Genomic DNA, 1112615 nt, shown 5'->3' on the forward strand with positions numbered 1-1112615 from the left:
AATAATAGTGGGAAAACCTAGCTTGTCGTTCACGGCGGTTCTGAATTCGTTGAATTGTGCGACCATCGAAAAATTAACCGTCCTGCTGTCGCTCGACATCTTCGTTTCAAAATACTGTGATACTAAAAAGCGTCAGTATCCTAGAAAATAGGTTCCTTAAATTCGTATTTTCTGAGTAGGGCAAACCATACTATTTCAAATGTTCTAGCATAGTGTAGCCTTTTAACTGAATTACGATTTCCTGTGTTCTTGGAGGGTGCCCTGATCGAGGTGTCCGGTGATGATGATTGTTCCCATAAGATTTCTTTAAAGAAATTCATTGATAAAAAAGGTCTGCAAAGAAATAAATAGGTAAAATTACTAAAGGAACTTCTAAGACGTAAAATAGCTGCAATTATTGGCGAAAAACAAGGCCAAATTCAAAACATGTCTCTTCAAAGAATTTCGAACTTACCTAAGGCTTCAAAAAAAAGTAAAAAAAAAAATCGGTCATAATTTTTGATTCTAGCAATATGCTCTTTCTCTGTTTCGCTTCATTTTTTGAAAATAATTTCGTATGAATGAACTTTTTAATTTATCTCTAAACTACGTTTTACCAAGTAAGTTTGTCACAGTCTCAAGAATTTTTGTGATCAAATTCGTTAATGTATATCGAAGAGTATTTTATACCTTTTGCTTCAAATCTTTTAGAAAGTAGTCAAATAATATTGAGATTTGCTAAAAATTGCTATACCTTGAAAAACTTCAAACTTTGTCCTAACATTTTTTTCTAAATAATCGTTGATTCTGTCAAATTCCTTCATATAGGGGAATTTACGTATCCTTGGCAGTCCAAACCGATGTCGCGCTTCTTTTGCAATTTTCTCGAACATCAGCAGACAAATTACGTTTTTGCCTGTTTACATGTATGCGCTGCTCAATTCTCTATCAATTCACACCGATAGACTTGTTATAACCTTCTTGGAAACTTATTTATAACGGTTCGAACAACCAATATCCGTGTGACTAATGTCGGCAGATTTTCCATAAGAACTGTAGGCAAATCTCCAAATCAGTCGCACTTTGAGGCGTGTTCATTTGAATTGATGGCATCTATGGTGAAATTGTTCGTCCAGTCTCGGCAATCTCGTCAACGGGAAGCAGACAAAACAAAGAAACATCTGAATGTTTTCATTGATGTGTTTTGAAGAAAAAAATCTTCTTGGCTGGAAATTTTATTTATCCAGCCCATTGATTCACCTCTAGAGAAAAAAATATAGATAATCACTTATCTTTGGTTGTTTCGATCTGATTTAACATTTTGTTTTTTCTCCTTCCTTCACATGACGTATTCTTAGGCACCTTCGTACAAAAATTCGTACTCTAAAAAGCAACATTTTAAAAAATCTAAAGGAGAAAAATGAATTCCAGGGGTTTTAAATCGTATACGTATGGCTACTGATTTCTGAAAATCCATCAGGAATTCCTCAACGAATTTTCAAAGTTATGCAAAAATTTACTCCAAGTTTTAAATTATGAATTTTGTTATAGAACATTTTTAGCAGAGTTCTTGATAAAAACCGCCAATATTTTCACTTTCAACTTTTAGAGTTCTACCACAATAGTTAAAAGTTGTCAGATTAATCTGCCATATTAAAGCTTCGGAGTTCATGCGAAACATTTTCTAAAATGTAAAATACAAACACCTTCATAAAAATTCCATCTGTTTCAACATAAACCATTGTCTATTATAAAGACAATAAAAATTAACAAGATTTTTTGTAGTTAATCCTACAAAAAACGCCAAAGACGATGAGTAACATCGTCAGGACGTCAGAAAGTTCAAAAAATTCTACGATTAATTCTTGAGTTTCCCGATAAGAGTTCAATAATTTTCCAAACTTAAATAATAAAAAAAAGGAGAAATCTCTGAACAAATTTCTCGAAATTTGTTTGAATATTTGCACGGAAGAGTTTATGAAAAAATAGCTGAACCAATTCCACTAAAAACTTTGAAATGATTGAATTGAAAAATATGGGTAAGGAATTCGATTAATATCAAATTGATATTTAGATAAATCTAAAGAAACACTGAAGAAAAAATGCAGATATGTAGATGTTGAAAACTTCTCTGAGAAATCACTAAGAACATTTTCCCAGTTAAATCTTATTTCATTATTTATGAAAACCTTGTGGAATATTAGGAGAAATCAAGAGAGAATCAATAATTTTTGCTGTGAATTTTTCAAGCAATCATCTACAGGGTGTCGACTCAATTTGGAAAATAAAATTCCCTGACTTTCCCCGACCTTCCAGTAATTTTTCAGTAACATTTCAGAGTACTGAATTTGGTTTAAAGACGAAATAAAAATATAGTTGTTGGGCTCAGCGCTACATTTTGTTTACCAAGTTTGACATATCGCAGTACACTTTCTACGACATTCTAGATTTTGATGTATTACTTCAAGTGCCGTCAAATTTTGAGCAACTACAAGGAAAATTTAGGTCTTTATTTGGACCGTAATAGGTCGTATAAAGAAAAAGCTTTCGCTCAGTTTAGCAAAGGCTTTCACTTTACTCGAATACAACTGTTAGATAATTTTCTAGAGGGTGTTTTAAAGCAAGTATGATTAAACTGATCACTTGAGAGTTTTCTTTCAAAGCATAAAGATTCGTATGAAACAAAAAATAGTGAAACCTGAGTAGATACTCAGAAAATCCTGAGTCATCTACTTACTAATCATACTCAGTTAAAATCTTCAAGATTTCAAATTCTCAATGTTTTTCTCTACATGTATTTGTTTAATATAAGAAGATGCTATTTCATAAACTAATACAGAAAATGTTACATTCATAGACTAATGCGAATATTTCTTCAAGAATACTTAGGAAGATTTTTTCAAGAGTCTCAATTTTTTTTCACTCAAAATGAATTCATTTTTTTTAGAATAGGTACTTCAAATAATTCGTCGCGAAGTTTTGTTACAAATTATTTATTTTAATAAAAATTTTGGACATTCCATATGAATTATGCCCGAAGAATTCATCTAAAGATGCTTTAAAAAATCATTCAGGGATTTATTATTGTTCTAATAAAAACTTGTCGTGCCTCCAGCAATGCTGTGAGGAACTGCTCCAAGAATTCAATAATCGATTCTTCTAGGAGTATCTTCAAGAAATCTCACAAAATTTCAATCTATCATAGCAGAAATTCTATTTAGAGAATTTCTGGATTATTAAAAATCTTGGAGCAGGGGAAAAGCACTAAAATTTCGGCTCAAAAAAAATAAATTTATAATAGCGAGGATGATCTAGGCATTACAAATTGCAAAGAATCGCAGATTGATCACTTAAGGAGAATTTCAGAAGAATCTCCAGAATATCTGGGGATTTTTTTTGTGTTCATTCTGCGATTCTAAACATCAGTATAGGAAAGCTTCTAATGAAAATCCTAAAGTAGCGCTTGGAACCCTATTCATCACATTTTCAAAATTCGAAATTCCGAGGATTTTTTTATAGATAGTAAAATATAGTTTACTTTACCATACATAACAGCGCTTTATCAATGGTTAATAGCTAAGATTGATTACCCATTTCGTCCAACAAATTTATCGTAGTCAATAGTTTGCAGATAATCAACTCGTTTGATGTTGTAATATAGTATTGATAGATAATTTTCCCTGACCTGTAGTGAAATTCCCTGACTTTCCAGGTCAAAAATTGGATTCCCTGACATTCCCTGACTTTCCAGGTTTTTTCAGGTAGTTGACACCCTAACTTTAAGTATTTCAGAGAGTTTTTTGAACACAATTTTGGTAGTATTTATTGTAATATTTCTTGGAGAAATCCAGTATTTCCAGAAAATCCTTAATACATTATTAATGAACAGCTTAATGATATATTCAACAATTAAAATTTATGTGTGATAAGTAAGTAGTTTAGCTTCATGGAGAAATGTTGAAAATTCTGATGTCTTCGTTTGAGCAATTTGATACAGTTTCTTCGAAAAATTCCAGTTTATAAAGCCTAAAGAAACTCCGGGAAAAATCTGTTTAATAATAACTACTTATTCCGTGGGAGTCCCAGCAAAAACTGAGTGAAAACTGGTAAAGGCATTATTGCACTGGAAAAGTGCGGAAATAGTTCATGAAGAGATCCCCGATACTTGAAAAGTTTGTGCAAGAACTTCAAGATATTCTTCGTGAGTTCTTTGGAAAAATTCTTCAAGGATTTTATTTACTGGATTAGACAAAGAATTGATATTTTCCATAATAATAATTATTATTATTATTAATATTTATTTAGGACACTTTACCATACGTGTGGCATTCGTGTCGAATTTTCAGTGATGAAAATTGTAATTTACAAGCATTACTGATATTCAGAGATAATAGCTGATATGAGACAAAAACACAAAAAGATAAAATTTTCGCAAACTACGAAATTTGCGAAAATCGGTAAATCAAGAATTTTCTAGGCCCCCCCTAGGCCCCCTCCAGGAAAAAATCCTAGCTACGCCAATGACTGTGCTGTACGGTAGGTGTCACGGATTAGAATACAATACTTTGTAGTGGATACCACTATAGACTGGCCCTTAAACAAAAAAGTTGAAAAACTCAACGGGGCACCCCTTAGATATGTGCCTTAGGGTAAGAAAAAAGCTCTCTCAAAATTTCAACTCATTTGGTTGCCCCCCAGCTGGCGCATTCAATTCGAAGTTTGTATGGAATATTTGATTCAAATATATTGAAAATTGAACCTTTGCCACTGTTTCGTTCCGTAGACTAGTTAATCGCGTTCAATTGAGCCCATAATGACAAATTCATTAGTTGATACCCTAATGAACATTGGCCGTGTAGTTCCGGCGTCTAGAATAGAACTACGGACAACCCGTTCCGGTGGTAAGAGTCCACCAAACGGGGTAACCCCAATTCAAGGTGTGATGCGAAAAACCGTGCTGAGGAATGAATGGTCGAAGGGGTGAAAAAGATGTTCGGCCATTAACGGAGCCTGTGGGGCACCTGGGCACCCCTCACAGTATTTTGTCCCTTACCGCGTTAATGCAGGGCTCTGGCGTGGTGGACCTCTTTTCCCGTGCTACTCGTGGGATCCAAAATGAGTACAAATTCAAACAACAATCAGATTAGTAGTGGTAGTGCAGGTAGTAGCAGTAGTAGGGAAGCGAACCCCTTCGCAAGAAGTGGGCTAGCTAGATCTCCGTTGAGGAGAGTAGAAGCAGGAGGAGGCAGCAGTGCACGTAGTGCCAGTGCTGGAACCCATATTTCATCCCCGGCTAACGCATCGGGTGATGTTATGGATGGAGCGTGGTTGATGAGGGCCATCAATAAAAGTAGAGATGGGCTCTCTGCGATGGAAGTGGCTGCACAGCAGCTCGACTCCATAATTGACTTTGCGTCCTCGAAGTCTAACATCAGCAAGGACCTCAAGCAGGCCTTGCTTAGACTTCGTAAGTCAATGTTGGCGGCCAAGCAGAACCATGCTGAACCCATGGTGACTGTGGCTGCGGCAGAACCCGTGGAATTGAAGGTGCCGAAGTCTACCCAGACGGAACCCTTCGTTTTCGCGGGCAGCCCCAAAAGCGTGGAAGCGAATGCTTACAGCAAGCAATCGCAGAAGCGCGCGAGGCAGCCGTCAGGGGAGGAGCTACCCGGCGGCGCTCGTAAGGCCAGGCGGATACTAACCCCGAAAACCGGCAGAAGTGCCGGAAAATCGGACCCCAGCCAGGCGTCCCGGAAAGCCGAGAAGGGTGGGCCCGAAAAGGCTGGCCCCTCACGGAGTGATGGGAACAGGGGGTTGCGACCTTTGAGAGGTCCTCCATCACCACAGGTCAGGGCGGAGCAGGGGGGGGACGCCCCCTGGACAACCGTAGTGAGGAAGAAGAAGAAGAAGAAACAGGAGAATCAGGAGCGCAGGGATACCAGACCTAAGAATGGTAGGAGGGTAGGTGCCAAGCGCGAAAAGGGTGATGCGATCATCATCAAGACGGAAGAGTCCAAGTACTCGGAAGTCCTGAAGGCGATGCGCAGTGACGCGAAGCTTGCGGATCTAGGAGCCGACGTACGCAGTGTCAGACGCACTCGTACAGGTGAAATGATCCTCGAGCTTAAGCGCGACAAGGAGCGCAAGGGCGCCGCCTACAAAAGTTTGGCGGAAGAGGTCCTTGGCGCTGGTGTTGAAGTGAGGGCTCTGACGCAGTCAGTGACTCTGAAGGTGATGAACCTTGACGAGATCACTAACGCTGAAGAGCTCGTCACGGCACTGCGGCAACAGTGCGAAGTGCAGGTGCCCACCACCGCCGTTCAGCTACGGAAAGGTCCGGCAGGTACTCAGGTGGCCTTAGTACACCTACCTGTGGCAGACGCAAATAAGTCCGCTAAGGTAGGTAAGATCAAGGTTGGTTGGTCAGTATGTTCACTGAACATACATGAGCAACCAGTGATCTGCTTTAGGTGCAGGGAACCTGGACACAAGTCCAGGGGCTGTAAAGGCCCTGATAGGACTAAGTTGTGCAGGCGTTGTGGTGAGGAAGGTCATAAAGCACTAGGCTGCAAGAACCCTCCCAAGTGCTTGATTTGTTCCGGCAAGTCCGTGAACAACAATCACCCAACGGGAGGCTCAAGGTGCCCGACCTTCAAACGAGCCATCAACGAAAAGTCACAGTGCAGGTAACGCAGCTGAACCTGAACCACTGTGACGCAGCTCAGCAACTGCTGTACCAGTCAGTTGCTGAGTGGGGGACGGACATCGCCATCATATCGGACCCATACCGAGTACCCGCCGGCAACGGCAACTGGGTCGTGGATGGATCCGGAAAAATGGCGGCGATATGGACAACGGGTAAATACCCTGTCCAGCAGTTGGTGTCTACTACCTACGAGGGCTTCGTGATCGCCAAGGTAAACGGGGTCCTCTTCTGTAGCTGCTATGCGCCTCCGAGTTGGTCGACCGAGCGGTTCACGCAGATGCTGGACTGTATGACGACCGCGCTGACAGGGCGAAGGCCAGTTGTAATAGCGGGTGACTTCAATGCCTGGGCCGTGGAATGGGGAAGCCGTAACACGAACCAGCGAGGTCAAATCCTGCTAGAGGCACTGGCCGTGCTAGATGTCGATCTGGCTAATGTTGGTGCCAAAAGTACCTTCAGCCGTAACGGAGCGGAGTCGATTATCGACGTTACTTTTTGTAGTCATGGCCTAACGAGTAGTTCGAACTGGAGGGTAGACGATGCCTACACTCACAGCGACCACCTGGCGGTTCGCTACAGTATCGACTACAACAACAGCAGGCAGCGGGTTGAGGAAGCGGCTGTTGAGATTAAAATTCCCGGCGGGTGTGGTCATCGTTGGCTTTGCCGACGATATTACGCTGGAGGTCTACGGTGAATCGATCGAAGAAGTGGAATTGACTGCAGCCCACTCGATCGCAATTGTGGAGGAGTGGATGGGCTCCAGGAAACTGGAATTGGCTCACCACAAAACTGAGGCTGTTGTTGTCAACAACCGAAAGTCGGTGCAGCAAGCGGTGATCAGTGTAGGCGACTGCACAATCACTTCGAAGCGCTCCGTCAAACACTTGGGGGTGATGATCGACGACAAGCTTACCTTCGGTAGCCATGTCGATTATGCCTGCAAGAGAGCCTCCACAGCTATTGTGGCACTGTCCCGGATGATGTCCAATAGCTCTGCGGTGTACGCCAGCAAGCGTAAGCTTCTGGCCAGTGTCGCCTCGTCCATACTGAGGTATGGTGGCCCGGCTTGGGGCACGGCTTTGAGTACCGATAGCTACCGTAGCAAGCTAGAGAGTACTTATAGGCTAATGTGCCTGAGGGTTGCGAGCGCGTACCGTACCGTGTCACACGATGCACTTTGTGTCATCACCGGTATGATGCCTATTGGTATCCTTATCATGGAAGACATAGAGTGCTTCGAAAGGCGCGGCACAAGAGGCATACGCAGAACTGCCAGAACGACCTCCATGGTCAAATGGCAGCGTGCGTGGGACAGTTCCACCAAGGGAGTGTGGACTCACAGGTTGATTCCGAGGTTAGATATCTGGGTCAATAGGCGCCATGGGGAACTAACATTCCACTTAACACAGGTCCTTTCGGGTCATGGATGCTTTAGACAATATCTACACCGTTTCGGTCATGCGGGTTCTCCCGGATGTCCAGTTTGTGCAGGTTTAGAGGAAACGGCGGAACACGTTTTGTTCGTGTGCCCGCGTTTCCGCACAATGCGTGACCGCATGTTTGCCACATGCGGTCGGGACACGACTCCGGACAATTTGGTCCAGAGGATGTGTGCAGACGAGTTTGGCTGGAATGGCGTTTCATCGGCTATCACCCACATCGTCTCGGAACTCCACAGGAGGTGGCGTGTGGACTCGAGGAGTGACTAGTGCAGACGCTAATTAACAGGTGGTCCAAGGGTTCGCAGTCGGCTACGTAGGTCATACCGGTGCCCTACGGTCGAAATCGACCCTTACAACGATTAAGTGGCCGCGGGGAGAACATCCTGGTAGCGCTGCTGTCGTGGCGCCGGCCTGCTGGGTGGATACGAGCCTCTGGTTGTTCGGGGCAGGTGGAGGCACCTTCGTCAGCAATCCCAGCTGGTGCTAGCTGATAGGGCCTGAGCCTTCAGTAGGTCAAATTGCGAAGCCCGCAGTATCAGTTCTTGATACCTGCGGTGCAGCTGGGCGCGGGCTTAGTGGTCGACCCTGCCCGCCTTCAGCGGACAACGGGAGGTGAGGACCACCCGGGAAGCTGGCAATGCGCCAGCATGCTACCTTGGTGGACCCCCATAAGCGTTTCATCGATGTTCGTTGCTGCATGGCTACGCAGCTAACCTGGAGGATGCGATGTGCAATAGCCCCTCTCCGAAGCAATGCCTTCTTGGTGGTCCCGGAGAGACGAAGGGTTTGGCGGCAATGGAAATGGTTTAGTGGGTCGGGGTTGTAGTCCTGTTTACTGCTTGTACGTAGTAAATGGTCCCCAACCCCACACTCCCGGACCTCGGTCCGGAGTCTGTTGAGCATATTATCCCCCCATTGCTTAGAAGGAAAAAAAAAAAAAAATACCCTAATGCACATAGTTGCAGAAGGTTGTATCTGGTTTTAAACTCATTTTCATTAACCTTTTAGTAGTAGAAAGTTAGGCTTATATCAGCACTCCCGGGAGCTCCCGTACAATCACATATATGCATGCACCTTGTACCGCAGCTCGCCCAACGTCATAGGTGGCTATGATGCGCTTAGTGGCTATCACCCAGCTATGTTGAAGAAATACCAAGCATCATAGCAAATCTACTTCAGATAGTTAAAACACCAACTTTCTCAATTTTAATCATCATACAACCTTCTACAATATTGATCGCAGTGGCGCGGGAAGTGGGTAGGACAGGTAGGACATGTACTACGCACAAAAATACCTGGGTAGGACAGTCAAGGGATTGTCCTACCCACGATCCAACAAAAAAAAGCTAGATCAGCAAAAAAGTTTGAAAACAAACTAAATTATTTATCATCTGTTCAATATACATAAAAATTCGATCAATGCGTAGCAAAGTCGTACTTATTCTTATGGAGGATGGAAGACATGATAAGGTTTTTCATGTCATTCTCATGCTTAGTAAAGCGTGACATGGTTTGCGCATGACCTCCAAAAGTTCTAACTCGTGAGAAGATCAATAAAGAATATCTATAGAGAAAATCCTGCTAATTAAAACTGTAATAATTTCTACAAGGAACTTCTTTAATCGTTAAAAAAACCAAATGGAGTCCTCTATAGCGTTTCTGAATTAATCAATGGATGGTTTCTTAAAAATATCTATGGCCAAACCCGTATATATTCTGGAACCAATTTGGAAGCAATTCTTGAGAAGTTTCTGAAACATCCATAGATAATTATCAGAAGATCATTAAAGAATCTTTGGATGAAGTAATGGATTAATCTAATACCAGTTGCATCGTATTATACACAAAACAAGTGTGATGGTGCTAGCGATTTCTGAACGTGTGATCACTCTTGATAAAATCTATCAAAGCATTGCTGAATCTCTTGAAAATTATCAGAGCAATTTCTACAGAATATGGTCTCTATTTCTTACTAAGTCTCTTTTTCCTTACTCTGCTTGTGTTAAGTCCTGATGCAAAATTGTACAGGCTCCAAAGAAACCTCCAGAGATTATAACGGGTTCAACAGGTTCTTCAAGAATTTAGTCTCAGACTCTACGAGGAAAAGCTTCAGAAATTATCATAGCAATTTTATTTAGAATACTTTCAGGGTCTCCTACAGCGATCTCTTCATGAGTATTTCTAGATATTTCTCTACCAATTCTGCCAGAAATTCTTCCAGCGATTTTTCAAAGGATTAGGATTTAGGAGATCTTCCAAAGATTTCTAATGAATTGCAGTTTTATCAAATATTACAGCAATTTTTCCAATAATTCTTCCGACAATTCCTACACAAATTTCTATAGAGATTCTAGCCAATGATTTTTGAGAAATTCCTTTGGAAAATCTTGCGCAATACTAACGAGATCCAGTTGATTGAAGACATACACAGTTTTTATTAGAGTTTACTCTAGAATTTTATGAATAACTAAACAGTATTTTTTTTTCGAGAAAATTTCTTTGGCATTTCCCTGGAGAAATTCCTAGAAAAAAAATCTGAAAAAAACTTTAAAGACTTACTTGAGAAAATCTCAAAGAAGTTGAAATTTTATAAAAATCCCAAATGACATTTATAAAGGAAATCCCTAGAAATTAGAGGAAATGTTATTGATTGAATATAAGAAGACGTTTTGATAGAGAATCTTGGAGGATTTTTCAGGGAAATCGATGGATCAATCACTGGATTAAATCTTGGAGGAATCAGGTTGAATTCTTGGGGTATCCTATTCTTGGATAAATTTCCTATGAATTGAGCGGACAAAACATTTGCAGTTGTTATCGTTAGAATGCTATGAAATAGTGCGTGTAACACTTATTGTTATTAAATTTAGTGATTGTGTTGGTGCTAATAGTGTGTTTATAATAAAATCTAGGGTGATAAAAATTTGAAAATGAAATTGGAAGTGATTCTGATAGTTTTGTTAGAAATATAACAATGATGATGTACACTCCCGTGCAAAAGTTTGGGTTCACCCCCTCAAAAACATACAAAAGTGTTCTGTCCATATATCTGTGAATATACGTCCAATTGAAACTCTTTAAGCCGCATTCGAAAGGCAAAGAGTTATTCTTACTTCGTATGTATTTTTCCAAAAACTTTTTTTGAATTTTGTTTACTACATTTTTACTTAAAGTTGTGACATTTTTTTAAAAACACACTGAACAATCATATCTAATTTCCTCAGCTTTGGATCGACCAAACTTTTAAATCGAAGTGTCATTAGAATCGTAATCTCATATTCTTTAAAGAGACCCCACGAAATTTTGGCGGAAAAATCTGGAAAGTATTCAAAATCAATGAAATAGTCAGTCAAGTCATCGTGCAAAAGTTTGGGTTCACCCCTCAATATGATGCAAATCGTGTAAAAGTTTGGGTTCACCTGAGCCGCATGCACATCATTTTTGTCAATATCTCTGCCATTTTTCAACCGATTAGTTTAAAGCTTTTTCGAGCGCAAATAATAATTGGTTTGAGATTTCACAGATTTTTCATGGTTAAAGTATGTTCAGGTGAACCCAAACTTTTGCACGATACACCATACTGAGGGGTGAACCCAAACTTTTTCACGATGACTTGAATAACTGTTTCATTAATTTTGAATAGTTATCAGATTTTTCCGCAAAAATTTCGTGAGTGCTCTTCAAAGAATATAAGATTACGTTTCTAATGACACTTCGATTTAAAAGTTTGGTCGATCCAATGCTGAGAAAATTAGATATGATTTTTCAGTGTGTTTTTTGAAAAATGTCACAACTTTAAGTAAAAATTAAGTATACAAAATTCAAAAAATGTTTTTGGAAAAATACATACGAAGTAAGAATAACTCTTTGCCTTTCGAATGCGGCTTAGAGAGTTTCAATTGGACGTATATTCACAGAGATATGGACAGAACACTTTTGTATGTTTTTTAGTGGGTGAACCCAAACTTATGCACGGGAGTGTATAATGATGTGAACTCTACTAATTTAATAAAGGCCATAATACATTTTGCAATCATTTCTCTGAATATAAACATTATTGCCTAGTTCTTCAAACATGCATGATAAAAATGGATGGAAGTAATTTTGTTTTACTGTAACTTTGTTGATAGTGCTAAATTGTAGTTTGAATAGTAATGACTCTACAGCAACAAAAAAAAAATGAAACATTTAAATTGAATATCTTTTAATTACTTAGTAATGCTAACAGATGGTAAATGCTAATAACAATGAATTTATATGAAAATGCTGTGATGTGAAAAGTGATATAATGAAAAGTATATCTGAAGTGTATTACAAAATGATGAGTGATAAACGGTGATAAACGTGATAGTGTCGAAAATAAAAGTGACGATAGTGAGTGACGAAATGAAATGGGGAATGAGGATCTTTTAATAAAATTATTTCGTTCTTCACTTTAACCACTCTAGTAGCATTTCAGGCCTTATCATAGTTTGATAGTTGTCTGAACTACTAGACTGCAAAACTACGGTAAGGGCTGATTGCTGCTAGGGTACACAATGACCATTTGAGCAACATTGCTTAGGAACGTCTGTGTGATGAACGCAATAGAGGCTTATAAAAGCAAATGCTGGGAAGGAGCTTAGGGCAGATTAAGAGTGCCAGTACTACCCCTATCGCTACCGACAAAAAATAGTTCTCTCTAGTTCTTTCTCAATTCATGAAACATGGTTTGAACAAATCCCTACTGGAGCAATTCTCGCTGAAACCAGGCCGCCATCGGCACCCATCGTTAGAATTACAATTTTATGTCTCTGATCGCTAGCTTTCGATAAAACTTAAGGGTGGTCCTTTTTGTTTTCTCAAATTGGTGGACCCCTCGTACGCCAGCTAGCTAAACAGTTTGCAAAAAAAGCCCATTTTTTGATAAATCTTGGGTATTTCTTCACGTGATATGTCTCATATTTCCCTTGGAACACATACCAAACTTAATGGCATCGTATAGAGAAAGGATATAGCTTTCATTTGAAGTTAAAAAAATCCGGCGGCCATTTTGAATTTGGCCGCCATCTTGAATTTTGTTAGAAAAATCGTTTTTTCACCATTAGCGCACCGCTCGTTTTGAATTCTGAGATCACCATCAGAAAGCTGAGGAAAAATTGCGTAAGATAGGCTACAGAAACTAGGTGTGCAATGGTATTTACCCTATGAAATGAACGATTTTCTAAAACATGTTCCACGATTTTGACGTATATGGCGAGTGTAATCAATGCAAACATCATTTTTGGTACAACAAAGATACAAGTTTTCAATAGTTGGTGTATTTTTCGAGTCAGATGAAGAATAGGAGTATTATTTTGAGTGATAAAATCTGGCGGCCATCTTGGATTTTGACGCCATCTTGGTTTTAAGTAGTAGAATGAGTTTTCACCTTGATAACACTCAACATGTTGAATTTTAATGCCACCGTTACACTTACTATTCTTCTTGTTCTTCTTTTTCCTGACGTTACGTCCCTACTGGAATAGAGCCAGCCCCTAAGCTTCAAAAATAAATTAACAAGTAGAATTTTCTAACGCTTATTTGCCACCTGAATGATTGTTCTGCATATCTGCGAGTTGAAAAATAGCATTAATTCTTTCATTTATTTGGTCTAAAACCATTGATAGAAATGAACAATCTGTTGAACAGCTTAAATAAGATAAGAAATAAAGAATCTGTTTGTTTTTTAACGGAGATCTTTAATTAATTAAACATGAAGAGCGCTGAGATGGTAAAAAATCATTCTACTGCTAAAAACTAAGATGGCGTCGAAATCCAAGATGGCCACCAGATTTTCCAAACTCAAAATGATTCACCTGAGTTTCGGCATTACGTCCACATTAGAACAAAGCCTGCTTCTCACCTTTCAATTTCGCTATTTTTCACATGCATGTTGAGTGTTAGTAAAAACAATACTTTATGATTCAGAAAATCAAGGATTTTTTTTGCTTAAAAATTTAAGATTTCCATGCTCAGTTTGTTGGCAGCACTGAATCGCGTCGGAGCCAATTCTTTAATGCGTCCGAAATTTTTAGATTTTTCAGAAATGTTGAGTGAATTAAATCAAACAACTTAATGAGAAGTGATTTATAAGGAACGTTCTATCACAAAAGTGTAGTGGATCGCAATATAATTATATTATCGCGCTGAAATTGATCATGTAATTTTTGCGCGTTGCAGCTCGGTTGTGTTTTTACGGCCATTAGCCGAGATGAAATTCGCTGAAAATTCAGCGTAGAAGTGTATGTGTGTATTCTAACGACGGGAAGCATTCTCTAAAGTTTCACTACTTGAGTGTATGTAAGCACATACCCGAAACTGGGCAGCATGTGTTAGTGTAATGCTTATCCAATCGGCATCGGCGTGCAGCGATAAATGTGAATAAAGACAAGCAGCTGAGCATAGATGCTCTTGTGAATGTTTTTAATGCGAAACATGGCGTGTGCGATCCGGGCGCAAAAAATACGTTAATTTGCAGCTGGACAGAGAAGCGCCTACAGGAATCATCGTTACTGCAGCTAAGTTACATATAATTGCTTACATTTTTGATTTTTATTCGTTAATTTCTTTGCGATGTTTTCATTGGTGAGCATTTGAGGGGAGAATGCCGTTAACCACCCGGCATGCATATATGACATGATTATAATCATACGCGTTCATTAGTTTTTGGTGGATGTTGAACCATTGCATCGTTACATTTTTCCTAGTTATACGAATAACCTTTAGTATTTTCTTGGATTAACATTCGCATTGTGCATTGTGTGTTTTTTAGACATGTAATTTTTGTTTTATTATTTCCAGACGGTGAACATTTTCAAATCAAATCGCATTGTATGCTAAAACATCTTGGAAAAACTTGTATCTAGGCATGATACCGTTTACTGTATTCATTATCATTTACAGTTCCTAGCCCATTATCAGGAACGTCATTTAATGACCAATACTTATGTATATACACATAAGTGAGACGGTGTGCATGAAAGATTCGATTTTCACTAACATTCTTTCATTAGGATATGTGAGCGGTGCGATGTATTTGAGTTCGTTGGTGTGTTAGTGGGCTAGTCGCCTCAATGGTTTAATTAGGGTGATTTTAGATGGCGTCAGTCGAAGTATAGAAGCGCCAAGAGGATGAGAGGGAAACTATTTCTTTTTTCGTATACGTTTTCAGGAACCAACCCTTACCCTTTTTGGCCCTTCATACAACGGTATTGTGAATTCAGATTGATAATGAAAATTGACTTTGCTCTACAGTGGTAACACATGCACAGAAAGACTCAAGCTTGGCTGGTGGCTATCTACATACATGAAATATTATGTTATATCATATAATATTTTATATTTCAGTTATTATATTACAGAACATTACATTATATTCATCGCAGGGATCCAATTATATGGATTTAACTTATAGGAGCATCATGCAATCTACATATTACGATACTGAAATAATTATTGCTCTTCATCTTTCAGCACATCGTTCATCTTAACAAAATGTATTACAATCTTTCAGGGAGTGCTGAGTGAGGTTGAATCTTATCTTATATATATATATATATATATATATATATATATATATATATATATATATATATATATATATATATATATATATATATATATATATATATATATATATATATATAAATAAAAATGGAGTGGTGTTTGTATGTCACGAAATGGCTTGAGAATGGTCCAACGGATTGCCGCAAGATTTTCACTGTTGCACTCCTCAAGGGATGCGACGTGTTCGTGCGAAGAAATAATTCAGGAAAGTCGCCGGATTTATCGGGAAAACGGGAGAAGACTAAGGTGTAATTTGTATGGGGGATTTATTGACGTTTTCCAACAGCCTACTTGATGGCAAAACGAAGGTTGTCGGGACCACTAGTTCATAATATTTATTGAATTATTTTAGTTTCAACATCTATATTAACCATATATGAACATGATTTCCATTCATATACATATCATTATATTTTCTTCATTATATTTATTTTATTTCATCACATATTGGGAATTGGAAGGGTGCATCAGGGCATCATTGAAGTTGCAGCTGGACGATGGAGTGGAGTGCCAACCGGAGTCTAGAAGAATGTGCCGTAACGTCCTTGTAGATACGAGCATATCTTATACAGTTGCAATAGGTTTGATGCGGCCTTCTTATAATAAACCATCTCGGGAAAAGCTGGACATCTGCTTCGATTCTCATTATTTTATTTGTTGGATTATGCCGTTGGAAGGAGATTCTCTTTTCCCTGCAGGTTTCGCGTAAGTGTCTCTACTTACAGGTTCACCACATCCCCTTTTGGCCCTTCATACAACGGTATTATGTATTGAAATTAAGAATGAAAATTGACTCTGCTATCAAGTGGAACCGCATGCAGAGCAAGACTCAAGCTAGGATGGTGGCCATCTACATACATAACAGTCATTGTATTTTTTCAGGCTTGTTGGAACAATCTGTCATTATGTATTTAATATTAATCATCTTTCATTCATCGATTCTAGGTTAAACCATCGAGTTACAACATGATTTCCTATATTGTTATATTTTAAAATATTGTATTTATTTTCATAACATAACAATCATTTATTGAATCATATAACATGGGTGATATTGGGAGGGTGCATCAGGGCATCATTGAAGTTACAGCTGGACAATGGAGTGGAGTGCCAGCCGGAGTCACAGGTGGAAGTAACCCAATCATCCTTGTAGATGGGTTCTTCTATCCCAACAGTTGTAATGAATTTGACGTGCCCTTCTTATAACAAACCATCCCGTGGATAACTTGTCAGGTATGGCAAATTTCATTATACTTTCAGTTGGATCATATTATTGGAAGGAGATTCTCTATTTCCCGCGGGTTTCGCGTAAGTGTCTCTGCTTACGGGTCCGCCACACCCCATTTTGGCCCTTCATACAAGGGTGTGTTGAATTCAGATTGATAATGAAAATTGACTGTACTGCTAAGTGGAACCGCATGCAGAGCAAGACTCAAGCTAGGATGGTGACTACCTACATACGTACATACATACATCTGGAAGCTTTGTTAACATATCGCTGATTTGTTATTTTTATTCAAATTATTTGTTTATTTTTATCATTCTTCCCTCGACCAGCCTAATATCATCAGTAGGACAAACATTCAAAAGAAAAATATATGTCGGCCGACATAATACTGCATGCTGTTTTACTGCGTCATATTTTATTGTTACTACCATTTTATTTTCATATTTTATTATCATATTATTATATATATTATAATCTTATCTACTATATAACATATAACTATAATTGAATTTATCATGTTTTGGGGAGGGAGGGAGCATCAGGGCATCATTGAATTTACAACTGGACAATGAAGTGGAGTGCCAATCGGAGTCAGGAGGAAAAGTGCTAGTCGTTCGCGTCTAGTACTTTTCTCTCCAACAGTTGTAAAAGATTTGACGCGCCCTTCTTATAACAAACCTTTCCGTGGAAAGCTCGACAAGTATTGCAAATTCTAATACTCAATCTGTTGGATCATATGGCTGGAAGGAGATTCTCTATTTCCCGCGGGTTTCGCGTAAGTGTTTCTACTTACGGGTCCGCCACCCCCCTTTTGGCCCTTCATACAGCGATATGTTGAATGCAGATTGGTAATAAAATTTGACCTTACTGTTGAGTGGAGCCGCATGCAGAGCAAGACTCAAGCAAGGATTGGTGGCTACCTACATACATACATACATACAAAAATTTAAGATTTCCATGCTAAATTAATGCACTTTTGGAAATGTTTTACGTTAAAACTACAGATATTACCACAAAACTTACTAATGTCCCAACGCACAATTTATAAACTTCATTCGATGACAAAAAAAGCATATGGTAAAAAAAAAATTGTTTATTTCAATCAATGTTTTTGGACGGTTTTTATTCATTAAATTTATTTATTCATAATAACTGAATTCAAAGATATGTCGAAGAAATATTCTGTTATTAAAAATCGTATTATAAAAGAAAATTCCTATTTAATAACCTGTATTTATAACTAATAAAGCTGAGTATCAGGCTCGGTTCCACTAGGGACGTAACGTCAGGAAAATGAAGAATAATAAGAAGAAGAGTATACGTAACCTTGTTTTTATTGGTAACCTCTAAATTCGACATGCTGAGTGCTATCAAGGTGAAAAATTCATTCTACTAGTCAAAATCAAGATGGTGTCAAAATCCAAGATGGCCGCCAGATTTTATCACTCTAAATAATACTCCTATTCTTCATCTGACTCGAAAAATACACCAACTATTGAAAACTTGTTTCTTTGTTGTACAAAAAATGATGTTTGCATTGATTACACTCGCCATATACGTCAAAATCGTGGAACATGTTTTAGAAAATCGTTCATTTCATAGGGTAAATACCATTGCACACCTAGTTTCTGTAGCCTATCTTACGCAATTTTTCCTCAGCTTTCTGATGGTGATCTCAGAATTCAAAACGAGCGGTGCGCTAATGGTGAAAAAACGATTTTTCTAACAAAATTCAAGATGGTGGCCAAATTCAAAATGGCCGCCGGATTTTTTTTTAACTTCAAATGAAAGCTATATCCTTTCTCTATACGATACCATTAAGTTTGGTATGTGTTCCAAGGGAAATATGAGACATATCACGTGAAGAAATACCCAAGATTTATCAAAAAATGGGCTTTTTTGCAAACTGTTTAGCTAGCTGGCGTACGAGGGGTCCACCAATTTGAGAAAACAAAAAGGACCACCCTTAAGTTTTATCGAAAGCTAGCGATCAGTGACACAAAATTGGAATTCTAACGATGGGTGCCGATGGCGGCCTGGTTTCAGCGAGAATTGCTCACTGATATTTTGTAACATCATTCATAAAAATATTTACAGCAGATTATGATGAGTTTTTGAGAGATTTTTTACAGAATAGTTGAAAAAATTCCAGCGAAATATTCGATGGAGTTCCTGCTCGATGAAACATTTTTTCAAACTTCATCATTTATCTAGACATTGTAAAGGTCTATTTTTGTCGAATCTATTAAAAAAAAATGATTTAAAGGTGAAGCATATTTACATTTTTTTTATTATAAATGATAACAAAAGATGATCCAATAAATGATCCTGAAAACAGGACTGTTAGTAAGTTTATTTTCAGAGACTCGGTCTCTATTTTTATGCAAGTCTCTGTTTTTAATGAAAGGTCTCTGAACTATCTATTTAACCCAAAATGGTCTCAATATTTTCTTTTTTCCTTATTCTGCTTGTATTAAATCCTGATGAAAAATTGTACAGACTCTAAAGAAGCCTTCAGACACTATATAGGGTTCAATAGACTCTTCAAGAAATTCGTCTCAGATTCCCCGAAAAAGGCATTATCGTAGTGATTTTATACAGAATACCTTTAGGATCCCTTACAGGGATCTCTCCAAAAATTCTTCTAGAGATTTGTCTACCAATTCTCCCAGAAATTTTTCCAGCGCTTTTTTAAAGGGTGCTTAGAAGATTTCCAACCAGCTAGTGACCAATCGATTAAGTTTTCAGCTTAAACTGATGTTTGGTTCTCCAGATCCGTGCTCTTGAAAATTTGAACTTTGGCTTCGATTCATATTCACCTTAACTCAAAAGCGACCAAAATGTCATTTACATCCCTTTGCGTTTGAGCCCCTCAAATGTAGTAAATTTAAATTTCCAGTCCAGGATGAAAAATTTTCTCAGCATCCCTGCACAAAATATTTGCCAACGTTTGTCCTACCCATGGTTTTGAACGTGGACGCGCCTCTGATTGATCGCTATGGTATCAAGTAGTGTTTTTGACATTCTGGGTTCAATTGAACGCGATCAACAATTTTCCTGACCCAAACAGGAGATGATGTGCTGTTTCCCATATGTTTGAGTCGAAAATCCTATAATAGTTTTAATTCAATTGCGCCAGCTCATGGAACGACCAAATGAGCTGAAATTACCAGGAAGTCTTCCTCTAACCCTAAGAAATAATCCTAGGGATTGCCCCGTGGAATTATACAACTTTATTTTTCTCCCATACTGAGCTGGGCCAGTCTAATACCACTATGGTCATATTAACCAAGAAAAACTGATATAGTGGGTTACCGAATTCCATGAAAATTTGCTATTTTGTTCCTTATCCGAAATAAGGATACACGTGTTTTGGAATTTTTTGATCAGGGTGAGCATTTTCAAAATAGGGTGATAAAAAAAATCGCGACTTTGCAATTTTTTATTTTTTTATAAAATTATAACTTTTGAGCCGCTTGACCCATTTTCAATTTTCTTGGACAAAATGAAAGCTAAAGATTTAGACTTTTCAAGAAAAATATTAAATTTCACAAAAATTGTTTTTTACATATAAAAAAGTCAAAAATTTCCGTTTTTTCGTGTTATGAAGGCCTCGTTACCAAAGAGGCTATTGCTGTTCTGATTTTTGCTGATTTTCAAATTTCAAAAATATATATCTCAAAAACTAAAGAATACATCGCTGAAAATTTGAGGGTATACCTAAAATTTTCTGAAGTGTCTAGAAAAAATGAGAACAGCAATGCGCTCTTTGGTCCCAGAACCAAATAACCCAAAAAACTAAAAAAAGCCTAAAAAACTAGATTGTTTTAAAAAACTTTCAGAATTCTATATTTTTTTCTGAGAAGTTTTAATCTTACGCTTTCATTCCATAAAAAAATGGAAATCAACCGAGCTGTTCAAAAGTTGTGGTTTTTATAAAATAAAAAATCTAGTGCGCTGAGACCTTCAGTGTGTGCCGATAAAAATTACTGATTTTTTATTTTCAAAAAAATATACTACAAAAACTAAGAAAAACCTACATCGCTGCGTAGTAAACGTATAACTTTCTGAACTTTCTAGAAAAAATTAGAACAGCAATAGCCTCTTTGGTCCCGAGGCCTTGAAAACACGTAAAAACGGAAATTTTGATATTTTGTTTCATGTAAAAAAACAATTTTCACAATTTATATTTTTCTTGAAAAGTCAAAATTTTAAGCTATCATTTCGTCTAAGAAAATTTGAAATCGGTCAAGCGGTTCAAAAGCTATGATTTTAAATAAAAATATTGCAAAGTCGTGATTTTTCTAGTCACCCTATTTCGGAAATTGTCACAATAAGGTAACGACTGTTTATTTCGTTCATTACTGCTAACAGTTGGCACCAGCGGCAAAAAGTACATGCAACAACCTTTCGAACATTCAGTTTGTTTCACTGGCCGCACAAGCGCATGGAAGAATGGTAGTCGGAGAGCTGTCAAAACGTATGGAAAATAATGAAAAACGTAATTGCAATTAGGAACCTGGATCAAAAAAGTAGTGATGAGAAATCAAGTGTAAAGTGAATACCGTTTTGACTCATATTCCGAACACTTAAGGTCAGCAGTGACTTCAAATGCATCTGATAGGCATACATTAGATGATATTTGTGAAAATTTAAATTTCTTCACAAAGGCTAACCCTTAGCTGTTGGGTGTACCGAAAAAAACATTTATTTAGACTTGTTTACTATTGTTTTTACGTTAAAGTATGGAACAACATTTTGATTCAAATACCGAACACTGTGTTCATTCTGTCTCATATTCCGAACACCTTGACTCAAATTCCGAACAGCACGAATACATCTTATTCAAATGAATAATTTCGCAAATAAATTTATCTGAGCTAGTCTTACTGCTCTTGAACTAGAGAATCATCACTACTCCAGAGCTATAAAATAGATTTGAAAACGTTAAAATTACATTGCAATTGACAGCCATTTCGTAGTGATTTGATGACATATTTCAGCGAAACATTTCAACCAAGTCGCCATACAAAAACCGAGTGTTCGGAATATGAGTCTGTTCGGAATTTGAGACAAAACGGTACATAACATTTTGTGTTTTAGTTCATCTTCCTTGGTGCTTTCTTTGCTTCAAGATTTCGTTTTTACAACCACTGAAAAAGCGCCATCTATTGGCTTTTCAGTTTTGAATATCGTCCTATAATCAAAAAATCCAAAAACACGTGTACCCTTATTCCATATAAGGAACAAAATAGCAAATTTTCATGGATTTTGGTGACCCACTAGATCGGTTTTTCATGGAATGGCTGATGTTGAAAATTTAAATTTTAAAAATGGTTCCGAGTATGAACCTTGACACTTTTGATCATGTTTGACGTCCACTTTGTCGACAAAAAAGGCACAGGGCTTATAGTTTCAATACTGGGGTTGTTCCTATCTGACATTTCGGAAGGGACATGGAAAACAAAATATACCCAAAATTTGAGTTTAAACTAAGGGTTGTGACCAAATTTCAAAAAACCTAAATATATTTTGGACTCAAACTAACGAAAACCATTTAAAACTCTAGTAAACATGTGTTTCTCATCTATTCTTAAGCGTTTGGTACTCAAATTGGGACTGGGCTTTAGGAACCTAATGGCGAAGAAAACTCTTTTCTTCGGGACATGGTTTGTAGCAGACAGGTCTCTAAAGTCCATTTTTTTATTCTGCTTGCTAGGAAATCCTGTTTCAAGAGGTTCAAGAGAGACCTTTAGAGATGATAACGTGATTTTTTCTCAGGTTCTTGATTTCTTCAAAGATCTCTTTAGGTATACCTCTAGGATCTCCTTCAGAATTTTCTCTATTGATTCTAGCACCACAAGTATCCAAAAAATCTTTCAGCGGTGTTTCAAGGGATGGTTAGAAAATTTATTAGCACTAGAATACTTTTCTTTCTTCTTCTTTCTGGCATTACGTCCCCACTGGGACAGAGCCTGCTGCTCAGCTTAGTGTTATTATGAGCACTGCCACAGTTATTAACTGAGAGCTTACTGTGCGCCAATGACCATTTTGCATGCGTATATAGTGTGGCAAGTATGAAGATACTCTATGCCCTGGGAAGTCGAGAATATTTCCAACCCGAAAAGATCCTCGACCTCAGCTTGGTCTTGCTGAATAGCTGCGCGTTTACCGCTACGGCTATCTGGGCCCACACTTTTCTTTACTACTTGGATTTCCCTAAGTGTAACTATATACCAGAGTAACCTACAGGAGTTTTTTTTTTTTTTTTTCTTTATTAAAGAGATTTTTAGCCAAAGGCTAGTTCATCTCTATTCCGCTTTTTCTCGTCGAGGTTTACAATATTATTTTACATCGGTAATTTGCTTCTTCTGTAGTATAAGTAATCCAATATTCGTAAGACACACTAACTGTATTGATTCAATGCATAAGGCATGTCGCGTTTGTGAGGTAATTCAAAAAGACATAATCAGATATGACGATACAGGTCGGCGTCTTTTAGAAAACTGATGAGAGCTTCGATGGAAGATGAATCGTTTCCAAGCGTGTTTCTGATACTGCCGCTGATGTTGTACTGGTCTCTGAGGAACGAATACTGTGGACAAACGCATAAAAAATGCACAACCGAAAAAGGGATGCTGCAAACAGTGCAAATTTTACGAAACGGAGAACCACCCATGTTGTGCGAGACTCTAGTATGACCTGTACGTAGCCGCGAGATTACTTGCTGGTCACGTAACTGTTCCAGATCTTTCCAAGTACCAATGTTTAGTTTGATTTTCCTTGTAAAGAGTATCTCATTTCTGTTCCAGTCGAGCTGCCATTTGTTGAGAATAACTTTTTCGATCCACTTTTTAACATCGGGTAGAGGTGTTTTGTTGGTGCGAAGTAATCCAGAGTGTCCTATACCAGCTAGATTATCGGCAATGCTGTTTCCGGCGATGCCACAATGGCCAGGAACCCACATGAAAACTGTGTTTGGAGGGGAACGGCGAATAATCTCTTGGATCCATGCATGCTTAGGTGCTTGTGACTGTATAGCTGCTAGGACACTTGCGGAATCGGACAGAATAAGAAGTGGTTTAGTAGAAGGTGTGGTAACGGCTATCACAATGGCAGCTGCCTCAGCAGAAAAAATTGAGCATTGATTTGGAAGTCTAAGACTCATGTCCGATTCGCTGTCGTGAATTCCAATCCCGATTCCATAACGGGAAAGGGATCCGTCAGTATATCTATGCTGATAGTCACGGTATTTGGTGTTGAGGAGATCCAGGACCGTCTGATGAAGTTTCGATGAGTTTTCTCCCGCTCGAAAATGATTTTTGATCGAGTTGTCAACTTTTAGGGTTGGAACTTGCCAATCTTTGGCTCCATGCCAGTGAACTTTTGCCACTAGGGGGAGCTCCGTGTTGGCAGCATTACGGAAAACTCTTTTCCCCTCATCGAGGAGGAAGAGCCTTCGATTCATTGTTATTTTTTCAGCATAGGTTGCAGCCTTGTTACAGATTGCAGCGGCGATGCGATATTCAAAAGGTGGTATTCCAGCTTCAATACAGGCCGACCATGCAGGTGTAGAGGGTAACAGACCGGAGATAATCCGAACGCAGGTGTTGTACGTTGGTGCCAGTGTTTTAATGAGCCCATTACTTGATAGACAGGTGAGTTCTAGGCCATACAGGAGGCGGCTATCTATGATTGCCTTGGCCACCCGAAATCTGATGGCCCTGTTATTACTTCGATGACGTTTGGAGATAATTTTTATCAAGTTGAGACGACTTTTACAGTTGTCTTTTACGGTGTTAAAATGTTGCTGGAAGCTGAGTGAACTGTCGACCAGTACTCCAAGGACACGAACTGTTTTCTTCACAGGAATAGTCTGCCCTGCTATAGTGATAGGTGCACCACGGACCCAATGTCTAGATGAACAGATGTGACATCTTACACTTCTGTGTGCTGATAGGCTGAAGCCAACCGAGTTGGCCCATTTAGCAACTGCATTGACTGCTGCTTGAGCCTTTCTTCTAGTCGCGGGCTGCGTGCGGCCCGAAAAAACAAGTAGAACATCGTCCGCATATACCAATATATGAACGCTTTTCGGAATTCTTTTGAAGATCCCATTCATAGCAACGAGAAACAGTGTCACCGCTATGACAGATCCTTGGGGCACACCTGTTTCTTCAGCAAAAGGATGTGACTGTGTGTCCCCAATCGATACCCGGAAATATCGGTCAAGTAGAAAATTTTTGGCAAAGCTGATGATGTGACCTGCGAGCCCATAGTCGACGAGTTGCTTGAGTATGGCAGAAGTCCATGTTCTATTAAATGCTTTTGCAATATCTAGTGAAATCAACTCAGTGTGGAAACCTTTCTCCTGGGCATCTTTTAGCACATGGCCGAGGGAAGCAAAATAAGTATTTGTTCCAAATCCGGCACGAAAGGCGTGTTGGCGACGGTCCAGGTGTTTACCACCTTCCAGAAAATGTCTTAGACGGCGATTAACCATTCGCTCCATTAGTTTGGAAAGACAGCATGTGAGCGATATTGGACGGAAACAAGCTGGGTTCTGTGAGGAGTGATTGATTTTCGCTATAGGGATAACTAAACTCTCTCTCCATTCTTCAGGATAGGAGTCTGATAGCCATAACTGATTGAAAAGTTCTAGTACCTTAAGCTTTCCGGCCATAGGGAGACTTTTGATAATTGGGTACCCAATACCATCTGGACCAGCCGAATCGCCATTGCAGCTGCCCAAAGCATGTTGTAATTCAACAAAGGAAAACGGTTCATTAATGGAGAGATTACTTATATCATTTGGAACATCGAAGTTCCGAATAGAGTTCCTGGAAGGATTAATTCGACGTTTGAAGTCTGTATCGTAGGCATCGATTGCGGCCAGGTTTGCAAAATATTTCCCTAGCTCTTCTGCTATTTCCGAGGGATCGGTGATTGTCTTCCCCTGAAGTCGGAGTATTGGAGGGGCAATTCTTCGTTTCCCAGATAAAGCATTAACCTGGTTCCATAGATCAGATGTGGATTGTGATGCATTAATGTTTTCTAGGAAACTTTCCCAGCACGATCGCTTAGCGTCACGAATAATTTGCCGGCAGTCATTTCTAAGCAATCTATAGTGTCGCATAGCATTTTCCTTTTCAGGATGATAGGGTGGCAGGCGTTTGGCTGCCCGCAATGCTTTTCTGCGGGATTTTACGGCTGCTCTGGTTTCCTCTGACCACCAGTAAAGAGCTTTTCTTCCTGGCTTGCTACTTGTTTTAGGGATGCATGAAGTTGCATGATCATGTCTTCACCTTCAACAATGTCCATTATTGCGGTTCCTCGAGGATCTGAGCGATTACATCCCCAGGCAATATGGTGCGCATTTGAATCTCCTAGTAATACTCGAGGCTCAGGTATCGAATTAACGATATTTTGCAGTTGCCCACCAATATTCGTGATTTTTCCACACGGAAAGTAGAAACAGACCACTGATATGTTTATAGGGTTTTCTATCCGGACGCCAATAATGGGTAGATCACTTTCGATATTTAGGCATTTAAAAGGTATTCCATGCAGGATGCCAATAGCAACCGAATGTCGAAAATTACTTCCTCGCTTGTATATCCATTTATATTTTCCACCAAGCGCGCGATCCATTCGGTTGGTGTTAATTTTATTGACTTCTTGTAGGGCCAAGATCCAAGGTGGATTGTCTTGTATAAGAAGCTCAAGATTGCTGAGATTATTAAGAAATCCATTAATATTCCATTGTAAAATGAAATTAGCTTTTTTCGGGAGTGCAGGCAAGGATCCAGAATGTTGCGAAGTATTATCACTGAATAGCGTCTCCGAATGGCTAAAGCCACAGGATGTGGGCAAGATGGGGTCGGATACAATATCGTCGGGGGTTGGCGTCATGAAGGAGCCCACTGCATGCAAAGCTACTTCTGATTCGTTGAAAGCGTTGGTGTTGGAGAATTCGTTCCACCCACCAAGCATCGATCCAATCGTTCTAGTTGGGCAAGAACGTCCAGTCGAAAGGCGCCCCGACTGCTCGGGGTGGTACACAGTTTCTTCCTCAAAATGGGGTATTTCGCGCCGAGGTCGCTCCGACGATTCCGGTTGGCGTAGAGCGTCCGTTTCGTCCGTGCCCCGGCTACTGAGGTCAGCGCTCAAGCTCTTCTCTGCACGGATGTTGAGAGTCAATTCCAGTGCTTCCGTTGGAGGAGGCATTGTGATGTTTGATTAACGTCGCAGTTTCTGTATGGTGCTGGAGTGAGCACCTTCCTTTTGTTTCTTGGCGAATTGCTTCGCCCGCAGGTCACTGCTACTCATATCGTTTGCGGATCGCTTAGGGGTTTGGTTTCCAGATGCCGGAGAGGGTGTAGTGGTTCCAGAGTTTTTTGATCTTGCGGCTAGCGAATCTCTGGTCGGCCTAGGTGTACCGCCTAGCTTACCAGGATTCGGGCTGTTATCCGGGGTAGGTGAGGACTCGGAGGAGTCAGAAGTGGCATCTTGCAGACTGGTTCTCAGTGTTGTGTTGGCTGTTTCGATGTGCGCTTGTTGAGTTGTTGGAAAGGTAGGCGCAGTGGATTTTGCAGTCGTAATTACTTTTTCATCTTCCGTTTTTGTAACAGCTTCTTCGTAACGGATATCCTCTTCTTCACTAAGTGAGCTAGTTGCACCCGCCGGATGGACAGCTGCACGGAGCTCCTTGACTTCTCTTTGCAGTTGCAAGTTCGTTTCCATGAGACTCTTAATCATTCTACGGAATTTCTCATCTTGAGCGTTTAAAAGGTTTTTCAATTCGAAACTAACGGCCGGCTGCGCGGTCGTCCTCTGACTCGTAAGATCGTTATTCTGACCTTGGAGAGTTGTCTCAAGTTGAGAGATACGCTGGTCTTTTTCATCCACAATTTTGACCAAATCGTCGATCTTTTTATGTAGGGCTTCTAATTCGCGATCATGATCACTGCCTGTTACTCTTGCGTACGATCTTTGACTAGCGTTACCGTCGTGAATTCTACGTGCCACTGGATATGGTACATATTGGTCTATTTTGATCCTCTGTATCAGATTTTCTCTCTGGTAGGCCGGACAGTTTCGATCAGCAATGCAATGCTGGTCCGAGTTACATCTTGCACAGAATTTGTTGTTAGCGCAGTTTTTATCTTCAGAGATTTCATGGTCTCCGGAGCATCTCCCACAGACTCCGTTGGATTTACACCGCAACCGGGTGTGCCCAAAAGCCCAACAATTGAAGCACATCATTGGCGATGGATAGTACGGGCGTGTTTTACAGCGAATATAGCCGAAATCAAGGAAATCTGGTTAATTTGTGCCACGAATGGTGATTATTAATATGGGTGTGTTAACCCTAGCATCTCCCTCTTTCCTTGTAATTCGATGTACAGCTTTCACACCTTGTTCAGAGAGTTCATCAAGAAGTTCCGCTTCTGTCATATTGATAGTGTTTCTGCAACTAACGACGCATTTGGTAACATTTTTGACTGGGTGTTCAACGACTTCCACTGGGGTATCATCAGCCAGCTTAGTCATTTTCAATAGCTGGTTGAATTGCCTCTGATTACGTACTTTCAGGACATAAGTCAACCCGTTCGCCTCTGGAAAGGCCCCTTCAATTGAACTACCCAAAAAAGCACTTATGGATTTCCGTATCAGAAAAGGTGCATCAGGAAGAGGCGCCTTGTTCACTCCTTGAATTCTTAAGATTTCAAGCTGACCATGGTCTCCATACGGATCCATGAACGCAGGTAGCGTCGCTCCTGTGTAACTTCGGTCTACTCTTCTTTCTACAGATGGCCTTGCAATTTCATTACTTGAAAACGGGGGGCCATTCTCCGTGAAAGCACCCCCCAGCCCCGTCGCCATTACGGCGAGACCCCAAACTCGTACGACAGTTTAACCACCAGCGCCAATGTAGCGGTGTGGTAACCGGTCAGTAAAATATTGTGATGAACGGCCAAACAAAAACAACCGGGAACCACTGGCTCACGATATGATATGAAACAGCGCGATGAAGATAAAAAAAAAACGAAAACACTGGCTGGGCACTCAATGGACTATCTTCTGTTCTCTCTCTTCGCAATCAGCTCTCGAGAGTTGTTCTTTGCTCTTCCACACTTCTCGTTAGCAAAAACGAAAAATCCAGATCTCACTTAGACACAAAACTTCCACTGTGTGTGATACAGTTCACACGGGTTCAGGACTGAAACCTTTCTTTCACACGAGGCTTTTCGAAGGCGATTCTACGCCGTGATGAGATCTCACTGTGTATCTCACTACACTGCCACCTTTCCCTTTAAGGTTGGGATAAGGTGTCTCTGTATTTCGATCGCGCGCGATTTCCCGTATACGAACTGTTTTTTATTCTGCTAAAACGATTTGCTAATTGCAATCGTAGACCTGCTACGATATCTTTGCAATTAACGATAAAAAATTTCACGGATAAAACACTGCGTAAAAACACGGCAACAATTAACGATTTAAAAATAGCACGTACGAATGTAGTAAAAAAGACGTCTGTTCAATACGAGCACAAGACGAAGTCTGACCTACAGGAGTTCTTTTAAGGAAAAAATCATTCTATAGTTTTCAAGAAATTAATTTAAGAATTTTTCCATGAAGATCTACGAGAATTTGTACACCAGTTTCTCCAGTTTGCCTTTGAGGAGTTTTTATATATATAATTTAAGGATTCATCCACATTTATCCTAGGAATTGCACCAAAAATTACTCCAGGGGTTCTCTCACGCCAAGGACCTGAGATCGAATCCCATCCCCGACATAGTCATTTATAACGTAAGAGTTATAGTGACGTCTTCCTTCGGAAGGGAAGTGAAGCCGTTGGTCCCGAGATGAACTAGCCCAGGGTTAAAAATCTCGTTAATAAAGATGGAAAAAAAAATACTTCAGGGATTATCTGAGGAAATATATTTAATACTCTTCCAGGAATTTCTTTTAAAATTTGATGAAAGACTTCCTCAAGAGCCCAAGAGTTCTTTCAGAGAACTTTATGGGAGTTAATTATGGGTTACTTTCAAACCTAATTATGTTTCAACAGATATTACTTTAAGATTTCCTTCTCAAATATCTCCCGAATTTTTGAAGAACTTCACCAATAATTTCAACTAAAAAATTATTTTCTGGAGGTATTTCTGCGACGGGGAAAATTCTTCAAAGACATATTTGGGAAATTTTTCTAAGGACTTGTAAAAAAATTCCTGAAGGAATCTTAGCAAACATCTTTGAAGCAATTCCTAAATGAATTCTCTTGTTGCAATCTAAACATTAATTTTGAATGAAATTCTAGAAAATTGTTTGAGAAAATACTATTTGAAATCTTAAGGATGTTGTAAAAGGAATTCGTGGTTTTGAGAAAAAGATGGAGTTTTGAAAAAATCATAGGATCCATTCCTGGAGCACTTGTGATCTTCTTGGAAAATATCTGAAAAGAATCTTCGAAGGAATTCATGCCGGAATCTTTTAGGTAACTTCTATGGTTATCCTTAAAAAATCTACGTTGAATTTTTGAAGGTATTTAAAACACAATCCTTAGAAAATTCGTGAAAATCACAAAAAAACTACTGAAGAAATCTTTGAAGTCCATTTTGTAACATATTTGAAGCAAACTTTAGACAAATTTATTGATTTTTAAGGCATCATCAAGAATTTCAAAATCAATCCCTACTCAAGAACACAAAAATTGGGGAAATTTCCAAATTTCCTAGAATACTCAATTGAAGCTTTATATGAGTAATTGCTTTCCACTTCAAAGGTAATGCACTGGAGGTCCTCTCGATAATTTTCAGTAAACTAACGTATTTTCGAACTAGAATTAAGAAAACACGGACTGTAGGATCACTACAACAACATATCAACATAAGTTCCATCACTTTAGTCATAATGCTACAAAATCATCGTTTATTTCAACAATTGATTTCACATTAACGCCTTTCATTACGGAGTTCACATTAAAAATTAAGGTTAAGTGGTGTTAACTTGCGTGGATGTGATTAAAAAGGGCTCAACCACTTGGCTAAGGAAGGCATTATTTTACCAACACTAATCATTGAATATTACAATTTTAAGCTTCAGGATATTATATTAAATTTGAAACACATTCTCGGCAACGATTTTTGGCTATAAATAATACAACGTTGTTCAAAACTCGAAACTAGAAATAATAATCATTTTGTGATTACAAAGATAATTTCGTATTTGTAATTAGATGAGAAGGGTAAGACAAACATCACATACAATTTTTCGTTTCCAGTTATACTTCTCGACTCCATGATAATATGGTTCACAACCATCCCAATAAAATTGATAAGGGCACCACGATCCTAAAAATTTCGGGAACCACTATCTTACATCAATTACAAAAACAATCGTTATAAATACAATAGGCTGGGCAATATAGTCATATGGAGCAGTATGGGTCGCCTGTGATTTGAGCTTCAAATAATGAATTTTGACCCCGATTTCTTTTGGACCTCATATAGGATGCTTCAATAAACCATCTCTGCGGAAATTGTGCAAACATTTGTTTCTATGCTTCATACACCTATTCATGAAAATATGAAAATTTGTTGCTATTACAAAAATGTTTCAAGATTTTGGACACAAAAATAGGCTTCACCTAAAGTTTTGTCAATTTTATTGAGATTTTTCAACAGCTTTTCGTTATTCTAGCATCAATGGGCAAATTGTGCATAAAGTTGTATATATTCTATAATACATTTTTATTAAAAACAAAACGATTCGAGTCATCTGCATTTAAAAGTAAAATATGAGTTTTCACCTTTGAAAACGCCAATGTTAGAAATATAAGTCATGTTCGGAATTTTAGACAAATCGGTAAGTAGCTCTTTTAAATGTATTTGAGTGATTTGAATACTAGGTACCTCTTAATTCCGCCCTTATTGCTTTTTTTTGCCTATTTGCTTATTTTTGACAGATACGCGTATTTCGACAACCACTTGTAGCCTTCTACAGTGTGCGGAATTAAAAGGTACAAGGTACTCAAATCTACATTTTAATCGTCCAGTTTCATGCGTCAATCCACATTATTAAGTCAACCATTGCAGCAATACGATTGATAAATCATAGACTTGACTTAACACCAGTAAGTTTTATCTACCTCTTAAAATATGAACTGCTATGGCAAATGTTATTAACAGCTCAATTAAGTTCTACTAAATAACGATTATACTGTTACAACCTAAAGAATATAATTAATTGTTGTAATAGTTTAATTTAAAGTGACCAGATATATTTTGGTCCAAAGCGGGACAAAATTTCACATTTTTTATTATGTTTGTATATGCCTCTGTTACACTGAAAAATATGTTCAGTTTTTAAGAGAAGGTACAGGAAAAAATGGCTGTGTCATGGGATTTGAGAACCTTTGACTACCCAAACCTATAGTAATAAATTTACTCATAGGCCATCAGCCGCAAACCGATCAATGCACTCGAAAAGTGCAAGAGAATGAAATTACATCCATATGCGACACTTATAGCTCAACGCTAGCAGCTATCCATCCGTTCTTCCTTTGCCCCGCTTGCGATCCGTACCCAAGCGCACTTGAAACGAAAGGTTTCAAATTGCGCAACCCGGTAGGTCCCAAAATGCACCAAATGTGCGCCTGAATTAACTGACCTAGCAAAGAACATTTTTAGGTGTCACTCCTGCCGTCTCGCTCACCCATATGCAAACCATAGATTAGGAACAATTGTAAAACCCTATATAAATGAGTGACTTACTTGAATAAAAACAATCTTTGACTGTAAGCTCACTCTAGCAGTCCTTCGGTCTGAACAGAAGGTTACTTTTCAAAGCCCTTCTCTATTCAGATACCGATCTGATGAAAAGAAAGCCCTTCTCCAAATCAAAGAACCACGGCGCCCAACACAGCTGCAACTTGTTAGAAATTCCAATAATTTTCATTTTTCAACTCACACTTTAACTTTCGTAAGTTCGACAAGCAAGTTCAAGGATTCCTTAACACAAAAATTGCAATTGTTTTCTTCTTTTATACAAGTAATCAGAAGAGCTGTTGATAGTATCATTTTTTTACAGTTCGAAAATTTAAACTTAAAATTATAGTTTGATTGCAATTGTTGTACAATAACCACTAATAGGAGCTATATAATCTGAGGAAAGATTCTGAGACATAAAAACTACATAATTCAGAAAAAGACTTATGAGTAAATCTCAATAGGTGTCAAACAGTGTTGAGGGGGTAGAAACAAAGGGATGTTAGTGATAAAAGTATTAGAAAAATTAGCCAAATGTTTTTTTTTTTTCAGCAATATTTATATAGGAAATCTTCTAAGAGAAATGTGATTTTTTTGTTGGACAGGAAAAATTTCCAAAAATACTTTTGCAAAGCTTGGAAAAATTAGAATTTTTCAGTATACTCATCTCAAAATCGAACAGAATGTCATTTACACCCCATTGCGCTTGGGCCTCTTAGTTTTGTGATGGATTTTCATAGAACTATGGAACTCTTGGCCAAATTTCGAAGACCCTGAACAAAATTATCACAAAATCTATTGTTCAAAATATCATAAATTTAGCGTGAAATCTTCTACAAAAGATTTATTTCACTGACTGACAATCGTACAAAAAAAAATATTTCAGCAGGGCATCATAAAGGTTCATGACCTGAAAATAATGTTTCTGTTGAAAATACATAATCTCTATAATTGAAACTTGAAAACTCTGTTCTATTGCAACTATTTGGCTTCTCAGATACACAAACATTATAAGTTTTCTAAGCACGAAAAAATGAATTCAAAGAATACATGTTGAAAATATAGAAAAATAAATAACTTCTTTAGATACGAGGGACATTTCCATGATTTTAGTAAAATGCGAGATGTTTCGCGGGACACTTTTCAGCGCGGGACAAATGCTCAAAATGCGGGACAGTCCCGCGAAAAGCGGGACGTCTGGTCACTTTAGTTTAATTAATACTAATCTAAATATGTTCATAAAAATTTAATGATCATGATAATTATTTTTTGTAGTTTTAAACGCGTTGTTGTTCGCTGAAGCCTCAAGAGTCCGGTACAAGTTTTCTCTATTTTAAATCTCCTAAAAAGCAATCTCGATTTCATTCGACACTCATAGGTAGCGAAAGTTATTTTAATCCCACTTGGCCAACTGGTCACATCCATAGAGAGCGAACTCTACCTACATACATCCAAGTTCTTTGACCTAACTTCCACTGCCGAGCAAAACAAGTTGTTGACCCATTTCCAACCATTTTACAAGTTGTACAACGTTAGGATAAATGTAAATAAGCAAACCAGATTTTTTCTCACTATCTTCGGACGACGCGTTAGCATCCCACACTCTGGATGGATTGGCACAATTTGCTGTCATTCCAATTGTGCCTAATAGAGTAGAACCGGAATGCTGCAGAGGCGGTGTGTTCAACAGCGGTGTTTGGTCCATTCAATAATATCAGCACAGACAAACTGACGTCTTCTTCTTCTTCTCTTCTTGGTTGGGACAGAGCCTGCTTCTCAGCTTAGTGTTCAATGAGAACAGTTATTAACTGAGAGCTTTCATTGCCAATGTTACCATATTTGCATTTGTATATCGTGTGGCAGGTACGATGATACTCTATACCCAGGGAAATCAAGGAAATTTCCATTATGAAAAGATCCTGGACCGACCGGGAATCGAACCCAGATACCTTCAGCATGGCTTTGCTTGTAGCCGCGGACTCTAACCTCTCGGCTATCGAACGAACGTGACACTGACGAAGTTTCCCTCGACAACGCATTAAACTTCACAACCAGAGGCACGCACGACTTTTTCGTTCGTGCTTGACCTTCTACACTAGTGCCTTCTGCAGGCTTTGCTGCACATAATTAAATTTCGTGCAACAGATGTACTGCCGTGAATCGCAGGTCAGTCCCATCTGTAAAAAGTAGGCATTGAGAAAATGGGGTTTGAAGTTTCTAAACTCGTTTTTCATACGATTATTTAAAAAAATCCAGAGGATTGGAACACGTTCAACTCTTAATGAAACTTTCACAATTTGCTTTTCACTACGATATTTTTCTGAGAAAATATAATGTTAATCAAAACACGGTTCATTTTTGTGTCAAATCTGTAGTGGGACTAATGTGCGGTTACTTTTCATTTTGGGACAATTTGGCTTGCTGTTTTTCCTACTTTTTTCGAACAAATCTTATTATCTCATTAGGGCAGCTGAAAGAGCATTGAAAGATATGTTGAAAATAGAACTCAACTCAATTTTGATGAAAATGCAGATGGGACTGACTTGCGATTCACGGCAGTGTAGATGGTGTGAATTTGGCGATAGATTTTTGAGAAAATCGTTCCTAGTGTGACGTCTGTTTGTCTGTGATATCAGTTTCTCGTGGGTTTGCGTTCATATAAGGAAAGTTGTTTCTAGCATACTTTTGAAGAAGAGTAAAGGTTATAACCAAAGTGAAATGGTATTTATAGAATAATTGATTGCCTTGTTTAACACCACCTTTATGATTTATCCAACCACTTTCGCTTTGAGGTTAGCAAGTGTGACTTCCTAAAAAAAAATCGTAATCAATCAATTTGCGGTTGTGATCTAATTTTCCTCGCATCTAGGTAGGTACCGTTTTGATTCATATTACGGACAGCTTCAAATTCCGGACACTCTCCTTTGTATGGGAAACATTTCACATGAAATGTTTCAATTTTCGCCGTTCAAAAGTGCTTACTTTCAAGGCTTGTTTTATTAAGCTTTTTCCATAAATATCTTTGAAAATTTATAATGCCCAACTACCTTAGACGTCTCTTTAGTGGTTTGACGATTTCAATTAATGATTTGACTTTTCCATAAATGATTATCATGAGCTGTCCGGAATTCGAATCAAAGTGTCCGGAATATGAGGCAAAAATGATGAAGCGTCCGGAATTAGAATCATGAGAAGGCCACACATTTTCATTTATTTAAAATTATTCAAGTTGCGAAAGCGTATTCTTTACCCACCATCCAAAAGCTAAGGGCTTCCGACGCTCGATAACGCTAAGGAATCATACAGAATGATTTATTTTGTATGCTCTATGCTGGTTATACTTCACTGAGGCCTTAAGTGTCCGTAATATGAATCAAAACGGTAATTGTCGCCAATCTTTAACTGTTACTTGGTCCCATTTCGAGCGCGCAATATTTATTGAACGAATTTGAATGTGATTCAAGCAGTCTATCGAGCAGATTGTTCGATGGGATCCAACCGATCGGCACGTAGCTGTAACCGTTGATGCATGACCTGCTGTTCGATAGAATTATTAGGCTTTATACTGCGTCATGGGCTGTTTTACCCGCATAAAGAAAGTAAAGATCCATAGATTCCCAGTGGAACAAGAAGGAAGGCAAATCATAAGCACAGACAAACAAACATAATACTAAAAACAAATTTCATCAAAATCCATCGCAGGGAAGTCAAGAAAATCCTAGACAGACCGGGAATTGAACCCAGACACCTTCAGCATGGCTTTGCTTTGCAGCCGCGGACTCTAAGGGTTTATTCACAAATTTCATAACGCCAAAAATGGCCATTTTTGACACCCACCCACCCCCTCGTAACGCTTTTTGTATGAATATTTTACAAATTTTGTATGAGCCGTAACACCACGAGGATACCCACCCACCTCCTATAGCGTTATGAAATTTGTTAATGGGCCCTAACCACTCGGCTAAGAAAATCATCTTAATTTGTTGAAACTAAATAAGCTATTATTAACATTTTGTTAATACAGTACAATCTTGTCAGCCCCTCGATGAATTTTAGGTTGACAAATTGGGGAACCTGACAAAATCCGGTCATATTTTTTGTTTCAGTTTTTTGAATTTAGACGTCTTAATATTTGTTTATGAACCGCGTTTACAACCTACATAGATCTTGAAGGGGGCGAGGGACATGGGCGTAGCCAGGTTTTTTGGGCTTTAGAACATTTCTTCGAATGACCTTTGGTCGAATGACATTTGGTCGAATGGACATTTGTTCGAATGGGCATTTGGTCGAATGGACATTTGATCGAATTGCTTTGGATCATTTATTTTGGTCGAATGACGTTTTTTTGAACGGAAATGTGGTTGAAAGCTTATTTTCAAATGGTTTACTGAAATATCATTTGGTAGAATTAATCATTGTTCTCTAAGTTTTGCGAAGTTGGTAAGAAAACGTATTCTTTGGAATAAACTGAATCATTAACTGTTGATAAATAAAAAATGGGATTAAATTTCATACATTTTTTTGATTTGTAATTTGAAGTTATGCCAAAATCTAGGATTTTGATGATTATTCAAATGATCTTCAAAGAAGTAGTTTTTTGTACATAGACTGAAATATTTAGCTATAGTGAATTTATTATTCTCTGAAAATATCATCATTCTTTCATAATTCTTTCAAGTTTTTACTTGATTACTCAACGATGTGAACATAATGTTTTCAATATTTATTATTTTTAAAAATGAAGGATATGATTTGACAGAAAACTATGAATTATTCGAACAATGTTTTTTGGATAATTAAAGTTTTAAATTTTGCAATCCAGCCTTCATGTTGAATGCTTTTTCTATGTCTTGAAGAGTAGGACCAGTAGAATAGCCTTCAGATTTGTTGGAATGAATCAAATTTGTTACACGTGAAGGATGACAAATGGTCGAATGTTCATATCGGAATCCGGAACCATCATTCTGTTTAAAATGGCCTGACGGAGGAAAGCATTCTAGATAGCTAGAAACTTAGACAGAACTTTTAACTGGTTTTTAAATTAGTACAGCCTTGGCATTTTCTCATTTGTTAGAAAAATATGCCTGAATGACAACATTTGTTAAATATATCCAAGAATAATCAGCTACTCTAAACAATTATCGCGAGGGGCTTTCATATTTTTGTTATTTTTTTTAATAATAGTTCTCACTTCTTCCAAATCAGTCTCCCAGGAATTTTCTAAAACGTTCCCTTGATTGAGAATATTTTCGAAGTCCTGAGTAACTTGATTTTCAATTGGACTAGAAAGTCCTAAATTAAAATTGCGCGCGCTTCCAAACTGCATAGCAAGTTTTTCAGCTTTTTCGCAATTAGTTAATAATAATACGTTTTCCTCTTTCAATGCTGGGATGGGCTTCAGAGTTTTTTCAAAATTTAAGATAATTTCCAAAAGGGCTTAAAGCCTGGGATCAATTGAGAAATTGTATTTTCAAAATTTTGTATTTTCAAAATTAATTGTGAAAAACTGTGATTTCTTTCTGCAAATCCTGCCAAATAATTTTCATAGCATGATCGCGAGCGCGTTGAAATTGCCTTCTCCTCACGTTTTTAAGGCGGATCAAGAGTTTAAGATCATCGTCTATAATCACGAATTCAAATTTTACTTCACATTGGCATTGGAATTGCAATGCTCCTGGCTTCAACAATTGAATTTGTTAAAGTTTTAAAAGCATTGTCAATATCAAATTTTGTTTGTAAAGAAATGTTAACATCAACATTACAGTCAATATATGTTTCATATTTATTCCAGTCAGCTAAAAAATAATTGAAAGTGGAGCTGATAGGATTGAGAATCGCTTCATGGGATATTTGAAATGTAACAAGGACATGATCAGAATCAAAATCAGCATGCGTAATCAGTTGGCTACAAAGATGACTAGATGACTATGGTTAAGACCTGGGAGGGAGAAACCAATACGAAATTTATGTACGTCAAGGTGAGCCGAGATTCTGCTCTCACGAACTGTCACTGTGAGCCCAGATCTAAAACAATGGACAAACATGATAAAAGCGCGTAATTGATTAAAACTAATTTTTGCATTTTATCAAATGTGACAAAAAAATCGATTGAAAAGCTATTCATGCTTATTCAAAAGTAATGTCACAATAGCACATTTTATCCTGATTGAATATAAAGTGTTCAAATACGCATTATTTTACTTTTTCCAATAAAAACGAAAATTAAATGCTCAGAAAACTTTGGCCCTTTTTCCATGTTTGTCCAGAACGATCGAAGGAACACAACAAAAGAAAACTAGCGATTTTCATCAAGTCTGCCTTGATTGTCGTTGGCAAGCTGGAGTTTTCTTGCAATTCAAAATAATTTTGTGTCATATTTCGTGTGTAATATCGGTGCCTCCCTCCCAGGTTAAGACCAAATCAATCGTAGAAGGATTTCTAGAAGAGGAAAAACACGTAGGGTTCTCAGGGTATTGAATTGAGAAATATACTGAAGACCACTCATCAAATAAAATGCTGCCGTTGGAATTATTTTGAGAATTATTCCATGACCGATGTTTGGCATTAAAGTCACCAATGACAAAAAAATTGGATTTATTGCGAGTCAATTTTTGCAAGTCAGTTTGAAGCAAATTAACTTGCTGTCCAGAGCATTGAAAAGGCAAATAGGCAGCTATGAAAGTGCTGTGTTTCAACAGAAACACCTAATGTTTCAAAAACTTTAGTTTCAAATGACAAAAACATTTGATGTTTTATACGCCTATGAATGATGATTACAACTCCCCCACATGCCCCATCAAGTCGATCATTACGTTAAACAAAAAAGTTAGGATCTTTTTTTAGTTTGGATCCAGGTTTTAAATATATTTCGATAATAACTGCTATATGCACGTTATTAGCTGTAAGAAAATTAAACAGTTCGTCCTCTTTACCATTCAAAGAACGAGCATTCCAATTTAAAATGTTTAAATTATTATTTGGATCCATTAAAAAAACGTAATCCAATAACAATTTGATTAGTAAATTTTACACCTACTTGGACTGTTTCAGTCATAGTCGCTTTGAACATTGCATCAATCATTGGATTCAATTGTTCAGTTAGAAAATTAAAATCAGAGGCAGACATATCACTTGAAGTGGGTACATTTTATGATTTTCCGTTATCATTTTCGGTAGACGAAGAGGCGGAGTAGATGTTACATGTGGCGGCAGGGTTTTATCCATTTGATTTGAAACAAGTAGAATGGGTGCTCATAGTATGAGTAGGGGAGGAATTCAAATTACCTTTCTACGAAAATCTCCTTAATAAAGATAATAATAATAATAACCTTCTACGATATCAGCAAAGGATTTTCCTTGGGTAGATACATTCGAAATTAAAAGATTCTTCCTGATCTTTCTGATGGGTTTGATTCTTGATCAAGCGATCGTTAACTGAAAAATGAGCATTGTTCGATACTCTACCAGGGGAATTCCGGAAACGACCGTTATCGTAACAGATATTACTGTTCATCTGCCTGGCACGAGCCTCGACGACTCACCTACGCGAAGGGCAAGCTTAAAAATTTGACTTATGATTGTAATAGACCATTTCCGTCAGATCTAACCCCCAGTTTTTGTATTTTTCTTCGAAAGACAATCATTTATAATGAATATTAACGCTTTCCGATTTTTTTTATACGCACTCCTAATTTTCTTATGAATTTTTGAAAACATGGATACTCACCACATTTTGAAAAATAATTCGAGATGCGGCACAGTTGGTTCAACCCTATGGGTATCAGCGTGGTGATTTTTTAACAGTTTTTCGATTCCACCCCTGCATTGGGATGCTTGTTTACATTAATGGATTTGGAAACGTCAAATCAGGTGCACGCTCAAACTGACCGTGATCCCGGTCAGGGCGCCCCAAACAGGAGCGCCAACGAAACTATCCTCAAATTACTCAAACAAACGTTCTTGAACCAGGTTGGATCTGGCGCAACCCGAATCACAGTTTCAACCCCAACCCGATTCAAGTTTTCCTGTAGGAAAATAATATTTTGCTCCACAGATTTAAAATTTAAACCCACCCCGTAAACAAATCTCTCATCCACCCAACAGTTACGGTACCGGTAGTTCTATTAGAGACTTTTTCTGCTGTTCATGCCGACAAATGCTCAAATCTATCAGTTGGCTGTTGATCCGGAAGATTCCCGCCTAGAGGCAGCAACAGCCGTGCAAGGAAATTTTGAGCGGTTGTTGTTGCTTCAAGTCGAAAATCTTCCAGCTTATTGAATCCTCGTCGGCACAAAACATCTGTTGACTACAATCCTTGCGTTACAGAACCGTGTAGTGTTCGGCGAGTGCAGTCATAACCGGCCGAAGCGGTGAAGGTGGTTTCCGCGGTGATAACGGAGATTTCAGGAACCGTGAAGGAAGGAGGTAGCGGAACCAGCGGAGCCCATTATGATAAATGAAAACATAAACAAAAATCATATGTTCCTCCAGCTGATCATAAATTCACCACAGCGTGGGGGCAAAACCATAGGAGAAAAAGGGGTCCGCATTTTTTTCGAGATGAAACAAATTGTAGGGGACCGAGGGGAGAACTAACGTGCCCCCAGTTTTTCATTGTTTTCGAATAGTTAGAGGCTTCAAAACACATTGGTTTCTTAGAAAAGTTTGTTCAGTAAAATGACAGGAAGCATATAAGCCAATAAAAAAAATTGACGGAAATGGTCTATTGACGTCCTTAGCGTGAGAAGAACCTCCGCAAATCATGCATTTAGCATCCATGCGACAATTTTTTGTACCATGACCCCACTTTTGACACCGACGGCACTAAGTGGGGTTCTGGTAATTTTCTCCAGGTTTCTGGAAATGTTCCCATGTCACACGGACATCGAACATAAGTCTAGCTTTTTCTTAAGCTCTATATTATTTAGATCTTTTTTGTAAAAGTGAACTAAATAATATTCTTGAGAAAGCCCTTTCCAAACAATGCCAGATTTGGTTCTCATTTTCTTAATAATTACTTGGACTGGGGAAAATCCAAGTAAATCAAATCTATTTTTGATTTCTTCAGGTGACTTATAGTCACTTGAGAGACCTTTCAAGACGACTTTGAACATACGTTCAGTTTTGTCGACATAAGTAAAAAAATGTGCATCTTTTCTTCAAGAAGTTTTAGAAGAAGTTCGCGATCTTTAAGAGTTTCCGGCAAAACGCGACAGTCTCTTTTCTTTGCGATTTGGAAGGAAACCTTGATTCCCCTAATGGAGTTCAAGATCTCCTGCCTAAATCCCCCAAATTCGGAACAACTGACCACGATAGGCGGCACTCTTTGCTTCCTCATTTGAATCAAAGAGCCTGGGCTAGAGGCTGCTTCGATTTGGTGTTCGGAAAATTTGTCTAGAGCATTGCTGATTTCGATACAATTACTAACATTATTCATTTCACCCTTTCTTCCAAGTCCGCATTCCGGAAAAAGGTCCTTTCTTCCATTCTTGCCACGTTTAGTGACAGTTTTAAATCCCACTTTTTTGGAAGGAAGTTGTGAATTCAGAGATTCACCCTTCCTTTTGTTTGTAGTTGCAACCATGTTTAGTGAATAAACGAAAGAAGACCTCCTAAGAGGTCGTAAAGGGATCAATAGTAGAAAAAATAGTACTGATAAGTACTGCTTTAGTAGCACTGAAAAGTACCACTTTTAATTTGAGCACTGAAAAGTACTGTTTTATTGCTTTAGGTAGATTTTTATGTAGTTTTGTGTAGAATCCTTACAGAATCTCCTACAGTGAATAATTTTAAAGATTTATCAACCAATTCTCCCAGAATTTTTTCCAGCAATTTTTCAAAGGATGCTTAGTAGATTTTCTCCAGAGTTTGGTGCAGGAAATCCTTGAGAATTCGAAAGCTACCACTGCCAGTAGCTTCCTCAGGTATTATTTTCATTTGTTTTTTCGAAGTAATCCTAGAATAGGCATCTTTAAATATTTTTTTCACCAATTCTTCAACCGAATTCTCCAATCTTTACTCTAGGAAATCTTCCAAAGATTAGAACAGAATTTCTTTCGAAGAAATCCACAAAGGTTTATAACTGAGCTTGAAGCTTAAGTTTTTTTAAGAATGAACCCTCCGCCTTTCATGTAAATTTCTTAAAGATATGCACATTTCCTCCTAGAAATCCAAAATTCCTTGAAGGGTTCCTCGAAAATTTTTTTTTTCTCGAAATTTCTCCAGCATAGTTTCTAAAAAAAAAATCCATGCAATCTTCAAAAGTTAATTAATTACCTCACGGAATAATTTTTCAGAAAAAAAAATCCTTGGCATTGTCCTGGAGCAATTCCTGGAAGAATTCCTAAAAAAAATTCAGGACAAGAAAATCTCAAAGAATTACTGGAGGGATTTCCGTAGAAATCATAGGAGGAATCTCTGGAGCAATTTCTGAAGGTACCTCCAGAGAAACCCTTAGTTAAAATCTTTTATAAATACTGAAACACAATTCTATAGGAAACCCCTAATAATTTCTGGAGGAGGTATTGATTTAATTTTAAAAGACGTTTTGATCGGGAATCTTGGAGGATGTCCCATGGAAATCAATGGATGAATTACTGGATAAAATCTTAGAGGAGTAAGGACTTTTTTTTTTTGAATTTCTCAAAGAATTTTTAGAGGAATGCAGCTGCTTTCTGAAGTAATCTTTAGAGAAATGTCATTTGGGAAAATCTAGGTTTAACATTTTTAGAGAAATTCCTCGGGAAAAAATATTAAATGAACTCGTTAAGTAATTTCCGGAGTAGTAAGGTACCGCGGGGCAAGTGGGAATGAAAAAAACGATAGTTCAAACAAATTGTTCAATAAAATTTTCAAATGTCAATATTTTTCAAATCCAACAACACAATCACGTTTTGGCAACATATTTGCTGGTGTGTGCATGAAACTAATCGAATAATTTCGAAATTGTGAAAACCTTGGAAGAAAGTTTTAGAATGAGCCAATGGACGCAGTTACCTCGCTAAGCGGGGCAAATGGGACACATCCAGTTTCATGCGTCAATCCACATCATTAAGTCAATCATTACAATAATAGGATTGATAAGTCATAGATTTTTAATTTTAAGTACATATTTGATGTACATAAGGGATCAACCATAAAATACGTTACGTTTTAGGAAGAAACCCTTTATTTAATAGTATGTCACCTTACATTTAATATTAACTGAAAATTCCTCAATAAAAGCGTAAAAAGGAATTAAACATGTTCAATATATATCATTTATAAGTTCTTAATTAAGATGTAGCACATAAACAATCAATAATTGACGAAATTATAAATATGTTTTGTTATTATTTATATACATGACAGAAAACCACCTTATGGGATGGAATTGTTTTCCATCACTACTTAATTTGGTAGAAATAACAAATGAAGTTCAAATAACATAGAAAAGTAATCGTTCTCATGATGCATTTCAAATTTCAGCTGTGTGTTTGTTCAATTTTGAATTCGTATTTCCAAAATAAAAAAAAAAATAATTAAAAAATAAAGAATAATAATACTTTTCTTCTCCCTCTTATGCAATTACGTAATTTGAGGTTGATCTTTTTTGATAAAAATCATTTGTTCGAATGTTTTAGTGCTTCTCTCTAGCAAAATGTATGGAACGTGTACGAAAAGTTTTGATTCTGGTTTTTGTTTTGATAGGTCCCACTTACCCCAGGTACAAATAAATTTTGGGGTAAGATAGACCATCGAAAATTTTATATGAAATGAAAACAAAATACTGGTTTATCGTTAGCAGCTTGTAGTAATACTTAAAATTGTTGCTTACAGATGAATATTCGATTTATAACACATTTATTTTTTGCAAGTCAATGCAAGACGTGAAACGTGTCACAATTTGTCATGCAAGTTGAAAATGGCGCTGACCTGACAACTGTTACATGAACCACATGGTAATAAAAATAACAATATGTTTAGTACTAAATACATTCCTTGTCATTGTATCTTCAACTTTCTAGAAGAATACCCCCATGAAAAACTTTTTCTAGTTGAGCTATGACGAAACGCCCCACTTACCCCGGATTCTCACTTGCCCCGGGGTACCTTATCTGAGCATTTGGGCACTTGATTAAATTTCTGATGAAATTCTTAGAGAAATATCTGCTCTGATGCTATGAAGAATCAAACTCTTATCTGCTGATTCCTATTATGTTTCGTTTTGTTTTCCTGGTTCCTGTTTGGTCTTTTTTGTTGATAATTACTGCACAGTCCATTTTGCGGGGATTCACACTAAGGTGATTATTTAATCGCATATAGAGTTGAAATCTCGTGCAAAAACTGCTAGCAACATGTTTTGCACAAATCAGAAAGTCTAAACCTGTTGCTGGTAGCACATCGAATATTTCTCCAATGGGGTTGCTAGGCTGGCTTCAGGTTTCCCTATCATGGGCGTTGGTTTCTTGTGAAGGTTTGGATAATTGATATCATTTAAGACTTGTGTGAGTTAAAGTGTATGATTGCAGTGAACTGGATTCATCTCCAGGAAATCGACAACAACATAATCGGATGTGACTCCCAGTACCATCAGCATATGATAGACCATGTGTTGCGAAAATCAAATCCACAATCATTGCCTGTTTTCGAGCCATCCTCAATCAACGTCACGTTCTATCTGTTGACTAGTTCAGACCAAAATACCAGTACAATGCTGACCACTGGCGATATCCAATCCCTCCAGAAGTCCAGTTTCAACAGTTCTAACCCTACGCGAATCATCGTACATGGATTTTGCAACTGTCACCTTTCGGAGTTTTGCGTAACGACCCGCCAGAAGCTTCTCGAACATCCTCAACAGTACAATGTGATTACGATGAGTTGGCCTAGCGGAAAATGGATTTGGGACTATTGGACGGCACGCTGGAGAATAGTCCCAGCTTCGCAGATATTGGCCAACTTCATCGATTTCCTGCACAGCGATGGAGGCATGAAGCTTCAAGATCTGTATTTGGTTGGGCACAGTTTGGGAGCTCACCTTTCAGGATTGGCTGGTAAGTTAGTCAGTAATGGTAAAGTTGGAACTATCGTTGGGTTGGATCCAGCCAAACCGGAATTTGACATAGGGAAACCTGACGAAAGGCTTGCGATTACCGATGCCTCTTACGTTGAGGTTATTCACACCAATGGCAAAAGGTTGGGCTTGTACGAACCAATTGGCCATAGTGATTTCTATCCGAACGGAGGAGTTAACCAACCCGGGTGCCTACCATGGTGGACTGGAGGTAGGTCTTAAATGTCTTATCTGTTGATATAATTTCAAATCTTTCCAAACTTCTATTTCAGCATCCTGTGCACACGGACGCGCTTGGGAACTCTACGCGGAATCGATCGAGTCCAAGCTAGGTTTCTGGTCAACGTTGTGTTCCAGTTTGGATAAAGTCATAGATACAGGCTGCCGTAGTCCGAAGGCAAAACTTAAGATGGGCGGAGATCCTATCATTCAGGAGGGGCGTGGAATATTGACGGTACAAACGAAGGCGAAGGCTCCCTATGCGGAAGGGAAATTGGAGCTTAGTAATCACATATAGGGATGACAGTATTTGAAAAATTAATTTGATATACACATAACGCTTTGCCATTCTCGTACAACAAAGTTGTACTGAAAGGCTATAAACGGTACCACCTAATAGACAGTATGGAAATGCGAGTTAACAGTTAACTACATAATAAACGATACAAAAGATGTTCGACATAGGATGTTTAAATTAATTTGGACAGACTGTTTTTGCAGCAGGTTGGAACTGGTTCAACCCGTTCTGAATCACAGTTTCAACCCCAACCCGATTCAGGTCTTCCTGTAGGAAAATATATTTCCTCCACAAATTCAAAATTCAAAACCACCCTTTATTTAGAGGCTAGTTATTTATTACTATTCATGACGACAAATCTCTTCTTCTTCTTCTTTCTGGTATTACGTTCCCACTGGGACAGAGCCTGCTTCTCAGCTTAGTGTTCTTATGAGCACTTCCACAGTTATGTCTATGCCATGGGAAGTCGAGAAAATTTCCAACCCGAAAAGATCTTCGACCGGTGGTATTCGAACCCACGACCCTCAGCTTGGTCTTGCTAAATAGCTGCGCGTTTACCGCTACGGCTATCTGGGCCCCTGACGACAAATGCCTAAATTTATCTGTTGGCTGTTGATCCGGAAGATTTCCAAGGAAATTTTGAGCGGCTGTTGCTGCCTCATGTCGGGAATCTTCCGGCTTATTCAATAGACAATTTCCGTGAAATTTTTTTATTGGCTTATATGCTTTCTGTCAATTCTGTTCAATACTGAACAAACTTTCCCAAGGAACCGATATGTTTTGGAGCCTTTAACTATTAGAAAACAACGAAAAACTTGCGGCACGTTAGTTCACCTCTCGGTCCCCTACAATTTGTTTCACCTCGAAAAAATGCAGACCCCTTTTTCCCCTATGGTTTTGAGACCACGTTGTGGTGAATTTATGACCAGATAATTTGTTTATTGACTGTTTAACGATAAACTTGCGACGATCGACGCGCCACCATATTTCATATAACGGAGGTTATTAGAACTAACTTGGAGGTGATGATTTCGAGGTTATTTGGCAATTTGGAGGTTAAAATCCCCTCCAAACACTAGCGATTTTGCGGTGGGATGTTGACGTTTGATGACGAATGGCTCTGCGGGTTTCGCTACCTCCTTCCTTCACGGTTCCTGAGATCTCCGGTATCACCGCGGTGGCTTCTTCACCACTTCGGCCAGTTATGACCGCACCCGGCGAACACTACACAGTTCTGTAACACAAAGAATTGTAGTCGACAGATGCCTGATCTTTCTGTTTTTTGCCGACGAGAATAGACCATTTCCATCAGATCTAACCCCCAGTTTTTGTATTTTTCTTCGAAAGACAATTATTTTTCATGAATATTAACGCTTTCAGATTTTGTTTATATGCACTCCTGATTTTCTTACAATTTTTTGAAAACATGGATACTCACCACATTTTGAAAAATAATTCAAGATGCGGCACAGTTTGTTCAACCCTTTGGGTATCAGCGTGGTGATTTAGCAACAGTTTTTCGATGCCACCCCTGCATTGGGATGCTTGTTTACATTTGGAAACGTCAAATCAGGTGCGCGTGCTCAAACTGACCGTGATCCCGGTCAGGGCGCCCCAAACAGGAGCGCCAACGAAACTGACCTGAAATTAATCAAACAAACGTTCTTGAATCAGGTTGGAACAATAAAACTCTCATCCACCCAACAGTTACGGTACCGCTAGTTCTATTAGAAGCTATTTTTTACTACTCATGCCGACAAATGCCTAAATCTATCTGTTGGCTGTTGATCCGGAAGATTTCCGCCTTGAGGCAGCAACAGCCGCGCAAGGAAATTTTGAGCGGCTGTTGCTGCCTCTAGGAGGGAATCAATCCTCGTCGGCACAAAACAGAGAGATCAGGTATCTGTCGACTACAATCCTTGCATTACAGAACCGTGTAGTGTTCGGCGGGTGCAGTCATAACCGGTCGAAGCGTTGAAGGTGATTTCCGCGGTGATTACGAAGACTTCAAAAACCGTGAAGGAAGGAGGGATCAAAACCAGCGGATGAATGAAAACATATTGACTGTTTAACGATAAACTTGCGACGATCGACGCGCCACCATATTTCATATAACGGAATGTATTAGAACTAACTTGGAGGTGATGATTTGTAGGTTATTTGGAAAGTTAGAGGTTAAAATCACCTCCAAACACTAGCGATTTTGCGGTGGGATGTTGACGTTTGATCACGAATTGACTGTTTAACGAGAAACTTGCGACGATCGACGCGCCACCATAATCCATGTAACGGAGGGTATTAGAATTAACTTGGAGGTGATGATTTCGCAATTTGGAGGTTAAAATCACCTCCAAACACTAGCGATTTTGCGGTGGGATGTTGACGTTTGATCACGAATTGACTGTTTAACGATAAACTTGCGACGATCGACGCGCCACCATATTTCATATAACGGAGGTTATTAGAACCTGAGAGAGACTCGCGAAGAGGAAAAATATCAATGTCATATGCAGCCCAGATTCCCCTCTCACAAAACGTCAAATGCAGCCCACCGTTTTTATGGCTGGAAAAGTGAAAAGTATTGTGTTCAAAGTAAACTGTTATTAAAAACCTCAGTCGGCGGACCAGTTTTTTCCAAAGTTGCTGATAAATCTAAGCAGAAGATTAATTATTTCTAATGTCTGCTATGTTTGCTGGTATGAAATTTCTCTCATATGGCTATTTATGATTCGATGTGATGCAAACTCAATCATTTTTTGCTGAGAGGTTCATGTGAGGGTTTGAACAGCATGCGCATAATTGGTATAAACACAAAGTGGAACAAGAAAAAAACTCAGCAATCACAGAAAAAGAAGACCGTCTTCGCGAGTCTCGTCTCAGATTAGAACTAACTTGGAGGTGATGTTTTGGAGGTTATTTGGCAATTTGGAGGTTAAAATCACCTCCAAACACTAGCGATTTTGCGGTGGGATGTTGACGTTTGATGACGAATGTAAAATAATGAAAAATGCTATCAGGAAACTGGATCAAAAAAGTTATGATTAGAAATCAAGTGTAAAGTGAATCACTTTTTGTGTTTAGTTCATCTTCCGTGGTGTTTTTTTTGCTTCAGGATTTCGTTTTTACTACCATTGAAAAAGAGCCATCTATTGACTTTTTAACGATAAACTTGCGACGATCGACGCGCCACCATGTTTCATATAACGGAGGGTATTAGAACTAACTTGGAGGTGATGATTTAGAGGTTATTTGTCAATTTAGAGGTTAAAATCCCCTCCAAACACTAGCGATTTTGCGGTGGGATGTTGACGTTTGATGACGAATTGCCTTTTCAGTTTTGAATATCTCCCTATTGACTGTTTAACAATAAACTTGCGACGATCGACGCGCCACCATATTTCATATAACGGAGGCTATTAGAACTAACTTGGAGGTGATGTTTTGGAGGTTATTTGGCAGTTTGGAGGTTAAAATCACCTCCAAACACTAGCGATTTTGCGGTGGGATGTTGACGTTTGATCACGAATTGCATCGCCAGAAATACGGTTTTCAAAATGTGCTTGTACAAAAGATGTTTGATATATGCGAAATTGTTCAAAACAACTTGCACAATGTTTTACTGAAAAAATATTGTTATTTGATTGCTTATCAATAGTTTCACTACTAGGACACGGCATTAGGTGATATGCATAAGCGAACAAATTCTTTCTTATCATTATTTAGCAAATCGTAGCAATTCGATTCAACTAGATGTTTTTGAAAATCATCGGAAAGAGGTTAACCTCCCAAGTAAAATTGCAAGCTGCAAAAGCAGTGTATTCAGCTGCAACATGCTTGAGAGTTTGAAAATTATATCGCAGGATTTGCAGAAAGAAATCAAGAAACGTTTTGCTCAATTAAGAAACAAAAATTTTGAAAATAAAATTTCTCAATTGGACCCTGGCTCTAAGCCCTTTTGGAAATTATCTAAAATCTTGAAAAAACCTCAGAAGTCAATACCGGCATTGAAAGAGGAAAACAAATTTTTACTAACTAATTGCGAAAAAGCTCAAAAACTTGCTATGCAGTTTGAAAGTGCGCACAATTTCAATTTAGGACTTACTAGTCCAATTGAAAATGAAGTTACTCAGGAGTTCGAAAATATTCTCAATCAAGAGAACGTTTTCGAAAATGCCTGGGAGACTGATTTGGAAGAAGTGAAAACTATTATTAAAAAATTCAAAAACATGAAAGCTCCTGGCGATGATGGAATTTTCTACATCCTCATCAAGAAACTTCCAGAAAGTAGCTTATCATTTTTAGTTGATATATTTAACAAATGTTTTCAATTAGCATATTTTCCTGACAAATGGAAAAATGCTAAGAATGTTCCAATTTTAAAACCAGACAAAAATCCTGCAGAAGCTTCTAGCTATCGTCCAATCAGTTTGCTTTCTTCCATCAGTAAACATTTTGAAAAGGTCATTTTGAACAGAATGATGGCCCACATCAACGAAAATTCAATTTTTGCCAATGAACAGTTCGGATTCCGCCATGGACATTCGACCACTCATCAGCTTTTACGTGTAACAAATTTGATCCGTTCCAACAAATCTGAAGGCTATTCTACTGGTCTTGCTCTTCTAGACATAGAAAAAGCATTCGACAGTGTTTGGCATGAAGGTTTGATTGTAAAATTAAAAAACTTTAATTTTCCAACATACATTGTTAGAATAATTCAAAGTTATCTGTCAAATCGTACACTTCAGGTTAATAGGGTCCTAAAGCCCTGTTCCAATTTTAGTGCCAAACGCTTAAGTTTAGGCCAATAACATATGTTTACTCAATTTTCTAATGTTTTCCGTTGGTTTGAGTCTAAAAAACATTTTTTTAGATTTTGTCACACCCCTTGGCTTAAACTCAAATTTTGGGTGCATTTTGTTTTCCGTGTCCCTTCCGAAATGTCAGATAGGAACAACCCCAGTGTTAAAACTAAAACCCCGGTGGTGTTTTTGTCGACTAAGCGAATGTCAAACATGATCTTAAGTGTCAAGGTTCATTTATGGACCCAATTTTTAAATTAAAGTTTAAACATGATATAGCCGTTATTTGAGCGGAAAAAATTGGTAAAGTAGTTGCAGTGAGATGCTCTTTCGTGTTATTAAATAAAAACAAGATTTCATTAAAAATTTTAGGACCCAATTATCAGAACTCCAGATCTGAAAGACTTCCTGTAAGAGCTGGTGTTCCTCAAGGCAGCATTTTGGGACCAATATTATACAATATTTTCACATCTGACTTACCTGAGCTACCTCAGGGATGTCAAAAATCTTTGTTTGCGGATGACACAGGCCTCTCTGCCAAAGGACGAAGCCTGCGTGTCATCTGTAGTCGATTGCAAAAAAGTTTGGATATTTTCTCTTCATACTTGCAAAACTGGAAGATTTTTCCTAATGCTTCCAAAACTCAACTAATAATATTCCCACATAAACCAAAAGCTCTTTATTTGAAACCTTCAAGTAGACATGTTGTCACGATGAGAGGGGTTCAAATAAATTGGTCAGATGAAGTTAAGTATCTAGGGCTCATGCTAGATAAGAATTTAACTTTCAAAAATCACATTGAGGGCATTCAAGCCAAATGTAATAAATATGTAAAATGTCTCTATCCCCTTATTAATATAAAATCAAAACTTTGTCTTAAGAACAAGCTTTTGATATTCAAACAAATTTTCAGGCCAGCCATGTTGTATGCTGTACCAATATGGACTAGCTGTTGTAATACCAGGAAGAAAGCTCTGCAGAGAATTCAAAATTAAATTTTGAAAATGATTCTGAGGCTTCCTCCCTGGTATAGCACCAATGAGTTACATAGAATATCCAATGTTGAAACATTGGAACAAATGTCAAATAAAATAATTAATAATTTCAGGCAAAATCGTTACAATCTTCTATTGCCACGATTAATGTGTTATATGTTTAGGTTAAGTTAGGTTAAGTATATTAAAAACGTTTTTTTTTCTCTTATAAGCAGGTGAAATCAACTCACCTGTAAAAAAACTGAACTGCTACGGCAAATGAAATGTAATATGTTGTTAACAAAATGTTAATTAAATCTTAAATTTGTTTTACCAAATTAGGATGATAGTGTTGTCTAATAACACAGAACACCTAGATATAAGAAATAAATGTAATGTTTGGAATGATACTAATAAAGAAATTGAAAAAAAATGCTTGAGAGTTTTTTGTTTAACTCGTACTCAACAAAAATGTGAGTTGAGTTGGTTTCGTCTACAGGTTATGTACTACATGTAGCATCAAATCAAAAATAAAATCCAAGAGTTTACTACAATATTGGTATGAATAAAAAACCTTTAAAACATGTAGAACGTACTACTTTCCAACATGAGCGTTTACCCCGCATAGGAAAACACAGTTTGTCTAATGATCAGAACAATTAAACAAAACTATCTGTTATTGTTAATGTATCACAAACAGTTGCTTTTTTGTTGAACAATAAGAGTCCTTTAGTTTTAGACTTTAAACCACGGTTTGAGTAAACTATCCCAGACAGTGCAAATATGCAATAATGTCCAAATATAGTTGAGTTATACGAAGATAAAAAATCTTTAGAAATGGTAGAAATATAACTTTACCATTTGCCAAACGAATTTTCTTCCAATTTTCACTACACACTCACCCATGTGCATTTTACTGTATACAACATTTATTTAACAGTTAGACAAACAGTAAGTTTTCATTGATTCAACACACTTTCAAAAAAATATATTCTGGGTGTAGGATGTTCCGCAAACCGGTGTTTTATTTTTGTTTTTTTTTATTATCATATAACATTTTAGTCTAAGGTAGATTAAATTCAATGCAAAAAATATTTTTTTTTTTAATATTCTGTATCTTTTCGGTAAACATGTGTAAAAACTAAGTGAAAATTTTATGGATTTTTTTTCGTGAAAATTACTGCAATAACTGAGTTAAGTTTTTCGAGCGTGCATTTTTGCATTCTTTTTTTTTTTCAAACCGCCTGTGCAAACAAAACAAGGTTTGAGAAACAAAAGTTCCAGAAGTCTAGAAGGGGCCCATTCACAAATTTCATAACGCTGTAGGGGGTGGGTGGGTGTCCTCGTGCTGTTACGGCTCATACAAAATATGTAAAATATTCATACAAAAAGCGTTACGAGGGGGTGGGTGGGTGTCGAAAATGGCAATTTTTAGCGTTATGAAATTTGTGAACAAATATCATAACGCTAAATGGTAAATATTTAAAAGTGAATGACCGGTTCTTCAGCGGCTGGGAGAAGATCCGGCGGCCTTTCGAAATCAACGGTAGCTTCTGCTGTTTTATCTTCGTTGATCCGGAAACGTAAACATCAACGAAGTAGGAACCATCCTCCGAGTCGCCACTGTACAGACGGTTGGATTTGATCACAACGTAAGTATTTTTCATATGTATCGTGCCATTAGAATTGGAATTAGAAATTCAAATGCCAGCACTAACGTCCTATCGATTTTTTTTTTCAGGATGATTGACACGACGAATCTTCCGAAGCATCGAGTGCAAACAAGTGTTACAAACTTACAGCCGCTGCGGTGAGGATCTAACTAAACCAATAGGAAGCTGCCAGAATATATTACCCCGAACCACATTTGCGAGATGAATTCCCTCATAAAGGTTATTTTGACTATGATGTCCTGAAAACTTCCAAAGTCTGCAACAAGTGAGAGGGAAAGGCGTCATCGAGAGCTATTAGTGCAAATAATCGACTACAATATTGTAGTGAAATATGAACACTAAAGATAACCCTATATATAACAACTATTGAAATAGTATAATAAAAATTACAAAAATAAATTAATAAAAAATGCATTTTATATTTTTTTCTTTTATGGTATGAACACAAAGGAACAGTACGGTAAAGGGTAGAAATACAATGTTTCACAATTAATCAATCATTACACATACATTATTTGTCTCATTTCAATTTTATAGTCAGACCATTTAACAACTGTTTGCATTACATTGGATTTGGGAAAAAAAGATAGTATATTGACAGTTTCACAAACTGTACACGAAAAATTTTGTTCGGAAAAATCAAGTTTTTTTTATGGTTACATGGTTAGCTAATTTTGTAATACATAAATCTCGAACGCCGATTGACTGTTTAACGATAAACTTGCGACGATCGACGCGCCACCATATTTCATATAACGGAGTTTATTAGAACTTACTTGGAGGTGATGATTTGGAGGTTATTTGACAATTTGGAGGTTAAAATCCCCTCCAAACACTAGCCACAGACAAACAGACGTAACACTTAGAACAAATCTCGATAAAAATCATAGTCACGAGGACATGTACGCCCAATGCTAAAATTAGTGTGTTTGGCCGACAGGCCAACAGATGGCGGTAGTGTGTAAACGTCAAACGCGAACAAAAACGATGCGAGCGCTGTCGGTGGCGGATTGGCTACCTACCATATTTTTGATTTGACCGTTAAAAAGGTGGTCGATACACAATTATGAAAGTGTGACGTCTGTTTGTCTGTGCACTAGTGATTTTGCGGTGGGTTATTGACGTTTGATGACGAATACGTTTTGACAATTCTCTGACTACCATTCTTCCATGCGCTTATGTTGAAAGTTTGAGAAATTTGAGAATCCAGCGTAGCGCGATCAGTGGGTGGAATACAAGCAACAGTGTCGTCGCTCAGCGGCCAGTGAAAGAAGTTGAATGTTCGGCAGAGTTGCTCGATGTCACTATCAATGCTTTAAATTTGCTGATTTGTACAGGCCGACTGCGATACAAATCGGATCATTCTATATCACATCAACATCATGCTTTCTACTCCATCACCAGTGCATTGATGGCGATAGACTAATGATATCACTGATGGGTTAAGTTTAGCTTTAAATTAAGCACATAAAATGGCAATTTATCAGTAAGATATTTTCGATAGTGTTGCAGATAGATTAAAACTATGTGTTGGTCACTGAAAAACATTAATAGCATGGATAATGACCACGTGATCATTCATTCTGCAGTGATTTTGATCTAGAGTGCGATGTCGCATCACTGCTGTTGGTTGTCAAATCAAAGTGATATTGATAGCTCGCAAGTGATATTGATAGTTTTAGACCATCAGCCATCAGCTGATATGATTGATATTAAGCAACTCTGATGTTCGGAAGGTTGTTGTCTGTACTTTTTGCCTCTGGCGCCAACTGTTAGCGTTTAAGAACGAAATAAATAGTCGTTATCCTATTCACGAAATAACGTCTTCATAAACTTAAGATGTGCGGTTTGCAATCACCAACACAAACTTTTCGAAATAGTGCCATCTCTCGACGAGTCTTTCCAACCAACATCACCACACCCCTGCACTCTCATTTGCAAGCAGCATCCCTGCACACGCGGCGAAAATCGAAAGCAAAACGTCAAAAAAGAAAAGAGAAAAAACTTCAGCCAGTCGCCCGAGCGAAGCGAACCCGAACCGACCCGACCTGAGAGCGCAGTAGGTAGCAGTAAACCCGTGCGAAGAAACAGAAGTGAAATTCGGTCTCCGATTTGTGTCGCCCAAAACCGCCCCAATAATCAGTGAATTTCCGCGGAAAAGTAGTGCCCAAAGTTGCCCCAACTGGTTGGCAACCGGATGCGATAGTTTTCGACCGGCCGCGGAGGGCTCCCGGCGTCGGGAAATGCATTTTCCTTCCAGCAGTTCGGCCGCAAATGGATGCAGCCAAAGTGCGAGAAAAGTGAAGGAACAGTGTTGTACAGTGAGAAAAATGTTCCAGCCTGACGTCACGCAGCAGCAGAAGCAGCACCAGCAGTAGTCGTCGTCGTCTTCGTTGTTCTCGAAAGGTGTGTATGGACGACGGGCGGAATACATGGCCGATTGCTGGCTCCTCTGGAGTTGTTGCTTGTTTTGCTGTCCTCACAGAGATTTACGAGTGAGAATGCCGTGTTTGTGTGCGTGTTTGATTGTACAAAGTGTATTATTCCGGAGGAGGTTTGACCTGTGCTTCCATTAATCTCGGAGTTTTTGATAAATTGCTTGGAGGGATATCAGAATCGGAGTTCATATCGGATTGGATTAGTACGGGATGGTTTCAAATTTCGACGGATTCGTACTCTCGAAGCGTTTAAGGATTTATAATCATCGCCACGGTGTAATCTGGGCACTAGCAGTATCTGGAAGGCAGGCAGCAGAGGATCGCTGACAGTGTTGGTTTCATGGATAATATGCATCATCCACGGCAGTGTCGTTTGGGTGTGTTTGGAACATACCGAGTCCATGAAGCAGTGAGAAGTCGTCATCTGAACATACAAAAGATGTGTGGAAAAATTGCGGATGCATTTGAGTATTATATTATCAACCAACTCTATGATTTATATTGCTTAAAATACTCGGCCATAAATTATTCAATAATTATTACCGGGGCTCCTGCTGTTTCGTCAAATAAGAATTCGAAGGTAACCAGACGAACTAAGAGCACCTAATAGTGGAACAACAGTTATGAACACAATATCTAGTAATCCCCAGTCGAAGCTTCTCACTGGAAAAGATTGCCCTTTGAACAAAATCTTACAGTCACATTGAATATGATATGTAGGCCTAGAAGCGTGTCAATTTATTTTCGTGATCTGATAAATCAAAAAAAAATCTGGATCATTCTCTTAAACTAAAATATCAGGACAGTAATGCTTTACTGGTTTTTGTTATTCGAAATCTAACATTATTTCGAATTACATATTATCGGCGTTAAGTCAGAGTGGACCAAATACAAAACTTGGGAAAATTGGATTGTTGTTCCATTAGATGCGAAATTACCTTAACTCCATTTCACTGTTATCAGATTTGATGAATGCTGTAAACTGTGAGAGATATGTACAATAAAATTAGATTAAAGTACCGTTAAGTCACCAGTGATATTGTAAATAAATGTTTGATTTTGCTATTCATCTAAATACTCGTTTGGAAATTTGGTTTTCAAAGTTTTGTTTTAGAAAACTGGACCTCCGTGCAGCGAAAATGATCAGCATGCTGAGTAAGGTGAGGAAATGAAATACATTTCAGATGATTTGTCAGATTTTTCGACATCGAATGATTCTTCTTCTCATCCTTCAATAAAAATTCATAAATATTACTGATTCGATGCGTTTATTTTTGACCATTTACCATATTGGGATAGGTGGTCAGATATTGCAACAAGTTCTGTGCAGACAGAGTGGACCAAGTGTCAAAAAGCAATAAACTGATTGATTATTGCGATTTTTGAGTCTATTTCAGAGTCTGATAGTAGTTTTTGATAGTTTTATGGTGACTGTATGGTATGTCCTAGAATCCGCTTATTGGATCAGTATATTTTGGGCGGTACTCAAGATTTTCACTTGGTCTACTCTGACTGAACACATATTTGAATATTTCTGGTCTTCAATTCCCTGACCCTACAATGTCACTGATTTCGGGTTTGGAGATGTTGATAATTGAAGAATTTACTATACTGATATCGGCGGATGTTGATAACCTGTTTATCTTTGAAGTATGTATCTAGTTTGACCGTGCAAGCATTTAATGATTGTTATTTTCCTAGAAATTGTTCAGTCATAGTGAACCAAATCACTGAACGGTGGTTTTTAGTTCAGTCAGAGTGGACCAAGTACACATAGTCCACCAAATAAAAAAAACGTTAAAACGTTCTATTTGAGGTTTGGGTTATGTGTTTTCATGATTATTACTTCACATTATATTGTTTGAAAGTTACACAAAGATGTTTAGCAAAATTTTAACGAGTTAAACAATTACAAAAATTTTAACGAGGTCAAGCCTATTTTTCGCAAAATATGAAAAACGTCACTTGGTCCACTTTGATTAAACGCCGACCAGGGCGAAAAGCATTCTTATTGTTTGCAAACTTTCTAGATGAATTTAGGTAAAAATTTCACAAGCATTTCTGATAGAATATCTGGAATTTATTTTTGGATTTCGGCTTACAGTCACACTCAAAAGCGTTGATTATTTCACGGCGTGTCTAGTAGAACAATATTATCACAAAAAATAGGCATCGCTAAATCTTTCAGCATTCGAAAATATAGGTTTTCAGCTTTCATTTGACGGGTTCCCCAAAAAAATCCACCAAGGGATCCCGAACATTTTTTTTTATTTTAAATTTTTGTTCCTTGAAGTACGATATTTTCAAATATAATCATGGTAAAAGACAGTTTTTTTTTTCTCTCAAGCTCCATGGTAGCCCAAATTTCAAATGAAAGTTGATATAACATAGATATATAAGATTACATATTGTAATAGACATAACTGTCCTATGTGATCTTGGGGATACGACACTTACCCGTACAGTGGAGGACACACTCAGTTGAGTTGAACTAATTTTCATTCTTTTACCAAGATCCGCACAGCTGAGCGGTAATCAAATTAATTTTAACTGATATGTCAGCCTAACATCAAGTTGATGATGATGATGATGATGATGATTATTTAGCCACCATCAGCGCAAGGATTACCTATGGCTGCAGAATCATACCAGGATGGTATGATCTACCTGATGGTTTGTTGTAGCAGGGCTAGTTAATATCTTTGAAGACCTTTGGAAGACAACACTAAGGCTGTTTTCTCATGACAAAAGGCTGGCGACCCCACGCACTTTCATCCAGTCAACAGTTCAATTAACTCCCTTAGGCTACCCCTCCCCAATACCCAATATATAGTAATATATCATACATAGTGTTAATAAAGTATCTTACCGTAAAATTATACAAATAATGTTAGTGTGACTACCGTTGTTACTAGATACCGTGATCATCTCTGCATCTCCTCGGTAGTCGCAGGAAGGATTTTTGTTAGTGGGAAGGGTTCAAAAGTTAAATGATCAGGGTTCACCTTGGTAAGTGATGCGACTCATGAAACTTTGATTTTAAATATCACTATTTTGTATGGCTTCATTATAAACGATGACAAATGTACCGTTTTGAATCATATTACGGACAGCTTCAAATTCCGGACACTCTAGTTTGTATGGGAAACATTTCAGACGAAATGTTTCAATTTTTGCTGTGCAAAAGTTCTCACTTTCAAGGCTTGTTTTAATAAGCTTTTTCCATAGAAATCTATGCAAACTGATAGTATCTGACTGCCTTAGACGTCTCTTTAGCGGCTTGACGATTTAAACTGATGGTTTGACTTTTCTAATAATGATTTCCATGAGCTGTCCGGAATTCGAATCAAAGTGTCCGGAATATGATGCAAAAGTGAGGAAGCGTCCGGAATAAGAATCATGAAAAGGCCACACATTTAGATTTATTTAAAATTATTGAAGTTGCAGAAGCGTATTCTTTACCCACCATTCGGAAGTTAAAGGTTTCCGACGCTCGATAGCGCTGAGAAATCATACAGAATGATTTATTTTGTATGCTCTATGTTGAGTTATACTTCATTAAGGCCTTAAGTGTCCGTAATATGAATCAAAACGGTATGTCGTCACCTGTGCTGACGAACTATTCAAAAACAATTGTCAATTAAAAAAATAATTTATTTTCATTTGATGAGTGTTCATAAACTATGCCGACACACGGGGTGATTTATATATTTAGTTCACAAGCATTGCATATCAAAAATCGATAAAAGGTAAAATATATATGCATGCTTTCATAAAAAATAACAAAAAAATAAAAATTAATCAAAGCTAAAACTAATAATAAAGAATAAAAGGAAATAACAAGAAAAAATATACTTAACAAAATCCAATTAAAATCTTGATAAATTTCAAAGCAACTTCATTATTGGACACTTGATAAAACCAAAGAATTGGAAACTTCGTAAAATTCGAGTGCTCTTCAAAATACAGGAATGAACGATCCCTTGATAAAGTTCCTCCTCAGTCCAACGTCCAACCAATGTACGGAACACGAAACATGATCACCCTCCAAATGTTTAGAACGATCCTAGACGGAATGTCCTTCCTCAATTCCAGCGCTCACGTGAACTGGATAAATCAAATTTTTGAACAGTTTGGGAAAATTTCTCCTCCTGAAAAAGAGAGAGTAAAATGCCAGACGTTGTCAGCCTAACATCAAGTTTACTTAAAACAGCACCTTTGGGTGCCGTTACCAAACGTCACTTTTACTAAGATGTCAACAAACGACCTTTTACCGAGATTTGCACAGCTGAGATCGGCATTCGGATTAAAGTGCGTATTTGATTCTAGTGTATAACTGTTTCTGTTCATATTTAGAAAAGATTAATTTTATTTTCCTTCTTTCTGGAATTACACCCCTATTGAGACAAAGCCAAGTTCTCAAATAAGAGTTCTTCGGTTATTCATTAACTGAGAATTTGATTCGCCTATCATGATTGCTTTATTTTTTATATTGTGTGTAAGAAAAATATACTCGACCGATGAGATCTAATCAACCATCCTGAAAATTCCACAAACTACGTAACGCTCTAGGGGGAGGGGGGAAGAGCGTTTAATTTTTCCATACAAAAAACGTTACGGAGGGAGATGGGGTGAGGTGGTCAAAAATTTTCGATTTTAGCGTTACGTAATAAATGGACGCTGCCAAACGATTGATACGAAATAGAGCTCTTTTGAACCATTTTTACAAATCAATATCACTTTCTGCTGGGTTAATATTGTCATGTTTTCCACAATTAATATGATATAAAAAAACAACATGCCAAAATAGTGACTCCCTCCCCTTGGTTATGCGACCTTGCCGCGATGGGAGGGCATAATCCATTAGCCCATATGATGGAAACCAAAGGCGTAACCTGTAGTGGTGGTATCACATTTTGGCATTTTTTGCTTAAAGCCGCGTCATAATTCATATGGCATAGACGCAATAATATCTCGGATGCGATCCAACGGACATTCTGCGTCATTGACAGAATTGATGCCCATTTCAAATAATTAATCTATTCGAAGTGGACATTAATACTATTGGTGACGTTCAGTTTGCCTTTTGCTAACCAGAATGATCCGTAGCCACTCTTATTATTAGCTAGCTAGATACATCGTTATCATATACGACGTAGGGAATACTTAGGAACTCTTAGGAAAATGACTAGTAGATTCACTGAGTAGAAATGAGTGGCGACAATCTTATTTTAATATGGTTTTTACATTGCCATAATAAGAAATACCTCTTTTGTAACAGCGGTATAAATAATTTAATTCCAGCTTCATTTTCGCAAAATTTACAAGTAGAAAGTAGGCGTTGTGAAGCATTGCATTTGCCACCGAAAAGTGAATCTTGTAGGAGACTGTAATAGAAGCCTAAGGTAACCTCACTCTTCAATATTCACTATAAAAATGACTATGGAAAGTAAGACGTTGAGATCGATCATTGAGGTACACTTGCTAGTTTCGAAAAATTGTTGAAAAGACAAGGAAAGCGACTTTTTTCTTTAAGGATTTATGAACGTAATGACCAATAAATACTTTTAACAACAAAAAATGAAATTAACTAGAATTACTACTAAACAGCCTAATTTTGTTAAGACTTGACGACACTTGACATTTAAGACTCTTATCTTACGTAAAAGACAATAGTAATCAGAATAGCACTTGAATGACAAATTATTTAAAACCATTTCGACTAGACAGTATTAGTAATGCACTACTATTTCAAACAAATTCTACACTACTATTTCAAACAAATTCTAATGGAGCTGCTGATTTTCATAATGCTTCCTTTTCTCAGAAGCAAGGGAATATGGGTACTTTTCAAAAACTACCACGTCACAATACTAATAAAAAACAGTGTTCATGTGGTCGCCATTGCCTAGTCCGTCTGAGTATTGGTCCTGGTAGAGGGGAAACTTGGCAAAAGCCAGACCGAGGGTTCAGCCTTGACATTTTAAGCTGTCAGGCAGCTCCAACTGAATACCATACAAAAAAAAAAAAAAAAAAAAAAAAAAAAAAAAAAAAAAAAAAAAAAAAAAAAAAAAAAAAAAAAAAAACATGCCAAAATAGTGACTCTTTGAATTGAAAATAGTCTTGCAGTTGTGTTAACTCAACTGTTAAATCCTAGAAAATATCGTGGTCAACAGGCACAATCTGGCTTCATAAATAAGCAAAAATGCCACATTTGAGGAACAGAAAATCTATTCAAGATTCAAGAAACGCCATTCCATGATCAGTACTAACAGTTTGGACCATACCAAAAGAATCATTGAGTCATTTTTTTTTCAATCTGTACGAAACAGTCGATAAATTCGATATCTTTGGAAGTTTGTTCATTATATCTCTGCAACGGAAATTCCATGGACATCTGACATAAAAAAGGGACACATGATTTGAATTTGGAGATCCTAATTTGACTTCTCCTGACTTAAGTTTATGGAGCTACTGTAAAAATAGAGGCAGAGCTCAAGGCAGACTCTTGAGTCGCTATCATCGCAAAACTCCCCAAAAGGCTCCAAAAGGTAATGTAAAATACATGCTGTATGGAGCTCATTTTGCTACGATCAATAAATGCAGCCACTTGATTGATGTTGCTTTCATGAAATAGCCCAAAAAATTGCAAAAGTTGCACCCTGTATTCGCTGATGTCCGCAATAATGGGAAGGTATCCTTTCGAGATATTGTAACCCTTAGAATAAAGTCATAAAAATCTACTGTAAATTGCAGTTACTCAACTCTACGGGGCAAGTGGGCACATAAAATTTAACTTTTTATTCTTCCTCATAACACTTACCGTTGCCAATAATCACATAATTAACCATATCTCATGTTGAAAACATATATTATATGAATATGATATCAATCTAAAAGGAATATAAAATGGTAAAACTTTCTTGTTTGTAAGCTACTTACGTGTTTTAATTACTGCAGTAATTGTGCAAATTGTATTATTGTTGTTCTGCTTGTCAGAAAATCACTTTCACGGTGGAATTATTTTTATGATTTGATTTAACAGGAAATATCTTCCACTATATTCTTATTAAATTTTGAAATTCCAAGCTAAAAACATCTACATAACTTCAATACTATTAAAAAAGTCTGTGTAGTGTCATTTACTCCGGGTGCCTGGATAATATTCTTAATGAGGATTTTTTAAGCTTTTTGCTAAGGCTTGGGTAACAGGGCGTTTAAGCATATTCCATTTACTTTCGTAGGCCGTTGTAATGTTGATCCATTCTACTTTTATTCTTTAACGGTTGATTTTCAAAGAAAATTCTCAATCAATATCTAAGTACTCAACAAACTCTAAGCTGGGAAGCAGGCTATGTCCCAGCAGAGGTGTAATGCCAGACAGAAGAAGAATAAATTTAATGTATTCTAACCATGAAAAGAAACAGTGCTCGGTTAGATATACTTCCACAGTATGAATAAGTGAACAGTCGAACTTACAACATATCCTATCGAATAAGTGTCCTATAGCTCAATAAATCCTCAAAATCACATAGGACAGTTTTGTTTTTTTACAAAATGAAACTCAATAGATATGTATATATATTTATTTTATGAACTTTTAAATGGAAATAAACCTTTTATCCAACGAAGCTGTCTCTTGCAATGATTACATTTAAAAATAATGTACTCTAAAGAACAAAAATTTTAAATAAAAAAATGTATTCGGGATCCCTCGGTGGATTTTTTTGGGGAACACGTCAAATGAAAGCTTAAAACCTATATTTTCGAATGGTGAAAGATTCAGCGATGCCTATTTTCTGTGATAAACCTTTCCCATATACACGCCGTGATTTTAGTTCATCGCCGACGTCACTAAAATATCTAGAATTTATTTGTTGGGTTTCGTGATGCAAGTTCAGGTAAAGTTTTTGAATTTAAATGTAGCCTTAATTCCTGACAGATCTGCTAAGTTGATTTAGATGAATTTATAGATAAATCAACGGAGATTAGCCTGAATGGATCTTTGAGCTACCTTTGGATGGAAGCTCATAAAAAGCCTAAAAGTTCTCTGTAACTTCAACCAGAAATTATTTATAAAATCTCGCATAACTTATGATCTTGCCCCAAAAACTATTGGTAACCAAGTATGTAGCTCGTTATTTTAAACAAATGAATGAGCCGAGTTACAAACTATCACCACTAGGACAAAAAGGTGATTTTCTCTTCATCGTAAGCATTGTTGATTAACGTGTAAATCCATTCGCTTGTTCAGTGACATTGAGCTATTCGTGATCAAACGTCAACATCCCACCGCAAAATCGCTAGTGTTTGGAGGTGATTTCAACCTCCAAATGGCCAAATAACCTCCAAATCATCACCTCCAAGTTAGTTCTAGTAACCTCCGTTATATGAAATATGGTGGCGCGTCGATTGTCGCAAGTTTATCGTTAAACAGTCAATAAACGCGGTTACCAATGGCTTTTAAGGTGAGATCATAAGTTATGCGAGAAATTTGTCAGAAGCATGTTCATCAAAAATTTACCAATTTTATTAGGAAATGGATTCAAACCTTTCACAACTAATTAAACTCATCCGCCAGACATTAAGCCAGGTATATTAAGCCTATTATCTCTACGATTTCGAACGATTATTTTTATTCCAAAAATACGCGCTTCGAAATAAAAAGTATTCGTAGCTAAACACACATGGTTCGGAATCATCTTGAAATGAGTGTTATTTATTAGTCTTTAGTGATACGATTGTTTTTTGGATACTTCGAGTACTGAGTAATATCTAGATTATTGTAATACGTCTAAATCATTGTCTAATAACTACGGCACATTAACCACCTGATACAGTGTTTCTCGAGTTCATCGAATAAATAAAGCTTTGACGCTACCTTGGAAAAGAGTGAGGGTTATATTTCAAATAAATGCTTTCTAGGATTTTCCTCTTATTTTTAAATTCTCGTTTCTGTCGGGAATTCCACAAGTACGTTCAAGAATTTATCTTCAGTTTTTGTGAGGATTTTTCGCTAAACCATCTTCTCATATCATCGACCTATTCCTGAAATTTCCTAACAAATGCATAAAGCATTTTTTTTTTTCAGAAATCCGTCCTGCAACTGTGGCATATGGAACAGCTTTAATGAATTTTTAAGACTAAGATGTTTGCCATTATTTCGTGCGCTTGTGGCCGTGCGGTTAGTGTCGTTAGGCATTTAAGCGCATCGTATCATTAGGGGGTGGGTTCGATTCCCGCTTCAGTCATTGACATTTTTCGTCAGGAATGTTTCTCGGCTGTGCCACTGGGCCATGCTTATTCGTTGTCTAGTGTTGAGTAACATCTGTGCAGCCAAATGACCAAAGGGTGTCCGTGTCTTTTTTTTTAACTTCGTTCTTCAGAATTGATGAATTTCCAGAGGATTTTTTCTATCGGCGTTCGAGATTTATGCATTACAAAACTAGCTTTTGTGTGCTCATTCAAACATCAGCAATCACTCTACAGTTATATATAGTACACAGATATGGATCAAAGTTGGATTAAAACAGGAATATCTCATCAAATAGAGATGCAATTACGCAGAATACATTTTATTTACGTAAACCATAAAACTGTACACCATAACATGCTTATGTATATCTTTTTCCGTCCGTTCGCTGAACATTACTAAAGGACCTATGTACAAATGAGAGATTCTCTCCTCTCTCGCTCTCTTTTAATTATAACAGTGGCATACTAAAGCTTTTGGGAAGTTTTTCACTAAAGAACGAAAGGCAATTTCCCTGACTAGCGTTTCATACAAAAAAAAAACGCAACAGTAGAGGTTAATGTGACTCATTAAAGAGAAAGTAAACAAAGAGAGCCTCTCAATGTTATATAGGTCCTTTTGAAACGTTGCGCGAAAAATGTTAAACGTATTCCCAGAAGCGTTGATTCATAACTGGGCATTGAAAACTACCGAAACAAACGCCAACGCGTATGCTTTCACTAATACACCGTTCGTTTACCACACAGATAAATAGCTGTTATAGTGCTTTGAACCGCAATATGAGTCGATTTGATCCATAATAAGGATCCTCCTCTCCCACTGATCCACATCTGTGGGGTAGACATCGTTCGAAATTACTATCGAAGTCAACATTTTTTGGTAAATAACCGCGAATTTTGATTTTGATGCCAGGGAGGTAATTTTGTTTTCCATTTTCCAGTTGATCCATAACTGTAGGATGACTGTAAATTTGAAACTCAGATATTTTTTTTTCTTTCAACTGGAATGGAACCTTCATGGAAACTCAGATAGCTAATGTAGTGGAATGGTAGAATTGCATTACTATTGCTGCAATTTTGAACGAAACACCGATTTAGAAAATTTGTAAAACGACGACGGTAATTTTCCTCTCTTCTACATAATGCTTGTAAGTATGAAATCACATTTCAATCTCTATTTGGTCACTTTTTCGATAATTTTAGTTACTGTAGTCACTATTATTTTGCTGTCTGGCCGCTATCACCAAATTGAGTTTCATTACATTAACTATGAAATTACTTTCTTATTACCTTCCTTCAATCACATGCTTCAATGTGTGTCATTTGTTTTGCTTCATTTGCTATGTAATCAAAGAGATATTACCTTCTTGACTTGATTAACTGATAAAGACTATCATCAACAAATAAAACAACTATTTACAAACTAAAGAATTCTCTTGCCAATGCTAATGACTATACTACCAACTTCTAAAACACGAGTAAAAAAGAGTCCGACTAAACATTTTCAGATCTGAGAAGTATAATACAACCACTCCACAGTTATGGATAACTCACATACATAGATCAATGTTGGAATAAACATAGGATTTCTCGTATTCTTCTTTGCAAACGTCCTAACCGAAACAAAGTCTGATTTTCAGATTAGTGTTCTAAAAGAACCTCCACAGTTATTAATTAGGAGCTTTTACTAAATTTACCGCATTTAAATTTCAATTGAAATGCGTATATCGTGCGACAGGCACGAAAGAACCCTTCAGGTTTACTTTGGGTTGTAGTGCTTTTCCAGTAAGCTAGTTCCAGTAACCAAATTTCCCATCAAACACCGTGATCGATTGTTTGAAACGATTTTGTTATTGGAAACTTACCATTAGTGCACCAGTAGCCGCTGATGCCCCTATTACTGTTCACTAGTGTAGTTATTTTGCCATTGATTACTTATGCTTGGAGCTACATTGTGACATAACAATAGTATTGATCGATTCAATAGCTACTTTGAATAAACATTTGAACACATAACTTCCCTTAAGGTGGAATCCACAGATGGCCACTTGTGTCCCTACTCACGTTTTGAAAGGCACTAAACTGGAGAAATAATTGGAAAACGTTTATGATCTTCTTATGTTAAGCTTTCTGCTAGTGCACAAAGCCAAAATAAGAAGGACACGGTTGTTGGATGATTTAGGATAGATTTGTGCCTTTGAAGTTTTGGTGCTATCTTAGAAGTTGATTCCAAACTGTTTCACATTAAATAAGCGGAATCCGGTGCACTGATTCGTGATAAAACGTCAACATCCCACCGCAAAATCGCTAGTGTTTGGAGGTGATTTTAATTTCCAAATTGCGAAATCATCACCTCCAAGTTAGTTCTAATATTATGCATATTACATTATTTATTTTTTATAGTAAATTTCAGCACATGAGCCAATGAGGTTCACCGTCACATTTGTTCTATCAATCAAAGATAGGCCAAATTCGAAAAGAAACGCAAAAACGTAAGCTTTCTCAGAGATACCGTTTATTACTTAGCACATGCACTGCTCTTGTAAAGTTCGGATCTATAATATACAGTGGTGTTCAGAATAATAGTAGTGAAAGCCAATTTTCATACAAAATGCTCAACTTTGGCATGCTGTAACTTTGTTTTCCTACAAGCAATCGGCATGCAATTTTGGCAGAGAACTACAAATATACTCAATTTTATTATCAATAAGAACAAGCCAATATTTTAGAAAATTGTTACAGGACAAAAATTTACAAATGAAAAACTACTATTATTTTGAGCGATTTCACCTGGTGCTTGAATTTTTAACCGGTACTGTGAAAAATTTCATACTTTGTGATAATGAAATTGAGTACCGTCAGACGGGGCTACTTTTGATTCCGGGGGCTACTTTGGACACTCACGTTTTGGATTTATTTCCAGCATAAATATTAATCTGAGCCATTTTGTGTCTTCAGCACTTTTACCACATATCGTGGAAAGTTGTTGGGAACATCACAAAACTATCGAATCGTCATTATTCAAAGAAATTTGTGATAAATTTATGTTAAAAGTTGTTTTTTTTAGAAAAATAAATGATCAAATGTCTTAATTTTACGACTCATATTTAATTATAAAGTGTTGGTTTCTATATTTTACAACACAATAAAAAATAAACAAAGGATTAAGAAAAGTAAATAAATGTAAAACATATATATTTCAACTCGTATAAACAGTAAACTCACAACATAATCCTTAAAAAATATTGTTCATTCATATTTTACATGAATCTGCTATACAAAGCAATGGCATCCCTCAAGTGCTAAAATAAACTACTCTTACGCCATCTCAAAACTATTAAGAGCCAAAATGCATCTAACAAATGCAAACTTTTATTGTTTATGATCTTGTGAATCATTATTCTTATACTTCATGGATTGTATTTGGAATAAAAATTACTTTTAGTTACAGTAATTCATTAGATTCTTCTACATATCGTATGTATGTATGTATGTAGGTAGCCACCATCCTAGCTTGAGTCTTGCTCTGCATGCGGTTCCACTTAACAGTACAGTCAATTTTCATTATCAATCTGAATTCAACATACCATTGTATGAAGGGCCAAAATGGGGTGTGGCGGACCCGTAAGCAGAGACACTTACGCGAAACCCGCGGGAAATAGAGAATCTCCTTCCAATAATATGATCCAACGGAAAGTATAATGAAATTTGCAATACCTGTCAAGTTATCCACGGGATGGTTTGTTATAAGAAGGGCGCGTCAAATCCATTACAACTGTTGGGATAGAAGAACCCATCTACAAGGATGTTACGGTTACTTCAACCCTTGACTCCGGTTGGCACTCCACTTCATTGTCCAGCTGTAACTTCAATGATGCCCTGATGCACCCTCCCAATATCACCCATATTATATGCTTCAATTAAATGATTGTTATGTAATAAAATTAAATGCAATAATTTAATATATACAAATTTAGAAAATCATGCAATAACTCGATGGTTTGACCTAGAATCTATGAATGAAAGATGATTAATATTAATTAGACAATAACAGATTGTTCCAACAAGCCTGAAAGAAAAAAACAATGACAATGTATGTATGTATGTATGTAGATAGCCACCATTCTAGCTTGAGTCTTGCTCTGCATGCAGTTCCACTGGATAGCAGAGTCAATTTTCATTATTAATTGAATTCATAATACCGTTGAATGAAGGGCTAAAAGGGGGTATGATGGATCCGTAAGCAGAGACACTTACGTGAAACCTGCTGCGAAAAGAGAATCTCCTTCCAATAAATAGAATAAGAGAATTGCAATACTTGTCCATCTTTCCACGAGATGGTTTGTTGTAAGTAGGGCGCTCCAAATCCATTGCAACTGTTGGAGATTTGCATCCATCTACCAGGATGTTACGGGCACGTTCTCCTAGACTCCGGCTGGCTCTCCACTCTAGCATCCAGCTTCAATGATGCTCTGTTGCACCCTCCCAAATCTTAACATATGATGAAATGAAATAAATGTAATGAGAAATATATAAAAGTGTGTATATATATTATAATATAATGTATAAATAACATATAACATATTTATATATATTACATATATGAATGTTCAAATTAATTTAATTCAATGAATATGATGATTTCAACCTTATTGATCAATTTTTATTGAAGCATTCATTAATTTGGTATCTGTCTACATATCAAAATTCTTCAAGAAGTAAAATCTATTTAATTGGATCCCTGCAACAAATATGATGTAATATAACGCAATGCAAAAAATTATATATAAAAAACTATATGGTGTAATCTATATAAATAAAAACGGAGTGGTGTTTGTATGCCACGAAATAACTTGAAAACAGATGAACGGAGTGCCGTCAGTTTTTCACAGTTACACACGACAAGGGATGCGACGTGTTCGTGTGAGAAAGAAGTTTGGGATAGTCTCCGGAATAATCGAGAAAACCGGAGAAGACTAATGTGTCATTTTGTATGGGGGATTACATGACGTTTTACAACAGCCTACTTGATGGCAAGACGAAGTTTGTCGGGACCACTAGTACGATATAAATATCAAAAATAACAATATAAAATAGAAATAAATAATCTAGCATTAATGTATTAAAACAAAAAAGTGAATATTACATTATATAATATGAATTAACACAATGTTATATGTATTAATGCAATAGAATAATGTTTGTATGTCACTAACCAGCATCTTTGATGATTTTGTTCAGGATTGTGAAATAAGTTTCTGAAAAAGAAAATTTAATCCAATAATGCCCCTGTAAGTAAAACCATAAATAAGATTATAGCATAAACCAATAAAATAATATAATAAGGCTACGTTGTTTGTGTTATAATGTCCTTTTTCTGTTTCATTCGTCCAGGACTCTGGTGTATTTTTGGGATAGAATGGCCAACGTTAATTCCTTGATCGTATTATGTTAAATACTAAATACAATAATACAAAAATATCAAGGAATGAGGTAATATGCAACTACTTGTCCTGAAAGAAAAAAGATATTAGCCTAATTTACATAATAAGAATTGATCTACAACGATGTCTTCTGAGAATTACACTTCTTGATACATCCTGAACAATAATATATACACATATAAATACTGATTTCAGCTCCCTTTTGGCGGTCTTAACTATATTTTTTTAAAGGAATCATTCAAGAAAACGAGACGCTTGAAAGTCCCAACGCAGCGTGACAACAATGTGTACCATCCCATGCATAGTTTTTGTAAAATGTTTTTCTTGGATCGTTTTACGCAAACATTATTTCAATTTCCTTCCCCTGTGAAACATTGTAGTCCCATTCGGTCCGGGATCTTTTGCTGAAACATTATATTTGTCATAACAGTTGTTAGCTAGATAAAAGTGTGAATTAAACTAAAGCAAAAACATACAACCTACCGTTTAGATGCCGTTCACTAATTTTGTAAAAGTTTATGGGGGGAGGGGGGTTTTAGATTTCCTACGCGCCACACAATTTATTTTTCATTTTCATACAAAACTCTTACCTTGGGGTGAGGGGAGGTTGTAAAATCCCAAAAAATGTTTTACGTAATAAATGGATCGCCCCGGTCTGTTCCGTTTTGTTTCGCTAACTATAATGTTCCCTAACCGAAAGTGACAGTTCCTCGATCAAAAACACTCCCTCTCGGATAGCGGCCCTCGATGCGAAATCCAGTGCTACAATCTATCACACCCATCTCACCAATTCAATCTGGTCCGATTCGTGAACGCTCTCACTCCGAAAACAATCAATAGCTTTGGCAATTATACATCGAACGATTAGATTCTTCTACATATTGTTCATATAACATTAAGAATCAGAACGAATATTTCTGTACACAGCTAATTATTCATCGCAGTACTTGGTAGTTACACAATTCGTTTGCATCAACTTTAACAATCAAGCATAAGTCGCTATTTATTAGCTGACATTTAAAAGGAAGTAAACATATCATCATGCAAACTAAAAATTATGAATAGCATGTTTTTGTGAAAAGTATTGTATAGGTATGTGTAGCTTTTTCAAGCTTTAAAATTTTCTTAATTATGTATATCATTGAAAAACATTCGAAAACATCACAATGAACGATAATCAATAGAATCAGTTTGAAATTTATGATGAAAAATCGTTTTACTATCAAAACGTATTAATTTCTAAAAGTGTCCAAAGTAGCCCCTTTTTTGTCTTGAAGGACACATTTCTTTTCGCTATTCAAGCAACTTTTTTATTTATTGATGGATTTGCCTCATATTTTGCACATTGGTTACTTACAAATACAATATAAATATGCGCAAGAATTATCGAAATCTATCCATTATTCACAGAGCTACAAATCCTCAAAGTTGAAGAATGTGGAAATAATGTCAAAAGAAGCCCCGTTTGACGGTATATTTGTAGTTCTCTGTCAAAATTTCATGCCGATTGCTTATAGGTAAACAAAGTTACAGCATGCCAAAGTTGAGCATTTTGTATGAAAATCGGCTTTCACTACTATTATTCTGAACACAACTGTAGGTTCATCTGATTCATAAAAAGGAATCTTCCCTCTCGCTAATCCACATCTGTGGATGTGTTGATGAAAAATCGAATGCTTATGAATTTCATATTTTCAACCATGCCGATGATGCTGATAACACTCAGGCAAGAACTAGTCAGATCTTAATGATTTACGGAAATTAGAATGATTGCGAACAAGCAATCCCCAAAATTTCATCAAAAACTATTGACTTATGCTCAAAAACAAGCAATTCAAATTTTATATGTCAACCTCTGGGCTGAGCAACGGCATGCTGAATGTGTCTGTGTTCGATTCCCGGACGGTTCATGATTTTCCGTTATTGAATTTTCCTGGATTTCCCTGGCAATGGAGTATCATAGAGCTTCCCACACGATATACGATTGCAAAACTGGTCACTATGACAAACAATGCTATTAGTTAATAACTGTGGAAGTGCTCACACCACACTAACCTGAGAAGCAGTCTCAATGGGGACGTAATATCAAGAAGTAGAAGATCATTAGACACGTTATTATACGTTCAGGGACCCTTTGGACCCCAGATATCTGAAACGGATTTTTATTTGAGTAAACCCTTCAAGGGTCAAGTCGTTCAATGATCAATTGAACACCCACCCAACTTTCTGCGCTGATTCTAGTGCCAATCAGAATCGAACCCAAAACTGGTTTAGTAAATAGTCCAAACCCCCCAACCAATGAATGGCATTCATCATCGATCGAATCGACATCATCTGGTCGCGCGAAAAGAGCAATTACTATTCCCGTACGAGTTGCCCAAGTCGCAAACGCATTCGCATCCAGCTAGGTTTGAAACAATTTTCGCCGCATCTTGAGCCAACTTTTTCCTGCTGCTGAGCCGATATGTTTGTTGTTGTTGGTGGTGTTTCTCATGTCTGCATTGTTATTATTAGGTACTGCCAACAGCAATCGTCCGTATACTTTGTATACATGCAACTCTACCACCCCGGGTCTAGATCACCCTGCACAGTAAATGTGTGTGTGTGGGTGATCCGATGGGCGGACGTCCAATACGACGACGACGACGACCAAGACGCGATCGTTTGTCTGTCTCTTCTTTCTTTATTGAGGAAACTTCCCGTGAAGTTGTAAAGTTCGATTGCCTGTCGATAGATCTAATGCTTCTGGCTGTGCATTGCATAGCTTATGTTGGGATAGCATCAGCATCGGAGTGTGAAGAAAGTAGGTCTAGGTGCATGTGTAGCATAACACGGTTCGTTCCAGTATATCTTTCTGTCCTTCCTACGAGCTTCAACAGATTTTGCAAATTGACCTACGACGAATTTATGACGTGTTCCTTTGATTTTATTCGTAAGGATTACCTACTAGAAAATGACAATGAAATGTATTTGTTGCAGGATAATTAATTCTGTCAAAATATGAAGAACTTCTTCGTCTTCAGATCTGTAAGTGCAACCAGTAATCTCTCAAAGGTTTTTAAACAACATTCATATTCATATAGTGTCAAGCGACTCTGTCCCAGTTGGAACGAAATGCCATAAATGTATATAAAAAAAAAAAACAAAAAATCAATTATTTATTTCGAAAAGTTGAATTCAATACAGGTTCCTGAAGCCAAACCCTGTTTTACGAATTGATCCACTTTATTGCCATTTTTCTCGGAATTATCCACAATCCCCTGTCCTACAAACACCGATGGTCCACTTGGGCGTAGATCATCGGTTTCCAACCGACACCATTCCTTCTCGGCAGCTCAAATTTCAATTAGGCCCCCCTTAAAGTTTGCATGAATGTCCCATTTTGTCACCACGGTCGTAAATTTCAGACCCCTTGCCGAGTGTGGCGTTCGCTTGATCGTTCCAATTTCCTTCCCATACGGAAAGATGCAGCTCAGTATCGGAGCTGGCTTCTCTAGATGCATCTTTTCCTTATCATTGCACCGCTCGTTGATTACGCGAACAGGTAGTAAGTAGCTACACTCCCGTGCGAAAGTTTGGGATCACCCCCTAAAACATAGAAAAGAATCTCTGTGCTCACACGTCCAAATAAAACTATCTATGGCTCATTTGAAAGGTACTGGATTGATCTTACTTTGTGAGTATTTGGACAGTAATAGTTTCCACATTTGGTTTGTTAAATTTGAGGATTGAAATTAAGCATTTAAAAAAAAAAAAATTAAAAAAATACAATTATAAAATATGGCTAATTTTCTTAGCATTTAATTGACCAAAATTTTGAACTGGTACGACATTAGAACTGGGGTGATCTTAAACTTTTGAACGATGACTTGAATGACTTCTTTTCGATTTTAATTGGCTTTCGGATTTGTCTGCTAAATTTTTGCAAGTGCTCATCGCAAAATATTTATTAGCCATTTTTTTTCATTAAAATTCCTGAAAAATGTCACAACTTCAAGTTAAAATTTAGTGAAAAAAACTCGTTTAATCTGGGATAACGCCCTAAAAGCCTTTGGTAACTACGTGTGTAGCTCATTGATCAAATGAATGAATAAGCATTCAAACCAAAACTACTGACAGGTACAGAATAATCCTTTCTTCATCATAGCGTTGCCAAGTAACTAGTAAATCCATTCAAATCCTCAGAAATTATGAACTAAACACATGGTTACCAATGGTTTTTAGGGCGGGATTACAAGTTATGCGAGAAAATGTCAAAATACCTACGAAGTAAGACTAACTCATGAGCTTTAGAGAGTTTTGATTATATATCAATATAATCATTATTTATTTTAATTATTATTTGATATATAATCAGAGAGATATGGAAAAAACACTTTTGCATGTTTTTCTATGAGATAGTCCCAAACTTTTGCTCGTGAGTATATACGCAAGATAAGTAAGTATGATGCTTTGTGTATGCAAATGAATGCTACGTGCGCTGCAACCCCGCTTGCTCAAAACATTAAGGTCAACGTTGTCGCGGTCGTAGCTGCTGCTGTCTGTAGACGACCGAGTTCCGTTCCGTGTGGAGGCAGCACGCAAAACATGTTGTGATTATGGTCGAGTAAGGGGAGAAGCTGTGATAGAGTAAGGATGTACGATATGCAACTTTTTCGTGGCGATACGAAACAAAACGATACACTAATTTTCAGTCATTGCGCTTCTATGCGAGGTCATGAGGTGTTTCCGCCGTAGAGGACTACCGATCTTTTCAGCGTCTTATAGGTACACATAAACCTCGGTTTACAAAGTTTTTTTTTACGTTAATTCATTTTACATAACTTTTTTTTACAAAGTTCGTAAATTGAGTTGAAATGATTCATTTGCATCGGAATGTTAAGATAAGAAACAATGTAATTTGCTGTTTAGTTGAAACAATTTAAATCTAATAAATATTATCACGTATTATTGGGTTACCTATCCTAAGCTTCGGACAACTCCGAAATATACTCTCTAGGTCTAAAAGCGGCATGGTAGCCACCAAACCGGGAAAAGCGGAAAAAAGACGGGAATTTGAATTCACCGGGAAAGGCATCCTTAATTTTTAACAAATAACTTTCAAACATTAATGATTTAATTCTACTATACTACACCATACTTCTTAACAATGTTTTACTCTTTTCTTAGCAATGTTTCAAAATATTTTTTTAAATTTTTGTTCACGCACTGTAAGGGTTAATATTTTTTAAACTTTTAACTAACTTTTTGCTCGACTTTTTTTTTTTAAATCAAAGTTAAATTACTTATTGCAGATTGGGCAGCACTCTTCTATAGTTGTTGAATATTTATACCACAACAAATATTGAAAACAATCCTATTTAAAAAAAAAATGTTTACTATTTCATTGGTTATCCAATCGACAATGTTTTTAAGGCCCATTTGCGATTTTCCTCCTGGGTATCCTCAAATTGTCACAACTCATATAAAATGTGTTGCATATCCATACAAAAAACGTTACGAGAGGGTGGGTGGATGTCAAAAATGATAATGTGCGGTGTTATTAGATCTGTGAATGAGCCATAAGTAAGTGCTTCTATATGTGTGTCCTTGTTTCATTCCTAGCTTAAATTTATTTTCTTTAGACAACTCTTAATTTTTATGCAGAAAATTCAAAGGATTAGGAATTGAAATACTTTCACTTACGGTAAAGAACTACTTGGACATCTTGATGATTCACTTAGGCACCTGAGGCTTTTGTCGGCCAAATAAACTGAAACTCAGCAGTAAGATGCCCTTAAGGGGCATATTGCTTGTAAAAATAGTTTTAGTAGCTTTCAAATTAAACCCCTGTCGAAGTGACTCAATCGCGCCAAGAGGAGGATCCGTTTGATTAGCACAATTAACCATTTGTTAAATTAAAAAAAATGTTCCAGCACTTTTCACAGAAACGATTTTTGATATAAAAATGGTCAATTAAAGTCGTGCAAAATAAAGGATCAAAAACCGGGAAAATTTTGTGGCCACCCTGAAAGCGTGATCTATGAAGCAGTGACATAGTGGAGAATATGATTCTACTCTTAGTGATTTCATAAAGTAAGCCGAATAGAGTCATGAAATCTAAATATGATGCGATAAAAAATTGTCTGTGGAGAATCTGTGTTAGCCAAGAGCTATACTGCCTATATTTGCATAGTCGACGTAAGCGTAATATCAGGGTATCCATCAATCCGGGAAAAGAGAGAAAACCCCAGGAATTACGAATGACCTGGAGAAAAAGCGGGAAATACCCAGGAAATTGTAGAACAAACCGGGAAAATATGTATTTCAAACATACGAATAACTGTTCGTTTCAATTGGAAGCACTATTGGCGAAAGTAGAAAAAATTGCTGTAAAGTGTGCGGCTGTCTGACAGCTCGCACTTCGCAACATTATTGATTTTTGGTGAGATCTCCTATGCATCAGAATGATTTACAATTTTTACCAATTTCTTGTAAAATGCTTTGTAGGCTTCTGGCGGCAAGATGTTGAGCAGATTCAAAGAAGATTATATCGAACATCTTTGAGATACCTAAAAAATTCTAGAAGAGTAATCAGGGATTTTTAGCAAGGTTTTTCGTGAGATGGTCGATAGATTATCATTGAAATTCATGGCAAATTCTTGATGAGATCCTTGCAGAAATGCTAATGATAGTGAATTTAAACGATTGCATATTCACTTGAATGTTCTTTGGAATAATAATGAAAAGTTTATAAGTAGATTGCTTGAAAAATATTTATAGTAGTTTCTGTAAAAGAGCGTTGGCTGATATTTCTAGAAATTCGATTCGTAGAGAATGGCAAAAACAAAGCCGAAAAGGTATTTGGCAGCGTCCGTGTATTACGTAACGCTGAAATTGGAAATTTTTCACCTCCTCCCCCCTCCGTAACGTTTTTTGTATGGAAAGTTTAAAATTGTTTTTTATGAACGGTAACGCTTGAGCCTACTTCCCTCTCCCCCTAGAGTTTTACGTGATTTGTGGACGGCGCCTTTGGCAAATTTCTTGGGAGATCTAAGTGGTCCGAAATCTTGGACAGTTTTATTAAGAATTCCGTTGTCGAATTCTTCGAGATACACAAACTGATTCTTGGTGAAGTATTTTTGGGATTACTAGTTTGATTAAATGTAAAGATTGGGTTTATGAGGCACTTTACGGGATTTATTATGGATTTATGTCATTCATAACTCCTTTCGTATGAAACAGTATTTTGCTAGCTGAAAACATTTCATACGATTCTCATAACTCGCTTTAATACGATGTGCTTATGAAATGCAAAGCAAGCCTTCTTTGAAAAATATCATACGTTTTTTTCATGAACCGAGGTCTATTTTCAGATCGGATCAAAATGGCGTTTGTACAGAAGAAGCTCACGAATTTTAAAGGCGAAGACCTTGGCTTGGTAAAATGTAAATATCGTTAATTCTACGTAAAGTGTGGTGTAAATACGGCAAATTAGCCGAAAGAAGAAATTTGCAAAGCTTTATCTCGTGCAATGGGAGCACAATTGAAATACGAGGTTCTCGAAGAGGCTACAACAAAACGTGAGTGATTGTATCGTATGTTTCAAATTATTAATCGACAATCTTGTTCAGAATTTTTCCAACATATTAAGCGGTACCAGACTGCCATTGGATTTCGGTTCCGACAACGGCAATATTCGAGTGGATGGGAGACAAACTATTGATTTATAGTTCATGAACAATAATCAAAATTTATACTCTTCGGTCAATACTGCGTTCTTATTGATTTTTTTACATAAATATTGCATAGTGTTCTAATTATGAAGTGCTCATTTTAAATCAATTTATTAGTTACAAATGACATTTTCCCATAAGTGGCTCTCGTGTTTAAATTGAAAAGGACGCTATAACGATGAGAAAAGTATTATTGTATATGATATTAATGAAAACTACAAGAAACGTCTTGTTACCATTGAAATACTGCAAAAATCATAATAATACAAAATAATCGTACAAAGTTCATACTCAAATATACTGATATTCATACAAGTACAATTTTATGTTCACAACAAATATTCATAGATTCCATACGACACATTTATGTAATCTATATTATTGTACTGCAAAACTCATACTATACCACAAGCTAATTCGTTCAGAACGCCATCGTATGAAATTTATAATATTTTCTTCTGGTAAAATTTCATGACCGTTTCGTATGGAAATCTATATATTTTTTTCCTCATTGAGGAGATCTTTATTGAACTCATAGCGAGTTCATTGAAGGATGAACAAATGACATGGTCCTTTAGGTATTCTTGAGCAGATTTTGTTCTGGAATTCTGGGAAAAATCGTTGACGAATACTTAAGACGCTTTTTTTGAATTTATAAAAAAAAATAGCCAGTTTAAAAGAACTTTATTTTGACAAGATATCATTTTTATCAAAAAGATTTCCCCTTTGATCCAGAAAGAGTTTAACTAGATCTAAAATTTCTCCTGGAAATATCCAACAACCATGTCCAACGCATAATTTCTAAGGCATTCTTATCAGGGAGTGACTAAACATTACCCTTTGGTGAAACTGTGATCAAGTTACAATTTAATACATGAGTTTAGATTTAGTGTACGGCATCCCTTTTAATTTCGGCTTCTCGACTGAAAATAAGTACTGGAAGGTAATTTTCACCATGCCAAACATTTTCTTCGACGAATCAGACGAAAATTTCAATGGTGTATTCAAAACCGAAGACCTCGTCAATTCATCCATATAATCCTTCATCGAATTCACTGATTGGTCGGATAAAATGACTTATTATTGGCTTGACTAGAAATGACTGGTTATTGGCGTTGCAGTCTGTAAAAAACGAAAAACAGACTGCAAGTTTAACTGCTCTCTTTCCCATGGTAGCTCCAGAGCTCCATTGATTTTCGACAAACTTGAGACAAACCGAATCAGACTATGCAGTATTTATTAGAGTGTTATTCCAAATTCATCAGATCAATCCAAGAGTCAACTAACTATTTCAATAGTAAAACTATTGATGAATAATCAATTTACTGTTGAAAAACAATCAAAACTTTTTAAACTGATTTCGAAAAATTTAGCAAATGTAGAACATTTTTTATTCAAGCAGTTTAGAGAAAAACGCTTTTTTCTAACAGAAATAGTCGATCAAAGTCGTGAGAAAGAAATAATTAATAACAGATCACTGCCAGTTTCCCTCAGTCAATATAGCGTTTCCTTTAAGTCATCAAATCTACGAGCATAATTTAAAAAAAAATACTTACATACCATGCCCACACAGTTACGGATCACCCACAGTGACGGATCGTTCAACATCGGATAACTCGCTCAAAACATAAACGTTGGCGTAAAACATATTTTTCCCATGTTATACTATTTGTCTTCTACCATTTGTAATGTTAAGCACAACATTCAACCGCTAAATAACGGTGTTTTTGACAAATGTTTAGTTGGTACCACACAGCTATCATTATATCAAAGACAAATTAAAGACCCCCATGTCCCTTGCAGTTGCCTAAAATTTTATGGCTCATATGGTAATCTAGTATGCCTTTCAAAGTGTACTGCGATCTGTCAAACTTGGGTACCTTTTGCACTACCGAGGGACCAAATGCAGTACTAGAAGTGGTACCCAATCTGAGCCCGAGTGGGACGGACCTGATTATATGGTCGTTTTCTGTAAGAAGTGCCGTCAGCATTCATAAGCTCCCACAGGTGGTAAAATTCAAATGTTATAGCATGTTTTTTGCTCGTTCGCTTCGATTTAGTATGAATTCATCTTTGGAAAACATTTTAGTTGAATTTTTATTCAAAATACCAAATATTAGCACTTCTAACTAGTGATCCATAATATGGACCAGGAAATGATTGTTTACCACGGTTATGGATCACTTCCAAACAATGTAGATTTCTGCTATTTTATGCATTGGATTTGACATTTTCAGACAATAGCACTAAGGATAAAACTAATAAAAAATCAAGGTTTGTAACTTTCATATTTTAGCAGACAAAAATGGGTGGAAAACTTGGTGTGGAGCGGAAACAGTTCATGTCTCAGTAACTACAATGCAGTATCACAATAAAAAGGGCATTTTACCCTTGTTTCCAGCTCTAACACTGCTATTTTTTGCAGTAATATATGACGCATTGTTAACTTTCGTCATACCATGCAATACAGATTCATTGAGTTGAAAATCTCTTGATTTTGCGCACTGATCCGTAATATGTCACAATTTGATCCATAATCAGAAAATTGATCCATAATATGGTTTTCAGGAACCGACACAATTTTTAATTGTTATGCAATCCTATGTAAATATTACACTCAAAACAGTTTACTAACCGAAGTTCCAATTTGAAACGATTCGATTCGTGCTTTTAAATTACAATTTTACGTTTTCCATGTCGTTTTATTGAATTTTATAGGTTGTACTCCACACTATTTGATCCATAACTGTGGGGTCATGGTACATACTAAAGCATTTCGTGTTTAGTATATACCCAGACATATTTGAAGAATTAAACTGCGATTATTGCTGAATACAGCACATGTTCTAAGTCAATATTCCTCATTATAATCCTGGAAGGATACTTATGAGAATACTTGAGAATTTCAGATAAATTATCTCATAACTCTCATCAAAATGCTCTCTGGATTCTCATATTAATTTTCTCTGGATTCTTATCAGAATCCTATCTGGATTCTCATCAGAGTTTTCTTTGAATTCTAATCAAACTCCTCTCTGGATTATCATCAGATCATTCATCACCTCTCCGCTCATCAATATTCTCATCAGAATCATCTAGAGATTTTTATTAAAATCTTCTTAGGATTATCGTCCGAATCATCTCCGGATTCGCATCGGAATGCTCACTGAATTTCCATCAGAATCCTCTCGATTTTAATCCAAATACTCTAATGATTCTCATCAAAAACTTTCCAGGATTCTCATCAGAATCTTTACAGGATTATCAGAATCCTTTCAGAATTCTCATCATAATCCTTTCTGGATTCTCATCAGAATAACGGGATCCTTCCAGGATTCGCATATGAATCCTTCCAGAATTCTCATAAGCATCCTTTCAGGATTCTCATTAGAATTCTTCCAGAGTTCTCACCATAATCGTTCCAGGATTTTCATCAGAATCTTTCCAGGATTCCCATAAAAAAATCTTCCGGAATTTTCGTCAGAATCCTTCCAAGAGTATCGTCAGAATCCTTTCAGGGTTCGTAATCCTTCCAGGATTCTCATCAAGAACTTTTCCGGATTCCCATCAGACATCAGGATTTTCATCATAATTCTTCCTGGATTCTCATCATAATCGTACCAGAATTCTCACCAAAATCTTTCAGAATCTTCATTTCCAGAATTTGCTTATGAACCTTTCCAGTATATTCATCACAATCCCTCTACGATTCTCTCGAAGGAAATTGCAAGTAATGTTGCCTGAAACTTTCCAGGATGTTGATCAGAAACCTTTCTGGAGCCTCAACAGAAACATTTCAGAGAAACCTTCAAGGGTTCACAACAGAATCTTTCCAGGACTCTTATCAGCTCCCTTCCAGGATTCTAATTAGAATCCTTCCATGATTTTCACAAGAATCCTTCCAGTTTATCAGGAAATTTGGAAACAAACAATCTCGCTCAACTTTTCTAAAGGACCTATCTAACATTGAGAGGCTCTCTTTGTTTACTTTCTCTTTAATCAATAACTTAGTCACATTAACCTCCTCTGTTGCGTTTTTTGTATTAAACGCTAGTCAAGGAAATTGCCTTTCGATCTATAGTGAAAAACTTCCCAAAAGATTTAGTATTCCACTGTTATAATTGAAAGAGAGCGAGAGAGGAAAGAATCTCTCATTTGTACATAGGTCCTTTAGTAAGGTTTAGCGAGAAATGATCTTTCAAGATCAAGTGGATACTGAACCAGATTTTCGGCATAACTATCGAACGTTTTAAGAAAAAAAAACCTCCAATTTAACTCTCGGTAGTTTTATCTTTATGAAAAAAGGTTGGATTTATATTTCTCATGATAAGAATTCCCTTAAAACTTGCATTTGTGTTACTCAGGATTAATTTAAACTCCGCAACTACTGAACGAAGTCTAGAATGGTATCGATACGGCGATTCTTATAATGGGTGTTTTTTTTAATAATAAAATTTGGTATTTTCTAACAAAACCGGCGTTCTGAAACTGGACCTAATATGGTCACATGTAAAAATGACCAGAGTTGCTTTCCGAAACCTCGCATACCCTTACGATAGAGAGTCCAACCGGGTTGAGTCGAGTTTTCTATCGCATTTTGCTATTATCTGTGCCACGCACCGCAGATCCATGCGTCCAAATACCAAGCATCTACCAGCGAACGAAGAGCTTAGAGCCAAAGAAAGAATGAGTACGCGAGTGAGCCGAGCTGAACGAATGTGTGTCCGTTAGGTGAAGGCCGAAGCGCGATGTAAACATGATGCGAAATTTATATTTTGTCTAAGCCTTGTGTATACTAACATCATGTTTTTCTGTGCTTCGTTTTAGGTTCTTCCACATCACCGAGTTGTTCAGCAGAAGAAGCAGGAGCGGGCGTAGAAACAGGAAGAAGTTTTGTGTGAAAATTGATGAAGAAAATCAACATGCAAATTTGAATAATTGTGTGACCCAGTGACTTTCGTTGTGTTTGAAAAGTACTGAAACCAAATCAAGAATCTTAGCATAAGTGTTTGAAAAGTTCGCGAGTTAGAGTTCATCGCTCATCGCCGTCTCGATGTACGCAATGGATGATAAGAACTCGTCCGGAAGTGGAGGTGGTGGCAGTGGGACCGGAAGTCTCGGCGAAACCAAAGTCATCTACCACATCGACGACGAAACGACGCCATATCTGGTCAAGATCCCGCTTCCCTCGAGTCAGGTTACGCTGAAGGACTTCAAAATGGTTCTCAACAAGCAGAACATCAACTACAAATATTTCTTCAAATCGATGGACGCCGACTTTGGCGTGGTGAAAGAGGAAATAGCCGACGATTCTACAATATTGCCATGTTTCAACGGGAAGGTCGTGTCCTGGCTGGTGACGGCTGACGGGTCCAACCAATCAGACTGTTCCGAACTACAACCCACAGAGATGATCGACGGCAGGCCAACCTTGGCCCAGCTCCGAACCATGAATAAACCAATGAATAACATGATGAGCATCCCGATGAACCCACTGACGTACCAATCGGCCTCGGTAGTGTCCAGCGATTTGGACTCGACCAGTCTCTTCGAAACGGAGAGCGAAATTACGCTAGATAGAGATATGACTGAATGCAGCAGCGTGCAGCGGTTACAGGTGCGGAAAAAGCCCCAGCGACGTAAAAAACGGGCGCCCTCGATGTCCCGGACCTCCTCCTACAGTTCCATCACCGATTCGACCATGTCGCTGAACATCATCACGGTGCAGATCAACATGGACACGGTGAACTTCCTGGGGATATCGATCGTCGGCCAGTCGAACCGGGGCGGCGACGGCGGAATCTACGTCGGGAGTATAATGAAGGGCGGCGCGGTCGCACTGGACGGCCGCATCGAGCCCGGTGATATGATATTACAGGTATGTTCAAGTTTAGATTTCGTTGGTTTGATAAATGTGCATTGATTCGTGATTAAACGTCATCATACCACCGCAAAACCACTACACTGAGCCAGAAATTGCGTACGAATTTCATAAGAGAACGCTTGTGAATTGATTTCTTGACTGGTTTTCTTTCTTTCATAAGATTCTTATGAAACACAAAACGTCCGATATTCACAAGAAATTCTTGTCGTTATCATAAGAGATCTTATGAATATCTTTATTTTCCTAAATTCAAAGAGCGATTCTCTAAATACATAATGGTCCTAAAGAATTCCATAATTGATATCTATGATCCTTCATAAGAGTATCTTATGATATTATACCTATTTAGATTATGAACGCAATGATCGATGGAAGTTCACAAGTTTTTCTTATGAGTCTCATTAGATGCTTCTTATGTCTTTATTCCAAAAGAATTTCGTATGAAATTCTTACGTGGTTTTTGATAGGAAGTCGACTGTTTTTCACAAGTGTTACTAATCATTGTCATACGCGCGCTTATGAATCTCAATCGTGTATATTTTGTTATTAGCATCTCTCCACGTAATCCATAAGATTTTCGTTTGAAATTGTTAAGAAAATCGTACTCCATTAGATTGTCTTATGAATGTCAATGATCAATGCGTTTGATGTCCAAAAAGAGTTTCTTATGGAATTATATCTGTCTATGTAATGAGTGTTATTTCATAAGTCTGTTGTGGAATGTTATAAGATTCTCGAATGAAGAACAAAATACTTCTTATGTCGTTATTCCATAAGAAATTCTTATGTACCTCATACGTTCCATTTCCTCAGTGTAGTAATTGGAGTTGTCGTTTTCCTCCAAAATGCGAAATCATTATCTCCAATTTAGTTCTAATATGGCGTCTGTATCAGTGATAGAGGCAATAGTAACGGGTTGAGGAATAAAAAATCACGAAAAAATAACGGAAAGCCGTTTTTTCATATCTGAATACGACATTTGAAAGCTATTCTACTCTATTTCACGTAAAAAATAATCGTAGAATGATAAACTCATTGAATCTTTTTAAAACATAATTTCCTCCATTACTGGAACATGTTCCAGTAATAGTGGTATTTGCTAACTTGTGTTCCTATAATAGTGGTTTATATTGATTTCCCATTGAGACTCACTATTATAAGAACACCCCACTATTGACTGTTTAACGATAAACTTGCAACGATCGACGCGCCACCATATTTCATACAACGGAGGCTATTAGAACTAACTTGGAGGTGATGATTTGGAGGTTATTTGGCAAGTTGGAGGTTAAAATCACCTCCAAACACTAGCGATTTTGCGGTGGGATGTTGACGTTTGATCACGAATTACTGGTGCATAGGAGCAAAAAAGTTAAGGGTTTAATTGCTTTCTACTATTTCCTTACTGATATCCAAGATTGTTTTACACACATTCATATTATTTTAACAAGGGCCATGTTAGAAAAATACACATAAAAATATAAATTTCTTATTCGTGATCAAACGTCAATATCCCACCGCTAAATCGCTAGTGTTAGGAGGTGATTTTAACCTCCAAATTGCGAAATCATCACCTCCAAGTTAGTTCTAATACCCTCCGTTATATGAATTATGGTGGCGCGTCGATCGTCGCAAGTTTCTCGTTTAACAGTCAATTCGTGATCAAACGTCAACATCCCACCGCAAAATCGCTAGTGTTTGGAGGTGATTTTAACCTCCAAAATGCGAAATCATCACCTCCAACTTAGTTCTAATACCCACCGTTATATAAATTATGGTGGCGCGTCGATCGTCGTAAGTTTCTCGTTAAACAGTCAATAACACGCTTAAAACCGCACCAGCACTATTATTGGGCGCACACCCAGGGTTGGTAATCATCGGTTTCGTCACTGACCGGTGACGAAAAATTGAAAAAAATATTCAGTGCGTTAAAGATCGTCATTTTCTTTGCCTTCAATGACTGACAAGAAGACCCCGACGAAACAAAGCCGCAAATAGTCCAAGAGTAATATTTTTTGTCACTCTTCCCGTCACCCCTCCGCTCTGAACCAACATAAGCTTCTAATCGTCACCAAGCGCACAATTGCAGACAAAGAGAGTCTGAGCTACGAACTACTAGTCAACAAGGTGTCTTGTGTTAGCAATTGGGCGAGCGCATTTTCAAGAAGTTGTGTGCTACCGATAATCTAGAGGTTTTTTGTTCAACTCCGGAAGCGCGTTGATTTTTGTTTTTTGCGTGTTTCTTTTTTGGTCGGCTTTTCAATTGGCACCGATTAGTTGTTTGCCTGTCCTTTCAAGCTGAACATGTTCAAGGAAAACACAGACAGAGAGAAACGGTAAAGATTTTTCGTCGCGACGAGGTGCTTGGTTGCTGGTAGTTGGGCGTCGTAGGTTGCGCTGAGCTGAGGTAGTGACGAAAACTTTTTATTTTTCGTCACCGTCACTGATAGTCTGTCGAATCCGGCGACTAATAACAACCCTGCGGACACTACCACTGGATCAGCCACCCGATCTTCCGTTATATGAATGATGGAGGCGCGTCAATCGTCGCAAGTTTCTTGTTAAACAGTCCAATTGGAAACAAGTCATTTTGAAGAGTAAAATCATCTCCTATATGGTATACAGTCATCTCTCCCTAACTCGATATTGAAGGGACCATCGAGTTAGGGAGGTATCGAGTTACAGAACACAAAATCAATGCAACTGCGATCCACGGGACCATCGAGGTAGCCATGAAAACCAACTTTTACTATGGTTCTCTAACTCGATATCGAGATACGAAATATCGAGTAAGGGAGAGATGACTGTATAAGATCATACGGCCTGCAGCACACCGTTTTCTTATCTTCCATCGAATATTCTGCAGCATATTGTGCTCAAAACACCATGGGCTGTTCGGTCTACTTTTTTTTAATGGTCACGTTTTGTGTCCGTAAATAATAACTGAGAGAATAAGCGTCAATAAGAATAAGACAGGGTGGCCACCGAACCGGGAAAAACTGGAAAAGCGGGAAAAAGACGGGAATTTTAATCCATTCGGAAAAAGACGGGAAAAGCCGGGAATTTGGGATGGTCACCGGGAAAATCATTTTGAACAAACATCTTTGCTCTAAATCCACAAACCACCAAAAATGGGTTGTAGATAGGCTTACCAGATCTTCCTTTGGAAGAACATGTCCTTCTTTTTGAACATATGTTCTCTCGCCCTCCTTTGGGCTCAAAATGTTATTCTTTATAAAGTAATCGAACATTGAATATCCTGTTCACTTTTTCGTTAGATTCTTTTGGATAAAAATAAAGGAGTTTTTATTTGAAAATCAATATTAACTTGAGTGAGTTTTCGCCGCTGTTTTTTTACACGTACCTATGTGAATTTCGATTTTTAATTTTTTTTTCTTCGATATTTACATATACCTATGTATATTTCTTAAGACTTTTGAATCCAAATTGATTAACCAAACTAACATCCTTTATTTTATTTTAGAACAATTAAAAAAAGTTCAAACATTCCCCTTTTCTTTTCAATTCAGCAAAATAAGAGGGCTTAAATTTTTTTAACGGGCTCGAAGTTTTGAATCAGAGTTTCAAAACTTATTGTAGAAGGTTTAAGCACTCAAACGAATGGGACTCAAAATTTTCTTTAGTTACTGAATAATGAATCAATAAATCTGAACATTATTGGAAACAAACTAAGGATTGATTAAGTAAGGTGAGATACATGCTTCAAAATGTGTGCTTTGTTTCATCCTAATCTTAGACTTATTTGCGGTTGCGAACTAGGCATATTGTTGATAAATGTGGTCTTGGCAGCGTTTAAAACAAATCCCTGTCGAAGTGAATCATAAGTGCCAAGAATAGAAACCGTCCTATTAGCACAATTAAGGGGATTGAAACCAAAGGGGTGTAAGTAACAAAGTCCTAGTTTTGACTTTTAAATTGTTTTTTTTTTCAGCAATTTACCATTCCACACAAATTATATGGGAGTCAAAAAACCAAGCCAATCTTCTAAGAATTATAGCATTTTTTTCTATTGGACGGAAAAGTGATCTAAATATACCGTTGGAAAGTAGATTTTTTTAGTATACTCAACTCGAAAACCGACCAAAATGTAACCCGTTTGAAGCCCCAGTTAAAAACCGGGAATAAAGCGGGAATTTCAAAATAGATATTTGGTAGCCACCCTGCAAAGAGAATTTTGTTTCCATTTGAAAATTTTGGGGACCTCCACACAAAATTTCATCTGCCGAATGTCGGCATTTTTTACTACTTTTCACTAAGATTGGCACTGCTGAGCACTCATAAAACATATTTTTCGACGAGATCTCAACAAGCGTTTGTTTGTTTGTTTGCTGAGATTCGGCATATATTTTGCTAGAGTCAGCTAACAAACGACATTTTTTGTCGAGAATCAGTTTAAAAACTTTACAACAACATCAAATAGAACTGCCTCTCTTTCTACCTGCAGCCATGTACTTCGAATAGGGAAATGTGATGTTCCAGCTTATAGGCTTGATAAAATCAGCTTGATATTTTCAACTCGTTTGCCACAGGGAATAGACAACGGAAGATAATCTGGGGAAGCACTTTATTGGTGGAATGTAGGATAGTGATTACCCAATAGAGAACTATTCTCTCCATTCCACTCCACTTTGTCGCAGATATGATACAGGGAGCGCTTTCGATTCACTTCGGCAGTGGGTTATTTTGAAAGCTACAGAGTTCATATTAGGCCACAATATGCGTCCTAATAAAGCGCTTCTTACAAATTTTCAGACAATTCGACCGATAAAAAAAACCCTCATACCAAAGGTAAATCAGGGAGCATGGGGATGCTGCACCACCGCTGAATTACGCTGGTGTACAGAATGCACAAACATTACACTTGGCCTCAGACCCTTCTCTACCCGGAACCGCATTACGGTATTTCTTCGGGAAGGGGCCAGTGCTTATAGAATATAAGGCATGTAGCAGAAGTAGCCTAGGCAAACTGCTTCTCCTAGCCGACTTAAATAATATTGCAGGGGACCAGCCTCGACAGGGCTAATTTTCTGCAGCCGACTAGCATAATGTGAATGACAGCCGTAGTGACTGCATTCCAGTACTCAGCATCCGCACATATTCTCCCGATTACATATATTATCCGAGACACCTCGGCATGTAGCGAGCATGCGATCTCTCACAACAATGAAACGGGGGCAATCGAACACGACATGCTCCGCTGTTTCCTCCACACCAGCGCAATTGGGCACGCAGGAGTTTCTGAGTGCCCGAATCTATGCAGGTACTGTCTGTAGCAACCATGTCCTGACAGAAACTGCGTCAGGTGGAAGTTCATTTCCCCATGGTTTCTTCCATACCAATCTGATACATTTGGTATTAGCCGATGGGTCCATTTACCCTTAGCGGAGTTATCTCATTCCTGCTGCCAACTTCTGAGCGTTTCCTCTTTACACGTGTCGTGGACTCCTCTGGTACCTCTTTGGTTGAAGCATTGAACATCTTTCTTGATGATGAGCCCGATGGGCGTCATCCCGGCTTTGATGCACACGGCCTCTTGAGATACCGTTCAGTATGCGCTTGCTACTCTTAACCACATCCTATGGGTCTACCACAAAAGGCCGAATCACAAAAGGCCGAATCACAAAAGGCCGAATAACAATAGGCCGAATCACAGAAGGCCGAATCACAAAAGGCCGAATCACAAAAGGCCGAATCACAGAAGACCGAATCACGGAAGGCCGAAATTTTAAAATAAATTTTAGTGGAAGCCACAAACATTCAGCACATTTTTCTACAATATTATGGACATTTTACAGTAGAGTAAGTGGGACAAGATGCACAAGTAACATTACTTGCTGAATAAGAGTGTATGATTAGTATTTTTTGGATGTGTCAGCTGGTCTATTCTTAGCTGACACACCTAAAATCAATTCTAATGAAGCTTAAGTAGTCGTACTGTTGAATTTTGTACAACATAAGCGTAAAAACCTCGCGAAAACTGGAAGGGTATACAGTGCTTGCTCGATTTTGGCAACATGCCAAAAATTTTCGTGTTGCCTAAATTGAACCGTTCCAAAATTTAATGGCTGTTTCTATTGAAACTTGTATCACCGTAATAATGACCACGAATTAACTTTACCTATTTTGAACATGGTAAGCCATAAGAAGGGCCACAGAAACATTGAAATTCACAGGATTTTTGACTGACCATCATCCATTTTTGTGTACATGGATTTCCGTGTTGCCAAATTCAAACCGAGTCAAAATCGAACGGGCATTGTACGATGAAAAGTATTCTTAGTAAACTTAGTATTGTTATGATCACTTAAACACTTGTTATACCCTATTCGGCCTTTTGTGATTCGGCCTTTTGTGATTCGGCCTTCTGTGATTCACCTTCTGTGATTCGGCCTTCTGTGATTCGGCTTTCTGTGATTCGGCCTTCTGTGATTCGGCCTTCTGTGATTCGGCCTTTTGTGATTCGGCCTTCTGTGGTAGGCTAGAATGTATTCGGCCTTTTGTGATTCGGCCTTCTGTGATTCGGCCTTTTGTGATTCGGCCTTCTGTGATAATCCCCATCCTATACGTGCTTTCCAACCGCTTCAGGTATCTGCTCGTTCTAAACGCTTTTGACCGGATTAGTCCTCCATACCTTAGTATAGATAGCGCCACGCTTGTCATGAGCTTACGTTTGCTGGCAATAACAGCAGAGCTGTTAGACATAATTCGCGAAAGCGCCGCTATAGCCCTAGATGCCCTTTTACAGGCATATTCAAAGTGGCTAGCGAAGCTGAGCTTATCATCGATCATTACCCCAAGATGCCTAAGGGATCGCTTCGACTCTATGGTGCAATCACCTACCGAGATAAGCGCCCGTTGCTCGGACTTGCGGTTGTTGACCACCACCACCTCAGTTTCCTAGACTTCATCCATTCCTCAACTATGGAAATAGAGTGCGCTGCTGTCAACTCTACTTCCTCCATCGATTCACCATAGGCCACTAGGGTGATATCGTCGGCGAAGCCAACAATCTTAACACCCGTCGGAAGGGGCAGCCTCAGTACGTCATCGTACATCGCATTCCATAACAGAGGGCCCAGGATTGAACCTTGAGGTACTCCCGGGGTAATTCGAACGCTTTTCTGCCCCTCCTCTGTGTTATACAGTAGATTCCTACCATCAAAATAGCTTTTTAGAAGCTTACACAACTGCATCGGTACTTTGAAGCTTGCACTGTTGAACGAATTTTTCATATATATCCAAAGTGACAACCTCAGCTGTCTAAAGGATCGACTGGATAGCGTAAGGAGCAGATTTTCCTTTCCTGAATCCAAACTGGTTGTTGGACAGGCCGTCCGCACTCTCCGTATACGGCAATAGTTTGTTGAGAATCAACCTCTCCGATAACTTGCCCGTCGTATCTAGTTGTCAGATAGGTCTATACGCCGACGGGTCACCTGCTGGTTTTCCCGGCACTTCTTCTCCTTCATCTGCCGCATATGGCGGCGCTGGGGGCCATGGGCTTGTGGGATGGTGCGGGAAGAGTACATCGATTACACAGCGTAACAAAAATGACACTTTCGCGTGTCTCAAGGATCAAATTATGTGTCTCTAGTAGATTTTGGGTCGCTGAATCTGATGCCGTTCTTAGAAATGTTCCAGCACGTCACAATTTTTAGCTACAGGTCGCCAAAGTTGTATAAAACACTGGTTTTATTGATGTTTACATGAAATTTAAAGTATGATTTATCAAACTTTTTTGTGATATAATTTACCAAACATGTTAAATAGGACTTGAATTTTCAATTTAGATGCAAATCAGTTGAAATTTTACGATAAAATTTAGGTTAAATTGATTTTTTTCAACATGTTTGCAGTCTTCATATAAAATTCTTCGTTTCTCTTATATGGCATAATACAATAGTTTTCTGAACCACCAAAAAATAACATTTTACCATCGAAAATATTATGAACTTCGTTGATAATTATTGTTCTATACATAAAGTTTGAATTCTGTGACAAATTGAGCAAACAAATTGCCGTACAAGTTGGAAAACTTGCATGCAAGTTGGCTGAAACAGTCAAATTTAGCATTTTCAATCGTCAATATCTCAAAAACTAGACGTGCCATGATATTTCTGAAAACGGCAATGGACTCAGCAACCCTTAATTTAGTAAATAGCGGTATTTTGGTTCTTGAGACAAAACCGTGTTCCGCAGTGTTATCGATCGCAGCAACTCGGGCGACTTCTCTTGGGGCGCTATGGCATCTGTGTTCTTAGCCATTACCACTCTGTAGGCGTCATCCCACGGACTCGAGTTGGCACTCTGGAAGAGACTATCAAAGCATGCCTGTTTTCGACTCTTGATTTCCTTTTTGAGAGCTACACTCAAAAAAATCACGTAGATCATTCCAAATTCATTTTGCCTCCACTTCACCTGACTAAGATAAAGATCACTAAGCCATTCATAACCATCAAATAGTGAATCGGTAATTGTTACTGAGGTTACCTTTCGCACTTACGTGAAATTCACGTAGGTGCCTAAGTTCATTTTGACATCTGCATATTGTACGTACATTCGGCGTTGAGCGCAAATCCTTAGATGGCGCCCGCTTGATTTTTGCAGAACTTCAGAAGCTGCTGAACTTTAAACCCTGTGTTAGATTGATTTTAAGGTACCGTTTTGATTCATATTACGGACACTTAAGGCCTCAGTGAAGTATAACCCAGCTTGGACCATACAAAATAAATCATTCTGTATGATTTTTTAGCGTTATCGAGCGTCGGAAGCCCTTAACTTTCGGATGGTGGGTAAAGAATACGCGTCCGCAACTTGAATAATTTTAAATAAATCAAAACGTGTGGCCTTTTCATGATTCTTATTCCGGACGCTCCCTCACTTTTGCCTCATATTCCGGACGCTTTGATTCGAATTACGGACAGCTCATGATAATCATTAATGGAACAGTTAAATGATCAATTGAAATCGTTCAACCGCTTAAGAGACGTCTAAGGTAGTTGGGCATTATAAATTTGCAATGATATTTATGGAAAAAACCTAATAAAACGAGCCTCGAAAATGAAAACTTTTGGATGGCGAAAATTGAAACATTTCGTGTGAAATGTTTCCCATACAAACGAGAGTGTCCGGAATTTGAAGCTGTCCGTAATATGAATCAAAACGGTAAATATGCTTTGAATACCGAAAAATCCCTGCATTACTTCATATTTTATACCTGATTTATAACCTGCAACAAAACAGAACAAACTCACAACATTTGGGAAACAAGATTCACAATGCTCAGATTGAATATAAAAATATCACAATCTTTTAGATTTGTTTACATTTTCCAATTGGGAATTAGTTTCCTTCAAAAGCCTATTAGAGATAAGGTTGGTCTTTATTCTAGTTAATTTAATGCAAAGCCATCTAGGTCCTATTGAAACGCTTCGTAAAGGCTACCGGAAAATCCATGTAGCTCTTACGTGTAGCGCCGGTGGAATGGACGAAGTTCAAAAGTTCATGCGTTCATTCTGGGCTACCTATGATTAACGTAAGAGCTACGTGAAAAGTGCGATGGAAAAACACCACGTATGTTTTCTCGTAACAATGAAGTTTGGATTATTTTGAGTGTAACTTTGCATCTCTGAATGCTGCACCGCGTTCTTCTCTTTGTGCTTCTGTGTGTCCGTGTTGCATTCTTCGTCTAGCCCGAAGGCAGATTGATCGAAGATTTGCAATTGATTCGCACCACCAGTACACCGGCGGCCTGTTCTCTCTAAGAGGAGCCTTTTTCGGCATGGAAGCATCACAAGCTCGTGATATCACAGCAACTACCGTTAAGTCACCAGTCACCGTGCGGCCTCCATTCACCGTGCACATATACAAATTCCTACAAAATATTCATACAATTTTTCCAAATTATTCTTTTGTCAGCAAAATAAGATAAAACTGATGAAATGAAGTAGTTTTTGTCACAAAGCATTTTGAAAAACCTAGTTTATGTAGTCAAAATCATGTGAATTATGTTTGATAATGATATTTTTCAACACTCTTAGTAGAAACGCGACAAAATCACATTTTTTCATTTTAACGATGGAGTATGAAATTTTTTTAAATTTCAACAAGTTTTCACTGTGGATACCATAAGTAAGATGTACTTCATCGTATAAGCAATAAGATTTTATGCAAATTAGATTTTTTTATTTTGTTCCAGTCGAAACCCAAATGCACGGTGAATGGACCCTTTTCAATATATATGGTTCCTATTACCGTGCATTAGTGTAAAAGGCATGAAACTATTCGGCAATATTAGATTTATTGTTATGTTGTCATGTAACTACTTCATATTTAGTTTTCGAGTGAATATGAAATGGTTTGGACAATACAGTGAAACCTCCTATAACGGTTTTAATGAAAAAATTATGATTAAGACAATTTTAATTTTTTTATGGTTTTTATTGTAAATGATGATTTGAATACTCTTAAAAATGAGTGCGCACACTACTAGCAACATAGTTGCACCACCAACAACGTTTCTTCGAGATACAAAATTAAATCATGACGAAAACTATACGCACGGTGAATGGTGCACTAGTGTGCACGGTAAATGGTGACATAGAACGGTACGAGGCGACCTTTACATGACATTTTCAAACATAATTTTTGAGTAATTTTTTGTTATGCATCACTAGTTTTAGATTTTTCCCTGAATTATTATATAATTGCACGCTAAGTAGTGGTATTCTAGTGCACTTCAAATTATTTGAAAAAGTTAAATAATTTTTTGAAGCGCAAATTTTTCTTAAATGCACGGTGAATGGTAGCTTGACGGTATCTCTTTACCGTTTAGGTCCAGAGTGTTCCGTTCGCGCCTCAGGGCTTCAGTGAATACTTCGCCGTCGAAGCGCGCTGTTTTCCAACCTTGGAGTTGGGTCGAGTTACATCGCACTGCCTTCCGCCCGCCTGGTATTATGCTATAGCGAATCGATTGATGATCACTAACTGATCATAAACGTGTGTAAAATCGTCATAAACGCGCCAGTTCATGGTATCTAAAAGGTTAGTACTACAAAACGTAACGTCAATAATCGATTCTGCACCATTTCTGCGGAAGTACTAACTGTATCCACATTTGGGGCTGTCCATTAATTATGTAAGGGTTTATGGGGGGAGGGGGGGTTTGAGATTTCTTACGCGCCATACAATTTATTTTTAATTTTCATACAAAAAATCTTACCATGGGGGGAGGGGGGGTTGAAAACCCCGAAAATTTGTCTTACGTAATTAATGGATCGCCCCTTTGCCAGCTCAACATTTAATGCGGTCAGGGATTTCAACAATTGGTTGGTGCAGCTGCCACCCCACTCCACATGTCCAGCTGTCACTATTGGCTGCCGCTTAGCTAGTTCGTCTATCATTCTGTCGACCCTTTCTAAGGTGGATGGCCTTACTGGCTACGTCGATGTCACACTGCTCTTTGAGGTCAGCCGAGACCTCCACTGCATCGGTGACCTTATCCAGATTTTTACACTGGAGAGTCGCTTCCGCAGTCAGTGATCTTACATCAACCTCGTCGCCAAGTACTTCTTGTGCCAGTTGCTTATAGACTGCACCCTTTTCTTGGCGTCCTTCTTTAAGACTAGGGTCATTTCACCAATCCTAGCCCGCCTTATGCTCCGTACATCTGCGCCCAATGGCGATAACTTCTCCATGCTTCGCATGGCCTTCAGAACCTCGGCGTATTTCGCTTCCTCCGTCTTGATAACAAGGGCTTCGCCTAAATTCTTCGCTGTTTTCGGTTTAGCGCTCTCCTTGGGCTCCTTGCTCCTGTGGATGCACTGCCTGGTTAGAGTTATACCGTGGCTCCTTTTTCTTTGCTTCCTTTTTCTTTGCTTTCTTGGCCATAGGCTTCCCCTTTGTTGCCATGTCCTCTTGATCGCGGGGCTTGGCTCGTGCCAGCTTTTTCGCTCTGGAGGACGGCCGCGTAGATCACTTTTCCCTTAGCAACCATTCGTCTTTTCGCCACGTATTTATCCTCGGAAGGTCCCCTCTTTCGCACCGGGTATCAAATAATATCATTCAATATATTCGCGTTGCCTGTGAAGGAAAAGACTTCGGTCTGACACGACTTAGTGTCTTTTTTGCCTTCTATCTTGCAAAGTTGTTCCTTGGCTTTCTCGTAGTCCTGCTTTGCAGTTAGGACTAATTGTCGCAATTTCAGTAGACTTGTTTCCAAGTCTTTGCTGATATTGCTTTTGTTCTTAACAAACTCGATGATGACATCAAGTTGTTAGGGATTGCGATCCATGCCCTCGATTAGTCCTGGGCCATCGGTCACCTAACATGTGAGGAGCGGCCAGTGCCTGCCGTCGTCACAGTGTCTAGGCTTTTGCTCACATTGTTCTCACTTAAGTTGATGTTGGTCGGCTCCTTCCTTGGCGGGAACCTTAGCTGGTTACTGATAGGTCCAGAAGCCTCTCCTTCACATTCCGCTAGTTGTTTGTTTTGGTTGATCATCTCTTATGAGTCCCCCTAAGATCCGCTATCCAACTCCTCTGGAATAGTCGCCTTTATGATCTCATGCAAGAAGGGAGGCCATGCTAGGGTTGACATAGCCCTCAATGAAATACTATGTTCAGATCCGGATCGGCGCAAGTCAGGTAATGGCATCTGAGCCTACTTTCGCCCAGTTGGAACAACCAGGCGACGTATTTGTAACGTACTCTAAAGCCTGCCACGGTTTTAATAAACGGTATAGGACATTTTACTGGAGGAGGCTTGGTAGATCCTCACCTAGTCCATGCCTAGATAGGCGGGCGGAGGTCTGCCAGGGTGTGGATCGGGCAATTAAAATTACAAAATTACAATATGCAAAACTAATTAAGAAAATGGATAGCTCGCTAACGTCGATTGTTAAACTTGAAACCTTCTCATTTAATAAGTATGATTTTCAGCTAAATGCCTGGATAAAAATGATTCACAGAAATTTCAATGTGAAACAACTTCAAGAAAAATCATCAGTTCTAGTTAAAACTAATCGATGATCCTCTCCTTCTCGCAGGTAAACGACGTCAACTTCGAAAACATGACCAACGACGAGGCGGTGCGTGTTCTCCGGGAGGTCGTCCAGAAGCCCGGTCCAATCAAACTAGTTGTTGCCAAATGTTGGGATCCGAACCCGAAGGGGTACTTCACGATCCCACGCACCGAACCGGTCCGACCGATCGACCCGGGAGCGTGGGTTGCCCATACGGCTGCCCTCCGATCCCAGGACACCATCAACACCGAACTACCCGAGTCCGTGCTGGAGCGTCTCCACGTGGACATGGACATGAAGGACATCGTACGTGCAATGACCAAACCCGACAGTGGACTGGAAATCCGCGATCGGATGTGGCTGAAAATAACCATCCCCAATGCGTTCATCGGTGCCGATGTGGTCAATTGGATCCTGGAGAACGTGGATGGCATCGGTGACCGGAGGGACGCTCGCAAATATGTATCGCTGATGCTGAGGCGAGGCTACATCAAACACACCGTCAACAAGCTAACCTTCTCCGAGCAGTGTTATTACGTCGTCGGTAACGGCATTCGGCAAGACATCTCCAACATGTCGCTGGACGATACGGAGAGTATGCTCAGCGATATTGCCCCGCTGCCGAACCCACCGATCTACATGACCTACTCGGGCAACTACAACCCATCGCACGGCTACCAGCCGATACAGTACGGGTGCACCGGAGAACGACATCCCTCGTCCGGATCGAGCAGTTCGGACATCTTGACGAGTAAGGACACATCAGCGTCGCAAAGCGACATCGCCGCTGTCATACAGCAGACGAACCAGATGACGATCGCCAACGCGTCCAACAAATCTTCCGGATCCTCGAACCGCGGTAATGAGCAAGATATGTCAGGTACATTGTTTTAAATTCATTCGCTTCCTTCCTCCTTCCTTTCGGGGGCTGGCGGTGGTGGATGCATCTTCCCTTCCATTCGCGGAGATGCAATGCTATTATTGGTACAGGAATGCTATTCCTTGGTAGTGTCGGTAGTGACCAACCGAAATGACCTTGCTTCCTATCTTCCTTCGGTCCTGCATTCATTATTCATTCACACTAGATTAGTAAGCCTTAGCTTTAAGTTGATATTTTAACCCTTTCAGGACGGATGCGTCATATTGACCCAGGTTTTCTATATGGCAGTACAAAATACCACAGTTTCTTCGGAAAACTTATGCCTTCAGTTGTTATCCATACATTTTACTATGTCCACTAACAATACACGTCCAATCATTTCTTATAAGCCAATCAACGTTGAAACCAATTTAATCATATTTGATGCTTAGTCTGCGCGGCGTGTGAGTCGAGACAAGTCGATCTCACCGCGAGTGACGTGAGACGACTAATGTTAATCAAATGAGAGCGTGTCGACAATTGTCACCTCACTCGACTCGTCTCACCTCACACGCCGCGCAGAATAAGCCCAATTTATATGCAGAGGCGTCGCGTCCACATGTGCAGCATGTGCACTGCACAGGTGGGAACTCGTTCATCCTAGCAAATCTGTACAATATGTACTACTTTCCATTATTAAATTCGATAATTTTCTTAATAAAATAAAAGTTATCCCATTTCAAATATCTCTATCATTGATAGCTTTCAACGGAATTTTCATCTAGCAAAATATCGGTTGTTTAATTTTTGCTATGCCAATCAAACGAAAAAGCTGTTTCGTGCGACGCGCGATCTAAGACCTATTTTTTTCTTCGCGCTCATTGCGATGCATGCTACGCAACACTTAGTTCCACGCTACATATCAAACACGTGCACTCTCATCGGGAAACGCGCTGCCTGCGGATGAGAGAGGTAAATGAGTAAATCAATCTACGGGAGAGATTTCGCTTGCTCTTATTTTGCCCTGGCGCTTGGGGTGTGAAGGTCGGTCAGGTGCAACTTTTCCGATTTTTCAGGCGGCTGACGCTAGGATTTTTTTTCAAGCTTGGCACTTAGTACTCGCGCTGCTGTTTTCTGTACACTACTGGTTAAAAACCTCGCTTTAACATACAGTATTAGCGCGGTGGTGCTTGCGATGGTCAATCAGATGACAATCTGATAATTAACCCTTCATCATAGCCAGCATCTTGACACTTGTGGTGTGTTTTAAGAGCGAGCATGTTTCATGATGCGTGCGCTCAGTATACGATGCTACCGATCTTTTAATCCTATTACAGCAATCTAGAGTCCAGTTCATTATAAATCGTCACTGATGACTCGCATTATTAGAATTATTTGCATATTCAATTTTACAATTTTCCCATAATGATCACTTATCGTTAAAATTGAAAATTTGTTGGTTGAATTGATAAATGAAACTGAACAACTCGATTAGCATATGAAATCATAAATATTTTGAATAAATTGAAAGATCAGAAGTAAATTATATTTGAAAACGACGGTTAGTAACTATTGGTTTATTAACTTAAATACCTTGGGTTCAAAGGTACCTAATAATGACAAACATAAAATAACACTAAATTTGAAGTGCACAGGTTGATAATTAGACCACGCGACGCCTCTGTTTATATGAGATATTCTTGATTTGTTAAATTATCCTCGAGTATCGATTAGATGATGTACTAGATTTACCAAGGCTCTCACTGTTTGCTTTTTAAATGCACATAGGGAGCCTGATCCTATTCTAGGATTGAATTTTACATGGGCTTTAATGGGTAACAAGATCTTATGAAACCAATGATTTGAGAATTTTGAATATATCAGCTAAGGTGTCCGTTACTAGGGATCTCCTCATATCTCCTAACAATTTATTATATTCCAAAACATTTCGGATGAACTAGAACAAACCAAAAATATTTTTAAGCATGTTTTGGTTTTTATAATATGTCTAAATAGAAAAACCTAATTCCATACGAAAAATATATGAAGAAAGAAGTCGTCCTGAAAGGGTTAACGTTATATTCAGTAACTCGATCACAAGCAGAAGGGTCTGATCGTCGTGTGTCGGCTTCGACCAAGCGACGATCACTCCCTTCCGCTTTCCTAACTCTTGCTCACTGACCACACTCACATCCTTCATTTACACCGAATTTTTATATTTCTTTGTTTACTTTCAGTTTTGAGCTATTTATGAGTTGCTTTAAGTTTAATTCTCTTTCTATTAATTCTAAAACTCACAAAAAAACACCACAAAACACCCAAAATGCAAACCAATCGAAACTACATACTTACACTACCTATCGTCACCATCATCATCGGTCACCTTCATCATCACACGCGATCATCACGCACACATGTGCACCGCCAACCAAACCGAAACCGCACCGCATATGGTCAACCAAACCAACTTCCTGGGCGCAACTCTGTTGGCTACTAAAACCACCATAAAACCCGGAAACAACCGTTCCCTCATGATGATTTCTGATTGTTTTGTGCGCGGCCCAATTCCCACCAAGGCAGAGTTTAAAACCGGAAGTGGTGGAAGCGGCATCGGAAGCAGCGGAGGACTCATCGTTGGAGGTGGTGGTGGCGTTCGATGTGGAAGTGGCGGTAAGCTGGTCCATCAGTTGACCGGGGGCAGCGCCAACGACGACGAAGGCTACGAGGAGAGCTTGTACTTCCAGCCGACGAGGACCCTACGGAAGGATCAGCAGCAGATCTATCACAACAGTGGCAGCAAGTAGGGGGGTTGAGCGAGGGATGGGGTGCTTAGTTTTTGAGGTAAGTTTGGTGGTTTTGGTGTGGGGACTGGAGGGAATTCAAGGCAGAGAGATGTAGCTACGATTTGGCATCCTAAGATGAAGTTGGAGGTATCCTGAGATCAGTTGACGGGGAAATAATTCGTGAGTCAATTTCGGTTTGCCGTATGACTAGCCGAGTGGTTAGAGTCCGCGGCTACAAAGCAAAGCCATGCTGAAGGTGTCTGGGTTTGATTCTCGGTCGGTCCAGGATCTTTTCGTCATGGAAAGAGGGTATCATCGTACCTGCCACACGATATACGAATGGGAAAATGTGAACTTTGCCAATGAAAGCTCTCAATTAATAACTGTGGAAGTGCTCATTGAACACTAAGCTGAGTAGCAGGCTCTGTGCCAGTGAGGACATAATGCCGAGAAGAAGAAGTATGCCTTGCTAGAACTGTGATGAGTTCTTGCCATATCTATGGTAAATTTCTTTCATGATTCTTAAGATTTCTTGGATCCTGATTGCTATACTACTAGTATAGTAATTTAATAATAGATTTCTACGAAATATGATGATGAGCTCGTAGCATATTTCTTATAAGAATTGTAGAGATCTTTTGCTTTGACGGATTCCGATAGAATCCCTTATAATTTTAAGAAAAAATCCGTTAAGTGATTGTGCGCAACATTGCTATTTTTTGTAATGGATTACTTTCAAAAACCTGCGTGAATTCCAAAATGCATTATTTATCGATATTAATCAACTTGCATGCAAGCTTACGATCTTGTATGCAGATTTATGGGGTTTACCCCGTTTGTCATAATGCCATTTGGCATAATGCCGTTTGGCATAACAGTTGTTTTGGCATAATAGTCGTTTGGCATAATTTGAAAAATGAAGATACTGCAGTGGAACAGTTATATGCGGGACCATAAGATGCGTGATAAAATGCCATGTTCCTTTTTTTCGAATGACATGGAATAACTTAGGCGTTGGATACATTTTTGTTAAAAATGCCCTGTAATATCCCGGACATAATGACCGCGGAAGTCATGTATGATGTAATTCCTAAAGAGCTTTATTGGATATTGGTTTCTTTGAAAAATGAAGATTAGAAGTATATCCTATCAATAACTGACAACGGAATGAACGATCGTGAGCATTTTATCCACACCCTTTTGCTTAACAAACGGCTATTATTCCAAATTATGATTATGCCAAATGGCATTATGCCAAATAGCTGTTATGCCAAACGACTGTATGCCAACGGGTAGACCCGATTTATGTGCATATTTTACAACAGAAATAAGTTTTTAGGTCCTACAGAGTACGTATCAACGAAGTTTGTGATACTTTCGTAACTAAAAAGGTAGGTACTCTGATTATTTGGAAAACTATTATATCTGGTCAAACTGAAGAAACGACGAGTTTCGTATGGCGATTGCAAGCATGTCTAAAAATTCAATTGAATCGATATTAATTTGTGTAATTTCAATCCCACCACAGATATCAGATGTCCATGCTAGAACAAAAACCTTGTGAATCGCGCCAAACAGAGTATTGCGTCAATGAGTGGTGAATATCAGTATCTTGAAATACTTCATATTCACCAATGGCATCGTCACAGGAACTTAATGATAACAGCGCCACGACGATGTTGCTACTCATGTTACCACTTGAAATGACCGTTAATTGTCTTACACAGTTTTACAATTGGACTCGAACGTCCTATGATCATACTATGTTCATTGAAACAGTTCTCTTGAGACTTTTCTGAATCACAATCCGGACATAAACCGCTTAGTTCTTAAAATATGTGGAGCTATGAAGTTAGTTTTAACAGTTACAAATACACTTACATACATTTTTCCAGGAATCTGTATCTGTGAAATTCCCGAAAAAAAAAGACTCAAAAAATAATTCCAGAGAAATTTCGGTAATTTTTTTATAACTTGGGGAAATCCCTGGAAAATAAATCTTTAGGAATGTCTTACACTTTGTTTGAAGGTTTCTTCAGTGGAATTTTTATGGAAAATTATGGGCTATTTTTTCAAAGAGCTCCAGGCATCCTTTGGAGAGTTTCCTAAAATATGTAATGATTAATATATGGAAGTGTTACTTGAAGATCTTCTTCAAGTAATTCCGGGAGGGGTTTTTGCTGAAATCGTTCGGCTAACTTATGGAGTATTAAAAAGTGTATATAACTTAAAGGTAATCTAATTCAAAAATATTGTAGGAGATGTGCTAAACATTTTCTAGTATACCTGCACGCAACAATATATACCACAATTTCTGGAGCAATATGGAGCTAGGTCCTTTTCTTGCCACTTTTGATTTACTTCGGCAGCGGTTACTGAGCTAATACTGTGTCACATATACAACATTGGGCAATACATTTGCTACTTTTTTGATTTTCCATACAAAATGACAAGTTCCGGTTTGAATAAAATTTTCACAGCACGTAAGACGCAATACAAATTTTAACAGTATTTTTTTCCAATCACAAGTTCAAAAGAAATATCGTTTTAACTTAGTTTTAGTGTTTGGAAAAAAATATTTAAAAATATTTGTTGAAATTCAAGCAAAGTCTGGGATGTAAACAATTGATTTAAATTGATCCATATACAATTGAGATCCATCCTATCAAAGTTGCTAATTTTGTATGGAAAATAGAAAAAGTTGCGAATGATTTGTCCAATATTGTAAGTGCTTCCTATTGCAATGTTTCAGACGATTCGGCCGAGAAAACTATCCTATGTCAAAACAAATCGGAAGTGTCCAAGTAGTTAAGTAAATTTAAAGATAAATTCTGGGATGCTCGTAAGATCGATTATTCGTCATATTTGTGGAGAAACCTTCGAAAATATGTCTATACGAATACAATAATGGATAATCCGCTGTAGAAGTTCCTAGAAGCATCCAATAAAAATCGATGAAAATAAAAAAAAATAATTGAAAAACTGAAGATTTTTAATATAACTTTCTGTATGAGTCCTTGGATGAATTCCTGAAAATAATCTAAAAGAAATTACCTAGAGATATTCGAGAGAAATTTTAGACAAAATCCTGCAAAATTTTTGAGAGATTACACTAACGTTCCTTGCATACTTCCCTAGAGAAATAGAAAATCCTGAAAGAAATTCTTTGAGAATCTCTAGAGGAATTTTGATAGGAGTCTTCTTTTATCGTCAACTCTTAAAATCTTTGTAATGATTCTTAGTTTATTTCTGAGTGTTTCAATCAGATAATCTGCAGAAATCCCTGTAGAAATTACTTGCGGAATCAGTAGGAATGTTTTTGTGTAAAGGGGTTATCGTATATCGTGTGGCAGATACGATGATACTTTATACCCAGGGAAAACAAGGAAATTTCCATTACGAAAATATCCTGAACCGACCGGTAATCGAACCCAGTCACCTTCAATATGGCTTGGCTTTGTAGCCACGGATGTTACCACAAGGCTAAGTAAGGCCTCTTTTTCGATAACTAAAGTGAATCATGGAAATGCACAAGTAGTTCTTTACCCTAGATAATTTTACTCACAAACCTCCATCAACTGAAACGAAGGACTTTGCTTCAAGCCTCTTCGAAACTAGGACGCCAAACAAATCAGAACAATGCTCACCAAATTGATAGCCATAACTAACTGGCCATGAATGCCCACCCCTCAAAAACTGTCTCTGTTTTAATCAGCAAACGAAAGAGGGTAAAACGTGCAATGAAGCAAAAAGTTGTCTCAGATTGAAAAAACAAAGAACTCGACACCGAAAGCTGAGAAAAGTTTTCTTTGTGCAAAAATGTGTCTCTGCCTCTTGAGTTTTCCCCCATCCCCCTTCGAGTTTTGGTTCGAGCCTGCCAAAGTTTGTTCAATTGTTGAAGAGTGAAAAACAAATGAAGTCTCCAACTATACTGACAGGCACTATTTCGGCTGCACAATCGGCTAACAAGTGCCATCGAATGCTGCTACATAACTTGTTTCACGCGTTCGACACGAATCAAGAGCAAGAACTCTGCTGAGAGTCGCTTCATCTGCCCCGGTGAATAAAAGTAGCCACTAAACTAAACCGAATCAAACACAAATCGAGCCAATCTGGCTTAATCAACTAGACAGCAGATAAATTAGAGTTTTTTTTTTTAATGGAATGATAGTAAACGAAAAAAAGAGTCTATTTTAGTTTCCTGGAAATATTTTTATTTTAAACGCAAAATGAACATATTAGAATTTATGTTATATCTCCACACCATTTGCGCTAAACTGAACAAATCACTTCGAAATAACATAAATATATTTAATGTGTATAAGTGCGTCAAGCTTCGGAGAATCCTATACGAGAATTATATCTATTTGTTTTAGCGGAACCATTGTAAATGTGTTTTCTTCATTTTAAATTAGCTATTTATGCAAAGGAAATCGGATTGTGAACTAAGGCAGAAGCAGCGGTAGACGCGAAAAAAAACGCAAACAAACAATAACAGAAAAGTATTAAAACGACGAAATTCGGGCGGCTAGAGGACTCCTCAATACACTTGTTTTGGAATGCTTTTGTTCCAAGCGCCGCGGCCAGCTTTTTTAACGAGGTAATAATCTTACGGAATATGACGTAATCAAAATACAGGAAAAACTATACAGATTTATTTGTTTTCAAGTTCGTTTCGTTGACGTTTCGTTTTTATCGAATTAGCATTAGTAGAGTGCAGAAGCGTAAGGGAATGGTAAGGCAAAACCGTGAAAATATTAGAAAGCTAGCGTATGGTTGGCTTACAAAAACGAATTTATACGAAAGCGGAAAGGAAAATAAGACTACAAGCAGTACAGAAGGCAGAAATCAATTGAACGAAATGAAAAAAAAAAGAAGTACGACAAACCGTGAACAGGAAATGGAACAAACGAAATTGGAAACTGAACAATGTGTATTTGCTATACAAAGAAAAATGATTAAAAGGATTATTAGTAGATGATGTGAATTCGAAAGCTGGAAGTAATTTAAATAAAGAGAATCGTGAAAGTAATGATGCAATGGCGTTGCTTGTGATTTATCCGAAATTCCTTTTTGTTGTGCGAGAGTGAATCAAATCAAACACTGGTCAGTAAGGCATCTGGCCGCTGACGTGAAGTATTGTTCAAACGCTACAAGAAACGCTAGACATATTGGCAATATTCTAATGCAAGGAAACGGGTAGAGCTCGGCGATATCGTGGAAGACCATAAATGAATTGGCTGCGACTCCTCAAAGGTCGGGACAACTGGATAAGTATCATCCAAGGCCGACGAAGATGGAGCTCCACAATACGCTTCACAATGTGATGCTACGCGGTGATTATCTAGGTATTCAGGTAGGAAGAGCAACGTCACAAGACAATGATAGGCTAAACCTTTATATCTCCTAATAGGTGTATGTATACAGGGTGTCTACTACCTGAAAAAACAGGAATTATCAGGGAATTACGATCACAATCAGGGAAACTATAAAAAAAAAACTACAAATTAAACTTTAACACTTCACTTTTTGCAAAAAAAAATAAAATACTAAAATCACTTGTAAGGCGAGCAAATATCTTTAAACTCTAATATGTGTTGCTTATCTTGACAGATAGGCCTATTTCGTCTGCGACTTACAGACTTCTTCAGTGTCGAGTGCACGACAGTATTTTTTTGCAAAAAGTGAAGTGTTAAAGTTCAATTTGTAGTTTTAAACATACTTTAATAATCCCTCCCCTAAATTTAATATAAAAAAGTGTCAGGGAAATTATTTTGAGGGAGTAATTCGTGATAAAATACATTAACGACAAAGGATTTTTGTGTCAAAACAATAGGAGCAATAAACCATACAAGAAGGATAAGCGAGAACAAAGGGAACACCAGCGACATTATTCTTCTATGGTTTATTATTTCTACTGTCAAAACCCAGAGCTACCATTATTTCCTAGAAAATTCTCTTCAATCGAGAAAAAAATTGGGCTGCGCCGCTATTTCAGCTGTTCAGTGAGGATCCTTCCGAGTATGAAATTTTATCGACTTACCATAACATAATTGATGTTTTAAATATCTCTATACTTATTCGGTGCAAGAATAATATATCTAGGACTGGTAGCAAGTTTCTTTTTTAAAAACCATTTTTATGTAGGTTTCTCCAGATGTTTTATTTGGAATACTACCACGAATGTAAAAAGGGTTTTCTCCAGAAATTCTTTAAAAAAATCATCTACGAATTCTTTCAGTAGTTTTTCTAAGTATGCTTACAGTACAGAATTTGTTTCAGGAAATCCATGAGCACCTCAACGTTACTAGCTCCAATAATTACTACCAGAGATTACTTCGAACAATTTTCCAAAGACGATCATTCCTACACTATTTTTTTTAGATTTCGTCCAAGAGTTCCTTCACAAAAAAACCTGCGAGATATTCAGAGACTCATTTTTTTTTTCTAATTATCTTGATCAACAATCTTGAAAATCTTCTAAAACTTCTTCAAGAGTGAGCCCTTTTAGTAATCCTTATTCATCAATGGTGACTTAAGATCATACACAAGTTTTAACAGAAGCTACCTTAAGATTTGCTTTAGGAAATCGATTTTTTTAAATTCTTAGTTTTCTAGAAAATTTTGATTCGCATTTCCTTGGAGAAACGCATGAAAAACTCTTGGAAGAATGCTTGAATGAAAATTTGAAATCTTTCTTGAGATATCTTTTAGAATTATTGGAGGAATTCCCAAAGAACTCTTAGGTGCAATCTCTGGAGCAATTCCAGAAGGTATCCTTAGAGTAATTTATAGTTAAAATCTTAAAGACAATCTAGTTGGAAATCCTGAGAAATCCTTGGAGACATCTAGAAAAGTTGCTGGATGTATATTCCAACATGTTTTGAACAGGATTGAAGGATCGAATGTCCTAGAGGACTAAGGGATTTCTTGAAAAATATCTGAAATAATATATGAAGCAATTCTTGGTGGAAGTCCTGAAGTATTTTTGTGGCATTTTTTGGAAAAATGCTGGTTTCATTTTGAGAAAAACTAAATTTTTGGAGGATTTCCTATGAAAATTCTTGAAGAGTTTTCATGGGAAATAATCATTGAATGAATATCTGAAGAAAAATGAAAATCTCTTATGTAAAGATATCTGTCCATCCATCTAACATGAAGAAATTATTTGTTGTAATTTCACGAAAAATTGCCGGAACAAGTTTTAGAAATATTCTCAGAGAAACGTCTGGCTTGATCACACTTTTTACTCTTGGTTCCTATTTAGGGCCGATTTCTTCACCATGGCTTAAGCGGTAAACCACGCTTACCCATATAGTTAAACTAGGTTTAAGGCCTAAGCGGTGGTGAAGAAATTGGCCCTTAGTCTCTTTTTTCAGAAAAGAGGTTTCTACATTTCCTATTTTCAAGACACTCAGACACCACGTTTTGAACGTTTTCGAATGAAATTCAACAATTCTCGAAGACTTATTCAAACAGACTCAAGTCAGAAAAATTAACAAACTTACTTTATCAATCCTACGTGTTTCGCAGACGAAATTCTACAGTAGGCCGTCCCTTATTTTTCGAAAAAGCGAAATGTTATAAGTTCGTCATTGTAAAGTGCTCGTTTTGGTAAGAAAAAAATCTGGTAAAAATTTGAAGTCTGTTCGTACTCATGCTGCGTGCACTAGAGCAGCGAGCTTGATTTTGCGCACGGGGCCATTTACTCTTAATACCTTCAGGGCCGTTGGGGGACCACTTAGCGACCACATACGGATTTCACATTTTTACCTGTTTTTTTCTCACCAAAAACCCAAAACTTAACAATGACGAACTTATAACATTTCGCATTTTCGAAAAATAAGGGACGGCCTATTCTACACGTTCCGCTCTAAACCAACTCGATTTTTCACTTTTAGAACGTTTAATTTCCTGATTTACAAAACGACGAAGTAAGATTCTCCACTTTCACAATCTAACTACTACTTTCGCCGCTCCGTTTTTTGGGAGACAAAATGGCTTAACCACGAATCAAAACTAAACACTACTTGAGTCGGTTTTACACTGGTACAAAAACGTCGTAAGTAACTGATTGAAACGGCTTATCATTTTGTCATACAATTTTTGTGGGAAATGATAGGAACTACCTAGTGTTTTACCGCGAGCTGATTGCATGCAAAATTTAAGCGATACACACGGTAAAAAAAAAATGTTAAAAAGGGGATTCATTTTAAAACAGTTTTAGAAGAAAGGTTGTGATTCTCCTTAATTAACTTTCTCAAAACCGTATGAAGGTTACTTACGTCGATTTGAAAAAGTGATCAAGAATTGATAATTTATCTAAATCACGAATAATCTCTATCACGAATTTGTGACAATGTGAGACGAGGGGGAGGGAGGGGTCCTAGCTAGTGGACGTAGCATTTTGAATCACGTCGGTAAAATGAAGGGAGCAGAAAAACATGGCATGCAATTATTTTTTATCAAACTTCTTTCTTTGTTTGACTTATAAAGTAGGGTTATAAAATTCATAGGACATTCATAGGACAAATAAAGTAGAGTTATAAAATTCATAGGACAAAATTGAAAAAAATCTAAAAAAAAATTAATTTAAATTATTTAAAATCCTTAAAATAATTATGTAAATATTCTATTCATGTCTTCAAAAAATAATTTATAAATAAACAAATTAAAAGTTTAATAAATTAATTAAAAATCAATGCTTTAACGACTTGGAAAACATTGTTTTAATTTTATTCATATTTTCTGTTAGAGCTTATTTCTTAAAAAAAACATATGTTCGTTTTGGCAATCATTACATTAAAACAAGATATTTATTCCGTGAATTATGCTTTCAATGTTTCAGAAGATCACCAAATCAACTCATCTATTTGTTTTGATATATCAATGCTCTTGATGGAATAGCCTGAATACAAGTTGATGGAAAAGCCTGGACAACAGATTCAAGTGTGATCGAAATTGTTCTATCATTCAATTTTCTTAAGAGCTCGGTAATTTGAAGAAAGATTATTTTTAGTATTTACCGTAAAGTGCCCTAATTCAGCGCATTGCCTAATTCCGCGCATGTCATACAAAATTATTTATATATGGGACTACACATCAATATTGCAGCAGCTTTTAATGCCATTTGATGCTACTATGATTTAGAATAAGTTTGAATCACAAATAAAAGTAAATAAGGCATTTTTACGGCGTAAAAAAATAATTAGTGGAGGCCCGTCTAAGTTGACGCAATTTTTTCAATTTCCTTAGCGTCCGTGCTATGACTGTAGGACACAAACAAACGCGATTTCTTTATTGAAAATATTTATTGTTTTATGCAATATTCTTTGGAACTACTTTGTTTCATGATGCTTCTATAAAATCTTATCAAATATTAGCATAATAATTGAGTTTTATCCCAAAAAGTATTGCGCGGAATTAGGACACGTCTTTTTTCATAATTCCCTAATTCCGCGCACTGTTCTTCGCAGAACAATAAACAAGTAAAACATGCTAACTTCGTCTTCACATGTAACTATTTCTCTGAGAAAGTATCTTCATGCATAAATACGTTTCGTGTGCAAGCGGAATATCAGGAAAGCCCACTTTTACAGGGAATTTAGCGGCCGTTCAGAAACCACTGTTCATTCATAGTGGGAGGAAAAAAATTATCCAAACACCAAGGTCCAAAAAAAAAATCAAAATTGTTGTGTGAACAATAGACCACAAGGGGAGAGGAGGGTAGTTCTGAAAATCAAAAAAAAAAAACCCACGTGGTTTATGGACAGCCCCAAAGGATTATTCTATGCATCTGTAGATACGAAATTTACTTAACATTGTGAACCACAAATAACATTGCCAATGTTCACTTGATTGCGATTCTTATTTATATTATACAATCCCTAGGGGTCTTCTATAAATTACGACACACTCTCGGGGAATGATTTACGGAAACGTGACGATCCATACATAATTTACGAAGCCTCGATACAAAAAGTATGCGAGGGGAGAGGGAATGAAAATAGCCATATGTTGTGTGACGTAAGAAATTTAAGTTTCAGTTACCCGTGGCATTAGTGGCTATCAGTAATTGAATTGTTTAAAACATATCGACTCCAAGCAATAATGCGAACTGGACCTTGTATTGTATGAAGAGAATACAAATATAAGGGTAGTTGGGGCGGCTTCGCGAATGGGGTGGAATGAGTACCCCTTGAAAACTGCATAAATTTCTTCTGAAATAACATGCAACCCCCAAAGCTGACATGGAAATGAAGCAATAGGCATGTTAATAGTGAGTATTCTGAACTCAAAGAAAAAGGAATAGATTATATTCTAAATAACTGCACATATTGCCCCGAATGGCTCTTACAAATTCCATCCAATTAGAATGTTGATGTTTGACTGTCACAATGTTTTTTAAAATTTAATCTTTTTGTACAGAAAGTTTCTAAATTCTAAAAACTTTCAAGATTAGTGAATAAAATAATTTATTTATTAGATTGTATGAGATAATTTCACAACCTAAAATAGGGTGCTCATATCACCCAATCGATAAAGATAGACACGAAAAATGTCAAATCTAGAAAATTCATTCGTGAACTTTCTAAGACAACGGAAATCGTGCGGATCTAGTGTATTGATCTAAAATTTGTTGGAAATTATACAAAGATCCAAAAATTCCATAATATGTTTTGCACTTCTATCGACTTTTCCTAAGGTAGCCAAACTGCCCCACTTTCCCCTATACGAAATACACACGTACCAATGCCACGGTAATGAAAATACTATAACGAATGTTATCTTTCTTTCATGTGATAGCCAAAAAAATAAAAAAACGTAGAAAAATTATAAAAACGGCTCATACAAAACTTTACTTTTTTCATACAAAAAGTGTTATGGAGGGGGCGGAGGGTTGAAAATGTTCAATTTCAGCGTTACGTAATGAATGAATTCCTCCTTACATTAAAATTTATGTTAATTTGATTGTTTCGCGAGTGCGCGAAATTTGGAAAGGCGTTTAAAAAATGCGCGGAATTAGGCAATTTCAACGAGTTTATTTCAAAAAAAAAATCTCTATTGTAAATTATGAATATAGTTTAGTTCATATTTTTCAGATTATCTAAAACAGATTTGCTAGCGATCCACTCATAAAACTTTTTTGTTGATGCAATACTAATTTTTAATAAGCCATTTGAAGTTTTATTCCTTACCTGCGCTGAATTACTGCACTTTACGATAGTTGTTTCGTTGTAGGTTGTGTAAGATTATTTCAGTATGGGAAACGATAATGAAGTTAAACTGAAATAATAATAAAGATGAATAATTTGTATGATAATCGCTAAGGTTGTTCTAACATTCTAAATATTACTAGTGTAATCTTTTCTTCATCTGGCCACTGATTGCTAAATGGATTTGAATTTGGATAATAATGACGAATATCCATTTCAAATTAAGCTATATTGTTGATCATTTTCATTGAAATCTATTTTTTAACAACGAATAATTAGAAAACAATACTCTAATACAACGAAATTTCTTTTCAACATATAATAAAATCTATTGTACTCCAACTCGTTACTGTGAAATTAATCAATCCAATTGAACATTTTTCCTTTTTTTCTATATTTTCAGCTGTAAACTTGTTTTTCATGATAACATCATCAAGTAATACAATTTAGCCAACAACTCAAACAGGAAAAAGTTTATTCAAAGCTGTTCTCCAAATTACTTTTGAGCCCTACTGCATTTCAAACTTGTATTCATTAGATTATCGTTACGTTTCAGTGAGTAATTAATATATCAAACTTTGTGCTGAACTCCTGAATTCTAATTTTTTTTTTACCCAATTGCTAAGGAAAACAAATAAAAAATGATAGGGGTGGGGTGTTTGATATGCTACGTATTTTCCAAGGGGGAGTATCAGCATTTGTGGCAAAATGCTACGAGGGGGAGGGGGGTGTAAAAATCAGTGAAAAAATGCTACGTCATTTATGGACGGCCTCTTATTTGAATAAAACTTAAGCTTTGGCATTGTTAGCACCTTCATATTGGAATAGCTTCAGCATGCTTTAAAAAAATGTCTAGAAGTGTTTAAATAACTATTAAAACTAAAACACTTTTAGTTTGTTTACGCCACATAAAATTAAAGTATTTCTCGAACCTGGAATTATTTGGTAAAACCTGGAAATATCAGGGAATTTCATTTCGGTAAACGAGTGATTGGGTTCAATTCTTGGTCGGTCCAGGATCTTTTCGTAATAACAATTTCCTTGACTTCCCTGGGCATAGAGTATGTTCGTACCTGCCACACGATGTACGCAAAAATGGTACCTTGACATTGTCCCGTGATAATGGAATTTGAAGTAATGCAATTCTAAAAACTGGAACTAGCAGAGATGGTCTTCGGGTATTCGATATATAAATATGGTAAAAACAGAGTTGTTCATGTATTTCACGTAAATTACAGTTTTGATTACCGATAAATCGTAAATTGTTCTGTGGCCCTGTTGATAACCTGCTGGACTACATACCAAAATCTGGTTTCAATCCTACACAATCTGAAGTTTTCCATGTAAACTTATTTGTTTTCGATCGCAGACTGTGCTTGTGACGTAAAAAAATCATACTTTTAGAGCCTTACAAAGTTTACCAAATTGCAAAGACAAACATATAGAATTAAGCTGTGTAAATGCTACATTTAATGGAGTTCAACATTAAACAAAATAACAACGGATATTCTAAACTTTGCATTGTTTTCTTCCATTTTGTATCGCGTTTTTAATTTAATTCCATAATTCCGTTTTTAATTTAATTCCATAATTCCATACACTGCTAAAAAAACTTAACTCGTAAAGCATTCCTTGACGTATACTTCGCTTCGATGTACAACAGATAACAATAATTGCATGTAAAATAAACTGAATCTTGAGTACATGGGTTCACCAAGCTAGCCAGAATATTGTACTACAAGAACTAATTTATTTACATAATGAAATTAGCTCCTTATTGCCTTAAAACACTTGAGCCTATGGAAAATCAGTTAATTGTGAAATACTTTGGCGGCATATAAGTGCAATGTGCCATTGAAAATATTTGAATATGCTCAAAAGTATAAGAATGCCTAATTAAACTATTGGAAATAAGTGTTTTCAATGGTTACGCTTCCGAAAGGACATAACTCCAAATTTCGTCTATCTTCTCATTCAAAACTCTTCCCAGAACTTACAAATAACTATATAATCCAACTTTGGTTCAAATTTTAATGTTATATCTATCCTGATAACCACGGCCAATGAAAACTCGTTTGAATATCTCAGATTTCTTTAGAATTAGTGGACTTACACATTCAAAAGGGCGTAACTTCAAAACGGGCCCTACGATTTTTTTAAAATTTTGCCCAGACATGCAGCTTAGCTATAGAAATCGACTGGTGAGCACAGATTTGATGGAGATTTTTTTCTGATAATAACGGTCAGGGGAGCACCGTGCTAATCCAATTTCTCTCGCCGTTCCCTTACGGTACCTATCCATCTAGTATTCATTGCTTTCTTCTCCATGCTCCCTCTTACTTCGAGCAAAATAGACCGATATGCCGATAAATAAGTTCAAAATAAAAATTATTACGGTCGATACCTTTGTATGTAAAATGTATTATTAGAGATAACAATTTTAATCCTGAACTAGCACAAAAAAGGTAGTTTTTTTTGATAACCCGTTATTGAGCAGAGAAATCCAAGTTGCCAAAAGCCAAAGTAATCTTTTACTTTGTTTATTGGGCTCATTCACAAATTTTATAACGCTGAAGGGGGTGGGTGAGTGTCCTCAAGATGTTACAGTTCATACCAAATTCAAAAAATATTCATATAAAATGCGTTTCGAGCGGGTGGATGGGTGTCAAAAATGACCATTTCTGGCGTTATGAAATATGTGAATAATGCGATGTCAAAGTACGGGATTGCATCGAGTCATGTTGGTGTTTTAAGAGCACTTATTCTTCGGATTGGATGAATAAGCCCACTGAAGACACCAACTCGATTTGATGCAATCGCGTACTTTTATTAGCGTTGTAAAAACTTGTGCGATAGTCCAGTGGTGAACGAAATGCGCATTACTTTGAATGACGCGCCTTCTTTTTTGCTTCTTCTTTTTGGCATTAACGTCCTCACTGGGACAAAGCCTGCTTCTCAGCTTAGTGTTCTTATGAGCATTTCCACAGTTATTAACTGAGAGCTTTCTTTGCCAAAGTTGCCATTTTCGCATTCGCGTATCGTATAGCAAGTACGATTATACTCTATGCCCAGGGAAATCAAGGAAATTTCTATTACTAAAAGATCCTGGACCGAACGGGAATCGAACCCAGACACGTTGACACCCAGACAGCATTGATTTCTAATAATTGAAATTGCGATTTATCTAGTTGTAGCATTAAGGGGACGAAATGTAATTGATCACAGAAAGAAATATTCTTGTAAATTTCAGCTTACAATCATGCACATGAAGGGAATACCAGATTTGTCGCAAATTTAAACATCACATCTTGTAAAATTACAATAACATCATGTAAGTTTCCGCTATACATCGTGTAATCCAGCATGGATTTTTACTGATTACGCGACAATTTGCACAAATTTACATGATGTTGATATAATTTTACACGATGTATCATGTAAATTTGCGACAAATCCGGCATTCCCTTTATTTAACGCTGAAATTTACATGGATTTTTCATTCTGTGATAATATCAAAGTAAAAAAAATAATTGAATATATACACTTCACTTCACTTAACGAAAATAAAAAAAATAATGTGAAATTCCACTTATATCCTTTTACGTAAAAACAATACCAAATAAGTTTAAAGAAACTATTTTATCAGCACACCCAACAGCTAACAGTTTGACTTTGCGAAGAAATTGAATTTTTTGCAAGTATCGTTCGGAATTTGAGTCAAAACGGTACATTCCGTTAAATTCCAATATTTTGTTTACTATGAAATGAGGCGAATAGAAACAATGGAGCTCTGATTGATGGACGGCACTTCTCCGACATCACTGACGTCAGGACCTATCGTGGCGCTAACATCGACTCTAAGTACTATCTGGTGATGGTTAAACGGCGCCCAAAACTCTCCGTCGTTAACAACGTTCGGTACCTACGGCCGCCTCGGTATGACCTACACCGGCTTAAGCAACCGGATGTCGCAATTGCATACGCGCAGCACCTCGAGGCTGCATTACCGGAAGAGGGTAAGCTGGATGAAGGCCCTCTTGAGGGCTGCTGGAGAACGGTGAAAGCAGCCATCAACGAGAGTAACGTCGGGTACGTGGGACGGAACAATTGATTCGACAAGGAGTGTAGGCATCTTCTGAAGGAGAAGAATGCGGACGGTCATGCTGCGACAAGGGACCCGGCTGAACGTGGAGCGTTATAGACGGAAACGACAACAGCAGACCCGCCTTTTTCGGGAGAAAAAACGCTGCCCGCGAGTCGAGATTTGCAGGGATAAGGATGGGAGCATCTTGACGGACAAGCGTGAGGTAATCGAAGGGTAAAAGCAGCACTTCGACGAACACCTGAATGGCGCTGGGAACACAGTCAGTACTGCGGGCGATGGACACCAATCTGCCCCCACTTTAAGCGAGGTTCAGGATGCCATTCACCAGCTCAAGAACAATAAAGCTGCTGGTAAGGATGGTATCGGAACTGAACTCATGAATAATTGTTCCCGGAGAGGCTGGCCATTTGTCTACACCGGCTGATAGGCACAATCTGGGAAACATAGGAGGAGTGAAGGAAGGGTTAATATGCCCCATCTACAAGAAAGGCGACATGTTAGATTGTGAGAACTTTCGAGCGATCACCATTCGGAATGCGGCCTACAAAGTATTATCCAAGATCATCTTCCGGCGTCTTTCACCTGTAGTAAACGAGTTCGAGGGAAGTTATCAAGCCGGCTGCGTTGACGGCCGTTCGGCAACGGACCAGATCTTTACTGTACGCATCCAACGCATCACCTTTTCATCGATTTCAAGGCGGCATACGATAGTATCGATATCGTAGAGCTATGGAAAATCATGGACGAAAACAGCTTTCCTGGGAAGCTCACGAGACTGATAAGGGTGACGATGGAAGATGTGCAAAATTGTGTGAAGGTTCCAGGCGAACATTCCAGTTCGTTTGGATACCGCCGAGGACTACGACAGGGTGATGGACTTTCATGCCTGTTGTTCAATATTGCGTTAGAAGGTGTTATGCGGAGAGTCGGGCTGAACAGCCGGGGTGCGATATTTACGAGATCCAGTCAATTTGTTTGCTTCGCGGATGATATGGACATTGTCGGCCGAACATTTGAAAAGGTGGCAGACCTGCATACCCACCTGAAACGCGAAGCAGCGAAAGTTGGACTGATGGTGAATGCGACCAAGACAAAGTACATGTTAGCTGGTAGGGCAAAACACGACAGGGTTCGCCTAGGTATCAGTGTTACGATAGACGACGATACGTTCTTGATGGTCGACGAATTCGTCTACCCATGATCCTTGCTGATGGCTGACAATAACGTTAGCCGTGAAATACGGAGGTGCATAATCAGTGGAAGTCGGGCCTTCTATGGCCTCCACAAGAAGCTGCGGTCAAAAAAGATTCACACCCGCACCAAATATACTATGTACAAAACGCTCATAAGGCCGATAGTCCTCTACGGGCATGAAACGTGGACGGTGCTCGAGGAGGACTTGCAAGCACTTGGAGTCTTCGAACTTCGGGCACTTAGGACGATCTTTGGCGGTATGTGCAGGAAAACAGTGTGTGGCGGCGAAGGATGCACCACGAGTTCGTCCAACTACGGCGAACCCAGTATCCAGAAGATGGCCAAAGCTGAAGGAAACGATGGGCAGGGCATATTGCAAGAATGCCGGACAGCAACCCTGCTGGACACCATGTTGTTCGCTTCGGATCCGGTTGGTACAAGAAGGCGTGGAGCTCAGCGAGCTAGGTGGGCGGATCAAGTGCGTATTGATTTGGCGAGCGTGGGGTAGAACCGATGATGGAGAGATACGGCCACGAACCGAGTATTATGACGTGAAATTGTTGATTCAGTATTATCTGTTTAGATGTTAACTTAATTAATGAAATAAACGTTTCATATTCTTCATTCTCGAATGCCTTTCTTGTCTAATTTGTACTCCACGATTCCTTAAAGTAATTGTAATCAGACCTACTAGATAAAAATTTAGGAAATTTACAGAATCATAAGATCTTAAATCAGCTATGATAGATTACACTGCAGAACACGGTTTTGTCTCAAGAACCAAAATATCACTATTTTCTTAACCTTTTAGTACCCAAGTTTTTATTTTTGATCTAAGTATATTTATTTTGCTATCTAAACTCGATCTAAACACTTTTTGGACAAGGATTAAATTTTTATTCGCAAATTTATGAATTTTATTTTTTTTATTTTTCTAATTTTTATTTTTGAGCATCCCTATCTATTTTCAATATTTATTGAAGCCTCTTCTGAGTAGGGGGAGATCCCCCAGTACCGGACACTTAAGCCACTAAATTCATAATTCGAAAAATATTGATTTTATGGGCTCGTGTTACCCATTTATGATAAATATTATCATTTTTATAGTGTACAAAAATAAATTTGAAAATATAAATATGAATTTTGACATTGTGTTTTGATGATGTACCAAATTGATCGATCTTGAAAGGTGGCACCCAATACCGGACACGATCTGGAAATGCCTCGAATTCTGTAAATTTGAACATCATTGAATGTGTACACTATAGAAATGGGATTATCATAGAAGGCCGAATTACAAAAGGCCGAATACATTCTAGCCTACCACAAAAGGCCGAATGCACAGAAGGCCGAATCACAAAAGGCCGAATGCACAGAAGGCTGAATCACAGAAGGCCGAATCACAGAAGGCTGAATCACAAAAGGCCGAATCACAAAAGGCCGAATCACAAAAGGTCGAATCACAAAAGGCCGAATCATAAAAGGCCGAATCACAAAAAGCCGAATCACAGAAGGCCGAATTAGAGTTACAAACCTAAAGAATAAAGCTTGAATATGAAAAGAACAAGTCCATGCTTTGTTAAATGCAATCATGTCAGTTGGGTTTATTCTACGACTGGCGTGAGGTGACAAATGTCGGTGTCGTATAGCGAGGTGACAATTCTCGACTCGAGTGAAGTGACTCGCCGTGCAAATCAAATGGAGAGTCACTTCACTCGAGTCGAGAATTGTCACCTCGCTATACGAGACCGACATTTGTCACCTCACGCCAGTCGTAGAATAAACCCAAGTAACCAGTGCGCTATTCTCCATGCGGCGAAGCGAAATGAGGCGGCAAAAGGCCGCCGAAGTCTCCAATATCGGAAGGTTGTGTATAGAATCTATTCGGTGCCATGCAAATAGCAAATCCAGGCGTTTGCCCGGTATAATGCAAGCAGAGGATGTTTTTCCATTTTTAGGTCCGACGAGCGACAGCGAGTTCGGACAGCAAGCGTTTGCCCGGTATAATGCCAACATATGTGCTTATTCTGCGCGGCGTGTGAGTCGAGAAAAGTCGCTCTCACCGCGAGTGACGTGAGACGACTAATGTTAATCAAATGGGAGCGAGTCGACAATTGTCACCTCATTCGACACGTGTCACCTCACACGCCGCGCAGAATAAGCACGATAGTCTTTTACGCAACGAGCAGGAGAATGATTGCTGAGATTGGGTATAACAAGTGTTTAAGATGATTATAGAACGAAGCCACACCTCAAATTTTCAAGAGCACAAGACTTGAGAACCAAATAGCGCTTCGCGAATTTGTCACTACCAGCAAGCAAGCAATTTGATTGATTTTCAACGCGAACTCTTGTCAGATTCTCCAGTCTTGTGCACTTGAAAATTCAAAGTTTGGCTTCGTTTTATAACCACCTTAAGTGATCATAAGAATACTAAGTTAACTAAGAATACTTTTCATCGTACAGTGCCTGTTCGATTTTGAATTTGGCAACACGGAAATCCATGTACACAAAAATCTCACAAAAAAAACGTCCTGGTGTATCGACTGACTTATAAATGGATATGAAAAAGTTAGTTTTATTGGAACTTTTTTGAATTCTGGCATGTGTGTCAACATACACAAGCGAAGTAGGCAAATTTATTAGCGCATTTGCCCAGAAGGACACGCGGCGTTCCCCAGAGGAAAGTAACTACCACGGTTTTGTTCCTTTTTACTTCATTCTTATGATAGACAACATTGCGGTGCTTTATCAAACGCGGTTGTTCATTCTATGGAGCAATACTTGGTTGTATTAAGTGGTTTTCCTTTTGATCTTAGTGCAGCACCAGTTGTTCGTTTGATTTTACTTGTTTTGCAATATGCCATATCGTTTAATTTATACCGTGCGGGATCCCCTAGTACACTTAATCCACTAAATTCATAATTAATAATTTTATGTGATCTTGTTATCCATTTAAGATAAATATATACTACGTGAACATTTTTCATATTGCCAGACCCTTGCGTGTTCCCTCCCATGTTCTTTTATTAACACAAAAAAATAAAATTTTCAAGATTTTTTGGGGATTTATTAAAAATAAGCTGCTTATCCCGAAATTATTTTTTTTTTGGCTTTTGAAATCATTAAAATTCTACATCGATTTTTCCAATATTTGCTGAGATACAGTCGGGTCTCTTATTAAACGCATTCCTATCACGATACACTAGAGCATTATAGGAGACCCAGGGATTATGGGATTTTATCAATTTGGGGGTGTTGTTATCTCGTATGCGTGAAGAGATAGCACAGAACAGTCTTCGCCGAAGTTTCAGCACTCAGTACGATCTACCTTTAGGAGTTGAAGATCATGCTTTTAGTTGAGAACTTGGCCTGTAGGGGCTTTCTCTGACTTACACTATATGAACCTTGAGGGATAAGAATGCAAACTTTGTAACATATGATATCTCTAGATCCTTATGTTTTGGAAGGTTGGTGTCTTCGGAAGAATTGTTTATTTTGATACGAAATTAAGCCACCAGGCGGCGCTAGTGAGCATGGAATGTTTGTATTGCGGATAGCTCAGTGACCACTTACAAAGATGGCGTCTTCGGCAAAGTTGTTCAGTAGCACAAGGGCTAACATTATTTCAGTCAACAGTTTCGAGATTTCGCCACCAGGCGGCGCTAGTAAGCATTTTAGGTGATCTCACGATAACGACAAACAAAATGCATGGTTTGTTAAAATTTTGTTTGATCAAATGAACTATATTCATAGTTTATTTTTGGAAATAACCAGGCATTGCAGAATTCGCTCTCATTTGAGTATGAAGCACGATCAAAGCAAGCAAAGAAAAACATCTCATCTGTTGCGGTCCACGATCGTCATTGTATCGCAAGGTGTAACAAGTCTGATAAATGGAAGCAGCGAGCGAGAGCCCCAAAGAGAGAGCGATGATAAAATCCATTTTTCTCGATTGTTTACCGTTGGGGATAGTTGTTTACCTTTACTGGCACGATAAACAATCCACGAACTTCCAATAGCAATAGTGTCCCCCAGGCTTGGAGCATGTTTAGAGGGGTTTTATCATGCACTACTATCCCCCCAATCTGATCAAAGTTGTAGCAGTATACGATAAACAGTCTCTCATAATGTGCAGCATGTTATGATAGTTACAGAGAGCGTTACGTGAGAGATTCTCTCAATTTTCTCAGGATTCAATCCCTGGAAATAACTATAAATATGTTTGACATCACCTTATATAGCAAACAATAATTATTCCTCACAGTTGTTAACAACTTTATTTTTGATTGAACATGAAATTATGAAAATTCAACAATATTTTATTGGACTAAAAGCTAAATATGCATGAATAATCAATATTTAGCAATGCTCACTCAAAATTTTGTTTTGCTTTAATAACATATCGTTGCTGCTTTATTGACAAAAAAAAGCAATTGTAAAAATCATAATCAAGCGTGCAACGACAAACTATCATAGTTCGAGCTAGATTATCCAAAATTTGGCCATCTTTCGGCTCCAGTTAGCATGTATGTTATGCCTCCCTAATCTACTTGATTAAATAATGATAGCTAATGAACAACTCTGCCGAAGGCATAATCAGGGTGTCTACCACATGGAAAAACCTGGAAACTATCAGGGGATTTTATTCAACCTGGAAAAAAACCTGAAATTCTCAGGAAATTGCGATCATAATCAGGGATATTATTTTGAATCTGTAATTCATGATAGAATTGTTCACAACAAAGGATTTTTGCGTCAGAACCCAGAGCTAACTATTATTTGCCAGTAAATTATCTTGAATCGAAAACACTATTTGAGCTGTTCGATGAGGATCTTTTCGAGTATGAATTGTATCGACTTGCCAAAACATGAATGATTTTTTAAATATTAGATATATGGCGCCGTCCGTATATGCTGAAATTTTTCCAAGAAATCCACCGATCATTCCTACACATTTTTTTTAGGAATTCTGCCTGATGTTTTTCAAGGAGCTCCTGCACAGAATTCTGCAAGATATTATCCATCCATCCATATCCAATTGATTTGTTTTTCTTTTTTTTATTATCTTAGCAAAAATCTGCTAAAATTGATTTCTTCTAGAAATTCTCATTCATCAAGGGTGGCTCAAGAACATACACAATTTTGCTATTTGCTTTAGCAATACGTCATGATTTTTTCTAACAATTTCTCAAGTTTCAGGAAAATTTCATTCATATTTCCCTGAAAAAACTCCTAGATGAATGCTTGAAAAAAAAAATGGAAGACTTCATTTAGAAATCTCTTAGAATTACTGGAGGAATTTCCAAAGAAATTTTATGAGTAATCTCGAAAGTAATTCCTGAAGGTAAAAAAATGCTAGTTTAAATTTTAAATAAATTCTGAAGGACAATTTTGTGAGAAATCCTGAGAAATTCCTATTAGCATCTCTGGAAATGTTTTGATTGAATATTCCACAGTTTTTAAACGGGAGTCTTAGAAGATGTTCTAGAAAGCCCGATGGCAGAATTACCGGATAAAATCATGAAGGACTAAGGGCTTTATTAAAAAAAAAAATGAAATAATATATGAAAAAAAAAAAATTGTGTGTGGTATTTTTTAGAAAAATCTAGGTTGTACATATTTAGAAATATCCAAAACAAAATTCTTGGAGTAATTCCTCAAGAGAAGGAAAATCTCTCAAATAAAGCTCTATCCATCTATCTAACCTAAACAAATCATCAAAGTTATATCTGAATCTTTGGACAAATACCTGAAATAATTTCTTATGAAATAATTCCTTGAGAAAATCATTGAAAAAGCATTCGGTAATACAAACGGTATTATATGTCGTAATGTCACGAAAACTTGAAAATAGTTTTAGAAATATTCTCAGAAAAATGTCTGATCTGATTCCATGAGGTAACGATCTCTTTGCTCTTGATTACTGTTAGGTTTCGTTTTGTTTTTTGATTACTGTTACAATTTTTAAAATTATTGAAAAATATTTGAAATAAAAAAAATCGATTTTGGTAAAACAATCTGGTATTTAACTATTTTTAATTTAAAATTTCGTAACAATAATTTAATTAAGAACTCTCGAAACATCGGTAAACTTATTTTTTATGTTAAAATATCGTCATTAATCCAAATAGTTGTATTTTTTTGTATTAGGTATCCAAATAATCCATGGAAATTAATCTCTTTTTGCACGAGAACGCAGTAATAATATCATGGATATCATGGAATTTCTCAAAGAACTCGCGATGAAATCCTTTAACTCTGCAATAATTTATGTCCTGAATCGTGAGAAAATCCGAAAACAAAATGTTGAAAAGATGAGAAATTATGGTCCAATCAAAATGGTATATTAGAAGATGAAAAAGCTATCGTGGAGAGTAATATATGCGTCAACAACACAATTTTTAAATATGCACACTTTTTTAAATAAACAGAGATGCTTGAAAACCGATAAAAAAATGACGTATCGCCTTAATTTGAATTAAATTTATAATGATTTTAAATAAGGAAAACAATTCGGAGCACACAAGCATAACGGCAAACCATCACAATTTGAAAATTCACACTTTTTATTATGTATCATATATGAATTAAATATGGTCAAACTACAATTTCGGTTAAGCACCTCCTGTCCCCCAGTATCAGACAGTTTGATTTGTTACATCTTTGTAATTTTTGCTTAAATGTCTCAAAATACATTCACTTTTTATAGATTTTATTGATCATGGTATCAAAAATGTTTTATTGCATTTTAATAATAAGAATAATGAAAGTTCAGAACAACGACTTGCACGACTTGCAGACTAATGCATTGATTAGGCAATGTAATAATACTCCTGGAGTAAAAACATTAACTGATGTACAAATTTATAGAATTCGAAACATTGAAAGATCGTGTCCGGTATTGAGGGACACCTTTCATGATTGGTACTAAATTGTATCATCAAAAGGCAATGTCAAAATTTATATTTTCAAATATGTGTACGCTACTAAAATGATAATATTTATCATAAATGGGCTTGATGCAATCAATAGTTTTAATATTTTTAATTTGACAGCTTGGATGTCCGATACTGAGTGATCTATTGTGATTTTAATAAATTTCTGAAATACCAAAATAACTCGGAACTTGTATTGAATAAATTTGTGAATGATTGTCATGAATAAGTAATTCTAGTAGATATTTAGAAGAAAATCTTAAAGGAAAAGAATTCCTAGAAAATTACAATTGTTACAATCCTTCAAAAATATAATGAGTTATTCCTAACGGTATTTACGAAGAATTACTGAAGATTATCCTAGAAGAATTCAATTTAATATCGGGAGGAATTTTGCACCACTCTTCCCCTATGGCTACCTCCATAATTTCTCCACGACTTACTTCAAGGATTGCTCCACAGATTTTTCGCGATTCCCCAATGAACTTTTCTCAGCCCTCAGAACTCCCCAGGAATCTTGCCAAGTGTACATAAACAAATTTATATTTCTTCAAATATTGATCAATTAATGCAATAAACGATTCTTCCAGAAGCGTGGGTTCGATCCGCACTCTAATCGGGAGAAGCTTTTCGTCAAAAAATCTTTATTTTATGTATGGCTACGGACACTGCCTTATGTTGATGATTGATCAGCCTGTTCAAAGATTGATGAAGATAGAGTCTTTTAATAGTATACATCTGAGAATCACGTCAGTAATTAACCCTGAAATCTGCCTGGGAATTCCTTCTGTAATTTCTTTTAGGGAAGAAAGAAAGATAATACCCTTTTCATAGAATTCATACAGACAATTACTTGCATTTTTGCCATGTTATTTCCTACTTGAAGCTGTCTCTAAACCACGTGTTTTTTTTGCTCAGGAGTTAAGATCCTTTCCCCTATTGCGGTATTTTGTACATACAAAAATTTTGAAAAGTGTATCGATTGTGTTCAGAAACGCCCACCACCCCCGACATCCCCTTATATAACTACAGTATTGGACAAAACATTTGCAACTTTTTCGATTTTCCATACAAAATGACCAACTTTGGTACACTAGATCTTCAGTTATGTATGGACCGATTCAAATGAAATTTTCACAGAACCTCAGATATAACTTGAATTTTAACATATATTTTTGAATATTTTTTCCAATCACGAGTTTATGAGTAATAACGGTTTAACTAAAGTGTAATTTTTGACGAAAAATTCAAAACGATTTATCGCAAAATCTGATAGCCTTACACAAAAACTGTCTTTAGCAAACTTGTTCATCTCGTTGAAATCTATAACTTTGCTGAAGATACCATGAAGCTATTCCTTCAATATGTTTAGTTATGTCATTTATAAAAAATCATCAAAAAATTCACTTTAGTTAAACCGTTACTGCTTTTAAACTTGTGATTGGAAAAATCATTCAAATATATATGTTAAAATTCAAGTTATGTCTGATGTTTTGCCAAAATGTCATTCAAATCGGTCCATAAATAACTGAGATATAGCTTACCAAAGTTGGTCATTTTGTATGGAAAAGTTGCAAATGTTTTGTCCAATACTGTACGTAGTTTATGGGCAGCTCCTTTCGGGTGTTTCAGGTGGTAAAAAGACGCTTTTATGCTCTGAGTGCTAATTAGTTTTAGCAATAACTAGCAACTAAAACAAATGTCAAAATAATAGACTAATATCTGAGCACTGGCATGGGAATACTAAAACACACACGAGGGTTTAAGACATCACGAAATTTACGGTGGTCAACTAACATACATTTCTTCGCCTTCATTAGCCGAGTGATTAGGGTCCGCGGCTATAAAGCAAAGCCATGCTGAAGGCACCTGAAGGTGTCTGTGTTCAATTCCCGGTATGTCCAGGATCTTTTCGTAATGGAAATTTACTTGACTTCCCTGGGTATAGAGTATCATCGCCATATGATATACGAATGCTAAAATGGAAACTTTGGCAATGAAAGCTCTCAGTTAATAACTGTGGAAGTGCTCATTGAACACTAAGCTGAGAAGCAGGCTCTATCACAATGAGGACGTAATGCCAAGAAGAAGAAGACCATTCTTCGCCATCGGTAGTATCATCACTTCCGCTATCCTTTTTTGCTCCTTTGCACCAGTAATAATGGGGCGTTCCAATAATAGTGAGTTTCAATGGGAAATCAATGTAAACCACTATTATAGGAACAGAGGTTACCAAATATCACTATTACTGGAACATGTTCCAGTAATGGAGGAAATGCTTTTTATCATTCCAAGATTATTTTTTACGTTAAACAAAATAGAAAAGCTTTCGAATGACGCATTCAGATACGAAAAAGTGCTTTCGTGATTTTTTGACGATTTTTTATTCCTCAACCCGTTAATATTGCCTCTATCACTGGTACAGACGCCCTAACTATCCAAAAAGTATCCGCCTTTTTCGCCAGAGAAAATAGATCCGCGCTAACGTCTCCCGGTACTTTTTATGTTGATCTGCAGCATTAGCCTTCCGTGGAAGCACTGGTCCCTCCTCGCTAGAAAAACTTCCTCCGCGTTTCCCTTGCGCCTGCGAAACCGTCGAACTCATCATATTTTCATTCACTGTAAAATTACGGCTATTGATGTCAGAGATCATCGACAGCTGGGTGCAGTCCGGATTGAACTCCTCGGCCGTCAATTGGCCAGCATCGTTCTTGGTCGGAGTGGAAGACTTTATGCCGCGAATCTCATATTGAGCGACCGGCAAAGCGTAATCTGCCTCGACGCTGTCCACAATCCAGGCCGGAGAAAGACACTCCTTTTTGCATGGCTCCTTGAAATTTTGCCGATCCAACACTGTTCTTCTCCAGGATCAGTATATCGGTTATTTCCGATTTAAACGCTCCAATGTAGTTTCCCCCGTTGCTCTCGATCAGTTGCTTGTTCTGGTTCCTTTTCTGCGTGGACAATCCGGGTGAGGTTATCGGCAACAAGTAGAACACCGAAAGGGCATATTTGGAGAATACGAAATCCGTTGTTTTACCCAGTCTGAGTGCATAATCTTCAGCTTGATCTCGGCGGCCGTCGACGCCACCAAATGATTGCAGCTGGCATTAAGAATGTCCAGGTAATATCCACTCATATGGCGCACCATCCGGCTGATTTCGTTCTTTTCGATTGTAATCCGGAACTGCAGATCGTTAGATTCTTCATGGCCGTCATCAGCACCGGATACTTTCCCAGGGAAACGCTTCATTGTCCAAAAAGCAGCTGATCAAACACCGGGGTACGATCAGAACCGCTGGACTGCCGGATGTTTTCGTAAGCCGCTCCGGAGAACTGTTCAAAGACGTGCTCATAGTTTCACTTCTCGATTGTTGTTATTCACTGGCACTCGTGGCATTAATTATTGAACGTTTCTAAACTTCCCGAAAAAGATTTTTCCGACGAAAACGCGAGTTTACCAAAATTTTCCGCACAAAACTTCGATCACGAACCCGACCCGGTTTTTTCTCTTTCAGTTCGATTGAAAACTTGAAACATAAACACCATAACATGCAATTAGGGCGAATTAGTTTCCATCTTCACCAACAACAAAACAACAATTTGGGTTTATTCGTAACTATTTTCGAAAATATGTTATAATTAGATTTGATTCGATAGGTATTAAATTCAACGGTGATTATTCTCTGTAAAATATGAATGGTTTACAAGGCATCAGATTTTAAAGCTCAATGTTTGCAAACTGGGTTCCGCCCTAATCGCAAGTTATGCTAGCTTATCATGATTGACGTTTCTGTTAATGAACACATCTGAATGTGAGGTTCACTTCGTCACTCGCATAGAAATGAACTTGTCACCTCATTCGAGTCGACTCTCGGAATCGCAATAAAAAGTTCATTCGAGAGCGAAGTGACTATTCTCGACTCCTCTCACCCCAGTCGTGGAATAAGCACAATTGATTCTGTAAGCCTTCTTAAGGCTTGCCATATTCAAAATAGGTAAATTTAATTCGTGGTCATTATTACGGCGATGAAAGTTTTAATAAAAACAACCATTAAATTTTGAAACGGTTCAATTTAGGCAACATGAAAATTTTTGCATGTTTCCAAAATCGAACAGGCACTGTATACCCTTCCAGTTTTCGCGAGGTTTTTACACTTATGTTGTACAACATACAACAGCATGACTACTTTAAGTTCCAATTATAGAACTTTTTTTGGTGTGTCAGCCAGTGCTGTTGAATGTCAAAATTTTTGAAAATTTAAAATGTTTATAGCACCCTCCCAAGCGAAACATCAGCAAATATTGCCAACCGATAGTAATTTGGAAAAAGTCACCGGGAAAAACATTTTTGAATGACTTTTTCACGGGGAAAGATGATATTAGTAATATTTAATTGACAATGTCACGTGATATTCATGACATTTAACAGCTCTGGTGTCAGCTAAGAATAGACCAGCTGACACACCCAAAAACCACTAACCATACACTCTTATTCAGCTAGTAATGTTACTTGTGCATCTTGTCCCGCTTACCTTACTGTAAAAATGTCCATAATATTGTAGAAAAATGAGGCTTTCCCTAAAATTTATTTATTTATATTTCGGCCTTCTGTGATTCGGCCTTTTGTGATTCGGCCTTCTGTGATTCGGCCTTCTGTGATTCGACCTTCTGTGATTCGGCCTTCTGTGATTCGGCCTTTTGTATGTTTCGGCCTTTTGTGCTTTCGGCCTTTTGTGATTCGGCCTTATGTGATTCGGCCTTTTGTGATTCGGCCTTTTGTGATTCGGCCTTTTGTGGTAGACCCATAGTTTATAATTATCAATTCAATGCAATTGCAACATTTACAAAAATAATTTACGATGTTGTTATGAATGTTCATTCTTCTTAATTTTATTGCATGTTTGATACCATGGTCGACGGAACCCATGAGAAATGAAAGTATTTTGAGACACTGATGCAATAATTACAAAGATATCATATAACAAATCAAGCTGTCCGAAACTGAGGGACAGGAGGTGCTTAACCGAAATTGTAATATGTCCATATTTACTTCAATTATTGCTAATGGCTTTGGAAGTTGGATTTTTGATGCACTTTGCCCATCACACTTTTTTCTTGTGCACACACAGTTGCCAGAAAACAAAATGTAAATATGTCAATTATTAAACTTTTTGTATGAAACACTTTGAAAAGTCCATGCGACTGGCAACCCTTCTCATCTGTTTGACAACAATAAAAATAAGTAGCAAGTCAATATCAACAAACTTGCTTTTCTGTCCTCGACCGTAAACAACGTTCCTGTGTTTTTGATTTGTTTTGAGGTATTTATATAAAAATTGTGGTAAAACAGTTTGGTTTCATACGAATACTGGTGATTTTGATACTTTTTATAGCTCAATGGAAGACGACGTCGAAAGTGATTATGATAACCGTGCGGAAGAAGTAAATCCATTGGATGACGTGAACTTGGAGGACGATTCCGACAACTACCCAGTTGAGGCCCTGGACGAAGACGATCATCCCTTGGTTCTTCCCTTGGATTATGATGACGGAACGGAAGATTCCATGCTCAGATACGACGAGCATGATGAGCCGATGGATAAATCTGTTAGCGCGAACCAAAAAACCAACTTGTCGCTGTGTGCATCTTTCTTCAAGCGTCGATTTGTTGGTGAGACATCCGGCAGCCTCGTAGCATCCGAAATCATTTCCGGCGATTCCGTAAAAGAAGTTTTAGAAGGAATGTGGACGATTGTTAAGACAATCATTTGCCGTGAAGTGATTTTCATCGATGAGGATGGAAGCCAGACACCGAGGTGGAGCGACGATGAGCCGACGGTAGACGACATGCAAAAATTCGTCTACTTGCAAAATCAGCGCAATCGACGGCGTGTGAACATCGATCAGATAAGCAGCAAATTGCTTATCAGCTGGCGCGGTAAGGATATACGAGTACACGTTCACATTTCCTGTAAACAACTATGGGAGCTGGTTGACAAGCAGTTAGTGAAGTTTCAACATACTGACCGAGCAGGTGCACCCAACAATCAGTCTCTTTCTCAGCTAGCTGATGAACTTCGAGAGCTACATGGCAGTCACTTCACTGGACACGTGAGCTCATGGAAACTATGGGCAAACTATATCCACACGGTGCCAGCGCATGAAAGAGAAATGAGAAAATCGGAGCTACCACCACATTCCATCATCAAATTTTTCAGATCTGTTCCAATTTCGGAAGCTGTGAAGTTAGAAAGCACTCGACAGGGATTATCTGTCGCACGTACAATCAACGATGCCTTTTCCACGGAACTTGCAGAGTTGGAAGAAGAAGCTGACCAGTTGATTGCTCTGGGACAGAGGGTGAAACATCGCATAGCTGCCCTACGAGCGCGCTCTTTGATTAATTGCAGTCTAGTATCAGCCATGCAAGAATCTACAAGACCGGGAGAAAACGAAATCAGTCGTTCGGTTGCTGAAAGGGTAACGGATATGCTAGATGTAGACCACATGTAATAATAGCAAATCGATTTTTTTTAAAGTTTTATTTGATGTTTTTGTTGAAATAAATGGAAAAAAAATCGTATAATATCGAATTCAATTTCTGTAATAATTTGATGATCACTTATTCGTCATTTTGAGACAATCCAATCGAAGGATCAAAGGTGCCGCCAGGTAAATAGCCACAATGTTTGAAAATTTTGGAAAAATTGTAATTCTCCAGTGCCATGAAAGTTTCAAGAGCCAGCAATGATAATTTTTCGTTTTTGTTTTCAACATATGCTTTCCTTATTCGTGATTTTGTCATTTCAAACATCATCTCTATGGGATTGAAGAACGGACAATAAGGAGGCAGAAATACTGGTATGATGCCCACAGATCGTAGGTAAAGGATGATATTGGGATCGCAATGGATCCTGGCCCCATCCATTACCCACACTGAATTGGCTCCAGGATATCGACGTATTTTATTGTTCTTCAAACAAAACTCACGACAACAATCAAAAAATATTTTCCTCGTGAATGTTCCTTCCGTTTCAAATGAATATAGAACTCCGTGAACACCCAGGAAACACAGGAATGAGGCTCTAGGGCGGCGCACAAATTCCCCACGAAAAACTAGACGTTTCCCTTTAGCTCCATAGCCGCGGTTCCTCAACACACCGTTGTTGTCTATCGATACCTCATCAAGGAACACTAAATGATAGATGTCCCAATCGAATGAGTTCATTTCTGCGCAGTATCGTAGAATTTCGTACTCTTTAATTTGAATAGCCCTGCGTTCTAATGCCTTCCAAGTAAGTCCTTCAGCGTGCAAAATTCTGCAAATACTGGAACCACTGATTTTTACCTGAAAATGTTGGTAGAATAGCTCTTGACATTCCTCCAGGTACAGCACCGGATTTTGATGGTACAAGGCCACGATCCATTGCCGATGTTTCGCACTGAATTTTCGGAACACTTGGTGGCGTTGCTTGGAAAAAATAAACCAGTTTCCTCGTAGGCATCTATCCAGCTACTGATGGTTGATTTGCTCTTCCGGTATATTAGGGCAAGCTGGATCCTTGTTATTCCGAGAAAATAATAGCCGTAGAGGCAATGATACTTTGTATTCGTGCTGGCGTGTTTATGCTGAACGTTCTGGAGGATTGCGTTGACCATTTTGAGGACAGAATGTTTTATTTTTTCAACAAAAAATAGATCGAATGGTTTCAGAACCAGATAATTAGAAACAATCAAAACAAAACAGTCACTTCAGACCATCAAACAACAGATGTTCAATTTTGACATTAGTCGATGTCAAAATTGTGTCAGATCAACATGGTTGCACTTATGATCACACTTCTGTAACCGTCACACTTCCATACTGTGCGGTTCGATTTGGTGGGAACAGCGCAATATGGTACAAAATACATTCATACTATCAAATTAGGATTACGTTCGATCATGCTTGCGGGATCCAAAGTATTTTTTCATATTCAAAATAATTACTAAATAGGCTCAAAATTAAGAAGATACGTCAATTTTTTAAAGATTTTCAAACTTTTCTACTTTTTTTAGAAAGGGATGCATATTTCAAGGATGTGTTATTCTACGCAAACATTAGTCTACATAATAGCTTTCTTTTCTACTAATACACCATCTTGATTGGACCATGATTTCTCAATCAGAGCGTTAATGATTAATCATAAATGTAATCATGATTAATGATTAATGATTATGATTAATCAAAAATGTAAATCATTAATCACCAAAAAATAAGAGTTAATCATTAATCACTAATCATAATCATTGCAATATTATATTTTAATCAATAATCATTAATCATAATCATAAAGATCGCAAATTTTATTCAGTAATCATAATCTTAATCAAAGGTTAAACATATAATCAATCATCAATCAATCATTGAACAAAATTCAACTAATTTAACAACATTGCTTTCTAATGTATACATAAATTTTGCATTTTTAATATTATGTGACAAGCACAACGATAATTCATGCCCAAGAAAGTTCAAAATCCAACAAAGTACAGCATGGCTTTTCTTCATATCCGCGGACGCAACCATAATACTAAGAAAGACCCTTAAGTATTTCCTACATGTAGGACAGTGCCTTCTTTCAGTTGTTTTCGATGCGAATCCAAATACCCGCTACCGTTATATATGAAGGATTGCTTTTTATATGTGCAGAACATCAAATTTCGACCTAGCACTAATTTATAAGCCATTCATAAGTTTTTTGCATACTTTGTATGAGAATCTGAAAATTGACGCAACATTTTTGTAGATCGAAAATATCCGTAGATCGTAGATGTAGATCGAAATCCTCTTTCCCTATTAGGTGGTAATTATGCCAATAGCTCTCTCGCTGATTTTGTTCATGTTGGATGTTTGCAACTTCGTTTTAGCAAATTAATCACAATTTGTAATCACAACCCGTTTTGAATGAAATATAGATTCAATCAAGAAATGGCGGATTTTTTTCAATACATTGTTTGAAAAAATATTTGTTTCATTTTTTTCATAGAGATGCCATTAGGAAATTTCTACCAATGTTTAAACTGATTCCGCCCAAATTTCTCCAAAGTTTTGTTTTTCAAATTCTAATATCTAATACGTTAATAATTTCTCGAGACTGAATTCAATGACTTGGTTTGCCAAAATTCATGAAGTTTAATATATCCAAAGCTAGGTTTCAGAACTACCAATAAAGTGCTTCACTTTCACTGGAATTGTTAAAGTATGAATAAACAACTTATTGAATTTTAACGCTTCACTTTACAACAAAAAATACTAAAATTACTTCACAAGATAAGCAACATATTAGAATTTACCGGGATTTGCTCGGCTTACCAATGTTTTTTACTATACTCTCTTTTTTTAAATCATCTTTTTTACCAATATATTGAACAACCCGGCATGTGTTAAAGTTATTCAATAACACTTGTAACATCCGTTTATAACTTGATAATTTATTAAGTTTTATGTGTCGCTAGCTACGTTTCAAATCCATCACGATTTGTGATTAAAAACTGTAATTAAATGGCTTAATAAAAAAAATTAACGAAGGTCAAAAGATTATTATATACGATTGTTTGTTAATCATGAGTGATATTCATCATGATCTAGTCTTAGTGTATTGGTTGCATACTGCAAGTCATTTGGTGCATATATTCGGACATTTAATCATTAATTATTGAATGATTAATCATTAATCAATGATTAATCATTAATCAATGATTAATCATAAACACAATAATTAAATGACTTGAGATGCCTCAAACACCTTGAAGTATGAAAGGAATGCATAACACTCATAAACATTTAATGATTTACTCATGATTTAAAAAAAATCCAAATCAATTAACTCTCAGCATGATATTTCATTTAATCATCATTGTTTTAATCATGATTAACATAATGCTCTGCTCTTGAACCATCCTTCTTTAGACTCAGTCTGCAAAATAATGAAGCTTGATAAATCTCTAATAAATTTTGGGGCTCGATATGTAAGTGACTACTAAATCTTAGGGGGGCTACTGCAGCACTCCGTAATCAAATTCAGAACCATCGTAATTTTCGAATTAATAACCGCAGCTCTGAAAACAAACAGCAATCGAAATCATGTTTGACATCAGGCAAGCAAGGGTTAATCATAATCATTAATCATAATCTCTAATCATACTGAGTTTAATCATTAATCATAATCATTAATCATCTAAAATTGAAATTTAATCATTAATCATAATCATCAATCATATCTTGACTTAATCATCAATCACAATCATTAATCATGACTTCAAAAGTTTTAATCATTAACCGTAATCATTAATCATGATAAAATTGAATTTAATCATTGATCACATAATCAATCATTGCGACCCGTTAATCATTAACGCTCTGTTCTCAATGTTTCAACTTTGTCCGGTATTGGGTGCTGTCCGGCACTGGGGGTCTCCCCCTACCGATTTTTGACAATAATATAAATTTGCAGGGATTGAATCCTGAGAAAAATGAGAGAATCGCTCACGTATTGCTCTCTGTAACTATCATAACATGCTGCACATTATGAGAGACTGTTTATCGTATACTGCTACAATTTTGATCAGATTGGGGGGATAGTAGTGCATGATAAAACCCCTCTAAACATGCTCCAAGCCTGGGGGACACTTTTGCTATTGGAAGTTCGTGGATTGTTTATCGTGCCAGTAAAGAAAAACACCAATCCCCAACGGTAAACAAGCGAGAAGAATGGATTTTATCATCGCTCTCTCTTTAGGGCTCTCGCTCGCTGCTTCCATTTATCAGACTTGTTACAGCTTGCGATACATTGACGATTGTGGACCGCAACAGATGGGATGTTTTTCTGTGCTTGCTTTGATCGTGCTTCATACTCAAATGAGAGCGAATTCTGCAATGCCTGAAAATTTGAGTTATGCAGTACTTTTGAGAATATAAAATTTCTTATATTTTTCAAGCACATATTTCATTTTCCGTGTAACTAACGGAAAATTCGATTTGAAATTATTGCATTTTCACCAGGCTCTTCTTCTGTGATAGGTTGATTGTAGAAAAATAAAAAATGTTCAAATTTTTGTATTACACGTTAAATTAGACCCAAGCATTTGTTGGTTATAAAATAAACCAATTTTTGAAACATTTTTCAAAAATACAAAAATGTATCGAAAGTCGTAAAAAAAGTTGCCTAATGTGCGTGTTATGGCCTAAAGTACAAACCTAAAATAAAATAATTCTGATTTCCGAGCTAAGAAAAAATACACAAAATTCCAAAGTGTACACCGTCTGAAGGCGGGTTTGAGTATTCCAGGGTGCAGTTAGGGTTGTATAATTCATTTCCGTTTTCAAAAATATCATAACACGTCTAGTTTTTGAGATGTATTGAAAATGCAGAATTTGACGATTTTAGTGAACTTGCATGGAAGTTTACTACCTTGTATGGCAATTAATTTGCTTGAGTCACCACAAAATTCAAACTTAATGTGTTTTGAAATACTTATCAAAAAAGTTCATAATATTTTCGATACCCAAAAGTTATTTTTTAGTGATTTAGAAAAGTATTGAATTTTGCCATATAAGAGAAACGGAACGAATATTGTATGGAGAGACTGCAAGCATGTTAAAAAATGTCGATTTAATCTAGGTATAATCACAGATATGTGATATAATAATGTAATTTCAATCAAATTATATCGTAAATGAAAGTTGAAGTCCTATTCTGCATGTTTGATGCAGCAGATCACCCAAAAATGATAAGTCATACTTTATAATTCATCGAACATCAATAAAAACAGTGTGTTGTACAAATTTGGTGGTCTGTAGCTCAAAACTGTGACGTACTGGAACATTTCTGACAACGGCATCAAATTAAGCAAAACTCAATCTACTAGAGACACATAATTTGGTCATTTTTGTTGTGCTGTGTTATGCACGAATACGGCTTATCGGACAAACTGATGAGATTGATCAAGGCGACGATGAAACGAGTGATATGCGTAGTCCGAGTATCAGGGACACTCTAGAACCCCTTCGAATCTCGCAAAGGGTTACGGCAAAGTGACGGCCTTCCGGCCCTACTTGGTTTCGCCGACGACACTGATGTTGTTGCACAGAACTTTGAGACTATGGCGGTTACGTACGTCAGGCTAAGGGCTGAAGCAAGGCGAATCGGACCGAACTTCAATGTGCTAAAGGCGAAGTACGTGATAGCGAGGGACTAAAGCAGGAACACGCCACGCCACCTATATTGAATTCAAATTGATGGTGATGAAATCAAGGTGGACGAAGAATTCGTATACTCGGGCTCACTTGTGACCGCCGACAATGACACCAGATGGGAGCAGAACTCTTCGATGGAGCAAAGTTGGCCATCGCACGAAGTCAACTATGTACAAGACGCTGATTAGACCGGTACTCCAGTATGGGCACGAAACATGGACTCTACGTGCAAAAGATCAACGTCCCTTTCGAACGGAAGGTGTTGCGGACCATCTACGATGGAGTTCAGATAGGAGACGCAACGTGGAGAAGGCGAGTAAACCATAAATTACATCAGCTACTGTGAGAACCAACCATGGTCCTCGCAAATATGGAAGGTTGCGTTGGGGCGGGTATATCCCCAGAATGTTAGATAACTATCGGTGAAAATGGTTCTCGAAACGGTAACGAGGTGCGCAGCGAGCAAGATGTTGCGATGGGCAGCCATGGACCGAGTCGAATGGAGGTGTCTCCTACGTACAGAAAAGGCCACATAGTCTGACTGGAGAGGTAAGTAGATCTTAGACCATCCCAAGGTTCCTTGAGTATAACTCTGCTCTGTAGGCTAGGGCTAAGTGTTCGTCCATGAACCACGTGGCCATATATGGGGAAAAGATGTTTGGACAAAGGCCACGATCCATAAAAAAATTCAATTTATTTATCTTGTGTTTTATGGACAGCTTCTGATACATACTATAAAACAACAGTTGATCCCATGCCTGTCAACCGCTTCAGCAATCAATTTATTCAATTGCGAAATGATGCAACGCATCCCAAGGAACAATTGGTAGCTTTTAAGATACTTACGTGTTTAATACAAGCTGCATATCAGCAACCATTGCTGAACAAATTTTTAGTTGAATCATTAACTGAATAAAATTAATTTCCGCTTATAAAAAAGCTGTTATTCCACTTGCAGTTTGTGTTTTGAATAAGAGCTGAATAAACCTCCGAAAATGCAAATATAGTAGCTTTTGTTCTACAACACATAAGAAGTTTAACAATTGACTGATTAAAAGCTTCTATAGGTTGTAGCCATAATTTTAGCAGCATATTGAACATTTGATTAACAATAAACCGTACAAAAGTTACAGTGTCTAATACTTAAAATGTTGACCAGCATGATTAGTAAAACTTATAAACAATGTGAATAACAGTATATGAGTATGCTCTTATTCAAGCAAAACATATCATGTCTTTTTATGTTATTTTCAAATGTTTCAAATGTTTTTCAAATCAAATCCAAGACGTGCATGCGATGGATGGATTAACGTAATGGACGTAATGGCGACGTAATGGATCAACGAGGGTAAAGTTCGAATCACATTGGATTAAAAATATCAAAATTTAAATTTTCCAAATGTGGTGATCATCATCTGCGACGTTATTGATATCGGAAAAAGTTACTAATCATAACATTTTTAATGATAATCGAAGTATAAATAATAATTTAACAATAGTTACATGAAAGTGGTTACCCAACTAACAGACAAGTGTCACAAATAAACATACATAGTTAATTGTTGTTGAATAATGGTAACAGCTGAAAAAATGCCCTACAAAGAGCTGAGAAGATGGCATTTAGATCCAAATTTAAGTCAATGTTCAACATTTTTCATTGGAATGAATAATAGTAGAATCAACACTTATTAAACTTCTCCAAAGAATCTCTGCCGACTTGTCAAGATTGTTTTACTAATGAGTTGAACAAGTCATTTTTCCTTTTATTAAAGAGTCAATATTCCACCAAACAAATATAATTATGTAAACAGATGTACAGGAGACGAACTAACGTTTTGGTTGCTTCGCACTTCAGCTGTTTCCATGTTTAACATGAACATGATTAAAAGCTGAATAGGTATTTTATAAAATCCTAATACAACATAGATATATCATCCAAGCAGGTCATCCAAAGAAGTCCAAAATAACGATTACTAAACACATTGTTCAGCAACAAAGAAGCCTTACAAAAGAGGTCACACCATAGCCAAATTTTTGAAAAAATGGACAAAATATCTAAAAATTGCGTTGTATTCCTAATGTATTGCAATGTTCAACTTACTAATATTATTATTATTTATCTTTATTTGAGTGGTTTTTCGCCCTTGGCGAATTCGCCACTAACTTACTAATATATAAAAACATGTTGGATACAATAATAACTTATGCTTTCTCAATACAATATATAATTATGTTTAGAAAATATTTTGAATCAGACTTCTGACGTAGGATTATTGATTGAAATATATATTATATTTGTATAATATTTAATATTTGGAAAAAGTACGACAAATAATTAAAATATTAACCTAGTAGAAATATTATACATTTAATAAATGAATTTTAATATAGTTAGATGAACAATTCAATTGAAGTTTTAACAAGTTAAAACTTATTATTAAATTCGATTAATCATTTCAGACTTTTTACTTTGTAAATTAACTTTATTTTTGACCAGCATTGAAATAAATTTTCTCACTGTGCGCTATAAATAGCCGACTGAGTTCAGCTCGCATCAGTACTGAACAGCAGCAGAAGTAATGCGCTTATTCAGTTGTTGATCAGCATAGCACGTGTTGATTAGTTATTGTTGAATAGAAGCTCAAGCATGATCAATAATCAGCTACAAGAGGTTTATATTGGGCACTGGAAGGCTGATATATGAATTCAAGGATGACGCAGATGGCAAGGTATACCGCTGACGATGGGAAGGTCTCGAGTTTGAATCCAGTATTCAGGTAATTATTAAAAGTGTGGTTATTAATTCATGGAAAAGGTATACACTGCATTTGATGTATACAGTGTTTTAGCTATTTTTAGTCATTTATTTGTTTTCAATCAATATTGTGGCAGTTGAATAAAAGCTGAGATGAATGCTTATAAAGCGATTTTGAAGTTGTAGAATAAAGTCAATATACAACGACACGCTTTATAACTTCTCCAAATTTGTATGAACAACGCCTGAACAAAGGCTTCACTTGGAAATAATTGAAATTTTGTTCAACATGATGCTGAGTTAAACTGCAATAATGTAGTTTGTTAAACTAGCGTTGTTAAATCATCAATCCTTATTAAGCTAAGTGAAACCTGAATAAACATCATTACAATATATGATTACAGTCACTAAATGATAAGAAGCTTAATAATTTCGCCAGATTTGCTTGAACAATGTGTGCGTAGCAGCTGCAAAGTAATATAATAAAGCAACTATTCAGTATGTAGTTGTGAAAAATTGCTTAATAAATGATTATAAAATAGGCAAATGTTTCTTGGGATTCTCGTTCCACTTCCAATATGAAATTTAAACGAATCCGCAACCCTATTCTCGTGCAATTTTACTCCTCGGACACAAACCTTCTCTCAAATGCCCCTGTTGTAACACCATGCACAAGCCCAGCGACGATGCAAAACTCGTCCAAAACCGAAGTGCATTTGCAACCAGTAGACCAGTAAAACGACGTCACGCACACAACCGCACGCACCCGAACGGCCCTTCGTCGGTGGTTAAAGCTCAGATTGAAGTGTATTGTTCTTGCGAGGGCAAGTCCATCGAATTTTTCTCCGCGATTTTTGGAAATTGTGCAATTTCCAGCGTCTCGGCACGACCAAAAGTGAACTTCACCGGCGTCGGAAGTGATTTGCGTCCGCGGCGCACTCGAGTGCAGTGTCAGTGAGTGGCTACGGGGGAAATTTCTGTGAAAAACAGTGAAAAGTTTATCCTTCAAGGAGTTTTCCACCACTTTTTTTCTTCTCTCGCCTGGCATCGAGAAAGGCGTCCGTGGGTGTGCGTGTGACGTTGGACGCCCAAGGTATCGGGCAGTGTGTGTCTGTGCATGCGATTGGCGTCAAACTCGTCTAATTGTGTGACATCGGGAGGTGAAATTTGTTTACAATCCGTGTGGGTGTGTTGGTAGCGGTACGGTGTTTGTGGCTTGACAGCCGATCGGCTGGAACCGAATGGCTTCGCAATAAGCCGAACCCGTTGAAAACAAACGTTCGTGCTCGGTTTCGTGTGGTATCGGTTCAGACTCGTGTGTTGGTCGTGCTTTCGGGTTTCGTTCGGTCGATAGTCGTGTTCCATTCGCGTTCGTGCGTCCCAAATGGTCCGTGCAAAAGTCTATAAACAGAAAGACAAGTGATTTAAACGATTTTGTGTTTACGCGTGTGTGTTTACGTCGCGTCTTTTGCGTGATTGTATTGTTGTGTTTTTTTCGGTTGGATGTGACGGATCTGCTGCGGTTAAGTTTTTTCTTCGTTTTCTCTTCTCCTGTGCACGATATTTTCATCACGCGCGCGTTTCTCTGCCAGAGGAAACACTTATAGGTGGAGGGAACAAAAAGTGCACACAGAAGCTGAAAATACATCTCAATCTCCATCAAGAAGTGCGAAAGCCATCGGAAAGTGTGGGCACGGGCAGCAATAAATAAAAACGCTCTTGGAAAAGCGACGTTTTTCCGATCGGCGACTGCGATTGTATCTCTCTCGACTGGAAGCAGAGCGGAGTCAAGGACGGGCATCGGAGTTCTAGTTGAATACACTCGAGCAGAAATCATGGATTACGACAAATCAACGTTTTTGGACTAGGTACGAACGACCACCGAGGCAATCACACTTATTTGTATTGTTAAAAAAAACTCAATCTTATACTATCTGAGCACATGAGTGCGAAGGTAAAACTGAAAATCAATAAAACCCGAGGGCATTCATCCGATAACACAGAAGTAAGTTGTCACGTAGCATTGGCTTGGATGCAGCAGTTCCCTGCATGGAGGCACTGAATGATTAAAAGCGGACATTTTTCTCATTACATGTCTGCTTGACTGGGATGCTGTTCACCTTACCGGTCTTGCCTTTCGGGCAGCGCACACATCCAACAGAAAGGCAAGCAGAAAAGAAACATCCCATTAAACAGCTCAACGAAATGAGTCAGCAGTATGTGTATGGGGTCTCGTTGAAGATTGGCGTCTTTTTTGTGTGCCAATTCGTTGTTCACTGTGACTCCATCGCTATCAGCTTCCAGAAGGCAAGACGACGAGAGGCCACTTCTGATTAACGATAAGGTCATCCGGTGATGGATTCAATAATAGACGAGAGTTAACATGATTCACTCGGCGGCTTTAAATGAAATGATATAATCCTTTGTGAGCGCAGCAGCTGACTGATGTGAAATATTTATCAGCAGAGATACAATGTTGCCGCAACAATGTTAATTAATAAAGAAAGCTGAGCTGATATTGATGCCTGATTATTTTATGAATCAACCGTTATGTCGGTGACTCTAACTTACATAAAATGAGGAAAAGTTCATACATTATATAAACAAATTTCGGTCTTTAAGAAGGAGTTTAATAAGGGTTTCACCCATATTTCGCTCAATAAAAGACTACTCTTATGTTCAATGTTATAATGAAATATGACAGTTTTCAGTTGTCTATTGGGAACATTCGATAGTTCTATCGATTTCAACACCGGAGCTGAAATGGAAATCAAATTCTATTTTTACGGCACTGTATTCTCACTGATATTCGATTAGGGACATCAACTTTCAACTGTTTTTTTTTTTTAATTTTTAATATTCCCACATATTTTAATTGGATTTTTTTTTCGGATGCCCTTACATGAATTTGAACACTATATGAATAGTTAACCCAATACACTGTTTCTGGATTGACCATCTGACATCGCGCTAAGTAATCCATCTTTAGATCCTGAGTTGATAACTGGAAAAGCCGAAGGCCGCCAATAAGAGCATTTTGTCGTCCTGCGGAGCACTCAGAAACTGCAACTGCTGCTAATTGTTGTCTCCCTAATTCATATCTCCCTGAATTACGTCATTTACACCAAGACCGATGACGATACGGACGCTTTGTAGGCACAGCTTGAACGTAAATAGGACAGCTGCCCAACGCTGAAATCGTTTTCAGAGGTTGAGCGCTTACCGGCCTTAGACTAATTGATTTCACCGCCTCCAAGAACATGGCCATACGTAGTACCTACTTCCAGCTCTGTCTCATGTATCACTACACCTGGAGATTACCTTAATAGACTGAATCACAAATCGACCACATTTTGATTAATAGACGACACTTCTCGGATATAACCGACGTCAGAATCTATCGCGGCGCAAACATTGATTTTAACCACTAGCTTGTGATGGTTAAAGTGCGCCAAAGAGTTTTCTTTGTGAACAACATCGGAACCGAAGCCCGCCGTGGTACAATCTGGAACGACTCAAGCTACCCGAAGTCGCAACTCATTACACGCAAGTCTTGAAGCAGCGTTGCCGGATGAGGAGAGGTCGCCGAAGCCCCTCTTGAGGACTGCTAGAGTAGTGTCAAAGCAGCCATCAACAACGCGGCAGAAAGAGCCATTGGGCTCGTCAAAACGATTGGTCCGATGAGGAATGTCAGATGGTTTTAGAGGAGAAGAACGTAGCACAGGCGATGATGCTGTAGAAAGGTACCCGTCAAAATGGCAGCAAATCCATGTATCCCTGGATAAAAAAGCGTCGCCTGGAAGAACTGGAGTGTGAAGAGTTGAAAAGCTGTATCGTTTTCAAGAAACGCATATGTGTAACAAGAAACTCAATGCATCCCGCAAAGGCTTTGTGCCGCAAGCCGAAATGAGCCGGGAATTAAAAGGTGGAGGCATCACTACGATGAACATCTGAATGGCACAAAGGCGGAAGCCCACGGCAGCAGCAAGACTGCCTTCATCGGTGCGGCGGATGAGGGAGACGTGCCAACTCCCACAATAGGTGAAGTTTAGGATGCTATCAAACTGCTCAAGAGCAACAAAGCAGCTGGGAAGGATGGTATTGGAGCGGAACTTACTTAAATAAGCCCGGACAGGTTGGCTACTTGTCTGCACCGATTGATAGCCAGGGTCAGGGATACAGAACAGCTACCGAAGGAGTGGAAAGGGAGGGAGAGTAATTGTAATCGTTTGATTACAAAATTGTTGATTTTTGTTTCTATTAATGTTGTATGTTGGTCCCTTCACGTTTCTTGTGTAAAACAGAAGGAAATTACCACAAGAGTGATTGAGTCCTATACCGCATAAACGTCTACGTTCGCTACCAATTGTTAATCATGGCGGAACGATAGGCATAAGAAGCAAGATGGCACATGGAAAAGTAAAATAAGACGGAATGTGTGAAACTTGAAAACTCAGTAGCCGTTGCTCAAGTTAGGCAGCTATTTCAATCAGGCGTCCGTGTGCTAAAGACGTAGTTAAAAAATGCAGTGATTTAGTTAAATCCACTGAATACCCCCCCTCAGCCCTTAGCAGGGCTAAGTGGATGTTAAGGACGATATCGTTGATGTAAATGGAAAACCCTGCACAAAACGAGAATCTCCTTTAATTCCACGATATCCTTTAGGATCTCTTGTCTCGTCGTAGTTCCGGACCATCGGATCTGCCATCCAGCTCACTGTTCGGTTCATGAACCCATTAGGCTTCCGGGCCTAAACGTTAAGGAACTTGTCTTCCACACAGGATCAATAGGCTTTAATCACCAAGGAGACCAAGGAGATTCCCCTCTCGGCCGTCCAAGGTGGCCATGCCACGGTCGGCCGATTGCGTCTAAGAGGGAAGCACCTGTCCATACACCGACGCCCGCCTCGGTACAATCTCGAGCGGCTGAAACAACCGGATATCATCAATGCGTACGCGCAGCATCTTGAGGCAGCGTTGCCGGATGAGGGCGTGCTTGATAGGGCCCCTCTTGAGGACTGCTGAAGGACAGTCAAAGCAGCCATTAACGACGCTGCAGAAATCATTGTCGGATATGTGGAATGGAGATCAAGAAACGATTGGTTCGACGAGGAGTGCCAGGAGGTTTTGGAGGAGAAGAATGCAGCGCGGGCTGCAATGTTGCAGCATGGTACGCGGCAAAACGTGGAACGATACAGACTGAAGCGGAAACAGCAAACCCGCCTATTCCGGGACAAAAAGCGCCGCCTGGAAGAGGTGGAATGTCAAGAGATGGAGTTGCTGTACCGTTCTCAAGAAACGCGGAAGTTCTATCAGAAGCTCAACACATCCCGCAAAGGCTTCGTGCCACGAGCTGAGATGTGTCGGGATGAGGATGGGAGCATCTTGACGGACGGAAACGAGGTGATCGAAAGATGGAAGCAGCACTACGATGAACACCTGAATGGTGCAGAGAACACAGGCACATAAAGTCAGAACAGTGAAAGCGATGACTACGTCAGCACAGCGGACAGTGGAAACCAACCAGCTCCCACGATGGGGAAGTTATAGATGCCATCCAACAGCTCAAGAACAACAAGACCGCTGGCAAGGATGGTATCGGAACCGAACTCATCAAGATGGGCCCGGACAGGTTGGCCGCTTGTCTGCATCGGCTGATAGTCAGAATCTGGGAAACGGAACAGCTACCGGAGGAGTGGAAGCAAGGCGTTATATGCCCTATCTACGAATAGGGCGACAAACTGGAGTGTGAAAATTATCGTGCAATAACTATCCTAAACGCCGCCTACAAAGTGCTATCTCTGATTCTCTTCCGTCGTCTATCACCTATAGCAAACGAGTTCGTGGGAAGTTATCAAGCAGGTTTCATCGACGGCCGCTCGACAACGGACCAGATCTTTTCCGTGCGGCAAATCCTTTTCAACGGTTTCAAGGCGGTATGCGATAGTATCGACTGCGTAGAGCTATGGAAAATCATGGACGAGATCAGCTTTCCCGGGAAGCTCACAAGATTGATTAGAGCAACGATGACTGCGTGAAGATCTCGAGTGAACACTCCAGTTCGTTCGAGTCTCGGCGGGGACTACGACAGGGCGACGAACTTTCGTGCCATTTGTTCAATATTGCGCTTGAAGGTGTCATGCGGAGAGCCGGACTTAACAGTCGAGGCACGATTTTTACGAGATCCGGACAATTTGTGTGCTTCGCGGACGACATGGATATTATTGGGAGAAAATTTGAAACGGTGGCAGATTTGTTCACCCGCCTAAAACGAGAAGCAACAAGAGTCGGGCTAATGGTAAATGCGTCAAAAACAAAGTATATGCTGGTTGGCGGTACTGAGCGCGACAGGACCCGCCTAGGAAGCAGTTTTACGATAGACGGGGATACCTTTGAGGTGGTGGACGAGTTCGTCTACCTCGGATCCTTGTTGACGGCTGACAACATCGGTGGCAGTCGTGCCTACTATGGGCTCCAGAAGAAACTGCGGTCAAGAAAGATTCACCCCCGCACCAAATGCACGATATACAAAACGCTCATAAGACCGGTAGTTCTCTATGAGCATGAGGCGTGGACTATGCTCGAGGAGGACTTGCAAGCTCTTGTGGTTTTCGAACGCCGAGTGCTAAGGACGATCTTCGGCGGCGTACAGGAGAACGGCGTGTGGCGGCGAAGGATGAACCACGAGCTCGCTCAACTCTACGGCGAACCCAGTATCGTGAAGGTAGCTAAAGCTGGAAGGATACGCTGGACAGAGCATGTTGCAAGAATGCCGGACAACAACCCTGTAAAGATGGTGTTCGCTACGAATCCGGTCGGAGCAAGAAGGCGTGGGGCACAGCGAGCTAGGTGGATTGACCAGGTGCATCAGGACCTGGAGAGCGTGGGTAGCAGTCGACGTTGAAGAGAAGCGGCCATGAACCGAGGGAAATGGCGAAATATTGTTGGCGAGGCTTCATCAAGATAATTGATGTAAAGCCAAATAAGTAAGTAAGAAACATCAATGGGAGTTATGTCTACTGAGTCCAACTTCCATTGATGGTGCGCCTCCGTTTTCCATGGCTAGAAGAAACTGTGGTCGGAAAAGATGCACCACTGCATCAAATATACCATGATGATGATGATACAAGTACAACAGTTTTGTGTGATCTTGTGATACCATCGCGATCATCGTCTGAACATCTTCGGTCAATAGTACTGAGGCACAGCGGACAATTGTCTTCTGCAACCAATCTCTGACGATGATTCGAGTATTTCTATGATAACGATTTCTCTCATGTATCAAGCCAGGATGAAGAAAGAAAAAATTAGCTGCTGCCGTATGACGGATCTGGAAAAAAGGATTGGAAGAAAGAGAAGATTGCAGAATGGAATGCAACAGAATCGTAATGGAGTGTTTTGATGTGAGGTTAGGATTGAAAGGTGGAAGTAACAACACGACTAACATTTGATTATAAGAAAATAGGCAAATGATCAGAAAAAAAAGAAATACATATGTCTCACGGCAATGTCGATCTTTATACCGAAATAGTTTCTGAATGGAAAACCATGAATTTTCCTGAACATAGACGAGTTAACACACGATAAATGAATGCTAAAACAATACCATTAGCAAGAAAGGTCTTAATTCATAAGAAGTGGGGTTATGTAGAAGTGATACCGTGATGAATCAATACCCGGACGCTTCAGACGGCACACATGTTCAAACTCTTATTTAAGTATGTTTTGTTGGAATATTCTTGAACTATTATTGTTCAACACATTCTTACAAACCAGATTTCCATAAAAAGGATGAAACATCCGGTAATAATCACGATTTTCACAAGACAATTATTAAAATACTGATGCTTAACTGTTTTTAAATCCAGACACCGGATGCAGAAGATGTTTTCAAATCCGGACATCTGTGTTAAAACATGATTTATTTGGAAATAGCTTATAAAAATCATGTCAAACTCTATAAAATAACACTCCTTGACCGATTCAATGTACATATTTCCCTCACAATTTAACACGTAAGTAATATTAATGATGTGGTTTCCTGAACTCGAGCGGATGCAGCTCGAACTAAAGAGCAGACGGCTTGAGTGTCACTCACGAAAGATTCAAACGAATTATTCACATTTAATCAGAAAACGGATAACTAACACCACTTTCCCTATAGTTTATCTTTACAAATCTTCTCTAATTTCCCAAATCAAAATCATTTCTACTATTTAAAATCAGGCTTTTAAAATGATGTCCGGATTTAGAACCACTGACTCGGAATCCCGGAAAGTCTCTCAACACATCGTAACACATTTTTGCTTCACAATCTTCAACAAAGGTTTACCGAACATTCAAAAAAGTTTTATGTAAACTATTATGTTCAAAACACTACATAAAAAAGTTTCACACATTTTTTCTTCATCAAAACGTTATTCGTGATATGGCTTAGGAGTGTACAGATTTTCGAACTTTAATTTACATGCACTGAAAATAATCCACACGTTCGATCCTCATTCTTTGCAACGTGGATCTGTCGTGTTGAATTGCAAGGTGAAATGACGTGTAAAACTTGTGATTCTGTTAAAGATTGACTTTGGTTTGATAGCAAAGCCTTTAACACATGATATGAACGTGTTTTACAATGGCGATATCCATCACTAGTAGAACTAGTTTACCTGTCATGGCAAGGACTTACATTTGCCATTCACGCGTGGCATGTTAAACAACATGTTATTTTTGGATGAACCGGGCGCTCGTAATGGGTGCCTGGAATCAGAAAATCATGCAAGCGCTAATACATCCTACTGCAAAGATGTCGATAATTTGTAAACTAACGTGTTTTACATTTGAATTTGGATTGCCGATAGCGACTGGTTTTACACCATCGTATCGATGTGTTTTACAATTAGTGAAAATTCACGTGTGAAACACGTTGATCGAGTTTGAAGAATGTTTTCAGTGTGGAACGCGATGAGTTGACGTGTAATAGGAACTACTAATCTGTTATTATTTTTATCAATTATTTGACAGTGGTAACTAGATTTTAAATGATAGTACAATGATCTACAATGTTAAAAGTAAAGAATTTGAATAAAATCCAAACATTTGAGCATTCAAATCTAGCTTAAATTAGTAAATATTATCAGTGTCCGGATTTTGATTCACCACGGTATAATATTGTTGACCAGATTTTATTCCATTGAGAATGTAACTGTTTTTCTTTCAGATAATGATTATATAAATGGCGAGGCAAAATTTTTCGAATTTCGCCAAATCTCGGCCCCATTATTCTATTAGCTACAAAACACATAATTATGCGCACTTCCACCGCTTCGATACTTTTCCCATAAATAGCAAAACAATGAAGTATTCAACCGCACTACCATATGCTCACCATCGCAAGTGTTTGGCGGCCTTGCCGCAGAAGCCATCAAGCCGACAGGCCAGATATCGGTAATTAAAAGCAAGAGATCATTATTGCCGATAATTATTCAATTTTGTGTTCAATTTGTTTCGATTTCGGCTGCTCTCGGCAGTTGAGGTATCCGGGTCGAAAAACGTTGCACCGCCGCCGGGGACTCGAAGTGTGAGAGAGAGGGGATGATCCGATTCGCTCGCAGATGCATTCACTCATCTGCATCAACGTAGGGAAATATGCTTCAGCGGAATTATGGGGGAACTGTTTCATTTACCGTCAGTTGAACTCGGGATGCAATAATAAGTTCGAACAGGAAGTTATAAATGTGAATCCTTTTCATACGCTGAACGTTCCCTAACCAATCGCTCCTGGTATGGCGAGGTTGTGTACGTGGAGTACGTTGTCACATTAATTTTTAATCAGTCAACTATCGAATGAAAGGACAACATCAATCTCAAAACCACTTCGAGAATTGATTCAATCTAGCAAAAAGCCATCATTTCCGGTTGAATTAATTTCCATTTCATTGCAGTGTAGTGCCATTTTGGAATCGTGAGAAATGCGGACGGTTCTCCAAAATTCGTGTGGTTTTTGGCATTGCTATTGACATACCTATTGATTGTTTTTATAAATTGATCATACTTTATGACATCTTAATTCAATTCACGATCAATTGTGTTAAAAAATGTAGTACAAAAAAAACATGGGATTTTGGCACGTTTAGTTTAATAAAAACCTTAAATTTTTGGACGGGTCAAACAACGAACGGACACTGTAAAGATTTTTTTTTAAGTGATTATTATTTATAACGCTTTTGTATGAAATAAAGTGCAGTTGCATTTTCTTGTAATAATGCCATAATGCCGATGCCTACTACTAGTGGCGTTTTCTGGTTATAGGATTTAATCGACGTGAATTGATTCTCCACTCGTATGACATCAGTGTTCATCGAAGTGCTGCTTCCACCTTTCGATTGCCTTACGATCTCCTCACTGGGACAGAGCCTGTTTCTCAGCTTAGTATTAAATGAGCACTTCCACAGATATTAACTGAGAGCTTTCTTTGCCAAAGTTGCCATTTTCGCATTCTTATATCGTGTGGCAGGTATGATGATACTTTATGCCCAGGGAAGTCAAGAAAATGTCCATTAAAAATAATTCTGGATCGACCGGGAATCGAACCTAGAACTTTGTACCCGCGGGCTTTAACCACTCGACTTAAGAAGGCCCCCTGACGCTCGTTGAACAAAACCCTCTCATTTCTCAGCACAACTTGACCTACAGGCTCCAATTTGAATACATTGAACTTGTGATAGAACTTGCGTGTTTTATTAAATAGTTGCAACAGCTACATCACCTCACACTATAGATTTAAAAGCCGTTATTTCGTCTCTCGAAAAGGCTGGTCTACTCTTTCTCTTCGTTCATAGTTCGTGCTGCGTTCTTCTTCTCCTGAATCTGCCTGCACTCTCACAGTAGTCCTACACTGAAACAAGCGTTGCAGTAATGAGAACCATGAACGTGTTTTTAAATTTACTATTCCAACCACGATTGAGCTATCATGAACGCTTTTTATTTGCGTTTTGTTCCCTCTCAATCCAACCGCGTCGATAGCCGAGCGGCTAGCGTTCGCGCTTGACAATCGCCAGATCCTCGGTTCGATTCTGGTCTGCTGCAAGTTTTTAACCATGATATAGTAATTTTTACTATACAAATGGTGCCATGGTAAAATTGAATGCACAAAATATTCTAAATAAATGCGAATTTAGTCTGCACAAATGAAGTGGCGTTGTGTATTTAATTTAACCCTCTGATATGGTATTTTCAACCGCAACGCTGTTCTCAGTGTAGAAAGGGTCCCATCAAGCTCACTTTCATTTGGCAACGCTTTTTCGAATTCCAGAAATTCCTTCAGGCATTCTTTGAGGATTTCTTCGACCAATTCTCCAGTAATTATTCTAGAGATTCCTCCAGGAGAGCTTTCAGCGATATTCTCAACCATTCCTCTAAGAGAACCTATATAGATTTTCAAAAGATATTGTTTTGAAGAATTCACTTCAGATATTCTTCAAGAAATTCCGACAATAAGTTTCTTCAAATATCCAGCAGTTCCTTCCAGAGACATTTGTAGTGATTTTTCCAGTAACTCTTCTAGGAATTCCTACAAGAGCTCCTCAAAAATTTTCCACTAGATTCCTACAGTTATCCTTTTGGTGATTCCTATAGGTTATCCTCCAAAAATTCTTCCAATGATTGCTTCAGGAATTGCTCCATGTATGGCTCCATGGATTGCCAGAGATATCGCAAGAATTTTTTTCAGAGGTATATCCTGGAATTATTCCAGGGATACCGTCAAATATTTTTCCAGGTAATCTTTCAGAGATTTATTTCAGGAATTCTTGCAAAGATTTCTTACGAGAGTCCTCTATGAATTTTTACAGGGGCTCTTGAAGGCATTTATTCAGAGATTCCTTGATGATTTCTTTCAAGAATTCTTCCAAGATTCCCAGTGAACACAAACTCGTATACGATTGCGCGTAAGAGTACAAAAGTGGAGGCGATATACGTACATGCGCCATAAGGCTGCATGCAAAATGTAAGTATCTCGGCTCCACCTTTTGTACACTCATATCCATATACATATACGTTCGTGTGTTTGCTGGGTTCCTCCAGGAACAACTTTTATGAATGCCTGCAACGATTCTTCAAGGAATGACTTAGGATTCCTTCCAGGGATTCCTCCAGAGATTCTTCCTGGGAATCTTTCAGAAATTCTTCAAAGGATTCTTCCAAAAATTCATCCTTTGATGCTTTCACGGCTGTCTCAAAGAATTATTTCCGGGATTCCTCCACGAAATCCTTCAGTGGTTTCTCCAAGAAACCCTCCATAATTCTTTCAAGGTTTCTTCCAAAAATCCAAAAATATTTTTTACAGTGATTCTTTAAGGAATCACTTCAAGGAATTCTTTTGGGATTCCTACAGGAATCATTTCATGGTTTTCTCCAATGATTCTTTCGCAGATTTCTCCAGGGATTCATCTCCAGAGGTTCCTTCAATGTTTTCTTAAGGGACTCTTCCAGAATTTTTTGAAAGATTCTACCGAGAATTCCTTTAGTGCTTCTCAACAAAGATCCGTCAAGTGATTTTATCAAGAGCGTGCCATAATTTGGTCATGCCTTCTAAGGAATACTTCTGAGATTCATCAGAAGACTCCTCCAGGTTTTTTTTTTATTAAAATTTCTCCACAGATTCTCTCTGCGACTCCTTCAATGTGTTTTTTTTTTTAATTTTCCTTAATATTCCTCCAGTGAGTTCTTCGGAGATTGCACCACGGTTATCTCGAAGACTCATCCTGTAGTCGCTCCATGGATTTCTCCAGGGAATCCTTCAGTGGTTTCTCTAAAAATCCCCTCAACATTCTTTAAAGGATTTTCCCAATAATGCTCTCGGTGATTTTTCCTAAGTTTTCTCCATAGATTCATCCGGTGATTCTACTGAGATGTTTACAGTGATTCTTCCTGATATATATCTTGGAACCATCCACCGGGATCGCTTCAGGGTTTCTTGGAAGGATTTTTCCTGGTATGTCTTTAGGGATTCCTTCAATAGTTTTTCAGGAATTCTTCTAGAATTCTTTAAGGGGAGATCGCAGCAAGCCGTGCGCGCGGTTGGCTGCGTTTTATATTTTCTGTTACATTCTCTTTGGTTCCGGGATATTTTCAATAAAATCGGCTGATAATGCTATGGCATTTATATATGCTGTAAAAATATGTTTTGTTAAGTGATATGCTTTTTTTTCAACAAGATTTAAACGATAGGTTGTGTTTTATACTTTTCGTCACGTTTTTTTGCGTTTCAATAGATATCTTTGGTGGCCCGGCGGGTACTACGCCTCCCGTAGTGTTTTTTCATTTGTGAAAAGAGAGATCTTGATAGAATTTATTTCAGTTGTAGGTGTGCAATATGCCGTCAAGTTCTTTTATATAATGAATGCTGGAAAACCCAAGTGAAAAAGTGTTAACATTGCATTCGTTCATGATCATTGTGTTACACGAAATTCAATATTTGAATCAAATGTACTGTCCGGTTTTTCTCATGCTGTTTCAACGAGGGCAAGGTTTATGCACGGTCGTTGAGTTCTATTAAGACACGATTCCATAGAACCCCGATCCCCTTTTCCAACAAAGGAACTAAAATTCCTTGTAGAAACTGCTTCTTCAATCGACGATAAGTCTAATTGACTGATTTGGTTATTTTGTTCCGATCAAACTACTTACATTCAATGATATCAGGGGTTTGTTTGCATCACAGGGTAGGGTCATTTTTTCTCGTTTCAGAGAGCGAGCAATGGCGCTTAAACCAAAGCTCATTAGTAGTTAGAGCACAAGGTGGAAATATCTGTGTATCATCCCTGGAAAACAAACGCGCATGAAGTTACATTAACTTTCTTAGCAACGTCACTCCCATCGCTGACAGAAACATTTCATTCACATTTCCACACAATTTCTAAAAAATATACTAATTTACACTTATACTGAATTTGAATTCGATCGTATCACTCGCTTATAGTGAATTCTAGACCATTCCTTTCCTATTACCCAGCTCTATGAGAGCGTCGTTAAGTCGCTGGCCTCTCTTTAAGTGTCATATCATCATTATCCTTCCTGTTCCTCGTAACGGAGAAGTTGGGCGCGGCCGGCAATGGAAATTGTCATGTCTTTTCATCTCTGACTTCCGATTGAACATCTATCTCATCCTCATTAGTTTTTCATAAGTAATTGGAATAGGAGTGGTAAAATAAATAACATTACAGTTTTCAGTAATTATTTTAATAATAATTGTTTTGATTGTTTACACTGTAATTCTTGCTCAGCTTCTTCAGAAAATCATACATTATCCAGACAATCATTTGTTCTTCTTCTTCTTCTTCTTCTTCTTCTTCTTCTTGGCATTAACGTCCCCACTGGGACAGAACCGGTTACTCAGTGTAGTGTTCTAAGAGCACTTCCACAGTTATTAACTTCTTTGCCAAAGTTGCCATTTTCGCATTCGTATATCGTGTGGCAGGTGCGATGATAAACTTATGTCCAGGAAAGTCAAGGGAATTTCCATTACGAAAAGATCTTGGATATAGCCGCGGACTCTAACCACTCGGCTAAGACAATCCTTTGTAATTGTTTTTAAATGACGCACGCTTTGTTTAAACCAGCAGATTATGCAAATCGAATGTACCTCGGATTTTTTTTCGCTAGAGTTCAGTATTTGGTCTATAATTTCATATTCGGAAGGTTACAAAATATTCTATCGGTGAAATTTTTCCCATTTATTTTGTATGGGCTGAAATGTATAGGTAAACGTGATTTTCATTGATTCACAAAGTCTGTATATGAAAAATAGCTTAAAAGTGAAAAAAAATCAAAATTTCACCGATGGAATATTTTTAAACCTTTCGATTATGCATAATCTGCTGGTTTAGACATAGCATGTGACGATTTGGACGATTTGTTAAGCCAACCCACCAAATCGTTCCCAATGGACCAGAAGTTACTAGAGATTTCCTTGCTATTTTTATTTTCGATAGATCGTAAAGTTCTCCTATTCCTTCAATCCTTATAGAGATTTTTTCAATAGTTCATTCAGGATTTTATTCTGGAATCCTAGGGGATTCCTGGATACGAATTTGTTGGAAAACTCTTTCACTCTCTCTGGTGAAAATCCTGATTTCTCCAGTAAGGAATTTCTAGAAACTGTCAGAAGAGATGTCTAAATATATTCTAGGAGCAACCTCTAAAAAAATAGGCTGATCGATTTATCTGAGGAGCTCTTGAAAACTTCCTAGTACAATCCACGCAAGCATTCTGAGAGAAATCATTTAAAACTCTGAGTGATTTCCGTGTTGAAATTAATTGTGAGAGCATTGACTACCATACATACTCATTAATTATACGGTTCACTTAAACGAATAGTACAGCAACTAGAATGCTATGTACCTGACAAGATTATCCCAACCCAGGTGCTATGGAAACCGTTGAACCACATAATACTTTCCACAAATTTACAGCTCAGACAAAGTCACTCAGTAGCAATAAGTTTTGGCTTTGGGAATGGCCCTCGCTGTGTGGCACTATGCAAGGATTTTTTCGTTCCGGAACGGCATGTGGCTCCTATGCTTTGGCGTGAATCACGGAACCACAACTGTGACTGCATTACATACATACCTGTCGTCAGAGCCGTAGCGTGGTATCATGGCGCCCTTGGCGAACCTCCATTTTAGCGCCCCTAAATCAAAGCTAATCAAAAATTATTTTTGAATCACTTTGAGCGATTTCTACAAGATTTTTTATGAAAATCATCAAAAGTTTCATAATTAGTTAAAATATTTTCTAAAGTTCAGAACGCATTACACTATTGACTAAAATCCACCAAGAAAATATGTTTATTCTTTAATTTGTCCAATGAAAATTTTCTGAGAACTTATGAATGTTATCTGAAAGATGCTCTGAAAAATTCCGAAGAAATTTATAGTTCATATGATTTCAGGCAAAATTTTCAAATTATGGTGAAATACAATTTTTTAATGAAATCCTCCCAAACATCCATCTGTTTTTAGGCAGAGTTTTGAATTTTTTTGCCCTGAAGAACTAGAAAGAATCAAGGAGCTTATGCCCGAAATAGAATTCGAAAAGAAAAAAATTCAAATATATTTCATTTTTTCAAGATATTCGTACAGAAACCGAAGAAAATTGTTTAAGATTTGAAAAGAACTTTTTTTATAAATTTTGCGTAGATTTAGTCAAGTTTTCCTCTAGAAATGTTATTGCAAAACAGCAATGTGGAAATCACAAATTTTGTAACTAATCAATAGTAAATTACTTGAAATACATCAAAGAGTAGCCTCTCAATTATGTATTCAAATGATAATTGATATAACCATTGTCTTTGAAAGTTGATTTCACAGTAAAATACCAAATAAAAAGGAATTATTTACAAAAAATTTATAAGTTTTTTTAAGAACCTTTTAATTGAATTTCACGGTGGATGAGAAGGAAAATCGAGGATCTATTAGAAGAAAGTTAACCATATATACTTTCGATGAAAAAAAAAACACCAAATAAACAAGAAAATTTCAATCACTGCCAGGTCAAATCTCAATAAAAAATATCGAAGAGGTGTAAAAAGTAACATTCAACCATTCTACTACAATCTTTTATGGAACACCAAACGAGTTTCAGCTTGTATAGAACATTCTTTAGGTTATTAAAAATGTATTATAGATTCTAAAATTATGTCTTCTGTGGGAATTTTCGAGCAGTAAAAAATCAAATGAAGATTAAAAAATTACTCAACATTTTTCAGAATGACATTTGAAATTATGTGTAAGACCGATCAAGACGAAGCGAGAGCTTTGCTCAGATTCCTGTCCTTGATTTGACCAATTTTCTGTTGAAATTCTGCCCAGAGTTTCGTGGATCCCGCTCAGGATTATGTTAGATTTATGCACATTAGGGTGCGGCTTATTTTTCGAAAGTTCTCAAAACAAAAATAAAATCGTGTGCTCTTCTGGATTTGAATCACGTGAAAAGGAAAACCTCAAATATGATCAAAATATTAAATTTAGAGGTAGCGCAAGCGACTTGAAGGTGAATTTTCAAGTTATGAAATATGACCTTCAGTGACTTCATGAAAGATGATTTTTTACTAAAAAGAGGAAAAATTTAGAGAAAACTACTTTTAACTAAAACTAATTTTGATATTAGGCAAATTTGTACACTTTTCTACGAAAATTTCTCTTAGGATCCAGCCTGGGATTGAGTGACACTGTTTTCTATGAATTTGGTCATGATTCTGCAACCTTTTTCAAGGTTTAGAATGTAGGCGGGAATGTGTTTCTTGTAATTTAAACCCCTCTACCAGCAGCTTCATTTTTTACCACGAAAAAGAATATTCAAATCGTGATAACATTTTTGTTTCTCAATATTTGCACCATTGTTTTACAAGTTTACAAAAAAACTCTTTTACGTTATGAATCCATTTCCATACCAAACATTGGTGATCTACTTTTGAAGATATTCCAATGTTCCTTGGGGGACCGACGGCTGCATCAAATCGCTTCATTTTTTTCACAACCGGCTGTCATTAATGTATTGTTCCGAAGAGTGAATATCCGAATACGATAAAAATTCTGTAGCCTGAGAAAGTAACGTGAGTTATGGCTAGACGTCGATCCCCCAAGGAATTTCGGAAAATCTCCCGATCCAGATGACCAATGATCAATATTATAAATCAATATCATCAATATCATAGAAGAGTTTTTTTAGAATTTGTCCTAAAATATCAAGAAACAAAAAAGTTATCGCGAATTGATTTTTTCTTAATGCGTTAAACACTGGAACTACTAGTAGAGGAGTTAATAAATAACTCTAGTGGTCGAAACATATAGTCTAACTTCTACCATACATGCAAATCTAAATAATAAAAATCTTTGTTTCTTCTAATTAACAAACTTAATTTAGGTGTAATTATCTGAACTTCAAGCTTTAATATATATGCAAGGTAAGAACAATATATTTTGAAATGCCTATTGCATATTTTGTTAGAAACTTTTCAGAAATTGTTTCATATTTTTCTATATTATGTCCAAAAATTCTTTTGAAATTGTTACTGATAAGATTTTTTCAATATTCAATAATTCAATATTCCCTAATTTAATATCTTCAAAATAAATACCAAGTGTTTCACGCATTTTGGCGCCCCCTGTAGGCTGACGCCCTTGGCGGGTGCCAACCTGGCCAACCGCACGCTACGGCACTGCCTGTCGTACTGTAGTAGCTACGTATTTGCCACTTGGCATCGCTTACCTACAGGTTATGCACACATTTACTGCGCAGTGGCGTATGTAACCTACTACTGGTGTCTCTTCTCTATGAGTTGGTTTCGGTAAAGATGCTTGACAAAACCACAAAATTGTTTGTACATATCCACACGGTGCTCATAATAAAGACGAGATTCCTGGAGGAGAAGAGCTTGGTTGCAGCTGGATTTTTGTTCAGTGAAAGCGTATTTGAGGATGAAATTTGTAAAATCATCATCAGATTACAATTCTAGGATTTTAATGGGAAGTCCAAAATATTGTACGAAGCAGACATTTATCTAAGGATATTTTGAAGAGTTTCCTTAGAAATTGATCGTGATATTTTTCATAATGTTCTCTAAGAATTTCATCAAATATTTACCCAAAGTTAACTTCAAATATTCACCAATATATAAAGTGCGCACAATTTTACTTTAGGACTTACTAGTCCAATTTAAAATCAAGTTACTCAGGACTTCGAAAATATTCTCAATCAAGAGAACGTTTTCGAAAATTTCTGGGACACTGATTTGTAAGAAGTAAGAACTATTATTTAAAAATTCAAAAATATGAAAGCTGCTGGCGATGATGGAATTTTCTATATCCTCATCAAGAAACTGCCAGAAAGTAGCTTATTATTTTTAGTTGATATATTTAACTAATGTTTTCAATTAGCATATTTTCCTGACAAATGGAAAAATGCTAAGGTTGTTCCAATTTTAAAACCAGACAAAAATCCTGCAGAAGCTTCTAGCTATCGTCCAATCAGTTTGCTTTCCTCCATCAGTAAACTTTTTGAAAAGGTCATTTTGAACAGAAAGATGGCCCACATCAACACGGATAAAAATCTGATCCCCAAATCATGATTTACAAATCATGAAATTCTTAAATTTGTTAGGTCATAATATCAGGATCACAAATCATGGTTCCTGGAGTCATAATCATGATTCTTCATTAGCGTAACATCCGCTTTGCTTCAACTCATTCGTTTCGATCATCTCGATTTCAACATGACACAGTTGTAGTGTGGTATGATACAGGACTCTCAATCGGAAGGTTCATGGTTCGATTCTAAGAGTATGTTTTTTTTTATTTATTTTTATTTTGTCGATCATAAACGGATGCGTGACTCAGCTTTTTTGGCATTTGAATCATGATTCCGAGCAACCAGCAACAAAAACCTAACGAGTGTGTTGCGTTACGACAATCTGACTCATGATATCATGAGTCCAAATCATGGTGTATTTTCATAAGATGAAAATACGCTGGAATCATGATATCATGAGTCATAATCTTGTTTTTAGATTCTGATATCTACCCGTGAACGACAATTCAATTTTTAAAAATTTCAATGAATAGTTCGGATTCCGCCATCATGGACATTCGACCACTCATCAACTTTTACGTGCAACAAATTTGATCCGTTCCAACAAATCTGAATGCTATTCTATTGATTCTACTGGTCTTCAGAAAGAAGCATTCGACAGTGTTTGGCATGAAGGTTTGATTGTAAAATTAAAGAACTTTAATTTTCCATCATACATTGTTAGAATAATTCAAAGTTATCTGTCAAATCGTACACTTCAGGTTAATTATCAGAACTCCAGATCTGAAAGACTTCCTGTAAGAGCTGGTGTTCTCCAAGGCAGCATTTTGGGACCAATATTATACTATATTTCCACATCTGACTTACCTGAGTTACCTTGGGGATGTCAAAAATCTTTGTTTGCGGATGACACAGGCCTCTCCGCCAAAGGACGAAGTCTGCGTGTCATCTGTAGTCGATTGCAAAAAAGTTTGGATATTTTTTCTTCGTACTTGCAAAAATGGAAGATTTCCCCTAATGCTTCCAAAACTCAACTAATAATATTCCCACATAAACCAAAAGCTCTTTATTTGAAACCTTCAAGTAGACATGTTGTCACGATGAGAGGGGTTCCAATAAATTGGTCAGATGAAGTTAAGTATCTAGGGCTCATGCTAGATAAGAATTTAACTTTCAAAAATCACATTGAGGGCATTCAAATCAAATGTAATAAATATGTAAAATGTCTCTATCCTCTTATGAATAGAAAATCAAAACTTTGTCTTAAGAATAAGCTTTTGATATTCAAACAAATTTTCAGGCCAGCCATGTTGTATGCTGTATCAATATGGACAGGTTGTTATAATACCAGGAAGAAAACTCTGCAGAGAATTCAAAATAAAATTTTGAAAATGATTCTGAAGCTTCCTCCCTGGTATAGCACTAATGAGTTACATAGAATATCCAATGTTGAAACATTGGAACAAATGTCAAATAAAATAATTAATAATTTCAGGCAAAAATCGTTACAATCTTCTATTGCCACGATTAATGCGTTATATATTTAGGTTAAGTCAGGTTAAGTATATTGAAAACGTGTTTTTTTTTCTCTTGTAGGCAGTTGAAATCAACTCATTTGTGAAAAATCTGAACTGCTACGGCAAATGAAATGTAATATGTTGTTAACAACATGTTAATAAAATCTTAGATTTGTGTTACCAAATTAGGATGATAGTGTTGTCTAATAACACAGAACATCTAGATATAAGAAATGAATGTAATGTTTGGGATGATACTAATAAATAAATTGAAAAAAATAAATGAAAAAAAACATCCATATATTTTTTAAGGATTTTTCAAGAACTTCTCACAAGATGTTTGTGAAGGATCCTCGAATAATGAAACTAGTATTTTTTTCAGGTTATCTCCATAAATTACTGTAGGGATTCTTCCAGATGCTTGTCGGGATACTTGTAGGTCAATTTATTCAATAATTCTTCTTCGGGTTTGTCTCATATTTATTTAGCATATCTTCCACCAATTTCAGTAATTCCTAGGAAGTAGTTATGGAGTTTGTCCATGAATTTCTTCTCCTAAAACATTGTCAATGTTTTTCTTTTAATATTTGTAGGAACTCGTGGAACATACGGGAAGAATTTCTGAAGGAAAATGTTAAGTAACCTATGATGAAAGTTCAGGGGGAATAACTGATTAACTCCTGTAAGTTTCCACCGGAGAAAATGTTAGATCTCTGTGGAAACCTTGGAGGTTTCTCTAGTTATAATACAGCCATTCCATGAAAAACCGATCTAGTGGGTCTCCGAATTCCGTGAAAATTTGTTATTTTGTTCCTTATCCGAAATAAGGAAACACGCATTATTGGATTTTTTGATTAGGGTTACCATTTCCGAAATAGGGTGACCAAAACAATCGCGATTTTGCAAAATTTTTATTTTTAAAAAAATTATAACTTTTGAACCGTTCGACCGATTTTCAATCTTTTTGGACGAAATGAAGGCTAAAGATTTTTTAGGAAAAATATAAAATTTCACAAAAATGGTGTTTTTTACATGAAAAAACTCAATAGTTTCCGTTTTTTCGTGTTTTGAAGGCCTCGGGACCAAAGGGGCTATCACTGTTCTCATTTTTTCTTGAAAGTTCAGACAATTTTACGTATACTGTCAAATTTTCAGCGATGTATGTTTTTTAGTTTTTGAGGTATATTTTTTTGAAAATAAAAAATCAGTAATTTTTCATCGGCACACACTGTAGATCTCAGCGCATTAGATTTGTAATGTTTAAAAAAAATTATAACTTTTGAACAGCTTAACCGATTTCCAATCTTTTTGTATGGAATGAAAGCTTAAAATTTCAACTATTCAGACAAAATTAAAAAATCTGATAAAAATATGCTTAAACGTGAAAAAATATAAAAATTTCTAGTTTTTTTTAGAAATTTTCATATATATTAATGTGAAAAAAAATTTTTTTCTAAATTTTCTATTTTTTATATTTTTTCTGAAAAGTTGAGACCTTAAGCTTTCATTCCATAAATAAAGATTGGAAATCGGTTGAGCTGTTCAAAAGTTATGATTTGTTTTAAACATTACAAATCTAATGCGCTGAGATCTACAGTGTGTGCCGATGAAAAATTACTGATTTTTTAGTTTCAAAAAAATATATCTCAAAAACTAAAAAACATACATCGCTGAAAATTTGAAAGTTTACGTAAAATTTTCTGAACTTTTAAGAAAAAAAGGAGAGCAGCAATAGCCCCTTTGGTCCCGAGGCCTTCAAAACACGAAAAAACGGAAACTATCGAGTTTTCTATGTAAAAAACACAATTTTTGTGAAATTTTATATTATTCCCGAAAAGTCAAAATCTTTAGCCTTCATTTCGTCCAAAAAGATTGAAAGTCGGTCAAACGGTTCAAAAGTTATAATTTTTTTTAAAATTAAAATTTTGTAAAATCGCGATTTTTCTGGTCACTCTATTTCGGAAATGGTCACCCTAATCAAAAATCCAAAAATACGTGTATCCTTATTTCGGATAAGGAACAAAATAGCAAATTTGCACGGAATTCGGAGACCCACTAGATCGGTTGTTCATGGAATGGCTGAATACTAAATTGATTTTTGAAAAATATATTAAACGAAATTCTGGGTAATATCCTGTAGCATATTTGGAAATGTCTCTGTAATCCCTGGAGAAATATGTGTATAATTTGAAAAATTACAGGCATTATTTTCGTTAAATTTCTTGACGAAAAGCTTTCCACGTATCCACGGTGAATTGATTTGAAATATGATTCAAAATTTTCGTAAAAAAACACTCGAATAGTTCCTAGATGAAAATCCCTAGAAAAGTCTCTGGAGTAACTCCATGAGAAATTTTTGGTTAAATTTATAGAGTAATCCGTGGAAAAAAATCCAAATAGATTTCCTGGAGGAATTTCTTGAACATATCCGAAGAACAAACATTCACTACACTTTTTAAAGTCAAGCACTACACTTTTTAAAGTCGAGCACTTGACACTAAATAAGTATGTAAGACGCAGACGAAATAGGCCTATCTGTCAAGATAAGCAATATGTTAGAGTGTAAAGGTATTTTCTCTCCCTACTAGTGATTTTAGTGTTTTGTTTTGAAAAAGTGAAGTGTTTAATTTCAATTACTGGTTTTCAAATGAAGAAATTATTGCAGGAATTAAAAATGTTAAAAACTTGCTAATGAAGCGTAGAACCTGCTAGAGGAATTCTTGTTTGATTAAAAAAAAAAAAACTGGGCAAGTTTCAGCAAAAACCCTAAAATGACACGAGTTTTTCTCGATAAAAATATTTCAGGAAACTTTCGAAGATACACTGGAGATGCAACTGGAGAAATCATTGCCAGAACTATTCAAAAAGTCCCGGAAAAAAATCCTAGGCAATAATAATACTCTATGTGGAAATTACTGGAGGTATCAGAAGAGGAAGAAGAAAGACGTTATTCGAGCTTACCTCAACAAATTGTTTGACAAATTTTTGGACAGATGTTTGCAAGAACTTCTGAATAAACCTGTAGAGAAATTTGTGAATAATTCTTGGCTGCATACCTGGATGTATTTTGGAAAAACATTAGAGGAATTGTTATGAATTGGAAAGGTTAACTTGCTTCCTGTTTTTAGTTTCTGTTCTCTCAACGTGAAGAGAGCTATTCTATAGTAGCTTTTACTTTTTTCAGTTAATTTGTATAGTCATTAATTTTTCCTCCAAAAAATACCATTGACTTTGGAAAATAGGTCTGTTAAACAGTGACTCACCAAGAATGTTTTTTTTTTATAAATTAATTCTGGACAATTCAATTGGCTAGAAATCCAGAAAACCCGGTAAACAGAAAATCATACGATCTATACGATCTAATACCTAGAACCGTACCCTCCTTAAGTCTGATGGCTATTTACGCCCATGCATAACAACCCTTGTTTTAATTAGCTCGCTTTTCATGCACAGCACGAGGGAGGTGGTGCCGGCGACGGCTGAATGTGCTTTTGAGTTAACAATTAATTGAATAGTACAAAACAGTATAATAAATAGTAAATGAAATGGAAAATATGATTGTACCACTTTTCTCCGAATGCCTTTTTGCCGCGAATGCCGTTTCCCCGAAAATCCATTTCATCGTAATGTTTTGGTACTTAAAAATGGTCATCCGATATGCACTGTTTTATTTAGTTGGCGAATCATTTCAGTTTCATCCACCTCGGCATCTTTGGCAATACGTGTTTAGTCGAGAATGATAATATATCTCGTTCTTTTGATTGCATATCATTCTTTCTGTGTGTCTTCTGTCACTGTACACTATTCTTGCATATTTTTTAACTGCATTGCTTTTCGGACAAATGGGTCATTCGGGGAATAAGGTTATTCGGGGAACTGACGTTCGGGTAAATGACATTCGGGAAAACGACATCGGACAATCCGAAAAATAACATATTTTCCTATGGTAAACCTGTTGGAAAATTTGGTATTAATCAGATAAATCCTATGTTTTGTAATAACTATTATCAGACAGAGAGTCGATTTATCAATTGCTTCACAGCTCAGCACTGCTTTAATAAATAGCCCCTGACCTTCATGTTTAAACATGATTTTGCAACAATTTAAAGCAAAATGGCCGTAAAATGTCGCTAGTAGTGCGGCTATCTCTCATCTAGGACTGTCTACTAAGGGTAAACCGTCCCTACATCTCGGCATTTCGTCTCCATAGTGCCATTGCTTGCTTCACAGCTTATGTCGAATTCGTTTTTGAACCTAGGTTGGAACTGGCGCAACCCGTTCTGAATCACAGTTTCAACCCCAACCCGATTCAGGTTCGACCGGACTACAATTTGCTTGACGTTTGTTTGTTTATGTGTTGATCACCGACCCAGTTCCTAAAAACGAAAACGACATTAGTATTCTATGACCACTTCCATAGATGTAAATTGAGAGCTATCTTTTGTCCATAGTTGCAATTTTTGTATTCGTATATCGCGCGACAAATTCGATCATACTCAATGCTTAGAGAAGTTCAAGACATTCCCATCACAAAAAGATCCTGGACCGTCCGGGAATCGTACCAAGCCAGCTTAAACACAGATTTGCTTTGTTACCCCGAAGCTAAGAAAGACCTTTTCTTTATTGAAAATTAATAATTAATTTTGTTTTATCTGCTATTTGCACTTTTAAGTAAACTTCTGTCACACAAAATAATTTACAAACTTTTGTTTGTATAAGAATTGAGAATACCTCATGTTCAATTTAAATTTCGTTATCAAACATCAGAATCCGTCATCATAATGTTTCACCACTGAAAGGTATTTATCTTACATATGTTGAAAAAATCGAAATTATTTCTAAAATTATAGCTATCAATTTACATATAATTACATCAGATATGCCGATCACCATATGCTGCCTATGGTGTGTGGCTTTCTCAAGCAGTTTGGCACGCAGGAGCCTCTATTTTCAAAATATTGAGAAAAGATCGCTTTGTTATACGATCCGATCGCAGCAGAACAAACCATTAAGGATACGAACGATAAAAGAAGCACCATAGAGAATGAATTGCCTTATTTTGAAAGAGGAGAAGCCAACAACAACTTGGGCGGAGAATAATGAAGGGAAGCAGAAAAGAAGCGATCGATTCAGAAACGCACGCACGGGGCAAAGGTAAACGAGACGGTGCTAACCAACCATATGGTCGTGATGTTGCATGGAAGCGATGAATTGAGATGTTTTAATTGAATGATAATTGTAAAATATAGAGCAGGTGGTGCTATTTTGCTAGTTCTTTTTACACTACATTTCAATAGGCCAATATGGCAGGCCATTCAATGTTCTTGTCTACTTTTAATAATTGGTGTAGAAAGATGTTCATCAATTATTTATCTGTTAAATGATCATATGAATTACTATAACTGAAACTTACAAAAGTAGAGATATGGAAAGAGAGGCTGTTATAACTAATTTGGAGGTAATGTTTAGTGTTCCACCTTTATTTCAAGAAATGTTGTGGTCAATTCTTTGCCAAATGCACCCAATTTTCTTTTCTTAAGAAGTCTTCAGCAAAACCTCAAATTGCTCTTTATTTTTTTCGAGGATTGCATTCGAGGTGCATTGTTCGAGTATCACCACTCTTTCGCTGAAAACTATTCTCTAACTTTTTTGAACTGCATAACTTTTCGGGGAAGCGTATCATTCGGGGAACTGGCATTCAGGGAAATCACATTTTAGGGGAAAAATAGCACAATAGGATCCCAAATAGACGTAGCGGTAAACGCGCAGCTATTCAACAATACCAAGCTGAGGGAGCCTTCCTTAGCCGAGCGGCAGTGCCATGCTGAAGGTGTCTGGGTTCGATTCCCAGTCGGTCCAGAATCTTTTCGTGATGTAAATTTCCTTGACCTCCGTGGGCATAGAGTATAATCGTACCTGCCTCACAATAAAATGGTCAATGGGCAGAAAAAGCTCTCAGTTAACAGCTGTGGAAATGCGGATAGAAACATTAAGCTGAGAAACAGGCTCTGTACCAGTTGAGACGTAAAGTCAGAAAAAAGAAGAAGCAGAATAAGTTTTCATAAAACGTATATCATGTACGCCTGTTCCGGTGGGAGGTTTATCCCATTTCAATAACGGTTCTGTCATCACCGCAACAGGATAGAGCAGAAAACGGAAGATGACACGGTGTAACCCTCGTGCAAATATGGGGTTGATATGGGTTGCGAATAAGGTAGATGTTCCGGTATTCGCCACAGTAGGGGAACTGGGGGTAATATGCCCATAGGGGGAAAAACGCGCCACCATCGATTTGGGCGAACGATGTGTTTTAGAATGCTTTTTTTCAGCCTAGATCATAGAAAATGAATAGAAATGCTTTTCCTAATATGTTTTTGTGTGGTTTTCTCAACCAAATCGATAAAATCGTATAAAAACGTTTTTCGCTGTTTTCGTTGCAATTTTGTGCGATTTTCAATGTCATGTTTTAGGTCGATAAATAACCAAATTTATGAAACTATTGCCGAGAGCCAACTTGTGCACTGTCATAGTTTGTATTACGTGCAAAACATATGTTAAATTTGCCCTTAAAAAGCTTTTTGAAGGACCTTAACTTTAATCAACTCTGGGGGCAAAACGCCCACCTCTATTTCATAACACCAAAACAGCCGTTTGAATTCAAATTCTACCAAACGTAATGGCACGTTGAAGTTACGCAAAAATTGAAACCTTACAAATGTACATTTTTCGCATCAGCATGTATACTATTATTGAACAATAACATCTGAACAAACGCCCGGATGTATACAACTCATATACAAGCATGATTGTGTGCGTTCGTTTACAGCATGGCTAACGCCGAACTCAACCGGGGCGTTTTACCCCGCAAAACAATACATATGCAGTTAAGCAAGCAATTTTGAAAAATTAATTTATAAACCCCAGAAAAGTTAAAATGGATAGCTGTTACTACTATTTGGTAGAAAACATGTTTGTCTATCCGACCATAATTGAAAAAGAGCATAAAATAATGTTTTTCACATCTAAAATCGTTGTTCTCCTTAACGTGGGCAAACTACCCCCAGTCCCCCTACCAGAACTCGAGTTATAGTACATTTGCAAAGAAAATAATACAAAAAAAATCATTTTCCTCAACATGTTTGCTCCTTCGCAACTTATTCTGACATGGTGTTCCTGAACATTAAAAGTATTTTAAAGACTTTTGATTGATGTAAGAAACATAATTTTACTTATGGTAGCGAATACTGGTGCTCTCTCCCTATGGGTGGCTTTTGTAGTGAAACGCGATGCAGTTAACGGTACGGTGTTTGCATAGCCAAAATAAATGTTTTGAACCCGCGGTAAATCCCGTATCCGCATTTGCATATGGTTTCATAAGCGCCGAAGGGCGCCACCTTTGGGATGAACAGAGAACAGAGTAGCCAGTGTGAAAGTGCTAGGAGAGGGTGGTTTCGAATGAATAGAATTTGGATAATTGGTTCAATTTGCGGCGATGGTGTTCGGTGGAATACAATTTTGCTACCGCGGTATGCCACAGCTTTGATTTGATGATGTTTTTGTTCTGAGCTGTTTAGTGTGAATCGTATAAATGCATTCAATGTTCACTTGCTGCTTAATTAATGATGTTTAGCTGCTTCCGTATACTGATAGTTAATGGGATAACTGAATTGAAACTAGATAGGGTAAGTGATCCATTAGTTGTGGGTGTTCCTATAGTTGCGGTAGTGCCATTTACCGGGTACCCCCGATGGTTTGACCACATTTAATCTGAACATTTATTAATTTGTACCCCGCTAATTTGCACATCGTTCAGATTAAAAATGGTTCAAATGTCTTTTAGCTCATGGAACGGAGTAAAGTGAAATGGAACGCTGTGGAACGGAACGCAGAATCAAAACAAAATAGTGAAAGAGGTTACCAGAAACACGTTTGTAGGGTAACAAGATGTTCAAATTAAAAATGAACCCCGATGGTTTACACGAGGTACCGTTCAAATTAACGGGGGTGTACGGTATCTACATTATGAAAATTTCAAATCGTTGTATGTTTATTTTTATTTGCATTAAACATGGCATGATGCCATTGCCTTAATTAAACGCCCTAAAATTTACATGCATTTATGGCATTATAAACCCATAGCTAAAGCTTTCATCGCTTACATTTAGCAAAATAAAATAAAAACTCATCGCAGCTTGAGGGAAAACTTTTAAAACTATGATCTGGTTCAAAAAATAACGCCTAAGAATAGTTTTTCATACTAACAGGATATTTCTCATTATTTCTACAATCACTGGTTTTGCTGGCGTAACCGGAAATGCAAAAGGGTTTGGGGATTTGGTATCAGGATCTTCCCGAAACGTTACAGGCTTAAACGGAGGCATAATCTTGGAGAAACTTATGAAAATCAATGGCTCTGACATTGTTACTTCAAAATGTTTGAACTTCCATATGGCTCATTTATTTTCTTAGAATATTTCGATAATAATTCTCATTACCCTTTTTCGAAGAACATAGCATTAATGAATAGCACATTAGAAAGTCAGTACACAGATCAGCATCACAGCAGCAACCTGAGCTCGAACCCCGTTCCAATCCTTACTAGAAGAAATAAATACTTGTAGATTGAATAACGGCAGTGAGAGCATTTGTGTTTATTTTGATTTGATTAACTTCAAGTGAGCATGTTTTAACCCACCGTCGGTCGCCCTTGAGTACACGCACTTTGCGAAAACTCGAAAAAGACGTTGAAAACTTCAAATTGATCCAGGTGTTGGTCCTATTCCAAGGTCTGCCCTTCTTTTTGCTTGTAGAGACATTTTTTTTTCGAAATAATCGACGAAAAGTATTCGAAAACATCGTGTTTCTAACCTAAGTTTTTACGCGTGTACTCAGTACACCAGTGCGACCACTCGTGTAACTTTTTTTACTGGGCCACGTCACACGATTGGTCGCATCGTGTACTGAGTACACGCAGAGCATTCGATTATAAATCTAAAACTAGGCAAGATGGAATGTTGATGACTTCGGCAAATTTCTTCAGTTCAACGTCAGTGGACAAATGAAACTTTGAAAACATCCTCACCTGCCAGGGGTTATCGGATTGTGCTCTGGGGGAGCCGACGAAGTGGACATTTTTTGCATGTGTATATCGTGTGGCAGGTACGAAGATACTCTATACCCTGGGAAGTCGAGAAAATTTCCAACCCGAGAAGATCCTCGAGCGGTGGGATTCGAACCCAAGACCCTCAGCTTGGTCTTGCTGAATATCTGGGCCCCAGTAAACAGTGCTGAACGGCTATCTGGGCCCCAGTAAACAGTGTATTGTATTAATTTGTGTGGATGTCCTAGGTCCTCCAAGATCTATATGGAATATAGGCCTTTGGATCTACAAGCGTAACCAATTATCAATAGATGCTTTTTTGATATGGCACAGGACCTAATCAATATGTAGCAGTAAAATGAGTATTGTTATAATTTGTACCTATATCCTAGGTCCTCCAAAGACTTCATTGAATATAGGCCTTAGAATCTACAAACGTGATCAATGCACATTGGTCCCAAAGCCATATCTAGGAAGACAAAAATGATTGCGCAATTATGCATGCGCTTTGTGCAGCAGCTCGCCCAGCGTCATAGGTGGCTATGATGCGCCTAGTGGTAACCATCATGCTATGTTGAAAAAATACAGAGCAGTATTGCAGATCTACCTTAGATAGGTAAAACACAAACTTTATCAATTTCAATCATGATACAACCTTCTACAATATTGTTTGCTATGGTATCAAGTAGTGTTTTTGACATTCTGGGTTCAATTGAACGCAATCAACAATTTTCCTGACCCAAACTGGAGATGATGTGCTGTTTCTCATATGTTTGAGCTGAATATCCCATATTAACTTCAATTCAATTGCGCCAGCTCATGGAACGACCAAATGAGCTGAAACTTTCAGGAAGTCTTCCTCTAGCACTAAGGAATAACCCTGGGGGGTGCCCCGTGGAATTATACATCTTTATTTTTCTTCTATACTGAGCTGGGCCAGTCTAATGAATATATAGCAGTTTTTATTGTCGGATTCATAATGTAGGTCTGGTTGATTCATTACAAGGATTCTTCTCTTTCACTGATCCACTCTTAAAATTTCTACCGGAGTCGGCATTTCTCCCAATATTATCACGAGATATGAGACAAATTTTACGAGTTTCTTGTAATATCTTATGTAATATATTTTGTTATAGAAAATTTTATTTTCTCAGCATTAGATTGATCAAAATTTTAATTCAATCTAATTTTAAAACCCTTCTTCTATATTCTCACATTTTTGGCGGTATGAAAAGATTTTAATACACTAAAACCTCAATTTACGAATTCTTTTTTTACGCTACCTCAATTTAAGTCACTTTTTTACGAAGTAAACTCAATTTCCGTCACTTTGTTTACGCAGTGCCTAAATTGAGTTTTGACAATTCTGTGGGAAATTATTGATCTCCGGTTGGGGAAAACCGTTGGAGACCCATACAATATGGGTATTTTCGAAACGGGCACGACGAGGGGATAACGAAAATCGATGTGCGACGCCATTTTGGAATCCAAGATGGTGACCTCTAGTTTGGGAAAACCGTTGGAAACTTATACAATATGGGTATTTTCGGAACGGGCACGACGAGGGGATAACGAAAAACGATGTCCGACGCCATTTTGCAATCCAAAATGGCGACCTCTGGTTTGGGGAAACCCATACAATATGGGTATTTTCGGAATGGGCACGACGAGGGGATGACAAAAATCGATGTCCAACGCCATTTTGGAATCCAAGTTGGCGACCTCCGGTTGGAGAAAATAGTTGGAAACACATGTAATATGGGTATTTTCGGAACGGGCACGACAAGGGGATGACGAAAATCGATGTCGGACGCAATTTTGGAATTCAAGATGGCGACCTACGTTTGGAGAATATTGTTGACGAAAATCGATGTCTGACGGCATTCAAATTCATTCACCAGAACCTCAATCAACGCAATTTGTTTTCACGCAAATTCAGTTGACGTCACTTGTTTAACGAAGTAAATTCATAAACATCAGTACAGATCAGTACATTGATCCATTTGCTTATATTAAGGCGAAGTAGGCCGTCATTGAAAATTGTAGTGGGCATCGACGATTGTGGCCAATCCGTTTCACGATTGCAAATTAAAGAAAATCACTAGGTTTTGCACTGACATTGCTGAAAATATATCAGCATATTTTCTGTATGTAAGCGCAAGTAGTGATACTTTTATGAATCAATATTACTTAAGATTACTGAGTTTTATCATTTTGAAATTGCAATCTGCAAAATCAACATGGCTACCAAAACGAATGACGGGCTACTTAGCCTTAAGAGTTTAGATTTTATGCTATAAATAAGTATCATCAATGTACATTGCATATATGCGATTGTACGGGAGTGCTGATCTAAGCCTAACTTTCAACAACTGAAAGGGTAAAGAAAATGAGCTTAAACCCAGATTCAACCTTCTGCAACTATGTTCATTAGGGTATCAACTAATGAATTTGTCATTCTGAGTTTAATTGATCGCGATTAACTAGTGTACGGAACGAAACAGTGACATAGGGTCAATTTTCAATATATTTGAAACAAGTATCCCATACAAACTTCAACTTGAATGCGCCAGTTAAATTTTGTTTAAGGGCCAGTCTAATATTCATGTATGAGGCAAATGCAAGATGAAATGTGAGTGGAACCAAACTCTTTGCCATTTAATTTTTCGAATCGCTTTTACGTTGATTCATAATTGTGGTGTTGTTTAGAATGCTTCACAGTTACGAATTAAGGCTTAAAGAATATTGTTATTTCCAAAGGCCAGAAAAAATATTATTATAATTGATTATGAGATTGCATAGTGGGACGGATTGGGGTTTTAGGAGGAAAGATGGAACTCACGCCTTCAATTGTGATTTGACGTGAAAATTATTTTCTACAAAGTTGTTCCTATTAAAAAAACATTTTTTTTTTGGTCGGAGCGAAAATTAGGGCGGCCCTTTGTAAGAAAAGATAACCATAAAAACTTTTTTATTTTAACCCTCGAATACCCCACACCGCCTTTAGACGGGGTACACTTTGGAATTTTGTGTATTTTTTCGTAGCTCGGAAATCAAAATGATTTTATGTTTGGCGTAAGCCTTGACTCATAACACGCATATAAGAAAAGTTTTTTTATGACTTTTGATACTTTTTTGAATTTTTAAAAATTGTTTTAAAAATTGTATTCTAATATAACCTACAAATGCATGGGGTTCATTTAACGTGTAATATAAAAATCATACCTATTATATTTTTCTACTATCAACCTATCACAGAAGAACAGCTTGGTGGTATTAAAAAAATTCAAACCTGTTTTTCCGTTAATTACACGGAAAATAAAAATATTTCCAGAAAAATATTTAAAATTTAATAGTTTTTAAAGTACCGTGAAAACTTGAATTTTTATTATTGCAAAAAATCAGTAGCTAGAAGAGGCTTCAAGAAAAAATGAAAAAGGATAGGGTTCAGAAATAAAAATTATAAAAATCAAAAACCAAAATTCATAGATTTACGAATAAAAATAAATTATTGCCCAAAACTTGTTTAGAACGATTTTAGATAACTAAAAATGATATTTAGATCGAAAATAAAAATTTGGGTATTAGAAAGTTAAGGAATATTGGTACAGTTTGTTCTACAAAGTTGAAGATCAGAAAATTTTAAGCTGATTTGACCAAAAAAGTTTTTTTCTAGCTCAAAAATTGACCGTTTTAGAGCATTTTTCGCTATTGATCTAGGGTAGCCCTTTATAAACAGGTTTTTGTGTTTTTTTTTATTTTTGTATTTCAGCAAATTTGCCTTTCCATCACCTGTAGAGCTGATTGAAACGCATATTTTGCGGCCTGCACATTTTTTTCAATGAAGAGTTATAAACATTTTTCATGAAAAACAAACATTTTTTCACTTGTAGATGTATTTGAGGCAAACAAAAAGTTTTTTTGCATGATAATAATTTCCTTTCGGCTTTAAATATGAATAACAAAGTATTTCATTTTATATTTATATAAAAGTACTTGTGCATATATTCAAAGGAGGTCAGCAATAAAAATAAGGAAAATAGTCTTCTAACATCTAATTTAGCGCACGGTTGAATTTGTCATCCTCTTAAACTTTCGAATACTTTTATTATGGGATTCACCAGCCTCATCGGGAAATATTCTGATTGGGAGTAACGAATTTCTAATTACCGGAAATCCGTTTACAAAGCGTTCCTGAAACGGTTGATTATTAGAGTATGATTTATGATTACGATGCTGACTTTACAGTCCAGATTAAGGAATATAATTATATGCATTATTTGATACGTAGAGCTGTAATGGAAGATGCTTTAAAGCTGTTTTTAACAGTTATGTACTTATGAGCCAGTCAGCCGACGAATAATACAATTTTTATTCATATTTTAAGCTCAAAAACGCTATAATTATATCAACGTATTTTTTTTAATTTTCCCTGTTCTATAAACCCATAAAATGTTATTTTTTGTTATAAAAAAGTCTATAACTCTTCATCAGAAAAAATGTTTTAATATTCTTTTTCTTGGCATAACGTTCCAACTGGCACAGATTATGATTCTCAGGTTACTGTTTTTAAGAGCACTTCCACAGTTATTAACTGAGAGATTTCTTTGTCATATTTGTCATTTTGCTTTCGTATATCGTATGTATTAGTATCGATGATACATTATGTCTATGAAAGTAAATTAAATATTCATGACGAAAAGATTCTTGTATCTATTCGTTTCAATTAGCTATATCTTGTATGTTTGCGTTTCAATTAGCTCTAAAAGTGATGGGAAGACAACTTTCTGACAAAACTTGAAATAATAAAAATAAAACACAAAAACCTATTTTTGAAGGGCCACCCTACATCAAAAGCGAAGAATGTTCTAAATCGGTCAATTTTTGAGCTAGAAAAACACTTTTTTGGTCAAATCAGTTTAAAATTTTCTGATCTTCAACTATGTAGAACAAACTGTACCAATGTTTCATAAAATAAAAAAGTTTTTATGATTATCTTTTTTACAAAGGACCACCCTAATTTTCGCTCCGACTAAAAAAATGTTTTTAAAATAGGAACAACTTTGTAGAACATCATTTTTACGCAAAATTACAATTGCAGGCGTGAGTTCCATCTTTCCTTCTAAAACCCCAATCCGTCCCACAGTGGATTGTTAAGAATAATTCGTACTCGCCCATCAATTGGATAAAAAATAAAAATTTAACCGTTTCTGGATATCCTCCACGTCGGATTTATTCCCATGGTTCTTTGGGTCGAATCGGGTAAAAATGACTCCAATTGGTATAAATCTTACTCCAATACAACTTGTATCTATAGTTCCGACTATGGATATCATATACAAACTAACTCTGACAATAAGACTAGATTTAGTCTTTGAACATTTTTAGATTCTTTATCAGACCTCGCTCAATGCGATTCAAGGTTTGAATAAATTTTGTTAAATTTACGACTCGTGCTATACAAATTATCATTCCGCATCTTTTGGCGAAAACTACTATTTCGTCTAATTGAAAATTTATTCGATGAGATATTTTGTTTTTAATCCAACATTGTTCTACCTGAGGGTTATCTTATACTGTGTGACAACTGTAATTCTTTACGGATTTCGAATAATAGGGAGACTAATCATCTTCTTCACCCTTTTGATTTTCTAACCAAAAGCTATTGAGCTCATATTCTGTCACAATATGCTCTTAAAAAAATGGGCCGAAAATAACCCAATGGAGGTGTCCAAACAGTCTCCTACTTATGTGAAAAATCAGTAATAATAACAGTATAGTACCTGAATAAATAACCAATCCAATCCGATCCAATTACTGTTAAGATTGCACATAGAGTATTCGGGGGGTACTGACCAGGATGATCTATGCTAATTTTGAATAATCAAAGAATTTGGTGAATGATATTTTATGTTCCAAGCATCAGGTTTCAGTTTTTTAATTAAAAACGTTTGAACCTTGTATTACAAAATAAAGTGTATATGCCTGAATTCTTTCATAATCGTCTGTAGTTTGTTTTTCAATTTCTAAAATGCATTTTCGTTTGTATCTTTCCAGAACTAACGCATGAAGACAAAGAAACAACTGGCAGCGGCCGCTGCGGCGGCAGCAGCAGCCGCTGATAACAAAGCCGCAACTGCCGGAAGTTCGAATACCAGTAACATCACAGCTTCGACATCAGTCACGTCAACTCCTATTGCCATCAAGAAACCTGTGAAACGTCTACAGGCGAAAACCAAAGAAATTCCTTCAAAACCGATTGACGGCCAACAATCAACTTCGACAGTTGGTTCTGCTAGTGGACCTTTGCCCAAACAGCAGAAACAATCTGCTGCGAATCCCAAATCTCCAGTAGCTACCAAGCATGATCCTCCCACGCCAGCTACCAAGAATGTCAAAAATGCCACAGCAGGTACTTCTGCGGCCACCAAAGTAAAGAAATCATCACCCGCTGCAGGTGGGAAAAATCCCAGTGCAGACAAGAAGAAGATACAAAAGGAGTTGAAAAATTTGGGTATTACGGATAGGGCCATCAATCAAATCGACACAGCCGCCATCAACCCGTGCAACCCGTCAATCAGTGAGATGGTTAAAACCAAGTCGCGTGCCACCGTAAGCCAGCAAAAAGCTGCCGATTTTGGCTCTCTGGGTAGTCCCTTGGTAGGTCAAAAAAGCGTTCCTGCAGCGACTAATTCTGCGTCGATTGAAAATCCTAAGCCATCAGAACCGATTGCGGCAACTACTCCTACCAAGAGGAAGCCGGTCCCCAAAGCAAAGGACACCAAAGCAGAAGAAGGCGCGAAAAACAAAACCCCAGTCACAGCTCAACAGTCAACATCTAGTGCGCCACCTTCGTCCCATTCCCAGCCCTGTCCGGCTAAAGAAGATGTTAAAGCGCCAGCCGTGCCCAAGAATACGGATAGCAAAAGTAAGGCGAAAAAGCAGCCCGAAAGCAAAGATGATAATGATGCCGCCACTACCGCCGTCATCGTAGAACAGAATCCGCCAAAGACGGGAAAGAAGAATCCTCCGGCCTTCCCTAAGCCAAAAGCGAAATCCAAGAAAGCTATCCTTGAGGAAAAGAGGGCAGCAGTGGTTGCAAAGGCTGCAGCAGAGGAGAAGGAAGCGGCAGAAGAGGCTGCGGCGGCAAAGGAGGCGGCGGTGGCTGCTGCCGCTTCTAAGCAAGAAGCGGAGGACAAACAAAGGTTCGATGAAGACAGAACGTGTTCCCTTGACTTGGTAGAATCAGACGATAAGAACGATGAAGAAGAAGTTCAAAGTCGCATTGAGGATATCATGAAATCGTTGGAAGACGACGATGACGAAGAGGTGGGCATGGGGCCGCTTATGATTGAGCCTAAGATAGAGAAAGAAGAACCCAATGCGAAGAAGAAGCCACCAACGAAGGTTGCGAAAAGCAAAAGCGAAGGTCAGAAGATGCAGAAGGCGCCGATATGCAAAGTCAACGAAAATCTTGATAAAACTGATAAGCCAAGTTTATTGCATAATCAGCCATCAGAAGAACCGACAAAAGACTCAATAAATCAAGATACTCCTAAAGCTACGACAAAGCGTAAAAATACTAAGCCCAGGAAGCCTTCGGTGAAGAAAAAACCGGAGCCTCAATGTAGAACTGAATCTCCAAAACATGTTAAAGAGTCTCCTAGTGATAGGGACGACTTTACTACCACACTTCCCCAACAAACACCTTCAACTAGCCAATCTCCAAGCACTCTATTAAACGAAACAACCCAATGCATAATTGAACCAAAACCGCTTGAACAAATTGAATCTCCTGAACCACCAAAATCTATTCGTTCTTCCACGGAAAACGATGACGACCTGCCACTCAATCGTCTCAAGGACCAATCACAACCCGATAAACCGCAAACCTTTGCCGTTCCTCAAACACCACCATCCGTTAAAGTCATTCCCAGCGCATCAAAAACTCCACAATCTACTGAACCAGTGATCCAAACCCCAGCTAAATCCAAACGCAAATACGTCCGCAAGACACCAACCAACGCGGGCTCTGCCAGTAAGAAAAAGCCTTCGAAAGCAGCAACAGCTTCGGCAGTAAAAGATCCCAGTGACAAGAAACCTTCGGAGAAAAAAGATGTGTACGATTTCGACGAGTCAGAAAGTGAATCCGATGCTCCGGGTAAAGCCGAGAAACCCGTCTTCAAACGGAAGCAGAAGCAAACTAGTTCTGCAAAAGAGGACGAACAGGATGATGAGTCATTGAAGGACAAACCAACGGATGAAGCTGAAAGTAAACCTAATAAAGATGAGAATGAGAAGTCAGACGGTGAAGGTCAAGTGGATGAACTTGAAAAGGAGCCGAGTAAAGAAGATAAACTCCCAATGAAAGTTGCGAAAAAGCCTAAGGTCCTACTAAAGGAAAGTGATTCTGATTCCGACCAGAGCGAGGAAGACAAGCCTCTCAGAAAACCAACCAAGCCATTGCCAAAGCCAAAAGTCGTCAAAGCACCCATTAAGGAGTCAATCTCCGATTCCGACGCCGACGAATCCGAAGACGATAAAGAGCGGGACCCCGACGAACGTCCTGCAACCCCGGTGAGCAAGAAAATCAAACAAGAAGTTCGAGACTCGTCTGATGAAGACTCGGACGGTTACAGCTCGGAGGAATCGGTTCGAACTCGCATCGTCAAGAAGCAGCTGACGGCCAAGACAAGGCATCTGAAGCTGTATGGGTTCTGGTCCGGTCCGAAGCGACATCGGGTGGCGTCGTTGAATGCAATCGCCAAGGTGCACTGCTTGTACGAGAACGAGACACGTGCGGCGTTGGAGGCCAGTCTGATGAAGCAAGGCACGTCCAGGGCACCCAGAGCAAAGGAGGTGGTGAAAAAGGAGAAGGCCGAGGAGGATGATAAGAAAGGTGAAGTTAAGGAAGAAGAGAAGAAGAAAGATGTTGAGGGTGCGAAGAAAGTGCAATCGGACTTGGAGAAGGATAAGGGAGAAGAGAAAAAACAGAAGGACGATGAAAAGAAGAAAGTCCAGAAAGTTGCTCCGGTGAAAGAAGAGAGGAAGAAAGTGACAAAAAAGACGGAGCCAAAGGAAGATAAGAAGAAGGAAACGAAAAAAGTGGAAGTGAAAGAGGAGAAAAAGGAGGAGAAGAAAAAAGAGAAGGAAAAGAAGAAGGAAGAGACGGAAAGCGATAGCGAAAGTGAAGAATCTGAGGAAGAAGTTGTCACCAGGTAAGCTTATATCAATTTGTTACACATGTAAGAGATTCCAGAGTGACCAGACGTCCTGGATTATCCGGGACAGAACAATTTTTAACTTAACAATACAATCCTGATACTTTTTATTTCAATTAACTTAGTATGTAGTACATGTCTTAGATTGAATATGAATGTAAATTACACATCAAATATAGGCAGCGCTTCATTGGGGATGAGATCTGACAAACGTCCAGGATTTTTTACGGGACACATCTGGTCACAATAATTTACCTTGCGAGGGCATTTATGGTGATTTTACACATTTACATTGTACATCACATAACTAGGCTAAGAATGAAAAACATATTTTATGCTATTTTTAAATTGGTTATTACGTCGGTGCTGTACTTCGATTTCGATTTCGATTCGATTCGATTTCGATTCGATTTCGATTCGATTTCGATTCGATTTCGATTCGATTTCGATTCGATTTCGATTCGATTTCGATTCGATTTCGATTCGATTTCGATTCGATTTCGATTCGATTTCGATTCGATTTCGATTCGATTTCGATTCGATTTCGATTCGATTTCGATTCGATTTCGATTCGATTTCGATTCGATTTCGATTCGATTTCGATTCGATTTCGATTCGATTTCGATTCGATTTCGATTCGATTTCGATTCGATTTCGATTCGATTTCGATTCGATTTCGATTCGATTTCGATTCGATTTCGATTCGATTTCGATTCGATTTCGATTCGATTTCGATTCGATTTCGATTCGATTTCGATTCGATTTCGATTCGATTTCGATTCGATTTCGTTTCGATTTCGATTCGATTTCGATTCGATTTCGATTCGATTTCGATTCGATTTCGATTCGATTTCGATTTCGATTCGATTTCGATTCGATTTCGATTCGATTTCGATTCGATTTCGATTCGATTTCGATTCGATTTCGATTCGATTTCGATTCGATTTCGATTCGATTTCGATTCGATTTCGATTCGATTTCGATTCGATTTCGATTCGATTTCGATTCGATTTCGATTCGATTTCGATTCGATTTCGATTCGATTCGATTCGATTTCGATTCGATTTCGATTCGATTTCGATTCGATTTCGATTCGATTTCGATTCGATTTCGATTCGATTTCGATTCGATTTCGATTCGATTTCGATTCGATTTCGATTCGATTTCGATTCGATTTCGATTCGATTTCGATTCGATTTCGATTCGATTTCGATTCGATTTCGATTCGATTTCGATTCGATTTCGATTCGATTTCGATTCGATTTCGATTCGATTTCGATTCGATTTCGATTCGATTTCGATTCGATTTCGATTCGATTTCGATTCGATTTCGATTCGATTTCGATTCGATTTCGATTCGATTTCGATTCGATTTCGATTCGATTTCGATTCGATTTCGATTCGATTTCGATTCGATTTCGATTCGATTTCGATTCGATTTCGATTCGATTTCGATTCGATTTCGATTCGATTCGATTTCGATTCGATTTCGATTCGATTTCGATTCGATTTCGATTCGATTTCGATTCGATTTCGATTCGATTTCGTACCCTGACTTGAGCCTTTTTTAAACCATCTAGAACTTAGAAAACCTTCAAAAGCCAATCCCAGCATTTAAAGGAAAGACAAAAAACATTGAAAGCTCATATAATTTTGACTTTAAGTTTCCGAAAGTTCTTGGGTTACTGAGAACTTTCATTAGAAAAAATCCAGAACACGAAAGCCGTTGCGATGAAAGAATTTGTAACATTCGACACAATGGTCTGAATCGACAATTTAGCAGGACAAAAATGTTTCATCTGTTCTCGTCGATTTTAGACGTTTGATGTCTTCAGAGAAGTAATTCGTATTTGAATTTTGCTTCTTCTAAGAAATTTTTTGAATAGGGTGGCCCTTATTTAGCTATAGATTGTGGCTAAAACTTTTTTATTTGGTGAAATTTGTGGCTGCACTCTGTTATAAACTTTTAAAACATGTTATTGTGAACAACTTCGCCGAAGACATTTTTGATTTAACTCTTCATTTGAGCTAAGTAAATTGATTCTAAAATATTTAATTTAGGGTGGACCCAAAAAATCAGTTATTTTTTGGTAAAAACTTTTTGTTTTCAGTTTTACGTTAATGTGGCCTTCAGAAGAGTTGTAGAGAAACTATTAATACATATTTTTGCTGAACATTGCAAGTTTGTAATTTTTTGAGGTTATGCACAATGTCACTAGTCTTGGTAATTCCAATTCGATACAAATGGACTGTCATACATAGCATGACTAAAAAAGAACACACCGATGGAATCACCCATGCCTTCAATGTCGCTTCGTGAACCATTAGAATAATTAAATTTCAAATTTCCACTGTCACCAGCAAATGCATCAAGGAATGGAAACAGTAACCATTGAACCATCATGCAAATCGAACACATACCCCGACTGATTACCCAACCGCAAGTAAATTTGAAAATCCTGCAGTACGTTACAAGTGCCATTAGTTATTTGGTGACACATCAACACGGTACATTCAACTGTGTCTTCGTTGAGCTGCTCCCTTCGAATCCATACAATAATTTCATAGAGCAACTGCTGTGGTCTGCTCCGCTAGAGCAAATTCCTAGGTTTATTTTGACGGATTCGTTTATATACAGCCACGAAATACATCCCAATAAGCCATCTCTTCTAGTGATTCACATTGGTAATCGTAACATAGTAGGAAATCTGTCATTGCAACTCCTCAGGTCTCTCAGCGTGTGGGATCCAAGTAGTAGAGTGCTGGTGCTGGTGGAGGCCGATGATCGTAATTGGAGGTCAGTGCAGATATTCATGGCCCTGCTTTATAAATTGAAGTATCACATAGTTACAACTATTAGGATATCCCACCTACGTATGCTTCGATATGATGCATTGGCATACATGGTCGAATCTTGGGATCATTTTGTTGAACCTGATAAACTGTTTTTGGATGCCATGCGAAATATGAAGGGAAAAGAAATCAGATACAATCAACTTTCAAGCAGGGCTCATTGGACCGGACATTCAATGGCTCAGAAGCACGGCCAAACATTTAAATGCCACACTCAGATATCTTCAGAGTCCTTGCCATTCGTTGGAAGTAATAGGAGATGGGTGTTATGAAAAATTTTTATTGGACAACCAAGTTTCGATTGTGTTAGATCATTTTAAATTCAAAAAATTGACACCTGATCATTATCGTACCTTATTCTGTGTAGAGACAGTCTCGGAAACGATAATGGTTCCCAATGGACGACCCTTAAATATTGTTGAACTCTTTCTTCAGCCTTTTACCATTGGAGCTTGGATAATTCTGTTCGTTGTGCTCGGTGTGATGGAGATAGTTAAACAGCTTCTACCGAAACAGTTCACAAATGATCCAATTCTTTTGAGCATATGCGGTATCGAAAGGTACAACTTGCATGTTGCAGGACAATGGGAGAAAATATCCTACATCAGTTTGATCATCATGTTCTTTCTGATGACCAGCGCCTACGAGGCCAAAATAATTGCCTTGATGACCGAGCGACCATCTACGCAAGTAATCAGCACTTTCGATGACCTGATCAAATCTGGTATACCAGTCAAAATTGATCTACACTTACATATGGGATTTGTCAATAACAACTTCATCGGGAAGCAAGTGGTCAACGGGAGTATGGACTTTGATGGCGTAAGCGCATATTACTCACAAGTCAGTGTAATCCAGTTGATTCTCACCTGGCCAGTAAACTACGATCTGGCGTTGAAGCGAAAGCGATACGTGTCACTATCCGAAACGCTGCGAATGATAGTGAGCAACTACATTACGGAACTTCGGTCCCCGTTGATGTCCTGGCTGTATTGGACGCAGCGAGTGTTTTTCGAAAGCGGTCTGACCAGTAAACTTCAAGAAATTACTATCAATGAACTTCACAAACCCGTTCGCTCGTTTTGGCATCAGAAGGGATACGAGGCGTTCGGCGATTACGATCTGATTAAATTTGCGGATTTTGCACCGGCGTGGATTGCTCTGGGAGTTGGGCTTTTTGCCTGCGGATGTGTGTTTTTGTGGGAATTGTTGCGAAAGAAACAAGGTCGAATATCAACCACTTGGTGGATTTAACGGGTATTGACTAGAATATGTTTTTAAGTTAAAATGTTATTATGTGAAGCAAGTGAATAAATGCCATATCAGTACTAAAAGGTTTAATAAATTTGTCTTTGCCTATCCCATTCCCAAGTTCAAGTCACTTATACCAATCAACTTAGTTTAATTAGTTGAGATGACGTGTGTATGTACATTTTACTACATCTTTTTCTTATTTTTTTAAGGCGTACCTTTCCAATTGAAACAGATTTACAGATTTGTTTTCAAGTGATGGAAGTGTTCACTTGTTCAGTTGCCCAACAGACAAGGTATCATTTTGACATGTGCATTTAGTTTGGCAAGCACAAAGATACTCTATGACCTGAAAAGTCGAGAAAATTTCCGAACCGTAATTCTCTATAGGCTGAAAACTGGGCTTGAAAGGATCCTGCGATCATTTTATGCATTGTTATTTATTTACTTGTACATCAATTAGTTTGACCATTGGCGTAGCTAGGATTTTTTGCTGGAGGGGGCCTAGGGGGGGCCTGGCAAATATTAGTTTTATAGAAGTTATGTCAGTCGCAATAACAAGATTTTCACAAATTCCGTAGTTTTAACAGATTTGTATTGATTTTATTTAATTGTTATTTTGTTTCATTTCGCGGCGTATCAATGATATTTGTAAATTTATATTTTTGCTACGGAAAAGATTCATTCTTTTTGTAATCCAGTGAAAAATTATTCAAAAATTCTTGCAAAAAAAAACTCACAAGGAATGTCCAACAATTTTTTCTGGTAATCAACCATGTGGTTTGAAGAGATTCCTTTTAGAACTAGTACGGGAATTGTCTTCAAGATCACCAAGCAAGGATTCATTTCACGAATTCTTTAGAGAGTTCACCAACAGCTGAAGCAAAAAAATCGAAGTAAAATAATTATTCAGACTTCCAGATTCTTCCAGGTGTTGCTCTAGGGCTTCCTTGTAATATTCCACAAAAACATTATGAGCAATTAAGAAGAGTTCAATTGGGAAAATGTTATTCATGATTTCTCAAAGAAGTTTTCCGCAGATCTATTTGCATTTTTTCACAAATAATTATTTTTTAGATTTCTCTAAAGACATCCACAGCAACATCCCATATGCCTTCAAAACTCTCACGAAAATATATTTTTAATGTTTTCAAAAATGCCTAACTAAAAGTGTTTAGAGAATTCTAACATTCCTTTGAAGTTATTAGCGGAATACGTTCAACTGTTCTTTCAAAAACTCTTCCACGAAAAAACTCAAAGTTTTCTAGAGTGATTTGTTAAAGAATTTCTTAGAGAACCGTATTGTGGTTTTCTTAGGATCTTTAGGATCTTAGGATTTATCAAGATTTCGCAATTTATTCTGGAAATACTCGAAAATTTATCAAGTGTTTTTTCTCTCGAAATAGCTCCATTTTTTTCGGAATGGTAATCTCAGGATTCTTCCATAAATAACATTTAAAAAATCAGAAGGGGTTGTGTACAAGACACGACCGCATGACGTTAACTACGCCAAGTGATTTTTTGCATTTGAATTTTAGTCGATTTTCATAGTTGCAGCCTTCCTTTAGTTCAAACTCTAACATAATTTCGTGACGGTCGCAACATTTTACATTTTCTAATGACACCCAGTATATTGCCGTAAGACGTAGTAAACGTCAAACATTTGCCCAAACTCTACATTTTTTGGTTCAAAAACTTCTTCAGGAATATCTCAATATATTTAGCGATTGTTTTATAAATTCCTCTACGCATCACTCCATATCTGTTTTCTATACATACAAAAAATTTTCGAAGGAACTTTGTGGGTAATTTTTAGAATAATTGCAGCTTTAATATAATTCGGAAAAACTACTAAATTTCTGTCGTAGATTCAAGAATTAACCGTAGAGTTTCTGAAACTTGTTGACAATGTACCTCTAAGAAAAGCTTAAAAGGTTCTTGAAGGATTTACCACAGACATTTTTGTTTCTTTTTTCTTCGGATTTTTTAATACAGTAAACTCTCCCATACTCGATATTCTGTAACTCGATATTTCCCCTAACTCGATGGAATGCGCGGTCCCTTCAATCTAGCATACTTTGATCCCTCTGTAAGTCGATACCTCTGTAACTCGATGTTCCCTAACTCGATGCGATCTGTTTCAGTTTCCAATGCAAGTTTACCTCTCTAACTCGATATTTCCATGAAAATTTTTAAATATTCTCCAAATGTTAATAAATTTCATAAATTTGATAATTATGATTATAGTGATAGTAAAATGAAGGTTGACAAGTCATGATGAAAAATTGAATTTCCGAAGACTATGCAAAAAGTGTGACTTTGCTAAATATACTAAAAATTTACTATTTTTCACTTTCAATTTACTATTTTGATTGTACTTTGTCAAAATAACCGATGTTTCAAAAATTGAAAAAAAAAATGTGTTCTGTATCTCGATACCTCCCTAACTCGATGGTCTCTTCCATATTGAGTTAGGGAGAGATGACTGTAGAACAAGATTGGTGTTAAAACGGATGGAACTTATACTGAATGTGGTAATTAAAATCTTAGATTATTTTTTATATGAACTTTAAAGTTTCATGATATGTTATTGATATATTGATGAATATATTGATGTAGAAAGAATTGATTTTCCCTACCTTTAGAAATTCCAAACAAACTTTTTAATCGATTTTTTTTGTACTACTGTAGAAGTTTAACGCGAAAATATTTCCGGTATTTTTAAGAACATAACCGAACATGTAGTGTAGTAAAACTCATAATGTAATATTTTAATGAATTCAAAACTTGGGGGAAACTTTTGCATTACTTAAAAAATTGTTGAGTTATTCGTTATGGACTTTCAGAAATCAAGAACCATACGCAAGAAGGAAAAACAACAAAATGTTGAAGCAGGTAGAAAAATAGATGGGCAACGGTGCAATGAAAGATAATTTATAATCTAGAAACTATAAAATTTACAGGATAGTTAAAACCTCTCTAATAATTTTACAAATAAAGCAATTTTTTAAGAAGTTCTATCAAAATCTTCTTTAAAAATTATTCTTGAAATATATCCTTCCTTGATCTCTGGTTTTCTAGAATTCTACCAGAAAGCCTCTAGAAATTCTGCCCTCGTATCGCACAAAAATTCAAACCAAGAATATGGATTTTAACACCGACCAATATTGGTGTTTAGATAGACTGGAGCAAGTATTTCTGAATGATTTCTGGAAAAAGGAACTTCAAGCATTTGGAATAACCAAATATTTGCCTTGTTTGCTGTAATGTTGAAGCTTATGAATTTCGTAACACATCTGTATCAAAATTTATACAGTCCTCTACTTATCTTTAGAAGGCTAAAATATCATCTAATCCGGTCTGTCTGAACACCGACCAATTAGTGAAAGTATTTGTAGAGAAGTGTTTGAAGGAAGGTCAATAAAAATTTCTTTATGAATATCTTAATGAATCTTTTGTTTTCATGGGGGTTTTCAACAAATTTCCTCTAAAGTTTCGAAAGCAAGAGAAATTTCAAAAACAATTTTCTTTCCATTTCTGGAATAATCCGGGGATTTGAAGCAAAATTTCTAGAAAAAAAACATAGAAGATTTTTTGACGCAATTTGTGATGTATTTTGGAAACATTTTTGAAGGACTTTTGATTAACTTTGCGGAAGAATTTGTAATAAAATTTTTGGGAAAAATATCTAAAGAAATTCACAGAAAAATTTCTAGTAGAACTTTCAGCAAAATGTCTCAGTATTAGATTTGACAGAATAAATGATTTTTCGGAGGAATTGCGAGGGAATACTGACCTGTTGAAAGATTTTTTTTTAAGTCAATCCGGGAACATTCTCCGGAATCAATTTACCAATAAAAAGAAGACATGAAAGGAATGGAGCTTTGAATAAGTCTGACAATATTACTTGACTATTTTCCAAGAAATTTGCAAAAGTTCCAATGCTACCCTTCAATATACCTTGAGGAATTTCACTACACTCAAATTCTATAAAGAATATTGAAACGTTTTCTGAAAAATGTTGTTGAAATCTGTAGAAAATTAGTCAAATTTTTCAGTAAATTTATTAATGTGAAAATACCTAAACAATTGAATCAAAATCAACCAAAGATTTTTTGATGGATTTTTTTGGATTGGAAACCAGGTTAAATTTCTGCCATTCATCTGAAGAAAACTTGGCCATGCCGAAACTCCTTGAAAGTTCAGCCTTATTTTTCGACAAGAATTTCCGCTATGTATTGTTTGAGAAATTCCTCTAGTAGTTTTGTCTATTTGTCCAATTATTTTTTCGAACATTATAGAGTCTCTTTAGTGAATTCTCATTAGGGAAATCATTATTACCTGACACCTCGAGTAGGGTATCCTAAAAACATGAAAAATCAGAAGGCAGTGAATATGCTGCTTTATGGTGAAACAGCATAATTTGGATTATTCAGAAAAGAAACTAATTTTGGGAATAAAATTGACGCTTGTACAACGGTATTTTTTTTTGCAATGAGATTTTGAAAAATTGCGCTTATCCCATACAAAAAGAAGCTAGTTATAACAGTCACCAATCGATCGACAGCCGGACGTTTAAGCTTTCACCGAAGTCAGAATCGTCACGCTGATGCTGTGTAAGACAAGCATGGTGTTCTCAAAAATAACGTAACCACTGAAGAGATTTTTGTCTGAAACAAGAGTCACGTTTTTGTTGTTTGATGAGGGGGACTTTAACCTGATGGTCATTCGTCCCTTACAAGAGCCAAGTACATTGATTGAGAAGATTTTGCTTCGAGTTTATTTTTAATTTTAATTTTAATTTTTACTATCATCAAAAAATCTGGGGGGGGGGGGGGGGGGGGGGTCCTGAATAATTCGGGGTTCCTGTTCCTACGCCAATGAGTTTGACAAAACCTCGTTAACGATGTTACGCCAAATTTATCGGTCTTTGGCTGTGTCCCTCCAACTACGATTTTGGCCCACATTTTCCAGATTTTGTTGCTTCTGATCAACCCACCTGGCTCGCTGTGCTCCACGCCTACTTGTACCAACCGGATTCGACGCGAACACCACCTTGAAAGGGTTGCTGTCCGGTAGTCTTGCAACATTGGGCAGGGAACGCACTCTTCCGGCTTTCACCACCTTCTGGATACAGGATTTGCCGTAGAGCCTAGCGAGCTCTTGGTTCGTTCTCCGCCGCCCCACACAGTTCTCCTGCAAACCGTTAAAGACGGTCCTAAGCACCCGTCGTTCGAACACTCCAAGTGCTTGCAGGCCCTCTTCCAGCATGGTCCATGCCATGTCCATAGAGGACCACCGGTCTTATTAGTGTTTTGTACAGTGTACATTTGGTGTGGGGGTGAATCTTTCTCGACCGCAGCTACTTCTGGAGCCCATAGTAGGCGCGACTTCAACTGATGATGCGTCTCCGTATTTCTCGACTAACGTTAACAAGGATCCGAGGTAGACGAACTCATCAACCACCTCGTATTTTCGTAAAACTGCTTCCTAGGTGGGCTCTGTCATGCTCGATACCCCCTATCAGCATGTACATCGTTTTTGATGCATTCACCACCGGGTGAACAGGTCTGCCACCGTTCCAAATGTTCTGCCGACAATACCTATATCATCCGCAAAGCAAACAAATTGGTGGGATCTTGTGAAAATCGTACCTCGGTTATTAAACCCGGCTCTCCGCATGACACCTTCTGGCGCGATGTTCAACAGCAGGCACGAAAGTCCATTACCCTGTCGAAGTCCTCGGCGGGATACCAACGAACTGGAATGTTCACCCGAGATCTTCACACTATTCTGCCCTTCGTCTATCGTTGATCTCGTTGATCTTATTACACCCAATTCTGTTCTTGCACGGGGGATGAGTACCGTGCAAAAAAAGTATTCATTTCAAAATTTCAAAAACCGTGCAAAAAAAGTAACACCATTTCTCGACGGTCCATGCTAAAATAAGGTTTTGGCGGAAAAAAATGTATGGAGCAGTGTAAAAAAATCCGTGCAAAAACAGAATCGGGTGTAGTCTTGTACGCTACCCGGGAAAGCTGTACTCGTTTATGGAATAGTCTTGCTGAATTGCTGAAAAACACTTAGTTCAATAAGAGCGGACCGGTTCTAATGCCGTGGTCGGTCCTGCGATTCCGATCGATGTCTTCCGGTTAACAGGCACGCCGACAATCATTTCAGGGTGCTGCTTTGCGATCCATATGATTCGAGGTCCCCAGCACCGGATCTAGCTTAGAAACTTCCCCGATCGAAGATCTACCGAAACCGGTAACTCGTTTCTGGTCAGGAGCCGAAGCAAGTCCTGCAATTAAAGTCGAGGATGACTTCCAGTTCGCAAATGTTCCACCGATCACCGACTTCGTCACGTTTATTCTTCTCAGAAAACACACGTTTGAATGCTACCGAAACCGTCAGCAACACAAACTGGAGAAGCTGAAATTAAAACAGCTCACCCAAAATTCACTTCCGTGCAAAAGTTTGGGTTCACCCCCTAAAAAACATACAAAAGTGTTTTGTCCATATCTCTGTGATTACACGTCCAATTGAAACTCTTTAACCCGCATTCGAAAGGCAAAGATTTATTCTTACTTCGTGTGTATTTTTCCAAAATCATGTTTTGAAATTTGTACACTAAATTTTTACTTAAAGTTGTTACATTTTTCAAAAAACACACTGAAAAATCATATCTAATTTCCTCAACATTCGATCAATCAAACTTTTTAATCAAAGTGATATTAGAATCGTAAACTTATATTCTTTGAAGAGACCCCACGATATTTTGGCGGAAAAATCTGGAAAGTATTCAAAATCAATGGAACAGTCAGTCAAGTCATCGTGCAAAAGTTTGGGTTCACCCGAGCCGCACGCACTTCATTTTTGTCAATATCTCTGCCATTTTTCAACCGATTTTAATAGTTTAAAGCTTTTTTGAGCGCAAATAATGGCACGTACATGATTGGTTTGAGATTTCACAGATTTAAGTAAGTTCAGGTGTACCCAAACTTTTGCACGATGCACCATACTGAGGGGTGAACCCAAACTTTTGCACGATGACTTGACTGACTGTTCCATTGGTTTTGAATACTTTCCAGATTTTCCGCCAAAATTTCGTGGGGTCTCTTCAAGGAATATAAGATTACAATTCTAATGACACTTTGATTTAGAATTTTGGTCGATCCAAAGCTGAGGAAATTAGATATGATTTTTCAGTGTGTTTTTTGAAAAATGTAATAACTTTAAGTAAAAATTTAATATACAAAATTCAAAAAATGTTTTTGGAAAAATACATACGAAGTAAGAATAACTCTTTGCCTTTCCAATGCGGCTTAGAGAGTTTCAATTAGTCTTGTAATCACAGAGATATGGACTGAACACTTTTGCATGTTTTTATGGGGGTGAAACCAAACTTATGCACGGGAGTGTGCGACAATTGATTTCATAACACGATCGCTGCAGCTTGGAAGTGGATGCAAGAATCCCAATCCCCGATCGGCTTCGTATGTGAGAGTGCTCTCGGAGGTAGAATCTGTCACACACCGTTTGGAGTTGGTGGACAGTCGAGTGGCCCCGCCGGAATCCAAATTGTTCGTCCGGAAGGACGTTGTTCAGCTCGGTGCCCGGACAGGAGTCTGGTGTAGATCACCCTCTCGAGGAGTTTGCTGATTGCGGATAGCAGGCTAATCGGGCGGTAGCTCGTTGGGCTGGTAGGGTCCTCACCAGGCTTGGCGATGGGGACTACCTTCGATCGCTTCCAGGTGGCCGGAAGGTATCCCCTTTCCAGAGAACGATTGAATACGTTGACTAGCAGTGTGCGATCTTTGGGTCCCAGGTTCTTCAGCACAATGTTAAAGACACCGTCGAAGCCCGGGGCCTTCATGCTACGGGTGAATTTGATCAAGCCGTACAGCTCATCCAGTGTGACCTTCTGTTCATCCGGTAGTTCGCTTGGAGAATGAGCAAACTGGAATACGCTTTCGAACACCGATTCCTCCATCGAGCAGCCATAAAATGCTGGTAGATAGAGCTTGCTTTCTCCTCAGAAATTAGGTGTACTACGTTTTTACCTGAACTTTTGAGGGGTGGAATAGGTTTAGGTTTACTTGTTTTTAATTATGAATCGTGGTTTACGGCTAACCAGCCGAGTGGAAGTTTATCATCTACGGCGGGCGCTATAACCACGTCTTCCCCTAACTCTATGCCAAGAACGTATACCTACCTTGATACCTTGATGGCTACCAGTCCACTGAAGTCTGCCGTATTTTACACGATTGATAATATTCGCATCTTTGTACACTTGATACAACTCGTGATTCATGCGTCGAGTTTCTTTTCGAGTTTCCCACCGAGTATTGTCCGCAGCACTTTACGTCTTTTCACTTCGCGGAAAACGTCGTTGTCACATGTCACAAGTGTTCCAAGGTAAAATTCTTCAACAACTTCAAACACATCCCCATCAAACACTACCTCAGCACTTACACCACCATGCCTGACTCTATCTCTACCTGCAACCATGTACTTCGTCTTGGTAGAATTGATGGTCAGGCCTATCCTCGCTGTCTCCCTCTTCAGAGGCACGAAGGCCTCTTCCACTAACCTGCGATCGATTCCAATCAGGTCTATATCGTCCGCAAAGCCAAGGAGCATGTTCGACCTTGTGATAATAGTGCCATTTCTTTGCACGCCAGATCTCCTAATAGCACCTTCAAGTGAAATGTTGAACAGTAAATTCGAAAGTGCGTCTCCCTGCTTCAATCCGTCTAACGTCACGAACGAGGTTGACACCTCGTCTGCGATCCGAACACTTGATTTCGAACCATCCAGCGTAGCACGTATCAGGCTAATTAGTTTCGCCAGAAAACCATTTTCAGACATTATCTGCCAAAGCTAATTTCTTTTCACTGAGTCGTACGCCGCCTTGAAATCAATAAACAGATGGTGAGTCTGCAAGTTATACTCCCGGAATTTGTCTAGGATCATTCGCAAGCTAAACATCTGGTCCGTTGTCGAACGGCCTTCATGAAAACCAACTTGGTATTCGCCGACGAAGGACTCCTCGAGCGGTCTCAGTCTGTTAAAAAGGATGCGCGACAGACTTTTGTACGCCGAATTCAGTAGGGTAATTCCTCTGTAATTGGCACACTCCAGTCTGTGACCTTTCTTGTAGATAGGGCGGATGAGGCCATCCAACCAGCCGGTGGGCAATGCTTCGTCCTCCCATACCTTCAGAAGTACTCGGTGGATCGACTGCTGCTCGCTTCCGTGCTTGAGAAACGCGACCGGGATCTCGTCCTTCCCAGCTGCCTTACAGTTCTTCAGCACGCTGATAGCCTTTTTAACCTCTCCTATGGTCGGTGGGTCCACAGCTTGATCGTCATCATCTATGTTCATCCTTTTTCTCGCTACATTTCCATTCCCACCGTTCAACAATTGCTGAAAGTGCTCCTTCCACCTGGCAGCCACCGCCGTTTTATCGGTCAGCAAATTCCCTTCTCGGTCATTGCACATGGCGGGCTTATCTGGTACGGTATTGTGCCGCGCACCATTGACCGTTTCATAAAATCTCCACATATCATTCCGGTTCATGCTTTCTTGTGCGTCAGCTACCACACTTTCTTCGTGCTGCCTTTTCTTTCTGCGGTGGATTCGCTTTTCTTCGGCTCTCGCTCCCCTGTACCGCTCTCTGTTCTGTCGGGTACCGGCCACAAGCATACGACTCCTGGCGACATTCTTCATGTCTGTCACCCTCTGGCACTCTTCATCGAACCAGTTGTTCCGTCTTCGTCGTTGACCAGTGCCGATCACTTCCCGCGCCGTTCTTGTCACAGCTTCGTGGATAGGGTCCCACAGGCTGTCGACGTCTCCAGCAACGTTGACTCGTCCCAACTTCTCGTCTAGTTGCTGACGGTACTGCGCAGCTACCCCATCAGTCTACAAGCGTTGTATATTGAAGCGTAGCGTTCTGTGTGTTGCGGAACTCTTGACGCTGGATAACCGCGCCCGAATTTTAGCTACAACGAGATAATGATCCGAGTCGATATTAGGGCCATCAACCAGCACGTGGTCTATTTGGGAGCAGGCATCGCCACTCGGGTGTCGCCAGGTGTGTTTGCGGATATTCTTTCGCGCGAAGTATGTACTGCTGATTGCCATCCCTCTAGCAGCAGCGAAGGTTACTAGCCGCAGGCTATTATCATTGGTAACGGAATGAAGGCTTTCCGTTCCAATGGCGGGTCGGAAGAAATCTTCTTTCCCGATCTGCGCATTTGCGTCGCCGATGACTATCTTGACGTCTTGTTTTGGGCACTTTCCGTAAGCCTTATCCAGGCTCTCATAGAACTCATCCTTCATGTCATCGGGCTTATCGTTCGTTGGCGCATATATGCTGATCAGGCTGTAGTTGAAGAACTTGCCCTTCATTCTCAACATACAGATTCGGTCGCTTACCGGTTTACACCGAATAATTCGCTTCATCTGCTTCCCAATCACTATGAAGCCAACTCCACGTTCTGCTCTGTCGCCACCGCTGTAGTAGATGTGGTACTTGAATGAAGTGTTGGCGATGGGGTCCACCGCTCGGAATTCGCGTTCTCCGGTTCTCGGCCAGCGTATTTCCTGGATAGCTGCCACGTTCACGCCGACATTCCGCAGTTCACGAGCCAGGAGCCCAACACGCGCGGGTTCATTCAAAGTTCTCACGTTCCAAGATCCAACTTTCCAATCGTTGTCCTTTATCCGTTGCCGGGTCTGTTGCCATAAAATCAATCCGTTTGCTCTACTTTTGCCTTTAGAGACCTGACACGATACAGCATCGTCCGCTTGTTCTTTACATGATGACCACGGTCATAGCTATCACAACCATCCACCTTTATCAGGGCTTTGGACCTGTAGCTCTGGTTCTCAATAGTTTCAAGTTCTTTCGGACATGCTACTATGGTGAGCCGTCATGCGCTAGCGGTGTTCCAAGAACGTATAAGAGCACCAAACAAAAAGACGACCGCTCTGATCGGCGAACACGATTGACTGATGAACTAAAATCTTTTTGCGGTGCTCTTGCGGAGTAGCAGTTGGAAAAATCATATAATTGTACCCTCGGAAACATAAATTCGAGTCTGGATCACGTAACAAAAAAGTCAACTTTGATTAGGAACATAAAAAGATAGAAAAGGACTGAAAATAAACAAAACATTTTTTTCCTTTTTCTTGGATCTATTTGCTATAAAGTTTTGACACTACTCACTTCAGAGACCCGGAACGGTAGGCCGTTTATCAGCCGAATAATTCGCCAGAAGTGGTTCTATAACAGTTTTTTATTGCGATATAGTTCCAATAAGCCCTGTTATCTAAACCTTTAAATGAACTGTATAACCAACCTGGTGCCGTTTTATACGGCTTAGTGGCTACTTGGGCGTGTGTTGATCTACGCCATGATGAAGAGAAGATTATTCTCTATCTACCGTTATCATAAGTTAGGCAAGAGTTCTTCATTAAAATAAAACTTCCCGGGTATCCAAAAATTCCGAAAAACAGAAAATTATTGCCGTGAAGCGGGAACCCCGAGAAGCTCTTTCCGAGATAGGAAACCCTATTAAGTACGCCTGGCTCTCACCACGTTCTCGACCAAATCTCTTAACTCTGGGATCTCTCTGACACCCTTGGAAAGCACTGCGTAAATCATAGCATCGTAACTTCCACTTCCACTTTTGCTGGTATTTTTCTTCTCTTTTCAGCCTACGACAATTCACTCATTCTCCCTGGGAGTGGCGACTATACCTTTGGTGTCTCGTTTGCTTCCTGGATCCATATTTATTTAGTTAACACCTCTCCATCCTCGGTTCTGCCCCACGATCGCCAAATCGATGCGCATTTGATCCGGCTACCTAGCACGCTGCGCTCCACGCCTTCTTGTACCAACCGCATCCGACGCGAATACCATCTTTGCAGGGTTGTTGTCCGGCATTCATGCAACATTCCTGCTCATCGAATACTTCCAGCTTTGGCCACCTTCTGGATACTGGGTTCGCCATAGAGTTGGGTGAGCTCGTGGTTCATCATTCGCTACCACAAACCGTTTTCCTGCACACCGTCAGAGATCGTCCCAAGCACCCGACGTTCGAAGACTATAAGTGCTTGCAAGTGCTCCTCGAATCATTTTTGACTGCAGCTTCTCGTGGAGGCCATAGTAAGCCCGACTTCCACTGATGATGCGCCTCCGTATTTTACGACTAACGTTATTGTCAGCCGTTAGCAAGGATCCGAGGTAGATGAACTCGTCGACCACCTCGAACGTATCCCCGTTAATCGTAATCCTGCTACCTAGGCGAGCCCTGTCGCGCTCGGCCCCACCAGCTAACATGTACTTTGGCTTGGTCGCATTCACCATCAGTCCAACTTTTGCTGCCTCGAGTGTCAGGTGGGTGTACAGATCTGCCACCTTTTCAAATGTTCGGCCGACAATGAACATATCATCCGCGAAGCAAATAAATTGACTGGATTTCGTAAAAATCGTACCCCAGCTGTTGAGCCCGGCTCTCTGCATAACACCTTCTAGCGCAATATTGAACAACAGGCACGAAAGCCCATCATTTTGTCGTTGTCCCCGGCGGGATCCAAACGAGCTGGAGTGTTCGCCTGAAACCTTCACACAATTTTGCACACCATCCATCGTCGCTCTTATCAGTTTCGTGAGCTTCCCGGGAAAGCTGTTCTCGTCCATGATTTTCCATAGCTTTTTGCGATCGATACTATCGTATCCCAAGGAGGAACAAATAACTCCCCAATAACTTATGCATACCATATTTTGGTATCATACCATAATTAGGTATTATTCAGTTGTCAATACCTCATTTTGGTATTATAATGGTATTTGGAAAACAATTAAAAATACTTCATTTTGGTATTCGATAGCTATTGAGGACTGCTGGAGGTATTGAAAAATTTTCACTTTTATATGAAAATCCATCAAGTATTATTTAGGTATTACAATACCTGATCTAGTTATCAGCTTGGTATTTGTAGAATATGCATGAGGTATTATTTGAGGTATTTTACCTCTTATGCAGGGCTCATTCATACCTCATTCAGGTTGTAAGTATTGGAAATTGTCTGGTATGGAATACCTCAATTTGGTATTCAGTAGTTATTTTCTTCTGCTCGGGATGCCGCCTTGAAATCAATGAAAAAGGTGATACGTCGGGACCTGGTACTCACGACATTTTTGGAGGATTTGCCGTACAGTAAAGATCTGGTCCGTTGTCGATCGGCCGTCATCTTGATAATTTCCCACGAACTCGTTTACTATAGGTTACAGACGACGAAAGATGATATGGGATAATACTTTGTAGGCCGCATTTAGAATGGTGATCGCTCGAAAGTTCTCACAATCTAACTTGTCGCCTTTCTTGTAGATGGGGCATATTAACCCTTCCTTCCACTCCTCCGGTAGCTGTTCCATTTCCCAGATTGTGTCTATCAGCTAATACAGACAAATGGCAAGTCTCTTCGGGCCCATTTTTATGAGTTCAGCTCCGATACCATCCTTACTAGCAACTTTATTGCTCTTGAGCTGGTGAATGGCATCTATCGTGGCGCTAACATCGACTCTGACCACAACCTGGTAATGGTAAAGCTGCGCCCAAAACTCACAGTCGTTGACAACCTACGGTACCAACGCCCGCCTTGGTATGCCTTAAGCGATTGAAGCAGCCGGATATCATCACAGCATACGCCCAGCATCTCGAACAAACGTTGCCGGAAGAGGCTCCGCTCGCCGAAACCGCTCTCGAGGACTGCTGGAGTACAATAAAAGCAGCCATCAACGTCGCATGCGAGAACATTTTCGGGAACGTTGAACGGAGTCGACGGAAAGATTGGTTCTACGAGGATTGTAGCCCTCAAAGTGGAGGCTGGTTGATTTTCATCGTCCGCAATACTGACGAAGGCATTTCCTCCGTTGTTTCGTCCTTCATTGCCTGTGCTCTCAGCGCCATTCAGGTGCTCGTCGAAGTGCTGCTTCCACCTTTCGATCACCTCACGCTCGTCGGTCAAAATGCTTCCATCCTTATTCCTGCATATCTCGATTCGCGACACGAAGCCGTTGTGGGATGCGTTGGGCTTCTGATAGAACTTACGCGTTTCTTGAGACCGGCACAGCTGTTCCATCTCCTCGCACTCCGTCTCCTCCAGGCGGCGTTTTTTCTCCCGAAAGAGGCGGGTCTGCTGTTGCCGTTTCCGTTAATAGCGTTCCACGTTCTGCCGGGTCCCTTGCTGCAGCATGACCACCCGCGCTGCATTCTTCTCCTCTAAAACCTCCTGACACTCCTCGTCGAACCAATCGTTCCGTCGACTCCGTCCCACGTACCCGACGTTGCTCTCAGCTGCATCGTTGATGGCTGCTTTTACTGTTCTCCAGCTTCGTCCAGCTCAACCTCTTCCGGTAATGCAGCCTCGAGGTGCTGCGGAGAGTTAGTGCCACGATAGGTCCTGAAGTCGATAATGTCGGAGAAGTGCCGACCATCAATCAGAACGTGGTCGATTTGCGATTCTGTCTGCTGTGGTGATCTCCAGGTGTATCGGTATGGAAGGCTGTGCTGGAAGTAGGTGCTACGAATGGCCATATTCTTGGAGGCGGCAAAATCAATTAGTCGTAGGCCGTTCTCGTTCGTCAGCCGGTGGGCGCTGAAATTTCCAATCGTCGGTCTGAATTCCTCCTCCTGGCCAACCTGAGCGTTTAGATCTCCTATGATGATTTTGACGTCGTGGCTTCCCTAAGGTTACTCGTACTCCGGGCAGTACCGCGAGGAGGTAGGGATAAAAGTTGCTGGGCAAGAGGCTTAGGACCACACAAAAGGGTCTTTTTTATTCCTGCAGGTACGTGAGGTACCAATGGTACGCCATGCCTAGCCATTTACCGTGCCTTCCTGGGTCCACCTGGTCGTCCATTTCTTGATGAGGTTCTGCCTATCTTCAAAGTCACAGAAACTAGTATAATTTACTGTATTCGAAAATTTCGAAGAACCCTAATTTGCATGCTTTTTAGCTATATTACACACTTGAATAAATCGCAGTGAAAAATCATCGATTTTGAACTGTGATCAACAAAAATAAAAATTTTCCTATTAAATCTACTATTTTACCGGAAAAAAATCCATGAAACAAACAAATTTACTATAACCCTGTGAAATACCATTATTGTAATCGATTTTTTGGGAATTCACAGTTGCTCTGGCAGGCATGAGCTTCTTTTGTTTCAGTTTTTGCTCACCACTAACAAGCAGTAAAAACTGGCTTAGCCTGCTTCTTAATCGATAAGTCGGGAGTTCCTGGTCGGACCACTCTCGAGGTTTTCTGATTTTGTTCAAAATGTTAGATATTCGGAAACCACTTTAGGCCATAGTGAGGCAAAAGTTCGAATCAGTGGAGGAAAAATTCGAGGCATGTATTAACTCGTGGAAAAAAATGCAAATTGCCTAAAATCCACATATCATTTCTAAATTTAGCGAAATTTGTGTGATCATGCGAACAAAATCACCAAAATTTTACGTTTTTGCTTACTTTGCCAAAAACATATTTTCATGCAAAAATAAGTTTGTCGCTGGCATAAAGTATGCCTGTCCTAAAAGAATCCATATCTTGTGTTTCAGTCATTCAACTGTTGCCCTACACTAGATTGGAACTTTGGCCTCATCTGTGGGACAAAAGTTCGTTTAAGACAATCATTTTTAAAACAGTTGTAGCTAAATCTGTTTAGATCAGGGGTTGAATTCTGAGAAAATTGAGAATATCTCTCATTTATTGCTCTCTGTAACAATCATGATCCGCAACACATCGTGAGAGTTTGTTTATCATCTTCCGGTACATCTCTGATTTTGAAAGGGGGATAACAGTGCATGATAAAACTTATCTTAACAAGCTCCAAACCTGGGGGACACTATTTCCATAGGAAGTTCGGTGATTGTATATCACTCGAGGGAAGTAAAATACCTACCCCCAATGATAAAAGAGCGAAAGCAATGGGTTTTATCGTCGCTCTCTCTTTAGGACTCTCGTTTCCATGTTACAACTTTCGAATCATTGCCGAGCATGGATCTTGGATAGGGTCTTTTTCTTCGCTTGCTTTTATCGAGCTTCAAAATAAAATGAGAACGAATTCTGCAATGCCTGATCTAGGCACGAGTTTGTTCAGTAAAATTGTAGTCAATAGGTACAGTATTGGACAAAACATTTGCAACTTTTTCGGTTTTCCATACAAAATGACCAACTTTGGTAAGCTATATCTCAGTTATTTATGAATCGATTTGAATGAAATTTTGACAGAACATCAGACATAACTTGAATTTCAACATATATTTTTGAGTAATTTTTCCAATCACAAGTTCAAAAGCAGTAACGGTTTGACTAAAATCAATTTTTTGACGATTTTTTATAAATGACATAACTAAACATATTGAAGGAATAGCTTCATGGCATATTCAGCAAAGTTGTAGATTTTAACGATGTGAACAAGTTTGCTGAAGACAGTTTTTGTGTAGGGCTATCAGATTTCGAGATAAATAGTTTTGAATTTTTCGTTAAAAATTACACTTTAGATAAACCGTTATAATTTATAAACACGTGATTGGAAAAATCACTCAAAAATATATGTTAAAATTCAAGTTATATCTAATGTTCTGTCAAAATTTCATTCAAATCGGACGATAAATAACTGAGATCTAGCTTACCAAAGTTGGTCATTTTGTATGGAAAATCGAAAAAGTTGCAAATGTTTTGTCCAATACTGTATGTCAAAGGTTCACTGTGTGGTATTTATTCTTTCCTGGAAATATTGATTATTCAACTAAGGTCGAACTTTTGCCCAACCTTACTCTACCATAAACAACATTTTGAAGTCAATTCAGTACATAAGTCATAGGACATATTGTCATAGATGTTTTGTCCTATGTCCTGTAGAATGTACAAAAATAATGGGTAGATGAAAATTCGAATTTAGTACTATACCATTAAATTCCACTAGAGTTTGAATCCTTTGACAGATACGTGTAATTCGACCTCAACTGTAAAGCCGTCTTCAGTGTCGAGGTCTAGTCGAGTCTAGTACAAGACACTGAAGACGGCCTTACAGTTGAGGTCGAAATACGCGTATCTGTCAAAGGATACAAACTCTAGTGGAAGTAAATGGTTAAGTACTAAATTCGGGGTTTTCATCTACTAAGGCCGGAACAAATCTTAAAATCTTCTTTTGTCACCTTCCATCAAAATGTGTCGAGGGGGGGGAGGGCAATAAATAATAAAATGGAAATTCAGATGAATTTAGCATTATTTTATACTCATATGCATGGTTTTGCATGTTTTTACCACATATAACCGTCAAACCAAAATGTTTTGAACAATAATCATGTCAATTTGTTTATCTTGCCTAACATTATTTGATATTTCGTAACAACAATCTCAGGTTTTTTGCCGTCTTTTTTCTTGAGTTTTGGTGAGAGAAAATATTAAACTTTTAAATTGGATTTAAGCTAATCAGAATTTTAGGAACATTGCAGAAATGTTGCACTTTGAATTGAATTTACATTATATTAATTCGATTTAACATATATGTAACATTTTGTTTGCAAATATATTCCACTAGATTTGAATAAATTTGAAGAAAATTGGCTCTGTGAAATGCCCTTCGATGCCCTCTTGTGCCATGTTCTTTGCATATCTTAGCGCCTATGCATAGGATAATTACTTAAAAGTAGGGACAATGGAAATTTGAAGTACAGGTCGGACTCGATTATCCGGGATTCGATTATCCGGAATTTTGGACTCGATTGTCCGGAATTTGTTTTTTGATGTTCTTGTGTTTCAGTTTTTATGCATGAATCTCAGATAATTTGGTATTGCAATATACAATATGAATGATTTTGCAGTTTTGAACGTATTTTAGAAAAGGGGAGTTTGAAAAAGTGTTTATTTTTTGTGTATGCTGGTCAAAAATTTTGTTTTCTTGTAAAGACCCCTACTGTTCCTGGAAATAATTTCTAGCTACGCCACCGCACCATACAAATAAAACAACAAAAAAATATAATATTTATGTTTTTCTATCGAAGATTTCAATATATTTCTTAGTGATTCGATTATCAGAATGATTCGATTATCCAGAGCGAAAAAAATAATCGATACTCCTAATAATCGAGTCCGACTTGTATAATTCTTGAAATTTCACGGGTAATGAAGGTGATGAAACTAAAATTTGTCGGCTTTGCCGTGGCCCTATACTTTTGGTCCAATTTCGCACTATAGTATATGTTCTCAATGAAAATACATTTTAAATATGTAAACTCAGCGGTGTATTAATAATTGTAATATTTATTTTACGGATCAAGATAATAGGTTTATTACCAGAGTGGCAATTTAAAATTAAAACAAAACAAGCAATCAGAAGAAGTTCAAGATTAACTGAAATATATGAAAATTGTTGGAGGAACCTTGACTCCAAAATAAATAAACCACTTTCATAGGCAAGAAACTGAAAACTAGTGCGTTTTCATATGAATTAAAACGATCAAACGAATTTCGCGGGTTTTCCTGATTTTCGAAAAAAATAGAATCATAAAGTTTACTCAAACACAATGAAGACAAGGACAAGGATATTTCATACGCAGCTTGTGGATGATGATTACGCTTTCAATATTTAAACATCCAGAAGAAGGAAAATCTACTAGGAAAACATGTATTTAAATAAATTTTAAGAGCCAATTACTGAATTAATTTGACAAATTGATTGTTCATTGAAAGTTCATGGAAAGTACTACAATATTCTATTCTCAAAGGCTACACTGTTACAATAAATATTGCGTAAACTTGATTCAATAAGAAGAAACGTTTAATAAATCCCACACCTATTAGCATTAACGAACAGATTTAGGACTCATAATCCAATAACACCTGTTATATCATGTAATATCGTAAGGACGAATTACGAAACTAGCTAAAAACACACAAAAAATGAAAACCAATACTGAAAATAAGACATTTTATTTATTTCCCCCCTCTGACTTTTTGGAAAATTTGAAGGGGGGGGGGGGGGCTGACAAAAGTAAAATTTCAAATTTGTTCCGGCCTAATAGGCATTCCACTAAACAGCTCGAAAATTTATTAACCTTCGGGCTGTCGCGCTGTTGTACTTTGTACAACAGTTGGGATTTATATGCTATCATTTTGCAACCAAGATATATATCGACACCAAACTAAAATGTATTCCTCAAGAATCTTCTTAAGAACAATACTCGATAGTTTTAGTTTACAGTATGGCCCTTTATAATACGGTAAAATCAACAAATGTACATGGAAGTCGCATTATAATTAACGCACTATGTACGGTTTGAGGAAACCACAGTTTGAAATCGTCATATCTCAAAATCCAGATAATATAGAAACTTGGGGTCTTTAGTAAAGTTGTTCTGGAGGTGAAGCGCTATCTGATGATACCTCATTTAATTCGGAATTTGACCGCTAGATGGCACTAGTGGGCTTGGAAGTTTTACTTTTGTTTTGCAGATTTTTCAGGATCCTGATCATTTAGAAGGATGTCGTCTTCGGCAAAGTTGTTTAGTAAGTTAAGGACTATCTTTTTTCGAGCTAGTTAATTCAAAGTTTTGCGGCTAGGCAGCGCTAGTGAGCATGAAACTTTTGTTTGCAGATATCTCAGGAGCCTGACCACTTAGAAAGATAGTGTCTTCCGCAAAGTAGTTCAGTAGCTCAAGGGCTATCATTATTTGAGCCAAGAAATAGGATATTTTGCCTTTAGGCGGCGCTAGTGAGCATGACATTTTAGTTTTGTGGATACTGCAGGATCTTGCCTTTTTAGGCAGGCTCCTTCGGCAAAGTTGTTCAGAAGACTATCATTATTTTACAAAATCTCGAACTTATAGGAATAAAGTGCCTAGTGGCAAAATCCCGAATTTCTTGGCTGAAACAATGATAGCCCTTAAGCTACTGAACAATTTTGCCGAAGACGTCATCTTTCTAAGTGGTCAGACTCCTGGGATATTCGCAAAACCAAGGGTGTTGTACAAAGTACAACGCGCGACTACTCGCGTTACAAAACTTCGCGCGACGACCGAAAGGTTAACAATATAATGTTTGCTTTCGATTTATTTGATGTAAGAAGGCGTGGAATGGTCTTATATAGAAGTTATAATGAGGTAGGGAGACAGTTCCAATCATATGCGCAATGTAATCAATGTTTATTCCTTTATGTAGAACTAACACAATGTCCAACCGTTAGATATGATCCAAAACCATGTTCTTTTCTCCATCCGCAGAACTCTCCGATGCGTTCCTGGTCTTCGAGGTGTTGGCAAGCACTGGGATCCAAATGCCTCGAGCATGGAATCCGAAGGAGACGTCCTTCCAGATTCTGACGAAACATACGCACAGGTAAGTTCACCTTCAACCGATTTAATCTTTTCAGTGGTTTTGTATATTTATCTAAAACAAAATAAACTTGTTGTATGTAGGGCAAGGACACCGACCCGGTCAAGAAGCGCAAAGTCAAACGCAAAATCGTCAAGAAGGTCAAACCCAAAGCTAAAGCTGAAAAGACTGAAAAGCCAGATAAGCCCAAACCTCCGGCGAAGAAGATCAAGAAAGAGATCAAAGCGTTGATGTCCGATGCGGAAAAGCAGCATGACGAGGATTCCAGTTCCTCAACCGCAAGTTCCGAAAAAGTACCGATCAAGCCGAAATCTGACGAACCGAAAAAGCGTAAACGGGAACCCAAAGAGAAGAAAGAAGTGGTGGAAGTCTTGGGCAAGAAGCGAATGGCGAGCTTGAACGCCACGGCAATGTTGGCCGCCACTTATGAAGTTCAGCGGATCTTGTATCGTAACACGGACTCCGACTCGGACAGTCCTGCCGAGAAGCCCAAGGCGAAGAAGGTCAAGGAGCAGAAGGAAGCTAAAGACAAGGAGTCTGCTAAAGCGGATGATAAGAAGTCTTCAAAAGCGGCGGTGAAAGATTCAAAGGCCGATGAAGAACAAGACCCGTTGGGGGACACCGATAAGGTCGCCCAGAAAGATAAACCGAAAGAAAAGGAGAAAAATAAAGATGCAGAGAAGGACAAGGAGAAAGAGAAGGAGAAAGACGTAGAAGTTTTGCTAACGGTCAAAACGGAACCGATGCGTGACAAGAAAGACGACACCACGGAGGTTAAGCGCGAGCTTGAAGAGGTAAGTCCCAAAGCAAGGTGTCAAAATGCGCTCGTAATCGGGTCAAATGAACAATTATGTTCTTTTGTTTCTTTTTTCTTCTTTCCATCGCGAAGCCCCGTCCGGTTTCGAGCAACGTCGTCATCGCACAAGACACCGAGGTAACCATTACCGGGGTGTACGTTAATTCCAGCCTGGGGGCAAACCAGGAAGCGTACTGCAAGATGCAGTACCGTGTGCAGCAGAGCGTCACCGAGGAACGGTTGGTACGTCCAGGTGAGGCACCCCCGAAATCCTACACGCCGCTGACGGCCCTCTCCAGCATGCGGCCACCCAACGATCAAGGTGAGTCATTGTTATGGTGCCGCGTCATTTGAAACGGTGGTATTGATTCGAATTTGTTTTTCTCGGAGGGAGCAAATCGATCGGGTTACGATTCTCATACAAAATATAGAACAGATGAAATATTTTGGTATTTGTTTTGAGTTTTGATTTATTTTTATTTGTTATATCTAGGTGTTCTGTGTTAGATAACAATATCATCCCGTCTTGGTAAAGCTAAAATAAGCATTTAATAATAATTGTTAAAACATAATACATTTCATTTGCCGTTCCAGTTTATAATTTTAAAAGGTGAGTTGTTTTCACCTGTTTATAAGAGAGAAAAAAAAAGACTTTCAATCAACTTAACCTAGATATATAACGCATTTATCGTCGTAATAGATGAATGCAACGATTTATGTCTAAAATTATTAATAATTTTGACATTTGATCGAATGTTTCAACATTGGAAATTTTATGTAAATCATTAGTACTATACCAAGGAGGAAGCTACAGAATCATGTTCAAAATTTTATTTTGAATCCTCGGCAGAGCGTTCTTCCTGGTATTACAACAGCTAGTCCATATTGGTACAGAACATGGCTGGCCTGAAAATTTGTTCGAAGCTTGTTTTTGAGACAAAGCTTTGATTTTCTATTCAAAAGGGGATAGAGACATTTTACATATTTATTACATTTGGCTTGAATGCCCTCAATGTGATGTTTGAAAGTTTAATTCTTATCTAGCATGAGCCCCAGATACTTAACTACATCTGACCAATTTATTGGAACCCCTCTCATTGTGACAACATGTCTACTTGAAGGTTTCAAATAAAGAGCTTTTGGTTTATGTGGGAATATTATTAGTTGATGATAATAAATCTTCGAGCTGTTTAGTAGAATACCTATAAGTAGATGAAAAAACCGAATTTAGTACTATTTCGACCTCAACTGTAAGGCCGTCTTCAGTGTCGTGTACTAGACTCGACTCGAGTCTAGTACACGACACTGAAGACGGCCTTACAGTTGAGGTCGAAATACGCGTATCTGTCAAAGGATACAAACTCTAGTGGAATTAAATGGTGTAGTACTAAATTCGGTTTTTTCATCTACTTATTAGTTGAGTTTTGGAAGCATTAGGAGAAATTTTCCATTTTTGCAAGTATTCCACACTTTTTTGCAATCGACTACAGATGACTTCGTCCATTGACGGAGAGGCCAGTGTCATCCGCAAACAAGAACTTTTGACATCCCTTAGGTAACAGGAACTCTTTCAGACCTGGAGTTCTGATAATTAACATGAAGTGGACGATTTGACAGATAACTTTGAATTAATCTAACAATGTATGTTGGAAAATTAAAGTTTTTTAATTTTACGATCAAACCTTCATGCCAAACACTGTCGAATGCTTTTTCTATGTCTAGAAGAGCAAGACCAGTAGAATAGCCTTCAGATTTGTTGGAACGGATCAAATTTGTTACACGTAAAAGTTGATGATTGGTCGAATGTCCATGGCACAATCCGAACTGTTCATTGGCAAAAATTGATTTTTCGTTGATGTGGGCCATCACTCTGTTCAAAATAACCTTTTCAAAAAGTTTACTGATGGAGGAAAGCAAACTGATTGGACGATAGCTAGAAGCTTAAGCAGGATTTTTGTCTGGTTTCAAAATTGGAACAACAATAGCATTTTTCCATTTGTCAGGAAAATATGCTAATTGAAAACATTTGTTAAATATATCAACTAAAAATGATAAGCTACTTTTTGGAAGTTTCTTGATGAGGATGTAGAAAATTCCATCATCGCCAGGAGTTTTCATATTTTTGAATTTTTTAATAATAGTTCTCACTTCTTCCAAATCAGTCTCACAGGTATTTTCGAGAACGTTTTCTTGATTGAGAATATTTTCGAAGTCCTGAGTAACTCGATTTTCAATTGGACTAGTAAGTCCTAAATTAAAATTGTGCGCACTTTCAAATTGCATAGCAAGTTTTTTAGCTTTTTCGTAATTAGTTGGTAATAATTTGTTTTCCTCTTTCAATGCCGGTATTGACTTCTGAGGTTTTTTTCAAAATTTTAGATAATTTTCAAAAGGGCTTAGAGCCAGGGTCCAATTGAGAAATCTTATTTTCAAAAATTTTGTTTCTTAATTGTGCAAAACGTTTCTTGATTTCTTTCTGCAAATCCTGCCATATAATTTTCATAGTAGGATCTCGAGTGCGTTGAAATTGCCATCTCCTCACGTTTTTAAGACGGATCAAGAGTTTAAGATCATTGTCTATAATCACGGATTCAAATTTTACTTCACAATTGTAATGCGCCTGGCTTCAACAATGGAATTTGTTAAAGTTTCAAGAGCATTGTCAATATCAAGTTTTGTTTGTTAAGAAATGTTAACATCAAGATTAGAGTCAATATATGTTTCATATATATTCCAGTCAGCTGCTGTGGAAAGTGGAGCTGATAGGATTGAGAATCGCTTCTTGGGATATTTGAAATGTAAAAGGGACATGATCAGAATCAAAATCAGCATGAGTGACCAGTTGGCTACAAAGATGACTAGAGTCTGTTAAGATCAAATCGATTGTAGAAGGGTTTCTAGGAGAGGAAAAACATGTAGGGCTATCAAGGTTTTGAATTGAGAAATATCCTGATGAGCACTCATCAAATAAAATTCTGCCGTTGGAATTACTTTGAGAATTATTCCATGACTGATGTTTGGCATTAAAGTCATCAATGACAAAAATTTTTGACTTATTGCGAGTCAATTTCCGCAACTCAGTTTGAAGCAAATCAACTTGCTGCCCAGACCATTGAAAGGTGAATAAGCAGCTATGAAAGCATATCTACCAAGTTGTGTTTCATCAGAAACACCCAAAGCTTCAAAATCTTTGGTTTTAAATGACGAAAAATAATAGTGTTTTATACTTCTATGAATGATGATAGCAATTCCACCACATGCTACATCCAGTCGATCATAACGATAAACAAAAAAGTTTGAATCTCTCTTAAGTTTGGATCCAGGTTTCAAATAAGTTTCAGTAATAACTGCTATATTGGCTGTTAGAAAATTATACAGTACGTCCTTTTTACCATTCAAAGAACGAGCATTTCAATTGAATACATTCAAAAAAAAATATTTGGATTCATTAGAAAAACGTAATCCGATAACCTTTTTTTTTAGTTGATTTTACACCAACACCAATCATTTGATTTAATTGTTCAGTTGCACAATCAAAACTAATGGGAGACATTTAACTAGAAGTAGGTACATATTATGATGATTTTTTGTTGGGATTATCCGTTGAGGAAGAGACGGGACAGGAGTTGCCTGTGGAGGCAGGGTTTATTCCATTCGATTTCAAACAATTAGAACAGTGAACCGTACGAAATCAATTTGAAAAGGAGGAATTAAAAATTACTGCTATAATATTGGCATAGGAGTTTCTTGGAGTAAATCCATTCGAAATTAAAAGATTCGGCTACCTGACGGAAAAAATATTAGCTTGTGGATGTGCATGATTATAATTTACCTGAAGGGTATTATTATTAAGCAATCGTTCGTTAACTGAAAAATTTGCATTGTTGGAGATTCAGCCTGGAGAATTTCGGCTACGAAAAACATTGCCGTCTATCTGCCTGGTACGAGCCTCAACGAATTGTTTGCGCGGAATCTCAGAAGTTAGACCTATGATTGCCCTCGCAATTTGCGCATACAAACTTTGTGGTATCTTCCTTCACATCATGGGCCTAGCCAGGGGCCAATGCTCCTCCCTGACCGATGAGATAAACATCATTTGATTTGCTACAAAAACTAGTCTATAATCTATAGTACAAAAATGTATCTTATGTCTGAACATCACCTGTGAATTCTCTGCCCCCAGGTATTTTCTATTAGAAAGGAAGAAAAATTCTTATATAAATTCTTCCTAATTAAACTGAAATTTTTTTCCAAAAAAATCATTTTCTAAATGTTTTTTTTAATGATATACTACGAAATCCTGATGGAGATTTTCTCTAAAAACTACTAGAAATTTCAATATAATTTGTTCCAGGAACTCTTACATGGTATGGTGCAGAGCTACTTGGGCACTTCCATGATTGACATGGGGGGTTTTTCTCGTCCGAATCGTCTGAAACTTCGCAATAAGGAGCACTTCAATATGATATTATTGAACGCATATTGTGGTCAAATATGAGCTCTGTGGCTTTCAAAAGTCCCCACAGCCGAAGTGAATCAAAAATGACAAGAAAAGGATCCGGCTCCCTGTATATTGGATTTTTTTTCAATTTCTTCAAGTGTTCATCTTAACATTCTATAAATGAGTCTTACAGCAATGCTTCTACATAACCTACAATTTCATTAAGAATTCTTTTTCGATTTCGTCTAGGAATCCAAATAGTTCCTGAAAAGTCCAATATTTTTTTCAATTCCTCGCTAAACTGTTTTATTTTGTACATGGAATCAATATTTTGAGTAATGCAGCAATTGGAAATTGGAAAATCCCCCCATGAAATTCTTATCTGAAAAATCTTAATGAGGTGATCGTTATTAATTCCGACTAAATCAAGTGCTTTTGAATGATTTCAGGAAAATGTATTCCAATTAGGTATTTGGGCTATTTTTTTGCATTATTTGTTGTAATATTGAAATATAACTATTTTACGAAACATCTGTATCAAAATTTACCTCAGAATAATAAAAATGATTGAAGTCCGGGAATTTTCACAAGGAAACATGCAAAAAATCCATAATAAATTTAAAATGACATACTGCAAATAAATGAAATAGAGTTAAATATAATCGTTCAACAGTTCTTCTTTTAGCAACTCTTAAATTTGTCAATTTTTTAGAAAAACAAACCGTATTTTCCGTCATTCCTTCAAATATTATCGATCCAGACCTTGTTCAGGGCAGATATTCTACATTAGTTTTTCATGTATTTTTTTTTTTTAATTTCCTCCAACAATAACTCCAGAGATACTTTCAGTGATATATTTAAACTAGCTCTCAACTATTATCCTAGGCATTTCTTCAGTAATTCGCAACTCAATTTCTACTGTACATTTTTTCAAGCATACCATCTCTTCATATGGAATGAATGAAATTTCCCTAGACATTGCTGTATAATTTTTCATTATTGTTCAAAGAATTTAAACAGGAATTCGTCTAAAAATGCATCAACGCCTTTTCAAGTGATTCTACAAGGAATTCAACCATAGGGATTGCTTCACGTTTTACTACTGATATTCATCTAACAATATTCTCTAAAAAAATTCTTGGAGGTTTTCTCATATTCAAAAACCTCCAAGATTTTTTTTAGAGAATATTGTGGAATTTTTTTTTCTAAATACTACGGCTTAGAGTTGGCTAATAAATACATCAGAAATTACTGTAAGAGGTATTTTTAGAAGAAAAAAAACCTGATCCTATCACTGTAGGAGTATCTGACGGACTGTCTAAAACAATTCTAAAACAAATTTCTGAAGACGATCTCGAGTCGTGAGAAGTTGTTTGATGTAGTTCATTGAGAAACTCGAGATAATATTGATTCATCTATAGTTTGGGAAGAAATACTTGATTTGCTTCCTAAAAAACCTTTGGCGACCACCTAACGAACCTACAGTGATCCCAGATGTAATTTCTGATAGAATCTAAAAAAACTTCTTTAAAGTCGAGTCTAGTACACGACACTGAAGACGGCCTTACAGTTGAGGTCGAAATACGCGTATCTGTCAAAGGATACAAACTCTAGTGGAATGAAATGGTAACTAAATTCGGTTTTTTCATGTACTTTTGAATAAATTGATAAAAAAATCTATCATTATTATTATTTATCTTTATTTAAGTGGCTTTTCGCCTTTGGCGAGATAAAAAAATCCATGATGTGTATTCAATACAAAATTTTAATAGAATACTTTGAGAAGATCTGTTCTCAAATACCTGGGGAATGCCTAAAAGAATTTCTGGAAGCATTCTTCGATATATTCCTGAAAGAATTGATGAATTGATATTATTTTTAAATTCTGTTTTGCACATTGTGAATTAAAAGGGAGAGCAGTCATCCATCACAGTGTCACGGTTCATGCAAAATTCAGTAATATCATACAAGAGTGTGTCTAAAATGATTATTTCGGCGTTATATTTGAGGTCGCTTGTCCTCCCTTTACGGAAATCCTGGCTACGCCCATGCTTCACAGGACTGACGTCCTTAGCGTGCAAAGAAGCCCTGCTGCATAATTCCCAGTAGCATGCTCCCCTTTTCACATCGAACACTCGAGTTGATTCGTGTCACTTTATGAAATTAATTAAAGTAAAACAATGTACAAAGTGCCACACATAGCTATGTACCGACATACATGACTGGCAACAACTTTCTCCGTGTGAATGAAAATTTCATTAAGCGTTTGCTGCTGCACTTTCACTGGGTCACGACGAGAATGTAGAGCACACATCAATTATTGATCAGAGAGTAGTGTTGGTTCTGATCCTGTCGAGTGACAACAACAACCCCACAACAAGGGGTGGACGGTTGACATGACAGGAAAACTGTCATTTCCATAAACCTCAACAAGGGCTCTTTTAATTTACTGTATTTAATTACCCTATCGACGTCGGTGACTCCGAGCATACATTAATTGAAGGGAGGAAAAAAACGCTGGTTGAACTGTTCATTGTCGAAAGTGATTCATACACTTCATCGCACTAATTCACCATACATTGCACTTGATTACAGCTCTCTCGACGCCACCGTTGTTTGGTCAACCGGCCCAATGTGACTCCCCTCTGGGTCTGGTGGGACCACCCAGGGGCTTCTATCCACCATCCACGTCATCGTCGGGCAGTTCCAGCGCGTTCTGTGCGCCGATTCCCCATGACAGTCCAGGTAAGTGATTAAGCGAATTTTGGTTACTGTACCTTCTATTGGTTCGAGATAAATGGAGTTGCTTGGGGAATGTTTAGAAATATACGCAAATATACTTTTATGCTGGAGAAATTTTATCGCGTGATTCTGGTGTTTGCTGAATTAGGGGAGCGTTGTTCATGTCTGGCCACAAGACGGTTTTCTGAAACCAAGAGTAACTCTAAAACAATAACACCAAACTACAATATCTCAAAAGGTATGTCTTCTGGATCTCACGAATTCCTTGGTAATCCTTGGTATTCAGATTCTTTGAATGTAAGCAGTGCTTATTGAGAGTTTTATCATTGTAATTCATGCTCAAGTAAGATCAAACAAGTATGATCTATTACGTTCCCAAGTAACATTCTTTGCTGAGTAACTGTTTCTTCAGCTGAAATATGCTCAAGGGTAATTTGTTCCACTCTTATTCAGCTAAATTGTTTGTTGGGTTGTCGGTTTAACGTCAATCTAAGATTGTCTAAGTACTCCTTTGAATCAAGGACCTCAAATCTACACTTATAATTGATGACCTTTTTGGCGTTAATGAATATATTATGAATATATATATATATATATATATATATATATATATATATGTATATATATAATCCTGGGTTTGCTGGCGGTTCGGGCTTTTTAAAAAACACTTAACTGATTTTCCTCACTAAATCACTTTATTACTTAAGCCGAAACGCAATGAAACACGGATAAAAATAAACTGAACACCGGTCACGGTCAGTCCGGTGGTTTTGTAGAATTGAACTGCTGACCTAGCAATTCCGGCTGTTGGGCATAAAGGTGTTGACGTTGCATAGCACGTGGCAGTGGTCCGATCCAAAGGTGATGACGGTGCATGTGACGTTGCACCTGTGGTGGCTGGTTCATGTCGTGACTCCTCCGGGGGGTGAAGAAGTGTCGTCCTCGATACTCAGCTCCTGGTTACCATGTCCTGGTGATTTGGTTTCAGGCTTCCTTTGGTGGGTTTTCCTCGATGTCCTTTTGTGGGTAAACCTTAAATGAATGAAGATAAGGTAAAGGGTGAAGAATAGTAGAGTCGACATCAGAGCGGTTCCTCCTAATAGACTCCATTTCCAAATCTGGTCGGTTTCGTGTTGAAGAGATACTTTTTCCAGTTTGCGTCTGTTCAGAAGGGTGGCTTTTTCTATTTTTGCAACGTCATGATTTTGCAAAATCTCGCTGTTTATCTGCAGATTGTGTAATGCTCCTTGAATAGACTCGCTTTCACTTATTTTTTCGGTAGATGTGAAATTTTGGTCCATAAATTCGATTGTACAATTTGAGAACGATACTATAAAATTTCCAGATAAGTATCTGTCGCTAGGACCGCAATTTGAGCGTAATTCTTGGTTTTTTGCATTTGAGATAAGAATTTTGTTATTGGTTATTAGTTTGGTTGTAGTTTCTGCGTTGATTTCCATTAGACATTGTGGCTCAGTTCCCATGATGAGTGGATAAATACACAGATCCTTGAATTCTTTGATAAAACTGTGTCTTTGGACGTAGTCGTCTGGTTTTGCAGTGGTGAAGAGTTGTTTTGCTTGTTTGATAAGGAATTGAGGGTAAGTCTTAATAATCGAATCATTTTGACTCAATGGGTGGATTCGCATGATTGTCGATTCTTCTGTCTCCAATTCTGGAACATGTAATATGTAGAGTAAAGTATTTTCGCTAGTTGCCATTTTTGGTGTAACAAAATTGAGTGCTTCTTCCGGGATGTCTAGCTGGACTCCTTGATTTCTGAGTATATCCTTGATCAGATGAATTTCTTTGCCAGATAACATTCTGCTGTTTGTGACGTGCATTTTAGAAGAGTATCGCTTCTTGAACGCTTGTTAGAATTTTGTTGAGTGTATCTATGTTCAGTATGGTGGTGATGACGTCAAGTTCATCGAGAATGATTTGATTGATTTGTTGTTTTTCGATTAGTTCGTTGATGGTGGTTGTAAGTTCCGAAATTCTTTTGCCGATTTGGTGATTAATTTTTACTTGATGATTATTTTCGTTGACAAGTTCATTGAGGCTTCTGTCGATTATCCGTAGGTCTTGAGCATCTGGGCTGCCCGCTATCCACTTCCACGCTGTGCCGATGATGTCCCATCTTTTGGACCGTTTGTGCGATATTGGTTTGATTTGCATAAAATTAGAGTACAATTCTCGTATCTTGTATTTACTAATTTCAAATAAAGCGTTATTATTTTGTTTACGATACACCAAATTTGTGAGTTGATTGATAGTAATTTCTGTCTGTTAGGTTGATCGGGTGTACAACTCGGATATTTCCTGTCTGAATTCTACATAGGCTGTTTTTTTGCATCATTATCAAATCATTATGAAGATTCCTGATAGTTAGGTCTTGACATGAGATGTTTGTGAGAATGAGGGTGAATGTGATAAAGTAGTGAAGCATCTGGAAGCAAAAAGTTATAAAAGTAAATGGTGTTACATTTTTTTCGGTCTTTTGATTTTGTTTTTATGTCTTTTAATGTGACGGTTGTTTTTGAATGTTCTGTCTGTGACTTCATTTGCATTTGTTTTATTGGCTCTGGGTTGAGTCTTTGTGCGAATATTTGGAATAACATAAACTTCTTGCCCATCATTTATAATTGGAGGGTCTTCCTTATTAGAATTTTGAGAAATCATTTGTTTTTGTGCTTTACCCATGTTCAATTTTGCTTTAAGGAATAGCTCTTGGGCGTCTCTTATAATTTCTTCCGGGTTAACAATATTATTCTGGTTGAACAATATTTCATTTGGAGTATATTTAGTTGAAGAGTGTACAGAGTTGTTATATAATGCAACGGATAATTTTACAATTGATTTTGTACCCATTCCTCTGAATTTGTGCTTGTTGGTATTAAAAATTTCTATTATAGTAGAATGTGTACGCTCTATTTGTCCATTCGATTCTGACGAAGCGGCGTAATGAATTTGTGCCCCTAGCTGGCTAAGGAAATTTCTTAGTTGAATTGATTGAAAAGTGGTTTCATGGTCGGTGACAATTTCTCTGGGTACTCCAAAGGAGCTGAAATATTTTCCTAGTGCTTTCTGCACATGTACAAGATTTTTCGATTTCAAAACTATTAACTGTAAATGTTTAGAGAATGAATCTATTAGAGATAAGAAGCTGCATTTATCCATGATAAATATGTCCATGTGGACTCTATCTAATGGTTTTTCTGTTATTGGCCTGGGTGAAATTTTTATGTTAAATGGTCTGCGTTCATATTTGTGAGTGTTGCATATTTCACATGAGTTTATAAAGGTTCTGATTTTTGAGTAAATATTTGGGAAAAAATATGATCTTTTAATTTTGGCTTCGACTTCAGTTATACCTCGGTGAGCTCTATTGTGTTCATTTATTATTATTTGATTCTGTCTTTCTTCATTTTGCACGTCTTCGACCATATTGTTAGTAAAAACGAAATGACCTTTTTGATTGAAGTTTTCTTTAAAGGACTCCTGTACCGTCTGGATAAGATTTTCTGGTGCCATAAGGGCTGTTTGTCTACCATTGTGGAAGGTTTTCAAAAGATGTGTGATATTTTCTTTTGTGTAGGTTTTCTGAGATACTATTGTTCTATGGTAGTTCTGGAAAAGGGTTTCTTGGATAATAGTATCTATACGGGAAATACGGAATATTATGATTTTTGAAATAATTTAAAGGGCGTTCCGTGAAATGAATATAGTTATTAGCTGAATCATCAGCTGAGTGAACAGTTTGGGAATCAAGGGAATCATGGGATTCAGGGGAGTTATTGGCAATGGAATCTGCATCATCTTCAAGATCTTCGGAACCTGAAAAATAAGGAATTTCATCATTATTGGTTTCATTAATATTTACTTCAACAGGCATTCTGCTTAGTGCATCTGCTACTACATTTGATTTGCCTTCTCTGTACTTGACTTCGTAGTCATAGACTTCCAGATCTAGGCGCCATCGCAAAATTTTTTGATTTTTCTCTGAACTTTTAATAAAAGTCAGAGGTTTATGGTCAGTTACTAAAGTAAATTTAGTCCCGTAAAGATATGGTCTGAATTTATTCACGGCCCATATGATTGCCAGCGCTTCCTTTTCGTTGGTAGCATATCTGGTTTCAGCATCGTTTAGTGTTCTGGATGCAAAGGCGATTGGGCGTTCTATATTGTCTTGTATCTGAGATAGAACTGCACCTAATGCATATCCTGAAGCATCTGTTGTTACGATGAAAGGCTTATCAAACTGGGGATAGACTAAAACTTGATCTGTGGCAATTATCCCTTTGAGCGTATCAAATGCTGTGTGATACGATGAATCATTTATATTGATTGATGAATCTTTCTTGAGATATTTGGTCATAGGTCTAGTTATTTTTGAAAAATCCCTAATAAATCTTCTGTAATAACCTACTAAACCCAGAAACTGTTTAATCTCTTTCTGCGTTTTTGGTAGAGGCCACTTCAGAATTTTATCTATTTTTTCGGGGTTAGGTTTGACACCTTCATTTGAAATTATATGCCCTAGAAATTCGGTCTCTCGCTTGAGAAATTCACACTTATCGAGTTGGATTTTTAAGTTGAAATCCGATAAGCGTTTCAGGATAAGGCTAAGATTTTCTAAATGGTCTTTTAGATTATATCCGATAATAATTATGTCATCAAGATAGACATAACATTTGGTGCCGATATAATCTCCTAGGATATTGTTCATTGCTCTCTGGAATGTAGCAGGAGCATTCTTTAGGCCAAAGGGCATTCTCGTGAATTCAAAATGTCCTTTGTCCGTTGAAAAAGCTGTTTTTTCTATGTGGGCAGGATCCATCGGGATTTGATGGAAACCAGACTTTAAGTCGATCGTTGTGAAGTACGATGACTTTCCGAGGCTATCCAGAATATCCTCTATTTGAGGCATAGGGTATCTGTCGTCAATAGTGAGCTCGTTCAGCTTCCTATAATCTATTACGACGCGTACCTTTCTTTTGCCTGACGCGTCAAGTTTTTTCGGTACTACCCATATCGGTGAAGAGTATGGGCTTTTCGAAGGCCTAATGATGCCATTGTCTAGCATTTCTTCAATTTGCTGTTGGATATCGCCTTTAAAGTGGTGTGGGTAGCGATAGTTTTTTGTATAAATGGGAGAATCGTTTGTTGTTATAATTTTATGTTTTGTAGCTGACGTACATGAAAGTTTTTCTCCTTTCTTTTGGATCACTTCTTGGTGTTTGAAGAGAGTGCAAAGCAGTTCTTGTTTCTCTAGTTTCGAAAGATGATTTGTTCTAATTATAGACTCTATATCATTTTTGGAAATATGTTGAGAGTCAATCTTTTCTGGGAGAATTGTTTCAAAATTGTTTACTGTCAGTTGAAGTTTTTGGTTGCAGAAATAACATGGATGGTCGATTTATTATTATGTGCTTTATATAGTCCTGGTTGAATGAAAACTTTTTTATGAAGTTTTTGGTATGTGGGTACCAACCAGTCTCCGTTGTTCATTGTATCAATAGTTATGAAATGATTGTAAAGTTTTTTTGCAGGGTAGAATTTTGAGTATGAAAATTGTTTATCCCTTAACGTAATGGTTTCATTCTCATAGTTGATTTGTGCTTTAAGTTTTGCAAGGGATTCTGACCCCAGAATTCCATCAAAAAATAATGAAATTTCATTACGTAAAATTGCAAAGGTTTAAACGTATTTCCGAAAAGATCGAGTTCTCCTTTCGAAGTGACGTTGTTGACTCCGCAAACATTACTGATTTGTGTATTCGGTACGGTTTTAACGGATTCTATTATGTTTGGTGAAATAATATTTTTGTTTGCCCCAGTATCGATTAATATTTTTAACTGCTTTTTTGTTTTAGGATGATTCAGTTTTAAATATGGGAGGTAATTTAGGTTTTTTTTTGTGTAGGGTTGACCAAGTGAAAATTTAGATCTAGATCTACTTCTTCATCAGATTCAGTTTCTGAATTTAAATGTGATTGAGTTTCCTCTTCTTCCGCTACATGATTATTTATGGTTAACCAACTCCGAGTAGTTTTTGTGTCCATTGGTTCAGTTGTATCTTTATGTTCGGTTTTTATAAAAGGTTTCTTATTTTGATTGAAATTTGATGATCCTTGGGATTTATTTTCAAATATTTTGTTTTTGTTGAATTTTTGGTCTTGATTCAGGTTTCGAGCTACAACTTGTTTAGATTTGAATTTGCATAAGAATGCGTATGCATCCTCAATATCCTTTGGTCGTGCAGCTTGTGCATAACCAAAGTACGGTTCTGAGAGTCCAGATATAAAGGCTGCTAGCGCATCCTCTTCAATGAACTCGTTAATGGCGTCCCAATGATTTTTGTATGTATCTTTTTGTTTTGCTAGAGTCTTAATATTTTGAATTATTTCTTTGGATTTTTTGTAGTAAATATGGATAGACATATCTTCGGTCATTTTACAATGCCATAATTGACTCTTGTATGTTGACAATTCGTGTCTATCTCCCAACGCGTTCGTCAATATTTCTTTTAAATCTTCAAATTTGTCCGGATTTCCGGCTAAGCAAAGAATGTCTTTTGCTTTGCCTTGGACTTTATTAGATACCGCAGTAAAGTACATTCTAAACTGCTGAGCTGATACATGTGGTTTTAATACATTAAGGGTTTCTTCTGCTGTTTCCAGCCATGAACTTAATTGTTTTCTATTGCCGTCAAATATGGGGATCATTTTGATCGGGTCTGGAATTTTGAATAGCTGGTCGATGTTACTTATAGGTTGATGTGCGATAACATTTTCTTGAGTTTGATTTGTTTGCGTTTGAATTTGACTAAAATACGTGGCATGTTCTGTTTGTTGTTTTGCCAGTGCCTCCATCATCTGCATCATCGTTTGCAGTTTGGCATTGACTTCTTCCATATTGTTGTTGTCGTTTAGAGAAAGGATTTCTAGTGAAGGGATGTTCTTTATTGGAATATGTGCTAAGTCTCCCGAATCGGTAGACTCAGAGCTGTCTGAATCTGAAGACACGCACGCGCTGTTTCTAATTTTAGATAACAAGTGGTGAGTTTGCTTCAGACTGTTTCTTACTTTATGCTCCTTTGGCATGACATGCACTTAGAAGATAAAAGCAAGCTATAGTTTTGTTTGTTTTGAGCCGTACGATCTCTCGGAACTCGTATGACTCCCGAAATGTAATTCTCTTAGAACTTCACAATTTCGGTTGGAGGGGAAGCTCTCTTAGAACTCTTCTCACTCCAGGGGTTTAGCAAATTTTAATTTCTTAATGAGTTCGAGCCTTTCTCTTAGAACGGGCTTCAAACTCACGGAAAAATAAAACGCCAACCTAGGCGATGTTTTCACTTTCACTCGTATTTCGGTGTGGAATAGAGGATAAAGAAAAAAACACTCACCTTGCAATCGTTGTGCGTGGGTTCTCTCGACGTCCAACTTCACGCGGTGGAACCTCAACTCCGCTGCACCCTCGATGTTAGCGAATGCTTTCGCGGGTTCACTTCGATTCTGGCTGGTAGACCAGAGTCACTACACTGTTTTTCGCGAAATTGTTTTTCGAGCACTGCACGGCTGCGCCAATCCTGGGTTTGCTGGCGGTTCGGGCTTTTTAAAAAACACTTAACTGATTTTCCTCACTAAATCACTTTATTACTTAAGCCGAAACGCAATGAAACACGGATAAAAATAAACTGAACACCGGTCACGGTCAGTCCGGTGGTTTTGTAGAATTGAACTGCTGACCTAGCAATTCCGGCTGTTGGGCATAAAGGTGTTGACGTTGCATAGCACGTGGCAGTGGTCCGATCCAAAGGTGATGACGGTGCATGTGACGTTGCACCTGTGGTGGCTGGTTCATGTCGTGACTATATATATATATATATATATATATATATATATATATATATATATATATATATATATATATATATATATATATATATATATATATATATATATATATATATATATATATATATATATATATATATATATATATATATATATATATATAATATGTATTACATCCAAACATGCTCAGCCAAATATGTTCTATAGAAATCCGGAATCAACGGTTGTTAACATTTAATATGCTGTGAATTTCTACACTAAATGTCATTTCGCCTGGGTTGAAGCTTAGCGATGCTTCAACCCAGGCGAATTGACAAACAGGAATGAAATTCGCTGCAGAATGAAAGAGAGGCAGTTATAAAATAGTCATAAACTACTAAAATTTAGTCATTCTATGACTACCTGTGTTTCTGAGTGTAAACACACTAAATCCGTGTTGGGTGATGATCTATGCACCCATAGGTTGACGCATATGAATTTGAAATGGAAAGCTTCAGGAACTTATGTGGAAAACTATGGAATTCATATTGTCGGTTGATGAATCAGTCCATGAAGCAAAACTAAATAATTGAATGTGTAATACACACGAAGTTTGTAGAAAATCACCACAAATCGACATAGACGTTCATGAATCGATTCATAATTTTAAATACACGGATCAAACGTGTGGATTTTTTTCAGTGTATCCAACTCCTGCACGTTCAAAAAAGAGTTCTGGAAAACGTGAACTGTCAAAAATACACCGTGAACTACCATTACACATAAACATGATCTAGTTCACGGTGTATTTTTACTTGGTGACGAGTTCACGGCTGCTAATCACGGATACGAGAACGATTTTTTTTTCTGTGTGTGTTAGTGAAGGCTTCGTATCTACAGACGTAAACAGAGATCTTTCGAAGCTTTTTTATGAATAAGGTTCATAACCAAGCAGACTCGAACAAACATATTCTATAAAGTTTGGAGTCCAACAGCTTTCTAGGATTGTCCAATAACTCCGTTGAGGCCTGGTTCCCATGGCTGACCTAGATGAGATTTATTTAAGACATTTTATACAAAATGAATTTTTCGGGCTTGAATTTCATTAATTTACCTTTTTGACTCATATTCCGAACACTTAAGGCCAGCAGTCACTTCAAATGCATCTGATGGGCATAAATTAGTCGATATTTCTGAAAATTTAAATTTCTTCGCAAAGCCTAACTGTTAGCTGTTGGGTGTGCCATTAAAAATGTTTATTTTAACTTTTTTTTTTAGTATTGTTTTAACGTAAAAGTATGAAACAACATTTTGATTCAAATGCTGAACACTGTGTTCATTCTGTCTCATATTCCGAACACCTCGATTCAAATTCCGAACAGCACGAATAAATCGTTTTCAAATGAATAATTTCGCAAATAAATTTATCTGAGCTAGTTAAACTGGTATCGAACTCTAGAATCATCACTACTCCCGAGGTATAAAAAGGTATAAAATAGATTGGGAGACGTTGAAATTGAATTGCAATTGATGCCATTTCCTGGTTATTTGATGACATATTTCAGCGAAACATTTCAAACATATCGCCATACAAAAACCGAGTGTTCGGAATATGACTCTGTTCGGAATTTGAGACAAAACGGTAATAAAATTTAGTGTACGTTATAATTAAATTTACGTAAAAAAAATTTACGTACCTCCCAACTATTAGTACGCAAAAAAATTATCTGTACCTATTGGGCAGTTACACAGAACATGACGGTCCTGCCTTCACAAATTATGAAATTAGAGATATGCTCAGACAACCAAAATTTACGTATAACCAAATCAGCCAAAAGGTCTTCAACGTACAAAAGTGGAGGCGATATACGTGTATATATTATGTGATGATAAATGGCATACAATGCGAGTGTATAAATTTTCTACCGAACTAGTCTGTGATCTTAAGCGACTAAAGCGATAACACATGCTGATATGACAGCTGCTACGTATTGATTCGACTTACTTTATACGAGTGTGCGAGACGGAACAAAATGTACAAATAAACTCAGGAAATAGCGTCTTTTTTGCGAGGGAACTCATCAATCTGACGATTTCATTCATCTTGTTTTGTGGGTTTGATGTAATTTGTATTAATAAACGAGTTATTACATGAACTTTTATGCAAATTCTGGTTTTCTGGGTGTCCTCTATTGTTCGGACAATTATATGGCCTTTTTTTAGTATGAATTGGGGACCAAAGTGCTTGAACCACCAACCAATTGATAAAAATAATGAAACACATAAACCATACCTTGTTATGTGCTATTGGTTTTAATTTCCATTTGCTTGGCCACTTGTACGAGCTTATTGAATGTAGTGTCCGAACACCTTAAAATTAATGCATGTTTGTACACAAAGCGTGATAGCTTCAATAGGTTAATAAGCAACTTACATTTTTTCGCTTGTTCAATAGGGTCCTAAAGCCCTGTCCCAATTTTAGTGCCAAACGCTTAAGTTTAGGCTAAAACCACATGTTTACTCAATTTTTAATGTTTTTCACTTGTTTAACTTAATTTAACTTGACTTAAACTCAAATTTTAGGTGTGTATTGTTTTCCGTTTCCCGTTTGAAATGTCAGATAAGAACAACCCCAGTGTTAAAACTACAACCCCTGTGGTGTTTTTGTCGACTAAGCGAACGTCAAACATGATCAAAAGTGTCAAGGTTTATTTATGGACCCAATTTTAAAATTAAAGTTTAAATATGATATAGCCGTTATTTGAGCGGGAAAAATGCTATTGTAGTTGCAGTAACATGATCTTTCATGTTATCAAATAAAAACAAGATTAAATCTTATTTTGGCAACACGACCAATATACAGTTTTACGTACTTCATTCTCCTTTGGTTACTTGAGCGTTTACAGTTTTGGGATGCAGTGCTGCTTTGAAAATATTGAATAAGTTGATTGATAAACTATCAATGTAAATAAGTGTAAAAGGTCACTTATTAACAGTGTCTGAGAAACGTTTGTACACATCATTCTGGCATTTGAACTATATGCCAAAGCTTTTCGAGAAATGTCCTAAGTAACGTTTTTGATCATGGTGTTACTTAGGACTTATGGTTGATTCTCTGATCAAAGGTCCAAAGTAACAATTAGTAAAAATTGATGCAGATTTGAACATTCTTCTTCTTTCTGGCGTTTCGTCCCCACTGGGACAGAGCCTGCTTCTCAGCTTCTTAGTGTTCTAATGAGCACTTCCACATTTATTAACTGAGAGCTTACTATGCCAATGACCATTTTTGCATGTGTATATAGTGTGGCAGGTACGAAGATGCTTTATGACCTGGGAAGTCGAGCAAATTTCCTTTACGAAAAGATCCTCGACTGGTGGGATTCGAACCCACGACCCTCAGCTTGGTCTTGCTGAATAGCTGCGCGTTTACCGCTACAGCTATATGGGCCCCTTATTTGATTGAACATTGGTCATTTTTTTAAGCTTTTAATAGATTATTTTATAGTATACGTTTCAATATGAGTGCTCTAATGTGATATTAAGCGGTGCAAAACGAATGCTTTGCAATTAGAAGCTCGATTTGTTTATATTTGTTACTTAGGACGTTTTGAGAAGTTACGCGAGATTTAATTAAACATTTTAGGACCCTATCACATAACTTTCAATTGCAGTCGATTCTCTACATCTTGATGTTGAGGAGATCATCGAAATAGGGAGATTTATATGTGAAGAGTCGACGTTAGATCTTTTATTATCGCTTGTTTAGGTAAAATTACCTAAAAATATAGTCAAAGTTTGGTTTGGGTGTTAGGTGTCACAATGTGCTAGGACAGCCGATTCAAAAAGTGTCTAATTTGAGCCCTACCGGAACCAATTTCAGAATTCCCGAATGGAGTCAGGAACTGTTTTAGGGGTTCCTCCAGGAACTCCTTTAAGATTTCCTCCAGAAACTCCTTTAGGATTTACCTCAGAAACTTCTTAAGGATGTTTTCCAGGAGTTCCCTTAGGATTTCCCTACAAGAAATCCTTCAGCATTCTTCCAGAGACTCATACGGGATTTCGACTAGAAAATCTTATAGGATTTCCTCCAGGAACTCTTTTAGAATTTCCTCCATGAACACTTTTAGGTTTTTCTCCAGAAATTTCTTTAGGATTTCCTCCAGAAGCTAGGATTTCATTACAGAAAATACTTCAGCATTTCTCCCAGACTCCTTTAGGATTTCTTTTAGGAACTCCTTTAGTGTTTCCTCCAGTAACTCCTTCAGCATATCCTCTGAAAACTCCTTTTGAAACTTATTCAGGGTTTCCTCCAGGAACTCCTTTAAGATTTCCTCCAGGAGCTCTTTTAGGAATTCCTCCAGAAACTTCATAAGGATTTCCTCCAAGAGCTCCTTAAGGATTTTCCTACAGTAAATCCTTCAGCATTCTCCAAGAGACTCCTAAGGGATTTTCTCTAGAAACTCTTAGAGGATTTCCTCCGTTAACTCCTTTAGGATTTCCTCCAGGTTTTTCGTTTACTATTTCATCTAGGAGCTCCGTAAGGATTTCCTTACAAAAAAATGTTCAGCTTTTAGACGTTAGGATTTTCTCCAGAAAAAAAAACCTTTAGAATTTCCTCCAGTAACTCCTTTAGGGTTTCTTACTAGAAATCCTTTAGCATTTATCCCAGAAGCTTCTTAGAGGTTTCTCCCAGAAACTCCTAAGGGATCCTCCAAGAACTCTTATAGAAATTCCTCCAGGAATTCCTTTAGAATTTCCTCAAGCAACACCCTCATGATTCCAGAAGCCGCTTCAGGATTTTCTCCAGGATCTCCAATTAATTTCCTCCAGGAACTCCTTCAGCATATCCTCCAGAAACTCCTCTAAGATTTCCTTCTTTTGGGATTTTTTCATCTAGGAGTCTCTTCAGAACTTTCTCCAGAAATTACATCAGAATTACCTCCAGTATTTTGGTCAGGGTTTCTTCCAGGAATCCCTTCAGTATTTCCTGCATCAATCATTTCAGGTTTATATTCAGGAATCTCTTCAGGATTTCCTCCAGGAATCCCTTCAGAAATTCCTCCAGGAATTCTTTCAGGATTTTTTCAGTTATTCCTTAAAGATTTTATTCAGGAGACCCTTCAGGATTGTCTCCAGGATTTCCTTCAGCAACCTCTTCAGGAGTTACTCCAGAAATTTCTTAAGAATTTCTTCCGAGAATGCATATAGGATTTTAACCAGGAACCCCGTCAGGATTTCATCCAGCAATATTTTAAGGATTGTTTTTTTTCAGGAATTTGTTCAGGATTTCCTCCAGAAATCTTCTCTGGATTTTCTCCAGAAATCCAATCAGGATATCCTCCAGGAATGCCTTTTCAGGAGTTTTTCCATTTGTTCATAACTTCTTAAAATAATTTCTTTCAGAAAAGCCTTGCCTCAAGAATATCCCCAGAAATTCGTTTACGATTCCCATTAGGAATGCAAGACAATTTTTGTAGCAAGATAATTTATACCGTCTTCAGCCACAAGCTGCACATACTGAACGATCACTTACATTAGGCAACAGGCAACACGAAACACACAGTAGCTCAGTGACGAATTTTTCGTTTGACGAAAAGTTCCCAACGACTGGAGCGGGAATCGAACCCACACCTCATGACACAATACGCCTAATCGACTGACGCTGCTAGTCGCACATACTTGAAGCCGTCCCTCCTGAATGCAGCAATTTCGACTGATTTTGTTCTTAGATTTTTTTCTGCTTGACTGACTGAATCCCTTACGTTTTTTTCGAGAAAGTTCTTCATCATTGCTTACAGGAATTCTTCCATCAATTCCTGAGGTATTTCTTCAAAGAAAACCTTCAGAAGTTCTTGAAAAAGTGCCTTGGAGATTTCCATGAGTAATTTCTGAAAGGATATCTGAAGACATTTGTGGTGGAGCCCTTGAAGTAATAGAGTAGAGTTTTGATTAGAGATAATCTGTTTGAAATCTTAGTAAAATTAAAAAGTTAAAATTTTACAGGTATTTTTTCCAGTGCGATTTTGTGTGTTTACTTAGCAGTAAATATTTGCTTGCTTCTAAGAGGCATATAAGAAAATGTTACTTGATAATACAAAGATGGACTATTTTCGGGAATTTATAAAACTTTTCTAAAGGATGTGGTAAGTGGAATTCCTGGTATAATACTTAAAAAGATCAATCAGATTTCTAGAATCTATGGAGGATTTTCGTGAAAATTTTGAAAAACTGAATCTGCTTGCAATTGCTTAGGAATCCCAGAGGTAAATCCTACAGAAGTCGTAGAAAATTTTGCAGTAACATCTTGTACAAATCTGAAAGAATCGAACAAATAATCCCTGGAGATAATTTTACTGTTCTTAAGGGCTTTAGATCTTAGAGGAGCCTTGAATGTTGTTTTAATATTTCTTAGAGGAATCTATCAGGATCAGGCATTGCACAATTTGTTTTCATTTGATTTCGAAGCAAGATCAAAGTAAGCTAAGAGAACCATCACATCTCAAGTTTTAACAAGCAGCCAACAAGAGCTCCAAAGAGAGAGCGACAAATAGACTCATTTCTCTCGTTTATTTACTTATTGTTATTGTCAGTTATTTAGTTTACAGGAGTGATAAACTATCACAAAACATCCGACAATCCGACAATCGCAGGTTTAGAGCATGTTTAGAGATGTTTTATTATGCATAGTTATCCTCCCGATATAAACAAAGCTGTAGCAGTAGACGATATATAGACTCTCATGATGTGTAGCGAATTATGATTGTTACAGAGAGCGATAAGTGAGAGATACTTTCAATTTTCTTAAAATTCAATCTCTGATTAGGACGTTGTTCCCAAAGTGTTACTGAAATAGAATCCACTTCTCAAACTTAAGTGTTTAAGGTGCATCTTCACCATGCTTCGAATATTCAAGAGTACAAATCTAGAGAGCTAGACAATGGTACACGCTGAAAATTTGATCGATTGGTCATCACAAGCGAGTGACCAATTTATCAAATTTTCAGCGCGAACCGTTGTCTTGATCTCTAGATTTGTGCTCTTAAAAATTAGAGGTTTGGCTTCATTGTATCTTCACCTTAACTTCTCGATAAGAGAATTTTCTACTTAAAGCTGATGCTTACAAAGCAAATCCACAATAGAGACAAATTTCCACGACGTGTCTCGTTCTTCAGTATGACTACAGTTGACTACATTTTTTATTTAATCTTCTGAGCTTTGTCAACCCCCGATTCCGTAGCTCGGTTTTCATTTGGGATTTCCTCTGAGCAATGATGACGACTACGATGACAAAGCCCCACCGTTGACGCCATTGCGAAAGCGTGGACAAAAAAGAAGCGAATTCCTTTGGCCTTTTTTTAATTCAACATACGCTCGTAGTATTCCCCCTTTCATCCATCCATCTCCTCATTGAAATGGAAAGCGAAGGATAAGGAAAGTAAAATTTTCTGAGCTGTCAAGGATTTCCAAGCTCACACCTCACACCCATTCCCGAAGATTTTTCGCACATAACAGGTTTGGAATGCAGTTAGGGGAATGTCAACCGAATGAACAAGCATTTAAAGCATATAAATCACAGAGGTTTATCAAAATGTTAATAATAAAATGAGCAATTATTTAAATATATTGAGCTATAAAAAAACAAAATTGAAGTTTTTACTTGAAAATCACATCTTGAAACGAAATGTTTCAATTTGTAAATTCTAATTTGTTCCCAATTATTGCAAATTTAGAATTATTGTTTGGATTAACTACTGATGGTTATCCTTCTCCCAGGGCATGCTAACATTTTTCCCTTATGGAAACAGCGTAACGGTGACGATGGGGTGTTAGATTCATGGAGCAAACGACGTCGGTTCATCTTTGGGAACTTTGGAACAGGGTATTGCTTTTTGGTTCGGTGCTGTTACGATGCACCATGCTCTGAGAAAAGAGGTAAAACTTGCTTGCAGCGAAAGGCTCCGAGGTGAAACTTCTCCGAAAGATAGTTTTCAAATTACATGGGAAAGTTTTCATGGCGAGGAGCAAAATTTATAGCCAGCGGGAGCAAAGTGTGACACACAGATTGGCATCAATTATTCAATTGGCACTTTTCTTTCGGAGCAGCCGTGGTGCTGGTTTGAGCAGAGTGGATATTCCTCTGCTGTTGTTTGGGATATTACTCAAGTTTTCGTTACTTGGGGTGATGCAGGAACTATGGTGTTCTGGACACGTAACGATACTAGCTGTATTTAAGAAATTCGCTTTAACATAGTTAAGATTTTATCTTCGTGTTTTTTTAATTATAATAACTACAGAATATCCAATGCTTTGAATACCATTACTCAGAGGTGTTCTTAAGGGAAAAGTTTTGCTGGTTATTGAAAATGATGGTCCTCATTCCGACAGTGTTTGGAAATTTTCCAATCTACATTGTTAGAAAAATCCAAAGATATCAAATCTTACACTTCAGGTTAATCTTCAGAACTTACAGTCTGAAAAACTTTCTTTAAGAGCTGGTGTTCAAACCGGATTTAGTACTATACCATTTAGTTATACTAGAATTGGTATCCTTTGACAGATACGCGTATTTCGACCTCAAATGTAAGGCCGTCTTCAGTGTCGTGTACTAGACTCTAGCTTAACCCCTCTACCGGCAGCTTAATTTTTTACCGTAAAAAAAATATTCAAATTGCCATAACTTTTTTGTTTCTTGGTATTTTTGCACCATTTTTTCACAAGATCTCGAAAAACTCTCCTAGTTTAAGAATCCATGTCGATATTAGTCATTGGTGATCTGGTTTTGAAAATATTCCAATGTTCATTGGGGGACCGACATTCTCCATACAAAATTTATTTGGCAGCCATTTTGGTTTTGATCAATTTATCAAAAAAATAAAATGTGGGCTATACATTGCCAGGTAATAAGGAGCTACTCTGAAAAAAACATGCAAATCGGTTCAGTATTCTTGGAAAAATCTGAAAATTACGATATGAGGTTTTTTGAAGTTTTCAAGATCTTTATTTGGCCAGCTTGGTACCTGTAACATAAATGCTCATTACTCAAAGACGGCTACACCAAATTGCTTCATTTTTTCACAAGATGCTCGAATTAATGTATTGTTCCGAAGAGTGAATATCCGAATACGATAAAAATTGTGTAGCCTGAGATATATACGTGGGTTATGGTTACGCGTCGGTCCCCCAAGGAATTTCGGAATATCTCTGGATTCAGACTACCAATGATCAATGTTGACACAGATTCTAAAACTAGAAGAGTTTTTTGAGAACTTGTGAAAAAATGGTGCAAAAATACCAAGAAACAAAAAAGTTATAGTGATTTATATTGAGCTGTTCGGTAATCTAATCCGCATGGTTATTAAATTAATTATCTCATTACGCGTGGTAAAGATGGACAAATTATGGGTGAAATTATGAAACAAATCCACGTGCTCGGCTGGGATTTAAATCCAGGACTCTTGTATGCTAGACGAGCGCTTTACCAACTAGGTTGATTACAAGTTTAGAATTCAAATCCCCACAGACCACGCAGACCCCTTTCATAACCCATATCCATCCATCTCATGTTACTACACACGCGGCCAGAGCTGTGTGTAGGATGTGGGATTTGAACTCTTAACTTGTAACCAACTCAGTTATTGGGTCACCAAGTGGCTCGGTAGCTTAGTTAATAAAGCGCTCGTCTAGCATACAAGAGTCCTGGGTTCAAATCCCAGCCGAGCACGTGGATTCTTTTCATAATTTCACCCATAATTTGTCCAGCTTTACCACGAGTAAATATAGTGTAGCCTAACACAGAACACCTAGTTATAAGTAATGATACTAATAAAGGAATTAAAAAAATCCTTTTTATCGTCAAAACCGTTAGATGAATCTATGTCTAGTTTATCCAACACAATTCCATCGAAACCGATGTTCAACTGAAAAACAGAAACGAATAAAAATTCTGTCGTTGTCACCACCGCCGTGAAACAGTGCCGTCACGTTGTGAAGTTTTTCCTAGACCTATGCGGTGACAGCGCTGTCACTATCTTCAAAAGGAACAAACCACAGCATAAGGAGTTCAGGCAAGTTGGTCAGGGACAATCCGGGGTACGTTCAACCTTGTTTCCGCCTCTATAAATGGGAAAACCGAAACAGTGTTTTTTTCCTTTCCAAATCGATGACCGTTCCCAAATTTTCTTTTCTATTTGCTTGAATCGCTGTGGCAAACTGGGTCGACTATCCACTTGGGCGGAAAATCCTATCAAACCCTTCAACGTGGAAGAAAAAAAAAAGAACGAGCGAAACCCGGAAAAATTTAATAAAGACGGCAAAAAATGCCACTGATCCCCGATGAAGCGCTTGAGGGCTTGTTGTCGAACTTGGTGGTTGCCGAAATGGGAGAATGAACTTGTGGCGGGTGAATCGAAAGCGATTTTGGTCTGTTAGAAGCTTTGGCAGGGGATCGGGTTGGGACTACTAGTTCCATCATTTGGTGCCGTTAAACGTCATCAAGTGGTAGAATTGCGTCCCATCGGTGGTTGACCAAAGCTTGTTGAAATATATACGGAGAGCAGGGGTTATTTGGAGCGCAGATTATTATTTCGACAGTTAAGTTAGAGAAGTCACAACGCATTCAAAACTTGACGAATAGTAACCGATTTGTATGGGTGTATTTGAATGTATGCGACATTTATCACCTGAAACTTACCAACTGACTGGGGCTAACAAGCTCGATGGCTTTGATTTCCAATAGGTGGAATGTTTTGCTACTTATTAATATTATTTTTTTTTAATTTCTTTATTAGCATCATTCCAAACATTACATTCATTTTTTATATCTAGGTGTTCTGTGTTATTAGACAACACTATCATCCTAATTTGGTAAAACAAATTTAAGATTTTATTAACATTTTTTTTTAAAACATAATACACTTCATTTGCCGTAGCAGTTCAGATTTTTTTACAGGTGAGTTGATTTCACCTGCTTATAAGAGAAAAAAATAACGTTTCAATTTACTTAACCTAACTTAACCTAAACTGTTTAGGCTAAACATATAACGCATCAATCGTGGCAATAGAAGATTGTAACGATTTTTGCCTGAAATTATTTATTATTTTATTTGAAATTTGTTCCAATGTTTCAACATTGGATATTGTATGTAACTCATTGGTACTATACCAGGGAGGAAGCCTCAGAATCATTTTCAAAATTTAGTTTTGAATTCTCTGCAGAGCTTTCTTTCTGGTATTCCAACAACCTGTCCATATTGGTATAGCATACAACATGGCTGGCCTGAAAATTTGTTTGAATATTAAAAGTTTGTTCTTAAGACAAAGCTTTGATTTTCTATTAATAAGGGGATAGAGACATTTTACATATTTATTACATTTGGCTTGAATGCCCTCAATGTGATTTTTGAAAGTTAAATTCTTATCTAGCATGAGCCCTAGTTACTTAACTTCATCTGACCAATTTATTGGAACCCCTCTCATCGTGACAACATGTCTACTTGAAGGTTTCAAATAAAGAGCTTTTGGTTTATGTGGGAATATTATTAGTTGAGTTTTGGAAGCATTAGGAGAAATCTTCCATTTTTGCAAGTATGAAGAAAAAATATCCAAACTTTTTTGCAATCGACTACAGATGACACGCAGGCTTCGACCTTTGGCGGAGAGGCCTGTGTCATCCGCAAACAAAGATTTTTGACATCCCTGAGGTAACTCAGGTAAGTCAGATGTAAAAATATTGTATAATATTGGTCCCAAAATGCTGCCTTGAGGAACACCAGCTCTTACAGGAAGTCTTTCAGATCTGGAGTTCTGATAATTAACTTGAAATGAAAAATTTGACAGATAACTTTGAATTATTCTAACAGTGTATGTTGGAAAATTAAAGTTTTTCAATTTTACTATCAAACCTTCATGCCAAACACTGTCGAATGCATTTTCTATGTCTAGAAGAGCAAGACCAGTAGAGTAGCCTTCAGATTTGTTGGAACGGATCAAATTTGTTACACGTAAAAGTTGATGAGTGGTCGAATGTCCATGGCGGAATCCGAACTGTTCATTGGCAAAAATTGAATTTTCGTTGATGTGGACCATCATTCTGTTCAAAATAACCTTTTCAAAAAGTTTACTGATGGAGGAATGCAAACTGATTGGACGATAGCTAGAAGCTTCTGCAGGATTTTTGTCTGGTTTTAAAATTGTAACAACCTTAGGATTGTTTCATTTGTCAGGAAGATATGCTAATTGAAAACATTTGTTAAATATATCAACTAAAAATGATAAGCTGCTTTCTGGAAGTTTCTTGATGAGGATGTAGAAAATTCCATCATCGCCAGGAGCTTTCATGTTTTTGAATTTTTTAATAATAGTTCTCACTTCTTCCAAATCAGTCTCCTAGGCATTTTCGAAAACGTTCTCTTGATTGAGAATATTTTCGAACTCCTGAGTAACTTGATTTTCAATTGGACTAGTAAGTCCTAAATTAAAATTTTGCGCACTTTCAAACTGCATAGCAAGTTTTTGAGCTTTTTCACAATTAGTTAGGAATAATTTGTTTTCCTCTTTTAATGCCGGTACTGGCATCTGAGGTTTTTTAAAATTTTAGATAATTTTCAAAAGGGCTTAGAGCCAGGGTCCAATTGAGAAATCTGATTTTCAATATTTTTGTTTCTTAATTGTGCCAAACGTTTTTTGATTTCTTCCTACAAATCCTGCCATATAATTTTCATAGCTGGATCGCAAGTGCGTTGAAATTGCCTTCTCCTCACGTTTTTAATGCGGATCAAGAGTTTAAGATCATCGCCTATAATCACGGATTCAAATTTTGGGAATTGCAATGCTCCTGGAATCAACAATGGAATTTGTTAAAGTTTCAAGAGCATTGTCAATATAAAGTTTAGTTTGTAATGATATGTTAACATCAAGATAAGAGTCAATATACGTTTCATATATATATTCCAGTCGGCTCGTAAATAATTGAATGTCGAGCTAATAGAATTGGGAATCGCTTCATGGGATATTTGAAATGTAACAGGGACATGATCAGAATCAAAATCAGCATTTGTAACCAGTTGGCTTCAAAGATAACTAGAGTCTGTTAAGACCAAATCAATCGTAGATGGTTTTCTAGAATAGGAAAAACATGTAGGGCTATCAGGGTATTGAATTGAGAAATATCCTGAAGAGCACTCATCAAATAAAATTCTGCCGTTGGAATTATTTTGAAAATTATTCCATGACCGATGTTTGGCATTAAAGTCACCAATGACAAACAATTTTGGTTTATTGGGAGTCAATTTTCGCAAATCAGTTTGGAGCAAATTAACTTGCTTTCCAGAGCATTGAAAAGGCAAATAGGCAGCTATGAAAGTATATTTACCAGACTGTGTTTCAACAGAAACACCTTAAGTTTCAAAAACTTTAGTTTCAAATGACGAAAACAGTTGATGTTTTATACGCCTATGAATGATGATTGCAACTCCCCCACATGCCCCATCAAGTCGATCATTACGATAAACAAAAAAGTTAGGATCTCTTTTGAGTTTAGATTCAGGTTTTAAACACGTTTCGGTAATAACTGCTATATGCACGTTATTTGCTGTGAAAAAATTAAACAGCTCGTCCTCGTTCAAAGAACGAGCATTCCAATTTAAAATATTTAAATTATTATTTGGATCCATCAGAAAAATGTAATCCAATAACAATTTGACTAGTAAATTTTACACCAACTTGGACTGCTTCAGTCATAGTGGTGGCTTTGAACATTAGTGTTTATTATTATTATTGTCTTTATTAAAGAGACTTTCAGCCCTTGGCTGGTTCGTCTCTGTAAGCTTTGAACATTGTATCAATCATTAGATTCAATTGTTCAGTTGGAAAATTAAAATCAGAGGCAGACATATCACTTGAAGTGGGTACATTATCTACCAATAACGCCAACTGTGAAATTACTCTCTGCGAAGATCCGTCGGCTTGAATCAATTTCCGCTGCTGCTCGCTGTGCTCTTGACAACCGTTATCGTAACGGATATTATCTTTCATCTGCCTGGCACGAGCCTCAATGACTCTGTTGCGTGAAGGACAATCCCAAAAAATTGACTTAGTTTTTTTGAACTAAATAATATTCTTGAGAAAGCCCTTTCCGAACAATGCCAGATTGGGTTCTCTTTTTCTTAATGATTACTTGGACTGGGGAAAATCCAAGTAAATCATTTATTCCATTTTTGATCTCTTCAGGTGACTTATAGTCACTTGAGAGACCTTTCAAGACAACTTTGAACAAACGTTCAGTTTTATCGTCATAAGTGAAAAATTTGTGCTTCTTCTCTTCGAGATGTCTGAGAAGAAGTTCGTGATCTTTAAGAGTTTCCGGCAAAACGCGACAGTCTCCTTTCTTTGCGATTTGGAAGGAAACCTTGATTCCCCTAATGGAGTTCAAGATCTCCTGCCTAAATCCCCCAAATTCGGAACAACTGACCACGATAGGCGGCACTCTTTGCTTCCTCACTTGAATCAAAGAGCCTGGGCTAGAGGCTGCTTCGATATGGTGTTCGGAAAATTTGTCTAGACTGATTGCTCATTTCGATACAATTATCAACATTATTCATTTCACCCTTGGAAGAAAGTTCGCATTCCGGTGAAAGGTCCTTTCTTCCATTCTTGCCACGTTTAGTGACAGTTTTGAATCCCACTTTTTTGGAAGGAAGTTGTGAATTCAGAGATTCACCCTTCCTTTTATTTGTAGTTGCAACCATGTTTAGTGAAAAAAAAAACGAATGAAGACGTGACCTCCTCCGCTTTCGCCAGCGGGTCCAACGAAAAATCGAAGGCACGGGTCCAAACAAGGATCGTAAAGGGATCAATAGTAGAAAAAATAATACTGAAAAGTACTGTTTTAGTAGCACTTAAAAGTACCGTTTTCAATTTTAGTACTGAAAAATAGTTTTTGTAGCACTGAAAAGTACTGTTTTATTGCTTTCGGTAGTTTTTAAAAAACTTCCAAGAGCAGAGACAATTCGTGTACGCACAGCACGAAGGTACGATGCGCACTGTGTGTGGTCTTTTGATTCTGTTCTGAGCAAGCTGATTCGTTTTTAATTAAGTCCGTATATGTTAGGCGACATGGTGAAGAAATTGAAATTTGTATGGAGCTGCCCTGTCGACGACGGATTATCAATTGGTGAGCTTGTGGATTTTAATATTTGTGTTATTATACTCGTACATATCAAGTTTGAGGGCAACTCGGGAATGTTACTGCGGCCGAAGCAATTCCGATGGTTTAAAAAAAACGAATATTCATACAAAATGCTCTGACATTTTCGGAGGACAAGGCACGAAAGTATTATTAGTTAAACTTGCATATTTTCAATTATTTCAAAAGTGTGACTTGATGGTTAAAAATGTCCAATACTGCATAATCAAATCCATTGCTGAAAGTGTTTTTTTGTTTTGGAAAATTATCGAATTCCAATCTCCTTACATGGTCTTCTCTGCACTAACATACACTCTTAAAAATAATGAAAATTACTCTGGACGTAATTCTGGATATGACTGAATGACACATGATGTAAGTGATGGAACGACACAAAAACGTGTCCTTGAAGATGTATTGAACAAAAAATGTAATTCTACATGTTAAAGGACACGAAAACGATGGAACTGTGATCGAAATTTCCCGAATCAGATACTAACGTATTTGAAATTTTACACAAATTTACGTCATTTGGCTCGCTTCTTTTATGTGCATCCCAAAAGACGTAAATCACATTATTTTTTGGTACTGTGTATGTACAAAATTCACGTCTCATTCAAGAGCTGTAATCACTTTTCCCAATCCTTACCGTCTGCATTGGCAACCACGAACGGTTGGTTATGGGACCTTAATCAGCTTAACAAAAACCCTTCCAAGCAGCTGTCCCACGTCTAATGAAAAAGCATGTTGCATAACTATATGTAATCACACTTACTCACATGTTCCTCCAACAGCCAGCCAGCGATGCTATTCACTGATGATGACACTACCATTTGACGCAAAAGATATATCCATTTGATCTCAAGTTTGTCTCTGGCAGTCGCTTTCGACCGCTTGGACCAGAGCTCCGCCATCGACAATGCAACAGATCTCCAACATTTTGCTGGAAATGAAAATCCCTCCTAAAATAACCTAATCATTACGTAATGCCCTCGACCCAACCGAGCAGCTAGCTACTATCGTTTCGTTCACCACATTTGGCCCCACAGTTGCTGTATCGCCAACTCCAGAGAGCTTTTCAACAACGACGCACAGAGACAGTAGCGCAACCAGGATGGAGTTTTGCAATTTTGAAAGTTATGCTTTTTTGAAGGTATGTTTTGATAAAAAAAACTGTGTTGAAGAATTTAAGTATATTTCAATTATTCACAATTGCTCTACATCTGTGTTATCCGTTCAATATATTTTAAAGTTTTTCATACATGAGAATGATTTCAAGCGTAGAAATTTGCAATTGAAAACATTACCACTATTGGTGCAGTAGTTTGAAAGTAAAACAGCATTGCAAAACTCAGCTGGCTTTGGAAGCAGAAATTTTCTATGTTACAGAACTAACATTCCAGAAAATCCATCCTGAAAGGCAATAATTTTGTTTTTATTATGAAAGTGCGTTATTATCATTAAGTTTTCAATAGGATCAATAAATTTGTTTTTGGAAGACTGATGCCACATATCATAAGAGGATTTCGAGCTCAAAAAGTGGTTCAGACTTTAATATATGTATGCTGGTATAAGGACATCGAAATGTCGAAAGATTGAGAGGTTGATGTCAATACATCAATCGAAATAATAATTAAAAAAAAAAAAAATCACAACCTATGGTTATGAAACATGAATATTGGAGAAAAAAAAACATTTACATTCTATGAAAAAGAAATGTGTTTTATCTTAACACATTGCTTCCCAACGTTCCTCGATCTTAATGTTTGCAATCTTTGCGGCAACTGGTCTACTGCTCAAATTATATGGTTTTTGTTTACCATTTGCAATGAGCGTTTGATGTTTCATGTGCTATATATTCCACTTACCAGCAGCTGCAACTGGGTGCAACTTTTCAACCCGCTTTCACTTTTAAGTTCCACATATGATATGTGCTGATGCGATTGATTTAGTATAGTACATAGTAGTATTCCTAATGAAACTAATCAGAGTCACATTATTCTAACAATTTATAGAACTAGAGTGTTCATTTTATTCAACATTCCAAAAAACAAAACGTAACTTGTAAACAAATACTGCAAAACCTCTAAATTATTGAAATGCTTAATGGGATGGCACCAGCATTCTATCATTTATTTTTCGTAATATTTCAAAGCAAAAGAATCGCATCTCCAGCAAAATTATATGCTCTCAAGATCGTATAGCTTGCCTAAATGCTGAGCCAACCAAAAAATGTGTATGCCTCAAATGATGCATCAGTTAGCTGTCAAATAACTCCCAATATATTTGAATGTTAGCTAAACTTCTCAAAAAAACCTTCAATATCCCAAATCCCCCCCTGGTTGCGCTACTGCTCAGAGACATGGGCGCAGTCAGGGGGTTTCAGAGCTATGGCACACTCCTCCTCCTGGCTGACGGAGAAAGAAATCAGAATAAAGTGGTTATTGTTTGAACTTTTTCAAGATTGTTTGCAGCATTCATGTTTATAGAACTATGCTTTACAACGAATGATTTGAATAAATATTGGAGTTCAGACTTCTACCAAAGATCTTTCCAGGAATCATTCAGAGCATTTGGCGTTGCATCATGCTTCCCTGGCCGATGAAAAAAAATAGCTACGGAAATTAGACTTTTGTCTGAATTATAGTAAAATGTCTTCCACACTATTTGGGAGTTGTCCATAAACCACGTGATAACCCGAGGAGGAACAAATAACTCCTCAATAACTTATGCATACCATTTTTTGGTATCATACCAAAATTAGGTATTGTTCAGTTGTCAATACCTCAATTTGGTATTATAATGGTATTGAAAAAATCCTTTAAAACAATTAAAAATACTTCATTGAGGTATTAAACAGCTATTGAGGTCTGCTGAAGGTATTGAACTACAATTGAAAAATTTCATTTTTATATGAAAATCCATCAAGTATTATTGAGGTATTACAATACCTGATCTAGTTATCAGTTTGGTGCTCGTAGAATATGCTTGAGATATTATTTGAGGTATTTTACCTCTTATGCAGGGCTAATTCATACCTCATTCAGGTATGTAGTATTGGAAATTATCTGGTATGGAATACCTCAATTTGGTATTCAGTAGTTATTTTCTTCTGCTCGGGAATTTGTTTGCGGATTTCAATAAGTGCAGCTCTCTTCTCTCATGGTCCGAGGTGTTTTCCCATACCCTCCGCGTTGTTTATGAACAACCCCTTATGAAAGAATTGCGTCTTGAATGCTTTCTGAATTTGTTTTTGGAGTTCATCAAACAATTACACTTTTGCCAAAGATCTGAACAGAAATATCACTCGAAGGTTGGCCAAGTTATCGTAGAAAGAAATCGTCCTGAAGCACTTCAAATTATACATCAAAGATTCTGATAAGCGATAGCTCCACGAATTCCACAGTCCTCGTGGGATTTTGGCAGAACCGAGAGATAAACATCTTATCGGTTAAGAACCACTTTGTTCTTCAATACCATTTCCAGAGTTTATCCTTTAAATCGATCCTCAAATTTCTCCAGCGAGTTTATGACGAGATTGCGACTTTAATCTAGAATGGATAACTTTTTGAACCGATTCTAAATATTTTAATATGCTTTTGAAGCAAATTTAATGGTTTTCAAACTGTTAATACAACACATTTCACTAAAAAACTATTTTGACCAGTTATTCATTAAAAACTGCACAAAAACATGTTTTTTCAACGAAAAATGAGGCTTTAACGGGTTATTCTCATTTGTTAAACCTTTGAAAAGGAATTTGCAACAATTTTTAAATAATTGTGCACCAAAAATATTTTTATATGCATTATTCTACTCGTTTTTACCCCAAGATGCTCTATAAATTTCAGTTTTATAGAAAAAAAAATGCAATTTCCGGCGAAAAAACTTAAATAATCCGGAGAAATTTGATTTATCTTTAAAAAATCATGCATTTGGGTAGCTTTTGTTGAATAACTAAGTTAAAATCATTTTTAAGAAAAATGTGTTGTGTAAATAGTTTTAAAACAATGAAATTTTCTTCAAAATCATGTAAAAATATTTGGAATCGGTTGAGTATTTATGAAGCTATAATCTAACAGAGATGATTTATTAAGTTAAATGAGGAAAAATTTGCAGAAAACTGTTTGTAGCTTAGACTAGTTTCGATTTTACACAAATGTTCCTGCAATGTTTCAATAAATTTAATTTTAATAATAATGTTGCTAAAAGTTTCAAAATTGCTTAGAAAATAACGAAGTTATGGTGACTTCACTGAAGGTTATATTTTATAACTTGAAAATTCACCTTCAAGACACTTGCGCTACCTCTAGATGTTTATATTGTTAGCTCTAACTTTGAGGTTTCTCTTTTAATGTGATTTGCATTCCTAAAACAACACGAACTTTTAAGCCGCAGCTCAGTGAAAGATCTATCAGCAATTGGTGAGCTTGTTTCATGTCTTTTTTAAATGAGTCATCCTGACAACGGTAAGAATGTAGCGAAGCATTGGATGGTTCGTCATTCTGAGTGTCGGTATTATTTATTGCCATTTGATTTTTTTCATAATTACAAAAATATTATATTTACTAAAATGTTTCACAAACGGTTGTTTAATCATTTATCAAAATGAATTCTGTGACCCAACGATCCTTCCCATTAACAAAAATTCCTTCCGGTAACTTTTGTAGAGATGCAAGGATTAGCACAGTATTTAAATAGCAAAGGTTACACACTGATATTCCTTGCCCCAATCTCACTTGACTGCAAGGACGTGGCCGACGTCGTTATTGACCGTGTATACATAGAGGAATTATGTATATTGAAGAAGATCAAGGCTAATCCCAGCCGAACTTCAAGTTGATTCTTTGTGCATGTCACAGATTTCGATCAATCACAGAATGGCAACCATAGATATGAGTAGTCAGTCTACAGGGTGTCCGCAAATTATCCGTACAAACTTTGAAGACACGGCTCTATACAATCAAGCATAATAAATTCAAAATTCTTGCATTGTATTGAACTTTGGCTTATTACATTCGTAAGTAGTGAATTGTACACATATCCGATTTCCAATATTTGTAAAAGGAAGCCAAAGGTGTAGAGGTGTCTTAAACGGAGCTGTCTTTCAAGCTTTATGACGGAAGAGTAATGTCCACAGAACTCACTGGATTTGAACCGTACAATTTTATATTTCCAGTCTAACTTGAAGCCACTTAACTATAGGTTACTTCAAATAATAATAGGATATTTGGACTCATCTCTTTTAGATTTTAGGGATAACACATCTCCAGTATGACTAGCGGCCCTCAGGAAAAACGACGTTGAAAAATTTAAATTTGCCTATCTCAGTAACAACCAATCATTTCGAAACTATCTAAAGTTGTATTTTGTGTTAACATATAGATGTATTATAAAAGGTACATGGACATTGATTTTTCATTGTTTTCAATGCGAGATCATCTTTCCCATATTTTGCTGTTCGGATAATTTGCGGACACCCTGTAAGCTAAGCTAAGAAATTGCTCTTGATAACTCTTGGTGTTCACGAATAACTCCATGAACTTCTCAACGATCTCTCCCAAAAATCCATTTCCTGAGATTCACTCTGAAAATTATAGATGAAATGAAACTTGAGATTGATAAAGAAAATATTCAGGGGTACCTCTGAGAACTCCTCCAAGTATAATTTCAGGAATTATTCCAGAAATTCCACTGATTTCCTCCTGATTTTTACAGAACTTAACCCAGTATTTAATTCAACCTGAATTCGCCAAGATTGCCGAAGGATTACTACAGAAGTTAAAACAGGATACTTCCAAGGATTCTATTAGGAATTTCACTAAGAACATGTCCAAGCATTGCGTTAGGCAGAATTTCTCCAAGAAATTGTTCTAAGAATACTTCAAACAATTTGCCTAACATAGTTTTGGGATGAAATCCTAGGCATTTCCCAATAAACACTTTTGGAACTTCTTCAAAGAAGTTCACAGGATACCTTTGAAAATATTTGAAATTTGTTAAGGAACTTTCCATGAATATCTGTTGGGTTTTGCTTCCTGGATTATTAAAGAAGCTATCTGTAGTGATTGTTAACTTAACATGTTGCGACAGGTGATGAATTTTCGGACAATCCAAAGAGCGAACTCGTATTTTGGGTTGTGGAGTTGCTTTTAGCTGCAAAATTTATTAATTTCATTAGTTTTAAGCTTAAACATAGTTCATAAGTTCAATTTTGCATGAATAGGAAATTTTACAATTTAGTTCATAGTTTGCATGATTTAGATATAAGTAGAATAACAAATTTAATGTTAGCTTACATTTTTAGTCCCTTTTTCGTGTGATTCCTGTCCAACAATCTGTAATTAATTTCACTGTTATTCACTGACCGTCTCAAACTGTGTTTATCGTGTGTGTCTAGTAGGCTATCTGTTTTTTACTATTTTGTGTTTTCCGAACGATCGGCTGCGAAGTCATCGGTGGAGTTATTTTCTTCGTTTCTCACAGTTGGCAGTAGGTACACGGTGAGAAATTATTCGGACGATAGGGCGCCGTCCTGAACATAACATGTTTCAAAGTTTACATGGCAATTCCTGCATAAATTTCTCCATCAAAGATTTTTTTTCCAAAAATTTGATCTAAAATTTTTCCCTTCAGTTCTTTTGAGGAGTTCTCAAAAATTCTTATACAAATTTCGGAAACATTCAAAAGTTGGTTTGTCCAGAAATTATCCCGAGAAAAAGTTGAATGATTTTATTCAATCAGGAATTCTGCCTAAGATGTTATGAGAATAGTTTCAGAGATTTTAATAGGACTTTCTCCAATGCTTCTACAAATCCATCTGCATATTGCTTCTTGGATTGTAGAAATTCCAGCATGAGAATGTTTCTAGAAATAAAAATTCTGGATTAATTCTTCGAGGACTTTCGAAAGATACTGGAGAAATTCTACAAGTTCCAACAAGGGATAAGCTTAGAAAAATTCCTGGACACTGAAGAAGACTGCAAGTGGTAGTCGAAATACGCGTAAGATTTAAGGAGCGGAATTAAAAGGTACACGGTACTTCATCTACTTTTAAGTTTCTCTTTTGGGGAGTTGATTGAAATGAATTCCATAAACAAACTCCTGGATGAACTTCTGAGATTTTTTGTAAACCATTGGAGATGAACTATTAAAAACTTGATAAAATCTATGTAAAAATCTCCAAATGAAATTCTGGAGGAATTCCTTCCAACTATGTTATGAAAAAAACCATGCATATATTGTTCAATGAATCTTTTCAGAAATTTCGATGATTGTTGGTTTTATTTTTAATAGAATCTTAGAAGGTATGCCACGATGAGTTTCTGTAGGAACAACTAAAAACTAAAAAACTGCAATGAAAAAAAAATCATTGAAAATCTCCAAAGCAATTCCATGAGAAAGAGGTCGATGGAAAATCCTTTTATAAATTCATGGAAAATTTATGTTAGAGTCCCAGAAAAACTACTAGGAGTAATGTCTAAATAAATATCTTGATGATATCTCAAGAAACAATAAAAAAGTAAATTGAAAAAAATCCTTGACAAAATCGTGAATTGATTTCTCCAAACATATTCAATTCACAGTGCCTTTGATACCGTACTTAGAATTTCTTTTATAGGATACGGACCTGGTGTAGGGGTTCCTGTAATGCCAAGGACCTGGGATCGAATCCCATCCCCGAGATAGTCATTTATGACATAAGGAAGTTGTCACTCCTTCGGAAGGGAACTAAGGCTAAAAATCTCGTTAAAAAAGATAAAAAAAAACCTTTTGAAAATTCAATTCCAGCAGTAATTTATGAGGTTATATTCAAACCTTTTATTTGAAAAACAAGATGTATTATTGGTTGAATTCCTAGAAACATATATACTGGATTCCAGCAAAAATTGAAAATCATTGAAGTAGTTTACGGAGGAATCTGAGTAACAAATATTCGTATAAATCTAGATTACTTGTGCCTCGTGTCCTCGAAACAATTAATTTGATGAAATACATTGAGGGATTTTTGGAAGAACTCGTTGAAGACAGAAATTTAGACAGGGGGACCAAACCAGGAGTTATTCCTGCAAGAAATACTAGAAATATCTATCTTAAGGATATCTAGGAAAAACTGTATGTGTATTATAATTCGTGGAATTGTGTGAATGAACTTTTGAGGTGACGCGCCCCTTCCTGATTACGCCCATGCACAGAGCCCATCCCAGCCCAGCGCACAAAAGTTTGGTCCCGTGCCATTTTGCCGGTATTTTCATTTTGTGGTGGTTCCACATTCTGATGGACGAGTTCTGCTGCTACTGGCTGCAGTTGGGACCATGCTGGAAGGACACACCGGGACCGGGAGATTAACATCATAAGCGTGTACAAGACTGTGAAACTGACGGTGAGTGAGTGTTTAGTGGAGTTGGTTCGTTACTGGGGAGTACCTATTGGATGGCTGGATGGACGCTCTCGGTGGCGCTCAAATGCAAACTCTATCTATAGTATATGTATCGCTAGCCGCAACGGTGAGTGACAGGTCACCAGTTCAGCGGGCAACGACCAACGATAGCTATGACGATGATGTCCTTCGGTTGTCATGTTTTTGTATCATCGAGGGACGATGATGAATTTAGATCATATTTGATTCGAATGGCGAGCGATAATTTTGATAATTTGGTGGCCGAGATTCATGTTTCTACAACTTGCATAATATTGCCAGTTGTTTGACTTTCTAGTTAATCAATAGTTTCTTAGCTTTGTGGAAATGATAATAAAATAAGTCAAAAAGGGTCATGATAGACAAATGTGAAAATCTTTAAATTAAAAAAGGGTTTTATTCAAAATAAAAAAGGAAAAGTACATAGTAGTTTCGCTACTTGAAATCACTAACATTTGTTATTTTTCTACAGAGATGAAAAGCACCATCAAAACATAATGAAATCGTTCACATCCGCCAAGGACATCAGTGGCAACTCTGCTTTCAAGTGTTGTCAACTGATCTGGTCGCTGATAGGTTACAACTTTTTTTTGCTTACAAAACTTCCAGCCACTTCGCCAGGGACACTGTTTTTTATTCTGTTTATCTCTCCACGCTGACTGGTGTTGATGATGTGTTGCTGCCTTAAAACGGTCGTAAATTGCATCGCTGTCGAGGCTGGCTTACCGCGTTCTGCTGCAGACTGGTTGATGCCGAAAGCCACTAGGTACCTCTGAGTCAGTCAGCATTCATTCATTTTCAGTTTGTCACACAACTGCCACAGAGCAGTTTTTTTTTCCGATGTGTCTGCTCCCCATCTCGGAACACGGTTGTTATTCCACGAAGCGATAGGTTTAACGTTTTGTGCAGATTGAGTTACGAGCGCGGAATAACACACAAACATGACCCCTCCATGTCACCACTGGCAGCACTTAAGAGGATTTGTTTCGCCTCGTCCGATTGTTTTATTTTTTTTTTTGGTAGTAGAATGAGCAACCGAAATCGAAAAACAAATAAACTTTTGATCAAAATCAATTGGATTGGATTGTGTACAATGTGTACACAGCGATTGAGCGTTATATCAAATAATATTGAATAACATAATCAATTGAACTCCCACGTGATATAATAAACCTTCAATATTGGGATGTATCCACATATATTCTACAACGTTCGGTTTGTCAGTTCTATGACTAGCTGCCCTTTTTCGGATTCCTTGTGATTTCCCAGTTAGATCCTTGGTGGATTTCTATTGAAATCTTACACGAATAGTCTTATATTACTTAGTGATTCTATTACGACATTGATTGACACATCTCTGAATGTACTTGATCTTCTTCTTCTCCATGGAGTTACGTTTCCACTGCGTCAGTTTCGCACAATATTCGTCAATTTATCACATGATCATGACTCTTATGGGATTTTTACATGATTCCCAAAATACTTCCACGGGATTCTCTCAGGAATGATTATTGCTTTCCATGTAATGCTTACAGGATTTCCCAACCTCACACCGGATCTTCTCAGAATTTCCACAGAACATTCACAAGAGTGCCAGCTTTCCCGTGAGATTCCCAATGTATTTTCAAACTATTTGCTCACTATTTCCGCAGTATTTCTACCAAATTTAGTCAGTATTTCAACCTATTTTTTACAGGATTCCCACTGAAAGCTCAAGATTCTCACAGGAAATCTGGGATTCCCATTTGACCATTCTACTAGAAAACCAGAATCCAAACTTAAATCGTAAGATCCATACTGTACTCCCTAAATTTACCAAATAATCGTCACTGAAACATCAGAATCCAGACAGCAATCGCAGGATCCCTAAGATACACACTGGTATCCAAAGATTTACACTGGAATACCAGAACCCACACTGAAATCTCAAAAAAAAAAAGCACTGGAACCAAAGAATCCACTCTAAAATTCTACGATCTACACAACAATCCCTGGATTTCCACTGAAATAAAGGGATCCGCACTGAAATACCAGAATCCACACTGAAGTTCTGGGATCTACACTAGTACAATCCCAGCTTCTTCACTGAAATTCTACCATCCATATTATAATCTCAGGATCCACACTAAAGTTTCAGGATCTACACTAGAATCCTAGGATCCACGCTTGTATCCCATGCTCCTCACTGAAATCTCACGATCTACACTACAATTCCAATATACACTCGGAAATCAAAGTATCTACACACTGAAATACCAGGCTCCACACTATGTAGCATTTTAGTGTGGAGCCTGATATTTCAGTTCACTACAATCCTTGGTTCCACACTGGAATCGAAGGATCCATACTGAAATATTAACATTTCAATATAGATCACTGGGTCCAAATGGGTAAATTTGGACCAGAGGGTCGGGTATCTTTTCAAATAGCTTTATTTTACTTTGTAAAATGCTAATGTTATTGGAGAATATGTTTCGACTGAGGTTATGTTAGTCTTCAGGCAATTGAAAACGCAAGTTTATGATTCTGGTTATCCAATCTTTAGTCGGAAAATCTGGATCAGTTAAGTCTACAATCAGTTAAGTCCACTTACAAATGCCAATCATTAACATCACACAGCTTTAAACACTTCGGCCAGAAGAGTGAAAAGCCGATGGATTAAATGTTTGAATGCACCATCAACCGCATGAATGGCACAACTTAGGATGTAATCACCTTTTTGCCGGCACTTTATTCACCACCACCGTAGAACCCCCACTCGCTATTGATAGGCGAAGTGTGCACTCGAATCACCGGACATGCGCTCTGGTGAACTCAACACACAGGAGCGCAGCAATTGCCACCGCTTTTCACAGCCCATCAAACGTCTTCTAAGTACACTGCCGTGTAAAAGTTTTGGGTCATTCCTTAAAAACATACCAATTTGTCCGTCATCCGTCCCCTAAAACAATCCGTAGACCGTCATTCGTTTCGACAGCCATGTTGGGTTTTCAGCGTGCAATTTCAAAGCTATAAATCTCAATCGTCATTGGTAATACTGATCAAGAAAAGTATCACTATGCGCGCTTACATGCAGAAAGTATGCTGATACTTATTCAGTTATGGTATTTTATAACCAACCAAATTTTACAAAATTGCTATCGTGAGATGAACTGGTCTCAATCATCGATGACGTGTATGGTCTACTTCGCCTCAATTGAAACTCTTTATGGCTCATTCGAAAGGTAATGTTTAATTCATACTTCGTAGGTGGCATCCTAGAAATCGCAGCTAGTCATATTTGAGCTATTATTTCATGTTTTGTGCATAATTTGTTGATTTTTTCTAGAATATACTTTACAAATAACACTTGTATAGATGATGAAGCGCAAAAACTTGCAACATATATAACATCTAGTACAGTGATTCTCAACCTTTTTGCAGCTGCGACCCCCTTTGAACTTCTTAAAACATACCGCGGACCCCTAAAATGGATGGTATCGAAATGAAAGTTTATGGAAGTCTTCCAAAGATCTCATTATGAACCAGCAGATACCCTTGGCAGGCACATCCAATTTACTTATTAAATGAAACATTGAAACTAAGCAATTTGCATAATTTCGTAAGTGGTACATTTTTAAACTGTTGTATGAAAGTTGCCCCTTCCCTTTCAGTTACTTTAGTCAGCGATTTGAGACTTACCCCTGACTATCACACAAGATCACATCAACTGACTACGTCCTTGCAAAAGCTGAGAAATATCAGGGTGTGATTAAATGATCATCCTATCAAAAGAGAAGCAGAGACTAAACAAATTCTCAAACGCATGAATAAACATATAATACAATACTTCTGCTAATATTATCTGGAGTCTACTAAATTTCCTACGAAACTTGTCAAGAGTTTACTAAACATTTTTGTAAGAATCCGATAAAAAACTTCTGAGAAGGATTTTATCAAAATCAACAGAAAATCAGGTACTTGAGATGCTTCAAATAAAAGTACTTGCTGGCTTTTTAAAAACTGTCACAATAGTACAGAAAGTTTTGTTAGAAATTTAAAAGATTTTCACTAGATTTGAAATTGTTTTTTTTAGGTAATCTCAAACTTTCATTCATAATCTTCAAAATTTTCGCCAAGAAATTTCCCAATGAAAGGTTAGGTGTCCTCCATGCAAGCTGCTTGGAATAATTCCATAATCTTGCAGTAAGCTTTTGAGAACCCAGTTGAAGGCCGTTGCAGGAGTTCGTTAAAGTTTCGCCAGGGATTTTTCAAAAGTCTTGTCAGATCAAAAATCTTTATAGGATCATTACGGTTTATAAATTAAATAATTAATTAAAAAACTCACTGAAGTTCTGATAAAAAAATCGAGATGATTGGTTTGATTATTTAGAAACATAGAAGAATTTTAAATTTGTTCAATTCTATACTTCACAAAGAAAACTTTCAAAATATATTCAGGGGGCTCGCCAGGAAGCTGGATAAATTTTGCCAACGATTAAACCACAATTAAATCACGATTTGTTATGGATACCTCTAGGAACGTTGTCACACTTTAAAAAAATATTATGTCATTGTGTCCATTGAATAAATCCTTTTTAATATTTCAAATATTTAAAAACTGAATCTTGCTACTTATGCTCTATGCAATTCAAACAATGTAAAGATTCCATGCATTTATCTAACAATTATGAAGACACATTTACAATGGCTTCGCGGACCCTCTGAGATGTCGTCACGGCCCCCTAGGGGTCCGCGGACCACCGGTTGAGAAACCCTGATCGAGTAGGTGTAACAACTATTTCTAATTACGTGTAACTGTGACATACTTCTTTTGATAGCATTCAGCTATTAAGCTATTAAAGTACGAATGACATCTATACGACACAGGCTGATTAATGTTAATCAATTGATTTGGTTGGAATAAAACTATACTAGTGCAATACTACTAACTTCAAGAAACATAAAATTAGATTGCATTAAAAAAATAAATGGCTTCCCATCTCGAAAAATGATTTCCATTATAGGAAATTTATGATCACATGAGCAGAGGTTGTTCACTTTTCCATAGAGTATTATGTCGAAGAGATAGAGACCTGAACACAAAAAGTTGGAGTTTTCCATAGTAATCTTAATATAAATTTCAAATGGCGTGTGCACAGTCAAATTTCTTCCGAATCACTTTAAACATTGGGAGGATGCTATTTACCGTACATAAAATCGTTTAAGCATAGGGGAGCAAACATTTCAAAATTTGCATCACTCTAATATCCACTATTGTTTGATCAATTTTAAAAGTTTATGTTTTTTCAATAGTAAATAAAGGGACATTAGATTTTATAGAATTTTCGTATTTTCAGTAAGTTTTAGTTACTCCGATTTCTTGCACGATACACAAAATAGGAACTGACTCCATATGTGCAAAATATGACTTATGATAAGTAGAATATATATTTCATTTACTGACCAAGGAGATAAAGCACCTGTTTATTATTTAAAAACTAACTAATTTGACAACACTGCCATCTCATGTTTGGTTGGAGTATAATGTTTGTTAACTAACTTAACGAATGGATAGAGAACAAAATGATTGTAATAAAAATGATTATCTGACAACACTATTGTGAACTTCTTTTCAATGCCTATTGTTTGATTAGTTCTTAGTGGTCTCATGAGTCAAGAGTAGTCCGATAGGCATACAAATTTGGCTTGTTACGAACATTCGCCCGAAATTTTGTTGAAATCGGTGATAGTCGAAATCACGTTTGTACATATTTGTGGACACTTGGTATGGAATAATCATAAGCATAAGCATAAACGACCGTACAATTCGTAGTGGTTACTTCGTGATTTACCTGATCAATCGAAATTGCACAGAGAACCAATGAATGGGGCTGGGGCAGTGAATCAACTGGTCATCAAAGGAGATGAAAAACAAACAACAAAGCAAGTCGCTCACAATCCATTTATCCATACTTTTGCGGATTGGGATACGATCAGAAGCAAAATTGTCATGATAAGTACAGGGCACAATATTGTTGCAACATATTCAACTCGCGATTAATCAGTTATTTGGAACACAAAACCAAATTTATTTTATGTATGTTGTTCGATATTGTGCCAATGTTTACCAACACAGAGAAAGTTCTCGAAAATTGCAATGCGAAGTTCAGAAACCCGTGGTGATCGATCTTTGTAATATTCTGGTGATAAATCAAGTGATGATAAACTGATGTTACGGAATAAAATTGTTGCAACAAGAACAGGAGATGACAATGTCTTGCTGCTTTTTTGGTGACACTGGGCTGGGGATTAACGAACCATTCTCAATGTGCACAATTCGAGAGATCAACGTTTAAAAAGTTAATAACGGCGCTGGCCACGTCCTTACGATCATCGGGGAAGGGAAGGAAAATTGGTGTGACATCCATTGTTACTAGAGACCGAGATCACCTCTGCATCTCCATGATTGTCACAGGAAGGGATTTAGTGAAGGGGAGGGATAAAAAGTTACATGTTCAGGATTTACTTTGGTAAGTAATGTGATCCATTCAACCTACACTTATTTAGACCTACTTTATGTAAAGAAATGCTGTTCTATTTGAACAATGATTCAAATCAAGAACATGCCATTACTTTTAGAGCGATCCTGCATCCAAAGCGAACCCCTAGTACCGGACACTACGATCCCTACAATAAAGAAAATTAGACAAAGTGTCTGAAGTACAGTAGGATCCGCTGCCAAACTCTGACTTGCCTGTATGTAGTCATCCTTTGACTATGGAAACGAAACACAAACACGAATCTCTAGCGAGAGAAAAAATACTGAATCCTAATTGTAAATAAATATAAATATAATAAAGAAAAAATATACTCAACGAACGTCAACTGTACTTCAGTCTAGAATGCTGTACAGCTTACATTCTGCGTCTTACTTCTCCAGAAATCTACTGGTCGGTTCACAAACAATTTCTTCTTATCACCAGGTACGAAAAAGTGCAGTCATGATGATGACTTCCTTTTCCTTCCTCTCTTATTTTGTTCTCTAAAACACCTCAACTCTTTCCGATTTTTTTAAATTCCGTAACATTCGTTCATTATGAAGAGACAGTTTTTTTTAAATCGATGTTTTCTGTTAATATTTCACTTACACGGGCAATCATTAGGGTAGGTGTTCCAATTATGAATGCAATATGTTAACAGCATGGATAAAAATCAATTTTTAATCGCGTTTCTAAAACGTAAGCATGTCTTGTTGGTGTTAATTACTAGTTTGAAGCCTTGCGAAAAAGTTGAATTAAACAGTTTTAGTACTAAATTGACTTAAAACTCCTAAAGGTAGTGCTTTGTGAAGCCCAAGCAGGACAGTTCGGTTTTGCGTCGTCCGATTGATTTAGCTGACGGATTCGCGCGTTTTCGTTGCCGGAGAATTTTTTCCCCCTGTTTTGGAGCGTCTTGCTGGGTAGTGCTTCGAGAAGCCCAAGCAGGACGGTTCGGTTTTGCGTCGTCCGATAGAGTTTGTTGACGGTTTCGCGCGTGTTTTCGTCGCCGGAGATTTTTTTTTTTCCCTTTGTTTTGGAGCGTCTTGCTGGGTACGTATTTGGGAAGGCCCAAGCAAGACGGTTTATTTTCGGGACGCCAAGAAGTTTTGCTGTCAGTGTCAGTTTTGTGTTCAGTCGAGAATGGATGGCCAACTGGTGAGTTCGTTTCATGCTTATGATAACACATATTTTCTTGAAAGCGTAACTTTTATGTAATATTAAAACAAACTTTGTATGGTTTGTCACTATAGGTGTCGGCATTATGCTTTTTTCTTATACAATTTGAATATACATATATTTTTCTCTTTTTGACATTATTAAAAATTATCCTTTGAATTGTTCGACATTGTGAATGTTGACGTATTTTCTAAAACTTCTACCATATCGAGACAAAATGCACAGTAATACTCATATGTAATTTTCAAACAAACTATGTATGGTTCGTCACTACAAGTGTCGGCATTATTCCTGTTTCATATAAGTTAAAATATATACATGTAATTTTCAGTTTTCGTCATTAATAAAAACGTCTTTTGAATTGTTCGACATTATAGATGTTGACGTAATTTTTCCAAAAACTTCTCGAGACAAAAATACAAAACTAGCTTTAAATACAAGTCGTATATTTCCCCCTTGTCCATGGATCGCATCACCGACCAGAGGTGACTCCCAGATCTTTTCCTTCCTCACTAATAAACACCCTTCCCGTGGTGATTGTGGAGATGCAGAGGTATTCTCGGTCTCTAGAAGCAACAATCATTACACCCTAACATTCCTTCCCCATCCCAACTGACTGTAAGGACTTGGCCGGCGCCGTTATTGATCAATAATATTAGATCTGCTAAAATTGCACTTCGAGAGTAAGCGGAAACTCCCATCCCTTATTCATTTGGATCGTAGTGCAATTCTTACCAGTTCCGATCAATCACGGAGTAGCAACCATTGACATGTACAGTCAGTTTATGCTATGCTATGCTATGCTATGCAAAACACCCCTTTCTTTTTACCTTTATTTTTGTAATAAAAAAAACTTTGAATGGTTGGACACTACAAGTGTAGACTTCCGAAAGGTTCACTTTATTCAACAAACTTTGGATGGTTCGTCACTGTAAGTGTCGGCATAAGAATAGGAGTGTTAGGAATGTTTCATTTAGGTATTTGTTCAACAAACTTTGAATGGTTCGTCACCCCAAGTGTCGGCATAATCATGTTTATATCTCACAAATAATTATTTATCATGGTCTAATTGCTTATCAAAGTGAATCCTGTGACCCAACGATCCTCCCCATTAACAAACATCCCTCCCAGTAACCTTTGTGGAGATGCAGAGGCAAACACGGTCTCCAAATAGCAAAGGTTACACACTAACATTCCTTCCCTCAATCCCACCTGACTGCAAGGACGTGGCCGGCGCCGTTATTGACCCTGTATAAATAGAGGCACTGAATTATGCACACTGAAGAAGATTATGGCCAATCCCAGTCAAACTTCTAGTTGATTCTTTGTGCATTTTCACTGACTTCGGTCAATCACGGAATAGCAACCATTGATATGTGTAGTCAGTCTAAGCTAAGCTAAGCTAAGCTAAATTGACTTAAAACTCCTAAAAAATGGTTTCAAAATGCGTTGTCTTTGTACCAATTATGGCAATAGTTGGTAACATGTTTATCATTCCTGTGAATCTAAGCCGTTATATTCTAGTGGAACAATAAGGAAAAGCACTTTGTGTTCCCACTATTGTCATAGCCATAATTGGTACTTCTACCCTATATCACAAACCAAACTCATTTCAAAATTAGTCAATCCTATAAATACGATTCAGCTCTCTATTTCTGGACACTTGCTATGAAATGACTCATTAGACTGATTCAAATTTTGATTTTTTGGCTCTTCTATGCTTAATTTGTAAAAAAAACTAATTAATTTTTTACCCTTCACTTTGCAAACTGTAGTGGAAATTTTGACTTCAGAAGAGTTCGTTTATTTTTTCATAGACCATTATGTCGAAAAGTTACCGTCAAGCTACCATTCACCGTGCATTTAAAAAAATGCACTTCAAAAAATTATATAACTTTTCCGAATTATTTGAAGCATACTAGAATACCGCTACGTAGCGTGCAATTATATCATAATTCAGGGAAAAATCTAAAACTAGTGATGCATAACAAAAATTACTCTAAAAATATGTTTGAAAATGTCATGTTAAGGTCGCCTCGTACCGTTCTATGTCACCATTCACCGTGCACACTAGTGAACCACACGCACGGTGAATGGTGATTCACCGTGCGTATGGTTTTCGTCATGATTTTTTTCGGTTCTTGAATAAACGTTGTTGATAGAGCAACTATGTTGCTAGTTGTGTGCGCTCTCATTTTTAAGAGTATTCAAATATTCATTTACAATAAAAACCATAAAAAGCTAAAACATTGGCTAAATAGTTATTTTTCATTAAAAACGTTATAGAAGGTTTGACTGTATTGTCCAAACCACTCCATATTCACTCAAAAACTAAACATGAAATAGTTCAATCACGACATAACAAAAAATCAAATATTACCTTATAATTTCATGCCTTTTACACTAATGCACGGTAATAGGAACCATATATATTGAAAAGGGTTCATTCACCGTGCATTTTGGTTTCGACTGAGACACAATAAAAAATTCTATTTTGCATAAAATCTCCTTGCCCATACGATGACATACATCTTACAGGCAATCTTGACATAGTATCCACAGTGAAAACTTGTTGAAATTTTGAAAAATTTCATACTCTATCTTAAAAATGAAAAATGTGAATTTTTGGCGTTTCTACTAAGAACGTTGAAAAATATCATTATCGAACAGAATTCACATGATTTTGACTACATAAACTAGGATTTTCAAAATGTTTTGTGATACAAACTACTATATTTCATCAGTTTTATCTTATTTTGCTGACAAAAGAATAATTTGTGAAAATTGTATGAACATTCTGTAGGAAATTGTATATGTGCACGGTGAATGGAGGCCGCACGGTATAGGACTGGAGACAAAAGGTTGACTTTTACCATAGCAATTTCCATGTCAACTTCAATTGAAGTTTGCACATTCATATTTATTTCCTCAATTTGAACTTTAGAAGGATGATATTTCTGGACAAACATTTAAAAAGTCACATTCTATGACTTTGCAAGACGCTGTTGATCCGAATGCAACTCGATCACGCTTACCAATACCACTATCAGAAAAAGCTTACACTAATCTTCCTGATAGTGGCGTTAGTTTGCGTGAGCAGGCTAAAAAAGGCACTCCAAGAACGTTTCTGAAAAAATACTCAAAACCTCTTGGGGCCATCTCTAATGTTTGCCCAGATATATCATAATTCATAATTAACATTGCTTAAGCATAGGGGAGCCAAAACATAAAAATTTTCATCACTTGTATGACTCATATGTTTTTCCAGTATAATTTATAAACATTTCACAACTTTAAGTAAAGTTTTAGTAAACAAAATAAAAAAATGCATAAAACACTAAAGAAATTATTTCCTATCCAATGAGCCACAAAGAGTTTCATCAGACGGGTTTTCACAGAGATATGAATGATGCATGTTTTAAATGGGTGTACCCAAACTTTTGCACAGGAGTGTACATACGACTGCTTCCTTCTATCTACTCGAAACCACGGTCGCCTGTCGAGTGTGTTTTGATTTGCCACTCACTAAATTTGAAACCGGGAATTTTCGACTTGTGATGATTGTAATCTTTCTCTAACCGAATCATTCGTTATCTCGCATATCGGTGTGTACGATTACCAGCTGGAATCGATTGACTCTCACCGTGTAGGAGTGCATGACAGTCCCATCATCCCGCCGTAATCGCCGGTGTTTCAATTTAAAGTGCGCATTTTGTTTTGAATGTCAAACGCGCGCGTAAATTGCGATGCTATTCACGCTCCGGGCTCGTTCTCTCTCCCACAACCGCTTACGCTCATAGTTACCCTTCCATTCATAAGGGTAGAAGAGCAGTAGTGGGGTGGCGACGTAGTTACCGATTCGAGAGTGGCCCTTAGATACACGTTTTGCGAGTTATGGATATAAATTGATGCTGCTGCGTAACTAAGTAGGATTAATTACCCACTTTGGAACGCGATTCCTAAATTGGTGATATTTAGTGAGTATTGTTAAAGTGGAAAATAATATTTCAAGTGTCTGAAGGGGGAATAATTTCACATACTTGATATATGCTTGAGAAAATCATTCAGAAGACGAAACAGAATATAGAATGCATTTTAAGATAAAAATTAAGTTTTATTAATGATCAATGTTTTATCAGTGCTTAGAATAAAAGTTCACGAATAAATTTAGCATTTCATTATCATATGCAATATTGTTGTGATTGAAACTGTAAGTGAAATTCAGTAGACATTTGTTTATTATAAAATCTCGAAATCATATAAAATCATTTGTATCTAACTTTTGTTTATTTCATTTTTTTTTCAGGTATGGTATTTCCAGAAAAGGAACACAACATCTTCAATCTTAAAGGTTTGTATATACAGTGAAACCTCCATGACAGGGTGTCTACTCGTTTACCGAAATGAAATTCCCTGATATTTCCAGGTTTTTTTTCCAGGTTTTATAAATTAGTTCCAGGTTCAAGAAATATTCTAATTTTATATGACCGAAACAGTGGCGATTCCAAATCTACCTGTTCCACGAATAGAAATTCTTGAATTTCAGCAACAAATTCGCATGTAATGAGTAGAGATTTGTTAGAAAGGACGATTTCAATAATTAACTTTTTTATTTATAATCTGAATATGTCGAAATAGTCATTTTTAGAGTCGTAGAACAGTTAGAAAGTGAGGTTACGAGTCGCCACTGGACCGAAACAGACTAATGACAATTTTAAAAAGTGTTTTAAAGTGTATTCACTCTTCTAGACATTATAAAACAATGTGCTAACAATATTAAAGCTTAATTTGAATTTTCATGTGAATTGTATTTAATAATAATGGTGTTTTTTTATTTTGTTTGTAAAATTTATCGTGTTTAGAACACGGATAATAAAGTTCCCGTTAAAACGAATCCGACCTGTATAACATTTACAAATGTGGTAATTTAGGTAAATGATTAATTGATTGCATTTCATTTGAAAACTTTAAAGAGCTCTGAATGAATCATGATTGTAAAAAAATAATTCAAAGTTGTTCAAATTCCAGATAACTTATCCGGAATCGTTTTTTTTTTTCCGAAATTGAATATTTTTCAATAATTTTAGTAATTGTTCATGAAGCATGGCTGGTAGGGACTGAGTGTTTTGAGAATAGAAAATTTAGAAACCTCTTGCTTGAAAAAAGAGACCTAACAGTAATCAAAAAACAAATCGAAACCTAACAGTAACCAGGAGAAAAAAGTTTGATTCTTTATGGAATCAGACCTGACATTTCTCTGAGAAAATTTTTTTGTTTGAACTTCCTCGAGATATTACGACAAATAATAGTGTTTGTATTTCTGCTTTTTCAATGATTTTCTCAAGGAATTTTATCAGATATAATCCCAGGTATTTGCCCAAAGATCCAGATATAACTCTGAAGATTTCTTCAAATTAGATAAATGGATAGATATTTTAATTTAAGAGATTTGAATTTTTCTCCAGGAGTTCATTTAGTGATTATTTCCCATAAAATCACTTCAAGAATTTTCCTAAGGTATTTCTCTAAGAATTTTATTTTGGATATCTTAAATAACAACCTGAATTTTTCCAAAAAAATCACAGAAATTACCTTGAAGATTCCATCAGGAATTTCTTCATATATAATTTCAGATATTTTTCAAGAAAATCTCTAGTCCTCAAGGTTTTTTTTTTTCGGTGGTTTTCCCATCGGTTTCCTAGAACATCGTCCAAGGCTCCCGTTCTAAACATGTTGCAATATTCAACCTGAAATGCCTTCAGGGATTTCTCAGGATTTCCTACATAATTGTCCTTCAGAATTTCTTTAAGATTTGGACTACGAATTTCCCTAAGGATATCTTGAGAAATTACTCCAAAGATAGCTTCTAAGATTTCTTTGGAAATTACAGTAACCAGAAATCTAGGAAATTCTAGTAACAGTAACTCTTCCTGTAAAATTAAGAGATTTCTCAATGAAGTTTTCATAGATTTTTCCCAGCATTCTACCAAAAGTTTTTCGTGGCGAAATTCCAAAGCAAATATTAGAGTAACCGCTAAAAAAATTGTGTAAGTTCTTAAGTCATTCTTGATAAGTAAACTCTTGACAAAACTTAAGAGTAATTGCTAAAATCATTGAAAAAAAAACAGATCAATATTGAATCTCTGTGAAGCAACTCCTTGAAAAACGAAATCGCTAAGAAATTGGTAGGAATGATCGAAGGATTTCTTGGAAAAATAGTTGTAGTAGTAACTAATGTGGAATCTTAGATGAACTTTTGAGAATTCTATGGTATTTTTTTATTAGATTCATTGAGGAATATTTGGAACAACTGTAATCCGTGGATGAAATGCAGAGGAAATTCCAAAAATAAATAATAGAGTAACTGAACCACACAATACAGGTCGAATATGAAATGTTCCTAATAGATTTACTGATTAATTACTCGATTTTTTGTAACAATTCTTTGGAGTGCATGTGGACATAATGGCGTAGAAGTTCTTAAAAAAAACCCTGAAAGCTTATGAATTAACCTTTGCGGGCTTCTTGGAAGATATTCTGTGGGAATCTTTGGAAGATCTGATAAAGTTACAGCTGGAAAATTCGGTTGAAGAATTTGTGAAAAAATACGTCGAGGAAGTCCTAGAATAGTCTTTGGAAAAAAAAAAATAAGGAAGTAATCTCTAAGGAAATGACTGGAGGTAGTAACGTTGAATTGCTCGAGGATGTCCTGAATCAAAATCTGGTGATATTCCCTTAAGCATCCTTTCATAAATTGCTGGTAGAATTGGTAGAGGAATCTCTTGAAGAATTCCTGGAGAGAATCCTGTATTAGTCCCTGAAAGTATTCCAGATGAAATATCTGGAGAAAACACAAGGAAAATTCTTGGAACATAAGCATTTGGTATCAAAATTGGAACAGGGCTTTAGGACCCTATTCTTTCGGAAATTCTTCACATATTTCACATTTTGCATCAACATTCACTACAAGCAAGATAGGGAAAAAGATCCTTTAGAGACCATATTGGTTAAAATAGGGCCTTTCATCATGAATAGAGACTTATTTGAGATTTGAATAAAAATAGAGACCTAGTCTTTGAAAAAAAACCCTGCCCCAGCCCTAGATTTGTGAATCCTATACTGATCAAATATACCTGAAGATATTTGATGTTTAGATAAGGCGATAAAGTTCCATATCTGAAAAGATCCTCACTGAATAGCTTAAGTAACGTTTTGATAGCGGTGTAGCCGCGATTTTTTTTCATTGAAAAGAGTATTCTGGAAAGTAATGGTAATCTCTGGATTTGGACGCAAACATCCTTTGAAGTGAACATATTCTACCATGAATTACTGGCTCAAAATGTTTTCCCTGATTGTTATTCAAATTCCCTGAGAATTCCAGTTTTTTTCCAGGTTGAATAAAATTCCCTGATAATTCCAGGTTTTCCAGGTTTTTCCAGGTAGTAGACACCCTGCATGAGTCGATGTTCCATGACTCGATATTGACTCATGGAACCATACTAAAATCAAAATTTCATGGTTACCATGATGGTCCCTTCAAACAGCTTTTCAAGTAATTTATGTTCCATTACTTGATATTTCCATGAGTCGATGGTCCCTTCAGATATCGACTCATGGAGGTTTGACCGTATCTTGTCATAGAGCATTACCAGGCCAAAATTCACGTAGACACTACCTTTTCCGAAATGAATGATACTTTTTACATCCAATATGACAATTTCTATTTATGGTTTGATATTTTATAACCAGGTGTAGGTATTTGGTTTAAATAGTGTCTTCTAAGAAGTTCCAGCAAGGATTATTAGAAAAATAAATATACTGTGATAAAAAAATCATAGAGAATCCACGTCTGATTACATGTAATGCGGATTTTCTAGATTTTTGTTGTATTTTTTTATCTTGCGAAAGCTTAAGTCCAGTCCTATCTCAAACCGTTCTCAAGCTATTGCACATTTTGAACAAATGTTTATACATATTTGTATTTCAGTTGTAAACATAGGAGAAAACTTTTTCTTTCGAAAATTTAAAAAAAAAAAAACAACCGACACCGTTTAAACGCGTTATTTTTATGTCTCAGTGAAGTTATCATTTTAACAAGAAATAAACTGCTTTAAGGCTCAAGAATCCATCATTCAATCATCAGCAATCATCAAACATGAAAAACCAGTTTTTTCGTTCAATTTTAAAGATTTTTTTCATAAAAAATGTATTCCTGCATTACAGATAGCAAGTGCAATGATAGATTTTCATAAACAGAATAAACAGAACCGAAGCAAGTTCTGAGCAAAAAAACTGGTTTTGAAAATTTGTAAAACGATGATGGTTATTTTCCTCTTAAAGGGTGTACGGAAACAAATTGTGACACACACAACGTTTGGGCAAATGCACTGACCTATTATTGTAGTAGCGCATGTCATATATAGATGTCCTTAGAGTTAGATCCATCGATAAATCAATAAAGCTTAGAAGTTTCTATTCCTCCGCCATGGCAGGACGGTTAATTTTACCACCTTTCGTTATTAATTAAAACACAACGTAGGAAGAAAAATTATCCCTTGCGCGATCATAATGGTGCCGTGACCGTCCGTTTTAGAACATCAAGTGGTTACTACCTGGGAGGGAGAAACCATTAAAAAATTTCTCTACGTCACAGTGAGCCGAGATTTTGCTGTCACGAACTGTCACTGTGAGCCCGGATCTTAAACAATGGACAAACATGATAAAAGCGCGTAATTAACCTAAGCATATTTTTGCATTTCATCAAAAGTAGCAAAAATCGAATTAGAATACTTCCATGTACATTTAAAAGTAACGTCACGAGAGCACCGTTAATTCTTATTAAATGTAACGTATTGGAATGAGGTTTTTTTTACTGTTTTCATTTAAACTGAAAATTAAACGCATAGAAAACTGTGGCCCTTTTTCAATGTTTGTCCAGAAAGATCGAAGGCACACAACAATTGAAAACTAGCGATTTTCATTAAGCCTGCCTTGATTGTCGTTGGTAAACTGGAGTTATCTTGCAATTTGGAAAACAATTGTATCCAATTTCGTGAGTAGTATCGGTGCCTCCCTCCCAGGTTATTACCTATTCATATGGCATAGCATCGATCATCGCATCAAGCTGGCTTCCAATACTGCAGCAGTGGGCTCAGTGTTCAGGATAGGAGATTGGAGCAACCAACAATAGTCATCTTAATACCCAAATTTTGTTCTCCCGTGTGTTATCGTTATTGTGATTCACCACATGACTGCAAGACATCCACATCACTTCCAGCTACGATGGTGCGGCCACGACGGTAGCCATCTGGCAAAGCATGCGGCGTTCCTGACTCCTCGAGGACTTAGACAGTCTTAGCCAGGAACCATGCTTCTTTTCAACGGCGAGTGTTATTGTTGGATCTTGTATCGTTAAAATGTGTTTTACAATGTCATGTTTATTTGTTGTTTTTCGTTATCATTAATTTACAACAACGTAGGAAGAAAACTTATCCCTTGCGCGATCACACAAATATTTGTCAAAATTCGCACATTCAACCAATCATCTTCAAACTTTCAGGGAGTAAAAAAATATGTTATGAATATTTTTACATGTTTGTTTTATTCAATTTCAATTTCAATATCTAGGGTGATGTGCTAGTATCCATCGTAAAGCATTGATCAGCGAGAACTGCAATTTTCCCAGTATTGCAGTGAATGATGCTGATACAAACCGATGCCAAACAATTCTTTCTCAAAACTGCTTTAGCATTGTACAATAACATTTTGATAAATCTTGATCTCTTTTTGGAAATAATGCAAAGAAAATGCATCTAACCGTATTCTCAATCCGTCGTATCGTTTTCAACTCCGTCGCAATCAGTTTCCAGATTCGACTCACAACTTACGGCTCACTGTGAATTATTGAGTGGTTAAAACACAACATATCAACGCTTTGATAAAATGTTTTACTAGAATATATAGATCTACGGGCATCTCCCTCCATTCCTTCAGCATGGTGGAATATACTAATTTCCCTAAAAATTGCTGGTCATCAAAATTAAGCCCAAATATATGAACACAATTCCTTTTGACCATACAATTATGGCATTTTCTCACAGTGCAGCGAAAACAACGCAATCAAAGGAACCGTATTTTTACGTCGAGCGTCGCGCACACATTGATGCGCACAAGCTTTTTTTTCTCAGTACGACGGATTGAACTTTGTTTACATTCTCAATTATACGCGGCGGTTGAGGAAATGTCGTAAAGTTTGGTGATTAATTGAAGTTTTACGGCGTGTGATTGGAATGAAATCCTTCAGTGAAGAAGTACGAAGGTTTTCCATAATGAAAATGAGTGCCCGGCGAAGTAAGTCACCCACGGGGGCGTGGAGAAACTTGTGTTGGAAAGTGGTGTGGCTCAGTCGATCGCTAAGCATTTCTCTCAAATCGTATTCGTCCATGCGATTTCGGTGAAAAAGTGCAAAGTGGATAATTGAACTGAAGTTATTTACCGAAATACAGTAGTTTCATTGCATTTTTGGTGTACAAGTGTACAAATCATAACAGCTTTCACAAAATTACACTTGGATAATGAATCTATGTTGCAGGTAAGTTTGAATATCCGCCGTAGTGGAACATTTAAAGTTTGATACGACGAATAGTAGCGCTTACGACGAAGTAGAACAAAACCCTAAATACACGAACTTTTCTCTTCACACTACTCATTAGGTCCTGTACAACACTTGGACCAACTTTTTTTGCGTGGCAGTCCATTTTTTCTTCATACCTTCCTCCGATTTCACTTCCTTAGGATGCCTTCAAAGTACCGTTTTGATTCATATTACGGACACTTAAGGCCTCCGTGAAGTATAACCCAGCATAGAGCATACAAAATAAATCATTCTGTATGATTCTTTAACGTTATCAAGCGTCGGAAACCCTTAACTTTCGAATGATGGGTTAAGAATACGCTTCCGCATCTTGAATAATTTTAAATAAATCAAAATGTGTGGCCTTTTCGTGATTCTTATTCCGGGCGCTTCCTCACTTTTGCCTCATATTCCGGACACTTTGATTCGAATTCTGGACAGCTCATGATAATCATTATTGGAACAGTCAAATCATCAATTCAAATCGTCAAACCACTGAAGAGACATTTAAGGTAGTTGGGCATTATAAATTTTCAAAGATATTTATGGAAAAAGCTTACTAAAACTAGCTTTGAAATTGAGAACTTTTGAACGGCAAAAATTGAAACATTTCGTGTGAAATGTTTCCCATACAAAGCAGAGTGTCCGGAATTTGAAGCTGTCCGTAATATGAATCAAAACGGTACCTGCTTCATGATGGCTCAGTACTTTTCAATTGGCCACAGTTCCGGTGCGTTCGGGGGGTTGAGATGATTCGGCCAGTGATACATTTGAACTGAACGCGAGCCAAAAACGAACGGAACGCGCTCCAGACCACCGCTGCTCAAGAACGCCCCGTTCAGTTCAAATCTGTGATCAGAGCTCATACGCAAGATATGGGCTATATAATTAACTCAACACATACAGTACTGGACAGAATAAAGTACGCATTGGTCGTTTTTCCATACAAAATGATCAAGTTTGGAGATCTGAATCTCAGCTTCTAGTGGTTATGTATTCGACAAATGCTTTCAGGTTATGTATTCGTCAAATGCTTTCAGTTCAATTTTCGGCTTACGAGAGTTCACATTTTTGAACTGAACAAGTTGATCAAGCCTACTAGATCTCTCCGTTCAATAATTTGAATTGGAACGCAAACTGAACGCGTTCAAATGCATCACTGGCTTCGGCACGAAATTGACCTCCATAGCCATCCTAACACTTTAAAACATACCCATTTGTGATTTTTAACACTGGGGACGGACCTGGTGTAGTGGTTAGAACACTCGCCTCTCACGCCGAGGACCTGGGATCGAATCCCATCCCCGACATAGTCACTTATGACGAAAAAAGTTATAGTGACGACTTCCTTCGGAAGGGAAGTAAAGCCGTTGGTCCCGAGATGAACTAGTCCAGGGCTAAAAATCTCGTTAATAAAGTCAAATCAAATCAATCAATTTTTAACACTATACGGAGATCCATTTTTGCCACTTTTTTCTTTCCGATCGTGATACAGATTTAAAACACGAGACACTGTAGATTGTATCATTCCCAGCTTTCTGTTGATGGCACGATGAGATAGATCCGGGTTTTCGAGGTAAGTGCGCAAAATTTCTTTGCGACGCTCGGTTTTTCCGACTCCATTTTCACAACGATTGCACATCTGCTAGTGAAACTTACACAGCGTAAACATTTACACATTGAACAAGTTGCACCCAAAATTACCAACGGGTAAAAAGTAACAGCCATTTAAAAGTGGTGCAATTTGATTCCATACACTCCTTTGAGTTTTTTCTTCTTCTTTCGGGTGATTTCGTTCCAACCAGGACATTGTTAGCTTCCCAGCAGGTTTCGTTGTATGAAAACTATTTCATTTTCAATATTAGTAGTCTAGGAAAGCGATTATGTTTAAATGGAAAAACAGAACAGAGTATGATTATGGATCGAAACATTTATTGATTTCAATTGTAAAAACAAATTTATCTGCGGTCTACATTTTAACACATGCATTGAACGAATCACATGAATTATCAGTTCACAACGTGGATTGACACCACCCTATCATGATACGGCAAATGCATCTACATGATCTGAATGATCTGTAAAGAACTAGATTACGTAATATTTATTCTGTTCAATTTGTAGAAGTAGTGTTAAATTTGAGTTGTCGTCAGGTGCATTATGTTTTTGTTTAAATAAAAAAGGATGACTACCGGTTCCGTAATATATTGCGTGCGATTAGGCCCCATATCAACGACATTTATGAAAAAGCCATATGGCTGGCTCATATGGAACAAAACATAAGAAAAAGGCACTCAGAGAACAACTCATCATTAGACTACGATAGATACCTAACTCAAAGGTGGGTTTTCAATACCATATTGTCCAAGTTGTTATGTCATGTTTTCTCCAGTAGAAAGCTAAAATCCTTGCTCATATTTTGCAATACAGCGTGGGATGGTTCAATAGTGTCTTAAACGAACATAAGCACAACACAAACTTTAGCACCTAGATTAACATTCAAAATGGACCAATATGTCAAAAACATGGGTATTTCATTATTAAACTTGTGATGAATTGACAACGGTTAGAGATGGAATAAAAATTATTATAACCAAATTGAAAACGAAATTTGGCGTAGGATCTGGTTTCGATACAACTATAACAACACAATTTTAGGCATTTCACCATACTAGGCTATATGGTCATTCTTAGTGCTGGAGTTCAGCTTTCCCAAGGAAAAATATAAAAAATTCTGAAATCTAAAGGTATAATCCAGCGGTTTTTAGATCGGCGCTCTTCTGAATCTTCTACTAATTCGCATAACCCGAACAGAAGAAAAATACTGACCATCAAAATGTGATATTGACTTGATTGACACAAGAGAATAAAAAAAAAAATAAATCCTGGCGCTCCTGAGTCATAGCAAATTAGCTGTTATTGGTTTATCTTACAAAAGCTTAATATTATATTCTAGGACAATTCGCCTATTGTTGAACAGTTCGTGTATTCCTTATGGCGTGTTCAACAATTAGCTAGCATTTTCTCGTTCAACAATTGGCGATTTACCCTAATGCTATTCCAGGAGTAAATTTTAGATATTATTTTCATATCTTTTATCTCTTATATCCATCATTTTAATATCACATTTAGATATCCGCTCAGGTAATATTTCAGGTTTTTCCTTGAAAATACACTATACAGGGTGTTCAATAATTTCGAATACAACTTTTCATCGTAGTGTGGGTGCGTAACATGTGCATTCTGGGTATTGGTATTGATATCAGCTTTAGCCTCGTATATAGGCTAACCAACGCGCATGATGTCGACTTACTGGCATTGATTGTTTGTTTACCGCGCACGATGAAAGAGTACCGTGACGTCGTAATAAAGTTATTTGCGAGAGGTGAGCGACCCAGAGACATATTCCGGCGGTTGATATCCCACATGGTGATGTGGAATTTCATTTATGCCACCATCCATCGGTATTGGGAGACTGAAGACGGTGTCCGTGTCTTTTTTTAGTACGGATCAGACAAAAAGTGACCCGGAAGAAGTACAACCCGATTCTTTTCCCCTATTATCCTTCGTTCGTTTCTCGGCTTATAACGCTTGACACGTGCCATGCTTCGCTGCCACGGCACTCAAGCAAAAACAGTTTGCTGCACTCTCCACTCTCAGCATAGACCGTGAGAAAATATCGTGAGGGGAAGAATGTACGATGAATGTTAGTGCGAAAAATACGAAAGTTACGACGCATGTCGCGCAACAGGGAGTGAACCGCTCTTTTTTTTCTGTTTGCTCGGTTCAAATCGCTCTTTCGTTGCGAGCCACTAGGCCGTTCAAAAGCCATTTTGCTCATCTTTACCAAGGACCGTGTGAGGCGAGAACGCCAGCAGCCATCAAAGAATGAGGGAGCGGGTTCGCCAAAAAATGAACCGCTCGATCCGGAAGACCGCTGCTGACTTAGATGTGTTGATCGGGACTGCTCACACCATCATGAGGAAGGACCTGGGAAACAAGTCGTACGAGATACGCAAGGTTCACGGAGTAATGGAGGCTACAACGAAAAAGAGGCTGGACGTAGCCAAACTGATACTACCTGCAGCACACTGGTCAGAAGTTCGTGTTTTCTGATGAAGAACTATTTGTCTTGCAACAGCCACACAATATCCCCGACCCTCATTAACATCCCGCGGTTCCAAAGCGCCGCGTCGGTGATGATTTAGGGGTCGTATCCAGGCGTGGGAAGCTCCCACTGATGATTTTCGAGAAAAACGTGAAAATCAACTGGACCTCTACGGGAAGGATCATTACGTCTTTCAGCAGGATGGTGCACCAACCACACGACGAATATCGCGTGGTGTCGAGAGAATTTGACTGATTTTCTCGATAAGACTTTGTGGCCTCCCAGCTCCCCGGCCCTTAATCCCTAGACTTGTAAGTATGGTCGTACATGCTGACCAAGCAGAGCGATGATCAAGTGAGCACTATAGACCAATTTCAGAAGCTCATTTCCAAGATCAGAGACGAGATGCTGATGGTGCGTGCCACGAGCGATTCTTTTTGGGTGTGAGGATGCTCTCAATCTGAAAGAGAGGAGACAGTGCACTGACAGCTGGCATATATTCTTGCCTTCTTTGACTTCTTTTTTTAATTCTTGGGTTGTGCACAGTCCAACTGACAACTTATTTTGGTCAAAATCATATTCACTTTATGTGGTTCACTATCAAAAAGGATATGAATAAAAAAAGCAATAGCAGTTTGGCAACACACAACTATATTAGGCATTCAACTTTTAAAAATGGGAAATCATCGAAAAACACCTAGAAATTTGTACTACGTTTACTTGAATTTTGACACTTTTTCACGCTCTGCCCTTCGCATGATCTGACGCTTGCCCTGTCAGAATGCAGATCGATAAGGGGTAGGGAGAGGAATTGATGTCGCATTTATAACCATCCCATTGTAGGCATAGGCATCCCATTGGAAGCATAGGGAAAAACATTCTAGTCCATCTCTGGTTCAAGCAACAAAGTACGAGGAGAGGGACTGGCCTAGAATCAAACCCATGTTCGTGTGCTTATGAAGCACAAGCGGTAGTCATAAGACCACCATAATTATTATTTGTACGAAGTACATAAAATCAGATATTGCCAGATTTTAAATATTTAGAAACTATCGTTATGACAAAAGGATTATCTAAAAACTTCATTAATATGTATATTCCACTGGAAAAACTTTTGAATAAGATCCAAGAAAACTGATTGAGCGAAAAAATGAGTAAAACCATCCGGAATCAATTCCTCCTAATTAGCACTTTAGATCCCACTCCAACCTTCTTTCCATCCAGAAATTAACATTATTGCACTTTACTGCATTAATTTATTATTGAAAAGGTAATTGGCGGAAAATCGTGAAAAGTGGATATTCCGTGGAAAACAATCGATGGGTTGGAAACGTGTCCATGTGTACTAGGCAGGGGCGGTTCATTACGGTAATGCTTCGGCACATATGTATGATAAAGTGACCGATTCTTCCGTCCACATTAATGCCCCAGCCCTCTGTGCATTTGTCGGTTTCATTTGCATTTCGATTACAGTAGTTAATATTCAGTGTGGAATGTGTACCGCACACCATTTCGGTAGTAATTGTTTTTTTAGGCGGTGGTAGGTAAATTGGAAGCATATTTGCTGGTGTCATTTTCCCAGTTAATTGTAATGACATATTGGCTAGTGTTTGACCATACATTCGTAGGAAACTGATTAACGGGTAATGTGCTTTTATTCGTGGAAAATTACACTCTGAAAATAGTATAATTTCGGGTTGCTGAAAGCGAAACACATTATAACAGTTCGATACAAAGGTGACTAGAGTCGGTTAAGACCAACAATTTCGAGTTATTGCGAGTCAATTTCCGAAAGTCAGTTCGAAGCAAATTAACTTGCTGCTCAGTGCATTGAAGAGGCAAATGGGCAGCTATAAAAAATATTTACCAAGCTGTGATTCAACAGAAAAACCAAAAGTTTCGAATACTTTAGTTTCAAATGACGAAAAAAGTTGATATGTATGTTATTAGCTGATGGAAAATTAAACAGCTCGTCCTCTCTAGCACTCAAAGAACGAGCATTCCAATTCAAAATATTCAAAAAAATATTAGGATCCAGTAGAGAAACGTAATCCAATTACAATTTTATTAGTAAATTTTACCCCAACTTGGACTGCTCCGACCATAGTGGTGATTGTGAACATGACGTAACACATCAATTGAATTAAGTGTTTTATATAGCCATCTGTACAGAACCATCGAAGTAGATATTGCATTGAAAGTGTGTCAAGAGTGATGTTTCAATCAGTGTACTGGAAGCCTTTGCATGAAATATGAGAAACATGCATTCTAAATCTATCTATTGAGTCGATGACCCGCATTCATATCGGCAGTAGTAACTCGAACACTATGAAGTTCCAACACTTGTTGCCCCTGGAAGGACAGGTCAAGTCTGAGACCCTGCAGTACGTCATCCAAATCATCACTTACTTGGCATCTCAACAAACTGGTACGTTCAACAGCGTATTCTACGATATGAAAACAACGGAATCCTACAACAATTTGCTCGGCTTGTTGCTCCAATCGCCGCAGTTGAACCACATCGTCAAAATTCCAGCCAACACAACATTCGCCAAAACCACGTTCTGTCGCCAATCATCTCTGATGGTGATTCACATCGGAAATTCGGAAGATCTCAATTGGCATGATAATTTCATGTCAATTATGCGCACATGGAACTCCAGAATCCGAATTCTACTGCTGGTAGACGAAACACAATGGGCTCTTGCCCTAATAGTCAGGTTCTCGTTGTATAACACGAACAAGTTCTCCAAAATTGTAATCTTGAACATGACATCAAAAACTATTCATCGCACGGAATTCGATGGCAGTGTCAAAGTCATTAGTCATGTGGAGCCTAGTGAAGTGTTTGTGGATCCAAAACGAGACTTGAAAGGCAAACGGTTCTATTACAATCTATTGAGCTTAAGTCAAAGAGCAGCCATCGTTGACGAAGAGTTGATTGGTCCAGATGTTAGATGGGTTAAGGAAACTGCACGCTTTTTAAATGCAACTCCTCGGCTAGCATCGAATCCATGTCCCACAGAGAGAAACTCACTTACTTTCTGCTATCAGAGTGCTTTCTTGGGTCAAAGTGATATAGTGATTGGATTGGATAGACTGTCAAGACACGCAGTGCGACCCCATTTTGATCGGCAGCTTTACTGCATTACTCCAATGTGGTCAGCTGTATTGGTACCCAATGGTCGTCAACTGAATCTGGCGGAACTTTTCTCAAAACCGTTCACATGGGAAGCTTGGACCTGCCTGTTAGTGGTTCTTCTTGCGATGGAGTGCCTCAAGCTGTTACTGCGAGGTCTGTTTGAAAACGACCCTATTTTGCTGGCCATCTGTGGAATCGAAAAGTATAATCTACATCGAGCTAGTTGGTTTGAGAAACTGATGTTTTTCAGTTTGATCGTCATTTTCTTCTTGATGACAACGGGATATGAAGCTAAGATTATCGCCCTTATGACCGAACGGCCATCAACGCAGATCATACGAACAATCAATGAACTGATAAAATCTGGTTTGAAAGTCAAAGCCGATCTACGATCTTTTCTGAGGGTTGTCAACAGTACCACTATTGGTCCGCTGATCGTCAACGCTTCAAGCAGTGAACAAATGGATGGTGTGAATGCATACTTTACTGGATATGATGCCGCTAAGCTGACCGAAACCTTATATATCAATTATGACCAAGAACAAAATCGAAAGCGATACGTACTGCTGCCGGAGCCGGTGAATATGTCAATTGTCTTCTACACGCTTCAATTCCGTACCAAGTTCTTTGAAATTCTCTACTGGACACAGCGGATATTCTTCGAGAGTGGCCTGACAGCACGGTGGGCAGAGGAAGTGCTGAAACAGTACCGACACGAATACAGCCCAAAAGATGTTCTGGATCCTAGCGAAGCCGCAATACTAAGATTCAAGGACATCACACCGGCATGGGTGGCATTGGCGATTGGTTTAGTGCTTTGCGGTATTGTGCTAGGTTTGGAAATATTGTCTGCACAGAAGAGATTTCCTGTAAAAATCTTACTGGTACGAGTCATGGCTGCGATTCGCGTTTCTTGTCGTTTTAAATTTCGAAAGTACTAGCTCGATTAGGTAATGCACGATAATAAATAGATTGCAGTAATAAAGTAATCGGGTCAAGAATAAGTTTTGTATTTTAGGCAGCCTTATAACATTAGTGTCAATGGATTCGAATACCTGTCCAGAAGAAGCATCTTTTTGTTTGCGATTCGCAATTCAGTTGTCTGCTTCTCTTGCAATTCACTATTTCTCTACCTCTTCAGTATATCCAGATTGACGTCAAAGACGGTCCAGGGATTGAATATCTCCTGAAACCGGTAACGTTACGCGTTGTTGACCGGTAGAGGGCCGAAGTTGGCCCAGCGATTCCAGTTGTAAGATGGCTTCCGGTTCACTGGCGCTCCGCTCGCTACGGACTACTCAGAACAGTCCCCGACGGTGGATCTACCGATGACAAGACGTTAGCTAGCAGGTGCCTCGTGCTGTTGTTTGTGCCGCCTAAGTTTGGCATGATTCTCCCTATTGCGTTCATTGCCTTCTCGGACTTTTGGCATGCGTAACCTACGTGGCTGTTGAAATTCAGCCGATCGTCGAATCATTACTTCCAGGTGGTTCAATACGCGCTTCGGTGCAATCACATACCTTCCGTCGTTGACCTACATCTGCTGAACCGCCTTGCAAATGCTGAATAGCAGTATCTCTGTTTCGAAGTGAGCTATCTGCAGTTTGACTCCGCTCATCCAGCCCTCGATTGCGTCATTTGTTTCCATCACTGACATCTCCACTTCTTCCATCGTCTCGCCCATCACCTTCAGTAACACATCATCCGCAAAACCAACAATCTTCACCTTCCTGGATAGCCCAGTGTAAAGACTCCCTCGTACATCCCATTCCAAAGAGGTGGTCCGAGAATGGAACCTTGAGGGACGCCCGCTGTCATTGAATTCTGCCCTTCATTTGTTTCGTACACCACGATTCTGATCTGGAATAGCTCTCCAGGATCTTGCACAGATAGTCGGAAACCTGCATTCTGTGCAGTGCTGCGGCTATTGCCACCCAGTTGGCTCTGTTGATTGCGTTTTTCACATATATCGTGATCACGGCGCAGTGTCGATCTCCTCTTCGTTTCTGCTTCGACGCCTTTTCAGCACACTCGAGTACTGCTTCAATTGCTTCTACCGTCGATAAGCCTTCGCGGAATCCAAACTGCATTTGCGACAACCCGCTTTCACTCTCCGTACACTTCGTCAGCCTGTTAAGGATGATTCTTTCCAGGAGTTTTCCGAGCATATTCAGCAGGCAAATGGGCCTAAACGAGGCTGGATCTCTCAGTGGCTTACCTGTCTTTGACAGCAGTACCTGTATTCCTGGAAAGTTATCTTCGTCAAGGCACTTCTGCAACACCTTCCTGAACTTGTCCGGATATGCCAGGATGGCAGCTTTCAGTGCTACGTTCGGTATTCCATCTGGACCAGGGGCTTTTTTCAATTTTAATCTTTTCGCCGCTTCTACAGGCTCTTCGTTAGACACTAGCCGTTCCTCAGTGATTGCTTCTGCATCTACGGCGTTTGTGACCAGGACGTTGGATCGTGCTTCGGGAAGAGACCCTCCACGATCAACTTCAGCTTGTTTGGGTACATCTCAGCTGGTGTCGAAGGGCCCTCGATCTTTGCCATAACGACTCGATACGCATTACCCCACGGATTGGTGTCCGCAACTCGGCACAGCTTCTTGTAGCGATTAAATCTAAAAAAAGTTAAAAATTAAACTAAGCTTGAGCCTCTCTCTGAGCCCACCTTCTGACTCTGAGACAAGCTACGTGAAGCGTGCTGAGCGTATTCTTCCACTAGTAGTGGCGTTGAAGGTGCAAAATTTCACTTATAAGATGTCGTGAAAAGGCCTTCTACGTTCAAAAGTGGAGGTGATATACGTGATGAATAATAGCATACAATGCGAGTGTATAAATTTTCTACCGAACTAACCTATGATCTTATGCGACTTAAGGCTAAGCAGCCCGTCATTCGTTTTGGCAACGATGATGACTTTTCAGCTTGCATTTCAAAGTGATAAAACTCAGTTTTGATAGTTTATATTGACTTGAAAAAGTATCACTGTACGCGCTAACATGCATAAAGTATGCTGATACTTTTTCAGCTGAGTCAGTGCAAAACCAACTGATTTTCTTTGATTTGAAATCGTGAGATGAATTAGCAACAATCATCAACGACGCGTACAAATTTCAATGACGGCCTAATTCGCCTTAATATATGATAACAAATGTTGATTTGACAGCTGCTACAGATTGATTCGATTTACTTTGGGATGGTACACAAATGATGTCACGCTAAATTTCAACTTTTTCGACCTTTAGCTTCGCTGAAACGTCCTGCGTGGGTCACTCTGCTGCCCCATATCACAGCCCAGGCATTGAAGTCTCTTGCAATAAGTTGCGGCATTTTCCCTATCAACTTGTGAGTTAGCTGATCCACCATTTGGCTGAACTGCTCTACTGTCCTCCTCGGAGGTGCTTAACAACTGCATACATCAACACCGTTGATTTTGCCAATGACGAAGCCTTCACCTGAATTGTCTACCACTCCCTGGATAGGGAATCTGTCCATAAAATGTATCGCAGCCGTTCCCGTTCTATCCACCACCCAGTTACCGTTATCAGGTGGAACTTGACACAGCTCTGCAACAATAGCCACGTCTCACATATTTTCTGTCGTTGACTGCCACAAGAGCTGCGCTTTTGAAGCCACCCGTTTCATGGTCGTTTCTAGAGTGTCCACTTCCCGGCCATTTTGATCGTCCCGGGATTCGGGACAAAAATCTATGCTTGTCCCGGGAAATCCCGGGATCCCGGGATTTATCAATTTTTCAATAAAACGAGCATTTTGGTTGAATGGTGTGGTTTAGTTGGTTGAAAATGTAAGTTCAAATTTAAAAATACAATGTTTTTTCAATGAAATAAACAGATAATGCAAAATAATATGTTAATTAAAGAAAATCACATTTCAGATATTCTGGTGAAGAAACCTAACAAAAATCAAAACTTAGTTTGACTAATTACGGGTTTGAAATGGATTTTTTTTTCAAATTCTCTATAACACTTATGAATGGAAGTATGATAAAAACTTAAGTCCTAATATTAAAGCAATTTACTTCAAACATTTGAGAAGCCATAAAAACCTTAAAAACAAAAGAAACGATCAAAGATCATGCTAAAAGTTAATTACTAAAAATTAATGGCTGAAGTTTACAGCCGTGAATCGCAAGTCAGTGGTATCTACATTTTGGTCAAAATTGAGTTGATATAAGTTTTTATTTTATCTCCTAATGATCTTTCAGCTGCACTGACGAGAAATCACTTTTTGTTCAGTAAAATTAGGAAAGAAAACCAAGTCGAATTGTCCCATAATGAAAATTTAACGCATGTCAGTTCCACAGCAGATTTTCGCATCGCGTAACACAAAAATGAATCGTTATTTGGTCATCTTTATATTTTTCTTGGAAAGGTAACGGGGTGAAAAGCAAATTATGAAAGTTTCATTGAAATCGAAACATGTTCCAATCTCCTGGAATTTTTTGAATATTTGCATGGAAAACGGGATTGAAAACTTCTCAGTCCATTTTCTCAATGCCTACTTTTTACAGATGGTACCGATTTGCGGCAGTTTAGGTGTACTTTTAAATTTGTTATCTCAGCATAGGCTTATAAAAATGACTAATGTTGAAAAGATAAGCATTAAAACTTTATAACTAGACACATAAAAATATGTGTTTCTTACTTGGTAAATGGATCTTTTCATGAAACTAATACAGTGACCCCACGCAGTTGAATCACCAATAATTTATGAATCAGCTGATTTCAAAAGACAAAATTATTATCAAACTTGTCACAAAACATCATAGAATTATTTTTACACATAGTTTCTTATCAGTAAAAATAATTCTGTGATGTTTTGTGACGAGTTTGATAATAATTTTGTCTTTTGAAGTCTGCTGATTCATAAATTGTGGGTGATTCAACTGCGTGGGGTGACTGTAACTCGTTTATTCTCTTTTTCACTATGCTTTGCTACTTTACCAAATAAGGTTGATAGTGAGGAAAAATGACATTGTTTTTCATTGAAATTTAATGGTTTACATCAAATTCTACGTACATTTCGGGAATCCCGGGATTCCCGGGATATCAGAAATAAAATCCCGGGAAACGGGAAATCCCGAAATTTATCAAATCCCGGGATTTTTTGTCCCGGGATGTCCCGGGATGGACACTCTAGTCGTTTCCATTTTCTGGAGTACATGGCCTCTGCGTGCAGTCTTTCATAAGAACGGGTCACCTACAATTCCAGCACATTTAGGATATGACCGGCCCGTTGCAAGCGCCTGCCCGGTGTCCTTAAGCTTGAGCACTTGAAGCATTTTTCTGCTTGCTTGTTCAATCGCGGAGCGTCTCTCAATCGACATTTCGACCATCCAATTGACACTTCGCCTACCTCCAATACTTTGTTCGCAGTGGTCACTGGCAGACTTCTTCACAGCTTCATCGGTTTTGAATGTTTTTTCCGCTCTTCATCATTAACGCCCAAAACTTTTCGATCGGACGAAGTTCTGGTGTATTTGGCGGGACCACATTAACGCCTTTTGCCTCGCACTAAACCACGCATTACAGGCTTGGTGTAATGGCACGAAGCGAGATCCGGCCAGAACAGCGTGGGACTACGGTGAGAGCGGAGGAAGGGGAGCAAGCGCTTCTGCAAGCATTCCTCTCGATAAATCTTCTCGTTTATGGTACCAACAAAAAAATCGAGACCAGGAATTTGTTTGGTGTCCGCCTTGATGTACAGGGGATAGGCAAAATGATTGAGATAGGCAAAATTTTGCCCAAATTCAAATGCTTATAACTTTATGAAAAATGAATGAAATTGGATGCATCTGGAAGCAGTCGACGGCAAATTTGGTCCAGTTTTAGGAACTTCCTTGGCCAGGCATATTGGCCACTGGACACCGGAGATGTTCCGGATTTTCTGAGGTCATGTCCAAATGTCAATTTTTCTGTCGCTTGTATTTTGTGTGGTGTAAAGTTAGATAGATGTTTGCAATTTTCCTAGAAACTAGAACTAATAGGAAGTTGAATGCCACCGGACGCATTAAGATTGGTTGGAAATCTTCAGAAATATGACCATTTCCGTAAAACTGGTTCCGGAAAGCATGGTCAGTCATGTTTGTATTTCCAATCATGTAAATATTATCCGGAGCTATATCCAAGTGGACATCAACCTTAAAAATGATGTTTCCTGCAGCGTATTCAGAACCATTAGATGCACAGACCACTCTATAGAAGGTTCCAGGTGCCCTGGAGGAAGTGGTCAATTAGGAACATATCTGGAACCATATCAATATGGGCATCAAACATCATGATTTTCAAAGGTTATGCTTTCCGAAGCATTTCCAGCATCACCGGCTGCCATGACCACTTTATAGTAGATTCCAGGTGCCCCGGGGATGTGGCCAATTCAAAACATGCCCGAAAACACATCAATATGGGTAAAAACATCAAGATTTTTTAAGGTGATGCTAATAGAAGTATTTACAGCGCAACTTATTTATATGACCACTGTATAGTAGGTTCCATGGGCCCTGGGGGATGAGGTCATGTTTCGAGTTGGCAACATCTCTAGGAGTCCCTGGAATATACTATAGAGTGATTATTATATCTTGTGGTTCTGAAAATGCTCGCCATTTTCCAAGTCACATGGATCTTACTGTTTATGGTAGAATGTGATTCTAAACAGATGAACGGACATGTTCCGAATTGGCCACATCCCCCGGGGCACCTGGAACCTACTATAAAGTGGTTATGGCAGCCGGTGATGCTGGAAATGCTTCGGAAAGCATAACCTTTGAAAATAATGAAGTTTGATGCCCATATTGGTTCCGGATATGTTCCTAATTGACCACTTCCCCCAGGGCACCTGGAACGTTCTATAGAGTGGTCTGTGCATCTAATGGTTCTGAATACGCTGCAGGAAACATCATTTTTAAGGTTGGTGTCCGCTTGGATATAGCTCCGGATAATATTTACATGATTGGAAATACAAACATAACTGACCATGCTTTCCGGAACCAGTTTTACGGAAATGGTCATATTTCTGAAGATTTCCAACCAATCTTAATGCGTCCGGTGGCATTCAACTTCCTATTAGTTCTAGTTTCTAGGAAAATTGCAAACATCTATCTAACTTTACACCACACAAAAATACAAGCGACAAAAAAAATGACATTTGGACATGACCTCAGAAAATCCGGAACATCTCCGGTGTCCAGTGGCCAATATGCATGGCCAAGGAAGTTCCTAAAACTGGACCAAATTTGCCGTCGACTGCTTCCAGATGCATCCAATTTCATCCATTTTTCATAAGGGGCTGTCCATTAATTACATAAGGGTTTTTGGGGGGAGGGGGGTTCTGAGATTTCTTACGCGCCATACAATTTATTTTTGATTTTCATACAAAAAATCTTACCATGGGGGGAAGGGGGGTTGAAAAACCCCGAAATTTGTCTTACGTAATTAATGGACCGCTCCTAAAGTTAAAAGCATTTGAATTTGGGCAAAATTTTGCCTATCTCAATCATTTTGCCTATCCCCTGTCTAGTCGTCCATGACGAGACAGCCTGGCTTAACCCGTATAGGCCTGAGTGGAAGCAAAAATACTGAAACCCTCTCCGCTCAGAGAATTCTTAACGGATTCAAATGATTTTTTGTCAGTTCACTGGCCCATATATCTAGTTTCTAGAAGTGGCCAGAGGAACTCGGAAATATTCCTGTGGCTGGAGTTATTCCGGTGGGTCACTGGGTCAAGTCGGGTAAAAAAGGGCTATTTTTTGGGACATGCAAAGTTACCTTTATTTATTTGCAGTGACAATCATTTTAACTTGCATAAATCATTAAGAATTGACATTCAACATTATAAATGAAGAGTTTTGCACCGTTTAAAATATACCGGATGTGGTCATTCGGACGTAGTGCCTAGAAGAACCGGCTATAGATTTGTTGGATACTAATTCGTTTCAATTCTCGAAAAGAAGAAATCAAACATAATTGTGCACTAAATTGCATTCCTATAAGCTTTTCACAGATGTTCAGATACAAATTGACCACTTTTTCGTAAGTTTGAGGCGTCTCAGTACCCAAAAATGGTCATTTGTAGGATAAATCAAATGCAATACTCATAGTTATTCAATTCAATCGTTTCTCAAAAGGTTTACACTGATGCAATTTTCTTAAAATTCTTCTTTAAATTTGCCTACCTTAAGGGGCACATACGCACAGTACCCTTCTCACCCGACCTGACCCAGTGATCCACCGGAATAACTTTGACCACAGGAATATTTCCGCGTTCTTCTGTCCACTTCTAAAAACTAGATATATGTACCAGTATACTGACAAAAAATCATTTGAATCCATTAAGAATTCGCTGAGCGGTGAGGGTTTTAGAATTTTTGCTTTCACTCAGGCCTATACGGGTTAACCAGCCACTCACGGTGCAGTTTCCGCGCGCGCACCGTCTTTTGCTTATCAGTCCAGTTTGGCGCCTTCCTGATCTTAAAAACATGTAGCCCAGCCCGCTTCATAGTCTGCTCGACGAACGACTTCGACGAATTGACCTTTTTGGCCACGTCTCGGGTTCAATGGTTCGTGTTGTTCTTAAAGTACTGCCTTATCTTCCGCGCCTTCTCTGGGTGTTCCGTTTACGATTTTCGGCCGCCGCTCGATGGTCTACGTCTCCTGAAACATCTTTACAACGCGGGACACGTTGAGATGGAGGATTCCAAGCCTTTTGCCGAACCATCTGTGCGACTGACTAGGATTATCGATCACCGCGCCAAAGATTTGCTGGCGTAGCTCTTCTTGTTTCGAATGCATCTTTAAAACTACCTGACAGATCGCGATAAAATTTGGCACACATAAACATAATACTCTAAACAACCAAAACAAAGTGTTTTCCGAGTCTACAGAGACGTTTTCACCCAGATCCCTTTTCATCGGGTCTTCTATGACGCCTTTGAGAAGCGCTGCGTACGGCTTAGCATCGGTAGCCTTGACGAGTACGGCGTCCCTCTTCGGAGACATCTGCCGAGGTGGAGGCTTTTTGTTCTTCTTCTGTTCCATTTTTTGTATCTCCGTCCGCTTTTGCTGATTTTTCTCCCTTCTGCCAATAACTTTTCTCCACTCATTCTCCCGTGGAGTGGCGTTCGTACTGCGTATCTCACTTGAAGCGGCGTCCCTAGTATCCTATCGCGTCTGCTTCTTGGATCCACCTGGACTTCTATTTCCCGGAGAGGTTCTGCTTCTCTTTGGAGTCATGGAAACTGGAGTGTTTTTCAGCCCCACTGACCTCTTTTTCGTCCGCTTATCCAATGTAACGGCGAGAGCAGCTATAGCCGTCCCTAATGCGTACTTCGCTGTTTCAGCTCTCACCACTGCCGTATCGTACTCTTTCACCGCCGATGAGAGGGCCTATCGGATCCGTACGATCATGAGCTTTATCTCCTGTGGACGTTATTCTTATTGTCCACGTAATTGTGAAGTTCCTCCGCAAAAGAACTTCGTTACTACTCGAACTCTCGAACTCCTCTTGTTGTGGCGGTCCCTGCAGCACTCGCTATCTTCCTCGAGGAGAATGCTTATAGGCATCATCGCTACTATTACACAGATTGCTTCCGATGAAATGGTGCGGTACGAATTTGAAACCCGCATAGCCATCAACCAATACGTACTGCTTAGACGAGATCGATTCCTTTCGATCTTCAGTGCAATCACCCATGCTGAACCTCCATATCTGATGATCGATGTTGTGACGCTCGCTAGCAACCGCTTCTTGCTGCTTTTAATCAACGACAGATATAATCGATGTGTTTGCTGAAATTAAGCCGATCATCAATCATCACCCTCAGATGCTTAACTTCACGCTTCGAGTTGATGATGCAACCACCGACCGTGATTTTTACCTGCTACACTGCCTTACGATTGCTGATCATAACCACTCCAGTTTTATGGTGGGCTATCGCCAGCTTCTTGTCTCGCACTCAATCTTCTACCGTATCGATCGTTTGCGTGGCGAGTACCTCCACCTCCTCTCTTGATTGACCGACTACCAATAGCACCACATCGTCCGCAAAGCCAACAATCTTCACGCCGCTGGGAAGATTCAACTTCAAGACACCATCGTACATAATATTCCACAGAGTCGGGTCGAGAATAGAGCCCTGAGGAATTCCCGCCGTGATTGGAGTATTTTTTACTCCTTGGCCTGTTTCGTATATCAGTAACCGGTTCTGAAAATAGCTCTTCAGAATCCAGCACATGTACTCAGGTATTCTCATGCTATGCAACGAATCGACGATAGCTTTCCAGCTAGCGCAGTTGAAAACATTCTTCACGTCCAGTGTGATCAGCGCACAATAACGGTTTCCTCTCTTTTTTGCTTATGAGCTGTCTCCATGGTTTCCACAACAGTTCGGATGTCGTCCACAGTAGACCTTCCTTTCCGGAAGCCGATCAGCAGATTCGACAGCCCGTTCAAGCTTACCGTGTGCTTTGTAAGCCTGTTCAGAATTACTCTTTTGATCAGTTTGCTGGACGTATCTAGCAAGCATATCGGCATATACGCTGACGATTCGCGGTTTTCCCGGCTTTGGCAGCAGCGTTATTTGGCTTTACATCAATTATCTTGATAAAAGCCTCGCCAACAATATTTCGCCAATTCACTCGGTTCATGGCCGCTTCTCTCTATCCTCGACTGTGACCCACGCTCTCCAGGTCCTGGTGCACCTGGTCAATCCACCAAACTCGCTGCGCCTCACGCCTTCTTGTTCCGACCGGATTCGTATGCGAACACCATTTTTACAGGGTTGTTGTCCGGCATTCTTGCAACATGCCCTGCCCAGCGTATCCTTCCAGCTTTAGCTACCTTCACGATACTGGGTTCGCCGTAGAGTTGAGCGAGCTCGTGGTTCATTCTTCGCCACCACACGCCGTTCTCCTGTACGCCACCGAAGATCGTCCTTAGCACTCGGCGTTCGAAAACCCCAAGAGCTTGCAAGTCCTCCTCGAGCATAGTCCACACCTCATGCTCATAGAGGACTACCGGTCTCATGAGCGTTTTGTACATCGTGCATTTGGTGCGGGGGTGAATCTTTCTGGACCGCAGTTTCTTCTGGAGCCCATAGTAGGCACGACTTCCGCTGATTATGCGCCTTCGTATTTCCCGACTAACATTGTTGTCAGCCGTCAACAAGGATCCGAGGTAAACGAACTCGTCCACCACCTCGAAGGTATCCCCGCCTATCGTAATACTGCTTTCTAGGCGGGCCCTGTCGCGCTCAGTTCCGCCAATCAGCATGTACTTTGTTTTCGACGCATTCACCATTAGCCCGACTTTTGTTGCTTCGCGTTTATGGCGGGTGAACAAATCTGCCTCCGTTTCAAATTTTCTCCCAATAATGTCCATGTCGTCCGCGAAGCAAACAAATTGGCTGGATCTCGTAAAAATCGTGCCTCGACTGTTAAGTCCAGCTCTCCGCATGACACCTTCAAGCGCAATATCGAACAACAGGCACGAAAATCCGTCGCCCTGTCGTGGTCCCCGCCGAGACTCGAACGAACTGGAGTGTTCGCCCGAGATCTTCACGCAGTTTTGCACACCGTCCATCGTTGCTCTGATCAATCTTGTGAGCTTCCCGGGAAAGCTGTTCTCGTCCATGATTTTCCATAGCGTAGGGACCTGGTACTCACGGCATTTCTGGAGGATTTGCCGCACGGAAAAGATCTGGTCCGTTGTCGAGCGGCCGTCGATGAAACCTGCTTGATAACTTCCCACACACTTTAGGATGGCGATTGCACGATAATTTTCACACTCCAGTTTGTCGCCCTTTTTCTAGATAGGGCATATAACGCCTTGCTTCCACTCCTCCGGTAGCTGTTCCGTTTCCCAGATTCTGACTATCAGCCTATGCAGACAAGCGGCCAACCTGTCCGGGCCCATCTTGATGAGTTCGGCTCCGATACCATCCTTGCCAGCGGCCTTGTTGTTCTTGAGCTGTTGAATGGCATCCTTAACTTCCCCCATTGTGGGAGCTGGTTGGTTTCCGCTGTCCGCTGTGTGACGTAGCCATCGCCTTCGCTGTTCTGACATTCTGTACCTGTGTTCTCTGCGCCATTCAGGTGTTTATCGTAGTGCTGCTTCCACCTTTTGATCATCTTACGTCCGTCCGTCAAGATGCTCCAATCCTTATCCCGGCACATCTCAGCTCGCGGCACGAAGCCTTTGCGGGATGTGTTGAGCTTCTGATAGAACTTCCGCGTTTCTTGAGAACAGTACAGCAACTCCATTTCTTGGCTTTCCACCTCTTCCAGGCGGCGCTTTTTGTCCCGGAATAGGCGGGTTTGCTGTTTCCGCTTCAGTCTGTATCGTTCCACGCTGCCTCAAGATGCTGCGCGTACACATTGGCGACATCCGGTTGTTTCAGCCGCTCGAGATTGTACCGGGACGGGCGTCGGTATCGTACATTGTTGATGACGGATAGTTTTGGGCGCAGTTTCACCATCACCAGGTAGTGATCGGAGTCAATGTTAGCGCCATGATAGGTTCTGACGTCGGTTATGTCGGAGAAGTGCAGTCCATCGATCAAAACGTGGTCGATTTGCGATTCTGTCTGCTGATGTGATCTCCAGGTGTACCGATACGGGAGGCTGTGCTGGAAATAGGTGCTACGAATGGCCATGTTCTTGGAGGCGGCAAAATCTATCAGTCGTAGGCCGTTCTCGTTCGTCAGCCGGTGGGCGCTGAACTTTCCAATCGTCGGTCTGAACTCCTCCTCCTGGCCAACCTGAGCGTTCAAATCTCCTATGATGATCATGACGTCGTGGCTTGGGCAGCGGTCGTACTCGCGTTCGAGCTGCGCGTAAAATGCGTCCTTGTCATCATCAGTGCTTCCGGAGTGTGGGCTATGCACGTTGATTATGCTGAAATTAAAGAATCGGCCTTTGATTCTTAACTTGCACATTCGTTCATTGATCGGCCACCACCCGATCACGCGCCTTTGCATATCACCCATCACTATGAAAGCTGTTCCCAGCTCGCGTGAGTTGCCGCAGCTCTGGTAGATGGTATGATTACCTCTAAACGTTCGCACCAATGCTCCTGTCCAGCACACCTCCTGCAGCGCTACGATGTCGAAATCGCGGGTCTTCAGTACATCGGAGAGTATGCGACTACTTCCAATGAAGTTGAGAGATTTGCAGTTCCACGTACCGAGTTTCCAATCGCTAGTCCATTTTCGTCGCTGTGGTCTTTGCCGATTGTTCCGGTCCGTATTCTCTCGTTGACGTTCCTGTGCTGATGTGTTTTTACGGTTGACTTGCAGGGCCTGACACCAACCCCCTAGATTTCCGGACCATTCCCCCTAAATGTTCGGAGGGCCATGGTGCGCAGTTTAGCTTAGAGTCCTTCTCTAACACTCGGACGATGATCAGCCGCCCCTGACATGGGGAACAGACGCTGATGTGAGCCGCTCCTAACATGGTTCGCGCAGGTACCGTCTAACTAAAAGGGGTCCGCGTGGTCTGTAGGGATTTGAATTCTAAACTTGTAACCATCTCAGTTATTGGGTCACCAAGTGGCTCGGTAGCTTAGTTGGTAAAGCGCTCGTCTAGCATACAAGAGTCCTGGGTTCAAACCCCAGCCGAGCACGTGGATTTTTTTTTCATAATTTCACCCATAATTTGTCCATCTTTACCACGCGTAATGAGTTTATTAATTTAAATCAAATTTCTGTTTGAAAAAAAGTGATTACTATCGATATACGTTTCATATATATTCAATTCGACTCGATTAAGAATCGAGATTCTTGACTAATCTTGCACCTGATCGTGTTTGGCAAGGTCTGACAATTCTTGTTGGAAACTTTCCCGCTGAGACAACTTTACTAGCTCCCTAATAGCTTCCTCATATTCCTGGGAAGTGATGCTGCCTAATTTCCTACAGGATCGATTCGCCGGTGATGGATTTTGTTTGAATCGTCGAATGTAAACGGTCAGTCGAACTAGATCTACTAGCGACGAGCGAAGTCCGAATATCTCACTTGGGGAAACAGTTGGGAGGGCTGCGACGATGGACTTTTCCTTCAGATCTGCCTGAGCGAATTCGCTCTCGTTGATTTGCGCAAAACTGGGCCAGTAATGTTTATCAGATATCAATCATTTCGGCCCGTGAAACCAGGGATGAGACTCGTACTGAAGCTGCGCTGGACTTATGCCTCGAGAAAAAATATCCACAGGATTGTCTTCACCGGCGACGTGATTCCATATACTACCCTTTGTAATGTGCTGGATTTCGGAGACGCGATTAGCTTAGCTTAGCTTAGACTGACTACACATATCAATGGTTGCTATTCCGTGATTGACCGAAGTCAGTGAAAATGCACAAAGAATCAACTAGAAGTTCGGCTGGGATTGGCCATAATCTTCTTCAGTGTGCATAATTCAGTGCCTCTATTTATACAGGGTCAATAACGGCGCCGGCCACGTCCTTGCAGTCAGGTGGGATTGGGGGAAGGAATGTTAGTGTGTAACCTTTGCTTTTTGGAGACCGTGTTTGCCTCTGCATCTCCACAAAGGTTACTGGGAGGGATGTTTGTTAATGGGGAGGATCGTTGGGTCATAGGATTCACTTTGATAAGCGATTAGACCATGATAAACAATGATTTGTGAGATATATACATGCTTATACGTAAATATAATATTTTCATTTGATATGAACAATTTCTATGTAGAGGAAAATTATGCCGACACTTGAGGTGACGAACCATTCAAAGTTTGTTGAACAAATACCTAAATGTAACATTCCTACAGCTGTCAGGACGAAAGCATGTGTTATTATATTTTACTCATTTGAAAAGAAACAAAAAACTCGATTGGTTGGGACATCATAGAACACTCTTATTCTTATGCCGACACTTACAGTGGCGAACCATCCAAAGTTTGTTGAATAAAGTGAACCTTTCGCAAGTCTACACTTGTAGTGTCGAACCATTCAAAGTTTTTTAATTACAAAAATAAAGGTATATAAGAGGTGTTCTGAAAAAAAATGTTAAACATAAATAAATCATGAATCAGAGTTTGTGTCGACACTCACAGTGACGAACCATCCATAGTTTGTTGAAAAATCATATTTACATCCCACCATTGTAACGATTGAATGTGCAGTCATACATATTTTATAGATTAGAAATAGTAGCATGAAACGAGCTCACCAATTGATCCGTTATCCTTGACTGAACAGCCACAATCCACTTTCGGCTTCACTCGTTTGCTCGGCTATAAAAAAGCACTCAGGAAAAAAAAATAAGCGCGCGACCCAAAAAGAATAAAAAAAAAAACTGTTCGGGCTTTCTTGACGCACTGCCCAGGAGCAAGCGTCAAGGTCGAAGGATCAAACAGAACTAACCGATCGCGGCACTTTTTCAGTTACTCCAACCGAACTCACCGATCACGCCACTTTTTCACTTACCAGACCAACGCGCGACATGTTTGATCCTGCCCTCGTCGCTCACCCCGGCAAAAGCAAGTGTCAAGGTCGAAAGATCAAACAGAACTAACCGATCGCGGCACTTTTTTACTTTCTTCAACCGAACTCATCGATCACGCCACTTTTTCACTTACGAGACCGACGCGCGACATGTTTGATCCTGCCCTCGTCGCTCGCCCCGGCAAAAGCAAGTGTCAAGGTCGAAAGATCAAACAGAACTAACCGATCGCGGCACTTTTTCAGTTACTCCAACCGAACTCACCGATCACGCCACTTTTTCACTTACTAGACCAACGCGCGACATGTTTGATCCTGCCCTCATCGCTCGCCCCGGCAAAAGCAAGTGTCAAGGTCGAAAGATCAAACAGAACTAACCGATCGCGGCACTTGTTTACTTTCTTCAACCGAATTCATCGATCACGCCACTTTTTCACTTACGAGACCGACGCGCGACATGTTTGATCCTGCCCTCGTCGCTTGCCCCGGGAAAAGCAAGTGTCAAGGTCGAAAGATCAAACAGAACTAACCGATCGCGGCACTTTTTCACTTTCTTCAACTGAACTCACCGATCACGCCACTTTTTCACTTACGAGACCGACGCGCGACATGTTTGATCCTGCCCTCGTCGCTCGCCCCGGCAAAAGCAAGTGTCAAGGTCGAAAGATCAAACAGAACTAACCGATCGCGGCACTTTTTCACTTTCTTCAACCGAACTCACCGATCACGCCACTTTTTCACTTACGAGACCGACGCGCGACATGTTTGATCCTGCCCTCGTCGCTTGCCCCGGGAAAAGCAAGTGTCAAGGTCGAAAGATCAAACAGAACTCTGTGCTGGATTTCGGAGACGCGATTTTCCACGAACTGCTTCCACCTCGAAGGCGACGGTGAAAGCCAGAATACGACGATAGTCGAGTCGTTCCAGAAACAACATTTGGTGCCAACGTTGATGATCTTGGCGACTTTCTCGTACAAGTGTGCTAGAAGTAGTGCCGACAACAACTCTTGCCGAGGGATGGATAATGACTTCTTGTTTTTCTTTAAATTTTCGAGCGGAGCAGGTTAACCATTACACTCCCATCTGTAGCTACGGTGCGAACGTACATGCATGCGCCATACGCTTTGTTCGACGCGTCGGAGAAGCCGTGAAGTTCTACCGCTTCGGTACTGCGACTCTTTCCAACCCATCGAGGAAGCCGGTCAAATTCAATCTTTATTCATGCTACTGGTCTTCCCAGGTAACATAACAAATGCATTGGTAGCTGAATTACAGTTTATTCAACTGAAAAGGTGCTGTATAAATTGCATCTTAGCTGAATAAGCTGTTATTCAGCTATCATTGTTACTTGGGTTGTAACTGCGGGCTGAGTGGTTTATCCCACTCGCAGTCGTGCTTCCAGAGATCCTGCAGGAAGATCTTCGCTTGGATGATCACTTGACCTACCAGTCCCAACGGGTCGAACAAACGAGACGCATCCGAAAGGACACAACGCTGTGTTATCGCTGTGGACTCATTCCACGCTGGCAAACTGAATCGGAAGCAATCCGTGCTAGGCTTCCAGGTTGAACCTAACGTTTCGACTGCGGCACACGATGAATCCAATTCTAGAATCGATCTCTCAAACTCTCCGGCATCGCTGACAGCATTTCTTTGCTGTTTGAATTCCACTTCCGCAAGGACAATCCTGCCGATTGGAGCAGATCATTCATCTGACTGACGAGGCGCTTCCCTTCTTCGATGTCGTCTACGCCAGACAGCATGTCATTGACGTAAAAATCCTTCTTGAGGACCTTAGGAGCAGCAGGATGCGATTATTCACCTTTCTCTGCCAGACGCTGGAGACATTTCGTGGCTAAGTAGGGGGCGGATGCTGTACCGTAGGTGACTGTGGTGAGTGCGAAAGTACGAATTGATTCCGAGGGCTGCCTCTCCAAACGATTGTTTACAGTTGCTGGTCTGCTGCATTCATGAGGATCATACAGTACATTTTTGCGACGTCTCCTACGAGGGAAAATCGGTGGGTACGGAATCGTCCACTATTATGTTCTGAACGACAGGGTCTACCATTAGGGCATCATTCAGCGAAACCTCGGTGGACGTTTTGCAGGATGCGTCGAATACGACACGCAGCTTCATCGTCGTGCTGTCCGGCTTCAGAACAGCGTGATGAGGCAAGTAATACGATGGTGCACTCCTATCTTCCCCGGAAACCTCTCTCATATGGCCCATAATCAGATATTGTCGATCGAGATTCGCCTAGCTGCTGGATCAACATCTCTTGCATCGGCAGCGTGACCACGTATCTCTCTTCATCATTTCTGTATGTCGTTCTATCAAAGAACTCCTCACAAGCTGAATCCTCGACAGATAGCGTGCTGGGTGACTGGCAAGTCTCTATTTACCAGAACCACGATAGCTGGTCTTGAATCTCCACCGTTGAGCAGACATGAACAAGGCAATACGATGCCGCTAGACCCTCGGGAATACAACCGGAATCAATCCAACCGAATACGGTATCTTGAAGAGTTTGGTCGTCCTTAGTTGCTTTCCGTCTTTTCTCCTTCAGCAGTTCCATGTAATATTCCGCTCCGATGATGACGTCTATCGGTCCCATCTCGAAGAAATTTGGATCCGTAAGAAGCGTTGAACTTGGAAGATTCGACGCTGTGATTTTTATACTGACGGTAGGCAGCGACACGGTCAGCTTCGGCAGCACGTGGATGGGCATCTCTTCGACGAATGATGGATCCCGGACCCACTAGGGCGCTGACCAGCCTTGTTGACACTGCTTGAGACGATCCAATACCTTGAATCGACAGATAGACTGGCGTTTCGTCTAGCTTGAGCTTGCTAGCGAAACTCTTTGTCATGAGACAATGTTGTGAACACGAGTCCAGCAGTACTCGTGCTGGAACGGACCTGCCGTAGCGATCTTGAATGCTGATTAGCGCGGTCGAAAAAATGATGTTTTGTTGCGGTATAATTAATAGAAATATTAGTAGTAGAACGCTAATGGCGCTGTTCTCACAAAACTGAATTAGTTTATTATCACCTTTAACTGTATCTTTTCATTGTTTGTTCGATGCCATGTTGTAGTGGATGATTTAAACATTTATTTGACACTTTGAGGATCGGGTACTCAAGCTGTCAGCGCGTGGCAAACTAAATGTTGGTAACACGAACAGTAGCGACATTAGCATTCTTAGGTTAATGCTTCTACAGTATAATTGGGAGAGCTACATGTGTTAGGCTTATGGTGGCGTGTTCTATGGCTGGCTGAGTGTGTGAGGTTTGGGTATTGGTTTTGGTTTGGTATTGTTGGTTCGGTGCAGGCAGCTTGGATTGTGGCTGTCTAGATTGTTGGTTGACTGTTCCTAGGCTCCGTGTGCAGCAGTGTGTGGTGCTTCTGATCGCATTGTCGACACGCCCCTTTCGCGCAGGTTTTAGCAAAATGGCCAGGGTACAAACAATTATGGCAGAGCTTGTTCTTATTTGCAGTCTCAAATCTCTCTGGAATTTCACGCACTGAAACACGGAATGACGCGGCACACTGCAGAAATGGCACTTCGGGGCGAAGTATGGCACACTGCTGGACAAAACTGTCGCTATTGCACGGAACTTGTAGCTTTCGATGGAGCAATTGATTGTAGGACCAAGCAATGACCCTTCAGAAACTCCATCAATGTCGAATACTTCGCTACGTCCTTGCTATTGTGGTGGGTTTCCCAGTGGCCAGAGACCAAAGTCAAACAAGGCTTTGCTGACGGGCCACCAGGGCTACTGCTTTAAAATGAAGATAGCTCACATCACATGCAATCAATCATTAATTTCCTTCGGATGACGCGAGCCCGCGTCGAAAATGGTGTTCCAATTCAACAGTCACCAGCACAATAGTGCAATCGTCCATCACTGTTCGTCACTAAAATGTTCAAGTTTCACGGGCGTGAAGCGATCGGGAGGAAAGGCCTATTCAATACTGATTGTCTCGCAGAGTGAAACAGACCAAGATATTGCAGGTACCAAAAAGAGATGACCTGTAGAACGACTGTTGTGCAACACGTTTGATTCAGTGGAGTAGCTAAAGTTTAGGGGGCCCGGTGCGGAGGTAGATTTAGGGGCCCCTCGAAAAGAGGTTTGCAAGATATGTCTTTTATTAGCGAGTTCACACGTACCTTCAGAATTTGTAAAAAAAAAATCGTGATTAACCCCTCTTCCGGCAGCCTAATTTTTTACCGCTAAAAATATTCAAATCTCGATACCTATTTTGTTTCTCGATATTTTTGGACCATTTTCACAAGATTCTTCTTCTTCTTCTTCTTTCTGGCGTTACGTCCCCACTGGGACAGAGCCTGCTTCTCAGCTTAGTGTTTTTATGAGCACTTCCACAGTTATTAACTGAGAGCTTACTATGCCAATGACCATTTTTGCATGTGTATATCGTGTGGCAAGTACGAAGATACTCTATGCCCTGGGAAGTCGAGAAAATTTCCAACCCGAAAAGATCCTCGACCGGTGGGATTCGAACCCACGACCCTCAGCTTGGTCAAGCTGAATAGCTACGCGTTTACCGCTACGGCTATCTGGGCCCCAGAAGACACAAGATCTTCTAATTTAAAAATCCGTATCGATAATAATCATTGGTGATCTGGTTTTGAAGATATTCCTTGTTCCTTGGAGGACCGACATGCTCCATATAAAATGTCGTTGGTGGCGATTTTGTTTTTGGTCAATTTATCAAAAAAATAATATGTGCCATACAAAGCCAGGTCATGAGGATCTACTCTGAAAAAATCATACGAATCGGTTGAATATTCTTGGAGAAATCTGGAAATTACGATATTAGGTTTTTTAGTTTTCAAGATCTTTATTTATCCAGCGTGGTACCAGAAACAGAAATGCTCATTACTCAAAGACAGCTGCACCAAATTGCTTCATTTTTTTCACAACATACTCGCATTAATGTATCATTTTGTGGAATGAATATCCAAATACGATAAAACATTTGTAGCCTGAGATATTTACGTGGGTTATGGGTATGCGTCGGTCCCCCAAGGAATTTTAATCTTAATTTTAAATAATTTTTTGAGATCTTGTGAAAAAATGGGGCAAAAATTTTGAAAACCAAAGAGTTATCATGATTTGAATATTTTAGCGGTAAAAACATGAAGCTGCCGGTAGAGCGGTTAAAGGTTCAAAAAATAATCTGCCGGTAAAAATTACAATTTTGGCCAAGAAATCGTTTTCGTTTCAACTTCTTGTGGAACCTAAAAAAATATATATATACACACTTCCAACAGCTGATATGTCGGAATTTTATTTTACCGAGATCTTGACAAACGTATACCGAATGTCGATAGCGATTGCCTAAATCTCGAAAAAAAAACTTAGATTGTGGAAATCTCGGTAAACTAATAACCGATATTCGGTATTGAAAAGTACCGAATTCTCAGCTGTTGGATTCTCGGCTATTCGTTTTGCTGAGGTCGACGAAATAATACAAGTGTATATAAAGCTTCTATCTATTTTTATTTAAAAAGATCTTTAAAGATACTCTTGGATACATTACTGTATGTTGTACGGTATTTAGTAGTATGCTTACGGTTATTTATATTTGATATTTTTGAAAACTCGTGAAGAACATTTGGAACAGTTCATCGGTAAATATCTGGTGCAATCACTGGACAAATTCGTTGTTGTGTTTCTTTTTGTGCAGATCTAGATCCTTGATTTTTTATGTTTTTATTTATGAGGAACTCTCAGCAAAATTCATAGAGGTACCCTAAGAAAAAAAATTAGAATATACCTTGAAGAAAAAAAACATGAACAAATTCTTCTGGAGTAAAATTTTGGAACTACTAGAATTCTATCGAAATTCGAAACAAAAACTCCTTCTAATAGAAGTCTTGTAAGACATTTTTCAGGAATATTTGAAAGAATTCTTGATAAAAAAAAAGCTGGCAGGAGTTCCTGGGGAAATTTTTGCTTTTATCGCCTGAAGAACTTCTAGTACAGGGTATCCGCATATTATCCGTACTAAATTTGAAGACATGCCTCTATGCAACCGAAATAGCTACATTGAGAATTCCTACATGGTTTAATATTATATTCTCAAGCAACAAATTTGACCTATTTGATGTCAAATATTTGTAGAATCCTACCCAATCGTGTTGGGCTGTTTTAACGAACGCCGTTTTTCGGGCTTTATGATGGAAGAGAAAAGCCCTTCAATCTCAATGGATTAAAACTGAATAATTTTCTGTTGCCAGTCTATCCTACAGCCAAGATTCTGTAGAAAATTTCAATCATAAAAATAATATTTGAACTCATCTTATAGAAATTATATCTAATATGGCTAGCACCCCTCAAAAAAATGTCTCCAATAAATTTCAATTTGATTATCTCAGTAAAAAGCAATAATTTTGAAATTACCTATCATTGTATTTTTTGCTATTTCATAGATGTATCACCCTCTGAAACCCTAATTTTTATTTTCGATCTAAATATCATATTTAGTTATCTAAAGTCGTTTTGAGCAATGATTTATTTTTTTCGCAAATCTATGAATTTTGGTTTTTGGTTTTTATAATTTTTATTTTTGAACATCCCTATCCTTTTTTATTTTTTCTTGAAATCTCTTCTAGTTACTGATTTTTGGCAATTATAAAATTCAAATTTTTACAATACTTTTAAAAATAAAAAATTTAAATATTTTTCTGATTTTTTTTATTCCTGTGTAATTAACGGAAAAAACAGGTTGGAAATTATTTTAATACCACCAAGCTCTTCTTCTGTTATAGGTTAATAGTATAAAAATATAAAAGATATTATTTTTTTTTATATTTCACGTTAAATAAACCCCAGGCATTTGTAGGTTATATAAGAATACAATTTTCAAACAATTTTCAAATATACAAAAAAGTTTCATAAGTCATAAAAAACTTTCCTCATATGCGTGTTATGAGTCAAGGTTTAAGCCAAAAGTAAAATCATGTTGATTTCCGAGCTACGAAAAAATACACAAAATTCCAAAGTGGTCCCCGTCTAAAGGCGGGGTTGGGTATTAGAGGGTTAAAATACATACATCGACATGGATTTTTTATTGTTTTAAATGAGAGATTATCTTTCACATATTTTGTTTTGTTATTTACAGACACCCTATAGTAATGAAGAAGGGCTCCCAGGGAACAATGAAGGACAAATCCAAAAAGATCTTCAATCATCTGAGGAATTATGAATACCAAAAAAAGTCCTCAGTTAAATCTTTATGGGTATTTTTAAAAAGGTATAATTCGAGGAAGATTCCTTAGAGTCATTGCATTGGTAAAGAAGTACTCGGAAAAATCTCCGGCTTGACCAAGTGTACGCCAAGAAAACCCTTCAGTTGTTTTTGAGGGGAAAATGCTGAGAAGTCCCCTCAATGAAATTCTTGGTTGAAACCTTGATAAATTCCTTGAACGATTCCTATATGCAATCTTCCAGGATCCTTGAAAAAATCAGGGTAATCATTTTCGGAATCTCTGAGGCAATTTTTAAAACCCCTTCATAAATTGACGCCCATATCGGAAAACCAAAACGATTATTAATAGCTATTTTATAGTGGTTTTACGCCCGAAGCAATTCTTTCTGATATTAATTGAAAAATTCCAGGTTGCATTGCTTAGAATGTTCTTTATATGATAGCACTGGAAAAAGATCCCTGAACACAGTTAAAATTTCTGTAAAAAATCCTGAAAGAATTTCTAAACAAATTCTTGGAAGAAATATTTTTTTTTCAACGAAACCTTGAGAGTTCTCAAAATAGGTCTTACAAAAAAAATGGTAAAATTCATTGAATAATTTATAACCAGGAGATTTTTTAAAAGAAATATTTTAAATAATTATTTAAAGCCACCCGAGAATAAATTCAGATTATTTTTGGTAAGTATTTTTGGATGATAAAAAAAGGAATTTTGATTACCTCAAGCTCAAAGCTCACCAATGCTCCAGATTTTTGGAGGCCAACAAACTAAGGTGCATTTAATTAAAAATCAAAATTCATGAAGTAAATATTTATAAATCCAAAGTCGTAATTAGACTCGACATTTAAAAAAAGGTATCTGAGCCTACTTAAGTATCCACAACGCGGCTAAACTAAACTAAACGCGGCCCTTTTCGAAGGCTCAGTTCTTTCATGCGCCCAGTCGATTTAACAACAACAAATATTTGTGGAGGCCTCTAGAATGGGGGGCCCGAAGCGACGATCCCTCTGGGCCCCTCTGCTGGTTCTAAATCTAGCCATTAAGTATTTAAAATAAGGGATAATGAAGGGGCCCCTGTACAAAGCTGATCCAAATCTCCTTCAAAACCTTTGCTTATTATACTAATTTTTAGTTTGAGAACATACAAATTGTCAAGCTAGGTCTATCTTTCAATGCTCTGAGAAATCCGCACAGCAATTTTGGGGCCCCTATGATCTCGGGGCCCGGTGCGGACCGCACCCACCGCACCCCCCTAGCTACGCTACTGGTTTGATTACTAATTCTTTTAATCTTGGTTGAACAGTAGCTATGAAAGTATATTTGCCAATTTGTGTTTCTACAGAAATACCCAAAGTTTCAAAAACTTTGATTGCAAATGACGAAAAAAGTGGATGTTTTATACGCCTATGAATGATGATTGCAACTCCATCGAGTCGATAATTACGATAAACAAAAAAGTTTGGATCTCTTTCGAGTTTGGATCCAGGTTCCAAATAAGCTTCCGTAATAACTGCTGTATGTATGTTATTAGCTGTTAGAACATTTAAAAGATCATCCTCTTTACCATTCAAAAAACGAGCATTTTAATTCAAAATATTTAAGAAAATGTTTGGATCCAGTAGAGAAAAGTAATTCAATAACAATTTTGTAAGTAAATTTTACACCAACTTGGATTGCTTCAGCCATAGTGGTTTTTATGAACATGACCTAATACATCAATTGAACCAAATGTTTTATATAGCCATCTTTTCAGAACCATCAAGAGCAGATATTGAATTGAAAGCGTGCCAAAAGTAATATTTCAATCATAGTACTGAAAACCTTTGCATGAAACATGAGAATCATGCATTCAAAATGGTGTTAATGACTCGCATTTACACCGACAGTAGTAACTCAAACACTATGAAGTTCCAACACTTGTTGCCCCTGGCAAAACAGATCAAGCCTGAGATCCTGCAGTACGTCATCCAGATCATCACATACTTGGCATCTCAACAAACTGGCACGTTCAACAGCGTTTTCTACGATGTGAAGTCGACGGAACCCTACAACAATCTGCTCGGCCTGTTGCTCCAATCGCCGCAGTTGAATCACATCGTCAAAATTCCAGCCAACACAACATTCGTCAAAACCACGTTCTGTCGCCAATCATCTCTGATGGTGATTCACATCGGAAATTCGGAAGATCTCAATTGGCACGATAATTTCATGTCAATCATGCGCACATGGGACTCCAGAATAAGAATTCTGTTGCTGGTGGAAGATACACAATGGGCTCTTGCCCTAATCGTCAGGTTCTGGTTGTACAATACGAACAAGTTCTTCAAAATTATAATCTTGAACATGACATCAAAAACTATTCATCGCACGGAATTCGATGGTGGTGTCAAAGTCATTAGTCATGTGGAGCCTAGTGAAGTGTTTGTGGATCCAAAACGAGACTTGAAAGGCAAACGGTTCTATTACAATCTATTGAGCTTAAGTCAAAGAGCAGCCATCGTTGACGAAGAGTTGATTGGTCCAGATGTTAGATGGGTTAAGGAAACTGCACGCTTTTTAAATGCAACTCCTCGGCTAGCATCGAATCCATGTCCCACAGAGAGAAACTCACTTGGTTTCTGCTATCAGAGTGCTTTCTTGGGTCAAAGTGATATAGTGATTGGATTGGATAGACTGTCAAGACATGGAACGAGTCCCAACTTTGATCGGCAGCTTTACTGTATTACTCCAATGTGGTCAGCTGTATTGGTACCCAATGGTCGTCAACTGAATCTGGTGGAACTATTCTCAAAGCCGTTCACATGGAAAGCTTGGACGTGCCTGTTGGTAGTCCTTCTTGCGATGGAGCTCCTCAAGCTGTTACTGCGAGGTCTGTTTGAAAACGACCCTATTTTGCTGGCCATCTGTGGAATCGAAAAGTACAATCTACATCGGGCCAGTTGGTTTGAGAAACTAATGTTTTTCAGTTTGATCGTCATTTTCTTCTTGATGACAACGGGATATGAAGCTAAGATTATCGCCTTGATGACCGAACGTCCATCAACTCAGGTCATACGAACAATTAATGAACTGATAAAATCTGGTTTGAAAGTCAAAGCCGATCTACGATATTTTCCGAGGGTTGTCAATAGTACCACTATAGGACCGCTGATCGTCAACGCTTCAATCAGTGAGCAAATGGACGGTGTAAATGCATACTTTACTGGATATGATGCCGCTAAGCTGACCGAAACCTTATATATCAATTATGACCAAGAACAAAATCGAAAGCGATACATACTGCTGCCGGAGCCGGTGAATATGTCAATTGTCTTCTACACGCTTCAATTCCGTACCAAGTTCTTTGAAATTCTCTACTGGACGCAGCGGGTATTCTTCGAGAGTGGCCTGACAGCACGGTGGGCAGAGGAAGTGCTGAAACAATACCGACACGATGTTCTGGATCCTAGCGAAGCCGCAATACTACGCTTCAAGGACATCACACCGGCATGGGTGGCGTTGGCGACTGGTTTAGTGCTTTGCGGTATTGTGCTAGGTTTGGAAATATTGTCTGCACAGAAGAGAGTTTCTATACAAGGTTTACTGCTACAAGTCATGGTTGCGATTCGCGTTTCTAGCCTTTGTAAATTTCGCAAACAATAGCTGTATGAGAAGATTTAATGGCAAATAAAAAAGGAATATCAGTAATAAAGCTATTGCTTCAAGTGAGTATTGTATTTATTTCAGCTTTATAAGATATTAGTCAATATGTTCGAATATCGGACTGGTACAGAATTTCCCTGACTGCCTCATCCATTTATTTCTCTAATCCTACACACGGCCCGTACCGTACCTTCGTTGGCATGCATTCCGCGTTCGTCAATTTCTGCTCCAGCAATAGCGTTTTTGATTCTGCAAGGTCCATCGCACGAATATTTCAGCGATTACAATGGTTTCGGCTCGAGACAATCCTCCTTCTTGGCATTCTTGTTGCTTGCCGACTGGAGCCAGATCTTCGACCAATATACGTAATATAGAAGTGCTTCTTTTTGCAAAGTTTCAAACAATTCTTCCGAGAAACCCCCCTTCCCCCCATGACAAAGTGAATCATGGAAGTACCCATGTAGCTCTGCACCCAAATAATAATTCATTTCAGATTTCGCCTATATGTGTCCAGACAGTCTCAAAAAACTGAGTGCATCATAGGCTATTCTATATCCAAGGCATTCAGGATCTCCGCTGGTGCATTTTTTTTTTATTTTAAAGTTCCTGTACTGTCCAGAAAAGACCAAAAAATAAAACCATATTTTTCGCATATCCCGAAAAGTACATCGTAGTATTGCGTGATAAAACTTGTGTTGATAATATATTGAACACTACCCGAATTATCACAAACATGATGACTTCATTAACTAAAGGTTCAATCATAGTTTTTGTAGTGGCTATAATAGTAGCAACCAATAAACTATTCACAGAACACCCGTCTACTGGAAATCCTGCTCTGCTGAAAAGCATTCACTGCAACTTCAACGAAAAGCACCGTACCACTCAACAAAGACCCCAATCCGAGAGAAACCCAAGCCGGAACCAAATCGTCAAACTCGACACCTCTTTCTATGTCCACCGTCGAGGCGCTATAATCACTTCTATCCGCTGCTAGCACTTCTTGCTCCCAATAATACATGATTCCACTCTCGAAGAAAACCTTCTGTGTATAATACAGAACCTCCCGCAGCGGACTCTGATCATCGACCCAGAAGCTGAACAACTGCATCCGCCTTGATTCCTTCAGTTGCATATACCGGGGCCGATTCAGCTGGAAATCGTAATTGGACAGTAGCCGAATTGCGTCCTTTGCACTGCTTCGATCCGTAAGATAGGCGCTGACTCCGTCCATCCGCACGACGGTTTCCGTGGAGTTGATCAGATGCGGTCCTATCAGAGGATCTCTCACAACCTTCAGATTTATCTGCATGTTAACTTTAATTTTGATCCCCGACGCTATCATCTGATCAATGGTTTTCACATCGCCTATCGCAGGTTTCTCCGTGAGGAACGAAATGATCTTGGTTTCGTACACGTTGGTCATCAGGAAAAAGAACACGACCAACGGGAGAAACGTGTACCGCTCTAGTGCACTTGCCGCATGAAGAGTCCCTCGCTCGAATCCACATACCAAATACATCACCGGATCGTTCATGAACTGCCTGGGGAAAGCTAACCCACCTAATTCGACAACCACCAATACAACGGCCAACGTGGCCCACACTTCCCAGGCGAACGGTTTGACGAACAATTCGGCAATGTTCAGCAATCTGCCCTTTGGAACTAGGAACACTTCCGCCTCCGGAAAGATGTAAAAGATGTCCCGATAGAATTGTGGGAGCAGCCTCGAGAAGTGAAACTGATCCATGCTTATTTCCAAACCTTTGGAGTAGAACAGTTTCATGCGACACTCAGTAGGCTCCGTTTTGGAGCATGGGCTGGGCATGAGCCTTGGCGTAGCGTTGATGTAGCGTGCCGTTTCACGCATCCACAGTAGGTCTTCATAGCGTCGCGAGCCCGTTACGGTGTATGCCATGATCCGCCTGTGCATGTTGCGGACGTTGCTACAGAACAATTGGGCTGGGTGTGGGTATTCGGTTAGGTTTTCCTCCGCCTTTCCTGAGTAGTCTACGCGGATGACCTTGGGACCCGTCTGAGCTGTGGATACGTAAACCACGTAGTTGAACCGCCACCTCGTGAGGATCTTGTTGATGGGCTGCATGAGTTCTGGTTTGGTAAGGTTGACTAATACCATGACGTAGGAGTTTGTATCCAATATGTAGAATGTCATGAACAGCTGTTTAGTGGATTGAGGGATTTCATCATCCAAGTAGATGATGATCAGTGAAGGCTTGTGCGGCAGGTTGGTGTAGGTCACTTCGAAGGAATAGTGGATTATATATTGTGAGATGACATTAGATGGGAGCGATTGCAATAGTTGCTCGAATTGTTGGCTTGAGTTGTTGTTCGGTACTAGATTGATAATAAGGCATCTGAACTGTCCGAACTGGTGCTGTGAGAGGTGTTGGATGACGGTAGTGGCATATTGTGAGGGGTTTTCTATGACTTGGTGTTGAATAATGCCTGATGTCAACGAAAACCCCACGACGACTAATATTCCAATAAGCTGCATTGCGAGTGCCGCTTTGTTTGATACTGCAAGATACATTCGGAGTGGAAATTAATCTTCTATATGATCAATGCAGAGAAAAAAATATTTGATTTGCAAATGGCAATGCCATTAACTCCATAAAATGCAATTATTTGAAGTGCATTGACCTGACAAATATGAGCCACTCTGTGATTTTACTGTCTGATACTACTAGGTGGATCATAATTCTGGGATCAATGTATTGAATCTTGTCCAGCCATTTCCATCTCTCCCTCCTCGCTTGGTTATTCAACGCCGATGGGATCTAGCAGCTTATCCTAGAGCAAGATTTAGCCCAGTGAACCACGTCTCGTATAAGGATGTGCGCCAAAAATCTCATATTCATACACTGAGGAAACGAAACGTATGAGGTACATAAGATTTTCTTATGGAATAACGACATAACGACATTCGAGAATCTTATAAAACTCCATTGCAGACTTATGAGACAATACTCATTACATAGACATATATAATTTCATAAGAAACTCGTTTTGGTTATCATACGCATTGATCGTTGGCTTTCATAAGACAATCTAATGGAGTACGATTTTCTTAACAATTTCACACGAAAATCTTATGAATTACGTGGAGCGATGGTAATATCATAATATTCACGATAGAGATTCATAAGCGCGAGTATGACAATTATAATTACTACTTGTGGAAAACAGTCGACTTCCTATCGAAAAACACGTAAGAATTTCATACGAATTTCTTATGGAATAAAGACATAAGAAGCATCTAATGAGACTCATAAGAAAAACTTGTGAACTTCCATCGATCATTGCGTTCATAATATAAATGGGTACAATATCATAAGATACTCTTATGAAGGATCATAGATATCAGTTATGGAATTCTTTTCGACCATTATGTATTTAGAGAATCGCTTTTTGACTTTAGGAAAATAAAGATATTCATAAGATCACTAATGATAACGACAAGAATTTCTTGTGAATATCAGACGTTTTGTATTTCATAAGACTCTTATGAAAGAGAGAAAACCAGTCGAGAAATCAATTCACAAGCGTTCTCTTATGAAATTCGTACGCAATTTCTGGCTCAGTGTACGTCAAAAATCAGAATCGCACAATAGGGTTTTGTTCTTCTTCGTCGTAAGCGCTACTATTCGTCGTATCAAACTTTAAATGTTCCACTACGGCGGATATTCAAACTTACCTGCAACATAGATTCATTATCCAAGTGTAATTTTGTGAAAGCTGTTATGATTTGTACACTTGTACACCAAAAATGCAATGAAACTACTGTATTTCGGTAAATAACTTCAGTTCAATTATCCACTTTGCACTTTTTCACCGAAATCGCATGGACGAACACGATTTGAGAGAAATGCTTAGCGATTGACTGAGCCACACCACTTTCCAACACAAGTTTCTCCACGCCCCCGTGGGTGACTTACTTCGCCGGGCACTCATTTTCACTATGGAAAACCTTCGTACTTCTTCACTGAAGGATTTCATTCCAATCACACGCCGTAAAACTTCAATTCATCACCAAACTTTACGAAATTTCCTCAACCGCCGCGTATAATTGAGAATGTAAACAAAGTTCAATCCGTCGTACTGAGAAAAAAAAGCTTGCGCGCATCAATGTGTGCGCGACACTCGACGTAAAAATACGGTTCCTTTGATTGCGTTGTTTTCACTGTACTGTGAGAAAATGCCATAATTGTATGGTCAAAAGGAATTGTGTTCATATGTTCGGGCTGAATTTTGATGAGGAACAATTAATTTTAAAGGAAATTAGTATATTACATCATGCTGAAGGAATGGAGGGAGATGCCGGTAGATCTATATATTCTAGTAAAACATTTTATTATAGCGTTGATATGTTGTGTTTTAACCACTCAATACACACAGTGAGCCGTAAGTTGTGAGACGGATCTGGAAACTGATTGCGACGGAGTTGAAAACGATACGACGGATTGAGAATACGGTAAGATGCATTTTCTTTGCATTATTTCCAAAAAGAGATCAAGATTTATCAAAATGTTATTGTACAATGCTAAAGCCGTTTTGAGAAAGAATTGTTTGGCATCGGTTTGTATCAGCATCATTCACTGCAATACTGGGAAAATTGCAGTTCTCACTGATTAATGCTTAATACGATGGATACTAGCACATCACCCTATGTCAAATCAAAACGAATAAATGTTAACACAAATTGTATATAATTCTCCACTACGATTCATTGTCGACAAACTTTGTTGACAACAAACCATGCCGTAAATAGTATAATCTAGAATCACATCAAGTTGTATAAACTGACAGATCATATATCAATGCAGATTAGCATCAAATGAAATCGCAATAACTTAGCAAAATTTGCCACCCGAGGTCAGTATCTTCTGGCGGTGGGCTTCAAAGAACAACAAAGCGTGTGTGCTGTATAGCAAACATCCTTTCATGTTGGCAAATAATCACACCTTATTCATGTTACGGTCTGTGGTCTAGTGGTATGGTACTGGTTTAGGTATCTAAAGGTCCAGTGTTTGAGTCTCACTGGAAACTTTTTTTTTATTTTTATCGGAATTTTGTGGCATCGTATTGCTAACCATGGAAAGTCTGAAAATGTCGTGCGAAGTGCGTATATGGCCTCCACTTTGGTGTGTATATAGCGTTTTCATGCATTTTATACGAGTGATTTCTCGCGGAACATTACTAAAGGACCTATGTACAAATGAGAGATTCTCTCCTCTCTCGTTCTCTTTCGATTATAACAGTGAAATACTAAAGATTTTGGGAAGTTTTTCACTATAGATTTGATTCATATATAATGATGTAAAGCAAAAAATATACCAACCGAAATGTTGACTGGGAGGTCTCAAGACTTGGTGGCTTGGAACCAGCGGTTTTGGGTCGAGGTGTTTATCTTTCGATTACAATTTCTTCTGGAGTCCTTCGTATTTCTCGACTCACGTTGTTGTCAGCCGTCAACATGGACCCGTAGACGGTCTAATCCACCATCTCGAAAGTATTCCTATCTGTCGTGATACTGCTCTCTGTTGCGCTCATCTCAGCTTACTTACATTTAGTGAGATCTCGTAAGAATCGTTCGCCGCTTGCTCTCCGCATGACCCTGTCGTAATCTCGGCGAAATCCGAACGAACTGTCGATCGTTTGAATACCCTCCATCTTTGCTACAATTTATCTTGCGGATTTTCCGAGAAAATCTACATGGTCATTACTGTCGTATGCCGCCATGAAATCGACGGACAGGTATAGCTGATAAACAATGGATGCCGATATAAGCAAGCGGTCAACCTCTCCTTGCATATTTTGTTGCGTTAGGTTCCCGATATCATTTCGGCCAGCTGCCTTGTTGTTCTTGAGCTGTTAAACGGTATCCTAAACTTCACTATCTGTACCTGTGACCTTTAGATTATCAGGTGTCCGCCCGCTGTCATCATCCCTACGAATCATGATGCCCCTCAAAATTGGCATCATCAATGTCAGGTATTTAAATCTATGTACTCTGTACATTGTACAGTGCTTCATTTGTATTCATGATTCTATTATGATTTCTCGCGAAACAATTCATAAGGACCAATTCTCAGATCGTTGATTGTGAGCAAATTCGATGTGAATATTCTTCACCACATTTTCAATTCATATTTCTCAGTATTCAAATCAATCCATGTGAACACAATAAAAAATGTGAAAAAAATATGAATTTAAATGCTTGGCCTATTTTCGATTTTCAACCAGGTATGGGCCATATTATAGGCCAACTTGAAATTTGCTGGCATGCCTTGGCACAAGGCTAGGTTCATTTGGTTTTCAACGAAAGAGCAACAGTGAGTCACTGGCATCTCACCATGCTAAAGCCATCAGTACACGCTTTGCCAAATGTGCAAATATTTGGCTAGGCATAAACCAACAGGCAAACATCGGTTTCAACACTGACAAAATCTTTGCGATGTCAAACGTTTGTTTGGTTCTGTAACAATCCAAGTCAAATATTTGCCATAGTGTACCGAAATGTTCCGATTATAGGCCCTCTTGATGGAGAGAGATCCGTCCATTGGCCGTTTTAAGTAAAGGGCTATTGAATGACCTGGATAAAGCGGTCATTGGCTGTTTTGAAAATCAAGTTTTTAACGATAAATTTTATGATTATGTTGTGAGTTGTGTTTGATCCTTCGACCTTGACGCTTGCTCCAGCGGGGGCGGACGATGAGGGCAGGATCAAACATGTCGCGCGTTGTTCACGTACACGGGAAAAAAATCTGTAGTAAAAATTACTATTTTAGGTGACTACGCCCATTCTTGAAACTACCATGCAATTTCAGACCAATTTACTATGTTTACAGTACATCTCACCACATTACTGGTACATTTGACAGAAATAATTTACAACAATCTGATTTCGACTACAGACATGGTAAAATCAAACGCATTTCTGGTCTGCTGAAAATTGCCGGTGCGAGCGCTTAAGTTAACCCCCTAAAATGGTAGTTTTTACCGCACAATTTTTTTGCGTGTAGTGAAATGAAAAAGCTCCGCGGATCGTTAGTAGTGTTTGATCTATTGATCGCGTTGCTTGCTCCTGCGTGGGCGAGTGATGAACACTTGTTCGGCGTACAATGCGATAATCGAATTATTTCGCGATTCCGATTAGGCGCGATTGTATCATGGATCGCATTACCAATCATTGATGACTCACAGATCTTTACCTTATCCCACTAACCCAATATCCTTTTCATGACAACTGTGGTGATGCAGAGGTATACTCTGTCTCTAGTAACAACGGTTGTCTATCTAATACTCCTTACCTTCCCCGATGACCGTAAGGACGTGGCCGGCGCTGTTATTGACTTTTAATATTTGAGCTCTCGATTTGTGCACATTGAAGAATAGTAAGCTAATCCCAAGCCCCATTCATTAACTTGTGCAACTTTGATTGTTCTGGTCAATCACGGAGTAGCAACTACGAATTGTGCGGTCATCTATGCTCATGCTCATAAATTTTATGATTATGTTGGCAATGTTTGCATAGTTTGTGGGGGTGTTGACAGATGCTATCGAACGGTGTCAAAACTCGATTTGTTTACTATTTAATAATTGGACATGTAGAATTGTTAAGCGAACTTTATAATTTGATGCTAAAAATTGAAAACGTTATGTACAGCTGACGTTATGGTACAACATTTCACGGATTCATTACTTTTGATCATGTTGTATTTTCATAACATGAAAACGCACATTCCTCCCGAAATTATGGCACAATTTGCTTGTGTAGAGTTTTTCCGGGTATCGATATGCATTTTGTGTTTGTGTGTATACGAAAGCCTGCACTAAAAACAGGCACTATGGATGGTCATGCAGACTGAAATCGTCCAAAATGCCACTTTAAGGATTTGTGTCGTTTTCTCGTAATATGATCCACATTTTTAGGCTATTCAAAGTCTTACCAGTAACTTTATAATATGTTTCCATGAAAAAAATATCCAAATTTTAGTTTTTCACGGTTTAAAATCGTTTCGAAAAGTTGGTTGAAAAATAGGGGCGGTTCTGACCACCGTAGAATGCCATTTAGTATGGAGAACGAAGAGTCAGCAACCAAGCGTCTCCATTAGTTTGCTCTGTGACATGGAAACGTTTTTTTTTGTTGATAAAATGATCAGCTCACGATTTAGGCAAAAATGTGAAAACCAGTTCAATTTCACTTGGAGATCAATGGGAAATCTATGAGTTTATTGTAGGGAATGAGATAATAAGAATTTTAGCAGATCTAATATTATTGATCAATAACGGCGCCGGCCAAGTCCTTACAGTCAGTTGGGATGGGGAAGGAATGTTAGGGTGTAATGATTGTTGCTTCTAGAGACCGAGAATACCTCTGAATCTCCACAATCACCGCGGGAAGGGTGTTTATTAGTGAGGGGGGAAAAGATCTGGGAGTCACCTCTGGTCGATGATGCGATCCATGTACAAGGGGGAAATATATGACTTATATTTAAAGCTATTTTTGTATTTTTGTCTCGAGAAGTTTTTGGTAGAAGCTTTAAAAAATACGTCAACATCTATAATGTCGAACAATTCAAAAGATGTTTTTATCAATGACGAAAACTGAAAATTACATTTATATATTTTAAATTATATGAAACATGAATAATGCCGACACTTGTAGTGACGAACTATACATAGTTTGTTTGAAAATTACATATGAGTATTACTGTGCATTTTGTCTCCTCGATATGGTAGAAGTTTTAAAAAATACGTCAACATTCACAATGTCGAACAATTCAAAAGATAATTTTTAATAATGTCAAAAAAGAATAAAAGAATAAAGAAAAGAGCATAATCCCGACACTTATAGTGACGAACCATACAAAGTTTGTAATATTACTTAAAAGTTACGCTTTCAAAAGAAACAATGTGTAATCACAAGCATGAAATGAACTCACCAGTTGGTAATCCATCCTCGACTGAACACAAAACTGACACTGACAGCAAAACTTCTTAGCGTCCCGAAAACAAACCGTCTTGCTTGTGCCTTCCTAAATACCTACCTAGCAAGACGATGCAAAACAGAAAAAAAAAATCTTCGGCGACAAAAACACGCGCGAAACCGTGAGCAAAATCTATCGGACGACGCAAAACCGAACTGTCCTGCTTGGGCTTCACGAAGCACTCTATGCGAAATGTCCCACTCCCTTGTAAGGAAATTAACTTTTTTATTGAAGAGATCGAAAGAGGATTTATTCTTGTTTCTTCCATTAAGATTTCCACCGATAATTAACGACATTTAGGGTAAGTGATGCATCACAACTAATGCTCCTATAGTTGTGGTATGGCCAATTATACTGACTTCATTGAATTGACTACAGAACCGATACTGCCAAATAACGTATGAAACAGTTGAAAAAATCGTTTAAATTGCTTCAAAATTTATGAAATACCACCAAAACTGCTTAAACTTTTTTCGCTTTTACCAATAGTTGCAATAAAGTGTTCCTATAATGGAGGATACCATAAGAAAACAATGCCGCAACTATAGGAACATAAATAAAAAATATACCGCAACTTAAGGAACAGTGTACCAATAGTGGAGGTATTATTTTTCACTAACATGCCCCAGGCTACTACGATGAAATCATTTTTCCTGTTAAGTAAAGGGTCGTTATTTCCTGTTATATTAATAATATGTACATTAATTGCACTTCCTAACTTTTGAGCGGTTAAATGAAGTACCTCCACTATTGAAACATTTGCCTTATGTCCAAGAACTGGTGTGGCAACTCTTGTTTAAACCTATTTTAGCATCGTTTGGTAAGGAATATAAATTGAAACATGAAATAGGAATAATCTATTGAGTCGAATCATTTTACATCATCAGTGCGTATTGGACCATGTTCCCCTACATCACTGAGTCATATCCAAAAATGGTAAAGTATTTAACATATCTGTCGAAGCAGATTTGCAGTCTCTTCTCTAATGAAAAGAGAGGAAAATATTCAAGTTTTCAAGTCACTAACTGTCGTGTATGTTGGAATTTCCCGGATATAGGGCAAACGCTCCCTTAGTGGAGGTAGCTCCAATAGTGGAGGTAGTGTGTTTTAGCATGTTTCGCACTAATAAATGATTATGTGATATTTTTTTATGATGTAAGATGTGAAAATGATGCGAGTAATCGAATAATATCCATGATTTTTAACCGAAAAACAATTTAAAACAATTATTTTGCTTATTTTTTTTGCTCCTTTGCACCTATAGTGGTGCATCAGTACCCATAGTGGAGGGTCCCATAAGAAATCAATGGTTTGCGCCGCTAAAGGAACCATTCTTAAAACATACCTCCACTAAAGGAACAGTGTTCCTATTATTGGTGCAAGGCTTTTTGCAGTGAAATTTTAAATGAATCGTGATTTTTATACATTTGAGTGATAGGAGGATTTGAGATCTATCGATTGATACATTGAAATCATATATTTCATGGTTCTATCACCATGTTTTAGCAGTTTTCCCTTAGGTGCACCACTAATGGTACACTTGCCCTAACGGAAACGAACCGAACTTCGAACCGTTAATTACTTTATTTAAAACATGAACGAATTATGTGCATTTGATACGGACAAATCATGGTGCAAAACTGAGGGAAAACTTATTACAACTTACATACGTGATCTAGATCAAATTGAAATGCACTGATGTAAAACGTTAGATGAAAATTAACAATTTCATATGCAACACTAACGAAAGAATTATCCACTATTGCACATGTTATGGCCAGAAATGTAGTTCAATAGGTTATCCCATGTATTTGGTAAATTTTCTACTTACAAACTTCCTTAGGGTTCATGGATTTCGCTCAAAGTTTTCACAGATGCTTCTGTGGGTTCAAATGAACAAAATTTGTGGGTTGTAATTAGCGAATTTTATATTTTGATGGGCCATGGGTCACCTCATTGTCTACTCTTTGCGCGACTGCAATTCTGAGTACTCGGTAAATATTTACTAAGTGAAACTGACTTCAACAATGTAAGTCTGTTATTCCTAACCTGTTGTGATTAAAGGCTCTATGCTCAAGCGTTTTGCAGGGGGGGGTGCTGGGTGCTGTTTGCACTTTTCTATCTTATCAGGTAGGATGAAGAAATAGGTCCAATATAGCGATGGCATAAATCTTAAATGAATAAACTGTCGACTTAAATGGTTAAATCATAAAGTTCTTGTCCTCTTCTTCTCATCCTTTCTTAAAAAGTAAATCATAAGGCCATCTTTGGCAGTGTTACAAATCGTATGGCGAGTTATATAACTTTTGTATCTCTTCCAGTATAGAATGTTTTCTTTGACTGCAGATACGAGTCTCAATATGCTCTATTGATCTAATTATGTATGCACGGCATAAAGATTAACTAGGCAGGCTTTTTACTGGTGTAAACATCAAATTTGGTCGTAAACATGTGGCGGACAATCCGGACCACTAGATTTTTTTTTTCAAAAATTTGTTCGAGATGGATAGGAATGACGTCGTCAAGTAGCTGTCAGTTTTTGGAATATATCTCAATATAGTACACTGTGTAATACTGTATAAAAAATGAGCAAAACAGGACAACATATGGTGAAATCGGGAATTTACCGAAGTCTTCACAACTCGAAACTATTACCAATTGATTTCTCATGATATTTCACATGAAAATAAGTATACGCTACTATTTCAAACCAGCGGCTTCTAAAAGTTGCAGATTTGGAGTTTTTGCACTGGTTCCTTCATTATCAATTCTTGCTCTTTTAACTGAAACTCCTTCGAAACTTTTTCACGTTCGTCAACCCCTCCACAACCAGTGTGACGAAGCCTTCTCCTGGAATGTGCCTAAATGGAATGCGAAATTAGTTAGCTCGGCTGTTGAAAGAACTTCCGTTCCTGAAAAGTGGGCCGGAAGGTGCATCCCATAAGTAGGTCGGCGTTGGATGTTGCCACACGACGATGGTAACGGACGACAACGACAAAGATTTCTTCCACCTCCCGGGGTAATGTGCCACCTATTGCAGTGCATTCAGCGAACTGGAGTGCCTTTTCACTTTCTCAATATTCAAACCTGCTACGGTAAAACAAATCTGCACAAAATGAGAGCTCGTTTGAATGATGTATTCAAAGCTGAGCAAGGATTTCTTAGTCGGACTCCATAAATGTTTACTAAGAAAATTTGTTTGTCAAAATTGCCATTTTGTGTTTGTTTATTGTGTGGTTGGAGCGATGATCGAAGCACAAAGAAAACAATAAAATTCCAATTACGAACCTAAACCATTCGGGAATTGAACTCAGATACTTTACTTTATTGTCGTCGACGTTACCACAAGGCTAGGCAAGACAAAATCATGGTCCAATCAAGATGGTGTATTAGTAGTAAAGAAAGCTAATATGTAGACTAATGTTTGCGTAGAATAACACATTCTTGAAATATGTATGCATTTTGAAAAAAGTAGAAAAGTTTGAAAATCTTTAAAAAATGACGTTTTCTCTTAATTTTGAGCCTATTTAGTAATTATTTTGAATATGAAAATCTACTGTGGATCACTCAAGCATGATCGAACACAATCCTAATTTGATAGTATGAATGTATTTTGTACCATAATTGAACTAAATATGGACAAATTTCAATTTTCGTTAAGAACCTCCTGTCCCTCAGTTTCGGACAGCTTGATTTGTTATATGATATTTTTATAATTATTGCGTCAGTGTCTCAAAATACTTTCATTTTTCATGGGTTCCGTCGATCATGATATCAAACATGCAATAAAATTAAGAAGAACGAACATTCAGAACAACATCGTAAAATGTGCTATTTTTCATCATATACAGTCAGTGACATAAGTTAGTAACCAAATGCTGTTTTTTCCATACAAAATGCCCAAGTTTGGGGTGCTGTATCTCAGCTTCTGGTAGTCCGAATTGGCTGAAATTTGGATGACGAACTACAAATAACTTGAAGTTTTGCCTGTAAGGGAATTATAACACTGCAGTCATTTTACATAGAGTTTCAGAGGGTTGTTCAAAGACAAAAGTAAGTAACCAACAGACTTTTTAATTTAATTCGAAAACGGTAAGTTGTGGATTGTTGGTCTGTTCCACAAAGTTGTTTAATTTCAGAAGTCACACAAATTTGCAGAACACACCAACTTTCCACGACTTACCGTTTTCGAATTAAATTAAAAAGTCTGTTGGTTACTTACTTTTGTCTTTGAACAACCCTCTGAAACTCTATGTAAAATGACTGCAGCGTAATAATACCCTTACAGGCAAAATTTCAAGTTATTTGTAGTTCGTCATCCAAATTTCAGCCAATTCGGACTACCAGAAGCTGAGATACAGCACCCCAAACTTGGGCATTTTGTATGGAAAAACAGCATTTGGTTACTAACTTATGTCACTGACTGTATGGAAGAGGTTTTTGATAGGCATCTTGCAAACTAAGAAAAACTCAAATTATTCTTGTAAATGTTGCAAATACATTGAACTGGTAATTATAAACTATTCCTATAGTGTATACATTCAACGGTGTTTAAATTTGCAGAATTCGAGGCATTTCCAGATCGTGTCCGGTATTGGGTGCAACTTTTCAAGATCGATCAATTTGATACTAAAATACATCATCGGAATGCATTGTTAAAATTTATATTTATATAAATATATAAATGGGTAACACGAGCCCATAAAATCAATAGCTTTCGAATTATGAATTTATTGGCTTAAGTGTCCGGTACTGGGGGATCTCCCCCTATTATTTATCACAGAACAATCAAATTTGATGAAAATCAAGATCACTTACAAGTTTGAATATCATTCTTACTTTTGTAAATTTAGAAGTGGTAATTTCTTAGGATTCACATTCAATGTTGCAAAAAATCGTTTTACCGTGTTACCCAAATGGTTGATCCCCAACTTTTCTTACTCGGAAAGTTGAAGTGAACCTATGCACTCATAATAGCGAGTGGCAGCAAAAGGATCCATAATCCGGAAGTGAACAGGCACTATACCAGTGTACACGATGCACCGACTTGCGAAAGGATGTGCCCCGGTAGAATGGCGTGTGACACACCAATGGTGGCACTGGATTTGATACAATTCAACGCAGGTGATTAAGTTTTATGCTGCTCACTCGTAACCTTTCGAGCACACGAACAGAACATCCAGTTGTACATGTCTATACTCTACACCACCATATGATGCATTGGTTACAGTGCTCCCCAGACCGTAATTGTTGAAGAAAAGCTCCATCAAATCTGTGCTCACTAGTCTTTTTTCTAATGATAAACTGCATGTCTGGCAAAAAAAATAGTAGTGAGCACAGATTTGATTGATTTTTTTTTTCTGATAACAACGATCTAAGGAGCACCGTGAAGGTGTATTAGGTGGAAAAGCTTCGGTGCACGTGTGCTAATTTCGCATGGAAATGACCTACCCACGTTGCGTTGGTTTTTCCTCAGGTTTCTAGCTAGCATACAAGTGAGGAGTGAGATTCCCACGAGGCCGGTTGAAATGGAGGGAGAAGGGTGAATTTTATGACCACAATTTGCAAGTGCTAATAGTATACGTATACGGACACCTAGGTTAGCGTGAAACGGGCGGTGCTCACCAAACGAAGGGATTGAAATAAACTATCATCACTCATGGGGGAGGTAATATTAAATTTCATTTACTTATGTCTGGTTTGAATGGCGGGCATTAGTTCGGTTGGATGTTTATCCTTTTGGGTAGCGGAACACTTGTTGCCTTACTGCTAGACATGCTAAATGTACGAATGTGGTCGCTATATAATGAGGTTATTTAGTTTTATTTGCTGAAAGGCCTATTAACTCTTAGAGAAGAAATTTCTTTCTGGTGTTAGTCCCTACTAGGACAAAGTTTCGAAATTAACTTAACTGATATCTTTTTCACCAATTGTTCGATTGTTTCAAATTAGGAGCTTTTGGTTTACGGGGAATAATATAAGTTGAGTTTTGGAAGCATTAGGAAAAATCTTCCATTTTTGCAAGTATTAAAAAAATAAATATATTCAAACTTTTTTGCAATCTATCACAGATGACACGCAGGCTTCGTCTTTTGGCAGAGACGCCTATGTCATCCGTTAAAAAAGATTTTTGACATCTCTGAGATAACTCAGGTAAGTCAGATGCGAAAATATTGTATAATATTGGGGCCTACCCTATCCGAGTGGTTAAGGTCCGCGGCTACAAATCAAAGCCATGCTGAAGGTGTCTGGGTTCGAATCCCGGTCGATCCAGGATCTTTTCGTAATGGAAATTTCCTTGACTTCCCTGGGCATAGAGTATCATCGTACCTGCCAAACGATATACGAATGCGAAAAATGGCAACTTAGGCAAAAGAATGCTCTCAGTTAATAACTGTGGAAGTGCTCATTAGAACACTAAGCACACTATTGCTGGTCAGTTTCCACAAGTCAGTTTGAAGCTAATTAACTTACTGTCCAGTGCTTTCTTTGCCAAAGTTGCCATTTTCGCATTCGAATATCGTGTGGCAGGTATGATGATACTCTATGCCCAGGGAAGTCAAGGAAATTTCCATGACGAAAAAAGATCCTGGATCGACCGGGAACCGAACCCAGACATCTTCAGCAGAGCTTTGCTTTGTTAAAAATTCATTATTTTTATGCTGACTATTAAGATCAAAAGAATGAAGGAGAATATTCATTGGCATCCTACTTTAGACATTCGCTTATTCGATATATGTTCTAGACAGCATGAAGTTGCTTATCAACATACCTCAGCTTTTTAATCTACTTGAGCATGAAATTTCCACTCAAAGATCCTAGGTGATTTAAATTTTTTCTACATTTATCTCAAAGTTTCATTATTTCAAAGTGCTGCTGTAAAATTTCTGGTTCTGTACAAGTATTCAACAAGGTTCCCATTTTCGACCTTTGTTCATTTCCTAAAATCTGCATATCATCTCACGGACACACTATTTTCACACCATGCATACAAACTAGCAGCACAGTTGCAAATCATCGCAACTAAAGAGCCCACCTGACACGACGACATAGGCTACACTTTTTTCCGCAACTGAAATTATTCAAATTCGGCGCAATTAATCTTCCGTCATGGTCCGTCCTTCGGATTTCGTGGTTCAACAAAAAAGCATGGAAAACCAGCGGGAGTGCTTAGATATGCTGATGAAAAAATCTACTTTTTAAACACAGTCACAACCGAATAACACCACCAAGTAGAAGGGGAAGCTTCTACTTATGTCTCATTAATCGTAATTAAGTACGAAGGAATAATTCATTCGCGTTTGCCAGCGAAAGAAGGTCCCGTTTTCCTTCCCGTTCCTCCGAATATCTTAGCGCTGTGTCTTCTGTGTCCATCCAGTCCGGTCGCCAGTAGATGTAGATTACTCGGAGAAAACGAGCGCCCTCAAGAACCATCATGTTCTTCTCGCGGTGGCATGTAATTATGCAAAGTTGGTCGTCCGGCGTCTTTTCGGACCAGTTGGGCAGAGTGGTTCAAAATGCACTCTTGGAGTAATATTAACAGTGCTTGATTTATCGACAATAAGTCAAGAGACAAAACGTTGAAAGTGATTTGCTTGGTGAGATTTTTTTCAAACGTGAATCGGAACGCATTCACAGCAATATTTTTCGCCCAAACTATCCCAAACTGACTTCCATATCCAAAACGGACTATAGGGAGGCAAATCGCAGAGTAAAAACGACAAAAATCATCCAAAAAATATTACTTTGATTGACGAACTGTTTACGGCAGAATGAATTGAAACATTATGGCAGAATGAAAAAGAGACAGACACAAAATAGTCAAAAGCGAATAAAATTTAAAAGTTCGTTGACTTTTTATATATGAGAGAAGAACCGAGATTCAAGACCGTTCGAGGAATTTTCCATGGAGGGCATACCGGATACTAGTAGGGATTAATCGATTGAAGCAAATACGAGCAAATACTCGGTACTTTCGATTTGATTCGATACCATGATGGGTTTGGTAGTCTAACGGCTATCGCTTCTGTTTCCCAAGTATAAGGTCATGGGTTCAATCCCAGGCCCTTCCCATTCCTTCTAATACCTATCTTATCTATCTCTCTGCGTCATTTTTACTCATGACATCAAACATCATCAGTTCTACCTATTTTTTTTCCTTTCTGGCGTTACGTCCCTCTTGGTACAGAGCCTGCTTCTCAGCTTAGTGTTCTTATGAGCACTTCCACAGTTATTAACTGAGAGCTTACTATGCCAATGACCATTTTTGCATGTGTATATCGTGTGGCAGGTACGAAGATACTCTATGCCCTGGGAAGTCGAGAAAATTTCCAACTCGAAAAGATCCTCGATCGGTGGGATTCGAACCCACGACCCTCAGCTTGGTCTTGCTGAATAGCTGCGCGTTTACCGCTACGGCTATCTGGGTCCCTACCAAATACAGTTCTACCTACAGCTAGAATTAAAAAATCGACGACTTTTTTGGTTTTCTTGCAATTATTTTATGTTCTAGTTTATGGCCTTCACTCTATTATGCTCAAAAACGGAATCTGCATGACGTGGAAAACGTCTGTTCAGAAAGATCCTGCCTAAGACTGCATCCCCTAAAAACTAATATTACACAAAACGTAAATTTCGAGGTAAGAAGTGCTTACTAATCACAATACTCGATGTAAAAACTGAAATGCCGTAAATTTGATGGTAGGGTGCAGAGCTACTTGGGCACTTTCATGATTCACTTTGGCACGGGGGGTTTTTGTTGACCGAATTGTCTGAAACTTTGCAATAAGAAGCTCTTCAATAAGACGCATATTGTGACCGAATATGAGCTCAGTCGCTTTCAAAAAACCCCACTGCCGAAGTGAATCAAAAGTGCCAAGAAAAGGATCCGGCTCCTTATTTGAGCTTAAAAGATACGTCATTCGTGGAAAATGTCTAGCACATATGACGTAAACTACAATGATGTTTTCTAAGTGTGAACTTAAATTTCAGAGTAAAATCATGCACATAAAGGTAATGCCGAATTTGTCGCCAATTTACACTACATATCGTGTAAAAAACATTAGCATTGTAACATTACGCCACACATCGCATAATCCATATGTATGTTATAAAACTAACATTCTAGTTTATCATATTTGTAGTAACAATCGTCCTTTACCAGTCCGTCTTGTGGTCTCTTGAATCGTTTACCGTCTAATTGATTATTTATTCGTATTGTTAAGCGTTCGTATCCGTATGGTGGATGCTAAAGTGGTGATGTACAGATTTTGTTTTGCTCGTTCTTTTTCTAATAAATTACAAACTTACTGTCTTCAGCGACTCTACGGTTGTGACCGATTCGGTAACACTTCCCTAAACTTTTCTCTAAAAAAATTGATATCACAAGCTATTTTCACTTTCCCTCTCTACTATGTTTTCACCTTGTTCTTTGTTTTTATTTATGTTTACCTTTCTACGACATCTGTCAACTCCCCTTCTCTTTTTTCTCACCTGTCGCTGTCAACGGGCGCTCACTTCTCACACCTCGTCGACGCGGCAGTGCTGGCAGAACATTTACCCACCCGTAACGCTGTCCCGGAAGCCACAAACGGCTCAGGGCTACCATCCTCTGTCTCCATTCTGACCAGCTTCACTGTCGCTCGCTTGTACCTTCCGGTGCAAGTACGCACCCTCGCTTGCCGGACCCTTCCGTCGCCAGATGTACACCAAATCTCCTGCGCGTAACTGTCTCGTTTCGCCGAACCATTTCGTCCTCTGGTTCAACGAAGGCACATTTCCACCGTTTCCACATAATGCTAGCCAACTGTTGCGAACACTGGAAGGCGTCCCGCACGGACACCGCTGCATTGGGAGGTGGTAGAGCCACGCATGGCTGGTTCGGTGACGACCTTTCGGTTGTTGTGCGAATTTTCACAACGCGAGTAGTCGTGCGTTGCACTTTGTACAACACGATTGTTTTTGCGAATATCCCAGGAGCCTGACTATTTAGAAAGATGTCGTCTTCGGCAAAGTTGTTCAGTGGCTCAAGGGCTATAATTGATCGAGTTAGTTAATTCCTTACTTTGACAACAGGTGACGCTAGTGAGCATAAAACATTTGTTTTTCAGATCTCTGGATCTTGACCACTTAGAAAGATGACAGCTCCGGCAAAGTTGTTCAGTAGCTCAAATCCTTTCTTTGTTCAATCCTTGAAGTTCGAGATTAGCTAAAATAATGAAGCTCTTTGAGCTACCAATCATCTTTGTCGAAGATACCATCTTTCTAAAAGGTTAGGATCCTGAAGTATCAACAAAACAAAAGTTTAATGCTCACTAGCGCCTGGTGGCAAAATTTTGAATCAACTAGCTCGAATAATGATAGTCCTTAACTTACTGAACAACTTTGTCGCTGGCAGCTCGAACGCCTGCCAGAATGTCCGTCCACAGCCCTCCTGGGGTACATAATAGGATTGTTTACAAATTTGACGTTTTGTATTATGGACCCTCCATTTGATTCCCATGTAATCCGGCTCGCTGCCGACGTGCCTATTATGGACCCACCTGGAAATGCGTATGTGTGGTTTCATTTACAAAACTGTTCAAATATTCGTATTTATGCGCCTCAAACCAAATATTTTGCCTGAAATTGCTGACTTATGCAATCGAAGTTCCCCCGGTGGATTTTCATAGTAATAAGGTTGGTTTGAGTGTTATTTTTTTTGTTTTTCTGTTGGGGGTCCATAATACGCAAAGGGTCCATAATCGGCATTGACTCCCTATATCAGCTATTCTTCCAAAATATGTTGTCGGCAACTATCTACTTCTGCTTCTTTTTTCTGAAACTCACCCCCTAGCACTTTTTGTATGGAAATTCTACAAAATGTGCTAAATATTTTGAGGACAACAACCTACAAAATCTGCCTTTGATAAAATAAGCCTTTTATTAATTGAAGACTTCCCTTGTAAATTTACCACTCTTGTACATGTGCCTCTATGCCCAGGAATGTCAAGGAGATTTTCAACGCAATTAAATCCGCCACCGGAGAGATTCGAACTCATAACCCTCAAGCCCTGACTGTGTGAATTTCACTAAAATTAATGGACAAATCCAATCAAAACTTAGTATGAAAAATTATTTTCTGTAAAGCTAGCCACCAGGGGCCCAGATAGCCGTAGCGGTAAACGCGCCACTATTCAGCAAGACCAAGCTGAGGGTCGTGGGTTCGAATCCCACCGGTCGAGGATCTTTTCGGGTTGGAAATTTTTTCGACTCCCAGGGCATAGAGTATCTTCGTACTTGACACACGATATACAAACGCAAAAACGGTCAATTGGCAAAGAAAGCTCTCAGTCAACTCATATAGGCCTGATTGAAAGCAAAAATTCTAAAACACTCATCGCTCAGCGAATTCTTAGCGGATTCGAATGATTTTTTTGTCAGTATACGGGCCAACATTTCTTGTTTCTAGAAGTAGCCAGAGGAACATTACTGCGGCCGGAGTTATTCCGGTGGATTACTGGGTCAAGTCGGGTATTTTTTGGGACATGCCAAGTAATCTTTATTTATTTTCAATGATAATCGCTTGAATTTGCATAAATCATTAAATAAATGAAGTGTTTTGCATCGTTTAAAACATACCAGATCTGACCACTCGGACTTTTTGGCCGGAAGAACCGGCATTAGATTTGTTGGATACTAAACCGTTTCAATTCTCGAAAAGTGGAAATCAAACATAATTGTGCACTAAAATGCGTTCCTATAAGCTTGGCACAGATGTTCAGATACAAATTGGCCACTTTATCGTAAATTTGAGGCGTCTCAGAGACTAAAAAAATGGTCATTTATAGATTCAATCAAATGCAGGTCTCATAGTTATCCAATTCAATCGTTTCTCAAAAGGCTTGCACTGATGCAATTTTCTTAAAGTTCCGTGATATTGTGTCCACATTATAGCCGATTCCGAGAATTATCTGTGACTTGAAATTTGCCTACATCCAGGGGCAGAAACGCACAGTTTCCTTTTCATCCGACCTGACCCAGTGACTCACCGGAATAACTCCAGCCACAGGAATATTTCCGCGTTCCTCTGTCCACTTCTAGAAACTAGATATGTGTGCCAGTATACTGACAAAAAATCATTTGAATCCATTAAGAATTCGCTGAGCGGTGAGGGTTTTAGGATTTTTGCTTTCACTCAGGCCTATACGGGTTAATAACTGTGGAAGTGCTGGACGTAACGCCAGAAAGAAAGAAGAAGAAAGCTAGCTCCATTTTTATCTTCTAATATTTGAAAAATACATTGTTGAGCCAAACTCGTTTAATACTCATAAGGAATCGTACAATTATCTCCCCACTCTCTAATTGGAATAACTCTCAACATATTGTGCATTCGGGGTAATGGCGTTCGGGGTAGTGGCGTTCGGAGTAATGACCCATTCTGGGTAATGGCATTCGGGTAATGGCGTTCGGGGTAGTGTCATAGAGTCTGCTGAGCACGTCTCGCTTCGTCAGACGTTTATCACCGCTGAGAACTTCAGCGTACTACGACTTAGACTTCTGGCGAAATAGAAAAGGCTGAAATGCACCGTCACCTCACAACTCCGCTCTCCGAGATTTTCCAGGAACTCGCCTGAATTGGACACCCAGTTCTTGATATGAAACCACCACGAGAGTTGATTTATTTCACCTCTTTTGCTCGCTGAACCGCGTCTTCCACTGTGTTCACTTCCAATTTTAAACCTTTTTAAGCACTCTTCAATCAAATTATGACTTTCCTTTTACTCCTCTTTTTGAGATTCTGGTAAACTTTTTAAGTGTCCGAGAGGTTTTAAGGTGGACAACATTTGTATTCCAGAGCTGTTTTAAGGGTTTGCCAGGAAAAGAGGAGTACCGTATTCCAGGAGGGGTGTAAGGGGAAATGGTGAACAATTAAGATTCTATTTGTCTTTATATTCCCTTCAACTTTCCATCATTAAAATGATAGGCCCTTCTCCCTTCCACTATGACCCACTTCAAACTTCTAATTTTGAGGGTCAGGGATCCAGATAACCGTAGCGGGAAGCGTGCAGTTATTCAACAAGACCAAGCTGGGGATCGTGGATTGACATCTTACCGATCGAGGAAATTTTCTCGACTTATTGTAAGAACTCTAAGGAGCTGCTTGGACGTAACGCCAGAAAGATGAAGATGAGGTTCGATGGAAAATTATTAGTATATGACAGGATTTTAGAGGGAAAATTGAATTCCAAAGCCGTTTGAAGGATTTCAAGGGGCCGTACAAGATTCCAGTAAGGTGGTAGTAGCTCTGTCTCCATTCAATATTTGTTTATGTTTAACAAATCAGTGTAAGGGCAATTCGGTAGCTGCTTGTATTGTACACTAAAATCTCAATTTGCGAAGTCTTAATTTAGGTAAATTCAATTTACTTAACATTTTGCTACGAAGTTCGTTAATTGAGTTGAGAGAATTATATGGGAAATCGTGTAGTGCTTCAGAATAGTTTGGAATATAATCTCCAGATAAGGGGCCCAGATAGCCGTAGCGGTGAACGCGCAGCTATTCAGCAAGACCAAGCTGAGGGTCGTGGGTTCGAATCCCACCGGTCCACAGTGGGACGAAATCAAAAAAGTGGGACATGTGTGTTTGCGCTGAAACTATTGGGTTTAGCGTTTCGACATGTTCTACAAAGTTTCATCATTTGTTGAGTACTTAATTTAGACACTGAAAAAAATTTCACTTAAAGTGATACACACTGAGAAAAAAAATAACTTTTTTAATTATTGTCAAAATTAAAAACTGTCTAAGGAAGTATTGTAGGCGACATCATTTCATGAAAGTTTGTCGAAGACGGAAAAGTTCTATCTCCTACACTGACGAAGTTAGGGGTAAAAATAATGGGTACCCCCTTAAAACTCATATTTTCTCCATAACTTCTAAATTTGAATTTTTGCATTTTTACAATGTTCTACAATGTTTAAGGTGCTGTGAAAATACACATTTTTGCCAAAGACACTGAAGCGCTAGCTCTTCATTTCGAAGATTTACGAACGATTTTCTAATTTTTACACATCAAATTTAAGTGTGCATATCTTGTAAAGTTGCAAGTAGTAGCAGCTAATTTTAGCATCATGCTGTTCCTCAACCTATTCCCTTTTTTTATATGTACGAACAATTGCGGGGTCAAGCGGGGCACATCGCACTTTGTTTAATTGAAAATTGTATTTCCTATAATTAAACATTGTTTTTTGTAGTTTTTATTTATGTGGTATAGTTTTTAAGTATTGCTTTCATTTTGCTATGGAATTTTTAATGTTTGCCCATTTTAAACGATGATAAAATGTTATGTTTTACAGTTTTTGTCAAAATTTGAACAGTTATATTTTTGAAAGTAATATTTATTTTTCCATGTATCTGACAACATTTTTATAAGTATATCAAAGCGCTAAATACAGCTATAAAGTTGAAATCCACTGTTCAACTGATTTAAATGTATAATTTGATTGTATATACTACAATCTTAGTAATAAAAAATAATTGAATTTTACTCCTAAGAACATTAAAACATAGAAAGATACAAATTTGTTTTGATAGCTATCAATGACATCGCTAAGATGTTAATTATAGCGCTGTATATCTGTATATGTATTGATTTCCTAGCTTTGCATAATTACAAAAAGCGACAGACGGTATGTAGTATAGAGACAAAATTGAGTATTTAAGGATTAATAAAACTGTGTTTAACTATTAATAAGCCTGATACACTAGAAAAAAAAATCCAGTAATTTTCACGGAAACAACAACTGTCAACCGTGTCAAATTGAAACTTAAACAGTAAACATTATAAATGTGCCGTTCGTAAAATGGGCCAAGATTTAAATATCATAACAAAACATCAAAAAATAACAGATAGAAAAAAAACAATAATTAAAATTTAGAAAACATACATTTATTTATAGGAAATACAATTTTCAATTAGGCAAACTGCGATGAGCCCCGCATGACCCCGCAATTATTCGTACATATATTAAAAGGGTATAGGTTGAGGAACAACATGATGCTAAAATTAGCTGCTGCTACTTGCAACTTTACAAGATATGCACCCTTAAATTTGATGTGAAAAAATCAGAAAATCGTTCATAAATCTTCAAAATGAAGAGCTAGCGCTTCAGTGTCTTTGGCAAAAATGTGTATTTTCACAGCACCTTAAACATTGTAGAACACTGTAAAAATGCAAAAATTCAAATTTAGAAGTTATGGAGAAAATATGATGGGGGTACCCATCATTTTCACCCCCTAACTTCGTCAGTGTAGGAGATAGAACTTTTCCGTCTTCGACAAACTTTCATGAAATGATGTCGCCTACAATACTTCCTTAGACAGTTTTCAATTTTGACAATAATTGAAAAAGTTATTTTTTTTCTCAGTGTGTTCACATTAAGTGAAATTTTTTTCAGTGTCTTAATTAAGTACTCAACAAATGATGAAACTTTGTAGAACATGTCGAAACGCTAAGCGCAATAGTTTCAGCGCAAACACACATGTCCCACTTTTTTTGATTTCGTCCCACTGTGCGGTCGAGGATCTTTTCCGGGTTGGAAATTTTCTCGACTTCCCAGGGCATAGAGTATCTTCGTACCTGCTACACGATATACGCATGCAAAAATGGTCATTGGCATAGTAAGCTCTCAGTTAATAACTGTGGAAGTGCTCTTAAGAACACTAAGCTGAGAAGCAGGCTCTGTCCCAGTGGGGACGTAATGACAGAAAGAAGAAGATAATCTCCAGATCTACAAGTGTGATCTATGAACATTTGAAATAATAAGTTTAGATCAATATGTTCCTTTGATTTTGTTATGCTGCGTTTGTTCTGAATCATCCAAAAATTTCCTGGAATATAGGTCTTAAGACCTGCTTCGTTTATTTAAGTGCATGATTAAGGATAATAATCAAAAACTATCAATAGACCACAGACTAAGCTTAAAGATCTTGAGATCTTGAGATCAAAAGAGACAACTAGTGGCACGCATCAATGGTCTGCGCCACCTGAGTAAATCCAGAACCTTGTGTCAGAATGACCCAATAGATGGGAATAGGAGCCCGCCCTTTCTCCACGAAATGTTAGCAATAGGATGTTGACAGTTTTACTCTTCCTATCTATCTCGCTTCAATCGGGTGCTGTTTTGGTCCACCCAACCTAAAATGCATATAAATGCACATAATATTGGAAATATAATCATATAATACAATCCTGATTCAATTTACGAACCAATTCAATTTATGAATCACCGATCTACTTCGTAAAAAGAGGTTACAGTGTATCCATATTTTGTATCATCCCTCAAATTCCAACTTATATATCCTGAATTTCCTTAACAATCTAGATCCCTTCTTGAAAGATCTTATAAGTTTCAGCATTTTAGCATTTTAGGAGGATAAAAGTGGATTTTCAGAACTATTTGAGGTATTTTTCAGATGTGAGTATACCAGATTCCAGTTTGGACGTTGATGGATTTTGCGAGTAGCACACGTTATTTTATTATAATAAATTCTCCAGTGATATTCAGACACATCGATTTGTTCATTCTATCAATATTGAAAAAATTGGAAAAGCAGGACATCCCTATAAAACCATAACAAGCTAACAGTCCATTCTACCCCAATATTTTAGTGCGACTTATCTAAACCCAATATTTCGATTCGTTCTATCCCATTATATTGATGCGTTTTGCCCGTTCATTTATACAAGTAATCTTTTTTAACGCTCCATAAAAACTTTCTTTCTGGAAAACATATTTGATTCGGCAATAGGAAGTATTATAAACCACTATGTTATGTTACCAGTTTCCAGTAATACTTGACAGAGAAATATGAGAAATGCAATTGAGCTTACGTTGGCATTCTGAGCCATCATCCCCTAATCGGGAAACGTAAAAGATAAAAACAAAAGAAAGCCGAATACAATGAATTCGTTTTTTTTTCGCCTTCTGTTTGCAACCTGAAACAAACGCGCGGCCCCGAATGATGAGGACGCGACGGTCGGTGTTGTGGCGAAAAAAGTCTTGTTCGGCAATTTGCATCAACAGGGTGGGAATCTGCCACCAACGAACCACAATTGACTTGTAATTTCGCTCCTTTATCCAGCTTGCGCGGAGAATAGAGACTGAGTTTGGCTTTTGTTCCGAATCTGAAGGTGGCTGCGCTGTTGGCCTCCAAGCTTTTTTGGGAATGCCTCTACCTGACGACCTGACTGTCCTTTTTGGGTGAGCTCAGTAAAAAAAAAACGGAGTCATTGGCCCACTTTTTGAGCTGGGATTTACGTGTTGTAGGATAAGGGACCGAAAACGCTGATGAGCGGCGAGAGGTTGCAAAAGTACGTCATAAAACGGTTAAAATCGTTGGGATGACAACGAAAAAGAACAGTCGAAGTGTAACCGTAAAATTAATGCATCAACTTGAAGGAATGGGCGTATAATTTTATGCTAATTCTCTCGAAATAATGTAGAGTAGTGCTTCTTTAGTGAGATCTGAGTTTTATTAAGTGACATTACTATATAATTAAATTCATAAGTCGGTTTGTTGATCAGATTATCATGCTTTAAACGATCAGAAATTCTGAAAGACAAAACCGCGATGGAATTCGTCTTTACGTCTACCTTTACGACTTTTTGGCCCTCAGCTGAATGTTATTGATCAGGTAAAGTACGTCGGAGTCGTTATAGTTTCCAAACTTTCAAGGACACCTCACATTGAATTCAGAGTCAAGATAGCTTGCATGGCTTTCAATCAATGCCGGTGAACCTTTGGTGTAACTTGGGGTCTGAAACCCAAAGAGTATTTTAATCTTAATGAAATGCCACCGCCAACAGAATCACTAGCACTCGAATAATTGCACATTTTCCGAGCTGCTTAAAAATTTACATTAAATTATACCCAATTTTCCACTGAACTCCATAATATTCTTACCTAAGTCCCTCTCAACACCTCATCAAACCGTTCCATACGATCAGAAATGGAATCTCATAAACGCGCTCCGATTGCCCGTCTGTCGCTGGCTATGCAAATGCTAATAACCCATCAATTAGCGCGCGCAAATAATTTACGGTTTGCTGAACAAACGCGTTTGTTGCCATACAAGCTAGAGTCTTGGTACGCCCTTCGCCTTCACCTTCAGCCGAGAGGAGAGATGTGGTCAATTTACGGCGTTGCAGCTCTGTCTTTGCTGCTAGCGAGCAATCGCTTACAAGCATGGTTACATGTGTTTAGAACTTGGTTAAGGAGATGCGCCTCCCGTCGACTTCATTCATCTTCGTCGCCGTAATAATCGGCGCGCCATCTGGCTGTCCGGTCCCAATTTACATGTATCAACATTTTATGCAAATGTGATTATCCGGGATGTGCTAGTTTTCCCCGAATGCCAGATCTCAGAAATATTCCAATAATAAAATTTCCATCTTTTCGTTATAGAATGTTCTTTCGAACAGCTTCTAGTATTCTTGAATTCTAAAATTGGTTCACATATGTGCAATGGACCTTTTCGGGGAAATGATCTTTTCGGTTGAATGGAATTCGGATTTTTCATTCGAGTAAATGGTTTTCTTCTGAACGTGATAGAATCTAAAAAGTTTTGGTTTTTGTACCTTCTTAAAACTATCACTTTTCGGGGAAATGGCATTCGGGGTAAAGGGTCATTCGAGGAAATGACATTCGGGAAAAAGTAGCACAAACTTTGACCACAACAACTTCGTTCCACGTTTCCACTGTCCATATTCTCGATGATATGAAGGTAATAAAGTGCAACGCGACCGTCACTCGCAGTTAAAATGTGGCAAATTTACAACCTTATGCTCGCTTGACGCCTCATCCTCCTTCATCAGGAAAAGGGGTGATCGGGATGGAAGCCTGGGTCAGGGAATAAATTTTATCCACTCAGCGGCGAGAACATCATGCTACATTGCTATCATCCATCGGACAGGGCTGGTAGCAGATCTCTTTTTAACCGTTCAGTCACGCGGTTTGCCATCGTCAGAACCACCACGCTGTTGCTGTGTACGATAAGCGAGGGTTTTTCATCCCTGTTGTAAAAAATACAACAGCGCGACTACTGAAGTGTTAAAGACTAGGTCACTTTTTTAATGCAAGTCTCTGAAAAGACTCTATTTTAATGAAAATTCTCTAAAGTCTCTTTTTCAAGATACATTTTTCATTGCAATTGTTTTCTGACATAAGTCAGACAAATGTTTAGAAAACATTTAACATTGAAGAAATTCTTTCCGAAAAATTCCAGTAATATCTTCTATTATTTCTATTGTACTGTACATAAATTCGATAGAAGTAATCCAGCACACATTTCTGCCGAAATTTCAAGGGGTTTCTACAAATAATTATCCATGGTATTGTATGAGGATTTTTCTAATATTTTTTAAACAATCTGTCAAGAAAATCTTCCAATACATTCTCAAGGAAACAGAAGATTCTTCAGAGACACTTGTAGAACTTATATCTCATAGAATTTCATGAATAATTTTTCAAAAAGTTTATTTAGTGATTGCTGTACGATTTTCTATTTCGTTAAACACATTCCGGATTATTTGAGGAATTTTTCAAACAATTCTTGAAACATATGCTTCAATTTTTTCTGATTCCCTAGAATATCTTCCTGGTTAAAACATTGCAACAATTAAAACTGAGAATTTAAAAAAAAAGTTAATGTTTTCTTCAGGGGGATAACTTCAAAAGGATATACGCAAATATCCTCCTGAAGAAGCCACTAAATCCGTGCCGAAACGTTGTGCTAGTAATAAACTTTGTTTGATACTCTTCAAAGACTGCGTAGAATGGCCTCATAAAATTACTCTTTCAATGTTCTCTGAATTCTGTTGGGTATTGGCATTCATTTTCTTTCGAATTGGTTTTCTTTAGTCTCTTTTATGTCTCTATTTCGTCTTTTATGGATCTCTTTTTAGTTTCTTTGTTGGTCCTTTTTAGTCTCATTTTGGTCACTTTATGGTATCTTTCTGGTCTACTTTCGATCTTATTTTGGTCTCATTTTGTTTCCATTTTCGCCTCTTTTTTCAAACATTTGATCTTGTCGCCACCAGCCCTGATTCGAGTTCGGCATATACAGTGCTGTTCTGAATAATAGCAGCGCATGTCGATTTTCATACAAAATGCTCAACTTTGACATGCTGTAGTTTTGTTCCCTTTCAAGCAATCGAGCTGAAATTTTCTCCACAGAACTACAAATATGATCAATTTTGTAACTACAAAATTTCAGTTTTTTCTGAGTCCCTGCCGAAAAGTGAGACACTAGGTGAAATTTTTCGAAAAAAATAGCAGTTTTTCATTTTAAAATTTTTCTTCTACAAATATTTTAAACATTTTCGGTCTAGGTGTAGGTTTGATAAGTAGGAGGAGATTGTTCCAATGGTAAGTGATATACAATTTAAAACTATAATGTCAAGCCGAAATTCAAATTTTTAAAACTGCTATTTTTTCGAACAATTTCACCTAGTATCTCACTTTCCGGCAGGGGCTTAGAAAATTTTGAAATTTTGTGTTTACAAAATTGATCATATTTGTAGTTCTGTGGAGAAAATTTCAACTCGATTGCTTGAAAGGGAACAAAACTACAGCATGTCAAAGTTGAGCATTTTGTATGAAAATCGACATGCGCTGCTATTATTCAGAACAGCACTGTAGGTCGGTAAATACCTCCTCGTCATAAACTGCAAACCGTCCGGAAAAACGAGACGGTGATGAATGGGTTTTTCTGACACCGGGGACCATAAGTTGACGACGTCATTGCCTGGTGTTGTCGTCACCATTTGCTCCCGGTCGCACCAAATCTGATGAGTAAAAAGTGCTTGTCGCTGGAATGTTTCTGGTTGTACGCTCTGTGAAGTGGTGTTTCTGTAGCTTCTGAAGTGTTTCAACTATTTGTGTGAGAAGCAGAAAGAACACTAACTATTATGAGAGCACACGTTTAAATGTACGAAGGAAATTCTTCGGAAGCGCTCACCTGTGGCGTGAATTACACGCACGCTTGGTTCCAGAAATGGAGATAATCGTTAATTTGCGGAACCACAATGGTGTGAAATTTCTGCATTTCGAACAACGTACCTAGTAATTGAATTAAATCAGATTTGCTGAGGATGGCAACTGTAACAAAAAAAAAATCTTTTGCTTCTGACACATCTGTGAGAGATTCAAATACATTCGATTCGATTTCGATTCGATTTCGATTCGATTTCGATTCGATTTCGATTCGATTTCGATTCGATTTCGATTCGATTTCGATTCGATTTCGATTCGATTTCGATTCGATTTCGATTCGATTTCGATTCGATTTCGATTCGATTTCGATTCGATTTCGATTCGATTTCGATTCGATTTCGATTCGATTTCGATTCGATTTCGATTCGATTTCGATTCGATTTCGATTCGATTTCGATTCGATTTCGATTTCGATTTCGAGATTTCGATTCGATTTCGATTTCGATTTCGATTCGATTCGATTCGATTTCGATTCGATTTCGATTCGATTTCGATTCGATTTCGATTCGATTTCGATTCGATTCGATTCGATTTCGATTCGATTTCGATTCGATTTCGATTCGATTTCGATTCGATTTCGATTCGATTTCGATTCGATTTCGATTCGATTTCGATTCGATTTCGATTCGATTTCGATTCGATTTCGATTCGATTTCGATTCGATTTCGATTCGATTTCGATTCGATTTCGATTCGATTTCGATTCGATTTCGATTCGATTTCGATTCGATTTCGATTCGATTTCGATTCGATTTCGATTCGATTTCGATTCGATTTCGATTCGATTTCGATTCGATTTCGATTCGATTTCGATTCGATTTCGATTCGATTTCGATTCGATTTCGATTCGATTCGATTCGATTTCGATTCGATTTCGATTCGATTTCGATTCGATTTCGATTCGATTCGATTCGATTTCGATTCGATTTCGATTCGATTCGATTCGATTTCGATTCGATTTCGATTCGATTTCGATTCGATTTCGATTCGATTTCGATTCGATTTCGATTCGATTTCGATTCGATTTCGATTCGATTTCGATTCGATTTCGATTCGATTTCGATTCGATTTCGATTCGATTTTCGATTCGATTTTCGATTCCGATTCGATTCGATTTTCGATTCGATTTCGATTCGATTTCGATTCGATTTCGATTCGATTTCGATTCGATTTCGATTCGATTTCGATTCGATTTCGATTCGATTTCGATTCGATTTCGATTCGATTTCGATTCGATTTCGATTCGATTTCGATTCGATTTCGATTCGATTTCGATTCGATTTCGATTCGATTTCGATTCGATTTCGATTCGATTTCGATTCGATTTCGATTCGATTTCGATTCGATTTTCGATTCGATTTCGATTCGATTTCGATTCGATTTCGATTCGATTTCGATTCGATTTCGATTCGATTTCGATTCGATTTCGATTCGATTTCGATTCGATTTCGATTCGATTTCGATTCGATTTCGATTCGATTTCGATTCGATTTCGATTCGATTTCGATTCGATTTCGATTTCGATTCGATCGATTTCGATTCGATTTCGATTCGATTTCGATTCGATTTCGATTCGATTTCGATTCGATTTCGATTCGATTTCGATTTCGATTCGATTTCGAGTTCGATTCGATTTCGATTCGATTTCGATTCGATTTCGATTCGATTTCGATTCGATTTCGATTCGATTTGATTCGATTTCGATTCGATTTCGATTCGATTTCGATTCGATTTCGATTCGATTTCGATTCGATTTCGATTCGATTTCGATTCGATTTCGATTCGATTTCGATTCGATTTCGATTCGATTTTCGATTTCGATTCGATTTCGATTCGATTTCGATTCGATTTCGATTCGATTTCGATTCGATTTCGATTCGATTTCGATTCGATTTCGATTCGATTTCGATTCGATTTCGATTCGATTTCGATTCGATTTCGATTCGATTTCGATTCGATTTCGATTCGATTTCGATTCGATTTCGATTCGATTTCGATTCGATTTCGATTCGATTTCGATTCGATTTCGATTCGATTTCGATTCGATTTCGATTCGATTTCGATTCGATTTCGATTCGATTTCGATTCGATTTCGATTCGATTTCGATTCGATTTCGATTCGATTTCGATCGATTTCGATTCGATTTTCGATTCGATTTCGATTCGATTTCGATTCGATTTCGATTCGATTTCGATTCGATTTCGATTCGATTTCGATTCGATTTCGATTCGATTTCGATTCGATTTCGATTCGATTTCGATTCGATTTCGATTCGATTTCGATTCGATTTCGATTCGATTTCGATTCGATTTCGATTCGATTTCGATTCGATTTCGATTCGATTTCGATTCGATTTCGATTCGATTTCGATTCGATTTCGATTCGATTTCGATTCGATTTCGATTCGATTTCGATTCGATTTCGATTCGATTTCGATTCGATTTCGATTCGATTCGATTCGATTTCGATTCGATTTCGATTCGATTTCGATTCGATTTCGATTCGATTTCGATTCGATTTCGATTCGATTTCGATTCGATTTCGATTCGATTTCGATTCGATTTCGATTCGATTTCGATTCGATTTCGATTCGATTTCGATTCGATTTCGATTCGATTTCGATTCGATTTCGATTCGATTCGATTCGATTTCGATTCGATTTCGATTCGATTTCGATTCGATTTCGATTCGATTTCGATTCGATTTCGATTCGATTTCGATTCGATTTCGATTCGATTTCGATTCGATTTCGATTCGATTTCGATTCGATTTCGATTCGATTTCGATTCGATTTCGATTCGATTTCGATTCGATTTCGATTCGATTTCGATTCGATTTCGATTCGATTTCGATTCGATTTCGATTCGATTTCGATTCGATTTCGATTCGATTTCGATTCGATTTCGATTCGATTTCGATTCGATTTCGATTCGATTTCGATTCGATTTCGATTCGATTTCGATTCGATTTCGATTCGATTTCGATTCGATTTCGATTCGATTTCGATTCGATTTCGATTCGATTTCGATTCGATTTCGATTCGATTTCGATTCGATTTCGATTCGATTTCGATTCGATTCGATTCGATTCGATTCGATTCATTTCGATTCGATTTCGATTCGATTTCGATTCGATTTCGATCGATTCGATTTTTCGATTCGATTTCGATTCGATTCGATTTCGATTTCGATTCGATTTCGATCGATTCGATTCGATTTCGATTCGATTTCGATTCGATTTCGATTCGATTTCGATTCGATTTCGATTCGATTTCGATTCGATTTCGATTCGATTTCGATTCGATTTCGATTCGATTTCGATTCGATTCGATTCGATTTCGATTCGATTTCGATTCGATTTCGATTCGATTTCGATTCGATTTCGATTCGATTCGATTCGATTTCGATTCGATTTCGATTTCGATTTCGATTCGATTTTCGATTCGATTCGATTCGATTTCGATTCGATTTCGATTCGATTTCGATTCGATTTCGATTCGATTTCGATTCGATTTCGATTCGATTTCCGATTCGATTTCGATTCGATTTCGATTCGATTTCGATTCGATTTCATTCGATTCGATTTTTCGATTCGATTTCGATTCGATTTCGAATTCGATTCGATCGATTTCGATTCGATTTCGATTCGATTTCGATTCGATTTCGATTCGATTCGATTCGATTTCGATTCGATTTCGATCGATTTCGATTCGATTTCGATCGATTCGATTCGAATTTCGATTCGATTTCGATTTCCGATTTCGATTCGATTCGATTCGATTTCGATTCGATTCGATTCGATTTCGATTCGATTCGATTCGATTTCGATTCGATTTCGATTCGATTTCGATTCGATTTCGATTCGATTTCGATTCGATTTCGATTCGATTTCGATTCGATTTCGATTCGATTTCGATTCGTTTCGATCGATTTCGATTCGATTTCGATTCGATTTCGATTTCGATTTCGAATTCGATTTCGATTCGATTCGATTCGATTTCGATTCGATTTCGATTCGATTTCGATTCGATTTCGATTCGATTTCGATTCGATTTCGATTCGATTTCGATTCGATTTCGATTCGATTTCGATTCGATTTCGATTCGATTTCGATTCGATTTCGATTCGATTTCGATTCGATTTCGATTCGATTTCGATTCGATTTCGATTCGATTCGATTCGATTTCGATTCGATTTCGATTCGATTTCGATTCGATTTCGATTCGATTTCGATTCGATTTCGATTCGATTTCGATTCGATTTCGATTCGATTTCGATTCGATTTCGATTCGATTTCGATTCGATTTCGATTCGATTTCGATTCGATTTCGATTCGATTTCGATTCGATTTCGATTCGATTTCGATTCGATTTCGATTCGATTTCGATTCGATTTCGATTCGATTTCGATTCGATTTCGATTCGATTTCGATTCGATTTCGATTTCCCTGGCTTTGGCTTTGGCTTAAGCTTTGGGATTTGAGCTTTGAAATTTGGCATTTGATTTTTGAGTTCTCGGCTTTGGGCTTTGAAATTTGGGATTTGATCTTTAAGCTTTGAGCTCTGGGCTTTGGGCTTTGAAATTTGGGATTTGATCTTTGAGCTTTGAGCTCTGGGCTTTGGGCTTTGGGCTTTGGGCTATTGGCTTCGAGATTTGAGATTTGTTCTTTGAACTTTGAACTTTAGACTTCGGAGTTTGGGTATTGTACTTTGGGCTTCGAGATTAGGTGTTTGGAATTCGGACTTTGGACTTTGGACTTTGGACTTTGGACTTTGGACTTTGGACTTTGGACTTTGGACTTTGGACTTTGGACTTTGGACTTTGGACTTTGGACTTTGGACTTTGGATTTTGGACTTTGGAATTTGGACTTTGGACTTTGGACTTTGGACTTTGGACTTTGGACTTTGGACTTTGGACTTTGGACTTTGGACTTTGGACTTTGGACTTTGGACTTTGGACTTTGGACTTTGGACTTTGGACTTTGGACTTTGGACTTTGGACTTTGGACTTTGGACTTTGGACTTTGGACTTTGGACTTTAGACTTTGGAGCTTGGGATTTGGACTTTGGGTTTCGGGATTTTGGCTTAGTTTGGGCTTTAGACCTTACAATTTGGACTTTTGGCTATGGGTTTTGGACTTTGGCTTTGGGATTTAATTGGAATTGGAAAAGTTATGTAAAAGTAGATCAATATATTAATGTTTCCAATGTTTAAAGAAAATGAAATGGTTTTCAGTATTAATTTTCTTCTCTTCGTCATAACAAATTTGTTACTAATTCTATTCTTTCATTCTCATTTTTATTTTCAGGTAAAAAACCACGACGAAAAGCAGTGTTCTATACCCAAGCAGCACCAGAATATGTAAGCTGATAAATATTCCATCAAATCTCCTCGAAACCATTTCTTGACCACCTTGCGTACGATTGATTTTCATCTCCTGGTCCTATCTAGAATTCCGATCGGTAAAGTTGAAGAAACTTTTATCCGGATGCTTGAAACTCAATTTTCCCCCATCGACTTGAATGAGGCGAGAACTGAGCTACATATCTACATATCTATATCACAGATGATCGAGCTGAAAATGGCGTTGTGACGAGTTTCAAAGCAAAAGGGGAAATGCTATTTCGCGGAAACTTTTAAGAATCCTGACTGGGGAAGATTCTTCCCAAAAGTCTGTGAATCGTTTTCTTCGGAGACGAATGTGTATAGATAAAGCATCTATAAAGGTACTTGACACATCCAGGAGTTGGTTAAACTTGCGAAGCATCTGGATGAGGAATTACAAAACGAAGCAAGTGTAACATTCGAATTCTTTCACAACTAGGGAAGCTTCCCTACTTGCTTCCGTTGAGCTTCCGTATAAGGAGGGAGGTCGTAAACCCTCGCATTCTTTGCAAGAGACAGATGGTGGCGAAATTCCGACACGCGTCGTCCCGGAAGTTGAGCAGAAATCTTTATAACCTAGTCTTGGTGTGTACTAAAACGACAAGGGCAGCCATATTAACAAGCATTTGAAGAAGAGGAACACTCTGTGTATTTGTCAAGAAGTTGGCAATAAAATTATAAGTAATAAACAAGAGTACGAACATTTTTGACAGTAGAAAATTTCAAAAATGCACTAAAGAATATGTTAAAAAAATTAAAACACTCAAAAAAATATTTCATTTTAAAATTGAAAAAAAAAATCGAATAAAAAATTAAAGCACATAAAAATTGGAATAACGTCAATGGAAAAAAATCCTAGAAGCCTTTAAGTGCTTTTTTTGATTATCCTTGGAAAATTTCTAGTATTGTAATGTTTTTGTTTTTAATTTTTTCTTTGAAAATATTCCATTTGTATATGCTGATTTTCGGTTGTTCATTAATTATTTTGGGATTCAGTCAGCGAGAGATATATTCTCAAATTCTATTTTGGAATTTTCGATTGCTGATTTATACCTAATTGTTGCTTGATTTGAATTATTTTATTGTTTTTGGGAAAACTAGTAATGGCTATCTTTTTCCTGTGACATGAACATATTTTTCCTCGATGACAACCACTGGACGACAGGCAAAGAAAGAGAGAGAACAATGTGGAAATGTAAATGAAAATTCACTTAACTTTGTGAATTACGACTGACTCACTTACTTGCTTCCCACCAGCCGGAGAGACCAACTTTGTCCTCTCCCGCAGTAAAGGGAAAATCCAGATTTCAAATTGGCACAAAGCTGTGAGTTCCAGAGCGTCGAGACAGCAAAACCATTTCGTCAAGTCGGGAAAAGTTCCAGTAGAAGTTGTAGGCACCTCAGCCGGATAGTAATTCGAAAATGTTGCATTCATTATGAAGACCTAGGCTTGCAGGGGAAAGAAACCGGTTAGAGATGGGTGGGACTTCCGGGGGAAGGACGGGCAGGTTGCCGGCAGTTGTAAACTGTCATTAATTACGATTGCGTTTTGCTCGGTTGCGGAAATGTTGTGTCATCAGTGGAGATGATAAGGATCGATAAGGAAACAGAAGATGGGGGAAGAGTTTCTGAAATATTAGCCTGTAAACTTGATGGTGGTGAGAAACTAATTGATAGCAGTTTGGGCTTGCAAGCTTCAGATCAATGGAACCATTTCACTAAGATGCAGATTTCACTGTCTGAAAACCTTCGTCAATCATTACACCCAAGTTCTTCACTTCTCGCTTGGAGATGATAGTAATCGATTCCGTGACTATGACGTTGAATATATAATAAGTAATATCTTTCAAGCGATTGATTATTCGAAAGAAAAAAATCGCCATATGGTGCTTAACATACAATTTAAACGAAATTAAATTCATTTCATGTGACATTCAATCTAGATGTACCGAGATAGATAAATAGAACTGAAAGGATTGGACTGAATCTCCATACAAAAAGAATTTATTGCACTCCATACTTTTTCGAAGCGATGACTTTAAGTTACTTAAGTTACATCTTCATCTTCATTATCACTGTGTGTCACTTATCCGAACCATTTAACTCCTCCAATTCAATCAACTATACCGCCTTCATAATCAATCAGCGGGAAAGAATCCATCCTGGTTTATTCCAATGTGTTTTCATGAACATGGCGAATCCTTCCGAAGCCACTGCCTTCGACCAGCTTCTTCAATCATCAATGCTAAGCCACATCAACAAGTACGTCATCGACAAACAGTTTACCGTCACCTATGAAAAGCTCCCACACAAACCCTCACTCATCGTGATCTACTCTGACGGACCACTCCGTTCCAGTGAAGTCAAGCTATTTCGCTCCAATCTTCACGTACTGGATTGCAATGCACACGTGTTAGTTCTGGTCAACACAACCGAACCGAACCAAATGGAACCCATCAACGCAGTTCTCACCAAATGGCGCTTCAACTACGTAGTCTATCTGAACACCGATGAAACGTTGTCCAAGGTGACCTACGTGGACACAACTGGATCCACAATAGCCCAATTGGACAGCTATCCACATCCAGTAGACCTTTTTCGGAATGCAATTCGTGACATGCAAGGTCGTCCCATGATCTACGCTTTCGATCGAGCAATGGAACTACATTATGAAAATTGGTTGATTGTTACTGCCTGGTACCTGAACGCCACACCCGTTCAAATCTCCGGCCCATGCCTGAGAGACATGCCGGGACTTGATTGTCTGGTTGAGCTGTACGTTTCATGCGATATGGACATATCCTTAAACCAGTTTGTGCTCGTCCGCATTCTGCCAGATATGTATCGGATGCTGTTCAACATCCAGCCAGATGCAGAAGTTATCATAGCACCTAGGGGACGCCGCCTGAACATTGTGGAGATTTTCATCAAACCATTCCGTTGGGAGGCGTGGTCCGCACTAGTGTTGACTTTGGTGATTATTGAGATCATCAGTTATGCGTTTCCATCGCTGTTCAAGAACGACCCAATATTGTTGCTGGTTTGCGGATTTGAGCGACAGGATCTCCATCATGCCAACACACGGGAACGAATGATATTCTTGCCTTTGGTAATGTTCTTCTTTCTAATGACGAATGTCTACGAAACGAAAATAACTTCATACATGATGCATCCTCCATCGATCGCCGATATCCATACAATTCCGGAGCTAGTCAAATCGGGAATCAAGGTAAAAGTTAACACAAACAACAATCGGAAAATTGTGAAGGATGAAATGTTGGGTTCGCTTGTGATCAATACGACCAAAAGTATTCTACAGTTGGATGGCGTTCATGCTTACGTTGCTGATCTTACCATAGCTGAATACATAGTTCGCTTGATGCACAATTACGACTTTGAACTGGAGCGACCAATGTACAACATCTTGACAGAACGCCGAAGAATGGACTTGTACATGTTTTGGGTACCTTTCTGTACGCCTCTGCTCGAGACGTTCTACTTCACTCAAAAAATGGTATACGAGGCCGGATTGTGGAACAAGTGGATGCGACAGGCTTGGGAATCACTTGACGCAGAGCTAAGAGGAATGCGGAGGAACCTGGAAACCACTCAAACTCAACAATTTCTCACTTATGAGGATCTTGTACCGGCTTGGATTGCCATCTCGGCGGGGTTTCTTGCGAGTGGAGTTCTTTTCTTGATGGAGCTTGCTCTTGGACGTGTCTGTGCAGTAGGGAGAGGTTGATGAGAATCGAACAGGGATGAACAGTTTTTTAGGGTCCTTTCGGATTCACGCTGGAGCGGGGAAGAATCGCGTGTTCGATCTTCGGTAGTCAATTTATTACTAAATGGTATTTACAGATATGTACAGAAGGTACCTTGTGGTTTCACTATTGTGGTGTTGGGTGTGAGAGGATGGTGTAGTTACACATTCGGAGATCGGTTGTAGTTACTGTGTGTGGTTCCGAGATCGGGTGTGTGGATTGAGAATGAGTTACCTGAACGGTGATGATGATGGTGATGATGTTCGGATATACCGGGTTACCAGGCGGGATCGCCACAGTACTCCCCCCTTAATTATTCCAATACCGGCGGGGAATCCTTACATGCCGGCCAGACCGGGTTCGATAGGTTGGTGCTTCGGGTTGATCTTCATTCGTGGTTGATGGTGATTCGTCGGCTTCGATGAAGGCAGCTTTCAAACGGTCTACGGATATGGGTGATTTCTTCCCATTGATGTCGACGATGAAAACTTTCTTCTTTCGACGGAGTATTCGGAACGGTCCGGCGTATGGTTGTGTTAGAGGTGGCTTGATTGCTCCGATCTTCACAAAAACGTGGCTGCAGGTGCTCAGTTCTTTCTGGATGAAAGTGGTTGTCTTCGAGTGGTTGCTTGTTGGAGTTGGCCGAAGTTGGGCCATTTGTTTCTTCAGTTCGATGACGAAGTCCGGTGACGATTGCTTGCTTGGTGTTTCGGTGAAAAATTCTCCCGGTAATCGTAAGGTTGTTCCATACGTTGCTTCTGCGACGGAGGCTTGCAGGTCTTCCTTGAGGGCGGTTCTCATTCCGAGGAGTACTAATGGCAACGATTCTGTCCACTTGCTATTATTGTGGCACATGAGCGCGGCCTTGAGTTGTCGGTGGGTCCGTTCGATTTGCCCGTTGGCTTGGGGATGATACGGTGTCGTTTTCAGGTGGGTGATACCCAAAATCCTGGTTAGTTCTCGAAACAGCTCGGACTCGAACTGCCTTCCAAGATCAGTGGTCAGCTTGACTGGAACTCCAAATCGGGCAATCCAGCTACTTACGAAGGCTTGCGCAACTGTAACTGCCGTCATGTTGGGGATTGGAATCACCTCAGGCCAACGCGTGAACTTGTCGATCATCGTCAGACAATACGCGTTTCCGTGGGAGGGTGGTAGTGGACCGATGAGGTCCATGTGGATGTGAGCGAACCTTTCGTCAGGGGTTGTGATTTGGACGATTGGGGCTCTGTTGTATCGATGAACCTTCGACTTCTGGCAGGCGATGCAACGAGTGACGAATGTTTTGCAGTCTCGTCTCATTGAAGGCCACACATAACGGTCGGAAACTAGGCGAGTGGTAGCACGTACACCTGGGTGAGAGACGCTGTGAAGCTTTTCGATGATCGGGGTTCTGAAATTTTTCGGCACAAACGGTCGGATTGCAGTTGTGGATATGTCGCAATACATCGGCGTCGTCGACAGTGGTGATTGTAGTGCCTTCAGAGCCAAAGATGTATTGGTGGGTGGAGTAGTGAGGAAAGCAGTAAGCTCGGGATCAGTCCTTTGCTGCTTGGCCATAACTTCGAAGTCAATTGGCTCTTTGTTGTTGGCGATGGCTTCAACTCGGCTCAGCATGTCGGCAACCTTGTTTTCCTCGCCAGGAACATGCCGAATATCCGTCGTGTACTCGCTGATGAAGCTCAGGTGCCGTTGTTGAGTCGGGCTCGCTCGTTCGGGTCGTTGCCGGAATGCTGTAGTGAGAGGCTTGTGGTCCGTGTATATGCAGAACTCACGAGCGAGGAGGTGGTCCTTGAAATATTTCACGGCTTCGTACATCGCATACAACTCCCGATCGTAGGTGCTTGCTTTTTGCTTAGATGCACTCAACTTACGAGAGAAGTACGCAAGGGGTTGACGACCTTGTTCGGTGATTTGGTGTAGCACTGCGCCAATTGCAGTACCCGATGCATCGACTTCGAGTGCTAATTTTGCATCAGAACAGGGGTGAGCGAGAAGAGCTACGTTGGCCAGGTCTTGCTTGCATTGTTGAAAGGCGGCTATTGTAGTCTCATCCCACTTCAAAGGCGTCCTGTCGTTTCGGACATTTCCTTGGATCATGGCTTGGAGGATTTGTTGATTCACCGCTGCATGCGGAATGAAGCGGCGATAAAAGTTGATTGTCCCCAGAAATCGCTTCAATTGTTTTGCAACGACTGGCTGTGGGAAGTTCAGAATGGCTTCGACCTTTTCTGGTGTAGGTTGAATTCCTTCTGGAGTGACAAGATGTGCTAGAAACGTTACATGGGATTGACCTATCTGGCACTTGCTAGCGTTGATGGTCAAGCCGTTTGCTCTGAGCCGCTCAAACACTAGCCGAAGATGCTCCCTGTGTTGTTCGATGTTATCGGATGCGATGCAAAGGTCATCGACATATGGGAAAACAAAATCTAGATCGCCCAAAATGTCATGGAGATGCCTCTGCAGCGTTTGTCCGGCGTTCCGGAGCCCAAAAGTCATGTACTTGAATTCGAACAACCCGAACGGCGTAGTAATCGCGGTTTTCGGAATGTCCTCGGCTGCAAGGGGGATCTGGTGGTAGGCCCGCTGCAGATCGATGCAAGAAAACACCTTTTTGTTGTGTAGGATGTTGGAAAAATCCTGGATGTGCGGTATTGGGTACCGGTCGGGAACCGTAATGGCATTCAGGTTCCTGTAATCCCCACATGGACGCCATTTCCCATTGGACTTCTTGACCATGTGTAGAGGGCTGGCCCAAGAACTCTTGGAAGGTTGGCAAATACCATGCTCCATCAAAAACCTGAACTCAGCTTTCGCTTCATTCAGCTTATCGAGTGGCAGTCGACGAGGACGGGAGAAAACGGGTGGCCCTGTGGTGATAATTTGGTGGACAGTGTTAGCCTTCGTAGGACGGTGGTTCATATTCAGGATGGTAATGTCCTGGAATTCCTTGATATTGAAGTAGAAAACGAAGCAACCTATGACTTGTAAACTAGAATAAGATTTTGTAAAATAAACTTCACTTTAGTTCCGTCCACACGCGAGACAAGACGTGTTTCTCTATTCTCTGCCCAATAGGTTATGGGCCCAGAAGTGGTAAGAGGTTGAAAATTCGAAGCTTCCAGAACTCAAGATTTTTTCAACTGAAGATGAACGGAGGTGGTAACGGACTTGCTTCTTCCGGACTTCCAGCAATCGAACGGCTGGTAGGCCGCGAAAATTGGCATACCTGGAAGTTTGCGCTGCGGACTTTTCTAGAAGTTGAAGAGTTGTGGGAAGCTGTGGAACCTATTCCGGATGAGCAAGGAAACATACCAGCAGTCAACGCCGCCAAGGACAGAAAAGCTCGAGGAAAAATCATTCTTGGCCTGGATCCAACGCTGTACGTCCATGTTCAAGACACAAAAACGGCCAGTGAAGCTTGGAAGAAGCTGGAAAAAGTATTCGAAGACAGCGGCCTCACGCGAAAATGGGGACTTCTGCACAAGCTGATCACGACCAACCTGGACAGCTGCGGGTCGATGGAGGCGTATGTGACGAGGATGGTTGGTACAGCCCACCAACTAAATGGAGTCGGCCTGAAGATCGACGAAGAATGGCTCGGAATGCTGCTTCTCGCTGGATTACCGGAAACCTACAAGCCCATGGTCATGGCATTAGAGAATTTTGGAGCTGCGATAACTGGCGATGTAGTGAAAACGAAGCTATTGCAGGAGGTTCAACAGTCATCGACAACCGTCGATCCAGCGTTCGTGTCCAAGGGGCCAGGAAGAAGCAAGCATAGCGGATCTGAAAATTTCTCGACGAAGGGTCCGAAATGCCGTTGCTGTGGAAGATTCGGGCATATCGCTCGATTTTGCCCTTCGAAGGATTCAACGAAGAAAGGTGTCAAAAAGGGTGACGCTTTTTGCACAATTTTGTCGGTTGCTGCGATGGAAGAAGCCGCAGACTGGTACTTCGATTCGGGATCCTGTCGCCATCTCACAAGGAATGAGTCGTTGCTAAGCGACGTACACAAGGCCGATGGACAAATTTTCGCTGCAAACAAGGGTGTGATGAAGGTAGTCGCGGAAGGCTCCGTGGCATTGCATCCAAGGTGTTCGGAATCATCGATCGACGTCAACGGAGTGCAACTGATACCGGAACTGGCCACCAATTTGCTCTCGGTGAGTAAAATCGTCGACAGAGGTCATACGGTTATTTTCAGGCAGAAAGGTTGCGAGGTAATCAACCCAGAGGGAAAACGGATCGCAACCGGACATCGATCAAATGGACTTTTTAAACTGGATCAGCAACCTCAGAGTGCATTAGCGTGCCAGCAAATGAAATCGATTGATTTGTGGCACAAGCGAACGGGACATCTGTCGATCAAAGGTCTGAAACGATTGAAAAATGGATTAGCGTCAGGAATCAATTTTGTCGAATCGGAATCTGGTGACTGCAAGACTTGCGCTATTGGTAGGCAAGCCAGGTTGCCGTTCAGTAAGGAAGGAAGAAGGGCCAATGAAATTCTAGAGTTGGTCCACTCCGACATATGCGGTCCCATGGAGGAGGTTTCTCTTGGAGGGAGCCGCTATTACATCACTTTCATCGACGACAAAACCCGCAGGATGTTTGTGTACTTTTTACGTACGAAATCCGAGGGAGAAGTAGTTGAAGCATTCAAGGCGTTCTACTCCATGGCTGAACGACAGACAGGTAAAAAGTTGAAAGTTTTGAGGACAGACAACGGAAAGGAGTTCAAGAACCGAGGCTTTGAGAATCTACTACGAAGTTTGGGAATTTGCCATCAGACAACCGTGGAATATACACCCGAGCAAAACGGGATGGCAGAACGTGCAAACAGAACGATTGTCGAGAAAGCCCGTTGCATGTTGCATGAAGCAAACTTACCGAAGACGTTTTGGGCGGAAGCTACTGCCACCGCCGTGTACATCATCAACCGTTCACCGTCGAAAGGAATTCGCACGACTCCCGAAGAAGCCTGGTCGGGGCAGAAACCAGATCTGTCCAACCTGCGGATTTTCGGAACAACAACGATGTCGCACATTCCAAAACAGAAGCGACGAAAGTGGGACCCGAAGGCGGAAGAATGCATTTTGATCGGTTTTGATGAAGAAAGCAAAGCATACCGGCTCTACAACAAGAAAACGAAAAAGGTGTTCAAATCCAGGGACGTGACGTTCATCAACGAAGGAAGATCAGCAGTATGTCAAGACTCACAGAACAAGGTTCAAGATAATGAAGCCGACCGAGGAGCGAACCGACGACAGCCAACGATGGTCCGGCTGGATTTTGAGGATTGCGAAACCCAAGAAGTGCTGGAAGTGAACCGTACGAATCCACCCGAACAAGATGACGATAGTAGCTCCGAAGACAACTACGATAGTGCTGATGACTCTGTGACGATCCCCTCTGCGCTCCCATCGCGAACAGTTTCAAATCCGCCCGAGTCACACGAGGCGTCGAGGCAAAGCGGTAGGGAGCGCTTCATCCCTGGCAAGTATAAGCAATTCCATATTAAGTGCAAAGGTCTACCTGCTTCGAAGTTTTCAGATGGTGCATCCGGTACGAGCGAAGACATGACCGGTGAGGTCAACAGCGATTTGGCAGACAATCCTGGATACGTTCAACATTCTGCGTCCCCATCGTACCCCAATCAAAGACCAGTTGAAAATGTTCAACAAGGGTTGATGCTCAGCGACAGGGGGCGCTTCCCCCAAGGCAAGTATTGCCGTTACAATTCTGAAGACAGTTGTACCGCGTATAATTCTCCACAGTGTATTGCCGATGATCCCGTTACTCCGGAAGAAGCATTGTCCCGAGACGACGCCCAGCTCTGGAAGTCCGCGATGCAAGAGGAGTATGAGGCACAAATGAGAAATGGAACCTGGACTCTGACGGACCTCCCAGCAGGAAGGAAGGCCATTCGCAGTAAATGGGTTTATAAAACCAAGCTCGACGCAGAAGGAAGACCCGCTCGCCACAAGGCCCGGCTGGTAATCAAGGGATACTCGCAGCGAAAGGGGGTAGACTATGAAGAAACCTACTCTCCTGTGGTACGTCATAGTTCCCTGCGATATCTCTTTGCGATAGCTGCCCGTTTGAATCTCGATATCGACCAAATGGATGCTGTCACTGCTTTCCTCCAGGGAGAACTGTCTGAAGAAATCTATATGGAACAACCAGCCTACTTCCAAGACACCCAGAACAGGACCAAGGTTTGCCGGCTCAATAAGGCTCTCTATGGATTAAAACAATCGAGCCGCGTGTGGAACCATAAGTTGGACTCCGCATTGAAAAAGTTTGGATTGATTTCAACCGACTACGACCCCTGCGTGTATTACAAGATCGTCGACAACAAAGTTTTGTTTGTGGCAATCTATGTTGACGATGTACTCATCTTCACGAACTGTCATCAATGGCGTAAGAAGCTGAAGGATGATCTGGCCAAGGAATTCCTTATGAAAGACATCGGTCCGGCGAAACACGTACTGGGAATGCGTATCACGAGAAGCCAAGGAAAGATTTCTATCGATCAAGAAGCGTACGTTGAGAGCATACTCGATCGGAATGTCGAAAAGCAATCCGGTGGCTACTCCACTGAACCCGAACTACAAACTCACGAAGGAAATGCAACCAATCAAAGATGACGAGGCCGAGCGAATGAAGCGAGTTCCGTACAAGGAGGCTGTAGGATGTCTTATGTACCTAGCGCAGTGTACACGTCCCGACATCTGCCATGCCGTCAATGTCCTGTGTCGATTCAATGAGAATCCTGGCGAAAAACACTGGAATGCCGTCAAGCATCTTCTGAGGTATTTGCGAGGTACTTCGAAATTCCGTTTGACCTACAAGAAAGAAGCGGATCCGACGATCACCGGGTACTCCGATGCTGATTGGGCTACGAGCAATGAGGATCGGAAGTCCATTACTGGATTCGTTTTCATCGCGCAAGGTGGGGCAATTTCATGGTGCTGCAAACGTCAGCAGACAGTGGCACTTTCGACATGTGAAGCCGAGTATATGGCACTCTCGGCAGCCGTCCAAGAAGCGCTTTGGTGGAAGCGCCTGAGAGCAACGTTCGACATCGATGAAGCCGTGAAGATCAATTGCGATAACCAAAGCACTATTGCAGTTGCTAAAAACGGTGGGTACTATCCAAGGACCAAGCATATTGACATCCGTCATTGTTTTATTCGGGATGCTGTGCAGCGTGGGGATGTAGACATCGTTTATATCAGTACCGATAAACAACTGGCGGACTGCTTGACGAAGTCGCTTCCGAAACCGAAGATCGAGCTTCAGCGAGCGGCTATGGGAATCCAGAGTCAGTAGGTTGAGGAGGAGTATTGAAGTAGAAAACGAAGCAACCTATGACTTGTAAACTAGAATAAGATTTTGTAAAATAAACTTCACTTTAGTTCCGTCCACACGCGAGACAAGACGTGTTTCTCTATTCTCTGCCCAATACTTGAGGATATCAGCGAAAGGCGAGTTCACGTCGAAGGTGGTGATTGTTGGTTCGGAGACGGCGTTGATGTTGCTGATTTCCAGGCTGGTTTGATTGTCGATCAGTTTACCTCGCTTGAGATCCACCAGCAGATCGTAATGCCTCAAGAAGTCTGCTCCGATGATTGGCGACTTAACATCGGCAATGGTGAAGACCCAAACAAAGGGACGGCGGAGGCCAATATCGATAGTGAGACGTTTGGTGCCATATGTTTGGATTGCGCTTCCATTTGCAGCGAAAAGTTGGTTGGATTTCACTGGGTGGAGGAGTTCGCGTGGAGACGGAGGAACAACAGAAATGTCAGCACCGGTGTCAATGAGATACTGCTGGGAGGTTTGCTGATCGTGGACATGAATTCTTCGGATATTTATTGTTTTGTTCAGGGCAATGCTGGTTATTTTAGGCAGATTTATTGGTTCGGGCGAGAGCTCGGCCGTTAGTTTTTTTCGGGACGTTTGTACACGTGCATCTTATTGTCGTAAAAAATGCAAGGAATGTGTTCATTCTCACCTTTTTGCTTCTCGCACTTCTTTGCCAGCACTCCATGGCGGTAGTGGAACCAGCAAATCCAGCGGCGAGGTGCTCTTGGTCGGGATGGTTCGCGCTGTCCTGGTGAACGCTGTCTGTTGCGGCTTGCTGAACGTCCTCGGTTCCGAGAATTTCCGGAGAAAGCTTGCTCTAGTCGGCGGGAAAGTGCTTCGATGCGCTGCTCCAAGCTTGCAATGGTCGATTGCTCGGATGACTTGATCGCCGAAATATCGTTGTGGGTGCCTCCATGATCTTATCGGCGACTTTCGCCTGCTCATCGAGCGGGGCGGACGGCATCGAAGCGATGATCGAACGGACGGTACTGGGCAGTGCACGTAGCCACAGATTGGAGAGCACCGTGTCCGTACAACCATCTCCACCTAGACGTCGCATTTCGGAAAGCAGAACACTCGGTTTTCGGTCACCAAGCGTCATTCCGGATAGTAGGCTTGAGAAACGTTGCATTTCCGAGGGTCGGAAATGTTCCATGATGGCTGCTTTGAGCGTTTCGTAGCGGTCATTGTTCACTGCTTCGTTACACTTGGCAATGGCGGTGTGGACGAATTTTGCACGAGGTCCAAGTGCCACAATCACTGCGTAGAACTTTTGCCTGTCCTGTTTTATTTGGTTCACACTAAACGCGGCTTCTAGGCAAATGAACCACGTGTCCACATCGTCCGGGTCGAAATCGGGGTAATTAATTTTCGCGATCACTGTTTGCGACGCCATTGACGTGCCCGCGCCGTTATCGCACTCTTCATTTTTGGTCACACCACCGCCATTGCCGGCCAAGAGATTTTCTTCGGTCATTGTTCACACGCGTGGTTTTGTTGGGGACGAACTGTTCACTTTCGCGGTGGTTTTTTTGCGCGGTTTTATCGACGCGAATCGCAACTTGCGGTTTGAAAAAACGTTTTCGAAGCTAAACTATAACTTTTTTTCCGTCGGGGTCACCAAATTTTAGGGTCCTTTCGGATTCACGCTGGAGCGGGGAAGAATCGCGTGTTCGATCTTCGGTAGTCAATTTATTACTAAATGGTATTTACAGATATGTACAGAAGGTACCTTGTGGTTTCACTATTGTGGTGTTGGGTGTGAGAGGATGGTGTAGTTACACATTCGGAGATCGGTTGTAGTTACTGTGTGTGGTTCCGAGATCGGGTGTGTGGATTGAGAATGAGTTACCTGAACGGTGATGATGATGGTGATGATGTTCGGATATACCGGGTTACCAGGCGGGATCGCCACAGTTTCAAATAAACCTACTTCGACGTTTCGATGTGAATGACTTTAGAACAAATTGACAATTGTGATTGTCCCAATATTCTTGCCTTTACCGTGATGAAATCTTTGGAGAATTTCTATAAAGATTCATAATCACCCCCTGGTTTTATTCAAATAATATTTTCTCTGACATCCTTTACGGTATCACCTTGAAAGACAGGTGGGTCTGTATCTCTAAGACATTCATCGCTTCATGATTTTGATCCGACTTCGAATGTAATATATCCCATTGAAAAGTTCCTCTGTGATGCTAGGAACCGATCCTCCACCACGATTGGCTGGCTGGGTGCCGTGGTCATTTTAACGATTCTGGGTGGAGCATTGCTTCCAGATCATGGATGCATTCCCCATGGACCCAACGTTCAACGCTGGTCGTTGGTCCGCATGGCGCTAAAATGCTGTTCATTTTTACTGGAGCTCGGAATGCTTTTAGTCTAGTCAAGTCTAGTCTAGTGTACTCATTGTAGCTCGAAAAATAATAATAAATATCACTCTGTCGGCGGCGTTCCATGTGTCTACCTCATACGGTATCTTCAATTCACCGCGTTGAATCTCAAATTGGATGAATTTTGAGACCACTCAAGATGAATATACATCCGTTGAATGATACCCAACTGTGACAAGACAACTTTGCATTCATTTGGGTAAAAATTGATCATCGAAGACATTTCTAGTTCATGTTCATTCGAACCGAGTTGTTCATTTCAAAGTTCATCAATGTAAAAATCAAATGTCAATGCCACTGGAGTTAAATTGATATTCGCTTTGAGTATGGACCAATGCACGAGTTCACTAATTTGATGTTTGAGCGGTGCCGAATTCACTCGTTGCCATGGTCACATAAATAACAAGGTACCGCTTAAAAGTCAAATAGTGAACTCGTGCATCGGTCCATGGATCAATGCACGAGTTCACTAATTTGACGTTTCAGCGGTGCCGAATTCACTAGTTTCCATGGTCACGTAAATAACACGGCACCGCTCAAACGTCAGATAGTGAACTCGTCCATCGGTCCATTGGGAAATTGAGTATCAATTGTCGAGTTTGTTTGTAAGATGTCTATAACATCTATTTGTGTTTCTGGGACTGTTTTATACTTTCATTGTGATTAGAAATAAACATCAGAATAATGATTTCTTTATGTTTTCGTTGATTCTGATCAAAGAAAATAAAGACACTACCATATTAATACTGCCTTCAAAGAGGTAACGCAAATTACCACTAGGGTGCCAGTACTAATAGTAGATTGTCTAAGCAAATAAAAAATAATAACATTTGCAAAAAACCCGAAAAAATATCTCTTCTCGTGAATTGAAAAAAAAAATCTTAACTAAAAAAGGTTAATATAAAGAAAGTAATAAAATTACATTTTGTGCACAAAATCGCTGAAGCTATTATTGGTACACATGTTCCAGTAGTTGCGCTAAACCTCTAATAGATAAAGTCCACGCAACTAGACGAAAAATTAAATTTTTGTTTCGATTTGTCGATTTTGATTTGGCTAAAACTTTGCACACTTGCTCGTTTTCAGGAAAAATGCTATTCGTCGATAAAATTATATTTTTTCTGAACCACGACTAATTTTTCAGTAGGTCCTATGATGATTTGAAAATTTTATGGTTTCCACATATACCTGTGAACATGAAATTTTCTAAAATCCAAACGTGTTTATATATTATTTTACCATCACCAAAGTTTGACAGTCGGTGCAAACATTATGACCCTTCTTGTTACAGTTTTTTTAAATGCGCTTTTGTAGAGAATTAACTTTTTGTAACTATTTTTTTTTATTCATTTAAATTTATGTTTAAGGTGTATGATTTTTTCTTACAATCCTAATACTATCACCTACTACTCAGCTGAAGATACCACAGCAACCATGGGGAACATTATAACCCTTCTTAGGACAAAAAAAATCACTGAGGTGGTATCCACTATCTTAATTAGAGTTTTCAATTTTCCCGGGATTTGACTTCCCGGGAAACGGGAAATAAAATTCTCATTTCCCGGGAATTCCCGGGATCCCGGGAAATCCTTAAAACCTGTAAATTAAGCTAATTTCATGCAGTTCTTTGATTTTTTTTACATATAATGTATATTATGGGCCCTATTTTATAAGTCGAGTCGATCAAAATGACTCGACTGAAATCACTGTCGACCAAAAATTTCGCTCGAAACGGCTCTGTCACTCGAGTTTTTCGACAGTTGTCATTCTATGTGACCGGATTACTATGGCAGTCGACGTGTGACATCTGAAATATGCATGCTTACTTTGATCGACAATGCCTACAGATGAGTCACTTGAGATTGCTCGATTTTTAAAATAGACCCCTATATTTTAGAACAGTAAGGGGCCTATTTTGTAAATCGAGCAGATTCATGTGGCTCGTCTGTATTCATTGTCGATCAAAGCAAGCATGCATATTTCAGATGTCCCCCGTCGACTCCTATAGTAATCCAGTCACATAGAGTGACAACTGTCGAAAATCTCGAGTGACAGAGCTGAGTCGAGTGATTTTTTCGGTCGACAGTGACTCTAGTCGAGTCATTTTGATTGACTCGACTTATAAAATAGACCCCTAAATAAGCACGATTATTTCTTTTATTTGTGAGTAATTAATCTATGTTTCTACAAAAATTCTGTTGGCTTCGTTTTTTGATAGTTGAAGCCTTCATCAGGTCATGCTAGACAGATCATCTTAAATTCAAATAATACTTGCCAACATTTAGGAGTCTATTTTTGTAAATCGAACCATTTTATGTGACTCGTCTGCAGTCACTGTCGAACACAGTAGGCATGCATATTTCAGAAGTCACCCATCGACTGCCATATTAATCCTGTCACATAGAGTGGACAGCTGTCGAATAATTCGAGTGACAGAGTCGTGTCGAGTGAAATTTTTTGGTCGACAGTGACTCCAGTCGAGTCGTTTTTGATCGACTCGACTTATAAAATAGACCCCTAATCAATCATTTCAAACACTATAATAATAACCAACGAGAGCCTTTCGCTAAAAATTGTGACTGTTACATTTGATAGAAACCGTAAGAGAGATGGATCAACGAGGTCCGAGCTCGTATAGAAAGCAACAAAAATATAGAAATCATAAAAAGTCTATAAACCTACTTAAATCATGGAATAAATCCCTCGAAAGTTCCTTTATATTGTATTGCATATGAACTTTCTTGGAAAAACATATCGTCAAAAATATATGCATTTATTAATAACTATTTGATTACGAAAAAAAACACATATAAACATCAAAATACAATTAGTAATCTTGTGAGGACATTTTTTGGTATGATGTGAAAAGTAAATTATGCGATAGTTTACTGAATATATATGCTCAATTCTTCATTGAGACAGAGCTTCCCGGGAAATACGGGAATCCCGGGATATAGAAAATCATTTCCCGGGAAACAGGAATCCCGGGAAATCTCATTTCCCGGGAAATGTTCCCGGGATTGAAAACTCTAATCTTAATACTAATTGCAAAACAGGGAAATACTGGAACAAATTGTTTAAATTTTCATGCACTGGATCGAGTGAAAGGTTTTTTTTAAATTAAAGTTCAATTTTTTTAAATGTTCAAAATAAAAATAAATCGATTTTTCTTCCAAGGTTGAAGAAACTTTTATGATTCTAATTTCATTGTTTTCTACATACCAAAGGCAGTACAATGATATATCATTAATAATGATGATAATATATAAATTTTCATGAGTATTGCATAGGTTTAAATAAAATAGCTGGTTTCAAAAAAGTATAAAAAGATACCGGTAATTTTTCTTTTAAAGCAGTTTAAAATTGACTTAGAGTAATGCGGGGTAAAGGTTCACACCAAATTTGTCTCATTACTCATTACTCTATGTTAATTACAAACCTACCCAGAACATTACCTGTTAAATTATTAGTAAAAATGTCTTCACTCATTTCAATATCATTAAAAAAAATCTGTGAAAAAGGCCCTCGCTTGACTATGGCCCAAGGGCTTCCATATTTGTAAATCCGGTCCTGCCTATGACAATGAATTTATATTGAGTACGACATAGAAATGGTGGGAAATGAAACGAAAAAAGATAATTTTCATCGTATTATTTTTATTCTTCGAGATTTTTGGTCGTAGTATATTTGATCAAACGATAAAAGACAAAAAAGAAGTCATGTGTGCATTGCACGGTTTTCAATGGCGTTAATAAAGAGATATTAATGAAAGAACAAATTTAAGTACAAAAGAAGCGCATTTGAAGCTATGCTTACACGTCATTCCAAACGTAGTTGGAAATCTCCTGTCAATAAAATGTTTTCCAGCGTGTCAGGTTCAAGTCTTGTTCTCTGTGGGGACAACACCAACGCAAGTGCCGAGAAGGCGCGTTCGACCGACACCTGGTTTGATGGGGCAGCCAATACCACCATCGCGACATCAAACATCTCTGGATGACTTTTTTCTCTTTTCAACCAGTAATCCCATAGGTCAGTGCTGAAACTTTGGCGAGGTTTAGCGTCTTGAGCCTTGACTTGCTGAAAAAACTTTGAAGAATTTGAGACGGTTATGAAGTCATCGTACTGACAGGTTTCACTGGCGCCACTTTTGTCAACCTCGGCTTCGGTAGATGGTCGTACGCTGCATATTCGTTCCCATGTTTCCTTGATGTACCCCTGTAAGTATAATGTCAGTGATTTAATGAATGGTATTCTTAATCGGTGAATCTATCTTCGCTATCTATTCTAATATTTACCTGTATCATCGTTTTCTCATCGTCATTGAAAAGCTTAGAGCTAAAAAAAATTAAACGTGGATCCAGGTACAGTGAAATTTGGAATGCCCGCGATGTTTTCAGATTTTCCAAACGGTTCGTCAATGACTCCACCAAACGCGATGCAAAATGGTTAACCGAAAACTTCCGTACCTCACTTACTGTCATCAGCCAGGCCAAATTGAAATCGGGTAGCGATACATGTTTCTCCTGGTGCCCAGATAGCCGTAGCGGTAAACGCGCAGCTATTCAGCAAGACCATGCTGAGGGTCGTTGGTTCGAATCCCACCGGTCGAGGATCTTTTCGGGTTGGAAATTTTCTCGACTTCCCAGGGCATAGAGTATCTTCGTACCTGCCACACGATATACGCATGCAAAAATGGTCATTGGCATAGTAAGCTCTCAGTTAATAACTGTGGAAGTGCTCATAAGAACACTAAGCTGAGAAGCAGGCTCTGTCCCAGTGGGGACGTAACGCCAGAAAGAATAGAATAGAATAGAACATGTTTCTCCTGCATCTTCATCGTACAAATATACGGTGGTCTGAATACTTGTATGTAGTTTGCGATGAAAGTCCAGTTACTGGAAGATAACTCTGTAACAAAAAAAAACCAATTAAACAATGCATTTGGGTTAATATAATATTAAGGTAATATTCCTTACCCATTTCAGGAAATTCTTGGCCGAGTTTTTCAAAAAACGGCTTTTGAGACTGGAAACTGTCCATCATTTCGTATATTCCTCCCCAACGAGTTGGACTGTAGTCGGGTGGTTTTGTTGCTTCATTATCCTCAAAAAATGCTGTGTACTTTACCGCCTTGCACTTTTTGGCCACGGATGTGATTTTTTTCACCTGATTTGTTGACAACGTCATTGATGGCCAATTGGAGCGTGTGTACCGCGCATCGTATCAAATTTATTTGCTCCTGGAACGCATTGGACAGGTCATTTGTGAGATCAGCGTCACCTTCCATGCTTCCATAGGTGTCCTCATAAGCACCGTTATTTCCAGCATCCAGCTTACGGAGCTCTTTGATTTGTTGTAGAAGCATGCTGTCCAAGTCCATTTTCAGTTTTCGAACAGCTGCCAACATGTTGGCACCGTTATCAACTGTGACGGAGAAAATCTGCTGAATGGAGACGCCATACGAAGCCAGTACATCCAAGACGGTCGTCTTCAAAATTTGCGCAGTTTGTCCGAAGTTCGATCATTCCTGAAAAAATAGGATTGCATTCCAAATTATATTATGTTCATGCCTTTGAAGAAACAAGGCCAAATATTACCTATTGTTCGTATCACGACGGTACCATTTAAGGTGATTATAGAACGAAACCAACCCTCAAATTTTCAATAGCACAAGACTTGAGAACCAAAAAGCGTTCCGCGTTGAAAATTTATCCCATTGGTCACCACCAGCAAACAAGCAATTTGATTAATTTTCAACGCGAACTGTTGTCAGAATCTCCAGTCTTGTGCACTTGAAAATTCAAAGTTTGGCTTCGTTTTTAATCACCTTAAAGCATATTGGACATTTATGCCCAAGACGTGGCGATTGAATCGTGATGCGGTGTCAATTTTTAATGATATTAACTTGTAGCGCATTTCATTTGCAATAGCTTTTCGGACCAGTTCAGTAATTCCGTGGAGGTGAGCTCTGATGGTGGTTTTGTTAATCGTCACACCTACAGCAGCTCCCAAGGGCCCAAAAATGTGCTTGAATCCTTCCCATTCCATCGCTTCCAATGGAAGGCCATTACAAGTCACCAGTTTTATCACCGAATCAATCAATAATTGCGCGTCTATGGCCACCGGTCGCTTAGGTATTGTCCTTGCCTTTTTCTCCGGAACTTCCTCTTCTTTCAGGAAACCATTTTTATTAGCAGCCTCAGGATGCCGCGTTCGGAAGTGGCGAATAAAATTACCAACATCCAATACGGTCTGTGTATATTTACATTTGCTGGTGGAATCGATCGCACATAAACCAGAAGATCCGTTCCGGCAAATGAAGCGCAAGGCGATGTTCTGGAGCGTAGACTTTCCTGCAAGCAAAATAACACAAACTTACGACATGCTTTATGTATGAATTGGAATCAATCGGACGTACCTGTTTTGCGTTTTGAAGGACCGGCCTGTTCCTGTTCATAGCTAGCAAATTCCGATTTATCACTCAAAATGAAACTCAAAGTGTAGGATTTTGATATTTTGAAATCGATAGTCAATTTTGATTTTGACAGCAAGTTGTTGACACCGCACGGGGAATGAACATCGAACGCAATGGACCTATGCACGAGTTCACTATTTGACGTTTTAGCGGTGCCGTGTTATTTATGTCACCATGGAAACTAGTGAATTCGGCACCGCTCAAACGTCAAATTAGTGAACTCGTGCATCGGTCCATGGACCGATGCTCGTGTTCATTATTTGACGTTTGAGCGGTGCCGTGTTATTTACGTGACCATGGCAACAAGTGAATGCGGCACCGCTCAAACGTCAAATTAGTGAACTCGTGCATTGGTCCATTGTGTTCATTGATGAACGACAGAAATGTGCGCGCTCATCAAGAATGAACACAAAATAATGAATCTCCGAACAAGCATAATCTTCTACACTGGACAAAACTGCACATCAATGAATGTGAGTGTATAGTGACCATTTTCGTCCCTGTCTTCAACTATATTATCTACACTAGAATATCTGGCACACGTATTCTGATGTCACCCCTACATTTTCACAATCTGGATGATGAAGTTCTTCTACGTATTTAATCTAATCTAATCTAATCTAATCAAAGCCCTTGCACAGCCAATATTGAAGAGCATCCTGGAAATACTGGATTTTTTTTCTAGTATTTTCTTGTCAGCATTGATGTTTGCGGAATATCGGTGATAGTACACTAATATTAAAATGGCCAGGCCAACTGTGCAGACTTGGTCTTGAAGATAACTCAAAAGTTCACGGCGATCAGATTATCCACTTATGAGTAATGTGATAGACGTAAATATTTGAATTGTTTTAAGGAAGAAACGGGGACACTTCAGGGAGAAAAGTTTAATTCGTTGGGAGTGGCGTTGCTGAGAATGTTAATGCACACTCCATTGTTGTGGGTGCTCTTATTTCAGGGATGGGACACAGGTATTTCTTCCTAATGTCCTGGCTCGGAAGCCTAGGCTAAAGCGCCGTTACTTGCACTCTGAAACGAGAAGAAAATATTATGGTTGACTCCCCACCGCCTTTTTTATTTGCAGAACGTATCAAATCACATATATAGTCACAAATCGTATAAAGAACTCAGATATTACGATAGTTTGAAAACTAAAGTTTTGTTAGGTCAGGTCTTCAATGCCCACGAATATTCAAGATTATGCATTCAGTGCATTGATGCATCGATTAATGTAAAATTTAATTCATATAATAATAGTCCTTTCATTTGCTTGAGAAGGCGCTTGGAACAGAAACAGCTTTCATAAATGAAAGAGATTTTGAAAATTATCGAAATGATAATTAATCTGAACAATTAACATAAAAATATACTAATAATGAACGATCTCACCACATTACAGCCATCTACCATCATTTGAATCCCCTCCTGGATCTTGACTTCCGCCTGTGTTTTAATGTCAGTGATTGGATGATTTGCTGGAGGGCACTTTGCACTTCTTTTTGGTGTAAACAACAGCCAAATCCTTTCTCCTTTTCGAACTCCAATACTTCCGGAACATGATTTTTCTTAGTAAGGCTGGTCGCTTTCTCACACTTTTTCAAGCTATGTTCACTAAACATCAGAATTTTTTTTGCATAACATTGACATTACAATAAAACCGCGTCAACAATTCCACGCCATACAACTCTATTCGCAGCTGCCTCCCTCCATCCTCGGCTGCGGCCCACACCCGTCAGATCTTCCAGCACCTGGTCAGCCCACCGTTCCTGCTGCGCTCCTTGCCTTCTTCTACCTGCCGGATCCGAAGCGAACACCATTTTTGCAGGGTTGCTGTCCGGCATTCTTACAACATGCCCTGCCCAACGCATTCTTCCAGCTTTTGCTACCTTCAGGATGCTAGATTCCCCGTAGAGTGCAGCGAGCTCGTGGTTTATCCCTCGCCGCCACACACCGTTTTTCTGCACGCCGCCAAAGATCGTCCTGAGTACCCGAAGTTCGAAGACTCCGAGTGCTTGCAGGTCCTCCTCGAGCATCGTCCATGTTATATGCCCGTAAATGACCACCGGTCTAATTAGCGTTTTGTACATGGTACATTTGGTACGAGGACGAATCTTTTTTTTACCGCAGTTTCTTCTGGAGCCCATAGGCACGACTTCCGCTGATGATGCGCATTCGTATTTCCTGATATTGTTGTAAGCCATCAACAAGGATCCGAGGTAGACAAACTCATCGACCACCTTGAAGGAATCCCCGTCTATCGTGACACTGCTTCCTAGGCGGGCCCTGTCGCGCCCAGTTCCGCCAACCAGCATGTACTTTGTTTTCGATGCATTCACCATTAGCCCGACTCTTGTTGCTTCGCGTTTAAGGCGGGTGAACAAATCTGCCACCGTTTCAAATTTTCTCCCAATAATATCCATGTTGTCCACGCGGCAAACAAATTGTCCGGATCTCGTGAAAATCGTGCCTCGACTGCTAAGTCTGGCTCTCCGCATGACACCTTCAAGCGCAATATTGAACAACAGGCACGAAAGTCCGTCGCCCTGTCGTAGTCCCCGCCGAGACTCGAACGAACTGGAGTGTTCGCCCGAGATCTTCACGCAGTTTTGCACAGTTTTTTGTGAGCTTCCCGGGAAAGCTGTTCTTGTCCATGATCTTCTATAGGTCAACACGGTCAATACTGTCGTATGCCGCCTTCAAATCGATGAACAAATGGTGCGTAGGGACCTGGTACTCACGGCATTTCTGGAGGATTTGCCGCACGGAAAAGATCTGGTCCGTTCACTGAAAATATATATATATATATATATATATATATATATATATATATATATATATATATATATATATATATATATATATATATATATATATATATATATATATATATATTACGAAATCGTTCGTTTGAACTACGAAATTATTCGTTGTTTTCTGCAACGAAACAGTTTCGTAAAATGTGTGCAACCAGATTCGTAATATGATTCAAGCTCGAAATCAAAACAAACAATGATTGTTATAATGTACTAAACATTTTGTAATCGAAATTCGTTTGTTTCGTATTCAGAACGAACATTTATACGCGCTTCTTCTTACCTCCCTCGGCTGCGGTCGTGTCATGTTGTATTTTACAAAATGTGTCTACGAAACCTTTCGTTGCAGAAAACAACGAATGATTTCGTAGATTAAACGATCAGTTTCTTAATACTAAACAATTCGTAATACGAACTACACGATAACGCACATCTACGAATTGTATATCGTACATCTTACGATTATTTCGTGAAGTCACTGAATCGCGAAATTCTGTCAAGTACAAATAATTCGTACAATGAATGAAAATAGTGTTATATGTACGAAATCTTGTTTTACGAAATGGATTTTGGATAAATTACGAATAGATGTTTTCAGTGTTGTCGAGCGGCCGTCGATGAAACCTGCATGATAATTTCCAACGAACTCGTTTGCTATAGGTAATATACGACGGAAGAGAATCTGGGATTAGTGATTGTACGATAATTTTCACACTCCAATTTGTCGCCCTTTTCGTAGATAGGGCATATAACGCCTTGCTCCCACTCCTCCGGTAGCTGTTCTGTTTCCCAGATTCTGACTTTCAGCCGATGCAGACAAGCGGCCAACCTGTCCGAGCCCATCCTGATGAGTTCGGCTCCGATACAATTCTTGCCAGCGGCCTTGTTGTTCTTGAGCTGTTGAATGGCATCCTTAACTTCCCCCATCGTGGGAGCTGGTTGGTTTCCACGGTCCGCTGTGCTGATGTAGCCATCGCCTTCGCTATCCTGACCTTCTGTGCCTGTGTCCTCTGCGCCATTCAGGTGTTTATCGGTTAAACCTTTCAATTACCTCGAGTCCGTCCTTTAAGATGCTCCCATGCTTATCCCGGTCGCGGCAAGAAGCCTTTGCGGGATGTGTTGAGCTTCTGATAGAACTTCCGCGTTTCTTGAGAACGGTACAATAACTCCATCTCTTGGCATTCCACCTCTTCCAGGCGACGCTTTTTGTCCCGGAATAGGCGGGTTTGCTGCTTCCGCTTCAGTCTGTATCGTTCCACGTTTTGTCGCGTATCATGCTGCAGCATTGCAGCCCGCGCTGCATTATTCTCCTTTAAAACCTCCTGGCACTCTTTGTCGAACCAATCGTTTCTTGAGCTTCGTTCCACATATCCGACAATGCTTTCGGCAGCGTCGTTAATGGCTGCTTTGACTGTCCTCCAGCAGTCCTCAAGAGGGGCCCTATCGAGCTCGCCCTCATCCGGCAGCGCTGTCTCAAGATGCTGCACGTACGCATTGGCAACATCCGGTTATTTCAGTCGCGCTAAATTGTACCGAGGTGGGCGTCGGTACCGTACATTGTTGATGACGGATTATTATGAGCGCAGTTTCACCATCATCAGGTAGTGGTCGGAGTCAATGTTAGCGCCACGATAGGTTCTGACGTCGGTTATGTCGGAGAAGTTCCGTCCATCGATCTAAACGTGGTCGATTTGCGATTCTGTCTGCTGAGGTGATCTCCAGGTGTACCGATACGGGAGGCTGTGCTGGAAATAGATGCTACGAATGGCCATGTTCTTGGAGGCGGCAAAATCTATCAGTCGTAGGCCGTTCTCGTTCGTCAGCCGGTGGGCGCTGAACTTTCCAGTCGTCGGTCTGAACTCCTCCTCCAGGCCAATCTGTTCATATCACCTATGATGATCTTGACGTCGTGGCTTGGGCAGCGGTCGTACTCGCGTTCGAGCTGCGCGTAAAATGCGTCCTTGTCATCATCAGTGCTTCTGGAGTGAGGGCTATGTTTATGATGCCCCCCCCCCTCGGAGCGTGACGTAATTTGTGCATGACCCCTATACTGTATTTTGTTTGTTGAAAGTTTTAAGCATGGTTTTTAAAATGTTTCAGGCGATTTTTGGTTTAGCATATATGGGGTAACATTGATCACTTATGTAAAGAACGTTCGGTAATCTTGAAAATGTCGTTCCTTACTTGAGTCATATGAAGCCGAATATGATGGGCAAACGCTTACTAGTAATTTATTTTTTGAGTTGTATCAAAATTCAAAACACCTCGAACCACGGAATACGCCTAAAGATAAGCAATTTTCTAAGGAAATTCTACATTCTTGACAGAAATTGGATTTGATCTGGAAATTTCTGACTTAGATAACAAAAATGGTCCCAGTTTGTAAAAATGGTTTTCGCTTAGAGATTTGAGGCCGAATTTATGTTCTACTATAACTAAGCTGTCAAGGATAAGTGACGAACTCATTATGACTTCATCAAACAGTGATCGTAGAACAGATTGTTTGTAAGCGTTGGAAAAATGCTAACATCTTATACATTTTTAATATTTGTATATAGATCCTCAAATGCACTTGATTCCAACGAAAATAGCTTTGACATGAAGTGTCATAATAATACTCTTTACTTTTGCATTCGTTTTGCTTAACTGATTAACAGAAAATTCGCTATTTCGTTTAATATGTTGTGGGTCTCGCACTATCAAAGTTACCCGCATCATCAAAGTCACCCCGTTTTACGGTAGTATTCCTTCTCAAGCCCATTTGGCCACGTCACCATAAGTTGGCTATTGATTCTCAGAGACAATCGCTGTTGCTCCTCGCCTGATTGTTTCTATACGATTATTAATGGAGTTTCAGTTTTCGGATTATATTACATTCTTAATACAATCTTAAAAGTACACCGTGCTACGAGCTGGACCCGTGACAGAAGCCTGTGAACGTTGGCATAAACAAAATTAATTTGCATGAAAGCAAAGTTGGAATCGATTTCGTGACTATAGCGATGAATGTTAATTCTCTTAAGTGATTACTTATTTAAAAAAATATGAGTTAAACAAATCATCATGCGGCATATAATGTATAACCTAATCAAAATACAGTGACAAGAATACATGTTCATGTATGTGATAAAAAAACTTAGATGTACAAAAATGGATCTGAAATATTTGACCTAAATCACCTAGCACCAAGAATTTAGTATACTTCACACTTTTCTGAAGATATGACGCTGTTAAACTACATATCCATAGTAAACATATTCACTATTGTATGTCACACAGCTGATTTATTTCAAACATCGAATTCAATTGACTATACTGCTTTCATCATCAATCACCGAGAACAAATTCATTCTGGTTTATTCCAATGCGTTTTCATGAACATGGCGAATCCTTCCGAAACCACTGCCGCTGCTTTCGACCAGCTTCTTCAATCATCAATGCTAAGCCACATCAACAAATACGTCATCGACAAACGATTTGTCGTCACCTATGAAAATTTTCCGCACAAACCCTCGCTGATCGTAATCTACTTTACTGGAACACTCCGTTCCAGCGATTTCAAGCTATTTCGCGCCAATCTTCACGTGTTGGATTGTAATGCACATGTGCTAGTGCTGGTCAACAAAACCAAACCGTACCAAATGAGATCCATAAATGCAGTCCTCACAAAATTGCGATACAACTACGTAGTCTACCTGAACACCGATGAATCGTTGTCCAAGGTTACCTATGTGGACACCACTGGATCCACAATAGCCCAATTGGACAACTATCCACGTCCGGAAAACCTATTTCGGAATGCGATCCGTGACATGCAAGGTCGTCCCATGATCTACGCTTACGAAAAAGCGGTAGATCTTCACTATGAAAATTGGATGAAAGCTTCGGCCTGGTTCCTGAACGCCACTCCCGTCCAAATCGCCGGACCATGTCTGAACGTCATGTCGGGACTTGATTGTCTGGTTGAACTGTACGACTCATGCGATATGGAGATTTCCTTGAACCAGTTTGTGTTCGTCCGCATTCTGCCAGGTATGTATCGGATGTTGTTCAACATTCAGCCAGATGCGGAAGTTATCGTGGCACCAAGAGGTCGCCCGCTGAACATTGTGGAAATATTCATTAAACCGTTTCGTTGGGAGGCGTGGTCCGCTCTAGTGTTGACTTTGGTAGTAATTGAGATCATCAGTTATGCGTTTCCGTCGCAGTTCAAGAACGACCCGATATTGTTGCTAGTTTGTGGATTTGAGCGGCAAAATCTTCATCACGCCAGCACACGTGAACGAATGATATTCTTGCCTTTGGTAATGTTCTTTTTTCTGGTGACGCATGTCTACGAAACGAAAATTACTTCATACATGATGCATCCTCCTTCTATCGCCGATATCCATACGATTCAGGAGTTAGTCCAGTCGGGAATTAAGGTAAAAGTTAACACAAACAAGAACATAAAAATTGTGAACGACGAAATGCTGGGTTCGCTTGTGGTAAATTCGACCGGTAATCTTCTGGAACTAGATGGCGTTCATGCTTACTTAATCGATGTTAGCATGGCTGAATACATAGTTCGCTTGATGCACAATTACGACTTTGAACTGGAGCGACCAAAGTACAACATCTTGACGGAACGCCGAAGAATGGACTTGTACATGTTTTGGATACCTTTATGTACGCCGCTGCTCGAGACGTTCTACTTCACTCAAAAAATGGTGTACGAGGCCGGATTGTGGAACAAGTGGATGGAACAGGACTGGGAATTACTGGATGCAGCGCAAAAAGAAATCCGAATGAACTTGGGAACGACTCAAAATCAACAATATCTAACATCGCAGGACTTTGTACCGGCTTGGATCGCCATCTCGGCGGGGTTTCTTGCGAGTGGAGTGCTTTTCCTGCTGGAGCTTCTTCTTGGACGTGTTTGCGCTTTTGGAAGAGGTTAAGGGAATCAAACAGGAGTGAACAGTTTCTAATAATCTATATTCTATAACGAGAGATCGTTTATAATTTTAAAACTTGCAGAAATAATAATGATATTAAACATTCTGTTGATCTTACGAAATATTAAATAAATCATTTTTTTCGTTACGATTCTTATTATGTGATCTTTGGTAAATTCTTTCCGGAAAACATGATGAAGGTGCTTTTTCATTTATTTGTTTATAGCATAATTTTTGTAATCATTCCAACAGCAAAATCAAACCGCCAAAACGCTGGAAAGATTGCTTATTTTTTCTGAACGGTTAAAGATCTTTTTCTTCTTCTTCTTCTTCTTCTCATTGGCAGAGTCTGCTTCTCAGCTTAGTGTTCAATGAGCACTTCCACAATTATTAACTGAGCGTTTTCTTTGTCAAAGTTGCCATTGTCGCATTTGTATAACGTGTGGCAGGAACGATGATACTCTTTGCCCACGGTAGTCTAAGAAATTTCCATTACGAAGAGATTCAGAACCAATCGGGAATCGAACCCAGACACCTTCAGCATGGCTTTGCTTTGTAGCCGCGGACTCTTACAACTTGGCTAAGGAAGGCCCCAACAATTAAGACCGCCTGCTAAATTTCAACAATACCTTAATACAAAACCTTACAAACGTCACATAACCCAATGTGGTTAACCAAAACCGCGAGAGCTAACAAAATTCAATTTTCTGTAACCTCGTACCTTCTGCTTCTTCAAAATCATCTCTTCTGTTACACCAACTGCACCGAGCCTGACCCATTGATTCATTGCGTGTGGATTCCGGGCCCTCCTCCTTCACCGATCACCGCAAGTAAAGATAAACAACTGGTCGTCTGTAGTCGCATATCTGTAGGGCAAGCGTCCCATTAGTGGAACACCTCAATGGAAAACAGATAAAATATGCTCCATTTATCATTCAAATTTAATAAAATCGCGATTTATTAGGAAATTTTCCTGAAAAAAATCCTTTCACTAATAATAGTAACACTATCCGAAATAGAGATAGGTACACCCAAAAGTTGAAACCGTCATTATAGTCGTTTTCTGCGTCTATTGATGGCGGAAAAGTGTTCTTCTGAGCGACATGACGTTTTTGAGCGTCTATTGATAGGCAGATAATCCGGTCATTGAGTCGAGCAGTTTTTACGGTACAAATGGGGAAGTACAACTTGATATGCTTTTTGAACCACGCATACCAACAAGCGGGTTTAGTGCTGTGGTATAGTATTTGGTTCTCACGCTCATGACCATGGATCGATCCTGGTTGGAGTCGCATGTGTATTTTTTTTTTCATGTGCGTGCATCACCAACACATGTATTAAAAAATAAAACTTCCACACATATGCCTCTTTTAAGTGCATGTATTGGAAGTATGGAAATACGCAAAAAACCGAGAGGGTGCAAACCAGATTCGAACCATAATCATCGGACCGACTAGCACACTGTATATCTACTGCTCCAAACTTACCACTGAAGTGATGAGTAACCAAAGTCGATGTGGTTTTACGTTTCATATGCATGATTGCTCATGCTGTTGATAAACATGTGAACATGTGTTATCCCCAGCAAAATAAAGATATACAGTCAAGTCTCCTTTAAAGCGTTAATCATCGTATGTTGAACAAGTTTAATGTATATTCATAATAATTTATCACCTACCAGAGTAGCCACATTCTCTATTGTAGAACTTACTTAAGGACTGTTCATTTTATAAAGTGGACACCTTGTGCATGCTATATCTTTATAATATATCAATAGAATCGTAATCGGTTTTCTGTATTCAGTATCGTTAGACTATTATATTATTGCACGATGGTGTTATAACAAAAAAGCCATCAACATAATTATAATTCACACGAATAAGGAACAATGTTTAGAATGGTCAAAGATTGGTAGGTCTGGAGCCAAGTATAATAGTTGAGTATACCAAAACACAATTCATTCATAAAAATTCGGATTTTTGGTATGTGAAAAATATTGTTTAAGTTTGAAGAACATCTTTTCTAGGAAGTTTTTGTCGAAACTTCTTTGTTCTTCTTTGTAAGATCTTATATTTCCATATAAGAGGAAAATAATAGTATTACGATGCACAGAAAACCGATTATGATTTCATTGATAAACTAGCTAACCCAGCGTGGCTAGTCACGTTCCATAAGAATTTTCAAGCAAAAACCTCTTTCAAAGATTAATAATGTTTATGTTCAATTGCAAAATGATAACATGGACAGAGAAATTTCTCTGTTGATTAATATGCCATTGGTGTATGAATAATAAGCTGAGACACGCATGATATTTATGAACGCAAAATCGCCCAAATTTATGCTCTAACCATACTCCACTGTTATAGTGCCGTTATTCTGATCTGAAATAATTACAGCCTTAAATGCTGTTGTGAAATATTTCAAAAGTTCCAGAAGCTTCTATAAATCAGAGAGAAGAATCTGACTGAAAATTCTAGAATATTCTATTGAATCCCGATTAACCAGTGCTACAATTTCTGTATAGATCTTTGTGCTGCGATGGCGATCGTCTACGATATACAACGAATCGAATTGTAATTAGGGGACTATCGACTAATGAATATATCGAGTCATCGAACAGGAATGCTTTGGAAAGCTCTTTTAGGGGACCATTATAGTTACCATAAAAAAATATTTTTATTTTGCCTTCATTTGTTTTTGAACCTTATATTGAAATGACGAAACCCGTAATGAATCACATTTTCAACTTGCATCGGAATTTAAGTGCGGTCGAACAGCATAAAGTTGGTTTGTTTACATTTTGATTACCGTCCAAGTTCATAAAACCGGAAAACTACAATGATAAAAAGATCGTGACTTTTATACGAATTAGGAAGGACAAAGCTCCGAAAAACTCTAGAACACCCTGTGCAATAGCTGTTATAGTGCTCCACAATTTGCAATAGGGTCCTAAAATGGTTAATTAAATCTTGTTTTCATTTAATAACACGAAAGATCATATTACTGCAACTACTTTAGCAATTTTTCTCGCTCAAATAACGGATATATCATATTTAAACTTAAATTTCAAAATTGGATCCATAAATGAACCTTGGCACTTGAGATCATGTTTGACGTTCGCTTAGTCGACAAAAATATCACAGGGGTTTTAGTTTTAACACTGGGGTTGTTGCTATCTGACATTTCGGAAGGGACACGGAAAACAAAATACACCCGAAATTTGAGTTCAAATCAAGGAGTGTGACAAAATCTATAAAAACATAAAAAAATGTTTTTTGTACTTAAACAAATGAAAAACATTAAAAAATTGAGTAAACATGTGTTTTTGGCCTGAACGTAAGCGTTTGGCACTAAAATTGGGACAGGGCTTTAGGACCCTATTGTAATGTTGTTACATTCAAATGGACTTTTGGAGTGCTCTTAAATTGCTGTTGTATGCTGCTCAATGAAAACTTTCAAAGCGTTACTGACAGACAGAAAACTCTGGGATTTTATATACATGATAAAAAAGATATAGCATAAACAAGGTGTCCTCTTTATAAAAAATAATAAATGAATAGTCTTTAAAACATGAAAACTCTGTGGAATCTTTTGCTGGTGCTATTCAAAGAAAACAAGATCACGGTTCTACTTTCACATTGATAAAAAAATATCGATCCAATGCTGATGAATGCTACCCAGAATGAGCCGATTATAAAAAACCGTGCCCCATATATGGGATTAAATTTTAACCATGGTTTTAGTATAATAGTAAAAGAGTTTTCTATAGATGAATCGATCATTTTGACTCAAGAACAACTTCTGCAAATTGGCTATTAGTTTTTGCAAGCAATTTATTTTAAGAATTATGGCACCGATATGTTGATTTTAGAACAGAACGTTCTGTGGGGAGATTGTAGTAAACCGTTTGGAGAAGTTAAGAGAACATATATACTGATTTTTTTTATCATGAAAAATATGAAAACAAAATTTCATTTTTATATAACGCAATAATCTTTTTTTATCATTTTTAATTTTGACTATCTATGAATTGTGATAAGAATTAGTTGTTCAGGACAAAATTTCAGAGACATTTTCGATAAGGAAGTTTTTCTAAGAACAACTTATGCTGTCCATAAAGGCCCATATTGAAAAAAGTAGGCACTGAGAAAATAGCGCTCAAACTTTGAAGTTTTTCTTTCATACAAATGTTTATAATTTTCTATTAGGGGCCGTCCATAAATAACGTAGCATTTTTCACTGATTTTTTACACCCCCCTTCCCTCTCGTACCGTTTCGTCACAAATGCTGATACTTCCCCTTGGAAAATACGTAGCATATCAAGCACCCCCCCCCCTTCTTCTTCTTCTTCTTCTTCTTCTTCTTCTTCTTCTTGGCATTGACGTCCTCACTGGGATAGAGCCTGCTTCTCAGCTTAGTGTTCTTATGAGCACTTCCACAGTTATTAACTGAGAGCTTTCTATGCCAAAGTTGCCATTTTCGCATTCGTATATCGTGTGGCAGGTACGATGATACTCTATGCCCAGGGAAGTCGAGAAAATTTCCAACCCGAAATGATCCTGGACCGACCGGGAATCGAACCCAGACACCTTCAGCATGGCTTTGCTTTGTAGCCGCGGACTCTAACCACTCGGCTAAGGAAGGCCCCCCCTTTGCATTTTTTATTAATTTTCCTCAGTGATTGGGTTTGAAACAAAAAATTAGAATTCAGAAGTTCAATACAAAATTTGATATTAATTACTGACTAAAATGTAAGGATAATCTAATCTAACAGTATGATATACAGTAGCGCTCGAAAGTAATTTGGAAAACAGTTTCAACTAAACACAGTTCCTGTTACATAATTTTGGTATCTAGTTTCATATAGGCTAAATTGTATTACTTTTGCTGTTGTCACCAAGCCAAACAAGTTTACTATAGAAAATGTGAAAAAAAATTGATTGGATTGATGAAGCTCGTTATTGTTGAGTTAGGGTACAATATATTTTTAGTTTATTTTTAGTTAGAAAAAAAATTTCGTTATTAAAGGATTGTTTTTTTTTTAATTATTCTTTGTTAGGAAATAGATTTCAATGAAAATGAACAATACAATATATCAATTCGAAATGAATTATTATCCAAATTCAAATCCATTTGGCAATCAGTGGCCAGATATAGAAAAGATTACACTTGATATATTTGGAATGTTTAGAAAATTTTAGCGATTATTATACAAATTATTTATCTCTATTAATATTTCAGCTGAACTTCATTATATTTCTTCATAATAAAATAAACCTACACAACCTATAATGAAACAGTTAAATAATAAAAAATTATCAATTTACCAAGTTATCAATAAAATTGAATGATAGGGCAATTTCGATATCACTCGAATCTGTTGTCCTCATTAATATTCAGGCTATTCCATCAAGAGCATTGATACATCAAAACAAATCGATGAGTTGATTGAGTGAGATCTCCTGCAACATTGAATGCATAATACACGGTATAAATATCTTGTTTCATGTAATATTTGCCGAAAAGAGCATATTTTATTGTCTTGAAAACGGCTGACTTTATGACTTGTTAACAAATGAGAAAACAATGTACTGCAAGTAGTTAAAGCATTGATTTTTAATTTATTTATTAAACTTTGATTTTGTTTATTTATAAATTTATCAATTAAGACACGAATATAATATAATATTTACATAACCATTTAAAGCTTTGAAAAATCTGTTTGATTGCATTTATCAAGAAAATTTTAAATTTCTCAGATTTCTTTTCAATCTTGATGAATGTTTTGAAGTTGAATCATCATTTTATAAACCAAGTTTATAAGTCAAACAAAACAGAGGGCAGAGCCTGCATCTCAGTGTTCTTATGAGCACTTCAACAGTTATTAACTGAAAGTTTACTGTGCCAATGACCATTTTTGCTTGCGTATATCGTGTGGCAGGAACGAAGATACTCTATGCTCTGGGAAGTCGAGAAAATTTCCAACCCGAAAAGATCCTCGACCGGTGGGATTCGAACCCACGACCCTCAGCTTGATCATGCTGAATAGCTCCGCGTTTACCACTACGGCTATATGGGCCCCGTAAAGATCCCCCTCCCCCTAAAACGTCATTTATGGATGACCCCTTACATTTCTTCCTGACATATTTAACACAACCGCATAGCTTACTAATTTTGCTTCTAATGATCAGCAAAAAATAATAAACTTGAACACAATTCACGTTTGCAGCTGAAATTTAAATTAAAAGTTCATATGGAGACTGGTATGCCTTTATTTTTCAATATGGGACTGCACCAACTTCATATTTTCCAATACATTTTTAAACAATGTGTGTTTATTTTTATATGCATAATAAAATGCAGATTAAAATAAGTTTTATTGCACTCATTCGATAACTGTCAAGCAATGATACATAGTTTTGACATCATGAATGCTCTAAAGCATGACTTTAAATCGACAATATGTTGAGCATTATTATTATAAGTAAATTTTCTGGGATGTAGAAAAAATGTTGTTCGGAAAAGATCTTCACGAGTTTTATATAGTTATGCGGCTTGGCAAACCTCTGAACGAACACCAACACCAAAAAATCCACTTAAGGGTTGAAGAAATCATTTCGTGACGCGTTCACCATTATTTTGCGATTATGTTGTGCACATAAGTTTTTTGAGAATTATTATTTATGTATATCAATTCCAAAAATATGGAAAATCTGGCTTTGGTGTAAAATGTTGAGTGCGATAATTAAACCTTATTGTAATTACTGTAAATTCCAGTTAGGTACTATTGCATCTTCTTTACAAAAAAAAATATAACGGTAAATGTAAATGACTGCTAATAAGAGCGGTTTTAAATTTATAAAAAGTTTGAAATTCCAATCCCCATATCTTTCTTAGGGGTCGTCCATAAACCACGTGAACATTTTTTCTGACTTTTCAGTCACCTCCCCCCCCCCTCGTGCTTTTGTGTAGTTTTGACGAATAACCCCCCGCTCGCCCAATGATCATGTGTTTCATTTGTTCATGAATGAAACAGAAATTTGAAAAATGGGAGAAGAGATATTTATGAATTGGTTTGCTATTATTAAGCGAAATGTGAGATTATAGTGTGACAAACTTCTGCAAAAATCCCTAACAAAATTAGCTTCAAAAAGATTTGTTTCTACTGCAGTGTTCCTTATTATTGTTTGAGGAATTAGTTTTCACTTAGAGATAATTTTGTATTAACATTACAGTACTAACATGTGGGGAACATTTTTTTTTCAAATTTTGTCATAGTAATTTCCATAGAAATCTTAATCGTCTTCTAATCGTTGTTGGTAATGAAGATATGAAATATTGAATTTTAAAACTTTTTTTTCAATTTGAACCATCCGACTGCTAATGAAACCTTTCAGGTTAAGTTGATGGTGGAATTTTCTTTGAAACACAAATGGGTGGACCGTGGTCTTTGGCTAGATACCCCCTCCCCGCTAAATGATAACATAGTTTATCAACGGCCTCTATTTTGATAAGTAATTGTTAAAAGAATTACGGTAATCCAGTTTGCTGTATGCACACTTAGTTGTTTGATTACAATATTACATCGTCAAATGAATCGAATCCCACAAACCCTGGGTCTCCTACTTCGAGGAGTCTCATACCGTCCCCAACCATGTGAGTAATAGGAGACCGAAATGTAAATAAATGAAAAGTAAATCAATCAGCAAACGTCAACAATAAAATTCTGCTTATAAAGCGCCCGACTGTTATAGTCAAGTGTGTTTATTTGTTTCTCCCTAATATATTACCCAATCCAACACGCACGGCATGAAATTCTATTTCCACTGCAAATGTATAAGTCATTGCCGATAATATAGATATACAAACATATAGATTTTGACTCTGGTATAAGTAAGAAATTCCCGCAGCACCGCGTTGGTACTTTATAGAACATATCATCTCACCCCTTCTCGCACTTGGCTGTCCAACGGGTGTTGTATTTTGCTCCTCTTGCAGGTTGTCCTCCGTGACAAGATGGTTCCATGTTGTGTGATGTTGAAAACTCCACATATGAGAAACTGTGATAGGCGAGTAATGTGGGTTTATGTTTAAGGATCCGAAGGTTGCGGTTTCGAATCCAGATACAGTTATTATTTTTTTTGTTTTTCATATTTTGGTGTCTAAGGCAAATTTCTTGTGGCGGAGCCTTGGGGCAATCGGGTATATGGGGTAGCTAACAAGGGAAGGTCACGATGTGTTACACGGGGTTTTCAACCGGACTATTTTTGTTGGATTCAACATGTCGAAATATGTGAAACCCCAAAGCCTTTCGGGTGAAGAGCCAGGGAGATGTAGTATGTTGTTAACAAAATGTTAATAAAATCTTAAATTTGTTTTACCAAATTAGGATGATAGTGTTGTCTAACACAGATCACCTAGATATAAGAAATGAATGTAATGTTTGGAATGATACATCGTAATGTTCTGAATGGCTTCAACGGATGACGCATGAATTTGGATACTAGGTTCAAATAATGACTTATTCAGTAGGTACAAGAATGTTGACACTTTTGACCGGGTTAAATCCGCTCGATAAAGGCAATAAATACATTACTTAGAAAAGAGATAACTTAACTTTATATAAAATGAGTAGTAGAAAATCGGTAAAATAGAATGGTGTTTGATTTTCGATGATGTTATTACTTTTAATAAAAGTAACATTGTTGCTAAATAAATAACTTTTCTCAAGAAAATTGTTTTAAAAAGAACAAAATGTTTATTATTTATGTGTGATTTTTTGTGTATTAATACACTAACAAATGAGGCCATTTGAAATCACAGATCTGACTGTTACTTTTTTAGTTTCAGTTCAGTCATTTAAAACGACAATATTTTCACTTGTCCCACTAGTTTCCAAAATTTTCAATATTTACCTTGAACTTTGGCACAAACATTAAATTTAAATATAGCATAGATTTAGTAGGAAACAATCTGAAAAATATAGTAGATCTTATTCATTTTATTTTTTTTTTTAAGAACCCTCTCTATACGATTTCCTTTACCCATTTGTCACACGGTACCTTATTTCGATAGTCACTCAAGCAAAATGATTATCTAAATACAGGGACCGGAATCTATTATGATAATTCGCCACAAGAAATCGGGTTGAATTTCATAAATTTGCCTGAAGAACCAAAAAATAAAAACAAAATATATACTCGCGCTTATTCAGAATCGAACCAAGGACCTCCCGATTCATAAACCAGTATTAACTCCACAAACCTATCAACGGCTTGATGGGAGAAGTGACAAAAGCAATATATAAAGCGTTTTATATTGCAATATTCATTCCATTCCTCTGACATGTCCACCATCCATTTGCCGCGTGACCATTTGCCTAATGTCGAATTCGTTTTTGAACCTAGGTTGGAACTGGCGCAACCCGTTCTGAATCACAGTTCCAACCCCAACCCGATTCAGGTTTGACCGAACTACAATTTATTTGACATTGGTTTGTTTATGTGTTGATCACCGACCCAGTTCCTAAAAACGAAAACGACATAAGTGTGCGTTTCCGATGCCATCATTCGGCTTCGGATTGGTTGTGCAATTGTGCACTGAGCCAGAAATTGCGTACGAATTTCATAAGAGAACGCTTGTGAATTGATTTCTTGACTGGTTTTCTCTCTTTCATAAGATTCTTATGAAACACAAAACGTCCGATATTCACAAGAAATTCTTGTCGTTATCATTAGAGATCTTATGAATATCTTTATTTTCCTACATTCAAAGAGCGATTCTCTAAATACATAATGGTCCTAAAGAATTCCATAATTGATATCTACGATCCTTCATAAGAGTATCTTATGATATTATACCTATTTGTATTATGAACGCAATGATCGATGGAAGTTCACAAGTTTTTCTTATGAGTCTCATTAGATGCTTCTTATGTCTTTATTCCAAAAGAATTTCGTATGAAATTCTTACGTGGTTTTTGATAGGAAGTCGACTGTTTTTCACAAGAGTTACTAATCATTTCATACGCGCGCTTATGAATCTCAATCGTGTATATTTTGTTATTAGCATCTCTCCACGTAATCCATAAGATTTTCGTATGAAATTGTTAAGAAAATCGTACTCCATTAGATTGTCTTATGAATATCAATGATCAATGCGTTTGATATCCAAAAAGAGTTTCTTATGGAATTATATCTGTCTATGTAATGAGTGTTATTTCATAAGTCTGTTGTGGAATGTTATAAGATTCTCGAATGAAGAACAAAATACTTCTAATGTCGTTATTCCATAAGAAATTCTTATGTACCTCATACGTTCCGTTTCCTCAGTGTGTGGGTCGGGCGTAAACATTTAGATTGCTCGAATTTTCAAGTCCAATGTGCTCGATTTCAATTGACGGGTTTGCCCGTCTACGCTTAGGAGGCGAATCTTACCATCAATAGGTGGATTTAGCACCTAATACGCTAGGAGGGAAATCCACCATCCGAATTATTTTGGGTGTATGCTTAAGCACATTGATTTCTCATAGGACTCTCCACTATGGTAACTGATGCACCACTATTAGTGGAAAGGAGCCAAATTTTGAAGCAAAATAATTATTTAAAATACATTTATGATAAAATTTCATAGACAATATACGATTGTTTGCATCGTTTTTGCATTAAAAATCAGAGAAAATTATCATATAGTCATTATTTGTGCGGAACATACCAAAACACGCTCTTGGGGCCATCCTTAGTCGAGTGGTTAGAGTCCGCGGCTACAAAGCAAAGCCATGCTGAAGGTGTCTGGGTTCGATTGCCGGTCGGTCAAGGATCTTTTCGTAAAGGAAATTTCCTTGACTTCCTTGGGCATAAAGTATCATCGTACCTGTCACATGATATGCGAATGTGGAAATGGCAACTAAGGCAAAGAAAGAAGTGCTCTTAGCATACTACGCTGAGTAGCCTGCTCTGTCCCAGTGGGAACGTTAATGCCAAGAAGAAGAAGAAAACTATCTCCTCTATTGAAGGTACCTTCACTAAAAGAGCGTTTACCCTGATCGTCTCGGCAGTCGTGTTGTACGTTTTGCAACATTTCCATTTCTCTCGTCGGCCTCGACTTCCAAAGATTCAGTATGTGCCGCCGAAGCGAAGTGAAATCGTCCAAACAGAGGGACGAAATTAACACCATTTTTATGCGTTTTATGATCTCACTTTCTGACCTGTCAGCCGAAGCCGCCGAACCGCGAACTGTATTTTTTTTTGCCAACCCCAAGATAAAAATGGACAAACTTGAAATTCGTCGACGACGCACAGTGAGTTACTCCAGAGGCAAAAATCAAATTTAATGTTATTTTGTTATTTAATTCTAAGTAGAGTAAAGTGGGCAAAAGTTTGAGAGAGGCAAGAGCAGTGCTGGAAAGCGTCAATGTAAATAGAGATGTCGCTACGGCTTGTGATGGAATTGTAAACTACACAATTTCTAGTTCATTAGCTGGTATGATTGTTATTTATATCGCTGGAATAATGAAAGGATATCCATTTTACTTATCGAACACATTCGCTTCCCGAAATTCTCCAAAATAAGGTAGAATTTTTAAAGGCAAAACACTATTACAATTGCTCTCGTGAGAGCCTCGTCATTGCGACCTGATGGAGTGAGCACATGAAATATAGCTTCGCCTCGTGACAGTGAGAAGTCTGGTTTCGTCAGTGTCGTAAGCCGGTCATGATTCTTAACAGCTCTGGGCAAGAGTTTCTTGTTGAAGGTTTCTAGCTCAATTCGAATTAAGTTATAACTCTTATGTCTTCATAGTTTTGAATAGCATTCAAAGTAACAAACTTTCACTCAAAATACCATAGAAATCGATTTAGATTTGGACCAGTTATGGCTTTTTGACGTTTTAAAGATTGTAATTTTATATCAAACTTCTAACGTTTCTAGGCTTACCAAACGGATACGTTGAGGTTTTTTAGTTTTTGCATAAATGCTTGGAAACTATGTTGGCCCATAGTGATAAAAAAGCTCGGATGAACGGAGCACCCCAAGTAACCACTAGCCCACTAATTCGCCTTTTTGGTCTTTTGGAGCTGTTACAGCCCTATATTAGCACCGAGGGCGAATTGAAGTGCTATTTGGTTACATCAGACATCCTGTTTTTAAATTTAGTAAAATTTACCTGATCGTGCGAAAAAGTCATCAACATTTTACGTTTTCACTTAGCTTTGCAAAAACCTGATATTTTTGCGTACATCAAATTTTTTTCCTGATTTTGGATAATTTTGAAAACAAATTAGTGTGTATTTTTCTGCAAACATGTGTTTTGGCTGGTATATAGTGTGCCTGACAGAAAAGTAAGGTATTGAGGGGTAAGTGGATACAGAAAAATCAATAGTCAACTTCATTGTTATGTACAGCTAACGCTAATAATGTAAATCAAACTTTTTTCTGTGGATGACAAATGAGGGACTAATATACTTCAAATCGTAATTTATTTTGATTTGTTTGATTGTTATGTATTGAGTATGAGGGACTTGAAAATTTGCGCCAAATTATCCACTTGCCCCACCATGGTGGGGTAAGTGGATCACCAATAAAAAAAATCTATTCTCTAAACAAATGTGGTGTAATTATGTATAGTATGAATGATATTACTCTTGTTCTTGTTATTAATGTTATTTATGTTACATTTTGATACTTTTAAAATTAAAAAGTATCTTTATTTTACCAAAATATTATGGAAAATATTCAAACATTAGTTCACACTAATTCGAACAAAAAAATATTGTAACTAGAGTAATTTGGAGAAAATTAATCTATTTTATACTCATAATTTGTACAGATGTATTGTAAGATTGTTCCTAACGATGTTTTCAAAAAACATTCGTAGTTTAAAAAAAAATAGTTACATTTACTTTTGTTTAATATACTGAAATCCTTTCATTCTATTTATGAATTTAATTATATCATCTGTCTAGATCAAATAATATGGTCAAATAAGGTATACGTATACTATACTTTCAATTGGAAAAATTGTATACTACACCTTTTTCGCAATTCAGCTAAGATAAACCACGAAAAGTTTTGTTTGAATGTTACAAAATTCATTCTTTTATATATTTTATACCAGAAAGATTTATAAAACTTTTAGGTGGATTAATTCAAATTGTCTATGGTAACTTTGACAAATTTAAGCTAGGAATGAAAAAAGTTAAAGGAAAACAACATTTGCGAATATTTAAACTTATTTAATTTCCTGCAAGTAGTCTGCCAACAAATGATAATAATACATGATCCACTTACCTCACCCCATGAAGAAGTAGGGGTAAGTGTACCATGTCCAAAGTATCTGTGTTTATTTATAAAAATCACATATTTTTCATCGTGATTCACTCAATTAGAACTGAAATGCTTAACATGTGTTGAAAAAACAAATATTATTCGATTTTAGACTGAGATACAATGGATGTTTGATTGATAGAAACCAATTTTGAAATTAATTGATTTTTGCAGCTAACAAGTTTGCTTGTGTTAGTGTATGTTTAGTACCAGTTTTGCAATAGTATCAGTGTGGACGTAAGAATATAACCTAAAACAAATCAATGGTGCAAAAACATTATACCTGTTCAAGTATTTATGCTTAATATGGACAAATGATCCACTTACCCCACTGATACACTTCCCCCACTGATACACTTCCCCCACTGTACCTTATCAATATTTTGCATTTCGACCAGCAAACTTTTGCCCCACACTAGATTTTGGTGGGGCAAAAAAAATCGTTCAAGACAATCAATTTTAAAACTGTTATAACTCAAAATGAGTGAAAATTTTGACAAAAGTTCGTTAAGCAGAATTATATCCAATGTGTTAGAAAACAAAAAACAAAATCCACAGAGTTCACTATTCTTTTGGTTGGGATAAAAACCTTTTCGAACTTAAGCTTTTACTACATACAAGTAGCAGTGAGCTGTGATGCTATGATGCATTAAGTAAAAATGGATGTATGTTGCACATTTATCGGTGAAAGGAGTATATCGAAAAGTAGTCATAAATATTCAAAACGATATATCTCAGAGCATAGTTGAACTTTAAAAAGTTTTTTTTTTCACGCAAATCTTCATCATGTCATCAAGTGTTGAAGAATCTAAAAAAATATTAAATAATATAATGTCTTAATACAAATACAACAAAGTTTAAGAAGCATTAAACATACAATTTTGCACAAAATCACATTTTAATGTGTCTTCTAAAGATTCGATAATTTGTTTTGAACGAAATTTATATCAAACCAAATATGAAGGTTATTCTGTCGGAAAAAATGTTTACTTCATAAAGCACATAAAACAGATTCCAAAAATAAATTGCCCTAAAAATATTGGATTAAGGTCGGTTTCAGAATGTCACTTTTCTATAATCAACTTTTGAAGCTCTATCATAAACAGCGGCAACTATATAGAGTACCATTTATTGCATATGTTACTTCAAAAATATAGCTTAGCTTAGCTTAGCTTAGCTTAGACTGACTACACATATCAATGGTTGCTATTCCGTGATTGACCGAAGTCAGTGAAAATGCACAAAGAATCAACTAGAAGTTCAGCTGGGATAGGCCATAATCTTCTTCAGTGTGCATAATTCAGTGCCTCTATTTATACAAGGTCAATAACGGCGCCGGCCACGTCCTTGCAGTCAGGTGGGATTGAGGGAAGGAATGTTAGTGTGTAACCTTTGCTATTTGGAGACCGTGTTTGCCTCTGCATCTCCACAAAGGTTACTGGGAGGGATGTTTGTTAATGGGGAGGATCGTTGGGTCAAAGGATTCACTTTGATAAGCGATTAGACCATGATAAACAATGATTTGTGAGATATATACATGCTTATACGTAAATATAATTGTTCATATAATTTCTATGTAGAGGAAAATTATGCCGACACTTGAGGTGACGAACCATTCAAAGTTTGTTGAACAAATACCTAAATGTAACATTCCTACAGCTGTCAGTACGAAAGCATGTGTTATTATATTTTACTCATTTGAAAAGAAACAAAAGACTCAATTGGTTGGGACATCATAGAACACTCTTATTCTTATGCCGACACTTACAGTGGCGAACCATCCAAAGTTTGTTGAATAAAGTGGACCTTTCGCAAGTCTACACTTGTAGTGTCGAACCATTCAAAGTTTTTTTAATTACAAAAATAAAGGTATATAAGGGGTGTTCTGAAAAAAAAAAAAAATGTTAAACATAAATAAATCATGAATCAGAGTTTGTGTCGACACTCACAGTGACGAACCATCCATAGTTTGTTGAAACATCATATTTACATCCCACCATTGTAACAATTAAATGTGCAGTCATACATATTTTATAGATTAGAAATAGTAGCATGAAACGAGCTCACCAATTGATCCGTTATCCTTGACTGAGCGGCCACAATCCATTTTCAGCTTCACTCGTTTGCTCGGCTAGCACCCAGAAAAAAAAAAAAAAAAAAAAAAAAAAAAAAAAAAAAAAGGGCGCGCGACTCGAAAAAAAAAACACGGACGACAGCTCGGGCTTTCTTGACGCACTGCCCAGGAGCAAGCGTCAAGGTCGTCGAAAGATCAAAAAGAACGAACCGATCGCGGCACTTTTTAACTTACTCCAACCGAACTCCCCGATCACGCCACTTTTTCACTTACGAGACCGACGCGCGACATGTTTGATCCTGCCCTCGTCGCTCGCTCCGGCAAAAGCAAGCGTCAAGGTCGAAAGATCAAACAGAACTCTGCATATGTTACTTCAAAAATATGTATAGAAACTTTTTCAATAAAAAAATGTGTTGCGTTCTAATAGGTCGATATTTCCATTAACGTGTAGAAAGTAAAAGCCGTAAACAATTTTTTATTTGCTCTCAAATGCTGGTTAATGAATTTTTCAATATATTTCTTAGATTGTGTCATGAGAATTGCATAAACAAAAACATTTTTTTTCTTGAAATTTATTACAATTTTAACACATCAATTTTTTTAGATGTGTGCCAGATGTTCTTCGACATTTGTTAGTAATCTGAAAAATTATCATACAAAATGCCATGTTTTGAAAAAATATCATCGCCTCATCTTTTTTGAATATACTGTAAAGCATTTCTAATCATGAAATTGTTTGTGAGTTCAACCCAATAATTTTGAGACTGTAATAAATGTTTGCGACTACTTTTAGATACACTCCTTTTTTGAAGGTGCTGTAATATAACAATATGTGTATTGTAATTTTGCGATAAATCTGGCATTGCAAGATTTAATGAGTTTTTTTTTCTGGGTGATTTGCGGTCTTCGCCGACGCTAGTGTTTGACGATTTTTGAAGTTTTATCATGAAATCTGTGTCCCATGAAGAGATCCTGTGTTGTCACGAGAAAACAGCAATCGAATTAGGAATTACATAATTTCAAGCATTTTTTGAGACCAGAACTGAGATTCTGGTGAATTGACGGTAGAATTTTAAGGCTCCCTGTTCGTTTTCTTAACAACAGGTTGATTTCCGGAAATTCGAAGTATTTATGTGATATCCTCGATACTCCGGTATGGTCCCTGGTGTTCATAAAATTTGTAATCAGTTTTGGAGGAAGAGTTTTTTGGAACTCTAGAAGGAATCTCCGTTAATCTTGTGAATCCAGTCAAATTGCAGAGTGTTTGTTCAAATGTATTTCATTCGATTTGTTGAAATATTGTAATCAATTCGATCTGGTGAGAATGTCGCGATTTTTATGGAAATTGTAATGACTTCGATGGTAATTGTTTGAATCGTTAGAAAACACCAGCATTTATTTTGAAAATATTATGATTCTTATTGATATCACACAAAATTCTATCGGATTCCATAAAATATATACCATCATTCAAAACATTTATTTTGAAGTTTTGCTCTGAAATCTCAACGGAACTGGAAATAAACGAAATCTGAAAGGCACGGGAGTTTTTACAAGAATTCCTATGGTTGACATCAGAATTCCAAATATTCACACCAGATTTCGCAGGCATCCCATCAGAATCTGATAGATTCTAAGATTTCTAGGAAACAACATAATTATCGTAATGCCAGAATTCGTCTCGGCTGTCTTGGTAGTGCCATTCTCAAAACACACCAGCCGTTCCCATAGGGGACGTTAACCACAAGGAAGGACGTTTCAAGTAATACTGTTTCATATGGTATACCCTCTTCAACATCTAATCCAATTTCTCTCGCCGTTCTCTTATGGACCGATATGCCGATAAACAAATTCAAAAAAAAAAAACAAAAAAAAGCTAATCTTACCGCAATCTCAGAATTACCCATCGCTTTCCAATGATTTTTACTCAAAAGTAAATTATTCCATTCAATTCCGCAATCTCAAAGCGTATTTAGCCTCTGAAGCTAACTACCAGTAGTTTTATAATAAATGCTAGCTTTATTCTTACCAACGCGTTGCTTGTAGTATGTTCGAAAAGTGTAGTAAAGTAAAATTACACAAACATGGTCCACACGTGTTCCACATGTTGCATTAACTACCGAGGATGTAGTCAACTCAACTCTACTACATTTTATGCATATCGCTAGTTATCTTTTGATCTATAGGGAACACAAACACTTTAGTATTGCACTGTTGTAAACTAAAGAGAACGAGACATTACCCAAGTAACCACAAGCATTATAACTTTGCACGTATTTTACTGCGTATCAACAAAACTGATGCAACATTGCTTTTATTCGACAAATTTCAAGAACTGTCAAGCAATAGAGCATCAACACTACATTACAAATGTATCAATGCACTAATATTACTTTATGAATTGCTTGGTTGCTTTATAAGCATTATTGCATTAGTTCGACTATGTCAGGGCCCTATTCCACGTTATTGTGTAATGATCAGTCTTTTCAGTCTTACGAATAAATCAAAATGTTGCGTTTCATTCAAATCTAACGTTTCGCCCTTTGGACTTGACCTTCATCAGGGTTATAAAGGAATATCATTTCTGGTGACGCGCACAAAGCTTTGCGATCCGTTGTTGCTTTTATGGGGTTCGCTTCCTGGTTGCCGTATCATTCATACGGTTGTGTTGGTGGATAATCACTGTTTTAATATAACACTTGAAACTAAGCGGTAAATCCAGGCCAACTCAGGACACAAGATTTCTCCGGCAATCCCAGGGTCGGCTAGCTACCGGGTAATCAAGGGCTTTTCGCGATACAAAAACTAACACGGAACTTTCACGTTACTTGCACATTTATTTAATTTTCATATTTGTGTCGTGTGCATGTTGTTCTGTATTTTGTAGTTCCCTCATGGACGTAATAGGTCTTCCGTCGTGGACGTAATTGGCCGGCCGTGGCATAACCACCTTGGAAAGCCGAGAGGGGAAACCCTCCTTGACGATTAAGGCCTATGGCCTGAGGATTCGTCCAATGATGAACGATGAATATCCTAAACGATTAGGCACGGAAGCCTGAAGGCTTCGCGGGCCGAACCGTGTGCTGGACGGAACCAATAAACAGGTACAAGAGGTCCTGAGCTAGGTGTCTTCCCTTACGCCCACTTAGCTCCTGCTAAGGGCCTAAGGGGGGGGGGGATTATTCTCACTATAACGTAACCACTGCACTTAGTTAAAATCTACGTCTGCAGCACACGGACGCCTGATATTGAAAGAGGCCGATTATTGGCAATGGCCGTGGCCGTTCTTTTCTAGTTTTCCCACATTCCGTCATTCTCTCCATCTCTTATTAACTCATTTCTCCAGCCATCTCTTGCCATTGGTAGCGAAAAGAAACATTCACAGCGGTACTGGACCCTATCACTACTGTGGTAATTCTACTGTTCTTACACAAGAAACGTGAAGGGTCTGACATTCAACATAAATACAAAACAAAAATCAACAATTTGTAACCAAACGGTTACACACTAACACTACAAAAATAAGGAAATTGAAATTTCATATTGGTAGTAGGATAGGTACTAATCTAGATAGTGATTTATTAAAACAATGACTATTCACCAACGCAATCGTATAAGTGATATGGCAGCCAGGGAGAGAACCCCATAAAAGCGACAACCGATCGCAAAACTTTGTGCGCGTCACCAGAAACGATATTCCTTTATAACCCTGAAGAAGGCCAAGTCCAAAGGGCGAAACGTTAGATTTGAATGGAACGCAACATTTGAAGCCGAAACGTTGTATTTAAATGGAACGTATTGTTTTGATTTCTCCGTAAGAATAAAAAGTCGTCAATTTAAAAAGCTAAATAACAGTCGTATTCTAATTTGTAGATAAAAACTGAAAATTGCAGTATATTACCAGGGTTCTGAATTTTCGTAGCAATTATGCGAAATCCACGATTTTTCGCACGTAAGGAGAATGCTTTTTCGCTTCCTTACGTGAATATCTGTTTTCGCTCACACTTATTTTCCCTAGAGTTACGATGGACGACAACCAAAAATCATTCCACTCTAGGGCTAATTTGTTTTTCACTCCATCATATTTTCGCTCACCATCTTTTTCCGACAATTGTCACTATGTGGACAAACTAAAACTGTTGCCGGCAACGGGATTCGAACCTGAAACATTGTTAACAACAACCGCGATTCTTACATGTTAACCATGCTACCATATCAGCTTGACGAAAGTAGTGAATAATTTGGCACATAAAAGCAACTGCTGCTCATGACGATAGACACAGGAAAAGTTCTCCATGGATAGGAGAAAGAGAAAACAAACCTCTCACAGCTCAGTGCGCATCGTACCTTCGTGCTGTGCGTACACGAATTCTCTCTGCTCTTAGAAGTTTTCTTAAGGTGAAACATCTCGGAATCCAAAGATGGCCGGCACAATGGCCGGCTTGTGCCCCTACTCACGTTTTTAAAGGCACTAATCTGGAGAAACAATTGGCATGATCTTCTTATTTTAAGCTTTCTGCCAGTGTACAAAGCCAAAATAAAAAGTGCACTGTTGTTGTTGTTTGTGCCTTTGAAGTTTTAGTACAATCTAAGAAGTTGATTCCAAACTGTTTCATCTTAAAAACTACCTAAAGCAATAAAAAAGTACTTCAGTGCTACATAAACAGTACTTTTCAGTGCTAAAATTCAAAACGGTACTTTTCAGTGCTACTTAAACAGTACTTTTCAGTACTATTTTTTTCTACTCTGCACGCTCAAAAAAGAATTCTGGAAAACGTGAACTGTCAAAAATACACCATGAACTTCCACGAATGGTCACATAAACATGATCTAGTTCACGGTGTATTTTTGTTGTTGACGAGTTCACGTCTGCTGTTCACGGATACGAGAACGGATTTTTTTCTGTGTGGATCCCTTTACGATCCTTGTTTGGACCCGTGCCTTCGATTTTTCGTTGGACCCGTTGGCGAAAGCTAGCGATGGTAATCCTTCTTGGACATCGTCTTGGGAAAAAACCTCTCGAAGGTCACGTCTTCTTCCGTTTATTAACTTAACATGGTATCAACAACAAACAAAAGGTAGGGTGAATCTCTGAATTCACAACTTCCGTCCAAAAAAGTTGGATTTAAAACTGTCACTAAACGTGGCAAGAATGGAAGAAAGGACGTTTCTCCGGAATGCGAACTTTCTTCCAAGGGTGAAATGAATAATTGTATCGAAATGAGCAATCTGTTCGATGCTCTAGACAATTTTTCCGAACACCAAATCGAAGCAGCCTCTAGCCCAGGCTCTTTGATTCAAGTGAGGAAGCAAAGAGTGCCGCCTATCGTGGTCAGTTGTTCCGAATTTGGGGGATTTAGGCAGGAGATCTTGAACTCCATTAGGGGTATCAAGGTTTCCTTCCAAATCGCAAAGAAAGGAGACTGTCGCGTTTTGCCGGAAACTCTTAAAGATCGCGAACTTCTTCTCAAACATCTTGAAGAGAAGAAGCACAAATTTTTTACTTATGACGACAAAACTGAACGTTTGTTCAAAGTTGTCTTGAAAGGTCTCTCAATTGGCTATAAGTCACCTGAAGAGATCAAAAATGGAATAAATGATTTACTTGGATTTTCCCCAGTCCAAGTAATCATTATGAAAAAGAGAACCCAATCTGGCATTGTTCGGAAAGGGCTTTCTCAAGAATATTATTTAGTTCACTTTAATAAAAAAGATCAAAATAATATTAAAGCTTTAGAAAAAGCAAAACTTATGTTCGATGTCCGTGTGACATGGGAACATTTCCAGAAACCTGGAGGAATTTACCAGAACCCCACTCAGTGCCGTCGGTGCCAAAAGTGGGGCCATAGTACAAAAAATTGTCGCATGGATGCTAAATGCATGATTTGCGGAGGTTCTTCTCACGCCAAGGACGTCTGTTCAGTGAAGGAAGATACCACCAAGTTCATATGCTCTAATTGTGGGGCTAATCATAAGTCAAATTTTTGAATTGCCCTTCACGCAAAAGAGTCGTTGAGGCTCGTGCCAGGCAGATGAAAGATAATATCCGTTACGATAACGGTCGTTTCCGGAATTTGCCTGGTAGAGTATTGAACAATGCTCATTTTTTAGTTAACGATCGCTTGATTAGGAATCATACCCATCAGGAAGATCATAATCATGCTCATTCACAAACTAATTTCAGTCCGTCGGGTAGCCGTTCGAATCTTTCAATTTCGAATGTATCTACCAACGGTAAATCCTTTGCCGATATTGTAGCAGGTAATTTGAACTCCTCCCCTATTCGTTCCATGAGTACCCATTCTACTTGTTTCAAATCAAATGGAAAAAAAATCCTACCGCCACAGGTAACTCCTACTCAGCTTCTTCGTCTACCGAAAATTCTAATGGGAAATCATCAAATGTACCCACTTCAAGTGATATGTCTGCCTCAGATTTTAATTTTCTAACTGAACAATTGAATCTAATGATTGATGCAATGTTCAAAGCCACCACTATGACTGAAGCAGTCCAAGTAGGTGTAAAATTTACGAATCAAATTGTTATTGGATTACGTTTCTCTAATGGATCCAAATAATAATTTAAATATTTTAAATTGGAATGCTCGTTCTCTGAATGGTAAAGAGGACGAGCTGTTTAATTTTCTTACGGTTAATAACATGCATATAGTAGAGATGGTCGGGTCTCGGGTTTTCAAACCCGAAACCCGACCCGAACCCGACGGGTACCGGTCGGGTTCGGGTTTGAAAATTTGAAATTTTTCGGGTTCGGGTCGGGTTTGGAGGCTACAAAATTATCGGGTACGGGTCGGATTCGGGCTTACAAAAAGTCGGGTTTGAGTCGGGTTTTGGTCGGGTTTGGTGAGCATTGAGAAGATAGTAACAACCTTAAAGCTTCTCAATATATCAGAAACGTTGAGTTTACCATCTTTTCAAACTCGGGTTTTATTAGGGTTTTTCTTACAATTTTTTTTTCGGGTTTCGGGTCGGGCTCGGGTTTACACAGCGAAAAATTTTCGGGTTCGGGTCGGGTTCGGGTTTGCTTTTCAATTATTGTCTCGGGTTCGGGTCGGGTCCGGGTTTGAAGAAATAAAATAAGTCGGGTACGGGTCGGGTTCGGATTTGAAAAATGTGAAACCCGACCATCTCTAGCATATAGCAGTTATTATCGAAACTTATTTAAAACCTGGATCTAAACTCAAAAGAGATCCTAACTTTTTTGTTTATCGTAACGATCGACTTGATGGTGCATGTGGGGGAGTTGTAATCATCATTCATAGGCGTATAAAACATCAACTGTTTTCGTCATTTGAAACTAAAGTTTTTGAAACTTTAGGTGTTTCTGTTGAAACACAGTTTGGTAAAATATACTTTCATAGCTGCCTATTTGCCTTTTCAATGCTCTGGACAGCAAGTTAATTTGCTCCAAACTGACTTGCGAAAATTGACTCGCAATAAGTCAACATTTTTTGTCATTGGTGACTTTAATGCCAAACATCGGTCATGGAATAATTCTCAAAGTAATTCCAACGGCAGAATTTTATTTGATGAGTGCTCTTCAGGATATTTCTCAATTCAATACCCTGATAGCCCTACATGTTTTTCCTCTTCTAGAAATCCATTTACGATTGACTTGGTCTTAACCGACTCTAGTCATCTTTGTAGCCAATTAGTTACTCATGCTGATTTTGATTCTGATCATGTCCCTGTTACATTTCAAATATCCCAAGAAGCGATTCTCAATCCTATCAGCTCCACTTTCAATTATTTACGAGCCGACTGGAATATATATGAAACGTATGTTGACTCTAATCAGTGGCGCGGGAAGTGGGTAGGACAGGTAGGACATGTACTACGCACAAAAACACCTGGGTAGGACAGTCAAAGGATTGTCCTACCCACGATTCAACAAAAAATAAAATCAGTAGAAAACTTGAAAAATAAACTAAACTATTTATCATCTGATCGATATACACAAAAACTTGATCAGCTTCAGGATTTATCATAGGGATTTTACTTAGGATACTTTCAGGGTCTCCTACACTCAAAGGATACTCAAAAGATTTTTTCCAGAATTAGCTCTAACAAACTCTTGAGAATTCCAAAGCTGGTACGTCCAGTAATTTTCACAGTTATTACTTTGATTTTTCTTTCAAGACTATCCTTGAATCTCATCCAGATATTTTTACTTCTACCCGAATTCTCCAGTTGTTACTCTCGAAGATCTTCTAAAGATTTCTACAGAATTTCTTCTGAGAAAATCTTCAAAGGTTTATTCCAAGGTATTTATAACTAAAGGGTTTTTTTTTCTCAAAAAGAACCTGCAAGAATTCTCCACTTGTTCATGTGGGTTTCTTCAACAAAATATCCATGTTTCCTCGTAGAAATCCAAAATTCCTTGAAAAGGTTTCGAACAAATCAATTTTTCTATGATTTTTTTTCAGCATTTAATCCAATTATTACTCCTGTAGTTTTACCAAACATTTCTCAAAAAGTTTCGCAAAAAAGTCCCATGCAATCTTCATTATAGAAGTTTCTTTAGAAAACCCCGCGGAATACTATCCTGAGATCCGATTGATATTTTTTTTTTTCGATTATCTTAGCAAATTTTCTATAAAATCTTCTAAAACTTCCTCAATAGCCCAGGCGCTATGTCAGAGATACTTGTTAATTAGGTTTTACCAGAGGTTTCTCTAGGATTTTTTTAGAAATACCTCACGGATTAATTATTTTTTAGTACGTGGAATAATTCCCGAAAAAAACTTTCAAAACTTACTTGAGAAAATCTAAAAAATTACTATGGAAATTTTTGAAGAAATCGTAGAAGGAATCTCTAGAGGATTTTCTAAAAACTTCTTTTACAGAAAGCCCTAGTTGAAATCATATATAAATCTTGAAATTTTTTTTAAAAAGGAATCCTTAGAAATTTCTGGAGCAGTTATTGATTGTATTAGAAGACGTTCTGACTGGAAATTTAAACGATATCCCAGGGATTCACTGGATAAATTCTTGAAAAAAAAAGTTTCTTAAGGAATTTTTGGAGGATTTCAGATGATTTCTGAAATCATATTGGGAAAAATTCCATTTCTATGGTTCTTCTTGGGAAAATCCAGGTTAAGATCTTGGATACCTCAAGATTCAAACAAAACAAAATTCTTGGAGAAATGCTTTTGGAAATAAACACTAAATGATCTTCTTATATCTTATATATGAAATATCTGAACATTTGGGCAAATACTTGAATCAATTTATGATGTAATTCCTAGAGAAAATCATGAAAAACAGTAATACTTGTCGTAATGTCACGAAAAAAAAAGGCTTAGATCTTAGATAAATGTCTGTTCTGATGCTACGATGAGTCGAACTCTTATTTTCTGACTCCTATTTGATTTCGCCTTGTTTTCCTGGCTCCTGTGTGGTCTCTTTTCGGCCTCATTTTGGTTTCTTTTACGTTTTTTAGGTTTTCTAACAAAACGTCTTCAATTTCCTAGTCACTACCAGCTTTATAAAGACGAAAAGTTTTCTTGTGATGACAATTAGCATGCAAATGAGGGTGTTAGAAGAAAAAAAGTGTCAGTGACAAATACTATTTTGAAGTTTTCTCAGCAATTTTTCATTCTATACAATTTGTTCGGGAGTCAGTAAAAACGGAACACGAGCGTAAAAATCACCTGAAAATATTGTTAGAGTGCTTGGAATCAGTAGAATTTACTTAACTCAACTCAACTCAGAACGGACCAAAATGCCACTTACATCCCTTTGCGTTTGAGCCTCTCAAACTTTTAATTTCCAGTCCAAGGTTATTTTTTTTCTTAGCTCCAAATATTTGCTAACATTTGTCCTACCCATGATTTCAAACGTGGACGCGCCTCTGACTCTAATCTTGATGTTAACATTTCTTTAGAAACTAAACTTGATATTGACAAATAGTTTTATCACTCTTTTCATCTCTGTTAAGGCTTTTCGTTATTTTGTTATGATTTTTTATAGCTTAGGTAGTCCACTAATGGCACCGGCACCCTAACGCTAATCGTACTAGATGAAAATTGATTAATATTACAAATTTGCTCAACGAAATTATTTGACGTTTTATACAACGCAATGATATCGTATTCTAGTACACTGTAAACTTGACATTACCCTTTAATGTGGAAAAAGTACCCATTATTTTTTGATATATGGAAACGTCAAAAATAGGGGTATTTTATTTTTTAAGATAATGGGTATTTTTTGCCCTTTTATATGTTCCGTTCTTCTACTCTATAATGGGTGAAAAATTCCTTGCGATTTAATAAACGTAGAATTCCACATTAGACGATGTAGCAGTTTTTAATAGACATAGTAGAAATAAGTGCCCAGAAGGTCAAGGTAGGTGCATTAAATAAATTCTTTTTCCTGCCGTGTGCGCTAACTGAAAAATCATTTTTTATAGGATGATTTTAATGCCGAGTATACCCGGTATATGAATGTCCTGCAGGAGAAGCAGCCCCATTTTCCCAGCCAGCAACCCTAAATGCTGATAATAAATGATACTCCTGCATTAGACCGTAAAATAATAATGTTTGTTTATTGTAATTATTTTATTGAATAAATTGATGTTTTTATATTATTAGGATTCTAATATAGATTTTTCTACGAAAATAGCATACAAATCATATTAAATTCTCTTAAATAACAAAGAGTAAATTTTACTCTGTTTCTCAAAATATGTTTTTCGGATAGTGGGTAAAATTTACTCGTTGATCTGACGTACAAGCCGTTTACTCTTTAATGAGTACAGGGCCTTTACTCTTTTTATGAGTTAAACTAGTTTCTCTCAAAGAGGGTACTTTTTTACCCATTAAAGGGTACTTTGTTCTTACAGTGTATAAGAAAGGGGCTCCTTTCGAAAATCTTGTATTTTATCTGAGCCTATCGTATGTTTTGTAAATTGTACGAAGACATTTCGTCGGATGAACTTAAGCTCGAAACATTCGTACTGCCTTGCGAATTCGTACATTGTGTTTCAATGTTCGTTCTCAAACTAAAAACATGTGTTAAATATGAAAATTTCTTAATGACCGTCAAGACCTTTCATATTTGTATACAGTAATTTCTCGATTATAAAATGAAAATGCATTTTCCGTTTTGATTTTTGTCCCGCATCTCCTTACATTTGACGCACTATGCGTCGGTCCGTTCGTTTTGTTTCGGTTTACAAGTCCTGAAGCAAATTCTGTTTGTTTTGGTTATCGTTCACCATTTTTTTTTTTTGGGCTCCAGCCGATTTTTCGGTTCAGGTCAGTTTATTTCACTTGCGTCGGGGGGGTCTCGTCCCTCATCAGCAGAAGCAACAACGGGTTTCACGGTACATGAACCGTCTTGTGCAAAAATTGAATAAAAAAATACACCAAATAAAGAAAGCCGTTTGGGTCCACAGCAAATTCGTCTTGGGCTTACACTTGTAGTGGAAGTCAACAGTGGAATGCGGTAACATCGCATGATGAGATCAGATGGCATCACTCGGACTGCGGCATTTTTATGGATGCGTAATTTTTAACGGTACAAGTTTTAGTGATTTTACAAGAACGACAAGATACAGTGACTTAATTTCATATTCGTTCAATGCACAGTTTTAACTTCAAGTTCGTTAAACCGATCAAATATAAGCGTATTTACTCAAAAAGACACGTGGCGCAAAGTTTTAACAAAAGTATACAACAGGTAGCAAATCTAACGTAAACATTTATTAACAAAATGGTCTTGGAAGTTTAACAAATTCCAACATGAAGCATTACAATCCCAAAATATTACATTCGCCTTTGTTTTTGAATACGTGAGTATTCAGCAGGGAACAATGTAAAGGTCGGCTACTTTGTAGAATAGAGGGGGAGGTGGGCTAAATATTCAGGACAACTGAAAAAATATTAATTTCTGCAAGAATTCTTGAAGGGATTCTGTGAGAGTCCCACAAAATTTCATTAAATATTTTTAAATTAATTCACCAAAAACAAATTGTCCTGATTGTTTCTGAATAAACATTACAGTATTCATCATTTATACTTTTCGAAAACTCACTTTGTACTAGAAGAGTGTGAAATGAAGACTCAAAAACTTTTAACTCAACACTTCTGCACATCCTACAACATCACATACTAGGAAGGCTAATTCCCCATAAGTTAATTGAATCGTCTAAATAGCCAAGCATCGTTAACTTGATCCGTGTTCTTTCCCAAGCGTTGTTCTCAGCTCGTCATCAAAGTGCAGCAGCACCTTGCTAAGCCAACCAGTACCTACATTACTCACACTTGAAGCAAATAATCAACTACAAACTAAACACTTCCTTTTGGTCTTCCGCCTTGTAGCAACCGAGGAGCAAATATGTTTACTCAATTGCTCCTCGCCGACTAAGGCTGGTCCCGTTTCGTTCGATGAATATATGGCAATAAAACGGTAAGGCAGCAGCTCTAAATGCGAGCACATATCAGGAGCAACCCCGGCAAACAACAGGCAACAAACTTCCGGCCGGCCAGACACGGCCAATACTTCTCCTTCTGTGTGCATACATACAGTACAGATGGACTCCGAGCTAAAGGTCGATTCAGCCCTTCGCAAACACCGATGCTGAAAAGTGAGCAAACTTCCGACGATAACTTCGGGGCCCAGAACCGATATCGCAAGTTTTCCATCCTGTTCGGCTTTCGGGGAAGTTGGGCGGCTGCCATACGTAATGCAAGGAAGCACCAGGGCTTGTCTAATCTATTGCTTGCATACACTACCTACCATGAGTATGGAATCGCATCATCAAGTATTAGAACGCAGAACAGTTGGAACAGTTGAATACCACTTCGAAAAGTTTAGTAGGTAAACTATAATATTTATAATGCAATATCTCGGCATCCTTTTTCTTCTTCTTGACATTACGTTCATATTGGGTCAGAGTTTAGTGTTCAGTGTTGCTATGAAAGTTACTATGAGCTCTCATTGCTAAAGTTGTCATTTTTTCATTTTTTCATTTCATATCGTGTGGCAGACACAAAGAAAATTTATTAGAATAAGGAAGCCCACACAGGATCCTTACTATATACAAATTTGTGGACTTCAGAAAAGTTGTTCAGAAGCCGTATATCATTCATAAAGTGGGATTTGTAGAGAAAAGAGATAGAAATCTGAAATGTTCTGGCTTCTTCTAAATTCTGAAAACGAACATTTTCGTTCTAAAACAAACTTTCAGCGGCATCTAGGAGTGATGCCACAGAAAAGTGACACATTATGCATTGAGGGTCAAAAATGACCCATTACTTTGAAACACTCTCAACTATCCATTTTTAAACCGATTTTCGTTCTTTTAGCTTTATATATAAGATATGAAACCGGCAAATCGAACTAGTAAGTACGGTCACTCTGAACATAAGGGCAAGGACACCTGGAACATGTTTCAGAAGAAACTTGTACATATCATAACCAGAAGTTCATACGCATGTTTGACACGAAAATCCAAATTTCATGATTTTTTATTCCTATTTACAAGAGCGCAAAGGGTACCAACAATTAAATTTGGCCGGAATTAATCGGAAAATTCCGGAACTGGTTATGGTAGGGTGTGATGTACACTTTTTTCTACCATCATATACGACAGCTCAAAATTCAAGATTTTTCATCCAGAGCTAAACGGACCAAACATGAAATTCTTCTTCTTGTTTCTGGCGTTACGTCCCAACAGGGACAAGAGTTTCTCTCGATATAAAGATTTCTATAGGAATTTCTTCGAAGATTTCTCAAGGGATGGTACCAGAAATTCCTCCAAAATGATGTCTACCGTAATCCCTACAGCAATTTTTCTAGATACGCCACTAGGGATATCGCCAGAGAATTCTCCGACAGCTCCTCTGGGAATTCCTCTAGGGAGAACTTTTGATCGTTACTAGATATTTTAGATTGGTTTCAAAAGGGTTCCAGGAATATCTTCAGCAATTCCTGCAGGAATTGTGTCTGGTGTTCCTCTAAGGATTCTTCCAAAGATTATTCCAGGATATCTGTAGGAAAATCTTTACAAGAATTCTTCTAGAGATTTTGCTGGGAGTTTCTCCTGTGATCTCTCCATAGATTCCTCCATTATAATCTCTACTGGAATTTCTTCTGAAATTTCTCCTTGGATTTCTCCGAGAACTCTCCAAGCAATTATTCCGGGGATTACTCCAGAGATTTCTTCAAGGATTCTCCAAAAGTTTTCTCCTAATATGCCTATCGTGCTTCCTACAGAAATCTTTCCAACAACTCATCCAAGGATTCCACCAAGAAAATCCGTACAAAAATTCTTGGTTTTATCTAGCAATCCCACCGCGGATCTTAACGAGTTATTCCTGTTATTTCTCCAGTGATTTCTGCTGAAATTCGTCCCAGCATACTTGCAGAAATTTCCCCAGGTACACCTCTCGAGGTTCCTCCAAAAATGTTTCCGTTGATTTCTTCAGAGGTTCCGCCAAGAATTCCTCCAGGCATTCTACAAGAAATTACTTCAAGATTTTGTATCCAGCATTCTCCCAGGGATATTTCCAAAAAAAAATTGTCCTGAGATTCGTTAGTGGCCTCCGAAAATTCCTGTACAATTCCTCCTCTAAAGATTCCCTCATGACTTTCTTCAAGGGATTAATCAGAAATGACCCTAAGAGTGCTTCCAGGGATTTCTCAAATAATTTTCGCAGGAATATCTCAAGGAAGTCGTTTTCTGAAGAAGTTTTTGAAAAGCTTCTGGGTAAATTCCTGGAGGAATCGCTGGAGAAATTCTTTGAATCATTCCTGGAGGAAATTTTAGAAAAAAAAAATCATGAAAGAAATTCTTAGATTAATCCCTAGAGAGTCACGGATGATCCTCTCTAGAAAAAATATGGAAAAATCTCTGTAGTATAACATGAAAGAATCCTTAGAGAAATTTCTAGAAAAAGCTTTGGAAGAATCTCTAGAAGAATCCTTGCGTAATCCCTGAAAGATTCATTGGAAAATATTTAAGAAAAAAATTTGCAGGAGTCCGTGGATGAATATTCGAAGAAATCTCTGAAAGAATCCCTGAAGAAGTCTCAAAAACCTTTTTTTTTTTTAGAAACCCTTATAGAGATTTTTCTGAATTAATTCTTGAAGGAAATCCCAAAGAAATTGCTGTGAAAATTTCTGGAGGAATCTCTATAGAGACTTTTTTTAAGATAGTCTCTGGAGAAATTCCTGTAGGAATCTCTGAAAGATTAGGTAAATTGTTGAATGAATCAATGTTAAATCAAACCTGGGGATCAATGTTAAATCAAACCTGAAGGGATCTTTGAAGGATCTGGATAACTTGCTGAAGGAATCCCTGAAGAAATTCTAGGAGTATTTCTAGGAGTAATCTCTGGAAGAATCAGTGTGAAGATTATGCGGGAGAAATTCCAGGGGAATTCCCTGCGGAGATATTTCTAGAGAATGCATTGGATTATCTCTGGAGGAATCCATGGAGAAATATCGTTAGGAATCCATGAAGGGATTTTTCTAGAGAAATCTAAGTAGAGATTTTCCTAATGTTATTCCTGGAGTAACCCTTAAAGTATTTTTTGATAAAATTATTGGTGAATGATTCCATGGTTAATCTTTTGATGAATTTATAGAGGAATTCTTGAACGAATCCCCGAAGAAATTTTCAGAAGGCTAAAACTAATCTCTGAAGAAATTTTTGAGGGAATCTCTGGAAGATTACCTGGAAAATTCTTTAAAGTAATTTACCTAACTTTTTCCAGGAGTTATTCTTTAAGGAAAAGCAATGAAAGTCGATCATCGGTATTTAAGAAATAAATATTTTTCAAGAAACAGGTTGATTTTTTCCGTTTGCAAGTTGCGAGAACTAAACTAGTTACGTAGTCCGTAAAAGGCCCTATTCGCAGCCGCAAACCGGAAAGTGCGTCTCCCTGCTTCAATCCATCTAACATCACAAACGGGATTGACTTCTCATCTGCAATACGAACACTTGATTTCGTACCACCCAGCGTAAAACGTATCAGCCTTATTTGTTTTGCCGGAAAACCATGTTCAGACATTATCTACCACAGCTAATTTCTTTTCACTGAATCGTACGCCTCCTTAAAATCAATCAACAGATGGTGAATCTGCAGCGGCTCTCGCGAAAACCAGATTGGTAAGTCGCGATCTAGATCAAATTTTCCACAATTAAGGAGATCAAGAGCTAACATGCGGTGACCAGTTTCGATATTCCGCCACGCTAGTGTGCATGAAAGTTTTGTTTTGCAAAAATCTCAGGAACATGATTTCTTTGAAAGATCGCGTCTCTTGTCAAAGTTGTTCAGTTGTTCAAAGGCTACCATTATTTTAACCAAAAAATTTAAAATTTTGTCACCGGCGTCAAAGTTGTTCACTACCTCTAACAGGCAATTCAAAATTCAAAATTTTGCCACCAGACAGCGCTAGTGAGCATGCAATTTTTGCTTTTCAGATATCTCAGGAGCCTGGCCAGTTATAAAGTTGGCGACATTGGTAAAGTTGTGTAATAAGCCAAGGGCAACCATTGATCGAGCTAGTTGATTCTAAATTTTTCCACCAGATGACACTAATGAGCATGAAATATTTGTTTTGCAAATATCTCAGCAGAACGATTACTTAGAAAGAAGGCGTATTCGGCTGAGTTGTTCAGTAACTCAAAGACTATTTGGAGATTGGCTAAATTGGAAATTGGCAAAAATAATGATCCTGAGATATTCGCTTTACAAAAAATGTATGCTCACTAGCGTCGAATAGTGGCAACATCTCAAATCTCTTGGCTAGAATGACACCATATTTCTAAGTAGTCAGGATCCTGAGATATCTACAAAACAAAAATTTCATGATCAACATGCTCGAACAATGATAGCCCTTGAGTTACTGAACAACTTTGTCGAAAACGCCATCTACTGAGATATCTGCAAAACAGAAGTAAAAGTTTCATGTACACTAATGCCAGATAGCGGTAAAATTTCGAGTTAAATGAAATATCATCAGATAGCTCTATTCCCAGGGAATGGAGTTCCTTCGTGCTGCCACACGATCGTATATCGATGAAATGATCAATTTGCAAAGAAATCTCTGGAACAATAATGTTAGAAGTGCTCATAAGAACATTAAGATAAGTAGCCTACTCCGTCCCAGTTGGGACGTAATGCCTAAAAGTAGAAAGAAGAAGGATTCCGAAATATTGAATCATAAATATGTTAGTCCTTTGAAACCCGAAACGAACCTTGAATTTTGAAATGGCAACAATTCGTAGACCAGTAGATCAATCAATTTGGAATAAAGTTTAAAGTAAATGTGGTTAGTTGATGTTACAATCCTTGGATGAGACATCCCCCTGACCCCTCCCCCTTTTCTAGGTAACAGTAAAAGTGTAGACACGAGGGGTCCTAAATTGGTTTCGAACGGATATACCAACATCCAAATGAGCTAGAAGTTTGGTGTCCTCGGCAAATTTATTCAGCATATCAAGGGCTATCTGGCGATGAGAAATTTGATTGAGAATTCATCCGCTAGGTGGCACTAGTGACAAGTTTGATTCAATCATCTGTATCCCAAGATCGTGGTTGGTGTCTTCAGCAAAGCTGTTCCGCAGATCAAGAGCTATCTGGCGCTGAAGGGCCGGATGAATTCTCAATCAGATTTCTCATCGCCAGATAGCCCTTGATATGAGAACTGGGGGTAAAATGAACACCCTAAGCAATTTTCATGTTTTCTTGCTTATGAAGCTGTCAGATTCTTTTTTTTATTGCTCATAATTGAAAAAGGATATTCATGCAAATATAACAAGTTGAAAACATTATTATAATTTTAAAATTTCTTTCCACAGAGTCATTGTTCCAAACATGGGTAACAGGGGTAAAATGAACCTATACTGGGGGTAAAATGGGGGTAAAATGAACACCATTCAAACTGAACGTGTTGCGTGCATGATGTGCATGATCAATGCATATCTCACAGACATTCCGGAAACGATGGAACATTAAGCCACGACCGATTGGATGGCTGTCTATGTCTGTCTTTGTATTTTTTTCGTTAAACTCTCAGCATCTGACATGAAGTCCGGTGGTGTCCGCCCTGCCATGGTGTTCATATCACCCCCATCACGAGTGGTTCATTTTACCCCCAAAGAATCAACATATTCAAATCATTTGTTCTAAGAATTTAGAATATAACACTTGTCATAAATAATTTAAAAGATATGATGTGCAACGCAGTTCAATAGATTTTGATGATTTTAGTCATAAAAACCTTAAATTCCACGAGTGAAATTTACATCATATGAAAAAACTGTGAGCCGTGCTTTGTTTTTGTTTACTTTTCCAGCTTTTGACAGTTCTAGATCGTGCTTGAGTTGTCGAAGTAATTCCTTAGTCTGAAGATTACGGATGGTGCTATATTTGACATAGATTTATAGCATAATTACCGTAAAACACTAACCTGTTCATTTTACCCCTCCCCTGTTCGTTTTACCCACAGTTCCCCTATGCTGAATAACTGCCGAAGACACCAAACTTCTAGCTCATTTGGATGTTGAGATATCCGTTTGATGTCTCGAATCCTTTCAAAAAATCAAGGTTCGTCTCGGGCTTTTAAGGGTTGAGTGATGCCAAGCTTTTTGTTGAACAATATTTCATGATAACTAAACTTTTTGAGAAATGTTGCAAATTTTAATTATGTGATTCCATACTCATGGTTGGTAGTCGTACGTGTCGAGGATAGTGCATCGGTCGTGTTGGTTGTTTCGAAAGTAGAAAATTGGATCAATTGCAATATAACGTACACTTGTCTGAAACAAGCGACAAGGGTCCTTGAACTATTACTGTTACTCGAAATATGCTGCCATTGAATTAATCTACTCCAGCTGTTAACAAGAATCAATGACCCAATAAGTCTCTGATTCAAACACGAAAAAAATTCATTTGAGTATCCCACCATCTTGACAATAATTTCGGGAATATTGTCAAAGTAATTGCTTGCAAAATCCAATTACCTTCTCTTCTGTTCGAGAGCAACTTTCCGCAAAGCGTTTATCCTCCCAAACAGTAAGAAGCTGACGGCTCTTATCCATCATTCTTCCGCTACCGCACCGGCGCCGCCAACCATCCTCGCACTATATTGAAATAATTTATCGGATCTTGAAAGCGGATCCATTTCCACGAATGCGCTTTGCCCGTTGCTACCCATCCCGATCGTTCCGCGTAAGGAAAAAACACCCCACTTTACGTTGCGTTTTCTTCATCCATTTTGGGTTTTCGCGGAAAATTTTCATTACTGCAATCTGCCGAACCACAATGAAATTTTAATGAGCAACCGTCGCCATTGGAGCTGTAGTGTCTGTCCAAGTACCAAGCCTTGCTAGCTAACCGTTTCGACGTCTGAGGATTGGGAAAAACTGCGATGAAGGCGGTAGGTTTGGTTTTTCTATTAATCGAAATTTCCGTGGCTTTTGGTAATCTGCTTGTGGAGATTACGTGTCTGATGGGGGGAAATGCTAACAGCAATCGCTATCTATAGGCAATCGAATGATGGCTGCACATTATCTGTAGACTTTTTTATGTTTTAATTACCTATGGATTCCAGACTTCTACTATGCATCTTGTCTTCAATTGTATTGATTGTCTTCAAAATATTCGGCATTCAACAAATTCTTCAAGTTTTTTTTTTTCAGCGTATACTTTGAAGATATTCTTGAGATTCTTTCTAAAATTACATCGAGGATTGCTTGAGATATTCCTACTTCACAGGAACACCAGATGAATTACTCTGACACTCATTCTGGAAATTCGACCACTTACTTTAGAAGTCAATACACTGAAAATATATTTTGTTTTATATAATGAAATCGTTCGTTTGAACTACGGAATCATTTGTTGTTGTCTGCAACTAACAGCAGATCAAGGGCTATCTGGTCGTGAAGAGTATAATTGGAAATTCATCTGCTAGGTGGCGCTAGTAAAAGATCTTCAATCTTCTCTACCTCAAAGCGTCTTCGACAAATATATTTAGCAGAGTGAGGGCTATCTGGAAGGTTAAAATATTGGCACCAATGTATGGCCGATCAGAAATTATTGGCAAGCTATGAAATGTCATAGTCTAGAGATGACTACGTAGAAACTCTAATAAAATTTGGAATGGCTGTTCAAAACCTGATTGGACACAACCGTAGAAAATCGACAACAATATGCAACAGTATTGTTGGACTCTATGACACTACCCCGAATGCCACTACCCCGAATGCCATTAGCCCGAGAGCCATTACCCCGAATGCATAACATTTTGAGACTTATTCTAGTTAGAGAGAGGTGAGATAATTATACGATTCCTTATGAGTACTTAACGAGTTTGGGTCAACAATGCATTTTTCGAAAATTAGAAGATAAAAAAGCAGCTAGTTTTTTCAGCAAATAATTTTTACATACTATGTTTTGATTGGATTTGTCGTCTAAATTTGGTGAGATTCACACAGCCACATTGCAATGCACTGAAGAACAGCCAATTTCGAAAAGAAGGGTGAATTTATTTATGAAAAGGATAGCAATGATATGCACAAAATTAGGATGTAGTAAAGACTCTTGTTGAACGTCGGTACCTTTACTCCTTTTGTAGGTACCGTTATTTCGGGTGAAATTGATCACTTTTCACGGTTTTTCTCGTCTGTTTTCTATAATGTTGACAATGCCGAACAACTAAATGCAGGTAAACAAGTACAATGGTGACCCTCGTCGGCTCACGTACCAAAATTTTCTAACAAATGTCATTTTAGTGCTAACAAATATCTCTAAAATAAAAAATCGGGGGATCTCATTTCGGGGTGAAATTGATCACTTGTCAATGCGATTATTGTTAGTTTCCAAAAAATTCTTCTTAATAAATTCGAGCTCCCTGAATCCGAATATGCTTGTTAAATTCTTAACAATACAATATTCATATAAATATTGAACAGTTTAAATTTCAAGAATTACGCGGAAAACGCCTAAATGTATGCAATTTCCTAAGGAATTCCCTATTATCTATCAGAAATTCAATTATTTCAACCAAATGAGCAAATTGTTACGAGTTTTTGGTGATGAAATCTGGTTTGGGGATATATCTTAATCATCCTTTCAAACTTTCAGGTTTATGCCATGTTCGAATCCTTGTTTATAACTAGGAGTTTATGGATGTTTGACAATACTGCACCGTACATGATTTTGAAATTTTGCATTATTTTTCTTAGTAATTAACATTCGTTAACACAAAAAACTTCACAACACACAATTCGACAATAGTTACGACAAAACAATGCTCATTCACTGCAAGTTAAATTGATATTTGTGCTCCATAAGGAAGAAATAAAATCTAGTGAGACGATGATCAATTTCGCCCTACTGATCAATTTCACCTGAATTTACGGTACCTTTACTTCCTTTACTCAGTTTTGAAGGTTTCGGGCTACTAGCATTAAGATCTTCTCAAAATTTTGTTTCAAAAACGATGGTAATGAAAGATCACCCTGCGATAGTCACTGCAAGTGTTGTTCTATGAATCCCGCTTAAAGACCAACCTAATAGACAACCGTTCCGCTATAGCAAGGAATCGTTAATACACTTGTAGCATGTTAGACAAATGGCGGCCGCTGTTGCCGCTAAAGTAAAAACATTAGTTGGTTTGTGGGATCAGTAATTTAAATTTCGATGAGATAACCATATATTTTTTTTTTCAAAACAATGAAGAAATGATGATGGCAGGAAAGTGTTGAGCAAATCCGTATGTATTAATACAGAAGATAAGAGAATGGAAAAATTTCTGATTACAATTATGACCGGCATTTACTTAAGTGAGTGCCTTCAGGATATATTCCTTAAAAATAAGCTGTTCTATATAAAAATATTAGTGACTAGCTTATCCAACAAAAACGTGAATGATAACTGCAACAACTTGATGCTATGGCACAACCTATATTCATAAGAAAGAAAAATATTTGTTTAAAAACAAATTTTAAATTATGAAAACCACAAGAAGTCCAAATACCGGGTGATCACGCATCTGTTCAGCAAGACCATATTGAGGGTTATGGGTTCGAATTCCTCCGGTGGCGCATCTTATGCATTTAAAATTTCCTTGACGTCCTTGGGCATCGAGGCACATATACAAGAATGGTAAATTGACAAGGAAAGCTCTCAGTCAGTAAAAGGTTTATTTTATTCAAAACCCATTCACAAATTTCGGAAACGCTGAAAGGGGGCCACAAAATGGTTTTGGGTGGTTGTCCTCAAAATGTTACAGGCCCATATACAATATGTTGAATATCCATACAAAATGGTACGAGGGGGCAGGTAGGTGTCAAAAATAACATAATGGCTTTATGAAATTTGTTAATGAACCTTTGAGCTGCGAAAGTTCCCACTGAGCTGATAAAAACAGGCACTGTCTCAGAAAGAATGAGAAGAAGATAGTTGCCAACAAGATAATTCGAAAGAATAGCTGACATATAAAAAGAAGGGAAAATATACGATGAACATTTTAAAGACGAATTTTACGCGACATTAATAACCAGTTTTCATTAGAGACGCATTTTTGCCCGCAAATAAAGATACTGCTTTGAATCTCATACTATTCGGGGTAATGGCTCATTTCGAAGTAGTGGCGTTCGGGGTAATGACCCCATTCGTGATAATGGCTTTCGGATAGTGACGCCGTTCGGAGTAGTGGCGTTCGGGGAGTGGCGCTCGGGTAATGGCGTTCAGGGTAATGGGAATGGAGCCGTATTGTTGATCTAGATCCTTATTAGCTAGAAGGTTTGGAATCTTCGGTTAAGAATATTCAGCATCATGGCGTAAAGAGTCTGATTGGAAATTATCTACTAGGGTAGTAGTGGGGCTCAGATAGCCGTAGTGGTAAACGCGCCAGCTATTCAGCAAGACCAAGTTGAGGGTCGTGGGTTTTGAATCCCACCGGTCGAGGATCTTTTCGTTAGGGAAATTTTCTCGACTTCCCAGGGCAATAGAGTATCTTCGTACCTGCCACACGATATTACACATGCAAAAATGGTCAATTGGTAAGGAAAGCTCTCAGTTAATAAACTGTGGATGTGTTCATAAGAGTACTAAGCTGAGAAGCAGGCTCTGTCCCAGTTCGGACGTTACGGCCAGAGAAAAGAAGAAGTGGTAGTAAAAAGAAATTTTCAATCTTTTCTATCTCAAGATCCTTATCAGCTAGAAGGTTGATGTCTTCGGCCAAAGCTGTTCAACCAGATTAAGGGGCTGTTTTGTAATGAAAAATCTGATTAGCAACCCTTCCACTAAGTCACATAACATATGTGGAACTCCGAAGTGAAAGCGAGTTGAAAAGTTGTACCCATCTTCCAAGCTGCTGGCAAGTGGTATATCTAGTATAGAAGACATCGAACTGTCATCACCAAGAGTAAACAAAAAACATATGATTCGATCAGTAGACCAGTTGCTGCGAAGATTACAGACATTAAGATCGGGGGACGATCGGCAAACGTTGGAATGCAATGTCTGAAGATAAAACATATTTATTTTTTCATAAAAATGTATTTTTTTTGCCATACTATTTAATATTCATGTTTCATAACCACAGGAATATGATTGTTTTGAAAATATTATTTCCTATCAAAAAAAATTCCTGTTTCATAACGTGAAAAAGCTTTTGCTTCCTAAAATCTTTCCATTCATTTACCTAAAGAATATAATTCTAGCATAACAACATGGATATCTAATACATTGACTAAATTATCTCGAATACGAGTGGTGGTAAATCTTATTCTTAAGTTGTACCATAAATAGTTATTTTCATTCCCTTCGTTGCCACTCTGGATAATATGTTATCTTTGATTCATTTCAATACCAATGCCACATTGGGAGAGACCGCAAAATTAGATGAAAATAAATATTTTGATATGAAGATGAATTTTTTAGAACACTTAGGCAAAAATGTTACATATGATGAACTCTACATTTTGACATTAAGTGACATTAGGGTGGTCCAACGAAATACGGAAATATTTTTTGCAACTTTTCTTCTTCTCTTCTTTCTGGCATTAGTCCCACTGGGACAGAGCCTGCTTCTCAGCTTAGTGTTCTTATGAAAGCCACTTCCACAGTTATTTAAACTGAGAGCTCACCGTGCCAATGACCATTTTTGCATTCGTATATCGTGTGGCAGGTACAAGATACTCTATGCCCCTGGGAAGTCGAGAAAATTTCCAACCCGAAAGATCCTCGACCGTAGGATTCGAACCACGACCCTCAGCTTGAATCTTGCTGAATAGCTTGCGCGGTTTACCGCTATGCTATCTGGGCCCCTGCAACTTTATGCATTGCAATTTAACGCTTCTATAAAGTTGATCTTTGTTTAATTTTGAAGCAGCTTTGCCCAAGACGCTAATTTTGTAAGTCTACTGTAGCCGTTCCTATGGAGTTTTTCAATGATGCAGGATAGCGTAGTCCATGAAAAATTGATATTTTGCCCATATCTTTTTATTTTAAATTCTATCAAAATTACGTCTCTACAAAGATCTAGAACTAGTTGAAAACGCGTATTTTGGTGAAATAATTAAGTGATTATATTATTCGTTTGTGAGTTATGACCATTTTTATTCAATGAAGTTTTGTGTGAAATAGAGTAGACATTGCAATATGCACAGAAAAACCGCAGCAGCAAAACAAATCCAGTGAAAACTATCGACATTTCATCAACAATCTTCAATTATCGCTACTAAGACGAAACTATAAAATTGATAGCCAAGAAATGTCAAAGTCATATCACCCCCCGTTGTTTTAAAGCTAGCGTAAAAAGCTGGATTGTTCTGATAAAATTCATTGTTGTTTCAACAATTTTTTTTATTACACAAATCGAAAACACTTATTTGAAACAACAAAAATATTTATTATTTTGAATAGCTGTCAATTCTCTGCGTGTTGAACATTACTGCGAAGTTCTAAACATAATTTGGTTGACACTTGCGGCTTAGGCTGACTTGAAATGCAGCTAATAAGCAAAAATCATACAAATTAATCTAAGCTGGTTTTATCTGACATCGAGCTTGAAGTCATTACTACTTTCCAGGGTATAAAATAGGTTCAAACACAATAAATTTGAGTTGAAATTGACTTCCACTTCCTGGAATTGATGACATATATCAGTGAAATATTTCAACCACCACGCCATACAAAATCCGCGTGTTCGGGAATATAATCCTTTTTTAATCATCAATGAAATCGTTTTGATTCGTTGTAATGTCCAATGATTAGGCTGTGTATGGTTGAAAGTGATCAAATTTAATAAAAAAAAAATAAGATTGTGAAATTGCAATGCTTTTGGTTTTGTATAAAAAATACTTTGGCAATTGATAAGCATGTGCTTGAGCTTGGATCAGTGTAAATTACAAAGAACAAACGTTCAGCTTCATTGAACAAACATGTATAAATGCTTGTAAAAGCCATTTCATAGTATGTCGTTACACGGTGTGGCTGGAACACACATATTATCGGACTTGCATGAACCTCCGATCTTTTTTCACTAAATGTTAGCCTTGTAGTCAAAAGAAGCTTGCTGAATATTAAAAAATCTTTCATCGGCAAAAAATTGAAAAAAGACGATTTTTGTATTTTTACCCTTTTCCATGTATGAGTTCATAGGAGAATATTAGAGATACACTAATATTGATGACTTTTAACGACCTAATGACCAATTTGACATGACATATCTTTAACATGAATGAATTCTAGATTTAGCATCATTTCCTAACATACACTGACATAATATGACCAGCCATGTGGTATGCATATTTTATATAATGGAAATTTCACTTTTCACTTCAGAAAAGCTCATACGGAACGCTTTGGTATTCTTCTTTCTGAATCAAAATCAGTAAATATTTTACGTATGTGGTATAGTTTTCTAATCAGAATAGGAATTCCCAGAAATTGATACACATGGCAGTATAACCTGTATTCATGTGATTATACGCGCAAACTTCTTGAAAGCGGGTTCACTATAACATGATTAACAGTGAATGGCTTATATAGCCTTAAGGTGGTCTCAAGCTCATCGTGATACAAGTTTTGTGCAGTCACTAATCTACTCATATGCAATGCGCACATTATATTTGGGGTTTGAAGTGCCTGATTTTGAGTAAAAGGGCTGGATTACTTCGGATAAATGTGGCGACGGTAACAAATCGATCCAACGTAATTCAGCCCTTTTATTCACGACTCCGCACTTATGGAGGGCACATTTTGCGAAATAGACACAACAATTTCAATAACCAACATGGACACATAAATTTTATTATCGTAAAACGAGGTATCTTTGAAAATGCGGGTAACTTTGATAGTGCGGGATCCGCAACGTACACTAAACAAAATAACCAAAATTATGTTATTCAGTTAAGCAAAACGAATACGAAACTAAGGAGTATCACCTCTAAGCTGTTTTCGTGCCAATCAAGAGTATGTGAGGCTTTATATTCGAATATTAAAAAATGATGAGATTTTGGTACTTTCAAAACGCTCACAAACAATCTGTTTTACTATCACTATTTCATGAAACTATAATAAGTTCGGTACGTATGCTTGGTGGCCTAGCTATAGTAGAACATGAATCCGGTATCAAACCTCATAGCGAAAAACAGTTTTACAATTTGGAATCATTTTTGTAATCAAAGTCACAAATTCCCATATAACATTAAAAACCTAGAGGTATGCAACGCCTCATGTACATTACGAGATTCAGTCGATTTATACTCATTCATGTTCCAAAAACGATTGATTTATGGTGAATTCAATGTCGAAACATGATTATCGATAGATATCTATTCAGAGATATATTTTATACCCATTATTATCAACTTATAATGGTGTTTATCATGTTTGTTTTGACTGAAAACCCTTTTAAAGATGTTTTTTGTTCAATAAATTCTGTACTTTAATTGATAAAATCTAATCCAGTTTCTCTATTAACATTCTCCAATCCAATTCAAACTGTGATGATGTCAAACAATAGTTTGTTTTGGATTTTCATGTGCTTATCTACTCATTATCAATGTTACCCCATTACCAAAAACTGACTTTCGATTATATGAAAAACTATAGATTCATTAAGATCGAACCGTTATGCAATCTTTCATGTACAATCGATAACTAACAAACCAGTGCTTGTTTTACAAATAAAAAAATTTCGATTTTCTCTCAAAAAACTATCAAAGTTACCCCGTTTTATGGTATGTATTTAGTTTTAAGTATATGAAGGTAACTAAGGATATGTTAATGATGTGAGGTTTTAGCAAACGCACCCAACCAGCGGCTGCAAGATTTCAATATAAATCGGCATGACAACTTTTCAAATATATATTATATAATATTTGAAAAGTTACTCATACAAGGAATATCTTTCAATCAAAACAAATGTGAATAACAAGATCAGCTAGAGTGAACATACCATACAAAATTGAAACAGTTACATTGCCCTATATAATTGTATTGGCGGTTTATTTATGGTTGCATGTAATTATAACCATTGTCTGGTTAATCTTAAAAAAAGCCTTCATGTTCAATTAACGACTCCAATGTATTTCCAATTATTCAGGTAGATAGAAACATTGATTGAAACTTGATAAGTTGTAGGTATGTTTACCTTAATAACAATTTATGTAAAATGGCGTGATCGTTTAAATACACGGCATACCACGGAAATGGGCTGGGTCACATGTGTGTGAATGTAGGTTAGAAATTATGCTCAATTTTGAAAACGTCTTGTAATCGATTTTCGTGATCCTCAGGTATAATCAAATAAGTCTGCCAATGCATCAAAATTAGTAATAACTCTAAATTATATTAAATACTTCCTCGCTATGAACTCATTATATGGGAGAAGGGTAAAAATACAAAAATCGATCTTTTTTTTCAAATTTTTTTGGTCCGATGAAAGTTTTTTTATCATTCCGCAGCTTTTCTTGACGTATCAAAGGCTAACTTTTAGTGGAAAAAAGATCGGAGGTTCATGCAAGTTCGATAATATGTGTGTTCCAGCACACCGTGCGTTATGTCATAGATATGTACTCTGATTATTTCGCTTATTCCATTTAATACATTTCATACATATTACAGTAATACCTCTAAAATATGTTTGTTTTCTCATCAAAATTGAGTTCTGTTTGATCCTTCGTCCTTGGTGCTTGTCCCTGCGGGGGCGGCGATGGGGACAAGATCAGTCATATCGCGCTTAAAGCGAAGTAGGCCGTCATTGAAATTTGTACGCGTCGTTGATAATTGTTGCTAGTTCATCGCACGATTTCGAATCAAAAAAAATCAGTTGGTTTTGCACTGACACAGCTGAAAAAGTATCAGCATACTTTATGCATGCTAGCGCGTACAGTGATACTTTTTCAAGTCAATATAAACTATCAAGACTGAGTTTTATCACTTTTAAATGCAAGCTGAAAAGTCATCATTATTTCCAAAACGAATGACGGGCTACTTAGCCTTAAAAAAAGTCCAAAAAGTGTCGTGATCCGCTGGTTTCATTTGATCCTTCGATCTTGACGCTTGTCCCTGCGGGGGCGGGCGATGAAGGCAGGATCAAACATATCGCGCGTCGGTCGAGTAGCGAAATGAAAAAGCGTCGCGGATTGTTAAAAGTGTTTGATCTATTGATCGTGTCACTTGCTCTTGCGTGGGCGAGTAATGAACACTTGGTCGGCGTACAATGCGTTTATCGAATTATATCGCGAAGCCGATTACGCGTGTTTATATCTTGGATCGCATACACCAATGATTGGTGACTCCCAGATCTTTACCTTATCCCACTAACCCAATATCCTTTCCATGACAGCTGTGAAGATGTAGAGGTATACTCGGTTTCTAGTAACAACGGTTCCCTTCCCCGATGATCGTAAGGATGTACCCAGCGCCGTTATCAACTTTTTAAATTTGAGTTCTCGATTTGTGCACATTGAAGAATGTAAGCCTAATCCCAAGCCCATTCATTAACTCTTTGTGCAACATTGATTGTTCTGGTCAAACAAGGAGTAGCAACTACGAATTGTACGGTCATCTACGCTCATGCTCAATATACTCGTTTTCTCATCAAAATTTTACGGTAAATCCTCCAATATTCTCCAGTAATACAATATACCATTTGAACCTCTAAGTTATACCTTTCAGATCCTGTGCAAATTGGATCCCCGTTGTTGTTGATATTTACGTTTGAAAAATATGATTTTTTTTTAATCAAACTCATAAACGAATGAATAGAATAACTTAACTCTTTCACTAAAATGCGCGTTTCAACTAGTTCTAAAACTTTGTACAAGACGTAATTTTGATAGAATTTGAAGTAAAAAAATTATGGGCAAAATATCAATTTTTCATGGACAACCCTACCCTGCAACATTGAAAGCGCCATAGCAAGGACTATAGTAGACTTACAAGGTTGGCGTCTTGAGCAAAGTTGTTCAAAATTTAACAGAGAACAACTTTATAGAACAGTTCAAAGCACTAGCTTGAAAAGCATAAAAGTTGGAAAACATATTTCCGTGTTTTGTTGGACCACACTAATGTCACTGAATGTCAAAATGTAGTCCTCATCATATGTAACATTTTTGCCGAAGACAGTTTTGTTCTAAAAAATCATCTTCATAACCAAATATTTTTTTCCCGTCATTTTGTGGTCTGGCCCAATGTGCAATGTCGATTGATGTATTGGTGGTATAACACTTTTGACATTCCGATGTCCTTATACCAGCATGCAAATATTAAAGTGGGTGCCACTTTTTGAGCTCGAGTTCCACTTACGTTATGTGACTAAGTGGTGCTAGCTACAAATTTTCTTCAATCTTTTGTATCTCAAGATCCTTATTTACTGATCAAGGGTTATCTGGCAATGAAAAGTCTGATTGAGAATTCAACCGCTAGGTAACGCTAGTAACAAACTTTCATCAATCTCCAGTATCCCGATATACCTTCTGCAATAATAAAAGTTAGTGTCTAACGATCAAATCTAATTCATGCGTGTGCTAGAATTAGGGCTCCTCTCTTTTGTGAATAAAGGTGACAAGATTCTATTATGTTGGCTTGTTTCCCCCTCATCCATTTTCTCACCTTTAACTTACGCCCTTAGTCTTGCACACGTTTATATTAAAGAATAATCCGATAGATAGATAATCTTTCCATAACTTTATATTCATAATCTTCAATATTGAGTTATAGAACCATATTAAAAGTTAGCTTTTATGGATTCCCTCATAGTCTGTCGAAGCGCAGTTGCATTGATTTTGTATTTTATTATATATCTGGCACACTTCATTACTGTCTCTGTACGCATTGGTAACAATATCTGGTTGGCCATACATTGGCGCCAATATTTTTGCACCTCCAGATAACTCTAAATCTGCTGAATATCTTTGGACGAAGAATCTTAGAGGTAGAGAAAATTGATAAAAACTAGCGCCACCTAATGGGATGATCTCTCAGTAAGACTCTTTAACCACCAGATAGCCCCTTAATCTACAGAACAGCTTTGCCATCGGCACCAAATTTTGTTCAATGATTGATTGATGATTGATTAAATATTTGACTTATGATTAAAAATTATGATTACTGAATAAAATTAGCGATCTTTATGATTATGATTAATGATTGATGATTAAAAACATAATATTGCAATGATTATGATTAGTTCTTGATTAACTCTTGATTTTTGTGATTAATGAATAACATTTTTGATTAATCATAATCATTAATCATTAATCATGATTCTATTTATGATTAATCATTAACGCTCTGCTTTTGGGATGATCTGAGGTCTAGTGCTCCGTTAACGCAAAAACATGATTTCCGCTTTTCTCTTTGCTTTTGGTGCAAAGAAGGTCTGTCTGAAAATGTTCGCCTCCTAACTGAGAGAGTGGAAAAAAATCTCTATCTTTTTTAAGCTGTAAAAAAAAAAATCATTACAACACTTATTCCCACAGTGTTGTAATGATTTTTTTTTGTGAACTGTCATTCATTTTCTTGTCATTTTTCATGCAAAATCTACTTTTTTCTCTGCTATAAATTGATTCTAGGTGAACCACTTCTCCTGGCCTATGAAAATTTGAAAATTTACCCGGATAATGCTGAAACTAACTGGATGAAATTGTAGAGAAGAGAGAAAGAAGTATAGAGCACACAAGGAGCAGGTGCGACCATATAGGAATTATTCTTGACATCACTGTTGTCTCTAACCAATCAGCAGTTAATCGTTAACCTGAGCCTATCCTTTCTGGTTTTCTCCACAAAGTGAGAATGATTGTGTCACCTTAGTTAACGCGCCTAGGTCAAAAGATGGAGAAAAAGGTTAACTTAAAGGCAAGAAAGAAGCCTGATCGTCAGCTGTGATCCACGCTCTCCTGTTGTACCTTTTTATACCACCTGGCTATCTGCACTACACACCTCCTGGTTACAATCGGATTTAAATAAAAAACAACCGTTTAACATGGTTGTTATCCAGAATACTGTTAGCATATCGAGAATGTTGTTTTCGTCCCTGATCTTCTTTTGATCTAATAAGATGAATACTTTTCGCCTTGAAATTGATGAACAGATAACGCAAGTGCGATTTTCTTGACACAGACTCTTGATATTTCTCAAGAATTCACCGTACAGGAAAGATCTGGTCCATTGTAGTGATAGTTCCCACTCTCCACTTCTCACTCCGTTCCATCTCCCAGATTCTGTATATCATCCTCTCAGGCAAGTCTCTTCGAGCTCATCTTGCAGTGTTCAGTTTCGATACCATTCTTGCCAACTAGGGAGGCGGATCCTATCCTTGGCACTTTTGATTCACCTCGGCAGTGTTTTTTTTTTTTGAAAGCTACTGAACTCATATTTTGCCACAAAGTGTGGCGCAACTTCTTATTGCAAAGTTTCAGACAATTAGGCCGAGAAAAACCCCCCATGTCAAAGTGAATCATGGAAGTGCCCAAGTGGCTCTGCACCCTCTTGTTGTAGTGAGCTTTGGTAGGATTCGACAGTTTTTCCATGTGATGAGGTGGCCATCACCTTCGCTGCTCTCTGACTCTCTGTACCTGTGTTCTTTGCACCATTCAAGTGTTCAATGAAGTACTGCTGCCTCCTTTTGACCTCATCGGGTCCATACGTCAATATGCTCCTGTTTATATCTTTCAGCTTGAGGCACGGAGCCTTTGCGCGTTAAATAGAGGTTCTGGTAGATCTTCTTCTTCTTGGCATTACATCCTCACTGGGACAGAGCCTGCTTCTCAGCTTAGTGTTCAATGAGCACTTCCACAGTTATTAACTGAGAGCTTTCTTTGCCAAAGTTGCCATTTTCACATTCGTATATCGTGTGGCAGTACGATGATACTTATGCCCAGGGAAGTCAAGGATATTTTCATTACGAAAATATCCTGGACCGACCGGGAATCGAATCCAGACACCTTCAGCATGGCTTTGCTTTGTAGCCGCGGACTCTAACCACTCGGCTAAGGAAACCCCCTACAGATTCTGGTAGGTCTTCCATGCATTGATTGAATCTATCTATTATTATTCCTAGTTTTTTTGATAATTACAATAATTTAACTAATTCATATCCGCTTCTACGGAGTAGATTGGTATAATGATAGTGACATATTTTTTTTCATAACGAACTTAGTATTTGATTGATATGATTAATAGTGCAAAAACTAACATTATAATTTTTCTGACTTTCAAATACATTTTAAGGTTATTATACTAAACCAATTTTCTTTTCTCTTTACAGGTATGTATCAAAATTCCAATGAGTATGTGGTCCATTCAAAGCAAAAGGTAAAACAATTTGCAGATAATATTATCCTTTCTGGGCTTCAGAACAATAAGTAATAATTAATAGCCATCGCCATTCCATTGAATATCACCAGTTGTAGTGAAAAATAGACGAATTAAACAGCTACTTTAGGGTGATACCTATATCAATATTCTTTTATGTGCGTTGACCTCTTATGTGGTACGTGAGGAGAGAATGAGGTGGGTTATTAAAACGAATAATAAGAAATGGGCAACAATGTTTTTGCATTTTTATTAAATAGTATATAAAAAAAAGGTTCGTTGGGCAGCACATTTTGTCAGATTGTTAATGCTGTCCTTGAAAACACTGAAAATATTAAAACCTTATACCTAGGCTTGAACAAAGGGGATGGTGTTATAAAAAATAAATATTTGTATCAGCCTTATTGCTTAGTTGAATTTTCAATTCAAAACGAATTTTTACGTTTCTAATAAATATGGTAAATAACCAAGTCTAGTATTTGCCATTTGTCTTTTAGAAGTATCAATATGATTTGAGATATTGATTTTTTTATAGTTTCAGAACATCCATTAAAAGTTAAGAACAATTAAACTCAAACCTTTGGCAATTTAATTCGAATGGTTGTACCGAATAGTTTCAAGTTTTTGTGCAAAACTTTATGTCTGCTTCGGAGTGTTTCTCTCACAAAATCATGGTTGATGTAGTTTGTGATTGCTAGTTGCAGGATAGCTGCATTTTTCGTGTTTCAAAATGTTTCATTCTTTTTTTGATGAACAAAATCCACCTAAACATCGAGTATCTACATCTAGATATTTCGAGCCGTGAAGCCAATTAGTCACATCATTTTACGTCACACAATTTGACGAGATTTGTTCGTTCCGTTACAGATGGATTGCAAGTGGTGTAGATAACGACAAAACATGACATCCAACATTGACAGAGCTATAAATCACTACCATTTATCGCATTTGCACTTCAGTTGCAGTGTCCGTACATCTGGATTGACACATACACACACGAGATCTCCCCTGGGATGCTCCAAGCTCCATCCTTTATTCACACGTGTTGACCGTTGTGTAAATCACACTCAACAACAAATTCTAACATTTATTCTGTAAATAATATCATTATTAAAGCGCCATTATCACTCTATTGCTATTGTGCACTAACCGGTTTTCGATCGAACAATGATTGCCCTGCTCCAAACGGCCAGCATTCCAGCATCCAACCACTACAGCTGGGAGCTGCCATTTCCAGAGAACGATTTAATCCCATAACAATGTCCTTCCTGCTGCTCTGCCGTTGTTGCCGTTCGTCAATATGTGTCTGTCCGTATGTATGTACCTATGTATGTGTGAATGCAACTGTAACTGTGACCGGATCACACGAGCAAACAAACAGCATTCATCCTCCGAAAAGTCAGCTTCCTGCAGGGTCGAAACCGCATGAAATTCCCATTCTACGGAGTAAACGTTTCCCACATACACTGCACACACACAGGCAGCAAACGCACATTAGGGTGTTCCAGAAAAAAAACATTGTTCGGAAAATTTTGGGGTTCAATCGTAGAATGGGAAATATGATTATTTATAGCATATTGGTAGAACAATTTCTTTTTCATCAATTGATCAGGTAAAATCTCTGAACAATTTTAATGATAGTTGATTTGCTCTACAAAAACGCTAAAAAAGCATAATTTTCATTCTAGCGTTCAGCACCAAAAGTTTGCGATAGTTTTTTTTTTCTAGAACACCCTAACGCACATGAAATCCTGCAAGAACGCATCCCGATAGATAGACACAGACTGTGCACCACCAGAAGCAGGAAGCAAAACATATTGTTGCTTTTGAATCAAATATTTATACACACATATTTCCGGCTCGTTCCGCCTCGATCCGTTGAAAGCTTTACCGACGGGTTCAGAGATATGGAAGGGGTTCCAGGAGCGCAAGGTTTAAACCAGCTCACTAGGCGTCATCGAAAGCGACGTTATTTGTCGGATAATTGATATCTGTGCCTTCAGGCTTTCCCCAGTTTTTCCGATGAGCAGCAGCGTGGCTATTGAAATATTCCTAGTTTGATGCGAATGGATCAATTGATGGCAATGGTCAGCAGAGGAAGATAAACGGATGCGGATTCTCGGCCCTCAATACAGTGGCAGAAAATCGGGTGCGCAATTTATTGCGAACTGATTGTGTTTTTCGGGAAGGCTGTATTGTATTGCTTTGCGATGCTGGAGTGCTAGAGAGTAGTGATTGTCCGAAATATAATGTTGTGATTTACATACCGGGCAACTCTTTGAGTGGCTTTGAGTGAAATGTTTGATTGACTAGTTCTCCGAATAGCTTATTCGGAAATGGCGTGTTCGAAAGATCTTTGATTGAAATACATTTCGACATTATGTGCCTATTGTAAAGCACATTTTGAACACATGCCTGCTCACGATGTTGTGGGTATCTTTACCAAGATTCTGCTTAATGTCCTATGGTATTAGGCAAAGGATTCCATCAGCATCCTAATTTCATGAAAATTCTGATTTTCTATGTGAGAAAGCTGTCCAGAGTTTTACAAAAATCCATATCATCCATAATTTTGTAATAATTATACCACCGTTATTAACTTTCGCATGTGTCTGGGTTCGATTTCAGGTCAGTTCAGGATTTTTTCGTAAAGGAAATTTCATTGACTTCCCCTGTCACACGATATACGGATGTTAAAATGGAAGTGAAGTGCATGGGCTATTGCTTCCCAGCTTGCGCTATTGAACGCATTCTTCACATCCAGAGTGACAACCGCCACGTCAGCTGTCTGAACGACCAACTGGATAACGTCCAAAGCCGATTTACCTTTCCTGAATCCAAACTGGTTGTTGGACAGGCCGTCCGCACTTTCCGTTTACGGTACTAGCCTGTTGAGAATTAACCTCTCCAACAACTTGCCCGTCGTATCTAGTAGACAGATAGGTCTATACTCCGACGGGTCACCTGGTGCTTTCCCCGCTTTTGATAGTAGCACCAATTTCTGTCGCTTCCATACATCTGGGAAGATTCCTTGATCTACGCAGCGTTGCATCGTGGTTCTGAACATGTCCGGATCCGCAATCACTGCCGCTTTTAAGACAACATTCGGAATACCATTAGGTCCCGGTGCCTTGTTTGACGCGAATGATTTCCCGACTTCTGCCAGCTCTTCATTCGTCACCATTGCCACTTCTTTCTTCATCATCTGCCACATACGATGCTGGAGGCCCTTGGCTTTTTGGGATCATGCGGGAAGAGTACATCGATTATCGATCGCAGCAACTCGGGCGACTGCTCTTGGAGCGCTATGGCACTTTTGGTCTTAGCCATTACCACTCTGTATCGTCACCCCATAGACTGGCGTAGACTATCAAAGCATGCCCGATTTCGACTCTTAATTTCCTTTTTAAGAGCTAACTTGGCGTCTGTCAATGCTGCACCGCGTTATTCTCTTTGTGCTTCAGTGCTTGCGCATTGCCTCTTCGTCTAGCCCAAAGGCAGATTGCTCTGGCCGTGTAGTTCCGGCGTCCAGAATAGAACTACGGACAACCCGTTCCGGTGGTAAGAGTCCACCAAACGGGGTAACCCCAATTCAAGGTGTGATGCGAAAAACCGTGCTGAGGAATGAATGGTCGAAGGGGTGAAAAAGATGTTCGGCCATTAACGGAGCCTGTGGGGCACCTGGGCACCCCTCACAGTATTTTGTCCCTTACCGCGTTAATGCAGGGCTCTGGCGTGGTGGACCTCTTTTCCCGTGCTACTCGTGGGATCCAAAATGAGTACAAATTCAAACAACAATCAGATTAGTAGTGGTAGTGCAGGTAGTAGCAGTAGTAGGGAAGCGAACCCCTTCGCAAGAAGTGGGCTAGCTAGATCTCCGTTGAGGAGAGTAGAAGCAGGAGGAGGCAGCAGTGCACGTAGTGCCAGTGCTGGAACCCATATTTCATCCCCGGCTAACGCATCGGGTGAAGTTATGGATGGAGCGTGGTTGATGAGGGCCATCAATAAAAGTAGAGATGGGCTCTCTGCGATGGAAGTGGCTGCACAGCAGCTCGACTCCATAATTGACTTTGCGTCCTCGAAGTCTAACATCAGCAAGGACCTCAAGCAGGCCTTGCTTAGACTTCGTAAGTCAATGTTGGCGGCCAAGCAGAACCATGCTGAACCCATGGTGACTGTGGCTGCGGCAGAACCCGTGGAACTGAAGGTGCCGAAGTCTACCCAGACGGAACCCTTCGTTTTCGCGGGCAGCCCCAAAAGCGTGGAAGCGAATGCTTACAGCAAGCAATCGCAGAAGCGCGCGAGGCAGCCGTCAGGGGAGGAGCTACCCGGCGGCGCTCGTAAGGCCAGGCGGATACTGACCCCGAAAACCGGCAGAAGTGCCGGAAAATCGGACCCCAGCCAGGCGTCCCGGAAAGCCGAGAAGGGTGGGCCCGAAAAGGCTGGCCCCTCACGGAGTGATGGGAACAGGGGGTTGCGACCTTTGAGAGGTCCTCCATCACCACAGGTCAGGGCGGAGCAGGGGGGGACGCCCCCTGGACAACCGCAGTGAGGAAGAAGAAGAAGAAGAAACAGGAGAAACAGGAGCGCAGGGATACCAGACCTAAGAAAGGTAGGAGGGTAGGTGCCAAGCGCGAAAAGGGTGATGCGATCATCATCAAGACGGAAGAGTCCAAGTACTCGGAAGTCCTGAAGGCGATGCGCAGTGACGCGAAGCTTGCGGATCTAGGAGCCGACGTACGCAGTGTCAGACGCACTCGTACAGGTGAAATGATCCTCGAGCTTAAGCGCGACAAGGAGCGCAAGGGCGCCGCCTACAAAAGTTTGGCGGAAGAGGTCCTTGGCGCTGGTGTTGAAGTGAGGGCTCTGACGCAGTCAGTGACTCTGAAGGTGATGAACCTTGACGAGATCACTAACGCAGAAGAGCTCGTCACGGCACTGCGGCAACAGTGCGAAGTGCAGGTGCCCACCACCGCCGTTCAGCTACGGAAAGGTCCGGCAGGTACTCAGGTGGCCTTAGTACACCTACCTGTGGCAGACGCAAATAAGTCCGCTAAGGTAGGTAAGATCAAGGTTGGTTGGTCAGTATGTTCACTGAACATACATGAGCAACCAGTGATCTGCTTTAGGTGCAGGGAACCTGGACACAAGTCCTGGGGCTGTAAAGGCCCTGATAGGACTAAGTTGTGCAGGCGTTGTGGTGAGGAAGGTCATAAGGCACTAGGCTGCAAGAACCCTCCCAAGTGCTTGATTTGTTCCGGCAAGTCCGTGAACAACAATCACCCAACGGGAGGCTCAAGGTGCCTGACCTTCAAACGAGCCATCAACGAAAAATCACAGTGCAGGTAACGCAGCTGAACCTGAACCACTGTGACGCAGCTCAGCAACTGCTGTACCAGTCAGTTGCTGAGTGGGGGACGGACATCGCCATCATATCGGACCCATACCGAGTACCCGCCGGCAACGGCAACTGGGTCGGGTAAATACCCTGTCCAGCAGTTGGTGTCTACTACCTACGAGGGCTTCGTGATCGCCAAAGTAAACGGGGTCCTCTTCTGTAGCTGCTATGCGCCTCCGAGTTGGTCGACCGAGCGGTTCACGCAGATGCTGGACTGCATGACGACCGCGCTGACAGGGCGAAGGCCAGTTGTAATAGCGGGTGACTTCAATGCCTGGGCCGTGGAATGGGGAAGCCGTAACACGAATCAGCGAGGTCAAATCCTGCTAGAGGCACTGGCCGTGCTAGATGTCGATCTGGCTAATGTTGGTGCCAAAAGTACCTTCAGCCGTAACGGAGCGGAGTCGATTATCGACGTTACTTTTTGTAGTCCTGGCCTAACGAGTAGTTCGAACTGGAGGGTAGACGATGCCTACACTCACAGCGACCACCTGGCGGTTCGCTACAGTATCGACTACAACAACAGCAGGCAGCGGGTTGAGGAAGCGGCTAGGTCAAGGCCAAGCCCTCGTAGGTGGAAGACATCGTACTTCAATGATGAAGTACTTAGGGAGGCGCTCCGCCGTGAGCGTAACCTACTCGGCCTAAGCGGGGACGAACTGGTAGCGGTGCTTACGCGTGCATGCGATGCGACCATGCCTAGAAAAGTCCACCCTAGGAATGGGAGACCACCGACATACTGGTGGACTCAAGCTATTGCGAACCTGCGCCGTGCCTGCCTACGGGCCAGGAGACGGATGCAACGAGCACGTACCGAGCAGGAGCGTGAAGAAGACGGGCGGTGTTCACCGCTGCCAAAGTCGCGCTGAAGTCTGAGATAAGGGCAAGCAAAAAGGCCTGCTTCGAGGGACTCTGTCAGAGTGCCAACGCGAACCCGTGGGGTGATGCCTACAGGATCGTAATGGCGAAGACAAGAGGTGCAATTGCTCCTACGGAGCAGTCTCCACAGATGCTGGAGGGGATCATCGAGGGGCTCTTCCCGCGCCACAACCCTAGCCCATGGCCTCCTTTTGTAGGACAGCCGGGGATTGGGGCTGGTGATGAGGATAGAGTAACTGATGAGGAACTTGTAGGGATTGCAAAATCCCTAAGCATGGGGAAGGCACCAGGTCCGGACGGAGTTCCAAACCTGGCCCTCAAAGTCGCAATCTTAGAGGCTCCCGGTATGTTCAGATCTGCTATGCAGATATGCCTGGACGAGGGAGTATTTCCAGATGCGTGGAAGAGGCAGAGCCTGGTACTATTGCCAAAGGCGGGGAAACCACCCGGTGACCCGTCGGCGTATAGACCAATATGCTTGATTGACACGGTGGGGAAAGTGCTCGAGAAGATCATCCTCAACAGACTGTCGAGGTACACCGAGGGTGTAAATGGTCTCTCAAGCAACCAGTTCGGCTTCCGGAAAGGGAGGTCCACTGTAGACGCTATTCTGACGGTTAAGAAAACCGCTGAGATAGCACTCCAGCGTAAGAGGAGGGGTATTCGCTACTGCGCAGTAGTGACTCTGGATGTAAGGAATGCATTTAATAGTGCCAGTTGGGTGGCTATTGCTGATGCGCTCCTGCGTCTGGGGATACCCGAGTACCTGTATAAGATTCTCGGAAGTTACTTCCAGAATCGGGTATTAGTCTATGACACAGAGGTGGGTCGGAAGTGCTTTCACATAACCTCAGGAGTCCCGCAAGGTTCCATCCTGGGTCCGGTGTTATGGAATGTCATGTACGACGAGGTGTTGAGATTAAAATTCCCGGCGGGTGTGGTCATCGTTGGCTTTGCCGACGATATTACGCTGGAGGTCTACGGTGAATCGATCGAAGAAGTGGAATTGACTGCAGCCCACTCGATCGCAATTGTGGAGGAGTGGATGAGCTCCAGGAAACTGGAATTGGCTCACCACAAAACGGAGGCAGTTGTAGTCAACAACCGAAAGTCGGTGCAGCAAGCGGTGATCAGTGTAGGCGACTGCACAATCACTTCGAAGCGCTCCGTCAAACACTTGGGGGTGATGATCGACGACAAGCTTACCTTCGGTAGCCATGTCGATTATGCCTGCAAGAGAGCCTCCACAGCTATTGTGGCACTGTCCCGGATGATGTCCAATAGCTCTGCGGTGTACGCCAGCAAGCGTAAGCTTCTGGCCAGTGTCGCCTCGTCCATACTGAGGTATGGTGGCCCGCCTTGGGGCACGGCTTTGAGTACCGACAGCTAGAGAGTACTTATAGGCTAATGTGCCTGAGGGTTGCGAGCGCGTACCGTACCGTGTCACACGATGCACTTTGTGTCATCACCGGTATGATGCCTATTGGTATCCTTATCATGGAAGACATAGAGTGTTTCGAAAGGCGCGGCACAAGAGGCATACGCAGGACTGCCAGAACGACCTCCATGGTCAAATGGCAGCGTGCGTGGGACAGTTCCACCAAGGGAGTGTGGACTCACAGGTTGATTCCGAGGTTAGATATCTGGGTCAATAGGCGCCATGGGGAACTAACATTCCCCCTAACACAGGTCCTTTCGGGTCATGGATGCTTTAGACAATATCTACACCGTTTCGGTCATGCGGGTTCTCCCGAATGTCCAGTTTGTGCAGGTTTAGAGGAAACGGCGGAACACGTTTTGTTCGTGTGCCCGCGTTTCCGCACAATGCGTGACCGCATGTTTGCCACATGCGGTCGGGACACGACTCCGGACAATTTGGTCCAGAGGATGTGTGCAGACGAGTTTGGCTGGAATGCCGTTTCATCGGCTATCACCCACATCGTCTCGGAACTCCAAAGGAGGTGGCGTGTGGACTCGAGGAGTGACTAGTGCAGACGCTAATCAACAGGTGGTCCAAGGGTTCGCAGTCGGCTACGTAGGTCATACCGGTGCCCTACGGTCGAGATCGACCCTTACAGCGATTAAGTGGCCGCGGGAGAACATCCTGGTAGCGCTGCTGTCGTGGCGCCGGCCTACTGGGTGGATACGAGCCTCTGGTTGTTCGGGGCAGGTGGAGGCCCCTTCGTCAGCAATCCCAGCTGATGCTAGCTGATAGGGCCTGAGCCTTCAGTAGGTCAAATTGCGAAGCCCGCAGTATCAGTTCTTGATACCTGCGGTGCAGCTGGGCGCGGGCTTAGTGGTCGACCCTGCCCGCCTTCAGCGGACAACGGGAGGTGAGGACCACCCGGGAAGCTGGCAATGCGCCAGCATGCTACCTTGGTGGACCCCCATAAGCGTGTCATCGATGTTCGTTGCTGCATGGCTACGCAGCTAACCTGGAGGATGCGATGTGCAATAGCCCCTCTCCGAAGCAATGCCTTCTTGGTGGTCCCGGAGAGACGAAGGGTTTGGCGGCAATGGAAATGGTTTAGTGGGTCGGGGGTGTAGTCCTGTTTACTGCTTGTACGTAGTAAATGGTCCCCAACCCCACACTCCCGGACCTCGGTCCGGAGTCTGTTGAGCAGATTATCCCCCCATTGCTTAGAAGGAAAAAAAAAAAAAAAAAAAAAGGCAGATTGCTCGAAGATTTGAAATTGATTCGCACCACCAGTGCACCGGCGGCCTCACTGGGAGGGGATTTTCTCGCATGAAAGCATCACACGCTCGTGATTTCACAGCACCTAGCTCTTTACCGTTTAGGTCCAGAGTGGTCCGCTCGCGCCTCAGGTCTTTTGTGAATACTTCGCCGTCGAAGACGTCGAGGACGAATCGATTGAGGATCGTTATGAGTATAACCGTCATAAACGCGCCAGTTCACGGTACCTAAAAGGATAGGACTACAGAACGTTCCACTGTACACTCTCTGTACACAAATTTGCCAGTTCTACATTTAATGCGGCCAACAATAGTAAGCCTCTTTGATTGGTGCAGCGGTCCACTCCACCCCACTCCATTGCCCATGCATTAAAGTGACCACCTATTACAACTGTGCTATCACGGAGCCGTCGTTTGAGATAGAGACTACTTATTGGATTGGGTATCGTCCTGTCGTCCCTATAGCAGCTAGCTGTTGAGACCTATCCGCCACCCAGTTCCCGTTGTTGGCTGGTATGCGGTATGGGACCGATAGTAACAGCACGTAGGTCTTCATTTCCGAGATTGAATGCCAAAGCAGCTGCTGAGCTGCATCACAGTGGTTTAAATTTAACTGTGTTACCGTAATCCGGGGGCAAATTGATCAATGTGGTGAATTTGATCAGGTCGGTACCAACAAACATTTCCTTCCAAGGATGCTGAAGGTTTCATTGGCACAACAAACATTCCATGTTTTCTAGTTTATAGATGTCTTATGATGATTTTGAACTATTTTATTTTTGGGGTCAGTTTTGCGTAGAAATATTTACAGTTTTTGAAGGTGTAAACAATACAGTTGGAAATGTCTGTACCAAACAATCCACTGGTGCAATGCCTACATGTTAACTTTGTGTGTTCAAAATTATGTACAAGCTTAAGTATGATCTACTGATTTTATTTTTGATATCATACAGCATAGCAAATATAGTTTTTTGCTCAAAAAACCGTTTAATCTCGAATAATGTGCTAATATCAAGGAAAATTGCCTACATTTAGGCGTATATGGTAGATTTTCAAAGTTTAATTTTGCAATAAACTGATAAAAAAAACTCGAGTTATAAGAATTTTGACATCATTTCCAGATTTAGGAGACCCAAATTTAGCAGACAGGGGAATTTTGAATTCTTAAATTTGCTTTGTGATATGATAATCAATTTCGCCCCCATGAATCATTTTAATTTTTAAATATTAAAACTATTTTTTTGATTTGTTAAATATTATTTCATGAAAAATCAGTTTCATGAACTGATAAAGATCAATGGAGTACTGGTTTTGTCGAAATTTATTTGACAATATTTGAATTCTGAAGGATAACACAACAAAAAGTTGTAAAATAGTGATCAATTTGCCCCCGGATTACGGTACCTCCGTTTTGGCTGCTTGTGCCCGGACATTTGGATCCATCCGTTAAGTGTCCGTTGTCTACTTTGTCGACACATGTAAGGCACTTAACGATTTGCTTACGATCGCTTGCCCTATGGCTTGAAGCAAACTTCAGGAGGCTTGTGCATGCTCATTGCTCAGCCGACAAACCGACCAGCCTACCTTGAGTATGCCCAAGCTCTTCGCTTTGTTGGCCTCTGTAACCGGCAGCCTGTTCGCCGCCACATGGGTGCCCTTAGGTTCTTTCTAAGGTGGATGCCCTTACTGGCTACTGTAGTATCCGAATCCAGTCACTTCACTTTCGACCGATTCCGCCATCGGCCGAGCGCGCCTGTACTAGGCACAACCGCTCGTCACAAAATCTTTCATCCAGATTTTTACACTGCAGTCATGGATCTCCAGGGCAGGCAATCGTCACCGCCAAATGGAAAAAGTCGTCGACGAAACTAAAAAAGAATCGTCATCGTCACTCAACCAGCATTGGATGACGATTTGCTGCAGTTTTCCGCCACAAAGGTTTGGCGTCATGACGAACAAAGAAGCCTCCTTCATTATGGTTGAATCTTCGTTCGGGAGCTCTGAGCCGACTAAAAATATGAACCGTGGCGTCGATAGATTATGAGCCTTCTTTGGAAAAATAAAATAAAAACAAACAACAAATCGCGTCCGGAATTGAACAAACGAGCTCTGAATCGTCAATGTTACGCGTTTACCAACAGAGCTATTGTTGAAGCTTCAGGAGTACGAGTTAAATTGCCATTACAAGCAATTCTGGGATGCCATTCGCCGTTTTGTGCATAGCAAGCGAATATACAATAAACGACTCCTTCGTTTGAGAAAGGGGAGCGAACGGAATGAAGACAAAGTGGTTCGTTGACGATTTTGGATTGACGTTCGTAGTGCATTCTTTCGTCGATGACGAAACGACGACCTGCCAGAGTTATTATATTGGATGACGATGTCTTTTTTTATTTCGTCATCGCACTGTGACGAATCTGACGATTGCCTGCCCTGTGGATCTCACATCAACTTCGTCGCCAAGTACTTCTTGTGCTAGTTGCTTATAAGCTGCACCATTTTGCTTGGACTTATCCGTACTTCGCATCGCCTTCAAAACCTCAGCGTATTTCGCCTCCTCCGTTTTGATAACGAGGGCCTCGCATAAGTTTCTACGTGTCACTGTTTTGGATTCTCCGTAGTCTCTGTTTTCGGTTTTCGCTGTTGTTTCTTGTTTCCAACTCGTATCCACGGATAGCTGTTGCTTTCGTGCGTGGTTCCTGTGGATGCAGTGCCTGATTCGGACTATCCCGTGGCTCTTTTTTCTTCCTTTCTTCTTCTTTTTGGCGATACCTCAAGGCCTCTCCACTGTTGCCTTGTCCTCTTGATCCCGGAGCGTAGGTCTCTTTTCCCTCAGCAACCATGCGTCTTTTCGTCACGTATTCATTCTGGGAAGGACCCGCGTATGGAATAATATCATCTGATTTATTCGCGTTGCCTGTTAAGGACAACACTTCAGTCTGGCACGACAGTAGAAGCATTAGCCTTGGAATGCTAATGTCGCGACTGTTCGTATGACCAACATCTAGTTTGCCACGCTCTGACAGCTTGAGTACCGGGTCTATAAGTGTCAAATAAATTTTTATATCAAAATAAAACATTCTCTACAATAAACAATCAACAACTTTAAAAGTAAGTATTAATTAAATAATTCTGTTTTAAGACAACAGCGCCACTAGCGTTCTACTACTTATATTTCTATTGGCACAACTTAGTGTCTCTTTTACCCTCTACTTTGTCACGTTGTGCCATGGCTTTCTCGTAGTCCTGCTTTGCAACTAAGACTGATTGTCACATTTTCAGTAGATTTGTTTTCAAGTCTTTGCTAATATTGCTTTTGCTCTTTATCAAACGATGGCGATGACATCGAGTTGCTCAGTAGCTACCTGCATTTGCGGGAGGTAGTCCCTGTTGCGATTCATGGCCTCGATTAGTCCCGGCCAATCGATCACCTCACATGCTGCACTGGAGCGGCCAGTGCCTGTCAGTTACCGATGAGTCCAAAAGCCTCTTTCATCATTCATCAACGCTGGAATAGTCGCCTTTGTGATCCCATGGTTGTCTATGCAAACAGGGAGGCCATGCTAGGGTTGACATAGTCCTTTATGGGGTACTATGTTTAGAGACGGATCGGCAAAAGTCAAGCAATGGCATCTGAGCCTACTCCCGCCTAGTTGGAACAACCAGGTGACGGATTTGGAGCGTACTCTAAGGCCTGCCATGGTTTTACGGGTTGGAGGCAGCGTGCGCCTACTAAAGGAGTAGAATGTCGCCGCGGTCAGCCTCAACGCATATTATTCAATGAATCTCGGCGCTGCCAGTATACATAATTGGTGCCGTACTGGCGTTGGTCCCAATGTGCTCGAAGTACTCCTACTCGTAGTTCCATGCCTTGTCCGTTTGTATCGAGACCAATATACCATAATCAGGATCTAACTGGCATCAATCTTGTTGTGCTGGATGGCACTCCTGTTAGTTTGGGTTGCCCAAGTAACCACTAGCACGCTAAATCGCCTTTTGGGCTTTTAGGAATGTTGCACGGCTACTATATGCCATTTTAGCTGTATAAAAGCAATACATAAACACGCAGGGCAAATAAAAGGTTGCTTTGGTACTTTAAGCGGCACCGGTCGCTTTGACGAAGCATCAGGATTTAAGTGGGTTTTTCTGAAGGTTCGTCAGAGCACTTAAAATTGCATACATACAGCATTACATGCGTTGGCACGGCAAACTATTAAATACTTATTAAGCGTATAGCTGTCGTTAGTGCTTCCCCAATGCAGGTGTTGGAAAAATAACGGGCTGCTTCAATGCTACACCTCCAGGAACGGGACATTTAACTGTCAAAAAAGTGTAACGCCTTGGTGGTGAGCAAGTAAAAACAAAATGTTGACCTTCTCTCTTCTCTTTCTCGCTTGTGTCGTGGTTTCTGTCATTGAAGCTTGTTGTTGTGGTGAAGTTTTTTGCTCAGATCCCGAGTTGGGATTCGTAATGAGCATCTGACGATTGTAAGTTCTTTGATGGTGATTCATCGCGCAGCAGCAGGTATGGTAACGAGCTATGAATTTGTGTCCTACTCAAGCCCTTTTGAGGGTATTATTATTTTTATCTTTGTTAACGAGATTTGTAGCCCTGGGCTAGTTCATCTCGGGACCAACGGCTTTACTTCCCTTCCGAAGGAAGTCGTGTTTATATCCTTTTTAAATCGATAGTTCTAACCACTACACTAGGTCCGTCCCCTACAAGCCCTTTTGAGGTTCTAAAATGATGTATGTCCAGAAAATGATCTATACTGGCATGGAGTAGAGAAAGTGGAAGATGAAAGAGAGTGAATTTTGTAATTATCTTGTACGAGTTAAATCAAGTAATAATATATTGCATCCCTCGTAAAATGATAAAATTCATTCTTAGCGTACACCTGGAAAAATGGGAGCCTGGTAATTCAGTATTTTCCACTGATATATGACCAGAACTGGTCATATATCAGTTGATAATGCCAAATTATAACATTGTGTTGCTTGGGAAAGTTTCTTAAAGTGTCATGGTTCAAATAGTCGAAAGCTTTCTTCGTATCACCGACCTTCTTTGTTGGCACTTCGTAAGATTCTTAGAGTCCTCTTACAGCTCAAAGACCATATCTTTAGTCTGCGTGCACCCAATCTTCTGAATGTCGGCGTTAAGATCTCTCAGTCCAAGTTCTCTCCTATATCTACGTAGGATCCGTAGGTAGACTTCCTTACTCGTTCTTTCTACAAAGGGGGAATCTGCTACCAATAGTTGGTCAACGCGCTCTGTCTAGCGTACTACGGAGTCGTGGAATCAAAACCCACCAGATCAAGGTATCTAGAAGGGAGGTAGATCAATCCGTCAATCAGAGTATTCCGCCATGTTGGAAAAAAAATTGACAGCTGGCAAGTTTGTTTTGCATGATGAAGTCAGCAAGCCATGGAATCCATGAAACGTCTCCCCCAAAATCATTTGATTTTCAAACGCTTCTTCTCATGTTATCCTAAGCAGTTCTGATTTACGTTGTTAACTTATTAACAATTTTGTTCTATTTAGCAAAACTCCACACCACATCCTTCTTACATCTAGAGATCACAAAAAAAACCGACGGATTAAAATGGGATTCGATCTGATAGTCTTTGAACAATCTGAATTGTAATGTTTCACTTGAATACATATAGAATTATAAAGCCTACGTGTAACATCCACTATTCAACACCTAAACGATTCGCCTGGCCATTTCAGCTGGTCGCTTCCGGTGGAGAATAATGCAACTCTGTACGAAACCATCCTCAAACGCATTTCAGGCTGTCCTCGAGGTTGGCACTAATTGATCGGCGCATAGATTTTAAACAATGCTCATTTTCAACTGAAAGCACTCTTTTATTGTTGCCTTGAATCAAAGCGGTATCCTGAAAGCAGTAGAACTAAAATTAAATTTGTGCCAATATTTCGAAGTTTCCAGTATGAAATTTTCTACTCACTCAAGACGCTACACGATCAACAATAAACAATCCCATGGAAACGATAGCAACCGCTAGAAGTGAAATCACATGGACGAAATACGCCAGCTGACCGACTCGCCAGCTGTCATTTTCCAGCTCCCAGCTGTTTACCACTCCCCGGATCCACTGGCTACTTAGATTGTATTACCTTGATATAAATACCTTGCACCAGATCAATTCCGTTGTCAATTTGCCAAAGTGAGTTTTGTGTCTATGAACTTCAAGTTTTTCAACAGCCGGACTGTTCGACAGACATATTCAATGAGGTTAGTAAAGCTCAGTTTGTCATCGATCCTCGATATCTCGAGATGCTTAAGGCATCACTTGAATTCGATCACCTACCGCGATACGCGCTTTTTGCTTGGACTTGCGGTTGTCGACCACCACTACTTCACTAGTAGTTCGACAGCACTGTTGACAGTGTTTGTCATGTTATGAGAATTCAACTGACCCTACATTGACATCTCTTCTGTCAACCAAGTTTATAGGTCAACCAAGTTTATAGGTCCGCGTCCTCAAGCACAATTGCACAACAGATCTCTTTCGTTTCGAAAACAAGTAACGGTAACTTTTCGGATATCGAGTGATTCTAGATGTGGTGGCCGATTCCTCGGTAGCAGGGCCTGCACAACTCTTAGCTACAATGGGCTAGTCCCTCATCCATTCGTCCACTACCTATGGAGATAGAGTGCACTGCGGTCAACTGTATTTTCTCCATTGTTTCGCAATAAATTACTAGTGTGATGTCCAGGACAAAGCCTACAATCTATGCACTCCTTGGAAGAAGCAATCTTAGTACATTATCGTACATCGCATTTCATTATACCGGACCCAGAATTAAAATTTGAGGTACTGCCGCGGTAGTGTAAATGCTTTTTACCCCTTAATGTGCATCAACGGTGGAACTCTGATACGGTGAAGTGTGTCGCTCTGCTACTCTTTTTGTGTTGGTGCGCTGCCTCATTTCATTCATTTACTTAGTTAACATCTAGACAGATAACACTGAATCAATAATTTCACGCCATAATACTCCACGCCTTCTTGTACCAAACGGATCTGAAGCGAACACCATCTTTGCAGGGTTGCTGTCCGGCATTCTTGCAACATGCCCTGCCCATCGTATCCTTCTAGCTTTGGCCATCTTCTACATACTGGTTTTGCCGTAGAGTTGGGCGACATCGTGGTTCATCCTTCGCTGCCACACACCATTTTAAACCACCAAAGATCGTCCTAAGAACCCGATGATTGAAGACAGGTCCGCCTCGAGCATCGTCCACGTTTCATGCCCGTAGAGGGCTACAGGCCTTATGAGCGTTTGGTACATTTGGTGCGGGTGTGAATCTTTTTTGGACCGCAGCTTCTTCTGGAGGCCATAGTAGGCCCGACTTCCACTGATGATGCGCCTCCATATTTCACGGCTAACGTTATTGTCAGCAAAGATCCAAGGTAGACGAACTCGTAGACCACCTCGAACGTATTCCCGTCTATCGTAGCATTGCTACCTAGACGAGCCCTGTCACGCTCGGCTCCACCAGCTTGCGTGTACTTTTCCTTGGTCGCATTCACCACCAGTCCAACTTTTGCTGCTTCGCGTTTCAGGCAGGTGTACAGGTCTGCAACTTTCATTGCCTGTGCTCTCAGCGCCATTCAGGTGTTCGTCGAACTGCTGCTTCCACCTTTCGATCACCTCACGCTCGTCCGTCAAAATGCTCCCATCCTTATCCCTGCACATCTCGGCTCGCGGCACGAAGCCGTTGCGGGATGCGTTGAGCTTCTGATAGAACTTACACGTTTCTTGAGATCGGCACAGCTGTTACATCTCCTCGCACTCCGTCTCCTCCAGGCGGCGTTTTTTCTACCGAAAGAGGCGGGTCTGTTGTTGCCGTTTCTGTCTATAACGTTCCACGTTCTGCCGCGTCCCTTGCTGCAGCACGACCACCCGCGCTGCATTCTTCTCCTCCAGAAACTGCCTACATTCCTCGTTGAACTAATCGTTCCGTCGACTCCGTCCCACGTACCCGACGTTGCTCTCAGCTGCATTTTTGATGGCTGCCTTCACTGTTCTCCAGCAGTCCTCAAGAGGGGCTTCATCATGCAGCCTCGAGGTGCTGCGCGGAAGCCGCTGCGACATCCGGTTACTTGATCCGCTCTAGGTCGTACCGGGGCGGCCGTCAGTACCGTAAGTTGTTAACGACGAAGAGTTTTACCAAATCACCATTACCAGATAGTGACGTCGATAATGTCGGAGAAGTACCGTTCATCAATCAGAACATGATCGATTTGTGATTCTGTCTGCTGTGGTGATCTCCAGGTGTGTCGGTATGGAAGACTGTGCTGGAAGTAGGTGCTACGAATGGCCATATTCTTGGAAGCGTTTTCCTTCGTCAGCCAGTGGGCGTTGAACTTTACAATCGTCGGTCGGAATTCCTCCTCCAGGCCAACCTGAGCGTTTAGATCTCCTATGATGATTTTGACATCGTGGTTTGGATAACTGTCGTACTCGCGTTCGAGCTGCGCGTCAAAAGCGTCTTTATCATCATCAGTGCTTCCGTAGTGAGGGTTGTGCACGTTCATTATGCTGAAGTTGAAGAACCGGTCTTTGAGCCTCAACTTGCACATTCTCTCATTAATCGGCCACCACCCGATCATGCGTCTCTGCATCACTATAAAAGCTGTTCCCAGCTCGTGTGCGTTGCCGCAGCTCTGGTAAATGGTATGGTTACCTCTAAACGTTTGCACCATTGATCCCTCCCAACACACTTCCTGCAATGCTACGATGCCGAATCCGCGGTCCTTCAGCACGTCGGCGAGTATGCGTGTGCTCCCGATGAAGTTGAGAGATTTACAGTTTCACGTACCGAGCTTTCAATTGCTAGTCCCTTTACGTCGCTGTGGTCTTCGCTGATTGTCCCGGTTCGTATTCTCTCGTTGATTATTCGTTGCTTGATTTTTTTACGGCTGGCTTGCAGGGCCTGACATCAACGCCCTAGTTTTCCGGAGGACCATAATGCACAGTTTAGCTTAGAGTCCTGCTCTGGCTTTCGGACGATCAAGGACGCTCAAGGTTTGCAGAAGCAAAAGCAAAAGCAAAAGCAAACCTCCCCTTCCTTGTCAGCATACGTCCAGAGTTCACACTGGGATTGGCTACCCGATCTTCCCTAAGGTTACTCGTACCCCGGTCAGTACCGCGAGGAGGTAGGGATTGCTAGAAGGTGCTGGGCAAGAGGCTAAGAACCGCTCAGATGGGTCTATTTTATTCCTTCAGGTACGAGAGGTACCCATGCCCAGCCGTTTACCAACCCTGTGAGCTACATATGCTCTCTGAATGACATACAAGTAGATTAACTTTTTCTGAATCCTAACTGATTGTTAAGCAGGTCGTCCGGCCCTTCCGGTTACGGTACTCGCCTGTTGAGGACTAACCTCTCCAACAACTTGCACGTCGTATGAAGTCGACATATAGGGCTATATGCCAACGGATTACCTGGTAGTTTTTCGCCACATCTGGGAAGATTGCCTGATCTATGCAGCGTTGCCTCGCAGTTCTTTACAACTGTATTGTTTTTGTCGAGTAACCGATGTAGTTTCTATTACCACTTTCTTCTCCTTCTAATCACTCTTTGAAGCCTTTCAATTGTACAAAACATCCGCAGATTGTCTTCCAGATTATCAAGTATCATCGCAACAGGATTTAAACAGAGTAAACGTTGATTCTTCCAGTAGCGCAAGAAGTTCATAATTTCACTACATTCTTCACATGCCGCTATCCACGAGGACTACCCTGGACAGATATACGAAGAAATTTTGAAACTAAAACAGTTTTGTATTGCCACATTTACATAGAATAGTAACAATCTAGTGTATCAGAATGTTAAAGTCTGAAATTTTCATCGAGTATGAACTCATCGGAACTCGTCCATCGCACAATTGAAATCAGCACAGCAGCAGCCCCTATTAAGAATAGCTCGCGGCTGTTAATCACCCAATTACCCGTTTAGCATCTGCTATCTCGGTTACCTTATTACCCAATCAACATTCCAACGAACCGAAACTAACCTTTCCCACGAATTTAAAAGTCCTTTGACCAAACCACTCTCGGCGATTGAGACATGACAAGTCGCTCGCACGGAAACGGGCACGACACTCGACTCAATCCCCATCGAACCACGTCAATAAACTGAACTCCAACGAAGAAGAAATGCAAAGAAAATAATTTCATCATTGCACGTTGGTATAAAAAAAATCACGACTATCTATCCATCTACCCCAGTCAGGGAGCTGGAACACCGAGGGCGAGGGCAATTTCTAGCGAAACCAAGTTGAGTTGAAGACTCTTCAAGGCGCAATGTATCCACCTTTTGCCAAACGACCGTTCGACCGAAGGCCGGACCTCGTGGAAGTGGCGCGGGTGGTCGGTGTGGTCCCCGACCGTGTCGGAACTTTCCAACCGCATCTCAGCGTAACGAACGGAACAAACGAACCCACCGACGGACGTGACTACACGTCTCAATATTGATGCTGTCATTGATTCTCTGCGGCATCGGCATACCTACACGACCAACCACGAAGAGCGATACGAACGAACGAACTACCGCGGCCAAGACGAAATCGGCGACGAAGAAGAGGCCAAGTGAGCAAAACTAGATCAATGTCTGGATCGGCTGATTATGATGATTGAATAGAGCAATAAAATGCATATTGGCAGGCAACCGCACACATCGTGCCGACCCGCAGCATGTGCAACTGCTCTTCGGTAGATAAAATTATGCTTCATCTGGTTCGGGTTCGTTCGGGTGCGGTTCGGTCCGAGCCGAAGGCGGAACTTGCCGTCGGTTGCGCGCGTGCCGACACGAAGCACGCTCGGATATGGTCGTGCTCGTGTCGTGCCACAATGGTAGCCAATGGGAAGCGAGATGGGGATTTGCTTCGCGCACCCTCGTCAGTCGAGTTTTGTCCGCGAAGCGTGTCGGTACCTACGTCTCTGCGCTAGGCGGTATCGTTTTGCGTGTTAATTTTCTGTATGGAACCGTGTGTATAAAATACAAAATCCATACTTTTGACAGATGGTTTTGATCTTGTTGTTTTCGTTGAGCACATTCTAGCTATTTTTAGAGTGCCGGTTGCAGATAAGAGGCTCGATTTATATCGAAAACCGAAGTGGGAACCCACTTTGGAAGTGAAAGAGGCTGCTTGTTACAACCTGTTTATTAATGATTGTTGATTTATTGTTGGAATCGATTTGTGAAGTTTGTCAGTACGTCTACACTACAGTTTAGTTTTGGCTTGAAGTGCATATTATACTTCGAAGAAGTCGCAGCGCCAAAATCTTATCGAATTTGTTGTGCCGGTTGAAGGCGAGTGGTAATTGATAGAATCAAAAGTGTATACAGCTTCAATTACTAATATTGCGTTGTTACGGAAGAGCAAGCATCTGTTTTGACAGCTGTCGAACAAAGCAGCGAAGGGCTAACGAATATCGTGGATAACAAGGAGATAATCAATGTTCGCCTTAATTCCGTCGGTTTACTGAATGGTTTGTCACCGTTAGAAGAAAAAAAGTGCCAACAGTGAAAACACCGGGAAGTGGCTTCGAGCGAGATCAAAAAGCTGGAAAATCTCCATAAATTTTCTCGTTTCGCGCTCGTTTACCCGTCCGGCACCTTCGGGCACGAAGAAGCATACGAAGCAGAAGTGGATGTGAAGCAAGAAGAAGATCCGGCTGTACAACTTGTGCCAGTACCGGCAGGAAAAAATCGATTTGTGTGAAATTCAGCAACCCGTTTAATTTGTCTGTGAGCCGCCGCAAATTGGGGTGGAGTCCTCTGTCGGCGTCTGTCAGAAACAAAAGTCGGTGGAAGACCAGAAGTTTTACCGTCGTCATCAGAAAAAATTATCAACGTTGTCGTGTACCCAACCCGGCCGGCTCTGAAGCTACGAAAATCCTTTTTTTTTATTCCCGCCGGCAGGCGTCAGACGAAGAGAAGCCACGGTGCAAAATCGGAGATTATTAAATTATTTAAGTGTGGATTAAAGTTTACGTAATCTGAGCTTCCTCCCCAAAGTGGATCCAGCATCGCGCAAAAAGTAGCTTGTTCAAGAAAGCAGAAGTGATTGTGGCGGAATTGAATTAAGAATTAATTTCTTGATTTTAATCGCACTAGAAGTGTGAGTGTTTCGGCGAGCTCGTTTTCCGTTTCGGGTGCCGGGAATATAAAAAGCGAAAAGTGTGAATTGAAGTGAAATTCGAGTCGCCAAGCGAAGAAGCGAGCAAACGTGTCGCCACGGGTGGAAACAGCTCGGCTAAACCTGGATTATAGCTGCCTGCTGTTGTAGTCTCCATCGTGTCCCCGTGTGGCGACCCCTACTGCCTAACCCCGTGTGTGTGCAAGAAGCTACATATATAGTGAGTTTCCGGTGCTGCCGGTGTTGGCGATTACGTGCACTGTGGAGTACGCGGTGACATCCAGCAGACAACGTGACCTGCCGCCGCCGTCGAACATAGGAAGAAGGCTCTCCGTGGCTTACACGTGGATTACGGTAGATATTATGGTTGTTACACTTTACACAACTGCGCTGTGCTTCAGCGGCCTGCTTGTGCTTCCTATTGTAGGTTATGTAACACGTCGGATCGTCGATTGAAGTGGTTAAATTGACTGCGCTTTATTTGGGGGTAACGGGAAAGGGACGTATGACCTCGTTGAGCTTCCTTAGGGATTGTTTACTGTACTTCGTGTCAAGGTTTGACAATACATATCACTGAAGAAAACGAATCATTTCAGAAAACATATAGAAGTCTCAATGCAATTTCAAATACATGAACTGTATCAGGTGAAAGCAATATATTTTATTCAAACCGATAGCATATCCGAGCACAATCTATTCTGTCAAAACAATTCAAATACTTCATTTACAATACATCTTTTGCAAAACATAAATCTATTTGGAAAAATAAGCCTAAACAGCAACTTTGAATTGGTTACGGATATATTCATAGCCTCCGAGTATTTTACGCCTTCAAAGGTCCTATTTCAGAATAAGAAGACAATTCCTAATGTAAATTCATCTTTGTCTCGGTCGATATATCGGTGAAACAATGGAATCCAATCTTTGTTACCTCCGAAATGAAGACAAACACGAATACCTCTGAAACAGTAAGCTGTTCAAAGTATCATCTATCGTTGTTGCTAAGAAATGCATAGATTTTGTCCAATACGAAGTCTTGCCTGACTTATCGCAGACCACACGCAATGTTGTAGTTATACTAGTTCCTTGAGTTACCAAATACAGTGGCATCCGTTGCTTTTTTATTTCATACTAGTGGTCCCGGCAAACTTCGTCTTGCCATCAAGAACAAGTAGGCTGTGGAAAATCGCTATGAATCGTCCTATACAAAATGACAGTTCCGTTCACTCTCGATTTTCCGGCTTTCCCGGTCAATATCCTAGAACTTTAATACACACAAACACGTCGGAACCCCTGACGAACAAAATGGAGAAATAATCATACAAATCCGTTCACCCGTTCGTAAGCCATTTCGTGACATACAAACACCACTCCATTTTTATTTATATAGATAGATGCTACTTTGGGAATGTATGTTTGCTATGCTAAATCTGCCATAAACCGATGATGGTACTATTCATTTCTGACCGACATCTCTCATCTGTCTGTGGTCCGTGCCTTAAAAACGACGAAATGTGATTTCCTGCGACTTGCCTATCTAACAAATAACGCCGCGTTCCTTGATTTGTAAACGAGTAACCAATTCTTACGTTCAGGTAGTGCTACAGCTGATGACTTGACATTGGAGTTTGTTCACGACCTTGCGTTGATAGCAGCCTGACTATCTAAACAGAAACAAATGGCAGATTATCTCATAAGATTAAATATTAACGCCTGAAAAACAGTGCAACGTCTCAAACCATTTATTTCTCCAAGAGTTACTTCAGAACAGGCATATCATATTGTTTAAAAAAAAAGGCGAGAAATTTTCAAGTTCTCGTATCGAACAAATTTCAAAATCCTGCACTGGTCTTATTTTGAGTAGTGTCGAGCGTTTTATGACAATCCTACACGGAATTTCAAACAACCTTTGCATATTATTCTGTCCAAATTCCATAAAAATGTACATATTTACTAGGATTCCGTTGAAATTTGTCTCAAGATTTTAAGAGATTTTTTTCCAAGATCAAGTGAGGATCCTTCATGAAATTCTTGCATAATAGATTCCTAAAATCTTGGTGCTATAAAATAACACGATAGAACTAGAGGGTCTTGTCCCGGGAATCCCGGGACAAAAATCCCGGGAAATCCCGGGATCTAAAAAATCCCGAATCCCGGGATATTTTCGAAAATCCCGGGATTTCCCGGAATTGCATGTTTTACGAGAAAATACTGTATTATTATCTTCTCATGATGGCACAAAACAAGCTGCATGTTATTTCGGTGATTGTTGATGCAAGAATGAATTTTAGTTATTGCATTCAGCTTACTCAATTGCGTTTTTATTGAGGTTTGAGGCCACTTTTGCTTATACTTTTTTTTCTGGTGTGTACGTAATTTTCAATAAAGAGTTGTGTTTGATCCTTCGACCTTGACGCTTGCTCCTGCGGGGGCCGGCGATGAGGGCAGGATCAAACATGTCGCGCGTCGGTCGAGTGAAAGTGAAAAAGTGGCGTGATCGCTTAGTTGTGTTTGATCCTTCGACCTTAACGCTTGCTCCTGCGGGGGCCGGCGATGAGGACAGGATCAAACATGTCGCGCGTCGGTCGAGTGAAAGTGAAAAAGTGGCGTGATCGCTTAGTTGTGTTTGATCCTTCGACCTTGATGCTTGCTCCTGCGGGGGCCGGCGATGAGGACAGGATCAAACATGTCGCGCGTCGGTCGAGTGAAAGTGAAAAAGTGGCGTGATCGCTTAGTTGTGTTTGATCCTTCGACCTTGATGCTTGCTCCTGCGGGGGCCGGCGATGAGGGCAGGATCAAACATGTCGCGCGTCGGTCGAGTGAAAGTGAAAAAGTGGCGTGATCGCTTAGTTGTGTTTGATCCTTCGACCTTGACGTTTGCTCCTGCGGGGGCCGGCGATGAGGGCAGGATCAAACATGTCGCGCGTCGGTCGAGTGAAAGTGAAAAAGTGGCGTGATCGCTTAGTTGTGTTTGATCCTTCGACCTTGATGCTTGCTCCTGCGGGGGCCGGCGATGAGGACAGGATCAAACATGTCGCGCGTCGGTCGAGTGAAAGTGAAAAAGTGGCGTGATCGCTTAGTTGTGTTTGATCCTTCGACCTTGATGCTTGCTCCTGCGGGGGCCGGCGATGAGGGCAGGATCAAACATGTCGCGCATCGGTCGAGTAAAGTGAAAAAGTGCCGCGTTCGATAAGTTCTTTTTGATCTTTCGACGTTGACGCTTGCTCCTTGGCAGTGCGTCAAGAAAGCCCGAGCAGTCGTCAGTTGTTTTCCCTCTCGGGACGCGCGCCTATTTTCTCTGTGTGTTTTCATATAGCCGAGCAAACGAGTGAAGCTGAAAGTGGATTGTTGCTGCTCAAGGATGACGGATCAATTGGTGAGCTCGTTTCATGCTACTATATCTAATCTATAAAATATGTATGATTGCACCTTTAATAATTTTTAAACAAACTATGAAATGTTCGTCACTGTGAGTGTCGACATAAACTCTGATTCATAAATTATTTACGTCAAATTTTTTTTACTCAAAACACCTTTTTCCTTTTACTTTTATTTTTGTAATTAAAAAAAAACTTTGAATGGTTCGACACTACGAGTGTAGACTTGCGAAAGGTTCACTTTATTCAACAAACTTTGATAAGTTCGTCACCTCAAGTGTCGGCATAATTTTTCTCTACATAGATATTGTTCACACCAAATAGAAAATTTTATATTTACATATAAGCATATTTATAGCTCACAAATAATTATTTATCATGGTCTAATCACTTATCAAAGTGAATCCTGTGACCCAACGATCCTCCCCATTAACAAACATCCCTCCCAGTAACCTTTGTGGAGATGCAGAGGCAAACACGGTCTCCAAATAGCAAAGGTTACACACTAACATTCCTTCCCCCAATCCCACCTGACTGCAAGGACGTGGCCGGCGCCGTTATTGACCATGTATAAATAGAGGCACTGAATTATGCACACTGAAGAAGATTTTGGCCAATCCCAGCCGATCTTCTAGTTGATTCTTTGTGCATTTTCACTGACCTCGGTCAATCACGGAATAGCAACCATTGATATGTGTAGTCAGTCTAAGCTAAGCTAAGCTAAGGTGTGTACGTAATTTTCAATAAACTTTAGCAGGTTTCCCTACGGTTTGTTCCATTTGTCAACAAATGGTTTGGTGGTTGAATTTTTCATCAGATTCAAATTTTATCAATGCCATTTTATCTTCTTGTAACCGTTTCAGTTTGCCCGGTGTAACTTACATTTTTCCAGGACTAACATGCCTGTGGCTGTCATGCCAATAATTTAAAAGCATGAATGTTCCATATGCACAAGAATATAAATAAGTTCATGAGAGTAAATTTTAACAGATTTGGTAAAATTTGAGAGTGACCAGTATCACCTATACCTAATGCATTACGTTTGATTTCCGTTTCAAACTAACTTTAAAAAATGCCCATTGACTTCATCTGCAGATAGGTGAAGTATTGATGGATGAAATCTAAGCTGGTTCGGTTATTATGAAATTGCCCTATAAAACTAAACATTGTTTCAATACCCGCTTCGGCCATTCAATAGTCGTTTTGGAAGCATTTGATTTTTGTCCCGGGATCCCGGGAAATCCCGGGATTTTGAAAAATAAAATCCCGAATCCCGGGATTTTTTCGAGTCCGGGAAACAAGACCCTCTAGATAGAACGTGTTCTTGCTACTTCTTTAGACAATAATGTAATGTCTTGCGCCAACGTAGGAGTTGACAACAACGCTCAATTTTCCATGGATGACATTACAGTCATAGGAATCAGGGATGAATTCCTGCCAATCGGATGAAGAGAGAATTTTAAATCCAATCGATTTGTCTGGGAAAGGTCGACGATTAACTGGCAGACAGGATATGTCAGAGAGAGACACGGATTCTTCCTCGTCACAGTCTCTACGAAGTAGACGTAGATCCAGGCACCGAAGGTCAAACGTAAACGTAGTAGACCGGTATCGGATTGTAACTTACGGTACGATAGTAGAGATGAGGGACAAGGTTTAATGCGTTTCATCAAAGAAGTGGAATTGTGTGCCGAATCGGGAAAAATTTCTGATAAAAAGCTGTTTCGTTCCGCCATCAATTTGTTTGCGGGCGCAGCTAAACTATGGTTCATGCCCGGGGTTGAAAAATGAGACTCCTCTCCATGGAATGACTTAGTCATTGAAATAAAGCGGGAGTTTCTTAGCCCAGATCATGACCATGTCAAAGAGTTTAGAGCAATTGAGAGGAACCAGAGACCCAAAGAAAAATTACGGCTTTCTTCTTTGATATGCAGATTCTTTTCAATATGCTATCCAATACGTTAGTTTGAGATTGTCTTACCCGATGAGCGGACTACAAAGGAAAGGATTTATAGTTGCTGCCAATATTGATAAATTAGCAGACTTGATGCCACGTTCTGGTACAAGTATGAGAACCGGAATACGGAAGATAACTCCTCCAAAAACCGGAATCAGGTTAGTGAGCTGAAATCAAACTCTAAACCAAAGTAGATAGGACCAATGAGTCGACCCGACAAAATGCGATCGGACCAAAAACCTCTCAGTAAGCCTAAGGAGGAGAAAAAATCGAAAAACCTGCTCACGATAATCCACATGGTGGGGAAAGTCAAGGACAGAATAGAGTATTGGCCGATAAAGGTTAGCAGGCCCTTCTGGAGAATATGACAATCTCAGTAGATGAATTGCAGGATCACGATGAAGAGTCGATATTGTCTAACGAATAAAAGAAACAGTTGGAAGAAGTTAAACTGTTGTTCAAACCTGCGATAGACGGTGAACTCGACATGACATCATTGTGGTAAGCAATACGTTTGGGGAGCACTTGGACAGATTCAATAAACTGGCACTCACTTCGTGCACTGAGGAGCTTTCTGGGAATGAGCAAACTATTATCGACAGCATGATAGCATGATAGGACAGCAGTGAATTAAAACAAAACCCTTTCAGCTGAACGCCCTGGGCTACACTCAGTCGCTCAGTCTCGACTTCACAAGTCAACATTCTCTTCTCAAGAAACATCGCATTTGTCACTGGACCAACTCGAGTCACCATTATCAGGCCAATCCCGTCGAAAGACTCAACAGGACAATTTACGCGTGCGTTCGCACCTACGTCCGAACGGATCAGATCTTTTGAGTTTGACGAATTTCTGAAGTGGGACACGTTCTCTATACGACTCCACATGGTTCGACAGGTTTTTTACCCTTTAAAGTCATTTTTGGCCACAAAACAATAGAGCGAGGTGATGAACATAGAGTCGATCGTGATGAGGAAAAAACTTCGGACGAGAAAAGATTAGAAAATGAATTGAACATCGTGACCTTGTGGTCAAGAATTTACATTGACAATTGACACTACTACAATCTGCGTCGAATCCCGCCCGAATAATGGTGATATCATATTTAAACTTTAATTTCAAAAATACCTCCAACTTTGAACCTTTAAACTTTTGATCAAGTTTGACGTTCACTTAGTTGAAACAAAACGCCACATGGGTTCAACTTATCAACACTGGATTGTTTCTATCTGATATTTCAAAAGAGATACGGAAAACAAGATACACCCAAAATTAGAGTTTAAACCAAGGGGTGACAAAATCGCAAAAACCGGAACAAATAATTTTTGGGCTCAAACCATGGCAAATGTGGATAAAATCCAGTCTGTGAGTAATTCACATAACGTTTGTCAGTACCTCTCTTACTACTTCTGGCTTCTGGTGGTAACATTGGAGATCCAGTTGTGAGGCCACCAAGTGCGAATAATGTACCGCAGGCATCTATTGGTAAACACCAGCAGCCGTTAAGTGTTTTCTGCTGATACACACTAGATATTGGCAAAACGGTTCATGTTAGTGAACGGATCCAATCCGAATCACTCATTTGAGTGAACCAGATCTTTTGAACGGTTCAATGCCTCAGCGGCTTGCAAAGAAAGAGCGAACGGAAAAAAGAGCGGGTCACTCCTTGTTGCATGACATGCGTCGTACCTTTCGTATTTTCGCTCTCTCATTCTTCCTACATTCCTCCCCAGAAACTGGCGAGTGAGCTTTCTCTCTATCTTTCATCTACCTGTGTGCATTAGTTGTTGAACTGTGTATGCTAAGAGCGCGCGGATCTGCAGCAAACTGTGTTTGCATGTGTGTCGTGGCGCGCAAAGCAAGGCTCAAGTCATGCGTTATAATAAAGCCGAGAACCAAACAAAAGAGAATAAGGGTTAACAATCAGTTTATTCTTTTTCCGGGTCACTTTTTGTCTAATTTGGCTGATCAAATGAACCAACTCTCGCCAAAAAAGAGCCACGGATCACTCGTTATTTCGAGTGATCCGGATCATTTGAACGGTTCCGATTATTTTTGCCCATCTCTAGCCAATAGAGAAACATCATCTGCCAATTCAAAGTCTTTTAGATGCTCCATGGTAATGGGTTGCCACAACAACCCTTGGTTTGGATCGCGATCAATTGCTCCAGCCAAGATCTCAAGATTAAGATGAGGAAAAGTTGCGGCAGTAGTATACATTCTTGCTTCACTCCAGCTATGAGTCGTAACCTACGACGTGGATGGGTTCGAACAAGACGCCGTTGTACAAAAATCTACACGTGAACGCCTCGTACTGTGCTTCAATGAGACCGACGATTTTCTCAGGGACACCCTTGCGTCTCAGGGCACTCCACATATTGTCGTGATTGAGCTGGTCAAAACCTTTTTCGAAGTCAATGAGCACCAAGAATTTTTCCAAGGACTCTTGGAATTCATTGGCCTGCTCTTGGATGATATGGAACGTGACAATAGGGTCCACACAGGATCGTCAGCCTTGAGCATCTCGGTTGCTATGCGATCGACCCCTGGGACTCTGTTTGACTTCATGCTTCGGGTGGCCGTTTCTATCTCAAGCACTGATGGAGCTTCTGTGTTGTCGCGATTAATGCGTCGAACCCTTGACAAACCGGGTCGAGAAGTTGGTGGCGTAGTTGACACTTCCTTGCCCCACTAAGGCGACATGAAATATAGTAGACGAGGCGAATGTCGCTAGTTGCTGCGGCTTTCTCGCTTTCATCAGCTAAAGAATCCCTTAGCTGGCGGTCTTTTTTAGTCATCGGTTGATGGCCCGTGAAGCATGATGTAGGGACTTATGAGGACCTCCTTTCAGGTTATCGGCTCACCATTTTGCAGCACTGCGAGAACCATGTCAACGGTTAAATGATCATTTCTCTATCTAAAATATTATACATCGATTGTAAGATGACTGAGCAGTATACATAACATCCATGACAGTGTTCACGGAATTTCGACAGTAGTTGACTAAACAAATAATCATCGAAAGGTTGCTTCTGTTGAATATATTTGTTTCAGTGCATGTTCAAGCGACACCTCTTCGCACTCGAGACAACTTTTATGCATAATGGGCACACCATGATCATGTTGTGTGTTGTCGAATTGTTGTTGTTTTTATTTGGTTGAGAATAGGCCTAGGTATTCACAAGACGTTCCAAATCAGCTGATCGGGACAGTTCTTCTATTGGAATGACAGCCTCGTGTTTTCACCGGTCCTCCACTGATGTAAACAAATGCATAGACGGAGTTGTTACATGAAAAGGCCTATAAATATTCGTTCGTGTATCGTCAAACCGTACACAACTATTTTGCGTTTTTTCCGGTTCGTAAAGTTTCTACTCCTTACGCTATTTGTATTTCCACTGTGGTGAAATTCCAACTGCTTCAATGTCATCTTCTGTAGTAGTGCTGCATTACATAGTTAGATTTTGAATAATGGGCAATTACGTGTATATCAAACGATCAATCCATGCTTTATGTAGAGTGTGTAGATATAGATTAGTCAAGAGAAACGAATTTATTGCATCCTGCAAACTATGACATTTGAAGAAAACAGGACGTGGTGCTACTCAGCCTTGAAATAGCTGTAGCAACACTCGTCTCAACGGATCCGTGAAAAGTAGTGATTTACAAACAACAAGCAATTCTCACATTCAGTATTATAAGGACGTAACTGCAGTGATTGATTTCTCTTAACCCGTATAGGCCTGAGTGAAAGCAAGAATACTAAAACTCTTACCACTCAGCGAATACATAACGGATTCAAATATTTTTTCGTCAGTGTACTGGCCCACATATCTAATTTCTAGAAATGGCCGGAGGAACTCGAGAATACTCCTGGAGCCAGAGTTATTGCGGTGGGTCACTGGGTCAAGTCGGGTAGAAAAGAGCGATTTTTTGGGACATGCCAAATTATCTTTATTTATTTCCAATGACATTCATTTTATTTTGTATAAATATTGTATAATGTTGAATATCAGCAACATTATAAATTAATTGTTTTGCACCGTTTAGAGTGTACCAGATGCGGCCACTCGGGTTTAATGTTCCGAAGAACCGCCTCTAGATTTGTTAGGTATTAAACCGTTTCAAATCTCTAAAAGTATAGATCGAACATAATAGTTTACTAAAATGCGTTCCCATAAGCTTGACACAGATGTTAAGATACAAATTCTGCACTTTATCATAAGTTTGAGGCATCCCGGGGACCCGAAAATGGTCATTTGTAGGATCAAATAAATGCAGTTGACATAATTATTCAATTTAATCGATTATTAGAAGGTTTACGTTGATGCGTTTTTCTTAAAACTCCATGACATAGTGGCGACATTATAGTCGGTTCTGGAAATTATCTGTGACTTGAAATTTGCCTACCTCCAGGGGCATAGAAACACCAAACCCTTGTCACCTGACCTGACCCAGTGATTCACCGCAATAACTCCGGCCACAGGAACATTCCCGAGATTCTTTGACCACTTTTAGAAACTAGATATGTGTACGAGTATACTGCCGAAAAAATAATTGGAATCCGTTAAGTATTCGCTGAGCGGTGAGAGTTTTAGTAATTTTTCTTTCACTCAGGCCTATACGGGTTAATCGATTTTCTCTTTTGCTTATAACTTGATCCGGTGACTGATATTTCTGATTCAGTAGCAAATACCCATCGCCCTAGCTGCGTCATAAAATTTCACGAAAATCGATTGCATTTCGTGTACTAATCTAAAGAGAACGTCGATCATTGCAGATACGCCTGTATGATACGCAACGTGAGAATTCGTTTCATGATATGGCTGTTAGTTTGCTCTTCATCAGCTCAGCACAAAACCAGAGTTCGTCGCTACAAAGTCTGATGATCGACGATAGTGAGCTGGCCAAGAATTCTCGGGCAACTATTCAACAGGACCTATCCAACAAAAGGATCTAGTCAACGACATTATCTTTCGATCTGTAGTGAAAAGCTTTTCAAAAGCATCAGTATTGCACTGTTTTAATCGAAAGAAAGTTCATGAGGAGAAAATGTCTCAATGTAAGATTGGTCTTTTTAAAAATTACGCTAGAATCGTGCATTAGAATCGTAAGCTAATAAATATTTTTATGGTCAAGCAAAAATCTTCTGAACTCAGCGTTGCGCATCCTCCTGCATTGGATGGGCGCGAGAAGCTTCGGTTTGTAAAGGTTGTTCCGCCCTTTTCACATGGTGGTCTAGCTTTAATGAGATTTTTTTTCGCTAGCTTTAAAGTCTCAGTTTTGATAACGATTGCAAAAATTCTACAACTAAACCAGTATGGTTTAAATACTCAATTTAGATCTCAAGCTAGTTGATTACGTCATCTTCGAGACAAGATCGGTATACTCGGTAGGGAACATCCACGGTCAAAGCGATTGCATAATTTCACAATTAATTACGTAACCTCAAAACGGCTTATCACGCATATTTTCACACATTCGTACTGACTGTGAGAAGCTATAGTCCCCATAGGCTCGCAGATACTAAAATCATTCGAAAAAGAAAAACGTGTCATTCGGCATGGTTGGCTACCAACGCTACCAGCCTGGGCAGCCTGTCCGAAGACGAATATCTATGTAGGTAGCGAGCGAACAAGCACATTTGGGTGCCCCTAATCGATTTAAATGTCACCAGCACGCGCGCGGGTTCGTCTCTCTGTGCTATGCTCGCTAGCTCCACTCCAGTTCGGCGCTTTTTCAATTTTGCAAAAACGCGACACTTGGATATCTGTGGGGGCGAGCGAGCGAGTGGAGAGAAGCACACGAGACAATATCCGGAATCGGTTGGATGTTATGGCATTTCTGTGTTGGGCCTTGTCACTGCTGCTGCTGCCGGACACCACAACCGAGCAGATTGTAGTCGTCCTCGAGTAGCCGCTGCTGGTGTTGCTGCTTGCGGTGGCGCAAAGAGGAGTACTAGAACAAATTCGTGACCAAAATTTGAAATTTGAAAAATTAAGATTATTATTTTTAAACATAGCTGACATGGCTTGATATTTCTGGAATTCAGATATCACATTTTCACCTAAATATGAATTTTCCTGCAAATCAGAAAATTTGAAGTTAATGACTACAAACTTATCGATCTGTTTTATTATTCCAGTGTATTTCGATGAAAATCCTAGAAAAATTGGAATAATTTCTGTTTATTTTTTTTTCTCAAATTCTCTCCAAAATCATCACAGGATTCTCTTCGGAATCCTCACAGGATTTTCTTCAAAATCTTCAAAGGATGATCTTCCGAATCCTCAAAGGATTTTCTTTAGAATCCTCAATAAATTCTTTTCAAAATTCCTACAGGATTCAATTCAATCCTTCAATCCTCACGAGTTTCTTTTTGAACTCACTCTATAATTCTCTTAGGATGCTCTTCAGAATCCTCACAGGATTTTAATAACAGGATAATCTTCGGAATCTTAACATGGTTCTTTTCAGAATCTTTATAGGCTTCTTTCTAGAATCTTTATATGTTTTTCTTTAGAATCATGGCAGAATTCTCTTCTCTTTCTTTAGAATCCTCTCGGGGTTTTCTTCAGAATCCTCTCAGGATTCTCTTCAGAATCCTCTCAGGATTCTCTTCAGAATCCTCTCAGGATTCTCTTCAGAATCCTCTCAGGATTCTCTTCAGAATCCTCTCAGGATTCTTTTCAGAATCCTCTCAGGATTCTCTTCAGAATCCTCTCAGGATTCTCTTCAGAATCCTCTCAGGATTCTCTTCAGAATACTTACAGCATTCTCTTCAGAATCCTCTCAGGATTCTCTTCAGAAACCTCTTAGGATTCTCTTCAGAATCTTCTTAGGATTCTCTTCAGAATCCTCTCAGGATTCTCTTCAGAATCCTCTCAGGATTCTCTTCAGAATCCGCTCAGGATTCTCTCCAGAATCCTCTAGGGATCCTCTTCAGAATCCTCTCAGGATTCTCTTCAGAATCCTCTTAGGATTCTCTCCAGAATCCTCTAAGGATTCTCTCCAGAATCCTCTAGGCATTCTGTTCAGAATCCTCTCAGGATTTTCTTCAGAATTATCCAATGATCCTCTCACGACTCTTTCCAGAATCCTCTCAGGATACTCTTCAGAATCCTATTAGAGTTCTCTTCAGAATCTTCTCAAGATTCTCTTCAGAATTCTCTTAGAATTTATTTCGGAATCCTCTTAGGATTCTCTTCAGATTCCTCTCAGGGTTCTTTTCATAATCCTTTTGGTATTCTCTTCAGAATAGATAGATATAGAGGATAGAAGATAGAAGATAGAAGATAGAAGATAGAAGATAGAAGATAGAAGATAGAAGATAGAAGGTAGAAGATAGAAGATAGAAGATAGAGATAGAAGATAGAAGATAGAAGATAGAAGATAGAAGATAGAAGATAGAAGATAGAAGATAGAAGATAGAAGATAGAAGATAGAAGATAGAAGATAGAAGATAGAAGATAGAAGATAGAAGATAGAAGATAGAAGATAGAAGATAGAAGATAGAAGATAGAAGATAGAAGATAGAAGATAGAAGATAGAAGATAGAAGATAGAAGATAGAAGATAGAAGATAGAAGATAGAAGATAGAAGATAGAAGATAGAAGATAGAAGATAGAAGATAGAAGATAGAAGATAGAAGATAGAAGATAGAAGATAGAAGATAGAAGATAGAAGATAGAAGATAGAAGATAGAAGATAGAAGATAGAAGATAGAAGATAGAAGATAGAAGATAGAAGATAGAAGATAGAAGATAGAAGATAGAAGATAGAAGATAGAAGATAGAAGATAGAAGATAGAAGATAGAAGATAGAAGATAGAAGATAGAAGATAGAAGATAGAAGATAGAAGATAGAAGATAGAAGATAGAAGATAGAAGATAGAAGATAGAAGATAGAAGATAGAAGATAGAAGATAGAAGATAGAAGATAGAAGATAGAAGATAGAAGATAGAAGATAGAAGATAGAAGATAGAAGATAGAAGATAGAAGATAGAAGATAGAAGATAGAAGATAGAAGATAGAAGATAGAAGATAGAAGATAGAAGATAGAAGATAGAAGATAGAAGATAGAAGATAGAAGATAGAAGATAGAAGATAGAAGATAGAAGATAGATGATAGAAGATAGAAGAATAAGAAAATAGAAGATAGAAGATAGATAAGGCATAACAAGATTATTGACGGTAGAACAAAATTTTGACCCATTTCACTCTTGTGTGCGGCGGTCACATTACGATTTATAAAGACTACTCTCATGCGAGTAGTGGCTATAGGCAGGCAGCGAGCAGGCTTCGATGTCGCACGACTGCTAGCGCGAGGGAGACAAAACAGGGAGGTGTTCGTCTGTTTGCACTACCGTCGTTGGCCGCGGGTGGATGGATGTGGATTGTGGAAGATACGATAACTTGTGGGGTGGCGAACAGCTAGAAGCGATTCTGAAGGTCAACCGGTCGAAACTGCCCCCGTTCTGATTCAGTGGAGATCGCGTCGGGCGGTGGTTGGCTAGGCGGGACGATTTATCGCTTCTTGTGTGGCGGAGGAGATGCTCGTTGATATTGCCGCAGGTAGAACGATGCCTGAATGAGACATCGGAGATTATGGGTGGATAGACGCATGTTTTTGTGGTCTTGAATTTGATTATCAATTATGGTCTTGAATTTGTGGGAAACATATAAGAGGCGTTCAAATTCAAATAAGTTTTGATATTGATTTCTACAAAAAACAGCCATGTTTAGAAATATCTTTCATAGAAATGTTTTAATCTCTCCACCCTCGGTTCTGCCCCAGGCTCGGGGGTGACCCATTTCGCATAAAGATGTTTCGCATACGGACGTTTGGCATAATGGACGTTTCGCATAAAGCAGTTTCATAAAAGAACAGGTAGCATTTTAAAGAAGGCATATAATTCTCTTTATGCCAAACGTCCATTATGCGAAACGTCCACTCATAAAATTATGCGAAACGTCCTTATGCGAAATGTCTTAATGCGAAACGTCCCTCCCCCCTCCAAATCTTTGTGCACTTAATCCTCCTACCTAGATCGTTGCGCTCCACGCCTCCTCGTTCCATCTGGATCCGAAGCAAACTCTATCTTTGCAGGGTTGCTGTCCACCATCCTTGCAACATGCCCTGCCCAGCGTATCCTTCTAGCTTTGGCCACCTTCAGGATACTGGGTTCGCCGTTGAGTTGGACGAGCTCGTGGTTCATTCTTCGCCGCCACACACCGTTTTATTGTTCTTAAGCTGGTGAATGGGATCTTTGACCTCCCTCAAAACGGGGGGTAGTTGGTTTCAATCGTCCGTAGTACTGACGAAGGCATTCCTGCGTAGTCTCGACCTTTATTGCCTGCGTTCTCAGCGCCATTCAGGTGTTCGTCGAAGTGATGCTTCCACCTTTCGATCACCTTATTTCTGCACATACGAAGCCATTGCGGGATGGGTTAGGCTTCTGATAGAATTTCCGCAGTCCATGAGATCGGCACAGTTGTTCCATTTCTTCGCACTCCTTCTCCTCCGGCTTTTTTTTCTACCGAATGAGGCGAGTCTTTTCCTCCAAAATCGGCCTACATTCCTCGTCAGCTGCATCGTTAACGGCTGATTTCACTGTACTCCAAAAGTCCTAAAGAAGGGCTTCATCCAGCTCACCCTCTTCCTGCAATGCAGCCTCAGTAGAGTAAATAATCTACATTTAATCACTGTGAAATCTTTACATTGTGTTGAAAATATGTCAAGTTCCACAGGAGACGTTCATGAAAAAAAGAAGAATAAACTACTGATGGAGCTCAAGTGCAGCGAAACTGGAAATATAATGACGCTTTTGGGTAATGAGGCAGACAGTATTAAGCACCTGCTCATTCCTCGGGCAGAACCAATATATACCGTACCCTCTTGGTGGAAAATTATACAGTGACCGACGACGTCAGATGATTAAGGAAAATTGAATTAAACGATAGTGCAGAAATTGCACAGGAAGCTCCTTGTTGTCATTACTGGCTACTGGCAGTTGTCGGCAATTTGATTGATGATCGTCCGTCGGGAATTGGGGTTGGGTCACTCAGTTTTCTTTGGGATAGTGGATCGCAATACGATACTGTCTTGGGGTGATAACACTGTTCTTGAACCGAATAAAGTAATAATTCAATTTTATCAAAAACTTCTTACCGTACATGTACATTATCAATGATTATTCGATAAACGATGAAACGAAGCTAACGTACCCTTACCGGACGACAGAACAAATATATTGGATCACTCCTTTGCATACTATCATTTTTATTTACTCGTCGAAAAATGTTGTCCCCACCGAATTGCATTCCCAAACTGCACCGTCATCACAGAGTCATTTCTATCCTCTTTCGTTCGCTATCAGACCTGGTCCAGCTTCTCCACTAAAGAAGCTTGTACGGTGCACATTAGGGTGATTCGAACAACAAAATAAGTTTAAAAATCCTATCTCCCATATCTTTCTTACAATATTCATCACCATAAGGTTTGTACAAAACATATAGGGAATGGAATTCCCGAACTTTTTTGCAACTTGAACCACCCTTGTGAACATATTGTGACCGTTCCCACCGTGGTCCCCAACGTCCTGTTTTCCGGGGGCCGGCGGGGCACTACTGCTACAAATTCATCCAATTTCCATAAAACTTTAACCTGGCATCAATTTTTCAAAGAGCGCATGTACTTGCTTGTTCCAATTTCGCTGCCTTGCCCATCTTCTACTTCGTTCATACATGCATGCATTTCCCCGTACCTGCCTCTTCAACCACTTTGGCACTACTGACTACTGGACGGGTCCGTCTTGCACGATGCTCTTCATCGATGGAGCAGCCCGGACTGCACTAGCACTGCACTCGGATGACGCTGCAGCGGCTACTGTTATGTTGGTTGATACTGAACACTGCCAAAGGAAGGGGGGTGCTCAGTGCAACCATAAGCGGTAGAAGGCATGGAGGCAAATTGGAACAAAATCTTTTCAAGATATCTGACAACAATAAGAGTAAGCAGGGGTTGAATTCTGATTAAGTTGAGTACATCTCTCACTTATCGCTCTCTGCATCAATCATGATTCGCAACACATCATGAGAGTATGTTTATCGTCTACTGCTATAGCTCTGATTACAACAGAAGGATATTAGTGCATGATAAATCCCATTTCAACAAACTCCAAACCTGGGGTACAGTATTGCTATAGGATGTTCGAGGATTGTTTATCATGTCAGTGAACGAAAACACCTACCCCCCATGGTTTATAAGAAAGAATAATGAGTTTTATTATCGCTTTCTCTTTGCGGCTTTCCATCGCTGCTGCTATTTATTAAGCTTGTTACAACTTGCGAAACATTGTCGATCATGAACCGCTTGCTTTGAGCGTGCTTCGAAATAAATTAAGAATCATTTTCGCTAGGCCTGAGAGTAAGCCTTCTCTCAAAACTTAACTCATTTAGTTATCATTATTGTAGACGAAATCCAGTGCAAATTCCAAGCAATGGCGTAGGAAAAAATGCTATTACTATTTTATTTTGCAGCCTTGGTCATAATTTTAGTTAAATCTATTATGATTGTTTGTCATTTCCGCAGTGATATCGAGTTTTAGAGAAGAACTTTTTTGAAAGCTCCGTAATTTACGATTTTTGTTGCTAGATGACATTTAAACTTTTTAAAGGCTTTATTTTAATAAGAAACTTCATGCCTTTAACTTTTCCAAAGCGTACAAGTCGATTATGCTTATGACTTTCTTGTCTTACATTCAATAGGTTTGCAATTTTCAGTAAAGATTCGTCCACTCATGTCAGTATTCGGTTTTTTGACTCTGAGTGAATCTTTTTTTTCAATCAATATTTTTGTTACTTATATTTATTGTACTGTAAGTCGTTCGACTTTTCGTAATACAGTCGCCTCTTCACATCTCGACACTCGACCCCCTAAATTGTCTTAAGTAACCTTTGATATTGGTCATATCGACATACAGAGAGAAAATTAAGACCGAAAAATTTATATGAACACATCAAGATACGGAGATATCGAGATAAGGAGGATATCGAGATGTAGAGAGAAATCGTATGCAGAATGAAGGGACCTAAGAAATCATCGACATGGGGAGAAATATCGAGATATAGAACATCGAGATGTGGAGAGTCGCCTGTAATATTGTCTTTCAAATAAGGTTTGTTGAAAAATATATTACCTTTTCATTACCATGCATTGTTCATAAAAAATTGTATCGCCAAACGACGTTTCTAGAAAAAAAAAATGTGCTTCAATAAGATTGAATTGTTCGAAACAAAGTGATTTTAAATTTCAACTGCCTTTTTTATTGAAAATTAATAGCAAGTTGATTATATATTAGTAGTTTCATCATTTACTGTGTTGAGTGAGGTACCGAGCGTATAAATGTTTTTTCTTACTTTTTGCTAATCATACCAATTCGATTCAGCCAGTTTTTGTCTAAAATCGGTGAATTATCTGTGTTATTCTGGGAAAAAGGTTGATCTCTCGCGTTTAGTATCATACAGGCGTATCTGCAGTCGATTTTCTCTTTGGATTAATATACGAAATCCAAACTTTTTTCGGCTCATTTTGCCATGCTGAATGACGAAGAACGAGGAGTACTTTCCGCTTAAAAAAGAATAGCTGCCGAAAACAGTCGCCTGGCAGAGGAATTAGCAAAGAGAAAATCGATGAAGAGAAATCGATCATTGCAGATACGCCCTAATGATACTAAACGCGAGATCTGATTTCTTCAACAGGTTATTTGATTTGTCGATTATCATCAGTAATAACTGAAAAAGAAACTACACATGAGCCCGTTTAGCAAAAAGGAGTACTTGTACTCTAAAAAGAGTACGTCTGGTAGCCCTATTCTTGAAGTATCCTTGAAATGCTTGAAAACCCCTTCAAAATCCCTAGGCTCGTTCCGTACGGAACAATAATCATAAAACTTGCCATTATAAACCCGATTTCAAAATGGCCAATAACCGCTTTTGTCCAAGGCATTAATTGACCCCCTGCTTGTGACAGCCAATGATCGGATCTCTCTCCATAAAGAAGGCCTAGAATCGGAAAATTTCGCAAACTGTTATTGGTCTAAGTATGGTAATAGGCCAATGATTCTCTTTTGCTTATTCGTTGAAAATCAAAAAGGCCTAACATTGGGCCACAGAACGCTAACAAAATTCAAGTTGGCCTTAGAGAAAATGGACCAAGTTTTTAAACATATAATTTTTTCCACACTTCTGGCAGTTTTCAGAATAAAATCGATTATTAACCCCTCTACCGGCAGCTTTATTTGTTACCACGAAAAAATATTCAAATAGCGATAACTTTTCTGTTTTTCGATGTTTTTGCACCATTTTTCACAAGCCTTCAAAAATCTCTTCGTGTCAATATTGATCATTGGTCATAAGGTTTTGAAGATATTTAGATATTTTTTTACAATGTCATGACAAAATCATGAAAATCGGTTGAGTTGTCTTTAGTAATCTGTAAATTACAAAATGATGTTTTTTGAAGATTTTGAGATCTTTATACGGCCAGATTGGTAACAGAAACAAAAATGTTCATAGCTCCAAAACTGTTACACCAATTTGCTTCGCAGGAGACTCTCATTGAAGTATTGTTCCGAGAAGCAAATGATCTAACGTGAGAACAATTCTGTAGCCTGAGATATTTACGTTGGTTATGGAAAAACGTCGGTCCCCCAAGAATATCTCCGGAACCAGATAATCAACGACCAATATCGACACAGCTCCTTAAAATAGAATAAAATCTTTTGAGGGCTTGTGAAAAAAGTGAAACTGCCGGTAGAGGGGTTAATAATCTTTCGAGAATGCTTGGAAACGCTCTGCGAACTTTCTATGCATCTCTGAAAACTCCTAAGGATCTGGTGGAAATCTCTTAGAAACCTCTGAGAATTTCTATGAATCTTTGTAAAGTTCTTAGTAACTTCCGAAAACACCTTAGCAATCTAAGAAATCAACCAAATATTATTGGAAACCTCTAGAGAATCCTCATGAACATCAAGGAACCTACTGGAAACTCTTCGGAATCCCTGTGATCCCCAAGAATCCTTAGGAAAACTTTGGAACCCATGGTAATCTTTTGGAAGTCCCTGATTGATTTTCAATTAAAATCGAAATGACATTTCAGAAAGATTCGAAGTAATCATGTGACAACATTCAAGAATCAAGAGGACATTGGAATGGTTCATTAACATATATTTAAGGGGCAAGCCTAGGAAAGATTTTTTTGAAGATTTTTCAGTCCATTACAGTGATTTTATAAGAATAATTCATGAAGACAATTTATTTACAGTGGTTCAGAAGTAGTTGGTTTCCGACATGGCACCCTAAAAATCCTCAGAAAATTTAAAACAATTCTGTTAATGTTAAATTAAATAGTTCTGCTTCTCAAAAAAATTAATAAAAAAATGAAGTATTTTCCTGAGAATTACTAAAAAATATTGAGGGCTCTTCTAGGTGAGTTTCTAACTCCTAGACATTTTCTTGCTCCTGGAAGGTTTTATTTACAGCTCCACAAAAGTAATCTTTCCCGCTCCTGAAAAATAAGCTTTCCAGCTTCATGAAGGTTAGCTTTCTAGCTCCTGGAAGTGAGCATTCCAGCTTTTGGAAAGTAAGCTTTCCAGCTCCTGGAAAGTATGCTTCTTAGCTTCTGGAAAGAAAGCTTTCAAGCTTCTGGTAAGTAAGCTTTCCAGCTTATGGAAAATAAGCTTTCCAGCGTCTGGAAAAAACCTTCCCAGCTTCTGGAGAGTAAGCTTTCCAGCTTCAAGAAAGTAAGCTCTCCAGCTTCTCAAAAATAAGCTTTTCAGCTTGTGGATAGTTAGCGTTCCAGCTCCTGGAAAGTAAGCTTTCAGGCTTCTGGGAAGAAAGCTTTGCAGTTTCTAAAAAAAGGTTTCTTCCTCGTTCTTCTTGGCATTACGTCCTCACTGGGACAGATCCTGCTTCTCTGCTTAGTGTTAGCATTTCCACAGTTCTCAACTAAGAGCTTTCTTTGCCAAACTTGCCAATTTGTTACAATCATATATCGTATGGCAGGTACGATGATACTTTATGCTCAGGGAAGTCAAGGAAATTTTCATCACTAAAAAATCGTGGACCGAACGGGAATCGAACCCAGACACCTTCAGCATGGCTTTGTTTTCTAGCCGCGGACTCTAACCACTCTTCTAAGGAAGGCCCTTTTAAAGAAGGTTCATTGACCCCGATTTTAGAACCTTTTCCCAGCTACCTTGCACCGCTTACGTCCACTATCACATCATTCAGTGGCCACCGAACAGTCCTCCTGAAGCCAGGTTCCAGCCAGTCAAATCTAGTCCAAAGGAATTCAGTGCGCTCCTCATCTAGTTATAGACCCCATCCATGAGTCCCCGTAATAGGAGAAAAAAATGTTGCTAGCTCCACTTTCGCTCTCTCCGTCGTCGTTTTCTCAGCCACATCGTCGACGTCGTCGTCTCAAGTTGGATGGCATTTATGTCGTATAGTACGTATATATAGCTTCGCTTCATACATTCAGGTCCGCAAGGACCGCTCGCGTTCCACCTCTCACCAGGATGCATCGGTCCGCGCTCCGACAACGATGAAGATGATGTCTATGGTGCCTGCGAGGATGAAAAAGCTCCGATCCAACAGGGACAGGAGTTTGTATCTAGGTACCGACATAAGTAGACGATGATGACGACACTCGCCAAAATCCGTTCGTCCACCCGTGTCCTCGTCGACATGGAGTAGGTATCTGGGAGTGACAACGGCGGTGCATTCCGTACATCACTTGGGAAAACCGGGCAAATATGAAAGAGGTTTTCTTCGGCGGTGCTTCTTTTTCGTTGGCTTCTTCTTCCTGTTTGTGGCGTTCGTCTCTGAAGTTCTGCCGCCACTTTCGTAGGTCTTAAATATTCTACGGCGCGGTATATACGAGCACTGCGAAAACGGGCGCTTCGGTGTATGTGTGTCCGGTGTGTGTGCAGACTTCAAGTGCGGATTTTCCACAAATTGAAAATATTTCCAGGCGCAATATGACAGCCTGTTCCCGAGGATGTTTTTTTTTTCGTTCGCGTACAGACACTCGAACGGGATGCTTGAAGTGAATTGTTTGCCAATGTTAGCTGGTCGGCTGCCGTCAGGACGAACGAGTGTTGCAAACCTTGTTTGAACGGGGTTTTTGTCCCGGTGAAGCTCTGAAGGAGATGGGACTTTTCCCTGGTGCTCTGAGAAAAGTACAATTTTGTGGTTTCGGAATGTTTCTGGAGTAGACGAGCATGTCTTGCTTTTTTGTTCGAGACTATTTGAGGAATATATTACAAAACTACTGGGGCCCAGATAGCCGTAGCGGTAAACGCGCAGCTATTCAGCAAGACCAAGCTGAGGGTCGTGGGTTCGAATCCCACCGGTCGAGGATCTTTTCGGGTTGAAAATTATCTCGACTTCCCAGGGCATAGAGTATCTTCGTACCTGCCACACGATATACGCATGCAAAAATGGTCATTGGCACAGTAAGCTCTCAGTTAATAACTGTGGAAGTGCTCATAAGAACACTAAGCTGAGAAGCCGGCTCTGTCCCAGTGGGGACGTAATGCCAGAAAGAAGAAGAAGATTACAAAACTACTACTGAAGAATGTATTAATCACGATGTCTCGAAAAAAGGCTTAGAAGTCAATATCGAATTGATCTGTCTAATCGTTAATTCACTATTCGTGGTCTTTCAAGAGCGTTATAAGTGAACAATTTCCGATACACGATTTTAGCAGCTGCCATATGCACGGAGCCTTCCTCAGCAGAGTGGTTACAGTCCGCGGCTACAAAGCTAAAGCTAAAGGTGTCTGGGTTCGATTCCCGGTCGGTCCAGGATATTTTCGTAATGGAAAGAAGAAAAGAAGAAGAATATGCACGAAAATTTCGTCCTTTGAATTGGATGTATAAAGAAGCCTAGTGAAATTCGCTCCAAAAATTAGTTTTATTTGCTGAACCACCAAAAAGTCAATGACATCCTAAAACGTCCAAAGCTCTCACCAGCGAAAGAACCATTTAGACGTGCCTCATCTCCAGGCGCCGCTAGGGTCATCAACGACAATTGATTCGAAAAAGTTCGTCCACGGCGAGCATCGTTCACACCTTTACAGCTTGCGCGGTCCTCAGAGAGACCGACCAAAGCCAATGCCCAGCAGTCACGACTCTTGCGGGAACGGTCTTCTCTAACGAATATAGGTGAGCTCTAAGGGGGATGAGTTCCAGCAGATAATTTGTCACGTTCCACCGTATTGTGTGGGCAGCATATGCCGGCGAAATGGTGGTTGAGTGGAATGGGGAGAACGATCGTGAGAAACTACCAGCTTTTCCTCCAAGGGCCAAAGGCTGGAAGCATTACTGCTGTTTGACTTTCCAACTGGCAGCAAATTATCTGCGCAGCACTTTTCTCCCTGTATCCTCCGACGACTGAAGTTCGGTCGCCGTCATGATTTTGGGTTCGTGAGCATCCATGGGTGGTCACCCTTTTGCCCACCCCCACTTACAAAACGGCAAAAGTTTTCCGCGAGAAACAATTAGCATAAATTTCTACCGGTTTTGCTTCCGACTACTGGAGCTTGCAGTAAAAGCTAAGGACTGTACTTTTATTGGGATTTTTTCGCTCGTTCTCGCGAAACCTTTTGAATAATCGTGAAGCCTTAATCCGCACCAGGCACCAGTCTGTGCAAGCAATCGACACCTACACGAGTTCGCCCTACCACCGACAAACAAATTTGGTTTTGCTATCGAATGCTCCCTCCTTCGGCATTCAATGACGAACGAAATCATTGACGCAAGGTGGAAAATCGATTACCATCAAAATGTGATTAACGGAGCAGTAGCAGTGAGTAGGGTAAAGTGGTTCAAACTGCAGTAATGGGGTTACATTTTAATGAAATTGATAATACTTACAGTACTAACCAGGTATGAAATACTTAAAATCATTCCAGTATATTGTTCATCGGACTATAATCTCTTGCTATTCAGCAACAATTATGACTCAAATTTAACATTTTTACTCGGTTAGAACCGTTTTTTGCAATCAAATCATTTAAGTTATTAAAGGTTGCAGAAAATATTAAAGTTATTACCAAGTTTATGCTTAACATAAATCACCCGAATTGCTCGATACCGTTGTAGTTTGTGAGAGATGCTGGTCTTGACCGCTCTCTCGCCATGTACCAAATGAAAAAAAGAATATCAACATTCATAAAGTTCTCCGATTGGTTCCATTTCGACGTAGCTAGCCATGTTCCAACCAAATTTTAAAACAAAGAATGGTCTTGAAATCGCATGATACTGATGACCGCAAAATCGCCTAAATTTATGATCTGGCCATACTCCATCGAGCACGTGGCGTTAATACTGTTGTAGTGTTCTAATCTGATATAATTACAGCTTTATATAATGTTGTAGTATTTCTTCTGTTGTGAAATATTTCAAAGGTTCCAGAAGATACTATGAATTAGAGAGTAGAACCTTACCAAAAATTAATGAATATTCTCCTGAATAGCTGTTGCAGTGTAGTATGATTCATTGTCATTTTTCAAAACCACAGGTGTGCTGAAAAGATCATCGACTCAGGGAAACATTGAATCATGGAATAAAACTGAATAAAACTCGATAAAACTCGAATATTTGGCGCATATTTATCTCATTCATGTTTACACCCGATTATGTTTTTGTATGGATTTTTTTTTACACGGCCGTGCAAAAAAGTTTCCATACATTTTTTTCCGCCAAAACCTTATTTTTTCATGAAACGTCGAGAAATGGTGTTACTTTTTTGCACGGTTTTTGAAATTTTGAACTGAAAACTTTTTTGCACGGAACGCATTCCCCGTACAAAAACAGTATCGGGTGTATCTTGATTTTACATACGTTGAATCCGTTAATGAAACTGAGTTGGAACTGGAGAAACCCGTTTCATATTTTCAGTTCCAACCCGATTCAAGTTCGACCGAACTAAAATTTTCTTCAAGTTGATTTGTTTACCAATCAAATTCCTAAACACACGACAATGATGAAGGGTTTGAGAATATTCTTCTAATTGGAATGAACAATGTTCCAGAAAACTCCAGAATATTCTGTCAACGAGCTATTGTAGTGCTCCATACTTTACAATTGTAATGTTCTAATATTGAAATTGACCGCACTACATTTTGAATTGCTTTTGTAGTGCTCAGTGAAACATTTTAAAGCGTTACTGACAGACAGACAGCTCTGGAATTTTACATATATGATTGCTTTAAAATCCATTATACCTCCCTTCCCATTATGATCCTCTGTTTAAGTCGTCTTTTGCGGTTCAGGGGTAGCTTATTAGTATCCAAGAGTAGATTGGCTCACACAATAGCAGAAATGTCAGTTTCTGCGAGTATCTTCTTTAGAATGAGCAGAGTGTAGTTTAAAGTCTAGAGGAAATCCCTCTCAGACACTACCAATTTACCCTTCCAACTCGGAACAAACGAATGGGATTGTGACTACAGTTAAAACTCACTCTTAGTACACCTCACCACCACAAAGAACTATTCACTACAAAATAAAATACCGGATTCACTTCACAACTATGTATTCACGTTTTGATTGGTATACAAATACAGATAAAATGTGTGGTTTGATTTGTTTGTTATAGTCTCGAGCCTGTCGCGTTAGTGATGCGTATGTTAAAACGATTGTTAAGAATACTAGTCTCTCACTCTCTGTCTTTATTATTCTCCCGCTCATTCTCCCTCAAACTTATATACACTAGAGGAAATTGTCATTTTAATTCCATATCATCACATTAACGAATCATTTAGATAGAGGTTACTGACTTCTTCTTCTTCTTCTTGGCATTAACGCCCTCACTGGGACAGAGCCTGCTTCTCAGCTTAGTGTTCTTATAAGCACTTCCACAGTGCCATTTTCGCATTCGTATATCGTGTGGCAGGTACGATTATACTCTTTGCCCAGGGAAGTCAAGGAAGTATCCATTACGAAAAGATCCTGGACCGACCGGGAATCGAACCCAGACACCTTCAGCATGGCTTTGCTTTGTAGCCGCGGACTCTAACCACTCGGCTAAGGAAGGTTACTGACACCCTAAATATATTGACAGCTATTAAGATGAAGCTGCATCGAAGCCAAACCTCAAATTTTCAAGATCTAGAGAACCGGATGGTGCTTAAAATTTGATCGGTTGATCACTCGTTGGTGGTGACAATACGATCAGATTTTCATTTGGTTCTCTAGATATGTGCTCTTGAAAATTCGAGGTTTGGCTTCGATGCATCTTGACCTTAAGTAGCTTATAGGTGTGAGCAAGGGACTGACTTGTTGCCTAGCGTCAATGAAAAACCACCAGTTGGCGTGGATCCGGTTAACCGGTTTCCAGTCAGCCCAAGGGGAGGTGGCCTAGGACGTGGCGGGGGTTCAATGCAGGGCTCTGTTGAACTCCTACATAAACCCACAGGTCCGCAAGCACGTCTCCGTACAAGCGACCCTTTCAAAGTACTTAAGCCCATTACCAGGAGCACCACCTGATACACTAGGCACCCAGGCAGTATAAAGACATGAACACGACTACGGATCACGTGTATGATCCACGCTACAGAGCTGACAACCGTGTTTTTCTACACCCTTAGTATGGATGGATGACACCTTCCTGAAAAGGCGAGTGGATTAATGGTACGGTTGCTCCCGTCCCGTCAAAACCTTAGTAGGCTTCCAAGTACGTTCTAAACCCGCCACCATAGCTGGTGGAAGTAGGCTCAGCTGAACCTTCCTGACTTGCGCCGATCTGGCTCTGAACTGGGCATCCCATAAGGGACCGGGTCAACCCTAAAATGGGGCCACTGCTTGCAAACATCACCATGAGATCACCACGATCGCCGACGCATATCACGGAAAATCTACCGACGTATATCAGTAGCTCGAAGCAATGTGAGACACAAGAACTACAAGGAGAATTATGGACTCAGAGTCCAGTGTACACACGAAATCGAGCAACAACGCTGCACAAGGAGGGCAAAAACCGGAGGTTGACGGAGGTGAAAAATAAGGTCGATGAACTCATCCAGTTCATCAAGGTCCGGCACAATGTGCGATCAAGAGCAGGCTACCGAGCATCAAACCCTCTGTCAATGTAGCCATGAATGAGCAGAAAGCGCTGAGGATGAGAGCACAGCTAGCCGAATAGGCACTAAAAAAGGTTTTGGAGCAAGCAGCGACAGACAAACTTAGGACCCCGAAGGTACGAGGTGACAAACCTACGAAGAAGCGAGACAGAGAGTCACCATGTGGTGAAGAATTTTCCTGTTTCCTTTTAACATACCTAAAATCAGTCCCTCATTTAAATCACTTCAAATCTCCTTGAACTCCATTATAACCTATCTCTTTCTTTTATGACCACCCTTAGATTGTGGGAGAATTTATCAATGTTCGAGAATGTTTTAGTTGGACGCATTGAGTTCCAGGACCGCTTGAAGGGTCATAAGCTATGTCCCCCGCTCCTGATCCACTGTTACCATTTATAATGAGATGTAGAAGTATCCAGGGGGTTTAAGGAAAGTACAAATGGATTTTTATGGATTTTTCAGCTGAGGCACATCAGTTTCCGGTAGGCTTAAAGCTGAAATCAATATTTTACCGTAAAGAAGAAATAGTTGATTAGGCAATACGTAATATTATAAACTATTGTTGTACACACATAAAAATATAACCCTGAAGTAAATCTGAATTTTCTAGATGTAAATATTTAAACAACGTAAATTTACAAGATTTTTTACGTGAAAATTCATCTTCATGCGCAAGTGAAAATATTTGTATTGAAAATTATTTGCGTGGATGTATATACCAAAAGACGTTTGTATATTCCAGGCCCAGGCAACCTTTTTTTTCTAGCTCTCTACGGTACAAGTTTCTTGTTAAACTTTGCAATTTCTCTTCAAAATGCGATTGAGATTATTTCGGCATTTTGAATCATCTTCCCCTACTTACCAACCACCTTAAGCACCATCGCGTCATCATCGTCCGTTAGTGAAAATTGGTCACATTTCCACCCACACACACACAGTCACGCACACGGCGAACGAGTCGGTCTCTTAGGGGTGTCATCGTGATAAGCACCATCCCACCTACCGAAATTAATTCGTCATCCACAACCATTTGGACACCACGCAGGCAAAGGTTCCGCAATGATGACATGCACTCGGGTCGCTCTGGTAACCCGATCAAAAAAAATAGCAAGCCTAAAATGATCGCATATCAGACTGAGCTGTAATACATAGAAATATATTCATACAGAAATCTTTGGATGCCTGATGTCGACCAAAATATGCTATAATAATCAAAATTGTTGCTAAGAAGCAATTGTTTTTAATGTTTTACGGTAGAATGTGAACATTCTTTGAAAATTTGTAAACTTGATTTGTTATTGAATACCACCTTGATAACATGATTTGCTTTTTACTTGTTATTCAAAAACTTATTAGGCTTCCAAAAACGTTTCACAACTTTTTGTTATGCACTAAGAATTGTATTGTAGAATTCGTTCTCAATTGATTTCGAAGCACGATCAAAGCGAGCCAAGAAAAGTTGCAACAAGCTTGATAAATAGCAGCAGTGAAGGAAAGCTCAAAGAGAGAACGATGATAAAATCCATTTATCTCGCTCATGTATCATTAGGGATTGGTGTTTTACTTCACTGGCATGATGAACAATCCCCAAATATCCTACAGCAAAAGTGGACCGCAGGTTTGGATATTATTTAGATTGGTTTTATCATGCACTGTTATCCCCCCGATATAATCAGAGCTGTAACAGTAGGCGATAAACATACTATCATGATCTATTGCGGATAATGATTGTTACAGAGAGTGACAAGTGAGAGATGCTCTCAATTTTCTCAAAATCCAACCCTGCACTATGTTTTATGGTATTGATTTTCAGTATTGTGCTTCATTTTCCAACCTTATTAAAAGCATACTATAGTATGCTCGTATTCAATTTACTACCTTGATATGGTATGTTTTTCTGCTCGGGAAGGCATCCGAATCATATACGTAACGAATGATGACACCGGGGGTATAAATTACCCTCAGCGCCACCATCTATGGGTTCTGGGGCCCGAGAGGTAGATTTGTTTGTTGGTTGGTCGGGAGCCACTTCCATTCGGTGGAGTTTCCAATTTCAGACCAAAAACGTGCTCGGCTTGTTTGTCCACGGATGGATGACTGACCACAACGAGCCATCGCCGCCTCCAACGAACGAACGATGATGACGATGGATGGTTTAACTGCTGCTCGCTCATTCTGGGAGATGGTTGCTGGAATGGGAAATGGATTGCAATAATGGAGGCAATTTCGATCAATTAAGGTACCACACGCTTGATGAATAACTTAGTGGGTATCGAGGAGGAGGAAAGAATTTCTTTCAATGGGAATTAATTTCGATGAAATTTTGTATGACTGTACGAATGGGGATGGCATCGTTTACTTCAATCGATTTTGTAGGATGAAACTGGATTTGTACAGTCAAAACTACATGAGAGGACATTGGAGTGACTATCTACTCATAGAAATTAATATCATGTGATTGAAAAGCTTTGAAAAGCTGTTTGATTCAGTTAGTTGCTACTCCGTGATTGACCAGAACAACCGAAGTTGCATTGAGTTTCAATCAATGGGGATTGGGATGAGCTTCTTCTCCTTCTTCTTCTAAGCATTAACGTCCCCACTGAGACAGAGCCGGCTACTCAGCGCAGTGTTCTAAGAGTACTTCCGCAGTTATTAACTGCGAGCTATCTTTGCCTAAATTGCCATTTTCGCATTCGTATATCGTTTGGCAGGTAAGATGATACTCTATGCCCAGGGAAGTCAAGGAAATTTCCATTACGAAAAGATCCTGGACCGACCGGGAATCGAACCCCGACACCTTCAGCATGGCTTTGCTTTATAGCCGCGGATCCACTGTTACTAGAGACTGAGTATACCTCTGTATCTCCACAACTATCATGGGATGGATGTTGGGCTAGTAGGATAAGTTAAGGATCTAGAAGTAGCCTAAGGTTAACACTTCCAGTGAGTTTTTATCAAGAATGCATTCTGATTCTTCAGATTTGGGCTCTTGACAATTAGAGACGTGGCTTAGATTTATCACCTTATTCAAATTATCAAGTTTTATCTAATTCAAATGCTCAAGTTTCGCTTATCAAATATAAAGTAGTGAATCCCAATCAACGAATGTCCCTCAAGTAGCTTCCGAAAATGCTAAAAATCTTTTCTTATCATCGAGTCGCCGAATAGCTCCCTCGATAGCGAATAAAAAAGACCGTTAGTAACTTCTCAAGTGTCCTCCCACGAGACGAAGAGGCAGAAGTTCAACCGCTTCCGCTTATTCCTCAATCAACAACAACCGCTCTTACGCTCACCCGGGGGAATACTTTCGGAGACTCGCGTCAAGCATCTCAAACTCAAGCTGTGCGAACCTGTTTGAAGTGGACTTTTCGAAAACTCCACCCCGCCAAGCTACTTATCTACCTAGTAGTGATGGGGTCGGTCACTCAAGGGCACGCGAGTTCTTGAGTACTTCTTTCGCTCTTCAAGCGCCGACCACACCGTCGAAGAACGCCGCGAAGAAACGCCAGGTGTCGCTTCTGTTGAAATATTGTCTTCATCGTGGAATGTCGAGCGAGAGCTGAATTTTCCTCCTCCGCCTCCGCCGTTCCCAGATAGGCCAGCCAACGCAGTAGAACAAGAATAATGGCCCGGAAAGAATATGCTTCCTTCGGTCTTTGTATAGCGCATTTGTTCTTGCTTCTTTCTCTCTCTCCTGGAACGATCGGACGCAGAGCTCTTTGACTGTGCGGCTTTGATTTATTGCTGTCGACAGCATCATTGTAGAGAGCGAAAATTGTTACAATACGCTAGAAAGGAGCTGGATAGCCGTAGCGGCAAACGCGCAGCCATACAGCAAGTCCAATTGCGGGTTCGAATTTTACCGGTCGAGGATCTTTTACGTAGATAATCTACACTTCTCAGAGAATAGAGTATTTGCGTATGTGCCATACCGATAAACACATGCAAAAATGGCCAATTGGCGTAGAAAACTCTGCAGAAAATAATTGTAGAAGTGCTCATAAGTTGAGAAGCAGATTCTGTCTCAGTTGGGACGTAATGTAAGAAAGAAGAAGCTTGAAGGGACGCGTGCTTGGTGGAGCTTCAGTCGTCATCTTTCTTCTGACAGTTGACTCCCATGAGAGGGAGACTAGGGGGATCGAAGCGATGATGTTTGGTCGCTTCGTTAGAAGGGAAATATTGTGGCACTTTCTCTGTTTGGACTTATGACCTAATCTAGAGACAGTGAATGAATTCTCAACCAACAAGTAGTAACAAAGACATTGTCCTCTTTTATTCATTGTGTTAGCGTTAGCGTTAGCGTAGTTACGGTATACTTCGTAGATTGTATACTAGCAACATTCATGTTTCTCTTTGATAATCTCATCCTGACTGCTTTCAGAAACAAGGCCTGGGAATAAACCTTGATCCAATCTTGAACAAGAATATCAAAAGCATGAATATCGCTATTCCCGGCCACGCCCACCTTTACCGTAACTTGGGATAGGGAAAGGAAATGTTGATGTAGCACTTACTTAATGAGAGACCACCGACTCAGCGACGCCCTCATAAGTGCTACGGAGTTGGAGGTTGGAATACGTATATGGTCAGGATTTGCCTGGAAAGCTGGCGATAGACCGAAAGCATATGTTGTTTTAGTTTTTTAGGATTAATCTTTTGAATGCTGGCAATCAAAAATGAAGACATTTATTTTATTTGTATAATAATGTATACATATTTCGTTTCGAATAGTAATATAAACTGGTTTTGTTGATGTAGAGTAAGCTCTAAATATCTGCTCAGTAATAATTTGAAAGCAAAAAAAAAAAAGGTTGACGTGTAACTAAACCAAAGAACGAAATATATATTATAGTACGTGAATCGAAAAGTCTTCTGCTCTGCGATTCTTATTGCGAACCGATCCTTTGTGAAACTATTGAAGTTTCAATACTGGGAGAACAAATGAAATAAAAAAACAACCTGTTGTGCGTAAAATCTCTTTTTCCGAAACAAAATATAAAAAAACAAATTTGCTCTTCACGTGAAAATAAAAAAAAAACCTTTCAAACAGAAACAATGTGAAAACTGTAGCAAATTCTAAACGTAGTTTGTTCCAAACGCGGTCTAGCCGTTTATGCGTGATCCCGTACCGACGATAGCCAAATTAACAAATAAAACAAACAATTCGCTCGCGTAGCAGTTATTACGATTTACCTAGGCTCTTTTAAACAAAATTTAGAGAGTATCATGGAACAAACTCACCGGATCCCCAAATCGGGTATCTGTTGTTAAAGATGATCGCTCTGGTTCACGTGGAGGCTTTCGCAAGCTTCCGTGCCAATGCTTTGTAGCATAATATCGCGAAAAGCTGGAACGTTTGGAAAACCACAGCACATTCTCCTTTAATAATTGGTCTATCACTTATCACTCATTAAACCCCTGCTCTAGATACCAAGATTAACCATGATCATTATTACACTCAATTATGACACTAATCTTCCGAATTTGCACTAAAAATGATGTTTCGGCTGATTACTTCAAGTTTGCCAATTCATGCAAGCGAAAAAAAGCGTGCTGTCACTAAAAACACATTCACTCGCGAGCAAAGCCTACTAGGTCAATCTCCATTGTCCTCTTTTATTCATTGTGCAACAATATCTTTTCACAATAACCCAGGATTGAATTCTGAGAAAATTGAGAATATCTCTAACTTATCGCTCTCTGTAACAGTCATGATCGTGTTGCGGATCATGAGAGTCTGTTAATCATCTCCTGCTACAGCTCCAATCTGGGGGATAAAAGTGCATGCTAAAACTCATCTAAACAAGCTCCAAACCTATGGGAAATTATTGCTTTAGGATATTCGGGGATCGTTTATCATTTCACTAAAATAAAACACATACCTCCAATGGTAAATAAACGAGAAAAACGGGTTTTTATCATCGCTCTCTCTCTTTGGGGCTCCCTTTCGCTGCTGCTGTTTATCAAGCTTGTTATAACCTACGAAACATTGCCGATCATGGACCGATACAGATGCGATGTTTCTCTTCGCTTGCTTTGATCGTGCTTCAAAATCAATTGAGAGCGTGTTCTGCAATACCTGACAGTAATGCAGCCCACAGACGCTCAGACGGTTTGACCAGCATTGACTCCGCCCCCAGGTGTATGCTATGTTTGACCGTGTGTGATGCTGCTTTGATGAACCAATTTGACAGTTTGTGAAACCGATTTGAAGGTTGATAAATCGGTTGGCCAAAATCAAACGAGTTTAGTTTTGCTCAAACCACCGGTGGGCAGAGCCAAATGTTTGACGAACTTATCGTATTGTCTGCAGGGCAGTTGCACGAAGATCTGCGTCATCATGTCAAATTGAAGTTTCGACGTGCCATGAACTGCCGATGCAGATGGGTGAAAAGCAGTGAATCAAATTGTCATCAAAACAGACAAAAAACAAACAACAAAGCAAGCTCGCTCACAACCGTTTGTCCCAACTGTTGTGGATAAGGATACAATCAAAAGCAAAATTGTCATGACAATCATAGAGCGCAACATTATTGCAACCTTTTCAACTCGCGATTAATCAGTTATTTTAAACACAATATCAAATTTGTTTTATGGATGCTGTTCGATAATGTTTCAATGTTTACCAACACGGAGAAAGTTCTCAAAAATTGCAGTGCGAAGCCCAGAAAATCGCAGTGCACGTGGTGAGCGATCATTGTCATATTCTGTTCAAGTGATGATAAACTGATGTTGCGGAACGAAATTGTTGCAAAACGAATAGGAGATGACAATGTCTTTGTTGCTGCGTGTTGGGTGACAATTGATTCACTGGTGAAAAGTCAAAATTGTACGTTAATTTACGCAGCGTCGTCACCATGGTTGTCTAGCCAATGTGCGCTCTTGAGTTGTTTCTATATATTTTCCACAATCTTTAACCTATTTGTTCAGCAAACACACCAGCAGTTCTACCTGTGGTTCTTTCAAAAGTTTAATAAGGAACTCCTCCAGGGATTGAACCAAGAATTCCTACAAAGAATCTATCAGGAAATTCTTCATGTTAAGCTGCAAGAATTTCTTTAGGAGTTCTGCCAAAATTCCTTCATGGATTTTACAGGAATTCCTCCAGAAATTTTATCAAGATTTTGTTCAACGATTAAACAAGGAATTCCTGTAAGAATTCATTCAGAAAATCATTGAGAAAGTTAACCTGGAATTCCTCATGGGATTCCACCAGGGGTTCCTCAAGGGATTCCATCAGGAGTTCTTATAGGGATTCCTTGAAAAGTTCTTCAAGGGATTCCATCAGGAGAACTTCAAAAGTTTCCATCAACATTTATTGTCCTGGTAGAATAAGGAACTCCATCAAATTTTCCTCGAATGATTCCATCAGTAGTTTCTCTTGGGATCAAGAGTTATTCCAGTGAATTAAAACAAGTTCGTCCAGAGATTCCACCTGGAATTCTTTCAGAAATTCTATCAGGAGTTCCATCAAGAATCTTATCAAGAATTCCTCCAGGGATTTCATCTAGAGTTCCTTAAAGAAAACATTGACTTATTCTTACAAAGATTCCACCAGGAATTCCTCCGGATTCCATCAGAAGTTTCTCTAGGGATTCTATCAGAAGTACTTTTAAGGCTTCCTTCAGAGTTCTTCTGAGGATTTCATCAGCAGTTCCTCCAATGATTCCGTCGAGAGTTACTTTAAGAATATCTTTAGGAATTCCTCCAAGTATTCCGTCAGAAGTATCTCCAGAGATTCCATCAGAAGTTCCTCCAAGGATTCCATCAGGAGTTTCTATAGTAATTCTATCAGGACTACATTTAGGGCTTCCATCAGAGAAATTTTCTGGGGAATTTATGGTGATGAATTTCTTTAGGAATCATTGTAGTAGTATCTGAAAGAATTCGTGATGTGATTCCTAGGCTATGCGTCATGGGATCCTTGGAATTAAATTCTAGAGGAATTCCTTAAAGAATCTTTGGTGGAATTGTTATATTAATCTCTGGAGGACTTATTGGGGGCAGCCTTGGAGTATTCAGGGCTTACAGGAATTACTGAAGCAAGTATTTAAGGAATTTTTGCATTGATGTTTGAAGGAATCAGTGGAGGAAATCCTGAATAATTTGTAGAGGAACCTTTGAAGTAATCCCTGGAAGAATGCTATCTGAAGGATTTTCCTCGGAGGAATTTATGGTTGACTCTGTGGATACATTTCGAGGGAAATTGTTAATAAAATTCCTGGTAGCATCCCAGGAAGAATTTTTTGTTGAAATCCCTAACTAGAGAAAATCACTGAATTCTGGATATTATATTTTTTTGAAAAATTCCCATAGCCATTCCCATATAGATGACTGCTCAGAATAATCCCCGTCATCCCTTATAGGGTCCAAACTGAATGTACTTAAGATTTCTTCACGAAATCTCTTTGGATTCAAAGTGAAATATCAGAATACATCAGAGTACTCATAAAATTCATCTCTTCTTCCTAGTGGAATTCACTTCACTTCCAAAATCCATCAAATATCCCACATCTAGCAGAGCGCCCTTCCAAGTTCCATCAAATCGTAAAAGAACGACCCCACCCGCAACCTTCCGCCCCATTTGCAACGCTGTTTGCTGTGCGAGAAGAGGTGTCAATTCCGAGAAGCAACAAAAGCCAACCAAAGTCAGAAAATAAAATAAATAAATTTACGATGCCCTGGGATGGAGCTGTTATGGTGGAGCACCCCGAACCGAACGAACTCCGACCGACGTCAGAGCTTGAGTTGCGTTTCGTTCGATTATTGTTTCTCCGGGCCAGAAGTTGCACCCGACAGCGACCTCAACGACTCGACCCGTACATAAATTCGAGTGTGCCAAACACCGACCGCGGCACTTCGGCCGGAGTAAATCGCTTTCATCGTCGTAAAATATGCTTTCTCCGGCGTGTGGGGGATGATTGATATTTTTACGAGCGTCGCGCCACATTTTTGCGGTTTTCGTCGCGCAACTCACGCAACCATCCGTGATCGATCCGGTTCCGATGGCAGACAGGGCTGCGAAAGGTCACACCCAGTGTTGCCACATTTATATCTGTACCGTAGGCTAAAAAATCTTTTTTATCTGTACCAGAGATTCTGAAAATCTGTACCCAAAATCTGTACTACACACAACATTAATTGTTGAAAGAAACTTTAATCCTAATTTATTTGGAAATCTAACACAGTTTTTATTGAAATAAATTCACTCTTTATATGTTAAATTCTATGGAAATAGTATTTTTCAATAATAGTTTCGTAGAAATTAGTTTAAAATTTCATGCATTTTTTGGATTTTGTGTTACAAAAATCGCCAATTACAAAAATCTGTACCAATCTGTACTTTTCGGTGAAAATCTGTAATCTGTACCGTCCAGAATCTGTACCAAAAACTATTCGAAAATCTGTACCTTTCCAGATAAATCTGTACTTGTGGCAACACTGGTCACACCTTATTATTCGGTGAAACTCAACCGACGAGGACTTCGTGATTTACGCATTTTCTTTTGTCTGCTGCGCATCGAATCTATATTCGTGTCGCCTGCGTGAGCTACCCGAGCAAAGTCGGATAGCTGGATGATATCAAAGTGATAACAACTTTTATTATCGCTGTTATCATTTTGATATTATGTTATCAATGATAACAAAATTTGTTTGCATCCATCACAGACATTTTTGATAACAGATTGATAACAAAATATGTTATCAGTGATAACTTGTCACACATCTTTCCTATAACATTTTTATAAAACGTGTGTTGTTAAACAAAGTTGACTTTTTGTCATACAAAATTTTGTAACATTATTTGAAGCGTAAGTTTAATCCAAAACACTCATCTCTCGAAATTATTCCTATGATGTTGTAAATTCAGTTATCAACTTGAACTGAGTGTTAAAATAATTTACTATTACTTTGTTATTCGACAAACAAATTTAGGTTCTCATTTTTGTTATGTTGGCTGTTAATTCAGCCAAGGTGATAACAAAATCAGTTATCAAATGGTGATAATCAGGTAACAAGATTTGTTATCATTTTGCTATTCAACTTTGCTCGGGTAATGTTCGCAATCAAACGAATGCCGAATGATGATCTATGATGATCTTTCGTGTCAATGAAAAGCAACTTTGAATTATGGATTCGAAATGTTTTTTTGCAATCCCGTTGCATACTAGTCTGGTTGAGAATGAACAACTTCCTACTTTCCTACTTTAACCTCCAACAAAAATAGTATCGAAAAATGCTACTTTGCAGCACTGTTTCATAACGGTGGTGAAAAGTAGTGCTTTAGTTAACCCGTATAGTCCTGAGTGAAAGCAAAAATACTTAAACCCTTACCACTCTGCGAATACTTAACGGATTCAAATAATGTTTTGTCAGTATACTGGCCCACATATCTAGTTTCTAGAAATGACCGGAGGAACTCGAGATTTATTAGGTGTTAAACCGTTTCATATCTTTTAAAGTATAGATCGAACATAATAGTTCACTAAAATGCGTTCCCATACGCTTGACACAGATGTTAGGATACAAATTGTGCACTTTATCATAGATTTGAGGCATCCTGGGGACCTGAAAATGGTTATTTGTAGGATCAATCAAATGCAGTTGGCATATTTTTTTAATTTAATCTATTATCAGAAGGTTTACACTGATGTGTTTTTCTTAAAACTCCTTGATATAGTAGCCACACTATAGCAGATTCTAGAAATTATCTGTGACTTGAAATTTGCATACCTCCAGAGGCACAGAAGCACAAAACCATTAGACTCATGTGAGTGAAAATATGGCCAATGCTCCTAGAAATAATCCAACAAAAACGAAAATTTAAGTATTTGCAAATAGTAGTTTACGGAACAAGTTGCAGAATGGTGATTTTTACAGCACGAGACGTAAATTACGTAAATTAGGATAATTACGACGAGTGCTGTAAAAGTCGAGTTTTGCAACGAATTACTTACAACATTTTTTGCAATTTCATAGAAGAGCACTTGGGGGTATCAGAAATTATAACGGAATGCATTCATCATTATTTTACATTTTGTGGAAAATTGTTGTGCAATGATTCAATACGCAACTCAAAACAGTTGCGTAACGATAAAGCGTTGCGCAATGAATCATTACAGCACTGGTTTCAGTTGCGTAATGCCAATCCCCGCACTGCATATTTCAGTGCAGGAAAGTAGGTCGTTTCATGACAGATTTGCGTGATGAAAAACAGCCTATTACGATGAGAAATTGCAAAAAAAATATTAATGTAACTAGTTGCAAAACTCGATTATTATCAAGCTGAAAAAATGTTCATTTTGCAACTTGTTGTATAAATAAAAAAAAAACTATTGAAAAATAGTCGTTCTGAGGACCTCCGAAGCGTCATCGATTGAAGTCATCATCGTATGCTCTCGTACGGGAGAACAACCAGTAGTGCCGGCTCATACGATAGATTTATGACTTCGATGTCGCGTGAACAAGAATCTATGATGGATATCACATTCGATTTGTCTTATGTGAATCGATGAATATAGGGTTGAATATAGGAAGGGTTGACTTGATGCCCGACATGCTTACTGAGTGATATTGAAATTGACGCCATAATAGTTCAAGGAATATAGTAAGCAAATATTGAGATGTATAAAACGAACCCATTGTGATTGGGGCGAATTTAAATTAAGTTTTCGGTATTCATCGAAGCTAGAAGAACGGATCTTGCGTAGGTGCTAAAGGGGTTCTGTTTTAAGGAAGCCTAAATAAATATTTATGAAGCGGTGTAAGTTGGTCGTTTGATGGGCCCACGAAAGTGACGCAAATTCGACGAAAACTGACTAATTAGGAGATGTCTTTTGAGCGGTGCGTCGGAAATGCAAACAAGTTATCTAAACAAAATACTTTTCAGCTACCAAACGGGAAACAAGCTGAACTGGGCTTTGAGCTTATTGAAAATCGATTCAAAATACAAACAAAATTGGCCTCATTGCATCATATAATCTAATTTTTTTCTTCCCAACTTGAATAAAGCCTAATTGTTCATTTTACCATGCCCATACAGTTACGGATCACCCATAGTGACGGATCACTTTTGCGTTCAACATCGGTTAACTCGCTCAAAACATAAACGTTGAAGTAAAACATATTTTTCCCATGTTATACTATTTGTCTTCTACCATTTGTAGTATTAAGCACAACATTCAACCGCTAAATAACGGTGTATTTGACAAATGTTTAGTTGGTACCACACAGCTATCATTATATGGTCGTTTTCTATAAGGAGTGCCGTCAGCATTCATAAGCTCCCAGAGGTGGTAAAATTCAAATGTTATAGCATAGAACATGCTCGTTCGCTTCGATTTAGTATGAGTTCATCTTTGGAAAACATTTTTCTTGATTGTTGATTCTATATACCGAATATTAGCACTTCTAACTAGTGATCCATAATATGGACCAGGAAATGATGGTTTACCACGGTTATGGATCACTTCCAAATAATGTAGATTTCTGCTATTTTAAGCATTGGATTCGACATTTTCAGACAATAGCACTAAGGATAAAACTAATAAAACATCAAGGTTTGTAAATTTCATTTTTTAGCAGACAAAAATGGGTGGAAAACTTGGTGTGGAGCGAAAACAGTTCATGTCTCAGTTACTACAATGCAGTATCACGAAAAAAGGGCATTTTACCCTTGTTTCCAGCTCTTAGACTGCTTTTTTGCAGTAATATGTGACGCATTGTTAACTTTCGTCAAATCATGCGATACAGATGCATTGAGTTGAAATTCTCTTGATTTTGCGCACTGATCCGTAATATGTCACAATTTGATCCATAATATGAAAATTGATCCATAATATGGTTTTCAGAAACCGATACAATTTTAAATGTTTATGCAATCCTATGTTAATATTACACTCAAAACAGTTTACCAACCGAAGTTCCAATTTGAAACGATTCAATTCGTGCTTTTAAATTACAATTTTACGTTTTCCATGTCGTTTTATTGAATTTTATAGCTTGGACACCACACTATTTGATCCATAACTGTGGGGTCATGGTACATCTTTTTATTAATCACAAGCTTCGTGTAACTGTGCGCTTACCGCTACGGCTGTCTCGACTAGTCGACACAACTTTCTTCCATAGCGGTACTTTGAGAGACTCCTGAAAAAAAAAATTCGTAATCGATTACTGCCGAGGCTTTTGCTCAGTTTTTTAGATCCTTGGCGTATTTTTTCCAAGATCTTATGCAAATTCTCCATTCGTTCTTGGGTTGATTTTTCGCATGATTGTTTGGGTTTTTGTGGTGAGCTTTCTTATGTATTCCTTACAACAAGCCTTTGGAACAACTAGGACCCCGCAAGAAATTTGTCAACAATTATCCAAGCATGTTCTTGAGAGTGTTCACAGCATTCCTTAGAATCTGTCAAGAATCTCAACGGCAATCCGTTAAAGCTGTCTTCAGAAGTCCAACAAATATGACAACAAAAATAGTTCGATTATCTCACCTGGAGTTTAATAAATGGCTTATGGGTTATCTGTGATGCCGACGATAAAAGCAGACAGAGTCGGCTTCTCAGTTAGAAGAACACTAAGTAACTAAGAGCTTTCTTTGCCGACTGGCCATTTTTACATTTGTATTTAGTGTGACAGATACGAAGATAATATACCCTGGGAAAATATTGGAAAGCTTATTTCCCTGAAGCTGACAAATTCTCTTTTAAAAAAATGTTTTTCTTTCCATAAGACAGCAAATCTTCTATATTGATTGAAAGAGTTCTTTGAATAATTCATAAAATTGACTTAACAATCTCCCATAAAGCTGGTCTTCCAAAAGCTCGTAAGCCTATTTAGTTTCCAGAATTCAGAGTTCAGAAGGCGTTATGAGATCCACACCATAAAACTCTACTAGGTGAACTACCGTTTTGATTCATATTACGGACACTTAAGGCCTTAGAAAATATAACTCAGCTTAGAGCATATTAAATAAATCATACTGTATGATTTCTCAGCTTTATCGATTGTCAGAAACTCTTATCTTTCAAATGGTGGGTGAACAATACGCTTTCGCAACTTGAATAATATTAAATAATCATCAAATTGAAGTCATCAGTTGAAGTCATCAAACCATTAAAGAGACGTCTAAGGCAATTGGACATTATAAGTTTGTATAGATTTTCATGGAAAAAGTTTATTCCCATACAAAGTAGAGTGTCCGGAATTTGAAGCTGTCCGTAATATGATTCAAAACGGTAGACCAATTAGAACCAGATACAAATCTATAATAAATTTACTGCAACTACGCAAAAAACATCCTTCTAAGGTGAAGATGAATCGGAGCCAAGCTTAAAATTTTTAAGAGCACAATTTTGAGCAACCATTTGAGCTGAAAACTTAATCGATTGGTCATCACTAGCTAGTGACTATTCAATTAAGTTTTCAGCTTAAACGGATGTTTGATTCTCCAGATTGGTGCTCTTGAAAATTTAAAGTTTGGCTTCGATTCATCTTCACCTTAAAATTCATCAAGGCGGGATGTCTCATAACAATCCACGCAATTTTTGCAACGCTTGCAAACATTTACCGTTGAATTCCTCTTGGAAATAGCTTCATGTTCTACAGTAGAAGCATTAACCTAAGAATGCTAATGTCGCTACTGTTCGTGTTACCAACATCTAGTTTGCCACGCGCTGACAGCTTGAGTACCGGTCCTCAAAACGTCAAATAAATTTTTAAATCATCCACTACAACATGGCATCGAACAAACTATGAAAAGATACAGTTAAAGGTGATAATAAACTAATTCAGTTTTGTGAGAACAGCGCCATTAGCGTTCTACTACTAATATTTCTATTTGCTCTACCAACCTCCGGTCTTTTTCATCCATCATCCTACAAATCCCCACTTGCCACTGTTGCAACTGTAATCGAGCAGCGTCACTTCTCAGAACCAATCAAATACAGCCGCATTATTGACATTATATTGTGTCTTACTCACGGAAGCTGTCACCCTGCCGTATCGCTTCAACTCCGCATCGGAGCTTCCTGCGAAAAGCTACTCTCACAACACACGATAAATATGCGTTGCCACAATACCAGCACCATCGAGAGATGCGTTTCAATCTCCAACCAAGCGACGACTATCATCTCCCCGTGATGGTAATCTGACATGACAGTCCTATAGGATTCATGCGGTAATACAGCTGAGAGCTGTCTTCAACCAGCTCTGACAGACAGCCGGGGAGGCAACTGAATCCTGGCGGAATCCGATCCGATAAAATTCAATTTAAACCTTCAATCCACCTTCCATGTCAGAGGTTCAGATTCAGGATATGACTTGCGGGGCATCGGCGACGCAACCGAATCGAACAACCGAAAAGCATAACGATAGTGATCGGAGGCAGTTTTTATTTTAGAATATCTACACTAGGCAACAATATTTCAAGCACTTTGATCATTTACAATGGCCTCAATAAATTTCGACACGCTGATTTTGGAACTGTTATCAAAATTTTCGTAATTCAGCTTTTTACGCTAGCATGCCATAAATTTTGAATTACCCCCTTCTGACATTTCTTGCGTACGCTATAATTCTTATAGCTAGACCAAAGCAAGCTTGGCGGTGAGGAAAATAATAGTTATGTTGACATACAGAAGTCAAGTCTGATGCATTCTGGAGTTTTTGGAAACGAAAATCGATATTATTCGAAATCCCACAATTTATTCTAATCGCTCAAGTATTTTAGGTTGATAGACAATGGTTTACCAAAAAAAAGTGCTTATGGCTGTGATACTAACGGATTTCGAAGAAGTTATATTCGTGGCTTACAACTAAGCTGTAATCTGATTTCTCCAAGGAACAGACAACTTAAAATACGTGGGCTTCTACTGCGAGCACCCTTTAAATGATTTATAAAAAGTGTTGGAAACCCATTTTTAATAGATAGTTCCACTGACTAGTACAGAGACCATTGGATTCATGATTGTGCGCAATGACGTCTTTATTTCGAAGTTCTTTCGTGAGACGAAACATATCTGTACTTATTCCTGTTTTGTTATTTTACCCAAAATGTGCCTTATCAATGAATTTTCATCTTGGTATGAACAAGTTCGCATCAGGCATAATTCAAACCAATCGGATCGAAATTCTAAACAAATGCAACACTTCCAAAGTTGTGTCAATTGTTAGCTTTTCCAGTAAGCAGCTATTGGAATATGTAAAAAAAATAGTAAACCAGAAAAATCTCAGGATTCACCACTTCACCCAATGTGGGGCCGGAGTGATTTGGTAGGAATGTAGCATAAAAATAAGCATGTTCATTAAACGATGTCATTTTTCCATTCATATCATTTCCGTATTATCGTATTCATCTCCTGATCCTAAGAGAAATAAGAAAAAGTTAATGAATAAATCCGATTAATAACTCTAACGAATAATTGTTCTTGCCAAAACTTGCTGCAAAACAAACGTAGTGAAAATTTTTGACAGATCAATCAACAATCTTATCTCAGCCTACTTAGATTTAACCATAAAAGTTGTAGGCAAGCAATTTCAAAACCAAATCACCCCTCTTCGTTTTATAGCAAGCTTTTGAGAGAAATTAGTATTTTTCTGGAACAATTGCATTTTCTTGTTCTATCAATAATGGAGTTCTAAAGTTGTTGGTAAAACCTTGTTGTTATCAAATGACGAAAATATAATGTTTAAACTTTAATTTCAAAAATGGATCTAAATTTAAACCATCACACTTTTGATCATGCTTGCCGTTAATTTAGTCGACGAAAAACGCAACAGGGGCTAAACGTTTTAACACTGGAGTTGTTCCTGTCTGACATGTCGGAAGGGACACGAAAACGAAATGCACTTTAAATTTGAGTTTAAACCAAAAAGCGTGACAAATTCTCAAAAATAGAAATAAAAGTTGTTTGGCCGTAAACCAACAAAAAGCATTTAGAAATTAAGTTAACATATGTTTCTAGCCTCAACTTAAGCGTTTGGTACTAAAATTAGGACAGGACTTTAGGATTCTATTGATTAAATCTGCTTATCAATCATAGAGGTTGTGTTTTGTATCATAAACTTCCTTTTGGCTATAAATAATAAAAATGGTCGTAATACAATTTTATATTTTTGCTCTTCGAAACCATATCATGTGTTGTACAGATAATACAACCCATACCTGTATCATACCATTACCCCACAGCTAAGGATCCATTTGTTTTAATTCCAACCCACTGAAATAGGGTCATAAAGCCCTGGCCAATTTAAGTACCAAACACTTAAATTTGGCCCAAAAACACATTTCAACTCAATTTTCAAATGTTATTCGTTGGTTCATGTCCATTCATTCATTCATTTTTTTCCAAGATGTTTTTAATCTTTGTATTCAACTGAAATTTTGGGCACATTTTGTTTTCCGTGTCCCTTCCAAAATGTCAGATAGGAACAACCCCAGTGTTAAAACGTTAAACCCTCGTGGCATTTTTGTCGAACGTCATACATAATCAAATCTTTCAAATTTGGGTCCATGTTTAAAACTAGTGGAAATATGAAATAATAGTTATATGACGAGAAAACTGCCAAAATAGTAGCAAAAACACGCTCTATCGTGTTATTTAATGGAAATAAATTTTATCAATAAATTTAGGACCCATTTAAAAAAACGTAATAGAAAAAATCTATTCAAAGCAATACTCGCCTGGTTTCAAATTGAAATTTTGGCAAGGAAACCAATTTTAATGTAATATTTACTCAGAATTTCGTAGAAAATGAAATACATTCTGTTGCTTATATCACTGTTATGACATACTATGGATCAGTGTACGTAGCCAAGCATTTTCAACTCTGATCGTTTGCATCGCGATAATTGGCGATAAGTTAAGAAAAAATGCGTCACAGTTTTAGCAGACAATAGCAAACGAAAAGGGAAGAACGTCTTGTTATAAATATATAGAAAGGAATTGTGAATGGTTTAATAAGTTAATCCTGATCCTATCATTTATAGAAAAATCTGCTTTAGCCACGAGAAGTGTCCTTGTCTTCAAGCATATTTTGTTACATGATCTTAAAAATTATTTCTGCTCTGATACATTCATATTCTGAGGAAAAGTTTATTTTAATTGAAAAGAAGTAATTAGAGTTTGACCCGTATTTCTCTGCACCTAGCTTTTCAATCGCTTGTGTTTGTTTGAAAGTGTAATTAACTACCCTTGATAATAATAAATCTTCGAGCTGTTTAGTAGAATACCTATAAGTAGATGAAAAACCCGAATTTCGTACTATACCATTTAATTCCACTAGAGTTTGTATCCCTTGACAGATACACGTATTTCGATTAGTATAGTACTAAATTCGGGTTTTTCATCTACTTAACCCTTGATATCGTAAGTGGCTTCTCCTTTTGGATGATGATAAATAAAAAAATGCTTGAGATATCTGATGATAAGGTTTTTCTTTATAAGAATTCACTAAAGAAATCCATAAATTATCTGAAATTCATGTAATGGTTGACAAAATTAATTGCAAATGAGCAAAAAATATTAAAGGAATTTCTCAGAAAATAATAAGCGGGCATTTGGATGCCAGAAATTTAATCTGGTGTGGAAAAGCTCAACTAAATCGACCATTGTTCTGATATTCCAGCAATCAATTTTTTATAACGGGGTTGATTGTATAATGGCTACCGCTTCTGCTTCATAAGCAGAAGGTCATGGGTTCAACCCCAGGCCCGTCCCTTTCCTCATACTTTGTAGTTGTGTCTTTCACTTGCTTCTATCTACCATTCTCAATATATCACAGTTGATCTATTACAGGTCTTAGTATTTGCTAGAACCAGAGACGGACAGAAATAAACCGTTTCCCTACGCTTCCATTTTTCCTTATGCCTGATATATAGGCAGTCTGCTAACCAATCCAGCAAGCCTCTTTGCCATAAAATTTATCCCACTCCTTCAAACTTCCCGCATAAACTGACGTAGACACAGTGGTATATACGGTCTACCGTGGGAGCCATTTGAATGCATCATCAACTCCTTCCCCTTCTCCTCATTGGTCTGCATTCTGACGTGGAAGGCGCCATTATCGCCTAAAAATAGAAGATCTTCAGCACTTATACACTGAGGGTGTCTGTTAGTCTCAAGCAGTCATCTGGTTGGTTTCTTGTTACTTACGTGCAGCAGATCTGGCGATACTGGAGTAGCAACCACGGGTGGCCAATCATGCTCAAGCTCCAGCAATAAATTCTTTATGAGATTTTGCTTCATTTTTTAAAGCAATTTGCTAAACTCTAAACTACAATTTTCCAAGAAAACTTATATTTGAAATTCTTAAGATATTTCAGAAATCTCTTGGAAATTAGTCAAATATTATTGTGTGATTTGTTAACACTTTCAAGTTCAAACCATAACCTCCGCCATTCCTCCCAAAATTCATTGATGTTGTCACAAGTAATTTTGAAATGTCTCTTGCCTTCGAATCTTCAGAGAAAATTTGTTGAAAACCCCTTGGATTACTTTTGCTTCTGAAATTAGCATGGCGGTAAAGAAAACTGTGGAAGAACATCAATCAAAATAATTGGCAAGGGCGAAGGGATGTATCAAGATATTTATAAAGAATTTTGTAAGGATTTTCTTCAAAATTTTTCTTTAGAAATAGTTGTACACATCAATTGTTTACAGAATCTCTATTCTGGGATTGATTTTTTTTTTTTTGAATTCACGGGCGGAATTCCTAGAGGCTGAGGAATTCAAATTTTAGCAGAGCTCTGGGGAATCAAAAAATATTTTTTATAATAAAAATAATTAAGGAACCTCTTGTTTTTTTATTCATGAGAGGTTTTAATTATCCTCAAATCATTCACCGCTAGATGAAAATATTAATGATCACTTATCTTTCGTTGTTTTGCCACTTTTGTCACTGAAGAGAAACATCAGGGAAAACCTCAACAGCAAAGTTTGAAAAACTTTTCGGTGAAATTTTTGAAGAATTTGTGGAAACAATCCTTGCTTGGTAATGTGGAAGACAATTTCAGTGAGACTACTAGATTGTTTGTACTATTTCTTCACGGAATTACCATTAATTTAAGAAAATCCTAAGCAAATCAATAAGGAACAACTGAATGATAAATCAAACTAACAATTGGAATTTTGTGTACTGCTCTGTGCACCTTTCTGGAGAAATGTTTAAAGGAATTTCTGAATTCTCTAAATTCTCTGGTGAAGTTCTTCAAGAGATTTTTTTAGCAATTTTTTTGAGATCCTACGAAAAAAAGGGTGGTTAGATCAGAAAGTCTTAGAAACTGCAAATAATAACTACTAATTCCGGAATGATTTGCCGTAGGTGGATGAACTCTGTGTGAAAATTTGTAAAGCGCTGAAAAGTACGGAAATGATTCATCAAGAATCGTAGATTCTCAGAGAAATCTTTCAAAAGCACATGTTTGAATAGCTAAAAAGTTCATGAAAGCACCACAATTAATATTCCTCGTGAGTTCCTTGGAAGAACTTGTGAATGATTTTATTTGACGGGATTGAACAAATAATGAATATATTCCGTAGTCAATATTGGAATTTACTTATCACTGTGATGCAGTGACATTTGTATAAGAATGCAAACTTCAAACTTTGAGCGCTATTTCCTCAATGCCTACTAATTCCATATGGGACAGTTATGCCTTTATGGGCAGTATGCAAGCTACGAAATTTGTGAAGATCGTGAATATTGCGACCGACATTGGTTCTATAAAACAAGAATTTGCTAAATCCTAAATAAAGATTTGGAATCGGAAGGCTCGAAAATTAGTAAACCTATTACAAATCGTTGTAAATCGTGACAAAATTTCCAATTTTGTCGACTAGTGCTCTCGACCTTAGAACGGTCAGAAGGAGCAGCTGGATGCGTACCAAAACCAACCACCAAAACACCTGCTCTTCTGTTTTTCTTCAACCACAATTGGAAGGAGGAGGACCCGCCTTTTTCGTCTGAAGTTACAATCGAACCCGGGACCGCTTCTCAAACCCCCAATCCTATCGTCCAAGTGCCAATATCCGAGCGATATTTATGACCCGGAGGTGTTTCCATCGCGCCACTTCAACTCTCATCACCACCCGTGTCCGATAAGAGCGACGCTTACGAAGAAGGCTGCCACCAAAGGTAAAAGGAAAAATTCTCCACAAGGGTAAATGCTTGCTAATTTATTCAAACAGAAATTAATTAATAATTAGATTTTATGCGACAGCCTAATTGGTTTTGTCGAGGGGCTTCTCGGAATTGGAATACGTGGAACGAGCTGTGCGACCGGAGATTGATGTTTCCTATTACGATTTGGATCAAAATCATGTGAAGAGAATTCTTAGACACGCTATGCCTTGCTAGGCAAAATTTGCGAACTTTCAGTCGATCAAAGTTCGCAATCTATAAAATCGCCATGACGCCAGTCGGGCATTGTCAAAGCGTAAATCTTATCTTATCAGCTGCCCACAATCACGCACAGCATTGCTTATTTTTTTTTCGGCATTATTCCGTAGAAAAGTGATAGGCCGTCTCGTGCAAACAAAAACACAATCGTCCAATCGTTGCAATGGGCTACGATGGCCAGGGAAACCCATTTCGCGAAGCGGATCTATGCGGTATTTGTTGTTTTGAATGTGGGTTATCTACCTTTATCTACAATTGGGCCGGAGGACAAGGCGGTAGATAATTCCAAGAAGATTGATTGATGCACCAAGCATGCCTGGATATTGAAAGATAGCGTGGAAATTGTTTTGAAAATTCATCAAGGTTTCAAGAAAATTGAAAAATACACTTTCCAGATTCTGGAAAGAACGCATTCCAGCTCTTGGAAAATACGCTCTCCAGCTTCTGGAAAAGAAACTCTAATTTTTGAGTTCATGTAAAAAAGATTTATAGGAGTAGTGTTTGATCCTTCGATCTTGATGCTTGCTCCTGCGGGGGCAGGCAACGAGGGCAGGATCAAATATGTCGCGCGTCATCCGCGTTAGTAGTGTTTGATCTATTGAACGCGTCGCTTGCTCTGGCGGGGGCGAGTGATGAGCACTTATTCGGCGTACAATGCGATTATCGAATAATATCGCGAATCTGGTTAGGCGTGATTATATCATGGATCGCATCACCAAACATTGTTGAGCCCCAGATCTCTACCTTATCTCACTAACCCAATATCCTTTCCATGACAACCGTGGAGATACACAGGTGATCTCGGTCTCTAGTAACAACGGTAGTCACACTAACATTCCTTCCCTTTCCCGATGACCGTAAGGACGTGGCCTGCTCCCTTATTGACTTTTAAATTTTTAGCTCCTGTTTTGTGAATTGAAGAATGGTAAGCTAATCCCAAGCCCCATTCATTAAATCTCTGTGCAACTTCGATTGCTCTGGTCAATCACGGAATAGCAACTATGAATTGTACGGTCAAATATTTATAGCTTCTAAAAAAGAAGCTTTCCTGCTCCTGACACGGAAGCATTTCAGCATTCAGAAAGAATCGTTTCCAGTTGCAGGAAAGAAAGCTTACTAACTTCTGGAAAGGAGTCATCCAGCTCTATTGAGAGAGCTTTCCAGCTTTCTATGAAAGGCAGTTTTACAACCTCTGGAAAAAAGGTTTACCAGCATCTGAAAATAGTAGTTTACGGAACAAGTTGCAGAATGATGATTTTTACAGCACAAGTCGTGAATTTATCCTACGAGGCTTGCCGATTAATTAAGACGAGTGCTGTAAAAATCGAATTCGGCAACGAGTTACGCACAACATTCTTTGAAATTTCGTAGAAAACCACTTGAGGGTATCAGTAATTATATCGAAATGCATTCACCATTATTTTACAATTTCCGAAAAATTGCTGTGTAATGATTTATTACGCAGCTCAAAACAGTTGCGTAATGAGAACGCGTTGCGTAATGAATCATTACAGCACTGGTTTGAGTTGCGTGATGACTATTCCCGCACTGCATACTTCAGTGCAGGAAAGTAGGCCGTTTCATGACAGATTGGAGTGATGAAAAACAGCCTATTACGATGAGAAATTGCCAAAATAAGTTTTCAAGCATCTGTCAGGAAAACTTTCCAGCATCTGTGAAGAGAACTTATCAGCAGGAGGAAAGAAAGCTTATCAACATCTGGAAAGGAAACTTTCCAGCCTCTGGAAAGAATGATACGTACTTTCGTATTTTTTGAAGTTCTTCCACGGAGGATGAGTGAATGGATCAATTGTCATGCCCGGCCAGAAAATCTTGTTCAACAGATTATGTAGCTGTTACTCGTGCATAAATCTCCTCAATAAAAGCATAATGTTTGAATTGACTTAAATAGAGTACTTGGGAGCATGAATGCCATTGATCGAAAATCATTTTGGTTCGGGAATTTTCTAGACTACCTTGGACATAGAGACCACACGATGTACGAATTATAAATGGTTTGATTGGAAAGAAAGCTTCTAGTAAATATCCAAGGAAGTGGGCATAAGAATACTAAGCTGAGAAGCAGGATTTTCCTTAACCTAACTTAACCTAAACATATAACGCATTAATCGTGGCAATAGAAGATTGTAACGATTTTTGCCTGAAATTATTTATTATTTTATTTGACATTTGTTCCAATGTTTCAACATTGGATATTCTATGTAACTCATTGGTACTATACCCGGGAGGAAGCCTCAGAATCATTTTCAAAATTTTATTTTGAATTCTCTGCAGAGCTTTCTTCCTGGTATTACAACAGCTAGTCCATATTGGTACAGCATACAACATGGCTGGCCTGAAAATTTGTTTGAATATCAAAAGCTTGTTCTTAAGACAAAGTTTTGATTTTCTATTAATAAGGGGATAAAGACATTTTACATATTTATTACATTTGGCTTGAATGCCCTCAATGTGATTTTTGAAAGTTAAATTCTTATCTAGCATGAGCCCTAGATACTTAACTTCATCTGACCAATTTATTGGAATCCCTCTCATCGTGACAACATGTCTACTTGAAGGTTTCAAATAAAGAGCTTTTGGTGTATGTGGGAATATTATTAGTTGAGTTTTGGAAGCATTAGGAGAAATCTTCCATTTTTGCAAGTATGAAGAAAAAATATCCAAACTTTTTTGCAATCGACTACAGATGACACGCAGGCTTCGACCTTTGGCGGAGAGGCCTGTGTCATCCGCAAACAAAGATTTTTGACATCCCTGAGGTAACTCAGGTAAGTCAGATGTAAAAATATTGTATAATATTGGTCCCAAAATGCTGCCTTGAGGAACACCAGCTCTTACAGGAAGTCTTTCAGATCTGGAGTTCTGATAATTAACCTGAAGTGTACGATTTGACAGATAACTTTGAATTATTCTAACAATGTATGTTGGAAAATTAAAGTTTTTTAATTTTACAATCAAACCTTAATGTTAAACACTGTCGAATGCTTTTTCTATGTCTAGAAGAGCAAGACCAGTAGAATAGCCTTCAGATTTGTTGGAACGGATCAAATTTGTTACACGTAAAAGTTGATGAGTGGTCGAATGTCCATGGCGGAATCCGAACTGTTCATTGGCAAAAATTGAATTTTCGTTGATGTGGGCCATCATTCTGTTCAAAATAACCTTTTCAAAAAGTTTACTGATGGAGGAAAGCAAACTGATTGGACGATAGCTAGAAGCTTCTGCAGGATTTTTGTCTGGTTTTAAAATTGGAACAACCTTAGCATTTTTCCATTTGTCAGGAAAATATGCTAATTGAAAACATTTGTTAAATATATCAACTAGAAATGATAAGCTACTTTCTGGAAGTTTCTTGATGAGGATGTAGAAAATTCCATCATCGCCAGGAGCTTTCATGTTTTTGAATTTTTTAATAATAGTTCTCACTTCTTCCAAATCAGTCTTCCAGGCATTTTCGAAAACGTTCTCTTGATTGAGAATATTTTCGAACTCCTGAGTAACTTCATTTTCAATTGGACTAGTAAGTCCTAAATTAAAATTGTGCGCACTTACAAACTGCATAGCAAGTTTTTGAGCTTTTTCGCAATTAGTTAGTAATAGTTTGTTTTCCTCTTTCAATGCCGGTATTGATTGATTGATTTGACTTTATTAACGAGATTTTTAGCCCTGGGCTAGTTCATATCGGGACCAACGGCTTTACTTCCCTTCCGAAGGAAGTCGTCACTATAACATTTTTACGTCACAAGTGACTATGTCGGGGATGGGATTCGATCCCAGGTCCTCGGCGTGAGAGTCAATGTCGGTATTGGCTTCTGAGGTTTTTTAAAGATTTTAGATAATTTCCAAAAGGGCTTAGAGCCAGGATCCAATTGAGAAATTTTATTTTCAAAATTTTTTGTTTCTTAATTGAGCAAAACGTTTCTTGATTTCTTTCTGCAAATCCTGCCATATAATTTTCATAGCAGGATCGCGAGTGCGTTGAAATTGCCTTCTCCTCACGTTTTTAAGACGGATCAAGAGTTCAAGATCATCGTCTATAATCACGGATTCAAATTTTACTTCACATTTTGGAATTGCAATGCTCCGGGCTTCAACAATGGAATTTGTTTAAGTTTCAAGAGCATTGTCAATATCAAGTTTAGTTTCTAAAGAAATGTTAACATCAAGATTAGAGTCAACATACGTTTTATACGCATTTTCGACCATTTGTCTTGTCTTCTTTTTGTCTTTCGACTTGTTGTCCTTTCGACCTTTTGTCTTACGATCGCTTGTTCCTAAACCAAGTCAGAAAGATGAATATTGCTCTTGAGTTACAAATAAAAATTGAAAAGAGGTTGTTTGACATACTTAGTTTTAAAAGCAATGCAAATTTCAACAATGGATAAAAGCAAAAGAGAGGCAACTCAAAAATTTAAATTTCGGCCTTAGCCTGTAAATTTTTAGGCTGTCGAGTAACACACATGTTATAATTCAGCATTTTCGACTGATATATGACCAGATCTGGTCATATTTCAGTTGATAATGCTCGATTATAACATGTGTGTTGCTTGAGTAGTTTATAATCTACATAATATTAATACTGGATTTTTGCAACATTTACATCTAAATCCGTTTAAACAGTTCACCTCACCAAAATTTATTAATTTACGGTGCATTTAAAATGATATTACAAACAACAAAAATTCAAACAAAGAAAAATTGCACTAGACCCCCCGATGAATTATTTTCATTTTAGCAGCAAATGAAAGAGGAAGGTCTTGTCTTTCATCGGTCCAAATTTGGGACATGCCGAATTTTTTGTTATAAAGTTACATGAAAAAGACACCGTGGAATAGTTGGAAGCATGAATGCCTTTGATCGAAAATCATTTTGGTTCAGGAATTTTCTAGACTACCTTGGACATAGAGACCACACAATGTACGAATTATAAGTGTTTGATTGGAAAGAAAGCTTCTAGTTAATATCCATGGAAGTAGGCATAAGAATACCAAGCTGAGAAGCAGGATTTTCCCAATTCAAACGTGTAGATAGAATAATAAGAAACAACGAAGGAAAACAATAGAAGAAGAAATTTGAAATGGCCGAGGAACATTATTAGTTTCAGAACCATCGAAATGCCAATGACATCCTTACTCTTTAAGAACTCTCAACAATGAAAATAAAAACCTAAAATATCATATTGTGCAAAATTCTCCTACGGAATGAATATTTATATTTACAATATTTACAAACCTACATTAAGCTCCTTCTTATTTCTACCATAAGTACTCAGAAAACCGGTTCCATCGTCAAAATCGTTTGAATTTTCGATCTTGTTTCAAAATCAGTACAAATCACTTAACAGACAACCCGACAAAGCAAACTAGTTTCCCTCAATTATCACCTCCGCCCATCCAACCCGTATTCAGTCATTGTTCCCCAGCTTTGGGAAACAATGTGACGAGGATTATCCCCTTTTAAGGCACGATTAGCACCCTCCTGCCGGGCGTCTCTCTCCCCATTTGGGTGTATCAAAATTGAAACTTCAACGGACCTCTAATCCTAAATCCATTCAAATTAACCTGCCGGAATCCCCTGCTTCTTCAGCTGCCTAGATAAAACGGCTGTTTGCCCTCTGGTTCCATTCCCCTGTTTCGCCGCACACTACAGTTTCCCAATCAGTTCAACTCGAGCGAAACGCCCGAAATCGTGCACGCTTCAGGGAGCCACCATAAAAGCTATTTCTAGCGAGGAGTGAAGCGGCACAGGGAAAGGAAGAGCGGGGATCGCTTACGGATATTTTGTAATTATCCTTTTTCCAGCTGAGCTCGCCTGAAATCACTTCTTCCCAGGAGAATGGTAGGCAAGGAAAAGGCTTGCTGCAGCTTGCAGAGAGAGATTAGAATCTTCCAGCAGGAAGGATGGACGAGCAAACCGACTAACGAACCAAACGAAAGTGAACGACGAGAGGCACAATGTGACGGAAAGTGTAGCGAAAAAAATCGGGAACACAACCTGGATTAATAACAAAGAACCAGACACAAACAAAACAGCCAAGTTTCATCTGCTGCTCCAAATAAAAAAGGAAGAAAATCTCACAGCTGCCACCTTTCCAAGTCGTCGTCAACTCCCTGTTCTCTTAAATTGAAGACACGGTGCTACTCAGAACGTTTTTATCAGAACAAAAAAATTTCATCAAATTTATGCTCACCAATCAATTTGATGAGAAGCTCAAATTCTCATAACTCATGATTGAAATTGTTCTTGCGTGAGTTATCAATCACGCAACTCAGCATTCAGAAAATCTTTTTTTTTATTTTGTCGAGATATTCAGTTTATCCATAGAAATCGACTGATGATAACAGATTTTTTTCTAATGATAACGGTCTGAGAAGCACCGTGTTCCAGCTTCCCACCTCTAACCATGGTGCACGACCGTCCAGGCAGCAAACTCTGATTTAGTCGTCCTTGAAACTGACGACGACAACGAGACAATAACCGGGTGCTTGGACAAGTCCAGTCAGTAGTGCTTTCTGGTTGCTCTTCCATTTGACCGTTTCCAGGTCGGACCGAAAATTACTGTAATTGAAGCCACGCCCCGGTTTTACACGCCCCTCGTTTCCGCTTCCCTCCACACCTGAGCGAATTGTGAACCCAACAACCGACTGGGCAGGATGATTGTTGACTTTTCACACGCCATCTCATGCAAAATGTAGGCACCCACCTCGGCACTGTGGACTGTAAAGCCCGTAGCCTAGTGAGGGACAGCAGCGTGGTGGCGGTACTCGCGTTCGCTTGAAAGGGCGGTCTGAGGCTGACATGGAACGTCCTTTGTAATTACCGATTAATAACGCAAACAACCGACGCGACGCTGGGATAAACAACGAGCGCCGAGCTGTGACTTGACTGAGCTGAGACTAGCTGCAAGCGTTGGCGCTGCTGGCCTAAGTTCGATAGCTGCGACGTGACGACTCGATATGTCCGTCAGCAGATAGTAGAGGAGATAGAACGAGGTGGGTTTCCCAGCTAGGTAGAAGTGGTAGGGCAAAGTGGTTCAAAATGCACTCATGGGGTAAGTTAGCATGTTGATGAAATTTATAATATTTACAGTACTTACCTGGTAGGAAGTACTAAAAATAACTCTATTGGTTGTGTAGTATCGTGATAGCTATAGTACCTTGCTATTTCACTTAAAAAACATTACAGGAATTGTTACTTTTTGATGGATTTGCACAGATTTCAAAACAAGCTACACATTCTTCCTATTTTAAAGGCACATACTCGCTACCAGCCCTGCAAAGGTGAAAGCTTTCTTACCTTATGATTACAACTGGCATGAAAATGAGGGGGTTAGAAGCAAAGGGGTGTTAGTGGCAAAAACTTAGTTTTAAAAAAAATCCACTTTGAAAACTTAGTTTTGAGAAAATTTACTTTCAAATAGAGTAACTCAATTTCCAGCATAAGATTCCATATGAGTAAAATTTTTCTTAGCATCGCATTGCACAAAATACTTGCCAACGATTGTCCTACCCATGGTTTCGAACGTGGACTGTTTGCAATCATCGGATTGATGTCATTTTTGCAGGGCTCCGGAATCGGAACGAACGAATCTAGAGTATTCCGGGAGTGTTTGCATACAATTACTCAATACGTCTGTTGAAAAATCATGAAGATGATCCATCGCATGATATGGTTTGTGCTGATCAAATATTGATCCCCAACTGATGCCTCAGGAACCGGTTCCAGAGTATTCAGAACTGGCCATAATGGTTTCAACTGAGTTGAAAGAGTTGGAATATACTAATGGTTTACGGTTCAGTTACAAACATTGTAGTTTTATTTGATCCGTGCAAATAATTATTGAAATGTCTCAAATGTCCTTCGGGCAGACCCACGGAACATCCGAATAAATCCGGAATAGATTATCTGACTGGGGTTCCCAGTACAGATTACGAAATTTTAATAGTTTTGTGGTGTTGTGTCAAAATTTTGAAATTGGCTGAAAATTAATTTAGAGTAAAAAGATCACGAAAATTTTGGTTGTGAAAATATGTCAGGAACGCAAAGGTTACATATTATCATCCCCCCTTCCATTCCAACCCTTTAATGTATTGCAAATAATGTATTTCAGGGATATTTTAAGGGTCTCTAGGTTGAGAGGGATGTCATACCAGACTCCAGTAGAGGTGTGAGTGGAGCACTAGCTGATGTTTCATTTTTCTATTTGTTCTCAGTGTGTTTCATGTTTAAAAATTCAAATTCTATTTAAATCTATTTTAATCCCTTTCAAATGCATTTTGACTCCCCTTTCATTATGATCCCTTTTTTAGATTCCTTAATGAGATTCGAGGTGTCTGAGAGGGTTTAAGGCGGACAAGACTTGTATTCCAGGACCATTCAAAGGGTTTACCATGAGGGTCATACCAGTTTACAGTAGGAGCATAAGAGGGAGAATATAGCTAATTTTTCGTATTCATCTTGATGTTCTTAATATTTTACAATTCAATTTAAAGTGGTAAAAGGGGTGCTTATGCTCGTTTTGACCTTTAAGACTTTTCATCAACTTCTCATTTCAAATAAATGGTATGCGTGTCAAAGAAACAAGAACCAAATTATATTTATTTTTCAAGATCAAATAGCATAAACTTTAGGAAACAATTCAGTTAGGCTTCCCGCTTGACTCCTGCCATCAGATTTTGTACAGCCACTTTGTCCACCTTCTTCGTCGCAGAACGCCAAATTGCCTCAACTTGTTTCTCGTCACTAGCAGTTTTTTTGGTCTTCTTTAGGTTCCGTTTGACAATAGCTCAATACTAAATATTGAAATTTTCTCGTTCTTGTCCTCAAGAATCACCTGCACGTTTTTGGCGGCGTACCGCTTCATGGTAATGACAAATCCAGCTAAAACCCTACGGAACAACCGTGTTTCTTCAAAAAAAGCAGCAGAAGTTTATTCAAACACTCTTTCACGTAATTTTCTTGGTTGACAGTCCCGGTTGCTATGAAAGTGCTGCCTAAGTATCTAATAAGCCGTTAAGATTGGCACCAAGTCTTTTCTATAGTCGAATAAAAGGTATGGGTAACAGGGCTAAAAGGTTTAAAAGTCACTTTTGGCGAATTATTTGGCTGATATGAGCCGCTGTACGTGCCATAAATAATATTGTTCTTTTGACTTTCACTGTGCGCTGTGTGTTGGTGCCGTCTCGCTCTCTCTGACGGGCAACTTGAAAACAGGGCGCACAGCATAAAACAATCGTTTTATAGCATACATAGGCTCATACTGCCCAATGAGCTACAGTACAGGTGAAGAAGACCATGATTTGCATATGTATTGGTAACCAAAAAAGTGGTGACGTCACTGTTTGGTTGCAAGCACGAGTAGATATGGGATATTTGAAACAAATTGAATGTAACATAAAAAAATGTGGTGCATACCATGAAATTTAATTCGAACTAGATGATTTTTGATTATTGTATTTATCGTTGGACTATTTCAACATAATAGACATAAAAATATTCAAAATAATCATATATTTAATTCAGGTTTGCCTAGCACGAAATAGGGTATTCCATCTGTATAAATAACTAATGCATACTTTTTGATGACGCCGTAAAAACTATTAGTAACCAAGTGTGTAGCTTGTTGTTTCTGAGCAGCTGAAAAGATTAACACGTAATTAAATAACACTGTGGTGAAACAATGCTCAGAAACAATAAGGTACATATTTGGTTGTCATTGGCTGGATTTTATATCTTGCTTGCGTTTGATCAGCGTTCGTAGTGTTCTCAGCATTACCAATCTTACCACTTCCTCTAACATGACATGAGTAGAATTGAGCCCATCATGACTGACGAACTCTGACCAATCGGAATCGTTCAGGCTATCAACATCTGAACTTCGTAGCGGTAGAGAGATTGGCCAGCTCAATCGCCTCTATCAAAACATCCATGTTTAAGTCGGAATCACGTATGTTCTGTTCCTTTTGGAACGGTGAAACATCGCAAGAAGATCCATTTTCAACTATTAACGTTTTCCGATTTCTCCGCCTCCAGTGAACAGTGATTTTGCAAAAGGTTAACCACAAGTTCCTTCCGCCCGTTGAAAACTTTGGGAACGACCTCTACTCATCGCATGACGATTCCGGAGTACGAATGGTGGGAAAAGCTGTAATTGGCATTACGTTTCTTAGTACTGCACAAAGAAATCTTACCGCCTCGGACCAGACTATTTTGATCTGCACCTGTCAACGATTTTCGGATCGAAGCATTGAACACAAAATCGTCAGATGTGAAATGCTGGGAGCATACATAAAGCGATGTACCCGGATCTTTGATGAGCCCACAAAATGTCACCCATTTCGATCGCTTGCATGGTTCTTTGGGGAAAGTGTGAAAACTTATGCAAATATCACTGTTCTTCGATTCCTGTGTCGTTATCTTGCACACACTGACTGCACACTGCGGAATTCTATCAAAATTTACCAGAAAGTGTTAAAACTATACGAAAAAAGTGGAAAAACTTCCGAACTCGCGCACTTTTTGCTTTCGCGTCAAGGGATTTTAAATTGTAAACACAAATAGTGACGTAGGCAAGATCAGCGATGTATTGGTGTTAGGTGTCATTTTCAACTTTATACAGTTGTCACACACACTATTATACGGAACTGCGCCACCTGTTCTGTAACTCATTGCATACTGCCTACTCGTACTGAGTCTCTGGAGCGAGACATGTCAAAATTTTATAGCACGTTGGTTGCAGAAAAAAAAAGAAAAAAAAGAATGTTTATCTTTCATGCTTCTCTTTCTTTCTTTGATCTCATCCAAGTTATTTTTTTTAGTAATGTGCTTTAGAGTTAAACTGATGTCCTCCAGGCTACTATGGGATGATTCGGTCACATTTCCCATATGCTTCATCGGTGCTCTTATGGCTTGTCTTGCTGAGCATATATAAATCGTATATAAAGCAGAAAATTATTGGATGCTGCAAATACTAGCAGTCTAACCTGAAATTATTTGTACCTAAATACGATGGAAACCAAACAAAGTGAAAAACTAAAAAAAAAAACATGTGAGGGGAATGTTCACTTCGAGAAACACCAAAAAATCAAGAATCAATTTAATTCATGTCTTCAAGTGTCACAGTAGACGAAATTCGGATAGTCACCGAAACGACCGGGTGAGTGTGAGTTTCAGACAGTTTGGTTTGATGAAAAGAATCCCTTTTTTCCTAAGACTATCCGGATTCCGAAGGTTTATATTAAGATTACGACACCAGGATTGTCTCTTTTGAAAATCGTACGTAGCAACAATCCTGTTGCAATTCAAAATTTACTACGTCTAATTCTATCATGCCTAACAAATTATTTGTATTATTTGGTCCTGTTTTGTTTTAGGGCGAAGCCCATTCCGATTTGATAGCTTTGACTGCCGCTGTAAGCTGCTTGTGGGCACAGGGCTTACAAGTACTGTGGTAAATCATCATATACACATATACGGCTTATTTCTGTGCTCAAGCTTACAGTGCCTAAAATCACTTGAAAAAGTTATGCTCTTTGCTGTGTAGTCAGCTTCGACGTAGGTTTCTTCGTCCATTACCACGCAGTCCAACTTCATCTGCATCGTCGTGTACAGCCTCCGCGAACGCACTTTGGCCGTCGTATTTTTCTTATCTCAATGCGATTTCCCACCAATCCAGGCTTACTGGCTGTCAACTAACGTTCCCCAAACCCTTTGATTATATTTATAACGGTTGATTTACCATTAAGTCACCAGTCACCGTGCGGTCTCCATTCACCGTGCACATATACAGATTCCTACAGAATATTCATTGAACTTTCACAAATTATTATTATTATTTTTTTTTTTATCTTTATTAACGAGATTTTTAGCCCTGGGCTAGTTCATCTCGGGACCAACGGCTTTACTTTCCTTCCGAAGGAAGTCGTCACTGAAATTTTTAGTGACTATCTCGGAGATGGGATTCGATCCCAGGTCCTCGGCGTGCGAGGCGTGTGTTCTAACCACTACACCAGGTCCGTCCCCCCGTTTCACACACAAATTATTGTTTTGTTGGCAAAATAATATAAAACTGATAAAATGAAGTAGTTCTTGTCATAATGCACTTTGATAAATTTAGTTTATGTAGTAAAAAATATGTGAATTCTGTTTATTAATGAGATTTTTCAACACCCTTAGTAGAAACGCCAAAAATTCACATTTTTTATTTTAACGTTAGAGTATGAAATTATCAATAATTTCAACAAGTTTTCACTTTAGATACTACTATTTAGATGTATTTCATCGTATGAGCCTTGAGGTTTTATGCAAATTAAAAATATGTATTGTGTTTCAGTCGAAACACCAAAGCACGGTGAATGGACCCTTTTGATATGTATGGTTCCTATTACCGTGCATTAGTGCTTCATATTCAGCTTGTGAGCATATACGATGTGGTTTGGACAATACAGTTAATTCTACTATGACGAATTTAATGGAAAAATAGTGATTTAGCGATTTTTTTTCAAATTTATATGACTTTTTAGTAAATTGAGATTTAAATACCTTTAAAAATGAGTGCACACACTTCTAGCAATATAATTGCTTCACCAACAATGTTTCTTCATAATACGAAATTAAATCATGATGAAATCTAGACGCACGGTAAATGGTGCACTAGTGTGCACGGTGAATGGTCACATAGCACGGTACGAGGCGACCTTAACATGACATTTGTAAACACAATTTTTGAGTAAGTTTTTGAAATATATCACTAGTTTTAGATTTTTCCCTGAATTATGGTATAATTGCACGCTTCATAATGGTATTCTAGTTCGCTTCAAATTGTTTGGGAAAATTATACAATTTTTTGAAGTTCATATTTTTCTTAAATGCACGGTGAATGATAGCTTGACGGTAGCCATTTTCCTAACTTTGCGTGTGTGGAGCTCGGATTTCTGCGATGCACGAGCAAAATTTTGATACGCTGCTCTTCTTGCTTGGACGACATGTTGACAACTGAAGAGAAAATTTATAAATAAAATAAAAACAAACAAAATTCTACACAAACACTCCTTTAAAATGAGGGTTGTCCAGGTTTTTTACATGCAAAATTGAAAAAAAATACGTTGAGTTGAAATTGACCAAATTTTGACCGTATCACCCTTTACACACTTAAATCAGAATGCCGATCTCAGCTGTGCAAATCTCGGTTAAAGTTCATTTGCAGACATTTCAGCTAATCTGACGTTTAATGTCAGCGGCACCCACAGGAGCTGCTATAAACAAAATTGATTTTCTGCTGACATATCAGCAAAATCTCAGTTGCTGATTGCTCGGCTGTGCCGATCTCGGCAAAAGAATGAAAATTAGCCGAGCTCAACTGAGTGTGTAGTAGAATTTGTCAGTATACTTGACTCAATTCTATTTGAAATGTTTTCAAATACCCTTCAAATGCTTTTATAAAGATTGAACAATTACGTTCATCGTTTTTATGGGTTTTTAAACATCCCTTCCCCCTATGTCACGCATTTTTCAAAATAGTCACTTAAGTTTATGAATTTATGATTATTTTCAATTTGCACCGTGGTTTCTTACACTTACTGTCATATTGACTGGATTAATGCGTAGCAATGCTTCAAATAGTAGGACAGCATACAAATTCTCAGCAGAGCGAGAAGGAAAGGCAGATATAAAAATGCCCAAATTGACTAAAATTTACTCATTCCGCTATACGGGCTGTTTGTAGAGTTTTCCTGATTTTTTCTGATTATATTTTTTGTATACCCTTCATACATCCCTCATTTTTCAACAATTCGAATTATATTTCAAATTGCTTTAAATCCCCTTAAACTTCCTTATGGCTTACTCTCTTCTGCTATGACCCCCTTTTTACACACCCTCAGATTAATGAAGAGTGTGTTGATGTCCGAGAGGAATTTAGGGGGACAAAGATTGTGTTCCCGTGCCATTGGAGGGGTTTTCCAGGGAAGGAGTATACCGTGTTCCAGTAGGGGTGTAAGTGGAGAGTGGCTTGATTTCATAATTTTCATGATGTTTTCAACGTTTCTCACTTCTGATTCAAATGTCAACTCAAAATCCATTATGATCTCCCCCGATCTCATTATGACCTCAATCATGTTATGGCCTCCTCTGACAGCCAATTATGAGGTTCAGTAGGATTTTAAATGTGTCCAGAGGTCTTAGGATGAAAATTAATATTCAGAGCCGTTCGAGAGATTTTGAGGTAAAGACATACTAAGTTTCAGTAGCGCCCTTAAATGGCTTCCCAGACAACTAAAATATACGTATAACGAAATCGCCTGGAGGCTTTGTGTGTGCACAAATTCACATACTTATAAGATGTCGCGAAAAGGCCTTCTACGTACAAAAGTGAAGGCGATATACGTGCATATATTATGTGATGAATAACAGCATACAATGCGAGTGTATAAATTTTCTACTGAACTAACCTGTGATCTTTTGCGACTTAAGTTATTATAACAAATGTTGATTTGACAGCTGCTACGGATAGATTCAACTTACTTTGTACGAGTGTATGGGACGAAACAAAATGAAACAAATAAACTCAGAAAAAAGAGTTTTATGCGAGGAAACTCATCAATCTGACGATTTTATCCACCGTGTTTTTCGGGTTTGATGTAATTTGTATGAATAAACGAGTTGTTACGTGAACTTTTCTGCGACTTCTGGTTGTCTGGGTTATATTCTAAGTTTTACACTATTTTGTTTATCATAGTTGTTTCTTCGAAAGATTTTCGGATACATCGAGTTTTCATTCGATTTCCTAAATGGAAAAAAATGAAACATCAGAGCACCCCTACGACACGATGAGAATCTAACAGTGTATTCTACCCATTCGAGACTTTGCGTGACATTTGTTTCGTTGCCATGGTCAGCAGTCATTTTATTTTTCTGCATTCATTCGCTTCCGTCACCTCTCACACACATCACGAGCGGTAGAATGAACATCGAGAAACACAAAAATCAACTGAATGTCTTCTGACACGACGACATTTGCATAAATCATAAGTTTTTCATAGAATTTAGACAAACCGAATCATAAACAACAAGAATAGTTCGATTCTGCTTGTTATGTCGAATCTGACACAAATACAGTGAAAGCAGCGCCTATTACGAAAAATGACAGAAACAAACAAAACCAAAGACAAATTAAACAAAACCGTAATGTTTCTTAGCGAAGCCATCGTGGTCAGAGGCATTCAATTGACATTTTTCTTTCCGACATTCGTTTGATCGCTCGTGTTGTGAATGTTTAAGGGAACATTCGACAGCGATGTCAGCGAGAACGTGTCGTCTACCGTGATTGCTTACAACACTGAATTCTACCACAATGTCTTGATTCGTTCGACTCCAATATTCCGTCCGGTTCGTTCAGGAATTTTGCACAATCTTCCCCTATAGCCGTGAATACGCATCGTGGCGCAGCGGTCGGTCGGTCGGCTCGCTGGTTGCTTGCCTTGAGTGTTGCAGTTTAGAGCGAACCAGTCAGTCTATGCGATGCGGTGCGGACATTGCTGTATTGCACATTGCATTGGATCTGGATGATGGTGTTTGCTATTGCTGGTGCTGGTGCACACATGACCGCCTCTCGCTCGCCGTGGTTTGTCAAAGGCGCAACGGATCCCACCGATGGATGGTGAATGGTTTTTTGCGGTGGCATGGGGATAGCACTTGAGGATCACGGTGCAGCGGTGTATGATTTCCGGAGGGTGACGATAAAATGGGTACAAGGATACTCACGTGAAGGACTTTTCATTTAATTCAATGAAACATTCATTACAGCATCTAGCGAAAAGTTATCCAGTATAGAAAAAACATTGGCTTAGCAAAAATCCTATCCACAAATACGCTTCATGAAAAAGCTATTGGGTTTGATAGCCTAAGAACTTGATATTTACAGCTGAGAAACTTGATAGCTTTCGATGAGAAGCTTGATAGCTTCTGATGAAAAGCTCAATAGCTCCTGATAAGAAGCTTGATAGCTTCTAATGAGAAGCTCTATAGCTTCTGATGAGGAGCTTGGTAGCTTCTTATGAGAAGCTTGGTAGCTTCTGATGATAAGCTAGCTTGTGATGAGAAGATTGATAACTTCTGATGAGAAATTTGATAGTTTCTGATGAGAAGCTTGTTAGCTTCTGATGAGGAGCTTGACAGCTTCTGATGATAATCAAAACCTATCAAGGTTCTGATCAGAAGCTTGATAGCTTCTGATGAGAATCTTTCCAGCTTCTGATAAGAAGCTTTTTAGTTTGATAAAAGACATAATAGTTATGAAACTCTTTTTATACAAAATTTAAATAAGATAAGTCGTAGGTCCTAATTCGTCTTATAGATTAGTGACAGGGAACTAAATAAGTTTCTGCGATTTCGTTTTTCACATTACACTACAACAGAAATTTTCATCATCAGATTATTCCGTATTGAATTATCTCTATGTCTACACAGCTTCCTTCATCGGTCTGACATTCGCATCCGATGCACAGCACCCTTAGGTACTAATTAACCAACATGAAGAGCGATCCATCCTACCGAATCCATCCCACAGCGAAACGATGAGCTTACGATCTCGCTTGAAAGAGCCTATAGGCTTGAAAGAGCCTATAAGCAACACTTTTTCAATCAATTTGGATAGTTATATGCTTTATAGAGTTATTACAACAAGCAGGTAGCACACCACTTCCACCACCACCATATGCGCCGTTGATGACCGGTCCAGTCAAGTCGATCCGGTGAATGGTGCCCATTCCATCATTGGCCGCATCTCGCGCTCACAGAAGTCGGACGAGGCTAACCAACTTCGGAGCACGCAGCCAGTGGTGAGAAAGACTCGCATAAATTATAACCCCTCGTATCGTTGGTCGATCGATCGACCGTAGTAGCATAACGCCGCACGTCTTTGTGCTTTTCTTAGTGCGCCGCGCCCGTCCAGGAGAGAACCAAGGTGTCAAGCCGACAGGTATTCTTGAAATCGAGCCCGGACCACTGCATAGAGCCGCCACGAGCGTTCAGATATATAGAGATGTATCGAGTATTAGTGTAAATTATGGATTGGAGGTAAATATTTATAAGATTAATTGTGTTCTCGGGAGTCCGTGTAGAGTCGATGGCAGGCTTGGTTGGAGGTGAGCAAGTCACGAGCGAATCGATGGATTTTTGGGTCGGGTCAAGTCAACGCGATGACAAGTCGCGACTCACGGGTTTGAATGGAATTTGTTGGAGACTTCTTCTTCTCTTCTTCGAGGCACAATTCGTCAACTGAGAAAAGGTCTGCTTCTTAGTTTAGTGTCCTTATGAGCACTTAAACAGTTATCAACTGAGAGCCTTCTTTGCCATTTGATATTATTCCATATGTTTATCGTGGAGTAAGTACGAAGACACTTTATCTCCTGGAATGTCAAGAAAAGTACGCCTTTTTTGTCTTATAGGGCTATTGTACGGCTAATACAGGGCAAGTAGCTCTATAATAGCCCTATATTAGCAAGCTGGGCGAAAATTGTTTTTCATCGAATTCAATTTTTTTTTATTAAAAACATAATGTTTATTCTTCAAAAGAACGTAACTGAATATTGGAGAAGGGGCCCTGATCAGCCGTACGACGCAACTTAGTCGCGATGCTCTTACAAGAGTGAAGGACGGCACTGAAGTCGACCTTCCGGATCCTCGTGGTCAACTGCTTCGTATCCTTAGCCCGCCAATTATTTTTGTACACTAGGGCACTAAGGGAGCCGAAGAAATCCGCAATGGAATGGCACTTGGGCAAGTTAGTCGGGTTCCTTTCTTTCGGCACCTACGGTATCTTTTTCTGCTCAGGATACTCCAGAGTAATAGGGTACTTTCATAGTCACTGCTCATCCGTGTACCAGAGGGACCGATTCTTTCGATAGATGATTCCCTCCACCTTGAGGATTCGGTGAATCAAGGTTTGGGAGCAGTGGCCGGCGTCAGACAAATTCGTTCTGTCCTTTTAGTCGAACAACTTTTTCAAGGCTTCCTTCCTCGTCATTATCTTCACAGGATGACCGCTCCACGCTCAGGGAAACAGGGATCTGGTAAACTGTACTCACGGGCAAGTTCTCGTCTCGAAAGTGGTCTACCGTAAACTTTCTTCCATGATGCCCATGCGTTTCGTAAGTGCTCGCGGAGTGCTTGCAATTCCGACGCAATCTTGGATTGAATTGACAGCACCGGAACGAAAAGAAACATGTCACCCATTTTTAGGAAGTCCAGATAGCAATTCTCTTGAAAAGAAAATAAGTTACACTTTTTAGTTTAATTTTAATTTTAAACCTCTAAAGATGCAAAGCAAAACCGGTTTCTGTGGTCTATGAAAGCTAATTTGCCAGATCTTGCCACAAATCCTAAGTCCCCATCTAAACATGCTTCAGATTTTTCTTCTTTGACTTATCCGTCAAATTCTCACACTCCAATTAGGTCGTTCTCACACCTCAAATACTTACTTCTTCCACATCAAGATCCATCAACCTCGAGGTCCGCACCGCCCCAGGTCGGCTCACTTGCACACGTCTCATCAAATTCTCATTAGCGCTCATCTGCAAACAACACACATGTGGGCTTCATTTTTCTCCATTCACTATTTCTGGTTTGGTTGTTGGTTTTTTCTTGGTAAGATACTGAACCACCCAAGTCGAAGAAATGCCTAAGCGCCTCTTCACACACACTCAGCTCACTCACACTAATGGACGGCTACGGGGCGAAAGCGCATTCGAATCTGTGTCTGACGGGTCCACGTCCGTCAGTTGGTGGATCGGTTGTTTATTTATAAACAACCATTCCGAAGAGAGTAATTAAAATTAGATTTTCTCTCGCCGCATCACCCCTCGTCGCTGCCACCACTTGGAGATCACACTTTTCCCTTTTGAGTAAATATAAATTAGAGTGTAGGTAGGCATCATCCAGAAACGCCATGACATGCTACAAGTACCGCTACGTGTCGGCAAACATAACGGACACTTACCGATGTAGATTGGATTGCTGTGATCATGACCTTGAAGTAGAGCTCACTCACACTACATACGTTCGATGAAGCGCTTGAACTTGTTTGTAAAAATAAGGGGAGCGAACGAACAAACAGCAAAAAATATATATGAAAACACCGAACGAGGGGACTCACTGCTGGTTTGTTTTGTTTTCGGTTTGGAATTCGCGTCGCAACAAATTCACCATCAACGACTCGACGACGAGCGGTGGAGAGAGGGCGACCGTCATAACACAGCAAAACAACAACAACCACAACACGCCAAGTCACGTGTACCCACGCCTCTTTCAAGTGCACCATGCACCGTGCTGCTTTCGAACAGTAGTAGCTCAAAGCGATTAACAAGTTGCTGATTGCTGTTCGTCGGACTACGTCAGACGACGGATCTGAAGCGATGAGGACGTCATTCGCAAATTTACACGTGTCACATTTCGAGCAGCTCAAACTTGACACGAGTGTTTCTCATTTAATTGGCACATGTCGTTGTGCAATCAAAGCGCCTCCATAGGAGTAAACGCAAATTATTCTGGACTTGTGAAAATTGGACTCACCAATAGAACACTGTTTGGTTGAAACGCTAAATCGCTAATTCATCCAAGTAACACAGATAAAAATATCTGATTTTCAACGTAGTTTAAACTGAAGCATATATCAAGCGTGTGCTAGAATACGGGCGTAAGTCGCATGATAGATTTCTCTTCGTCGATCCTCTCTTCTATGAATAAAGTAGAGATGGTCGGGTTTGACATTTTTCAAACCCGAACCCGACCCGTACCCGACTAATTTTATTTCTTCAAACCCGGACCCGACCCGAACCCGAGACAATAATTGTAAATCAAACCCGGACCCGACCCGAACCCGAAAAAATATTGCTGTTCAAACCCGAACCCGACCCGAAACCCGAAAAAGTTTTCAAAGAAAAACCCGAATAAAACCCGAGTTGGAAACGATGATAAATTCATCGTTTCTGATGCAAACGAAAGCTTTTAGATTGTTACTCTGTTCACAATACTCATCAAACCCGATCCAAACCCGACTAAACCCGACTTTGTTCAAGCCCGAACCCGACCCGTACCCGAATATTTTGTAGCCTTCAAACCCGACCCGAACCCGAACCCGAAATATTTTAAATTTTCAAACCCGAACCCGACCCGAACCCGTCGGGTTCGGGTTCGGGTCGTGTTTCGGGTTTGAAAACCCGAGACCCGACCATCTCTAGAATAAAGGTGCGGGTATGTCATATATTTTTCACCTCAGGACGCAAGATTGCATCGCTGCCTATCATCCTGAAGTGTAAAAATGCCAACAAACCCGATTCTTGTCACCTTTATTAACAGAAGAAAGGATCGATGAAGAGAAATCGATCATGCGCCCTTATTCTAGCACACGCTTGATATAATAAAAATAAACGAAATTCTTCTATTGTAACGGCATTACGTTTAATTTTCAACTAAAGATGTTTGAATGCTACATGATCGTGTAAATTTAATGTGCATTCGATTGGAAACTAAGTGATCAATTGTTTACATTTAAGTTTATTTTGATGCTCCAAGGAGAGGAGTTAATCCAAGTAAACTGTCATGCCGAACAAGGGGTGATTTGTTTTACGTGCCATCTTGTTACTGCGTAGATTGCGGCGGTATATTGATCGATTTTGACAGTTCCAGAGTGAATTGACGGCTACGGCGACGGTGGTGGCGGCGGCGGTGCATTTGAAGAAGAAAATGCAAATAAACCGAACGCTTCACACGTACCGTCCGTCGTCCTGATGTGTGTCTGACATCATCAATATGTGAGAAATACGCTGGTGTCTTGTGTTTTATTCCCGAGAATGATCTGCGCGCTCGTATACAGTATCGGACGTACAATATGCGCCGAATCTGTTTTCGCATACAAAATGGTGAAACTCAGATGTTTTTTTTTATCCTTTTTTTTAAGACGAACTACAAATAATCTCAAAGTTTGAAAACTAATGAAAAAATTTGCGTGAAAACTATTATTTTAAAAGTTATGCATAGACTGACTTTTAACAAAAATAAAATGTTACGAGACCAGGCATTGCAATCTCAATTGATTTCGTAGCACGATCAAAGTATGCGAGGAAAAACATCGCATCTGTGTCGGTCAATGTTTCGCAAGTTGTAATAAGATTGATAAATAGCAGCAGCGAAGGAGAGCTCCAAAGAGAGAGCGATGACAAAACCAATTTTTCTCGTAGGTGTTTTACTCTACTGACATGATAATCCCCGAACATCTGATAGCAATAGTGTTTCCAGGTTTGGACCTTGTTTAGATGGGTTTTATCATGCACTGTTATCTTCGCGATATAATCCGAGCTGTAGCAGTAGACGATGAAAGATTCTCATGATGTATTGCGGATCATGAATGTTACAGAGAGCAAAAAGCGAAGTAACCGAACAAATCTCGCGTTAATTATCATAAGGGCGTAATGACAATGATCGATTTATTTCCTCCCATCAGTTGACAATTTTGTTTGGAAACGACACTGGTGCATTTTACAAGTCCGAAACTGTAGCTAGAATAAGACGCGTTTGCATAGTAGACGAGAGCGGGTGTAGGTGCACACCTGCATTGTTTGTACGGTTAGCGAACGCGGTGTAAACAAATAGAGAACGACGCGAGAAAAAAGCTCCGACTTCAATCGTCGTCGACACATGAATACACCACATAGACCTACCCATACGTTTCTCCTATCGTTCCGATGGCAATCAAATGTGTACGGAGTTGAACACTCTTGGCAGGAGACCAAGCGGGTTGTTCCTATGTGTTTTTTTTTTTTGTTTTGCATCACTGTCGGATCAGATAGACAAATACACACGAGAGCAGAGAACAGCAGCAACTTTTTCGATTTTAATTATTCATAAATTGCACTTCGAACAAACTGACCGCAAACAACAAAAAAGGAGACTATTCTGTGGGAAAAGACCGTCCCGCCCGACTTTGCAACGGGGTCAATCGATAGTTTCGTTCCATTCGACTTCTTTTCCTGATCTGCCAATACATGGGAATGGGACATGTGTATGATGCCAAATCATAAAACTGGAAATGCATTTTTGCAATTTCTCATCGTAATAGGCAGTTTTTCATCATGCCAATCTGCCGTGAAACGGCCTACTTTCCTGCACTGAAGTATGCAGTATTGAAATAATCATTACACAACTGAAATCAGTGCTGTAATGATTGATTACGCAACGCTTTCTTATTACGCAACTATTTTGAGTGTTGCTGTGGTTGTTCCTATTTGACATTTCGGAAGGAACACGGAAAACAAAATACACCCAAAATTTGAGTTTAAACCAAGGGGTGTGACAAAATCTCAAAAATCAGAGAAAATATGTTTTGTCCGTAAACCAATGAAAAGCATTCAAAAATTGAGTAAACATGTGTTTCTGGCCTAAACCTAATACCAAAATTAGGACAGGGCTTTAGGACCCTATTATCCTACGAGACTTGAACGACACATCATTCGGCAAATTGTTCCGTAATAGAAGTTTACGAAACAAGTTGGTCGGCGTTAAGTCAGAGTGGACCAAGTGACATTTTTGAAATTTTGAGAAAAATGGGTTTAAAGTCTAACGCTCTGTAATTTTTAAACTCGTTTAAATTTTGGTTCAATATTTCTACACGCCTTTATGTTACTTTCAAACAATAAAATGTGAAGTGATAATCATGAAAAATCATAATCCAAACCTCTAATAGAACGGTTTTTTGATGGACTATGTGTACTTGGTCCACTCTGACTGAACTATAGACCACCGTTCAATGAGTTGGTTCACTCTGACTGAACAATTTCTAAGAAAATAACAATCATTTAATGCTTGCATGGTCAAATTGGGTGCATATCTCTAAGATAAACAGATTATCGAGACCCTCCGACACGAGTATCGTGAATCCTTAAATAATCCATATAGTAAATACCAAAATCAGTGACATTACGATAGCTTGAAAATGAAGGTTTCTTAGGGTCAGGGCATTGAAGACCAGAAATATTCAAATATGCGTTCAGTCAGAGTGAACCAAGTGAAAATATTGAGTACCGACCAAAATATGCTGGCCCAATAAGCGGGTCCTAGGACATGCCATACATACACCAAAGGACTACCGTAAACTTCTATCGGACTCTGAAATTGACTCAAAAAAGGCAGTAATCTATCGTTTTATTGCTTTTCAACACTTGGTCCGCTCTGTCTGCACATAATTTGTTGCAATTTCTGACCACCCTTCCGAATATGGTAAATGGTCAAAAATCAAATTCAAATGCATCGAATTAAGCAATATTTATAAATTCCTATTGATGGATAAGTAGAAGAATGATTCGATGTCGAAAAATCAGACAAATCTCCTGAAATGTTTTTCATTTCCTCACATTCCTCAGCGCGCTGATCATTTTCGCTGTTATGGTAATAAGCCCTTGGTCCATTCTGACTGCACACTTTATCGATTTTTGTTGAACATCCAAAGAAAATTTATTACATATCTCTCGCACAGCATTCTTCAAATCTGATCAAAGTGTAACGGAGGTAAGTTAATTTCGCATCTTATGAGAGAATAATCCACTTTTTCCAAGTTTTGTACTTGGTCCCCTCTGACTTAACGCCGACCAGTTATAGTATGACGATTTTTTTCAGCTTGAGTCGTACATTTATCCAACGAAGCTTGCCAAGTTGGATAATTACGATGAGTGCTTTAAAAATCGAGTTCTGCAACGAGTTGCAGTTTTTTGCAATTATGTAGAAGACCACTTGAAGGTATCAGAAATCATATCGGAAAGCATTCACCATTATTTTTCAATTTCACTTCCCCATGGATTCTTTTGTACCAATCCGACATATTCGGTATGAGCCGATGGGTCCATCTATCATTAGTAGAGTTATATCATTCCTGCACATACCTTCAGCAATTTATCCAGGTATACTTCCCAAGTACCTTCAAAGGTTCCTATACAATTTATTCAGGATTACCTCAACTGATTCCTTCAAAGATCAATCAAAAAAAATTCTCAAGTGATTTTTTAAGTAGCTTATCAGAGCTTAACAATTCCTTGAGAAATTTCACGAAGAGTTAGTTCCAAGGGTTTTACAAAGAATTTCTGCAGGAATTACATTATGAATTCTTCAACAAACTTCTCTAAGAATTCCTCAAGAAATTCATCAACAAAAAATCCTCCAGGGATTACGCTAGGCCTTTTCCCAAGGATTGTTTTAGGGCTTCCTCCTAGAACTCATCCGTAAATTATACCAGGAGTTCCATGGTAAATTTCACAATAGATTTTTTTACAGATTCCTCTGGAGATTGATTCAAAAATTTTCCAAAAGATTTCTTCAGTGATTCTTCCAATGCTTCCTTCAATAATTCCACAAAAATACGTCCTTCTCAGATTAGTGATAACTTTAGTCCCTAAAGAGATTCTTTAAGGGTTCTTGTTCTTGTGATACCACCAAGAATTTCTTTAAGTATTCCTCCAGAAATACCTAAAGAGATTGCTTCCTCCCAAGAAATTAATACAAGGATTCAATCAGGAGTTTCTTCGTGGATCCCTTCAACAATTCCACCCGAAATTCCTTGTTTCCAAAATTCTCCAGTGATTTCTCTAGTAAATTCCAGGAATTCCTACCTGGGCCTCATGGCCGTGCGATTAGTGTCGTCAGGCATTTGAGAGCATCGTTTCATGAGATGTGGGTTCGATTCCCACTTCAACCATTGCCACTTTTCGTCAAGAATGTTTCTCGGCTGTGCCTCTGGAGCATGCTTATCCGTTGTCTAGTGTTAAGTTACAGTCTTTGCAGCTAAATGGCTGGAGACGATGTCCGTGTTTTTTTTTATTCTTCCATTATTATTCTAAGCATTCTTACAGCGATCGCTTCAAGGATTCCTACAATATTTTATCTAGAAGTTCCTCCAGAAGTTCCAACTAAAATACCTGCAGAGATTTGCTTCAGGAACTCTCACTGGGATTCCACTCAAAATTTCTCCAAGTATTTTTAAGGAATTCCTCCTGGTATTGCACGAGGAATTCCTACAATGATTTTATCAAGATTTTCTCCAGTAATTCCACCAGAAAATCTGCCAAGGATTCCACATATCTGTAGATTTCATCAAAACTTCCTCCCCAAGACATCACCAGAAATTTTATTTGGAAGTCTTTAAGGGGTTCTTTTTGGAAATCCTAATCAAATTCTTCCAGGAATTCCTCCAGTATTTTTTCATTACATGTTTTTTTATTCCTGGTAAAATCACCGGAGAATATTGATTAAGTCTCTGAAAGAAATTCAAGTGAAATCCTTATAAGAATTTCAGTCGAAATCTCTGGAGGTTTTCCTGGTGGAAATCCTGGAGAATTACCTGAACAGATTCCATATGAAATTCATAGAGGAATCTCTGGTGGAATCCTCAAAGGAATCCCTGGAAGGTTTCCCGAGAAAAGTTTGGTAACAAGAAGAAAACAAGTTATGTTAAATTACTTTGTTTTCATTTTGGTTGAATAAGCAGGCAACATAACAAACATGATAACAAAAGTATATCAAAGATATTATATAAATATCTCATTGTGTTATCATTTGAAACAGATTGATAACAAGTTTTGTTATACAGTCATTTTCTCTCGTAGAAAACTAGTTATGTTATCAATTAGTTATAAATATCGAAATATGATAACAAACCTTGGACGTCATTCACCCGTCGATGGCATCCTCGATCTAACAGCTTTAAATTCGTTGATAACAAGAGAATTCGTATTGATACTAAAAAAATAACAAAATGAATTCATAATGAATATCTTGTTATCACTTTGTTATGCGGAGGATTTTTAGTTGATATCCTTAGCGAAAATCCTAGCGGAATTCTTGAAGGAATTTCTGGTAACATCTATGAAAGTATGTCTGGTGGAATCCCTGAAGAAATTCCTATTCGAACCCTTGGAGGAATAACCAACTGATAGAGCCATTGCAAGAAATACTGGTAGATTCGTTCGAGGAATTGATGGAAAATCCTTATAAGAAATTTCGGATTGAAATCCATGAATTCTGGTGGGAATTTCAAGAGAATTTAATGGTAGAAAACCTGGAGGAATTTCTGATGGAAAATAATCTCGATGGAATCCATGATGGATTTCCTGATTGAATCCTTACAAGGTATTCTTATGAAATCCATAGACAAACTTCTGATGGAATCCTAGCAGAAACTCCTAACAAATTCTCTAGAAGAACTCCTGACGAAACCCCTAGAAGGAAACTTGATGAAACCCCTAGAGGAACTTGTGATGTAATCTCTCCAGGAACTACTGATGGATTACCTAGAGAAACTATCGATAGAATCCATGGAGAAATTCCATGGAGAATCTCAAAATGAATTCTTAATTAAATCCCTGCAGGAGCTCTTGATGAAATCTCAAAAAAACTCCTAATAAAATCCCTAGAAAACCTACTGGTGATATCCATGTAGGAAAACCTAATGGAATTTCTGAAGGAGCTCCTGATAGAATCCTTATAGGAACTACTGATGAAATCCCTGGAGAAATGCCTGATGAATCCGTGGTAGAAACCCCTGTGAAATCTCTGTAGCAACTCATGATGCAATCAAGCTGCCACCGAAAGTATAGTGACAGTCAAACGCTACTAGGGTGAACGCATTCCAGACGAATCACAATTAATTGAGATAACCCGAAAATCAAAAGACTCACGGAGCGGAGAGAGAACCAAACCCCTGGGAGACACGTACGAACGCGTTCACCATTCATTAATTGAGGATATTCAACTGATTGTACCGATTTCGCGTTAACTGAATCATCCGCCGTGTGTGTCACCAGTCAGGGATAGCGTTGGGCAAATTTGTCCAGAACATCGATGTTACTAAATCGATTCACATTTGAACTGTCGAATCGATTCACCGATTTAAACGAATCCTTTGCATCGATGTTTTTGAATCGATTCGAATCGGATGAAAATTGAAATTTTTGAAGTTTGAAATGAGACCAAATGCATTTGTATTCGATTTCAACATCTTTCAATCAAATCAGTTTTGAAAATCAATCGAAGCGATTAACTACTTCAAGACTAGTTCGACATATGGTTTCTTCTCCACAAACTTATTAGAAAATATTTAACGATTTCAACAATATGAATCGAATCAAAAAATCGAATGAAGAGAATCGATTCGACTGATTTCAGGTGCTCCAAACATCGATTCAAAAAATCGATTAATCGGAATGCAGACATCGATTTTCGGAACATCGATTCAAAATCGCCCAACGCTAGTCAGGGAGCGCTCATCAGCACTCAAATACGAATGCCACTCTTTATTTTGTTGCCGTTTTTGTCTAACTTGTCGCTCAGCGAAGAAATAGAAAGCGCATGGGAAATTGAAACACTCAGCTTGGTAGGAGCATCGGCAATCTCGCTTTTGATTGCGTGTGGAAATGAGCGAGGGTAACGCAACAATCGAGTGAGTGTTTCTTATGCCTGGATGCAATCTCTTGAAGAACATCTGATGCAATCTCTGGTTGTACTCCTGATAGAATACCAGGAGGAATCTCTGAAGTAATTCTAAGAGAAATTCCTAATGGAAACTCTATAGGAACCTCATTAAAACTCTTGATAGTATTCCTGGAGAAGTTCCGGAAGGAATCTATAAAGGAATTCTTAATGGAATGACTGGAGGCACTCCTGATACAATCCTTGGAAGAATATCTTGATCGATTCCCTGGAGGAACTCCTTATGAAATTTACAGAAGCAATCCTGATGGAAGTACTCCCGGTATAATGCCTGAGGAATCGCTTGGACTCTATGGTACAATCACCTACTGGGATAAGCATCCTTTGCTCAGACTTGCGGTTGTTGAACACCACCATCTCTGTTTTATGATGGACCAGTCCCGGTTTCCCAGACTTCTTCCATTTCTCTACTATGGAGATAGAGTGAGCTGCGGTCAAGTCTATTTCCTCCATCGATTCGCAGTAAATAATTGTGGAAGATCTCATAAGCGGAGAGCAGGCTGTGTGTCAGTTGGAACGTAAACTTAGATAGAATACCTCTACAGGAGTAATAAGCCATCGATTTCTACCTAACGTAGTCTTAGCGTCTTCTTTCGAGGGCAACTTACGGGAGTCGCAATTTGCTGATCACCCTTTCTGCATATTATGCAAATGCGTCGCATTTTATCGAACGGTCGCATTCTCGAGCCTATAAAGCGGAGGACTCTCCCGTTGAGTGAATGAGTGAGTGAGTGAGTGATGCATCGAATGCTCAACAGGCTCGATCTAACCAGAAAAAACCGTTGACGTCGTAGAAGTCGTCGCAGTCGGTGCATGTTATTAGCTAATTTGATGGTTCGCAATTAGCCATCGTCAACACACGACACGACACGAGAGCGAGGAACGAGTTCGGGTACCGCTGGATTGAGGTGGATAGCCAAGTGTTTACGTTCCACCACCAGGTTTCAATGTATGAAAAAATTGCCGACGACGACGGCCGAAGCGTGGGGGAAGCTGCAGTGGAACTGTTTTTGCGCAGTTATTGCTCGCTTTGCCTGTATTTGCGCCGTTACGACGATGATCGTTTTTAATTGAAATGAGCCGAGGAGTTGGACGTTTAAATTGTTGTTATTACCCTCCGAGAACGCACATGAACAGTTTTTTTTTTCAGCGGTTTCGGGATAAGCAGCTGGCTTGTTGAAAATTTGCATTTCTTGGACTATCAAGGTAATTGGTAACTAAATTAATGGTCCCCTTCTTGATATGGGATGGTTCCGATCAAAGGGGGGAAAGGTGGTTGAACGCTGTTTGCTAAACAGAGTCGGCTTACACGACTAATGACGGCAATTATCGAGCGTGTAGAACTTGGCGCTGCAAGGGCCATTTAATTAAGATTTAATTGAAGGAATGTTAACTTAATTGTTGGGTTTGATCGTTCTGACAAATGACTTTCAATTTGTCCGATTTTTTACCCTTTTCTAAGCCTTGCATACCCTTAGGAGTATTATACGTACTTTTGTGGCATACCTTGTAGGCGGAAAACTTTTCTCTATTGTTACCGGGCTCGTTCAAAGGGCCCTTTTGAAAAGTAACCTTTTGTAATACGCACACACAAAATGGCAAGCTTGCAGACGGGGTTCCACCTGCAAAAGACAAAAACCATCGTCGCCGCGCCCTATTGAAACTTTCTCCCATCGCAGCCAAGTGGCACCCGAGAGGTTCATACGGGACGTTTAAAGTGAAAGTTTTCCTCGCAGCCACCCGAGTAGGAACAAGTAAGTCGCACCTATCTATGCATATCGTATGTTTGTATCATACCATAATAAGGTATAGTTCAGAACTCCAGGTATTGTCCGAACCTCAGTTCGAAACATTTAAAAATACCTTTATACCGGTGGTAAGTATTGCCAATGGATCATTAAAATAACCAAAACGGCCGCTATAGGAAGCATAGATAGCGCTACCGTAGCCTTGTGTGTTTGACAGAACAGCAATGCTTTCACAATGTTAAATCCCATATACAGTGGCGCCTTTGTTTTGATGCGGTGAGCACTTGCAAAAACTACCTTCAGTGATCCATTATCTGGTATGAAAACCTCTAGCTTGGCATCCAGCAGCAATTTTCTTCTGCTCGGGCAACAGCACTGCTTTCTGCATCTATATAGAAGAATTACACTTTGACCTCCTCGTCGCGTTTCTCAGATTTCCAACTCCTGCTGTTCAAACACGGGGAAACGGCTTGGTTTCTAACGGAACGTTGACTGTGGCTGCACCTTCCGGAGAACGGCAGGTGCTCATCCACGTGAGAGCACACCATTGTTGGCCCTGAAGAGCTCTAGTGAAATAACGACTATGGCGCGGCCAAGGACCAAGACGGTGACGTCAATGGTTTCGTCGTCGTCGTCGTCGTCGTCGTCGTCGTCGTCGTCCTGAAAGTGCATTGTTGTACAATTGCAACAATCTGCAAGAGTTTGTTCACCGTTTCTGTCTGTTTGCGGGTATATACACGTGAAGAGGTGCAGAATTTTCCAGACAGAAATATGTTTCTTGCAAAATTGCTCTGTGACGGTGAGATTGAAAAGAAGAATTCTTGTAAGGACGTACTCAAAATAATGTAAAGACATGTTTCCGTAGAAAAAAAAAAAAAAACAATATATGGTATGTTGTTTCTACAGACTTGGCCTGGGATTGAACCCACGATCCTATGCTAACTAAGTAGAAGTGATATCCGTTGGGCCACCAAGTTCCCTGTCGACTATTCATCCAAAATATTTTTGAGTAATTCTTTTTTTTTGGAGGTATCTTTAGAGAATGCTGTACATAATTTTCTTCAGCGAGCCATTTTTTCGTGGTCACCATTGTTGGACAATAGATCGCTATAATTACGAGTATATCTCTTAAGCACCGAATATTTTACTAATGATTTTCATTTAAACCAATTCCAGCATTTTCTTGGGGATTTGTACTAAGAATTTTCTCGAGGAACTAGTTTGGATATTCGTCGTTCAATTTCTGTTGTAAATTCTCAAATTAAGTTTCAATAATGTTTAAGAAATCTCTCTTGAGAACCCCACGAAAATCTCCCTGGAGTTTTTCTTAGAGCTTCTCACGAACCATTACGCAAAGAATTACTTCACAAAACAACGATAACAAAACTGCCAGAGAGCACCAAAAATCGAATCATTCATCTTTGTGGGAAACCATGTCACATTAAGCCTTTCACCATATTCAGAAGAAATCAACAAGGTTGTATAACATGAATTTGACTAACAAAGCTTTACCCTCCGCTCTTCCACACCGCACATTTCGTCTCGACATGGCAGCACAAACCCCCTGCTCGTCAAAGTCGTCCGGTTACATGTTTACCCGTTACTTAATTGCTTTCGAGCACCGTCGTCCAATCGAATGGGCAAACGTCGTATCAACCGAAGCTACTGTTTTCATCAGAAGCAGCGCCACTTTTTGGTAGCTCCGGAAGCAACATATGTACAAAATACAACAATCAATGCCTCCGATTTCCATTGATGCTTTCCTTATCTCCCTTATTCACACGTGTACCTACAATCGAACAGCAAATACCACGTGTATGAATGAATCTGTCAGCGGTTGCTCCGGTCCGGTCGCATCTCGCGTAGCTACCTGTCGGTCTGGGCCCAAAACTCCCATCATGGGAATTTGTTTTCGTAATAGTCCACCACCTCTTTCTCTCTTCGAATGTCGTGAGGTTGCGTCGTTACCCGAGCGGGAGGAGATTTCTGCAAAATATCAAATTAACATATTTAGTAACAAAAAAGTTAATAACAACAGTAATTAATAGCAGTTCAATACATCAAGTAGTCCTCAATAGCTTAACAATTGACTTTACTACAAGACCTGTGTTACAATGGAAGATTATCTCTTCTCTCGCTCTCTTTAGATAAAAACAGTACAAAACTAAAGCTTTCGAGAAGTTTTTCACTATAAATCAAAAGAAAATGTCCTTGGCTAGCGTTTCATACAAAAAAAAACAAGTCAACAACAACATTGTTAGATAGGTCATTTTGAAAAGTTAGGCGAGATTTATTTCAATGCCTTGAAAGGGTTTGCCAATACCTGGATTACTGAACAATACCTTATCATGGTATTATACCATGATAAGTTATTGCTGCGAGTTATCCGTTTATTCTCGGGTACGAATTGTTGTCCGCACGCTCTAAGACTGATCACCGACGACTCGTTGTTGACGGTGTTGGGCCGTTAAATAATAGCTCTACCCGCAATCAGTCATGTATCGTCGTCGTCGATTTGGTGGGAAAACAGAGAGGATGGGTTGGAGGAGGACGATGATTATGGCGACAAACAACGCTGGCGAGAGTTGGACGCAAATGAGACTCCGGGAATGACCGCGTTCAGAATTGGACACATTGAACGATCGTCCAATGGATTACCCTTTACAGTCGTCCCGTTTGGCGCAGGAGTGATTGATGACCTATGGTTGTTGAAAGAGTTTTGGGATATTATGGCTGATGGAATATCAACCATGATTGTATAAGAACTGATTGTGTAAATACTTGTCTTCCTTCTGGCTTCAATTTCCTGCATTTCAAGTGAGAAACGGTTTGATGCTCGATGGAAGTAAGAAATGGTGACCCCAGCCTTCAGTAAACCCGGACCTTCCTTAGTGCTTAAGCTGGAACGCGGGTTCTGCTTCAAAGGGAATGTAATGCAAAAAGATAAATAATTTGTATGAGGAAAAGATGTTACACATCCCATTAAATTTGAAAAAAAAAAGATTCGAATGTTCAGAAAAATGTATGTTAAGGTGAAGATGAATCGAAGCCAAAGCTCAAATTTTCAAGATCACAAATCTGGAGAACCAAACATCCGTTTAAACTGAATACTTAATTGATTGGTCACTAGCTGGTGGTGACCAATCGATTAAGTTTTCAGCTCAAACGGGCCTTCGGTTCTCCGGATTTTTGCTCCTGAAAAGATGAGGCTTGGCTTCTATTCATCTTCACCTTAACTGTACCATTCAGTCAACAACTGCTTAGACAGAAAGAAGTCAAGTTCAATATCACAAACTCACAGCAAAATAGCAAAATCAAATATGAAGGAAGGAGATTTTTCTCAGGTTTATCCAGTTTTTCATGCGGGATGCCAAATTATTTGGCAGCTGGCAACACTGTTGAAGTATAATCGATAAATCTCAATATTTTGGCTCTGGAGTAAAATATTCAAGTCTAATCTCCAGCAAATTTAAGGAGGGCGTTAAATGACATCCATATTAATCTGGAAAGCGATACACATTACACAATTGCTTTGACGCTGGAAACACAGTTCAAACAAAACGAAGGATGCCTTAATTATCTTGGTAATATTAACTACTATTATTAATACTCTAAATTCAACATGTTGAGTGCTAACAAGGGGAAATATTCATTCTTCTACTTAGAACCAAACGTCAAAATCCAAGATGGTCGCCAGATTTTTTTCACTCAGAATAATACACCAACTCTTCACCTGAATACTTTTTAAAGTGTCAGGTGGATTGGCTCGGCGGTCTTATGTTAAAATTTCGTTCGCTTGATTTTTTAACATAAGACTGCCGAGCCAATCCACCTGACACGTTAAGATTTAATCTAACTTTTCTACGAATAATTCGCTGAAATTCTCCCTGGTTGCCTCTGGAATGTATCCTCAAATTTTTGAAGGAAATAATCGCTTGTGTAAAGCTTCTCCAGGGTAGAATTTGTTATATTTAGATATATTTCTAATGATTGTTACGAAATTATTTCCAACAAATATTCTCAGAATTGAGCTTGAATAGGTTTTTTTGCTCCAGAAATTCCTCGATTCCGGGCAATGAGAAAGCGGACTCTCTCGCCAAGGAGGGTGCTATGGTAGATGAAATCCCTAATTGCTCGTCAACATGTATTAGTCAGCTGGCGACAAAAATGGGATGCCGGATATTTGGGTAGGTGGTACATTCCATTCTCCCGTAGGTATCAAAGAAGCCATGGTCCAAGGGGATGGATTTAGGTCGAGATTATTAATTAAGGTAATGTGTCGCCTTATGTCCAACCACCACTCTCTAGGGTCGTATTTCTATCGAACAAGGCTCACAGACAGCATTCGCTGCAACAAGAACAACAATGTGCTGGCTATCAAGACATCAACCACGTAGTTTGGGAATGTTTAGAATACGGTATGGCCAGATCATAATTGTGTGCCTCCATCAGGGCCCAAGTATACCAGGAAAGAAAGGCATTAGAGATGTGTTGGGTAATCTTGATCTTGTGTACATGAAATGTATATGATTTTTTAAACATACTGGAATCAATGTCCAATCGCACAGTCTTGTCGATCCACTTGCCTACCTAGTGTTTTCTCGAAATTCGTCTTTTTGTGTCGCTACAGGTTGTCCAGTCAACTCTACGTTAAACAGCTGCAAAGCCAATAGAAGGCATGCGAATGTGAACGGAATGATCCCATTATCCTTTCCCGGCCAAACCGTGACTTTTCAAAACTAACATAGAATACCTAGTAAAAAGTCAAAATGAGTTTATAAAGCTATTTGAAATGATTCGGCTCCGTAATGCCTGAAGGCGCGGAGCCTTTTAAATTAATGTTTAAATAAAAAATATCATAAGCGTGTTGAGACTCAAGTTGTTCAACGTTTGGCCATGGTCAAGTTTGCCAATTGGAACATAAGCCGATTTGTCACTCAGATATAGCACATACAGCAGGGCTCTAATGCGAAAGAATCGAATTCGAAGTAGGTAATTAAATTCGATGGATTTGTTCCAAAAATACTACTTGGAAATGTTATATTTTTGTTTCTGCAGCAATCTACTGAGCATGCTTTGCAGTTCATGAAAATACTTAAAAACAGAACTGATTTAGAAGGCTATGGACCAACCTCACACAAGCAGCAAGAGGCAAAGTGTCCTCTATCCGAACTTCTGATTATTTAGGGGCGTAGCAGTAGTTAAAAACAACCGAAGCCTATTTTAAATTTAAAAATAATTGAAATTTGACACGCACATCCAAATCTTTTGAAGAATTTATTCGGTAATCCTGATAGGATATTTGAGAAACAAGTATTGCATTAACCTGTAGAAATCTTTTCAAAAATAACTGTGCTGACTTCCTCGTGAACATCTTGAGGAGGATTATTCGAGAAAACCCCTAAGAGATATATTGATATATATTGATATATTTACACCCAAAATAATTCGGATGGCGGATTTCCCTCCTAACGTTTTAGGTGCTAAATCCACCTATTGATGGTAAGATTCGCCTCCTAAGCGTAGACGGGCAAACCCGTCAATTGAAATCGAGCACATTGGACTTGAAAATTCGAGCAATCTAAATGTTAACGCCCGACCCACACAATTGCACAACCAATCCGAAGCCGAATGATGGCATCGGAAACGCACACTTAGGCAAATGGTCACGCGGCAAATGGATGGTGGACATGTCAGAAGAATGGAATGAATATTGCAATATAAAACGCTTTATATATTGCTTTTGTCACTTCTCCCATCAATCCGTTGATAGGTTCGTGGAGTTAGTACTGATTTATGAATCGGGAGGTCCTTGGTTCGATTCTAAATAAGCGCGACTATAAATTTTGTTTTTATTTTTTGGTTCTTCAGGCAAATTTATGAAATTCAACCCGATTTCTTATGGCGAATTATCATAATAGATTCCGGTCCCTGTATTTAGATAATCATTTTGCTTGAGTGACTATCGAAATAAGGTACCGTGTGACAAATGGGTAAATGAAATCGTATAGAGAGGGTTCTTAAAAAAATAAAATGAATAAGATCTACTATATTTTTCAGATTGTTTCCTACTAAATCTATGCTATATTTAAATTTAATGTTTGTGCCAAAGTTCAAGGTAAATATTGAAAATTTTGGAAACTAGTGGGACAAGTGAAAATATTGTCGTTTTAAATGACTGAACTGAAACTAAAAAAATAACAGTCAGATCTGTGATTTCAAATGGCCTCATATGTTAGTGTATGAATACACAAAAAATCACACATAAATAATAAACATTTTGTTCTTTTTGAAACAATTTTCTTGAGTAAAGTTATTTATTTAGCAACAATGTCACTTTTATTGAAAGTAATAACATCATCGAAAATCAAACACCATTCTATTTTACCGATTTTCTACTACTCATTTTATATAAAGTTAAGTTATCTCTTTTCTAAGTAATGTATTTATTGCCTTTATCGAGCGGATTTAACCCGGTCAAAAGTGTTAACATTCTTGTACCTACTGAATAAGTCATTATTTGAACCTAGTATCCAAATTCATGCGTCATCCGTTGAAGCCATTCAGAACATTACGATGTACATGTTTTTTTTTTTAATTTCTTTATTAGTATCATTCCAAACATTACATTCATTTCTTATATCTAGGTGATCTGTGTTAGACAACACTATCATCCTAATTTGGTAAAACAAATTTAAGATTTTATTAACATTTTGTTAACAACATACTACATCTCCCTGGCTCTTCACCCGAAAGGCTTTGGGGTTTCACATATTTCGACATGTTGAATCCAACAAAAATAGTCCGGTTGAAAACCCCGTGTAACACATCGTGACCTTCCCTTGTTAGCTACCCCATATACCCGATTGCCCCAAGGCTCCGCCACAAGAAATTTGCCTTAGACACCAAAATATGAAAAACAAAAAAATTAATAACAGTAACTGGATTCGAAACCGCAACCTTCGGATCCTTAAACATAAACCCACACCACTCGCCTATCACAGTTTCTCATGTATTTAATTCTCTACATCACACAACATGGAACCATCTTGTCACGGAGGACAACCTGCAAGAGGAGCAAAATACAACACCCGTTGGACAGCCAAGTGCGAGAAGGGGTGAGATGATATGTTCTATAAATATATTTAAAGTACCAACGCGGTGCTGCGGGAATTTCTTACTTATACCAGAGTCAAAATCTATATGTTTGTATATCTTTATTATCGGCAATGACTTATACATTTGCAGTGGAAATAGAATTTCATGCCGGGCGCTTTATAAGCAGAATTTTATCGTTGACGTTTGCTGATTGATTTACTTTTCATTTATTTACATTTTGGTCTCCTATTAGTCGCATGGTTGGGGACGGTATGAGACTCCTCGAAGTAGGAGACCCAGGGTTTGTGGGATTCGATTCATTTGACGATGTAATATTGTAATCAAACATCTAAGTGTGCATACAGCAAACTGGATTACCGTAATTCTTTTAACAATTACTTATCAAAATAGAGGCCGTTGATAAACTATGTTATCATTTAGCGGGGAGGGGGTATCTAGCCAAAGACCACGGTCCACCCATTTGTGTTTCAAAAAAAATTCCACCATCAACTAAACCTGAAAGGTTTCATTAGCAGTCGGATGGTTCAAATTAAAAAAAAAGTTTTAAAATTCAATATTTCATATCTTCTTTACCAACAACGATTAGAAGACGATTAAGATTTCTATGGAAATTACTATGACAAAATTTGAAAAAAAAAAAAAATGTTCCCCACATGTTAGTACTGTAATGTTAATACAAAATTATCTCTAAGTGAAAACTAATTCCTCAAACAATAATAAGGAACACTGCAGTAGAAACAAATCTTTTTGAGCTAATTTTGTTAGGGAATTTTGCAGAAGTTTGTCACACTATAATCTTCCATTTCGCTTAGTAATAGCAAACTAATTCATAAATATCTCTTCTCCCATTTTTCAAATTTCTGTTTCATTCATGAACAAATGAAACACATGATCATTGGGCGAGCGGGGGGTTATTCGTCAAAACCACACAAAAGCACGAGGGGGGAGGAGGTGACTGAAAAGTCAGGAAAAATGTTCACGTGGTTTATGGACGACCCCTAAGAAAGATATGGGGATTGGAATTTCAAACTTTTTTTAAATTTAAAACCGCTCTTATTAGCAGTCATTTACATTTACCGTTATATTTTTTTTTTGTAAAGAAGATACAATAGTACCTAACTGGAATTTACAGAAATAACAATAAGGTTTAATTATCGCACTCAACATTTTACACCAAAGCCAGATTTTCCATATTTTTGGAATTGATATACATAAATAATAATTCTCAAAAAAACTTATGTGCACAACATAATCGCAAAATAATGGTGAACGCGTCACGAAATGATTTCTTCAACCCTTAAGTGGATTTTTTGGTGTTGGTGTTCGTTCAGAGGTTTGCCAAGCCGCATAACTATATAAAACTCGTGAAGATCTTTTCCGAACAATATTTTTTCTACATCCCAGAAAATTTACTTATAATAATAATGCTCAACATATTGTCGATTTAAAGTCATGCTTTAGAGCATTCATGATGTCAAAACTATGTATCATTGCTTGACAGTTATCGAATGAGTGCAATAAAACTTATTTTAATCTGCATTTTATTATGCATATAAAAATAAACACACATTGTTTGAAAATGTATTGGAAAATATGAAGTTGGTGCAGTCCCATATTGAAAAATAAAGGCATACCAGTCTCCATATGAACTTTTAATTTAAATTTCAGCTGCAAACGTGAATTGTGTTCAAGTTTATTATTTTTTGCTGATTATTAGAAGCAAAATTAGTAAGCTATGCGGTTGTGTTAAATATGTCAGGAAGAAATGTAAGGGGTCATCCATAAATGACGTAGGGGGGAGGGGGATCTTTACGGGGCCCATATAGCCGTAGTGGTAAACGCGGAGCTATTCAGCATGATCAAGCTGAGGGTCGTGGGTTCGAATCCCACCGGTCGAGGATCTTTTCGGGTTGGAAATTTTCTCGACTTCCCAGAGCATAGAGTATCTTCGTTCCTGCTACACGATATACGCAAGCAAAAATGGTCATTGGTACAGTAAGCTTTCAGTTAATAACTGTGGAAGTGCTCATAAGAACACTGAGATGCAGGCTCTGTCCTCTGTTTTGTTTGACTTATAAACTTGGTTTATAAAATGATGATTCAGCTTCAAAACATTCATCAAGATTGAAAAGAAATCTGAGAAATTTTAGATTTTCTTGATAAATGCAATCAAACAGATTTTTCAAAGCTTTAAATGGTTATGTAAATATTATATTATATTCGTGTCTTAATTGATAAATTTATAAATAAACAAAATCAAAGTTTAATAAATAAATTAAAAATCAATGCTTTAACTACTTGGAGTACATTGTTTTCTCATTTGTTAACAAGTCATAAAGTCAGCCGTTTTCAAGACAATAAAATATGCTCTTTTCGGCAAATATTACATGAAACGAATATCTTGTTTATATACCGTGTATTATGCATTCAATGTTGCAGGAGATCTCACTCAATCAACTCATCGATTTGTTTTGATGTATCAATGCTCTTGATGGAATAGCCTGAATATTAATGAGGACAACAGATTCGAGTGATATCGAAATTGTCCTATCATTCAATTTTATTGATAACTTGGTAATTTGATAATTTTTTATTATTTAACTGTTTCATTATAGGTTGTGTAGGTTTATTTTATTATGAAGAAAGATAATGAAGTTCAGCTGAAATATTAATAGAGATAAATAATTTGTATAATAATCGCTAAAATTTTCTAAACATTCCAAATATATCAAGTGTAATCTTTTCTATATCTGGCCACTGATTGCCAAATGGATTTGAATTTGGATAATAATTCATTTCGAATTAATATATTGTATTGTTCATTTTCATTGAAATCTATTTCCTAACAAAGAATAATTAAAAAAAAAAAAAACAATCCTTTAATAACGAAATTTTTGTTCTAACTAAAAATAAACTAAAAATATATTGTACCCTAACTCAACAATAACGAGCTTCATCAATCCAATCAATTTTTTTTCACATTTTTTATAGTAAACTTGTTTGGCTTGGTGACAACAGCAAAAGTAATACAATTTAGCCTATATGAAACTAGATACCAAAATTATGTAACAGGAACTGTGTTTATTTGAAACTGTTTTCCAAATTACTTTCGAGGGGGCCTTCCTTAGCCGAGTGGTTAGAGTCCGCGGCTACAAAGCAAAGCCATGCTGAAGGTGTCTGGGTTCGATTCCCGGTCGGTCCAGGATCTTTTCGGGTTGGAAATTTTCTCGACTTCCCTGGGCATAGAGTATCATCGTACCTGCCACACGATATACGAATGCGAAAATGGCAACTTTGGCATAGAAAGCTCTCAGTTAATAACTGTGGGAGTGCTCATAAGAACACTAAGCTGAGAAGCAGGCTCTGTCCCAGTGAGGACGTCAATGCCAAGAAGAAGAAGAAGAAGAAGAAGAAGAAGAAGAAGGGGGGGGAGTGCTTGATATGCTACGTATTTTCCAAGGGGAAGTATCAGCATTTGTGACGAAACGGTACGAGAGGGAAGGGGGGTGTAAAAAATCAGTGAAAAATGCTACGTTATTTATGGACGGCCCCTAATAGAAAGTTATAAACATTTGTATGAAAGAAAAACTTCAAAGTTTGAGCGCTATTTTCTCAGTGCCTACTTTTTTCAATATGGGCCTTTATGGACAGCATAAGTTGTTCTTAGAAAAACTTCCTTATCGAAAATGTCTCTGAAATTTTGTCCTGAACAACTAATTCTTATCACAATTCATAGATAGTCAAAATTAAAAATGATAAAAAAAAGATTATTGCGTTATATAAAAATGAAATTTTGTTTTCATATTTTTCATGATAAAAAAAATCAGTATATATGTTCTCTTGACTTCTCCAAACGGTTTACTACAATCTCCCCACTGAACGTTCTGTTCTAAAATCAACATATCGGTGCAATAATTCTTAAAATAAATTGCTTGCAAAAACTAATAGCCAATTTGCAGAAGTTGTTCTTGAGTCAAAATGATCGATTCATCTATAGAAAACTCTTTTACTATTATACTAAAACCATGGTTAAAATTTAATCCCATATATGGGGCACGGTTTCTTATAATCGGCTCATTCTGGGTAGCATTCATCAGCATTGGATCGATATTTTTTTATCAATGTGAAAGTAGAACCGTGATCTTGTTTTCTTTGAATAGCACCAGCAAAAGATTCCACAGAGTTTTCAAGTTTTAAAGACTATTCATTTTATAAAGAGGACACCTTGTTTATGCTATATCTTTTTTATCATGTATATAAAATCCCAGAGTTTTCTGTCTGTCAGTAACGCTTTGAAAGGTTTTATTGAGCAGCATACAACAGCAATTTAAGAGCACAACAACAGTCAAATTAAGAGCACTGCAAAAGTCCATTTGAATGTAACAACATTACAATAGGGTCCTAAAGCCCTGTCCCAATTTTAGTGCCAAACGCTTACGTTCAGGCCAAAAACACATGTTTACTCAATTTTTTAATGTTTTTCATTTGTTTAAGTACAAAAAACATTTTTTCATGTTTTTATAGATTTTGTCACACTCCTTGATTTGAACTCAAATTTCGGGTGTATTTTGTTTTCCGTGTCCCTTCCGAAATGTCAGATAGCAACAACCCCAGTGTTAAAATTAAAACCCCTGTGATATTTTTGTCGACTAAGCGAACGTCAAACATGATCTCAAGTGTCAAGGTTCATTTATGGATCCAATTTTGAAATTAAAGTTTAAATATGATATATCCGTTATTTGAGCGAGAAAAATTGCTAAAGTAGTTGCAGTAATATGATCTTTCGTGTTATTAAATGAAAACAAGATTTAATTAACCATTTTAGGACCCTATTGCAAATTGTGGAGAACTATAACAGCTATTGCACAAGGTGTTCTAGAGTTTTCCGGAGCTTTGTCCTTCCTAATTTGTATAAAAGTCACGATCTTTTTATCATTGTAGTTTTCCGGTTTTATGAACTTGGACGGTAATCAAAATGTAAACAAACCAACTTTATGCTGTTCGACCGCACTTAAATTCCGATGCAAGTTGAAAATGTGATTCATTACGGGTTTCGTCATCTCAATATAAGGTTCAAAAACAAATAAGATATTTGCAAAGGAAAGATAAAAATGATTGTGGCCGAATATTCTAGTTTTTTTTTATTTACACAACCTTCTTGAGTCAATGTTCCATGGTTCGATATCGACTTATGAAGGCAAAATAAAAATATTTTTTTATGGTAACTATAATGGTCCCCTAAAAGAGCTTTCCAAAGCATTCCTGTTCGATGACTCGATATATTCATTAGTCGATAGTCCCCTAATTACAATTCGATTCGTTGTATATCGTTGACGATCGCCATCGCAGCACAAAGATCTATACAGAAATTGTAGCACTGGTTAATCGGGATTCAATAGAATATTCTAGAATTTTCAGTCAGATTCTTCTCTCTAATTTATAGAAGCTTCTGGAACTTTTGAAATATTTCACAACACCATTTAAGGCTGTAATTATTTCAGATCAGAATAACGGCACTATAACAATGGAGTATGGTTAGAGCATAAATTTGGGCGATTTTGCGTTCATAAATATCATGCGTGTCTCAGCTTATTATTCATACACCAATGGCATATTAATCAACAGAGAAATTTCTCTGTCCTTGTTATCATTTTGCAATTGAACATAAACATTATTAATCTTTGAAAGAGGTTTTTGCTTGAAAATTCTTATGGAACGTGACTAGCCACGCTGGGTTAGCTAGTTTATCAATGAAATCATAATCGGTTTTCTGTGCATCGTAATACTATTATTTTCCTCTTATATGGAAATATAAGATCTTACAAAGAAGAACAAAGAAGTTTCGACAAAAACTTCCTAGAAAAGATGTTCTTCAAACTTAAACAATATTTTTCACATACCAAAAATCCGAATTTTTATGAATGAATTGTGTTTTGGTATACTCAACTATTATACTTGGCTCCAGACCTACCAATCTTTGACCATTCTAAACATTGTTCCTTATTCGTGTGAATTATAATTATTTTGATGGCTTTTTTGTTATAACACCATCGTGCAATAATATAATAGTCGAATGATACTGTACACAGAAAACCGATTACGATTCTATTGATATATTATAAAGATATAGCATGCACAAGGTGTCCACTTTATAAAATGAACAGTCCTTAAGTAAGTTCTACAATAGAGAATGTGGCTACTCTGGTAGGTGATAAATTATTATGAATATACATTAAACTTGTTCAACATACAATGATTAACGCTTTACAGGGGACTTGACTGTATATCTTTATTTTGCTGGGGATAACACATGTTCACATGTTTATCAATAGCATGAGCAATCATGCATATGAAACGTAAAACCACATTGACTTTGGTTACACATCATTTCAGTAGTAAGTTTGGAGCAGTAGATACATAGTGTGCTAGTCAATCCGATGATTATGGTTCGAATCTGGTTTGCACCCTTTCGGGTTTTTTGCGTATTTTCATACTTCCAATACATGCACTTAAAAGGCATATGTGTGGAAGTTTTATTTTTTAATACATGTGTTGGTGATGCACGCTTCTTCTTCTTCTTTCTGGCATTACGTCCCCACTGGGACAGAGCCTGCTTCTCAGCTTAGTGTTCTTATGAGCACTTCCACAGTTATTAACTGAGAGCTTTCTATGCCAATGACCATTTTTGCATGTGTATATCGTGTGGCAGGTACGAAGATACTTTATGCCCTGGGAAGTCGAGAAAATTTCCAACCCGAAAAGATCCTCGACCGGTGGGATTCGAACCCACGACCCTCAGCTTGGTCTTGCTGAATAGCTGCGCGTTTACCGCTACGGCTATCTGGGCACATGGAAAAAAATACACATGCGACATCAACCAGGATCGATCCATGGTCATGAGCGTGAGAAACAAATACTATACCACAGCACTAAACCCGCTTGTTGGTATGAGTGGTGCAAAAAGCATATCAACTTGTACTTCCCCATTTGTACCGTAAAAACTGCTCGACTCAATGACCGGATTATCTGCCTATCAATAGACGCTCAAAAACGTCATGTCGCTCAGAAGAACACTTTTCCGCCATCAATAGACGCAGAAAACGCCTATAATGACGGTTTCAACTTTTGGGTGTAGATATATTGTTACAGGAACTCCCGATAATGAATTCAGTGATGATAAGTCGACACATTACCTAAATGAATTCTCGAATCTTACGTCCAATTCCTTGATTGATTCCCTTTTGAATAATATTGAATAAATTATTGGGCGTTTTGTCCTATTCGACTTTGTGGGATTAGAACGTTTTGGCATTTGACGTTTTGTCTTTCAACATTTTGTCCCTAAACCGAGAATCTAATGTATTCACCTGTTTAAATCTCAAGTATTTCAATTTTGTTGCCAATAGCAAGATCCCCTAGGAATATTTCCAGAGGAATCATCAGAGAAATTCTTGTTGAAGACTCAGAAGAAATTCCAGAAAACACCCTGAGAGAACTCTTGACAGATTTTTCATTCGGATTCCTGAAAGAATCATAAACAGAATACTATGAAAATTTCTTAAGGAATCAACGAAAGGTAATTCATCGATGAATTTAATAAGTTTACCTTAATTAAATTCCGTGATTTTTTAAGCATCCCTAAACAAATTTTGGAGAAAACTTTTAGTAGGATTCCGTGCGACAATACCTAGATAACTTGTAATCAGATATCCAGAAAAAATCCTGGAGGGCTCTTTAGTGACAATCCAGGAGCCGAGCATGAGAAATTTTACTCACTCATTCGAACGTTACCGATAAAACAAAACATCTGCTATCACCGAATGTTCAGTGACAGCCGAACGCTGCTAGGGTCAGCGTAATCCCGAAGAATCGCAAACTAGGTAATTGAGAGAAACCGAAAATCCAAAGACTCACTAAGTGGAAACATGAACGAACGCGTTCAGCATTCAATCACTGAATGCAATCAGCTGAATGATTGGATTCGCTCTCACTGAATCATTTCGCCGGGTGTATTGCCGTTCAATGCTTGCTCATCAGCACTTCGCGACTTTGCGAATGCACTCGGATTCCTTCGGCACACGAAGTCCGTAGTGAATGTTCTCGTTTTTGCCTAACTTGTCGCACGGCAAAGATGTACAAAGCGTATTGGAAATTGAAACGCTCAGCTTGGTTGGAGAAACGGCAACCTCGCTCTTGAGTGCGTGTGGAAGTGAGTGAGGGGAACGCAATAATCGAGTGAGCGTTTTCCATGCTTGCTGTAGATCAGTTAAAATGCATGTATTTGATTATTGATTTTATCAATCGTTCATATTGATTGTCAATTATAACTTGAGTTTCACAAACTCTACTTTAAACGCATTTTGAGCAGCAAGCAATCTGAAATATTAAATTGATACCATCGTATTGCAGATCTAGATTTGCATGAGATATACCAGCGCACATACAACTCTGTCTTCTAGGTAAAGAAGCAGTCTCAATTTATTCAATAGAATATGGTAAATGATGAAAAGCTAAATGTCAAAAAAAAAAGTTTAATGTCTGTTACCTATTTATGTCTCTCTTGTTTATTTTATCTGGGCAAAAACACCAAAAACATTTATTCCCCAAAACCCTAGTAGATAGCTAAAGTTAAAACGTTGACATAGAAAAAAAAAATTCAGAATCTATTCGGCTACGTAATGCTTCATGCTTAATAAGCCCTCAATTAGAGGTTATAACATGTTCGATTTGTTTTCTTCAATTTTTGTTTATTTTGTTTTAGATTTTGAAAGAAATTGAAAGGTTAAGAGTAATGAAAGATATTCTCATACTCTGTCTGTGGAGTCGTACACCTAGGACTTTCATAAAAAATATGAAAATTCTACTATTTATACTTTTCACTACAAGAATATTCTTAGGCAACGATTTTCTGAAAGGGTAGACCTGAAACAAACTAAAACCCTGTGATGACTAGGCTACAAAAGGGATTTATTTTGAAATTCCCAAAACAACATTTTTTGCATGGTTTATGTCCAACCTTCGGGTTAAATAGCAGAGTTTTGAATAAACATGATACGGTTGGAGTTGTCGTATATTCACATGTTTATATAGACGAATTCCATCCAGAATGAGTCGAAAAAAATAAAAATCGTGCTCGATAGTCTTCGATTTGGATTAAATTTTGCTCATGTTTTTGGTATGGTAGAATAAGTGTTTTCCATAGAAAAATTGATCATTTTGACTCAAGAGTAACTTTTGAAAATGGCCTATAAATTATTGCATGCAATTTATTTGAAAAATTCTAACTCCGAAACTGTTGATTTTAGAGAAAAATGTAATATGAAAAATTTGTAGTGAACCGTTTGGACTATAAAAAAAAATTTACACTAAAAAAATATTTTTTCAATAATTAATATTAATTAATAAATAAAAAATAAAACTTGAATTTTAAATTACACAAAAACCCCATTTTTAATATTTTTTGAATTTTCACCATAGAATCTTGATAGTAAAAAAATGTTTAGAACAAAGTTTCATGATGTATAAATTTTTAATAAAAAAGTTTTTCTAAGAACAACTTTTGGTCGATTTTCAAAATTTTAATTTTTTGTCAAAATAAATACGTTCTGATGATAGTGTATCATCAGAACGTATTTATTTTGACAAAAAATCAAAATTTTGAAAATCGACCAAAAGTTGTTCTTAGAAAAACTTTTTTATTAAAAATTTCTCCATCATGAAACTTTGTCCTAAACATTTTTTTACTATCAAGATTCTATGGTGAAAATTTAAAAAATATTTAAAATGGGGTTTTTGTGTAATTTAAAATTCAAGTTTTATTTTTCTATGAAAATAAATAAAATATTTTTTCAGTGTATATTTTTTCTTATAGTCCAAACAGTTCACTACAACTTCTTCATAGAACATTTTTCTCTAAAATCAACAGTTTCGAAGTTAGAATTTTTCAAATAAGTTGCATGCAATAATTTATAGGCCATTTTCAAAAGCTACGCTTGAGTCAAAATGATCAATTTTTCTATGGAAAACACTTCTTCTACCATACCAAAAATATGTGCAAAATTTAATCCAAATCGAAGATGGTCGAGTACTGTGACTGACCGATTTGACATGGAATCCGTCAATACAAATACAAACGGCTTCATTTACTAAAAGACATTTAGTAGTAATTTAATAAAACCAAACGTGCCAACCCTGCTTGTCATTGTTTGGCAAGAATCGAATCATCAATACAATTTCGCACAGAAGTTTTAAAAATACAAAACCTGCCTATTTTCAAACCTGAAGGTCCAGTCAGAGTGAGTTAATAATTTCTAATAAATTATTGAGCCTTTAAGATAATAGGAAATATTCCCTGGAAAAGACGCCAACCATGCGTCGAAACGGTGAATGTAATATAATCAGTCTGTTGCGTTTTTATCAATGACTGGAGGCCAAAAACTGAGAATTGTGTTTCACGAATTCTAAAAACAATTTAAAATTTTTGTGTAACTCCTCTGTTGAGTCGTTTTGTTTGTCCACCTGTTTTAATCCTTACTGGTTACATTCTTCGATTTTTTTTTAACAGAAACGGAATTTTCATTCCTGACCGGATCACAAACCTATGGGACGTATTAGCTTAATTATGAACAAATCTTATCTAAGGCACATGGATCAAGATCATGCAGCTTGATAGGCTGCAGCAATTACTGTTCATAAGCCCTATTTGATATCAATGCGAGGTTGAAGAGTTGCGATTGGTCATAGGTCAAAACATTACCTTGATGAAGCAATTCTTGATGAACACCCTGATGCAGCACAAAACAAATGCAGGGGAAACTCTTGGTAGAATTTCTGAACGAATCCCAGAATGTATCCTATGAGGAGTAATCCCTGGATTTTTTTTTTAAATAAAGCCTTGAATAAATTAAGAAAATTTCTGAAAGAATCGCTGGAGAAGCATTAAGAAGTATCCTTTGGAAGGTGTTAGGGGAATTTCAGAAAACTATCCGGTCAAATTCTTGTAGGACTCCTAGAATAATATCATGGAGCAATATTTAGTTCAATTCTAGCAAAAAATCTCGCAGAAAGAGAATTTCCAGAAAAATTCCTTAAGAAATATCATGAGCGGATTCTCATAAAATGCGGTGTGAAAATTCCATCCAAACCTCAACAAGTATCTTCATAAAATTTTTGAAAGAATTGCTGAAGATTTTCTTGATGGATTTCATGATGAAATTTAATTAGGATGACTGACTACTAAATATGTGGCCATGCACTCCTCAAAACAAACCAAAAAAATCTTGGAAACTGTTTTAAATATCTGAATTACTTCTTCAAAGCATTAAAAAAAAAACCTTTTGAATGTCGTAAGCAATATAATCTTTGTTGATTAGTATTCTTTAGTTCTTTAGTTGACGAACTAAGATATTTTTGAAACGACAATAGATTCAGTAACTCTAATAACGATTTTTTGATGCTTGGAACAAAACATTTTTGTGTTGTGTTGTCAAACTTTCGATAGCTTACAGAAATAGCATAAAACGAGCTCACCAGATCTTCTAGCACAATAAGATTATGTTTGTTATCAATCAGAAATTATTCCGACTTGGGATATGCGTTATTGGAATCTACATTTCCATTCATTCTTCGCATTGCTTCCGAATACTTACTGTACACCATAGCAGCGTTGCCGTTCTCGAAATCATCATCCGTCAAATGCAGTCTCCTTTCGCACAAAAGACGAAACGAGTGGCATCGCTTAATTACTTTTCCTTGGATTACAGTCGCTCAAGGCTCACCTCTTCATTCTTTTTCCTCCATTCACGAATGAACTTTATGTGGTTCGTCCTCGTTGCGCCTGTTTGTAAGCTGGGATATAGCCACTGAGCAACGTTTTTTTTCCGAAAGGCTTGTCCCTAATTGCTATCTGAAACCGTTCGCGACGCGACCAGGTTCAGGTGTGCGACCTAATGAAAATGTGCACTCTCCAGTCGCCTCTTTTTACATGTTGCTATTTTAATTTAATTGCCAACTATTCGCATCATAAGAGGCGGCCGCGCACCACTGACACTGACTGCACATTCCGGCGCGCCGTTCGGAATTGGCCTCAACAACGGGAGAAGGCAATGAGAGACCCGGGCCAAGTATCACTTATCCGACACGTTGCGCGGCTTTTGAAGCGCGGGACTTCAGAACGAAACGGCAAAGGCGTGCAGTTTAGAAGACCCAACTCCAGTCGGGGGAACTGTGGGCGCGTAATAAATAAAGTGTTAATTCATAATTAAGCTGCCGCCGTTGAGCAGAAGATTGTACACCTTTTGAAGGGGGGACCACTTAATAGGATGCAACATAATCGGTGTCGGTGGCGGTACCTTCAGGCTGTTTATGTTTATGGGATGCTCTCGGAGGTACTCCACTTCTGGTACTGATTGGGGTTTTAAATTTTTACGAGCCACTGCAGAAAAGCTGACGTTGATGACCGTTGCGCACTTCGCAGAATAATTCCTATCGGAGAGTACGTAGCTCCTCAAGTACTTACTCGGAGAAATGCAATTCATAAAACCGAATAAACTGCCGAAGCCGTTCGCTGAATTGGTGCGGAGACTAATAAAAACTTCCGGACAATAAGTGTGCAAAGCCACCTTTTTGCCGACATCAATGAAAGCGATCATGAAATTCGCGACCTGCTGCGCAGGAAATGGTTTATTTACATCCATAACCGTTGTGGCGAAGTTGCGATGCCTCATGAACGACGACTGTATTCGCTTGATTGTTCTGAGGTGGTTCATTATTTTCGACATGTTTTTTTTTTTGGGATTTTTTATGCTTGTTGGGTTAATGTCTTTTCTCCTATAAAGTTCTGAACTAAACCTAAGGACCTGTTTCTGGAAAATATTTGCTGTTGATATTGATATAAATCTAAAATATATGTAATTTGCCATTCGATCTGTAACTCTGCTGAGTATGGTCTTAATATACGCTTAATTCAGATTACTAAGTTTGGCAGTATTTAAACGAGATATAATCACCCACCTAACGGATCGCCTCGAACCGATCCGGTTTCGATTTCATCTCCAATCCACCCGGAAACCAACTCAACACCTCGCCCGCCCAATCAAAACAAGCTCAACAGAACGCAGCGAGGGTAGAGATTAGGGGTTTATCATTCCACCAGCTCTCTGCTAATGCCCCCAATTCCAACTCGCCATAATGACCAGAAGCCCGGCATTATTGCTTGAGCTTTTGCTCTTTCTCCCTTTCTTGCCTCCTGGCTTCTCTTCGGCGGCGGGACCCCAAAAAACCGGACGCGTGCTGTACACAAATTAATCAAATTATCGAATCAACATCTTTCTCCCATCGGTTCACAATGGTCGGAATAACGGAAAAGTTTGGCCAAAACGCCTTCAATCGACGAAATATCTAATGTTAACGAGTCAAATAAAATTTACCTTCAGCACAATTTTAATTAAGGACATAATGCATTTGATATATTTGAAAATATTTTAAAAATACAGTAATACTTACTTACTTGGGGCCTTCCTTAGCCGAGTGGTTAGAGTCCGCGGCTACAAAGCAAAGCCATGCTGAAGGTGTCTGGATTCGAATCCCGGTCGGTCCAGGATCTTTTCGTAACGAAATTTCCTTGACTTCCCTGGGCATAGAGTATAATCGTACCTGCCACACGATATACGAATGCGAAAAAGGCAACTTTGGCAAAGAAAGCTCTCACACTAAGCTGAGAAGCAGGCTCTGTCCCAGTTGGGACGTTAATGCCAAGAAGGAGGGACTTACTTACTTATTTGGCTTTACATCAATTATCTTGATAAAGCCTCGCCAACAATATTTCGCCAATTCACTCGGTTCATGGCCGGTTCTCTCCATCCTCGACTGTGGCCCACGTTCTCCAGGTCCTAGTGCACCTGGTCAATCCACCTAGCTCGCTGCGCCCCACGCCTTCATGTTCTGACCGGATTCGTATGCGAACACCATCTTTACAGGGTTGTTGTCCGGCAATACAGTAATATCAAAATCATATTTGATAATTTTGGCCGCCTATTTGTTGGGAACCCAACCCATTGTGCACAGTTGGTCGGCCCGATCGACTCGTCGCCGTTTTTCTTCAGAGACCGAGAAGCAAAAAAGACCGGGAATCAATCCGCGGCAGTGCTGGGAGCCGCATTTCGCCGAAACGGGCCAAAAAAGCATATCGTAGAAAGCCCCGAAAATTACACCCCATTATTGGTGGAATGGAAAGGTTCAACCGTGTAAACACCTTCGAAACGCGATACGGGTTTTGCTTTGGCCGTCGTCCGATGATGGTGAGAAAAAAGGCAGCTCGCAATAACGAGGAGGGAAAAAATTGAACACGTCTCGTCATGAGAAGCTACAGACACACACCGTGGCCGAACTTCCAGCTTCCGCAATGGTTTGGTTCGTTGAGGGTAGGTCGTTTTACGGTTCTTTCCGGCGAAACGTCTTTTCTTCCATTTTAAGGAATTGGTGAGCTCGTTTTGTACTAATAATTTGTTATTCTTCAAAAGTATAATCAACTGTTTCGCACAAGGTTTATCAATATGTGATTTGATAACATTTTACAGCACGAACATTACTTTTTCTTGTCTTATTTATCAGCTCATTTTTATAAAAAGAAACAAAGTCACTGCCAGATGGATTATTCAGGATTTTTTTCTACCGAACCGTCAAGTTTCCTTAATACTTTCTTGGTGCTTCTCGCTCTGCACCAGCCTGTTTGACGGGAAGAAAAATACCTGCAAGATTTTGCAGCGAAAGGCAAAAAAATAAGCGACGACCTCATACCGACCGACCGGTCGGTCGTCATCGTCTCCGCTGAAGCTAGTTTGGTTGGTTGGTCGTTCGAATCGATATCTTCCAGCTCGTCGTCTTATAATGTCGAATTGAGGAGCTTGAATAGGCGCTCGGCTTCTTGGCTATCATGGTCCTCAACTTACAAGCGACGAAGCGATTGGTCTCGCGTCGCGCCGAACGAGGGCCTTTCGTATTCATGGGAAGGGCGGTTCACATTTACGTTCGGCAGCTGAATTAACAGGTATTAAAAGAAGGGGAACACTATGTGTTTTATTCAAAAGAAACCAATGGAAAAATTAAACATAAGCCATAGTTTGGAAAATTTTAGCAATGAAATACATCAATATGAATTATCATTAAAAAATTTTGAAAAATCCCAAGCAAAAAGAAAATAATTTGCACAAAATCAGATTTCCAAGGAAAAATTAAAACTAAGCTACTGAAAAATCAATAAACGTATATGAAGAAAAACATACTAAAAAACTATAGATAAATATTGCTATTTATGAAATTTGTATTTATCTTTGGAAAAATTCTAAAATAAGTTTTTTCTTAGATAATATTTAATTTTGTTATCCTGATTTATGCTGATACTTTTTTTTGTAATTTTTGTTTCTAATTATTTCATTGACTATTTTCATATGAACTAGTGATGGTTATCTTCTACCTAAGGTACGGCAATAATGTTCCCATCAACGCTCATTTCTCCCTGGAAGCGCCGGATCAAGTGGCGAGATGTGGGATACAGTAGGGGTTGTCGTGTATTGCAATTCAGTTCCGCCACTACTGCTTGTTGGCGATAGTGTTTTTTTTACAAGGCTTGAGTATCGATATCTTATGAAACGATGTGAGTCTCGTTCGTGTCCCTATGAAGGGGGAACAAGTTTAAGCTTAGATGCTCGGAACTAAATCTAAGGTATCTCTTATGTTACCATGTTCTATGTAAAGGGTTCCATTAGGATGAGTATAAATCGATGTCAAGCCTCAAATCTTCTAGAGCACAAATCTAGATAGCCAAACAATCAATTAAACTGAAAACTTGGTTGATTGTAACCACCATGGTCACAAGCTGCACCTTAAAGAATACTTCCAAAATGATTGCACAAATGATTTTGTCGCATTATAGATTTTCGATACCAACTGAAGACACAACCTGCAAACGCCGACTAACGATATCGTTTGCTCCAAAGCACATATGCGTAATGACAAAAAAAAAGACTAGTAAAGCAAAGGTTCGCTTTAGTCTGTCTTCTCCATCTTTAGTTGCAAGTTGAGCGCCGTATGGAGTAGACCTGTGGGCCGATATATTGATCTTTTACTTCCTTATATAGAAACTTATGGAGATATTACTGACAGAAAACTCCTTCAATAATCCTCGAACAAAATCTAGAAATTACTCCTGGACAGATCTTTGGAAAATCATAAACAATCCAGAGGAACCTTTATTGGAATATTTGTAAGAAGTTTTCTCAGAAATTCGTGAAGCATTTACGAAGAAAAAAATTCTAGAATCCCTGAATAAATTCAGTATGAACCTGAAAAATTTCTAGCAGGAAAAACAACAGAAATCTTCTCAGAGCTCTCTACAAATAAATAAAAAAAAAACAGTCTTCGGAAGTTTTCCTGGATAGAGTTTTGAGCGAACGTCTGTAAATTTCTTGTGAGGACGGGGTTGGTGGTCTGATGGCTACCGCTTCTGTTTCATATGCAGAAGGTCATGGGTTCAATCCCAGGCCCGTCCCTTTCCTCGTACTTTGTAGTTGTATATCTCTCACTTGCTTCTATCTTCCATTCTAAATATATCACACTCAAACTATTCGTTCATAGCAAACGCTAGAACCAGAGACGGCCAAGAAACCGTTTCCCTAACGCTTCCTACTTCCACGCGCACGCCTTTCTTACGCCTGATACATAGGCAGTCTGCTAACCACAAAAGCAAACCTCTCTGCCATGCCTTTCCCCCAATCCATACACTCCCGCATGAACTGACGTGGATGCAGTGGAATATACGGTCTACGTGGGAGTCAGTTCAATGCATCATCAATTCCTCCCCCTTCCCCTCATTGGTCTGCATTCTGACGTGGCAGGTGCCATTGTTGCCTAAAAATAGAAGATCACCAGCACTTATACACTGGGGATGCCTGTTAGTCCCAAGCAGTCATTCGGTTGGTTCCTTGTGTAAGTGCAGCTGATCTGGCGATACTGGAGTGCATCCACGGGCGGCCAATCAAGCTCAAGCTCAAGCTCAACGTCTGTAAATTTCTTGTGAGCATTACATGCAGTATGACTGAAAAAGTTCTAAGTTAATGTGAAGATGCATCGAAGTCAAACCTAGAATTTTCTAGAGCACAGAAACCCAGATAACCGTTTAGACTGAAAATTTGATCGCTGGTGATGACCAATCGATCAAATTGTCAGTCCAAACGGTTGTCTAATTCTCGGGCTTGATAGAAACTCCTCTGCGATGTAAAGATGAGGCGATTTTGCCATTTTTCTGAGGAGTAAAATCTGAACGCGCGGATTTTTCCGGTTCTCTCTCACCTTCTCTTCTTGCGATGCTCACCTTTAATCACGTATCAAAAGAACTCTTGAGTGTCCCGCCCGAACAAGACAGTCCTCGGGGAGTTGTGATGGCACTCTTTTTTATGGAATTTTACTCTATTGTGTTTTGTGCCGCATCTTCCTCACTCACTCACTCACTCACTTTGCGTTGCCTCTCTGTTAAGCAATTTGTAGCTCCCTCGCAAAGAGACAAAGGCAGCTTGCTGCTCTAGAGTATGCCACCGAACTCTGATGATGTTGAGGAGTATTATCAAGCCTGTTAGTTCTGTAGATTTGTGCTCTAGAAAATTTGAGGTTAAGCTTTGATATATCTTCACTTTAAATCCTAAGATCCTGCATCAAAGGCATTAATGGAGACATTGCACGAAAACCTTTTGAATGAATTGATCGAGAACATCGAAGGAGAACTCCTGGAGTAATTCCTAAAGAATTCCATTGTTACACCGCTAAAAAATCCTTAGACGAATCAGCTTACAAATCTCTAAAAAAATCAAATGATAAAACGTCGAAAGACAAAACGTCGAAAAAAAAAAAAACGAAAGGAACGAAAGTTGTTTGGAAGATTGATGCTTTCCGAAAAAATAAATAAATAGACGTTTTCCCATTCGATGTTTTGGAACTCGACGTTCTGGCATTTGATGTTTTGTCTTACAAAGTTTTGTCTCTAAGCCATCTTGATTCTGAGGAGAAATTCCAGAAACAAACGCAGATCAGATTGAATCCTTGAAGGAACATCTGGAGAATCTTTTAAAAATAAATCTTGAAGCGTTCTTTCAGACATTTTTATTTGGAGATTCATGAACCCTTCAGGTGCATTTATGTCATTTTTGATCAATTTTACTTCTGATGGGATATGGTATATTTGCTTAATGCATTTGGAAATAGAATAGAACCCTGAAGATGTTGCTGCAAGATTCTAGAAAACTAAAGAAGGGATTCTTACAAGAATTGATAGAGGAATGCTTGAAGAAATCCTTGGCAAACTTCATGAAAGAATTCCTATAGAAATTTCGGAAGATATTCGCAGAGGTATCTATCAGGAACAGAGGCGCATTCACGTTCGAATCTATGGGTATTTAGGACAAAAGTTGACAAATATTTTGGGCACAGTGAAGCTAAGAAAAACTTTAACCATATGGACGCCTAAACTGGATATTAAAAGTTACTTTATTTAAGGGGCTCAAAAGCAGCCGTTACCACAAGAATAAGAAAGCTTTCCGTCTTTACAGGATATTAAAGACATGTTGCTTAAAAAAATCCTAAAAGGAATAAAAAAAGGCTGAAAAGAGACCCAAAGAATAGCAAGAAAACAAAATGAAGCCTAAAATGAGCCTGGAAATAAGAGTTTGGAGGAGTACCACAGAAACGGAATTTCTCCGAAGATTATTTAGGAAATCATAAAAAAATCCTTCAACTGTTCTTTGTGCAATTTTTCAAGATGAATTTATCCAAGATTTAACCAGTGACTCATCCATTGATTTTTTTAAGACGTCTTCCAAGATTTCTGGTCAGAACATCTTCAAAAATTCAATCAATAACTTCTCAATGCCTCCAGGAATTTCTAGGGGTTTTCTATCTTTCACGATTTGTATAAAATTTCAACTATAAATTGGTCGTTGATCAGACAGACTGGACCAAGCGTTTCTTTAAATGGTTTCAGCAAACGTACCCGAAGCATTGGAAATAACAAAATATTTGCATTAAAGGGCGAACACGAAATTATTGCGACACATTCAACAGGGCATAACTTTTCTACCATTGGATAAAAAATAACCAAATTTTGCACACTTTCTCATTGATGTGTATTGTTTACATGCTGTCAAACTCGAAGTCGTGTTTTTCGATTCAACAAAAATGGAGGTGAACCAACGCGAGTCGAGAGAACAAATTCTTTCCAAACACCTGGAATTTCCTAACCTGTCGCACCGGCAGTTGGGAAAAATGTTGAACATTCACCATTCAATCGTCTCCAGAGTGTTGATGTGGTTCCAGGAGCGGTTGACGTTGGACCACGGCAAAGGAGCTGGAAGAAAACCGAAACCGGAGAACAAAAAGACGGAGGGAAAGGTGAAGCGGATGATCAAAGCAAATCCCAACGCGTCAAGCCGTGATATGGCTAAAAATATCGGCATGTCGCAGAGCTACGTCCAGAATGCAAAGAAGAGAGCTGGACTACATACTTACAAGGTATAGAGCTTTTCAAACCACGATGAGCGGCAACAATCGACGGCTAAAACTCGGGCACGGAAGCTCTTCGCGAAGATGCTGACAAAATATGGCTGCTGTGTGATGTACGACGAAACGTATATAAAAGCCGATTTTAAGCAAATTCCGGGGTTGGAGTTTTTCACCAGCAAAAGCAAGCCTTTCGTGACAAAGGGCACAGTAAATGGCGAGATCTACATATCTGAGTGCCTCGAGAAGCGCCTTTTGCCGTTCATGCAGCAGCACGACGAAGCTCCGCTATTTTGGCCAGATTTGGCAACATGCCGCTATTCTAAAAGTGTCCTGGAGTGGTATGAGGCCAATTCTGTCCGGAGCTACGCCCGATGGAGTAGTACTGGGCAATAATGAAGCGGGAACTTCGGAAGAGCAAGAAGACAGTCAAAGACGAGAAGGACATGTTAGGAATTTAAAAAAAAAACTGAGAAACTGGTACCGAATGACACTGTAAAAACTTTAATGGAGGGCATCAAACGAAAATGCTTTCAATGTTACACTCAAGGCTCCATCGATTAGCTTTTCTTTTGATTTTTGAAGTAAATTTATGTATAAAACTACCCTAAACTTTTGGTTTGATTCTATATACATTATAAGAAAATTGGCATGACCTTTTCGATGTCGCAATGATTTCGTGTTCGCCCTTTATTTGCTATAGTAATAGAACCTAACTATATGATGATACATTTGGATCAAAATTGCATTAGAAAAATCAGAGCTAAAGGAGTCCTTAAGGTATCTTTAGAACGCCACAATATCATCTAGTCCAGTCTGTCTGAACACTGACCAATTTATCTGAAGATACCTTCAGCAATTGCTCCAGAGATTCCTTCTAAGATTAATACTGAAATTCATCCACTAATTTTATGAGTTTTTCTAAAGTATGTTCTAAAAGTTTTTTTCTTTCAGGAATTCTTCCAGGGAAACGCCAATATTTTTATCTGAAATAAAAAATCCTTGAAGTATTTATGAAAACATCCTAAGGTAACCACTGAGTTTTAAAATCATTCTAATAAACAAGGACCTCTGAAAGAACTCCTAGGCTTTCGAGGAAGTTTCAGAAGATCTCATAGCTATTTTTCTGAGATAATCGAATAAAAATTAATCGAACCTCGGGATAGCATTTCGCAAGATTTTATAAAGGAATTTCTCGAAAAACATTGGGCAATGTGTTGGAAGAAACTGTACAGGAATGATTGGAGGAATTATTAGGAAAATCGTTGTAGTATTAACTGGTGTAAAAACTTAAATAGACTTTTGAAGATTGCATGGGAATGTTTTGACAAACATTTAAAGAAATATTTGGAAAAACTGCAGGGGTATTATTTGAATAGAATGATGGAGAAATTCTTAGAAAAAACAAGATTTGTTCGAAGAACTCTTCATGAAATTCCTGGATCTTGAGAATTCTTGAAGGAATTCACATGAAAAGGTGGAGGGATTCTTGCAGGGTTTTCTTGAATCAAAAACCTTACGCTTTTTCTTACAATATTCTGAAATGAACCTTTGTGGATTTCCTCGGGAGATTTTTTTTTAATTCTCTGGAAGATCTCCAACCGTAACAACTAGAGAATTTTGTTGAAGGATTAGTAAAAAAAATATTTGGAGGAATTTAATGAAACCATTTTTCAAGAATTATCTAAGAACTACTTCCAGACATTTCTACAGCATTTCTGAATCATTCTAGAACTTTTTGAGACTCTGGGAGTTTGATAGGAATTGTTCTGAAAATCGTCAAGAGGTTCAGCAATGCTTTGATAGATTGTTTCATGAGTGATCGCACGTTCAGAAATCTCTTTCACCACCACACTTGTCCTTTGTATAAAACGATGCAACTGGTCTTAGATTAATCCATAGCTTCTTCCGAAGAAATGAAACCTTCCCAGGAATGCTTACGGAATTTTGTCCCAGAACATACACAGGGTTGGTCGATAATATTTTTACGAAACTATCCATTGATTCATTAATGAACATCTTAGAGAATTGGATCCATTAGTTTTTCTAATGATTGAAGAAGTTTCTTGTAACAATTCTCACAGTAAATTTCCAAAAAGTTTCACTAAAGATATTCTCAATCATTCTTCTCGCGAGTCAGAATATTTTTTTCATGCACAAACTATGTCACGCTTCACTAGGCAAGAGAAATCATCAAAAGCCTTATCGTGTCTTTTATTCTCCATAAAAATCAGTACGACGTTTATTTTTCAAGCTTTCTGCTGATTTTGTTTGGATTTTGTTTTTGTGGTTTATTTTGCGTAGTAAATGTTTTATGTTCTACCTGTCCTACCCAGTACCTACGCTACGCTCAGGAAATTAAGAGCGAGATCTATGAAAAACTCTGGAATAATAGTTTATAGATTTTATTTTAGAAAGATCCAGGATAAATACCTTATGGAATTCCCAGAAAAAATTCTGGGGTAAAACTTGAACAAGTTTTTGAAGAAATCCTTGTACAATTTCTATTTAACATCCTGTTAAAAATTCGTGAAAATTCTGTCGAATCACAAGACGAGTAGCTAGAATACTTTTCTCCATATACAATATTTAAAGAAAATTAAGAATTCTTATTCAAAAAGATTTAGCATGAGAAAATACCCGGAAAATTTGTAAGTGTAATACATAATGAAATTTTAGGAATAATTCCCTAAGAAATTTCTGGAGAAGCAATTCATGGAGAAATTCATGGAATATTTTAGGGGCCCTCTAGCAGAACTCGAGGAATAATCTCTGAAGTAAATTTTGATTCATATACAGGCACTCAAGGCCAAGCATGAGAAAATTCACTCACTCACCCAAACGCTACCGATAAAAAAATAGCAAAATATCTGATGCCACTGAATGTTCAATGACAGCTAGTGTGAGCGCAATCCCGATGAAATATACCAAAAATCAGCAGACAAACGAAGAGGAGTGAGAGTCAATCCGCTCGTAACAGCCGAACAAACTGATTTCCACTCACTGATTCACACTCAGCCGCACAGTAGTCCAGTTTTTAAAAATCATGACAGAAATAAGCCATTACAAGTGTTTTGGAACATGATTTAGGGTTGAAGATTATATTTTAGGTATAGTCACAATATTTTGCTTCTCATAAAGCAAAATTCTAACAAAAATGCTGTTTTTCATACATTTTTTGGCTCTCAACTTTTACAAATAATTATCGTTTAGGTAAATTTAGGCAAGAAGAATCTTTTTCAATCGATTCCATCGCCGCACACTGAGACATGCCTACGTTTATAGTCTAAAATTTCCAAAAAAAATTCTGTTGGATTAATTTTCAGTTCAGAAAGGTTGGGCAAAGCATAGAAACTTTAAACTCATATGTTACTTGTTTGCGATTGTCTCAAATTACAGAAACCTACAAAGCATTAAATCATACCAAGAGTTTATCAATTTGGATCACCCAAAATAATGACAAGCTCCACAGTGCGATGCGTTGGGACGCGTCTATCGTGTGTGCGCGATCACGATCGTTGAGTGCAGTGATGTCAGAGTTGCTATCTGTAAAATCATAGGCTATGATTCATAGCATGTAATGTGAATGATCACAAAAATCATTAAAAATTTATTAAATCAGTGATCTTGTGATTAAAAACTATTTGCAAAATAATAAGTTTTTAGTGAAGCAAATGTTACGAAAACAAACATATAACAATTGGTAAAAAAAACTGTCCCCAACCACCTGGCAACACCGTCATCTCTTGCAAACATAAACCGTCCCGTTCATAACAAAAATATGCGATGAATCCAATAAAAAAAACAGTGGAATTCCGTTGCCCTTCATTAAATACTAATGTTTTCTTTTGATTTATACGATTGAATAGTAGATTTTGATTTCAAATGCTCGTCAAACTACTAATGTTCTCATGTGTTTACATAAAAATATGCTTAACACTAACGTTATATTTTTTGTTTGTTTGTTTTGAAAATGTACATGGAAAGGCAACACTACTACTATTACATCAATGATGATTCTAATGATTATTTGAGTTACACGCTGCTTCACCTTAATGGGATTTAACACTATAGTGGCAGGCAAATTAATTAACGAATTTCATAAATTTTCCCTTATGAAGCATTAAAAAATCTATAAAAACCTATTTCAGAAGGCTAATATGAATTTCATACCGTTGAAATGATAGCCATAATTGAGAAAATTATTATATATATTGAACTTTTACAAATTTCATTGCACGCCTTATGATTCCCATTGCCGTCATGAGTCATTTTCTTAATGATACCATATTTCATAAGGCTATTATGGATTTCATATTAATTCGATGAAAACCATAAGTGCGAAGTATGTTTCACATCATTACCATATAACAATTTCATTAGGCTGCCTTACGATTCACATAGCTGTCAATAATGTGAAAAACTCATAAGGTTGTGATTATGAAAATTTGTAGCACGAAATCACCGCCATCGTTGAGATCCAACATATTGCGTCAAATTTTTCAGAAGTCCAGAAAGGAAGTTCGGCAATGTACAATCGCGTGGATCCAGATAACTGGAAAAAGAAAATGGAAATGTAGCTTTTAATAAACGGAGAGTAATGGTCGAGTTGACGTCATCAAAATATTGTAGTACGAGTAATGCCATTGCCAATTTGTTCAATATATTTTTGGCATTAGGCTTGACCAACGTAAAATAGGAGCATGTGCAATACTATTTTGCTGCGTTTTATTGAGCATCACAACACGGCAAAATAGTTGGAAATTTGATTTCCACGCGTTTGCTCAACATTAAAATAAATTTCACCTAATAATGAGTAGGTGAAAGCATTGACATTTCTGTAAATACTCTGTATGAAATGTATTGTCAACTGAATATAAAAACTAATAATGAAATAATAATTTGTGTCATAAAAAGCAATGTAGTTTATATTGCTGATATAAGAAATTCATAATTTTTATTTCAATGTTCATAATGCTGTTTTATGAAATCAGTAAGACACCACACTAGCGTGATTCAGATCATTTCATATGGTGAATCAATGAAATACTTACCGATTTCTTGTGGCAAATAAACATAAGGGAAAATAATGGATATTCATAGTATTTTTGCCTGAGTGTACGACAGCATTGCTGTTCTGTCAAACACACATCTACGGTGGCGTTATGCTTTTCATAGTGGCCATTTTGATGATTTTAAAGATCCATTCAGTGAGCGCTCATCAGCACTCAAACACGAATACCACTCGAATGAAAATAATCATTCGCTTCTGCAATTGGATGCCTTCGACACACGGAGTCCGGTTTTAGCCTCATTTGTCGCTCGGCGAAGAAGTAGAAAGCGCTTTGGAAATTAAAACGGCAGAAATGGCAACCTCGCTTTTGACTGCGTTTAGAAGTTAGTGAGAGGAACTCAATAATCAAGTGAGTGTTTCCCATGATTGCTGAAGGCCTCATTGATGCATACCTCAAATGAAAATAATTAAATTCAATTATTCTCACAAAAATAAGCATTTTCTAGCCATAATAGCTCATAACTTTATAATAGTGGGTAAGAATTTTGTTTCCGCTACTTAAACAAACTTCGCTTTTGCCTTATGTTCCGAGAAGTTTGATCTAAATTCCGAGCAGTGAAATACATTCAGCATTATAAAAGACAAATGATTAATAAACAAACCGATCTATAAAAGATTTTATCTTTATCTAGTTAATCTCAATAATTTTTAATAAATACCAGATGGAAATTCTTATTAAACTTAGTCCTCAGATTAAGAACTTTTGAACGGAAAATTGTGACAAATGTCAAGTAGAACATTTCCCATATAAAATAGAGTGTCCGGAATTTGAAACATAACGATATTTCATTAAATGATATCTTGAAAATATCTGCAGGTGTTTTGGAAAAGCTCTGAAGGGAACTTTCTCAAAGAACTCATAATATGGCAATTTTGAAACACTAGATAAATTTCTCTAGAAAGTTCTTGAATACTTTGATATATTTGTGAAACAATTCATGGAAAAAATATTGGAAAATTAGAGATGCCCATGTATAGAAACACTTATAAAAAGTTCCTGAACAGGTGGAATTCTAAGGAAAATCATTTGTGGAATCCCTGCGGAATGTCCGGATCGAATACCTGATCATTTTTTTTATAGAAACTGCTGAAACTAATCATAAAGGAATGTCTAGAAAAAAAAATCTATGAAATTTTTCGATGATTCTTTTTCGCATAGGAATAGAAAGAGGCATATTTTTACGGATTCCTGGAATAATCTCTGCCGAAGTTCCTACAACTGATGGAGGAAAAAAAACTCTGATTCGTTGGAATTATTTTTGAAGGGATTCCTAGTAGTATTCATAGAAGAATTACTGAAGAAATCCCTGGACTAATCCACGCCGATATAAAATAGACAAAATCCTGAAGAAATACCTGGAGAAGTTCTTGGAGACGAATTTCCATAAGAAGTAGAGCTCTCAACGTAATGCCAAGATTTTTCTGGTGCGTTTTTTTGCGTAAAAATATTTTTTAACGAACTACCTATTGTTCGGTTTGAAAATCTAAAGTCTACGGCGCTCAGGTCTAGAGTGGAGTTCCAGAAAAATCAATATCGCCTCACTCCCGGTTCACCAGAATCCGGCGGTACGAGCCAGGAAAGCATCCACCTCGAATGGTGATCCTGTTTCCTTATTCCGGTTCGTTGGCCCTTTGCCTGCACTGTGCGACTCAAAGAACCATGCTGCTATTTTCGGAAGACCTACAGGGTTTCCAGCATCCCCAGCTTCAGTGTAGGTCCAGGCTTTGACAACGATAACATACGCGGGCGGTGGTTATGGAAAGCATAACCAGTGGCAAAGTGCTGCGGTTGAAATTTTTGCACGGATTAATGTCGAGCCGGTGGAACCCGAGTCACTTGCAAAAGGCGTATGTAGCGAAATGTTGCGACCATATCGTATGGGTACCGTATTTTCGGGTGAAATTGGTCACTTTTTACTGTTATTATGTTTGTTTCATTGGGACAGAGTCTGCTTCTTAGTGTTCTTATGAGCACTTCCACAGTTATAAACTGAGAGCTCTCCCAGACAACCAGAAGTCGCATAGCAGTATACGAACAAAGTCGCTTATTTGTACAAACTGCATCACTCCCGCACTACATGGTGGATGGAATCGTTTGATCGATGACTTTCCTCGCATAAAATGCTGTTTTATGAGTTAATATGTACATTCCATTTTGTCCCGTATACTTGTACAAAGTAATTCGGATCAATCCGTAGCAGCTGTCAAATAAGTTTTGTTATCATTAATAAAGTCGCATAAGAGTACAGACTGATTCGCAAGAAAATCTACACACTCGCATTGCATGTAATGTTTCTTCATATAAAATATGTACGCATATTGCCTCCACTTTTGTACGTACAAGGCCTTTTCGCGACATGTTATAAGTGGACTTTACACATATAAGCATTGCTTAACGCAAAAGGTGATTTGGTTATACGTACATTCTGGTTGTCTGGGCTTTTTGTTAAAGTTGGTATTTTCGCAATCGTATATCGTGTGGCAGGTATGATGATTCTCTATGCCCAGGGAAGTCAAGGAAATTTCCATTACGAAAATATCCTGGATCGCCCGGGAATCGAACCCAGACACCTTCAGCATAGCTTTGCTTTTTAGCCACGCACTCTAACCACTCAGCTAAGAAAGGCCCCAAATTTGTATTTGTATTAATGATGAATTTACTTCCGGGATGAATTTTAATCATTAAGAAGTTTATGAGTGTTTGTTTTTACCATACCGAACCTAATATAAGAATTTTTCATTATTTTCATATAAACAAAAATATTTTCAACCCAAAAAAACAGGTGCAACACATAACATGAGGATAGTTTAAACAAACAACGTTCAACTACATGATGTTAGGATATTGGTGCTATTTTTGTAATAAATGGAACCGTACGCAATGGTGATCAATTTCACTCGAATCTACGGTACCCTATATTGGTTAATGTAGAGAACCTGGCAGCCGCCGGAGGCACTTTAATTTGCTCGGTGCGCTACTTGTATGACCTGGTGGGCGCTCAAACAGAGATGCTCACAATGCCGACAGTGCACAGTACAACATAATTGAGGCTGAGTTTGACTTCAAAAGAGAGCCGAAAGAATTAAGTTCTTGTTCGCATCTGCGACGGACGGCCGCTACAGGTTGAAGATGGAATGACGTAATAAGAAGGTCCTTGCCTTATTGTTGCGGAGGGCACATTTTGGGTAAGGCGTCTAAGAAATTTCATCGGAATCCTAGGGCATTAAGGTTTTTTCGTGCTTGTTACAATATGTTTGCTAAGTCATTTATAAAAGAGCCACTGATAAACTGTTCAGTGTTCAAATAGCAGAGATCCGAGATATAGGATCTGTACAATATTAGCTGGTAGCGGCTACAAAAATCAACATCGAATTATTTTTAATACATATTACGAAAAATCCTAAAAGAATAAAAATAAATGCTCCAATATATTTGGTTTGGAACCACTATTGGAGTTATGAAACATTTAAAATAATTCGAAATTGATTTCAATGTTCTTCACGATATTCTTCCGTGGATTCCACTAAAAATCTCCGCAAGAATTTTTCTACTAATGTCTTCATTGCGTATTCTCCAGAATTAAAGCATTTTACTCGTGTCAATATAACTTATATAATTATATTATATAATCAATTTAAGAGGACTAGATGTAGGGCATAAATTTTAGGGAAATATCACTTGGTCGGCGTTAAGAGCTTGGACCAAGTGCTTTTTCCCATAACATCAAAAATTATAAGTGCGCTATGGAATTCGAGAAAATGGAAGACAACCCCCCTCAAAAACCTAATTCGAATTTTTTAAACAAATTTTTACACAAACTATGTTTTATTTTTATACATTTAAACTGAAAACTCAACTCGAAACTCTGATAATCACATTCTTAGGCATTTTTGAATGCCAGAATGCATCACATAACAAAACTGGACAACTTCTAATAGGAATTGGGAATTACTAGGTTGTGGCACGAATCCCTCTTCTGGTTTCTATATAAACTGTTCAATTATCAAGAAGGATCTAATTTTGTCAACGTCTCACAGCAGAGCATCTCAACACGCCACAAACTGACTCTTATAGCACACCGGAAAATAAATTCGCAAACCTCTCGCAAGGTTGACGACCATCGTTCGGCATTGTAATTATTCGCACTTTGGCGGTCGTCTACACCTGCTAGACGACGACGCGAAGTTCCCAAGGCCTTCGACGTTCTATTCCGGACTTCAATCGTCCAATGATCATCTGCGTTGGTTGGCGCGATCTCTTTTTCCCAAACTCATCATCCCACGTCAAACCTGCGCTGTCGTTGTTGCTGACCGAAAAAATTGATTGCAAAACTAGACGAGCCAGACAAGCGCGTTGATCGCGACGAGGACCATGGCCGTGAAGAGCGTAGTGGCCTTCAAACTAACGCAATGACGATGGATGTTTTATGTTTCGGCCCCAGAAGCAGGGAAGGTACGTTTACCTTGTGCACTGCGTGGAGCGAAAATAATCGTTTACATCGAGCGAATTGGAAGATCTTCATGGATAAGGGGGGTAGGGGACTGGGAAGAGAGTTCCAAAACTATTATGTAGAGTTTTATGGAGTAGCTAGATTTGCGCGAGGCAGCCCCAGTGTCTACCAGTAGAAGCAGCAGCAGCAGCAGCAGGTGGGCTAGAAGTAGTAATGGGGGAACGCAAAACGATCGTAAAATTGAAGCAGTTGGCTCGCACAATAATACGAAATTAAATGCGCGAAACAAGAAGCCCATGGTCGTCGGGAAGAAGAACTTAATTCTGAACGCGCCACGGCGCTGTGCCAAACGCTCTGATTGTCGTCTCGCTGGCTGCGGAGGAACGAGCGCGAATGGGTAGGTGAATCATTACCAAGCCGAGGCCGAAGGCTTCACGCATGGTAGCTTAGGGTGCGACTTGCTTTTCGATAGTCGTCAAAACCAAAATTTCTTGTGCATCCCTGAATTCAAGTCCTATAAGAAGAGACTCCATGGGGCCCATCCCGCTGGTCGAGGATCTTTTCGTAAAAAGGAAATTTTCTCGATTCCCAGGGTATAGAGTATCTTCCTACCTGTCACACGATATACACATGCAAAAAATGGTCAATCGGCAAAGAAAGCTCTCAGTTAATAACTGTGGAAGTGCTCATAAGAACACTAATCTGAGGAGCAGGCTTTGTCCCAGTTGGGACGTAACGCCAGAAAGAAGAAAAAGAGACTCCTCAAAAATTGAGATATTTTTTATTTATTTTTTAACTTTATTAGGACCGCCCGTGGCTGACTTTCAGTGTAATTTACACAACTTTGTACATCTTTTTACAATCTTTAAGTTGGTAGAACTAACTATTGGATAACCATATTTAATATTTGATAAACTCAGTTTTCTCCGAATATTTTCCCATTTTACTTAAAAATTTAAATTGGTAACTTTAAATATGTGAAACAGGCTACCCAGAACTTGGATTTAAAATACAAATTTCATTGATATTTTAGGATGTTTTGCCCTAAATTACGTTTTTTTTTCTATAAAAGCGAAGTTTATAAAATAGTTTGCCATAGCAATGAGTTGAATAGTGCATGTAGTATGCATCATTTTCAAAAAAAAGTTTTCAAAAGAAAATTATGGTTAAAACCCTTTTAAAACACACGAACACCATTTTCGTCCATATGCCTTACTTAAACACTAGATAACGGACAAGCATATGCATTAGACTGATGTAAATTTTGTAAATGTATCTTGTAAATAATGATGGAGAAAATTCACCCAAAGTTCGAAGTGATCCGGAAGAAATTGGACTAGGCACACGCCATTTAAAGTTCATATAGAAATTACTATGGAAAAGGTCAGGCTTCTGTATCAAGTCCATTAGCTACACATCATTATATTAAGGGAAAAGTGACTCTTTTAGAAGGGAATCTTCCCAGCTAAAACTTTTCAATAGACCATTTTGATCGAATATCTGAATGATTTGTTGCTATTGTTTTCAAAGTCTACATCAGGGCTGCCCGACGTACGGCCCGTGGCTTCATTTTGTGCGGTCCACAAAGAGTTTAAAGACTCTTCACATATCTGGCCCATTGAATATTTCATATATTTTAAATTAAAATTTACCAAGTCGGCATTATTGTTCATGTTGTTTTACATTGTACATTTGATTTCTCTAAGCTTTTTGAATAAATAAGGTAAAATTATAAAGTTTCTGGATTTGGAGCACTCATTTTTTGGAGCTTAACCCATCTACCGGCAGCTTCAATTTTTACTGCTAAAAATATTAAAATCGCGATAACTTTTTTGTTTTCTTATTTGTGCACCATTTTTTCACAAGATCTCAAAAAACTCTTATAGTTTAAGAATCCGTGTCGATATCAATCATTGGTGATCTAGTTTTCAGGATATTCCGATGTTCCTTGTGGGACGGACATTCTCCATATAAAATGTCTTTGGCAGTCATTTTGTTTTTGGCAGATTTATCAAAAAAAATAAATAAAATGTTTACTATACAATGCCAGGTAATAAGGAGCTACTTTGAAAAAATCATACAAATAGGTTCAGTATTCTTGGAGGAATCTGAAAACTAGGATATGAGGTTTTTTAGAGTTTTTAAGATCTATATATGTCCAGCGTGGTGCCAGAAACATAAATGGACATTACTCAAAGACGGCTGCACCAAATTGCTTCATTTTTTCACAACATACTCTCAATAATGTTTCATTCCGAGGAGTGACTGTCAGAATACGATAAAAATTCTGTAGCCTGGGATATTTACTTGGGTTATAGCTACGCATCGGTCCCGCAAGGAATTTTTGGAATGTCTCCTGATCCAGATGATCAATTATCAATATCGCAGATTCTAAAACTACAAGTGTTTTTTGATAGCTAGCGAAAAACTGGGGCAAAAATATCAAGAAACAAAAAAGTTATCGCAACCTGAATTTTATGTTTGTGGTAAGAAAAAATAAATTGCCGGTAGAGAGATTCTTCCCCATTACCCCGAATATACAATTACTCCGAATTCCATCATTCCGAATGTTATTTTCCCGAATTTACAATTATCTTGACATGATGATATTGATAACATTTCCCCATGATATTGGAATACGGGTCAATGTCATCCGGGGTGATGGGTCGTTCGGGGTTTTGTAATTCGGGGTAACGGTGTTCGTTTTTGGCATTCGGGGCGATGGGATTCGGGATAATGGGGTTGCATCAAAGTATATGTAAATAATTTAAAAAAAACACACATTAAATTTATTAGGAAAACACCAACGCTTTCTCTCCCATTAGTCTCTTCAATATTTTATGGACAATTCTGAATTTCCAACAAACTTGAAGAAAAAGTTTTTGAGAAGGAGCTAAATTGTGCATAGTCATTGAATCGAAAAAAAAACAGTTTTCTGGTTATGCAATTTGCACAATCCTGTGGATGATTTTTGTAGAATCCTGGCCAGAATTTTCTTTCATCTCATTGGAATTTTCGTTCAAAAACAATTTTTCACAGAATCTTGAACATGATTTCATAAAGTTTAGACAGAAACGTTATCAGCAATCCACAAAATCCGAGGATCATCCCTAAATCTCCGTGGTAGCTTTCTCATAAATTTCTTGTATCAGATTTTGACGGAGTCCTAGGCACAATTGTTATAGAACCCTGAACAGCATTCTAGAAAAGTTTTGGGCAAGATTTGCACAAAGTCAGGGTGACTTCTGGTTTAAAGGCGCCTCGATGACTTATTACCGATACTACGTTACGCTCGTTCTACTCGGTCTAGTCCCCGACGGAGGATTTAGCCTACTCCGATTCGCACAAAATCTACAGCACGATTCTTAACTTAGAAAAGCAGAAAATACAATGAAAGGTGTTTTTGAGAATTTCAGACCGTAGTCAGACCAAGTTTTCAATAAATTCCTAAACATCACTCGTTCAGAATCCAGTACAGGATTTTCAAAAGAATTCTTGTGTAATCATGAGCTGAGAGAGAGGAGACAGTTGACATGTTTTCTTGCCTTCTCTGACCTCTTTCTTTTGTTCTTGGGTTGTGCAAAACAGTCAGATGAACTTATTTTGGCCAAAATCAGTGGCTTGGGGAGTGGGTAGGACAGGTAGGACATGTACTACGCACAAAAACACCTGGGTAGCACAGTCAAAAGATTGTCCTACCCATGATTCAACAAACAAACAAAAAACAATGATCATTAGAAACTATTTATAATTCATTCAACATTTATTAAAATAAGAAAACGACACGATCATGCTTCCAGTGGATGAATTTGCCCTCTGAAGGAAGCACCACACTAGACCAACATACATACAAACTCGATCAAGATCGAACTTATTCTTATGGAGAATGAAAGACACGATAAGGTTTTTTTGTTGTTTTCTCATTCTTAGTGAAGCGTGATATGTTTTGTGCATGACCCCTAAAGTGCTGACTCGTTTGAAGAACGCTTGAAAATATCTGTAATGAAAATCCTGGGAATCTTACTGTAAGACTTGTTACAAGAAACTTCTTTATCCTTTAGAAAAAAAAAACTAATGAAGTAATCTTCTATGGCGTATCTGAATTAATCAATGTATGGTTTCGGAAAAAAACTCTACGGCCAATCCTGTACAGGTTTTGGAATTAATTTATGTAAGCATTCCTGGTTCTTGATAAGTCTCTGGAACATCCAAAAATCATTATCAGAAAATTCTTCAATAATTTTCTTAAGAAGAAATGGATTAATCTAAGACCAGTCCCATCCTGTTATACACAGCATGAGTGTAGTGGTGCTAGTAATTTCTGAACGAGTGATCACCCTTGATATAGTTTACCCAAGCATTGCTGAATCTCTTGACGATTTTCAGAACAATTCCTACAGAATTCCCACAGCACATTCCATTGATGTTCTTGACTAATTCAGAATTACCGTAGGAATTTATGGAAATAGTTCTTAGTTGATTTCTGAAAAATGATTTGATCAAGGATCATCGGAAAATCATGGAGCAGAAATAACTTATTCTAGAAATATCTCCCTCGAAGATTATAATCTAAAAGCATCACTCGATAATAACGCGTGCTAGTCAATATCTCCTCTCCCACCTTACGTTCTAATATAAATATTGGTGTGAGTGATTCACTGACCTCTTGCTAAGTAGTTAGATATCTTAAAACAATATTTTCTTCATCTCCGTAATGTACGCTAATACCTAAAGAACAGTATTCTACTATCGTATATTAGCTATCGAAATATGGTAAAGGAACAATTTGTGAAGCATGTTGCATGCAAACCCACTTTTTAATGATTATATAATAGCAGTGTTTGTATGAATTATTATTGAATAATGCAATACAAATGGCTCTAGGTACATGATTGGAGCTAATATAATGTGACGTGTAATTTGTTTTGTGGTTACAGTTTTAATTTTATATTGTATAGTTCTATTTTTGACGCAAATTTTTAAGTTTACCTTTTCATGTAATTTGAGCAACACTAACTTTTGGTTTCGAGGACTTTTGGAAAATAAGCCGCACCCTATTGTACCTTCAAATAATGTGCGTACGATTCGCGAGCGTAAGTTCAAGGAAATTGGTATAATTTGCTACGCACGTATACCGGAATATATTAGAAACTGGCGGCGGAGGTTTTTTTTACGCTTTTTCAAGGAACCCAGACGGTGCTCAATTTGCGTACATTCATCCGGGTTGAAGGTTACACGCAGAATAGAGACTGAGACGAGACACAAACCGCAAACGGAGGCGGCAAAAAGTGTCATAATAATGTATTCCACGTTAAGCAGATTACCTGCCAAATCGAGTGCCGAGACCGCGTTTGACAATATGAAACTTCAGCACACTTTTTTTTGGATGAATGTGCGAACTCGTGTGTGGGAAACAGCGCTGACAAGGGCCGAGCCTCTTTCTGAGGGAAGTGATGAAATATATGCGGGATGTTAGCCGTGGGATTTGCCGGAAGATTACCTGGCATTTCTTTGCAGGGTTGTCGTCGCCAAGGCGTCTTGTTTGCTGGAGCAGTTCCGTCCGACCTACACGGATTCGCAGTGGAGGTACCGCGCTCTCAGACGCCATAAACGGGTTCGAATTGATGGATGGCAATTTGGTGGAACGATTTGGGAGTAATCTATCTTCCCAGGAGCACGACCAGTGTCGGCTTCATAAGTTATGATTCCGAACTGCTTGAGGGAACCGGGCCGAAAGGTGTATGATTTAAGAGCTGCTTAATTTATGACTAGAGAATTTAGCTGGCTGTTTTAGCAGTTTGTTACGACCATTTTGCGGAATGTTGCACCTTTGCTATATAACGTAATTCAGCTAAGGACTGAACATTATTCATGATTATTAACTATTATCGGTATAAAACAGAAATTGAGCTACAGCAGTTAGGTTTTTAAAAGTATTTATTCAACTATAACAAAACTATAATCAGTTGAATGCTTTTTTTTGACGTTGGATAACGTCTTACGGCAACATACTGGGGTACAATTTCGAAAAACGAAAAATCGCTCGCGTCACGAAAAGTGGTTAGATTTTGACTGTTAATAACTTACTAACGCCCGGATAGATTTTCAAGATTCTTGCACCAATCGATTGGAAATCTTTCTACGAATCGACTCCAATATTGAAAACTATTGATTTTCATGAATGAACTATTGAAAAGATGGGAAATATCGAGGCATGTCTTATTTTTCATAGAAAAGCACATTTATATTGCTGTTATACGGTTTTGACGTTTTGAAGTCAACATGTAGGGTAACGTATGTAATTTTGACATGCATATAATTTGGACAGGCTGGTCGTTCTATGCTTATTTCCAATTAGATGGTGAGGAATTCATATACGGGAAATCATGTATTGCATCATTAATACACTATGCTACTTATTAATGATGATTATTTTCACAACAACTACAAATTGACTTCAAAAATGTAAAAATTGTAAATTGTATCTACAAAACATCTGTGAAACCTACGAATGCAAGAGGATGTGCATTTCAAGAACATACATTAAATGCAATAATAACGCTCAGAGTGGCATTCATAAAAAGTTTGAATGTGGAAACATGATTGAATATGTCCAAAATTTAAGCTAAGTTCGTCTAAAATCTTAACATGAGTGTATAAGGCATAAATCAAGTGTTGTCCAAAATAGATTATGGTTTTTGTTCAGTTGATATAATTTGGCCATCTGATGAAATACACTGGAATGTCGCATGCATGCATACTTGCAGGCGTTTTTCGTGGATGTGATGATATTTGGTTGCATTAAATGAAATTATTGATTTTCACTAATATACACATCCATTAAGCGAAAAAATGCATAAGTCACATGTGAACTCTTAAAGTTCCATAATATGATCGTCTTTTCAAGAAACCATTGTATGGATATTGAGATAACGCCTCTGTCCAAATTATATTCACATGAGGGTGTCCAAAATGTATATTAGGTGTCCGAAATGTATGTCAGACAAGCCGCCAAAAAACGCTATTTTGGAAGCTAATACTACAGTTTGTAAGCTTTTTCTCCCCAGAAACTCAAAATACAATGGGACATTAAGCGTATAAGTAACATTACGTAATAAAATATTTGAATCTAATGCAGTTAATCGAGTGCCGTTTCCAGACATATCCTTAGCCTGTCCAAAATACATAATTTACCCTACCGTAAAATCGGGTGAAATTGATCAGAGGGGTGAAACTGTTCATCGTATCACAAGATTTTATTTATTCGTTATGGAGCACAAATATCAATGTGAGCTGCAGTAAATGAACGTTATTTGTCGTAACTATTGTCGAATTGTGTGTTGTGAAGTTTTTTTTTTGCTTTAAATAATGTGTATTACTATGGAAATGATGTAAAATTTTAAAATCATGCACGGTGCAGTATTGACAAACACCTATGAACTTCTATTTCTAACCAAGGATCTGAACATGGTATAAACCTAAAAGTTTGTGAGGATGCTTCAGATATACCCCTTAACCAGATTTCATTACCAAAACACGTACCAATTAGCTCATATGGTTGAAATAATTGAATTTCTGTTAGATATCGCTCAATTCCGTAGGAAATTGAATACATTTAGGCGTTTACCACGTAATTCTTGAAATTTAACTGTTCGTTATTTATATAAATTTTGCATTGTTATGAATTTGACAAGCATATTCGGATTCAGAGAGCTCAAATTTATCAGGTAGAGTTGTTTTGAAAACTAACAATAATGGCATTGGCAAGTGATCAATTTCACCCCGAAATGAGATCCTCTGATTTTAGAGATATTTGTTAATACTAAAATGACATTTGTTAGAAAATTACGGTACATGAGTCGATGAGGCTCACCTTCGTACTTGTTTACCTGCATTTAGTTGTGTGGCATTGTTAACATTATAGAAAACAGACTAGAAAAACCGTGAAAAATGATCAATTTCACCCGAAATTACGGTACCGTAATTTCGGGTGAAATTGATCATTTCTCACGGTTTTTCGGGTCTTTTTATTATATTATCGATACCATACAACCAAATACAGGAAAACAAGTACGACGATGATCCTTATTGGCTTATGTACCTAAAACAAAATCATCTCTTAAATAACAAATCAGGAGATCCCATTTAGGGCTGAAATTGATCACTTGTGAATGTGATTATTATTAGTTTTGAAATCAACTCTACAAACTTAATTTGAGTCTCCTGAATCCGAATATGCTTACCAAATTTTTAACAAGACAATATACATGACAATATATATGTATTTGGAAATAATCAATAATTAAATTTCAAGAATACAGCGGTTAACGCCTAAATGTAGGCGATTCTCAAAGGATTTTCCGAACTGAACTGAACTGAACCTAACTTTTTCAACTGAAATTCAATTATTTCAACAAAACGTGCAAATTGATGAGAATTTTGGTAGTACAGTCTGCTTTGGGGATATATTTTAAGCACCATTACAAACACCATGTCCACATGCTTGTTTATAACTAGAAGTTTATGAATGCCTTTTAACAACAAACAAAACATGATTCTAGAATTTTCCACCATTCTTTGACACAAAAAACTTCACTACACACAATATTTAAGACAAACAACGTTCTTTTACTACAGATTGCATCAATTTTGGTGCGCATGAGTTAGGCCACTTGCTTTCTGAAGGACCATGACGGCCGAGCTCTGGAATCGCAGATTTGCCTCTACATTTCCCGGATACCACGACGAAGCAGAAGAAGTTCTTCATGGTGCGGAACTTCTTCGAGTATCAAAACGAGATCATGCCATTCATCGTGACTGGCAACTTTAACATCGATTTGAGCACAAAATGGAGAACATTGAGTTCGCGGACTTCATGGAGAAGTACTTCAACCTCAAACTGGCTTCGGAACCCACTAAAGCAACCAATCGAAAGCACTAACTAAAGCAACGATCATGCGTGGACCTAACGTTCGACCGGAATATTTGTCTGAGAAGCAAGAGTTACCGCTCATACTTCTTCTTCCATCGACCGATTCCATCGGTGTTGAAGTGTTAACCGAACCAACCAAATAATAACACATAATTTCCATAATAGGTCAGAATTGACATGCAACAAATAGTATGAAAATTGATTGGATTCTTATCAGTAGAAATTTTTCATGAGTTCGTGACGGTCTCAAGGCATGAAATAGAAGAAGCTAAGGTTATCCAACGTCAACTTGGCGGTCGTATCTCGGAAACAACCTCTAACTTTTTGTGAATTAGTTCAGATATACAACAGTTTATTGTATAAACTATATTCTGAGTAATAATGCTTGTAGAATTTGATTATTCATTTGGAATAGATATTTATCGAAGAATCATGGAAAAGGAAATCTAACAAAATGGTTACTATCGTTCAAGAAGGCACAATCAGATGTCATTGTTATTCTGATAAAAATGTATGTTCAATATATATCAGATATCGCTGACGAACTCAGTAGAAATAATTTATGAATCCAGAAACTTTCCCACAACTTGCACTGGTTTTGACCAGAAAACTCTCCCAACACCATTCTGTTTGCGCGAACCGCGCCAAAGCTGTTGTTTGTCCAAACAAAGTTATTGCTCTTTCCAAATTTAACCTTCAAATTCCCACATCCCGAGGGAGGTGGGAAAACAAAATCAACAAAACCCATTCCCCGTGGCAAAACAACGAAAGCAGAAAAAAAACACCCGAATTCAAATCAAATTTTTGTCTATTCATCTACCTACCCATTTACGTCCAATTTCGTTGGTTCAGACTCGCGCGCTCCCTCCCCCCCAAGGGGGGTACAATGGCCATTCGGCGAGAACGAAGTTATTGGCCTCTTGCGATCCGCTTCGGGCAACGCAATAGATCTTCTTCGGCGCGCAAATCTCTTCACCCACGGTCATCCCGCCACACCGTCCGTGCAGATCAGCGAGGTGAGAATGTAGACTAGCGAGGACGGTCTGTCATCCACGCTGTCAGTTTTGCACTCTCATTTCCGAACTTCCCGATCATTTGTTATAGCAGGCTATTGCGCCTAGGAGAGAAATAGAAGGGGCCGAAGGTGGTTCGGTTGAGATGCGATGGTAACCTAATGATGATGCTCTAGGATGATTATGTTTTTCACGGGGCGCGCGAGCTCATTCGTGTTGTGTGTGAGGTGCGAGCTTTGCTCAACTCTGCGGGCGTGCTTCGCTACTGTTCCACGAGTGTGTGTGGATGTGTGGTTCTGGCTAATTAAATCCAAGTGTGTGGTTCACGGAATTCAATCAACGGCGCGCAGCGCTGGATAGGGTGACCGACCATATGCCTTAGTGAAGTATAACTCATCAAAAGCATATAAAATAAATCATTTTGTATGATTTTTCCGCGTTATCGAGCCTCCAAAACACTTAGGGTAAGTGTTCCCTTAGTTGTAGGTGTTCCTATAGTTGCGGTAGTGCCGTTTTCACTGATTTTATTACATTCGCCACAGATCCGACACTGCCAATCGACGTCTTGGCTTGTTGATACACGGAATAGTTGAAAAAAGCGTTCAAATTGCATTAAAACTGATGAAATATCACTAAAATTGCTAAAACTGTTCGTGCTTGTACCAATAGTTGCGGTAAAGTAGTAGAAGCATTAACCTAAGAATGCTAATGTTGCTGCTGTTCGTGTTACCAACATCTAGTTTGCCACGAACTGACAGCGTGAGTACCGGGCCTCAAAGTGTCAGATTAATTTTAAGAACCAAAACAACATCATGGTATAGAACAAACAATGAAAACCATAATTTAAGGTGATAAAAATTGAAATCCGTTTTGTGACAACTACGCCATTAGCGTTCTACTACTAATATTTCTATTGATAAAGTGTACCTATAGTGGAGGATCACCTTAGAAAACCACGGATACCGCAACTACAGGAACACAAATTAAAAATATACCGCAACTAAAGGAACAGTGTACCAATAGTGGAGGTATTATTTTTCACTGACATGCCGTGGATTACTGCGATGAAATCATTTTTCTCATTAAGTCAATGGTCGTTACTTCCCGTTACAACATTAACATGTACATTAATTGCGCTTCTTGAATTTAGGCGGTTAAATGAACTTCAATAGTGTTTAGTACCTGCACTATTGGTACATCTACCCTAGCTCTGGAATGGCGGTAGAAGATTTTGATTCCGCTACATGAATAATTTTAAATAAATAGAATTCTTTTGACGTTTCATAATTCTTATTCCAGACTGTTCTTTACTTTTGTCTCATATTCCGGACACTTTGATTCGAAATGCGGACAGCTTATGTAAATCATAAATAGAAAAGTAAAATCATCTGTTGAAATCGTCAGAGCACTAAAGAAACGTCTAACGCAGCTAAGCATTATAAATTTTCATAAATATTAATGGAAAATGTTTATTAAAACAAGCCTTAAAAGTAAAAACTTTTAAACGGCAAAAAATGAAAAATATCGTGTGAAATGTTTTCCATACAGAGTAGAGTGTCCGGAATTTGAAGCTGTCCGTAATATGAATCAAAACGGTACATTGTTTTACGAAGGTGGAAAACCTGCTCTAATGATACCAGAAAAAGAACAAATTTCTGCCGGAAAGAAGGACATCAAAAAATGAGCATTGTATTTCTAAATATATGTAACCAATTTCTTAAAAATATCTTTCTAAGTCTAACCGTAACAGTTCTATGAAGAAGACATGCTAAAAATGCTTGAGATATAAATTGTTATTTGGCGAATATACATATCATAAACTTTCAAAAACTAATGTTCAACTAGATAATCTAAGAAGATTAAGGGCATAATGGACTCATTTGGCATATTAAAATAACATAAAATGACACTAGTTTCAGCTACCTTTGGCGATTGGTTTATTCCGAAGATTTTTTTCCCCAATAATAATTCTCTTATGAATAATTTGAATCCGATAACGACATAACGGAAAATTGATATTTAGTTTTTTTTTTTTTTGCTGGTCTGCTTTGAAAAGTGTGTTGAAAATTAAGAGCAATATTTTAATGAACTTATACATATTCTCAAAGAATAATGGCGTGTCCATGTCGCCTCGTGTGTTCATTATGCCCCAAATCACCCCACATGAGATCCATATGCCATGGCAGGTAGCAAGCCTCATTTTAGAGACTTGGTTATTAAAAGACACGGACACCGTCTTCAGCCATTTAGCTGCACAGACTGTAACTTAGCACTAGACAACGGACAAGCATGCTCCAGTGACACAGCCGAGAAATATTCCTGACGAAAAGTTTCTATGTTTGAAGCGGGAATCGAACCCACACCCCATGACATGATGCGCTTAAGTGCCTGGCACGGCCACGAAGCCCACATTATTATTCTATTGGAAGCCTCCAAAGAGTCTCAATTTTAACAAAAGGTTTCTAAAGTGTCTCTTCTAAGTAACATGGTCTTTAGAATCATTTTTTCCTTCGTCTATTTACTAGTAATGAGTCCTAGAGCAAAATTCTACAGATTTCAGATACTCTTAGGTAAATATTTCATATTGTCTTATAAAAATCTGAGAGAAACCATTTTAGAAATTTATCTCGATTTCCCCAAATCCCTGGATTCCGATTTACAGGGACAGGCATTGGCGTAGAAAAAGGGGTGGGGGGGAGGCAAAGGTGTTTTCTCGCGATTATCAAAGCATTTCTCGAATAATTTATTGCAATTTCCTTAAAATATCCTTTGAAGTAATCCTTCAGAGAATGCTTTAAATTATTTAGCATGGCGGTTAAGGAATATAAATACTTAGCAAAGAAAAAGGTTAGGAGGAAGGGAATTTGTAATTTATTTAGAAATTCATGAATAAATGAACTTCGTTCAAACCATTCTTTACAAATACTTTTATCACGTATTGCCAGAAGCCATGTTCTGGGATGATATTTTGTGCAATTCCCGGGCGGAATTCCTGAAGGCTTCTTTGCAGAACTTGTATTCCCAAGTCAAGTAAGATTTCAAGGATAATTTGTTAAGAAAGTTCTCAAGAAACTTCTCGAGAAGTTTGTTTATTTTTAATCTACTAGAGAGGTTTCAATTATCCTGTGTAATCATTCACATCTAGATAACATATATTAAACAAACTTTTATCTACCGTTGTTCCGTTGTCCATCTGTTGCATTTACCTGCTTGCGCATTTTGTTGTTTTTCCTTCCTTTGCATGACGCTTTATTGAGGAATAAACATTGAAAAGAAGCTAAAGAAAAAAATAATTTCCTATAAACTTGCAGGATTCTTATACGTATGATTTCTGAAAGTACATCAGGAATTTTTCAACAAATTTTCAAAGTAATGCGAAAATTTCTTCCAAAATTTAAATTTAGATAAATTTTTAGCAATGTTCTTGAAAAAACATCGCCAATATTTTTGCGTTAAACTTCTACAGTTCTTTTACAATAACTGAAAATAGTCCCTCCAAAAAGTTTGATTGGAATATCTACAAGTAAGAAAATGGGTTTTTACATCAACCCATTCGCATAAGTATCATGAAGCTTTGAAATTCATACAAAACATTTTCTGAGATGTTTGAAGCAAATACCTTCAGTTAAAATTTCATCCGTTTTAAGGCCAAACATTGCAAATTATAGAAGACGTAAAAAAAGAACAAGAATTTTTGAAGTAAATCTTATAAATCCTACTCAAGCCTTCCTGTGAGGTAAATCTTCAGGAATTTCGCCAAAGAGTTTCAGACGAATTCTTAAAATTTTCGACAGGAATCTAGTATATATTTCCTAATTATTGAAATGTGATATAAATTGTTCATGATAGATAATTCGATGATAAATTGCAAATCTATTGAAAAATTTGTTAAAAAACTCAGATTCTTTTACAGCCAGAGCTGTTTGAAGCAAACAAATCTTTGGAAAATATTTGGATGAATCCCTTGTTAATTTAAGAAAGAGTCCTAGGACAACATTCCAGGGGAAAAAATAATATAATTCCCTGCAGAAAGCTCTGAACAAATTGCTTGAAATATTTTTGCGGAAGAGCATGTTCCTTTAGTAACTTCATTGAAGCATTTTATTTTTGTTTTTTTTTCGTGAACATTTTTGAAGAAATTGTATGATATTATTTTCGTAAGAGTTTGGAAGGAATGCGGAGAGTTACATCAAATTGATTTTAGGAGAAATCTGAAGAAACACTATGAGATTTTTTTGTGAAAAAATTCAGATAGATCTACAGAGAACTACTCTAAGAAATTGGTAAGCAAATCTTTCCAATTCAATCCTGTTAATCGCCTTGAAAAATCTTGTAGAACATTAATAGGTATTCTTTGGTAAAAATCTGGAAGAATAATTTTATGTTTTTTGCAGGAAGTCCTGGATAATTTGCAATGCAATTTTTTCAAGCAATCTTTGAAGATTGTCCGGGATATTTTCTGAAATATTCGATGAATGAATCTGAAGAGAAATTTTAAGAAAAACCTCAAAGGCAAAGCTGGAAAAACTGTACTGAAACTTGGAACTCTCTGAAAAATTCTAGCTTGGAGATATTAAAGATAATTTTGGTGAGGATTTTTTTTTTATATATATTTCTTTAATAAATTCTCAGTCATTCCAGAAAATGTTTTAAAAACATAAAATGAAAAATGTTAGATATAAAAAATAAAAAAAAAATTAACAACTGGATGATACTCTTGACTCACAATAGGAATTTGTATGTATTAAATATGTAGAGGACTTCGAGAAATGTTTAAAAAAATTCTAAAGCATTCTCTGAAGGAATACTTTAAGAGATATATTGAGCAAATTGATAGAAATCATTTGAAAAATCCTTTGGTAATATCAAAAAGCCTTCAGGCTAAATCTGTTAAGTAATAACCACTTATACCGAGAATGATTTTCCGTAGAATTCCCAAGAGGAACTCAGTGGAAACTGATACAGGAGTTCTTGGAATAAGCACTAGAAATGTACGGAAATAATCCATGAAGAAATTCCCGCGGGAATTCTCAAAGCACATGGTAGAATGCCTGAAAAGTTCGTGGAAGAATCGCAAGGGATATTCCTTTTGAGCTCTTCGAAAGATTTTTTTTTTTTCAAATTTTAAAAGGGAGAAGTCAAGAAGCCAAGAAATTACCCCAGTGATTTTTCAATTGGTGCTAGCAGGAATTTTTCCTCAATTGGCTCGAGGAATTGGGTCCTAAAATGTTCAATGAATTTTTGTTTTATTTGTTAACACGAAAAAGCATGTTCATGCAACTGCTTTAGCAATTTTTACAGCTCAATTAACGGCTATAACATATTTAATCTTTATTTTGAAAAATGGTTACATATATGAACCTTGACACTTTTGATCATGTTTGACGTTCACCTTGTCGATAAAAATGCCACAGAGCATTTAGTTTTAACACTGGGGTTGTTAGCATCTGAAATTTAGGAAGAGACGCGGAAAACAAAATATACTCATAATTTGAGTTTAAACCAAGGGGTGTGACAAATTCTTAAAAACCGTAACACATGTTTTTTTGGACTTGAACCACCGAAAATCATTTCAAAATTTAGTAAACATGTGTTTCTGGCCTAAGCTTAAGCGTTTGGTGCTTAAATTGGGACATCGCAACAACTTGCAGTAATTTCTACATAGATTATTACAAAAATTCTCCCAGGGACTATTAGGAACTCCCTCAGGATTTTTTTAATAAATTCTACCTCATGAAGTTCTTTCAGGCATTTCATCCAGGCAAAACACCTGTAGAATTTCTCAAGCAAATATGTATAGATTTTCAAAAGTTCATTTGAGATTTCGCACCAAAATAAAACATAAATTATACCAGTTATTCCTCCGACGATTCGTATTATATTTTCCAAGTAATACGTTCAGAAAAACCTGCAAGATGTTTTCCAGCAATTTATTTGACCATTTTTTTCAGTAATCAGCTCAGCAATTGTTCTAGATCATCCTCAAAGATTTCATCTAGATTCTTTCAGACATACCCATAGAATTGCTATAGAGTTTTACAGAAGTTTCATCAAAGTTGATTTTAGGATTTTTTTGGAAATCCTCAAGGTTTTTGTCATAAATTTTCAGGTATCGTTCTAATAAAATGGTGGCGTTCCTGAAAAAAATAATTGAAGACATCTTCGAAAAATGTTCTTGGGCATCTTAGAAAGAGTTTTTTGAAATAATTTTTGTATGTATTTTTTTGCGCTTCTTGGATTGAGTCTTAGACAATTTTAAAGGCACCTCATGAGAAATTGATGTATGATTTTCCAAAGATTTCTTTACCACAAGTTTTCGAGAAATTTTAAGGGAATCGTTGAAAAAAATAGTGCATACATTTCTGGAGGACTTACGGCTTTCTTCAGAAGTCTCTGAAACAATCTTTGGAGTTACTTCATGCTGAAAATTCCAGATATCCCAAACAATCTTCCATGCCGCGCACGTTTTGAGTCGATTGAATCAACTTACATGGCAGATATTTGGAAATCTCAACTAAAAAACAAGGCCTCACCCCTTTGAAGACGAAATTTACACGTCCCGGTCTTAAGCAACTCGATTTTTCACTTTTATAAGCGGTTTCTTCACCACCGCTTAGGCCTTAAACCTGGTTTAATCGTATGGGTAAACGTGGTTTACGGCTTAAGCGAAGGTGAAGAAATTGGCCCTTAGAACGATTAATTTCAGGATTTACAAAACGACATAAGCAGTAAGATTTTCAACTAACTTTCGCAACCTAACCATTACTTTCACCGCTCCGTTGTATGGAGAGACATAGTGACATAACCACGAATTTTACACTGGTACAAGCACGTCGTAAGTACGGCTTATCATTCTGTCATACAATTGTAAGAAACAACAGAACCTACCTAGTATTTTGATGCAAGCTGATTGCATGCAAAATTTAAGCGATGTACACGGTGAAAACATGTTAAAAAAGGGGAATCATTTTAAAACAGTTTTAGAAGACAGGTTGCGGGGCCCAGATAGGCGCAAGCTGAGGGTCGTGGGTTTGAATCCCACCGGTCGAGGATCTTTTCGGGTAAGAAATTTTCTCGACTTCCCAGGGCATAGAGTATCTTCGTGCTTGCCACACGATATACACATGCAAAAATAATCATTGGCATAGTAAGCTCTCAGTTAATAACTGTGGAAATGCTCATAAGAACACTAAGCTGAGAAGCAGGCTCTGTGCCAGTGGGGACGTAACGCCAGAAAGAAGATGATTCTTCTCAATTAATTTTCTCAAATACGTCAATTTGAAAAAGTGTTCGAGAAATGTTTTAGATGTACGAAACTAGATTTACACTAAAAATCGAAATTCATAAAAACATCTTTTCTCTATGATCATTTACTTTAACCCTCTAATACCCAAATTTTTATTTTCGATCTAAATATCATTTTAAGTTATCTAAAATCGTTCTAAACACGTTTTGGGCAATGATTTATTTTAATTCGCAAATCTATGAATTTTGGTTTTTGATTTTTATAATTTTTATTTTTGAACATCCATATCCTTTTTCATTTTTTCTTGGAGCCTCTTCTAGTTACTAATTTTTGGCAACAATAAAAATTCAAGTTTTCACAATACTTTCAAAAATAATAAATTTCAAATATTTTTCTAAAAATATTTTTATTTTCCGTGTAATTAACGGAAACACAGGTTTGGAATTATTTTAATACACCAAGCCCTTCTTCTGTTATAGGTTAATAGTAGAAAAATATAAAAGGTACGATTTTTTATATTACACGTTAAATAAACCCCAGGCATTTATAGGTTATATAAAAATACAATTTTTCAAACAATTTTCAAAAATACAAAAAAGTTTGAAAAGTCATAAAAAACTTTTCTCATATGCGTGTTATGAGTCAAGGTTTATGCCAAAAATAAAATCATTTGGATTTACGAGCTAAAAAAAAATACACAAAATTCCAAAGTGTACCCCGTCTTAAGGCGGGGTTGGGTATTAGAGGGTTAATGACAGAAATCACCCTTTATGGTCACCCTAGCGCTGAAGAGAATTGAAATCGCCAAGAAAATTGCTAGATTCGCACAAAGTGCTTTGTTTAGCGTAGATAATTTTGAACCACATCTATTTTCCTATAGGTTCCCTCTTGCTTGGCAGCTGAAGAGTCAAGTCAAGGTCAAGTGGACTTTGATCTGATGATGGGCGATGATGGTGGGAAAGAAGATTGCTTTTCAGTTCCTGCTTCGGCGAGAACCGAACATCTGCCGCAGCCGCTGGTTGATTTGTCATTTCCATCGAGCAGCGCCGCGGAACAGATGACGACTTTCCTACGAAGGCGGAGCACAAAGTGGGTGTCATTTATCATTCGACTTGTCGACGAGCATTGACGGACACGGGCATTGAACTTTATCTTGGTTTGTGCGGGCTTGTGACAAAAAACAACCCGATGAAGTCATATCTATTTTTTTGGATTGAGCTGTTTCGCGAATTTCGGATGGAAATCAATCTTAATGATTAGGTTTTTCTGTGAAAGATTATACTCATTTGATGTTTAAATAAACGACTATTATCGCTATTTTTGCGTTAGAAGATAATTCTTGGAGTCCAGCAAAACTCGAGGCTTCTCCATAGATTTTCTGTATCTACCACAAATAACAAACTGCTTAAAATCGCCACAAATCTCCCAGGATTTCTGTCAAGGATCTTGCAAAAACAATTACTATTTATCTCAAAATAAGCCCCGGAGTTATCTCAGTATTCCTCCTGAGTTTCTTCTACAAATCTTGTCTAGTACTTCTCCTGATAAACGATGTTAGGAAGTATTCTAGTGATTACTTGACGGGTTTCACCTGTGCTTTTTCACAAAGCTTTTCAAGAAGGAGGATATTTCAGGAAACCTACTAATATTTTGAATAACCTGAAAACTTTTCCGGGTCAATTATTTTAGACTATCATGAGAAAGTTGCTATTGAAGATTCTTTCAGAAATTCTTGCAGGCATTGCAACTGTCCTTTTCTTCAGAACCTACACGAGCAACTTCTCTAGGAAACAGCTTCCACTGCTTCCTTGGCTCTATAAAATTTCCTGAATAAGGAAGGAAGGATATTTTTCAGAGTGTTTTTACTCAGGGAGTAGTACTCTAAGTAATCCGGTTAAGTGTTTTCAAGTATTCGTTTTCGAATATGTAATTCGAATTTGACGAGTTTTTATTAAACTGTTGGTTCTGATGCATTTTTTGCATGAAACGCTATTCAAGGGCATTATCTTTCGATCTGTAGTGAAAAATTTCTCAAAAGCTTTGGTATTGCTCTGTTATAATCGAAAAAGTGATAGAGAGGAGAGAAACTCTTATTGTTACATACCGTAATCCGGGGTAACATTGATCAGTTTTTAGGATATTTCTTAAATATTTAATTCAAAAATGCAAATAATCTGAGTTTTATATTTTTAAAACAAGTACTGCCACCCATAGCTCGTGACTACATACTGTATTTTGTTTTTTGAAAGATTTAAGCATGTTTACAAAAATGTTTTATGTGATTTTTTCATTTAGCTGATATGGGGTAACATTGATCATCCATGTAAACAACGTTCGGTAATATTGAAAATGTCGTTACTTACTTAAATCATGGCCCCTGAAGCCGAATATGATGTCCAAACGCTTACATCTCATTTACTTTTTGAGTTAATTTAAAATTAAAAACACCTCAAACTGCGAAATACGCCTAAATGTAGGCAATTTCCTAAGGGTATTTTACATTCTTAACAGTAATTCGTTAATGTTGCCTAATTGAACATACTTATAAAAGTTTTGACAGCGGAATCGTTTTGGGCGATGCCATTTTTAGTGAGAACCGCATTTTCCTTGCTCATATCGCTTGCAGAACCTATGTGAGACATGAATCTTCGGTAGTGTCATCCTTAACCATTGAAATCACTGTTTCGCAAACTTGACAATGTTACGCATAAAGTTAACGCAATTTTTGCAAAAACCTCAATTTTTAATAACTTATTAATATAAGAAAGAGAAGCAACATTCATGCTTTGGAAAGTTTTATCAATAAATGATGATACCAACTTTTTACGAGATGAGTCATTCCGATCAATGTTACCCCGCTGATCAATGATACCCCGGATTACGGTAGGTCTTTTTGAAAAGCTATGCTAGAAATGTTCACAGGAGACATCTCGAATATGGTCAAGTTCGCACTCAAAAAACACACGCCCTTCTATGCCTCCTCGTATTTTGTGATAAACATCACACTCACTCGTGTCAAGTTCCCACCGACCCGTTTCTGTCCCTCCATGGACCCCGAAACCGGCTCCTTATCGCTTGTTCTAACCATATATACATCTGTTCTGGAGGCGTTTTCGAGCCCACTCAGACCACACCGTACCGTTGTGGAACGATTCGTTGACGTGATGAGACCACCGCCGCCAACACTTGGGGGACTTGCCAGTGCGTGTTATGATGATTGTTTTGTTTTATGTGTTTATTTGATAACAGGTTGGTTGGATGGTTTTACGACAGCGTTGTTGGCAGGTTGTGACTGACCGAACGGGAGGTGTCGGAGAAGGATGTCCAAACTTGGGCTGCGTGACTCCAAGTTGTGATAACTATCGGTCATTATAAGCGGTAAAGATTAATGAGTTCAGGATGCCTTTTTTCTTTGAAATACTAAGTATTTTGAAGTTTGTGAGTGGGTTTAAACGTGAAATAAATTTACCGTCAAAGTGAGTATATTATCAGTACCATTGCTTAAGTCTTTATGGTTGGTAGTTCGACTGTAGTTCCTTGCTGGTGATAGATTGGCTTTTCAGTCTTGACAAAATCAAAATAACAGTTTTTTGATTTTGTCAAGACTGAAAAGCCAATCTATCACCGATAAGTCTTCATGGACTTCTTGTGAAATTTACTAAGGAGTTTGCCGAGCTATTTACTTTTTCCACAGATATGTTTTGAGTCTGAACACAAATAAGTACAAAGTATTTGCAAAATAATTGAAATGACTTACATTGATTGTATAAATCTTTAGTTTTTGTATTACAGGAAGACATTGAACATTTCATTTATTCTAACCGTGAAAACAACTAAATTCAAAACAATTTCATTAAAAACAAAGGGCAAATTGAAGTTGTATTATAGCAGATAAACTTACTTTCTGGTACGGTACCATACCACTTTGAATCCAACGATCAATTAATATATCACCCACCACGTCCAACCTTTCCGACCGTAATGGAGACAATCATCACCAGTCGTTCCAGTTCCAGTCAGAAAACTTTCCCCGGGACCGGAATCATCAAACTTTTTCCATCTGCCCGGGATAAAAGGAAAACGCTAAACAAACCATCTTTATTATAGTTTTCCTCAAGTTGACTCTGTGATCTGTTTTTAAAGGGGAAATAAATTTCAACTTCCGACCTTACATCCTTACGTCCCTCTCGAAGAGTGGTTCTGTTTTAGAGCAGTACACTCAATCTGTAGAGCGTCGGACCCTTGTTATGCGTCCATGGCAATAAAATTAAACCGGCAGCCCCATATTTTCTAATTTATTGTGTCGCGCGCTTCTTGAGCGGAGAGACAGTATGGAGGAAAAATCGCCCTCCTCACCTTTTGCGAGTCGAGCATAAATTTTCCTTCAACAACCGAGCGAAAAGAGTAGCAGCGGTCGACGGCGTGGTCGAGTTTGTGGCCAAGTTGAGTGCGCATCCTCTCGTCCAGCCCCACAACGATGCGATGATGTTCTCCGGCTTTCCCTGTGGTTGAGTGTGTAAGCTAGGGTGGTCCAAAAAAGCACTTTTTCGGAAAATTTAGGGGCTCAAACTGCAAATAGTAAGCAAGAATGTCACAAACAAACTTTTGTAGTAATTAGAGGTGGCCCGTTGGGAATTTTTGAAAAATGTTCGATTTTCATGATTCGTGTAAAAATAAATCATCCCTAGCTCGTCAAAATTTCCTAATACTAAAAAAACAAATCTAACGAAAGTAATGGGTATCACAAAATTACCTCAAAGTCATTTCTCCGAGTTCCCCCCACCTCATACGAAAGTTTGTTTGTAGCAAATGGTTGCCTTAAAAATTGAGCTCCTAAGTGTTCTACCAAACTGAAATTCTGGGACACTCTAGGCAGCCTCATCCTCCACCGGACCGTAGAAAGAAGATATTTAATGTAATAAAACTGTCACACTTAATAATATTAATGCAAATAGACATAAATCTGGGACTCTGTCGGAACGAACAGTAGCCGGGGCAGTGAATATCTATATGGGGATGGCAGCTCACAGTTCCGATTTTCGAGCGGTCGGTAACTGTAGGTACTCTGTCATCCAGCTGTTTCTGCGCTTGGGAGGGGGCGGGATGGAAAAATAAGTCTCAAGCTGTCCGGATCCTGGCCCTGGTTTCGGTCGGCCGGCAGCAAACAAGAGCAAATAAATGTTGCCCCGAGTGTTGATGGTGATGATGATGACGTTGCTGAAAACCGACCAACGAGCTGTGAGGATTTTGATGTAAATGTTTGAGCAGGAAGTACTTAATATGGAAATCGACGCCTCCGGTAGGATTTTGGAAGGCTTTATCGTCTCAGCGGTCGGATTCTATCCAATGAAATTGGTTTCCACAAAAACTTTGGACAATATATTCTTATATATCTTTATTTTCACCTTTTTAGAGGTTTTAATCATGAGTTTGTCTCTTACTACTGTTGGATGTCCGTCCAATCTCGATGTAGTCAATTTCGGCTGCAAAGCCTAGAAACATGTGAGAGCGTGTAAGAATGTTACTGCTCCTCTGCAAACCGAATCTGGCATTGCTCCAGTTCAGCTAATACTTTGAACGATTTCAAAATGTCATCCGTCCCCGTACACATGATTTCCACCAGTTTAGCGTTGCACTAATCAATCTAATCTGTTTCGACAGAAAACCATGCTGGTTGTCCTTTACTATTTATTTATTTCCAATGGGCTTCGAAATTAATAAACAGATGTTAAGCCTGCGAATTGTTTCCTTAGAATTTATTCAGGATTTGTAACAGGGTAAACATAGTATCCGTCGTTGATCGGCCATCTTGAAATCCAGTTTGGTATTCAGTCACCCTTGTGATCTCCATCTGATACAACAGAATTGAGGAGTGTTATTCATGGGCGTGTTCGGATCAAACGGTGCAAACGATCTTTGTAAATCAACCTTTTATTGAAGGGTGATCAAAGCTGTAAATTTCAAATAAATTCATGTGTAAAACTTAATACAATTCAAATATCTAATTATACAACTTACAGTCTTAGTTTGCTCTTCTCCTGTCCTGACCCTTTCTTCTCGAGCTTTGAATCCCAGCTTTTCTAATATTTCTACCTAATTTTATTATCATGTAAATGTTAACTCTATTCACTTCTCAATAATTTTTGTACTTACAATTCTTCCAATCAATTTCAATTTACTTCCTCTCTGCTACGTCTTGTGCCACTGTGCACCTGCTTCCGTCCGTGCATGTCGATGATTGACTGTGCCTTTCACGATTGTTAACTGTATATAGTTTCCATGCATTAATCGCACAATCTACGGACTGAACAAATTCGACTACCGACTCTAACTCTCTAATAACTTCCACTGATTTCTGCCATCGAACTTTTCGTTTGTTTTGATGACATATCTTCTTTCAACCTTTATTCTTATACCGTATTGAATTCAATGTGTATTGTGGCCGATGCACAGTGGCGGTCCTTCAAACAAAGGTCGGACAAAACCTCAAATACGTCTCAAATTGCTTGATAATGGTAATCTATTGATTATCTTGGATGCCTGATATCATCCCTTTGGAAATAACAGTCAAATTGAAAATTCGATTTTCTAGTGAAATTGGTCCAAATTAAGTTTTTTTCATTTAATCGTATAAAAAGGCTATTACTACATTTTTTGTCGTTGTAATGCAGAAGTTTGTGCATAAACGTGAACAAGAGGTACAAATTTAACTTCCATTTAGTAATTCCACTAAAATTTCAAACGAATTATGACAAATCATAGAGATTTGAATGATGAAATCGATAAATAATAATGAAAAATGAAAATGGAATTTACACCTCTAGGGGCAAAAAGGGGCAAGAAAAACTATTGCACGTTTAAAAGTATGGAAGATTTGCTGGTTCATAGTGAGTGACTCATTTTCCCGAAACACTTCACATAAAACGTACGAAGTTTTGAAAATTCAACAAAATTTTGGAGAAAGATTGTTTGAAACTATTTTTGTTACAAACAACAACTTGATATGTTGAAATCTATATAACTATAGCCAAAACTAAGGCTTATAACTACGCTTTCAAATGGAACCTATTGAGCTTAAATCGGTTATGATTTCGTTGAGATACAGCTGTTTGAAGTTTGCTAGGTGAATCATAGTTGATGAATTTCGAGCAGTCCAATTTTGCTGACTTTCCCACACTTACGATGCTGCCAAAAATCGAAAACAGAACAGATCAATCTCAAATTTTGAGAAATTGACGCTCAATAGTACATAAGTCTATAAAAAATATTGACGACTGATTTTGAGAACATGAATTTTTGAGGTTTTGTCCGGCCATGCGCCACTGTGCGATGTGGCAAGTATAATGCCAATGTTGCCAGAACAGGTCGCATCACTGTTTTAGCCTTCTGCTGACAGTTCAAGAGATGTCCGTACACTGAGGCAAAAATACTTAGGTTTTCCATAAATCATTACTTATGAACCAGCCAAATTATGGTTTCATTGAACGCTTAACCATTTCGAATATGGGATCATAAGTTTCATAAGTGAGAGCTTTGAATTATTTAAAAGCCATTACTCGAAATATGTTTTCTAGCAATCGCTAGAGGAACTGCCTCGCTATCGATGTTGGGTACAAGTTAATCGAAAGTAGGTCACATGTTATCAAAACATGTCAATTTTTGAGCTCGCCTAAAATGAAAGGCATACATTATTGATATTTGAAAAATTAGATTATGCAATTTTCATTGAATTGGTTACAGATTTTCATTGGTTGACTTATGAAATAGTAATGAAATTCTTCACCAAAATCATAAGTAAAACTTAAGAATTTCAACAATAATTGTTGTGGTGCCAGATCATAATTATTCCTTAAGAAATTATTAAGTTTTTTTACCTCAGTGTAAATCGATCATACCTTCTCTCTCAAGTTATGAAGAGCTGACTATAACAATGAGGTATTGATCTTAGAAGATGTTATGACTCGTTGAAGTTCTAACTCAATGTCATCCGATAGCGCTGGTCATTCACCATGACGTGGACAATCATCGAAAAGCACGTAAAATAAATCATTCCATATTATTGAACCTTAAAAACTTTTAACTTTTGAATGATGAGTGAAAATTTTGTTTCCACATCATGAAAAATTAAATAAAAATAGAAATGTGTGGAACCCTTGATTCTTTTTAGATGTATAGCACTTCCAGTAAAAGCTAAAAACTTTCACCACCCTGGCTATCTAAATACTGTTACTTTAGGCTTTATGGTTCTCATTCAATGGTCTGCTTTATGTGCACCTCTTAAAAGTAATAACAGCATTAACTGTATCACGCCTCTTTTGTTTGGCTTCGGCCATAAGTCTGACATCCCTCGGGTTTACCTCATAACCCAAGTAACCACTAGCCCGCTAATTCGTTTTTTTGGTCTTATAGGGCTTTTATACGGCTAATATAGGGTATATCAGCTGTATTATAGCACTATATTAGCACGCAGGGCGAATTATAGTGCTATTTGGTTACTTTGGAAGCTTTTTCATGTGACAGAACCATCGGTGGAGAATCTGGGGAAACACGGTACTGTCATCTCTATAGAAGAACTATCAAAGTGGATCAAAATCAGCTGATTCGAAATGTCTCGTAAAAACCATATTGTATTAGTACGAAGGGTAGGGGCTCGTAGTTGCCTCAGAAGCTAAGCCTTTTCGCTCTACACTCCACTGCCTCCACTGCATAACAGTCACATTCAACATTTTTGACAAATTGGAGTTAATACCATGGAGAGTCATCAAATGATAAATACTTTCGATCAACTTACTGAAATCTGTGAGATTGTTCTAGAAAATTCAAAAAAAAATAACAAGTTGTTATGTCACATTGGTAATAATAACCGCATAACAGTCACATTGAGATTATAAATGAACCTCGTAATATAATAGCAATGAAATTTCTATCAGTTTTATTTTTGACTATTCAACTCATAGAGTAAAGTGGGGCAAAAGTTCGAGTGGGGTAAGAGTTTCTTTTTGAGATTTCTAGCTCAATTCAAAACAAATCTTATAAATATCATGGTGGTTTGAATGCTATTCAAGTAAGAGACTTTCACTCCAAATATCATAAAAATCGATTGAGATTTGGAAAAGTTATGGCGATTTGTTGTTTTTCGACGTGAATATTGTAATTTTTGGTCAAACTTTCGTTGCATGGAACCAATTGAAGATAAAATCTTTTCCAATATTTTATGTGAGGGCGTTTCTAGGCCTATCATAAGGTTGCTTTGAGGTGTATTATTTTTTGCATAATTGCTTGAAAACAATTTTTGGCCCATAGTGGGGCAAAAGTTCGAATCAGCGGGGCAAAAGTTCGACCCATGTATAAAATCACGGAAAAATTTGCAAATTGCCTAAAATCCACATATTATCTTCAAATTTAGTTAAATTTGTCTGATCGTGTGAAAATTGTCACCAAAATTTAACATTTCCACTTTGTTTTGCGAAAAACTGCTATTTTTGAGTATATTACAATTAACCCGGTTTTGGGCAATTTTTTGATGAAAATTTAGTGTGTATTTTTCGGCAAACTCAAGTTTACGGCTGGTGTAAAGTATGCCTGTCATAAAAGGATCGAAATTTTGTGTTTTAGCCAGCGAACTTTTGCCCCACACTAGATTCGAACTCTTGCCCCACCGGTGGGGCAAAAGTTCGAATAAGACAATCAATTTTGAAACTGTTATAACTAAAAATGGGTAAATATTTTGACACAAGTTTTTTCAGCAAAATTATAGCCAATATGTTGAAGGTTCACTGTATGGTATTTGTTTTGTTTTAACTGCTATTGTTTTCCTGGAAACTTTGATTATACCACTAAGGTCGAACTTTTGCCCCACCTTACTCTATCGTTGTACAAAATATCAACCTCATATAAGCACTTGTGAATTCCTGGTATTTTTTAGAAATTTTAGTTTCCTCCCATACTGCCGTAAAATGCACACTTGGTACTCCATTTACTCAATGCCTACTTTTGTCGAATATTACAAATATGCAGTTATGGGCAGTCCAGCTACAATGGGTCTTTTCATCGACAAATTTCCATTTTTTTTTGGCCGATTTAACGCAAAACTTTTTTTAGTTCGTGCTCCTACTTTAACACTACTTTATTGCTTATCTTGCTCTTTACGTGGACCTGTTGGATACCGAAAATGGTAAGCAGATACCCTAACGACTCAATGCCAGCAGTTCATTCTGGTCGACATTACACAGTCAATGTCTCGAGGGTGAAGCTAGACTATTCCTCCAAAGGATTCCCTGACGAAGGAAGGGGATTCCTTCCAATGAGAATACATACTAAGGTGTGGAAGAAGAAGCAATGGCTATGTATTAGTGAAGAGTAAACAAAAAAAACTACGTCTCTAATTTACACGGCTTCTTATGGGAGCTCGCTCGCTTGTAGTAGTGAAACATTTTGCACCGTACACGCATGTCACGCACACTAAATGTCTTCTTCCTCACCTCGGTATATATTCTCTTTGGGATCTATCTTCTCCTCCTCCGACGAGTAATTCCCCGGCGGTGACAGTTCTCTCGAACCATTTTCTTGCTATTTCGGTGGAAAGTGACTTCTGCTTCACAGGCGCCTCGGAGACCATTTGCTGATGCTACTTCGAGATCGTCTCAACTGGTACACCTCTTCTACTCTGCTGGAAAACTTTCCCCGGAAGTTCTCTATTCGACCACGGTGGATGTCCGATCTCGGACCGCCGCCCTCTGGTCCTCCAGCCATTTTCGTTGCAACTACTACGTGATCTATTAACCACGTGCCGCGGGCATACGATGGAATATTTACTGCACGATATAGATTGTGTGCAAGTCTCCCTCGCTGCTTCCTAGCATTTCGCTTCGTACTGCTGCGAATCTTGGACAGTTTGGGAACTCAAAATATTCTGAAAAATGGATACTGCAATCAAATTCTCGTCAAACACTGAACCTTCAGTAGTGCACGCAGCGAACTGGACTATCGAAATTCATACATTTTGCCTTATGAAAGATGGTACAATTACCGTTTCGATTCATATTACGGACAGCTTCAAATTCCGGACACTGTACTTTGTATGGGAAACATTTCACACGAAATGTTTCAATGTTTGCCGTTCAGAAGTTCTCACTTTTGAGGCTCGTTTTTGTCAACATTTTCCATAGATATCTATGAAAATTTATAATGCTCAGCTACCTAAGATGCTTCTCTAGTGGTTTGCCGATCTTAATTAAATATTTGACTTTTCTATCTATGATTTTCATGAGCTGTCCGTAATTCGAATCAAAGTGTCCAGAATATGAGGCAAAAGTAAGGAAGCGTCCGGAATAAGAATCATGAAAAGTCCACACATTTCTATTTATTTAAAATTATTCATGTCGTGGAATCAGAATCTTCATCCACCATTCGAAAGTTAATTGTTTTGAAGGTTCGATAACGGGGAGAAATCATACAGAATGATTAATTTAAAATGTTTTCTGATTAGTTATATTCCACTGAGGCCTTAAGTGTCCGTAATATGAATCAAAACGGTATTGCGATACGAATGCTTTATGTATCGTTTTAGCATCATTTCACATCAAGGTGTCGATTGGCGCGAGGTTTACGCACGGGCCTATCGATCGCAAGGTTCTTGGTTCGATTCCAGGTTGCCACGATTTTTTTTATTTTCAAATTCTGGTTCCATAAGGTAAATCTATGAATTTCAATCCGATTTCTTGTGGCGAATTTTCATAAGGGGTTCCTATGTATTTCGATATTCCATTTGCCTGAGTGTGTGATTGCTCCCTTGAGTTGAATTGATCCATGATACAGTCGACGCTCCACATCTCGATGTTCTACATCTCTGTCTGATTCTGTCCCTATATCGATGAATTCTTCGGTCCCTTCATTCTGCTAACATTTTCACTCTCCATATCACAATATCACCGTTATCTCGATATCTCCCTATATCGATGAATAACTGATAGGTATCTCCTGAAATTTTATGAATAAAGTCAATATCTAATATCAAAACAAGAGGTTATTCATTCTAGACCTCTCAACCTGCATAGATTCTAACTAGCTCACTTAACCAAATCACCTACTAACCCCACATCAATCAGCTGAACTTGAACGCATCCACTCGTGAAGTCAATGATATGAACCTTCTTTCTGACGCCATCACCGTCATAATTTCCGTTACTGCACTCCAAGGTCACAAGAATTTTATTTTTGCACCTTTCCGTAGCTCAATAGATGGACTTTCAAGGCTAATTGATCTGTCGCTTTGCTAAACGATTGCTGTAAAAGACCGAAAAAAGAAGTTGTTCGCCTAACTGTGAGAGCATTCTTTGTGATCATTTCAGATAGGAAAAATGAACTAAACGCGAATTAAATTAAAAATAATCAAAGAGTTTTGAAAGACTGTACTTAGAAAAGATTTTTAACGTGTTTATTTTGAAGGCTCAGACGACATGAAACATAACAGAGCCGAAATGAAAGATGTGTACGGTATAACATTTAGTTTGGATTAATTAGCAGAATGTTTCAAAGCAGTACATTACATTAGAAATAGATGCGCAAAAAGCCAATCCATAAACGAAACCAAAAAACAACACACCACGACCACGTCGGGGAAAATCTCTGTTTTCGGCTCCCTTGTTCGACGCGAATCGAAGCTGTCAACTCGACTAAACAGCGATAAATTATCACTCGGTTCGGTGTGGTGGATCACGGAGGCATGCATTCGTCGTGTGTTCGCCGCGAAGCACGCGAGCGTTCGAGTTCGTGGACAAGCTGCCGCCACGACCGAGACACCACGCTAATACACAGTTAACCGTGGACCCGAGACGCGACTCTCTCCTGCCACTGCGTCTGGCCTGGCGTGCGAAAATTCTCCACCAACTCTCCTCGTTCCGAGTGGTTTGTCATCCGTTTCGATTATTGTCGTCGTCGCCGTTCGCCAACATATCATGGTCAGTGATTTTGAACGACCCCATTATGGCGCATTAAATGGACCAATGTCATCAAATTTGGCAATCGCACTGAGGGGCTCCGGCAGCCGCAGCAATATGCGCGCAGCAATTCGGTTGGTTGTGAGTTCGAATTCTAGACTTCTCAAGACATAGAGTATCTTCGTGCTTGTTAAAAATGCAAAAATGGGTCAATTGGCGAAGAAAGCTCTCAGTTAATAACTGTAGAAGTGCTCATAAGAACATTAAGCTGAGAAGCAGGCTCTATCCAAGTAGGGATGTAATATCAAAAAGAAGTAGAACACGGCTTCCAGAACTACCAAACCGGTGGCTATTTATCTAACCTTGTTGATTTAAAATCAGTTCTTCGGGGCGGGCAATCAGAAAACACGCGTTTTGTGTAGATATTTAAATTTGTACCACTCGAATCGGATCGATTGGCTATCAGTGTTCCTGTCAGCACAAATCCTCTTTTGGCTTGGGATTGGAGCCAGGAGACAGGTGCGCGCAGAGAAAGTTACGGTAGGAGTGCGTTTTGAATAAATTATCGTCGGCCATCAATCCGCCTTTGTGAAATCGTAGGGAATAAAATCGACGCATATTTTTCTACAGTCCCGGAGGACAATCATTACGAATGGCACAAACAGTGATGCGAATCGAAACGTTGTCATCGCGCGATAAAAATCTCGCTTTTCATCATGGAACGCGTTTTGCGTTGCTGTGGGGCCTTGGTCATCCATCGTATCCTCATCTCAGAAGTAGAAATGGGGTGGACTCTGTGGCATAAATCCAGTTCAGTTTTATTTAATTCGCCTTAATCTTCATCAGTTTTAAGGTTTTCTTTGAACGCACTCTCGAAGTGATCTAGTTTGTTTGCAATGGTCAATGCAGAAAATGGTTCATGGTTTTAAGAAAATGCAAAAGTCATTGATTTAACCAAGGAGTCGTCCATGAACAACTTGTAATAATTGCTTTTCTTCCCGTTGATACTAAGGAGTGTATCGAAAAATAGTAGCAAACATTCAAAACAGTCTCAAAAATATTGGGTTGAACCACCAAACAATTTTTTGATCAGAAATACTTTACAATGTATTAAAAAAAATACGATGCGGTGATACTGTTTCAATAAAGTGGCATTTTGTATGATAATTTTTCAAATTACTAGCAGATGACGATGAAAAAATGATATGTTAAAAAATGTGTTAAATTTTAACAAAAATGGTTTTCGTTTATGCTTATATATTCTGTGCCACAACTCTCGTGATATAGTGTAAAAATGTATTGAAAAATACATTGACAAGCATTTGAGAGCAAATACAAAAATCGAAAAAAGTCGATTTTTAATGATCTCGTTTTTTGATTTTTTCTTTCTACACGTTAATGGTAATATCGAACGATGGAAACGAATAAAAAAAATTGTTTTTGATTGGAAAACAATTCCTTGCTGTTGTGTTGAATCTACGCCAAATGGTCCTGGGCCAATCGCTTCCAGTCGCCCTGAACGTTAAGCGACCTTAAATCCTCCTCAACTGCAAAAAGCCATCTCCTCGGCCCTCACAAAAACCAGCTTGGTATTCGCCGACGAAGGACTCTTCAAGCGGTCTCAATCTGTTGAACAGAATACATGACATTATTTTGTACGCCGAATTGAGGAGCGTTATTCCTCGGTAAATGGCGCACTCCAATCTGTGCCCTTTTTTGAAGAGAGGGCAAATGAGGCCATCCATCCAACTAGCAGGCAGTTCTTCTTCCTTCCGTATCCTTAGTAGTATATGATGAATTATTCTATGCAGCTGCTCACTACCGTGCTTGAGAAGTTCGGCCGGGAGCTCATCCTTCCCAGCAGCCTTGTTGTTCTTCAGCTCTTTAATCGCCTTCTTAACCTCATCTAGAGATGGAGGCTCCACAGCTTGACCGTCGTTGTCGATGTTCATACTGTTCTACGATGCTCTATCGTTCCCTCCATTCAGTAACGTTTCGAAGTGCTCTTTCCACCTGGCAGCCACCATCGTTTCATCTGTCAGCAAATTACCTTCACGGTCGTTGCAGAGACGCTGACTTTCTCCGCACGCTATTGACAGTTTCATAAAATCGTCGCATATCGTTCTGTTCCATACAGTTTTGCGCCTCGGCTATCACGTTCTCATCAAACTCCTGCGATGGATTCGCTTTTCGGCTGATCTTGCTTCCCTGTACCGCTCTCTGTTCAGCCTGGTACCAGACACTAACATCCAACGTCTGGCCACGTTCTTCTCATCCGTCACCCTCTGGCACACGTCGTCGAACCATCCGCTTCTGGGGCGTCTACGAGCAGTACCTATCACTTCTCGTGCTGTTTCACTCACCACTCCATGAATTGCATCCCATAGATTGTTGAGGTTTTCGCTCACATTGACCTCACTTATCCGCTCGTCCAGCTTTTGGTGGTATTCAGCTGTAACACCGTTCGCTGAGAAGCGCTGGATATTGAATCGCTTCCAGTTGAATTGTTCGCTACAGTTGATTACCGCGCTCGAATTTTACTAACAACGAGGTAGTGATCCGAGTCAATGTTATTGTTTTTTTTTTCTGAATGTAGAATTAAAAAAGGTAATAACCTTACTCTACATGTATTGGTATGGAAATAAATGAATAAATAAATAAATAAATGTTAGGACCCCTGAAACTCCTAACATCGATGACATCTGAGAAATGTCGGCCATCCACTAGAATATGGTCTATCTGGTTGCAAATATCACTATTTGGATGCCTCCAGGTGTGCTTCCGAATATCCTTGCGTGTAATCTAGGTGCTGCTGATGGCCATACCCCTGGCAGCAGCAAAAGTCACTAGTCGTAGGCCGTTGTCATTGGTAACAGAGTGAAGACTCTCCTTACCGATGATCGGACGGAAAAAGTCCTCTCTTTCGACCAGCGCGTTCGCATCTCCGATGATGATTTTCACGTCGTGTTTTGGGCACTTTCCATAGGCCTTATCAAGGCCTTCATAGAACGCGTCCTTCACGTCATCAGGTTTGTCGTTCGTCGGTGTATAGATGTTGATCAGGCTGTAGTTGAAGAATTTGCCCCGTATCCTCAGTACACAGATTCGTTTGCTGATCGGTTTCCACTTCATAACGCGTTTCATCTGCTTCCCGATCACTATGAAACCGACTCCATGTTCTGCCTTATCGCCGCCGCTGTGGTAGATGTTATATTTGAACGTAGTGTTGGCGATGGGATCAACCGTCCGGAATTCACGTTCTCCAGATCTAGGCCACCGCACTTAAACCTTCTGCAGTTCACGAGCCAAAAGGCTCGCTCGTCCGGGTTCATTTAACGTCCTGACATACCAGGTACAAAGTTTCCATTCATAGTCCTTATTTTATTTTAAATTGCGCTTTAGTCTATTTGTTTTTACTATTGGAAATGTGCATGGAAAAAATACCTAAAAATATATTTCGAAATTCAAGTAATGCCTGACATGCGGTGAAAATTACATTTCAATCCGTCAATAAATAACTGAGAACTAGCATGCCCAAGTTGACCATTTTGTATGGAAGATTGAAAAAGTTGAAAATGTATTGTCCGAACCTGAATATTCTAATTATCAGTCCAAAACAAGAAAACATTGAAAATAAAAGTCCGTAATAGTTCAATATGGCATAAAATATGTCAAATATATGATTTCAGCTATTTTAAAAACAGTTTCAGGTTTTGGTCGACATTTGTTCTAGAACGAACCACTGTGCAGTGGTTGCCGTCGTGTTCCAGTAAAGGATCAACTAATGGAAGCAGTTTTTCAAATGGATGTATGAAAATGAAGAAATGTCCCAGAGATGACCTTTATGCTTCATTCGAAAGATTTTAGTTGCTGCTCTGAAGGAAATATGCTAAACGTATGTAAAAATCAACTATTTTGCTTAAAATCTCTTGTATAATTTTAAGACGTCTACTACTGGAGCACTAGCACAACAACTGGAACACGTGTTCCACTAGTGGCTCAAACGAATTAATGCTGAAAAAACAATATTATCACTCTTTTTATATATTTTCCATATAGTAGATGTTGAAATCTTTCAGTTGACACCAAAAGATTTCTGAAAAATTTAGTTCTTTCATAAATCTACGTAGGCATCAATCAAGGCGTACTTAAAACTCACACAAGTTTCATCACAGTTTACTTGGGATTTCATTCGAAATTCCTCTTGGATTTAGAAAACAATTCTCTAAAACATTCTGAAAAATTCAAATTTCCCTGGATGAATGACTGAAACAGTGATTTGAAGACTTCCTTGGCAATATTCTTATAAAAGTTTGGAGCAATTCTTGAAGATGCTCTGAATGGGAATGTTGGAGGAAGTCCTACGGAAATCAATGGAATATTTTTTGGATGGATGATTCCTGATGGAATTTCCGAAGTTGTTTCTGTGGTTGTCCTTAGAAAAAATCCAGATTGAATTAGTTCGTGTAGTTGAAAGTTCATGAAAAATCTCAAAACTAACTCCTGAAGAGATCTTCGGAGGAATGTGAAACGAAATCTACTGAAAAACGAGCAGTCAATTGATGGGATTCCAAAAAAGTCTTAGAAATATTCCCAGAAATGGCTGCTCGACTAAGGAATTTCTGCTGTTATAACTAGTTTAATCTTCAGCTTATTTCTGAAGACTTTTAAGAACCTGAACTCAAAATTTCCAGTCAGTTATGTAATTACCAAGTGATTTACTGATGTTTACTGTCCCCGGGAGATTTCTGTTAGATTCAAGTTCCAGTAAGATCTATGCATTCCACAAATCGAAATTTGAAATTCAGTCAACAAATAACCTAAATCCCAATACCAAATAAAAGAATTCCTCTGTTTGGTTTAAAGTTTGGCTTAAAATTTGAACACCAGTGTAGTTAGCGTAATGTGATAATTTGTACTGCAGAATTTTTGCGTACTATTTCTTGAATCTTTAAGGGCTAACCTATATCAAAGCGATTTATTTACAGCGACAGCGACGAACAATCGCGGGTACGCTGAATGTACAGTTTATGTCCAAGCCACAGCAACGCGATTTCGCAGCGATTTATGTAGCGTTGGTCGAGTCTAGATGATTTCAAATATGAATACTTTCAACAAAACAACGACGCAATGGCGACGATTTTTGGTAGCTGTCGCTGAGAAAAACGCGTTGATTTGAAGAAGTATTCATCCTGTAAGTCAAATCTACGGAATTGATGCTCTGAGTGTCTGGCATCGTGTCTGATTCTCCAGATTTTTGTTCATGCCAAAAATTATGAAAGGTTCGGCTTCGGTTCATCTTTAGCTTAAAAAAACCTTAGCTTAAACAAAATCTAAATTCTCTTTCAAAATGTTAAAATATGACCGTAATTTGTTAGCATTTCTCGGTAAACTTTGGTTCCCGTATCTCTCGCAGCAGTCGTTAGGCAAAACGACAAATTATGAAGCCTTGAAAGCCCGTATATTGAGCGATGGAAAGGCGCAAAAATTGAATTCGAGTGACCTTGGAGTGCAGCAGCGTTAGTGATGATAGCGATGACCATGGCAACAATTTAACAGCAGCCAGTTGGCAATGCCCTAAAATGTAAACTATCCGTCGCGTCGCCGTCGACGACTCGGTGATCGATGTTGGCACAAAGGATGGTGACGGTGGTGAGCGGTGCGAGCGAAAAATTGACACCAACTTTGTCACAGAGATGGTTAAGCGGGTTGAGGTGCGGGCGTGAAGCAGCAGCGGCGGACTAACGGAATAAGCCGAACGGTAACAATGGTGCTGACACGAGGCGGCCTTTGTTTGTAATGTGAGCCGAAATGTGGCGAATTGCGCGAATGGTGACGCTTTTGGCAACAAATTCCAAGTCGGTTCGTTCGCATGGCATCAGGGGTGAATGCGTTCAAGTTCATGTGATTGATGCGGGGTTGAAAGGTTCGGTTAAGTGACTTAGTTTGCGACCTTGTCTAACAGGCTTCTATGTTGGATTTCTTCTAACTTAAGGGGACACGGGAGACCGTGTTATTTTCCCTATCTTTCGTCTCACTCTAACAATAATCATCAAAACTTTGTGGAAGCAAATCTCGAGTTTTAGTGAACCGATGAAGCTGAAAATTTATCGGGTTGTGCACAACATATATAGAATCATAGTGATACATTTTCGCATCGATATATGGCGTGGTTCTTGAGATTTGCTTCTTGACATGGATAGGGTGATTATGATGACGTCCCGTGCGGCCTTAAGACAACATGACTGAATTCCATGCCTGAATACAGGATATTGAGGGAAAGGAAGGATGTTTTGCTCACCCACTGCAGACCGTACATTCTAGGAGCACTTTCACAGTTACTAACTGAGAGCGTTTTTTGCCTAACTTGCCATTTTCGCATTCGTATATCGAGTGGCAAGTATGATAATACTCTATGTCCATGGAAGTCAACGAAATTTCGTTTTACGAAAAGCTTCTGGATCGACCGGGAATCGAGCCCAGACACTTTTTGGATGGCTTTGCTTTGTAGCCGCGGGTTCTAACTACTCTAATTTTAAATATCTAAGTAATGATAACTTTTAAGCTAAATACATAAAAATTTAAGCTGAATTGACACCTTATTGAGCATCAGAAACAAACAGAATACATTCATTGCAAACCACACTTCCGCAGAGCCATGCCAATCAAAGAGGCGTTCGCTTGCTCACATTTCACAACAAGCATCCATCCCCTTGGCTCGAAACCGGCAGCGTTTCCTTTTATAGCATAAGCTCGATATCAATTCCCATTCCTTGCAGTCGTCTGCATCGAATCTGCCTGAGTCGGGTTTGAATACAAATTGAGCGATAATGCGATGAATGGGTCGGCTCGGTATCTGCCCGGTTTCAGTCAAACTGCACCACCATGGGCGTGAAAATGATGATTGGTTCGGTTACGACGAGGGGTAAAAAAGGAATCACGCGAAAATCTGAATCGGCTTGGACCAAGACGTGATCTGCACGACGATGACGATGAAGACGATGATGAAGCCGTGGGCTAGGAATCGCCGGTCCGTGGCGGAAATATAGAGCAACCCGACATAATCCTTCTATTATAACTCAATTCTTGGCCGAGTTTTCCGACGGAGGATTGTAAAAAGGGGTGCACGACGTTAGGTATACGGACGTTGAACAAAAGTACGATAGGCATAGAGATCACAAACATAATGGATTTTTGGCATAATGGATATAAGGCACAATTGACGTTAGGCATAATAGACGAAAGGCATAATTTTAGCATCATAGGTCAATGCAATAGCTCTACAGTTGTTTCTGCCATTCTTATGCCTAACGTCTTTATGCCTAATGGAGTATACTCCGTAGGAAAGCGCCTCCCGCGGTGAATTTTTCAATCTCGTTTCGGTAACCGGTGCGAAGGAAAATAAACTTCTGCTTACATAGCGTGGCTAGAGATAATAACAAGGTGGAGTCTGAAGAAAGTTGATTTTTTGGATTAAATTGAATTTCGTTCAAATAGCCGAAGCACGGATTTTGTCGCCGGCCAAATCCGTTCTTTTCGAGTCTAGAGGGCCTATCTAGAAGATTTTTTCGAGGAGCTGCCGGTGCATTTTCTGAGATAATTTATAAGTTCCAGTCGACACGGGAGACATTACGTCATCGGTCAGCAGTAGCAGCGTCATCGGCCAGCAGTTAATAGCAGTTGGGCAGATGGTAATTTATTCTCTTGGCAGCATCTACCCTACTCATCGCGTGTACTACAATCGCGATCTGCAGTATTTGCGCATTTTTATGCCCGATTCGGTGAGGCATGGCGCAATGGAAGGATGCCAAGTTTTGCGATAAACGCTCGAGTCGATTAACTTGCGGCGAAAGTGTTTAAGATTGGTAGTGAATGGTTTGACGATAGTTATGTGGTCTCAGTAAAGAATTCAACAAGATAAATATTCGACATTGACATCAATTGCAGGGAAATTGAGCATAACAATGAAAATTATTTCATGTATGCCAAAATGGCGATACAGTTGATGATGATTAGTAGCAAGTATTGAACCTTAGACTACATTTGTAAATTTATGCGAATTGCATTCAGAACTATGAGTGAGAATTCCTTGGCATCCATAACATACTTCCTTTAGCTTTGTCAAGAATTTAAAAAAAAATGCTTTTTGATTTCTATGAAAGTCTTCAACAGCCTTTTGCAGATCGCTATTTCAAAATAATGTATCTCAGTCCTCATAGTTAATATGTTCTTGACCGATTTCTTAGGGACTCATCAAGAAGATCTTTCAACACTTTTTACAGAAATTCCTCAAGAAAAATTGACAAAGTCTCCTTCGGAATTTTTGTTAACAATTTGAACAGGTATTTCTTGAGAAGGAACTTTAACATTCACTCCTCCTTTCATTTCTCCAAATATATCTACAGAACATTTTTCCGAAAATTCACCAAGAGATAACTTTATCAGTTCGAACCAGAGACTTCTCAAGTAAAGTTTTAAATGATCTAACCTAAAAATTCTTAAGTAACATCATACAGGACGTTTTCCACGGATTCCTGTAAAAGATCTTCTAATAAGGACAATAATCTGGGATCTCTTGACGAAATTTCATAAGATCTCTTGAAAGCAACTTGAAGAATAATTTCAAGGAGAATTGTGTAAAACAAAACTAAGATTCGAAAGTGAAACTAATCCCTTTTAAGGATTTCAAAAGATTTCGAGATCATACATGGCGAGACTCTCCAAAAACTCGAAATCATTTTAGAGTTAATAGAAAATTGAAATAGTTGTTCTCAAACTATAAGAGACATTCAAGATTTTTTCAGGAATATGAGTTTGCGGAAAAAATATTGAAATGTTAATGACAAATTGTTTTTTAAATACCAATTGTGGAAATTTTTTAAAATTTAACAAAAATTCTTCTAAGTTTCTCATAGAAAGAATTGTAAGAAACATGATTAAAAGGTTGAGGATAATTTGAGCACACATTTCCATGAACCCACGTCCTTTCCCTAGCGACAAAACCCTCAAACCAGTCGTGCCGAAATTAATCCACCACAACTGCCTAATTACTCATTGTTGCATGAGCCAATTTGTTAAATGCTAAACGACGCGCTTCTAGCTCCGTTCGCACTCAGGCTAGGCACTCAATTTGCGTTGTCGTAGGTACTCGTGGGTTTCGCTTTTTTGTCGTGTTTATTGGCATTTAGGAGCGTATACAATTCGGCAGAAATATTCTCCTCGGGGTAAAAAAAAAAACAATTGTCGAACCTGCTCCTATAGACACGAAATCGCTTCTCGCGTCTCTCGTTCGTGAGCTCCGACGGTTGGCCGATGGTTGTTTATTCATTGGTCTTCTGTTGCCAGCGCATGTAAGCTGCTAGGAACGACGGACGGTACATCCAACTTCCAATGAACCTATAGCAGTGATTCCCAATTCAAGAGGCCTCTCAGAAAGACTGTGACGCCATTATTACCAAAAGTGATGATATTTCATGGAAACTAAATAAATAATAATAAATATCAATACCGCCCTGAAGCCGCGTCTCAACATTACTACGTAACACTTAAGTTTATGCCAGAAACACATGTTTACTAATTAAAAATTTGAGCGTTTAATAGCGTTTAATCCCAATAAAAATTTGTTCCGGTTTTCGAGATTTTGTCACACCCCTTGGTTTAAACTCAAGTTTTGGGTGCATTTTGTTTTCCGTGTCTCTTCCGAAATGTCACATAGGAACAACCCCAGTGTTAAAAAGTTAAGCCCCTTTGGCGTTTTTGTCGGCTAAGTGAGCGTCATACATGATCAAAAGTGTCAAGGAGCAAATTTGGACCCATTTTTTAGATTAAAGTTTATAAATGATATAGCCGCTATTTGAGCGGAAAAATTTGTCAAAGTAGTAGCGAAAACACGCTCTATCGTGTTACCTCAAGATTTGATCGAAAAATTTATGAGTTTATTTACAGAAATGAATCAAATGAATGGCATTTAAAGAGGATTTGTGGTGAAATCATAGGAAAATCTAGAAGTTTTTTCGTTGGCGAGATTCCAAGTTGTCCTTTACGAGGTTTTGACAGCCTCTACTTAATAATTGCGATGGCAAAACATTGATATTCACCTTAAAGCTATCATTCTTATTGAACTTCTCTAATTTCCATACAATCCATCCACCCAAAGTGCTATCTTTGATAAGTTTTATTAGACATTCTGGACGAGCTTGGAGAAGGAAAGCCAAGGAAGGAAACAAACTAAAATTGTAAGTGGGATTTTTCAAGAACATACAACAAGATAAATTTGCACGCATTGAAATAAAACTTTAGTTACAGTTGATCTGCCAACGTTGAAGGCTGATTAACAAAAACGTTTGTATTGCCGACCTAATCCGAACACCATTAGTGATTCTCGACGGATTTGTGACATGACTTATGTCAGTTTCTTGGCTGTATTCTGACGCTTTACTAACAATATATCTACCGGATTCTTCTCACGGTTCCCAACAAGGCCCTTCTATTGGCGCATTTGCTCAAAAGGACACGCGGCGTATCCCAGAGGATAGGAACAACCGCGGTTTTGCTCCCTTTTTACTTCATTCTTATGGGAGTTAACATTGCGGTGTTTCACCAAACGCGGTTGTTCCTTTCCTTAAACATTCGACGCGTGGAATTTTGGGCAAATGCGCGTTTCTGGAAACTTTACAACTGCCGCGCGGTGTATCATATCCAGCGCACCAGTCAATAATATACTTCGTGAATTTTAGACGCAGTCCTTGATCAATTTTAAGTGATTCTTGTTAAGAAGTTTTGATGATGCTTATTATGGAAGCCTTGGGTGTACTTTCAAGCGTAATTTATTTAACTGTTTGAAAAAATTTCCACGTATTTTTTTCTTATTTTGTGATGAATCAGCCCAAGATTTTCAACGGAATTGTATCCGAGCATAAGTAACATATTTCAAGACAGCTAACAATAATTTAAAAACTATTTAATACATAAATTATTAGACATTCAACAAAGCCTCCTAGAAATCGTTAAAAAACACAGTATAATATGTTTAAAAACAATATTAAAAACTGTACTCATACATATTATTCAATGAAATAATTTATTTATATTAAACAACATTTCGATTTCGAAAACTGTTACAGACATTGGTTTCTAGATGCCATGGAAAGCTCGAAAAATATAAAAAAAACAATAACCTCTCTGAAAAGATTGGGAATCACCGTTCTTTACAAACGAAAACACATGGCAGGGTAATGGAAAGGGCACAGTCAGGCGACATAAGCGATTGTCGTGATACATATCGCCGCTTTTTTTTCGGAAGGCATTGAGTAAGAGTCACTACATAACTCACAACACCATTCCGGCGAGGTTCGAACTGGGTAATCTTGATGGAAGCAATCCATTCCGACTGGTTCTGATCTTTGGAAAAGTGATTTCGGTGAGCGAGATTATAGGAATATTTGCCAAAACCCATTTTGATACGGAACTTTTCCCTGCAAAACGAACAACTGGATAAAGTCCCGAAATCTGACATCGCTTGAAAAATGCTCCTCAGGCCAAAGAGGTTAAACAATAGCAATAAACCTTTCTGGCTGCATACAGAGACCCAAAGGAAAGGCACCGCAAATCGCCAATTTAATTTTCTCTATCCCGACAAAGGGTGAGCGAAACACAAGAAAAAAAAAATCCCCCTAGAAAACATAGCAACAACTATTTACATAAATTTTCTCCCACTTTCTGTGCCTTATAAAGCACGATCAAAGCCAAAATCCACTCTTCGGTGGCCCGATGCACGGTAGTGCGCTGCCATACAAAGGTCGGATAAAAATTCAAAAGTGGCGAAAATTGATTGAAATCCAAAAAATTTTCATTTTTTCATGGGAATAAATAAAAAATTTTAACAAGCAACCTTAACAAGTAATTTTAAAACAAGCAACCTTGAAAATCTTCGAAAATGTTGATACAAGATCAAATTATTCATTTTTTACAATTAAAGCACAGACAATCTGATGTCGCATAACAGTTTACGAGCAAAGATGTTTATTTACACTGATTGCATTAAACCCGTAATATATGGTGAATGAAATCGTTTGATCTATGGGTTTTATCGTATAAAACGCTATTTAATAAGTTTATAAGTACATTTTGCTTCATCCTGGATACTCGTACAAAATAAGTCGGATCAATCCGTAGAAGCTGTTAAATCAACTTTGTTATCATAAATAAGGTCGCATAAGAGTAAACTATAATAAATTTTATCCTATTAAATCGAAAAACCGAAAAAATACCCGGTCAATCTAAAATTTCTGGGAAATAATACTCAATACTTAAAAAGCTTTGAAAAATGCTGACAGACAATAAAGTCATAAAATTTTAAGTGAAATTTTGTTTTTATTTAATAAAACGATAGAGCATGTTCTTGCAACTACTTTAGCAATTTTTCCCAGCTATATCTTATTCAAACCATAATTTAAAAAATGTAAACTTTGACACTTTTATCACTTTTTTCACTTAGTTGACAAAATCGCCACAGGGGTTTTCGTTTTAACACTGGGTTTGTTCCTATTTGACATTTTAGGAGGCAAAATAAAATACAATCAAAATTTGAGTTAAAACCAAGGGGTGTGACAAAATCTCAAAAACTGTAAAAAAAAAGTTTTTTGCTCTTAAACTAACAAAAAACATTTAAAAATTGAGTAAATATGTGTTTCTGGACTAAGCATTAGCGTTTAGTAATAAAATTGGGACAGGGAATTATGACCCTATCTCAAAAATTTCAACTTATGAAATTTTTATCCGGCCACTGTGAGCCATGCTGTTGGCCACGGGTGACTATTCCCCAACGGGATCCCAATGCGATGGTTTGGCACAGTAGCGATAGCAGCCCAGGCAAATGCAGGTCCCACGTTACTGCTTTTTTGAAGTGAACTTTTTTTGCTCTTTTTCCACATAAAGTTGCTGCTTTTAACAACAACTTTCTCCACCAGATCTCAGACAGTGCGGAGGGGAAGGGTGTGGAGTGGGCCCAGGGGGTACAGAAAACAACACGATACAAAATTAATAAAACTTAGTTTTAAAACAACTACGGCACTTGGCGCACCACTTGGGATCGTTTAGTGGGGGTGACTTTTGGACGTCTTTCGGTCAATAAATGGGTTTTGTTTAGCTTGTTTTTTTGGTGTTTGAGTTTGCCGAGAGTACAACATTTTAGGAAAATCGTGAAAACGATGGACTCCAATTGAAAAATTTCGAAGAAAATATCTTTTCCTATCCTATTTAGAAAAAAAGGAAAATTATTTCATCAATGATTTAAAAACGCCTACCCCTAATGGTAGATAAACGAGATAAATGGGTTTTATTATCGCTTTCTCTTTGGGGCTCTCCGTCGCTGCTGCTATTTATCAAGCTTGTTACAACTGATACAGATGCGATGTTTTTCGTCACTAGCTTTTATCAATTGAGAATAAATTCGGCAATGCCTGTCGTAGAATACCTCTACATATCTTTAGCGGATTTTTATCAAAATCTTTAGCAAATTCCAAACGCAATTCTCCCACGATTCTAAGATCGTTAACGATTTCATGGTAATGTTTTTTTGTGGATTCTTGGTTAGATCCTCAAAAAATATACAGTGTTTTTAACTGATTCCTGTTCATATTTCGGTGGGATTCTCGTTCAGAAATCTAGACAAACGGATGTTTGACGAGATCTTCAGGGGAATCTGGATATATTCCTTACGGATAAGTAGATTCAATGCATGATATTGATTGAATTATTGGTGACCGGGTATGACGTACTTTGCAAATACTTGATGATTTGTTTAACAGGTGACCAAGATAATCTAGAATAGATTTTCTGCAGTCTGCTTCAAACAAAAAAAAAAAAAAAAAGATTTTGGCATCATGGCATGAAAATGATAGACATTCTGAAATCTGAATAGGGTAGATGTACCAATAGTGGAGGTACTAAGCACGATTGAACTTCATTCAATCGCCTAAATTTAAGAAGCGCAATTAGTGTGCATGTTGATGTTGTAACGGGAAGTAACGACCATTGAGTTAATGAGAAAAATGATACCTCCACTATTGGTACACTGTTCCTTTAGTTGTGGTATATTTTTAATTTGTGTTCCTATAGTTGCGGTATCAGTGGTTTTCTTATGGGATCCTCCACTATAGGAACACGTTACCGCAACTATTGGTACAAGTAAGAAAAGTTTAAGCAATTTTAGTTATATTTCATCAATTTTAAAGCAATTTGAACGCTCTTTCCAACTATTCCGTGTATCAACAAGCCAATACGTCGATTGGCAGTGTCGGTTCTGTGACTAGTGTAATAAAATCAGTGAAAACGGCACTACCGCAACTATAGGAACACCCACAACTAAGGGAACACTTACCCTATTAATTTTCTAATGCATATGAATTTCAATCTTTCCAAACTTTACAAAGAACTGTCATTTTGACTCGAAATGTATGTGGATGTGGGAGACACCCGAGTTGGCTTTGCCTTTTGACTAGGGTTGTCGCAAAATCTTAATTAATCGATTAGTTGATAATCGATTACAGTCCAAGAATGCCGATTATTGATAACGATTAATCGACCAGTATTTTTCGATTAATCGAATTAATCGACATTTTTTCTGTAAATATGCGTTCTTACTGCTGTAAGATACACCGGAGTAAGTTAAAACGGGTGGGGCCAAATGAAATACTAAGTTTTGAATAAGATGACAATAAGTGTGCGCAGGTTTTGCATTCCTTAAAGTTTGTTGCATTTGTTAGCACAATGTTTCTGTAGTAATAATTAATGAGGTTTATGAGTTAGTAAATTGTCTCTTCACGTTATTTTTTTTTAATCAAGATGAATTTCAGTAAGTTATTAGTATACAACTGAACCTATGGCCTACATTTATAATTCTTAAGCGAATTCCTCCCTCTCCCATTTTTTCATGATTTCTATAATGGAGTTGAAGAAAAAACACATAGAACTGACCTATTTATGCAGAACATACATAAATCCCGAGCTTTACAGAAAATTTCTGTTTTGCTTTCCTATTTCCTGGAGAGTGATTTGATCGAATTTCCATTGATATTTTGTGTCTTGATTCTAATTGTAGAAAATAACGTAAAGAATTCTAGCGATATTCTGAAATAAGTTTCTGCACGATTTTCGAATGAAGTTTTGGACTATTTTCCAAGATTTTTTTAATATCTAATGGAATTTTTTAGATTGACTCGGGAATTTTAAATCACCAGTCACTGTACGGCCTCCATCCACCGTGCACATAGAGAAGGTGTGGCAAAAGTTCGTGTTATATACTTAATATCCTGACAAACAATGGCAGTTCAGAAGAAACAAATATCACACAGTGAAACTTCAACATATAGGCTAAAATTTTGCTGAACAATCTTCTGTCAAAATATTTATCCATTTTTAGTTATAACAGTTTCAAAGTTGATTATCTTAAACGAAATGTTTGCAAGAGTTCAAATCTAGTGTGGGACAAACGTTTTCTAGCCGAAGCACAAACTATCGACACTTTTATGACAGACATACTTTATATCAGCCATAAACTTATGCTGACAGTAAAATATACAATAAATTTTCATCAAAAAATTATATCAGTATTTCGCTGAACCAAGCAAAAATGTAAAACTTTGGTGACTTTTTTGCACTATCAGACAGCTTTCGCTAAATTTGAAAATAATTTAAGGATCATGTAGTTTGCAATTTTTTCTGCGAGTTTATATATGTGTCGATATTTTACCTGGCTGATTTGAAATTTTTCCCCCACTATAGGCCAAATTTTGTACAAGCATTTATGCAAAAAACTAATGCACCTCAAAGCATGCTTATGATAGGCCTAGAAATAGCCTCACATGAAAATGGAATAAGATTTTTTTTTTATTTGGTTTCATGCAATGAAAACTCGACCAAAAATTACAATTTTCATGCAATTTTTTTTTCAAATCTATCGATATTTGTGATATTTGAAGCGAAAGTCTTTTACTTAAAGAGCCTTGGAACCTCCATGACATAAATAAGTTTTGTTTTGAATTGAGCCAGAAATCTTTAAAAGAAACTCTTGCCCCACTTTACTCTATACAGATTCCTACAGAATATTCATGCAATTTGCACATTTTGTTTTGTTGGCAGAACAAGATAAAACTGATGAAGTAGCTCTGGTAACAAAGCATTTTGAAAAACTTAGTTTATGAAGTCAAAACCATGTGAATTTTGCTTAATGAGATTTTTTAACACTCATATCTACATTTATTCACAAGTTTCATTTTAATGTTGAAGTATCAAAGTTTTCATAATTTCAACAATTTTACGCAGTAGATACTACTAAAAAGATGTATTTCATCGTGTGAGCCATGGGGTTTTATGCAAATTGGATTTTTTTTATTGTGTTTCAGTCGAGACACAAATGCACGGTGTCCATATGGACTCTTTTTAATATATATGGTTCCTATTAGCGTACATTAGCGTACATTATTGTTAGTTCTGAGATTAACTTTACATACTTAATTTGGGCCTCCTAAATTCAAATATGCTTGCCAAATTCTTAACGAGACAATATATATGAAAATAATCAATAATTAAATTTCAATACCGCGAAAAACGCCTAAATGTAGGCAATTTTCAACGGATTTCTCTACTTTGTAGCAGAAAATCATTTTTTTCAACAAATCGAACTAATTGGTAAAAGTTTTGATATTAAAATCTGTTTTGGAGATATATTTGTAGCATCCTTACAAACTTTCAGGATTAAACCATGTCCAAATCCTTGTTTAGAACTAGAAGTTTATGGATGTCTATCAATTTCACACCATACTTGATTCTGGAATTTTACATTATTTTCATAGAAATACACATTCTGTAACACAAAAAACTTCACTATACACAAATATACATTATTTGAGACAAACACCGTTCATTTACTATAGGTTACAACGAATTTGGTGCACTATTAGTAAGAAATAAAATCGCGTGACACGGTGATCAATTCCACCCTACTGATCAATTACACCCGAATTTACGGTACTTTATATATAGATTTTGAGCGAATATCAAATGGTTTGAACAATACAGTCGAACCTTCTATAACAATTTAAATTTAAACAAAAATAAAAAATAAACGATTGGGCCATTCAACTTACTAGGGCTCTCAAAAATTGTAATATTCTTGAAAGTAATGGCGCACACTACTAGCAACAAAGTTGCTCCAACAACATTGTTTCTTCAAGATACGAAATTTAATCATGACGAAAATTACACGCACAGTAAATCGTCACATAGAACGGTACGAGGCGGCCTCAACATGAAATTTGTAAACACAATTTTTGAGTAATTTCTTGTCTTTAAACAAATTTCTTGATATTTTTAAACACTTTTGACCCATGAAAATTTTCAGTCAACACTGCTGGAGAAATCTGTAAGGAATATTCCTAAGGAAATGTTGAACAAATTTCTAGAATTGAATGTATTAACCAAAATTTCACATCATGCCCTGAGGGCGAAAATGGCCAATGACTTTGAAATAATTACAGCTGGAATTCAACCAAGGACTCTTTTTGGAATTTCGCCAGGGAGGCTATCAACAAATAATATGGGGTATACCAAAATTTCTATTAGGGATTTCTCCCAGAATTTCACCATCACTCATGTTTCCAAAGATTCCTCCTAAACATATTTTTTTTCAAGAACGCTTTCAGAGATTCCTCCAGAAATTTTCTCCCAGGCTCCTTCAGGATGTTTTACAAAGATTTCTCACAAAATATCTCTTAAGATTCTTACGGAATTCCTTAGAAAAAAATCTTTCAAGGATTGCTTCAGAGATTTCTCTAGAGATTCTCATAAGATTCCTCCAGTAAAACTTCCAAGGAGTCCTCATGAAACCCCTCCAGAGATGCCTCCATGAATTGTTCAAGAAATTTGTTTTGGAAATATTCAAAGGAATTTATCCAGAGTTCATTCCAAATTTTGCTTCAGAAATTCTCAGGAGATTTTTTTAGCTATTTCCTTTGGTATTTTTTTCAGCAAGTCTGTTGAAAATTCCCTTGGAATTTTTTGTCAGAGGTTTTTTAGGAATTATGCTTGGAATTATTCGAGTCATTTCTTTTCTGACGCTACAGATTTAATCTTAGGAGTTTAATATGAATTCTATTTGGGATTCCTCCAAAAATTCCTGCGAGTATTCAAATAATTCACCCAAGGATTCCTTAATAAATTGCTCCAGTAGAACTTTTAGGGATTACTTGGGGGCGTCCTTCTAAAATTTCTTCAGAGATAGCTGCAGGTATTTTGTTTGACATTCCTCTAGGGTTTCCTTCAATGATTCTTTTGAAAAATTTGTTTAGGGATTTCTTCAACCATTGCTTCAATATCACTATTTTTTTACAGTCATCCATTACATTGAACCATCCGAAAATTCCTCCTAGAATTGTCAGTTTTTTTTTCTTCGGAATTTCTCTAGTAATTTCTCCGGGGTTTTCTTCAAGAATTTCCACCAGACTTTTTTCCTAGAAACTATTTTTTCCAATAAATCCCAGAAAACGTTTTTGTTAGATACCCTGGTTGAAATCGTAGAAGAAATCTCTCAGTAACGCCTGGAGGAATTTCTGAATGAATTCAAGCAGGAATCCTAATAGGATTTTTGTGGGGAATCCTTTGAACAATAGGGTCCTAAAATTTCTAATGAAATCTTGCTTTCATTTAACTAAACGAAAGAGCATGTTCTTGCAACCACTTTAGCAATTTTTCGTGTTCAAATAAAGATTGCCGGACGCTTCGAAAGCCTTACACTTTGATTAATTTTTACATTTTTCATACAGTAAATTTGAATTTTACTATAATACGTATGCACAAATCTATTCTTCAACTTTACTTATATGTTATAGGTGTTGAGGTATCGCTGTAGACATCAAGATATTTTTGACAAAAATAAAAGAACAAAATGCGTACCGACATTCTATGCCTTTCATTGCATGTTGGACTGCATCTCACGGTTGCCATGAAGTGAGAGAATTGATTTTGCACAAACTAATCGATTAATCGAAATAATCGATTAATTTGCGACAACCCTACTTTTGACAGCGATGACGACCTTTGGAAGCCATTTAGTCAAGACCAGTTTGGGTGAAGTAAAAGCAGAGACAGGCGGACACCCTGAAGGCGGAAAAATGTACCGGAATCGAATTATCTTTTCGTTGACCGTGGATCGACCCACGCTGATCCGGCGGATGGGGATGAGTGCGTGGGATACTGCTCTTGCTGAAAGGCAAACCAGAAAGGTTTTCACCATGGTTTATGGATTTTCGTGTTTGTTGGAAAAGTTCATCGATTTTGCGGGTCAGATTTTTCCAGGAATACATATTGAAGAGAGTTCTGAGAAAACATTTTACTTGTGCGTTCAGCCGCGATGGAACTGATGAAGAGTCACAGCGAACGAAAGCAATTACGCCCATTTGAAATGTTGGCGACGAATTTTGTGCAAGTCAAATTATTGATGCCAGTTGCCGGAATATATGCCCTCTTTCCCATTTAGCGCGTATATCATACGATAAAGTGCATAAAGTATCATTGTTCCAATCCGTTCGTGAGTTAGAAACAGTTCAAAAGCGGAATGATCGCACTTCTCAATGGAAAACAACCGCTTTCCAGAAGCCACCATCAATAATAAATCAATCCCGGTAAACATCCCAATTACGACGACTCCCCCTTCTGACAACTGCCATCGTCGGCGTTTGTGTGTGACACGACCACCATCACTGACTGTACTTATACGCATCGCACCTCGCCTCAGCCGCCTCACAGTTCGATGTGTGTGACTGACTGTCATACCACGCGAGTAAATAATCTCATCGCACGTCCTCGCACAACAAAACAACAACAAAAAATAAAGGAAACGACAGGCAATGAGAAGAAGTTATTCAAAGCACACAACCCGAACAGTGGATTACAAAAGAATTATAGCAGTGTTTTTAAGTTAAAAATAAACAAAGTCTGTAATAAAAATTTTTCTACATGAAACAAAATATTTTATTATACAAAAATTTAGCTCACTATATTTTGGATTAAACAAAAATACCTGTAACCAATTCAGTATTTTTCAATAACTTAGTCAAATCAAAAATTATTGTTTTCATAACAAGATATAAATTTGAACATGTATGAGCAATAGGGTCCTAAAACCCTCTCCCATTTTAGTACCAAACGCTTAAGTTTAGACTAAAAACACATGTTTACTCAATTTTTGAATGATTTTCGTTGGTTTAAGTCCAAAAAACATTTTTCACGGTTTTTGAGATTTTGTCACACTCCTTGGTTTAAACTCAAATTTTTATGTAAATTTTGTTTTCCGTGTCCCTTCTGAAATGTCAGATAGGAACAACCCCAGTGTTAAAACTAAAAAAGGGACGAATGACCTTCGGGTTAGAGTCCCTCACAAACAACAACAAAAACATTAAAACTAAAAACCCTGTGGCGTTTTTGTCAACAAAGTGGACGTCAAACATGATCAAAAGTGTCAAAGGTAATATTAGGAACCATTTATAAAATTATAGTTTGAATATGTTGTAGTCGTTATATGAGCTGGAAAATTGGTAAAGTGATTGTAAGAACATGCCCTTAAATAGTTATAGTCATTGTTGTCAAAATATCGAATTGTGCCTAAGACTTTTACGCTTGAATAGTATCTCACACGACCAGTGAATTAATTGTCAACCAACAAGCAGCAACAAAGACATATTTCTCATCTACTCTTGTTGCAACAATCTCATTCCGCAACAACAGTTTATCACCACTTGAACAGAATATGACAATGATTGTTGACCAAGTGCGCAGCGATTTTCTCGGCTTTGATATTTGTAACATATTTCAATATAATTTTAATACAAATATGTTGTTATCCACTGATCGGGAAACACCCGACGGCGGATCATCACCCGGGAAAAGAAGCACGCAGTCAAAAGACGACAGAATCCCCACTGTTACCATTGCTGCTGCTGCTGCCACGGCACGTAAATCTCTTCTAATCCCTTGGAATTCCCCTCCGTCGCGTCGAGCACGCTGCTCCGGTGGTGAGGCGGCGTGGTTGACGGATGGATGAATAGGTCGGAATCGTCGTCGTTGTCGACGAGAAGGAACTCGGGAAAAAGCCGCGACCAATTAGACGCCTGAGCTGCTTTCTTTCGCTGCCGGCGACGCGCCGCAGCAGCGCGGCACTCTCCGATACAGTGGTTCTCAAGCTTACCGACTATCCGAGGAGAAGAAAATTGCAGCTTAATACCAAGCTGAGTTATTCCATACCAGATACTTTTCAATATTGAATGAGGTATTAATGTGCCCTGAATAAGACGTAAACTGCTCATACTCGCATAACAGTACCATTTATATGGGAAATCCCATTGAATATGGGACTCTTATGTGACTATGAGCAGTAAAGTGTTACCTCAAATAATATCTCATGCATATTGTACAAACATCAATCTGATAATTAGATCAGGTATTGCAATACCTTAGTGATACACAGGAGTTGAATTCTGAGAGAATTGAGAGTATCTCTCACTAATCGCTCTTTGTAACAATCTTGCCCCGGAACACTTTATGAGAATCTATTTATCATCTTCTGCTGCATTTCTAATTATTTCGCGTTGAGAACAGTGCATAATAAAACCCATCCAAACAAGCTGCAAACCAGAGGAGCACTAATGCTATATGATGTACGGGAATTGTTCATCATGTCAGTTGAATAAAACACTCATCCCAACGGTAAATGAGCGAGAGAAATGGATTTTATCATCCACTCTCCTTCGCTGCTGCTGTTTATCAAGCCTGTTACAACTTGCGAATGATCGTGCTTCGAAATCAATTGAGAACGAATTCTGCAATGCCTGGTAATACATGATGAATTTTCATATATAATTGAGAAGAAATAATAGCATACTAAAGGTTTAATCCAAAATAGACTCGTGGGCCGCAATTTAATGACCACTGCTCCGGCACGTAGAACGTGGGGAACGCGGGCACATCGTTAGCTGGTGGGAGTTCTTAACTGTTCTTTTCCTTCAACAAATTAACGCGTCATTTAACTTCCGCAGTATAAATAATGTCGGTCGGTTTGGTGCTGGTATGCTGTGGATGACGTTGACTATGGCTCGAATGCGGGGGGAGTTAGTGCTGATGCTTGATCTGTGCTGGTTATGTTATTTGTAGAATGCATCGTTTCCGAGACAGTTTCGAGGGATATGCGGGTTGAGTTTGTGAGCTAGAATGCTGGGTTTCAGGCACATATGGCAGGGATAAAAATGAGATTTTAATCATGATTCACGATTTGTTGGGTTGTGGAAAACCAAACATTTGAATAACGAAATTGATATTTTAAGGCGTTCATCGGATTCTGATTTGGATTGGATTGCGATTGAAGGTATTCCATTTAGGAACTTTACAGGATTTGCCGTAGATACATAAAATTTCAACCGCAACTTGTGCAAAAATTTATTAAACTGTTGCAGGTGAACTTTCATTAGATTCACTCTTGTAATCCATGATTAAATCAAATCATATTCGATATCAGATATAACTCAAATCACTGATTTGAGTTATATCTGATATCGAATATGATCGATTTTGAATTTTGAAAGATTTTTTTTTCACAGGGTCTCAGAGTTTGAATACTGTCCGATTTATCCTTAAAACTCTGATTGAATTTTGCGATATTTTGAAAGAATACCATTTTTTTTAACCTATTCTTTCAAAATATCGCAAAATTCAATCAGAGTTTTAAGGATAAATCGGACAGTATTCAAACTCTGAGACCCTGTGAAAAAAAATCTTTCAAAATTTAAATAGCATGGCTTCCGAAATTGGTAGATAGCTTCAGAAATTATCTACGTTGGTTCAAGAAATATTCATTTGAAATTAAAAACAGTAGTTTACGGAACAAGTTGGAGAATGACGATTTTTACAGCACGAGTCGAAAATTTATCCTACGAGGCTTGCTGAATAGGATAATTACGATGAGTGCTGTAAAAATCGAGTTCCTATATATAGAGGAACCTGCCAATAATCTTATATGGAGTTTAATAGGATTATACCAAGGATCTGCCTAGTTATCTTTAAATGAATTCATCCAGAAATTCTTCGAAGAATACGTCAAAGCATTTGATAAGACATTCACTTATTCAGGAGGCAAAAGTTCTGCCTGGGATTTATCCAGATGTTTATCTTCTAATTCTTCAAGGAATTTCCTCAATAATCACTCCAGGGTTCATTTCCAGAAATCATTTCTCGGAGTACCTCGAATTTCTCCAACCAATCGTAAGCAGTATCTAAAGGCGTTTTTTTTTTAAATGTTCCATCAATTGTTTCAAATGTTCTAGCAAAAATCTGATCGAGAAGTTAATAGGGATTCCTCCAAGTATTCGTCTAAGATGTCATCTTCGGGAATTCTTCTGCATATTTTTAGAAATTTTTCATACATTCTTCTCTCTTGAATTCAGTCAGTAATTAGACCTGGAGTTCAATTAGGAATTATAAAGTTTTAGGAATCACCAGAGTTTTTGATTATACTTTGCAAAATTTGTTCACTTAATTTTCCTTAGATATCTTCAGTTATTCTTCAAAATATTTGTTTCAAGATGGCTCTTGATAATTCATTAACTCCTTCATGGTTTCCTCCAAAAAATCCTTCTCTGGGAATTCTTGATGAAATTCAACCTTAGACTAAAAAGAAAAATTTTTCAGAGATACCTCTGAGAACTCAACCAAAAATTTTTTCAGGCATTCTTGCAGTAACTTTTCTCTGGAATTTTTACACAAAATTCTTTATAATCATCCTGAGAAAATCTACCCAAAATTGCTCAGCATATAGAACGATTTCAACATGAATCATTACAAAATAAAAAATCCAAAGAGTCTCCTAAAAGTTCCTCCAGAGATTCTTCAAAGTAATGTCTTTACAAGTTTTTGGATATTATCCTTCCATTTCTCCCAAAAATACCTTTTCAGGGTGGCCACCAAACCGGGAAAAACGGGAAAAGCGGGAAAAAGACGGGAATTTGAATCCATCGGGAAAAAAGCGGGAAAAACCAGGAATTTGAAGCGGTCACCGGGAAAATCTGTTTTGAACGAACATCTTTGAGCTCTAAACTTACAAATAATTAAAAATTGTTTATTTAAAATAACAGCTCTGATTGTATTGTAACGAAACATCTATGAATTTGTACAAATAGGGCAAACGTTTTCTTAGAGGAGGTAGTGTGTTTTGACATGTTCCTCTCTAATAAATGATTACCGTAATCCGGGGTATCATTGATCAGCGGGGTTATATTGATCGGAATGACCCATCTCATAAAAAGTTCGCATTATCATTTATTGATGGAACATTTCCAAATCATGAATGGTGCTTCTCTTTCTTATATTCATCAGCTGATAAAAATGAAGATTTTTGCGAAAATTGCGTTTACCTTATGCGTAAATTTGGCAACTTTTCGAAACACCGTTTTCAATGGTTAAGGATGACACTACCAAACATTCATGTCTCACATAAGTTCTGTAAATAATATGAGCAAGGAAAATGCGGTTCTTACTAAAAACGGAATCGACGAAATCGATTCCGTTGTCAAAACTTTCATAAGTATGTTCAATTATGCAACTTTACCGAATTACTGTTAAGAATGTAACTTTCCCTTAGGAAATTGCCTACCTTTAGGCGTATTCCGTGGTTCGAGATGTTTTTAATTTTAAAATAACTCAAAAAGTAAATGACTTGTAAGCATTTGGCCTTCATATTCGGCTTCAGGGGCCATGATTTTAGTAGGTAACGACATTTTCAATATTACCGAACGTTGTTTACATAGGTGATCAATGTTACCCCATATCAGCTAAAAAAAAATCACTTAAAACATTTTTTTAACATGCTTAAACCTTTCAAAAAACAAAATAAAGCATATAGTCACGAGCTACGGGTGGCAGTACTTGTTTTAAAAATATAAAATTTGCAACTATTGCATTTTCGAACCAAATATTTAAGAAATATTCAAAAATATGATCAATGTTACCCCGGATTAAGGTATGTAATAGTTTTCTACGATCTACGATTCGAAAATGAGACAAGCAATCGAACACTGTCCACGAAATTGAATTTCTAAGCTATTTAAAACACTTTTTTTTTTCGAAAATTTTGCTTCTTTGCAACTATAGTGGCGCAACAGTACCCATAGTGCAGGGTCCCATAAGCAATCAATGGATTGCGCCGTTGAAGGAACCACGCTTAAAACATACCACCACTAAAGGAACAGTGTTCCTAATATTGGTGCAAGGGTTTTTTTTTTTTTGACTTTATTTGTGTGAATTTTAACTCATCAGGCTAGTTCTTCACTCATTTTTTTTTTTTTTTTTTGCAGGGAATTTTTGAATAAATCGTAATTTCATACATTTTAATGATAGAAGGACTGGTTAAATAAAATCACATATATAATGATTTTATCAGACAGTTTCAGCTGTTTTCCCTTAGGTGCACCACTAATAGTACATTTAATATGTCTTATTAAATATTAATGATTTGACTTGACTATTCTTTAAAATGTTTCATTTTACCAATGGTTAACGATGTTTCGATTTAGGTACTTTTAATTTTTCCTTTTACTGTCAGCGATAACATTTTTTGGACTACTCTATAACTTATTTAACTTAAATTTCACATCGAAGTTGAGAAACTTCAGAAGATTTAAGCACTCAAAAATATCGCATTGAAAATAATTCCAGATGTTATTGAAAACAATCCTTTATTTATAAGAGCTTGTAATATGATATAAGCTAACTAATCGACTAAGAATAAATAAAGTACAGATACATGCTTTTACTTGCGTGGCTTCGTTTCATTTTCAAGAGATGTGCCAGCCTCGGCCGGTAAACCTCTGAAATAAAGTTATTTTTCTATCCTGTTTTTCATCATAAACTTATTTGGTTTAGAGAACCTTTCATTCTCATAAAGAAATAATCGAAGGATTAGAAAATGTAGAAATATCTTCAACCTCATTAACTGTTTGGGACCCTGGATGGTTTACTTTGGCATCTGGGGCAATTGTCTTGACAGTAAGATACACCTAAGCAAGAAGCGTATTGTTGAAAAATATGGGTTCAGTAGCTTTAAAAAAAGGCTACCGAAGTGAGCAAGAACTGACAAAAATTTTCTTACTAGCACAAATAAAAACCGGGAAAATACTGAAAAATATACCGGGAAAACCGGGAAAAAAGCGGGAATTTGAAAATTGGATTTTGGTGGCCACCCTGGCCTTTTGAATTTCTCCAAAGAAATATATTTAATAATACTCCTGTCAATGTTTTCTGGGCATTCCTTCTCGGATTATTCATGAAAAACCGCCATTTATTACATAAAAAGCAGAATGCTGAAATTTTCTCGAGGTATTTTCTTCAGTATTTCTAGGAGCTTTCCCTGGAGTTTTTAAGAGGACTTCCAAAAACTTCACCGAAGTTCCAACAAAGACTTCGCCAAAATCATTTGAGAAATTAGTTAGAAGTACCTCAAATGATATACGTAATTTGATTTCATACAGGAATTTTACCCAAAATGTATCGCCATTAACCCTGCGATGTCCGTTGAAAAAAAGTGTTATGATTTTTCTCAGAGATCCTCCAAAAATTGTACAAGAATTCGTTCTTTTTTTTTCAAAATATTATGCAGGATTTTGTCTAAAATGTAATATAAAAGAATTCTTTAAAAAACTTGAATTGATCCATGAGAATATATTAAAAGTATTCCTTAATCAAACCTTAGAGAAATCCCGAGTTAAGAAAATCAAGAGGAAATACATGTTTGAAATATGTGAAGTCTGTTGAGTAATTTTATGCATCATTTGTTGAACTCTTTGGAAAATACTTAGTGGCATCTATGGAAAAAATATAAATAATTGGAGTAGTTTACGAAGTGCAATATGTGATAACTCGTACATTGTGTATTAAGCGCCACAATTTTGGGAGAATGCATTGTGGAGATTCTGAAAACTCGTGGAGTGATACCTGCTAGGTACTTGAAGATATTTGGAAGTTATTCCTGTGAGAAATGCTGATGGAATATATTTAAAGAAGTATTTTCAAAATTGCATGAATTTCTTATATCCCGTTTTAATAACTGGCTAGGCTGCAATTGCCGATCAATAGGAACTCTATCAATTGAATGTTTTGACTATCTCCAATCTGAATAAATTGATATTTTAACGTTTCATGCAAAACGAGGGCAGAAGTTGTGTAAGGTACCGCGGGGCAAGTGGGACATAAAAAACGATAGTTCAGACAAATTGTTCAGAATAATTTTCAAATGTCAATATTTTACAAATCCAACAACACGATTACATTTCGGGAACATATTTGCTGGTTTGTGCATGAATTTGATCGAATAATTTCGAAATTGTGAAAACCTTAGAAGAAAGATGTACAATGAGTTATTAGACGCAGTTGCCTCGACAAACGGGGCAAGTGGGACACATCCAGTTTCGTGCGTAAAACCACATCAGTAAGTCAACCGTTGCAATGATGGAATTGTTAAATCAAAGATATTTTATTTTTAGTACATATTTGATGTACATAAGGGATCAACCATAAAATACGTAACGTTTTAGGAAGAAACCCTGTATTTATTAATATGTCCCATCGCATTTAATTTTAACTGAAAATTTCTCACAAAAAGCGTAAAGCAATAAAAACATGTTCAAAATATATCATTTATAAGTTATCAATCGAAATGCAGCAAGTAAACTTTCTTTAATTGACGAATATTTGAATATGTTCTTAATGGGAACACTTAATGGGATGAAATTGTTTTCCGCAACTACTGAATTTGGTAGAAATAGCAAATAAAGCTCAATAAAAATATAAAAGTAATCTTTCTCATGATGTATTTTAAATTTTATTTCTATCTTCGCTCATTTCAAATTCGCATTTCAAAAAAAAAAATAAAATAAAATAAACTTGTCATTTTTTCTCCCTTTTCAGCAATTTTTTAACATAAGATTGATTTTTTTTGGATAGAAATCATTCGTTTGAATGTTCTAATGCTACTTTCTAAGAAAATGTTTGAAACGTGTAGGAAAAGTTTTAATTTTGGTGCTTGTTTTGATATGTCCCACTTACCCCGGGTATTAAGATATTTTGGGGTGAGTTAGACCATAGAAATGTTCATATGAAATGAAAATAAAATACATGTTTATCGTAAGCACCTTATAATGATACTTAAAAATGTAAGTTACCGATGGTAATTCGATTTATGACACAATTATTTTTTGCGAGCCAATGCAGAACGTGAAACGTGTCACAATTTATCATGCAAGTTGGAAATGGCGCTAAGCTGACAAATGTTACAAGGGGCACATGGTAATAAAAATAACAATATATTTTGTACTGAATACATTCCTTATTATTGTATCTTCAACTTTCTAGAAGAATACCCCCTTGAAAAAACTTTCCTAAACGAGCTATGACGGAAGGTCCCACTTACCCCGTATTCTCACTTGCCCCGGGGTACCTTACAGTGATGGTTTGAGTGAAATTCCGGGATGAACTAATAAGATTTCCTTTCCGTTTTTTTGTTCTTGTTGTTCTAGCTAACGTAGATAAGATGATAAGATAGAGAAGAGATCTACAAAATATGAGGAAAAAAGCGGAGCTCGGAGGAACTCATGACCTTTTGCTTATCAACCCTCTAATATCCAAATTTTTATTTTCGATCTAAGTATCAATTTTCGCTATCTAAAATCGATCTAAGCACGTTTTTGACAATGATTTATTAAAATTTATGATTTATTGGTTTTTGATTTTTCTTTTTTTTTATTTTTGAGCATTCCTGTCCTTTTTTGTATTTTTCTTGAAGCCTTTTCGGGGAACCGATTTTTGAAAATAGTAAGTTGTAGGTTAATAATTTGTAGGTTATAGAATAACACAATTTTGCAAACATTTTTTTCAAAAATACAAAAATGTTTCAAAAGTCGTATAAAACTTTCCTAATGTACGTGTTTTGGCCCAAGGTTATACCAAAAATAAAATCATTTTGATTTCCGAACTAAGAAAAAATACACATAATTCCAAAGTGTACCAAAGGTAGGGTTGGGTATTACAGGGTTAAGCAGAAACGATTGCTATTGGACCATCAACTATGTCACGTGCTCAAATTTATAGCGAAATGCAGTCAAAAGTTCAGGTGCAATAATTTCGCAGTCATAAGTACGACTTTCTCTTTGCATTTCGTGTTGAAGTTACTAGAATGCAAAAAATCAATGATATACAACTGGAATTCACTTTGAGATTGACCAAATGTCTATTCTCCAAGAGTTTAATTTAAATAAATTTAATTATTTTCAGTAAAATGCACTCAGTAAGAATCACTCGCATGTTCACATTATAACATCAGACTAGGATAGACAGGGTCTGCACCGGAGTTGTTCATTACGTTGCACAAGGTTTGTTTCAAGAAATATAAATGAAATTATGAAAGTCGTGAAAATTAATTATCAAAATCTCAAAAGTTTTTTTTAAATTAAAAATGTTTTTGTGTAAACTTCAAGTGACTTAGGAATCTATTAGCTTACCTTAGCTTAGACTGACTACACATATCAATGGTTGCTATTCCGTGATTGACCGAAGTTAATGAAAATGCACAAAGAATCAACTAGAAGTTCGGCTGGGATTGGCCATAATCTTCTTCAGTGTGCATAATTCAGTGCTTCTATTTATACATGGCCAATAAAAGCGCCGGCCACGTCCTTGCAGTCAAGTGGGATTGGAGGAAGGAATGTTAGTGTGTAACCTTTGCTATTTGGAGACCGTGTTTGCCTGGGAGGGATGTTTGTTAATGGGGAGGATCGTTGGGTCCCAGGATTCACTTTGATAAGCGATTAGACCATGATAAATAATTATTTGTGAGATATAAACATGCTTATATGTAAATATAATATTTTCATTTGATATGAACAATATCTATGTAGAGAAAAATTATGCCGACACTTGAGGTGACGAACCTTTCAAAGTTTGTTGAATAAAGTGAACCTTTCGCAAGTCTACACTTGTAGTGTCGAACCATTCAAAGTTTTTTTTAATTACAAAAATACAGTTAGAAAGAAAAAGGAGTTTTGAAAAAAAATAGACAAAAATAATTTATGAATCAGAGTTTATGTCGACACTCACAGTGATGAACCTTTCAAAGTTTGTTGAAAGTTACTGAATTGAAAATTTTCTTCTTCTTCTTTGAAATCATTTTGTGGCAACAAAAAAGACAAGGTCTTACGTCGCAAGAATTGTGAAATAATAAATAAATAAATAAATAAATAAATAAATAAAAATCATATTTACGTCTCACCGTTGTAACGATGAAAGGTGCAGTCATACATATTTTATAGATTAGAAAAAGTAGAATGAAACGAGCTCACCAATTGATCCGTCATCCTTGAGCAGCAACAATCCACTTTCAGCTTTACTCGTTTGTTCGGCTATATAAAAGCACTCAGAGAAAATAGACGCGCGACCCTGCTCGGGGTGCTCGGGGCCCAGGAGCAAGCGTCAACGTCGAAAGATCAAAAAGAACTAATCGAACGCGGCACTTTTTCACTTTACTCGACCGATGCGTGACATGTTTGATCCTGAGACGAGACTCGCGAAAACGGTCTTCTTTTTCTGTGATTGCTGAGTTTTTTTCTTATTCCACTTTGTGTTTATACCAATTATGCGCATGCTGTTCAAATCCTCACATGAACCTCTCAGCAAAAAATGATTGAGTTTGCATCACATCGAATCATAAATAGCCATTTGAGTGAAATTGCATGCCAGCAAACATAGCAGTCATTAGAAATAATTAATCTTCTGCTTAGATTTATCAGCAACTTTGGAAAAAACTGCTCCGCCGACTGAGGTTTTTAATAACAGTTTACTTTTAACACAATACTTTTCACTTTTTCAGCGGTGGGCTGCATTTGACGTATCGTGAGAGGGGAATCTGGGCTGCATATGACGTTGATATGTTTCCTCTTCGCGAGTCTCTCTCAGGTTTGATCCTGCCCTCATCGCCGGCCCCCGCAAGAGCAAGCGTCAAGGTCGAAGGATCAAACACAACTCTCAAGTGACTTAGGAATCTATTACTATTAAACAAAAAATATTCTAAGTAAAATACTTTATTGTTGCTTTTGAGAATGTATGTGAAATCCCCATTGGAATCCAAGTAAAATGGTGTCTAATTGTCACAACTTCCTTAAACATTATGCAGACTATTTCCTTAACAAGTTTAACAAAATCAACCCTTTCCAGAATCGGTCATAAACACTCCCAATAACCGTGTAAAACTACTGCATTCCTCCGCGGACACAGTTTCCACTGAATTTATTCATTCGTTCAAACTATCCAGCTTTCCCGCCATTTACAACCGCACCTGCTATAGCTGACACACTAGCCAGCCAGCCAGCCAACAGCTAGATCAAGTTTGCTCGCTTATGATTTATGTTGCAAGATAAACTTCAAATGTTCGCTTTCGCAGACTGCAGACTCCAGCTCGTGTATTCATGTAAAGCTCCTTGCCATGTTGTTAAATGGGTACGTCTCGTTTTTCACAGTTGCTAAAACATATACTAAGTGCATCGGCGACGACGACCACGGCTACGAACTTCTCGTTTGACTGCAACTAAATAAGTACGACCAACTCGCTGGTCAGTTTTATGAAGTCTCATGTCACTCAAAACTAGAAGATAACTAGTGGTTTTTACTGAAAAATGTTTGATCAGTAGATATTGACTATGTTATGTCCAAATGAGTATTTTCTGAATGATGAGCAACTATTCGATCGAATGACATTGGTCCCAGAACGCTGCCTTGAGGAGCATCAGCTTTTACAGGAAGCCTTTCAGACTTGGAGAACCCGAAATAAACGATTTGACAGATAACTTTGGATTATTCTTACAATGTATGTCGGAAAATTGAAGTTTTTTTTAAATTTACAATCAAACCTTCATGCCAAACACTGTCGAATGCTTTTTCCCGAATCCCTATTTCACGCATCATATTCTTGTATACCCACCATATCGGAATGCCATTCATGTTACCTAACCGCAAAGCTTTCGCAGAGACGATTGTCTCGTTCACATGCCCTGTCGTGGAAAATTCCAGTCCTGCCAAGAGGAGTGCATGACAGCGGACGGTCACCCATTCAAGTTGACACCCAATCCCCCAAATCGCCGCACGATACGATGGGCTTCCCGGAGCACGCTATGTCTGAACCAGACGATTATAAAAATCGAATGTACATCGGATTTTTTCTCGCTAGAGTTTAGTATTTGGGTTATATTTTAATAATCGGAAAGTTTTAAAATATTCCATCGGTGAAATTTTGATTTTTCCCACTTTTTAGCCATTTTTCATACTAAATCCCTTGAAAATCTCGTTTTCGACGCATTTCAGCCCATACAAAATGTATGGAAAAAATTTCACCGATAGAATATTTTAAAACCTTCCGATTATGAAAATATAGACCAAATACTGATCTCCAGCGAGAAAAAATCCGATGTACATTCAATTTTTATAATCGTCTGGTTCAGACATAGCGTGCGGAGGTGAGGCTTCCAGAGAGGTGTAAACCTTCCAAGAATCCAAATCGGAAAACATAATCAGAATCACTTTTCTCCGAACACAAACCGACCGACAACCGCACACAATAAACCAACACGACCTTCACCTGTGCCGGAATTCGGGTGGGCGAACAGTCGAAAAAGGTCAAAATGTTTCTCGACTCCCCTATTCCCCCACACCAAGGGGGGGTTTCTCCACGGTAGTAATCTCATGACAACACAGTGGTCCAGATTTGCAACAATCATGGCAAAAAAATACGCATTCTCCATAGTTAAGAACATAACATGTGTCGCAGAACATGTTTAAGGTTTAAAATCCTATATTTGGCATACTCACTTAATTTCAGTTTTCTTAGAACAATGCTGTCTTACATTTTAGGCTAATAATTTAGTCGAAAACAAATATTTAGGCAAACTAAGACAATAGGATTCCTCTGTAATTGATTACTTATCATTAAAAGAGCATTTGAGCAAAATATCTCCAAGGGAATGCTTACGTATTGATTTTAAATTATATTTTTACCGTTCACCAAACCAATTTCTTTCCCATATCCAAAATCCCAGTGTTTCTTTGGAAGTGTATAGGACTTCCCGGCTTTCATAAAATAGGTAACACGTCAACGTTTTCCTCCCAACCCAAAATTGACCTGATTTCGGACGCAGCCGGCACCGTTATTGTTTGTCATAAAAATGAGTGCACCAGTAGTTACCATTGAAGATGCAACTAATCCCGAGTAGCGTCTGCTGGTTCCCTGTGTAAATACAAATGTTTTTGCGATAACGGAGGAGCAAATGCGAGTGGTCAATCATGCTCATGCTTATGCTCAGGAAATTGAGTTCCGACCAGATTTTTATAAAACTGGACCACTGTGAACCGGGGTACCGGCAGGCCTCTTATCAGACGGGGGCGGTGAACCATTTTGTCGTTTGAAAAAATAAAAGTGGAAAAAGCCTCTTCTGACGTGGATTTTGGGTCGTGCTGTGGGATTCCGGAACGGTGGCGTAAAAGCTCAGCAAAATGTCAAAACAACTGACACCCGTTGAAACTTGATGAGGGGGAAGGGGTCGGGCATGAGTGTAGCCAGGTTTGAAATCAGGAGGGAGTTGCGGGCAAGGGATGCTAAAAGTAATTTTACATATACAGTCGACTCTCGATGTTCTACATCTCTCTCCCTATGTCGATGATTTTGTCTGTCCCTTCATTCTGCATAAATTTTCCCTCTCCATATCTCGATATCCTCCTTATCTCGATACATCCCTATCTCGAGGTGATTTTCATTCCCAATTTTCAACACCTCAGTTGAATATTGCAGCACCCTGAAAATTTCAGCATTACCAGTAAACTATAATATCTATGATGCATTATCTCCGAATCCTTACGTTCTACAAAGTCGTAGTCTCCAGCAAAGTTGTTCAAATGCCTTATGGCGTTTATTAGGTGAAATTTTTATTGCGCAACTGTGCCGCTACGTGGCTCTAGTGTGCCTGTAATTTGGTCATATTCTAGCAGGCTCTAGCTCATAATGCTGACCACCTAGAAAACTCATGTCGTGAACAAAGTTGTTCAGAAGCTTTGAAGCAATTTGATGCAGCACTGTTTGGTTGGGCATTTTACCGCTATGTGTCGCTAGCGGGCATGAAAATTTACTCATGTTCTAGCAGGCTCCAGCTCATAATTTCGACCACCTAGAAAGTGCGTGTCGACGCCAAAGTTGTTCGTTTATTAATTTTGTTGCTACGTGCGCTTCGAATTGCTCTCCAAGTTCTGAATAAGTTTGCTAAAAACACGAACTATCTAGGTGGTCAGGATTATGAGCAAGAGCTTTCTAGAATATGACCAAATATGTACATTTACACTAGCGCCACGTAGCGGCAAAATTTCTCATCAAACAGTTCTGTCTCAAACTGCTTTTAGGCTTCCAAACAACTTTGCTAAAAACACGAACTTTCTAGGTTGTCAGAATCAAGAGTTAAAGCCTGCCAGAATATGACTAAATTACATGCACACTAGCGCCACGTAGCGGTCAAATTACTAAACATTCAGTGCTGCTTCAAATTACTTTCAAGCTTTAGAACAACTGTTCGCACCCGCGAAAATGTATTTGTACGCCACCTATATGTGGAAACACATCGACTGACAGCATCAACCATTTGTAGTATCGATCATGGCGCCTTGTAAAAATATGCGTTTTTCATCGATCTCGCTCTATCCGGTCAACCATGACAGAATGGACTAACCCACTATAAAAGACCGACGGGACTTCATGTTCGCTCTCTTTTGGCTTTGCGACAACTCGATGTCATCGACCACCATCATCATAAACGAAAGAGAGATATCAACAAACCAGTGATAGAATTACCACCCACTGTAGGTGATTAGTTTATAAAAAAGTGAACTCGAATAAAGTTATTTAAGCTGCAGTAATTAAATAAAGTGAATTGGACTATTGAACTTACCAGTGCCGTGTTAGATACTCTGTGGTGCCTGAAAAGAAATAGGACATTAAAAGAGAACATCATACTTACCTGTGGTATGAATTCCGTCCCCGTTGTGTGAAGTGGTGAATAGTGTTTTAGCACAGAATCGATTTTCGCCTGAGCGCATCGAACAAAAACTCAATCAAGACACGAGTTTTCTAGGTGGTCAGGATCACGATACATATTTCCAAGAATATGTAAGAGTTTAATGTTTTAAAATAAAACTTAATATAAGATAAATCCGTTAGTATAATTCGTAGAGCAGCCCCAGTTTTTTTTAACAAATTCTTGAAACATCTTTGTGGAATTCTTGTCTAGAGTAAGCCCTGGAAGAATTCGACGAATTGCTAATTACTGAAGCATTCCTGCAAAATTCTTGGAAGTATCCCAGAAATGAAAAATGGAATCCCAGAAATGGAAAAGTGTATAAGGGCAATTCGTCAAGGAATACTTATTACTAGCTTTATTGAAGAAGATATTTAACCTAGATTTACCAGGAATGATTTCAATTAAACTATCTGGAAGCCACTCAAAAATGAAAAAAGACCGAATTCTCAAGGAATTCAAAATAAGATACTTTAAAGAATTAAAAAAAAGATTACCAATTGGTTCTTCGTGATGAATTTCTGGTTTTTTTTTTTTTTTGAGGAATTGCCGAGAAAATTTATGTTTATTACCCTTTAACGTCAACGTCAATGAGTCATTGTGATGCTTCCAACAATTTTTCATATGGAAATGTTAGTGAAATTTTTAAAAGTAATAATGTTGGAATCGGTTAGCTTGGAGGAACCTGGGAATATTCATCATAGATTTTGTTTTAGAACTCTCTTCAAGATCCGTTAAGGAAAAAACTTTCAATGATAACATATTTAGCCTAGAGTTATGGTGGACTTTAAGTACTGGACTCACCAGATGAGCCGGGTTGGATGAAATTCAATACGGGATTTGGTAAATTTTACGTTCATTGTCAGCATAACTCTGAAAAAAAAAATTTAACATGAAAATATATTTAAAAAAATTAAAAACTAGGATTTTTTTTATATATTCTCATGAAACATTTTTTTAGCGTTTTATATTTTTTCTAAAAAGTTTAAATCTTAAGTTTTCTTTTCATAAAAAAAAGATTGGAAGTCGGTTGAGGTGTTCAAGTTTTTAAAATATGAAAATCTAATGCGCTGAGACCTACAGTGTGTGCCGATAAAAATGACTGATTTTTTATTTTCAAAAAAATATATCTCATTAACTTAAAAGCATACATCGCTGAAAATTTGACAGTAAACGTAAAATTTTCTGAACTTTAATAAAAATAAGAACAGCAATAGCTCCTTTTTGTCCCGAGGCCTTCAAAACAGCAAAAAACATTTATTTTTTATTTTTTATCATGTAAAAACCAATTTTGTGAAGTTTTACTTTTTTCTTGAAAAGTCAAAATCTTTAGCTTCCATTTAATTTAAAAAATTGAAAATCAAGCGGTTCAATAGTCATAAATTTTGATTTTTTTTTTTTTTTGCAAAATCGCAATTTTTTGGTTACCTTATTTCGGAAATGGTCACTCTAATCAAAAGTTTAAAATACACGTATATCCTTATAACGGGTAAGGAACAAAATAGCAAATTTTCACGGAATTCGGTGACCCATCAGATCGGTTTTTCATGGAATGGCTGTATTAAAAATTTCTCCATCATGAAACTTTGTCCCAAACATCTGTTTCCTATCAAGATTCTATGGTGGAAATTGAAAAAATAAATAAAAATAAGGTATTTGTGTAATTTGAAATTTGATTTTTGTTTTTGAACTTTTCATGAAAAATTGAATATTTTTCAGTGTATATATTTTTGTAGTTTTCAAATGGCTCACAACAACTTCTTCATAGAACTTTTTTTTTCTAAAATCAACAGTTTCGGAGTTGGAATTTGTCAAATCAATTGCATATAAAAACTCATTGGACTTTTTCAAAAGTGATTCTAGAGTCAAAATGATCGGCTTTATTCTACAACACCAAAAACATGTGCAAAATTTAATCCAAATCGAATATTATCGAGCACGATTTTTATTTATTTTCGACTCATTCGGGATGGAATTCGTCCACAGCAAATATCTGTCTTGACTGTCTTGGTAGTGTCATTCTCAAAACACACCAAGCCGTTCCCATAGGGGACGTTAGCCACAAGGAAGAACGTTTCAAGTAATACTGTTTCATATGGTATGCCCTCTTCAACATCTAATCCAATTTCTCTCGCCGTTCTCTTACGGTACCTATCCATCTAGTAATCATTCCATTCTTCTCCTTGCTCTTACTTCGAGCAAAATAGACCGATATGCCGATAAACAAGTTCAAAATAAAAATATTACCTACTTTTAGGGCTTCATAAATTCCTCTGCAGTTATTCTAGACGACATTCATTAAGAATCTCCTTGGATAAATTTTCGTAAATCTTGTGGAAAATTTAGGTAGAAATCTTTGGATGAGCTTCATAAGGAATTCTTTGAATTATGATAAAATGAAATCCAAGAGAAACTGCTGGGAAAATAATTGTATCATTTTGAAAAAAACAGAGCTTTATAATTGAATCCCTGAGAGATTTCATGTTAATTCAGAAAGAATCTCAGAACGAATGCCCGCAAGAATTTCTGGAGAATTTTTTTAAAACAATTCGTAGAGATTCTCTCAAACACATCTCTTAAACAAAAAAAAAAGGTGCATTTGATTTAGAATCTCCAGAGCAATTTAACAAGACAGAGGAATGCTTTCAAAATCCTGAGTAACTTGATTTTTAATTTGACAAGTGAGTCATAAATTGTAATCATGTTCTTGAGCTTTTTAGCAATTACAGAGTGTCTACTACCTGAAAAAACTGGAAATATCAGGGAATTCTATTAAATCTGGAAAAATACCTGGAATTCTCAGGGAATTTCGTCCATAATCAGGGAATTTATTCTGAATCAGTAATACAATGAAGAATATGTTCTTTTTGTGACAGAAAATCTTTTCAATCATAAACATTTTCCAATTAATATTTCCATACTCCGAAGATTCTTCAAAACTTCATTCAAGGTTCCACATCAGTTATTACTTCAGCCATTCTCACAGGTATTTTTCTAATTATTCATACTTAAATTTCTTCAGGAAGTCTCTTCGAAGGTATTCGAGTCTTGTAGGACATTATTCAGAGATTTGATGATTTTTTTCCAATCCCCAGAAGAATTTCATCAAGAATACAGGATATCTTACAGAGATCATCGTGGGAATTCATCAAGGCGTACTTAGAACTCAAACAAAAAATTTCCTCGGATTTTTCGCAAAATTTCCTTCAAAAAACTCTGAAACAAATACTTGACATTTTCGGAAAAATGACTAGAATTTTTCGAAATTTCTTTAGGAAATTGAAAGAAAATAACAGGAATATCTGAATAAATTTTGATTTTGGAATTTTTGAAGGCATTCAGAACTAATTTCTTGGAAGATTTTTTTTAGAAAGTTCTTGAGAAATCACAAAACAAACTTCTGAAGAGATCTTTGGAGTAATATGGAAGGGACATCCACAGTAAAACGAGTAGTGATACTTGTCGTAATGTCAAGGTACTTCAAAAATGTTAGAATCATTCTCAGAGAAATGTCTGTTTAAATGAGGAAGCAAAATCTCATGATGAGGTTCATGTTGTTTTTTATATTTTTATTTTTCATAATTCATGTAGAGTAAAGTGGGGCAAAAGTTCGAGTGGGGCAAGAGTTTCTTTTTAAGATTTCTAGCTCAATTCGAAACAACACTTATAAATGTCATGGTGGTTCGAATTCTATTCAAGTAAGAGACTTTCACTTCAAATATTATGAAAATTGATTATGATTTGGCAAAGTTATGGCTATTTGTTGTTTTTCGACGTGAATATTGTAATTTTCGTTCAAACTTTCGTTGCATTGAACCAAATGAAGATAAAATCTTTTTCAATATTTTATATAAAGGCGTTTCTAGGCCTATTATAAGGACGCTTTGAGGTGTATTAGTTTTTACATAAATGCTTGGAAACAATTTTTGGCTCATAGTGGGGCAAAAGTTCGAATCAGCGGGGCAAAAGTTCGACCCATGTATAAACTCACGGAAAAAAATGCAAATTGCCTAAAATCCACACATTATCTTCAAATTTAGCTAAATTTACCTGATCGTGCGAAAAATGTCATCAAAATTTTACATTTCCACTTAGTTTTACGAAAAACTGCTATTTTTGAGTATATTACAATTAACCCTATTTTGGGCAATTTTTTGATGAAAATTTAATGTGTATTTTTCGGCAAACTTAAGTTTACGGCTGGTATAAAGTATGCCTGTCATAAAAGTATCGATATTTTGTGTTTTAACCAGCAAACTTTTGCCCCACACTAGATTCGAACTCTTGCCCCACCGGTGGGGCAAAAGTTCGAATAAGACAATCAATTTTGAAAGTGTTATAACTAAAAATGGTTAAATATTTTTATACAAGTTTGTTCAGCAAAATTGTAGCCAATATGTTGAAGGTTCACTGTATGGTATTTGTTCTGTTTCAACTGCTATTGTTTTCCAGGAAACTTTGATTATACCACTAAGGTCGAACTTTTGCCCCACCTTACTCTATGGTCTCTTTTCGATTCATGTTTGATTTTTTCAAGCAAGAGGTATTGCTGTTTGCATTTGAGATGAAAATCTTGACTAAAAGTTCTCCAATTGCGGTTACTCAAAAAAAATCAAAGGACACCCAGCAACGATTATGTAAATCACCGCCGCCCTAGAAAGAAAAATCTATTTTTGACACCGCATTTCTTGTGAAATATCTTACCGCGTTTGGTGTTCCCGCTTTACTATTCGCTATTATGATTACTCGCAAATTCTGACTACACCCATAGTCAAAAAATTTCGAATGACGTAATTATTTCATTAGATTATTTCCAGAGAAAATTTTCTGAATATTTCAAACATAGGATTTGTATTTTTAGCATTGAAATTGTTTTGATTTTGGGACGGGAGGGGAATGGCAGTAGCATTGGCTACGCCCATGGGGTGGGAAGCAAAACAGAAGACGGAACCCGAGCAACGACGACGCAGTCAATTTAACCACTTCCAACAGATGACGACGGTGTATCGCAGTGTTATTTCTCCGATTCGGCGACCCATCGCCAAGCAGGATTGTGAAGCACAGTCGTGAGTCTCTCGCCCATTGAAGAGCACTTGGATTAAGTTTCTTCTCCTTTCTCTTTCCCAATTTCCATCGTTTGTAGCATTGTTCCGGATGATTCACCCGCACCTCGCCACCGGGAGTGACAAATAACCAAGGAAATCGATTGTGATAGGAAAAACAAAGTTTTCGACTGCAAACGAAACTTCGTCTCAGCTCGCTTCGAGAGAGCTGAGCATGGTTACTGTTTTTATTGCTCTTTGAATGTTACATTTATACGCATCGTTAAACGGTAAAGTAAGTGCTCGGAATCGAACGGGGAATGGCCAATTGAGACCATTCCGACGCTCGCCTCCCCCCCACAATCGCCCTTCAAGCGGGTAATGGAAAAGTCCTTCGAGCTGGTAATCAAATTACCAGCCCGGGTCGCTTTCTGAAAGTGACCCCTCCATCCCCCATAAAAACCGCGCCAAACACAATCTCCCAAGGAAATCTAGTGCTTTATAGTAATCATATACAAAACAAACACACACCTACCTGTACTCACGGTTTTTAAAAAACGAGATGAAACAATGCAACTGGTGCGAGGATGTGGACCATCAGCAGCAGCAGCAGTCAACAACAACCTCGCCATCCTCAGTATCGTCAAGCGATCTGCCTCCAAACGGCAGCAGCAGCGGCAAGAAAGTCGACGGTAGCTCCATCAAAGGTGAAAGTAAACCCGGCCCGAAGTGTGCGCACCACCCTCACCATCCTCCGACCGCGCCGATAGTGGTTGATCCGAGCGGTGCAGCCGCGGATCAAAAGATCAAACTTGGTGCAGTACCTGTTGTTGGTGGTTCGGTAGCAACCACAGCAGCAGCAGCAGCAGCAGCAGTTAATCCCGCTGGTGTTGGACCAGGAGCAGGTGTTGACTCGTTGACGGCGTTCAATTTGCTTCCGGCACACTTCAGAGACATGTTCCTCGCTGCGCATCTGTTGAGAGGTAAGTTGCAAGCGTAGGAGCGGGTTGATTAGCTAGTTGCTTTTTGGGGCGCAGTTACTAGTGAAGGGATGGGATCATTTACCCAGTCAAAATAATAAGTCATCGATAAAAATAAGCAATGATAAATTTGAAAGTAGTGACAAAGCATTTATCGATAATCATATGGAAAATAGACTATTTTAAGCAAGCACTAGAAAATGTGAAATTAGCACTAAAAAATTAAACTATACCAAGAAAAAAAAGAAATTATCTTTCGTACTGAATAATCGCTAAATATCCACTGAAAATAAAATTGAGCACATAGAAGATCGAAATAGAAGTTCCTTAAATACCGACATTAGCCACATGTCGATCACAGTACCATCGTTTTCATGTCCTTCAACATGTAAAATTAAATTTTTTGTTCAACACATCTTCAAGGACACGATTTTGTGTATTTTCTTCACTTATGTCATGCTTCATTCAGTCATAACGATAATTACGTCCACAGTAATTTCCATTATTTTTAACAGTGCAACTAGAATAACATAACAAGATTATAACAAATTTCTATCAACAGTAGTTAAAAATAACATAAATTGATGTAATTATCAAGATGGATTTGTTCTTAACTTGTTATATATTTTGTGACAAATTTATAACAACATCTGTTATGTTTTCGACATTGCATTTGTAAGACTGTTGTAAATTACATCCGAATTTATGAACAGTAACAAGAATTTGCAATCATGTTGTTATTATGTAACATCTTTGAAACACATTCAATAATTTTGTAATAATTATAACAAGATTTGTTATATTATTGTCTTATTTGGTGCGAACTTTGTTAGAATTTTTGTTTTTTAACTACTAAGAGTACCGTCAAGCTACCATTCACCGTGCATATAATAAATATCTGCTCTTGAAAAACTATATAATTTTTTCAAATCATTCAAGGTGAAAGTCCATTGAGTACGTAAATATAATGTTGCCACCCATTCGAAACACCCACTGAAGCACCCAACAAGAGCCACCCAACAAGACGGAGCACAATGTTATGTGTGCTGGCCAAAAATAAATCACCATGTTCCATGTAAACCTCCATTCACAGAATTTAGTATGCAGTATAATTTGTACACGTTCCATACAAAGTAACTATTGTCGATATGAGTTCATCAACACTTTCATAAAAGCTCAAAATAGCAATTTATTCTATTTTGTAGTGGAAACATATTTTTTGGTCAAAATTGTAAAATTGTAAGCTTTTTTCGCACCATGCGTGCTTTGTTGACATTTTTTGGCAGTTTTCTCCTCTCTTCTCTCGCTTCTCACGGATTGAAAAAGCCAGCAGTATGCATTTGAATTGTGCGGTCAAGTGTAGTGTATAATATCCTATATTCATTATTGCTATTAAATTGCGTCCATCTTGGTCTACGAAAGTGTGACAGTACGGTCAGAAGGTATTGTAAAAAGCGTGACAGAGGGGGGAGGGGGTCTAGAAATCTCTAAAAACAATGGACGTCATATTTGAATCGTTCCTTACTACTGAAACTTGGTTAGTATTCATTGAAATGTAGGCTACTCTTTTTCCTTTAAGGCGAAGTAGGCCGTCATTGAAATTTGTACGCGTCGTTGATGATTGTTCCTAATTTATCTCACGATTTCAAATCAAAGAAAACCAGTTGGTTTTGCACTGACACAGCTGAAAAAGTATCAGCATATTTTATGCACGTTAGAACGTTAGTATCACTGTACACATTTTGAAGTCAATTTAAACTATCAAGACTGAGTCTTATCACTTTGCAATGCAAGCTGAATAGTCATCATTGATGCCAAAACGAATGACGGGCTACTTTGCCTTAACACAAATTCTTGAAGACTTCACATTCAAAACTGAATGCTACGCGGTTGACGTCCAAGTTCATTTTACGTTCTTCATTAATTTTTATACAATTGATACATTTCAAAATAGTTGACGTACATATGGATGTCTTATGACTGCCACTGCACCTACAGCATGCATCGGAATTTTTACAATTCTTGCTCATGTGCCCGAATTCTCCACATTTGAAACAACTCAAAACACTAATCTCTGCATCAACACGGAACCGATCAAATTTAACATACACTTGTTGCGCAGTTAACAAACAACTATGTGTCTCTTTGTGGACTTCGATGACAACATTGCACTTTGTGCACTTGAAATGTGGATTTTCATACATTCTAATCTGAGGGGTGCGGTCTCCAACAGTTGGATCATTCAATTTGAACACAAATTTTTCCACCAGTGCTAACCGTTGTTTATTTGCTTGTCTCGCAGGAAACCATTTTCAAGGTGCACACTTAAAATACTGCACACAAAACTTCTGCAGTTTGATGCAGGAAATAAGTAAAATAAATCAGCTGAATCAGATAGTCTCTGTTCGTATTTTAATCAAAAATATATGCGCATCAATAAGACTAAGTAAACCGTTTCTTCAACACGTTCAACAGTTGATAGTTTTTGTGTCACATAAAATGTGTAACATTTTTTAGCGTGACGAAGTATTGACCGCAAACTCCTAGGCATACTCGAATCATTTTGATGAAAATTTGGGTTTGACAGCAGCCTGGCTGCTTGTTCATATTCAGTTCGCACCCCCCCAGAGCCTAATTGCTTTGACTTAATTTATCGCGATGTCTTCATTCCGAAATCGGAGGAAAATTGATCGCTCATGTCCTTCACTAAAAGTTGTAGTTTTCATCCAAATCGCTTTGAATGTCATCTTTCACAACATTAACAATGTATTCTGTTGCACACTCAGCAATAATAGAGCCAGTTTTCCCGTGTCTCAAGTTACTGATTTTGTGTTTTTTCGGATCCAATTCGATAATCAAAATTTTGCGAGTATCCTCGCTACTCTGGTTAGACTGGTTTTTGGCTTGATTACAATGATCGGACGAGCCTTACGAGTTACTTGAATTACATCATTCGCAGTGCTTTTCTTTTTTGTAATCTTATTCCCAGCATTACTCTTGACAACATCCTCGAAACTAATACTTTCAACCAAAACATCATACGACATAGCGCAAACGTCTTCCTGAACATTACGTTTCTTGCCTCTGGGAATCAGGCTCGGCTCCGATGCTGTGCTTGATGTACCGTGCTTATCATTCATTGCAACGAAATTCTTATTCGAGTTAACTTCGAAAAATGAACATTTCATACTTTCCAACTCTGCTCACAGCCTTAGACATTTCATAAATTGCTTTATCTATGGTATTATTTAGACTTCTCGCTAATTCATCCATCCCGGTTTTTAACGCGTCGTTTATCTGAGCAGCAATTTGCTCCCGAACGCCACTGATCGAATTCGAAATATAAGAAATCTTCTTCTAATGTTTGTACGGTCGGGAGCATTAAATGCTGTTCACCACATCACTGGCTTGATAATTTTCGAAAAGCAGATTTTCGTTCTCACTGACAAGCTTAGCAACAGCTTTCGTCAATGATATGCAGTTGTAATACTGAAGCTTTTGGAAAAAATCACTATATATCGAAAGACAATATCCTAAGCAAACGATAAATAAAAAGCGCATCGAAAGATGTGAATGCGGCTTAGATATTGATGAAAGAGAAATTTTTTCCTAACCTTTTTCAGGGATTTATCCTGAAAGTATTTCAGAATTCTCCTGCGATTCCTCAGTCCTCCTTAAGGGGGGAGGATCCGTCATGAATCCTTGGGGTATCGATGATTATTTGATTTAGTGTTAGTGTGCATCGATTTTGGGGCCCAGATAGCCGTAGTGGTAAACGCGCAGCTATTCAGCAAGACCAAGCTGAAGGTCGTGGGTTCGAATCCCACCAGTCGAGGATCTTTTCGGGTTGGAAATTTTCTCGACTTCCCAGGGCATAGAGTATCTTCGTACCTGCCACACGATATACACATGCAAAAATGGTCATTGGCATAGTAAGCTCTCAGTTAATAACTGTGGAAGTGCTCATAAGAACACTAAGCTGAGAAGCAGGCTTTGTCCCAGTGGGGACGTAACGCCAGAAAGAAGAAGAAGAAGAAGTGCATCGATTTTTATTCCAATTTCAGACTGACACTGTTTTATTTCACAATTTACCTGCATTTGCCAATGTTCACCGGATAACTCGAAAATAATATTTTCATGTAGAGTACCTTTTAAAACACAAAACTAATTTAAATTCCTATAAGGTACAGTGGGGGAAGTGTATCAGTGGGGTAAGTGGATCATTTGTCCATATTAAGCATAAATACTTGAATATATTGAATGTTTTCACTCCATTGCTTCATTTTAGGTTATATTCTTACGCCCACACTGATACTATTGTAAAACTGGTACTACACGTACACTTACACAAGCAAACTTGTGAGCCGTAAAAATCAATTAATTTGAAAATTGTTTTCCATCAATTAAAAATCCATTGTATCTCTGTCTAAAATCGAATACTATTAGTTTTTTCGACACATGGTGAGCATTTCAGTTCCAATTGAGTGAATCACAATGGAAAATATGGGATTTTTATAAATAAATACAGATATATTGGACACGGTACACTTACCCCTACTTTTTAATGGGGTGGGGTAAGTGGATCAAGTATTATTATCATTTATTGGCAGACTGCTTAAGAGATTTTTAATAAGTTGTAATATCCGCAAATGTAGTTTTCCTTTAATTTTTTTCCATTCCCAGCTTAAATTTGTCAAATTGACCATGAAAAATATGAATTAATCCACATAAAAGTTTGTTTAACCTTTCTGGTGTAAAACAATATAGAAGAATAATATTTTCAAAATTAACACGAAACTTTTCGTGGTTTATCTGAGCTGAGTTGCAAAAGAGCAAAATATATAAATTTTCAAATTGAAAGCATATTATTGTATCTTATTTGACCACATAAATTGTTCTAGACAGATGATACTGATATATACATAAATAGAATAAAAAGATTTCAGTTTGTAATACAAAAGTAAATGTTATTAATATTTTTAACAACGTGTGTTTTCCGAAAACATCGTTAGGAATAATCCTACAATACTGATGTATAGCTTATGTGTATCAATGGATGATTTTTCTCCAAATTATTTTAGTCACAAAGTTTTTTTTTAACGAATTAGTGTGAACTAATGTATAAATATTTTTCATACAATTTTGATAAATAAAAATATTTTTTTTATTTTGAATTATCAAAATGTAACAAAGTGCTAGTTACTAATAACAAGAACGAGAGTAATATCATTCTTACAATACATAATTAGACCACATTTGTTTTGAGAACAGATTTTTTTATTGGTGATCCACTTACCCCACCATGGTGGCGCAAGTTGATAATTTGGTGCAAAATTTTAAGTCCCTCATATTCAATACATAACAATCAGAAAAATCAAAATAAATTACGATTTGAAGTATATTAGTCCTTTATTGGTTATCCACAGAAAAAAGTTTTAATTACATTATTCACGTTAGCTGTACATAACAAAGAAGTTGACTCTTGATTTTTCTGTATCCACTTACCCCACGGTACCTTAATCTGGTAATATGTTGTTCGGGTTGACAATCACATTTCTCACTAATACCATCTACAGATGTTCTTGCAATAACAAACACACGCACAAGACACCAGCAGTCTAGAATTTCAAACACATTTCCCCCTATTTTTTAGCCTTTCATGTCTCGATAATCACTTCAACTCCCGAAGAACACACATTACTTTCGAATCGAACTTAAATATTCCACTTTTCAAACAAAACATCTCAAAAAACTGCTTTTCAAAACAAGAAACTATGGGACAAGATTGATGTTGATATTTTACATGCGTTATATATCGCGACTAACTAAACAACTTGCGCATCAAGCAAAATGTGCTAATAAAAACAATCGCATTTCAGTTTCGACTTGTACAGCAATATACTCGCACTTCTGTCCGAACACACACCATGGAAAACACGATTCGGAGTGGCATCATCAAAGCATGGCTGCCAGAACTATTTACCTATCTCTTCCTCTAAATGCAAGATGTTAACACACAATTTTCGCAAAAAAAACAGTGATAATGTCGAGAAATTACGCTAATAAACCTCTTTCATTTATTTTATGAACTTTTCACTATGCCGATTGTGGAAAGTCTTTCTCTTGTTACGTTGTACAGACAGATATTTAAACTGCATGTGATCATCATCGTACCATCCGGCAGCATTGCTCATCAGCTGTAATCCTGATACCTCCCAATTTCCTCCCATCGTTCTGTAAACAAACTTATCACAAGACTAGGCATGACTCTTTCTGGCTGGAACTGAAACGGAATAAAAATGCTCCAGAAGTGAAAATTCCTAAGATCTGCCTTGAATATAGTGAGAATTATTCAAGATTATGTAGGTAACAGATCTCCGGTGATAACGTAGAGAAAAATTAGTGCAGATGGATTTCAGAAGATTCTGAAAAAGGTCGAATTGCGTTTCCATTGTGTTTCTTCTGCTGTAACAGATCATGGGAAAAATAAGTTTTCCGTAATCGCTTATTTTTGTTTTCTGGAACTCGCACCTGAGGACAATTCAAGTTTTCCATAGACACATCTAACGAAATATTATATGCAAAAATTAGAGCATTCAAACTTGGATTTAATTTAACAATATAGCACGAAAGAAACAACTAGTGGTTCGACTGCTGGAAACAACATTTTGACTAAGGCAGCGTCCATTTATTGTGTAATGCAAAAATTTAAGTTTCGCCCCTCCTGTAAATGTAAAAGTTTTGATCTCTCCGTAACGCTTTTTGTATGGGAAATTTCAAATAGTATTATGAACCTTAACGCTTGAGCTTACTCCCCCTTTTCCTAGAACGTTACGTTATTTATGGCGCCATAATGCGATGTATTTAATAAAAATGGTAGAAAAGATCTTCATGCAACTTTTCAGTAAAAAAGCTAAACTCTTATGAAAATGAATAACTTTCATTCAAAATTGCTTACATCATTAACACAACGCAATTACAGGCAAACGTGCTTCAAAAGTGTCTCAAGTGGTTTCATGTAGTTCTCTGTCGAAATTTCAAAAAAAAAATTACATGAAAAAATAAACTTACAGCATGCCGAAGAAGATCATTTTGTACATCAATCGGCATTCATCACTATTATTCTGAACACAAAGTATTCATGAATGCAATCGCGCCCGCTATTTTAAACATAATTTCGCTCAATTTGAGTAAGAGCACTTAAAGCTTAATTCAGTTCACTCAAAAAACAGAACTAAAAATATAACCCATATTGTATCGTATAAAATTGCAATACTCTCCACAACACCACGATTTACAAAAAGTAAAGCAAAAGTTTTTCAGATAATATCATTTTACATACACGTATAAACCATACATTTTGCAGACACACTAATACAACAACACTACAGTCATTGATGATCAAATCAGACTAACGGAGCGTTGAACTTTAAGCATCTCCTATTTTAAAATCCTTAAAAATATCTCTTCAGAGACACGAGGAACTGATTCATGAATTCTTTTCAAGGAACATACTAGGAAGTTCTAGGGTTTCCATGTATTTTGGCATGTTCAAGAGTTCTTTGAAAAAAAAATCTTAACGCGTTCTCTTTCAAACTTGTCCCTTGAAAATAGCTTCAATCCTTTGTTTTTATTTTGTTTCCTCGAAAAATTCATCCTTAACCCCTAGCAGCTTAATTTTATACCGCATAAAAAAATGAAACCCAGGGGGATCTGTAGCCTTGAGTTACGCTTTTGCTTCATTAGTGGAAGGTCATGGATTCGATTTCCAGCCCCTCCACAAAAAACCCGTTCAGCCACCAGAAGACGCCTCACGGAAGACAGTGCTTTGGGGAGCACATCCATCCTCCGTCAGTATCAGATGGTGACTGAGACAAACTGACCCTCTTCGCAAGCAGCTAGCCTCACTAACAGCAGAGCTCTCTCCTACCTGCTCGGTGTGAGAGTAAAAGAGTAGGAGAGAGTGAATGTAGATGTTAATATAGATAAGTTGAAAATAGATCTGTATCGGTAAAGAAGCTACAGATCAACTGATTCCGGCACAGTAGTGGCCACAAGCACAGAGTGCCTTAAAGAAAAAAAAATACTTAAAATTAAAAAAAAAATGAAACCGAGATAACTTTTTTTGTTTCTCAATATTTAAGCACCATTTTTCACAAGTTCTCCAAAAACTCTTTTAGTTTTAGAATCTGTGGCGGTATTGATCATTGGTCATCTGTATCCGGAGATTTTCCAAAATTACTTGGAGGACCGACGCATAGCCATAACCCACGTACATAGGCTACATAATACTTAGCGTATTCGGATATTCACTATTCGGAACAATACATTAATGAGAATATGTTGTGGAAAAATTGATTTGGTGCAGCCGTCTTTGAGTATTGAGCATTTTGGTTTCTGGTACCACGCTGGGCAAATAAAGATCTCGAAAATTTCAAAAAACATCATATCGTTATTTTCAAATACCTCAAAGAATACCAAACCGATTTGTATGATTTTTTTCAGGATAGTTCCTTATTACCTGTCATTGTATAGCTCATATTTTATTTTTTCATTCATTTGATCAGCATTAAAATGACCGCCAAAGATATTTTTATGGAATATGTTAGTCCCCCAAGGAACGTCGAAATATCTTCAAAACCAGATCACCAATGATTAATACCGACACGGATTCTTAAACTAGACGAGTGTTTTTTTGAGAACTTGTGAAAAATGGTACAGAAATATTGATCAACGAGAAAGTTATCGCGATTTTATTTTTCTTGTGGTAAAAAATTTAGCTGCTGATAGGACAGGTTACTTTTCATATGGACTCATGCAGAGTTCCTGATAATTCTTTTGGAGTTACTGTGTATGATAAGATTCAAAAATATCCCAAGAATTTCCCAGAGACTAAACCAGAAATTACACTGATAACACCTTGAAGTATTGCTCGCGTCAGAGATTTCCCAAAAACTGGGATTGAATTCCATCCCTGGGAACAGTGATGCATTTTGAAATGAATGCGAGCCAAAAGTGAACTGAACGCGTTCTAATTTTGCACGAGAACCTAGTAAGCATTGAACTCTCGTACAAGATTCTGCACCTGCTCGAGAACGGCCCGTTCACTTCAAAATGCACAATGAAGCTGAAAACACGAAAAACACTACATCATAACATATTGAATTCCAATCGTTACAAATATATGGCACCTTAAATGTTTCCTAACATCTTTGCAAAACTTTGCAACATTGAAATAAGTCGTGTGTCTGCCATGACGACAGTTTTCATTCCGCGTTCAATTTTCAGCTCGCATGGGTTCAAATTTTTGAACTGCTCAATGTTCAAGCCTACTTGATCCCTCGTTCAAAAGTTTGAACTGGAACGCAAACTGAACGCGTTCAAATGCAACACTGCCTGGGAATGTCACTAATAACGGATCCTCTAGAGTCTAGCGAGTCTAGACTCTAAGAATTTTCATGCGATTTCTCTTATGATCTCTCTTCTCTTCTCTGACGCGTCTCGTCACACGTTTTTGGACCCATTTATTCTATACTATAGGTTCTTATAGGGTCAAATGGTCCAAAATGCCACTTTAAGGATTTGTATTGATTTCTTTTAATGATATCCACATTTTAACGCCATTTGAAGTCCTAACAGTAACTTTACAATATTTGCTAGCTACCATCATGAAAAAAAAAATCCCTAATTTGAGTTATTTAACGGGTTTAAATCGTGCAGAAAAGTTGGTTGAAAAATGGGGCTGGTTCAAAATGACCAAATGGATAGGGTAGAATGCCATTTAGTATGGAGAACTAGTAGTTAACAATCATGTTTCTCCATATGTTTGCTCTGTGGTATGGAAACGCTTATTCCTTAATGAAATCCTCGGGCAACCTTAATGTTTAGGCAAAAAAAGAGGAAAATGTTGAATTTAACCGGAAAATTAAGAAGAAATCTAGGAGCTTATGTCCAAGGGTTGCGGCGGCAACCATGTTCCCCTAATAACGTACGACTTGGTACGACCAGTGGTTCTGTTGCTGAAGACTTCTCGGCTTTCTTCAGGCAAGTAACATGTCAACATTTCCCTTTCATCCGCAAATTGCATTCGGACGCAACCGGTGCCGCTATTGTTCGTTATAATAATAAGAGTACCGGAACTTACACATTGCGGATGCTATTGATCCCGAGTAGCGTCTGTTGGTTCCCTGAGTAAGTACAGCTATTCCTTCAACATCGGAGTAGCAACTGAGGGTGGTCAATCATGCTCATGTCAAGTTTAGAAGTAGACTCTGTCCTAGTGGGGACGTTATGCCAAAAAGAAGACGAAGTACTCGCAAACAGAAATCGCCGATATTTTTAGTGCACCTGATTCTATTCATCCCATTTAACGCCACCACCTACAATCGGTCATCGACCTGCTCCAGACAACCGAACGAAAAAAAGTAAAAGGTTGTTTCCGAGATACAACCGCCAAGTTGACGTTGGATAACGTTAGCTTCATCTATTTCCTGGCTTAAGACCGGCACAAACTTATGGAAGATTTCTACTGATAAAAATCTTATCAATTTTCATATTATTTGTTGCATGTCAATTCTGACCTATTGTGGACATTGTGTGTTAGCACAGAAAATCTGTGGTGTAAGTTTGGTTCGGTTAACACTTCAACACCGATAGACTCGGTTGATGGAAGAATAAGCATGAGCGGTAACTCTTGCTTCCCAAACAAATATTTCGGTCGAAAGTTAGATCCACGCATGATCCACTAAGATTGGTTTCTTTAGTAGTTTACGAATCCAGTTTGAGGTTGAGGTACTTCTCCATGAAGTCCGCGAGCTCCATGTTCTCCTCTTTGCTCAAATCGATGTTAAAGTTCCTTTTGATACTGGAAGAAGTTCCGCACCATGAAGAACTTTTTCTGCTTCGTAGTGGTATCCAGGGAAATGTAGAGGCAAATCTGCAATTCCAGAGCTCGGCCGTCATGGTCATGCAGGAAGCGAATGGCCTATCTGATCGGTTTGTTTAAGATTACCAACCTGTGCGCGATCCACGCCAAGCGTTTCAGCATCATATCGAAGGACATCCAACTGACTCGTCGTATCCGTGGAGAACGCGCTTAAATTGAATTGCAGCACAATTTCAAACAAAACGGGTCACAACAATGTATTCGACGTAAAAGAGTTGCAACCAGAGACATTTCATCTATTACTATTAATTTATTAATTAAATTATTCATTTCTCGCATCACCTGTGATCTCGCCTCAAAAGCCATTGGTAACCAAGCGTGTAGCTTTTTATTACCGAGCAAATGAATGAATTTACACATTATTCAACTATGATACGATAAAGAGAAGATTCTCCTCTATCTCCTAGTGGTAACAGTTTCCATCCTGGACCATTCATTTGCTTAGAAACGGGGAGCTACATACTAGGTTACCAATGGCTTTTAGGGCGAGATCACAAATTATACGAAATTTATCAATTATAATTTTGGTTGATTAGTTTTCTAGTTAGCTGTTGCTGATTAGTTTTAGCTCTTTGTTTGACAAATTAATACTCTGATCGCTCTAGCATGCATTTGCATGTAGGTAGCGACGACGACAACGGAATTATTCAAAGTAAGTAAAGTTTGTAAGGATGCTTAAAATATATCCCCGAGCCCAATTTCATCTTCTAAACTGGTACCAATTAGCTCATACGGTTGAAATAATTAAATTTCTGTTATATATCAGGTTTTTCCTTAGGAAATTGCCTACATCTAGGCGTTTTTATCACATTTCTTGAAATTAACTGTTCATTATTTCTTTACATACTGCATTATTAAGCATTTTGCAAGCATATTCGAATTCAGGGAGCTCATATTCATTATGTAGAGTCGTTTCAAAAAATAACAATAATCGCATTGACAAGAGATCAATTTCACCCCGAAATGGGATTACCCGATTTTTTATTTAAGGGATGATTTTTAGCACTAAAACCACATTTGTTATAAAATTTTGGCACATGAGCCAAAGAGGCTAGACCGTCGTACTTGTATTCAGTTGTTTGTCATTTTCAACATGATTGAAAACAGACAAGAAAAACCATGAAAAATTATCAATTACCTAAATTATCAATTACCTAAATTACAATTATCACTAAATTACGGCACATGTAAACTCCAAAACGTCAAAACCTTATAACAGCAAGAAAAATGTGCTTTTCTATTAAAAATAAGACATGCCTCGATATTTACCAATTGTTCAATAGTTTAGCCATGAAAATCAATAGTTTTCATTATTTGAGTAGATTCGTAGAAAGATTTGCAAACGATTGGTGCAAGAATCTTGAAAATTTATGCGGGCGTTAGTAAGTTATTAACAGTCAAAATCTAACCACTTTTCGTGACGCGAGCGATTTTTCGTTTTTCGAAATTGTACCCCAGTATGTTGCCGTAAGACGTTATCCAACGTCAAAAAAAAGTTCATCCTCCTTGACCTGATAAGCACCAATCGCACACCAAACAGTGCAACGGAAACCAATGAAAACGCAAAACCTCCTTAATTACGGCATTCTGCAATTGCTTTCCACACCCTTCTCACCCCCTTTCCATTCTTCCTCATCCATTGTGCATTTCGGATTAGTTCTATTTTTAGAAGGCTCCGATCCGGTGTTCGTCGACAATTCTCTCCCACCGCCTCATGATGCAACTTTCTATAGAATTGCACCGAACAACCCCGGCTCAGGGTGGCCGTCGTCGGATCATTTCGTAAAACAGCACCAACCACATTGTTCCGAAGGCGGATTGGGGGATGAAGAAGCTCCACCTCGAACAAGAAGAAACCGTCTTCTGTTCTTCTGTTTCTGAGCCGTTTCCTCAACCATCCGGGGGAAAGGATTCCAACCGCCCGGAGAACAATGGCAGCGAAATTAAAATCGATCCAACGACACAACTTGTTCGGCTGATTCAATAGAAAAGGTGAAAGGTGGAAGTGTTGCCAGATAATTTCACGACTAGAGAACTGACACGATTCGCATCCCGTATAAATCTTTATCCCAATTCGCTTTCAATCGAGTAGAACCGCAGAAGCCTTATTGTTCTCGGACCTGCAGAAGTTGTTCCATTGGGCCATCGAAACTAAACGTGGAGCGATAAATTTTCCTCCAGCTCATTCCACGCTTAGTTCTATTATTTTCGATTAGCAGGTACCTATCGGGTCCTTCCTTCGGACAGGGAAAAGTTGTTCCCCGATGCCGGCATTTACTAGCAATTTTTGCGCTTTTGTTATACAGTAAAAAAAACTGGATCAACTTTCCCACGAGAGGAAAAGTTTGCCCCGGCGGCGAATCATCGTCGACGACGACGGTTTGGGGCAATAAATTCACACTTCGACTTTATCTATTGTGCACTCCGTCGGATATCCGCCGGATTGGTTGAGTTTGTAGCCGTACTGAAGAACTTTGTTCTTTACCGGTGGTCTATCATCGATGGATGGCGCGAAATAGGCTCTGTTTGAGGAACGAAATTAATCTAATTACTACTTAGAGGGAGAATTGGTTCGTCGAGGGTTTGTTTGTGTGTGCTAGCAGATCTGGCATCGGTTCAGTCGCTGGTTTAGTTAGCAGTGAGCTGTAATTACGTTGTTTGCTCCGTCCTCGTCATCGTCTCGAATTCATTGGCCCGACCCAGTTGATATGCAGCCGACTGTGACTTTGTGTACTGACGCCTGTCTGTTTGGACTTTTGTCAAAGTTTAATCGGTTACTCTAATTTAAGTTGTTTTATTAGATTTTCGAATTGTTTAAGCAAATATGTACGATTATAAATCAAAAAGCTTAATTGAATTTAAACTAAACATTTTTTTTGTTGAATCAAAAAATCAATTTTCAAAACAGAATAAACAAAAATACTCTAAACTTATTTTCTTTCTTATCATTGCAGGTATGCTTTCAAAGACGACGAACTAGCAAACAACAAGGTTTGAAATAGATAGAACAATTTAGGCATTTATGACTGTGTTTGAACAAGATTATAGTTCTGTTAATTCTTTCAGAGCCCTGAGCTGGATTTATTTAGAATCCTGAACAGGATTTTCTAAGAATTTTGAGAAGCATTCTCTCAGAATCCTGAGAAGAATTGTTTCATAATCATGAGAAAGATTCTATCAGAATTCTGAGGACGATGCATTCAGAATCCTGATAAGGTTTCTCTCAGAATCCTAATAGGTTTTTTTTTTTGAGGATCCTGAGCAGGATTCTTTTAGAATCCTGATGAGGATACTCACAGAATCCTGAGAAGGATTCTCTCAGAATCCTTTACAAAAAAAAACTCTCAGAATCCTAAGAAGGATTCTCTCAGAATCCTGAAAAGGATTCTCTCAGAATCCTGAGAAGGATGCTCTCAGAATCCTGAGAAGGATTCTCTCAGAATCCTGAGAAGGATTCTCTCAGAATCCTGAGAAGGATTCTCTCAGAATCCTGAGAAGGATTCTCTCAGAATCCTGAGAAGGATTCTCTCAGAATCCTGAGAAGGATTCTCTCAGAATCCTGAGAAGGATTCTCTCAGAATCCTGAGAAGGATTCTCTCAGAATCCTGAGAAGGATTCTCTCAGAATCCTGAGAAGGATTCTCTCAGAATCCTGAGAAGGATTCTCTCAGAATCCTGAGAAGGATTCTCTCAGAATCCTGAGAAGGATTCGTTCAAAATTCTAAGTAGGATTCACTGAGAATCCTGAGTAGTATTCATTTAGAATCCTGAGTAGGATTCCCTCAGATTATTGAGGATTTGTTCAGAATCCTAAGTAGGTTTCATTCAGAATCCTGTGTATAATTCTGAGAAGGATTCTGTCCGAGAAAGATTCTTTCAGAATCCTGAGAGCGATTCTCTCAGAATCCTGAGAGCAATTCTCTCAGAATCCTGAGAGCGATTGTCTCAGAATCCTGAGAGCGATTGTCTCAGAATCCTGAGTACGATTCTCTTAGAATCCTGAGAGCGATTCTCTCAGAATCCTGAGTGCGATTCTATCATAATCCTGAGTGCGATTCTCTCAGAATCCTGAGGAGGATTCTCTCAGAATCCTGAGGAGGATTCTCTCAGAATCCTGAGGAGGATTCTCTCAGAGTCATGAGAGCGATTCTCTCAGAATCCTGAGAGCGATTCTCTCAGAATCCTGAGAGCGATTCTCTCATAATCCTGAGAGCGATTCTCTCAGAATCCTGCGAGCGATTCTCTCATAATCCTGAGAGCGATTCTCTCAGAATCCTTAGAGCGATTCTCTCAGAATCCTGAGAGTGATTTTCTCAGAATCTTGAGAGCGATTCTCTCAGAATCCTGAGAGCGATTCTCTCTGAATCCTGAGAGTGATTCTCTCATAATCCTGAGAGCGATTCTCTCATCATCCTGAGAGCGATTCCCTCAGAATCCTGAGAGCGATTCTCTCAGAATCCTGAGAGCGATTCTCTCAGAATCCTGAGAGCGATTCTCTCATAATCCTGAGAGCGATTCTCTCAGAATCCTGAGAGCGATTCTCTCAGAATCCTGAGAGCGATTCTCTCAGAATCCTGAGCGGATTCGCTCAAATTCCTGAGAAGCATTTTCTCAGAATCCTGAGCAGAATGCACATTGTATTGTCTTGTATTAACAATATGATGGAGCTTTTCAGGTTGATTGCAACAATGGATCCATACTACATAATTAAAAATTATCCATCCTGTTGAACATGTTCTCATTAGTTGAACATCTTCCATGTCGTGCTGCTATGAGCTCATAGCACTAAATCATGGCGATAATAGTTACAGATATTACGAAATAGTTGCAGCTGTGCAATCGTGACTCAATCGCATTATGATGTTTTATTCTACCCGTAATTCCAGTCGTCAATTACCGTTAAGTCACCAGTCACCGTGCGGCCTCCATTCACCGTGCACATATACAAATTCCTTCAGAATATTCATACAATTTTCACAAATTATTCTTTTGCCAGCAAAATAAGATAAAACTGATGAAATGAAGTTTTTTTGTCACAAAGCATTTTGAAAAACCAAGTTTATGCAGTCAAAATCATGTGAATTCTGTTCGATAATGAGATTTTTCAATACTCTTAGAAGAACCGCCAAAAATTCACATTTTTCATTTTAACGATAGAGTATGAAATTTTTCAAAATTTCAACAAGTATTCACTGTGGATACTATTAATAAGATGTATTTCATCGTATGAGCAATGAGATGTTATGCAAATTAGAATTTTTTATTGTGTTTCAGTCGAAACCCAAATGCACGGTGAATGGATCCTTTTCAATATATATGGTTCCTATTACCGTGCATTAGTGTAAAAGGCATGAAATTATTCGGTAATATTGGATTTATTGTTATGTCGTCATTAAACTACTTCATATTTAGTTTTTGAGTGAACATGGAATGGATTGGACAATACAGTCAAACCTCCTATAACGATTTTAATGAAAAAATAATTATTTAGCCAATTTTTAAACTTTTTATGGTTTTTATTGTAAATGAAGATTTTAATACTCTTAAAAATGAGTGCACACACTACTAGCAACATAATTGCTCCATCAACAACGTTTCTTCAAGATACAAAATTAAATCATGACGAAAACTATACGCACGGTGAATGGTGCACTAGTGTGCACGGTAAATGGTGACATAGAACGGTACGAGGCGACCTTTACATGACATTTTCAAACAACATTTTTGAGGAATTTTTTGTTTTGCATCACTTGTTTTAGATTTTTCCCTGAATTATCATATAATTGCACGCTACGTAGTGGTATTCTAGTACGCTTCAAATTATTTGGAAGAGTTATATAATTTTTTGAAGTGAATTTTTTTCTTAAATGCACGGTGAATGGTAGCTTGACGGTACATACGTGCATACTTTGGGTACACGAAAATGTGACTCATCGAATCGGGTCACATCGATTCACAACCTGTCCGTCTGTGACGATTCCTGTCGCTTCAAGTACCTATCCAAAACTCGAACCACAATCCCATAAAAGTTCATGTGCACTGTGCATTTTGAACGAGGATTCCCAGCCCGCACAATAGGATTGCCCAACACAACCGAGTCTCATTCGACCTAGCACAATTCTATGAGTCATACTTATCGTCTGTTTCTGGTGGTTTCTCATCGTGTCCAGAAAAGCCTGGCAGCTGTGCTGCTTGCTAGTTCATCCGCACGTAACCATTCGTCGCCGCTGATAGACGTCGCCACACTCAACTCAACTCAACTCAACGTAACACAGAGGGGTAGCTGAAACAAATTCATGGCCATAATTTCAAATTTCATTGGTTTTGGTTACATTGATGAATATGCAAAAAAATGTTTTTAAATAATTTATTTCGTTTTATTGTTTTCGGTGATGAACTTTCTAAAGTTAATATGTATTTTTTTAATGAACACAAAATTTGCTACTGCATAAAAATGTTCAAAAATATGTTTTATTTGTTTACTTCCACTTGAATATCATCTTCTTCTTGGCATTAACGTCCTCACTGGGACAGAGCCTGCTTCTCAGCTTAGTGTTCTTATGAGCACTTCCACAGTTATTAACTGAGAGCATTCTTTGCCAAAGTTGCCATTTTCGCATTCATATATCGTGTGGCATGTACGATGATAGTCTATGCCCAGGGAATTCAAGGAAATTTCCATTACGAAAAGGTCCTGGACCGACTGGGAATCGAATTCAGACACCTTCATCATGGCTTCACTTTGTAGCCGCGGACTCTAACCACTCGGCTAAGGAAGGCCCCACATGAACATACAAATTTTATTATTTTTTACCACACTCGTAGTGTGCGTTTTAATAACATTGAATTTCTATCAATGTTTTTTTATTCAATTTTTCTAACATCATTTCCATTATTTGTACAACTTACTTTTGTAAACTTGATAATGCAATGAATTGCGTGTTTCATAATTTTCACACGTTTCATGTAAATTCAGGTTTTGATAAATTTAAGAGATTTTCCGACAATTCCCCGAATAAAAATCGTTTTTGTGATAGCTTGACATGAAAAGAGAGCACATGATAGACAGTTTAAAATGATATATCTGGAATTTGTATCCTTTTTTATGTACATTTAGTTGAGTTCTGCTTACTTAGAATAATAGGCTTTACTTTTGAGTTATACTGTTTCAATAATCATTGGCACCAAACTGATAATATTTCAATTGGAACTTACCCTTCCTTTAATGAAAGTCTGTTCTTTCAAATTGTTTCGCATTATTTTGCATTTTATGACCATCTTGTCAAACGTATTTGTTGCATTACAAAGTGGTAACTACAGTAAGTTTATCAAGCGTTAATACGTCAAGAGCTAAAGATATGTATTACATTACATAATTGGACCTTTTTTGCAAAACAAAAACAGAGAAAGTACTAAATATTGGTTCACTCAAATGAAAAACGATCCTAATCACAAAGTTGAGACACAAAATCCAGGGACTGTTCAAAAATCTAACACATATTTCGTAAATTATTCGATCCCTTGGCCTGCCAGGGACTCACCAACTTGAACCAAATAAACCTATTTTGATCTATTGTAACAATAATCTAACAAATGGTTATTAAGAAAGAACTCAAAATCTGATTGTCTATAACGACATGTTAATCGATACGATATTCGGGATGGTTCCGACAAATACTGTTCAAAACAAAATACCGCTTAATTCCACGGAATCCATCCAATAAGGCAATCTGAAAATTTCGCCGAAAGTTTTCGATAGCAAACGAGATAAAGCTAAATTGTGGTAAATAAATTGAAGTAATAAAAATATATTTATTTAGTGTTTTCTGCACCAAACTTGAAATACAAGTTTATGTTTTTGAATTAAACCATTTAGCGGTGAATATGGGATGACTTAAATACGAATATCGAACCTCTAGCTTCATGCGCACTATAATTGATATATTTACAATGTAACAGAGTTGTTTAGTTTTAATAATAGCGGCCTTTTGGGAATGTTACCCTCCCTCTATATTCGTTTTGGGGACGGGATGGTATAGCAAGTAAAACACATGTTTTTCACGCATAGGACCTGGGATTTTAAGGTTATAGTGACGGAAGGGAAGTAAATAGCCGTTTGTCCCGAGATGAACCAGACTTAGGGATGGTATATTTTCAAGTGATTCTCAAAGGTCCCAAAGGTTTCTTATAGGATCCCAAGAAAACTTGAAAGGTTTTCAAATTTTCTTGTGGCTTTCCAGGGCTTTTCTAGTGGACTCAAAAAGGTTTAATTCAGTATTTATTCAGCTGTCATTCCTAAGCGGTTTTCAGAGGCTACTTACCAAGGGCCTTCAAGGGCTTCCCAGGAGTATCTAACAAGTTTTCTGGGCATAATAATAGCTACCGCTGAGATTCCTAAAGTGTTTACAGAATTTCCGAAAGGTGTCCATGACATTTCTAAGCGGTTCTCATAGCTTCTGTTGTTTTTTTTCAGAAGGTTTTGGTGATTCCTAATGGATTTCAGTTAGCTTCCAATGAGACGCTCCTAAGAGATTCCTAGGTTCGCGTACTAGAATCAGCTAGTACGGTACACGACACTGAAAACGGCCTTACAATTGAAGTCAACATACGCGTGACTGTCAAAAGCAGTGCTGTAAACATTGGACGCTTTACGCGACGTTCGTTTCATTGACATGTAAAGGCTTTCCCAAATCTACGCGACTTTTTACGGCGACAGCGACAAAAATCGTTGCGATTTCGTTGTTGTGTCGCTGCAAGCACTCTTCTATGAAACCATCTTGACTAACACGACGCGAATCGCTGCGAAATCGCGTCGCTGTGGCTTAGACAGGGATGAGAAAAGTACTGGAGCAAACATTTACCGCCTCTACATTTACATCTTTCTACACGACCATCAAAATCCAAAGCAAACCATGACGGTTCAAAACAAAAAAATGTCACGGCTCTTCAAAAATGTAATCTTCTTCTTCCTAACGTTTTTCAACCCCGAATGCGAAATGACTCGAGCACAGTGGTGACACGATTTTTGTGGTTTTCGGGGTTTTGCATTTTTGCTCGATAAAGGCAGTATGAAATTGAACTTGTTTATATGTATCGTAACGGAATGATTGTGGTCTTTCTGTTAGAGCTAATAGATTTCAATTAGTTAAAAACACAAGCGAAATATTAGCGATTGAATGATTTAACACTTTTTTCAATCATTCAGCTTGGAATGGCTGCCCGAAAATGGTCATAGTGGAGAGACAAAAACAGTCAAGCAGTGTGTGAACCGTTGGCAGCGCAACGCCTGATGGTATTGATGCTGCTGCTGCTTTGTGTTTTGGTGGAATGGCAGAATCGATGAACTGTGGTGAATTGTGGTCACAGTTCCCAAGACTGGGCTTAGATGCGCTCATCAAACAGTGCATGCAGCGAAACATCAGCGAAATCGCGACGATTTTTTGTCGCTGTCGCCTCAAAAAGTCGCTTAGATCTGCGGGGGAACCTTAAAGCAGTTATTTTATTTGACTGCATTCATTCGCTATTGTTACCTCTCACACACAGCACGAGCGGTAGAATGAATATGGGGAAACACAGGAAACTGTCAATTGAATGTCGTCTGACGCGATGATATTTGGATGAATCATAATTTTTGCATGAGATTCAGACGTATTGGATTATTACCAACATGAATAGTCTAATCTTGCTTTTTATGTAGAATGTGACACAAATACTGTGAAATCAGCGTCTATTACGAAAAATGCCAGAAACAAACAAAACCGTAACGTTTTCAAGCTAAGCTGTCGTGGTTAGAGGCATTCAATGACATTTTTCTTTCCGACGTTCATTTGATCGCTAGTGTTGTGAATGTTTAAGAGATGCGTTGCCGAAAATCAGCAAAAACATGTCGACTACAGTGATTGCTTTCAATACAAAAGATACAAATTCTAGTGGAATTATATGGTATAGTATTAAATTAAGTTTTCTTTCATTTAGAAGTATTCCACTAAAAAGCTCGAAGAATCATAAAAAAGAAGGCTTTTAATCCATATCTATATAGATAAAAATGGAATGGTGTTTGTATGTCACGAAATGGCTTACAAACGGCTCAACGGATTTGAATGATTCTATCTCCGTTTTGTTCGTCAAGGGTTGTGACGTGTTTGTGTTTGTAAAAACTCCAGGATATTCACCGGGAAAGTTGAAAAACGAGCGTGAACGAATCTGTCATTTTGTATGGGACGATCAATAACGTTTTTCAACAGCCTACTTGATGGCAAGACGAAGTTTGCCGGGACCTGGGAGGGAGGCACCGATACTACACACGAAATATAGAACAACGTTAGTTTGAACTGCAAAATAACTCCAGCTTACAAACAACAATCAAGGCAGGCTTCGGGAAAAACCACTAGTTTTGTTTTGTTGTGTACTTTCGATATTTTTGACAAACATTGAAAAAGGGCCACAGCTTTGTATGCACTAAATATTAATTTTCATTGGAAGAAGTAAAACGATGTGTTTTTCAATGCTCATATTCAATCAGATGAAAGGTGCTCACGTGACATTACTTGCCTTATGTGCATGAATTGATTTTCATTCAATTTTTGTCACTTTTGATGAAATGCGAAAATGTGTTTTAATCCGTTACGCGCTTTTTTCCATGTTAGTCCAATGTTTGAGATCTGGGCTCAGAGTGACAGTTCGTGACAGCGGAATCCCGGCTCACTATGACGTACAGAAATTTTGCATTGGTTTCTCCCTCCCAGGCCGGGACCACTAGTTATGTATAAAATATATCGAAACTAAATAGAAACCTTGTTTTGCATTGGAAATTACGTTGGTCAATATAGGCCACAAGAAACAAATTCAGACAAATATTTAACTACGGATCCTAGATAAGCCAATCACATTGATTTATTACGAGAGTGGCTGAATTAACTAGGAACATCCAAGTCAGATTACGTATGTTGGAGTTTAACCCGTATAGGCCTGAGTGAAAGCAAAAATATTGAAACCCTCACCGCTCAGAGAATTCTTAACGGATTCAAACGATTTTTTGTCAGTTCACTGGCCCACATATCTTGTTTCTAGAAGTGGCCAGAGGAACTAGGAAATATTCCTGTGGCCGGAGTTATTCCGGTGGGTCACTGGGTCAAGTCGGGTAAAAAAGGGCTGTTTTTTGAGAACTGCCAAGTTACCTTTATTTATTTGCAATGACAATCATTTTAATTTGCATAAATCATTAAGATCTGACATGCAACATTATAAATGGAGAGTTTTGCACCGTTTAAAGCATACCGGATGTGGCCATTCGGACGTAAAGCCCGGTACAACCGGCTATAGATTTGTTGGATACTAATTTGTTTCAATTTTTAAAAAAGTAGAAATCAAACATAATTGTGCACTGAAATGCGTTCCCATAAGCTTGAGCAGATGTTCACATACAAATTGACCACTTTATCGTAAGTTTCAGGTGTTCCAGGACCCGAAAATGGTCATATGTAGGATTGATCAAATGCAATATTCATAGTTATCCAATTCAATCGTTACTCAAAAGGTTTACACTGATGCAATTTTCTGTAAATTCCGTCATGTAGTGGCCACATTAAAACCGATTCTGGAAATTATCTGTGACTTGTAATTTGCCTACCTCCAGGGGCACAAACGCACAGTACCCTTCTCACCCGACCTGACCCAGTGATCCACCGGAATAACTCCGGCCACAGGAATATTTCTGCGTTCTTCTGGCCGCTTCTAGAAACTAGATATGTGTGCCAGTATACTGACAAAAAATCATTTGAATCCATTAAGAATTCGCTGAGCGGTGAGGGTTTTAGAATTTTTGCTTCCACTCAGGCCTATACGGGTTAAATTATAAGGAAAATTAATTATTTTTCTTATTTTTGAATTCAATTGAATGACGATTGAATCAATTCAGCTCTATCGCGTGATCTTTGCGGTCTGCTGAACACGAAATGTTTCATGCTAGTTTTCAATGTAAACGGTGTATAATCCACTATTGCTGTAACTAGCGGTATGACTGAAACCTGTACTTCTTCTTCAATTTATTCCGACGTTTCAAGCTTTGTGACTTTATTGGGTTCGAATCCCTGTTCAAATTGTAATTTATTTCCAAGGACTTTTCTTGCGGCTTGTTTAGAATAGTTGAATGAAGATATCACTTTACTCATCCATTTCACGTACCATGGTTTTATGGTTTAATTTGGGAGGAATTTTTCAGGAATCCCAGCAATACAATCTTGTAGAAATCCATGATACAAAACCTGAAAGAATCTTCCAAGAATTTCTTCAAGGGAATATTTAGATAAATCTTTGTATGAACTCTAGACAAACATCTGCAAAAGCATACCAAAATGTCTTGAGGAAGTACTCTATGACTTCTATGGAGCACTTTGTTACAATTTTCGTTAAGCACTCTTTGGAATACTCTGGAAAAATTCTTGCTAAATTCCAAGAGATATCTCTGTAGATATTTTGAGTAGTCCTTGTACCGTTCAGTACCGTAATCATGTACGAATATCGAAATGGAAAAATAGGTTTGCATTTTGGGCATATTGCGGTAGTAAAACTCTTGAATGATTGAAATGGTTCTATACCATTTCCCGTATACCCCATTTCACGGAATGACATTTCCCGGAATGACCGATTTCCCGGAAAATCATTTCCCAGATTACCCCATTTCCCGGAAAGAAATTCAAGAATAATTAAAATAGTTTACGTTAATGAAATCTTTTGAATAAATTATGTTCCGTCCTTTGGGGTAACATTGGGTCGAAAGGGTGACTTTGGACCACTATTTCTACAGCAAAAATATCAGAAACATGAAAAAATGTGGCAGATTTCAAAAATCCTTTGTAAATAGCTACTAGATTGTCTAGTTTTTAGACGTTCTTGCTCGCCATAAGATGCATCGAAAAGGTGGTCAAAGTCATCCCCTAGGCCCAATGTCACCCGAACGTCGGTAATAGTTCATTGAGGTATCTTTGTTTAGAAACTCCATGCTTAATTGCATTCTAATTTTTTATACTGAATTAGAATATTAAAAAATATCAATTTTGCAACAGGCAATATGATTTTAACTTTTGTTCTCCTATTTGATATTCCAATTTGTAACGCAGTCTTCCTGGCTATTTTAGTATCACAATAATAAAACGATTCAACCCCATTAACCCGAATGCCATTACCCCGATTGCTAAAACCCAGAAAGACCATCACCCTGAATGACATTACCCCGAAATTCAATATCATGGGGAAATGTCATCAATATCATCATGTCAAGCTAATTGTAAATTCGAGAAAATTGCATTCGGGGTTATGAGGTAGAATCCAATAAAACATATTTAAGTGAATCCTCTGAAAAAAATATTTTCAGTTTTATACCTATACCTTGTTTTCAGTTAGTAAGTGAGGTTAAGAGTTAGGCTATATATTTTATCAGATCGAGAAATTACAAGGATAGGATTTTCTTTCCAAACAATTCGATGCAAACTTAGATTAGTCTATTTATATATCATGTAGACCAATTATCTAGACCTCAAATCCCTTCCAACTGTATGCTTACTACAAGACTAAATAACCACATGACATTTTAAACCTCTAGGGTAAACAGGTATAATACGCCCCCCCTAACGAAAAATTGCTCTATCGCAGTGGAAAATGGATTACTTCTATTGATATTAGTGTCAAAGTGTTGTTTACTTAGTTGGTCATGCTCTGCATGCAACTTTCTCTTGCCAGGTAACTTCTGAAAAGAGTACAAGACGTTTTCTGTAAACGGTCCAAATCTTGACGTTTCAAAACAAACCGGGCAATATGCCCCTCCCGTAGAAAAAGTTCCGCAGCGCTGTAGAAATGTTTTCAAGGAGAAATCCACCACTTGCTAAGCTTAAAAGGGTCTATTAGCAGTCTTCTTCCGGTATCAGTTTTTGTTACAAGTACAATAGTAAAGGATGGGCTTCATTTACAACGAGGCTTCCCTATCGGACCCAAAATTTTACGCCAAAAAGCTGATTTTCGATATTTTCGGTGTTTCTATTGATTGTTCATACTTCTCAAAGATCTTATATGTGCAACATCAGTTTTTCGCGGATATTCAAGGTGTGTAATCATATTTACGTGTCAAATAAGCCTTAATCCCTAGAAAATGAAGTGGGGCGTTTTGCCCGGTTGGGGCGCATTATACCAATTTACCCTACTATGGTGCTATGTGCAGTCTGTGAGGAATTTTTCAGCCGGTATGTTTTGTGTTATTCTGGTAGAGTTATTATTGTCCATACTATCTATATTTACTTTGATTAATTGCCCTTCTTCCATACATAGGCTGTTCTTTCAAGTTATGTCATGAGAACAAATGAAGAAACTGATGAAAAAATCCATTAACATCAATTCCAAATATAGCTACTGCTATTTTCATAGAGAATCACCCTTCTTTTGAACTATTGCCGTTCTTTCGAAAAATACCGTCAGAAAAATGTTTGACGAGAAGGCTGCTAATATTAAAAATCATAATATTTTCCTTCTTTTAAACTAAGGTTATTCCGTTGATTCATTGGTTCATACACATATTATTTTAAGCCAAAAATAGACATATTTGACCAACTCTCCCCTTGTCAATTTTTCAATTCTTGTGACGCTTCCCACAACGCCTTCTTCACCTTTGGAATGATATATTAATATGAATTTATGCAGTTAAGTGGGTTTTAATTAATATCTTCTTCTTTTTCTTTCTGACATAACGTTTTAACAGAGATAGAGTTTGCTTCTCGGTTCAATTTGAATATACTCCCACAGTGATCAACTGAGAATATTCTTCGCAAATTGACATAGAAATTCTATGCCCTTGAAAGAAGAAGAATTTTTCCAACTCGAAAAGATTCTCGATCTTGCTGGATAGTTGCACTTTAATCTTTGCAAATATTACACTCAGGCAAATGGACTATCAAAATACATACAAATCCCTTATGAAAATTCATAACGAGAAATAGGATTGAAATTCATACATTTGCCTTATCTAAACAAGATTCGAAAAGAAAATAATTGCATCAAGGACTTTGCGATCTTTCATACGAAAAAAGATATGATTTTAGATAGTCCAGTTCGCTTCGTGTAGGCTGCCGTGAATCGCAAGTCAGTCCCATCTGTAAAAAGTAGGCATTGAGAAAATAGACTGTGAAGTTTTCAAACTCGTTTTCCATACGAATATTCAAAAAATTCCAGAGGACTGGAAGACGTTCCAATCTTAATGAAACTTCCACAACTTGCTTATCATTACGATATCTTTCCGAGAAAAATATAAAGATGATCAAAACAAGTTACATATTTGTGTTCCACGGTGCGAAAGTCTGTAGTGGGACTGATATGCGGTTACTTTTCATTATGGGACAATTTGGCTTGTTGTTTTTTTCCTAATGTTTCCGAACAAATTATATTATTTTATTTGTGTAGCTGAAAGAGCGTTAAAAGATATGTTGAAAACTGAACTCAACTCAATTTTGACGAAAATTCAGATGGAACTGACTTGCGATTCACGGCAGTAAAAAAAATCCGCGAAAGTTTATTATTGGTGCATTCCGGGAAATGGGTCATTCCGGGAAATGGATTCCGGGAAATGTCATAGAATAGTTTGAAATACATTTCGAAAGCACCACTTGAAAGAGGAATTAATCTTCGCAATAGATTCCATACATTTTTGAAGATTTATTTTCTTTTTTTTTTGTAAAATTTTGAATATATTGCCTATTTACGATTTTGAACGGGATCGCATCCCTGCTATAAAGCCTTTGAGAGTTCTTAGCTAAACTTTGGAAATCATTGGTAATCTTCTGTAAGTCCCTGGTAACCTGTTGGAACCCCATTGGAGAGTTGTGAAAATTTCGAAAACAACAATTTACGAATTGATTCACTTCACATAATTCTGAATTGGTTCGTAAATAAAGATTCCGATGTATGGATTTGTAAACATTGTTTGTTGTCCAGATTCTAGCCTGTCTTCAAAAAATCCATTCAATTTGTTACCAACCCGTAAGACAAAACAATATTGCAGGTCTATGGTTTGTTTTTCTATCGATCCATTTCTCTTGCTATACAGTAAAAGAAACAAAAATAAATTTGCTGAAGTCTATCACAAAAAATTAAAATGAAAACTATATTCCGCGGAACAAAATCAAAATTTTGGTTTCGTTTCGTAATTACGTAAGGTACAATGGGGAAATTACGAAACGAAACAAAATGTTTTGACTATAACTCTAACAAGTTTAACAAGTTAGAAAACTCTCAAAAAAAACTTCGAAAACACAATTTAGGAATATACACCGAAATCTTTATTTACAAACACGTACAGAGGTTTTGGAAGTGCGTTAATTCCTAAATTGTGTTTTCGAAGTTTTTTTGAGAGTTTTCTAATGGTTATCAGGGACTTCCAGAATATTAACAAGGGTTTCCAATGTGTAGCTAAAAACTCTCAAAAGATTTACAGCAGAGGCGCGTGGTGAATATATATTCAAAATTTTACCAAAAAAAACAGAGGGTTTTGAGATTTCTTACCTGTCTTACAATTTATTTTTATTTTTCATACAAAAAGTCTTATCATGGAAGAAGGGGGTGGTTGAAAAGTGCTCAAAATTGTCTTACATAATTGATACACAGTTTTTCAAGAGCAGCAAACGATTTTGACCATGATTCACTCGAATTACCCCTGTGTGCGCCGCGCCGTCGATAACATTAGTGTGTGGTTTGGTTTCGGTTTGGTTGATGAGTTGCGAGCGAGAACAGCTTCAAACATCCTCATCATCAGTCAGTAGCAATAAGCGCGGTGCCGAATCGACGTTCATGTGAACAGAAGACAAGACAGATAGACGGCGGCGTGTGCGAAGCGAGAACAATTTCAGTTGAACGCGGACCGTGAACTTGAACGAACACCACAACCGCGCGAGCCCGCCTCCGGTCATCATCATCATCATCGTCGCAGTCGCTGTTTCGCGTTATATTGCGCTCTCAAATCAAATCTGCGTCGCGCGATCGGCTCGAAGAGAAGGAACTCAACAAAAGTGCTAATTTGATTTCGTCAAGTGTCACAACAAATTCAAGAAGTGGGTACTCAACTATCACCAACCGAAACGCGTGAAGCCACTACTGCCGGAACAAGAAGGTGAGTCAGTTTCGGCAGAAGTTTTCGTGCAGCCGGCATCTGCAGGCTCTTGGGAATGCTGTTTTGCGCACGTAGTCCTGCAACAATCGGTACGGAATAACTTTTCTTGGTTCCAAAAGGATAAGAACTACTAGCCCCAGAAGAAGTCGGACACTTGCGGAACACTAGTGCTGATGTTACGAACTTCTTGTAGATGAGGACGGAGAAAGAGTGTCACTCCAGCGCGGAAAAACTCGGGCTGAAGAGTCGCAAAGTTTTCGGCTGATTTGGTTCACCAATGCACTATGGGCCAGACATAGAAATTTCGAAACAAAAGTCCACATCTTTTTTTCACTAGGACAAAGCCTGCTTCTAAGTTTAGTGTTCTTGTGAGCGCTGTTATTTACGAAGAGCTTTCTTTGCCAAAGTTGCCATTTTCGCATTAGTATATCGTGTGACAAGTACAATGATACTAGGGGGCAATGTGGCGTAGTTGGCTACACGTTCGCTTTATAAGCGGATGGTCATGGGTTTGATTCCCAGCCCTTTCAACAAAAAAACTTCGTCAGTCCACTCAAGAACATCCGTCCAACATCACGGCTGTCTGAAAGCGGACTGACATCTGACCCTTCTCTGAGCGAATGCTCAACTGTACCCGGATTAACACGGCAATCGACCAACGGCTATGAACAAATTGACCTCTCTTGGACTGATAAAGCATCCCTGCGTGCTCTTCGATCTACCTGCGAAAAGTAGAGAGCGCAAAGAGACAGCGTAGCATCAGATCTAAAAATAGATTAGGTAATAAAATAGTGTGAATTTAGGCGTTGTGCTCTAGCACAACATTCCAATTGATCCTCGCTCAAGTGATGCCCAATGGTGAAATGAGCTTCCAATTAGAATATAAGTAAATTGAGAATAAAAAAAAAAAAGTACAATGATACTCTATGCCCAGGGAAGATAAAGAAATTTCCATTGCGAAAAAATCCTGGACCGATCAATTTTGTCGCGAAATTTCAATTTCTGGCCCATAGTGCCATTGCTCGTCTGCCTCCGGATTAGTCTCGCTCTCGTTTTGCTGCTTAGCTTGTGCAAATTTTCTGCCGTGTCAGTGTACACTTTTCAATAAAGCGAGCGAATTTGTTTGACATTGTATTTTACAATGTCTGGCTGGCAGGCGCTTGGCTTTGCTTGCCGCACCAAATTTTAGGATTTTTTCGGGTTTTCTTTTCGCGAGCACGCGCTAAGTTTGCGGGAGGAGAAAAAAAGCGAAGCGACCGACACCGGCTGGGTAAATACAGTTTGCAGAGTTTTATTGGAAACTTGTTCTTTTCGGCGCTATCTGATATCGACGGAACATCGCGAGAAAGGCGATAAAAGTGTGTGAAATGCGATATTCTACTGGATCGTATTGAGGGGTGTTTCAAATCCGTTCATGGTAAATTTTCAATTTCGCTAATCCACGGTCCGCAACCAAAGCTTGCTTATCAGCCAAAGTCAACTTACAGCGCGAAAAACCCAGCATTAGATCACATCAGAGACCATGATGTTTACCCGAGTTGAATCAAATCGAATCTAATGTAGAGGACGTGGGTACGACCCTCGACCACCTTACTCGCATCGACTCGATATGTGAAGTTGAACCAGGACTGAATGTTTACTTACCGTCAAACAGGTCTCCTCTTACAAGCAAGCACCACCATGGTGCTTGCCCTCAAGAAGAACATTTTTTACTACAGTAGCATCATAATGAAAACAGCTTGTTTTACGCAAGATACCAAACACCGAATTTGCGCGTTGCCAACAAGTTATAGCAGCTCACGTGTAACGTGCGCGGTTAATGCCACCGTCGCTTTGTATACCAGCAAGCAATTACGTAAACTCGTTGCATCTGTCAGAGGGAACCAGACAGGATTTTTATGTTACAGTTAGGGAGAGATCAGTGTTCATCACTGTAAGTGCCTTAGATCTTTTTCTATCTGGAACTCTGAAACCACCTTACGATACTTCTTCGGGGAAAGACCAGTGCACATGTAGCAAGAGTAGCCTAGGCAAACTGCTTCTCCTACCCAACATAAACAATGTTACAGGGGACCAGCCTCGGCAAGGCTTATACTCTGCAGCCAACTCTTGGTCGGCGCGCCATTGGCGCTGCAATTCTAACATAATGTTAGTGATGCCGTAGTTACAGCATTCCAACATTCGGCATCCGCACACATTCTCTCTATAATATTGTCTGGGGACGTGTCCCCTCCGCATGTAGCGAGCATACGATCTCTCACAACAATGAAACGGAGGCAATCGAACACGACATGCTCCGCTGTTTCCTCCACACCAGTACAATTGGGGCACGCAAGAGATTCTGAATGCCCGAACCTATGCAGGTACTGTCTATAGCAACCATGTCCTGACAGAAACTGTGTAAGGTGGAAGTTCACTTCTCTATGGTTTCTTTCATACCAATCTGACACATTTGGTATTAGCCGATGGGTCTATCTACCCTTAGTGAAGTTATTCCATTCCTGCTGACAACTTCTAAGCGTTTCCTCTTTACACGTGTCGCGGACTCCTCTGGTACCTCTTTGAACATTCTCCTTCATGATGACCCCGATGGGCGACACCCCGGCTAAGATGCACATGTCCTCTTTAGAAACCGTTCAGTATGTGCAAGCACATGATCCTGTACGTGCTTCCCAAACGCTTTAGGTTTCTGCTCGTTCTAAGCGCTTTTGACCATATTGGTACTCCATACCTTATTATGGATAGCGCCACGCCTGCCAGGATCATGCGTTTGCTAGCAATTACAGCAGAGCCGTTAGACATCATCCTCGAGTGCGCCACCGCTATGAGCGTAGATGCCCTTTTGCAGGCATATTCAACGTGGCTAGCGAAGCTGAGCTTGTCATCGACCATTATCCCAAGATGCCTAAGGGACCTCTTGGATTCTATAGACCGCCATAGACCACTAAGGTAATGTCGTCGGCGAAGCCAACAATCTCAACACCCGTTGGAAGGAACAGCCTCAGTACGTCATCGTACATCGCATTCCATAACATCGGGCCCAGGATTGAACCTTGAGGTACTCCCGTGGTAATTCGAACGCTCTTCTGCCCCTCCTCTGTGTCACACAGTACAATCAAAATAGCTTTCTAGAAGCTTACACAACTGCACCGGTATCTTTAAGCGGTGAAGTGTGTGGACTATCGCTTCCCAACTAGCGATGTTGAATGCATTCTTCACATCCAGAGTGACAACCGCGCAGTTACGGATGTCGCTCCTTTTATGCTCGATTGCCACCTCAGCTGTCTGAACAACCGACTGGATAGCGTCCAGAGTAGATTTACCTTTCCTGAATCCGAACTGGTTGTTGAACAGGCCGTACGCACCTTTCTTATACGATACTAGCCTGTCGAGAATCAACTCCTCCAATATTTTGCCCGTTGTATCTAGTAGACAGATTGGTCTATACACCGAGGGGTCACCTGGTGGTTTCCTCGCCTTTGGTAGTATCACCAATTTATGACGCTTCCATACATCCGGGAAGATTCCTTGAACTCTCCAGCGTTGCATCGGGGTTCTGAACATGTCCTGATCCGCATTGACATTTTAGGGCGGCATTGACATTCTAGGGCGGCATGTGGATTTGTTTGACGCGACAGATTTCACGACTTCTGCCAGCTCTTCGTTCGTCACTCTTGCCCAGGGCAGGCAATCGTCAGATTCGTCACAGTGCGATGACGAAATAAAAAAAAAAGACATCGTCATCCAGTTTAATAACTCTGGCAGGTCCTCGTCTCTTCATCGACGAAATAATGAACGACTAACTTCAATCTAAAATCGTCAACGAGCAAATTTTTCTTCATCCCGCCTGCTACCCTTACTCACAAGAAGAAGGCGTTTACTGTATATTCGCTTGCTTCGCACAAACTAACGAATGCCATCACATAATTGCTTGTATTGGCAAATGAACCCGCTTTTTTCATGATTCTAAAATAGCTTTGCTGGTAAGCGCGTGGTATTGACGATTCAGAGATCGTTTGTTTGATTCCAGTCGTGTTTTGTTATTTTGGTTTTGTTTTATTTTTTCAAAAAAATGCTCTCAATCTGTCGAAGACACGATTCATATTTTTAGTCGGCTCAGTGCACCTGAACGAAGATTTGCCCGTAACGAAGGAATCGTATTTGTTCGTCATGACGCCGAGCCTCTGCGCCGGATCTCTGCGGCAAATCGTCATCCGACGCTGGTTGAGTGACAATGACGATGCTTCTTTTAGTTTCGTCGTCGCCTTTTTCCATTTGACGGTGACGATTGTCTAGCCTGGCTGCACCGCGTTCTTCTCTTTGTGCATCTGTGCTTGCGCGTTGCATTCTTCGTCTAGCCCGAAGGCAGATTGTTCGCAGTGTTGTGAAAAACTCAACTTCTCATAACTCACTCTTGAGATTCTTCATGCGTGAGTTGTCAATCGCGCAACTCAGCAGTCAAAATATCATGGATGAGTTGGCTCACCTTTTTCACTCATTGTCTCGTATTTCCACAGTTTTACTCACACACGGCAATAATTTCATGTTAGTCTGGTAAAATTATAGTAATCCTTTCTAACGTAAACAACAACATTCGGGTTTTACGAACTTTTGACGGGTTTTGCGACTGAATCATTTTTTACGGTTTGAGTTGATTGAGTGAATTTGCGTCAAAATCTCAAGCGAGAGATTTATGAAGCAGATCTCTAATGAGTTTGCTCTCACGGGAGAGCGTATTGATTGAGATTTGAGTGTGAGTCTATCAACACTGATTGTTTGAAGATTTGCAATTAATTCACACCACCAGTACACCGGCGGCATGTTCTCTAGGAGGAGCTTTTCTCGGGATGTAAGAAGTACACAATCTTGATAGCACAGCAACTGTTAAGGTCCAGAGTGTTCCGTTCACGCCTCAAGGCTTCAGTGAATACTTCGCCGTCGAAACGCGCTGTTTTCCAACCTCGGGCTTGGGTCGAGTTACTCCGACCGCGTGGTATTATCAGGGTGGCCACCGGACCGGGAAAAACGGGAAAAGCGGGAAAAAGACGGGAATTTGATTTCACCGGGGAAAAGACGGGAAAAACCGGGAAAGTGTTGAACGAACATTTTGGAGCTACAGACCAGAAGTCGTACAAAACCGTTATGCTTGGAATGCTTAATTTTTTAATGATTTAATATCTACTTTCTACACTATGCGTCTTAAAAATGTTCGACTATTCTCACTACATCGCTAACCATGTTTCGAAATATTTTTTAAATATTTCCAATATTGTCAAGGTAACATTTTTTTTAAACATTTTCTCTAATATTTTTGACTCGATGTTTTGAATCAAGGTTCAATTTTTGTTTTCTTTCAATAAATTATTTTAAAAAGTATCTAATATTTCATTCTTTAAAAAATCTATAAAAAAATAAATAAATTAGGTAGAGATACATGCTTCCACATGTATGGCTTCGTTTAATTTCTACCTTAAACTTCACACTTAGAATAAATCACAAATTTCTAAACTTTAGTAAATATATAAACTTTAGCAGAATTCGCTTAAAGTCAGTTTTTTTGCAAACTTTTGTTTAATTTTAGCTTTGACCGAACTTTTGAGAGTTATGTAGAAAGTATGGGCACGACTTTACCATACTGTCATTTCGAGACTAATGCAGATAAGAATCTGTTTTTAACACATTTCAAACTATTACTAATCAAGATTAGATTTTGAATTTTTAACGATTTTTTTCGCCACCTGTTTGTTGATGGAGATACATTTTAGGAAGCTCTTCTTATCAGTTCTGCACAAATCGCATTATTTCTGAGTGACTTTGTTGTACGAAACTTGTGCTGGATCATAAAGTACGTACAATTAAAATCTGAAAATTATAATTATCACAAATGATCAGACTAACACTTATTTTATTGGAAATTATAAACATAAGTATATGAAATGTGAATAGAAACTATAAATCCGATTTCAGCTGTAGTCGATTTTTGGAAGGGTCAAAACCATGTCCGTGTATATCCAATAAAACATGCACAAACCTAAAATTTGTGTTGCTTATCCAAAAGTATAGATATTTGTCATATTTTAATTTGAAATTAAGTAATTTTGTTCATGTTGAAAACCTGAAAAGCTAGAATTTCGTGAAGTTATCGTATGTGCAGATAAAAATCTGTGATTTTTTAGAATTTTACTATTTTAACAAATGTTTTCTAGCAAAGCCAAATAATTTTTTAAACGAAAATTCTTGTGAAACGTCTTAGATACAATATACTTGAACTCACCACATCGAAAGATTTTGATAAAAACATTCATTACTAGTTAATTTCCAACAAAACACAAAAGTAGGGTCTGTGCTGGCTAGATAAGAATTGATTTTCTAAAATCATGAATATTTTGAATATTGAATATTGAATCATGAATATTTTGATTTGCAAAAGTTTCTTGGCAGCATTTAAACTACCCAAGAAAAATTACAAAAATATAAAAATATTTATTTATTTGAAAAAATATTGTGATTTTCGTTATTAAAGTCATGCCTATACTTTCTGGGACACCCTATAGAAACCACTGTTGTCCCACAGAAAAATCTGTTGAATCATATTTTACGGATTTTTCTTTCATTCTAAGTGTGTTGTTTGCTTTGGAGAACTCTTTATTTTCATGAAGAAAAAATCAAAAGATTAGAAATTGAGTCGACATATCTTCAATTAAGGTACCGTGGGGTAAGTGGATACAGAAAAATCAATAGTTAACTTCATTATTATGTACAGTTAACGTGAATAATGTAACTCAAACTTTTTTCTGTGGATAACAAATAAGGGACTATTATACTTAAAATCGTCATTTATTTCGATTTTTTTGATTGTTATGTATTGAGTATGAGAGACTTAAAAATTTGCGCCAAATGATCTACTTGCCCTAATGTAATGTGATTATGTTTAATAAGAATGATATTACCCTCGCTCTTGTTATTAGTGCTACTTATGTTACATTTTAATACTTAAAAATTAAAAAGTATTTTTTTTAAATCAAAATATTATAAAAAGTATGTATATATTAATTCATACTAATCTGAACAAAAAAAAAAAAAACATTGTAACTAGAAAAATTTGGAGAAAATTCTTCCTTTTATACGCATAAGTTATACAGAAGTATTGTAGGATTATTCTTAAAGATATTTTCGAAAAACACTCATGGTTTAAAAACATTAGTTACATTTACTTTTGAATAACAAACTGAAATCCTTCTATTTTGTTTATGGATATATGTGTATCATCTGTCTAGAACAATTTATATGGTCAAATAAGGTACGATACTATGCTTTCGATTGGAAAATAAGTATATTTTGCTCTTTTACAACTCAGCTTAGATAAAACACGAAAATTTTCGTGTGAATTTTGAAATTATTATTCTTTTAATATTATAATATACAAGAAAGGTTAAAAAAACTTTTAGGTGGATTAATTCAAATTTGCTATGGCCAATTTGACAAATTCAAGCTGGGAATGGAACAAAATAAAGGAAAACAACATTTGCGGATATTATAGCTTATTACATTTCTCGTAAGCAATCTGCCAATAAATGATAATTATTGTTGATCCACTTACCCCACCTCATTAAAAAGTAGGGGTAAGTGTACCATGTCCAATATATTTGTATTTATTTATAAAAATTACATATTTTTCATTGTGATTCATTCAACTAGAACTGAAATGCTCACCATGTGTCGAAAAAAATAATAGAATTCGATTTTAGACAGAGATACAATGGATTTTTGATTGATGGAAAACAATTTTCAAATTAATTACTTTTTGCAGCTAACAAGTTTGCTTGTGTTAGTGTACGTGTAGCACCAGTTTTGCAATAGTATCAGTGTGGGAGTAAGAATACAACCTAAAACGAAGCAATGGTGCGAAAACATTCAACATATTCAAGTATTTATGCTTTATATTGACAAATGATCCACTTACCCCACTGCTACACTTCCCCCACTGTACCTTAGCTAAATCAAAAACCGGGAAAATGTTGGCGATTTTACCGGGAAAACCGTGAAACAAGCGAGCAAGGGGAGCAGCCTGCGTCATTAGCCCACTCGCCGTTTCGCAGAGGCCCTAGGGGAGGGGTCCGTTAAGCCCCTGGACTTTCGTTTCCGCTGCTCCGAAGAAGGATGAGCGTGATGAGATGAAGTTGAAAGGTGGAAGCAGTACTTAAATATCGTGAAGGCAGACCACTAAGATGGTGAAAAGCATAGATACGGTGGACGAGGTCGGTATACCAACTCCCATGTTGATTGAAGTTACGGATGAACTTGAGAACTCTAAGGCAGCTGAAAAATATGGCATTGATGCAAAATTTATAAAATTTGCTGATACGTACGACTGTTATGTTGATGTTTGAGGTTATGGTTTTCAGTCTTCAACTTCAATAACACTTAAAACGGACGTTTTGGACACTTGTATTGTGCCTTTCGAGTTTAATTGAAGATTGAACGCCATAATCTCAAACACTTTAAAGTTGGGCACGAAGAGTTGAGTTTGGCTTCTAAGAGTGGATAGGATGCTTAAAACCATGATTTTAACAATATATCTAGACAGTTCTTCAGGACTCCATAAGGGTCCAGAAGTTTCTTCAGATATGATTAAAGAGTTCTTGCCTGACCAGTTAAAAACTTGAGCCCGGAAATCAGATACGAGGGTCAGGCAAACAGTGCTCACCTGCTGCATTTTGAAGGTAGTAGAGCGAAAAACACCGACAAGAGGCAAATGATCGGATCAACCAATACAATTTCGCTGGACATCTAAAAGGTGTGGGTCTTATTCCGGACCGAGAAATAATCGTTGATCGATTTAATAAAAGTCTTAATAACTTTCTATATTGACGCGTAACTATATCGGAATGACAATGACACTGACACACAACATGTTGATAACGAAGGGTGCGCAAATAGGGCTCTACCCCATTTGGCATAATGCCGTTTGGCATAATGCCGTTTGGCATAATGCCGTTTGGCATAATAGCCATTTGGCATAACGGTCATCTGGCATAATTTAAAACAAATATTAGTTATCTTTCACATTTCAAAATGTTCATTTAAGTGCTTAAAATATTTGTCTAGGACAAGTAAAATTTACTGTTAAAAGGGGCAAATATTGAAAATGATTTTTAGGCCAAAGAAATTAATGTGAAGTAAGTACAAAGAAATACTTTAAGAGAGCATCGTTGCTCATTTTAAAAATATTTTACGGGAAATATAACAATTCTTGCACTGAAGCTATTCACTCACTGAAAAAAGTCACAAATTGTGCGTTTGAGGCTGATGATAATAACTTCACCAAATTAAAGTTACAACTTGTTACATCTGAGGTTGAGCATGTCGCGAAGAGGTAGATGCAGATCCATAGCATATGGAATAATGAATTTAGATTAGGGGTCATCCATGAACCACGTGGTCATTTATGGGCGGAAGACCAAGGTCCATACAAATTTTATTTTTGTTTGGACAAATTGTCACGAGGGAGGAAGGGGTTTGGTCTAAAATTACGTGAAAATGATAACATGCTTTATTAAGCATGTTCATTACTGCCCCTTATTAAAATTTACCTTCTTTCAAACATGAGCTGTTTTTTTGAGTTTGTAGTTCAGCGAGTCATAATATTTATATCGTGCTGCTTCGAATTGTTGGGTGCTTTGAAAGCCGGGCAGTGTCCTTTTCACGATATTTTTAGTTTAAGTTTCCCTTTTTTCGTCTATAATTACAACGTCCTCTTCATTCTCCATGTATAAAGTAGAAGAAAATTTATTTTTGGGTGAATTAAGGGCAGTGTCCGGTATTGAGTAGTGTTTGGTCTATTGTTTGTGTCGCTTGCTCCTATGGGGATGAGCGATGCAAAAAAATCAATCGTGTCCGATTCGCGCAGTACGAAGAAAAAGTGGCGTGAGCGATGGGGCCAGAAACACACTCCTTTGGCATGCAATGCGTAACCGAGTAATATCGGGAATCCAGTTAAGCGTGATTATATCATGGATCGCATCACCGAGTAGTGTTTGATACGATGAATCTGTTGCATGATTCTTGGTGACCGAACGATGGAATCCGGATCAATTGTGTCCGGTTCGCGTTGTGTGGGTGAAATAAAAATCGAAAGATATGTCAGTAGTGTTTAATCTGTTGAATCTGTATGCGGATACGAGAAGAGTATCGGTTCAAAGTATTTAAAAGATCTTTATCGTTTACCAATCTTCCTTATATCCAAATTATCCCAGTGTTTTCTAATTGAAACGCAGATGACTCTACGGCTTCCCTAAAGCAAGAAACATTTCCTTCACATCCCCAAATTAATCTACATTCGGTCGCCGCCGGCACCGTTATTGTTTGTTATAATAATGAGAGCACCATTACCTACACATTGAGGATGCTACTGATCCTGAATAGCATCTGTTAGTTCCTTGTGTATGTACCGTTGGTCTGTGTTTAGTCAGACTGGACCAAGTGCATTTCAATGATTTCAGTAAAACATACTCTAAGTGTTCGGATTGCATTTTTGTATTATTTGCTGATGTATTGGAACTTATCTATTCGACAGATCATGAGTAATCTCTACTAGGCCAAAATATCATGTAGTCCGCTCTGAACACCGACCAGTTGTGTTGGAAATAACGGAGTAGCAACTGTGGGCGGCAATCATGGTCATACAATTAAGGTTAGTGTCCAGGATTTGAAGTGTCCGGTAAATTCGAATAACACGGTACCTAGGGCATCCGATGTAAATAGAAATCGACCATGGCGTGCCTAGGATGCGCTACGCTGCAAACTAAAAGAACAGCTTATGTTTGAAAGAAGGTAAAATTTATAATGTATTTCGCTAATTGTTGAACCCTTCATTAGGAACACAAATATTCTTCAATAATAGGCGGAATTTTCAACCGTTCAACAAAAGGCTAATTATCCTGCTGAATTATTAACCATGTATTAACTGATTGTTGAGCCATTTAATGCAAATCATATTTTCCTTATTTGGAACATTGGATGTTCTTCATACTTAACTTCTGTACTCTCATTAAAAAAAATCAATTTATTTTTGGGGCTAGCTAGACGGCTGCATTTGCAGTTACTACAAAATCGTGACACCCAAGCCACAGTCAAAAATCCGAGCTAATGCTTTACAAATACGTAAAGACAGACATTAAAATAGCATAATAAGTAGAGTTTTCAATTTTCCCGGGATTTGACTTCCCGGGAAACGGGAAATAAAATTCTCATTTCCCGGGAATTCCCGGGATCCCGGGAAATCCTTAAAACCTGTAAATTAAGCTAATTTCATGCAGTTCTTTGATTTTTTTTACATATAATGTATATTATGGGCCCTATTTTATAAGTCGAGTCGATCAAAATGACTCGACTGAAATCACTGTCGACCAAAAATTTCGCTCGACACGGCTCTGTCACTCGAGTTTTTCGACAGTTGTCATTCTATGTGACCGGATTACTATGGCAGTCGACGTGTGACATCTGAAATATGCATGCTTACTTTGATCGACAATGCCTACAGATGAGTCACTTGAGATTGCTCGATTTTTAAAATAGACCCCTATATTTTAGAACAGTAAGGGGCCTATTTTGTAAATCGAGCAGATTCATGTGGCTCGTCTGTATTCATTGTCGATCAAAGCAAGCATGCATATATCAGATGTCCCCCGTCGACTCCCATAGTAATCCAGTCACATAGAGTGACAAATGTCGAAAATCTCGAGTGACAGAGCTGAGTCGAGTGATTTTTTCGGTCGACAGTGACTCTAGTCGAGTCATTTTGATTGACTCGACTTATAAAATAGACCCCTAAATAAGCACGATTATTTCTTTTATTTGTGAGTAATTAATCTATGTTTCTACAAAAATTCTGTTGGCTTCGTTTTTTGATAGTTGAAGCCTTCATCAGGTCATGCTAGACAAATCATCTTAAATTCAAATAATACTTGCCAACATTTAGGAGTCTATTTTTGTAAATCGAACCATTTTATGTGACTCGTCTGCAGTCACTGTCGAACACAGTAGGCATGCATATTTCAGAAGTCACCCATCGACTGCCATATTAATCCTGTCACATAGAGTGGACAGCTGTCGAATAATTCGAGTGACAGAGTCGTGTCGAGTGAATTTTTTTGGTCGACAGTGACTCCAGTCGAGTCGTTTTTGATCGACTCGACTTATAAAATAGACCCCTAATCAATCATTTCAAACACTATAATAATAACCAACGAGAGCCTTTCGCTAAAAATTGTGACTGTTACATTTGATAGAAACCGTAAGAGAGATGGATAAACGAGGTCCGAGCTCGTATAGAAAGCAACAAAAATATAGAAATCATAAAAAGTCTATAAACCTACTTAAATCATGGAATAAATCCCTCGAAAGTTCCTTTATATTGTATTGCATATGAACTTTCTTGGAAAAACATATCGTCAAAAATATATGCATTTATTAATAACTATTTGATTACGAAAAAAAACACATATAAACATCAAAATACAATTAGTAATCTTGTGAGGACATTTGTTGGTATGATGTGAAAAGTAAATTATGCGATAGTTTACTGAATATATATGCTCAATTCTTCATTGAGACAGAGCTTCCCGGGAAATACGGGAATCCCGGGATATAGAAAATCATTTCCCGGGAAACAGGAATCCCGGGAAATCTCATTTCCCGGGAAATGTTCCCGGGATTGAAAACTCTAATAATAAGATTGATAAAAGCGAGCGCACTCTATAGCACCAAATTTTATTCTCCTCATATTACTTCTCTATGAAGCTACGCGAATAAGTTCTCACAGTTACAAGTGTGACTTGTAGGGCGCTGGTCGGAAATCGAGAATGATTTTGTTCTATTGTCTAGAATTGCAATTCGATGATGACATGCATTACATTTAAGTTGACCATTATCAGGTAAAAGTTGGGAACAAAAATTTGAGGAAATGTGTTCTTCAAATTATGCCAAATGACCGTTATGCCAAATGGATATTATGTCAAATGGCCATTATGCCAAATGGCATTATGCCAAATGGGGTACAGCCAGCCATGCTCTGCACTTCATGAAGAAGTTTCTCGTCAACTTTTCGTTTAGAGTAATCATAGGGTACACAAAATTCACCTCATTCAAATTGAAAACCTGGTATCGCTAATCCTATTTTTAGAACAATATCTTTCTAAAACATTGCAGCTAATAACTGTTTTCCCAAATTTCGGCACGCACTGCTTCCATCGCTCAATTTGAACACAGCAGTCAGCATGTCAGGTGATTTGTTCCGTTCAAGATTTTACAGCACTCATCAAGCACCTTCACGCCCTTCGTCATCATCATCATCATCATCATCATCATCATCACCATCGTCGCCTTTGGAGCCTTCGTCAGCATTTCTCAATTCACCCACCTAATCACCGTCTGTCAATCAACTTCCTTCCGGGCGTGGTAGCTTGTTCAAGCATATCGAAGTCCTCGTGTCGTCGATTTCCAGCCCAGAAAACGTTCCCGAAGGGCCCTCAATTTTCCATCAATCGCAATCGCTTCACGGGGCTCAGTGGTCACAATTCCTGCACAGGTTTTTGATTTTTTAAATTTATTCAAACATTGAAACAAAAAAAAAAATGGTATTTCCGATATATTTGGGAGAATCGGTTAAAAAAGCATTTTGCTGTTTACTCACCGTTTCGTCTAAAATTCCGAACATGACATATATTTCGAACAATGGATCATTAAAATAACCAAAACGGCCGCTATGGACAGCATAGATAGCGCCACCGTAGCTTTGTGTGTTTGACAGAACAGCAGTGCTGTCACAATGCTAAATCCCTTATACAGTGGCGCTTTTGTTTTGATGCGGTGAGCACTGACAAAAACTACCTTCAATGATCCATTACTATTTAAGAGATAGAAAGTGATATTTTCATAACTTTTAAATGTAGAGGGCTTCGATCATAGAATAATTGAAAATCCTGTGAAGAAATTCGAATGGATTTCATGAAAAATCGCAAAAGAAAGTCGAGTCAACAGTATATGTCATGCTCGGAATTTAAGACAAATCGGTATTTCCATACTGAATTAAAGTAGAATATCTTACGGAAAATTCAAAAACCCAATTGCAGAATATAACTAGAAAAATATCAGTGTAAAAATTATAAAATTATTTTTTGACATTGCGTAGCTTTGGACCACTGTGCTGTGGCGTGCCGTTCGTTCCCGCGCTGTCCAAGTCCATCCTCCGTCACGGTAAATCAAGCCAAAATTGCCGAATAAATCAATCACTGCGTGAAACATCCCCCACTCCCCCATTCTTCCAGATTCGCCTAAGAATCTTCTTTTGCCTATGACGACAACGCCAAATGCGCCTTGTGCCAGGTGCTAAGACAACTTCCTGAGAACATGGTCCCAGCCCGGTTTCCCACCAGTGTAACGCGATGATCGTCTTTTCTTTGTTGTGTGCTGACGGGAAGGAGGAAGAATTTGTTGAAACACAAAGTATCGCAGTCAGTGATACCGGCCAATGAAGGAGGCAAAATCGCGATTAAATCAGATCATTTGCCAAGGTCTCTCAGAACCGTGTAATAAACTTGTTCATTTTGCCTTCTGAAGAAAATGGGGATCCGTGTTGGGTGGGGTAGGGAATGATTTGTCGAAAATCGAAGCAAAATTTTTGTTTATGTCAAAATTATGAATCCAAGTAACATTTTAGGTTTTGTGGTGGTCTTATATTTGACTTAGAAACTAAAAAGTAACATTAAAACCAAAAAAAATGCATGATGCCAATGCAAAATATTACGAGATTGGAGTAGAGCAAGAAAATGACACTATGCATAGTGAATTTTACACAGTCCCATACCCACTGGAATCAGCGAAATAAATCGCACAACGGAAGAATAAATTGCTGTTCGAATTCCTGGCATCCGGTCCTCGGTACAAGTCGGTGGTTCTCTGACACAATCATCATCATCATCATCATTGCACACGTCTTGTTTTCGTCGTCGTCGACGTCGGCGGTTGTTTTCGTCTTGGAATGGGAAACGTTCCCATGCTAAAGTCGAAAGTCTGTACCTACATATAAGCTGCACTGTCGATACTGATTCAGGTTCAATCGGGGAGTTTTCCGCACAGACGTATAAATAAGCTGACAGGTGCAATCGGTTTTCTACTCCAATGAAATTGCGTCACATCCACGGGTTGGATGGAGTGCAAAACATATACATTAATTGTTGTTGTTTTCAATCGAAATTTCATTATCTTTATCTTATATATTTTTTGTAATAATGAGAAGAAAGAGTTATATTATAAGGAGGAAGATTTTTAGCTAATTTAAAAGTGTCTTCGACATTTCAAAAAGTTTACTAATGGACTACTAATTTGTCAGGAAAACATGTCAACTGAAAACACTTCTTAAATATATCAACCAAGAATGATAAGCTACTCTCTGGAAGTTTTTTGATGAGGGTGTAAAAAATTTCATCACCGCAAGAGGCTTCCATATTTTTGATTTTTTAATAATAGTTCTCACTCCTTCCAAATCAGTTTCTCAGGAATTTTCAAAAAGATTCTCTTGAGTGAGAATGCTTTCGAAGTCCTAAGTAACTTGATTTTCAATTGGACTAGTGAGTCCTAAATTAAAATTGTACGCAATTTCAAACTGCATAGCAAGTATTTGCCTCAATGCCGGAATTGGCTTCTGAGGTTGACTTTACAAAATTGTAGATAATGTCCAAGAAAACTTAATGTCAGAATCCAATTGAGAAATTTTATTTTCAAAATTTCTTGTTCCCTAATTGAGCAAAACTTTTTTTTTCATTTCTTTTTGTAGATTCTGCCATATAATTCATAGCAGGATCACGATTGCGTTGAAATTGCTTTCTCCTCACGTTTTTAAGACGGATCAAGGGTTTACAATCATCATCTATAATCACGGATTCGAATTTCATACTTCACATTTTGATATTGCAATGTCCCTTGCTTCAATAATGGAATTTGTCAAAGTTTTGAGAACACTGTCAATATCAAGTTTTGTTTCCAAAGAAATGTTAACGTCAAGATTACTATCGATATATGTTTCACATGTATTTCAGTCGTTTCGATAATAATTGAAAGTGGAGCTGATAGGATTGAGAAACGGTTCATGGGATATTTAAAATGTAACAAGGACTTGTTCAGAATCAAAATCAGCATGAGTAACCAGTTGGCTACAAAGCTGACTAGAGTCGGTTAAGACCAAATAAATCGTAAATGGATTTCTAGAAGGGAGAAAACAATTGGGGCTATCAGGGCATTGAGAATATTATTCCGCCGTTGGAATTACTTTGCGAATTATTCCATGACCGATGACAAAAAATTTCACTTTTTGCGAGTCAATTTTCGCAAGTCAGTTTGGAGCAAATTAACTTGGAAAGGCAAATAGGCAGCTATGATAATATATTTACCAAGCTGTGTTTCAACAGACACAAAAACATTAGTTTGAAATGACGAAAACAGTTGATGTTTTATACGCCTATGAATGATGATTGCAACTCCCCCACATGCCCCATCAAGTCTATCATTACGATAAACAAAAATGTTAAGATCTCTTTTGAGTTGGCATCCAGGGCTTAAATATGTTTCAGTAATAACTGCTATATGTATGTTATTAACTGTTAGAAAATAAAACAGCTCAGCCACTTTACCATTCAAAAAACGAGCATTTCAATTTAAAATATTTAAATAAATATTTAAATCCATTAGAGAAACGTAATCTATGATAATTTTATAAGTAAATTTCCCACAAAACTTGGACTGTTTCAGCCATAGTGGTGGTTTTGAACATTTGAACATTACATCAGTCATTTGATTCAATTGTTCAATTAAAACATCAAATCAGAGAGAGACTTGTTACTCGAAGTAGGTGCATTTTCTGATGGTACTCTGTTGGGATTTTCCTTTGATGAAGAGGCGGAATAGAAGTTACTTGCGATGGTAGGGGTATTCCCATTTTATTTGAAATAATTCGAACGGTTACCCTCAGAAAGAAAATTTGGAGGGGAGGAACTGAAATGACCTGCTACAACACGATTCATAATTAAAAACAAGTATTTATCGAGCAACGGACTCATGTTCCGTATCCGGTCGTTTGAGAACGTCGCGACCCATTGGAAGCCCACACAATAGAAACCTCAGCTAGCGCAGTTGCTGGCTAGTGTAGTGTGCTATTCCTATACCTAAAAAACAATGCGCTCTCGGGCTAGGCATTGGATATATATAGAAAGCGTTGTGTTTGGATGGGCATCTAATTCTTCCGAAAGAGGTGCACTTTGCGAAAAAGGACCACGTGATTATTGAGCTGAAATCGAATTCAGGTTAACTTCTGCGTTCATGAGTCCTCTCATGGCGTAGTGGTAACGCGCCCCAACTAGAGATCGGGGAGTCGTGAGTTCGATTCTCACTGAGAAGACGTGTAACTTTTTCGCAAATCTTCACATCAATTTGTCCATCTAATCCAATTGCAAATTATATGTAATGTTTAGCTTTTCGGTAGTTGTTAAACTTCCACTCGGCTGGTTAGCCGTAAACCACGATTCATAATTAAAAACAAGTACCTATAGACAATTGATCTCGTTTGTAGATTCAAAGGCCCATATCCAATGAAGTCTTTGGAGGACCTAGGATATCGGTACAAATTATAACAATACTCATTTTCTGCTACATATAGATAAGAGCCTGTGCCATATCAAAAAAGCATCTATTGATAATTGGTTACGCTTGTAGGTCCTAAGACCTATATTCGATATAGATCTTGGAGGACCTTGAACATCCACATAAATTAATACAATACACTGTTTACTCACAGGAATGGTAAGGGGCCTCTGGAGTATTTGAAAACTAACCTCTGATCTCTTATTACGGTCGTAGATCCCAAGGCCTATATCTAATGGAGTCCTTGGAGGACCTAAGACATCGGCACAAATTAAAAAAATGCTCATTTTACTACTATGAATAGATAAGGGCCTGTGCCATATCAATAAAACATGAAAGAATCGCCACGGTGCTCCCCTGACCGTTATTATCGGAAAAAAAATCTCCATCAAATCTGTGCTCATCAGTCGTTTTCTACAGCTTAGTTGCATGTCTGGGCAAAATTTAAAAAAAAATCGTAGGGCCCGTTTTGAAGTTACGCCCTTTTGATTGTATAAATCTATTAATTCAAAGGAAATCTGAGAAATGTAAACGGATTTTCATTGCCCTGATTATCAGAAGAAATATACCATCAACATTTGGTTCAAAGTTGGTTTGTTTAGTTATTTGTAACCTCTTGGTTGAGTTTTGAATAAAAAAAAATAGACGAAATTTGGAGTTACGCCCTTTTTAAGATGTAACCCTTGAAAACACTAATTTTAAATAGGTTAATTGAGCATTCTAATACCGTTGAGCATGTTTAAATGTTTTTAATGACATGTTGCCCTTACATGCTACAAAATTCTTCCACTATCAACTTATTTTTCATAGGCTCAAATGATTTAAGGCATTACGGAGCTAATTTCATCATGTAACCAAATTAGTTCTTGCAGCAAATATTTTATCTAGCTTTGTGAACCCACGTACTCACGATTCAGATTATTTAACATGCTACTGATTGCTACCTGTTGTATATCAATGCAAAGCATACGTCAGAAAGTACTTCACGAGTTGAGTTTTCGGGTATGGGTAGCAGTGTATGGAATATAATAAAATTAATGACGTAGAAACAGTGATACAAAATGGAAGAAAATAATGCAAAGCTTAGAACATCCGTTATTATTTTGTTTAATGGAATTCAAAATCGTAACATTTACAGAACTTAATTTAAAATGTTTGTTTAGTCAGTTTGTGAAACTTTGTGTAGCTTCCAAAGTATGATTTTTTTTCGTTTGTGAAGAGTCAAAACAGCTGGTCATAGCACGTGTCTTCACTTCACAAGCGCAGTTAGCGTTCGAAAAAAAATAAATATTATAAATCTTCAGTTAAACAGGCAGGTAGGCCGGCAGGTAATCAACAAGGCCATAGAACAATTTACGATTTTCCTGTAATCAAAACTGAAATTAACGTAGAATCCATGAACAACAGTGTTTTTATCATATTTAATGTATCCTTTTAAAATTATACCCCTAAACTTTGAATTCCATTACCCGGAATAACTGAAGACCATCACCACGAGTTCCAGTTCCACGAATGGCATTACTTCTAATTCCATTATCACGGGACAATGTTATTCGAGGTAATCATATATTCGAGACAATTACATTTAGCGTAACAGTGCGTTCAGTGTGTTGACACTCGGGTTGAAGAAATTCGTGGTTTTTGAATCTTCTCAAGAGAATTTAGATACTTAAGGGAGACATGTAATATTAAGCTCTGCAAGTGTTTTGATTTTAAAGTCAATGAAACCAAATAATAACGCATTTTTTTCACTTCTCTTAGGCGTATTTCAAGTACTGAGGCTTTCTCTTCACGAGTTAGCATGAGAATGAGTTAATTGATTAATACAATTCATTCACTATTGCATTTATCCTGGGCTCTTATGTGTTTGCGTAATCGAAAAAAAAACCGGGAAACCCAAAGGAAAAATTGTAGATGTGGCAAAATTTAGATGTAGTAATGTATGCTACAAATGATCACAAAAGTATTGACAGTGGTCTAGACTATATAGTTGGCCAATAACCTATTACTCAGCGATTGAAGTTTATATTCTAGGGCAGTACATAGTTAGCCGGAACAGTCGAAGGGGTAGCTAGTTGGATAGAACAATATTTTTTTGAATAATGATAATGTCACGAAAAATGGCTCCGCAATACCTTACAGCGCTTGAGCCCTTGAATAAATAATCAATTTTGAAAGACTTTGGCGAAATGTAAGTGCAATGTGTCATTGAAATTATTTGAACATCCTTTGGATGAACTAGGACACCTGTTGTACTCACTTAGTTACCAAAACTTGGATCTGACAATACAAACGCTTCTTTAAAATATAACAATCTTCTAGGGTCCAGTATTGTGAGACATTCTTCTACATAGAAATGATAAATTGATCTCTGTAAACTCATGTAGAATCATACACTCAGGCAAATGGACTATCGATATACATAGGAACCCCTTATGATAATTCTCCACAAGAAATCGGGATGAAATTCATAAATTTGCCTTATGAAACCAGAAATCGAAAACAAAAATCGTTTACGCGATGTGGAGTGAAGCTAAAACGATACATAAAGCGTTCGTATTGCAATAATCGTTCCACCTTTCATAAGGCAAAATGTATAAAATTCGATAGTCCAGTTCGCTGCGTGTATGCCCAAAATCCAAAGAGTTCTTGGAAGACCTTAACTTGCACACATTCTAGCCTGATTAAGAACTCAATGTATTAATAATATGACACTAAAAAAGCATATTTTTTCTAAATATTATAAATAAATTTCATACAAGTAAACTCCAAACGGCAAAACCTCGTTTTACGAACTGAGCTCCCTCGTTTAACGCACTGATTCAATTTACGCACCAACTCAATTTACGCACACCCGATCTAGTTCGTAAATTGAGGTTACAGTGTACCATGACCCCACTTTTGGCATCGACGGCACTGAGTGTGGTGTTGGAAATTTCGTCCAGGGGACATGAGAACATTTCCAGAAACCTGGAGGAAATTTGAATTTCATAATGATTACTTGGACTTGGACCTTGATTCCCCTAATGGCGTTCAAGATCTCCTGTCTAAATCTTCCAAATTCGGAACAACTGACCTCGATTGAACTATACTATCAACAAACCTGACTATATCAATGGATTTCTTAAGGTGCTCAACGACAGTCTGTTATTCATCTATGACATTACCATATGGTTTAAGAATTATCCTTTTTATAGACATACAAATTGAAGCCATCAGAAAGTAGGAGTAATTCCAGGTATGGATCCTAATCGCTGATATGCTCCCTCGAGGTAAAATATTCGATCGTGCGCCGGTAATCATCGGAGGACTGAGGTGGGTTAGTGTACTAACCACCGCAAGAGCCTACAGTCTGATGGAAGTTCGGGAAAAGTTTATCGTGAGGCCGTGTACCTCGCTAGCACATTCAGACAATTGGGAATCTATCATTGCCGTAACCATCAGCAGCTATCGCTCCAAACATTGAAGCAGGCGAGTTAACAGAAACTTTAGCAACATCGCACTACGCAAATGTGACGAGAAAGCTGTACCCTAGGAACCGGTAGGTGTTCGGTTTTCTGGTGAAATAAATAAATAACTCAGCACTTTCTGTGTAGCTGTTGGAGAGAAACCCTGCAGTGGAGATGTCATTGGATAAAGCGAGTTAGATTGTAAATATGTATACCCAGATATTGAATAAAGGAGAGGTGTGATAGCGATATCAGCCTGCGATTGGAACGAATAGTCTGTTTGTTTGTGTAGCGATTTTCAACAGGTTATGGGCCCAGGAACGCCTACATAGAAGCTGAGGCTGAGACTCCTTTGAGATACTATTAGGAAGCATCCAGACAAGGAGACAGGATCTGGACGAGAAGACACACTCTCGCTGCTAGGTAGAGCCTGGGCGAGAGTTGGCGTCTACACGGGAGGTAGCTTGGAAGAAGGACCAAAGAGTTGGAGACCAAGATGCGTTCGAGGTGCAGATGCTGGCTAATCGACTGGCGAACTCGGCGACGCTGGAAGTGATTCAGTAGCAGGGAGGTACTAGGTGCAGTTAACCAAGAGGCTGATTAGAAGTAGCTCGAGGCTGGGAGGAGTTCGGCAGCTAGGATGAGTTCGATTCCAGAAGGAGCTGAGAAGGCAGGAAGAGCTCAGTGACAGATATTCGGTTCGGAGGTTCTGTGATGAATAGAAATGTTGGAGAGCAGCAACATCCTCAAGCACGATGGATTGGCCTCAACGAATGACGGTATCTATCGGAAACGTAGCCGATACAGGAAACTGGATGGCAGCTGGCTTGCCAAAGAAGCTCGTGTAACAGGATCGAAGTCAGGAGGAGCTCGGATGGAGGACAGAGCATGTATGGTGTTCGGAACGAGGAGAAGACGATCGCGAGTCGAGGTTGCGACTCTAAAGAGGAGTGTTGGAATAGAGGTAGTACCGTTGAGACAAGCGTGCGTCGTAGTCGATGTTTGGAGAGAGGTATGCTGTTTGGATAAGTGTGATTAAATTGTAAATACACTGCCCACACTATCATGGGTTACCTTGTCACGATTATTAGTCACTCCATTCTACATGCATTTCAAATGGAAATGACCCATAATAGTGGGTGACCCATGATAAATTGAGGTATCAGCTGCCAGAAACGACTTTTAACAGTAGCCTGCTTAAGAGTCAGAAGATCCTTTCAGAGAGCTAGCTCGTAAACCAACATGGAAGAGCGTAATGCGACTGTGGAAATTCCGATTCCAAAAAAATGACTTTGACGACGAATGCTATTTGGATGGTGATCACATGCACCGAAGAAGATACAATTTATACTGCGTTGTGGAAACGATAGACGTTAAGAACGCGTTTAATAGTGCCAGTTGATGAACTATTGCTGCATATTCCTACATAGAATGCAAGCTCACGACTGTCTGTGAAAAGCTACTTCCAAAACCGAGTACTGGTTCATTACACGAATCAGAGACAGAGATCTACCGGAGTCACGGTGGGAGCTCCACCAAACTCTATATTCTGTCCAACACGGTCGAGTATGATGTACGATGGAGTGTTAACACTAAAACTGCCGAATGCAGTCGGCAACGTCTCGGGTTCGCAGATGATGTCGTCAAACGTCAAATCAATGCACATTATCGAAACGTAGACAAGCCGGAATCTATGACAAAAGGTCGAAAGACAAAAGGTCAAAAGGACAAAAGGTCGAAGAACAAAAAACTAGGGACAAAAGGTCGAAAATCTTTTTTTCAAAGAAGCAAAAATTCCCCATCATGTAAATCAGTTTTAACCTTTTGTGCTTTCGACCTTTTGTGCTTTCGACGTTTTGTCTTTCGACCTTTTTGTCCATAAACCGACAAGCCGCTGTTGGCTCTACTTAAAAAGGTGGTAGTGTTGGTACGCAACTGTAAAACGATTCTGATTCTGAGATTGGTCGTTATAACTTATGAATGCAAAGTGCAACCTGCTTTTCAATCATCGATCTAATGACTAAGTGTGCAGATGCAGTCAATGCACCGCACATGTGAGCACAATGAGAGTTCCGTTTTCTGCGTTGGTGGTCACCTTCATCGATCGACCAAGTGCGACAACGGGTACGTGCCCGGCAAACACATTGTCGCTAGAAAATTTCTTCCCACCCGATTCGTCAACCAATAAAGTCCAAACAGTTGCAATCTGCGCTGTTTTGCACTTCGGTCCTCATCGATATAGATATGATTTTATTACCCATTGGAATCGTCGTTCCCAGCGAAGACAGCCGCGGTAAAGATCAGACACTTTGCGCCACACACAGAATCGACCAGAAGCAGAAGTGGCTAGCAGCCGTTCGGTAGCCGGGAGCACGGAAAAAAGCAATCAAAACCAGTGTTGGGAAACTCGTGAGTACTCACTGAAAACTGGAAACTCACTCGCGAGTATGAGCTGTACAGCTTGAACTCTCGCGTGAGTATACTCAGGCGTGAGTTTCAGCTGTACAACTCATACTCGTGAGTGAGTTTTTGACTAACACTAACTCACTCGTGAGTAATTTTACTCACTTGAAGTATTCTAAATATTATAAAAGCTTGCAAATGGCTCAAATACATAATAAGTTATTAGTAAGGCTATTCTTGGGGCGACCTCATTTAAATGGTAAGATGCTAATTTTATTCTGAAAACTATTTTATGCACGCAAAACGTTATTTTAATATGAATTCTTAACACAATCTGTAATTTATTTTGGGTATTTCACTCCATATGTTGCATGGTAAACTTTCTTCTTGAGTTATGCCTCTACTTACCTAGATCCTGCTTTTTAGCTTAAAGTTTTTATGAGAATTTACATATATATCAACTATGAGCTGTCTTTGCCAATTGACTATTTTTGCATTCGTATATCGTAAGGTAAAGTACAAATAGTAATCTATGCCCTGAGAAGTGGAGAGAATTTCCAAATTGATTATATTGCGAATCTTTACTTAAATCCGCAGACTGTCCAACCAGTTGCGCGCCGGTGGCCCATGCGCCGAGTTGTGCGCCAGCCAAAAAGTAAATAAAGAAATGTCAAAATATCTCGCCGAGGAAGTGAATCACTTTTAGGGCTCGAGTCCTAAACTGGAGAGCGATCATAATTGTTTTATCGATACAAAACATATGGAATAAAATTGTTCGCACCTTCTTGTGTTCAAGTTGCAAGCGATTGAAATCGTTTTGACCAACCCACAACTCGGCGCATAATCAATCGGCGCGCAACTTATTTGGTGGTCTGCGGTTTTGAGAAAAGATTCGCAAAGTGCCCAACTAGTACCAGACCATGGCGCGTAACATTCGAAGTAAAGAGGAAGTGATCGAAATGCTAAAAATTCTCGAGAAGTTCAATATATTTGAAAAACTTATGATTTTGATAAGTACACGCTGTGAACTAGACCAGTGATGAGAAAAGTACTGGAGCAAGCATTTACCGCCTCTACATTTACATCTTTCTACACGACCATCAAAATCCAAAGCAAACCATGACCGTTCAAAGCCAAAAAATGTCACGGCTCTTCAAAACTGTAATCTTCTTCTTCGCTACGTTTTTTCAACCCCGAATGCGAAATGACTCGAGCACAGTGGTGACACGATTTTTGCGGTTTTCGGGGTTTTGCATTTTTGCTCGATAAAGGTAGCATGAAATTGAACTTGTTTATATGTATCGCAACGGAATGATTGTGCTCTTTCTGTTAGAGCTAATAGATTTCAATTAGTTGAAAACACTAGCGAAATATTAGCGATTGAATGATTTAACACTTTTTTCAATAATTCACCTTGGAATGGCTGCCCGAAAACGGTCATAGTGGAGAGACAAAAACAGTCAAGCAGTGTGTGAACCATTGGCAGCGCAACGCCTGATTGTATTGATGCTGCTGCTGCTTTGTGTTTTGGTTGAATGGCAGAATCGATGAACTGTGGTGAATTGTGGTCACAGTTCCCAAGACTGAACTAGACTATCGAAATGCATACATTTTGCCTTATACAAGGTGGAACGGTTATTGCAATACGAAAGCTTTATGTATCGTTTTAGCTTCAACTCACATCAAGGAGTCGATACACTGAAAATATATATTGTTTTATATTACGAAATCGTTCGTACGAACTACGAAACTATTCGTTGTTTTCTGCAACGAAACAGATTCGTAGCATGTATGAAACTAGCTTCGTAATAAAAATTAAAGCTTCAAATCAAAAACAAACAATGATTGTTATATTGTACAAATCATTTTGTAATCCAAATTCGTTTATTTCGTACTGAGAACGAACATCAATGCACATTATATGAATCATTCGTAAAATGCATTCAGAACATTAGTGAATTTGACGTAATGGGTTCGTGCATTTCACTGAATATGCAATTTGCTTTTTGTTCACAGTGACTCAAATTCATATTTGTACAGTGCACAGTTTTTACATCAAGTTGGCAAATACGGATCAAATGATATATTCATTTTAAAATACTTTTTCAATAATGAAGATTCATTAATGATGAAGTATTATGAAGTCGTTATATCATTCAACAGCTTCTTAAGGCTAAGTAGCCCGTCATTCGTTTTGGCAGCAATGATGACTTTGCAGCTTGCCTTTCAAAGTGATAAAACTCAGTCTTGATAGTTTATATTGGCTTGAAAAAGTATCACTGTACGCGCTAACATGCATAAAGTATGCTGATACTTTTTCAGCTATGTCAGTGCAAAACCAACTGATTTTCTTTGATTCGAAATCGTGAGATGAATTGGCAACAATCATCAACGACGCATACAAATCTCAATGACGGCCTACTTCGCCTTAACAATTCGATGTTAAAACAGTGTACTGTACAAATATGAGTTTGAATTACTGTAAAATCCTTCTTCTATTTTCTTCACCTGCACAATGGTTTACTTACATGAATTATAATATTAATCTGGCACACCAGTCCACTCTACTTCAAAGGGATGAAACGGGAACTAAGGGTGGAACCGATACCGGGTCTTCCGTGCCTAACCGGCTGGTAGCTCCTCCAGGTAGTGGCCGATCATTCCCGGCTTGACTTCAACATGGTTAAAGGCCTTACCGAAACGATGATCATGTTTCGCAGATGGATCTTGTCTATGCCGGTTTGGTGGGGCGCAGTGCTGGAAAAGTTCGCATCACGAAGCAGCTCACGAGTGTATACCAACGCATAACAAACATCACAGACTCGGGATCTGGCTAGGTGTGAGTAAGCCTGCACCCGTCTGCTCGGGAGAACATGTCAAAAGAAGTAGCAAAAAGCTCGCGAGCCTTTACTCGCGAGTAACCGAGCAAGGTGTGATTTATTATGGTTTTGACAGACAAATTAATTGTATAACCATCATATCGATAGTAAACTACTAGTTTGTAATCAAAAGCCCTTGAAAACCATAAATCTCGGAGGGTAAGCAGCTTTTTCCCAAAAGTACAATATGACTCTGAGCAGCTCCGAACACGTTCGCGAATCACTTTTTGCTTCAGTTACTCGGGAGTCGACAGATGCGAGTAAGCCAGCGCTCTGACGCACGGGAGCGTTTGGTTTTGTTTTTGTTCCAGTTCAGATGAAGCGTTCGCCACTTTCCATCACTGGTGGGGCGTTTTCTTGTTGCCGCTTCTTAATCAGGGCCACGGGTTTCCTGCCGGTTCCACAAATTAGGGGCTCCTGCAACGGATTCTGCTTCATGTCCAGAAGCTGATCCAAATACACTCGCGGATCGCGCACTTGTTGTTTTGCGGAACGCGCACGAAATGATGTTTTGTTTTTTTTTTTTGAGCTACACTGAGAATAATTCACACGCTCGATCCACATTCTTTTCAACATTAATCTGTCGTGTCGATTGGAAAGGTGAAATAACATGTAAAACCTTTCACTTTTTGACTTTGGTTAGACAGCAAAGCCTTTTACACATGATTTGAACGTGTTTTACAATGGCAATATCCATCACTAGTAGAACCAGTTTACCCTTCATGACAATGACCCATTTTCCTCCGCACGCGTGACATATTATTTGTCGTGTTATTTTTGGAGAGCAGTGCGCCTGTAATGGGTGCCTGTGTCAGATATATTAGAAATCGCTAACAAATTCAACAGCAATGCTTCCTACAATTTGTAAATTAACGTGTTTCAATTATGATTTTGGATTGTCGTTAGCGACTGGTTTTACAATTAGTGAAAATTCACGTGTGAAACACATTGATCGAGCTTGTAGAATGTTTTATGTGTACAATGCTTCATATTTTACGAAATGTGTCTACGAAACTGACGAAACTATTTCGTTGCAGAAAACAACGAATGATTTCGTAGAGTAAACGAACAGTTTCGTAATATTTAACAATTCTCGAAAACATTTTCAAATCGACGTATGGAAATTTCACACAGTGTGGAGAAAGAAATAATGATTGAGAAGTCCTATGAGCCATTTTACGATGCAGATCAAATGACAGGAGACCTGGGATTTTCAATCATCGTCGTCAATTTTCGCGATGATGATGGTTGATGACTGTGCGCATTTCTAGCGTAGCTTTTCATATAGGCGAAAACAGAAATGGAGTCAAATTATTAAAATATTTCTGTTCACAAAATTGCCTTTTTATGTGAAATATGGGTAACAAAGAGGTAGCTGCTAAAATAAATAGGTGTAATGCTGCAGTAACGAACATTTTTGGATCTCTGTTTTGTCATTTTCTCCATGTCCCCGTTTGTTAAGATGAGGCGTTGTTAAAAATTACGCTGTATTTAATCCCAGGTCTCCTGTCAATTGACGCGGTTGCGGCGATCAGCTGTTCCGAAACGTCTCGTAAAATGGCTTATAGGATCTTTTTCCGATTAACATGTAGCCAAGATCGAAAGCGAAGTAGTTTTTCTAGCGATTGCTATGATAATTATTTCAAGTAATTGGTGTTAAAGAATTCAAAACTCTCACTTATGAAACTTATGATCCCATTTTCGAAATGTGTAAGCGTGCGATGGAACCATAATTTGGTTGATTAATAAGTCTTGATTTATGGAAAACCTAAGTATTTTTGCCTCAGTGTAATGGAGTTTTATTTTTCTGAATAGATTTTAAATTATAGATGCTTCAGCAAAGTTGTAGCACAGACAATCAGACACAAGACTTGGATTTAGGATGTCGATACCGGTTGTGAAATTTGTTATTTCTCGAAAACTTGTTCAAACAGACTCAAGTCAGAAAAGTTAACAAACTTACTTTATCAATTCTGCGTGTTTAGCAGACGAAATTCCACTCGTTCCGCTCTAAACCAACTCTATTTTTCACTCCTAGAACGTTTAATTTCAGAATTTACAAAACGACGTAAGTAAGATTTTCAATTTTCGCAACCACTTAACCATTACTTTCGCCGCTCCGTTGTATGGAGAGACAAAGTGACTTAATCACGAATCAAAACAAAATACTACTTCAGTCAATTTGACACTGGTACAAAAACGTCGCAAGTGACTGAATGAAACGGCTTATCATTTTGACATACAATTTTTGTGGGAAACGATTGGAGCTACCTAGTGTTTTAACGCGAGCTGATTGCCTGCAAAATTTAAGCGATGAACACGGTAAAAAATGTTAAGAAGGGGACTCGTTTTAAAACAGTTTTAGAAGACAAGATGTGATTCTTCTTAATTAACTTTCTCAAAACCGTATAAAAGTTACTTACGTCGATTGGGAAAAGTAATCGATATTTGCCTTTTATTAAAAGGGTGCAAATAGGTATTATCAAAATGTATAAAGTTATGAGCACCAGAATCGCAGGGTGAACTAGATTATCAATCATACCGTAAGTCCAGAAGCCGATTCCATCCAGTAAACAGTTTTCCGCGCGCTGCAAACTCTATTCTTCATAGTTTTGGAGCTACTTCTCTTTGCAGTCAGCGAAACCTTCTCCTGCTCCTCCTAGGTCGGATCCATCGGGTTGTAGCCGCACGAACCTCGTAGTTCGTGGTCGGCCGGAAATATCCCTAGCTTACAATTCGCCACCATGGACTGACCCGATCGTTCTTCGCAAAGCGAGAAGCTTAAGCGCCACCCCGTTAGAGGACCTCCCGCTCGTGTTAATTTTATGCCCGGTCTGAGACCCACCTAAGTTGGTCCATTATACAACCTTTAAAAGGTTTGAAGAACAATCTTGCCCACTCCACTTTCCTGGCGTCCGTCTTACTAGAATTCGATAATCCAGCAGCGAACAATACTCACTTTACCCTAGCGACCCGTGTCAAGAGAAGCTTTCCACTATAAAAGTCTATCATCACTGGAAGATTCTACCACCGCACCACAGATGGCGACACCGATATGAAAGCACATCATTCAACAAACTCTCAATGAAATACGGAAAGCGCCAAAAGGAGACCGCTCATGTGAACCACAGACTGAAACATATTACGTAATCGGTGGGCAGGGCTTCATCGGTTAAGGAACAATACAGTGGATAATTTAAACATTTCCGATTTTATTTCCTATTCGCTCTTCGAGTTCCTAAAGTGCCTATCCTACCTAAGCGTGCGTGCTCTCAAACTTATCTTGGTCGAACTAACGAATCAAATTTCCCCTAAATGACGTCACATGTGCACATGATTGTTTTCATTACTCACGGTTACCGCATTCTATTGCTGCTGTGGCTTGGCTGCTTCGCAGACGACGGGACTGGCGATGAGGGTCGCTATTGTTGGATGGCTTGGGCTGATCCTATTGTTCGTTGGCTTGGCTGGTTGACTGTGGAGACCGCATGGGCGAACGATTACGCAATTCGCGCGGGGTGCGGGATCAATCCACCTACCAGACGGGATGAACTTCCTTAGCGTCGGTTTTCTGGACACGTGATCAGACGGATATTCTTCGACGGTGTCACAGAGCGATGGGCGCGATGTTGGCGGCGCGGCCCCTTCGGCCACAAGTAACGCGTGGGCCGTTGGTTTGCCGGATGGTCGGTCACTGCTGCGGGTTCCTAAATCCGAGAAATAAAGCCGTCGAACGGCTGTTCGACAATGGGGTTAAAGAGAGCACACACTTCACGCAACGCACGACTTTAATACCTTTCTGACTGCACTTTGGTATCACTACAGTCTAACTTTTCAGCACTCGGAGGAAACTAGCTAACTATCCTGTAATATTTAAACCTGTTAGTTCACACTGAGCTATCTACAATGGAATCAAATTACAATTTCGCGGTACACGGGCAAACACTTCCTTATTGGTTCGACTATCCAGGCAAAGTGATGAGGAATCTTGAAACCCTCAGATAGGAAACCTTGGAATTGCCATCGTCTTTTAACGGATCGTTCGGGTTAGCTTTTTCATTCCCTTTCCGGTTTTCGACCTCTCGCTCCCACCAGTAATTGCTAAGTATGGCCTTCATGTTCTTCTCCCCAATTTCAAGGTCTTCTTTGAACTTGACCTTCGGTTTTCGGCCCGATCGCAAGCAATCAATTAAATCTCGCGAGAGGGTCAACGGATAGCGATACCACTTCCCAGCGAATGGCGATTTCAATATTGCAAGCGATTGCCTATGCGCAGGCGCTGTGGAACTTAAATTGCGTGAGATTTACCAGCTGTTACCTTCTAAATCTGTTATATGATTTTGCATGCGATGTTTTGTAACGATTAACGACAAACAAGTATGTACAAGTTATTTATATATGGTTTTATTTACATAGCTGTAACGGGATACCGTTACATCACTCCCTGCTTAGGGTATGAAAATTTAGTTGAATTGATTCAACTAAATTTTCATAAGAAAATACTTGTTAATTCAATATTATATACAATATTATATTCTAGACAAGCAACTTAACGTCTGAAATCAACTTTCCATTCGGGGTCATATGGTATCATCGTCGACCGCGACGGTCAACTCCTCCTCTATCTATAGCACACGATCTATCACGGACCGTGCCTACTACTGACCATCAACGTCAATTGACTCCGGTCTCCAGCGAATGTCTCTGTTTATTTCATCAATAAAGCTACAAATCACATTTACAATTAATTAACGGATATTCAAACTATTGGAAATTACTATATAATACAAAAAGAAAACCAAACAGAACATTTATTCTACAACTAATTCACTGTATAGCAGAAAAAATATGACAAGTTCGTTCAAGTGGCAGCGAAACGGCTTGCCTTATACTCCCTACAATAATCCTCAAACAATCACCCATAATCAGTCTTCAAAACTGTTCACCTGGAACAGAATGAAAACAATTGAAATTTTCATGAATAACCTGAAACAGGCTCATTCAGCCTCCAGGTCTACCTCATTCATAACGTTGAGCACCGACCCTTTGCTGAATTCACCGCAAACATAACTGCTCTATGGAGAAATGGCCCACCCCGAAGCTTCTCCTCAGGCAAATTGTCCATCTCTCTCATAGAACGTAATCACATTGTCTTATTCACATTTCACACCAGATTCAAATCTGATAAGCGAAATTTGAAAAGAGCCGAAACCTCTAAACACCCCTCGAATCAAATCCTTCACACTTCACTTCACACTAACTTCATACGTACCCAAGTACTAAACGCACCGCGCGATACCGACTCGAAGCGAACTGTCAAACTGATCAAAACAAAGTGTAAAATTGAACATGAAAGTGTGCTTTTAGTGAAATGAAAACGTTTGCTTTGAATTTTACCGAGTTTTTCTGGCTGAACCATTAACTGGAAATGGATTACGGGGGGAGTATTTATCAATACTTTCCCCAAATTTAGAATTGAATGCTTTGTGTCTTTATTGCAGTTGCTGCGACGTGGGATTGCGCAACTACTACTGGAGAATTATTCAATGGAGACTATGGACTCGGAGCAAAACTTTCTAATTGGAATTGGCTATTGGACGCTACTACTGGATGTTGATGGATTGGCTAACGAACTACTATTGGATAACAAGGACAAACTACTATGGACAAGACAAGTATATGAAATATTGGACGTATTGTTATCAATGGGACCCCAGGACAATCGCTGTGATACCAGAACACTACAACAAGGATCATTAACAACAGCTCTCGCCAACAATGAATGGAAATGGGACTTGAATGAAACTACGGACTACTATTTACAACAACGCAGTGGTTCACAAACACTGGCTCAACGGATCTTGTCCAACAGGAACGTCGCCGCTGAAGTTCACAAACGAAAAACATGGAATATTTACAAACTAAACCAACATGTGAGCATTTTAGATTCTAAGACTAACAATAATCTTAAGAACTAACATAGAATAAGGATAGGATTACTAACGATTAATATTCGGACTAAATCAGGTTAGGCAGGGCTCATTCCTTCACCTTTCCTTCGTCAAATTGGGTCATTTCCGTTCTTAAAACGTTACCTCGTCAGGGTTTCCTTGTTTATTTGTCCCGAGTAGTACATAGCTTTCTGGAAAACACTGCTTCCCGTTATTCCTCCCACTCACACTTCAATTGTGTCCATTTATCCATGCTCATTCTTGAAGTTCGTCACCAGTAGATTGATTGTTATTGTGGGACGGCTCGACTCATTGAGGAGCACTTCAAGAATGGCTGGTTGTATTTTGGTGCAGGTGTTAACTGCGTGGTCCACTCTTAGAGTATACATAGCTGTTTACCAAATGACTCGACTCGATCTACGAGGAGACTGTCTGCTATGCAACTAGGTTGATTTTATTGCTCACAAATTAGAGCTTAGTTTCCTTTCCAAAAAGGTACCATAGCTTAACCACCAACGTCTCAACTCGTTCGCGAAGAGCAAGATGAGATACCAAACATGTATTTTTGTGCATTCAAAGACGCATCGTTGCCTTAAAAGGTTGCATAGCTTGATCGCCTATTTCTATTATGAAGACGAGGTGAGCTTCTTCAGGTACCGACAATTGTACACTCCAAGACGCTTTCCCTTCTCGTCTTCCAACTCATAACAGTGTTCCCCAACTTTCCTTTTTACAACAGCAGGGATGTATTTAGGAGCCAGTTTCGCGCAATAGCCTTTTCCCTTATCTGATAATTCTGTGTTCTTCTTTAATAGTTTCTCCCCCAATGAGAATGTAGGACAGTTAGCATTCGCTCTCAAATTGTAATACCTCGAATGTTTTTCGAAGGCTTTCTTGAGGTTTTCTCTTATTTCCGCGTACAATTTTTCCCTCTCTATGTTGGTGGAGTCGTTTCCTTCTACATTGTCCCTCAGGTACCGATATTCTCTCCCATCTGAGACCATATTTCTCCCAAACATCACAAAGTAGGGTGAGTAGTGGGTGGCTTCATGCACTGAGTTTCTGATTGCGCAGGCAATTGTTTGTACGTTGTTGGCCCAATCTTTATGATTCTTCTTGATGGATGCTCGTATAGCCGTTGTCAAGACACGGTTTACTCTCTCCGCATCGTTTACCTGCGGATGGTAATTAGGAGTTCGCCAATGTGTTACATTGTAATGCTCTAGTAGGTCTTGAAATGATTTGGCCAGGAACTGGGTCCCATTGTCCGTTAAAATGACTTCAGGGACTCCAAACAACTGGAACACCATGTTCTCAACGAAGGGGACTAAAGAATCGGCCGTCGCCTGCCTAAAAGGCTGAACAAGTATGAATTTACTGAAAATGTCTGTTATCACAAGCAAACACGTACTTCTGCCTTTCCCTGAAACAGGCAGAGGCCCTACATAGTCCATTGTTAGGAACTGCCAGGGATAATCAGCCGTCTTTCTCTGGGCCATTATAGGGGCTGTCGTATTGATATTAGTGGCTTTGCTCGTCAGACAAGTTAAGCAATTACGGCAGAATGTCTTGATTTGAGTACTCATGCGTGGCCAAAAGAACCTTTCTCTCACCGCGGTTAGAGTCTTGTCAAACCCCAAATGAGCTTTATCGTGGATATCTTTGATTACCCTTTCTCGCTCAGATATTGGAAGATATTGTTTCCATAGGAATCGAGTGTCTTCAATCTTGCCTTGATTTTTCACCAATTTATAAACTCGATTATCTATGACTCGAAAGTCGGGATAGCTTTGGGGATCTTTGATAATTTGTTTTATTAAATCCTCATAATCGGGGTCAATTGGAGTTATTGCTTCCAGGGACCGTGATAAGCAATCCGCTGTTACGTTCAATTTTCCTTTTCTGTACTCTAACTCTATGTCATACGACTGAAGCTTTAGAGCCCATCGAAGTAACTTCGAGTTTCCTGATTCAATGCCAATAGTAAAAAGCCAAAGTAGACTTCGAGCATCGGTGACCACTTTAAACTTTGTCCCTTCTACAAAATGACGAAAGTGCTCAATAGCCATCAATACGCCAAGACACTCTTTTTCTACACTTGCATATTTTCGTTGAGTGCTACTCAACTTCTTACTAAAATAGGCCACAACTTTTGTTTCTCCGTTGATGTTTTGGACTAATGCTGCACCAACCGCATTGTCCGAAGCATCGGATTCAATTATGAATGGACAAGAAAAATCAGGATTGGTCAGTATTGGTGCTGATATCAGAGCTGATTTAAGGTTTTGAAAAGCCTCCTCAGCTGATTCTGTCCATAGGAATTTCTTCGGGTTTTTCTTCAACAGGTCCGATATTGGGGCAGCGATTTTACTGTAATTTTTGATAAATTTTTGATAAAATCCTGCTAGCCCTAACAGACGGCGAATATCTTTCACACTTTTGGGTCTCGTATAGTTTAAAATCGGTTCGATTCTGGCACTGTCAATTGCTACTCCTTTCTCAGTCAGTAAGTAACCCAAATAGCTTACTTGTTTCCGGCAAAACCTGGATTTATCTAACGAGATAGTCAAATTTGCTTTTCGTAGGCGTTCCGCTACCAGCTTCAAAAGTCTTAGATGCTCTGATAGTGTTTCTGTGGCAACCACTATGTCGTCTAAATAGACGAATACATAGGGTTCCAAGTCAAAACCAATCACCTTATCCATTAGTCTGCACATACTAAATGGAGCATTGGTTAATCCAAACGGGCAAACCTTGAATCGATAGAGTCCTGTAGCTGTTCTAAAAGCCGTATAATCTCGCGATTCCTCCTTAAGAGGAATCTGGAAATACGCATCTTTTAAATCTATTACAGAAAAGAATTTTGCGCTTCCTAAGCGATGGAAAATACTCCTCATATCCCGCATTGGATAAGAGTCTTTTTTAGTTAGAGCATTAATTCTGCGTGAGTCCAAGCATACTCTAAGTTTTCCGTTCGATTTCCGAACCGGAACTAGAGGGTTGGCCCATTCGCTTGTGCATTCTTCGATTGCATCCAACTTCTTATACCGCTCAATTTCTCTATCCATTTCCGCTTGTATAGCTGGTGAACATTTGTATATCGGTTGCCGTCTGGGTTTTGCATCTTCTCTAAGAATTATTTCATGCTGCAGCAAAGTTGTACGTCCTAAACAATTTTCGGTTGTGCAAGGAAATTGTCGGATAATATCCTCGAGCTCTTTCCGATCTTCTGCGCTTAGGTCATGTTCAATTTCTAGAGTTTCGGGAGTAGTTTTCGAAGTCTCTGGTAAATCCAGTTCTGGAATGTCAAGTGTTTTATCTGGTAAAGAGGGTACGATTGCGGGAATTGTCTCAATCGGATGGATGAAGAAGTGAAACAACTCAGTTCCAAGAATTTCTTCAACCTGACCAATTTCCGCCACCTCTTCCAGACCACTAATGCCTTGCATCATTGGTTTGATGTCAAACGCTTTCCAGAAATTTATGCCCAGAATTAGAGTCCTTGAAATTTCTGGTACAATAACCACTGAAATTGTCCGAGTAATACCTTTGAACGTTATTGGCAAGTTAGTGTATCCAACACAAGAATATTTGGTTTTGTCTGCCGTACAAATCCGTATCGGCGACGGTAATATTTTCAACCCATGATGTTCAATGAGTCGCTTCGAGTTGGTTACACTTATTCCTGCGCCCGAATCTAGTAAAGCTTCAATTTCTTCATTAAATATTCGAACTTGGACGTGAGGGCAACGACTTGTCTGTATTTTTATCTCTAAAAGGCTTTCTAGAGGGTCAACATAGGGAACGGCATTTGAATTTGGAACGACTTGTTTCTTTGGGATGCCAGCGTTCCCTCTACCGCATCCCAAATCTAGTTTCCCGAACTAGAAGGGGATTCAACAGCCTGATTTTGAGAAGATCGTCTAGGGTGTTTGTCACAGGTCGAGGAAATTTTCCCTGGGTTTCCGCAAACATAACAAAATGTCGTTTTCATCTCCCTACAATTTCGCCAAAAATGCCCTTGCTGTTGGCAATTCCAACAAATTGGTACTCTTGTTGCCTCTTGGTTTTCCCTCCTAGAATTTTGCCCGTTTCTGTTTAGCCCTTGATTTTGACCTCTATTCTGTCTTCTGTCTATTGCGTTAACTTGTTCGTCTTCTGTTTCTTCTACTTCCTCACCTTCGATGTTGTGAACTGAGAGCTTTGGACCCACTGGATGTAACGTTGGGTCGCTTGCATCAATTCGGTAATTTGCTTGAATGAGTTGGTCTAAATTCGATACCGAAAAACAAGCAAGTTTTGAGCGGTAATGTTGTCTCATGTTTTCCCAAATTATTTCGAATTTTCTTGTATTCGAAAGCGGTTTGGTGAGCAACTTGTTCATTCTCTCAATTTCAGTCACGAAGGCAATAAAGGTTTCACCCTTTTGTTGCTTTCGATCGTAGATCCTTTGGCGATTGCCTTGATCTTGGTTTGGGTTACCGAATCTGAACCTTATTCTGGTTTCAAAGATATCCCAGGTCCATGAGGGTTGATAGTAGGTGAAAAACCAATTCGATGCCTCACCTCGCAATAACAAGTGTATATTGCTTAGCAGTTTTGCATTTGGTATGCTATTCATACTTGCTAGCACCTTGACCTTGAAAATAAAATCTTCTAAGGAAGTCGATCTGGAGTCACCCGTAAAGAACAGGTTCCACTTCTCCATTTTCCTATCATACTGTACCCTGTCTTCTCTATGTATTGTACCTTCTCTCAGATGGGGATAATCTACTGGCGTTTCGTCCTCGCTACTGTTGTTCTCGAATCTTATTCTGTTTCCGTTTTGTCTTACATTGTTTCGTGGACTTCCCATGTTGTGAGGCTCCAAATTAATGTTTGAAAGCCCTTCGAATCTTCTTGTTCTTTGATTGTCCTGATTGGTTTGATTGTATCTATTTGCTGGAAGTTCGCAAGAATTACTATACCCTCTTTCTGGTTGTTGTTGCAAGTTAGGGATGGACGCCATGAGCAGTGATGTCAATCTACTAACTTGTAACTCTAATTGGTCCATTTTAGTCTGCAAACCAATCACTTCATCTGATCTGTTTTGTTCAGGTGTGGCAATTTCGCTTTGTGGACTATTATTTGTTCGGCTTGTACTATTCTCATTTTTGTCCTGAATTTTCTCTTGTGTCATTTTGTTCTCGCTTTTCCTATAGGCTCCTAAATTTCTCATATCCTGATCAGTATGTCCAGATTCTTTCCCTTGTGTTAGCTCCGATTGTTCCATAGCGGGTAACAAAAACGGAAGCTGGCACAATAAACTTTTAGCTCCCTCTGATTTCTCAGAATAATGTTGATCTGAATCCGTTTCCCCCAATAAGTCCTTTGGATTCGCCTGCATCTTTGATTGAAGTGCATTTTGGCTCGAAAGAAGAGTCGCTATATTTCCCAATAAGAGCTCTTTCATTTTTTTCGCTTCTACGTCATCTGCTATACAACGTTGCACCCGCATGTGGTAGTGTTTCAATCGCGACAGATATTTAATGTCGAATGATTTAGCCAAACAACCCCTGATCATGTTAACACGTCCCGCAACAAATTCAAACTCTTGGTCAATTGTCAAGGATGTTCGGTAATCGCGATTCTCTTGTTCATCTTCATTGAATAATCTCCTGAGTAGCCTCTGCTTGAAGTTCAATTCCTTCTCCACGTCTTCTGTATAATTTCGTAATTTTAGTTCATAATCAATTTCATCGTTAGTTAAATGACCCGCATACGGGAATTTCGAATTCATGTTTACTTTTAACAAATCCATTATGTAAGCAAAGAGAAAAAATAAAATAAAAAAGAAAATAAGGCAAAAACAATAATTCAAAGTACAAATTCAACGAATGTAGACTTATCTAAGAAAAATATATACAGCAAAAAGAAAAAATAATATACAAAATTCAAGAAATGTTCTTACAATTAATAAATACACAATTTCAATATTTTGAATATCCGAAATGTAGTATTTCCTAAATAAATTATCCTAAGCAAGAAGAAAAAATCCGAAAATCAATTCAAAAATTCCACAATAACTAGATTTCCTAAATATCCCGAAGAAACGACTTTAACGAATCCACATTAATTATTTTCCGTAATAAGGATACAGGGTTCGATGTGAGAAATGTTGCTGCCCATGTTCTTTCCTGTGGTATATTCCAATTTATAAAGATTCTATAGGAATTCAAACAGGAATCTTACGTATTAAATTAATTTGAGAACAAACTTTAGTTTCGATTCAATCATCTTTGCACCGAATCCAGGAGTAAAAAAAACATCTGTCATATGGAGTGCTGGTCAATTAACACTGATCATCAAAAATAATGTTCAAGACAACTTTCCAATGGTATTATGAATTGCATTATGATCATGTTTTATTATGATCTTATATGCGACTAAGCGTCATAAAGTTCAATCATTGCCAATGTTACAACATTTTGTTGCACGGTTTGTGAGAAAATTGATCGGTGGGAGAATATTGAGGATTTTGCCTTCCAATACACTCACACCCAAATAAATTTGTCACACCATCTTTGGGATTTGGTTACTCACCATACTCGCAAAGAGTAACTTGCTCACTCACCTGAGAGTAATGACGTCATACTCACTGCGAGTATTACTCTTTACGTGAGTAATACTCGCAGTGAGTTATGACGTCATACTCTCGCGTGAGTAAGAGTAAGGAATGAGTAACTCACAGTGTGAGTATTACTCGCAAACGAGTACGAGAGTGAGTATTTTTTTACTCGCGAGCACGAGTTTCCCAACACTGATCAAAACAGAAACAAAGTTGGTATGATACCAATCCCATCAAGAAAGCGCCCGGCCGAGATGAATCTCCCTCGCGTTGCCCTTTTTCCCATCATTCCACTATGGGTCAGAACTCAAAATTAGGCGACAACACTCCAGGCACTTCTGTTAATAAAAACAATAAATAATAAAGTAATTCAAACTCAACGCTAATGGTTATCACGAGGAACCAATTAGATGAATGCTTAGGACTAACAGTCACCCTCAGTGTATAAGTGTTGGTGATCTTCTAATTTTAGGCAACAATGGCGCCTGCCACGTCAGAATGCAGACCACTGGGAGTAAGGGGGAGGAATTGATATTGCATCTACACATACCCCCCTGTGATATTTTCTATTCAGAATATTTTGCAAAATTGAAAAAAGTCACAATGGACTTCTGGCAAATTGATTGGGATTCTAGTGATAAAGGTCGTTGGTGTCATTCTATTTGTCCAATTGTGCATAAAAATCCCTGGTTCAAGTATTTATCTGTTGGTAGAAATTTTATTTGCCTTTTTTCCAGACTTATTTCTAATCATTATATTTGTAATAGTCATTTATATCGCATAAATATTGTAGATTCTAATTTATGTGACTGTGGCGAGTCTTATCAAGACATAGATCACATTATTTTTCATTGCAAGAATTATGTTTTACCTAGAAAGAAAATTCTTGATAATTGTCAAACATTGGGTCACTCTGTACCTACATCCATTCGTGATATTATTGGCAGTAAATCTCTTTCTATGATGAAAATTATTTTTGAATATTTTAATGAAATTTGTTATGTTGTTTGATACTGCCTTTTTTTAATTATCTTTTCAGAGTTCAAGAAAACATTCTCCTCGTTTGTCCCTCGACCACCACAGCCCAATGATGTTCTCCTTTCAAGATCTTGGCTCTGTTATGGATTATTTCCGGTCGAGCCTTTATTTTTAATTAGTCTTATTTTATAACGTTTTTGAAAAGATGAAGAGGTTTTGCGCCCTTTTGAGAAGTATTTGAATTGAAATCACTCAAAAGGGCTTTTCCCTCTTCCAAATTTTTTGTTAAAACCAATAAATAAATAAATAAATACACATACCCCTGCATCTACGCTAGTTTATGCGAAAGGGTATAGAGTAGACCTATTCATATTTTCAAAAATGTCTGGAAACTCCACAGTCAACCAATACTTCGATTTTTCATTGCGAAATGAACTTCTGGCCAAAATTTCACTCAATTTAGAGTAAATTTAGTTGTGCTTCAAATCAATTATGTGTTTTTGAGCTATATTCAAGCTTTAAAAAATCATAACTACCGAACGAAACATTAAAATTTATCGGAAATACTTCTACATAGTAGTTTATCCAATTCTACAAACTTTTGCCGAACACAATTTTATGATTGGAGCAAGTTTTAACATAGTTTGGTTGAGGTTTGTATCTCGAGGTTCTTGAAAATCTCTTTTTTCGGGAATTGTTTTCACTGAACAGCATGCCTGCATGAAAATTTCGGATTTTTAATTTCCAGACATGATGACAATGCATATCTAAAAGTCAATCCCGTTCAAAGTAACCATTTATCTTACGAAAATAAATTGTAAAAAATAGGTAATTATGAAGCACATTTGTAAATCCGCTGTGGGTGAGCCAAGAGCACCACCGTGAGCTTCAATGAATACAAAAAATGAACACGTTAGCACTGCTTTTTCTCAGTCGATGATGATGATTGTTTTCAAATCGTTCTAAATGATCAGTGAAATGCGATCAAAACAACCATCACTCGGAAAGAAAAAGCAATGCTAACTTGTTCAATTCATTCGTTTCCGGTACATGTGTCATGCATGATTTAACTATCATCAGGTTGCGATGCGGTGCTCGATCTTTGGGCATTTATTGTAATTTATTGCCTTTAGCAACATGGAATCTGTTGATAGTCAATGAATTCATAACAATGTTAAAACTCAATTTAATCTTGTTAGCGTGTTCGACAAACTTTAACAGAATAGAATTAGCTTTCAAATAGTGGTAATAGCAAGTGGTTTTGATTTTCCACATGCTAGTTATGATTTTTCAAACCTTGAAATAAGCCCAAAAACACATTTTCAACTTAAAGCATACTGAAATCTTTATCAAATGAGCTGAAAATTTGACCAGACATTGTTCTTAGCATGAGAATTCCGAATACTGCTTGACCGGTAGATTTCCAGACATTTTTTTAAAATATGAACAGGTCTAGTATAGAGGTATGGCAAAGAGGCTTGCTTAGGATTAGCAGACTGCCTATGTATCAGGCGTAAGAGAAGGCGTGCTATAGTGATAGAAGAAAGGAAGCGTAGGGGGGGAATCGATTTCTTGTCCGTCTCTGGTTCTAGTGTTTGCTATAAATGAATCTTTCGAGTGTGATAGGTTAAGAGTTGAAGATAGAAACAAGAGACAATCCCTAAGTACGAGGAAAGAGACCGGCCTGGGATTAAACCAATGATCTTCTGCTTATAGCACAGAAGCGTAGCTATTACGGCATGAACCCCATGCAGAAAAAAGTTTTTATGATTAAACCAAGGTCAACTCCAAAAAGAGCATTGAAATTCTGTAATAAATTGATTGAAATTGTTGGTTTACCATTGTTGCAGATGCAACTATTCAAATGCAGTTTGAATCTTTAACTTGCTGTATTTAGGCCAACTTAAAACCGAACGGTTAAAAAGTTCCTGCGGAAACAAATTCATTTTAGTTTGAGGTTATCTTTTCTTACGTTTGTTCAATTTTCTAGTAGTTTTCCGAACTAACGATTGTTAGCCTGTCTGGGAATGTCCTAAGCTAGAGCAAACTTGGATTGATTGAACATTCATGATAGCGATAAAAATAGTTACCGTGCAAATTACACCCGTTTCTAAGTGCCGACTGAGATTTGCAAAACAAAGTGTGATTGTAGCAACCTAGACAGATTTTCGTGTTAATTTTAGTTGAATTCATTTGATTTCACACACCCGATCGAATCCTACCTCCAACTATTCGCGAACTTAGGATGATTTTACAATTGTTATAATACAATAATTACTAATAGTTTCACTGCCGACATGCGGTTCTGCACAGAGCTGATTTTGGATCTTCCACTTTTGACGTTTCGCTGTCGTTTCCTGTCTGCTGACATCTACGTCAACTACTCGCTTGCTCTTAGTCACAGGGGTTTCGGAGCAACGGGTCTGCGGCCAATGTGGTGTATGCGAGGTGCGGCGTCACGCACGTTAGGTGTACGCAACAAATCATTGCATAAAATTAAGTTCTAAAAAAAGATTTTTGGATTTTTTCCGCGAAATTTTGATTTCTGGCCCACAGTGCATCATCCTATTCGGATTCCTCGTTCATTCATGCGTTCACAAGAAGCACTGCTGGACCAAGAAGCGGAGGGAAGACGATTTTCCCACCTAAGAACCGCTCTCTAACGCTTTCCCCCTCCGGGCAGGCAGGCACTAGATTGATGATGTTCCCTTTGGATGAGGTGTAAATTGAGTAGGAGAGTTCTTCTTCGTGCTCGGATCTTGCGAGTTGTTCAAGGGGTGGATGGAGGATTGTGAAGCGCACGAGGAAATCAATCACAGCAACATGACACGCCTCAGGGAACGTTGCTCTCGGACTAGGACTCAGCGCGCCGGTGGAAAGAACGGTAGATGGTTAAAAATTAATCAAATAATTCAATCGCATCATTAAGCCGGATAATTTCGCCGAGGGCCGGAGATATTGGCAAACATCGGGCTTGGGGTTATGTTAACACCCGGGAGGCTAAGAAGATCAAATGTTGTACAAAGTTATACGGAATGTACGTATTTTTTGAAATCTATTGAGTTCTTTTCTGTAAAGAGAAATTTGTTTAGCGGTTTCCGAAATAATTTGCAAAAGGATGGGAGCATTACGTTTTTCTTATGGATTAAAATAATGTTTTGAATATTTTGAAATAAAATGCACGTTCTTTGAATGGTAAAAAGGACGAGTTGTTTAACTTTCTAACAGCTTATTACATTAGTATAGGGGAAAAGCACAAATTTTCGGCCTACAAGATTTCAGTACCTATTTTCGAATTTACGTACAAAGTAGGCTAAAATCGTATGAATGGGTCGAAAACTAGTGCTGGGTCAAAAATTCCCCTAGTTGTTATTACTGAAACTTATTTGAAACCTGGATCCAAATTCAAAAGAGATCTAAACTTTTTTGTTTATCGTTATAATCGACTGATAGAATTTTTAACATCCTCATCAAGAAACTTCCAGAAGGTTCTTGGTTGATAAATGTTTTCAGTGGCATATTTTCCTAACAAATGGAAAATGCCAAGGTTGTACCAATTTAAAAACCGGTCAAAAATCTTGCAAAAGTTTCTAGCTATCGTCCAATCAGCTTGCTTTCTCTCCATCAACTTTTACGTGTAACAAATTTGATTCGTTCCAACAAATCAGAAGGCCTGGTATGGCTCTTCTAGACATACAAAAAGGCATTAGATAGTGATTGGCATGAAGGTTTGATCGAAAAATTAATAAACATTAGTTTTCCAACATACATTGTTAGATCCACAGTTATCGGACAAATCGTACACTTCAGGATAATTATCAGAACTTCAAATCTGAAAGACTTCCTGGTGTTCCTCAATGCAGCGTTTTGGGACCAATATTATACAATATTTTTCACATGTGACTTATCAAAAATCTTTGTTCGCGGATGACACAGGCCTCTCCGTTAAAGGACGGAGCCTGCGTGGAATCAAGCAGTTGGCAAATCTATGTAGCTCCGCTACTGAAACCGTTGCAATGCACAAACGGGAATCACCGCTCTCAACCAGATCGTAAAATAACCCCCTTTTATCCGAATTGTCGAAACATTGTCATTAAATTGATGCTAATGGATGTTCTTTTCGTTTCTCTCTCTCTTGTTTTACAGGTATGCATCTTGATTTGACAAGTCACTGACAACTTTCGCGAGATCGTAAGTAAATACCTATCTACCTATACCCAAACGGTTGAAAGCTGCCTCCATGCACACTCAAATCACGCCCGCTAATGTGGCAATAGCAGATGGATAGATGAATCTTCTTGTCATAACCTGGGCCATTTGAACGAGTATGTCGTAAAACCAGAAATGGGGGAGTTTGTTGGAAGCAGCCGATTGCTTGATGAGCAGCGAGCAGAGGCGTAATTGATGATTTTATAGCAGGGTGTAAACATTGAGCTACCTCGGGAATCTATCAGATGACTGTTGAACTGTCGTTGATGGAGTCAAGCGGAATTTTTAGGACCGTGAATAATTATCTCTGCTAATGTGATTCTTTTCTAGACAACTGGTTTTGCTGTTTTCAAATCAGATCGTCTTCCCAGTGAACCACGTATCGTATAAGGATGTGCGCCAAAAATCTCATATTCATACGTCAAAAATCAGAATCGCACAATATGTCGAATCAAAACGAATAAATGTTAACACAAATTGTATATAATTCTCCACTGCGATTCATTGTCGACAAACTTTGTTGACAACAAACCATGCCGTAAATAGTATAATCTAGAATCACATCAAGTTGTATAAACTGACAGATCATATATCAATGCAGATTAGCATCAAATGAAATCGCAATAACTTAGCAAAATTTGCCACCCGAGGTCGGTATCGTCTGGCGGTGGGCTTCAAAGAACAACAAAGCGTGTGTGCTGTATAGCAAACTCCCTTTCATGTTGGCAAATAATCACACCACATTCATGTAGCGGTCTGTGGTGTAGTGGTATGGTACCGGTTTAGGGATCCAAAGGTCCGGTGTTCGAGTCTCTCTGGAAACTTTTTTTTTATTTTTATCGGAATTTTGTGGCATCGTATTGCTGACTATGGAATGTCTGAAAAAGTCGTGCGAAGTGCGTATATGGCCTCCACTTTGGTGTGTATATAGCGTTTTTATGCATTTTATACGAGTGATTTGATTCATATATAATGATGTAAAGCAAAAAATATACCAACCGAAATGTTGACTGGGTTTTCTTGAAATTCTCGCGTAACAATTCTAAAGGGCCAATGATCGAATTGTAAACAAATCGGATTTCGATACCATTCGATAGCATCTCCCAACACCCACAAACTATGCAAACATTGTCTACATAATCATAAAACTTACCGTTATAAACTCGGTTTTCAAAACGGCCAACAACCGCTTTTTTCAAATCATTCATTGGCCCCCGCACGAAAAAGCCAATGATTGGTTCTCGCTCCATCAAGAGGGCCTACAATCGGGAAATTTCGAAAACTGTCGTTGGCCTTAGCATGGTGAGAGGCCAATGACTCTCTCTTGCTTATTCATTGAAAACCGAAAAGGCCTAGCCTTGGGCCAAGCACGCTAATAAAATTCTATTTTGGCCAATAAAAAAAGGCCCATGTCTTGATGAAAATCGAAAATGGGCCAAGCATTTAAACTCATAATTTTTTCCACATTTTTGTGAGTTTTCAGAATAAAATCGATTATTAGCGTGTAGTAATAGTAAATCGTCACTCAACTAGCAAGAAATCACATTGATTGATTTGAATGCTGAAAAATAGGAATTGAAAATGTGGTGAATAATATTCAAATCGAATTTTCTCAGAGTCAACGATGTGAGGATTGGCCCTTTTGAATTGTTACGCGAGAATTGTGTCATATTCTCTGGGATTGTATTTGAGATCGCAGAAGTCGGTTCGACAAACGAAAACAAAGTAAAAAAATATCAAAATAACCCAATAGGCAGTGTTGACAAACTCACACTAAAATCTCAATCAATGAACTCTCCCGCGAGAGCAAACTCGTTAGAGTTCTTCTTCGACAATCTCATACTTTAGTTTTTCGTGCAAAATCACTCAAGCCGTCAAAAAAGACTCTCAATTTTTAAACGGATTCCGGTTTCTCATGATTCTTTGCAAATGGCTAACAAGATATCTGAAAAAAAAAATCTGATATGATATGGGAAGAATTTCTAAGGACAGCTTGATGTACTTCGGAAAGATCTCTACCCAGGTGCATTTTTTAATGACTTCTCCTAAAAATGCTTCTGATATAAGCGGAATAATCCCATAACCCCGTTTAAAACACTCTTATTGAATTGCTAGCTAGATTCCTTTTGGTAGTTTCCTTGGGTGACTCCTGATATTTGATTTTCCCAACTTAATGGTTACAATCCTTACATTTAATTTATATTGGGAGTTTGAAATCTTTGAGAGGCCACTTTTGTGGGCCCCGAAACATTTCGAAAATCACAAAAAAAAAGCTCGTGACTTAACAAACATTGGGAATCACTGGTGTTGTAGAGTGTCTTTCTTCAAGTTAATTTGTTTATCAAGCACTTTCTAAATCTTCAAAACTACTTCTCACGCGGAACTTGTTGAGAACTTTGTAGCCGCTCAAGTGGCATAGTGCTTTATAAAGCCGCCGGTTCGCATTGTGTGAAAAGATATTCGTGTTCAGTCGAGGATGGATTGCCAACTGGTTTCATGCTCGTTTCATGCTTATGATAATACATTTTTAACGTGGCAAACAAAATAAACTCGTCACTACGACCCTTATTCCTGTTTCATATAATATTACAATTGCACAACGCCCTTGAAAAAAATGGAAGAGACATATTGGATCCTTAGTCGCAATTTCAATTGTTACAAAATCCTAAAACAAATTTTAAAAGAACACGGCCCAAAAAGAAATCTTCGATTCGAAATTCGAATGGACCATTGTTTTCCTGAAATCTTTGGCCAAATGTTCACGTAATTTTGAGCAGGATTCTTGTGAAATCTGTTGCATGGTACTCACAGAATCCTCTACAAAATTGTCGTAGAATACGAAACATAATTCTCACAGAAAACCCTGAGCAAGCCTACACCACAATCCAAGGTGGGTCTTGAGCAGAATACAGTGAAACTTCCATGAGTCGATATTGAAGGGACCATCGGCTCATGGGAGTATCGAGTCATGGAACAGAAATTCTTTGGAAAGCTGTTTCGAGGGACCATCATAGTAACCTTGAAATTTTGTTTCTAGTATGGTTCCATGAGTCGATATCGAGTCATGGAACATCGACTCATGGAGGTTTCACTGTAGTTTGAAGTCTTCGGCAAAGTTTTTCTGAAGTCAAGGACATCCTGAAGTCAAATAATATGGCTAGTTGCCATAAGTGAGCATATAAAATGAGCAATGATGAGATAGACAGTACGATTCTTAGACAAAGTTGTTTTGTAAGTAAAGGGCATTAGTTTTGCCATTTAAAACAAGTTCTTCTAGTAATCCACATTAGATAGAAAGCTTGAATGTTCGACAAAGTTCAAGATATGCCTTCCGGATGTCCTTGACATCCTGAATCAAAGACATTCGGGAGGCAGACTTTCAATTCAAAAAGTTTCCGCTTGGTGCAAAATTAAGAATTTCAAGCGATTTATATCTCCTGATCCAAATAGGGTAGAAAATTTGAGTCACAACTATTGCATATGTTTAGACTCGAATCGCCATGGATTGAAATTATTTAGAACTGAATCAATGTAATATGAAGTGATTCAGGCCTGAAACATTTGAATATGATGTGAATCAGACCTGAATCACTTAATTATGAGGTGAACTAGATATGATTTGCTAAGAATTAGGTAGACCAATCCAGAATCTTTTGAAAATGCAGTGAATCAGTACTTAATTTTTGAACAAGGAGTGAATTAAACCTGAATAATTAGTAAATAAAGCGAATCAATCCTAAACCGTTTGTAAATGAATGGGATCAGACCTTAATCGCCGAAAAATACAGTGAAACAAAACTGAACTTTTTAAAACGGTATGAATCAGTCCTGAATATGAAGTAAATCAAACTTGAATAACTTAAGGATGAAGTGAATCAGTAATGAGTACCTCAAATATGAAGAAAACCTTAAATTCCTAGAAAATGTTGTCAATCGTATCTGAAACTCTTGAACATGAAGTTAATCAGACCTTAATCACTTAAAAATGAAGTGAATAAGTCCTAAACTGCTTGAACATGAAATGAAACATACCTAAATAACTGGAAAATGCAGTGAAGCAAAACTGAATGACCTAATTTTAAGGTAAATCAAACTTGACCACTTGAATATCAAGTAATTCATGCTTGAATCATGTGAAAATGCAGTGAATACGACATTTGGATATGGAGCGAACTTAACATGAATCACTGGAATATGAAGTGAATCAATACAAAATCAATTGAATATGAAGTAAATCAAACCTGAATCATAATGAAGTGAATAAGTCCTGAGTTACTTGAACATAGAGTGAATCTGATTTTTTTTATATGGAGTGAATCAAAAACCTGAATCACTTGGATATAAAGTGGCTCAGAAATGAATCCCTTGGGTATGAAGAGAATCAATCATGAATCACTTGAATATAAAGCCTATCGATCCTAATTCATTTGGATATTTAGTGATTCTGACTAGAAAAATTTGAATATGAAACTAGTCAGGCCTGAATCATTCGTACATGAAGTAAATCGTACCCGAATCACTAGAATATGAATTATATCTGAAGCAATTGAATATACAATGCATCCAACTTTCTGAACAACATTCTGGACATCAAAACCATGAGATATAGGTACTCTCAACTAGGGATGGGCGACTCACTTACGAATCATTCAAAAGAGTCGATTCTCGAATAGGAGTGAACGAACTGGATGTTCCATATCTCGATATCGAGTTGAAGAACTAGAGTAAACGTTGGTTTTCATGGCTATCTTGAACCACAATAACACTGATTATGTGTTTTATAAGGAATTATCCCTTTGATTTCAAATTCAAAATGCTCAATTTCACATGCTCACTTGTGCCACCCAGCGGGAGAGTAACGAATCACTGCCTGAATAACTTAGCTGAATACTCGAGCTTACTTTTTCATCTGGATCACAATACAGAACAAGCTTAAAATTCTCAATTCCATAAGTTTACTACCGCGATTTAGCGGCAAAATTAAGAACTAATCTGTTTGATTGCCGGATTTCCTTGACCTTCTTAATAACTTTGCCAATACCTTTCATTCATTCTTTGTTATCAACATTAGGAAACAGAACTAGAATAAAGCACTCATTAAAATATGATCAATAGCGCCAACTAACGACAAATCAATCTGTCTATCCTCCGGATGCCCTTGACTTCCTGAACATCTTCGCCGAAAACTCGAACGTTCTATCTCATAAGGAGCACAAGATAGAATATATTTATATGTTTGATTTAATATGCTTACAAGTTCCACAATTAAGAACCTTTCGCATATTCTTGGCTTTCTGAACAACTTTACGAGGACTCTATCTTTCTATCTTATTTGAGTCATAAGATAGAGCTAGTTTAGATCGCTCAATTGATCGCAAATTTGAATACTTTTGGTTTTGAATGCTTCGTCCCAAAAAAAAACTTTAGTTTTCAGGTTATCGTAATGTCACTGAATCCGAAATTAACCTTCCTTAGTCCCTAACAAAAGGTTACAAATTGTGACTTAGGGTCGTTTTCGACCCGAAAATTCAAACAGCTCGCAAAAATCAGTGTGTTGACTGAATTTAGTTCTGTTGGGCTTAAAAGAAGGGCACACATGTCTAGTTTCAGAAACCCTCCCGGAGATCCGGATTTGGTCACTGTGGCCACCGGGAACCTGCTACACACGAAAAAAGTCCATTTACAATTGAATTAGCAAAGTCACAGGTATTCAAAACCATGAAGATTAAGCCGTCGCTTGCCTAGTTTTGGTACAAAACCGAAATGTCCAACAATACGGGTATTTTCGGTGGCCATTCCTGGGTTATTTCAGAAGGCCAGAAGAATCAAAGTGGTTATTCATCAATAATTGCACTAGCAAAGTCACAGGCATTCAAAATCATGAAGAATGAGTCATCGCAGGCCTAGTTTTGTTACAAAAACTGAAATGTCTCACAATACGGGTATCTCCGGTGGTCACTCCTGGGTTATTTCGGTAGGCCAGAAGAACCAAAGTGGTCATTCGACAATAATTGAACTAGCAAAGTAACAGGTATTCAAAATCATGAAGATTGAGCCTTCGCATGCCTAGTTTTGGTACAAAATCCGAAATGTCCAACAATACGGGTATTTCCGGTGGCCATTCCTGGGTTATTTCGGTGGGCCAGAAGAACCAAAGTGGGCATTCATCAATAATTGTACTAGCAAAGTAACAGGTATTCAAAATCATGAAGATTGAGCCTTCGCATGCCTAGTTTTTGTACAAAAATCGAAATGTCCCACATTACGGGTATCTCCGGTGGCCATTCCTGGGTTATTTCTGTGGGCCAGAAGAACCAAAGTGGTCATTCATCAATAACTGAACTAGCAGAGTCACAGGGATGCCAAATCATGAAGATTGAGCCGTCGCATGCCTACTTTTAGTGCTTAAACTTTGTGGTCCCATATTACGGGTTTCCCGGTGGCCATTCCGGTGCTCCAAAAGGACCAGAATAACCATCCTCCATTCTTTTGGCAAAAAACATCCAAACATAAAAAATCGTAAAGAATTGGACACAATTCATTTGGTTTTGGGGTTCAAATCTGAGTAATTTCATCGAATTGTCCAGATTGGCCACCTCCCGGGACTCCAGGAACCGGTTCCGCATGGACCATACTGGACCGAATTTTTCAGGAAATGTTCGTCGGTAATTGGTTACGAAACTACAGGTCGTCAAAGTAAGGGTCTCTAAAGGAACTTTTTTCATGTGGGCTGCCGGTGGCCACAGTGACCAAATCCGGATCTCCGGGAGGGTTTCTGAAACTTTACATGTGTGCCCTTCTTTTAAGACCAATAGAACTAAATTCGATCAACACACTGATTTTTGCGAGCTGTTTGAATTTTTGGGTCGAAAACGACCCTAAGTCACAATTTGTAACTTTTTTTATGGAAGCTCCCCTAGGGGTGATTCAAAACTTTTGTTTCCGCATAAACAAAATTTCCCACAAAAAAATAATTGTCAGAAAGTTTCAAATTGCTAGGTTATTTTAATCAAAAGTTACATTGATTTGAATTTTGAAATGGGTCGAAAAAGACCCAAGGTCCTTACTATGGTTAAAGATATGGATTCTTGAAGCATTTACAATACTGATGTCGAAGAATATTGTTAATCTGTTTATCTTAAAGATATGAACGCAGTTTGACAATGCAAACATTAAATGATTGTTATATCACAAAAAAAAACAAAAAAAAAGGTTAAGTCAGAGTTAAGGACCAAATCATATAGAATTGAGCCAAATCATAAAGAGTTCAGCCAGAGTGGACCAAGTGCACTCAGTCCATCCAAAAATCGTTCTATCATAGGTTTGGATTATGTTTTTTGAAAAAAAAAAGGCAAAGATGTAGGGAAATATTATACCAAAATTTTCACGAGTTAAAACATGCGAAGTGTAAGACTTCAAACCCATTTTTTCTCAAAGTATGAAATATGTCACTTGGTCCACGCTGACTTAACGCCGACCAATTATGGACAGAATTTGATGGATGAGATTTATCATTAGTTTGGATGAAACTCGTGACGTATTTCGGTCAGATATGTTTAACGAATTACTATCTGAAATTCTATACTAATTTTGCGGTAGATAAACAGGAGCGATCTGTGACTGAAGAAGTCTTAGAAAATAAGTTGTAAAGTTCACTGGAGTACCAAACATATATTGTTCAAGGAACTTTCCTGAAACTCAGCAGGAAATAAGTTCAGCAACTTTGATAACAATTCGTTCTAGATTTTCTTTTTCAGTTTTATGTTCTTTCCATTTCACTATTAACAAATTGATCCTCAAATTATCTTAAACATTCATAAAAAAAAAAAAAATTTTATGGTTGAAAATTACTTTCGTTAAGAAAAAAAAACCTGGACCGACCGGAAATCGAACCCAGACACCTTTAGCATGGCTTTGCTTTGTAGCCGCGGACTCTAACCACTTGGCTAAGGAAGGCCCCTGGAGATGATTTTAATTATGACTAAATCGTTGAAAAAATGTATATGAACGTTTAGGTGTACATCTTATCGGAGGTAATAACAATTTTCTTGACCTTAATTTTGTGAATATTAAAAAAAACATGTGTGTGTTGTCATGTTCAACTTTAAATTTTCTGAATATAGTTTAGTTCAGACATATTTTCCTTAAAACAAAACAAAATCCGCCTCAACATGTTTTTTTCTACCGTTAGTCGGTCAGTCATCCATCAGATGTCTCCCCTCGCAGCATCGTCATCATCATTATCGTCGTTGTACGAAATATTAACACTGCCGTTACGACGGCGAATACCCAGCCATAATGCTAGAGTCATAGATAAGCTTTCACGCCGTTCACAACTCGCAAATCAACACGAAACACAAACACGTTTCGCCGTCCCCTGCGTGCTCGGGCTGAGCCCATCCGATCTACCACTAGGCCTAGGTAACTACTACAAGCCGATTGGCTAATCTCGGCTCCAACTGATTTGCGTTTATGAGATTCGTGCAGCTTTCGATCTTCCTCAGCATCCACGCGGATAAAGCTAGGCCTCCCCTCACCAGTAATAACATAATTACGATGCTAATTCATGGCACGTTCAAATTTATGCTGCTGACTGACTACACACCGGCAACATTCTCTCCTCGGTCGAAGTCGCCTCACAGAAAATGGCAAAACTTTCTTCAAGCGATTCCCCCTCCGCGCGTCGTTGTCCACCCTCCGACACTACAGGACTGGAACTGAACTGGCTTTGGAGCTCTCCGGCAGCAACCAGCCAGCGTGCTCATTTCACTTAATTTAACGACCATAACACCCAGGCCAAGAACCGTTAAACTTCGCGATAAAGTTTTGCTTGGTTTTTTCCCTCAAGCTTGACGCGTTTCTTTTGCCTGTTGTAAGTAAGTAAAGGGGATAAAGGCGCTTTCCCACTCTCTGGGGAGTGAGGTTTTCCCAGTCCTCCTCCCATCAGTCACCCCCTTTCGGCCATACGTTTAAGTGGTTTTAGTAAGAAAGGAAAGGTGCAAAGTGTGATTGAGCAAATACCCCTTCGGTTGACGGTGTGAGCACCATTTATTGTAAATGTTTATTTGGACTTGCCTTACGATACCGGGGGGAGATCCGATAAGAGAACGTAAACACTTAACGAAAACCGCGGAGCAAGCAGTCCACTGCCACAGTGGGTCCACAAACCACAATTTTTAGAAGTCGCTGGTACTAAATCATTAGTAATCAATTGCTGATAGTTTCGCCTCAAGCCGACTTCAAAAAATGCCCAAATTTGCCCTTTTCTCATTTTTCATAAATAAATAGAGCAATGAAGCATATTAAGACTATTGTCACTATCTATGTAGGTAAAACATAACATAGTTTCCTAGTTATCACAGTTATACCACAGTTTCCCAAGTCTGGGCCCATTTAAAGTTCCGCAGATGGCTGCTTTGTTGCTCTTGAGCCAACAACAGCTTGCTTAACTGCACTTTGGCACTACTTCTTCATCCACCGTGCTGATGAAACAATTTCTCCTGCTGCCTACTGCCTCTGCGCCATTCAGGTGTTCATCGTAGTGATGCTTCAACCTTTCCACTCCACCAAGATATCTCCACTTCATCCTCCTTGGCATTATCCAATTCTTCGCGATTTACAAGGAAATAGACATATGATAACTTTTTAAACCAGCGGATTCTACGAATTGCGGTTTTCGATCCGTTTTTGCCCACTGTGCACTTGCACTCTTTATGAACTGAATCGAATTGACAGTTCGCGATCTGCCGGTCGACTAATTCGATCGACATTAGCCGAGGGTAGGTTTTCTGCAATTAATTACGGCGCAATTATGATTGGTAGATATTCATTCGCCGTGCATTGATTGCGTTACAACGAGCAATTAATCTTCTCCGTTGATCGGGGCTTTCGGTGGCGCCTACCATGCCAAGTGAATAATGTCAAAGCTGCACGGAGTGAAAGTGCCGCGAAGGAAATCTTGCAACTATCAACTCCCACCGACTAAGTCGAGGTGCAGCAGCGACAGTGCTGACACAAACGACCAGGCCAGACGATTATTGCATGACCATTGCGAGAAATGTCCGAGTTCAACACGAGAAATAAATGAATGTGGAGCACATACATTCGTGAGACGGTGCGGTGCAAAAGTTTAGTATTTATTGACGCTTTATCGCCTGGGTTGAATATTATTATTATGGTTATTGGCTCGCTCTATAACTGTAAGCTGCTGCACCTTCATCTGATGAAATCTTTCCAGTGTAACGTGAATGCGATGTAGCTCAGGCAGCTAGAGCAGTTTGAATTGGATACTGTTGCTCCAAAATGTTTGATGCACTAGTGGTGTTAAGGATGTTCTCATGTCTGGGTCACTTTAGAAAAAAAAAGTTTTATTGAAGTTTTAATTCATATTATTATTTGTATAACTTCAGAACGAAGTTTTGAATTTAACAGATTACATAACCGAAGATCATAACAAAGAGTTATTATTCAACCATAGTCAAACACTCAGTTTTTGATTTGAAATTCTTAAGAAATTTTAACGTATTAGTATAAGAATTTCTGTTCAAACGTTTTTTTTTTACGCCAGAGCCGGGTGTATTGTATAGCTTCGTCTTTGACCGTGATACTTCTTCTATTGTTTCGGGCGTCTCCTAGATCTCCTGCAATGCGTGCGGGCAAGCGTATTCGTGACCTTCCAGGTTTCATTTCCGTTCCCACGTTATGTGATCTAAGATGATTACGAAATTCGTTGAAAGTCCGAAACGCATCTTACCATTGCTCCACTGCATGAGAAACATCATTGTCACATTGTCTGCAACCATGTACTTCGTTTTAAGAGAGTTTGCGACCAAGCCTCATGGGTCCCCTCTTCAATGGAACTAAATTCTGCAATCGATTCCGATAAGGTAGATATCATCCGCAAAGCTGAGGAGCATATGTGACCGTGTAATGATAGTGTTACTCTTCTGCACGCCAGATCTCCTAATCGCACCCTCGAATGCAGTGTGGAAAAGTAAATTCGTATTTACATCTCCTTGCTTCCATTCGCCTAACGTCACAGACGAAGTTCACACCTCATCATCAATTCAAACACTTGATGTGGAATCATGTTCAGACATTATATGCTATAACAAATAACAAATGTTTTTCCACTGAATCATACGCAGCCACAAAACCAATAAACAGATGGTGATTCTGCAAGTTAAACTCCATGAATTTGTTGGTTCAATCGCAAGATGATCATCTGGTCCATTGTTGATGGAACTACATGGAAATCAGTATGGTATTCACCTGAGAGAGACTCGCGAAGAGGAAAAATATCAACGTCATATGCAGCCCAGATTCCGCTGTCACGAAACGTCAAATGCAGCCCATCGTTTTTATGGCTGAAAAAGTGAAAAGTATTGTATTCAAAATAAACTATTATTAAATAGCTCAGTCAGCGGAGCATTTTTACCAAAGATGCTTATAAATTTAAACATAAGACTAGTTATTTATAATGTCTGCTACGTTTCCTGGCATGAAATTTCACTCAAAATGCCGTTTATGCTTCGGCGTGATGCAAACGCAATTGTTTTTTGCTGGGATGGTCACGTGAAAGCTTGAACACAATGAGTGGAATAAGAAAAAAAAAACTCAGCAATCGCAGAAAAAGAAGACCGACTCCGCGAGTCTCGTCTCAGGTATTCACCAACGAAGAACTCCTCGAGCGGTCTCAATCTCTCTGTAATTGACACACTTCAGGCTGTACCTTTTCTTATAGATAGAACACTTGAGGTCATCCAACCAATCGGTAAACTTTTCCTCGTCCTTAGTAAGGATGCTTGAGAAGCCCGAGCTGTATCTCGTGCTTCTCAGCAGCCTTATAGCTTTTCTTCTCGTTTATAGCGTATTTATTCTCTCCTATGGTCGTTGAGTACACAGCTCGACCGTCATCATCTATGTTCCCCTATATTTCTCTTTACATTTCTGTTTTCACAATACGACTACTGCTGAAGGTACTCCTTGCACCTGGCAGTCACAATTGTTGTATCGGTCAGCTACTTCTCCCTTCTCGATCATTGCACATGGCAATTCACTGGTACGGTATTGTGCCGCACATCGTTGACAGTTGCATAAAATGTCCGCATATCGTTCCGGCTTCATCTATCATCATCTAGCACTATTATTCGTCGTATCAAACTTAAAATCAATACAGAGTCAGAATTAGGGCGAATGTGAAGACTTATACATTCTCAGTAAAATCGGTTTGAAGTTTGCGGGTTTAATTTTAATTCTGTATTATGCTTTCGATCGATTTGATCGCATGATGCATTTTTGTAGAATCCATTACAATATTATTTTTGTAGCAAAACATTTAACTTAGGGGAACTTACGTATTTTCGGCAGCCTAAGCAGCTGAACTTTTAAGAGGGCAATTTTACGCAACAATATAGCACAACACTAAGCAGGAGACACCTTAACTACACTTAAGCACTTTTCATTTATAAATTATTATACACAAACCACTATTTCATTCTCTTAATCTTCTATTTTATCTCACCAAAGTCACGAGGCACTTGTTCTTTTATCGGCAATGCAATTACTATTGTCGGCAATAAAAATGTTCACTTCGGCAATCCAAAACTGCGCAAAAACTAGTTTATGTATTGGTAACCTTTCGTATTTGTTGACAAATCCTGAAATTAAACGTCACTCATTATGTTCTACTCGTTGAAAGGGCCAATGCAGAAAAATACAGACTACACTGAGCACAGAATTGCAGTTATGAATAGAATAGCAGAAAGTCAAATTGTAAACACACCGCCACTAAATTTATGCAGACTAAGGCGCGGTCCACAAATAACGTAACGCTCTAGAGGGAGGTAGAGTAGGCTCAAACGTTGCGGCTCAAACACAAAATTTATTTTTTACAAACAAAGACCGTTGCGGAGGGGGGAATGGTCGAAAATTGTACATTTTAACGTTATGCCATAAATGGACGCTGCCTAATTTCTTTTTCATTTATTTTAACGAATATTTTTTGTATTCAATCTCACTATGGCAGCATTTCGGCTGTATAAATTGCCATGTCATGGTAATAAACTTGAAGCAAGTGCGAATCCAGCCTAGAAGTTGAAGCGTGACGTCATGGTTAATTGATTCATAATATTGTGCTCTGCAAGAAAAATCCACGGAACACGATTATCGGATTACTTAAATTTTAGAGTTGCGTTTGAATGGGTTACATGCATGCCTCTATTCGCTACTCACACTACTGTTTATTAGGGTGCGGTTTATTTTTCAAAAACTCTGAAAACCAAAAATTCTTGTACTCTTATGAATTCGAATCATATAAGAAGAGAAACCTCAAAGTTTGAGCCAAAAATATTGAGATTTAGAGGGGGCGCAAGCGCAGTCTTAAAGGTAAATTTTCAAGCTATATAACATGGCCTTCAGTGAAGTCACCATAACTTCGGTAATTTCTAACCAATTTTGAAACTTTCACCATTATTATCATAAAAACCAAATTTATGAAAATTTTGTAGAATACCGAATTTGTGTAAAATCAAAACTAGTTTCAATAAAAAGTAGTTTACTCCAAATGTTTCCTCATTTTACTAAAATAATATCTGTATTTGACCATAACTTCATGAATATTCAACCGATATCAAATCTTTTTGCATGGTTTAGAAGCTTACTTGATTGTTTTGATACTTTTCATACGCCACATTTCACTAAGAAATGTTTTGATCAAGTTATTCAACAAAATTGACCAAAACCATGATTTTCTAACAAAAAACGCTTTTTTTTCTGTCAAACAATATTTTTAAAGCTGAAACTGGTTCTCCTCATTTGTTAAACCTTTGAAAAGGACTTGCCAACAATTTTTAAATAATTTTGAAACAATAATACTTTTGCTCATGACGAATTCCACCCAGAAAGAGTCGAAAAAAATAGAAATCGTACTCGATAGTCTTCGATTTGGATTACATTTTTCACATGTTTTGTAGATTAAGTGTATTCCATAAAAAAATTGATCATTTTGACTCAAGTGTAACTTTTGAAAATGGCCTATAAATTTTTGCATGCAACTTATTTGAAAAATTCTCACTCCGAAACTGTTGATTTTAGAGAAAAAAAAATCTATGAAGAAGTTGCTATTTGGACTATAAGAAAAAAAAACACTGAGAACATATTTTATTTATTTTCATAAAAATATCAAAAATAATACTTAAATTTTGAATTACACAAAAACCCCATTTTTAATATTTTTTCAATTTTCACCATAGAATCTTGATAGACAAAAGATGTTTGGGACAAAGTTTCATGATGGAGAAATTTTTATTAAAAATGTTTTTCTAAGAACATCTTTTGGTCGATTTTCAAAATTTTGATTTTTGTCAAAATAAATTCGTTCTGATAATACAGTAAGCATCTTGAAATGATTCTAAGCCATGATGATTATATGAATAATTTCTCTAGAAGTAGCCATTTTCGAATTATATCGACTTTAATGCAAAAAATATTATTTAAATACTAAAATAGGCCATTTTCATAAGTTATCCGTTGTTCTTAGAAAAACTTTTTTATTAAAAATTTCTCCATCATGAAACTTTGTCCCAAACATCTGTTTACTATCAAGATTCTATGATGAACATTTAAAAAATACTAAGATTGTGGTTTTTGTGTTTTTTTTAATTTAAGTTTTATTTTTGATTTTTTTATGAAAATAAAAAAAAAATATTTTTTCAGTATATATTTTTTTCTTATAGTCCAAACGGTTCACTACAACTTCTTCATAGAACATTTTTCTCTAAAATCAACAGTTGCGGAGTTAGAATTTTTCAAATAAGTTGCAAGCAAAAATTTATAGGCCATTTTCAAAAGTTACACTTGAGTCAAAATGATCAATTTTTCTATGGAAAACACTTATGCTACCATTTCAAAAACATGTGAAACATTTAATCCAAATCGAAGATGGTCGAGTTCTGTGACTGACCGATTTGACATGGAATTCGTCTCATGTTAAAAAATATACGCACTATTCAACTCGTAATTAAAATAAAATGCTTTATAAACATAAGTTTTATAGGAAAAATGTAATTTTTGGCGAAAAAACTTAAATAAACCAAAAAAAATTGATTTTCTCTTTAAAAAATCATGTTTTTGGGTAGTTTTTGTTACAAAAATAAGCCAATACCATTTTTTTAAGAAAATGTGTTGTATGAACAGTATGGAAACAACTATTTTTTGCTTCAAAAACATGTACGTACAAATATTTGAAATAGGTTGAGTATTTATGAAGTTATGGTCAAACAAATATGAATTTTTCAGTAAAATGAAAAAAAATTTCGAGAAAACTACTTTTATCTACTTGTTTCGATTTAAGACAAATTTGATATTCTACAAAGTTTTCATAAATTAAATTTTGAGATTAATTATGCTAAAAGTTTCAAAATTGGTTATAAATAACAGAAGTTATGATGACTTCACTGAAGACCATTTTTTATAGCTTGAAAATTCACCTTCAAGACTCCTAAATCTATTTGTTTTTGGCTCAAACTTTGAGGTTTCTCTTCTAATATGATTCGAATTCATAAGAGTACAAGAATTGTTGGTTTTAAGAGCTTAAATCTTAATATTTTTGGCTTAAACTTTGAGGTTTCTCTCCTAGTATAATTTGAATTTTAAAGAGCACACGATTTTTTGCTTTTGAGAACTTTTGGAAAATAAGCCGCACCCTAGTGTCTATGCGCCAAAAATCGCTAAAAGGTAACGCGAAATTGAAAATTCTACAGGTAATTTTTACATATTTTTTACGTTCATATTATTTTCAGTGTATGAGAAAATCAGAATAGGCCCTTTGCAAATCACTGCACTTATGACTTGACACAAAAACATCAACCACTGATTGCCTGTAGAACAACAAGAGTGTTGCCAAAATAGTTAAGCTATTGAAAGACGTATATTTTATATGTTTCTCAGTATATTGTAGTTAATGCGCTACAATCTTCAGATAAGAAGTATTGAAAGGCTCAATTATTACCAATGCATGCTTTGTTGCCTAAGTCCAATGAATTAATTAGTTGTGTTCGATTTTTTCAATGAATATTGTGAATAAAAATACACCGCAATTGAATATGGTTTTCTGGCAACCTATTCCCGTAATAAAAAGTGATTGCCGAGGAAAGCAAAGTGCATTAATTTTAAATTGTGTTTTGAAGCATAAAAAATCAGTATTTTCGAGTGTTTTATAGACAAATCAAAAGTTTAATAGTGCATGAGTGATCGGTACGTAGCTTTTGTGACAAATTGGTATTGGAGCGGAGAATTTGACCTTTCAAAGTGGTGAGTTTTTCTTAAGCTGTTCTTGTGTTGTTTTATTCGGCAGCTCACGAATGACGATAATTTCGTAAGCATTTATTTCATTCAAGGATAAATCCCGTGTTATATAATATTTTTGTGAAAGATGAGGTTTACATGGAAGATTATAGTTCAAGGAATATATTGAGTATATTGAAGGTAACTCTTGTTCCGTAGATTAATTTTAACAAGGATGATAAGTTAGTGCTGCCGAAAATACCCTCAGGGTGCCGAAGCCATCATTTACCCTATTTAAATATTATGAATAACATGTTAAACAAAATAAAAATCCATCATGCGCCATTCATCTAAATTTAGAGCTGTTGCGCCCCTCGTTTTTTTGTCGTCTTCAGTTTAACAACAGCGATTGCACCTTTTGACCTCGTCCTTCTGGTTTGACTATCATCAGCTTCGCCGTTCTGCTACGCTCTCTCACACGTACCTTCATCACTAACGCCCTTCTGCACACTCAGTTTGAAATGCGCCCTGCACGCTAAGATCAGATTACCCATAAATGGGTATTGAAATCACCCAAATATGGGTTTTTATCACATAACCCATAATATGGGTAAAATATACTAATAAAAAACAGTATATTTTACCCATATTATGGGTAAATTGTTTATACCCATAAATGGGTGAAAATTTTTGGACTTAGCAGTTTTCGTAGAGCAGGCGTCATCTTAACTTGTAGGGTTATACCTACATTATTTCTTTTGTTTGAAATTTGTATTTAAACAAAATACATCCAGTGGAAATAGGTAAGCTTAATTTTATATTTATAGTGTTTATCACGTATAATGTAATTTTATTGCTTTCAGCCTCAATGTTGCCTCATAACCTCCTTCTAGAAAAAAATACTGCGTAACGCAAAATAATCAATCGCAAACGATGCGGTAAGCTCTATAAGTACAGAATAGTCTGAATAATGGTTTTAAATGAGATCTAATTTTAATTTCACAGAGTATTATCCCTCTAGAAAGTAACTGGAGAGGATGAGTAAATGTCCATCGCTGTTTCATCAGTTCCAGCCTTGGGTTAAAAATCAAGTTTCCCTAACAAATTACTTGTGTAAGTTCTCATGACTCGATTGTGTTTGCTAATCATAAAATTCTTCTTATAAATACACATGTTATAAATACAATGTTTGATTTTTAATTTATTTTAATTTTAGAAGTTAAAAATATGTATATTTGATTTACCCATATATGGGTGAAAATTCCTATATTTTAAATGCTGAACAAGTACCCATTTATGGGTAAACTAACTTTACCCATAAATAGGTAAGTAGAACATTACCCATAAAATGAGTGTGTGCACTTTTCGACGATTATGGGTAAACTTTACCCATATTTGGGTAGACTGATCTTAGCGTGTGCTACCACACTCAAGCTCAAGGGCCCCCCGTTACCGCAGAGGGGGAAGATGGGTGAAATTGACATCAGAGTTCGAATCGGAAGAGAATGTCAAATGCACCTTTATGTTTTTCTTACTTATTTCGTGAAAAACGTTATTTTTAAGGATCAGATGTGCATTATATGATTGCAATTTATCAAATAAACTGTTAGGTGAATAAAACTCAGTTTGTTTACATTTGTCAGTTAGGCCGTTAATCTGGTACTGTATTGAAATGTTCTACTACGGCGGATATTCCAACTTACCTGCAACATAGATTCATTTTCTAAGTGTATTTTTGTGAAAGCTATCATGGCTTGTACACTTGTACACCAAAAATGCAATAAAACTACTGTATTTCGTTAAATAACTTCAGTTGAACTATCCACTTTGCACTTTTTCACCGAAATCGCATGGACGAACACGATTTGAGAGAAATGCTTAACGATCAACACCAGTCACACCACTTTATGATACAAGTTTCTTCCCGTATGTAAACAAAGTTCAATCCGTCGTACTGAGAAACAATAGCTTGTGCGCATCAATGTGTGCGCGATGCTCGACGTAAAAATACGGTTCCTTTGATTGTGTTGTTTTCGCTGCACTGTGAGAAAATGCCATAATTGTACGGTCAAAAGGAATTGTGTGAATTTTGATGACGATCAATGAATTTCAATGGAAATTAGTATATTCCATCATGCTGAAGAAATGAAGGGAGATGCCCGTAGACCTATATATTCTAGTAAAACATTTTATTGTAGCGTTGATATGTTGTGTTTTGAGAGTGAGCCGTAAGTTGTGACACGAATCCCGAAACTGATTGCGACAGAAATGAAAACAATACGACGGATTCAGAATACGACAAGATGCATTTTCTTTGCATTATTTCAAAAAGGAGATTAAGATTTATCAAAAGCCGTTTTGAGAAAGAATTGTTTGGCATCGGTTTGTATCAGCATCGTTCACTGCAATACTGGGTAAATTGCAGTTCTCACTGATCAATGCTTTATACGATGGATACTACACTGAGGCAAAAATCTCGCATGATTTTTATAAGATCACACTAATGAACGCGATTTTTATTATTTTTTGTTGGTTCATAAGACACTTGTGTATTTCATACGACAAGATTGATATTTAAACGACTAGTATGATGTTTTCATAACTATCAATTGTCAATGTGATAATAACGCTTATGAACCCCATTGCTCATCATTGTGAAAAACCACGAGAGGCAAATTTTCTCGGTACAGGCATTTCACTATCAGAAATTCAATATGGCTTCCAAAATTGACACGTGTTTGCTGATTTTCCGCTGACTAATTGCGTTTTAAATGCATTAAAGGGTAAATATTTTTTATTTGTCATCAAATTCGCTGTTACTAATGCTTTATTTTGAACAGATTGTGAAATTAGATCCGAGAAGCAAGATTGTTGTATGAAAATTGAAGAAAATTTGTATGACGCGTAAGAAATCCGAAACTCTCCTCATCCATCATACCCTTCGTAATTCATTGATCGCCCCTAACGTAAAACCTTTAATCGAATTGCGGCGTGACAAAATGGATGAAAATTTGATTTTTGCAAGTTGGTTAACCTATTTTTCAACGCGGATTAGTATAATTCATATATTGAAATTTATAATCTAAAGCTCAAATTACACAAGATAGTCTTATGAAACCAAGAATAGAATAGAACGTTAATTCATAAGATTATCTATGCATTTTGTTATCATGTCAATGCTGGTTTCTAAGATCATCTTACGAAATTCCTACAAGGTGTGTTATGGAAACAACATCTGCCGAAAATCATACGATGGTCTCATGAACTTCAAAGATTTTTCTTGTGTCGTAATTCCATAAGCAAATGTTATGACAGTCTTACGTCCGTTTTCGTCAGTGTAGCACATCACCCTACACTGTAAACTTGGCATTACCCTTTAAGGTGTAAAAAATACCCACTTTTTTCTAATATATGAAGCTGTCAAAAATAGGGGTATTTCAAATTTTTGCATAATGGGTAAATTTTGCCCATTTGTTAGTTCCAATGGTTTACTCTTTAATGGGTGAAAAAAATCTTTATCTTTCGTTGCGACCGAAGTCGTATCCTGATTGCAGGTTATTGAGCAGTATCTTACAGGTTAGTGATAAATCGAGATTTGTTATCCATCTCGTTCTTAATTAAAGAAATATTGAAATTCTTACAGGCAGGTGTGATATGGCATCAAAAATCCTCATTACGGCCTGGAGCGAGACGCCGCACAGAAAACTGCGACCATGTCCGAGGGCTAATTATATGAAAGGAAGCATGTCCAGAAGAACGTTAACTAGTTGTTAATTAATAAGATTTATTTAAGAAAATCCTAATAAACTGCAAAACAAAACGCCCAATGATTTGTGTGCACATTACTCATAACTATTAATTAATTTCATATAATAATGAAGTCATAAAAGAGAGTAAAATTTACTCTCATTCCAAACAAAATTCATTTGGAATAAAGGGTAAAAATCACTCGTTGACTTGACGTACAAGCGGTTTACTCTTTAATGAGTAAAGGCCCTTTACTCTTTTTATGAGTTAAACTAGTTTCTCTCAAAGAGGGTACTTTTTTACCCTTTAAAGGGTACTTTGGTCTTACAGTGTATCTTCTGATTCAGCCATCATGCTTTCTTCGTGTTGCCTTTTCTTTCTGAGATTGATTCGCTTTTCTGCACCGCTCTCGGTTTTGCCGGGTACAGGCCACTACACTGAACAAAATCTCCCGCCTTTAATTGAATGATTTTTGCCTCATCTGAGCCCCATACCTATTTTCAGACACATTCAGGATGATTTTCATCATTGTCAAAATCATCTGTTTACAAATCACACTGGATGAAAATCATCCGGCCTTCGGATGACTTTAATCGTTCCAAAAGATGTTTCATATTGAATGAAAATCATACACAGATGTAAACAATCGGAACTTGGCTACTTTTTATATTTTCAAGAAATTTAAGTTTAAGAAATCAATGTCCAAACAATTATGGTTTTGTGTACTTAATCACATGCATTCATTCAATCACAATGATTTTTCAGCTTTTTATTCACTAATATGAAAAGTATTCCCATGCATGCCGCAATTTTATATTTTCAGGAACAGGTGTCTCCCCAAAGCGTGGTCCGAAGTAAATATGTCGTGAATCATTATTAGGCACCAACATCATTAGGTAGATTACGTTGTTGTTCTAGTATTCTTCAAAATACTAAACATATGCTGGAAATAGAAGTAAATATTGATAATTATAAACTTACTTGTGAAATACACGAAGAAATACTGAACACCACGATGCTGAAGCCATATTTGTTCAATGTTTACAAAAAGGATTAGACATTTACGATCATTATCTTTCTACATGACAACTCAGACGATAATTGAATGATTTTTGTTTTGGAACATAGGATAAGATAAAATCACTCAATAGTTGTATGTTTTCCATTTGTGTCATCTTAATTCAATTATCTAGTTATTACCATACAGATGTGTACTGAAAGTCATTGTAGAATTGGATGATTGTTGTTTATTACTTCGAAGATCATCATACTATTCTATATTCATTCAAAATAGAGAATATGCATGTTTGCATCCGAGTGAATTACAAAACATTCAATTTGGGACAGGAGCTTTCGTTCAGTGTAGAATACCGCCCTTAGCAGCATTCTTTACATCTGTCACTCTTAATCGAACCACCCGTCTTCGGCGTTAACCAACACCAATCTAGTGATTTCGCTAGCTGTTAACATCAATAACACCATTGATTCTTCCTAACTGCCGTAAGTGCATCAATTCATTTAAAAGCGTTGCAAAATGTCACGACATTAGCAAAAAATGACGAATTTACATAACAATCACAGTAAATTCTAAACATTATCGCCAGCTACCGTTCTACAATCAAATCAACTCATCAAGCTCAAAACAACCAACAACGGGAGGGAACAATCAGAGCGTCAACCGAACTAATGACCGCACATATATAAGCCAACCGAACCCGGCGACAGTGACACAGATACGAGATCGGGAGCACCTTCTTCTCTCTTGCCATTGCCATTATTGCCAACATGTGTGGTGCACGAATACCGCCACAAGGTTCCGCGCTCATACGGCTGCCAATCCGAAACCCGCATCAGCAGCACTGATCGCCGAAAGCCGAGAGTCGAGAATCGGTGGGAGAGTGTCGAGATGATTAATTATCAGATTAAGCAAATTAATCGAACGTTTCATAGCTTGGGTTTGGAATTTAATTGCGTCTAATTGAAATTCAGTCCCCGGCATATCGCACCCGAGTCTCTGTTGGTTCGTTCGTCAACTGTAGCCGTTTGAGAACGGGTATCAATGCTGGAAAGCAGCTACATTGGAACCGCCATTTATGGGATGGGTCGAGGGTACGTAAGTAGAGTATTACGTAAATGGAATTTGTGGTACGTAAACAGCATTCTCGCCTTTGAATTTCATTTAGTATTTATCCAAACGAGTGCTTAGATAGAAAAGGCGGAAATCTCAAAACACAACATTTGCAGGCATTGCAGAATTCGCTCTCAATTGATTTCGAAGCACGATCAAAGCAACTGAAGAAAAACATCGAATCTGTATCGATTCATGATCGGCAATGTTTCATAAGTTGTAACAAACTTGATATATAGCAGCAGCGAACGAGAGCACCAATTAGAGAGCGATCATAAAACTCATTTCTCTCGCTCTCACTGGTGTGATAAACAATCCCAAAACTTCGTATGCTTTGGACCTTGCTGCCCACCTAAGCACCTAAACATCATACAGTATTATCCCCCGATATAATCAGAGATGTAGCAGTAGACGATAAACAGACTCTCATGATGTGTTGTGAATCATGATTGTTACAAAGAGCGATTTAATTTTTCTCAGAATTCAACTCCTGCACATTTATTTGATCCAGCATGAGTATGAATTACAGTTATGGAGCAGTTAGTCTTAATGAACTCACTCATGGGCTATCAAGAATGAAAACAATACCTTCAAAATGTTCTCTTGGCTTAGTAAAAGCATCAATGTTCCTAGTTTAAGTACCTTCAAATTAAGTTTACAAAACATTACGTAGATGGAATTTACGCAAATAGAACTTACGTAAATGAAGGTTTAAGTGTACTCGTGCTATGACTGGAACACATTGAGGTGGAGCTGTCAGCAACGGATTGTTGACAGATGGAGTTTGAGAAGCGGGGAAATACTTTATGACTCTATTCCTCGAACTGGATTGGATTGGAATCTGTGCTCATGCTCAAGGATCAAAGGCAGGCAGGGGCGATAATGATGATCGTCCGTCGTATTCGTTCGTTCACAAATCGAATTGATTCGATTGCAAAGTGTGTGTGTGCTTAGCTCACTTGAGAAGAAGTGTGATTTTAATTAAATATGCAAACGAACGCCCGACAGCCAGCCAACCAGCCAGGGCCCTCCTCCCCGAAAGGGCTAAGTGCAAAGTGATTCAGCTGGAATTGGTTCGAATGTGTGCACTATATTTGGAATCTGGGAGAGAGAATAGCGCAGAAGTGCTAGATTGATGTTTGTTCGAATAAGTTTGTTGCCACCCGGAGTATGACGTGGAATGATTTCTCGCATAACTTCTGATCTCGCCCTAAAAGCCATTGGTAACCATGTTATTTAACAACACTATGTGGAAGAAAAGATCATTATCCACCTGTCCGTGATGTTGGTTTGGATGCTTATTCTTGCATTTGCTCAGAAACAACGAGCTACACACGTGGCTACCAATGGCTTTTAGGGCGTTATCTCAGAGTATGCGAGATTTCTATAGTTCGTTTAAAAAATTATCTATTGTGAATCAATACTAACCAAAGTACTGTTCTAGTAAATTTAATTTACCGAAAAAAAAGAAGGCGTCGATCCCGCTCATCCAATAGTTCTAGATTTGGACGTTTCTCTAATGGATCCAAATGATTTTTTATATAATTTGAATTGGAATTCTCGTTCTTTGAAGGGTAAAGAGGACGAGCTGTTTAATATTTTTTAACATACATGTAAAAGTTATCATTGAAACTTTTTTAAAAGCTGGTTCCGTACTCAAAAGAGATCCAAACTTTTTTGTTTGTCATAATCGTCACCTGGATGGAACATGTGGTGGAGTTGCTACCATCATTCATAGGCGTATAAAACATCAACTTTTTTCGTGATTTGAAAACTTTTTTTTTTAATTTGGAGTGTTTTTGTTAAAGATCAAAACAAATCACGAAAACTATAATTGAAAACACTTAGTTCAATTTACAGACTTCATAAGAGGAGTTACACATCTATATTGAATTTACGTTACAAAAACGACTTCGAATGACGATGTTTTAGAGTATATTTTTAAAGATGTCTCCTGACTATCAATGCTCGTTACAAAATCATTCTGTTCAACAAATTCTAACCCATATCTGCGCAACTTTGACTCCCATTTGGGTCCGGAAATATATTGCCCATCGCCATGTACTTTTCTTCCCAGCTTTTTTTCCTCCATTTACGTCACGTCAACTGCAGATATTTTCACGATCCTTTTACACTAATTCCCAATTCGTGCACCATTAGCATAAATTTCCCATCGTATTCGTGGGCGCATCGTTTACTCCCGGAATGGCACTTCAACGTCAACGACAACGACACGGCAGAGGGCACAAAGTGGGACAAAAAAAGCTCAGACCCAAACCGTAAAGATAGCGCAGCAAACGTTAACTTGTGCAAAATCGCTATTAGCATGCTACTGCTCTGCCAGCAGCCGGGTTCTTTGTGATGGCACATAATCCTCTGGGACCGAGTTCCTCAAGGGGGGTGACGAAGGAAACAAATCACTTTCCCACCATCCGCCACAGCTTGGTTCTGTTGTCGTCGTCGTCGGCGTGTAATAACAATGCAAAAGCCGGGAAGCAAACCTGCTGATGGGCGATAAGTTTTCGGTGTCAAAACATAATGCACCTCTTCTTGGTTGTCGTCGTCGGTGGGTTTTTTCTTCGCACGATGCTCCAGTTTAAATCCAGCATCCACCAAATATGCATATCATGTTTAACACGGTGCGGCTTGTTCGGCTGCACTGTTGTAGATCTTCATCCCCGAATGTAAGGTACCTTGCTGGAGCATAACCGCGAAGATGTATATAAAGTTAAACGAAAAGCTACATTAAAAGATCGTAGTGTAACTTTCAGTTGACGTACAAAGGAAGTGGTGATGGGAGGGGTTGAATGGGTACTTTAAAACTGTGATAAGATGAAATTTTAAATAAATTTGTCTTACTGTATCTAACAAGATTGATGTTGGAAAAGAACTAAAAACAGATTGAATTCAGAAATATTGATCAGTATAGCTTTGAAAGTAATTCATGAGTTCTTATCCTGGATTCTCCTTGAATTTTCAGCATATTTTAAGTACTATGGGCGTGAAGATTTTTTTTCAGGATGTACAAAATTGCCTGTCACTCGTACTTCACATCATAACTAAATTTTGGTGAGTTAGTAGAGAGATCCTTATAAATCCCCTGTCGAGAGCACAGCGAGCAGCAACGGAACGAGTTTAGCCGGAGGTAGAATTCCCAGAGATAGTAGAGGTCACAGGAGCTTCAATTTGATCAGTCTCACAATAGTAATTTTACTAAACAATTCACGCACTTTTATTCAAACAAATATCACTATATTACACTAATTCAACTTAACTTTATTTCAACTTATTCACAAAATAATTTCGATAAGAATTTCTCGGAATGTTCAACGATCCACTTCTCGTGATGGCGCCAAGATGGAGCTTTGCGGCAAGAAAGAGAACGACATTCGATGCTCGTTCTACTTTTATAGAAGGGTGTCCCGGAAGATGGTTGAACGCCATGATAAACTTAAATCCCCTTTTGGGCTTTTATCGCTGTCGACGAACTGGGGATATCTCCAAAGCTAATTGGAGCGCTGTTGACGTATAGACGGCGCGCAACTTCTCCTTTTCGTGTCAAGCAGAGCATACACGAACAACCCCTGACGATACTTTGTAGGGATTTCTAGAGATTCACATCGAATTCATTCAATCATCCCCACCGAGGTCCCTTAGGTATTTTAGGCCAGATTTTTGTTGATTTGTTTTTGATGAGTTTCTTGACCAAAATTATTAAATATTGCTTGGAAAATGCAATCTTGGATTTCTAATCTAATCTAAGTGCTTGCACAGCCAATATTGAAAAGCATCCTGGAAATACTGAAATTGCTTCCAGTATTTTCTTGTCAGCATTAATATTTGCAGCATATCAGTGATTTGATACAAATACTAAAACGGCCAGGCCCACTGTGCAGACTTGTGATTTGAAGAAAATTCGAAAAATTACGGCGATCAGAGATAGGGAGATAGGCAAAATCGTTGGAAGTGGCGTTGCTAAGAATGTTATTACGCACTCCATTGTTGTTTCCAATCCTTTTCCTCGAATCGGACATAGGTATTTTCCCCATATGTCCTGGCTCTAGAGCCTAGGCTAAAGCGCCATTGCTCGCTCTCTGAAATGAAAAGAAAACTAACTACCTGGCTCCCCCGTTTTGCAGCAATCATAAAAACGCTCAGAAGCAATGGACAACTGATTGTGCAGCTTGCCGCTTCTGAGTTCATCAGAACAAACAAACATCCGATCATCAATATTCCTAGAGCACTCACGAACCATGTGAGACCCAATTGAAACGAACTCACCGGATCCAACTATTCTCAGCTGAAGCTTTCCGTCGTCTCGGAACCGTTCAAGGGGAATGACGAGCGCGCTGACAATCCGTGTAACGGTAGTTCTTAGTGATGAGCTGCATAATAGAATTGCTGATACGTCACATCTCGAAACAAACGAACTTGAATAATCACGAACTGGCTTGAGGATTTTCGAATGCGAACACAAAATTTAGAAAAGAAAATAAAACTTCAAATATTCATAAAACTGACGGAGCACAAATTTTTTGCTTCCGTTTTCTGTCACCGCACACTTCGATCTCCTGGAAAATGCAATCTTGGATTTATGTCAAAAGTTTTAGCCATTTTCATAGGAGAACAATAAAATGGATTTTGGGACATCGTTTCTGTGAAAAGATATTTTATTGGATCCCATATGAATTTCACCAGATGAAAAATTTCTCCATGAACCAGCCATGAGCAATGTCAAACGCATAATTTCTATAGTGTGCTTAGAAGGAAATGGGTTAGCAATTGAACTTTGCCCTTTTATGAAAGTTTAGATACACAGCAGAAATTGGTTTATGTTATTCCAAAATCTTTATGAACTTCCTTTGAGCCCTAGAGGGTAGAAGGTCTTTTAGATTTTTCATGAAATATTTTTAATATATTTTTGTCCAAAACTCTTGAAATTCAAACCGTTCTAACAGGTCCGTCGCACTCGGGCTCAGATTGGGTACCACTTCTAATACTGCATTTGGTCCCTCGTTAGTGCAAAAGGTACCCAAGTTTGACAGATCTCAGTACACTTTTCACGGCATTCTAGATTAACTTATGAGCCATAAAATTTTGCAACTACAAGGGACATGGAGGTCTTTAATTTGTCTTTGGTTCTATGCTCACAATATTTCATAAATTTCAATAAAATTAGTTTATAAATGAGTAAGATCAAGTCCTACGAATTTGTGTAAAAAAAAAAAAAAAAACGAAAATATCAAGTCGTTGGATCATTTTGCAATTTGTTTTTTTTTTTAATATCTTGGGCAATCGGGAAAATTCCGGGAATTGGAAAACTCATTTTGAATGGACAACTTGTATTTTTTGGATCATTTTGGATAAATAAATGAATGTAACTCTCTTATATGAATGTTTACTGTTAAGCACGAAATGTTTCATGCTTTTTTTTCCACTATGGCTGCAATTGGAGCTATGTCCAAAACCGGTGCTTTTACCCTACTTTGGAAAAGGAAAAACTATGTGTCAACTCCAAAAGTTCAATTAATGGATGGTTGATCTAGTTTAGGCACACTGAACGAAAGGCTTCTTACATTTTATAGTGGCTGCAAATGGTTGCAATTCATTGTTTACTAGTGGGCCCGGCAAGCTTCGTCTTGCCATCAAGTAGGCTGTTCAAAAACGCTATGGATCGTCCCATACAAAATGACAGTTCCGTTCACGTTCGTTTTTCCCGGTGAATATCCTGGGATTCTTATACACACAAACACGTTGGAACACTTGACGAACAAAACGGAAAAATAATCATTCAAATCAGTTGACCCGTTCGGAAGCCATTTCGTGACATACGAACACCACTCCATTTTTATTTATATAGATTACTGTAACTTGCCTTGTACACTTGAACTTTCTGGTAATATCAAAACTCATTGCTTAGCCTGGTGTGAGTAACTCTCACATATAGTCAAACCTCCATGAGTCGATGTTTCATTAGTCGATAGCGACTCATGGAACCATACTAAAATCAAATTTCATGGTTACTATGATGGTCCCCTCAAACAGCTTTCCTTAGCATTGCAGTTCCATGACTCGATATTTCTATAAGTCGATGGTCCCTTCAATATCGACTCATGGAGGGTTGACTGTATTAACCTCAGAAGTTACTAGCTTTTAATGGTTATCACTTGGACTTTTATATACTTCTTGCAAAATGGAATCATAGATCGCAATTGGCCGAATGCCGTTTTATCATCTGGCCGAATGGATCGTTTGGAGGGTTCCATTTGGAAAAAAAATATGAACTAACAATTATTTTTGTTGCCAATAATGCTGAAGTATGGGGTTCAAAAACGCAAACCAAACCAAAAAAATGATACTCTATTCTTTCGACGGCAGTAATTTCGAGTTTCATTTTGAAATCTTACTTTTCTGAAGTCTCAAGCAGTTCTTCTTCTGTATATCTTACAGGTATGGTGAATATTTGCGTTATAGCTGCTTGAATTTTCATAATAATACGATTATTTCTTCAAATAATCAAAGGTTGTTTTTGGAAATGCATTTTTGTAATCATAAGCTTTCATTACTAGTAGAGCTGTGAGTGATGAATTCTAATCTTCTCATACGAGATTTTACCTTCTTGAAAAACAAATTTCTCATTCAACAAATAACGTTGAAATATCCCTATCATTATTTTAACTTTATCTGCTGAATGAGAAGTCTGTTTCATATCTGCATGAAGTGACCGGTAGTAATTTCAACTTAACCAGGGATGTCATTCTCTTAGAAGACTCACAGTCGCACTCTACATGACTTAGACGAGATAACAACTTGTTGCTGTCATGCGAACTATAGTTTCCCATTGGTATCATTTTTCGGCCAAACGGCATAAAGCCAAATGATTCAGCCAAATGACGCTTTCGGTCAAATGGCGTTCCACAAAATGACCCGAAACCGTCACACAGAAACATGTAATTTAATCTACATCGCAACCAAATTAGGAAAATTCGCCTATAACTGCTAAAACCCTCGCCTATTGTTGAACAGTCCGTGCATTCCTAATGGCGTGTTCAATAATTAGCGAACATTTTGACCGTTGGTGAATTACCCGTCACACAGAAGTGTTCAATATACATACAAAGGTATCGACCGTGATGATTTTATTTTGAAATTGTTTATCGGCATATCGGTCTATTTTGCTCGAAGTAAGAGGGAGCATGGAGAAGAAAGCAATGAATACTAGATGGATAGGTACCGTAAGGGAACGGCGAGAGAAATTGGATTAGATGTTGAAGAGGGCATACCATATGAAACAGTATTACTTGAAACGTCACTTCCTTGTGGCTAACGTCCCCTATGGGAACGGCTTGGGTGTGTTTTGAGAATGACACTACCAAGACAGCCTGGCTGTCTTGGTAGTGTCATTCTCAAAACACACCCAAGCCGTTCCCATAGGGGACGTTAGCCACAAGGAAGTGACGTTTCAAGTAATACTGTTTCATATGGTATGCCCTCTTCAACATCTAATCCAATTTCTCTCGCCGTTCCCTTACGGTACCTATCCATCTAGTATTCATTGCTTTCTTCTCCATGCTCCCTCTTACTTCGAGCAAAATATGAAGTGTTCAATAATACAGGATATGATTAACGAATTCATACGGAAAGGTCTTAACACTAAAGCATTAATTATATCTACTGCCAGGTTTCTCAATAAGCTGAAACTTCTTTAGGAACTGCGCTGGGATCCGAAATACTCGATTGGATAAAGAACCCTACAGTACTTTAAAACATGTATTCAACATTTTAATTTTTTTTTCTGTCCAAATTCGCCCACAGTGGTCCTCGTTAGCGTGTTATCACTGACTCCGGTCTGTCAGAAAGTATCAACTTTGTGCATTAAGTCTAATGCTTCAAGTCACAACGTGTAGAATAATAGTTACAAGATCTTCATGAAGTATTTGAAGTAGAATATCTCCCTTCATATGTACATAGTACTCTGATGACTACAACGTAGTATATCGCCATTGCCAGGCATAACGTAGATCGGAATCTTGAACTATACTTTCTACCGACATTCATTTAATGCAACCAGCACCCTGAATAGCGCTTTATAGCGCCCAGATAGCCGTAGCGGTAAATGCGCAGCTATTCAGCACGACCATGCTGAGGGTCGTGGGTTCGAATCCCGCTGGTCGAGTATCTTTTCGTAAAGGAAATTTTCTCGATTCCCAGGGCTCTATTCTTCGTACCTGCCACACAATATACACATGCAAAAATGGTCAATCGGCAAAGACACCCCTCCTGGAGATCGCATAAGGTCGACGTTAGAGGAGAGCCAAGGTTGCTATGCTTGTGCACTAGAATCATGGCTAGAACTCATTTAAAAATTATAATGATTTGGACATGTATGGGAAAGGATGAACTCTTCTGAGGATGCCTTTGAAATAACGCATTGACGAATCCCTTGGCCGGTTCCAGTAGAATTCTCGACTTGGTGAGTAAAACTTTTTTTTTGATCGTTGACAAGAATTACACCTTGACACAAAAACGTTACTTTTCAGCTTCAAAGAACGTCAAATACGGTGACATTGATCCAAAAAACATCTTCTCAAGAGTCCACCAAAGATTTTTCCAATAACAGAACCTTTTTCCAATTTACCGCCGTATTCTGTTCGCCGCACTTTACGTTTAAAGACCCCAAAGGCTCTCCGGTCGATTTTTTTTCTATATCCACGATACTTGGTCATATAGAGCAACCGGAAGGATCTGTGTCTTGTATAACGCGAGTTTTTTTTCGTTTGCAGGCTACGGGACTTCTGCTGGTTACGGAGCTCGTAGAAAGCCCTGGCGGGTAACATCCTTATCGCATGTCAAGAGTTTTCCAAGATACAAAAATCTTTCACCACTTGAAACTTTTCACCACCTAGCATCATTTCGCTTCCACTAACACGTCCGAGCCCACGTTGACCACCATCTGTCATGTACTTCGTCTTTGTGGTGTTGATCGTGAGTCCGGTCACCCTCTTGAATGGCACGAACGCCTCTACATCTGAAAACGTGTGATAATGGTCGCTTCTCTACACACTGACTCTCCTGATAGCACCTTCAATCGCACTTTTAAACAGCAAGTTTCAATCCATCTAAGGTTACGAACGATGACGAAGTCTAGTCCACCACCCGCACACATGATTTCGATACTGCTAGCGTTACACAAGTCAGACTTACCAGCTTCGCCGGAAGACCATGTTCAGACATAATTTACCACAACTCGTTTCTTTTCACTGAATTGTACGCAGCTTTGAAATCTACAAGCAGAGGATGAATCTGCAAGTTATACTCCTGGAATTTATCTAAGATATGACGAAAGGTAAACATTTGATCCGTCGTTGATCGGCCCTCTCGAAAACCAGCTTGGTATTCGCTGTCGAAGGACTCCTCAGGCGGTTCCAATCTGTTGAACAGAATTCCAGACTTGATTTTGTGCGCCGAAGTATGGAGTTTTTGTTTTTCCTTATATTTATTTGAAAGGCACTCCGTGCTCGTGGCCATCACTGTGCCGAAAACATTTCATCTGTAGCTACTTAACCGATACAGATCTATTTTTAACTAATCTATATTTACATCTTCTTTCACTCTCTCACTTCTCGAGCTGGTAGGAGAGTGCTCTGCGGGTAGTCAAATCGATTTCCATAAGCCATAGTCCATTGCTCTTGCGGTGGTTCATTTTTGCCGTGTTTTGTCGTTTGAGGCTAGTTGCCTTTGAAGAGGGTCAGTTTGTCTCAGTCACCATCTCTCGCGTAACATTACTAAAGGACCTATGTACAAATGAGAGATTCTCTCCTCTCTCGTTCTCTTTCGATTATAACAGTGGAACACTAAAGATTTTGGGAAGTTTTTCACTATAGATCGAAAGTCAATTTCCTTGACTAGCGTTTCATACAAAAAACGCAATAGATGAGATTAATGTGACTCAGTTATTAATGAGAGAGAAAGTAAACAAAGAGAGCCTCTCAATGTTAGATAGGTCCTTTAGTAATGTTACGCGAGATCTGATACTGACGGAGGATGGATGTGTTCCCCAAAGCACAGCCCTACGTGCGGCGTTTTCTGGTGGCTGGATGGGTTTTTTGTGGAGGGGCTGAGAATCGAACCAATGACCTTAAGCGAAAGCGTAACATCAAGGCTACGGACCCCCCTAATTATGGAGTGTTATCCCTCGGTGATTGGCGCACTCCAGTTGGTGCCATTTTAGTACCGAGGGCAAGTGGGATCATCCAACCAACTAGTCGATATTTTTTCTTCCTCCCATACCTTTGAAATTCTGTATTTGAGATGTTGAGCCGGAAGCTAGTCCTTTCAAGCAGCCTTGTTGTTCTTCAGCCCATTGATAGCTTTCTTCACCTCATCTAGCGTTGAAGGTTTCCCAACCTGTCCATCGTTATCAATTTGAACACTGCTAACAGATCCACCTCCGTTATTTTAGTTCAACAATGTCTCGAAGTGCTCTTTCCGCCTGTCGGCCATCATTTTTTTATGAGCAATTACAGCCTCTTCATGCTTCTTTGTTCTTTCTGCGATCAATCCGTGATTCTGGAGCCATTGTTTCCTTGTACCGCTCTCTGCTCTGACGGGTACCAGAAACCAACATCCGACTTCTAACCACGTTCATCTCGTCCGTCATTCTCTGACACTCCTCGTCGAACCAACCGTTCGTTGGTCTTCGTTGAGCAGTACCTATCACTTCTCGCGCTACTTTCTAGAACTCAAAACGGTTGATATCCGCGTTTGGAATTTGGTTACAACTAGTGGTGGACCTGAACATGATCTATTTGGTTGCAAAGTTCGCCATTACATTTTGAATGTCGCCAGGTGTGCTTACGGATATCCTTGCGTACAAAGTAGGTGCTGCTGATCGCCATCCACCTGGTGGCAACAAAGTTTACTAAACGTAGAACGTTGTCGTTAGTAACTAAATTAGGGCTCTCTAGCTGGCGTTTTTTTATTATCGTTTAATCCGTAGAAGCGAGAGTTGATGCATTCGCCAAAGGCGTCACTTCGAATAAGTAAAAGTATCTGCATGTAAAAGTTTCATTCTTAAAAGGGTTCATGCCGAAGATCTACTACTTAGATCTCCTTAGAAATTCGTCAAAAGTGACATGTGCCGGCTAACAATCTAGCTAAAAATGTGTTGCAATATTTTCTATGGAAATAAGGGAATGCAAACTTTCAAGCCTTTATATTTTCTATTTTTTCCAATTCAGATACCTTCTAAAATTCCTCAAAAATCAAATATTTATGATTTGTCGTGGTACTTAAGGGGTTAATATGAGAATAGGTATAAATATTTTTCCAAGTATTCAACTAGAAACTCCTCCGAAAATCATCCAAAGATTGCTAAAAAATCCTCCAACAATGTTTACAAAGGCACCTTCAACAAATTTATCTCGGGAGTCCATCAGATATTCCTACAAGGGATTCCTCCGAACATGCCTTTGAAATTTCAACAGGTTCAAGTTGTTGTCCAGAATTCAATCCAGGAATTTTAATGTAAATATTTGCAAAAAATCCCAATAACCCAAGAGTTCCTTTATTCCTCAATTGGATGTAGTGGTGTGTTTCTTGCGGGAATTTTCACAAAGATTCTTCTCCAGGAACTCTTCCAGTTAGTGCTCCAGGATTATCATTTTGTTCTCTCAGAAAGAGTGAAAAGAAAAGAAAGAAGGTCTTGAATTAACATTATAGACCGAAAGTGTTCTCCAAGAAATTATTGGGTTATTCATTCAAATGAAGTTTTAAAGTGCTCATTGGATAAATTACACTATCTATTCTTGAAATTCTGGATGACCTCCTTGCAAGATGTTCATCGAATGCGTATCAGATTTGTAATTCTAAGTCACAATTTTGAATTTATTGCTGTATGAATGGATTATAGGTGAAGTTGTGTTGTGTTAAGAATAGATCATTCAGTCTTTGAAGAATTAAAAACTCTTGCTCTTTGAAATCTCTTTCAAGGCTTCAATAACCGATTGGACTGAATTCAAGTCATGGATAAAATTTTTACGTTTAGCACTATACTAAATTAAACCTTGAGAAACGTCATAGCGGACTTCACGTGTTCTAAGTTATTTACTAGAAGGTTTTTCTTTGGCTGACTTTATATGAATTGACAAGCTTTGCATACATGCCGCGAAAAAATCTTCATCCGAAGCAGTAATCAATTCCTTTCTGCCACGTGCATTGTTAAATGAAAAATGTCTTAAGTTCTAAGGATTTACTTAGTTTTCTAAGAAAACTTCAATCTTTGAGTGAGTTGCTCGAGTAATCAGTAGGTTTTTTAATGTAATTTCTACAAATGTTGTAGGTATCCCACTTCTGTCAAAATTAAATCCTCTGACTGGATACGCCAATGTGTCACCTAATAAAATTACCCACCATTTGCGTCTCAGGATCAGGTCTCGTCGTCAGAAACGAGAGCATAGTGCTCACCGCCGAATAAGATACCCCTAGATGTGCCCTTTCGCTGCAACACATATTCGTCGGTGTGTCCTCTTTTATTCAGGTTATTGTACAGATTCACAGCCAAAAGCGACTGCCTCGGTTCAGTTCACCACCAGACCAGGTGAGGCCACAGAACTCAAAAGGGCAACCCCGACATTCCCGCACGCTGCACTCGCCTTTTCCTATGGCATCTCGCCTCGCGGTTCACAGAGCTCTTAAGTACGACACAACAAAACGAGACAAAATCACAAAAGTGAATGCAGTTTTGTCCCCTCCACTTCTTCGGTTGCACGCCGTTGATCTCCTTGTCCGAAATGCACTTTTTTTTTCATACCGTCTGTCGCACTCCAAGCAACCCAGCGAGCGAGCGAAAATAAGGCTGGAAAGTCGGGCCTGTCAGACGAGGCAACCCAGCAAGCAATATTCAATTCATGTATGGGTACCAACCTATAAAGTGTACAGATATGAAGCTGCTCGGAGAAGTGAAAGAAATTCAGCTTCGCTTCGATCCGACTGCGACGTCGACGACGACGAACGGGAGAAATCAGGTTATGCAAAGAGGTCAATTACAACCGGGTCCGGTGGGCTCTGGCTCTTGTCGCTCAGCTCGCTGGCTGGCTGGATGCAGCAGTCAGTGCTGGGTGCCGCCGATCGGGCTATCGTATTTGGTTGCTTCCAGGGCGAGTGTTATCTCGCTTGGCGGCTCCGGGATGGTAGGCTTCTGGAGCTGACGAGCGGGTTATACATACATATTGCGGATGGGCGCAAAAGATGCATGGAAGGTTGTGATTGGCATCGGATTTTTTTTTCGTATGCTGGAAAACGACGGAAAATATATGAAATTCGCAATATGAGTATTTACTCATTGGACTCGTTTCTAGAAACATGAAACGAACCATTGCACTGTGTTTTAATTCCTCGTTTTCATGCGCTTTTTGAATAGCGCCCTAACCGTTGATTTTAGCGATATAGTTTGTTCTGAGAAGTTTCTTGGTATATTAAGGCGCAACTTTCGACGAAAAAAATTTTGTGATCAATCCACCTAGCAGTGAGATAGAAAAACTATTTTTTCAAAACATTTAGATAGACATATGGTGTCTTCGGCAAAGTTGTAGAATTGGCAATTTGAAACAACTTTGTCGAAGACACAATTTTTCTATCTCTTATACTTTTTGAGATATATGCCGTTGTATGTGAATGACCCCTAAAAATCATATTTTTTATCATAACTTTTTTCCAAGATTTTTAACATTTTTTGTGTTTTCTACAAAGTTGTTTGTCATAGAAAAACCCGTGTTTTTGCTGAACATATCATCACCCTATCTTTTGAAGTAACAAAGTTATTCATGAATTACTCTTTTTTCAAAGGGTAGTTTAGGCCTCTATAACTGGCTTCGGCGCAAAATGGCGCAGACAACTCTTACAAATCATGAAAGTACCATATCTTCCCTTTCGGCAGTTGATAAAAACTTTTGTCTATAAGCGTCTTTGCATGGGTTTTTACTATCAAACAAATAAGCCTTATTAAAACGAATTCGACTGATAATTCTTTTACTTTAAGAGATAGAGAGGTGCAATGTTCAGCAAAAACACGCGTTTCAAGATGTTTAACAACTTTGTAGAAGACATGAAAAATGTTAAAAATTTAAGTAAAAAGTTATAATCGAAAATGATTTTAAATTATTTTTTTCATACAAATTTGTGTACTCTAAGTTAAAAAATTCGTAACTCTTTTACAAGATTCCTGGAATCAATTTCAGAAGGAACTGTAGCATATCATATCCAGAAGATCATACGCATGTATGATATGAAAAGTTGTACGTTTACCGCTGTTTTGGGCTTTCCAAACATAAAGGTATAATATTCAAATGCCCAAAAGCATTCTCGATAAGATCCAAACAAGGAAAATTTTATAATACAATGAATAAATATTAAGTTTTGGTCATAATCGCAATTTTAAAACCGATTCAAATAGGGGTTCCAAGAATTCCTTCAGGAAAACTCCCTTTAAGAATTGCTTCCGAAATATATTCAAGATTTTTCCAATGATTCCTCTTGGTATTTCTCCAGAGATTTCTGCAGAACTTTTTTCGACTATTCCTCCAGAGATTTCACCAGAAATAAATCCAAGATAAAACCTACGGTGATTTCTCAAAGGATTCGACTTGATATTTTGCCAAAGATTTCTTGAGGTATTCCTCAAAAGATTCATCGGGCCCCAATAGAATTTTCGATGATAACAAAAATAAAATACAGGATTCTAACGTGAAGAAAAATCTTGAGAATCAATTCACATGACTCTTATTATTGACAAAACACTCTTCAGAAGTAACGTTCTCTTATTTTGTACAACAATAATGGGCTACAAATCTCTTAGAAATTAGCCAAATAATATTGTAAGATAAGATTTGTACACACTTTCAACGTAAAGTTCTCCTGGTGGAAAATCATCTCTTTCTTGACCACAAATTTATTCCGGAATATGCAACCATGTTTAATGAAACAAACGAAGTTTTTCGAAAGTTTGAAGTTTTTTTCGTAATCCCCCAAAACATTTTTTTTCAGTTATTGACTATTCATATTCTGGGATTGAATTCTTATGAAATACCAAGGTGGAATTCCTAGAGGCTTTCTGGCAGAATTCTAGGGAATTTAGAGTTACAAGAAGGTATTCTGCTATATTTCAAGGATAATTTCTAATAATGTGTGTTTGTGTATGTTTAATACCTTTCCCCTTAACTGCGTATGTTTAATACCTTTTTGCAATTTCTCATCGTAATAGGCTGTTTTTCATCACGCTAACCCGTCATGGAATGGCCTTCTTTCCCGCATTGTCGTATTACCTAACTGAAAAGCGTTTGGTAATGACTCATAACGCAACGCATTTGAGTTGCGTAATGGTTCATTACGCAATGCTTTTCAGTAACGTAATGAAGCACATGTGATTTATATAACTATGATTCTTATGAAGAAACACGGAGAGGTCTATTATTTTTGTTCAGGTTTCCTCTTCCGCTCAGGTAGAAATTCCATGACTTTTCCCGCTGTTATTTGCACTGGGCTCGAAACAGACGATCTTGCAGCCGAGGTACTTGGCATCCTCCATGCCTCTTCAGAATAAAATATCTACGACAGAATCTGACAGTATAGACGCAGATCATCGACGATCGGTGTCCTGTGTAATCTGCTGGTGATGGTAGTAGCTGCAGAAATTTTATAATAGAGTTCTCCGGTACGAGACCAGCCAGAGCCACTTCCGCTGCCGACTTAATACCAATCGGATCACAAGAATCGGAATGGCTCATTGTTGCGAGTAATGATGCTCAATCCGAACGATGGTTTGAAAAAATGTGACAATTGCTCAGTACAACCTACTATGATCAGAATTCAATTTCAAACATGGCTACGGACGGCCATGTATAGATTAATGAAAAATAGTTTAAACATTATTCTTCAACTAACCTTTCATAAAATTGCAAAAAATGTTGTACGCAACTCGGTGCAGAACTCGATTTTTACAGCACTAGTCGTAATTATCCAACTCGGCAAGCCTCGTTGGATAAACGTACAACTCGTACTGTAAAAATCTTTATTCTGCACCTTGTTGCGTAAACTACTATTACCGTTACTGGCTGACAGCTGAGACGGTAATGCATGCATATTAGCCTGGGACACGGTTATATGGAAAATTTAAATTTTCGCTCCAGTCCACTTTTTGGATTGCATTTAGGTCCCATAACAACTGTGCAAAATTTCAGCTCGATCGGAGAAACTATATTTTAGCGCCACCCGTTCAAAGTTTGTATGGGATTTACTATGGGAAAACTTACTTTTGCAAAGAAAAATCGCTAGATGTCGCCCATTGACCTCTATAAAAATTCTGAACACAGATCTCGATAGGTATTTCTACGACGAACAACATTGCCGAAGACCGCAAAGCAATCCGATGCTTGTGAAAAAAGTTATTAAGCATAGACTATTCGGAAATTTTGCCCGATTTTGTTATTATTGTTATTCCTTTACGTGTAAATCAACGTTGCCCTGCCAATAGGTTTTCATTGAATAACTTTTTTCACAAGTGTCGGATTGCTTCGCGGTCTTCGGCAATATTCTTCATCGTAAAACTACCTATCGAGATCTATGTTCAGAATTTTTATAGAGGTCAATGGGCGACCTCTGGCGATTTTTCTTTGTAAAAGTAAGTTTTCCCATAGTAAATCCCATACAAACTTTGAACGGCTGGCGCTAAAATATAGTTTCTCCGATCGAGCTGAAATTTTGCACAGTTGTTATGGGACCTAAATGCAATCCGAAAAGTGGACTGGAGCGAGAATCTAAATTTTGTCCCACACTAATGCATATGCTATGATCGTAATATTAGGGTGTGCGTGATGTGGTCACCCGGGGAAAAAATAGGGTGCGTAATGAAAAATTGTGTGCGTAATGAAAACCACCTGGAAAAAAAATGGTTGCATAATGAAAAAATAGAGTGTATAATGGTGAATAATGAATACCACCTGATGGAAATAGGGTGTGTAATAAAAACCACCCAGGAAAAATAGGGTGTGTAATTAAGACCACCCTGGGAAAAAAGGCCCTGAGTGGGCAACCACATAGAAAAAAATATGGTGTGTAATGAAAACCACCTGATGAAAATAGGGTGTGTAACGAAAACCACCTGAAAAAATATGATGTGTAATGAAAAGCTCCCAATAAAATGGCATGTCGGGGCAACCCCCAGAGACAGGTAATGAAAATTGTCTGAGGATAGTCGGTAATGTTATCTGATGCGTAATGAAAATCGTGTATATAGTGAAATGGTATTCGGAACAACAGGAAAGGCTGGAATCTAAGAAAACCCACCCAGAAGTTTATTTTTGTTTATCTAGAGTGTTAAGGAAATTCACTCAGAAACTGGCTAAGTGAACACTACATGTAATACGAATCAGCAATATGGAACAGTGACCTTTGGGACTGGCCTCGTGTAGTGGTTAGAGCACTTACCTCTCATACCAAAAATCTGGGATTTAAGTTACAGTTAGGGGTAGTCGGGGCGGTTTGGCCAATGGGGTGGAATGAGCATCCCTTGAAAGCTGCATAAATTCTTGAAATTTCATCTGAAATAACATGCAACCCCAAAGCTGACAAGGAAACGAAGCAATGGACATGCTACAAGTCAGTGTCATTTTGGAATGATAAAATTTGACTGTTAGAATGTTTTTAATTTTTTTTTGCACGTAGTGGTTATTATTATTAATAACTTACAAGTGAAGTGAAAAAACAATTGAATTTTTAGATTATATGAGATAATTTTATAACCAAAATCGACTCAAAAAATGACAAATTTTGAGAAATTTCTCATTCATTCGGGAACTTTATAAGATAACGGAAATCATACATATCTAGTGTATTCATCTAACAATTGTTGGAAATCACGCAAAAATTCGAAGTTTACATAACATTTTCCCCTATTATTATTATCCCTTTATGCTTCGGAAGGCATAACCTTTGAAAATAATGAAGTTTGATGCCCATATTGATATGGTTCCGGATATGTTCCTAATTGACCACTTCCCCCAGGGCACCTGGAACCTTCTATAGAGTGGTCTGTGCATCTAATGGTTCTGAATACGCTGCAGGAAACATCATTTTTAAGGTTGATGTCCACTTGGATATAGCTCCGGATAATATTTACATGATTGGAAATACAAACATGACTGACCATGCTTTCCGGAACCAGTTTTACGGAAATGGTCATATTTCTGAAGATTTCCAACCAATCTTAATGCGTCCGGTGGCATTCAACTTCCTATTAGTTCTAGTTTCTAGGAAAATTGAAAACATCTATCTAACTTTACACCGCACAAAAATACAAGCGACAGAAAAAATGACATTTGGACATGACCTCAGAAAATCCGGAACATCTCCGGTGTCCAGTGGCCAATATGCATGGCCAAGGAAGTTGCTAAAACTGGACCAAATTTGCCGTCGACTGCTTCCAGATGCATCCAATTTCATCCATTTTTCATAAAGTTATAAGCATTTGAATTTGGGCAAAATTTTGCCTATCTCAATCATTTTGCCTATCCCCTGTATTATCCTGCATATGTTGTGCAGAATACAACAGAGCGACCAAAAAGTTTTGAAAATTTGTGTTAACTATAGAGCTCTTAGATAACAGCAGTTCTTAAATGAACCAACCTGAAAATCTCCTTAAGAATATATAATAATGGGCACTTTGACCTGAAAAGCAAAAGCGAATGCAAAGCAGCTTTCCTCGATGCGTGGGAAATTCCTTGCAAGAAATGGTCAAGAAAATCATTTTCATTTAATCACAGTACGCAGTTGAGAAAATATGGCGCTTCACACGTTACTTGCTGTAGAAAACTTCTTGAACATTTCTGTCAGAGAAACTTATTTATGATAGCCGAAACAGCGTACTTTAAAATGAAGTTTACAGTCAAATACTCCGAGTATCGATGAATTGCTAGAGTTCATATCATTTTGACTTAGAAACATTCCAAATGCCAAAACAAAAATTGTGGAGATTTTGAAGATCTTTTCCTCATAAGATAATGTGCTCAATGCAGAAAGAAAGAAGAAGCTATCAAAAATATGAAAAATAAACAACAATAGGATATCGTGAAAGGAATAAAAAAAACAGAACATCATCATATGATTAATTGCATAAAAATATCAAATTGGTAACACTAGAACAGCGCCCACAATTTTTTTTTTTTCGGAGAAATGTTTTGAAAATTTTCAGAATGCTTATACGTTATTTCTGAAAGTCTATTAGGAATTCTTTAACAAATTTTCAAAACTTTGCAAAAATTCCCTTAAATTTCCATTTAGTTAAACATTTCATAACAAATTTCACTATAAGGCATTCTTAGCAATGATCTTGAAAAATACCACCAATATTTTTGCGTTACACTCCTACAGTTCTACTACAATAATAAAAACCAGTCCCTCCGAAAAAAGTTTGTTTCAAATTTCTGCTAAATGATTTCTACATCAATCTGTTAGTCACAGTATCATGAAACTTCTAAGATGTAAGATACAACAATCTTTACTAGAAATCCCTTCCGTTTTAACACCAATCATTGTCCATTATAAAAAAAAAAAAACAAGAATTAACAACAAAAATATTTCTAGTAAATCTTACAAAAACCACTTGAGCTTTTCTGTGAGATGGTCAGGAATTTCGTCAAATGTTTCAGAAATTCAAAAGTGAATTCTTGAACTTTTCAACAGGAATTTAGTTGAAATTATTCCACAGCTTTTTTAGCACAACTGATTTTAGCAAAAATGGCCTCTAAAATCACCTTTTTCCTTATTCTGCTTGCAGTGAATCCTGCTGCCTTCAGCGAATTCTTCTAGTGTTTTCTTCAAAGATTTCCTCTTGCAGAAATCCCTCCAGAAATTCATCTTCAGATGCCTTTACCAATTCTTCAAGGAAATCTTCCAGCGGATTTCAAAGGATCCTTAGAGGAATTACTTCAGAGTTTGCTACAGGAAATCGTTGAAAATTACTCACTATCTCCAGATATTTTAGACTAACTCTTTCATGGATTGCTCCAGTTGTTTAACAGTTGTCCAAGAAATTTTCCAAGAAAAGCCAGAAAGGTTCATTCTGATTTTTTTTGAAGAATATTGTAAAAGAGCTACAAAAAAACAGACGCCAGTTTCTCCGGTTATCCTACCTGGCTGCAGTAGTTCATTCAAGGTTTAATCCTGCAGTTTTTTCAAACAATTTCTCGACTAATTCTTCTTCTTCTTTCTGGCATTACGTCCCCACTGGGACAGAGCCTGCTTCTCAGCTTAGTGTTCTTATGAGCACTTCCACAGTTATTAACTGAGAGCTTACTGTGCCAATGACAATTTTTGCATGCGTATATCGTGTGGCAGGTACGAAGATAATCTATGCCCTGGGAAGTCGAGAAAATTTCCAACCCCAAAAGATCCTCGACCGGTGGGATTCGAACCCACGACCCTCAGCTTGGTCTTGCTGAATAGCTGCGCGTTTACCACTTAGGCTATCTGGGCCCCCTCGACTAATATCTCAAGTAAAAACTTACTGGATACTTCAAAACTGTATTGAAAATTTCACACAAATTCTCAAATAATACTTCTGTATTTTTTCCGATAATTACTCCGATCTCCGCTATACAAATTTCTTCAGGAAACCCGTTTGACATGTTTTCAAGGAATTCCTGTAGATAGCAATTTTCAATTTGATTAGGAAATCCTCCAAAATTTCCTCGAGAGTTTAGAAGTTCTCACGGGTTACTCTAGAATTTAATCAGGTTTCATAAGATGTATTAAAGATTTTTTATTGAAATTCATCCCGAATGATATAAAAATATCTACAAATTTCTGAAAAAAAACTATGTCATTTTCTTGGAGATATCCTTGAAAAAATAATCGGAAGAATAATTTGAAAAATTTCTTGAAAAATCCCTGGAAGAATTCCTGGAAAAATCTTGAAGAAATCTTGAACGACAATTTTGTGCATATTCTGGAATATGCCTGGAGAAAATACTGGTTGAATACTTGCAAATGTTTTAAACGAGAATCTTGGAGGAACCTCTTGAAAAAAGTATGGTGGAATCGTTGGCAAATTCTTGGTAACTTAAGACTTTCTTGAAAAAAAAATCTGAAAGTATCTTCGGTGGAAATCCTGGTAAAAATCTATGAGGTAATTTATGTAATTATCCTTAGTAGATTTCCTGATTTCCTAAACGAAACTTTGAAAAGGATTCCTCAGAATGTTCGTCAAAATCACGAAATGAACCCATGAAGAGATACGAGCAGAAATACTTGTCGTAATGTCATGAGGAATTTTCAAAAAAAAATATCTTTCGAATACTATAAGAAAAATGTCTGGTAAGAACAACAATCTTATCTCCCGATTCCTATTAGTGTTCTTCTTGTTATATTGATTCATTATTGGTCCCTTTAGCGATTCACTACAGCACAGAAGTTATTAGCTTCTTCCTTTAAAGGGCTGGTAGCAACTAATTGCCTTGAAAATAGGAAATTTAGAGACCTCTTGCTTGAAAAATGAGACCTAATAGAGACCAGACAAGTATAAAAAAAAGATCAATTATTAATTCTTGTCTGGTCTCTATTAGGTCTATTTTCTCAGGCAAGAGGTCTCAAAAGTTCCTATTTTCAAGGGAATTAGTTGCCACCAGCTCATTTAAGGAAGAAGCTAATAATTTCTGTACTGTTGTAAATCGCGTCATTCCCATATGTAGAAACTAGGCTGATAAATGGTACTGACAAGTGTTTGCGCTTTTTTGCCTAATTCACAGGAAATGCTTTTCTGCACTATTAGTGCAACTGAAAAGTCATTGGAAAATATGTTGAAAACTGATATCAATTCAATTTGACTTGCGATTCATAGCATTTGTGCAAACTGGATACCGAATCTAGAATAAATACTCAGCTATTCATCAATACCAAGTTGAGGATCGTGGGTTCGAGCCCCACCGTTTGAGGATCTTTTCATAAAGGACATTTTCTTGACTTCCCTGGGCATAGTTTATCTTCGTACCTGTCACACGAAAAGGTAAGGCAAAAAAGGTCGATTGATAAATTAAGCTCTCAGTTAATAACTGTGGAAGTACTCAGTAGCAGGATTTGCCCCGTTAGAGACGCAACGTCAAAAAGAAGAATTAATTTTTATGAATGAATTTTTTTATAAGAATGCATCAACGAATATCTTGCAGAAATGTTTACTATCAAGCCAATAACTTTTACAGAGGGTGCTTCGAGAGTTATGTAGGAATTGCATAACAGATTGTCATCAGCTTCTTCCAGGAATGCCTTGAGAAATCAAGCACATTATCGGCCATCGCCAGCAGCACTACGCTAGTGCTATGTATAACAAGCGAGCTTTGTTTAAGGTGCGTATTCTCAGTACACGATGCTACCGGTCTTGGGTTAATCCATGAATTGTTCCAACGATTCTTTAGGAATTTCAAGAAATACTTCTAAAAATGCTGATGGCGATTTATCCAAGATCATCTAATCTGGCTGTAGATATTCTGTAGGAATGATGTCACTTCGTACTGAATCATGGGTAGGGTAATTCTTTAACTGGTCGGCGTTAAGTCAGAGGGGACCAAGTACAAAACTTCGGAAAATTGGATTATTCTCTCATTCGATGCGAAATTACCTTACCTCCGTTTCACTTTGACCAGATTTGATGAATGCTGTAAACTGCGAGAGATATGTGACAAATTTACTTTGGATGATCAATAATAATCGATAAAAGTGTGCAGTCAGAGTGGACCAAGTGCTTATTACCAGAATAGCGAAAATGATCAGCGTGCTGAGGAATGCAAGGAAATGAGAAACATTTCATGAGATTTGTCAGATTTTTCGACATCGAATGATTCTTCTACTAATCCATCAATAGAAATTATAAATATTACTTAATTCGATGCATTTGATTTTGATTTTTGACCATTTACCATACTTGAATGGGTGGTCAGAAATTGCAACAATTGCTGTGCAGACAGAGCGGACCAAGTGTTGAAAAGCAATGAACTGATTGATTATTGCATTTTTGAGTCAATTTCAGAGTCCGATAGAAGCTTATGGTAGTTCTGTGGTGTATGTATAGAATGTGCTAGAACCCGCTTATTGGACCAGTATATTTTGGTCGGTACTCAAAATTTTCACTTGGTCCACTCTGACTGAACACATATTTGAATATTTCTGGTCTTCAATGCTCTGACCCTGCAAAACCTAAATTTTCAAGCTATCGCAATGTCACTAATTTCGGTATTGACGGATATGGATAATTGAAGAATTTACGATATTGGTGTCGAAGGCTCTTGATAATCTATTTATCTTAGAGATATGCATCCAGTTTGATCATACAAGCATTAAATGATTGTTATTTTCCTAGAAATTGTTCAGTCAGAGTGAACCAACTCACTGAACGGTGGTGTTTAGTTCAGACAGAGTGGACCAAGTACACATAGTCCATCAAAAAATCGTTCTATCAGAGGTTTGGATTATGATTTTTCATGATTCTTACTCCGCATTATATTGTTTCGAAGTAATACAAAGACGAGTAGAAAAATTGAATCTAACTTTAAACGAGTTCAAACATTACAGAGCGTTAGACTTTAAACCCATTTTTCTCCAAATATGAAAAATGTGACTTGGTCCACTCTGACTTAACGCCGACCAACTGTCCTACCCAGATATTTTTGTGCGTGTGACATGTCCTATCTGGTCGCCGTTAAGTCAGAGGGGACCAAGTACAAAACTTGGGAAAATTGGATTATTCTCTCATTAGATGCAAAATTACCTTACCTCTGTTACACTTTGATCAGAATTGAAAAATGCTGTGAACTGTTAGAGATATGTAATAAATTTACTTTGGATGATCAACAAATATCGATAAAAGTGTGCAGTCAGAATGGACCAAGGACTTATTACCATAACAGCGAAAATGATCAGCGCGCTGAGGAATGCGAGGAAATGAGAAACATTTAAGGAGATTTGGCAGATTTTTCGACATCGAATCATTCTTCTACTTATCCATCCATAGAAATTTATAAATATTACTTAGTTCGATGCACTTGATTTTGATTTTTGACCATTTACCATATTCGGATGGGTGGTCAGAAATTGCAACAAATTCTGTGCAGACAGAGCGGACCAACTGTTGAAAAGCAATAAAATGATTGATTACTGCATTTTTGAGTCAATTTCCGAGTCCGATAGAAGTTTACGGTAGTTCTATGGTGTATGTATGGCATGTCCTAGGACCCGCTTATTGGGCCAGCATATTTTGGCCGGTACTCAACATTTTCACTTGGTCCACTCTGACTGAACGCATATTTGAATATTTCTGGTCTTCAATGCCCTGACCCTGCGAAACCTTAATTTTCAAGCTATCGTAATGCCACTGATTTTGGTATTTACTATATTAATTATTTAGGAATTTACGATACTGGTGTCGAAGGGTCTTGATAATCTGTTTATCTTAAAGATATGCACCCAATTTGACCATGCAACATTAAATGATTGTTATTTTTCAAGAAATTGTTCAGTCAGAGTGAACCAACTCACTGAACGATGGTCCTTAGTTCAGTCAGAGTGGACCAAGTACATATAGTCAATCAAAAAGTCGTTCTATCAGAGGTTTGGATTATGATTTTTCATGATTATCACTTAACATTATATTGCTCGAAAGTAACATAAAGATGTGTAGAAATATTGAACGAAAATTTTAACGAGTTCAAAAATTACAGAGCGTTAGACTTTAAACCCATTTTTCTCGAAATATCAAAAATGTCACTTGGTCCACTCTGACTTAACGCCGACCATCTGTCCTATCCACTTCCCACGCTACTTAGATGTTATTTATGAAAGAATCATTCAGGAATATATATGGAGTAATTTCCAGACCCCAAAAGAATACCTGATGATCTGCAAAATTCTTTAGTAAATTCATAGAATTTTTTTAATCCTTAGAAGAATTGGTAGTAGTGCTTTATGAAAAGTATTTTAATGAATCTGTAGTGAATTTTTCGGAAGAATTCGGTTAAGCGCTTATGACTGATGAACGAGAACGGTCTACAACTGAAAGATGTCGACGCTTTCAAGAATATGGACATTCGTTGAACCTATTTCTTGCATAGCCTCTCGTATCGATTAACCTAGAGATCACCGTAGTAGACAGAATCGCAAATTGACCACGTTATCAATAAATGACTCTTCTTCGATATAACGGATTTCAGAACCTATCGTGGTATTCGATTCACTCCGATTGTAAAAAATCACCATTACGAATACCTTCATCGACGCACACTTTCGTAAATCTCCCCTCCTCCTCCTTCCTAAATAAATTAATAAAATAAATCTTGAGGGGGCCCCTCTTGAGAACTGCTGACGGCCAATCAATGCAGAGATTAAGGTGAAGATACATCGAAGCCAAACCTCAAACTTTCTAGAGCACAATTCTAGAGAACTAGACATCTATTCATGCCGAAAATTTGATGGATTGGTCATCACAAGCGAGTAAAAAATCGATAAAACTTTCAGCGCTATCGGGTATCTGATTTTCAAGATTTGTGCTTTTGAAAATTCGAGGTTTGGCTTCGATGCATCTTCACCTTAATGACGCTGCAGAGAGCATTATCGAGTACGGGGAACGAAGCTCTAGAATTGATTGATTCGACGAGAGTGCCAGGACAAACGGACAAACGTGCGGTCATCGAAAGGTGAAAGCAACACTTCAATGAACACTTGAATTTTGCTGAGGATGAAGACAACTGAAGAAATGTGTACTGCGGACGATTAGTATAACTTGAGGATTTTTTGTGGGTGGATTGTTGATTTAGTGTTAACTGTATACATATATGTTAACTAAGTAAATGAATGATTACTGGATCGTTCAACATGTTTTGCATTCCAGTATTCCAAGGAAAACAATGAAACTGCAACCACAAATGCCCTCAACCTTATGACTCCGACATTCGTTGACCACAATTCCCGCAAGCAAAATCAATTAGTGGTTTCCGTTTCCGAAGTCCATCTGACGCCTCGAAAACGACTCACCATTGCAAAGCCTTATGTAACCACGTTTTCAGTGATGATTTTTTTCCCACCAACCAGCACCAACTTTGAATACCAAACCGGCTGAGACCAATAATCGATCCCTATTGATTGCTTTTGGCGGCAGCCTTCCGTGATGACGATGTTGACTGGACGTGGCCTCTGTAAGGTTCGGTTGAACCTCTGCGAGCGAAAAATAAAAACAAAAAATGTCAAACGACAGAGCGGCCTCCACCAAGTGGGAGTGCAACACATGTCCGTCTGACATTTGATACGGTTGTTTTGTTGTACAACAATTCCCTCTCTGGGGATCGCCGCAGAACAACGGGGCCCTTTGGGGACACACGTCCATCCATGGTTGGTAGCTCGTGTGTGCGGGGATGTCAAGCTAAAGTAGTTGCCCATCAACGTCGTGCGTCGGGTCAACGCCAAAGGTCCGAAAGATTTCTCTTCGTGCTCTCTGTCTCTCTCTCCGGGTCCCATAATCGCTCTTGCTGACTCCTGATCTCATCGTAAAGCAATTTCACTGCCCCAGAGACTTGCTTTCAACGAGTATAGGTATACGTTACGTGTGTGAAGATATGGATTTGTGGTGTGAACGCGAGGCAATGGGTGGGTGTTGCGGTCACGTGAGGAGAACAACAGCATCGCATCAGACATGGGCGTAACTAGAGGCTGTAACAGTAAATGATAAATAGGTTCTCATGATGTGCTGCGGGTCATGATTGTTACAGAGAGCGATAAGTTAGAGATTCTCTCAATTTTCTGGGAATTCAATTCTTGGCTCAGATAGTTTTCTATAACTTCTTCATAGAATGTTTTTTCCTTGAATCAATAATTTTGAAACTAGCATTTTTTCAAACGCATTAGTGATTTCAGCTGGAATGCTCAAGATTAATCAGCCTTATGATAACCCTTTAAGAGCAAAAAGCCCCCTGATCAAAATCCTGGCTACGCCCACGGCATCAGGCCACACTCAGGGGGTACGTGCCGGGAACGTGAACAACAACAATAACACATTTAGCGCTTATAAACATGCTAATTTACATACGTCCGACAACGAGAAGCCACAGAAAGCGGGATTTTCGCAGCGAGACTCGGGGCGGTGATGTTGGGCTCTGCTCGGTGGTCGACGTCCCATGAATATGCAAAATATGTTGCCTGTTTTCTGTGTGTGATGTAGATGTGGGAGATTGTGATTTTGATTCGTTTGTTGTCCTACTGAAAACGCTTTTGTGCTGCTGCTGCTTTCTCATACATCTTTGTTTGTTGAACCTTCTTGATGAAGATTAAGGTTCAACACATAACCATGGGTTCCACATCAGGGTTGGTGGCTTAGACTCGGGAAAGTGGGGTCAGTGATTGACTGGTTGTATTAAGGATTCATAACAGCGACGCGCTTTGCTTCAAAAACTTCTTCTTCTTTCTGGTATTACGTCCCCACTGGGACAGAGCCTGCTTCTCAGCTTAGTGTTCTTATGAGCACTTCCACAGTTATTAACTGAGAGCTTACTGTGCCAACGACCATTTTTGCATGCGTATATTGTGATACTCTATGCCCTGGGAAATCGAGAAAATTTCCATTACGAAAAGATCCTTGACCGGTGGGATTCGAACCTACGACCCTCAGCTTGGTCTTACTGAATAGCTGCGCGTTTACCGCTACGGCTATCTGGGCCCCATTGGTTTTAAATTACAAAAAAAAAGGTTGTTGTTTCATACGCTTATGAATGATGATATCAACTCCACCACATGCTACATCCAGTCGAACATTACGATAAACATAAAAGTTTGGATCCAGGTTTCAAATAAGTTTCACTAATAACTTCAATATGTATGTTATTAGCAGTTAGAAAACTTATTCAAAGAATGAGCATTTCATTTCAAAATATTCAAACATTGTTTGAATCCATTAGAGTAACGTAATCCAAATCAAAATCAGAGGGAGACAAGTTACTAGAAGGTACATTTTCTATTAGGATTTTCCATTGATGAAGAGACGGAATAGAAGCTAACTGAAAAATAAGAATTGTTGGAGGTTCTGCCTAGAGGATTCTGGCTACGAAAAACGTCTCCGTTCATCTTCCTGGTACGAGCCAAAACGATTTGTTTGCGCGAAGGGCAATCTCAAAAGTTAGACTTTTGGTTGCCCCGCAATTCGCGCATATAAACTTTTCGGTATCTTCCTTCACAAGATAACTAAATAATATTCTTGAGAAAGCCCTTTCCGACGAATGCCAGATTGCGTTCTCTTTTTCATAATGATTACTTGGACTGGGGATAATCTAGGTAAATCATTTATTCCATTCTTGATCTCTTCAGGTTACTTGTAGTCACTTGAGAAACTCTTCAAGATGACCTTGAACAAAAGTTCAGTTTTGTCGCCATAAGTAAAAAATGTGCTTCATTTCTTCAAGATGTTTGAAGAGAAGTTCGCGATCTTTAAGAGTTTCTGGCAAAACACGGCAGTCTCCTTCCTTTGCGAATTAGAAGGACACCTTGATTCCTGTAATGGAGTTCAAGATCTCCAGCCTAAATCCTCCAAATTCGGAACAACTGACCACGATTGGCGGCACTCTTTGTTTCCTCACTTGAATCAAAGAGCCTGGACTATAGCACAAGAGCACGGCTCGCACCTAGAAAACAATTATTTTCAGCACTAATAAAACTGTAAATTCATTTAAAATTGTGAAATTTTAACTAATAAACTTCTTTTCCTTCCGTTTCAGGTAACAAAACAGCTTATGCCCTACTAGAGTCCTATAGTAAGTATTAGATAATACCCACCAACCAGTCAAAACATTTTACTATGCGTTACAAATCATAATCACTAGCAGCTGCTAGCAAACCCAAACTGGGTTCTTCGGCAGCCCAACCCGGATTTCACCACGAATGCCCACGAATGATGATTTAGCTCTCACTTTCATAAAAAGTAAGAGGTTGTTTCCCAGATACAACCGCCAAGTTGACGTTGGATAACGTTAGCTTCTTCTATTTCCTGGCTTGAGACCGTCACGAACTTATGAAAGATTTCTACTAATATATATCCGATCAATTTTCATACTATTTGTAGCATGTCAATTCTGACCTATTATGGACATTGTGTGTTATTATTTGGTTGGTTCGGTTAACACTTCAACACGGATAGAATCGGTCAATGGAAGAAGCGGTAACTCGTGCTCCCCAAACAAATATTCCGGTCGAACATTAGATCCACGCATGATCCACTAATATTGGTTGCTTTAATGGGTTCCGAAGTCAGTTTCAGGTTGAGGTACTGCTCCATGAAGCCCGTGAGCTCCATGTTTCTCTCTTTGCTCAAATGGATGTTAAACATGCCAGTCACGATGATTGGCATGATCTCCTTTTGATACTCGAAGAAGTTCCGCACCATGAAGAACTTCTTCGGCTTCGTCGTGGTATCCAGGAAAATGTAGAGGCAAATCAGCGATTCCAGAGCTCGGCCGTGATGATCCTGCAGGAAGCGAGTGGCCTAACTGATCGGTTTGTTTGAGGATACCAACCTGTGCGCGATCCACGCCAAGCGTGTCAGCATCATGCCGAAGGAAATCCAGCTGACTCGTCGTATCCGTGGAGAACGCGCTTAAATTGAAGCTCAGCACAATTTCGAACAAAACGGCCCTCTTTAGGGCCACAACAATGCATTCGACGTAAAAGAGTTACAACCAGAGACATTTAATCTATTACTATTAATTGATTAATCAATTTATTTATTTATCAATTATAATTTTGGTTGATTAGCATTTTTGCAGTCTTCTCTGTGTGCGTATTTCAATTCGATCGACAATTTCTTACCAAATCAAAACATCAACAAGGCTGTTGCTGAATAGTTTTAGCTCTTTGTTTGACAAGTTGATACTCTGATCGCTCTAGCATGCACTTACATGTAGATAGCGATGACAACAACGGCATTATTCAAAGTAAGTAAAGTTTGTAAGGATGCTTAAAATATATCCCCGAGGCCAATTTCATCTTCTTAACTCGTACCAATTAGTTCATACGGTTGAAATAATTAAATTTATGTTAGATATCAGGGATTTCCTTAGGAAATTGCCTACATTTAGGCGTTTTCAAAAATAAAATTAACTATTCATTATTTCTATAAAAATTGCATTATTAAGAATTTAACAAGCATATTCGGATTCAGGGAGTTCATATTTATTATGTAGAGTCGTTTTAAAGAACAACAATAATCGCATTGACAAGTGACATTATCTAAGGGATGATTTTTAGCACTAAAAACACATACGTTAGAAAATGTTGGTACATGAGCCAGGAAGCTGACCGTTGTACTTGTTTTCCTGCATTCAGTTTTTTGGCATTTCCAACATTTTTATATGAAAAATGATCAATTTCGAATTACGGTACATGTAATCTTCAAAACGTCAAAACCTTATAAAAGCAAGAAAAATGGGCTTTTCTATTGAAAATAAGACATGTCTCAACATTTACCAATTTTTCAATAGTTTAGTCATGGAAATCAATAGTTTTCATTATTCGAATAGATTCGTAGAAAGATTTCCAATCGATTGGTGCAAGAATCTTGAAAATCTATGCGGGCTTTAGTAAGTTATTAAGAGTTAAAATCTAACCACTTTTCGTGACGCGAGCGATTTTTCGTTTTTCGAAATTGTACCCCAGTATGTTGCCGTAAGACGTTATCCAACGTCAAAAAAATCATTGAGGCTAATAATGCTACCATGTTTGTTTCGTGTGCAACTGCAGGCAAGCAGGTACCATTCCACGTTTGCGCCTGCATGCATAATAGATCATTCGGCGTCCGCACCCTCTTCGCCACCTTTCCGACTCCGATACCGATGAACAACCGATTTCTCAAGTCAACCATTTGAGAGCACTTTTTTTTGCGATTGGCCTCCAGATCCAAATGCAAATGTATTCAGCAGCCGTTAATTGCAGGGCTTTTCCGCCCGGGGGTCGGTGCAATTATCGCTCCGAACTTATCTGTTCGGCTAAACTGTCAACGGCATGCAACCGCCACCATAGCAAAGCCCACCGGGCACGCAGAAGGTTCATACCACCAACCTTACCCGGACTCAGCTCGTGCTCGGGTGAAATCTCTAGGAATGGAAGTCTATCGGAGGACCAGCAAGTGTCGTTAGAGGTTGGCAGAGCTAGATTGTTACGTAATTTGAGGGGCTTTCGTCAAACTAAGTTTCCATGAAGAGAGTAGAGGAAAACTATTAAATGCTTTCTATAGCCGCCTGAAGTTTGTTAAAAAATGTCAACCAACAGTCCTGAAGAAAAAGCTTTCGTCAGATGTATTCGTGAAACCTTCTCGCCTGTCTATTAGGAATATCCAATGCAACTTATATTAGCCTTTCCCGAAATATTAAATGAAATTCTTGAAATGTGCAACTGGATAAATTTAGACGAATTTCCTCAAATAATCAAAGTAAGATAACATCATACAATAAATTATAAATGCGAATCTTTTCAATATCTCACAGCTACGAACATCCATTTAGAGTGTTGCAAAAGTGTTGGAAAATTTAAAAAAAAAATTTGTATTATATTTTTAATGATAATAAAAAAAATAAAAAAAAACTATATGATTAAGTATAACGTGAAGAAAAATCTTCAGAATCAATTTACATGACACTTACGATTGACGAAACACTCTACAGTAGTTTCGTGTTATTTTATTTTGTGCAACAATAGTGAGAAAACCTCGCTTGTCGTACACAGCATCAGCGTTGCGGTTCTGACCACGATAAATCGTGCGACAACCAGAAGATTAACCGTCTGGCTTTCGATCGATTGAATATCGCTAGAACCAGCTACGAAATAAATTTTTCGACACCTTCGTTACAAAAAGTATCGTGAAACAAAAAAGCGTCAATATCCTGGAACTTCGGTTCCTAAGATTGGTATTTTCTGAACTATGTTAACTATGATGTTTGAAAAGTTTTAGCATAAAACAGCATATTCACTGCATTATGATTTTCTATTTTTGGGGGGAATCTCTGCTCGAAATGTCCGGTGATGATTTCCCTTATGAGAATTCAATAAAGAGAAATCGATGCGTTAACTACAACTCTTATAATGCCCGAAACAAATAGTTGAAAATATAGGCAAAATGCTAAACGAAGTCCTTAGACAATATACAGCGCAAAGGTTTAGCAAAGAACAGTGCTTAATTCATAATAGATCATTTTAAGGAATTTCAACCTGGCTAAGTTTTCTTCAAATGCATGGCAGAAATTTAAACTGGTGTGAAGTCCAACAAAATCGGTCACAGTTTTTTTATTCCAGCAAAGAATTATTTCATTGATTTTTTTCAATTGTTTATAGTAATTTATAATGTTTTAAATTTTTAAGAAATTCCAACAATAAGTTTACTGATTTCCAACTGATGTGTACCAATTTTTTTAAGCCACCGTTCGATATTCCTTGAACAATTTTAGTATAAAAAAATTCCTCAAGGAGTATTGAACGATTGCTTCAAAACTTTTGCTACAAATTTCTTGGAAATTTGTCAAATATTACAATAAGATTGGTTCACACTTTCCACTTGAATTCATCCTGGAGGACAACCATTCCTTCCATATCTACTTTTTACCCACAAAGATTGGGCAAATTTGGGCCTGGAATGTACGCAGATGACTCATATATCATTTGAAAGATCTAAATGAGACAAGAAAAAGTTGGCATGAAGCCAAAAATATCCGTCGTGGGAGAAAAAAAGTTATTCCGCATGGTTAGAGATGGATTTTCGCTTCATTTGTTTTTTTCGCTTTATTTTCAATCGACTATCAATGAAAAAAATATATTTTATTCTGCCCCTTTATATTGATGGAAAACTTTATGTTTAAATAAAAGAATCATGACTTTGATTCAAAGATGAAAATATTACATAGTGAAAATCTTTAAAAAACATATATGTACATTCAGTTAAGTTTTCTACCAGACCAAATCACCTTTATTGCATCAAAGACAATTGCTCAACTGTTTTGTTACAGATTGGGATTTTTTGTGAGCGACTCATATAATGACTGAACTTCGAACAAAAAAAAATCATCTTCATTCAAAGGATCACAACTGAGACACTGTGGTAAGAGAAAAGTAGGTGGTGTCTAATAAGAAAACTGACTGTAACTGATTTTGCTAAACTACATATTACTCCAGAAGGGATACAAAGAATTCAATGAAGTCATCAGCTCAACCTCTATAAACAACATCGTCAGTATAAATGTACATGTACAAACTGAACTAGTATTTTAACTTCTCAATAACATAAACGTAGTTTGAAGATTTCATGTAAAGAAAGATTTCATTTGTTTAAAGGCAATCAAGTTCCAGATCATCGCTGGAATAATCCCGCTTGTGCTGTATACTACATACGTGGTTATTTAGTGTCGCATGCCTATTCCTACATTATCGAACCGGTCTTAAGTTAAGAAAAATCGTTATCATTTCATGAGTTTGTATGCGAACGCCTTGGCCTATGAACAGTGTCCGGATTTCGAATCAAGACACATCTCATGTCTTTGCATATTTAAACGTTTTTTGCATAATAAATCACTATTTTTATCACACTATGCAATAAAATAAACTTTTACTTCATGACAAACCACAAAAATAAAGGAAATATATATATTATGAATTATAAAAATGGTGCTTGAAGATAACCCGGTGCTTAAGTGTCCGGATTTCGAGTCAAAACGGTAGTCATTTCCTCCGCTGTCTTGGAACTCTTGTTTCCTCATTACCATTCAATTGTACGTCACATTGCTGCTTCCACCTTTCAATCGCCACGTCTTTGTCCGAAGAAATGCTCCCATCTTTATACTTATATATTTCGTCTCGCAGCATGAAGGCTTGTTGGATGCATTAAGTTTTTGTATACCCGCGTTTCTCAGATATGAAATAGCAGTTCTCTTTCTGCTGCTTCCACTTCTGATGGTCAACATTTTTCTACTCCAGAATAATCCTTGCTTTATCGGTACCGTAATTTCGGGTGAAATTGATCACTTTTCAAGGTTTTTCTTGTCTGATTTCTATAATGTTGACAATGCCAAACAACTGAATGCAGGAAAACAAGTATGAAGGTGAGCCTCATTGACTCAAGTACCGAAATTTTCTAACAAATGTAATTTTAGTGCTAAAAAATATGTCTAAAATAAAAAATCGGGAGATCTCATTTCGGGGTGAAATTGATCACTTATCAATGCCATTATTGTTAGTTTTCAAAACAACTTTACATAATAAATTTGAGCTTACTGAATCCGAATATGCTTGCCAAATTCTTAACAATACAATATCTATAGAAATAATGAATGTTTAAATTTCAAGAATAACGCAGAAAACGCCTAAATGTATGCAATTTCCTAAGGAATTTCTTGATATATTACAGAAATTCATTTATTTCAACCAAATCAACGAACTGGTACGAGTTTTGGTTATGAAATCTAGTTTGGGGATATATCTTTAGTATCCTCACAAACTTTCAGGATTATACCATGTCCAAATCCTTGTCTAGACCTAGAAGTTTATTGATGTTTGTCAACACTGCACCGCACAAGATTTTGAAATTTTACATTATTTTCATATCAATAAACATTTTTGAACGCAAAAAACTTCACAACACACAATTTGAACATACTTACGACAAACAACGTTCATTCACTGCAGGTTACATTGATATTTGTGCTCAATTAGGAAGACATAAAATCGAGTGACACAGTGATCAATTTCACCCTACTGATCAATTTCACCCGAATTTACGGTATTCTTCGTTCAACGTACAATGTTCCCGCCTGCGATGTTGATGGTTGTTATTACTGTACTCCAACTGACGTCAAAAGGGATTTCAACAAGTAAAATCTTTTCTAGCAACGTTTGCTCAAGATTCTACGCCAAAAATCTGTGGTGATATCGGTCTGCTTAAATTGCTGAAGCCCATACCGAGGCAGGCGTTGGTACCGTTTGTTTTTAATGGCAGCGAGTTTTAAGCGCAGTTTTATCATAACCAGGTAGTGGTCAGAGTCGATAGATTCTGACGTATATATGAGCAGTGTGGTGTGCAAGCAATTGGCAGAATTCAAACGTCCGAAACCCGATTTTGGTTATTTATGTTGCATTTTATCGATACGTATTAGGCGTTAAGTCATGGTATTCCTCATGAGAATGCTTAGTGATCTAAGCGAAGCATTTGTAGGGTTTCTACAATCGTATTGTAAGCACACTTGAGTAGGAAAATAAGATCTGATCTTGGTGTCCAGCCGGTATCTCAACTAAAGTGAGTTATTCGTCAAACGCATATTGGTACACCCATGGGGTAAGACACTCATTAATATTGGTATTAATATCCGTTAATACGGATTAATATATATTATTTTTTATGATATCATCGAGATAGCCACGATTTTCCTAAAGACATCTGACAGAAGTATCTAGAATTTAAGTCAATGTAGGGGGCTTTTAAGCAAGCGGCTAGGGATCGTAAATTGTATGTCTTGCGGATCTGACATACCGCAGTGAGACAAATTGTATCGGAATCGCGTTGCGGAATGGCACGGAAATCGTAGAAAGATGTGGGGCATTGATGACAATCGAGCTTCACCGAGTGTGATGCATCGTACAAGGTGTCAGTCTTTTTCTAGCCATACAAGCAGTGTGGTCTATGTTGCATTTCTCATATATTTTGTTCAATATAGAGAATGGAGGTGAGGATGTTCTAATCACTGAATTTATTAGTGGTAGTATGGGGAATATCCTGGTCTGCAGAGACCTGTCAGGTATAGATTTTGATATTACTCCAACACATAATACTTCAGGAACATATTTTCTTTTATTTTATTTTGGCTAAAAGGTAATTCTGATCCATTCACTCATCATGATATCCTAGCATGACCATATGGATCTGAGACAAACTGACAATAAACACAACTTGTTTTTTCATATAAATAATCAATTTGCCTTGGCAACTCCGGCAACAGGCAAACAGCAAAACTCCATGCATACTTGATAATATTCTCAATATCAATATTAATATCATTAATATATATTAATATTTTAATACTGGATCTAGTGTCCTGCCCCATGGGTACACCTTTATTTCCTATCTCCGCATGTCTTCAGTAAAGTGCACTGTCTGTCTGTCAGTGCACTGTACAGCAATGCAGTGCTGGGAATGGTAATAGTAGTAGGCTTGAGTTTTTGCGAAAATCACGTGGCTCTCCTAATACAGTAGTTCAAAATTGTGAATCTCATCAAGTAGCCTATGTTGGGTACATGATTTTTTCAAATCAGGAATGTCATTGAAGGCTGCAAATGCGGGAAATGCAACGGGAAATAGAACATTTTTCTACAGTAGTTTTGGGTTGCCCTTAGCAACGGGTGTTTTGCTATTTTCAAGGCATTTTGCCCACAGCAGCGATACGCGTGAGTTTCACTGGCTCCGGTGACTGTGATTCGCTACGCATGCCTACTGTAGTGTGAATCTCAGAACTTTTCCCAACTCTGCTTAAGTATTCACATTTCAAAAACGTTCTAAAAACTGTTTCAAAACACTCTATTTTAAATAGTTTATGGTAAAAATATAAACATACATTAGCACCCTAACGCACGAATCCCAAACATGTGCGCAAGAGTATATGATGTAATACAAAACTGCCCACAACATGCCCTTTTTAACAATGTTTCAGCACACATAACTTTTTTCTCCCACGACGAATATTTTTGGCTCCATACCAGCTTTTTCTTGTCTCATTTAGATCATTGAAACGATGTATGAACCATATGCGTACATTCCGGGACCAAACTCCATACAATTTTGCCCAATCTCCTTTATGCTGTAATATGTTCCCGGATTCAACCGAACAAATTATTTAACCTTTCAGAAATTCAAAGTTTTCTTTCGCAATTCCTCCAAAAATTCAATGTCTCTGTCAAATCTCATTTTGAGATATTCCACTGAAAGTTCTACAAAATCTAAAAAGTGTTTTTGAAATGCCTCTTGCCTTCGAATCTTCAGAGGAAATTTGTTCAAAATTCCCATGAATACATTTGTTTCTGCTACAAAGAAATCTTTGGAGAAACATTTAGCAAAATAATCGAAAAGGAGAAAAAGATTTATTAAGGTGAAGATAAATCGAAGCCTAACTTCAAATTTTCAAGAGCACGAATCTGGAGAACCAAACATCCGTTGAAGCTGATAACTTAATCGATTGGTCGCTAGCTGTTGGTCATATAAATGAAGAAATACGTAAGGATCTCCCTTAAAATATTTCTTTAGAAATAGTTTTATCAATTATTGTTAGCGTTCATATGCTGCGATTGAATTCTTGTGCAATTCCTGGGCGGAATTTCTAGAGGCTTTCTGGTAGAATTCTGGGCAATGGAACTTCTAGATATTTTTTTTTTATACATTCACTAGAGAGGTTATCCTGCAACCATTCGCCTCAAGAGAAAAGAGTATAAATAATCATTTCAATATTTTGTTAATTCTCCTGTAAAAAACCTTTTAATACTTCAAAAAGCAACACTCTAGAGAATCTTAAAAAAAGTTAAATTCTAAGAATTGCCATATTTCTATAGTTTATTTCTGAAATTCAGCAAATTTTCAAAGTCCCTGGGCAAAGGCACAACCTTGTGATCAGCTTGAATGCTGTCAGGTCTCGGGGCTTAAATGTATCTTTACTCTGAAGAGAAAGATGCACACTAGTGGTGCCAATGGTGATAATAATCAAAAGTGTTTTCTAATGAACACTATTGATTAGCATCACCGAGAACCGATACTTTACGTGGTCTATGATGAAGCGGTCCTTGTTTGTTTTTTCTATACGTTTTTTATTTATTCTTCCAGACACTCATCCGGTAACAGTTTAATCAAAACCTCCTAACATTGAAGAAATCGTGCTGATCAGGAACACACATGGCCGTACAAGGATACAACAGAATATTATTAAACCCGTTTCTTTTACTAATAATATCACTATTTACTAATTTACTAATTATATCATTCTCTTCGCGTCAACATTTCAGGATTAGGTTTTTCATTATAGCATTGAATATATTATGAGAATGCCGTCAGACTAAAAAAACGTGTGACTAATCGCTATCTCTATTTATAGGTACCCGTAACCGTGAATAGGAATAGTAACTCATGAGAAAAATACTAGGATATAAGTGAGTACGAACTAATCACTAACACCTCCAACACTGAAAAGGTTAGCACATATTATATTCCATTACCCTAAAACACCAAATTATCAGAGATTACTACAACTTTAATAATCTGATAGTGTCGGTTAGAGTTTTCAAACAACGTCAAGAACAAATGTCTTCTTATAACAGATCCTAGTAATGACATATTATCGGCGCGGTAAAAATAGAAACAGTTTATTCGCCGAGGTTGAATTTTTGTGTAAGTGATTATAGTATAATCTGTACTTGTGATTGCTGTGCGATGCACTTCATTGTTGCAGGACATTGTTTTCATTATTATACGGCCTTCAGCCCTCGGCGGGATCACCTTAAGAAGATATATGAATAATTCCGTTGCTGGTTTTGATCATGTTACTAAGAAATAGTGATAATGTGATAATATAGTGAGATGACGTTATTGTGTTGAATAATTTTGTGTGGTTAATGGTAGTAAGCTACTAAGATTGTGATTATTAGAGTGATAATAGTTTGTGATATTTTGAATATTAGTGATGTAAGAAACGAGAATCCTACTTTTCTTTTAATGAAGATAATGATATTGAGTGTTGATGTGATTTATTTATTACAGTGATTATTATTAATGAGAAGTTTTATACTTTAAACTTGATGAAGCTGTAGTATTGTGTTGTGGCTGGGTTATAGATGTGATGTTAATAACAAAATTGATATAGATAATGGTGACGTTATTAGTAGAAATTCTGTTGATAATGAAGATGGTGATATCAATACCAGTGAATAGTGCTATGAAGTAATCTAATAGTTATCAAGTGAAGTGATAGTGTGAAAAGAACGTTTCCCACCTTCTACCGTAACCTTCTGAGACAGATCGCAACAGTGTCTTCTTGGAAGCCATCTTTCCGTGCACGTCTGGTGAACTGCTTCAGAAGGATTACGTCCTCTTTCCTATCTAAAGTCTAGTTTAGAGCTTTGGACAGTATTCACTGTACGGCTAGCAACATAAAAAAAAAAAAAAAAAAAAAAAAAAGAAATTCAGCAAATTTTCAAAGTAATGCAAAAAGTTACTCAGAGATAAGGATTTAGTAAAATTTCAGATTACGAATTTTATCATAAGAAATCTTTGGCAATGTTTTTAAAAAAATATAGCCAATATTTTCGCGTTTAACTTCTACAGTTCTACCAAAATATTTAAAAGTAGTCAATCTGTTAGCCATAGTACAGAAACTTTAGAGTCCATGCAAAACATTTTCTAAGATGTTAGATACAAATGCCTTCAATAGAAATATCACTCGGTTTAACGCTTATCATTGTCTGCTGTAAAAAAAAAACGAAGATAAATGAACAAGAATTTTGTAGTAAATCATACAAAAATCGCTTTAGCTTTTTTGTAGCCAGATATTTCGTCAAAAAGGATGGATTGTTTGGTGTTATTTTTAGAAGAATCTCAGTACTAACATTCGGAAATTTTTTGAAGTAATTTTTACACTCTGAATGAATAGGTTAAATTGCCAATTGTTGAGCGGTCAAAATGGTTGCTAATTGTTGAACACGCCATAAGGAATACACGGACTGTTCCACAAAAGGTGACGTTTTAATCCGTTCAACATTAGGCGAATTGCCCTACAATTAGGGCAGTTTTTCAGTATTTTTGCGGAAGAGTTTATGAACAGTTGAATGAAAGATAGATCTGTGGAGAACTTTTCTTAGAAATCACTTAGAATAATTTTCCAAATGAATCCTTTTTAATTGCTAGTGAGAATCTTGTGGAATATTACGAAGAATTCTTAGAAAAACAGCTGGAAGAATCTATGCTGTAATTTTTTTCAAGAAATCCTTGAAGAATTTCCGTGAGCATTCATATTTATTGATGGAATCTGAAGAGATACTTGAGGCAAGGTTGGAAAAACTGTTGGTGGAATATCTGAAGAGTTTGTGAAAGGAATCGTTTCTTGGTGATCTTGAAGACAATTTTGGTGACTCTTTGAATTTATTGTACTGTTTCTCAAAAAATTCCTTAGTAATTCAAGAAAATTCTGAACAAACTTTAAATGAACAACTCTATGATGTTTCAAACAAACTATTGGAATTTGTATATAATATTACGTACTTACAAGGACCTTCTTGGGGGAAAGTTTCGAAAAATTTCCAAAGACTTCTCTGGCGGAATTCTTCAAGAATTTTTTTAATCAATTTGAAAGAGATTATTTTCGTAAGATCAGAAATCCTAAAGATACTCTAGGAAAATTCTGAACACGGAACGGGAATGGGAATTCCAGAAAATCTCGATGAAAACTGGTAAAGATTTTTTTCAGAATACACTGAAAAAGTACGGGTCATCCATGTAGAAATCTCTGTGGTATTTCTCAGAAGAACATCTCTGAAGCACATATTTGTATACCTGAAAACTTCGTGGAAGAATCACAAATTATATAACTCTAGTAGAGTAAGGTGGGCCAAAAGTTCGACCTTAGTGGTATAATCAAAGTTTCCATTAGAGTGTCCATCCCGGGACATCCCGGGACAAAATATCCCGGGATTTGGCAAATTTCGGGATTTCCCGAGATATTAGTTTTGACATCCCGGGAATCCCGGGATTCCCGAAATATATGTAGAATTTGGTGAAAACCACTAAATTCCAATGAAAAAGATAATAAACGGGCAATTATATTAATAATAGACTAATTTACCAACTAAGAAACATACATTTGTATTTTCTAGTTGAAGAGTTTCAATGCTTTTCTCTTCAACATTAGCCGTTTTTATAAGCCTAGGCTGAGAGAGCAAATTCAAAAGTACATTTCAACCAAAATGCTAGTTTTATTGAAAACTAGAGAAATCCCGGGATCCCGGGATTTCCCGGGACAAGCTTGGATTTTTGTCCCGAATCCCGGGAAGAGCAAAATGGCCGGGCAATGGACACTCTAGTTTCCATGAAAACAATTGCAGTTGAAACAAAACAAATACCGTAATTTCGGGTGAAATTGATCACTTTTCAAGGTTTTTCTTGTCTGATTTCTATAATGTTGACAATGCCAAACAACTGAATGCAGGAAAACAAGTATGAAGGTGAGCCTCATTGACTCAAGTACCGAAATTTTCTAACAAATGTAATTTTAGTGCTAAAAAATATGTCTAAAATAAAAAATCGGGAGATCTCATTTCGGGGTGAAATTGATCACTTATCAATGCCATTATTGTTAGTTTTCAAAACAACTTTACATAATAAATTTGAGCTTACTGAATCCGAATATGCTTGCCAAATTCTTAACAATACAATATCTATAGAAATAATGAATGTTTAAATTTCAAGAATAACGCAGAAAACGCCTAAATGTATGCAATTTCCTAAGGAATTTCTTGATATATTACAGAAATTCATTTATTTCAACCAAATCAACGAACTGGTACGAGTTTTGGTTATGAAATCTAGTTTGGGGATATATCTTTAGTATCCTCACAAACTTTCAGGATTATACCATGTCCAAATCCTTGTCTAGACCTAGAAGTTTATTGATGTTTGTCAACACTGCACCGCACAAGATTTTGAAATTTTACATTATTTTCATATCAATAAACATTTTTGAACGCAAAAAACTTCACAACACACAATTTGAACATACTTACGACAAACAACGTTCATTCACTGCAGGTTACATTGATATTTGTGCTCAATTAGGAAGACATAAAATCGAGTGACACAGTGATCAATTTCACCCTACTGATCAATTTCACCCGAATTTACGGTACCATACATTGAACCTCATACATATTGGCTATAATTTTGCTGAACAAACTTGTGTCAAAATATTTACTCATTTTTAGTTATAACAGTTTCAAAATTGATTGTCTTGAACGAACTTTTGCCCCACCGGTGGGGCAAGAGTTCGAATCTAGTGTGGGGCAAAAGTTCGCTGACTAAAACACAAAATATCGTTACTTTTATGACAGGCATACTTCATACCAGCCGTCAACTTAAGTTTGCCGAAAAATACACACTAATTTTTTATCAATAAATTGCCCAAAACAGGGTTAATTGTGACATACATTTTTCCGTGAGTTTATACATGGGTCGAACTTTTGCCCCGCTGATTTGAACTTTTGCCCCACTATGAGCCAAAAATTGTTTCCAACCATTTAGCTTAGCTTAGCTTAGCTTAGACTGACTACACATATCAATGGTTGCTATTCCGTGATTGACCGAAGTCAGTGAAAATGCACAAAGAATCAACTAGAAGTTTGGCTGGGATTGGCCATAATCTTCTTCAATGTGCATAATTCAGTGCCTCTATTTATACAGGGTCAATAACGGCGCCGGCCACGTCCTTGCAGTCAGGTGGGATTGGGGGAAGGAATGTTAGTGTGTAACCTTTGCTTTTTGGAGACCGTGTTTGCCTCTGCATCTCCACAAAGGTTACTGGGAGGGATGTTTGTTAATGTGGAGGATCGGTGGGTCATAGGAATCACTTTGATAAGCGATTAGACCATGCAGTCAGGTGGGATTGGGGGAAGGAATGTTAGTGTGTAACCTTTGCTTTTTGGAGACCGTGTTTGCCTCTGCATCTCCACAAAGGTTACTGGGAGGGATGTTTGTTAATGTGGAGGATCGGTGGGTCATAGGAATCACTTTGATAAGTGATTAGACCATGATAAACAATGATTTGTGAGATATATACATGCTTATACGTAAATATAATATTTTCATTTGATATGAACAATTTCCATGTAGAGGAAAATTATGCCGACACTTGAGGTGACGAACCATTCAAAGTTTGTTGAACAAATGCCTAAATGTAACATTCCTACAGCTGTCAGGACGAAAGCATGTGTTATTATATTTTACTTATTTGAAAAGAAACAATAAACTCGATTGGTTGGGACATCATAGAACACTCTTATTCTTATGCCGACACTTACAGTGGCGAACCATCCAAAGTTTGTTGAAAAATCATATTTACATCCCACCATTGTAACGATTGAATGTGCAGTCATACATATTTTATAGATTAGAAATAGTAGCATGAAACGAGCTCACCAATTGATCCGTTATCCTTGACTGAGCAGCCACAATCCACTTTCGGCTTCACTCGTTTGCTCGGCTATAAAAAAAGCACTCAGGAAAAAAAAATAAGCACGCGACCCAAAAAGAATAAAAAAAAACTGTTCGGGCATTCTTGACGCACTGCCCAGGAGCAAGCGTCAAGGTCGAAGGATCAAACAGAACTAACCGATCGCGGCACTTTTTTAGTTACTCCAACCGAACTCACCGATCACGCCACTTTTTCACTTACTAGACCAACGCGCGACATGTTTGATCCTGCCCTCGTCGCTCGCCCCGGCAAAAGCAAGTGTCAAGGTCGAAAGATCAAACAGAACTCCCAAAAATTGTTTCCAACCATTTATGCAAAAACTAATACACGTTAAAGCATCCTTATGATAGGCCTAGAAACGCCCCTACATAAAATAACAAAAAAAATTTTATCTTCATCTGGTTCCATGCAACGAAAGCTTGATTGAAAATTACAACATTCACCTCGAAAAACAACAAATAGCCATAACTTTTCCAAATCTCAATCAATTTCAATAATATTTGGAGTGAAAGTCTCTTACTTGAATAGAATTCGAACCACCATGACAGTTATAAGCTTTGTTTTGAATTGAGCTAGAAAACCTAAAAAGAAACTCTTACCCCACTCGAACTTTTGCCCCACTTTACTCTACTCTTTGAAAGATTTTTTTTTGGTTTCGCTAGAATTGTACGATGAGTATTATGTTAATATTTTTTTCAACGTGCTTGCTATTGTCACTGTTGATTGTTGATTCTTCAGCATAACTTTGTACAATGTTTCTACTAAACATATAAAAGTAGCTTGTTAATGTCGAAAAATGTGCAAACTTCGTTAGTTCTTATTCTTTAACACATAGAAACTAATTTCTGTAGTACAATAAGCACATAAATCACTATACAAGCTGACAGACTTGCATGCAAGTTTAGTTGAATCGATGGATAATGCATTTTAAACATTCAATACCGCAAAAATCTGTACAGTCAGGTCTCCTATAGAATGCTGCCACTCGATTTACTAAATCACTGAACAAACAAATGTGCTTTAGACACCAAGTTGGTTTAACGCATAGTATTTTTTTTGCTAGAACACTTTTTTGTCATAATTCAACCTATCCGTAACTTTTGCGTCAAGAGTTCGCTTGTGCTGCTTTTCCCCGAATGTCGGTTCCTCAAACATCGTTTCCCCTAACACCAGTTTTTCGAATGTCACTTTCCCGAGTTCCTCGAATACCCCGTTTTCCCGAATACTCTTTTTCCCCGAATAGCCCATATCCCCGAAAAGCAGTTGGAACTCAATTGTCATAACTTTATACATTTTAAGGTGGTGAGCGAACTGGTCAACTGATATTCACCCATCTTTATTTAATCGGCGGTTCATCAGAGTTTCACCGTGCTCAGTATGTTTGGCAATATTTATTTGGACGAGATTTAGTCAATAAACCATTCTTTCGAAGTCTTATCGTTCTTTTCAAATGGTTTCAATAAAAAAATGTGTATTTGAACTAAACCCCGCTGATCAATAAAACCCCTCATGATGATAAAGAAAATCTTAAAAGGATTCTGAGAATATTATCGTCAGCATTCAGAGCAAGATCTGCTCAGTTCTAAAATCAAATAATAGTCATGAGTGCAAACGAGTTCTTTGAAACAATTCAGTGGGAAATTCATTCACATTTTCGGCACCCTTTGCTATCAAAAAATCGAATCTATATACTCCTGATCAGTTTCATGAGGCACCACCATAATTGATTAACAAATGCCAGAATGAATGCTCGTCAATCACCCGACCGACAATAGAAGCAACGCTACGATAGCGTTATTTATAAACACATTACCATCTCATTTGAAGTGAATATAAATTGTTGAAGACACAACCATTCATCGTTCGAGCTCGTTCTGCAGTTGTATACTTACAGTCACAAAATGGGTCGGTAGTGCACCGAAGAATGCTCCTCAAGCTGACACCACACATGGTACATAACAGCCTATCGTAACCATTAGGCATTAGGGTGGCTCATAAGGATCAAACTGCAAAAATCTTAAGTTACAAGCTCAATTTTGTTCAGTTGGACCTCTAGAAGCTATTGTGAAAGTTTGAGCAGGATTCGTCAAGGGGGTCTAAACGAGTTTGAGGTTTGTAAGGAGAAAATCGGCAAAATATATAGGGAAAACAATTTGAACTACTAGGTGACACTGTACTCGACTAATTTCCTTCATCATTGATTTGAAGATTCTTGAATCAGTATATAGAAGAGACTGCAACAGCTACAAAGCAAAGCCATGCTGAAGGTGTCTGGGTTCGATTCCCGGTCGGTCCAGGATTTTTTCGTAATAGAAATTTCCTTCAATTTCATATTTTTCCACAACTTTTCCAACAAATGTGTTTAAATTTCTATAATCATAGTTAAGTATATATTTGAAAATAAATGTTGCGCTGAAAAAAATGTGTTTGGTAGAAAATTATAACCATTTTTCTCATATATTTGGTCAAATTTCTCCAAACTAATTTGAAGCTTATTAAGCTCTTTCCTTAGAGTTGACGGATTCTGCTCAAACTTTCTCAGGAGCTTCTGGAAATCCAAAACAACAAATTTGTCGGTATAACTGACGATTTTATCTTCATATAATAATAGCCCACCCTAGTAAGCATGCATGAGCCGTTAAGGTTTCCGGGGATCGAGGGGTCTAGGCAGCAACGATGTTGACCACACTTGGCATGGTTTGACCGCCTCATCCGTTACTCTGTATCTCGCTCTCGGCACTGTGTTAATTAATATTTCGGTCATGGCCCCAACATTGGGCTGCTGGCAGTTGGCGGCAAATTTTTCGGCATATTCATTAGCCGTGTGGTGTGGTGTGAATTTTGATTGCGCGCTCGTTTTCCCCGTTTCTGGTGGTTGGCATTTCGAATCCGATCAGATCTGTTATGTTGGTTTTATTGTGCGGTTTTATGATTAATTATGGATGAATCGGGGGTGTCATAAATGACAAGTGACTTTGAATTTTTGCATATAAATGTTTCCTAATCGGGCACTTGCTTGAGCTTACGCGAATCATGGCATAGACTAAACGTATATTTAGGAAATATTTCGTCATAATTTTACGAATTCCTGTAAAAAATCGTCAAAAGACTTCTCCGAGAAATTCTTCAGGGGTTCCTCCAGGAATTGCTTCTCGGAATGAGAATTTTTCCGGAAGTTCTTCCAAAGACGCCTCCTAGAATTATTTGAAATAGCCACATGGATTTTTCCATACATGGTGAACAAAATATATTTTTCGTAAGTACTAGATATCTATAAAAAATAGTTGATTGATTTTATATGGTTCAATATAACTATACCGTATAATTTCAAACAACTATACTTTTGATTCAATTCTTGTTTATATTCACATTCCTCCACAAACAATGACAAAGACTTTTTGTCCCAAAGCATCAATCCATTTCTGAACCATCAGAACAGAAAGAAAGCACCCATTTCCAGGCCATTGGAATTAAATTTTCATAGCTGCTCGTCTGAATCGCAATCGATTCTCATCCCACCGAAAAAAAAAAACTATCCCAGGCCTGAGATGCCAGCAAAAATGACAAGGCAAAAAGCTGAAATTGAAATCCAAAATCAGATCAATGGCAAAATAGGAGCTAACCTCTCGGCTCGACTCGACCCAAAGCTTCGATTCCCATCGAATGAGAGGACGGTTCGTGAAGGCGGATCACATCCTTGTCTCGATTCGTCTCCATTCGGTCGGTTTCGATATCGAGCTACTTTGGCAATGGGTGGGACAACCGCCCCAACCCCCATTTGCTGCTTGGATTTATTTAATTTCCCTCTAAATTGGGTGTGCTTTGCCGGAGACAATCTGCTTGTGCTTGTCGGCGACGATTTGTTTTTCCTGGTCCCACCTCTCATTTGAAGTCAGAGCGAGCGCTGCACATAGGGGTAATTTGGATCAAATGTGGCCAAAATGTTTGGGTAAATTATGTGTTTGGACGCTATAAGGATTATCATGAAAAGGGCGATCAGTTTACTGTATAAGATACCAATAAATCATTACGTATCGTTACTAATATTCCCATGGTAAAGATGGATAAATTCTTAATAAAAACATGGAAAAATCCACGTGTTCAGGCGGGATTCGAACCCACGACTCTTGTATGCTAAGCGAGGGTTTTACCAACTAAGCCACCGAGTCACTTGGTGGTGACATAACTCAGAAGGTTGCAAGTTTTGAGTTCAATCTCAAATATTTTATGTTCAGAGTGACTAAAAATTAGTTATTTTAAATTGTTTTGAAAAGCAACTAATAAAGCATAGTTTTTTTAGAAAATTTTGTTTAGAAGCTATTTTTGTACTCAAAAATAGAAAATGGAGCAAACAATTGTTTTTATTTGAAAAATACTATCACAGAAAAACAATAAGTTAATCCATACAATAGCAAAAGTTGAAAAAATCTTTAGAAACGCCATTTTTATCAAAATAATCACATTTCAACATACGACATACATCAACTATGTTGATAATATATAGGGGATCAAATTTGAAGTTATGACCACGAATTTGTTCCGGTTGCTCCTCTGTGCGCCAGGCCAAAGAAAAGCGTGGCAATCCGGTTGATGTTGCCAGCCCCGGGTGTCCCATCCTCGGCGTAAGCCAACCAGAACGGCTGAGGCTGTAAGCTTACATAAGGGTCGCCGGAGCCATTAGGCTTACGCCGTATCGGAGCCAGCTTTTTTTTGCTGTTTGTTGCGAGCGAGAAAAAAAGCAGTTTTCCACGCCGTTTTGTGGTAAAGTTGTTGGTGAAAGCGCTGTTGTAGTCGTCGGCGGTTACAGCTTCTTACAAATTTCGCGTGCACTTTACCCACCAGCAGCGAAGGCATCTGTATTCTAGTTAATGTGAGAGGGTTCCTGCACAAGACATTCGAAATCTGTGGGCTTTTCATCGTGGGTAGGTATCCGTTTGACTGTGAAAATTTAGATTTAATGTCAAGATGGCAAGATTCGAGGGTGACAGTGTATAAACTCTCTTGACTAGGACGTTCGTTAATTGTTCATGAGAAGTCAGTATGTTAAGTATATAGATTTTGTGGTTTCTAATAAGCTTAAAATTTGTACAAATTAAGATCTTCCAAGAACATCTTGGAATTTAAGTACATGATTATACCCACAATTTAAATAAATTTGCGATTGAAAAGAGTCATCTGAGGAAGTTAGATGCAAAGGTATATAAGATACAAAAAAAAACCTACTTTTGAGAGAAGCAAATTCGAAGTTTTTTAGCAATTTTTGCCCCAATACAAATTTCAAGAGAGTCAAAAAACAATCAAATCATCAACAAGTTGTGTTACTTTTTCATGTTGGATCGCCTCAAAATACTGTTGGAAACCTTCTAAACAGAAGAATTTTTAGGAGGTGTTTCGTTTGGTAAAAGAAAAGCTTCAATTTCCCAAATTTGCCTTATTGGGCCAGAATGCCTTCATTGGGTAGATGCAGCACTCTCTATTTTGCTAAAATTAGTGAGGAAGAAAGAGATTTAATCTTTTTAATATATTCGAATCCTCTGAGCAGAATCTCAATAGAGAAAATTAATAGTAGATTATAGTACCTTGTACCTTTTAATTCCGCCCTAAATGCTTATCTTTGACAGATACGTGTATTTCGACTGCCGCTTGCAGTCTTCTTCAGTGTCAGTTACTCGTATCCACTCCACTGGACACTGAAGAAGACTGCAAGTGGTAGTCGAAATACGCGTATCTGTCAAAGATAAGCATTTAGGACGGAATTAAAAGGTACAAGGTAATAGATCTTAGGTTGAAAGGATAATCGATTTACCTAATTTTGGGTAAAATGAACTCAAAATTAGGTAATTTAGTCAAAAAAATCCAGTCAAAAAAAAATCATCTACTGGTGGGATTCTAATGCTCGACCCTCTTCCTGGATAACTGCACATTTACCGCTACGGCTATTTGGTCCCGCTTGTTACCCGCTCTTAATAATTCGCCATTCTGGAATACCAAAAACCAGTGTGCTCTTCACAGCACTATCGGCAAATCGTGCTTCTGAAGCATGCGTTTATGAAACATTACCACCCATCTGGCCGCCCACACAGCAATCCAAATAGAGATCTCATCTCCCTTAGCAGCTTCCACGCTTCCGTTCTTAAGCATCGCGCCTCCCGAAGGGTTCAACCGATCTGACCCAATCCCGACCATCACCATATTGTGCTTGACCACTTACTATTGGAACCGCCGCCGATGGCCACCAACATGAGCCGTATCGTTTCATATGAACACGCAACAATCACGAACGAACGCTGGTGGCATCGCTCAGCTCTCTCCACCTCCCATCCACACCCAGCCAGAAGAAGTGAGAATGCATTCAGCGAAGCACCCACCTCCAGGATGGGTGCAAATGAAATTTATGGTTCTCGAAAGAGTGCGCCTCGTCGCTTCGCTTCCGACGACGACTACGTGGTGCTGCATATCAGATTCATTCACACCATTCTCGCCAAGGGGGGTGAGGTGAAGGGGTATGGTGGACGCGAAAAAAAAACAAGTCAACGATATGAATGGGCCACAACTTCAGTAGAAAGCGAACGGGATGAAACGATAGAGAGCTTCCTCCAGTAGGGCAAAGTGGTTTGAAATTATTAGGTAAAATGGTGCAGTTCACATTTTAATAAAATTTTGGTGACTTTTTCCGCACGATCTGGCAAATTTTGCTAAATTAAAAGATAATATGTAGGGGCTGGTATCGAATCACTTTTAGTGACTTAGTTACTTTTTTGACCTGGTCACTAAAAAGTCACTATTTACAACCAAATGTCAATAAAGTCACTTCAGAATAATTCTGTAAATTTAAGGCTGGTTCAGCATTCCAAACAGAAACAGCAAAAAAAAGAGAAATTTGTTATTGTATTTCAAGACAAATATAGTGTGATTTGGAAATCAAAATGTCAAGAACGCTATAGACTCCTGGATAACTATCTGGTAGAATTCAAATGATTTTTCGCAGATATTTCTGACTTTCCATTGGAAAAAAATTTGTCCGAAATATTTGAATGAATTTTGGCGGAAACTAGGACCAATATACGACAGACTTACTGGATAAATTACAAGTAAACTTTCTGCAGTAGTCTGCGGCTATAAAAAGACTCTAAATCTGCCTTCTGAAAGAACTTCATCGAAACTTCTTAAGAAGATTAGCCAGAGACGGTTAAGAACAATAACAACAAAAAATCTAAGAGTTTGTGAGAAACTCATCAAGGATTTCAAAAGCGGGTACTGCATAAATCATTTCAGAAGCTACATTAGAAATTTCCAACATATAAGCTTTACATTTTTCCATTGATTCCTTTGATACTGTTCTTTCCACGACTTTGTTTAACTATTTCTACATAAAATACAGTAGATGTTTCCTTCAACTAGACAGCTACTGACTGATACCCCAATCAGCAGTTGTAATTATCCAAATTATCCAAATATCATATCTCTCGACAAATCTTCCACACTTTTACCTACGACGACGCATGCTTCTCAACTGACGATTCTTCTATCTGAGGTGCGACACTACCTACCTCTATTCCAACACAATCCAACCCGGTATGCTTCAAGTTTCAGCCTGATTTACTGTTCAGAAACGACCTGGAACATTCTTCCGACAATGTCCACGTCGTCAGCAAAACAGATGAACCGGCTGGATTTTTTTGAAGATCGTGCCCCGCATGTGGAAGCCCGCCCTTTTCATAACACCTTCTAGTGCAATATTGAACAGGAGGCAGCAAAGACCATCGCCTTCTCGAGAACCTTTGCGTGTTTCAATCGGGTGCGATAATGCACCCGATATCTTCACACAGCACTGTACACTATCCATCGTTGCCTTGATCAGTCTAGTCAGTTTCCCGGGAAAACCATTCTCGTCCATAATCTTCCATAGCTCTTCGCGGTCGATGGTATCACAGGCCGCTTTGAAATCGATGAATAGGTGGAGCGTAGGGACTTGATATTCGCGACACTGTTGGAGGATCTGCCGTAACATAAAGATTTGGTCTGTCCTCGACGGACGGACGCACAAAACCGGCTTGATAACTTCCCACAAATCGACGGCGGAGGATGATCTGGGAAAGCACTTCATAGGCTGCGTTAAGAATAGTGATCGCTCGATAGTTCTCACAATCTAACTTATCACCCTTTTTGTATATTGGGTATATTACTCCCTCCTTCCACTCCTCCGGTAGCTGTTCTGCATCCCAGATCGGTGCAGACAAGTGACCAACCTGTCCGGGCCCATTTTAATAAGTTCCACTCCAATACAATCCTTTCCAGCTTCTTTGTTGTTCTTGAGCTGTTTGATTATTACATCCTTAACTTCACCTAGTGTGGGAGTTGGCACGTCTCCCTCATCCGCCGTACTGATGAAGCCATTCCTCTTGCTGTCCTGATCTTCCTCCTCTGCACCGTTTAGGTGTTCATCGTAGTGCTGCTTCCACAATTTCGATCACCTCACGTTCGTCCGTCAAGATACCTCCATCCTTATCCCGGCACATTTCGGCTCGCGGCACAAAGCTTTTGCGGGATGCATTGAGTTTCTTGTAGAACTTACGCGTTTCTTGAGAACGATATAGCTGCTCCATCTCTTCGCTCTCCAATTCTTCCAGGCGGCAGTTTTTGTCCCGGAATAGATGGGTTTGCTGTCTTCGCTTCTGTTTGTATCGTTCCTCGTTTTGACGGGTGCCTTGCTGCAGCATAACCGCCCGCGCTGTATTCTCGTCGAACCAACCGTTCCGTCTATTTCCTTCCACGAACCCAATGGCGATTTCCGCAGCGTTGTTAATGGCTGCTTTGACACTACTCCAGCAGTCCTCAAGATGGGCTTCGGTGAGCTCTCCCTCTTCCGGCTCCCGCTTCAAGGCTTTGCGCGTAATCAGTTGCCACTTCGGGTAGCTTGAGTCGTTCCAGATTGTACCGTGGCGAGGGTCGGTACCGCAGTCTGCTGGGGTGATCTCCAGGTATACCGATACGGGAAGCTGTGCTGGAAGTAGGTAATACGTATGGCCATGTTCTTGAAGGCGGCGAAATCAATCAGTCTAAGGCCATTTTCGTTCGTAAGCTGGTGAGCGCTGAACTTCCCTATAATCGGTCTAAATTCCTCCTCCTGGCCAACCTGAGCGTTGAGATCTCCGATAACGATTTTGACATCATGGCTTGGGCAGCTGTCACGCGCCTCTGCATTTCGCCCATCACGATAAAAGCTGTGCCCTGCTCATGTCTGTTGCCGTAGCTCTGGTAGATGGTATAACCATCCCTATACGTATGTACCGTCGACCCTTTCCAGCAAACGTCCTGCACCGCTACGATTCGGAAAGAATGGGGGTACTTCCCAAGAAATTGAGAGATTTACAGTTCCATAATCCGAGTTTCCAATCGATAGTCCGTTTTCGATGCCTAAGTCTATGCCGGTTGTTCCGGTGTGAATTTACATTGTATGCTTCCTGTACTGATGATTTTCATGGCTGGCTTGCAAGGCCTGCGCCAACGCCCTGTCTCGCCGGAGGACCATCGTGCACAGCACTGTTTAGAGTCCCGGCGCTGTGCACTAGGACGATGATCAGCCGCTCCTAACATGGAGAATAGACTGGCCCTTAAACAAAAAAGTTGTAAAACTCAACGGGGCACCCCCTAGATATGAGCCTTAGAGTAAGAAAAACGCTCTCTCAAAATTTACACTCAATTGGTTGCTCCACCAGGTGGCGCATTCGATTTGAAGTTTGTATGGGATATTCGTCTCAAATATATTGAAAATTGATCCTATGTCACTGTTTCATTCCGTATACTAATTGTTCGCATTCAAATAAGCCCAGAATAACAAATACATTAGTTGATACCCTAATGAACATAATTGCAGAAGGTTGTATCTGGATTTAGTCTCATTTTCATTACTCTTTCAGTTGTTGAAAGTTAGGCTTAGATCAGCACTCCCGTACAATCACTTATATGTATGCGACATGTGCCTCAGCTCGCACAGCGTCATAGGTGGCTATGATGTGCTTAGTGGCTACCTCCAAGCTATGTTGAAGAAATACAAGCAGTATTGCATGATATACTTCAGATGGTTAAAACACCAACTTTATTAATTTTGATCATGGTACAATCTTCTACAATATTCTTCGCTATTACATCAAGTAGTGTTTTTGACATTCTGGGTCCAATTGAACGCGATCATCAATTTTTCTGAACCAAACAGTAGATGATGTGCCTTTGCTCATATGTTTGAGCTGAAAATCCCATATTAACTTCAATTCAAATGCGCCAGCTCATGGAACGACCAAATAAGCTGAATTTTTCCAGAAAGGCTTCCTCTACCTCTAAGAAATAATCCTGGGGGTGCCCCGTGGAATCATACAACTTTATTTTTCTCCCATACTGAGCTGGGCCAGTCTAATGGAGAACAGACGCTGGGAACAGACGGTAGGGATAGGAGATACTTGACAAGAGGTTAAGGACCACAAATGGGGTCTATTTTACGCGAAGTACCAATGGTACGCATTGTCCAGTCATTTACCACCCCTTCGCACCCACTGACTGCTTAGTTTGATAAACCTCCGCTCAAGTAATCTTGGTCAAGAGCATCATTTTTCTTCGATCGCAGTACGTAATTGACTAGAAATGTTATTGCAAATGGAGCTCGCTTAAAATTGTTTGATCAACTCTGCTAAAGAAGTTTTTACTTACGAACTGCGTCTCCGAGTGAAATGATTGTTTTCGAATATTGATTTATTGAAACGTTCGGTTGAATGTACAGTCAGTGACATAAGTTAGTAACCAAATTCTGTTTTCCCATAGAAAATAAACAAGTTTGGGGTGCTGTATCTCAGCTTCTATTAGTCCGAATTGGCTGAAATTTGGATGACGAACCACAAATAACTTGAAATTTTGCCTGTAGGGGAATTATTACATTGCAGTCATTTTGCATAGAGTTCCAGAGGGGAGTTCAAAGACAAAAGTAAGTAGCCAAGAGACTTTTTGATTTAATTCTAAAACGGTAAGTTGTGGGTTATTGGTCTGTTCCACAAAGTTGTTCAATTTCAGAAGTCACACAAATTTGCAGAATACATCAACTTTCCACGACTTACCGTTTTCGAATTAAATTAAAAAGTCTCTCGGTTACTTACTTTTGTCTTTGAACAACCCTCTGAAACTCTATGCAAAATGACTGCAATGTAATAATTCCCCTACAGGCAAAATTTGAAGTTATTAAGACGGGGTTGGTGGTCTGATGGCTACCGCTTCTGCTTCATAAGCAGAAGGTCATGGGTTCAATCCCAGGTCCGTCCCTTCCCTCGTACTTTATAGTTGTATATCTCTCATTTGCTTCTATCTTCCATTCTAAATCTATCACACTCAAACAATTCGTTCATAGCAAACGCTATAACCAGAGACGGACAAGAAACAGTTTCCCTAACGCTTCCATTCTTCCACGCGCATGCCTTTCCTTACGCCTGATTCATAGGCAGTCTGCTAACCATGAAAGCAAACCTCTCTGCCATGCCTTTCCCCCAATCCAAACACTCCCGCATGAACTGGCGTAGATGCAGTGGTATATACGGTCTACGTGGGAATCAGTATAATGCCACATCGATTCCTCCCCCTTCCCCACATTGGTCTGCATTGTGACGTGGCAGGCACCATTGTCGTCTAAAAATAGAAGATCACCAGCACTTATACACTGAGGATGCCTGTTAGTCCCAAGCAGTCATTCGGTTGGTTCCTTGTGTAAGTGCAGCTGATCTGGCGATACTGGAGTAGCATCCACGGGCGACCAATCAAGCTCAAGCTCAAGCTACAGGCAAAATTTCAAGTTATGTGTAGTTCGTCATCCAAATTTCAGCCAATTTGGACTACCAGAAGCTGAGATACAGCACCCCAAACAAGGGCATTTTGTATGGAAAAACAGCATTTGGTTACTAACTTATGTCACTGACTGTGGATATTTCAAGTAGTCATAAAATCATTTTCTAATTTATTATACACAAATTCATCTAATCTGGTTTGTTTCGAGTTTGTCAGAAACCAACTATGTTATTGAGTTACCATTTAGGTGAAAGAAAGGGTTTGACAGAAATTCTGACACAATTTAGCGTTAATTTTAATTTCTTTGTTTTTGAATTTTGGATTCTGTCAAGATTTTTGTTTTCAGAGTATTCTGAAATTGATCCCCGATTTCCTTAAGAAATCCGTCAAAATGTTGGCCACATTCAAAAATCCCACGATTTATTCCACAGATTTGTTAAAATAATTAACAATGAATTTTGGCCAGTAAGTTCCTCATCAACAAGAATTTCACTCAAAAATCTATCACGAGTTTGTTTTTCGGAGTTCATTTGTTTGATAAATCATGAATGTTTTTTTTTTCGACTGGTATAATAAATTAAAAAAAAAATATGACTGATACTTGTAATTTTGTAGTAATTGTTGGGTCACTTTTTGGCCACTAATTTGTTCATGTTTCTACCATAAGCACTAATAATAAGCCCTCAATCAGCATCATAGATGCGTACATGCATCATAATAACACCACAAATGCTTACACACCTTATAACAGCACTTCCGTTGCATAGAAACCCTAATGCTTCTAAGCCAGATGCATACAGGCATTAAATAAGCACTATATTAGCTTTATATTCGAATACAGGGCATTAGACTGGCCCTTAAACAAAAAAGTTGAAAAACTTAACGGGGCACCCCCTAGATATGAGCCTTGGGGTGAGAAAAACGCTCTCTCAAAATTTCAACTCAATTGGTTACTCCACCAGCTGGCGCAATCGTTATGAAGTTTGTATGGGATATTCATCTCAAATATATTGAAAATTGACCCTATGTCAGTGTTTCGTTCCGTATACTAATTGTTCGCGTTCAAATAAGCCCAGAATGACAAATACACTAGTTGATACCCTAATGAACATAATTGCAGAAGGTTATATCTGGATTTAATCTCATTTTCATTACTCTTTCAGTTGTTGTAAGTAAGGCTTAGATCAACACTCCCGTACAGTCACTTATATGCATGCGACATGTGCCTCAGCTCGCCCAGCATCATAGGTGGCTATGATGCGCTTAGTGGTTACCTCCAAGCTATGTTGAAGAAATACAAGCAGTATTGCATGAAATACTTCAGATGGTTGAAACACCAATTTTATTAATTTTGATCGTGGTACAATCTTCTACAATATTCTTCGCTATTATATAAAGTAGTGTTTTTGACATTCTGGGTCCAATTGAACGCGATCATCAATTTTCCTGAACCAAACAGTAGATGATGTGCTATTGCTCATATGTTTGAGCTGAAAATCCCATATTAACATCAATTCAAATGCGCCAGCTCATGGAACGACCAAATGAGCTGAATTTTTCAGAAAGGCTTCCTCTAACCCCAAAAAATAATCCTGGGGGGTGCCCCGTGGAATCACACAACTTTATTTTTCTCCCATACTGAGCTGGGCCAGTCTAACAGGGCATGTTTAAATGCCATCCAGTGTTTTGACAGATATATCACGTGCTTTGTGTTTGCATATAGTGGTAAGAGGGAGTCAAACATAAATCACAGACAAACAGACGTAACACTTAGAACAAATGTCGATCAAAATCATAGTCACGAGGACATGTACGCCCAATGCTAAAATCAGTGTGTTTGGCCAATAGGCCAACAGATGGCGGTAGTGTGCAAACGTCAAACACGAACACAAATGATGCGAGCGCTACGGGTGGTGAATCGGCCACCTACCATATTTTTGAACCGACCGTTAAAAAGGTGGTCGATGGCCAATGATGAGAGTGTGACGTCTGTTTGTCTGTGCATAAATCTTCTCACTACTAGAATTGCAGGTTTTATGACGGGGAAAAGTGATGGTTTAAATTGGTCACTTTTCTTTCCAATACTATTCATCTTATGTGGCCGTATGAGCAAAGGAGCAGAACAACAACTCAACAATACGGGTGTCGCAGGTTCGAGACGCAAAATGAGGAATTTCATCATAATAAAACGAGGATCAAAATGTGACAATTGCAAGTCCTCAGAAGGATGAAAACTACCAAAAGGAATATGTCTGATACGGAGAAGTACTATCTGTATCATTTTATTACATTTTTTGCATACTATTAGAGGTTTCCGTTTTCATTCATTTATTTATTTACCTCGTGTACCAGTTGCTTGGCCGCATACGCGAAAGCTCTCTGGCTGCGTACGCAAAAGCACAAAATATTCGCCCTAAAAACCTGGCGAAAACAACTGACGTTTCTCACGTGGTCTTATATCAGCATTAGTGGTGCAGAGAAGCACGGTTATATCTTGGCACTATAATGGCACGCTATTTCGCCTTTTGTGGCATTATAATAGCATTATATGCGTATTTAAAACTGACATGCATCAAATGATTACCCTATATGCGCATATAATGCTGTTACCGTGCCGCATTATCGTGCTTACTGGTTACTTGGGTATATCACTCAAGTTTATATTTTGTTGCTGTCTGATCGCTACCAGCCCTGTTGGATACAATCAATTTTGAAAAAGTTATAACTACAAGGGTAAATATTTTGACATTAGTTTGAACATATTGACAGTTCACTGTGACAGTTCACCCGCGCGTAGATACGCACGTCAAAATTTTTCGCTCGCGTTTTTTTTCAGCTGGTACTGAGCTGCGTTTTAGTGAATTTAGCCAGCGTTTGTGACACGATTTTCGATTTAGATTTTTAAAAATTTACGTCCGGAAAAGAGATGAGCAAGTTTCGAGCTCGAGTTCGGGTTTCGCGTTGCCGGAATGAAGTTTTGTGTGTGTATCGCGTGTATCGAGTGAGCAGCCAGTCACGGATGGATGATTAATTTGGTGAGCCCGTTACATGCTTTTATCTTAAATGTTTGATTAATATGAAACATATTGTGGACTCCGTGGCCGTGCGATTGGTGCTACTAAGCATTTAACCGAATCGAGTGAAAGAGTGCCGGTTGAGTTCCCTATTCAGTCTGGAAAATTTATCGCCAGGAAAGATTTTCGACTGTGCCACTGGGTGTTGTATGCTAGTTCGTTCTAGTGTGGTTCTTTCATCAAAAGGCAAATCGAACACTGGAAGCATTAACGTGTCGGTGTCTTTAAAACAATATTTATATCTTGACAACGATAGGAACGTCACTTTTATGTATTTATGCAACAGAATATGAATGGTTCGTCAAAAACTCTTGTTTATGTTTAACAGAACGTACATTTCCTTTTACCTATTTCTTGTAATTACAGAAACATCTTTGAATGGTTCGGCACTAAAAGTGTCGACTTACAATAGGTTCACGTTGTCTTTAGTGTCTTATGTGTGACTTTTTGAACTGAGGCTGCATTAATCGCATCACTTACCAAGGTGAATCCTGATTATGTAGCTTTTAAACCCTCCCCACTAACAAATTCCTTCCTGTGACAACCATGGAGATGCAGAGATGATCTCGGTCTCTAGTAACAATGGATGTCACACTCATTATCCTTCCTTTTCCCGATGACCGTAAGGACGTGGCCAGCGCCGTTATTGACTTTATAATGTTTGGAGTTCTCGAAAGTGTACATTGAAGATGGAAAGCTACCCCCAGGCTACATCTGTTGGTTCCTTGTGCAACTTCGATTATTCTGGTCAATCACGGAGTAGCAACTACGAATTGTACGGTCATCAATGCTTATGCTTATGCTATGCTTATTGACAGTTCACTGTGTAGTACATTTTTTCTTCGTAAGTCTTATAATTTTACTGTAAATATTGAATATCCCACTAAGGTCGAACTTCTGTCCCACAGTACCCTGAACTTTTCAAATTATTCTTCAAATGTATTTAAATCCGCTTCAAATGACCCCCTTCCATTATGACCCCCTTTTTAAACGAGATTCAAGGAGATGAGTAGCATTCGAGAGGAGATTTTAGAGGAACAAAGATTACATTCCAGGACCGCATGAAGGGTTTCCCTTTCATACCAGATTCTTGTAGGGACGTTCCTCGATTTATATTCTCTCATGAGGTGTAGCAGGAGTTTATTAGTCTCAGAGAAGGTTTTAGAGGGACAAAATTTTACAGTTGCACAGTCGTTTGCAACGCTTTGAAAAGAAGCGTTCCAGATTCCAGTAGGCACATAGAGAGGGAACTAGCTGATTTATGTTTTTCATCAATTTCTATTCATTTCATTTTCTATTTTAAAATAAATTCTATTTCACATCTCTCTCCCTCCAAGTTCTTCGACGATTCCCCTTTTATTGTGTCCCCCTTTTGACCACCCCTTATAAGATTCAACAGAAATTTATCAGTGTGTGGGAAGGCTTGACGGGGATAAACATTGAGTTCCAGGACTGTTCAAAGGGGTTTTCAGTAGGGGCGTGAAGAAGGATTTTTCTTGCCTAAAACCGTTTTTCCTTTATTAACTTAATTTTTTTTATAGTTCCCCAGACAACACGTATCGGTTAATAGACAAGTTTCCACGCATAAAATGCTATTTTCTAAATTCATCCGTGCTTTTTGTTTTGTTCCATTTACGCGTAGAAAGCCGAATCGTATTCTTGGTAATTGTGAATTTCTTCGGCAGTGGGGGTTTTTTAAAGCTACTAAACTTTTATTTGACTACAATTTGCATCGAAAAAAAAATGATTTTTGGGGCCTTTTACGAGATTGTGCAGTGGGGACATACTAGATTCCAGTAGGGTCGTGAATGTCCACTGATTTTCACATTGGTTTTTTATATATGTTTTTGATGTGTGAGATTTGAATTCGGAATTTGTAACCTTCTGAGTTATTGGGTCACTCAATGGCTCGGTAGCTTCATTGGTAAAGCATTCGTCTACCATACAAGTGTCATGAGTTCGAATATGAATTCACATTCTAGAAAGACAAAAATGGTTACGCCTGAACCGTCAGTTTTAAAGTAATTGGGAAAGTTTCTCTATATTGGTCAGACATTTTTTCTAGTGATGTAGAATTAGGATACAAACTTTTTTTTGCTGATGCATTCAGCCCTGAATAATGTTGAACAATGTTTTGTAAAAAAAAACGATTTGAATTAACTTTTTCGAAGAATCCAAATTTCTATCTTTTATGGTTTGCGGATTATGATATTTTTCAACAAACACTTTAGCTTTATGGTTATCCCTGAAAAATTAATGGCATTTAAAACTTGTGTACTATTTTTGAACGCATTAAGAAAATTGAGGAAGCACTGTGATACGTTACAAGTATCTTGTAAAACGTTGCTCTTAAAATGCAATCGACCCTAAGTTGACATTTTGCACCACTTTGCCCTAAAAGTGTGGGAGAAACAGGACGGGCCGAAGAAAGCGGACGAGAGGAAGTAATGGTCATATAAACACGGCCAGTAACACTGACCATCGGAAACCGCACCACGAGGAGCACCAACAGCAGCGGTCGAAGCATACCAGAGCGGCTGCTCTCCAGTGGGCACGGAGCCGGTGTGGTTGGCCAGTCGCTCGCTGGTCGGTGGTCAGACTAAATGGTGTATATTTATGGTTGAGCGCCCGAAAACGAGCAAATTCAAATGAGAAGAAACTGCCGCTACGCAGTCGGTGCAATGCAATGGGGATTAGGGTGCGCCATCAAGAATAAATTTTCATAAAGTCAAGATGCTTAGCTTTACAATGAAAGATATGATTTTTTATAACATATTTGATGTTTTTTATAGGACACCCTAATGGGGAGATATATGGATGTGGGTGTTTGGGTCGGTTGGTCGCTGAGGCAAAATAAAGCACCTCGCCGGCAGCATACCGAATTGGTCGACACGCGGCGTGACGATCCGAGGCACGTACCGACGCTTGATAAAAAAAATCGAGTAAATGGGAACATAAAAATGCATGCCGAATAAAACTTTGAAACAATGGATTCAAGTGGCGATCTGGTAATAATTTGAATAGGCTTGCTCTCCCGTTTGAAAAGGGGGTTTGGTTGATGGGAGGCGTTAAAAGTAGCTTACCATGAATTTGAAATAGGAAGCTATCGTTTGAATCATAATCAACGAAATTAGTTTCAATGAATGCGTTACCAATTTTAAAAATTTAAAAGAAATAATTTAATTTGATTTAACTAATTCAAGTCATCATTTACATGTTTATTTGTGTTTCAAGTGAAATATTGTATTACTCTTGCCACATCATCACCATAATCAGAAACAGAGATCCTCATCCACTAAATCATATAGGCAAGTTTGAAGCCTCGCATTATCTTTGTCGTTACGTCCAACTTGAACAGTGCCAACATTCCCACAGTTATTCACTGAGAACTTTCCTTACTTTGCACTCAACATTGAATTTAGATAAGTTTTTCTGTATTTAACTACGGAAATTCAAATAAATCTATATGGAACCAATTTTGAAGCTACTGTAAGCCTAGTACGGATAAAAATTCGTAAATAACCAAAATATATGGGAATACGAAAATTTCATATACCATTATTTGAAAAGCAATCTGAGAAATACTATTTCATAGTGGCATACATGTGGACAGATCATTGCTTCTATCCTGGTAATCTCACCAAACTATCGGTAGAACGATTTCGAGAATTCCAAACATTACAGGGTCATTGACGGTGCCGTTAATGTGAATGTGAAATCCATTGTTACTAAAGACCGAGTAAACCTCTGCATCTTCATAGTTTTCACGGGAAGAAATTTTTAAGTAGGAAGGATTCACAAGCTACACAATCTGGATTCACCTTGGTATCCATTATTATTAAAGATTTAGTATACCTCTGCATATCCATGATTTTCACAATGAGAGGCTTTTTTAGTAGGGAGGATTCACAAGTTGCATAATATGGTTTTAATAGGTAGCCTTTTATCAGTACCTAAAACAAACATCGACGCTCTTAATATCCAACCTTTCGTTTTTTTATATAATTACAAAAACAAAAGTAAAGGTAGGTTTATTTAGATTTGTTATACGTCGACACTTGTAGTGACGAACTAATATCAAAACCTTTGTCACAAAAAGATCTGTGTTTACATTTATAAATTATTCGAAATAGGAGCACTAAACAAGCTCACCAATTGATAATTCATCGCCTGCCCTAGTCACCAACCACTTCCAATTTCATCTCTAGCACTGCCCAACAAAACGCAAAAACCGAAAAAAAAACACTGGCGGTGGAAACAAAGGAACTCGTGTTTGAATGAGCATCTAATTCTTCCGAAAGAAGCGTGCTTTTCCAAAAAAGCACAATTTGAACTCAGATTTCCTTCAGCGTTCTTGAGTTCTCTCGTGGCGTTGTTTGCAATGTTCCTGTCTGGTGAATCGAAGTTCGCGAGTTTGATTCAAACCGAGAAATTTACTCCTTTTTGTCAATGTAATCTAACAGAAATTTTCTTTTTGTGGTTGCTCAAACTTTAGAAAGTTGATTTATTTATTTGAACAACAACTATTGCCTTTAAGTTGTTCAGAATGCTGTAAATTTGATCTCCCTACAAAATAGTACGTTCATGATATTCAGAAGGTGCTTATGTAATATTGTATGTGTATCATTGGTCCATGAACCGTTCTTGGACGACTACATAGTCTTTTAGTACACGTATTGAAAAATCACTAAAAGGGCAAAAAAGTCTCCTTGCAAGATACACCTTCTCATTGCACTAGGACATTCCACCCTTTCCACAGAGGCTCATGAACAAACAAAAGGCCAAGATACGGCGGCGCAACCGGAGAAGAAAAATACAAGCACTTCATCCGCTTACAGTTTGCCGGGTCCGTAAAAAGCAACTGGGTTAAAATGAAAGGGAAAAAAATACTTCAATTCGCGCCATTGAAGCCAACACAGGGATGATAGTGTTGTGCTGCTAGTGAAGCGCGCACACGCCTTCAAATGACAGTGATTACAACGACTCTCCAGTAGGAAGGTACCGTAATCCAGGGTCAAGTTGATCATTGAGCGAACATGACCAGTTTGGAACATCATGACAATTTTCTAGTTTGAGATGTCTAACTATGATTATACGCTATTTTGTGTTTCAAAAAGTTTAGTTTGTTTAAAATAAAAAATGTTTTTGAAGGTGTAACCACCCTTCTTGACAAAGTTAGTACTGAACAATACGCCGATGGGAAGCCAAGATGAATAATGTGAATATTTGAATTGTTGTGTTGGTTTAAGCATGACCTACCTAACTCGTATTTGGAAACATGCAGACTTAGAATCTTTGTGTTTCGATCCGGAGTGGAATATTGATAAAATTGAGAGTATCTCTCACTTATCGCTCCCTGTAGCAATCATGATCCGCAACACATAATTAGAGTCTGTTTATCGTCTACTGCTACAGCACTGATTTCTCTGGAGGACGCTATTGCTGTCAGATGTTTAGGGTTTATCCCCAATATTGGTGAATAAGCGAGAAATGAGTTTTATCATCGCTCTCTCTCTCTCTCTATGGAGTTCCCTTTCTCTGCTCTTTCTTACACCTTGCGAAACATGGCTGATCATTGAACGATACAGATGCGATGTTTTTCTTTGCTTGCTTTGATCGTACTTCAAAATCAATTGAGAACGAATTCTGCAATGCCTGATTGCAAAGAAAATTGCCTACATCTAAACGTATTAGACACATTTCCAAAGTTTATTTTTTTTGAGTCAAAATTTTTGACAGCATTTTTAGATTCTGTGAATCTAAATATAGTAGTTGAGGTATTTTTTTTTCATGTTTGTAAAGATTTTTTGATATGGTGATCAATTTCATCCCAGGGTAAAGTTTTTCCTTTTTTAAATATTTCAGATTATTTTATGAATAGTTGAATATTTATTTATCGAAAATCAATAACGTACACTGAAAGAGATTAGCGAAGTACTGATGTTATCGAAATAAGTATGACAACATTTTCATATTAGTGAAAATGTATTAGAAAGTTCTAAAACACTGAGCAATTTTCCCCCGATTTACGGTACCCATTGCTTACTAGAAAAAGGAATGAACAACCATCACCCATCTGACTGACTCCCTGAGCCCCAATGGAAAGAGGTGAAAAGAAACGTCTTGCGAAACCTTCTTATCATAGTCATCCATTGAGTTCCTTTACGGGGCGCCCCGTTTGTGTTTGCGGAAGGATGGAACGCTATCGAGCGAAACGATGCTGCTACGGAACGGAGTCCTGTTGCGAAGGAAAACGAACGACAACTGGAGTGCTATCGGGTGCCATTGCGAATTACCCAACTGTTGAAAGGGGTGAATTTATAGTTGGTTGTATAAGGTGTAAGAGATGGGGGTTGTTATACAGAATATGTTTATTGAGTGCAGGTTTTGATTGAGAGACATTGAGTTTTATGATGAGAGTTGACTTAATTTGCATTGGCATAGGATATTATTCTTAATAGTTAACTAACTAATGTTGGAGAACTCTTCTGTTGACTTTATTTCATTCAGAGAAGGAAGATTTCTCCCAATGTTTCTAAAACTCTACTTTTAATATTCCCACATAAACTAAAAGGTCTTTATTTGAAACCTTCAAGTAAACATATTACGATCAGAAGGGTTCCAATATCAGATCAGAAATTGATTTTAAAAGTCTTAATAAAACTAAGCTTGTCATTTAGCACCCATGATAATCCTTTCATGACAATTCACGCAATATTCTCGCCGTTACAATTCTTCAATATTGACTAAAATTTATGTCCACACTCCATTCACTGTCGCCTTCTGACCCCAGCGACCAATAAAAAAAAAGATCCCAAACTCCGAACTGGGGGAAACATTAGTATCGCTGACTAACGGCCCATCAACACCCATAGCCGATGCCATCAGCCGGATCAGCGAGCTGTGTGATCCCTGCGAGAGACGATGCGAAGCGCGCTGCCAAAAGATTACGAAAACGATTACGACCGGATAATGATTAAATCAAGCTCAAAACGATGACTGCCGTTGCACAGTGGCACGTGGTCGGACAAAATCTCACAAATTGAAGTACTTCAAATTCTATGTTTATATTTTTCATAGGTTTCTGTACTATTTAATGATGCTTCTCAAAATCGGTTATATTGTTGTTTTCGATTTAAAGAACAAGTCAGTAAATGTAGATTTCTTTAGCTCCACCAACTATCGCATATCTTGCTATCTTTAAACAGCTATACCTAAAAAAAAATCTCAACGATTTCAATCTAAACAGGTCGTATTTGAAAAGTTCATCCCACTAGTGATATGTATTGTCGTAATTGTAAAAAAGTATTATTAAATTTTGTATTGAAATTTTCAAAAATGTCAAGTTTTTGTTTGTTTATTTACTGTGAAGTGGTTCGGATTAATGAGTCACTCGTTACTACGTAGCATATAATCCATAGTTTCAATTATGCAATAGTTTTTCTGGAAATGCAATAGTTTTTCTGTCTTGAAAGGAAAAGCTTTCAAATTAATGTTTCACTGTAGAATAATCAATCATGCAAAACCAAATACACACAGAATTGCAACTTAATTAAATTTTCTGATAGATCTTTAGTTAAAGCAGGGGATACAGGGTAGACTTTATCCCCATCCATCCTATTTTCTCGGAATCTAGAAAAATTTTATTCAAACTAATTTAAGGCAATACTTCTTCTACAGTGATACCTCCATGAGTCGATGTTCCATGACTCGATATTGACCATGATGGTCCCAGATAGCCGTAGCGTTAAGCGCGCAGCTATTCAGCAAGACCAAGCTGAGGGTCGGGGGTTCGAATCCCACCGGTCGAGGATCTTTTCGGGTTGGAAAGTTTCTCGACTTCCCAGGGCATAAAGTATCATCGTACTTGCCACACGATATACGCATGCAAAAATGGTCATTGGCATAGTAAGCTCTCAGTTAATAACTGTGGAAGTGCTCATAAGAACACTAAGCTGAGAAGCAGGCTCTGTCCCAGTGGGGACGTAACGCCAGAAAGAAGAAGAAGAATGATGGTCCCTAGAAGCAGCTTTCCAAAGATTTGCTGTTCCATGACTCGATATTTCCATGAGTCGATTGTCCCTTCAGTATCGACTCATGGAGGTTTCACTGTATATGGAAGACAATGTAAGATCTGGAAATCAATCAGATGATATAAAGAATCAAGTTAAGGGAGCAGTTTGTTTGAAATGACTTAAACAAAATTTAGCAGACACATTTTCACATCTTAGAAAAATCTACATAACTTTAAATAAGTTAAGTCAAAGTAAAATTATATTTATTTTAGATGTTTTCCTGTTCATGATGATTCGATTTTTTATGATATAGGCCGGGATTATTTGATCCCTCAACTAATACAGACATTATATTTTTCATGCAATAAAATTATATTTGGAAGCTTTCATTTTCTTAAAGTTGTGATATCTCTGACGATAAAATGTTTCATAGAAAAAAAAAAATAAGTGCAAGGATTCTTGCAGAGATATTTTCAAGGTTTTCTCCAGGAATTCTTCTAGGTGTTACACTAGGACACTCTCTTTAAGGATTACACAAGATAGTTCTCTAGTGATTTCTCCAGAATTCTCTCCTAGTAGTCCTGTCGAGTAGTCTTCCAGGATTCTTTTTCCGTAGTATTCTTCCGAGATTTCGCCACGGATCGCTCCAAGGATGCTACCAGAAAATCCTACAGGAATTCATCCAAATTTTATTCTGCTCACGAATTCGTCAAGGGATTCCTCAAGAATTTCCTCCAGCAATTCTCCCAGAGCTACCACCAGGAAAATCGCTACATGACTACATGACAATATTTTCTCCAGATAATCCTAGGGATACGTTCTGGGCCTCCAAAAGATTCTCCGGAGATTCTTCCAAGAGTTCCTCTTGCAATTCCTCCAGATTGTCCCATTAATTCCTGCAGGAATGTCATCTGATTACATTAAGAAAATCACTACAAAAGTTCCTCCAGAAAAATGTCTACATAATTGTTTTTTTTTTTTTTTTTGGAGAGTCTCTCCATGAATTCCTCCAAGAATTATTCTCCAGCAATATCTCTGGTTTCCTGTAGAAATTGTTCCACGGATGATCTAAAGGTAAAGAATCGACTGTTTATTTTAATGAAATATGCTTTATATAGTCAACGCTGTCTTTGTTATAAAAAAAAGTTGAAAAAATAAAGACTGCGTTGACAAAAAGCATGGAACATCAAATCCAGCGATTTCTTCAGGAATTCCTTTAGAGATTTTTTGAGAATCCCTCTCATTGGCTTCTACAAAAAATTCTCCAGAAATGCTTCAGGAATTAAACCGGAGATTACTTTAGGGATTATTCTAGATTTTCCTCCTGGGAATTTATTCAGAAATTACTCAAAAAATTGCTTTGAAAAAAGAATTCCTGTAGGAAAATCTAAAAAAAGTTCAGGGGATACCCTGTAGCAATTTTTATTCTTTTTGATGGAATCCCTAGAACAATTATGGATGAATCTCTGTGGGAATTTCTAGAGGAATTCTTGAAATTTCAATTGGAATACCTAGAGGATCACCTGAAAAAATTCTTAGAGTTGCGGTTTTTATGGAGATCCCAGAAAGAATTACTGATTATTGAGGAATCCCTATAGGAATTCATGAACTTATTACTTGAAGAATCCCTAGATGAATTTCTAGTGAAATCTCCGGAATAATTCCCGATAGGAATTTTGAGTCGACTACCTGAGGAATTTCTGGAGAATCACTGAAGAATTCCTTGAAAAAATTGTCTCAGTGTGTGCACCCTGGAGGAAGCCTCTCTGTAGAGATTTTACCTAAGGAATCCTCAGAGGAATCTCTGGAAGAGTTTTTGGAGGAATACCAGGAGAGATCACTTGCAGAATTTTTGGAAAAAAATCTGGAGGAGTCCTTGAAGTAATCTCTGTATTAATTCCTGGAGTTTCCTGTGGATTTCTTGAATAAATTCCTGGAGAAATCCCAGTAAACATTTTAGGGGAAAAATCTATGGAGGAATTACTGGACGCATTCTTCTTCAAAAATTCCTGGCGAAATCCGTGTTGAAATATCCCTGCAAAAATTCCTGGAGGAGCTCCTAACAAAATTCCGGAAGGAATTACTGAAGGTATTTCTGGAGCTTTAACGGAACCGATCTTGAAAATCTGGAAGCGAACAAAAGTTCTTCCTTGAGGAATCTCTGGCAAAACTGCTAGGGGAATCTCTGGAGAAATCGCTGCAGGGATTACGCTAACCCGAGCAGGTGAAAAAAGCTCAGCAATAGCTAATTTTGATATGGACATCTAAAAGTGATATTAACTTGATAGATATAAGAGATAAAAGATCTGAAAATGATATCTAAAATTTACTCCTAGAATATCATTAGCATATCATACTTAGCTTTTGTAAGATCTAACCAATATCAGCGAGCTATTCATTTGATCTGCAAACATCAAATTTTGATGTGGCTTAGAAGTTCCAGGAATACAATTTAGATATTATCTTCAGATCTTTTATCTCTTATGTCAATCAAATCAATATCTCGATTTGATGGTCAGAACTTCGCTTCTGCTCGGGAAAGCTTGTTTTTGGTTAAATCACTGAATCTTTGAAAGAATTCCAGAAGAAATCTCAGAAAGTGTCTATGGAGATAATTCTAGTAGAACTTTTGAAAGGATTACTAAAGGTTTTCCTGGAGAATTTACTGGAGCCCAATTTGTCAACGATAAAATGTATTTTTACTTATAGGTAAAAACATCAATGACTTGCTAGATAATGCCGATTCCTTGCACTATGATTTTTTTTTAATTTGGCCGTAACCGCATAGCTTTTCAGCAAGATCAAGCTGAGAGGCATGGGTTCGAATCCTACCGATCAAGCCACACCGGCGCCGGCTGCGTTCGAATGCAAGTTGATTTGAGATGAGGATGACAAGTTACTCGCTTCAAGGAAGTCGTTGAGTGCTCTGTACTTCCAAGAGAAAACACGGTGAGTTTGGAAAATGAGAAAAAGTTGAATTAGGATTCATCTATATACCCATAAAGTCACGCCTAATTATAAAGGTCCTAGGGATGGCCCAGAATTAAACCACTATTTTCACTGGGCTTATGAGTGGTAAGCTGTTCATAAGTACTGTGCAAAAGAATAGGACACGAAACGGTCAAGGAATAATTCCGCTACCAAAATTTCCTTCAGCTGTCCTACGCTGCTGATAAGTAGAGTTGATTTCATAACGTCGGTAACGCCTGCCGTACAAATCAAATGGAGCTGTCACTTTTCCGTGCGGAAAAATGTGCCGCTCGATTATTCCGCAAGTAAAACTTGTTGAAGAGCTAGTTCGCTAAGACCACGCAGATCCTAGCGAGGCTAGCCCGTCCACATCTGATTGCAAATCATAAAGAAATACAATACAGTATATGTTTTTTTCAACTGGGCAGCTGATATCTCAATCGATTCTACCCCATTACCCCGAATGGTATTTCCCCGAATCCCATCACCCCGAATTCCATTACCCCGAATGTACCATTACCCCGAATTCCATCACCCCGAATGCTATTTTCCCGAATTCACAATTATTTTGACATGAATGAATTCCTGTAGGAAAATCTAAAAAAAATTCAGGGGTATCCCTGGAGCAATTCTTATTCTTTTTGATGGAATCCCTAGAACAATTGTGGTCAATCTCTGTAGGAATTTCTAGAGGAATTCTTGGAAGGATCTTTAGAGGATTTATGGAGGGCCAGAACGAATAACTAAAAGAAATTTCAAGAGGAATACCTAGAGGATCACCTGAAAAAATGCTTAGAATTGCGGTTTTTATGGAGATCCCAGAAAGAATTACTGACCATTGAGGAATCCCTATAGGAACTCATGAACTTATTACTTGAAGAATCCCTAGATGAATTTCTAGTGAAATCTCCGGAATAATTCCCGATAGGAATTTCGAGTCGACTACCTGAGGAATTTCTGGAGAATCACTGAAGAATTCCTTGAAAAAATTGTCTCAGTGTGTGCACCCTGGAGGAAGCCTCTCTGTAGAGATTTTACGGAAGGAATCCTCAGAGGAATCTCTGGAAGAGTTTTTGGAGGAATACCAGGAGAGATCACTTGCAGAATTTTTGGAAAAAATTCTGGAGGAGTCCTTGAAGTAATCTCTGTATTAATTCCTGGAGTTTCCTGTGGATTTCTTGAATAAATTCCTGGAGAAATCCCAGTAAACATTTTAGGGGAAAAATCTATGGAGGAATTACTGGATGCATTCTCGTTCAAAAATTCCTGGCGAAATCCGTGTTGGAACATCCCTGCAAAAATTCCTGGAGGAACTCCAAACAAAATTTCGGAAGGAATTGCTGAAGGTATTTCTGGAGCTTTATCGGAACCGATCTGGAAAATCTGGAAGCGAACAAAAGTTCTTCCTTGAGGAATCTCTGGCAAAACTGCTAGGGGAATCTCTGGAGAAATCGCTGCAGGGATTACGCTAAAGCTTATTTTTGGTTAAATCACTGAATCTTTGAAGGAATTCCAGAGGAAATCTCAAGAAGTGTCTCTGGAGATATTTATAGAAGAACTTTTGAAAAGATTTCTAAAGGTTTTCCTGGAGAATTTACCGGAGCCGAATTTGAACTGGTCCCAAAATGTCGATTTCTTTCGAAAGGTACAATTCATTTATTTTTTATTTATAAGTAAAAACTTTAATGACTTGCCAGATAATGCTGATTCCTTACACTATGATTTTTTTTTCTCTAATTTGGCCGTAACCGCGTAGCTTTTCAGCAAGATCAAGCTGAGGGACATGGGTTTGAATCCCTCCGGTCAAGCCACACCGGCGCCAGCTGCGTCCAAATGTAGGTTGATTTGAGATGAGGAGGACAAGTTACTAGCTTTAAGGAAGCCGTTAAGTCCTCTGCACTTCCACGAGAAAACACTGGGAGTTTGGAAAATGAGAAAAAATTTAATTACAGGATTCATCTGGGTAAATGTCACGCCTAATTATAAAGGTCCTAGGGGTGGCCCAGAATTAAACCAACAAAAGGATACGACACAAAACGGTCAAGGACTCAAGACACTACCATAATTACTTGAGCTGTCCTACGCTGCTGATAAGTAGAGTTGATTTCATAACGTCGGTAGCGCCTGCTGTACAAATCGGAAAAATGTACTTGATTATTCCACAAGTGAAACTGATCATTCACTCATACTGGATCAGCTATCAAAATTACTTGGTAAAAATGAGAAATTTTACTTGAGTGCTTTAATAAAGTAATAAATAATTAAACATAATAAAGTCAAATCCGATGCCTCAATTGGAAAATTAATCTATTCCTCTGTACAAAATTTGACGGAAGGCTCAATATGGCTCACTAGCCGTATCAGAAACGTCAAAATTTTGTGAAAATTCTTGTCACTAAAACTCAATGGTTTCTCACTACAACTAAATGGTTTGGTTTGATAGTCATGAGAGTGCTCACGGCGTGTCTAGTAGAACAATATTATCACAAAAAAATAGGCATCGCTAAATCTTTCACCATTCGAAAATATTGGTTTTCAGCTTTCATTTATTTTTATTTTAAATTTTTATTCCTTGAAGTACAATATTTTCAAATATAATCATGGTAAAAGACAGTTTTTTTTTCTCTTAAGCTCGACGGTAGCCCAAATTTCAAATGAAAGTTGATATAACATAGATATATAAGATTACATATTGTAATAGACATAACTGTCCTTTGTGATCTTGGGGATACGACACTTACTCGTACAGTGGAGGACACACTCAGTTGAGTTCAACTAATTTTCATTATTTTACCAAGATCCGCACAGCTGAGCGGTAAGCAAATTAATTTTAATTGATATGTCAGCCTAACATCATTCCTTTCCGAACGCTAGCCAGTATCGGTTGTGTTTTGCGCAGTTCCTCTATAGTTCGAAGCAAATTGATTTCACTGCGAAGTGAACCGTTTTTTCTCCTCGCGTTGCGTGGTTTTTTACGGCGTTACAATTTCAGTTGAAATAACCGATCATCCGCGTTTCGGATCACGGAAGCAGCCAGCCTTAGCCTAGCCTATTGGTTGGACTGTCCAGCTTTACCGAAGGCCATCCCGTCGCAGCATTGTGTCATCATCATATTTGCCATCATCATCATCATTATCATCATCAGCAACAGCAGCACAGAAGAGGCCTCAAACCATCAAGTTGCTGTGTGCCTACCGGTTGCCTATCCTTTTGAACAGCAAGTCCCGGACAATACATCCATCGGCGGATCTGCACGTGTTTACGAAAAACAACAGCAGTGCAGAGAAGCCCGTCGGTCACATTGGATGAATAGGTATTTATTTCGTTCTGCCGATCTCTTTCGTCTGCCCGCCTATCTTCCTTCTCGACGCTAGCCGGTGATCAACTCACCTACCAGTGTATAGTTGCCTTTTTGCGTTCATTTTCTTATTGAACTTTTTTTTTGTAAATATTTTTTTTTTCTTCCCTCATTTTTTTTTTGGTGATTAATTCACCTAAAGGTAAATTTGGTTACCTCTGCTATTACTATTAGTATTATTATTATTATATATATTTTTTTTAGTTCATTTTTTTGTTTTGAGGTGATTGATTCACCTGAAGTGCGAACGAACTTAACCGCACTTTAAATTTTACAATTAGTAGTTCTTTATTTCGTTATTATTATTATTTTTAAGTGTAAATATTGTTCAAAATCTATCTGCTGGGTGCTAAAAAATGATTGCACATACGATTTTGAATTCTTCCTGGTGGGGTAATCTTACCCCACAATGGAACCAAACGATGAAGGCGGGGGTCAGTCGCAATACGAAATTTCCTCGGATGATGAATCAAATCCAAACCGATCAAATGTCGTTCTAACATCGATTCCGCAGAATATCACGGAAATGGCGACCAACGAAGTCTCAGCCACCCTCCCTATCACCCCGCAAGGATATGCATCCCGTACAAACGGTTCATCTAGCCCTATCCCCTCGGAAGATGGTGAATCGATTGAATCTCCGTCATATGAATATTTGGCCTGTACTCAAGTGCCGATGGATACCTCCTCCAATACACGTAATGTAAACCAACCCCTGGTGCTCTCCTCCTCTTCTGGTACTGTTAAGGAAGCGACCCCCCGCCTAAAAGCCTATCCACCCGGATCTAAGGGTCCCTTTCTGGTTTTCTTTCGGCCCAAAGGCAAACCATTGAACAAATTGCAAATAGAAAAAGATCTGGCAAAGTCGCTTCGGGGCATCGAATCAGTAGATGCTCCTAGTCGTGACAAATTGCGTGTCACGGTTAGTGATCGTGAACAGGCCAATAAGATTGTTGCCTACAAACTCTTCTCGATGGAGTACAGAGTATACCTTCCAAGTCGAGAAATTGAGATCGCAGGAGTGGTCACCGAACCGTTTTTGAGTTGCGCTGACATCAAATCTGGTGTTGGAGGATTTAAAAACCGTGCCGTCCCTCCGGTCGCCATACTTGATGCCAGACAAATGAACCAGGTGGCTCCTGATGGCACAAAACAGCCGTCGAATTCGTTTTGTGTAACTTTCTCTGGATCGGCGCTTCCGGACTACTTGGTGATCGGGAAACTTCGGTTGCCCGTTCGCCTCTATAAACCGACGGTGATGCACTGTGATAAGTGCCAGCAAATTGGTCATACATCACCTTTCTGCTGTAACAAGCCACGGTGCGCAAAATGCGGTGAGCTACATGTGCAGGGTGCCTGCAGTTCTGATCCCAAGTGTTCATGCTGTGGTCAAGCTCCACATGAGCTCACTGCATGCCCGAAGTTTATAGAGCGGGAGAAACATCAGATACGCTCTCTAAAACAACGGTCAAAGCAATCTTACGCAGAAATGCTAAAGAAGATCGCACCGACTGTTGTTCCACCAGCCCACTCTATCGCTAGTAACAACCTCTTTACTACCCTGCCTGATGATGACCAAGGCTCTGACTCTGAGGCGGGTGAAGAATATAATGTTATACAAACAGGAACAAAGCGAAAGCGAGCTATAGCACGAAGGCACCGTCAGCAGCCTTCTCATGTTCCTGTTGCTCAACAGAATTCTCGACTCTCCCTGAAAAAGTCAAGAAGTGACGGAAATACCACTAAAGTTACCCCCCCAGGTTTTAAATTCAAACCTGGAGATTTTCCTTCACTTCCGGGATCATCTAAAACCCCAGATGTCCCAGTTTTTCGCCCGGAAAGCCAACAAACAAACATCTTTACATCTCGACAAGAACATGTCGAAACTTCCGACAAAATAACGCTTTCTGGGATTGTGGAAATCATCTTCGAAGTAATGGAAGTCTCTCCCGCAATAAGAAACCTTATTAGTAAGGCACTTTCTTTCATAAAACCTCTTCTGAAGCGACTGGCTTCAAAATGGCCGATTCTTGAATCGTTCATATCTTTCGATGGATAATACATCCAATGAGGTCGGGGATATGGTCGAAATCCTACAGTGGAATTGCAGAAGCATTTCTAAAAATATTGAAGCGTTTAAGTATTTAGTTCACAGCACACGCTGTGACGTATTTGCTCTCAGTGAAACATGGCTAACTTCTGATAAGAATCTCTCTTTCCACGATTTCAACATTATCCGCCAAGATCGTGGGGATGGTTATGGAGGAGTATTATTGGGGATCAACAAGCTCCACTCCTTTTATAGAATTGATTTTCCCCCGATGACAGGCACTGAAGTAGTTGCATGTCAGGTTACTATACGAGGAAAAAGCTTTAGCATAGCAAGTACGTACCTACCGCCTAGTGCCAGGATATCTCGCAGAGAGCTTACAGCCATCTGCTGCGCTATGCCAGCCCCACGGTTGATCGTAGGTGATTTCAATTCACACGGTACAGCCTGGGGGTCAATGTACGACGACAACCGTTCAACCTTGATATACGACCTATGCGACGACTTCAACTTGACTATTTTAAACACTGGGGAAGCAACACGTATCAAACCTCCAGCTCCTCCAAGTATTTTAGACCTCTCAATCTGTTCGAACTCATTATCATTGGATTGCACGTGGAAAGTAATTCAAGATCCCCATGGTAGTGATCACCTGCCTATCAAAATTTCAATTTCCAATGATTCGAGTCAGGCTCGCCAGATCGACGTAGCATACGACCTCACTAAGCACATTGACTGGGGAAAATATGCTGAAGCGATCTCCGATGGCGAGCAGTCGGTCGATGCTCTTCCTCCGTTGGAAGAGTACCAGTTCTTATCCGAGTTAATTATCAACAGTGCTATTGAAGCACAGCGTCGACCAATACCGGGAGCGAAAGTTCGAAGACGGCCACCCACCCCTTGGTGGGATGATGAGTGCACCGCAGTATATCGGGAAAAGTCCGTCGCGTTTAAAGAATACCGGAAACGCGGTTCTCGTGAAAACTATGAGCGCTATACCTCTCTTGAACGCAAGTTTGGTAGCCTCGTCAAAGCGAAGAAAAAAGGATATTGGCGCAATTTCGTAAACGGGCTTTCTAGGGAAACTTCCATGACAACATTATGGACCGTCGGTAGAAGAATGCGGAACGCGACAGCGGTAAATGAAGACAAAGAACACTCTTCTCGGTGGATCTTCCAGTTCGCCAAGAAAGTGTGTCCTGATTCCGTTCCAGTACACGGACAGGTTCGCGTTAACTTAACCGAAAGAAACGAAGTTGATAGACCCTTTTCGATGCTAGAATTCTCACTTGCTCTCCTTTCATGTAACAATTCTGCCCCAGGAATGGATAGGATTAAGTTCAACTTGCTCAAAAACCTCCCAGACGTCGCGAAGAGGCGCTTGTTGAACTTATTTAATCAGTTTCTGGAACGAAATATTGTTCCGGATGATTGGAGACAAGTGAGAGTGATTGCCATCCAAAAGCCCGGAAAACCCGCGTCGGATTACAACTCGTACCGCCCTATCGCGATGCTGTCCTGTTTACGCAAGCTGTTAGAGAAGATGATTCTTCATCGGCTTGACAAATGGGTTGAATCGAACGGTTTTCTATCAGATACGCAATTTGGTTTCCGCAGAGGCAAAGGAACGAGCGACTGTCTTGCGCTGCTTTCGACAGAAATTCAACTGGCCTATGCTCAAAAGGAGCAAATGGGATCAGTGTTTTTGGACATTAAGGGAGCTTTTGATTCAGTATGCATAGATGTCCTTTCAGACCAACTCCACGACTGTGGGCTTTCACCATTAATCAACAACTATTTGTACAATTTGTTGTCTGAGAAACGTATGAGCTTTTCTCACGGTACCTCAACAGCTTCACGAATTAGTTACATGGGTCTCCCCCAGGGCTCATGCTTAAGCCCCCTTCTTTACAATTTTTATGTCAGAGACATTGATGATTGTCTCGTGGGAAATTGCTCGCTAAGACAGCTTGCAGATGATGCCGTTGTTTCCGTAACAGGACCAGGGGCGGATGATTTGCAAAGACCACTGCAAGATACTCTAGACAATTTGTCTACTTGGGCTTTAAAGCTGGGTATCGAATTCTCTCCGGAGAAAACTGAGTTGGTTGTCTTTTCTAAGAAGCATGTCCCAGCACAGTTGGGGCTTCAAATCATGGGTAAGGAACTAACTCAGGGTCTTTCACATATGTATCTTGGGGTCTGGTTCGATTCCAAATGCACTTGGGGAAAGCACATTAAGTATCTGTATCAGAAATGCCAACAACGAATCAACTTCATGCGCACACTGACCGGAACATGGTGGGGAGCCCACCCGGACGATCTGATAATGTTATACCGCACTACAATCCTCTCGGTCCTTGAATACGGTAGCTTTTGTTTCCAATCCGCCGCGAAAACACACATTCTGAAGCTTGAGCGTATCCAGTATCGCTGTCTTCGAATCGCGTTAGGCTGTATGAACTCGACTCATACAATGAGTTTAGAAGTATTAGCAGGAGTCCTTCCTTTATCAGATCGTTTCGCGGAATTGTCCCTCAGGTTCCTCATCCGCTGTGAGGTATTAAACCCATTGGTTATTGAAAATTTTGAAAGGCTAATCGAACGAAATCCTCAAACAAAATTCATGACACTGTACTACTGGTACATGAGTCTGGAGATTAACCCTTCTTTGAATGCTCCCAATCGTAGTTGCTTCCCAAATCTCTCCAACTCCACTGTAGGTTTTGATCTGACCATGAGGCAAGAAACCCATGGAATTCCAGATCGGCTCCGATCGGAGGTCATACCACTATTTTTTGCAAACAAGTTCGGCCAGATCAGCAGCGACAGAACGTTTTATACTGACGGGTCAAAAACAAATGATTCCACTGGTGTATACAACGAATTTCATAGCGCCGCCCACAAACTTCAGAACCCTTGTTCAGTATACGTCGCAGAATTAGCGGCTATACACTATGCATTAGAGCGAATTGCCTCTCTTCCCTCTGATCGATATTTCATTTTTACGGATAGTCTCAGCTCCATCGAGGCTATACGTTCAATGAGGCCGGTAAAGTACTCCCCGTATTTCCTCCGTGAAATACGATCTAAATTGAGTGCTTTGTCGAATCATACCATCACCTTGGTTTGGGTCCCCTCGCATTGCTCGATTCCGGGCAATGAGAAAGCGGACGCACTCGCCAAGGTGGGCGCTATGGAAGGCGATATTTATGATCGACAAATCGCCTTTGAAGAATTTTTTACAATTGCTCGTCAGCAGACCTTGCTCAGTTGGCAACAAAAATGGGATAAAGGGGAATTGGGCAGGTGGTTACATTCCATTCTCCCGCAGGTATCAAAGAAGTCGTGGTTTAAAGGGATGAACATGAGTCGCGACTTTATCAAAATAATGTGTCGGCTGATGTCCAACCACTACTCGTTAGGCTCGCATCTCTATCGAATAGGGCTCGCAGACAATAATCGATGTGGTTGTGGAGCTGGTTACCAAGACATCAACCATGTTGTCTGGTACTGCCCCGAATACGAAATTACCAGATCAAATCTATGTACATCTCTCAGGGCCCGAGGAAAACCAGACAAGGAAGACATTAGAGATGTGTTGGGTAGACTGGACTTTGACTACATGTTACTTGTTTACAAGTTTTTGAAGCAAATCGACGTTTTTGTTTGATAATATGCTTTTTGTTCCGCTTGTCCTCCTCGTATACCCCTTCCCGTTTTTTTGGATGTCCACCTTGTTTCCCTCGAAACCCGTTTGTTTGTACCGTTACAGGTTGTCGTTATGTCCACTCTGCGTTGACCAGCAGCAATAACGCCTCAACAACATGCTGCTGTTGAAGATCAACAAGTAAACCAAAATTCCCATCCCTTCCAAAAATGATTGTATTCCTTAACCTCGACCAAACCGCGAGTTTTACGGTTCCCCAAAACTAACTTAGTTCTATAAGAAACAAATATGATTTTGTAAATAAATCCTTTCAATCCGGCTCCGTAATGCCTAAGGGCGCTTGAGCCTGCTAAATAAATGATTAAGTAAAAAAAAAAAAGCCTAACATCAAGTTTACTTAAAACAGCACCTTTGGGTGCCGTTACCAAACGTCACTTTTACTAAGATGTCAACAAACGACCTTTTACCGAGATTTGCACAGCTGAGATCGGCATTCGGATTTAAGTGTGTATTTGATTCTAGTGTATAACTGTTTCTGTTCATATTTAGAAAAGATTAATTTTCTTTTCCTTCTTTCTGGAATTAAACCCCTATTGAGACAAAGACAGGTTCTCAAATAAGAGTTCTTCGTTTACTCATTAACTGAGAATTTGATTCGCCTATCATGATTGTTTTTTTTATATTGTGTGTAAGAAAAATATACTTGACCGATGAGATCCAATCAATTATCCTGAAAATTCCACAAACTACGTAACGCTCTAGGAGGAGGGGGGAATAGCGTTTAATTTTTCCATACAAAAAACGTTACGGAGGGGGATGGGGTGAGGTGGTCAAAAATTTCCGATTTTAGCGTTATGTAATAAATGGACGCTGCCAAACGATTGATACGAAATAGAGCTCTTTTGAACCATTTTTACAAATCAATATCACTTGCTGCTGGGTAAATATTGTCATATTTTCCACAATTATGATATAAAAAACAACATGCCAAAATAGTGACTCTTTGAATTGAAAATAGTCTTGCAGTTGTGTTAACTCAACTGTTATATCCTTGAAAATATCGTGGTCAACAGGAACAAACTGGCTTCATAAATAAGCAAAAATGCCACATTTGAGGAACAGAAAATCTATTCAAGATTCAAGAAACGCCATTCCCAAGTAAGTACTAACAGTTTGGACTAGACCAAAAGAATCATTGAGTCATTTTTTTTAACAGTACGAAACAGTCGATAAATTCAATATCTTTGGAAGTTTGTTCATTATGTCTCTGCAACGGAAATTTCATGGACATCTTACATAAAAAAGGGACACATGGTTTGAATTTGGAGATCCTTATTTGACTCAGCCTCCTGACTTAAGTTTATGGAGCTACTGTAAAAACAGAGGCAAAGCTTAAGGCAGACTCTTGAGTCGCTATCATCGCAAAATCCCCCAAAAAAGCTCCAAAAGGTAATGTAAAATGCATGCTGTATGGAGCTCATTTTGCTACGACCAATAAATGCAGCCACTTGATTGATGTTGCTTTCATGAAATAGCCCAAATTGCAAAAGTGCACCCTGTATTTGCTGATGTCCGCACGAATGGGAAGGTATCTTTTCGAGATATTGAAACCCTTGAAATAAAGTCATAAAAATCAACTGTAAATTGCAGTTACTCAACTCTACGGGGCAAGTGGGCACATGAAATTTAACTTTTTTATTTTCCCTCATAATACTTACCGTTGCCAATAATCACATAATTAACCATATTTCATGTTGAAAACATATATTATATGAATATGATATCAATCTTACTGCAGAAATTGTGAAAATTGTATTATTGTTGTTCTGCTTGTCAGAAAACCACTTTCACGGTGGAATTATTTTTATGATTTGATTTAACAGGAAATATATTCCACTATATTATTATTAAATTTTGAAATTCCAAGCTAAAACATCAAAATAACTTCAATACTATTAAAAAAAAGTCTGTGTAGTGTCACTTACTCCGGGTGCCTGGATGATATTCTTAATGAGGATTTTTTAGACTTTTTGGTAAGGCTTGGGTTTAAGCATATTCCATTTACTTTCGTAGGCCGTTGTAATGTTGATCCATACTTCTTTTAATCTTTAACGGTTGATTGGCAAAGAAAATTTTCAATCAATAATTAAGTACTCAACGAACTCTAAGCTGGGAAGCAGGCTATGTCCCAGCAGAGGTGTAATGCCAGACAGAAGAAGAATAAATTTAATGTATTCTAACCATGAAAAGAAACAGTGCTCGGTTAAATATACTTCCACAGTATGAATAAGTGAACAGTCGAACTTACAACATATCTAATCGAATAAGTGTCCTATAGCTCAATAAATCCTCAAAATCACATAGGACAGTTTTTTTTTTAGGGGCCCAGATAGCCGTAGCGGTAAACGCGCAGCTATTCAGCAAGACCAAGCTGAGGGTCGTGGGTTCGAATCCCACCGGTCGAGGATCTTTTCGGGTTGGAAATTTGCTCGACTTCCCAGGGCATAGAGTATCTTCGTGCCTGCCACACGATATACGCATGCAAAAATGGTCATTGGCATAGTAAGCTCTCAGTTAATAACTGTGGAAGTGCTCATAAGAACACTAAGCTGAGAAGCAGGCGTTGTCCCAGTGGGGACGTAACGCCAGAAAAGAAGAAGAAGAAGTTTTGTTTTTTACAAAGTGAAACTCAATAGATATGTATGTATATTTATTTCATGAACTTTTATATGAAAATAAAACTTTTATCCAACGAAGCTGTCTTTTGCAATGGTTACATTTAAAAATAATGTACTCTAAAGAACAAAAATTTTAAATAAAAAAAAAATGTTCGGGATCCCTCGGTAGATTTTTTTGGGGAACACGTCAAATGAAAGCTAAAAACCTATATTTTCGAATGGTGAAAGATTTAGCGATGCCTATTTTTTTGTGATAAACCTTTCCCATATACACGCCGTGTGCTAAAAATGGAAATAGAGCTTACGTCAATCTGCCAGATTACGGTAGTATACATAATCAAGTGAACCATCATATTTAACCAATTTGAAACAGAAGCATGGAACGAGCTCACCAGTTAACACTTCATCCTCGACTGCGCAACAAGATGCTGCCCATCAAAACACGAAAATGGAACAAAACTTCCAGTCCGGCGATACGAAAAACGTACCCGCTTGCTTGGGTTTTACGGAGTGAGATTTGAGATTTCAAAGATATAGAATCAAAATTTTATTACATTTTCCTGATTTCAGTATCCCTTACGTCAGTGCATGGATTCAACTGGGGACGTCACCTTACTTTTTCAAACGCTTCATAAGACGCATTATTGGAAAAACGACATTTTGAGTACGCTTAGCGTAATTTAGAACCATTTCGAAATTTATGACCTTACTTAGGCTCTCAAGTACAGAAATCTCGTCAATGTTTTATTCATCTGCGGTGATACAGCCGCATTAAGTAAATGATCCCCCTTACTTTCCCCAGTCTGGCCCATACTAAAAACAGCTTTTGTTCTTTTACCAATATCTATTTTGTAAAACAAGATTTTGTAAATATACCGTTCACCATACGATTTATGGAAACGTGAGAGAATATCGCATTATAGCAATAGTGATCCCGGCAAACTCGTCTTGCCATCAAAAAGGCTGTTGGAAAATGGTTTGCAATCTCCTACAAAAATGACAGTTTATTTTTTTAGGTTTTACGACTATTCTAGAGATTTTCCTAAACTTTTTCAACGTACGAACACGTCGGCGTTCTGGGCGAATACAGCAGAACACTATTCGATTGACTCGTTCTTTAGCTAACTCGTGACATACAAACACCAATAAATGGTTTCGTAGTTTAAATGAACGATATTGATTTTAATAAATGATTTTTAATTTCAGAATACTATAAGAAAGTTGTGTTTGTATCTTGGGTTTCAATTTATGGTCAATACTTGTGTTTTATTCGAATGTTAAGAAAAAATTGCCAGTTTATCTGAATTTATGAAAAAAAATCATCGGACCAAAATACTCCGAGGAATCGAAATTATAAGTTTTTGTTTATTTCCATGAATGTTAGATTGAGCAACAAATTTAGTTAATGAATTGTCGTTTTCAGTTTATTTGATGCAATCTTAAAGTTTTGTCCGACCTTTGTAAGAAGGCGTACCACTGTGCGTTGTCGTCTCCGGATGGCGCGAGGTTGACGACGGCAGTGGAGCAAGCAGCATCCACCAATATGAGTCCTCCACCATCCTCGCTTCGCCATCCGAACTCCACAGCAAGAAGCTGTGCGAGTGAGGACGCTTTCCACGACGCGTTTGTTTCGACTCGCATAAGCCCCCACCGAGCGCTAGTCGCGATCTCTTATCGTGCCCAGATTCATTTACATCATCATTACCTTCACCCCCGCGTCCACGAGCACCGCCGCCGCCATCAGACGAAGCGAGGACGAGAGTTTGGCTTGGTTCGACTCGCTGACTGTCCTCTGGTCCGAGTAGCACTGACTGCTGGAGGTTTAATACGCTTTTAAGACTGGACTGGTGGTATACTGCCCATAACTGAATATTTGTAACATTCGACAAAAGTAGGCATTGAGTAAATGGAACATTAAGTGTGCATTTTACGGCAGTATGGGAGGAAACTAAAGTTTCTAAAAATTACCAGGAACTCAAAAGTGCTTATTTGAGGTTGATATTTTGTACAACTGATATCGCATACTAGGTGAATAGCCAGAAAATAATTCTGATAGAAATTTTATTGCTATTACATTACGAGGCTCATTTATAATCTCAGTGTGACTGTTATGCGGTTATAATTACCAATGTGACAAAACAACTTGGTATTTTTCTCGAATTTTCTAGAACATTCTCACAGATTTCAGTAAGTTGATCGAAAGTATTTATCATTTGATGACTCTCCATGGTCTTAACTCCAATTTGTCAAAAATGTCGAATGTGACTGTTTTGCAGTTATGGGCAGTATAGGACTGGTCACAATTCATTACGCAACCATGATGATGATGTTGTCGCTTTCAAAATATGTTCATAAAACGTGAATGAACGAAACAAATTTTACGAAACCAAAGTCTCTATGAGAAACGTAGTACTGTCCTCACAATCGAAGAATAAGACATTTTTAAAGGATGTTTTGGTTGAATCAAGAGAATCACTAAAATCAAGAGGATCAAGAGAATCGACAGAATTAAGAGAATCAAGAGAAACAAGAAAAACAAGAGCATCAAGAGAATCAAGAGAATCAAGAGAATCAAGAGATTCAAGAGAATCAAGAGAATCAAGAGAATTAAGAGAATCAAGAGAATAAAGAGAATCAAGAGAATCAAGAGAATCAAGAGAATCAAGAGAATCAAGAGAATCAAGAGAATCAAGAGAATCAAGAGAATCAAGAGAATCAAGAGAATCAAGAGAATCAAGAGAATCAAGAGAATCAAGAGAATCAAGAGAATCAAGAGAATCAAGAGAATCAAGAGAATCAAGAGAATCAAGAGAATCAAGAGAATCAAGAGAATCAAGAGAATCAAGAAAATCAAGAAAATCAAGAAAATCAAGAGAATGAAGAGGATCAAGAGAATCAAGAGCATCAAGAGAAACAAGAGAAACAAGAGAATCAAGAGAATCAAGAGAATCAAGAGAATCAAAAGAATCAAGAAAATCAAGAGAATGAAGAGAATCAAGTATTCAAGAAATCAAGACTGGTTTTTATATTTGCGTATGATGCCCTTCAAATAATTCTAATTCAATATGAGAGAAAATTTGCAAATCTGGCGTGAGAATGTTCTATTTTGGTGAACATGAATTTCAATTATCATGGGTTCAGCATCCGGAGCACCCAAACTCGCTCGAGCTGTTCGTATTTTTGAACAGACAAGTGCTGATGTGTATGTTTCAAAACAAACGGATTCTAACTTGGAATTTCTAAGAAGGCGGGTTTCTAGCACATCCACACATTGGCGTAACTGAGGTAAGGTTAGGGAGAAGTCCTCTTCTGGGAACATTTTAGACCCTCCTCGACTACTCCTGCCTTTCACCGATATGCCAAGTGCTGCCAACGGATTTTCACCGTAAGCATCAAGCTGAGCTCTGAATTTTCACAAGCTTTTGTAAATTCGGTCTTTCATCCAGATTGCCCCGACAGGCCATCGGCACCATTTCGGGTGCAAGCTTGACGAAGGCTCGTTAATAATCGATTTCCATGAGATGGGTGTGTGTATGTGTGTTAACATAAGGGGAAGCTTTGCCCCGGAGAAAAAAATCCGCCTATCTCGTGGATGGCTCCTGCTGGTCGTAAAAGAAAATTCGAAAATATTTCCTCTTTCAATTGTATATTCGTTTGGCGAATGAACAGAAGAAAAAAAAATGGATCAAATGTAAAATCGATACTCCTTTCAAGTGCAAATAACGAATCCGTTTGTCATTCTCCCATGCCAGGGAAAAAACGGATAAATATTGGTTCTTCATTCAAAATGGTCCATTTGATTGTCCAACCCTCTTGATGGAGTCGGCCTGACTAATGATTGTGTCGAAAGGTTCTGGAAAACTTTTATAACAATCTCAGAAACATTGAAGTCAACCTACGTGCAATTTTATGATTAGGGGTACCTAAAATGCAGTAAGTAAAAAAGTATGTAAAGCAAGTAAAGTAAGTAGAGTAGGTAAAGTAAGTAAAGTAAATAAAGTGAGTAAGGTAAGTAAAGTAAGTAAATAAGAAGAAATAGGTAAAGTAAAGTAAACATTAGTAATGATATGTTTACATCTATTTTAGGGCGAAACATCTCGGAATCCAAAGATGGCCATCACAATGGCTGACTTGTGCCCTTACTCACGTTTTCCAATTCACTAAACTGGAGAAATAGTTAGCAAACGTTTCTGATCTTCAAATTTTAAGCTTTCTGCTAGTGCACAAAGCCAAAATAAAAAATTCACTGTTGTTGGATGCGTTGTTTGCGAGATTTGTGCCTTTGAAGTTTCAGTGCAATCTTAGAAACTGGTTCCAAACTGTTTCACCTTAAGTGGTGTAAGCATATTTGTCTATAAAATTGCTTCTTCATCTATTTTCTTTTAATGCTTAAAAATATTTCTCAATATTTTGTTGTTTCTTTCAAATTTTGAAGACAAAATGAATACATACTTAAAAATATGTTTGAATAACATCAAATAGGTCTTAAGATATACCGTTTTGAATGTTTGTTACACTCCTCAAAATGGGAACCCCGAGATCCGGACGACAGCAACTAATTTAATGCACTCGATTTGAAACAATTTACACTCTTTCGAACACTCACTGAACCGGGACAACGTGGACAACGTGGTCAGTTTTTCACAGGGTCGCGAAAGGGGGCGGCCCACTGGTACGCCTTTGGCAAGTCATCATCGCCGTTCACTATCTACGGATAGCATCTTTGGCTCGTGTCCGTTGCAGAATCGTCCACCATGGTTCCAACTGCTGAGCATTCCCGATCAGATTGAAGTATTAGAATTATAACAAACAGAGATGCGTATTCTTTCGAACAGATTCTATAACAGAATATGTCATAAATCAAACCAATTAGGTATTCTAATAACAAAAAAATGTACAAAAATTCAATGGCCTTGATATATTTTTACCCAAATTGAAACAAAAGTTGATATAATTATAACAAAGGTTGTTACTACTTCTTCTTCTTTTTCGAATTAACGTCCTCACTGGGACAGAGCCTGCTGCTCAGCTTAGTGTTCTTATGAGCACTTCCCCAGTTATTAACTGAGAGCTATATTTGCCAAAGTTGCCATTTTCGCATTCTTATTATCGTGTGGCAGGTCTATGCCCAAGGATGTCAAGGAAATTTACATTACAAAAAGATCCTGGACCGACCGGGAATCGAACCCAGACACCTTCAACATGGCTTTGCCTCGTAGCCGCGGACTCTAACCACTCGGCTAAAGAAGGTTGTTGCTAGTTTGATATAAAACTTTGATGTGAATTTATATATCGTGCATTCCTCATTATAATATCTACGCTTGGTTACCCAAAGGTTAACAAATTTTGATCTGATTAAGTTATTTTTCTATTATACCTTTCTGATCGGGTAGTGTGCCATGAGCAAGCTGAGCGTGTTTTATCGGGTAACACAATCGCTTTTCTAGCTCACCTGCTACTATGATGGTAACCGCACACAGGTGGGAATGAAACTAACTGGAATGGTTTCTAGTAGTGGATCAGCAATGGCAATGAGGACGACGGCAGGGGTTTTAAAACTATCCCCATCATAGTCTCCCCAGGGAGGTATGTCATCCTGTTCGGACGTTCGCATCGGAGCTTATGGTGGTCGTATGGGAAGACTGCTGCTCTACTAGATCTGTAGATAGTATCATCATTGTGTGGTTCAAACTATGATTTAGAAATGGCTAAATCAGCTATACATGGCTTACACGTGGTGTTTGCCATTTTGTGAATATTTTTCAAAGAAATTCCATAGTTTACGGTAACTCAAAAGCTAGAACCATAAACATGTAATTGATAGATTCAATTCAACATTTTTCAGAGATTCAGTGTTTGTTAAAATAAAAGTAGGCTAATTGATTTTAAAAATTAAAAATCAACACATATCATAAATTTCGTATATTTGTCTAAATCTCTCAAGAAAAATCTCGAGAAATTTCATCAAAAATCTCTCAAGGAATATTTCAAAAATCTATTGAGAAATCACTCAAACAATATGATGAAATCTTATACAATTTCAAGAAATGTTAAGAAAACTTGGGAATTCTGCAGAAAACTTGAATGATCATAACTCGTGATCAGAATTAAAAAAAAAAAAAAACAAACATTAATCAGAAAAGTTGAGAACAGGAAAAAATAAAAAAAAGTATTAGGGAACGAAAACTTGGAGGAACTAAATCAGTAAGAAAAGACAACAGTTCAGAAACAAAAAAAATATATATCATAAATTTGCAAGAAATTCAGATCTGGAAGAAATCGGAAATGTTATTGTGAAAAATGTAGCAAAGAGTTGCTAAAAAATATCGGAAGAAAAAAAAACACAATCAATAGTAAACACTGTTGGAGAACAGAAACGAACAGATCTAAAAAAAGTGCAGAGAGAAATAGAAAATATTGTGGTTCTTTTGAAAATTTTCCGTTTTGCGGTAACCGTCAAGTTCCACCGCAGCTGTCAATGTTCTACCGCAGGTTTGAAAATTATTGTATCATTGAACGAAACCATCTGATCAAAGCGTGCTAGAAGAGTCCCATGCTTTGAAAAACAGCAGAAAACAACAGTCATTAACGTGGTTTCTAAGGTACCATCGCAGCAGATTGATGAAGCTTTGTGAAAATCAGTTATGTGGCAGCTTTTTTTAGCTTTCAGCTCAAACGTAGAACGGAAAGTTATCTCAAAAATTGCAATATAATAAGAGAAGAAACATAACCTAAAACGTAGAGGAAAATAAAAAAAAGTTAGCAAATGAGACAGAAATGAAACAAATCATGAAAGTATAGATAACACACGAAATTTAAAAAATGAGATTGAAAATAATGAGACAAGCAGAAAAACATAAGGATTGAAGTCGGCTGAAAGATTAAGAATGAAACCAGTATAAATATATGAAAACAAAAATAACGTAGAATACATGGAATTGAATAAATTAGATAACAGAAAGAAACATGATCATACGACTTATGCCCTTATTCTAGCACACGCTTGAAATATGAAAAATTCAGGTTTAGTAATTGACTACTTCAGAAGTTTGATTTAAACATTCAGAAAATTTCAAGAGTTCAAATGTTTAGAAGTTGATTTGTTCTCTACTTTTAACGTTCAGAAGATCAGATCTACAGAAAAAGGAAAATTCAAAAGGCAGAATCTATGAATCTATGAATCTATGAATCTATGAATCTATGAATCTATGAATCTATGAATCTATGAATCTATGAATCTATGAATCTATGAATCTATGAATCTATGAATCTATGAATCTATGAATCTATGAATCTATGAATCTATGAATCTATGAATCTATGAATCTATGAATCTATGAATCTATGAATCTATGAATCTATGAATCTATGAATCTATGAATCTATGAATCTATGAATCTATGAATCTATGAATCTATGAATCTATGAATCTATGAATCTATGAATCTATGAATCTATGAATCTATGAATCTATGAATCTATGAATCTATGAATCTATGAATCTATGAATCTATGAATCTATGAATCTATGAATCTATGAATCTATGAATCTATGAATCTATGAATCTATGAATCTATGAATCTATGAATCTATGAATCTATGAATCTATGAATCTATGAATCTATGAATCTATGAATCTATGAATCTATAAATCTATGAATCTATGAATCTATGAATCTATGAATCTATGAATCTATGAATATCTGCATCTATACATATCTGAATCACCGATCACTTAATCTCTGAATCTTTTAGATTCCAAATCTCTGAATCTCCAAATCACTGATTCTTTGAATCTCTGAATCTCTGAATCTCTGAATCTCTGCATCTATGAATCTCTAAATCTCTGAATCTCAGAATCTCCTATTCTCAAAATCTCTGAATTTAGTAATCTCTAAATCTCTGAATCTTTGAGTCTCCAAAACTCGGAATCTTTGAATCTCTGAATCTTCGAATCTATAAATATCTCTAAATTTCTAAATCACCGAATATCTGAATCTCTGAATCTTAGAATATCTGAATCTCTGAATCAATGGATCTCTGAGTCTCTGAATATCTGAATCTATGAATCAATGAAGACGTGATCAATTATTCTTGAACTGTTATGGCCACGTCCTAGCAAATAATATGGAAGGAAAATTCTGACGCAATATTGTAACGTAAGTTTTTGATAATTCAATAATAGATTGCAATAAATCCCACCGTTCCTTCTCCAAATCCCCCCACCAATTCGCAACAGATTAACACATCATAACCTCATTAGAGCATCAAATGAAAATTTGACAGAATCACAGCCCTCTTGGAACACGCTGAAGTCGGTCGAGCGACACGGATGGCGCGGTGATGGTGCAAATCTTCCTACGACCTTCTGTTCACTGTGGCGCTGTGTGGTGCAAGAATTGGCACAATAAACCCTTATAATACGAGCGGCTATAAATACGGGCGTCATAATATTATTACTCCGATCGTTAAGTTTTATTCGCCATCGTCGACAAGAGAGCCTTTTCGGAGGAGCGAACCATGCCATGCCTTGCCATGAAGATAATCAACCGAGAGTGTCGTTTCCCTGGTCTTGACGGGTGGAACGTCTTGTTTTCTGTTGTTGTATTGCTGTTGTTACACCATGAAGTGAAGGCCTCTGAACCACACTATCCAACTGTTCGCCAATGTGGGACGAAGGAAATCGGTTGCTTATGCGAACATCATAAACTCCTCGTTTCCTTCGGTCTCTAGTGCGCTGTCCTCAGAGTGGATGTCTGCTCTGCTTACGCCTCGTCATCTTCAAATACGCACACTATGTAAGGTGGATAGAGCCACGCATTGTGTCGTAAAAAGAAGCGAAGTGTCTCATTCCTCCGTTTAACCCTTTGTCTGTGTTCAGGGATGAATATGAACCAAGAGCAATAGAGCCCTAAGCCCTATTTTTGTACCAAACGTTTGAGTTTACATCAGAAATTCACGTTTACTCAATTTTCTAATGATGTTTATTGATTATTATTTACACCCCTAGATTTTAACTGAGATTTTTGGTAAATTAAGTTCTCATGTACCTTTCGTAATGTCAGATAGAAACAACCCCAGTGTTAGAAAGCAAAACCCCAGTGGTTTTTGTCAGCGAACTGAACGTCAAACATGATCTCAAAAGTGTCAAGGTTGGAACTCAATAGATTTCTAAAGCTCTGTAGCAATTTTAGTACCAAACTCTTAAGTTTGGGCCAGAATCACATGTTCACTAAATTTTTAAATGATTTTCGTTGGTTTAAGTCCAAAAACATTTTTTTCGGTTTTTGAGATTTTGTCGCACCCCTTGGCTTAAACTCAAATGTTGGGTATATTTTGTTTCCCGTGTCCCTTCCGAAATGTCAGATAAGAACAACCCCAGTGTTAAAACTAAAAGCCTTGTGGCATTTTTAAATATATTATAGCCGTTATTTAAGCTGGAAAATTGCTAAAATAGTTGCAAGAACATATTCTTTCGTATTATTAAATAAAAACATAGAATTCATTATACATTTAAGGACCTAATTTGGGGTCAATACAACCCCAAGGTACAGACAAAGTAACTCTTTTATTAGCACAGATAGAAGGTTAGGGACAGTGACGACGACGAGTGACGGTGTCCTATATTGTATTATATCTGAAGACAACCACCGACAATGACGCACAACGCTCAAGACATTCATAAACTTTGTACCGGAGTGTGGCAGCTTTTTGTCGCTGCGACCGAGCAGGTTATGAATACATAAATTCAACAAGTTTCAATTGCCTGTAGCCGAGGTCCTCAACGCCATGGTTTATGCTGCAGACTCAGACAGTCTTCTATCGGAAGAAGCTAGAAGCGATAGGGGAAGAAGCCAGACAGGAACGGAATAAAGGATATAATAATGATTTCCTTGCCAATGGATTTGCCAAAAGGGAACATGTGTGCCTTTGCATACACAATCGACACTCAAACGTGTGTGTTTGCCAATTCATGTTGGGGTGTCTTGTTCACTTGTAATTGAGTCTTCCGACGGTGACAAGTAATTTAATTGGGTTTGCAAATTTCTGTACCTATTATCAATTTATATCTTCATTTGCTAACCCTATTGAGTTCTAGCTCTCTGAATTTCTCTATTCGTCATACGAATTCTTTTTTCTTATTAGTCTTACTTTTCCAAGTCATTTTTTTCTGATTATTCAGTTTCCTGCTTTATCAGTTGAGTGAATTTTTGAAATTATGTTTGTAGTTATTTAATCATTTTTTATTTTATTTTATTTTTGGAAAACCAGAAAATTATAGATTCATAGATTCATAGATTCATAAATTCATAAATTCATAGATTCATAAATTCATAAATTCATGGATTCATAAATTCATAGATTCATAGATTCATAGATTCATAGATTCATAGATTCATAGATTCATAGATTCATAGATTCATAGATTCATAGATTCATAGATTCATAGATTCATAGATTCATAGATTCATAGATTCATAGATTCATAGATTCATAGATTCATAGATTCATAGATTCATAGATTCATAGATTCATAGATTCATAGATTCATAGATTCATAGATTCATAGATTCATAGATTCATAGATTCATAGATTCATAGATTCATAGATTCATAGATTCATAGATTCATAGATTCATAGATTCATAGATTCATAGATTCATAGATTCATAAATTCATAAATTCATAGATTCATAAATTCATAGATTCATAGATTCATAGATTCATAGATTCATAGATTCATAGATTCATAGATTCATAGATTCATAGATTCATAGATTCATAGATTCATAGATTTCATAGATTCATAGATTCATAGATTCATAGATTCATAGATTCATAGATTCATAGATTCATAGATTCATAGATTCATAGATTCATAGATTCTTAGATTCATAGATTCATAGATTCATAGATTCATAGATTCATAGATTCATAGATTCATAGATTCATAGATTCATAGATTCTTAGATTCATAGATTCATAGATTCACAGATTCATAGATTCATAGATTCATAGATTCATAGATTCATAGATTCATAGATTCATAGATTCATAGATTCATAGATTCATAGATTCATAGATTCACCCTATGGATTTTAAGCGCATTGCGTTCTGATTTCATGATATCATCGATTTTCACGAGAACTTAATTGAAAAATTATTATCCGATTGTATTCATCAGCAAGCGCGTGATTCGTGATTCTGGCGGCGCTTATATGCCCATTTCCGGCCCAATTGAGATAATCTCATCTCATCGCACGCAGCGGATTTGCCGAAAGCATAATAATCGGGTATGGGGCCAATCGGGACTCACTCGCATCAAGCAAAGGCGGTAATTTCGCTTGTTTGGATTGGTTCAGATTAGATTGGGATCTGGTTTCGGGGGGATGGCCGTTTGGTGATGGCGTGTCATTATCCGTATAGGTATACAGGTTTATTTAGATGCAGCAGCTGGTGTGATTATTGCTTCCGGATGTTTGACGGTTGAAGTCAGTTTGCAGCGGAAACAAGATTGTATTTATCGAAATAGATGAACATTGGCTTGCTCTTTATTAATGTCTGATGAGAATTTGTTTGGTAACATTCAAACACAACACCTAATTATAAACCGAATAAAGGTCAGTTTGTTGGTCTTCGCAACTTTCTAGCTTTTGTCATGGTTCAATCACTGGGAGAAGTTCATACATTGCTTTTTAATTCCATTATAAAACTAAAATTGTTATCTCGAGGTTCATTCGGAATGCATAGAGATGAACTTTTCGAATGAACCTCTTTGTTTCGCTTATTGGCTTATCCACCGGTGAAATGAATTCACTAGTTCCAAGAGTTTTGACACTTGAACCGGGCTGGAACACGTGGGAGCATTCAGAAGCGCTCAATTGTCAAAATTATTGGAGAGAGTGAATTCAGTTCACCGTTCTAAAATCCAACAAGCAAAGCAAAGGAGTTCATTCGAAATGAATGAGAATGAACTTATTGCCAGGAAAATGTGAATTTTACAAAGGGAATTTACTTTTTTCCGACGACAAATTCATGCGAATTAATTCTCCTACTTCAGCCACCGGTGAACTTAATTCACTCGGTCCAAGCATTTTGACACTTGATTCTTGATCCTAGTGAACTCAATTCACCGATGATAAGTCTATTCATAAAGGCTAGCGGAAAAGATTCATCTAAAATGAATGAAAATGAAGTTATCGTTTAGAATAAAGTTGGTTTCAGGACGCAGCTTCCTTTTTTCAAAAATAAGTTTATCCTCGAATCGTCTGAAACTTTGCAGTAAGAATCGCTTCAGTACAACGCATATTGTGGCCAAATATAGCTCTGTAAAAAATCGTTGGTAGTTCAACTGTAGTTCCTTGTTGGTGATATATTGGCTTTTCAGTCTTGACAAAATTAAAAACTGTTATTTTGGACAAATAAAATATCAGTTTTTAATTTTGTCAAGATTGAAAAGCCAATATATCACCAGCTTTCAAAAAACCCCACTGCCGAAGTGAATCAAAAGTGCCCAGAATAGGATCCGGCTCCCTATTAGCGAGAAACTTTCTTATTACCGCTAATAAATCTCAAACGAAAATCTGTTCAACACCTCTCAATATGTCACCGAGAGAACTTTCTCCTCCCAGTGCATTGAAACCGGGCGCTATTTAGCGTTAAACTTTGATTAGACGCGTTCTCTTCGTATCCATCACGCCGAAACTAGACGACAGTCAACTCTCCCATAGCTCGATATCTTATCAATAACTTCGAATCAACTGAAATCACTTTCCCATCACTTTCGCCGTTCGAATTCTTGCTTCAGAAATGTCGTAATACGGAGAATCGACTGTAGGTACTGCTTACTGCGATCACCGCTCGATGTTGGCGAAAATGCTGTGCGAGAAGTTGACAAGATTGCATGTAATTTATTTCGCCACCTTAATCACTTCCCCTCGAATGCCACTTATTTTCCCTGCAGCTTCGCACCCATTTGACTCGCAACTCCTCAGCAGTATACCGTAAAATGGGATGAAGTTGATCACTAAACCATTTCGAAACTAGTACTGATAAGATGTATATAGAACTACATAAATGAATTTTTTTACAAAGTATACGACGAAATCAATTTTTAAAATTCAAAAATTGCTGATTTTTGAAATTCATAAATTGCTGTTTGCTGAGTGAAATCGAACAACTGATTAAACCTACTGCAATAGGTTTCTTCGGATACAAATTTGTATTGACTCAATCAATTTCAAGCCAATGAATCGGTAAATTTTAAGATTAAATTTTGTTGTGTCCTAAAATTTGTAATTTATTCTTGTTTTTCTTTAATAATACGAAAGTGCATGTTCTTGCAACTACTTTAGCCATTCAGTGTTGGTTCACTTTCATCCACTTACAGCTTAGTCGAGATGGTGTGATTCTGGCTGGCGAACCAAACGCTTAAATTGAGGAAACTTCCTTCGAAAGCGGCAACGTTTAACGAAAACAGCGGTTTTTTCTCTGAAAATGAACTTTTAATCTCGATAACAATTTGAAACTGGGTTCAAGAAGCATATCTGGAATGCATAGAACACTTTTTTGCATAGTGACATTATATTTAAATTTAAAAAAAGGAACGTTACAACGGTACATCGAACATATCCAATAATTTATTTTTTCATGGTAAAACCATTTAAAATAAATCTCCAAATTTTGGAAATCAAGAGTGGATATAGGAAAATGTGACGTCATTTGATGCTTGATAATTTTAAAGGAAATGTAGCTCTCTTGGAAATCTATAACGTTAGTACAGGAGAGTGTGAACTTCTTCCCACTGATCAACTACACCCCGAATTACGGTAACAAATTTTGGCTCTTCAGTCTGTCGAGTTGGTTAGTTATGCTAAGGATACAGAGCAACCCCGGTCCTTGACTTCGCAACGCAATCCACCAACAAGCTAGGAGAGAAGATAAATTAATTAATTCACTGGATGTGATTATGATCTTTGCCGGTCGGGGTGTGCTCGTTGGGAGATCGAAGGCGGCGCTGGATGGTTTCCACGTGGCATCATATTTTCCGTTTTGCTACTGAACTGATGAAGAGCGGAAGAATGCTACAGATGTTAGATAAGCCAATAAGGCCTACTACGAGGTTCGCTGTCCTTGATGACGTCAGCAAGTTGTTTTTACTGATTTTCATAAGAAATTCATTTGGGAAGAGGGGTTGTGGATGATAACGGTAGAGCTTTGAGTGAGCAAATTTTGAACTAAAAACAGAAGCACAGAAGCCTTCAATTAGGTTGAATCATTTATCTGTATTTTTCATCGATCCTCAACCTTGTTTGACATTTTAAAAAACATATCCAGTGTTGTTCAGTGTTGTGAAAAATTCAATGTCTCATAACTCACGCCTGAGATTTGTCATTATAGTAATCCTTTCTAACGTAAACAACAACATTCGGGTTTTGCGACTGAATAATTTTTTACGGTTTGAGTTGGTTGAGTGATTTTGCATCAAAATCTCAAGCGTTAGATTTGCGAAGCAGATCTCTAATAAGTTTTCTATCACGGTATTCGACACGTTTTTGTTGAAATTTGACTCATTTTGCCTTCAGCATTTACAAGCGATCAAACGAACGTACAAAAGAAAAATGTCAATTAAAGGCAGCTGACCACGATGGTGTCACTTGAAAACGGTACGGTTTTGTTTATTTCCATAATTTTTCGTTATAAGAGCTGCTTTCATTGTATGTGTGTTACATTCGACTTAACAAACAATATTGAACCATTCTTATTGTTTGTGTTCGGATATTTCTGAAATCTTTGCAAAATTTTTGATTTATGAACACCAAGATGAGCCAGCCTAATGCTGCAAATCTCGTTAATAAAGATAATAACTTGGATAATAATAATAATAATGATTTATGAAAATGCCATCGTATCAGACGTCATTCATTCCACAGTTTTTGTGTTCATCCATCCTACCGCTCGTGCAGTGCTTGGATTTTGATCCGAAGTAAGCTGATCGAACCATATTCGGAGAATGTAACAGTTCGCGAACCATAACAGTTAGTGGCACATCGCATTTGGAGAGCCCTATGAATGTAAACATTCAGTAGCAACTCTTACAGACTGCAACAGTATCGAGCCTTTCGGGTGATTTATGTTTTGCATAAATAACTTTAATATTTTCTGATAATGCAGCCTTTAACAAACCTTATAATCTATTGGACCATTGAACACCTTTTTGGTTGCAAACATAGCATTTTTTATTTTTGAAGAAATTTTTTAATAGGAGGGGATTTTTTTTTATTATCATACAAATTGGGCCGAAGGGTCTCAGATTTTCATGAAACTTTTTCCACAGGTAGGGCTCATGGATATATGAATAAAAAAAATGAGAAAAAATCAGGGTCGCCTATTTTTCCGGAAAACTCAGGTGGAAATTTTTTGTTTTCCCTTGACACTACTTACTTTGAAAAATCATAACTCAAGAACGAAGCATCGTAGAAACAAAGTTTTTATATGAAAATTTAAGCAAATTTTCTCAAAAATCCAAAAAAAAATATGAACTGGAAAAAGTTCTCCACAAAATTTTCCACCGTTGGGAAAATTCGTAAAGAAAAGCCGGAAAAACTATGCCCGAACTCGTGGAAAATTTTCAAAAAAATATTTTCGAGAAGGTAATTTTATAAGCTTTAATCACTGAAATTTTTGGAATGTACTTTTTTTTCGTTTTTGAGTTATGGCCAATTTTGTGAAAAATGTCCAGATGTGCCATATAAAAATTTTCCACGAGTTCGGGCATAGTTTTTCCGGCTTTTCTTTACAAATTTTCCCAACGGTGGAAAATTTTGTGGAGAACTTTTTCCAGTTCATATTTTTTTTGGATTTTTGAGAAAATTTGCTTAAATTTTCATATAAAAACTTTGTTTCTACGATGCTTCGTTCTTGAGTTATGATTTTTCAAAGTAAGTAGTGTCAAGGGAAAACAAAAAATTTCCACCTGAGTTTTCCGGAAAAATAGGCGACCCTGAATTTTTCTCAAATTTTTTTTATTCATATATCCATGAGCCCTGCCTGTGGAAAAAGTTTCATGAAAATCTGAGACCCTTCGGCCCAAACCCGTACGGTAATAAAAAAAATCCCCAGGAAGGACAACACCAAACTTAGTTTTAAAGAAAACTAAAGAGACACTAAGACAATTTTCTGTGAAATAAAATGCAGATTAATCTGCAGCAAACTTCCCTGAGAAATCTTTAAGAATGTTTTACAAATTGAATCCTGTTTCATTGCTTTGGGAAATCTTGTGGAATATTAGGAGGAATCCTCAATTAACACCTGGATGAACCATTAAATGCGTTTTCGCAGGAAGTCCAGCATAATATGTGTTCTGGACTGCCGCACTAGTGGACTGTATAATAAAAAAAAACGAATGCAAGTCCAGAGCCACTTTATCAGGTCATAGACCTGGTCACTGCACCTCGGACACCGAATAGAAAATCACTCGTTCTGCGGATGAAAAAAGGGACTGTATTCGACCGGGTTTCGTGGTACACTAACTTATATTTTGAATTCATTTAGTTATCAAGCTACCTATCGTCTAATTCGATCCACGATCGTATGTGATCGGGTGGATTAACGTGAGAGGAGAGCAAAGACTGTTCTACATAATAGCGCAAGTTGGGGTTCCATAGATGGTTTGTTCGCAAACAATATGTGATGCGATTTTTTCAAACAATCATTGAAAAAATTCCAAAAGATTTTCTGAAAGATTTGTTGAAGGAATCTGAAGAGAAACTTCAAAAGTACCTATAATGCAAAGTTGGAAAAACTGTTGATGAACTCTACAAAGAACTTTTATGAAGAATCATTACTTAGTGATCTGGGAGACAATTTCAGTGAGATTCCTAGAACTTATTGAAGAAAACCTCAATAATTGCAGAACATAATAAACAAGTTACCAATGAAAAACTGGAAGATATTTTAAACTAAAAATTGGAATGTATGTGTAATAAGCAGGTGGAGAAATGATCATAATAATTTCAAAGAAACTAGATATGGATTTTTTGAGAAATTGTCTGGTTCGATAAGAAATCCTTCAGGGAAAATCTTATGAATAATAACTACTAATCCTGGGAATGATTTTCGTGGGAGTCCCAGGAGCAGCTTAATCAAAACTGGTAAGATTTCTGGAAGAAAGCACTGAAAAAGTATGGAGATAATTGATGAAGAAATCCTATTGGGAATTTTCAGAGCAATCTCTTAAAAGCACATGGTTTAATACATTCATTGGAAGAATTCTTGAAGGGTTTTTTTTATTGGATTAGACAAACAATGAATAATTTCCGTACTGAAAATAAAATTTGATAATATCGCTGATGAGCAACGATATTCTACAAAATGACAAACAAATGAAATCAATACAAATCTATATGCACTCTGTCTCGAAAAACACCCAGAATTCGGGTTTCAAATTGGGTAATATTTCCATATGCATTTTGATGAGTCTGGAAAGCGTGTGCAAGTTTCTTTGAGGAAAACAAAAACAAACTGTGTATGACGAGCGTATGCTAGTCTACGTGTGTTCAAATGTCACTAAGCTCTCTTGGCTTATAAGCATAGGAAGAGAACGATGAATGAGAATGAACGTATTTTTGAGGAAAAATAGAATAGCCTAAAGGAAGATGTTCAAGTATGATATGAATGACAACTCATTGTTAAGATAAAGTAGTCACGTTCACTAGTAGTTATGAAGGAGTGTCATATATGAACAGAGTAAGAATTCGAGGTACTCGAACAGATACCAAAAATTTGAAAGACATATACTCCAAAGGAGAAAAGATCGGACGGCAATTGGCCAAAGAGGAAAATATCCGAAGCAAAAGGTCAAATCTCATTTTCTCATGAAGGAGACATTCCCATTGAGCAAATGATTTTGGTCGTTTGTCTCTCAACCATTTTCCTTTTCTACGTATTTCCTTTCGACTTTTTGTCTCTATACCATTTATGTTAAGCTTACTTATGAAAGTTTTGATTAAACTTCTGGAAACGAAGTTGTTTGAAGATGTTGGTACATATTTTGACTCTTCAAATCGTTTTTAGCCAAATTTCATAATAATGTTTGGCGAAGTTTAATTGGTTTAGAGACAGAAGGTCAAAGACAAAACGTTGAAATGGTAAAAGGTCCAAAGACAAGCGGTCCAATTGATAAAAGGTCAAAAATTGTATGCCCGATGGATATTTCAACTTTTTTTTCGAACTTTTGTCCCTTCTTTTTTCCTCTTTGACCCTTTGTCCTTTTGACCTTTCAATTATCTGTCTTTCCAACGTTTTGTCATAGATTCATAAAAAATCCGTCCTATTTTATGAAAAAGAAACTTCAGCTTCAGCTAGCTTTGAAGACATTTCTGATGACAAATCATATAAAAAAAATTCTCAGGCTACAGTCTTTTTTTTTCGTATTCGGATATTCATTCTTCGGAACAATACATTAATGGAAGTATGCTGGTCGAAAATATAATATGTATACAGAGACAAAAGATCGATACGACAAAAGTTTGATAGGACAGAACATTTGAAAGGACGAAATATTGAATATATATACAATAGGTGAAAAAGACAATACCCAATCAATTTTTGCCGATCTCGTCAAAAGCTGTGTTACTGTAGGATCAATTTGAGAGGAATTCTTGGACAATTTGGACAAGCAGAACCGGTGCGGGAAATTCTCACAATTTTCTACAGAATACTTGAAAAACTACTGGTGAGATTTCTAGAATAGTTTGCCACAAGAAAAAAAAAGTTCAAAACAATAAAATAAATGCACAAGAAAAATATAAAAATAAAGTTTGTAAAACCCACAACCTTTTTTAGCTTAAGATTGAACAAGGCCTTTAGGATTAAAGGGAAACATCAATGACATTGAGCAAAATAATAAAGTTTCGCTGTTGGCAACATAAAGATTTATTTATAGAACTCAAATTCCTTAATACCCCATTCATGATTTCCTTTAAAAATCACACACTTAATTATTATCTCAGAAATCTTTCATAGGATCGTCATCATTGTTATTGGCTTTTGATATACACGCTGGGAGAATGGTAGGACTGTATTTTGTTCTATTATTCACATACTAGAAGTTACTCGAAATTTAAGTTGACCTTTTTTCATCCCTCAACACCCCATTTCACGATATTATAGAAAAAATGTACTTAATATGAATGACAAAATTGAACTGTTTTTTATCTAATCTTTTATTTATAAGGCTCGTGCGTTGTTAGGCATTACGGAGCCAAATCTTTTAAATCATATTACAATTTCAAGTTTACTTTTCAACTATTGTGTTAGTTTTGGAGGACTGTGTGAAACAGAAATCGAACTGTTTGAGACCGATTCAGAAGCCGAGTTTCTCAATTTGAAAAATTTTCAATCGAAATCTAATCGAGGGACGCCAGGATGTGTGCGCCCTGTCAAGTAGACAAAAGAAGAATTATGCGATGCACTCAACCCGGGAATCGCTGACTTCCAAATGAATTCCCTTTTTCCGTTATCCCTTTTTCATGCTTCATCCGCCTCGGCGATAACTGACATGGAATGTAAATAAACCTGTCATGTATAAATCATTTAACGCTTCGTGTCGATTGATTTTCCACCTTCTTGCTCTGCTGGCGCTTGATGTTGCCCTCCAGCGTGTTGAACCGAGATTTATGATCCCGGGGCAGGTAATCCATCAAAACGCTAAGTAGCGTCCGATTGGGGAGCTGTATCATTGTTGCGATTGTTTGAACAAAGCCGGGATCATCATCACCTGGTCGAAACGGAGCCGACTCACTCTGTTCATTCTCTCGCGCAAGTGGGATTATCAACTTTTTCCTCCAAGTGGTGCTGCAGATTTTAAATATGCATTTGAAAACTAATAAATACAACCTTCGCGCGCCAAAACAAATAAGAACAGAACGGCAGCCAGAAGCTCTGGGAGACTGGGCCAGATGAGTTTTGCGGACCGAGGAGAAAGCAAATTTACTCCCAGGATGAAAAGCTACGAGCGAGGTGCAGTCTAAAGGGAACCCGAGTTGAAATTTCTGAGAACATTTCTCCCAAAATTCTATATTTTATGGAACAAATGAAGGAGGATGAATAAAGATGTATTTCACCTTCGGAAATCTCCTTCTTCTCAACAATAAACTCATCCTTAATAAATTTGAAATGAATAAGTATAACTAGAAATGTATAAAGATCAAATAAACGAGCACATTTTTAGTGAATATGATACAGCACATACGTGAAATGAGAAAACCTTGCATAGAGCAGTCAATTGACTTATCTATCGGTGAATTAATATCACTCGGCTCAAGTGTCAACATTCTAAGACTGAGTGAACTCAGTTCACCGATGAAGTCAATTCCTACCAAGATTCTAACACATTTAAAATCTCAGCCGTCGTTTAACATCTAACCCCGATAAACTTTTGCTCGGGGCTAGCCTTCAAAGTAGTTCAACCGACTGCAGAGGGCAAAGTTGAATTATTAAATGCCCTGAAAATGACTCACTCCATCCACCTTCGCCCTCCAGCGGCCAAGTTGTACGACCGGGACGTCTGCCAGGTTTTGCTCATCGCACCCATAAACTCTTAACACGTACATAGCAATAGTCTCACCAGATGCCAGGGGAGAAATGGCAAAGCACAACTTGTGCAAATACCCTTTAGTTCGAAGCCCATTTAAACTTAACTGTTTAATGCTGTTAGTGGTTGGTGGTAAATTGTTTCGCACGTACTCGGCATCAAACTAGGGGAGCTCCGATTCACACGTGTTCCTTCTCTTTCATCTTGCAGGCTACTATCAACCGGCTGGTCCGTTGATATCTCCGCACCTACTGGCCCAGGCGCCTCCCAGTTCGTCCTCGCAGCACAGCGCCAGCAGTAGCACCATCACCAAACAGCCACCCGAGTCTGACTCTCCGGTCCAATCGCTACCCCAACCGCCGTCCTCATCGACTGCGGACAGTACCGACAGCGATGTCCTGCTAACAGGTATGCCCTTCCCTTGACAATATCCAAGACGCTAACTAACCGAATTCCTCGATTTCAGCTGGCGATTTGTCGTCCCGATCACAGTCCTACGGTCGTTACGGTCCGTCCGGTCCACCGAACCTGTATCCCCGTCCGGTCCAGATGCACTGTCCACCGCCGCACCTGGCGCCCAACTACTACGCGGCACCACCCTACAGCCAGTACCCTCCGGAGATGTACTATGCTCACGCGTATCCACCGGCACACTTCTATCCAAAGTTTGCCCAGTACTATCCAACGAGCCGACGGTACTACCCGGGACATCCCGGCCCAGGCGAACACCTCTACGAACAACCGCCCCCTACCACAAGTGGTCCAGTGCCGCCACCATCCGGTGCCCAGCTGATCCCGGCCGGACCGCAAGGACCCCAGCATCTGGAACACTATCCTGGACCACCGCCGTATCCCTATCCGGGGTACGGTAGTCCTGGTCCGGGACCCGGTGGGCAGTGTTACTCCCGTAACCTGCAGCCTCCACCGTATATGGGTAAGCAAATGTATGGAATCACCTTTCACTTCATCTAACACGTGTGTGCAGAACCCCGTCAAAAATAGTGTGCTGTATTCTTTCGTTCAACTGCCCGGCTAAAGCCTACAGGCAAATTGCATGCTTTGAAGTCTTCCGTTCCCCTGAATTCGTATGAGCAGAGTTGAAGTGTTTGTGTTTTCATTTGCCGTCCATCATCTTCATCATCGTCGTGGTACTTGTACGCAATATTTGCTTGCAAGTATCTCTAAACTTTGAACCTTTTCTTACGTCCACCACCTCGATCTCATTTCAGATGCACACTACACGACCAATTGTCCTTGTCCGATGCAGTCGTGTCCAAAAAACGTCAATGCTGGGTCCCTTATTGGTATCAAGGCCAGTAAGGGCCCAGTAGCCAGCACAACAACCCAAAACAGCCATCATATCGCAAGTGCCGCAGGAGTCCATTCTGCCGCACCGCCAACCACAGTCAACAACATCCACGAACCGATCTTGATCTCCTCCGGTTCGTCTACGTCTTCTTCGCCAGCTCCGCTGGATCTGCACTCACCTCCCATCGTACACCCAGCCGAAGTAGCGACGTCGATATCCCATTCCACCCCCATGAGTACCAACACAGCGGCCAGTAACCATTCCTCCGTCATGACCACCACCACTACAACCACGACAACCACCAGTTCCGTAACTCCACCCGAAGCGCATCAAACCACTCCGGAAAGTGACCTTCACTCGTACATGTATTACCCCAACCACCCTTATTACCATCACCATCATCGTCCGTCGGCACCACCGCCAACGCATCCTCTCCATAGGCTCAGCACACACTCGAATCCGCTACTTACAGAAGTCAAGGAGGAACCCTCGACCCCTACTCTCGAATCTGAATCCAAATCGATCAGCAACATTCCGAAACTACTCCCGCTGACGACCACTGCAGCTGCCGTCACCATGATCAAGCAGGAGCTACCCGAAATCAAGCAGGAACCTCCGGCGATCTGCAAGAAAGAGGACTTTGAGGAGAACGGACCTGCCATGACGCCGGACCTACTTCTCGACGAGGCACTAATCAAAAAGGAAGGAATGGTCTCGGAGCTGCTGCTCCCGACCGATCGGGCCTTCAAGGAAGCCCATAAACTCGACGACAAAAGTCTCCTATCTGATATTCTAACCGCGGAAGCTAACCTAATAACGAGTAAGACTACCGGTAGTGATAGTTGTACCATCAACAACAGCAACAACAATAGTGTTAGTATCAACAACAGTAGTATTAGTAACGAAAAAGTACAATTAGTCGATAGTGTCCAACCTGAAATTCCGGCCTCGACGGTCAAGCGAAGACCGCTGCTGGTCGCCTGCAAGAAGGCCACGCCGAAGAAGTCACCACCCAATAGCTATAAGAATCTGATCAAACGTACAAATCTGGGCGACGAGAGTACCATCACAGTTCTCAGCGACGACGAGGAGGAAGAAGAAGATGACGATGAAGAACAAACCACTAACAAAAAACCCCGACGGAAACTACTGTTGTCCAAGCCGCGGAAGGTTTTGAAACGAACTCGAAGAATCTTCGGTGCAGAACAACAGCGCCATTTGAAGAAGATCAACAAAACGCTCTTCAAAACCAAACGTATTCGAAGGGTCCTTCAAAGGCCTTCATGTATTCCAAGAGATCCACAGGTGCCAGCAAGTGTCCCAACACCGCTAGAAACGATCACAATTACAGAAGATCCCAAAGAAGATGCTGCAGTACAAGTGCATACAGTCGCCCAACACACCCAACCCGAGCCGCAGGAAGAACGGCCTCGACCGATGTCAAACGTGGACCTCACTATTGACCTGGTCGCCAAGGGCTACTTCTCCGAGCCGGAAATAGTTTCCGCTGAATTCGCAGCCAAGTCACGCATGATCAAGAAGCTCAAACAACAAGAAGGTCGCTCGCAGTCGGAGCAGAACCGAGGAAAACGAGATCGCAGCTCCGAAGGCAAACGACCCGCATCCAAGAAGCCTAAGAAACTAGAAACGCTGGAAGCAGACTTTGACAAACGCAAGAGCAAGAGCAAGGCCAAGAAATCGAACATCCCCTCCGATAAAGCCCTCAGTATGCCCATTAACAGCAAAGAACCCAAGAAGGCTTCAAAAACGAAGTCCCAATCGGCTCAGGAACCGAAGGAGAAGAAACCTAAGAAGGAAACGAAACCAAGCAGCAAAAAGAAATCCGACGCCAAAGCCTCGAAGGACAGTGGGAAGAAACGTGCTACCTCAACGCCTTTGCCGCCGCCACCGGAACCGCCGGCGGAAGTTCAAGAACCACAACCCGTTCCGGAGGATCCGCAGCCCATTGCAACTCCGCTGGATGTGAGCGCGATGGGTGCCGAGTCTACGGTGGACGATCGGGAAACGGACTTTGATGATGCGACCACCATGCTGGTGGACGACGACATGATGAGCGTTGATACCAACACAATGATCCATCGGCATAACAATAATAACAACAGTGCCGTTGAGAACAAGAACGCACTTGGAGGGGTGGCGGATGATGCGGTTGAAGAAGATGGTCCACCCACGGCAGTAGCGTCAACTTCGGCAATCGAAGTACCAACACCAGAGGACAAGCTGACCGCTGAGTGCCAAGTTACCGCTCGCGAACCGGACGACGACGACGAGGAGGAAGATGAAGACGAGGAGGAGATCATGCTTGCCAAGAGATTTGCCAAAAAGGGCGGTTCGCTCAAGCGGTCGTCCCGTTCGCGGTCCAAGTCGAAATCGCGAAAGTTCAGCACCAAGAAGCGGCACCGCGTTCGTATGGCCGCCGAGGTAGAGGAAGTGATCGTGCCAAGGAAATGCACCGGCGCGCCGCGCTGGAGCAACGGATGGACCTGGGAGGGCCAACCGTTCCAGGGGAAGGTGTTCCTGAATGTGAGTTTCGGCGGTTTGACGAAAACTTTGACGAAAGACCTAATATGTTGTCCTTTATTTTGCAGAGTGATGATCCGCCAGTTCTACGAACGTGCTACCCAGCGATGCGACATTCCGAAGGGGACACCATAAGACCGCGGGATTGTGTGCTGCTCAGGGCGGGAAGTAAACGCGCCGAGTTGCCGTACGTGGCCAAGGTGGCGCATCTGTGGGAGAATCCGGAAGACGGTAAGTGCGATTGAATAGAAGAATTTGCAATGAATGAGGTTATGATCGCAATGTGTCATTTTCAGGAGAAATGATGATGTCGCTTCTGTGGTACTACCGACCGGAGCACACGGAACAGGGCCGACAACCGGTCGACGGGCCAGATGAGGTGTTCGCATCGCGCCACAAGGATCACAACAGCGTAGCGTGCATCGAGGACAAGTGCTACGTGCTGACGTTTAGCGAGTACTGCAGGTAAGTTGTAGCGTTGTGAACAAAATGGCAGCATTTCTGGTTAGGGTAAAGTATGCACTTTGCACTTCACAACTGCCCTGCGATCGATTCCAGTGAGGTCCATCCTATGATGATAGTGCCGTTTCGCTACACGCCAGATCTCCTAACACTCCTAGTTCAATGTTGAACAGTAAACGCGAAAGTGCATCCCCTAGTATGTTGTCACCTCGTCTGCAATTCGAACACTTGATTTCAAACCATCCATTATTGCATGTATCAGCCCTATCAGTTTCGCCGTTAAACCATGTTCAGACATTATCTGCCTTTACATCAAAAGGCAGATAGTAAGTAGGCATCGAGTAATTTGGAGGAAGCCCAAGCAATCGGGTTTGTTATTTTCTCTAGTGTTGTCGGCGTTGCGATGCCCTGTTTGCGCGTGATTTGATGGACAGTGGGGTAGTGTGTGGTCCGATGGAGGATTTCGAAGTCAATGGAAGATGGATTATCAACTGGTGAGTTCGTTTTATGCTTATGATTACTCATTTGTATCGAGGCAACTTTACGGTTTTGTATTTTTTCAACAAACTATGGATGGTTCGTAACTACAAGTGTCGGCATAAACCCTTATTCTGTTTTCAATAACTCTAATATACATAAACCTTTCTTTTTTCGTCATTACTAAGAATAACATTTGAATACAGTCGACTCTCCACATCTCGATGTTCTACATCTCGATATCTATCCCTATGTCGATGATTTTTCCGGTAACCGTCGATGACGTGAGACAGAACGTCGAAGTATCCAAACAACGTCAGATACTTTATCTCCGACTGCATAATGTTGCAATTTTCTTCCCTCAATACGAATCCGTAAGCTTGAAGGCGTTGGAATAGTGCGTTGAGAATTTTGTGGTGCAACTCTTCCGTTTTGCTGTGTCCACTCCTTCGAGATCGGCAACCATGCTGTTCATCAACTGCTGAATTCCCCGGGAGCAGGTTTTACTCCTGATGCGAGCTGGTTCAATCGGAATAGACCTCGATGAGTGTTGATTGTGAGGAGCTGATTCGAGTCGTCGTCAACTTCCACCTGCAGATAAGAATCACTCAGGTCGATGACACTGAAATACCGGCACCCATTGAGCTTGGTGAAGGTGTTATCAGGAACCGGTAGCGAGTAGTGGTTGGGCTCATGGGCAGCATTCAGTCCGGTTGAATAATCAGCACAGATTCGAACTTTCCCTCCTGGCTTCTTCACTACGCCCACTGGGAGAAGTCCACTGGCATGATGAATCCCAGCGATGTCTGCCCAGCTCCGCATCAATCTTCTCCATGGACGTTGAAGGAATTGGGCACTTCGGCTAGAAAACAGGTTTGGCACCGGATTTGAGATAGAGTCGGACCTTCATCTTCTTGCAGTGTCCGATGCCACCGGGATACGCAGTTTTGTACCATTGTATTTGATTGACCAGTGGAACGAGGACCTGATTGCAGATTGCATATAGTGGGGTGTCCAGCAGCTTAAACAGCTCGATCCAGTCCAGACCGAAGTTGTTTTCTTCCAGTTCCGAAGTTGTTTTCTTCCAGTTCCAACAAACGTGGAACCAGGTGACATCGGTGTCGGCTTCTGCTTGACTGCACAGATTGTACTTACCGATTTCTTGTATTCCACCATTGTTGTGTCGTGCTTGAGGTTTTGCAGACGCTGGCACTAGTAATGAGTGATTCCAGCGTGCATTCATCCGTTGCGCTTCAACCTTGGATAATAGTCTCGTTCGGGTGTCTACGTCCTTCGACATTCGAAGTCTTCACAGCATCGGTTGACCGAGCCAGCGCACGTTAAGAAATCGTCTGTGTTAGTCTTCGTGAGCTGAAAGCACTGGTACCACTTGCTGAGCAGGGAGATTCGGAAACTGAATAGCTCTTTCAGCTTCTTTACCGTTTCATCGAACAAGTACTCACGAGGGTGCTTTGAGAGCACGAAGATGACGTACTTGTCGTGCACTGTCACGCTGAGGCTTCTCATCAACAACCGCACTTTTGCCGTATCGTCCTTGAGGAATACGTCTTCGTACTTCCGGTACTACTTGATAAAAACTACAGCTCTTCCTCCAAACCGTTGAGTTCTTCAAAAATTCTCGTCGCCAACATGTTGTACTTCTTATTGATCTTTATTCTAAGATTATTTATAACAATCAGGTTGCTAAGGTGAAAACTAGTCGCTAGGGCCAGGGCTGGTGGTTCTGCTGCGACTGCTTTGTTAGTGGCTAACACTTGTGAAAAGGCCTGTCACGTTTTTATCCAAAGTTTTTTTTATTGCTCTGATGCTATATAGTGCTGCTAGGTTATCCACTTCTCACCTATTATTAATCACAATGATTTCTCTCCTGCAGATTCCGTCGCCAGCTGAAAGGCTTCGAGGAAGGCATCGAGGAACATCCGTCAATCGTTCCGCCGCTTCGCCGGGAAAACCCTCGCGTCCCGTCATCTGTGGTCGCTCCCGATCTGGTCATGTACTGTCAGCGTGTATACGAGTTCCGGCTGAAGCGTCTCCTGAAGCAACCCTCCTAGTGTCGGAAGCTGGTGGTAGAGCGCCGGCCGACAATAGTCCCCAAGCAAGCGCTCTCCACCACGGAACCAGGCGTTGTTCCACCACCGCAAGCGACAACAATAGCGACACCATGCGCCCTCAGTGGAACAACAACCGCAACTACAACAGCAACAATCAAATCACATATCCGCAGATGAATCACTTCCACACAACACACACAGGATTTTCCCCGGAGGGCGAATCAGTCCCGCATGCACAAACGTGAGCCAACGGATGACATCAATTTTGCGAGGGGAGAACACGTCAACCAATGACAAACACACAACATTTAAGCGTACATATTTAGTAGATGTATAATGTGGTGTAATAATGTACTTTTCGAGTTCTAGTCCAGGGGTGTGCGAAACGAGCCAATTGAAAGCTGAAGAACAGCAAACAGTTAACCAGACCGGAGGCAGAGGACATGTTTGCCTGAAAACGCTGACACATTTTAGGGAAATCATTGCAGCAACCTATTCTCAGAGTTTAGAAACAACTTCAGGAGGAAGTCAAGTGAAACAGACACACAGCGTAATCTTAACGTACTTTCCCTTTATTTGCTATACTATTTATCTTGACACATTTTTTTTCATCCTTTATTTTGCTATTGTATAGTTTCCAGTTTACTTTGTATATTCATTTATCGTGTTATACACACCCTACGAAACTCTAATATATTTCCAATGTTTTATTTTTGTTATCGTTTCATGGTTAATAATATTATTTGTAAATAAATACTAGTTGTTTATTAATCAAGCATGAACAGGAATGAAGCGAAATCAAAATCTATTCTAAAGGAAACAGTCATTACTAAGCAAAAACAGAACACTAAAAACTTTTGAACCGTATTTATTGTTAGCGAAAAGGCAATTTAGGACAACAGAAACCTACGTATAACTAACCAATCGTACGAGAAAGGCATCATCCATAGAAACAAATGTTTATCAACCAGATTTCAATTTACCGTTAGCGGAGTAACAATAAAGTTGTACATTTCCGAAAAATGCACACGATCGATAACAAAACAAGAAAAGTAAACTTTTGAAATTTCCACTTTTTATTTCATATCGTTCACTAACTGCCGGCTTGACATTATTGAGTGAATGAAGTTTTATGCGAAGTTTTTTATTTATTCTGGCAACACTGTTACAACTATCAAACAGTACACGAAAAACCAAAACTAGGACAATTTGAACCAATCGGAATTTTTAAACACACGCCGAATGGCAACCCATGAACAATGTTAAAGACCGCTTTTAAACGATGAACATAGTCGTCGTGCTGCTTTTTGTGCGTAGAAGCTGAATCCAAAGTCAGCTAAAAGAGTTAGATAATTCGATTTGGAATTTGCAAAATCCTATGTTAGTTATACGATCTTTCACAGCCGCTCAACCCCAGCAGTTGAACGAATACAGAAGTTTCACAACTATAGTTAATGCGAATTAAATCAATTGTCACACAAACAGTTATACGCAATTTTAGTCAGATGATGAAGCGCAAACTTACATCCACAGTTACACCGACACACCATACAACTAATACATTAATCAATTGTTATCGCTACTACTGGGTAATGAGTATCAGTACCTTATTATTTGAATTGTAGACCGGAAGCTGGAGTAAGTTTGAATTTGAGATGGAGGAAAACTAAGTATATTGAAAACAAATATTATTACTATTATTATATATGAAAAATCAAACAAGAATATATACAATTATACAGTATGAAAACAAGAATTAAGGGAAAAAATAAACAACAATGAGGTGTAAGTAGAATAGGTTACAAGGAAACAAACAATTCTAACGGAACGATACAATCCTCTCTGAAGCATTGTCAGCGAATGACTGGCAGAGCTCCCCATATACTTAGTCCCCGAATGCCCTTGCCCAGTCCAACAGTTACAAAATTGCTATTATTTCTAGATGTTCAGTTTTCCCTTCGTCCCTCCCTTCGTCAAGAAACCCCATAAATTAACCACTCGGAAACAACATAAAACTTATAGGAAAAATTGGAATCTAGAACGTTAGGCAAAGGAAATACCGTGTTTGGAACGATTAGAAAACTACTCGAAATTAAAGTAATCGAAATAGTGACATAATCCACATCACACTAACACAGAGAAAAATGATCATCCCGAAAAATACACTCCCCCTAAATCTATTGTTCTGCGAAAGCAATGAATAAGTTTGAACCCGTGTGTTATAAGTTGTACATCGATTACATTCTCCTCTCAGTGACATAGTTCCAGCTGTATTTGTACTGTACTATATAGGTTTAACCAGGTTAGGTTTAGTCAGTTACTAAGATATTTTTAGTGTACAGAGTTGCAGTAATATTCCCTCTGTTTATTTGCCCTCCCAAGATATTTACTTGAAACAAGGTTTTCTACGTTCACCGCTCCATGTATGCCCTATGTAAGAAGATAATTTTCCTGTAAAATAACCACTGAACATTGCACTAACTTTCGTTTTGTTAAGGAAAGCTAAGTATTGAGGAAGTGAAATACTGAACCATACAGACAAACACTCACACAAACACACTACTGGCACAACATAAATACGATTGTAACGAAAGGCTTTAGCGTACGGAAAAAGAAAACAATGATGAATGATGAAGGGTTAAGACCCCCAATCGGTACAATTGACTCTGGCTAATGGAGATAGGCCAAAGTGCGGCTGTTGGTGGAAATCCAACCAACATGCCCAAAGAGGAAAACACACATACACACACAGAAACTATGTGGCAAGTCTAATTGGAAAAAAATATACCATGAGCAAAATTAGAATCCTGGCTTTGAATGAGATGGAATAGTAGAGAAAAACGTCCCTGAACAAGTTGGAATAGATCTTTAGCTGTCCCTAAAGGACAAACTCATCGTCAAAATTCTTGGACCGAGTAAATTCAACTCACCGGTGGGTAAGACCATATCTACTTTTTCTTAAAGTGGTTAATCCGACCCCCCCCCCCCTTCGTTCTAAGTGTGGAGGTCCATTCCCTCCTAAGCAACTTTGCCGAAAAGAGCATCCTTCTATATGTTCACAATCTCGAGATATCGCATAATTACCTCGCGACGACCCTTCCCCATATAAAAACTGCAAGTGTTGCTTGTAGAAGTGCAGAAGGCTCAACGGCTTACTAAAACCAAGTAAACACGTCAACATTTCCTTCTCATTCCCAAATTGAACTGCATTCAAATGGCACCGGTTTGTTTGTGATAAGACCAGAACAAATTTGAAATTTTACTTTTGTCTCCCCCCCCCTCAAAATTTTCAAAAAGTCAGAAGGGGAAAATAAATAAATTATCTTATTTTCAGTGCTGATTTTCATTATTTTCCGTGTTTTTTGCTAGCTTTGTTTTTCGTCTTTACTGTATTACATGAGATAACATGTGTTATTGGATGACAAGTTCTCAATTTGTTTGTTTGACTGTAACAGTGCGGCCTATGGAAATAGATTTTTTTTATGATTTACATGGATTCTTCTTCTTCTTGGCATTACGTCCCACTGAAACAGAGCCTGCTTCTCAGCTTAGTGTTCTTATGGAGCACTTCCACAGTTATTAACTGAGAGCTTTCAGTGCTAAAGTTGCCATTTTCGCATTCGTATATCATGTGGCAGGTACGATGACCTTTAACGCCCATGGAAGTCAAGGAAATTTCCATAACGAAAAGACCGGGAATATTACATACATGTTGGACCAAATTGATAAATATGATGTCAAGTTGCATATAAGTGCAACATTTTTGCAGTCTTCTTAAAATTGATTGTTAATAGCTAGAGTACAATTTGGAAGCCGTTTAATGAAAAATGTTATGCGATCGATGTTAAGAATAAAAAAAATGTCGTGTTTATTATTCAAACATTTTGATTTGAAGGATATATGAATTGAAAAATTATGACTTTTCCTGAATTTCCATTTTATTATTTTTTGTCCCACCCCCCCCCCCCCCTTAACACATTTTGGTGGAAGTTGTCAAAAGAAGATTTTAAGATTTGTTCCGGCCTAACTGATAATACATAACAATAGAACCAGTATTTACACATTCAGAATGCTGGTTCTCTGTATACGGACAGTTGTTCTTGCGATAACGGAGTAGCAACTGCGGGTAATCAATTACACAGCGTAACAAAAATGACATTTTTGCGTGTCTCAAGGATCAAATTATGTGTCTCTAGTAGATTTGGGGCTGCTGAATCTGATGCCGTTCTCAGAAATTTTCCAGCACGTCACAATTGTTAGCCACAGGTCGCCAAAGTTGCATAAAACACTGGTTTTATTGATGTTTACATAAAAATTAAACAATGATTTATCCAAAATTTTTGGGATCTTTTCCACCAAGCATGCAAAATAGGACTTTAACTTTCATTTCAGATATAATTTGGTTGAAATTGCACGGTTGAATTTAGATTAAATCGATTTTTTCAACATGCTTACAGTCTCCATACAAAATTCTTCGTTTCTCTTATATGGCAAAATACAATACATTTCTAAACCAACAAAAAATAACTCTTAAGCATCGGAAGTATTATAAACTTTGTTTATAAATATTGTTGTACATATGAAGTTTGAGTTCTGATGCAAATTAAGCAAATAAACTGCCATACAAGCTGGCAAACTTGCATGCAAGTTGGCTGAAATAGTCAAATATAGCATTTTCAACAGCTAATATCTCAAAAACTAGACGTGCTATGATATTTCTAAAAATGGCAATGGATTCAGCAATCCTTAATTAAGTTAATAGCCGTATTTTGGTGCTTGAGACAAAACCGTGTTTCGCAGTGTTATGCTCATGCTCATGAAACTTTAAACTCGGAAGAATATTCATTTCGTTGAAAAAAAAAAACTAGATTCGAAGAAGTCTGAAGATTTGGCTACATTGCTAGAAAACCCTTAGACCGGCCATACTTATGACATACCGGTGGTATACACACCATGGTCTTGAAATGAGATCCATACTGATAATTGTCTTCACTCTAGATACCTAGTCTTGTAAAAATATTCTTGACAGCTTGTACCATGTTATATGTACCAGGTATCTGTCCAAGGTTGAAAACGGAGTATTTAATACAGTTCACACAAGAATCCGCTAAAATAGATTCCACCTGCATTTCTTCCAGCAATTTCTGAATTTCTCCAGGCATTTGGCGAGTATTGCTACAAGGAATTTGATAGAAATTCTTCCTGAACTAGTCTAGTAATTCCTGATTAGGTCTTGGAATATCCAATATTTTCTGGATTCTACTAAGCATTTTTTCTAGGAGTTCAACCAATTTCTCAACAGATACATTCAAATATTTCCTTTTAAATTTCTTCAGGAAATACACTTGGAATTCTTCTAAGGATTGATTCAGGGAAATTGTGAATGAAATTAAAGGATATATACAAGACTTTTTCAAGAAATTCTTTAAAATTTCATTTAACTGTTCTCTGAAGATGTATCCAACATATTTCCTCAGGCTTTACTTCTGGTATTTTATCTGGGACTCTGTCATATTTTTTTATAAATTCCATCAAGAATTCTTCAATCGATGTGTTTCCGTAAGAATTTCTCTGGAGATTCTTGATGAAATTCATCCATGGGGTTATATAATATGTAATTGCTGAGATTTTCTATGAGAAAAACTTTAAAAATTCATTTAGTATTTCCTCCAGGAATTCTTCATGGTATACCTTCTAGGACTATTTTATCTTCCTTCTAAAAAAACTTCAGATTTTTTTCAGAAACTCCTCCATAAATGATAGAAAAACCAGATGGAAACTAATACTTTCTTCTGGTTTTTCTATCATTTATGGAGGAATTTATGAAAAAAAATCTGATTTTTTTAGAAGGAAGATAAAGTAGTCCTAAAAGGTATGCCATGAAGAATTCCTGAAGTCTTCAAAAAATCTCTGAAATAATTCGGATGTATCTTTCCTGTTTCAATATTTTAAGGGATCTTAAAAACTAAAAAAAATCTGGATCACAGGACTAATTCCATTGGACAAATCAATGCGATACGTTTTAAATAAAATACATGTACGAAATAGTTTCAAATCACTTGAGGTACTTTTGGTTTAATTTGTGAAAAAGTTTTCCGAAGGAACTCTTCAAAGTTAATGAAACCTCTATAAGAATTTTCGGGGATTTTTTTTTAATTCCTTAAGAGAACTCTAGGGAAAAGTAATAGAGTAAGTGCTTGGAAAAATCTCTGAACAATTTCAAAGAATTGACAGTTAAAGGGATCCACGAAGGACTTAATGGAATTATTCATTAACCTTCGAGTAAATTTAATTTAATTTAATTTATTCATTCATTCAACGTAAGCCTGTTAGTTAAAAACTTTTGATCAGATCAAGGAAAGGTAAATTCAGTAATTATTAAAGATATTCAACGAAAAAACCTGGATAAATGTTTCAAGGAAAACTTCATGATTCCCAATTGTATGTTATTCCTGAAGCGTAATTCCGGTATAACTCCTAGCCCAGTTATAGATGGAATGCATGAAATAAAACCCTAAAAACATTTGAAGGAAAATCTCGAAGAAGCCATCTCAGATGAAATCTTGGAACAATCCCTATAAGCTTTCTAGTGTTTCCTTTTTAAGAACTCTTGAAATAATTCATGAAACAATGCCTTAAGTTTTGAAGAAAGTTCTGGCAGGATTTTAAAGGAGCATTCTTCGAAAAATACCATAAGGTGTTGCTGGCGACTCATTGGATACATTCGAGCTACTCTGAGGAACGTGTTCTGAAATAAACTCGAGGGATTCATTAAAGAATCGGAAAATCGAAAAACACAACAGCTAGAAAAATCCCATGATAAATTCATGGAGAATAAGTGGAGCAACCGTTAATGAAATGTTTTGACGTATTATTTGGAGAATTCTTGGAATAATTTGTTTTACTCGCCAAATCCTCCCAAAAACCTTTTGAGTTCCATTATAGATTTTTTTACAGATTATTGCAATTTATTTCACCACTTAGACTTTAGTGATTTGAATTTCGCCTTTCTCAGATTTCTCCTTCGATTTCGCTGCCCCTTTTCGATCACCGCCGCCATCCAGATGTTCATGACAGTTTTCTCCGGCCGGCTCAATGTTTACCATTTTTTCTTTGTTCTCGACTCACCAGCTGGGTCTTGCGTACACAACAAAACCAGCTGGTTCTCCGATGTTTACAGTCAGAGGCCGTCCATAAATGACGTAGCATTTTTTCACTGATTTTTTACACCCCCTCCCCCTCGTAGCATTTCGTCACAAATGCTGGTACCCCCCTTAGAAAATACGTAGCATATCAAGCAACCCCCCCCCCCTATCTTTTTTTTTATTAGTTTTTCTTAGCAATTGGGTCCTAAAATGTTTAATGAAATCTTGTTTTTATTCAATAATACGAAAGAGCATGTTCTTGTAACTACTTTAGCAATTTTTCCCGCTCAAATAACGGCTATAACATATTTAAAATTTAAATTTAAAATTTGTTCCAAATATGAACTTTGACACTTTTGATCATGTTTGACGTTCACTTTGTCGACAAAAATGCCAGAGGGCTTTTAGTTTTTACACTGGGGTTGTTCCTATCTGACATTTCGGAAGGGACACGGAAAACAAAATATACCCAAAAATTTGAGTTTAAACCAAGGGGTGGGACAAAATTTCAAAAACAATAAAAAAATGTTTTATTGACTTTAACCAACGAAAATTATTTATGAATTGAGTAAACATGTGTTTTTGGCCTAAATATAAGCGTTTAGTGTCGAAATTGGGACAGGGCTTAAGGGCCCTATTGGGTTAAAACAAAAAAATGGAATTCGGAAGTTCAATAAAAAATTTGGAATTAATTACTGACTGAATCGTAAGGATAATGTAAGGATAATGTAACGAATTTGATATGCAGTAGCGATCAAAAGTGTTTTGGAAAACAGTTTTGAATAAACTTTTCCCTGTTTAAGTTGTTGGCTAAATTGTATTACTTTTGCTATAGTCCACATGAAAAACAAGTTTACAGCAGAAAATATAAAAAAAATCTTTGATTGTATTGATGAAGCTAACAGTAACGAGTTGTGGTACAATAGATTTTATAATAGGTTGAAAAGAAAATTGTTTATATTGGAGGATTGTTTTTTCAATAATTCGTTGTTAGGGAATATATTTCAATGAAAATCATCAACAGCGCATCTTAGTTTGAAATGGCTATTCGTCGTTATTATCCAAATTAAAATCTATTTAGCAATCAGTGGCCAGATGTAGAGAAGATTACACTTGTAATATTTGGAATGTTCAGAAAATCTTAGCAATTATTATACAAATTATTCATTTTTATTAATATTTCAGCTTACCATCATTATCATTCCCCATACTGAAATAATCTTACACAGCCTATAACAAAACAATTGAAGACTAAGAATAATCTTTCTTCAAATCACCAAGTTGTTAAGAAAATTGAATGATAGAACAATTTTGATAACACTCGAATCTGTTGTCCAGGCTTTTCCATCAAGTTGTATTCAGGCTATTTCATCAAAATTATTGATATATCAAAACAAATCGATGATATGATTGGGTAGAGATCTTCTGCAACATGGAAAGCATAATTCACGGAATAAATATATTGTTTTAATGTAATATGTGCCAAAACGAACATATGTTTTTTTTAAGAAATAAGCGCTAACAGCAAATATGAATAAAACTAAAACAATGTTTTCCAAATCGTTGAAGCGTTGTTTTTGAATTGTTTTTTTTTACTTTAAATTTGTTTATTTATAAATTAATTTATTAAGACATGAATAAAATGTTCACATAATTATATACAGCATAAAAAAATTCTGTTTGATTGCACTTATCAAGAAAATCTAAAATTTCTTAGATTTTTTTCAATCTTGTCATATAAATGTTTTGAAGCTTAATCATCATTTTATAACCCAACTTTATAAGTCAAACAAATAAAAAAGAAGTTTGATAAAAAAATAATTGTATGTCATTTTTATCAGCGCCTCTCATTTTACCGACTTGATTCAAAATGCTACGTCCACTAGCTAGGACCCCTCCCTCCCCCTCGTCACACATCGTCACAAACTCGTGAAGCCCCCCCCTCCTCCCTAAAAAGCTACGTCTTTTATGGACGATCCCTCATCGTAATTGTGCTCATGCTCCAGTTGATCATGTTTTCGTGTCAAAACCAACTGGTAGTGGCTAAAATCAAGGATGGAAGGTAAATGGTGTTCGAAAATGTACCATCAGAACATTATTGGCAGCTTCTCAATTTCGTCAAGAAACTCTAATCATTCGTGAAAATTACAATATTCTCCTCAAGATATTGCTGTTTGCGTTCAACGTGCAAATCCAATCTATACGGACTTCAAATGCGGCAACACAATTCGCGACCACGATGCAAAATTTGACAACTTGTATGAGTGAAGCGAGTGTAAACAAAGAAAGGTGAAAAATGGATCATTGAATGTAGTTTTTGCAAGTGCTCACCGCATCAAAACAAAGGCGCCACTGTATATGGGATTTAACATTGTGACAGCATTGCTGTTCTGTCAAACACACAAGGCTACGGTGGCGCTATCTATGCTTTCCATAGCGGCCGTTTGGTTATTTTAATGATCCATTGATAATTTTTGACCGTGCCGTTTCAAGTGTTTCGCATTGTAATTACAATTATGGTGAGTAGAAATTGAATAATTATAGTTTAGTAATGATGTTGTGCGCATTTTCCGTCAAATTTATAATAATTATGTTGCCAAGTGATACCCGCATAGAAAATCACAATTCGCCATACATTCAAAACAATTAATTACTTGTATCTGGTAAGGTTAGTGTACAACAAACAGTTGTTTTTATGTTGAACTGTATTTAGTCTAAGATTTAGAACTTTAAAAAATGGTTTGCGTAAACCATGCCAAACAGTAACAATATTAGATACTGTGCAGACATTGTCAAATTATACACTGAGAAAAATCTACACGTCAAGGTCGTGTGTTTTACTTATAAATTTGCGCAATGAGAAAAACCACATGATTTGAGTGTGGTAGCCATATGGATTTCATCATTGATTTCACGGTATAATAACATGTGTATCAATATTAGGTTGTCATGTGAAACAAACATGAATTTCCAAATATTAAATCATGAAAACCAACTGATTTGCTTATTGAATTCGAAATGTAGTAGCTTTAGATAGTCATGTGTGATAGAACATAAATGTCAAGGGACTGAAAGAAGAAATTTGGTAGAAAAACTTTTGCTCTCCAAAATATGGATCCGAGGCTCCTCTGCTTGTCGCAAGCTCTCTTGATTTTTTTTCAAACCCGTGAGCCAGCAACAAGCGGGGCGCCGCAAATCCATAATTTGGGAAGCCAGGGATAAGCATATTCCATTTTTTTTCGAAACTGAAAGCCAGGAAAATCTGTTTGTGGAATCCGATTTTTCTACTAAACTATACATTATAATCAATGTTTTCTTATAGAAAGGTAGAACTCTCGTATATCGGTCAACTTCACTAATAAAAGAAAAATCGAATTCACAAATTTTCATCTAACACTTTCAGCTTCAAAATTTGCTTCTTCTCTTTGGAAGCATGATGATGACTGTCGTTCGACACGAGGTCCAACCGCAATTCAGTTCACTATGCATCCCATGGGTTGATCACAAATAATTTAGAAGCTTTGAACATGGAAATCGATAGCATAGCTCATGGATTTCATCATAACAATCTCATTGCGCAAATCAATGAATCGACCAACTTGAACATGATGATTATGACACAAGATAACCATAAGCAAAACACACTGAATCCGTGTTGGAGTGATGATCTATGCGTCCATAGGTTGACACATACGAATCTGAAGAGAAAGCTCCGGGAACTTATGTGGAAAAAATATGGAATCCCTGTTGTCAGTTGATGAATCAATCCATGAAGCAAAACACAGGAATTTAATGTGTAACACACACGAAGTTTGCAAGAAAATCATAGCAAATCCTTATGGACGTTCATGAATCGATCCATAATTTTAAACACACAGATCGAGCGTGTGGATTTTTATCAGTGTACAGAAATTCAAACCCCCCAGAAATGGTAAAACTGTGACTGGACCGATTGAGAAATTGTTGTTGAATTTATCTTTGCAATACACAAACACATATGTATTTTACCATATACAACAGTTATTCAACAGTTTCGCAAACAGTGGCACGCTGTTGTGTTTGTGAGCGCAAACTTTCACCGTCTAGCTGCGCACGCTTAAAAAATAGCACACCGATCGTAGTAACAATTCAGAAAACTGATCGAAATATGTCCGTATTTCAAAGTATTTCTACTCAAATAATATGAAACAACACAATTGTTATTTTGTTCTAAACATTTTCGTTCGATATGGGTGGAAATTTGATGAAAATAGAAATATGTTTTACTACCGTTTAAACCAGTGATTCCCAAAGTGGGCGAATTCGCCCCCCTGGGGGCGATTTTTAGGTCCAGGTGGGCGAAAATTTGTAAAACTGAATTTGGGGGGCGAAAATGCTAGAAAGGGGGCGAAAGTGGGAGCAATTGAAAAACAAAAAATAGATTCAAAGTTTGTAAGAGACACTCATATTTTAATGAAAGCATATACATTAGAAGAACAATTTATTTGACATCTATTTAGTTTTTAAATTTTGAAGGCAGAAAATATGGGAGAACTTTTGGCGGAGTTTGAGATTTATTTTCAAGTCCAGAAACTGATGATTATTTGTTAGGGGATCTTTATAATAAGGCAACCTAATTTCATATTGTTTCTCACGCATTTGCTGAACTATGGTAAAAGCACCAGTTTTGACCATCCTTAGACGAAATGTCTCTAAAAATTATATGGGAAGCCCTATTCATACTACACATATGTCAAATGCATTCAATCTATATTATTTATTACAATTATCAGAACTGAGTTTAAACCATTTTATCGCATTGAAAATCTCGTTGGTCAACAAAGGTCACCATAACCAGTTTCGGCCATATATATAATTTCAGTTCCTAAATTGGCCAATCACATTGATTACTTATGAGAGTGGCCAAATTAAAAGTACCCTGGCCAGATAGGGTGTATGGGAGCTATACACAAAATTTACTGTTTTTCTTATGTTTTGAATAAATTCGGACAAGTGAATGTAGTTCTTTTATGTAAATGTGATTTACTGAACACAAAAGGTTTCATGCTGTTTGGCTTATTAAACAGTGTATATTCCACTATGGCTACAACTGGCGTATGGCCAAAACTGGTGCTTCTATCCTACTCATTTTAAAATTTGGTTGACACGCATACTAATCAGTATTTATTATACAAATAATTTTATAAAAAAATTCATGTGATATTGGTGGACAAAAATCGGGTATGATAAAATCACAGAATGCCATATTCGTAAACCATCCTTCTTAAATATTGGCCTGAGCGACATAAAATTGCATGGATCAGAGCTTCAAAACAAATCTAAATTGAATGAAGAGTTGGAAAAAGTCTGGGTTAACTGATATCTTTTATATTTTATATATAGATCGAACTGTTTCCAGAACAACCGACAATTTATCGCATAAAATTTCGTTAATATATTTCTACAATTTGAGAAACATTGAAAAAAATAAGACAAAGTTTCAAAAATTGAGCCAAAACTTTTTCTATGGTCGCACATTAGCCATATGACTGACTGTTTTATTGACATCCATTAATTTTGACCAATTTTCGGTATACTTATGATGAGATATTGATACAAATGTTGAAAATTCGTATCTGGGGGGGCGATTCTAAAAAATATTGGTCTCAAGGGGGCAAAAGTCAAAAAAGTTTGGGAAACACTGGTTTAAACCATGAAGTTGCATAGAATTGTTTAAGAGTGCCTTTTGTTTTGTTTGTTTTGAATTGAAAAATGAAAATTGTGCGGAAACAAGAATCGTTATTCTAGCATTTTAAAGCTTCTTCCCGTTATTCGGAGGGTAACATCTGAATCCCAAGTGGCCTGTTTTACATCCGGAATTCATTGGTTAGTAAAATATATTGTATTATTGAGTTGAAACTAAACTCTAACGGGGCAACATTTTGTTCCTTCCAGGGTGAGTTGTCGCAGTAATCCAAAAATGAAACCATCAAACCCGGATGTCCCCGCAATTTTCTCACTGAGACAGCAAGAAATTGGAACGGCAAAAGTGGTAATGGATGAACCGAAAAAGGAATTACGTGTACGGCAACATATCGAAAACATCGAAACTTTCCAGTATATTATGGTAATGTAAATAAATATGCATAAAAAATATTTAACTCATCTTTCATTGTCCAATCACAAGAGGGGTAAATCCTGGGTTAAATACTATATCGCACTGTAAAATGACAATTACATGTATAGTATTAATTTCAATTTGAATTATATGGGTCAACCATTCTCTACCTGTTTGGTGTACAGTAGATTGATCAAAAAATGGATGGTATTTGAACCGTTCGACAAATTGTAATGTAAAAATTTTGTTCGACAAAATCAGCGTTTTTAAATGGTAACATAACTTAACCGCCTATTCCCCACATGGTAGTTTGCTCAACTACAATTTGTGAAACTGTAAAAACTGTTCACGGTACGGTTGGTTTATTGTTATTTTAAATGTTATACAGAATTATTTTGATACTGTCGTAAATTGTTGTGGATTGAATGGAAAACAGTACAAGTATGGTTTATAATTATGCGGGTATATTAACTTGATAGATATAATATATAAAATATCTAGAAATGATATCAAAAATTAACTACACACAAAAAAAAAACAAACAAAATTTTGATGTTGTCTTCAGATCTTTTATGTCAATCAAGTCAATATCACGCTTTGTTTGTCAGTACTTCGCTCTTACTAGAAATACTTAGCTCAAATGTTTGTTTTTGTTTTTCAAAATAATATTATATTTCTGGAGGCTGACCATGTTTATTTTCTGAACAACTATTTAGAAAATTTTGAGAAAGCATAAGTTATAAGATTTGAAATGCATTCGGAACTCAACACGAATTTCGAATATTTTGTTCATTTTATGAAATTTAGCTATAGTGTGATCGCTTTTACAAGGCCTATTTATTGCTGAACAATGTGTTTGTTAATCGTCATTTTGGCCTCTATTGGATCAACTGTTCTTATAATATACTGAAGCTGAATTAGGATTTTATAAGATACTTATTCAGCTCTTATTCATGCTTATGTTAAACATGTATAAATAGCTGAAGTGCGACGCAAGTAAAACGTTAATTCGTCTTCCGAATATCCTTTTATACATATACATTTGTTTAGTGGAATATTGGATTTTTAATTGCGGGAAACATGTCTTGTTCAGCTCATTAGTAAAACCGCAGACAGACGTTCAAGTTAGACTCAGCCACTTGTGTAAAAACATGGCCGTCACAAATCGCCAAGTGGCAATAAGCTAACAGATGGCGTTAGTGGCGTATGCGTCCCGCCACCATCCTGATCACATTTCGTTGACAGCATGACACACAACCGCTCCCACAGTCCACGTGCTCAACGCTAAAAACTATGCACCTTTTTTTTTCGCGCTGGGTGGGTGATGTTCCCTTTTGGTTCTAATTTCTCATGTAAAAGTTAATTAAATCCATTGTAATTTTTACCATAAGTTGGCATTTAATTTACTCACAGATTCATGCTAGTATAACACTCTTGAATGATCGTAACTCATGTAAAATAAATTGGCGTGAAAATATCACAATTGTGTGAATCATTTTTAAAGTGATTGTTTTGATATTTTTGTTCAGTGGGTGGTGGACTGGGTGGTAAGCGAGAAGATGAAGCCACGTGCTTTTACAAACTGTCACTGTACTGCAGCAATTTGCTCCCTAGGTGACACCACGGTAGAATTTACACAGGAATTTTGAATAAATTTGTTCCTGCTTAAACGTCTGTCTGCGGTAAAACAATCTTGACTAGTCAAATGAGAATCTTTGGAAACGTACAATAAGTGGTGATTCAACTTTTGTTCATTCTAATGCATAACGTTAAACATTGACTTAGGTTTTTGTTGAAAAAGCACCTTCTCAGCTCTTTATAGAGCAAAATTTTTATAAAGCTGTCATTACCATTATTGAACAATAATTAATCATGCATGCTTGTTTTGTGGCTCTGAATTGTTAGTTGGGCAGTTAGTTTCGGACTATGATTTGATGCATTTTTGTAACTCTCTATTTGCAACCAGGACGTATTGGAAGAAGCAAATCAAACCTGCAGTGTGATAGTGAACTTCACGGATGTTTTCGACTACGCTGCTGGAGGGAGTCGTTTAGTTATCGAAGGTGAGAGAGTGTTCAAGGCTGGACATTTGCTCATAATTGGCGTTGAACATATCCACCAGGATAGATTCAGTATTTTTGCAACATGCTTGAAATCGTCCTCACCCAGTTCCGAACCACATGTCATCAAAATCCGAACAAGAATGTCCACTGGACCTTCCTATGTTCTTGCAAAGGCTGGAAGGGGAAAGTGCAAACACTTGATGGCGGTTTTGTATCACTTATTAAAGAAAGTAATTTTTCACTATAATCCATTGTCCTTTGTAAAGTAATACGTATTTAATGACGCTGGGAATTCAACTGTGCCTTTTTTGACCGTGACTGATCTAACACAGAAGTGGGGTGGTTGGGCGACATTTCAACATTGGATACAAGTACTCTGAACGATTCCGTTCTTGAAGAACGGTCTACGGACTCAAAACGAGGAACAACATACCAGTCTATGACAACGAATGAGAGTGAAAACACGCGAATTTTGAATTTTTTTACCATAATGATAAGGTTCAAAAATATTTTTTCAAGTTCACGGACTTGGAAGAATTAATTTATGTTATTACTGCGAAATACATGAGCTAATGCTGGAAAAAGTATGAATCAAAAGATTTTTTTTTAATATTTTGTGATTATAAATTCACGATTTTTCGAATTACGGTAGTATGCTTGAGGAAGGAAACGCTTTGAATAATTGCCACAGACAACAATTCAAAGAGGCAAAGTTTTGCAGATTTTTTTGTGCTGTAAATTCAGTAATCCATGCTACAATAGTAGTTTACGCAACAAGGTGCAGAATGAAGATTTTTACAGCACGAGTCGTACGTTTATCCAACGAGGCTTGCCGAGTTGGATAATTACGACGAGTGCTGTAAAAATCGAGTTCTGCACCGAGTTGCGTACAACATTTTTTGCAATTTCATGAAAGGTTACTTGAGGAATAATTTTTAAACTATTTTCCATCAATCTGCACATGGCCCCTCCGAAGCTATCTTTGAAAAATTCTGATCATAGTAGGTTGTACTGAGCAATTGTCACAATTTTTCAAACCATCGTTCGGATAGCATCATTTTTTGAAACAATGAGCGATTCCGATTTTGATGATCCGATTGGTATTGAGTCAGCAGAGAAAGTGGCCCTGGCTGGTCTCCTACCAAGGAACTCTATATACAATTTCTGCAGATATTACCGTCTCCAGCAGATTACACAAGACTGCAGCTTTTATCGTCACCACAAGATAACACTGCTCTCGTCAATCGGCTGCATCTCTTCTACCAGATTCTGGGGTAGATATTTCTATTCTGGAGAGGCATGGAGGATGCCCAGTCCAGTGCAAATAACGGCGGTAAAAGTCATGGAATTTCACCTGAGCGGAAGAGGAAACCTTAACAAAAATAAAAGACCTCTCCGTTTCTACATGAGAATGATAGTTACATAAATCACATGTGCTTCATTACGTTACTGAAAAGCGTTGCGTAATGAACCATTACGCAACTCAAATGCGTTGCGTAATGAGTCATTACCAAACGCTTTTCAGTTAGGTAATAGACTCATACGACAATGCGGGAAAGAAGGCCATTCCGTGACGGGTTGGCGTGATGAAAAACAGCCTATTACGATGAGAAATTACAAAAAATAAAATTTACTGACCGTTCAGCAAATTGCATTTCATTTTTCTAATTGATTAGTTATTATTTATTTACAAAAGTGTGCTGCTTTCCAGCATTTTCTCTCGGATTCGTTCGTAGAAAAATAGATGAGATGGATATTTATAAGGAAAAGTGTAAGAAAGGGGTTTTCTTTTGTATGTAATCAACATTTATTTTCATAAAATTGTTGCACTTAGGATAAACACATTTTAAATCATGCTGCGCTCTGGACTAAAGTGACATTTAAATTTAGTTGCGCCTTTGCGATTGGACAGCGTCCTAATGCAAAAGAAATTTATGATTTTATAAATAGATAGTAATTTAATCATTCATAAATAAACCTAGGTACAAAATATCACCTCAAATTTCCGTCTAAAACAAAATTTCGAAACCTTATAAATTACACAGCGTAACAAAAATGACATGTTTGCGTGTCTCAAGAACCAAATTATGTGTCTCTAGTAGATTTGGGGCTGCTGAATCTAATGCCATTCTCAGAAATGTTCCAGCACGTCACAATTTTTAGCTACAGGTCGCCAAAGTTGTACAAAACACTGCTTTTATTAATGTTTACATGAAATTTAAAGTACAATTTATCATACTTTTTTGTAATCTAATCCACCAAACATGCAAAATAGAACTTGAACTTTCATTTCAGACATAATTTGATTGAAATTGCGCGATTAAATTTCGATTAAACCGATTTTTTCAACATGCTTGCAGTCTCCATACAAAATTCTTCGTTTCTTCTATATGGCAAAATACAACAATTCTCTAAACCATCAAAAAATAACTTTTCCGTATCGAAAATAATACAAACTTTGATGATAAGTATTGTTATACACATATAGTTTGAATTCAGTAGCAAATTAAGCCAATATATTACCTTACAAGCTGGGAAACTTGCATGCAAGTTGGCTGAAATAGTCATTTTTGCATTTTCAACAGTCAATATCTCAAAAACTGGACGTGCTATGATATTTCTGAAAACGGCAATGGATTCAGCAACCCTTAATTAAGTGAATAGCGGTATTTTGGTGCTGGAGATAAAAACTTGTTCCGCAGTGTTATTGACTTATTAAAACGAGCAGGATTCGAGTCGGAGAAAATGTTGTTGGTTTGGTACATTTAACAATTTGCTGGTTTCCAACAAAAACAAAGGATTGGTAATGGTGGATGAGCAATAAAGTTTATTGATTTATGACGAATTTTTACACTCGAACTGATCTGAACTGAATAACTGAATTTTAACGAAACTTGAAGAGCAGACAGACGTTCAAGTTAGACTCAGCCACTTGTGTAAAAACATGGCCGCCACAAATCGCCAAGTGGCAATAAGCTAACAGATGGCGTTAGTGGCGTATGCGTCCCGCCACCATCCTGATCACATTTCGTTGACAGCATGACACACAACCGCTCCCACAGTCCACGTGCTCAGCGCTAAAAATTATGCACCTTTTTTTTCGCGCTGGGTGGGTGATGTTCCCTTTTGGTTCTAATTTCTCATGTAAAAGTTAATTAAATCCATTGTAATTTTTACCATAAGTTGGCATTTAATTTACTCACAGATTCATGCTAGTATAACACTCTTGAATGATCGTAACTCATGTAAAATAAATTGGCGTGAAAATATCACAATTGTGTGAATCATTTTTAAAGTGATTGTTTTGATAGTTTTGTTCAGTGGGTGGTGGACTGGGTGGTAAGCGAGAAGATGAAGCCACGTGCTTTTACGAACTGTCACTGTACTGCAGCAATTTGCTCCCTAGGTGACACCACGGTAGAATTTACACAGGAATTTTGAATAAATTTGTTCCTGCTTAAACGTCTGTCTGCGCTTGAAGTGTTGACAAGTATGCAGCAAATAATATTGCTAAATGCCAGTCAACAATTTTAAAAGTGATACAATTTGGTGGGAAGCCTACTGATGATTCACAATCTACACAGTTAGCGGGGTACACACTTAGAAAATTTCACCGACTCCGGTAATTTTTTTACCGACATATAAACCGCTGAGCGCTCAGTAATCCTTTCGGTAAAGTTAAGAATCGCCGAACAATCAGTAATTTAAACCAAAACACAGCTGTCAAAATATTACAAAATGTTCGTTAATTGTTACCGAGCAATTCGTAAGATTATTACCGAACGCATTGTTTTTATCAGCAGACAGCCAATATTCCATTCCGGATGATTGAAAAACATGAAAATAATGAAATTTATTTTGATAATCGATAAATTTATTTCGGATTCTGTTCTCTATACAAAAAAAAATTGAACTGTATAGACATTTGGAATGCATTTCCACAGCTACAGCGTTCTGAAGCACAATAAAGATCACTTAATTTTTCCGAACATTCTTATACGTGACGTTGTAATTCAGAACGAGGTTTGGCACTTGTATCCTATAACGAAAACATTTTGCATTTAAAATAAGCTCTTAAATAAGAATCCACTGGTCATACCCACGGAGAAGTACCAGACGCACATCCTACTGCAACAGTTTTTCGAAAACAGTATCCACGTTCGAAAACACAGAATTAAAAAAAAAACATCGGAAACTATCCAAAGCGTCGATTTGCACATCAAAACAAATATGGCGGCATGTCTGCTGATCTCAAAAATCCCAAATTACCAGTTGTTCGGTAAACCATTGTGACACTTTGTACCGAAGTACGGTTAAATGTTACAGTCTACGGTTAATCTATACTATGTACTGGTTTTTCGGTAAATGAAACGACGATGTCAGTAAAACAAGATGAATATATTTTCTATCTCCTTATTTTTTCAAGTTTTTTCGGTAATTTTAGTTTGCAATACCGAAACTTCAGTAAATTATTTATTTACAGTTCGTTTTCGGTAATATTATTTACCGAACAACGAAAACAAATCTAAGTGTGTACACTGTATGCTGTTTCGCACAAAAAGAGTAGGATAAAAGCACCGGTTATGGCCAGTCTAAGAGAGAATGTCAATAAAAATTATATGGGAAGCCCTTTACATACTCTAATTACGTCAAATGCTTTCATTCCTTATTATGTATGTAAAATATCGAAACTGAGCTAAATCTGTTTTTTCGCTTTGAAAATCTCGTTGGTCAATAAAGGCCACCAGAACTAGTTTCGGCCAGAGATTAAACTTTGGTCTCTAAATTGGCCAACCACATTGATTTCTCATGAGAGTGGCCAAATTAGGAGTACCCTGGCCAAATTAGGTTTATTAGAGCTAAAATTATAAGGCAAATTTATTGTTTTCCCTATATTTTGAATCAATTCGGACGAGTCAATGGATGTGGCTCTATCTTGTAAACGTGATCTCCTCAACGCAAAAGGTTTCATGCCGATAGTCTGTGTAAAACAGTGTTTAATCCACTATGGCTAAAACTGGCGTATGGCCAAAACCGGTACTTCTACCCAGAGCCGTAGCGTTGCCTCATGGCGCCCTTGGCGAACCTCTGTTTGCGCGCCCCTAGTCAAAGTCAAAATTTCTCGATTACTTTTTCAAATCGACGTAAGTAACTTCCATACGGTTTTGAGAAAATTAATTCAGAAGAATCACAACAAGTCTTCTAAAACTGTTTTAAAATTAATCACCTTTTTAACATTTTTTCGCCGTGTACGTCGCTTAAATTTTGCATACAATCAGCTCGCGTTCAAAAACTAGGTAGTTTCTATTATTTCCCACAAAAATAATTATAACAAAATGATAAGCCGTTTCATTCAGTTACTTTCGTCGTTTTTCTACCAGTGTAAAATCGGCTCAAGTAGTGTTTTGTTTTGATTCGTGGTTAAGTCACTTTGTCTCTCCATACAACGGAGCGGCGAAAGTAGTGGTTGGGTTGCGAAAGTTGAAAATCTTACTTTCGTCGTTTTGTAATTCCGGGATTAAACGTTCTAAAAGTGAAAAATCTAGTTGGGTGAGAGCGGAACTTGTGGAATTTCGTCTGCGGAACACGTAGGATCGATAAAGTAAGTTTGTTCACTATTCTGACTTGAGACTATTTGAATACGTTTTCGAGATTTAACATTTTTTCTCATGAAACACGTTAAACTTACCATAAAAATTCCAAAAGGTTTATTTTCAATTTTTTCTGCGGCTTCTATATGAACTCATTTTTAAAAACACAGAAGAAGTGTCATACTAAAGCTTAAGTGTCCACATACATTTAAAATACATGAACTGTTAATTGATTTTAAGAAAAACTCTAAAATTTGTTTTTAGAATTGTGTTTTTAATACATTTGTTGATGAAATTCCATGATATTAGCGTGAAAGAAATCGGCGGAAAAATAATAAGCTTTTAACAATGTTAGCATATATTAATAACAAATCTCAATACTATGGAGTTCAATTTTTTGAATTGTGTGTGATAAGTTCGTCTTAATGAGTCATTCTTATTCCATATTTTTTTAAGTCAAAATTGGCGTAAATATTCTGTTTAGGATTCTTAGCTTAGCTTAGCTTAGCTTAGCTTAGACTGACTACACATATCAATGGTTGCTATTCCGTGATTGACCGAAGTCAGTGAAAATGCACAAAGAATCAACTAGAAGTTCAGCTGGGATAGGCCATAATCTTCTTCAGTGTGCATAATTCAGTGCCTCTATTTATACAAGGTCAATAACGGCGCCGGCCACGTCCTTGCAGTCAGGTGGGATTGAGGGAAGGAATGTTAGTGTGTAACCTTTGCTATTTGGAGACCGTGTTTGCCTCTGCATCTCCACAAAGGTTACTGGGAGGGATGTTTGTTAATGGGGAGGATCGTTGGGTCAAAGGATTCACTTTGATAAGCGATTAGACCATGATAAACAATGATTTGTGAGATATATACATGCTTATACGTAAATATAATTGTTCATATAATTTCTATGTAGAGGAAAATTATGCCGACACTTGAGGTGACGAACCATTCAAAGTTTGTTGAACAAATACCTAAATGTAACATTCCTACAGCTGTCAGTACGAAAGCATGTGTTATTATATTTTACTCATTTGAAAAGAAACAAAAGACTCAATTGGTTGGGACATCATAGAACACTCTTATTCTTATGCCGACACTTACAGTGGCGAACCATCCAAAGTTTGTTGAATAAAGTGGACCTTTCGCAAGTCTACACTTGTAGTGTCGAACCATTCAAAGTTTTTTTAATTACAAAAATAAAGGTATATAAGGGGTGTTCTGAAAAAAAAAAAATGTTAAACATAAATAAATCATGAATCAGAGTTTGTGTCGACACTCACAGTGACGAACCATCCATAGTTTGTTGAAACATCATATTTACATCCCACCATTGTAACGATTAAATGTGCAGTCATACATATTTTATAGATTAGAAATAGTAGCATGAAACGAGCTCACCAATTGATCCGTTATCCTTGACTGAGCGGCCACAATCCATTTTCAGCTTCACTCGTTTGCTCGGCTAGCACCCAGAAAAAAAAAAAAAAAAAAAAAAAAAAAAAAAAAAAAAAAAAAAAAAGGGGCGCGACTCGAAAAAAAAACACGGACGACAGCTCGGGCTTTCTTGACGCACTGCCCAGGAGCAAGCGTCAAGGTCGTCGAAAGATCAAAAAGAACGAACCGATCGCGGCACTTTTTAACTTACTCCAACCGAACTCCCCGATCACGCCACTTTTTCACTTACGAGACCGACGCGCGACATGTTTGATCCTGCCCTCGTCGCTCGCTCCGGCAAAAGCAAGCGTCAAGGTCGAAAGATCAAACAGAACTAACCGATCGCGGCACTTTTTCACTTACTCCAACCGAACTCCCCGATCACGCCACTTTTTCACTTACTAGACCGACGCGCGACATGTTTGATCCTGCCCTCGTCGCTCGCTCCGGCAAAAGCAAGCATCAAGGTCGAAAGATCAAACAGAACTAACCGATCGCGGCACTTTTTCACTCACTCCAACCGAACTTCCCGATCACGCCACTTTTTCACTTACGAGACCGACGCGCGACATGTTTGATCCTGCCCTCGTCGCTCGCTCCGGCAAAAGCAAGCGTCAAGGTCGAAAGATCAAACAGAACTAACCGATCGCGGCACTTTTTCACTTACTCCAACCGAACTTCCCGATCACGCCACTTTTTCACTTACGAGACCGACGCGCGACATGTTTGATTCTGCCCTTGTCGCTCGCTCCGGCAAAAGCAAGCATCAAGGTCGAAAGATCAAACAGAACTCCGTAAATATTCTGTTTAGGATTCTGAAGAAAAATTTGTCAGGTCCCTGTAGAGGTTTTATCTACGATTCTGTCAGGAAATTCTTTGAAAATTGTATCCAAGACGATATGATCATTGCAGTGATGAATTTTGTAGAATTATACTCAGAATGCAATCAAAAGTATTCTGACTAGTATTCAATCATAATGACACCAACTACACACTTAAATTATTTTACGGATTTCTGTGAAATCTCAACAGCTGTACGGTTCGGTAAAATATATTAACGGAGTTCGATAAATTTTCACAGTTTTCGGTAAAAATTCAACGGAATCCGTAATATTCCGACGAAATTACGGTGTATTATTACACCGAACTGTTCAGCTGTTGAGATTACGGTGAAATTCACCATAGGAGTTTAGTATGTATTCTGTTGAAATCCAGATATATGTCCACGATTTCCTGTGATAAGATATGTTGTTTTCAACAGCGTTATTTTTGTTGTAATGAACGGTGTTCAAAACAGTCTTAGTTCTAAATTCGTATGAAATTTCTTCTCACAAAAATATATCATTCAGCTAAATGTCAGAATGATTAACATCCAAAAACATTTCATTACAAATAGTAAAAACTGCAGTAAATAGTCATGTTCTCCTAAGACCAATTATGTGTGAATCCTGTCCATAAATTCTGTGGAATCCGCTACTTAAGATTATATAACAACGGTACCCTATTCACAAAGAAATATTTTCTTAGGGTGTTCTTCCTGGATTTTATTAGTTGTGTTTGGCGAACTTCACTGAAGAGCAATAGTTTTTCTCCAGGTTTATTAAAAATACAGTTTAGCTTTCAAACAGCTTAAAAGGCATGGGAGAGGAAGCGTATCTTGTGATGCTTATATTTTTCCTAACTCATAACTCATTGTTTATTCTCGTTTTGAATCCTTAATCGAACAACAATTTAAACAGTTATGAAGGATTTTATAACAGAAAAAAAAAGAAAAGTACTTAGAACCTGGCTGCCAGACATACTAAATTTCAAAAAATAACTAGCAAATCTTAAAGTAAATTTAAAGAATTTATAATTTTAAGAACTCTTGTCAGGAATCTTCAAGTTCTGAATACTGAAATCTTCTGAGATGCTTTCAACACATATTGTTAAAATATCACAAATGTGTTAATTTTTCCTCTTTGAATTCGACACTTATTGACTATGACTCTTCAAAAACTTTGCCAAGTTCGTCACGCATTTTGGCGCCCCCTGAGAGCTGGCGCCCTTGGCGGGTGCCAACCTGGCCAACCGCACGCTACGGCACTGCTTCTACCTAAATGAATTCCTTGACCGAATGGTACCTAAAAAACCTAGTTATACCAATGGGCACAAATCGACCGTGGTTATAGCCATGTTTGGAGTCGGACATGTTTCACCTTAATAATAATACTTTGCTGCGTGCATTTCAAACCCCTCGGTATTTTCAAAATAATTGAAAACGTGCGATTCAATCTCAAGTTACGACTGTCAAATCACACAGCAGAACAAAATTATTCAACCAATCTCGAGAAAGGTGAGAAATCAGCAAACAGTGAGAAAAACTGAACGAAAGAGTCTCACTACAAACACCATCAAATCGTAAAATCGCGCATGTGTGCTGCACTCTTGGTTTCCAATTCACGCTAAAAACGGTGCCACTAAGTCACGTTCGGGTATATCACAAAGGGCTTATCACGACAATATGCATTTAGATACATTACAAAATTTTAATATAACTTAAAAGGTATGTTTATTTGCATTATTTTAGTTCTGAATCCAAGACTTTAAACTGTCGTGTCCCGCTGCACGATAGATTTTGCTCGAATCGTTCTCAACTGTGCGTGAAGGATTCCGCACGTGCATGCAATTTCTCTCCGCACGAAGATGCACTTTTCAATCCTCACTCTCTCACGTCGAATGCGTTGGTGTGTGAGATCGGTCGATTCTCATCAAATCGGGTCGGGTCGGGTGGAAAACCGTCATGACAACGAAGAAAAACTAAAAGCAGCGCATCTCGCTCTCGCTTACGCGCCAGAGCGAGAGGGATGGCAACTTCTTTCGCTGGACGGTCGCCTCTCTCGGTGTTTGGTTGGTAGTCTCTTCTGCTGCTTCAGCGAGCAACTTGACGACGAGAAAAATTTGGACGGAGATCGGCGCGGTTTGGTGTACGGATTATATTGCAATTTCCAATCAGTTTTCGCGTAAATATTCCTGTGAATTAGTGCTGGAAGAAGTGAGGAATTATTGGAAAATCGAAACACTTGAGTGGAAAAGACGCGTGTGCTTTTGCCGAAGTGCAGTGGGTGAGGAAAAAGTGCGTGCCAAAGTGCCAATCTGTTCCAGAGGGCAGGATTTTTATCGCCCCGGAAAGGTGGCGAAAAGGGTTATGCTGGTGTGCTGACTGATGGGCTTTCAAGAATAGTGAAACAGAGGATTACCTCTTATTTTCATAGGAAATTTTTTATCACTAAAGTGCTGCCTTCTTCAAAGTGCGTAGTGGAATAAATTGTGCGGAAAAAGATTGAACGGTAAAGAAAAATACCACACCAGGAAGACGACATCGTAGAAGGGAGAGAGTGTGACGTTTTAATATCTCTCCTCTCCCATTTGGAGCACGGTGAGACAAGGTTGTTAAATGGTGGTCAAAATTCGATTAAGTTAGAAAATAAGAACATTGGTTTGTCCATTTCGTTGTTTTATTATGTTAAATTTTCAAATTGTACAATGCGTTTTTATCCGATCCAAAATATTTTGACTGAGAATTTATAGAACTTTTTTACAGTGTATTTTATTCTTCTATCAGGGTTGTACTACCTAAAAAAAAAAACCCGGAATTATCTGGGAATTTTATTGAACCAAGAAAACTCTGCAATTTTTATGGCATTTCGATAACAATGAGTAACATTTCTTTAAGGCGTAAGCAAATGTCAAAAATGAAAAAGCAGTTTTCACCCTTGAAATCAATCAATCAGAAAACAAATACACATAGCCTTTTAATTTTGCAAATAAAACAGCTGTGTTTTTTTTCCGATTTGTCGATTTTAACGGCGAAAACTGCTTATTCACTTTTGACATTTGCTCTATTTTTACTTGAGGCAGTTTTTCATGGTAAAATATGCTCATGACAAAAAAAAAAAATTCGCGTCAAAACTCAACAAATTTTGGCCGCGCCGCTATTAAAACGCTTCTTGAGATGTTCAGTGAGGATGTTTTTCGGGCAATTTTCGCGACTACTCAAGACATGATTGAATTTTATGAATATCTTAATTAGATTCTCATATCTTCATGCACGATTTTCAAATTATTCAAAATTTGAAAAACTGGAAAATCGGTTTTGGGAAAGTACAGTCAAATCTTCCTTACTTGATATTCTGTATCTGGATGTCGTGTTAGAGAACCATAGTAAAAGTTGTTTTTCATAGCTAACTCGAAGATCACTTGGATCGCAGTTGAACAATATGGAGTTATGAAGAGTTGACTGGACTGGAGCTATCAAGCTAGGGAATCTGGAATCCAAGTTTAAATTGAAAATGTCGTAACAATTTGTCAATTTCAGGGCTGGTAGCAGGTCTCTTTTTTAGAGACTTGGTCTCTATTTCAACGCCTCTAAAAAGTCTCTATTTGTCATCACAGGTGTCTAAAGCCTTTATTTTTCTATACAACATGGTCCCTAAAGTATCCTTTTCCCTTATCTTGATAACAGTGAATTCTTATGCCAAATTATGCAGGCTCCAGAGAAACTTTCAGAGACTCTATTAATGTTCGAATCCTCTGAGCAGAATCTCAATAGAGAAATTTAAAAGTAGATGAAGTACCGTATATATTTAGGAGCGGAATTAAAAGGTATACGGTACTCCATCTACTATTAAGTTTCTCTTTTCAGAGACTGTTCAACCGATTCTTCAAGAATTTGTTCTCAGATTTCTCGAGGAAAAGCTTCAGGAATTATCCTTGCGGTTTCTCCAGAGATTTCATCTGAAACTCTTTCAGGGATTCCTACAGGGATCTCTCCAAAAATTCTTGAAATTCCCCTACTAATAGGGTCCTGAAGCCCTGTCTTAATTTAAGTAACATATGCTTAAGTTCATACCAAAAACACATGCTTACTCATTGCCTAAATACTATTCGTTGATTCAAGTCCAAAAAATATTTTTTCCGGTTAAATGCGATTTTGTTACACCCTTTGGTTTAAATTCAAATTTTAGGTGCTTTCCGCATCCCCTCCGAAATGTCACATAGGAACAACTCCAGTGTTAAAAAGGAAAACCCTGTGGCGTTTTTGTCGACTAAGTGAACGTCAAACATTATCAAAAGTGTCAAGGTTTGCATTTGGATTCATTTCCAAAATTAAAGTTTACATATGATATAGCCCTTATTTGAGTACGAAAAATTGACAAAGTAGTAGCAAGGACACGTTCTATCGTATTATGCAATAAAAAAAAAACAAGATCTTATCGAACATGTTAGGACCCTATTCTACAAGATTTTCTTCCAGCGATTTTTCAAAGTGTTGCTCCAGGAACTTCATAATCCTTTAGCCGAATTTTCGGGCTATTACTCTAATAAATCTTCAAAGTTTTTTGCAAATTTTTTTTCCAGAGTCTTTGAAAAAAAAATTGCAGGGAACCCGACAAGAGTTCTACGTCATTTCATCTGTGGTAACTTCAAAAATTTTTTCAAAAAATCGTCGAAGCGTATTTGGAGAATTAGGAATCAAATTCGACCTTGTGTTTTATTATTACGTTTCTCTAGAATTTAAAACAATCCCATGGAATCCACAAAAGTTTATTCAAGGTTCCATACAGCAGCATTTTTTTTTTGTTTTTTGAAAACCATTCCTACACACTTTTTTAAGGGATTCTGTGCGATGTTTTTTGAAGAGTTCCATCAGAAAATCCTGCAGGATATTATTCAGAGTTTAGATTGATTCTTTTTTTTTTCAATCCTAACAATTCAACTAGCAAGTCTTCTAAAATTTCCTCAAGGGTCTATGAGACTTTCTAGTAACCTTTATTCATCAAGTGTGACTTAAGAAGTTAGACAAGTTTCATCTGAGGTTACTTTAAAATATGCTTGAGAAATATGTAACGTTTTTTTTTGTTAAACATTTATCAAATTTTTGTAAAATTTTATTCATATTTCCATGGAATAAAATCCTGGAAAAATACTTGGACACATCTTTAAAGACTTCGTTCAAAAATCACACAGAATTATTTTAGAAATTTCACAGGAAGTCTCTGAGATATTCCTGGAGATATCTTTAGAGAAATTTCTGATAAAAATTCTGAAGGACCATTTTGGAGAAATTTCTTGTTGATTTTTTTGCAGAAGTTCTAAACGGAAGTCTTGGCGGATGTCCTAGAGAAATCAATGGAAAATCCTGGAGGACTTATTACTTTCTTGAATAATGTCTGAGAGAATCTTTAAGGAATTTCTGATGGTCTTGTAAGTAATTTAAGTGATTATATTTGGCATATCCAAAAAAATAAAATAAATTGAAATATCCAAAACATAATTCTTTGATGAGCTTCTTAGGGAAATTCTCGAAGAGATTCCAAGGGGAATAATCACTAAATGAACTCCTGAGAATGAGTTCACGCTAAACTTGTAAACTCAAAAATGAGTGCCGAGCGCACAAAATCCGCCTCTCTTCGTGCAGCACAGATTCTGTGCAAAGGGGACTGTACACATTTTTGTGCAAAAGGACAGAGCAGGAACGCTTGGAATGCGGAATTCGCTTCCATTTTTGTTTTGCTTCTGAAAACATTAAAAAAAACATTTCAATTTTAAAGTTTTTCAGAGATTTTTTCATTCGTATAGCCGAAGCGGAAACAAATGTGGAAAAAACGTCCGCATTTGCGACCATCTTCCGGCTTTTCGCTAAAAAAATCCCAGAAAACTTCCCAACGGCCAACTGTTTGCTGTCGCGCGGGAGATGATTGACAGTTCCGTTTCCATCGACCCCGCACAGCCGAAGGTCATCACGTCGGCTACTCACAGAATGAGTGCGACCTACTCAGAATTTTCACTCAGTTAGTAAGTTCTGCATTGGTTGCCTCATTCTGTGTAGTTTTAACACATGCGCTGCGTAGAGCAGGCTTAGCGTGTGCACAGACTGCAAATCTCTAAAAAATCTACATCTTTCCTAATCTGAGGAAATGTACGGTAAATCTCAATCTTTTCTCAAATACCTGAAATAATTTTTGATGAAATTCTTTAAGAAAATCTTCGAAAATGCATGCCGTAATAAGAGTAATATTATTTGACGTAATGTTACGAGGAACAAATAAATTGAAATATCAGTGAAATCTCTTTTTTTTTCAGGCAGAAGATCAAAAAGAAGTTCCTATTTTCAAGATACTCTGTCGCTATCCGCACAAAAATTAATTAATCATCCGGTGTTTAAAAGTTGTATGGATTATTTGTGTTTCTTTAGATAGGAATATACCTTTTCAAATATGTAGTAAATTATTTTTTAACATTAAGGCGAATAAATTCCTGGAACAAGTCTTAGAAGATTTCCTTGAAAAATCAATGTAAAAAATCAATGAAGGAATTCTTAAAGGAATCCCCAAATCAGCCTCTGTAGAAATCTCTGGAGTAATACTGATCAAAAATCTGATCAAAACGAAGTGATTTTTTTTAATCGCAATCGTGAGACAAATTAGTCACAATCATCGATGACCAGTAAAAATTTCAATGACGGCCTACTTCGCCTTAATTTTATTACATTTACACAAGTCCAACAAATATCTTTTATAAATCCAGATCAAAAATATCTAATTCAACGAAAAAAAATGCTTCTTCATATTGCCCAGTGCTGCCAGCACAAATCAAATAATAATAATTTTGACCATCTTTTCCACAACCCGTCTCACCGTGCGGCATTGACAGCTCGCTCTTTTGTGTGGTGGCGTGCGTGCGACAATCTGACAGCTACGACCCACAGCTGTCAGAGTTGCCCAGAGCAGAAGAAGAAAGGAACGAAAACTTCCAATCAGAGGAATCGTGCCAAAAGGATTCGATCCGTGTGCGGGTTTTCCGGAAAACCCCTTTGAGAAGTGAGTGATTCGAAGTGTTTCCGGAGGGTGGTAGGAACTCGGACAAGTGCAGCAGCAGTGGTTAGGCAGTGGCTGAACGTGTGTGTGGGAATTGAACCAGGAAAACGGGGCAAGTTGGGGTCTTCATTGCACCCCCTAGGTTGCCATCGTGCGAATTGGAAATGGTTCCGTTTTCTGAAGATAGATTTGGTGAAGGCGGAAACGGTGCGGCAGGCGGACAGTAGTGGCTTTGAGTGACTGCTGGGAAGTGCCTTTGAAAATGGTTAGTGCGTGAAAAAGGCACTTTTGGTGTCTTGTTTTCTTGGCCTTTTTTCACTGGCTGGGTATCGTTATATATTACGCATTCCTGTTCTCGACTCGAGGAGCAGTGAGAAAGGGACTGTCGAGAGTGTGCAGTGAGAGAGCGGTTGTTGGGTTGGGTGTCAACAGGGCAGTGTTGCCAGATCGGTTGGTTTGATGAAGAGTAAGTGCGGTGTTGGACTATTTTTCATGTATGCGCTGATAATGGTTTAATTTCACATTTTTTCACCATTTTCTATTATTTTCAAATTCCTGTTTCAAATACAGCCGACTCTCCATTACTCGATATTCAAGGGACAGTCGACTTATAGAATTATCAAGTTATAGAACATACCGATACATAAAAAAAACCTAAAATCAAAGGATCAAACTTCTGTATTTCTTAAATTTTTTGATAAGTTTTGTAAGAAGGCAACATGATTTTGTTGATAGCATTTTAAAAATCTGCCAAAATGCTCGAGAAATAACTTTTTTTTTACTGAAAATCAATATTTTTATGCTCATGTTTTTACAACTTGGAAGTCTTCATTCACTTGCAACCCAGAAGTTGTCCATGCTTCCCTGTGGAAAGGAATTTCAGATGGATATCGAGTTTTGGAGGGAAATTTGCCTCACACGTGACATCGACTAGTGGAGATAAAGAGTTATAAAAATATCGACTTATGGAGAGCATAATGTAATTTCTTCTGATTTCAGTACGATTATTTCTCGTGTAACTTTTCAAAAGAACCTTTTTAATATAGAGAGATTCCTTCCTCTCTCGCTTTCTTTCGATTATAGCAGTGTAATACTGAAGCTTTTGGGAAGTCTTTCTTTATAGATCGAAAGACAATGTCCTTGGCTAGCATTTCATACAAAAAAGCCACAAGAGGTTAATGTGGCTCAGTTATTGATTAAAGACATAGTCTTCGTAGCCGTGCAGTTAGCGGCGTCAGTCGTTTAGGCATATTGTGCTACGGAGTGTGGGTTCGATTCCCGCCCCAGCCAAAGAAAACTTTTCATCAAAACGAAAAATTCTTCGCTGGTCCACTGGTCGTTCCGTGTGTCCGTTGTCTAATGTTAGTTATGTTCAGTCTGTGCAGCCTATGGCTGAAGACGGTGTAAATTGTCTTTTCTAAACAAAGAAAGCATCTCAATGTTATACAGGTCCTTTTGAAATATTACGCGATGTTAATCTAAAAAGTCACTTTTTAAACAAAATTGTCTCTAAAATCACATTTTTCCTTTTATTTTTACTTGCTGTGAATCTTGGTTCAAAACTCTAGAGATTCCAGAAAAGCTAGAGAAACTACGTAATATTTTCATTCGGAAATTTTTATTGAAGCTTCTGCAATTTTAGGAATTTTCTAGGGGTATCCTTTTAAGGACTAAATTTTTCTAAATAGAGGTCCCTGTACCAGTTCTCTCAGGAATTTGTCCAGAAATTCCTCCGGCGATTTTTCATTAATTTCTTAAAGGAATTTCTTCAGAATTCGTTCCATTTAAATCCTTGAGCACTCCCAAGCTACCAACTTTAATAATTTACACAGGGGTTTCTCTAGAAATTTTCCCATAGAATAAGATATTCCTTGGAAAAAAAAATCCTCCGGAGACTTTGCACTAACTCTTTTTTACCGATATCACTAGTTGTTACTTTAAGAAGTCTTCCAAAGAATCATTAAAAATTCCTCCAAGAAAATCCACTAAGGCACATTCCAGAGTTAATTGACGGATTCTTCTGAACACCCTACAATAATTCCGCTTGGAGTTAATACGATGATTTTTTCAGTTATTTCTCATCCATCTCCAGAATCCCTTCACAAAATCATCTACGGGAATCGCTTGAAAGTTCCTTCATAGATTATTCCAGAAAATTTACTCAGCATTATTCAATAAATTCGACCAGAAGTTCTTTACTTCAGACAGTTTTCTAGTTCTTTCTCCAAAAAATCATACATTAATTACCCCTGCATTTTTTTATCAATATTTTTCCAATAATTTCTCAAGTAAAATCTCCGTGGATTCCTAAATAATCTTATTCTTCAATCATTCCTTTCAAAATTTCTTCAGAGATTCCATGGTATGTTTTTTTGTTTGGAATTCGTTCAGACAGCTCTGTAGGAGATTATTCTGGGAGACTTTCTTGAAAGGAGTTCATTAGGAATTTCTAAAGAAGTTTCATTAGTGATCGTCTGATGATTTCTGTACTTGTGAAAAAAAATATTTGAAGACTTTCTTGGGAAATTCCGCATTGCATAATAGGGTGTAGAGCTACTTGGGCACTTCGATGATTTACTTTGGCATGGGGGGTTTTTTCTTCGTCGAATCGTCTCAAACTTTGCAATAAGAAGCATCTCATTACGACGCATATTGTGGCCAAATATGAGCTCATTACCTTTATAAAAACCCCTCTGCCGAAGTAAATCAAAAGTACCAATAATAGGATCCGGCTCCTTTTATCTTACTGAACGTTTCTAAACGGTCCAAGGAACAATGAAAAATTATCTTCCCTCTCGATTTTTTTTTATTATGACAGTGCAATCAAAGACGAAATAAAAACCTCCATGTTACTTGCAGTTGCCCAAAAAATTTTGTCACATAAGAGCAAAATCTAGAATGCCGTGAAAAGTGTACTGTGATCTGTCAAATTTGGGTATCTTTCGCAGTACCAAGGGACGAAATGTGGTAATAGAAGTGGTACCCAATCTGAACCCGACTACTACGTCTCTATTTGTCTCTGGTGCAATACTAAAGTTATTGGAAAGTTTTTCACTACAGATCGAAAAACAATGCCTTTGGCTAGCGACAAAGCGCGAATCACAGGATGATTTTTTGAGGATACCCTCTGCAAAATTCCTAGTTGTAATCTTAAAGATAGCTTACGCGATAATTTTGGAGGACATTCAAAGAAATCCCTTGAGGCATCTCTTGAGAAAATGTTTGATTTAATTATTGAAGATGACGCTACCAGCCTTGAGTTTTTGATCTTGAGCACTTCCACAGCTATTATCTGGGAGCTTTCTTTGCGCGATGATACTCTATGGCTTAGGAAGTGTAGAGAATTTGCAACTCTGAAAAGATCCTAAACTGGCGTGGTTCTTTATTTCCAGCTCAGTGCTATAAAAACCTTGTGTTTGAAGTGAGTGTCTAATTCAATATTTTTCGTTTTATTATACTGTTTTCCAGGTTCACCCTGGTCAACATTTTTGTTCAAAATCAAATATAATATCTAAGGGTTTTGCAACAGTTTGTCAGTTTGAAACTGCATGGAATATTAAATATTACATTCACACCGTGAAAATTCGCCGTTGTGGATGAAACGATGATTTGATTGCAAACATTGAACTGTTTTGAGGAATCAGCTCCCAGTGGGAACCAGAGCCGGGGGTTCGTTTTTTTCACATGAGGTTGTACAGTGGTCATACTATTATGGGTCACCCATTATTATGGGTCATTTCCATTTGAATTGCATGCAAACCAGAGTGACTAATAATCGTGACCAGGTGACCCATAATAGTGTGACCATTGTATTGTTGCACCAGGCTGAACATTCAATCACACTTAAGGTGAATAATTTCGGAATTCACACATGGCTGACTTGTGCCTCTAATCGTGTTTTCAAAGGCATTACAGTGAAGAAATAGAAAACAAAATATTCTGATTTCCTCAATATAAGCTTTCTGCTGATGCATAAAGCTTAAATTATGATTTCACTGTTGTTTGTAGCTTCCTCCGTACGGTTTTTGTCTTTTGAGTTTTGGTGCAACAAGTGGTGGTCGAAAAAGTCGAGATTTAACGTGACATAATTTGTGTACCATCCCTAAAGACAATTAACGGTCACCACTGATTGATGAAATCCGTTGGAAAGTCGGACATTGGTAAAGCAGGTGGATTTCCGAGCATGCTAAACAGCGTCCCCGTGTTGACTGAACTGTATTGTAGCTGAAGTGTGGGTTGGAAGGTTTCCTATTCAACACTGGAAGTTCTGGCTTCAAATCGGACGATTTCGTAGGTAGGGATCCCAGAACCTTGACTCTACGTTGGAGAAATTCGGTCAGATCCTTGACGCTATCCTGCTCCTTCATCGATGAAAATTCCTCCCAGCTCCTCCTTGTGGTTGGATCTAGGCGAGCGCACAGGATGTCCATAAGCAGTAGATCCTTATAATCAGCGGGTTGAACTAACTGATCCAAGGTTTGAACCGTTCGTTCAAATCCTTCCAGCAGGGATTGCAAATCGGAAGCCGACTCCTTAGTCAGCTTCGGGAGCTTGAAGAGTGCTTGCACCTGCCTCCGCTTCAACTGCTTGCTGTCATTGTATCGCTTGGTGAGTGTGTCCCATGCGATCTGATAGTTGGCCCTTGTTATTGCCAGTGGGTCCACCAGAGCCTTTGCTCCGCCTACCAAGCACCCTTTCAGATAATGGAATTTCTCCACATCTGGTAAGTCGGCTTTCCAGTGTATGAGCGACGTATACAAGTCGCGGAAGCTCAGCCACTCGTCAATGTTGCCATCGAAAGTTTGATTTCCTGATTTCCTCAATATAAGCTTTCTGCTGATGCATAAAGCTTAAATTATGATTTCACTGTTGTTTGTAGCTTCCTCCGTACGGTTTTTGTCTTTTGAGTTTTGGTGCAACAAGTGGTGGTCGAAAAAGTCGAGATTTAGCGTGACATAATTTGTGTACCATCCCTAAAGACAATTAACGGTCACCACTGATTGATGAAATTCGTTGTGTGGCGGCGCTAGTGATTGCAAGGAGTCTCTGTTTAAATATTTACACAGGCTTTCAGAATTTTTTTGTTCTAGCATAAACATTTGTTATCTGTGGTTTTTCTGATAGATCTTATTTTCGATTTTTAATGAAATTACTTCGAAGGTCTGTAAGTATTCTGTTTCAGAGTTCCAAAAGATGCTTTTTCTCGAAGAATTTCTGGATTTTAAACAAACTCCTCTCATATTTTTTTAAAACTAAATTTTCATAGAATTCTGAATTGTACACAAAATTTGTATGATAGATTTCTATTAGAATTTTAAACGGGATTCAATCCAGAAGTTAAGAGACTGCGTCTTTAAAATTTGTTATCAGAAAATCGGAAAGTAGTACTTGTTCAATGTCAGAAAAGGCACATTACTTGCATAAGTAAACATCTCGATTAGTATTTTTTGTATTATTATTATAAAAGAATGAGTTTTTAGAAATCATAAATTTGTTAAAAAACATATTATACTTTTTCGCGAACAAACCCTTCATCTTCCAACACTGTCCTGTTGACTAAATGTCATACAACACCATCGACTAGCTTGCTTGGCTACACTGCTGTCACCCAACTAATACACCCAACTACACGACCGTAATTAAAACACATTCGCACAGCCAGCCAGCCAGCCAGAGAGAAAGAGCGAAGGGGCTCCTACGTACGGTACATAGTTAGGAGGCATATCGCTCTACACCGTTTCCAATTCCAATTCCAAAACGTACACGGCAGTATTCGTCCGTAGTCGACGTCGTCTTGGTTCGTCGTCGTCGTAGTCTCTAATAGGCTCTTTTCAGCTGCTGCTAATGCTGCTTTTGCTGCTACTACCCTGCTAGAGTGATTTTAAATGTTGCACACCTTCGACTTGGAGGGCTCATATGGGCAGGACACTCGGTACCCAGTAATGTGAATCAGTTAATTAGTGTGACTTTGTAACAACGCAAGACGTCTCCATCGTCCAGCCCCCTTCTCTGTGTGGATGTTCTAATTGGTATGGTTCGATAATTCGACCAAAGTGCTTGTGACGTTTTACGATTCGCCCTCCGCGGATCCTTTGGCAGTTCGCGCAGTGACCCGTTTTTCCTATATCTGGACCAATTTGGATCGACCAATGGACTGCCGACGGTCATTATCGACATCGTCAGTGCTGGCAATTTTCGGGGACCACTTTCCCCGGTGCATTTTGGGGCCAAACGAAGAAAATTCGATTTTCCAATAATTTCTATATCGAACGGGCAAGGAACGACGAAGAAAGGAAAAAAAAAGTTTTTTTTTTCGCTCAACTTCAGTTTTACACACATATAGCATAAGTTGTCTCATTTTACAAAACCCTCTATTTCTTTCTTCTCTCGATACTGTGATGCTGGTGTGCGTCCCAACCAGGCAGAAGAAATCGCTGCGATCCCCCAATATCGGATATCGCGAATAGCAGGGGTGTGCGTGAATTCGTCGTCCCATACCTAGGCTATGTACTATATATTTTTCTCAAAATCATATAGTTTCAGTGTTGCTGCTCTCTCTCACAATTTGCTCTCGTGATGGTGTGTGGTGTGCAATCAAAGTGAGCTGTGAATGAAAATTTTGAGGCCAAAATAGAGATCTCCTGATGAAGTGTGTTGTGTAAAAGTGCCGCGAGGAAATTGCTTTGGCAAAAAAATAAATAATACATCAGTACAGGCAAAAGTAAGGTGGAAAGTGCTTCAGGTTTCGACCGACAGTTCGAACGAGGCACAAAAAAAAAGATCGAAGAAATTTTGGGCCTCGCGTTAAGTAGTGCATCGGAATCATTTTTTTAATTGAAAGAAATTTTGTGCGTGTGGGATTGCTGAATGCTACTGTAAGCAGTGCTGAGAGCTCTACCCGTGTTGTAACATTCCCATCACAAATCATTCATCGTTTGCTTGCCACGATCTGGATTCTGTGGATCCCTGTGTGAAGAAGGAATTACAAAAAGTTTGCAGTTCACACGTGTATCAAACCCCAAAATAGTGGCAAACAAGTGAAATCCAATTCATCAAAAGTTCAAAATTGGAAAGTGTGACGACAGAGCAGAAAGGATTTGCGTTCGGCGCGAAGGCTGACCGTTTCAGTGTGTTGATTTGATTGGGGAAACAAAAGTGCAGAACAAACAAGACGGAGCCCAAATCGTCAGGAGCAGCGACATCCCAGCAGGACTACGGCGACGAGATGAGTGGTCGGCCCAGGACTACCTCTTTTGCGGAGGGCAACAAGACGCAAAACTACCCCGTTATGGGTGGCATGAAAATAATCAGTAAGTACCCCCTTGAAGAGTGTTGTTTGGTGTGGTGTTGTTCGTTGTTTGCGTAGACACTCAAAAGCGATGACAAAGTTAGATTGGGAACGGTGATGCTATCAGTTTTATCAATTAGCGACTCTAAAAATGGTTCAGTGGTGGTGGTTTGAACTGATATGCAAGAAGAACCCGTCAGCTGTTGCTGACGTCGGGGTTTGACGAGTATTTTGTGTCGATGGTGAATCACTACAGGATGATACAATTTTTTTGGAAAGCTGAACTATCCAACTGTTAGGTTAAACAGTTTTTCTGTCATAATTAATCAGAATGAAATAACGAAAAAAAACTAAAAGAATTATAAAGCTATTTGAAACATATATCTGCTGAAATGAATACTGATTTAAATTTAAAAGAGGTTTCTTACGCGCAATACAACTATTTTTTAATGTTCATACAAAAATCCCGGAAATTGCCTTACGTAATAAATAGATCGCCCCGAACAGGTGAAAAATGAGGTATTTCTTAAGAAATGACGGCTGCCTAATAAGATAATCAAACATTAATCTTTTCTTCGATGTTTTGGTATCTTCGGAGAAAACTTCACTTTATGTTTTGAAATTCTAAATCCAGATCGAGTATTGTCCTCAAAAAAATCAAAAATCATATCCAAGTATTTAGTGACCGTAACTGAAAGTAGTGATTAAAAGTCTCTGTTCTCAAAAAAGTCACTATTTTCCAAACTGGCAATTTAAGGCATTGTTTAGTGTCATCAGATGATAAAATAAACTAGCAAAATTGCACTATATTAAGATTGTTGATCTCATAATCGGGCGAACCTAATGGACAAATTTTGATGATCATTGCTTAGACAATTCTGGTAAAATGTCTGGAAATTTTTGGAGAGTTCGATGTAGAAATTTATGGTAATAATTTTGACAAAATTTCAGAAAAATAGGGCTGGTTCTTCTGACGGCTCAGCCGAAACCCAAGATTTATTTCTGACAGACTTGTTGATTTCATTTAAGTTAATTTTGCATCAATCAACATTTCTTAAGTTATTTTAGGGCAGAAAGTTAAGAAAAATATCCGTCGTGCTTTCCGAACGAATCTAAACAAAACTCTTTGTAAAGACGAAACACTTGCCTGGAATTATTTAAAGAATTCAAGATGATTATAAAACGAAGCCAAACCTCGATTTTCTAAGAGCACAAATCTAGATAACCAAATAGCGCTCTGAGTTGAAAATTTGATCGATTGATCATCACCAGCATGCAATTGATTGATCAAATTATCTACGCATACGGTTGCCATGTTCTATAAATCTGCGTGAACTTGAAAAGTTGAAGTTTGTCCTCGTTTTACAACTTCTTGGCATTACGTCCCCACCGTGATAGAGCCTGCTGCACCTTGATAGAGGTTAGTTTTCTTATGAGCACTTCTACAGTTATTAATCCGTATATGCCTGAGTTAAAGCAAAAATACTAAAACCCTCACCGCTCAGCGAATTCTAAACGGATTCAAATGATTTTTTGTCAGTATGCTGGCCCACACTTCTAGTTTGTAGAAGTGGCCAGAGGAACTCGGGAAAATTCCTGTGGCCGGAGTTATTCCGTTGGGTTACTGGGTCCAGTCGGGTAAAAAACGGCTATTTTTTGGGACATGCCAAGTAATTTGCATAGGCATTCATTAAAATTTGCATAAATCATTATGATCTGATATTCAACATTATAAATAGAGAGGTTTGGACCGTTTAGAATGTATCGGATGTGGCCACTCGGACCTAATGCCCGGAAGAACCGACTATCGATTTGTTAGATACTAAACCGTTTCAATTCTGGAAAAATAGAGATCAAACATAATAGTTCCCTAAAATGCGTTCCCATGAGGGGTCATGCACAAATTACGTCACGCTCCAAGGGGGTGGGAAGGTAGTCGAGCCAAGCCTGACAATCCTTACAGAATTTTTGGAGGACTCATACAAAAAGTGTGACAAGGGGGAGGAGTCAAAAAGTTGAAATTTAGCGTGACATAATTTGTGTACCATCCCTAAGCTTGGCACAGATGTTTACATACATTTTGGCCATTTTTTCGTAAATTTGAGGTGTCCCGGGCCCCAAAAATGGACGTTTGTTGGATCAATCAAATGCAGGAAACATGGTTATCCAAATCAATCGTTTCTCAAAAGGTTGTTCACTGATGCTATTTTCTTAAAATTCCTTGATATAGTGGCCAAATTATAGCCGATTTCTTAAATTATCTGTGACTTGAAATCCACCTACCTCCAGGGGCACAAACGCACAGCACCCTTTTTACCTGACCTGACTCAGTGACCCACCGGAATAACTCCGGCCACAGGAATATTTCCGCGTTCCTCTGGCCACTTCTAGAAACTAGATATGTGTGCCAGTATACTGACAAAAATCATTTAAATCCATTGAGCATTCGCTAAGCGGTGAGGGTTTTAATATTTTTACTTTCACTCAGGCCTATACGGGTTAACTGAGAGCTTTCTTTGCCAATGGTGCCATTTTTGCATTCGTATATCGTGTGGCAGGTACAATGATACTCTTTGCCCAGGGAAGTCAAGAAAATTTCCTTTACGATATGATCCTGGACAGTCCGGGAATCGAACCCAGGCACCTTCAACATGGCTTTGCTTTGTAGCTGCGAACTCGGCCAAGGAAGGCCCTTTATAAAAATCCCCTTAAAAAGAATTTGTCAGATATTTCTCAAAAAATTAAGACTAAACCAGCGTTCTATGAAAAAAATACTTAAAAATTTATGGATAAATTATTTTAGAAATTATTACTAATGATCCAGACACGAATTTCCTCCTCTTTGGTTCCTTAATTTAGTATTCGGTCGATAATTTCTTAGATGCACGACATCTATAAAATTATTGACATCTTTATTTGAAATTATGGTCAATTGGCATACAATGCTCGCAATAAATGGCTGTGAAAGTGTTGAAAAGCAAGCTCTGATTCAGTTGGGTCGTGACGCCACAACCAATATAACTGCGAAGAAGCAAATTTCGCTGGTAATTTGTAACAAATACTCAATGAATGCTAACCCTCATTCCAGTTGTGTTTAGAAAGGGTGAAATTGATTCTTGGAAATGTTGTCAGTTTCATGTTATTGCATACCTGTTTTTAAACTGTACAGTCGACTCGACACTCGATGTGCTACATCTCTCCCTATGTCGATGATTGATTCGGTCCATTCATTCACAATCATCATTTGAATTTTCGGAAATGTCCACCGCTTCCGGTGGGTCACTGGGTCAATCAATTTGACCCAACTTATTAGTATACATCTGACTCCCACTCAACTAGTTTTTATAGTTTCGACTACGGACGTCATGTGAGAACTAAATTCAACAATGGGTCCATCTTTGATCTTGGGTCCTCCGTGGAACCGATAGAAGACATGTCAATTTATTATTCGTAACCGCCGAAATTTGAAAGTTAAAAAACCTCATTTGCTGAAGCTAAATCTGCCATGGTCGTAGGAAGTTATTCGAAGTATGTTGGCCACCTAAATGACAGGTCCAGTGATATAATTGAGAACCCTGTTTTGTTGCAAATTGGAAAAATGGAGCTTAGGGAATATTGTCAACTATTCTTCTATTTCTCGGCGGCCAATACCCTTAAAATCTTCTTGTTCGATAAGGTCTGAGCTGCTTTTTCAAAATGGTTCTTTAATATCAATATTAATATTTTCTTCAAGAAGAAAACTAAAATTGACTTATTTGGAATCGGTCTCACGGAGGTCCCATGAATACCCACAATACCCACAATGATCTTTTCCAGCTGGGGTCATTTTTACCCGACTTGACCCAGTGACCCACCGGAATAACTTCGAACCGATGAACATTTCCGGAAATTCAAATGATGATTGTGAAACATCAAGACGATTCCGTTCAAACTAAAACGAAGGCAATCTGTCAAGAATTGCCAAAATGACAGCAATTTGAACTTTCTGGGTGGATACGGGTTGCACAATATTTTAACTAGCGTTACTAATTCTTTGCTTTTTGAACGACTGAAATAGGGTGCTTTTTTATCTTTTAGAATTATTGTTTCGTTTTCTTCGATTTCTTTTGTTGCTTTTGATATTTAATCAATGCCGACAGAAAATCAGATTGTAAAACAACAAAAAACTGATACAATACATTTGCAACGTTTTTTTAATGTAAAATAATCACTTTAAGAGTTGAGTTATTTATAAATCGATTAAAATGGATTTTCACAGCTTTTCAGCCATAACTTAATTTTCAACATACCTATATCTCTGAATCATTTCTAATCACGAGTACAAAAGCAATAACGGTTTGACTGAAGTGTATTTCAATAATAGACAAAACTCAAAACTCAACTGGATAAATACAGTTTTCGTGCAGGACTTCCATATTTTCAGTTAAATTGTTTAAAAATTCTCATTAAAAATTTCAGTCATAAAAATGACGAAAAATGAAAATACGTTCTATGTGTATTTTAACCCATCTATATACCGTGTTGATTCGAAGTGTCCAGATGCTTCGAATCTCGGAAATCGGCCTTAAACTCCCAAACATTCTTTTTCCGTTATTTTTTTTGCAAAGAATATGTAAAATATGCCTAAATTATAGATTCTGGGTGAAAAAATGGAATTTGGTCCAAAAACACCGTAAAAAGGCCAATGTCCGGCTTTCAAGGCGTCAGCCAATTAGATGCAGCACGGTATTTTGTGAATTTAGAATGTAGCGAGCTGGGCAAAAAAATGACAGATTTCATTTCTAATTTTTTACGAGACGAATATTAGCTTGGTATAGGTTAGGGGCTGTCCATTAACCACGTGGTCAGATTTTTGGGGTTTCAGACCACCCCCACCCCCCTCGTGGTCATTTATCGATACAAAAATTAAAAAAAAATTGTATGGACTGTGGTCATTGGCCCCATGAATGCATGAATGGCCCCATGAAAAAAGCTACAGTTGTTTTACGCGAAAATAGGAATTTGACCAAAATTGTAAGGTATAAAACCAATTAAAAACAATACAATGCTCTGTTACAATATATTATATTGTTTTTGAATTGTATATCCAAACAAGAATAATATTGCTTGACATTCAATTACAATACGCTGTATTGTATCCAATACGTTATATTGTACATTAATGGTTTATTCCATTCACTGAATGATACGTTTTTATCCGGGTGTCCACGTGGTTTATGGACGACCCCCATACGAATGCAAAAATGGTCAATTGGAAAAGAAATTTCTCAGTTAATTACTGTCGAAGTGCCCTTATAAGACTGCTGAGAAGCAGGCTCTGTCCCAGTAGAGACGTAACACCAGATATAAAAAGGAGATTATGGATCAGTTCGTATCCTAAAAGCACCCAACATGGTTTCGAATCCTTGTGAATTACCACACGTAAAACATTGATTTCACCGCCATCACACTGGCAACACTGCCGGTAACAGTTGGCTCTCCCTCACCACCCTTCTCACCGTATCGCACACACTAGAACAGCCCTCTCCTGTCGTCTGCGGCCACTCGCCAGCCTGATCGGATGCATTTCGGAACACATCGGTAAAACTGCAATCCCGTAATTTGTTGCTCGCCTCGCTCCCTATCAAAGTCGGTGCCCGTCAGAGTGTGCGGCAATCGATTCCCTCATTTTCAAAATGGCTACCTCTCTAACACCAGCAGCGTGCACTGTATATGATACTGCTGATTGCTGTTTGATTTCGGTACGCGAGAGAGTACCTTTCGCTGTGCGGGGAAACGTCAAAATAGAAAAGTGTTCCGGACGCTATTAAATATTTTGATTGACACCTCAGTTAACTGGAAAACATTATACCCGAATGATCATTATCAATTTGATTGCGCTAATTGGTTGCAGATGTGGTGGTGCCCAATTTCGCGCGCTGATCTTGAACTTTATCAAATTGAATTTTTAATTTGACAGGTAATCTGACAGCTCTCCGATTTAATTTCACCGTGACTGCACACACGCTCTCACCTGGTCTCACCACTTTGGGTCGGAGAGCGAGGGCTCGTTTCTCACACGACTACCATCGCACAGCAGCTGATTCTGAAATAGGGCCGACGAGTAGTCTTGCGGTTCTCTCGCTCGATGGACTTGTTTTTGACGTTCTGATTCCAGGGTGGCCAGGCTTATTAATTTCTCGGTAGCCCTATCGATTCACTGGCCTGAGTCAATGTACAATCGATTTTGATATTTGTTTCTAACATAAACCAAAATATTTAATATTCTAAACCAGTGGTTCCCAACCTTTTCAAAGCTGCGAGTGAAACGTATGTTCTCAAATTTGCAAGTTTACGGAAACGTTCCAAAGATCACATTATGATTCAACTAATGTACTAGGTATTTTTTGCTAAGGTCATCTGCTGCCCGCTTAAGTTACTAAACACCTTGGCAGGAATCTCAAACTTTTTTGTATCATATTTTGTGGAATTTCAAATAAAAACTAGAGCCTATTGATTAAATTTAGAGTCGCCGAATCCAGTAGAATTCAGTTACGAGAAGCTGACGGTTGGGTGATAAATTAATAAATTTTGGGATTGATATTTTTGAATTGCAGAATAAACCATATTAAACGTGTAAAAATAGGTCGTTCTTTCGGTATTACACAGAAAAAAATCCGTTCTCGTATCCGTGAACAGCAGGTGTTAACTCGTCAACAAGCAAAAATACACCGTGAACTAGATCATGTATAAGAGAACGTTCATGGTAGTTCATGGTGTATTTTTGACAGTTCACGTTTTCCAGAACGCATTTTTGAGCGTGAATCCTCTTAGGATAATTGTCAAAATCCTCTCAGAATTCTTGTCAAAATCTTCTCAGGATTCTTGTCATCATTTTCGGGGTGCTCTCAAAATTCTTGTCAGAATCCTCTTTTAATTTTCGTCAGAATTATCGTAGGATTTCTGTCAGATTTTTCTCAGGGTTCTAGTCCTCTCAGGATTGTCGTTAGAGTTCTCTCAATATTTTCGTCAGAATCCTCTCAGGATGGTTTACAGAATCCTCCCCAGGTTGTTTCCAGCATCCTCTTAGGCTTTTTTCCAGAATCCTCTTGAGATTTTTTTTTTCCAAAATCATGCCAGGATTTTTCCAAACTCATCTTAGGATTTTTTCCTGAATCCCCAAAGAATCGAAGGCCGAAACCGTATTTAATAAGATATCTGAAAAGAAAACTTCATTTGCATGCTATATTTACATTGGCTTAGACACAGTTTCAACACTAAATAAATCGCACTCGCCCTACGAACGTGTGTACTTATACGTGAAATAGCTGGATATGAGTTTGGGGTTCGTCGAGTCGGGGGTTCGAATCCTACCTGAGCAGGTGGATATTTTTTTCTTAATTAAATTAATTTTAATTTAATTGAAATTTTCACTCATAATTTATCCATCACTACCACGCGTAATGTTTTAATTAATTTAAATTTTTTATGTTCAGTAGTTATAGAGTTTCGAAAATTTTTACAGAGACACTTTGAAACTCATGTAAATGGCAAATGGTTTAATCTTCAAACAAAACTGTCTGCCCCCTGCGCAAATCTAGACAGAACACTAATCCTTCTCGAAACAAAGAAGCCATATTCAATTAGAAGCAACGGCAATAATCAACCGCAAATGTTGGCAACGATTTCGATTCGACGAGAAACGACCAGGGTTGCCACATATACAGATTTATCTGTATTTTACAGATTTTCTCGAATATTTTGTGACCAAGAATCTGTATATACAGATTACAGATTTCTCGGAAAAATACAGATATACAGATTCTGTATACAGAATTTTGCCAAAATAATACAGATTTATGCAGTTTTATACAGATTTATGAATCAAAAAGAAAATACATATTTTAGAAAACCTTAAAATTTAAGCTAAGATGTGGCAATTCACTGTTGTAGTTGCAGAAGATTGGAATTTCCTTGAATTTATTGTGTAATTCTCCTGACTATCTCAAGTTCTAGTGATACAGATTTAAAATACAGATATTTTGCTCCACGATACAGAAATACAGATAATTCAAGGAAAAAATACAGATTTTAATGTGGCAACCCTGGAAACGACCGATGTGGGACGTTGCTGTGTGTCGTTCTAGAACTAGAAGAGAAAACTGCAGCAGTAGCCGCAGTGTCTGTTTCAGATGGATGACGATCTCTTCGCAAAAAAAGCGGATGATTCAGGGGGATATGTTCTGTGTATGAAGTGAATGATGGTTACCATATTTCTTTGGTTGCTATGAGATGTAATGGGGAAATTTGCCCCTGGTCAACAGAGTCAACAGTTTCAATGGATTTTCAGTTGGCATATCAAAGAGAGGGGGTTGGGTTACTTTTTAAGCCATCCCTGAGAAATTAATCTTAGGGTCAGTTTCTTTACCAAATACTTTTGAAAATCCATAATTATCAGAATTGATGGGAGATTTTTTAACCAATCAGTTTTTGCGAGATTTATGAATGGTTCATTTATTTTTCTCTTTCTGGCGTTACGTTCCAACTGGGACGCAGCCTGCTTCTCAGGCTAGTGTTCCACGAGTACTTTCACAGTGGAGATTGTCACAGAAATGATAGTCTAAAAACCGGAACTCGAACTCTTCAACCTTAGCATGATCTTGCTGAATAGCTTCACCCAAGATCCTTGGTGAAATTTCAAGGGCTTTGCTAAAATCTTGTCCCTAGCATTACTTGATTTTTCTAGAGGTTTATTGTATATTTAATAGAAAATCCTTCAATGGCTTCCAAGCAGAATCTTTGGCAGATTCCTGACGATATTTTCGATGGATTCCTGGCTAGATTTTCTCGAGTTTCTTGTAAAATCCAAAGCGGATCGTTCTTGAGCTACTTGGCAAACACTTCATAAGATTCTATGCCGCTTTGAATTTAGTCTGATGAATTCTTCTAATTTTATGATAGGCTTTTGGACTTTCTAACGATATGCTGACTACCAAAGATCCTGTTTTGATAGTCAGCTAACGATATATTGATGAGTTACCTCTTAATACCCTGCTTGATTCCTAGCATGATCATTGGTCTGAATTTATTTCTGAAAAATAAACTTTGGCGAGATTATTTTCATATTCCAAATGCAAATGCCACTCGTACATAATAAGATGATATATAAAGTTTTGTGAAGTTTCTTATCCAATTGCTGGTTAAATTATTCCAGGCAATATAACGATCAGAGATTGAATCCTGAGAAAATTGAGAGAATCTCACACGTATCGCTCTCTGTAACTATCATAACATGCTGCACATTATGAGAGACTGTATCGTATACTGCTACAACTTTGATCAGATTGGGGGGATTCTAGTGCATGATAAAACCCTTCTAAACATGATCCAAGCCTGGGGGACACTATTGCTATTGGAAGTCCGTGGATTGTTTATCGTGCCAGTTAGAGTGTCCATCCCGGGACATCCCGGGACAAAAAATCCCGGGATTTGATAAATTTCGGGATTTCCCGTTTCCCGGGATTTTATTTCTGATATCCCGGGAATCCCGGGATTCCCGAAATGTACGTAGAATTTGATGTAAACCATTAAATTTCAATGAAAAACAATGTCATTTTTCCTCACTATCAACCTTATTTGGTAAAGTAGCAAAGCATAGTGAAAAAGAGAATAAACGAGTTACAGTCACCCCACGCAGTTGAATCACCCACAATTTATGAATCAGCAGACTTCAAAAGACAAAATTATTATCAAACTCGTCACAAAACATCACAGAATTATTTTTACTGATAAGAAACTATGTGTAAAAATAATTCTATGATGTTTTGTGACAAGTTTGATAATAATTTTGTCTTTTGAAATCAGCTGATTCATAAATTATTGGTGATTCAACTGCGTGGGGTCACTGTATTAGTTTCATGAAAAGATCCATTTACCAAGTAAGAAACACATATTTTTATGTGTCTAGTTATAAAGTTTTAATGCTTATCTTTTCAACATTAGTCATTTTTATAAGCCTATGCTGAGATAACAAATTTAAAAGTACACCTAAACTGCCGCAAATCGGTACCATCTGTAAAAAGTAGGCATTGAGAAAATGGACTGAGAAGTTTTCAATCCCGTTTTCCATGCAAATATTCAAAAAATTCCAGGAGATTGGAACATGTTTCGATTTCAATGAAACTTTCATAATTTGCTTTTCACCCCGTTACCTTTCCAAGAAAAATATAAAGATGACCAAATAACGATTCATTTTTGTGTTACGCGATGCGAAAATCTGCTGTGGAACTGACATGCGTTAAATTTTCATTATGGGACAATTCGACTTGGTTTTCTTTCCTAATTTTACTGAACAAAAAGTGATTTCTCGTCAGTGCAGCTGAAAGATCATTAGGAGATAAAATAAAAACTTATATCAACTCAATTTTGACCAAAATGTAGATACCACTGACTTGCGATTCACGGCTGTAAACTTCAGCCATTAATTTTTAGTAATTAACTTTTAGCATGATCTTTGATCGTTTCTTTTGTTTTTAAGGTTTTTATGGCTTCTCAAATGTTTGAAGTAAATTGCTTTAATATTAGGACTTAAGTTTTTATCATACTTCCATTCATAAGTGTTATAGAGAATTTGAAAAAAAAATCCATTTCAAACCCGTAATTAGTCAAACTAAGTTTTGATTTTTGTTAGGTTTCTTCACCAGAATATCTGAAATGTGATTTTCTTTAATTAACATATTATTTTGCATTATCTGTTTATTTCATTGAAAAAACATTGTATTTTTAAATTTGAACTTACATTTTCAACCAACTAAACCACACCATTCAACCAAAATGCTCGTTTTATTGAAAAATTGATAAATCCCGGGATCCCGGGATTTCCCGGGACAAGCATAGATTTTTGTCCCGAATCCCGGGACGATCAAAATGGCCGGGAAGTGGACACTCTAGTGCCAGTAAAGAAAACCACATATCCCCAACGGTAAACAAGCAAGAAAAATGGATTTTATCATCGCTCTCTCTTTGAGGCTCTCGCTCGCTGCTTTCATTTATCAGACTTGTTACACCTTGCGATACAATGACGATCGTGGACCGCAACAGATGGGATGTTTTTCTTTGCTTGCTTTAATCGTGCTTCATACTCAAATGAGAGCGAATTCTGCAATGCCAGATAACGATTGGCTTGTAGTTGGATTCTTTGTGTCTTCTCAGCTGAATCTTCAAAGGAATACTGATGATTAGATCTTGATGAGGTTTATTCGGTTGATGAATTTTATTTTATCTTGAGAATTCAGTTCGATTGTTCTCATAAATCAAAGAGCAGCAAAAACAAAAACGTCCTGCTCATACGAATCAAGTGTTGCTGATGTAGCAAATGTAGATATATTGAGCTATTTCAAGATATATTTTAGTAGTATTCCTGGCTCGTCGATAGATTGCTTGCAGAATTTTTGGCAGATTTCTAGAGTTATCCCTGACAGATTCCCTTTCACAAACCTCGTTAGAAGTATTTTTTTTGGCAAATCTACATATCTGGAAAGAATGAAGTACACAAAGGTCGATTTTCATACAATATGGTCAAGTTTATAGACCTGGATTGCAGCTTATAGCAAACCGATTTGATTGAAATCTGGAATGTCACAAGTAACTTGAACTATGATCTGTTAGAAACTAATAAAACTCGCTTCAAGTGTTTTGAAGTTATTAAAAATACTATTATAAGAAAATGCCGAAATTTAAAAATCTTATTATTTATGAAATGTGAATACAGTTAACACTCCCTTACTCGATATTCCTTATATCGAACCATAGTAAAAGTTGATTTTCATGGCTAACTCGATGGTCCCTTGGATCGTAGTTACACTGGTTTTGTGTTCTGTATCTCGATACCTTCCTAATGACGGGGTTGGTGGTCTGATGGCTACCGCTTCTGCTTCATATGCAGAAGGTCATGGGTTCAATCCCAGGCCCGTCCCTTTCCTCGTACTTTGTAGTTGTATATCTCTCACTTGCTTCTATCTTCCATTCTAAATATATCACACTCAAACTATTCGTTCATAGCAAACGCTAGAACCAGAGACGGACAAGAAACCGTTTCCCTAACGCTTCCATTCTTCCACGCGCATGCCTTTCTTACGCCTGATACATAGGCAGTCTGCTAACCACAAAAGCAAACCTCTCTGCCATGCCTTTCCCCCAATCCATACACTCCCGCATGAACTGACGTGGATGCAGTGGAATATACGGTCTACGTGGGAGTCAGTTCAATGCATCAACAATTCCTCCCCCTTCCCCTCATTGGTCTGCATTCTGACGTGGCAGGTGCCATTATTGCCTAAAAATAGAAGATCACCAGCACTTATACACTGAGGATGCCTGTTAGTCCCAAGCAGTCATTCGGTTGGTTCCTTGTGTAAGTGCAGCTGATCTGGCGATACTGGAGTGCATCCACGGGCGGCCAATCAAGCTCAAGCTGTATCTCGATACCTTCCTAACTCGATGGTTCCTTCAATATCGAGGTATGGAGAGTTGACTGTATTTAGAAGAAGATATTTGCAAGATATATGCAAGTTTGTCAACACTGACAATATTCTAAACTTTGTGTAATATAATATTTACTCTGAATTGTTCGTTTTTAAAATATCTAAGAAATATTGCCATTTTTGCCAAAATAGGCGTTTTTTTTGCAAAATCATCAAAGATCTAACTTGTAGTGTTTTGAAATATGTAGTTCAAATTTAAGATCAATAGGTTTACTACAATCAGAGATAAAGGTCTCCAAAATTGGACATTTTTCCTTGCCTGCTAGTAACAGTTTTCTTCTCAGAGACTAGGTGATTATATTAGTTTGAGTTTTCTAAAAGTATCTGTTTTAAACGGAAAGTATGTAATATAGAAACCGCCAGAAACTTCTTGTCCTTTGTACATTTCTAGAAGCATCCTTAGAATAACTCCAGCAGTATTTTTTTTTCCAATAGTATGAATTAAATTCTCAATGCATCATCTTGAATTCTTTCATAGAATTCTTGGGGAAAATCCAAGATAGATTTCTAGTATCATCAACGAAGTGGATGGAATCTTTTTGTTATTATTCAATATTAATTCCTCAAAAAACTATTGTAATTATTTAATGAACAAATTATGAATCTAACTGAAGGAATTTGTAAATACTGTTGGCAAAGATATCTAGAATAAACCCTGCGGGAAATTCTTGATAAGATTCTCAAAATATAAATGAAACTGTTGGGTTCAATGTTCATATGTAACAGACACTCTCTTCTGTTGTATTCTATAAAATCTTCAAAGGTTCAACGACCTTTAAATCTTGTAAGGTTACAACAGCCTTGAAGTACCAATAACAAGCTTCATTCCACAGATAATTAATTTGCCCAAATAAAATTCAATAGCTCCACCTTGTTTGGTTGGTACTTCAAAGACTGGCCTCAGGTGCTGGTGGTGACACATCAGGTGAATTACACCAATCACACCTGACTGCGGCGGTGAGGGCATTCGGTTTTGTCTGTCTTTTTTTTTCGCTCGAACGGAGAACCCACGTCTGCCCCTTGTCTCATAGCTACGAGAGAGTCTACTTGATCCGCACTAGAGCGAACAAAATTAATTACACGGAGAACGACAACAAACGGCGACACACCCATGGTGTGGTTGGTTGGTGTCTCTTTCCGAGTGGAAAACTCTATTTTTACCACCCAGAACAATAAACGGCGACGTCGATGACGGTGTTGTAATTCGATTGCTATTGACGTATCTTTCGAGATTGGTTGAATGGGGTTCTTCCCCGTGGAAACTCGGATTGTTCTGTGGAAGACCAGCGAAATTCCAGCATGCTGCTAATGTTTTGCAATTGAATCACCATTATTGTTTCAGAAATTGCTGTATAATTAGTTGAAAATAATTCTAATTTTCTATGAAATCTCGCGTAAATTTTCAAAAGGACCTATGTAACATGGAGAGGCTCTCTTCGTTTACTTTCTCTTCAATCAATAAATGAGCCACTTTCACCTGTTTTGTTGAATCTTATTTTTTTCTTTTTTCTATGAAACGCTAGCCAATGACATTGTCTTTTGATCTATAGTGAAAAACTTCTCAAAAGGTTTAGTATTACACTGTTATCATCAAAAGAGAGTGAGAGAGAAAAGAATCTCTCATTGTTAAATGTGTCTAACTAACACAGAACATATAAATAGAAAAACTTAATGTAATGTTTGAAAAACAATGTAAGAATTGATAAAAAAAAATCTGAACTATTTAACATCCACCTCATAACGTCCATCGAACAAACACAAATTTAAAGAGTTCCATCCCACATAATAATATTGTATTACTCGAATATGATAATACCGGGGTTGTTGTGTGAGCGCGCGTCAATTAGCTAACAACAACGTAATTGAAGCGCTCGCAACATCGCTCCAATTAGAACCCGAACAAATTCCGACTCAAGACCGACCTTGGTTGGGTCCCCGCTAGAATTCCCATTTGCCACGGAATTCTACACAGCACGAAATCGGTTCTCCGATAGGTGGTGGTACTGCGCTTTAATTACGAGGACGATGACGTGTGCTCGCCAATTGACACATTCCCTTCCCTTCCCAGATCCCAGGCAGAGAAATAGTGGGCGACGGAAACAGAAGTGGCGAGTTAACGACGGTGACGACGACGAGTGTCTAGTGTAACATTTGAAAAGGGTCTAGCTGCAAAAGGTTAACATTGAGAAAACCGACTTTATCATATTCTTTGATAATATTTCAAATCCAATCACTTTTGTACTTGCTTTCAACACTTATGATAGTCTACTACTAGGCCGAATACATAAAAAAGCTCATAAAACTCAATATCTCGTGAAAATTGTTGAATTCATACATAATTATCAGATTGCCCTTACTTAGCCGAGTGGTTAGATTCCGCAGCTACAAAGCAATGTCATGCTGAAGGTGTTTTGCACAATTCCTGGAAAATACTGAACGATTATGTCAGCAAAAAACACAATATAACGGTAAAATGAGGCCCTTTAAAGTTTCCCATGATCTGATAGGGCCTTTCATCAGAAGGCTTTAGGACATTTCGTCGAATGACATTTGGTCGAATGACGTTTGGTCGAATGACATTTGGTCGAAAGTACATTTGGTCGAAAAGACATTTGGTCGAATGGACATTTGGTCGAATGGACATTTGGTCGAATTGCTTTGGAACTTCTTTTCTGCTGGAATGACGTTAAGGTGAAGATGAATCGAAGCCAAACCTCAAATTTTCAAGAGCACGGATCTGGAGAACCAAACATCCGTTTGAGCTGAAAACCTAATCGATTGGTTACCACCAGCTGGTGACCGATCGATTAAGTTTTCAGCTTAAACGGATGTTTGGTTCTCCAGATCCGTGCTCTTGAAAATTTGAGGTTTGGTTTCGATTCATCTTCACCTTAAGTTGAACGGAAATTTGGTTGAAAGCTTATTTTTAAATGGTTGGTGAAATTATATGTTGTTTTCTAAGTTTAGAAAAGTTGGTGAGATAATGTATTATTTTGAGTAATCTCTGTTGAATAAAAAATGCGACAATACAGTCTTATTTTCAAATGAATGTTTTGGAAATATTTTTTAAAATAGATTTATACCTTGACTAAAATATTTAGCATCATAAATTTATTATTCTTTGAAAATATCATCATTCTTTGAAAAACTTCTCGACAAGTTTTTATTTTATTACTCAACGCTGTGAACATAATACTTGCATTATTTATTATTCTTTTGAAAAGTCAACGTTCTTTGTAATGAACTGCTGGTCTTCATCTGATGAAAGAAATTGGAGAGAGTGCTTGGGATCTTTCTTTGAATTCTGGGTCTTGCAGCTTACGGTAATGGGTAAGATTTTTGAATGCGGAAATCATAATTAAAACGGCAGGAATTAATTGCTTTAAGGAAAACCTTTATGGCGAAGAGAATGTTAGGTGTCGATAACTCTGCTTATGGCCAATTGGCTCATGTTACTTCCAGCTTAATAAAATTCCTCAAGCAAATATATGGCTTTGATGACTTCGGGTGAATAAGATAGTTTGCAGTAGAAGCTTTGAATTATTAAAAATAAAAAGTGTGCTGATTCTATGTATCGGGTAAGGGAAGACGAGCTAACTGAAGAGACAAAAGTTAACTTGCTTCCATTTAAGATCAACTTATCTCGAATTGCAGAACATGCCTGAACGAGAAAGCAGCATAAAACATTGAAAACGCAAGGTTGAGCTATATGTTGGGAGAGCGTCTATCAAATTTAATAACAAAATTTTGCTAATCGTATAGAGTTTATTAGTAAAATGGCTGATACTTATTCAATTGTTCAATTTCTCTTGTATTAGCGACAAAATGCTATTCTCGACTATAGTCAGACTAAACGTAAAACTCTGTTTCCATACCGACCACTATCCTTTCAACGAAATGTCGGTTCGACCAAATATCATATGCTTTCTGTTGCAACTTAACCTTTTCGACCAAATGTCCATTCGACGAAATGTCCATTCGTCCAAATGTACTTTCGACCAAACGTCATTCGACTAAATGTCATTCGACCAAATGTCTTTCGACTAAATGTCATAGATTCCATCAGAAAACATCCATAAAAATTCATTTTACGTGTTCATGACATTGTGCAGAGAGAATTCATATAAAAATTTGATTTCGCGTACATTTCTTAGTTTGGCCTTTATCAAATATTACGCCAGAGTTTCAATCGAGTGCAAATCCTGTGTCCAATCGTTTGACGCGACGACGGCTGCCGGTCTGTCGGATCGCTTTTGATGTTTTTTGCACTTTCTGTGAAAGGCCTTTTGCAGACGGGGCCGGTGTTTTACCTGATCAAACAAAAACAAGCTCAAAATAGTACAACATCAACACTATTGAGAGGCACATCACTTGGGAAGCCGATGGATTTATCGAAAATTTTCACTTTGTAGTTTGCTGATGATGGTGCGGAGCAGAGCTATGCAGTATGGACCAATACGTCTGGAACTTTTTCGATTTTTTATACAAAAAAAAAAATCCCGCGTTAAGTATCATACAAGCGTATCTGTAGTGATCATACAAGCGTAGTGTATTAACGTCCTCACTGGGACAGAGCCTGCTTTTCAGCTTAGTGTTCTAATGAGCACTTCCACAGTTATTAACCGAGAGCTTTCCTGCCGTTCTACGCATATTTGTTCCGCAGTCCATAAGGTTTACATAGAACATGGGACAAGTAGGCGTAGAAGGGCAGTTTCTTTGCCAAAGTTGCCATTTTCGCATTCGTATATCGTGTGGCAGGTACGATGAAACTCTATGCCCAGGGAAGTCAAGGAAATTCCATTACGAAAAGATCCTGGACCGACCGGGAATCGAACCGGGAAGGTTTCTACCTTCAGCATGGCTTTGCTTTGCAGCCGCGGACTCTAACCACTCGGCTAAGGAATGCCCCATCGATTTCTTTTCGTCGATTTTCTGTTGGGATCAGTATAGAAAAAATCAATCGATTTTCAAATCATTTCACTATACAGCATGATGGACAATGAGTAATTTCTACTGAATCAAAAATAGCTAAAAAGAAAATCTTTGAAGAGGAATTGATAAGTGTAGTTACGCCCTTTTCTTACTGATCACGTCAGGCACAAGAATTTTAATACATTTTTTTGAGTAATTTTTCCATTCACGAGTTCAAAAGTAATAATCAAAAAATTTAAACGATTTTGAGAATTCATCTACACAAACTTGTTCATCTCGTCTAAAACCACAACTTTGCTATGAAGCTATTTCTTATATTTTTAGGTTATGTCAAGTGTTATAATTTGTCAAAAACATAAATTTAGTTAAACATCTGTTGATCTTAAAATTGTGAAAAAATGTAAAATAGTAAACAAATCGGGTTTTGTTTGATACCATTCGATAGCATTTCCCTACACCCACAAACTATGCATACATTGCCAACATAATTCTAAAAAATCACCATTCATGAACCCGAATCTCAAAACGGCCAATAATCGCTTTTTTAAACCATTCATTGGCCCCTGCTTAAAACGATCAATGATCGGATCTCTCTCCACCAAGAGGGCCTACAATCGGAAAATTTTGCCAACTGCCATAGGCCTTAACATGGCCGGAATTCTCTTGCTCATTCATTGAAAAACCAAAAGGGCATAGCCTTGGGCCAATGCACGCTAATAAAATTCAAGTTGGCCTATAAAAGAATTAGCCCATCAAAAATAAACGAAGCATTCAAACTCATCAAGTTTTCTATTTTTTTTAAAGTTTTCGGAATAAAATCGATTATTAACGTGTAGTAATAGTTAATGCTCATTCAGCAAGTAAAAAATACTGAGAAATAGGAATTAAAAATGAAGAAAACAATATTCACATCGAATCAACGATCTGAGAATTGACCTTTTGAATTGCTACGCGAGATATGTTAAATTTCAAGTTGTGTCAAGTGCTGTATAAATTTCATTCAAGTCGGTTCATAAAAAATCGAAAAATTGTCAAATGTATTGCCCAATACTGTACACTAAAGCCCGCCCTTGAAAGTGTCATGCCCGTGGAGGATGCGGGAATCGATTACTGGCTGCTGCTGCTGCTACACTGTGTGCTCTTTGGAGTAGTAACGTTAAATTTCAGATTCGGTGCAAACTGACACGAGCGCCGCTTTTGGAGTGTGACATATCTGCAGGCCGCCCAAATGTTTACATATAGCAGTGTCGCATGAGTACAGTGCTGGTAATCGATGCAAGGTCACAGAAAGCGGCACGGTGCCAAGCGTATTGTCAAAACCACTAAAATATGGAGGCATACCAAATATGGGATAAAGTGGCATACATATGCCACTGCTGTCGCTGGGTAACAGGCTGCAGAAGAGGGTTTGTGTGCATTTAATGTGATGGGAATGATGCACATGCATTCTTTTGGATAGGTCACCTACGAATTCATCGATGAAATCCTTCAAGAAAATCTATAAGGATATTTCCAAGCATTCTACTGGAAAGCTGTCGTCCAAAACGGCTCTTTAATTCGCACAGATCTTGCGTAACAATTAGTACCAATCATCAGATTGTTAATTCTGAGAAAATTCGATGTGAATTTTGTTCATCACATTTTCAATTCCTATTTCTCAGTAATCAAATCAATCAATGTGATTTCTTGCTCGTTGAGTATCGTGTAGTTGATAATCGATTTCATTCTGAAAATAACTATTTTCGATATCCAACCAGCCATTGGCATTTTTATGGGCCAACTAGATTTTTCCTAGCCTACATTGGCCCAAGGCTTGGCCCTTTTCGTATACTTCGAATAAACAAGAGATATTCATTCGCCTCTCATCATTTTTCGATTGCAGGCCCTCTTAATGGAGATAAATCCGTTTATTGGCCGTTTTGAGCAGGGGGCCTTTGAAAGATTTGGAGAAAAGCGATTATTGGCCGTTTAGAAAAGTTTTTGGGAAGTTTCTCACAATAGATTGAAAGACAATGTCCTTCGCTAGCGTTTCATACGACAAAAAACTCAACAGCAGAGGTTAATGTAGCTCAGTTTTTGATTAAAATGAAAGTAAACAAAAAGAGCCCATCAATGTTATATAGGTCCTTTTGAAAAGTTACACGAGTTTTCTTGCTGATTTTTTCTAAATGACATATGTAACAATGAGAGATTATCTCCACTCTCGCTCTCTTTCGATTATAATAGTGCAATACTAAAGCTTTTGCGTTCACTATTGATCGGAAGAATATGTCCTTGGCAAACGTTTCATGCAAAAAACGCAACAGAAGAGGTTAATGTGGCTTTGTTATTGATTAAAGAGAAAGTAAACATAGCGAGGCTCTCAATGCTAGATAGGTCCTTTTGAAAATCTACGCGAGAAGTCTCTGTTCTAGTCAGGACGTAATTCCAGGAGTAAGCAATAATTTTTCGAAATTTTTAAAGCTCGGGGCTAACAGTTACCAAGTGAGTCAGACTTTTGAACTCGTTAAAATCGTTTAGATCCCGCTCCGAACTTCCGTCTGTGCCGTGCTAGTTTGCAAACCCAAACACATGTGCTCGATCGGAAAATCGAAACATTCTATAATTAAATCCACTTTGCCTATCAAACAACATCGACGACGACGACGTTGTCCGTGTGATTGAGGCGGCAAGAGACACAAGCCACTAGCATAAGGAAACCAGACCAATGTCGCAAGTGGATTCGCTTATTACTCAGGGCGTTGACAAAGATGACAACGATGCTTACAACTACATACTGCGTTCAAGCGGACGTATGTAACGCTAGATTCTAGTAGAGTAGGTAGATAGTCGTTGCAAGTTGACATGTCAAAAGCTTTGTTTGGCTTCCGATGATACTGACCGCGTTCGAACAGTTTTTGTTATCTGCGATTGCAAGAGGAAAGAGGATATGATTCTGTGTCCGAAATACAGTTAGGTCTTCTATAATACAGTGCCACCCACTTTCGTCGAATTATCGAAAATGTATCTAAACAAACTTACATTATCGATTCATCGGATTTCGCAGACAAAATTCTACACATTTCACTCTAAAACGACTCGGTTTTCTCTTCTATAACGTTGATTTTCCGTATTTACAAAACGACTTAAGTCAGATTTTATTTACATCGCTCCGTTATATCGAGCATGGCGGAAGCGAAATCAAAACAAATCACTACTTGAGTCGATTACTGGTACAAAAACGTCGTAAGTAATTGAATAGAATGGTGTATCATTTTGTCATAAAATTTTTGTGGGAAAATAATACAAATTCCTAATTATTGAACGCGAGCTGATTGCACGCAAAATTCAAACAGAAAACAAGCATTTTAGAACAGTTTTAGAAAAAAAGAATTTGATTCTTCTTAATTAATTTTCTCAAAATCTTGTGAAAATTACTTACGTCGTTTTGAAAATGTAATCGAGAATTGTAATTTAACAGTAGTTTTCAATGAGATGATGCTGATTCCTTGATTTTGACTGACACATAATATGAACTTATTACCTACCTACCGAATTTGATCTGAATCGATTGATCAGCTGAGAAAATGCGGTGAACGTACAGTGGGGTGGTTGCGTCTCATAGGAGACCTGACTGTATGATGCGCACCCGGCAACCGAAAAATGCAGCCATGTGTTCGAATCACGCCGCAAGATTCGCTCCGTAGCCGAATACAAAGAGCGTGACCGTCGTCATCGCATCCGCCAATCACCCGATCAGAAGAGCAAAACAGAATTATTACAACTGCTGTTATTTGTGTCAGTTTTTTTCTGTAGCAGAATGTATTATTAATTAAGCTACAAGTGTTAAAATAATAATTAATATAAATACTAACTGTAACAGAATTATAACAGATAATCATAACACATAAAGCAACAAATAAATTTTGGGTAAAAGCTAATTTGGGTATCTTTTAACTTGTGTTTGATAAATTATAATAAAAAATAATCATAAAATTAATAAAAATCCATTGAAAGACTAAAAAAACTGATCAAGACGGGAATTGAACTCCTGCTTTTAATATGTATGACACTGCCTCTATCACTACGACTATCATTGATAGGAATTTCAACAGTAGTTGAAATAACTGCACTTCAATTGTGTCACGCCTTCCTGATCGGGAAGTGACCACCATCCGTGTGATGCACCCATTCAGGGTTGCGAAGCAACTAGAGCAAGTCCCTGGAGACAGACGGCTCCGTCGATGAGGATGTAGAGCTGTTGCTGCGACAACGGAACCGTTTCCTTTGTTGATGCTGTTGACGCAATAATGGGTGGATTGCGATTTGACCTTAATTGGGGAAACTTGTGTTATTTGTTTGTTTACTCTTCGAATCTGCTGTGAGCGACATCGAGCTTTGTCCAACGGTGTTTCTTCATGGTTATGCGTTCTTACTGGAATTTTCTAGTAATTTTTCTCGAAACTAATTGGTAAAATACCTTCATTTTCCTGTTGGAGCAGTTAGGCAAAATCACAAGCAGGTCTATGTTTCACAGGTTTTTCAGGAATTTCTTTTAAGATTCATCTAGGTAAAAGCTTCAGGAATTGTTTCAGTGATTTCTCACGGAACACTTTCAGGGACTCCTTCAAGATTCTTCGAAAATATCTTTCAGCAATTCCTGAAATTCTTCCGGAGATTTCTCAAGGGATGCTTAGAGGATTTTTTTCAGAATCTCCTTCCAGCTGTTACTAAAAGAAATCTTTCAATGATTTTTAAAGGAGTTATTCCAAGAAAATCTACGAAGGTTTATCCCAGTTGTTGAGTTTTGAAGAAATTCGTTCAGAGATTTTTCCACGAATTTCTCCGAAGATATTTCTGTTATTCTCCCTTAAATTGCTATATGAATTTCTATAAGAAAACATACGCAGTTACTCCCAGGAGCTCATCAAGAAATTCCTCAATAAATTCGACGTCAGCTTCCTCATGAAGTTCCTGCAGACGTTTCTCTTCTTCAGCATTTCATCCAAGGATCTATACTTCCTGACTGAATGACCTCTGTACTTTAAAAAATCTTCATCTTTCATTAAAAGTTCACACAGTTAATATTTCAATTTGGGGCCCAGATAGCCGTAGCGGTAAACGCGCAGGTATTCAGCAAGACCAAGCTGAGGTTCGTAGGTTCGAATCCCAGCGGTCGAGGATCTTATCGGGTTGGAAATTTTCTCGACTTCCCAGAGCATAAAGTATCCTCGTACCTGCCACACGATATACGCATGCAAAAATGGTCATTGGCATAGTAAGCTCTCAGTTAATAACTGTGGAAGTGCTCATATAGAATACTAAGCTGAGAAGCAGGCTCTGTCCCAGTGGGGACGTAACGCCAGAAAGAAGAAGACAGTTAATATTTCAGCAATTCCTCAAAATATTGCACAAATTTCTGCAGGGATTCCGTCTAATTTTTTGCAGTGAATTGCTTCACAAGTCTTGCATGATATTATCCAAGAGTTCGATTGATTATGTTTATTCTTGTTCCATTATAATTCCATAATCTTAAAAATTTATAAAAGAAATTCCCCTTCAAAGATCCTCATACGAGTTCATCGTGGATAACATTAGCAGGGCTGGTAGCAAGCCACTTTTTGGTGAGTTGGTAACAGGTCACTTAAAAGTCACTGTTTCCAACATAAAGTCAATCAAATCATCTTTTCGGAAAAATGGTCTCTTAAGTCACTATTTTCTTGATCTGATGATGATGAACTGAAAAGCTGGTTTAGCTTTCCAAACTCAAACAACAAGAAATAGATACAGTCGACTCTCCATAACTCGATATTCAAGGGACCATCGACTTAAAGAATTATCGAGTTTTAAAATATACCGACACAAAAAATCCTAAATTCAAAAGATCATATTTCTGTATTTCCAATACATTTTTGATCGCTTTCGTAAGAAAGCAGTGTTGTTTTGTCGATAGCATTTTGAAAAATGTAACTTGAAAACTGTTTTCCAAATGCTCGAGATATCAGTTTTTTTTTACTGGAAATCAATATTTTTATGTTCATTTTTTTAACTTTTATTACAACTTGCAAGTATTTATTCCCTTCCAAACAAGAAGTGGTTCATCTTTTCATGTAAACAAGATTTTTAAATAAATATCGCGTTGTGGAGAGAAATTGGTCCCACATGTGACATCGAGTTATAGAAATATCAACTTATGGAGAGTTTGACGTATGGAAATTTTAAGGGACCGAAAAATTCAATGGATTTATAAATAGTCGAGTTGTGGACAGTCGACTGTATTTGCCATACAGTTAAACAAATATAGATTTCTGGAAAAAAAATCAGGTAAATATTTCGCAGACATTTCCAAAGAAAAATGTAAAAAATGTTCTTGGAAAATTTGTGTAGAAGATTCTGGGAAAAACTTAGAGAGTGACTTTGAACTTAATTTGCTGGCCGAAATGTTTCAATAAACTTTGTGAACCTTTTGTGACTAGAAGCTCAAATTAAGGGGTCTATTTTAAAAATCGAACAGTTTCGTGTGACTCTGCAATCACTGTCGATCAAAGCAAGCATGCCTATTTCAGATGTCACCCGTCGGCTCCCATAGTCATTAAGTCACATAGAGTGACAACTGTCGATAAACTCGAGTAACAGAGCCGCGTCGAGCGAAAGTTTTGGTCGACAGTGACTCCAGTCGAATCTTTTTTGATAGACTCGACTTATAAAATAGGGCCCTGAAAACGAACCTTAATTGTTTACATAAGGTACCGTTCAAATTAGTGGGGGTCCACGGTATGCAAAATTAGTCATTTACAGATAAAGCGTGAGGTAACGAGTCTTATGATATGATTGTTTTCAGAAATTCATTTATTGGAAACGTTCAGTTGTAGATATTAATGTAATTAGTGTTTATTCAGAGGAAAAGGTTTGATTTTACAAAAATTCCGTCACATATTTTGCCTGAGCTTTAAATTTTGTTTTGTTTTGAATTTGGATTCGACCAGGTTTTTTTTTTAGAATGTTCTAAAGGGAACACCGACCCTACACGAAATACGAATAATTTGAAAAATAAAATTCCACCAAATTTGCTTTATTTTCACGTCTGTCGGAATTTCCCGGGATCCCGGGATTTCCCGGGAAATTATAATTTTATTTCCCGTTTCCCGGGAAACTTGAAAACTCTAAGGAATACATACAGTAATACAACCAAAAAACTTGTCTAAATGTTACGAAGAATTCAAAAAAATCTTAGTAATCTTCTTAGAGGCATTCCTTTTAGATTACACAGCGTTGCGTGTCTTAAGGATCAAATTATGTGTCTGTAGTAAAATTTTACTTTATTTAGTGATCTAATCCACCAAGCATGTAAAATAGGATTTGTACCGTCATTTAGAATATAATTTGGTTTAAATTGCACGTTTAAAATAAGTTTAAAGCGACTTTTCCAACATGCTTGCAGTTTTCATACAAAATTCTTCGTTTCTCTTATATGGCAAACAACAATACTTTCCTAAACCATCAAAAATAAACCTTTGAGCATCGAAAGTATTTTGAACTTTGTAAAAAACTATTGTTTTACAAATAAAGTTTGAATTCTGTAGCAAATTAAGCAAATAAATTGCCATACAAGCTGGTAAACTTGCATGCAAGTTGTCTGACATAGTTAATTTTTGCACTTTGAACAGCCAATTTATTAAAAACTAGACATGCTATGATATTTTTGAAAACGACAATAGATTCAGCAACCCTTAATTAAGTAAATAGTGGTATTTTGATGCTTGAAGCGAAAACGTGTTCTGCAATGATATGTGAAGAACCAAATTCTTATCGTCTGTATGTCTTGTTTTTTTTTTTGTTTACTTGGTCCCTGTTTGATCTCTTTTTGGTTTCTTCTTTCAGACCAGAGCTCTTCAAAGTTCTTATTTCCAAGACACTCAGTCGCTACCAGCCTTGTAAAAGAGGCCATTCCATCGGGTAACAATATTTTCGTGTTGGAAATTTCCCCGTTTTCCCAGGGCATTGAGTATATTCTTGCTTACCACACAATTTAAAAATCGCACGTAACAATTCAAAAGGACCTATGTAACATTGACAGATTATTTGTTTACTTTCTCTTCAATCAATAACTAATCTACATTAACTTTCTCTGTTGCACTTTTTTGTATTAAACGCTAGCCAAAGACATTCTTCTTTCCTTGCGGGTTTTGCGTAAGTGGTCCGCCATTCGTTTTTGACCCTTCAGACAGGAGTATAATTGAATACAAATAGTCATACAATCTTGAACAAATTGTTCTGTTAGGATACCTTGCTACAATCAATATCATCATATCATCATAAACGCTAGCCAAGGAGATTGTCTTTAAATCTACCCACTATTTACCATTCCATGTCCCATCGCATCTTGATCGGTCTGTAACTTCGTCATCGGAAGTGGGTCGTCATAAAACAGCCGGCTGACCCGGGCTCCACCGGTCTTCGTCTCTTTTGGATTCATTTAGTTTTTTTTTCCATCCGTACTCGTCACACTTTCTTCTGAAATGTTTTCACCGAAAAAAAGGAGAGCACACCAAAAAAAATTTCGACAACCCCGTAATAGCCCCGTACGGAGTACGGGGAAAAAGGTCAAATCTGGATCGCTGGTGTGGAATCTTGTGTGCGCAAACCTGGCCGAGGCGGGCTACGGTCCGACGAATTAATGATTGAAATTGAGGCAAAATGCGAAAACATACGTAGGGTAAGGTGGGGCAAAAGTTCGACCTTAGTGGAACAATTGACATTTCCAAGGAGACTATAACGATTGAAAAGAAAGATGTTCATCACACAGTGGACCTTCAATCTATTGAGCTTGAGCTTGATTGGCCGCCAAGATCAGCTGCACTTACACAATGAATCAATCAGATGACTGCTTGGGATTAACAGTCACCCTCAGTGTATAAGTGCTGGTGATGTTCTATTTTTCGGCAACAATGGTGCTTGCCACGTCAGAATGTAGACCAATGAAGGTAAGAGAAAGAAATTGATGTTGCATTTAAAACTGTACCACAGTAGACCAGATATACTCCTGCATCTACGCCACTTTAAGTTAGATGGTATAGGGGTAAGGTATTTTTTATGACGGAGAATCTTGCTTTTGGTATGCCGACTGCCTATGTATCAGTCGTAAGGAAAAAGCGTGCTATAATTATGGAAGAATAGAAACGTAGGGAAACGGTCCGTCTCTTTTTCTGGCTATGAACCAATAGTTCAAGTAAGATAGATTAAGAGTGGACGATAGAAGCAAGTGAAAGATACACGAGGAAAGTGACGGGCCTGGGTTTGAACCCATGACCTTCTTCTTATAAAGCAGGAACGGTAGCCATCAGACCACCAACCCCGTCTATTCTAACCACCTTAACCCTAACTTTTGTTTTAAAAAGAGCGAGAAATACTAAACAGAAATATTGTTCCCACTTTACTCTACAGCTAGAGATTCGCTGCGCGCCGGTAAAGCTGCGAGGTTGCCTGACTGATTGCCTGATGCGCGCTGCACGATATATGGTTTAGTGGGTCAAGTTGAGGGGATCTGTCTGTTGAGCAGGGAAAAGCAAACAGGCGTTGCGATGCGATGGGATGGATCGATGCACGGATGAACGGAATCAACCTGCTGTTAACTACTGAGTCAAACTGGCGTTGTTGTAGATGTTGCAGATGATGATGATGACGGTTGATGGTTGGTGAGCCGCGCAAAATTGTAGATATTTATGGCCATAGGTATGGTTGTGCCGTCGTCGTCGCGGGAGGCTTGGTTTTGTTTTGATCTCGTTTTCTGGTCCGCCGCGTAACGTAAATGGTAACAGCGCCGCGGTTACAGCGGTTTGCGATTGGGATAGAGATACCAATGCAAAAAAGTATCGGTAACTTGATGGACTGTTTCTATGGTGGACGTGCGGGATTGCATGTGCTTCACCGAAAAAGTTTGCGTGAGTGTGAAGCTAGATCTAATAAGTATGATACGCCCTGAAGCAAGACGGAGAATGACAAGACATTCCCTAGATTTTAGTTTCGAAAAATAGTGACAGCAAGTGATGATGTATTCATTTTGTCATTCAGCTTTCAGGTCTTCATCAATTAATAAACCAATTAGTCTAGAAATGTCAGCCTAAAAATTTCCCTTTTTTTGATTCTTTATGCTTTGATTCCTTTATTATTTACCCATTCCTTAAACTATTTACCCATTCTTCAATAAATTTCCTCTAAGCTCTCTTGGGAGATTCTCTTTAACATTTTGAGGTTGAGCAGATATTTTTTTCACATTTTCAACTTAAAAACAATTTACGATTAATATGAGAATTTCTGACGATACTGCATAACTACGCTAACGCTAATATGAGAATTCTTTGACGATACTGTTTTTGTGAATTTCTATCGGTCTATCGAATCAAAAGGGTGGAAGTGACAGATATGTGTTTTTGATAAAACAAAAAAATATCTGCGACGGAAAAATGACCCAAGCTGGAAAACTCAATATTGTTTCAGTATACTTTGTCGACATTACCGACTTCAGCACCTATCGAGGCGCTGAACAACACGAGGTACTGAACAACACGAAGTACCGACGCCCGCCACCATACAATCCGGAACGAGTCAAGCTTCCCACAGTCGCAACTGATTACGCGCAAAGCCTTGAAGCAGAGTTGCCACATGAGGAAGAGCTCACCGATGCTCCTCTCGAGGACTAATAGTGGCAAAGCTGCCATACTGCCATACAATTCAGTAGAAGGCACCACTGAGTTCGTGGAAGGAAATCGACGCAACGGTTGGTTGGATGAGGAGTATCAGACGGTTTTTTACGAGAAGAATGCAGCGCGAACAATGATGCTGCTGCAAGGTACCCGTCAAAATGTGGAACGCTACAAGCAGAAGCGAAGGCAGCAAATCCATCTACTTATTCCGGGATCAAAAGGACCGCCTGGACTGCCCATAAACGCATAATTGTCCCATGTGAATAGGAAATCCAGCAAACATGGGACTGACATGCGTTTATGGGCAGTGGAATACTTGGAATGCGAAGACATGCTGCAGCTGCATCGTTCTCAAGAAACGCGCCAGTCCTACAAGAAACTCAAAGCAATTCGGAAAGGCTTTATACCGCGAGCCGAAATGTACCGGGATAAGGTCCATCTTGACGGAGGAACGTGAGATGATTGAAAGGTGGAAGTAGCACTACGATTAACACCTGAATGGCGCAGAGGTGGAATACCAAGGCAGCAAAAGAAATTGCTTCATCGGTAAGGTGGATGAGGGAGACGTGCCAATTCCCACAATAAGTTAGGGATGCTATCAAACAGCTCAAGAGCACAAAGCAGCTGGAAAAGATGGTACTGGAGCGGAACTTTTTAAAATGGACCCGGACAGGTTGGCCTGTCTGCACCGATTGATAGCCAGGATCTGGGATACAGAACAGCTACCGGAGAAGTGGAAGGAGGGAATAATATACCCAAACACAATAAGGGTGATAAGTTAGAATGTGAGAAGTATCGAGCGACGCAGCCTATAAAATGCTTTCCCAGATCATCTTCCGTCATTTATCGCCACTGGCAAGCAGATTTGTGGGAAGTTATCAAGCCGGTTTTTTGGACGGGCGATCGACGTCAGACCAAATCTTTATGTTGCGGCAGATCATCCAAAAGTGTTGCGAATATCAAGTCCCTACGCACCACCTATTCATCGATTTCAAAGCGGCCTATGATACCATCGACCGCGAAGAGCTATGGAAGATTATGAACGAGAATGGTTTTCCCGGGAAACTGACTAGACTGATCAAGGCAACGATGGATAGTGTACAGTACTGTGTGAAGATATCGGGTGCAAGGCGATGGTCTTTCCTGCCTCCTGTTCAAAATTGCGCTAGAAGGTGTTATGAAACGGGCGGGCTTCAACATGCGAAGCACTATCTTCAATAAATCCAGCTAGTTCATCTGTTTCGCTGACGACGTGGACAATGTCGGAAGAACGTTCCAGGTGGTTTCTGAAGAGTATACCAGGCTGAAACGTGAAGCAGACCGGGTTGGATTGAAGGTATTTTCCTTCACGATGAAAACGAAATATCTGCTGGATGGAGGAACAGAGCGCGATAGAGCTCGCATTGGCAGAAGCGTGATGATCGACGGGGATGAGTTCGAGGTGGTGGATGAATTTGCCTACCTCGGATCATTGATAACGTCGGATAACAACTGCAGCAGAGAAATTTGAAGACGTACAATTGCCAGAAGTCGTGCTTACTACGGACTTCACAAGACCTTGTTGTCTGGTAAACTTCACTTCCGTACTAATTGTACCATGTACAAGACGCTGATAAGACCGGTAGTCCTCTATGGGCATGAGACGTGGACAATGCTCGAAGAGGAAGGGAGCGCTAGGAATTTTTGAACGACAACGATCTTCGGCGGAGTATGTGAGAACGGCGTATAGAGAAGAAAAATGAACAACCAGCTTGCGCAACTCTACGGTGAACCCAGTATCCAGAAAGTCGCCAAAGCTGCAAAGGTACGATGGGCAGGGCACGTTGTCAGAATGCCGCAAATCATGTCTTGAAGGACGTAGAGCTATTACAAGTAAAAAGAAAATCTCAAAATCGGTGCTATCCCGTTAGGCCGAATGCCGATAGGCCGAATGCCGTTAGGCCGAAGGCCGTTAGGCCGAAGGCCGTTAGGCCGAATGTCATTAGGCCGAAAGGGTCGTTAGGCCGAAAGGGTCGTTAGGCCGAAAGGGCATTAGACCGAAAATGGCTTATAGTCCTAATGGGTCTTTGGGCAGAATGGGTTGTTGGGCCGAATAGGCCATTGGGTCGGAAAGGTGAATGAATTGATAGCACAATTAGGTTTCAAGTCAAGCCAAGTGAATTATCATTGAGTATTTCACCGAGATTGGTTTCACTGAATCTATGACATTTGGTCGAAAGACATTTGGTCGAATGACATTTAGTCGAATGACGTTTGGTCGAAGTACATTTGGTCGAACGGACATTTCGTCGAATGGACATTTGGTCGAAAAGGTTTAATTGCAACAGCATTTTGTCGCTCATACGCAGGATAATTGAATAATGGGAAACAAGTATCGACCATTCTACAAACAATCTATATGCGGTTAGCAAAATTTTGTTGTTCAATTTAATGGACTTTATTCTTGCGTTTTTTGACATTTCATGCTCCTTTTTTATTCAGTAGCGATTAGCTGATCTTAAATGGAAGTAAGGCTACTTTTGTCACTACAGTCAACTCGTCCTCCCTTACTCGATACATAGTTAGCATAGAGGGTCTTGTCCCGGGAATCCCGGGATCTAAAAAATCCCGAATCCCGGGATATTTTCGAAAATCCCGGGATTTCCCGAAATTTCATGTTTAACTAGAAAATACTGTTGTATTTTTTTTTTTTTTTCAAATAATGGCACAAAACAAGCGACATGTTTTTTTGTGCATGTTGATGCAAGAATGTATTTTAGTTATTGCATTGAGCTTACTCTCTAAGAGTTTTATTGAGATTTAAGGCCACTTATGCTTAAACTTGTGTTTCTCTGGCATGTTAGTTACGTTATTTTCAATAAACTATAGCAGATTTCTCTACAGTTTGTTCCATTTGTCAACAATTTTTTTTTTCTTTATTAGTATCATTCCAAACATTACATTCATTATTTCTTATATCTAGGTGTTCTGTGTTATTAGACAACACTATCATCCTAATTTGGTAAAACAAATCTAAGATTTTATTAACATTTTGTTAACAACATATTACATTTCATTTGCCGTAGTAGTTCAGATTTTTTACAGGTGAGTTGATTTCACCTGCTTATAAGAGAAAAAAAAACGCTTTGAATATGCTTAACCTAACTTAACCTAAACATATAACGCATTAATCATGGCAATAGAAGATTGCAACGATTTTTGCCTGAAATCATTGATTATTTTATTTGACATTTGTTCCAATGTTTCAACATTGGATATTCTATGTAACTCATTGGTACTATACCAGGGAGGAAACCTCAGAATCATTTTCAAAATTTTATTTTGAATTCTCTGCAGAGCTTTCTTTCTGGTATTACATCAGATAGTCCATATTGGTACAGCATACAACATGGCTGGCCTGAAAATTTGTTTGAATATCAAAAGCTTGTTCTTAAGACAAAGTTTTGATTTTCTATTAATAAGGGGATAGAGACATTTTACATATTTGTTACATTTGACTTGAATGTCCTCAATGTGATTTTTGAAAGTTAAATTCTTATCTAGCATGAGTCCTAGATACTTAACTTCATCTGACCAATTTTTTGGAACCCCTCTCATCGTGACAACATGTCTACTTGAAGGTTTCAATCAAAGAGCTTTTGGTTTATGTGGGAATATTATAAGTTGAGTTTTGGAAGCATTAGGAGAAATCTTCCATTTTTGCAAGTATGAAGAAAAAATATCCAAACTTTTTTGCAATCGACTACAGATGACACGCAGGCTTCGTCCTTTGGCGGAGAGGCCTGTGTCATCCGCAAACAAAGATTTTTGACATCCCTGAGGTAACTCAGGTAAGTCAGATGTGAAAATATTGTATAATATTGGTCCCAAAATGCTGCCTTGGGGAACACCAGCTCTTACAGGAAGTCTTTCAGATCTGGAGTTCTGATAATTAACCTGAAGTGTACGATTTGACAGATAACTTCGAATTATTCTAACACTGTATGTTGGAAAATTAAAGTTTTTCAATTTTACAATCAAACCTTCATGCCAAACACTGTCGAATGCTTTTTCTATGTCTAAAAGAGCAAGACCAGTAGAATAGCGTTCAGATTTGTTGGAACGGATCAAATTTGTTACACGTAAAAGTTGATGAGTGGTCGAATGTCCATGGCGGAATCCGAACTGTTCATTGGCAAAAATTGAATTTTCGTTGATGTGGACCATGATTCTGTTCAAAATAACCTTTTCAAAAAGTTTACTGATGGAGGAAAGCAAACTGATTGGACGATAGCTAGAAGCTTCTGCAGGATTTTTGTCTGGTTTTAAAATTGATAAAAATGATAAGCTACTTTCTGGAAGTTTCTTGATGAGGATGTAGAAAATTCCATCATCGCCAGGAGCTTTCATATTTTTGATTTTTTTTATAATAGTTCTCACTTCTTCCAAATCAGTCTCCCAGGCATTTTCGAAAACGTTCTCTTGATTGAGAATAGTTTCGAACTCCTGAGTAACTTGATTTTCAATTGGACTAGTAAGTCCTAAATTAAAATTGTGCGCACTTTCAAACTGCATAGCAAGTTTTTGAGCTTTTTCGCAATTAGTTAGTAATAATTTGTTTTCCTCTTTCAATGCCGGTATTGGCTTCTGAGGTTTTTTCAAGATTTTAGATAATTTCCAAAAGGGTTTAGAGCCAAATTTTATTTTCAAAATTTTTGTTTCTTAAATCTGCAAAACGTTTCTTGATTTCTTTCTGCAAATTTGTCAACAATTGATTTGATGGATCGTTTCTTTACCTTCCCGTAACCATTTCAATTTGCCCGGTGTACCTTATACTTTTCCTGGTCTAACGTGGTTCTAACGTCTAACATGGCTGTTATGCCAACCATTTAAAAGCATGAAGATTCCATATGATACAACAATCTAAATAAGTTCCATAATCATGAGAGTAGATTTTAAAAGACTTCTTGGTAAAATTTGAGAGTGATTGGTATTACCTACACCTATACCTTATGTATCACGCTTGATTTTCTTTTCAAATTAACCTAAATAAATGATCATTAAATTCGATTGCAGATAGGTGAAATTTTGATTAATAAAATCTAAGATTGCATTGTTTTTTCCCAATAAAATTCAACATCACCTTTAAAAGCAGGTTCGGTTATTATGAAACTACTCTATAAAACTAAACATTGCTTCAAAACCCGCTCTGACTGTTTTATAGTCATTTTGGAAGCATTTGATTTTTGTCCCGGGATCCCGGGAAATCCCGGGATTTTTAAAAATAAAATCCCGAATCCCGGGATTTTTTCGAGTCCGGGAAACAAGACCCTCTAAGTTAGCACAACTTTCTCGTTTAATTGATAAAAGATTCTAACGCAAACTTTGTTATTCACTCGTGTTCATCAACACCGTCAGCAAAGCCATATATTTTTGTGAAGAATGTTATAAAGATGGAAGTCACAATAAGGCAATTGGCCATAATTAAAGTTATCGATATTTAATATTTACTTCGCCATAAAGATTTCTTTGAAGCAATTTGTTCCTGCCGTTCCATTCAAAAATCTAACCCACGTCCGTGAACTATATGACTCGGAATTCAAAGAAAGATCCCGAGCACTCTTTCCAAATGCTTTCATCAGATGAGGATTATCAGTTCATTACGAAGAACGATGAAATTTTAGAAGAATAATAAATTCAAAATATCACCATGTACACATCATTTATGATAAAGAAGCTTGTTGAGTAGTCTTTAAAGAATGATGATATTTTAAAAGAATAATAAATTCACTAGAGCTAAACATTTCAGTTAAGTAATAAAAAACTACTTCTAAAAAGTTGAATAATCATCAATCAAGTAGCAAATCACAAACAAATAGATATATGAAATTTCGAAATACACCCGATTCTGTTTTTGCACGGATTTTTTTTACACGGCCGTGCAAAAAAAGTTTCCATACCTTTTTTTCCGCCCAAACCTTATTTTTGCATGAAACGTCGAGAAATTGTGTTACTTTTTTTGCACGGCTTTTGAAATTTTGAACTGAAAACTTTTTTTGCACGTTACGCATCCCCCGTACAAAAACAGAATCGGGTGTAAAATGTCTCATGTTTTATTCGACACAAGTTTTTAATTCAGATTATTCATTTTCATTTTTTATTTTAACAACTTTGCTAAACATAGATGCAATAATCAATTTTACCAAATGAACTTTCAATAAACCATAACCATAATAACCTTTCGACCAAATTTCCGTTCAACTAAACATCATTGGACGTTCTAAAGCCATTCGACCAAATGTCCATTCGACCAAATGTCCCTTCGACCAAATGTACTTTCGACCAAATGCCATTCGACCAAACGTCATTCGACCAAATGTCTTTCGACGAAATGTCCTAAAGCCGGTTTCACTATGTCTGAGCGGAATCTATGACATTTGGTCGAATGACATTTAGTCGAAAGTACATTTGGTCGAATGGACATTTCGTCCAATGGACATTTCGTCGAATGGACATTTGGTCGAAAAAAATTTTATTGCTTTAAGAAGCATATGATATTTTGTTAAAAGGATTTTTAGTCGAAAATTTTGTCGAATAGGGATTTTTCAGATTATTGTACAGGGTTTGACTCTGACTCAATCACAGTGATTGAGTCAGAGTCAAAGAATGTAATTGAACTGAGAGTAACAATCATTACACTAAATCACCATGAGTAGGAAAACATATCATAAAGCTAATACTTTTAAATACACTTCGTCAAAATCGTTTCGTAAAAGCCATGGCCATTAAAATTAGCCTGTTTATTCTTTGCACAAAACTGCATTATATGCAGACCATTCAAGATGATCAAATTGTTCTATATCCAGCTGTATCAGATCTGGTCCCCGCAAATTTTACCTTTTTATCAAACGTGATTGGTAATAATGGTTCCCAGCACTCACACTGAGGTTAATATATAAAGAACGATGACATTGTGGAAGAATAATAAATTCAACAATGTATAATATTCCAATATCTGAACAACGAGAGTATTCAGGAGGATTTTTCACAAAGAATGATGATATTTTTTAAGAATAATAAATTCAACATTGAGCAATAAAAAGATAAAATAATTTCTAAAATTTTACAAAATTGGATAAAATCCCAATTCAAAAAGGGTGAAGAATAACACTTTCAAGAATAATTAATCATATATAAACGCTAGTACATATACTAATCACGTTGTTAAGCGTAGATAATAATTATCATGTAGATGGATTCGTTACTGACCTCAGATGAAAAATATGTTCATCTAAAATAAACTTTAGATCATCCATTGAACAAAAAATTAGTTTGATTTTATATATATTGAACCAATCGATATTGCGATCCCTTCGACCAAATGTACTTTCGACCAAATGTCATTCGACCAAACATCATTCGACCAAATGTCTTTCGACCAAATGTCCTAAAGCCGTCTGAACGATGTTAGGATTTCAAAAAAAAAATAGCTTGTCAAAAATGGTTGAGTCAAACAAGTGATACTGTCTGCCTTTAAATGCTACAAATTATGTGTAAGCGAAGTATTGTTTATTATGTTTAACGAGTTCATGTTTTATTACAGTTATAGCAATCTAAAATACTTGACATTAAATACTATTTACTACTCAGGTTAGATGCTACAGCATTAATATAATCCAATAACTGATATTCCTTGTAATTCTGCACTACTCTCTGGAGGCGTACGTCTTTATCAATGGTTTCTTTTCTCTTGCCTGTCGCTCCTCCCGCTAGCCATACTGATGCACGACTAACGGAAGCTTTTTGCTCAAGACGCATCTCCTCGATTATCCGGAATGTACCCACATGACTCTCTCCGACTAGTTTTGCCCATCGGCTATGCCATGCTTCCACATTATTTGTGGTACGTGGCAAACTGTTCAGTACGTTATTATAAACAGACCAAAGAGCAGGTGAAAACATTGGTTGCGTTCTTAGAGAAGTTCCTGGCTTAATTCTACCCAACACGTACGTATTTTCAAGATACGTTACCAACGGTCGCATCACCTCAGGTATTTGTTTATCCAATAAAGCTAATCCTTGAGGAACATCTTCAGCTGGCAAAAATGCTAAAGCTTGAAGGCGCTTAAAGTGGTCGTTTAAGCCTTGGCTGGAAAATTGAGAAACAAGACCACTTTTTTTGAACTTTCTTCCACAAATTTTGGCTGAAGTGGAAAAAACATCCCACCTGTGAGGCACCTTTGAATTCGTGGCTAAACGCGTTTATCATAGCAAGTTCGAAATCGGTCAAAATCATGGTGGGGTTCAACTCTATCCCGATATTGGCTGCCACCTCCGAAACATGTGACAATACTGCTTGGTATAATGATTGTGATTTTTTGGTCATTAACACAAACACTACTGGCACAGTATTCACATGATCCGGACCTACACTTCCATGAACAGTAAACATTTGCCTAAACTCTCCTGGGACAGTATCAAAGGTGGCATCTGCTAACCAATATCGTGATAAAGCCAATCTCCTGAGATCATCGTCCTCGGCAAAGACTAACGCCTTTCCACCGTTGTCGTCTGTCACTTCACCTCGATAAAATAATCCGCCTTCAAATGTCACTCGACTCTTTTCCGGAATCACAAATTCTTGATTTCCCGGATTTGGCGGTGGCTGAGCAGATGGACGATGGCGCTGGATCACCTTTTTCTGCGCGTTATTGGTGAAGCGTTGATTAACTCCAACCGATAACTCAGCTGCAACTTTTCGAATGATTCTGGCTGGAGGACCGGAATCATGCTCTGCTTGCCGCTTGAGGTTGTTGCGGAGTTTGAACTCATCAACCGCTGCAGGATCCGGAGCATGATGATGAGAAGCTGAATTTCCCGAAATAATTACGTGGTTGTTGCCCACGAATTTTGTCACCAGTCTGGAAGAACACTTGCTCTCTTGTAGCTTGTTGTGTTTTCTTCGGGAGCATTCCCAGTAGTGGGTATCATCAGCCTGGTAATACAAAACAATGTTAGGTTTAAGTAAATTAATACAGCGTTACTACTTACTTTCTTATTGCGATGATATAAGTAGTCGTTAACTACTAATATTTCGCCACCACGGGAGCTACGCAATACTTCAATATGGTCGGACATTATGACGAAATTCGAATACGCAAAATCGGTCCGTTTGCGACGACGACGAAATGGAAATAATTTTCTTCTACAAAATCAACAAATATGTATCATAGCAACATGCCAAAATACTATAGCAACCACGATGAAATTACTTGTTACGATAATTTTTGTTAAAATGACTCAATGCTTACTTAGTTAATTTGCAGGCACTAGATCATGACAAAAGCTGGTTAGGGATCGTTCAAACATTACGTAACGTAACAGGGGTCTTACATAGTGATACGTTTCACACAAAAATTTAAAATTGTCCACCTTTTGCGTGGGGGAGGTAGGGAGCCTAAAATTGGCAAATTTTGCGCTACGTTACAGTTGAATGAACCCTTAAAGAGAGTTTTACTATTGTCCTGTAGCCTACTGTAAATATTGGCATGCGTAATTTTGGGAAATTCGAGCTCTCTTAATTTAACGTCTTATCCAAAGATTAGCTGATGTAAATAGAATAAAAATATAAAAGATGAAAATAAAAGCAACTACAACTCCAATAATAACTAGTAAAGAAAACAATCTGCCAGCGTTTAAAGAAGAAATAATATCTGACCCTAGCATTTAGTCAATTACTACTTTGAAGCTTAACATGAAAGAAAAGCCGATGTCTAAAAAAAGGATCATCACTGAAGAAAATGTTAGAAACTTTATTTCAAAAATAAAAATCTCTTTCGCCTTTAGGAAATAAATTAAAGGGTAAGATGGGGGAGGGCATTTCAGAAATTGACAAGAAAATGCTGCGTCATTTATGGATGCTAACTAATGAGTATTTTTTGTCTAAATCTAAATCACTAAATCTGCATTATCTTTTCTGACCCTGTACATCCGCTGTCAATTATAACTAGAAAGAATAGCCTTCTTTTAAAAGAAGGAAAAAACACTGATTGATGTGTTAGCCATTTAAAAAATAGTTTGTATTTTGCATCTGAAATAGTCAAATGTCATTTCCATTTGATTAACCCCTCTATCGACAGCTTCATTTTTTACCGCTAAAAAAAATCAAATCGCGATAACTTTTTGTTTCTTGTTATTTTTGCACCATTTATTCACAATATCTCAAAAAACTAGTTTAGGAATCCCTGTCGATATTAATCATTGGTGAACTGGGCCCCTACAGTTAGCCGTAGCGGTAAACGCGCAGCTAATCAGCAAGACCAAGCTGAGGGTCGTGGGTTTGAATCCCACCGGTCGAGGATCTTTTCGGGTTGGAAATTTTCTAGACTTCCCAGGGCATAAAGTATCTTCGTACCTGCCACACGATATACGCATGCAAAAAATGGTCATTGGCACAGTAAGCTCTCAGTTAATAACTGTGGAAGTGCTCATAAGAACACTAAGCTGAGAAGCAGGCTCTGTTCCAGTGGGTACGTAATGCCAGAAAGAAGAAGAAGAAGAACTAGTTTAAAAAATATTTCGATGTTCCTTGGGGGACCATATTCTTCATATGATATGTCTTTGCCAGCCATTTTGATTATGGTCAATTTATCAAAAAAATAATATGTGTACTATACAATGCCAATTCGGTTCAGTATTCTTAGAGAAATCTGAAAATTACGATATGATGTTTTTAAGGGTTTTCAAGATTTTTATTTGTCCAGCGTGGTACCAGAAACATAAATGCTCATTACTCAAAGACGACTGCACCAAATTGCTTCATTTTTTCACAACATAATCGCATTAATGTTTCACTTCGTGGAGTGAAAATCAAAAAACGGGAAAAAATTTGTAGCCTGAGATAGCTTTTGGCCTAACGACCCTTTCGGCCTAACGACCTTTTCGGCCTAACGGCATTCGGCCTAATGGCCTTCGGCCTAACGACGTTCGGCCTAACGACTTTCGGCCTAACGGCCTGCTCCCATAATCTGTAGGGACAAAGGAAAGCATCGAAATTTGGCTTTCGCCGCGAAATTCAAGAAATCCCGCGAATGCCGCGAAATAAGTTAAATTATGTGAATTTATATGAAAACCACAGTGAAATCCAGTTATTTCGCTTATGAAAATGGTTTATTCATCTTGAAGAGGAAGTTCCATCATAAATTTTATAACCAACTTGGACGTCATTCTGGATTATTACTATCGTCCCAAATTTTACATGCCCACTCTGGTATAAAATTTATCAACATAATTTGTAAAACAAAAACTATATGGATCTAAATTCCACGAAATTTACACATATAAAGGCTATTTTTACCGAAAATGTGTGCAAAATTTCAAGAATTTTGCCGTGAATTTCCATTGTCCCTAATAATCTGTGTCAGTACATTCGATGGATTTCTTTATTAGATTTTTTTTACTTTGAGTTCTTGTAGATATTGGTGGTTTTTTTTTTTTTTTTTTTTTTTTTTTTTTTTTTTTTTTTTTTTTTTTTTTTTTTTTTTTTTTTATTGAAAATTAAATAAAGGATACATAGTTCGTTCTACCTTAATAACTATTTCAACAACAACCAAATTACTTCAAATCAATGTCCTACTCTATCGTTTACGGTCAACAAATATTTAAACAATTACCGAATTCTTTTTCATACAAACGGCGGTTGTTCCATCTCAGATCCCGTATTCCCTTCTTAAAAACGAATAGAGACTGTCCTTGACCTACCACATTGAATGAAATTGCTCGAATAGTCAACCATAATGCCGCTTTATGTTCTTTCTTTGCATTTTGAACTTTAAATTGCAGAATATCCTCTAAATCATTTACATTTAACTTTAATCTGTTATGGATTGCATTGCTACACCAGTCCCATACTTGTTTGGCTTCTTTGCATGATTTTATGCGATGTAAATTAGAATCTATTTCTCCACATTTAACACAATCCGATGTTGCGAGGTTCCCTATATTGTACGCTTTCAGTTTTTCTCGGTTGCTAATGATATCGTTCAAGAACAAATACACATTGGATCTATCTGCAAATGGTAGGAAGTTTTTACTAAGATTTTCCCAAATAATGCTCCATTCGGCAACAAAATCAACTTCTACTTTAGGAACCTGATAGAGCTCGTCTATGAAATAATCATACAGTAGTTTAGTTGAAAACAGATTGAAATTATCCTTGAGATATTTGCTAATTTCGATCCATTCTCTGGCATTCCGTGACAACTTTTGGCTTTGATTCAATGATAATAAATAACTCTCTTCCGTCATGTTTCCATCAGCATCAACATTGTACAAAATGTTTCTAATGAACAATGATTTGCATTTTGCCTCTGGATCGACTAACCTGAGACCTCCTTTCAAATAATCCAAGTATAATTGATTCCTGTTGATTTTGAAGACTTGCCCAGACCAAATAAATTTTCCGCATGCTACTCTAATTTGAGCAATATGAGCATTGGAAGGTGGAAATATTTGTGCTACATACCATAGCTTAGAAAGAATAAAAATATTTAATATCTGACATCTCTCAATTATATTCAGCTTTCTTACATAGTGTAACTGCAAGGATGCTTTGAGATTTGCAATAAGCCTTTTGTAATTGGAATCAACAGAGCTGCTCCAACTTTTCTTGAATTCCACTCCCAAGACTCTGAAGGAATCAGTTTCTTTAATCATTTGAGGTCCCACGCGAGCTTGATTTAATCGTAGGAAAAACGATTTATCGTAATTAATTTTGATTTTTGCAAAAAAAGAAAAATTTTCAAAAATACTAAATAACAAATCAAATTCCATATCATTCCTGACCAACAAAATAATGTCATCTGCAAAAGCTAAAATACTAACAAACTTGTCATAAACAAGTATGCCAGGAATGCTATTTGCAATGTTTCTAAGCAAAGGTTCAATGTAAAGCACGAAAAGAATCATGCTCAAAGGACACCCTTGTCGGACCGAACTGTTAATGTTGATTTCTGGCGTGAGAAAGCCATTAACCATGACCCTCGAAGTAGCGTTCCGATACAATATCTTGATACAATCAATTAATCCGGACGGGAAACCGAACTTTTCAAGAATCTTCCAAAGATATTCGTGGTTTACGCGATCGAAAGCTTTATTCAAATCCATACTTACTAGGCACGCTTTAAATTTCTTAGATTCACATGATTTTGCTAACACTCTTCGAACATCTTTCAGGTTATCAACACAAGACAGATTCGGCAGACAAGCTTTTTGACCTGCTCCAATCAACTTGTTCAACTTAGGCTTGATTCTTTCAGCAATAACTTTCGTGAACAGCTTGTAGTCGCAATTTAATAGACTAATAGGGCGATAGTCGTTTAGAGACAGACTATTTCCTCCTTTTTTTGGGACAAGAGTGATAATGCCTTCGCTAAAACTCTTAGGAGGACTGGAGGTGCCCCCAAGATATCCGTTAAACAGATCTACTAAGTCGTTTTTCAAAGTTTCAAAGTTTAAAATGTAAAACTCATACGGCAGCCCATCTGGCCCCGGAGATTTCTTCCGTGAACAGCTTTCAAGAATATGTTTCAACTCGTTTTCTGTAATCGGTTCCATCAAACTAACCCTATCTTCCTCAGAAAGCGCCTTGGAAATATGCCGAATGGGATCATCTCTAGCCTCGATATTTTCATTACGAGAGTTATCAGTTGAGAACAGTTCTACATAATAATCGTGCACGAGATTCTTCAACGTTTGGTTGTCCGTTTCGATACAGTTATTATTTTTCAATTTAAAATTACTACTATTCGTTAGACGTTTAATTTGTGCAGAAACCTGGTAAATATTTATCATTTCGCCTTGCAATAAGTTTTGTTCATCCATTGTAGAACCGAAGTGCTTAAGACGGTTCGATTCAATTTCAATTAGTCTTGATTTGATCATTGCTATATCCAAATATGTTTCTAATCCTGCTGATATTTTACTATACCATTCCTGCATCTTCCCGTAAAAATAGTTCTTCTCATTATAAATCTGACAGTTAAGGTTCCAACTCTCCGACTTGAAGAACTGTTTAATCTTCGTTTTGCAAACATCATTCCACCACTGGCTCTTGTTAGTAGCATACAATTGACGAATCTTCCAAGAACTATATCCGCAGCTAAACTTTTCTATTGTTTCCTCATCTCTCATTACGCTATTATTCACTTTCCAATAGCCTCGCCCACGACAAATAATCTCATTTTTGTTCATGGTTACTTTCATTATTATGCCGCAATGATCCGAAAATGGCACAGCAATAGTTTCGAAGCTTTTCACTTTTGTAACAAAATCTGGGGGACCATAGAATCTGTCAATTCTCGATTTGCTTTCATTTCGAATGAAAGTGAAAACGTTCTTTTTAAGTTCAAGAGCTATATCTTTCCAACCAAATAACTGTACAAGCTTACTGAGGCCTGTCGAGAAATTCTTATTAGAACCTGCAGCATCAAATCCTTGCAAAATGCAGTTGAAATCTCCCCCCACCACACTATAAAGAGCACCCGACTTATTGAGATGTATAGCGATGTTATCCATGAACAAACAATCACGTTCTTTTTTCTTATTGCTACCAGACTGTGCATAAACATTTACGTAATTTACGTTGTTAACTATAATAGAAGATATTCTGCCATTTGAATCAAGAAGCGGCTGGCTATATTCAAAGGTCCTTCGTATCAAGATGGCAGTTCCAGAACTACCTCCAGCAACATTAACAATCGCATTGTGAGACGGAATAAACGCAAAGTTTTCAAAACAGAGCTCTTGTATAAAGAGAATATCAATTTCATGATTGGTTACGAAATCTCTCAAGAGATATTTGTTGACCGTAGCATTAGAACTGTTAAAATTTATGGAACCTATCTTAAAAACATAATCCATCATCTAATTATAACAAATTCAAAAAAAAAAACATCAAACTACGTAATTCATTTGTTCTCATTTTTCTGGCTTAGCTTTGGTTGTTTCGATCGACTTCTTGTTTTTGCTAATTGCTGTTCCGATATTGAATTCGTGATTGAAATTCCCTTGTTACCCTCACCCCGGTCATTAGATTCTTCTGATGTATTTGAACTCGATTGTTCCCCACGCTTTCCCTTCGATATCTTTCTTCCCCTTTTCATACCTTTCGCTCCATCTTCTGCATTGTTCCTGCTTGTGTTCGTCAGATCGGTGCACCTGACAAAGTCGGTATTGTCTCTACCATCGGCCACCGACGGTACTACTCCCACGGCGCTACAGCTGGGCTCCCGAGATTCACATTCTTCTGATGTAGATACCGACTCTTGTCCATCTTCGACGGTAGATTGGTCCTCTACTACATTGTCTTCCGGCGGTTGATTAGCATTACTTGTAACTTTCACAATACCTTCTGTTTCCATCGACGATTCTATCACCGATGTCCCCTCCTCGCTTAGCTCATCTTCCGCAGCTTCTCCATCATCCGTAGTGATTGATCCACGTGTCGTTTTGTTGGCGAATAGCTTGTTTAAATTCACCATTGTTCCCTGTTCCGAGCTATCTCCAGTCGGTTTCGACCTTGACCAATTGCCCGTAAGCGCACCGCTGTAAGAGGGAGCATGGCTGCGTACATCAACCTGGTCTCTTTTCAGCCGCTCGTTCACTGATGCCCGGTTGGGGCATTCCGCTTTCAAGTGGCTTGCGCTCCCGCACTGGAAGCATTTATTTACTAGGCCTTCGTAGTATACTCGAGCGCGAAGATTGCGTACGAGTACTGTCGCGGGTATTTCACATCCTTCCTTGAGCTCGATAAAAACTCCTCGTACAGAATTCCAAATTGGAAAACCTGTACTTTCCGCATACTTCTCTCGAATCGTCCTTTGGACTTTCCCGTATTTCGAAAATGCCGTCCAAATTTCACGGTCATCCACCTCCGGCGGGAGGTTGAAGATGCGCACATAACGCACCACGGCATTTGCTGCTGATACCTGAACAGTTGTGCTTTGGTATTTGTTGTAAGCAAATTCCATTGTTCCAGGTAGACGCGAAAGCGCCTCTTTGAAGCCATCTTCAGTTTGAAACTTAATGATCACCGACTGCTCCGGTTTATCTTTGTACATTGAAAGCAGATTATCACTCTTCAACCCCATTTTTCCTTTCATGAAAGCGAATATTTCCGTATCAGTTGGCTCAGGTTTGCCACGCTCGAAACGCAGTCGTAGCGAGTTAGCTCGGAGAACTGCTTCCGCCATTGTTCCGTTTTGCTTACACTATTGTTTCAAAAGAATAATAGATGCCCGGAGGCAGTTCACTATAATGATCACTATCAGCGCTGTATCGAGTGGAAACACGTCTGCTTCTCTTGGACTCCGAGAACGAACTGGGTTGAATGTTCATTTATAAATGCTAGTTTTTTTTTTGAATTCAAACTCATCTGAACAGTTAAAAAAGTGAACCAACTCTACTGCTATAATATTGTGGCAAAATTATTCTCAACCATCTGTACGAAAAGTTTAATCAAACTTTATATTCTCTGATACGTTGATTGGGTTTTCATCGATTGAATATTAAAAAAATGTGCTATCTGCATCACGTTATTCGCGTCTTGAGTGTTCTTCCTACAAGTCTTTAACTTTATGCAAAACGGTACTAACCTTTTCTTCTGTTATTTCTTTTTTCAGGTAAGCATCTTTTACAATCATTAGCATCTTAAGGGTCTCAAGGAACAGAGTATGTATATCTAATTACAATCTTTGACGCGGTACGGAGGTATGATCGTTGAAAAGATGCTGTTCAATGTGGAGCAACGCATGCATTTCAAGTCGAGATGTATTTACTCGCCTTAATTAGTAGTGTTACAAATTCGTTCTCGGCGGCACCTAATCACATTCGTGTTTAGAAATTATGAAATTGATTTTTCCGGCTCGAACCAATTTACCCTCTTCGTTGACGCCAATTCTAATCGCGCGATTCCTTCCAGCCTTGGAAACAGCGCCAGTGACCAAACTAATCAGCTATTTCTTCAAGCGCATCAGGGTACCGCTGTTTGACGTCAAGTTTTCTCTTGAGTTGGAAAGTCAGTCGGGTTGATAATCCGGTGCAATCCCTTCTTTTCCTGCACACCAGTGCAATATTAGGGTGGTTTAGAATTCAACAAAATTTAAATCTTACGATAAAAATAATGTTCTGTGAAAATTTCAGAATTTTCGCTGGTGATTTAAAGATGTCCCACTGACGATGTATAGATAAAGAAGATTGGATTTTAGAACTTTTTTGAATTTCGATCCAATCCTAGTGCAATATTTTTAATCCGCATGGATCCAACTGACTTCGAAAACATTCTATGCACAGTTTCACTGGTTAGTGTCCGTTCGGGTCAAGTTCAATCTGACAAATCTGACATCGCGTGATTTTCTTTGCCCCGTACTGGTTGCGCCTCGCTGTCTTCTTTCCCTGAAAGATGTGTTACATGAGGCTATTTTCATCCACCATTTCTAAATATTGATGATCGTCTGCAGCTAATCCACTGACTGTCTGATCTGGTGGTGGTTCGTATGACGTCAAGCCACTCCCTCGCTATTTTTATTTTGCACCTATATGCAATGATAGCGGTTTGACGAAGATTGGCGAGCGTGTTTTTTCGCTACATCAAGTTCATGAGGCAATCGGATTTGCGATTGCGGGGCTATCATTTCTTATAACTTTCTCGCGAGATAAGGCGCTGCGAATCGGGCGGGTGTTATTTCTGGGTTGAAAAGTTAAAAGAGTAACTGCAATGTCAGAAATTGTCTACTTTGTATGCTTTAGACGTAAACTGCAATATGAAATTTAATTTTTTTTAGTATGGATAATTGAGGTGTACACAAACACTGTCCTGGATTCCACGACAACCTTTTAATGTTTTTCACAGGTTTTCAAAAAAGTTATCAGATTTGATTTTGAAGCACGATCAAAGCAACTGAAGAAAAATTTCGCATCTGCCATGATCGGCAATGTTTCGAAAGTTGTAACAAACTTGATGAATAACAGCAGCGAAGGAGAGCCCCAAAGAGAGAGTGATGGTGAAACCCATTTCTTTCACTCATTTACCATTGAGGATAGGTGTTTTACTTTTTTCTATAATTCACTGTTATCCTACCGATATAATCAGAGCTGTAGCAGTAGACGACAAACAGACTCTCATGATGTGTAGTGGATCATGATTGTTACAGACAGGGATAGGTGAGAGATTCTCTCAATTTCCCTGTTCTTTTCCAAAGTTGCTCTGCTTAATGCAGTGGCTTTCAATCGACAAACTTTGAATTGGCTCCTACAATCACTGAGGTTCAGAAGCATCCCGCTCTACTTACAATCACCATTTCAACCAAATCGAGTGTAAGATTTCGTCTCCGCCAACTGTCTCGATCGCGGGCGGTTTTAAAATACCCCAATTTCCGAATCGAGACAGCTGCTGCAACCTTCAGGGCATCCTTTCTAATCGCGCGAAGCTAATTTCGTAACACGGAAGTCTTGGTGCTGCACCCCTTAATGCACCATCTTAGAAAGATTGCTCAGTTCAGTTCGCGATATCGACTGCTTCGGGCGTAGCAGCTTTTCCGGTTCAGAAAAATTCCTTCGAATTAGCAGCTGAATTCGCTCCCGAAAAGTCGTGCGTGAGTTCGCGGATCGGTTACGTTACGACATTCGTCGCAAGATTGTTCAAACGAAGGAACAGAACCTGTGAGCAGTCCTTTGATCCAATCTGCCGGAAAAAAGGGTAAATTTTTGCCATTACATTCCGATCTGGAGGATGATTGCTGTTGGGTGCGAAGTACGCACGAAATGTTTCATCAATTATAGCACACGTATACCAAATGCACAGTGGTTCGATGGCGGCCAAAAGTCAAACCGAACGTTTTTGTGGTTCAAATTCAAAATTTGAAACACCCTTGGATTTTGGATTTTGTTCAACCCTTACAGGCTGAAATAAAGGCTGTTGTCAAAGTCAAGAGTTCTCAGAGACTATCACGCGAGTATTTCATAGTTTCTTCAAGAATTTATTCTCAGATACCTTATAAACAGTTTCAGGAATTCTTCTTATGATTTCTCCTAGTAATTCCTCCTAAATCTCTTTCATAAAATCCTCCAGTAGTATTTCAAGAGATGTTTCGAGGAATCTGTTCAGTATTTGCTCCATGGAATCCTTATGCACTCCAATGCTTCTACTTCCTGTTATTTCCACAGGGATTAGTTTAAAAATTTTAACAAAAACTATAGCAGAATTTTCTCCAAGTATATTTGAATATTCGACTAATTTTTCTACTGATTTCCCCGGTTGTAACTATTGGAAACAGGAGTTGAATTCTGAGAAAATTGAGAGTATCTCTCACTTATCGCTCTCTGTAACCAGCATGATTCGCAGCACATCATGAGAGCCTGTTTATCGTCTACTGCTACAGCTCTGGGGAAAAGTATTGCTGTCGGATGTTTTGAGATTGTTTATCACGCCTGTAAAACAAAACACCTACCCCCTAAGGTAAATAAGCGAGAAAAATGAGTTTTATCGCACTCTCTTTGGGGCTCTCTTTCTCAGTTGCTATCCATCAAGCTTATTACAACTGGCGAAACATAGCCGATCATGAATCGATACAGATGCGATGTTTTTTTGCTTGCTTTGATCGTGCTTCAAAATCACCTGACAACGAACTCTGCGATGCCTGAGTTTGAGTTTTTGGCCGACTTTTGTCCTAGATCGAACCACTATGCTGCACTGCCTGCCTTCATGCTAGGTGGATGATATGGGGTGGTAGCGATTAGTGGAAATATGTGTTTTAATGATGAAAACACGCGTCCGGTTGGGAAGTGGTGTTAGGCCTTACCGCGAAGAAGGGCCTTAAACGCGGAGCCGCAGATTTCTTGGTGGTGGATTGTCGAAAAGGAAAGGGTTTTCTTGATGGGTTGGCTGCGAAGTCCGATTTAGTGGTTGTGTTTGGCTAATAATAAATTTCGCTTTCGTGAGGAATGTTAAACGCGAGGAATTCGCGACGCTCGGTGAAGGGAAGCAGGGAAAGTGTATGATGCTCTTGGTTGGTCAATGTACGAATTACGGCATAATGACTGAGCCAGTTGAACAAACAAAGAACGGATCGAATAGCTAGAGACGATTCGAGTGTGACGGTGGTGTAATTGCTGAAGTGTTCGGGTCACTTCGGAGCTTTTAATCGAATCTAATCATGCTTCTAGCTACTCAAATTTGTCTTTCTAAGTGATAAAGCTTCTGATCCTTATAAAGACGAGACTTGAGCCGATTCCCGACTATCTCCTTTTCAGTAGTGCACTCCAAATAATCTCTGGACAAAAGCTTCACATCAACCTTCACACTGACGCAGCTGCTTGGCTGTGAACTGGCAAAGGTGGCCACCGAAGGGTCGAAAACGCTTTGGGAAGCTCGGTGTAGTAACCGAAGCAGCAGAACTAGTAGCAGGCGTGGCTCGAGTTCTAGTTCCAGCAGTGCCAGTAGCAGACACAGCAGTCGCAGTTCGGATAGAAAAGTGAAAAGTCTCGGCAGTAGCGGAAGTACCAGCGGACCCGAATTCATGCCAGAGGAACTAAGTTAGTAGTACTGCTTCAGGAATATGTCACCTCTACCTCTCATCTGCTTCCACCGTCATCCACGTGTTTCTATAACCACATGAATCAATCCACGTGTATTTTAAATTTCATTGAAACAGAACGAACATTCGACGAAATTCGTAATCATAGCATTCCAAATTCCAGCTATCATTAGATTTATTCCGATTCCATGTTACGCAAAGTTGCCCTTCTTTCTCGCTGAAAGCGACACTATAAATAGCCAACCTCCTTCGTAGGAAGGATTACGATGTCAAACGGGCCTACCTACTCAATGGAACAACAACCTTCCTATTCGTGGAATCAGCAGTCTGAATGAAATGCTAATTTTGTTTGGATGCTGCTTGTAGCGGGGAATCTACTTTCTGAAACGGAAACCTTTGCCACATTTTATGCGTACAACTTTCTCAACGTGGATAAGCGGTGTGCTGCTGTCAGCTGGGTTCCAAATGTTAATTTTCGTTATATAACCGGCTTCTGTTTGAACAACGTCTTACAGGAAAGAAAATAAGTGTAAATGGCTAATTTGTTGCGCAGTTCCAGTCTAATTTTTAATGCTCATACACGTGTACATGCAGGCTTCAGAGAACGTGCAATTCATTGGAAGACATGGATTCGAGTTGCTTCAGGATTCATCTAAAAAAAAATTCCAACTGAAATGCTCCTGGATTTTGTGTAGGTATTTATTTTTCATCAGTGATTCTTGCATTAAACACCAGGATATTTTTATCTATTCCGTCCAAGGACTATATCCAGAGATCCCTTTAGGGTGTTCTACAAGGACTCTCAGGGATTTATTCAGAATTTATACAAAGGGTTTTTCAGACAATCAGAAATTCATTTTGGGATTCTTCCATGATTCCAGAATAAGAATAGTTTTAGTCCTTTGCACTCCGCTCATAAAACCACTGAGCTGAGAAGCAGGCTCTGTTCCATGTTGAAATGTAACGCCAGAAAAAAGAAGTGCAGTAAGACTAAGGTATCACAGATACCTGCCCTGATACCTGAAAATTGTGAAACCAAAAAAATCATTTTTTCTGAGAAACTCTACAATAATGTCTATGCCAGTTTCTTCATTTCTTCTTCTTTCTGGCATTACGTCCCACTGGGACAGAGCCTGCTTCTCAGCTTAGTGTTCTTATGAGCACTTCCACAGTTATTAACTGAGAGCTTACTTTGCCGATTGACCATTTTTGCATGCGTATATCGTGTGGCAGGTACGATTATACTCTATGCCCTGGGAAGTCGAGAAAATTTCCAACCCGAAAAGATCCTCGACCGGTGGGATTCGAACCCACGACCCTCAGCTTGATCTTGCTGAATAACTGCGCGTTTACCGCTACGGCTATCTGGGCCCCCAGTTTCTTCATTTATTAAGGATTATTAAAAAAAAATCATTTACGATTACTATCAGGAATTGTCCAACCATTTTCCTTCAGGCATTATTCGATGAAATCTATTAGACACTTTTTTTCCAAGAATTCCTCAACAAATTCGTTCTGGTATTCCGCATTAAGTTTCTCCCATATTTTTCTTTCGATATTTCTTCAGAATTTCATCAAGATAGTATTGCTACAAGTATTTTTTTTCAATAAAATCGTCATGAATTCTTTACAACTTCATCCAAGGTTCCGCATTAGTTAATAGGGGGATTAGGGGCATAATGAACATACGGGGCGAAATGGACACCCTCTCAATATCTGATAATACACATATTTCATCAAAAGTTCATTCACTGCATGAAATCTGTAATGCATTTGAAATGCTTGACGGTAAAAAAAATTATTTTTTGCTTCAATTGTTCTTTAAAATTTGACTTAAAATTTTTCTTAGTTTCAAATTGGCATATAAGCAAGACCGTGGAAGAATCTAATTTTTGAGCAAAGTAACGAACCCAGAAAGGTTCTTTTTAGCTATTATGATTGAGGGAGAGTCCTTTTGCATATCGGAATGATTGACAGTCATTGAATATGTTGGAATAACTAAATTTCATACAGGTGTTCATTTCGCCCCGATACCTTTTTACCAGCCTTGTTTTCGACCCAATTTTCTATCTCGCTTTTCTGACATATGATATGATTTTTATCACTATGAATGAATGTGGCACGTCGTACTAACATCAAACTTGAAGACTAGCCGGGGGTAAATTAAAAACATTGCCATTTAAGGGTCTTAAAACGAACATTTGCTTAACGTGTCCATTATGCCCCTAATTCCCCTACTACAAAAATTATTACACAGGGTGTCGACTACCTGGAAAAACCTGGAAAGTCAGGGAATGTCAGGGAATTTATTTTTGACCTGGAAAGTCAGGGAAAATCAGGGAATTTCACTTGAGGTCAGGGAAGAAATATCAATACTACAACATCAAACGAGTTTATTGTCTGCAAAGTAATTGATTATGCTAAATCAATACACCTTCAGCATGGCTTTGATTTGCAGCCGTGGACTTTAACCACTAGACTAAGGAACCAGGACCCAGAAAATTCTCCAGAAATTCTGAGGATGATTCTCAAAGTTCCTCGATTATTTTTAGTAATCCAGAAAATCATTGAAAAGCAGAAATTTCAGGAATATCATTTGAAATAATCTTGATAATCTATTGACCAGTGCTGGGAATGGTAATAGTAGTAGGCTTGAATTTCACGAAAATCACGTGGCTCTTTCCAGCTCAAAAACGTGAATCTCATCAAGTAGCCTATCTTGGGGGCATGAATTTTCTAAAACGTTAGTGTCATTGAAGGCTCTAAATGCGGGAAATTCAGCGGAAAATAGAACATTTTTCTACAGTAATTTTGGGTTGCCCTTAGCAATGGGTGTTTTGCAATTTTCAAAGCTTTTTGTCTACAGCAGCGATAGACGTGAGTTTCACTGGTTTCGCTGACTGTGATTGGCTTTGTTTGGCTACTGTAGAGTGAATTTCAGAATTTTTCACAGCCCTGCTATTGACAATTTGTGATATTACTTAGAGATACTCGTAGATGAGTTAGAAGAGTTCCTCGGAGCATTGCTGAAGGTACGACTAGTACAAGAGAAACATTAGAAACCTTCTAATCAGCGCATTGTTCAAGCCCTGAATGCATTCCGTTAAGAATATTTAGATATTTTTTCGTGGAGAAAAGCTATTCTAAGGAAAAAATATGTTATCCTGAAAAATATTTTCATAAGCATTCCTGGAATAGTTCTAGGAAATCAAAATGCTATTTTTAGAAATATTTAAGACTGAAAGACATTCTCTATCAATTTTTAGAGAATCTTGGAGATGAGGAGCTTCTGGAGGATATCTTTCAAGAGTTCATTGAGAAGTATTGAAGGAGCATCTGGAAAAAAAATCTTAAGAATTTCAAGAAGAATTTCTGAGCAATCTATGTGGAATTCCTTGAAGCAATTCTCCAAGAAAGTTTTATGGCAATGGCTAGAATTTTGCCTATAAGAAGCCAAATTTTTGGATAGCTTTCTTCCACTAAAAAAAGTATGATGGATAATCGTAATAGTGTTGCCTCTTGTATAAAAATGGAAGGAGGACCAAAATTTTCGTTCATGCCTAGGTCTGAGGTAGTTCACTAGCCGATTCATACGGATCTTCAAGTTTGAAATGTAAATAGATTCTCAATTGTTTAGTTTTATCATATCAACTTGAATAAACGTTCAAGAATGTCATCTGGCAGGTACATATATCTCAATAAAGCAAAAGCCTTTGATCAGTTTATTCATACGACCTATAACATAACGAATATGTATCTTCTTGTAAAAATCTTACTTATTTCGGTTCAAATTAACCAACTCAGTGGTCTGGAACTTTTCTGGAAAATGACTGGAAGGTCAGGGAAAGTCAGGGAATTTTATTTTCAAAATTGAGTCGACACCCTGTTACAGTCCGATCATTTATACAAAAAGTTATCAGAGATTGTTTCCGAATTTCTTCAAAAAGTATGGAAGGACATTGTTCAAAGATTCGATTTTGTTCAATTAATTTATCAATTCATTGAAAAAATCCGATGAAGAATTTCGTACAAAAATCTAGGAATTCTTTCAGAGCTCACCGTAGGGATTCATCAAGACATACTTAGGATTCACACAAGTTTTATCAGAGACTACTATTGGATTTTCTTCAGAAATTCCTCGCGGATTTTTTTCAAAATTTTCTCCAAAAACAAATCTTTGACATTTCCCTGGAGACATTGCAAACTAGGAGTTAATTTAAAATAACCTTTTTTTTTGCAGGATTGGAATATCAAATCGCCAACTTTTTGTATAGATTGCACGGATTCTGAGCCTGTCTGAATTTCGGTACACTACTGTATTTTTCTATTGTGCGCAAGTTTTACAATTGGTCGGCGTTAAGTCATAGGGGACCAAGTACAAAACATGGGAAAATTTGATTATTCTCTCATTAGATGCGAAATTACCTTACCTCCGTTTCACTTTGACCAGATTTGATGAAATTTGTAAACTGCAAGAGATATGTGACAAATTTACTTTGAATGATCAATAAAAATCGATAAAAGTGTGCAGTCAGAGTGGACCAAGTGTTTATTACTAGAATAGCGAAAATGATCAGCGCGCTGAGGAATGCGAGGAAATGAAAAACATTTCAAGAGTTTTGTCAGATTTTTCGACATCGAATGGTTCTTCTACTTATCCATCAATAGAAATTTATGAATATTACTTAATTCGATGCATTTGATTTTGATTTTTGATCATTTACCATATTTGGATGGGTGGTCAGAAATTGCAACAATTTCTGTGCAGACAAAGCGAACCAAGTGTTGGAAAGCAATAAACTGATTGATTATTGCATTTTTTTAGTCAATTTCAGAGTCCGATAGAAGCTTATGGTAGTTCTGTGGTGTATGTATGGAATGTGCTAGAACCCGCTTATTGGACCAGTATATTTTGGTCGGTACTCAAAATTTTCACTTGGTCCACTCTGACTGAACACATATTTGAATATTTCTGGTCTTCAATGCCCTGACTCTGCAAAACCTTAATTTTCAAGCTATCGTAATGCAACTGATCTCGGTATTGACGAATGGAATATAAAATAATTCACGATACTTGTATCGAAGGGTCTTGATAATCTACTTATCTTCGAGATATGCACCCAGTTTAACCATGCATAGGCTTACCAGATGGTATCCTGTTATCTGCATGTTTGTGAATACATTCATGAATTCTTTGTCGTCCCCTCGATGTGCATGTTCAGTCAACAGCGATTTTACAATTACTGCATATTGGGATTGAGTTAAAACAAACTAAACACTCTTTATTATATTTAAAAAATGACATAAGGAAATGAATAACACAATTATTTAACAAACATTTGCAAAGGAAAGAAAACCCTGGGCAAAGGCACAACCTTGTGATCAGCTTGATTGCTGTCAGGTCTCGGGGCTTAAATGTATCTTTACTCTGAAGAGAAAGATGCACACTAGTGGTGCCAATGGTGATAATAATCAAAAGTGTTTTCTAATGGACACTATTGATTACCATCGCCGTGAACTGATACTTTACGTGGTCTATGATGAAGCGGCCCTTGTTTGTTTTTTCTATACGCATTTTATTTATACTTCCAGACACTCATCCGGAGCATTATTTTATTTGTTTTAATGTGCATCAAAACCTCCTAACATTGAAGAAATCGCGCTGAACAGGAACACACATGGCCGTACAAGGATACAGCAGAATCTTACTAAATCCGTTTCTTATACCAATAATATCACTATTTACTAATTTACTAATTATAACACTCTCTTCTCGTCAGCTAGCGTCATCTCAGGATTAAGTTTTTCATCATAGCATTGAATATATTATAAAAACTGATAAAGTGTTCAAATTGAAGCATGGAACATATGCGTTATGAAAGAAGTTTTATGCTGGTCAAACGAATGCTGTCAGACTAAAAAACTTGTGACTAATCGCTATCTCTATTTATAGGTACCCGTAACCGCAAATAGGAATAGTAGCTCATGAGAAAAAAACTAGGATATAAGTGAGTAGGAAATAATCACTAACACCCCCAACACTGAAAAGGTAAGCACATATACTATTCCATTAATTCCATTCTAAAATAAATCTGATTAAGGAGTGTTATCTTAGACGCGTACTCGGAGGTAGTTTTAGTGAAAACAGGTAGCCCAGTGTAAGTGATTAGTATAATCTGCGCTTGTGATTGCTGTGCGATGCGCTTCATTGTTGCAGGACATTGTTCTCATTATTATTGCGGCCTTCAGCCCCTCGACGAGATCACCTTAAGAAGCTATATGAATAATCTCGTTGCTGGTTTTGAAAATAGTGATAATGTAATAATATAGTGAGATGATGTTATTGTGTCGAATAAGTTTGTGTGGTTAATAGTAATAAGCTACAAAGATGGTGATTATTTGAGTGATGATAGTTGGTGATATTATAAATATTAGTGATATAAGCAACAAAAACCTTACTTTTATTTTAATGAATATAATGATATTGAGTGTTGATATGATTTATTTATTACAGTGATTATTTTTTAATGAGAAGTTTTATACTTTAAACTTGATAGAGCAGTAGTGTTGTGTTGTGGCTGGGTTATAGATGTGATGTTAATAACAAAATTGGTACAGATAATGGTGACGCTGTTAGTAGAAATTCAGTTGATAATAAAGATAGTGATATCAATACCAGTGAATAGTGCTATGAAGTAATCTAATAGTTATCAAGTGAAGTGATAGTGTGAAAAGAACGTTTCCCACCTTCTACCGTAACCTTCTGAGACAGATCGCAACAGTGTCTTCTTGGAAGCCATCTTTCCGTGCACGTCTGGTGAACTGCTTCAGAAGGATTACGTCCTCTTTTCTATCTAAAGTCTAGTTTAGAGCTTTGGACAGTATTCACTGTACGGCTAGCAACATACAAAAAAAAAAAAAAAAAAAAAAAAAAAAAAAAAAAAAAAAAAAAACATTTGCAAAGGAAAGAAAAATAATTTAGAATGATTATTCGAAAATATCTTCTTCTCAGAGGCATAAACCCTCTCCAGCTTTTCACAAACCTTGTAATGTACAAATAAGTTTTAAAGCTCGAAAGGAAAATATTTAACAAAATAAGAGATAAACCCGACCCGATTTTGCGGAGAACTTTTTGATGTATATTTTTTTATAAGCGAATTTTTTCAAGTCTTTTGCAATTTTTTTCTAGTAATTATGAATATGAATAACATAGGGTTGAAAAAAACTTTGATAAATTGTTCACAACTTGATGGAGAGCCGATTTTTTTTTAAAGAGGCTGACAAAATCAGGTAACTTATGTATTCTTAAATGAATTTCCCGTTTGTTTAAAACACACTTGTCAAATTTTTTTGCATCCGTAAGATAAAAACAAAATATTTTTATACGAGAGCCCTTAAATTAAAAAAAAAAATAAGAAACAAAGGTTTGATTGGTTTCTCTCATACTTATATTAATTACAATAGATTTTCGCCATGTATAAATCCACTTTAAGATTTTTTCGGCACAGAAACACGATTTTGAACCCTGAAATTTTTATGATGAATTTATGTTGTGTCTCAAACAAATGATTCAATTTTAAATTCTTCTTTTCAAAAACATTCACTATTCAAAACCTTAGTTTTTGTGTTTGTATGGATTTTTTTTAAATGTCCTGAAAACTGTGAACTTGGTCCACTCTGACTTAACGCCGACCAATTATTAGCTTAGCTTACCTTGCTTAGACTGACTACACATATCAATGGTTGCTATTGCGTGATTGACCGAAGTCAGTGAAAATGTACAAAGGATCAACTAGAAGTTCGGCTGGGATTGGCCATAATCTTCTTCAGTGTGCATAATTCAGTGTCTCTATTTATACAGGGTCAATAACGGCGCCGACCAGGTCCTTGCAGTCAGGTGGGATTGGGGGAAGGAATGTTAATGTGTAACCTTTGCTACTTAGAGATCGTGTTTGCCTCTGCATCTCCACAAAGGTTACCGGGAGGGATGTTTGTTAATGGGTAGGATCGTTGGGTCTCAGGATTCACTTTGATAAGCGATTAGACCATGATAAATACTTATTTGTGTGATATAAACATGCTTATATGTAAATATAATATTTTCATTTGATTTGAACAATTTCATTGAGGTGACGAACCATTCAAAGTTTGTTGAACAAATACCTAAATGTAACATTCCTACAGCTGTCAGGACGAAAGCATATGTTATCATATTTTACTTATTTGAAAAGAAACAAAAAAACTCGATTGGCTGGAACATCATAGAACACTCTTATTCTTGTGCCGAAACTTACAGTGGCGAACCATCCAAAGTTTGTTGAAAAAAGTAAACCTTTCACAAGTCTACACTTGTAGTGTCGAACCATTCAACGTTTTTTTTAATTACAAAAATAAAGGTAAAAAGAAAGGGGTATTTAAGAAAAAAAAAATGTTAAACATGAATAATTCATGAATCAGAGTTTATGTCGACACTCACAGTGTTGACACACAGATTGTTGAAAGATAATATTTACGTTCCACCGTTATAACGATTAAATGTGCAATCATACATATTTTATAGATTAAAAATAGTAGCATGAAACGAGCTCACCAATTGATCCGTCATCCTTGATGAGCATCCACAATCCACTTTCAGCTTCACTCGTTTGCTCGGCCATATGCACTCAGAAAAAATAAGCGCATGACCCGAGAGGGGGAAAATACTGACGACTGCTCGAGCTTTCTTGACGCACTGACCAGGAGCAAGCGTCAAGGTCGAAGGATCAAAAAGAACTAATTGAACGCGGTACTTTCTCTAGACCGACGCGCAACATGTTTGATCCTGCCCTCATCGCCCGCTCCGCTGGAGCAAGCGTCAAGGCAGTGTTTGGATTTCGATCAGAATAAGCCGATCGAACCGTATTCGGAGAGTGTAACAGTTCGCGAACCATAGCAGTTCGTGGCACATCGCATTCGGGAGAGCCCTATGAATGTAAACATTCACTCTCTCGTTTGGTACGTGGCACGAGAGCGTTCAAGAGCAGCAACTCTGCAACAGTATCGAGCAATTCGGGTGAATTATGTTTTGCATAAAATTGGTAATAACTTTCATATTGTCTGATAATGCAACCCTTAACAACCTAACTATAATCTATTGGACCATTGAACACCCCTTTGGTTGCAAACATAGCACAGAAAATAAAAAATATTCGCCTCTGTTTCTTGATCAGAATTAGTGTGGGTCAGCGAATGTTACAAGTGTTGACACACAGTGATCGGGACCAAACAGTGGGTGATCTGTCTTATTTTAGTTCAAGTCTCGTTATCTTCAACGAACGGTAAATGTCATGTGTGTTGTATGAATGCAGGCGTATAAATAGGCTGAAATTATGGCTCGTGTGTCAATGATCGTTAAATTTTCCAAAGCCTGCGTCGCTCAAAAGGTGAAGAACAATTATATAAACAAACTGGCGTTAAAAGTTTAATGGCTATTTTTCTTGATCCGTGGTCGGAGGTTTGAATCACGTCGGTCAAGGGTCGTGCTTTATTTTTCAATACTAATGTTGTCGTCTTCCCATGGCATAAAATATTTTCTGTCTTGTTACAGCATATAAAAATGCAGAAATGGTTGCTAAAAAGGCTCTCAGTTGATAACTGTGAAAGTGCTCATAAGAAGACTAAGCTGAGTAGCAGGCTCAATTCTAGTAGGGACGTAAGAGGCATTCCACGAACAATGACACTTTTCTAGAATCGAATAGCCTCTTGAAATGTTCAGGCAGGTGGCTCCATCTTTCCCAATAGGGTAACGACTGTTTATTTCGTTCTTAAATGCTAACAGTTGGCGCCAGCGCCGAAAAGAACAGGTTATAACCTTTCGAACATTCAGTGTCTCTCACTGGCCGCCGAGCGGCGTGGTAGTGAAGAACTGTAAAAACGTATAAAAAATAATGAAAAACGTGAATTACAAGCAATTAGGATACTGGATTGAAAACGTAGTGATTGGAAATCAAGCGTAATGTGAATACATAACTTTTTGTGTTTAGTTCATGTTCCATGATGCTTTCTTTGCTTCAGGATTTCGTTTTAACTATCACTGGAAAAGAGCCATCTATTGCCTTTTCAGTTTTGAATATCGCCCCATTGACAACTGACTCTGCAGACGGTATGGTGCAGCTAGCTATCTAGTGCATCAACTATTCTATTAACATTCTCGATTGTCAATCAATCCCGCTTGGGGAGACAGGTCCGACCCATATTTCCACTCGATTGAAAGATAGACTTCTTCGGATTGTCGACGCCGAAATAGAGTGCGCCACCTATAGGATGACACATTGCTGCTTGCACCTCTCGGGTCCCCGAGTAGCAAATGATGTGCGGTGAGTGATTTCCTTTTATCCGTAATCCAAGTAGGGTAGGTGTATCTATGTCCAGGGAAATCAAGGAAATTTCAAGAAAAATGTATCCAATATGTAATCCGGGTTGACGAACAACTGTAATTTGTCGAAAGCCGGAAATCTACCCTAGCTGTTCGCAATGCATCCAGGTAGGTCGCCTCGCCGGTGATTGAGCAGGCATTTTAGAGCAGGCGGCCGCCTATTTATGGGGTTGAACAGACAAATGCCGACTCGACATGAGACAAGCTTGTTGAGCTCAGCTACCGAGAGTGACTCCTATTGATGAAATGCCACCAATGCATTCAATCAAGTGCATGTTGTGTCGACTATGGTGAACTGAGAGGGGGGACATTAGCATGACGATTTGGAGACTGATTAATTTCCAATTCAATTGGTACTTTACACAGACGTGGAGGTTTTTCTGCTCTCATTTTTTTTTTTTGTTTCGAACATATCCAACAGCGTTTTTACGGAGTCTAGGACTGAGTCATGCCGATAGAACTTTGCGCATTTGTTTACTGGCGAGCAAGGTCGCGTGAGTGAAATACATTTTCTACATGTTATTCGGATAGACGCATTCTGAGTCGCCGGAGAAAAAAAGATGGGAGGAAACCTGTGTGGGTGAGCGAGAGCTGCCGCCAGATGTGGAAAAACGCGCGTCGAAGTCGCAGTCACAGTCGTCGGCGTCAGTAGTTGCGTGGTTTAGTGCTACATTCTTTGAGGGCTGAGTTATTTTTGGAATCCAAATGATGTTTTCTCGAGCATTGAAAAGTGCGATGAATAAAATACACTGTTAAAATGTGCAAAATATTACTTGGTAGCAATACTTTCTCGATTTCATTTGCAAAAGTTGACAATTTTTGCTGTTCTACAGCGTGGAATACTCCTGCAATGTTTTTTTTTTAAGACATTCTGCCAACAAACCCCTTCAAGCTGCTTCCAGTGGATCAATATTTCCTTTAGAAATGCTTTCAGAAGTTAGCTCAGTGGCTTCTCCAAAACGTCTTTCAGTGGTTCTTCTAGAAATTCTCCCAAGGATTTCTGCTAGAATCGATCCAAAAATTGCAGTAAAAATTCATCCCAACATTTTTTCTAGTAATTGGAGGATTTTGAAAATCATGATCTCTCAGGAAAAGCTTCCTAACATAAATCTAAGGATCACAAAAATTCTTCCAAAGATGCACCTACTTCGGGAGATTTCTTAAGCATTTTCTCCAAAGATTTCCCAAGCAATTTCTCTAGGGAGTCAAAGTTCCTTCAGAGAGTACTCAGAGAAATTTCCATAGAATTCTAGGTATTTAAAAATTTATTCAAATATTCGTTCCAAGGATTTCTCTAGAAATTAATTAAAAAATTCTCCAATTCAAAGTTCCTTTAGAGAGTGCTCAGAGAAATTTCCAGAGAATAGGTATTTAAAAATTTATTCAAAAATTCGTTCCAAGGATTTCTCAAGAAATTAATTAAAAAGTTCTCCAATTTTGTAGATAAATAAATATTTCTCTATGTATTTTCCCAAGCATTTCAGCTATGTGGTTATGTCAAGAATTCTGCAATTAATTTATCTCGGAGTTTTTCAGGAGTTTCGTCAGGAGGAAATACTTTATGTTATAGATGCTTTATTGAATCGCTATAGAAGTATATAGGTATCACTGAAGGAATTCGAACAGGCTATGATTTTCATAGTTTTTTAGAATTCTACTAGATAAGAACTCGCTTAATGTGTCTATTATTCCTTTAATGCCTTCACAGTTGTAGTTTTATTTCAACAAACTGTAGAGGTAAATTATTTTTAACCTACACACCAACATTTTTCGCTGAAATCGGCCTTTTGTGTTGATTTTTTCTTAGCTAAAATATATAGAGAAAACTTAAAAGTAGATGGAGTACCGTGTACCTTTTAATTCCGCTCCTAAATGCTTATCTTTGACAGATACGCGTATTTCGACTACCACTTGCAGTCGAAATACGCGTATCTGTCAAAGATAAGCATTTAGGAGCGGAATTAAAAGGTACACGATACTCCATCTACTTTTAAGTTTCTTAATTGAGATTCTGCTCAGAGCATTCGAACATTAATAAGAGTAAAATATATAGCAAATGTTGCACGCAAATAAGACCGTTCCAGAAAATACGCACAATCAATCACGAACTCTGGAACAAGGTGAATTTCGGTTTACAAATGTACACCATGAATAAAAATCACGGCATCGGGAACTATGTTCCTCAAATCATTCGTAACGCCTGCGAAACGGATCAATGGTAGGAAGAAAATCAAGGATCCGTGATTTTTGTTCTAGTAAACTAGAACAGTATTTTTGGAACCTGGAACATAGTTCATGGTGATGTTTTGGATTCCTGGCACCTTTTAGATACATAATGATTTTTTATGGCCAGTTTTTCGTTAGTGAATGATTATAGAAGTATTTGCTAATGCAATTGATTGCATTGAGATACCATGACTGTAAATCCGTAAGCTACGCAATCCGAAAACACGACAAGCTAGCAGCAAATCCTTCTTTCAAAACCTTTCGGAAGCTACGCCCGCTTAGTAGAAGGAATACGCAATTTTTTCAGCGAATCGAGCACATTTTGAGCAATACGTAATATTTCTACACGCATAGCATGAAGAAGAAATAGTTACTTACTTGATAATTCACGCAGAAAACGTTCAAACATGCAAATTATGATGAAAATCTATAACAAACATGCATACCCTCAATTCTCATTTCGGACCGCCATTCCTTTGTTGACTACCGAGGATATTTGTTTATGCGCATGCGTTATCATTTTTGACAGCGCGCGTGAACAGAGTTCTTGTTATCAGGAACCAAATCGTGAAAATGGTTCAATGGGTTCTGGATATCATGATTTGAGAGTCATGATACCGAAAGCGTTACTAAACAAGCATGCTATTGGAAGAGGCAAGAACTATGTTCTTGGATTACTGATTAGGTTCATATAAACGAGATGCAAACAATCACGCTTTTGGGAATAGATTCATAAAATAGAACAAGCATTGTGTTCCGTTTACCATGACTTTTTGTTCACGATTATGAGAACGGATTTGTTTGCGTGTGTTGTAATTTCATTCTAGTCTGCTGACATTTCAGCAAATTCTGCTGAAAATCAGCAACGTTAATTTTGTAATTGCAGAGAAAATCTTATGATACGCAGAATCCCTGAAGACAAATCGGAATAATAGTCGTTTTAGTCGAGTAGAGAATTCATTTTTCACGCTATTCAGCTGTTGAAAAACCAAAAAAAAACACTATATATACATTCACGTTGTGCCTACGAAATAACGATCAATGAGGGATTGCGCCCACAACATGTAACGACTTAAGAAAAAAAAATATACAAAAATAGTTCAAAAATAACAACGAAATCTAGCAAAGGTCGTCCAATATGATTTTGGTCTTTATTTTGACAATATCTTCAAAGCCTCAGTTGTAATGTGATCGATACAAAACATCAAGTGGTTGAAATTTTCGCATCACGAGGCACCTCACGAGTGTAAACCAGAGCAAAACAAAAATGCCAGACTTGCGAACAGGCTTACGAACTTACGTTCGCACCCGCCTGCTCAGGAGAACATACCGTGAGAAATAGCAAAAAGTTCGCGAACATTTACTCGAGTGACCTGGTGTGATGTATTGTGTTTTTGACAGACAAATCAATTGTATATCCATCAAATTGACAGTGAACTACCAGTTTGTAGTCATAACCTTGGACGCAATTGACTCTGAACAGTTCCGCACACGCCCACGAATCACTTTGGCGTCGTATACTCGCGAGCCCGTCAGATGCGTGTAGATCAGCACTTTGAAGCTCGCGAGCATTTTCATTTGTTTTTATTCCGATTTAGCAGTCATGTTCGCTACTTTGCATCATTGATCATGATCAAGCTTGATAATACTTCTCAACATCGTCGGAGTTCGGTGATATACTCTAGAATGCTGTCTTTGCCTCTTTGCGAGAGAACGAAAAGAAGCTAAGCAGAGAGACAACAAAAAATGTGCTAGGAAAATGCAGCAGAAAAAAACATAACAGAGTAAAATTCCATCAAAACAGAGTGCCATCACAACACCCTGAGGACTGTCTTGTTCGAGCGGGACACTCAAGAGTTCTTTTGAAGCGTGAGTAAAGGTGAGCATCGCAACAAAAAAGAGAGAGTACCAGAAAAAATCCTTGCATTTTTTGCACTCTAACTCGAATCGTTTGAGGATATGTGTCGAAAATTTTGAGTTTCGTTTTTACTCTTCAGAAAAACGGCAAAATCGCCTCATCTTTGCATTGCAGAGGAGTTTCTATCAATCCTGATCATGAGTAAATATTACGGGTATGGCAAAAACTGTATGAAAATCTGCTCAAAAAATTAAAAGGTGTTTTACCCGTAGTGAAATTGATAAATGATGCAATGAAGTACCTTATTTCCATTTTCAGCAGACAATAGAAACTTTTGTCTATAACACTCTTTTATATGTTTTCTCTATCAAACAAATAAGCCTCATGAAACACAAACAGACCAATAACTTCTTTACTATAAGTCAATATGTCAATATGACCTATGATAGATTATTTAGAATCTGGTTCCCTTAAAATTACTTACATCTGAAAACATGCTTAATCACAAAGTTGTGATTTATTCCTCCACATTTTCGCACTCGTCTAGTGTCCAACTCAAATCAGATTGATGTCATATCGCCGTCGGAGCCAGATTCATTGTCTGGCCTGATTACGTGCCGCTCGGACTTAAAGACCAACATTGCTTTGCTAAACTCTCTCGCTGCCTGCCGTCGTCCATCGGGGCAAGAGTTCAATCATGCCAACACTAATGCTGTTCCAGGGACCCAGATAGCCTTAACGGTAAACTTTTAGTTTGAAAAATTGACGGTTGTAGGTTCGAATTCCACTAATCGCATGCAAAAATGGTCAATCGGCAAAGAAACCTCTCAGTTAATAATTGTGAAAGTGCTTATAGGAACACTACTCGGAGAGGCAAGCTCTGTCCCAGTTGGGACGTAACGCCAGGAAACAGAATGATGAATGCTGTCCGTTGCCGGTGCTGCTGCTGCTGGTTTGTTGATGTAGCCGTTTAGTTGGCCCTTCTGTTATCCGTGATTCGATTACATCCACTTGTATCTGACACTTTTCCGCTCCAAGACCAAGACCCAAAATCGACGTCATCGTTCGGCTTCATCTCGGCATCTGCTTAGTGGTAGCTAGCAGCAAACCTAACTCGCTTTCTCATCTTCCATTAGGCGAAACGAAAAGGAGCATAATAATATTGCGCATTACTTTATTTGCTATGTTGCCTCCTTGCACACCTATAAAGCGAGAGAAAGAGCGAGTGAGCCATCAACCGACTATGGCGGGCGAACGGTCAACACACTGAGCCTAGACTAGACACACATAAACCGTTCGTTGGCTCTTTCTCGTTGGATTTGTTTTGGTGTACATGCTACTGCTGCTGCCTCTGATGGTGGTTAGAGGTAATCGCTTCGAACAAGAGGAAGAAGAGCTTACCAACCGAAATAATAAAAATAACAAATCACGCACTTTGGATTAGCTGCCGCCCGCCCGTAATCGAAGTTAGCCTAGAGAATAGGTTCCAACAAATGGCACAAATATGAGCTGTGGAATCGACGCGGCGCCTTGGAAGAACCATGCTCTCAGAGGGGGTGAGTGGGGTCAACCAACGAGGTTCTCCGGAGTCGCGGTGTTGTTTTCCTTTCGATTTGAGGTTAGGTTTGTTGAATATTTAATCGACAGCCGAATGGGGTCTCACTTGCACACATCGTCGGCTGCCGAAGATTTCCTATTTACGCAGTTCATGAACCTTTTGAGGGAAATATGGTAACACGAACGGCACGTGTGCGGTATTGCTGTTTGCGATGTCATCGAAGACGATCGACAATGGCTTGCTGTATTGACTCATCACGTTTGTTCGGTAACAACTAAGTTACGATGTTTTTCTTGTATTTTTGGATTGAGTGTGGGCGATTAAACGACCGTTATCTCCGAACTGAACTATGACGACACAATGGCAACAAAATCGATGAAGAATGACAGCTTTGTTCTGTAATAGATATTTGCAATTTGTATTTAGTGTATGGCTACACACGTTCTTACAATTCCGTCTTAGAAAAAGGCTCAAATACGTTTTTTTGTTTTTAAGGTTTTGAATATGGTATAACTCAAAGATATTCCAAAAACAAATGAGGAATTTCATAGAAAAAAATCAGGAAATTCTGTAGAAGTTCTTGGAAGAATGGACCAATGCACAAGTTCTCGCGTAACAATTCAATAGAGCCAATCATCAGATTGTTGACTCTGAGGAAATGCGATGTGAATATTAGTCACCACATTTTCTTTTTTATTTCTCAATATTAAAATCAATCAATGTGATTTCTTGCTCGTTGTGTGACAATTTACTATTACTACACGTTAATAATCAATTTGTTTAATTCTGAATACTGCCAAAAATGTTGAAAAAATGATGAGTTTAAATGCTTAGCCCATTTTTAATTTTTAACCAGGCATTGGCCTTTTTATATTTTTATATTCTTGAATTTTGTTATCATGTCTTGGCCCAAAGCTCTAGGCCCTTTTGGTTTTCAACGACCGAGCAAGAGAGAGTCATTGGCCTCTCACCATGTTAAGGCCAATGACAGTTTGAGATTGTAGGCCCTGTTGATGGAGAGATATCCGATCATTGGCCGTTTTAAGCAGGAGGCCAATCAATGATTTCTCGCGTAACAATTCAAAAGGGTTAATTCTCAGATCGTTGATTCGGAGAAAATTCGATGTGAATATTATTCACCACATTTTCAATTCCTATTTCTTAGTATTCAAATCAATCAATGTGATTTCTTGCTCGTTGAGTAAAGATTTACTATTAATATAGGTTAATAATGATTTTATTCTGAAAACTGCCAAAAATGTGGAAAAATTGATGAGTTTAAATTGGCCCAATTTCGATGTTCAACCAGGCATTGGCCTTTTTATATGCCATCTTGAATTTTGTTAGCGTGCGTTGGCCCTAGGCTAGGCCCTTTTGGTTTTCAACGACTGAGCAAGAGAGAGTCATTGGCTTCTCACCATGCTAAGGCCAATGACAGGGAAATGTTTGCACAGATTGTGATTGTTTAGGAATGCTATCGAAACAAATTCGATTTGCAATTTGATCATTGGCCTATTAAAAATGTAACGCGAGAGTTCACTGATTCGTCGTTTGACGGTGCCAAATTCACTCATTTCCATGGTCACGTAAATAACACGGCTCCGCTCAAACGTCAACGAGTGAGTGCCCATTGTTGTAGACATTCAAATATTCCAGGATGAATCCCTGAAGAAAGACCAGAACGCATACTCGAAATAATCTCTGGAACATAAAATTTGTAGAGTTCCTGGAGAAATCCCTGGAAAAATTTGTACAGGTCGGACTCGAGTATCCGGGATTCGATTATCCGGAATTATAGACTCGATTATCCGGAATTTGTTTTTTAATGTTCTTGTTTTTCAATTTCTATGCATTAATTTCAGATAATTTGGTATTAAAATAACAATATGAATGACTTTGCAGTTTTAAACGTATTCAAGAAAAGAGGGGGTTTGAAAAAGTGTTTTATTTTTGTGTATGCTGATCAAAAATTGTTTTTCTTGTAGGTCTACTGTTACTAGAACTAATTTCTGGCTACGCCACCGCATCATATAAATAAAACAACGAAAAAAAATAATATTTAAGTTCTTTTATCGAAGATTTCAATTTTTCTCTTAGTGATTCGATTATCCGGAGGATTTGATTATCCGGAGTGGAAAAAAATATATACTCTGGATAGTCGAGTTCGACCTGTATTACTGTAAGTTTCTTTTACGAAATTTCCAAAGCAAAATATCCTCCTGGAGCTCCTTCAGGCATTTTTCCAATGATGCGTCCATTGGCCACCTGTCGGACTTTCTTAAACGATTTTACCAGTAGTTTTCTTCTGATTTACTCCATCATTTTCACCACTGATTTCTCCATAAATTCTTCCAATAATTTCTTGAAGTTTTTTTGGTGCTAGGAAAGTTTTCTCCGATTTCTTCAGGAATATTTAAGAAAACATCTGAAGAAGAATCTGTTAGCTTCCTAGCCATAATCTCTAAAGCTTTGATTACACAGTGCGCGCAATGTTTTAATGTTTGCGCGAACTGTGCAATATGTGTACGAACTACTAGCAAATATTTTGTAGAAACATATTCGTGCATTCAAACATGTTGGAACGTCGAATTTGCGTTGCATAGCAACCGTAGAAAGTTGTGTTCTAGGAGAGAAAATCAAATTATTCATTCGTCTTGTTTCGATTGATAATGAAAGCATTGGTGTTCGAAGATAATTTCTCCAAAGGCTCTTCTAGGGATTTTTTCAAGGATACCTCCAGGGATTATACTGAAAATTTATCCAAGATAATCCTTACATACAACGATTTCGCCATTCCTTCACGAAGAAGTTTGGATATCAACTAAATATTTTTAAACCCGGATCAAATATAGCAATTTCTCAAGATATTCTGCCTTACAGGGATTTTTCCAAGGAATACTCTAATGATTTCTCCGGAAAAATGTACAGGGATTCCTCTATAGATTTCGCAACGAGTTATTTTTCATTAGATTTTCCAGAAATATCTCCAAGAATTACAAAAAATTGATTCTTGGAAAAGTGTCAAGAATATAAAGAGAAATCATCATGGAAGTTGTAAGAAGTGTTTCAAGAACTTTAGAAAAAAAAATCGATGATCTAGAAATCGAAGGTAGGACAGGGAAACAGGGAATGTAAAATTAAATATCATCGAATGGAGAAAAGTATCTGTCTATGATCATTTTCCGCTTGTTGTAAAAAGCAGTGAGCTATGGTAAATCCCTTTATTATCGTTGCTTCATAGTTGGATGTACTCACATGTGTGCTCATGTAGTTTGAAGAATGTTTACCCAAGTTTAATCAAGTAGCTCCCTATTCTGACTGAATTTCATCTGTAGTATTAGCATTTGATTTACAATTTCTCATGCTTTGCTGCCGATCGTGGTTGTGCCATGTCGAGAGAAGTTTTAAATCCCTGATCTGTAATTCCATTAGCAATCTGTCGAATGTTTCCCTTAAGTCCATCCAAGAATCATCGAAAAGGTTGTTAAAAGTCTGTCTAGCAAGAGTCTTTGCACAATTCCGGTCAGAAATACACCAATCAGCTACAGGAGCGCCTGGAATCTGCTAATCATCTATCAGGGAGGCCTTGTCACTAGTTGTCCAAGACGTGGACAGCAATTCATAACATATAAGCAGCATTAAGTTCATTCTTAGTGTGTAAGGACTGGTGATCTAGTTTTAAGCAACAATGGCGCCAGCCATGTCAGGTTGGATCCCAATTTGGTGAAGTGCGAGGAATGGATGTTGCATTAGCTCGCTAACTGTAAACCACATATACCACTGCATCTACGCGAGTTCATGCAGGAGTGTATTAGTATAAGTAAAGGGCGGTCCTGGAATCGAACCCATGAGCTTCTGTTTATAAAGCAGAAGCGGTAGCCATCAGACCACCAACCTAGTAAATTTCTTTTTAACCAAGGATATTCCAAAAAAAACACAGTATAAGACAAGATCTTATTAGTACCGCGCCAAGAATCGTTTCAGTAATTTCTAAGAAATATTCTAAAAAATCTACGCAAGAATCTGGAACGACGTTTTCAACTTGGATCTCTGTAGAAGTAACCCAAGAATCAAGCTAGCGACTGTTATAAATCTTGCCTATTCAACAATAAACCCTCTATGAATTCAAGATTCTGCAAAAAAATCACATGAGAACTCAAATGAGATCTCCTGAAAAAGAAAATCACAGTTTTGTATTTATATTATCTATCTACTGGGACGTAAGCTACCTTACTCCTTAATGTTTTAAGAGCACTTTCACTTGATTTTTAAACTAATGCTGCTAACTACCAGGACAAACATCTCATCCCAACGCATGAAGACAGTTTTAAAATAATACCACAATAGAACAGGTTTCAACAATCACATTATGCAACTTTCATTAAGATAGAAATGTTGCCAACATATACCTTCCCTACATATCACGAATTCGTAACCACCAGTCTATTTTGCGGTTGAATTGAGCGACATTGCCTCGAATCAACAACCACCATGCATCACTTCGTCCGTATCCCTCGACAGACGTGCCAACAGTCAGGTGGCACAAGAGTGTATGTTCACACCTCGACCGAAACGCGTTAGGAAAACAGCTGATTTCAGGGCGTCGAAGAAACGTGTGGCGGCTTCATGCTCAACGAAACCGCCACCGCCTTGCCCGTACTCTCTCGGGTGTGAATATCTTCTTGGTTCGTCTAATTAAATCCACATCATGCGAATTGTGTGGAGAGGATGGGTGCTTTTGTTAAACTTGGCACTGACATCTTCGGTTTTTCTCTTTTGAACGTACGAAGATATAGTTCAGGTCTTCAACAGGAAACAGTATGCTGTTTGTGACAATTTTGAACTGTTGAAGTGCTGCTTTTAGATTTCAGATAAATGTTTTCTTAGAAAAGTTTAGAGACAAAAAGGCGACAGTTCAACTTCAACCAACATAGTAACCAAATAATCACCCATTTATAGTCTAGAAATTTTGCCTTTGTTGCACAGGCTCCCAGCTTGGGAATGTCAGTACCAGAAACAATGGAACGACATCCCATCGAAAACAGGAATGTTATTTTATAGTTTTTTGGGGTTTCCCACTGTTGGAAAACTATCGCTCTGTCTAAGCTGTGGATGCATCTACATATGTCTACGTAGTCGGTCGGTACTGCTGTAGATTGGTGCGGGGCGGCACATGCGCCGTATTCGCCACACTATTGACGTTATGCTGCATGAAGCCACATCGAACGCAAGCCGCATCGCATTCCATTTCACACTTGGATACGCCATACTGCCGACCACGGGGGAAAAAAGGACATTTTTGTGGTAACAGGGATGGTAGCAGGTAGCCAATGCAAGCCTCTTAAATATCTATACTTTTCATGAAAGGTCTCCAAAGTCTCTGTTTTAAACAAAATGGTCTCTTAATACACTTTTTACATTATAGCAGTGAAACCTGCTACAATTTTCTAGAAGCTCTAGAACAACCTTCAGAGACTACTACGCGACTATTCGACAGGTTTTTAAGGAATGTCTTCCTAGATTCTTTGAGCTTTTCTTCAGGAATACTTCTACTGGTTTCTGCAGAGATTACTTCTGTAATACTTTCAGTGACTCCACAAAAAATCCCAACAAAAATTTCCTCATAGATTCCTTAGCCAATTCTCCCAAAAAAATCTTCCAACGGTTAATCAAAGGATGCCTAGAGGAATTTCTACAAAATTCTCTACGGACAACCAATGATCACTAATATGCTACTGCTTCCAGTACTTTCCACTCGGAAATTTTATCAGATTCCAGGATGTCCTCCAGATATTTTTTTTTCGCAAGTTCATTCAACGATTTATCCAGTTGTCAGAGATCTTTCTGACAAGAGTTTTTACAGGAGTTTTTACATGAAAATCTACAAAGGTTTATTCCAGAGTTTTTGAAGAAGTTCGTTGGGGGATTTTTTTCCACGAAAACCTGATTAAAAAACCTTTGTCGATTTTCAAGTTATTATTTTAGGCATTTCCAAATTCCTCTTCCCTTATTCGAAGAAATCTATTCAGATCTCTGCAGGAATTTCTTCACAAATTCGAACTGGGTTTTCACATAACGTCCCTCGTCCTCTCTGGGTATTTCTCCAGAATTTCATCCAAAGATTACTCTTGCAGTTTGTCTAATCATTTTTCAATTATCTTCTCAAGTAAAATCTCCATGGATTCTTCAAAAGTTCCTTTAAGGTTACACAGCAGATCATACTACAGAAATTATTCCAGTAATTTGTTCGGCAATTCCTACACATTTTTTTTTTCAAAAATTCTGTTCGATGTTTTCAAGGAATTTCTTTAGAAAAACCTGCAGAATTTTATCCAGAAATTTGATGGCTATTTTTCTTGACAATTTAAAAAAGAAATCCTTTAAAACTTACTCAGGAATCTAGGCGTTATTTTAGAGATCCTTGTATGAATTCAACAAGGATTACTTTAGATCTTACACAAATTTCATCGGATGTCACTTTGCATTTTTCTTTTTTGAGTTTCTAAAAAAAAACTTCCTTGACATATCCCAGGAAACATTACTGGAGTCGTCCCTGGAAGAATGCCTGGAAAAAATGCTTTGAAGTTTCCCTTCGGAAATTTCTCACAAAATGTTCAGAGGAATTCCTGACCGATCCTTTGCATCCATTGTACCGTTTTGATTCATATTACGGACAGCTTCAAATTCCGGACACTCTACTTTGTATGGGAAACATTTCACGCGGAAAGGTTTCAATTTTTGCTGTTCAAAAGTTCTCAATTTCAAGGCTCGTTTTAGTAAACTTTTTCCATAAATATCTTTGAAAATTTATAATGACCAACTACCTTAGATGTCTATTTGGTGGTTTAACGATTTCGATTGATAATTTGACTGTTCCATTAATGATTATCATGAGCTGTCCGGAATTCGATTCAAAGTGTCCGGAATATGAGGCAAAAGAGAGGAAGCGTCCGGAATAAGAATCATGAAAAGGCCACACATTTTGATTTATTTAAAATTATTGAAGTTGCGGAAGCGTATTCTTCACCCACCGTTCGAAAGTAAAGGGCTTCCGACGCTCGATAGCGCTAAGGAATCATACAGAATGTTTTTTTTTTGTATGCTCTATGCTGGGTTATATTTCCCTGAGTCCTTAAGTGTCCGTAATATGAATCAAAACGGTAGTAATTCCTGAAAAGATCCTTCGAGAAAATCCTGGTTGAAATCTTGATGAAATATTAAACGACATTTTTTTCGATTGCGCTCATTGGGCTGTGCAGTGAAGATCTTTCCGGGTATGAAATATTAGTCTTGAGAATTCTGACATGGTTGAATTTTATAAATAGCTCTAAATTTGATCAGTAATGAATTTATATACCTTCATGTACGATTTTTATAATTATTCGATAAAATTGATTTCTAGAAAGTAATCTGGAATTCAAACAACTCCCAATTTTAAAACGCCGAAGCAATCAATTTATTAATTTCAGGGCTGGTAGGAGGTCTCTTTTTAGAGATTTGTTTTATATGTTTATGCAAGTCTAAAAATTCTCTAGTTTTGAAAAGGTCTATAAAGTCTTTATTTTGACCCAAAATATTCTCTAAAGTCTCGTGTTTCCTTATCTGCAGCCTTAGAGACAGTTATGAGACTTTTCAACAGATTCTTCAAGAATTTCATCTCCAATTTCTCGAGAAAAACAGGATTCTCTCAGAATCATGAGCAGGATTCTCTCCGAATCTTGAGCAGGATTCTTTCAGAATCCTGAGCAGGATTCTCTCAGAATCCTGAGTAGGATTCTCTCAGAATCCTGAGCAGGATTCTCTAAAAATCCTGAGTTGGATTCTCGCAGAACCCTGAGTAGGATTCTCTCAGAATTCTGAGCAGGATTCTCTCAGAATCCTGAGCAGAATTTTATCAGAATCCTGAGCACTATTCTCACAGAATTATGAGCAAAATACTCTCAGAATCCAGGGCAGGATTCTCATAGGATCCTGAGCAGGATTCTTTCAGAATTCAGAGCAGGATTCTTTTAGAATCCTTAGCGGGATTTTCTCAGAATACTGAGCAGGATGTTCTCAGAATCCTGAGTAGGATTCTCTCAGAATTCTGAGCAGGATTCTCTCAAAATCCTGAGCAGGGTTCTTTCAGAATTCTGAGCACAAATTCTTTTTGGAATTATCCTAGTGGTTTCTCCGAAGATTTCATTTGGAATACGTTCAGAGACTCCTACAGGAATCGCTACGGTAATTCTTCTAGAGATTCCTCTACCATTTTTCCCAGATATTCTTATAGCGATTTTTTCAAAGAATATCTTAGGAAATTTCTTTAGAATTTGCTCCAGAAAATTCTCGAGCACTTCAACTTTATTATCTCTAATACATAATTTACTCAGGGATTACTTTGAAAAAAATTCTCAACAGTATCATAGGACTTCCTCCAGATATGATTCCACTAATCCTTCAACCGAATTAAACCAGTTGTTATTTCTGAAAGATCTTCAAAAGGTTTTTATAGAATTTGTTCCGAGAAAACCCGCAAATGTTAATTCCAGAGTTTTTGAAAAAAAAAATTGTCAGGGATTTTTCAAAGAATTCCTCAAATTTGACTCTGTGAGCATTTCACCATTGGTTCCTCTAGATTGTTTTCTAAGAATTCCTCTAGAATTTTATCCAAGGATTACAACTACAGTGTATGGAAGAACTGGACTTTTCAATAAATTTCTCAAAAAAAAAAATCCATGGGATCTACAAAAGTTTATTTAGCGTTCCGTAGTACATGACACTGCAGCTTTTTTTTTTCAGAAAATCCTCCGATCATTCCTACAATTTTTTTTAACGATTCTGCCCGATGTTTTTCAAGGAGTTTCTTCATTAAATCCTGCGGGATATTATCCAGAGTTTCGATCGATTCCTTTTTTTCAATCATCAAAACACTTTAACTATAAACTCTTCTAAAATTTCTCCAAGCGTCTAAGAGTTCTTCAAGTAACCCTTATCCATTAAAGGTGATTTAAGAACTTACACAAATTTCCTCAGAGGTTACTTTAAAATTTACCTCACGATTTTTCTCAAATTTCTGGAAAATTTCGTTCACATTTCCATGGAGAAATTTCCGGAAAAAAAAATCTGAAACAATACTTGGAAAACCCTTTGAAGACTTCCTTTAGAAATCTCGAACACTTACTGTAGAAATTCCAAAAGAAATCTCTGAGTAATTCCTAGAGAAATTCTTAGTTAAAATGTCAAAGAAATTCTGTAGGATAATTTTGTAAGAAATCCCTGGTAGCATCTTCCCCTCTGGTTGAATTTTTGAGGAAGTTCTAAAGGTAGTCTTGGATGATGTCTTAAGGAAAACTATGGAAGAATCTCCTGATAAAACCCTGAAGGACGTAGAGCTCTTTTGAAACTTATCTAAAAACATCTTTAAAGGAATTCCTGATGATATTTGAGTTAATGTCGGTGGCAAAAACCAGGTTGTATTCTTGAAATATTCAAAACAAAATTCTTTGACGAATGCTTGAAGAAAATCCATGGGAGATAATCACTAAATGGACTCCCAAAGTCAGCCTCGGGCTGCGAATATCTCAAATAAAGGAAGCTATCCGTCTATTCTTACCTGAGAAAATCCTCGAAGTAATAGATGAATCTTTGGGCAAATACCTGAAATAATTTCTGATGAAACTCCTTGAGAAAGTATTATTTTTCGTAATGTCACGAGAAATTAAAACAAAATAGCAATATTCTCAAATAAATCCCTGGTTTCGTTTTTTTCCCTGTTTGGTCTCTGTTTTGGCTCTTTTTCAGGCAAATGGTCGCTAAAGTTCATATTTTCAAGATACTCAGTCGCTACCAGCCCTGCAATTTAGAAAATTTGACAAAACATATCGTAAACAGTATAATATAGAATCGCATCAAGATGCTTTAACTGATGTAACTTAGCGAAAAATTACCACCCATGCTTGATATCTGCTGGTGATGACTCTCGAAGAATAACAAGGAAGTGTCGCTGCATAAGAAGCATGCATTCATATTTGCAAATATTCATACCTCATACCTCTCTCATAAAACCACTGCTCCACCAAGTGTCGGATGCTGGATTCAGAGCTCCAGTTCGATGCTGGGTGAAACTATTTTTCATCATGTGGGCCTCGTGTCATGGGGTGTGGGTTCGATTCCCGCTTCAACTATCGAAACTTTTCGTTAGAAATGTTTCTCGGCTGTGCCACTGGAGCATGCTTGTCCGTTGTCTAGTGTTAAGTTACAGTCTGTGCAGTTAAATAGCTGAAGACGGTTCCGTGTCTCTTTTAAAAACGTTGTGATATCGTACCTATTACTGATCTCGAAAAGACTGTAAAAGTCGTGCAAAGTGTGTTCTAAAACCAAAATGTTGAGTGGGACGGAACTTTCTTGAAATATTTCTGAGAGAATGTTTGGAGAAATTCCTCTCAGATCTCTGAGATAATCTACGTGGTTATCCTTATAAAAATTCCAGTTGAAGAAAATCCGTAAAAAAAATACTAAATGAGCTGAAATTAGGAATAATAGCTAATTAAAACTTTAAGAAAATACATGAAAGGTTACATGTACCTCAAGCATCGAAATACCGCTATATACCTAATGTTGGGTTGCTGAATCCTTTTTCGTTTTCAAAAATATCATAGCACGTCTAGTTTTTGAGATATTTGCTGATGAGAATGCACAATTTTACGATTTTATCCAACTTGCATGCAAGTTTGTCAGCTGGTGTGGCATTTTTTTGCTAAATTTGGCAAGAATTTGAACTTCATATGTTTAACAACACTTATTATCAAAGTTCATAATACTTTCGATGCTTTTGCCTTATAAGAGACTCGAATAATTTTGTATGGAGACTTCAAACATTTTGAAAAAATCGATTTATTCTAAATGAATGTTTGAAATTTGAATCAAATTATATCCGAAATGAAACTTGAAGTGCTATTTTGCATGTTTGGTGAATTAGATAATTAAAAAGTTCTATAAATCATACCTTAAATTTCATGTAAACAATAATTAAACTAGTGTTTCATGCAACTTTGGCGACCTGTAGTTCAAAATTGTGACGCACTGGAAAATTTTTGAGAACGGCATCAGATCCTTGAGATACACAAAAATGTCATTTTTGTTACGCTGTGTTATCTGGACAAAATCACAGGAAATATGACATGCAATACTTTTCGTAATTTCACAAGGAATTCCCAAGAAAGTCCCAGAAATATTCTGAAAAAAATGTTTGGTCAGATTCAATGGGGACTAAACGCTTATCTGCTGGTTCCTGATAGGTTTTTTTTTCTAGTATCTGTATGGTCTCTTTTTCCAGGCAAGAGGTGTTCTTATTTTCAAAACACTCAGTCGCTACCAGCCCTGTGCTATAGCAAAAGAAACAAGCAAAGTCCACCGTCGTCCTGGGATATTCGGGACGACAATTGTTCTCACGCTGTCAATCAGAGGCACAGATATACCAGATCGCATAGGCACACTGCTCTAGTTTAGAAGCGAGAGAAAAAAAAATCGGAAGCTTTTCAATAAATCGCCCGAAAATAAATCTTCATGAATTGCGGTAGAAAATCCGTCCATGAGTCCCATAGCGATCCCCAGGTTTCTCGCCTCGCACAGTTCCCCGACCACGGTGACGAGTGAAGCTGCACAAGGCAAGGTCCCTTTTCGCATCCTCCATCCTTCTCGGTGTCTGTGTGTGTGTTTGTGTTGACAGTTCCATTAACAGGCACAATAGATTAATGGCATTACGTCGGTACACACATATAGGTTGCATGTCTGTCTCTCTTGGGCTGTTTGCCTTGTTGCTGCTGGTCGTCCTCGGCTCGTTGTTGGTTGGCTAGCTTTCAATGATGGGAAACTATGCGGAAAAATATGGAAGGAATCCTCCGACACTTCAATGCTAATGATATCGATTTATCTCGCCTGACATTGAGAATGATTTCGTCAGCTCGTGTGTGTGGGCGGCGACAGTTATCTTGAACGTTACAGAGTGTTTGCGTACCCTGGCGGAATTACAATGTTGAAGAAGCCGGCTTGGAAAGGTATGGGTAGAAGCCAGAAAATGTTGTAGGCGAATGAAATTATTAGAAACCAATGTTTCGAATTATTCATTTCATCACTAAGGCTTGAGAGAATCGATTAGAAATTAAAAATGAAACCCGACGACAGTTATTTTTGCAAAACCAAACAAAGTTAGAAAAGAGTTTCGATCTACTTTGTCGCAAGCGCTAATATTCGTCGTATCAAACTTAAAATGTTCCATTACTAATGGAACGACGAAATGAATACGACGAATTTTGGACCATTACGGTGGATATTCGAACTTATTTACAATATGGATTCGTTTTCTAAGTGTATTTTTGTGAAAGCTGTTATGGTTCATCAACTTGTACACCAAAAATTCAATAAAACTAGAGTATTCGATAAAATCTGATTAGCAATCGACTGAGCCACGCCACATTACGATTCATATTTCTTCACGCCACTTTTTGTGACTTACTTCACCGGGCACTTATTTACACTATGAGTAACCTTCCTTAGAAAAAAAATATATAGAAAACTTCTGTCAATTAAAGAACACATACTTTGTAACTTTGGAGCTTCAATTTTCTGAATGTCAAGATTTTGAAAAAGGTATTTGGAGTTCAAAATGGTTCTGCTTCTTAGGCAGTTCTACAGAACATTAAAACAAGACGTTCTTCAATACAAAGAAGTCTTTCAATAGCTGATTTTGGTAATTATACTGGGTGTCATAATATAATAACGACAACTGGTGTACCTTGTATCGAAGGTGAACCTAATAAAATGGCAAGTTTCTACATCTGAGCCTCTCATTTAAATTCTACGAATCCGTCTTTCCCAACGTCGCACTTTCGTAACTTACTCCCACCCGTTCCACAGAGTCAATGTGCCCGCAAGCTGTCTCAGTTCTCACCATTATTCCCGAAGGCCAGAGGATATCCTCACCAACTGGAGCGCAACATAACAGCATCTGCATCATCCATGGCACACCGGGCCGAAATAAACCCTGAAATGACAGAAAATAGATACACTCACTCCCCGGTTGATTATGCAAAACTGGCAATGCAAGAACGCGAGAACAGGTTTCACGAACGACTTTTGACGCCCTTTTCCATCCGGTGAAGGTACCTGCCAGAAGTTGCCCCCAGTGAGAATCTTGTTCGACGATTTGCGAATGTGAGTCGAGTCCAGTCGCATCACAGAGGTGCAGTTTTCCGAAAAGCGGGCAAAAGCTCAGTTTCCAAATATGTTTTAGTTGAAAAACAAATTTTAACATATCAGATAATTAAAACACATAGGAAAAGTAAAAATAAATGTGTTTTTCTTCGTGTTTTGATCCTAATTAATTCAAATGAGCCTCAACTTTTGCTTTAAAACTCAACTGTTTTATATTCACCAAAACTCGTGCAAAATTAGTTCTTAACTTGGGTTTTTTGGCTGGTAACTCATTTTAACCAAGATTCAACTTTCCCGAATCAGTGTTGTGAGAAACTCGAATTCTCATAGCTCACAATTGAAAATTTTCATACGTGAGTTGTCAATCAGGCAACTAAGCAATCAAAAACTCACGAATGAGTTGGCTCATTTGACTCATTGTCTCGTATTCCCACAGTTTACTCACACAAAGCAAGGATTTCTCGTTAGTCTGGTTAAATTACAGTTATCCGTTCTAATGTGAACAACAACATTCGGTTTTTACGAGTTTTTGACGGACTTTATGACTGAATCATTCTTGACGGCTTGAGTGTGATTGAGTGATTTTGCACGAAAAAATCCATCATGAGATTTTCGGAACAGATTTCTCTTGAGTTTGCTCGCGTGGGAAAGCTCATTGATTAGGATTTGAGTGTGAGTCTGTCAACACTGGTCTCGAATGCAAAGTTTTTTTTTGTCTATCATTGATCAATTGCTCTTTCAAGTCTAAGGAATCGATTAGAGGTGAAGCTTCTTGTCTAAGTTTGCCTGAACATCCGTTTTTTTTTTTGAAAGAGTTGAGAGCCTCAAAATGTATGGAAAACAGCAATTTTGTAGAAATTTGTTTCTATTAAAATTAAAAAAAGGGTGACTATGCCCAAAACAAGGTCTGCAATCCTAATGCATGTTTGTAAAAATCCGCTTGATTATTTTTTTTTAATCTTGCCCACTGTGCATTATTGCAATTGTGTGGGTAGCGGTTTGCTCGGTTGATTTATCGGATCACATGATTCTTAACGGGGCAATTCGATGAAATGTAACTGCCTTCCCGTTCGGCAAAGACAAAACTCTGTATTTAACTTTATTTAAATAATTTATTCCATGCTTACTGGCCTGGCCTCAAGGTCCAAGGTGCCACCGCGCAGTCAATGTTTAAAATATAAAGTCTACATCCAGAGTGGTGGGGGTTGCGCGAAATTGGATGCTGCCAACCACGAAAAATATCATCCGATTGCTCACTGTGGGAAAAGAACTGGAAAGTTTCTTTAAACTTAGGGTATGGGATATGCATTTTTCTCATGTTGATACGAAATCCGATATGGCACGAAATTTCTCGGAAATTAACTAAAGCTTCCTTCTGGTATTGTCAAAGGTTATTTTTAGCCTAATGCCAGAAACGAGTCTTCCAGAAGTTGTTCAAAAAGGTCCTAGCACAGGCCTGCCCAACGTACGGTCCGCGACCGCATTTTGTGCGACCCGCAGAGTTTTTATAGACTTTTCTCATTTTCGGCTCAAAGGGCCTACTTGAAGTTAGACATACTAAGGCTAACTGTTTTAGTTTTTAATTTAGCTTGGAACGAATATTTTGACTGGGTTATTATTTATTTTGTTTTGGAATTTTCTCATCATTAGAATCCCTTGGAATCATTCAAAACCTTTGTCTTGAATTTGCAGTCTAATTTTAGGCACTGTCGATTGGAGTTTAAAAAACTGGTAAAATTTAATCTGCAAATGAATCTAACTAGAGAAGTTCGAATTTATTAGATTCATCTTGTTAAAGATACATTTTTCAATATTGACTTCCTTCTACAATCGAAATTAAGCCAGAACAAAAAATATTGCCAAAAGGCTTAATTTTCAAACATAACTTTTCTGAATCTAAAAATTCTCCCAGAATCTTAGAAATAAGTTTAACCAATTCATGGGAGTGAGAATCCTTGGCAGGGTTATAAAAAACAGGCAGGCTTTTAGAAAATTTTAGACAAGATTTGTCATGAATTCTGCACACGATTTTTACGGATAACATAGGCAGGATTCTCACAGAATCTTCAACAAGATTCCACAGACATCTAGCCAAGATTTACGTCGAATTTAATATGACAGTTTCTTAAAGTCTGGCTAAGATTAAAATGACAGCATTCTCGATGATTTCAAGGTAGGATTTCAAAAAGATTACTATGCAATATTCTCAAGAAATCCTAGGCACAATTCTTGTGAAATCCCGAACAGAATTCTGACCAAGAATTTCGCCAAAGCTCTTCACTCCAGGTCAAAAGCCTCACAAAATCTTATGCAGGATTTCGAATCATAGGGAGCCGGATCCTATTCTTGGCACTTTTGATTCACTTCGGCAGTGGCTTTTTTTTGAAGCTACTACTTCTTATTGCAAAGTTTCAGACAATTCGTCCGTGAAAATAACCCATGCCAAAGCGAATCATGGAAGTGCCCAAGTGGTTCTGCACCCTTCTAGATGAAATTCTGGCAGAATTCTGAGTAAGATTTCTTTAAAATCCTGGACATTAGTTTCCAAGCGTTCAAAATTTCTTTGGTAGAGTCTTCAAAATATCCTGTGCATGAGTTTTGCATGATTCCACAGAAGAAATTTGCTTCATTTACTGATTTTTCTCTGTGGATTTGAAAACCTGGCCTGCCAAGCAAAATTGTTTCTGCGATTTGGCCCGAGCTTCAAAAAGGTTGGGCAGGTCTGTCCTAGAAGCATAAAAAGGGTTACCAAAAGCTTATCAGAGGCTTCCAAATGATAACCAGAGGTTCTCTTAGTGTTCTCATTGATTCCAGAAGATTTCACAGAGGTTACGGGATTTCCAAAAGTTTCCTGGATGTCCTCAGAAATTTTTGAGGGTTTTCCGCCACTTTCGAAGAATTCTCAGAGGCTCGCAAGCTGTTATTGATATTTTCAAAGTGATTGAAAGTGGTTTCAAAGTTCCTCAGAGGGTTCAAAGGATACCCACGAAATAAGTAGGGGGTTTTCAGAGATATTCAAAGAGTTTCCAAGACGTCCCTGAAATTCTCCCCAAGGAACTGAGTTTGAATGTAGTTGGTAGGTTATTTAGCCATGAGTTTGAAAGTAGTTGGTAGGTTATTTAGTCAACTTTGAAATGGAACTCTCAGAGAACTTCTTTTGATGCACTAAAAAGCTAATGAAAATAACTTGAAAACAGATAGCAATCATACGAATCTGAATGGAAAGATCTAAGTTCACTAAGTTTTATATCCCAAACCTAGCTGTTCAAATCTCAGGAATCCATACTACTGAAGATATATCTAACAAATTGGTAAGATGTTTGACGACAAACCACAATTTACTGAAACCGTAATCCGTGGTAACATTGATTAGTTTTTGAATTTTTATTGAAAAATTCAATTCGGCACTCATAGCTTGTGACTATGTAGGGTGATATGCTAATATTCATCGTATTAGGCTTTAACAGTGAGAGCCAGCAATTTCCCCAGTATTACAGTGAATGATGCTGATACAAACCGATTCCAAACTATTCTTTTCCTAGACGGCTTTTGCGTTGTGCAATAAGATTTTGATAAATCTTGATCGTTTATTGGACCTAATGTAATGAAATTATTACTAACCGTTGCTTCGTTATTCGTCGCATCCATTTTTATATCGGTTGTAATCAGGTTGATTCGTCTCGCAAATAACGACTCACTGTGATATAGTGAGTGGTCAAGATACTCTACTCCAACGTTATAATAAAATGGTTAACTAGATTATTTAGATCTTCGGGCATCCCTCTCCATTCCTACAGCATGATGAAATATGTGGATTTCCCTTAAAATTTATTAGCCCCATCAAAATACAGCTCAACCATATCAGCACAATTACTTTTGACCAAACAAACGCCTGACGGCTCACAGTACAGCGAAAACAATCACAATCAAAGGATTCGTTTTCTACGCCGAACATCACGCACACATTGATGGGCTTTTTTTTATTTTTTTTTTGTCTTAGTCCGGACGACTGAAAAACTTCGTTTGCATACTCAAGTGTATGCGGTCGTTGGGAGAATTTCTTGAAATTTCGTGGATTATAGAAGTTTTACGGCATGTGATTGGAATGAAATCCTTCAGAGAAGATGTACGATGGTGTTTCAAAGTTTAAATAAGGGTTTATGGACAAAATGTCGAAAGGACAAAAGGTCGAAAGACAAAAGGTCAAAAGGTCGAAAATGATTTACTTTGTGGGAAATTTTTCCTTTGAAAAATGATTTTCGACCTTTTGTCCCTTATTTTTTGTTCTTCGACCTTTTGTCCTTTCGACCTTTTGTCCTTTCGACATTTTGTCATGAGTGTCCAATGAAGTAAGTCATACAGAGGCGCGGGAAGAAATGTGAATAGTAATATGGCGCGGCTCAGTCGATCGATAATCAGATTTGGCGCGGTACGTCTTCGTCTATGCGATTTCTATGAAAAAGTGCAAAGTGAATAATTGAAATGATGTTTTTATCGAAATACCGTAGTTTTATTGCGTTTTGTGTGTACTAGTAGAAGAACCACAACAGCTTTCACAAAATTACACTTGGAAAATCAATCTATGTTGCAGGTTAGTTTGAACATCCGCCGAAGTGAAAGATTTTAAGTTTGACACGACGAATAATAGCGCTTACGACGAAGTAGATCGAATTCTATCTATATATTTGTTCACGGGTAATTTAGCTTTTCGCTGAAAATTGTTCAAGACAGTAAGTGAGAATTAAGAACCTTGCTCATTGCATTCCGTGAAGTTCAGCGGAATTTCGCTCCGAACGCTTTTTGACGGAATCATTCGCAATATCGCATACCCTTACCGTGAACTGTCTTGCTGCTGGTTGAGTTCCTTGCCAAAGGACCATGCTGAAAATGTCAATGTTTTCGAATTACTGTAGTGTGAGAAAGAAGAGCTTTACTTTGGATGCAAGTGCGCAATTCTGAACCAGACGATACGACGGTATCTCTTGCGACTGCCGATAAACATAAACAAATCATAAAATTTAAATGCATTATGGCCGTAATGGGATTTTGATTCGATTGGGGTTTGGGGTAACATACGGAGAGGCTTGAGAGGTGAGATAAATTCCGACTCAATATGTAGGTAAACCACTTTTTTTCGCTGAATTCAACTGATAATTCACTCATTGCGCGTATGGAAAGATTGACCAAATTGAGAGAGAAAAAAGGGAACAAAAATCTGCGTGCTCAGGTGGGATTTGAACACACGACTCTTATGTGCTAGACGGGTGCTTTACCAACTAAGCTACTGAGCTTCTTCCTAGCTCAATAGCTAAGCGGCGAATGTAATTCAATTCGACCCCCACTCCATCACCATGACGTCGATCTACCGTTAGGTACGCCCTTAACGTCAATTAACCTTGAAATATTGAACCACTTAAACGGCTAAGTAACACCAACTTCCCTCATTCCATTTCCAAATTGCCAAATGGATGGAAGATTTCCCAACTAGGTACATTTATACCGATGGCCGGTCATTTTCTTGCAGCCGTCCGAAACGCGAGCGATTAGTTCGAAACCGACTTGGCCCCCTACTCGCTCAAATCCGATATACGTAGTCATTAATTATGGAATTGATATTGAACCTTGTTTTGTTGATTCGGATGGAATCGAACCGTAAGTACTGCGATATAACGACATCTGGGGAGCGCGGGAGGTGAGGGTGTAACGTGTGCGAGTAGGGTGGTTCAAATTACAGACACAAAAATAAAATCTAATTTCCCATGTCTTGCTTATAATTTTTATGAAAATAGGGTTATGTAAAATTTTCAACATTTTCGTTACTGATTTAAAGTTGGCCAAAGACGAAGTACCGTTTTGTCTCAAATTCCGAACAGACTCATATTCCTAACACTAGTTTTTTGTATGACGATATGGTTGAAATGTTTCGCTGAAATATGTCATCAAATTACCAGGAATTTGTCAGCCAATTGCAATTCAATTTTAACGTCTTCCAATCTATTTTATATCTCGGGAATAGTGGTGATTCTTTAGTTCGAGACCAGTAGAACTAGCTCAGATGAATTTATTCGCGAAATTATTTATTTGAATATGATTTATTCGTGCTCTTCGCAATTTAAATCAAAGTGTTCGGAATATGAGACAGAATGAACACAGCGTTCGGCATTTGAATCAAAATGTTGTTCCATACTTTCACGTAAAACTAATACTAATCAAGTTTGAATAAATATTTTTATCAGCAAACACAATAGCTAACAGTCAGACTTTGTGAAGAAATTAAAATTTTCACAAATATCGACTCCCTGTTGGCCTTAAGTGTTTGGAATATGAGTCAAAACGGTATGATTTGTATGGCAAAAAAAAAACCGATAGTACTGTAATTTAAGTTCAAGTAGCGTAGACTGACTCTACATGCCAACGATTGCTATTCTGTGATTGATCGGAAATCGTAAGAATTGCACTTCGATTCAAATGAACAAGGGATGGGGCTTTCTGCCTACTCTCGAAGTGCACATTTTAGCAGCTCTCATATTATTAATCAATAACGGCGCCGGCCAAGTCCTTACAGTCAGTTGGGATGAGGAAGGAATGTTAGTGTGTAATGATTGTTGCTTCTAGAGACCGAGAATACCTCTGCATCTCCACAATCATCACGGGAAGGGTGTTGATTAGTGAGGAAGGAAAAAGATCTGGGAGTCACCTTTGGTCGGTGATACGAACCATGGATGAGAGGAAAAAATGCGATTCTTACTTAAAACTAGTTTTGCATTTTTGTCTCGCGATGAAAAGATATTGGTAGATGATTTAAAAGTACGCCAACATCCGTAGTATCGAACTGTTCAATAATTTATTTTAATAATGACGAAAAATGAAAGGTATGTGTATAAATCATTTCGATACTTGTAGTGACAAACCATCCATAGTTTGTTTGAAAATTACATAAACGTAGCGTTGTCACGATAAAATGTGTTATCATAATCATAAAACGAGCTCTCTATTTGGCCATCCTCCGTCGACTAAACACGAATATCTTTTCCCACTCGCACAACGTGAATGCAAAAACCTAAAACAAAATTAGTTCAAAATAAATTTGTTTCTTCAGTAACTTTCTTCATTAAAGCTTAAGAAATTATAGTATTACTGTAGTTTTTTTTCATATATATTTTAATTTAAACCATCAACGTTTTCTAGTCACCAAAATGGTTGATAGAACTCTGTTAACGCACATAAGAGCGTCTGTTGGTTTTGGATCACTGTCGAGTGGTATTTCTTCATGGAAAAACTGAGTCAAGAATTCGTTTCAAACTGGGATGTATTGCACCGACTAAAATATGGTTTCTTCAACACAAACTCGACTGATATATTGAGGTTCAAACTGTATTGGCACAAACTGTAACCTAACTTTGAAGCATACACATATACACTGATTATGGCGCGAACTCTAAGCTACTGCATGTATGCTGATAATCATCAATGATCTGCTACCAATAATGTACAGTGGGGCTGTTCTATTCTGGTTGTGCATGAACAAACTCTATTTATATTATAAGCTCGGTAAGCAAATGGGAAAAAAAAATTTGTAACTTTTTCAGTGTTGTAAAAAAAACTCAATTTATCATAACTCATGCTTGAAATTTGTCATGCGTGAGTTGTCAATCACGCAACTCAATAGTCAAAAAATCATGGATGAGTTGGCTCACATTTTTGACTCATTATGTCGTATTTCAACAGTTTACTCACACACGGCAATAATTTCTTGTTAGTCTGGTAAAATTATAGTAATCCTTTCTAACGTAAACAACAACATTCGAGTTTCACGAGTTTTTGACGGGTTTTGCGACTGAGTCATTTTTTACGGTTTGAGTTGATTGAGTGATTTTGCACCAAAATCTCAAGCGTGAGTTTTTCGAAGCAGATCTCTAATGAGTTTGCTCTCACGAGAGAGCGTATTGATTGAGATTTGAGTGTGAGTCTATCAACACTTCTTCTTTTTCAATTTGAACCACCCTAGAGTGAGGGCAACCCAATCGAAACGAGTGTATTTTGCGCGTCGGTGGTTTCCCATGGCAATTGAGAGGCAGAGAAAGTGTATGTGTGTAATTATTTATTCAAGTTCAATTGTGCAAACACACACCCTCGGTGGTTCTGAGCAGGGTGATGTGCCGATGTTAACACTTTATAACGTCCCGGGTCCATTATGTCATTCGGAATGTAAATCAAAGTGGTTACTGTGCGGCGGTGGTTTTTTGGCGGTTAATGGGTTCAATTGTACGATTAATTTTTAATTGATCGGGTTGGCTTCTTAACACCACGCTGCATGCTAAATATTTGCCATGCAAAAGTTGGGACTGCCGTGGTTTGTTTTGAGTACAATACTGCAATTTCGCAGAAATCCCTAATAGCGATTATTTCAAACCTGAATTCAAACTCAAAAGAGATCCATTTTTTTTGTTTATCGTAATGATCGACTGGACTGCAATCATCATTCATAGACGTATAAAACAACAATTTTTTTCGTAATTTGAAACTAAAGGTTTTGAAAGTTTCTGTGTTTCAACGGACAAATTGACAAATACTTTTATACATTTATACCTATTTGTCTTTACAATGCTCTGAGCAGCAAGTTAATTTGTTTCAAACTGAATTAGTGGAACATTCCTTGTAGAGCATCCAGGTGTAGATCTTTAAGGATCCAGTGATAATCCTTAACAGATCCCTCGAGTTATTCCTTCAAGAATACATTCAGGAACTCTTCCAAGGAACCTATCATAAATTTCTCAAAAGATTTGCTCTTAGGAATACCTCCAACAAATCTTACCAACAATTCCTCAAAGAATGCTTCCAGAAGTTCCTTCAAAGTTCCTTGCAGGAAATCCTTTAACTGTCCATTGCTCATTCATCTAATGGTTTCCATAAGGATTACTCCGAAAATTCTCTAAGGACTTGCTATAGATATCGTACTCCAGGAACGCTTTCGGATTGTCATTAGGTTTAGGTTAGGGAATATTCACTAAATCCGACACTAGTGCAGAGGCTCCTAATCCGATAATTATTAAAGCGCCTTTTAAGACATTTCTTTCGAAAATACTTCACAGATTCTGCCTTAGGATTTCGCAACTAATTCGTCCAGAGACCACTTTATGAGGAATTTATCTGAGGGCTCCTCAGCATTTTCAAAAGTTAACTTCAGCAAATTGCTCCAATGATCTTCTAGATTTTAAACCCTTGCAGAAGTCCTTTCCTGCAGGAGTTCATCAGGTATTCCTCGGAAAGTTTCATTGAAGATTACTTCAGAAATTCATGGGACCATTTTTTGGGCGAATCTCTGAAAATAATCCTTAAGAAATTTCTTGGGGGAATCCCTAGTTGAATTCTTGAAGAAGTCCTAAATAAAAATTTAGGAACAAACAATGAGCCACAAAAAAATGAATTTGTTACTAAAAATGTAACATAATTGTCATAAACATGATAAAACAATCGTCCATCAACCCCACCCAAAAACACATTCCCACCACGCATCTTTGGCAAACAGTTGAAGGTCACAACGTTAGCAAAAACGTGACACCGAAATGTGTCCCAGCTCGTGGTTTTGGCAGCCTTTGTGGCGTTGTCTGTCACGCCCAAGAGTCAACGGTTGGACACAATGGTCAATTCAACGCGGGAAGCACTGTAAGTGTCCGCACTCCCAGAACTAATTATAAAGTTCAACTCGCATCGAGGAAGAAAACGAGAGACAACACGTGCCACACGCAGAAATTCACCATGCCAACCAAGAGCAGAACCGAAACAACTTTTAGCTCCTTCGTTGAGATGGATCTGGTCCTCCCCCTCCCTCGTAGAAAACACGTGGGAGGTGTGACTGCCACAGCGTGAAATTTGTCGTGAATCGTTTTGTCTTACCATTAGGTACCTTCACAAAGTCGCTTTCCCGGTGTATTTCAGAGCGGTGTACCTAAAGGTGAATGTTACGTCTTAAAATAGACTGACATGCTACTGTATTATGGTAGAGTAGGTGTACCAGTATACGTCACTCAAAGGAAATGCATGTTTTATAAATCAATCAGAAAACTTCTGAATACTGTCCGAGTAGTGTTGCTGCTACTCCCAGTGTTTTCTTGTGGAAGTGCAGAGGACTCCTCGGCTTCCATAAGGCAAGTAACGCGTCAAAATTTCCCTCCCATCCCCAAATTGACCTGCATCGAACGCAATCAACGCCGTTATTGTTTGTTACAATAATGAGAGCACCAGTATTTACACATTGAGGATTTTACTGATCCTGAGTACCGTCTGTTGGTTCCCTGTGTAAGTACAGCTGTTCTTACAATAACGAAGTAGCAACTGCGGGCGGTCAATCATGCTCAAAAGGATTGTTGTCACATTATTCTAAGTGATTTAATGAACTCTAAACGGTTTTTGCCTACTTGTGTCGTAAACCGAAACTTAAACTGGAGTGAAAAATCCTGATGCTATGACCGAATAACGGTACATCCACCCTATAGGTAGTGCTTCGCCTTTTTACTACGAAACCTGTCCTGTCGGTAAATATGTTCGGAACAGTGATGCGGATGATAGCGACAGCGACAGTGTTCTCGGTGGGTTATATTTGGCTTGCTTGCTTTGTGAATGAAAACAAATTCGAAACAGATGGGATTGCTTCTCAGGAAACAATAATCCACTGCTGGCTTAGAGCGCGGAAGGGAGACACAGGTGAATGCTGCAGCAGGTAGAATGCATGTTTTGGAGTAATAAATGAACTTTCTTAGATTGTGCAGCGCGCTGTTTGGCGATTGAAAAGTTGGGCGATATTGTATGATGGCCAACAGGTACTTGATGGAGTTTAGATAAATTTCACATTCAATTTCTCGAATAAAATGTACTTAATCGTGATGATGTTTTCTAATAATTTATACCACAAAAAGTTTGAATTCAATAAAATTATTGTGAACAGTGTCTCATTTTTCGTAAAGAGGAAAATAACCATCATCGTTTTGCAAATTTTCAAAACATTTTTTTTTTTTGTTACAAAATGGAAACAATGTTCAAGATAACCTATTATTGCACTGCACTTGCTATCTATAATACGATGAAAGATTTCCATGAGGATTTCATTAAATTTGAACGAAAAACCTGGTTTTTCATAATTGATTATAGCTGATGATTGAATGGTGGATTCTTGAGTCTTAAATCGTAATAAAATAACTTCAAATTTAATTCAGTTATAATTAAAAAATGCTTTATTTCGTTCAACTTCAGGATTTTTTTTCTAATGCCTCTACAGCCTACTCTGCAATAGAACGTTTGCCGGAACAGCTAGTTGTTGGTAAATATGGGCTATCAAATTTAAAACGACCCCTTGGCGAAGTGAATCAAAAGTGTCATGAGTGTAATTCTGCCTATTGGCACAATTCAGAGGGTTCGAAGCAAAGGGATGTAAGTAAAGAAAATGGTTTTGGGCAAATCGACTTTTTCAGCAATTTTTCATTCCATATCAATTGTACGGGAGCCAAAAAACAAGCCAATCTTCTACGAATAATATTATTTATCCTATTGGACGTAAAAATCACCTAAAATACGGCCTAAGAGTTACCCTTTTGAATTTGGGCCCTTCAATTAAAAACCGGGAAAATTTTAAAAATTATACCGGGAAAACCGGGAAAAAAAGGGAATTTCGAAATGGATATTTGGTGGCCACCCTGAAGAACCAAAAAATCATGTGCTTAGATGGGATTTGAAACCACGACCTGCTAGATGTGTACTTTCTCAGCTAAGCTACTGAAAGATAAGGTGGTGACCTAAATAGTTCAAATAGTACCAAATTTTCGAATGCAATTCTTAACGCGTTTACACCAATGTTGTAAACATTCGACATTTCCTGCAATGTTCGTTTCGCTTTCATGGTCAGCAGCTTGTTGGTTTTTGTACTCTCACTAGCGATGGGCGATTTTGAATCGATGTTCCGAAAATCGATTTTTTCGTTTCGATTAATCGATTTTTTGAATCGATGTTAGGAGCTTTCAAAATCGAGTGGATCGATTTTCTTCATTCGATTTTTTGTTTCGATTCAAAAGAATGAAATTGTTTAGTGAGTTGATGAACTATAAACCTAATTATGAATTAAACTTGAAGTGTTTAATATATAACATTTAATCTCCAACGTAAATCAATTGAAGGAATTTAAAAACCATATAAAATAGCTTTTGGTATATTTTTGAGACCACGTTTTCGTAAGTTTTCATATCCGCTTGCAAATTGAATCGATTCGAGAACATGGATTCAAATGATTCGATTAAATCGGTGAATCGATTCGATATATTAAATTTGAATCGATTCAGTAACATCGATGTTCGGGTCAAATATGCCCAACGCTAACTCTCACACCCCTCACCAGTAGTGGCGTAGCTAGGGTTTTGAGGGCCCGGTGCGGAAGTAGATTTGGGGGCCAAAATATGTCTTATTAGCTTACACATACCTGCATATTTTTGCCAAAAACGTTTAATATTAAAAAACGTAATTTTAAGACTACCGAAAAGCTTAACATTACCTATACTTTGCAATTGGATTGAATGGACAAATTGATGTGAAGTTTTGCGAAAAAGTTACACGTCTTCTCAGTGAGAATAGAACTCACGGCTCCCTGATCTCTAGTTAGGGCGCGTTACCCCTACGCCATGAGAGGACTCATGAACGCAGAAGTTAACCTGAATTCGATTTTAGCTCAATAATCACGTGGTCCTTTTTCGCAAAGTGCAACTTTTTCGGAAGAATTAGATGCTCATCCAAACACAACGCTTTCTATTGATATCCAATGTCTAGCCCGAGAGCGCCTTATTTTTTAGGTATTGAAACCAAAGCGAAGGCTCTATTTTAGTATTGCGCAAATCATTGAATTTTTTAGTGGTTTTTGATACAGATCTAGGAGGCATCTCATAGAGGTTTATTTTGGAATATACCTTAAAAAATCATGCAGGAATTCTTCTGAAGTAAAAATATTTTCCTGGAACTCTGTCAAAATTCCTGAAATTTATTGATTCTTTTTTTTTATTTTTGAGAAACTCCTTATAACAGAAGTCATGTAAGAATATGTAATAAAATCTTGAAGAAACTGGTAGAATCGCTTAAAAATTTCTGGGAATATTACTGCTTTTATCACTTAAAGAACTCATTGTAATAATGGATGAATCCATGAAGAGCTCCCTAGAAAAAATGAGGGACGTATCTAAAAAGATTTCCAATTATATGAGGAATTCAAACATCTAAGATAAATACCAGAAGAAAAATCCTCAAATAAATCTCAGGAAGTAGATTTGAAATAAATGAAACAAATAATCCCTGAAGCTAGTGGTAAAGGAATACTCAGGAAAACCACGGGATTTTTTTACCAACGGTACGCCAAGGAATCCCTCCAGTGGTTTTCAGAGGGCTCCTCAGTGGAATTTGTGATCAAAACCTTGATAAATTCCTAGAATGATTTCTGTAGGAGTTCTTGAACGATCCTTAAGAAAATTTTCGGATTTTCTGTGGAAATTTCATTAAAAATCCCTTAATGAATTAAACTTGAGAATAAGTTTGGATGTTATAAAACGTAAAAAAATTGTATAATTAACTTTTTGTATTTTAATTGTTTGTACTCAAGTTTGTGCCCTTGATATTTGTTCGCGCCCTCCATAATGGTCTCGGATTTAAAAGAAAATTAATACCATGACCCCACAGTTATGGATCAAATAGTGTGGAGTCCAACCTATAAAATTCAATAAAACGACGTGGAAAACGTAAAATTGTAATTTAAAAGCACGAATCGAATCGTTTCAAATTGGAACATCGGTTAGTAAACTGTTTTGAGTGTAATATTTACATAGGATTGCAAAAAAATTAAAAATTGTATCGGTTCCTGATAACCATATTATGGATCAATTTTAATATTATGGATCAAATTGTGACATATTACGGATCAGTGCCCAAAATCAAGAGATTTTCAACTCAATGCATCTGTATTGCATGGTATGACGAATGTTAACAATGTGTCATATATTACTGCCAAAAATAGCTGGAAACATGGGTAAAATGCCCTTTTTATTGTGATACTGCATTGTAGTAACTGAGACATGAACTGTTTGCGCTCCACGCCAAGTTTTCCACCCATTTTTGTCTGCTAAAAAATGAAATTTACAAACCTTGATGTTTTATTAGTTTTATCCTTAGTGCTATTGTCTGAAAATGTCGAATCCAATGCATAAAATAGCAGAAATCAACATTCTTTGGAAGTGATCCATAACCGTGGTAAACAATCATTTCCTGGTTCATATTATGGATCACTAGTTAGAAGTGCTAATATTCGGTATTTAGAATAAAAATTCAAGTAAAATGTTTTCCAAAGATACATACTAAATCGAAACGAACGAGCATAAAATATGCTATAACATTTGAATTTTACCACATGTGGGAGCTTATGAATGCTGACGGCACTTCTTACAGGAAACGACCATATAATGATAGATGTGTGCTACTAACTAAACATTTGTCAAATACACCGTTATTTAGCGGTTGAATGTTGTGCTTAACATTACAAATGGTAGAAGACAAATAGTATAACATGGGAAAAATATGTTTTACGTCAACGTTAATGTTTTGAGCGAGTTATCCGATGTTGAACGCCAAAGTGATCCGTCACTGTGGGTGATCCGTAACTGTGTGGGCATGGTATTTGCACTGCCTGAATAGTCTACCTAAAATCGTTGGCTTACTCATTCTACGAAATTCATGCTTTTGAGAATATCTCCAACATTGAAATTTGAACAATTTAGCATTTAACTCATGTATATACTATTGAGAAGGTATCTGTGAAATTTCTAAAATGAGTGACAATGAGAATGGTTAATATCGTAAACAAATATATACAGGTTAAAATTTCTCCAATGCTCCAGATTTCTTGAGGCCTAGAAACTTGGGTCGATTTGATTGGAAATCAGAATTCAAGAAGTATTATTTAAATATAAATAATTATTAATCCAAACCCGTAATAAGACTCAACATCTTCAACATAGATATTTGAACCTACTTAAGTACCTACATCAGAGCCCCGTTTAGCTATTAGAAGACTCGGATTTCTCATGCGTGCTATCGATTGAAGTCTAGAGTTCACAGTCCAGAGTCCAAAGTCCAGATTTATGAGTTCTGAGCCCTGAGTCTGAGGCCAGAGTTCTGAGTCAGAGGGCTATGCTAGTTTAAATAAATCGCGCATTTCATAAAGTAAGGAAATATCGAGTGAGGGAGAGTTGACTGTAGAATCTAGAATCTTGATTCTAGAATCAAGAAATCAGTAGGTCAGAAATTTACAAGAATCTGAAGAATCGGAAAAATAATAACAATCAGAAGGAAAGGAAGAATCAGTAGAAAATCTTTAACCGTGCATCTAGAAATCAGTAAATAAGAAATATCAAAAAATCAAAATATTTGTAGAATTAGAAGAATCAGAAAAATCTGAAGATTCAGAAGAATTCGAAAAATCAGAAGAATCAGAAGAATCAGATGAAATCAATCACGTTAAAAATTTAAATTGCTCATTTCACCGTTTAACAGTCTCCCAAAGAGCTCGAAATTGTATGGAGAGGATGAACAAGCAGTGATTAAAATACCATCAAAATTATATTTTTTCAGAAAGACAAAAAAAATAAGTTCACTCGAAGCTCAAATTCGGATTTGAATCTTTTTCAATGTTGAACTCAATTAATTTTTAACATTTCTAGTATAAAGAATGGCTTATTGACAAGACTTTCGACAAGATCCTTGTTGTATTCTCTATAGCAACAAGGGAAATACTTACAATACAAATATTCGTGGAGGTTCAAAATTGTAGCACAATTTTATCACGTTTTGTTACAAATAACAAATTTTGTTTCATTTTTGTGCTTCTACGTTGAGAATAAGTTCTTGTTACAAAGTCTTTTTAAAATTTGTTTCAAGTAAAACATAATTATAACACAATTTGTTATAAAAATTCGAATTACTTTTAACAAATTTTGTGAAAATGTTGTTGTGTAAAATAACAAAATAAGTTATAAAATTGTTTGACTTGAAATATAATGAGTTACATTTTTGTTTAAATTATGACACATTTTGTTTAATGTAGGGGAAATTGTGTTATAATTTTTGTAATTTTAACTACTAATAAGCCAAAATTATAACATATTTTGTTAGAGAAAAAGGGCTAACTGAGTAACAAAATATGTTACAACTCTGTTATAATCCACTGGTCGGAATTGGATGCTGAACCTAACATTAATCTTGGAATAGTTCATACATCTTTGAATCTCCAAACCTATCCGCTATAAATTTCCTAAAGTTAATGGACAGGATCTTTATTAAGATTTTTTAGATGTTTGGAGTGCCATCTAGAGGCAAAAATTTAAAGTTGTAATGAAACTTTGGAAATAGATTAAAAATTAACTAAATTATTCATAGAAGTATACAGCCAAACACGAATTTTGAACAAGCTCTTGAAATTTTCAGAGCGTCAGAAAATTTTCGAAAGTGTTCGAATAGATGTATACTTTGTGTGATAGAACACTTTGAAATATATATTTTAGTAAAACATGGTAAATCTATTGATTGATTTATTAACGGTAACGTATAACATAGTGGCAAGAATTAAATTACGTCAATTCTACATCCAACATCGTTCAAGTGTATGTCCGATTCTCATTATACCTAACCCGCATTCCAATTTCTCACACGCCAAACAGAGCGTAACCTCATGCACATACCATGGCCATTTATCAAAAAAAAAGAAAAAAAAAACTTTATCACTATCCACTTCCGCAATTGTTTATTGCATTTTGAAACAACGACTAAAACTATTTACTCGCATTCTTTTCCTTTTCTTTCCACAAATCCTCCACCACTAATTCCAACTCCGCCAACAATTGCAACAACCACAAACAACACGTCCTCGGCGACGACGACGATGCAACTTGGCCTTTCTCCCTTTCCCACTTTTCCGCTGATTGCTTATCGATCGATCTGTGTGGCTGCTCGAGAAACTGCTCGAATCGCGGTTATAAAACCCTCCCAATCCGAGACCAACACCACCAACATTGCACATTCCGACGCGGTTCAGTGCACCAAACGAGGATCGTGCCAATACAGGCGTGCGGAATTATTATTCACCGTATACCACCAAGTAAGCAGAGCACGAATGCACGCCACTTTTTTTTCCATTAGGCCTGGGTTTGTGGGCACTTCACTCCCCTTCACTGTTTGTTTGTGGTTTCTAAAAGAGCGTCTTTGTTTACTTATTCTGTGCGTCGTCGGAAGTTTTCTGATCAACTCTTCAGCGGTGTAAAATTATCTCAATTCGTCTCATGATAATCCTGTTTATTTGTAGGAAGTAATACTATAAAATGTGTTCTAACGATTCAAGAATAGAATTGTTGAATCATAAGAGTAACAGTAAATAACACAAAAGTAGCAAGGAAATCATTTCACTGAAAAACTTGTTCTGTCATTTAATCTTCCGTATAAATAGTATGCCTTTCTATATCTCCCTTTTCCCTTATCGGCCTGCATTCTGATGCATAGAAGATAGAAGATACCCAACAATGGAAATGCCTTTTCGTCCCAAAAACAATCATTTGGTTGAAGCCTTTCAAAAGCAGAGCGATGTGCTAATTTCCATCGTATTAAGCTTTGATCAGTGAGAACCTGCAATTTTCCTAGTTTTGCAGTAAATATTGCTGATACAAACCAATGCCAAACGATTCTTTCCCATTGTGAAATAAGATTTTGGTAAATCTTGATCGTTTGTTTGGAAATAATGCAATAAAATTATTACTTATCGTTGCCTATATTCGTCGTATCTATTTTTATTTTTGTCACACTCAGTTTTTATTCCTCTCACAACTAACAGTTCACTGTTATATAGTGAGTGGTCAAAATACTGCACTTCAACGTAATAATAAAATGGTTTCCTACGTGGCTCAATTGATCGCTAATCAGATTTCGCTCGGTACGTCTTCGTCCATGCGATTTCTATGAAAGAAAAGTGCAAAGTGGATCATTGAAGTGAAGTTATTTATCGAAATACAATAGTTTTTTTGCATTTTTGGTGTACAAGTAGACGAATCATATCAGCGTGAGTGCTTCGTGAAGCCCAAGCAGGACAGTTCGGTTTTGCGTCGTCCGATAGATTTGGCTCACGGTTTTGCGCATGTTTTCGTCACCGGAGATTTTTTTTTTTCCTGTTTCGAAGCGTCTTGCTGGGTAGTGCTTCGTGAAGCCCAAGCAGGACAGTTCGGTTTTGCGTCGTCCGATAGATTTGGCTCACGGTTTCGCGCGTGTTTTCGTCTCCAAAGATTTTTTTTTCTGTTTTGGAGCGTCTTGCTGGTTAGGTATTTGGAAGGCACAAGCAAGACGGTTTGTTTTCGGGACGCCAAGAAGTTTTGCTGTCAGTGTCAGTTTTGTGTTCAGTCGAGGATGGATTACCAACTGGTGAGTTCGTTTCATGCTTGTGATAACACATATTTTCTTAAAAACGTAACTTTTAAGTAATTTTAAAACAAACTTTGTATGGTTCGTCACTATAAGTTTCGGCATTATGCTTTTATCTTATACAATTTCAATATACATATATTTGTCTCTTTTAGACATTATTAAAAATTATCTTTTGAATTGTTCGACATTGTGAATGTTGACGTATTTTTTAAAACTTCTACCATATCGAGACAAAATGCACAGTAATACTCATATGTAATTTTCAAACAAACTATGTATAGTTCGTCACTACAAGTGTCGGCATTATTCCTGTTTCATATAATTTAAAATATATACATGTAATTTTCAGTTTTCGTCATTAATAAAAACATCTTTTGAATTGTTCGACATTATAGATGTTGACGTATTTTTTAAAGCTTCTACCAAAAACTTCTCGAGACAAAAATACAACACTAGCTTTAAATATGAGTCGTATATTTCCCCCTTGTCCATGGATCGCATCATTGACCAGAGGTGACTCCCAGATCTTTTCCTCCCTCAATAGTAAACACCCTTCCCGTGGTGATTGTGGAGATGCAGAGGTATTCTCGGTCTCTAGAAGCAACAATCATTACACCCTAACATTCCTTCCCCTTCCCAACTGACTGTAAGGACTTGGCCGGCGCCGTTATTGATCAATAATATTAGATCTGCTAAAATTGCACTTCGAGAGTAAGCGGAAACTCCCATCCCTTATTCATTTGGATCGTAGTGCAATTCTTACCAGTTCCGATCAATCACGGAGTAGCAACCATTGACATGTACAGTCAGTCTATGCTATGCTATGCTATGCTATGCTATGCTATGCTATGCTATGCTATGCTACAAGTAGACGAATCATATCAGCTTTCCCAAAATAAAAATTGTAAAATGAATCTACATTGTAGGTAAGTTCGAATATCCGCCGTAGTGGAACATTTGAAGTTTGATACGACGGAAATTAGCGCTTGCGACGAAGTAGAGCGATACCTTACAACTGAGCAACTTTGAATAGTCCTTCTGAGTTACATGAGACGACATAACACAACAACTTCAATATCATATAATTCGATAACGACACCACAAATTTTGCATCTACATCTAATAGAATATTCATTCTAAATGTGTAGCAATACGTTATGACTATACCAAAAGAATTGAGTGATAATGGTACAATCTTTGTGCTCCATTTTTGCCATCGACATCTTCCTCTCACTCTACAAACTGCTTGCAGTTATGAAAATAATGGCACATAACCAAGCATAAAAAAGAGATGAATTGAGATCCGGGAAGGTCGTGCCTCCCGATTCGATTCCGATACGTATTACGTAAAAATTCCTTCTTTCTTGTGTTGATTTTGCCGTTGTTGTCGGGGATGATCCGTACGACAAACACAGTTCACATAAAAATTCTCGTAGGTGCCGTGCCGTTGGTTGTCATCATGCCTTTCATTCCCGTTCCCGGCCCAACACTGTCGATTACGTGTTTTCAAGATTTTATTGGGTTGCTGCTGTTGCTGCTCTTCGTTTGTTGGTAAAGTCTCTGTCCACGTCAAGTTAAACAGTAGGGTAATGTAATGTATGTCTTTTCTCTCTCGCTGTCTGTCTCGGGATGGGTCAACTGACGTCAGAGCCATTAATTTGCGCTCGCTCGGTACAGAGGAAGATTTACTTCAATTGGATGGCGGAGGTCGTATTTCGGCTCGGTGAAAAAAGTTCATTCGGTTGGAATTCGGTTTCATGGCTTGAGAAGAAAAATCCTGAATTTTGTGAATCTAGATGTTTGTTTAACAAAACTCAATGGTTGTCTTGTACAACAATTAAATCAAGGAAAAAGAATGATTTGAAATTTAATGCGGGCTTCTTATTTTATCGATGCCATTGCACTCCAACTGAGAGATTTCAACATAGAGCTCTATAGATATTTTCCCAATTATTAACTAAGAACTTGGTTCATCATTGATATAACTATTGTATTTGTACGTTGCTAACCATGGGACTTAAATTCAGATTAAATGGTATAATCAGTAAGCGAAAATAATGAAATGATTTCATATTGCGACATAAGCATGTTGTTGTTGAAAGGTGGAAGCAGCACTTCGATGAACAGCTGAATTACGCAGAAAAAAGATAGCAAGAAAATATCTAGTTTAGCAGAACAATGGAGCTCAGTTTCACTTGGGGAATGTTTAGCATGCTAAAGACAGCTCAAGAGCATGAAAGCAGCAGATATCATAAAAATAAATCTGTTTTTTAAATAACTCACTTATTTATCACTTCTATTCTATATGTTATTACGTATAGAAAAATATGACTAATTTCATTGACTTCAAATACTAATCGTTTGTTTTTGTGTCTTCTCTTTCCAGGTAAGCATTTTCCACAATGAGTTTATGGGCGGTTAAATTTTTTCATTTCTACAATTCCAATTAAATCTGGCATCAAACATCAAACAGGTTTGAATAAGTGTAGTGTATCTCGGCAATTCCGCAATCAAATACTTATCCAATATTCAGCTTAAAATTAGGATGCAAATCTTTTACAAAACATCACATTTCAGAGTAGGAGGTCCGTAGCCTTGAGGATACGCTTTCGCTCCATAAACAGAAGGTCATGGATTCGATTCCCAGCCCCTCCACAAAAAAAAAACTTTGGGGGGCACATCCATCCTCCGTCAGTATCAGATGATGACTGAGACAAACTGAACCACCGCTATGGCTATGGCTTCTATGGAATTTGATTGGATTAACAGCAAAGCACTCTCCTACCTGCTCGGTGTGAGAGTAAAAGGGTAGAAGAGAGTTAAAGTAGATGTAAATATAGATTAGTTGAAAATATATCTGTATTGGTAAAGAATATACAAATTAACTATGATTCCGGCACAGTGGTGGCCACGAGCACAGAGTGCTTTTCAAATAAACAAAAGGAAAAAAAATACATTTCAGAACGCCGATTAAATAAAATGTTCAGATTTCATTAGGATTAGGATTCCATGAGGAGTTCCTCCAGTTCCTCCTATTACATCAGAAATTCTTCTAGGGATTTCATCGGAAGTTCTTCTAGAAATTTTATCAGGAGTTCCTCCGGGTTGTCAGAAATAGACTTAGTATTCCTACAAGAATTTTGTCAAGAGTTTCTCTAGATATTCCATGAGGAAATCCTCCAGTGATTCCATCAGGAATTCCTCCAGAGATTCCATCAGAAGTTCTTCCGTAAAGAGTTCTTTTAGAGAGTAGACCTAGAATTCCTACAGGGATTCTATCATGAGTTTCCATAGTTATTATTCCATCAGGAATTTCTCCAGGGATTACATCAGAAGTTCTTCCAAGTACTCTATCAGAAGTTTCTCTAGGAATTTGAATTAGGAGTTCTTCTATAGATTCAATTTGGATTAGGATTTCATGGGGAGTTCCTCCAGGGATTACATCAGAAGGTTTTCTAGGGATTACAGCAGCAGTTCTTCTAGGGATTTTATCAGGAGTTCCTCCAGGGTTTCCATAAAGAGTTCTATCAGAGATTCGTCCTGGAATTCCTACAGGAATTCCATCAAGAGTTTCCTTAGGGATTTAATCAAGAATTCCTCCATGGATTACATCAGAAGTTCTTCCAAGTATTTCATCAGAAGTTTCTCTAGGGATTCCATCAGAAGTTCTTCTAGGGATTTTATCAGGAGTTCCTCCAGGGTTTCCATAAAGAGTTCTTTCAGAGATTCGTCCTGGAATTCCTACAAGAATTCTATTAAGCAAGGATGGAAAAAAATCGGCTCTAGCGATCAACAACATAGTATTGGAATAATCTAAGAGGGCCGTTACTCTCGCAGCAGCATGATTTCAACACCTCATTACGCGTGCGTAGAGCGGATATATGAAGCATCCGATGCACTGTTTGTCGTGGGACAAAGAGTTTATCGGATGTTGTTACAAGTAGCGATCAACTTGAATCATGCCGCATTCGCGCTATTATTTATCGCTCAACCAATGTCCGAATGGTTTTAGAATCACAAACCACATATATGGAGGTAGATCATTAAGTAAAAGTGGAAAAATTCTCGAAATAATCAAACTTTTTTTTCGCGAACAGTTAATCGCTAGCACACGTGCAACACGATGCATTATTCGCGGAGCGTAGTTTGTTGTGATAGCTTGACGACAAAGAGTTAATCGTAGTTGCTATGATCGCACGATAAAGAACAACGCGAGGCATCATGGATTTTGTCATGATCACTAGATTTCCATCCTTGCTATTAAGAGTTTCCCTAGGGATTAAATTAGGAATTTCTGCAAGGATTACATCAGAAATTCTTCCAAGTATTCTATCAGAAGTTTCTCAAGGGATTTCATAAAGATTTCTTCGAAAGATTTCATTAGGATTAGGATTCTACGAGGAGTTCCTCTAGGGATTACATCAGAAGTTCATCTAGGGATTACATCAGAAGTTCATCTAGGGATTACAGCAGGAGTTCCTCTAAGGATTCATTCGGGAGTTCTTGTAGGGATTTTATCAGGAGTTCCACCGGGGTTTCCATAAAGAGTTCTTTCAGAGATTCGACTCGGAATTCCTACAGGAATTCTATCAAGAGTTTCCCTAGGGATCCCATCAGAAATTAGGATTCCTTTTGGAGTTCCTTCATGGATTACATAAGAAGTTCTTCTAGGGATTACAGCAGGAGTTTTTCTAGGGATTCCATTAGAAGTTTCTCTAGGGATTTTGTCAGGAGTTCCTCCAGGGTTTACATAAAGAGTTCTTTCAGAGATTCGTCCTGGAATTCCTACAGGAATTCTATCAAGAGTTTCCCTAGGGATTCCATCAGGGATTACATCAGAAGTTCTTCCAAGTATTCTATCAGAAGTTTCTCTTGGGATTTCATCAAAAGTTTTTCTAAAGATTTCATTGGGATTAGGGTTCCAGAAGGAGTTCCTCCAGGGATTATATCGGAAGTTCTTCAAGAGATTACAGCAGGAGTTCCTCTAGGGATTCCATCAGAAGGATCTAGGGATTCAATCTGGAGTTCCTTCACGGTTTCCATAAAGAGCTCTTTCAAAGATTCGACCTGGAATTTCCACAGGAATTCTGTCAAGAGTTTCCCTAGAGATTTCATCAGCAATTCCTCCAGGGATTACATCAGAAGTTCTTCCAAGTATTCCATCAGAAGTTTCTCTAGGGATTGCATCAGGAGTTCTTCTATAGATTTCATTAGGATAAGGATTCCATGAGGAGTTCCTGCTAGGATTGCATCAGAAGGTCTTCTAGGGATTATATCAGGAGTTACTCTAGGGATTTCATCAGGAGTTCCTCCATGGATATTATCAGGAGTTTCTCCAATGTTTCCATAAAGAGTTCTTTCAGAGATTCGACCTGGAATTCTATCAAGAGTTTCCCTAGGGATTCCATCAGGAATTACTCCAGTGATTACATAAGAAGTTCTTCCAAGTACTCCATTAGAAGTTCCTCTAGGAATTCCATCAGTAGTTCTTTTAGAAATTTTATCAGGAGTTCCTCCAAGGCTTCCATAAAGAATTCTTTAAGAGATTCCACCTGGAATTCTTACAGAAGTTCTAGAGATTCCATCAGGAATTCCTGCAGGGATTACATAAGAAGCTCTTCCAAGTACTCCATCAGAAGTTTCTCTAGGGATTTCATCAAGAGTACTTCTAAAGACTTCATTAGGATTAGGATTCCATGAGGAGGAATTACACCAGAAGTTCTTCTAGGGATTACAGCAGGAGTTACTCTAGGGATTCCATACGGAGTTCTTCTAGAGCTTTTATCAAGAGTTCCTCCAGGGTTTTCATTAAGAGTTCTTTCAGAGATTCTACCTGGAATACCTACATAAATTCTATCAAGAGTTTTCCTAGGGATTCCATCAGGAATTCCTCCAGAGATTACATCAGAAGTTCTTCAAAGTATTCCATCAGAAGTTTCTCTAGGGATTGCATCAGGAATACTTCTATAGATTTAATTAGGATTAGGATTCCATGAAGAGTTTCTCCAGGGATTACATCAGAAGTTTTTCTATGGATTACAGCAGGAGTTCCTCTAGGGATTTCATCAGGAATTCTTCTAGGAATTTTATCAGGAGTTTCTCTATGGTTTTCAAAAAGAGTTCTTTCAGAGATTCGACCTGGAATTCCTATAGGAATTATATCAAGAGTTTCCCTAGGGATTCCATCAAGAACTCATCCAGGGATTACATCAGATGTTCTTCCAAGTATTTCATCAGAAGTTTCTCTAGGGATTTCATCAGGAGTTCTTCTTTAGATTATATTAGGATAAGAATTCCATGCGGAGTTCTTCCAGGGATTAGATCAGATTTTTTCTAGGGATTACAGCAGGAGTTCCTCTAGTTCTTTCAGAGATTCGACCTGGAATTCCTACAGGAACTCTATCAAGAGTTTTCCTAGGGACCAATCAGGAATTACTTCAGGGATTACATCAGAAGTTCTTCCAAGTATTCCATAGGGAGTTTCTTTAGGGATTTCATCAGGAGTTCTTCTTTAGAGTTTATTAGGATTAGGACTCTATGAGGAGTTCCTCCAGAGATTACATCAGAAGTGCTAATAGGGATCACAGCAGGAGTTCCTCTAGGGATACCATCAGGGGTTCTTCTAGGGATTTTATCAGGAGTTTCTCCAGGGTTTCCATAAAAAGTTCTTTCATAGAAGTGACCTGGAATTCCTACATGAATTCTATCAAGAGTTTCCCTAGAGATTCCATCTGGAGTTCTTCCAGGGATTACATCAGAACTTCTTCCAAGTATTCCATCAGAAGATTCTCTAGGGATTTCATCAGAGTTCTTCGAAAGATTTCATTAGGATTAGGATTCCATGAGGAGTCCCTCCAGGGAATACATCAGGAGTTTTTCTTGGGATTCCATCAGGAAATCCTCCAGGGTTTCTATAAAATGATCTCTCAGAGATTCGACCTGGAATTCCTAGAGGAGTTCTATCAAGGGTTTTCCTAAGGATTCCAAGGATTACATCAGAATTTCTTCCATGTATTCTATCAGGAATACTTCTAAAATTTGATTATGAAATTATCCTGGGACTCCATCATGAACACCTTCTGAAATTTCTTCAAAAATTCTGTCAAGGATTCTATCAGGAAATCTTCTAAAGACTCCTAGAGGTATTCCTCTAGGGTTTCTCTGGGTTCAATCATGTTATGTACTACGGATTTCTACCGGAATTTACTAAAGATTTCTACCAGAATTTTCTTCCAGGGGGTTCTCTAAGGTCCCGGATTTTTTTTTTTTTTTTTTGTGGGATTCATCGCGGAATTTCTCAAGAGTTTTCTCCCAGAATTAATCAAAGGATACCTCCCGAAATTCCACATGGAATTAATCTCTGAATTCCTTAAGGGATTCTTCTCGCAATTCCTCCCGAAATATCTCCAAGTATTCTCGAGGTAGGAATTGCTGCAGGGATTTTACCAGAAATATCTTCGCAACCGAAATTCCTCAAGAAATTCCTTCCGGAATTTCATCAAGAGATTCCTCAGAAAATTACTTAAGGAGTCAATCCCGGAACCGTTCACGGAGTTACTCACGGAATATCTCCAGGGGTTCTTGGGGATTATCAGAAATTCCTTCAGGGATTTTACCATAAATTTCTGATAAGGATTTCATTAGTAGTTATGGAATCCACCAATATATTATCCAGTGACTATCATGAGTTACTCCTGGGATTCAAAAAAGGAATTCCTTTTCCTCCAAGAATCCCTTAAGTTATTCCACCAGGAATTCCTTCCAAAACTTCGCTAGGATTTTCTCTGAGGATTCCAACTAAAAATCCCCCAAATGAATCTTCCAGAGATTCCTCTAAGGATTCCCCCAGAGGTTCCTCCAAGGATATCAGCTGAAACTTTCATAGGGATTCCTTTCTTTCAAAAACTCCACATTTTTTTTCCGGTGATTTTACCAGGAATTCAAAAAATCCTCCAGAGGTTCTTCCAAAACATTCTGGAAAAAATCCTCCTAGGGTCCCATAACGAATTTATCAAGGGATCCGTCAACAATTTCATATAAAGATTCCACCAGAACTCCTTCAGAGACTTCATCAGGTTTTCTATTTATTTCGTCAGTAATTTTTCGAGAGAGGAATTTTTTTAGCAATTTCAACAGGAGTTCTTCCAGAGTTAACATTGGACGTATCGCCAAGTATTCGCCAGAATTTCCACCAAGAAAATTTATTAAAGTTTTGCCAGAATTTCTACTACAAAATATCTCAAAGATTTTACTAGGATGTCCCTTCTTATAATTTATTCAGGGTTATCAGGAATTCCTCCAGGGAACTAAGCAAAAATTTTCCAAAGGGTCCACAAGATATTTTTTTCTGAAAACCTACCAATATTTTCGCAAGAGAATGTACCAGGAATTCCGCGAAGGTAAAACTAAAAATTATTCCTTCTCCTATTCTAGGTATTCCATAAGAAATTTTCAACAAAATTCCAAAAGATTATTCCACCTGGGACTCCTGATATTTACTTAGAGGATTAAAAAAAGCATTTCTCTGAATGCCTCCAGGTTGAATCCCTGGAAGATGTTTTTTGGAAAAAATCTGGTAAAATCCATGGAGCTATTTCTTGAGAAATCCATGGAGGAATTATCGAAAAATTCCCTGGATAATTTACTAAACGTATCTCCGAAGGAGGTCCTTGAATATTCAAGTAATTCCTAAAGAAATCCCAGGACAAATACCTCGTACGGTCCCTTCAGGGATACCGGGAAGAATCATTGAAGGAAACACTGGAGTAATTTATAAAATAATTTATTGAAGATTCCCTTGAAGAATCCCCGGAGGATAAGCTGGAAAATTGCAAGTGGTATCTCTAAAAAAAATCCTGGTGGAATTGCAGTATTTCTTGAGCAATTCCTGAAGGCTTCCTGGTTGAATCCTTAGTGGTATTCCTGGTTGAATCCTTAGTGGTATTCCTGGAGTGATTCCTTGATGGATCCTTCGATAAATTTAAGGTAGAATCACTGTAAGAATTCCTGAAGTAAATCTTTGAATTGTGAAGCAATCTCTGGAAGGATGTTTGGATTCATTTCTGAAGGATTTTCTGGAGGAATTTTGAGGGAAATCACTTGAAAATCGCTGGAAGATTATTGATAGGAGAAATTCCAGGTAGAATTTTTGGTAGTAATTGCTTAGAAGGGATTCCTTGAGCAATCTCTTTAACAATTTCTAGAAATTTTCCTGGTAAAATCAAACGTACATAATCCTGAAAGAATCTGTTTGGGAAATCCCAAAGTGTCGCTGGAGGAATTCTTAAATGATTTTTGGAGAATTTTTTGGTGGAATTCTTCAACGAAGCATTGAATGAATCACTGAAGAAATTCCTTCGGGAGTTTTTGGATACATCCCCGGAGAAATCTGTAGAAAAATTACAGGAAAGAAGCGCTGAAGAAATTCTTGGTGGAATCCCGTGGAGAAAGTGTTGGTGAATTTCTTTGCATTAATTCTTGTGGAATCCCTGAAAGCTTCCTGGTGGAGTTCTAGGAGTACTTGCTTCCTTGAATCCTTGGAGAAATTCTAGGTAGAACCACTGTAAGACTTTCTTGGAGTTAATATTTGAATATGAATCAATCCCGGGCAGAATGTTTGGATTAATTTCTTAAGGATTTTCTGGTGAAATTACTAGATTTTGATAGTAATTCTTGGTGGAAATATCAGGTACTTGGAAAGGATTCCTTGAGCAAACTCTTCAACGATTTCTAGAGGACTTCCTGGTGGAATCGCAGGAAAATAATCCAGAAAAAATCTGTTTAGGAATTCCGAAGTTTCGCTAGAGGAATTCCTCAACAAATATTTGGAGAATTTTTTGATGGAATTCTTGAATAGAGCATTGGATGAATCATTAAAGAAAACCCCTGGGAAGTTTTTTGTTACATCGCCGAAGAAAACTGTAGAAAAATTACAAGAAAGAAACGCTGAAGAAATTCGTGATGGAACCTCTAATGGAGTTCAAAGGGGAATCCTAGGAGGAAGCTCCTAGGATTTTTTGGATTGATCGTTGAAAGAATCAGTGGAGGAAATCCTGAATAATTTGTAGAGAATCTTCGAAGGAATATCTGGGAAAACACTAGGATGAATTCCTGAAGGATTTTCCCCGGAGGAATTTCTGGTTGATTCTGTGGATGAAATTCTGATAAATTTCATGTAGAATTTCTGGTGGAATCTCTAATAACCCATGGATTCCTGGCAAACTCCAAAGTAGAAGAGCTAGAGAAAACCACTGAGGTCTGAGCGTCTATGGGCTGCATAACGTCAAAATTATGTTTTACATATTTCATGAAAACAATGTTCTCGACTCCTACCAACGTTTTCATGATAATACTGTATCTTTTTTTAAATTTAACAATATGAAGAGGGAGCGTTTCTAACATTGTGGTAACGTCCGCGTCTGTAAAGCCATACTGAAAGTGCCTGGGTTCGTTTCTCGAACAGTCCAGGATCTTTCGATAATGGAAATTTCTTTGACTTCCTTCGTTGACTCACGTTTTTGTTGACATTCTTCCTTTGCCTTCAGCATTCACAATACGAGCAGTTAAACGAACGTATGAATAAAAAATATCAATTGAATGCAGTTGGCCATGACGGCATCGCCAGAAAACAGTACGGTTTGGTGAATTTCTATCTGTTTCGTAATGAAAGCAGCTTTCACTGTAAATGTGCCACATTTGACATAACAAGCAAGCTTAAACACTATTTTTGTTGTTTAAGATTGGATATTTCTGAAATTCATTCAATAGTTCTGATTTATGAAAATGTCATCGTGTCAGACGAGATTCATTCCACAGTTTTTGTGTTTCTCAATGTTTATTCTACCGCTGTGTGAGAGTTCAAGGTGACAGATGAGTGTAGAAAAATCTGTTGATTGCAGACCATGGAAGTGAAACAAATTTCGCGAGAAATATCGAATGCTTACAACACTGGAACTGGATTTAGGGCCTTCCTTAGCCGAGTGGTTAGAGTCCGCAGCTACAAAGCAAAACCATGCTGAAGGTGTCTGGGTTCGATTCCCGGTCGGTCCAGGATCTTTTCGTAATGGAAATTTCCTTGACTTCCCTGGGTATAAAGTATCATCGTACCTGCTGCTCGAAATCACAGCGTAACAAAAATTACATTTTTGCTTGTCTTGAGAACCAAATTATGTGTCTCTAGTAGATTTGGGGTTGGTGAATCTGATGCTGTTCTCAGAAATGTTCCAGCACGTCACAATTTTTAGCTACAGGTCGCCAAAGTTGAACAAAACACTGGTTTTATTGATGTAATTTAAAGTATGATTTATCAAACTTTTTTGTGATCTTATCCACCAAGCATGCAAAATAGGACTTTCACTTTGTTTTAAGATATAATTTGGTTGAAATTGCACGGTTAATTTTAGATTAAATTGATTTTTTCAACATGTTTGCAGTCACCACATAAAATTTTTCGTTTCTATTATATGGCACAATACAATTATCTTCAAAACCATCAAAAAAAATTTTTTGAGCGCCGTCAATTTTATGATCTTTTATGATGAGTATTGTTTAAAACATGAAGTTTGAATTCTGTGGCAAATTAAGCAAATAAATTTCCATACAAGCTGTCAAACTTGCATGCAAGTTGGCTGATATTGGCAAACTTTACATTTTCAACAGCCAAAAACTAGACGTGCTGTGATATTTTTGAAAACGGCAATAGACTCAGCAAGTCTTAGTTACGTTAATAGCGGTATTTTGATGCTTGAGACAAAATCGTGTTCCGCAGTGTATACGAATGCAAAAATGGCTAAGCTGAGAAGCAGGCTCTGTTCCTGTGAGGACGTTAATTCCAAGAAGAAGAAGAAGATGGAGATACAGAATAACATTATGTTGACAGATTCATAATATTGTTTGTCAGGTCCAAATTTTACTTTCCTATTTACGAAGTAAATTATCCGAGTGTCATGTCCAAATTTCAACAAGACGATAAGCCGTTTGACTCAGATTAGTTCAATGATTCATATCAATTCAAGCTTGTCGACCAACAGCTGATAATAGACATGTCAACCACATCCTACACTCACAAAGTTGCCTTATCTCACAGATCGGTGTGAAAACTTTTTGGTCTCTTTTCCGCAAGAAAACTTATTTGCACCAATTTGCACCGCACCTAGCTCTGCACCGCAATCATCCATGCAACGCGTGCCAGACGACCTCCCGTGTCGATAACTCACACCCACGAAGGTCATATCATCGCACCGTCAATCGGATCGATAAATCGAAATAATGCATCTTCAGTTCCACAGACCGCAGCACTAAGCTCGGTGTTTCGTGTCGGGCGATCCAAAATAAGCTCCAACAAGCGGTCCACAATGGGGCCATTTTAGGACGAAGGTGGGCAAAATATGAAAATGTGTTCAGAATTTTGATTTCACATCAAAATTCTTTCCGGAACTCTCTCGAGAATTTCTTCAGGAATTTCTCCGGGAGTTTCTCGAGAAGAATATCTGCAGGAATTCCTCCTTGAATTTATCCAGGATCTTCACTTGGATTTTTTCCAAAAACTACTCCGAGCTATCTCCAGGGAAATTGCTTAAGGAAACAATACGGATTTAGTCAGAAATTTTTCCAGAAAATAATTCAGGGCATACTCCGGTAAGTCCTCTAGGAATTTCTCTCAGAATTAGATAGGGTGACTTGTTGTATTTTCGGCAGCTTTGTTCTCTTCGTCTTGGGTGGTTTTCTAAAACATATTGGGCTCAAATTATGCACCAATACTTTCACCATATAAGTGCATCTTACTGCCGAATTTCAGAAGTTTTGGTCGATAAAAACCCCCCATGACGAAGAGAACAAATCGGCCGATAATACGTAAGTTCCCCTAGATAGATTTTTTTTTTTAATATTGTTGCAAAAATTGTTCCAGGATTTCCGCTCGAGTTTATCTAAGAATCGTTTTAAAAATTAGCCCGGAAAATTCATGAATAATCTTCGCAATAATATCTGTAGTAAACCTTTTGGGAATTTCTACAAGTATTCCTCCAGGAATTATTTGAAAAGATTCAACAGCAGTTTTTTCTGTATCTGTTTCCACGAATTTTTCTGTAAATTTTCCCACAAATTCCTTTAGGAATGCCCTTAGGATTTCCCCATCGAATCATTTTAGAGAATTTCAGGGAATATCGTAAGGAATCCTCAGGAAATTATTTTAGAAATACCTTTAGATAATTACACCAGACTTTTCAGGAACTCCAACATAAACTTCCGAAGAAACTCCTAGAGAAACTTTCGGAGTTACTCCTAGCGAATCTTTCGGAGTTATGTCTGGGGAGACTGCGGAGGAGGTTTTTTTCCGAAGAATTCTTATGGAATATTGCGGAGGAACTTTCAGAAGCTATTATAAAGAAACTTCTAAGGGAATTTCTGTCACAATTCGTTGCGGAACTCAGAGGAATTTTGAAGGAACTTCTACTAAAACTTCCGGAGGTATTTCTAAGGAAACTCCTAGAGGATCTTTAGGAAGAACTTCCGAAAGAACTCCTAGAGGAACTTCGAAAGGAACCTCTAATGGAACTTCCGGATGAAATTTTAGAGGATCTTACGAAAAACATTTAAAAATAACATACAACAACACTCCCAAAGCAACTTCCGGAGGAAGTTAGCCTTTTTAGAGGTTTTGATCGCCTTTTTCTAAAACTGTCTCATTGTGCACCGTGTGGCTGTTTGTTCAAGAGAAAGAGCCCCCGTTCAAACACATCGTTTTCAAATTTGCACCTTCTCTCGCAATTTCGTTATCTTCCACTTTTGCGCAAAGTGGTGGAATCCCCCCAATCGGATGCATGTGTTCGAAATTGAACGAAAATTGACCGCGCCACGCTTTTGGCCGCAGAAGAGAGAGATACAGAGAGACAGCGGAAACAAAAGCAGGTCTCCGGTTAACTGTTAGGTTTCACTTTCGCGCGCGCTTCTCGTCTAGCGATGTTCTCATTTACGTGCCCAAAAAAATTCAAACAGAGCACCAGCGGATTTTTGGTGGTGGAACTGTAGAGTAAGATGGGGCAAATGTTCGAGCTTAAGGGAATAGTCAATATATCCAGAAAACTTCTAACAGTTGTAAATATGTGAATGCCACACAATGGACATTCAACATATTGGCTATAATTTTTGTGAACAAGCTTTTGTCGAAATATTAAATATATTTATTTGAAACAGTTTTAAATTTGATGGTCTTGAACCAGGCCTGCTAGACCTTTTTGAGGATTCTAAGACAAAATTTGTTTGAATTTTTTGAGAATTCTGCCCAAGTTTTCCGTGAAATTTATGTAAGAATCATATGTAAAATTTTATAAGCTCTCAATTTGACTTACCGTAATCCGGGGTAACATTGATCAGTTTTTAGGATATTTCTTAAATATTTCATTTGAAAATGCAAATGTTGCAAGTAATATATTTTTAAAACAAGTACTGCCACCAATAGCTCGTGACCATATACTGTATTTTGTTTCTTGAAAGATTTAAGCATGTTAAAAAATATGTTTTAGGCGATTTTTTCATTTAGTTGATATGAGGTAACATTGATCACTATTGTAAACTACGCTCGGTAATATTGAAAATGTCGTTACTTACTTAAATCACGGCTTCTGAAGCCAAATAAGGTGGCCAAACTCTTACAAGTCATTTACTTTTTGAGTTATTTTAAAATTAAAAACACCTCGAACCGCGGAATACGCCTAAAGGTAGGCAATTTCCTAAGGAAATTTTAAATTCCTAACAGTAATTCGTTAATGTTGCCTAATTGAACATTCTTTTGAAAGTTTGGACAACGGAATCGTTTTTGGCGATGCCATTTTTAGCAAGAATAACAATTCCCTTGCTCAGATCGTTTGCACAACTTATGTGAGGCATGAATCTTCGGTAGTGTCATCCATAACCATTGAAATCGTTGTTTCAAAAAGTTGTTAAATTTACGCATGAAGTAAATGCAATTTTCGAAAGAATCTTAATTTTCATTAGCTCATGAATATAAGAAGAAGAAGCGCAATTCATGCTTTGGAAATAATTCATCAATAAATGATGACACGAACTTTTTATGAGATGAGTCATTCCGATCAATGTTACCCCGCTGATCAATGATACCCCGGATTACGGTACACTCAAATCTCATTCAATAAGCACTCCCGTGAGAGCAAACTGATTAGAGATTTGCTACGAAAATCTCATGCTTGAGTTTTTCGTGGAAAACCACTCAATCACACTCAATCCTTGACGGCTTTCAAAAACTCGTGAAAACTGAATATTGTTGTTAAGAAGGATTATCGTAATTCTATCAGTCTAACAAGAAATCTTTAAGTAGATAAAAAAACGAATTTAGTACTTCTTCTTCTTCTTTCTGGCATTACGTCCCCACTGGGACAGAGCCTGCATCTCAGCTTAATGTTCTAATGAGCACTTCCACAGTTATTAACTGAGAGCTTACTATGCCAATGACCATTTTTGCATGTGTGTATCGTGTGGCAGGTATGAAGATACTCTATGCCCTGGGAAGTCGAGAAAATTTCCAACCCGAAAAGATCCTAGACCAGTGGGATTCGAACCCACAACCCTCAGCATGGTCTTGCTGAATAGCTGCGCGTTTACCGCTACGGCTATCTGGGCCGGGAATTTAGTACTATACCATTTAATTCCACTAGAGTTTGTATCCTCTGACGGATACGCGTATTTCGACCTTACAGTAGTGGCCAAAAAACGCGTATCTGTCAAAGGATACAAACTCTAGTGGAATTAAATGGTATAGTACTAAATTCGGGTTTTCATCTACTTATAGGTATTCCACTAAACAGCTCGAAGATTGATTACCAAGAAATCTTTGTTTTGTGTAAGTAAACGGTGAAGCTACGAGACAATAATCAGATGAGCCAACTCATCCATGATTTTTTGACAGCTTAGTTGAAAACTCACGCATGAAAAATTTCATTCGTGAGTTATAAGAATTTTAGTTTCTCACAACACTGTATGAACGTTCACATGTCTCAAATTTATGCTCAGGATCTTATAAAGATACTACAATCGAACTTTTACCCCAACTTACTCTATCATTCGCTCTGTTCCTGTCCCGAAAATCGACCACAAACAGCAATGAATCGCGCATACAGCAGAAAAATGTGTGTTGTTCGATTGTTGATTATCTAATAAATTTTCGCTCGCGTGGGATTTCGCTCTCGAGTTGCGCTCCGAATTGCGATAGCGAGAGGGCATAGGAACACGCTTAGAAAAATTAACACAATACAACCAAGCAAATTCTAAAATCTGCCAGTAGAACTAAATGTGTACTTAAAAGAAAAATAAACCGACGCAACAATGTTTTTCAACTGCTTACAAGTTATACAATCTTCAGCTTTAAAATTCTTCTCAGACTTGAACGAAACAATCAATTAGATACAAACACTGTTATCAGAGGTGCAGATGGGCCATTACCAATCGTCTTGTCCTCAAATGGTTTCACTTTTGCCCACTCATAATTTGCATGAACGCGTCGATACGATGAATGCGTCCACCGAGCCAGAAGTGCTTAGATGTGATACGATGCGCTTTGCCTGAATAAGTATTGAAGCTTTCTGGGAAAAATGTGAATAGTACTAACAAATTATGAATTAATTTAATAGGATGTGTTGAAACAATCATTTAGTTTTACCTTGAGGCAAAATTCAAAAAAAGTGGTTGAAATAAAAATTTTACAACATTTTTCAAAAAAATGAAAAAAAAATTATCGCAATTTTTGTTAAATTTTGCTGTTACTTTTATAATTGTCGTTGTTGTTTTTCCTGCCTTCAAAAATAATTAACACCGTCACACCTACTCAGTCCCTCTTAACGCTTTTTGTATGAATATTTTACGAATTTTGTACGAGCTGTAACATATATCCACCCCCGTCAGCGTTATTAAATTTGTGAATGAGTCATAGCCCATCCATCCGTAAGAAATTCGGGAAAAACAAAAGACCGGGAAAAATACAGGAAATATCCGGGAAATTGGGGAACACACTGGGGAAATATATATTTCAAAAATAAACATATCGATTTGTTGCAATTGGGACAAGCTACTCGTACTTCGGATCTTAACTAACCTTTTATTAGTTGATAAAAAGATTACCGGATTCAAGTACTTTTATTTTAGCAACAACATGAAAAAATAGCCTGAAAATTGGTTGGCATTTTTTTTCTTTTAATTTTATATATTTCTTGTGATATGCTTTATGATTTTCTAGCGGCAAGATATTAAATACATTTAGAAAGGATCATATCATTAGAAGGGTTTTTAGGGATTACTAGCACGGTTTATGGTAAGATATTTCATAAAATCTTATTAAGATTCTTGACACATTTTCAATGAGATCCTAGCGGGAAACGAGGCGATACTTGACCAGTTTCTTGATAGATCACTGAAAAGGTAATTGTCAGTGGAGGGGGGACAGACCTTGGAACACAAGCCTCTCACGCCGAAGATGGGATCGAATCCCATCTCCGAGATAGTCAATTTATGTTTATTTATGTTACAGTGGCGACTTCTGAGATGAACGAGCCCAGGGCTAAAAATGTCGTTAATAAAGATTGAAAAATAAAATTCAGTGGATTCTCTTAAAGGACCTTGGTTTTATTTTCTAGAAATTCTTGGTAGTTTCGTAAAGGTTGACGGAAACGTAATCAAATAGATTTGACCAAATTTTTAGGAGATCTAAGTTATTTTCTATTGAAATCCGTGATAGATTCATTCCGTTTGATCGATCCCTGGTAACTTATGATACTCATTCTTGGTGAAGCCTTGTTCGGCTAGTCCTTGCTCTATTGCAAATTACTTATGAGGTCGTTGAAGATATTTTGTATGAATTCCTGCATATTCACAGCAAATTCTTCCAATTATTCTCAACAAATTACTTGTAAGATTATCTATTAATTCGTGGCAAGATCTTTGATGAATGAAAAAATGTTAAGTTCTTTCAAACATTCTTCGACAGATTTTTGTTAGGTTCTTGACGAGACTCTTGGCCAAACTTTGTTGGATTCCTTGTAAGATGTTTTTTTTTTGGTTTTATGTCCAACATGTTGACCAGCTTCATGTGAGAACAATCGAATAATTGTGTCGATATATTGTTTCTGTTGAAAGGATGTCTTCTTGGATTCAACAGGTAAAAGACTCACACAAAAAAATCCGTTCCGATATATGTGAACAAAATGTCATAGGAACCGGAACGCACTACGTATGCCGATTCGTGATTTAGTTCCCGTAAGCGTGATTTATCACATCTCATTTCCATGAACTTTTTCACTGGTTTGAGAACAAACTTCTTGGCTCCAAACTGGCATCTTCGGATCGTAACGCTTCCAATACCCTGATTCTGAAATCACGATATCGAAAACCTCTAAGTTCATATTTGTGATTTGGTTCCAGCTAGCGCGAACTCTGTTCACGCGCGCTGTCAATAATAATAACGCATGCGCAGTAGTAGTCAACAAAACAGACTCGAGAGCGAAGATGCCATTCATTTTCTGGCAAAATCTTTTTGTTTTTCAGCAGATTGTGTAGTTGTAAGTGGATTTTAATTGAATTTGTCGCCCATCCCGACGTTGCTGCTGCTAAAAATGAAGCCTGCTGCACAAACGGACTGAATATGCAACTGATAGCCGATATGTTTCCTCGAGAGCGTAGCTGCTTCTATAACGGGGGAGTTTTTCTTTTGCAACTCAACCAATTCTTACAGTTTTCAGATGTGCAACTAGTGAATTTGCTGCTATGCTACCGTAATGAAAATTCACAATAGCTTCTCTTATTTCGGAAGAAAATTCCCCAAAACTTTTCTTGACAAAGTGGGCCGAATGATGGGGTTTTTAAAGTTGTCATTATAATCACAAATATACAGAACGCGATCCAGAACAGTGTTCTTGTATACGTGAAAAGAGTTCTCGTTAACCAGAACAAATATCACGTTTCCATAATTTTCTGAGCTGTCAGTGATCAGTGAGCAGGCGTTACGCACGATTTGTGGAACTTAGTACCCGGTTTCGTGATTTCTATTCATGGTGTATTTTCGTAAAGCGAAAATCAGCTTGTTCCAGAGTTCATGACTGATAGTGCTCATTTTTAGGAACGGTTTTATTTGCGTGCTGTTTTACCAGATCAAGAATTTATCCAGGAAGCAGTCATAGTCCATGCCAAGTGCATACTTCCAAAACCATTTTTACAAGGGAATGGATTGGCTATTAAACTTTGCCCTTTTGTAAATCTATAGTCTAAAATTATATTCACAGAGCATAAATTGATTTATATAATTCCAAAATCTCCAGGATTTTTTTATAATTCTAGGAAGTGGGCGGTTTTTCAGATGTTTTAATAAATCGTTTATATCGTCAAGCCACCAGTCGCCTTGTGCATAAGGAGATGCCTACGTAATATTTATCACAATTTTTCTTGAAAAAAATATGTTTTTCTAAAAAATTTCCTAAATTCAGCTGTTTAACACTTTTATTAGAAACAACAAACACTCACTTTGGAATTTTAGTGAATATTTGGAAACGGAAACAAATACAGGCAGTTAATTTTTGTGCGAAAAAAAAACCCGCGTTATTGAAAAAAAACAACGTAAAAACGTAAATTAAAAAAAAATGAAAAAATGCGTCAGGTTTTTCCATACAGAACAATGTTTTAAATAACGATCCGTATGGTCATGAAACGTCCTTCTTTTCAATAGTTTTTTTAACCACAAGGTTTTTTTTTTTTGTAAAAAAAAACTTATTGTATTTTGTTACGAAGTTCAAACGAATTTTTAAAAGACAAATTAAATATCAAAACATTCTAACAAACGTCTAGAACATATCAAGTTTCAGCTGCAGGACCATTTTGTCATTAGTTTCCAAATTTTTAGGCATCCGGGAAAACTCCGGATATTGGAAAACATATTTTAAATGGACACCTTGCAATCATCAAAAATTAAAACCGGATTTTTCGTTCAAATTTTAAGTAATCGTTATGAAAATAATACCGCATCACAGACAGCATGTGTAAGGGCAGATTTTCATGAACATAACTTCATTTTTGAGCAAAAAACTGGTTGTTTAAAGTTTTTAGGACAATGATGGTTATGTTTTGATAGTGACCAAGCTATCTGATTTGGAAAACTTTCATTGAAATAGTATAGGGATTCTAAAGTTTCGGATGAAATTTTTATTACAATTCTCTAGTATAGTTCTTATACTTCAATACTTTTGAAAAAAAAATTAAATTAGGATATCCAGTTTGAAAGAAATTTATGGAGGATATTTGTTACCAATAGTTGTTTGTTTGTTTTGTTAACGACACTTTACACCTAGGGGGACGGACCTGGTGTAGTGGTTAGAACACATGCCTCTCACGCCGAGGACCTGGGATCGAATCCCATCCCCGAGATAGTCACTAAAAAATCAGTGACGACTTCCTTCGGAAGGGAAGTAAAGCCGTTGGTCCCGAGATGAACTAGCCCAGGGCTAAAAATCTCGTTAATAAAGATAGAAAAAAAAAAACTACACCTAACAGGTGCATTCGTGTCAGAATAAAAAAAAAATCATTTTACAATTCAATTTCATATATTATTTACAATATTTAGCAATGAAACGATAAAAAAATGCCGGGGGTCCAAAATATATACTTTGAGTGTCCAAAATGTATTGGTGTGTCCAAAATAATAAAAAACAGTGCTTCACAATTCAATTATTTTCGACGTTTTTTATATCGTGGAGGAAGTTTTTCTCTACATTTTGGCATGTTCTTTGACTTGGTTACGCTGTGAAATCAATTAATTGAGACAAAAAACTAAAATTTCTTCCTTATGGGGTCCAAAATACGACCGTTACCCTACTGCAGAAATTTCAAGAGAAATTACTAGATGCATTTTTGAATGTATTATATCAAGCATCTCAAATGTCTACTTGAAATGATCCATGTATTTCCACAAAACATGCGAACCTTTCTAACTATTCCAGCAATAATTTACTTGGAAAATATTCAGGGAGATGTATCTAGAAGTTACGTTAAGAAGTTAAGCTTATCCACAATGATCTAAATGGTTTTCGTGAGAACGGTTGTTTTTTTTTTCAAAAAATTATAAAATAAATAATGTTACGCGATATTTTTGCCAAAAAGCCTTGTTAATAAAGATAAAACCGTCGATAGGTGCGTGGAGTTAGCACTGGTCTATCAATCGATAGATCAGGTTGATGAATTCTAATCTCACCGGTAAAGCATCTTTTCGCCTCTCAAAAGCATTACAGCAATAGTCTTTTAGCATAGAAACCTCTCGATTAAAAACTTCGAAAGTGCTAGAATGCTAAGCTGAAAAGCATCCTCTGTCCCACAAGATACGTAACGCCAGGGAAAAGTAATATCTTAACATAATGTAAAATTATTGTTTAAGAGGCTGGAAATCGTTTTCCATCGGCAGTGTGAATATCCTCGTAAGTTTGATAAAAATATATTTACACGCAATATTTCGACTTATCATGAACCGTTCATTCCGTCACCTTTGTCGAGCTCGAAATATAAGCGCTCTGTAGTCCCATGAATGCTACCGATGATTGCATACCTATCGGGCGCATTCATGGGTGTCGCGTGCATTTCATACTCGGACTCGATTGTGTTGCTCCATTCCACTTGACCGCCTCCTGCCCATACAAGCCACTCACTCGCTCGCTCACTTGAACTTGAAAGCTTTTTGCATGTATCGACATCGACATCGATGTTACCACACCTAACAACCGTCGGTGGTCACCATGGCGCACCCAAACTGCGTATGAAAATCAAAAAATGATGGTATGAAAAGCTTTTTCGTTATCGTTATCATGTGCGGGTAGCGAACCAGATAAAATATTATGATAATACGGTAGGTTTTATTGTAACAAAACCATTTTTGTTCAACTGGTTTACCATAGAACGAATCCAATTAATTTAATATCTAATTTATTGTCTTGGTACGACTTAATTGCAAATCCGTATACCCGTTCAAGCCAACTAGTGTCATACAAACACCATCCCATTTTTAGATATAGACATTCAACAAATTATAGAATCTATTGTTTTATGGTGTTTGAATAAGTTCAACTACCGAATGAATTGTAAATTTCAATTCGGATAGCGTGGTGATATTTTGGGTATGGCTTTCGCTGCGTGACATTTTGCGTTCTGGCGCTGCCCAGTCAAGGATAATGTTGATGGTTTCAAAATGTGACACTCGCCGAGGACACTTCTCCCGAGCACGCAGGTGCACGGACAGCCATCAGGCGCATATGGCGTCGGTTTGGTTTGGTCATCGTGAGTAATTAGGTCAATTGTTTCTGTTCCGTGTGGCACCAGGGCTGGTGGCAGGTCTCTTTTAAGACACTAGGTCTCTATTTTTTTTAAGACACCTACACGTTAATGCTTCCAGTGGACGATTTGCTCTTTGAAGGAAGCACCACACTAGACAACGGACAGTAGTTTTCTTCAGTAAATTATGATTTTCCAGGAATATCCACAGGGATTATTTTGTAAAAAATATTAATGCTATTCCTGGGTTTCATTCAGATATTTTTCTTCCAATTCCGATTTTTCTAGTAGTTACTTTAGCAGATCTTCCAAAAACTCCTACAGAAGTTTTTCCAACCAAATCCCCAGGATTGTTTTACAGAATTGTTCAAGAAATTCGTTGAAATTCGTTTTTTCTAGAAACTTCAAAAATAATTTTCCAAGGACATAAATTTGTTCACTCTTTTCTTCAGTCATATCTGGAGAAATTATTGCTTGCGCTTTAAAAAAATTTCCTAAATGAAAATCTTGGATGAAATCCTTGCGATATCGATTGAAGAATCACGGGATGAACTTCAGGCTTTTTAATTCTAAAAAAATGTCTGGCAGGGGATTCTGATTTTTTCAAATGAAAACTTTAATTTCCTGATCCTGTTATGGATTATTTTTATTTTCTTGATTACTGTACATATGGTCTCTGTTTGGTTCCCTTTTTTCAAGCATAAGGTCTATAAACTTCCTACTTCAAAAGCATTCAGTCGCTACCAGCCCTGCGTGTTGGTACCAGGTAACAGCTAGTACACCCATTACAGTCGGCGTGACATTTGACATTATCACAACTCTAGAGGCGTGCCAGGAAACAGGTGTGTCCTCGCGAGAGTTTTTGTTTCTATTTCACAACTATTTCACAGCAGGGGGAAGGTTTTGTTTTGTCGGAACTAAAAGTTGTTTAATTCTAGTCTCTCCAGTGTCAACAGTCTGTGTGAATGACGACTTGGAAATAATTTGCTTTCGTGACAGTCTTCTTTTTTGACACGATTGATGAGAAATAAACAAGAATGTCTTGTGAAGTTATATGCTCCAAAGTTAGAAGGTTTTATTATACAACGAAAAGTTCGATTGAATTTACCATCAAATTGAATCTTGAACATATTGGACCTTAAATATCTAAGAAACCATATCATTTAAGGATATATTTATTACCTAACACTTAAATTGACAAGGCTACGCTACACCTGAATGTGAAGCGCTAGCGGATTGAATCACGACAGATTCACACAAAGGATAGTCGACTACTTTCCATACGCCAAAACTGGATCACTGTCAATTTTTGCCTCTGCACATTTGTGAGCAGCTTTCACGAATCTTTCGTAAAATTGTTGTCACACGTTACAGAGGTATCTGAAGATTACGGAACACAGAGTGTCCATCCATCCGGGAAATCTGGGAAAAGCGTGAAAAACCCGGGAATTACAAATGACCGGGAAAAATACCCGGGAATTTAAAGAACACCCCGAGACAATATGTATTTCATAGGACTTCAGGTTTCTTTAAATTTCAAGCACTATGGGTGATATTTCTTCCAGAAGGTGAACGACTGCCTACCACTCGTACTTCCAACTATCACTAACTTTCGGTGAGTTGATAGAAAGATAGTTAACGGTCAAGATTTATGAAACATTTCTAAAGAGGGGTACTTAGTGATTCCTGACAAGGTACTTGGCGAGATTCTTGTTGGAGTTCTATTCAAATTCATGACAAATTTTGCTGGAATCCTAAAGGGAATCGAGTCGAAATCTGATCGCTTTTTTTTTTTTGAAAGATCTTTCTGAGAGATCACTGAAATTGTTATTAGTAGATTGCTAATAAGACTTTTAGTGGATCCTAGAAAAGATCTTTGGCTGATTCTGCTTGATATTTTGAGTAGATTCGTAGAGGTTGGTGAAAAGCTAATCGAAGAAAAAATATCAAGGTAATGAGTCTAGAAACTAAAATGTGCCTTGGCCACTATTTTCGACCTAGTCACTAAAGAGTCACTATTTTCATCAAAAAGTCACTAAAGTCACTATTTTATAAAATTGGTCACTTAAGTTACTATTGCTGTGATGTAAAGATAAATCAACTATAGTTTTCTTTAGTTAAAATAGCAAGACGTTTGGATTTTGGATATTCGAAAGTCATATGTTATTTTTAACCTTGACAAAATTCAAGAAAAGGTGGGATTTCTGACGACTTTTCTGCAGAACATCAAGCAAAAATTGCTGGCTGAAGCAAAAATTGTTGGCACCAAGCAAAAATTGCTACCAACATGTAACGATGCTCCACACATATCGAATTTTGATGAACGAAATTATAAAATTGAGCAATCAAGTCGATAACTGGCGAGATTTTGTGTGAATTTCTGCAGATTTACAACGAATTCTCCCAATCATTATCTACAAATTTCATGGCAAGATCTTCAGTGAATAGATAAACGGCAAGGTCTTAATGTACTCTGGGCCAGTTTTTTGTAAAGTTTCTGACGAGATTCTCGACCAAATCTTTTTAAGATTACTTGGTCGGTGTTCAGACAGATTGGACCAAGTGTTTTTTTAATGGTTTCAGGAAAACCTACCTCAAGCATTCAAACTTTGAAAATAGTTGCTTTATTTGCTGTGATAATGAAACATAACTATTTGATGATGCAACTGCATCAAATTAGCATCGGTTCTGATGGAGTTCTTAACGTAATCTGTAGAACGCCAAAATATCATCTGCTCCGGTCTGTCTGAACATCGACCACATGGAAGATGCAATCTTGGATTAATGTCAACCTTTTCGCCAGTTTTGTATAGTAACAATAAAATGTATTTGGAGATATCGTTTCTGTTAGAAAAGTTTTTCCTTGAATCCAACATTAATTTTACTAGATCAAGAATTTCTCTAGGAACCAGACCTGCCATTTCGAAAGGTAAGGGGCTGTCCATTAATAACCTAGACAATTATGTCGATTTTTAGATAGGAATGTGTTATAATTTTGTTATGTGGTTCTGGTCGTGTTGGCTATTGAACTTTGCTCTTTTGTAGAAGTTTTTTTTATATGATTCTAAAATCTCTAAATTTCCTATGAATTCTAGGGGGTGGATGGTATGTTAGATACTTCAACAAATATTTTAATTCTTTTTGTCGAAAATTCTTTCAAAATTCAAACCGTATTGAGCTCACAGTATTTTATAAATTCAATTAGAAATAGTTCATAAAAAAGTTAGATCAAGTCTTCCAAATTTGTTCACTTTTATGCCAATCGTACGATAATAATCCACAGGATTGTCATCCGTAGAGTAGAGTGGGGCAAAAGTTCGAGTGGGGTAAGAGTTTCTTTTTAAGATTTCTAGCTCAATTTAAAACAAATCTTATAAATGTCATGGTGGTTCGAATGCTATTCAAGTAAGAGACTTCCAATCCAAATATCATAAAAATCGATTGAGATTTGGAAAAGTTATGGCTATTTGTTGTTTCTCGACGTGAATATTGTAATTTTTGGTCAAACTTTCGTTGCATTGAACCAATTGAAAATAAAATCTTTTTCAATATTTTATGTAAGGGCGTTTCTAGGCCTATCATAAGGTTGCTTTGAGGTGTATTAGTTTTTGCATAAATGCTTGAAAACAATTTTTGGCCCATAGTGGGGCAAAAGTTCGAATCAGCGGGGCAAAAGTTCGACCCATGTATGAACCCACGGAAAAATTTGCAAATTGCCTAAAATCCACATATTATCTTCAAATTTAGTTAAATTTGTCTGATCGTGTGAAAATTGTCACCAAAATTTTACATTTCCACTTAGTTTTGCGAAAAACTGCTATTTTTGAGTGTATTACAATTAACCCGGTTTTGGGCAATTTTTCGATTTAAATTTAGTGTGTATTTTTCGTCAAACTTAAGTTTACGGCTGGTGTTAAGTATGCCTGTCATAAATGGATCGATATTTTGTGTTTTAGCCACGAACTTTTGCCCCACACTAGATTCGAACTCTTGCCCCACCGGTGGGCCAAAAGTTCGAATAAGACAATCGATTTTGAAACTGTTATAACTAAAAGTGGGTAAATATTTTGACACAAGTTTGTTCAGCAAAATTATAGCCAATATGTTGAAGGTTCACTGTATGGTATTTGTTTTGTTTTAACTGCTATTGTTTTCCTGGAAACTTTGATTATACCACTAAGGTCGAACTTTTGCCCCACCTTAATCTATTTAAAATTTCTTGGGCATTCGGGAAAAATCCGGGAATTGGAAAACTGATTTTGAATGAACCCTTGAAATATGAACTACATCTTTAACACGTAACACCTCAACATCAACACAATTATATCTGCCTCAGTCTCTACCCGCAACCATGTGGTTCGATATGATGGTTGTAAATACCATTATTATAAATTCTAATTGCTCTACGTTCTATTCTTATAAGATCGATACTTTTTCGATACATGAACCTACCCCTGCGAAAATCACTTCAAACGCTTATAAATCCATCTACAATTGATTTGGTCTTAACCGACTCTAGTTATCTTTGTAGCCAATTAGTTACTCATGCTGATTTCGATTCTGATCATGTGCCTGTTACATTTCAAATATCCCATGAAGCGATTCTCAATCCTATCAGCTCCACTTTTAATTATTTACGAGCCGACTGGAATACATACGAGCGGTTCCACAGAAAATGACGACTTTTTTCCCAAATTTCATTTTTATATTTTTTGATTTGGATGAAATTTTGCACATGCTTTCTTTATGCCCAAAAATGCCTTTCTGCATCATCGGCTCGCCATTTTGACTCTAGCCTTACTTTTGAGAAGGGCCTAAGAAAAAAATCCTTAATAATTTTCAAAAACTTATAACTTAGAAACGGTTTGTCCGATCAGTTTGGTGCCTTCCGCAAAGTTTTAGGTTATTGTTGGGACTATCTGGAAAAAAATATACACTGTAAAAAAAATGTTGTAATTTTTATATATCGAAAATAAAGCTTTAAAATCAATTTTCTCAAAAATCGTATTTTTGATTTTTTAATTTTTTTTATATGTTAAAGTAGACAAAAAATGAAGTCTTTTGCACAGTGGGTCAAGATGGGGAAATCATGGACAAAAAAGTTATGATTTTTTGAAAATAGGTGAATTTTTGAAAATGGTCATAATAAACTTTTTAAATATTTTTAAACTCGATTTTATGAAAGTACGCAAAATTTACAACAAAAAAGGTATACGGAAAAATCAGGCTAACTTTTACCGTTTTAAAGATACAACGATTTTAATACAAAATTATGATATAATTTTCAATTTTCGGTCATTATAATATAACTTAGAAACGGTTTGTCCGATCAGTTTGGAGTCTTCCGCAAAGTTTTGGTTATTGTTGGGACTATCTGTAAAAAAATATACACTGTAAAAAAAATGTTGTAATTTTTTATACATCGAAAATAAAGCTTTAAAATCAATTTTCTCAAAAATCGTATTTTTGATTTGGCTCTCCGCCAAAGGACGAAGTCTGCGTGTCATCTGTAGTCGATTGCAAAAAAGTTTGGATATTTTTTCTTCATACTTGCAAAAATGGAAGATTTCTCCTAATGCTTCCAAAACGCAACTAATAATATTCCCTCGTAAACCAAAAGTACGATCAGAGGGGTTCCGATAAATTGGTCAGATGAAGTTAAGTATCTAGGGCTCATGTTGGATAAGGATTTTATCTTTCAAAAATCACATTGAGGGCATTCAAGCCAAATGTAACAAATATGTAAAATGTCTCTATCTTTGTCTTGAGAACAAGCTTTTGATATTCTAACAAATTTTCAGGCCAGCCATGTTGTATGCTGTACCAATATGGGCTAGCTGTTGTAATACCAGGAAGAAAGCTCTGCAGAGAATTCAAAATAAAATTTGAAAATGATTCTGAAACTTTCTCTCTGGCATATTACCAATGAGTTACATAGAATATCCAATGTTAAAACATTGGAATGAATGTCAAATAAAATAATTAATAATTGCAGGCAAAAATCGTTACAATCTTCTATTGCCACGACTAATGTTTAATATATTTAGGTTAAGTAAATTGAAAACATGTTTTTTTTTCTCTTATAAGCAGGTGAAATCAACTCACCTGTAAAAAATCTGAACTGCTACGGCAAATGAAATGTAATATGTTGTTAACAAAATGTTAATAAAATCTTAAATTTGTTTTACCAAATCTTTTCTTTTGTATGGTATTCAGTTGGAGCTGCCTGACAGGTTAATAACTTGTCAAGGCTGAACCCTCGGTCTGTTGTGTTCAGCCAAAATCAATTGTGCTTATATGTTTGGGCTTTATTTTGATGACGCCAATGAATTTTAAATGATATCCATATCATCATGCTGAAGGAATGCCCGTAGATATTCTAGTAAAACAGTTTATTATAACTTCGAAGTGTTGTATTTTGACCACTCACTATATCACAGTGAGCCGTTAGTTGTGAGACGAATCAAAGCTGATTGTGACCAAAATGAAAATGGATACGACGAATGGCTATTAGCACACCACCCTATAAGTTGAAATTTAACTGGGGTGCATGCGAGGAGCCTCTGATGGAAAAGATTGGTCCGCCCTGTTCGCTTAATAGTCTCGATTTGAAATGTGAAAGATTTCCATGCAAAATTGTGTTAAATATTGACAATCCTTGTGTGTTTCAATTTTATCGTGCATATGAAAGCTCCTATCACGGCCACTATCTAGTAGAGCGTCCTTCATATCCACGCCCTAGACGTATCCATTTCTTCTTTTCAGGATAATTTCCTTCGCCGTCAGCGTTTCTCCAGGAGTGCATTCAATCTTGTGCTTTATCGCTGTAAACGTCGTCGTCGCCTCACCACCATCGGCCGTCTTTATTCATGACTGACTCCAACAATGAGCGGAAAATTGAAATCCCATTCTGTTGCTTGGTGGTACATTTTCCGAGTAGACGGTCGTATACCCGAGCAGAAACGAATTACTAGTAGTACACTAGTATTAATAGTGAATGCTAAATTTTGATATTATATCTTAATTAGCTATTGTTCAGTAGTCCAGGTATTGCTGTGAAATCGTTCTCAGGCTATTTCGTGACATACAAACACCGTTCCATTTTTATTTATAGAAGATAGATAGATAGATAAAAAGATAGATTGATAGACAGATACCATTCAGGTGGTATAAGTATCGAAAACTATCTGGCATGGAAAACTTTTATTTGGTATTCTGCAACAATATTCTTCTGTTCGGGGTAGCGATGCACAGAAAAAAAGCTGATATGGAAAAGATAGAGCATATCTCTTCTCTCACCTCAAGTGTCAACGTAGGCGGAGGCCTTCACAGGATACCTTGCAAAGGTCATTGTAGCATGTGGCGTCCTGCCTCTCTATCCCCGTCGTCCGTCGGCATAGAAGAAAGGCTGCATCGATTAACCCAGATTAACCTAGAACTAATTTCCAGCGCCAACTTAACCCATCAAGGTTAAATGCAAGACGATCGCAATCTTTGCACTCCTTGCTGATAACTGTTTACTCCGCGTGCGTCGTATTTTACTTCTCTGTTTGAATAATCGGTTAACCCCGAGGAGGGACTGATGATGATGGCGTTCGTTATCGCTTGTAGTTTGCGAGTCGCGAATAAGCTTTGCGACGCATATCGTGACACTGCACTCCAAGAGCGGGACTCGCGTCCGAACGCGATGACACTGTGATCCAATATAATTAGAGAGTACCGTTAGACGGAGTAACTTTGATAGTTAAGGACCCATAAGTGATTAATTGAAATTACATAATTTCTGGTAATCAGTTAAGCAAAACTAATGCAAAAGCCAAGAGTACCACATGTTGGAGTTAATGAAGTTTCAATGGGTTCGTTACTGTGCTTGATAGCCTAGTTAAGGTAACTCCCAGATCTTTTCCTTCCCGCTAAACATATCCTCCGTGTGGTGATTGTGGAGATGCAGAGATATCCGCGGTCTCCAGTAGCAACAATCACTACAATGTAAGTATTCCATCTTTATCCTAACTGACAGTTAGGACTTGGCCGGTGCCGTTATTAATAAACAATTTTAGAGCTGTTGCATTATGCAGCCCACAGTAGACCGGATATACCCCTGCATCTATGCCAGTTCATGCGGAGGGGTAAGGTAATTTTATGACAGAGACGCTTGCTTTTGGTTAGCAGACTGCCTGTGTATAAATTAGGAGGAAAGGTGTACTACATAAAATGTAGAAAAATGGTAGCATAGGGAAAAGGTTTCTTGTCCGTTTTTGGTTCTAGCGATTGCTATGAACGAGTGTAATAGATAAAGAGTGATAGATAGAAGCAAGTGAAAGGTACCATGAGCGTCTGCTTATGAAGCATAAGCGGTAGCCATTAGACCACCAATCCCGTCTACGAATCCAAAACTAATCAGAAGCTACCCCGTTCTACGGTACCACGATGATGACGTATAGTTGGCGCAGTTCAATATTGTGGTGATCAGCCAAGCTACCGGTAATTGTCCGGATCGCAGCGGATTCTCCACCCTCCCGTGTGGCGTCCTTCAATTGACTGCCGTAAACTTTTAGCGATAAACGGCTAATTGAACTGATACACGATTCGCAAGCAACACGTGAACCCGTGTAAAGAAAAGTCTTGTCATGGGTGGGATTTGTAGGTGAAATGGGTTTCGGAAATCTTGTTCGGAGTTTGTTTTGAGTAAGCAACCATTGTAGATGCAAAGCTCGTTCCGCTTATTTTCCGGTGCAGCTTTTAGCACGTCTATATTCGACTTGTTAGCGAGCCGCCAATTGCTAATCCGGATCAGAGTGGATGTGTGGACTTTCAATTGATTGTTGTTCGGTTTCTGGAATATTTTTGGGGAATTTTGCGTATGTTTCTCGTTTATTAAACCATATCTACAAAGCTGTGTTAATTTATATTTCACGTATATTGCTCAAGCATATCAAGTCGATAAACTGTTTTATATTTTTGAAGTTAATTGTTTCGCTAAATAAAGGAAGCCTATCAGTTAAACCGGTTACAGTTAAGTGAACTGAAAATCAAATTTAGTGATACTCCATTTAATTCCAACTATAATTAGATGATACTGCACTAAATTTAATGTATCTACAGCTCCATGAACAACCCGTTAAGCTCCCCATAAACTTCACGATAGATATTTCAATTCTCGAATTATTTTTCAAATCGACGTAAGTAACTTTCATACGGCTTTGAGAAAATTGATGTCTTCTAAAACTGTTTTAAAATGAATGAATTTATAAGATTTTTTTCGCCGTGTACATCGCTTAAATTTTGCATGCAATTTGCTCGCGCTTAAATACTAGGCAGTTCCTATAATTTTCCACAAAAATTGTATGACAAAATGATAACCCGTTTCATTCAGTTACTTACGAAATTTTTGTACCAGTGTAAAATCGACTCAAGTAGTGTTTTGTTTTGATAGTCACTTTGTCTTCATACACAAAGCGGTGGGAGTGATGGTTAGGTTGCAAATGTTGAAAATCTTACTTACGTCGTTTTATAAATCCTGATATTAAACGTCCTAAAAGTGAAAAATAGTGTTTGTTAAGAGCGGAATGTGAAGAATTTCGTCTGCGAAACACGTAGGATTGAAAAAGTAAGTTTGCTTACTTTCCTGATTTGAGCCTGTTTGAATAAGTATTCGATAATTGATAAACTAGATAACTTCTGGTTGGTTAGTTGCTTTATCATGACATTCCCTTCCCTGTGACAGATAATCTGAATGTGGCTGGCAATAGTGGGAGCCTTGCTTTTCCATTTTTAATATTTGATTGTCAGGATATTCACAGTTCTTCTTCTATCTGGCGTTACGTCCCAACTGGGACAAAGCCTGCTTCTCAGATTAGTGTTCTTATGAGCACTTCCACAGTTATTAACTGAGAGCTTTCTTTGCCATTTTTGCATATGTATATCGTGTGGCAGGTACGAAGATACTCTGTGCCCTGGGAATCGAGAAAATTTCCTTTACGAAAAGATCCTCGACCAGCGGGATTCGAACCCACGACCCTCAGAATGGTCATGCCGAATAGCTGCGCGTTTACCGCTACGGCTATCTGGGCCGACAGTTCTGCATACGGTGATTGTTTGCCTCTCAATCTCAGATGACCGGACTCGCATTACAATCGGAACAATTCTCGTCTAACCTTACAAATTGACCTATCTACTATCTAGCATTGAGAGCCTTTGTTTACTTTCGCTTTAATCAAAAACTGATCCACATTATCCTCTTCTGTTGCGATTTTAGTGTGAAACGCTAGCCAAGGGCATTGTCTTTCGATCTTTAGTGAAAAATTGCCCAAAAGCTATAGTATTGCACAGCTATAATTGAAAGAGAGCGAGAGTTGAGAAACTCTCATTGTATCATATGTCCTTTTGAAAAGTTGCGCGAAAATTCATTAGAATTTGTGGTCCTTAAAGTCAATTTCAATTTGCAACGCCGATCTATGAGTTATATTTGCCTTATTTCACCTTATTGATAAATAGTTTTATGTACATTTTTCGCATAACTGTGTGTAACATCACAAGACAGGATATTCTGAAATTCAAACCATTTTTCCTCGTTTGACTCATAACTGAAAATTTAACAATCATCCATCAACTTGTTTAAACGTGAAACTAATTTTCTTGTTTCCTCTTTTCTTTTTACAGGTAAGCATTTCCTTCTTATTTACCAACTATTCAAGCAAGTCGCTCATCGGAAACACGAGAATGGAACGGCCAGTTTGAACTGGTACAGGTTTGTAGTATGGAATCGACTGTTGTTTTCGATATGGTGTGATCGTTGAAAGTAAACAAGAGTATATTTCCCAAAATAACATCCTATCGTTGCTAGAAGAGAGACAGCTGATTCCAGAGAATATCATGTTTTTCGGAATACACGCTTCCTTGCAAAGGTGAAACGATTAATGTTGAAAATTGCATCGAAATGAGCAATCAATTAAAGCAACAAATCGTCCAAAGAGCAAATTGAAGCAGTCTCTGGTTCACGTTCTTTGAAGCAAGTGAGAAAGCAAAGGATGTCGCCAATCGTGATCAGTATTTCCGAATTTAATGGATTTAGGCAGAAACTCTTAAACTCAATCAAGGTTTCCTTCTGAGTCGCAATGAAAAGAAACAGTAAACTTTCAATGCTCGTGAACTATTTCTTGAACATCTAGGAAAGAAGAGGAACATTTTTTTCACCCATGACGCACAGGCACATTTGTTCAATGTTGTCTTGAAAGTGACTATAAATCACACGAATAGATCAAACATGAAATAAATTTTACTTGGATTTCCTACAATCCAATAGAGGACCCACTGTAGCAATCAAAAGTCTTGCTCAAGATTTATATTTAGGCAGCGTTCACTTTTTTTTTTTTTTTTTTTTTAAGGCACTCCGTGCTCGTGGCCACTACTGTGCCGGAATCAGTTTATCTGTATCTTCCTTACCGATACAGTTCTATTTTTAACTAATCTATATTTACATCTGCTTTCACTCTCTTCTGCTCTTTTGCTCTCACACCGAGCAGGTAGGAGAGTGCTCTGCTGTTGGTCCAATCGATTTTCATAAGCCATAGTCCATTGCTCTCGCGGTGGTTCGTTTTGCCGTGTTCCTGAGTCGTTTGAGGCTAGCTGCCTGCGAAGTGGGTCAGTTTGTCTCAGTCACCATCTGAAACTGACGGAGGATGGATGTGCTCCCCTCCTAAGCACGGTCCTCCGTGCGGCGTCTTCTGGTGGCTGGACGGGTTATTTTTTTTTTTTTGGAGGGGCTGGGAATTGAATCCATGACCTTCCGCTTATGAAGCGAAAGCGTAACCTCAAAGCTACGGACCCCCCTAGCGTTCACTTATTACGAAACGCTAAAATTGACAATTTTGGATTTCATCATATCTATTTAAACGATTTTTCCAATCACGGCAATAATGGATCGACTAATGTGATTTTTTGACTAATTTTGATAATCGACGTAATTAAAAAAAAATGAAGTAATGTAAAATAGTGACTGGTCAAAGTTTTGGAAAAGATTCTAGCGAAACTTAGGAAGCGACTTAAGCAATTTTCGGGCCATAACATTTTAATGAATTTTTGCGAAAACCAGGACCAATATCTGACAGGTTTGTTGAATAAATTATCAGTGAACTTTCTACAGTAATCTGCGACTATAGAAGGATACCTTGAACCTGCCTTCTGAAGAAAACTTCATCGAAACTCCTCCGGAAGATAGGCCAGAGACGGTTCGACATAATAATCGAAAAATTCAAAGAGTTTGTCGGAAACTCGTCCAGTACTTAAAAAGGCTTGCTTTGGAATTGAATGGTACAAATCAAAATGACGCTTTGGAATTAATTGGTACAAATCAAAATGACGCTATATTTAACAATCCCACTAAACTAAAGTGGAGAAAATATTGCAAACTTATTGTTTACCCAGAGATTTCTCTTATTTTAAATATTATTAATTATTTTAAGTTACGTTATCGGAATAATAAAGCCTTATGCAATACATTTTTATATTTTTCTGTTTGAGATTAATTCTAACAAGCCTTTTACAAACACTAGATCTTGTTTCGATATTCTCTAAAACTGATTATTTCTATTACAAATTCTTGTGGTTCTTTTGGTGAACACTTCCAAAATAAAAATTATTATTTCCGTAATTTCGGGTGAAATTGGTCATTTCTCACGGGTTTTCTGATCCGTTTTCTATTATGTTGTTAATTTCAAACATCTGAATGCAGTTAAACAAGTACGACGATGAACCGTTTTGGCTCATATACAAATATTTTCTAACAAATGTGTTGTTAATGCTAAAAATCATCTCTAAAATTAAAAATGGGGGAATCCAATTTCGAGGTGAAATTGATCACTTGTCAATGCGATAATTGTTAGTTTTGCCAACAACTTCCCTTACTTAATTTCGTCTCCCTGAATCCGAATATGCTTGCCAAATTCTCAACAACACAATATATATGGAAATATTGAAGATTCAACTTTCAAGAATATCGCAGAAAACGCCTAAATATAGGCAATTCTCAAGAGAATTTTCTAACATCGAACAGAAATTCAATTAATTCAACAAAATGACCAATTTCGTTCGAATTTTGAAGATAAAATATGACAATATATGTTAACATCCTCACAAACTTTCAGGCTAACACCATGTTCAAACCCTTACTTAGAACAATTAGTTTATAGATGTCTGTCAACACCACAACGAACATGATTCTGGAATTTTACATTATTTTCATAGATATAAACATTCTTTGACACAAAAACCTTGTCAACACCCAATTCGACAATGAATAAGTCAAACAAAGGTCATTTACTTCGGATTATATTGATTAGACTGATGCAAATTTTGAAGTTTTTGCTCCCCTATGCTTAAATGGTGTCATGATGGTATGATGGAAATGATCCTCCCAAAATTTGAAATGATTCGGAAGAAATTTGATTGTGCACACGCTATTTGAAGTTTATATGGAAATTACTAAGGAAAAGGCAAACCTTTTGTGTTCAGTCCTCTGCTCATCATAATAACCTATGGAGGAATGAACACACTCATCTCATTTGCCGAAGACCACATTTTGATGGGACGTAAGGATAATTTGTTATTATTGATAACAAAGTCTATACCATGCTGAGATGATCATTCGATTACTTTCAGAGCAACACTGTTTTTTTTTTGCTGTAGAACATAGTAGCCTGGATTACTTTGATCAATTCTTCCCGCCAAGAACACCACTGTTGCCAGTCGAACAGTTGAACTTTATGATGATAAAAATCAATTAATCCTGACGTCCAATCAAAAAGTGGTCTTCGGCAAATCAGATTATTTGTTCTGCACTAAGACAAATATGTTTTTGTAGCCTTGTCTTAAAATTAATGCACTCAGGAAAGCTAGCGCTGTAAACAAACCGCAAGGTTGGATTTTGCGATTCAATGGACTAAATGTAATGAACTAAATTTGTTCCGTTATATTTCTAATTATGTTTTTTACTAGAATGATTTGTTGTGATAAAATCTGTGTGTAATACGTGCCTGAAAAATGAAAGCTTTTTCTGTGTAGGTGTTGTGTGCAGCATAGTTGTCTCACTAGAACGGGAAGTTTAGGCAAGCACGTGAAAAATATGCTACAGTCGGTAGTCAAATAATTCTACGAGAGGAATATTTGCCATTTCTCTTTTCGTGTTCTGATTAGCTCATAATTATACCGTTTTGTCTCAAATTCCGAACAGACTCATATTCCGAACACTCGGGTTTTGTATGGTGATTTGGTTGAAATGTTTCGTTGAAATATGTCACCAAATAACATGGAAACGGCAGTCACTTGCAATTCAATTTTGACGTCTTCAATACAATTTATACCGCGGGAGTAGTGATGATTCTCTAGTTTGAGACCAGTAGAACAAGCTCAGATCAATTTGTTTGCGAAATTATTCATTTGAGTGTGATTTATTCGTGCTGTTCGGAATATGAATCAAGGTGTTCGGAATTTGAGACAGAATGAACACCGTGTTCGGCATTTGAATCAAAATGTTGTTCCATACTTTCACGTTAAAACAATACTAAAACTAATTAAATCAACATTATTATTGGTACACCCAACAGCTAACAGTTAGAATTTGCGAAGAAATCAAAATTTACACAAATATCAGCCAATGTATGCCAATCAGATGCATTTGAAGTCACTGTTGGCCTTAAGTGTTCGGAATATGAGTCAAAACGGTAATTATCAGAAGATCGACATAACGATATTGCTAACCACACGCAGACTGCATTCCAATCACATAAGACAATTGAGATTTAAGAAAACTTTAACGTGACTTAGTGAAGTCTAAGGAATGATGATGTTTTAAGTATAGGGTTTAATAGACACTATACAGCTTCTTTAAATACTATTTATTGTCAACAAATTTAGCCGGAAAATCAGTTTTAACGGGAACACTAGGGGAAAAGCACCAATTTTCGACCCTGTGCTAATTTTCGACCCATTCATACGATTTTGGCCTACTTTGTATGAAAATCCGAAAATTGGCACAGTATTCTTGTAGGTCGAAAATTGTTGCTTTTCCCCTAATAAGTGTGTTTTTTTCTGAAAAAGCCGTTCAGCACTTTACAATACTTTATTAAATCTGTTAGGATTTTATGCATCTCTAATGAAACTTCCATAAATAACATATAAGATCATAAAGCGTTGAAATTGTCACTTGAGTATTTCATAACGTCAATTCCACCTGTTCATGAATTTTAGCAACAAACATGCATCTAATAGATAGGGATTTCTTAAGAAGGGAGAACTCAATCGTTTATTGTTTGCTTGATAAAACATGAGGTTTCAAGTCGTCTCTGATATGAATGTTTTCAATAATTCATTTTTGAACGTTTAGTCGAAATGTAGATATTTTAAGTACGCATGGATCATTTTCTAATTATTTATGTACAACATTCATCCAACTCGGATTATCTTATGTTTGTCAACAATCAGTTGTGCACTGGAGTTACTAGTTATAGAAGAGAGAGGGCTTAATTTTCTAAAAAGATTTGCACAAATATACCCTGAGTTTCTATTTCTTGCTTGTTTTTCAATTTTTGATTCTGCCAGGATTTTTTTTTTCAGAATATTCTTAAATTCATCCACGATTTTTGTTCAAAGTAATCCACAATGTTGTCTACAACCTAAAATTTTTCGTCGAATTATTAAAACATATGTTAAAAATGCTTCAACAAATTCGTTTTGTACCTCTACCAGCAAGTTCCTCACGAACAAGAATTACACTAAAAATTCTGTCACGAGTTTGTTTTCTGGACTTCATTAAATAAACTACGAGTTTTCTTCCGATTGAATTCAGAAATTTAAAATACTAATCTGTACCAAGCTAATATTGGTCTCGTGGATATAATAGATGAAAAATTCAAAGCGCCATCTTTTTTTGGTCATTTACGGCAATCAAGTCTTATCCCGGACAGAAAACTGTTAAAAAAATTACTGCAGTTCTCTACATCCCATATTTGCCCAAAATGGAGATTTGTTAATATTCACATAAAAAATATTTTTATTTGAAGTCACTTTTAGGTCACTATTTGAATCATTTTTATTACTTCTTTTTCGCAGTCTGATCGCTACCAGCCCTAGTATATTTTTTCAATAATGTTGAATACCTTTGTAAGGTTTGTAAAATATTTTCATAAAAATTAATATTGTTCTAAAAAAAACTCAAAAAGGATTGAATATTATTGAGTATTATACGATCACGAGCAAGGATGGAAAAAAAAATCGTCTCTAGCGATCAACAACCCAGTATTGGAATAATCTAAGAGGGCCGATACTCTCGCAGCAGCATGATTCCAACACCTCATTACGCGCGCATGGAGCAGATATATGGAGCATCCGATGCACTGTTTGTCATGGGACAAAGGGTTTATCGGATATTGTTACAAGGAGCGATCAACTTGAATCATGCCGCATTCGCGCTATTATTGATTGCTCAACCAATGTCCGAATGGTTTTAGAATCACAAACAGCATATATGGAGGTACATCATTAGGTAAAAGTGGAAAAATCCTCAAAATTATTAATCTTTTATTCGCGAAAAGTTAATCGATTGCGCACGTGCAACACGATGCATTACTCGCGGAGCGTAGTTTGTTGTGATAACTTGACGACAAAAAGTTAATCGTTGTTGCTATGATCGCAGGAACGCAGAAAACGCGAGGCACCATGGATTTTGTCATGATCACTAGATGTCCATCCTTGATTCACGAGTGCCTTGCAAGGCTATTTTCTTCATTTGTAACGCTGTGTTACGTTCAAATCATAGTTTATTTATCTCCAATCGTTTTCAGATTTTTTAATTTAGAAATAAAATTGTATTTTTGAATTGTTTTAGATTATTTTGAATATTTTGTAGACTTCAGCCATTTAAAAATGACCTTTGAAAAAAATATGTCATAAAGTATAGCTTTGGAATAATTTGATTGTAACTTATGTAACGTAAATTCTAGACCGACTGAAAATCGAACCCATCTGAATTTAGAAAGTTTGGTTATATGCTAGGATAGGACTTCCTATAAGAATTAGCGATTTTTAAACATTTCAAATCCTATATGACGGTGCAAATCCCAAGCCATGGCTAAATAATCTTCCTAACCAATTTTAAATAGTTCTAAAAATTACAAAAAAATGACTAATTTTGCCCAAAACTAGCATGTACAGAAAAAGAAAAGATTTTATTTATTTTTATCAGGGGGTGGACCTAATGCAGTGGTTAGAACACTCGCCTCTCACGCCGAGTACCTGGGATCGATTCCTATCCCCGAGATAGTCGCTTATGACGTTATAGTTGTAGTGAAGAGTTCCTTTGAAAAGGAAGTAAGGCCGTTTTTATCGAGATGAACTAGCCCAGGGTTAACAATCTCGTTAATAAAGTTAAAAAATGATTTTATTTGTAAGCGTTTTAATTCAGAACATTTTATGGAAACGCTTACTTACTTACTTATTTGGCTTTACATCAATTATCTTGATAAAGCCTCGCCAACAATATTTCGCCAATTCCCTCGGTTCATGGCCGCTTCTCTCCATCCTCGACTGTGACCCACGCTCTCCAGGTCCTGGTGTACCTGGTCAATCCACCTAGCTCGCTGCGCCCCACGCCTTCTTGTTCCGACCGGATTCGTGGCGAACACCATCTTTACAGGGTTGTTGTCCGGCATTCTTGCAACATGCCCTGCCCAGCGTATCCTTCCAGCTTTAGCTACCTTCACGATACTGGGTTCGCCGTAGAGTTGAGCGAGCTCGTGGTTCATCCTTCGCCGCCACACGCCGTTCTCCTGCACGCCGCCGAAGATCGTCCTTAGCACTCGGCGTTCGAAAACCCCAAGAGCTTGCAAGTCCTCTTCGAGCATAGTCCACGCCTCATGCCCATAGAGGACTACCGGTCTTATGAGCGTTTTGTACATCGTGCATTTGGTGCGGGGGTGAATCTTTCTTGACCGCAGTTTCTTCTGGAGCCCATAGTAGGCACGACTTCCGCTGATGATGCGCCTTCGTATTTCCCGACTAACATTGTTGTCAGCCGTCAACAAGGATCCAAGGTAGACGAACTCGTCCACCACCTCGAAGGTATCCCCGTCTATCGTAACACTGCTTCCTAGGCGGGCCCTGTCGCGCTCAGTTCCGCCAACCAGCATGTACTTTGTTTTCGACGCATTCACCATTAGCCCGACTCTTGTTGCTTCGCGTTTCAGGCGGGTGAACAAATCTGCCACCTTTTCAAATTTTCTCCCAATAATATCCATGTCGTCCGCGAAGCAAACAAATTGTCCGGATCTCGTGAAAATCGTGCCTCGACTGTTAAGTCCGGCTCTCCGCATGACACCTTCAAGCGCAATATTGAACAACAGGCACGAAAGTCCGTCGCCCTGTCGTAGTCCCCGCCGAGACTCGAACGAACTGGAGTGTTCGCCCGAGATCTTCACGCAGTTTTGCACACCGTCCATCGTTGCTCTGATCAATCTTGTGAGCTTCCCGGGAAAGCTGTTCTCGTCCATGATTTTCCATAGCTCAATGCGGTCGATACTATCGTATGCCGCCTTGAAATCGATGAACAAATGGTGCGTAGGGACCTGGTACTCACGGCATTTCTGGAGGATTTGCCGCACGGAAAAGATCTGGTCCGTTGTCGAGCGGCCGTCGATGAAACCTGCTTGATAACTTCCCACGAACTCGTTTGCTATAGGTGATAGACGACGGAAGAGAATCTGGGATAGCACTTTATAGGCGGTGTTTAGGATGGTGATTGCACGATAATTTTCACACTCCAGTTTGTCGCCCTTTTTGTAGATAGGGCATATATCGCCTTGCTTCCACTCCACCGGTAGCTGTTCCGTTTCCCAGATTCTGACTATCAGCCGATGCAGACAAGCGGCCAACCTGTCCGGGCCCATCTTGATGAGTTCGGCTCCGATACCATCCTTGCCAGCGGCCTTGTTGTTCTTGAGCTGTTGAATGGCATCCTTAACTTCCCCCATCGTGGGAGATGGTTGATTTCCGCTGTCCGCTGTGCTGACGTAGCCATCGCCTTCGCTGTCCTGACCTTCTGTGCCTGTGTTCTCTGCGCCATTCAGGTGTTCATCGTAGTGCTGCTTCCACGCTTAGTGCTGGAAACGCTTAGTTAAGCTTAAAAAAGAAAAAATATAATTAAAAATAAATGTAACAAATTTGCAATATCTATATAGGTTTTTCCTAACCTAATACCAAACTTCCGATTCCTCACCTGCTCACTTCTCGCGACATCGCCTCACTGTATCCACACCAGTTCACACTGTATTAGTTCCATGAATAAACACATTTCCTCTGAGAGCGCGGCGCACACACTCAACCGCGTGGCGCAAGAGAAACCTATAGTGAGAGTCACACTTACCTCACTTAGAAGGTAAACGAAAATTCGCACTCTGGCGCACAGTGGGACGAAATCAAAAAAAGCGGGACATGTGTGTTTGCGCTGAAACTATTGGGTTTAGCGTTTCGACATGTTCTACAAAGTTTCATCATTTGTTGAGCACTTATTTTAGACACTGAAAAAAATTTAACTTAAAGTGATATACACTGAGAAAAAAAATTAACTTTTTTAATTATTGTCAAAATTGAAAACTGTCTAAGGAAGTATTGTAGGCGACATCATTTCATGAAAGTTTGTCGAAGACGGAAAAGTTCTATCTCCTACGCTGACGAAGTTAGGGGGTAAAAATGATGGGTACCCCCTTAAAACTCACATTTTCTCCATAACTTGTAAATTTGAATTTTTGCATTTTTACAATGTTCTACAATGTTTAAGGTGCTGTGAAAATACACATTTTTGCCAGAGACACTGAAGCGCTAGCTCTTCATTTTGAAGATTTACGAACGATTTTCTGATCTTTTCACATCAAATTTAAGTGTGCATATCTTGTAAAGTTGCAAGTAGTAGCAGCTAATTTTAGCATCATGCTGTTCATCAACCTATACCCTTTTAATTTATGTACGAATAATTGCGGGGTCAAGCGGGGTTCATCGCACTTTGTTTAATTGAAAATTGTATTTCCTATAATTAAACATATGTTTTTTGTAGTTTTTATTTATGTGGTATAGTTTTTAAGTATTGCTTTCATTTTGCTATGGAATTTTTAATGTTTTCCCATTTTAAACGATGATAAAATGTTATGTTTTACAGTTTTTGTCAAAATTTGAACAGTTATATTTTTTAAAGTAATATTAATTTTTCCATGTATCTGACAACATTTTTATAGGTAGTGCTTCGTGAGGCCCAAGCAAGACGGTTCGGTTTAGCGTCGTCCGATAGATTTTATTCACGATTTCGCGCGTTTTCGTCGCCGGAGAATTTTTTTTTTTTCCCTGTTTTGAAGCGTCTTGCTGGGTAGTTCTTCGTGAAGCCCAAGCAGGACAGTTCGGTTTTGCGTCGTCCGATAGATTTTGCTCATGATTTCGCGCGTTTTCGTCGCCGGAGAATTTTTTTCCCTGTTTTGGAGCGTCTTGCTGGGTAGTGCTTCGTGAGGCCCAAGCAGGACGGTTCGGTTTAGCGTCGTCCGATAGATTTTATTCACGATTTCGCGCGTTTTCGTCGCCGGAGAATTTTTTGTTTTTTTTTTTCCCCTGTTTTGAAGCGTCTTGCTGGGTAGTGCTTCGTGAAGCCCAAGCAGGACAGTTCGGTTTTGCGTCGTCCGATAGATTTTGCTCATGATTTCACGCGTTTTCGTCGCCGGAGAATTTTTTTTTCCTTGATTTGGAGCGTCTTGTTGGGTAGTGCTTCGTGAGGCCCAAACAGGACAGTTCGGTTTTGCGTCGTCCGATAGATTTTACTCACGATTTCGCGCGTGTTTTCGACGCCGGAGTTTTTTTTTTTTTTGTTTTTTTTTTCAGTTTTGGAGCGTCTTGCTGGGTAGGTATTTGGGAAGGCCCAAGCAAGACGGTTTGTTTTCGGTACGTCAAGAAGTTTTGCTGTCAGTGTCAGTTTTGTGTTCAGTCGAGAATGGATTACCAACTGGTGAGTTCGTTTCATGCTTCTGATAACACATTTTTTCTTGAAAGCGTAACTTTTATGTAATATTAAAACAAACTTTGTATGGTTCGTCACTATAAGTGTCGGCATTATGCTTTTTTCTCATACAATTTCAATATTTTTCTCTTTTTGACATTATTAAAAATTTTCTTTTGAATTGTTCGACATTATGAATGTTGACGTATTTTTTAAAACTTCTACCATATCGAGACAAAATGCACAGTAATACTCATATGTCATTTTCAAACAGACTATGTATGGTTCGTCACTACAAGTGTCGGCATTATTCCTGTTTCATATAATTTAAAATTTATACATGTAATTTTCAGTTTTCGTCATTAATAAAAACGTCTTTTGAATTGTTCGACATTATAGATGTTGACGTATTTTTAAAAGCTTCTACCAAAAAGTTCTCGAGACAAAAATACAAAACTAACTTTAAATATAAGTCGTATATTTCCCCCTGGTCCATGGATCGCATCACCGACCAGAGGTGACTCCCAGATCTTTTCCTCCCTCACTAATAAACACCCTTCCCGTGGTGATTGTGGAGATGCAGAGGTATTCTCGGTCTCTAGAAGCAACAATCATTACACCCTAACATTCCTTCCCCATCCCAACTGACTGTAAGGACTTGGCCGGCGCCGTTATTGATCAATAATATTAGATCTGCTAAGATTGCACTTCGAGAGTAAGCGGAAACTCCCATCCCTTATTCATTTGGATCGTAGTGCAATTCTTACCAGTTCCGATCAATCACGGAGTAGCAACCATTGACATGTACAGTCAGTCTATGCTATGCTATGCTATGCTGTATCTGACAACATTTTTATAAGTAGGTATATCAAAGCGCTAAATACCGCTATAAAGTTGAAATCAACTGTTCAACTGATTCAAATGTATAATTTGATTGCATATACTACAATCTTAAAGTAATAAAAAATAATTGAATTTCACTCCAAAGAACATTAAAACATAGAAAGATACAAATTTGTTTTGACAGCTATCAATGACATCGTGTCTATTATAGCGCTGTATATCTGTTTATGTATTGATTTCCTAGCTTTGCAAAATTACAAAAAGCGACAGACAATATCTAGTATAGGGACAAAATTGAGTATTTAAGGATTAATAAAACTGTGTTTAACTATTAATAAGCCTGATACACTTGAAAACAAAAATCCAGTAATTTCCACGGAAACAACAACTGTCAACCGTGTCAAATTGAAACTAGAACAGTAAACATTATAAATTTGCCATTCGTAAAATGGGCCAAGAGTTAAATATCATAACAAAACATAAAAAAATAACAGATAGAAAAAAAAAACAATAATTAAAATTTAGAAAACATACATTTATTTATAGGAAATACAATTTTCAATTAGGCAAACTGCGATGAGCCCTGCTTGACCCCGCAATTATTCGTACATATATTAAAAGGGTATAGGTTGAGGAACAGCATGATGCTTAAATTAGCTGCTACTACTTGCAACTTTACAAGATATGCACACTTAAATTTGATGTGAAAAAATCAGAAAATCGTTCGTAAATCTCCAAAATGAAGAGCTAGCGCTTCAGTGTCTTTTGCAAAAATGTGTATTTTCACAGCACCTTAAACATTGTAGAACATTGTAAAAATGCAAAAATTCAAATTTAGAAGTAATGGAAAAAATATGAGTTTTAAGGGGGTACCCATCATTTTTACCCCCTAACATCGTCTGTGTAGGAGATAGAACTTTTCCGTCTTCGACAAACTTTCATGAAATGATGTCGCCTACAATACTTCCTTAGACAGTTTTCAATTTTGACAATAATTAAAAAAGTTATTTTTTTTTCTCAGTGTATATCACTTTAAGTGAAATTTTTTTCAGTGTCTAAATTAAGTACTCAACAAATGATGAAACTTTGTAGAACATGTCGAAACGCTAAACCCAATAGTTTCAGCGCAAACACACATGTCCCACTTTTTTTGATTTCGTCCCACTGTGTGGCGGTTGGTGTGCGGAATTAACTCCCCTTCCCACAGTCCACCTTGCGTTTTTTGTCCCTTCCGTTGCCCTCAGTTTGGCCCAGACATAACGACCGCCCGCAATCATAAAAGGGTGTAAAGAAATGCCGTCATATCTCTCTCTCATAGCTCACCACCGTCACACAGTGGTCCATTGCAAATATTGCAAAAAGTACGCCTTTTAAATATTTTACAAAGTTTTGGTTACGACAAGTGTTGTGGAACATGTTTTGGGGTTACATACCCTGTTTTGGATGAAGTGATATATAATTGGTTATAAAATTGGATCTAGTTAACAATAAGTTCTGACCAGAAAAACTTATGCTGAAAACTAAATGAAACTAAACACGAATTTTGGTGAAAATTAAATGTGTTCTTATTTATCTAATATTCTATAAATATGTTTCTAAATTGGGGTTTTGCCAGATTTCAAGAAAACTGACCACTGTGCGCCACCACCATCCGGAAAACGCAAATTACAAGTGGCTTATCCGGTGTGTATGCTACGAGATGACGAGAGCGCAATGCGGTGCCCACCACAATCCGCAATCCGCGTGTGCGATGAGGCCTACGATTACTACGAGGAAGTGTCCAACAAATGGTCCTTTCTGAACTCGTTGGTGATGATGAATTATCCGCCATTAATGCGACGTTGGAGGGGCCAATAAAGGCGACGTCAACCGCATTCCGTGGTCATAAAAAAGTCGGTTGATTGTATCCACTTTGGGGTTATCCCAGTCGTCTAACGCGAAAGTTGGGTCGTAATTGGAGAATTTTCGTTTTTTTTTTTGTGTTTATAGAATTTAATCCAAAAAAAGATTTGCGAGTTTCAAAGGCTTTAGTTTTTTTAAAGACTTGATCACTATTTTCATGCAAGTCTCTAGAAAGTCTTTATTTTAATGGATAATCTCTATTTTAATTAAAATGGTTTCTAAAATCCCATTTTCTCCTTATTTTCTTGCAGTGAATTTTGGTGCAAAATTTAGAGTTCCTAGAGATATTGGCTATTACTTGACTTTTCCACAGATTTTCCAGGAACTTCTCTTAGATTCCCCGAGAATAATTCTAAGGAATTCTTCTAGTGATTTCTGCAGAGATGTCTTCTGTGTCTTCTGGAATGCTTTAGGGACTCCTTCAGTGATTCCACCTGAACATCTCCTGATAGATGCATTTTGATATGAATGTGGGTATTATAAGGTTAACTAATAATTCAACTAATATTTATCCAAACTTCAATACCCTAGGTCACAAGAACGGTAAAGTTATTAACAACGATAAAGTGGGGATATCGCACGCAATTTCCGATAGCCTCATACCAACACAAATAAGTCGAATAAGTTGATAGCCGGCTGAATTGGCTACATTAGTAATGAAGCCGACCCAATGTGATATATGAAAAGTAAATTCAAATTCTCTCTCACGAGAAGTAAACTCTTTCCAATAGCCCTTGTTCAAACAACGAACTTTGCAAGGATAGCAATCGAAGGTTCCTTGCCACTACCACAAGCAAGCCTCTACTCCTACCCATTTATTGGTTCAAGGATGTGGCGAAATGTCCATTGTATCGGCGCCCGAAGAGAACCGGTGCAGCAGATAAGCGACCGGTTTCTACAATACTTTTTTTCGCCAGAAACTCGAGTGGGTCAGTAAGTATAGGTGAGCGAAAACTCACCTCGACGCCCTGCCTCGATATGGTGGGACTCCGGTTCGGTTCGGGGTTTTTTGTTTGGCTTTCGTGACCACTTATCAATTTTATGACGGTCAGGTGGTGGGGATGCGGTTGGTTGAGCGAATATACTTACTATCACTTTTCAAGGTTGGGATGGGTGCACCAACGATGTGGATAGCCATTCCTGAAGTGCCTCAAGGATTGCTTAAAGGTGTTCCGGTGAACGGGTTTATGGGTTTACACTTTTTGGAGTTTAATTAGCGTTTCAGTAGAATATTTTTCTTTTAACATATTATCGGCGTCTTTGAATCGCCTTAGGTTGGCTTGGTTAATACAATGAATATAAAGGTACTTGTAGGAACGCAACCCAAATTGTTTCGCAGAGTTGATACTCAAGTTCCTCATCCATTCTGAGGTTCCAAATCACAGAGAATGTCCATTCCGAAAAGATCCTGGACCTACACCTTCAGCATGACTTTGCTTTGTAGCCGTTCAACTAAGGAAGACTCTTTTTTAATTCGTTTTTATTATACCTTCTTCTAATTCGTCATTTGCTCATTCTGGAAGTTTCCAGAGGGCTATTCTCCGCATCGCAAACATAAACAAACGGCTCGTGTCTTGACATGCGTTTTTCGGAGTTTTCCCTTCATCCTTCGATCCATTCAAACGAAACCATTCTTAATCTGCTTATGCTGAACAGCATCAGTGCGAGCCTCCAGCTTAACTCATTTTCATGTTCGGTTTCGGTGCATGTGAACCGACCGACACTTTCCAGTTCTCCATCCTTCTCCTCCATTCCATTCAATATTCCTCCCTCACACCGTCCGGTACCTTTCGGCACTTGTGCTCGACCAACACACATATCTCCGGCTTTTATCTACAACATAGTTAGTATCCACCACTTCAGCCTTCAGTCTTCATCGTGCCTCCCCGCCACCGGTGTGGACGTGCCAACTTTTTGCAAACTCGTCAAGAAATCCACATGGGTGACTTTTGATGGTGAAGAGCTCCCCACACGACCGGTACTCGGAACAACTTCACTCAACTCAACACAATCGCACCCGCCGTAGAGCACCAGTACAACCACCAACCACACTCTAAGTCAGCCCAAGTCAGTCATCCTTCCCTTGCTGGGAAGCGATGCCAGAGCTATGGAATTTTCCGGAGACTTACGAAGTTGACGAGTTTTTAGGGATCTAAAGATTCCGTAGCCAAAATTTACAAAAATTGTTTTTTTTTACGGAATTCAATCATTTTTTTATTAAAATTCAAGAAAAACACATCGTTTTTTTAACATATGATAACCTGGAAGATACGTATTCTACTAATTCCTCAGAAAAATATCCAGAGATACTTCCGTCAGGGATTCATTTATTACAATTCGTATAGGAGTTTTTCCAAAGACACCTCAGAAAGGTTCTACATAGGAAAACCTCCAAGCTTTTATATTTCCTTATGAACTCCAGCATGAGTTTTTCTTGGAAGATTACTTGCTATTGCTAATACATCCTTCGACGAGAAAAATGTAATCGGAACATATATTTTTTATGACCTCTTCTAATTACTATCGATTCGTCATACTTCCTGTATAAAGACTGAAACGCGCAAAAATTGGTCAACTTCAAATTGACGTGTTCCTGTTCAAAATGCATTAAAAAAAAACTTGAAATGCTGCATTTGATAGTTGAGTGCATGTGAAATGGTTGCTATGATGAGTTTTCACTTTTAACTGTCCAGTTTTTAAAATGAAGTGAAATCTGCTGTCACGATTTTTTTCCTTCTTCAAGTGATATTTCATTCGGCCGGCAGAATGGTCAAAAGGCCGGTGCAAGTGCGTGATTTTTTTTAATTGTGTTCGCGTTCGATTCAGTGCCGATTTTGTTATAGAGACTAAACATTTATACGAAGAAACTAAGCACTAAACATTTATAAGAAGATAGTGTTCTTGTACGCAGTTTCTACTCCTCTTGTGTACTGAAGTGTTTAAGGTGAAGATGAATCGTTGCCAAACCTCAAATTTTCAAGAGCACGAATCTGGAGAACCAAATATCCGTTTAGGCTGAAAACTTAATCGATTGGTCACTCGCTGGTGGTGACCAATCGATTAAGTTTTCAGCGCAAATGGGTGTTCGGTTCTCCAGATTTGTGCTCTTGAAAATTTAAGGTTTGGCTTCGATTCATCATCACCTTAAGCTATCCAATGCTGGAGCAATAATTTGGTGAGGTCTTTCCTATATTATATTCAATGTTATATTTATTTATTCGTTCAACAAACTATGAATGGTTCGTCACTATAAGTGTCGACATAAGCCCTTATTCCTGTTTAGTAAAAAAATGGGATAGATGTAGAGAGCCGGATCCTATTCTTGGCACTTTTGATTCACTTTGACAGAGGGGTATTCTGGAAGCTACTGAACTCATATTTGGCCAGCATAAGTATGCATCGTATTGAAGTGCTTCTTATTGCAAAGTTTCAGACAAATCGGACGAGAAAAGCCCCCATGCCAAAGTGAATCATGGAAGTGCCCAAGTAGCTCTGCACCCTACCTATTCTTCGCGCTGTAAGAAAATTCGATGTTCCAGTACGAAATTTATGTGAAGGCGAATTTCGAGCAGCTTCCCGGACAGGAGTTTAATATCACACCAGAAAAAGGGATGGTGACCGGTGTTTTCAATATCAAACTATCGAAATTCCCGAAACAATACGTCGTCTGACATGCCATATAGAAGTGTGGTTTAAAAAGTGACATTTTCATCACTACGGGAACCATTAATCAATAGATCATCGTCTAAGAGTGTCTCGAAAAGTGGCTGCTACCATTCTTGAAGCAACATTATTGTGATGTTCTGGCCAGACTTGGCAAGCTATGAGAAAAAGGCAATCGAGTGGTACGATTGAACAACATGGTTTTGGTATTCAAAGACAACATACCTCCCAACAGCCCAGAACTCCGCCCTATCGAACGATATTAGGCCTTGGTCAGATGAAATTTCAAAAAAACTAAAACGAAAGCAGTTTAAATAAAACTGGCTTTCGGCGGCGTATAAGGTCGACGAGACCACTGTGCAAAATTTTATGGAAGGGGTTAACTTGAAGGCACGGTAGATCGTTGGCAAACCAAAATAATTACCCGAACATTTTTTCCTTGAAATATATGAATTAAGCTACCAAAAGAAAATAAGATGGTTTTTGTATGATGAATGTTGATTAAAGGATACGATTTTTTTGTCGACCAATTTTTGCGCGTCCCAGTCTTTATTACACATGGAAAAGTGCTATAACCATTTTGATTTTTTTTTTACAAAATTTTGACATTCAACAGTACTGCACAATACTCCAGCATATTGTCATGTACATATTGCTTATCTGAAAAAAAAAACTGTAAGTAATTAAGTAATTCTTAAGAAATCTGTTATAAATATTGTATAAATCTCAATTAGCACTACCGGGGTAATCTACCAATATATTTCTGGTATAGTTTTTGGAAACATAATTTGAAAAACTATAGCACTAGTGGTTCTACTAGTAATTTTTTTCAGAATTTGTTTCTGGAGCGCTTTCAGAGATTCCTTCAGAAATTCCTCTAGAGTTTTCTCCATCATCTCTCAGCATTTCCGCCAGCGATATTTCAAGCGGTGCCCAGAGTGAGTTCTCCAGATTTGGCTCCCAGTAAATCCTTTCCACTAACTCTTCCACCGATTTCTCCAAATATTGCTCTTTCAAAGATTCCTACAGGAGTTCTTCCAACACAATCCACAAAAGTTTATTCCCCAGGTTTTAAAGAAATACGTTTAGGGCTCGCCTAGTGCTCGGAAAACATTCCTTTCGAAAAGTTTTTCGTTCTGAGGCGGGAATCGAACCCACACTCCTCAGCACAATGCGACTAAAAGCCTCGGTGGCACTCACGGCACGGCTATAAAGCACTTCCATATGGATTCCTTAAAAAAATCATCCAAAGTTACTCCAAAAAATTCCAACAATTATTCGAGGAAATATATAAAAAACTGTGCAATATTTTAGTAGTCATTGAATTTCTCCTGAAATACCTAGTAATTTCTCCAGTATTTCAGACAAGGATTACTTCTGAGGTTCTTCCAATTAAATCTACATGGATTCTTTATAAGTTGATATGAAGTTGCATGCTGGTTAATATTACAGCAATTGAACATAAAGTGTATTCTCACGTCGTTTTCGCTTCACAAAATAATAAATTAAAAGTAATAAAATAGATTAAACGACCTAGTTGGTCGATTTCCGTTGTTTCAGCTATTTTGTTACCATAAATGAATGTAATTTTACTGCAGGATATTATCCAGAAATTTGATTGATCATTTCTTCAATTATCTTAGCAATTTGTCTAGGAAATTCTCTAAGACTTCCTCAACAGTCCATTAGTTCTTGCAGAGATCGAAGGAGTAAAACAATGATTTTTTCCGGATTATATTTTCTGGCCGGAGAATACTTTCGGAATTAAAAAATAATAATCCCACTGGTTTTCTAAAAATTTCCTTGACATTTTCCTGGAGACAACACTGGAAAAACGCCCGGAAAAAATCTTTGAAGACTTCCTTACGAAATGGCTCAAAAAGAAATCTGGAGAAACTCTCAAAGAAACCTGAGGAGGAATCTCTGAAGTAATTCATAAAGATAGAACAGACTCAAATGTTAAATCTTATAAGTCAAACTAAGTACCATCCTTAGGTATTCGGTGATTGAAGAACAATAGAAGTTGCCCAAAGATTTAATGCATGGGGCTTGGGATTAGCTTACCATTCTCCATGTCCACAAATCGAAAGCTCAACATTTAGAATCGATAACGGCGCCGGCCACGTCGTTTCGAAAGGACCTAACTAACACTGAGAGGCTCTCTTTGTTTTATTTTTCTCTAATCATTGACTGAGCTACATTAACCTTTTTCGTTGCGTTTTATTGGACGAAACGCTAGCCAAGGACATTGTCATTCGATTTATATTAAAAAATTCTCAGTATTGCACTGTTATAATCGAAAGAAAGCGAGAGACGAGCGATGTTAGATACAGTGGGATTCCGTTTTTGGTATGCTCCATTTTAGGCAACATTCAAGAATACTACGAAAATCAGTGTTTAATTTTAAGTATCTACGCACTGTTTTACAGCGACATGGTCATATGTACGCAATCTTTCACGGAATCAGCGATCTCTTTATGCATCTCTACTGGATTCTCAACATCTTTTCTCATATTCACACTGAGTGACCAGCTCACTCAAGTCTGCCGAATCTTATATAGATTGTCTGCTTAACACACAAGCATTTACATGCAAAAGCTATGAACGCTATCTAGACCAGACATGTGTTACGATATTGTTTGTCACTTGCAGTATGGGTATCAAAGTCCCGAAAACTGTATTAGGAATCTGTTTATAATTGTTATGGTTTCATCTGAGGCGCCCTCTACAAATCACGTAACGCTCTAGGGGGAGGGGGAGTAGGCTCGAGCGTTACGGCTCTTAAATAAATTTTAAATTATTCATACAGAAAGCGTTACGACCGAGAGGTCTATGTTTGACTACAAGTTTTTGAGTATAAAGCCAACAATATAGGTAATAATCCTCTGCAAATTATCTAAATAAAGGTCGTCTATTTGGACATATGTTGAACGAGTTGCCGGAGAGGTTTTCGTTTTAAACAGAGATCTGTTTGTATCTAAGTTTTCTGAAGTTGCCATTCTGAAAAAAGTTCTCCATAAGACCATTGTTTCAGGGATATATTATGAAAAAAATACCTAACGAATGTATTTTAGGAAAAACGGTTAAAGATTACACTAAAATAAGGATATAAATCCTTCAGCATTAAAAAAACCTCCTAGGAATAATTACATTTATTTTTCTTGAAACACTTTTAATTATTGTTCTGGCAATTTCCTAAAAAAATATTCTAAGAAATTCTCCTCCATCTACTATTTTTGTTTTCCAGAAATGAGTTGTTACTCTGGCGTTATGACAGAACTTTTTTTTCTTTGAACTAATTTTTGGATTGCTCATAAAATTTCAATTTTTTTTATGGACCGACAGGTCTAAGCCAGATGACAGCCAGAAAATAATACAATCAAACGGACACTGATAAAAAATTCTTCAAATTTTCATCCAGAATTTACACATTATTTTTTAGTATGTAGCTTAACAATTCTCTATATATTTCCTTATCAATTTTATCCTTGATTTTTTTGAAATTTTTATATAATTTTGTGGTTGATTTTTCAGGTTTTTTCCAAGAAAAAGCTTTCAAGAGAAGTTAATTTTTACGACGATTATTCTAGAAATAGTCTAGAAGAATCTAGTCTTACCACATCTCCTTTTACTTGTTGGAAAAAACTTCCGAACTGAGACAGAGTTTGTTTCTCAGCTTATCTCTTTCACAGTTATTAACTGAGAGTATCCTTTGCCAAGTTGCCATTTTTGCATTCGCAAGCACGATGTTATTATTTGCCTTAGGAAGTCAAGGTAATCACCATAACGAAAAGGTCCTGGATCGACCGGGAATCAACCCAGACTCCATAAGCATGGCTTTTTATGCTGTGTCTGAGCTAGCAGATCATAAAAATTGCAATGTTTTTTGCTGGAGTTTAGTGTTCGGACTATATCTTCTTAATCAATTGTTGAATAAAGGTCACTTATGTAATTATTGATTTTACATAACCTATACGTATGAATTATATAACAAAAGACATAATTGTGAACATAAAGATATTAAGAAGTATGTTATTGATTTATTTATTTATTAGTTTATTTGTGACACTTTGCCACCAGCGTGGCATTCGTGTCAGAATAAGTATGTGAAATATCAAATTTGATCAACAATACGGATATGTACATTTACATCATAGTTCTGCTCTACTGAAATCTGCTTCCAACTGACCGTTCCGAAGTCTGATCATCATATGGTTCCATAAGGATAAAGTAACAAACAACATCCTAAGGATATTATTATTAAACATTATTGCGAAATGAAATCATAATAAAAATTAAAAAAAAACCTGAAGGTCGTAGACACAAAAGTCAATTTGGACAAATTGAGATGTAAAATTTTGAAAAATAATGGAATCGCTCTGGTGGGCTTCGATCCCACGACTCCCAATACGCTTGACTGGGCGCGTTAACTAATTGCGCCACAAAACGGGTAACGATTTTGCAGCGCAATCGGCCAACCTGAAAAAGTCCGTCATGACCCAATATACTCCTACACAACCCTACATCTCGTTCGGCTCTCTTAGACGCCCAATTCGACTCTCCTAAGCGTGCCTACGAACAACAGTGAGAGATTTTATTTTTAGCCGAAAAAACGTTCTTCTTGTCCTAAATGATTTGTTGCGTGTCATTTTCAAACAAAATTAACTTGTGAAAGTCACAATCATCTCAGAACTGTATGCAGCTCAATAAGCGAGACAATTTTGTATAATTAGTTTAAAAAAAGACACCGACACGTTAATACATTCCAGTGGACGATTTGCCCTTTGAAGGAAGCACCACACTAGACAACGGACTAGCATGCAACGCCCAGTTGCACAGTCGAAATACATTTCTGACGAAAAGTTTTTTTCCGGACTGAAGCGGGAATCGAACCCACATCCCTTGACTCAATGCGAATAAATGCTTGGTAACACTAACCGCACGGCCACGAAGCCCACAAGTTTACTTTAAATTATCGAGAATTCCATATAGAACAGGCTCATGACGCGTTTCTTGCTACATTATATTCGGAGTTGGCTAAACTCTCTTAGAAAATGTGATCATATGTGAGATAAATAAAAACTTGCTTTTTCCTTTTTTAATTATCGGATATCGGTAATGTTTTATCCGATATATAATCAATACCAATAGACACTACACTTTAATGCTTCCAGTGGGCTATTTGCCCTTTGAAGGAAGCACCACACTAGACAACGGACTAGCATGCAACGCCCAATGGCACAGTCGAAAAACATTTCTTTCGAAAAGTTTTTCGGCCTGAGACGGGAATCGAACCCACACTCCTTAGCACGATGCGGCTAAATGCCTCGGTGACACTAACCGCACGGCTACGAAGCCCACAAAGAAATATGAAAAATCATGTTTTTGCGCTAGAGAAAACGCAACTCGGGTTACACTTATCATGTGTGTCCTTTACTGGCAGAATCATAAAGTGTTCTGTAACTTAATTGGATAAAGCGCCGGTCTAGCTTACTCTTCTAAGAGTACAAGTACTCTTTTTTGCCTTAAATATTTGTGTACTATTCTTTTTTGCTAAACGGACCCAAGTGTACTCTTTTTCAGTTATTACTGGCGATAATCCACAAATCAAGTAACCTGCTGAGGAAACCACATCAACCTTTTTCCTAGAATAACACATATATTTCACCGATTTTCGGCAAAACTGGCTGAATCGAATTGGCACGTTTAGCTAAAAATAATTAGAAAAAAAAAATATACGCTCGTTACTTCACTCAACACAGTAAATGGTAAAACTACTGATATGCAATCAACTTACTATTAATTTTCAATTAAAAAAGTTCAGTTAAAATTCAAAATCACTTTGTTTCGAATAATTTAATCTGATTGAAACGACTTTTTCTTTTTTGGTCCTTTTTAGATCCACGTTTCACTCTTTTTAGTTCTTCTGGTTTCTTCACAAACTCATGTTGTTCTACATTTGCTAAAGAATATTCTTGCTAAGTAATAAGGAAAGAATTTTTTCAACAAACCTTATTTGAGAGCCAATATTATTTCAAAAAGTCGGACGACATGCGGTGTAGTAAATGTAATTAAAAAATATTGATTGAAAAAATCGATTCACTCAGCTTCATTGTTTAATATAGTAAGAAAGCATATTAAAGAATTGATGAGAAAAATAAGAGTTAAATTTCGTAAAATCTTTGATGAAAAGTTGAGAATATTGTCTCCCTGAAAAACTTAATTTTAATTGAAATGTAGGAGAAGTGGCTGTGATTAAGAATCAGACTTTTTTTTTGCAAGAAAATGTCAAAACTAGTAATTAGTTGTGTATTTATTTATTTTCAAGACAGGCTTAGTGTACACTTAAGTACTCTTTTACACAGTTGAAAAATGTACTCTTTTCAGTGAGAGCAAATATGGTAACCCTCCAGGTCCGTGAGTTCGAGTCTCACTAGAATACGTATTTTTCGCAAATCCATGATTCAGTTTGTCAGCACACACTGTGCCTTCTAATCACAAGATTCTAAAATATGGTCTCGATTGTCTAACTTTAATATGCAATCATGTTTCCTATTGATCAAATCTGCGGAATTGATGCTCTAAAAATCTGGCACCGCTGCTTTCTTCGCGAGGAGTTTGCCCGCCCGGCCGGAGTCCATCCATCGTCACCGTGCATAGCAATGAGACGTTGTGGAAAAAACTTGATCAATCCACCTAGCGGAACCTGCGAATGGAACTCGCTGAATGAATCACTCGAGCCTTTTATCCAGAAAAAAAATGTTTCTTCAGCGAAACTACACCCATTCAGCACAACTACTTTGCTGTACGATCAAAGGCTAAAAACAACCAATACCACACGTTGTGTGTAAGCCTGTGTGTCGTGGTTAGTTGGACTTTACTGCCTCTCCTCACTTCGTTGCTAGTCCGGTCCGCTTTCGGTTCGGTTTCAGCAGTCAGTATCAACGCAGACACGCGAAGAAGTGGAAGTACGCGCGTTTCCATCCCCGCTAATCGTCGTCGTGCGCGCTTCATCGTGTGGTACCTATAGAGTCCTCCCGACCGAAACTTACCCACTCTCGCCGCCCGTAAACTAATCGAAAAGTCGCGAATTTTGTTTCTTCTTATTTGGTAGCGTCGTGGCAGTTGTTATAGATTGTTGATTGTTGCACTGTTTGCTGTTGTTGTTGTTATTCTTATTGGTACGTAGAAGGTAGTTTTGAAGAGTTGCGAATTGTGTGGAGTTCGCGCGGTTTACGGCGCCGGTGTGCAATACGGGTTGATCGCACAGCTCCAGAAGAAGGGAAGAATTTCGGAGGAGGCGAAATAACCAGCGAAGAGTCGCTGCCGCAGCTCTCCAACGCTGCGAAGTGAGTTTCGCGCCGTGTTGCTTCTGCTGGTTTTGGGGTGAGAGCCATTCAGAGTCAGTGGCCAACGAATTCCTGGCCTCAACGCAGTTAGTGGCGACCAAGTCGATCGACTTCCCACAGCACAGCACAGTCTTTCACCCTTGCACGAAGTTGTGGCGCTGCGCCACATAGTCGAAAAGAAGCGGTGGAGAAGGGAATACGGCAGGCGGCGAACTGCTATCGTCGTCAGATATCGCAGAGCTGAAGAAGGCGACTCCACCACGCAGACAGCAGTAGAAGAAGAAACCGTCAGATGCCAAAATTTGTTGTTTAGTGTTTATTGATTGCGCGCATATTTTGGGGTCACCTAAGTGCATATGTATGCGTGCGAAAGCGCATTTGTTGAAGGTGCAATATTTTTTTTGTATTAAGTAAAATTGTTGACAGTCGCGAGTGTTGAATCGAAAGCGAAAGCGCTAAGTGTGTGCAGTGTCACATTGTGTCATCCGTGACGAATAGAGGCGCCGACATAGTTTCGTCTCAGCCGAAAAGTCTCATCATCATTGCCGTCACCTAGATTACATACATTCATCGACGGACGGCCCCGCCGTGTTCACCACGCCAAACGGTCAAAGTACGGAAATTTTATTTTTGGACACGAACCTGCTGCTTCTGCTGTTGCTGCTACTGTTGCTGCGGTCCGCGCGTGCATCAGAGAATGCATGTAGCTCTATCACCACTGTAGGGTGTTCCAGAAAAGATCAATGTTTAAAAAGTCATGCTGAACACTAGAATGAAAAATATGTTTATTAACCCGTATCCGCCCAAAATGAAAAAATTTAAATCACTGCCATTTCAGCAATTATTAATGTCTAGTTTCACAATCATTGGAATTTTTGTAAATGTCCACCGGTTTTGAGTTATTCCGGTGGGTTACTGGATCAAGTCAGGTAAAAATGACCCCGAACTTCCCTTTCAATCAACTTTTACCGAAGTAATTGATATAAATCTGACTCCAATTCAATTTGATTTATAGTTACGACTACGGACGTCATGTGAATATTAAATTTCGATTAATAAAGAATCCAAAGATAGTTGTTACAATGGCCGACTTGTGCTAAACTGGAGAAATGGTTGGCAAACGTTTCTGATCTTCTTATTTTAAGCTTTCTGCTTGTGCACTCAGCCAAAATAAAAAGTACACTATTGTGGGATGCTTACTTCACGAGATTAGTGCCTTTGAAGTTTTAGTGTAATCTTAGAAGTTAGTTATCAAACTGTTTCACCTTAATGGGACAATTTTATGTTTCTTCTGGAAATTTTTGGTGCTGAACATTACCATTTTGAAAAAGCAGCTTTACACGACCATGTTTGAGTTTGCTTTTGCAAATGACGAAGTTTATCACCCAAATTTCGACGACTTATCTTCAGCCGGTTCTAAGGAGGCCCATTAACATCCCAAAAAAATACCCATGGCTAATTCTGATCGCAGTGACTAATTTAGTTCTCACATGACGTCCATATTTGAAACTACAAACACAAGTAGAATTGGAGTCAGATTTATAACAATCAGTTGAGTAAAAATTGATGGAAAAGGAAGTTGGGATCACTTTTATCCGACTTGACCCGGAATAACTCTGAATCGGTGGACATTTGATGATTAAGCACTAGAAAATTTTGCCAAGGGATGCTCGACTGGAATAAAAAGTAATTATCACGAGACATGATTGAGATCCTTTAAAAGTGGTTTGAAAAGTACTACTTAATGATTCCTGGCAAGGTTCTTGACGAAAAATGTTTGTTATGTGCCATGTACAACACATTTTTGATGACATCTTTTCAGGAATCCTAACTGGAATCGAATCGATGATTGACTATTTCATTGTTCCTTGGAAAGTCACTGAAAAGAATTAGAGCATTGCAGAAATGTTTTTTTGTGAATTCTATATGAGAGTTTTGGTTGATTTTCTTGAAATTCTAAGCAATTTCCTAGCGGTTGATGAAAAGCTGAGATCAAAGATTTATGAGAAATTCCTTTCCAAAACAATTTTGGATACATCAATTACCAGTTTCTTTTTGACGGATTCCTAGAGAAACGTATACGGATTCTTGAAAAAGCCTGGTTTGGATTGCTAACTTTACTAATCTGTGATCAACTTATAAGGTCCTTGACGAAATTTCGTATGGATTTCTGCAACTTTACAGTGAATTCTTCCTGTCATTCTCAGCGTATTTAACTCATGGAGAGCTTTTGGATAGATGTATATGGCAATATCCTTTAGGTATCCGTGGACAGATTTTTGTTTATTTCTTAACGACAATCTTGGCCATATCTTTGATGGATTCCTGGGAAGATGCTTGTTTAGAGTTATGTCATTTTTTTTAGCAAGCAAGCAATCATTTTTTTAGCAAGGGGGCCATGTATCCTCTGTATTTTGTCCCTTTCGGTTGAAAATAAATACTACTGCCAAATATTTTCTTCAACGAATTCGAAAGTTAAATGGGGTTTACTTGACAACAAAAGTTGAATTGATATATCAAAAAATAGAAATCCTGATCTAAGTATAACTTCATCAAACTATAATTTCAGAAAGTTAATGAAAGTTTGAGTAAAAAGTCTTTAGCGTTGGCCTTTGAGATTTTTCAATAAACCTGCTAAATCAAAATTTTCTTCAATTTTGTTCACAAAGTACGTTTATGAAGTCTCCCTTATTTGACAATTTTGTAGAACAAAACGAAAAAGCTGCAAATGTTTTGAATAATTGCTGCGCTGGAGAATTTACAAAATCCTTCTGAGAGTTAGTGGTTGATCCTCTACTCTGTTCAATTCAATATTTAGGAACTGTAATGGTATTGTCAATGCTATCTAATATTAGACAATCTTCAGCATAGAAATGAAATGGTGTTATGATGTTATCAAACTGCATACAAACTTTTATCGATAATTATTTTTATGTTTTTGAAGACATTGCTCCAAAATCCAATGGACACCCTGTTGTTCCTAATGGCCTCGTGGATCCCCGGAAAAGTCGCCATGGCACCCTAGGGGTCCGCCGCCACCGGTTGGGAAACCCTAATTTAGAATTTCTGTCAAATCAATTAATGAACAATGGTTATTTTCGATGAAAGTTGTCATATAGTGATATTTTATGCAGATGTTTTCTAAGCCTATTTTTCTAACATTATTTTTTTTATTTTTATGAGTATTTTTGGGTACTCGTGAGGTTATATTGTTTGAAAACATTCAAGTTTGTTGTATTTTGGCAGCCATATTGGAAATGCAGCTCGTAATTTCCAAGTAATAAAACTCAGTACCCATAGTTTATTTTGATTCAATGAAGTATCACTATATACGCTAACATGCAGGAAATAAGCTGATACTTTTTCAGCTCTGTCAGCGTGAAACCGACTGTTTATAATTACCTCGAAATTTTCAGATGCATAAGCACCAATCATCAATGACGCATACAAATTTCAATGACAGCCTACTTAGCCTTAGAATCAGGTCTGTTTTCAGATATTTGACGTAAATATATGTACTATATTTTATTTCGAGAGCTAAATCTCTGATCACTAATTACAACGAAAATGTTCGTGAAACAAGTATTGTAAGGGGTAAGATTTACAACCTTAGTTCTACATCTATTTCAAAACATATCTAAATTTTGACATTTCTTCTCCATTGTATCGGTTCCGGGTCCTTTGGCGGAATGCCATTTGGCCGAATGGCGTTTGGCCGAACGCCATTTGGCCAAAAGGGTCATTTTGCCGAACGCCGTTTGGCTGAAATTGAAAATAAAAGTGAACTTCAATTAGCATGAATTTTTAATGAATCCCAAAGCTGAATATCAAAGAACAGTTTATTCTTAAAGAAGGGTAAATCATCATTAGAATACAGCTCTTTAGTGTTAGTTCAAGAAACAGTCAGTGCTGAAAGAAGGACATCCTAAATGTAAGCAATTATTCACTTCTTTGCAAGCAGCAATAACTGCCAATAGAGTTTTTCGTTTGAAGTCAGCTTTTGACAGTTACTAAATTGGTTTACGACCTATTCGTCTTTCTGTAGCATCGACTTACTTCAATCATTCTGATCTTACTCAGTAAATTAATCAATTTCTACTATAACCACAAGTTTGGATTCTTCTTTTCACAACGTAGAATCAGTGAGCTTCTTTCACGTCATTATTCACCGAGTCATTTGGTTTACTGATTTACGCAAACAACGTTCAGAATTCAGTTTACACGTTACAATCTTAATCTTGAAGGAGAATGCCATATCACCTAAGTTAACTTTCGTGCTAAAAAATATATGATTCAATAAGACTCTTGAATTTTCAAGTGCACAAGTCTGGAGGATCTGACAATCGTTCGCGTAGACTATCGATCAAATTGCTTGCTTGCTGTTTGAGAGCAATTGGATAAATTTTCAACGCGAAGCGCTGTTCAGTTCTCAAGTATTGTGCTCTTGAAAATTCGATTTATGGCTTCGTTCTATAATCATCCTAAAGAAAGTTGACCAACCATCCACGCATGTTCACAACTCCACCCTGAATAAACGGATCGTTTGAATTATTCTCTTGGAGCACTTATATAGCGATAAACATGACGTTTAGCCACATCATGCAGATCAAAAAAAAAATTAAGCTCATCAGTTATTGGGCCACAATAGGGTCCTAAAAAGGTTAATTAAATCTTGTTTTTATTCAATAACACGGAAGAGCATGTTACTGCTACTACTTTAGCAATTTCCCGCTCAAATAACGGCTATATCATATTCAAACTTTGATTTTAAAATTGGGTCCATCAATGAACCTTGACACTTTTGATCATGTTTGACGTTCGCTTACTCGACAAAAACACCACAGGGGTTGTAGTTTTAACACTAGGGTTGTTCCTATCTGACATTTCCGAAGGGACACGATTACAAAATACACCCAAAATTTGAGTTTAAACAAAGAAGTGTGACAAAATCTAAAAAAAAAAAACATGTTTTTTGGACTTAAACAAACGAAAAACATTAAGAGGATTCACTTAACGGCGTAAATTACTGCGTAAGTTGATTATCTCGAATATTTCATGTAATTGCTTAAAGTGGCCATGAAACATTTCAGGTCGTTAAAAGTTGGCCGGTCTAGATCTGGTGGTTAGGGGGGTCTGTAGCCTTGAGGTTACGCTTCCGCTTCATAAGCGGAAGGTAATGAGTTCGATTCCCAGCCCCTCCACAAAAAAACCCGTCCAGCCACCAGAAGACGCCTCCTTTGGGGAAGACCGTGCTTTGGGGAGCACATCCATCCTCCGTCAGTATCAGATGGTGACTGAGACAAACTGACCCTCTTCGCAGGCAGCTAGCCTCACTAACAGCAGAGCTCTCTCCTACCTGCTCGGTGTGAGAGCAAAAGAGTAGGAGAGAGTGAAAGTAAGATGTAAATATAGATAAGTTGAAAATAGATCTGTATCGGTAAAGAAGAAGCTACAGATCAACTGATTCCGGCACAGTAGTGGCCACAAGCACAGAGTATGATCTGGTGGTCATGACAACTGTCAAGATAGCAAATAAACAAATGGATTAGAATGTGGTGAGAAAAGAAAGAAAAGTAAAATAAAATGTGGATTACGAATATCAATTAGAATATAAGCCTGAGACAATATATTCAAGTACCTAACGGCTAATTGAAGACGTTCTTTATCTACGCTGGTTCCATTTATGATGAGATTGAAACTACGTGGAAATGCGCAGATTGAGTAAATGATTAAACCTACGGTGTTCATTGTCATATCATGATCTCAATTAACATGCTTTCCATTAAAAAGAAAGCATCCTGTATTAATATTATGAAGAACTATTGTTGAGATCTTCACAGCTTAACAGAATGGAACATTTTTTTTTTTCAACTTTCAGAATAAACACAGGCTGTTTTCAATTACATCTGTTTTCACAGTAAGTCGGACTCGTTTTTTATTTCAAGCTACGACATCATTTGCTACGACCGAGGGTCAGAGATACATTATCACAAAACAAATTAGTATAGTCAGGAGCGCCTGGGTTTCCAACAGTACTGCTACGGAATCAGCACGTATCCCGGTGGAAGCAATTTCAATCATCAATCCAAATCTCTTTGTACGAATTGCTGTGTCTGAAACTTTTATTAATATGAATAAAAAATTAAAAATTGAAACAGGACAACAACCTCCAAAAAAACAACCCGTTTTCAGCTCCAACAGCGAAATTTTAACGTGTATTATTGACATTTACGACGGACAACTAGATTAAAATTTCCTTACATGACATTGAATCTGAATAAGGAACATTTCATTTGAAATATTTCTTCACCAACTTTAAGTGAATACCCCTATTAAAAAATTGAGTAAACATTTGTTTTTAGCCTAAACTTAAGCGTTTGGCAATTAAATTGGGACAGGGCTTTAAGACCCTATTATGAATTCTACACATCAGTTTCCCACAGAATTGTAACAGAAATCCAACAAAATTCCCACAGAATTCTAACAGAAATCCAAAAGAATTCCTATACAACTTCCATTGAAATTCACACATGATACTCATGAAAACAGCACGGGATTCTCACAAGATTCACGTAGTTTTTCTTAAATTTTTCGACAGAATTTCTGAAGGATCCATACGAAATTCCCACAGACTTCACACCGGATCCCCTACGAATTTCCAGAATGTTTCCACAGAACATTCACAAAAATTGCATAGGATCTCCCCATAATTTTCACAGAATTCCCACCGGAAACCTATGGTTTACAATTTAATATCAGGATTTACTTTTAACCATTATCATCAGTGGTGGAAAAGTTCACATCACGAAGCAGCTCACGAGTGTATACCAACACATAACAAACATGACAGACTCGCGAACTGGCTAGGTGTGAGTAAATCCGCACCCGTGTGCTCGGGAGAACATGCTAAAATAAGTAGCAACATGTTCGAGAACGTTTACTCGCGAGTAACGGAACAAGGTGTGATTTATTATGGTTTTGACAGACATATTTATTGTATAATCATCAAATCGAAAGTAAACTACCAGTTTATGATCAAAAAACCCTGGGAAATCATAAATCTCGGAGAGGAAGCAGCTTTTTTCCCAAAAGCACAATTAACCCATATCCGCCCAGCGTCCTAAAAATAGGACAGAAGCCCCGAACGCCCAGCGTCCTATAAATAGGACAGTACTTGTAGTGCAAATATCTTGAAAATAAAGAGGTTTAGGAGAAAACTGTCTTCTGCAAAGTTGATCACAGGACTGCTGACTTCCACTTGGTAACTATTTTAATTCAGAATTAACTCACCAGGTGGCGCACAGACGTCAACAAATGTCGCATTTATAAGCAACATATGAAACAACTTTCCAGCGTACAAATATTTGCTTCGTTTATATCTCAGTCCAGCGATGAGATACAAAATTGGTGTCTTCGATAAAGTTGAACAACTAATTAATACCTATTCGCATAGAACCTTACAAATTCGGAAAGCACTCCCAAGATGGCGCTAGTGAGCCAAAACTTTATTTGCTTATATCTTAGCCCGGTTATGAGATACAAAAATGATGTCTTCGACAAAGTTGAACAACTAATTAATACCTATTCGCATAGAACCTTATAAATTCGGAAAACACTTCCAAGATGGCGCTAGTGAGCCAAAACTTTATTTGCTTATATCTTAGCCCAGTTATGAGATACAAAAATGGTGTCTTCGACAAAGTTGAACAACTAAATAATACCTATTCGTATAGAACCTTACAAATTCGGAAAACACTTCCAAGATGGCGCTAGTGAGCCAAAACTTTATTTGCTTATATCTTAGCCCGGTTATGAGATACAAAAATGGTGTCTTCGACAAAGTTGAACAACTAAATAAAACCTATTCGCGTAGAACCTTACAAATTCGGAAAACACTCCCAAGATGGCGCTAGTGAGCCAAAACTTTATTTGCTTATATCTTAGCCCAGTTATGAGATACAAAAATGATGTCTTCGACAAAGTTGAACAACTAATTAATACCTATTCGCATAGAACCTTATAAATTCGGAAAACACTTCCAAGATGGCGCTAGTGAGCCAAAACTTTATTTGCTTATATCTTAGCCCAGTTATGAGATACAAAAATGGTGTCTTCGACAAAGTTGAACAACTAAATAATACCTATTCGTATAGAACCTTACAAATTCGGAAAACACTTCCAAGATGGCGCTAGTGAGCCAAAACTTTATTTGCTTATATCTTAGCCCGGATATGAGATACAAAAATGATGTCTTTGACAAAGTTGAACAACTAATTAATACCTATTCGCATAGAACCTTATAAATTCGGAAAACACTTCCAAGATGGCGCTAGTGAGCCAAAACTTTATTTGCTTATATCTTAGCCCAGTTATGAGATACAAAAATGGTGTCTTCGACAAAGTTGAACAACTAAATAATACCTATTCGCATAGAACCTTACAAATTCGGAAAACACTTCCAAGATGGCGCTAGTGAGCCAAAGCTTCATTTGCTTATATCTTAGCCCGGTTATGAGATACAAAAATGGTGTCTTCGACAAAGTTGAACAACTAAATAAAACCTATTCGCGTAGAACCTTACAAATTCGGAAAACACTCCCAAGATGGCGCTAGTGAGCCAAAACTTTATTTGCTTATATCTTAGCCCAGTTATGAGATACAAAAATGGTGTCTTCGACAAAGTTGAACAACTAAATAATACCTATTCGCATAGAACCTTACAAATTCGGAAAACACTCCCAAGATGGCGCTAGTGAGCCAAAACTTTATTTGCTTATATCTTAGCCCGGATATGAGATACAAAAATGATGTCTTCGACAAAGTTGAACAACTAAATAATACCTATTCGCATAAAACCTTACAAATTCGGAAAACACTCCCAAGATGGCGCTAGTGAGCCAAAGCTTTATTTGCTTATATCTTAGCCCGGTTATGAGATACAAAAATGGTGTCTTGAGAATCCTATTCGCCTAAAACCATATTAGTTCGGAAAACACTCACAAGGTGGCGCTAATGGTCAAATATTTTATTTTTTTCATATCAGTCCAGCGATGAGACTGAAAAAAAATCGAACTCTCGAAATTGGTATCTTCGACAAAAGTGTTCAACTAAATGGGAACTATTCGTCCAGAAACATAGTAGTTTGGAAAATTCTCCCAAGGTGGTGCTAGTAGACAAACATATTATTTGCTTTTATCTCAATCTAGAGATTGGATACGAAGTTAGTGTTTTTGACAAAATTGGAGAACTGAATGAGAATTATTCGCCTGGAAACTTATTACTTCGGAAATCACCTAAATGGCACTACTGGGCACACATATATCAGTCCACTGATTAAATCCAAAGAAAACTATTCGCCTAAACCCTTCTTAGTTCGGAAGTCATTCTCATGATTGAAGTCCAGTGATGAAAAATTTGGTATCTTCGAAAACGATGATCAACTAGGTAAAGGAGATATTTTCGCAAAAAAAAGCATATTAGCTGGGAATTGTTATTATGTGCGAAACATCAAGGAAACAACCAATAAGAAATTGGTCAGCCTAGATCAAAACAATGGATACTTACTATCGATCCGAGCAACAAATCGCTTATTTCGGATGCAATGCTCCTTACATTTTTAGATGAACCTTGACACCATTTAGATCTTTTGATCTTTTGAAGGGAGTAAAGAACGAAAAAACCGACAAATTGATTTATCCATCCATGAACTGAACTCCAAGGGTGAAGGGCGGCTGTCAAATGAGAGTAAAATTGAATAGCCGCCAACCTAAGTCCAGAACCAGTTTTATGACTTAAACGTGGAAAAGTAAAAATTATTTTTCGCAAAATTACAGGTAATAAATGCGCTTGAAAGATATTGTTTACAAGCAGTTATTTACTACGCGCTACGTTGTTGCCAATTTAATCAGAAAATTCTACCTAATTCCCAAAATGAATGTTTTCGAGAAAATTTATTACGCCTTCACCATTGTTTAGTCGTAATTTTGTATGATTGTTTACTTTTTAGAACCAGCGACGCGTTGAGGTAGCAGTAAAGAGCCTTCCTTGCTTAACTCATTAAGACCAAGAATTGTGACATTTGAGCGGGCACGTTTCAGTATGCTCCCCAGGTATTCTGGCCAGCTCTAGTGTCAAAAATCTTGGACCGCGTGGATTCGGTTCTATCGGTGAATAAGACTATATGCATCAATGATGCAGTAACTTCAACGTTATAGCCGAATAATGTTGGCTTCAAGTATTCACATCTGTAAAGCATGTAATAGTTGGAGTCCAATATTTGACTGTCATTGGACTGAAGAACTAACTTTTGATCATCACTAATGAAATTCTGATATTGCAAATATATATTTCGATCGCTGTCAGATCCGAGCCACATATACTAATAACTTGACCCAGAAAAAAATATTTTGATAGTTATGTTTCCATTATCAGCTGGCAAGTTTTATATAATCTTTTTGAAGACTATTCTGAAACATCTGTAGGTTTTTTTCTAAATCAAAATATTTGATATAAGATTTTATTTTGTTTTTGTATAAATGGTTTGAGTGTGCATAATTGTACATGTACATGTATGGAAATGTATGTATGTCTGTATCTTTCTTACGTGGTAGATTAGAAAATTGAATTGAAGTCACTAAATGATTTAGTTCTGGCATGAACCTTTAGCCTCTGAAATTTTTATTCTTTATGTTGCAATTTCTTTATCAGGGTACGTCCATAAATTACGTCACGCAAAGTTTTGCCATATTCATTCTCCTCAATTTTCCTCTGTTTCACATTTTTTTTTATGGATTCCAATTTTTATACGGGTTGTCACGTTTCATTGTAACCCCCTCCTTCCTCTTCTGTACGTGACGTAATTTATGAATTATCCCTCACCAGCAGTTTTTCCAACTTGTTTACATTGTAATGGGTCGAACTGCATGAAAATATATTTGATTAATCTCGAAAATAAACTTATAAAACAGCTAGATATGAACGACACACTTTCAAGAATTTTTTTGGATCCCCACCATAGACTTGAATTTTTTTGGTGAAATAAGGTTTAATTTATGGGAATACGACTATGAATAACAAAAACGGAGCTGAATTCCAATTGTGAGATACCTTGGGCGTTAACGGGTTAACTCTGAACTGCTACGAACACGTTCACGAATCACTTTTTGCTTCGGTTACTCGGGAGCACGACTGAAGCTCGGGAGCATTTGGTTTTGTTTTTGTTCCAGTTCAGCAGAAATATTCCCCACTTTCCATCACTGATTATCATTGGAATATCATGATCCACAATCTCATGATCAACATCAAAATCCCAGGATCCCCAATGGAATTCCAGTCCACGCTGATATTCAAGGATCCACAGTAGATACTCAGTATCAACACTGGAATCCCTGTACTACAATGAGATCTCAGGATTCATATTGGGAATCTAGGATCCACACTGGAATCACACGATCCAAACTGAAATTCCAAGATGCATACTTAAATTTTGGGATATACACTAGAATCAAGCAATGCACACTAAAATCCAAGGATCCACATTGGAATCCTAATATCCACATTAGAATTCATGAATCCACACTTGAACCTTAAGATCTCAAGATCCACACTTTTATCCCAGAATGCATAAAGAAATCGCAGAATCCATACTGCAATCCCAAGATCCACAGTGGGATAATCTCAGGATGCGCACTGGAGTCTTAAGATCCACACTATAATCCCAACATCCATACTGGAATTCCAGGATCTACACTGGAATCCCTGGATCCACACTGGAGTCCTAGGATCCAGAAAGGAATCCCAAGATTCACACTGGAATCCCATGATCCAAATGGTAATATCAGGACCCATACTGGAATGTTAGGATTGAGACTAGAATCTCAAGATCCACATTGTGATCTAGGATCCATACTGGAATCCCAAGACTCACACTGGAATCTCGGAATTCACACTAGAATCTCAGTATCCGCACAGGAATCCCAGGTTCTACACTGAAATTAGCTTATGATCCACACTGGAATATAAAAATTAACACTTCAATTACTGGATCCATATTAGAATCCCAATATCTATACTGAAATCCCAGGATCCCCACTGGCCTTCCACAATCCATTCTGAAAGTTCAGGATTCTTTCAAGAATCTCTGATTTCAAAACCACGCTTATTGTAATATAACCCGAGCGTGATAATGCCGGTAAGAGCTGCTGACAAAAATTTGAATTATTCTGTGGATCCAGCGCAAGCTAGCAGAAGAAATCTAAATTAAAAAACCTGCCATTAGACTGTACTTGAGCTCTCTCACAACTTCATAAATAACTGATCTCAAAATAGATCACAGGAAAATTAGAAAATAGTAGAAAAATAGTAGGTTTTGAAAATATCTGTACAAAATTTCAAAATATGACAATTTTCATCAAAAATATCGATCTTGCTTAACCTCTAAGCATTTTTTTGGAAAGTTTCTTCTACTAAACTGTTTTCTACTAGGCTTGAGCGGTATGCTTTTTTGACCATTGACATTTTTGGGCCACCCTAATCATCGGGCACCACCCCAAACTCGAGTCATCCTCATGTTGCGTTTGTGCACGTAGGCCACGCTTTCAGCGTTTGGGTTGGGTTGGGTGCTGTGTGCAGTGCGATGCGCGCCAAAGTTCGATACTTTCTGAGCGCCCAATCGAGTTGACGACGGACGCGACTCGTCTTCGAAGTTCGAACGACAAACGCAGCGCATCACCGTCGCAACGCAACTCAACGCACCCTTGAACAACGTGCGCGCGCTTGAGTGGGGAACCGGTTTGCGGCGCACAGTGGGACGAAATAAAAAAAAGTGGGACATGTGTGTTTGTGCTGAAACCATTGGGTTTAGCGTTTCAACATTTTCTACAAAGTTTCATCATTTGTTGAGTACTTAATTTAAACACTGAAAAAAATTTCACTTAAAGTGATATACACTGAGAAAAAAAAATTAACTTTTTTAATTATTGTCAAAATTGAAAACTGTCTAAGGAAGTATTGTAGGCGACATCATTTCATGAAAGTTTGTCGAAGACAGGAAAGCTCTATCTCCTACACTGACGAAGTTAGGAGGTAAAAATGATGGGTACCCCCTTAAAACTCATATTTTCTCCATAACTTCTAAATTTGAATTTTTTCATTTTTACAATGTTCTACAATGTTAAAGGTGCTGTAAAAATACACATTTTTGCCAAAGACTCTGAAGCGCTAGCTCTCCATTTTGAAGATTTACGAACGATTTTCTGATTTTTTCACATCAAATTTAAGTGTGCATATCTTGTAAAGTAGCAAGTAGTAGCAGCTAATTTTAGCATCATGCTGTTCCACAACCTATACCCTTTTAATATTTGTACGAATAATTGCGGGGTCAAGCGGGGCTCATCGCAGTTTGTTTAATTGAAAATTGTATTTCCCATTATTAAATATATATTTTTTACAGTTTTTTATGTATGTGGTATAGTTTTTAAGTATTGTTTTCATTTTGCTATGAAATTTTTAATGTTTACCCATTTTGAACGATGATAAAATGTTATGTTTTACAGTTTTTGTCAAAATTTGAACATTTTTATTTTTTAAAGTAATATTTATTTTTTCATGTATCTGACAACATTGTTATAAGTGTATCAAAGAGCTAAATACCGCTATAAGAATAAAATCAACTGATCAACTGATTCAAATGTATAATTTGATTGTATATACTACAATCGTAGTAATAAAAAATAATTGAATTGCACTCCTAAGAACATAAAAAATAGAAAGATACAAATTTGTTTTGATAGCTATCAATGACATTGCTTGGATATCTATTATAGCGCTGTATATCTGTATATGTATTGATTTCCTAGATTTGCAAAATAAGAAAAAGTGACAGACGGTATCTAGCATAGGGACAAAATTGAGTATTTAAGGATTAATTAAACTGTGTTTAACTATTAATAAGCCTGATACACTTGAAAAAGTTAAATAATTTTCACGGAAACAACAACTTTTCCTCTATAGCCGTGTCAAATTGAAACTTGAACAGTAAACATTATAAATTTGCCGTTTGTAAAATGGGCCAAGAGTTAAATATTATAACAAAACATAAAAAAAATTAACAGATGGAAAAAAACAATAATTAAAATTTAGAAAACATACATTTATTCATATGAAATACAATTTTCAATTAAACAAACTGCGATGAGCCCCGCTTGACCCCGCAATTATTCGTACAAATATTAAAAGGGTATAGGTTGAGGAACAGCATGATTCTAAAATTAGCTGCTACTACTTGCTACTTTACAAGATATGCACACTTAAATTTGATGTGAAAAAATCAGAAAATCGTTCGTAAATCTTCAAAATGGAGAGCTAGCGCTTCAGTGTCTTCGGCAAAAATGTGTATTTTTACAGCACCTTAAACATTGTAGAACATTGTAAAAATGAAAAAATTCAAATTTAGAAGTTATGAAGAAAATAAGAGTTTTAAGGGGGTACCCATCATTTTTACCCCCTAACTTCGTCAGTGTAGGAGATAGAGCTTTCCTGTCTTCGACAAACTTTCATGAAATGATGTCGCCTACAATACTTTCTTAGACAGTTTTCAATTTTGACAATAATTAAAAAAGTTATTTTTTTTTCTCAGTGTATATCACTTTAAGTGAAATTTTTTTCAGTGTCTAAATTAAGTACTCAACAAATGATGAAACGTTGTAGAACATGTCGAAACGCTAAACCCAATAGTTTCAGCACAAACACACATGTCCCCCTTTTTTTAATTTCGTCCCACTGTGCGGCGGTGCTTGTGCGCGCAGGTTAAGGAAAGAGGAATGCGCGTTAGAAAATGCACCAGGACTGCGGACATGGTGGGCGGCGAGATCACAGTGGGAGTGGAGGTGTGGTTGTTTTGGTCAAAATAGTTGGATGGTCGGATAACGAGGCGATCAATATGAGTTTAGCAACGACTTCATTTAAAAAAGTATGACATACATAGAATATGGAGAAAGGCCCTCTTTGAAAGTTCCAGTTGAAAGTTATCAAATTCAAATTCTTTAAGTTTTTGGATGCGTTATACAATATTCTGAGTTTTTGATGAAGTTCTCATTGGAAAGTTTACCAATATTCCTTGAGCACTATTTGGCTAAATTCTGGCTCAAACCAGGAGAGTTTGATTCTGATGGAATTCGGAAGTAAATATTGGAGCAATTGCTATTTGAGTTGAAGAGTTCCTCAATAGATTACGTATTGGTCACTGTTGATCATGCAGTTCTTGTATTTCAGCTGAGTATCATGAAATTCTTCTTGTTTTTGGGATTTTAGTCCCAACTGGGCAAACCCTGCTCTCAGCTTAGTGGTCATTGAGCACTACGCTGCATCACATGCTTCAGAACACTCTATAGGTCATCAGATTCCTTCGCAGCTTATCTAATCACACCCTGCGGATAAAACCCCGAATGTTGTAACGTAAACAAACCCGATAATTGCTGCCATCAACTACCATTGCATGACACAATTTCCAATTTACGTCAAACTTTCATAATAAAAACAACCCAATCGATGTCTAGATACCCTGTCCCCTCCCCTCCTTCATTCGTCTCTGCCAGACATTTATCGGTCATTGCAACCACTTGGCAGTAGGCTCCCTCTGCGTTCAGCGCGATTCGTTCGCCGAGCCGAGCACAATTAATCACCACAGCAATTTCGCGAAGAGATCAACGAGCAATGCGCGCGCGCGTATGTAAACAAGTAATAAAAACAAAACGCATATATCGGATGATCGCCCCCTGTTGGGCCTGTCTGTCTTCGGGTAGTCGCCGTCGAAGGGGCGCGACGAAGATGTGCAATATCATGAGACATGGCACCTTTCTTCGGTGGAAGATCGAAGATCGTTCCAACAGCGGTTTGCTGGTTCATTAGCCCGGTCTTTCCACCAATTGCGCCATTACTTGGCGTTTGTGGTGCTATGTATGTCCAATGCGAGCACTTCGCGGTCCGAATACGAGCAACGAAGGAGGAATAAGAAGAATCGTGGCATTTGAACAGGCGTAAAAAATGAATCTATCCACCTATAATGTGAGGACTTCTGTTTCTAAAGCAATCTAATTCTACGTCATTTACAGGGTTTATTTTTAGAGACTTGGTTACTATTTGTGTGCTAGTCTACATGCTCCAATAAATCCCTGAGCACTTCAGCGCTACTACCATTAGTAATATCTACTATGATTACTCTGAAATTTGTCCCAGAGACTATCCGGAGAAAGCCTTGTAAGCTTACCGGATGAAGTCTTTCAAGCTTCCCGGAAGAGATCTTTCAAGCTTCCCGGAAAAATCTGCCAAGCTTCCCGGAGAAACCTTCCAAGCTTCCCGAAGGAGGTCTGCCCAAGCTTCCCGTAGGGGAAGTCTGCCAAGCTTCCCGTGGAACCTTCCAAGTTTCCCGGAAGAAGTTTTCCAAGCTTCCCGGAGGAAGTCTTTCAAGCTTCCCAGAGAAAGTCTTGCAAGCTTCCTGGAGGAAGTCTTCCAATCTTATTGGAGGAAGTCGTCCAAGCTTACCGGAGGAAGTCTTCCAGGCTTCCCGAAGGAAGTCTTCCAGGCTTCCCGAAGGAAGTCTTCCAGGCTTCCCGAAGGAAGTCTTCCAAGCTTCCCAGAGGAAGTATTTCAAGGTTCTCGATGGAAGTCTCGCTAGCTTCCCGGAAGACATCTTTCAAGCTTTCCCAAGTTCTTCCTCGGATAGAAGTTATCCATGCTTCCCGGAGGAAGCCTTCCAAGCTTTCCGTATGAAGCCTTCCAAGCTTCCCGGAAGAAGTTTTCCAAGCTTCTCGAAGGAAGCCTTCCAAGCTTCTCGGAGGAAGTCCTTCAAGGTTCTCGGAGGAAGTCTTCCAAGCTTCCCCAAGTTCTTCCTCGGTTAGAAGTCTTCCATGCTTCCCGGAGAAGTAGTCTTCTAAGCTATCCCTTCACCGGAGAAGTCCAATTCCCGGAGTTTCCAAGCAATTCAGCCGGAAGAAGTCTTCAAATCTGAGGAAGTCTCCATGAGAATTTCTAGCTTCCAACTTCAAAATTTCAGGGGACTGGACTAGTTTTGAAAATTTCTTGAAAGGAATTTCGCAGGAAATTCTGATAAAATCCTGGGAAGTATTTTCTGATGTGTTGTTCTTAGAAAAAAATAAATAAGTTTGAATTCTGACTTGAAAGCTTTGGGGCAAATTCCTTAAATTCAAAGCGATTCCAATACCCTTTCCAAGCTATTCGGCCTAGCCAAAAAATAACGTCCAATGTTCGACTCTACTCCGCTCTGTAATGGGTGTCTCCGCCGCTGCTCCGTTTTTACCTCTTTCACTGTGCGAATCTATTTTTAGCATCCACAGCAATTCAATGAAGCGCAAGACGGAGCAGTTCGACCTGCTGCTCTGCTGCTCCACGTTGGCGAGTTAAGTAGACCTCAACCAACGCATTCAACAACAGCAGGAAATCGTGATTGATCTTTCGATCGTTGCTGTTGCGGTTGCTGCTTCGCAGAGACGACGGTGGTGGGTGAACTCCTCTGCGTTGCGGTGTGTTGAACGAACGACATTCCACGGTGGTGCGGAGTGTGTGGATGGAAGATCTTGAAATTGGCGGAGGTCGTAACGCGTCGGTCTACGCGGCAGCGAACGACGTCAAGGCTGTGTGGGCAAACGATGTGCAAAAATCTGCCGATCACGGCAGCCGCATAACGAAACACGTGCGGCGGCAGTGCGTGCCGCTTAGAGGATCACATGCACCTTAAACTGGCCTAAGCTAAGCCAACCGGTAAAAACCGGATCGACGGCAACTTCCTGAGTCACTCCGAGCCGTAAAGCGATTCCAAGAGCTCGGAATTCCGACTGAACTGTGACGCGCGCGGCGCATGATCTTCATCATGACTCATTCATGTCAAAAACTTGATGATCACTGCTGTTTTGGGGATTTCATCAGCCAGCGTGAAATTTCCCGGTAATCGTTCTCATTGCCAAGCGCCACTGACGTTAACTCAAATGCGACGTTAACTCAAATTTTCGAACTCGTTTCGACCGGTTCGCAGTCGCTCAAAACACATTGTTCAAAACTCGTAGAACTTGTCCCGATCAATACCGTTTTGTCTCAAATTCCGAACAGACTCATATTCCGAACACTCGGTTTTTGTATGGCGATTTGGTTGAAATGTTTCGTTGAAATATGTCACCAAATTACAAGGAAATAGCTGTCAATTGCAATTCAATTTTAACCTTTCCAATATAATTTTTACCGCGGGAGTAGTGATGAGTCTCGAGTTTGAGACCAGTAGAACAAGCTCAGATAAATTTATTTGCGAAATTATTCATTTGAATACGATTTATTCGTGCTGTTCGGAATTTGAATCAAGGTGTTCGGAATATGAGACAGCATAAGCACAGTGTTCGGCATTTGAATCAAAATGTTGTTCCATACTTTTACGTAAAACCAATACTAAAACTAATTCAATTAACATTATTATTGGTACACCCCACAGCTAACAGTTTGGCTTAGCGAAGAAATCAAAATTTACACAAATATCAGCCAATTTATGCCAATCAGATGCATTTGAAGTCACTGTTGGCCTTAAGTGTTCGGAATATGAGTCAAAACGGTATCTCCCCGGTTCGGTTCAGTCTGGCAGGAGGACAAGGTTTTGCGCAATTTCCAATTTGCCTCCAATCCGGTAGTCTCTGCAAGGTTGGCCTCCACCTTCCATAATGGGCAGTTACCACCAGATTCAACCAGTATTCCAAAACAACAACACCAGACAGGTATGTGGTACTTGAGTGTCCGCATTGATGGATTTGATATCCAATGGATTAGCTCTACCGTTACTCATCATCTTGCTTCGATCTCCACGACTGTATTAGTGGTATACCTACCAGCTGCAGGGCTGGTAGCGAGTCACTTTTTGATGGTTTGGTCACCGTTTTTCGACCTTGTCGCTAAAAAGTCACTATTTGCGACAAAAAGTCACTTTTCCACCATGTTTGCTGATTTTATGCTCTTATAGAACTGACGTACCTCATGTTAGCCGTATATTAACTCTATAAGCCCAAAAAAGGCGAAACTAATGGTTACTTAGCAAAATCCATGTAAATTTACGTCATATTATGCAGACGTATTCAGCGAACTATGACGTAAATTTGAAGATCTATGGGACGTAATTTCTTGTTTCATTGAACTTAATTTTGTACGATACACAAATATTGTCAGTCATCTAAGACTCAATGTTACATGGATGACGAATTAGTCCGTGTAAAACAATTAGATTTATGTCAAAATGTCTATCAATAGTGATTTTTTACTGAACATTATTAAAATAAAAATTGGCTGACTCTTGTTTCGGGGTGAAATTTAGCGTCCGTTTAAGTGATTATATTGCTTTCTAAAACAATGCTGTATGGTAGCTTTGGAGTAGTCTCCAATATGCTTACTATATTCTTACCATTTTTATATTTGTCTACATATTCAATAAATAAGTTTCGAAAATCCTACTCTTGAAGCTTTAATCTAGCATAATTTATGATCTCGCCCTAAATGCCATGGGTAACTGAGTATGTAGTCCGATGTTTTAAGGCAAATTAATGGACCAAAATAAAATCTGTCATCACTGATATAGAAGGATGTTCGTTTCATCGTAGCATTCTTAAATAACTTGTAAATGTATTCGTTCGCCAAGACTACCTGACACCATTGGCTTTCAAGGCGAGATCATAAATGAAGCGAGTAATGTTGGCATTTTCTTATGAAATTCATAAGTATATCATGGAAAATCGTGTATTTCCACAAAACGATCAAAATAGTACAACTTTTGATGACGAAATCTGCATCGATGATCTCGTTTACGAATCTGTTCAAACTTATAGGCTGTCACCATGTGTGAATCTTTGTTGAGAAGTACAATTTTGTTGCTGTCTTCCTCGACCATATTGAACATCAGCAATTTTACAAAGATATAAACATTTTTAACGCATGAAACTTTATAAACTACATATCTATTAATGTTCTGACGAATTAGGCTCATACAGCATAAGTTACAATCGTGATAGACCATTTTGTTTATTTCACACTTATGATCTATTGCACTTGATTTTACTTTGTTTTAATCTAATTGGATTGGAAAATCAGAGTAACAGGGGGGAAATGATAAAAAAATCAAGGATTCAGGTTGTACAACTGAGGCATTTTAGGACGAATTCCATGTCAAATCGGTCAGTCACAGAACTCCTAGACTATCTTGGATTTGCAGTAAATTTTGCACAACATGCGAATAAGTGTTTTCAAAAGATAAATCGATAATTTTAACTCAAGAATACTTTTTGAAAATGGCCTATGAGCTCTTGCAAGTGATTAATTTGCAGAATTCTAGTTCAGAAATGGGTTTTTGACAGTATAGGCGAGAAAATAAAGCTCTGTACAGACTTATTTTTCTTGATGGAGAACCACGAATAACTAATGCAAACGACCTACTTTATTATTTTATTGAAATAATTCCAAAATGGCTACGTCTATAGAGGTTATCATGATAATCATTAAGGTTTAGACTGATTTCAAGATGCTTATTTTATCATTGAAACGTATTTATTTTTACAAGGCACCAAAATTCTGAAAGTCGACCAAAAGATTTTCTTAGAAGAACTATTTTATTAAAAAATTCTTCATCATGAAATGTTGTCCCAAACAGCTGTTACGTATCCAAATTTTATGGTGAAATTTAAAAAATAGGGTTTTTGTGTAATTTAAAATTTAAGTTTCATTTTTGAAGTTTCCATGATATTTTTTTATTGTATAGCCCAAATGGTTTACTACATTCACTTCATGGACCATTTTTCTTAAAACCAACAGTTTTAGAACTAGATTTTTTTTTAAATAAATTACATGCAAAAACACATAGACTTCGACTGTTTTAAATTCGTTTAGGAATTTTTAAAGTAATTCTTCCAATCATTTTAATAAAAAATATATTCACAATTTCTCCCATGAATTGATTTAGAAATTCCTCATAGGATCATTCCAGGAAATTTGTTAAGAACTCTTTCAAGAATTCCTCAAAAAATTCACCCAGGGATTTCTGATAAAGTTCCTCCAAAAATGTGTGTTTGAATTTCTCCAGCATTCCGTCTAAGAATTATTCTACATGATTCCCAAAATTTCATTTAAGGTTTCCACCACATCCAACAATAATTGTTGTTATATGAAAACCGTGGAAAGTTTCTCAATTTTTCTACCAATTCTCAAAATGTTTGTAGGAATCTTAGTAGAAATCTCTGGAGCTATTACTGAAGAGAAATTTGAAGTTGCAATCTTATTGAAATTCTGGTGGACGGATCGTGTGTAGTGGTTAGAACACACGCCTCTCATACAGTCAAGTCAAGAACAATCACTGAATTATCAGGGCTTTCTTGAGAAATTGCTGAAATAATATTTGGAGGAATACTCAAACAAAAAAAAAACCTTGAACATATACTTCCTCAATATTTTTTTAACTATGTCTCCCAGTTTTTTTCTGAAATTACACCAATAATATCTGAAAAATTTCCTTGACTGGCAGTTCTATAAAGAGTTCCTTGGAAAATTTCTAGATTTTTCTTTTGTTTCTTTATTTTCTTTATTTCTGGAGGAATCTTAGGCGAAATCTCTGGGTTATTACTGAAAAAAAAATTGGGGGCAGACCTGGTGATTAGAACACGCGCTGACGACCTGGGATCGAAGCCCACCCCGAGATAGTCACTTAACATTTATGTTATAGAGGCGACTTCCTTCGGAAGGGAAGCAGAGCCGTTGGTCCCGAGATGAACTAGCCAAGGCCTAAAAATCTTGTTAATACAGATAGAAAAAAGGACATCTTAGATGAAATATTTAAATCAAGTTAAGAAGAATCACTGAATTATCAGGCCTTTCTTGGAAAATTGCTGAAATTTTTTTGAAGTAACACTTGACAAAAACAAAAATATGAAGTCCGTAAAAAATCACCAAAATCAACTCCTGAATAAACCCGAAGGAAACTTTTTACGAAAAACTTAGAGAAATGTCTGGTCGAATTAACAGAATTACAAATTCTTATGAAAACTGTTTTTTTTTTCGTGGCACATGTTCGGTTTTGTTATTTCCTATTTGGTCTGTATTTTCTGGTATGAAGTCTGTAAAGTTCCTATTTTAAAGATACTTAGTCGCTACCAGCCCTGAGCTTTGTGTACTACTAAAAATCATAGCATAAGTATAAGCAGATATGGTTTGATGATGTACTATTAGTTGACGGCACAACTCGTTCATTGTGATGGCCATCCTTGGACTTTAAGATTGTTTCATCTTAAGTACATCTTTTCCCTAATGATTCATATCGCTTTTTGTTTGGTGGTCTAGTTGACGGGTTAAGAGATCTTACAAATTACTTCGGTTCACTTCATATTTCTGAGCCTTAACCTTAGGAATTGTGGAAGGCTTTGATTTGGGATAACTTGTTCTGGCTTCACTGCACGTTGGTCCACAAACCGAAATCAAGAGGAATGAGTTAATAACATTAAAATACAAAATATAGCACCTGGGTGTCTTCTGAACATTCAAAGCACGTTATATGTAAAAGTGTCCTAATCGTCAAACTGCATAAGTTACAAAATTTGTTCTTGAACTTCTTCATTTCGAAAGATAGCAAATACAATGTTTTATAGTGTTGTAGATTATGGAAAACTCAAAAGCTTTCTAGAACATCATTATTTATATCAAAGTAAATAAAAATGGAATGATATTATGGCTGTTATAACCAGTTCTATCGGATTTGCATATTTGTTCTACAGTTGCATTCGTTTAGAAAACCGACGTGATTACGCGTAGAAAAGTTTAGGAAAGGAAAAAATAGACGGAAAACCTGGAGAAAAATAATTTGTCATTTTGCATGGAAGCTTGCATGGCATTTTTTATCAGCCAACTTGATGGCAAGTCAAAGTTTTCCAGAACCACTAGTATCTTATAGGTTAGGATACGTCACATTAGAAATCAAAAGCCAAAAATCGTTTTTTAATAACTTAGACAAAATCAAAATTTCAAATATACTATGTTTTAGATATGAACAAAATACACATTTTCTCTAAAGACGACATACCTGTTAAATTTTCCTATGAAAGGATCTAGATAGATTTTTTGTAGTTTTTATATACACTTTTCCAGCGTAACATTCCAAAATGTCGCAAGTGAAATCAAAAGTTTTTCTCGCTACCTGAATAAGCATGAAGCAAGAAGTGTACTTTAGATGAATGCATTGTAATCAGTGTTGATAGACTGAGCTTTCCCATGAGAGAAAACTCATTAGAGATCTGCTTCGCAAAGTTTGAGACTTTCATGCAAAATCACTTAATCACACTTAAGCCGTCAAAAATGACTCAGTGACGAAACTCGTCGAAGTTCGTGAAAACTGAATTTTGTTGTTTTTGTTAGAAAGGATAACTATAATTCTACCAGACTAACAAGAAATCATTGTCGAGAAAACTGTGGAAATACGAAGCAATGAGCTAAATAGAAGAGCCAGCTCATTCATGAGTTTTTGACTGCTGAGTTACGTGATTGACAACTTATGCATGAAAAATCTCAATCATGAGTTATGACATTTTTAGGTTTTCACAACAGTCACGGTTTTGATCATTTAGGTCATGATTTATTTTGATCGCTCCCAGCCCTGCTAGCGATGCGTCACTTTTCGGGGCTGCGAGTGGGTGGCGATGGCGTTGGCCTCCGTTTTACGTCATTCAGGCAAATTTTCCCTGCTCATTTATTCACGTCTTTCTTCCTTGTGCGCTCGTCCATATCTACCACTTACAGCGCCATGCATGTAGGTATGTGTGTCTCGAGACCAGTTTAGAGAGCAATAAAAACTGAAACAAATTAAACCATTTAGCCACGCGGTGAGTTCTCGCGCGTAACTTTTCAAAAGGACCTATCTGACATTGAGAGGCTCTTTTTGTTTGCTTTCTTTTTGATCAATAGCTGTGTCACATTAACCTCTTCTGTTGCGTTATATTTTCTTGTATGAAACGCTAGTCAAGGACACTGTCTTTCGATCTACAGTGAAAAACTTCCCAAAAGCCTTAGTATTATACTGTTATAATCGAAAGAGAGCGAGAGAGGAGAGAATCTCTCATTGTTACATAGGTCCTTAAGTAAACTTTATCGAGAGTTACCCTCGCGTAAAGTCCAATTGGAAAGATCAGTGCTCAGTGAGCATGCTGCATGTCTTCGCCCGCATCCAGTTGCATCCCGCATCAACATGTGCATCGTCTCCTGATAGCGAATGGGCGTGAACGCGAAAGTATTCGACTTCGTTGTTGTCGTCGGCGATACTAATCACTTTCGCTTATCGTTCTCATCGCCCCAGGCTCGACGATTCGCTGCGACGACGCTTAATACCACTGTATCAGTGTGTGCGCGCGACTTATTGATGTGTCCGCCGAAGTCGTTCCTAGGATGTAGTTGTGATCCACCAATACGAAGACGGCGCCGGCTGCACTCGGCTGTTGTTCCAAAATTTTCCATTGGCTTTTAATCAACAAACAGAATGCTGCATTAGACAGGCTGTTAGCCGGGTTACAGGAATCAGGGTCTGGTCGTCGTCAGTGTCGAACGGGAATAAATTTATTTATTCTATTTTGTTTTTAAGTTTTATTGTGGGAATGTTTATGATTCCCGAGGCAAAATTAGCTCATACGATGGATGGTGTCTTACAATGTTTCGTTTGGTGGACAGAATTGGATCAGAAAAGAGGCTTTCAGTTCTGTAAAGCGTTAAACGTTATAGAGCCAAAAATAACCTAACTATTGAAAATAAGTAAGTTATTGAGTTTCTTAAACACTGTCTGAAAAAAAGAGAAGATTTAAAAAAAAAACAATAAATTATGTTTTTCTCTGTTTATCAAGGGATCTTTTAATCCCAAAAGAAATTCATCTACTACAACCCCACCTATGACCGAAAATATAATTGTAACATACATTTTCTCGCATCTAAACTGTTTTTGGGTGTCGTCAAGAAATTCAGTTTTCGCTGAACAATAACCATTTCGACAAGATTATGCAATCGATTTTCTAGCTCAAGCTAGTTACAAACCCGCAATCTATTCCAAGATAACATTCCGCCCCAAAAAAGCTATCTTCATCCATAAAACTGGCGTGGAAAGTTACCTCACAACTGGATCGCACCAGCTTTCCGCTGCGATAATGAGACATTATTATCTTATCCGACATAAATCATCCAAAATGCGAAAAAAAAAGTTACGCCCTCCCCCGGCGATTACAACCCTTCTTTTTGGCGCAGTCGCGACGCGCTAACCTAAAAACCAATTCGAATCGGGACGTGCCCTCCCAGTTTAAATGCGTGCCATGTTTGCCAGTCTTCTGTCTGAAACGTGCTTACTTGTCGTCATTGTGCGCTCCGGCTGCACTACAGTTAACGCTTTCTTCGCGATGCCATTTCGTCATCTTGAAGACGAAAAAAAACGCAGATGTCGCAGTGACTCCTCCCTCACTGAGTTTAATCTGTTTTTATAAATTAAACAATTGTCAACCGCGCTAAATGCTTACGAGCGATCACTTACGTCACTGCCGATTTCTTGAGAATTTTACACTTTTTTTTCGTTTGTTTCAATACGAATCGTCCAAAAAGATCATATTTCACGCCGATGCAATTCAACGACGGCCAGTGCCCGCCCCATTCATGGTCAATTGTTCACGGACTATTACAGTGGTTCCAATTCATATTCGTACAGGCCACTGTTTCCAAATCAAATTGGTTAAAACTGTCAAATTTTATATCGAATTCAAAACATGAAAAATTGTTTTCATTTACTTATATCATTGGCTTTCTTATTCTTCTTGGCATTACGTCCTCACTGGGACAGGGCCTGCTTCTCAGCTTAGTGTTCCTATGAGAACTTCCACAGTTATTAACTGAGAGCTTTCTTTGCCAAAGTTGCCATTTTTGCATTCGTATATCGTGTGGCAAGTATGATGAAACTCTATGCCCAGGGAACTCAAGTAATTTTTATTACAAAAAGATCCTGGACCGACCGGGAATCGAACCCAGACACCTTCAGCATGGCTTTACTTTATAGCCGCGGACTCTAATCACTCAGCTAAGGAAAGCCCCGTTTGCCCTATTCCATATTCGTAATCTAATTCAAGCATACAACACTTGAAACTTAATTTCAAGGCTTTTCAATCTTTTAGACAGATGTTTTAGAATATATTTAGACAATTTATAAATTGAACAAACTCACCTTAAATGTTAACCAGTTTAAAAAAAAGCAATTGAATTTTAGCATATAAGACGGTGTTAGTGGCCTAATGGCTACCGCTTCTGCTTCATAAGCAGAAGGCCAATACGGGGTTCAATACCAGGCCCGTCACTTTCCTCGTACTTTGTAGTTGTTATCTATCGCTTGCTTCTTCCACTATTAATCTATCACAATCACAAATAAACTATATTCGTTCATAGCAATCGCTAGAATCGGAGACAGGCGAAATTCTATTTTTTACGCTTTCATTCTAAAATTGTTGCCTTTCCTCACGCCTGATGCATAGGCAGTCTGCTAACCAAAAGCAAGCCTCTCTGACACAAAATTGTCTTACCACCTTTCCACATAAACTGGCGTAGATGCAGGGGTATTTTTTTTTTCCTGTGTTGGGTGTATAATCACTGCGACCATTTATTTGATCTATTGTGATACACCACCCATTTTAATGTATAACCGTATTCAAGGTGATAGATTACTATGATTAGTTATCCTCAACTCATGATTTCGGTATTTTCAAAATGGGGAATAATATGTCGTATAAACCGAACTACTTTGAATGGAGCTAAGGACCATATATCAGAGGGCTGTAGAAACCCTTGATCAAGATACTTTAATCTCACAGCAAAAAGTGCAACGCAGTTACACAGAAGGTGTTCAGAGGTTTCTGTTTCCTCACTACAAAAGCGACAAATATCATCTTCAATTCTTTTGATTAGTCGTAAATGATATTTAACTAAACAATGTCCTGTAATTAGTCCTGTGTATGCACACAGGTCTTTTTTTGACAGGGCGAGAAGTTTTTGTGTATTTGATTTATTGGGTGTTATAAACTTTTTAGATTGGCGGGCTACAACAGTTTTATTCCAGTTGGTATTTACCATGGCTTTTTCCCAGTTCCTGAGCTCCATTTTAATGGAGCATGGTGAGACTCCACAGAAAGGCTCTGGCCCTTGTAAATGTTGAGATGATCCAACTCTTGCCAGCTCATCTGCTTTTTCATTTCCTTGTATTCCCTGATGCCCAGGCACCCAGTAAAGAACTATAGTATTATTTACCGATAATTTTTGAAGTAATAGAGTACATTCCCAAACCAACTTCGAAGTACATGTGTATGATTTCAAAGCAGCGAGCGCTGCTTGGCTATCAGAAAAAATGCATATGTTGGAATGCTTGTATTTTCTTTTTAAGCAAATAGAAGCACATTCTAGTATAGCTTGTATTTCAGCCTGGAAGACGGTTGGCCATCTACCCATTGAGACTGATAAACATACACCGGGACCTGTAACACCAGCTCCCACTTGATCGTTTTGTTTGGAACCGTCAGTATAGAAGACTATTGAACCTGAGCGAATTTGTGGTCCTCCTACATCCCAGACAGAGCGATCCGGCTCTACTACATTGTACCTACGATCAAAATTAAATGTCGTTTCCATCCAGTCATTGTTGACTGTAACTAATGGATTAATTAGAACTTTTTTCAAAATTTCCAAATGACCTTTTATGTCACCATCATAAAAAACCGTAGTTCGTTTAAGCCGTAGTGCGGCTTTTCCAGCTTCTAGTTGAACGAATTGATACAGAGGGAGTAGATTAAGCATTGCATCTAATGCTTTTGTAGGTGTGCTGCGCATTGCGCCTGTTATGGATATAGTAGCCAGCATACCTGCTTTACTGTGGACCAGTTATAAATGCAACACCAATTTATCTCCCTTCCCTCATTGGTCTGCATTTTGACGTGGCAGGCGTCATTGTTGCCTACAAATAGAAGTCCATCAGCACTTACACTCGGAGAATGTTTGTTAGTCCCAAGCAGTTATCTGATTGCATGAAAAAGCGGTAATCTTCACTACTTGTAGCATCCACTCAAAAACCAACACATTCTAGAAGAGTGTCAAAGTTATACCAAAATAATTACCCAAATTTAAATATGCCTCAAAATGCTTGTGGTTTTTGTAAACTGAAAACATTTCAATTGAAACTCCACGAATATCATTCTTGCATGATCCATGATGATCCATCAACAATAATGAACTGTAATACATCTCAATTATGTTATAAAAACTGGAGAAGCCGAAGAGAGCATCGAAATTTAGTTTCAAGCGTTATATGTTCGAATTTCCATAGGGGTAAGTAAATTGAATTGGGTCAAGTTTAGACATTCAATACTTTTCCATACATACAATACAGAGATTAAAGTAAAAGTACAAGATTATGATTGTCGAATTACAGAGAACACTTATGACACAGACAAACAGACGTCACTCTCTCATCGCTGTCTAAATATATGGTAGGTGGTCAATCCACCACTCGCAGCGCTCACAGTTCACGTTTGACGTTTGCTCACTACCGCCATCTGTTGACCCATCGTCCAAAAACGCCGATTTTAGCATTGGGCGTACATGTTCTCGTGACTATAATATTAATCACGTTTTGTCTGTTTGTCTGTGCTTATGACATTCATTATTGATAAAGTGTTTTGATTTCAATATCAAAATTTGTCTTGACTTGATTCGAAAACAGTGCCCTATACATACAAATATTCGAATATGAAATCGAGTCACTGTAAATCTTCACTTTTTTCGGCAATCCTTTTCCAAGCAAGCTAAAACGACCGAAACGTTCGAGAACTATCTTTCGGGGCCGTCGTTCGCAATAGCATTCGCATCGATTGCTCGCTCTCTCTCTCTCTATCGGGAAGGTTGTAAAAATTTACGAGCCCCACTTGTGGAAGTAAGTACTTTTGCGAATGGTCTTTACTTTTTCGACATGAAATTATACCACTGTAAGCAAAAACCATAAAACGGAGATGCTAAAACGACAAAGTGTCGTTAAAGAACGATTCGTTGTCGCTAAAATGTTTGAATTATTGATAACAGATGAGCGTTTTCGATGCACGCATTCGTTCATTGCGGAAATTGATTCGATTGCTTGGCTCTTGGCAAACACTCGAACTTTGATTGATTCATCGTCAGTCATAGCCAGAACGCACGCTCAAGTAGATTATGACGACAATAAAACTAAACATTTGTCCATTTTGAAGAATGCATCAGTCCCAATTCGGTGCCTTCACTTGAAGCGGCATTGACCTCTCCGGTGTCGTTTCCACTTGGGTTGTCCTGAATTTCCAATTCAATCCTCTCTTCGGTGTTTGTGTGTACAATTCTTAATGCTTTTTAACCCATAGCGTAATTGTTCGACTGGATTTCATCATCCACTCGCCAATCACCCTCTAATCTAACCAGGGCCCAGAAGCTCCTAATTCCTGCACGTCACTTGGTCATGCCTCACGATCCATTCATCGATTTTTATCTATCGCTGTCCGTCGTGTTCTTCTATCGATCTATCGGTTGCTTTGCTTTGCAAGTGGTTTCGCCGAATTGCCAACTCGAAGCGAAAGAAACAACACTATTGATGGATGTGAGCTTCGAACCACTTAGCGTGACCGAAGCGCGATGCGTCGACCTTTTCAGGGTGGTATGCAGCAGTTAGACCAATGAATGACTAATGCATCGTCGTCGTGATTGCGGCGGTTCCCTCAAGCAAATCGATCATTGATAAATAATAAAAAAATCACGATAAAAGTCCGGTACGATGTAATGGGTGATTACTGTCATTGATGGCACAAATTGACTCGCGGCGGTCAATAATGGCCCGGTGGTCCCATTCATGATTGTCGTTCGATTGGTATGGATGTAGGTGAACACAATAGAGCAATTATCACGGTGTGTTTTGGGCAGCTTGTTGGATGCGCTCATAAAACACATAATCCATCACATAAGGTAACTTTCTCCGTTTTCTCCTGAATGATCCAGAGATTCCTACGAGACTTCCTCGGAAAAATTTTCGTGAATCCTTCACAGATTTGTTCAAAAACATACAGAGACTCCTCCTGGAATCCTTTCAAAAATTCCTCTAGAAAATCTTTCAACAATAATTCCAGTCTCCGGGGATATCTCAAAGAGTTCTTAAATGAATTTCTCCAGAAACCTCTAAGCAGTTCAACGTTGATACGTCCAGTAGTTTTCACAGGGATTACTCTCAGAATTTTCTTCAAAGGGTTCCGTTCCGTTTGTCTACCTATTTCTGCAGTCGTTACTGTAAGATAGCGTCTAAATGTTCCTACAGTTATTCTTCCTGGAATATCCAATATGGTTTATTCTAGCGACCCTCTGAAATTCTTTCAAGTCAAAACCCATTAGGAACTCTTCAAAAAAATCCTTAACAAATTCAACCAGAGTATGCCTTGTGTAATTTCCCTAGGAATTTCTGCAATATCGTTCAAAGATTTTTCGAGTAATTTTGCAATTAGGTTGTCCATAGCTAGGACAGGACATGACAGCTCAGCTTTGACTGCCCTGTTGTTTTTCACTCGATTACCCTAACGACATAGAATCCAGTGCTACCAACTCCTTTAGAAGAAAAATCTTATGAACAAATTTAAATTTCGAGGCTCATAATTGGGTTTCTTTGAGCACGTATCACTCAATTAGTGCACTATAGGATGCAAGCTATTTCAAGAATCAGATTTATATTCAAAATTAGGAATATATTTTTAGAAAATTAGCACAATTTCAATTATAATGCTTCCAATTAAGTCCTTATTTGAGAATTTTAGGGATCGGTCAGGCTTAGCAACATCAAATACAAGTAGATTTAAAAAAAAAAATAATGCAAAATTAAAACTGTTTGTAAAATCAGTAGTTTTTGAACTAGCAACACGGCTGGGATACAACGTCGTCTAGAATGAAATGAACCATACATTATGAATGGAACCGTGTAGACTGCAACTGTGAGTTTTCTAGGAGAATGACATCCCTGCGTAAGTTAACGTTTCTACCGACCACTTTGAATATTTTTTTATCTTCGCCTACGTTTCGGTCCGGGAATAGGTCTTCTGTTAATTGTTAATTGATTATCCCTCTCATTACTTATATTTTGAATAAGACTCTTGATTACCGTATAATAAACTCTAATGTCAATAATTATGAGAAACCTCATTTTCAAAAGAATAGCCTATGATCAAAAGAAGAAAAAATCTCTTATGAAGGTTTGATCAAGTGTAATACAAGCAACTGTTATAAAGAGCTGCCAATGACTAAAGGAAGGCGAAATACCCAATTGGAATATAAGCGATTTCATGTCAATAGGAATGAATTCGTTAAAGCTCGAAAGAATAGCCTATGTTGAAAAGAAGGAAAAAATTATGATGAAATTATTAAACATCAACCTTAGCACAAAAATGACAAATTTGCCCAAGACGCCATCTTTCCGCATATCAGCTCTTGATCTCATAAACAACTTTGTCGGAGATGGTTTTCCTATATTTAACTTTTTATTTAGCAAAAATATTGCTAAACAAAATAATTAAAAAGAAAAAAAATGTTTTCAAGTAAAAAGTAAAGTAAAAAGTTTTTTTTTCAATTATTTTTCATAAATATTTTAGCGAAATTTAAAGTTGTTCTTATATCGCCATGGTGTTTCTATGTTTGCTACTCTCATTAGAAATAAATGTTTCGTTACATTGTGAGAACGGTCACATCCCTCGGAGGATTTATAATGGAAATGTCATGCAAAAGCGGGCAAGATATTAATGTTTTGCATAACAATTTATTCAATTGTTAGATATGTAGAGGACATAAGGCTGATACAAATATTAATTATCTTTTATGTCCGAAAATTTTGAAGGGGAGAAAAAAAAAGATTCATCATTTTTTTGACATCAGTTAGGTTTTTTCAATTTTTAAAGTTAAAAACAAGTAAAATAATTAACCAGAGGACGTTTGATAAAAGTTTAATAATTATCGTTAAAAATAAAAATTCGAAAATATAACTTTTTTTCTTTTTTGTTATTTTGTTCCTTATTTATTTTTATACCCCCCCCCCCTCGTACCTTCCAAGTGGTCTCGGACATAAAAGAAATTTAATATTTGTATCAGCCTAACTTTATAAAAAATTCCTAATTTAATAATTATTTTGGCATACCTCCACGATACTTATCTACTGCCAAATACCTCTCACATAACACCTCACACTGCATACCTTCCTCGCATTCCTCACGGTAATGAAAAACGTAGAACCGCTTCATCATAAAGATGTAAAAAAAACACACGAAGGAGCAAGGAATGTGCATAACTCGTCGTACGGGTCCGACCGTAAAACTGACCAAGCCTCCGCTCTCCATTCCAGTAGCTGGCCGCTTAACCGATGTGGTCCGAACAGTTTCCATGAACAAGAAGTAGATAACCATCAATCATGCGTCCCAAAAAAACTTCGATTTGCTATTGCGTTTTACCGTGCTAAAAATAGTACCCATTAAAATCTAGCCCAGGCTCCGGCCTCTCCGCACGACGCCTCTTTCGACCACCTTCGTTGTTCTCGCAAGCGCTTCCCTCCTCCCCGGCTCACCTATACCTGACCAATCTCTTTCTTCTGCACCTCACCTCATTTCCCTACGACACGGTTATGTGCGTCGAATCGAAGTTTTTCAACGCAGTTCACTTTTGTTGTGGTAAGACGGTTCGTAAACATCCACGGCGCAATACTTTTGCTCTCTCGGAGCACACAAGTAACTGCTTTCACGTGGGGTCAGACGAAGTTCAACTACAGTTGGACAAGGCCCGTTCGGACGGACGCCGTATCGCCGTTCGGTTCGGCTTGCAAAATATAAATACTGAATAAGCTCCTCCAGACAGCACCCTAATTGTCCGAGGGGCGATAAGAGTTGGAAAATTTAAAGTGAGACCGCTCGAGCGCATGGTAATCTCTCAATTCTGTCGGGAAGACGGTTTGCACTTGTGACTGTATAGGTTTACTTTGGTGATAATCGATTGCGCCTCTTCGTGTGACCGCCGCACCAGCAGCAGCAATACCCATCGCCGGCTCCGTCGCGTCCGATCGGGGTAATACCGATGGACAGACGGAGGCAGACAGAGAGTTCTACCGCCTGTTTGAAACTGTGCTAATTAAAGATTGTTGTTTGTTCTGCTACTTACACACGCTCTCTCTTCAGAGTACGGAGATAGTGTCCGTCAAGATTCGGGCACAATGAAGCAGATCAATCTGGAGGACACTCCACTGACGATGGCGGCGATCGTGCGCCGTCGGGCGGAAGCCATCAAGCACAACAGCGAGTGCGAAACGGACGACCAGCGACACAATCAAACGTTTCCGCCACTCGGTACGGGTACCATCGCGGCATCGGACTCGGGAGTGTTCATGTCTACCTCGGATATCGACCGGACGCATAGTGCGAGCACCAGCACGCAACACCTGAGTGCCGTCGAAGAATACACGGAAGGTCAAACGGCACCGACCAAGTCCAGTTACGTAATCGGCGAACAGGACGAAGATGAAGACGAATGTCAAGTGGACGACGAAGGCGACGAGGACGAGGGAGAAGAGGAGGACGTCATCGAACTGGATCAATCACACGAGAGCAAGACTGATAGGAAATTGAGTAAACGAGCTTGCCAGAGTCTACCGGACGTGAACAGTCCTCGGCCAAACGCTTTGAAAGCTAAAGGAACCACCTGTGATAGTAGTAGTGATATACACGTAGCACCTAAGAAGGATGAGATTGAGCTGCGGGCCTCGTCGGATGCTGCCAAACCCTGCGATACGGGGGGCCACGGCAAGCAAGCGACGGCCCCGGTAGCGCCGGCTCTGGCCACTTCCCAGCGAAAGCCCGTCGATCCGAGCCTGCTGCAGGCGTTCTCCATCGATCCGAAGCTGATCAACAAGTTCGACGGGCTCGAGCACACGCTGTACTACATCGACGAGAACGGCAGCCCGAAGCTGCGGGACAAGTTCTCGGTCCAGCAGCAGCTGGCGGACGAGAAGAAGCGCCGGAAGAAGGCGAAGAAGCTGGAGAAGTACGGCCCGGACGGGGAGGACGATATGGCCCAGTGTACCTGCTTTAGCTTTAGTAGGCTATCGAAAAAGTTCCGGGATATGTGTAAGTGTGCCATTTATTGATTTTTATTTATACTTATTTCAATACTTTATTTCTCATGTCGGCCTTTAGGTTTTTCAGTTTTATTTTTTTAGAATTTTAGAATAATATCTATTACATTGTTTGAATGTTTTGATATGTGCATATTCGCAGTAAAAGAGAACGCGTAGGCGTCTCTAGGTATGCAATAGACGGCAGAAGATGATGTTGGAAAGTGTTTTATATGCTGTATTAAAAACTGCGATCGTTTGATATTTTTACATTCAAACTTATCGCCTTTTTGCAAAGACGATTATTATACAAAACCTTTGCCCCACTGTTTGCATGAAACATCAAGCTTTGAAGAACATTTGTCCTCCTTCTTCATTTATAACAGGCCTGCCCAACCTTTTTGGCTCTTTTTTGCATAAATGGTTGTCGCGTTTGGTATAATGGTCCGACCTGAGAAGCTTGTACCTCAAATGAAAGCAATCCATGTATAAAAAATCGACTTTATATCAAACTCTGATTTTGAACTTTGTCTGCAGCGCTAGCAAAGAGTTTAAAAAAATGATTTTTTTTTAATGTACCGCGCTTTTACTTGAGATATAAATTTCTAAGATGTCAAAAAAGAGCCAAAAAGGTTGGGCTGGCCAGATTTACAATGATCAAAGTGCAATCCAAAAGCACGCCTTGGTTCAATTTGTTTCTTAATTAAACATATCTAAGGATTTTTACAAAAAATCATTTAGGGATATCTTAAAAAAAAACTATAGAAATTCTTTCGGAAGTTCTTCCTACAAAATTTTATAGATTCTTTCAGAATAAACTCTAACAATTACTCCAAGAATCAAGAACTATCTTAGAATACCAAAGTCCCTACAGAGATTCATATAAGAACTTCTCTGCGGGTTTCACAGCAGCTCTACTTGGAATTTCTATGAGCATAAGTTACAAAATTCCTCCCGAATCTTATCCAAAGGTTTATTCATAATTTTTTAAATATTCATAAGAAGTTTAATAGTTTAATAGTTTATTGAAAAAAATATATATAAAAAATAAAACCTGAAGGAAGCATTGGATGAAGTCCTGAACAAATATCTGAACTATTTTCTAATGTATACCTGGAATTGGGAGGAATATTTGGAGGAATTCTGAGAAAAAAAATAATCCAGGGAAGTCACAGGAATAACTTCTGCAGAAATCAATGCAAAATGTTTTCAAAATAAATTTTCCAAAGAGTTCATAAAAAAATCCAGGCAGGAGTTTTTTTGGGAATTTCTTCTTAAAATACTTCCGAAATTCCTTCAGGAAGTTCACCAAGAATGTATCCAAATTTTTTTCTGGAAATATCCTTGGCAGACATTTTTGAAACCCATTAAGGTATATCTTTAGAACTTCCCCTCTTACTTTGCAGATTTGTTTTTGCTAGTATTATTAGAGATATTCATAGATAAAATAAAAATAAAACCGGAAGAAAGCGTCAGATGGACTCCTAAGGAAATTCAATTCCTGGAAAAATTCTGGTACAATATCTCGGGGAAATCATAACATAACACTTACAGTACTTCTGGTTAAATTTTTGAAAATCTTGGAAATTCATATGTTTCGAAAATTTGTCTATGAATTCTTGTGGAACAAGATATCTATCTCCATGGAGAATTTAAAGATTTCACTTTTGGAAAAGTCGCTGATGGAGTTCCAGAGAAATTCCTAAAAATGTCATTGCAGGAATCGTTATAAGAGAAGGAGTTCTCTGAGGATTCTCTGAACACGCTTTTAGATTAGACAAAAATTTTATTTCATAAAGGACTTCCAGAGAAAATTTTAAGAAAATTAATGGAGTCATTGAAACCACAATTCCGAGAGAGTCATCAGGATTATTTGTATAATGGAATATCTTGGGGGATTAATATATGAAGGGAAACTGGACAAATTTTACAAGAAACTAAAGCTAAGTGCTTCTAAAAAATATCATTCCTGAAGCGTTACTATGAGTGTAATTTCCAATCAAGTTCAAGGGGATATGCATGATGAAATTTCCTTTAAAATGAAAATACCCGACTAATATCTACTGGGAGCAATTTCTACAAATTTTACAGTATGTTCTTTGCTTGAAGCACTGAAACAATTCACATGATGCACATTTTTTTATATAATGAAAAACAGGTTTTTAAATATTTAATAGATGATTTCTTGAAGGTGTCTGAAGAATTCTTTGCGAAATTCTTGTGAAGATTTTCTAAAAATTCTGGGGTAAAATTAATGATACACTTCTGAAAAAAAAATTGAGAAACATATCTTGAAATATCGCCGAGCACTCGATGGAGAAATTCGAGGTACTCTCCAGGAACGATTACTGGAATAATTTTTTGGAATGAATTATTGAAAAAAATCCTTGAAAAATCTAATATGTTTCTTTGGAAAATGAAGATGTATTCCAGGCAACTATGAAGAGTTATTTCTTATCAGATTCCAAGACCAGGCATTGCAGAATTCGCTCTCATTTGAGTATGAAGCACGATCAAAGCAAGCAAAGTAACACATCCAATCTGTTGCCCCAAAGCCCCAAAGAGAGAGCGATGATAAAATCCATTTTTCTCGCTTGTTTACCGTTGGGGGTAGGTGTTTTTCTTTACTGGCACGATAAACAATCCACGAACTTCCAATAGCAATAGTGTCCCCCAGGATTGGAGCATGTTTAGAGGGGTTTTATCATGCACTACTATCCCACCAATCTGATCAAAGTTGTAGCAGTATACGATAAACAGTCTCTCATAATGTGCAGCATGTTATGATAGTTACAGAGAGCGATACGTGAGAGATTCTCTCAATTTTCTCAGGATTCAATCCCTGTCCAAGACAGATTTTTCGAAGAATGTCTGGCTTCACATTTCAAGATAACTTAACAGATGCTTGGCAGATTCCTTACAAGGTTCGTATTGTAGATAAAACCTTCGAAAAATGTCTGCTGAGAACTGTTCAATAAGATTAGCATGACGCAATCGCAAATAAACATCAATGATTTTAAAAATAAAGTATACGTCTTTGTAGTAAACTAGGTAATATTGATTTGTTTTCAATCGGCTAGAGGGGAGGGCGCAACGTCTCTTCCCTGCCCCTCTCTGGCTACGCCCATGAGCATATTACTCCCTTTTCCCAGCCGTTTGATAGCATCCTTAACTACACTTATTGTGGGAGTTGGCACGTCTCCTTCAGCCGACGAATCGATGAAGCTATTCCTTATATTGTCTTAATGTTCCGCCATTCAGATGTTCATCGAAGTGTTGCTTCCACCTTTCAATCACGTTAGCGACGAGGTCCATTCTTTAAAAAAGTACTTAGCCGCAGTAAGGCGCCGTTTACAAATTACGTAACGCTCTAGGAGGAGGGGAAATAAGCTGAAGCGTTACGTCTCACACAAAAATTTTGTTTCATACAAAAAGCGTTATGGAGGGTGAGGGGGTCCTTTTAGAGATCCGCCTGTATTCTCTCCAAAAAATCCTCCGTAGCTACTCGCAAGTTTTAATCATGTATCCTTCTTATGTCTCATCAGGAAGCTGATCAATGATTTAATTTTTCGCCTGTTGAAAATCTGGCAATTAATGTACCAAAGATTTCCAAAGAGATTTTCCAAGGATCTTGGTGAGAATCAGTGGGATCTCTAAAAATGCTCAACCTAATCAATTATCTTTCTAGGACATTGTAAGCAATTTCACAATTAATTTGACAGACTCAAGAATTGCATTAGTTATTGACAAAAAAAAAAATGATCGACAGATTCGTGCTGAAATTCTTGGTGTTTAACTTGAAAGATTGTTTACGAATTCTTGACCAGCTAATTGACGATTTCCACCATCTTTAGAAAATCATCCTGGAGATCTTTGGTGGATAAGTTGGCAAAATTCATGCTGAATTTATAACGAGACAACTGCTACATATCTGATTAGGCATTTCGTGAATACCTGATGAAATCCTTGACAGAATTCTGGCAAGATTACCTATGAATACCTATAGCCGTGAAAGATTTGTATATAACTTTGTCGGGTCCCTGAATGGACGTCTGGTAATGTGCTAGAGAAGTAATTCTGGACTGATCTATGGCCGATTATTCCCAAGAGTTTAACCCAATGTATATCTTCCGGACATACTCCGTAACACCAACCCAGTTTTTTTGACAGATTCCCTAGGAGTTTTGGCTGGCTGATTCTTGGGAATATCCTTTTCATATTTCTTCGGAGATCGTTGAATGATTCCTAACATTAAACAATACTTTTATGATCGTCAGTGGTTGAAATTTTTGTTGCACACTAGAGGAGATGGTTGGTTATTCTGGAAGGCTAAAGATCTTGGTGAGTTTATTGAGAGAAACTCTACGGCTTCTCGGAGAGGTCCTAGGAAGAATGTTCTAGATCACTCTGTACACTATATTGGTGGATTATAGAGCCTACCACTCATTCGATAATTGGGCAAGTGTTCTGATATCCTGTTGCGTATTCTTTATTGTGGTTTTAGTCGTTGTTCCAAAACTCAATACTGTTACAAAACTTTTCGGTCTACTATAATGCAGCTTTCCAACGAATTTCAGCTGCATGAGTCGATGATCCCCTGGATATCGACTTATAAAGGTTTGACTGTATTCCAAAACTAGGCAAACAATCCATATTTTGTTCCAAAGAAAGCTTCCATCACCACAATGAGTAGATTACTCCGATTTTTTATCAAACGCGCAAAAAATGACACAACTCGTATAAGATGGGAGCAATCACTTCCAATCGAAAGAACAATGCACTATGGTCCAGGAATCAGTTTTATGCGGAAAGATGCATTCTGAGCTTTAGAATGAAACATTAGACAAAAACGGTCTTCTACAAAGTTGTTTGTATTAGTTGAGCCCTTTGTTTGGTGTTATTGAAAATTAGGGTGGACCACATTTTCATAGAAATGATTAAACTAACTTTCTTATTTGTAGAAATTATTATATACATGCTTCAGCAAAGTTGTAGACCATTCAATTTCAAGCAACTTTGCCAAAAAAAGTTTTTTTGTATCTCTTAAATTGACCGATTTAGAGCTTTTTTCCTACGGTGACATAGGGTGGTCCGAACAAAACTGGTTTTCTGGCTCTAGAGTTTTCAATTCAAGTTTCTCATCAAAGTAGTCTATGAAACACTTTTAGAGCTTTGAAAAATGCGTAATTTGGTGAGTGAAGAAACTCGCTATCTCCTTCCGTTTAGGAGTTATTATTGTTTTTCTTCCAAAAACATGCCTACTTTGATTGTGAATTTCTCTGATTGGGGCAAACATAAAAAATATCTTTTGACGGCGTTCAAAAGACAAAATAAAATTGTATATTATATCAAAAAATTACAGATGTGTTATTTTTGTAACTCTAATAAAACGTCTTGAAAGTCAAACATTTTTTATCACAAAAACTTCAATAACTTTTGAACTAAAATAGATATTAACAATCTTTTTGCATGAAAATTTGCGTTTTGTTAAGTTCTAAAAGTCGTTCATAGACGACTTTGACGAGAAAATAATATTAAAAAAACTAGAGTTAAAAAACTTATTTTTGTTGGACCACCCTGCGATGGTTAGGAAAAAATGCTCTAGATTGGTCAAACTTTGAGCTACAGAAAAACTTTTTTTGGCAAAGATGATCAAAATTTCAAGTTCTACCACTTTGCTTAAAAGCATATCCCAGTATTTTTGCAAATGAAGAAGTTGATTGTATGATATGTGTGATATTGTGGACCACCCTAGTTTCAAATGACACAGTATGAAAGCTTACATTTTTAGAAACAATTTTGTAGAAGATCATTTTTGTCTAAAATTTCATTTTCATGCTCAAAATGTAAAATAATAAAGAAATACATACCATGAAAATTTTCAAAATAGTTTTAAAGCCCTATATTTCTTATTTCAGATTTCTCGTCAAAGCGGTCTATGAACGACTTTAAGAACTTAACAAAACGCAAATTTTCATGCAAAAATATTGATGATATCTATTTTAGTTCAAAAGTTATTAAAGTTTTTCTGCTTTAAAACCTTTGTTTTTATAGGCATTTTATTAGAGTTACAAAAATAACACATCTGTAATTTTTTGATATAATATACAATTTTATTTTGTCTTTTGAATGCTGTCAAAAGATATTTTTTATGTTTGCCCCAATCAGAGATATTCACAATCAAAGTAGGCATGTTTTTGAGAGAAAAACAACAATAACTCCTAAACGAAAGGAGATAGCGAGTTTCTTCCTTCGCCAAATTACGCATTTTTCAAAGCTCTAAAAGTGTTTCATAGACTACTTTGATGAGAAATTTGAATTGAAAACTCTAGAGCCAGAAAACCAGTTTTGTTCGGACCACCCTATGTCACTGCAGGAAAAAAGCTCTAAATCGGTCAATTTAAGAGATACAAAAAAACTTTTTTTGGCAAAGTTGCTTGAAATTGAATGGTCTATAACTTTGCTGAAGCATGTATAATATATTTTCTACAAATAAGAAAGTTAGTTACACAATTTCTATGAAAATGTGGTCCACCCTAATTTTCAATAACACCAAACAAAGGACTTAACTAATACAAACAACTTTGTAGAAGACCAATTTTGTCTAATGTTTCATTCTAAAGCTCAAAGTGCATCTTTCCGCGTAAAACTGATTCCTGGACCACTGTGCAATGGCCATCGATGATGATGAATGGATTCGTCAGGTGGTTGCAAAAATCGAACGCGACAATTATATGCCAATCAACATACCGACCGTACAGGTTGCTGTGATTGGCGAAGATGGCTTCTTCTTTTTCTTGGTATTACGCCCCTTCTGTGACAGAGCCTGCCTCTCAGCTTAGTGTTCAATGAGTACTTCCACGGTTATTAACTGAGAGCTTTCTTTACAAAAATTGCAATTTTCGCATTAGACCCAGGCATCCACAGCATTGCTTTGCTTTAAAAAAGCGATCTCTAACCACTCAGCTATGGAAAGCCAAAAGCAGGCTATCATTTGCGATTTTGGCACACATTGCTCCAAGCTTTACGGAGGGATATGTGACGAATGGTGGTCGGTCATCCACCCCCGGGAATCTGTTGCGTCGTTTCAGATTCGGTAGGCAACCAGGTATACCTCGTTAGCAGCCCATTTGTTGTTGAGCCGTATGACAACATTGAGAGCTTAGAGCGCATCAAGGCTGCTGTTGCACAGTTCCTACAATCTCCAGGCTCGCGTGTGAGTGCGAAGGCTTCGATACGGTTCATTTGAGCGGACTAGATAGTCTTCTAAGACCGACTGGTGCGAATGCGATTAGTCGAGTGGAATGATTTATTTGAATAGTCTATCAAGCTGTTTGCAGTGCAGACAATTCCGGGTGAACGTCAATATTTTATCTACTCTCGATTGGATTCCGGATTGAAATGCATTGCAGGAAATGTAACCGCTATCTTCGCGCTTTATTTGAGCTGCCAAGTAATGGCATTATAATTATTTGCTCGCAGCTTGAGCTGTAAATGCATGTACAACACTGGACATCCAGCCTAATTGCTAATTTTCATTTGTGGGACACTCCCGCCCATGTTGCGCTATCGATGGGGGTTCATCAAATGACGACATGCGATTAGTGGTATCCAGAGGAGGTTAATATTCCGGGTCATTATCGCTCGAATACACACGTGGCGGGATCGAGAACGAGAACACGATAGCCCAGTTGAGGACTGTAACGATGTAATCTGTTGAACATACTTTGGCGAGGTATGAAAATGCCAACGAACCGGATTGGACTGGTCCTTTTTCGAGGTACGTGCTATGGAAAGGAGTATCAGACAGCGACAAACTGTGGCGTGGGATCCAGTTTACTCTACTGTAATGTGACACACGAATGGACATGTAATGACCAACGATAATCTGTTTCACATGCGGGTGGGTTCGACTAGAGAAAAACTTAATTACTAGTGTTACTGGATCGACAGTTTTATTAAAATAATCACAACGAATTGGTGTTGTCTCTCTTCTACAATTCGGGTTTTCGCGTAGGTATTCAGAATTCATGTGGGGATCCCATATCTCAGTTGGCAATACCTTGACCTTGATGAAAGCGAAAATCTAACATTTAAGAAAATTGAAAAATTACTTTAACACTGTCATGTCAATCGTTATGCTACATTTTGTTAGCAACGACCCACATGCCCTATCCCATTATCAAAATGGGAGCACACCTGTTTGAAAGACACGAACAAGTGCTCTTCCAGTGGGATTCTCCCCAACTTTCACAGAGCCCAGAGGTAAATATTTACGTCTCGTAGGTATCTGACGTTATTCGGGCTTCTTTGTGCCTACAAACTGCAATAAAGTGGCGACAAGTGCAGCGCAGCAACTGTTACCGTTTTTTTATGGGTTGATAACAGTGGACCCCCTATCGTGGTTCTGTTAGGTGTCAAATTAGATGCACCCAGCAGGCGTGCAACGATCATTCCATTTTGATAAGCTTCCGTTATCTTCTCCCGTTGTAAACACTTTGACAACTGATGCAACCGTTTCGAATGTTTACGAATTTGATGACGACTTCGGTTGGGTAATAGTATTCGACTACCTGATCGTAAATATTTGTGCAAAATGTTCGCTTCTGAAATATTTCCATGTTTATGGCTTAAGGATCAACTGGAAACAACAAACAGCTTCTGATGTCGTGCTGATCGTGATGGGTTACTAACGACGGCGCGCTTTGTGGCTGGGTGATAACGCCGTTCGTCATGCGCCGATTCCAGAGCAGTTCTACCAGTTTGCGAAGGAGATTTGCTACGTGCTGTTGTTTGCAATCATTTGCATATTAGATTTGGACAGTATGTTTTTTCGCAAGCCCATATGGTGATGACGGTGGACATTGAGGATTATAATGTTGTTTTGACGCAAAGTTTACGTGTTCTATTCGGTAACGTGCGTCATTAATTTTGAATTCTATCGGCTGTTGACTTGATCGTAGAATTGACGATGTTATCAGCGAACTGCCTCTAATTTATACAGGTTTCTGTAACCTAGTCCAGCATTTTTATAATTATTTATTTATTCTGCATATGCTCTTCCATAGGAAACAATTTACCAGAACAATGGTAATAACCTGTTTTTGACAATTCCTCTGTCCTAATTCGTATTTCAATATCAGAAATGCAACATGAATTGAAATGTGGAATCCTTTGAGAATTTCCTTAAGCATACCCAAAAATCGAGGATATTATACACACAAAAATTCATGTGAAATTTGCAATAAACTCGTCACAAATCCATTGAAGATCTCGTTTGAGAATCGACAAAGGTTATGCTGGGAATTTGCTGAGCATCTTGTGAATCATCAACCAAGGGTCTATCCAAAAACTCACCATGAGTCTTGGAAGGAGTCCGTTTAAATCCATTTCATGAATCGGCCAGAGATGCCACCTAAAATTTAATAAGAATTTTGCAAAAAAAAATCCTCTATAAATCCTATCAAGAATTGAACAAGATCCTCTGTAGCAATTTATCAAGGGATGCGAAACGTTTTTGCTAGAATTGTGACTGAAATGCATTCCAATTTTGTAGGAATCCTAAAGATTGCCTTTAAAACCGCAATAAAACTTGGGCTCATTTTTAACAATGCACATAGATGTTTAATATCACAATTATAGAATAATTCATAAGAGGAGCAAGAAACTCGGACGTGAATGCAGTGACCGTGACTTTGAACCCACCGTCCAAGCCAGAAGCTGTTTTTAATTACTCATACCTTCAATCGTCATTCATCGATTTCCAGTGCAGTTTCTTAAATCGGTTTTCAAAGGAAGAGAAGGTCGTCCGTCGTATTTTTTTTCATTCGCTCACTAGTTCTTTGTTGGTAAAGCCATATTAAGCACTCTAGTTCGTTCGTTGCGTTTTCATGTGCTAGCAAAAAACGGGAAATGATTGATACTGGGTTCACTACTGGTTAGATCCGGGTTGCCACTCACATCGTTCTCCCAATATTTAACGAATTGAAACGTCAACAATAATTCATGTTCTTTGAATTCGTTTCAGTGTGCTGAGGCGGGAATGGAATAATTTGCTACAATTTGCCCGAGATGATAGATATGGGCGTTGACAGCAGGGCACACGAGTCACACCAAGAGGGTTAATTGATTGAATTAATTTAGCGGTGAGTGTGACTTAACGGGTGTGTCAATTGCTGTGTAGCTCCGGCTGAGAGTGGGTGGTGATTTTCGCTTTAGATTGATATTAGTCATGTAAATTGCTTTATCAACTTGTCCGTTGATCGGCTAGAACTTTCCGCAAACTTAATAATCTACCTACTCCACTGTCAATTTCAACTCGAATCAGGAAACGATGGCAGAGCACAGTTTTCCCACATCGGGAGGAAGCCAGTCGTAAAACCCTCAGATAATGGCTACCAAATTTACCTTCTCACTATGTGTCGTCAATCTCAATCTTACATGGGTCTTCTTTAGACACCAACTAACATGCACGTCCGAAGATTGTTACCCAAGGTACGATGACACTGCCACATCATGCCTAACTTTTTCTGTTCTCGTATCTTGGAAGCGACGACGAACCACACACCTACCGATATCACGTAGTGAGATTCACCGACAGCCCAGGGAGTAAGGTTCATCCAATTTTATGAATATTGAATTTTGGTGGCCCATGCTTGGCGCCGTCACCGGGACGGGATTATCCACCAGCAAAAAAAAACGAAAAGGCAAAAAGTACCAACTTTGTACCGTAAAACTGGGGGATTTTGATATGTTTTTTGGGTGGACAATCTACTTATTTCTACAACTTTACCCGCATGATCAAAGATACCCCGTTTGACGGTACTTCGTGCTTCAATGATGGTGCCTCTTTCTCTGCCGTCTGATATGGATTTGACTAAACCATGGGAACCGTGAGTTGCAATATTTTATCGTCAATTCGTCGTTTCTGTAATGCGCTGCCAATTGTGCCACTTCACGTTAGATTCCACGCACGGCAACGGATGTTCCAAATAATCCCAATAATGAGATTGGACTTACTGAGTAGTTACTTCTCAATCTTCAGGATATCATGGCTACCCAAATGTTCGAAAAAAAAAGTTTATCCCCGTGTATATTTTCAGCCTCCAATTGGATTTCTACACCGTTCTCCGATGTGTTTCCGATCGATAGCTGTCGACGATAACGACACCACCCAACATCCTTAATCGAATAAATCGTGAACCCCTTATTAAATAACGCCCCCGCTTTTTCTTTTCCCCCAACAGGTAAAGATGGTTCAAAAGTGACAACGGTTGTGGCAACAGCCGGCCAGGGACCAGACAGACCACAGGAAGTATCATACACAGATACCAAGGTGATCGGCAATGGAAGCTTCGGCGTTGTCTTCCAGGCGACGCTCTGTGATACGGGCGAGCTAGTCGCAATTAAGAAGGTGTTACAGGACAAAAGATTTAAGGTGAGTTTCTGGGGTGGTGATGGGTTTGAGTAGGTGTTGCTAGTTTGAAAATGGGTGTTACGATATTCCATCTGATTTCATCTGTATCTTTCTGGGAATTCCTTTAGCAAATCCAGCAGGATATTATACAGAAATCCGATTGATTATCGTTCAAATATTTAAATTGATAATTTATCTAGAAAATCCTCCAAGATTTTCACAAGAGTCCAGGGGTCGATTCAAAAGTTTTTTTGTAGAAGTTTATAAGAAATTTCTACAGAAGTTTGATCAAAATTTGCATTAGGATTCGCTTTAGAAATATCTCCCAGATGTTTTCATGGTTTTCTCCAATACTTTCTAAAAAATATTCTTGACAGTTACCTAGAACCTCTCTGGAATAATTCCTAGATGAACTTTTTGAAGACTACCTAGAAAATTTCTGATAGGATTCCTTAAATTGGAATGCCTTAAGTAATGTCTGGAAGTAGATAAATTCTTGGTTCTCAACGAAAATTTTGAAGGGAATCGTAAAGAATTACATAATCCTTATTCTGGAATACTCCAAAGTGTTTGAATCAATACAAGTATTCACAATCCTGACGCGATCTATTTTCTTCACTCAGATTCCAAGTATCGCCCAAATCCATTGTGCATCCCACGTACACACGACTGTGCTCGACGGTTTCCGCCCATTCGGGCGCTTCTTCAGTATAAAGACATCTCTTAAAAATTCATGCTCGGGAAGGAAAACGGCGAAGGAAACCGTAAATCCGCCGCACTCAACTTGATTGGAAGGAAAAATGTGCTCGGACAACCACCGAGACGCTTGAGAAGAGTCCTTTCCGTTGACACAACGGCAAGGCAACCCGAGCAGGAATGCATAACTAGCTCCATTCTATATTTTGGTATTATACCTTAGACATTGTTTAGGAGTCCTGGTATTAGTCATACCTCAATTTGGCATTATTTTTATATTAAAACATGTTTAAAACAATCAAAAATACTAAAATGAGGTATTGTTAAGCTATTGATGAGCTACCATTGATAAAATTTTCTTTTATATGAAAATTCTATCTTTAAACGACCAGCCCAGTGCATTGGAATGGCCAATAGGCAGCTATGAAAATATATTTAAGGACTGTTCATTTTATAAAGTGGACACTTTGGACATGCAATATCTTTTTAATTTATCAATGAAATCGAAATCGGTTTTCTGTACATCGTTCGACTAATATTGTACAATGCTGTGGTAATAAAAAAGTTACCAAAATAATATGATTTCACACTACAGGGTGTCCGCAAATTATCCGAACAGCAAAATATTGGGAAGATGATCTCACATTGAAAACAATGAAAAATCAATGTCCATGTACCTTTTATAATACAGTGGGATTCCGTTTTTGGCAACAAAGTTGAAATTTTCAGTTGCCAAAAACGGAACCGTGCCAAAATTGGAACCCATATTTCAAATTTTATTTTTCAACTATTGGTTTTGAAAGCATCATTACAATGTTAATACATCATTTTTATGGAATCATAAGGCGTTGAGACTTCGAAAAGGTTCACTTCGAAGCATTTTCCCGAGGGTTATACTATGCTATGAATCTATAGCTTCGTAATATTAAATCTGGCAAACGATTTTCTGATCGCGTTTTTACGCATCAACGTCTTCAATTATTTTTTAGAAGCATTATGCATAACTTTTGTATAAGAGGGCCTTGTAAAACCAATAATCGCATAAGTGACTTTTATTGAAGAACTGGACATTTTCTTAAAACCATGAGAGAAAAAGAAAACAAAAATGTTTTCTTTTAAAGACGTATTTGCGAATCAAAAGCGCTGGGTATTGCAAAACCCAAACGGCATGACCTTTTTTTCTAATTAAATGAACATTTAAAATCAGTTTAACTTTAGCATAAAATCTAAAAATTCGGTAAGTTTAAAATTGCTCCTTCAATTTATGTTTCTGATAAAGTAAAGCATTTTATAATGAATGGTTGACTGTATCAAAAGGGCATACATAAACATGAGTAGATGCATAAATGTCTTGTAATTGTGTAAAATTTAATTTTTACTTGAAATAATTTTCAATTCAGCTTGATATATGTTTTACACCTGCCTTATGAAAGCAACTGAAATTTACAGGATCCTGTTATGAAACCTCAAGAGCCTTATAGGAATCTTCAGGTACTCATAAGAAATCAACAGATAGGATCTCGCATAGAGTTCTCAGGATCTTGCTAAGGATTTTGCTATGAATTAACATCTTGGAATTTCGCTGCGATGTTGCCGTAAATTCTCAAGTCTCCGATGAAAAAATTAAAAAATAATATTAGGCTCCCACAATATAACTAGAAATTCACATTATCCCGCTTAAAATTTACAAGACGCCCTAGAGTTCATTAGGAATCACCAGATGTTGGACATAATCCTCCATAACCAGTTATACACTCTAACGATCCCTTAAGAAGCTCTCAGTGTCCACTTGGAATCTGCAGATATTCTCATGAATTCGTTAAAATTTCTGAAAAGTCCCACAAGAACGAAGAATTCCTTAAGGATTCTCCAGGGTACAGTTAGGAAACTCATAGACTCAGCTCGTAAGGAACATTTTGATGATGTTGAGACCCGTATCCTTGATTAACAATCTTGTACAGAATTCTGGATCGTCTCTTAACAAATCTAACGCCTTATAAAGTCTATAGAAAATAGAGAACGTAGCTTTAAATAGTTGACGCAGAGAGATCAATATACACACCAATATCACAGACAAAAAGTAAAAACACTCTCAGTCGTATTTATCGCAAGCTCCAATGGTATTATTGAAAATAAATTGTAGTTTGGACTGTAGTCGCATTTGTCATGTTATTTAATGAAATTTAAAAAAGCTATGATACACAACATTTTGCTGTACATATTTGTATCTATTATTGCGGTGTGTTTTTACATACGCAATGTATATAAATCCATAATAATAAAGACAGCGAGACAAAATTTATGATTGTTACTCTGTGTGAATCATAGATTTTTCGTTGCTCTTATGTCGGTGCTGGTGCTTTGTTCGAACAAGCTGTTCCAAATCTGAAGAACAGTGTTTTTTTATTGTATCACCTACACAGTTAAAAATAATGAAGATTACACGTTATGTAAACTTTATTTATGCGATGTAAACACGACGTCATGTAAATTTAAGTCTTGAATCATGTAAATGTGTGTTATATGTCACGTAACTACATGGAATCCTGCCGGATTACATGACATATACTTGAAGTTTACATGACATACCATGTAAATGTCCATATTATACCACGCTCCGATTATGTGCATCATATGTCTCAGAAATTTACACGTTACGTTCGAACTGTGTACTGGCAGACTCAAGTGGGCTGGTCACTCAATATGAATGCCTATGAAAAAAGAATGGTCTTAAGTTGAGATACTGGTGGAGATTATTGGTCTCATGAAACGTAGCCTATGTATGACCAATGATCATTCTGAAGTAAATAAGCGCGTACGCGAGTCCTTAGTAGTTGGTGAGATTTGGGGAAACATCGACGAAAATGGAGATCTGGAATGTAATCGATGTGGAGTTGACATGCTATTCAAGTGACTAAAGCAACAGACACAATAATATTTACAAAAATTTACAAATTTTAATGGTATTAAAAAATGTTGCCAAAAACGGATCCATTTTGTTGCCAAAATCGGGGGGTGCCAAAATCGGAGCATGCCAAAAACGGAGCATGCCAAAAACGGAATCCCACTGTACATCTATATATTGACACGCAATACAACTTCAAACAATTTCGAAATGTTTGCTTGTTACTGAGATAGGCAAATTCAAATTTTTCGGAGACGTTTTTCCTGAGGGCCGCTAGTCATACTGGAGATGTGTTATCCCTAAAATCTAAAAAAGATGAATCTAAATTTCCTATTATTATTTGAAGTTACCTGCAGTTTAGTGGCTTCAAGTTAGACTGGAAATAGAAAATTATACGGTTCAAATTCAGAGAGTTCTATGGACATTTCTCTTCCGTCATTAAGCTCGAAAAACAGCTCCTTTTAAGACACTTTAATACATTTGACTTAATTTTGCAAATATTTGAAATCGGAAATGTGTCAAACTTACTTCATAATAATATAATAAGCCATTGTTTACAACCATGCAAGAATATTGAATATATTATGCTTGATTGTATAGAGCCATGTCTTCAAAGTTTGTACGGGTAATTTGCGGACACCCTGTAATAAGGCACAACGTTTAGAACGGTCGAATTTTGGAGGTTATCAAAATCAAGGATTATTAAAAATCGGCAGGAAAATTCGACAATTTATATTTTTTATTTTCAAAAAATGGTTGTACTTAGAAAGCATCATCAATTAGAAGCTTGCTAAAAAATATCAAGTTATTTTTGGAGAAGCAATTTTGCAGATATCATAAAATCATTTTTTATCAATTTTTTTAAAGAAAAATATCTTAAATTTAAATGGAACTGATATGAGTAGAATTTTAAGGTTTAAAGTACGTCCAGACGGAAGTAATAATATAGTATTTATAATAAAAATAACTTACGCCTTCATAGAGTTGCTGATTTAGTCCCCACGTCATATTTTAAGCAAAATAGAAAAACAAATAATTTATTTTCAGAAGACCACTCAAAGCACAATGACAATCATCAAGATTGGGAACACTGCTTGAATTAAATCAAATTCATTTGGCATGTATTATTTTCAGAATGTGTTATTCTGAGACTACCTATCAAAATATTTTGAGAAAAACGCTTACAGTTTGCTCTAGATCGATAAACATGCGTATATAATTTTAAAAGTATGGGATTTTTCAATAAAACGACCATAAAGAGTAAATTTGGTACCCAACAATGCGGTTAAAACTCAAGATTTTGCTTTTTTTATACATATATAGTTTCTTTAGTAATCTAAACCAGTTTTGAACACGCTTATTACTTTACTTTTTTGCTGGTAGTAAAAAGATGGTGTATCAGCAAATTTGACCATAAGGAATAGATCACTAAAGTGACTCAGCGTCAGGAACTGATGGAATATTATTGATGTTTTTAAAAGCTCTACCTTAAGTTGAATAGTAAAGGATACCAACATACAATTTGTTCATTGAATTTAGGATTTTTTTCATGCCAAAAATAATGCTTAAACTTGACGAACAGTTTTTCTTAGGAGATTTTGCAAAAACTATTTAGCTCTTCAACCGAAAGCATTTTGTAAGTTTCTGTATTTTCATAACATTGTAGAATAATAGTTGAACGATACCCAGAAAACCGTTTACGATTTCATCAATAAATAAAAAAGATATAGCATAAACAAGGTGTCCACTTTATAAAATGAACAGTCCTTACCAAGCTGTGTTTCAACAAACACACCCAAACTTTCAAAAACTTTGGTTTCAAATGACGCAAAAAGTTGATGTTTAATACACATGATACATAGCAACTGCACCACATGCTCCATACAGTCGATCATTACGATAAACAAAAACGTTTGGATATCTTTTGAGTTTGGATCCAGGTTTCAAAAAAGTTGCAGCATTAACTGCTATATGTATGTCACTTGCTGCTAGCAAATTAAATAGTAGACTTTACAATTCAAAGAACGAGCAGTTCAGTTCAAAATATTAAAAAATATATTTGAATCTATTAGAAAAACGTAATCCAAAAACAATTTTATCAAAAAAGTTTACACCAACTTGAAAAATGCAAGGTATCATCAAGTATTTAAAATTGCCTGTTGTGAAATACCTCAATTGAATACCAAATTTCCTCTCCAGCAATTTCTTCCTGCTCGGGATGGAAGTTCATTCAAATATTCAGCTTTTCCAGCGCGTGGGACGCTGGAGCCACCACGGTTTCAAATATGAAAATAACCCACATCTTTCGGTTGAACCTAGCAACGTACATATGTATTGCTTCCCCCTCAAGGGGCCGAAAGATTTCTTCTGCCAAATTGAGCGAACACGGGGGCGGCGGATGCTTTCTGCAGAAAAGCAGCAACCATAGTGTAAATAATTGCTTTTGGCGATTAAATTGTTCGGCGGCCGCATTGAAGCCGGACAAAAGCTCGGTCAACTTTTTCCGCTGTATGGCTGCTTTTTTTTTTGTGTGTGGATCAATGACCACCTTGGGGTGCGGTTTATTTTTCGAAAGTTCTCGAAACCAAAAGTTTGTATGATTGTTTGGATTCAAATCTCATACAAAGGGAAACCTTAAAGTTTGGGACAAAAATATTACGATTTAGAGGTGAAGTTACCGTTAAGTTACCAGTCACCGTGCGGCCTCCATTCACCGAGGACATATACAAATTCCTACAGAATATTCATACAATTTTCACAAATTATTTTTTTGTCAGCAAAATAATATAAAACTGATGAAATGAAGTAGTTTTTGCCACAAAGCATGTTGGAAAACCTAGTTATGTAGTCAAAATCATGTAAATTCTGTTCAAAAATGTGATTTTTTAAAACACTTAGTAGATACGCCAAACAAATCATATTTTTCATTTTAACGTTAGTGTTTTTTTTTTTCATAATTCCAATAAGTTTTCGCTGTAGATAATTTAAGTAAGATGTATTATATCGTATGAACAATGAGATTTTACGCAAATTATTTTTTTTTTCTTGTGTTTCAGTCGAAACACAAACGCACGGTTCATGGACCCATTTCAATATGTATGGTTCCTATTACCCGTGCATTAGTGTAAAAGACTTGAATTTATTGGGTTATATTGGATTTATTGTTTTGTCATTATTTAACTACTCCATATATAGTTTTAAGTGCGCACATTACTAGCAACACAGCTGCTCCACCACCAATGTTTTTTCAAGATACGAAATTAAATCATGACGAAAACTATATGCACGGTAAATGGTGCACTAGCTTGCACGGTAAATGGTGACATATAACGGTACGAGGCGACCGTAACATGACATTTGTAAACATAACTTTTGTGTAATTTTGTGTTATGCATCACTAATTTTAGATTTTTCCCTGAATTGCGGTATAATTACACGCTTTGTAGTGGTATTCTAGTTCGCTTTAAGTGATTTGGAACAACTATATAATTTTTTGAAATGTAGATTTTTTTAAATGCACGGTGAATGATAGCTTGACGGTATAACATATGATTTTTATTGAATTTTACATAACTTTGCTGTTTAAAAGCAAATTTGAATCTCTTAGCATAATTTTCTCCAAAAATAAATGCATAAAGTTTATAGAACATTTATTTGCAAAGCTTGAAGCAGGTCTCATTTTAGAGGCTTTGTCACTATTTTAATGCAATTCTCTATTTTCAATCGCAGATCTCTATTTCTTTTCTAGCCAAAATGGTATCTAAAGTTACTTTTTTTTTCTTTTTTTCCTTGCTATTAATCCTGCTATAAAATTGTGGAGGCTCCTGCAGAACCTGCCGAGACTTCCGCAGGTTCTCCCAGAATTCATTCTCAGATTTCTCTAGGAAAAGCTCAAGCAACTATTTGTGAGATTTCTCCTGAAATACTTTTAGGAACTCAACAAATCTCGCGTAACAATTCAAAAAGGCCAATCCTCAGATCGATGACGCTGAGAAAATTCGATATGAATATTGTTCACCACATTTTCAATTCCTATTTCTCAGTATTCAAATCAATCAATGTGAATTCTTGCTTGTTGAGTGACTTGTTAATAATCAATTTTCTTCAAAAAAAAAACTTCCAAAAATGTGGAAAAAATGATGAGTTTAAATGATTGGTTAATTTTCGATTTTCAAGCAGGCATTGGTCTTTTTCATAGGACAGCATGAAATTTTGTTGGCGTGCTTTAGTCCAAGGTTAAGCCCTTTTGGATTTCAACAAATGAGTCAGTGAGAGTCATTGGCTTCTCAACATGCTAAAGCTAATGGCAATTTACGAAATTTTCCGATTGTAGGCTCCCCTGATGTAGCGATTCAATCATTGGCCGTTTTGAGCTGGGGGCCAATGATTTAAAAAAAGAGCGGTTATTGGCCGTTTTTAAGATCGGGTTTATAAAGATTAGTTTTATGATTACGTTGACAATGTTTGCATAGTTTGTGAAAGTTGGGAGATGCTATAGAATGGTATTGAAACCCAATTTGTTTACAATTTGATCATAGGCCCTTTAGAATTGTTACGTGAGAAGTCATCCTTCAAGAAATTACTCTATACCCTATAGGTTCCTCATCATTTCTCCCAGGAATTAAGCCAGGGATTTTTCAAGGTATGTTTAGAGGAAGTTTTCTACAGGGTGGCCACCGAACCGGGAAAAACGGGAAAAGCGGGAAAAAGACGGGAATTTGAATCCACCGGGAAAAAGACGGGAAAAACCGGGAATCTGAGAATATCACCGGGAAAATTGTTTTGATCGAACATCTTCAAACTGTAATGTACAAACCTACCTCCAAAATAAGTTATAGAAAGTAGTTATGTTTAATGATATTGTCATGAGTTATCCGCAATTTTGAACAAATATCTTTCAAACATTAATGATTTAATTTCTACTATGCTACACCATATTTCTTAAAAATGTTTTACTCTTTTCTTAGTTTCGAAATATTATTTTGAATTTTTGTTCTCGCTCTGTCAGGGCTAATATTTTTAAACTTTTCACTAACTGTTTTACTCGATGTTTGGAATCAAATTTTAATTACTTATTGCAGATTGGTTTAGCACTCTTCTGTAATTGCTGAATACCATAACTATTCTTGAAAAGGCTTGTTTTATAAAAGATTTTCACGATTTTAATAACGATCAATCTGTTTCAGCTCACATAAAATGTATAGGATATCCATACAAAAAGCATTACGAGAGGGTGCGTGAATGTCAAAAATGATAATTTTCGGTGTTATTAACATTGTGAGTGAGCTTTAAGTAAGTGCTTCTACATGTGCGGCCTTGTTTCATCCATACCTTCTTGAGCAAACAAGCTTTAGAGAAGAAAATTCAAAGGATTAAGAATTAAAATAATTTCAATTACGGTAAAGAACTGCTTGGGTATCTTGATGATTTACTTAGCCACCTGGAGCTTTTGTCGGCCAAATTATCTGGAATTCAGCATTGGGATACATTTAAGATGATTATAAATCAAAGCCAAACCTCGAAATTTCAAGAGTACGAGTCTAGTGAAGCAAACAGAGATCTGAGCTGGAGTTTTGATAGTTTTATCATCACCAGAATGCAACCAATCAAATTTTCAATACGAATGGTTGTCAGGTTCTCCAGATCCTAAAACTTGAACTTTAAAATTCGAAGTTTGGCTTAAAGGGCATATTGTTGGTAAATGTGGTTCAAATAGCATTCAAATTAAACTCCTGTCGTCTGAAGTATAGAATCGGTTTTATTTGCACAATTTACCAACTCTGTCCCATGATAGATAGCTTCAATCCTCCATTGACGAACGCGAGACAAATCGATTCAGATGAATATTATACTATGACATTGTTTTCAGAATAAGATTCTATATAGTTTAGAACAATCTAATAGTCAACTTATTGTTCCAACAGTGAAACTATTGATAAACATTCAAATTACTAAAGAAAAACAACTAAAAACCTTTAAACCGATTTCAACAAACAAATGTTGCAATTCATAAAAACGATTTTCGATATAGAAAAAGTCAATTAAAGTTGTTGGAAAGAATAGATTAAAAACCGGGAAAATTATGTAAAGTATACCGGGAAAACCGGGAAAAAAGCGGGAATTTCAAAATCGAAATTTGGTGGCCACCCTGTTTCTAGAATTTGCTCCAGGAAATCCAACGCAAATCTTACATAATTTCTACAGCGATTGCTATGAAAATTTTCTCAGAAACCATTTCAATACTTCCTGGAGGGATTTACCGACTAATTTTTAATCGATTTTTCCAAAGATTCGAACAGTAGTTCTTCCACCTGATTCCTCAATGGTTTATTCCACAGCTTGTAAAAAAAAAACGATTGGAAATTATCCAAAAATTCCTCCATTGATCATTACTAGCGTAACAATTCTAAAGGGTCAATGATCAAATTGTAAACAAATCGGGTTTTTATATCATTCGATAGCATCTCCCAACACCCACAAATTATGAATTATCAACAAAATCATAAAGCTTACAGTTATAAACTCGAATTTCAAAACGGCCAAAAACCGCGTTTTTCCAAATCATTCATTGGCCCCTGCTTAAAACGGCCAATGATCGGTTCTCTGTCATTGGCCTTAGCATGGTGAGAGACTAATGACTCACTCTTGCTCATTTGTTGAAAACCAAAAGGGCCTAGCCTTGGGCCAAGGCACGCTAACAAATTTCAAATTGGCCTGTAAAAAAAGGGCTCATGTTTGGTTGAAAACCGAAAATGAGCCAAACATTTAAACTCATCATTTTTTCCACACTTTTGGCAGTTTCCAGAACAAAATTGATTGTTAACGTGTAGTAATAGTGAATTGTCACTCTACGAGCAAGAAATCACAATGATTGATTTGAGTACTGAGAAATAGGAATCAACGATCTGAGGATTAACTCTCTTGAATTGTCATGCGAGATTTCAGAAAAATCTTCCAGAAATTCGTGAATAAATTCGAACAGGGATTAGTTCCTCAAGACATATCTGCAAGAATTTCATCTGCATTTTATCCAGGGCTTACTCCCGCAATTTTTCCGAACATTTCTAGAGTAATTTCTTCGGTCGAATATCATCCTTGCGGATAGTTCATCAAGAATGTCTACAGAAGTTTCATTTGACGTTGAGTACTTTTAGAAATATCAATTTTCTTTCTAGTAGGAAGAATTTAATCTAATAATTTCTAAAAAATGTTCTCCACAATTCCCTCGAGACATTTCTGTATAATATTTTAAGAACATCCTTTGGAAATTTCTCCAATAATTTCCTGAAGGAATTTTAAGAGGAATCTCTGGCGTGATTCCTGAGGGCATACTTTGAGTGATTCCTTCACGACAGTTGTGGAGGAAATCCTAAGAAATCCAATGAGGCATCTCTGGAGACATAAATGCTTGAATTGTTCAAAATATCCTAACCAGAAATCATTGACGCAATCCTAGCGAAATCAATGTGGATTAATTCCTGGAGGACTTAAAATTTTCTTGAATGATTTATGAAAGCATTTCTGGAGGAATTCCTGAAGACATCGCTTGTGTGAGCTTCGAGGTACTATCTGGGGTTGTCCTTAGAAAAGTTACAGGTTAAATTCTTGGAGAAAACCTCAAATTACTAAATGAAGGCCTGAAAAAATTTTCTTAGAAATGCCTGAAGGAAGATGGCCAAATATGTTTGATGGAATTCCTAAAGATATACATATGAACAGTAATATTTGTCGTAATGTCACAAGTAATTGGGTGGCTGTAAGTTCCAATAATAGTGGTAGTGCGGTTTCAAGCGTGTTATAGGCAAATTTTACAATTTACATTTTGGCTCTTTTATTGGGCCTTTTTCAAGGGTTACTATTAGTTACTATTGCCTCTATCACTGGTACAAACGCCCTACATGTTGTAATTCCCTAAAAAAACTTTTAATGATATCTTTCCGGTTTCTCTGAAAAATCCTCATGAAAACTCGGTTCCTGGTTCCTGTTTGGATTACTTTTGTTTTCTTGATTCCTAATCCTTTCTGGTTCCTGTTTGTTATTATTTTAGACATGAGGTCCCTGAAGTTCCTATTTATAAGACACTCAGTCGTTACCAGCCCTGAATTTACTAAAAATAATATTGTTGTTTGACCATAACATCAAGAATCCTCAACCAGTATCAACACTTTTTAGATATTTTTGAAGATAACTTGATTGTGTTTAGATAGTGTAATCATAACACACAAATTAAAACGTTTTAGACATTTTATTTAATAAAAATTACCTGAAAACGTGAATTTGCAATTATAAATTCAAATATATTTGATTTTTTTTTTCAACATTACATTTCTACTATCAAACTGAAGTATATAAAGCATCTTTGTAAAACAACAAGTTGAAAAGCGCATATATATTTTTTATATAATATGCAACAATTGTTGCCTAGAGCTTGTTGACAATTTAACAGGATTAAATAATCTGCTTCAACCTAAGTATAAACGTCAAACTAGTCGTTTTTGAAAATGTACCATTTTTCGTTAAAAATTCATTCAATTTTTTACTAAATGTTTAATCACACTGTTTTAAACCAACCTAATTATCTTGAAACGCATATAAAAAGTTTATCAATCCGCATTGGTATCAAAATATTCATGAAGTCATAGTCAAATATTGTCCAACTTTAGTAAAATGTGGAAAAAAATAAAGAAAACTACTTTTAATTAATGCTAGTAATCAGGCATTGTAGTATTCGTTCTCCATTCATTTCAAAGTACAGTTAAAGCAAGCGAAGAAAAACATCCCAGCAGGGACGACAGTCCAGGGGCTTAACGGACCCCCCCCCCAGGACCTCTGCGAGTTGGGGAGTTGCCCAGGATGTGGTGAAGTTCGCAGTGGGCTCTGATGAACCTTCATAAAAACCACAAAAATCCGAATGCAACTCTGTCACAGCGACCGGTGCCGCTTAAAGTACCCTAGCCCAAACTAACAGGAGTGCCAACCGGCACATCAGGATTGATACCAGTGAGATCCTGATTATGGCATACTGGTCGCGATACAAACGGACAAGGCATGGAATTACGAGTAGGAGTGCTTCGTGCACATTGGGACCAACGTCAGTACGGCCCCAATTATGTATACTGGCAGCGCACGACAAAGGACAAGTAACGGTATATGTACTGGATAATATGCTTTGAGGCTGACAGCGGCGACATTCTACTCCCTTAGTAGGGTCGGGTGACACTGGCCCGAAACGGCGAGTGGGTTAATGGCGCAGGCTGCCCCCGTCCCGTAAAACCGTGGCAGGCCTTAGAGTACGTTCCAAATCCGTCGCCTGGTTGTTCCAACTGGGCGGGAGTAGGCTCAGATGCCATTACCTGACCTGCGCCGATCCGGCTCTGAACATAGTACCCCATAAAGGACTATGTCAACCCTAGCATGGCCTCCCTGCTTGCATAGATAACCATGGGATTATAAAGGCGACTATTCCAGCGGAGATGGATAGCGGCTCTTAGGGGGACCCATAAGAGATGATCAACCAAAACAAACAACTAGCGGAATGTGAAGGAGAGGCTTCTGGACCTATCAGTAACCGGCTAAGGTTCCCGCCAAGGAAGGAGGCGACCAACTTTATTGAAAACAGTGTGGGCAAAAGCCTAGATACTGTGACGACGACAGGCACTGGCCGCTCCAGTGCAACATGTGTGGTGACCGATGGCCCGGGACTAATCGAGGCCATGGATCGCAATAGGGAGTACCTCCCTAAAATGCAGGTAGCTGCTGAGCAACTTGATGTCATCATCGAATATGTTAAAAGCAAAACAAATATCAGCAAAGACTTGAAAACAAGTCTACTGAAATTGCGACAATCAGTCCTAGCTGCAAAGCAGGACTACGAGAAAGCCAAGGAACAACTGGGCAAGGTAGAAGGCCAAAAAGACACTAGGTCGTGTCAGACCGAAGTGTTTTCCTTCACAGGCAACGCGAATATATCTGATGATATTATTCGATACGCGATGCGGAAGAGGGAAGCTTCCGGGGATGAATACGTGGCGAAAAGACGTATGGTTGCTAAGGGAAAAGTGACCTACGCGGCCGTCCTCCAAAGCGGAAAAGCTGGCACGAACCAAGCCCCGCGATCAAGAGGACATGGCAACAAAGGAGAGGCCAACACCAATCCTAAGGCCAAGAAAGCCAAGAAAAAGGAGCCACGGGTTAACCGGAACCAGGCAGTGCATCCACAGGAACCACGGGCGCAAGGCAACAGCAACCCGTGGATACGAGTTGGAAATAAGAAAAAACAGAGGAACGGAACGAAAACGGAGCCCAAGGAGAGCGCTAAACCGAAAACAGCGAAACGTAGGAATTTAGGCGAAGCCCTCGTTATCAAAACAGAGGAAGCAAAATACGCCGAGGTTCTGAAGGCGATGCGAAGCACAGAGAAGCTATCGCCATTGGGCGCAGACGTGCGAAGCATAAGGCGAACTAGGATTGGTGAAATGATCCTAGTCTTAAAGAAGGACGCCAAGGAAAAGGGTGCAGTCTATAAGCAACTGGCACAAGAAGTACTTGGTGACGAGGTTGATGTAAGATCCCTTACTGCTGAAGCGACTCTCCAGTGTAAAAATCTGGATGAGGTCACCGATGCAGCGGAGGTCTCGGCTGCCCTCAAAGAGCAGTGTGACATCGACGTAGCCAGTAAGGCCATCCACCTTAGAAAGGGCCCGCAGGGCACCCAGGTGGCGGCGATCAGGCTGCCGGTCGCAGAGGCCAACAAAGCGAAGAACTTGGGCATACTCAAGGTAGGCTGGTCGGTTTGCCGGCTGAGCATACAACAGCCTCCTGAAGTTTGCTTCAAGTGTTTCGGGAAGGGCCATAAGTCGTGGAATTGCAATGGTCCCGACAGAAGTAAGATGTGCAGAAAATGCGGCGCTGAAGGCCATAGGGCAAGCGATTGTAAGCAAATCGCTAAGTGCCTAATATGTGTCGACAGAGCAGACAACGGACACTTAACGGGCGGACCCAAATGTCCGGGCACAAGCGGAGTATCAAAGCAGCCAAAACGGAAGTAACACAGTTAAATTTAAACCACTGTGATGCAGCCCAGCAGCTGCTTTGGCAGTCAGTCTCGGAAACCAAGACTGACGTGGTGTTACTATCGGACCCATACCGCATACCAGCCAACAACGGGAACTGGGTGGCGGATAGGTCTCAACAGCTAGCAGCTATAGGGACGACAGGACGATACCCAATCCAAGAAGTAGTCTCTAGCTCAAATGACGGTTTTGCGATAGCAAAAATCAACGGCGTGTTCTATTGCAGTTGTTACGCGCCCCCAAGGTGGTCGATTGAGGAATTTTCCCACATGGTTGACAGGATGATGGCCGAACTAGCTAATCGGCAGCCAGTAGTGATAGCTGGCGACTTTAATGCATGGGCAGTGGAGTGGGGTAGCCGCTGCACCAATCAAAGAGGCCAGCTATTGTTGGAATCCCTGGCCGCATTAAATGTAGAGCTGGCAAATGTGGGTACAGTGAGTACCTTCCGCAGAAATGGTGCAGAATCGATCATCGACGTGACGTTTTGTAGTCCTAACCTTTTAGGTACCATGAACTGGCGCGTTGATGACGGTTATACTCATAGCGATCATCAATCGATTCGCTATAGTATAATACCAGGCGGGCAGAAGGCAGCGCGATGTAACTCGATCCAAGCCCGAGGATGGAAAACAGCGCGCTTCGACGGCGAAGTATTCACTGAAGCCCTGAGGCGCGAACGGAACACTCTGGACCTAAACGGTGAAGAGCTAGTTGCTGTGATATCACGAGCGTGTGATGCTTCCATGCCGAGAAAAGCCCCTCCTAGAGAGAACAGGCCGCCAGTGTATTGGTGGTGCGAATCAATTGCAAATCTTCGAGCAATCTGCCTTCGGGCTAGACGAAGAATGCAACGCGCACGCACAGAAGCACAAAGAGAGGAACGCGGTGCAGCATTCAGAGAGGCAAAGTTGGCTCTCAAAAAGGAAATCAAGAGTCGAAAACGGGCATGCTTTGAAAGTCTATGTGAGAGTGCCAATTCTAGTCCATGGGGTGACGCCTACAGAGTGGTAATGGCTAAGACCAAAGGAGCCATAGCGCCCCAAGAGAAATCGCCCGAGTTGCTGCGATCGATAATCGATGTACTCTTCCCGCACCATCCCATAAGCCCATGGCCCCCAGCGCCGTATGCGGCAGATGAAGGAGAAGAAGTGGCGAGAGTGACGAACGAAGAGCTGGCAGAAGTCGTGAAATCATTCGCGTCAAACAAGGCACCGGGACCCGATGGTATCCCGAATGTTGCCTTAAAAGCGGCAGTGAACACGGATCCGGACATGTTCAGAACCACGATGCAACGCTGCATTGATCAAGGAATCTTCCCGGATGTATGGAAGCGACAGAAATTGGTGCTACTACCAAAGGCGGGGAAACCACCAGGTGACCCGTCGGCGTATAGACCTATCTGTCTACTAGATACGACGGGCAAGTTATTGGAGAGGTTGATTCTCAACAGACTAGTACCGTATACGGAGAGTGCGGACGGCCTGTCCAACAACCAGTTTGGATTCAGAAAAGGTAAATCTACTCTGGACGCCATCCAGTCGGTCGTTCAAACAGCTGAGGTGGCAATCGAGCATAAAAGGAGCGGCATCCGTTACTGCGCGGTTGTCACTCTGGATGTGAAGAATGCGTTCAACAGCGCAAGCTGGGAAGCAATAGCACACGCGCTTCACCGCCTCAAGGTACCGGTGCAGTTGTGTAAGCTTCTAGAAAGCTATTTTGATGTTAGGATTCTACTGTATGACACAGAGGAGGGGCAGAAAAGCGTTCGAATTACCGCGGGAGTACCTCAAGGTTCAATCCTGGGCCCGCTGTTATGGAATGCGATGTACGATGACGTACTGAGGCTGCCCCTTCCGACGGGTGTTAAGATTGTTGGCTTCGCCGACGATATCACCCTAGTGGTCTATGGTGAATCGATGGAGGAAGTAGAGTTGACAGCAGCGCACTCTATTTCCCTGGTTGAGGAATGGATGAAGTCTAGGAAACTAGGACTGGCCCGTCACAAGACCGAGGTGGTGGTGGTCAACAACCGCAAGTCCGAGCAACGGGCGCTTATCTCGGTAGGTGATTGCACCATAGAGTCCAAGCGATCCCTTAGGCATCTTGGGGTAATGATCGATGACAAGCTGAGCTTCGCTAGCCACGTTGAATATGCCTGTAAAAGGGCATCTACGGCTATAGCGGCGCTTTCGAGGATGATGTCTAACAGCTCTGCTGTAATTGCCAGCAAACGCAAGCTGCTGGCAAGCGTGGCGCTATCCATACTAAGGTATGGAGGACCAATCTGGTCAAAAGCGCTTAGAACGAACAGAAACCTAAAGCGGTTGGAAAGCACCTACAGGATAATGTGCTTAAGAGTAGCAAGTGCATACCGGACGGTATCTAAAGAGGCCGTGTGCATCATAGCCGGGATGACGCCCATCGGGCTCATCATCAAGGAAGATGTTCAATGCTTCAACCAAAGGGGTACCAGAGGAGTCCGCGACACGTGTAAAGAGGAAACGCTCAGAAGCTGGCAGCAGGAATGGGATAACTCTACTAAGGGTAGATGGATCCATCGACTAATACCAAATGTGTCAGATTGGTATGGTAGAAGCCATGGGGAAGTGAACTTCCACCTGACGCAGTTTCTGTCAGGACATGGTTGCTATAGACAGTACCTGCATAGGTTCGGGCACTCAGAATCTCCTGCGTGCCCCAATTGTGCTGGTGTAGAGGAAACAGCGGAGCATGTCGTGTTCGATTGCCCCCGTTTCATTGTTGTGAGAGGTCGCATGCTCACTACATGCGGAGGGGACACGTCCCCCGACAATATTATAGAGAGAATGTGTGCGGATGCCGAGTGCTGGAATGCAGTAACTACGGCTGTCACTCACATTATGTTAGAATTGCAGCGTCTATGGCGCGCCGACCAAGAGTTGGCTGCAGAGGATTAGCCCTGCCGAGGCTGGTCCCTTGTAACATTGTTTAAGTCGGCTAGGAGAAGCAGTTTGCCTAGGCTACTTCTGCTACACGTGTTGTGCTATATGCACTGGTCCCTTCCCGAAGAAATACCGTAAGGTGGTTCCGGGGAGATGAGGGTCTGAGTCCAAGGGTCATGTCGATGCACTGTTCACCACTTGAGCAATTCTAAATGAATTGCTCATGCACAGTGCATAGGCTGGTTTTAGCGGGTCGTCGTTGGTGCGTCATCCCCGCATTCCCTGAGTTATCTTCTCAGGGGATCTGTTTGCAGATTTCCCCCTTGTAAAAAACAAAAAAAAAAAAAAAGAAAAACATCCCATCTGTATCGGTCCATGATCGGCAATGTTTCGCAAGCTGTAACAAGATAAATAGCAGCAGCGAAGGAGAGCCTCAAAGAGAGGGCGATGATAAAACCCATTTTTGCAATTTCTCATCGTAATAGACTGTTTTTCATCACGCTTATCTGTCATGAAACGGCCTACTTTCCTGTACTGAAGTATGCAGTGCGGGAATAGTCATTACCTAACTGAAACCAGGGCTGTAATGATTCATTACGTAACGTTTTCTTATTACGAAACTGTTTTGAGTTGCGTAATGAGTCATAACACAACAATTTTTCAGAAATTGTAAAATAGTGGTGAATGCATTCCGACATAATTTCCCATACCCTCAAGTGATTTTCGACGAAATTGCAAAAAATGTTGTACGTAACTCGTTGCTGAACTCGATTTTTATAGCACTTGTCGTAATTATCCTCGTGCTGTAAAAATCATCATTCTGCAACTTGTTCCGTAAATTACTATTTCCTCGCTTATTTACCATTGAGTATAAACAATTCCCGAAGATCCTATAGCAATACTGCGTCCCAAGTTTGGAGATGGATTTTATCATGCCCTGTCATCCCCCCGATATTATCAGAGCTGTAGCAGAAGATGATAAACAGACTCTCATAATGTGTTGCGAATCATGACTTACAGAGAGCGCTAAGTGAGAGATACTCTTTATTTTCTCTTCGAATTCAACCCCTGCTAGTAATAGTTTTAGGCAAATTTGAAGTGCTACGAACTATTCATAAATTTATTCTGAAGAGAAAGGCAGAATTGCTTGAAAAATAACAAAGTTATGTAAGATTCACTGAAGCTCATATTTTATAATTTTATAATTCTCCTTCATGTAGCTTACCTAATGTTATTGGCTAAAACTTTGAGGTTCCACTTTTTATGTGACTTGAATTCATGAGGGCAAACGAACTTTTGGTTTTGAGGAATTCCTAGAAGTAAACCGCACCTCTATGACCAGTCACCCGAACCACGTGGCACGTGGACGACACCAATTCGTATAAAAATGCTACGATTTGTATTTTGGGCAAATTAAATTACGCGGGGCTTTCGGCCCAAATTCTTCTGGTTTATGCGACGAGGCGTTCAGTTACATGGAAACGAAAACGAAAAAATCAGATGGCTTCAATTCCATGGATCGATAAATTCAAGCAGCACCATTTTCCAGCAGCATGCGACAATGAAAGGATATTCATCCATTTTCCTGTTCGGGTCCTTGAATGGAGTGTAGAAACTCATTCCGTCAGCTGTTGGCAACAGACTTTCTTCTGTAGGGCGGATGCCACACCGTTTTGTAACTTTGAGTCGTAAAAACCGAAAATTGCTCGGGAGTGGTCAACTTTTTACGACTTGCTGCCAACTTACTTCAGCCTCCAGGACAAAAAGGAAATCGAGTGGATGGATGGATCAAGACGAAGTTTGGTAGGACGATTTATTTACGACTGTTCGGAGTTTATTTCCAGTTAATAGAAAATTATTCTTGGAGCGGTGAAATTGATGTTAGGTCTGGCTTGTTCACCTGATACATTTCTGGAATGACATTATGATGGTGGCAGGAGAAAGTTTTATTGTCAGTTGGAACAAATTCTTCGCTGGTTGAACTGCCAGGTTGATGACGGGGAAAGTAATTGAGACCTTTTTATTACAAACAATAGTGTCGTGATTTTGATCCTTTGATTTTTTTTAGTGAATATTATGATGTAATTTGGTAAATATTTGGATGCATCTTATAGCATATGAGGTCATATATTCTGCTTATTACGGGACAAGTTCCCATTTTTAATGGAAGATCTCTAAATTGGCCTCTAAAGGCACTTTTTTGCCTCTGTAGTGAATTCTGACGTGAATTGTTGAGGTTCCAGTGATTCCCACGCAACTATTTACAGAGATTTGTCAGGAATACATCCAGTGACTCCTTCAGGAATCTCTTCAGAAATTTCTCTAAAGATTCATCCAACAATTCTTTCAGGAGTTCGTTCTGAAATTTCTCCTTCTTTCTCAAGGGGTGCTTATAAGAATTCTCGCAAATCTTTTCAAAACCTATATAACAATGAGAGATTATCTCCTCTCTCGCAATATTAAAGCTTTTTGTATATATTTTTACTATGGATCGGAAGACACTGCCTTGGCTAGCGTTAAAACCCATTCAAACAAGCTTCAAACATGGGAGGTACTATTGCTATAGAATGTTTGGGAGTTGTTTATCATGCCAGTAAAGCAAAAAAAAAAACAACCCCCAATGCTAAATAAGCGAAAAAAATAGGTTTTATCATCGCTCTCTCTTTGGGGCTCTCCTTCGCTGCTGCTGTTTATCAAGCTTTGTTACAACTTGCGAAGTATTGCCGATACAGATGCAATGTTTCTCTTCGTTTACTATGATCATGCTTCGAAATCAATTGAGAACGAGTTCTGCAATGCCCGCTTGCGACAATTACTTGATGACTTGTTAATGGTATTCTGAACGATTTTTAAAAGTTCGTGAAATAATGACTAGATGAACTTCTGAGGAAAGTAATGCTACACGCAGCGAACTGGACTATCGAATTTCATACATTTTGCCTTATGAAAGGTGGAACGATTATTGCAATACGAACGCTTTATGTATCGTTTTAGCATCACTCCACATCAAGACGTCGATAGGCGCGTGGTGTACGCTTGGGCCTATCGATCGCAAGGTTCTTGGTTCGATTCCAGGTTGCCGCGGAAACGTTTTTCATATTCAAATTCTGGTTTCATAAGGCAAATTTATGAATTTCCATCCGATTTCTTATGGCGAATTTTCATAAGGGGTTCCAATGTTTATCGATAGTTAATTTGCCTGAGTGTAGTAGTAATGCTTGAAGGAAGCTTTGAGAAAATATCTGAATGACATTCTGAGGAAAGTAGTTCTTAAAAAAACCTTGCTGTTCCCTTCGAGGGATATTCAATCGGATTATTTGAGGAATCCATATTGAAACTGAGGTCCTTGGTATCGTTTTTAAAGTATAAGGTCTCTAAAGATCCTGTTTTCTAGAACATCAGTCATTACAAACACTGCAAATGTAACTTATGAATTTTACAATCGTGAAAGTGCTGAAGGTATAATACGATAAACGCTTTTTGATTACCTATCTCAAATGTATACATAAAGCTAACAATGCTTCAAATAAAAAACAATTCTGGGAAGAGCTTTGATGAGCCCTTTAATAAACTGTCCCGAAAAACGCGAACCAAAAATAGACACCTTAACTGCCCAGCTGTCCATATTGCTGAAGCGAACAAAACCTCTCCAAATGGAACACAAATTTAATTAATTATTCAATATCCTCCAACCCGGCGCGGCGGTGAACCCCGGGAAATGGGGCTAATTTTCTGCCGAGGTGGGCAGATAGGCTAAGCGGGCACCCAAAATCGACCCGGACAGAAATTGGCTTCTCAGGGCGCGCCTAGCTCCCATTCCACATTGAAGCATACAACACCCCCACGAGCTTAAGTTATTTAGTTACGGGAGCCAATTTTCGTGTCGTCGTCGGGGCTAAGGTTGATTGATCGGTTGATGATTGGATTCACTTCTAAAAAAATAAGTAATCTTGATGTTTCTCTCTCTCTCTTTCCTACTTTCAGAACCGCGAACTACAAATTATGCGACGGCTAGAACACTGTAATATTGTTAAACTAAAATATTTCTTTTACTCCAGCGGCGATAAGGTAAGTTTCAGTTTGTTTGTTTGATAGTAGACCCACCATACCATATATTGCATCATTAGAGCGAAGCATTTTAAAACATTCTATCCGCTGCATTACACTTTTTAGGGTTGTTTTTTCGTATAATTCATCTCTGAAACATAAAGTTGCAAAAAAAAAAACAATAACTCATAACCAGTAATGGTATTTATATCAATCACATAATTTACACACAATAAAAAAAGGATTTTGACTAAGGAACACCTCGAGATATCAATCTCTCATTTCACAGAACTCAGTGATCCATTTTAAATATGTTGTGTTAAATCATAAAGAACGACTTCTAAGTAATTGCATACTTTAGTCAATCAATTTTTAATCTGACTTTATGCCGTTATTGTGAGTTTATGTAGTTTCTGATATGATTTTGTTGAAGTAACTGTAGATTCAAAATTATACCAGCAACTATCAATTCCGGGAGATAATATTAGAATCCAATGAATCTGCGGATTTCTATTGGAATTCTAGAAACTATGTCATTGATATCTATAAATTTTGCAGCCAGAGTAAATTCACCATATTCAGTAGTTTTAGTTGAAGTTCAGGAAATGATAACACTTTCTCCATAGTACGTCGTTTTTTCGACTTGGTTATTTTGTTTATTGAAATCTTAAAATTCCTGATGATTTTTTTTCGTGACTAAGAATTTCCGGAGAAAGCTGACCATTTCCGAAAAAGCTCCAATTTTAGCAGTGTTCAAGCTATGAACTCTTCGAACATTTAGGGTGGCAATGCCATTTATCATTCTTCGATAACCATTGCATTATGACTTTTCCTTATCTAGGAGCACATCGGTCACATTATTCTTCTCCTCTCTGAAGGCCTCGTCGGCACGTACCTTGAGTACCTACCCTTAAGCCTTTATAAGGAGCTGGAGCACTCGGTATTTCAAGGGGCTTGAAACTCTCCCTGGAGTTGCAATGTTCCAGATCATAATCAAGGCTGTTCTTGATCCTCCTGCAAGAATCCATCTAGAACAGTTATCTGCTCTTCGAAAATCCAAGTCCATATTCGTACCGAATTCTATCAAACTCTACTCTGTCGGCCGGAGAAAACCTTTCGCTACGACCTCGACTCCACGGATTATTTTCTATGTGCCACTAAGACCAGGTTTCCTTCTTCAATGTTATCGTCAGCCGGGACATCCTCTGGTCGTATTGGCTGGTAATTTTTTCTTCAGATATCGGTTCTTAATTTCGCTGGCCTCCTGGCCTTGATGACTATCCAGCCGATAGCTGCTAGAACGATAAGTATCGACCTGGATTAGTACTTACAGTATTTATTCGATTCGCTGTAGTTCATCACTGCCGAGCACGGTTCAGCTCAAGTTCTTGCTGCTTTTGACTAATGATGTCGCACGCCACTGGCGCTATGCTGACAGGTTACGAGGAAGTATTCTTAAATGCTCAGAGATTTGTTAACTGCAGCTACCGTTCATTGGTGTGCTTTGTTATCTGTTGATCTCACTCCATTCTTTTAGTCTGTCAAACGTCTTTTAGCAGGACCATAGAGTAACCAATATATTTTGAACCCCCTGGGCCATTTTTCTGCAAATTTCCCATTTGAAATCGTAAGACCAAATCAATTAGCATGCCATTTGGAAAGATAGGACTATTCCGCATTTGCATCAAGATCAACCGTTTGTACAAAGAAAAAGTGTTTATTTTATCCGATATTAATGTAATTTAACTCTCAAACCCCCAACGTCTGACTTTTCATTAAAAATGAACTTTAAAAAATCATAACTTGGTCAATTATTAATCAATTTTGGATCTTTTGGTCTCAAACAAACCGCATACTCCTCAAGATTTATTGTGTTCTGGAAGAAATGGGATTGGCCACTTGGTTCCGGAGTTATTCCGGATTCAAATGGGGTATATTCGTTCCGGAAGTGATAGTTCCCTTAGATTTTTCAAGATTAGCGGTAAGAAAATTATTCATTGTGTACTTTCTGTAAGTAAAAAGCTGCCAGAAGGTCGAATGACATTGGTTCTCATTGATTCTGGCCATTTCGGATACCCGATCACCTGGCACCGGTTCCTGAATGTACCCAGAGAGGACATTTCCTGAAACTCAAAGAATACTACCGTGCGACGGCTCAAAATTCCTGATTTTTTATCTGGAACATCATAGATATAATGCCAAAGACCAATATGAGGTTCTGGCCACATCCGGATACCCCGGAATGGGTTCCGGTGGGGCCTCAGTGGGACACTTTTGTAATCTTACTCACTCATATCGTGCGACGGCTCAAAATTCCTGATTTTTTATCCGGAACATCATAGATATAATGCCAAACACCAATATGAGGTTCTGGCCACATCCGAATACCCCGGAATCGGTTCCGGTAGGGCCTCAGTAGGACACTTTCGTAATCCTACTCACTCATACCGTGCGACGGCTCAAAATTCATGATTTTTTATCTGGAACATCTTATATATAATGCCGAAGACCAATATGAGGTTCTGGCCACATCCGGATACCCCGGAATCGGTTCCGTAATCCTACTCACTCATACCGTGCGACGGCTCAAAATTCCTGATTTTTTATCCGGAAAATCATAGATATAATGCCAAACACCAATATGAGGTTCTGGCCACATCCGAATACCCCGGAATCGGTTCCGGCAGGGCCTCAGTGGGACACTTTTGTAATGTTTCTCATTCATATCGTGCGACGGCTTAAAATTCATGATTTTTTATCCGGAACATCATAGATATAATGCTAAAGACCAATATGAGGTTCTGGCCACATCCGGATACCCCGGAATCGGTTCCGGGAGGGCCTCAGTAGGACACTTTCGTAATCCTACTCACTCATACCGTGCGACGGATTCCTGATTTTTTATCCGGAACATCATAGCTATAATGCCAAAGACCAATATGAGGTTCTGGCCACATCCGGATACCCCGGAATCGGTTCCGAGAGGGCCTCAGTAGTACACTTTCGTAATCCTACTCACTCATACCGTGCGACGGCTCAAAATTCCTGATTGTTTATCCGGAACATCATAGATATAATGCCAAAGACCAATATGAGGTTCTGGCCGGATACCCCGAATTGTTTATCCAACAACATCACTCCATAAATCAATATAAAGGTTCTGACTAGATACTTGAAATTTTAGCGAAATGCTGAGGCTGGTTCGAAGGAAACATAACCTGAACTAAGACACAGAGCCTGGACGCGGAAACAGAACCTCTTCGTGGAGATAGAGCCTGGAGGCTGAGCTGTAGTCTGGAGGAAGAGTTAGCATGGACGAAAATCTAATACAGTGCCTTCCCGATTTTGGCAACACCCGCTTTTGTCTACCTCCGATTTTGGCAACACCCGTTTTTGGCAACTTTTTCTTCCCGATTTTGGCAACACATTGAAAAATATTTTTGATTGATTATTAAGTACTGAAGCCTATTGGGAGTTACAACAAAGTGAAAATAAGTCAAAATGAAACTGTTGGTGACCATTGCGAGCTAAGAAAGCTAATGTTTATCGAACTTATAAGAAAAACGCGCATATTTCAAAGCTATTGTTTAACGTATAGTATAATTTTCATAAAGCAAGCAAGCTGTATACATAATTGCTACATTGTTTGAAAGGCATAATAATTCGGTAGAATAAAATGGTAATCGACAATAAAAACAAGTGTAATAAAAGCATCAAATGTTAAGATAATCAGCTTTGCTGTGTTGATCACTAATGTTTTGTGATTATTGTGCTTGTAATTTGTTTCAATTTATCAATCGAATTATGAGTGGCGGTTTGAAGATCCTGAAAATGTTTTCAAATTATCTCGTGATCATTGATTTGTTAAACCGTAAAAGATTTAATGGAATAATGATGAGTGATTTCTTTTGGGCATTTCTGTAGACATTTCAGTAATAGTTATTGTGGAAAACATCGAGAAAGTTTGTTCATAACATTAGTTGAAAATTTGGGCAAATTGTTGAGAATAGGTTTTGAAGTAGTCATTGAAAAACTTTTATAGAAGAATTCTAAGAGTGAGTAAAAGCAAAGCCCATGATCGAAATTCTTTGGACATTGTTAACATTTATATGGTTCTTTTTCCTGTCGCATTCATCAATTACAGACATTTGGTAATCATCTCTAGCAATCTAGACCAGATTGACGCTTTTTCAACAATCAAAAGTTTTACTAAACACATCCTTGTGATAATTGAAGAGTGGTATAGAAGAATATTCGGATGCATACTTTAGACGTATAGGTGTCTAATAAAAAGAAGAAATAAATAATGATTACTACATTTTTTTTTCCACTGACTCCGCATCTAAGTTACATTTTTTTTTGCTCTTCGTTTTCATTTTTAAGGAATGTTACAGAAACTTACAGAAATCAATTCGAAACATTAGGGATATATGTAGCGATTGTATTTCTACCAGAAGCTTCAATTGGTGAAATTCATATGTACAAAAGAGATTTTGCAAGCAGTTTCTTCACGAGTTCGTAAAAAATCTAACGGTATTCTATTGAAAAATGAAAAGCAATGAAATTAATGAAATTAGCTGCGGACTCTAACCACTCGGCTCCGGAAGGCCGGAAGGCTTGATTTTTCCCGCATCTCAGCAAATGAACATAATGCTTGAAAAGAACTCGTCATTAACTTCATTTCTGGGTGCTTGGCGGTGTCAGTCTCGACAAAAAAGCTGACATTACATTTCAACCGTGATAACATTGATAGTAAAAGTAAGAAGTAATTCACTATGTTCAAGAAATCCCTTAAATAAACCCACCCGAAAAGATCCTCAACCGAACCAGTATTCATAATCTGCTACTTTTAATATGGTCTGGTTTTAAAGCTGCACATTTCGCTCTAGAACAGTCGCAAATGGCCACTGAAAAAAATACCACGCTTGTACTGGGTACAACAAGTGTGCTTTTCAGATGGTGCATATAATCAGTACATGATGTTTTTTTTTCTTTTTATCAAAAGCTGAACTGAAGAAGGCTTCCTGACATTTTTCACATCATTCGTAGAAATTGCCATGCATTTTCTGATACTTTTAGAGATTAGAATGATAAAAACATAATCATTTAAAAATTCCCGAATTTGTCAACATCCCAGTTTTGGCAACATAAAATTCGAGCCTTGTTGCCAAAATCGGTAAGACACTGTATAGATTTGAAGGTCAATACACGTTGAACAAATTCAGCGTGATGCGAATGCTGACTCATCTAAGGAACTGGTCAACAGTGTTGGAAGGAACTTGGTAGTCTGGTGAAATTGATGCTAGGTGAATTTGGTTGGGAGGAGCTCACGGAAGAGCTTGGCATCTAATTTCAATACTGTCATTAGCAACTATAATAAGGGATACAAGGTGTGAAAAATGGCTTCATTTTAAGGACGAATACAAATTAATTAAATGATGTTGTTTATGAACCAGCATCAAAGCTTAAACAAATGATATAGAATTTCATCATATGACTTTCAAAGACATTTTCAAATTTCTTTATTATTTAAATTTGGAGCACTTCTGCCACAAGATTAACTGATATTCTAAAAATTAAATTATACTTTTCTCTAGTCAATTGCATCAAGGTTAACTAAAAATTGTATAAGAATGTATTTAGTATTGCGAACGAATTCCAAAAATCGACATGTTGTCATAAAGGACATATAGGATGAAATAGTCAAAAGAATTTATAGCGAACATGTCTTAGAATTTTCTCTAAATGTTTGATTTTTTCAACAACATTTATGAAAGGGACTCTATAAATTTTGATAAGGTATAGTGCCGTTTGATTTTGGCAGAATTCCAGAAAAAAATAATGTTGCCAATATCGAACCGTGTCAAAATCAAACAGTAAAAACAACTGTTATCATACTTTTGTACACTGTCATACTTTTGTATTTATAAACATGGATTAAATTTAACTATTTTGTAAAAAAAGACGCAAAGAAACATTAAGATAACCAAGATCGGGGACTAACCCATAAAAGACAATTTAGAAAAGACAATTTACACCGTCTTCAGCCATAGGCTGCACAGACTGAACATAACTAACATTAGACAACGGACACACGGAACAACCAGTGGACCAGTGAAGAATTTTTCCGTTTGACGAAAAGTTTGCTACGACTGGGGCGGGAATCGAACCCACACTCCGTAGCACAATACGCCTAAACGACTAACGCCGCTAACCGCACGGCTACGAAGCCCACGTATTTTTTTTTATATAAATTTCAGTACAAGTCGGATTCGATTATCCGGGATTCGATTATCCGGAATTTTAGACTCGATTATCCGGAGTACGATATTTGATATTCTTGTTTTTCAGTATTTGTGCATAAATTTGAGATAATTTAGTATTGCACTATACAATATGAATGGTTTAGCAGTTTTGGACGTTGGTAAGAAAAGGGGGTTTGAAAAAGTTTTTTTTTTTGTGTACGTTGGGCAAAAAATGTTTTTTTCTTCTCAAGACCCCCAAATGTTCCTAGAAATAATATCTTGCTACGCCACTGCATCATATAAATATAATAACGAATGAAAAATATTCGAGTTCTTTATTCGCAGAATTCAACTTTTTTTAGTGATTCGATTATCCGGAGGATTCGATTATCCGGAGTGAAAAACAATCGATACTCGAGTCCAATCTGTAGTACCAATAGATAATTTAGTTTTTAAAAAAAAGACACCGACACGTTAATTCTTCCAGTGGACGATTTGCCCTTTGAAGGAAGCACCACACTAGACAACGGACTAGCATGCAACGCCCAGTGGCACAGTCGAAATACTTTCCTGACGAAAAGTTTTCCGGACTGAAGTGGGAATCGAACCCACACTCCTTGACACGATGCGGCTAAATGCTTGGTAACACTAACCGCACGGCTACGAAGCCCACGTTGCATTGTGTAATGAAAAACAAACTAATCTTAATCGAATCGCTAAAACAACATTTAAATCCGCGATAAAAGAAATAAAATAAAAACGCGGTTTTTTATCGTGTTTTTTTTATGTTGACAAAAACGGTTAGCCAGAAATGTCTCATGGACTTATCGATATGGATCCAAAGCTATCTCAATGGATTCAACGAAGATTACACAGAGTGCATATGAGTCTTATCAGAACAATTCTGGAGTAATCGCATGTTACCAAAATATTATATTGATCCATGGCATAATAGCAATGATGTGCAGCATAAAAATCATGAATTTTGGGCCGTCGCACGATATGAAGGAGAAGATTTACAAAAGTGTGCTACTGAGGTCCTGTCGGAATCGATTCCGGGGTATCCGGCTGTGGCCAGAACCTAATATTGGTCTTTGGCACTATATCTATGATGTTCCGGATAAAAAATCAGGAATTTTGAGCCGTCGCACGATACGAATGAGTAGGATTACGAAAGTGTCCTACTGAGGCCCTCCCGGAACCGATTCCGGGGTATCCGGATGTGGCCAGAACCTCATATTGGTCTTTGGCATTATATCTATGATGTTCCGGATAAAAAATCATGAATTTTAAGCCGGCGCACGATATGAGTGAGTAAAATTACAAAAGTGTCCTACTGAGGCCCTACCGGAACCGATTCTGGGGTATCCGGATGTGGCCAGAACCTCATATTGGTCTTTGGCATTATATCTATGATGTACCGGATAAAAAATCAGGAATTTTGAGCCGTCGCACGGTAGTATTCTTTGAGTTTCAGAAAATGTCCTCTCTGGGTACATTCAGGAACCGGTGCCAGGTGATCGGGTATCCGAAATGGCCAGAATCAATGAGAACCAATGTCATTCGACCTTCTGGCAGCTTTTTACTTACAGAAAGTACACAATGAATAATTTTCTTACCGCTAATCTTGAAAAATCTAAGGGAACTATCACTTCCGGAACGAATATACCCCATTTGAATCCGGAATAACTCCGAAACCAAGTGGCCAATCCCATTTCTTCCGGAACACAATAAACCTTGAGGAGTATGCGGTTTGTTTGAGACCAAAAGATCCAAAATTGATTAGTAATTGGCCAAGTTATGATTTTTTAAAGTTCATTTTTAATGAAAAGTCAGACGTTGGGGGTTTGAGAGTTAATTGATTCATCCATGCAACCGTTACAACACGTTACACTCAGAAATTGAAGCAGTCAGAAATTTTTCAAATGTAAACAAAATCTTTTTTCAAATTTCTAGACTAGAAGAATTTTTAGCGTATAATTTCTTCGGTTTCCCATTGTCAATCGATTGATTAGACTATGGGCAAGTATATTATACAACCAATTTGAGGGACCAAAATGTATTGATGTGTACAAAAAAATGAAAAACAGTGCTCCACAATTCAATTATTATCGACGTTTTTTGGATCCTACATGACCGTTTGGGCATTTTTATCTCGTAGAGGAAGTTTTTCTCGTCATTTCGACATGTTCTTTGACTTGGTTACGCTGTACAATTAATTAATTGGGACAAAAAACTAAAATCACTTCCTTAGGGGGTCCAAAATACGACCATTACCCTACCGAGTACGAGGAAGTAGGAGATAAATTCTAAATAATCGAACAAGTTCAGGGTCCAGGTTATCATTTTGTTCAATTAACTACACATATACTGATTAACCCGGGAACATCTGCGACGAAGCGTGGTGCAGTTGACAGTCGCCATTGACTACTGGACTTTTAAGACAGTCCAGGATATTATCCCGGAGGATAAGGAATCGATATAGCCTGTTCTGACCAAATTCGCATAGGCGACGTAAGCGCCGATATGACAAAAATGCATTTTTCATTGATATGCATTATTTACCTAACTGGTTGGACATGCGAACAGCGCTTATTTGTTCTGAAATCTTTGAACCATAAGAGGAAAACGTATAAACGAAGAGCATTGACGTGAGCATATACACTAACCTATCCGAAGGAACACCCGGTTTGCAGAATGTTAATTCGGATAGTTTAGCGTTTAAACCAGGTTACTATGACAGTGACCTGGTGTTTGTTGAAATAAAAAAAACTACCGGATACCCCCGTTGGTTTGACCACATTTAATCTGAACACTTTTTAATCTGTACCCCGCTAATTTGCACATCATTCAGATTAAAAATGGTTCAAACGTCATTTAGCTCATGGAACGGAGTGAAGAGAGATGGAACGCTGTGGAACGGAACAAAGAATCAAAACAAAACAGTGAAAGAGGTAACCAGAAACACGTTTCTAGGGTGACTAGATGTTCAAATTAAAAATGAACCCCGATGGTTTGCATGAGGTACAGTTCAAATCAGACTGATACTGTTACCATTATCCGCTACACGTTACCTCTACAATTTTTACCCATAGACATCTGCACTGCAGGGTGTGTGATGTACCTGCTCCCCAACACTCTTCCTCACCGCACCACTTCCGAACCGCATAACTGCCATCGAGCTCGAGTCGATCTTATATAAAATATCCAATAAAATAGTCTCATTGATTCATTTCAGTGCACCTAAACTAGACACTGGCAGATAAGTTTGGAGTAGAAAGTATCCAGCGTAAGCTCGATTTCAGTTGGAACGGAGATATTGTCTGCATCAATAGACGCAGAACGACTGATCTCGACTGATTTTGAACAATACAGATAGCGATTAATTTGAATTATAATACATATGACTAATATTTTATTGTAGGTGCCTCTGAGTCTAGACGACACTTTTAAATAATGTTGGGTATGACGAAGTATATATCATTCACACACACCCATGTTCGTGAAATTTTTATTTTATGAACTCGGCGTGAACATGTATTACATTTTTTTTCTAAGATTTAGACTGACCAAAGACTGAATAATCTTGTCATCCTCTCTACGAGGCAGGTTCACAAAACCCGTAAATATTGTCAGTGATTCTGATATCTGTAGTTCAAATAAATCAAATGCGCCACAGCCGGTAAAACTTTCCTTCTCCACTCGTGCTGCCGCCGTTCTCGAACAAACAAATCTATTAGGATTACGAAACAGCGATATACCTCGAAGACAAAAATACACTACGGATTTCCTGGTACGCCGCACCCTCCACCTCCACTTCTTTCAGCAACACTGTGTCTATATGGTATGTAAATTAGACGGGAGAACACGCAACAAGTTGGACCCCCCGATTGGCGATGATATTCCCTCCCTCCAAAAGGCGGTTTTATGTGACATACAGTCACACACAAATTCACCTTTATAATGTGAAATTGTGATTGCTATCAGTCGACATCGTCGTCGTCGTCAAGCACTACATGGAGATGTGTGACTTTTGGCATATCGTCGAGCTCTGGTCGCAATTATCATTAACTAATTCTATTATGCACCTCCTGAAGCAGGAATGACGGGATTGTGGCGTTTTTCTCTCGTCGCTAATCAGTTCCGTAAAATGGAGTGAAGTTGATCACTTTTGAGGAAATCTGTTTTAAAAAATCTGACAGGTTGCACATATACCGTAATCCAGGATCAAATAGATCAATGGGACAAACTTCATCAAGTCGATACCAAACAGCAGTGTTGTATAACATTATGTCTGAACTACTAAACTCATTTTTGTAATCATATAGCACAGCAAGCATAGTTTTTCAATCATAAAACCGTTTATTCTCGAAAAAAAAAAGATTATTTCAATGGAAATTGCCTACATTTAGGCGTATTATGCTGGTTTCCAAAATTTAACTTTGCAATAAAATGGTCGAATACGTGAGTTGTAAGATTTTTTTTGCAATTTGTAATCGTAATAGGCTGTTTTTCATCACGCCAATCTGTCATAAAACGGCCTACTTTCCTGCACTGAAGTATGCAGAGCGGGAATAGTCATTACGCAACTGAAATCAGTGCTGTAATGATTCATTGCGCAACGCTTTCTCATTACGCAACTGTTTTGAGTTGCGTAATGAATCATTACACAACAATTTTTCAGAAATTGTAAAACAATGGTGAGTGCATTCCGATATAATTTCTGATGCCCTCAAGTGGTCTTCGACGAAATTGCAAAAAATGTTGTACGTAACTCGTTGCAGAACTCGATTTTTACAGCACTCGTCGTAATTATCCTACTCGGCAAGCCTCGTAGGATAAATTTATCACTTATGCTGTAAAAATCATCATTCTGCAACTTGTTCCGTAAACTACTATTACATAATTTTCTAACACGACCAAAATTAACAGATAGGCGATCAACGATGAAATGGTTTTGTCGAAGTCAAAATGACAATTTCTCAATTCCAAAAGATAATATGTATAACTAAAAGTTGTTAAACAGTGATCAATTCGCCCCCGATTTACGGTATTTGTCTCCGTCTTTCTCGGGAGTCAACCTTTGGTATATCGAATCGCCTGCGGGGCTCTACGACGATTCGTGCTTATTAGATATTAGTGAAATACAAGTTGTTTTTCCTCGTACGAGCTTAGAGGTGATGATGGCGATGATGTTTACCCAGGTTGTTTATGTGCAAAAAAAATCTGGGCTTGAGTCACCCAGGTATTCACCCATGGAGCGTTTGGTTGGCGAAATCTGATATCGCAAGAATGATGACGAGGACATGACAAAATGTGACAAGGGAGTACGAGCACACCTTGCTGCTTCTGCTGCGTAGTAGTAGTATACGCCGTATTCATTCAAAGAAGAGGCGCTCGGTTTTGGGGGATAAGTGTTTTTGTTTTGGTTTCTGCTTAATCATCGACTATATCTTCGCCTGACCTGGTCCGGATCGAAAGACGGCGATGACAGGTGTACTGGGAATAAAGATGGGTGGAGTTTTCGCGGAATAATATGTGGAAGCCTGTGTTGCGTCGCTCCGTTGGTATCTTACTTGATAAATGTGCGAAAAATATGTAGATATCAAATAAAAAGATAAACGCTTTATATCGAATAACAGGAAGTAGATATACGTTTTGCGTGGCTTGAGATTATGCTTTAGATCTTTTTAATATGTTAAACTGTTTGTGGGGATTTTGATTATTACGAACAATTTCGAAAAATGCATAAAGAAGAATCTAGATTTTTAACAACTCTCTCTATCAGTGTAACATATGGGAATTAAATGTTCTAATTTGAGTCCACAGCCTTCAAATCATTATGAACTACGTTAACCATTTATCGTAGGCAGAAACTCTACATATCGTTTTATAAACCTCGACAAATTTTCACGAAAGCTTCCCCATAATCAATCGTTCATTTTAGTTGTTTTATGATTTTTCCATCGATCAATCGAGTCAACCGTTGTTTAATTCTTATTTTTGTCTCTTTTCTCTTTTCTAAACATCTCTTATGTTCGAATCCACCACACCATGTTCCGTTTAACATCTTTATACACCAATAAAACCAAAAAACTCGAACTACCACTACCTACTTCTCTCTGCGCCATCTAACACGCGCGTTGCGTCGATAAAAAAAAATCGTCAAAATCATATTCTTTGCCAGCAGCGTGAAGATTTCCCCTTCGACATGGGAATTTTCAGCAGTGCTCTTCAATCACAGGTAGCAACCCGTTGTCCGATGCCAAGGAAGTGAAAAAAAAAAGACAATTAAAGTCCAAAATTTCGAAGTTTGCATTTTTCCCTAGATTTAAGCTCAACTCGAATGAAATGCTTGACTTCATTTTAAAACCACACAGCAAAAAATAACTTGTGATGTTACATCATTTCCTCTGAAATCGTTCTAGTTGCGAAGATTGCGTAAAATTGCATTCGAATAACTAATCAAGTTGTTTAGTACAACAATTTCCCTGGGCAAAGGCACAACCTTGTGATCAGCTTGATTGCTGTCAGGTCTCGGGGCTTAAATGTATCTTTACTCTGAAGAGAAAGATGCACACTAGTGGTGCCAATGGTGATAATAATCAAAAGTGTTTTCTAATGAACACTATTGATTACCATCGCCGTGAACTGATACTTTACGTGGTCTATGATGAAGCGGCCCTTGTTTGTTTTTTCTATACGCATTTTATTTATACTTCCAGACACTCATCCGGAGCATTATTTTATTTGTTTTAATGTGCATCAAAACCTCCTAACATTGAAGAAATCGCGCTGAACAGGAACACGCATGGCCGTACAAGGATACAGCAGAATCTTATTAAATCTGTTTCTTATACCAATAATATCGCTATTTACTAATTACTAATTATAACACTCTCTTCTCGTCAGCTAGCGTCATTTCAGGATTAAGTTTTTCATCATAGCATTGAATATATTATAAAAACTGATAAAGTGTTCAAATTGAAGCATGGAACATATGCGTTATGAAAGAAGTTTTGTGCTGGTCAAACGAATGCCGTCAGACTAAAAAAACTTGTGACTAATCGCTATCTCTATTTATAGGTACCCGTAACCGCAAATAGGAATAGTAACTCATGAGAAAAAACTAGGATATAAGTGAGTAGGAAATAATCACTAACATTCCCAACACTGAAAAGGTAAGCACATATACTATTCCATTAATTCCATTCTAAAATAAATCTGATTAAGGAGTGTTATCTTAGACGCGTACTCGGAGGTAGTTTTAGTGAAAACAGGTAGCCCAGTGTAAGTGATTAGTATAATCTGCGCTTGTGATTGCTGTGCGATGCGCTTCATTATTGCAGGACATTGTTCTCATTATTATTGCGGCCTTCAGCCCGTCGACGAGATCACCTTAAGAAGATATATGAATAATCTCGTTGCTGGTTTTGAAAATAGTGATAATGTAATAATATAGTGAGATGACGTTATTGTGTCGAATAAGTTTGTGTGGTTAATAGTAGTAAGCTACAAAGATGGTGATTATTCGAGTGATGATAGTTGGTGATATTATGAATAATAGTGATATAAGCAACAAAAACCTTACTTTTATTTTAATGAAGATAATGATATTGAGTGTTGATATGATTTATTTATTACAGTGATTATTTTGTAATGAGAAGTTTTATACTTTAAACCTGATAGAGCAGTAGTGTTGTGTTGCGGCTGGGTTATAGATGTGATTTTAATAACAAAATTGGTACAGATAATGGTGACGCTGTTAGTAGAAATTCAGTTGATAATAAAGATAGTGATATCAATACCAGTGAATAGTGCTATGAAGTAATCTAATAGTTATCAAGTGAAGTGATAGTGTGAAAAGAACGTTTTCCACCTTCTACCGTAACCTTCTGAGACAGATCGCAACAGTGTCTTCTTGGAAGCCATCTTTCCGTGCACGTCTGGTGAACTGCTTCAGAAGGATTACGTCCTCTTTTCTATCTAAAGTCTAGTTTAGAGCTTTGGACAGTATTCACTGTACGGCTAGCAACATACAAAAAAAAAAAAAAAAAAAAAAAAAAAGTTGTTTAGTACAACAATTTGGATGTAATTTTACACAACATTCACGACGCGAGTGGCTTCAGCGAAAACGACGTAAAATTACAACTTTTTGCTGTGCAGGGAAACCGACACCGAAAGTGAGATCAACGAATAAGACATGGCTTTCGAGGCTTTCTGGTCGTTTTCCCCGGTGCTTTCCACATTTCACAAAGGTCGAATTCGACCTTGTACTATTGCGCTGCTAAAAATCCATTTGTTAGAGAGCGAGTTGAGTTCCTTGTTGCAAATGCTAGCAAAATCAGAACGTCCGCCCGTTGTAGCTAACCGAATTGTGTCTTTAGGTTTTCTTAGCTTCCCCATTTTACCGAGAGTATACTAACCGTCGAGTGATAATGAGTTAACAACATCTCCGACTCGTTGACGACCTGCTGGAATAGTAACCCACATCCCACATGTTTGTGTGCTGGACGTTCTCTTCATTGAACATTCATTTGAATTTAAAACAAAACCCGGTGGAATTGCTCATTAAAATGCTTCGTGACGACTCCCGACGACTGCGACGGAGATGATTCCACAACTCTTCCTCAACCCCCCAGATGCACAAAACTTCTCTTCCCATCACATCTCTCGGATCATTTAGCTGCTAGCGTGTATTGTCCGTCCCGAATGAGTGAACGATTTGTGATTCATATTCTTACTAATCGATTGCATTTGTTTGTCCGTTTCTTGCCTTCTATATTTCGCAGAAAGACGAAGTTTATCTCAACCTAGTGCTCGAATATATTCCAGAAACCGTATACAAAGTGGCACGTTATTATGCAAAAAACAAACAAACGATACCAATCAATTTTATCAGGGTAAGTTGGCTTAACTACACTATCTATTACATGGTCCAATAATGTCCCTCTCTTTTTCTCTCCTGAACAATTTCCAGCTCTATATGTACCAGCTGTTCCGGAGTCTCGCCTACATCCACTCGCTCGGTATCTGCCATCGTGACATCAAACCCCAGAACCTGCTGCTAGACCCGGAGACGGCCGTACTGAAGCTGTGCGACTTTGGCAGTGCCAAACAGTTGCTGCATGGGGAGCCGAACGTGTCGTACATCTGCTCGCGATACTACCGGGCACCGGAGTTGATATTTGGTGCCATAAACTATACCACAAAGATCGGTAATTGACTGGAATTTTATACTTTTACTTTTCATTTATGCTGTTGGGATCGATTACTAAAGTGTAAGGCTTTAATATTTTTATTTGGAAAAACTATTTTTTTGTATTTATCTGAAAGTGACCCATCGTGCTAATTGGCTTCAACCGATATGCCTGAACTTGTCAGTGATTTCTATAAACTTCGAATTCCTTTCAAATTACAGTCGATATTATTCTTCTTTCTTCAGAATGTATTAGAATGTTACAATTCAATTGATAACAAACAAATAAAGTTATTTTCTAATGTTTCCTAATATTTATTAGGAACTTTCGTTGGTACATAACTATTCTGGACCACTTTCATTTAACACTTTAAAAAAATACGTTAAATGAAAGTGGTTCGCAATAGTCATGTACCGACAAAAATTGAAACATAGGACAGTTAAAGTTAGACTATTACTTTGAGTAGAAGTTAATATTAGAAAAACTAGAGTTGAAAAACTTATTTATGTTGCACCACCCTACGATGGTTAGGGAAAAATGCCCTAGATTGGTCAAATTTTGAGCGACAGAAAAATTTGTTTGGTAAGGTTGATCAAAATTTGACGTTCTACACCTTACCTAAGAGTATATACCATTATTTTTGCAAATCTAAAATTTGTCTAAAACTTCATTTTCATGCTGAAAATGCAAAATAATAAAAAAAAATACATACGATAAAAAACTTTAAAATAATTGTATTGCCCTATCTTTCTTATTTCAGAATTCTCGTCAAAGTAGTCTATGAACGACTTTTGGAACTTAAGAAAACGCAAATTGCAAAATTATTGACAATATCTATTTTAGTTCAAAAGTTAGCGAGGTGACAATACTCGACTCGAGTGAAGTGACAATCCATTTTATTTACACGGCGAGTCACTTCATTCGAGTCGCGAATTCCCCCATACGAGACCGACAAATCTCGCCTCACGCCACTCGTAGAATAAGCTTAATTGACTTAAGCCTGTGGTCTTTATCTGTGTTTTTTGTTTAAAGATTGTCGACATCGAAGTTTACCTCATTAGAGATTAGTATTTATGTTTTCATAATCGGAAGACTATAAAATATCCTACCGGTTTTTTTTTATACATTTTGTATAGCTAGAAATGGGTCTGGCGAGATCTATGTTGAGGGCCTTAATTTTTTGTGTAGTCCAGGATAACAGCAATATAGGAAGATAATAATACGGACGATACACATTGGTCCAGATTTTCAAATAACTGGCAAAAATCCCATTTCCAAACATAGTTCTCAGTTGAAAAACAAAGTCAAACAGGCAGTCATGTACTATATCAGATAGTTGAGAATACGTACGAGAAGTTAAAAATAAATATGTTTTTCTACATGTTCAGACGTTAATTAGCTGTACATGTCTAAAAACCTACATTTTTGCTTAACAATTCAATCAATTTTCACCAAAACCCTTGAAAAATTTGGACTTCGGCATATTTTTTGTGATCGATAACTCATTCTTATATAGATTCAACATCTTTGGATGCAAATTTATATTCAAGTGTCGTTAATCTTATTAAATTAACATTTATTGTTGTAGGTATTTAAATATAAATAGAAAAGAGCTTCTTTATACCGTACAAATCGCTCCCCGCCACTCCCCGCGGAAATATCTTGACCAAAACGTGCGTTCAAGACCAAGGAATCGATTGAAGAAGATTCTTCTTGCCTTAGTTTGCCTAAACGATAGTTGTTTGAAAAAGTTGAGAGTCAAAAAACGTATGAAAAACAGCATTTTTGTTAGAAATTTGCCCTATGACAACCAAAAAATTGTGACTATGCCCAAAATACAGTCTTCAGCCCTTAATCATGTTCCAAAACACTTTTGATGGCTAAAAAAAGTAAAATATTGAGAATACGCAATTTTTGTCATGATTTTTCAAAACTGGATCAATGTGCGATGGCAGAAGCTTCTCGAGCAAATTGCTATAATGCCGTCACAGATTCCTTCAGGTTTTTCAAGGATTAATTCGAGAGTTCTATCAGGCATTTTTAGGAACGCACCATACCATCCTTCAAGTAATCTTATTTTCATTTCACCAGAAGTTACATCAGATTTCTCTTGAAATTTGTTAAAAGATTTTTCAGATCACTGCAGAGATTTCCCAGTAATTTTCTCCATTTATAGTATCCGATATTCATAGGGGCCCAGATAACCGTATCGGTAAACGCGCAGCTATTCAGTAAGACCAAGCTGAGGGTCGTGGGTTCGAATCCCACTGGTCGAGGATCTTTTCGGGTTAGAAATTTTCTCGACTTCCCAGGGCATAGAGTATCTTCGCACCTGCCCCACGATATACACATGCAAAAATGGTCATTGGCATAGTAAGCTCTCAGTTAATAACTGTGGAAGTGCTCATAAGAACACTAAGCTGAGAAGCAGGCTCTGTCCCAGTGGGGACGTAACGCCAGAAAGAAGAAGAAGATTCATTAAAAAGTTTCCGGAATTCTTCCAAGAAAACATCCAACAGGGACGATTTGCCTTCTTTCAGAGCAGGAAACTTGTTTGATTTCCTTGGGCCTAAAGGATTATCGTTCCTACCATACAATACACAATATAATGCAAATTGCAACTTTGGCAAAAAAAAACTTCTTTCTTAACCTAACGATTATAAAACAAAGCCATGCTGAAGGTGTCTGATTCCCACACGGAAAAAAAACTTTCACAATCAAACTTTCCTGGAAATTAAGTATCATGTTGGTTGCCACACGATGTAATTCAATATCCACAGATTTTTACAGACATTTTTCCCAAAGGATCTTCAAACAAATTGTCGAAAGAAAATATATTTTGCAATTTTCTGGAAATTCATTTTGCAATCCCCCCAGAAATACTTCTAGTGAGACAGGATAATATTATCGTTCAGCCCCAGGCTGGTTCACCTAATATTGAAATGGGAGGTATTGTTTGATGGATTTGATATACATACAAAACTTGAAATGTGCAGAAATTAAGATGTGGGTAGACTCACGAACAGCTACGACGCTCTTAAGGGGACGGACCTGATGTAGTGCTTAGAACACACGCCTCTCACGCCGAGGATCTGGGATCGAATCTCATCCCCGAGATAGTTACAAACAAAAAAATCAGTGACGACTTCCTTCGGAAGGGAAATAAAGCCGTTGGTCCCGAGATGAACTGGTCCAGGGCTAAAAATCTCGTTAATAAAGATAGAAAAAAAAACTACGACTCAAACATTTTAATAAAACGGGGATTGGAGGAGAGGTAGTAAAGATCTTATCGTTTCTTTGCCTTCAACAATCTTTCTCCATACCTATACAATTTTCGATGAAGGTCTGCGTCTCTTTTGCATTTTCGTTGTAATATTAAGTTTTCCTATACTAAATCCCAGCTTTGTTATGAATCTCAAATCGATCCTTAAAGTGGCCTTTTGGGAAAATGTATATTATTCATATAATCGCGTCGTACACTAATAACCTGCTTATGTTCCCGAATAGTAGGACCAATATCTTCTATGAGACTATTGATACCGTTGATACCAAATGTCGCAGCAATTACAATCGATATGATTATCTAAACAATCCCTATCTTACGTTCCCTTTTCGTTTCCCCTCAGACGTCTGGAGTGCGGGATGCGTACTAGCCGAATTACTCCTTGGACAGCCCATCTTCCCCGGCGACTCCGGCGTCGACCAGTTGGTAGAAATTATCAAGGTCCTCGGCACGCCAACCCGGGAACAGATCAAGGAAATGAACCCCAACTATACGGAATTCAAATTCCCCCAGATCAAAAGTCATCCATGGCAGAAGGTAAGTACTTCCCGGGCCCGCGCAATTTCTTGCTCTGTGCGCCTGACCAGGAACGCTATAGTTATACTTCTTCAACACCACTCACCAGACAACAGAAGTACTATTTGAATACACCTCTTAGCTTCCATCGGTAGTTATTATCCCCTCTCTTTAGTTCATCCACCCGACAACACTCAACTTACATCTTCACACAAACCCCGCCAGATAATATGCATTTAAATCAGTAATTCACAGCATCTCGAAAACCAGTCAACATTCTCTCAGTGTGGATTCGCTTCGACTCATTTCAGTTAATGCTAGAGCGAATGTCTTTCCCTAATGCCACGACCGAGCATCAACGTATTAGAGTAAGCGAGCCAACCATCAACGGCGCCACCACAAATGTCAATCCCTGTTGTGCCTCAATATTGATTATGGTCCCACCAAACAAACACCAAACCCGAAACGCACATTAATGCCCGTTGAGAGTCTTTCGAATTTGGTGACGACTACCTTAAACTAAACACTAAAACTGACTACTACTGACCTACTAGCAGAGAACGGATTTATTGTCTTGGTTTTTACGTGCCTTCAAATCTTGATTCGAATCATCTAACTCTTGTAGGATACTAAATCTGACCACGGACACCTACACCCACCCACACACTCATGCTACCAGCACATAACTCAGCACGCGACAAATCCGGCCAGAAAGCTGACGACATTGCACAAGAACGAATGCATCATGATTTGCTGAAAAAAAAAAGAGTGGAAACTTCCTCCCATGCACCCCAATCGAATCATCCTCCCTTACAAACTACTGTGGCAACTTTTCCAAGTTATTCGGGACGGGATGACCCACTTAGCGTTGGCAGGGCTGGTAGCAGGTCTCTATTTTGAGATTTGGTCACTATATTCACGCAAGTCTATTTAACCTAAATATATAACGTTATAGAAGATTGCAACCATTTTTGTCGAAAACTATTTATAATTTTATTTGACAAATGTTCCAATGTTCCAACATTGGATATTCTATTTAACTCATTGCAACTATACCAGAAAAATATTTTGAATACTCTGCAGAGCTTTCTTCCTGGTATTACAGAAGCTAGTACATATTGGTGCAGCATACAACATGACCGGCTTGAAAATTTGTTTGAAGATCAAAAGCTTGTTCTTAAGACAAAGTTTCGATTTTCTGTTAATAAATGGATACAGAAGAAAATTTGAAGGGGAGGAACTGAAATATTCCGCGAAAATATTGGCATAGGAAATTCCTTAGGAATTTCCATTCGGAATTGAAAGATTTGAGGTTTGGCTTTGCTTTACCTTCACCCTCAAACCCCCAAACGCTACCAGCCCTTCGTTAGACTTTCCCGATAACTACCAACTTTGTCTCTATCTTATAAATTTTGATGAAATTAGTTCTCTTGCACCGGTGTTCTTGCACCGATAGCCGATAGGATGAACTTCCGATCCCGTGTGCTGACAGACGAGACGACGACGGTCCACTACTGATATGATGACGCAATGTTGGCAAATCAGCAACGTGATGCAGTTATCTATTTCCGCATCTATGTACAGGGGAGAAAGTTTTCGGTCTAGTTTGGATCTTCTTCTTAGCAGCAGCAGCAGCAGCAAATTGGACGAGGCAAAGTTTGACATGAGGGAAATTGTGTCCATAAAGCTGTCGTTTCAAGTTGTCGTCACAAATTTAGTCTCGTTGGAGTGTAGGGCGTTGGCTCAAACTGGCAAGTGGAACTCTGGTCATTGCGAAGGAAGATATGAACCAGCCATTGTTCACTAAGCAGATAAACTTGACCGATCTGTTGACAACGTCTAACTTGTTGGATGAAGTTGATAGTTTTATACGACCCGAAAAATACATTATTTCGTTTCGATGCCATGGACGCCTTAAGCGCCTGAGAAACAGGAAAAAAAAGTCAAAAATGTCTTCAGTCGTCATTTCTGATATCTTTTCCCCAAAATACCTATGCAATTTGTAATAACTATCGCAAAAGCTGTGGTTCATAGATCTATTTTTAATCAGTTTTATATCCCTCTCTATCGATCGTAGTCTTATGGCTCCCGCTTTTGATCTGCTTTCTGACGTACAAGTTACCATTTTGCTCATAAATAGAAGATGAGCAGCAATTACACACTAAGGATGTTTGGCAGTCTCACTCAAGCGGTCATTCTTCTGCATTTTCATTCGAGTGTTATGCCCTAATTGGGCTTCTGTCTGCTCAGCTTTGTAACTAAGCTTAGTGTTCTATGAGCAGTATGAACTGCAATACCTACACATAAAACAAGATCTAATAGGGGTAGGGGTGATAAAATGAACACCTTAAGGATATCAGCATGTTTCTGATAGAAAAACGAGGAATTTGTATAGTTCTATCGCAAAACATCAAAAATAGGGATGTTATCTATAGCAGCGACATGAATGCAGACTGAAATAACGAAATTTTCACATATTTTTATCGCTAGCAAAAACCGATGCAAATGTTCATTTTACCTGCACTATGTGGGTAAAATGAACAGCTGTTGGTGGTAAAATGAACATCATACAAAAAACGTGAGCAAAACAAATATTTTAGGAAATTTTCATTGCATTCCCGCAATTATATCTATTAATGATTATAACCCATTCAAAAAGAAATCTAAAGGTACCAGGTTTGACATCATATCATAACGACTGAAAAACCTCAAGACTCCCAAGCTAAAAGGTACGTCAGTTCTAAGTTTCAAAAGTGATTTTCTAAAGTCTATATTTTCGTTGATAATTTCACTTCAATTGACCTCTGTATCAACCCGGACACTCCGAATTATGCTCTAAATCGTCCGTGCGTGATAAAATTCAATCAAATTTGTTTTTCTCGGTTAAACGTGTGGTGTTCATTTTACCACCACTGTTCATTTTGCCACCACTTCCCCTACAAAAATTGTTGCAAATACAGAAAATGCAAGGTTTCTCGCGTTTAGTATCATACAGGCGTATCTGCATTGATCGATTTCTCTTCGTCGATTCACGCATTGTATCAGAACACGAAATTCAATCGATTTTCGCAACATTTTACGATGCAGCATGATGAAGGATGATGAGTGCTTTGTAATAAATAAGGAATAGAGGTTGAAAACTGTCGCCCGACCGAGTAATTAGTGAAAGAGAAAATCGATGAAGAGAAATCGATCACTGCAGTTACGCCCTTACGATACTGAACGCGAGGTTTTTTTTATACAAAAAATGTAAGATACCAATACAAATACTTGCAATTTCTGTATTTGTAACGATCTTTACAACATTTGTAAGAAGTCCATGCAATGTTCATTTACGTAATTGTATTAAAATCTCGCAGTCACTGGTTGAGTGTAGTAATATTTCGTTCAGATTCGTTCTAGAAGTTATTTTCAGAGAAAATCCTGAAAAACTTCTGAGATAAACTTACCATTAAGCAACATTTGGATTATTTTTGTTTTGTGGAATCTTTGGTCAACTTCCTTTCTAAGAGAAATCCGAGAATTCTAACAGAAACAATTGAAAAACTTATCGTTATTTTTTGAGAAAGTTTTTAAAATAACGTTAGACACATTTCTGCAAGAAGTGTAAAAGAATTCAAAGAAAAATCATCGGAATAAGGTCGGTGCAGCAGTCGCATAGCTAAGAACAAATTTTCGAAAAAAAAGTTGAAAAATAAAGCCAGCGGCATTATTTAATTTTCATCATCTGAAAGCTTTTTATCCTGGTTTTGTTTAAATAATATGAAAACTACGAAAACTCATTTTTGTATTAACTATCGCTTTTAGGAAAGCATGTGCCTTTAGTAGCACTTTAGTTGCTAATTGCTGTTCCTATAGTAGCAATAGCTTACCGGCATAGGCAAAATACAAATCAAAACAGTATTTTTACAAAACTTCCATATTTCTCCTTTAAAGTGTGAATCAAAAGCTTTCAATTGGTGTCAAAAAGTTTCTAATACATCAATTATTTTGTTTATTAAACATAGTTTCTCTTGATAGTGCTACTATAGGAACAACAGGTTTACTTATTACAAGGTAGCTTAATTTTTAGGCAAACTTCGATCATTTTTTAACAAAACCAATCTTTGAATAAATGATACTTAGATAAACAGCTCCTGACCTTCCTGTCTATAAATATTTTGCAACGATTTATAGCAAAACGGTTGCCATTTTGCACGGCTTAGTCGAAAGTATTCCTCCACGAAATCTTTCAACGGTGTCACCCTGAAACCTTCAGTATTTATTTTTTAAGGGATTCCTTCGAAAACTCTCCGAAGAAATCTCCTGATTTTCTGTAGAGATTCTTCTATGTTTTCTCTAGTTCAGGGTTTCCCAACCGGTGGTCCGCGGACCCCTAGGGGGTCGTGACGTCTGCCCAAAGGGTCCGCGAAGCCATTTGTAAATATGATTTGATATTCTTGATAGATGAATAAATGTCAGGAATCTCTTACATCGCTTGTTTTGCAAGAGAGCGTTACTTTAATAGTTAAATTTTTGATATATCATAAAGTTTAAAAATAAAACTTACATATGTAGTACAAATTGTTATTCTGTCAATAAGAGATTGGCAGCATTAGAAAGCAGGTTAGTAGTGTTTGATCCTTTGCTCTCGTCACTTGCTCCTGCGGGGGTGGGTGATGTGAGCAGGATCAATCGTGTCACGCGTCGCTTGCGTGGCATGATTTATTAGTGGCGCGGTTCGCGAAGCAGGTTAGTAGTCCTTTGCTCGCGTCACTTGCTCCTGCGGGGGCGGGTGATATGAGCAGGATCAATCGTGTCGCGCGTCGCTCGCGTGGCATGATAAAATAGTGGCGCGGTTCGCGAAGCAGGTTAGTAGTGTTTGATCCTTTGCTCGCGTCGCTTGCTCCTGCGGGGGTGGGTGATGTGAGCAGGATCAATCGTGTCGCGCGTCGCTCGCGTGGCATGATTTATTAGTGGCGCGGTTCGCGAAGCAGGTTAGTAGTGTTTGATCCTTTGCTCGCGTCGCTTGCTCCTGCGGGGGCGGGTGATGTGAGCAGGATCAATCGTGTCGCGCGTCGCTCGCGTGGCATGATTTATTAGTGGCGCGGTTCGCGAAGCAGGTTAGTAGTGTTTGATCCTTTGCTCTCGTCACTTGCTCCTGCGGGGGTGGGTGATGTGAGCAGGATCAATCGTGTCACGCGTCGCTTGCGTGGCATGATTTATTAGTGGCGCGGTTCGCGAAGCAGGTTAGTAGTCCTTTGCTCGCGTCACTTGCTCCTGCGGGGGCGGGTGATGTGAGCAGGATCAATCGTGTCGCGCGTCGCTCGCGTGGCATGATAAAATAGTGGCGCGGTTCGCGAAGCAGGTTAGTAGTGTTTGATCCTTTGCTCGCGTCGCTTGCTCCTGCGGGGGCGGGTGATGTGAGCAGGATCAATCGTGTCGCGCGTCGCTCGCGTGGCATGATTTATTAGTGGCGCGGTTCGCGAAGCAGGTTAGTAGTGTTTGATCCTTTGCTCTCGTCACTTGCTCCTGCGGGGGTGGGTGATGTGAGCAGGATCAATCGTGTCACGCGTCGCTTGCGTGGCATGATTTATTAGTGGCGCGGTTCGCGAAGCAGGTTAGTAGTCCTTTGCTCGCGTCACTTGCTCCTGCGGGGGCGGGTGATGTGAGCAGGATCAATCGTGTCGCGCGTCGCTCGCGTGGCATGATAAAATAGTGGCGCGGTTCGCGAAGCAGGTTAGTAGTGTTTGATCCTTTGCTCGCGTCGCTTGCTCCTGCGGGGGCGGGTGATGTGAGCAGGATCAATCGTGTCGCGCGTCGCTCGCGTGGCATGATTTATTAGTGGCGCGGTTCGCGAAGCAGGTTAGTAGTGTTCGATCCTTAGCTCGCGTCAAATAATTTATCATGGTCTAATCGCTTATCAAAGTGAATCCTGTGACCCAACGATCCTCCCCATTAACAAACATCCCTCCCAGTAACCTTTGTGGAGATGCAGAGGTAAACACGGTCTCCATATAGCAAAGGTTACACACTAACATTCCTTCCTCCAATCCCACCTGACTGCAAGGACGTGGCCGGCGCCGTTATTGACCCTGTATAAATAGAGGCACTGAATTATGCACACTGAAGAAGATTATGGCCAATCCCAGCCGAACTTCTAGTTGATTCTTTGTGCATTTTCACTGACTTCGGTCAATCACGGAATAGCAACCATTGATATGTGTAGTCAGTCTAAGCTAAGCTAAGCTAAGCTAAGCAATAAGAGATTGGCAGCATTAGTGTTATAAATTTACCTTACCGGATTTGCTTCAATTATTTTTCAGCATGAGCTTGAAAATAATCTGGAGAACATATCAAAAGAAATATCAAAAAAAGTTCGTGAACCTTTACTCGCGTGTAAAGCCGAACCCAACCGATTCGAACAATGTGTGATTTATTATGGTTTTCACAGATAAATGTTTATCTTTCAAATCGACAGAAAAGTATCAGTTTCGTAGCCAAAAACCTTTGAAAACCAGAAATCTTGGATGGGAAATTGCTTTTTCCTAAAAAACGCAATGGACTCTGAACAGTGCTGAACACGCTCACGAATTAGTTTAGCTTCGTTTACTCGCGAGCACGACAGATGCGAGTGAATCAGCACTCTGCTGCTCGCGAGCGTTTTTTTTTTTGTTTTTGATCTGGTTAAGCAGACATGTTTGCCACTTTCCATCACTGGAGGAAATTTCTTGCATGTTTTAATTTTATTCTTGGCAGACTTCACCAGCTTTCTATGAAAGTTCATTTGTGGAGTATCGGATTGAGGATATTCAAAATTCTTCATTGTTTACAGCATTGGCGGTATTCTCTTGAATCTATCAACAGAAATTTATATGCAGGTTCCAACTAATAACTTCAATAGTGATTTTTTTGAAATAATGGTTTGGATTCTTGGTAACATGTTTTTCTTGTTAGTGGCTCCTAAAAGCCAACTTGCAACTTTCTTTGAATATTCAAAGCAGTCAGCGGACACCTAAACTTTTCTTTGTAAAATTTCTTGGCGGGAACATAGCAGATTCTAGCGGAATCTTTGGAAATCTCTGAGGAAATCGTTAAAATTGTATAAAAATATGTTGTGATTCATCAAACACCTGTGAGTTTGAAAAATTACTGTGGGAGATGGAATCTTTCTAACTACCTGACTTTCAAGATATTTTGTTCGATTTTGTTAAGATCTTTTTGACAGTTACTTATCAGACTCTCGAAAAGATGTTTGGTAAACTCCTGACTAGATTCTCAGTGGACTCCTGGACCGTAGCAGGATCATAGCAGAATTGTTGCATTATGGGTGGTGAATTATAGACATGAGTTTTGGGTGCATCTTGTTGAATCATTATGAGACTCTCCATGAACTTAGATTTCTAGAACATACATTTTTGGGGGTCCGCGGAATGTTTGTAGAATTTTTAAAGGGGGTCGCAGCTTCAAAAAGGTTGGGAACCACTGCTCTTGTTATACTATACCAGGTATCATCCGATAATTTCAACAATAGTTCTTCTAAGCAAGCCTAAGAATGACCATTTAAAGATTTGTAAAAATATCGATTAGGGAGTTTTCTAAGAAATCCTACTCCAACGCCGAATTTTCCAAGAATTATCTCAGCCACAGGGATTCTTTCACATCTTTGTATTAATTGTTCAAGACATTTCTCCATGAAGTATTTCCAGGAAACATTACTGGATTTTTGGCCGATTCTCTAAGCTTTAAAGATTAAATCCTAATTTTAAGGATTAAATTTCTTATGAAGTATCTCCAGAGATTTTCCTAGCATTATTTTGTGAACGAATTTCTCAAAGGATTCCGTTGTAGATTTTTAAGGATAATCCCTCAGAATATTTTACAAGTTTTCGTTTGGTAATTTTTCTAAAAGTTGAATTCAGCATTTATTTTTCCAGACATAACTCCTCGAGAAGCCCAAAAGTTTTTTTAGAGGTCCTTGAAAAGGTTCAAGAGATATTTTTCTGAACATCATAGAAAAATTAACAAGGATTTGATTTAGAAATGTCATTTGTTTTTTTTTTTTAATTTCTACAATATTATTTGAAAATTTTCCCTGTAGAATTTACTGAAGATTTCCTGAATAAACTCTTTGAGAACATGCTTGGATAATATCTGGGAGATAGCACTGCTAAACTCTTATATGTCTCAAGCACCAAAATATCGCTTTTAACTTACTTACTGAGTCCATTGCCGTTTTCAAAAATATCGTAACACGTCTAGTTTTTGAGACATTGGCTGTTGAAAATGCAGTATTTTACTAAGCTTGTATGGCGATTTATTTGCCTAATTAGCCACAGACTTATTGTATTGAACAATACTTATCTTTAAAGTTCATAATACATGCTATTTTTTTTAATAATTTATAAAAGTATTGTATTTTGCCATACAAAAAAAAAACAAAAAACTTTGTATGGAGACTGCAGACATGCTAAAAAAGTCGATTTCTTCGAAATTTTAATTGCAACTCAAACCGAATCATATCTTAAACGAAAGTTGAAGTCCAATTTTACATGCTTAGTGAATTAGAACACTAAAAAGTTTGATAAATCATACTTAAAATTTCAAATAAACACCAATAACAAAAAACATTGGCGATCTGTAGTTCAAAATTGTTACGTGCCGGAACATTTCTGAGAACGACACTAGGTTCGGCAGCTCCAAATTTACTAGAAACACTTATTTTGATCCTTAAGACATTTATTTTAAATTTTATTTTTGTTACGCAGCGTGGATAAATTCTCGAAAAAGTTTCTGAAAGAAGTCGTGGTGGAAAAAATCTCTTGAAGCTCTTGAAAAAGCCTAAGTGAAATTTCTTGACAAACTTGCTGGACTTTTCGAGAAATTTTATTATAAAATTTTGAAAGAATCTGGATAACGAAACACAAGTTTTACAAGTCTCATAAATACGGTGAAAACGTTCAATATTTGGCCTAAAATTTTGTAATTGGAAGGTTCAAAAATTTTGTCAGGGATTTTTTTATACATTTTGCATAGGACAGTTTTAGCTGTGAAATTAAGATTTCCTGAATTGTATGGATGGAGAGCAACACTTAAAGTTGAAGAAAGACAATTTTCCTGGACAGAATATTTTGAAACTTACAGGGTGTGGAAGTTTTGACGGGATACTTATCCTCGTCTAAAACAACTCCGATGAACATGCAACTTCAATAAATATCGTAATTTTGATATCGTGATACAAAATTAAAAATACTTTACGAGGTTTATCAAAGTTATGAAAATAAATATTTTCGTACGAATTATGTAGGAATCAATTCACGATTTTCGTAGGAATTATTATTAAAGTATTTAAACAAATCCAGATTTCAAATTTAGTGGTGATGAAGAACAGATGCTCCGCGCAGCAATTTCATTTCAAAAAGTGCTCCAGGAACCAAAAAGGCTGAAAACCCCTGCTATACATAATCCTTATTTGCAAAGTGTACTAGCATTATGTATAACCAACATATAAACAAACATCTTACTCCATCCAAGAAATTTTAACATCAAAATATTTATTCAACTGATGATTAAATGAATAAAACAATGATACACAGCAAAAAAAAACAACCTAATATAACGTCCTTTTTGCTTCACATCACTTTTGTCGTGATTATTGCATAAAATTACATTCAAACGTTCGTAGTAAAGTAGGTGAAAAGAAGGTGTTGGAACAATTTGTAAGTAATTTTACGCAATAAATACAACGCGAGTGATGTGCACCGAAACGACGTGATACTACAATATTACCTATCCTTTATTGTGTAAACACATATTTTCCGTCAGTAATTCCATGTTATTTGTTCTTGTTTCTTGGCTCACAATTTGTCGTTGTTCTGCCAGTTGATCCAATCGGAATCATCTCGATCAAACCACCATTGTTAACCATTTTGATAGTGATCGTAACGAATCATTCTCGTTTGTCTAACACCAAATTTACCAATCTGATGACGACGGCACCATGTTGCAAAATATATCTAGGACCCCCCACGAGTGTTAGCGCTTTTCAGAGTTCAAATCCACTTTTTTGGCAACAGCTTAGTAGCACTTTATCGCGCACTTCTTCTCTTCGATAGATTCTCTCTTGTGTTGGACCGCCGAGAGAAACTACCCCATCACCATGCCCGCAGCACGGCTTCTAGGCTTCGACTGTTTTTCATTTGCTTATTACTGTTCGTGAATGCCATCATCATTCCTCTCATCACTGCGCTACCTCTTTGATCTTCATCATTAGCACAAACATGCTCAAGCCACAACCCCTTCTCATTGACTTGTTGGACCTGTGTGATGAGAGAAAATGAGCTGCCTTTGTTTCGCGAATCTTGCCGCTACTAAGCTCGTGTTAATCTCATCTCAACACCATGCTCGCGCATTTTTCGTTTCATTTCTATACTTTTTTTTCTCGTTAACTGACGTGAGTCGAAACCAATCGCCTGTGATGATTTGACAGCAAAGAGTGCATTATGAAGTTCGTTTCCTATTTCTATTCCGTAAAGCCTTTTTCATCATTTCTTATTTTTTCTTTTATTTTCACCTATTTCTTTTTTATTGGCTCGTATGAAGCTTTCTTGACCTTTTTGTTTTTTATTATTTATCTCTTATGTCAGTTTTTCTATTATTATTTCTTCTGTTTCCTTCTTCTATCTTTTAACGTTTCTTATTCTCTACCCGTTTTCCTCGTTTTCTTCCCTCCTCTTTCTGTTTCCTTCAAACAAACTGCAAAAATGAATACTAATAACTATGATCTTTGTTCCTTCCCTAGGTATTCCGAGCGCGTACTCCACCAGATGCGATCGCACTGGTGTCCCGGTTGCTAGAGTACACGCCGGGATCCAGAATAACGCCGATCCAAGCATGTGCGCATCCATTCTTCAACGAGCTACGAGAGGGCAACAAGACACTACCGAACGGACGCGAGTTTCCGCCACTGTTCAACTTCACAGAGCAAGGTATGTACGGGTGATACTTACCATGAAGGGGACGTTGAACACAAAACGCATGAGCGTAAGGAGAATCTATAGCTTATTACCACAGGCGTCTGAAATCAGTTTCACTTAATAAGTGTTTGCCAAGTAATTGAAATCGCAGTTGCGCAAAGACTGGACAGTTACATATCAGGTGATACGAAGTTCCATAATCGGAGTCACAACTACCTACCTTGATACCTTGATGGCTACAGCGTAGCATCACGCCATTGCCGGGCGTATTGTAGAGCTCCATCTTCGTCGGTCTTGGGCGAAACTTCTCCAGTTGCCCCGAACGTTTAGGGTCGCCAGGTCCTCTTCCACTGCGTACAGCCAGCGTATTCGTGGTCTTCCCCGAAGCCGCCGGCCTCTACCTGGTTCCCTGCTGAATATTATTTTCGCAATTCTTTCTTCCGACATTCGCACTAAGTGACCAGCCCACTGAAGTCTGCCGTATTTTACACGATTGATAATATTCGCATCTTTGTACACTTGATACAACTCGTGATTCATGCGTCTGCGCCACACACCATTTTCGAGTTTCCCACCGAGTATTGTCCGCAGCACTTTACGCTCGAAAACACCGAGAGCTTTTCGGTCTGACTCTTTCAACGTCCACGCTTCGTGCCCGTAGAGAGCCACCGGAAGAATCAATGTTTTATACAGGGCGAATTTAGTTTCGGTTTGCAAGCTGCGGGACCTAAGCTGGTTACCTAGTCCGTAAAAGGCCCTATTCGCAGCCGCAACACGTCTTTTCACTTCACGGGAAACGTCGTTGTCACATGTCACAAGTGTTCCAAGGTAAACAAATTCTTCAACAACTTCAAACACATCCCCATCACAAGTGTTCCAAGGTAAACAATTCGGAGTCACAACTATCACGCACAATTCAGTCAGCACGCTGAATATTTGCCAAGTGATAGTTGAGTCGGCAGTGACCAGTCAACGCTCTGACCAAGAAACTGCAATTCTGCTTTGCCAGATTTGTTAAATACTTCACCACCCTTAAAGATGGCTCAGTAAAGTACAATTTTGTTTGACGACACGACTCCAAACTATTCCAATATTGCTTGTGCTGAGCTGCCGCCCAAGAATTTATCTGAAGCTTCACCCAGCACTTCGAAATTGGAATTGCTGGCTCAGAGCCAATGAAGTCATGCGATGCTCCATCGCGAGCTAGCTCATCAGCCAATTCATTTCCAGCGATGGAAGAATGGCCAGGTACCCATACAAGGTTTACAGAGTTGACTGAAATCAGTTCCTCATTTTGAGTTCGACATGCGATAACAAGCCTCGACCTTGAGTTTGCCGAAGAAGGAGCGTTTATAGCAGCCTGACTATCTGAACAGAAGTATATGACTTTACCAATTACGCGCTGTTGAAGTGCTGATTGCACTCCACACATAAGAGCAAATATTTCCGCCTGAAAAACGGTGCAGTTTCTACCAAGTGAGTAAAACTGATTCAGCCTTAGCTCACGAGAATATACTCCTGCATTAGCTCTACTTTCAAGAAGGGAGTCATCGGTGTAACATACTATATTGTTTGATACACTTCTTTCCAAATAGCCAGACGTCCACTCTTCCCTTGAAGGGAATTGTGTGGTAAATGTCCTGCAAGGAAAGTGACAAGCAATTGTGAGATCACTTGGAGCAAGGACAATTTTGCCCCAATTCACCAAAAGTAGAAACAACGAAGTGTGTGTGGATCTACGATTCACTTGATTTTTCCAAAAGTAAATCCAATACTCATAAACGGCATGAGCATGAAAGTGCTTCTTGTTCAGATGTATGTGTAGTGGCACAGCGTCGAAAAAAGCTTCCAGCGCTGCCGTGGGAGTTCATGAGAACGCACCACACATCGCCGTAAAGCACATCCTTTGAAGATGGCCCAATTTTGATTGGATTGTTCTCACTTCGCCCTTTTGCCACCATACAAGGCAACCATTGGTCAGACAACTGTTGTGTAAATCCATTTGATATATTAGGGTTTGAGGCCCAAGTTTTCCCAAAGGTTCGCCTGCACTGACCGAAGGCCATGCAAGCTCTCTTGACTCTTAAATCAATGTAAGGTGTCCAGGAAAGTTTGGAATCTAGAATGACTCCGACGTATATTTACATTTATCTCAGAGCCAAAAAGACATAAAGGTCGAATTCCATCGCGGTTTCGACATTCCGTAAAAAGAACAATAGATGTTTTATTGTTTTATTAAGGTTAACCGAAAGGCCGTATTGGCGACACCAATTCTTCACTACCTGAATAATAAGTTGGAAAACTGCAATTATTGAGTTGCCTCAATAGCATATCTGCTACGAGATCCCACAAAAGTGGTGATGACACTCCCCCTTGAGAGCATCCGCAAACACTCCATTTTCGAATCGCAGCTTGACGCAATGTTTTTGAGCATTTGATGAATCCAATTGGTAATCATTGTAGGTAGCTCATGGTTTCGTGCAGCTTCCAATATGGCATCGAAAGACACGTTATCAAAGCTATCCTGCATATCTAAGAAAACACCCAAGTAGGATTGCTTTCTCGATATCCTATACAACTTTGTGTAAAAGAGTCACTGTAGACTTTCCAGACCATATTGATTCACATGAAGAGGCATGTTTGCCAAATAAATTACACGGATGTGATGATCGATAATGCGTTTCAGACATTGTAGAAGAAAAGAGGTTAAACTGATTTTTCTTAAACTCTTCGCTTCTTCATACGACGCCCGTCCTTCATTCTGGATAAACTTCACAGTAATATCACGCCAGGATCTGGCGAAATATACCCGGTAGTAAAACTGCTTACAAGTAGCAAACTCAAATCCCTTCTGGAGTAGAACAGGGTAAATCCCATCTGCTCCTGGAGATTGGAAAAGAGCAAAGCTATTGAGTGCCCGTTGAATCGATTCAGTAGTTACAATACTACGAGCCGCAGCCACGTGAAAAGACATTTGATTCATCCGTAGATGCTAAGTCCACACATCCCGGGAAGTGCGTAGCGTATTGAATAAACATTTTAAAACTTCTTCGTCTGAAGAAGTGAAGTCACCATTAGGTAAGCGAATTTCGTTAACTTGGAAATCCTTAGATTTTGCAAGAATTTTGTTCAGCCGACTGACTTCACTCAAACTGGAAACATTTGTACAAAAGTTTTTTTTTCATCCGGATCCTTCAGAAGAACGAAGAGCCTTGTTGTAAGCCTTGCGAGCCGACTTGAACGACTCTGATCCAGCTGAACGGCGTCTGTTCCAACTCCTTCTACATTGTTTCCTGAGTCTAGTCAGATCGGAATTCCACCATGGGGTCCCTCTAGTAGTCTTTACAGACCGCAGAGGACATGCTTCTTCAAAAGCTTCCATAATGTAGGATGTTGTCGTATCAACGGCTTCATCCAAATCACTTGGACTTTCAATGGACGGAGGATATCCATGAAATTTGGTCGCAACCAATTCAATATAGAGTCCCCATTTTGTTGACCGGGGATTCCTAAAACTCAAAGTCTGCGCAGTTACATTTGAATGTTCAAAGAAGATGTAGCGATGATCAGATAATGATTCCTCATCTGATACATGCCAATTCGTCAACTCGTGACTGATTCTATTCGAGCAGAGCGTTATGTCTAACACTTCTTCTCTATTAGAAACCATGAAGGTTGGGCGATTGCCTATGTTAAGTAATCTAAGGTCTGTACTACTTAAGTATTCCATCAGACTGGAGCCTCTCAAATTGATATCTGAGCTGCCCCAGATAATGTGATGAGCATTGGCATCACTGCCCACAATCAGCGGAAGGCCTTTTGTTACGCAGTGTACGACAACTCGTTTGAAGTCATCCGTTGGGGATCGTTCATCATGTGGTAAATATACCGAACAATAGACGTATTTCCTGTTGAGGTCACCAACAGAAACATCGATTGTGACAGCACACACATCTTTGGTGGTTAACTCAGAAATGAGTGTAGCAACGATTGCTTTATTAACCCTCTAATACCCAAATTTTTATTTTTGATTTAAATATTTTTTTTCGTTATCTAAAATCGTTCTAAACACGTTCTGGGCAATTATTTTTTTTTATTCGTAAATTTTTGATTTTTATAATTTTTATTTTTGAACATCCCTAGCTTTTTTCATTTTTTCTTGAAGCTCTTTCTGGTTGTTGATTTTTGGCAATAATAAAAATTTAAATTTTTGCGGTACTTTTAAAAATATTAAATTTTCAATTTTTTTTCGGAGCGTATTTTATTTTCCGTGTAACTAACGGAAAAACAGGTTTGAAATTATTTTGATACCACCAGGCTCTTCTTTTGTGATAGGTCGATCGTAGAAAAATATAAAAGGTATAATTTTTTATGTTACACGTTAAATTAACCCCGGGCATTTATAGGTTATATAAGAATACAATTTTTCAAACAATTTTCAAAAATACAAAAAAGTTTCAAAAGTCATAAAAAACTTTTCTTACATGCGTGTAATGAGTCAAGGTTTAAGCCAAAAATAAAATAATTTTGATTTCCGAGCTACGAAAAAATACACAAAATTCCAAAGTGTACCCCGTCTAAAGGCGGGGTTGGGTATTAGGGGGCTAACGAGCAGACATGTGCGGAGCATGGAGCGCGAGTTTGCCATTTCAAGTTTGCTGAAAGTAGCAAAAACTGGGTCCACAAGGTTACCTAGATAGAAGTTCCCTCTACGAAAGTAGGGTTCTTGAACTAGCGCCACTTGGGCTGCACCATTTTGCATGAGTCTGCAAAGATTGATCGTTGCTGTTCTTTTATGCTGTAGATTGATCTGAGCTAACCTAACCGTAGCCACTACCCAAACTAGGTAGGATAAAGCTTTTGGCAATCTCAGCATGAAAAAGACCAGCAACGAAAAAACCAGATCGGTATCTATTTAAAGTCGCCAAAGAGCACAGAATACACTGTGCAAAACGCATAATGCGAATCCATATAGGTGATAATTTAAATTAAATGTCAACATATTCATAATCCCTCTCTTATTACACCTCAGGATAGAGACTGAAGAAAGGCAGCCGATTATCTTGGAGAAACACAAGGTCACCTGCACCATTGCTACGGGTAGCACAGTGTAGCAGTACCATGAATTTGTAATTATAATTTGTAAATGAATAGCATCAGTAGCAAATGTAATGAACTTCACCATTGAACTACCCCTTGAAATCGATCGCTCAGTTTGAGTGAATATTAGCATAGAACTCAATGAACTCACTGTACTCACTTGCTCCACACCGCAGTCCATAAACCGTCCCGAAGGACTCAATACTGTGGAGGGCGCCCTGGTACCCCACAGGCTCCGTTAGCGGTTAGGTTTTATTTAGACCCATGCATTGCTCCTTGATAATCTAAAAACTTCTTAGGAAACGTTCAAAGAACACATGCTTCAAACAAATTTCCATGACTATAACACGATTTTTCTCTTTTATTCCGCAGAGCTAGCGATTCAACCAAACCTAAATCTGATACTGAGGCCCCGGAACCCGAACGACGCGAAAGCCGGCCAATCGTCCAGCTCGACGGACGGTGGCAACAGTGGCAGCGGCGGAAACGGTGCCGGAGCCAACAGCAGCACAGTGGCCGGTAGCAACAGCAGCAACAATAGCGGCACAGGTAACGGTGGCAGTAGCAATAGTGGCGTCGCGCCCGACAGCACCCAGGGGCAGGGGGGCGGCGCCAGCGGTAGCAGCCAGGGGGTGGGAGCTGGGGCGCAGTCCGTCGGCGGTGCGGAGGATATTACGTCATCACAGTCCGTACCCGGCGTCGACAGTAGTTCCAGTCAAGGAGCTATAGCGTCAGCGGCAACTTCTACGATGGGTTAGCTTTAATTCTTACACATAAAATATTATATTATATATTTTTTTAATTTTAAAATTATTAATTTAATGCGAGGATGGAAATAAAAAAAAACAGAAGAACCCACGGCAAGAGATGGAAAATAAGGCAAAATCGTGAAACAAAAGTTAATAAAATTACTAGCAAGGTAAAAACCACAATTCAGCAAAAAAACAGAATTACATATTAATACACATAGACGAATTAATTAATATTGAAACACCCACACAGAAGAAAAAGGAACAACAACAATACTAATCGAGCAGCACCTTGCGCATAGCCGGAATACGCGCAAGGTTCTAAATTAAGTAAATCACAAATTTACCTTCAACGAGAAAAGATAAATTCTGAGAGTAATAAATATTTCAAATCAATATTATTCTAACTAATGAACAATTTAAAACACACCCACAAAAACACACATACACTCTCACACACCAAACTACTAGAGGATCAAAAGTCAGTCACCGTAAGTAAAAAAAAAAGAAACACAGACTTATACCACAGACAAACAGACACAACACTTAGAACAAATTTCAATCTAAATCATAGTCTCGAGGACATGAACGCCCAATGTTAAAATCGGTGTGTTTGGCCGACGGGCTAACAGATGGCGGTAGTGTGTAAACGTCTAACACGAACAAAAACGATGCGAGCGCTGCGGGCGGTGGATTGGCCACCTACAATATTTTTTAAATGACCGTTAAAAAGGTGGTCGATGGACAATGATGAGAGTGTGACGTCTGTTTGTCTGTGCTTATACGTTCTGAATGAAAAAAGTAGTTTCAATTCGCTAGTTATAGTTATTGAAAAAGAGCAAGTTTAGTTTTTCGTTCTCTTGTGACTGTTGTGCAAACTGAAAAAAAAAAAATAAATATAATCGTAAGCCGACTAAAAAATATATCCAAAATTGTCAACAAAAACGGATACGGAACCGTTTTGCATGTGAGAGCTATAAATTCGTGTCCGCCAAGCCGCGCTAAGAGTCTTCTATTGAAGCGGAGACCCGTGCGGCAACGCGATGGTGTATATGTTGCTTTTGTTTCTGCTTTCGGTTAGTCCTCTTTTCTTTAATCGGTTCTTCGTTTGTTTATCTGTTTCTTTTTTTGTGTCGTTTTACCCCCGGCACCCACAGCATAGATGCTCGGGCAAGGCTGGAGAATCTAGTTTCTTCTTTTATTTAAGTCAACTTTGAGGAAAGGGAAGTGTATAATGTTGCATAAAATAATGAAGTAAATAAAAAAAATCAAAGTGTTATACCCCCGAAACTAAGCAAGAAGCAAAACATATTCGTTAGAAATTGTGCGCGAAGCGCGTGCGATTTTTTTAAGAAAAGTGAAAATTGTGTACGTGCATCGATTTCTATTATTTCATTAAATAAATAAAAAACGGGAAAATTGATGAAAGCGAGTCGAGCGTTGTACGTATATATCTTGTGTAGTAGTGTGAAAAAATTGTTTATATTACTATTAACGAAGTAAAGGAAATTTAGCTACTAGAAGGATACACACTCACACTCGTAGAAAATGGAAGAAAAAATACACAAGTACCACTATAATTACAAGTACAGATAGCAGACTTGAGAGAGAGCGAGCGAGCATTGTAAAATGGTGAGGCAAGCAGCAGGAGAACATAGCAAGAAAATAAATACAAACCAGCATTATTCAAACTTCTTCTAATCTTTGCAAATTTGTCAACTGATCCACACAGAACAAAAAAAACAGTCTCTCCAATCAGCTGTGTCTACTAGTGAATGAACTCTACGCCAGAGACAAGCATAATTATAATAATCAAACAATAAATTATTTTAAATAAAAGGAAATACAGAGAAATCAATGAAAAAAAAACAAATGGAAAAACCTGTTTTTGTAGCATAAAGAAAGTATATATATTAATGCATAAGTAATTTAAATTTGAATCTAAAAGAAGCACAGAGAAAAGAAACAAAAAAAAACAACAAGGAATGTAGATCTTCACTTATGATTGAATATACTGCGGAAAAGAATCGAGTGCGCACTTGTTTGCGAGAACCTTGTGGTGAAGAGAAAAAGAAACTAGCCGAAAAATGTAATTAGCGTAAAAACACACACACAGTACCCAATTGGAAAATATCGTTGTCGCCCTAGAGCAAGTAACACAGTAAAGGAAAAAACAACAGAAACAAACCAACACCCGCATACTTTCACTGTTGGATTAGGTGAAAGAAGTAATATTGAAAACAGCAACAACAACAAAAGAAAAAAACAACACACACATAGTAACTGCTACAATTTTTAGCTATTAGATATTTTAATCAGCTAGAAAAAAAGTAAATAAAGGAAAAAATGTTAAGAGATTTCGCTGTCATCTATGATATACCATCGTATGAACGTTCGATTTTGTGATGACAGGCCATTCGGCGGATGCTTCTGCCGGGGAAGGTGTCTTATTTCGTTGTTAGATTGGCTTTCGTATATATACGTAGTCTTCCACTGTTTGCAGCCGCAATTTCTTTTCTGATGACAATACTCAAGATGGTACTAAGCGTATAGCGCCCGAATACTCACGTGTCAGGGCTTTTTGTTTCAAATGTTCAGCCAACAATGTCCATTGCAATGCATTGCCCATGATGCAAACAAATTGACTGGATCTGTTGAAAATCATTCCTCGGCTGTTAAATCTCGTTCTTCGCATGACAATACTGAACGCAACATAGAACAACAGTCACGATAATCCACCCTCTTATCGCATCCATTTACCCGTAACGCAGGTAGATCACCTTTTCGTGGTGCGTTACGGGGTAAGATCCACCAATATGAACCCTACACTCAAAATAATCCACACGTCAGTGCTACGTGAAAACATACGTGGTTTTTTTCTATCGCACTTTTCACGTAGCACTTACGTGGATGTAACGATGCACCGAATGAACGCATGAACTAATGAACGTCATCCATTCGATTGAAGTTTCACGTAACAGCTACGTGGATTTTCACGTAGTTGTTACGAAGGTTCCCAATAAATCCCACATAATTTTTCACTAGAAGTTATTATTATATTTTAATGAAACCACCTGTTTCGAGTTAGCTTCCAGAGGTTTGTTTTTTTTTTCAATTTCTAGAAAAAAGCAATAAACTAGAGAAATTAAAATATTTATTAGATTCAGTCGATACCCAGCATAAATTAGCAACGCATTTTGTAGGTGATTTGAAACACTATATAATTGTATTCTCGGTATAGTCCAGCGGCATTCGAACATGTCTGTAGAATGGGTAAAAAACTACAGTAAATGCACGTTCTCCGTTTGACTCCGGCCGGTGCCAAACAATTCAGGAGCTGGTTCGTTCCAAATGTTGCGTGTCGGCCTTGCTGTGTTTCTAATCAATTAGATAAACTCCTAATTAATATAGTATTATCCAGTATTTAAACCATATTTAAATATTTACCTCGAAAACGATCAAGCGGAATATCAAAAATGCTCTTGAAAAAACTAGTGGCCACCATCTTTATATTTGAGCTGAACACAGAATGAACGCAATGTGCAAATGTCAAAACTCAGAATGAATTAAGTGTCTACGTGAATTTCACGTAAGTGTAATGGGCTACCGTAGTGAAAATGACCGGGTATCTTTTTGATGATTATATATGCCCTGGTGATCATTACCTTAGTCAGGTGAAGTCAGGATAAAATGAATTTGAACTGGCCTACGTGATTTTCCACGTAACAATGACGTTTGGATTATTTTGAGTGTAGTCTCATATTGTTTGTCGGACTAGGCTAATATGTTCTGGTAAC

General features: G+C 38.2%; 4 protein-coding genes and 3 long non-coding RNA genes across 14 annotated transcripts; 6 read left to right on the forward strand and 1 right to left on the reverse strand.

The window, feature by feature from the left end:
* Window positions 1–45013: 45013 nt before the first annotated feature.
* LOC5570298 (pancreatic lipase-related protein 2) lies at window positions 45014–46456 on the forward strand. Its single transcript, XM_021852626.1, has 3 exons — window positions 45014–45175; window positions 45231–45986; window positions 46048–46456. Exons 1-3 carry the CDS (start codon window positions 45118–45120, stop codon window positions 46290–46292), a joined length of 1059 nt encoding a protein of 352 aa, XP_021708318.1. The 5' UTR covers window positions 45014–45117; the 3' UTR covers window positions 46293–46456.
* A 9307-nt stretch (window positions 46457–55763) lies between these two features.
* On the forward strand, window positions 55764–106190 carry LOC5570297 (segment polarity protein dishevelled). 7 transcript variants are annotated; one of them, XM_021853441.1, is made up of 5 exons: window positions 55764–56147; window positions 83418–84468; window positions 97541–98396; window positions 100956–101216; window positions 105097–106190. In XM_021853441.1, the coding sequence occupies exons 2-4, from the start codon at window positions 83644–83646 to the stop codon at window positions 101177–101179; spliced, it is 1905 nt and encodes a 634-aa protein (XP_021709133.1). In that variant the 5' UTR covers window positions 55764–56147; window positions 83418–83643; the 3' UTR covers window positions 101180–101216; window positions 105097–106190. The 7 variants fall into 7 exon arrangements, with proteins under 7 accessions (XP_021709133.1, XP_021709132.1, XP_021709134.1 ...); XM_021853440.1 differs by lacking the exon at window positions 105097–106190 and having other exon boundaries at window positions 100956–101368; XM_021853442.1 differs by lacking the exon at window positions 105097–106190 and having other exon boundaries at window positions 97541–98375; window positions 100956–101368.
* Window positions 106191–140409: 34219 nt separating this feature from the next.
* On the forward strand, window positions 140410–817288 carry LOC5566168 (titin). Its single transcript, XM_021854618.1, has 12 exons — window positions 140410–141475; window positions 175364–178524; window positions 202938–203052; window positions 203133–203843; window positions 203939–204167; window positions 210882–211031; window positions 807833–808030; window positions 808089–808556; window positions 808852–811475; window positions 811541–811703; window positions 811769–811937; window positions 814306–817288. Exons 2-12 carry the CDS (start codon window positions 175373–175375, stop codon window positions 814481–814483), a joined length of 8157 nt encoding a protein of 2718 aa, XP_021710310.1. The 5' UTR covers window positions 140410–141475; window positions 175364–175372; the 3' UTR covers window positions 814484–817288.
* LOC110679576 lies at window positions 484341–485607 on the reverse strand. The gene is made up of 2 exons (XR_002502600.1): window positions 485048–485607; window positions 484341–484991 (listed from the first exon to the last, which is right to left on the reverse strand). It is a non-coding gene; the product is annotated as an uncharacterized LOC110679576 (long non-coding RNA).
* Window positions 743750–745331, forward strand: LOC110679577. The gene is made up of 2 exons (XR_002502601.1): window positions 743750–744303; window positions 744472–745331. It is a non-coding gene; the product is annotated as an uncharacterized LOC110679577 (long non-coding RNA).
* Window positions 817289–898323: 81035 nt separating the features above from the next.
* On the forward strand, window positions 898324–947981 carry LOC110679655. Its single transcript, XR_002502685.1, has 3 exons — window positions 898324–898831; window positions 900385–900666; window positions 947029–947981. It is a non-coding gene; the product is annotated as an uncharacterized LOC110679655 (long non-coding RNA).
* Window positions 947982–1005073: 57092 nt separating this feature from the next.
* Window positions 1005074–1109261, forward strand: LOC5566167 (glycogen synthase kinase-3 beta). 2 transcript variants are annotated; one of them, XM_021855062.1, is made up of 10 exons: window positions 1005074–1006104; window positions 1038779–1039723; window positions 1050957–1051147; window positions 1072708–1072791; window positions 1085206–1085259; window positions 1087808–1087918; window positions 1087996–1088233; window positions 1091842–1092035; window positions 1102795–1102981; window positions 1108442–1109261. In XM_021855062.1, exons 2-10 carry the CDS (start codon window positions 1038814–1038816, stop codon window positions 1108825–1108827), a joined length of 2355 nt encoding a protein of 784 aa, XP_021710754.1. In that variant the 5' UTR covers window positions 1005074–1006104; window positions 1038779–1038813; the 3' UTR covers window positions 1108828–1109261. The 2 variants fall into 2 exon arrangements, with proteins under 2 accessions (XP_021710754.1, XP_001650547.1); XM_001650497.2 differs by lacking the exon at window positions 1085206–1085259 and having other exon boundaries at window positions 1005075–1006104.
* Window positions 1109262–1112615: the final 3354 nt, after the last annotated feature.

This window comes from Aedes aegypti, chromosome 3, assembly GCF_002204515.2.
Source record: "Aedes aegypti strain LVP_AGWG chromosome 3, AaegL5.0 Primary Assembly, whole genome shotgun sequence".
Taxonomy (NCBI): domain Eukaryota; kingdom Metazoa; phylum Arthropoda; class Insecta; order Diptera; family Culicidae; genus Aedes; species Aedes aegypti.

Coding starts and splice junctions, on each gene's coding strand:
- LOC5570298 (XM_021852626.1), top strand. CDS start 45,118: ATGGGGTTGCTAGGCTGGCTTCAGGTTTCCCTATCATGGGCGTTGGTT. Junction 45,176..45,230: donor GGCGTTGGTTTCTTGTGAAG/GTTTGGATAATT, acceptor GTATGATTGCAG/TGAACTGGATTCATCTCCAG. Junction 45,987..46,047: donor CCTACCATGGTGGACTGGAG/GTAGGTCTTAAA, acceptor CTTCTATTTCAG/CATCCTGTGCACACGGACGC.
- LOC5570297 (XM_021853441.1), top strand. CDS start 83,644: ATGTACGCAATGGATGATAAGAACTCGTCCGGAAGTGGAGGTGGTGGC. Junction 84,469..97,540: donor CCGGTGATATGATATTACAG/GTATGTTCAAGT, acceptor TCCTTCTCGCAG/GTAAACGACGTCAACTTCGA. Junction 98,397..100,955: donor TAATGAGCAAGATATGTCAG/GTACATTGTTTT, acceptor CCACCAAGGCAG/AGTTTAAAACCGGAAGTGGT.
- LOC5566168 (XM_021854618.1), top strand. CDS start 175,373: ATGAAGACAAAGAAACAACTGGCAGCGGCCGCTGCGGCGGCAGCAGCA. Junction 203,844..203,938: donor TTAAGCGCGAGCTTGAAGAG/GTAAGTCCCAAA, acceptor TCCATCGCGAAG/CCCCGTCCGGTTTCGAGCAA. Junction 204,168..210,881: donor GCGGCCACCCAACGATCAAG/GTGAGTCATTGT, acceptor ACTTGATTACAG/CTCTCTCGACGCCACCGTTG.
- LOC5566167 (XM_021855062.1), top strand. CDS start 1,038,814: ATGAAGCAGATCAATCTGGAGGACACTCCACTGACGATGGCGGCGATC. Junction 1,085,260..1,087,807: donor GCAGTGCTCTTCAATCACAG/GTAGCAACCCGT, acceptor TATATTTCGCAG/AAAGACGAAGTTTATCTCAA. Junction 1,102,982..1,108,441: donor GTTCAACTTCACAGAGCAAG/GTATGTACGGGT, acceptor TTTATTCCGCAG/AGCTAGCGATTCAACCAAAC.